Source organism: Schistocerca cancellata, chromosome 7 (genome assembly GCF_023864275.1).
Source record: "Schistocerca cancellata isolate TAMUIC-IGC-003103 chromosome 7, iqSchCanc2.1, whole genome shotgun sequence".
Lineage (NCBI taxonomy): Eukaryota > Metazoa > Arthropoda > Insecta > Orthoptera > Acrididae > Schistocerca > Schistocerca cancellata.
In genome coordinates this window covers 412,847,488-414,000,920 of record NC_064632.1, presented here as the reverse complement: position 1 = coordinate 414,000,920, position 1,153,433 = coordinate 412,847,488, and the positions used below count along the sequence as shown (strand labels likewise).

Below are 1,153,433 nucleotides of genomic sequence, written 5' to 3'. Positions count from 1 at the left end.
ACCAAACTTGAAACAACGTTATTTATGCAATTTAAGAGCGTAGAATAAAAAAGGTGATTAAAAAAGGTGCGTATTTAGATCGTGGCATTACAGTAATGCAATCGTGTAAGCATAGAATGAAGATGACCTTAAGACGGAAGTCGCAGTTGATTACCTGTTGTTCAGATCGGAAAGCTGACCTTTTTCTAGTCATGGACTGTGCGGCTGGTCCCGGCGGAGGTTCGAGTCCTCCCTCGGGCATGGGTGTGTGTTTGTCCTTAGGATAATTTAGGTTAAGTAGTGTGTAAGCTTAGGGACTGATGACCTTAGCAGTTAAGTCCCATAAGATTTCGCACACATTTGAACATTTTTGACCTTAATCAAAATATCCACGGGTGTGCTGCCGGTCCATAGTGTCCAACGGGCACAATATTTCGGCGATCATACATGTCGCCATCATCAGGTGAACTGACGGACTGAGCTCCTGTGAACGTGCCGGCACGGAGATCCGTACGCTATGGCTGCTCAGAGGGAACTGCGTACGGATCTCCGTGCCGGCACGTTCACAGGAGCTCAGTCCGTCAGTTCACCTGATGATGGCGACATGTATGATCGCCGAAATATTGTGCCCGTTGGACACTATAGACCGGCAGCACACCCGTGGATTTATCAAATACGCCGGGAGAAACTCAAGAATCACATCATTTTTGACCTTTTTCCTCTCTAGAAGGAATACATATGTTTGTCACTGTAGGATGTCAATATCTGAGAACTATGGTGCCGAAGATACTTCATATTGTGTTTGTAGTCCAAATTTGTTATGCAGACTATAGTGTTAAATGGAAGCACAGCGCCACTGTTTAGTATGTTGAGCAGGACAATATACCCTACTGGTCCGTTTTAAAGGCGAAATCTGTGTCCAGAAATTCGTACTTTGGCCGCTGTGACGTGTGATAGTTTAAAAGATTGTGATGGATTAGTGTTATAAATTTCTATAAGGAACACGACAAGAGCTTCACCCCATGTAGTACATTAAAAAAGAAAAGGACTTCAAAATTTTGGCCTCTAACTTGATAACAGAGTGTTGCTTAGGGAGTGTTAGATGTTGAAGTAAGTGCAGCTGTGGGTTAGTGTGATGCAGTCCCAGTCTGCGATTTTACAGGAGTACCATAAACCATAGCCTTCGTAGTACATCACAGAAAATAGTGAAGAGGTCTAAGATATTCTCACCACGGTGTCCACGGAACTCGTCCCACTCACTAGTCCATAATTTCGATACATGGTGCCCAGACGGCGCAGCAAATTCACATCAAAAAGAGCTGGAGGCCCGTCGCTTTGCAACCGCCTTATCTGACAAATCCAATACAGCACGGAGAACCTACCTCACAAAAAGTGGTAGATCGGCCCCATTAGGATGGTTGGCATTAGATACGTTCCAGTGATCTGATTACAAATTGTCTGTCATTTTAAAGTTTTGAAATCTCTGATGTATAAAACTATGAATGTGTAACTAACTGTTGAACTTTAATATACGCAACAGTTAATGCTTATACTTCTATTCTAAAATGTGTGCGTTTCAATAGGTTTCTGTAGCCCTGGAATTCATAAAGGAAACTGCTTCTCATAGCCTTGAAATATGTAAAAAAAAAATGTATTTGCGATACGGCGCATCCGCTCTGCTCCGCAAATTAAGTGAGATGCGTTTGTAATGACGTACTTTGCAATGAATTTGGCGTAGATTTGCTGCTGTGGGTAGGAATTGTGGGAGACGTATCCAGGTGGCGTAAATCCTACAGTTATAAGCATTTCATGAAAGTTTATTCTAGTCAAAGTAATAGTAACGTGACACGTCGTGTCGAGCACAAAGCACACAAATAGTAACATCAAAAAAATGTTACAAATATATAATAAATCGTGCGCAGAATGTATTTATCATCCAGTGGAAAGAGGATGAAGCGACAACATCTTCCTATGACGCAGCAGTGGTGAAATCGGTGATCGACCAAGGGTATAATGTCACATGTTAGTTTAAAATGTTATTTGTCACTACTTATGCAAGTAAACAGAGTTGGGGTACTTACTTTAGAATTCACAGTCTTTGTTTCGGCACCAGTTTGACGGATATGTGCATATGTACAACGTTACATTGTGATATTTAACATAAGCATTGATTAGCTGGCGTACTATTGCAAATGGTTCAAATCGCTCTGAACACTATGGGACCTAACTTCTAAGGTTATCAGTCCCCTAGAACCTAGAACTACTTAAACCTAACTAACCTAAGGACGTCACATACATCCTTGCCCGAGGCAGGATTCGAACCTGCGACCATAGCGGTCGCGTGGTTCCAGACTGTAGCGCCTAGAACCACTCGGCCACCCCGGCCGGCTATTATTTCGAGGAGCATAGACATGGAAAATCATTTATTTGAGGCTTTGTTGTGTCTTAAACCAAATGTGGTAGGCAAGTCCAAACACGAAAGCAACAACCTACTGGTGGTGACAAGCAACAGGAGATTAAGGCAGCAGTTGATTTTTATTTCGCGCTTTCGAAATTTCATTGGATAGTATTTAAAGTAAAATTCGTATTCGACAGCTATCTATTACCACTTCGTCAATTATACTGTGTATGTAAACATAGGTTTTCAACTATTTTTAGGATTATATGTTTTATACGGTTTCTCATATTCCATAAGAAGTTGACCACCTGTTTAGCAGGCCACATGTGTTTAGGCTTGAAAACAAGCCTTGGGGTTTCTACTTTAGATATACCAATCATGATTTAGCTACTAATTTCAAGTATATGTTACACTTCCTTGCGTTGCTAACGTATTTTTGCAAAAAAAAAAAAATGGTTCAAATGGCTCTGAGCACTATGGGACTCAACTTCTGAGGTCATCAGTCCCCTAGAACTTAGAACTACTTAAACCTAACTAACCTAAGGACATCACACACATCCATGCCCGAGGCAGGATTCGAACCTGCGACCGTAGCAGCCGCGTGGTTCCGGAATAAAGCGCCTAGAACCGCTCGACCACATCGGCCGGCTCTATTAATTTGGTGAGGTAAATGTAATGTTTGACTGACTTTGATTTCAACGACTTTTTGACGTGGTGATAACATTGTTTCCCTCATCGACGAGTACATTTTAAACTGTAGTGCCAATGTGTGGCACTTGACAGACATCACAGATGAGGAAAGTAATTAATTTCAACCTTCGTTCGAATTTTACACGTACGCTTTTAAATAAGGTGCGAAAAATAAATTCAGTGCTTTGATACTTCTGAGTCCTTCGTAAATGCTCGTACTTCAAAATACTCGTACTCCAACCTACACCCTTGATTAATTTTTGATCTTGTGTGTGTGTGTGTGTGTGTGTGTGTGTGTATGTGTGTGTGTGTGTGTGTGTGTGTGTGTGTGTTTGTGTGTTTAGAGAGAGAGAGAGAGAGAGAGAGAGAGAGAGAGAGAGAGAGAAGCAGAAACTGTGTGTGTCAGTACATAATTCAGAGGAAGAAAACATCTCAACATCCTATATTTCTTACGGAGAAATAATGTACCCATTTTATGTTATGGAATATTAATTAGTATTTGAGAATGTATTTATTATTAATGTTAATTCACAAAATTTCTGTATGTGGGCTAGTGACAATAGTGTCTTTTGACAGTTGTAAAGTTTATAATTAATGTGAAACTGGGATCAGATACTAAATGCACTGTACACCCAATTATGACCTATTCCAACACTTTATGATCCTCGTTATCATGATCTTCATTAAGAAGAGTATATGGCTTCAGGTTCAGATATGATTGCCGGAACACCTCCAATTATGAATTATTACTGCGACATACATGATGCAGACACTAAATTATGTTGTCAAACCTAGATAACCACTGAGCAGCGCAGAGCAACAAAATTTCCTTTGTGCTTTGAACCTGCACGGAAATCAGTATCAGAGAAATCGGTGGGACAGATTTTCGTTAGATATACATAAATCTGGCCCACCATAAGATCCACAGATTGTAAGGTGGATGATAACACACTATGATCTCAAAATCGATGACAGTGTGCTTTAGGCCCTTATGGTTCTCAGCGCCTCAATTAATCGCGAGTAAGGTAGATGCCAGACAAACGTGTGGTTCCTGAAGAGGGGCAGCAGCCTTTTCAGTAGTTGCAAGGGCAACAGTCTGGATGATTGACTGATCTGGCCTTGTAACAATAACCAAAACGGCATTGCTGTGCTGGTACTGCGAACGGCTGAAAGCAAGGGGAAACTACGGCCGTAATTTTTCCCGAGGGCATGCAGCTTTACTGTATGATTATATGATGATGGCGTCCTCTTGGGTAAAATATTCCGGAGGTAAAATAGTCCCCCATTCGGATCTCCGGGCGGGGACTACTCAAGAGGATGTCATTATCAGGAGAAAGAAAACTGGCGTCCTACGGATCGGAGCGTGGAATGTCAGATCCCTTAATCGGGCAGGTAGGTTAGAAAATTTAAAAAGGGAAATGGATAGGTTAAAGTTAGATATAGTGGGAATTAGTGAAGTTCGGTGGCAGGAGGAACAAGACTTCTGGTCAGGTGACTACAGGGTTATAAACACAAAGTCAAATAGGGGTAATGCAGGAGTAGGTTTAATAATGAATAGGAAAATAGGAACGCGGGTAAGCTACTACAAACAGCATAGTGAACGCATTATTGTGGCCAAGATAGACACGAAGCCTACGCCTACTACAGTAGTACAAGTTTATATGCCAACTAGCTCTGCAGATGACGAAGAAATTGAAGAAATGTATGATGATATAAAAGAAATTATTCAGATAGTGAAGGGAGACGAAAATTTGATAGTCATGGGTGACTGGAATTCGAGTGTAGGAAAAGGGAGAGAAGGAAACGTAGTAGGTGAATATGGATTGGGGCTAAGAAATGAAAGAGGAAGCCGCCTGGTAGAATTTTGCACAGAGCACAACTTAATTATAGCTAACACTTGGTTTAAGAATCATGATAGAAGGTTGTATACATGGAAGAACCCTGGAGATACTAAAAGGTATCAGATAGATTATATAATGGTAAGACAGAGATTTAGGAACCAGGTTTTAAATTGTAAGACTTTTCCAGGGGCAGATGTGGACTCTGACCACAATCTATTGGTTATGATCTGTAGATTAAAACTGAAGAAACTGCAAAAAGGTGGGAATTTAAGGAGATGGGACCTGGATAAACTGAAAGAACCAGAGGTTGTACAGAGTTTTAGGGAGAGCATAAGGGAACAATTGACAGGAATGGGGGAAAGAAATACAGTAGAAGAAGAATGGGTAGCTTTGAGGGATGAAGTAGTGAAGGCAGCAGAGGATCAAGTAGGTAAAAAGACCAGGGCTCTTAGAAATCCTTGGGTAACAGAAGAAATACTGAATTTAATTGATGAAAGGAGAAAATATAAAAATGCAGTTAATGAAGCAGGCAAAAAGGAATACAAACGTCTCAAAAATGAGATCGACAGGAAGTGCAGAATGGCTAAGCAGGGATGGCTAGAGGACAAATGTAAGGATGTAGAGGCTTATTTCACTAGGGGTAAGATAGATACTGCCTACAGGAAAATTAAAGAGACCTTTGGAGATAAGAGAACCACTTGTATGAACATCAAGAGCTCAGATGGAAACCCAGTTCTAAGCAAAGAAGGGAAAGCAGAAAGGTGGAAGGAGTATATAGAGGGTCTATACAAGGGCGATGTACTTGAGGACAATATTATGGAAATGGAAGAGGATGTAGATGAAGATGAAATGGGAGATATGATACTGCGTGAAGAGTTTGACAGAGCACTGAAAGACCTGAGTCGAAACAAGGCCCCCGGAGTAGACAACATTCCATTGGAACTACTGACGGCCTTGGGAGAGCCAGTCCTGACAAAACTCTACCATCTGGTGAGCAAGATGTATGAGACAGGCGAAATACCCTCAGACTTCAAGAGGAATATAATAATTCCAATCCCAAAGAAAGCAGGTGTTGACAGATGTGAAAATTACCGAACAATCAGTTTAATAAGTCACAGCTGCAAAATACTAACACGAATTCTTTACAGACGAATGGAAAAACTAGTAGAAGCCGACCTCGGGGAAGATCAGTTTGGATTCCGTAGAAATACTGGTACACGTGAGGCAATACTGACCTTACGACTTATCTTAGAAGAAAGATTAAGGAAAGGCAAACCTACGTTTCTAGCATTTGTAGACTTAGAGAAAGCTTTTGACAATGTTGACTGGAATACTCTCTTTCAAATTCTAAAGGTGGCAGGGGTAAAATACAGGGAGCGAAAGGCTATTTACAATTTGTACAGAAACCAGATGGCAGTTATAAGAGTCGAGGGACATGAAAGGGAAGCAGTGGTTGGGAAGGGAGTAAGACAGGGTTGTAGCCTCTCCCCGATGTTATTCAATCTGTATATCGAGCAAGCAGTAAAGGAAACAAAAGAAAAATTCGGAGTAGGTATTAAAATCCATGGAGAAGAAATAAAAACCTTGAGGTTTGCCGATGACATTGTAATTCTGTCAGAGACAGCAAAGGACCTGGAAGTGCAGTTGAGCGGAATGGACAGTGTCTTGAAAGGAGGATATAAGATGAACATCAACAAAAGCAAAACGAGGATAATGGAATGTAGTCGAATTAAGTCGGGTGATGCGGAGGGAATTAGATTAGGAAATGAGACACTTAAAGTAGTAAAGGAGTTTTGCTATTTGGGGAGCAAAATAACTGATGATGGTCGAAGTAGAGAGGATATAAAATGTAGACTGGCAATGGCAAGGAAAGCGTTTCTGAAGAAGAGAAATTTGTTAACATCGAGTATAGATTTAAGTGTCAGGAAGTCATTTCTGAAAGTATTTGTATGGAGTGTAGCTATGTATGGAAGTGAAACATGGACGGTAAATAGTTTGGACAAGAAGAGAATAGAAGCTTTCGAAATGTGGTGCTACAGAAGAATGCTGAAGATTAGATGGGTAGACCACATAACTAATGAGGAAGTATTGAATAGGATTGGGGAGAAGAGAAGTTTGTGGCACAACTTGACCAGAAGAAGGGATCGGTTAGTAGGACATATTCTGAGGCATCAAGGGATCACCAATTTAGTATTGGAGGGCAGCGTGGAGGGTAAAAATCGTAGGGGGAGACCAAGAGATGAATACACTAAACAGATTCAGAAGGATGTAGGTTGCAGTAGGTACTGGGAGATGAAGAAGCTTGCACAGGATAGAGTAGCATGGAGAGCTGCATCAAACCAGTCTCAGGACTGAAGACCACAACAACAACAACAAGGTAGATGCCAGATTCATTGGAAGAATCGTCTGGAAATGTAATTCATCGATAAAGGAAGTAGCTTACAAAACACTCGTTCGACTAACAGAATACTCAAACGCAGTATGGGATTTGTACCTCTGAGAAAGGAACAGAGAAGATCCAAAGAAGAGCAGCGCATTCCGTTACAGGTTCATTTAGTAAGCACGAAAGCGTCACAGAGATGATTAACCAACTACAGTGGCAGACGCCGTAAGATCTCCATCACGTTGTGGTTTATTGTTGACGTTCGTGAATTTATGTTCCTAGAGGAGTCCACAATTGCTTCCTCCTACGTGTATCTTGCGAAAAAACAAAAAGGTAAAATTTTTTACATTCGAGATTAAATGTAGGCTTACTGGCAACCTTGCTTCCTTCGAACTATTCGCGAGTGGAAAAGGAAAGGGGAGATGTGACACTGTTAAATTCAGTACCCTCCGCTATACACCATACGTTAGCTTAAGGAGTGTAGATGTAGATATTTACTTTCATTTGGATGTTACCGAAGTAATGCATATCTTAGAAATTACAGCATTTTACGCAACTGACTACATCGTTTTAATATTACGCTGGGTAAAGAGAGAGGTATGTACGAGGGTTGCCCAGAAAGTAAGTTCGGATCGGTCACGAAATGGAAACCACAGAGTAAATCAGAAATGTTTTATCTGCAACTGTTAGCTACAGCTCCCAGCCACTGCTCTACATAGTCACCACTCTGACTTAGACATTTGTCGTAGCGCTTTACCAACTTTCCAATACCCTCGTCATAGAAGGCAGCCGTCTGTGCTTCCCGCCAATTCTGTACGCTCATCTATAGCTCGTTGCTGTGCGAAAATATTGTCTTCATAGCCAGTAGTTAATGTCAGCAGAGATGAAACACAGAGGGAGCCAATTACAGGCTATAGTGCGGGTGATCAAACACTCCCATCAAAAACGCTGCAGATTGCGACCGAGAATTGTCGCGAAGTAGGAACCGTATGACAGTTCTGCAGTGTGGGCTGCATAACATCAGGCGAAATCTCTGACCAGGACCCCATACTTGGTGGAAGACACTATTTTCTATGCATTTTTATGTGCTCACCATTCGCTCAGAACTGAAAGGAGCGAAGAAGTGCAACCGACAGGCATACTAGAGACGCTGTCAAACACATATGTACAAAGCTTTTTTAGATTGTCAAAGTGGTTTCCATTTCTTGGCCGGTCGGAACTTACTTTCTGGACAACCCTCGTATTTGTACGCAATTTTACACCAATATCTTTGGCTTTCAAGATAAGGTTTCGGAAATAATGGCTATCTTTGAGAATATTGCATCTACATTCTGACTGCTTGCTTCATTTTAATAATACGCTGTGATTGGCTAGAGAGGGGAGGGAAAAGTGGAGAGGAAAAGAGTGATTGAGGAGGGGAGCTCGATGATTCCATAACGCGTTCAAGCTCAAGATTAAGGTCAAAGGTCATTACTCCACCCCTGCACGCAGGCAGCTCCTGTCCTTATATGCAGCCAACCTGAGAGGCAAGGGTCAAAGTAGTCCAGAACATACAGAGATATCACTACTAGTGGACATTAATAAGAGGTGGGACTTCGCCTTTATGAGAGCTGGAACTGTGCCAGAGATACTTCCAGTGGCGTGTCTGGATCCCTGTGAAGGGATGGCAGCCTATTTTTCCTCAGAGTCGAAACTAGGGAAAATACTGATGTTGGTCACTGGGTCTAGAGCAAAGTCGACACCCTGAATCACACCAAAGGTGTTCTATTAGGTTCCGTGCTAAAAACACGTGTTTAATCCTTCTGCATCTAGCGTTTTCTTAAACGCAATAAGGAGACCACGCCCTAACGACGATAAACTTAACGTAACAGCACCTCCTCAGTACTTTCACTTGAAACGTCCCCTTAGAACAATTTATACACGACTGAGGTTAACCTGACACACAATATTATTTAGCACAACGCAATCTGACTATCAAAGATCCCTGCAAAAGAATGGCCCTGAGTAACATTAAACTACACCTTTCAAAAATCACTTACCTCACAAAAATCCTCATTACTCGAACTACTGCAATACAGCGAGCACCACTACTGCCAGCTAAATAAAAGATTCAAACTACGGAAGGCACTAACTACTGATAGGGATAGTTAGCAAATGAAAGATTTTAATAGAGAACAAACACTGTATTTACCTTAATATCATCAAAAGTCATAATATATGTAATTTCAAAACTCCGCCATCTCTCTCCTCACATCCACCACTGCTGGCGGCTCACCTCTAACTGCGCAACGCTACGCGCTGTTCACATCCAGCTGCCGCTCTACAATGGCAGACAACAATGCAAACTAGCCACAGACTGCACACAGCACAGCCAGTGATTTTCATACAGAGCGCTACGTAACGTTGCCAAAAAGAAAACATAAACAGCCAACTTACATAAAGAAAACATAAACAGCCTACTTACACACTATTAGCACTGCGCATTATGGCAAACAATATTCTCCACACATTTTCCAAACAAAAGTTCTTCCTGCGAATTTCCACACAGTAGAGCTTGATGCATGTCCAAAGGATCATTGCATCATAATGCATGCATGCATGTCCGAAGAGACATTGCATCGTTAATTCAGAGTAACTCAATCACTGCAATTTCGTATTTACCCGCCGACACTGGGCTAGGGAATTTCAAGTAAAATGTCTTGACTGTACGGGAATACGCAATGAATGTACAAGTACAGGCTACAGACACATGCTTAACGACATATGGAAGTTTGGGATTGACCGTCAGTCATGCTGGGATAACTAAATATAAGCCGACCGTTCGCGATAAGCGGGAACTGCTGGTTCGAATCCCTGTCCGGCACAAAATTTTCATTGTCGTCATTCCATTACACAGCTGATGGTTGTCCATATTCGCAACTGCGATTCTATTTCATGTGTACATTGCATCTAAGTATTTTGGCACGCACGTCTGTAATATAAAAGTTCGCAATGACGCATCAGTTGCCGTATTAACAATGCTGTTTATCAGGCAGCAGTACAGTCGAGAATTCTGGCTTAAGTACTCAGCTCTCTAAATACCATTGCGCAAATTGTACTCTTAGTCGGAAACCATCTGTTACTATTGGCTAGACTTTCTGCAGTTGGTACGGATGTAACTCATGAACACAGATACTTATCCATGTTTTATCGTGGGATGTGTTCAGCGCTTGCGCCACGTGGCGAATGCTTGTACATGGTTCCGCATCGAAGCGTTCCCAAAAGTCCTCTTCAAAGGAAACCTTCTGAGTTGAGCGTAGTCGTTTTTCACACTCAATACCGGACATAAATGCAGAATACTTGATACACTAATCAGTAGGCCTATCATTCCGAAGTATGAGTGATTTCAGGTGTGCCACAGGGGAGTGCCGTAGGACCATTGCTATTCACAAGATATATATAAATGACCTTGTGGATAACATCGGAAGTTCACTGAGGCTTTTTGCGGATGATGCTGTGGTGTATCGAGAGGTTGTAACAATTGAAAATTGTACTGAAATGCAGGAGGATCTGCAACGAATTGACGCATGGTGCAGGGAATGGCAATTGAATCTCAATGTAGACAAGTGCAATGTGCTACAAATACACAGAAAGAAAGATCCTTTATCATTTAGCTACAATATAGCAGGTCAGCAACTGAAAGCAGTTGATTCCATAAATTATCTGGGAGTAGGTATTAGGAGTGATCTAAAATGGAATGACCATGTAAAATTAATCGTCGGTAAAGCAGGTGCCAGACTGAGATTCATTGGAAGAATCCTAGGGAAATGCGGTCCGAAAACAAAGGAAGTAGGTTACACTACACTTGTTCTCCCACTGCTTGAATACTGCTCACCGGTGTGGAATCCGTACCAGATAGGGTTGATAGAAGAGATAGAGAAGATCCAATGGAGAGCAGCGCGCTTCGTTACAGGATCATTCAGTAATCGCGAGAGCGTTACGGAGATGATAGATAAATTCCAGTGGAAGGCTCTGCAAGAGAGACGCTCAGTAGCTCGGTACGGGCTTTTGTTGAAGTTTCGAGAACATACCTTCACCGAGGAGTCATGCTGTATATTGTTCCCTCCTACGTATATCTCGCGAAGTAACCATGAGGATAAAATCAGAGAGATTAGAGCCCACACAGAGGCATACCGACAATCTTTCTTTCCACGAACAATACGAGACTGGAAAAGAAGGGAGAACCGATAGAGGTACTCAAGGTACCCTCCGCCACACACCGTCAGGTGGCTTGCGGAGTATGGATGTAGATGTAAATGTAGAAGTGCAGTAAATATCTCAGCACTGGACAGCACTACCATACTTACAGGAAAGCGTAACAACCACAGAAAACGCACTTTGTTATGTCCACACAGTTTCGAAACAACTCCAAATGGAAGACAGGTAACTAGTTAAAACTTTCTGGTTTCTCGTAGTCTTCTCTCAGTTGTGCAAACTTTGAAGGGAGTATATCTGTTGGGAACCCTTTATACACATAAGCCTGCAGAAACACTGTTGTTTCCATCGACTTAGATATATGCAAGAAGCATATCCGCCATTCCGCTACCGATATTTTGCTACATGTAATGTTTTCAATATCGTTAGCGCACTGCTATATAATTATCCAATTATAAAAGAGAACAAAGGAATAAGTGATGCGGCAAAGTAGTCCATTTGCAGCCATGGCATTTATTCGGTGCACTACACTAATGGCTAATGGGTTACATAATTAACTGCGCTACCAAACGCAGTTACAACAAGCATTGAGCATATTTTCAAATTTATCACTTTCGCGTCCCCTACAACTTACTAAACATTGCCGGTAACTTTCTGATATATTCTGCATAAATACGATCACAAGAAGAACGAATATGAGTACACACGGCACATATAACGCGCAGTGCAATACGTGCTCTAATTTTTATCGTACTTTAAACACCCAAGAAAATGTACCCTGAGAACAGTAATAACTCCTATTCTTACATAAATGAATCAATTCTAAATATTATGACACACATGTTATCGTTGTACATCTGCGTTTAGAAATGAGAGTGGACTGAAACGCACAAGTAATGTAAAATAAATGTTGGAATAAGTTCCGCTTCTTCCAACAAATTGAAAAGTCTGTGGTGGAAAAAATGGTTCTGAACTTCAAAAGAAGAACGGAGAGAAACGACTGGGTGACATGTACACAAGAAATTAAAAACCTAATAACGGGTTGCAATCGTCCATCATGTCTCTCGTGGAACAATCTGGAACTGAACCTGACAACAAGAGACAGAGGGAGGAAATATTAAACTGCGCTTTTGAAACTACATTCACGAATGAGGATGCTGTCATGAAAATGTTTGACCGCATCATACGCATTCAGAGAAGAGAATTAATTAAATCATTGCTTTCGGTACAGACAAACAAAAGGGACAAAGAACTATGACGGAACTCCCATTAGATTCAGCAATGAATACGCTGCAGGATTATCTCTTTTTCCAGCGCATATCTGTCAGGGTCTCTCACGCAGAGAACAGTCACGCTGAAGTAGGAAATAGCGCAGAGCGCTCCTGTTTACAAAAGGGATAAAGAACGAATGAACAAAATTTCAGACCAATAGCACTAACGTTTGACTGGAATACTCTCTTTCAAATTCTGAAGGTGGCTGGGGTCAAATACAGTGAGCGAAAGGCTATTTGTAATTTGTACAGAAAGCAAGAGCGCGCACGGAGGCTTTCCGGCAGTCGTTCTTCCCGCGAACCATACGTGACTGGAACAGGAAAGGGAGGTAATGACAGTGGCACGTAAAGTGCCCTCCGCCACACACCGTTGGGTGGCTTATGGAGTATATACTTGGTGTTTCAAAAATGACCGGTATATTTGAAACGGCAATAAAAACTAAACGAGCAGCGATAGAAATACACCGTTTGTTGCAATATGCTTGGGGCAGCAGTACATTTTCAGGCAGACAAACTTTCGAAATTACAGTAGTTACAATTTTCAACAACAGATGGCGCTGCGGTCTGGGAAACTCTATAGTACGATATTTTCCACATATCCACCATGCGTAGCAATAATATGGCGTAGTCTCTGAATGAAATTACCCGAAACCTTTAACAACGTGTCTGGCGGAATGGCTTCACATGCAGATGAGATGTACTGCTTCAGCTGTTCAATTGTTTCTGGATTCTGGCGGTACACCTGGTCTTTCAAGTGTCCCCACAGAAAGAAGTCACAGGGGTTCATGTCTGGCGAATAGGGAGGCCAATCCACGCCGCCTCCTGTATGTTTCGGATAGCACAAAGCAATCACACGATCATCGAAATATTCATTCAGGAAATTAAATACGTCGGCCGTGCGATGTGGCCGGGCACCATCTTGCATAAACCACGAGGTGTTCGCAGTGTCGTCTAAGGCAGTTTGTACCGCCACAAATTCACGAAGAATGTCCAGAGAGCGTGATGCAGTAATCGTTTCGGATCCGAAAAATGGGCCAATGATTCCTTTGGAAGAAATGGCGGCCCAGACCAGTACTTTTTGAGGATGCAGGGACGATGGGACTGCAACATGGGGCTTTTCGGTTCCCCATATGCGCCAGTTCTGTTTATTGACGAAGCCGTCCAGGTAAAAATAAGCTTCGTCAGTAAACCAAATGCTGCCCACATGCATATCGCCGTCATCAATCCTGTGCACTATATCGTTAGCGAATGTCTCTCGTGCAGCAATGGTAGCGGCGCTGAGGGGTTGCCGCGTTTGAATTTTGTATGGATAGAGGTGTAAACTCTGGCGCATGAGACGATACGTGGACGTTGGCGTCATTTGGACCGCAGCTGCAACACTGCGAACGGAAACCCGAGGCCGCTGTTGGATCACCTGCTGCACTAGCTGCGCGTTGCCCTCTGTGGTTGCCGTACGCGGTCGCCCTACCTTTCCAGCACGTTCATCCGTCACGTTCCCAGTCCGTTGAATTTTTTCAAACAGATCCTTTATTGTATCGCTTTTCGGTCCTTTGGTTACATTAAACCTCCGTTGAAAACTTCGTCTTGTTGCAACAACACTGTGTTCTAGGCGGTGGAATTCCAACACCAGAAAAATCCTCTGTTTTAAGGAATAAACCATGTTGTCTACAGCACACTTGCACGTTGTGAACAGCACACGCTTACAGCAGAAAGACGACGTACAGAATGGCGCACCCACAGACTGCGTTGTCTTCTATATCTTTCACATCACTTGTAGCGCCATCTGTTGTTGAAAATTGTAACTACTGTAATTTCGAAAGTTTGTCCGCCTGAAAATGTACTGTTGTCCCAAGCATATTGCAACAAACGGTGTATTTCTATCGCTGCTCGTTTAGTTTTTATTGCCGTTTCAAATATACCGGTCATTTTTGAAACACCCTGTATGTAGATGCAGATGTAGATGGCAGTTATAGGAGTCGAGGGACATGAAAGTGAAGCAGTGGTTGGGGAGTGAGTGAGACGGGGTTGTAGCCTATCCCAGATGTTATTCAATCTATATATTGAGCAAGCAGTAAAGGAGCAAAAGAAAAATTTGGAGTAGAAATTAGAATACATGGAGAAGAAATCAGAACTCTGAGGTTTGCCGACGACAATGTAATTCTGTCAGACACAGCAAAGGACCTGGAAGAGCAGTTGAATGGAATTGACAGTGTCTTGAAAGGAGGATACAAGATGAACATCAACAAAAGCAAAACGAGGACAATGGGATGTAGTCGAATTAAATCAGTTGATGCTGAGGGAATTACATTAGGAAATGAGACGCTTAAAGTAGTAGATGAGTTTTGCTATTTGGTGAGCAAAACAATGGATGATGGTCGAAATAGAGAGGATATAAAATTTTGACTGGCTATGGCAAAGAACGCTTTTCTGAAGAAATGATATTTGTTAACGTGGAGTAGAGATTTAAGTGTCAGGAAGTCTTTTCTAAAAAGTATTTGTGTGGAGTGTAGTCGTGTATGGAAGTGAAACATGGACGATAAATAGTTTGGACAAGAAGAGAATAGAAGCTTTCGAAATGTGATGATGCAGAAGAATGCTGAATATTAGATGGGTAAATCACATAACTAATGAGGAGGTACTGAATAGAATTGGGGAGAGAGGAGTTTGTGGCTCAACTTGCCTAGAAGAAGGTATTCATTGGTAGGACATGTCCTGAGGCATCAAGGGATCACCAATTTAGTGTTGGAGGGCAGCCTGGAGGGTAAAAATCGGAGGGGGGAGACCAAGAGATGAATACATTAAGCAGAGTCAGAAGGATTTAGGGTCCAGTAGTTACTCGGAGATGAAGAAGCTTGCACTGATTGCACTGATTGCAAGTGGAAACTGACGACAAATTTTGGAGTACAGTACTGTAACTAATTTTCAAAAGTTATCTTCATCTGTGTAAGGGACAAAAATTACTATATTTTAAAAGTTATTATTAATAAAAATGACAATAAAACAATTAAACGCATAGTTACGTAGTGGTCGTCGTTTTCAGTATTTTTGTATGTATAAAATTGTGGCCTGACATAGTCCAGTGCCGCACTCTATGCCGCACTCTACTCTGAAACAGTTTCAGAATTTCTCAGTGTGCATTTTATGACACGTTAACCCTTTCAGAAGCAGAAGAGAACTGTATCTCCATTTTCTTAATTAATTTTCCTACTGGCAACATATCAACCGTCGTCACTAGATCAGGGACTGCCAAAGTGGATGCCGAATGTCAGCTTTAAAGGCCATCCAGTTCAGCGAGTATGATAAGAGGAGGTACACATGTATATTCCACCAATTTCTTCCCTGCAGACATCTTTGTATTGCAACGTGTGAAAACAGCATTTTACGAACTACTACGTAGACGTGGATACTGGCGCAGGAACTAAATTTTGCACTCCTTAAGAAAATAAAAATATATATTTTTCAATGCAACTCATTTCAAAATCAGTATAAGACACTCTTGCAGTTAGAATTTCGAATCACACCTCGTAATATGAAATACGCAAGAACGACGTATGTATAAGAAATACTGCAATGATTATCCGTCTCATTATGGATGTAACTATTTTCTAAATTTATTTACATACAGTAGAGGAAAATACTAATTTACCTTTTGTCAGGAAAAAGAAAATAATGTAGGTAACGTAATGTGACTTACCGGGGATAGGCAAAATAATGTTAACACCTGCGATTCTTCTTCGAATACTAGATATAATGATTGTACAGTCTCCATTGAGATGTTATGCCACTCTTCGATCAGCACCTCTTCTAACTTCTACAGTGACGACGGAGGTGGAAATCTGCTCCGGAGACTGCGCTCCAGTACCGCCCACAATGGTTCGATAATGTTCAAGTCCGGGCACTGTGCTGGCCAGGGAAGACGCTGCATTTCTGTTGCATGCTCCTTATACCACGATTGTACTGTCCTGGTTGTGTGAATGGCTGCATTATCGTCCTGAAATATGGCATCATTCTTGGGGAACAACATTTGAATCGTGGGGTGCACCTGATCACCCAAAATGTTCGCTGTAACACGGCCTTTGAGAGTAATGACTGGACCAGGAGAGTACCATGACCTGGCTGCCCATACCCCCACTTCCACCTCCATGCTGAACCGTTGGAATCAAGCAATCAGGATTGTAGGCTTCTTTTGCTTTCTCCAGACGTAAACACGGCTCGTTGTTGTAAATAACGAAAACGTTGTCTCGTCGGGCTATATGACGTGTTTTCACTGATCAGCCGTCCTCGATTTATGCTCCTAACACCATGTTTTAGGCTTCTTTGCGCTGGTTGTCGTCACTAATGGTTTCGGTATAGCAGCTTGTCCATGAATACTCGCTTTATGGAGTTCTCGGTGGACAGTGTCAATAGATACGGCGTCTCGAAGATGGCGAGCTGCATTACACCAGTCTCTGCACTGAAGACAACAACAACCACTAACGTTCATCCTGTCGTCTAGAGCATATACTTTCTGAGTCAAAGAATCCGGAAACCCCTATGTAATGCGGAATTGGCCACTTGATGTCGCGAGAGGCTGATCAGACAATATAAAAAGAGGCGGGGAATATAGTGTTGTTAGCGGAGAAGCAGTAACAGCAGATTGGGTCCACCACGGGAGCACAGCTCCTTCGAACGTGGACTATTGGATATCATCTGGGTAATAAATCCATAAAAGTCATTTCAACCCTTCTGAAGCTTCCCAAGTTGACCGTCCGTGACGTGATTCTGGAGTGGAAACACGAAGGAACTACAGCAGCTAGACCAAGGCCATACTGACCTCATGTATTGACGGACAGCGAGCTCCGATCATTGTATAAGTTGGTTATAAAAAGTTTAAATCAGCGGAAGGTGTCACTGCACCCTGCATCCTCATGAATCTTCTTAGTGTATTCATCTCTTTGTCTCCTTCTACGATTTTTACCCTATACGCATCCCTCCAATACTATACCGGTGATCCCTTGACGCCTCAGAACGTGTCCTACCAAGCGATCCACTCTTTTAGTCAGGTTGTGCCCCAAATTCCTCTTCTCCACCGTTCCATTCAGTACCTCCTCATTAGTTATGTTATCTACCCATCTAATCGTCAGCATACTTCTGTAGCACCACATTTCGAAAGCTTCTGTTCTCTTCCTGTCTAAACTATTTTACCGTCCATGTTTCACTTCCATACAAGACTACACTCCACACTAATACTTTCAGAAAAGTCTTCCTGACAGTTGAATCTATACTCGATGTGAACAAATTTCCACTTTTCAGAAAAGCTTTCTTTGCCATAGCTAGTCTACATTTTATATCCTCTCTACTTCGACCATCATCCCTTATTTTGCTCCCCAAATAGCAAAATTCATCTGCTACTATAAGTGTCTCATTTCCTAATCTAATTCCCTCAGCATGAACTGATTTAATTCGACTACATTCCATTACCCTCGTTTTGGTTTTGTTGATGTTCATCTGATATCCTCATCTTATATCCTCCTTTCAAGACACTGTCCGTTCCGTTAAACTGCTCTTCCAGGTCCTTTGCTCTCTCTGACAGAATTACAATGTCATCGGCAAAACTCAAAATTTTTATTACTTCTCCATGTATTTTAATTCATACTCAAAATTTTTCTTTTGTTTCCTTTACTGCTTGCTCAATATACAGATTGAATAACATCTGGGATAGGCTACAATCCTGTACTACTCCCTTCTCAACCACTGATTCCCTTTCGTGCCCCTCGACTGTTATACCTGTCATCTGGTTTCTGCACAAATTGTAAACAGCCTTTCGGTCTCCGTATTTTACCCCTGCCATCTTCAGGTTTTAAAAGAGAGTATTCCAGTCAACATTGTCAAAAGCTGGACTGTGCCCTTCTCTAATGTCGGCTTTTGGAGAAGAATGGGATAAAATTCCTCCACAGACAGTCAGACACCTCGCTGAAAGTGTCTCCAACGGAGTTCACGTCGTATAAAGACGAAGGTTGGACACGCTCCAAATTAATGTCCACTAATCGCTGCCCATATGCTGTCGCACGGTGTATTTTAAGCTAGAAAGCTATGTCGTTCAAATGTGTGTGAATTCCCAAGGGACGAAACAGCTAAGGTGATCGGTCCCTAGGCTTACCCACTACTTAAACTAACTTATGCTAAGAACAACATACACCCATGCCCGTGGGAAAACTCGAACCTCCGGTTGTAGGGGCCGTGCGATCAGTGACATGGCGCCTCTAACCGCGCGGCTTCTCCGCGCGGCATGTCGTTCGTGAAGGAAGAAGACGTTAGTTTGAAACATTGCTCACACAATGCTTTATTCACGTGCGATATCCTCCAAATTGTTGACACAAGTTACCAGATGGATTTCGTCTAGTTAAATTTCCGAAAGGCTTTCGCAACTGTATCAAATTGCCTGGCGTCTGCATTTATGAGCATCCGTATTATTAAACGCATAACCTGGGGCACAGTCCCAGTTGCAGGTTGCCTACCCGACAGCTTCTAGCGGCAAAAAAATTTGATTTTCAGTGTCTCACATATTTACTGACGGGATTTAAAAATATGAAATGCTGTCACACTCTTCAGAGGTATAGTTTCGTTTTAGAGGTTTAATGCAATAAGACATGTGTTACGTATCGAAACTGGTTTTATGTCTTAAGGCAGTGTAACTCATGGCACGCATATTACACTATCTATATTCACCCAGAATCCGAGAAAGAGAGCACTTAGTGACCACCAACCAAATCTAGACACAATTTCAGACCTTTGGAGAACTTTCCAAATACTCTCCATGTTTCATACTTCCTGATGTAGCCTTGTCTAGTACTAATTTTATTTTATTTCATTAGTTTTGTTTATTAATTAAAGCTGTTATGCAGTCATGCTATTCCTATTTTGTGTTAAAGGTTTTCCTGTCTACTCCATTGTTATTTATGTACTGTTCAATTTTTACTTGTTCACTGCATTACCATCATACTGTCAACGATGTTACTTACTGTATATCTCTACTTCATTTTAGACGTGTTACTTCTCTTCCAATATTTTTTGCAAACATTGTAACTTCTTTGGTGATAATACTCAGTAAATGTCTGAAGATGGCCTTGTAAGCCGAAAACCGGTTAACACAATAAAAGTAATATTGTAGTACAAAAGCAAACTGTTGCTTTTCATTTATTATTTCCAAATACTCCTCACAAAATAATGTATGGAAAATAGTTAACCGCTTACTACATTTTCGCTCTTCATGCAGCAAAGCTTTAGTATCAGACATCATGTTTTAATTTATTACAATTATACAACTAACCATACTCGCAACTCATTTTGCAGATAGTACTCATACATACGTATGCCACTGAATGTACCAGCATAATAATATCAACACCTAGTTCGGGAATAGTGACATCATAAATACTGAGATGTACTATAAAGTAGCTATTGCTTAAAGCGGAGCGCAAATTACCCAGAGCATATTAATCCAGATTTTCACAATAAGACTTCAGTTTCTGCGAACTCTGCGCCGGCCGGAATGGCCGAGCGGCTCTAGGCTCTACAGTCTGGAACCGCTCAACCGCTACGGTCGCAGGTTCGAATCCTGCCTCGGGCATGGATGTTTGTGATCTCCTTAGGATAGTTAGGTTTAAGTAGTTCTGAGTTCTAGGAGACTGATGACCTCAGCAGTTAAGTCCCATAGTGCTCAGAGCCGTTTTTTTTTTTTTTCTTTTTTTTTTGGAGGGGGGGGGGGGGAACTCTGCGATCCGCGTAGCAACATCAGTGGATGCAGTAACTCCGGACATGCTTAAAAAAGTATGGGACGTGTTTAACCACAACGTAGATGCCTGTCATATGTCTGGTGGAAAAAAAACTGAACATTCCAGATAAATAAATGAAAACTTTTATCCAAAACGTAATTTTAAAAATTGCCTCAAATTTCTATGCCCTTGCATGGATTAGATATTTTCTTCTAAAAGTTGCTAAGTTGCCTAAGTAAATATTTACCTCAAGTTCCTACCTTCATTCGAATAGAATATATAGTCTGGTGAAATCACATGAATCGTTTTGAGACTCTGTGAATTGTCTACCCCTGCATTTGCTTTTGACGTTGACCAAACAGAGATTACAAAAGCTGTGATTATGCTACTTTATCTGAAGATCCATTGCGATACTGCTACGACGTATCAAACATTACGCTTCAGGTTCTGACAAAGAACGGTATGTAAGGTGTAATTTTAGGAAAAAATCGACCAATAAGTACACACTGAGTTTTATTTTAAAATCACACTTTCTTTTCTGTAGACTTAGAATTTCCATGGCCTCGATATGTATCCTTTATTTTACCAGCGCGTCACTTTGGCATCACTGTGACGTTCGTGGGTGAGCGCGATTTCCAAGAAAGCGGTGCTCGTTGCATGTAAATGGCTTTTCCGTTTGTGGGTCACGAGACCGTCATATATCTTCGCAGCTGTCCTGGATTTTCTTTCCGTTAGCCGAAAAAAACATCCCTATTTCCACGCGGCAGGGATCGCCTCTTCATCCCTCTACAGCCACGCTTGCGGTGCCGCACAGATATCCCCCGCGCCGCTAGGGAAAAGGAATTTGCTGACGCAGGCACTCGCAGGCGGCAAAGAAATGCATACAGCTCTTTGTATTACTTCAGGACCTCAATAAAACATTTTATTTCTGTTTCATTTTCATTGTGTATAAAACTGATAATGAGATAAATGCCATCCACAATCACGCTAGCGGATAGCATATTTAGGGTCAAATTCGTAATTAAATATCACAACGAAAAAGGAAACAACTGTTTAGTAGGAGAACAAAGTATTCTTTTGATAAAATATGACCTTTAACTTCCTTCTCGCTCTCATATCGTCCCTTCCTTCCTTCCGTCCCACCCTCCTCCCTCACTCCTCCCCATACCCTCTCCCTTCCCCCTTTCATAAACCATACATGTTTCTTGTGAATAGGCCAGTCAGGGTACATACCCAAAACGGGTTCGCAATTGCATGGACGTCAGCGTGCTCGTCCCTTATTGGCTGTCATTTCATGGACGTTAGCTTCGCAGTGGTGCTTTTCGACCTATGGTAATATGAAAAATCTTGCTCAAATGGTTCAAATGGCTCTGAGCACTATGGGACTTAATTGCTGAGGTCATCAGTTCCCTAGAACTTAGAACTACTTAAACATATCTAACCTAAGGACATCACACACATCCATGCCCGAGGCGGGATTCGAACCTGCGACCGTAGCGGCCGCGTGGTTCCAGACTGTAGCGCCTAGAACCGCTCGGCCACCTCGGCCGGAAATCTTGCTCACTTCCACGTCCTCAAACCTGCTGTGATTTTGCTAACAGGATTTTTTTTTAACCCAGACTTAGCTGTTCACCCTGTAGAGCCTTATCTTTTTTTTTTTTTTTTTCAAATGTGTCACATATCTTTTGCCAAATTGGTTTGATCCTATGGCGTTTGCAAATAGCACAGTAACTTTGATGTAATGAGAGTAGGCCAATTATTTATTTACTTATTGTGTTGCGTTTTGAAACACTGACGAAATATACATAGAGTGTAGAGAATAGAATTTACATTCTAAAATCTTATACATCTGGAGCATTTACGTAACTTATCGACTTTGGAGTCGCCAGCAGGAAGTTTTCTGGTCTACGACATTTGTGATATGGGGACGCCCATTGCCATGAGGCAGCAGCACCATTTGTCGCAAGGAACTTGGCGCACAATCCGCAACAGTGGTTTTCGATAGACATGCTGCCCCTTACACATTTTCCATTCTACAATTAATGTCTACAGTGCTTGTCCTTCGGCATCCAAGAAAATAATAACGATATGTTTTTCTCCCGTTTATCTCTTGCCTACACGTTGGTGCTTGTATACCCACATCGTAATCGCGCTACGTTGCATATACCCTGCAACAACGCCCTCAAACGGAAATTTCGCCCCATTTTTTTATTTTTTTATTTATTTATTTTTTTGTCCAGTTCATTCTTGAGTCAGCGCATTAGTAAGGTTAAACTCGTCTTTCACAGCGATCTTTGGTGTTATTGTCAGCGGCGTCTAGAGCGGATTTGATTATGGTCTGCTATATCAATATGTTGATGCCATGGTAGATTTTTATCAACCATGATCCTTTTGTGAACATTCGTGAGAGCATTTATGCGTCGTAATTGAGAGAGTGGAAAGTGAGTTAACACTGTGTTGATTTAATAACACGAGGAATCATTGTCATGGCGTTATTTAGTTGGACATCTGTCTTTCGTGCATGTGGGCTATTTAGCCAAATTGGGATACAATATTCAGCTGCTGAGAAAACAAGACCCATAGCAGAAGTACGAAAGGTGGATGCCGATTCTTCCGATGTTGTACAACATGGCTTTTGAATGATATTGTTTCTTGTTTCCAATTTTTCCCCGTTTTTGGAAATTAGGAAATCTTTGGTAAGTTTCTATGGGACCGAACTGCTGAGGTCATCGGTCCCTAGGCTACCCCGCGCGGTCCCAATTTTTGTTAGATGCTCTTTGAAAGATAGACCTATGAATGGATACCCCCAGTATCGCGGTGTTTTATTTTGAGTAACTGTACTGTTTTCAAACAGTACGTTGAGTTGTCTTCCAGCGAGTGGATGCACGAAGCTCACGTTTTGCTAGCGTTTGGTTGGAGTCTCCATTTGCTAAAGCACTTTTCCACTACATCATTGTCCTCCGTTAGGATTTCTTCTATGTGTCAAATTGAGGTACATCTTGCTCCAATACAACCTATGTATGTAAAAACATCTGTGACGGATCAGTCTGATGAAACAGTTCTTTACAGAGTTTATTACATCACAATGTACTACATAAGTTTTTGTGTGCCAACAAGTTTTATAATTTGGCGCTTACACAAACTGAAAACTAAGCGTGTACTTTGGAGTCACTCGTAGAGATCCATACAAAAAAATCGATTTAGTGTGTGTCCAGTATCAAATTAGGACAAGATGGGGTAGTATATGTCAGGCGATTGTACTGGCCAAAACCATTTTCTAAAATTCCAGAGCTACGGACAATACCTTTCGCGCCACAACAGACTGAATTACGTAGGAATCAGATCTAATCACGCAAATTTGAATCAAAGCAACAGCGTGTTTCGGAGTGGCAACTAGATACCTGTTCCTTTCGGTGCACGGGTTAACTTTGCAGGGCTCTGCTTTATTTGCAAAGGAGTAATATCACATCTTTTTATTATATATGTCTTTAGGCTGCCATGTCTCTAGCGAAAATAATTAAAGTGAGGGTGTTAAACTACCTCAGCAGCAGATTCAGGTCGTATCCGACAAAGCAATTTCTGGTTGTAAACCATGATTTTATTCGGGTTTTTTTTCGTAACAGTTGAAGCTGCAGTAGTCAGGACACAGATGGGATAAAAGTAACATGAAGGACACTGTCTGACTTCTTGAAATGACAGAGTGACAAATATTCAACTACAGGAAGTACATTAGGTGATAGACAAAGCTTTACAAGATATGAAAGAGATGGCCATGAAACCGGTTCGATAATATAATAAGTTTTGTGGAGAACATTCAGAGGTGAACAGGAAACAGTATTGTACGATCAAGTAAAAAATTTAGTTAGTTTGTGCCTTTCTTTTCTTAAATCTAGTCCGCCGTAGGATGCCGGATAGGATCCCACCAAGGGCGCAGGCACAGAGGCGATATAAAAGCTGACAATAAAGAAAGAAAGAAAGAAAGACGGTTTAATAATTACTCACGAGAGGTACTTTAATAATTAATCGTGAGAGGTGCGTGAATTGTCGTTCACGTTGTGTTCCCATCTTCTGCTACAAGATTGCTTTTCCTTGGCCCAAGACTACAAACGGACGTTGCTTTCTCAGTCCCACTTCTGTAATTTCATTTCGTCTGTGAAACAAGCGAAGAAACGACTACTACCGAACAGGCGCCTATTGCCAAAATGACTTATGTGGTAACAGTGCTCTCGCTTAGTTGTTAGTCGTTAGGCTTTTAGACGGCTATACTTATCTAGTAATCAGACCACCCGGCAACCTTATTTCACTGCTTTTTATTTTTTATTCTACGCGAAGATCAAAACACAAATATCAGTTTGACGAAGCAATTAGATGTAATAATGAAAAATTCTCAAGAAAATAGACTTTAAATTTCCTGACCGTCCTTTATACCGTAAAGTGTCCCCGGTTTTTCGACAGGCAACGTGGCTTTGCAGTAGAATGCTAGCCTCGCCTGGGCGGCCCGGGTTCGATTGTTGCTTGAGATAGATTTTAAAACAAATATGGAAGTTCTATAGTCACTTCCACTAAAAGTGAAATCTATATAAATGTAAATGTTCATTTTTTCAGAGTCTTAATCTTCGAACCACCGATTGCTTTGAAATTTTGACATACCGGTTAATTCGAATTAGTGCGTGTCCTTAGAAACCTACCGTAGCGCCACATGTAATATATAAATATACGGTGAAGCGCTAAATAAACTGATATAGGCGTGCCTGTTCAAATACAGAGATATGTAAACAGGCAGAATACGGCGCTGCGGTCGGCAACGCCTATATAAGAGAACAAATGTCTGGCGGGAGAACAAGTGTCTGGCGCAGTTGTTAGATTGGTTACTGCTGGTACAACGGCAGGTTATCACGATTTAAGGGAGTTTGGACATGGTGTCATAGTCAGCGCACGAGCGATGCGACACAGCATCTCCGAGGTAACGATAAAGCGGGGATTTTCCCGTACAACCATTTCACAAATGTACCGTGGATATCACAAATACGGCAAAACATCAAATCTCCGACATCGCTGCGGCCGGAAAAAGATCCTGCAAGAACGGGACCAACGACGACTGAAGAGAATCGTTCAAAGATTGCTGCAGATTTCAGTGCTGGGCCATAAACAAATGTCAGCGTGCTAATCATTCAACGTAACATCATCGATATGGGCTTTCGGATCCGAAGACCCACTCGTGTAACCTTGATGACTGCACCACACAAAGTTATACGCCTCGCTTGGGCCCTTCAACACGGACACTGGACTCTCGATGACTGGAAACATGTTGCCTGGTCGGACGAATCTCGTTTCAAATTGTATCGAGCGGGTGAACGTGTACAGGTAGAGGGACGACCTCATGAATCCATGAGCCGAGCATGTCAGTAGAGGACTGTTGGAGCTGGTGGAGGCTCTGTAATGGTGTGGGAGTGTGCAGTTGGAGTGATATGGGATCCATGATACGTCTAGATACGACTCTGACAGGTGACACGTACGTAAGCATCCTGTCGGATTACCTGCATCCATTCATGTCCGTTGTGCATTCCGACTGACTTAACAATTCCATCAGGAGAACGTGACACCCCCCACGTCCAGAATTGCTAAAGAGTGGCTCCAGGAACACTCGTCTGAATTTAAACACTTCCTCTGGCTACCAAACTCACCAGACATAAACATTATTGAACATGTCTGACATGCCTTGCTGTTCTGAAGAGAGATCCACCCCGTGGTACTCTTAGGATTTATGGATAGCCCTGCAAAATTCATGGTGTCAGTTCCCTCTGGCACTACTTCGGGCATTAGTGGAGCCATGCCACGTCGTGTTGCGGCTCTTCCGCGTGCTCGCTGCACGAATATTAGGCAGGTGTACCATTTTCTTTGGCTCTTCAATGTATGTGTAGTAATTGTAGGGGAAATATATATAGCCTTGTAAATATTCGTTTATTCAAAATCTTAGAGCTCTTAAAATTTTTCTCCGACTGCTTCGAAATTTTGACAAATTCGAATACGCGCATGTTCTTAATATTTTATATATATGTAAGAGCGAGAGAGAGAGAGGAGAAACGTTTCCGAAACACTCGAAAAGTTCTTAATCGAAGTATTTAAATTATTACACAATGCTCTAATGAACATTCGGATGTAAATAGGCTATATATTGTAATATATCTAGTATATAAATATATATGTAATATATACAACGGGAACATTGTTACCGTAAATCGCTAAAGAAGTCGACTTACTTACTTCAAATTTTTACACGTTACTGTAACAAAGGTTCACGGTGGTTAGCATACAGGAATGTTGTATTTATGGCTTATGAGCTTATGATTAGAATGGTACTACAGAATCTTAATTTTCAGCAACAATAAATACGGCCGAAGGTTTGATGGAGGGAGGGGTGATTAGTAGATGGACACAGAGAGGGGTAGAGAGGGTGGAGAGAAGATGATGGACCGAGATAGGGGATGGGAGGAGGTAATGCACAGAGAAAGGAGGAGGTGAAAATGGACAGGGGAGGAAGAAGATTAAGATACATCTCCAATTCCCAAACATATTAGAAACGTGTACCTTATCTTTTCTTTCTTTCCCCTCTCGAGTTTGTGCCACAGCAGCGCGTGCCAGGAACAACTAGTACGTAAATATGAAAAAAGCGTATTTTTTTTAATTTCAGACGATCTTTATTACCAACATTTCATAAAAGATCGATGATTAATAACTTACATTTCCAATGAAAGCTGAATTTTTGTGTGTGTTTTCTAATTGGAAATAAGACGATGTGTGCTTTTCGTAAAATACGACAACTACGTGTGTTAGTTATCATATATTTGATTAATTTTATACGTAGATGACGCAGGTATCCGAACTGAACGGAAAAAGACTAAAATAATATTGCCCAAACGAGATTCGAACCAGCGACTACCAGTCTCGAATGTTCCGATTTTTTCATGTGTAAAAGCTTCACAGAAATGTTCGTAGAACATGTAGTTTTGTTTAAAAATTTGCATCCGCAAGGAATCAAACCCAGGGCAGCCATTTGGCAAGCAAGCACTCTACTACAAAACCAAAATTCCTGTCGAAAAACTGACCTTTCTTTAGGGTACTAAAGACGTTGTGAAGATTTCAATTTCGATTTTCTTCACGTAGCACAAATACAAAAATTACAAAAATCCGATTGCCGTGTGGTGTCCTTGTAATTTGAATCCTCATGTGAACATTGACTTCCCATTCATCACTTGCTGCACAGCTCAAACACCAGTAGGCCTTACTTATGTAGTTGGTATTTTGTTATTATTCTAGCGGAAATGAAACACTAACAGATGCTGAAACATCGAGAGTCTAAAGTTCCTTTGCTACTAATCCTCCTAGAGGTTCTTTAATCACTCTACGATTGTTCTCTGTGCTTCACTTCTATTGCACCTACTTACAAAACTATACAATTTGCTAAATCTGTGTAAAAACGGCAGCGCGAAAGTAATTTTGCAGTGGTGGAAGGGGGGCGCAGGCGGCGCTCTGGGATCACCTGTGTACAGCTCTGTACGCAGAGCAACTGAAAACAAAGCATCGGTTCAGTAAGTCACAAATAAAAGCGAGTACGGACTTTTACTATGATTTCATAAGATGGCATGAAGGCTTAAAGCTATGGACAGCTGAATTCATGAGATGGCGGCGAACAGCCACTTTAACCATGGAACATTTTGACAGATACTTTGACAGCCTAGGTGAGCTGCTGGATAAGAGGAAGTTTACAATCTTTTGCCTCCCAGAACTTTAAACGACCAAACTGCAAAGGATGGAAAAATATAAAAATCATTTAAATAAAAAAACTTTTCAATCAATACATTTTTAAAACGGACTAAAAATTATAAAATAATTGATCCTAGCCCATACAGATTCCTAACCCCATGCGGATAGTCCTGAAAGAATTTTTAATGGCTTTCAAAACATTGTGGAATTTAAAATGATAACCATGGGCCACGTTCAATGGAGGTGACCTATTCATGTATCAGTTACGCATTGGAAGCTACGCACGGTTTTCGCTTTAAATTCTACAAATATTTTTAAGGCTATTAACAATTCACAAGCATACATTTTCAGGACTGTTTGTATGGGGTTAGGAATCTGTATGCGGCCAGGAGAAATTATTTTATACGTTTTATTTGGGTTTAAAAACATGTGATATTAAAAAGTTTTTATTTAAGTAAAAATTATTTTCTGCTTTTTAATGTTGCATGTGTCAAATTTTTCAATCGCTTTCCAACATTTCGATGAGATTGCAACAGAAACATGTGTACATTTCTGGTTTATTTCAGTTTCTCTCCACCTTGATTAGCAGTACGTTGCTAGGATTATACCGCCAAGAGATCTCGAAGGTAAAAATTAGAAAGAATGGAGCTCACACTGGGGCTGATCAGCAACCGTTATTAGCATCAAAACTTCGCAAGTCGAACAGGGTAAAGGGGAAATAGCAGCGGTACACAAACTACTCTTCGCCACACACCAGACAAGAAAGCTGGTTAATATTGGATTGTCGTCGAGTTTTCAATTATGTTGAAACTTTTAAGTCTCTAACTCGTTCGGAAATGATAGTGGTAAAGAAAGAACCCTCCGCCACATAACAGACAAAAAAACGAGTAAATATTGCATTGTCATTCACTTCTGAGCTATGGTGAAAGTTTCAAGTCTGAAGCTCATCGAGCTTCAGTTTAAAATCAATTGCAAATGTTCCGAACAAACAGACAAAAAGCGACCTAATAAAAAGGTCTTAAAATGCCAATGAATGTGTATCCTTCTGACATCGATTTTTCTGATACATTAATTAATGTAAAGAAGAATACTTCCGTTCAACGTTTGTACTTGAAAGAGCTTACGTGTCCGATACTACCCAACTTTCCCCTGCTTAGTTTTTGCTTTGTTTACATGTACCATGCCTGCAGTTCTATACACAATGGAATCTCCACAACACGGTAATGCAGCACGCTGCTTGAGCGTCTTAAACAAAACAACGCAGCCCGCCGATAAATTCGGTATGCGCTCTCCCATATTGATGAGACTTTCCTTATTAGCGGGCACGATACTGTGTCGTGGCGATTTCGTTACGTACCGCGGCTACAAACATGGACCTGCAAACTAAAATAATATCACGTAGGTAATTTTATTTTTTGGAAGCGATAAATTAAAAGACCCCTCATGTCTCCTTTTTTAGTTCTAATAAATTTTGTTATATTGGGTGTCTATATCGTATTTACTCATAATATGGCGACTGCAAAAACCTCTCGCGGTACAAAAGCTCCACACAGCTTTCTCAGTTCTGCTGCAATTGTGTAGAAGGTGCTATAGGTAACGTTTTAGAAAGCATTGATGGTGCGAAACTCAGCTTACCCTTTCCTCAGATGGTGTATTACCAACTGTGGATGAAGGGCACAGGGTGATTCGGTATTTGTAGATTTCCGGAAAGCATATTACACGGCGTCCCATTGCAAACTGTACGAACACGTGGAAAAAGTTCACATATATTTGAGTAGCTCGAAGACTTCTTAAATAATAGAACCCAGTATGTTGACCTCCACGGCGAATGTTCATCGGAGAAAACCGTATCGTCAGGAGTGCCCCAGGGAAGTGTGAAAGGACCGCTGTTCTCTATATACATACACTCAATCTCATAAGTATTCGGACAATGGGAAGTTTCACAATGAGTACTCGAGAAAAACTGCCTATGAAACCCAAACATATATATTAGCAATATATATGCGTAACAACATTAATTACAAAAGAATTATTGTATTATTTCGTTTCCAAAACATAAATAACAGAAAAATTAACAACAAACATGAAACATCCTGCACACCCTGCTGCTACAAAAGTATTCGGACACTGTCCAATAAATGTTCATAAGTTGTACGACGAAAATGTCAATACCTTGTGGGTCCACCTTTCATTTTCAATACCTCCTCCATTCTACTCGGCATACTTTCCACGAGTTTTCTGGTGAAATCTGGGCCTATATTTGCCCATTCTTGGCGCAGTTTCTCTTTCAAGGTCTCCTTCGTATAGATGTACGCGCGGAGGGTCCGTTTCAATTTATCCCACAAATGTTCGATTGGGTTAAGGTCTGGTGATTGGAGGGGGCGGGGGGGGGGGGGGGGTGCAATACTTTGGCGCAACTGAAGAGCAACCACATTTGTAAAATATGCGCGGTATACTTATGATCATTATCCTGATAAAAATGAAAGTTGTTGGCAATACCTAGATGTCGTGCACTGTGCTTCAAATGTCCTCGCAGTATACTCAAATACGCTTCCTTGTTCATCGTATCATCAATGAACACTAAATCACCCACACCATTGCCGGACATGCATCCCCACACCATGATGCTCCCACCTCCAAACTTTACTGTTGGTTTGAGGTTTCTGGGATTCAGCTCTTCATTGGTCTTTCGCCACACGTTTGCCTTTCCGTCGCTTTGCCATAATGTAAATTTACATTCGTCGCAAAATATCACACGATTCCACCAATCCTGATCGTATTCGGCGTATTCCCTCGCAAACTGCATACGTTTCTTCCGGTTCACTGCATTTATGAATGGCTTTCGCCGTGCCACTCGACCATGGTACTGCGATCGTCGTAGTACTCTCCGCACGGTTTCGGGATGAACTTTTATACCAAGGTCTCCCTCCACCTCACTTGCAATTCGCACAATCACACGTTCATCTCTCTGTGAAAATGTCCGTGGCCGTCCTGTACTGCAACGGAATTCCAATCGGTCTCCTTTCTCGAACCGTTTTATAATGTCGTGAACTGTACTTTTCTTCATGTTCACTATTGCGGCAATTTCCCTGAAGGTTTTCCCCTCCGCGTGATGATAAACGACAAGTTGCCTTTGCTCGAACGTAGAACACTTCCCTCTGCGTCCCATAGTCGACCTGCACAGGCTCGCGATAGTGTGTTTACTAATTGTCGCTATCGTCTCGCGGAAATGTCACACACACTGCAGTCGCTTCACCCTCTGTGCGTCTCGGAATGAACTATTCTCTCACGGTGTCCGCCTTTGTCCGAATACTTTGTTGCACCTTCCCATGCCGTTTTCAGGAAATATTACGTAACAGACACATGTCCAACAACAATTCTTCGTATTTGACGCGTGTTTCACGTTGCGACATCGTACCCAGAGTCCCAAATACATTACAAAGTGCAATTTGTGTATTTGTTCATGCGGCAAACTGCAAAATTATGCGCCGTTACGTGTTGTCCGAATACTTTTGCGACTGAGTGTAAGTGATTTGGCGGAGAGGATGGGCAGCAGAATCTGCGATTGTCTGCTTATGATGCTATGGTGTACGGTAAGGTGTCGAAGTTTAGTTACTGTGAAAAGGTACAAGACGATTTAGACCTATTTCTAGCTGGTGTGATGCACGGCAGCTAGCTTTGAATGTGCTGGCGTACGCTGGCGACAGTACACCATGCGGCATAGAGGTTACGAGAGTATCGATAGAGGCCAACGGCTAGACTCGCTGAAAACGCGTTGCCAATGACCTCTCGGCTGCCAGTATTTAGGATCGCCGCTGCGGACCGGAGGGCCAGTTACTTAGGCAGTTCGTTCCAGTTTAGCCAGTTAGTTGGAGCCCGTTGCGCCAATTAGTTCGAGTCTGTAGAGTCTGTACGCCGTGGAGTTCCAGTGTGTCACCGTAGACGCAGCCGCAAACTTAGTGTCTAGCACAGAGACAGGCAGCACTTAGTAACCTTGTTGTGAACATAACGGACTTCTACTTCAAAAGCGCTGAGACTACGTGGACTATAACTACTTAAGTTAAGTAGTTCTTTCCTTATGAATAAAGAACCCTGTTATTGCGTGCAGTTTGTGTTACAGAACGGGGATACTGGCCAACAGCCAACATCCTCTCTTTGCTTCCCACGGTACAGTTCTACAGAAACAACGAGACGACATAAAAGCGGCTGAAGAGAACACAACATTAAATGTGGAAAAATGAAAGTTAATGCAGATGTGTAGGAAGAACAAATCTGTAATGTTCGGTTACAGGGTTACTAGTGTCCTGCTTTAGAAAGTAAAGTCGTTTAAATATCTGGGAGTAACGTTGCAAAGCGATATGAGGTGGAACGAGAATGTGTGAACTGTGGTAGGAAACGCGAATTATCGACTTCGGTGTATTGGGAGAATTTTAGGAAAGGATGGTTAGCCTGTAAAGCACACGGCATATAGGACGCTGGTGCGACCTATTCTTGATTCCTGCTCGAGTGTTTGGTATCCGTAACAGGTCGGACATAAGGAAGACATCAAAGCAATTCAGAGATGGGCTACTGGATTTGTTACCGGTAGGTTCGAATTCTGCTACCTAGGCAGTAAAATAACCAATCACGGACGGAGCAAAGAGGACATCAAAAGCAGACTCAGTATGGCAAAAAAGGCATTTCTGGCCAAGAGAAGTCTACTAATATCAAATATCGGCCTGAATTTGAGGAAGAAATTTCTGAGGATGTACGTCTGGAGTACAGCATTGTATGGTAGTGAAACATGGACTGTGGGAAAACCGGAACAGAAGAGAATCGAAGCATTTGAGATGTGGTGCTATAGAAGAATGTTGAAAATTAGGTGGACTGATAGGACATTTGCTAAGACATGAGGGAATGACTTCCATGGTACTAGAGGGAGCTGTAGAGGGCAAAAACTGTAGAGGAAGACAGAGATTGGAATACGTCAAGCAAATAATTGAGGACGTAGGTTGCAAGTGCTACTCTGAGATGAAGAGGTTAGCACAGGAAAGGAATTCGTGGCGGGCCGCATCAAACCAGTCAGTAGACTGATGACAAAAAAAAAAAAAAAAAAAAAAAAGGTTCGAACAACACGTAAGTGTTACGGAGTTGCTTTGGGAACTCAAATGGGAATCCGTGGACGTTCTTTTCGAGAAACACTCTTGAGAAAATTTAGAAAACCGCCATTTGAAGCTGACTGCCGCCAGCATGCAATGCGCTTAAGGACCACGAAATAACATTCGAGAAATTAGGGCTTATGCGGAGGTATATAGACAGTCGTTTCTCCCTCGCTCTGTTTGCGAGTGGAACAGGAAAGGAAATGATTAGTAGTGGTACAAGGTACCCTCCGCCGCGAACCGTACGGTGGCTTGCGCCGTATCTATGTTGACGTAGTACGTACAGTACACTGGTTCACAGCCGAGACTGCGTCTGTTAAGATAAACCTTTCATGAACTAACTTGGTGAACCACCGCGTTTCTGTGAAGCTCTCGTAGTTGCAGTCCCTCGAAGCAGTTGTTGTAGCGCACTGGATTTTTCAGAAGTTGCAAGGAGGTGATCTGTGATTACAAAGGGTGGTGCAGGTAGCTGACTTATTTTGAATATGTCTTGTAATGCCATTACGATACGTCTATTTACAAATACCGTAAAATATCATGAAACGATTCCTCACAAAATGTTAAATCCGAGATCATGGTAAAGCCTACTATCACGTAAAAGCAAGCTCGCCGCGCGCGATTAGCTGAGCGGTCTCAGGCGCTGCAGTCATGGACTGTGCGGCTGATCCCGGCGGCGGTTCGAGTCCTCCCTCGGGCATGGGTGTGTGTGTTTGTCCTTAGGATAATTTAGGTTAAGTAGTGTGTAAGTTTAGGGACTGATGATCTTCGCCGTTAAGTCCCATACGATTTCATACACATTTGAACAAAAACAAGCTCCGAGTAGTCACATCGCGAGATCGGGCGCAGCCTGAATCTTTTGCTTACATCATAAAACTTCGTAGATCTCCGTACATCTTTAATGAGATAACAGTTTTCATTTGTCTACTGAATTTCCTGGTTTACTGCACAGCGTTGGATTCCTGATGAGCTATAGACTCCTTTTGGTACCAATTATGCCAAAAGTGTATTTGAAGCATTAACATTTAATAATATAAATTCGGCGTTTCGCGCGAAATCTCATGTAGTTCTTCCACCTGTACACTTCCGAGCATGACCCATTCTCAACGCCCGCATTCTTTCCCCAACTCTCGTGACCCCCACCGCGCAGTATGGTCAAATTATTACCACTAACTCCATGAGAACTTGCTCCCTACTCGTTGCCGTCTTATTTTGCAGGCAGTGAAATTACTTAATCTGCCGAGTTCCAACAACGTAAAATTTAAAAACAATAAGAATTCTCCAAAACAGCAGGAGCTTCACTCCGTCCTGATCTGTCTACTAGAGAGCCACTTATGTGGTGTTACGTATTAGTTAATAACAGCAGGGCAATGAACCACATAAATGAAAATCCTCTTCATCGTCATGGGTGCCCTGTCTAATCTCTCTCTTCTATATTAATTGTTAAAAGCTATTTTTCGCAACACAAGAGACAAAATTCTCACAGGAACAGTGCAAGCCTGACGACAGAAATTAGCTTCTGACACATGGGCTGCAGTCAAGTCATAGAGGCCATATGCCTCTGATCAGCGCTGACGGTATGCAGTCCGTCTTCAGGCCACAAATGGCCCATCGGGACCATCCGACCGGCGTGTCATCCTGAGTTGAGGATGCGGATAGGAGGGGCGTGTGGTCAGCACACCGCTCTCCCGGTCGTTACGATGGTTTTCTTTGACCAGGCTGACGGTATAGTGGGTGAAAATTAATAAAACCGATAACCTGCAGGGACGGATTCCTGATAGGAAATGGAGGATAAAAAGGTCCTATGAACGTTTGTCCGGAAATGCACAGTTGCCACGGTAGATGGCGCTGACTCATGACAGTTGCCCTGGCCATGTACCGTGTGTTCCTTGTACGTTGCACGCTGTGTGACTGAGGCAACGTACTGTAACCAGCAGTGGTTCGGTATTCATGCCGGGGACAAGCTGAGATGGTGTTTGTGTACGGCCCAGCAGACGGAAACGGTCGAGAGGTTGCACGGCTGTACCGAAAGACGTGCCCTCACATACATCAACTACAGCACACAACATTTCAAGTTCTTTTTGGGCGTTTGTGTGATGATGGGTCCATTCAGACAGACAAACCCGTGTAGCGGCAGCGGACTGTGCGTGTACCAGCTCTGGAGGACAGGCTTCTACAGAACATTGAGACGAACCCTGGTACAGGTTCGAGGCAGGCGGCCTGCCAAGATGGTGAAAGCTAAAGTAGGATTATATGTGTCGTGCATAACACTGGATTCCATCGAGGCCACTGTAGTGACGATGCAGCTCTGTACTGTGTTCCGGGATGATTTGTTGTTGCACGCGCACCGTCCATTCCCGGAAACATGTTCAGAGGACCTTTTTTCCTCCATTTCCAGTCAGGAATCCGACCTTTCAGTTTATCGGTTTTATTAATGTTCACCCTACACATACATGAAAATAATTCACACTAAATACAGTCTTTCCATTAGTAAAATTGTGATGAAACGCTCCTCTAAAACAATCAGAACTCCATGCTGTGAGCCGTTTTGGTTTACTTTGGACAGACGGGTGCGTAATCATTATCCTCCTACGTCATCATTTACTGAACTTGCCAATATTTTGCTGGAAGAATGATCCAAGGTCCCACTGAAGACCATGAAGGACTTGTATTTATCCATTCAGAGACTATCGGAAGCTGTTTTGAATACCAACGGGTTTCCTAAACTGTATTAAACTGCCAATTAATGAGCGAATGAGACAATTGATATTGATTATTACTAACAAACGTTTTTATAGAATGATGAAGCAGTACTTACAGCATTGTGTGTGCAACTTAATACTCCTGTTCGTAGAAACTACCAAACTATCCATATTAATGGCAGACAAACATTACAAAAGATGTTTGCTATGCAACACTCTTTTACCGGGCGGTACTTGCTTCACACACACCCTGCATCGCCGTTTAAATCAACCAAGTTGAAATAATTCCACTATACTTAGTTTGTAAATCACTTGATTTCTGGACTTCTTACTTCAACTGGCAGAAACTGAAACATTTCAGGCTTCCAGTGCATTTTACACTACTGGCCATTAAAATTGCTACACCAAGAAGAAATGCAGATGATAAACGGGTATTCATTGGACAAACATATTATACTAGAAAGGACATGTGATTACGTTTTCACGGAAGTTGGGTGCATAGATCCTGAGAAATCAGTACACAGAACAACCACCTCTGGCCGTAATAACGGCCTTGATACGCATGGGCATTGAGTCAAACAGAGCTTGGATGGCGTGTACAGGTACAGCTGCCCATGCAGCTTCAACACGACACCACAGTTCATCATCAGTAGTGACTGGCGTATTGTGACGAGCCAGTTGCTCGGCCACCATTGACCAGACGTTTTCAATTGGTGAGAGATCTGGAGAATGTGCTGGCCAGGGCAGCAGTCGAACATTTTCCGCATCCAGAAAGACCCGTACAGAACCAGCAACATGCGGTCGTGCATTATCCTGCTGAAATGTAGGGTTTCGCAGTGATCGAAAGAAGGGTAGACCCACGGGTCGTAACACATCTGAAATGTAACGTCCACTGTTCAAAGTGCCGTCAGTGGGAACAAGAGGTGACCGAGACGTGTAACCAGTGGCACCCCATACCATCACGCCGGGTGATGCACCAGTATGGCGATGACGAATACACGCTTCCAATGTGCATTCACCTCGATGTCGCCAAACACGGATGTGACCATCATGATGCTATAAACCTGGATTTATCCGAAAAAACGACGTTTTGCCACACGTGCACCCAGGTTCGTCGTGGAGTACACCATCGCAGGCGCTCCTGTCTGTGATGCAGCGTCCAGGGTAACCTCAGCCATGGTCCGAGCTGATAAGCTGATAGTCCATGCTGCTGCAAACGTCGTCGAACTGTTCGTGCAGATAGTTGTTGTCTTGCAAACGTCCCCATCTATTGACTCGGGGATCGAGACGTGGCTGCACGATCCGTTACAGCCATACGGATAAGATGCCTGTCATCTCGACTGTTAGTGATACGAGGCCGTTGGGATCCAACACGACGTTCCGTATTACCCTCCTGAACCCACCGATTCCATATTCTGCTAACAGTCATTGGATCTCGACCAACGCGAGTAGCCATGTCGCTATACGATAAACCGCAATCGCGGTAGGCTACGATCCGACCTTTATCAAAGTCGGAAACGTGATGCTACGCATTTCTCCTCCTTACACGAGGCATCACAACAACGTTTCACCAGGAAACGCCGGTCAACTGCTGTTTGGGTATGAGAAATCGGTTGGAAACTTTCCTCATGTCAGCACGTTGTAGGTGTCGCCAACGGCGCCAACCTTGTGTGAATTCTCTGAAAAGTTAATCATTTGCATATCACAGCATCTTCTTCCTGTCGGTTAAATTTCGCGTCTGTAGCACGTCATCTTCGTGGTGTAACAATTTTGATGTCCAGTAGTGTATATAACCACTGCCAGTAATAGTAACACTGTGTAGGGTCTCAAGCAAAATATAAACCATTACATAATAACTGTTGCGTTGTACTGTCAGTTCGTTTATTTGTTGCGAAGTGAATAATCAAATTTTTCTGGTCCATTGCGGGAACTATCTGTAACTCGGAGAAGGCATCGCCATGGCATGTGTGATGTATACGTATGTCTCAATTTTACTGTCAAAGAAACATAGCAGAAAGTGCAAAGTTTGCGCGTAGCGGTTGGACCACGTAAGGAAGAAGACGATCATTAACGTTTATCACACAGTGTAGTCTCCACAGTACTTGGAAAAAAAACTGAGTTATTGATAACGTATGTCATCAGAATCAAAGTCTATAATAACACTACAATAGTCAGAATATTATTTCAGTAGTTTTAAGAATAGTCATCAAACTTTTATTGCTTGTTTTATATAATTATAACAAAGATGTGCAGTGAAAGACATGGAATAAGCCACCACATGTTCCTTGACAATGTATCTAAAGAAGAGATGTATCACAAACGCTGAGATTCTTTGGTAGAGCATGAAATGTACTTCTCTTGTCTTTTTGTTTGACTTAATTAGACGTAAATGAAACTGCTCTGGACTTTCTGATGCAATGTGAGTTGAGTGGTAAGAAAAATATTCAGATAAAAATAAATAGCCGGCCGAAGTGGCCGTGCGGTTAAAGGCGCTGCAGTCTGGAACCGCAAGACCGCTACGGTCGCGGGTTCGAATCCTGCCTCGGGCATGGATGTGTGTGATGTCCTTAGGTTAGTTAGGTTTAAGTAGTTCCAAGTTCTAGGGGACTAATGACCTCAGCAGTTGAGTCCCATAGTGCTCAGAGCCATTTTTTTAAAAAATAAATGGCTCCAAGCACTATGGGACTTAACATCTGAGTTCATCAGTCCCCTAGAACTTGGAACTACTTAAACCTAACTAACCTAAGGACATCACACACATCCATGCCCGAGGCAGGATTCGAACCTGCCACCGTAGCAACAGAACGGTTCCGGAGTGAAGCGTCTAGAACCGCTCGGCCACAGCTATTCAGTTCCTAGTTAAAACTGAACATAACGTTCCCTTCTGTCAGTTTGTGGAAACCCGGACCCCAGAATCACATTTTTCAAATGTTTTCAGCTACATGAAATTTATTCTGTTAGGTCATTTATCTCGTTACAGTATTTGATTTGACCATTTCAAAATTCCAACACACACAAACGTACCGCACGATTATGTGTGGCTATTTATTAAAAATGGAACCTGCAACATTTTTCAACTTTGCGTAATTCCAAAAATAGTCAGTTCCCCAATAAAGCATTTAAGCTGCTCTTTCCTTTACCCAGCGGTCGTAAATAAAGCGCAGACCATACACAGATCCCAGGCCAATTTCTAAAGGAGAAATTAGCAGAAAGACAGTTTTGCGAAATCTCATAATTTCGCCGATCTCAGCAGCCACAGGCATATTATCGCTGAAAGTCAGCGACTGCGTATTAAAACTAGTTTCACTGAGATTCGTGTACGCACGAACGAAGAGTAAATATTTAATGCTTTATCCTCCCTCCAATCAAGTAGGCACTAATTTCAAACATATCTACAAATATTTAGACTAAGAATATTAAAACAGGAAGGGGGCAGTGATCGAAGCGTTACGAAATAGTGGCAATGGTAATTACGTTGCTGTTGTTGTGGTCTTCAGTCCTGAGACTGGTTTGATGCAGCTCTCCATGCTACTCTCTCCTGTCCAAGCTTCTTCATCTCCCAGTACATACTGCAGCCTACATTCTTCTGAATCTGCTTAGTGTATTCATCTCTGGTAATTACGTTATAAAAACAGTTTAGTCTCGCAACCGAAACACAGTCGAACCCTTTCGTTTTTACCCCTCAAAAAATTTCATTTTACTCCCTATGAGGAATTACTCCCAGGTTTGGGAACCACTTCCCTACACGAAAGCCGGCCAGTGTGGCCACGCGGTTAAAGGCGTTTCAGTTTGGAACCGCGCGACCGCTACGGTCGCAGGTTCGAATTCTGCCTGGGGCATGGGTGTGTGTGATGTCCTTAGGTTAGTTAGGTTTAAGTAGTTCTAAGTTCTAGGGGACTGATGACCTCAGATGTTAAGTCCCATAGTGCTCAGAGCCATTTGAACCATTTGAACCTACACGAAATTTATCTACTGTGAATCAGTCAGCAGGCAATTGGTTGTCAGAAATGCGAGCATGTACAACTTCAACTAAGGTGACAGGGAGTTTTGCAGGCAGTCAGACTTGTTGAAAAGATTTCTGACAAACTAGGAAAAGATGGCGCTCATAATTTATGGAAAATGGCGCTAGCACCGCCGCTACCTCTCCAAGAGGAATGTTTACAGCTAGGCTCGTGGCTTTACGGGGCAAAGAACCCGTTTCTCACGGAGACGCATGGACACTTCCGTGGCGACGTAACGGCCGCGCCTTCAGTTCTGCCCGCAGTGAGAACGGCACGTCCGCGAGGGGAAGGGGTCAGGCGCGGCCGTGATATATTGCCTACCCGGCGGCTGGTAGCCCGTAAAAATGTAATGATTCGGCCTGCCGAGAGCCAACGCGCGGGCGATACTTTTTCATTTCTTTCCTTGATCCCCGCGTAAGAGGCATCGAAAGAGCGAACGCTTCCAGGAGTGATGAGCCTCCCTGCACCGGCGGGGTTTCGCGAATGCAGGCCTGTACGTGAAATTCATCGTGATTTGCGCTGTACAATGCTTTTAATGTATACCGAATATACGGCTTCGGATGTCAACAATATCCATTAATTTTTCACGTCTAGTGTCGTCCCTCATTCAAAAGTACTGTATCGTACAGCCTTATACTGGCACGCTGTTCTTCATCAATTTTATCTTTACTTTGTGTGTGTGTGTGTGTGTGTGTGTGTGTGTGTGTGTGTGTGTGTGTAGGAACTCGTTATCTCTCCCATAAATCATCTGGACGATTTTTAGAGTCCCGTACCTCATTCGGTAAAACCAGAACCCTTATAGGATCACTTCCGTTCGTCTGTCTATCTGTTTTACAGTTAAGAACCCTTTTTCTTAGAAAAGGATAGACGTACCAAGTTAAAATTTATGTCACATATTAAGGTCTACGGTCCCTTGGCGATGCCAAAAAGTGAAGAGTCTAAATCAATGAAATAATAAGATACTGCCATTTATGTCACATGTTTTGATAGTCGGAAACTCACTCATCAAAAACCTTTAGGGTACTTCCCGATGGTCCAGAGTCATAAAATTTGGCAATAAGCAAGGTTTAGCACTAGAAGTACAGGAAAAAAAATCCGAAGAGTGTTAAATTGCAGATACATCACTCTGTCCGCTCGTCTGTTAAGCCACCTTTTTCACAGGAACTAGTAAACGTATGGAGCTGAAATTTGTCACATACTGAGGACTAACGTCCCTTGGTGGAATAATAAATGTTAGCGTCTACGTCAATGCACTCAAAAGAAACGGCCATTCATGTCACAAATTTTGCTACTCCCCAACTAACTTATTAAACCCTACAGGGTACTCCCCCTTGACGTATAATGATGAAATTTGACAAGAAGAAAAATTTCACAGTACAAGTAAAGGAAAAAATCAGAAAATTGTTAATGTTTAATTAAATCACACGAAGACAATGTTTCTTTTGCTATCGGACTTCAAACGCGAGATTAAAACATTCTCGAAAATCTTGGAATCGCTGGGGCCGCTATCTTGTTATTATCAATGCCGATAATACACTACTGGCCATTAAAATTGCTTCACCACGAAGATGACGTGCTACAGACACGAAATTTAACCGGCAGGAATAAGATGCTGAGATATGTAAATGATTAGTTTTTCAGAGCATTCACACAAGGTTGGCGCCGGTGGCGACACCTACAATGTGCTGACATGAGGAAAGTTTTCAACCGATTTCTCATACACAAACAGAAGTTGACCGGCGTTGCATGGTGAAACGTTGTTGCGATGCCTCGTGTAAGGAGGAGAAATGCGTACCACCACGTTTCCGACTTTAATAAAGGTCGGATTGTAGCCTATCGCGATTGCGGTTTATCGTATCACGACATTGCTGCTCGCGTTGGCCAAGATCCAATGACTGTTAGTAGAATATGGAATCGGTGGTTTCAGGAGGGTAATACGATACGCCGTGCTGAATCCCAACGGCCTCTTATCACTAACAGTCGAGATGACAGGCATCTTATCCGCATGGCTGTAACGGATCGTGCAGCCACGTCTCGATCCCTGAGTGAACAGATGGGGACGTTTGCACGACAACAACCATCTGCACGAACAGTTCGACGACGTTTGCAGCAGCATGGACTATAAGCTTGTAGACCGTGGCTGCGGTTACCCTTGACGCTGCACCACAGACAGGAGCGCCTGCGATGGTGCACTCAACGACGAACCTGGGTGCACGAATGGCAAAACGTCATTTTTTCGGATGAAACCAGGTTCTGTTTACAGCAGCATGATGGTCGCAACCGTGTTTGGCGACATCGCGGTGAACGCACATTGGAAGCGTGTATTCGTCATCGCCATACTGGCGTATCACCCGGCGTGATGGTATGGGGTGCCATTGGTTACACGTCTCGGTCACCTCTTGTTCGCATTGACGGCACTTTGAACAGTGGAAGTTACATTTCAGATGTGTTACGGCCCGTGGCACTACCTTTCATTCGGTCTCTGCGAAACGCTACATTTCAGGAGGATAATGCACGACCGCATGTTGCAGGTCCTGTACGGGCCTTTCTGGATACAGAAAATGTTCGACTGCTGCCCTGGCCAGCACATTCTCCAGATCTCTCACCAATTGAAAACGTCTGGTCAATGGTGGCCGAGCAACTGGTTCGTCACTATTCTTGGTGAACTGTGGCATCGTGCTGAAGCTGCATGGGCAGCTGTACCTGTATTCGCCATCCAACCTCTGTTTGACTCAATGTCCAAGCGTATCAAGGCCGTTATTACGGCCAGAAGTGGTTGTTCTGCGTACTGATTTCTCAGGATCTATGCACCCAAATTGAGTGAAAATGTAATCACATGTCAGTTCTAGTATAATATATTTGTCCAATGAATACCCGTTTATCATCAGCATTTCTTCTTGGTGTAGCAATTTTAATGGCCAGTAGTGTATGCAAAAATTGTCGATATCTTAGAGTCCCGGAGTCGATGAACTATCCATACACATAATTATGTTTGTACGGAAGTATCAATGCGCGGGTCCTACTTGCACCTTTTTTTGCACGTATCGTTTGAATCGGGGCAGTTTACGGAATATACACTGAAGAGCCATAGAAACTGGTACACGTGCCTCATATCGTGTAGGGCCACCGCAGGCACGCAGAAGTGCCGTAACATGACGTGGCGTGAACTCAACTAATGTCTGAAGTAGTGCTGGAGGAATCTGACACCATGAATCCTGCAGGACTGACCATAAATCCGTAAGAGCATCAGCGGGTGGAGATCTCTTGAACATCACGTCGCGAGGCGTCCCAGATATGCTCAGTAACGTTTATATTTGGGGACTTTGGTGGCCAGCGGAAGTGTTTAAACACAGAAGAGTGTTCCTGGAGCCACTCTGTCGCAATTCTGGACGTATGGGGTGTCTCATTGTCCTGCTGGAATTGCCCAAGTCCGTCGGAATGCACAATGGACATGAATGGATGCAGGTGATCAGACAGGATGATTACGTACAAGTCACCTGTCGGAGTCATATCTAGACATATCAGGTGTCACATATCACTCCAGCTGCATCGTCCCGCACCATTACAGAGCCTCCACCAGCTTCAACAGTCCCCTTATTATATGCAGGGTCCATCGATTTATGAGGTTGTCTCCTTCCCCGTAAACGTCCACCCGTTCGATACAATTTGAAACGAGACTCGTCCGACCAATATCGGTGTTGACGCACCCAGACGAGGTGTAAATCTTTGTGTTATGCAGTCATCGAGGGTAAACGAGTGGACCTGCGGGTCCGAAAGCCCATATCGATGATGGTTCGCACGCTGACACTTGTTGATGGCAAAGCAATCAAATCTGTAGCAATTTACCGAAGGGTTGCACTTCTGTCAGGGTGAACAACTCTCTTCAGTCTTCGTTGGTGTGTTATTGCAGGGTCTTTTTCCAGTCACAGCGATGTCAGAGATTTGATGTTTCTCCGAATTCCTGATATTCACGGTACACTCGTGAAATGGTCAGGGGGAAAATCCCCACTTCATCGCTACCTCGGAGATGCTCCGACACATCGCTCGTGCGTCGACCATAACACGACGTTCAAACCCATTTAAATCTTGATAACCTGCCATTGTAGCAGTCGCGACCGATCGAACAACTGCGCCAGACACTTGTTGTCTTGTATAGGCGGTGCCGACCGCAGTGCTATATTCTAGCTATTTACATGTCGTTGCATTCGAATACGCATGTCTATACCAGTTTCTCTGTCGCCTCAGTGTATATATCCATTATTAATTTTAGTCAGTGCCTTCATGGTGGTCACTTACAAGTTCCTGCCTGTGCAACTATACTTAAAACAATTTCTTTTTTCAACCTGACACTTTTTAAATAGAGGGAGATGTCCATAAGAAATGTTTTGAGGCTTGCTTTGCTACCTGTCTTACATTTCACATTATTGTGCAAATCATTAGAAATTTTTGTTGGTGCATTTTGAATTCCATTTTCGCTATTCTTATATTTTCTTAAGTTTTTTTTTAGTTCCGTAACTCAGTCGGTAAAAACGGGACCCTTCTGCAATCGCTTTTTCCGCATCTGTCTGTCTTGGAACGATAGGATATTCGGCTTCATTCCCATCGAGCACGTGTGGGGTGCTTTGGAGAAACTTCCACGTGCACCAAACAACACTTACTAAGCGCGCTGTTGCAGGAATTATTTATCGCCTACATTTCTTTCTTCCTTCTTACATTACCTTCCTTCTTGCTCTTACCAACCTTGTAGTCAGCTTGGGAGGACGTTGCAGAGCATGAACTGCCGTCCATGGAGATCAGACACCCTATTAAAAACCATGTTCCGCCTTTTGTAATGTGCAGGGAACCACGAGAAATCACAGTGACTTAAACGTAATTATTGTCTTCCAATAAAAGCATCGTTTCTGTCAGTCTCATTGCGTATTTCTTTTATTTACCTCCTGTACTATACAGTAGGAGTCCTTTCTGTGTATTGTCCAAGTTTCATCGAGCTGTGTTATTTGGCAGTGACCTACCATGCGAAAGTTACTGTTGTCCTCAATTTTTGCTCACCATATATCTACCCACACCTATCACTATAACTTATTTTATTTCGGTACACCTCCTACTGATTTCAGTTGTAAGCTACCTAGAATGTTATCTTACAGTCTTTATGTAATTCTTCTCTTACCCAGCAAACGTAAATATCGTCTCTGCAGGGAAACAGTGACCATTGTACAGGTAAATCTCCCCAGGTTGTGTATTTATTTGACCTGTGTATTTATTTGACTAGTTCCACTCATGAGATGCAGCCATCTTCATCTCTGTCGAAAGTAGACGATACAAAAGGAGCAGCAAGTACTTTTGGCCAGTTTTGCCCAAGATATCCCAAAGAATTTGAGTGCCTCTATTGGCCGCTTCGTCTCACAGTGCTTTTATTAACTGCCTTGGTGACAAAGTGTTTATTGTTTGAAGCATATGTCGCTCGAGTTGGTTCATCAACGTATACTGTAAGCTCATTTTACGCGTATATGATTTGAAGTACAACAGGGAGAGCTGCTATGTCTCAATGGAAAGCTAAGAGCTCTATCGATGTGTACAACGTGAGAAGTTGTTTTACCACCTGAACCACGCTCAATTAGACTGATAAAGGTAAATATAGGAGAGAGCACATTTTTCAAAACACTTTACGAGCTGTTACCGACCCCACTAACGTTTTTTCTGAGAGTAACTCGATAGTCAGTTTAACGCTATTTGTATAGTCGTATATATGTCAAAGTGACTCATGTGCGAAACTAATCTGATAAGCAATATACCATTATTTTTCAATGAGATTACAAGTTGTATACATTCCACAACGATAATTCTTGTGTCAAATAAAAAGTATCATGACAGCCCTAAAAAGTTATTTAAATACCAATCGGCAATAGCCAGCCACCGAATGAAACATTTAGTAATACCCATTACAATCGAGGCGGGTCTTCTGCGTAAGGGACACAGCTATAGAAGATCCAAGGTGAATGGAGAAAACGTTAGAAACGTCAAGCCGAAGTGTCAGGTTTATTTATCGCCTACATTTCTTTCTTCCTTCTTACATTACCTTCCTTCTTGCTCTTATTTCCGCTTCTCATCTCATTTCAGGAATTACGTATGATTCTTTCGCCCCCTTTCTTCGCTCTAAATCCAGTGGACACTTTGATTTAATATATTTCTTCGCCTTTATCTTGTAGTACTCATCTTCTACTAAAGTGCCTTCACCGATAGGACACCACATAGATGTTTTTATACAAGCAGTTTGGTATTAAAGCACTCACTTTGTGTGTTGCACAGAAATATACGTTACGCCGCCCGATGGTTGCTATCGATCACCCTGGCAGCCCCATCACTGTATCATGTTTCAAAAAATGGTTCAAATGGCTCTGAGCACTATGGGACTTAACTTCTGAGGTCATCAGTCCCCTAGAACTTAGAACTACTTAAACCTAACTAACCTAAGGACATCACACACATCCATGCCCGAGGCAGGATTCGAACCTGCGACCGTAGCGGTCGCGCGGTTCCATGTATCATGTTTCTCTGCTTCATTTGGTCGCAGCGTCTCTGTAGTGCCTCTATAAAACGCAAATATTTGCGGAGCACTCGCACGCCGTTATTGGGAGATATTCGTAGTCCGCGATTTTCTGTATCGAAACAAATACCAGACAAGTCTCACAAAAACAATTTACCTTTCGTTAATTAAATCAGTTTTAATGGGACTTAACATCTGAGGTCATCAGTCCCCTAGAACTTAGGACTACTTAAACCTAACTAACCTAAGGACATCACACACATCCATGCCCGAGGCAGGATTCGAACCTGCGACCGTAGCAGTCGCGCGGCTCCGGACTGAGCGCCTAGAACCGCTAGACCACCGCGGCCGGCTTGAAAGGAGGGAAGCAAGGAATAAGGAAGACCAGAGTCGACAGTGCGCTCATTAGATACGGAGCACAAGCTCGGATTATGGTAGGATGGGGAACGAAACTGATCGTGCCCTGAATTTGCCTTGAGTGATTTCGGGAAACTGCAGAAAACGTAAATCTTGTGGACTGGACGGCGATTTGAACCGTCGTCCTCCCGAAAGCGAGTCCAGTGCACTGACCACTGCGCCACCTCGCTCGAGACGTGCACGGAGAAACACATACGTAATGTGAGAGTCTTCTATTTCACTTTGTATGCCATTATTTCTCTAAGTGATTACGAGTTGTATACATACCACAACGACGGTTATTGTTGTCAAAAATTGTAATGGAATCCTTACAAATTATAAAATACCAATCGGCAAAAGCCAAGCAGCCTAAAAAACTTTTAGCTGTCTCGATTACGGCTAAGTCGGGTGCTATTAACGGAACTGCGACCGTGTGACATCTTCTGCGCAACGGACACACCAATGTGAAACGTAAAAAAAAAAAGCAAGGAACATTTGCGACGTTTGCCTGAAATGTCCATGTACACAAGCAACGCCAACGAGAAATTTCTGGCTGTCAATATCATTAAGTTTTCGACAGTAATTACAAGTGGAGTTGTTGCAAAATGCTGCTGTGTTAAGTTTTTTGCGATAGTAAAAGAAGCAAGAATGTGATTCAATGTACAGTCAATTGCGAGGTCATAAGAGACGGACCACAGTATTGTTTAGGCTAATCACGAGGAAAAGAATCAGCAGTGTCGGTCTAAAGGAATCATACCTCTACTCGCCTTCATTGATTTCAGGAAAGCCGGCCGGGGTGTTCGAGCGGTTCTAGGCGCTACAGTCTGGAACCACGCGACGGTTACGGTCGCAGGTTCGAATCCTGCCTCGGGCATGGATGTGTGTGATGTTCTTAGGTTAGTTAGGATTAAGTAGTTCTAAGTTCTAGGGGACTGATGACCTCAGATGTTAAGTCCCGTAGTGCTCAGAGCCTTTTAAACATTGTTTGATTTCAGGAAATCACAGAAAAAGTAAATCTTCGTCACACGAGGTTCGAATCTGCTCCTCCTGAATTCTGGTCCAATTTGTGTCAATAAAATTCTTCAGGTTATGTTACCGCATTGCCAGTATGTAAAATTGTCTAGCTTTTCGGCCACTATTGCATACAGCTTTCCTCAGGGTGCTATGTTGCGAATCACTGCTTACCTCGCTCGTTTCGGCGAAATCAGTGAAAGAATGCTAAAAATCAGTGCTTCTATGTACTGTTGTACATTTATTTGCAATACACTTATTACCTCACATTGACAGTATACTGATATGGAAAATCCCATAATATGTCAAGGTTCTAAAACAGCTACCTCAGGTGTGTCAAAATATAAAATCCTGCGGCGGAAGTTAAACTGAAAATGCTTCATTCCTCGATTTAAAACTGTGTGAGATTTAATTAACGAAAGGTAAATTGTGTTTGTGAGACTTGTCTGGTATTTGTTTCGATACAGAAAATCGCGGACTACGAATATCTCCCAATAACGGCGTGCGAGTGCTCCGCAAATATTTGCGTTTTATAGAGGCACTACAGAGACGCTGCGACCAAATGAAGCAGAGAAACATGATACAGTGATGGGGCTGCCAGGGTGATCGATAGCAACCATCGGGCGGCGTAACGTATATTTCTGTGCAACACACAAAGTGAGTGCTTTACTACCAAACTGCTTGTATAAAAACATCTATGTGGTGCCCTATCGGTGAAGGCACTTTAGTAGAAGATGAGTAGTACAAGATAAAGGCGAAGAAATATATTAAATCAAAGTGTACACTGGATTTAGAGCGAAGAAAGGGGGCGAAAGAATCATACGTAATTCCTGAAATGAGATGAGAAGCGGAAATAAGAGCAAGAAGGAAGGTAATGTAAGAAGGAAGAAAGAAATGTAGGCGATAAATAAACCTGACACTTCGGCTAGACGTTTCTAATGACTTCAGTTTTAGGGAAGCACTGTAAGATTCAAATTATTTTCAAATGGTTCAAATTGCTCTGAGCACTATGGGACTTAACATCTGAGGTCATCAGTCCCCTAAAACTTAGAACTACTTAAACCTAACTAACCTAAAGACATCACACACATCAATGCCCCAGGCAGATTTCGAACCTGCGACCGTAGCGGTCGCTCGGCTCCGGACTGAAGCGCCTAGAACCGCTTGGCCACCGAGGCCGGCCAAATTGTTTTCCGAAAGCTAGAACTCTTCCTACTACGTTCTGAAGTGAGTCAAAGCTTTATCATTTCACGTAAGAGGACACCGTCGTCGTGTCAGTCACGGTTACATATTTAACATGTATTTATAGATCATACCTCACTATGCGTATTAAATATGTAAACATAATGTCACGAGGGTGATGTCCTGTTAAGAGGAATGAATATACTTTGGCGCACTTCACAGTGAGATAAAACGTGACCATTTCTCAGATTTTCGAGAACAGAATGTGTCCTTAAAATTGAAGTAGTCTAATAATTTGTGTGGGTACACCTCTTTCTTTATAGTGGCACAATAGTTGAGATCACGAGCGCAAATAAATCAGTACATTTAATAAAAGTACAGATGAAGAAATTTCAAAAATTTTGTGTGAGTGAAGAACGCAAATACACAGAAAATAAAAGTTCAAAAAATAAGCTAAAGCGCTTGAAATGTTGCCGGATACCTGTAGCTACTCTACAAGCTCTTTTTTTCTCACTGTGAACATATTGCATACCTAAGTACATTTTCAACACGCGACGAGTTACTATAAACATATCAGAACCTACGTAATTCTGGTTCGGTGCCCTCATTTCACGAATACATGCATTTAGAAGCCTTCTAGAAGAAGAAGTACCACATTCGTCAATTGACAGAGGCTACAAGACTTTACAAACATCAAGACGCATTCACGGATTTTGATGAGCTAGAAAAATCGTTCGACAATGTAAAATAGTGTAAAATGTTCGAAATTCTCACGAAAACGGATGTAAGCTGCAGGAAAAAAAAGAGGTACTGTACAATATGTAGAAGATTCTAGAGCAATGGGCGACAATGATAAGAGTAGTTCATGCACGTAGTGATGAACGGGTAGCAATCACGTTAGTATTCAGGCAAAGCGCCAATATAACAAAAAGATATCAAGTCGTGAGGATACCACACAACTTCAAATGCAGGTATGAGGGCATTGATAGCTCTGCGTGAAGCTATTTCCAGCACATAACGTAAGGTGGTATGTAAAGTATGATGGTTTGTCCTTTACCGTTTCTTCTTTTCAGCCTAGGGTTACTCTAACGGTAACATTATCGGTTTCGCCTCGGGCATTGATGTGTGTGATGTCCTTACGTTAGTTAGGTTTTATTAGTTCTAAGTTCTAGGCGACTGATGACCTCAGAAGTTATGTCGCATAGTGCTCAGAGCCATTTGAACCATTTTCGGTTTCGACTTTTATAAAGTCAGCATCAGCTAATTTGAATATATTACACGGTAATTAGTCAACAACTGAGGGAGAAGACGAGTTACTATGTAATTAGTAAATCCTCGAGCCTTTCAAGAATTTAACTGCCATCAGTAAAGTAGGTACATACTTCTGTTTACAAATGAATTTGAATGTGTTAAATATTTAACGTCAAACGACAAGAAGTTTAGAAAACGTATGAAATTATGGTTGACGTTCGTTGTAAGCCGCTACGTGCATTAATTTAACAGACATTAGTTGATTATAGTTTGTGTACTTCGAGCTCAGTCTCAAAAAAAAAAAAAAAAAAAAAAAAAAATCGAAATTGTCTGCAAAATATGTTGCAATTAGTTGGTAGTAAGGAAGTAACAGATTAAAAAGTAGTGCATGATACTGAAGGTCTACTGCATGAACAGCGGAAATGTATTAAGCAATAAATTTTCGTGGGACTGAGGAGGGAGGCCGAGGTTCGGGGGAGGACGTGTCAGCGGGAAACAGTTTTGTCAAGGTCTGAAATTATGTGTAAAGCTTGTTGGAAGTCGCTAAGTGAACTCATTCTCAAGTACTGGATGCATTTACCACCGGTACTCTGCGCATCGTAAGTTATGCTACATCGCGCTTTAGACTGAGGTAACAAGTCATGGGACATCTCCTAATATCGTCTCATACCTCCTTTTTCCGTCCGCCGCTCGTGGTCTCGCGGTAGCGTTCTCGCTTCCCGAGCACGGGGTCCCGGGTTCGATTCCCGGCGGGTCAGGGATTTTCACCTGCCTCGAGATGACTGGGTGTTTGTGTTGTCCTCATCATTTCATCATCATCCAGGAAAGTGGCGAAATTGGACTGAGCGAAGATTGGGTAATTGTACGGGCGCTGATAACCACGCAGTTGAGCGCCCCACAAACCAAACATCATCATCATCACCTCCTTTTTCCCGTCTTAGTACAGCACCTCGACGTGGAATGGATTCAACAAATCGCTGGAAATCCCCTGCAGAAATACTGAGCCATGAAGCCTCTATAGCCGTCCATAATAGGGTATTTGTTTTCTGGACACTGTCTTAAATTATTAAATATGTCATTTTATGCTCCTAACACGCTTTTCATCCTCTTCAATTTCAGTCTTCTTTTATAAATATTAAATGAAATTCAAATAACTTGAAAACCCGCTATAACGCTCCATTTGAGTCTGTGACGTCACTGGCTACCTCGCTGCTTCTATTGTCGTAATGCTAATCAGTGATGTCTTGTGTTGGATTTTACGTTTCGGAAATTGCGTTAAAAACCGTGTGTTGTACCATAGTTTACAAATACGTCGATAAAAGCTCCTGCAAAATTGTTTTCGAATGTTCCAAAAAACGAGAAGATGCGTAAAATGTGGTTGCACTGTACCGGCAAAGTACCACCATGCCGACGGACAAGTTCGCTAATTTCACTAAAACTGCGTTGCACTGAGAAGTTAACATTAACTTACCTCCGAGATATGCTATACCCCTGTTACAAAGACGAATAGCGTCATTCAACGAAATTAAACTCCTAGTGAAAACCATCATTTTGTCCAACGCCTCAGTTATTCGGTAGCTCATTTGTTAAAGCGGTAGATCACTGGTTCGAATCTCACCCGAATGAACAGTTTAACTTATTTGTGAAGGGACTCGATAGTCCTTTCATATTAAAACCAAATCACAATTAAATAACTTCACCGCATCGATCAGAAACAGAATATTACTGTATTATCTCTGATGTTTATTTGCGCTTACATTTACAGTTGCTGTTCACACGCGCCACGTTCGAAAATATACTTTCTCGTTAATGTGACCACAAACCTTTTACTTCATTAGAAGCAATGTGTTTATCTTCGTAATGTCCAGTTAGGAAGATCCTTATTGTTTAAACTTTTGCAGTTTCAACGTCTTACATTAAGATGAAGTCTGCTTCAGACGCTAACGTTAGGTTACACCCACAAACATCACAGCCCCCATCTTTGTGTCACCTACATGTTGTACAGGCTTTATTCGCCTCCGTATAACCTCATCGTCCTACACCTCGTTGTACTGTGGGCGTATGGTGATATCTTCACTACTAGCAATGCTTTCCAAAAAAGTGAATTGCTTAACGCAAAGTAAATCCATTTCTCAGACTACGACTAATGTGAAGCTCTATACGTGCCACACTCTAGACAACTGCTACAATAAGTTCTTGCTAACGGTATTTTCGTATTTCTTGAATAGCTTTTTAAAATAAATGAGCCTTCCAGGATTCGAACATGTGACCTCTTTTATCTGAATGCGCTATCCGTTGCGCCACCGAACACCTGCTGGAGATATTTTCTCTGGTGAGTGTGATCTATAGACGTAGTAAGCACTATATTTTGCCAAGAATAATTTTATTGTGGTTTGTGTCGCAGTTCATAACTGGGTAGATGACAATCTAGTTATAATATATGAACTCACTTGCAAGAGTTCTACAATTCGTTAGTTCTGAGTGAGATTAATGAAGTTGCAGGGAGCAGAGAAAGAATGTGCATCGTTCCACGTATCGCCGCCCTATATGGTTGGAGCATAAACGCACCAACTTTCGCAAGGTTTCACAGAAGTCTTTCTATTGTTACTTAAAAGTTGTAATTGCGTTTTCCATCGCTAAATAACTAAACTGTTTGCAGAAAAAGTACGTAAAAACCTCGTAACTTCGTCTAACGCTTCTAAAAGACACGCGTAGCTTTGTCTTACTCCTAGTCTGTGACGTCACCAGAGAATCAGCATATAACAGAGCGTTTTCGATCACGTTACTAGATTCTGATGTTTTTTAAATTATTTTTAAGCTTTAATAATAACACATATCTTGTGAGAATATTGATCGTAAATGCTATTGAAATGTTCTAATCAATCACAATAATAACAATCCGACCCATATATTTAACGTAGAAAAATAGAGTATTGCGAAAGTGTTGCCGGTGCAGGATTTTGTGCGCCTCTCAATTATTTCCCACAAATATTCGATAGGATTCATGTCGGGTGGTCTGGGTGGCCAAATTATTTAAGCGTGTTGTCTGTTTGCCATTTCTGTTGATAAGAATACACTTTCTGCATACCGTAGGGTAGAACATTTATTGGCCACGTCCCAGAAAGTACGTGTAAAATTCTTCAACACATTCGCATCGTTTTCCGTTATATTGGGTATCTCTCCCAATGGTCGTCAGACGCATTTTCTCTGGTTTCTCATCAGATTTTCGCAGTTTCGTTTTTGGAACGTGTAACTGGAGTCAGGCCAAACAAATCCTGCAACTGTACTCCTTGTTATTCTTATTTTGCTTTCCTTGCGAATACACATTGATAAGACGAATATCGCACTAGACTAATTTGTGACCTCTTCTCGAGAGGGCATGTAGAATTCCACGGTAAAAATCAGTTTGCTCGTAACTGGAAAGACACCGGCCCTTTCTTTCGACACTGGGCTTGGCTCAGTGACATGACCAGTTGTAATCCATAAAATTTTCATCGTTGTTTGGGAACGTGACCGATAAATGATCAGTTCCGTTGAACCAGAGAACCCAGTCTATTCACGTATAAAAAAAAAAAAAAAAAAAAAAACTCACACCATTATGGAATCACCACCAGCTTGCACAGTGCTTTGTTGACAACTTGGTTCCATGGCTTCGTGGGGTCTGCACTACACTCGCACCCTACCCTCAGCTCTTACGAACTGAAATCGAGATTCGTCTGAGGAGGTCACGGTTTTCCAAGGGAGGCGCTGCAGGCAATGTCGTGCTGTTAGCATAGGCACGCGCGTCGGTCGTCTGATACCATAGCCCATTAACGTCAGTTTTCGCCGCACTTTACAACGGATACGTTTGTCGTACGCCCCACGTTAATATCTGCCGTTATTTCACGCAGTGTTGCTTGTCTGTTAGCACTGCCACAAACGCCACTGCCCTCGCTCGTTAAGTGACTGTTAATGGCCACTGCGTTGTCCGTGGTGAGAGGTAATACCCGGAATTTGGTATTCTCGGCACACTCTTTACACTGTGGATCTCGGAATATTGAATTTCTCACTGAGTTAATAGATCTCTTAATTTGTTAACTTTTAAAATAACGTTATAACTCTTAAGGAGTAGAATGAGATTTTCACTCTGCAGCGGAGTGTGCGCTGATATGAAACTCCCTGGCAGATTAAAACTGTGTGCCCGACCGAGACTCGAACTCGGGACCTTTGCCTTTCGCGGGCAAGTGCTCTACCATCTGAGCTACCGAAGCACGACTCACGCCCGGTACTCACAGCTTTACTTCTGCCAGTACCTCGTCTCCTACCTTCCTAACTTTACAGAAGCTCTTCTGCGAACCTTGAAGAACTAGCACTCCTGAAAGAAAGGATATTGCGGAGACATGGCTTAGCCACAGCCTGGGGGGTGTTTCCATAATGAGATTTTCACTCTGCAGCGGAGTGTGCGCTGATATGAAACTCCCTGGCAGATTAAAACTGTGTGCCCGACCGAGACTCGAACTCGGGACCTCTGCCTTTCGCGGGCAAGTGCTCTACCATCTGAGCTACCGAAGCACGACTCACGCTCGGTACTCACAGCTTTACTTCTGCCAGTACCTCGTCTCCTACCTTCCAAACAAAGGCAAAGGTCCCGAGTTCGAATCTCGGTCGGGCACACAGTTTTAAGCCTTAAGGAGTACATTAGAAATTTTTAAATCCGGGCAGTAATTAAACTGGTTGTTTAAAATGAAATTTTTGTTTCCCCTGTAGCCCCTAGATAGGCAACCTGCAACTGGACTTCTGCACAAAACCATGAACCCAATTAGGCGTTTAGGAATATGAGTGCGTTCTATACTCCTTATACTACTCTGGTGAACCGATGCTGAAAAACACATGGTATTTCAAAAAAGAATAACTCGACTGAGGCGACTTCCTTTCTTAAAAATGAGGCTTGATTTTTTAAAATATTTTAATTGATGTTTTCAGATAACGAGCGCTAATGTTCCGCATAATCATGTGTTCGTTCTGTAATTTTTCTCGGGTGACCCCTCTATAAGGATGTTGTTGTTGTTGTTGTTGTCTTCAGTCCTGAGATTGGTTTGATGCAGCTCTCCATGCTACTCTATCCTGCGCAAGCTTCTTCATCTCCCAGTACCTACTGCAACCTACATCCTTCTGAATATGCTTGGTGTACTCATCTCTTGGTCTCCCGCTACGATGTTTACCCTCCACGCTGCCCTCCAATACTAAACTGGTGATCCCTTGATGCCTCAGGACATGTCCTACCAACCGATCCCTTCTTCTAGTCAAGTTGTGCCACAAACATCCTTCTCCCCAATTCTATTCAATACCTCCTCATTAGTTATGTGATCTACCCATCTAATCTTCAGCATTCTTCTGTAGCACCACATTTCGAACGCTTCTCTTCTCTTCTTGTCCAAACTATTTATCGACCATGTTTCACTTCCATACATGGCTACACTCCATACAAATACTTTCAGAAATGACTACCTGACACTTAAATCTATACTCGATGTTAACAAATTTCTCTTCTTCAAAAACGCTTTTCTTGCCATTGACAGTCTACATTTTGTATCCTCCCTACTTCGACCATCATCAGTTATTTTGCTCCCCAAATAGCGAAACTCCTTTACTACTTTAAGTGTCTCATTTCCTAATCTAATTCCCTCAGCATCACCCGACTTAATTCGACTACATTCCATTATCCTCGTTTTCCTTTGTTGATGTTCATCTTATATTCTCCTTTCAAGACACTGTCCATTCCGTTCAACTGCTCTTCCAAGTCCTTTGCTGTCTCTGACAGAATTACAATGTCATCGGCGAACCTCAACGTTTTTCTTTCTTCTCCATGGACTTTAATACCTACTCCGTATATTTCTTTTGTTTCCTTTACTGCTTGCTCAATATACAGATTGAATAACATGGGGGACAGGCTACAACCCTGTCTCACTCCCTTCCCAACCGCTGCTTCCTTTTCTTGCCCCTCGACTCTTATAACGGCCATCTGGTTTCTGTACAAATTGTAAATAGCCTTTCGCTCCCTGTATTTTACCCCTTCCACATTTAGAATTTGAAAGAGAGTATTCCAGTCAACATTGTCAAAAGCTTTCTCTAAGTCTACAAATGCTAGAAATGTAGGTTTCACATTTGTCAACACCTGCTTTCTTTGGGATTGGAATTATAATATTCTTCTTGAAGTCTGAGGGTATTTCGCCTGCCTCATACATCTTGCTCAGCAGATGGTAGAGTTTTGCAGGACTGGCTCTCCCAAGGCCGTCAGTAGTTCTAATGGAATGTTGTCTATAAGGGTATCAAAATAAAAATCTCCTGGAAGATTCCGTTACCAGCACAAAAATCGTAACTACGGCCATAGATTAAGCATCTGATTACACCAAAAATTATCCACTGCCCTGTGCGCCTCTACCCGAACAAGTAAACACGCAGCGATTCAAAAACTTCACACTGCGAAAAGAGTCTAAAAATATGTAACACGTTTTCATACAAAGTAATTCCGTAAATTAAACCATTGTTCAGTGACCTAAAAACATGATTATTCTTCGTGTAAATTACAGACCCTGTGCCTCATAGAAATAACTTCTTAACGTTCGTTACAAAAGATATTAAAAGTTACAGCAATAGGTCTGGTGCAGTCAATCAGTCCAGTATGAGTACAATAGAGTGATTGGCTATTACTATGTCGTATTTTTCTTGTTCCTTCAGAGCGAAAGGCGTGTTTTGGATGCCGTGGCTCCACCATATTACTTTAGTTTCCCGTGTGTCGTATTCCAAGGAACTTGAAGCTCAGCCCAACATGCAACATTTTTTCAAAATTATTAATAAAAGGAGTTTTCCCCGCTCCTCTCACACTTCTCCCATAACGCAGCAACAAATTGGGATTCATTGATCTAGCTTTACGTTTGTAGGTTCGAATCCTGCCTCGGGCATGGATATGTGTGTTGTCCTCAGGTTAGTTAGGTTTAAGTAGTTCTAAGTTCTAGGGGACTGATGGCCTCAGCAGTTAGGTCAGAGCCATTTGAACCTTTTTTTTACGTTTGTAATTAATATTGTTATATCGTCACCACACTCAAATCCAAATCAGAAAGAAGAGTCGACAGAGAAGTTTAACATTTAACACAGAAAGCACGATGTTTATCAACAGCAACGTATGGCCAAAACACAACTGAACTGCTGGACGGAGAATTCTGCTATTTATACAGACACTGAATATTTCAGAATACACGAACACTGTAAATAAAAACAATTTCTAGAACTAGAACTGATAAATATTGAACTACAAATATTTATTTTTGGTGGTCTGGTTTGAATTGGCAACCCGCAATATGCTAGCCAATGGCGCTAACCGCTACGCCACACTGCATGCAGCACAGATCGCGACATTATTTTAGAGAGAATAAGAAAACAGTATGCAACTGGACCGTTCCACGATTACAAAAGACTACGTTTTCTGCATCAAAGAAGATAGAAATGTAATGTGAATTTTAACTTACGCTTAAAACGAAACTTTTTTCTTCAACCAGCCAATTTTATAACAGTATATCTTTTGCATGTAAGCACATACAGACATTGAATCAAGCCCACAGCGAATATTGACAAAACTCTGCAAGATTATTGTTCATCATCATTATGAAGGGTGTAGCAGTTAGATCCTGTACGGTCTGAAACACAAACGCCGCAGCAAAAAGCGCCAGACCTACCACTGGGGCTTGTATAACTTTCAGGCGGCAGAAAGAAGTCGTCTGTCAAAAGCATGAATAATTACCTTTCTTCAGCGTGGACCGCTGCAAGAAATACAAGAAGAGAGTCAGAGTTGTGAAGCCATGTCGACCGTGGTCAGTTGTGCCAGATTTATCAGTTGAGGATTCATGGTGCGAACGGTCCGATCAAGATGGTCACAGAGATTCTCTATTTTGTTTAAATCGGGGGTGTCTGGTAACCAGGGGTGTACGGTAAGCTCATACTGGTGCTTTTCGAATCACGCGTGTACACTAAGAGCTGAGTGACAGGTTGCCTTGTCCTGCTGGTAGATATCATCGTTCCGAGGAAAAATATACTGTTTGTAGGGGTGGACATGGTCCCGAAGAATAAATGCATACTTGTGTTGATCCACTGTGCCTTCCACAATGGCGAGATCACCCATGGAATTCCATGAAAATATTCCCCAGAAGATGACCCTTTCTCCTCGGACTTGGACCGTTGAGGGAGATTGTTGCAGGGTGTTTGCTTGCTGACATTTCACGCCGTACTCGCCAACGGCCATCTGTGCGATGGAGCCTAAAACGCAGTTCACCTTACAAGGCCACCCATCGTCATTCAGTGGACGTCCACTTGTGGTATTGGTGTGCAATTTCCAGCCTTTGTCGACGATTAAAAGGAATTCCCTCGAATTGTCCAGGATGTTCCTCAAATCAGTCGCAAACAGTTATGGCCTGGTGACATGACGCTTAGTCATCCATAAAAATTCCATTAATGAATGGCTGAAAATGGTCTCCAAGTAGCCGAACATAACGATTCCCCGCTACAGTCGCCGGTTCGAGTCCTGCCTCGGGCATGGATGTGTGTGATGTCCTTAGGTTAGTTGGGTTTAAGTAGTTCTGAGTTCTAGGGGACTGATGACCTTAGAAGTTAAGACCCATAGTGCTCAGAGCCATTTGAACCATAACGATTCTCAGTCAATAATCGGTTCAGTGGTCCCAGAGGAACAGTCCATTCCATGAAAATGCAGCCCATACCATTATGGAGCCACTACCAGTTTGCACAGTGACTTATTGACAACTTGGGTCCATGGCTTCGTGGGGTCTGCGCCACATCTGAACACCCATCTGCGCTTACCAACTGAAATGGTACTCTGACCAGGCATCGGTTTCCCAGTCTATGGTCCAACCGATATGGTCACGAGCCAAAAGCGGCGTTTGCGTTAATCGTCTTCTACCATAGCCCAATAACGCTAAATTTCACTACACTGTCCTAACAATACTTTCGTCATACGTCCCACATTGATTTCTGCGATTATGTCACGCAGTGTTAATTGCCTGTTAATACTGACAGCTTTACGCAAACGGCACTGCTCTCCCTCGTTGAGTGAAGGCCGTCGGTTGCTGCGTTTTCCATGGTGGAAGGTAATGCCTTAAATCTGGTATTGTCAGTACTTTCTTGACGCTGTCGATCTCGGAATACTGAATTCCCTAAGGGTTTCCAAAAAGCAGTGTCCTATGCGTCTTATTCCAATTACCATTTCACGTTCAAAGTCTGTTAATTGCCGTCGTTCGGCCATAATCACGTCGGAAACCTTTCCACACGAATCGCTTGAGTACAAATGACCGCTCCGCCAATACACTGTCCTTTTGTATCTTATGTACGCGATACTACCACCAGCTGTATATGTGCATAAGCTATCTCATGAATTTCCCACTTCAGTGTATTTTTTCTGTTTCCCAGGGTTTTTACGCACTTACCTGTTTGTACTTGTGTTTGTCTATCCAACTTCTGTCACAGCTCTTTTAAGAGATGTCCGTTCCACTTCAACTGAAATGTATATTGTGGTATTCACTATCACAATATCTAGAGCTTTAGAGGACTTCAAATGCATTTCCTATCCTAAACCGCTTCAGTATCCCACTTCTTTCCACAATGGTTGTTCTAAGGATTCTCTTGAAATTCTGTCTTCTGTTCATCGTTATTAAACCGTGATTAACGTCTATTATCAACTTAAAGATTTTGCAGAAATCAACTAATCTTTCTCCTATCTCGTTCCAACTACCAAGTTCATATTCTCCCGTAACTTTTCCTTCTATACCTTTCCCTTTTACCACGTTCCAATGCCCCACGGTTATTAGGTTATCATCTGCCTTTACATACTGAGCAACTCGTCCAGTGCCCTCATGTCCCCTCTACATCTCTTCATCTCGTGACGTCGGCACGTACATGTTCACTGTTAATGTTGGTTTCCTGTCGATTCTGATGAGGACCTATCTCTGAATTGTCCAAAGTAACCCACTCCTGGTCATATAGGATTCTACTCCCATTTTACCATTTTCTGCTGCTGTTGATATTACCCTCCAATCGTCTGACCAGAGGTTTCCATCTTCTTTCTACACTCCTGGAAATGGAAAAAAGAACACATTGACACCGGTGTGTCAGACCCACCATACTTGCTCCGGACACTGCGAGAGGGCTGTACAAGCAATGATCACACGCACGGCACAGCGGACACACCAGGAACCGCGGTGTTGGCCGTCGAATGGCGCTAGCTGCGCAGCATTTGTGCACCGCCGCCGTCAGTGTCAGCCAGTTTTCCGTGGCATACGGAGCTCCATCGCAGTCTTTAACACTGGTAGCATGCCGCGACAGCGTGGACGTGAACCGTATGTGCAGTTGACGGACTTTGAGCGAGGGCGTATAGTGGGCATGCGGGAGGCCGTGTGGACGTACCGCCGAATTGCTCAACACGTGGGGCGTGAGGTCTCCACAGTACATCGATGTTGTCGCCAGTGGTCGGCGGAAGGTGCACGTGCCCGTCGACCTGGGACCGGACCGCAGCGACGCACGGATGCACGCCAAGACCGTAGGATCCTACGCAGTGCCGTAGGGGACCGCACCGCCACTTCCCAGCAAATTAGGGACACTGTTGCTTTTGGGGTATCGGCGAGGACCATTCGCAACCGTCTCCATGAAGCTGGGCTACGGTCCCGCACACCGTTAGGCCGTCTTCCGCTCACGCCCCAACATCGTGCAGCCCGCCTCCAGTGATGTCGCGACAGGCGTGAATGGAGGGACGAATGGAAACGTGTCGTCTTCAGCGATGAGAGTCGCTTCTGCCTTGGTGCCAATGATGGTCGTATGCGTGTTTGGCGCCGTGCAGGTGAGCGCCACAATCAGGACTGCATACGACCGAGGCACACAGGGCCAACACCCGGCATCATGGTGTGGGGAGCGATCTCCTACACTGGCTGTACACCACTGGTGATCGTCGAGGGGACACTGAATAGTGCACGGTACATCCAAACCGTCATCGAACCCATCGTTCTACCATTCCTAGACCGGCAAGGGAACTTGCTGTTCCAACAGGACAATGCACGTTCGCATGTATCCCGTGCCACCCAACGTGCTCTAGAAGGTGTAAGTCAACTACCCTGGCCAGCAAGATCTCCGGATCTGTCCCCCATTGAGCATGTTTGGGACTGGATGAAGCGTCGTCTCACGCGGTCTGCACGTCCAGCACGAAAGCTGGTCCAACTGAGGCGCCAGGTGGAAATGGCATGGCAAGCCGTTCCACAGGACTACATCCAGCATCTCTACGATCGTCTCCATGGGAGAATAGCAGCCTGCATTGCTGCGAAAGGTGGATATACACTGTACTAGTGCCGACATTGTGCATGCTCTGTTGCCTGTGTCTATGTGCCTGTGGTTCTGTCAGTGTGATCATGTGATGTATCTGACCCGAGGAATGTGTCAATAAAGTTTCCCCTTCCTGGGACAATGAATTCACGGTGTTCTTATTTCAATTTCCAGGAGTGTATTTGTATTCGCTGCCCTCGCTGTGTATAGACTGAGCTTTTGCATTTCCGTTTTCAGATATTCTAGCATTCATACTACATTCGAACATCTGATATTCCACTATTCGACATGTAGAATGTTGCTCTTTCGTTTGTTTTTCAAAATTTTTCTCATGGTCACCTCCCCTTGGCAGTACCCTCCCACAGATCCGAACGGGGGGCTAATCCGAAATCTTTTGGCAATGCAGAGATTATATGACATTTTTTTCAGTTACAGGCCAAATGTCGTGTTTCTCCACATGATGTATATTTAATGCTGTGGTTTCTATTGCTATTTACATTCAGATGCCGTTGATTATTGATGAACCTTCCGCCTTTTAGCGGCAGTTTCTCACCCAAGTACAAGAAGTTGCCCTGAAACTCTTCCCCCCCCCCCCCCCGCCCCCTCCACTCTCTTTGACAAGACCGTAGATAGAACGAGGGTGACTTCTTAAGCCAGAAGTCTCCGGTCGCCATTAATGATCATCTCCTTTGGAACAAGCTATCTGGCATTCCTCGAGCATTTATTAATTCCAGTTCTAGCAGTGCTTTTGCTGTTTATCCTCTCGCTGTCCATCGCATCCACCCTCTGTCCACCATTTTCTATCGCCCACCTCCTCCCCTTTCTATGTAATTCCTCCTACCCCTCTCTCTGTCCATCTGCTACTCCTCCCTCTATTGCTATCTCCCTCACTTCCGTTTCTCTGTCCATTACCGCCTCCCCCTCTCTCTGTCCACTTACCCCTCCCTCATACCTGTAGCCATGTCCTCCCCTGTATGTATGTCCATTTCTTACTGCCTCCTTGTCTCTCCACGTTATCACTTCCCCCCCCCCCCCCCCCCCCAGGCTGCTGCTTCTTACCCATATAACATTTCTTTCCAGATCTTAAGTAATATGCGTACCAAGTTTGGCTGAAATCGATCCAGGGGTTTAAGAGGAGTGTTTTACCCATGGCTCTGCACGCATATGTCCATGTCACATATATTTCACACATATCTAATATACTTCACACATATCTGAACACAGATTCATCTGCATCTCTAGCGAATTTCACCCAGAAATTTCGTTTCCATGCAACTCAGTGTTTATGACATCATATTTCCTGAAGTAGGTGTCACACAGTGAGATAATTTTGCGGGTACGTGGATACTGTCTGGTAAATGTGTTGCAGATAGAATTAGCAGCAAAGAAGTAATAAATTCAATAATTCAAACGTCGTACATGAGGCGGCAGTTTTTCGCATAGAGTTTATGACGTCATATCTCATGAACTACGTGTTTTACTTGAATGTCTGAATTAGTGCTCTAAGGAATTTACACCATGAATCCGTAAGAGTACGAGGGGGTGAAGATTTCTGAACAGCACGTTGCAAGGCATCGCAGATATGCTCAGTAATGTTCATGTCTGGGAAATCTGGTGCCCAGCGGAAGTGTTTAAACTCAGAAGAGTGTTCCTGGGGCCACTCTGTAGCAATTCTGGACGTATGGTGAACCGCATTGTCCTCCTGGAATTGCCCAAGTCCGTCGGAAGGCATAATGGACGTGATGGATGCAAGTGTTTAGACAGGATACTTACGTACGCATCACCTGTCATGTCGTATGTAGAGGTATCAAGGGTCCCATGTCATTCCAAGTGCACACGACCCTCACCGTTACAGACCCTCCAGCACCTTGAACAATCCACTGGTGACATAAAGGGTCCATAGATTCATGAGGTTGTCTCCATAACCCTACACGACCATCCGTTCGATACAATTTGAAACGAAACTCGTCCAACGACGCAACATGTTTCCAGTTATCAACAGTCCAACGTCGGTGTTGACGAACTCAGGCGAGGCCTAAGGCTTTGTGTCGTGCAGTCATCAAGAGTAGCCGTGTGGGCCTTCGGCTCCGAAAGCCCATATCTATGATGTTTCATTGAATGATTCCTCCGTTGACACTTGTTGATGGCCAAGTATTGAATCTGTAGCAATTTGCAGGAGGACTGCATCTTTGTCACTGTGAACGATTTTCTTCAGTCGTCATTGGTCCCGTTCTTGCAGGATCTTTTTCCAGCCGATGCGATGACGTAGATTTGATGTTTTACCGGAATCCTAATATTCACAGCACACTCGTGAAATGGTTTTACCGGAAAATCACCTCTGCATTGCTACCTCTAAAAGGCTGTGTCTCATCGCTCGTGCGCCGACTATAACATGGCGTTCAAACTCCCTTAAATCTTGATTACCTACCAGTGTAGCAGCAGTAACCGATCTAAAAACTGCGCACGACATTTGTTGTCTTATTTAGGCGTTGCCGACCGCAGCGCGTATTCTGCCTGTTTACATATCTCTGTATTTGAATACGCATGAATATCGCAGTGTCTTTGGCTCTTCAGTGTAGAACTTGCCGACCTAAAACTCATCATTCCCATTAGCTACAAGGCACAGAATAATGATGAAGTACATCAGCGTCGAGCCCATTGAGATCAGGCCGTGGACGCATATATCTGTAATTCCCACTTAAGGGGCTGAAAGTTAGCTGCGTGACAGCTTAAATGACGCTTCAACAAATGACGAGAAAAGCAGTTACACACAAAGTATCTCTATTTTGAGCCGTTATGATGCAAAGTGCATTTGAACAAATATACCTAAGTTCCTCTGAAGACGGTCGTGTCCTCAGTACCCCCGTTAAGGAAGAGACGGAGAGGACTGCAGCTAACCACATCTTGCAGCATGCAGGCTCTGGGTCGCCCTAATGAACGCACATCTCTCCGGGGAGCGCTCCGCAAAGTTGGCCGAACGGACAACTTGTTACCGACGTTACGACCACCGCTGCGTCGACACAAAAGGGACCCCTCTTTAATCTGGCGTGCTATTTCGCTCCCTGCCGCCCCAATAACAAGCATATTTAGCGCTTACTTCCCGTTTTACTTCGCGAGCCGTCTGCTCACAAACAAAATAAAAAATGTTATTAAAAACGGGAAACCACGAAATAACGTGCGGAGACTTTTGTACACTCTCGTGGACTCTCGTGTGTCTGTAAAGTAATGAAATACTGAGATTAAAGAGATTACTTTAATCTAGAATGCGGCCTTCCAGGACGATAATTCTGGACCCAGAACTGTAGTGCAGAACTCCTTCCATTACTGGTGAGTGGAAAATGAATGACGTAAAACTGTGTTACGGAATCAGAATTTTCTGTTTTGCACGTACTCTGTAATCATACTCTAAAATCACGATAAAGTACATAGTAGAGAGTACTTCCGATAGCACCGTTGAGTGCAAAAATTATTTATTTGCACTATGTAAGAAGTGGCATACTGAAAAAGTCTGTGCTTTAACACGAGTCAAATCTTCTGTTATGTATATACATCGACGTATTTCTATGATGAGCCTTTTAACACCTCTAACATACTGTAAATCCCACCAAATCAATATTATGTACACTGCGCAAGTTGTTATCAGTCTAGTTTTAATTGGGAGACCTCTCAGTGAGACGTAAACACTGATGATCCAGTACATCATCACCACCGACCTACTATCAGTGAGCGTGCTGTCCGTATGTAGAATAGGAAACGCACACTATCTGTCTGAATTCGACAGAGAACAGATTGTGATGGCCCGAAGGCTCGGCGCGACCATTCCAGAAACTGCACGACTTCCCTAGTGTTCGAGGAATGCTGCGGTGAATGCCTTCAACACGTCCAGACGCGGCCACCTCTCTTTACAGATGTCGGACGTCGTATACTGGGCAGACTGATAAAACAGGACAGACGGCGAACTTTGGTAGAACTAACATCAGACTTTAATGTTGCGCAGAGAACTTGTGTGTCTGAACACACAGGGCACTGAACACTTCTAGCGACGGGCCTCTGCAGCCGAAGACCCATGCATGTGGCATTGGGCAACTACACCTGAAATGGACAAGTGAACATCGGCACTGGACGCTGGCGCAGTGGCAGAGCTTTGTTTGGTTGGATAATCTCCGCCCCCCCCCCACCCCCCACACACCATCTTCATCATGCCGGTGGAAGGGCAAGAATTCGTCGTCTGCCTGGGGAACAGCTCCTTTCCCACGAAAGGCAAAGATCCCGAGTTCGATTCTCGGTGGGGCACATAGTTTTAATCTGCCAGGAAGTTTCATATTGGCGCAGATGGCTAAGCCATGTCTCCGCAATATCCTCTCTTCCAGGAGTGCTAGTTCTGCAAGGTTCGCAGAAGAGCTTCTGTGAAGGTTGGAAGGTAGGAGACGAGGTGCTGGCAGAATTGAAGCTGTGAGGATGGGTCGTGAGTCGTGCTTGGGTAGCTCAGATGGTAGAGCACTTGCCCGCGAAAGGCAAAAGTCCCGAGTTCGAGTCTCGGACCGGTACACAATTTTAATCTGCGAGGAAGTTTCGTATCAGCGCACACTCTGCTGCAGAGTGAAAATCTCATTCTAGCTCCTTGACAGCTGTTCTGCGGCGGAAACAAGCTGGCTCCATTATGCTCTGGGGAACATTCACGTGGGCATCCACGGGTCCAGTGGAGCTCGTGACAGGCACCATAACGACCAATGAGTATGGTACATTGGTTGCAGACCACTTCCACCCCTATATGATGATCACGTTTCCCTGCGGCAGTGGCATTTTTCAACAAGGTAATGCGCCTTCTCACAAGGACAGGAGTGTGATGGAGTGGTTCGAGGAACACAGTGGCGAGTCCCAAGTGGTGTGCTGGCCTCTCAACTCGCCAGATCTGAACCCGATCGAACACATCTGGGATGTGATTGAACATGGCGCCAGAGATCACCGACCCCTTCCGCGGAATTTAAGGAATTTAGGTGAATTGTGTGTTGAGATGTGGTGCCGACTGCCTCTAGCCACCTACCGAGACCTCATTGCTTCCATGCCACGATACATCGCCGCCGTTATCCGTGCCAAAAGTGGACACATCGGCTATTAGGTAGGTGCTCGTCATGTTCTGGCTGATTAGTGTATATTGAAGAAAATTTTTGGCTTGCGCGATGGGAAACCTGTTCGAATTTCCTGTGTTGGTTTCCGCTAAATACTGAGTATATTTCATAGATTTTTTTGCCATTTAAGATATCTCACAATCTACGACACTTTCTCCAGCGAGGGAGACAAGCTCGTGATTATCAAGGTTTCATAGCAAAGGTTTTTCTATGTTTTAAAAAGCTGCAGGAAAACATCAAGTGGTTTATTTTTTTTTTTTGCAGTCGCAAAAACACACACCGTCAGGTGGCTTGCGGAGTGTGTATGTAGATGTAGAAAGGGTTGCCCTTGATGTATGTAGCATTCGAACCTTGGTAGTTATCAGCTTCCTGTTTGCCTGATGTTTTCGAAACCAGGAGGAGCTTCTAATTGGTAGTTCGAATCCAGCATAGTACTGACGTTTATGGCAGGTTCAAAGGTGGCAATCCTCTGTATGTTCTTCCTCGGGCAGCGTTTGTAAGCATAACTTGAAACTGGGGGATGACAGACTGATGTTCACCAGAGGGTAGACTCGTCTTCATAGCCCTAATTTTAATTTTCATCTTTCTTTAATTTTCTCCTTCCTTGTCTTCTTCTTCTGCTTATGCAAGTCGTTCACAGAGCCTGTTCCAAGGTTCACTCCCACTTTCCATCATTTAGCATCACCTCCCATTGCAATCCTCTTCGTTCACATCGTCCTCCACATGGTCTCTTCATCTTCTTCGTGGTCTTCTAATAAGTCTTCGTGCAGATTCTGTCCATTCTAGGACTCTTCTTTGAAGTCTTTTTGGTCCTATTCTTTCAATGTGCTCAAACCATTTAAGCCTATTGCTCTGTCTAGTACCTGTTGGGGCTTGACTTGTGGAGTGTTTCGCATTGTTTCATTCCTTATTCCTTCTTATTTTACCCACGATCCCTCGTAGAAAGTACACCTCTGTTGCTCGTATTCTACTCAGATCTTACTTACTTCGCTCAACATTCTGATTCATAGATGTATACTGGCAGAGACCATAACATTTACATTATGATTTTTACTTCGGTAGGTATTTTCCAGTTTCTAATTACGTCCAATACACAACAAAAAAAATTCTAACTATTTTCTTTTACCACTTAAATTTCATGCTTGATGTCTACCTTCTTAGTTAATTTTCTTCCTAGACAACTGGAAGCGTCTGCTGCCTTAGTAATTGTTCCACTGCGACTTACATCCAACCATTTTTAGGGTTCCATAGATCAATCGGTAGAAAGTGAACCCTTGTAAGATCACTTTGTTGTTCGTTTGTCCGTCTGTCTGTCTGTTTGTTCGGGTGTTAGAAAAACTTTTTCTGAAGAACGGGTGGACATATAAAGATCCAGAGTTAGCAAGAGCCGAGAAAGCGAGAATTATCGCACAATCAGCATAGCAGCTAATGCATCCAAGTTGCTAACAAGAATAGTATACGGAAGAATGGAAAAGAAAATTAAAAGTCAGTTAGATGACCATCAGTGTGGCTTTAGGGAATTTGAAGGCAACAGAGAGGCAGTTCTGACGTTTCGGCTGATAATGGAAGCAAGACTGGAGAAAAATCGAGAAACGTTCATAGGATATGTCGACCTGTAGGAAGCGTTCGACAATGTAAAACAGTGCAAGATATTCGGCATTCTAAGAAAAATAGGGGTAACCTATAGAGAAAAGCAAGTGGAAGACCACGAATTAAGTGCTCTGTTTTGAAATGGTGTAAGACAGGGATGTAGTCTTTCGCCCCTACTGTCTAATCTACACATCGAAGCAAAGTGGGAAATAAAAGAAAGGTTTAAGAGTTGGATTAAAATTCAGGGTAAAACGATATCAGTGATAAGATTCGTTCATGATATTGCTATCCTCAGTTAAAGTGAGGAAGAATTGCAGGACATGTTGAATGGAAAGAACAGTCTAATGAGTATAGAATAACGATTGAGAGTAAACCAAAGAAACAGGAAAGCAATGCGAAGTAGCACAAAAGAGAACAGTGAGACACTAAACATGAGGATTTACAGTCACGAAGTAGATGAAGTTAGGGAATTCTGCTATCTAGGCAGCAAAATAAGCAATGACGGACGGAGCAAGGAGGACATCAAAAGCAGACTAGCACTGGAAAAAGGGCATTCCTAGCGAAGAGAAGTCTGCTAGTATCAAACATAGGTCTTAAGGAAGAAATTTTTGAGAATGAGCGTTTGTACCATAGCATTTGTCCAATCATCACGAATCTTTGCCTATTTCAATGCTATCCTCATTATTCTGTGCGGGAACAGAATTCGGATAGGTCCTGCGGCCTTGTTCATTTCCACTATGATCTCATTTACTCCAGGATCTTTGCCCTTTTGTTATTTCAAATACAGATTCCTGCACATCCACGATTTGCAGAATTTCTCTTTCTATTTCCTCTGTGATGGTGTTAGTTCTTTCAGCTCCCTCTCTCTCATCACACGTATTTGTTTCATTCTGACCATGATGTAGTTTTTAAAGTATTCTTCAACACTTTCTCTTCCTCCCACAAGGATTTTCCTTCTTTGTTAATGACCTTTGAAGTATTTTCTTTTTGCTGTCTTCTGTTACTTAATATGCTTTATAATATATTCTTGCCATTCTTAAGACTCACTTCTATTTCTTTACCGAAATTTTACCAAAACAGTTTTTTAGTGCTATCATTTTCCTTGCAACTCTGCTTAGTTATTTCCATTCGTCTCTACTATATTTTGTTCGTTTTTGAACCATTCTCTACATGTGTTATTCTTCTTCTTGACTGCTTCTGAAATACTCTCATTCGACCATGGAGTTTCTTTGAGTATGATTTTTGCTGATGTCTTTCCACGCGTTTCTTCCGCTGTCTTGACTACGGCCCGTTTTTAACCTCCTCCATTCTTCCTCCATATCCTAACTCTCATCTTTAAGAATCTGCGTCTTAGTCTTTACTCTGCTTTTCTCTCGGGTTTGTTTCCCAGTTCCAGCACTTGATTTCTGCCTGCCTCTTTCCCTCGTATGTACGTTTTCCGAATTTCATAGATAATGCTTTACATCACTTTTATTTCTGCCAGGCATCTTCTGATTTCTTATTTGTTATTATATAGTGTACCACAGATTTCTTTAATTTACTAGCAGTCCATAATCTACGCTCATTAGACTGTTCCATTCAACAAGTACTGTAATTCTTTCTCACTTTTACAGAGAATAACAATGACATCAGCGAATCTCATCGTTAAAATCTTCTCATTTCCAATTTAAGTTTCACTTTGAATAATTCTTTTATTTCCATTGGTTCTTCGATATGCAGACGAACAGCAGATGAGAAGACTGGCTCCACGCCTTTTGGCCTTCCTAATCCCAGCACATTTTTCTTGGTTTTCAGTCTTTCTTACCTTCGCACACATTGTATATTTCTTAAAACGCTTTGTGAGGTGTCCCTTTTTTGAGGTGTATTTATTTTACAAATCTTACGTTTATTGTAAGTTGGCAGATAGCCGAAGTCACTTCGCTGCATTAAGCAGTGCTTCACAATAAGCCTGCATTAGCAGGAAACCGGTTCTCACAGTGGCAGCGGTAGCAATCGGACCATATGCGGCGATGATGATGAGGAGAGTTGAGAAGATAATGTGATCCTTGAGAACGGATGTACGTAAAGATGTAAGGGTACCATTAGCGTCCACTTTAATAATGTTTACTTACCCAATATTAATGATTAAAACCATCCTTAGGTATAACTGGTACTACGACAACCCTGCAAGACATCGGGGCCTCGCCACAATAATAACGCTGTGCACTACACTACTAAATTCAGGAAATAAATGGATACCTCTTATTTTCCAAAGATGAACGAAGGGCTACGAGGTGTACGATGTAAGCGAGAGACTTCGGCTGCACGCCAAGGCGCTGGCGGAGCTGGCGACAGAGTATATTCAAATTATGTTAAAACGATTTTCTGCTTTACCAAGCTCTCGGATCTTATAAACTTCGTGAAAGTAATCGTTTCTTGATACTACATCGTTAGTGTTTTGTGTTGTAATGGCACCCCATAATTTTCCCGTGTAAACTAGCTACGCGCAACATTAAGTGGAACCGCAAGTGACCTGCTGCATCTTCTGAAGAATGCAATGCTCTACCAGATGTGCTTCATCTAGGAGAGCTTCACAGAGTGCAGGTAAGAGGAAACTCTACAAACCAAGTCACTAAGGTCGTCAGGGAAAGGTTCACCTTAACTAGCACAGACACTGGTGGGAAGGCTTCACCATTACACTATACATCACTCTATACCACTTTAAATGGATTCATGATTGAACAGAGAAACTTGTATGGACGTTCAAATACGCGAGGAAATTTGGAGCTTACGAGGTGCATTCAAGTTCTAAGGCCTCAGATTTTTTTTCTCCGAACTGGAAATAGATAGAAACATGCGCATTGTTTTAAAATGAGGTCCAGTTCATTGTCTATACGTCCCAGAGATGGCAGCACCGTACGGCAGATGGAATTTTACCGCCAGCGGCGAGAATGAGAACTGTTTTAAATACTTAAAATGGCGACGTTTTCCTTACTTGAACAGCGTGCAATCATTCGTTTTCTGAATTTGCGTGGTGTGAAACCAATTGAAATTCATCGACAGTTGAAGGAGACATGTGGTGATGGAGTTATGGATGGTCGAAAGTGCGTTCGTGGGTGCGACAGTTTAATGAAGGCAGAACATCGTGTGACAACAAACCGAAACAACCTCGGGCTCGCACAATCCGGTCTGACGACGTGATCGAGAAAGTGGAGAGAATTGTTTTGGGGGATCGTCGAATGACTGTTGAACAGATCGCCTCCAGAGTTGGCATTTCTGTGGGTTCTGTGCACGCAATCTTGCATGACGACCTGAAAATGCGAGAAGTGTCATCCAGGTGGGTGCCACGAATGCTGACGGACGAACACATGGTTGCCCTTGTGGCATGTTACCAAGCAATGTTGACGCACAACGACAGCATGAATGGGACTTTCTTTTCGTCGGTTGTGACGATGGATGAGACGTGGATGCCATTTTTCAATCCAGAACCAAAGTGCCAATCAGCTCAATGGAAGCACACAGATTCACCGCCACCAAAAAAGTTTCGGGTAACTGCCAGTGCTGAAAAAATGATGGTGTCCATGTTCTGGGACAGCGAGGGCGTAATCCTTACCCATTGCGTTCCAAAGGGCACTACGGTAACAGGTGCATCCTACGAAAATGTTTTGAAGAACAAATTCCTTCCTGCACTGCAACAAAAACGTCCGGGAAGGGCTGCGCGTGTGCTGTTTCACCAAGACAAAGCACCTGCACATCGAGCTAACGTTACGCAACAGTTTCTTCGTGATAACAACTTTGAAGTGATTCCTCATGCTCACTACTCACCTGACCTGGCTCCTAGTGACTTTTGGCTTTTTCCAACAATGAAAGACACTCTCCGTGGCCGCACATTCACCAGCCGTGCTGCTATTGCCTCAGCGATTTTCCAGTGGTCAAAACAGACTCCTAAAGAAGCCTTCGCCGCTGCCATGGAATCATGGCGTCAGCGTTGTGAAAAATGTGTACGTTTGCAGGGCGACTACGTCGAGAAGTAACGCCAGTTTCATCGATTTCGGGTGAGTAATTAATTATTAAAAAAAAAAACGGAGGCCTTAGAACTTGAATGCACCTCGTACTTCTGTCATCAACAGTAGCCTCGGAAATGCTTCTGTTATTGTCCACATTATTCTTGTTTAACCTAACCTAACCTGTAACTTGATTGCTGGGCTTCGGGTCAATCTCAGCTTGGATAAATTGTATGGATACACCATCCAAGTTCCTTCAACTCTATACCACCGTTCCTCCATCACAGAGACTGTCGACTGGTGGCGAACCCAGCTTTCGGCAACCCACGACTGGATACATTCGATGAGTGAGAGATAAGGTAGACGTTCTGGATGGGGTAACAGTCGAAGCACTCTGCTTTGAGACAATTTTGAACAGCAGAGGCGAAATACAGTCTGGCATTACCTTGTTGGAGGATGTCACGGAGACTACGTAGTCCCACCGGCAATATGACGCCATAAGTGTAACAGCTGCTGTCCAAATTACCGGCTGCGGTAACCAAAGGTGATGGTGTTGTGTACTGAGCGCACCCCATACTACCACTGCAGTTGCTGTGTCTTTACAGCGATGGGGATTGCTGCGTTCGTTCTCCTCGAAGCCTCCACACACGAATGCGTCCGTCATGATGGTGCAAGCAGAACAGAGACTCGTTAGAAAACACAATGGCGTGCGACTGCTGTCTCCAGTTTTGTAGTTAGACGCACCAGTGAGCATGTCTCACCCGTTAGGTGAAGCCAAGCTGTAGGGTCCGTGTTGCGCCTGACGTTGTCAAACAGTCCGTACGGACACTTTTCTTTCTGCTAACAATCCCACTTCCTCACTCAAAGTATGTGACATGAAATTATTTAAAAACAGTCTTGATCGCAGCCAATGTTAACTTTTCGTTCCGACTGCTCTAAATATTTTAAATTCTGCCAAAACCTGGCTCAGTTAAGCATTCATAATTTTATACAACATTGTCGGAGAACAGCGATGTCTATTATCATAAAATTATTTAAAAACAGTCTTCATGGCAGTCGATGTCAACTTCGTGACGTGGCTACACGATCCGAACAATATGCCTGCCCTCTCGGGCGCTAGTCGCATGGGGCTGTTGACATCCTACATGGTGTTAATTACAGTCCTCATTAAACCATCGACTCCATATTCACATGACAGTGGTATCGACCAGCGCTACCAGCAACATCGTGAAACGATAAACTGCAGCCTCAGTAGCCCGCGATCTTGCTACTGGAAAAATTCCGACACACTCTGGTTGGGGTTCTTCCTAAAACGAGGCTTAATACGATTTTCTAACATTAAAATGCAATTCATGAAAGTAAAAGCCATCTACGTAAACACTTTTTATTTATCTACACCTACCTCAGTACTCCACAGACCACCTGACGGTGTGTGGCGCGTGGTACTTCAGGTATCACTAACTAATCACTCTTACCCTGTTCTATTTGCGAATGTCACCTGAGAAGAATGATTGTGTCTAAGCCATTGTATAAGCTCTAATTTCTCGAATTTTCCCGTTGTGCTCATTTCGAGAGATGTATGTGGGAGGATTTACGGTCACGAAGTAGATGAAGTTAAGAAATTCTGCTACCTAGGCAGTAAAATAATCAATGACGGACGGAGCTAGGAGGACATCAAAAACAGACTAGCTCTGGCAAAAAAGGCATTCCTGGCCAAGAGAATTCTACTAACATCAAATATTGGCCTTAATTTGAGGAAGCAATTTCTGAAAATGTACGTCTGGACTACAGCATTGTCTGGTAGTGTAACATGGACTGTGGGAAAACCGGAACAGAAGAGAAACGAAGCTTTTGAGATGTGGTGCTGAAGACGAATGTGGAAAATTAGGTGGATGATAAGGTAAGGGATGAAGAGGTTCTGCGCGGACTCGGAGAGGAAAAGAATATGTGGAAAATACTGATAAGGAGAAGGGACAGGATAATAGGACACCTATTAAGACATGAAGGGATGACTTCCATGGTACTAGAGGGAGCTGTAGAGGGCAAAAATGTAGAGGAAGACAGAGATTCGAATACATCTAGCAAATAATTGAGTGTGTAGGTTGCAAGTGCTACTCTGAGACGAAGAGGTTAGCACAGGAGAGGAATTCGTGGCGGGCCACATCAAACCAGACGACTGATGACCAAAAAAGAAGTGGAAGGAAGTAATGTGCTTTCAGACTCTTTCCAGGAAGCATTCCTTCCAAATACCACCAGGAAACCCTAGTAGGTCGGCAAAGGGCATTCTGGTGCGATTTTCCAAGGAGTTCTGGTCGCAGGTGATGCTCCAAAAAGACCAGCTTTGCGAAAGAAGCGGCGACACTTTCTGCGCAATCCAGCCATCATTTTGCACGTCAATACGCGGGCGCATACGACGCAAGCTGTGGCTGCTCTGTTCGGTCGATGGCACTGGGAAGTACTGTACTATCCACCATACTCCCCAGACATAAGTCCTTGTGACTTTCATTTGATTCCGAAGATGAAGGAACCGCTTCGTGGCATTCGCTTCAGAACTGTTCCAGGGATTCGACAGGCAGTAGACTGCTCAATTCGCACCGTCAACAGAACAGGCTGCTACGGTCGCTGGTTCGAATCCTGCCTCGGGCATGGCTGTGTGTGATGTTCTTAGGTTACTTAGGCTTACGTAGGGTACTGATGGCCTTAGATGTTAAGTCCCACAGTGCTTAGAGCCATCTGAACCATTTTGAATATTTAAAAAAAAAATAATCCAATAAAATTCCGATCCTACCTAAAATCGCTAAGCGGGTCTATCCAGTTACTCGTTGACCAGTCCAGTGTAGCAGTAGGACACACCAAAAGGAAAGCTGAAGTTTTCAATTTCGCGTTTAAGAAATCGCCCACAAACATACCGTCATTTGACCATCGGGCAGACTCTCGTATGGAGGACATAGCAGTAGGCAACCCTAGCGCAGAGAAGCAACAGAAAGAGTTGGAAACAAATAAGTCGCCATGTCCAGACGGAATCCCAATTCGGTTCAACGAAGAGTTCTCTACGGCATTCTCCCTTTACTTAGCTTCCATTTATGGCGAATCTCTCGCCCGGCGCAAAGTCCCAAGCGACAGGAAAAAAGCGTAGGCGACTCCAGTACATAAGAAGAGAAAAAGAGCGGACCCGCAAAATTACAGACCAATATCTTTAACGTCGGTTTGCAACAGTATTGTTGAACATGTTCTCAGGTAGAATGTAATAAATTTCCTTGAGATGGAAAAGAGTCTGTCCACGAATCAGCACGGTTTTAGAAAGCATCGTCCGTGCGAAACTAACTTGCCTTTCTCTCATGTGGTATCCTGCGGTCTGTTGATGAAGGGAAACAGGCAGATCCCATATTCCTAGATTTCCGAAAAGCATTCGACAGAGTACCTCACAGCAGACTATTAACGAAGGTACGAGCATATGGAATAGATTCTCAGGTATGCGTGTGGTTCAAAGGCTTCTTAATTAACAGAACCTAGAATATTGCCCTCGATGACGAGCGTTCGTCAGGAGTGCTCCAGGGGAGTGTGACAGGACAGCTATTATTTTCCAGATATATAAATGATCTGGTGAACAGAGTACGCAGCAATGCGCGGCTGTTTGTTGATTATGCTGTGGTACACGGGGCGGTGTCGCCGTTGAGTGACTGTAGGAGGATACAGGATGACTTAGACAAAATTTCTAGTTAGTGTGCTGACTGGCAGCTAGCTCTAAACGAAGAAAAATCTGAGCTAATGCAGATGAGTAGGAAAAACAAACCTACGTATAATGTTCGAGTACAGCATTAGAAGTGTGCTGCTTGACACAGACATGTCTATTAAATATTCAGACGTAACGTTGCAAAGCGATACAAAAAGGAATGAGCACGTCAGGCGGTAGTCCGGAAGGCGAATGCACGACTTCGTTTTACTGGGAGAATTTCGAGAAAGTGCAGCTCATCTATAAAGGAGATGGCTAGTGCAACCCATTCTTGGGCACTGCTGGAGTGTTTGGGAACACCGCACCAGGTCGGCTTACAGGAAGACGTCGAAATAATTCTCAGCCGGGCTGTTACATTTGTTACCGGTTGGTCCGAACAACATGCAAGTATTACGGAGATGCTTCGGGAACTTAAATGGGAATCCCTGGAGGGAAGACGTTCTTTTCGGGGAACACTGTTGAGAAAATTTAGAGAACCGGTATATGAAGCTGACTGCAGAACGATTCTGCTGCCACCAACATACATCCCGCGCATGGACCACTAAGATAAGAAAAGAGAAATTTGGGCTCGGACGGAGGCATATAGATAGTCGTTTTTCCCTCACTCTATATGCGAGTGGTATTACAGGTACTAGCCCTGGTACAGGATATCCTTCGCTCAACACGGTACGATGGCTTTCAGAGTATGTACGCAGATGTAGATGTACAAAGTAAAGTAAACATCATTGACACCATTGTGTATCTCCTTCGGGAAATAAGTAATGTGACCTAACAGCCAGTCGTTTGATGTCTCCAGACTCATATGCACTCGTGCTTTCGGTATTTTTACGTTAGCAGAAATAGAATTTCCCACTGCATCATTATGGGGATATATTGGGAGTGTAAAATAAATATCAGCAAATTAATTACCCTTGTTATCTCTCACATTTCAGGTCACCTTTAAAGGACGATGTAAACACATTATCAGACACATTACCGACCAGCTGAGTTTTCAGACATAAAAGCGCTTCATCATCCATCATGGCAGATGACAGGCCGCAGGTCGCTGGATTAATTACTTCGAGTGCGCCGCGAGTGCAGGCCTCGCTGAACATCACAGGATCACAAAAACTCTCTGTAATTAAAAAGGAGCAAAAACGTGTCAGTGAGGGAACTCGTAATCCATGCATAATGTCAATACGTTTTAATGCATCCAGCGTAAAATAACGTAACCAAGAAATATAATTTTTATCATATTCAGGAAAAATACGCATCCAAGTAAGAGAGACGCCCTTAAAGTCAGCTTCATGCATTTTTTTTTAAAGTTATGGTCAATTATTACTGGCCTGGTGGTCTCAAAGACACCTGTTTGATAAGTCTGGGTCAGAGTAGAATGCAACTGGGACGACTTGGTCCTGGGGACAAATAAACCCTCCTCTATATTGCAGTATGGGTTGCTAACAGGAATCTGGTTTCTATAATAGTCTCCTAACTTCCCAATGAAAATAAGTTACTGTCATTATCATATTCTAGCTGATTGTTTTCTCAATTTATCAAGCCTTATGTCGCAGTGACCCAGATTATCCTATATTCAGTACAAAGTCCTGCAAAAGTTTGTATATGTGCAGTTTATTAGTATTTCTCAAATGAGAATGGGTTTTATTAGAGCTGATCTCTACCAAACCTACCGTTCGGTCTTTTTGATACAGTACACAACTGACGTTGTAAATGGTAGGAGAGCATTGCCTGGGAAACAAACATGATTCAGTCTGTGAGAGGGATACTGGGAGCCTACGAACTTCCGGTGTTTTTCGTTTGTTTGTCTTGCACGTAATTAGAACCGCACATCGCTCAGTGTTAGTATGCAACGTATTTTATATCCTTACAAAATATAAATTGCATTTCATACGTAATAAAATTTAGTTGATTGCGTAACTTCGGCACCTTTATGTAAGCAAAACAATAATTTTCTATGCAAGTGCAGATTATATGCACGCACGTAAAAAACCTTTATAATTGAAGTTACTTTGTACTCATTAGAACCTTCTCATCATGTTCAGAGGCAAGAGTTTCTTGGTATTGGTGACAACTGCGAAAGTTGTTTATGAATAATAGAAACATGTTTTATATGCGTGGCCGTTGTCACACACAAACATGTTTCATACGTACGTCTGTAGGCTTTCATGGCCATTGTCACCGAGGGTAAAATCTTTTGGGTTGTTAGAGCGAGTCATATTTCCTATAAACTATCGACTTTTCGACGCCTCTGCTCGGATCTTCTTCTAGATCCTGTGGTGTCCTCTGATGATTAAACACTCAGTTATCCTGAAGAAGATCCTACCAGAGGGGTTGAAACGTCGATTCTTTAGAAGAAATATGACCTGGTATAATTGGCCAGAAGATTTTTAACGTCATATCTTCTATAAGCTCGACGAAGTATTGAAACAATGATATTTTTCCTAGCGCTATATGATAAATCTGCATTGTTCTTTCTATTTTTACGTTACAAGTCAACAGTTTTCAAATAAAAGCTGAATTAAAAATTGACAATTTCAATTTTGCTGTAAACACTGTTTACTTTTTAAGTAACACACACAAGGATATCTATGTAGAACAAAAATGTTCCAAGGTTACACAACCCTTTGTATATCTTCACTCAGTAGACGGTTCATCGTTTCCAGTTTCTAGAGGAATCCACTAAGAAACTTATTGCATAAGCAGAACGATCGCAATGAGGTAACGCTTGATAGATATGCAACACACATAATGTGCCGATAATGCGGTCCCCGTCTTAATTGACCAAGGCTATTAGGAAAATTGTTTTACTCTACCCCTCTTTACGATAGTCTACAATACTCTACGGTACTTTCAAAACTCGGTTTACAACATTTTTTTCAGTCTTGATTGACATAATGGACAGTCATGACGTTTACTTTTAATGGTCAGAAGGACGTTGTCAACATTCGACAAAAAACTCGCACCAGACCACATCACGAAGTGTTTGGTTTCTCATTGTCTCCTACCAAAACGTTGTTCCTCCTGCCCAGCAAAGACGGATGGTATGTTACAGCGCTTTTGCGTTAGCTGTTGTGCCTCTCTTTGCCTTGTATGAACACCATTTGAGTAACAAAGATGTTTCAGTAACGCAAGTGGCACGTAGTAAGGATTCACAGAGTAGTAGGTACGTACTTCTGACAGCAACGTGTTCTAGTTTAAAGCGGATTCTTTGTTTCCTGAAATTTTGTGCATTTAACAAACACTTACAGTAAGAAGCACAGTATTAATTGTTCAAATAACTTGCGAAGACACAGCTGGGAAACTTCCTCGATAACCAGCGAACCCACGTCATTTTTAAGGCTCAAAGGAACAGAGACATTGATGTACATGATAACTTGAAGCCTCAGGGGGTGTTGCTACGGCAACTAGGTTCAAATGGTTCAAATGGCTCTGAGCACTATGGGACTTAACTTCTGTGGTCATCAGTCCCCTAGAACTTAGAACTACTTAAACCTAACTAACCTAAGGACATCACACACATCCATGCCCGAGGCAGGATTCGAACCTGCGACCGTAGCAGTCCCGCGGTTCCGGACTGCGCGCCTAGAACCACTAGACCACCGTGGCTGGCGGCAACCAGGAACCAATAGATACAGGAAACCATTACACATCGTAAACGATTAGCGCCACAACAATGCCAAAGATTAGCAGCTTAGTGGGCATGGTTACGTATGGAGTCAGTTGCCATAATTATGACAACTCCTACTGACCCACCGAGCGAGGTGGCGCAGTGGTTAACACACTGGACTCGCATTCGGGAGGACGACGGTTCAATCCCGCGTCCGGCCATCTTGATTTAGGTTTTCCGTGATTTCCCTAAATCGATCCAGGCAAATGCCGGGATGGTACCTTTGAAAGGGCACGGCCGACATCCTTCCCTAATCCGATGAGACCGATGACCTCGCTGTTTGGTCTCTTCCCCCCAAACAAACAACAACAACCCTACTGACCCATGCCAACTAGTCACTCCATCACTGTTCGTTACAAGGAAACACTTAAAACGAAGAAGTACACATCACACCAAAAGAAATTGGGCCTTCCCCAAAACTTCAACAGAAGGACAGCCGTGGCACAAAAGGTTTACTGCTATTGTAACAGACAGTCGTATCAGATATAACGCGGCTGAAAGGATCTATAAGAAGAAAAAGCCATGTACAGCAAGACGTTCAGAAGTTGAAGAATCTATCTTTGGCAAAAAGCTTTCATCCTCAGTCTCCTGAAAGATGATGGTCAGGGTTCTCATATGACAGTTCCCAAAAAGGTGTCAACAAGACACAACGGACAAGACCAGCAACGAATCCATCACACTCTCAAGTGCTTCACCACCCTGAATAACATGTAAATGGCGGCGTTGTTTTTGGTGAAGTATCACGCCCGCGCAAGTATCCTGCGAAGATTGTCGAAACTGATGGCACCATGGTCAAAAAGGGAAAAAGAGATGGCTAGACTAGGATGATTTAGCCTGATACGAACAAAGTAAAACTGTGTTGCAACAGAACTCACTATTCAAAAAATAATGAGCTCCCAGCACTCATGTGACTGATTTAAAACACTGAGCTAATTCTACTTGAGTAAATATAGGTAATTATAACAAGTAAAATTTATTTTTCTTGATGCACTCGTTAATTTATTCAAACATTTGAGTTCTTAATGTTGTTTCTAAAATTAAGGAGAGTTTATTTTAGTTCAAGTATAACTGCTTCACGAGGAATTTATTTATGAAGCATTTATTCTTTGTAAAGGAAATTATCCCCAGTTCTGATAAAATAAAATGTTCCTCCTCTAAAATTGCTGCGTTCTACCTAAGTGTCCCTGTCCATGTTAAGTTATGCCAAGCTTTAAGGAAAGTGTTAGTTGAGTTACACACATACGTATACAATTAATGAGTCCTACATGAATTTGTAGTCCGAAAGTTAAGCCACCCGTCACCTTTACCAGAATTTCTTCAATTATTGCACCAAAAAAAACAGAAAAATAAAAACTGAAATCTAAACCGACTAGCTTATGTCTTCGCTACGCGTAATCCACGTCAACTGCAGAAGCCCCTTTTGAACATGTAGGATCGCATTCATTTATGTGATCTGCATAACTGTGGCCACTTTAAAAAAAAAATTGCACTAATGTACATTCCTCTCACTGTTTCTAAAGATGTGTTTATATCAACGTGCGTCCTTGTTCGCCTCACACGCAAGTAGAGGCATCCAATTAGGTGTACGACTCTCTCTCGACAAGTTACGCACGCGTGATCCCATTCACATCTACACAGACATTCAGGCTGTTTCAGTGACCGAGCTATCTCTTTGCTAGAGGCAACTGTTGTTGCAGCCGAAATACTTTGGAACAAAGACTAAATCTTAAAAAGAAGTCCAAGCACTGGGATTATTAATGCACTTTGCGTAATGTATGTGTAAGAGTTGTGGAAGAGAGAAAAAAAGGCTGTTACTGGTCTATTTAATTATTGTACTCGAAGTTCATCCTGTTGTCACTGGCAGCGGAGAAAAATACAAAATATAGAAATGGTATACCAGTAGCGACAAGGTTAGCCCTGACACATTCTTTATTCTTGTCACGGGGGACAGTTACCTCAGTCTGACGTTCCATTTCAAGGACATCCTCTCTAAGGTTCTCAAAGTTCCTACAGTAAGCCAGATTGGTTAACGGTTCTTTCTCTGAAAAACGAAACACTCAATTCATGCTTAATGTTTTCAGCCAACAGGCCAAGAATATGCGAATATGTGTTCATTTTTTTTTAACAGGAAACGCAAAGAAGGTACATGTAAAGGAAGCGCTGAAAACGTAACACATTTCTACTGTAGTCTTGTTATGAAAACTTTTATTTATTTGCCAAGATCGCTATGTTAATACGTTAGTGGATTACTAGTTTCGGCAATATAAATTGCCATCTTCAGATCCATAAAACCGGGCAGTGGTATTTACACCATACAATTATTTACTACACTCTGTCACAAGAAGAACCTACAACGTGCATAAAGAAGCCTAGGCCTATCAATAACACGCCAGATGTGCAACCATAATGTATGTACGACTAAGAAATTCTATGGCTTGGACGAAACGGATATATGCCGCATAATGTCGTTTTATGTTTTAATGTCATGTTGGCTACAACAGATTAACGTCGTTTCATGGTTTAATGCGATGTTGGCTACGACAGAGACTTGCTCTTCCGTGGAGAATATGGCGTTGTTTACGAAGCGACGTTATGCGACATGTACCTGTTTAGTTCATGTCGTACAAATTCTGAGTTGCATGAGGCATGTTCAGTGTTAGTGTACTGTACGTTTATATTTTTTTTAGAAAATGTGTATTTTAAAAAATATTTAGGGTATCGTTGATACATTTTTGGCTATTTTTCCACATAATCGCCATCTCGTTCAGTGCATGTGATGAGCCGTGACGTGCCGCAGGGGAGTGTCGTAGGACCGTTGCTATTCACAATATACATAAATGACCTTGTGGATGACATCGGAAGTTCACTGAGGCTTTTTGGAGATGATGCTGTGGTGTATCGAGAGGTTGTAACAATGGAAAATTGTACTGAAATGCAGGAGGATCTGCAGCGAATTGACGCATGGTGCAGGGAATGGCAATTCAATCTCAATGTAGACAAGTGTAATGTGCTGCGAATACATAGAAAGATAGATGCCTTATCATTTAGCTACAAAATAGCAGGTCAGTAACTGGAAGCAGTTAATTCCATAAATTGTCTGGGAGTACGCATTAGGAGTGATTTAAAATGGAATGATCAAATAAAGTTGATCGTCGGTAAAGCAGATGCCAGACTGAGATTCATTGGAAGAATCCTAAGGAAATGCAATCCGAAAACAAAGGAAGTAGCTTACACTACATTTGTTCGCCCACTGCTTGAATACTGCTCACCGTTGTGGGATCTGTACCAAATAGGGTTGACAGAAGAGATAGAGAAGATCCAACGGAGAGCAGCGCGCTTCGTTACAGGATCATTTAGTAATCGCGAAAGCGTTACGGAGATGATAGATAAACTCCAGTGGAAGACTCTGTAAGAGAGATCCTCAGTAGCTCGGTACTGGCTTTTGTTGAAGTTTCGAGAACATACCTTCACCGAGGAGTCAAGCAGTATATTCCTCCCTCCTACGTATATCTGGCAAAGAGACGATGAGGATAAAATCAGAGAGATTAGAGCCCACACAGAGGCATACCGACAATCCTTCTTTCCACGAACAATACGAGACTGGAATAGAAGGGAGAACCGATAGTGGTACTCAGGGTACCCTCCGCCACACACCGTCAGGTGGCTTGCGGAGTATGGATGTAGATGTAGATGTAGATGTAGATATAGAAGCTTCCGTATGCCCTCTTCCAACAGCTCTCCCGCCCACTCCATCCCCCATTTCAGAACCTCTTTCTATACCTGATCGTTGGTGGAAAATTTAATTCCTCTCACTTGTACCTTCAGGAAAGTAAAAAGAGGATAATCTGAAGACGCTAATTTACGGGAATACGAGGGTGATTCGAAACATCCCAACCAAATGAGTCCAAAAGCGCCTTGGTCGCTAAGGCTGTGAGAGGACGGGTTTTGTCGTATAACAAGCACACTCCTCTAGTCAGCATTTCGCACCCTTTGTTTTAATGCTTCTTTTGAGTTTATTTAGAACCATTATACCGTTATGCGTCGAAGATCTACCTGAGGCAGAAATATGACCTCAATGATGCCTTTTCCGCCTCAAAATACTTGGGCCACGATTTTTTTACCTGAAACTGCGGTTTTGAATTTTTTAGCAGTTGGAGAATTGGTGAGGCCACTGTGAGGAGTATTTTTTTGTTACAGTTGTGTGTCAAGTCATCCATGTTTCATCTCCAGTCACAATAGAGCTCAGAAAATCTCCACCCTCCACGTAGCTCAAGATACATCGGGCGCTACTGACCCATTTTTCTTGTGCTGCTCTCAGCTGTTTTGAGAGACATCTTGCGCACAGTTTCCTGTATCCCAGCGTTTCTTTTGGTGTCTCGTATAGAGAGTTTTGTAGAGCTGTGGAATAGCATAAATTTCACCCACTGTCAGTCAGCGGTCTTCACGACGTTTCCTCGATTTTTTACTCCAACTTATCAGTCAAAATGGAAGAAGGTCTTCCACTCCTCTGTTCGTCATCAACATTAGTTCTGCCTCCGCTAAATTCCCTACATCACTTGAACACACTCGTTTTATTCCTAACACCTTCACCGTAAACCTTCTTGATCCGCAAAAAAATTTCGGTAGACGTAATTTCTTCCGCGAGTAGTAAGTAAACTACAAAAAAACCACAGCCCCTTTTGCTCACAGAACACCTATTTTCTGAACGTGCCACGCACATACCTTATGGCTGCAGTGTGGTATATTATTGTAAAGTCTCGGCTTTCTTGTGCCCATTGTACGTCCTACTTGTGACGGTGTCATGTACACGGTTGTGTGATGTAGCTATCACTGCCCAGTTTTATGGATATGAATATGGCAACTTATATTGCCGAGTGTAGTAATCTACTGATGTGTTAACATAGCGATCGTGGCAGATAAGTAACAGTTATCATAAGAAGAGTAATGTAGAAATTTATATATCATCTTCTGCACCGAACTGGTCATGTCACGTAACAGTATCACATTTCTGTTTACATATAGGTCAGTCAAATTCCATTGTGATGGTGTGAGTGTGTGTGTGTGTGTGTGTGTGTGTGTGTGTGTGTGTGTGTGTGTGTGTGTGTGTGTGTGTGTATGTAAGGTGGGGAATGGGTCAAAGCGTTTAGTAAGATTTTTTTAGTTTCATTTTTGTTTACCTTCAGCCTCCAAACTCTAGAGAAGAATGGTGAGAGTTTAAAGTAAGTTTGAATTTCCCGCTCTGTTTGAGCACTTTTGACGGCAAACATATAGTTCTGCAGTACCCATACAACAGTACACGATTTCATAGTTCTTTTGACTGCTCTCGTCGATGCAATCTGTTCATGAAACGAAGCGGCTTATAAAGAAACGAGGACAGCATCATCACATCAAAGGACCCAGAATCATTCCTCTTCTTCAGTATATGTTCCTCGGAAGTACAAATGAAGGCTGTTTCCTTTGTTCAAATTTCTCTTTGTTGTTTGCAGGTTGTTCATACATGTAACAGTAGAAGGTCATTTTGTTTCAGTGATTATAATCAGCGGAATTTACGAGCCACAAACAAGAAAAGGCAGATAGTACGTGTCAAATGTGTTCCTCTTAAAACCTCTCGGCCAAAGAGCTAAAACAAAGAAAATCTGAACGCAAACGAATAATTAAATCTTAAATAGTGAGCCGTAGTAAAACAAAACACCAACCGAACAGAATTGCGTACAGACGCACTACGTTTCACGTGTCTCCCCATATAGGATGAAGATACCTCTGCGCCTGCGCATGGTGGCCAGTGCACACACATAAGTGGCATGCGTGACTTTTCGTCGTTGCATGCGGCCATATGCCCCTTCCTGTAACGGCTGCATGTACCTAGTGCACGCGCACAGGTATAAAAGCACCTTAAGCCGATTCTGCGCAGATCGTCCCCGTTTTTATATTATTCCACTTAATTTTCATCATCCCTCTACAGAACTACATCCCAAGCTCTTGGAATCACTTCTTCTCAGTTTCCACTACATCTCTTGTCTCACTTCCACATAATTCTGTGCTCCAGACGTTTGTTCTCAGAAAATTCTTCCTCAATTTAAGGCACATGTTTGATACTAGCCAAGAATGCCCCCTCTGTCTGCGCTAGTTTGTTTTTCATGTCCTCTAACCTTCGCCCGACAAAGGTTATTTTGTTTTCTGGGTAACAAATTCCCTAACTTTATCTAATTCTTGGTGCCCAAATTTTGCTATTAATTTATGACTAATCTCGTTTGTTACTCCCCTTTACTTTCGTCTTCCTTCAGCTTACTCTCCATGCAGATTCTATGCTCAGTAGGTTGCTCATTCCGTTCATTATGTCCTGTAATACTTCCTCGCTTTCACTGAGTGTAGCAATGTCATCAGCAAATCTAATCGTAGATATATTTCACCCTTAATTTTAAGGCCACTCCTGAATCCATCTTTTATTTCTGTCACTGCATCTACAGTGTACAGGTTCATCAGTGAGGGATAAAGGCTTCATTCCTGTCTTACACAATTTTCAATTGAAGCACGTCGTTCTTGCTTTGTCATTATTGTTCCCTCTTGGTCCTTGCATGTACTGAACGTTGCCCGCCTTTCCCAATAGCTTACTCCAATTTTTCTCGGATTTTCGAGCATCATGTATCATTTTACATCGTCAAACGCTTTCTGTAGGTCGACAGAACTTATGAAGGTGCCTTCATTTTTCTTAATTCTTGCTTACATTATCAGGTGCAACGTCAGAGTTCCCTCTGGGTGTTTTATCTTTCCTAACGCCAAAATGAGAGGAATAGGAGTAAGCTATATGGAAAGAGGAGTGATATACAATATATACAAGAACTAAGACGGAGGAATAAAACTTGAAGACGAAGAGCGAAGTTCTGGTATTAAAGATAGTGTAAGACAAGGATAAAATCTTTCCCCCCTTCCGTTCAATCTTTACAACGAAGAAGCAGTGATGGAATTCAATAGTGGGATTAAAACTCAGAGTGAAAGTTTATCAATGATGAGATGACATTGTTATCTTCAGTGAACGCGAAGAACAATTACAGGATTTTTTGTATGGGACGAACAATCTAATGAGTACGGAATATGGAGTAAGAGTAAACAATAAAAGTATAAAAGTGATGAGTTGTATCAGAAATGGGAATACCGGGAACCATAACATCAAAATTGGTTATCATGAAGTAGACGTACTGAAGGAATTCTACTATCTTGGTTGGAAAGTTACCCATGACAAACGAACAAAGTAGGACATAAAAATCAGACTAGCACGGGCGTCTTTACCTGGGCAAGGGAAGCCTATTGGTATCAAACATACGCCTTAAATTGAGGAAGAAATTTCTGAGAATGCACATTTGGAGCACAGCATTGTATGGTAGTGAGTCATGGACGGTGTGAAAACCGGATCAGCAGAGAATCGAAGCATTTGATATTTGGTGCTACAGAAGAATGTTGAAAATTAGGTGGACTGATAGGATAGGGAATAAGGAGGTTCTCCATGCAACTGGCAGAGATAGCAACATATGGAAAACACCCACATCAAGAAGGGAGACGATGATGGGACTGTAGGGAAGCAGCCGACTCACGCCGTATAAAATTCTCATCAGTCTTTCCATTGTGTGCCAGCCTAGTCCGCTGTAACTAACACTGACGTCATAAATGTTGCGCAACACTTTTAAAATCAAGTAAATAACCTGAAACGGTTCTAGCATGTCAGGAGTAATACTAAATCAAAATGTGTTGAATGTCAGTTTAATAACTTTAACCATTTTCGAAATTTGGACATTTTTCTGTAAAAATTATTGGCGCAACAGAAAAGAGCTAGAGACTTAAAAATTTATATTTAGATTCCTTTTTCATAATAATTTAGTAGAAACAGTCTTCTGGATCTCACAAATTAAGATTTTAGTTGAAATTCAATATTTTCTGGTTTTTGTCTTAAAAATTAAGGAAGCAAGATAGATTAAGTAGGCTAATAAATAAGGCTAGGATGTTTAAATTTAAGTAGAAGGGAGATCCGCTATAATCATAAAGATGTGAGAAGTTTCAACTCAATACCTATATAACTAGAGCGATAGCGTATCGCCAAAGGGCAAGTTCAGAGCTCGTCTACTGCGTGTAGGGCAATTAAATTAATTCTCTCGCCCAAAATATTTGACTTAGCCACGTCAGACTTTTCTTATGATTTCTTACCTGTGTGCTGAATGCACATTTAAATTGAGAGCTTCATCGGCCATCAGCAAAGGAAGCGATGATTTATTCAATAACTTAAAGTGGTGCATTACTAGCCCAGCGGCTAGTTGGGAGAGCCGATTTGATCAGGCGTTCCCTTGGCCGTCCGCACCGCGGCTTTATATATAAGAACGCTGCGCAAGGAGGAAAAGGCCCCAGTTCTCTCCAGACGCTGAATAGCACGCCATCTGTGTCGGGAGTCGCGTCACGTCGGTATCATTGCTGTAAACAGCTTCGGATGCCGTATTAAGTTACTCGGGATACGCGTAACCATGAAATCATTTTCGAGTGAAGTGTTAATTCTGGGATGACTTTAATTATCTGTCTTCAGTTTGCGTATGTCGCAGTTTCACGTGCCGTCGCGGGACAAACATTCTACCATTATTTAGCGTGGTGTTTGATGAACATTATCATCAAATTATGGCGAGCATTCACTTATACATTTAATTTGAACAGTTATAGTTACATCAGCGCATTAGACTCTGAACTGCTCTGGTAGTTGGATTGTGTGGATTCCTTTTTTTTTTTTTTTTATCTGTGACTTTCAGAATATAGCGAACGTTTTTACAGGATCGTTTTTGATTATAAATCCCAGACAATCTCCTAATTCCTTAGAGCTATAAGCTGTAGCTATAAGTGTATTTCTCAGATGAAGTGGGCACTAGGAATTCTAATTACAGGCTTCACGTTCTGCTAATCACTTTCTGGTTGCCAATATTGTAGTTAGAGAGCCAGTGTTGAGAACGTCAAAAGACAGCATAAATAATAGGAACATTTATATAACAATTAATTCCACCCGCCGCCCCACATATGGTTCAACGGCAGGGAAATGAAATGTTTCTACATTGCAAACCAAACATTATATAACTACATTCCAACCAGCCGCCCCACATATGGTAATCGGCGGGAAATGCATCTTTTCTACATTACATTCTACATTTACAATAACAAAATAAATTCCACCTGCCGCCCCACAGGACGCATGTTACAATATCAGGGGACAACCTCAATGGTACTAAGGGAGCTGTAGAGGATAAAAACTGGAGGGGAAGAAAGAGGTTTGAGTACGTCCAACAAATAATAGGGGACGTGGGTGCAAGTGCTGCCATGAGATGAAGAGGTTGGTACTGGAGACGAATTCGTCGCAGGTCGCAGCAAAGCAGAGGACTAATGACCGGAAAAAAGGACCAGAATGATTGCCATCTAACAGATCCTCAATTTTCTTTTCCATTGTATAATACTGTATATATTCTTGTCAGAGCTTTTGGAATATTAAAATAAATAACACGTGTTGATTTTGTGTCGACGAATTCAATTACGTTCTCCTACACGTCGCCAGTATAAAGAAATGACCGTAGTGAAATTTTGTGCATAGCGGGAACGACATGGGGACGGAGTAATACGGAAGGGCGGAACTCGTCCCGTCTTTTATGGCCTATTTTGGATCGGCCGGCGCCAGACAAGCGTCTCTTAAACCGGATGGCACTGCGGCCGACGGTGTGCCCGTTCTTCCAGCCAAGGCTTAGCTTGGTTTTAATTAAAACACTCTGGCGGAGAACGCTGCAAGTCGGCGTCGACTGTTTCCGCCAACGTTCGCGCCCTCCTTTCATGCCTCGGCACACCCTGTGCTGATTGGAGCAAAGACCCTCCTCCATCTATTGTGAACGTGCTCCGAATTCTCGATATTATCAAGTGTTTACGCTAGATTATCCAACACACACACACACACACACACACACACACACACACACACACAAACGACACAGTAAAATTAATCTCTTCCCAACTTTTGTTTTACATAGTAATCCATTATATCGTGGAGACGATAGTGCAACGTTATAATGCGAGACCGAGCGCATCGAACAAGCCTTCATGGAGACAACGGTCTGAGATAATTACGGTGAGATTAGGACTTCAGCAAGAGCGTTCAGGCGTCCACCCAATCAGATACAGCCAGCAGGGCACAAGTTTAACGCAGTCAGTGTGATACAGTCTCGTTTGTATTCGAAGGGGAGGGGAAGGGAGGAAGAATTGCGACACAGAAGCTCCTGCAATTCGACTACAGAGCTAAACATGCTATGCCTTGACAATAATTTGCCGCGTCCGGCCGTGTAATACTTATTAACCGTATTTCGACGTGTACGAGTCATTGAGTAGAAATATCTTCGGAGTGAGCTTTCTGATGCACAGAACTGATTTTGTGATGTCATCACAGTGTGGCACCGAGGTCCCGTGACCTCGGGACGGCGTAGATTTGTCCGCGATGCGCCCAGTGCATTTTGAATGTCATTATAGCGCTAGTACAGACAGATTCCCTTCGTAGACGATGTGGATTAGGTATAGGCGTTTTGTAAATACCGTAACAAGTTGCATTTGATACCAGCATTACTCTGGGCTTTTAGCTCTGAAGAGTAAAATGAACGGGCATCGCGTCACGGCACCATAGACTCAGTGTGTATTTACACTGTCGGTTGCCGCGTTACGTCAATTCGCTTAGCCCAGTACCGAACGACGAATGAGTCTCCATCCGCGATACAAAAAATCAAAGTATGGTATCGGAATTGGGAAACTAACTTCGACAAAGTTTATTAACGGCCAAAGAAAACTTCATAATGTATATTTTCCTGGTCAGCTTTGTTTGTTTAAGGGCAGAGAAGTGAAATAACATTTCAAAACATCGACATTTATTTGCTAGGGAAAATCGCATCAAACAATAGTTATAAAGGGATTAATAGAGCCTGTTTACTTACAGAGGGTTTGAACTAGCACAACCTTTAAAATTTTGATGCGCATGAGCATGTATCCCTGGTTTTAATGTGCGCGAGTGTCTCGCGCATACCATACGTGCCCTCTCTCGGTGAAACTGTCACACCCTCTTCACGCTAGTTCAAAGGCTAAGTACTGATAATATGCAGTGTTCGCATCGACCACCTCTTCATAATTATGCTGTAGAAATAGAGGTGATATTTTAATTTTAACTACTGACGACGCCATTGGCACGATTGTTTCATGTATCTCCACTGCAGGACGTGATTTTAGTAAGTGACCAAAAGTTTTTGTGCTTGTAATACTTCAGTAATTTTTATGGTTACTTAAAGCTATATGTATTTATATCTTCTTCCATCTGAGTTATGGTGCTTAGTTTTTTGCTAATGAAGGTGTCTTTCTGTCCAGGTGTATTTTTGCTTCTAATGAAGGTATATTTAGATATACCGAAACCGTGGTCAAGGATTTCATAAAATCTTTATCCTGCAACTGTTTGGCTGTTATCATTTACCGTGAAGATTTTCAACAGTTGCTGCTTCAGCCATGTTTAAAATTTTGAGATAGACAATACTTAATTTTGTATCACAAGAACGTGTCGCAAGCGATGGGTGACAGGCAAACAGTGTCTTTCTCCTTATACTCTGCCCGTACAAGCAGTGGATGTGGATCACTAATAAGTGCTATCGTATCACTCTCCTAGTGCCGGTCTAGAACTGTGCAGGTCGAGGCTGGCAGGTGCGGTGCTTATATTCTCTTCTTGTAGAGGACGCTCCTGTCGTGGCGCGGTCCTTGTCAGCGGACTATTAGCTGACGTTTAACAGCCTTCTCTTCTCTTGCATTCTTCATCTCAGTGCCGTCGCTTGTTGTTACGTCGGAACAGTATATCCTTCACGTATTGATTCCAGCACGTCGATAATTCTGCATACGACGGGGTTTTCTGTAAAATAGGTGCTAAAATTTTTAAGGACTTTCAGAGCAGACAACGAGTATTTGAATGACCCGCCAGGTTAGCCAAGAGCGCTAATGCACTGCTTCCTGGACTGGGGTAGGCGCGCCGGCCACGGACAGAATCCGCCCGGCGGCTTAACGACGGAGGCCGGTGTGCCAGCCAGCCTGGATGTGGCTTTTTGGCGGTTTTCCATATCCCACTAGGTGAATACCGGGCTGGTCTCCACGTCCCACCTCATTACACGGCTCGCAGACATCTGAACACTTTCGCACTATTCCATGGATTACACTAGACACAGACAGTTGGAGTACACTAATTCCGTCCCAGGGGGTACGGGGTGGCGGCAGGAAGGGCATCCGTCCACCCTTTGAATTAACCTTGCCAAATCCGATTAACCATGCCGACCCTGCGTCATTGCGGGAAAAGGCGCAAGCGAAAGAAAGAAAGAAAGAAACGAGTATTTGATTAGGAAATGCAGAGATGTTGTCATCTGCGAGTAGAAGAGTTTTGTTCCTAGTACAGCAACAAGTTCTGCGCTCATAGTACGTGCCTCTGCTGGTAAGCTGAATCAGACTTCTGCAAACATGGTATGTAATTCGCGCTTCATCGGACTCATTGGTTTTGTACCGCAGTATCGTTATAGATTGCCTCTACATCTATATCTACATCTACATTTATACTCCGCAAGCCACCCAACGGTGTGTGGCGGAGGGCACTTTACGTGCCACTGTCATTATCTCCCTTTCCTGTTCCAGTCGCGTATGGTTCGCGGGAAGAACGACTGTCTGAAAGCCTCTGTGCGCGCTCTAATCTCTCTAATTTTACATTCGTGATCTCCTCGGGAGGTATAAGTAGGAGGAAGCAATATATTCGATACCTCATCCAGAAACGCACCCTCTCGAAACCTGGCGAGCAAGCTACACCGCGATGCAGAGCGCCTCTCTTGCAGAGTCTGCCACTTGAGTTTGTTAAACATCTCCGTAACGCTATCACGGTTACCAAATAGCCCTGTGACGAAACGCGCCGCTCTTCTTTGGATCTTCTCTATCTCCTCCGTCAACCCGATCTGGTACGGATCCCACACTGATGAGCAATACTCAAGTATAGGTCGAACGAGTGTTTTGTAAGCCACCTCCTTTGTTGATGGACTACATTTTCTAAGGACTCTCCCAATGAATCTCAACCTGGTACCCGCCTTACCAACAATTAATTTTATATGATCATTCCACTTCAAATCGTTCCGCACGCATACTCCCAGATATTTTACAGAAGTAACTGCTACCAGTGTTTGTTCCGCTATCATATAATCATACAATAAAGGATCCTTCTTTCTATGTATTCGCAATACATTACATTTGTCTATGTTAAGGGTCAGTTGCCACTCCCTGCACCAAGTGCCTATCCGCTGCAGATCTTCCTGCATTTCGCTACAATTTTCTAATGCTGCAACTTCTCTGTATACTACAGCATCATCCGCGAAAAGCCGCAAGGAACTTCCGACACTATCTACTAGGTCATTTATATATATTGTGAAAAGCAATGGTCCCATAACACTCCCCTGTGGCACGCCAGAGGTTACTTTAACGTCTGTAGATGTCTCTCCATTGAGAACAACATGCTGTGTTCTGTTTGCTAAAAACTCTTCAATCCACCCACACAGCTGGTCTGATATTCCGTAGGCTCTTACTTTGTTTATCAGGCGACAGTGCGGAACTGTATCGAACGCCTTCCGGAAGTCAAGGAAAATGGCATCTACCTGGGAGCCTGTATCTAATATTTTCTGGGTTTCATGAACAAATAAAGCGAGTTGGGTTTCACACGATCGCTGTTTCCGGAATCCATGTTGATTCCTACATAGTAGATTCTGAGTTTCCAAAAACGACATGATACTCGAGCAAAAGACATGTTCTAAAATTCTACAACAGATCGACGTCAGAGAGATAGGTCTATAGTTTTGCGCATCTGCTCGACGACCCTTCTTGAAGACTGGGACTACCTGTGCTCTTTTCCAATCATTTGGAACCTTCTGTTCCTCTAGAGACTTGCGGTACACGGCTGTTAGAAGGGGGGCAAGTTCTTTCGCGTACTCTGTGTAGAATCGAATTGGTATCCCGTCAGGTCCAGTGGACTTCCCTCTGTTGAGTGATTCCAGTTGCTTTTCTATTCCTTGGACACTTATTTCAATGTCAGCCATTTTTTCGTTGGTGCGAGGATTTAGAGAAGGAACTGCAGTGCGGTCTTCCTCTGTGAAACAGCTTTGGAAAAAGGTGTTTAGTATTTCAGCTTTACGCTTGTCATCCTCTGTTTCAATGCCATCATCATCCCGGAGTGTCTGGACATGATGTTTCGAGCCACTTACTGATTTAACGTAAGACCAGAACTTCCTAGGATTTTCTGTCAAGTCGGTACCTAGTATTTTACTTTCGAATTCACTGAACGCTTCACGCATAGCCCTCCTTACGCTAACTTTGACATCGTTTAGCTTCTGTTTGTCTGAGAGGTTTTGGCTGCGTTTAAACTTGGAGTGAAGCTCTCTTTGCTTTCGCAGTAGTTTCCTAACTTTATTGTTGTACCACGGTGGGTTTTTCCCGTCCCTCACAGTTTTACTCGGCACGTACCTGTCTAAAACGCATTTTACAATTGCCTTGAACTTTTTCCATAAACACTCAACATTGTCAGTGTCGGAACAGAAATTTTCGTTTTGATCTCTCAGGTAGTCTGAAATCTGCCTTCTATTTCTCTTGCTAAACAGATAAACCTTCCTTCCTTTTTTTATATTCCTATTAACTTCCATATTCAGGGATGCAGCAACGGCCTTATGATCACTGATTCCCTGTTCTGCACTTACAGAGTCGAAAAGTTCGGGTCTGTTTGTTATCAGTAGGTCCAAGATGTTATCTCCACGAGTCGGTTCTCTGTTTAATTGCTCGAGGTAATTTTCGGATAGTGCACTCAGTATAATGTCACTCGATGCTCTGTCCCTACCACCCGTCCTAAACATCTGAGTGTCCCAGTCTATATCTGGTAAATTGAAATCTCCTCCTAAGACCATAACATGGTGAGAAAATTTATGTGAAATGTATTCCAAATTTTCTCTCAGTTGTTCTGCCACTAATGCTGCTGAGTCGGGGAGTCGGTAAAAGGAGCCAATTATTAACCTAGCTCGGTTGTTGAGTGTAACCTCCACCCATAATAATTCACAGGAACTATCCACTTCTACTTCACTACAGGATAAACTACTACTAATAGCGACGAACACTCCACCACCGGTTGCATGCAATCTATCCTTTCTAAACACCGTCTGTGCCTTTGTAAAAATTTCGGCAGAATTTATCTCTGGCTTCAGCCAGCTTTCTGTACCTATAACGATTTCAGCTTCGGTGCTTTCTATCAGCGCTTGAAGTTCCGGTACTTTACCAACGCAGCTTCGACAGTTTACAATTACAATACCGATTGCTGCTTGGTCCCCGCATGTCCTGACTTTGCCCCGCACCCGTTGAGGCTGTTGCCCTTTCTGCACTTGCCCGAGGCCATCTAACCTAAAAAACCGCCCAGCCCACGCCACACAACCCCTGCTACCCGTGTAGCCGCTTGTTGCGTGTAGTGGACTCCTGACCTATCCAGCGGAACCCGAAACCCCACCACCCTATGGCGCAAGTCGAGGAATCTGCAGCCCACATGGTCGCAGAACCGTTTCAACCTCTGTTTCAGACCCTCCACTCAGCTCTGTACCAAAGGTCCGCAGTCAGTCCTGTCGACGATGCTGCAGATGGTGAGCTCTGCTTTCATCCCGCTAGCGAGACTGGCAGTCTTCACCAAATCAGATAGCCGCCGGAAGCCAGAGAGGATTTCCTCCGATCCATAGCGACACACATCATTGGTGCCGACATGAGCGACCACCTGCAGATGGGTGCACCCTGTACCCTTCATGGCATCCGGAAGGACCCTTTCCACATCTGGAATGACTCCCCCCGGTATGCACACGGAGTGCACTTTGGTTTTCTTCCCCTCCCTTGCTGCCATATCCCTAAGGGGCCCCATTACGCGCCTGACATTGGAGCTCCCAACTACCAGTAAGCCCACCCTCTGCGACTGCCCGGATCTTGCAGACTGAGGGGCAACCTCTGGAACAGGACAAGCAGCCATGTCAGGCCGAAGATCAGTATCAGCCTGAGACAGAGCCTGAAACCGGTTCGTCAGACAAACTGGAGAGGCCTTCCGTTCAGCCCTCCGGAATGTCTTTCGCCCCCTGCCACACCTTGAGACGACCTCCCACTCTACCACAGGTGAGGGATCAGCCTCAATGCGGGCAGTATCCCGGGCAACCACAGTCGTAGTCCGATCGGGGGATGCGTGGGACGAGCTGGCCGTCCCCGACAAACCCCCATCCGGACCCCCACAGTGATGCCCATTGGCAACAGCCTCAAGCTGTGTGACCGAAGCCAACACTGCCTGAAGCTGGGAGCGAAGGGATGCCAACTCAGCCTGCATCCGAACACAGCAGTTGCAGTCCCTATCCATGCTAAAAACTTGTGCAAAGAACGTCTGAACTAATCTACAGAGAGCGCAAACAAAACGACACAAAATTGAAGCGGTTATTAAAATACAAGATTGCCTAGTAAATGCAGTAATGCTGCCACTTGTGCACTGCTGACACACTGCTCGGCGGCGGAAGGAGACTGCGCGATTTAACACTATTCGAGTACTAAAACGTGATGCTACAACTCTCAAATACTATAATACGCCAGAAATTTATGAATTAAACAATGCAAGTACCAAAAACACGCAAAGAAATTAAGAATTAAACTATGTAACAAATGAGTGAGCTAGGAGTATACGACTTGCTGCTGCAGCTGCTTATCCAACGGCGGCAGGGAGCACACTGACTGTGACCAACTGACACTGGCCGTTCAAAACAAAAACAGATGACAGACGACTACGCGAATTTACACTATTCAGGTACTAAAACGCGATGCTACAACTCTCAAATACTATAATACGCCCGAAATTTATGAATTAAACAATGCAAGTACCAAAAACACGCAAAGAAATTAAGAATTAAACTATGTAACAAATGAGTGAGCTAGGAGTATACGACTTGCTGCTGCAGCTGCTTATCCAACGGCGGCAGGGAGCACACTCCGGTTGCAGTCCAAAAAAATGCACCAAAGTTTTATGACTGAGGAGGCTCTCACACTCAAATAGTTACGTTCACCTGAGAAAATTTTAGCAGCAAGGAAATGCTATAACTGTTTAGTCTAGTTATCTCCATTGACATGCCCTGGTCTGCGCAAGCAAGAATTCTAGTGACGCAGAAGAGGCTGTATGCTTACGTTTGAGGTGATTGATTGCAGATTTTTCGATTCACGTTGATTCTTTCTCAGCAGAAATTTGGCGCAGAGGTGAAGCATATTACTCCCACACGAGCCTCTCAAGGCTTTATACTTGTATTTATTAAATATGTTAAGATAACTGTAAGTTTCAAATCCATAAAAGCCCCTTCTGCGATCAACATCGGACGTAGTCTCTTGCACTAAAGCATTAGTGCTATACCATTGCTCAAGCCCCACCCAGGTCCCGTCATAACTCTGATTTTTTTGACAGCCACTTCGCACGTCTTCGTGTTAGCCTACGTTCAATGAAGAATCACTGCTCTCTTTGTAGGGAAGCGATATGGCCTTTGTACTGTTATCATAGGCAGATCAACTCCAAACTTAGAAAACAATACTGCATTTGACTTAACTGTGGATATATTCAGTTACTTTTCTGTGAGACCCTGCTGGAGTACAAACATTGCGGTTGTCGGTGTGTCTTAGAATCTTCTAGAGATGTTCATTGCACGTAAATAATGTTTGGCTTCGCTTCGCGCTTGCCAAACATTCACTAAGGCAGAACGGTCACCGGATCTCTCCCTGTTGTGAACATTTGGAGCGTTATTGGCAGGTGCCTTCAGCCAGCTCTGGATTTTGACGACCTAACACGCCAACTGGACAGGATTTTCCACGATATCTACCAGGAGGACATGCAACAACTCCACCAATCAATGTCTAACCGAATAACTGCTATCATAGGGGACCAGGCGTGGACAAATGCGTTACTGACTTGCTTAGTTTGTGAAGCTCTTTCACTTGAATAACTCATTTAATTTTTCTGGTATCGTAATCATATATCGTAATCATTTACTTGTTTGTACATGTACATCTTATCTACCCATCTCCGGGCCATTCGGATAATTCCTTCGTGGTGCGTCGTTTATGGTTTTTTTTTTTTCAGATTGCAGTTCGTGTCTGCAGATAGATATTCCAATGGACTGATTACTAAAGAAAATTGCAGTCGTATCGCCATCTACAGTTCATGTCGGCGCCTTCAGAGTTTTGCTCGCATGGTTATCAATGCGCGCGTGACATATGGTGCTCAGACTGAACATCTGTAGCAGTCAGAAACTCAGAGTGATACCCTCGCCATTGATAAGTGTTTGTTTTCTATATGTCTTGTACTTTTTGTACAGTCGGCTTATTAAACCCTATGGGTAACTTATGGATAACACTGTAAATAAGAAGAAAAATGAAAGATCTTGGTGTATTTAGGAAAACTAAGTAAATGGTAAACTAAAATGGTTTCTCAAAACGAAACTTTCGATGTCGCTGAATTATTGTGTGTTATCAGTTTTTAATTTCGGCAGTGAGAGATGGACGTCTAATGTGCAAACCATTAGTAGACTTTTTCTCAGCTTTAAGGGGAGATATGCATTACAAGAATAAATAGGAGAAACAGCAAAACAAAGAAAATGGTTCAGAGAAGAGATTGTAGGAGAAGACATAGTTGTGACTGTAATGAAATCTGGAATGGGGGGTATGTAACCACACGAATGAATGATAAACAGAGGAACGAAAAGGTAAGAAAAAACCAAGGCGACGACCTAATTGAAGGTGAATGGATGGCATTATGAAACGTGCAAATAAGGTGTGCATAGCTGATGACTGTAGTATGTGGTGGCATGAAGTCTTTTATTCATTACTGTTTGTGAAATGGCTGATGATGTTGCTGCTGCTGCTCCTGCTGCTGATGATGATGATGATCTCGACGATAACGGCGACACCCATGCGACGTTCTTATTTAGAGTTTTAATCTGTACAATAAATCTCTCATTAATTATTCAAATCATGTCACATCAACAGATTTCGTTATTAAACATGTGACTAAGCTCTCATTAGACCCTACTAAGACAGCGTACGGTATAGTAGATAGAGTTCAATGGACAAAACTAAAAATAATGGAAATGACGAGAGCCAGGAGGTGGAGGGGGGGAAGGGGGGGAGAGGGAGAGAGGCCATTTGAAACGGCGGAGTGTACTTGGGTTGAGTGGACACAATGAGAGAATCGATCAGTCCGTCTGCTGAAGAGTCGTTACGGAAAGTCTGGGGTGATTTATAAGACCTCTTAGGCGCTTCACTTCACTGAGGCGCCGATTTTCTCACCCCAGCCTTTAGCAACAGGTGTCTCTGAATGTATGAAGCAGCTTCTTGACAGCAACGAAATTATATGAGCCAATAAATACCTGTGTCTGCATTCCAGATGCATATAAGACGTACCTCACAATAAAAAGATGGTTACTAACAACGTCTTCATAGTTCAAGACAGAGCTCGAAAACAACGAAGAATCAGTAACACGTAAAGCGAAAGAGACGTTAATAATTATCAGCATGTCATACGCTGAAAGACGAAGGTTGAGTTTTCAAGTATCAAACAGAACTTTTGCAATGCACAGTGTCTGAACTGAAGACAAAGAATCGTTAATACACTTCTTTTGGAGTGCAAAAACACCTTATAATGTTATACAACTACGCATATGATTTTCTAACGGAGGGAGGTACTTTATAAATCGTTCGAGCACTACTTTAATATTTCCCGTCCCAGAAAGGGTTGATAGAGGACAGAGCGAAGATCCAAAGAAGAGCGGCGCGTTTCGTCACAGATCCGTTTAGTACGCGCAAAAGCGTCAGCTACTCATCCACCGATATAGCGAAATTCGGTTACTTCATCGAGTTTCCCATTGCCTAAATATCTTTAACACAATGAAAACAAAATACAAACCACCCAGCAGATAGAATCAGGCCAATAACTGTTTACAGTCATAGCTTACAATATCTGACCCCTGGCCAGAGGCAGAATAATGACAGTAATATTAACTTTTGCAGTTAAGCTCAGAACAACAGCCGGAAGACACCTCTCTGATTAAGGCTATTTACATTAAAACTCAACCGAATTTATTTCTATGACCACTCCCGTCACCAGCTACTCACTAAAGCAGAGCAGCTAACAACCATCTATACGACTGTCACCACAAATTACTCAATACAATTTTATAAAACATACTGGGTAAAATAACAAGATAATTAACGATACAATATTATAAACAAACTTATTCATAGTGGCACATTCACAACTCTTACTTGGATTGTCCATACTGAGTATATCAGCTGCAGTTGTAATCCCAAAGTTCCTTAATTTGATTAAAGGCCTGGATTTCAGGCTACTTAACTGTGTACCACAGAACCGTACAAGTCACGTAGAAAAATTAACAAATTTATATAATAGTATGAGAGAGCCTGTGTGGGTGAGGCATGAAAAACTCACGATAGACCGGTAAGACTCGACTTAACCGGGATAATACACTCCTGGAAATGGAAAAAAGAACACATTGACACCGGTGTGTCAGACTCACCATACTTGCTCCGGACACTGCGAGAGGGCTGTGCAAGCAATGATCACACGCACGGCACAGCGGACACACCAGCAACTGCGGTGTTGGCCGTCGAATGGCGCTAGCTGCGCAGCATTTGTGCACCGCCGCCGTCAGTGTCAGCCAGTTTGCCGTGGCATACGGAGCACCATCGCAGTCTTTAACACTGGTAGCATGCCGCGACAGCGTGGACGTGAACCGTATGTGCAGTTGACGGACTTTGAGCGAGGGCGTATAGTGGGCATGCGGGAGGCCGGGTGGACGTACCGCCGAATTGCTCAACACGTGGGGCGTGAGGTCTCCACAGTACATCGATGTTGTCGCCAGTGGTCGGCGGAAGGTGCACATGCCCGTCGACCTGGGACCGGACCGCAGCGACGCACGGATGCCCGCCAAGACCGTAGGATCCTACGCAGTGCCGTAGGGGACCGCACCGCCATTTCCCAGCAAATTAGGGACACTGTTGCTCCTGGGGTATCGGCGAGGACCATTCGCAACCGTCTCCATGAAGCTGGGCTACGGTCCCGCACACCGTTAGGCCGTCTTCCGCTCACGCCCCAACATCGTGCAGCCCGCCTCCAGTGGTGTCGCGACAGGCGTGAATGGAGGGACGAATGGAGACGTGTCGTCTTCAGCGATGAGAATCGCTTCTGCCTTGGTGCCAATGATGGTCGTATGCGTGTTTGGCGCCGTGCAGGTGAGCGCCACAATTAGGACTGCATACGACTGAGGCACACAGGGCCAACACCCGGCATCATGGTGTGGGGAGCGATCTCCTACACTGGCTGTACACCACTGGTGATCGTCGAGGGGACACTGAATAGTGCACGGTACATCCAAACCGTCATCGAACCCATCGTTCTACCATTCCTAGACCGGCAAGGGAACTTGCTGTTCCAACAGGACAATGCACGTCCGCATGTATCCCGTGCCACCCAACGTGCTCTAGAAGGTGTAAGTCAACTACCCTGGCCAGCAAGATCTCCGGATCTGTCCCCCATTGAGCATGTTTGGGACTGGATGAAGCATCGTCTCACGCGGTCTGCACGTCCAGCACGAACGCTGGTCCAACTGAGGCGCCAGGTGGAAATGGCATGGCAAGCCGTTCCACAGGACTACATCCAGCATCACTACAATCGTCTCCATGGGAGAATAGCAGCCTGCATTGCTGCGAAAGATGGATATACACTGTACTAGTGCCGACATTGTGCATGCTCTGTTGCCTGTGTCTATGTGCCTGTGGTTCTGTCAGTGTGATCATGTGATGTATCTGACCCGAGGAATGTGTCAATAAAGTTTCCCCTTCCTGGGACAATGAATTCACGGTGTTCTTATTTCAATTTCCAGGAGTGTATAAGCACTATGCCATCCGCATGTCGAGTACACCCAAAATGATCCGTATAAGTGATTCAGTGGTCAGAGTAGTAATCGGTGTAGTTGTGAGGGTAGCATGTCGGAGCTCAGTGGATTCGAATGTGAGCAGGTTGTTAGATCTCTTATGGTGAGTGCTTCCGTAACCAAGGTAGCTGAATTGTTTGCTATTTCAGGACGTACCGTAAAGAAGATTTATACTGCACACAGGGTAAGTGCATTTTTTGTAATTTGTAAGTTCCTAAGGGACCAAACTGCTCAGGTCATCGGTCCCTTACACACTACTTAATCTAACTTAAACTAACGTACGCTAAGGACAACACACACACCCATGTCCGAGGGAGGACTGGAACCTCCGATGGGTGGAGCCGCGTGAATCGTAACACTGCACCCTAGACCGCATAGGTACAAGGCGTGGCCTGGATATCGTCATCCGCAGAGTTACAATGCGGACGAGAGGGTGCGTTGAATGATCGTTACCGTCAGTCATTGAAGACGACGATAGCTGCGAAAGTCACTGCAGAACTGGACGTCGTACAAACAAACCCCATCAGTACCAAAACAACACGAAAGGAGCTCCATAAGCAGCGAGCTGCAAGGTGAGCTGGAATTCCAGAAACACTCATCGGTGATGCAGATGGAAACACGGTACCGAAGTCATAAACCCGGACTAAAAATCAATCGAAGAAAGTCATTTGGTCGGATGACAATTGTTTCAGACAGTTTACGTCCCTAGAGTGAATCATGGTGCGGGTTCGGTGGTGATTTGGGCAGCCACTGCGTGATATTTCATGGTGCCCCGTGGGTACTTTGCAAGGTCTCCTTTCTGCCAAGAATTATGTGGCCATTTTGCCCGATCAGGTCCATCCCATGGTAGAGTGTTTGTTCCCCAATGGTGATGCGGTGTTCCAAGAAGCGCCCCTGTTCACGCATCTCGCATCGTCCAGGATCTCAAGGTTATTGAGTTTTTGCGGTCTGCTTTGGAGAGAAGAGTTCGTGATCGCTATCCACCTCCATCATCGCTGCCTCAACTTGCCACTAATTTCCAGGAAGAATGACTGTAGGATACCCTTGAAAACCATACAGGACCTGCATTTATCAATTCTGGGGTGACTTGAGGCTGCTTTGAATGGCAGTGGTTTTCCTACATCGTATTAGGCATGGTAATGTGTTGTGTAGTTGCTGATGAGTCTTCCAGGCTGTACGGCAGTTGTCGAAGAAACTTTTCGGTTCCAGAAGTTTCGTCCAGAGCTGTGCAGGACATCTTCGAGGGTACTCCTGGCGACTCAGTCGGGAAGACTCAGAATCGCCAGCAGCACCTCTGGAGATGTACAGCGCAGCTCTGGACGAAACATCAGGAACCGAAAAGTCTCTTCAACACCGGCATACAACCCGGAATATTCATCAGCAGCTATGACATCCAATAATGAAAACCTTCTTTGTATTAATGTTTTGTGTTTTTGGTGTTTACGTATTTATGTCCATCTCCTGTATATCTTCAAAGATATGTAACGTCGCCGCATGGCATTTTCTCAAAGAGTGATCTTCAATTTGTCCCTCATGACACCCTCTACAGCACTCGATGTTTGTAGGTACCGTTTTCTTACACCTTCCATGTCACGGTATTGCAAAGGTGCAGCTACTTTCCGTTACTTCAGAGCGTCAAGTCGTTTCTCTTCCGACGTTAAGACGACAAATAGATTTCTCTTGCCACTGAATTTCCACCGACAGCATCCAGTCAGTTATAATTCTCTTTCAAAGAATGTTTTTCCAGTCAAAGTTCCTGCTAGTTATTCGGTATTCTTTACGTTTTGCTTGAGTCTGTAATCGTTGGCTCTATTAAGGGTTTCATGACTCTTTACAGAGTACCATATCAACTTAAAAATATTTATTTAGTATGAGCTATTTTTCAGACTACCTCTGGAATTATGTGAATAATAAAAAAACAGTAGTATTCAAAGATCTGTGACTGATGCCCGAACAACAGGGAGCTGACACGAGTCGAGACTGTGCGGCAAATCCCGGTGGAGGTTCGAGTCCTCCATCGAGCTTGGGTGTGTGTGTTTGTCCTTAGGATAATTTAGGTTAAGTAGTGTGTAATCTTATGGACTGATGACCTTAGCAGATAAGTCCCATAAGATTTCACACACATTTTTGACACGAATCGAGACTAGAAGATAGTGCATTGCTAATGGCTATCCACTAGCCGAAATCTGAATTTGCCAAATAATATCTGCAAAAAAAAATTACGACTGATTGCTGCGCTCTATAATTTATAAATAATATCACAGTCGCTGAGTGCACCCACTTTCCTAATGGAAGATAACCCGATGAAAAAAAAAACTGACATTAGTCACACAATGCTAGCTTTCATGCTGGAGACATCAGAGGCTGTGAAGACTCAGATATTGTTGGATAATGGTCTAGTGTCTATAAAACATAAATTGTGAAGTGTCATGACTGTGTACGACGTCTAGGTAAATTGCAATAGAAGTACCTTCCAATTTTTCGTAGGCTACTTTTCAGAATTGTATCCACACATACCTAGTTTTTCGTAAACTGTATATATATATATATATATATATATATATATATATATATATATATATATATGTGTGTGTGTGTGTGTGTGTGTGTGTGTGTGTGTGTGTGTGTGTGTGTGTGTGTGTGTGTGTGTGTCGCGGAAAGAGAAAAAAAGAAAGACACAGAGAGAGAATCGTCGGGACAGTCTTTTTCACCTTTTATTTCATACCACACTGCTTCTGAAATTTCAATTTATGAAACGTGAAGTGGTTGACATGCATACTATTCTCAAGAACAGTCCTTTGTGACTGCTTAAACATATTTTTATAGCTGTTAACCTATACGTTGCGGGCATCGACATAACTGAAATTCGTGAATTGTTACATGGTATCGATTCTGTCTTCGCTTTCTGTATCCAGAAAGCGCCACAGGTTGCTCGTAAAGTTGTATAGATATAATCAACATTTACGATGCATTATATGTAACTGAATGCATCGGATGTCAGAGGTACTATGTTGCTAAAACGTGTCGTGGAACCATAAAATAAAATGTTTGTTTACTCAAATGTACACCTCGGTGGTAAACAATGGTACGAACAAGTTGGTTGCTTCGAGAAATTGAGCAGAAAAGTTTCAATGACATCACGAAAATACGATATTTCAAGTATATTCATTGTGAGTATTTAACGACATAATTTGTTCTCAAATATTTCTAGAATAACGAAATATTTTTAATATCGTAAATCTTATCCTAAATTTTAGTCTTAAAAGTACGTCAATGGTTACTTAACATTGTTTCCTTGCAAACTGAGTGCACTTAACATGGGTTGGCGTTGGCCATTTACTTACTGATCAAGTTAACGAGTCACTACCTTAAAATCTCACAAAAATACAAATTTTAAATGTCCGAATTGTTTCAGTTTAAAATATTAAGATTTGCTTTGTCAAGTTTTGTAACAATTAAGTATAACAGCTTCAAAAATTTAATATATGATTTACGACAGTAGGAAATTTATTTCACTGCCGCTTTACTACAACACGTAAGGAATGTTAAGGACGGCCCTTAACATTCCTCCATCACACTGTTACGTAAATTCTCATTAACAGTGGTCAGGGACGGAACTTAATATTTGCTTACTTGCTTAAATATAAAGGCTCTCCAGAAAGTAAATTCCGATCGTCCAAGAAACAGGCACTACTGTAAAAATCAAAAATGTTTTATTTGCAACAGCTAGCCACAACTCCCAGCTAATTACCTAAATAATCGCCTCTCCGACTTAGACATTTGTCGTGGCGTTGTACCAATTTTCAATATCCTTTTCATAGAATGCAGCCGCCATTGCTTTCTGCCAATTCTCTACGCAGGTCTACAGCTCGTTGTCTGTGCCAAAATGTTGTCTTCGAAGTCAGCGGTTTGTGCGAGCAGAGATGAAACTCATGGGGTCAATTGCGGTCTGTATTGTGGGTGATCAAACACTTCCCACTGAAAATGCTGTAGGAGGATCTTCATTGCCTGCAGAGTGCAGCTGAGAATTGTCATGAAGAGGGAACGGCGTGACACTTACGTGGGCTACATAGCTTTGGGTGAAATTTCTCACTAGGCCCTTGTCCTTCGCGGGAGACACTATTTTCTAGGTACATTTACGTGCTCACTGTGCCCTCGTCACTGAAAAGAGCGATGTGAGGCGATCGACGGGCATTCTAGAGACACGGCCCAACACATCTGTGCAAACATACATCGGATTTTTATAGTGGTTTCCATTTCGAGACCGATCGGAACTTTTTCTGGATAGCCCTCGTAATTATTCAGTTTGCCTGATTAGCAACAATTTTTGAAGTGTACTGCGTTCAGGAACATATTCAGGATCCTCACTCGAGTCGTAGCTATCCACATCTTTCTCGGACTTGTACAAATAGTCTCTGAAAAGAGATTTCGTTGCTAGTACTTGTTGCTAGTACTTGTCATGTATCTGATATTCACCACTGTTTACGTGCACATATCCTGACAAAGTCGCCATTAGTGAAAATTTGAAATTACAGCTAGAGCTGCCATTTCTCAGTTTATCGTACAACTATCAACTAATATGAATAAAACACACTACGTACCACGTTTGACATACAATATCTCTGTTTCTCATCGACTGTCCCTACCATTGCCTACAGCCGAAGTCTTTATATATGCGTAACTTGATACTTGGAACTATTACGGTTAGGCTTAACCTAGGCCGGTAAGATGAAAGGATATCTTACCGCTGAGATGGGACTGTTATCAACGACTTTCACATGCTTAGTGATGTTTCATGAAATAACGTCAGTAAAATGTCAGCTTGATCTGCGAAGTAGATTGCTTGTGCAGCTTATTAAAGCACCTGTTAAAAAGCTGTGTCCTCCTTTTCATAACAAATGTATTATCCCTTGTTTGCTTTAAGTTTTTCGCCATGATTTTCTACAGCTTAATGCACACGTCTGTATTGTCGCTTGCATTCAGTATAAGCAATGGTTCTAAGCTATTTGTATAACCTTGAAAACTGCAACTACTCTAAGTATTAGTTTCTACTGTAGTTCAGGACACAAAGATATTACGAAACCAGTCATACGTAGTAGTTAAACATTGCTATCGTCACTTATGTAACACCATTACTAGATCACAAGTCGCCAGTAGCAAAAAAAAAGAAAAAAAAATCGGAATTATTGTTCGATGATTGCTCTGAAGTTACTTTGAGTCGCCATTGCACTTTCGTAACAAGATGTCTGGTTTGTGAATCTGTACACATTCAGCTACTGCTGCTGACAGTTATTTGATTTGCTAATCATGTATTTCCTTTTAATTACTAAAAAATTTGTTGACGTAGATATGAGTGGTGTCGGTTCGGTCAGACACGTCTGACAGAATTGACATCTCTCATATCTTTCATTCTATGGGAGCGACTGCTGTTTGAAGAAAACGTTTCATTTCGTATGCACAACCAGCGTCGAACTCATACGGGATTCAGAAACCTGAGAGTAGAAAGTTCATAGGCGGCGGTGGTTGGGGTGCGGTTACCATGGAATTGGGAATCTGAGTCTCAGTGGAAGCGTATCCGGTTCTGGAGAAGCTGAGCATCCGTGTTCGAGTCCCGGCCCGGCACAAATTTTCAACTCTCGGTGTTGCCACAACGCCCTGTACGGCTAAAAGTTATTATATCGTCCCTCTCTCTTTCCCATCCAATTTCCTTTCCATTACTTTCACTCTAATTATTCATCGACCTAAATTTGTTACTTCGGATATGATGTTTATCACCCACTTAACGCCAGAAACGAAACTGATTACAGCAAAGAATAGGGGCCTGTGACCTTCCAATAGGTGGCTATTGCCGGTGTTTCTTGCTATATTCTTATTGTTAAACTAAGTTAGAATCAGTGACTACCCAGTTGGAGAATATTTTCCTAGAATACAGCAAACAAAATACATGAGAAGAGGTATAATTGGAAAATAAAGTAACGGTTGGAGCCCTCTAAATCAGACGCCTTCAGATCAGTGCATTGTCACTCACTCAGTGTCAATGGTTGGTTCTCAACGAAGCTGTGACCGATGACACGCTACACGTTCATCTAAAGGTAACAGGTTGATATGGTCAGAGGCAGTAATTTAAAATTTTGAATTTATTGTCAAGTAAACAGAAGTTGTTTTAATAATTATAACAGTATCAGCAGTCTACACACAAAATCTCGTACTTCATAAAATAAATCACGTTTCATCAAGACGTTTTAGGTTCTCGCTACGATGCTGTTGCGCTGGGATAATTATGAGATTGCAGGTGGCACGTGATCATGTACGCAAAACGGAGAGACAAAACTAATCCACGAAAAACATGGAGCAAGTTGTTGAATCGGTAATTAATAAAAGGGTGACCTACGAAAAAGCACTGAAACAATTTGTCGTGCCTTTGACTACTTTAAAAATATACGAAAAGAATGAACACGGACAATCCCCTTTTACCAACTGACAAAAGCTACCGAAAATATCAATACGGTTTCAAAACGGAGCAAAAGTTACAACTTGTTAAATATCTTAAGGATCTGGAAAAGCGACGTTTTGCTGTGACTAAAACAAATGCGCGTTTAAGCGTATCGACCTAACTGGTAGAGACTATCAGCGTTTTCACCCGAGTTTTCCGGACTATTTCTTATGCCTTTTCTGATACCTAATGAAATTTTACGACCACTTTAGAGACAGCATGCAATCAATGCAACGCGAAGTAACTGACTGCCTTAGAGACGTTCATTACAACCACATAAAGTACTTGCATTTAAAGTTATTTTTTAAAATTTTACGTAATCCTGGTACCAGTCACAAATCATGCTTTATGTGAAGCTACACGCATTTTAAACTACCTAGTACCAGTAACAAATCATGCTTCATGTGAAGCTACCTGCATTTTAAATATAGGTAGCTAAGCTCCACCTAAACATACACTCCTGGAAATGGAAAAAAGAACACATTGACACCGGTGTGTCAGACCCACCATACTTGCTCCGGACACTGCGAGAGGGCTGTACAAGCAATGATCACACGCACGGCACAGCGGACACACCAGGAACCGCGGTATTGGCCGTCGAATGGCGCTAGCTGCGCAGCATTTGTGCACCGCCGCCGTCAGTGTCAGCCAGTTTGCCGTGGCATACGGAGCTCCATCGCAGTCTTTAACACTGGTAGCATGCCGCGACAGCGTGGACGTGAACCGTATGTGCAGTTGACGGACTTTGAGCGAGGGCGTATAGTGGGCATGCGGGAGGCCGGGTGGACGTACCGCCGAATTGCTCAACACGTGGGGCGTGAGGTCTCCACAGTACATCGATGTTGTCGCCAGTGGTCGGCGGAAGGTGCACGTGCCCGTCGACCTGGGACCGGACCACAGCGACGCACGGATGCACGCCAAGACCGTAGGATCCTACGCAATGTGAACAGTCTTGACTTGCTGGTAGGTTAAATCAAAACTCAACTTTCGTATCCAGGTTCGGTGAGCAACGGACCTCGTAGCAATGGGAACAGCGCCACACACTCCGACACCGCGTAGAGACCGCCAGCGGGCCCCGGCCCAACTATCCCCGCCGAGAATTCCTCATTGCTCTACGCCAACCGACCAACTGCCACACATCATCACGGAGACAGCACAAAAATAACTGAGCTGTCGACAACACAAGCTACACACAGTTTTACGAACACTTGCACGAAGGACTAGACAATACTGACAGCAGCGACTGTGCAATAACAAGGACGAATCACGAGTTGGCACACGCAGGCAACCCATAAGCGATCGCCGGCCAACATACACGTCGTCCGACAAGACGACCAACCGACGACCAACCAAAGAGGTCCGCACTCAAGTGATATGTATCGGCACCGTCGGGCGAGCCTGGCTGTCCGGGCCTCACTGCAGCCGCGCCCCTACAGAACTCTGCCGCGTCCTAAGTCAAACACTGCCAGGTCTGAACTGCACTGCTAGCGCCTCCCAACTCACTGGCAGATCCGAACTAACTCCGAACACACGACAACCGGGAAGTAAGGGCAGTCAGGAAAGGTAATACGCCAGGGCTTATATCGATAAGCGCCGCTGCTGCCGCTCACGGGCAGGCAAAGCGGCAACTCGCTGACACCAGTAATTGAAATCTACATAACGAGGTGGTAGTACGGTAAAAACGGGATGTCAAATGAGATATGGCACGAACACGAGCCACGCACGGCTCAAGGGATTTATTTGGTCTCCAACAATAGAGGCATACTTATGTTGATCCATTCTGCCTTCCAGAATGATGTGATCGACAAAGGCATGTCACGAAAACATCAGCCAGACCATAACGCTCTCCCTTCCGGCCCGGACCCTTCCGACGATTGTTGCAGGGTATTTGTTTAAAAACGTTTCACGGCAATGGAGCCAGAAAAGTGATTCATCTGAAAAGGCAAGCTCTCGCCACTCGGCGGACATCCATTTGCGGCATTGGCGTGAAAACTCCAGCCTTCGTGCCGACGAACAAGACTCACCGTGGGTCCTTGAACCAGGCGCCTGCTGCAGAGGCCCATGTGAAGCAATGTTCGTCGAAAAGTCGTTGACTATTGGTAGTCCCTTGGTTCATCTGAGCGGACTGCTGCTCAACATTTACACATCTATCCTCCCGTACATATCTCCGCCGCCGTTGTTCACCTCTGTCATCTACGACCTGTGGTGTTCCACAGTTGCCTCGGTGCCGATTTTGGATAGCACCATTTTGCAGAGAACGATAGACTATAAACATTGTGGCGAGTGAAAATTTTACAAACTTAGCCGTTGCGTAAATGTTTCCATCCTTGGTACGAAAGCTAATCATCATGCCCATTTGCACGTCAGGTAAATTGCTTCGTTTCCGCATTTTGACGACTGGACACGCTTAATATGTCTCCCATTGCTAGTGCTGCCATCTGCCGTCTGAGAGTGGATTTGCCCATTGACATTGAACACAGGCGTTTGTCACATTAATGTGACTGGACCGTTATATTAAAATATTATGTTAAGCTTAGCCTAAATTTTGTGATTTTATCCATGCAACTTCTTCTGGAAAGCTCTTTTGAAAATGTACACAGCGCTATTTAAAATGCACAAAGCTTCAGGGGAGACGAGGACGGAACGGCCTGCCTACATCTACATCTACATCCGTACTCCACAAGCCACCTGACGGTGTGTGGCGGAGGGTACCTTGAGTACCTCTATCGGTTCTCCCTTCTATTCCAGTCTCGTATTGTTCGTGGAAAGAAGGATTGTCGGTATGCCTCTCTGTGGGCTCTAATCTCTCTGATTTTATTCTCATGGTCTCTTCGCGAGATATACGTAGGAGGGAGCAATATACTGCTTGACTCCTCGGTGAAGGTATGTTCTCGAAACTTCAACAAAAGCCCGTACCGAGCTACTGAGGATCTCTCTTACAGAGTCTTCCACTGGAGTTTATCTATCATCTCCGTAACGCCTTCTCTATCTCTTCTGTCAACCCTATTTGGTACAGATCCCACAACGGTGAGCAGTATTCAAGCAGTGGGCGAACAAATATAGTGTAAGCCTACTTCCTTTGTTTTCGGACTGCATTTCCTTAGGATTGGTTCAAATGGCTCTGAGCACTATGGGACTTAACATCTATGGTCATCAGTCCCCTAGAACTTAGAACTACTTAAACCTAACTAACCTAAGGACAGCACACAACACCCAGCCATCACGAGGCAGAGAAAATCCCTGACCCCGCCGGGAATCGAACCCGGGAACCCGGGCGTGGGAAGCGAGAACGCTACCGCACGACCACGAGATGCGGGCTTCCTTAGGATTCTTCGAATGAATCTCAGTCTGGCATCTGCTTTACCGACAATTAATTTTATATGGTCATTCCATTTTAAATCACTCTTAATGCCTACTCTTAGATAATTTATGGAATTAAATGCTTCCAGTTGCTGAACTGCTATATTGTAGCTAAACGATAAAGGATCTTTCTTTCTATGTATTCGCAGCACATTACACTTGTCTACATTGAGAGTCAATTGCCATTCCCCGCACCATGCGTCAATTCATTGTAGATCCTCCTGCATTTCAGTACAATTTTCCACTGTTATAACATCTCTATATACTACAGCATCATCCGCAAAAAGCCTCCGTGAATTTCCGATGTTATCCACAGGGTCATTTATGTATATTGTGAATAGCAACGGTCCTACGACACTCCCCTGCGGCACACCTGAAATCACTCTTACTTCGGAAGACCTGTCCATTGAGAATGACATGCTGCGTTCTGTTATCTTGGAACTCTTCAATCCAATCACACAATTGGTCTGATAGTCCATATGCGCTTACTTTGTTCATTAAACGACTGTGGGGAACTGTATCGAACGCCTTGCGGAAGTCAAGAAACACGGCATCTGCCTGGGAATCCGTGTCTATGACCCTCTGAGTCTCGTGGACGAATAGCGCAAGCTGGGTTTCACACGATCCTCTGTTTCGAAACCCATGCTGATTCCTACAGAGTAGATTTCCAGTCTCCAGTTAAGTTATTATACTTTAACATAACACGTGTTCCTAACGTGTGGAGCAAATTTTGTAGGTCTCAGTGATGAAAATTTTTTTTATAAAAGTTAGGAACCGTTCCTTCAAACATTTTTGTAGTAAAATTTATAAATGAAGATACCAACCATTGTCGTACCAGTGAACTAAATCAGTGTCTTTAAGTCCGTTTTCTTCCCTTTACTTCGATGTCAAATCTTATAAGTAAGCTGGGCTTCGTTGTCCTTAGTACACATGTGAACAAACGAGTTATGAGCCCACTGCTTGCACTGCTTCCTGAAACTTAATGGCGAGCCAGAAATCCAAGGAGCCAATTTCTCCAGCCATTTTCGTTTCATTATGGAATGGGTGGGGGCAATCTTTCGTTCTTCGTGTCGATACGCTTAAACGCCCATTTGTTTTACAGTCTCAGCAAAACGTCGCTTTTTCAGATCCTTAAGATATTTAACAAGTTGTAACTTTTGCTCCGTTTTGAAACCGTACTGATATTTTCGGTAGCTTTTGTCAGTTGGTAAAAGGGGATTGTCCGTGTTCATTCTTTTCGTATATTTTTAAAGTAGTCAAAGGCACGACAAATTGTTTCATTGCTATTTCGTGGGTCACCCTTTTATTAATTACCGATTCAACAACTTGCTCCATGTTTTTCGTGGACTAGTTTTGTCTCTCCGTTTTGCGTACATGATCACGTGCCACCTGCAATCTAGAAACCACGCGGTAGAATTCCTCAAATGAAGTATAAAAGCCGACCGGGGAGGAACGGTCTATACCAGTATATCGTTCAGCTACTAACGCATATCTACTGAGAAAATATTCAGGAAACATCGTTAAAAAAATTCCAGCTGCATTGTAGACAAAGACAACGAAGAATATGCTGATTTAGGTTGACTAAAAGCTGATTGTGAAGAAAAAAATATAACAGACTTACCTTAGTTGGAAATGGTCTGGAAAGTTATAACAAATCAGCAATTTCGCTCACTTTTGTAGGCAGACTACGTAACTGGCAGGTGACAACAGATGCAACCGTACTGAACTATATCAGACATTGGTTTGTTAAACGCTTATCAGTCTGTGCGCCGTCTAGAGCCTCTAGAAAAAAGATCGTTCTAACCCCGCAGCCCAATTCCGCCAGGCCCCCTTAAATAAAGGTTGATTTGTGATTGGAAACAGAATTACATAAAACTTAGTTTTGTTGGACAATCATAGAATATATATCGCCAAACATGGCAATATAGAGTGAATCCGAACCACACCACCAAAATTTCGACATTTCTTGAGGGGTATGTTCTGGGTGTGTTGCTATACCCCTTCGGCACCTGCGGATCACTTCAGAGTTGTAATGTAATTATGATTTATTAGGTTTGTTAACAGAAATACCTACGCACCTTTGAAAATACCTTCACGACAGTAAAAGTGCTTTAACATGCAATCATCAGAACATACGAAACACAAAACGCAGAGTGATAAATAGCCGTCAGATAGACGCAAAAGTACTTTGATGCGGGAACAGTTCACTATAGCTTTGCGCTGCTGCTGCAATGCATTCAGTGAACCACAAGCGGGGTGAAAATCGACTATCTCTTCATCAGTAAACCATCCCAAACTGCTGTGTATCACTGTTAGAGAGCAGATAATACAGCCAGAAAATCACACGCGAGACAGGACTATCAACAGCGTGTACCGTGAGTAAATGGAATGGTTTTAATTTTATCCGCACTTTGCAGTAGTGGACGTGACACTATTCACTACGCGAGAAGTATGGTTGATGACGCCTCGAGTCGCATTTCTTTCCTGTTTTATCGAATCACACATTGCGTTTCTGACCATATGGGTCCACCGTCAGGTGCAAATCGTCTTAGTACATTATTCACTTCTGCTCTTGAGTGAGGTGATGCGAAATGTATGTTTCTATTATAAGAATAGGTATTGTACTTCGCGAATCAAACGACGGAAAACATGATGATAAACAGTGGAAAACTCACCGAAAAATCAAAGAAGGACATTTTTAATGTTTTAATGCCATCATACGTTGGTTTACCCCTTCTGCAATCACATAACATGTCATTCAAAGTACACACTTGTTTATACATTTCAAACATGGAAACATAATAAAGGGGCACCAGCTGCAACATACTCGCGTACGTGAACAGCGATCCAATATTGTCAAATGTTTTTTATTCCAGTCTTTGACCACAATATCAATTCTTTTGACAATGACCGGTTTCAGTCAGTAATGACCATCCTCATTTTTTTTGCTACACCATGTCCTAAAGTGATAAGGCCGTAACAGCATCGTCAAAACATATAAATACACTCAGCACAGCATCGTCACATAGATCTAAGATAAGGTGTAGAATAGGCCCACAAAAATGACTGTGTGGACGATGTGACCTATTCTACACCTTATTTTAGATCTATGTGACGATGCCGTGCTGAGTATATTTATATGTTTTGACGATGCCGTTACGGCATTATCACTTTAGCACATGGTGCAGCAAAGCTCTGAGGATGGTCATTACTCACTGAAAAAAACATTTGATAATTAGGGAAGGTGGCGCTACAGACTTTCGCTGTACATTGAAGTCGGCGCCGCTATGTTAGTAGGTTCTATATAATAGCAGACTACTTTTAACAATTGCTTCTTGTTCTTAATTTTTGTTGTGTCCACGAAACAGTGTCTTTCAGTAGTAAATATTACACGACTTTGGTAAATAAGAAAGTGTCAGGAAGGCATTTTCAGATGCTTTTCTGGTCTTAAAAAAAGGCAAATTAGAGCACGTAAAAGATGTATTTGCCCTCGCTAATGTAACTTTCTTTTTTACACGTTTCGAATAATCAGAAAGCGAAGTATGCGACGTGAAAAGGCTGCTTTTGTAATACAACATTTTCCTTAATACGGAGTGACGAAACTGACATTCCGTCTATGCCCTCTTTCCGAAAACGCTGAGAATATATTTTGCTATGTTTGGACGGTTTGCAATATTTCCTTCTCACAGCGTTCAAGCAGAGCTCTCTGTGAGCTGTACTGATAAGAAATCTGAAGTCAAATTACAGAAATACGGCCATTACAGTAATAACAACCAGCGCTATTAAAATTTGTGTATATAAATGAAAATATCCCTTGGACGACTCCTCTTACGAATGAAATCTGATTCTTTTACACTTTAATCAGAATGTTTTTTATTCCTGAAAATGAGACAAGCTGCCATTTTTTATCAAAATACTTCCACCAGAAATTAATTTTTGGCACTACTAACATGGTGGACGTCGGCTTCAAATTTGTAACATCAGGACAACTCCCCATATCATACCTCCATGATTTGAAAATACTACACAGATGCAGTTTAATATGGGACGGCCAAAGGCGAAATTTATCACGTAGTGTCAGAGATTTGCATTTTAATGAGTTGATGCATGCAAGAAATAAATTTAATTACTCAAAAAATATGTCTAGTGAAACCTGTCTGATCAATTAACGTTGATTCAGGCCTTTTGATTTTATGAAAATAGATATCCAGGAATTATAACAGATTTAGGGTCTTATTATTGGCTTCATTGTGTATTACTACCAAATTGTTTTCAATTCTGTAGATAATGTATTTGGTTTCTCTCATGTACTGTGAAATGACTTATTTTTCATATTCATTGAGTCTGAAAGTATTCGTGTGTCCTTGGAAACGGGTTTTGAAGTTTCTGCCTCTTTTTCCTATGTAGTAGGCAATACAACTGGGACATGATACTTTATTCATTCCACTGTTGTTGAATCTTTGGTTATGTGTTTTTATTTTGTGGAGTAGTAAGTTCTTGAAATATTATTAGCGGAGAATGAAATTGTTGTATTGATTGTTTTGAATAGCTTACCAATTTCTTATGTTTTGGAATGCATAGAGAAGCGTGTACCTTGGGTGACATGATGTGCAATTGCAGAACTTTTGCTGACACTAAAACCTTAAAAATTGTCTTACTTGATTTTTCGGTAAATTTTCATATTTAAGTTTTTCTCATTACATTTTCCGTTGTCTGGGTCCCAAAATGCAATATCTAATATCTAACCCTCCCGTAACAGGTACATATAGTACATTTCGCGTCACCTCACTCGGTATCGAGACCATTTCCAACAGACGATGGACACATAGCGCCCGAAATTCATCGCATGACTCTATAAAATACGAATGCGTGAGTATTTCTACTTCCTTTAGAAACAGTTGGTTTCCAAACATACCACTGACATTTGCCGTGCAATACAGATACGAAGATAAATGAAAGTAGTATGAAAATAATGAAGGTAGGAAATAAAAGGAAATGCAGTAACTCTGAGTATTTCATGTCACAATACTTGGAAAACATCCAGTTTACGTATTAGATAGTACAAAATCACGCCTACGTTTGTATGAGATTGGTTAGAACCGTTTTCAAATAGGTAGTTACCGTGCGTCTCTAGAATGGGACGTTTGATGTTCGCGCCTTTGATGCATGCTACCTGAGAAGCAGTTTGCCAACGGTTTCCACCATTTGGGGTAGGCCCTCCAGTACGGGCTATCAAGGGCCCTACGCACGGCATTAGTTAGGGTAAAAGTCTATTACACTCCAGCCCCAGCTAATTACAGGTAATCTAATTCCTCGGTTACACGCTCGCCGAATTATTGTCGGTAAAGGAGCCACTGGCGCGGTCTACAGTCAAATTAACCGTTAAATTAACGTAGGCTCCTTAATTGAGCGTAGCCAGGGTCACAAAATTTCGTGCTAGTCTGTAAAATCAAATTCTCGCTGCCTTACACGTCTTACGTAATGCTAAATTTCTCGTCATCACACATAAACTGAGGCTGTTATCACTAGAGCAGTATGGGAAGAAGGAATATGTAATATTTCTTTGCAGAGTTTTTTGTGTGAGAGAACCACGATATAAGCTTACTATCCTTGAACAGTTTGAACTTTACACAGCCTGACAAAAACAGAGGCTAAAGCTACAGAAGAAATTCACAAGAAAGACCTTCAGTTTTTGTTTTGTTAAATCTTTGTTTCGATTAATATAATTGTTTGCTGACATCCATATAGTCAGGCTGTATGAACCCGCAGAATCAATACGTATATATATTTTCTTTTTGCGAAAACAAATTACATTGTTCTCTTATTTATGTATTTGAATTGCAACACTGTTATCTTGCCAGAGTACCGTATGATTACTGAATTCCATTGTTTAGTACATCGACAGACGAGTGCTCATACTGGTGACATCAGATCATTGGTTGCATATGTTCCTGACCTTATCCACTAGCGTCCTGGAGTTTCCAGGATTCTAAAGTGTTCAGGAGTGTATGGCTCTGGTAGTAATACGTGCATGCATTAGTGTAAGTATGCAGCATTCTTTAGAAGGCCTAGTGGTGTATGCCCTTTCTCTTTATTTGGCGATGTTTATTATAGGTTTCCTTGATACCTTGAAATGATTGTGCATAAATCCGTAAGAGTACGATGGGTGGAGATCTCTTCTGAACAGCACGTTGCAGGGCATCCTAGACACGCTAATTAATGTTCACGTCTGGGGAATTTGGTGGCCAGTGGAAGTATTTAAACTCAGATGAGTGTTCCTGAAGCCACTCTGTAGCAATTGTGGATGTGTGTGGTGTCGCAATGTCCTGCTGGACTTGCCCAAGTCTGTCGGAATGCACAATGGACAGGAATAAATGCAGGTGATCGGATAGGACGCTTACGTACGTGTCACCCGTCAGAATCGCATCTAGACGTATCAGGGGTCCCATAACACTCCAACTGCACACGCCCCACAAAATTACAGTCCAGAGCTGACATTCAGGGTCCATGGATTCATGAGGTTGTCTCCTTATCGGTAATCATCCAACCGCTCGATGCAATTTGTAACGAGACTCGTCCGACCAGGGAATATGTTTCCGGGCATGGACAATCCAATGTCGGTGTTGACGGGCCCAAGAGAGGCCGTCGTAGTGATAATTACCTATGTGACCAAACTGCTAAAGTCGTCGGTTCCTAGGCTTACACACTACTTAATCTAACTTAAACCAACTTACGCTAAGAACAACACACACAACCATGCCAGAGGGAGGACTCGAACCTCCGTCGGGTGGAGCCGTGTGAACCGTGGCAGCCGCGCGGGATTAGCCGAGCGGTCTTGTCATAGACTGTGCAGCTGGTCCCGGCAGAGGTTCGAGTCCTCCCCCGGGCATGGGTGTGTGTGTGTTTCTCCTTAGGATAATTTAGGTTAAGTAGTGTGGAAGCTTAGGGACTGATGACCTCCACAGTTAAGTCCCATAAGATTTCACACACATTTGAACTCTTTTTTTTTTTTTTTTTTTTTTTTTAACAGTGGCAATGCGCCCTAACCTGGGCGGCTACCCCGCGCGGTTCCAGAAGAGGCGTAAAGCTTTGTGTCGTTCAGTCATCAAGGGCACACGAGTTGACTTTCTGCTCCGAAAGCCCATATCGATGATGATTCATTGAATGGTTCACACGCTAACACTTGTTGCATTGAAATCTGCAGCAGTCTGCGGCAGCATTGCACTTCAGTCACGTTAAACGATTCTCTTCAGTCATCGTTGGTCCCGTTCTTGCGGGATCTTTTTTCGGTCACAGCGATGTCGGAGATTTGATGTTTTACCGGTTTCCTGATATTAACGGCAAACTCGTGAAATAGTCGTGCGGAAAAATCCCCACTGCATCGCTACCTCAGAGATGCTGTGTCCCATCGCTCGTGCTCCGACTAAAACACAACGCTGAAATTCTCTTAAATCTTGATAACCTGCCATTGTAACAGCAGTAACCGGTCTAACAACTGCGCCAGTCACTTGTTGTCTTATATAGGCGTTTCCGACTGCAGTGCTGTATTTTGCCTGTTTAAATATCTCTGTATTAGAATATGCATGCTTATGCCAATTTATTTAGCGATTCAGTGTATATCCTCTCAGTTCCTAGAAGGTTCACCGCTCCCGGTTTTTAGGGGAATCTAACTTTGACACTGGTCGCTAATGTAATGAAAGCGTTATTTATGAGGTAACTGTGGTGTCACCGCCAGACACCACACTTGCTAGGTGGTAGATTTAAATCGGCCGCGGTCCATTAGTACATGTCGGACCCGCGTGTCGCCATTGTCAGTGATCGCAGACCGAGCGCCACCACACGGCAGGTCTTGAGAGACTTACTAGCACTCGCCCCAGTTGTACGGACGACTTTGCTAGCGACTACACTGACGAAGCCTTTCTCTCATTTGCCGAGAGATAGTTTATAGCCTTCAGCTAAGTCCATGGCTACGACCTAGCAAGGCACCATTAACCATTTCTAGAGAGAGTCTCACTTGTATCATCAAGAACGCTATATACAAATGATAGATTAAAGTTAAGTATTCCAGCAGCTACGTACTTTTCTTTATAGCATTCATTACGTATCCTGTTTCAGACCTAACGCCAGCCTGCGTGAGTTGACGCGTGCATTTCGGCCTCCTCCTCTAAATTAGTGTGCGTTGTGTTGGCTAATCTGCCGACACAACAGTAACTCCCGATAGGTAACGGTGGGTACGACCATACCTGACCAGAGCTACTAGGAAAACTGACGTAGTCGACGTATACTTGTGATAGTCTGCGGTAGCGCTCGGTAGTTCTACAATTCTCAGCCACACTGATGCCGCATCTTCTTGAACCAATCTTCTGTAAGCTTTTTACATCTGCACCGGCGTATTCTTGCTGATTCCATTGGGCCGGATATGTAGTAATCTAAATATATAGTCCCCGGTTCGTAGCTTTTCCTTTACTTGCTTTGGTGCTTGCATTCCAAAACATGGGTTTACCCCAGCTCAGACGTTAGTACGAGGGTAAGTCAATAAGTATCTGTAATCAGTTTTTATAATTTATTACACCAAGAGTACACAATTTTTATTGCTATCATTTTTCCAGATGGTCACCCTGATTTTCAGTGGATTTGGTCTACGGTTGCGAAAGCTGCTAATACCCTCTGCATCAAGTAACCACGCGCCGCTTCCTTCACCTGTTGACCGGAACTGAATCTACGGCCTCTCAAAGCTTCTATGGATAAAATATGCTTACGGTTCATCCCGACACCGTCTGTTGTTCAGAATCGAGGCACAGGCGTGTTCAATAATGGCATCAGTTGTGGCTGTAGCAAGAAGCCCCACTCTTCCCTATCCTTCACTCTCGTTCGATCACATTTGAACTGTTCAGTCCACAGGTAAACACTACTCTGTGACAAAACATTGTCCCCGTATTGTGCTGAAAGTCTTCTATGAATTGCCGCTCCTGGTACACCACAGACCACAAAAATGGATTGTGGAACGCTGTTCTTCTGTGATGCAAACAGAGAGTAGTGTGGCCATCTTTCGGTCGGAACAGCGGAAAGCGGACTGCTATTATAAAGCAGCAACCTACAACAGGTAGAGGAAACGGTACCCTCTAGCGGCTGGAGCACTCTAAAAGCCGTAGAGCCAACCTAACGACAATTGGAGGACAACTACAGACACTTATTGACTTAACCTTGCATTTTGTTTGGTATTTCACAGTTATATTTTATATACTGTGCAACACAATTAAAGGAACAATATTTCGAAACTCCGTAATAGTCTGCTATTGCGATCTGCAAGTTTCAAAGTTAGTTAAAAAGGTGCCTACAACTTTCTTCTGTAATGGTGCGCAAGCGTGGCGCCCTGCCACATTACCCTTGGGTTCGACGATGCTTCAATAGAAGAGTGTCGAATACGAAAAAAGGCCAGAGCTCAGAAATTGATGTGACGTGTAATGTGGGTTAATTATGTCACATTGGCACCACATTTCACCACAGTTCTACCCAAAGTCACCGTGGACGTCTCATACGATTGAAAGGTCGTCACACGCTCTCTTATCCTCCTTTCACCCCTTCTTTTGACGTTTCCGAGATCGAGGGCAGAACAGCGACTCTCAGCGTTGAAATCATCCGGTCTTCTTATGGGTGGACAAGGAACACATTTCAGACACACCGCCAATCAGACACGAAGAGGCCTCATGGGATGGCATAAAGGGCATCAAAAAACCCACCGCTCCCTTAATGCGTTGATTCCCACACACTTAGCGGTCGAAAACGACAGTTCCCTGTGTAATGAGCAACAGTACGACCTTCTTCAAACCCTTTGACACTGCTGACACCACGTGGACGCTTCAACACTTCTCTAAGGATATCATGGGCCTGCAAACCAAATTAATGTGATCGTGTCTCTCTGGAGTGCAGCGCGATCACAATCTCTGCTCTAGAGTACTGTGTGGAACGACTAGAGAGTTCTAAGTCATTCGACGAAACTTGAACGCGATCCAAAGCAGCAAAGGAAGCTTATACATTTAAAACTCTCCTGTTTCGAGCCCTCCTGTGGCGTGATCATGGAAGGTGTGACATTGACACAAGCATGAATACACTACTGGCCATTAAAATTGCTACACAACGAAGATGACATGCTACAGACGCGAAATTTAACCGACAGGAAGAAGATGCTGTGATACGCAAATGATTAGCTTTTCAGACCATTCACACGAGGTTGGCGCTGCTGGCGACACCTACAACGTGCTGACATGAGGAAAGTTTCCAATCGATTTCTCATACACAAACAGCAGTTGACTGGCGTTGCCTGGTGAAACGTTGTTGTGATGCCTCGTGTAAGGAGGAGAAATGCGTACCATCACGTTTCCGACCTTCATAGTAGCCTATCGCGATTGCGGTTTATCGTATCGCGACATTGCTGCTCGCGTTGGTTGAGATCCAATGACTGTTAGCAGAATATGGAATCGGTGGTTTCAGGAGGGTAATACGGAACGCCGTGCTGGATCCCAACGGCCTCGTATCACTCGCAGTCGAGATGACAGGCATCTTATCCGCATGGCTGTAACGGATCGTGCAGCCACGTATCGATCCCTGAGTCAACAGATGGGGACATTTGCAAGACAACAACCATCTGCACGAACAGTTCGACGACATTTGCAGCAGCATGGACTATTAGCTCGGAGACCATGGCTGCGGTTACTCTTGACGCTGCATCACAGACAGGAGCGCCTGCGATGGTGTACTCAACGACGAACCTGGGTGCACGAATGACAAAAAGGCCTTTTTTTTTAGATGAATCCAGGTTCTGTTTACAGCATCGTGATGGTCGCATTCATGTTTGGCGACATCGCGGTGAACGCACATTGGAAGCATGTATTCGTCATCGCCATACTGGCGTATCACCCGGCGTGATGGTATGGGATGCCATTGGTTACACGTCTCGGTCACCTCTTGTTCGCATTGGCGGCATATTGAACAGTGGACGTTACATTTCAGATGTGTTACGACCCTGGGCTCTACCCTTCATTCGATCCCTGCGAAACCCTACATTTCAGCAGGATAATGCACGATCACATGTCGCAGGTCCTGTACGGTCCTTTCTGGATACAGAAAATGTTCGACTGCTGCCCTGGCCAGCACATTCTCCAGATCTCTCATCAATTGAAAACGTCTGGTTAATGGTGGCCGAGCAACTGGTTCGTCACAATATGCCAGTCACTACTCTTGATGAACTGTGGTATCGCGTTGAAGCTGCATGGGCAGCTGTACCTGTACACGCCATCCAAGTTCTGTTTGACTCAATGCCCAGTCGTATCAAGGCCGTTATTACGGCCAGAGGTGGTTGTTCTGTGTACTGATTTCTCAGGATCTATGCACCCACATTGCCTGAAAATGTAATCACATGTCAGTTCTAGTATAATATATTTGTCCAATGAATACCCGTTTATCATCTGCATTTCTTCTTGGTGCAGCAATTTAAATGGCCAGTAGTGTAAAACGACAGAGGGTGCCTCTAACAACCCCCAATCCAGTAGCAGCGTCAGTTGTCTTTGTTGAGGACTTTAAAAATGTACCTATACAGAGAAAACCCGTGGTGAGAGTCGTCGGCGTCAGTCGGCAGTCATCCCCTTGACACTCCTCCGATTCTTCATACCTAGCAGGTAGCCAGGAATCTCTCACAGGTTTCTCTGTACATCTAAATTGCCGACCTTCCCAGTGTGTTCCGTTGACAGTGGCGTTGGGCAGAATTGTTATGAAACTTGGTGCCTACGTGGCATCATTAACCCACACTACACGGCACATAAACTACTGAGCTCTGGCCTGTTCCTCGCATGAGTTTACACCTTTCTGTTCGAAGATTCGTCGAGACCTTTGGTGACGTCACAGAACTCTAAGCATTTGCACCATTACGGAGGAAGATTGTAGGCACCTTTTTTGCCAAATTTAAAACTTATGAATCGCAACGAGAGACAGTTACAGAGTTTCGAAAAATTTGTCCTTAAATTTTGTTGTACATTATACTTTATTGACATAGTGTTGCTTAGGTTAATGTTTGTTTGCAAGTGGGGATATTCGGCCCCCAATTATTTGTTAAAGTTCTTGCTGAAAGCTTTAGCTGTCATTCATTTTACACAGTTCGCTACTAGATTCGGTCAATGACCATTATCAAGCTTAGCTAGCACAAACGGCAGGAAAGCTATACCATAATTTGAACAGAAGTAATTTGCTCTCTTAAGCCCCCCATGGTGTGTAAAAAATTTCTCACAATATTAGCTGTGCACAATAATTTTCGTAAAGAAGCAAGTCTACATCGACATTAGGAACACACTCAAAATATTATTGTGAGAAATTTTTAATGTGCTGTGGTGGACTTATGAGGGTAAGTCAATTATTACCCACAAGTTAGTTATATTTTTGTTTATTTTGATAGTATTGTCATTTTACGTTGATGACGCATGCTTTGTTTATTTGTTGTTATATCTTTGCAATTTTCAAGCTACAGTGCTCTTAATCGTGGCTGCTCCGCTGTCTGTTTGCACCAAAGAAGAGCAACGTTCAGTGATCCGTTTTTTGTGTCCAGAAGGCGTATCAGGGGCCGAAATTCGTCAAAGACTTTCGGTACAGTACGGGAACAGTGTTTTGCCACAACGGAGTGTCTACGAATGGATTGAAAAATTCCGAAATGGTCGCACAAGTGTTACGCATGATGGAGGAGCCGGACAACCGTTTACCGCCACAAATGAAGAAACCATTGAGCGTTCACGTGAAATGATTCTCTTAGACAGACGATTAACTATTGACGAAGTGGCACATCGTCTGCAAATTAGTCACGTTCTGCCTACGAAATCATCCACAACGGACTTGGGTTTCATAAAGTTTGTGCAAGATGGGTCCCAAAACAACTCACACAGTTGCATAAAAAAACGCGCTGGGACATCTGCCAAAAAAACATTTGGATCGCTATGGTAACGAAGGGGTCAACTTCTTAGACGGGATCATTACTGATGACGAAACACGGATCCATCATTACGAGCCGGAGAGTAAACGGCAGAGTATGGAATGGAAACATCCAAATTCGCCGTGCAAGAAAAAGTTCAAGACCCAACCGTCCGCAGGAAAACACGCTTACGGTCTTTTGGGACGCACAAGGCCCAGTACTGGAACATTATGGGGAAAGGAGCACAACAATAAACAGTGTACGTTACAGTGAGATGCTTACTGCCAGGCTAAAGTCTGCAGTTCGAAGCAAACGCCGAGGATTGCTGTCAAAAGGTGTTGTGTTGTTGCACTAAAATGCCCGTCCTCATACTGCTGCCCACACCGCTGAAACAGTCCAGAAACTCACATTTGAAGTACTGGATTATCCTCCATATAGTCCCGAGCTTGCCCCTTCTGACTATCACTTGTTTGGTCCACTCAAACAGGCATTAAGGGGCCGCCGATTTGCCTCAGACGAAGCAGTGTAAGAAGCAAACCTTCTTTTATGAAGGCATCGGTAAGCTTGAACAACGACGGACCAAGTGCGTTGAAACGCAAGGAGACTATGTCGAAAAATGATGTTCTTGTTCTTTTTGATTACAATAAAATTTTATGACTACTTTACGGATAATACCTGACATACCCTCGTAAAACACCAAATCACTTTTTTCAAATTATGGTAATTCTTTCCTGCCGTTTATGCCACCTAAGCTTCATAATTGTCACTGACCGAAACTAGTCGCGCACCGACCGCGGTGGCCACGCGGTTCTAGGCGCTGCAGTCCGGAACCGCGCGACTGCTACGGTCACAGGTTCGAATCCTGCCTCGGGCATGGACGTGTGTGACGTCCTTAGGTTAGTTAGGTTTAAGTAGTTCTAAGTTCTAGGGGACTGATGACCTCAGATGTTAAGTCCCATAGTGCTCAGAGCCATTTGAGCCATTTTTGAAACTAGTCGCGAACTGAGCAAAATAAATAACAGCTAAAGGTTTCATGATGAATTTTAACAACTGCTTAAGTTATTTAGTTCACTGGTCGTCGGTGAGTGGCACCAATATGCCCTGTGGGTATATAGAGACAGACCTCTTTGTTCTGTCTCCTTGGCTACAGAACGTCTGCCAGTGCATTCTGGTCCCATGCGCACACAGCCAAAACACTAAACTGCGAGGACATATTCTTGGAAGCTTAACCAAAACTCAAACAAGGATCTGAGCGAACAGGCTTAGCACACAGATAACCCGGTAGAGGACGGAAGCAAACTTCAGGGAAAAAAGCACCTCGCGACGCGGGAGCAATAAACCGATACGCTAGGGCCCGGAGTTGGCCCCTGGGGGTCGTACCGGCGGACCCGCGTATACAAACAGCCGGCGGCGGCGCTGGACTGATAACACGGCACGGGCGCGCCACCGAAATCACTGCGCTGGGAGGCGGGCCCAGAATATCGGATTCTTGCGGCACGTCGAGCTCTGCATCGGGAATGCGTCGCGTCTTCTTCGGCAGCCGCCGTGGCTGCAGGGAAGGGATCGTAACGAACTTCCTGACCAGACGGCGGGGAGCTGCGAATCGACTTTCGTATCGAAGCAGGAGTCGTGTTTGTTTCTATCTTGGTTAACGTTAAAATACGCGGCGTAGAAGACCTTAAGGGAAGTAACGGAAGCTTTCTGAAAATAGCATGACAGTCAAGCGACTTAGGCATTATAATAAAAGCAGAGTCCATATAACTAAAACACTGTCGATAGGATTTACAAAGTGCTTGAGAGAATCTAACATTTCCACTACAATGTTGCGATATTGATTAAGGTGACGAAAGTCATGGGACAGCGTTATGCACGTACGGTACACAGATGGCAGAAGTATCGTGTACGCGAAGAGGGCAGTGCATTTTCAGAGCTGTCATTGGAACTAGGCTGTTTCATGTGATAAAAGTTCCGACGTGGCTATGGCCGCATGACGGGAATTAACAGACTTTGAACGCGCAATGGTAGTTGGAGCTAGACGCAGGGGATATTCAATTTCGGAAATCGTTTGAGAATTCATTATTCGGAGATCCACAGTGTCAAGAGTGTGCTGAGAATACCAAATTTCAGGAATTACCGCTCACCACGAACAACGCAAGGGCCGATAGCCTTCACTTAACGACCGAGAGCAACAGCGTTTGCGTAGAGTTGTCAGAGCTTACAGACAAGCCACACTGCGCGAAATAACTGCTGAAAACAATGTGGGACATACGACGGACGTATCCATTAGGATAATGCAGCAAAATCTGACGTTGAAGGGCTATGGCAGCAGACGACCGACGAGAGTGACTTTGCTAAAAGCACGACATCGGCTGCAGCATATCTTGTGGACTCGTGACCATATCTGTTGGATCCTAGACGACAGAAATCGTGCCTGGATCAGATAAAACCTGATTTCAGTTGGTAAAAGGGTTCGAGTGTGGCGCAGATCCCACGAGGCCTTGGACTCAAGTTATGGTGCGGGCTGTGTTTACATGGAATGGACTGGGTCCTCTGGTTCAAATGAATCGTTAATTAACTAGAAATATATACGGCTATCTGAAGACCAATTGCAGACATTCATGAACTATATGTCCCCAAACAACGACAGCCTATAGTTGTTATATATGACAATTCACCATGGAACAGGACAAATGGCTCTGAACACTATGGGACTTAACATCTGAGGTCATCAGTCCCTTAAAACTTAGAACTACTTAAACCTAACTAACCTAAGGACATCACACACATCCATGCCCGAGGCAAGATTCGAACCTGCGACCGTGGCGGTCGCGCGATTCCAGACTGAAGCGCCTAGAAGCGCTCGTCCACTCCGGCCGGCTGGAACAGGTCCTCAATTGAAGAAATTCTGGTCAATTCGCGCGAATGGTTTGGCCTTCCAGATCGCCCGATATGAATCAATCCCATTGAACAATTATGGGACGTCATCGAGAGGTCAGTTCGTGCACAAAATCCTGCACCGCCAACACTTTCGCAATTATGAACAGCTATGGAGGCAGCATGGCTTAATATTTCTGCCGGGGACTTCTGAGGATTTGTTGAGTGCATGGCACAAGCCAAGAAGGTTTGCAGGAGAGCTTCTGTAAAGTTTGGAAGGTAGGAGACGAGGTACTGGCAGAAGTAAAGCTGTGAGGACGGGGCGTGAGTCTTGCTTGGGTAGCTCAGATGGTAGAGCACTTGCCCGCGAAAGGCGAAGATCCCGAGTTCGAGTCTCGGTCCGGCACACAGATTTAATCTGCCAGTAAGTTTCAGCGTTAACAGCAGTTTGGTACAGAAGGATGTCGTTGTTGAGTGGCTATAAGAAACTATAAGGTGACTTAGAATTTCTAGTTTGTGTGATGAACGGTAGGTAGCTCTAAATGTAGAAAAATCAAAGTCAATGCGGATGAGTAGCTAAAACAAACCCTTAATGTTCGGATACAGCATTAGCAGTGTCCTCATTGACAGTCATGTCGTTTTAGTATCTGGGCGTAATGTTGCAAAGTGATATGAAATGGAACGAGCATGTGAGGACTGCGATAGGGAACGTGAATGGTCAATTTCAGTTTATTGGGAGAATTCTAGGAAAGCGTGGTTCGTCTGTAAAGGAGACCGCATATAAGATTGCAGTGCAACCTATTTGTGAGTACTTTTCTAGTGCTTGGGATCCGCACCAGATCGAATTAAAGGAAAACATCGAAGCAATTCAGAGGGAGGATACTAGATTTGTTACCGGTAATTTCGATCAGGAGGCATTTTACGGAGATGCTTCGTGAACGCAAATGGGAATCACTGGAGGGACAACCGCGCTCTTTTCACGAGGCACTATTGCGGAAATTCAGAGAACCAGCATTTGAGGGCAAATGACGATCAATTCTATTGCTTCAAAGTTCATTTCGCTTAAGGACCACAAACATAGGATGAGAGAAATTAGGGCTCTATTTGGGAGTGGTGTAGGAAGGGTTCAAAATGGTTCAAATGGCTCTGAGCACTATGGGACTTAACTTCTGAGGTCATTAGTCCCCTAGAACTTAGAACTACTTAAACCTAACCAACCTAAGGACATCACACACATCCATGCCCGAGGCAGGATTCGAACCTGCGACCGTAGCGGTCGCGCGGTTCCAGACTGAAGCGCCTAGAACCGCTCGGCCACTCCGGCCGGCGGTGTAGGAAGGAAATGACTAGTAGTGGTACAGGGTACCCTCCGCTACGCACCGTATGTGGCTTGCGGAGTGTGTATGTAGATGTACAGGGCTATTACAAATGATTGAAGCGATTTCATAAATTCACTGTAGCTCCATTCATTGACATATGGTCACGACACACTACAGATACGTAGAAAAACTCATAAAGTTTTGTTCGGCTGAAGCCGCACTTCAGGTTTCTGCCGCCAGAGCGCTCGAGAGCGCAGTGAGACAAAATGGCGATAGGAGCCGAGAAAGCGTATGTCGTGCTTGAAATGCACTCACATCACTCAGTCATAACAGTGCAACGACACTTCAGGACGAAGTTTAACGAAGATCCACCAACTGCTAACTCCATTCGGCGATGGTATGCGCAGTTTAAAAGCTTCTGGATGCCTCTGTAAGGGGAAATCAACGGGTCGGCCTGCAGTGAGCGAAGAAACGGTTGAACGCGTGCGGGCAAGTTTCACGCGTAGACCGCGGAAGTCGACGAATAAAGCAAGCAGGGAGCTAAACGTACCACAGCCGACGGTTTGGAAAATCTTACGGAAAAGGCTGCAGCAGAAGCCTTACCGTTTACAATTGCTACAAGCTCTGACACCCGATGACAAAGAGATTGGAAAACCGATGGATCCGTCGTGGTGGAGATCATGATCAGCAATTCATGTCATGGCCTCCACGCTCTCCCGACTTAAGCCCATGCGGTTTCTTTCTGTGGGGTTATGTGAAACATTCACTGTTTAAACCTCCTCTACCAAGAAACGTGCCAGAACTGCGAGCTCGCATCAACGATGCTTTCGAACTCATTGATGGGGACATGAGGCGCCGAGTATGGGAGGGACTTGATTATCGGCTTGGCGTCTGCCGAATCACTAAAAGGGCACATATCGAACATTTGTGAATGCCTAAAAAAACTTTTTGAGTTGTTGTATGTGTGTGTGCAAAGCATTGTGAAAATATCTCAAATAATAAAGTTATTGTAGAGCTGTGAAATCGCTTCAATCATTTGTAATAACCCTGTAGATAGTGCACAATCCCAGTTGCAGGTTGCCTATCTAACGGTTTGTAGGACCAACAAAAATTTGAGTTTCAACGTTTCATGTAATTAGTGGCCGAATTTAAAAATTTGAAATGCTGACATAATCATAAGTAAGTCATTCTTTTTCAAAGATCTGTTCTTTGTGAAGAATTAGGTGCACAAATATGATTGATGCATGAAGAGAGCCTTAAACTAACCAAGTTTGCATTGTACACTTTGCAGACGGTCTATGAGTGCGCCTCGGGTCACACGACACACATGCCAGTGGCAGACAGATTCCTTTCATACCTAATACAGCAACATCCTGTTAATGATCATCGCACCAGCATTGGTTGGGTTCATTGAGCTGTTCCAGTACTCTTAGCAGTGGGGGTACGTATTCTTTAACCGAGCGAGGTGGCGCAGTGGTTAGACGCTGGACTCGCATTCGGGAGGACGACGGTTCAATCCCGCGTTCGGCCATCCTGATTTAGGTTTTCCGTGATTTCCCTAAATCGCTCCAGGCAAATGCCGGGATGGTTCCTTTCAAAGGGCACGGCCGACTTCCTTCCCCGTCCTTCCCTAATCCGATGAGACCGATGACCTCGCTGTCTGGTCTCCTTCCCCAAAACAACCAACCAACGTATTCTTTACCCCAAAGGAAAAAGTCACAAGGGGTTAGATCAGGCGGCAAAGGGAACAGAACCGTATCATCTTCACCACTACGCCAAATCCCGCTATGCGAGGGGTTGTCACCTAAGTAGCGACGAACATCGATGCTTCAGCGACGGGGAGCCACGACTTGTTGGAAGAGCAAAAAATGTCTCTGAGCACTATGGGACTTAACATCTGAGGTCATCAGTCCCCTAGAACTGAGAACTCTTAAACCTAACTAACCTAAGGACATCACACACATCCATGCCAGAGGCAGGATTCGAATCTGCGACTGTAGTAGCAGCGCGGTTCCGGACTGAAGCGCCTAGGACCGCTCGGCCACACGGGCCGGCGTTGGAAGAGCAGATTCTTGGAATCAGCAGTAACTTATGGAAAGAAAAACAACTGCAACGTAAGACATAGCCTTGTATTACGCTTACGAACTGTGTACACACCATGAGACAGCACAACTCGGGACGCGCCAATTACTCACACTATATTCATCCATCATTTGAAAATGAGAGCATTAAGCGACTTCAGGCGTGACGACTGACGTTTAGACTTATTACTTATTTATTCCTAACTCTATTCACAAAAAAATTTCGCAAACATTATCTACACAGACCACTCAATGTAACTGCAAAATTATATCGTTGTACGATATGTGCGTATGTTTGAAAACTTTTCAGGAAATGTGTTAGCACGTGGTAGACATACCCACTGTAAATGCACACGAACTGAGCTTGCAGTCAGTGAAACTAACGTAAAACGAGGTCGAAAATATAGCACTAAGATAAAAAGTTGTTCTAGTAGGCGTCAGTCCGGAGACAGATTTGACGCAGTTCTGTCTCCCTCCAAAATGTTTCCCTCCATTACCAGATTCATTATTACTTGATCTCTCAAGATGTGTCAGTCAGGTAGTTCCATAAATTTCCTTTTTCCTTAACTCGATTTAGCTCGATTTAGTAACTGCTCATTAATTAATCGTTCTATCCATCTAATCTTCAGCGTTCTTCTGTTGCGCTACGTTGTAAAATCTCCGATTCTCACATTATCTCTTTTCCAGATATCGCTTCTGTACAAGGGTACACTCGAAATATGTTGACAAAGGAATCCTTAAAGTATAAATTCAGTCTTAACAAATTTATCTTTTACACAAAAGCTATTAATGCAAATTTGCATTTTGTACCCTAAATACTTCGGCCATCATTATAAATTTTGCTACCCAAATTTCGAAACTCATTCAGTACACTTAGTTTCTCCTTTTGTCATTTCCTCCATCACCTGATTTAATTAGAGTACATTCCGTACCCTTGTTATACCTTTGTTGATGTTAATTTTAACTCTTTTTAAGACACTTTGATTTTCCTTCAACTGCGCTTTCAAGTCTTTCGATGCCTCGGACAGGATTACAATCGCATCAGCAAACTTTATGCCCTTAATCTTCTCAGTGTAAAAAAGTCATGGTATATCGAGCTATTGATCTATGGAAAATGTAATTACCCAGTTAGTAAAATTTCAACATATGTAACACAATCTGTGAATTTCCAATGTTTGATCTCGTGAACTGAAACTGGAGTAAACTGAACTACAATTCCTTACTGCTCGTGTATCTGCGTTGTAATCCTGAACAATGCAAGTGTTATAATTACGATGTAAACTATATACGCTAGCCTGTGAAGCTACGTACTGTGCAGGAGTGAACAGTGCTACAATGCGTCACCTCACAGTATGTGACTTGTAGTTCCATCACACAGAGCTAACAGAATAAAAATGCTCCATAAACCACTAATCAAATTTTAATAGAATAAAATTAAAATATTTCTATAAAAATACTCTGTGCATATGTGTGCGAGATCCGACTAAACAAAATTCTAAACACAAAAATGAAACGCTGCACTCATGAAAATAAAACTATTTGTATTTTAAATGAAAACTGAGCTGAATTTTACCCCAGATGACCTGGTAATGACCGAGCAAGGTAGCGCAGTGGTTAGTACACTGGACTCGTATTCGGGAGGACAACAGTTCAAACCCGCGTCTGGCCATCATGATTCAGGTTTTCCGTGATATCCCTAAATCGCTTCAGGCAAATGCAGGAATGGTTCCTTAGAAAGGGCACGGCCGACTTCCTCATACTTTCCTAATCCAATGGGACCGATGACACCGCTGTTTAATCTCCTCTCCTGAATCAAAAAAACAACCAACCCACCAACTTGGTAATGAATTTTCAAAAGCAACACTAACTATAAATTATCTTACTATTTCGACGGTTCTTTATCTGGCCGTAACACATTTTCATGGTTTATCTGCGGCAACGAAAACTCAGTACTGTTCTAAGAGATGGTAAAATATGCAGCGCAGCAGCAAACTAGCTGAATAGGAAAGAAGAAGCCTTGTGCAGTGCAGTGCAAGGACGTGCAACTACTCGAAGCAGATCATGCTTCGCTTTTTAAGGAACTGAGTTCTGCTCTGTGCACGCAAACAACCAGAAAATATGAAACTTCTTTAATGAGGAGACGGTGGTGTAATTTCAACTAGCTTAAGGATTGGAAGTAATTTACCCTTTAAAAACTGTATCGTAGCAACTGATAGTCAAACGTCAACAGATATTGCAAAAATTATCCTTTATAACAGAAATTTCTCTGCCATGAAATTAATTAATGAAAATAGTAAAGGAGTGATAAAACTAACTTCTGAGTACAAATCATGCACACTGTTAACTTTACTTATTCTCATCTGAACAATGAACTAACTAAATCAATCCAATAACGAAAAATCCTGCTAAATCTTCCCGTTTTCCAATCACATCATAATTACGCGCAAACAAGAAGTGTAGCAACAACTTTAATTCATATCTTCACTGGCTGCGTGGGATTAGCCGTGCGGTCTAAAGCGCTGCATTCACTGACTGTGTGGCTGGTCCGGGCGGAGGTTCGAGTCCTCCCTAGGGCATGGGTGTGTGTGTTTGTCCTTAGGATAATTTGGGTTAAGTAGTGTGTAAGCTTAGGGACTGATGACCTTAGCAGTTAAGTCCCATAAGATTTCACACACACACATCTTCACCTGTCAGTTTAATCTTTACCAAATCATATTCCGAAATTCATCGTCGTCTGTATCTGTAGCATAGCCAATACCCGACTCTCTTACTAGCTAAGCTGCGAATGTCTACTGCAACGAGAACACTACTACCAACCAGAGATCACACTGCTTATACTGAGGACCTGTGGCGTAACATATCAACTACTGAAAACCACTGTTTGAAAAATGTTTAGCGTACGAATATGAAATATGACACATCCAATGGAAAGATAAAGTTACAGAGGGGCCGAGCGGAACCTTCTCTGCCTGAAGTCAGGATAGCATTTGGGTAACTGTGAAATGTCTCTGACCCTAGTAAAACAGTGTCAAAGCTCAATTATTAACTGACCAAGTTTACAGTCGTTCCACATCGGTCTTGTAGCCGGTCCCTCATTCAGCTGCGTGTTGGATTCCCGCTGACGGCTGCCGAGTCAGCTCGTCGTCTGCAGGTGAGTGACCTCGCGCCGCGGCTCGTTGCTGGCGCGGCTATGGTCCAGCACGAATGGTCTCGTGCTAGCTGCTGGAGTGTGCTCGATCCCACTCCGAATTCTATGTTGACCTTTAATGAGCCACTTGCGATGTGGTGTTGTCGGAAATTGTGTAGTCGGTCGATCTTGTTCCTCCGTAGGTAGGTTTCAGCACCACAGGCGACGCCTAAGTGTTGAACAGGGTTGTGGACCCCATGAAGGCCTGCTGCCAGGTTCCTCGCTGAAGTTCGGTACAGTCAGCACTCTGGGATGTGATGCTGCAGCTTCTCCATCATCAATGGTAGGCAGCGAACAGTGTGAAGTTTGCCAAGCGAAGACCGCCATCTCAGGTACATCTTCGACTGGTTCATAGACTGTTCTAGGGTATCTATGACATAGACTCGCTACAGTATCGCAGTGACGGAACCCAGTGCTATTACTGTTAATGCCATCGATCTCAGTGATCGATTTCTTGATAGCTGGAGAGCTCGAGTTTTTAAAGGGAGTTAATGTGAAGCTAGAACGCGATACTCGGTTCGTAATGACCGCATGAGTCCTTATTCTGCTGTATTCACTTAACAGGCTCTTAATGATATTTTCACTCTGCAGCGGAGCGTGCGCTGATATGAAACTTCCTGGCAGATTAAAACTGTTTGCCCGACCGAGTCTCGAACTCGGGACCTTTGCCTTTCACGGGCAAGTGCTCTAGAAAGTGATAGAGCACTTGCCCGCTAAAGGCAAAGGTCCCGAGTTCGAGTCTCGATCGGGCACACAGTTTTAATCTGCCAGGAAGTTTCATATCAGCGCACACACCGCTGCAGAATGAAAATCTCATTCTGGAAACATCCCCCAGGCTGTGGCTAAGCCATGTCTCCGCAGTATCCTTTCTTTCAGGAGTGCTAGTTCTGCACGTTTCGCAGGAGAGCTTCTGTAAAGTTTGGAAGGTAGGAGACGAGATACTGGCAGAAGTAAAGCTGTGAGGACCGGGCGTGAGTCGTGCTTTGGTAGCTCAGATGGTAGAGCACTTGCCCGCGAAAGGCAAAGGTCCCGAGTTCGAGGCTCGGTCGGGCACTCAGTTTTAATCTGCCAGGAAGTTTCAGGCTCTTAACTGTTATGTAGTTTCTCTGATACTCGTTCTTATGAAATAGATACAGTTTCTTTCGATATCTCTTACAATCTATCCAATATAAACCTCGACGCGCGGGATTAGCCGAGCTGTCTTAGGTGCTGCTGTCATGGACTGTGCGGTTGGTCCCGGCGGGGATTCGAGTCCTCCCTCGGGCATGGGTGTGTGTGTTTGTCATTAGGATAATTTAGGTTAAGTATTGTGTAAGCTTGGCGACTGATGACCTTAGCAGTTAAGTCCCATAAGATTTCACACACATTTGAACATTTGAATATAAATCTCACGTTTCCGTTGGTTTCCTGGTTCAAATGGTTCAAATGGCTCTGAGCACTATGCGATTTAATTTCTAAGGTCATCAGTCGCCTAGAACTTAGAACTAATTAAACCTAACTAACCTAAGGACATCACACACGTCCATGCCCGAGGCAGGATTGGAACCTACGACCGTTGCGGTCGCTCGGCTCCAGACTGTAGCGCCCAGAATCGCACGGCCACTCCGGCCGGCGTTGGTTTCCTGTCCGGTGCTATTTTCTGCTGAGCTCGTTCTCTGTCTCGGCTCGGTGTTGTGTTGTAACGTGCTGAGGTCTGACTCACTTGCGACATACCGCTTATTTCCTGGTTCTGTCTCTGCCTCTGGCGTCACCGCACTTTGCTTGTAGCAAGGTGAATGAATTTTAATAAAAGATTCTAATTTTCAACCCTTTACTATTCTGTGCCACAACAGTGCTCACATCACTTTCCTTGAATACCAAACTTAAACCAGGAACCTTACATACCTCACTCGGCAAAGGGTTTTTGGGTATGCACACACCAAAATAAGTTTTGCATCACCCCGGTTCCCAGAACTCCTGAAGATAGACGTTGACTGTGAATATCGTATCACACACACTGTCTCTTTGACTGTGCAGAGGTGTCACTAAATCCGCCCAAAGGTATAAACAACCACGTATGAGCAGCGGATATTAAACGGAGGTGGTCCGACAGCCTATTCCACCAGGAAGGAGGTACATACCTCGTGTTGTCTGTAGTTCAACCATGCCAACGCGGTCAGTACCGCGGTTTGATCTCGTCCGCATTGTTACTTTGTGCCAGGAAGGGCTCTCAACAAGGGAAGTGTCCAGGGGTCTCGGAGTGAACCAAAGCGATGTTGTTCGCACATGGAGGAGATACAGAGAGACAGAGACTTTTCGTGCAGCTACAGGACGTTGTGTTAGGCTCATATTGTGCGCAATAGGCTGCATGATGCGCGACTTCACTCGCAATGTCCATGGCGAGGTCCATCTTTGCAACCATGACACCATGCAATGCGGTACAGATGGACCCAACAACATGCCGAATGGACCGCTCAGAATTGGCATCACGTTTTCTTCACCGATGAGTGTCGCATAGGCCTTCAACCAGACAATCGTCGGAGACATGTTTGGAGGCAACCCGGTCAGGCTGAACCCCTTAGACACACTGTCCAGAAAGTGCAGCAAGGTAGAGGTTCCCTGCTGTTTTGGGGTGGCGTTATGTGGGGTCTACGTACGCCGCTGGTGGTCAAGGAAGGCGCCATGGCTGTATGTGAGTTCTTAAGGGACCAAACTGCTAAGGTCATCGGTCCCTAGACTCACATATTACTTAAACTATCTTAAACTAACCTATGCTAAGAACAACACACTCAACCATGCCCGAGGGAGTACTCGAACCTCCAGCGGGAGGGGCCGCACAGTCAGTGACATGGCGCCTCTAACGTAACGACTGTACGATACGTGAATGCCATCCTCCGACCGATAGTGCAACCATATCGGCAGCACATTGGCGAGGCATTCGTCTTCATGGGCAACAATTCTGCGACAACACGTGCACATCTTGTGAATGACTTCCTTCAGGATAACGACATCGCTCAGCTAGAGTGGCCAGCATGTTTTCCACACATGAACCCTATTCAACAAGCCTGGGATAGATTGAGGAGGAGGATATTGGTGTTTAACGTCCCGTAACGTCCCGTCGACAACGAGGTCATTAGAGACGGAGCACAAGCTCGGCTTAGGGAAGGATGGGGAAGGAAGGCGGCCGTGCCCTTTCAAAGGAACCATCCCGGCATTTGCCTGGAGTGATCTAGGGAAATCACGGAAAACCTAAATCAGGATGGCCGGACGCGGGATTGAACCGTCGTCCTCCCGATTGCGAGTCCAGTGTGCTAACCACTGCACCACCTCGCTCGGGGGGATAGATTGAAAAGGGCTATTCATGGATGACGTGACCCACCAACGACTCTGAGGGATCTACGCCGAATCGTCGTTGAGGACTGGGACAATCTGGACCAACAGTGCCTTGATGAACTTGTGGATACAGGCATGCATCAATGCAAGAGGACGTGGTATTGGGTATTAGAGGTACCGGTGTGTACAGCAATCTGGACCACCACCCCTGAAGGTCTCACTGTATAGTGATAGAACATGCAATGTGTGGTTTTCATGAGCAATAAAATGGGCGGAAATGATGTTTATGTTGATCTCCGTTTCAATTTTCTGAACAGATCCGGAACTCTCGGAACTGAGCTGATGCCAAACCTTTTTTTTTTTTTTTTTTTTTTTTTGTGTGTGTGTGTGTAGATCGGAACTTTGGACTGCACTGATAAGGCGATATGAAACTGTCTGCAACCGTAGAGCGAACACATATTTACAAACACTGCGTCAGAGGGCGAAGTTAGCGCAAAATCGTAGTTTAGGAGCCCTGAAGCTAATCGGTTCGGCAGGCTGCCAATGCAAAGCAGGATTCTGGGACAGCGTTCAACGCAGCGGCGTGACGTCTGCATCCACCCCCTCGCCCTTTCTCACGCCTTGCTCGTGGCAACCCAGGCGAGGCCACAGAGAGAGAAACTCATTAGCGGGAGTCGCTACTTAAATACGGGCCCGACACTCCTCCCGCCGGCAAATTACGCCGGATTACCCGCCAAGGACGCCTAGTCTGCAACCTCCCAACTGCACCCTGCCGGCGGTGTCACGTTTACGATTCCGACAGAGCGTCCCCCGCGTCAGCCCTCAGAAAGTTCACACGTGCGGGAAAATTGTTGGGCGAGTACAGCCGTCTTTATTCCAATGGGGAATAATACATGAGATGCATAATTATATACGATAACACATAGGTGTTCTGTAATGCGCCAGTAGCCGCACCGCACTGGGAGCTTACATGTAGCGCTCACCTCACATATTATTAAAAAAAAAGAATAAATACAAAGAATAAAATACAACAAGGGAAGAAAAGACGGAATAAAGAGCGGTATTGCCCCAGCGACAGCCACCAGCAGTCAGGAAGAGAAGACCAGCACTCTACCCAACGTCAAACCTGGCCATCGGGCGCTGTGCCATCATCCTCTCGAAGATCCTAACTGATCCGCATCACAAAGACAGGACCTCGGAGGAGATGATAGCGAGCTCCCACACCTTGAAACCCAGCTTCAGCAGGTCATTCGCAGACTGTGGGGACCATGTCCCCCTCTAACTCAACGTGGCCTATGAAAAGCAGACATCTGCTACGCCAGATGAACGGTTGTACGTCACCACCTTCTCCTTGTGGTACCAGTCAAGCCGATGATGATGATGATGATGATGATGTTTGGTTTGTGGGGCGCTCAACAGCGTGGTTATCAGCGCCCGTACAATTACCCAATCTTTGCTCAGTCCAATTGCGCCACTTTCCTGGATGATGATGAAATGATGAGGACAACACAAACACCCAGTCATCTCGAGGCAGGTGAAAATCCCTGACCCCGCCGGGAATCGAACCCGGGACCCCGGGCTAGTCAAGCCGAAGATGGTCGCCGACTATCTGGGCGTCGACTATGCGGGCTTGGCTGTCTTTGACCACGACGATGTCAGGCTTGCGGAGTCCTTCTGGGGTACAAAGGTGGGGCTCCACCGAGTCGTCGAAGCCCCTTGCCGCACGTCCACGCTCGAGGTACTTCACGAGCGTCGTGACTTTTCACGTGGGACCCGTGCGTTTATCCTCAAGCCTGGATGACGTAGTTGGCGGTCTCGACGGGTGTGCAATCCCACGGCATCGGTTGTCGGCCACCCGACCGCGACTGCGCCGCGCCTTGGAGGGCAAGGCGTTTATAAGGGCGCGGATGGCGTTGGTGTGGTCGCACCCAGATCGGAGTCGACTGGAGTCGGCGTCCCACTGGTGCTGCCCCCGGATGGCGGTGCGGTCCGCGCCGTCCAAGGCGACGTATAGGCAAGCCGCCCTCATGTCCCCAACCTGCTCCGACGTCTTTTAGGAGATGGCCTTACACGTCAGGTACCGCTCGAGCGCCGCGACCTCGCGCTGCACCTCGCGCAGGCCGGCGTCGTCCACATCTCGCCCCATCTTCTGTAGCCTGAGGACGCCGGACCGCCGTAGTGTGGGGCCCATCCAGCGGGCATATGGAATTCCGAATCCCCCATGGGCCACAGGAGCATGGAAGTAGCCCAAGGGCGTGTCCACCGGGAGGCGGAATCGTCTCCTGACGGCTGTTTGCACCGCCATGACCGCACTGTTGAGGGAACCGATCCGGGTGCGACTGAGGGCCAGCCCGTAATACAGGCCCAGCAGCAGCACGTGCACGAGGGCTTAGAGGCGCTGTTGTGGCTTCAGGGGAGACCAGGTGATGATTTTCAGCTGTTCCTTCAGATGGCGCCGAGAATGGAACAGGCACCGACCTGAAGATGAGAAAGGCCAGCCGTTGTGGCCGAGCGGTTCTAGGCGCTTCAGTCTGGAACCGCGGGACCGCTACTGTCGCCTCTGGCATGGATGTGTATGATGTCCTTAGGTTAGTCAGGTTTAAGTAGTTCTAAATCTAGGGGACTGATGACCTCAGATGTTAAGTCCCATTGTGCTCAGAGCCATTTGAACCATTTTTGAAGAGGAGAACTACAGCCCATGGTAGTGGAAGGTCTCACCCACAAGTAGCGCCGGCACGATGGCGTTGCCGGCCGTGAAGGTGACGGAGTCGTCCACCTTCACCATCTCCTCGCGGACAGAGGCCTCTAAGGCGAGGCTGAAACACTTCTGCGCATTGACATGCTGCCCCAGATGGGCGAGGGCTGCAGTGGCTGCGTTGATGAAGGACTGCAGGCCCCTCTTCGTCGATGCGAACAGCAGGACATCATCAACGAAGGCCGCAGCGTTGACTCTGCAACCTAAAATCCGGGCTCCTATGTGGCAAGGCAAACTGTGAAGCAAAGTGTCTATGGCCACGTTGAAAAGAAGAGGGAGATAGGATCCCCTTGACGGACACCCTTTGACGGCTGCATGGCCGCGCTCACGCTGCCGCCTCCCGTTATCACCGTCGCGCTGTCCATGTAGCAGCCCTCAACGTAATCGCCAAATTCGCTCGGAAGGCCATGCGCTTTCGGCACGGAGCATGGAGCAGCATAGTCTAGCAAGTCGAACGTCTTAGAAACATCGAGAGACGCGAAAAACACAGAACTGCAGGAGCAGACTGCGCCGACGAGAGCTTGGTCTAAGATGAAGGTGTTTTCCAGCATCCCGTCCCGAGGGATGAATGCCCGCTGCCGTTCCTCTACAGCACAAAGACGCATCAAAGGCCAGGCCAGAATCTTATGGAAGGTCCTCGCCAGCATCGAGCATATGGTGATGGGGCGAAAGTCAGAGGGGCATGCCGGTGCAGCCGTTTTAGGGAATAAGGTGTTCCGGCCAGGGAGAAGGCGACCAAGTAGGTGTCGCGCGAGAATGAGGAGATTCGAGATGTTGAGAACCACATCGCGCTGCAGGCGGCGCAGCTCGGCGCAGAGCTCCTGGAGGCAGGGAAGCAGCGACCTCTTAGGGTACCTCCACAGGCACTCGAAGTCGACAGGCTCGGAATGCGGGAGGAGGCGGTCACTAATGTAGCCAGCGGTGGACGACGCCTGCTGCTGGTAGAGGTCGGCCTAGAAGTCGTGCAGGCCGGCGATGTCAAATGCCGGCTGCAGCACAGTGCAATCCACCGGAAGGCCTGGGAGCGTACGAACTCCCACAGACGCCGCTTCACTCGTCACTAGAGCCGCTTAGTGGGCGGCTCTGCCACTTAGGGCGCGACGTGGTCTTGTGAATCTCCCCCCCCCCTCCCCCCTCCCCCCCGTCCTTGGAGCCGACAGTGGCCGCCCCCGGATGCCCTCGCCACTGTCGTATAGTATTTTATAGAGACCTCTCTCTATAAAATACTACACTACTTGCTACACCAAGAAGAAATTCAGATGATATACGGATATTCATTGGACAAATATATTATACTAGAACTGACATGTAATTACATTTTCACGCAATTTGGGTGCATAGATCCTGAGAAATCAGTACCCAGGACAACCACCTCTGCCCGTAATAACGGCCTTGATACGCCTTGGCATTGAGTCAAACAGATCTTGGATGACGTGCACAGGTACAGCTGCCCATGCAGCTCCAACAGGATACTACAGTTCATCAAGAGTAGTGACTGGCGTATTGTGACGAGCCAGTTGCTCGGCCACCATTGACCAGACGTTTTCAGTTGGTGAGAGATATGGAGAATGTGTTGGCCAGGGCAGCAGTCGAACATTTTCTGTACCCAGAAAGGCCCGTACAGGACCTGCAACATGCGGTCGTGGATCATCCTCCTGAAATGTAGGGTTTCGCAGGGATCGAATGAAGGGTAGAGCCACGGGTCGTAACACATCTGAAATGTAACATCCACTGTTCAAAGTGCCGTCAATGCGAACAAGAGGTGACCGAGACGTGTAACCATTGGCACCCCATGCCATCAGGTCGGGTGATACGCCAGTATGGCGATGACGAATACACGCTTCCAATGTGCGTTCACCGTGATGTCGCCAAACACGGATGCGACCATCATGATGCTGTAAACAGAACCTGGATTCATCCGAAAAACGTTTTGCCATTCGTGCACCCAGGTTCGTCGTTGAGTACACCATCGCAGGCACTCCTGTCTGTGATGCAGCGTCAAGCGTAACCGCAGCCATGGTCTCCGAGCTGATAGTCCATGCTGCTGCAAATGTCGTCGAACTGGTTGTGCAGATGGTTGTTGTCTTGCAAACGTCCCCATATGTTGACTCAGGGATCGAGACGTGGCTGCACATTCCGTTACAGTCATACGGATAAGATGCCTGTCATCTCGCCTGCTAGTGATACGAGGCCGTTGGGATCCAGCACGGCGTTCCGTATTACCCTCCTGAACCCACCGATTCCATATTCTGCTAACAGTCATTGGATCTCAACCAACGCGAGCAGCAATGTCGCGATACGATAAACCGCAATTGCGATAAGCTACAATCGTACCTTTCTCCTCCTTACACGAGGCATCACAACGTTTCACCAGGCAACGCCGGTCAACTGCTGTTTGAGTATGAGAAATCGTTTGGTACCTTTCCTCATATCAGCACGTTGTACGTGTCACCACCGGCGCCAACCTTGTGTGAATGCTCTGAAAAGCTAATCATTTGCGTATTACAGCATGTTCTTCCTGTCGGTTAAATTTCGCGTCTGTAGCACGTCATCTCCGTGGTGTAGCAATTTTAATGGCCAGCAGTGTATAAGACAGTGGCGAGGGCGTCCGGGAGCATGCCCAAGTTGGTGCCGGGCTGTGTCCCCAGCCTCAAACTGATGATGAAGTCCAGGGCCGAGAATCGCTCTCAGGATGCGGGAAGCCCCGCGAGCTGCTCCCAGATGGCAGTACTGTACTAACTACTGAAGTAAGCTGTTTATCATATTATGTTAAAAGACTTTATTATATTTATTGTTATTATTTCTGAAATCTTAGGCATCTGTGGTACATCAAGAGTGTCGATCCCCCCCCCCCTCCCCGCCCTCCAGGAATCGAACCCAGAACCCGCACTCAGTTGACAGCTACAGGTTCTTCGTTGCACATGCTGCATACCCGTGCAAAAGGGAGCACGGGATAACAAGGGGCGCATCTCCCCTAACCCTCTGGAATCTAAAATAAAGAGCTTTTTACTCACTACAGATTTCTCATACAGATCTACAAATACGTGGATAGTCGTCTATTCTCTGGGATATAATAGGTTTTTTGTGTTATCTATAAAATTAAGTCCTTGTGACCTGACACGTCTCGAAACTGATCAACTGATTTATATCAGAACAGTTTTAGAGTCTCCTCCCCTCTCCCCAGCTTGTACAAATTTCTGGGAACGCCCATGACTGGCTGTCGCTAATCTGTCCACACATTATTACAGTTCACGGTAAATTTTAAATTGAGTCATACTATCAAGTTTCAATCTCTGGACAGAACAAAATACCACAATACACTCCGTAGGACTGTGGCATACAGTGAAACACCGCCCCACCCCCTCCGCGCAAGAGACGGTTTGGCAGATACATAAGTAATCTACTAATTCTTCTGCTCAGATTTATTCTAAAAATAAATGCATAACTGCAAACGTAATGTGATCGCTATGCCATAAAGAATATACGAACTGAACTGACTATAAGCTTTCAAAAAATTCAACATTACAGACAATATTTCGCTGACGGAGTTTACCGCCAGTTAGTAAAACCATATTTGAGAAAAGAGAGAGAAATGGCTCCGCTTTCAAGGGAATAAAATATTTGTTAGCTGCATTTAACATGCAGTACTGTATAATGTAAAACGCACCAAACTAACTGTCCAATGAATAAAATCTACCGCGCAAAACCTTAGACTTGAGAGTGATTCATCAACTAGTTTCGGAATATGATAAGAATAACGATGAAACGATAATGATTTCATCATGAAGCAGAGATGTTAAACGATGAGAACCATAAGATTCATGATTTTTTATTGATTCCTTGCCCAAAAATCGACTGAGAAACATTACGTCGGAAAAAATCATGCAGCATGAAAACTAAAATATTCACTTAAGTTCTACGAACATCCAGCATGCTGGTGTAACTTGGGTCAGCAACTTCTGTTAGTCAATAGAAAGAAAAACCAGTCCAAGTTGCAAATATTTTCTTTCTCATTCGATGACTAGTTTCGAGCCGACAGTGATGTCATACCTCGAAATAGGTTGCAAAAATAAAACAATTGTGATCTGTTGCGGCCTCTATAAAATACTATACACGGTGGTCAGAACTAGTCCGAAAAGCTTGTAAGGGTATTGCAGAGCAGGTTATGCTAAGAAATAATTCCTACGAAACAAATTCTATACATTGCGCGGTTTCCAAGTTAATTAGCACCGAAGTTAGCCAATCACGCCGTTGCGCGCGCAGTTTCAAGCAGCCAGCCAGATACAGTTAGTGTCAGTTGTTCTCATAGCGCAGATGATAGCGTACGAGACTGCTCAGCCTTTGACTTTGGTTCGATCCTTACTACTCTCCTGTGTTCAATTTTCATATACCTCTCGTCTTTGCTTTTAGGACACTAAATACCAACCTACCATGCAACACCCTTACAAGCTTTTCAGACTATTTCTGACCACCCTGCGTATTAAATTAGTGTTAAGGCGGTAGAGAATATCTTTCACTGTACTAGAGACAGCTGTGCAGAGCAAATTATAAGTGAAGACAAAGACTGTAGTATATACGACGAAGAACTGAGAACATTGGCTATCTTGAGATGAAAGGTTTGCTACAAGAGAAGGTGGCGAACCGGACAAAGCGCGTCACAAGACAGACAAAGAACCGTAATTGGCAGTCGGTTTGAAGAACCGGGACATTTTCTGATCTTTCCTTCTTGGCGTTGTAATTTTCTGGCAATTATGTGTGCCACGTACCTTAAGGCTGACGCTGTATCTATAAGAAGCACCGAAGGATCGTCTTCATACGTACTCGCCGCTGACGTCATGGCAAAGTGGACGATCTGAAACAGTTGCAAAAAATAACAAATGTAGTTTTTTGGTGGCACGTGAGGCAGTCATTCTACGCGACGTGCCTTATGTACTGTTCGCGTGCAGTTGTAAGTAGATCGTGACAGAAAAAGCGGCACCATCGCGAATAAGCGTCGAGGAAACTACGGAGCACCAAGCGCCGTCTGCTAAGGAGACGACCGATAAATAAAGGAGAGAGTTACGTATTTCGACATAATCACTCGTAGTATATTTCTGTAAAAGTCTGACGAAATAATTGCTATACACACAATGAAAATGGAACATCTTCAAAAGAAGGTGCCGCTTATAAAGGAATATAGATCGACTGAAAACGACGAAGTGGAAGGATAGTGATTCTTCATCCGTTAGCTACATGTTCCACAGACCATTTGAACGATTCTTTTGTCGAAATGTGGAACGAGTCATTTTACAGGGTACGCGTACATGATTAGTGCTAACATTAATAAACACATTATTGATTAGTCATCTCATACAATTAATCTTAAAAACGAGTTTCTTTCGGGCTAGCAGTTTTTAAATAGTAATTCGTCGATGGAATAGAAGGAGTTGTCCAGAAGCAATGATTTTAGGTGTTTTGCTATCTCTCAGACATTTTATGTTAGTGGGCAAATGATCAAAAATTCTTGTTGCTGCATATTGAATTCTTTTATTAACATCTGACACAAAAATAATGATTAACAAAGGTATTTTTCCCTCTAATATTGTAGATATGGATATCACTATTCTTTTTAAATTGCGATAGATTATTTATGAGGAATTTCACTAGTGAACATACGTCCTGTGACGGTGCAGTTAAAATGCCTAACTCTCAAAAGGTATCTACATAAGAACACAGGTGAACACCACATATTACTCCTATTGCTCGCTTTTGTGCAGTCAGTACTTTCTACATGGTGCGCTACCCTAATAAGTTATTCTATAAGACATTGTTGAACGGAAGTACATGCAAAATATGTCAGGAGATTGATTCGTTTGTTTCCAAGATCACTAATTACACGAAGAGGGAAAGTAGCTCAACTTAGTTGTTTGAGAAGCTCAGTAACATGTTTCTTCCATTTCACGTTTTCATCAGCATTGTACACCCAAAAATTTGGGGCTTTCTACTCTACTTTTTTGCCTCCTGTTGACGTGATACATCAGTTGCTGGCATTACTGTTTGTTGTACTCAACTGAAAATAGTGTGTTTTCTAAAAATTTCGGCAGAGTCCTTTTTGAGAGGACCACTTAACAGTTCTTTGAGAAACATCATTATCATTCTCTTCTGTGGCTGTATCTCTAAAGGAATGTATTGTAACACTAGTATCGTCTGAAAAGAGTACCAATTCTGCTTGTTGAATGTTAAGCGGAAGGTCATTCATACATGTAAGGAGTAGGAGTATACCCAAAGTTGACTCCTGTGCGACTCCCTTTGTGATTTCTCAACAGTCATTAAAATTCTCTACTGTTGCAACACTGTTTGAATAATTTAGTACAATGTTTTGCATTCTGTTTCTTAAGTGCGATTCAAACCAGTTGAGTGTAAAGCCATCGATTCTATAAACTTTGAGTTTTCCTATGAGTGTCCCACTCCGCAAGTGAGACATTTCAGAAAATGATAACAGAGCAACAATGGTACAAGGGCTGATATGGTTTTTTGAATGCTTTCTTAACTTATATGATACCATTTATCGATGAAGCATGTGCTATACACCAATTTTATTTTGAATCCTTGCGCATTGCACACGCGTATAAATACACATTCATACACACAATGCGTTACCCCAGAAGACAGGAAGAAATCGGCTAGTAATACGCAGACCATTGTGTGAAATGCATAGCAGAATGACAGTGTGCTGGAAAAGTCACTGCTCGAAATGACGACAATGGTAGTCAATGTAACTACAATATTACTGATACTGCGATACAGTGTGGTCATAGTTGAACTTTCGCTTCCTCAGCCAATGCAGACGGGAAGATATTTGCCGTAAGGGTACCCAACTGTATAGGAATGACGTTCAGTCTGTGCGTTGTTAGTATTAGCTTCACTCATAAAGCTCTTTTATCAAAATAATACCAATAGTGCATCTGCTCTTCGTGGATATCGACGCATTAGAGTGATAAGGAGAAGTCCTCATTCCGCACCGGAGTTGAAAAACATGATTCGGAAGTTCTAATTAACTTCGATTTGGGAATTGCTCCTGGAGAGACAGCTGGCCAATTCCGCCACAACTTGTTGATGTTATTGTCGCCATGGCTGAGAATGCTGGACGCAATGAGTGGTCTTCAAACCATACACGAGATGTTTCATGACACCTGAATATTCCATGGAACACCGTTCGAAAGAGGCTGCGAACAATTATTCTTTCGGGCAGCAGTAGATGAATCTCTAGTGCGGTCCCAGGCTGTCGTGCTTGCCGATGGTCGTCACATCGAGCGACATTTGTAGCCTTGAACGTAAACATGGTATGCACTTGAAAAATATTGCCCTCTCATGTAGAAATTAAAATGTGTTTCGTTCAATGATTTATTCGTTATTTCTCTTCCCCATATTCTTACAAATGTTTCTAAAAAGTTTCATTGTACTGCGATCACTCTCATTTTTTGGGGCGGCGCTCTTAAGTAGCGAAACTTTGATTGTAACAACCCTGTACATTGTGTGATAATCATTTCTTTTTCACGAGTTGGCTAATTCGGATTTGAAAAGTACGTATTTCCATTACAAAAAATAAATTATCTTACTCACCGAAAGATCTGTGAAGTGTAAAGATTCGTTTTAATGTCTCGTTTCAGGAATTACGCTAACGGTAGAAAAGATACAACCCCTGAAAGTTTGGCACAAGTGCAAACAAACTCGGAAGAAATGTGGGCTAATGCGCCAGAACTGAGATATTAAAATGCAGAAGGAAAGAGAGAGAGGGGGGAGGGGGGGAGAGATAGTGTACACGCAGAACCTTACGTCTGCTGTGATGGCGGAAAGTTAAGTATCGATGAAGGCATGTGGAGAATCGTTAGCCCAGTAATGATAATTATGGCGGTTTAAAATTCCTTCCACGAGACACACAGCTCCACCACTCCTAATTATGCTTGAAAGCAACTTGAGGAAGTTCCCGAAACAGACTAGCACAATTTCTCCTACCCCATCCCTGGCGACAATATTCCGCAGACATTTCTGGGCGGTGACGTTGTTTCCATGAGCAATATTCCAACTCCTTTTTAATTACACTTCGGATCATTTAGCGCGATGGACCATTTTCATGGTCTGCCTGACGTGTCGAGTTTTTGGTGTTATGGGTGAAAATTTCCTGAACCAGTTGTACATTTTCCTCTGGCTGTCCTGGGATGACAACGTCTTACATCAGCTACACAGCCCGCAGTTACGTTTTGTGTGGCAATTCCTGATAATGCTTGGATGTAAAGTAGTGCGAGCTCTCTGCAAGGCCCACCACCATCCTTGTACGAGTAGCAGTATCACTGGACGCCATATTTCATATCGACATGTCACTTGTGCCTGCTGCTGCACTGACAGACGACTTTTCACGAAGATCACTCTCAACCACTTTATGGAAAGAAACGGAGTAGTTATTGGACAAATAGTCAAATATACTTTGAAATCATTACATACCTACAACAAGCACTTATTTGACATTTACTTACACAGTGTGTATCATAATATTAATGGAGTAAACGCACATTGTGGAAATTACGCGATGCTAGAAGGAAAAATTATCAATAAACATGGGCTCTAAAACACATATCTTTAGAGCTGTTGGCACTTATTCATTTTCAATACTGCGAAATACTTCTCTTCTACTGCAAGCACTTTGCTTCCCACGTCTTCGGAGAGGGTAATCGGACCAAAACAGGAAAAAATTGTCTAGTAAACATGGGGTCTATGATACAGTTCGTAAGATAAACAGTTCTTCAATAGAAAAGCACCCGTTCACATTAGCGAAGATGAACAAATACCCTTAGCTGTCAAGTTATGCCCTTTATGGCGCCGGCCGGGGTGGCCGAGCGGTTCTAGGGGCTACAGTTTGGAACCGAGTGACCGCTACGGTTGCAGGTTCGAATCCTGCCTCGGGCAAGGATGTTAGGTTTACGTAGTTCTAGGTTCTAGGGGACTGATGACCTTAGAAGTTAAGTCCCATAGTGCTCAGAGCCATTTGAACCCTTTATGGCACATATTTACACGACTTCTTTTTCCAAACTGCCACTTCTTAAAATATGGAAAACAAAGAGTTTGCAGTAGCGAATCTGAACAAGTGCTCAACGCTCTTAAGGTTTCCATTTTAGAGCTTATGTTTCCTACACTTTTTTGCTCCGAATGATCGTTCCTGTCATATTCCAGAATATTGACCATTTGCATGTCTTGGCCAGAAATGAATGATGGAAGTGGAAACTCCAGATGGCCAAGCGTTTAGGAAAAACTACCAATTTTGGGGCGAGATGGGAGAGGTATGAGCCATTTATGATGGCGTGGTTTCCATGCCGCGGTTGGCGCAACGGAAAGATTATGGCTCTGAGCACTATGGGACTCAACTTCTGAGGTCATTAGTCCCCTAGAACTTAGAACTAGTTAAACCTAACTAAGCTAAGGACAGCACACACATCCATGCCCGAGGCAGGATTCGAACCTGCGACCGTAGCGGTCTCGCGGTTCCAGACTGCAGCGCCTAGAACCGCACGGCCACTTTGGCCGGCAACGGAAAGATTACAAAACTGTAGTAGTAAGATTGTGGGGTCCAGTCATGCAGAAACCTTTTTTTTATTATATTCAGTTTGTACGCCAATTACACTGAAAATAAACTGAAATAACGCTCAGTATATTATATTTATTCATTTTTAGTAAAAGACATCAAAAGGAAAGGCAAAGGAAATTTGGGATTGCAAATATATTACCATGAAGGGATTTAATACTTACACAAGAACCGTATGCAAAACTAGATACTTTTACTATTTTACAGCAGATGACTTATACATGCTGGGGTCAACACAAAAACAGGTCTGTCAGTAACTTCTGAGCGTCTTTCACACGTTATAAATGCCGCTTTCTAACAATTAAATATTGTTTTAAGGTTTCTATAGAAAAACTAAACTGGTTTACATTTATAAACGGTTCTCTCTCATCGCACAATTTGGCAGCATACCTCTGACAACGGAAAATTTTACCAAATACTGGCGAAGATAGCTGGTGATATACAATGGAATGTATTTTGATGCAGTCTTCCCCGAGGTGAAGATGAAATTAACACAGTACGAAATCCTGGACGCTTTAATTAAATACCATCTTGAAATATTTGCAGAGGCCTCATGGACGCTGAAGTACAATCCCATCTTGGAAATTTATTTGCAAGTCCAAACTTACCTTTGCCTTTCCTTTTCAAGCCTCTTATGAAAATATTAACAGAGGCAAATTGTTGCGTATTATTTGGGTTTATTTGCAGTATAAGTAAAGTAAAAAAATTGAAAATAAAAAGTAAAGTTTCCGCATACCCACTTCTCGAACCCATGACCCTCAATTACGGTTTTTGAATCTTTCCGCTGATGAAATTTGTTTGCAAGCCCAAACTTTCCTATGCCTTTCCTTTTCAAGCCTCTTATGAAAATATTAACTGATGCAATATGTTGCGTATTATTTGGGTTTATTTGCAGTATAAGTAAAGTAAAAAATATTGAAAATAAAAAATAAAGTTTCCGCATACGTTCTCGAACCAATGACCCTAAATTATGGTTTTTAAATCTTTCCGCTGATGAAAGGGTTGCCTGAGCACGACCCCAACATAAATGACTAATTATTTATTTTATTATTTATTATAATTTATTCTTTTACCATCACAGCCTATTATCTGAAAAGCTAAATTAGGTAGTGCAACTAACATTTTCTTGGATAATAGTAAATTCCTGATACTTAATTTTTTAATATTCTAATTGCTCCTACTACTACAAAACTACAGAAAAAGCCTTAACCAGTTACCCAACTACCAAGAAGAAATGCCGATGATAAACGGATATTCATAGGACAAATATATTATACTAGAACTGACGTGTGATTACATTTTCACGCTATTTGGGTGCATAAATCCTAAGAAAACAGTACCCAGAACAACCACCTCTGGACATAATAACGGCCTTGATACGCCTGAGCATTGAGCCAAACAGAGCTTGGATGACGTGTACAGGTACAGTTGCCCATGCAGTTTCAACACGATATCACAGTTCATTAACAGTAGTCACTGGCGTCTTGTGACGAGCCAGTTGCTCGGCCACCATTGACAAGACGTTTTCAATTGGTGAGAGATCTGGAGAATGTGCTGGCCAGGGCAGCAGTCGAACGTTTTATGTATCCAGAAAGGCCCGTACAGGACCTGCAACATGCGGTCGTTCATTATTCTGCTGAAATGTAGGGTTTCGCATGGATCGAATGAAGGGCACAACCACGGCTCGTAACACATCTGAAATGCAACGTCCACTGTTCAAAGTGCCGTCAATGTGGACAAGAGGTGACCGAGACGTGTAACCAATGTCAGCCCATACCATCACGCCGGGTGATAGGCCAGTATGGCGATGACGAATACACGCTTCCAATGTGCGTTCAGTGTCACCAAATACGGATGCCACCGTCATGACGTTGTAAACAGAACCTGGATTCATCCGAAAAAATGACGTTTTGCCATTCGTGCACCAAGTTTCGTCGTTGAGAACACCATCGCAGGCGCTCCTGTCCTCGATCCAGCGTCATGGGTAACCGCAGCCATGGTCTCCGAGCTGATAGTCAATGCTGCTGCAAACGTCGTCGAACTGTTCGTGTAGATGGTTGCTGTCTTCCAAACGTCCCCACCTGTTGATTCGGGGATCGATACGTGGCTGCACGATCCGTTACAGCCATGCGGATAAGATGCCTGTCATCTCGACTGCTCGTAATACGAGGCCGTTGGGATGAAGCACGGCGTTCCGTATTACCTCCCTGAAGCCACCGATTCCATATTCTGCTAACAGTCATTGGATCTCGACCAACGCGAGCAGCAATGTCGCGATACGATAAACCGCAATCGCGATAGGCTACAATCCGACCTTTATCAAAGTCGGAAACGTGATGGTATGCATTTCTACTCTTTACACGAGGCAAGACAACAACGTTTCACCAGGCAACGCCGGTCAATTGCTGTTTATGTATGAGAAATCGGTTGTAAACTTTCCTCATGTCAGCTCGTTGTAGGTGTCGCCACCGGCGCCAACCTTGTGTGAATGATCTGAAAGCTAATCGTTTGCATATCACAGCATCTTCTTCCTGTTGGTTAAATTTCGCGACTGTAGCACGTCATCTTCGTGGTGTAGCAATTTTAATGGCCAGTAGTGTACCACAAGTATTTCAAAATCGTGCTCTTTCATTTACTTTGATGCCTTTAACCTGTAAACGGTTGTTTGCGCTACTGGATCCGCACTCATAGTGCCCCGGTCAAGAGCCAATGTCTGCTGGATTCCTTGGGCGTCGGACAGCACGTCAGCAGTGCTTCCGCTATAACAAACAATTCCACCAACCGCTGTTACGTCTTAGAGTGCACACTTCCACGACACTTGCACCAGCGCAATGCAAATTCTTGAGAAATTATTTCATTCGGTGGTCGCTGTTATCCATCTGCAGAGTATGTCGTGTAGCCAGGATCGCGACATACCAACATGTGACTGAATGTCCCGCGAAGTCTTCCTTGATCTTCCAGGATACTGCGGCTACAGTATCGCCCAAGATGCGCCACGTTGACTGGCTCCTTAGTGCTGCTTTGGGGTCCAGCATCCTTAATGCCTGATGGCTTTTACCTGCCGCATCTTCGTAGAGCGCGCAGTCCGACAATGTGTGCTCTGGTGTGCCCACCCTGTAGCAGTCGCAGCTTTTTTTTTAAATCTTTTGATTTTGTATAGATACGTATATATCAATCCACTCGTTAGGCTAAGAAATCTCATTCTTAGTCCCTCCCTGATATTAGGGAGAAATTCGTACGTTCTGCTGTCTTTTCCTGAAGTGTCCCATTCATTTTGCCACACCTGTAATGCGCGACAATTTATGACTTTTTCGTATTGGCCTCATTTCCAACCATCCTTCGTATTTCCATTTCATTGCCTTTCTTTATCTAGTAAAAGTGTCCCTTTTCCTAATTTTCGAGTCCAGTGGGCGTATAATTGCACTCATGCTCATAAATTGAGGATAATGCTGATACGTGGTGAAACAACGCTCTGGTGGGCGGTTTGCGGGTTTAAATCACCTCGGGGTATGACAAGGCGGTGCATTTTACCAGCGGTCGTCGCACGGTGCCGCTGGCAGCAGTCCACATAACTAGAGATGTGTTGGTGCATGTCAGAGTACGGTGCAGCGAGTAAGTGTGCAGACGTTTTCACGCGTGCTAATGGTGACTGTGTGTTGAAAATGGCTCAAAGAACACATATTGATGACGTTATGAAAGGTAGGATACTAGGGTGACTGAAGAGGTTGATCAAACACAGCAGGTCGTAGCACGGGCCCTCCGTGTGCCACAAAGTGTGATCTCAAGATTATGGCAACGATTTCGGCAGACAGGAAGCGTGCCCTGGCGCTACAATACGGGACGTCCACAGTATACGACACCACAAGAAGACCGATATCTCACCATTTAGTGCCTGCAGATGGCCACGGAGTACTGCAGGTAGCCTTGCTCAGGACCTTACCGCAGCCACTGGAACAGTTGTCTCCAGAACAGAGTTTACAGACGATTGAACAGACACAGTTTATTCGCCCGGAGACCTGCAAGGTGCATTCCACTGACCCCTGGTCACAGGAGAGCCCGTAAAGATTGGTGTCAAGAACACAGTACATGGTCATTGGAACAGTGGTCCCAGGTTATGTTCACGGACGAGTCCAGGTATTGTCGCCGGGTTTTCATCTGGCGTGAACCAGGAACCAGATACCAACCCCTTAATGTCTTTGAAAGGGATCTCTATGGAGGTCGTGGTGGATGGTGTGGGATGGGATTATGATTGGTGCACGTACACCCCTGCATGTCTTTGACAGATGAACTGTAACAGGTCAGGTGTATCGGGACGTCATTTTGTACCAGTATGTCCGCCTTTTCAGGAGTGCAGTGGGTCCCACCTTCTTCCTGATGGATGATTACGAACGACCCCACCGAGGTTCCATCGTGGAGAAGTACCTTGAAACAGAAGATATCAGGCGAATGGAGAGGCCTGCCTGTTCTGCAGACCTAAACCTCATCGAGCACGTCTGGGATGCACACGGTCGACGTATCGCTGCGCGTCTTCAAACCCCTAGGACACTTCAGGAGCTCCGACAGGCACTGGTGCAACAATGGGAGGCTATAGACCAGCAGCTGCTCGACCGCCCGATCCAGACTATGCCAACCCGTTGTGCGGCCTGTGTACGTGTGCATGCTGATCATATCCCATATGATGTCGGGGTACATGCGCAGGAAACGGTGCCGTTTTGTAGCATATGCGTTTCAGGACGGTTTTCTCAACTTATCACCAATACCTTGGACTTACAGATCTGTGTCCTGTGTGTTCCCTATGTCTCTATGCTATTGGCGCCAGTTTTGTGTACTGCCGCGTTGTGTGGCTCCATATTCTGCAATTATCCTTAATTTATGAGCATGAGTGTAGAATTACTAACAAAGCATCATTCAGGGTAGTGCAATTAGGTACCCGTTAATCTCTTTGCATTAATGATACTGGCTTCACTAGCTGCAATCTATGAACCCAAACGCTTGCACCTCTTCGTACGACTGATGCTAATATACAGCGTGTTCGGAAATCCTGTTACAAACGTCTAAGACTTGTAGAAGCGAGTGAGTAGAAAATATTTTGAATTGGAACTCACGTCCGGAAACGTACCATTACCTTGCTACAACTACTTGAAAACATGTTGGTAAAGTGACCAGTTTTGCAAGTAACCGATTAGGGGTGACCCAGTACATCACTTGTTTTACAGTTGCATTCACAAACAGGCAAATAAATCGCTCGTGACGGGTTCTCTTCAAGCACGGTCTCTTCCAGTTCGGATGTGCGGTGTCTTCTTGGAGCACTGCTGCCGACAGTGACCCTTTTTCGAAGCAGCCGCGTAATTGTGCCGATAAGAGTATGCGATGGAGTCTGATGTTGTGGAGAACGAACTTTATAAAGGCGACGAGCAGCTCTTCCATTACCGTGGGCTTCGCCATTCGGTGTATTCTGCAAAAGTGTACTCATCAATTTTGCTCCAATATTCATGGACACGTGAATGATACACGACCCAGATCAGAGAGGTAGAACAGACGTCAAATGACTTTAGCCGATATGATATAACCATGCCCCCGCCCCTCTCCGTGACTAACCTGTTGCATAACTAAGTCGCAAAAACGTTTCAAACGGCTCTAGCACGGAAACGCTACGTTTCTGGACATGGGTTATTACCCAAAATATTATGTACACACTCTCCTCTACAAGATCTATAAGTTTGTAACAGGAATTTCCGAAGATCCTGCACACTGGTGATATGCTCTGTTTCCAAGGTAAGTCGAAATTGCCTGTTGGAGATGGTTATAATTTTATTCCTCACGTTAGTACCTTTTCTGTCACTTCCTCTATATGACGTGCAAAGTTACGACGTTTGTCCAGAAATACCGCTAGAAATCTCGTTTCTGCACGTCTCCTAATTGTTACGTCATTTAATTTTATTTAAGGGATTCTTGCTAGGTTCGCTTTCAGAAGGAGGTATTTCTTTTTGTGAGGTGCTGTTGACAGTTTGACACCAGCCCTAAGGTACGCGGAGCGGCGTATTATTTCTGGCTTCTATAATTCTTCTAGAGTACCACTTGCAACGAACAGCACGTCATCTGCAATGGCTGATGCGTCGCCCGACGCGCACCATAAATGCTATTTATTTATAAACTCTTAGCCATCTGGAGATCCCAGTCCTCTCACTTTCATTTCTGGCCAAGCTCTGCATATGCTATAAATATGGATAAAGTCGGTTATGACGAGTAAGCGCGATCCCCTTATGAGACTGCATCACGTACTACCGCTGTGTATTCCGTACCTAAATCAACAGCTAATCACTTCTTTGTGATCCTGCGTCAGACCACCTCCCTCGTTCCTACTGAAAAATTCTCCGACAACGTCGCCTTCATTGTGGGTTCTCGCCGTCCTTTGTGCCACCCTTGCGCGGACCACCGCCATCATGTCTTTGTCTGTCTGTCTGCCGAATAAAGCTGCCAGAGAACAGACGGAAAATGCGAGGGCAGAGCGCTTGCTGCGTTCGAACGACGTCCAAAATTCACTCGCCCGCCGGCGCCCCTGTGTGTAGCGCGGCAAATGACGCGTGTGATCACCAACGGCTCCCGTTTCCGCCTCACTACGCGCGTGGATTCCGGCCAGCAAAAACACGACCGGCCCGGGCTTGCCTCATTACAGAGCCTCTCTCTGAAAACACGCTCTCACACAGACTTTATACACACACAGGCGCGCGCGCGCGCGCGCGCGCACGCCTGTGCTCACGCACGCAACACAATCACCCACTCCAACACTACCGGTACCAATAAAAAAACTTACGTTCTAAAGTCTGTGAGCAAAAATGAAACGTAATCTATCCATGCCGTCACACTTCTGTGGTATTAAGCACCGTACTAGGCTTAGCTTTCGTATTCCTCACAAGTCGAAACAGTTAGGTTGGTGAATAAGTTCGTAGCGTTTCTCCATAAGTTTAATAAACTCAACAGAAAAGAGAATTTACTCATCAACAAATTATTCATCTTCACTGTTTACATCAGCTTGTCAACGTTCCGACTATAGAAATCACGTGATTTTGAGGCACAGAACTCGTCAAGCAATGTTCGCAGCGCATTTTCATCCGGAAAGGAAGTTCCTTGAAGATTGTTCGATAAAGAGCGAAGAAATTGAAAATCTGAGGGTGCAAGAACAGGTGAATAATATGGATGCGGAAAGACTTCCCAGCCCAAATCCTCTTACAGCGTTTATTGTCAATCAGGCAGAAAGCGGGCAGGCGCTATTGTGGAATAGCGTCAGTTCAGACACTCTTCCTGGTCGTTGTTCACGGATTTCGTCTCCAAGACATCTCAGTTGTTGATAGTCAGTGACAGCAGTGATGGTTACATCTCGGGGAAGCCATTCGTAGTATACCACACCGTCGCTGTCCCGCCAGATGCGTAATACAATACTGACATCACAATTGCTACACCAAGAAGAAATGTAGATGATAAACGGGTCTTCATTGGACAAATATATTAAACTAGAACTGACGTGTGATTACATTTTCACGCTATTTGGGTGCATAAATCCTAAGAAAACAGTACCCAGAACAACCACCTCTGGCCATAATAACGGCCTTGATACGCCTGAGCATTGAGCCAAACAGAGCTTGGATGACGTGTACAGGTACAGCTGCCCATGCAGTTTCAACACGATACCACAGTTTATCGAGAGTAGTCACTGGCGTCTTGTGACGAGCCAGTTGCTCGGCCACCATTGACAAGACGTTTTCAATTGGTGAGAGATCTGGAGAATGTGCTGGCCAGGGCAGCAGTCGAACATTTTCTGTATCCAGAAAGGCCCATACAGGACCTGCAACATGCGGTCGTTCATTATTCTGCTGAAATGTAGGGTTTCGCATGGATCGAATGAAGGGCACAACCACGGTTCGTAACACATCTGAAATGTAACGTCCACTGTTCAAAGTGCCGTCAATGCGATCAAGAGGTGACCGAGACGTGTAACCAATGGCACCCCATCCCATCTCGCCGAGTGTTGCGCCAGTATCGCGATGACGAATACACGCTCCAATGTGCGTTCAATGTCGCCAAACACGGATGCGACCATCATGATGCTGTAAACAGAACCTGGATTCATCCGAAAAAATGACATTTTGCCATTCGTGCACCCAGGTTCGTCGTTTAGTACACCATCGCAGGCGCTCCTGTCCGTGATGCAGCGTCAAGGGAACCGCAGCTATTGTCTCAGAGCTGATAGTCCATGTTGCTGCAAACGTCGTCCAACTGTTCGTGCAGATGGTTGTTGTCTTACAAACGTGCCCATATGTTGACTCAGGAATCGAGACGTGGCTGCACGATCCGTTACAGCCATGCGGATAAGATTATTGTCATCTCGACTGCTAGTGATACGAGGCCGTTGGGATCCAGCACGGCGTTCCGTATTACCCTCCTGAACCCACCGATTCCATATTCTGCTAACAGTCATTGGGGCTTGAGCAACGCGAGTAGCAATGTCGCGATACGATAAACCGCAATCGCTATAGGCTGCAGCCCGACCTTTATCAAAGTCGGAAACGTGATGGTACGCAGTTCTGCTCCTTGCACGAGGCATCAGAACATCATTTCACCAGGCAACGCCGGTCAACTGCTGTTTGTGTATGAGAAATCGGTTGGAGACTTTCCTCATGTCAACACGTTGTAGGTGTCGCCTCCGGCACCAACGTTGTGTGAATGCTCTGAAAAGCTAATCATTTGCATATCACAACATCTTCTTCCTGTCGGTTAAATTTCGCGTCTGTAGAACGTCATCTTCGTTGTGTAGCAATTTTAATGGCCAGTAGTGTACTATCATTTTTGGATGCGTGCACTTCTTTGTAAGGGGAGTTGCTGCCTTCTTTGCGCCCAAACATGTGTCTCTTTTCCTTATGCTAGCATAAAGACACCATTTCTCGTCATTAGTATGGATAGAGGATAGAAATGTTCGGTTTTGTTCACGAGCCAATTGATGGCGAGCAAACTGAGATGCACATATGGCCTCCTGTTGATTTTTGTGACTTTGGCTTAGAACACGCCGTACCCACTAACACGATTTTTGAACCTTGCCCATTGCATGCCAATGTCGCACGATGGTGGCATTATTACAGTTCATCACATATGCCAGTTATCGAGGACAATGACGTGGGTCATTGTGCATTAATACGTTTAAACGATCATCAAACACCGAAGGTCTCCCTGAAAGTGAGAGTCACTAACGTGAAAACGATCCTCCTCAAAACGAGAAAACCATTTTCTTGCCGCACTCTGACCAATGGCACTATCCCCATACACGGCACAGATACTCCTGGCTGCCTACACTGCTATAACCCCACCAATTGACTCAAACAGAAGAGTACGTCTGAAATTTTCATTTTTCTCCACCTGGCACTCCATTTTATAGCGTCCACGGCTCCACTCACTACCTCCAAAAGAAAAATGACTATGTCTAAACTCAAATAGCAACAGTGAACTGTAAATAAAAACTGACAGTCGATAAATAAGCTCGTAGAAACCGGAATACCAACATGCAAAACAAGAACGCTACGAACTTACGCATCGATCTAATAAAAATAGCTGCACAAGTATTCAAAGTCAAAGAGGGCACAAGAACGCAGAATGCAAAGATGGAGGCAAATAAATGCAACTTACTCCGCATAAATAGGCGAAGAGATCCTTTATATATTTTATTCAGTATTCTTCAAAAATGGTTCAAATGGCTCTGAGCACTATGGGACTTAACATGTATGGTCATCAGTCCTCTAGAACTTAGAACTACTTAAACCTACCTAACCTAAGGACATCACACACATCCATGCCCGAGGCAGGATACGAACCTGCGACCGTTGCGGTCACGTAGGTTCAGACTGAAGCGCCTAGAACCGCACGGGCACATCTGCCTTTATTTGAATATGAACTCGACACACTAAGCTGCCAGTTTCCAGTCAATTACACTATTGGCCATTAAAATTGCTTCTCCACGAAGATGAGGTACTATAGACGCGAAATTTAACCGACAGGACGAAGATGCTGTGTTATGCAAATGATTAGCTTTTCAGAGCATTCACACAACGTTGGTGCCGGAAGCGACACCCACAACGTGTTGACATGAGGAAAGTCTCCAACCGATTTCTCATACACAAACAGCAGTTGACCGGCGTTACCTGGTGAAACGTTGTTTTGATGCCTCGTGTAAGGAGGAGAAATGCGTACCATCACGTTTCCGACTTTGATAAAGGTCGGATTGTAGCCTATCGCGATTGCGTTTTATCGTAAGGCGACATTGCTGGTCGCATTGGTCGAGATCCAATGACTGTTAGCAGAATATGGAATCGGTGGCTTCAGGAGGGTAATACGGAACGCCGTGCTGGATCCCAATGGCCTCGTATCACTAGCAGTCGAGATGACAGGCATCTTATCCGCATGGCTGTAACGGATCGTGCAGCCACGTATCGATCACTGAGTCAACAGATGGGGACATTTGCAAGACAACAACCATCCGCACGAACAGTTCGACGACGTTTGCAGCAGCATTGACTATCAGCTTGGAGACCATGGCTGCGGTTACCCTTGACGCTGCATCACAGACTGGAGTGCCTGCGATGGTGTACACAACGACTAATCTGGGTGCACGAATGGCAAAACGTCATTTTTTCGGATGAATCCAGGTTCTGTTTACAGCATCATGATGGTCGCATCCGTGTTTGGAGACATCACGGTGAACGCACATTGGAAGCGTGTATTCGTCATCGCCATACTGGCATATAACCCAGCGTGATGGTATGGGGTGCCACTGGTTACACGTCTCTGTCACTTCTTGTTCGCATTGACGGCACTTTGAACAGTGGACGTTACATTTCAGATGTGTTACCATCCGTGGCTCTACCCTTCATTCGATCCCTGCGAAAACCTACATTTTAGCAGGATAATGCACGACCGCATGTTGCAGGACCTGTACGGGCCTTTCTGGATACATAAAACGTTCGACTGCTGCCCTGGCCAGCACATTCTCAAGATATCTCACCAATTGAAAACGTCTGGTCAATGGTGGCTGAGCAACTGGCTCGTCACAATACGCCAGTCACTACTCTTGATGAACTGTGGTATCGTGTTGAAGCTGCATGGGCAACTGTACCTGTACACGCCATCCAAGCTCTGTTTGACTCAATGCCCAGGCGTATCAAGGCCGTCATTACGGCCAGAGGTAGTTGTTCTTGGTACTGGTTTCTCAGGTTCTATGCTCCCAAATTGCATGAAAATGTAATCACATGTTAGTTCTAGTATAATATATTTGTCCAATGAATACCCGTTTATCATCTACATTTCTTCTTGGTGTAGCAAGTTTAAGGACCAGTAGTGTACTTTAATGCGACCCGCTCGGGAATTGTAGGTGCTTTGGGTTTACTGTCATCGATTATCGTGCATACAGTACTGACTTGGCTCCATTCGATTTTCATCTGTTCCCAGAACTTTAAAAGCACCTTCGAGGACTTCACTTTGAAGGTGATAAGGCGGAGAACCAGAGATGAGTTTCGGCTCTGTCAATTAAGTCAAACACTCTACAGCGATGGCATCAACGAACTGGTCTCACATTGGAAGAAAAGCTGTTGTTGGGAGGGTTAAATACGTGTTTCGCTTTGATGATGTCTGACTGGCATACTTCCAAGAAGAGGGCGTGGCTTAGGGAAGAGAACGAGCATGTCTTAGGAATGGGATGAGTGGTGGGGAGGGGAGGGGATGGAGCGGAGGGGACTGGGGGAAGTGGATGGGATACGGCAGGGGGCCGGAAGTTCATGGTCAAATTTTACCCGGAATCGGTGTTGCATTCTTACTGATGTGAGACAGTCACCCAAGGCGCTCTTCAGAATGAATACTTTGACGAGTGTCGGAAAATGGCCCATACCAGCGATGCACTACATATTTTCTCATGACCTTCAGCCAATACACTTGGTATAACTGATGACGAGAATCAGTGAGCATTATGTCCTCAGCATTAAGAAACTTTATCAACGACCGAATCTCTAGTTGCCCAGAGAGGTAATAAGAGCCACCATTTTCAGTCACTGCTGCAGCATGACTGACAACTGTCGAAACTTGTCCAGGTGTCGTATATCACAGCTCTGGCGTCCATGCACTATGTTTCGGGCTGACGTTTACTTTAAATAATTGAGAAACTTAATTTCTGAAGGACCGTTGCAAATATGGTGAGATTCTAGTTCAGTGGATCCTTATCGTCAGTCATTCAGCCTAAGTAGCATACACGACTGGAATAGAGAAGGGACAGATGGTGGCTGTGGTACATGAAGTGCCATACACCAAACGTCATCAGGTGACTTTGGAAGTATAGATGTACATGGGGAAATACAGAAAGGGTAGGTGCTTCATCATTGGTATCTCAGGACTTAAACTCTGTTATGAAGCTTTAAGAGTCGATACTGCATGTTTTGTACAGTGTCGATTGCCTTTAACGTCTCGGAGGCTGCCAGCTCTCAGTAACCATGCTAAAGTCTAATATGTATACAGATATCACTGTAGGACAGGCTTAACATGTACATGTTCATAAACAGAACAATTTGTCCCTCAGATCGCCGGCGATAGCATTCACCTCGTCCTGTGCAATAGTCAAAATAATTTATCTGCAGTTTTCGTCGCCACAATTTTCACAAATGCTTCGCTGTCGACGCAGCAGAATACCTTGGTCGCTTCCTGGAAATCCTGCCCCATTCAAACTCATTTGCTGATAAAGCACCCTTTCATATCCTCCATTTTCTTTCACTGACTTTTAGGTTGTAAAATGTAGCATATCTTACCTCACCATCGTCACAGCAGTCCATTAAAATGCAGTTCTTCCTTCGAAACGCATTGGCCTAAAACAGGAAAATATAGCATTGTGACTGGAAATGTGTAGCAAAAATATTCCTAACTTAACAGGCTACAAACACAAACAGCCTTAGCCTAATGTCTGTTAATAATTTTTTTCATTTTTCACTTTGGCTCAAGGCTCTTCTCTGAGTTTGGCGTAACACTGAATTTTTCAGTCAAGGCTGCTTCTGGTCGTCCACTATAGCGGTCAGGTGTCTTTATCGGCGCCAACCTGTCTGGGTCCCTTTGTGTAAATGCTCACTCTGCTACAAAAATTCTCCCGCTCATAGTAACGCGCATTCGTTCATTCCCACTGTTCACGCTCGAAACCACTACCAGCTTCGCAGTCTGATGAAACCATGGCATCCCGCAGTAGGGGAAAATCTTGTGCCTTGGCAAACTTTCCAGACATTCGCCTCTAGCCAGTTCTTCAATAGAAATTTAATATATTTTCGTATTACATTTCCGAATGATGGCATTCACTTTTTATGTACTGCAGTCATTTTCTGAAATTATAAAAATTACTCAAGAGGATTAAGATTTTTCCAAATGTGAACAGACAGCGTCCAGTCAAATTAACATGACCACCAGTCACAACCCTGAATAATCAACTTTTGCGGTGCAGACATCTACATCTACATGATTACTCTGCAATTCACATTTAAGTGCTTGGCAGAGGGTTCATCGAACCACAATCATACTGACCCTTAATATAGACAAATGTAATGTATTGCGAATACATAGAAAGAAGGATCCTTTATTGTATGATTATATGATAGCGGAACAAACACTGGTAGCAGTTACTTCTGTAAAATATCTGGGAGTATGCGTGCGGAACGATTTGAAGTGGAATGATCATATAAAATTAATTGTTGGTAAGGCGGGTACCAGGTTGAGATTCATTGGGAGAGTCCTTAGAAAATGTAGTCCATCAACAAAGGAGGTGGCTTACAAAACACTCGTTCGACCTATACTTGAGTATTGCTCATCAGTGTGGGATCCGTACCAGATCGGGTTGACGGAGGAGATAGAGAAGATCCAAAGAAGAGCGGCGCGTTTCGTCACAGGGTTATTTGGTAACCGTGATAGCGTTACGGAGATGTTTAACAAACTCAAGTGGCAGACTCTGCAAGAGAGGCGCTCTGCATCGCGGTGTAGCTTGCTCGCCAGGTTTCGAGAGGGTGCGTTTCTGGATGAGGTATCGAATATATTGCTTCCCCCTACTTATACCTCCCGAGGAGATCACGAATGTAAAATTAGGGAGATTAGAGCGCGCACAGAGGCTTTCAGACAGTCGTTCTTCCCGCGAACCATACGCGACTGGGACAGGAAAGGGAGATAATGACAGTGGCACGTAAAGTGCCCTCCGCCACACACCGTTGAGTGGCTTGCGGAGTATAAATGTAGATGTAGATGTAGATCTCCCTACCATTCCACTCCAGAAAAAGCGCGCGGGAAAAACAAACACCTAAACCTTTCTGTTCGAGCTCTGATTTCTCTTATTTTATTTTGATGATAATTCCTACCTATGTAGGTTGGGCTCAACAAAATATTTTCGCATTCGGAAGAGAAAGTTGGTGACAGAAATTTCGTAAATAGATCTCGCCGCGACGAAAAACGACTTTGCTTTAATGACTTCCATCCCAACTCGCGTATCATATCTGCCACACTCTCTCCCCTATTACGTGATAATACAAAACGAGCTGCCCTTTTTTGCACCCTTTCGATGTCCTCCGTCAATCCCACCTGGTAAGGATCCCACACCGCGCAGCAATATTCTAACAGAGGACGAACGAGTGTAGTGTAAGCTGTCTCTTTAGTGGACTTGTTGCATCTTCTAAGTGTCCTGCCAATGAAACGCAACATTTGGCTCGCCTTCCCCACAATATTATCTATGTGGTCTTTCCAACTGAAGGTGTTCGTAATTTTAACACCCAGGTACTTAGTTGAATTGACAGCCTTGAGAATTGTACTATTTATCGAGTAATCGAATGCCAACGGATTTCTTTTGGAACTCATGTAGATCACCTCAGTGAGATTCTGAAGGGTACCAAGAGGGATGTGCAGCCACGCCAGTGCCGTGACCATCTGTGGTTGGTTTCTTTTTTGAGGATCCATGGCGCGAACAGCCCAATCGAGATGATCCACAGATTCTCAGTTGGGTTTAAATACGGAGAGTTCGGTGGCCAGGGGAGCACGGTAAACTCATTCTGATGCTCTTTGAAGCACACACGTACACTGCGAGCTGGGTGCCAGGTTGTATTGTCCTGCTGGTAGATGCTATCGCCCGAGGGAAACAAACTTCATGTAGGGGTGGACATGACCCCAAGGACAGATGCATACTTGTCTTGATCCACAGTACCTTCGAGAATGACGAGATCACCTAGTGAATGCCCTCCGGCCTGGACCTTTCTGAAGATTGTTACAGGGTGTTTGCTTACACAAGTTTCACGCTGCACCTGCCAGCAACCATCTGTCCGACGGAACATGAAACGTGATTCATCTGAAAAGGCCACCCATACGCACTCAGTGGATGTCCAGTTGCGGCATTGGGGTGTATATTCCGGCCTTCGTCACCGATGAACAGTAGTCAGCACAGGAGCACGAATCAGGAGGCCCATAACGAGCAACATCCACTGAACGGTCGTTGAGGAGACACAGTTGGCAGCCCGTTGGTTCACCTCGACAGTCAGTTGTTCAACAGTTGCACATCGAGTTACCCGTACTCATCTCCACAGCTGTCATTCCTCTCTGCGGTGCACCACAGAAGCTCGACGCCGATTACGGATAGTGGCACTGTGCCATGAACGGTATACTTGAAACACGGCGGCACGCGAACGAACTTGACCCGAATTCGGATAAATCTTTACATTTCCGCATTATCACCAAGACTGATCTGTTTACCACGTTCTCCCGATGTGCTTTGCATACCCTCCATTGCTAGTGCTGCCACCTGCTTTCTGTGAGTGGTTACGGCACGTTAACATCGGACACAGACGTTGGTCATATTAATGTGACTGGACCATGTATGTTCAAAGATACAATGTGATCATGTATCTATGAACAGTTAATATTCTACTGAGATTAGAAAATGTTGCAATCGATAAAATCTTGTCTTGCACTTAATCGTTTATCTGCAACATTATTATTCTACTAAACATCAATAGTCATCGAGTGAAATAAAAAAAAGCAGAAGTGTTATCTAAAACCAGCTGCAACTTAAATACATTTTGAAAAACGAGGCACTAGAAACGAACAAAAATTTCCACTTTCAAGACGGGTAAAACTGTTAAGACATTACCGAAACTTAGTTCGTTTCACAGTATCACATGTCCCAAGGTAAAAGACATAATGTTTCTAGGTACACGATGGTGCACAAGCGGGGAAGTATGGCTTAACTGTCGACATGTTATGTAGATAGTTCTAAAAAATATGTAATATTGTACCCCCCACTAAATTCTGTACCTCAGAAAATAACAATGTATTCCAAATACCTTTAATGTAATATCCAGCACTTAAATGTGTAGAACGTGAAACATTTACAAATGCTGCACATGACGCAGCTTCGTATCCAACAGCATCAAACACTGTAGGAAATGGCCGAAGTTGTTTATGGTGGTCTCGAGTTTGCTGTCCTTCATGTGATTCTAAAACCTGTCCCTAGAGTGAAGTGTCGACCAAAAAACATCGTGTGCTCCTAGGTACAAATCTTTCCCCTACAGCTTGGTATTTTTACACCCCCTGCTACTTCCTCTTCATATATGATTGCATCTAATGAATAAGAATAACAAAAAATGCACGAACACAAGGTTATAGTAGCATGCATGAGTAGGGTAAGATAGATATTGCTTATAAGAAAATTAAAGACCTTTGGAGGAAAGACGAAGCAGCATGAATATCAAGAATACTTTTGACAAGCCAGTAATAACAATAAGAATAGAAAGCTAAACGCAGAAGAAATACAAGATATATCAAAAAGAATCATCCGATTTGGCACGTCTATATTTATGAAACTAATAAACATATACAATGAATTTTGTTTTGTGATGAACGGAAAACTGAAAAAGATTTTTTCATACCTTTTCATGTGTGTTCAATGTGTTCCCCTTGAGACGCACGGCATACGTCAATGCGGTATTCAAGTTCTTTCCATACTGCACTGAGCAGGTCTTAAGTTACAGCTTCCACAGCTGCTGTTATGCAATGCCTCGCTTCATTCATTGTTGTTGGTAACGGAGTCTTTTATAAACTCCCACAGGAGATAATCACATACAGTCAGGTCCGGTGACCTTGGAGGAAAGTAATGTAAGGCTGAATCATTTGGTCTAGTGTGACCGATCCATCGTTCAGTAATCCTTTCATTTAAAAATTCCCGCACTTCCAGATGCCAGTGTGGAGGTGCCCCATGCTGTTGGTAAATGAAGTCGTTCGAATCAGTCTCCAACTCTGGGAAAACAAATTTCTCAACCATTTCGAGATACGTGCCTCCTGTAACAGTTTTCTCGGCAAAGACAAATAGACCATACACCTTTCCCCGTGAAACGGCACAAAACACATTAAATTTTGGGGAGTCTCTCTCATGTTGTACAACTTCATGTACCCCATATTCTCACATTACGACGGCTCACCTTTCAGTTTAAATAGAATGTTGCCTCATCACTAAGCACTAAGCCTGGAAAAAAAAACTGTCATCCTCCATCTTGCCTAGAAGAAAATTACAGAACTCCACATGTTGATGTTTGTCACCTTCACGAAGAGCTTGCAGTAGGTGAAGTTTTTATAGCTTTATGTGTAAACTTCGACATCGGGGGCATGTTGAGCAGTCGCGCTGCACGGCGAAAGGATTTCTGAAGACTCCTTGTGACCCTAAGGTGGATGCGTTCGACGTCTGTGTCAGACACTCGGGGACGGCCCGGCAATTTGCCTTTACACAGACAACTTGTTTCTCGGAATTGTTCATGTCATCGTCTAATGCTCTGTACCGTAGGAGGATCGATACCATACGTAGTACGACAGTCATGCTGAACAGTTATTACTGACCCGCACTGCGCAAAACGTAGAACATGAAACGCTTTCTGTTGTCCCGACGCGCCGGCAGGAGTGGCCGTGCGGTTCTAGACGCTACAGTCTGGAGCCGAGCGACCGCTACGGTCGCAGGTTCGAATCCTGCCACGGGCATGGATGTGTGTGATGCCCTTAGGTTAGTTAGGTTTAATTAGTTCTGAGTTCTAGGGGACTGATGACCACAGATGTTAAGTCCCATAGTGCTCAGAGCCATTTGAACCATTAGAACTGAAGTGGGCGCATACTGCTGCTACCTGGCAGGAAACATGTAAAACTCGAGTGTTTGCTCTTCCCAATAGTACGTTGTTCTCGCACATATCTCAATAGTTATGATTTTTTTAAAAATCGGATGATTCTTTTTAATACACCCGGTATGGAGAAGTCCCATAAAAGAGAAAAGAAGGTAATATTACAGAAAGAGAAAAGGAAATAAATAAAGAACGGAGACATGATACTGCGAGAAGAATTTGACGTAGCATAATAAGGCCTTTGCAGTAGACGACATTCCTTCTGAATTACTGGGGACCTCGGGAGAGCCAGCCATAACAAAATTATTCAGCTTGTTCTGCAACACATCTGAAACAGGCAAATAACCCTCAGATTTCAAGAAGAATGTAATAATTCTATACCGAAACACACAGGTCTGAGAGGTGTGACTAATACTGGACCACAAGTTCAATAAGTCACGGTTGTAAAATACTGACGAATGATTTACAAAAGAATCAAAAAACTGGTGTAAGCTGCCCTTTGGAAGAATCCCTTTGGGTTCTCGAGAAATACAAGAACTCGCGAGGCAATACGGAACCTATGACTTACCTTAGAAGAGAGGTTAGAGAAAGTCAAACCTACGTTTATAGCGTTTGTAGATTTAGGGAAAGCTTTCGCCAGTGTTAACTGGTCTACATTCGTTGAAATTTTGAAGCTAGTAGGGATAAAATACAGAGAACGAAATATTATTTAGGCCGGCTGCGGTGGCCGAGCTGTTCTAGGCGCTTCAGTCCGGAACCGCGTGACTGCTACGGTCGCAGGTTCTAATCCTGCCTCGAGTATGGATGTGTGTGATGTCCTTAGGTTGGTTAGGTTTAAGTAGTTCTACGTTCTAGGGGACTGATGACCTCAGATGTTAAGTCCCATAGCGCTCAGAGCCATGTTTTGAAATATTATTTACAATTTGTACAGAAGCCGGCCGGTGTAGCCGAGCGGTTCTAGGCGCTACAGTCTGGAACCGCGCGACCGCTACGGTCGCAGGTTCGAATCCTGCCTCGGGCATGGATGTGTGTGATGCCCTTAGGTTAGTTAGGTTTAAGTAGTTCTAAGTTCTAATAAGTTCTAAGGGACTGATGACCACAGAAGTTAAGTCCCATAGTGCTCAGAGCCTTTTTAATCTTTTTTTTTTTTTTACAGAAACTATACTGCAGTTATATGCGTCGGCGGACGTAAAACGGAAGCAGTGGTTGAGAAGGCTGTGAAACATAGTTGTAATTTACCCTCAATGTCATTCAATCTTTATATTGAGCTGGTAGTATAATAAACCACGGAGAAAACCGGAAATAGGATTAAAGTTCAGGGGAAAGAAGTAAAAATTTTGGGGTTTGCCAAAGACACTAATTCTGTGAGAGATGTCAAAGGACTTGTAGAATAGATAGTGTCTTGGCATTATTAGATGAACGTCAACGACAGGGTAATGGGAAGTAATCAGATTAAGGCAGGTGATACTTGGGAATTAGATTAGAAAATGAGGCACTGAAGATAGGTCGAAGGATTCGTCGGTAGGACATACCCTGAGTCATCAAGGACTCGTCAACTTGGCAATGGAAGAAAGTGGGAGGAGTTTGAATTGTAATATGCAATACAGTTCTACCCTATTTGAATTAAGAAAAGTTCTTGCCTTGTTTGTAGTAGCTGTTGTGGTGCTTTAGTAGAAGTCTGAAGGGCGATAACTGACTATTCTCTTCACGTCTCCTTCTAGTTGGAATTAATTTAGCACAAACACGTTCCATCATAGATTAATGCTGGATAATCTTTCTTTCAAAAACCTGCAGTTTACGAAGAGGACTTAGCAACACGAATGCCACTGCCACACCATCTTCCATTCGAATTTAGACAGTTTCAGAACGCACAAAAGTATTAACATCGTCTGACATGACATAGCTACATCCGCACACAAGGCAACTCTGCCTACAACTGTCACCTTTTCTATCCTTCCGCATCATTAATCACCGAGGTCATCTGCATAAAATAGACTGAAAACCCATAGTTTTCTTTCTCATTAGCTTTGTTAAAAGTTTAAGGTATTTCCAAGTAACCTCAGAATATTACAGGTGTCATAACTACTATAAACATTATTTATTATGCTCTTAGTATCTTAAATAACTTTTCATTCATTTTCTTTTAATAGGTAGTCAAAGATTTTTAATATTGTTTCTAAAGTCGATACTGTAATGGTTCTTTATTTGCGAAACCATTACCACCCGCCAACCCTATTTTTCCATACCGTAGACTAATGAATATTTTTCTACGTAATGTCTCATATTTTTCACTCTATTCAAATTTTGTTTCATTTTTATATGTATGTACGTCGATATTTTGAGATGTTGAAATCGATATAATATCTAGTGTGAATATCTTTGTACTTATTGTTATCTTTGATGCTGGCTTGTGACTTTTGGCCGGGAAGCGTACAGGGTAGTCATTGAATATGAACAGTCTCGACTTTGTGTTGGAAATGAAAAGATGGGTCTCAGTTGTGGACAATGAAAAATGTTGTGAGTTTTATTAAGAGCAGTAACGGCTGCGAAATTGTATGATGAAGTAATGTTTTGAACATGCGAAAGTATAAAAAGTTCAATAAATGTGAATTTTTGTGAAATGTGTCAAGAATTATTTTCAAGTGACCATTGTTTAAAAAAGTATAAGCACATTGCAATAAAAAACATAAATCATCAAATTAATCCTGAAAGATTGTCTTCGTAAGTTCTTCAAGTCGGCGTAACTATCATCCGAGTGCCTTTCGCACCAACAGCGACAGTTACGCCACCTAGACAACATTTTTAATTACGAGCCAAAGCCAGAGCGAGATCGTCGTTGGATTGCAAATACAAGATCAGTGGTATTGTTGTGACTATAATCAATACCTGCCACATTGAAGACCTTTTAGTTGCACGATAAAAAGTTCATACTTTGAGTGCGCGACGTGATAATTTTTGAACTAATTAACTGTTGGTGGAGGTACTGATATAATAAAGAATCGATTTTAATTTTAATACCTTCTTTTTTTCTAATTTAAGCTGATACCTTACAAAGTCAAATCCCGTTCTTTAGTTTTTTCTGTGGTGTCGCAATTTTAGTAAGCAATGCTGTGTAAGTTATCAGTTCAGTCATAATATAAATGTTAATTGTAATTCTTGAGTTTCTCCCGGCGTATTTGATAATCAAAATATCCACGGGTGTGCTGCCGGTCTATAGTGTCCAACGGGCACAATATTTCGGCGATCATACATCCCTCTGAGCAGCCATAGCGTACGGATCTCCGTGCCGGCACGTTCACAGGAGCTCAGTCCGTCAGTTCACCTGACGATGGCGACATGTATGATCGCCGAAATATTGTGCCCGTTGGACACTATAGACCGGCAGCACACCCGTGGATATTTTGATTAAATGTTAATTGTTTCATCAGCCTGAAAATTCTCATTTCATCTGCCATAAAGTGCACTCTTCATTTTAATTCAAGAGTCACATCCATACAGTAGTTTGGGAAAAAGCCATTGTTTTACAAAATTTCCTGTTTTCCTTCAGGCATCTGTTGTCACAAGCACATCTACGAATTTTTCTAACTTATTTTCTACAACGATAGTGCAGTGCTTGGGTTGTTAAGAAGAACGATGTAGTGCTCCTTCGGATGTGTATGCATGTCCAAAGGAATATTCTTAATAACACAAGCATTGCAACGTCGTATTTATCCGCCGACATCAGGCAGCGACTTTCAGTCGCAAAGTGTGCAGAGTACAGTTTATGTCGGAGGAAAGACGACGTTCGGAAATTTGGGTCTACCGTGAGTTGTGCACGGATAGCCAAAGCGGTTAAGGCGACCGCTCCGTAAAACGGTGAAATTTTCACCGTCGTCATTCTCTTGTTCAGCTGAGGGTTGTTCGTATTCGCAACTGCAAAAGCATTTCATTCTTATCATACCACTTGTAATGCCACGATATACACAACTAAATGTTTAACATGTTCTGTCGTAACATGCCAATAGTTATTTGCCATGATTTACACTCATGTGACAAAAGTCATGGAATAGCGATACGCCTTTATCCATATGGCATTAGTATCACGTTCACAGGATATAAAGGTCAGTGCGATGGCTTGGCAGAGCTGTCATTTGTAACAGGTGATTCACGTGATAAGGTTTCCGACATGATTATGGCCGCGCGACGGGAGGTAACAGACTTTGAACATTGAATCATGTTTGGAGTTAGATGCATGGGACGTGACATTTCGGTAATCAGCTTTCTGAAATCCACAGTGCCAAGAGTGTGCTGAGATTTCCAAATTTCAGGCATTACCTCTCACCACGGATAACACATTGGTCGACGGCCTTCACTTAACGACTGAGAGCAACGGCGTTTGCGTAGAGTTGTCAGTGCTAACAGACAAGCAACAGTGTGTGAAATAACCGCAGAAATCAATGTGGGACGCACGAGGAAAGTATCCGTTCGGATAGCCCAGCGAAATTTGGCGTTAATGGAATATGGCGGCAGACGAGCGACGCGAATTCCTTTGCTAACTGCACAACATTGCCTGCAGCGCCTCTCTTGGGCTCGTAACCGTATCGATTGGACCATAGACGACTGGAAAACCGTGACCTTGTCAGATGAGTCCCAATTTTTGTTGGTAAGAGCTGGTGGTAGAGTTAGAGGATGGTGCAGACACCTCGAAGCCATGGACCCAAGTTGTCAATAGGACAGTGCGCAAACTGCTGGTGGCTCCGTAATGGTGTGGGCTGTGTTAATACGGAATGAAATGGAAATGGTTATGTTTCGGCTATTTGAAGACCATTTGCAGCCATTCATGGAATTCATGTTCCCAAACAACGATGGAATTTTTATGGGGGACAATGTGCCATGTCACCGGGCCACAACTGTTCGAGATTGGTTTGAGGAGCATTATGGAAAACAAGAGCTAACGATTTAGCACCCAGATAGCCCGACATGAGACCCCTCGAACACAATCCAGAGGTGAGTTCGTGCACAAAATCCTGCACCAGCGACACTTCCCCAATTATGGACAGCTACAGGCGCAACATGGCTAATACTTCCATAGTGGGCTTCCAACGTCTTGTTGAGTCCATGCCACGTCGAGTTGCTGCACTTCGCTGGGAAAAAGGAGGTCCGACACGATATTAAAAGGTATCCCTTGACCTTAGTCATCTCATTCATACTGCATTTTACATTAAGTTTCAAGCTGCTACACTCCGTCTCCATAGGTAAGTGGTTAGTTTGTCTCAGTGACATGCAAAGGACCCTGGTCCAACTCCCTAATTTGCCAATGAATTTAGTTGATGCGAGGGCTGGAATGGGATGTGGGCAGCCTAAAGAGGCTATCTGAGGAGTTACTTGGTTAAGAACCGGCGGCTTCAAGCTCTGGAAGAGTGGTGTGCTGACCTCATACCTGCACATGACCACGCCATGGAGTTACCATTTTAAACGGCCATTACAAACTGAATGACAAAATAACGTACTCTTTGTGCAGCCTCGTATCCAAGAACACTAGGACCTTACGAAGGAAGATTAAGAGTTAACGTCCTGCCGATGACGAGGTCATCAGAAACCAATCCAATGCTCATAGTGGGCAACGTCCGCCCCCGATGGCTGAGTGGTCAGCGCGACAGAATGTCAATCCTAAGGGCCCGGGTTCGATTCCCGGCTGGGTCGGAGATTTTCTCCGCTCAGGGACTGGGTGTTGTGTTGTCCTAATCGTCATTATTCCATCCCCATCGACGATCAAGTCGCCGAAGTGGCGTCAGATCGGAAGACTTGCACCCGGCGAACGGTCTACCCGATGTGAGGCCCTAGTCCCACGACATTTACAAAAAATGGCTCTGAGCACTATGTGACTTAACTTCTCAGGTCATCAGTCCCCTAGAACTTAGAACTACTTAAACCTAACTAACCTAAGGACATCACAAACATCCATGGCCGAGGCAGGATTCGAACCTGGGACCGTAGCGGTCGCGCGGTTCCAGACTGTAGCGCATAGAACTGCTCGGCCACCCCGGCCGGCGACATTTACATTTTTAGTGGGCAATGACGAGTAAATAACGAGCAGTGTCATTTTCGTAACAACCATACTGACTTTCACCACAAATAGTGTAAGATAACCAAGAGAAACCTGGACTATATAATCTGTGGGACCACCTCGATCGGGCTGCTCGCATCATGGATCCTCAACCATAACAGCTGGTTATGGCATTGGAGTCGATAAGACTCCACGTCCCTGTTCGGTACCTTCCGAAACCTCATTGACGCTCTTGCAGTGGTCTGAGATGCAAAACGTGATTACTCAGGCTTTTGACGGGTCGTATCATTAAGGTGACAGGATACGATATATATGATAGGAAAAAGACTCCAGTACCATCGCTTTTGCCTGGAAGTCAAATGTCTTCATCATTGCACCACCTCTTCTCAGCATGATACATTGAGGAATGTTCAATACGAATCGTTGGCTTTGACCAGTGACGCAGGAAACACGCGATAAACTTTGTAAACAATATGGCGGCTGCAACATGAGGTTAGTGGCAATTTTTTCAAAAGGCTCAGTGCATACCGGTCTGTGACCACAACGAGGTTTTTTAATATCACATTCGTTGGCTTCGCCAACTCACAACCAAGGGGTCGCCTTTCAACCTATACTAGCCCTCGGACGAAGTTACAGATCTGTCTGTCACCACAAACAGGCAATATCACATTCATTGGCTTCGGCAACTCAAAACCAAACTGTTACCTTCCAACCTAAACTATACCTTACCCTAAGCTATAGAGCTGTCACCATAACAAGTTTTTCCCCCCTCCATATTCCTTGGCTTCGACAACTAACAACAAAAGTGAGAACACATGTACGACAAAGTAACTTGACAGAAGCCATTAACATTATGTCACTGTCAGAAGTCAACGACTCGTATCGAACTTTCCTCTTGAGGCTCTGGGAGTAAGATAGCAACAATAGCACTGCAACCACGTAGCCATTTCTCATGCCTACAAGTGTTTACCACACGGCTCAGCTTTACTCGGTCTGAAGATTCCTCACTCGCCTCTACGCGAGCGAGCACTCACAGAATGCGACACAACGGACGTGTAGCCCTTCCATGTGGCTACGTGGCTAAAGAAACATGTTACTTAGCTACGATATAATGCAGTGTGAGCGTGGTGGTCATTGAATGAAGCGCATTAAGCTTGGACGCACTGCAACTTTGCAACCTGTGACCACGCGGCTGAAACACGAGTGACCATACATTACGTGCAGACGGCTTTCTACACTACTGGCCATTAATATTGCAACACTACGAAGATGACGTGCTACAGACGCGAAATTTCACCGACAGGAAGAAGATGCTGTGATATGCAAACAGCAGTTGACCGGCGTTGCCTGGTGAAACGTTGTTGTGATGCCTCGTGTAAGGAGAAGAAATGCGTACCATCACGTTTCCGACTTTGATAAAGGTAGGATTGTAGCCGATCGCGATTGCGATTTATCGTATCGCGACATTGCTGCTCGCGTTGGTCGACATACAATGACTGCTAGCAAAATATGGAATCGGTAGGTTCAGGAGGGTAATACGGAAAGACTTGCTGGATCCCAAAGGCCTCGTATCACTAGCAGGCGAGATGACAGGCATCTTATCCGCATGGCTGTAACGGATCGTGCAGCCACGTCTCGATCCCTGAGTCAACACATGGGACCTTTTGCAAGACAACAACCACCTGCACGAACAGTTCGGCGACGTTCGCACCAACATGGACTATCAGCTCGGAGACCATGGCTGCGGTTACCCTCGGCGCTGCATCACAGACAGGAGCGACTGCGATGGTGTACTCAACGACGAACCTGGGTGTACGAATGGCAAAACGTCATTTTTCGGATGAGTCCAGGTTCTGTTTGTAGCATCGTGATGGTCGCATCCGTGTTTGGCGACATCGCGGTGAACGCACATTGGAAGCGTGTATTCGTCATCGCCATACTGGCGTATCACCCGGAGTGATGGTATGGGGTGCCATTGGTTACACGTTTCGGTCACCTCTTGTTCGCATGACGGCACTTTGAACAGTGGACGTTACATTTCAGATGTGTTACGACCCGTGGCTCTACCCTTCATTCGATCCCTACAAAACCCTACATTTCAGCAGGATAATGCACGACCGCATGTTGCAGGTCCTGTACGGGCCTTTCTGGATACAGAAAATGTTCGACTGCTGCCCTGGCCAGCACATTCTCCAGATCTCTCACCAATTGAAAACGTCTGGTCAATGGTGGCCGTGCAACTGGCTCGTCACAATACGCCAGTCACTACTCTTGATGAACTGTGGTATCGTGTTGAAGCTGCATGGGCAGCTGTTCCTGTACATGCCATCCAAGCTCTGTTTGACTCAATGCCCAGGCGTATCAATGCCGTTATTTCGGCCAGATGTGGTTGATCTGGGTACTGATTCGTCAGGATGTAAGCATCCAAATTGCGTGAAAATGTAATCATATGTCAGTTCCAGTATAATATATTTGTCCAGTGAATACCCGTTTATCATCTGCATTTCTTCTTGGTGTAGCAATTTCAATGGCCATTAGTGTAATAAAATGATGATGATGATGATGTTTGGATTGAGGGGTGCTCAACTGCGTGGTTATCAGCGCCCGTACAATTTCCTAACCTTTGCTCAGTCCAATTTCGCCACTTTCGTGGATGATGATGAAATGATGAGGACAACACAAACACCCAGTCATCTCGAGGCAGGTAATAAAATGAGGTAGTGTCGATGATCTTCAGTAACTTCCACTGTAGCCGAATGATGCTCATTCGAATCGACCAGTCACCTATAGTGATGTAAAGGACAACACGCAGCATTAACAGGCAGAGAAGGCACCGTCAGGGGTCGGCTCCCCCCCCCCCCCCCCCCCCCCGACCTTTTACAGACCGGCGGCCCTAGGAGACAGGCTATCCGAATTAATGGAGCCGCGCTGCGCCGAGCCGATCCTTTCGCCGGCCGAGATAGATGTCGGGCTGCGTGCTCTACATGCGGCGCCCGTAAATACAGTCCATTGAGGGCGGCTGCCGTGACGCTGATGTATGGTCCGGCAGGGCGACGCCGTGGACCGGCGGCCGCAAGAAGGCCCCGCCGTTATTGATGACGTGGGACCGCCACGGTACTGGCGCCTGCCACAACAGCAGCGCCCCGGAAAAATCCGCCTCCTTCTTCCTCCGCCTCCTCCTCCGCCTCCTCCTCTACCCCTCCATCATCCTCCTCCTCTCTCCCTCCTTCCTCCCCTCTTAGTTAACTGCTTTTTCTCTCACGCCGTCAGCTGTGCTGAGGTACAGAGTCGTTTATCCAGGCCCCAGAGATGAAGTATCTGGCTATCCGTCCACATGACCCCCTGAGTCAAACAGTCAGACCACCACCACTCCGCCAAATCTCGTGGCTATGATGTAACACCCTGACTGCTTCTGCCGTCTTCCAATCTTTTGCGCCACTCGTCGATGTCTGACCGAGTTTCAGACCTCACATACCCCTCGTAGACCACGTCGCATTGTAATGGTGAATAGAGGGAGGAGGGAGATGGATAAAAATATGAGAATGTAATACTAATCTCACCAGACAAAATACTGGTCACCTGCTTGAAAGATCAATACTAGTCGCTTTGGAGCACTAAGATAGTGTGGTGGCAGGTGCTCACGTGATCCGCCACTGCTAACTTAAGCTTTTGTATGTCCATCCTTTATCCAGTAATGCTGGCTCTGAGCACTATGGGACTTGACTTTTGAGGTCATCAGTCCCCTAGAACTTAGAACCACTTAAACCTAACTAACCTAAGGACATCACAAACATCCATGCCCGTGGCAGGATTCGAACCAGCGACCGTAGCGGTCGCGCAGTTCCAGATTGCAGCTCCTAGAACCACTCGGTCAACCCGGCCGGCAGTAATGCTGGCAACTGATGGGTTATGCATGGGGATCATATCAACCCGTGCCGCATCAAAAACAGCCTGAAGATGACGCAATGAAGCGTTGAAACTGGTAGCGACAAAATAAAATAAAATCATAAGGTTGGCTGGAGGTGTTTTTATTTTTTGTCACGACTGCTTAGTCGCGTCTCACAAAGAAGAAGATTCCTTTTAAGTTAGTTAGGTGACGCGCTTGACTGCTGTCTGGGAGAGAGTGGGTATATATCGTGACTAGCTTCATCCATGGCTTTCCATGGCTTTCGAGAAGCCGTGTGAAAAAAGCGCGAGATGCACTTCAAGTTATCGATGTTTTATGGTTGCATTTTCTGATTGTGAGAAGACAGAAGGAGCGATCTGTTTTACTTGCTGAAAACATTATAAAGCCAAGATCGCATAAATATTCTTTATTCAAAACAATCGGTTTCTGTGCTCTCATCTTCAGGCCTTAAACACTCTTTTTGTTATGAAAAGAGTTTATTTTAAGTTAGACCTCACGCAAAGATGTCATGTGGATAAAAAAGCAGCACATTCTAAAAGGTTTGCCGTAAATATTTTAGTTATGACAAACTTTTTACGATGGGCTGTTTTTTACCCACATGACAACTCAGTGTCAGGTTCAACTTAAAATGAAATAGTTTCAAAATAAAAAGTTTTTTTAAGAGCTGAAGATGACAGTAAACTATGTCCAAACCGGCTGTTTTAAACAAAGAAATATTTGTGCTATCTTGGCTTTAGAATGCTTTTTGGAATCCAATGACCTTCCCATCCGCCCTCCACCGCTTCCCCAACACTTCGACCATGCGTTTTCTTGTAACAGTAACCTTGCACACCTGACCCTTCCCGTAGGAAGCATCAGTGCACCTACCACCCTAACTATAATTCCACTAACCTTCCACACCCAGTTCGTCTATGAGGTGCTTCCCCATTCACATTCCAGATTCTTTTTATATTCTCTTTACTCCTATCTCCCTAAAAACCACTACATTTACGAGGAACCATCACTGCAGTCTTCCTGATAGATTGTAGAACCATGCACATCATCATGACATGCATTCCAAGATTACTGTTTCATGTTGCTAATAGTCTTCCGCCTGTAAATTGACTTTTTCAGTCATGATTTCACTAAATCATTAAAATAACAGTGATAAATGTTTGGAGGCGCTACCAACCATTTATCCAAGAGCAAGACCGCAGTCGACTGAAACTATTACAGACTGAATAGGAGGACTTAACGATGTCAAGACCATTCTTCACTTACACAAGACCTTAGTCTGTCTTGTATTCGTTCATGAAAACCTTGCAAAGGCCAGATTTTACTACTTCCTTCAAAACATTGAATAACTCTATCTTGCTTACCATTTCTATCTGCTCCCACTATCATCCTACACCAGTTAATAAATTTCCCACAGCCGGCCAGTGTGGCCAAGTGGTTCTAGGTGCTTCAGTCTGGAACCCCGCGACCGCTACGGTCGCAGGTTCGAATCCTGCCTCGGGCATGGATGTGTGTGATGTCCTTAGGTTAGTTTGGTTTAAGTAGTTCTAAGGTATAGGGGACTGATGACCTCAGATATTAGGTCCGATAGTGCTCAGAGCCATTTGAACCAAATTTCGCACACCTGCACATTTTAAACATTTGCAACATCTTCACCAATACTAAATCTCCAATAAACTTGAATCCAGTCTCCCCTTCGTATCCCACATTCTTAAAAATTCTGACCTGCTGGTGCGCCTTCATTAGCCCACCACATCTATCTCCAAACACTCTACAGCCTTTCTCATACTCATTTCAATAGCCGTCCGCCCCCCCCCCCTCCCTTCCCGACACCGAACTCACCTCTAAAATTTTCCCATCATTCTAACAACTGTAGCTTTTCACACCTTCCCCTTTCCGTAAGAACGTATCAACCCATCGTCAACCATACAAACTACTAGAACACAACAAACCTTCCGACACCTATGTAATACCGACACTGATGTGATAAAAAGTCATGTCATAGCGATGAACACATGGCGGTAGTATCGCGTACACAAGGTACAAAGGGGCGGTGCATTGGTGGACGTATAACTTGTAGTGAGGTGATTCCCGTGAAAAGGTTTCCGACTGATTATGGCCACACGACGGGAATTAACAGACTTTGAACGCAGAAGCATAGTTGTAGTCAGAAGCATGGGACATTCCATTTCCGAACTAGTTAGATCCACAGCGCCAAGAGTGTGCCGAGAATACCAAGTTTCAGGCGTTACCTCTCACCACGCACAACGCAGTGGCCGACAGCCTTCACTTAACGACCGAGAGCAACGGCATTTGCGTAGAGTTCTCAGTGCTAACAGACAAGCAAATCTGCATGAAACAACCGCAGAAATCAATGTGGGATGTGTCGTAGGACCGTTGCTATTCACAGTATACGTAAATGACCTGGTGGATGACATCAAAAGTTCACTGAGGCTTTTTGCAGATGATGCTGTGGTGTATCGAGAGGTTGTAACAATGGGAAATTGTGCTGAAATGCAGGAGGATCTGCAGCGAATTGACGCATGGTGCAGGGAATGGCAATTGAATCTCAATGTAGACAAGTGTAATGTGCTGCGAATACACAGAAAGATAGATCCTTCATCATTTAGCTACAAAATAGCAGGTCAGCAACTGGAAGCAGTTAATACCATAAATTATCTGGGAGTACGCATTAGCAGTGATTTAAAATGGAATAAGCATATAATGTTGATCATCGGTAAAGCAGATGCCAGACTGAGATTCATTGGAAGAATCCTAAGGAAATGCAATCCGAAAACAAAGGAAGTAGGATGCAGTACGCTTGTTCGCCCACTGCTTGAATACTGCTCAGCAGTGTGGGATCCGTACCAGATAGGGTTGATAGAAGATATAGAGAAGATCCAACGGAGAGCAGCGCGCTTCGTTACAGGATCATTTAGTAATCGCGAAAGCGTTACGGAGATGATAGATAAACTCCAGTGGAAGACTCTGCAGGAGAGACGCTCAGTAGCTCGGTACGGGCTTTTGTTAAAGTTTCGAGAACATACCTTCACCGAAGAGTCAAGCAGTATATTGCTCTCTCATACGTATATCTCCCGAAGAGACCATGAGAATAAAATCAGAGAGATTAGAGCCCACACAGAGGCATACAGACAATCCTTCTTTCCACGAATAATACGAGACTGGAATAGAAGGGAGAACCGATAGAGGTACTCAAGGTACCCTCCGCCATACACCGTCAGGTGGCTTGCGGAGTATGGATGTAGATGTAGATGTAGATGGACGTATCCGTTAGGAACAGTTCGGCTAAACGTGGCGTTAATGGTCTGTGGCAGCAGACGACCGGCGCGAGTGCCTTTGCTTACAGCACACCAATCGCCTGCAGCATTTCTCCTTTGTTCGTGACCATATTGGTTGGGCCCTAAACGACTGGAAACCGGTAGCCTGGTCAGATGAGCCCAGATTTTAGTTGTTAATAGCTGAGGTTCTAGTGTGGCGCAGACCTTACGAAGCCATGGACTCAAGTTGTCAACAAGGCACTGTGCAAACTGATGGTGGTTCCATAAGGGTGTGGGCTTTGTATACATGAAATGGATTGCGTCCTCCGGTCCAACTGAATCCAACTGAATCAATCATTGACTGGAAATAGTTATGTTCTGCTACTTGGAGACCCTTCGCAGCCATCCATGGACGTCACGTTCCCAAACAACGATGTAATTCTTATGGATGACAATGCACCATGTCACTCGGCCACAGTTGATCGCGACCAGATTGAAGAACGAAGCGAGCGCATGAATTGTCCATCCAGATCGCCCGCCATGAATCCCGTCGATCATTTATGCAATATATTCGAGAGATCAGTTCGTGTACGAAATTCTGCACCAACGACGCTATCACAATTATGGACGGCTATAGAGTCGGCATGGCTCAGTGTTCCTGCAGTGGACTTCTAACGACTTGTTGAGTCCACGCCGCATGGAGCTGCTGTGATACGCCGGGCAAAATGAGGTCCGACACGATATTATGAGGTATCCCACGGCTTTTATCGGCTCATTATACACTCCTGGAAATTGAAATAAGAACACCGTGAATTCATTGTCCCAGGAAGGGGAAACTTTATTGACACATTCCTGGGGTCAGATACATCACATGATCACACTGACAGAACCACAGGCACATAGACACAGGCAACAGAGCATGCACAATGTCGGCACTAGTACAGTGTATATCCACCTTTCGCAGCAATGCAGGCTGCTATTCTCCCATGGAGACGATCGTAGAGATGCTGGATGTAGTCCTGTGGAACGGCTTGCCATGCCATTTCCACCTGGCGCCTCAGTTGGACCAGCGTTCGTGCTGGACGTGCAGACCGCGTGAGACGACGCTTCATCCAGTCCCAAACATGCTCAATGGGGGACAGTTCCGGAGATCTTGCTGGCCAGGGTAGTTGACTTACACCTTCTAGAGCACGTTGGGTGGCACGGGATACATGCGGACGTGCATTGTCCTGTTGGAACAGCAAGTTCCCTGGCCGGTCTAGGAATGGTAGAACGATGGGTTCGATGACGGTTTGGATGTACCGTGCACTATTCAGTGTCCCCTCGACGATCACCAGTGGTGTATGGCCAGTGTAGAGTGTAGGAGATCGCTCCCCACACCATGATGCCGGGTGTTGGCCCTGTGTGCCTCGTTCGTATGCAGTCCTGATTGTGGCGCTCACCTGCACGGCGCCAAACGCGCATACGACCATCATTGGCACCAAGGCAGAAGCGACTCTCATCGCTGAAGACGACACGTCTCCATTCGTCCCTCCATTCACGCCTGTCGCGACACCACTGGAGGCGGGCTGCACGATGTTGGGGCGTGAGCGGAAGACGGCCTAACGGTGTGCGGGACCGTAGCCCAGCTTCATGGAGACGGTTGCGAATGGTCCTCGCCGATACCCCAGGAGCAACAGTGTCCCTAATTTGCTGGGAAGTGGCGGTGCGGTCCCCTACGGCACTGCGTAGGATCCTACGGTCTTGGCGTGCATCCGTGCGTCGCTGCGGTCCGGTCCCAGGTCGACGGGCACGTGCACCTTCCGCCGACACTGGCGACAACATCGATGTACTGTGGAGACCACACGCCCCACGTGTTGAGCAATTCGGCGGTACGTCCACCCGGCCTCCCGCATGCCCACTATACGTCCTCGCTCAAAGTCCGTCAACTGCACATACGGTTCACGTCCACGCTGTCGCGGCATGCTACCAGTGTTAAAGACTGCGATGGAGCTCTGTATGCCACGGCAAACTGGCTGACACTGATGGCGGCGGTGCACAAATGCTGCGCAGCTAGCGCCATTCGACGGCCAACACCGCGGTTCCTGGTGTGTCCGCTGTGCCGTGCGTGTGATCATTGCTTGTACAGCCCTCTCGCAGTGTCCGGAGCAAGTATGGTGGGTCTGACACACCGGTGTCAATGTGTTCTTTTTTCCATTTCCAGGAGTGTATTAGGTGTATCCCACACACACATTCCAAACATTCTTTATATCATGTTATTTTCATTTCTGTCTCCTTAAAAAGCCCAACTTTTAAAGGTACCCTCACCACAATCTTCCTGATAGATCGCAAAACCATGCATATCGTGAAATAATTGTTTCACGTCGCAAGTAGTCGTCTTTGACTGTAAAATGACTATTTCAGTAGCAGGATAACGGTAGACACTCCACTTGCAGCCCGCCACTAATAGAGCAAGGAAAATAATTATTAAGTAAAGAAATTAAATAACCATAAATTTCCTGTTTCGAGAGGGGCGACATTTATGTGCTCCAAACGAGTTCTAATTGTATAAAATGTGTTGAGTGTGTTTCAGTATCTTGTCTTATTTATACTAGTAATGAGAAATGCTTTCGCACAGAGAATATGCAGAGCTGCCTAAAATACCGGGAGAGGCATCAGTCTATGATAAAGCATCAGTTGTTAATTTACCGTAAGGATTTCATGGACACGAGAAGCACAGTATAGTGCAAAGTGCTATGCTACTCGTGCTGGCCTACTTCTCAGCTACGTAATATAAACGCTGGTTGACACTTAAAAAATTAATTAATTTCGCTGCTACGAACAAAAAGATGCGGTATGCGAGCGACCCAGATTGGTAGTCGGAATGCAGACAGTAATTTTCGAGAAACACGAATCCTTTGTCCTTTGTATGGAGTAATTTCGACACCGCGCACCGTGCCGTGAATACTTGCAGCGGCAAAAGAGCTCTGACACCGACCAGGTGCGAATTTCTAAAATCAGAGCGTCATTCCTAACATGCCAAACACTGTGCCGTTATAGTAGACTCTCCTGAAACAGGGCCGTTGCTGTAATTCTAGCAGCAGCGGCATCCGTAACAAGAGTTCTGGATGTAGTTGATGATAGAGTCTAGAACAGCGTCCCGTTCTTTAATATAACAAATAATGCGACCATTATGACAGACAATATTTATAAATAGCTGTAGAAATTGTAAGACGCTCCAGGAGCTGCTCGCGGATAATGCTGTTATAAAAAGAGACGTCTCAACGCTAGAAAATTATATATAAATGTGAGACTACAATGAGTATGGTACCTCATCATCATCACATGCATTGTATCGACGCCTGGTGCAGTGATTGACAGTTGTACCTCAACATAAACAATTGTAACGTATTGCGGATAAATAGGTGGAAAGATTCATTACAGTATGGTAACACAACTATCGAACAATCACTACAAGCATTCACACCTGTTTTTTTATCTGCGAGTGTGCGTTCCAAGCGATTTAAAGTGGAACAATTACCAGATGCCAGACTGAGATTCATTGGAAGAATCCTCAGGAAGCTTAGCTCCCAAAACAGGCAGTAGCTTACAGAGCTCTCGTTCGACCGTTACTTTAGTACTGATCGTCGGTCTGTGACTCTTACCAGGTACGACTGAGAGAGGAAATACAGAAAATTCCAAAGAAGAGCATCGCGTTTCTTCACAGCAAGCCCGAAATTTTAACCGAGATGCTGACCCACCTACAGTGGCAAAGGCTACGTGGTCACGAAGTAGTTTAATATTGAACTTCGAACAGCATAAGTTCCTAGTAGAGCAAAACAATATATTATTTCTTCCTAAGCATTTTTTGCGAAAAGATCACGAAGGCAAAGTTAGAAAGATTGGATCTTATCAGCAGTTATTCTACCCACCCACCATTCATGAATGGAACAGAGGGTGGGAAATGACAGTAACACGGGAAGTATAGAAAGTAACCTCCGTTACAGCCGATAATATGACTAGTGATGTGCAGATGCTGACGCAGGCATTTCAACATAGTTTACAGATTTTCTGTTGTACTTTTATACGCAATGAGAAGAAATACTCAGCCGATGTTCATGGAGCGTGGTTTTGTATTAGGATATCAATGGCTACCTTTCCGAGTAATCTGGTATGGATGGTTTGGGCATCTACACTACTGACCATTAAAATTGCTACACCAAGAAGAAATGCAGATGATAAACGGGTATTCATTGGACAAATATATTACACTAGAACTGACGTGGGATTCCATTTTCACGCAATTTGGGTGCATACATCCTGAGAAATCAGTACCCAGAACATCCACCTCTGGCCGTAATAACGTCATTGATACGCCTGGGCATTGAGTCAAACAGAGCTTGGATGGCGTGTTCAGGTACAGCTGCCCATGCAGCTTCAACACGATACCACAGTTCACCAAGAGTAGTGACTGGCGTATTGTGACGAGCCAGTTGCTCGACCACCACTAACCAGACATTTTCAGTTGGTGAGAGATCTGGAGAGTGTGCTGGCCAGGGCAGAAGTCGAACATTTTCTGTACCCAGAAAGGCCCGTACAGGACCTGCAACATGCGGTCGTGCATTATCATGCTGAAATGTAGGGTTTCGCAGGGATCGAATGGAGGGTAGAGCCACGGGTCGTAACACATCTGAAATGTAACGTCCACTGTTCAAAGTGGCGTCAGTGCGAACAGGAGGTGACCGAGACTGTAACCGTTGGCACCCCATACCATCGCGCTGGGTGATATGGCAGTATGGCGATGACGAATACACGCTTCGAATGTGCATTCACCGCGATGTCGCCAAACACGGATGCGACCATCATGATGCTGTAAACAGAACCTGGATTCATCCGAAAAAATGACGTTTTGCCATTCGTGCACCCAGGTTCGTCGTTGAGTACACCATCGCAGGCGCTCCTGTCTGTGATGCAGCGTCAAGGGTAACCGTAGCCATGGTCTCCGAGCTGATAGTCCATGCTGCTGCAAACGTCGTCGAACTGTTCGTGCAGATGGTTCTTGTCTTGCAAACGCTCCCATGTGCTGACTCAGGGATCGAGACGTGGCTGCACGATCCGTTAAAGCCATGCGGATAAGATGCCTGTCATCTCGACTGCTACTAATACGAGGCCATTGGGATCCAGCACGGCGTTCCGTCTTAGCCTACTGAACCCACCGATTCCATATTCTGCTAACAGTCATTGGATCTCGACCAACGGGAGCAGCAATGTCGCGATACGATAAATCGCAATCGCGATAGGCTACAATCCGACCTTTATTAAAGTCGGAAACGTGATGGTACGCATTTCTCCTCCTTACACGAGGCATCACAACAACGTTTCACCAAGCAACGCCGCTCACCTGCTGTTTGTGTATGAGAAATCGGTTGGGAACTTTCCTCATGTCAGCACGTTGTAGGTGTCGCCACCGGCGCCAACCTTTTGTGAATGCTCTGAAAAGCTAATCATTTGCATATCACAGCATCTTCTTCCTGTCGGTTAAATTTCGCGTCTGTAGCACGTCATCTTCGTGGTGTAGCAATTTTAATGTCCAGTAGTGTAATATCGTCAATGCTCTTGAGAGTATTGCCGATTTATTTTAAAATTAAGAATATGGGATGTTTCCCATGACCCGCCGTGAGCACACTCCTTTCGACGAAAAGAAAATGTGGTAACGGTTATTCGCATAAGACGTAAGTCCCTGTTTATTTAGGGAATGTTCGAAGATCCCGAAAGAAGGTCTTCACCTAATTAGAGCACGTAATTTTGTATCCATATTTTTGTCCCGTCCCCCCACCCCCCCACCCCGTATGTTCGTCCAAGCGTGCAGGAACCTACAACGTCGCCATGTACCTGGTGTCAAAAAATGGGCTCGTGTCCATCAAGACGTCCACGCGGACAATACGACGACGTCTGCATCAACCACATACTGTCAGCATGGCCACCATTTCCGTCGATCCCCTTGAGACGGCAGCAGAGGGAGACCGGCGACCATGTTACCCCAAACGACAACGCTGAACTTAAGAGTGACACAATGTCGTCTTTAGAAATGACTAGTTACAGTAGTGGGTACTGAATTACGATGGATGTATCCATTCATGGAGAATCTGGGGAGAACGAAAGTTACCAGATTATATCCGCCATCGCCATAGATGTCCAACATGTGGGATAATGGTATGGGATACATTTGGTGTACGATCACCCCCACGTAGCCGGTAATGTGGACAACAACAGTTACATTCCTGACAGGCCGGTGGTTGTACTACATCTTCAAGGTTGCCGTTATATTATTGCAACAACATAACGCGAGACAACATATTATCTATGTTGCCCTGACGTACCTTGATGGGCTGCTGTATTGTTACCATAGCTAGCACGTTCTCCAGATTTCTCACCCATTGAAAGTCTTCGGTGATTCCAGAATGAGATTTTCACTCTGCAGCGGAGTGTGCGCTGATAGGAAACTTCCTGGCAGATTAAAACTGTGTGCCCGACCGAGACTCGAACTCGGGACCTTTGCCTTTCGCGGGCAAGTGCTCTACCAACTGAGCTACCGAAGCACGACTCACGCCCGGTACTCACAGCTTTGGTAATTGCTTGCCAAGAGACCAGAACACCACCACTCGCCAAATCACTGTGCCTGGTGAATTCTGCTGTAGAGTTGAAGTAGCACAGAACGACATAACCATACCTTTCATCCAAGTTCGAATGGGGCCCAGCTGGGTTAGAGACGTTGTTAGCGCCGGAGGTGACAGCTCTGTGTATTTCATTTCGCAGCTCTGCATCAGCAACTCACTTACTGATTTCATTATTCATTAACTGAGTACCTGGCGTTGCTCAGGTCTTTAATTCCAATCTTCTGTTAGTCAATCTCCTCCTCCAGCATCCATTTACTGTCTGTCTCCTCCTGCCTGCCTTGATCTCTGTTCATCTCCTCCTACGTCTCTCTCTGCCCATCTGCCCCTCCCCTTCTGTCCTGTTGCTCCTCCCCCCTCCGTCCATGTCCTCTTCTTCTAATTCCATCTCTTCGACCCTCTCTTACCCCTACTCCACCCTCTCCCTGTCAATTTCCTCCAACTCCCCTCTTCATCTCACTCTTCTCCATCTCTCTGTTCATGTCTTGCTTCCTCCTCCCTCTACCTCCTCCTGTTTCCTTTTCATGTCCAACTCCCGCTCTCCGTTCTGTCCATCTCCTCTTCTTCTCTTTGTCTGTCCACCTCCTCCACCCTCCTATCTATGTCCATCTTCTTCTCCCCTTTTCTCTCTTCATCTTATCGCCCCTGCCCAATAGGATACTGGTGGTTCTTAGCCCCATAGCATTTCTCTCCAGATCATAACTAATGCATGTACAGGATGTAGTTGAAATCGTTCTTGGGGCTTAGGATAAGCTTTTTATCCCTTCGGTTTGCCTGTGTGCGTATATGTAAAATATATTTAAATATATGTAACATTTCACACGTATTTGTACACATGTTTCACCTGAATGTCTTGCAAATTTCGCCCTACAATTTCATTTTCACGCAGCTAAATGATTATGACGTCGTATTTCCTAAATATGTTTTTCGGAACTACATCCTTTGGTACATGTGGCGACCGTCTGCGAAATGTGTTGTGAATAGAGTTAGTAGTAGATTAGTAATAAATTAAAACATCGTGCATAATGCGGCACTTTTCCGCGTATCTAGGTATTTGACGATATATCTTGTGAACTATGTATAATTATATAATTTTGCTGATATATGCAAATACTGTCTACAAAATGTGTCACGAATATAGTTACTAGCAAAGAAGTAATAAATTAAAACGTCATATTTCATGAGGATATTTCACTGCATAAACAGCGAAAATGTATTAAGTTATAAACTTGTTTCCTTGCATCACTTTGCGGCAGTTGTCAGCCAGAAAAAGTTTCGCGAATGTATCAGATGATGTGTAGAGTTTGTTGCAAGTCACTTAGTGCTCTCATTCTCAAATACTGTGAGAAGGAAGTTTGGGTATTCGCGCGTCTTGAGCTACACTACTTCTTCACCCCCACCACTTTGATAGGTAAGTGGTTCTTACTCCCACAGAGATTCTTTCGAGACAGTAAGCACAATAATTAAAATTTGTTATTTGGTATCCTTGCAACTTAAAGGGGCAATAATAAGACGGAGGTATTACAGTGCTTAAAACGTGTCTGGCCTGCCCAGGAACCCCAAACGGCTTCAGTCTTTTTGCCCAGAGACGTAACCTACTGCACTGTTTACGAGCATGAGGTCTGCGGCGAGTGGACTGGATGACGCGGAACAGGGAGTGCAGCAAATGAAACAGCAGGACGCACTGGTGGTCAGAGAGACCTCGAGAGCAGCGGCGGCGCCAGACGGGCTGGCGGGACGTTTGCACAGCGCAGGCCGCCCGGATGTCGAGTAATCCGCGACACGGCCTGGCGACCATCCAGCTAATCTAATATGTATGAAAGCCAAACGCCGGCCTGATGGAGTGCCGCCAGCAGCGCGTCGCTGCCAGTGGGGCAGAGCGCCGTGGACGCCGTCCAGAAAGGTCTCCATCAGCGGATTGGACCCTCACCACTGGCGGAGCCGCTAGCGGTCCTCTCGCACTGTCTTTCCTGGCGTTCTTCGCACGTCCATTAAAGTATCGCTTCTGCGCGTATACTCTGCAAATTACACTACTGGCCATTAAAATTGCTACACCACGAAGATGACGTGCTGCAGACGCGAAATTTAACAGACAGGAAGAAGATGCTGTTATATGCAAATGATTAGCTTTTCAGAGCATTCACACAAGGTTGGCGCCGGTGGCGACACCTACAACGTGCTGACACGAGGAAAGTTTCCAACCGATTTCTCATACACAAACAGCAGTTGCCTGGTGAAACGTTGTTGTGATGCCTCGTATAAGGAGAAGAAATGCGTACCATCAGGTTTCCGACTTTGATAAAGGTCGGATTATAACCTATCGCGATTGCGGTTTATCGTATCGCGACATTGCTGCTCACGTTGGTTGAGATCCAATGACTGTTAGCAGAATATGGAATCGGTGGTTGCTGGATCCCAACGGCCTCGTATCACTAGCAGTCGAGATGACAGGCATCTTATCCGCATGGCTGTAACGGATCATGCAGCCACGTCTCGATCCCTGAGTCAACAGATAGGGACGTTTGCAAGACAACAACCATCAGCACGAACAGTTTGACGACGTTTGCACCAACATGGACTATCAGATCGGAGACCATGGCTGCGCTTACCCTTGACGGTGCATCACAGACAGGAGTGCCTGCGATGGTGTACTCAACGGCGAACCTGGGTGCACGAATGGAAAAACATCATTTTTTTCGGATGAATCCAGGTTCTGTTTACATCATCGTGATGGTCGCATCCCTGTTTGGTGACATCGCGGTGAACGCACATTGGAAGCGTGTATTCGTCATCGCCATTCTGGCGTAGCACCTGGCAGGATGGGATGGGGTGCCATTGGTTACATGTCTCGGTCACCTCTTGTTCGCATTGACGGCACTTTGAACAGTGAACGTTACATTTCAGATGTGTTACGACCTGTTGATCTACCCTTCATTCGATCCCTGCGAAACCCTACGTTTCAGCAGGGTAATGTACGACCGCATGTTGCAGGTCCTGTACGTGCCTTTCTGGATACAGAAAATGTTCGACTGCTGCCCTGGCCAGAACATTCTCCAGATCTCTCACCAATTGAAAACGTCTGGTCAATGGTGGCCGAGTAACTGGCTCGTCACAATACGCCAGTCTGTTGATGAACTGTGGTATCGTGTTGAAGCTGCATGGGCAGCTGTACCTGTAAAAGCCATTCAAGCTCTGTTTGACTCAATGCCCAGGCGTATCAAGACCGTTATTACGGCCAGAGGTGGTTGTTCTGGGTACTGATTTATCAGGATCTATGCACCCAAATTGCGTGAAAATGTAATCACATGTCAGTCCTAGTATAATATACACTCCTGGAAATGGAAAAAAGAACACATTGACACCGGTGTGTCAGACCCACCATACTTGCTCCGGACACTGCGAGAGGGCTATACAAGCAATGATCACACGCACGGCACAGCGGACACACCAGGAACCGCGGTGTTGGCCGTCGAATGGCGCTAGCTGCGCAGCATTTGTGCACCGCCGCCGTCAGTGTCAGCCAGTTTGCCGTGGCATACGGAGCTCCATCGCAGTCTTTAACACTGGTAGCATGCCGCAACAGCGTGGACGTGAACCGTATGTGCAGTTGACGGACTTTGATCGAGGGTGTATAGTGGGCATGCGGAAGGCCGGGTGGACGTACCGCCGAATTGCTCAACACGTGGGGCGTGAGGTCTCCACAGTACATCGATGTTGTCGCCAGTGGTCGGCGGAAGGTGCACGTGCCCGTCGACCTGGGACCGGACCGCAGCGACGCACGGATGCACGCCAAGACCGTAGGGTCCTACGCAGTGCCGTAGGGGACCGCACCGCCACTTCCCAGCAAATTAGGGGCACTGTTGCTCCTGGGGTATCGGCGAGGACCATTCGCAACCGTCTCCATGAAGCTGGGCTACGGTCCCGCACACCGTTAGGCCGTCTTCCGCTCACGCCCCAACATCGTGCAGCCCGCCTCCAGTGGTGTCGCGACAGGCGTGAATGGAGGGACGAATGGAGACGTGTCGTCTTCAGCGATGAGAGTCGCTTCTGCCTTGGTGCCAATGATGGTCGTATGCGTGTTTGGCGCCGTGCAGGTGAGCGCCACAATCAGGACTGCATACGACCGAGGCACACAGGGCCAGCACCCGGCATCATGGTGTGGGGAGCGATCTCCTACACTGGCCGTACACAACTGGTGATCGTCGAGGGGACACTGAATAGTGCACGGTACATCCAAACCGTCATCGAACCCATCGTTCTACCATTCCTAGACCGACAAGGGAACTTGCTGTTCCAACAGGACAATGCACGTCCGCATGTATCCCGTGCCACCCAACGTGCTCTAGAAGGTGTAAGTCAGCTACCCTGGCCAGCAAGATCTCCGGATCTGTCCCCCATTGAGCATGTTTGGGACTGGATGAAGCGTCGTCTCATGTGGTCTGCACGTCCAGCACGAACGCTGGTCCAACTGAGGCGCCAGGTGGAAATGGCATGGCAAGCCGTTCCACAGGACTACATCCAGCATCTCTACGATCGTCTCCATGGGAGAATAGCAGCCTGCATTGCTGCGAAAGGTGGATATACACTGTACTAGTGCCGACATTGTGCATGCTCTGTTGCCTGTGTCTATGGGCCTGTGGTTCTGTCAGTGTGATCATGTGATGTATCTGACCCCAGGAATGTGTCAATAAAGTTTCCCCTTCCTGGGACAATGAATTCACGGTGTTCTTATTTCAATTTCCAGGAGTGTATTTGTTCACTGAATACCAGCGAAGATTCGTCTTGAGATGCCCCAGACTGCAATAGGACACCAACCAGACTGTCTCTCACAATCAGGGCACACAACGGAGGATGATGTTCAGGGGTACCAGTTATTTTCGTAGCATGACCCCTTTAGTTCCCATCCGCGGCACCTTTACAGTACAGCGGTACGTCGACGACATTCTACACCTCGTTTTGTTGCCCTTAATGGCAAGCCATCCTGGACGTTTATTTCAGCAAGATATTGCCCGCCAGTACCCGGCGAGAGTTTTCACTATTTGTTTTTGAGCTCATCAAAACCTACCATGGCCAGTAAGGTCGCCGGTTCTCTCTCCAGTCGTGAACGTGTGGAGTATTATGGGTAGGGCTCTCCAACCATCCCGAGAAAATGAAATGAAATGTGTGGCTAGGGCCTCCCGTCGGGTAGACCGTTCGCCTGGTGCAGGTCTTTCGATTTGACGCCACTTCGGCGACTTGCGCGTCGAGGGGGATGAAATGGTGATGATTACCACAACACAAAACCCAGTCCCTAAGCGGAGAAAATCACCGACCCAGCCGGGAATCGAACCCGGGCCCTTAGGATTGACAGTCTGTCGCGCTTACCACGCAGCTACCGGGGGCGGACAACCGTCTCGAGATCTTGACGATGTAACACATTAATTAGACATAATTTGGCACGATACCCCTCTGGATGACATGCAACAGTTCTATTAACGAATGCCAATGCGAATAACTGCTTGCATAAGGACCAGAGGTGGATCAACTCGTTGCTAAATTTGTGAATCGTTCTCTTGAATAAATAATCCAATTTTTCTGAAATTGTAATCATTTGTTTGTCTGTACATGTACCTCACATCTACTGATTTCCGTTGAATTCGGATCATTCCTTCGTAGTGCGTCGTTTATTTTTTTCTTAGAATGTAAGTATTTACAACTCACAAGAAAGCCATCAGGACTGTTGTTGTTGTTGTGGTCTTCAGTCCGGAGACTGGTTTGATGCAGCTCTCCATGCTACTCTATCCTGTGCAAGCTTCTTCATCTCCCAGTATCTACTGCAACCTACATCCTTCTGAATCTGCTTAGTGTATTCATCTCTTGGTCTCCCTCTACGATTTTTACCCTCCACACTGCCCTCCAATGCTAAATTTGTGATCCCTTGATGCCTCAGAACATGTCCTACCAACCGATCCCTTCTTCTAGTCAAGTTGTGCCACAAACTTCTCTTCTCCCCAATCCTATTCAATACCTCCTCATTAGTTACGTGATCTACCCACCTTATCTTCAGCATTCTTCTGTAGCACCACATTTCAAAAGCTTCTATTCTCTTCTTGTCCAAACTAGTTATCGTCCATGTTTCACTTCCATACATGGCTACACTCCATACAAATACTTTCAGAAACGACTTCCTGACACTTAAATCTATACTCGATGTTAACAAATTCCTCTTCTTGAGAAACGCTTTCCTTGCCATTGCCAGTCTACATTTTATATCCTCTCTACTTCGACCATCATCGGTTATTTTACTCCCTAAATAGCAAAACTCCTTTACTACTTTAAGTGTCTCATTTCCTAATCTAATTCCCTCAGCATCACCCGACTTAATTTGACTACATTCCATTATCCTCGTTTTGCTTTTGTTGATGTTCATCTTATATCCTCCTTTCAAGACACTGTCCATTCCGTTCAACTGCTCTTCCAAGTCCTTTGCTGTCTCTGACAGAATTACAATGTCATCGGCGAACCTCAAAGTTTTTACTTCTTCTCCATGAATTTTAATACCTACTCCGAATTTTTCTTTTGTTTCCTTTACTGCTTGCTCAATATACAGGACTGCCAGGCAAAAATCAGGGTTTTTTTTTTCTATCAGCTCTGGGTCTGATGTGTTATGGGAGTGCTCGTCAGTGTTGATTCAGCTGCAACACGTTGTGACTGTGTTTTGCCGTGTTCCAGGGACGGCAGCTGGCGACACGTCCGACTTCCATCTGTCGCCGAACAAGAGCGAGCCAGTTGTGCGGTTCGTCGACGAGTCGTACGTGGTTACGTGTGTCAGCCGCGGCGGCGAGCAGATGAGCTGGCTGGGGCCCGACAAGGGCCGCATCTACGAGAAGGGAAGGTGAGTCGTTCTCCGCTGCCTGCAGTTTCGTTCTTGCAGATAAGCTTTGCCCTCTTTTGTATTCGAACACTGTCTCGCCTCGCGTTATTGTGATGCAAATGCATATCCCTAACCCCTAACGTACAACTCTTGCTGCTATGTTTACAAAGTAAGCTCACCGGAGAAAAATATTGATCACCCGCTTGAAAGGTAACACTGGCCACTATGGAGTGTGCATGGAGTGAAACGGGTACCAAGCGGTCACGAGATCTCCACCGCTGACAGCACTGAGGTGGTCTAGATGTGGCAGTCGGATGTGTGGAGGCAGAGCTGTAAATTGGGTCAACGTGAGGACGTAACAGAGTTACGGAAAGGACGTACTTTATTTAGGTGCGTATCCAAGTGGCGTGTGGTTGGGGGGTGGGTGTGGGGCGGGGAGTTAATGGAGGTCATTTTAACAACAGCGTTTACGTTTTACTTACACTGTCTGATCGTAAGCATCCAGAAAACCCCTGTATAACACGGAATTAACTGCTAGATATCACGAGAGAGAGTACTGTGTTGTCTGTAAAGGAGCATTAACAGTAGAATGGGTCTGTCAGAGCTCCGAGACTTTCAACGTGGACTGGTGTCATGTGAGTAAAAAATCAGTCAGGGATGTTTCTGTAGTGGACTGACAAGACAGCCAGTCCACAGTGACGGGTAACAGAAAGGCACGCGTTTACACACGCCGGCTGGCGTTAGGTCTGAAACAGGATACGTAATGAATGCTATAAAGAAAAGTACGTAGCTGCTGGAATACTTAACTTTAATCCATCATTTGTATACAGCATTCTTGATGATACAAGTGAGGCTCTCTCTAGAAATGGTTAATGGCGCCTTGCTAGGTCGTAGCCATGGACTTAGCTGAAGGCTATTCTAACTATCTCTCGGCAAATGAGAGAAAGGCTTCATCAGTATAGTCGCTAGCAAAGTCGTCGTACAACTGAGGCGAGTGCTAGTACGTCTCTCTAGACCTGCCGTGTGGTGGCGCTCGGTCTGCAATTACTGACAGTGGCGACACGCGGGTCCGACATGTACTAATGGACCGCGGCCGATTTAAAGCTACCACCTAGCAAGTGTGGTGTCTGGCGGTGACACCATAGTTTTAACCCTTCTAAAGTTGCCTAGCTATGCGGTTGGTGATGTGATTGTGAATTTGAAACATGAAGGAATGACCGCAGCTAAACCAAGCTCAGGCAACCTTGTGTATTGGCAGAAAGGGGCCGTAAAGTACTGCAGACATTGTTGTATAAAATCACGTAAAATCAGCGGAAGGAGCTACTTATGAGTTCCAAAGTGCTAGCAGCAATCCGTCTAGCTCTAGGACACTTGTAGGGAGTTGAAAAGAACGGGGTACAGTGGTCGAGTAGTTCGTCAAAAGTTTTATATTTCTGCAGTCAATGCTAGGCGACGCTTGAGGTTGTGTAAAGAGTGAGGCTACTGGACAGTAGACGACAGGAAATGTGATTTGGGGTGATGGAAATGAGCGTTTGGCGTCATTGGCCGGGAGTTCCCTTGCGGGGCAGGTCCGGCCGCCTTGGTGCAGGTCTTATTACATTCGACGCCACATTGGGCGACCTGCGCGCCGGATGGGGATGACATGATGATAAAGACAGCACAACACCCAGTCCCTGAACGGAGAAAATCCTCGACCCAGCCGGGAATCGAATCCGGGCTCGTAGGGCGGCAATCCGTCACGCTAACCACTCAGCTATCGAGACGGACATTTGGAGTGATGAATCACGCTGTACCCCGTCGCAGTGGGAGGGAACGGTCTGGTTTTGCGATTGCCTGAAGAGCGTCGCCTGCCACCATGTTTAGAGCGGACAGTGAAGTATTGAGGAGCTGCTGTTACAGTATGCGGTTGTTATTCTTGGTTAGGGTGAGGTCCCTTATTGCGCTTACAAATACACTAAATGCGGAAGGATATCAACACATTTAACAGCACTGTGCACTGCGTAGAGTAGACAAACAGTATGAAGACGATGGTTTTTTGTACCATCATGTCAACGTACACTGTCATAAAACATCATCTGGGAGACGATGGTTTGTGGACAGTACCATTCCCGAAATGGACTGATCTGTGATGATGATGATGATGATGATGATGTTCGGTTTGTGGGGCGCTCAACTGTGCACTCATCAGCGCCCGTACAACGTCCCCATTCTTACACGGTCCAATTTTTTTCACAGTCAAATCGAGCCCCTGTCACGAATGATGATGATGAAATGATGAGGACACCCAGTCCCCAGGCAGAGAAAAACCACAACCCGGCCGTGAATCGAACCCGGGTCCCCATGGACCAGAGGCAACAACGCTAGACCACGAGCTGCGGACATGGACTGGTCTGCCCAGACTTTCGACCTGAACCCAATGGGACACGCCGTCTTTGCTCCAGACCCGAGAGTGCAATATCTCTGCCTTCTCTGATTTCGGCTGTTGATGAAGAATGGGCTGCAGTTCCCCCACAAACATTCATACCTTACTGCAAGTGTTTCCAGCAGAGTTCATTTCATCATGCAGGAGAAGGGTGGGCACACCCCGCACTGATGTCCTATGGTAGGTATTCAGATACTTTTTAACAGACAAAATATATTCGTCTCCAAATTTCTCAGGTAATTTTCAGACAATAAAGTACCATCAAAACTTTGAGCCTCTGAAGTGACAAGGATTGTAAGAAACTACAAGCTATGTTGGACACAGAACACATTTAATTTGGTTTATCGCGGCCTGGCCAACTGCAGAGAATACTGTAGCCAGATAAAGTCGCCCATTCTCAAGATGACTGTACTTGTTGCCAAAACAATAGATACTACACGCTTCATGAACTTCTGTGTTACAAGATCCCACGATGACAGCACAGCTCTGTCGAAACCGCTAAACAGTAACAAGATTTACTAGCGATACTGTTCTCCACGATATTTCAGAATAATGTAACAGTTCAGCCTGCCCCCAAAAGTTGGCATAATGACAAATAAATAAAACCTCAGTGAGTTGAGTGAGGCAAGACAGAAGAGGAAAGAGCTTCCTCAAAGAAAAAATAACAGCCTTTCTCAAATATAAATCCTCCCATTCTATGGCCACGGTGGAGCAACCGTGATATATTTTGAGAAGGAAAAACAGTCCTGCTTCACGAAGCTGGAAACGACTGAAAAAACACCCTTTCCCCTCTTTACAGGCTCACATAGCATTGAAAAACATTGGTACGTGAGTAATGCTTCTGCTGAGGGCCTACTTCTGATTTCATCGTTTCATCATCATTGCAAATTATGACGTCGAAGTAATGAGAGTTTGTTGCTAAAAGAGTGGTTGGACAAAAATATAGAAACACCATTAGAACTGCATACTTGAACATAAATACAGATGCTAGCCAAGCCTGCATGGTGGGGCTGTTGTATTTGACCACCAACGGCACCATTGTAGTATCTTCAATGTGTTGCAAATGTTAGTTGTGGTCAGAACTGTTTTCTGTATAGTTGTGAGTGCATTATGTCGGAGATAAGTAAATTCGAACGTGGGCAAATTGTTGACGCTCGTATGGTGGATGTTTTCAAGAAGCACCATATTGAAGATTTAGATCACATACAAGGAAAGGGGAAAAACATCATCCACTAAGTCAAACGCGCACAAAAGTACGTGTTAAGTGATCGTGACAGACGGTCTTTGAAGAGCATTGTAAAGAAAACTAAAGGATGACAGCTGCACAAGTCTCTGCAGATTTGAATGTCACACTCGCAAACCCTGTCAGCACCAGAACACCATGAAGGGAGCTCCATAAGCAGGGAACAGCAGAGCGAGAATTCCAAAACTGCTCATCAGTGATTCAAATGCCTAACCAGAAAGCCAGCCGGTGTGGCCTAGCGGTTCTAGGCGCTTCAGTCTGGAACCGCGCGACCGCTACATCGCCGGTTCGAATCCTGCCTTGGGCATGGATGTGTGTGATGTCCTTAGGTTAGTTAGGTTTACGTAGTTCTAAGTTCTAGAGGACTGATGACCTCAGATGTTAAGTCCCATAGTGCTCAGAGCCATTTGAGCCTAACCAGAAAACGTGGTGTGGAAGCCATATGGCTTGGACTATGTAATAACAGAAGAGAGTTATTTATACGGATGTATCTTGCTTCACACTGTTCAGAATTTCTAGCCGAGGTTAAGTCCCAAGAGTGAAATATTGTGGGAATTCGGCGATGATTCGGGCCCAGAAACCAGTACTGGTTGAGATATGGGCCAGTCTGACTCCCCATCCGCATCTGTCTGCTATGTAGAAGTAGACACAACAGGCAGTGCTGCATGTGGTTAAAGTCCGTGGAGAATACCATGGCTGATAGATGCACAGACACCAGGGCACACGTGGGGAGAGTGGTAGTGGTGGGGGCCGCGGGCAGGCGCTGTAGGGGAAATGCCGAGCGCTGGAAGGGAAGAGCCAATCTAAACTGAAGCCTACGCTGATATTTTTTGTACATATTAAGCGGGGACCCTGCACGCCCACATTTTCATGGTGACCATCAAAAAGATCTGTCACCTCTGCTTCGGTTACCATCTAAAAAGAATTCTGCCGAAAATGCAGCGATTTATTTTCGCCTGACTTGTTAACCAGAGAAGTGTCGCGAGTAGCAAATTCTGAGTAACACCTACACATTTCTCTTGTTGCTATGTTAAAATTTTGTTGTTCTGCCGAAACACAGCGGAGTTTACACAGTCTCACCCCACTAACATGTTGTGCAGACGCAACTGGGAGAGAATTCTGAGAGTTTTATTAAACTTATTAAGTGAGAAGCTGAGGAAAAGAAAGATCAGTATATTGTGAAAAAGCACATCCTCAGTGCAAAATAAACGTGTAATGTCTTCACTTAGATTGTTTCAAAATCTATAGCATTACTCATTTCACCAGCTATCGAATGCCCTTAAAAATTACAGTTTTTCATCGAAAAACGCTGTAGTTAGTGGAATAACACGGCAGATAATGACGTGTTGCATAATAACCATACGGCAAAATACTCTCCTCTATCATTTGCCAGTCTCATTTCAGTATCTCAGAACATTTATGAAATATGAGGAATGTTGCGGATATCTGACTCTGGTTTTATCGCTGGCGCGACGCAACCGGAAATTAGTGTGCTACGTCAGATCAGTTTTCTCGAGATTGGTGGCAGATGGAGACTTCCACCCGGGTCTAAAGAAAAATACAACACACAGCAAAATTTTTCTGCGTTTATGACCGCATTGTCAATATTTAAAACTACCGATGTTTCGGCCACTGTTCCAAATGACCGCTTTTTGTAGACAATGACCTTTTTTTGTAAACAAAAACACCCTGAAGAAGGTCACTTGCCACAGTGACCAAAACGTCAGTAGTGTTACATATTGACAATGCGGTCACAAACCCAGAAAAATTTTTTTGACTGTGACAATGGCCGCGGAAGCCTACGTTTAAAAATGCAACATGTTAGCTAAATTTCATACGTAATATGCACCAGACGCAAAATCATATCGACCCCTATTTTTCATTGCAAACTTTTCCGAATTTCGCGCAGTGTCTTACTTCCACGTAAATATCACAGTAGCTACGACCATAAACGAAATGATGGGCACATCATAATGAACCTGACGCATAAAGCTACCAGTAAAACAAAAATGAATTTTTTTTGAAAAGTTTCTGCAAAATCGTTCGAGGAAGATTGCAGGGCATCCGCCTCAATGCTGTCATCGCCGCCTGGCCGAGAGTTGGCGGATAGTGCTGGCCTCCCCTTCTGAACAAGCGAATGAACTCGCCAAGTGCTTTGGACGAAAATTGGTCACCGCAAATAGGCCACCGTATCCCGCGTGGATTATCACGCTTTCTGACGCATCATTCAGCCCTTCTTCACAGTGAGTCACGCGCTCTTTCAAATTTTGGATTGCATCAATACTGCGTTGGTCACACGATCCTGTAAAGTCTGCACATTGTCGACGGGTTGTGCGCAAACCAATGCCTTTAAATAACCCACAGCCAGAAATCTAATGGATACAGGTCCTATGAACAGACAGACTATGCTACTGGGTCTCCTTGACCAATCCATCGTCCATGATACGTTGCGGATAGGTACTATCACACTATCCCAGAAAATGATCGGTGATCCAGCGTGTAGAGACAATACTCGTTGTCTTTTTGGAAGGGTAACGTTTTTAAATAGCGTTAGTAATTCATCACGCAGAAATCAGTGCCGGCCTTTGTAGCCGAGCGGTTCTAGGCGCTTCAGTCCGGAAGCTATGGTCGCAGGTTCGAATCCTGCCTCGGGCATGGATGTGTGTGATGTCCTTAGGTTAGTTAGGTTCAAGTAGTTCTAAGTCTAGGGGACTGATGATCTCAGATGTTAAGTCCCATAGTACTTAGAGCCATTTGAACTATTTTTGAAATCAGTGATCCACAGCACCTGTTAATTTGTGTATGGATCTACAGGTCTGCCACCAACAGTTCTTGCTCATACACCGAGCGAGGTGGCGCAGTGGTTAGACACTGGACTCGCATTCGGCAGGACGGCGGTTCAATCCCGCGTCCGGCCATCCTGATTTAGGTTTTCCGTGATTTCCCTAAATCACTCCAGGCAAATGCCGGGATGGTTCTTCTGAAAGGGCACGGCCGACTTCCTTCCCCATCCTTCCCTAATCCGATGAGACCGATGACCACGCTGTCTGGTCTCCTTCCCCAAAACAACCAACCAACCATCTTGCTCATACACTAGTACTGAAATGATCCTGATGCTTCACTTGCTCGAGGAGGGCTGCTGCCTCAAGATCACGGGATCCTATCCTCATCATTTCATCATCATTATCATCTGTGATTGTGACTAGATTGGACTGTGTACAAAAGTTGGAGTGTCTAAAAATTGGGAGTTTGCACAGGCGCTGATGACCGCACAGTTGAGTGCCCCTCAAACCAAACATCATCATCACTTCCTCGACGACTAGCGTCTCCGTAAACGGGTGTATTAAATCCTGCATGCACCACAGAACCTACACATTCCTCGTCAAAAGTAAAATGGTCATATCTCAACTTGTGTTGGTTTCCAGGTGTGTAATTATATGAACTTTTCTCCAACTTTTGGCCAGTACTACCTCCTGTAGGAGCATGTGACACCTTTTTTCATACAACTTGTACACCCACTGGTAGCCGTCAGAATGTTTGTTTCTGCTTCAAGAAGTTGTTATCCAACAAGGGGACATCGCCAACACGCCATCATCAATTGTGTCCATATTTATGGTACATGCAGAATTTCACCAGAAATGAAAGCGACGGAAGTGAGAATTCTAGATGGGAGTGTTTAGAAAAAAATAGCAATTTTGGCGCGTGTTGGGTGAGATATGTGCCATTTATGTTAGCCTAGTTCCTAGGCAGTGGCTGGGGCAGCGGAAAGCGTACAGAACGGTTATATGCACATCGTGAGGTGAAACCTCTGTGCGGAAACTTTTTTTTATTTTCAGTTTTTACGTCACTTACATTGCAAATAAACCGAAATAATGCTCAATCTATTTTATTTATTGATCTTTTCATAAAAAGCATGAAAAGAAACGTCAAAGGAAAATTTGGGATTACAAATTAATTTCCAGGAAGGTATTGTACTTCCAGCGTCCATGAGATTTCTACAAGTAGCTGTGAAACAAGTTGAAACAAGGGACTGTAATAAAAGCGTACAGAATTTCGTAACCCCATTGTTTTTATTTCGACCTCCGAGCATATTGCATCAAAACATATTCCGTGTACACATCACCAGCCATCCTCGCCAGTATTTGGTGAAATTATGCATTACACGTGCCTTTCTGCCAAGTTATGTAATGAGAGGAAACCTTTTATGAATGCAAACCAAGTTTGTTTTTCTATAGAAAAATGGTTCAAATGGCTCTGAGCACTATGGGACTTAACATCTGAGGTCATCAGTACCCTAGAGCTTAGAACAATTTAAACGTAAGTAACATAAGGACATCACACACATCCATGCCCGAGGCAGGATTCGAACCTGCGACCGTAGCGGTCGCGCGGTTCCAGACTGAGGGGCCTAGACCGCTCAGCCACCACGGCTGTATTTTCTATAGAAACTTTAGAACAATCACGTAATTGTAATAATGCGATGTTTATAACGCATGCTAGATATCAATAAAATTACTGCTTCCCTTGTTTATGCGAAGCGTAAGCCTTACACTGACGTGGAAGAAACAGGTGGTCCAGTAACGCGGTCATAGTTTGACAAAGCACCGAGTGATTTGAGCTCAAACAAGTAAGGAAAGGACGAGGATATACCTTCAGAATTAATGAAATCTATAGGAGGTGTAGTAAATAGAAAGTTATTTCAGTCGGTGTCAGAAATTTGTGAAGTGCGTTACTTACAACCAGATATCCAGAAAGACGTTATCATCACATTACTAATGAACGCACCTGTTGATAAATGTGAAAACTGTCAGACTGTAAATATGAGTAGAATTTTCTCGAGCTTCCAGATGCGTGAAGCGGTTAAAACACCATAAGCTTTCGGCCGAATGGCCTTCGGCCGCTGTCAAGTGTCGACTGTCGTGAGCTTATTGTTGCTTTTTTATACGACGCTGCTTAAAAGTGTGCACAGTCTCTCCGGCATAAAACTGTCTACAACTACACGGTCTTTTGTTATGTCCCTGGCATTCTGGGGCCTACATCACCTTCCACAGGCCTCAAGAGTTGTTTGTTGGGGACCTGAAGACTGAATTGATTTTATGCCTTTTTCGGAGCACGTGTATCTTTCCCGTTACTGAGCCGCATAAATGCAGTAACAAAAAAAAATGGTTCAAATGGCTCTGAGCACTATGGGACTCAACTGCTGAGGTCATTAGTCCGCTAGAACTTAGAACTAGTTAAACCTAACTAACCTAAGGACATCACACACATCCATGCCCGAGGCAGGATTCGAACCTGCGACCGTAGCGGTCTCGCGGTTCCAGACTGCAGCGCCAGAACCGCGCGGCCACTTCGGCCGGCCAAATGCAGTAACACCCGCGTCTTCGTATCCTCCTAGCTGTCCTTTATCTTACAAGTCTTCGGCGAGATGGTTTGCGGAATTTGGCAGTTTTGGAGACGTTTTCTTTTAACACTTACCATAAGAGACTCAGTTTCCACGACTGGTTTCCAGCGACTGAAACGGCTTCCGCTCGATGCACCAAGGTCCTAAAAACAGAATGTTTCTCTACTGGATGATGATAGGTGGTAGCTGGTAGCGTGCAGATATCTGTCCTTATGGGAGGTATTTTGGTAAAACATTGTGGTTGAGACACTCTGTAGTTTTTCGGCGGAAAATGATGTCAAGGAACGATACAGCCGGCAGGTGTCAGCACTAGTAGTGGGCGGAATATACCAGGGTGAGTCACTAACAATTGCCACCAAGAATAACTCCGAAAGTGGCAGGAGCAGAAAAGTTTGTGGGACAAAAGTTGCATGGCACAATGGGGGGCCATAGTATGACGGTGGTTTTTTTTGTTGCTACGTGGGGGTCGCTTCAGAGATATGAAGGGCAGCTTTGTTTTTGTAGGCCGGCCGATGTGGCCGAGCGGTTCTAGGCGCTTTAGTCTGGAAACGCGTGACCGCTACGGTCGCAGTTCGAATCATGCCTCGGGCATGAATGTGTGTGATGTCCTTAGGTAGTTAGGTTTTTTAAGTTCTAAGTTCTAGGGCACTTATGAACTCAGATGTTAAGTCCCACAGTGCTCAGAGCCATTTGAACCATTTTTTTTTTTGTTTTTTTGTTTTTGTAAGTGGGGTGCTATAGTTTGGTACTTATTTTCTGATAGCGGCTATCGAGACGAATTCAGTAATGTATAACAGTAAGGTCTTTCAAGGTCAACGAAGGTCACAAAGGTGGCATGAACGCCCATTTACAGAAGGTGTTCGAAGTGATGACCACTGGTATCCATGCAGTGCTGCAATCTTCTTATCATGGATTGGGTGGTAATCCTTATCACATCGGCACTTATAGAAGCACATGCTCTGACCATTCTCTCTCGTTTATCGTCATGTGTAGTTGAAATAGGGGCCTAGAATTCTGTCCTGCAGAATCCCACACCATACATTCACTGACCACAACGTCTTTTACGAATCCCCACCAGAAAAAATCCAGAGGTGTCAAGTCTGGCGAACGAGCCAGCCACGACACATCTCTCCCGCGTGCAATCCAACGATTTAGGAATTGTCTCTGCAATTCATTTCTAGCCATCAGAGAGAAATGTGCCGGACACCCATTGTGTTGATACCACATTCTGTTCCTTGTTCCTAAAGGTATTTCTTCCAACAACAGACCCAATGTTTCTTGCAGGAATGTGGTGTACTTCCTACCATTAAGATTTCCTTCGATGAAATAGGGGCCTAGAATTCTGTCCTGCAGAATCCCACACTATACATATATTGACCACGGTTTTTGGCGTGCAACTTGGTGCAGCAAACATGGATTTTCAGTTGCCCAATAATACATGTTATGCAAATTAACATTTCCATGGTTCATTAATGTAGCCTTGTCAGCAAATAAAGTAAAATTTAAAAAATGTGTCATCCCTCTGAATCTAAAGTTGAGCCCATCGACAGAATTCAATGCGATGCATACAATTCATACCAGTTAATTCTAGGTGGAGACTGATACGATAAGGACGATATTTATGGCGATGCAGAACACGAACAACACTATTCTGGCTCATACGGCAAGAGTACCAATTTCCGATTCGTCGTTAGTATCTTTCCTTTGCCGGATACATTCCCGATGCGGTAAAGATCCAGTTCTTCTCAATTTATCATACACACATTTAAATTTACGACGTGTAGGGTAGGTACGTTGAGGATATCTTTCAGCGTATAAGTCTCTAGCTCTCACTGAATTTCGTTGGCATTATCCGTAAATGAGAAGCATATAGACTTTTCTTCGAAAGAATGCATCATTCACATTTGCTTGATTCGGCGATACTAGTCTTACCGTTCCTATTAGTGTTGTACTGCGAAACCGTCGAATGGTGTCTACATGTCAATGTAAACAATGGATACGCCGTGTTCTGCGAATATTTACTATTTGCACAATACACGAGAGATAATTGTCAGAGCATGTGCTCCGAAAAGTGTCGAAGTGATAAGGAATATCACTCAATCCATGATAAGAAGATTGCAGCACTGCATTGATACCAATGTCATCACTTGGAACATCTTCTGTAAATGGACGTTCACCTTCGTTGACCTTCAAAGACCTTACTGTTGCACATCATTGTATTCGTCCCGATAGCCGCTATCAGAAAATAAGTACCTAATTATGCCATCCCATTTAAAAAAAAAAAAAAAGAACTAAGTTGACCTTCATATCTCTGACGCGACCCCACGTAGCAACAAAAAACTAACGTCGTATTATGGCCCCATTGTCCCATGCAACTTTTGTCCCACGAACTTTTCAGGTCCTATCATACTTTCGGAGTCATCCACGTGGCAAGCCGGCCGCTGTGACCGAGCGGTTCTAGGCGTTTCAGTCTGGAACCGCGCGACCGCTACAGTCGCAGTTTCGAATCCTGCCTCGGGCATGGATGTGTGTGATGTCCTTAGGTTAGTTAGGTTTAAGTAGTTCTAAGTTCTAGGGGACTGATGACCTCAGATGTTAAGTCCCATACTGCTCAGAGCCATTTGAACCATTTTTTCCATGTGGCAGTAGTTAGTGACTCACCCTGTACAGTGTGTCATGAGGGACGCTGGAAACATCGCATTCATAATGCGGAAACGGAGCGATTTATATGAAGTCCAAAAGTGGGTTATCTCTGCCACTTGTGCAAAGGGTTAAAACATTTCCGAAACGTCTAAGTTTGTATACCGTTCGCGTGCATGGTGGTGCACTGCAAAACGGTACTATCCAAAACCAGCGACAAGACAACTGTAGTGCACCATGGGCCACAGGGAACAGGAGTGAAAGATGGCTGCAGAGATGTGTACAGCCGAATAGACATGTTGCGTGACTGAGTGCCCAAATGAACCAAGGGGCTACCAACCGTGTCTCTTCAACTATCGTTTAGCGAATTTTGCTGTGTATGAGTCTCCACAGCAAGCGCCTGGTTCACGCCCTCATGCTGAATGCTCTTCATCAGCGACAAAGGCTGCAATTTGAACGCCAGTACCTAAACTGGATGCCCATTGAGTGGCAACTGATGCCTTTTCAGACGAATCACATATTATGCTCCACTGGACAGATGGCCATTGGTGCTGAAGGCGTGAAACGTCTGTCGTCTGAAAGCAAACGGGAGGGGGGGGGGGGGGGGGGCGAGTACCACGGTCTGGGTAATGTTTTCGTGACATTCCCTGAGTGATAGCGTTAGACTGGAAGGCACACTGGATCAACACTAGTAAACGTCTATCCTTTGTAACCATGTCCACCCTACATGCAGTTTCTTTTTCCTCAGACGATCGCATCTACCAGCAGGACAATGCAACATGCAACTTGCCGTGTACATGCGCGGTATGAGAAGCACCAGGATGAGTTTACCGTACTCCCCTGACCACGAAACTCCTTGGATTTAAACCCAATCAAGCATTTATGTGATCACCTCGAGTTGGCTGTTGGTGCCAAGTATTCTGAACCGAGAAACCTGGCACAGATGGCTATGACACTGGGGTCAGCATCGCCCCACATCCCTGTCAGTGCCTTCCAGTGTCTTCCTGCACATCTCGCAGTGGGCAGTGCTGCAAAAAGTGGTTGTTCATGCTTTTGGTAGGTTATCACTTTAGTATGACTGAACTGTATATATCCTTCTACAAGCCACAAACATTTAATTCAGCTGATGAAATCGTCATACTCTTGATACGGTGCAGACTGTGACCAATGGGCGGTGTAGGGAGGCTGGCCGCATGTTTTCTGCAAGTCTGTTGACGACCTAATGATGTAGAGAGTTATGTGTGGGACAGTCTGTGTTTATTATTCAACAGCTGCGTACAGAACACTAGAGGTGTTTCCATCTAAAAGTTCAGTCTATGAAGGAAAATTAGAGGACATTTTTCTGCAGTGGTAGGATAAAGTGTGATGAACAACAAATAAAAAATCCTTACCACTATTGGGTGAACATGGGTGGTGAGGGGGCATTTAAAGGTCGCATTTTTACATTGCTCTGGAATATCTCGAAAACAGAGCCTTCTATCCAAAATGTTTTACAGTACAAAACTGAACTGCATTGAACTTCCTACAAAAAAGTTCCTTCATTTTTTTCTCAGGGACTAATAATTGCAAGGAGTGGAAAAAATACACAGTATTAAAAATAATGTTTCAGTAGTATGAAATTTATGTGCAGCTTTAAATAAAGTGGGTCAATAACAAATATTAAATGTGTGTACCACACCTCAGTGCAAGATAACTGTACGAAAGGATTAATAGTGGTCTGAGGGTAAAACAGGGTGCAAAAGAGAGGATGGAGGTTAGAACTTTGAGTGAAGATAGGTCACTAGATTGTGGTCATGCACTTCCATCTTCCATATGTATGCAAACTGAAGAGTGAGCGTGCTATTTCCCATCCTCTCTACCCCACTACAACACAAAAAGCAACTACTGGGTATTTCAGAAAGTTATATCATACCTCCTGCAGCTTACCTTAAAAATAATTGGTGACACAGTGTGCAAACATGCCCAGATGAATTTATTTTCCAGAAAGTGTGTTCAGTGTACATGGAATACAGATATGAATTAGTAATAATACCAACACCAAAAAGCATAAGGAGAGAATCTACATAAATCTCTGCACAGTGTTCTACACTGTTAGACGGGAAACTGACTGCTTGTCATCCCTTTATTTTTTTATTTACATGTCAAGTTCTGTAGGACCAAATTGAGGCGCAAATGTCCAAGGTCATGGAATGTGTCAGTACATGACATTACAACATAAAAGTAATAACAGATAATAGATAAAAATAAATGTTTATGAACACAAAAAAAGTCAGTCCATAAGTTTAAGTAAACACAATCAACAATACAACAAGAATCAGCTTAATTTTTCAAGGGGCTCCTTGACAGAACAGAAGGAGTGACCCATGAGGAAACTCTTCAGTTTCGATTCTAAAGGGTTTGGATTGCTGCTCAGATTTTCGAATTCGAGTGGCAGCTTATAGAAAATGGATGCAGCAGTATACTGCACACCTTTCTGCACAAGAGTTAAGGAAGTCCGATCCAAATGCAGGTTTGATTTCGCTGAGTATTAACCAAGTTAAAGCAGCTTATTCTTGGGAATAAGCTAACATTGTTAACAAGAAATTGCAGTAAAGAATATATATATATTGAGAGGCCAATGTCAAAATTCCCAGACTCCTGAACAGGGGTCATCAAGAGGTTCGTGAACTTACACCATCTGTTGCCCGAACCTCCCGTTTCTGAGCCAAAAATATCCTTTTAGAATGGGAAGACTTACCCCAAAATACAACACCATACGACATAAGCGAATGAAAATAAGAAAGTAGACTAAGTTTCGTGTCGAATGATCTCTCACTTCTGATACCATTCGAATACTAAAATGGCAGCATTAAATCTTTGAACAAGATCCTGAACATGGACTTTCCACGACAGCTTACTATCTATCTGAACACCTAGAAATTTGAACTGTTCAGTTTCACTAATCATATGCCCATTCTGTGAAATTAAAACGTCAGGTTTTGTTGAATTGTGTGTTGGAAACTGTGAAAACTGAATCTTACTGTGATTTAGCATTAGTTTATTTTCCACAAGCCATGAACTTAGGTCATGTACTGCACTATTTGAAATCAAGCCAATGTTGCACACAACACCCTTTACTACCAAGCTAGTGTCATCAGCAAACAGAAATATTTTAGAGTTACCCATAATACTAAACGGCATATCATTTATATAAATAAGGAACAGGAGTGGCCCCAACACTGATCCTGTATGGCAGCTGTAATGTTCTTCTGGGAAAAACAGCTGCGTCCAACATGAGTGCTCCTCGCTTTTCTGTTTAGACAGGCTATACTCTCCAACATTTCCTGCCCAATTCTCTCATGTGAGTAGATGGAATAGATCCTCCATCCTTAGTGTTCATATAATGACATTCTTTGCAGTTGATTTAGTGCAGTTTATTTGCAGTTGTTAAATGAGCTATTACATAAAAAAGCTTCACAGCCAGAGCTGTCAAAAGTGTACCACATTGCAGAGCCTGTCCCAAGTACAACAGACTGGCAAAATGTATTTGACAATGTTGATTAAATTGTCTCCACTATCAATGACTGGAATATTTTTCACAGCATGAGTGGTATCAAATGTCCCACACTCAGAATTACCAACATCTGAAGAGGCATAAATTGGTTCCCTCTGTAACAGAAATAGATCACCTAGATCTTATAGAATTTCAAAAATTTCAATGTAAGTCAAGCACTGCATTATAGCAGATCACTGTTCTAGACTTGAACATGGTCAGTCTTATTCTATCATGCTTACTGATACACATCGTGCTGGATATACTGTGTAAGTGTGGTAAGCGGTACCATCAGTGCAGCCCACTCTACAAGTGCAAGCAATTTCTGGAAAGGAGAGATTTATGAAATCTAATAGTAACACAATTAATGGTGAGAGAAGTGCAGTATCTTTCTGGCGATTCTTTAATTCACCACCATATGTCTACATCTTGGTTACACAGCTTTGCAATATGTTGTCAACAACAGACAGCAGCAAGATGCCACATTTATCAGTTCAATCCCTTTCTTTTCCCACCAACACTGCATGGGTTACTGACAACATCACACTTACACATTAACCACTTCTCAGCCACTGTTTATAGGAACATATTTTATGTAAAAGGTCACTTAACAACTGCAAATAAGTACTCATTTAATAAACTAAAAATAACTCCACTGCATAAAGACAAGCTCATTGGAATTATTTAGTCTACTCACATGAGAGAGTTGGACAGGAAATGTGGAGGGAGGGGTTATAGTCTTTCTGTAAAATGGAAAGTGAGCAGCATTCATGGTGGGAGGAAATGCTTTTCCTGGAAAAAACATTACAGCTGCCATGCAGGATGACTAACAATCAAATTCCCCTCTAACAGTGTAGAAAAGTGTGTAGAGATGCTTTTCTTGTGTCAGACAGACTTTGTGTAAAATACACACCCCCTCTCCCCCCTTGCCACAAAGCTGCAGTTTGTCATCACTGTTGTTCAAGTCGTATGCAGAAGAAGTTGTAAACCAAGAGAAGGCAAATTAAGAGAAATAAGGGGGCATACTTTAACAAGTATGATACAGACCACATACCACATTCCAGATAGTGACAATGAACTATTTACACAGGCAGAATAGAATGACCCATACAAGTCCATTAAAACATTTTCCTCCGGCAGCTGTAAAGTCAAAGAATGGCCTCTGTTCCAATTTTATCCAAACAACAGAAAGCATATAGAACATTTTTGTAACAACAGTTCAAAGGTTCTAAGTGTCACAAGAGGAGTTCCATTACATCCCATACTTAGGACTGTGATGTTTATAAATTAAGTAAGTGGCTTACCCAATTCTGTGCCTTGTCAATCCATATTCCAGGCAGACGACACTGCATTTGCTTTTCTAGAAGAGATTCAGAACACCCAAAGCAAGAAAAGTGAAGAACTCTTCAAAATACATAATATATCCTTTGGAGACAAGTGCAAATTACTCATTCTAAAACTGTAAATATTTGTTTTACTCTGTACAGTAATGAGAATGATAACTAAACTCCCTCAGAAAATTACAGAAACTATATATATGTAGTATTGTTAACCAAACTTATGACTTGCATAAGTGACAAGTCATTGCTTAACTCTTATTATTATTTTTTATAGCCCCTGACCAATGGATTGCTGTTATGGGGCAATTCCTCAGTTCTGAAAGCATATCCCAACTGAGAAATCACAAACCCTGAGGAACATACTTTTAAAATTAGAAATACAAACTATTACATCCACTTACATACTAAGTTGTTTGGTGAATGCCAAGGTTAACCTGCAGAAGCACAAACAGTGAAGGTCTATACAAAACCATGATCCAAATCACAGGCAGACAATTGAAGTCCCAGTTATAAGACTTAAAAATATGAAAACAGTTATCTCAATAGGAATAATGAGTTGCACCACTGAATGCCTTCAGGAACACTAAATAAAGATGGCTCAAGCCCAAAGCTTTGTACACTACAGAAGAATTTAAAACATGTGATACAGTAATTTTCTCTGATACACCTGCTGTCTCTCCAATTGATAATATTATTGATGTGTTTTCTCTGTGTTGATTTTCTCATAGTAAACTGTATCATTTGATTTCTAATATGTGAATTGTCTACCAGTGTACTGTACTATCCATTTGTAGTTCATATTATTTACAGCTCATTTATATTAATATATTGTTAACACTGATGTCTTATCATGTAGATATGTATTGTATGTATGTTTATATATCATGATAATATCTTTTATTTCATGCAGATTACAGGTATGATGACTATTGGCAACATGTAGAATGCTCTGTGATGGATAAATATGAGGTTTTGGGCAAAAAGCATCACACCTTTGCTTTTTTTCCCTTTCAGGTACATGAATGGATGACAAACTGCTATTTTTCACATGGAAGTTATGCAGGCATAATGTGTATTCACTACAAAAGATGGCTCTGTGTTTGTTGGTAGTAGCTCAGAGAGTGCTGTGAAATCAGCTGTGTGGCAAGCATCATGCAAGATGGATGTAATACATGTTGAGGTGCACGTATATATCAAAATAGCCATTCTCCAAGGGAGAAAGGCAACAGAATATCACAGTGAACTGTAGCATGGTGGGTTCGAAAGTTTCAACAAGGACTTTTGCAAGAGAGGGCAAGTGACACTGAGAAATGTTCCATCCATGGATATTGCAGACAGGGCTGCAACTGTGAAAAATTGCTTCATGATATGTACCACATGACCTGACAGAAATTCAACGGTAGATGTGACATGTAATATGTTCCAACCACCTAACACACTGGCAGCCATGTACAGCAACCACTTCCTGTTATGAATAATCACCATTGATGAATTCTGGGCCACTGCACATCAACTGGAACACAAATGTCAATCTGTGGAGTGCTGACGTACTGGATCACCACATGAAATTTATCATGATTGTCACTTATGACATCAGGGGCATTATTCTGTGCTACCTCATTCTACATATCAGTACTACAATCATCTCCTGTTGTAACAGGTATGACATGGTGTTCAGGAAAAACATCTGGATCTCACAGAAAGTGCAATCATACTGCACAACAATAAAAACCACATAAAGCCAGGTGTGTACAGCAGCAATTGCAACGCGCCGAGGAGAAAAATAGGAGCACCTGCTGCATTCTTCTTGCTCTTCATCCTGTGACTTTGATCTGAAACGAAAGTGAAGAAAACACTATGTGGTAGGTGGTTTGTGACATGAGAGGATGTTACCAGTGCTGTGCAGGCACATATGATCTGATTTAAACATGGTAAGTCAAATGGTGTTGCAGACGGTATTCAGCACCTCCCACACTGTTTGCAGCATGTTGTGAACATTGGAATAGAATACTTTGAGATCAGTTTTATCGTGTTATCTGTATGTGTGGTGTGCTGTAAACATTTTGCACCATGAAACCAGTATTGTCCTGTATACAGCTGCCGTAAATATGTGAGGCACAATGTTCACATGTTCTTCTGAGTCCACACATGTAGCTCCCATCTCATCTTTTCATTTGAATGTGCCCCATTTTCCAGCCAACTGGTATCCAAAAGAAAAAAAATAGTTGAAATGACTTTCGCCACAACTGTCATAAATAACTGTCCATGTGGCAGTAGCTGTCTGTCATGCAGTGTGATCTATTGACATATTTGTCACCTCGTGAACTTTCATGGAACAGTACTCAGCAGTGTGGTGGCTTATTTAAAAGTGTCTGCTGCCAGACAGTAACAGTTGAGGAGAGAGCAACAACATTAAAGCAACAAGAATATGTCCTAAATATTTTAATTATTATTTTCTGGAGGATTTTTCTCCATCTCGTATAAGGCAAGCAACAAAACTGTAGTTTAGATCACTGACAAAAACAAGACTGACCAGCTTGAGTGCTGGAAATCAGTCTGAGAGCACGCATCCATTTATGACATGTATGCAGCCAAAACTGCTGTCAGCTGACAGAAAGAAGCAGACAGGCAAAAATTGGGAAACTTCTCTAATCAGTGGGAAGAACATCCTTGGACAGACACAGGAAGGTAATTAAGAGAAGGAATACCAAAGGGCAAAGACGAAAAGAAAACAGGATCTTCTAGAGCAAAAAAACCTTGTTCCTAAATAAGGGAATTGCTCACAGCTCCTCAGAAAACTGATTCAGCAAAAATAATGCATTTGCTTAAAGTGTATATCTGAGTTTGAAGATGACTGGATACATTGTGATTAATATATGAATGGTGGCATGAAGACGGTGTGGATGAAGATGTAGGATGTTAACTTTGTGACTATTGCTGAATAATTTCAGGTGTGAACTCTGGAATGACTGTATGCTTACTCTAATCCACTGTGTGAATAAAAGTGTGAAATTAGCATATGTTCACTCTTAATCTTGTTATGGCTATTTACTTTTAAAATGATTAATACGGAAGAGCTTAAATGGTACATTGGTGTATAAATAGTTGGATCACAATAAAAGATTAAGTAGGTATCCACACTTTTTTCCTTAATTGCATACTCTTACCCAAACCTCCTTTATGTGAATTTATTTCAGTACCTCTCATAATCTCCATACCCTCAATTTCAACATTAGTGAGCACCTCTCATTATCATTAGAGCAGCAAATCCCCTCCTAATTTCTTCTCCCATCAACAATTTGTGCAAATATTCCTGTACCAGAATGTAAGCTCTCTATTAGGTAAAAGGTCGGCTGGCGCCACATCAAGTTAATTTAAATTCAGAAACAGCTGTACGTTCTTAGTATTCAGTTAACGTTTGTAAAATGTCTATATTGCCATATTTTTAATTTCAGGGTACATGTTGAAGGTGGAAAGGAGACACTGTCGCTTGTGTTCTCCAGAATTGAGAAGAAGGACAAAGGAAAATACACATGTGTCTCTCGCATACAGGGACAAGAACGTTCCTTACACTTCGAGCTGTTTGTCTACAGTATGTGACCAAGCCTTTTACATTTCTAGCAATATGTTTACTAACCTTATTTTTTCTTTATTCTGCCAGGGATTGTATCCTGAATTTTGTTCCTGTTGTCCAAAATCACCGTGCACATATCATCAACAGTGAATGCCCCATAACACTCCGTGTAGTATGCCTGATGTTATTTTCCCATCTAACAATTTCTCCCTGTTAACAACTCACTCCTTCTATTTGCTGGCAAATCTCAATTTTTTTTTTTTTAATTCTGACCCTTTACATGACTCTCCCTATTCATAAATGTGTGTTGTATGTAAAGAGATGTGAAACAGTACTTGAGTTATGGCTCCTCATTAACAAGTAATTGCTTCCACAGCTAACAGGGTGAGCTTTCTTTCCTCCATTCAAGGTAAAGCTCTGGTGTTCACATCAATATTTGTCTGATAACTGTATTACTTTTTGCTTCCAAAAAAGAAACATATCGCAGTTACTGGGATTTAGAACATGAATGTGTCAGTATAGTGGGAGCACTCTGAAAACAAGAGAAAGCATCAAGCAAATTACTAACCTCTTATGCCATTGTGGAAAACAAAGACATACATTGAGGGAAGCTTCATGGCAAGTAGACTGAAACAGTACTTTTTGAAGTGTGCATCCAACATAATGTGGGGGAGGGATTAGTGTAGATTACTTCTCACCACAAAGACGAAGCTCAGATTCACAATTGTGTTTCTCTTTGTATGTGTGAGTGCACTCCGTCAAATTCTGTGTAAGAACAGGGTGTACAAGATTTCTCTTCAGAGTAAAGGTGTGATTTTGTAAAATATTTTGTATGACTGTTATTTTTAATAAATCATAATATGATTGCTACCATTAGACAAAGTAGGTTGCACCACTTCAAATGAAACATTGTACACATTTATTGCATCTTTTGCACTGTCCCATTCTGCAATTTTGAATCTCCTCTATCTGGTGAATAGCAATCTGTCCAACCATACCATTAGTGAACAATCAGTTTCATTTGACAACATGGTCAATATCTGCTCCCCTTCTGCTACAGAATGCGAGGGTTCTAGCAATGTATGAGGGTTGACTGAAAAGTAATGCCTCCACCTTCGTAACCCTTCAACATTTGACAGCATTGGTATGCAGTAGGTTCTGGCTTGTTCCGTAGCATCCTCTCTACAGCTCTAGTTGGCAGGAAGCCTTAGCACTGAACAGTTGTGTTGTTACAGTATAAAGTATGGAACCCTACACAGACAGTCAGTCAATGTGACTTAAGCAATGTACAGTCATTGAATTCTTGACAGCAGAAGGTGTCACCCAAAGGAGATTCATCAGAGAATGAAAGCAGTTTACGGTGACTGTGTTGATGTGAGTACTATGCGTCGTTGGGCAAGTAATTTTAAAGATGTTGAGGTGGGAACATCTGACCTGCATAACAAACAAAGAATTCGATGGCCTGTGACAGCAACCATCGAGTTTCACAAGCAAAATCTTGACAGATTGATTTGGGATGATCATCACATCACTCACAGAGAAACTGCAAGCTCAATCGGCATTTCACAATAATGTGTTGGTCACATTATTGCTTTGCTTGGCTATTTGAAGATATGTGCACGATGGGTACCCCGGATGCTGACTCCTGAAATGAAAGTGCACAGACTTGAAATTTGCCAGGAACTCCTCTCACATGGTGATGCCTTTCTCCATTCAACTGTGACAGGAGACAAAACATGGGTACACCATTACACCCAGAGGCGAAACGTCAGTCTGTGGAATATTGACACAAAGACTCACCCCAGAAATTCAAGACACAGCCCTCAGCTGGAAAAATCATGGCCACAGTGTTCTGGGACGCAGATGGTGTTATCAATGTTGATTCCTTGATGGTGGAACAACAATAAATTCAGAGTGTTACATCACAATGCTGCAAACTCTGAAACAATAGCTAAAAAGCGTCCAAAAGGAAAAAGGAAATGTTTTCCTGCAGCATAACAATGCCAAACCACACACTTCACATGCCACCACAGCAGAACTTCAGAAACTGAATCACCACCATACAGCACCCTCCATACTGTCCAGATTTAGCACCAACTGACTTCCACCTGTTCCCGATAATGAAAGACAATCTGCGGGGACATCATTATGCTTCTGATGAAGACGTTGATAGAACTGTGAGGCTGTGGTTGCAGAAACAGAGTGTCAACTTCTTCCTTGACGACTTCAGAAAACTTATTCATCATTGGCAGAAATGTATCCCATTGGGTGGTGATTATGTGAAAAAGTGAATATTGGTAATTAAACATAACATTCTAAGGACTATTTCTGCCTTTGATTTATTAAGATATTCCCATCAAACCAAATTTACAAAGGTGGAGGCATTACTTTTTATTCAACCCTTGTATTTTATACAAGAAGCTGCAGACTACAGTAACAAAATGGACACATCCATATGTGCCAGCAGGAGATGTTGATATTCCAGGAGATGACTGGAATGGTCCATCATTTGAAACTGAAAATTTGCCATAGACATATGCTCTACCTCAATGGTCCTGGAGATAAATGCTTGCAAATATCTAGCACCATTATGAAAGCATTTTATTTTCATTGGCTTTTATGTTTTAGCTATTATATTTGTTATTCATGTTACAAACTTGCAACAGTTCATAACAAGTTAGTTACAGTTTACAATTTATTTTCAAAACAGTCAACCACCAATGTCAATACACTTTTGTACTCTCATGGGAACATTTTGTGTAACACATTCGACACTGGCCTCAGTCATCCTGGACTGAGCAGCTGAACTCCTGTTGTAAGTGCAAGCACTACAAATGTCTATGATGCTTCTTTTGAAATGATGAAACCTGGTTTATCTAATATTAAGGAGACTGGTCCTTGAATACCAGGGGAAACCTTGAAACATTGTCAGTTGTCTAAACAGTGTAACTCAGAGAATAAGATTTGTAGGCCCATATAATGCTAATCATCCTTTAACACATCTTTTGGGAACATTTTTATGTATGAACCACAGCACTTTAGCTCTCACATTTCTTTTAATTGCATTTTTTTTTTTTTTGTTGCAAGTGAAATAAACCATGTCAATTATTTGTGTACATCATGGGTACACATTACTCAAAATACAAAGCAAATGGTTTATTTTTTCCTGTATGTTCTTTACAGTATTGTTTTTAAAGCAAGCTATTGAAAAGATTGCTTCAGCAGTAATACAAATGAGAGTACAAGAGTAATTTTCTTTCAGCACCCATACATTTCGAAGACACACCAGAGATTCAAGAGGTGAAAGAGAAATCAAATGCCTTGGTAAAATGTGAAGTTCAAGGAGATCCTGAACCAACTATCAAATGGGAAGTTAATGGAACTTCAGTAGATGGTAAGATACTATACATACATTTGGAACTTTTGTTCCAAACATATGTTTGATATTGTATATTTATTGATCATCCATTTTATCATATACGATGGTATAAGATTTGTCATATGTTGATACAAAAAAGCTTGAATAATAGTGTCTGTATACAAATCATACAGACAATTAAATACATAAACAGAAACAAATCACACAGATACAGATTCTACAGATAATCAAATACATACACCAAACAAATTCTAAGTTTACATTATATCCAGTATATCTGGTGACACACGGCTACATATACCTTAAGTTATGGTTGTCCTCGAATCCATAAAATTCATGTACTCATCAACATTGTAAAATCTTTCACTTACAAGCATTTTCTTAAGTTCATTTTTAAAAACCTGCAGCTTTGATATCTTTTTAATTCTTAAGGGGAGGGTACCAAAAAGTCAGTTCTGTGTCTAGTTTATACTCAAGGTATTCACTGTTCGAAGAAAAGAACTAGGCATGGGATTTCAGAAAGCATATACTTTCGTCAATATATATTGAAATAAGAGTCATAATTTTCGGTTCTATGAATATTTCTCTACAGGACTCTCTAGGACTGAGAGAGGTGGTGCAGTGGATAGCACACTCGACTCGCATTTGGGAGGACGATGGTTCAAACCCACGTCCAGCCATCCTGACTCAGGTTTTCCATGATTTCCCTAACCTGTTTCAGGCAAATGCCAGGATATTTCCTTTGAAAGGGCTCAGATGATTTCCTTCCCCATACTTCCCTAATCTGAGCTTTTGCTCCATCTCTAATGACCTCATTGTCAATGGGACGTTAAACATTAATCTCTTCTCCTCCACTCCCTAGGTACAACCCCTTTTATAAATCTTATTGCTCGTTTTTGAATAATAAAGGAGTGTTTTTCTACTTCACTGCATAAATTTTTGAGCATTCAAAATATGTAACAGCATTTACTTAATTTTTTTATTGATCAATTCTACACATTTATCCACTTCAAGTTGCTCATTTAACAAAATTCCCAAAAATTTAGTATCTGAAGTTTGTAGCATTTTCTGTTTGCCTGACTTCACTATAATATCAGGGTTTACTTTATTTGAAGTATGCCTGAAATTCTTTAACAATGGTTTCTTCTCATTAACAGCTAGACTCTCATCTCTAAACCATTTAATTGCTTCTTCAGTTGTTATTTCTATTTTTGTGTAAGTCAGCCACGTTCTGAGCTTTAACAAAGAGACTAGTATCATCAGCAAACAGTCCAGCATCAGATTGTGTTCAATAATGTCAAGGACAACGGGGATCCCAACACCAATTCTTGGGGCACTCCACGAGTAACTTTCTCACATTCAGAAAAGTAGGATTTACCTTGATGAGCTATTTCCGATTTCTGGTATCTATCACATATGTATGATTTAAACTACATACAACCAGTGCCACAGACTCCATAGCAGTATAGTTGTCAAGCAATATTTTATGATCAATAACATTAAATGCCTTAGATAATTCTGAAAACAATCCACAGTTTACTTCATTATAATCAGTGGAATGTAGAACAAGTTTTAGGAAATTATATACAGCAGTTTCAGCAAATCTATTTTTCCTAACCCATTTTGTTCATTGGAAATATTCCATTAAAATCACACATCAATATATTTTTCCCCTTTCCTCCCTCTCGTGTTCTCACATAAAAGTCATAATAACAAATATAAACTTTCAGGATGTTTAATGTGAATACAATCACTCATATCCATGGTCTATCGGAATCTTGAATCAATTACCATATTCTACATCTCGGTGCAATAAGAAGTACCCTCAGATATGCACACCACAGTAGTTTGTAAAACATATATATACAGATGTGGATTTCAGCACACTATCACAAACATAATCCATGGAACAGATAACTGAATGATCCAAATTTAACTCTGCAATACCCATAGATAATAATATTTTTTTCATATTATTCAGTTTCTAGATAGATAGAGTAAATTCTCTACATTAAATTAAACTTCTTTAATGTTTGTAACAAACCAAATATCCAGAATGTCCATACACAGTGCTATGAGTATTTAAATTGATGACTTAAATGTTTTACACTGAAACAAACATTCTGATGTTAAAATTGGCTACTAGTCCACCATACTGCCATACTACAGCATTTTGTGTCATGATGACCATGTGACTGTGGTTGCTGGTCCTACACTTCCACGTATTACTTTGACTTGGGTGTGACCCTCACCTCCTCCCCCCCCCCTCCTCCCCCCCCCCCCCCCAATGACTGACTGACCTAATTGCCACACATTTATGTTCTCATAATTATTTGGTGACACCTGAAGATAAAGCTTTATGCTTCAAAACTGGTTGTGCAACATATTAAAAAATTACTGGGAATTGAAGTGGATTTTTATTCTATAGATAATTATTTACATATATTATAATAGTGTATTAACTGGATTTACCACTTTATGAAATAAATTATGTGTTGTAGCTCAACTAGAAGAGAGTGTATTAACAGGTAGTTAGTTGCAATGCTACAGCATTGATGTTTCCTTTACCTGTAAAGCAGTACACAGGCAGTTAATTATTACGCATCCTGAGAGGCATTTCTCCAAACATGGTTCAGATCTTTCCACCAACATTTATTTTAAATTCACTTCTGCACTATTCAAAAAATAAGCACACGCTGAATATGACAGACATAAATCCAAGGCACATGTCCATGTAACAATTTCCCATGCATGGAATACAACCTTGTGCTCCAACTTTAATAAACATGATACTAACAGCAAGATAAAATCAGAGCTTTCTTTCTTCTCATTCAGTTGAGTTTCTAAGCTCATGTCAACTGCAGCATAGTGACAACAGCAGCTGTGAATTACAGGAAAGTTTGTGGGAAGGTAAAACATTCCAGCAATAGATTCAGGTGCACAGTATAGTTGCAGTCATATGACAGAGTAGTATAGCCTGTATTGTACTTACACCACTCAGTGAAGAATATGAATGAAATGTGACACCCTTTTCAGCCTATATTTGGAGCCATTAAATGTCTCCTGCTGCATTGTAAAAATTTGCATTCATTTTTAAATTTTTTTATGCCTCACAGGTTAGATGTTATTAATTTTTTGAATTGAAGACACAATTTTATGAGGATGTTTTCCTTAACAGGTAATCCAAAATATGAAGTTGGAGGAGATGGACTGTTCATTAGTAATGTTACACTGGATGACCGTGGTTATTATCAGTGTCAAGCTTTCCAACTCTCACCACATATCTCGAACATGCAGCAAAAGACAATTTTTGTCAAAGTTCTTCGTAAGTATATGTTCTTGTGTGTGTATGTGTGTGTGATGGTGCACATGACAATCTTTTTCTTTCTTTCTTTTTTGTAACTCTGCAATTTTCTTCCAAGTTGAATCACTACACAAACAAAAAAATGAAAATAATGGCTGTTGATATACTTTCCGGGATGTGAGGTCGTGGTCCAAGAACTTTTCTGCTCCTTACGTTTCGTCCAGGACTGCGCTGGACTTCCTCAGAGGCGCTGCTCCGCTGAGTCTTGCCGACTCAGGAGCAGAAAAGTTCTTGGACCACGAGCTCACATCCCGGAAAGTATATCAACAGCCATGTCAACTGGTCATGAAAGCCTTCATTCTACAATGAAAATAATGTTTTATCTTTAAATGTGGCTTATAAATAAGAGTAAAATTTGAATACTTTCTGTAATATAGACATTAAATTGTTTGTACTGAAATTTTGATCTTTACAAGTAAATAGTACTCTCCAAAAGTATGTGGCTAGTACTAAATGGCAAAGCCTGAAAGAGAATGATAAGCTCAGCTTTTTCATTTATTTTTTATGCTAATATTCCAACTATAACAGAACCTCTATTTCGTAAAATAAACAGTTTTATCCAAATTGGTGTCTGTGAGCTACAGTGCAAAAGAGTGGCACAATTCTCACCAAAAGCACTAATTTCAATCACTTCTGCAGTTTTTCCACATTAATGTATTATGTCCACAAACTATTTGCTCATGAGCACTTTTTTGCCAATATTAACTAAGTTGTTTATATTTGTCTTTATCATCTCTTCAATCTCCTCCACATCACCAAAAAATGTTCCATGTATCAGTGCTACAGATAGAAGATGACTCTGTCTTTCCACCTCTTGATTCCAGATATCACTTCTGTGTACCTGTGGAAACAGCAGCTGTGATTTCTGTTCTAATTATGTGCTGTTTATTGTCTGTGCCTGTGACAAATCTGAGAATTCAATATTTTACTGTAATTACACACCTCTTCCCAAACTTCATATTTGTTTATTGCTTCTGTGAAACTCTCTAACATTTTCTTTATTTCTGATTACTGCTTTACTTCCGTATGCATATTCTGATTAAAACAGTGCTGTTTGCATTTTCTCAAATTTGGTCCATGTGTTGCAGAACAGTTACTCAACTAATAAAGTAACAAAGTTACAGCTGTTCTCATATCTAGCACTGACTCAACCATCATCATACATAAGTATCCATCTTGCCTACATGCTCACCTAAAACAAAAGATACATTACTGTTTTAACAGGGCACCCATTAACCAACTTTTCTTCCCACTTATATATTATTGAACACACTGCAGCTTCACATCCCATCGAGAGTGGGCATTGGATGTCTTGCAAGTTAGAAAACATTATTACGGTTCTTTCAGTCATGCATTCATCGTGTTATGTAGATGCTATGTTGATGGAGAACCTTCAAGAACGTGGCACAAGTCAAACTACTATTAAACTTCAGTAAACTAATTTGTGCTTATTCCGATTAAATAATTATGGGATAGAAAAAAGCTGATTTTTCACTTGTAACAAATACCAGCTCTTTATCTTCTACAGATAGTTTAACATCTACATGGTCACACAGATATTTAGCATTGAACAACAGTTATCTAAATTTCTAATAATAAAGGCATCTTTACAATGGATTTTACAACTTTTCACACTTACATTAATCTTCAATCTCTGTATAATTAGATAATCTGAAGAGTGAGTGACCAATCAGGTGAGATTTTAAATTTCTTTTGAATTTTAGGGACTCCCGATTTCTCACTCCATGTCTGATGGATGTGTGTGAATATCCCTGCACATCAACACAGAACCCTGCTCTGAATCATAATATCTGTTTCACCACTCTACCTTTGACTCCCCAATTTTATTTGTGCATTCTTCTACCACAGTGTTCTTACCCTCACAAGTACTAAGATATATTTCATTCATGTAACAGTCACTGTGAGAATACCCACATTCACACACTTTTTAATATTCGTAATCTGTCTAAATATCACAGTGTTTCTAATATAAGTGAGGAAGTTGATGGAAGCTCTATGTTACCTACTTTCGTTATTGCCCTTGTCATGTATATTGTACAATTCCCATTCAACACAAGACCTTTTTGTACTTATCTTATGCATTCTGCTTTGAATTTATCAATCAGCTAAAATGTGGGGGCAGTCAAAATTTTAGCCAGTAATTAAAGTATATCTGTTTGATATGTTGATTCACTGACTGTGAATGTTTTGACATCAGCTGTATCATGTATAAATCTACACTCCTGGAAATGGAAAAAAGAACACATTGACACCGGTGTGTCAGACCCACCATACTTGCTCCGGACACTGCGAGAGGGCTGTACAAGCAATGATCACACGCACGGCACAGCGGACACACCAGGAACCGCGGTGTTGGCCGTCGAATGGCGCTAGCTGCGCAGCATTTGTGCACCGCCGCCGTCAGTGTCAGCCAGTTTGCCGTGGCATACGGAGCTCCATCGCAGTCTTTAACACTGGTAGCATGCCGCGACAGCGTGGACGTGAACCGTATGTGCAGTTGACTGACTTTGAGCGAGGGCGTACAGTGGGCATGCGGGAGGCCGGGTGGACGTACCGCCGAATTGCTCAACACGTGGGGCGTGAGGTCTCCACAGTACATCGATGTTGTCGCCAGTGGTCGGCGGAAGGTGCACGTGCCCGTCGACCTGGGACCGGACCGCAGCGACGCACGGATGCACGCCAAGACCGTAGGATCCTACGCAGTGCCGTAGGGGACCGCACCGCCACTTCCCAGCAAATTAGGGACACTGTTGCTCCTGGGGTATCGGCGAGGACCATTCGCAACCGTCTCCATGAAGCTGGGCTACGGTCCCGCACACCGTTAGGCCGTCTTCCGCTCACGCCCCAACATCGTGCAGCCCGCCTCCAGTGGTGTCGCGACAGGCATGAATGGAGGGACGAATGGAGACGTGTCGTCTTCAGCGATGAGAGTCGCTTCTGCCTTGGTGCCAATGATGGTCGTATGCGTGTTTGGCACCGTGCAGGTGAGCGCCACAATCAGGACTGCATACGACCGAGGCACACAGGGCTAACACCCGGCATCATGGTGTGAGGAGCGATCTCCTACACTGGCCGTACACCACTGGTGATCGTCGAGGGGACACTGAATAGTGCACAGTACATCCAAACTGTCATCGAACCCATCATTCTACCATTCCTAGACCGGCAAGGGAACTTGCTGTTCCAACAGGACAATGCACGTCCGCATGTATCCCGTGCCACCCAACGTGCTCTAGAAGGTGTAAGTCAACTACCCTGGCCAGCAAGATCTCCAGATCTGTCCCCCATTGAGCATGTTTGGGACTGGATGAAGCGTCGTCTCACGCGGTCTGCATGTCCAGCACGAACGCTGGTCCAACTGAGGCGCCAGGTGGAAATGGCATGGCAAGCCGTTCCACAGGACTACATCCAGCATCTCTACGATTGTCTCCATGGGAGAATAGCAGCCTGCATTGCTGCGAAGGGTGGATATACACTGTACTAGTGCCGACATTGTGCATGCTCTGTTGCCTGTGTCTATGTGCCTGTGGTTCTGTCAATGTGATCATGTGATGTATCTGACCCCAGGAATGTGTCAATAAAGTTTCCCCTTCCTGGGACAATGAATTCACGGTGTTCTTATTTCAATTTCCAGGAGTGTATTATGCAATTGTCACATATAAAAATGTGTGCCAGACCAGGGTTCAGACCCAGATTTCCCCCTATCACGAGCAGACACCTTAACCATTTCAGCTACCTATGTATGTTCCCTGGACGAACCAAAACATCCATATATCACATTGTTTACATCCTTATATTGCAGTCCACTAAATTCTTTACCTAACATTTGTCACAGTACTTGGATTCCTGCAACATAGAGAATGAGACACTGCCTCAGTGGGCAGAAGATATAACATTGTTGGTCTCAGTTCCTTGTTGTCTCATTCTCCCTGTTCCAGGAATCCAAGGAATGTTGTGAGCATCAGCTGGTGAATTTAGTGGATTACGATATAATGATTTAGTCAGTGTCACATTTGGAAGTTTGGGTTGGTTTGGGGAGCGTGCACAGAAGTTTTTAAGGTGACCGCCCCTGATTATCTGGAAATCTGGGTTCAAGTCAACAAATTTTCATTTGTCATTATTGGGTAGTAGAACTATACCTAACACAGCTGATGTCAAAGATTTTGTAGTCAGTAAAAAAATTTCAAATTATAACTTGGATGATCAACAGTGTCTGTTCTTTTGGACGTGCATATAAGTGAAAGAATAAGTTGTTGTCATCTTATCATATTATGTCATTGGGCTTCAGATTGAGATTTGCACCCAACAATGACCCCAGTACATCCAACTCTTCCCTACAATTTTCCCATTTTTCATTTTATCTTAAACCTGGAGAAAATGAACCACTAGTTCTGAAAACTAGAGTCAAAGTGTATTTCTATATGTTGCTTTGTACTCTGTTTTGATAGAGTTTAATTAAATACAGTTAACATGTCTGTTTTACCAGTTTTAAACTTACCAGTTTTAAACCTTTACTTCTGATTTCCATTTGTCTTTAAAGACTTCATGAGGCATATCGCTAATAAGAGGAATAGCGTCTGTGAGTGGCAGATAAATTGTAATAGCGTTCAGTGCTTCAGAAAGAATTGTCAGACTTTAAAGACTGGTAATTATTTTCATTAAATTATTACAATACTGCAATTAAAAAATCCATAACTCTTCAAATTTGGTCAGCCATTATGTAAATTTTGAATATTGGTATCCCAAGGTGCATGAAATAATATAATGATATAAAATAAGATATTCTAAGAAATTAGCTGCATTAATCAGATAGGAAGAGGATAAAACCCTACCGAGATTTATGATGTTTTGTGTAAGTAATTTCATACTTTACAGTTAGCTCATGAACAAACATATGTTTCAATACCTGTAATCTCTTATGTTATTTTTCCTTTTCATTAGATGAACCAAAAGAAAAGAATAAGAAAAATACAGCATACGGTTTCATCAATGGAACAAAAAATCTGACATGTGAGGTTGTAGCTGAACCTCCCCCTGTATTCAGATGGATGAAAGATGATGTCACAATCAATGAAGATGAAAACATAACTATAATCAGTGATAATGACACAAGTGTACTGCAGGTAATGAACACTGTTTTATTTTTCCAGCATTCATGTTCAGATGTGCTTCTATAAAAAAAAAATATTTTAACAATAATACTATCAGGATTAGAGCCTATATGTATCCATCATGAGTGGGCTTCCAAACAATTTCTTCTATGTAGTTTTTAGAGAAGGTATTTAGTAATGTTTTGCAGTATGTCTTGTCATGCCCACTAGTTACAAAGCTGTAATTTTCCCAATTGATTGTTGGTTGATGAAAGTGTCTTCCAATTGTGACAGCATTATTGGTGAACTTATGTACTAGTGAAGCTAAAGCTTTCAGTTACATCTGGAGGTCAGTTTGTTGGTCAATAGAGGGCTCCAGTTATACGTAATGCCCAACCAGTCTTGCCCAAATAGTCTTGCATGCTGTTAATTTCTATTTCTGTGGATTTTAGCTTCCAGTCTGCTGCAACAGGTTTCATGTGGAACCATTTTATCCATGGAGCAAGCTTGACTGATAGATACTATGTCATCCAAATGAAGCAGAAGGGATTCATTTGCATCAAACAAGATTTATAGTCCTTAACTATGGAACATAAACTTAATAATATCAAATATCCAGAATGAGATTTTCACTCTGCAGCAGAGTGTGCACTGATATGAAACGTCCTGGCAGATTAAAACTGTGTGCCTGACCAAGACTCGAACTCGGGACCTTTGCCTTTCGCAGGCAAGTGCTCTACCATCTGAGCCTGGTCCTCACACACACACATATCCATCCACACAACATCATGTGTGGATGGATATGTGTGTGTGTGCGAGTGTAAACCTGTCCTTTTTTCCCCCTAAGGTAAGTCTTTCCGCTCACGGGATTGGAATGACTCCTTACCCTCTCCCTTAAAACCCAATCCTTTTGTCTTTCCTTCTCCTTCCCTCTTTCCTGACGAGGCAACCGTTGGTTGCGAAAGCTGGAATTTTGTGTGTATGTTTGTGTTTGTTTGTGTGTCTATCGACCTGCCAGCGCTTTTGTTTGGTAAGTCTCATCATCTTTCTTTTCAAATATATATATATATATATATACCTAAAAACAAAGATGATGTGACTTACCAAATGAAAGTGCTGGCAGGTCGACAGACACACAAACGAACACAAACATACACACAAAATTCAAGCTTTCGCAACAAACTGTTGCCTCATCAGGAAAGAGGGAAGGAGAGGGAAAGACGAAAGGATGTGGGTTTTAAGGGAGAGGGTAAGGAGTCATTCCAGTCCCGGGAGCGGAAAGACTTACCTTATGGGGAAAAAAGGACGGGTATACACTCGCACACACACACATATACAGACACAAGCAGACATATTTCAAATATGAAACAGGCGAAATACCCTCAGACTTTAAAAAGAATATAATAATTCCAATCCCAAAGAAAGCAGGTGTTGACAGATGTGAAAATTACCGAACTATCAGTTTAATAAGTCACAGATGCAAAATACTAACATGGATTCTTTACAGACGAATGGAAAAACTAGTAGAAACCGACCTCGGGGAAGATCAGTTTGGATTCCGTAGAAATGTTGGAACACGTGAGGCAATACTGACCCTACAACTTATCTTAGAAGCTAGATTAAGGAAAGGCAAACCTACGTTTCTAGCATTTGTAGACTTAGAGAAAGCTTTTGACAATGTTGACTGGACTACGATCTTTCAAATTCTGAAGATGGCTGGGGTAAAATACAGGGAGCGGAAGGCTATTTACAATTTGTACAGAAACCAGATGGCAGTTATAATAGTCAATGGGTATGAAAGGGAAACTGTGGTTGGGAAGGGAGTGAGACAGGGTTGTAGTCTCTGCCCAGTGTTATTCAATCTGTATATTGAGCAAGCAGTGAAGGAAACAAAAGAAAAATTCGGAGTAGGTATTAAAATCCATGGAGAAGAAATAAAAACTTTGAGGTTCGCCGATGACATTGTAATTCTGTCAGAGACAGCAAAGGACTTGGAAGAGCAGTTGAAGGGAATGGATAGTGTCTTGAAAGGAGGGTATAAGATGAACATCAACAAAAGCAAAACTAAGATAATGGAATGTAGTTGAATTAAGTCGGGTGATGCTGAGGGAATTAGATTAGGAAATGAGATACTTAAAGTAGTAAAGGAGTTTTGCTATTTGGGGAGCAAAATAACTGATGATGGTCGAAGTAGAGAGGATATAAAATGTAAACTGTCAATGACAAGAAAAGCGTTTCTGAAGAAGAGAAATTTGTTAACATCGAGTATAGATTTAAGTGTCAGGAAGACATTTCTGAAAGTATTTGTATGGAGTGTAGCCATGTATGGAAGTGAAACATGGACGGTAAATAGTTTGGACAAGAAGAGAATAGAAGCTTTCGAAATGTGGTGCTACAGAAGAATGCTGAAGATTAGATGGGTAGATCACATAACTAATGAGGAGATATTGAACAGGATTGGGGAGAAGAGAAGTTTGTGGCACAACTTGACCAGAAGAAGGGATCGGTTGGTAAGACATGTTCTGAGGCATCAAGGGATCACCAATTTAGTATTGGAGGGCAGCGTGGAGGGTAAAAATCGTAGGGGGAGACCAAGAGATGAATACACTAAGCAGATTCAGAAGGATGTAGGTTGCAGTAGGTACTGGGAGATGAAGAAGCTTGCACAGGATAGAGTAGCATGGAGAGCTGGATCAAACCAGTCTCAGGACTGAAGACCACAACAACAACAACATACAGACACCTTCCAAATTTTTTTGAGCTGTTTTGTTATTAGTTTTCAGGGACTATGGACGATTATTGCACTCATGTGAGGCCACTAATGTATGGGCTCTGGTATATCATTTTTAATTTATCAATATATCTCAGATAGTTGTGTTTGGACTTGGTGTTGTGGTCATGCATATTACTAGATTTAATCACAGCTTTCTCAGAAACAAAAAAAATGTAATTAATTTAAGGTACATGGATTAGATGGTGAAGTATATCTGTTGAATGAAAACTTCAAATTAAGAATCTTTACAGCCCATTTGATGTATAATCCTTAACCTTCTTTCTTATGGCAGCAGTACTCTGTTACGGTGTACATCTGCAGCAAATCCCCATATTTATATACATATAGATACAGACTGTCACATAATACATAGTTTTCAAATTGTTAGTGGGCATCATTTAGACAACTGGCTAAGATACAGGCCATTATTGAATTAACTTTACACAGTGTTAATTTAGTTAATCCACTTAAGTTTTGAGTCCAAATGGATTTAAGATTAAAATAACAATATATGAATAGTAATACCAACTACCTATAAGTTGATGTAGTACTGTAATGTTGAGGTGATGTTGTAGAGAGATTTGAAGCATCCTTGCAGTACAGACCTTTAAGCAAAGTTCCTCACTCCTTTGTACAGACATAAAGTTACACTATTACATTTAATAATTGTCCATCTGTATTTGTATGGTGGTGGTGATGGAGGAGGGGGAAGATTATGGGCACAGATTTGTGTTTTGAAATGTCTTGCATCTATAGCAGAATATGTATATCTCTGCTTTGTTTATGATGTAGACAAGTACGGAATGACTTATGAGAAATAAGCTACTTTTTTATACAAGTGTGTAATTTTCACAGACATAATCCACAAAAACTTACCAATTTTTATTTCTTTCCTTTGCAGTTGGTGATACACAATGCAAGTTCCTTTGGTGAATACAAATGCATTGCTACAAATAATTTCGGTAGCCGGGAACAAAAAATCCGCCTAAAGCAAGGAAATAAGCCAGAAGTTCCAACATTTAGTATTAAGGAACATACTGATGATACCATTGTTTTGGATATTACTGCACCAGACGCTGGGGATTTAAAGATACTTTCATACCGTGTTGAGTACATTCCAGTGCAGCAAGGAGCTCTGGCAAACTGGAATAATGCTAATGTTGTGGAATTGGAAGGTAATCATCAACTTGCATTCTTTCTTAACAAGTGAGATAAACCCCAATTATATCTGTTATTGTTTAGGACTTTGCCTTTGGATAAAATGTCTTTTTTTATAATTATACCAGAGAAGGAAAGTTGCTACTCACCATATAGTGGAGATGCTGAGTCGCGACAGGCACAATAAAAAGATTCACAAACTCATAGCTTTTGGCCATTAAGGCCTTTGTCAGCAGTAGACACATATACACACACTCACACAAATGCAACTTGCACACATGTCTGCAGTCTCAGAGAGTGTGTGCAAGTTGCATGTGTGTGTGTGTGTGTGTGTGTGTGTGTGTGTGTGTGTGTGTGTGTGTGTGTGTACTGCTGACAAAGGCCTTAATGGCCGAAAGCTATGAGTGTGTGAATCTTTTTATTGTGCCTATCGTGACTCAGCATCTCTGCTATATGGTGAGTAGCAAATTTCCTTCTCTGGTATTGTTACATTCCATCCTGGATTTTCCAATGATTGATTATTTCATAATTATCATTATTAATTACCACCATGAGGATTTAATGGCTCAATAGTCATCAATGAAATCTCAACAATGTCTTTCTTACTTCTTACCATACATGACTGAATGCAGACACAGAGAATAGTGTCAACATAAAACAGTGCCATAAACATTTTACAAAATCAGAAATACATGCAAATTGTGATCTTCTGCACTTTCTCAGCAAAACATATTTTGTAGCTGCCCATTTGCTTATTACTATCATTAAGTATCCAGTGAATCTTCCCATTCCTCAAGCCCTCCCAGGGGCTCACCATTCTTTGGTGAGCACATGCTTCACTACCATGGGGCACCAGCCTTTGCAGCACTACTTCCTCTTCTGTGCTGAAAACCTACACTTCGACTATCTCTTACCTCCTCTGACTTTCTTTCAGATGGTCTTTTTGCTGCAGATGCTGCTTAGACTTGGTTCATCATTTTTGTCTTGATTTCCATTTTCATTCCCAGTGCTATCTTCACCTTCCATTAACAATTAAGGGGACCCCTTACGGGATTTGACCTGCCATCTTTTCCAAATTTTATAGACATAGGTATCGTGCAGGAAGGTCGTCCACTGTGGTGTATGCTCCACCTCTGTGCCCTTCCACTCCAGCACCCTTGCTTTGTGTTGTCGTAGTATGCCCAAAACCCACCACGGTAGCCACCCGGTGATGGTAGGGGGGAGGGGTGGAGTCATCAAGTACCTGCATGTGTATAGTCCCCTGGCCACACGGGGATCGCAGTGTTGGTGCCTGCGGTGCACACTCCGCATGTACCCCCATCAAGTATGTGCCCATTACTGTGGCATGGGGACTCCCAGCAATGGATTACTGGACAGGCTGGGTGGCACCCATGGGGAGAGCCCCCACTCGGAGTTGGTAGTTGGTGGTACCATGGCAGATAGTTCGCACATGAAGCAACTTAAACTTTCTCCCACTGCTGGTCTCATGCCCTCTTTGAATGGAAAGACCTTTTATGATGCAACGAAACATAATCCCAACACTTTCACTTCCATAGCCATACTGTGGGAGGAACAGAGGACTAGATGACAAGGAGCAAAGCACGTTCCCTAATGCCTGGTCCATACCAGGACTGATGGAGTCATTCAACTGGCCACAAAGCCATCAGTTTTTGTCCGACACATTGAAGACAAATACAGGGAAGCTGCAGCCATCTCTAAGATGAAGAGCAATTCCCTCCTGATTAAAACGTCATCTCTGCCATTCACAGGTGCTGCTCTCTTGTGAAAAGTTGCGTGATATTCCTGTGACTGTCACTCGCCACAAGAGTCTCAATATGGTCCAGGGCATCATCTTTACCATGATTTTCGTTTACAATTTGATGATGAGCTGCATGCTAACTTGGAGTGATGTGGTGTGCACTTCATCCATTGTGTCCATAGGGGACCAAGAGAAAACAGAGTTGCTACCACGGCCTTCATCTTGGCTTTTGAGGGTGATATACATTGCCTGAGAAGGTCAAAGTAATAATCTATCAGTGTGACGTGAAACCCTATATTTTTCCTCTTGTGAGACACTTCAAGTGAATGAAGTTCAGACATAAGTTTTCTCATTGCACAGCTACCCCTGTCAGCCGAGATTGTGAACATCCATTACACATGAACATTTCCTATATCCCTCCCTCTGTGTAAACTGTGGTGAGCTCCATTCTCTCTACTCTCCAGATCGCTCTGGTTTTAAGCATGAGAAGGAATTACAGGTGTATTAGACCCTGGACAAGCTCACACGTCAAAAGCCCAGAAAAAAGTATGAGTATCTGAACCCCATACAAATGTCACAGTCTTACATTACAGCCACAACATCTTCCCCTTCTGTGTCAATGCTGCTTTCTTCTGGTATGCCTCAGAGCCGCCACTAATGGTGGTTGCTGGCTCTTCTGGTTCTCCCACAGCACTCACTCCCGAGTGCATTGGCTCCCCACCTGCCAGAGAGACCATTCGCCATCCCCCGCCCAGACGTACCTCATCCTTCTCTGGCTTCTGTAGGTAGGAAGAGATCCAAAATCTGTTCTTGGCTAGCCTTGTGAGGCATCTAGGTTCAGAAGTGGTATACGCCAATACCTCAACAGTTAACATATGAACAGGCTTTGGACAGAAACATGCACAGTGCAGGGAACTCCACTCTCTGACAAATGGCTGCATTGACTTCACTGCTGAATTGATGTCCATCAAACTAGCCCTTATCCATGTTCATTCTTGCATTAATCTGTAGTGGCTCCCTTAGCAGCCTTCACACTATAGATTACTGCTACTCTTCTCATTCACTGTTTATGGCTATACAGAATCTTGTTTCACCTCCATCAAGCTCGACAGCCACTCCTTTTCATTTGGAACTTTGGTCATGTAGGAATTTTGGGGAATTAATGAGTTGACTGGTTGGTAAAGCTGGCCAGGAAATGGGAATGGCATCAGCTGCTGCAAGTCTGGAACTCAGAATGATCTGCCCTGATCTCCCCAAACAAACCAATGATAATTAAGGAGACCATGATCATGGATTTCCACTGTACTGTTGGAAGGACAATCTGCAGACACCATTATTGATTCCAGATCATGTTTTAAGTAAAGTTGTTTCTTTTATTATATTCTGGTTATACATCCGTGCTAGATAAGCTCTTACATATTAACTAGTGCAACACATTTTTATTCTTAAGAAAGACATAATGCCATCACTTAAGACTTTTACAAATATAACTGGACAAGAGTAGTAAGCATTCAAGCAGATATGAGTTCACATAGATATGCCCTGAAGTTTCATGATTTATGCTGTCCTCATGCCACATCTCTATACATGTTTTGATTTGTTACTAGCTATCACAAAAATTAATTTTGCAGCTTGAGCAAATTCAAGGGGTGCGGCAAATAGAAGTGGCCCAGAGAACAGAGTTCCAGGGAACAAAGAAATACAACACAGAAAAGCAAATACAGTACTAATTTGACAATAGCAGATGTTGAAAGTGACCACCATTCATCTCTTGGCACCCTGGTCAGCAAATTGCTGAAGGCGAACTGAAGCCGGATTGCTAGAATTGCTGCAGTCTCATCGGAAATGTTCTGCTGCAGTTCTTGAGGACTATGACACTTGTTGCAATGCACATTAGACTTGAGAGTTCCCCATACAAATTAATCACACACTAACAAATGAGGTGCCCTGAGTGGTCAGCTAGGGGGATGATCAAACTGACCTCTGCAAGCAAATCAGTCAGGAATGAAGATTGTGTAAATCTGCTCCAAGGTTTGGTCAGCTGTATGGGCAGGAGCAACTGCTTCATCCTGTTGGAAGTAACTGTCGGTCTTTTCCTCCTGTGTCATTGCTGCCACAAATTCACATCCAGTCATATCCACTCATCTGGGCCACTTCTATTTGCCCCACCCATACTTTTCTACAGAGAAAAATCAAGCAATAAGGGAATTCCTTCTTTGAAAACCAGAAGATCCCATTTTCTATTGCTCTCTTCCATTTGCTTTTCACTGTTCTCCATTCCTTTCCTTTCCTGTGTAATTAGGTAGATGAATGGAAAAGGAGCAATACAATTCACACTTAACTATTATTCTGAGAAGCACGTGTAACTTGCCTAACAATACTGCTTTCTTACCTGAATAATATGGAGGAACAGTGTAGTAACAGTAAATTACCACGTTTTTGCCATTGTGTCTTGAAACAAGGCTAGTTAATATGATTGCACTGCTACTTGCAGCCAGCATGGTAAAACTATGTGTGTATACTCTTCAATGATGCATACCTGTGGCTGAACTTTACTTACTATACTATTCAAAGCCTTCTATTAATTGTGGTGTACAATGGTAGCAAACATAAAATGGTTCATGGATGTCCACAGCCATAGGGTTGGAGTCCTTTCTCAATTTGATACATACAAATATGAGTAACAGGTAAGCCAGGCATACAGAGCGTTCAAAAATTTAATGCCCATACTGACAGATACGATGTTTCATTACGAAATCTGGTGTCAAAAGTGCATTTTGAGTGTGTTAGGAGTTTTGAGGAGGTCACTGGACGTGACTGAGAATGAAATAACGTTAAATGTACTTCAGTCCTTTTTGTTCTTACAAATGTTACAATAAAAGTTGAAAATGAGCACCATTAACTTCATTGCACAGCTTGGATCAACAAAGTTGGGTGTCCTGTGTTTGATGGAAAGTGTGCTGTGTGTTCTGTACATGTGCGGCCACTGCAAGAATTCTCACAACGAATTCATCCTCAGAGTATACAGGACTGAAAGTAGAAGTTTATGCTGCACATACTGGTTTTTCAAGGTCTGTCACGGTGACATCATTCTGTAATCGCCCTCTCCTTCTGATACAATGGGATATCCCAACCAATAATTTCAGCAGGTGCTCTTGTAAAAGCAGTCTGTAACATGGCTGCCTGAATCAAGGAGGTGACAAGTAGGGCCCAAGTAAGTAGTTGCCCACACTACAGATCCAAATGTTTACTGAAAATTGTCTGTAACGACTTCATGTAAGTGTTACACGTGGGTTATCATCTGACTATATATGAGAGTTATGATAATTGTGCAGCCTTTCCTGTGTAAATTGTGTCTCATGGACCAATGAAAATGCTGGGATGTCACAATACTTTGTACCTCAGATCAACTTTGGTGTAACGATATTTGAAGAAAGTACTTTTTGCTTACCTCCTTCTCAGCTGATGTAATTAAGTTTCATGTGACCTTTGTGCTGACTCATTATGTATTTACAACACCTGGTTGCTTAACAAACTATTTTTATTGTTAGCTTGACTATAATATTTGTCACTTTGGGTATTGAATTTTTTACAATGAAATAATGTTAACTAAAACAATTGTTATCAAAGAACATGTGGAAATACTCCATAGTTCTACATTTTTACAGATTATTATGGGTGAGCATCAGTTGCAACACTGACACAGACACACACACACACACACACACACACACACACACACACACACACACACGCACGCACACATTCATGCACAAAATCACTTCATAAACCTATGTGCTTCTAGACTAGTGGATTTTAGGTGTAATTTTATCTTTGTATCAAACAATGAGGAGCAGTGGGCTGCCACTGCAGCATGCTAAGTATTCAGTTTGATTATTGTTACTAAAAGAAAAGACAAAATTGATAGGAGGAAATTACCATTATTGCAGAATCACTGTGTTTTAGTAATATATTGTGAAATTCTAATTTGGAATGCATGATATAGAGCAATCTGTTAGATTACATGTAGCATTGTTTGTAATAGTAGTCTTCACCAGTATTTGGTAAGTTATCAGTAGCAATAAACTAACACAAATATTCAAAAATGCAACTTTCTAGCTTAGTTACTATCAACATTAGTTATATTTGCCATGATGACACCAGGCAACAGTACTGAGTGCCATACAGTGTGATATAAATATTCATGTTAAAACATAATCAGAATGTCAGGAGTGCACACAAATGTAACAATAATACTACCCAGTGTTCCAGTACTGCATCACTAAGCAGCGGAATCCCAAATCTACTAGCAAATTAATTACTTAAAGAATAATAAATGGATCCTGCGAAAATGACATGCAATGATCTGAATATTGATGATTAGCAACAGTTGCTTCTGTGAGACATTGTTATCCACAGAATAATAGAAAACTGGATGATATATCCCGTGTCATAAGTCAAAGCCAACATTAAATATGTACTCACTGAAAAAGAAATATTTTAGACACAAAACAATCAAACTAAATGTTCAGAAATGAGTTTTGCCTTAGTTGATCTAAATGATTAATGGAAAATCTCATATAAAGATGTGAAACAAATACTAACAAAGAGATAGAGGGGCTGGCCAGTACTTACCTCAGCTCAGTACAGCCGATAGATACACAAAAAACAGAACCGAAAATTTACGTTCCTAGCTTTCGGAACAAATGTTCCTTCATCAGGGATGAGAGAGGGGAAAGGAAGGGAAGAAGGGAAAGTGGATTCAGTTACTCACAACCCAGGTTATGAAGCAACAGGGAAAGGAAAACAGGGAGGGTAGCAAGGATGGAGGCATGGTTGTCAGGGGGAAGCCAAAGATATTCTACTGTAAGTACTTTGCCAGCTTCAAACCAAAGAGGATGCATACAGAAGTAAAGAGGTGTACAGTATAAAGATAAACACAACTATATAGGATGAAAAGATGCGTGAATGGCTAAAGACGAAAGGGAAAGAGGAGAAGACTGAAGAGTAAATGGGAGTGAGGTTGTTTAACGTAAGTTCAGACCAGGGGGATGGCGGGATGAAAGGATGTGTTGGAGTGCAAATTCCCATCTCCGCAGTTCAGAGGGACTGGTGTTGGGTGGGAGAAGCCAAATGGCACATACGGTGTAGCTGGTTCCTAGATCCCTAGAATTATGCTGGAGGGCATGCTCTGCCACTGGGTATTGGACATCTCCTAGGCGGACAGTTCGTCTGTGTCCGTTCATGCGCTCAGCCAGTTTAGTTGTTGTCATACCGATGTAAAAGGCTGTGCAGTGGAGGCATGTCAGCTGATAAATGACGTGTAGTTTCACACGTGGCCCTGCCTTGAATTGTGTATGTTTTACCAGTAGCAGGGCTGGAGTAGGTGGTTGTGGGGGGATGCATGGGGCAGGTTTTGCAGCGGGGTCGGTTACAGGGGTAGGAACCGCTGGGTAGAGAAGGTAGTCTGGGAATATTGTAGGGTTTAACAAGGATGTTACGGAGGTTAGGGGGGGCGACGAAAGGCAACTCTGGGTGGTGTGGGGAGAATTTTGTCAAGGGATGATCTCATTTCAGGGGTTGACTTGAGAAAGTCATATCCCTGGTGGAGTAATTTGTTGATGTATTCAAGGCCAGGATAATATTGGGTGACAAGGGGGATGCTTCTGTGTGGTCTAGGGGTAGGAACATTGTTGTTGGACGGGGAGGAATGTATTGCTCGGGAGATCTGTTTGTGGACAAGGTCTGCAGGATAGTTGCGGGAGAGGAAAGCACTGGTCAGGTTATTGGTGTAATTGTTGAGGGATTCGTCACTGGAGCAGATACGTTTGCCACGAATACCTAGGCTGTAGGGAAGGGAACGTTTGATGTGGAATGGATGGCAGCTATCAAAGTGAAGGTACTGTTGTTTGTTTGTGGGTTTGATATGGACAGAGATGTGGATGTGAGCTTCAACAAGATGAAGGTCAACATCCAGAAAGGTGGCTTGGGTTTTGGAGAAGGACCAGGTGAAATTCAGATTCGAAAAGGAGTTGAGGTTATGGAGGAAATTAAGGAGTGTTTCTTCACCATGAGTCCAGACCACAAAGATGTCATCTATAAACCTATACCAGGCCAGGGGAAGCAGCTGTTGGGTCTTCAGGAAAGCCGCCTCCATGCGGCCCATGAAGAGGTTAGCATAGGACGGAGCCATCCTGGTTCCCATGGCCGTTCCCCTGATATGTTTGTAGGTCTGGCCTTCAAAAGTGAAGTAATTATGGGTTAGGATGAAGTTGGTAAGCGTGATAAGGAACGAGGTTTTTGGAAGATCTTTGGGTGGGCGTTGGGAGAGGTAGTGCTCAAGGGCAGAGAGACCATGGGTATGTGGGATGTTTGTGTAAAGGGATGTAGCATCTGTGGTGAAAAGAAAGGTTTCAGGTGGGAGAGGAGTGGGAATGGATTTGAGGCGTTCTAGGAAGTGGTTTGTGTCTTTGATGTAGGATGGGAGTGTGCGGGTGATAGGTTGGAGGTGTTGGTCTACCAGAGCTGAGATACGTTCTGTTGGGGCTTTGAAGCCTGCTACAATGGGACGGCCAGGATGGTTCTCTTTGTGGATTTTGGGTAATAGGTAGAAGGTAGGAGTATGGGGCTCAGGTGGAGTGAGTAAGTCTATGGAAGCCGTTGTGAGGCCTTGAGGCGTTGAATCCCGTGCCATTAAGGAGCTGAAAACAGACCGCTCTATTGTCATCCTCCCGGTGGATAAAGGCTCCACAACTGTGGTACTTGACTGTGTGGAGTATGTGGCAGAAGGACTGCGTCAACTATCCGACACCTCAACCTACAAAGCTGTTACCCGGATCCCATTCCCTCTATCCAGACTGAGCTGCAGAAAATCCTAAAAATCCAAGGTCCCTCACAAGGCCTCACAACGGCTTCCATAGACTTACTCACTCCACCTGAGCCCCATACTCCTACCTTCTACCTATTACCCAAAATCCACAAAGAGAACCATCCTGGCCATCCCATTGTAGCAGGCTTCAAAGCCCCAACAGAACGTATCTCAGCTCTGGTAGACCAACACCTCCAACCTATCACCCGCACACTCCCATCCTACATCAAAGACACAAACCACTTCCTAGAACGCCTCAAATCCATTCCCACTCCTCTCCCACCTGAAACCTTTCTTTTCACCACAGATGCTACATCCCTTTACACAAACATCCCACATACCCATGGTCTCTCTGCCCTTGAGCACTACCTCTCCCAACGCCCACCCAAAGATCTTCCAAAAACCTCGTTCCTTATCACGCTTACCAACTTCATCCTAACCCATAATTACTTCACTTTTGAAGGCCAGACCTACAAACATATCAGGGGAACGGCCATGGGAACCAGGATGGCTCCGTCCTATGCTAACCTCTTCATGGGCCGCATGGAGGCGGCTTTCCTGAAGACCCAACAGCTGCTTCCCCTGGCCTGGTATAGGTTTATAGATGACATCTTTGTGGTCTGGACTCATGGTGAAGAAACACTCCTTAATTTCCTCCATAACCTCAACTCCTTTTCGAATCTGAATTTCACCTGGTCCTTCTCCAAAACCCAAGCCACCTTTCTGGATGTTGACCTTCATCTTGTTGAAGCTCACATCCACATCTCTGTCCATATCAAACCCACAAACAAACAACAGTACCTTCACTTTGATAGCTGCCATCCATTCCACATCAAACGTTCCCTTCCCTACAGCCTAGGTATTCGTGGCAAACGTATCTGCTCCAGTGACGAATCCCTCAACAATTACACCAATAACCTGACCAGTGCTTTCCTCTCCCGCAACTATCCTGCAGACCTTGTCCACAAACAGATCTCCCGAGCAATACATTCCTCCCCGTCCAACAACAATGTTCCTACCCCTAGACCACACAGAAGCATCCCCCTTGTCACCCAATATTATCCTGGCCTTGAATACATCAACAAATTACTCCACCAGGGATATGACTTTCTCAAGTCAACCCCTGAAATGAGATCATCCCTTGACAAAATTCTCCCCACACCACCCAGAGTTGCCTTTCGTCGCCCCCCCTAACCTCCGTAACATCCTTGTTAAACCCTACAATATTCCCAGACTACCTTCTCTACCCAGCGGTTCCTACCCCTGTAACCGACCCCGCTGCAAAACCTGCCCCATGCATCCCCCCACAACCACCTACTCCAGCCCTGCTACTGGTAAAACATACACAATTCAAGGCAGGGCCACGTGTGAAACTACACGTCATTTATCAGCTGACATGCCTCCACTGCACAGCCTTTTACATCGGTATGACAACAACTAAACTGGCTGAGCGCATGAACGGACACAGACGAACTGTCCGCCTAGGAGATGTCCAATACCCAGTGGCAGAGCATGCCCTCCAGCATAATTCTAGGGATCTAGGAACCAGCTACACCGTATGTGCCATTTGGCTTCTCCCACCCAACACCAGTCCCTCTGAACTGCGGAGATGGGAATTTGCACTCCAACACATCCTTTCATCCCGCCATCCCCCTGGTCTGAACTTACGTTAAACAACCTCACTCCCATTTACTCTTCAGTCTTCTCCTCTTTCCCTTTCGTCTTTAGCCATTCACGCATCTTTTCATCCTATATAGTTGTGTTTATCTTTATACTGTACACCTCTTTACTTCTGTATGCATCCTCTTTGGTTTGAAGCTGGCAAAGTACTTACAGTAGAATATCTTTGGCTTCCCCCTGACAACCATGCCTCCATCCTTGCTACCCTCCCTGTTTTCCTTTCCCTGTTGCTTCATAACCTGGGTTGTGAGTAACTGAATCCACTTTCCCTTCTTCCCTTCCTTTCCCCTCTCTCATCCCTGATGAAGGAACATTTGTTCCGAAAGCTAGGAACGTAAATTTTCGGTTCTGTTTTTTGTGTATCTATCGGCTGTACTGAGCTGAAGTAAGTACTGGCCAGCCCCTCTATCTCTTTGTTAGTATTTGTTTAGCCTTAGTTGTTAAGTTTTAACTGTTTTTTAAAAAAACTGAATTGATATTTATTTGAACATCTTCTAAATCACTTTTTGTTCTTAGCTCCACCATACAAAATAGAGGGACTCATGCAGGATACAAAGTATACTGTAAGGTTGGCTGCCAGAAATGAAGCAGGTCTGAGTGACTATACCACAGAGCATTCTGTAACAACAGTCTCCAGAAAAACTCTGCTTTCATCAAGTTCTGCACGAAGTATGCATTTAGTGCATGTCTCCTCATATCTCCTGGTGCTTTGTCACTTTCTTTCCAGAGATGGCATATTTATGAACATTTTTATTCAGCTGTGAACATTCTTCCAGGTGTTCATATGTGATATGTGAGAAAAAATTTGAGTGTGGCACTATAATGTTGAAATAGGGAAGTAAGCTGGTAAAGATAAAGATGTTTCTGTACTGCAGAGTTTCACTGTTGAATAATATTTGATGATTAATTCCTGAAACTCAATGATGGCAGTGTTTCAGTTTTTGTAGCTGTAATTGGTTTCACTAGTAAAAAACTCAGCTCTATAATTTAATTTCCTTAGGATTTAAATAATCATCTATCTCTTTCTCTTATTTATTTTAAAAAGGCAGCTAAAATTGTGATGTTGGATAGTTCAAAAATGAAAATTAAAATTGTGAAGTTATGGTATAAAACTGACCACTGCAGCAAATAAAAGACTGCACTAAAACCAAGAATTTTTCATAGATTTACACTCTTACGAGAAAAAAAATCACACATTTTTCTCCTTGTGTGACTTCAATTTTTAAATTTTTTTCTTTAATTGTGCAAATTGTGCTCTTCATTGAGGTTGTGTACTCAATGATTTTATTGACATCATTCGCTATAATGACGAAAGTGGAAATGCACTTAATTTCATCTTGTCTTGCTTTAGCTACAGTTTAACATGTGCCAAATGCAAATAATTTGTTGAAGAAAGAAATTTATGATGTTATTTGAAAAAAAAATAAATGAGAGGGACTAACACTTCTTCATTTATTTTGTACTATAAAATTTTGTCTGTAAAAATTAATTAAAGAAGAATTTATTTACCAAAGGTACTGCTTGTAAGTAAACTCATATTTAAATTAGATATTCAAATACATTTTATTTGTCTATAAAATTTAGTGTTTGATTCTGAAGTTTTGATTGATGATATCTTTAAGTATTTGTGCTGTGATTAGACAAGATATACATGATTATTCATTGTAAATGTCTGTAACATTTCAGTTTTCTTATACTATGAAACTTACCTTGTTGTATCCAGAGAAGCAGAAATAGATCTCTGAGCTAGGGGGAACATTTTCCATTCTTTTAATAAGTTAACTCTCTGAATTTATTTATAATATGATTCATACTCCCAAAGGGACCGTACACTGTGGCACTCCCAGAGTTTATTCATATTTACAAGATTTGAAGATCAGAGATCAGACATCAATTTCCTAAAGCACTAAAACACACTTCACAAGAAAAACTGAAAAAAAGTCATGGCACCTTTAAAGGTTAGAAGATTACAGAACTCGTTAAGTACAAAAAAATTATACTTAATTAACAAATTTGTCTGTAACTCAACATGCTGCAAAGCAGATTGTAATCAAAATATTGCTGGTTCAAATCTCGGTAGCATCAAACTTTTCTTTTACTTCTTAAAAATTCCATACCTATTAACAAAAGGAAATGATAATTAACAAATACTGAATCATAAATTTCAATAAAAGTAACAGTTTTTTCTTTTTAATTACCATTTGCATGAAAATGTGAGCATTCACAATAAATTAAAATCTGGCACAAAAATGAGAAAAATTAAAATTTTTTTTATTTCTAAGGGATGAACAGTGTTATTAATGTATACATTTTTTTCATTTAAAAAGAAAGCAGATCTGTATCAAATTTTAGTTTATTTTCATATGATTAGTAATTAAAAAGATATGACAAGTAATTAATAGAAAAATGTTAGTTTATTAAAAATTTGTAAATCAATATTTGTTTATTAACATTTCTATTTGATAACAATTATGAAATTGTAAAGCAGTAAAAAAGTATTATGCTAATAGGAAGATAGTGGCTTCATGATTACAATCCAACTATGCATTGTGCTTTCTTTCCACTACTGAAGAATTCGTTAACACATTACAAGTATTTTGTATTTAACAGCACTCAGAAATCTTCTAATCTTGAAAGGTAATTTTGTGAGGTTTTTTTTATTGGAATTGTGCCATACTTCTTTAGGAAACTGACATTCAGGCACTGAACCTCAACTCATATAAGTATGAACAAAATTGGAGAATCTCCTTTTGTCAGACCACATGAAACTAGTTTAACTATATAAGCACAGGGAAAGTTATGTAGATATTAAGAAATGTTGAATGTGTTCCTGTGCATATGCTTGCATATACTATCTGCTTTGATGTATATTTTAAATGAGTGAAATGATATACCTGATTCAACAGGTGAGCTAGAGGCAAATGGATGTACATTAAAAATTCTGCAGTTTACAGTGTCCATGTTTGTTCTGATCAGAAATTTTATGTATGAGTAATGCCATATGGAAAACAAATATATCACCTTGTGTGTTATACTTAACACACCAAAAGGGCACTAAAAGATACTTTCAGTTTGTCTCACATTTTATGGAAAAATAACATTGATGTTGCAGTGATTGCCTATTATTATTGTTAAATGGTGTATATAGATATATATATATATATAAATGAATATAATACTTAATTTATTATCAAGTCAGAGTCAACTGTCTGCTTCATTTACATGGCAAAGAGCATCCACTCAATATTTGTTGTTTAGTTAACAACTGTTTTCCATAATACAAAAAGAAAGGATGATGTCAGAAATTAAACAGTCTTTATGCTATTGTACTATCTGTGATCATAGAGAAATGAAGTAAATACTAAAAAAGTTCTAAATTACAATACATTAATTTATTCACAAATGATAAATTTTGAAACAGATAAGCATCTTCTCTCACAAAACACATTTAGCATTTATATTTTCTGTGTCTGGAAATAATAAAGATACAGTCAGTTATCTCTCTGAACAAAATAACAAACAGCAAATTTTATATCAGGTTGTGTTTTCTTTTCTGAAATCTGTTTTCATCAGTACTGTTTTACTTGTGTATAAATCAATAGCATTTAAAAATAATACTGTATATTCACATCATTTTTGAGCATTTCATCGATTTCATAAACTTTATATGTTGGCAGTTCTTCCAAAAAATTTAATTTTAAGAATATATACTGTTATAAATAAACTGGTATTCATAGAACTGAAACATGTACTAATGTGCTCTATATCACAGGGAAGTGTAAAAATTCCTAGATGACAGGTTGTGCAATTGCTCACAATTTTCAACACATTGCTTTATTCAGTCAAAAAGTTTTAAGTATTTATAACTATCTTAAGTAATCTTAAAATGTATGTAGCAAACAGTTTAACAAAAATCTGAGGAATTATTTCTTCCATGATCATTCCATTACTGTTGAATTTGTAAAATATATAAGAATAACTCTTTATTTTTTAACTGTAAATATTGTAAAAATCTGCAGTTCTCCTTTGCCTTATTGTTTAATGTCGATTTATGAATAAATATGTTTGGATAATAGCAAGTGACTGATTACTGTAATATTATAAAAGCCCCCCCCCCCCCCCAATTGTTTTCCAAGTATGCCGTAAACTCTGTTGTTGAATCATAAGCACTTTCTTGGTTGGACATGTTGCCACAAAATCAGTATAAAAACATCTGAATCTTTTTCACAACTTCCTATAATTATTTTTATTATTATTGTGTACCAACCAATGAAATAATGAACAAATATCTTGCTGGAACTTCATTTCTCAAATTACATCCGATTTTGTGGAACTATTTATTTGAAATATGGTATTTGAAGAAGATCCCCATTAAACTGGCTTTAAAGCTTCACAATAACTAAAGAAAACAGTCTTCCATCATTATCATGATGCCGATGGCTTTAAGTGTTCAATAACAATGTTAGTTATTCAACACTTTCTGGAAAACTTGCAATCTTGTATGTCTAAAGCAAGTCAATAAGATTCAACTGATTGAAGATCCTTTACATAAAGTCTGAACCATGCTCATTTTGAACACTTGTTGACGGTCTGATGTATGGAAGGAGACTGTATACATGAATTTTCATATTTCTCTTGTCCAATCACACAGTCATTCACCTCCCTCTTACTACTGTGTCACATCCACACACCTTCTTGTGAGATTAGAAAGGCATATTCACAGAATGACAAGATGCAGTACCAACAATTTCTGTCAGTCCCAGGAGAACTACTCCCTGCAAGAATCTTACGTGTCTCTGTACCATACCAGATGGAACAAGGGAGTAGAAATACCTGATACAAAGTTACAGGGGAAATCAAGTTTGCACTGCAATACACTTTCACAGCCTCGAGGGAAACATTGCTGTGCTCCATGCACTGGCAATGTTAAACGTATTTCAGCTGCCATATGACAGACTGTCTATATGTACTGAAAAATTTCTTCTCCCACTGGAAAATGTTTCTAAATCCCTGTATTGTAGTTTTATTAGCTATGATGCTTAATTTGTTGCTCCTGTATCATCACTACATCCATTTGCATCCTCAGCCCTGGCCAATAGTTGCACCAGTGGTTGATCTGGTAGGTCGCAAAATGAAAGTATCTAGCAGATTACAACTGTGTGCCACACCAGGACTTGAATCCACTCAGTAAGAGCATTTGCTGTGGAAGGCATGATTTCAAGTAAGTTCTAGTCCTCGTCTGGTACACAAATTTCTGCTTCAAAGTGGAAAAATTCCTTCTGAAATAAACCCTTTCTTTCTGGAGAGTTTGTTAGTTTGATAAGGCATGCAGGAGACTTTCTGTGAAATTTGGGAAGTACTGACAGAAGTGAAGCTGTGAAGGTGGATCATGAGTCATGCCTGCATTGCTTAGTTGGTAACAGTATTTTCAACGAAAGCAAGATTTCAGGTTTGAGCCACAGTTGAGTATACTGCTATCACTCACCAGAGAGTTTCAAAACGATGCACACAGTGCAGCAGAGTGAAGGACTCACTCTATGTCCCAGAATATTGGAATACTTATTATTTATTATTTATTTACCATTTGATATTATAAGGGCAACCAATGACAGCAGATGTACACCATGGACATACATATATAATACATCAACACTAGAACTACCAGAACATATTGTATACCTAAAACTGCTGATTCAAAGGTGGAATTTATCTTTATAAAGTTAAAATAAGAATAATTAAATAACTTTTCTCAAATTTAATATTTTTTTCCATTTATTACAAACAAGAATGAGTTTTAGACACATTTTATCTAATTAACAAACACAGTTTTTATTGCAAATTGTTTTAATAAAGAAGCTGACATATTTATTGTATACTCATTATTATAAAATTGATAACTGTAATATTTTTTGTGGTGCACTTATAGTCATGAAATCTGTTTGCCAAATCCACATACTGCAACGTATTTGTAAAATACTGCCACACTTTTTCTTCAGTTTATTTGCACTCACTGATGTGAATTACACATCTTTGGTAGCAGGAACTAGATACCACATTCTTAGTTATGTCCTTTGAACAAGAACCACACATTCGCCGTTTGCACTTTTTACAGATGTAACTTGTCTTATTCCTACACTTCTTCATTTGACATTGTCTCCTCATTTTATTTCCTTCCGCAGAGTTTCCAGATTCAGCTCCTGTTTACGCCAAGTACCCCATATGAAGCTCCTCTTCTAGCTTCAGGATATAATTTTTATGAGTGATCTTCATCCCTGTTACTTTCTTGAAAATGATCTGTGAATTGATAGCTGCCAAGTCAAGAATATTATAAAATACATGAACTGGCCATCTACGAGTACCAGCTCGAATAGTGTATTTTCTTGCCACTTGATCCACCAAATCAACACCGTATTTTGTATTGTTGTAGAAATCTATTGTTTCTGGAGATTTTTTTTCAGATCAGTTTAAAGTTCAACTTCTGAATGCAAAGTGCTATACAAAAGCACATTCTAGTTTTATATGCCTTGATATACAATAAGATCGCCACTGGAATGTTTGAGGAGATCTCAAGAGATCTGAGTCGTAAATATTAGCCTTCATTGCCTTCACAGCATTAAGTATTCCTCTTTTTGATCATCTAATTGTTCCAACAGGCTCTACCAACTTCATTACTACACTTTCAGGACAAGTCTGCTCATGCGATCTGTGGTAGTCTTTTCCTAAATAAGGGAACCCATTGCACAGAAACCTTGAGTCAATGTTGACAAGCAGCCAAAATTTTATACCAAATTTATCTGGTTTGTTTGGCATATACTGTAAGAATTGACACCTTGTTTTGCTTGGAAAAAGCTGTTCATCAGCAGTCAGGTTTTCACCAGGAATATAGGTCGAATAGGAATTTTCAATATATCTGCTCCAAACTATTGATACAAAAGCGTATTTATCTGTCTTCAAACATTCTGATCTTTAGTTTCTAATGCCGAAGCTCAAAAATCTAAGAATTTCTTGAAAGCAGTTTCTCCCCATAGTATCACTGAAGATAGATGGGCCCCACTTTTTAGACCAGAGTTCATCAACTTTAGTACGATTGGCTCCAAGAACACCATGAGCACAAAATAAAGCAATAAGAGCCTCCAGTTTCTCCAAACTTACAGTCCACAATTCATTTCATAGAACACATTTTGCCTCCATTTTGTACAGTGTTTTATGTCTTTCAGTATTGATTCATCAATAAACAGACACCATGTGCTCACTACACTGGCATCAGAAACATGCCGCATTGGATTTTCTGTCACGATGTTATGACTTGCCAATCTGCCAGATGTGGTCTTTCCAAATTCTGCTATAGTCCACTCCGTAATGCTATCAGTATCCAGCACCATATTTTGTGGTCCTGTGGGGCATATGTTGATCTGTCCCTTCTGATATCTTTTTTTATATGATACATTTTCTGCTGCTGTAATACAACAATAGAAAACTTCAAGTTATAAGTGTCTGTTCAGAGTAATTGTCATCTAAATCCTGAATTTTACACGAAAGTTGAATTTTGAAATGTAAATAATGCATTTCATAATTATTATTAACCTGGCTGAACAACTACATTTTCAGCATAATCTGAATCACTACTTCCAGAGTGATCATTTGGATGACAGTAATCTTCATCCACATCTTCTCTTAAGTCTTCTGCATCTAGGTCACATTCTGCTTCAGACTTACCATCTGGAATATCATATAAGAAAGTGAACAATTCTGCATCGGTAAGCGATGGAGATCTACAAGCCATGATTACTATGTTGCTACGAGTAATGAATGACAATATGCCTGGAGATGCAAAGACAAGCAATGGACATAAGTAAATTAAAAGAGTTTCATTATTGTGTGTATTATTGTTGTTTAGAGACTGATTGTTAACAGATTTAATCTCAACCAGAGGAAGAAGTACATGATGTAAGACATTTTAATACAATAATCAATACAGCAGTCAAAATGACCACTCTTGAGGTTCTATGTATACTTGTTAACAACGTCCTAACCATTTGTCCAAAAATAAATATATTTAGTATGAGTGGTTCTGACCTTTAACCTGGAAAAGTCACTGAAGCTCATTGCAATACAACAAAAACTTTCTAAAGTTAATATATAAATGAGATTGCATCTGTATGTATATTCTCATATAATTATTTTGCTGCTGATGCTGATGGAAGAAATCCTGTGGCTGCTTTGTATCAGCACTCTCTTTTTCTTCTTCTCAATGAACTTCAAAATGCTTTAATCAATAATGTACCCCATGACAATGTATTTGGAGACTCGCCACTTATTTTAGCATTTCCGTCATAAATATGTCAGTGCACCTCTCTTTGCAGCTTTCAGCTTCACAACTCCTCAGAGTGGACAAATTATATTTTCCTTTCTTTGTTTATTTGAAAGCAGCTGAAAATGAGACAACTGCAGAGATAAAACTGCTCGAAGGAGCACTTAATCAATAATAAAGATTTCTTGACAAAAAAAAGATGAAAAAATTACATAAAACCATGAGACAGAAAGAGTTATTTCACAGTCTGGGAAGGTGTGATATATTACAATATATGTATGCATGTAAATAAATACATGTACTGATTATGTAATAATTAGCAGCAGAAACTGACATGGTTTGAAAAAATATGATGACTGAAGCAAAAACTTTGGTCCACACACTAGACACCAGCTACATAGTTGTGAATATGTGGTTACTAACCACAACTGACTTCAGTGTGACATATGTTCAAGTTAGTCCAAACTTTTTTGAAATGTGACCTTTTGATTAAGTCTTCACCTAACAGGATTAAAATTTAAGCCACAGCTTACCTTAACAAGAGACACATTATGGTTTCACCATGTTACATGTCACAATTTACAGAACATTCATACCCATTAAAGCAGATGTTCCACACATTGTACTAGGACTTGGATACAATACTGCACACATCTCAATGGTGAATTACAAATTCTTTGAAACATCCTTGGGAAATTCTGTAAATCCACAACCACAGGAGATTAGTGAAACGTGAGCCCAATTAAGTGCAGACTTAATCAAAACATTTACATTTCAAACACATTTGTACTCTCTAGTCATCATACTGAATTCAGTGGCCATTCATAGTCAAACATTTGAAATTATTTTGCCAATGAATTGTTTGCACATTCATGTTCATGAGAATGTTCTTGTTACTGCACAATCCAGTCACATTATGTAGACCATTTTCAGTGCATGCCACTGTGAAAAGTGCAGGATGAGAGTCAAAAAGGTTCTGGAAGGTACTGACAGGGATTTGGAGTCATGCTGACTCCAGTGCCAAGGCCAAGTGCAACAGGTTTCTCAGCTGAGGATCCATGGCATGAACTGCTTGATCAAGGTGGTCCCAAAGATTCTCAAGTGGGTTTAAATCTTGGGAGTTTAGTGGCAGGGAAAGTGTGGTAAACTCATCTTGGTGTTCTTTGAACCACACATGTACAATGTGAGCTGTGTGACACATCATACTATTCTGGTGGTAGATGCCCTCACAGCAAGGAAAAACAAACTGCCTGTAGGGTGGACACGGTCCCCAAGGATAGACACATGCTTGTGTTGATCAAGTTTGACTTCCAGAATGATGATATCATCCAGGGAATGCCAAAAAACATTCCCTAGACCATAATGCTCTCTCCTTGTTTGCTTTCAGATATTTCATACCACATATGTCAACTGACATGTGTCAAATGGAGGATAAAATGTGATTTATCTGAAAAGTCCACCTGTCACCACTCAGTGGACATCCAGTTGGGGTATTGGCATGCTAATTCCAGCCTTTGTCGCCAATAAACAGCAGTCAGCATGGGTGCATGGACCAGATGCCTGCTGCAGAGGCCCATAGCACAACATTTGCTAAATGGCTGTTGAGGAGACACTGTTGGTAGCACCTTTGCCATGCACAGTATGCTTTCATTGTGGTGGCATGCTAACAGTTTACAAACTTAGCCATTTCAGAAATGCATCTACTCTTATTCTGGAAGCTTTTGGAGTCAGATAAATCACCACATTTCTGTATTACGGCAACAACAGCACTGGTTCACATCCCTCCTGACACACTTGTACTGCCACCTGCCATCTATGAGTGGTTACTGGACATTGACATCCAACATAAACAGTGGTTATATTAACATGACTGGGATGTATATTGTTGTTTACTGTATCAATTTTCACTATTAATCATGGGACTCCCAGTAGACTATTGAAGCTTCAGTGTTGGTTGACTTTTTATCCTGGCCTTGTCCCATGCATGTTAATCTGGACTTGACAATGTTAGTGGTAGAGGGTGGCCTGATGCCCTTCCTATTAACCCCCCCCCCCCCCCCCCCCAGATGGAATATGTGTGCCCCATCTCTCTGTGTGAACGTTTTTTAAATGTTTGTGAGTCATGTAACTGAGATGGAACATGGGTACCAGCCTAGTATTCACCTAATTGGATTTGCAAAACTGTATAAAAAAAAACACTTCTAGGCTGGCTGCACACCAGCCATCACTGTTAATCCACTGGACAGCTTCGATCTGGGGCTGGAACACACCTCACTGAAGCCCATATAGGGAGTTCTAATGTGTGCAGCTATCTGACTGGATCAGACATGAAGATCTATTGCACTTTTGAAGTTCCGTTTCATTTCAAGACAATGGAAATTTACATGACCTGAATATGCAAATCACAATGTCATGCAGGAATTCCAGTTTGACAGGTGCCCCTCATGACAACTATGGTGATGTTTCCAGGACTGCCACAGCCAGTGCAGGTACTGGAGTTGACACCTAACCTGTAACTGTTGCATCCTGTTTAAGATGAATGCTTCAGCTGAGGTTGCTATTCATCTGACTTTGGTAGCTACCTACATGACTCTAAAAGTTTCTTCTCTTCTTTCCACCAAGTTTCAATATTTGCACTGGTTTTAATCCATTAAATTTTTTTAAAATCATTTCCACATAAACATTTGTAACTTAGCCCAATACTGTGTCAGCTTCAATAACAGTATCTTTTTATCAATGAATACAAAGTTTTGAAACCAGGTCATTCAATTTGAAACATACTGCACTGTCAGTGAATGACACAAAAAATGCACAGTCATTAACTGAATTGATAACAATAGAATGTGTATAATGGGTAACGTTAGATACATTGGCATTATTGGCACTGGTGGAATGGGCAGTGACAGACATTTAGTAAGCAAATAACTGCTGAACATAATTAAATGCTTGAAAGTATAGTCAAAAGCGATACTTATACATTTGAAAATTATGTAGGATAAATCTTAGCTTCTGGTCATACAAAATATGAGTTAGCCATGGATAAAAACCAAGAGATATTTCCGAGTAAAAATAGTAATGTTAAATAGTCTAAGAACACAAAGAATAAGAATGAAGCTATATCAGGTCTGTTCCAAAAATTCCAGAACATTTGTAATTTCGTGCAAATGGTATGATGGAGCGAAATACAATTGGCATCCCTGCACATCCATGTGTTTAATGTGTAACTGCCCAAAGTTTAATTGTTGTATGTCTGTTAGTAATAGCTCAGTGCTGTATTGAGCAGGACATTGTGTCACACAGTTTGCAAGTTTCAAGATGGCAGAGTTAGAGGACCAATGTGTCTGCATTAAATTTTGCATGAAACTCAAGAAAACCTTTACAGAGACACACCAAATGACGCAGGAAGCTATGGTGGTGATTGCTTAGGCCATACTTGGTGTTACAAATGGTTTACATGGTTTAAAAATGGCCAGGCAAAGGTTAAGGATGCCCTCAGTCAAGACGCCATTCAATGTCAACCAGTAACGCTCTTGTCAGGAATGCCAATGAAACTGTGCATGTCAATCGCAGACTAACTGTCCAAGATACTGCAGAAAATGTAACATTTCAATTGGGTCATGTCATGAAATCCTGACACAGCATCTTGGAATGAATTGTGTTGCTGCCAAGTTGGTCCCATGGCTCATGAGTCAAGACCAGAAAAACCTTCGCCTCACAATATGTGAAGATCTTCTGGATTGCACAAGTGAAAATGAGATGTTCCTTAACAGAATCATAACTGGTGATAAGAAGTGGGTGTACAGATACATCTACATCTACATCTACATTTATACTCCGCAAGCCACCCAACGGTGTGTGGCGGAGGGCACTTTACGTGCCACTGTCTTTACCTCCCTTTCCTGTTCCAGTCGCGTATGGTTCGCGGGAAGAACGACTGTCTGAAAGCCTCTGTGCGCGCTCTAATCTCTCTAATTTTACATTCGTGATCTCCTCGGGAGGTATAAGTAGGGGGAAGCAATATATTCGATACCTCATCCAGAAACGCACCCTCTCGAAACCTGGCGAGCAAGCTACACCGCGAAGCAGAGCGCCTCTCTTGCAGAGTCCGCCACTTGAGTTTGTTAAACATCTGCGTAACGCTATCACGGTTACCAAATAACCCTGTGACGAAATGCGCCGCTCTTCTTTGAATCTTCTCTATCTCCTCCGTCAACCCGATATGGTACGGATCCCACACTGATGAGCAATACTCAAGTATAGGTCGAACGAGTGTTTTGTAAGCCACCTCCTTTGTTGATGGACTACATTTTCTAAGGACTCTCCCAATGAATCTCAACCTGGTACCCGCCTTACCAACAATTAATTTTATATGATCATTCCACTTCAAATCGTTCCGCACGCATACTCCCAGATATTTTACAGAAGTAACTGCTACCAGTGTTTGTTCCGCTATCATATAATCATACAATAAAGGATCCTTCTTTCTATGTATTCGCAATACATTACATTTGTCTATGTTAAGGGTCAGTTGCCACTCCCTGCACCAAGTGCCTATCCGCTGCAGATCTTCCTGCATTTCGCTACAATTTTCTAATGCTGCAACTTCTCTGTATACTACAGCATCATCCGCGAAAAGCCGCATGGAACTTCCGACACTATCTACTAGCTCATTTATATATATTGTGAAAAGCAATGGTCCCATAACACTCCCCTGTGGCACACCAGAGGTTACTTTAACGTCTGTAGACGTCTCTCCGTTGATAACAACATGCTGCGTTCTGTTTGCTAAAAACTCTTCAATCCAGCCACACAGCTGGTCTGATATTCCGTAGGCTCTTACTTTGTTTATCAGGCGACAGTGCGGAACTGTATCGAACGCCTTCCGGAAGTCAAGAAAAATAGCATCTACCTGGGAGCCTGTATCTAATATTTTCTGGGTCTCATGAACAAATAAAGCGAGTTGGGTCTCACACGATCGCTGTTTCCGGAATCCATGTTGATTCCTACATAGTAGATTCTGAGTTTACAAAAACGACATTATATTCGAGCAAAAAACATGTTCTAAAATTCTACAACAGATCGACGTCAGAGATATAGGTCTATAGTTTTGCGCATCTGCTCGACGACCCTTCTTGAAGACTGGGACTACCTGTGCTCTTTTCCAATCATTTGGAACCTTCCGTTCCTCTAGAGACTTGCGGTACACGGCTGTTAGAAGGGGGGCAAGTTCTTTCGCGTACTCTGTGTAGAATCGAATTGGTATCCCGTCAGGTCCAGTGGACTTTCCTCTGTTGAGTGATTCCAGTTGCTTTTCTATTCCTTGGACATTTATTTCGATGTCAGCCATTTTTTCGTTTGTGTGAGGATTTAGAGAAGGAACTGCAGTGCGGTCTTCCTCTGTGAAACAGCTTTGGAAAAAGGTGTTTAGTATTTCAGCTTTACGCTTGTCATCCTCTGTTTCAATGCCATCATCATCCCGGAGTGTCTGGATATGCTGTTTCGAGCCACTTACTGATTTAACGTAAGACCAGAACTTCCTAGGATTTTCTGTCAAGTCGGTACATAGAATTTTACTTTCGAATTCACCGAACGCTTCACGCATAGCCCTCCTTACGCTAACTTTGACATCGTTTAGCTTCTGTTTGTCTGAGAGGTTTTGGCTGCGTTTAAACTTGCAGTGAAGCTCTCTTTGCTTTCGCAGTAGTTTCCTAACTTTGTTGTTGTACCACGGTGGGTTTTTCCCGTCCCTCACAGTTTTACTCGGCACGTACCTGTCTAAAACGCATTTTACGATTGCCTTGAACTTTTTCCATAAACACTCAACATTGTCAGTGTCGGAACAGAAATTTTCGTTTTGATCTGTTAGGTAGTCTGAAATCTGCCCTCTATTACTCTTGCTAAACAGATAAACCTTCCGCCCTTTTTTTATATTCCTATTAACTTCCAAATTCAGGGATGCTGCAACGGCCTTATGATCACTGATTCCCTGTTCTGCACTTACAGAGTCGAAAAGTTCGGGTCTGTTTGTTACCAGTAGGTCCAAGATGTTATCTCCACGAGTCGGTTCTCTGTTTAATTGCTCGAGGTAATTTTCGGATAGTGCACTCAGTATAATGTCACTCGATGCTCTGTCCCTACCACCCGTCCTAAACATCTGAGTGTCCCAGTCTATATCTGGTAAATTGAAATCTCCACCTAAGACTATAACATGCTGAGAAAATTTATGTGAAATGTATTCCAAATTTTCTCTCAGTTGTTCTGCCACTAATGCTGCTGAGTCGGGGGGTCGGTAAAAGGAGCCAATTATTAACCTAGCTCGGTTGTTGAGTGTAACCTCCACCCATAATAATTCACAGGAACTATCCACTTCTACTTCACTACAGGATAAACTACTACTAACAGCGACGAACACTCCACCACCGGTTGCATGCAATCTATCCTTTCTAAACACCGTCTGTACCTTTGTAAAAATTTCGGCAGAATTTATCTCTGGCTTCAGCCAGCTTTCTGTACCTATAACGATTTCAGCTTCAGTGCTTTCTATCAGCGCTTGAAGTTCCGGTACTTTACCAACGCAGCTTCGACAGTTTACAACTACAATACCGATTGCTGCTTGGTCCCCGCATGTTCTGACTTTGCCCCGCACCCGTTGAGGCTGTTGCCCTTTCTGTACTTGCCCGAGGCCATCTAACCTAAAAAACCGCCCAGCCCACGCCACACAACCCCTGCTACCCGTGTAGCCGCTTGTTGCGTGTAGTGGACTCCTGACCTATCCAGCGGAACCCGAAACCCCACCACCCTATGGCGCAAGTCGAGGAATCTGCAGCCCACAAGGTCGCAGAACCGTCTCAGCCTCTGATTCAGACCCTCCACTCGGCTCTGTACCAAAGGTCCGCAGTCAGTCCTGTCGACGATGCTGCAGATGGTGAGCTCTGCTTTCATCCCGTTAGCGAGACTGGCAGTCTTCACCAAATCAGATAGCCGCCGGAAGCCAGAGAGGATTTCCTCCGATCCATAGCGACACACATCATTGGTGCCGACATGAGCGACCACCTGCAGATGGGTGCACCCTGTACCCTTCATGGCATCCGGAAGGACCCTTTCCACATCTGGAATGACTCCCCCCGGTATGCACACGGAGTGCACTTTGGTCTTCTTCCCCTCCCTTGCTGCCATATCCCTAAGGGGCCCCATTACGCGCCTGACGTTGGAGCTCCCAACTACCAGTAAGCCCACCCTCTGCGACCGCCCGGATCTTGCAGACTGAGGGGCAACCTCTGGAACAGGACAGGCAGCCATGTCAGGCCGAAGATCAGTATCAGCCTGAGTATCAGCCAGAGACAGAGCCTGAAACCGGTTCGTCAGACAAACTGGAGAGGCCTTCCGTTCAGCCCTCCAGAATGTCTTTCGCCCCCTGCCACACCTTGAGACGACCTCCCACTCTACCACAGGTGAGGGATCAGCCTCAATGCGGGCAGTATCCCGGGAAACCACAGTCGTAGCCCGATCGGGGGATGCGTGGGACGAGCTGGCCGTCCCCGACAAACTCCCATCCGGACCCCCACAGTGATGCCCATTGGCAACAGCCTCAAGCTGTGTGACCGAAGCCAACACTGCCTGAAGCTGGGAGCGAAGGGATGCCAACTCAGCCTGCATCCGAACACAGCAGTTGCAGTCCCTATCCATGCTAAAAACTTGTGCAAAGAACGTCTGAACTAATCTACACAGAGCGCAAACAAATCGACACAAAATTTAAACGGTTATTAAAATACGAGATTGCCTAGTAAATGCAGTAGCTTGTGCACTGCTGACACACTGCTCGGCGGCGGAAGGAGACTACGCGAATTTACACTATTCAGGTACTAAAACGCGATGCTACAACTCTCAAATACTATAATACGCCCGAAATTTATGAATTTAACAATGCAAGTACCAAAAACACGCAAATAAATTAAGAATTAAACTATGTAACAAATGAGTGAGCTAGGAGTATACGAGTTGCTGCTGCAGCTGCTTATCCAACGGCGGCAGGGAGCACACTGACTGTGACCAACCGACACTGGCCGTTCAAAACAAAAACATAAGACAGACGACTACGCGAATTTACACTATTCAGGTACTAAAACGCGATGCTACAACTCTCAAATACTATAATACGCACGAAATTTATGAATTTAACAATGCAAGTACCAAAAACACACAAATAAATTAAGAATTAAACTATGTAACAAATGAGTGAGCTAGGAGTATACGAGTTGCTGCTGCAGCTGCTTATCCAACGGCGGCAGGGAGCACACTGACATGACATCGAGATGTTGAAAGGACAAGGGTTTGCAACAGTAGATGAGATAAAGGAAAATTCGCAGATGGTGCTTTGTGTAATCCAGCGAAAGGCATACCAAGATTGCTTCCAGAAGTGGAAACAGCATTGGAAGCAATGTATCAATTGTGGAGAAGCGTATTTCAAGGGAGGCCATGCACAATAAGTAAAAGGTAAGTGCAGAAAAATTTTGTAGACAAAGTTCCAGAATTTTTTGACCATGCCTCATGTCCAAAGGAATGACAGTTATATTGAGAAGGTGACTATGCTGTCAATGTACAAGGTATATAGAGTATCTGGAGAATGAACAGTGGTGCAGGTAGTCCATCAATTTTAACTGTTCATGGAGCCACTGGCTTATGTTCATATCAGTGGCCTGAATAGCCAAACAGTTTTGCAAACACAAGATAAAAATATGTTCTTAACAAGTTGAAGCATAATATATCATGTGATGCAAATGATAAATTTTCAAATTCTGGAGTGTATAAACTAAAATGTGCTAGTTGTACAAAAGTGTACACTGGCCAAATAAACAGAAATTTTATTGTAAAATGCAAGCAAAATATTTATAAACATAGTACTAAGACTGCAGATGGTGAACACATCATTACCATTGGTCATACTATAATGAATGGTAGATTTGATTTAAAGAGTTTTACATAATGAACAAAAATTATTCTTACTTTATGTACTGAAAGAAATTGAAATCTACGTTACTCCAAAAAATAATCACAAGAATACCTGTCTACTTCAACATTTTTAAAGACTTGTGATAACAGAGCACATTGTGGTGGTACTTAATTACAGTCTGGAATCCTGTCATAAGTCTGCATCTTCTTTGTATGAGTTGCTTGCCAGCAATAATCCACACAGCCAACTGATATTAACTTAAGCAGTTGGATCCCAATACACCAAAAAGTGATGGATTGCCTGCATCCCTGCCTGTTCTGAGGCTCCCTACTGTATGTACCTTACATAACAACAGCTGCAGATGTCACCTACCTCAACCATTCCTTCATCATACCAGTGTTTCTTTTATAGACAATTTGGTTCCTCTCCTTTTGACTCTCAGGCATGTTTTGCATTACTACTACTGTTTTTAACACGTCAGTCCATTTTTATATGTAATTAATTCATGCTCTTCTACATTCAGAAGTTAATGTTTATGTTGCATATTCCTATAGTATTTTAGTAAAATCTTCATTATATGTAAAACTCCACTTTTGACTGGGTCTATGCTCCACACATCACCATATCATTTGTTGTAGAGGGTACTTTTTTGTACCATTGTGGATGTCCCACTTTCCTGTTCCAGTCACGAATGGTGAGGGGGTAGAACATCTGTTGATAGGTCTTCTTGTGACCTCAAATCTCTCTAATTTTACCTACATTGTTTTTTTTTTTTTTTTTTTTTTTTTTTTTTGGACTTTGTCGTTGGTGCGGAGGCTTGCCTGCCTCCGCGATACAGATAGCCGGAGGGGTATCTGTTGAGAGGCCAGACAAACGTGTGGTTCCTGAAGAGGGGCAGCAGCCTTTTTAGTAGTTGCAAGGGCAACAGTCTGGATTATTGACTGATCTGGTCTTGTAACACTAACCAAAATGGCCTTGCTGTGCTGGTACTGCGAACGGCTGAAAGCAAGGGGAAACTACAGCCGTAATTTTTCCCGGGGGCATGCAGCTTTACTGTATGGTTAAATGATGATGGCGTCCTCTTGGGTAAAATATTCCAGAGGTAAAATAGTCCCCCATTCAGATCTCTGGGTGGAGACTACTCAAGAGGATGTCGTTATCAGGAGAAGGAAAACTGGCATTCTATGGATCGGAGCGTGGAATGTCAGATCTCTTAATCGGGCATCTAGGTTAGAAAATTTAAAAAGGGAAATGGATAGGTTAACGTTAGATATAGTGGGAATTAGTGAAGTTCGGTGGAAGGAGGAACAAGACTTCTGGTCAGGTGACTACAGGGTTATAAACACAAAATCAAATGGGGGTAATGCAGGAGTAGGTTTAATAATGAATAGGAAAATAGGAATGCGGGTAAGCTACTACAAACAGAATGTTGTTGTTGTTGTGGTCTTCAGTCCTGAGACTGGTTTGATGCAGCTCTCCATGCTAATCTATCCTCTGCAAGTTCCTTCATCTCCCAGTACCTACTGCAACCTACATCCTTCTGAATCTGCTTAGTGTATTCATCTCTTGGTCTCCCTCTACGATTTTTACCCTCCACACTGCCCTCCAATGCTAAATTTGTGATCCCTTGATGCCTCAGGACATGTCCTACCAACCAATCCCTTCTTCTAGTCAAGTTGTGCCACAAACTTTTCTTCTCCCCAATCCTATTCAATACCTCCTCATTAGTTACGTGATCTACCCACACAATCTTCAACATTCTTCTGTAGCACCACATTTCAAAAACTTGTATTCTCTTCTTGTCCAAACTATTTATTGTCCATGTTTCACTTCCATACATGGCTACACTCCATACAAATACTTTCAGAAACGACTTCCTGACACTTAAATCTATACTCAATGTTAACAAATTTCTCTTCTTCAGAAACGCTTTCCTTGCTATTGCCAGTCTACATTTTATATCCTCTCTACTTCGACCATCATCACTTATTTTGCTCCCCAAATAGCAAAACTCCTTTACTACTTTAAGTATCTCATTTCCTAATCTAATTCCCTCAGCATCACCCGACTTAATTCGACTAAATTTCATTTTGTTTTGCTTTTGTTCATGCTCATCTTATATCCTCCTTTCAAGACACTGTCCAATCCGTTCAACTGCTCTTCCAAGTCCTTTGCTGTCACTGACAGAATTACAATGTCATCGGCAAACCTCAAAGTTTTTATTTCCTCTCCCAGGATTTTAATACCTACTCCGAATTTTTCTTTTGTTTCCTTTACTGCTTGCTCAATATGCAGATTGAATAACATCGGGGAGAGGCTACAACCCTGTCTCACTCCCTTCCCAACCACTACTTCCCTTTCATGCCCCTTGACTCTTATAATTGCCATCTGGTTTCTGTACAAATTGTAAATAGCCTTTCGCTCCCTGTATTTTACCCCTGCCACCTTCAGAATTTCAAAGATCGTATTCCAGTCAACATTGTCAAAAGCTTTCTCTAAGTCTACAAATGCTAGAAACGTAGGTTTGCCTTTCCTTAATCTTCCTTCTGAGATAAGTTGTAGGGTCAGTATTGCCTCATGTGTTCCAACATTTCTACGGAATCCATCTTCGCCGAGGTCGGCTTCTACTAGTTTTTCCATTCGTATGTAAATAATTTGCGTTAGTATTTTGCAGCTGTGACTTATTGAACTGATAGTTCAGTAATTTTCACATCTGTCAGCACCTGCTTTTTTTGGGATTTGAATTATTATATTCTTCTTGAAGTCCGAGGGTATTTCGCCTCTCGTACATCTTGCTCACCAGATGGTAGAGTTTTGTCAGGACTGGCTCTCCCAAGGCCGTCAGTAGTTCTAATGGAATGTTGTCTACTCCCGGGGACTTGTTTTGACTCAGGTCTTTCAGTGTTCTGTCAAACTCTTCAAGCAGTATTGTATCTCCCATTTCATCTTCATCTACATCCTCTTCCATTTCCATAATATTGTCCTCAAGTACATCGCCCTTGTATAGACCCTCTATATACTCCTTCCACCTTTCTGCTTTCCCTTCTTTGCATAGAACTGGGTTTCCATCTGAGCTTTTGATATTCATACAAGTGGCTCTCTTTTCTCCAAAGGTCTCTTTAACTTTCCTGTAGGCTGTATCTATCTTACCCCTAGTGAGATAAGCCTCTACATCCTTACATTTGTCCTCTAGCCATCCCTGTTTAGCCATTTTGCACTTCCTGTCGATCTCATTTTTGAGACGTTTGTATTCCTTTTTGCCTGCTTCATTTACTGCATTTTTATATTTTCTCCTTTCATCAATTAAATTCAATATTTCTTCTGTTACCCAAGGATTGCTACTAGCCCTCGTCTTTTTACCTACTTAATCCTCTGCTGCCTTCACTATGTCATCCCTCAGAGCTACCCATTCTTCTTGTACTATATTTCTTTCTCCCATTCCTGTCAATTGTTCCCTTATGCTCTCCCTGAAACTCTGTACAACCTCTGGTTTAGTCAGTTTATCTAGGTCCCATCTCATTAAATTCCCACCTTTTTGCAATTTCTTCAGTTTTAATCTACAGTTCATAACCAATAGATTGTGGTCAGAGTCCACATCTGCCCCTGGAAATGTCGGACAATTTAAAACCTGGTTCCTAAATCTCTGTCTTACCATTATATAATCTATCTGATACCTTTTAGTATCTCCAGGATTCTTCCATGTGTACAACCTTCTTTATGATTCTTGAACCAAGTGTTAGCTATGATTAAGTTATGCTCTATGCAAAATTCTACCAGACGGCTTCCTCTTTCATTTCTTAGCCCCAATCCATATTCACCTACTATGTTTCCTTCTCTCCCTTTTCCTACTGTCGAATTCCAGTCACCCATGACTATTAAATTTTCATCTCCCGTCAGTACCTGAATAATTTCTTTTATTTCATCATACATTTCTTCAATTTCTTCGTCATCTGCAGAGCTAGTTGGCATATAAACTTTTACTACTGTAGTAGGCATGGGCTTGGTGTCTATCTTGGCCACAATAATGCGTTCACTACGCCGTTTCATAGTCATGGGTGACTGGAATTCTGCAGTAGGAAAAGGGAGAGAAGGAAACATAGTAGGTGAATATGGATTAGGGGTAAGAAATGAAAGAGGAAGAAGCCTGGTAGAATTTTGCACAGAGCGCAACTTAATCATAGCTAACACTTGGTGGAAGAGGAGGTAGATGAAGATGAAATGGGAGATATGATACCGCGTGAAGAGTTTGACAGAGCACTGAAAGACCTGAGTCAAAACAAGGCCCCGGGAGTAGACAACATTCCATTAGAACTACTGACAGCCTTGGGAGAGCCAGTCGTGACGAAACTCTAGCATCTGGTGAGCAAGATGTATGAGACAGGCGAAATACACTCAGACTTCAAGAAGAATATAATAATTCCAATCCAAAAGCAAGCAGGTGCTGACAGATGTGAAAATTACTGAACTATCAGTTTAATAAGTCACAGCTGCAAAATACTAACGTGGATTCTTTACAGACGAATGGAAAAACTAGTAGAAACCGACCTCGGGGAAGATCAGTTTGGATTCCGTAGAAACGTTGGAACACGTGAGGCAATACTGACCCTACAACTTATCTTAGAAGCTAGATTAAGGAAAGGCAAACCTACGTTTCTAGCATTTGTAGACTTAGAGAAAGTTTTTGAAAATGTTGACTGGAATATGATCTTTCAAATTCTGAAGGTGGCAGGGGTAAAATACAGGGAGCGAAAGGCTATTTACAATTTGTACAGAAACCAGATGGCAATTATAAGAGTCGATGGGTATGAAAGGGAAACTGTGGTTGGGAATAGAGTGAGACAGGGTTGCAGTCTCTCCCCGATGTTATTCAATCTGTATATTGAGCAAGCAGTGAAGGAAACAAAAGAAAAATTCGGAGTAGGTATTAAAATCCAGGGAGAAGAAATGAAAACTTTGAGGTTTGCCGATGACATTGTAATTCTGTCAGAGACAGCAAAGGACTTGGAAGAGCAGTTGAAGGGAATGGATAGTGTCTTGAAAGGAGGGTATATGACGAACATCAACAAAAGCAAAACGAGGTTAATGGAATGTAGTCAAATTAAGTCGGGTGATGCTGAGGGAATTAGATTAGGAAATAAGATACTTAAGGTAGTAAAGGAGTTTTGCTATTTGGGGAGCAAAATAAGTGATGATGGTCAAAGTAGAGAGGATATAAAATGTAGACTGGCAATGACAAGGAAAGCGTTTCTGAAGAAGGGAAATTTATTAAACATCGAGTATAGATTTAAGTGTCAGGAAGTCGTTTCTGAAAGTATTTGTATGGAGTGTAGCAGTGTATGGAAGTGAAACATGGACGATAAATAGTTTGGACAAGAAGAGAATAAAAGCTTTTGAAATGTGGTGCTACAGAAGAATGCTGAAGATTAGATGGGTTGATCACATAACTAATGAGGAGGTATTGAATAGGATTGGAGAGAAGAGAAGTTTGTGGCACAACTTGACTAGAAGAAGGGATCGGTTGGTAGGACATGTCCTGAGGCATCAAGGGATCACCAATTTAGTATTGGAGGGCAGTGTGGAGGGTAAAAATTGTAGAGGGAGACCAAGAGATGAATACACTAAGCAGATTCAGAAGGATGTAGGTTGCAGTAAGTACTGGGAGATAAAGAAGCTTGCACAGGATAGAGTAGTATGGAAAGCTGCATCAAACCAGTCTCAGGACTGAAGACCACAACAACAACAACAACATACATAGGAGGACTCTGTAGATTGGTTGATTCTTCTAGGGACATATTTTTTGCAATTTTAACTGTAAACTACACTGTGATGCACAATGCCTCTCTAGCAGCTTTTGCCACTGGAGTTGGCTGAGCCCTTTGTGAAGATTTAGCACTTATGGGGGAGGCTTATACCTTGAGCAGGCATGCACATTGAGCCAATCTTATATCTCTGGTCTTTACTCTCCGACTTTATTCTTTTTCACACAAAGGTTTCCTAGACAAATATGAGTGTAGACAGCAGCTGTTACAGGAACAAGGAGCAACAGTTTCAATTTCTTATTCTACATCTACATCAATACTCTGCCTACCACTATGACACGCATGGTAGAGGGATCATCCCATGGTAGTGTTTCTTCTTGTTCCATTCACATATGGAGTGTGGGAAGAATGATTGTTTGAATGCCTGCAGTAATTATTCTAAGCATATCCTCACAATCCCTATGTGAGCAATGCACAGAGGGTTGTAGTGTATTCCTAGAGTAATCATTTAAAAAGGGTTCTTGAAATTTTGTTAATAGACTTTCTTGGGATAATGTACATCTGTCTTCAAGAGTCTTCTAGTTCAGTTCCTTCAGTATCTCTGTGACCTCTCCCATGGATTAAACAAACATGTGACCATTTGTGCTGCCCGTCTCTGTATATATTTAATATCCCCTGTTAATCCTATAAAAATCATGATTTTTGTCACCTAAAAGTAAGTCTTTTTTTTGTTTTTTTTTTTTTTTTTTGTTTATTGAATATTAGTATAGCTATGTATGTAATAATAAATGGAAAGTTAAATTGTTAGTATTTATGATAGATATATATCGTAATAACCATGCTGTGATATTCCTGCCATGTTGCTGTTGTAGGTTATGTAAACCATTTATTTTAGTGGGAGGAAAATTTACCCTGTGCCAGTTGGTTGTATTGTATCTTGAGCATGGTCAATCTAGATTTTAAGCAACTGAGATATGGTCCATAAATGGGAACACATTCCAAGATGATGAATTCCTCACACCGTATGTGACTGACAGACTGCAGCATGCTTCGAATACAGAGGCTGCATCTGGGAACCATAAACTGGCAGCAGAACGAAGTGGTATTTATAGTCAACAACTAACAAAACTATAGTCATCCCCTATAGAGTTACTAAGGCTGTACTAAAAGTTCTTCCATGAAACAGAGGGCATTCAGAAGGGAAATGACACTATGGTGCGTCAAGAGTGTTGCCTGACACACATGAAAAGCAGGCAATAGAAACACAGAGTACCACATAAGAAGGAAAAAAAATGGGGTCATCATCTAACTAAAGGAAACCATTTAAGTCAAATGCAGAAGGAATGAAAATTAAGAAGAAAATTATAGATGACTGTATATTAGACAGTGACTCTAGTACAAGAGATTTATGTGAGAATAGTGACAGTGATAAGAGTCTGAATGACTTCGCTTTGCAAAGGCAGTCCGATGAAAATCAAGATGATATTTCATTTGATGTAGGCGCAGACATACAAAGAAGCACTAGATTCTGGACAATGGGTTTTGGTGGGGGGGAAAAACATTTTGTGGAAAGGACTGTTTCTGTAAAATATGGAGACCCAACTGTGAAATTTCTATGAAAGGGAAGAGTAAATGGAACTTTTGTATGGCTTTTAGTAGTGTAGATGATGGTGAAATTTTGCAAGAACATGTTGTCATATTACTTTCAGAACGAGCATTAGGAAGGCATGGGGAAATGAGATTCCCTCTTCACTTTCATGGCTACAACATAAATTAATCAGACATGGATTCAACTTTCTAACAGACATTAACAATATACCAACATAGATTAACAATATTGAAGTGCTACAGAGGCTTCAAACAGTAAATTAACTTCTGTTTTCTAACTGTTAGTCAACATGCACTTTGAGGCCTAATTGCCTACAATAGATATAGTGCTATTGTATGTGTTTATTTGGATGTTGTATTTAGTACCCCTTTATGTATGTTGAATAAATTCTGTTCATAATAAATTACTTGTCAATTTATTTACAACTGTAGCTCATGGTACATGACCACATTTTACCTTAGTCAAATACATCATTTTGTAAAAATGTGGCTTTTTGCCAGGAACTGCAGCCATGTGGGTGTGAGTTGCCTTTGCATGAGTGTATTTGTGTGTCTGTAATATATTTTTGATGAACACCTTGCTGGCTGAGAGCTTATTTGTGACAGTCTTTTTGTTCCGCCTGTCTGTGACTCAGCATCTCTGCTTTATGGTGAGTAGCAAGTTTCCTTTTCATAATATTATTACATTCCATCCTGGATTTTCCATTGTTTGAAAATGGGAATTCAAGTAATCTTCTATGAACAGTGCTGTAAGGACCAATTTTGGGTGTGTGTGCCACTTCATAGTTCACAAACGAAGTTTGTGTAGGCCTACTGGCTGTGCCTCTTTGTTGGGGCTAACTGACTACTATATAGGCTGGAATGCAGGGCTCCGCTGGTCAGTTGTATACAGTTAATTTCATTTTACCTTGTCTTCAATATGTGCGTGTGTGTATTGTTAAAGAAATACATTACAGTGTTTGAGGGTTAGAATACTTGCTCATGTGGAGCTTCACCTCTGATAAATCAAGCATACAGGGAATGGACAGCAGAATTACATGGACTTAAGCAGTCTGTAATTTTGTGACAAATGTTCATAAGGAATCCCATGCAGATCAAATAGTTTGTGACATAGATCATACACTTTGCTCACAGTAAGGAAGTTTGAGAGTTAGGGCTACAATGCGAAAATCCTGTGCTTATGGAAGAACTGAACTTAGCTCACACTTTTGAAGTTTCACAGGCTGTAGGTAGTCAGATAGAAGCCTGATCTGAAGTTTCAGAAATCAATTCCTCTCATCCCTCCCAACCTTCAGTCAGGTCACAAGGAAACATAGGCACTATTGCAGCAGTCCAGCAGATGTCTCAGCATTGCATACGTAATTGTCATTGACGACAACAACAGTCTGCATCACAACAACACCAGCCTCCTGCTCTGCTGCCTCCACACCCATATTACTTCATTCAAAATAAATGGACCCTGTGTACCAAGTGCTGGGCAATGTATAATAGGTGCCATAAGAAAGCATACCTTGCATCTGTATGTAACTCCTTTCCAAACCAAATTGAGGATGAAACAAACATGATTGTGAACAGCGTGCCAGCAGTAACAATGTCTCAAAGCAAGTTATACAATGAAATTTATGTGTTTAACAAACCATTGAGAATGCAGGTGGACAGAGGTGCAGCAGCAACATCAGTGGATTCCCAGACTTAGATGGATTTGCATCCTCCCCCTCTGACTCCATTGTCACAGAGGCTGGTGAATTATTAAAAAAAAAAAAAAAAAAAAAAAAAAACTCCATTGTTGGACAGTTTTCTGCACCTGTGACTTTACAAGGCTGTGGTTCATTCATTAACAATCTTAGTTGTGGACAATGCTTATACTGAAAATCTGTGTGGTTATGATGTTTTTAAATTGTTTGGATTCTCCATTAAAGATGAAGTGCATTTGGTTTCTGATCCAGTTTCTTATCAACAAATAGATGCTCTCTGTGCCAAATTTTCCTCTTTATTTTCTCCAGGACTGGGTTGTGCAACTGAACTTTAGGCTCATATTATGACAAAACAGTCTTCCTATTCCTGTGTTTTCCAGGCTCATCTAGTGCCTTTAATTTTATGGGATCAAGTAAAAGAAGAATTAGACCATCATCAATCTCTTGACGTTATTTGACCTAATTCTTCCAGTGAATGGTCAGCATCACTGGTGACAGTCAAAACACCTACCAGTAAATTACATCTCTGTGGTGATTTTAAAAAATCCATTAATGCAGCTCAAAATTATCGAGAGGCCATTATTTTTCAGAGATTCACCTGACAGAGGCACATTTACAGCTGCCACTCAATGAGGAATCTAAACACCTTCTAGTTATCAATACCCATTAGAGTTTTATCAACACAGCTGTTTGACTGTTAGTGCGGCAAGCACACCAGCTATTTTTCAATGCCTTTTAGAGAAACTTACTGCATTAGTTCCAGTCTGCATTAATTATTCAGATGGCTTGTTAGTGTCTGGTGTCTACAGAGGAACATTTGCAGAACCTTCATGCTCTGCTTTCTGTTTTATTGTCTGCAGGGTTAAAGTGCAATTTGGACAAGACACAGTTTTTTCAACCATTGTTTATTTATTTGGGTTTTGAAGTGTCATGTGCTGGCATTAAACCATTGTGGCAGCATACTGATGCTATTCTCATATTGCCACACCTCATGTCCATCAAGGACTTACAGCCATTTTTAGCCAAAATAGTGTGTTTACATTTTGCAGCGTGCACTGCAACTGTAGCGGTTATAAAGCAAAGTACTGACAAACTTATTTGTGCTCTGTAATACAGTTATTAAATTTAATAGATTTCAGCAGTGTTGCATGCCATTTGTGGTGAAATAATGACTTAATAAACTTTTGTAATTGTTCGCTCGCTGTATTTTTTAGAGTTTTCTGTGCATTGAAGTCATTTAGTAAATTTTGTGCTTTAGTTTTCAACTGACGTTTATTATTGTTTCTAGTGAAATATTTCAGTAAAATTTTCATTCAGTGTTTTAACTTCGCGTAGTGTTACAGTGGCTGTTTGAAGTTTTTGGTTTTAGCTAACAATTTTGTGAAGTTTTGTTGGTATTGGTATTAGCTGTGGTGTAGTAGTATTAATACAGGTAGTCGCTTTCTTAGTAGGCAGAGAATTTCGAGACCATTATTGTTAGTTCTTAAATAATTCTACTGGTGTAACTGAACTTTGATAATGTAGACGTATCGTTTTTTTCAGTAACTGTAAAATTTTACCATGAGTTAGAAGTGTGAGCTCTGTCATAGATTTGTGGGTAGTGAGTTATGGTGTGGGATTTGTTCAAAGTATTTTCATTGTGTGTGTGTGTGTGGGGGGGGGGGGATGCAGTGGGGAAGCCAGTGGTCATTTTAGTGGGATCCTCTCCTGGGAATGCAGAATCTGTAGTAGAAATAAGTTGATAGAGGAGCAAGAGTGTAAGAAATTTGAGACTAGAAATTCAGGGGGAGAGAAAAGTTTTAGGCTGCATCTCCAAATCGAAACAAAGTTGGTCCATTGTAATATGAGACACAATTTAGGTCGAATGAATGCGATATAGCGACAGTAGTTTGGTTCGAGTCGTAAGCTTAGCAGTTAAGCTTTACCAGGTAGCCATTGCTATGCGTCAGGCGCTCCGTCCGTATTTATACGGGTACCCTTCCTTTTTCACGTGCTTCGTCTGGTTTGAATTGATTGCTTATTTTTCTTTGATATGATAAGCGCAGTTCTTTTTGTTATAGGTGTTTACGTCACTTTAAGCTGAAAATGCATTACTGTACTGTGTCATGCATTGTTTGTCGCATTCTGATAGTACGTGTTTAGGGCCTGTCGCCACTCGTGGCATGGCTTGCTTTGTGCGCGCTATCGCCGCTTACAATATAAAAAAAAAAGAGAGAGAGAGAGGAATCGTCTCATTAGCGAAACAATGGCAAGAGACTGATATTTGTTGTTACTTACACTGCTGCTTTCTTTCATAATGATCAACAAGAACCAAATAATAGACTGTGTATTATATAAGATGTTCTGAACGAGAGTTTAGCGAAAAATTTTTCTCCCTTTGAAAATCTTTGCAGGTGCCTCTTTAATACATTACATTCTGCACAGAAATTACAGTCATCTTAGATTTAAAAATCTAGTCAATTGCCGTGCTTCATTTCTGACTGTATCACTATTAGGCATAAGAATAATACGAATATAAACATGACATGATATGTATATTCTTCCGCGTTTGCTGTTGTCTCACTCTAGTTTCGTAGTTTATGAGGCAGACAGGATTTAAATGATATAGCAGCAAACACGAAACAATACATGGCAAAATGTTTATATTCGTATTATTCTTATGGTGAAGAGAATATTGCATGTGATTCACAATTCATAAAAGATCCTGTTAGCAACCATCTCTTCTCACAGACAGGAAAAAATTCAGAATGCAGAGTTGGCCATATTGACAAACATCCCAAACAGTCTTGCCAGTCGGATTTTCGTAGTACATTGAAATGCTGCTACATTCGAAGATGAACAATACGGAATTTGTATTTACTTCGTTGGATAATGTATGAAAATGCAGTGGTCGAAACTTGGGGCGGAGAAAGAAGCTTGTCTTTTACCTTTTTTTTTAAATTTATTTACTGATGCAGAGGTTTTGGTGCCAGTATTTATCTCTGTGCTTACAAAGCATGCCTGTGTAGCGCTACATATATTCGATGGCAGAAGTTAGTTGTGGCGGCACCAACCAATATTTTTCACAACTTCCGCTTGCTTTGCACTCGATTCTAAGCTGCAGGCGGTTTTTTGGATCACAAAACCCGGAAAAAAAGTGCGGCTTAGATTCAAGTAAATACGGTACCAGGTCACCAGCACTGTGAAGCCGAGGGCAGGGTTGGCTCAGGTGACTGAAAGCATAACGGAGTTATGTAAGAACTTTACGAAGGAGGATTAGGTGGATGGAGCATGGAACAGTCTCTATAGGGGCGGGGAATATGATGTAGGTGGTGACTTGGTTAAGATAGGTACTCAAACTGGTGGCACTAACGTGCATTTCATGCAACTTTTTCATCGTCATGATCGGCCTCACCTTAATGCGGCTGTTAGGCGTGTTAAGATGGGGCTGGGGAGGGCACTGATGGCAGAGGGCATGGGTCACATCTCAGTGGTGCCAGTTGGGTCTACCAGTAGATCGGGTTTCACTAGGTATGGCCTGCACATCAATACGTATGGGAAGGGGAGGCTGGCTAAGCTTATAGGCGACAGTGTAGTGGACGGTGGTGGTGATGTCACTAATTGAAAAATTCCTGTAGTAGTTGGTGTTAAGCTGCACCTTTTTTAGATTGAAGTCGGCTGATAGGTATACCTGCTTAAAGGAAGTCCCTCTAACTAAGGGCTCACCTTCAGAGGATGTAATGTTTCCAAGTAGAGAAGGAATTAGCACATTTCATCAAAATATGAGAGGTATTAGAGATAAAGTTAGTGAACTGCTAATAGATGTTGACTATGAAATTACAGGTATATCAGAGCACCACTTAAATAATTTGACAATTCAGAGGCTTCCTTTACCAGGCTACAGATTAGCAAGCTGTTTCTCAAGGAGGTCCTTGCGGGGTGGGGGAGTGGCTCTGTATGTAAAAAACAGTATTCCATTTGAGTCCACAGATGTATCACGACACTGCACTGAACAGATATTTGAATGTTGTGCAGCGTTAGTTGAATTTAGTGAAACTAAACTTCTAATTGTTGTTGTTTATAGGTCCCCTAACTCTGACTTCAGAGCATTTCTGCTCAAGCTAGAGAGGGTTCTTGATTCACTTTGTAGGAAGTACCAGAAACTAGTTATATGTGGTGACTTTAATATTAATTTTGTCTATGATAGTGCAAGAAAAAGGATGTTGGTAGATCTCCTACATTCAAACATTTGTACTCAAACCAATGTCACATTTAATTACAAACTATGTAGGAAAGTTAATCCAAGAGCAATAGAGAGTTTTTTAAAACTTGTCAAGGAACAAGAGTGGCAGGATGTTTATAGTGCCGATAACATAGATGATAAATACAATGCTTTCCTTAACACATTTCTCATGCTCTTTGAGAGTTGCTTTCCATTAGAACATTCCAAACAGGGTACCAGCAATAATGGGCAGCCCGGGTGGCTGACTAGTGGGATAAGGATATAATGTAGAACAAAGCGGGAATTATATCAAAATGTTAGAAGTAGTCACAATCTAGCTACAGTAGCCCACACTATTGTAAGGTGCTTAAAAGTGTTATTAGGAAGGCAAAGAGTATGTGGCATGCAAACAGAATAGCTAATTCACACGATAAAATTAAAACCATATAGTCAGTTGTGAAGGAAGTGTCTGGTCAGCAGCACAAGGTCGACGATATAAATTCAGTTTGCAGTAAAAATATTTCTGTTACTGATAAATTAGATATATGTACAGTATTTAACAATCATTTTCTGAGCATTGCTGGTGAATTAAATAAAAATTTATTTTCTACAAGAAATCATATAACTTTCTTGGCAAATGCCTTTCCGGGATTGATGTCTGAAATACTCCTCTGTGATACAGACAAGAGGGATATTGAGTTAATAATTAAATCACTGAAGACTAAGGACTCTCATGGTTATGATGGAGTGTCTAGCAGAATATTAAAGTACTGTGCTGCACTGTATTTAGCCATATTTGTAATTTTTCCATTAGGAACAGTCAGTTTCCTGAGCGATAAAAGTACTCACTAGTAAAGCCGCTTCATAAAAAGGGAGAAAGGGATAACGTAGAAAATTTTAGGCCTGTTTCTATGCCATCAGTGTTTGCAAAAGTTATTGGAAAGGCTGTGTATGTAATGATAATTGATCATTTTATATCGTATGATTTCCTATCAAATGTACAGTTCGGCTTTAGAAGTCGTTTAACAACTGAAAATGCTATATTCTCTTTTCTCTGTGAGGTACTGGATGGCCTAAACAAAACGTTTTGAACGCTTGGCGTATTTTTTTATTTAACTAAGGCATTTGATTGTGTTGATCACAAAATATTGCTCCAGAAGTTGGACCATTGCAGAATACAGGGAGTAGCTCACAATTGGTTCACCTCTTACTTTAGCAACAGGCAGCAAAAAGTCATTATTCACAATGTTGATAATGGCTGTGATGTGGGATCTGAGCAGGATACTGTCAAGTGGTGGGTGCCCCAGCGATCAGTGTTGGGGCCACTCCTGTTCCTTGTTTATATAAATGATATGCCCTCTAGTATTACAGGTAACTCTAAAATATTTTTGTTTGCTGATGACACTAGCTTGGTAGTAAAAGATGTTGTGTGCAACATTGGCTCAGTTTCAAATAGTGCAGTACAAGGCCACAGTTCATGGCTTGTAGAAAATAAACTAATGTTAAATCACAGTAAGACTCAGTTTTTACAGTTTCTAACACACAGTTCAACAAAATCTGACATTTTGATTTCACAGAACGGGCATATGATTAGTGAAACTGAACCGTTCAGATTTCTAGGTGCTCGGATAGATAGTAAGCTGTTGTGGAAAGCTCACGTTCAGGATCTTGTTAAAAGACTTAATACTGCCATTTTCACTATTCGAATGATAAAGAAGTGAGTGATACTTCGACATGAAAATTAGTATACTTTGCTTATTTTCATTTATTTTGGGATAACTCTTCCCATTCTAAAAGGATATTTTTGGCTCAGACACGGGCAGTTTGGGCAATAAGTGGTATGAGTTCACAAACCTCTTGTCGACCTCTGTTCACAAGTCTGGGTATTTTGACATTAGCATCTCAATATGTATATTCCTTATTGTCGTTTCTTGTTACCAACATTAGTTTATTCCCAAGAATAAGCAGCTTTCACTCAGTTAATACTCAGCAGAAATCAAACCTGCATTTGGATTGGACTTCCTTAACTCTTGTGCAAAAAGGTGTGCAGTATACTGCTGCATCAATTTTCAATAAGCTGCCACTCGAATTCAAAAATCTTAGCAGTAATCCACGTGCTTTCAAATCGAAACTGAAGAGTTTCATCATGGGTCACTCCTTCTATTCTGTCGAGGAGTTCCTTGAAAAATTAAGCTGATTGTTATTGTATTGCTGGTAGCGTTTACTTAAACTTATGTACTGACTTTTTTCAGGTTCGTGAACATTTATTTTTATCTGTTATTACTTTTATGTTGTAATTTCATGTACTGACACATTCCATGACCTTGGAGATTTGCTCCTCAATTTGGTCCTATGGAACTTGACAAGTAAATAAAAAAATAAATAAAAAATAAACCACAAATTCATACCAGACACTGCTACTGTGGCACAACCACTCCATGCACATTACGTAAAGGTGTTCCCTTCCACTTATCCGCAGGTTGTGACCAGGTATTCAAGTTGTTAGGATCTATGCTGCAGTTAGTCCCTTGTTTGGTCACTCTTCAGTTGGTCCAGCACCGTTTGGCTAGGACAACATCCTCCCTCATAGGTGTGTGTCTGAATGCCCTGTTGCTTATAACTTTAAAGCCTTATATCCAGCACAACATCATTATTCACAGATAGGGAAAGAGGCTTTGGTGACTATGTATGCTCTAAAAAAATTTCTATGTTTTTCTATATGGTCTAAGTTTCACCTTAACACAGACCACAAACCACTGGTTCCTTTTTAACCTGTTGGCATCCCCTGTCGTACAAAGCCAAATGTTACTTACAGTGGTGGACTCTTTTCCTGTCACAATACAATTATGAGATACATTTTCGACCTACGGCACAATATGCAAATGCTGATGCCTTGTCACATTTGCCAATTGGTCCAGATCCAGAGTTTGATAAAGAGGAGTTTCTTTGTTTTCATTTAGACATGGAAGCTCAACATACTGTCGATGGTTTCCCTATTACCAGCACAAAAATTGTAGCTGCAGATCATGTTTTAAGTAAAGTGTTTCCTTTGTGCAAAACGGATGGCCAAAGCTCCAGGCCATGATTTTGATCCTTTGAGTAATGTTTTTGCATTACGAGATTGTCTTTGTGTTTGGGATGAAGAGCTGCTGTTAGCTACAGAGAACACTGCTCCCAGGTTCAAGTATTGTCCACCCTTCAGTGTGAGGTTATGCATTTATTACATGTGGAACACTGGGTTGTGTCACGTATAAAGTAGCTAGCATGCTGGCATGTTTTTTGGCCAGGCAATGATGGGGAAATAGTGTGAGTTGTTGCAGCTTGACCATGATGTGCCACCCATCAGGCTGCTCCCCCTGTTTCTGTGTCACTGTGGCAGAATCCTCAGCAGTCTTGGGAATGAAATCATGTAGATTTTAAAGGACCTTTTATGAATTTCTCCTGGCTTGCTGTAACTGATGCTTGTTCTGAGTTTCTGTAGGCGTTGCGTTGTCTATCTATTTCTGCGGTGGCAACAATTACAGCTTTGTCAAAAATTTCTGCAATGGAAGTTCTCCCATATACATTATTTGAAAGCAATGGTCCCCAGTTCATCAGGAATCTGAAGATTTTTGTGCAATGTGGTGTTCACCTTCATCGCTTCTCCTTTCCAGCCTCAACTGAACAGCAGAGCAGAACAAGTAGTACAAACGACTCAGATGAAAAAATCCGTTTTGGATGTATTGCTGGAAGTAGCTCTTGACCAGTTCCCCAGTTCCTATAGGTTCACCCCTGATGGCAATACGAGTCCAGCAGAGTCATTGCACCATCTTCAGATCTGGACTCTGCTGTATGTGCTTCAGCTGACACTAGGCCATCTGCTGGCACCTGTGCCACAAGGCCTGGCACAGCTGTTTGGGTCACTGATTTGGCCACCAGCCAAAGTGGGTGCCGGCAGTAATCTAGAGTACCTGTGGCCGACATCTCTGCATCATCCGCACAGCTGAGGGGTGGGCGTCACAACATGTTGACCAGCTATGACCTTGTGCTGGTCGCTATGCACCAGATGCACCTTCGCTGCCCCCACATTCTCCGTCTAAGCAGCCATCTGCTACGTTGTGGCCGGTGCGCTCAGCTTCTCCACCGCCACTGCCGATGTTTTCACAACTGTCTCCTCTGCTGCATGCCCCCTTCAGCTGTTGGGGGCCATGGCAGGACCCTGGCTCCTACACTGCCACAGTCAACGCTTCCACCACCGCCAACTCCATTGCAACTGGCGCTGGCTGTTTTGCCACCTTCACTGCAACCTCCTTCCCTGGGGTTGGAGTTGGACATGAAAATGGCCTCTCACAGGGGCCTGGTGTGACACCTGCCCATGCTAGTGCAATTTCTGACGGTATGCACCAGTGGCAATACGTTGCATTACTCAACATCCTATGTTGAACACAGAAGAAATGGACGAGAGCAAGTGCTCACCTCTTCACAAAGGAAGATGAGTGATGTAGTTACCAATTTTGTGTGTGCGCCTTTTTGTAGTTCATTCACAAAGTTTGTGCTTGATTCAGCCATTTGAGACCGCCTGGCCTGCTAATATGACAGCAGTTGCATGGACAGTCTGCCAGCTGTAGCCCCTGTTGGCACTAACTGTGACACAGGCTGAACGCAAGGCTCTGCTGGCCACTTGTTTATTGTTAAGTGTATTGTCCTCTGCCTTTCACATGTGTGTACTGTTCGAGTAATAAGTCACAGTTTCTTAGGTTAGAACAAACAGCTCAGTGAATGCATTACCATTGCCAAAACAGACATGAAGACAATTCCCACCACAGTAGTGAAAGTTTCTGTGTCAGCTAGCTCCATAGGTTAAGGGATTGAAAGAATGTATGCTGGCTAAGTATTTAACACAGGTCAAAGTTTCTTGTCCAGTGAATAGAGCATGGTGATGCATGTTCTGCAACTGTAACACTGATTTGGAATAAGACAACAGTGCCAGTTTCATTTTTATATTTTATTTTTAACAACAGTCTTAGGCCCCAAGGCCATTTTCCAGTGGTTATATGCCAATCTTTCATGAGAGACCACAGAATCATCAGTCATCCTGGGGTCTCCCACAATGACCGACGTACACTACCTGACAAATAAAGTGAAGCAACCAGTAGGGGAATGGATGAAATTCCTATCCACATCCATCAAAATAGTGTTCCATCTCCCACTTGATCTACAGAACATCCTTGTCCATCCCTATTCAAATACTACTACCAGTCCTGCACCCCATGGGTCATTCTCTTGTGGTCGACCCAAGTGCAAGTCCTATCCCATATACCCACCTACCATCTCCTACCACAGCCCAGTCAAAGGTGTTTCCCATCCAATAACAGTAATGGCCACATATGAAAGCAGCCATGTTATACAGAGTGTTTCAAAAAGAATATACAAATTACAAAGTATTATTTTGTCCAAACTATTGATTGCTGCGCCTTGGCTCAGCTATTGGAGAAATGAATACGTGGTCTAGTTTATATTAATAGCCGCTAGATGTCAATCGTCTTCTGTTTTGCTTGGTAACAATCTTATGTTTAAAATGGCTACTCTGCAGGAGAAATCATTTTGTGTTCTCGAATTTGCGAAGTGCAAAGACGTGTCAGTCTGAGGTAGCAAACTGATCCTCCAAATGGGTGGAACACCCGCAGATAGTATCGACAGTCTCTAGATACAGGATGTGCATGTAAAGGAGAATCCTGGCCGCCCTCATGTTCATGAAGAATATGTTGTATGAATTCAAACTGCTTTCCAACGTAGTGTCTGTAACCCTGTCTTCCAGGAGACAACATAGAAAATATATCGGCAGGGACCAAGCTGCCTGGAAATGAAACTGACCTTATTTCATCATACAACAAAGAAATTTTACTAGGTGGACTGCACCACTCTCAATATGGAAGTGATCTTAAGACTCATAAAAATGGGCACAAAGGTATAAGAATACAGATTTAATAGGCACGAAGTCAGATATGTACATAACATAACTTTATTTAAGAATTAAACAATCTAAAATCCAGGATGGAATGTAACAATACCAGATTGCTACTCACCATATAACGGAGTTGTGATAAGCACAACAAAAAGATTCACACAATTAAAGTTTTTGGCCATTAAGGCCTTTGTCAACAGTAGACACATATACACACATGCACAGAGACACACACACACACACACACACACACACACACACACACACACACACACACACACACGTAAACGCAACTTGCACACACGTCTGCAGTCTCAGAGAGCTGAAACCGCACTGCGAACAGCAGCACCTGTGTATGTAAGGGTGGCAACTGGGTGGGGGTAAGGAGGAGGCTGGGTTGGGGAGGAGGAGGGATAGTATGGTGGGAGAGGTGGACAGTGAAGTGTTGCAGTTTAGATGGAGGGCAGGAGAGAAGGTGCGGAGGGGGGAGGGGGTAAGTAGCGGAAAGGAGATAAATAAAAAGAAATTAAAAGACTGGGTGTGGCGGTGAAATGACAGCTGTGTAGTATTCATGAAGTGACTGGCTTCCACTTAAGACAACTGCATATGGTGATTTTTACATGGTTTTCCCCTGAGTATCAAGTGGAAGTGACATATACATCTGCTGTCTGGAACAGGGATGTATAGACTCGCTAGCACCATGGGCTGTAAACCTTTCTCACTGGAACCATGGAAAAAAATCACATCATTTCTTTCACAAATATTCACTTTAATTAAGAAATATAGTCACAGCAGTGTAGTCTCAAAAGAACTGAGGTCTACAAGAACCAGCCTTCTCCTTTCTAGGAGGGAATAATAAGTTTAATAAAACTGAAAAATTACAAGAATGAAGGGTGAGGAGATGGGCCACTATAACATCAATGATGGGGTGCATGTTGCCTGCATCCCAGATCTACAAGACCAAGTTTATATTGTGAATGGTTTTTCATTACTTTATGTGCTTTAAAACTCAATAAAATTTAAATAAAAAAGGAAAAATGATTGATTGCTACTTCCCTGTTATGTTTATCTGGCAGTGCTAAATACCATAAAGCTGTCAACTCATATTAATGAACCCATGAACCATGAACCTTGTGGCTTGCATGCCTCAACAATACATATAGCTGTACTGTAGGTACAACCATAATGGAAGCGTACCTATGGAAGTGCGAGACTAACCTAAGATTCCTGAAGAGGGCAAGCAGCTTTTTCAGCAGCTGCAGGGGAAACTGTCTGCTGCAGGGGAAACTGTCTTGATGACTGACTGATGTGGCCTTGTAAAATCTGCTGAAAATGTCTTACTAAGCTGCACAATGCATCAGGTACCAGCAAGCTGTCATTATCAGCTTGGAGGGGGTGTGGGGTGAGGGGGTGGGGCTGAGGGTCAGCCACCCATGTAATTCTGCAACTGGGCACCACAATAATTCCAGCAAAGCTTTCTGCAAGCCAGCATTCCTCCAACAATACAGTGGTCTGATTGCTACATGTCATAGTGCAACACTGCACTTCTGTGGCTGGCTACATAATAGGAAGTGGGCTCCTTTCATGACACAATCATCCAGGACATGCACACTCCCCAGCCAGTGATTAACAGCACTTCAACTTGGACTTACAACATACAACTTTCACCATCGTGATAACAGTCTATACATCAGTCGTCAGTCAAATGTTAGACTAAGCAGCTACAGCCCCACCAAGCAGCATCAACTAGGCAGGGAATAAGAAGTTCCAGGCTTCAAACTGGTACCACCAGCGGTCCATCCAGATTCTGAGGGTTATGGATTCAATGCAGGACATCTACATGGCCCTGATAGCCAAATGAGGCTCTTAGCAGTATATGCAAAGCCTGCAATAAACTCACTGGCGCAGCTGAGCTCACTCCAGTCTTGGATCTGAAAGCCCAGGCTTCCTCTGTTTTGATGTAGCAGCACACTGCTGCTCCAGCGCACACACACTCACACTTCCAGTAAGTCACAGTCAGCTACACTTCCAGTAAGCCACAGTCAGCTCCTGAGTGTAGTTGTCAACCTCCTGTATGGAAGCAATGATTAATAAAGAATTTTGTTGTTGATTAAGTATTCTTGACTTTGCACTCACCATGGTACTGCAAGATTCCATCTCACCGGATATCACAGATGCCATTCTGGGATAGAAGTGGCCAGCCTGTGTTTCTGGTGTCAGCCTAACAGTTAACACACAAGCCAGATTATTACATGTAGTGTCAAACTTACATTTTGCACTCAGAAGAGCCAGTACCTATGAGCAGTATCCAAGAGCAATTATCTGCAGCATCACTTCAGTGTGGTGAGTGAAAATGAACTGATTGTGGTACTGTTGTTGGGTCCCTTCCTGTTCTGTTTTTCTTTTTATGTGGACACATGCTTCACATTGGACAAATCAGGTTGCCATTGTGGAGGCAATTTAGACATTGTGAAATCAGATGGTAGATATGCAGTAGACCATATCGAGTTGGACAAGATGGTGGATTCACTAAGAGAAGTCCTCATCTGGTACTTCAGTGCCTGTCCTAGACATTAGTACCGCTACCTCATTGTTTTCTTTTTCTGATAATACACGTGAGGATGTGTTATTGATCACAGGCAACTTGTTAACAGCCACTAAGCAAGGATGTAGGTCAGCCAAATATCTTTTATGTATGGCCATATTAGGTTTTGGGCAACAGCCTTGCCACAGTGGATACACCGGTTCCCGTCAGATCACCGAAGTTAAGCGCTGTCGGGCGTGGCCAGCACTTGGATGGGTGACCATCCAGGCCGCCATGTGTTGTTGCCATTTTTCGGGGTGCACTCAGCCTCGTGATGCCAATTGAGGAGCTACTCGATCGAATAGTAGCGGCTCCGGTCAAAGAAAACCATTGTAACGACCGGGAGAGCGGTGTGCTGACCACACGCCCCTCCTATCCGCATCCTCAACTGAGGATGACACAGCGGTCAGATGGTCCCGATGGGCCACTTGTGCATATTAAGTTTTATGTGAGACACTAAGACATAGTTAATGTATCACATGAAATTGAGGAACACGCAGCCATTTGCAGTTCTGAAAAAAAAGAAAGAAAGAAAGAGAGAGAGAGAGAGAGAGAGAGAGAGAGAGAAGAAAAGAAATAACTGTAAGTGTTGCATGAAGCTGTTGAACAATGTGTCACCAAACAGAGCGAGTCCATTAAAAACTTTGTGGACAGTATTTGGAAGCTGAATGTTAATACATACAAATTGACAGAAAGCTATGATGTCAACAGGATCCTTCTGTTGGAGACAGAACAGAGGGCATTGGATATATTTTTGGGAGGGGGAAGGGTTGTCTCTCAGTGTGTCAAGAAATGCATGAGCAGTATTTCCCAAGAAGTTAGAAGAAGAATAGCAACTGAGACAGCACTTGGGGAGAGAGACATGATAACCCAAGTTCAGGGTGGAAAAGAAATTTTCACTGTGGGAGTTAAATGTTAAAGGTGCAGATGAGCAGGCCATATACAGCAGAATGCTGTGAGCCACAGTATACGAAATGTGGGTGAATAGGGTACCCAGAATGGGATGTGATATTAGGTGGACATAGAGTGTAAATAGTTACTCACCATTAAATGGCAATGAGGGCTCAGAGTCACAGTACAACACTCTCTGTGACTGCAAACATAACCAGAAAATGGAAGTGGTGGAATTTTGATTAGGCGGATTAATGAATGGAAGGAAACATAAGTTTTCATTGGACACAGATTATCATGTGTCCATGGAAAGTTTGAGTCATGTGGGAAATTGGAGGTTGGGCTCACCATGGCAAATATGGATTGGATAGAAATGGTATGCATTAGCAAAGTTCAACGGTGTTGAGGGTCTGTGTTGGGACAAAAAAAAAATCAGGATTTGTACGGAAGTTTTGCCTTATATAGGTGGGGGTTGCTGGGCAATCTTGTTTGAACATAATACTAAATCTGACCTTCGTCAGTGCATTATAGAACTCGAGGAGGCATTGTTCTATCTGGGAAAAACTGTTGACAGTACCACATTGCCACAATGTTCAACACTAGCACAAAGGGAATCACTTAGATTGTGTGCAATGCCAGTAAGAGTCAACTGGCATGATAATTTAACACAAAGTACAGGAAAGCTACTGTAGGTGAGCACAGCAATTATTTTGCAAGTAAACATACTGTGAAGGAGGTAAGGGAGATCAGAGTATAATCTCCCACAGACATTGAGGTCATTAGAGGTGGAGCACAAGTTCAAACCATTTCAAGGATGAGGAAGGAAATCAGCCATGACCTGTCAAAGGAACCATCCAGGCATTTGCTGAAGCAATTTAGGGAAATCACAGGAAACCTAAATTTGGACGTGTGGACAAAGAGTTGAATCGTCATTGTCCTGAATGTGAGTCTAATGTGCTAACCACTGCACTGCCTCACATAGTACATGTATTGTGGGTGTTAGAGCCACTAATGCACTAATGAAATGTCAGGAAATGAATAAAACATGCTGTTTTGTACTCAGTAGAGTGGTAAAAATAAACGAGTTACACGGTGTGCAAGTAGTATCCATCAGGATAGATAAATGTTGGGTCACAGACGTGGAACTGTCCAAAGGGTTTATGGTCACCAATTTGGAGGTTTTACAGGAAGATGACTTTGATAACAAACTGGACAATACAACTAAGTAAACTGCCAGAATAACTGCATTATGAGGGCAAGGAAGTGCAGTTGGAAGGAGCAGAGAGGTTAGCAATTAATCCTCATGTTTCTTCATCATTAGCCCTGGTGACACAGCACAGAACCTCAACTGAGAACGAACTGCCTGTTTGTTGTTAAACATACAGAATACCACACCACCTGCAACTGGTGATTGAATAATCTATTATTCAGTAGTTACACAATGGTATTATTGAGGCAAGTACCAATTCATGGGGAGCAGAAGTGGTGATTGCACTGAAGAAAAGTACAGATGGAAAGAAGGCATAACATTTTTGTTGTGATTATCAGTACCTTAACAAAAACATACATAACACAAACTGTTACAGGCACTTATCCAATCCCACAAGTAATGGGAACTTTGGATACTCTAGGTTAATGCAGATATTTTTCAGCCATGTATCTGTGGAAAGGTTATCATCAATTAGAAGTATCATGACGGGGTCAGCCAATAACAGCATTTAGTGCCTCACCTGGACATTTTCAGTATCAGTATATAGGTGCCATTGGGAATTAAAAGAGCATCATCAACATTTCAGCACCTCTTAGATATAGTTGTGTGGAGATTACCACATAGGTAATGTAAGATGCATTTATATGGCATAACTGTCTTTGTGAAGAACATAAAAGATCATGTATATGCCTCAAACGGAGTAGAATAGAAATGTACATGCAAGTGCCTGGTAGAGGTTTCATTGAACCACCTTCGAACTATTTCTTTACCATTCCATTCTCGAGCAGCAAGTGAAAAAAATAAACACTCAAACCTTCCTGCGCTAGTTCTGAGCTATCTAATTTTATTATGACAATCATTACTCCATATGCAGGTGGTCAAAAACAAAATATTTTCACATTTGGAAGAGAAAGCTGGTGATTGAAATTTCGTAAAAGATGCCACTGCAATGAAAAATGCCTTTCTTTTAATGACTGCCATGCCAACTCGTGCATCATATCCACGACACAGTCCCCCTTCTTTCATAATAATATAAAATGAGCTGCTCTCCTTCGAACTTTTTCAATGTCCTCCATCAATCCTGTCTCACAAGGATCCCACACCACACAGCAGTACTCCAGAAGATGACAGACAAGTAGTGCAGGCAGTCTCTTTAGTAGATCTGTTGTTCATAATTGTAAGCCCTTGATATTTAATTGAATTGATAGCCTCTAAATTTCTATGATTTATCCTGTAACCAAAATTTAATGCCATCTCCACCAGCTCATGTGTGTGTAAGGTTAGCATGCTTGTGTGAATGAGTGTGTGTGTGCAATTCCTTTTGTGAATAAGACTTTTCCCAAAAGCTAAATATGTAACAGTCTTTTCACTGTGCCTGTCTGCAACTCAATGTGTCACCTTTATGGTGAGAAGCAATCTACCCTTCTTTATGTAGCCTAGTTGATATTCCAACCTGGTGTTTCTGTTGTTTGTTTTATTCCATCTATGTTCTTTTAAACTTTGTTGGCTAAAAGTGTAGTGATTCTCCAGCTGCAAGCCTGCCCTCACCATCTGGAATGAGGGAATTAAATGACAATAAAGCAAGAAGAGAAAGGTTTACAACTAGTCTGTCTTACTCACTATAAATATGGTTAGTTGGTCTACAGCCAAAATATTAGCAGACTATGAAGTATGGCTGCAGTTGAATTACCACAAATTTTTGGATCCTTCAATAGATGGTTGAAAACTGTTGCACTCAGCTCGTAATATATCTTTGTTCCAAATAATTTGATTTTGGCTTACTCATCAATGTTCTTTTATTTTTAGTCATGACACATTTCACTATACAGCACCTTCAGATCAGTTGTACTAGAAACGACATCAGAATGGATGGAAACAGATTTTATACAGTAATGAAATGTAGCTTACATCTTGGTGATGCATTAAATTCAATTATGCATTGTTATGGAGATAAGCACACTAGTCAACGCTGAATATCCTTCCTTAACATCTGCAGCAAAACTGGCTCATGTCATACAACATTACACCACTATGTGGAAATAGAGAAAAACTTCTTTCATCAAATTATGATCTCTTTCATTTAAGTGAGTGCAAATGTGCATCAGGATCTATGCAACATGAATCAGCACTGGCTACAACATTTCAAAATATACTGTTAAGAAAACATTGAAAACAAGGTGTCACTTTCAGGAGGAAAAAGAAAACTTTATTACAACACCAGGAGGCTACAAGGATCCTTCTTTAATGACTTCCTAGAGGAGATAAATGCATGTAACAATTACAATAACTAACTTAATATAAAAATGGTTAATTAATTTAATAATTTAATGATAATTATGCACACTGTAACTATGGCTGTAGTTGTTATCAGAAAAATATAGTAACATCCTTGTACAGAGCTAATGTACTGTAATAAGTTAAGAAAATATGCCACACAATGTAACACAGTAGTCATCATGTATCTACATGTTACTAATACATGCTATTACAAAGAACCAAAGTGTATTACCTCATGCTCAAATTTCAGGTGAAAACCTGACCACTACATATGATGATCTACACTGAGTTACATGCTAGCGTTGACCAATGGATACAACACAAAATGCACATCATATGTTGAGTCATATTACAGGAATTTGGTGTTGTGTCCATAAGTACATGCTATTTTGAATATTTTGTAGATATGACTACAGTGTTACATTGCCTGGCATATTTTTCTGAATGTCACCTCACATGGTTTATTCATGACTTTCACAATTATCACAATAGACAGGTTTTGTACAAGGACGTTAGTATAGTTTTCAGACAACTACAGCCACATTGACAACTGTTTGTTATTATCATTAATACTGATTACTGTCATCAACTACTTTCATATTAAATTAGTTAGAGCAACTGTTACATGCAATCCTCTCATTAAGAAACTCATAAAAAAACATCCTTGTATTCTTCTCGTGGTGGTGTAATAAAGTTTCCTTTTTTCTCTTCATATGTAATATCTTCAGTTTTTGGTGTTTTTTTAAGGAGTTTTTTTTTTCAAATGTTATAGCCAGTATTCAATCATATTGTGTAGGTCTCTGACATACATTTGCACTCACATAAGTAAAAATAATTAAGTGATTCTCATTTTTCATGTAATATTTTAGGAAGGTTTATAAATTGTAATATATTTAAGGAAGGTTTAAAATTGTTCATAATTAAAACAACATGAGAGATCATAATTCAATGTGTGAAGTTTGCCTCTAACACCACCTTGTGGCAAAATATGTTTACTGACAGGGTACAAGGTATGTGTAGCACTGGAGTTGGACAAGAGAAAGGGATAGGTAGTGGGATGACAGGGACTAGCGAAAGTGATACCAGGGGGTAACAGGAGCAACGGATATGTTGTATGGAGAGCTTCCAATGGCACAAGTCAAAACTCTGGCACTGGGAAGAATCCAGATGACACAGATCGTGAAGCAGTCATGAATGTCAAGCACATTATTTTGGGTAACATATCCAGCACTGGGTGGTCCAGCTGTCATTTGGTCACAGTTTGGCAGTAGCCATTCATGCAGATAGGCAGTCTTTTAGTTGTCACACCCATGTATAAAATGACACAGTGGTTGGAGCTTAGACTGTAGATCATACAGCTGTTTTAACAGGTAGCCCTGCCTTTGATGGTGAGGGAGATGCTTGTGACAGGGCTGGACTATGTGGCAGTGGGAGAACGTATGAGACAAGCCTTGCATCTTGCTAAATTGCAGGGTTATGGGGCATAAGGCAAGGGAGGAGCAGCAGGTAGTGTAGTGTCAGACAAAGATTTACATAGGTTGAGTGGGTGGTGGAATACCACTGTGGTAGGTGTGGAGTGGATACTGGGGAGGAAGTACCTCATTTCAGGAAATGATGAAAGCTAGTTGAATCCTTGGCGGAAATGTTATTCATTTGCTCCAGTCCTGGAAGGTGCCATGTCATGAAACAAGTTCTCCCTTGTGGCCAGATAGTGGATATGTGAGGAGTGGCAGGTAACTGAAGAGACATGACATAGAAGATTTGTATCTGGACAAGGTTGGACGGGTAATTTCAGTCTGTGAAGGTTTCAGTGGAACATTTGGAGAGGGACTGCTCTTCACTGCAGATATAATGACCATAGGCTGTCTGGAAGGAGCTTCTTGGTATGGAATGGATGGTAGTTGTCAAAGTGGAGGTACACTATGTGATCAAAAGTATCTGGACACCTGGCTGAAAATGACTTACAAGTTCATGGCGACCTCCATCGGCAATTCTGGAGTTCAATATGGTGTTGGCCCACCTTTAGCTTTAATGACAGCTTCCACTCTTGCAAGCATAACGTTCAATCAGGCACTGGAAGGTTTCTGGGGGAATGGCAGCCCATTCTTCACAGATTCTTCATGGAGTGCTACACTGAGGAAAGGTATCGATGTTGGTCAGTGAGGCCTGGCAAGAAATCGGCATTAAAATACGTCCCAAACGTGTTCTATAGGATTCAGGTCTGGTCTCTGTACAGGCCAAGCCATTACAGGGATGTTACTGTCGTGTAACCACTCCACCACTGGCCGTGCATTATGAATTGGTGCTCGATTGTGTTGAAAGGTGCAATCGCCATCCCCGAATTGATCTTCAACAGTGGGAAGCAAGAAGGTGCTTAAAACATGAATGTAGGCCTGTGCTGTGATATTGCCAAACAAAATAACAAAGCATGTAAGCCCCCTCCATGAAAAACACAACCACACCATAACACCACCTCTGAATTTTACTGTTGGTGCAACACACACTGGGAGATGATGTTCACTGGGCATTCACCAACCCATACCCTACCATTGGATCGTTACATTGTGTACTGTGATTCATCACTACCCACAACGTTTTTCCTCTGTTCAGTTGTCCAATATTTACACTCCTTACACAAAGCAAGGTGTCGTATAGCATATACTGGTGTGATGTGTGGCTTATGAGCAGCCACTCGACCATGAAATCCAAGTTTTCTCACCTCCCACCTAACTGTCATAGTACTTGCAGTGGATCCTGATGGAGTCTGGAATTCCTGTGTGATGGTCTGGATAGATGTCTGCCTATTCACATTACGACCCTCTTCAACTGTCAGCAGTCTCTGTCAGTCAATAGATGAGGTCGGCCTGGACGCTTTTGTGCTGTACGTGTCCCTTCATGTTTCCACTTCACTATTACATCAGAAACATTGGACCTAGGGATGTTTAGGAGTTTGGAAATCTCGTGTACAGACTTATGATACAAGTGACACTCAATCACCTGAACAAGTTCAAAATCCATGAATTCCGCGGAGCACACCATTCAGCTCTCTCACAATGTCTAATGACTACTGAGGTCGCTGATATGGAGTACCTGGCAGTAGATGGCAGCACAATGCATCGGATACTTTTGATCACATAGTGCATTCTTCGTACATTTGATGTGGACGAAGCAACTGATGAATCTATCCTTGAGGTGGAGGTCAACATCAAAGAATGGCACTTGTTGAGCTGAGGATGATCATGTGAAGCAAAGGGGAGAAGGTGTAGAGGTATTGGGGAATGTGGATAGGTTGCCCTCACTCTCAGTCCAGATACTGATGTTGCCATCAGCAAATCTGGACCAGGTGAGGAGTTTGGGATTCTGCATGGTTAGGAAGGATTCATCTACATGGTGCATGAACAGGTTGGCACAGGATGATGTCTTGCAGGTGCCCTTTGCTGTACCAGAGATTTGTTTGTAGGTAATACCTTCAAACGAGAAGTAACTGTGGGTGAGGATATAACTGGTGATTCTGACCAGAATGGAGATTGTTGGTCTGAAATCAGTCAGACATGGGGGAAAGTAATATTCAGTAGTGGCTAGGTCATGGGCATTGGGGATGGTAATTAGAGCATAGTGTATATGCAGACAAGGAAAAAAATTCCTAGATTTTTCCTGGTCAGAAATACACTTTCCCCCGAGTGAAAAATACCGTTTTTCCCACTGGATGAACATACCAACAGAAAAAGTTGATGGTTTAAAGTAATATACATATAGTACAGCTACAAGAAAAGCTAAGCTTTTACGTATAATATTGGTACTTTTTGCGTGTGTTACCCTTTAATACATTCAGACACAAAGTGCCAGTAAAATTTTAAATGATGATGTAAATGTCTGCTCTTCTGGGGTTGAAATTTTTCTACACTGGTGGTCCACAAAGTATTAAGTTTTGGATGAGAATCAAATGCTCTATGATTTAATAAATTCAGTACACATTCTCAGACACAACATAATTCATCTTCTGCAAAAGGAAATTTACTTTGAAAGTAATGCTTCTCAAACCACCATTTACAATATTTTCCCATGACCTGTTAGGAAAAGGTTTTTATGAGCAGTTGCTGAGAGTGCCAAAAGACAGGCGTTACCATGCATGCAGTTTTGATGATGTAGGAAGCTGATGCTTGGTGTTTGCTCTGCTCATACACATTTTGTCTCACACTTTTGTTTAGAATTTTGTGTGTAGTGGGGCATCACATGACCATGTGCAGCAGTGTGGCATGTTGTTAGGAAGGGACATGCGGAGTTATTGTACTTAGGACAATTGTTTTATCACATCCTATCCACATAATGAAGGCAAAATTAGAAAGCAGTACATGCTGCAATATTTGCTTCAAAACTAGACTCTACAACTCAAAGTACCCTAACATTTTGCTTCGTACTGACTTTAACATAGATTTTTTTTATTTGTACTCTGCAATACTGTTATGTAACATTTCCAATCAAATACAGCACTGCAAAAAGCTAGTAAGAAGGAATATAAAACAAACAATTGCTTGTATACACTAGAACTAAAAGCAATAAGTCTTTATGACTTTTTCAAACTGTATAAAAATTAACAAGGTTACGTGAGAGGACAAGAAACTGTGTAGTTGGCAGCTTATATTCTCCTTCAGGACTAAACATAAAACTTTGTGGGGACTAACACTGATAACACATGATGCTGCCATTATATAATTCACTTAAGAATGGCATTGTGTAAATTTAAGAAGGCAGGTACATGAAATTTTGTTAAAGGTTTTCAGTGTGGTTTTTGGGAATCCAGTTTTCTTGGAGTACCATTATTGTATTATTTCATGGCTGGTTTTTTCATCATCATCATAATCATCATTTAAGACTGATTATGCCTTTCAGTGTCCAGTCTGGAGCATAGCCCCCCTTATACAGTTCCTCCATGATCCCCTATTCAGTGCTAACATTGGTGCCTCTTCTAATGTTAAACCTATTACTTCAAAATCATTCTTAACCGAATCCAGGTACCTTCTCCTCGGTCTGCCCCGACTCCTCCTACCCTCTACTGCTGAATCCATGAGTCTCTTGGGTAACCTTGCTTCGCCCATGTGTGTAACATGACCCCACCGTCTAAGCCTGTTCGCCCTGACTGCTACAACTATAGAGTTCATTCCCAGTTTTTCTTTGATTTCCTCATTGTGGACACCCTCCTGCCATTGTTCCCATCTACTAGTACCTGCAATCATCCTACCTACTTTCATATCAATAACCTCAACCTTGTTGATAAGGTAACCTGAATCCACCCAGCTTTCGCTCCCATACAACAAAGTTGGTCGAAAGATTGAACGGTGCACAGATAACTTAGTCTTGGTACTGACTTCCTTCTTGCAGAAGAGAGTAGATCGTAGATGAGCACTCACTGCATTAGCTTTGCTACACCTCGCTTCCAGTTCTTTCACTATGTTGCCATCCTGTGAAAATATACATCCTAAGCACTTGAAACCATCCACCTGTTCTAACTTTGTTCCTCCTATTTGGCACTCAATCCGTTTATATTTCTTTCCCACTGACATTACTTTCGTTTTGGAGATGCTAATCTTCATACCATAGTCCTTACATTTCTGATCTAGCTCTGAAATATTACTTTGCAAACTTTCAATCGAATCTGCCATCACAACTAAGTCATCCGCATATGCAAGACTGCTTATTTTGTGTTCACATATCTTAATCTCACCCAGCCAGTCTATTGTTTTCAACATATGATCCATAAATAATACGAACAACAGTGGAGACAAGTTGCAGCCTTGTCTTACCCCTGAAACTACTCTGAACCATGAACTCAATTTACCGTCAACTCTAACTGCTGCCTGACTATCCATGTAAAGGCCTTTAATTGCTTGCAAAAGTTTGCCTCCTATTCCATAATCTTGTAGAACAGACAATAACTTCCTCCTAGGCACCCGGTCATATGCCTTTTCTAGATCTATAAAGCATAGATACAATTCCCTGTTCCACTCACAACACTTCTCCATTATTTGCCGTAAGCTAAAGATCTGGTCCTGACAACCTCTAAGAGGCCTAAACCCACACTGATTTTCATCCAATTGGTCCTCAACTAATACTCGCACTTTCCTTTCAACAATACCTGAGAAGATTTTACCCACAACGCTGATTAAAGAGATACCTCTGTAGTTGTTACAATCTTTTCTGTTTCCATGTTTAAAGATTGGTGTGATTACTGCTTTTGTCAAGTCTGATGGAACCTGTCCCAACTCCAGGCCATTTCAATTATCCTGTGTAGCCATTTGAGACCTGACATTCCACTGTATTTGATGAGTTCCGACTTAATTTCATCCACCCAAGCCGCTTTATTGCACTGCAATCTATTGACCATTTTTTCCACTTCCTCAAATGTGATGCTATTTCCATCATCATTCCTATCCCATTCTACCTCAAAATCTGAAACATTACTGATCGCATTTTCACCTACATTGAGCAACTCTTCAAAATATTCCCTCCATCTGCCCAAGGCATCCACAGGATTCACCAGCAGTTTTCCTGACCTGTCCAAAATACTTGTCATTTCCTTCTTACCTCCCTTTCGAAGACTGCTAATTACACTCCAGAATGGTTTTCCAGCAACTTGACCCATAGTCTCCAACCTGTTTCCAAAGTCTTCCCACGATTTCTTCTTGGATGCTGCAATTATCTTTTTGGCTTTGTTTCTTTCTTCAACATAACTTTCTCTGTCTACCTGGGTTCTGGTGTGTAGCCATTTTTGATATGCCTTCTCTTTCCTTTTACAGGCTGCCTTGACTGTATCATTCCACCAAGCTGTTTGCTTCATCCTACTTTTACACACTACTGTTCCAAGACATTCTTTAGCCACTTCTAGTACTGTGTCCCTGTACCTTGTCCATTCCTTTTCCAATGACTGTAATTGACTACATTCAACTAACTGGTACCTTTCTGAGATTGCTGATACGTACTTGTGCCTGATTTCCTTATCCTGAAGTTTCTCCACTCTTATCCTCCTACATATGGACCTGACCTCCTGCACTTTCGACCTCACAATCCCAATTTCACTGCAGATTAAATAATGATCAGTGTCATCAAAGAATCCCCTGAATACGCGCGTGTCCCTCACAGCCTTCCTGAATTCCTGATCTGTTATTATATAGTCAATGACAGATCTGGTTCCCCTGCCTTCCCAAGTATACCGGTGAATGTTCTTATGTTTAAAAAAGGAGTTTGTGATTACTAAGCCCATACTGGCAATCCAAGAGTTTTCCCGTTCCTGTTGGCCTCCATATCCTCTCCAAATTTACCCATAACCTTTTCATACCCTTCTGTTCAATTTCCAATCCTGGCGTTAAAATCACCCATGAGCAGAACACTGTCCTTGTCCTTTACTATAACAACTACATCACTGAGTGCCTCATAAAAACTATCCATCTTATCTTGATCTGTCCCTTCACAATGCGAATATACTGACACAATCCTAATTTTCTTGCTAGACACTGTCAAATCTATCCACATCAGTCGTTTGTTTACATACCTTATTGCAACTATGCTGGGTTCCATTTCTTTCCTGATGTATAGCCCTACACCCCATTGTGCTATTCCTGCTTTGACTCCTGACAGGTAGACCTTGTATTCTCCCACTTCCTCTTCTTTCTCACCCCTTACCCAAATGTCACTAACAGCTAAAACGTCCAGCCCCATCTTACTTGCAGCCTCTGCCAGCTCAACCTTCTTCCCAGAGTAGCCCCCATTGATATTAATAGCTCCCCATCTCATTACCATTTGTTTGCCAAGTCGTATCTTAGAAGTCCCTGGTTTGTCAGTTAGAGGTGGGACTCCGTCACCTCCAAAGGTCCGAGGCATTTTGCTCTGATTGTTGCCAGCATCATATTTAAAGTACCAGGGAAGCAGGTTTCTAGCCTTACTTGCCCCGAGTCCCATTGGGATTTACCCCTAACGGCTGAGGGACTAACCGGTGAATTTGGTAGTCTTTGCCGTATGAGCACAAAGGTGACCACGACTCAGAATATGTCCGAGATGCCCAGCCTTATTCCAAAGTAACTGCTATCCCGACTGTCGGGACCACTTACTTGGCCACTCATACGTTGGCCGTGGTTCATGAACTAGGAAATGACTACAGGAACCCACACCATGAACCACCATTTATCGTGGCATAATCCCATACATGCCAGAAGATGAAAACATGCAATTGAAATTTTGCGAAAAGCTGAACCTAGCTAATAGCTTGGAATGAGACACTTAGTTTCTAATAAATTGACTGCCTCTATGGAGAAGATTAATAGAAGCCAAATTTCTTCAGAAAACGAACAAAAATAACTTCATTGTTCTGCAAAGTGATTAGTGGTTGATTGCCAATTACATGGAAACAAGATAAAATTAGAAACTGAAAGTAACAATACATTTTAGTCTTCTATAATTACATGAAAACAGCTCCCAGCCACAGAAATCCGTTTATTTTCATTTAACAAGAGCGCTGTAAATAAAGAGAAAACAGCAAAATCACAAAACATAAACACATATCACGTGAAGACCACTCCTGACTACAACCCTGACTACTCTCAGCACTCATGAATCTAGTTGTGTAGGTGTGCCAGAAAAATTTTTCCAGGAAGTGTCTGGCTGCTTGCAGCTACTGCTTATACATCCAAAGTCACACTTAAAGTGGCGAGAAACAGATGAAAGCACTGCTCATGCATGACTTCAGCTCTGCGCATGTGCATGAACCTGCTGGGAACTGCTAAAACAAACCTAATTTTGACAGTTGTGATGCTACACTCATCCAAAGCAGTTTGTTGGTACAAAGTACTGCATAGTCTTCGTCCTACATCCATTGACACGTGTTGCTGTTGGTGGACACTTGTGTGTATGCTGTGTTTTGTTGTAGTAAATTTAGCATTTTCCTCATAACAAGTTTTATGTTGGTGTTTTTCTCTCATTTATGTTTTATTACTGCAGTATTATTCTAAAGTAATGGGCTAAAGTAAAATGCTTTCCTAGAGTAGCAGTTCTTACCACTCAAAACTAAAGAAATTAACCCAAAACTAAAACAATGAAAGATTTCCAAAATTCCAAAAAATTCCTGGATTTCATGGTGTTCTCAAGGCATTTACACCCTACACAGGGAGATGGCATTGACAATGCATGTCTGATGGTAAAGGAACAGGGACTGTGGACAGTCAGTGGAGGAAATGGTTGGTGTCCTTTATGTATGAGGGTAAGTTACGGGTAACAGGCTGAAGGTGTTGGTTCAGCAGAGATTCTCTCTATGGGGGCATAGTAACAAGCTGCAATGTGGCTTATTGGATGGTTGAATTTATAAATTTTAGGAAGCATGTAGAAGCAACAAGTGTGGGGAGTGACTGGAATGAGAAGAGAGCGATAGTCAGGGGGGAGGTTCTGGACTAGATCTAAGAATTTAAGGAGGAACTAGAGATCCTGCTGGATTCCTGGAATTGTGTCACAGTGGCAGTGGTTGTAGATGGACATATCTGATAGTTGGTGGAGGCCCTCGGCCACACAATCCCTGTGCTTCGCAACCACAGTGGGGCAGCCTTTGTTGGCAAGTAGAATTATAAGGTAGGGATCAGTTTTTATGCGGTGAAATGCAGTTTATTTTGTGGATGTAGAGTGTTTTCCACCTTGAGGAATTAGGGAATGTTGATAGGACAAGTTTCACAGGTTGAAAATTCAAGTAAGTTGACAAGAAGCAATTCTGGGGTAGAGGGGATGGATCACAGTTGAATGGAGGAGTGAACCGAGTCACTCAGGGTACAATACTGGTTTTGGATTGAGTCTGGTTGGTAGAGTTGGTGACAAAAAAGTGTGTCCACTACATGGACCAAAAGGCAGAGAGGAGGTCTTAAACCAGCTCAGGATGACTGAATTTGGGAGTGGGGTAAAAGGAAAGACCATTGGAAAGAACTGATACTTCTGTGAAACTGTGGATTTTGAACAGGTTTATCACTCTGCTGTGGATCTGATTAGGTTCTGGATTCTTCATGGTGGGGGCCACAAAGTTTCTGTGGGTGTGGTAAGTGTAGTACATCTGTAAGGCAGGGTTTGGTAGCTATAAGGAGATGTATGGAAGGTTTGGTGGAGGCTCTTGTATGGGTGATGGATAATGATAGTCCAAGGTGGGAGTATGAAATTACTGGCTGGAGAGTTATTTGAGATGGCAATCTGTTTACTGCTTTAGGTCCTGGAGGGCAAGAGTTTGAATCTGGGAGATGGAATGCAGGAGAATTTTATGAGTGGAGTGAATGTATTGCAAGGAGATTTGATCCTCATTTACATGGTTTTGCAGAACTATGTTGGTGAGGGCTACAGGTTGACGGAATTTGAGTAGGTAGAGGTCATTGTGGAAGGAAGGGTTATGACAACAGATGGGTAATTTGATAGTCAGACAAGTTGGGGGGGGGGGCTTCATGAGCTAGTGATCTGTAGTGGCTGTAACCTCTTGAGTCTTGAATGAACAGTGAGAGAAGCCCAAACAACAGGGGACTGGCGTACTGGGACACGCATTGATACTATGAAATAGTGCATTGATAATGGCAAGGCACTGGCCAAAATTTGCTTAATAACACCTGACTGAAAAGGACGACTGATTGCTGTGCTCCATCATTTTGAATGCGTTAATTTTAATAAGCATGAATGGCTGGAACGTGGAGATTTCAAAGACATTGTGATGCTGCTGGGTTTGCAAAGGGCTTACACTAAGTATCACTGCTATCTGTGTGAATGGGACATTTGCACAAGATAGAAACACTACACACAAAGGGAATGGCCTCCACCAACAGTTCTGTTGCCTGGGCCAAAGAACCTCTAGTGAATCTGAACAAAATTGTTCCCTACCACTGGGCATTAAGCTGGGTCTCATGACAGAATTTGTTAATGCTATGCACAGGAAAGAGGCAGTATTTCAATATATGTGTAAGAAGTTTCCAGAAATCTCCACAGAGAAGATCAGAAAGGGGATAGTCATTGGTCCACAGATATGCCAGCCCTTGGGGTACACAGTCCATTCTAACACCTCACCAGTTGCATACGCAGTACTGTTTAGGTAACATGATAATATTGTTTTTGGGAAAAAGGAGAGCTGAAAGTTAAAGGGACTGTATGTATAAATTCATTCATGCTTATACGGTCACTGGCTGCAACATAAACCTTGATGTGTTACCAGAGAACTGTTCTGCATTTAGTGATGAGCATAGCAAGTGGTTCCACCAGCATATTTCTCTCATCGAATAGTGGTACACAGGACGATGAACTAATGCTAGCTTGGCCAATTTCTGATAGATGTTACAGAGAGATGCCCCAGCCAACACCTACAAGTGGAAGGCAAATGAACAGATCAAACAAACTAGGTAAGTTTGATTAATGTATAAATCTTATTGATTACAGTAGCAATATATGTGAAATGTAAAGTCCTGACTAACTAGTAACCTTGAGCTAGGAGAAAATTTTAATTGTGGTATTCATGTTCAGCACAACAGAATATATGAAGACCAATTATTTTGCTCTCTGTAAAAATTCACTGTGGACCAGTGTAATTATTGTTCATGCTGGCTCTATGAAGTTTTGTGCCTAGTCCTATGATGATGCTTCAGACACATAAAAACTGTCAACTACGATGAGGAAATGAATATGGACACTTTTAAAGACTAGTTCATTACTCATTTGCTACCAAATGTCAGTTTTGGTAGCATTTTTGTAATGGCCTGTGTGTCATACCATTCTGTGCAATTAAATAAGGCACCAACAGCTGCTGCAAGGAGAGACAAAATAGTCAGCTCATTGAAATATTGTGAAATAGGCTTTGAACGGAATATGCGAAAAGTGGCACTTGTGGAATTAATGAAATGATACAAGCCACAGAATACATAGTATGTAATTGGTACGTTAGCAAAGAACCACGGCCATGATGTTGTACATCTACCACCGTACCATTGTCATTGCAACACCATAAAACTTGTTTGGGCTCAAATAAAAGCAGAAGTCAGGTGTAAAATAAAACCTTTACATTGGGAGACGGAGAGAGGCTGGTAAATGAGGCTGTAACATGAATAACACCAGAAAATTGCAAGAATGTTGGCAAAATGTGTGAAAAGAGATTAAAATGTTGAACACAGAAGAAGGCGTAAGAGAAGGAACCATACAAAACATTGTTAATTTCTTTATCAAATGACAAGAACAGTAGCAGCAAAGATACCAAAGCCTGTGTGGTCCCAACAAGAGATGATCAGTCATATGACGCTGATTTTGGAGTAACTGTTCTCCCAAATGAAAACTACAGGTAACATGTTCATTTATTTTGGAGTATCTGTTCTCCTAAATGAAAACTAAAGGTAACATGTTCATTTGATATTTTATACGTAGCATATACATAGCATTTGTGCATTTTGTTGTAACTTGTTAACGTCAAAAATATATTTGTGTTTTTATGTAAGGAGGCTACACAAGAAAAAGCATTTGATCGAAGAACACCTTACTTGGTAAAATGCTGCCAACAAAACTGCTGCAATGAATTTGTCTGGCATAGTTAGGCTTTGTAGCCCTGGCTGCTGTGGGACCGAAGCATGAGAGAGGAAAGTCTGTCACCTCCCTCCCCTCCCTGATAGTTGCTGGTCCACTGCATTTCCATGTCGAATACTGGAAACTGCACTGCCAGCTGTCAAGAGCTCTTCATCATCATACAGAGTGTAGACTCCATTCTCTGATTGCTTATCCCCTACCCTGCTCCCACTTCACTACTACACACCCCTTCTATCCCACCAACTCACATTGCCCTTTCGCTTTCTCTACTTCTCCCCTCTCAGTACAGCCTTCAAAAGCTGCACCTAGCAGCCCGATTCCGTCCCCACTATTACGTGCAAACTCAGGCAACACTAGCATCTTCCCTCACCCTCATCCTGTTATCCTTCTGCCTCCCCATCCCATACCTCTTTCCCACCACCACCACCCTCCCCAGCTAGATTGCTGCTCACATGAAACACAGTCACAGTTGGGGCTCAAACATGTACAGGCAGTGGTCTTGTGTGTGAGAGTTGTGCTTGTGTGAATGTGTGCTTGTTTTTACTTCAGAAGAAAGACCTTGTCCAAAAGCTTAAGTGTTTTTAGCATTCTTCTTCATTGTGCCTTTCTGTGACTCAAAATCTCCTCTATGTGGTAAGTAGTGATCTATCTATTCCATATTGTTGTCAATCCCTAAATTAAAATTTTAATTATATTTTTCAGCCTCAGGTCATACATTTGGTTATCATACAGGTTTCAACTTCTTAGCAAGTCATTACTAGAAGATCTATATGAAAAAGAAAAAGGAGAGTAGTAAGATACTGGGGAACTGTAAGACTACACTAAGACACCTTCTACATACAACTAAAGGCACTTTAATACCTTAGATAGTAACAGTTGTATTTTGACGAGTTACGACACTGAAGCACCAAAGAAACTGGTATATGCATGTGCTTTCAAATACAGTGATATGTAAACAAGCGAAATATGGCACTGCAGTTATAATACCCCTTGGTGCGTGCTACCTGGTGGAAGTCATGGATCAATCAGCTGATCAGTTCAATGACCTTCCTGTTGTTATTGGTCTAAAGTTTATATATATCATGAGGTGATGCGTTTTGCCTGTGCGAGCGAGAAGTTATTCTTTGACTTCGCGTTGCTCCATGGCCAGTGAAGAAAAGTTAGAAAATTGGAATGTGATGGGACTTTGTTATCAGACAGGATAACAAGAGGACATGTAGGAAGTGTGTACAATGAAACAGTCATTGTTAGCTGCCATAGTGTATAATTTGTGTTTTTTGAGATTCACAAGTGATATGTTATGTGGAGTTTATTCATGGCCATAATACAGTTTGTTGCTTTTCAAAGGTAATTGCGCATTTTTAATTTTGATCAAAGGATTCCGTGATGAATTATTATGTACTACAAGTTTGTTTAGAACTAGGTTAGGAATATTTGTAGATTTAGTTATTATATGCTTTACTATACACAGAGTGATATGCGTTTTTTTGTTGATGTGTTCACAATTGTTGAGAGATATTATGGGGTATAGAATCTGATGTGTATTTTAGACTGGGTAAAGCTGAATGTTGTGACTCACTGATCTTTCAAAGTGCCGCCGCACAGTTACGCGCATCCTCTACATGCGGCGCTGTCTGGCAGCCTGCAGCAGCAGCGCCACCTAAGCGGCCAGCTAGCCAGCAGCTGCTAGACTTGGACTCAGTTATGATTTGACTGTTAAAGTGCACACATGTCTTACTCTGTTTACTTGATCTGTGACTTTCATGTATTGTGTCTTCCTTGAAATATATTTGTTCAACTTGAAGTTATAACAATTCACGACAAGGATGGGATTTTTCTTTTCCATCGTTGACCCACATGTTTCCATGGCTACTTTAGAGCAACTATTGCAAGGTCTCATAGAACAGCAAACGCTTCTCACAAATGCGATTCGTGATTTCGTCGCAGCATCAAATGCAGGGAGTCTCTCGTTGTTGTCTCTACCTCCTTTTCCTCCTTATGACGAGACAGTGGAAGACTGGTCTGATTACGAAAAATGTCTTTGACAGCACTTCTTGGCATTTCATGTTGCGAATGAACAAACATGTAAGTCTCTGTTCCTTTCATGGATTTCACCTCAAATGTAGCGGTTGTTGTAGCAATTGGCGCCTTTGAAAGATCCTGAGTCTTTGTCCTTTGCTGAAATGTGCTCACTTCTGTCCGTCTATTTTTCAAAAGCAAACGCACATGGTAGCCTCTTGTGTTGCCTTTTATTGTTGTCAAAAACAACCGAATCAATCCTATCGTGCTTGGGCTGCTGAACTTCATGGCCTCAGTAGAAAGTGTCAATTTGTTACTGAAGTTCACAAAGAATCCTACGCCGATTCCATGGTAAGGAATGCTATTATCCGATCGACACACGACAAAGAAGTTAGGAAACATGCCCTTCAGTAGGCAAATCCGACTCTAGATGAAGTCCTATCCATCGCTCAGTACTTTGAAATTTATCGCTCCGCTGGAACGCAAATAGAGGCATGGGGCGACGTCAGGGAAATACAACCTCTGTGCGATGTTGACGAAGTGTGTGGCATGTCCCCGACGGACGACGTGGCCGCAGTATGCTCCCAAGTGCAGCCTCAGCCTAACCGTAAACAACCCTCTAAGAAACTGCAGCAAAACCCACGGCAACTTCCTTCATGTCCGCGGTGTTTTACAAAACATTCATGAGAAGATTGTCCACAACGTTGGGCCGTGTGTCACAAATGCAAAAAAAAGGTCATGTGTCATCCGTTTGCAAATCCGACCGCATACATGATGTTCATGAACATGACGCTGATTCTGATTCTGTGTTGTCTGTCAATTGTACTTCTTCCCTTTCGGGGAAGTTATTCCTCACTGTCCAAATACTTGGTTGAGATGTTCGCATGCAGGTGGATACTGGTTCTGCTGCCACTATCATCAATTCTCAGACGTATCTTCAGTTGGGTTCTCCAATCCTGTCACCTATCACTTGGCAATTACGGACTTACAATAAACAGAGGATTTCTCTCTTGGGATAATTTAATACTGAAGTATCTTACAAATCTGTCGTTTGCGCTGTTCCCATATTTGTGGTCGACCATAGTAATGCGGAGAACCTTTTTGGTTTTGATGTCTTTCGCGTTTTTGGGTTCTCCATAGATGACTCTGTCAATATCGTCTCTGATGCTATTCCTTATGCTCAATTGGATTCCTTGTCAACGACATTTTCGTCCCTTTTTTCTCCTGGGTTAGGCCGTGCAAATGACTTTGAAGCTCATATCACGCTCAAACCCACTGCTCAGCCTAAGTTTTTTCGGGCTCGGCCCATTCCTGTGGCCCTTCACGATCAGGTCAAACGGGAGCTGCTTCAGGGGTCTTGCTTCCTTTCTGTCACTTCCAGTGAGTAGTCCTCTCCTGTCGTTGTCGTTGCTAATCCAAATGGTGATATTCGTCTCTGTGGCGATATCAAAGTCACTGTAAATGCTCAATGCCTTATCGACACTTACCCTATGCCTTGTCCTGAAGAATTGTTCACTAAACTTGCTGGAGGCCAGTATTTTTCTAAACCTGACCTGTCAGAAGCTTATCATCAACTTCCTCTTGAAGCTGCTTCCTGGCAGTTTCTGGTACTTAACACGCCTTTCAGCCTCTATCAATACCAACAATTGCCATTCAGGGTTGCCAGCACCCCTGCTCTCTTTCAGCGATTCTTGGAACAATTATTGCTCACTTTCCCTGGGTGTATAAATTACCAGGACGACATTGTTGTCGCTGGCTCCACCACTGATTAACATCTTCAAAATCTCTGCACACTTTTTCATGTCTTACAGAGTGCCGGTCTTAAGTGTAATCTTCAGAAATCAAAATTTTTTTCAGGCATCTATCACGTTCTTGGGGTTTCAACTCTCTTGGGATGGTACTCGTCCACTTCAGCAAACTGTCGCTGCGATTGATGCCCTTCCTCGCCCTACATCTGTTAAGGAACTGCAGGCCTTCTTGGGGAAAATAGCATACTATCACAAGTTTTTACCATCTGCTGCTTCGGTGGCTCAACCGTTGCATTGCCTGTTGCATAAAAACGTGCCTTTTCACTGGTCTGCGTCATGTGATGCGGCTTTCGAGAAATTGAAGACTATGCTGAAAGAGGCCCCGTGCCTGGCTACTTATCGACCTGGCCAACATCTTGTTCTTGCCACGGACACCTCTCAATACAGGGTCGATGCAGTCCTTGCACATCGTTTTTCTGACAGTTCTGAACAACCCATTGCTTATGCCTCCAAAACGCTCACGGATGCCCAACAAAAATATTCTCAAATTGAAAAAGAAGCTTTGGCCATTATTTATGCTCTTCATAAGTTTGGTGTTTTTCTCTATGGATCCAAATTTCATCTTTTTACGGATCACAAACCACTTGTTTCCTTGTTTTATCCATCAACGTCACTTCCCCACAAGGCTGCACACCGCCTCCAGCGTTGGGCTCTTTACTTGTCTCGTTTCAATTATGAGATTCATTTCAAGCCAACGGCTCAACATGCGAATGCTGATGCACAGTCTTGCCTTCCTATGGGCCATAATCTTGCATTCAATAGGGATGAACTTTTGTGTTTCCACCTGGATGTTGCTGAGCAGCGGGTTGTGGATGGGTTCCCCATCACTGGGGACCAGCTGGCAGCTGCTACGGGTTCTGACCCTACCCTCTTCCGGGTTTTACGCTGTATACAGAGGGGTTGACCAGATCGTCCATCTGCTAAGACTTCTGATCCGTTGCGGAACTACTACGCTTTGCGTTACTGCCTCATGGATAGGGATGGTGTTATCCTCCTTTTCACCGAAAATGCTTCGCCGCGTGTTGTGGTACCTGCGTCTTTGCATGCTTCGGTCTTGCGCCTCCTTCACCAAGGGCACTGGGGTGTCTCTCACACAAAATCTCTGGTGCATCGCCATGTGTACTGGCCCAGCATCGGCTCTGAAATCGCACACATGGTCACTGCCTGCGGCCCTTGTGCGTCACAGGCTGCCGCCCGTGGCCTCCGCCTGAGAAGCCCTGGGAGCGTATTCATGCTGACTTCGTGGGCCCTTTCTTAGGTACTTATTGGCTTCTCGTTATTGACGCATACTCTAACTTTCCTTTCACTGTCCATTTCATGTCGCCTATCACGGCGGCAACCACCAATGCTCTAGCTTGCATTTTCTCTTTGGAAGGCCTTCCCTCTACTCTTGTGACTGATAGTGGTCTGCAATTTGCCTCTTCCGATTTTGCGGATTTTTATGCCCGTCACGGCGTCATGCATATCACAGCCCCTCCGTTCCATCCACAGTCAAACGGTGATGCTGAACGACTGGTCCACACATTTAAGGCTCAGATGAAGAAACTCCTGACTTCTTCTGCTGCTGATGATGCGTTTCTCCAATTTCTGGCTTCTTACCGTTTCACCTCCATGGGCGACCACAGCCCGGCTGAGCTCTTACATGGCCGACAGCCCCACACGCTACTTCATCTTCTGTGGCCTTCCACCTCACGGTCGCGGGTGCCTTCACTTGGCCGGTTCACCGCCGACGATCTTGTATGGGTATGGGGATATGGCAGGTGGTGAAAATGGAGTCCTGGTCGCATCTTACGACACCGTGGCCGACGCCTGTATGAAATCCAGACGGACACGGGTGTTGCAGTGCATCGTTCGGATCACCTTCGGCCTCGTGTGCTGGCAACACCTATTCCGGATGCCACTACACCACCTTCGGCTCTACCTGATGCTCGGGATACTGGAATCTCTCATTACTCACAACGCAGTCCTCTCACCATCATTTCGGTGCCAGCACGAGAACTGATGCCACCAGGAGATGTGCCCATGCAGGAACCAGATGACCATCATCTGTCGCAGCAACTCTACTCGCCTCCTTCTCCTACAGATGTGGACACATCGCCCATGTCTCCTGTTATAACAACCAGACTTGCCGCAACGGGCAGATTGGTGCACGGGGCCCCAGCAAATTCAACCCCCACGTCTCCTGTCATCTTGACGCGTTATCATCGGGGACACTTCCGTCCGTACGGGAAGCCTCCTCCTCGAGACTTTACGGCCAGTCAAACAACTCCTATGGACGTTATCAATCTACAGGCCACCTCCATCAAGACCTATGGAAAAACTTCAAAGGGGGGAAAAGTGTTGTGACTCGCTGATCTTTCAAAGTGCCGCCGCGCAGTTACGCGCGTCCTCTACATGCAGCGCTGTCTGCCAGCCATGCAGCAGCAGCGCCACCTAAGCAACCAGCCAGCCAGTGGCCACTAGACTTGGACTCAGTTATGATTTGACTGTTAAAGTGTACACACATCTTCCTCTGTTTACTTGATCTGTGACTTTCATGTATTGCGTCTTCCTTGAAATATATTTGTTCAACTTGAAGTTATAACACTGAATTGTGTCCAGAGTAAAGTAATTACAAGAATAGTGAACAATTGAATTCTTATCATTAAAAGCAGATCACAATTTAAAATGGAGAGGGAACAGGAAGCGAATGTGCAGCCCAGTGGTGATGAAAAAAAAAACCAGGAAAAAGGTAGATGCTGGCCAAGGAGTATCTAAAAATCCTATGGCTGAGCTCTTAAATCAAATGAAACTTTTGATAAATACTGTAGATAGTTTAGCTGCATAACAGTCTCACATGTCTGCTATTCAAATGACTATATCTGATAAGCAAGTGAATATTTCAACAGCAGTTGAGAATTTAGCTGCGGGACAGTCCAACATGTCTGCTACTCAGATGAAACTGTTTGCTGTGCAAGCGAATAAGTCAGCTGCACAGGTGGCTACTTCTGCAAATGTAGAAACCATAGCTGTGGAATAGGCAAATATAGTGGCTAAAGTAACAAATCTGACCACCACTGTGAGTAATTTAGTTACAGAACAGGCAGAGTTAGCGGAGAAAGTAAATAGTATAACAAATTAAGTGAATGAACTGCCCATAGGGGAAGATTTTGTTAAAGTATTAGCTGATGTGAGTGCTTTGACAAATGAACAGACAGAAATCAGGAAAGAAATAAAACAGTATGAATCAAACCCATGAATAATTCCTGATCAAAATAAGCAGAGTAAACAGTAAAATTGAAACCATGCAGGGAAGACAAAAAACAGTAGAAGTAGAGGTACAAAACCTGGCCTTAACAGTTAGATAATTAGTGTGTGGATGTGAAGGGCAACTGGAACAAGAGTTCCAAGGAAAAAACCCAGCAGTTTAAGCAACAATTAGATGACCGGGTAGCGGATAAGGAACAGGTGATATTGTCTGTCAATAAAGGTATCAGAGAAGCGGTAGAGAATATAGTAAGTGAAGGCCTACTGTTACCTCGCCAAATAGATCAAGAGTTGAAGGAAGTTCGCGAGCAGATAGGAACCGATTTCCAAGGTTGGAAAGGAGAAGTTACACAGAATTTGCAAACGTGCACTCAGAGGATAAAAGGACTGCGGGGGGTGCCTACTGAAGAAAGAAAGGAAGCCAGCCCGAAGTGAAGAAAGATGAAATCAGGGCTCGATGTATAATTATAGGGGGGATGAGCAGTACCTGGATAAAACTCAAATGAACAGATGTATGGAAGTATGTCAACTATGAATGATTCTACCAGATCTATCATGGAAGAGAAAATGTTAAGGCCTAGGAAATTGCAAATATTCTTTTCCGGAAAAGAAGACATTAAATCCTGTCATATTTATCAGACGATTCAGAGAAATGTTATCACAAGCTTGGTCTGATCAACAGAAAATCGAATATGTATCAGGGTACATCCAAGGCGATGGTAGTCTGTGGGTGACTGACATTATAGACAAGTGTCACACCTACAAAGAATTTGAGAAGGCATTCCTCAATAGATATTGGTCAAGAGGTATTCAGGAGACAATGAAGAAGGAAATTCATAATCCGGAATGTTTGTCTTACCAAAACGGGAACTTAAGGAGATACTTCAAAAAATATTTGAATAAAGTAAGATATTGGGATCAACCAATAGATCACAAAGGTGTGATAATGATCATCAAAGCTCAGCTTCCGATGGAGATCAGGGATAACTGCTGTGTCTTTCAGAAGATAATCTGGAAGAATTCACATCTGCAGTAGATTCAATCAATTTGCTACAAGAGGGACAAAGAGGATGAAATTTCAAATGGAAAATAGGCAGATAGGTTATAACAGTAATAACAGAAGAATGAATGGAAGACAAATGGATAATTTTCATCCAACCAATATGAATGATGTTTACAACAATGGAGCAAACTGTATGGGACAGCATAATAATGGAACAAATTATGAGCCGAACAGAAACAGAGGTGACTTGAAAGGAGGTACAATCCTGTATATAATGACCACAGAAATCAAGGACAAAGTAATCAAACCATACACAACACAAGGCCAAGGCCAACAAAAAATCAAGCCTAGCAAGAACAACCACTGGTCCTGGTCAACACAATCGATGATGACAACAATGGACCGGCTAGACCAAGCAATTTAAACTGAATCCAACTGGATTATGCCCCAGAGATTCAGTGGAAAAAAAAGTAATTGGGGGGGGGGGGGGGGGGCAATCAATCACTTGCAAACTGTATTAGATACAATGATGGAATGAAGATCATTGAGGAGTTGACAGAAGATGTAAATCCTGGGGAACAAGTTTCTATTAAAGTACCACTACCAGCGATGCATGCCGAAATATTAGACATACTTATCAGAGAAATCTTGGATACCAGAGCTTCGACAAATGCACTCTCCAACAATTTATTTAAATGGCTATCTCAGAAGACAGAGTTACTGACATCGCTGATACGAAACTGTAAGATCATTGGAGCCATAAGTACCCGCTCGCAATCAGTCCAGATACACATTTTGCTAGCTGTAAGAACAGGAAACACAGTGATAAGATGCATGTTCCTAGTAATTCAAAAATTAATAGAAGATTGTATCATTGGATTAGAGACTATGAGGGAGAAGGACTTAAAAATAGAGTTCTCATCCAGTAAAGTCAGTTTTTGTGAGAATGGGGAAATGGCACATGTTGATCAGATCAGAGAAGAAAGGAGCATTGGAAATTACTGTCCTGGGCATGGTATTAAGCTCATTAGAAAAGAAAGGAAATATAAACGTACAAAATAGGTAAGGGAAAGTAATACACTTGGGACAGGAGGACAAGTCGAAGAAAAGGCAAAGGAAGCTGATGGATTGCAAAATGAACAAATTGATCAGTTGGTAGATCTTTTGGAGAAATATACCCAGGTTTTTCAAGAAAGGCCAGGAATTTTTAAGGGATTTACATGTCATTTGGAGGTGTTTCCTCTTGAGACATATTGTAATAAATCATATTTAATTCCATGGAGACTGAAGAAATCAGTAACTGAAGAAATGAACAGGATGATAAACTGGGACCTGATAGAACCATTGGTCAGTCCATATTGCAGTCCGCTGTTAGTTGTACCTAAACCACAGGAACTGATGCTTCAAAAGAAAGAAAGGAAAGAGTGGGTGAACAGTCTACCAAAGGTGTCAAGTGATAAGCCCACTTGGGAAGAAAAGATTAAGTTGGTTTTAGTGAACATGGCCAAAAGGGCCAGAAAGAGAAAGGTAAAATATGACAATAAGTTAAAGAAAGTACAAACTTTTGCTGTAGGGGATAGAGTGTCATTATGCACTCATCCACAGGCATTTTTACTGAAAAGAGGAACAAGAAATGGCAATTAGTATTTGTTGGACTGTTTGAAATAATAAGGATTCTACATCTTGGGGCATACCTATTGGCCTACCCAGTGACAGGAAAGGTGAAGGGAATCTATCCTCACCATAATATTAAAAAGTACTATGAGAAGTGAAAATTAGAATTAGTCCAGTCTCTAGTAAAGATTGTATATATTAAGGAGATTTTATTTCATTGAGATTTAAGGTGTAGGTAGGTTTAAGTAGATAAGTAAGAGCATTGATATTTGTTTTCAGAAGAACCACAGAAGGAGAGCTGATGCTGATTGTATACTTTTGTGTTTACATAAATAACTTTTGTCTTTATTTCCAGAATGAAATTTATTTTGTATGTGTTCATGTTCTCAATTAAGTATAAACAGTAATGTAGCTCATGAGTGATAGTGTCAGTACGTACTGGAAGCAATTATTTTGACAGGAAATGAGTCCAAGTGTCTCAGGACATTGAACTTCACGCACTTGTCTGAGAAGTATGCTAAGGCACAATAATTTTTCTGGGGATAATAGACAACAAAGAGTTGTTTGCATGTCATCTTGTGGTTGGCTTTGCTACAATTAGGTGGACCTATGCTATATAACCAAATGTTCAGTATCATGTAAATGGTAAACTAGTGATCACTGCGCCGAGTTATGTCAGATTTGGATGCTAGTGAGAAATTACCGTATATTAGTGGTTAAATGTTTGTATTACTTGAGCAAATGGACTTCCAGTGAAGCAAGCAAACATGACATTGTAAATAAGAGAATATATGACTGATTAAATTACATATGATGTTATCAAAGTATAAGTGCAGTGTAACTGTGCATGCCCATGGACAACCTGTGACTGTTGATAGCAACCAATGCACCATAGTTAGGAACACTACGAGAATTCATATCTTGTGGAGACTGATCCACGGTGTAATTCAATGAAAATAGGATATAAAACCAGTGAAATTTAACAGAAGTGTTAGAAATGTGAAAGAATGGTGAAAAGTGAACAAAGAAAAATTCGATCCGAATTATCATGCCAGTGCACAAACATGTTAGCATGCCAATCTACTAACAATTTCAGGGCCAACAAGATATTCAGATTGAGAGGTGAGAAGGCTCAGACTTTTCATTCTGTTTCTTGTCCACCACATCCCATTCCTGATCTCAATGCAAGCCCGTAACCACCTGGTCCACCATAAGAGACAACCCGATCCCGATCCATCAAATACGCATACCAGTAGCAATTGTGGGGTAGAGAGTCATCATTCAAGACCAGCCCGCCCTGCAGCGCCCAGCTTCCCTGCGAGATCAACTGATGTCACCCAGCTTCTCTGCAATAACTAATTGTGAAAAACTGAACAAGAAGATTGTGATTTAAATTTTTGAATTTCAATTCGAAGTACCAAAATGCGAAATGGGATTTGGAAACCAGAGATCTAAAAAGGCCATGGCCCTACTGATCGCCTATTGTCAACGGTGTTAGGTAAACGTGGTCCAACCTGGAGTAAGGGTAGTTGCATACAGTTAGTACAGAGTGGGGTCGTGAAAAGTTTTAAACAAAATTTCACTCCCATGGAGAGCCATGTAATATCACTTGGCCCATGCAATTCGGTGGAAGTCGTAGATCGATCAGTTGAATGACCTTCCTATTGTTATTGGTCTAAAGTTAAAATAGATCACGAGGTGATGCGTTTCGCCTGCGCAAGTGAGACAGTTATTCTTTGACTTCGCATGACTCTATGGCAAGCAAAGAAAAGTAAGAAACTCAGAATGTGACAGGACTTTGTTACAAGATGGGGTAACAAGAGGACATGTAGAAAGTGTGAACAATGAAACAGTCACTGTTAGCCACCATATTGTGTAAATTTTTTTTTTTTTTTTTTTTTTTTTTTTTTTTTTTTTTTTTTTTTTTTTTTTTTTTTTTTTTAGATTCACAAGTGATATGTAATGTTAATGTGGAGTTTAGTAACAGCCCAGCCAGTCTGTTGCTTTTCAAAGGTAATTGCCCGCATTTAATTTTGATCAAAGGATTCTGTGATGAATTATCATGTACTATAAGTTTGTATAGGATTTTGAACATTTGGTGGTCAGTGTTTCCTGTAGAACCTGCTTCAGTAACAGGGTCAAAAGCATAGAGAAAGTTTTCTCTGCTAAAAGGAACTAATTTCACTCAGAGACAATCATCAAATGACCAAATGAGAGTGGCAGTGTTCCAATTCAACAAGATCCTAGAGAACTTTTCTTTCTGTTACATTTCAAGAATTTTAAAGGAAACCATCAGCAGCTGCTTTGCCACCACAAGAGTAACTTGTGTACGTGTACGAAATTACGTACATTGTGAGAGTCATCAATACTGCATTGGATATTGTACTTCACAGACAGACAAACATAGATGCTACACACACAAGTTTAATATTACCAGCTTGAAAAACATTAATTTCTTCTTTTGAGTAAGTAAATTAAATGTAGTACAGTTGGCAATGCCTATACAGGGTGTATATGGGGACAAAGGAAAAAAATTCCCGGATTTTTCCCGGATATCCCGTTTAAAAAATATGCTTTTTCCCGTGCGAAAATACATTTTCTGTGCTAAGTGACAGTAGGTTTTCCGTAGATTTTCCCTCGGAACTGTAAAACTGATAAATACTTTGAATGGTCAATGTTACACAGACTCGCGTAGAACTTCCCGGAAAAAAAAGAAAAGACGGGGGAGAGAAGTTTTGGAAAGACCTTTAATGAAAAAAAAAGAGAAGTTTTGGAAAGACCTTTGATTTGCAGCTACATATACGATGCAATTTTCGTATTACGAAAGTATAAATTCGAATTGCACCAAACACAGTGCGTTAGTTTCCGGAGCGTTGAAACCGCGATTGCGATGTCCTTTTGTAAGCCAATCATATCTCATGCCACGTGATCTTGCCAGCCGATGACAGCAGATATTCAGAGCACAGGACACGTGTTACATTCAGCCAATAGTAAAATCACTGGTTACGTAGCGCGAACACACAAAGAGGAAAAGTTAAAGGTTTACATTAATATACGTAGTTTAGCTACTAGAAAAGCTAAGCTTTCACATATAATATTGGTCTCTACGATAAACAAGCTACAACAGAAGATAAGCTTTCACATGTAATATTGAACTTTTTTTGCGTGTGTATACTTTAAGATACATCACCCCCAAAACTGCCAGTAAATTTAAAATTATGACATAAATGACTGGGCTCGAACTTCTTGGGAAGCCTGCATGTTCGTATGTATAAAGCACTAAGAGAGCTTACATTACACCATAAAAGAAACAGAGCATCAGAGGATACTCCCAAGTGCATGGTAATTTCGTATACCATAGTAAAATGCATAATTCGGCTTTAAGTGCACATTGGTTTTTTCCAGATTCACAATGAAGTAGGTCCCATCTGATACTCTATGATCTCATTTTTGGTTGTTTATTATGGTATATGTCACACATGGCAGAACATGATAACGTGCACTTGAAATTCAGTTGGAACTAGCCAATACTGTGGAATGAAACACTTCGTTTCAAATAAAATGGTTGCCTCAGCGGAAAGATTAATAAAGCCCGATTTCTTTAGCAAACTTGCAAAAATAACTTCACTGCTCTGCAAGGCGATTAATGCTTGACTGCTAATAACTTGGAAATAAAATTAAATCAGAAAACTGAAACTAACAATATATTTTTGCCCTCCGTAATTATGTGAATGTATTTTGATTCCCTTTATAGCTCCCAGCCACAGAAATCCGTTTTGTTTTCATTTGACGTGGGAGTGTAAACCAAGAGAAGCAGCAAAATCACTAAACGACACTTAACGCAAACACGGGTCACGTGGAGACTACAACTACCCCACTACAACTCAGACAACTCGGCCCTTGGGCGCATCTGGCAGCTAGGGCGAGCGGGAAAAAATTTTTCTCGTTTGCATCTGGCTGTTTGCTGCTACTGTCCATACAGTTAACAGCCACATTTCAAGTAGTGGGAAGCGGGAGAAGGTACTTGCTCATACACGATTCAACTGCGCATGCGCATCAGCCCGCTGGCAAGTGGTCAAACGAACCTAATGTGAATAGTTGTGACGTCATGCTCCCAGCAAGCAGTTTATTGTTACGAAGAATTACATAGTCTTCACCGTACGGCCTTTCACATACTTTTGCTATTTGCAGACGCTTGTGCGTGCATGGTGTTTTGTTGTTGTAAACTGCACATCTTCTTTGGTACAAAAGTTTTATTTTTTTCCTCTCTGTTATATTTTATTGCAGCAGTATCATTCTACAGTAGTAGGATACAGTAACATTCTTTGCTAGAGAATCAATTTGTACCAGTCAAAATTACAAAAATTTAACTGAAAGTTAAAACAATGAAAAATTCCCGGAATTACGAAAAATTCCCGGGTTTTTCCCGGTTTTCTCCCGAATGAAAAAATTCCCAGGTTTTTCACGGATTTCCCGGTTGTCCAGGGTCGTATACACGCTGCTATATAAGACAAGTGTCTGGTACAGCTGTTGTATCAGTTACTGCTGCTACAATGGCAGGTTATCAAGATTTAAGTAAGTCTGAATGTGATGTTATAGTTGGCGCATGAGCAATGGGACACAACATCTCCAATTTAGAGGTGAAGCAGGGATTTTCCCATACTATCATTTCACACATGTACTGCAAATATCAGTAATCTGATAACACATCAAATCTCTGACATAGTTGCAGCCGAAAGAAGATCATGCAAGAATGGGACCAACAACAACTGAAGAGAACTGATCACTGTGACAGAAGATCAGCCCTTCCGCAAATTGCTGCAGATTTCATTGCTGGGCCATCAACAAGTGTCACTGTGCAAACCATTCAATGAAACATCATTGATATGGGCTTTTGGAGTCAAAGGCCCATTCGTGTTCCCTTGATGACGATATGACACAAAGCTTTACACCTCGCCTGGGCCAGTCAACACTGACATTGGACTGTTGATGACAAAATATGTTGCCTGGTTGGTTCAAGCTGATAGAGGCTCTGTAATGGTGTAGGGCATGTACAGTAAGAGTGATATGGGGCCGCTGATATGCCTAGATATGACTCTGACAGATGTCACATACGTAAGCATCCTGTCTGATCACTTGCATCCATTCATGTCCATTGTGCATTCCAACAGACTTGGGCAATTCCAGCAGGACAATTCAATACCTTACACATCCAGATTTGCTACAGAATGGCTCCAGGAACACTCTTCTGAGTTTAAATATTTCCGCTGGCTATCAAACTTCCCAGACATGAAAACATTATTGAGCATATCTGGGATGCCTTGCAATGTGCTGTTCAGAAGAGATCTCCATCCCCTCATACTCTTATGGATTTATGGACTGCTCTGCAGGATTCATGGTGTCGATTCCCTCCAGTACTACTTCAGACATTAGTCAAGCCCATGCCACGTCACACTGTGGCACTTCTGCATGCTCGTGGGGCCCTACAAAATACTAGACAGGTGTACCAGTTTCTTGGGCCTCTTCCGTGTATATTAGGTATTCAATATAGAAGTTAGCTTGATTATGTAATTTAATTTCCTCTTTATTTTTTTATTTATGTTTTTATTTTTTTTAACAGATCATGTGATGATTAACTGCTAAGAAGTCAAAATCAAATATGATACCATTTTTCTGATACGAGGCTGAAAAATATAGCAAAATATGTTTCATTTACAAGACAGTCACTGTGTTTCTCTAAGTCTGTATGCCTATCTTGTTCAAGAGGCCTTAAACTTTTCTCTACCACTTCATTTTACATGTCCTGGCCTGTTAACAATGTTATTCGATCTGTACAAGTAGTAAAGGAAGTCACAGAGAATTTCTGAAAGACAATTGAAGTTAATTGAGAAGAAATAAAAACTTTTGCGTTTGCTGATGACACTGTAATTTATCAGAAATGGCAAAGGGCTAGGAAGAGCTCTTGAATCGAATTGATATTGTCTTGAAGAGAGATTATAAAATTAATTTCAACAAAAATTAAACTAGTGTAATGCAGTATAGTTGATTTAAATCAATTTGTGAGAGGGAATTAGATGAGAAAATCAAACACAAGAACTAGTAGATGAATTTTGCCATTCAGGTAGCAAAATGACTGATACTGGTCAGAGCAGAGAGGATATAATATGCAGCATCAAGAAAGGCATAATTGAAAAAGAGGAATTTGTTAACATCTAACATAAATTTAAGTGTTATGAATATTTTTTGGAGGTGTGTAACATTGTACAAAAGTGAACTGTGAATAATGAGTAGTTAAGACAAGAAGAGAATAGCAACTGTTAAAATGTAATGATTCAGGTGAATGTTGGATATTAGATAAGTAGACTGACTAAATAATGAATAGGTTGTTGTTGTTGTTGTTGTGGTCATCAGGCCAAAGTATGGTTCGATGCAGCTCTGAATGTTGGTTCATCCTGTGCAGACCTCTTCATCTCCAGATAACTAGTACAACCCATATCCATTTGAATTAGCTTATTGTGTTCATCCCTTGGTCTCCCACTACAGTTTTTGTCCCTCACAATTGCTTCCATTACACAACTGGCAATTCCTTGAAACCTCAAAATGTGTCCTATTCTTCTTTTAGTCAAGTTGTGCCTCAAATTTCTTTTCTCTTTAATTTGATTCAGTATCTCCTCATTAGTTACACCCATCTAATCTTCAGCAATCTTCTATTGCACCACATTTGAAAAATTCTCTTCCTTTCTGGAATGCTTTTCACTTCAGTACAAAAGGTATACATTCTCTATCTTGCTTAGCATAGGTAGACTGTTTATCAATATTTGCTCTGGTGGGTACACCAAACCACAGGAAAATGAATACACATACCTGTAAGTCTGCAACAGATTGATTTCACGAAGTGAACAAAGCACTAACAAGTCTGTAACATAGCAAAGCCACACATAGATACAACAGTTCAAAAATTGGTAACCACTCGAGATCAGAAAACAAACTGAGTCAGCTTGGCTGGGCAATGGCATGATATAGCTACAGGGTACAGCAAGCAATGAGCCTGGGCCACAGATTCAGCAGCAGTCCCACCTGGTGGCACCATGTAACTTGCATACCCTGGCAGTGATGCCCCTTATGACAGCAGCCTGCAGCTGCCACTCACAACATTAGTACTTCTGGCATGTCCATGTCCATGCTAGGCCTTTCTAATGACCTCGGTGTTGACGGGATGTTAAACCCAATCTTCCTTCCTTGTGTATGCTAGGAGAGTAATCCAAATCACTGTCAGATACAAAAACTTCCCAGGCACAAACCTTCAGGAAAGACATCATAACATTTAAACTTAATGTAAATGGACAGATAAAAAAAATCTACTCATCAAGCTGTGGCAAGAGAACACACAAATAAAAGGTATTACATGTGCAAGGTTTCGGAGCCAGTGGCTCCTTCTTCTGGCTTAAGGGGTGAAGGGGAAGGAATAGGTGTGAAGGAAAAGGACTGGTGAGCTTTAGGAAAAGGGGAAGAGTATGAAAGACACTCAGAACCTCAGGTCAGGGGAGACTTACTGGACAGGATGAGAAGGAAAAAAATAATTGTTGGGGACTGCACCAGACAAGATTTGAAAACCTGAGAGCTTAAAGGTGGAGAACAGGGTAATATGCAAGACAGAGATTACTGCCAAAACATTGTGCATGAGTTATTAAGATTGAAAAGCTAAGTGTAGTGTAGGTGATAGAGGTGGGATGCGGATAGAAAAAAATAGACAGGGCAGAAAATGGAACATCTACATCTATAAAACTAAAATGGAGTGAAGGAAGGAATAGTTATTATGAAGAAATGCTTAGACCAAAAAAAATTAATGTAAACTATGGCCAGGTGTGTGGTGAAAACCAAGGACATGTTGTAGCACCAGTTCCCATATGTGGAGTTATGAGAAACTGGGGTCTGGGGGAAGAATCCAAATTTCACATATGGTGAAACAAGCACCAAGTTCACAGCTGTCATGTTGTAGTGCATGCTCTACAACAGATATAGTGTGTTGCCAGTATACACCCTCTGTTTGTGCCCATTCATCCTAACAGATAATGTGAAGGTAGTCATGCTGATGTAAAATGTCAAAAAGTCTTTACATAACAGCTGGTATGTGACGTGTCTCTTCACAGGTGGCTCTCCCTTGTTTTGCTAGTTACAGGGCTGGTATAGATAAGGGTAGGAGGGTGCAAGGGAACAAGTCTTGTAGGTGGGATGGTCACAGAGGTAAGACCCACAGGGTAGGGAGATGGGTGCAGGAGTATAGGATCCAGTAAGGATGTTGCAGAGATTGGGAGTATGGTCCTAAGTATCATGGGCAAAATGTCGTACAGAATGGATGTCATTTCAGAGCATGATTTTAGGAAGTCATGGCCTTGTTGAAGTAGCTAATTAATACATTAAAGACCAGGATAATACTGGGTGACAAATGGTGTACTCCTAAGTTGTTTTTTTAGAAGTATCAGCAGTACCAGGATTGGATGTGATGGCCCATGAAATCTGCTTTTGAACTAGGCTGGTGGTGATGTATTGCTGTAAAAGTCTGCATCTGAACAAATACATTTACCTCAAGTACCAATACTGTATGGGAAGGGCATTTTACATGGAAAGGACAGCAACTTTTGAAATGTAAGTGCTGTTGTTTGTTAGTAGGTTTAATGTGTATGGTGTAGCTAGTCTTCAGTGAGGACACCATCAACATCAAGGAAAGTGGCAAGGGCTTCAGAATAGGACCATGCAAAATTTGACTGGGAGAATGTGTTTATGGATTCCAGGAATTTTAACAGATCAGCCTCACCTTGAGTCCACGTGGCAAACATGTCATCAATGTACCTAACCCTAACCAGGGGCTGAAGGCCTATGAGTCCCAGGAAAGCCCCCTCCAAGCAACCCATAGAAAGGTTAGCATATGAAGGAGCCATCCTGGTTCCCATGGCCCTACCCCTGATCTATTTGTACGTCTACCCCTCAAAGGTGAATTAGTTGTTGGTAAGTATAAATTTGATTAAGGTGAGCCGGAAGGATGTCATAGGATAGGAATCAGATGTGTGCTGACTAAGGAAATGTTCAGCAGCAGGCAGAGCACATACATGGGGGTTATTGAAACCAGCACCTATGGGACAGCCAGGATGATTGGGTTTGTCGATCTTAAAGAAGAAGATAAAAGGTAGGGTGGCACAGACCATAGTTTACATACTTCTGTCAGTCAGGTACCACAGTGTTAGACCACTTGTCTGGTGGGAAGATGATGATGGAGGAATCTACTTTTAGAGAAAGAAGAGCATGGAATTGTGCAGAGGACAGGTTATGGTCACTTTGTATCAATCTGAGAAAGGGCTGTAAGACAATGCTGGGTGCAAGGAATCCTTGAAAAGCTTGTAGGGGATGATTTTGAGGCAGTGGTGGTGGATCAAGTTAGGATTGTGGTCAGAACTGTTCAAGCCAGAGTTCAATGTCAGTTTTTCTGTTGGAAAGGTTTTGGTATTGGGTTACAAAGTGAGATTTCCAATTGACATTATGTCTGAAAGAAAGTCACCAAAGCAGCACGATTAAAAGCAGTTTTATGGCTGAAAGTGAGACCCTTGGACAATACAGATAATTCAGGAGGAAAGAGTTCTTCAGACAAGAGGTTGAGAACACTGTGTAGTCAGTCTTTCCTTCTCACCCTGTCCGGTAAGTCTCCCTTGACTTGGGGTTCTAGATGCCTTTTTTTTTTAACTCTACCGCTTTTCCTAAGCCTCGCCAGTCCTTTTACTTCACCCCCCTTCCTTCTCATTTAACCCTTCTGCCAGAAGAAGAAACCACTGGCTCTGAAAGCTTGCATACATAATACCTTTTATTTGTGTGTTCTCCTGCCGCTGCTTGGTGAGTACATTTTTTTATGTATCCACTTATATTGTGATTTCAAAAATTTATTATTTTTGTTGATATAACATTTAAATTTGTACTTGATGTTAACAAATTCTTGTTTTACAGAGGTGCTTTCCTTGTTATAGCGAGTCTGCATTTTGTGTCCTCTCTACTTTGACCATCATCAAATATTACGTTACCCAACAGAAAACTCATACACTACTCTCAGTTTCTCATTTCTGTAATCCCAGTTGCAAGGCCTGATTAAATTAAATTAAATTCCATTAGCGTTGTTTTACTTCTGTTGATGGTCATCTTATACCCTGTTTTCAAGACACTATCCATTCCAATTCCATGATTTCCCTAAATTGCTTCAGGCAAATGCCCAGATGGTTCATTTGAAAGCACATTGCTGATTTCCTTCCCCATCCTTCCCTTATCAAAGCTTGTGCTCCATCTCTAATGACCTCCTTGTCAACAGGATATTAAACATTAATCTCCTCCTCCTCCCTCAGTCATTGAGGAAGGGCGAGTCTGGTAATAGAGGAAAGTGCGGCAGTTAAAAATTGTACAGGGAGAACTAGGTGTGAGTACAGTATCAGGTTCAAATGGATGCACATTGCAGTTTATAGAGATGAAGAGGTTCACAAGGGATAGATTACCATGGACAGCTGCATCAAACCAGTTATTATTTTTTTCCTTATCTTGTTTCCTTAGGTTGTGTGAGTGTGTGTGTGTGTGTGGGGGGGGGGGGGGGGGGGGGGGGAGGGGGGCCCAAACACATTATTGTGTCCAACATCTATGTTCAATATCGATGTGTAATAACCACTCATAGATTGCACTCCTGCAGTGGAGTGCATATAAAGCAGATCAGGGAATGTGGAAAACAGTTCAGTCATTGTCATAACATAAAAACGGAGTGGTTTATCTTACACCAAAAAGGACATGAACATTGGCTTTTGGGCCAATACTGAAAGCATTCCTGAAATGGCTTATTTTGTTAACTATTTGTGTGACACCATGCATGGAGTGCATGGCAAAATGGTGCTATCTAAAGCCAGCACCAAAGCACCTGTGGTGCACTGTGGGTCATGGATGACAGGTGAACAACAGCTGTGGAGATGTGTACAGACAAACAGATGTGCAACTGTTGAGCAACTGACGACCCAGATGAAGCAGGGGGCTACCAACAGCATATCCTCAATGACTGTTCAGCAGACGCTGTGTATAGGCCTCTGCAGCAGGTGCCTTGCTTCTGCAACCATGTTGACTGCTTTTCATCAGTCATGAAGGCTGTAATTTGCACGTTAAAAGGCTGGGTGTCTACTGAGTTGCAACAGGTGGCCTTTTCAGATGAATCACTTTTTATGCTTCATCAGACAGAGGGCACATATGATGTGTAACACCTGAAAGCAACTGAAGAGGGAGCACTATGGACTGGGGAATGTTTTCGTGGCATTTCCTGGGTGATCTCATCGTTCTGGAAGGCAAACTGGATCAGTGCAAGTATGTATCTGTCCTTAGGGGCCATGTCGATGCAGTTTGTTTCTTCTTGCCGTAAGGATATCTGCCACCAGGATAGTAAGATGTGTCACACAGCTGGCAATGTATGTGCATGATTCGAAGAGTGCTAGGATGAGTTTAAAACTCTACCCTGTCCATGAAACTCCCTGCATTAAAACAAACAGATTCCGTGGGACCAACTCTTGCTTTCTCCCACCCACACACACACACACACACACACCCACACACCCACCCACCCACACACACACACACACACACACACACACACACACACACACACACACACACATACATACATACTTAGTGCTATCCCAGAAAACCAGAGTAGATCAATTTCTCATTCAAGCAGTATTTCAGTAACTTTCATTATCCACTGCATAGTTTATCAGTTACTGATGGCAACAGTATATTAAGTTCTTATGGGAACAATTTATTTAAAGAAATAATCATGACTTATTACATCTGCAAACCATGTGAATATCAAAATTCAAGGATGCTGAAAACTGTTTGTTTCTAGACTGAATATATCTATCAACAAAGATGATGTAACTTACCAAACGAAAGCGTTGGCATGTTGATAGAGACACTAACAAGCACAAACACACACACAAAATTCAAGCTTTCGCAACCCACGGTTGCTTCATCAGGAAAGAGGGAAGTTGATTGTCTTTGTTGTTCCTGACATTCTAAAGATTATATACACGACATTACATGGTAAAGTAAGAGAACATGTCTGTAGTAAACTGCTGATTCATGTTTGCTGAATTGATGACATGAGACAGTTCTAGGGTGGAAAATATGTGTGCCTCTATACTGAAATAACTAATTCTGTCATACTGTGGGAAGTCTGTTCCTTATTAAAAGTACTGCATATACACAGGGAAAAGAAACAACCTGATAAAAAGGTCAGAATAGGGTAGAGAATATCAAAATGAGTAAAATTTTCCAGATAATCACAGACTTCAAACACACCACTGTGAAAATACACACTTTCCTAGGTCTGTTAGATGCAAATTTCCTCATATTTACTGGGTAAAACTTCACTATTAAATTAAATATGCAGAACGTTGTGTGGCCACTGATATAGATGGATTAACTGTTAAATAATTTGGGTTAAAATCTCACTTTTGCAAGGAAAAAATGGAGAGAGGAGGACTCACCATATTCATCAGGAATTGTCATGTATTTAAGAAAATTCATAAATTTTCTCTATGCATCCTATGGAAGCATGTGCAGCAGAAGTAGATTTCATAATAAATCCTTCATAGCAATAAGTGTTCAATACGGTTCCCCACAGACGTTTAATGACACAGACGTTTAATGAACAAAGTAAGAGCATATGGACTATCAGACCAATTGTGTGATTGGATTGAGGAGTTCCTAGACAACAGGACGCAGCATGTCATTCTCAATGGAGAGAAGTCTTCCGAAGTAAGAGTTATTTCAGGTGTGCCGCAGGGGAGTGTCATAGGACCGTTGCTATTCACAATATACATAAATGACCTGGTGGATGACATCGGAAGTTCACTGAGGCTTTTTGCAGATGATGCTGTGGTGCATCGAGAGGTTGTAACAATGGAAAATTGTACTGAAATGCAGGAGGATCTGCAGCGAATTGACGCATGGTGCAGGGAATGGCAATTGAATCTCAATGTAGACAAGTGTAATGTGCTGCGAATACACAGAAAGATATATCCTTTATCATTTAGCTACAAAATAGCAGGTCAGCAACTGGAAGCAGTTAATACCATAAATTATCTGGGAGTACGCATTAGGAGTGATTTAAAATGGAATGATCATATAATGTTGATCGTCGGTAAAGCAGATGCCAGACTGAGATTCATTGGAAGAATCCTAAGGAAATGCAATCCGAAAACAAAGGAAGTAGGTAACAGTGCGCTTGTTCGCCCACTGCTTCAATACTGCTCAGCAGTGTGGGATCCATACCAGATAGGGTTGGTGGAGGATATGGAGAGGATCCAACGGAGAGCGGCGCGCTTCGTTACGGGATCGTTTAGTAATCGCGAGAGCGTTGCGGGGATGATAGATAAACTCCAGTGGAAGACTCTGCAGGAGAGACGCTCAGTAGCTCGGTACGGGCTTTTGTCAAAGTTTCGAGAACATACCTTCACCGAAGAGTCAAGCAGTATATTGCTCCCTCCTACGTATATCTCGCGAAGAGACCATGAGGATAAAATCAGAGAGATTAGAGCCCACACAGAGGCATACCGACAATCCTTCTTTCCACGAACAATATGAGACTGGAATAGAAGGGAGAACTGATAGAGGTACTCAAGGTACCCCCGCCACACACCATCAGGTGGCTTGCGGAGTATGGATGTAGATGTAGATGAAGTGTATACTGAGCACTTGCAGGTAATTTTAACCTGAAAATGAAGTTCCTTGCAATGGAGTCATTGCATAAAAATTTCCCAGCTCACTTGCCACGTCAAGTTTGAATAAAATTCCAAGCTTTTGATGATAACCTCCATCATCTTCATCAGAGACTAAAACTGACTGTGGTGAATTGGCAAGACTCTGTCTTTTATACCTGCTCTCTATCTACCGATGCTTGCAGCACCATACATCGCATCAGGAGGTGAGCTGAAAGAAGTATTCCTCTGTGTTTTTCCTTGTCAAGTGCATGCTTCCATGCATTGCTAAGTGCACAGCCAGGGTCCTACTGAACTTGTTTTCACACAGCCTAATTTAAACTGCTCCTCTGATCACAGTACCTATAGTTCAATGTATGAGCAGGTGCTCTCATTTGTTTAAATGAAATCTTCTGCTTATTTAACAAGCTATGCTCTGCTATGACTCATGGAATTAATACAAGAAATAAGAAAAATCTTCACAATGATTTAAAGTCACTTACTTTGGTCTCAAAAGATGTCCATTAGATGTCCATTAGTCATGAACACGTTTTTAAATAACATGCCAGTAGCCACAAAGATTTTAACTATGATGTTCAAGATGAGCCCAAGGGATTTATTGCTGGCCAACTCTTTCTACTCTATTGATGACTTTCTTCGTAGAACTATCTGACATGTGCATGTTATTATCAACATCAAGTAATGTAAGTTTTACATACAACTTCACTTTTTTACAAATTAAGGGCAGTGATGTGAACGCAGTTGATGTCGTATGGCTGAAATAGCCTAACAATTATCATATGAACTTCAGTGTGTTGAATATTTACACGTTTAGTGAAGTTTGCTTTTACAATTTCAAAATTTTAATGTAAGACTTTTTCAGTTATTCCACACCTATGGCCACTGTGTCAATAGGGATCTGTGAAAGCTACATATTTGCTTTTCTGTTTAAATATTTATTGTATAAATTTCGTTTTTTCTGAATTGCTCTTGATCTTGGAGGATCTCCTCACTGTGGATCTGTTGGAATAAAAATACAGTGATCTGATTTAAAAAGGACCATCCTCCTGTTACTTTGTTGATAATATGTACTTCAGAACCAGCTATGCACTTAGTTCACATGTGGTAGCCTACTTTAAGGTGCAATCTTAGAAATAATTAAATGTCAAACCCTCATGTTTTAATTTTTCTAATGTAGAGACAGCATGTTTGAATTTCTGTCCTAGGATGTATAGTATATCAGTAAATGTGAATTAAACAGTGGTGAAAATAGAAACAGAAGTTAAATTTCAAACACATTTTTTTTCTCAAATCACGTAACAAATGCTTGAAATTCCTGCCTCCAAATGCTGACCTTCTTGAAAAAATTATTGGTGCACACACTCAAAAATTACTACCATTCTTCGAATATTGTCACTGCAGTAGTACACCAAACATAGTGTAACACAACAGCAGTATAGTGGGACAAAACTGCACAGCCAGACTCACTTCCCAGACAAAATTCTGCACACTTGTTCATATTCTGTCATTTTATGGTTGTGCCTCCACAATGGTGGATCTCCAACTTATTATAAGGAAACTTTTACTGTGTAGCATTCCACAACACACACTGAGTTTACCATCGGTTCAATTTCTGTGCTCTGTTTGGGTGGTACTACAGGACCAAAACTACGAGTAAATATAGTACGCCATGTAGAAGACCAGAAGTACAAACACTGGAGAAAAGCTAGTGTATTTCCTCAAAGAATGAAACATCCTGTTAGTAATCAATGCACAGGATTGGAGGCAATCATTGCACTATCAACTTGTTTCTCTCCAATTAGTTTCATGAACAGAATTATGTATGATTATGATTGAATCTATGGCTACTGTAGACAAAATTGCTTGCTGTTCCCATCAAAATTGGACGTTTTCAAAGGATTCTCTTAAGAAGCCTAATTGAGTATCAAAATAAAATTCTTTGCAAACTGAATTGTAAAAGATACACACTGGCAGTGATAGTATGAAGGTCTCTGGTAGTTGAAAGCAGAATATGTTACTGAGGAAACATCCATACTCTGACATACAATACAACTTTGCCCAGTATATGGATCATGACAGTGCAGGGTCTATATTAATTACATGGAATCAAATAACATCATGAGTTGCACTTTTATTTTTGATTTCTATTACTGGTTTGGCCATTAAGGACATTTTAAAGTGGTTGTTAATCCAAATGAAAAGTGATGGTGATCAAAAATAAAAGTGCAGCTGGCTCTGTTATTTGATTCCAACCTTAATCGTCTAAAAAACATAGTACAAAAAACTGTCCTAGCACATCCAGGAGTAGAACTAAATTGAGAATGAAAGAATAATAAGTGCAGAACCCAATCCTATTTTTTCTAGGAAAATTTTGTTCCTACGTCTCTAAATAAATTGGGAAAGATAGTAATATCCTTTAGCATATGTAACTGGTGAGGAAAGCTTTGCAATTAAAATAAAATGTAGCCTATCACCACAGTTACAATAAATCCTTCAAACACAAATTTTACAAAATGCCCATTACTTTCTAAAAATTCTATAATCAGAAATGTAAGCTTTTAGCTAACTACCTAGCAATATGAAGAAGGACATGACAGCTATAACTTAGACTGGGAAATTAAATTTATTGGCATCATCAATGTCTTCTAAGAACTAAGTTATTTAGCCTACTGATTAAAACGAGCCCTCCATCCAGACCATGAAGGATCAAGGGATGCTGTACCAGCCACTGTGTCGTCCTCTGCTCTACAGTACCACGGAGATGCTATATGGAATGGCATGGCATCAGCACACCACTCTCCTGGCCATTTTCCAGACATTTCAGGCAGTGGAGCCACTACTGCTTGGTCAAGTAGCCCCTCAAGTGGCATCGTGAGGCTGAGTGCACCCTACACAGTCCTCCGACCAAGGAAAAATCCTTGGCAGTACTGGCAAATGAACCCAGGTCTTCTGCAGGGCAGATATCTATGCTGACGACTCTGCTATAGAGGTGGATGACTTATTGATTATTACGAGTAAAACAAATTTACTTGAAACTTATTTACAGACTACCTCTTGCCTGTAGTGGTTAGCCGAATTATGTGCGCAAAGGAGCAGCAGCTGACAGCACCAAGTATTTCTATGTTGTAACACTGTTTGTCACTACACTTGCACAATTACAAATTGCAGCATTATTGTTTCACTAAGATTCTATATTTTTACGTATTACGTGCTGCATTGTAAATTATATATACTGGTATTTTGTAGGCTCCTTTTCAATACACACATCATCTGCAAGCGCCTGGCAAAACAGTATGGTAAAGTAATACTGTAGGCCCATACAGCCTATGGCTGAAAGCATCCCAATTTATTAATTTGTGTTAGCAGTTCAAATGATTTATAGTAACTGGAATGGAAACACTTAAGTCACAGATTCAATACGGTCAATTTGTGTTTGTATTTTATTTAGTAAATTAAAACCAAACAATGTTAGAAACATCAATTTTCATTGAAATCTGGAAAAAACTAATAGCTAATAGGAAGTTTAGGGTGCACATTTCTACATAAGCTTGCATAATAGGTACAGAATGGTATACTGAGCCAACAAACTACTGGATAATAAAAAAAAGGTGATGCTGTACAAACTGTGGCTTTCATCTGTGAAATCTGTTATCTTTCAAACTTAATCATCTTCCTCTTAAACTATGTAGTTTCCCACACTTTTACAATAAGTGGTGAATAGGATTGAACAAGAAATTTATATTGGGGTACAAATTTACATATAATGTTTACTCATAGTTCAAAACATTAAAATAGTCTGCGATTTATTACTTAATAGCGCTCATGTATTGCATAAAGATTGCTGACAATATTCGTATTATAAGCATGATAAATTGTACTGGCATTGTGTTAAATCAACAACTATTTTCAGTTTATTGTATATGGTATCATAAATTAAAAAATTTCAATGTTGATAATTGGTCTTTTACTTGTTCTTTATCGCTACGATTTTCACTTATACTACCATTCTAACCTGAAAAATTGTGCTACTTTGAACGTGAAACAACAAAACACAGAACCGTAGCGACAGAACGGTAAAGGGTGGCGACACCTTGGGCACTGAATGCACAAATTTTCAATACACTACCTGCCGGTATTCTAACAGAGTAACGGTGGTACAGCAGAATCTTTTGCGATAAATTATCGCCTCTGTCGCTGTTTAGTATTACATAATGAAACTCGAGAAGATAAAATATAAAGCACAATTAGCCATTTTCAAGCTCGTTTGCTTGCAACGATCTGGACTTGAGTACACTGTTAACACTTAGTGTTATTAACAATATAGCGTGCAGTGAGAAGGTGGAAATGGCAGTTACATCTTGGAAGGCAATATAATTATTTTGTTGATTTATAACTCAAACGAAATGGCAGATAGGGGTAGCGCAAGAAGCCTAACACTCTTACAAAAAAAATCTAAGATTGCATCAATCTGGATGTACATTGCATAAGGATGGAAACGTTTAAGAGAAGAAATTGGACATTAAAATACTCAAAATTCGTACATGTAACACTATTCAACATATTCCAGACACGATGTCGTTGGCAATGCGTACATGAAATCGCGATTCACTTTGATTACCGACAGTCAGTACAGCCCCAATGGATGACACTCAGTATAATTTCAATGGACAGTCTGAACGAACCAATGTTCTCGAAGAGAAACAGAGACTTCCAGTTAGAAACAGTCATTCTTAGGATGTCTTAAGTAGCCATACCTTGAGCCTGGAGCAAGACGTCGAACACACACTGCGAACAACATAAATAAGAAACCCAACAATTGAAATATACTGACAATCAGATCACTGATCTTATTTACAATACTCTACAAACAAATACAAAATTTGCTTTAGGTAGACCTACTAAATAATTTGATCGTTTTGTGGACACTTATGAAGAGGTCCAAATGTATTATTGAAAAGTTCTCAAGATTTGTTTGTTGTCCATAATTTACTCATTATCGCCTGCCCCTGGAGCTCGAACGAGATCGCGATCTTGAAGACGAAGATCGCGATCTTGACCGCCGCCGAGACGAGTAAGATACAGATCTGGATCTGGACCTTCTGCGGATTTCGATCCGACGTCTTCCACCAGTGGACATTTCCACTCTCAGTCTACGACCACACAGCCGTATTCCATCGAGAGCTCGCACGGCGTCCTGGGCGTCTCTTGGATCGTCAAATTCAACGAAAGCAAATCCAGGAGGATTCCTTGCAACCCAAATATCCCGTACTGGGCCATACCTGCCGAACATGTTTTCTAAATCGTATTTCGACACGGTTAGATCCAAGTTTCCGACGTACACCTTGCATGGCGAATTGTAGTACCGTGACATTATTGTCTGGACTGCAAAATGCGGCTCATATATGCACCACAGCAAATGAATTACAGAAACAGCGCCATGCAATAAGAAACAAGTGAACACAGAATATTTATGTAGCAAAGATGAAATTTTGTTGTTAAACTGTATTTATTAACTACAGCAGAGACGTCAAAAATATGACATATATAATTTATTTTTGGTATCAATTCTCTCTTAATAAATACAGTACGGTAACTCAAGTTCTCAGCTCAGACAACTTATACTGGTATTAAAAAACGTCGTCAGGGATACCTGGATTCCCGTGTTCGCGTTGCACAAGACTTTCGATACCACTATGACAAAACATCTCTTCACAAAATAACTTTTGTTATCATCTAAAAGTGTTAACCATTGGGAAGTCGGACTTCTGTGTAAATGACAATTTGAAGCTGCGAATTAGTCAAAACGCAAATACTGGTAACGTACAATTACTAAATGATTTAGACTCAGAACATTAAATGACCATCTGCACTGTGAATCAGTTTCATCAACATCAAAGAAAGGTGACATTAGCTATGAACTTGAAGTGAATTTGCCGTGGGCGTCTGCAGCAATTCTTGCAAGAGGGGGTAAACTTCAGAAATTGCAATTTTTTATTCGATGAATTAGAAAACACATTGAGCGCTAAGCTGCAAAGGGCGCCACAGATGTCGAGTGCAATATATATAATTAGTAGCTAACTAGCGATCCTGTCGCCGGTGGTAGTACACAAAAAACGTCTTGTATCTGCAAACGAGGCGTTTGAAAAATATAGTACAAGAATCCCTTATCTCAAAATTAAATGTCCCGAAAGTAAGATCGGTAGACTAGTCCAACAAAAGGTACATTTATTATGAAAGCTGTATGAATTTTATACAGAAATTTCAAAATAGTTCGAAAGCTGCTAGCAGATGGCGTTGTACGCCGTGGAGCTCGTACAGGTACATAATTAAACTCGTTCTCAGCAAGCAGTCTTTGCAATCACATCACAATCTTTTCGAAATGTCTATCACTCTCACTCAGTACGGAGGTGGCGGAAACCAACAATGAAATCTGCCTTCACAACTTGTAGTGTTTCAATGGCAATAGTTTCAAATGTCATCCAAAGTGCAGACTTAAGCCCCCCAGAGTGGTGGGATGGTTCAGGTAGAAGGTGTCTTTCAAAGAGCGCCGCAAACAATAGTTATGAGAAGTCAGGTTGGGCGAATATAGCGGCCAATACAAGCCTGCGCCTTTAAATTGGCACTAAACCAATGCAATGACTCTATTCCCGAATCATTTATCAAGAAAGCGAATCTCCAGTTCTTATATTTTTACTGACTCAATTACGATTCTGTATACTAATTTTTATATATACTGTTTACAATGCATCGCTAAGTATATTTGGAAGGTCTTACCAAAGAACTTGATCTTCACACCTATCCCAGTATATCACACACATTTAATTCCTATTAAATTACAATGGCCCATGAAATTTGACAGATATTTCATGTTGCGAACATAATTCATCAGCAGTCAGTATTAAGGCCAAGCGTTTCAATTACTCTAAATAGTCTGTAAAAGTAAAGTTTACAAATTTTTTTTAAAAAAAGTCAAACGTTTTGTGTAATGATTTGTCTAAAAATATGAAATAAAAATTTTTAGGGAAACGTTTGGTGCACCTTATTTACTGTTCATGATTTCGAACATCATTCAGAGGCACGTAGAACGTTTCTCTGATCTACTTATTTCTTTTACACAAATAATTACATAAAATATTTGAGTGATTTCAATTTTTTAATTTCAGGTTTCATTTAGAAAGCATGATCTTATTGACTCCTCGTTTGCCTTCCTGACGTGCTTGATTCGAAGGAAGCCTGTTTGACATTTAAATACCGCACCAATGTATCTTTTTATGTGCAAAATAGTTAGGTCTTGAAAAGATGACATTCCTGACACTTCATTTAAAGCAGCTTTTCGTGAAGTATTTCAATTTTTCCTCAGCTTATTAATCAAGTTTTCGTTCATTACCGTGATTACTTTCAAGCAGTTAAATATTTTCATGCCAAACTAGACCTCATGCTGGTCACTTTGATACCCCGTTTACCTGTTTCTCTCCCTTTGTTTGCCTATGAAAATTTGGACAAAACCTCATGGTGTAAGTAATTGGGAGTCTTGTTTTCGCTCTGCTCACGCGTTTACAAAAGCATATCGAGTGTTAATCATATGAAAAAATAATCCTTTCTGCGTGCTGCAGTTTCCAAAAATCGTCGTTTCGATATCTTGAACCTTTTATGAGATACGACGATTTTTACGACCACTTGATTGCCGAAGAGCAGGAAAGATTGACTCGACGCGAGCGACCCGTCCGCGGATATAACAACGAATATCTCAAGAATGAAAAGAGATATCATTCCGGTCTAAACTTTAAATACAATTTAGATATATTGGTTACATTTCATACGCAATAATGTATGGCCTTAAATGAATTATGCGGAAAGTCTACACAATGTGATTTTACCTCTGCAAATTCTTAAAAATTTCATGCAGCCATGTACTCAATTTCGTGCAGCACAGTAACTATGACGAATAACGAAAAAAAAAAAAAATCCGACCTTTATCATTTAAGGATATCAAGCTATAGGTTGCGGAAGAATCAAATTTTTTCACCGAATAGTTTTCTTAAAATCGGATTTTAAGTAATTCATAGCTGCCGTCGCGTCCGCTCCACTGCTTTGCCGAGAAGACACGTGGCTGTCGCTCTGTGTCGCGTGTGCTCCAGCGACAAGATTCAAACACGTTTGAATTCAAACGTCGCCAGTTGCAGCGGGAGACAGGCAGTGACACAGATGTCGCTCATGTAGGACACTTCCATAACAACACCTGCGGTTGTGTTTTGTCGCCTGCAGCTGCCGCGCACTGTCGCTCGCTTCTGTCGCTCACGTAGGACATGGCCTAAGGGCTTCACTGCATGTCCGTTTGAATATGACGAGGAGCTTGTGAATAGTTTTTGCACCGTGTCCTTTCGGAACATTAAATCGTGTTTGAAAGCTGCGCCTTGTTGCCAGGACTTTGTTCTACCCTGTGGTGTTCCAGTACTAGAAAAATACGTTGTTCAGTGGAACATACGATTTCAAACACTTTCTTGGGTGCGCCAACTTCCTTCGTCATTTCAACGGTGGAAGTGATCGCTCTGAGCTGCAGCGTGCTATTTATGGGCACTATATATTTCAATTACAGTGCTGTCTATTAGCAGCTTTTAGAATTATTTCGAACTTTCTGTATAAATTTTGCATACAATTCTTACCACTTTACCAGTAAACATAACATCTGTTGCACTCGTTAATCAATCTCAGTTATCACGATATTTAATTTTGAACTCAGGGACCCCTTTATTGGACACTCTATAATTGGGGGTGTGTGGTTAAGGGTCGCCTCACACTTCAGTACAAAGTACTTTCTGGTCAGCATAAATGTATTCTACATATAAACTATTCAATCAAATCCCCATCTGATCCTTTCATGACAGCCATTCCCCAGACCCCACCCTCCACAACTTAGCCCTGTCAACCGACCCCAAGTTCCTTGATTCCCGTACCCTCACCATGGAGATACGTAAGTATCTACCTGGTGCTCCCGTCTTCCAACTGATTCCCCACAGGGACTCAGTCCGCATCAAGTACCCCTCCCCCTCCTTTCATAGGGGCCTCCTCCGTAAATTCCCGCAGATTATGTTCGGCCCCCACACATCCCTGATACCCTTGCTCTCCTCTTCCTCTTATCGTCAGCCCGAGCCTCCCTGTCGACCTTACTCCCTACCTACACTGCCATGACCACCAAGCTCAGCACGGTGATCACCGAGGATGAGGTGTTGGCTGAACTGAACTCACACCCAGACCTGGAAATGCACTCTGCCCACCGTATCCACGATGCCTCCGGTCCCACCTATCTTATGCAGGTCTTTGAGTCGGTCCCCTCCATCGACCACCTCCTCACCCAGGGCGCGCTAATTTTCCACCACCACCACCACCCTGTTGAATCCTCCAAATCCCATCCCAATCCTACCACTTCAAGTGCTGCCTCATGTACAACATGCCCACCTGCAAAAACTCCACCACCTGTCCCCATTGCAAGGCCTCCCACTTTCTCAAAAACTGCCAAAACCTCGCCACCACTCCTTCCTGTAACACCCTCAATGACTCTCATCCCACCTACTCCGCCGGCCGGTGTGGCCATGCGGTTCTAGATGCTTCAGTCTGGAACCGCGTGACTGCTACTTTCGCAGGTTTGAATCCTGCCTCGGGCATGGATGTGTGTGATGTCCTTAGGTTAGTTAGGTTTAAGTAGTTCTAAGTTCTATGGGACTGATGACCACAGATGTTAAGTCCCATAGTACTCAGAGCCATTTGAACCCACCTACTCCCACAAATGTAAAGCTACACCCCCTCCTGCCACCCCCAATCTTACTGTCCCTGTCTGTCCCACTGATCCCCCTGTACACCCCAACAATTCTCCCTGTCCACCCCTCATGGCTGAAGACATCATCTGGTTCCTCACCACAGTCCTCCAAAACATTCACCCTTTCCAATGCGTCCACATCCTGCAACAGATCTCCCTCGCCACCCGCTCCGTTTTTCACCGGAACTCCTTCGCCACTTACTCCCACAACGAAGCCCACTGCACCTTCACCCACCTCAACACCCTAGTTTAAGCCTCTTCCCTCCCCTCTCCTCACCCCCATCTCTTCCCGTCATAGCACGGCACGAGTGTCACAACCTATTCCAGAACATATGCTGCTTCTTCTCCAACAAATACCTACTCATGAATACCCTCTCCCACCACTAGGTCGACACCTACCTCCTGAAGGAAACCTTTCTACAGCCTCACCATATTATCTCCACCCCTCCCTATATCCTCCACCTAAATGATGCTCCTCGTCCTTGAGCGCAGTGGGGGAGTCACCATCAGCCACCTTAAGCACATCTCCATATGGCGACAACCCCTCCTCAATGACCCCACTGAACACCTTACCCTCAGCTTCTTCCCCTCCCTCACCATTACCTGTGCCACCATCTATGTCTACTCCACTGCTTCTGTTTCCTATGACTTCATCTCCCACACTGACTGCACCTTCTCCATGTATGTGATTGCCACCGACATCAATATCCATAGCTGGTGCCCTGCCATCCTTCGGTGGTGGCATCAGTTCCTCCTCACGATCCAAGGTGTCCTTGTTCCCCTTGCCCAGTACACTTGTCCCGAAAGCAATGCCACCCCCGATGTTGTCTTTGCCTCTGCCATTCTCCTTGGACATATTACCGTCGACATCCCTGACTCCACAGGTAGCGACCATCTCCCCGTCCTTCTCACCATAACATCTGCTCACCACTCTCCTCTGACACCCGAGGTAGTCCATGACTACTGTTGTGCCAACTGAGATGCCTACCAGGAATCCATCGCCACCCATGTTGAAAGCCACTCTCTTACCTATCATCATCCTGACAACATTATCCATGCCTCATCCATCATTCAGAAGGCTGTTACTAACGCTGAGGAGGTCCATGTTCCCACTAAAACCATCCACCCTCACCATCACACTCTCCTTCCATGGGCTGTCCTCCTCCGCAAATCCCGCCGCCTCTATCGCCCCTTCCTGGGCACTTGTGATAGGGAAAAAATTCAATGCCACCAGCAAATACGGCAACACGTTCGGAACCTCATTACAGCAAAGAAACGCTGGGACTGGCACCAGTCCTGTACATGACTCAACGCCATCCTCCCAATAAACTCCTCCAAGTACTGGTCAGCCCCCCATCGCTTTATTGGTTCCCATTATGCACCCCATTACCCCCTTCTCCATAATGACAGCCCCCTTCCTGACAACGTCAGTAAGGCCAACCACTTCACTTCTCACCTTTCTGAGGTCTTCTTTGTCCCTGATGATCCCCACTTTGATAATTCTCTTTTCCCCACCATCATGGAATGCGCTGATACCTTGGTCGCTCCACTTATTCCCAGTACTTGAGGCAGTTGCCCCCTCTGACATAAACACTCCAGTCACAGCACAAGACATTAAACTGATCTTCTGGTTAAAACGCAACATAGCCCCTGGTCACGATTGTGTCACCTACCGCCACCTTAGAGAGTGCGTATTCTCCTTCCTGACTGTCTTTGCCAATTTGTACAATGTCATCCTCTCTACTGGCTTCTACCCTGACCTGTGGAAGCCTTCCTTATTCCTCAAACCCAACAAACCCCCTTCTGTCGCCTCTTCCTCTCACACCATCCTTCCTATGTCACCCTCCACGACACTAGCTCCTGTACGCTTTATCTCACTGCTGGCGTCCTCCAGGGCTCCATCCTCTCACCTCTCCTCTATCTCCTGTACACCGTAGATATGCCCAAGCCATCTCCTCCGATATACTAATGACACCGCCTTCCTGGTTCTCTATCCTAACCTTCAATGGTTCCAACACACACTCCAAACCCACCTTGACCAGTTCGCCACATAGTGTAGCCAGTGATACCTTTGTATCAACCCCTCCACAACCCATAGGCCACACCACCTGCTCCTTCTGTCTCCATGATTTCTACCTAACTATTTATGGTCATCTCATCCAGCTCACTCCCACCCTGAGATACCTTGGCCTCACCCTCACTGTCACCTCACCTGGACCCCTCATCTCCTGACCATCCAGCAGATAGCCCATTCTTGCCTCCACCTCCTGAAATTCCTGTCTGGTCAGAAATGGGGATTGCATCCTTCCACCATCCTCCACACCTAAAAATCCCTCATCTATCCTATCCTCTGCTATGCCAGCATTGCCTGGATCTCCACCCCCGTCACTTTTACAAGGCCCTCCAAATCCTAGAATGCCATGCACTTCACCTTGTCCTCTGTATCCGCCTTCCTTCCCCCACATGACTCCTGTATGACCTCATCTCCTTCCCACCACTTCTGCTTTTCCTCCAACATCTCTGCATCCTTTACACTGTCTGCAGGTTTGATCCCCCCACCCGCTGGTTTCCTCCTTTCTCTCCACCCCCTGCCTGTTGTTGCACCTCTATTGCTGTATCCCTCCCTCTCTCCTCCTCCACACCCTCCATCCCAATCATCAGGGCAATTTCCAGCACCTCCCACTCCCAGATGTTGAACTTCACTGTGACATCTACCCTTCCTACCAACTGTAGCCTAGCCTTGTTCCCCCCTCTCCAGGCCCCCTTCTCCTTTCCCTTCCATTTCCCAAAGCGGATTTTCCTCCTTTCCCCCCTGAGTCTCTGCAACCCCTCCTCTGCTATTTTTCTCTTCCGTCCTTCTCTCCCCATTCTCCTTCAGCACGCCCCCCACCTCATCCCCCTTTCTCTTCCCTCCTTCTCGCCTCCTTTTCCCTTCTCTCTTCTCTACCACCCCTGGCAGCTCCTTCCAGGTTTTTATTCATCATCAAGTGTGCTGCATTAGTGTTGTATTCGGTGCCATTATGCAGTGTCATCCAGTGATGTGGTTTTCATTGTGTGTTCGACCTGTATATACTTTGCTGTCCATGATTGTTCCGTGCTACGCCGTCCTTCCTGTGGCTGTTTTATCGTTCTGCGACTCTTTATGCTCTGGCTGCACTTTGCCTGGTGCCTTTTAATCCTTACAGTGTGTGTTTTTTGTGAAAAATACTTTTCTAGATTTTTACCTCGTCTTACAGTCACTGCTTTTTGTTTGCTTTCTTCTCCAATGTTCCGCCTATTTTTCTATGTTCCGCCTATTTTTCTATGTTCCGCCATGTTTTCTTCTTTACATTGTTTTAAATATCTTCCTGTCTGCTTGTAATGCTGTCAGCTGAAGAGCAGCGCCTATGCTGCTGCCAGCCCTCCCCTGATGGGGAGTGAAAAATACAATAAGGAAAGAAAAAACCTATCTGATCAGCTTCAAATTTTACCCAAGACCTACCTAAACAAGAAATACATGGTCCAGTCACTGTACTGTGACCACCGTTTATTTTCGTCGTTAATGTATAATAACCAATCATAGGTGGCAGGTGACAGCACTAGCAATGGGAGGTATACAAACTGTGTCGGGAGGGGGGACAAGGAAAACAGTGCAGTTATTGTTGTAATGTGGAAGAAGACCAATTTATCTGACGTCCAAAAGGGCACTGTCATTGGCTTTCGGGCCAAGAATGGAAGCATTTCGAAATAGCTAATTTTATAAGCAGTTCATGTGGTATCGTGGCTTAAGTCTACCGTGCATGGTAGAATGCCGCTATCCAAAATAGGCACCTGCGGTGTACCACGGGCCGTAGACAACAGTGGTCAAGGACAGCTACAGAGATCTGTATGGTAGAATAGACGTGCAATTGTTGAATAATTCACCATCCACATGTACCAAAGACTACAAACAGTGTCTCCTCAATGCTCGTTCAGCAAAAGTTGCTGCATATTGGCATCTGCTTCATGTAACCATGTTGACTGCTGTTCATCGGAGATGAAGACTGGAACTCGCACACCAGTACAGCAGCTGGACGTTCACTGTATGGCAACAGGTGGCCTTTACAGGTGAATCACGTTTTACATTCCATCAGACAGATGACCATTGGCGCGTATGGACTGGAACGTCTGAAAGCAAATACCTTGCAACAACCGTTGGAAACGTCCAGGCCAGAGCACATTCCCTGTGTGATCTCATCACTGTGGAAAGCACAGTGGATCCACACAAGTATGCAGCTATCCTTAGCGGCCATGTCTACACCCAGATGCAGTTTATTGTTCTTCGGCATGATGCATCAAGCACCAGGACAATGACAACATGCAACACAGCTTGCAGTGTACTCGTACGTGAGTGGTTACAAAAGCACCAGGAGAAGTTTACTGTACTCCTCTGGTCACCAAACTCACTGGATTTGAAGCCAATTGAAAACCTGTGGGGCCGCCTTGCTCAGGCTATTCGCGCCATGGATTCGCTATCGAGAAAGCTAGCATAACTGGCTACGGTACTGGAGTCAGCATGTCTCCACATCCTTGTCGGTACCTTCCAGAACCTCATTGGCTCCCTGCACGTCTCGCAGCGGTCTGCGATGCAGAAGGTGGTTATTCAGGCTTTTGACAGGTGGTCACGTAAACGTGACGACAGTGTACAATACTTCTTCAGTACATGTTACAATTTACTATACATTCGTACCTGACAAAGGTGTTCCACATGTCGTCATTGCATTTGGATGCAGTTATGCACTCGTCCCTAGAATGAGTTTCTAATCATTTCAAACATTCTCTTACCATCTCGCTACTCTTGGCTTGATTGTACAATCCGCTACTCCACTTCTTCACTCACGTCAGTGGATTGAGAGCAGCTGACCTTAGGGACCAGAATACAGATACCACTCGGCCTATGCATCTTGCAGCATGCTGGCATTCCCTACCACTGCGCAAGACATTGTAGGCAGCGGCTGAAATTTGAACCCAATTAGATGGGCGACTTAATCCAAAAGTTTACATTTCATTTACATTTGTACAAAGAGTTTTGGAACACCTGAAATCAAATATAGCAGAAGGAATACAGAGTCTGTCAGAAAAATGTAACACATTTTAAGGAACGAAAAGTGTTACTTATATGTTCATTTTAAATTTAATAATTGAGCACACATATTGAACAATTTTCAGTTTAGCAAATGGTTAATTCAAATGTTCAAAATGGTCACCGTTGGCGGCTATACACATAACAGAACGAAGAGCGGTCGCCGCAACTACGTCAGTCAATGTTACAGTGGAGATCGCTGCACCTTATGACGAAGTTTCTCCAGCGTGCGTGGCTTAACGTCGATAGACATTATCTTTGACAGTTCGCCACAAGTAAAAGTCTATAGGTGCTAGATCTGGCGACCGTGGAGGGAACTCACTGGATTTTCTTCGTCCAATCTAATGCCCCAGAAAACTGTCATCCAGGAAAGCTTGTATGTCTAGGTGGTAGTGTGGTGGCGCCCTGATCTTTTGGTAGAAGACCTCATCATCAGCTCCATAATGCGCACGTATACCTGGCAAAATTGATGTGCTTAATATCTCCAGGTACACTTTTCCAGTGACAGCTCTGGCCATCGAGATTTAGGTTTTCTGTTATTTCCCTAAATCGCTCCAGGCAAATGTCGGGATGGTTCCTTTGAAAGGGCACGGCCGACTTCCTTCCCCATCCTTCCCTAAACCGATGACTTCGCTGTTTGGTCTCTTCCCCCAAACAACCCCCCCCCCCTCCCCCCCCCCTGTGACAGCAGCATCAAAGAAAACGTATCCTACTAAGCCCATAGATGATAGTCCACACAAATGAACCCCTGGTAGACTGACCGTTTTATCCACATAAACAGGCGGATTTTCCGGTGCCCAGTACTCACTGTTATGCCGAATCACCTTTCCCTTAAGTTTAAACTGTGCCTCGTCACTCCACACTACCTTGGACACAAATTGTTCGTCATCAGTTACTATCTGCTGATACCATTCGCAAAATCACATTCGGTGATCAGGATCGTCTTCATTAACCGTTTACAGTGACCGTGGAATATAAACTTTCCACTTTGCAGCTTTCAGAATTCTTCGTACACTTGTACTGTTAACCCCCACTTCACGTACACATTGGGTAACAGACTTCTGTGGAGAGTTAACAAACGTTTCCAACACAAGAGCCGGCGAAGCAGGACTTGTAGCTGTACGCTGTCTTCCTGATCTTCCTTTGTGAACATCACAAATTGTTCCATGCAATTCAAACTTGTCAATGACACGTTTAATTGTTACTTCAACGGCATTAGCCAACTTGAAAAACCACTTCTCAATACATTCGTTGCTCGAATGCCAAGTGTGCCCCAGCCATCTTGTTTTCTCAATACCGAGATGAAGGTACTAACATCTGTTGAGCCAAAAGACCATGCTATAATACACTCATAACTCAAATCGAACGACAAAATGGATATCTCGATAGAGCCTGACAAATTTTTCTGGCGGACTCTGTAGAAAATATTCCAACGGAATTTCTAAAAATCATTGCGGCAATTGGCAAGCTGATGTGTAGAATCTATGAGACTGGCGACGTACAATTAGACTTTTAGAAAAAGATAGCAAGTGCAGATGGGTGCGAATACTATCGTACAACCATCTTAACATCTCAAGCGTCCAAGCTGCTGACAAAAATAGTATATAGAAGACTGGAAAAGAAAACTGAGGATCTGTTAGATGACGATCAGTTTGGCTTTAGGAAGTCTTCTGACATTGCGGTTGTCAACGGAAGTAAGACTGAAGAAAAATCAAGACACGTTCGTAAGATGTAGACAGTTAGACAGTGTGAAGTGGTGCAAGATATTTGCAATTGTGAGAAAAATAGGAGTAAGCTAGAGGGAAAGACAGATGATGTACAATATGTGCACGAACCAAGAGGGAACCAAGAACTATGTGCTCGGATAAGACATAGATGTACTCTTTCGCTCCTGCTGTTTAATCTAAACACTGAAGAAGCAATGACGAAAATGAAAGGAAGGTTCAAGGGTGGGATTAAAATACAGGGTGAAAGGATATAAGTCATAAGATTCACTGATGACATTGCTATCCTCAGCGAAAGTGAAGAAGAATTACAGGATCTGTTGAATTGAATGAACAGTCTGATGAGTACAGAATATGGATCGAGAGTTAACTAGAAAACGACAAAAGTAATAAGATGCAGCAGAACTGAGAAAGTGAGAAATCTAAACATCAAAACTGATGCTCACGAAGCAGGCGAGGCTAAGAAATTCTGCTTCCTTGGGAGTAAAGTAACTTATGAATTTCGAAGCAAGGAGAAAATAAAAAGCAGAACAGCATAGGCTAAGGGACATTCCTGTCCAAGAGAAATCTACTAGTACCGAAGGTAGGCCTTAATTTCAAGAAGAAACTTGTGAAAATTTATGTTTAGAACTCAGCATTGTATGCAATGAATCATGGACAGTGCGAAAACCGGAGCAAACGAGAATCGAAGTGTTTCAGATGTGATGCTACAGAAGGATATAGAAAATGAGGTGAACTGGTGAGATAAGGAATAAGGACATGCTCCGCAGAATCAGCGAATCAGGGAACTGACACGAATAAGGGAGAGGATGGTGGGATATATGTTAGCGCAACAGGAAATAACCTCCACCGTACTAGAGCGGATTGTAGAGGGTAAAAGCTGTAGAGGAAGACAGAGATTGAAATACAGGAGAGGAATTCGTGGCAGGCAGCATCAAACTAGTCAGAAGACTAATGACTCGACAAAAAAGCATTTGTACTAACCGCGACCATATTTAGGCTTACTACTTAGGTTAGTGTCCTCTTGTAAACACTCATTCGTAATTATCACGCAAACATCCTCAAGCGACCTCAGAAAATCCTGGGGCAGAAAGCGAAAGTGAGCCCTCCGTCCATCACGTCTCCTCCGAAAAAGGCCCACTGAAACGATCACTTAGTCCCCTAACCACACATTGGCAATTGTCTCGCATAAGCCTCGTTTTTGCTTCTATTATTGTGTGTTTTCACATGTGAGAGTTTTTCCTATTAACTGTGATCCGCCCTGTTCACAGGATGTTTTACAATTGCTGTTGCAGGCTTCTAGGGGTTGTAGAGAGGACTTAGTAGACAAAGTTTTGATAAAGAACCAATATCGTACCGCTTAGGTGTAAAATACGACGCCTGATAAAAAAATTCCGGAACTTTGCCCACAAAATTGCTACCTTTCATTTATTGTGCATAGTCTTCTTAAAAATACTCTCCTCCACAATTGATACATTGCTCCCAGCGCCGTTCCCACTTGCGGAAGCAGTCTTGGCACACCTCTTGCTGGATGGCGCTAAGTGCTGTCTGCAAATTTTCTTTTGTCTCGTCTACTGTTGCAAATCTTCGTCCTTTCAACGGTATTTTCAACTTTGGAAATACAAAAGTCCGCAGGGGTTAGGTGTGGAGAGTACGGAGTATGATGCAGCTCAGTGATTTCGCTTTTTGTGCAATAGTCACACACCAACAGGGATGAATGTGCGAATGCGTTATCATGATGTAAGAGCCGTGAACTGCCTCGTCACATTTCAGGCCGTTTCCCTTTTACATTCTGTCGCAGGCGTCGCAACACGTGCCGATAGTACCATCGATTAACATTTTTTTCCTGTAGCATGAATCCGTGATTAACTAATCCTTCAAAGTCAATTTGACTTGACCTGACGAGCCTCTTTTGGTCTCAGAGAACCTTTTCCGAAGCACTGTGAAGACTGAACCGTGATCTCAACATCATAACCGTACCCCCACGTCTCATCACCAGTTATGATTCTCCTAAGGAACATCTCGTTCTCATTTGCGCGATCCAAAATCTCTTCACAGACTTCGTTCTGGTCTTCACTCATGAGCCGTCTGACCAACTTGGCGACAGCATGATGTAGTCCAAGAAGCTGAGTCAGTATCTCATGACATGATCCCACTAAATGTTACAAGTATCACTCCAAAAGAAATGCACATTATTTTTTTAAAATCCATCTTTTATTCTTCATGTTTGAAAGTTTTACAGCGTGTAGATACATCCTTTAGAAACAAAGTTTTCATTTCTCCACATAATTTCCATCCCTCTCAACCGCCTTACGCCATCATGGAACCAGCGGCTGTATACTCGTACGGTAAAATTCTGGACCAACCTGTTGGAGCCACTGTTTGGCAGCGTTCACAAGGGAGTCATCATCTTCAACCCTTGTTCCACGAAGAGAGTCTTTCAGTTTCCCAGGGAGATGATAATCACATTGAGCCAGGTCTGACTGTAAGGCGGGTGTTTCAGTGTTGTCCATCCGAGTTTTGTTACCGCTTCCATGGTTTTATGACTGACATGTGCCCGTGCGTTGTCGTGCAATAGCAAAACATCCCGCTTTTGCCGATGTGGTCGAACACGACTCAGTCGAGCTTGAAGTTTCTTCAGTGTCGTCACATACGCATCAGAATTTATGGTGACTCCACTTGGCATGATGTCCACAAGCAAGAGTCCTTCGGAATCGAAATACATCGTAGCCATAACTTTTTCAGCAGAAGGTGTGGTTTTGAATTTTTTTTTTCTTGGGTGAATTTGCATGATGCCACTCCATTGATGCCTCTTCGTATCTGGTGAAAAATGATGGAGCCATGTTTCATCACCTGTCACAATTCTTCCAAGAAATTCAACTCCACCAGTCTCGTACTGTTCCAATAGTTCTCTGCACACTGTTTTTCTTTTTTCTTTGTGAGCCACTGTCAACATCCTGGGAACCCACCTAGCACAAACCTTTTTTAATGCCAACACTTTCAGTATTCTGCAATCCCTTCCTTCCATTGCCGTGCCCACTTTCATCACGTAACCTGCTTGCCCACCAACCAACTGAACTGCGATCGACAGCAGCATCTCCATACACCTTTTTCAACCTCATGTGGATGTTTCCCACTGTCTCGTCTTCACAGTACAGAAATTCTATGACAGCACGTTGTTTCTGACGAACGTGTGTAGCAGCCATCTTGAACACATGCTGTGACGGCGCCACTCACGGGAACAGGTTGAACTAAGTTTGAAAACGAGAAGGAAGGATGTATCTACACACTGTAAAACTTTCACACATGCAGAATGAAAACTGTATTTTTACAAAAATAGTGTGCATTTCTTTTGGAGTGACCCTCGTACATTCTTCTACACTCTCTCAAAATGGTTCAGATGGCTCTGAGCACTATGGGACTTAACATCTGTGGTCATCAGTCCCCTAGAACTTAGAACTACTTAAACCTAACTAACCTAAGGACATCACACACACCCATGCCCGAGGCAGGATTCGAACCTGCGACCGTAGCAGTCGCGCGGTTCCGGACTGAGCTCCTAGAACCGCGAGACCACCGCGGCCGGCTTACACTCTCTCGGATAGTCAATCTTCGATTGGCACGCACAGTTTCGTTGACGTTCCTGACATAAGCTTCGTCGGTAGACACCGAAGGGTGTTCTGAACGAGGGTCATCTTTAACTTCCGTCCCGCTATTTTTAAACCGTGTGAACCATTCGTATCACCGAGTACGGCTTAAGCCCTCATCACCGTGGGCTTCCTACTTCACTTAATGTGTCTCTGTAAAGGTTTTCTTGAGTTTCATGAAAAACTTAACGCAGACGCGTTGCTCCTCTAACTCTGCCATTTCGAAATTCGCAAACGGTGCGACACAACTTACTGTTCAGTAAGCACTGAACAATAACTAACAGACATACAACAATGAAGCTTCCGGCAGTTACACGTTAAACACAGGCGTGTCGAGGGTTGTCAACCGAATTTCGCTCCTTGGTCCGAAACTACGAAATTTCCGGAATTTTTTGAACAGACCTCGTAACTGTAAAGATCGTGTCAGTTTCAGATCTCGCGCTTTAGGATACCAACACAGCGGAGGCAATGATCTGTGATAAGACTGATCCATGTGGCGATGCTGTTGCTCGTTGCTCAAGTAATATCTTTGACGCATTCCTACATACACGCGGTCCAGGAAGCCTTTTGTACATCTGTAGAGCACCGCAGTCAACCCTCCAAGTTGCGAACGTACCAGTTTCTCGCCTTTGTGTTAATCGGACGAAAATTGTAGGTGATGAACTGAGGTAATCCGGAAAACATTATCGATACGTGCTTTGTGCAGCTCTACCATCAAGTACCGTTCAGTGGGGCGGGACATGTAATGGTGATCTGACCTTCAGACTTATTTTGTTGCTACACGGTACATTTCTGGATACGAGTTTCTTATCAAAAAAATCCCTAAAAGAGGGTAATAGGACTTGCGAAACATATTGTATACAGGGTGGTCAGAAACAAACTAAGAAGTTTGTAAGGGTGTTCCAGAGTAGGTTGCATTCCGTCCGAACATGTCTCGGAAGGCTCAACGGTACCGACCGACCGCCGTGTCATCCTTATCTGATACCTCTCAATGGAAGCGGATACGGAGTGGCATGGGGTCAGCATACCGCTCTCCCGGCCGTTGTCAGTTTAGCCGACCGGAGCTGCCACTTCTCAGTCCAGCAGCTCTCAATTGGACACAAAGGCTCAGTACACCTTGCTTGCCGACAGCGCTCGACAGACAGGGCCGGTCACCCATCCCAATGTTATCTAAGCCGGACAGCTAATAACTGTTATCCAAACCCGACAGCGCTTAACTTCGGTGATCTGACGGGAACCGGTGTTATCACTGCGGCAAGGCCGTTATCTTAGAGTAGGCTGTGCTGAGAAACAATTGCTAGGAAAGAAATTCGAGTTCGTGTGTCGTTTCCGAGTTAATCAGCATTGAAACTAGTCAATCAGACAATTACCGTAAATTCAAGTAGCTCGTCAGATTCAATTAGTGTCAGCTTTTCTCGTATCTTAGATGATGGCGTACGAAACTGCTCAGCATTTAGCTCGGTTTCGATTTCTAATACGACTCCATGCCCAAGTTTTGTATCGCTCTCGGATTTGGCTTTAGCAAAGCAAACGGAGTACACATTGGGCGGTACGATCTCTGGCGGGGTGCTTGAATTTGCGCGCGCAACCGCCTAAGTGGCTAACTTCGAGGCTAATTAATTCGGAAACGGCGCAATGTAACGATTTTTTTCTTATCAATTATTTCTCAGCACAACCTAGCATACAACACCTTTACAAGCTTTGTAGACTGTTTCTGACCATTCTGTATAATAAAAGCAATTTATTATAATTTTTTTAGTTAAATAAACAGCAATCTCATGTGGCTCAAACCTTGGTGCTAGTATTTCCATCTGACGCCATTTCACTGCCGTGTCAGTTTAAACTGATGGTGTCACCACTAATCGAACTCATCACCATTGCTTGAGAAGCATTAACACTGCCTTTCACTGAGGAGGGGGATAATTATATATACGTTAGTAGTATAAGTAGCCTTGGGTTACAGCAAGACGGACGGAGAGGGGACACTAAATGATATATCGCTTTTATAGAAAAAAATGTTCTCGAACTGGTGCTGCTCATTTGATGAAATCCAGCGCATCGAACGAGTTGTGAAATAAAGCTTGAAAACGTTAGTAAATATTTATCTGTAGTCCCACAATGTGATATGAAAAGAAAATTACGGATCTGAAACACAAAAAAGTCAGAACGATTGAGAATATCGTGTAGGGTATCAATAAAAATAACGAACATCAGTACTGCTAGAAGTGGAGGAGCAGGCTGTAAACTTTGAAAGAAAAGGGTTATTAGATTTGATGTCATCAGAAACACTTTCTTGCGTACAAAAAAACATTATTTATCACTTTACTGGATTTATTTAATCTCTTTCATGCTTCCTGTTTTTTTAATGTTGACTGGGAAAACTAAAATTGAACAAAATATGTTTTGAAAAATTATGTCTTTTGGGTTAGTGACTTAAAGGGCAGCATAGGGCCTGTACCCTAGTGCATGAATTGGCCTATAGAATCGACGGTTAACAGCCAAGCACTGAACCGAATCAATCCCTGTTCCTCAAGTTAGACACATTATTCTGCAGCCGTACCAGCTGGACTGCTGAAATCCTCTATGATTGAATGTGGCGCAGAGTTATTCCCCATGACAATGAGAATATTCCAGACCCTGGAGAGGACCTCTTTTCGAACTTGAAATTTCACACACATGAATAATCACTTTAAGTGTATCTAATAATAAACCTTCGGTAGTCATTGTCTGGGATGATTAGGAGAGGAACTAGATAATTCAGGCTGCCTTCATTCACTGCATAGAATTTATAGCTGTTTCACATTTACATCTCTTTTATAAAATCGTCTGTAGCCCGCTTTGGTGTTTGTTAACGTTGTCATCTTTCACTTGATACTTCATATGGTGCGATGGCTCTAGTGGTTTAATTGTTGTTAATTTCTATTGTCCAACGCAATACTCATCCTTAAAAAAGAGCTGTGACTTTCCTAATAATTATCGTAAAATTACACTTAAAGTTACGATGGGCCAGTCTCATCGCTGTGACTTTTGTGGCGCATTTAGTTCTGTTGAGTCATGTTTGTGACGTCTGTACTGTAGTTTCCTTATCCGAGGGTGGTTTGATAAGTATGGTAAATTGCCATGGTTGGTAAGTTTGTTTACTAACGATCATGTAAAGGATTTCAACAACATACAGAATAATGTTCATTCCTGACAGACGTGTGAATTGGTCAGCGTGCAGCGTGTCGCTTGCAATTGAAAAAGGAGCAAACCGAGTTTAATGGTGTTATTGGATATTTTCATTTGAAGGGTTGGACTGCCGCACAAATGAAAACAGAGTGGATGACGTTCACGCGGACTCTATACCACCATTGAAGACCATTTACTTTTGGACTGAAGAATTTAAAAGTGGTCGGACAAGCACTGAAGATGAAGTGCGTTCCCGCCTTCCAATTGAGGTCGCCACAAAGGAAACCATTGACAAAGTCCATGACGTAGTAATGCAACGCCGCAGAACAAAAAGCATGAGATTAATGAGGCTGTAGGCATCTCAACTGAGAGAGTACATAATATCCTGCACGGAGAAATACATTACTGTCCATTAAAATTGCAACACCAGGTAGAAATGCAGGTGATAAACGGGTATTCATTGGACAAATACATTATACTAGAACTGACATGTGATTACATTTTCACGCAATTTGGGTGCATAGATCCTAAGAAATCAGTACCCAGAACAACCACCTCTGGCCATAATAACAGCCTTGATATGCCTGGGCATTGAGTCAAACAGAGCTTGGATGGCGTGTACAGGTACAGCTGCCCATGCAGCTTCAACACGATACCACAGTTCATCAAGAGTATTGTGACGAGCCAGTTGCTCGGCCACCATTGACCAGATGTTTTCAATTGTTGAGAGATCTGGAAAATGTGCTTGCCAGGGCAGCAGTCGAACATTTTCTGTATCCAGAAAGGCCCGCACAGGACCTGCAACATGCGGTAGTGCATTACCCTGCTGAAATGTAGGGTTTTGCAGGGATCGAATGAAGGGTAGAGCCACGGGTCGTAACGCATATGAAATGTAACGTCCACTGTTCAAAGTGCCGTCAATGTGAATAAGACGTGACCGAGACGTGTAACCAATGGCACCCCATACCATCACTCCGGGTGATACGCCAGTATGGCGATGACGAATACACGCTTCCAACGTGCGTTCAATGTCGCCAAACACGGATGCGACCAACATGATACTGTAAACAGAACCTGGATTCATCTGAAAAAAACGACGTTTTGCCATTCGTGCACACAGGTTCGTCGTTGAGTACACCATTGCGGGTGCTCCTGTCTGTGATGCAGCGTCAAGGGTAACCGCAGCCATGGTCTCCGAGCTGATGTCCATGCTGCTGAAACGTCGTCGAACTGTTCGTGCAGACGGTTGTTGTCTTGCAGACGTCCCCATCTGTTGACTCAGGGATCGAGATGTGGCTGCACGATCCGTTACAGCCATGCGGATAAGATGGCTGTCATCTCGACTGCTAGTGATACGAGACCGTTGGGATCCAGCACGGCGTTCCGTATTACCCTCCTGAACCCACCGATTACATATTCTGCTAACAGTCATTGGATTTCGAACAACGCGAGCAGCAATGTCGCGATACAATAAATCACAATCGCGATAGGCTACAATCCGACCTTTATCAAAGTAGAAAACGTGATGGTATACATTTCTCCTCCTTACACGAGGCATCACAACATCGTTTCAGCAGGCAACGCCGGTCAAATGCTGTTTGTATATGAGAAATCGGTTGGAAACTTTCCTCATGTCATCACGTTGTAGGTGTCGGCACCGGCGCCAACCTTGTGTGAATGCTGTGAAAAGCTAATCATTTGCATACCACAGCACTTCTTCCTGTCGATTAAATTTCGCGTCTGTAGCACGTCATCTTCGATGTGTAGCAATTTTAATGGCCAGTAGTGTAGCTATGGAAAAGCTGTGTGCGAGGTGGATGCCACGATTTGCCCTCAGTCGACCAAAAGTACACCCGGCACGATATTTCAGAACAATGTCTGGCGATGTTTAATAGCAATTCGCAAGAGTTTTTGCGCCGATTTGTGGCTGTTGATGAAACCTGGGTCCTTCATTCTATACCGGAATAAAAACGCAGTCAAAGGAATAGATAAAGGCTGATGAAAGTGCGCGTAAGTAGGCAAAGCCCATTTTGTCAGCTGGTAAGGTGATGGCCACTGTTTTTTCTATTCGCAATCCTCAAAGATTACTTGGAAAAAGACGAAAGCGTAACTGTACCCTATTATGCTTCATTGTTTGATCGTTTGAAATTTCCGATGGCTGAAAAAAGACCGTGGCTGACATGCGAAAGAGTGCCCTTTCAGGAAGACAAGCGAGATGACGCAGTGGCTAGCACACTGGACTCGCATTCGGGAGGACGACGGTTCAGTCCCGCGTGTGGCCATCCTGATTTAGGTTTTCCGTGATTTCCCTAAATCGCTCCAGGCAAATGCCGGGACGGTTCCTTTGAAAGGGCACGGCCGACTTCCTTCCCCGTCCTTCTCTAATCCGATGAGACCGATGACCTCGCTGTCTGGTCTTCTCCCCCAAACAACCCAACCAACCCAACTCAGCAACATAATGTACCACGCCGCACATCAGCAATAGCAATGGCGAAAATGCACGGACTGGGCTTTGAATTGGTTCCTCATCCACTCTATTCACCAGACTTAGCACCAAGTGACTTCCTATTCCCTAATTTTAAACTTTGGCTTGGAGGGAAGAAAGTTCCATCAAATGAGAAAGTGATAGTTGCAGTCAACGAGTATTTTGCAGAGTGTGATACAAACTGTTTTTACGCTGGAGTGAAAAACCTGGTGGGTCACCGGACCAAGTCAAATGGGACTACGTCACAACGTAAGGTGAGCTGTTTATGAAACAAACATTTTTTCATACTTTTTCACCAGCTGTATCAAACCATCCTTGTATTATGCGGACTACAGTCGCTATTGTGTCTTCCCTAACCTTCACCTTCACCTTCACCACGCCTGCCAGGACCTGACTTGGAAAATCCGGAGTTCATTGGACATTCTCCTTGCGTGAACCTAGCCTGCCCTGTCCGACTGTAGCATTGACGTTGAGGGGGGACGTAGGCAAAATTGGTCAAAAATGATAAAAAGCTTTTTGCCACCAGATAGTTCTGTAGCATGTTAGAAATACTGTCTCCAATTCTTACAGATGAACTCGAACAACAAATGATAAAAAAGCTGTCTTGTTTCAATCATTGCGCAGCGCCACGCCCACTTTTGTAGACGACACTTTTCTTGTTTGCAATGTTTTTTTACTTCCTGCTATCATAAACGCATCGGAACAGTATAGAACATAAACGCATCGGAAGAGTATAGAACGCTGTGGACCCGTTTACGTCGTGTTAACTTTGCCTTCTGCTAGCTATCTTTGGCAGCTGTTATTGTCTGTGGTGCAGAAATGTAACCATTTCAGTTCTGCTGTTAGTGCGAGAATTACGACTGTGTTCAAGCTTTTTTGTGTGATTTACCTTTTAAAATGCCGAGATATAGTGGTAAAGTGTTTAAGAAAGTTGATAAAGCTCGCCATTTATATTTGAATAAACAGTTTCTACAAGTGAGTCAGCATAATTCAGCAGAAGATAATTGTGAAGCTAAGATGACGAGCAGTTCACAGAAGAAACTTGGAACTGGTGTAGAGTTTCAGCCCACTAAAGACGATGTGAACAGCGGTTTTATGATAATTGATTTAGCAATTATGTGTTCTGTTATTAAAAATTCATTTGCATGTGGTAACTGTGGCAATAAATATTTAAGGTTATGAGAGCAATGACACAGATGGTATTGTATGTAATATGCACTTGTTTTGTGACAGCTGTCAAACTGACATTCAATTCAAAATATCAACTGTTAAGAATTGGGTCTATGAAGCCAACATAAAATTCTGCTATGGGATGAGATGTGTTGGTGTTGGAAGGGAAGATAGCAATTTGTTTTGTGCAATAATCAATAAGCCATCTCTGTCTGCCTCGTACTCAACACTAAACAATCATCTTCTGAACGCCTTGCAAACAGAATACAATAGCAGTTTGTTAGCAGCAGAGAAAGAAGCAGTTTTAATTAACAAAGACTTGCAGACAGAAGTAAGTGACCCTTTGCCTTTTACAGAACTATGTGTTTCATGTGATAGCACATGGATAAAAAGGGGTCACACCTCCCTAAATGATGTTTCATCAGATAAGAATGGGTGTGGTGACACAGGAGAAGCTTTGGATTTGCAGGTGAAGTACAAATATTGCTCCATTTGTGCACAAAGGAAGACGTTAGACAATAAGGAAGAAGAGAGACAATGGCAAATAAAACACAAAATAATTTGCAGCAAGAATTATGATGGTTCTAGTGGTGCCATGGAACCAACAGGAATGAAATTAATGTTTCATCAGAGCGAAATGAGGCTGGAGTTAGATATGTGAAGGTGATGGGGATTCTGGTGCTTTCAAATCTGTTGTAGAAAGCAAGCCATATGGAAATGTATGCAATCATGAAAAGCTAGAGTGTGTGGGGCACATTCAGAAGAGGATGAGAAGGAGACTTCTGAAACTGAAAGGAGAACAGAAAGGTGTAAAACTCAAAGATGGAAAGCCACTGGGTGGGTCACAACGTCTGACTGACAAAGAGATCCAAAATTTGCAAATATATTATGGCAAAGCAATAAGGCAAAACATTGGAGATATGAAGGCAATGCAGAAGACAGTGTGGGAAATATTTTTTCACAAGTTGTCAACTGATGAGAAGCCAGTACATGAATTGTGTGATATATCCTGGTGCAAATATAAACGGGCAAAAGCAGAAAACAAAACCTATTCACATAAACACAGACTTCCTGAAGCAGTCTTAAACACCACAAAGCTAACATTCCAATTTCTAGCTCATCCAGATTTGTTAAAGAAATGTACCCATGGTGGAACACAAAACCCAAATGAGAGCTTCAACAGTCTCATTTGGAAGAGTTGCCCAAAAACAACATTTGTTCTACTGTTGTTAAAATTGCAACATATGATGCGTGGAGGGTAAAAATTGTAGAGGGAGACTAAGAGATGAATACACCTAGCAGATTCAGAAGGATGTAGGTTGCAGTAGGTACTTGGAGATGAAGCTTGCACAGGATAGAGTAGCATGGAGAGCTGCATCAAACCAGTCTCAGGACTGAAGACCACAACTGCATGATGCATGTTTAGTGTTTAATGATGGTAACATTGGAAGAACAAGGACTGTTACTGGACTAGGATTTGTTGCAGGTTGCTTCACCGAGAAGCTATTGAAGAAGGTAGATACCATGCGTGTTGCTCGTTCTCAACTGTCTGTGAAGGATAGAGCCAAAAGCGCACGCCAGCAAAATCAGATAAAAAGGAAACAGGTACACGAAGAGCAAGAAGACCAAATGTATGCTTATGGTCAACATTAAGGTACTAGTTTACAGTGTAAATCCTTATAATCTTTTACATGCGTTTCCCAGAACTTTCAATTTTCAGTTTATAAGGAACATTTTCCCCTGACCATTGCAGCTAGAAAAGTGAAATTTCCTACAGACTTTGTTCATAGTATAACACAACTTCTGTGGTACAAAATTTTTCTAAGTGTATTTCTGTCAAAATTATTTACTTTCCTGTGAAATTGAAATTGCTTTGTTTCATCTGCATAATTTTTTTAAATAAATTGTAAGAGCTCTAAAACTGATATTAAAAAACTGTTCCACACGTTTGCTTATCTGATTTCTAAGAATTACCTACATAAAGTAATTTTTAAGAAAATGTTTCTTGTGTGATAGCATGTGTTGCGAAAATTTCCAGAAATGCCTTGATCAAATTTTTTTAGAAAAAAATTGAAAACATTCCAGAATGTAGCCCATAACATAATTACCTCAAGTGCAAAATTTGATTCTGTTATCTTTCAAACACCAAAAACTGTGTTAGATTATGTAAACACGTCCATTTTCTCCTATTTCCCCCCTTAACACCCCGCCCTTCCAACTCTAGCTCTGCGAATCGGTTAGTTGTACTGTCACAAGTTTGTGACGCTCTATTTGTTCACGAGATACGAAAGACAGCATATAATGGCACCCACACTGAAGCCGTGTTCCTCCACTTTTTGTATGCAATCGCTACATTTCTATTACTAATTATCAGACCTGCTTTACGTCTCGATTCAGGATCTAAATAGCGGACAGAAAACGTTAGAAACACAAGGTGAAGCAACTAAGCAGGACACACCAAGTACATCCAGAGTGAATCAATATAGCGAGATGCGGTTTTCGCCAAGTTATACCGGACAATATGGCGAATTTCCTACCATTTACAAGTAATCTGTATCGTTTATAGCCGTCCAATTACGACACCGGATTTTTTCCCATATGTCGACTATATCCTGCTTTCCGTGTAATTTGAAAGAAGCTTCTAAGAGGGCTTTAAAGACATGGTATGTAAACCACTGTCCCACCGTCAGAAGAGTCCACAAACGTCTGCCCTATTATATCAAATTTAAGCAAACACGTAACTCAGATTCTATTAAATCTATTCTTGTGTTTGTTATAAAGGCTGTCATACCAAGAGCTGAAAATGATCTTGAACATTGTACTCTCTGTTAAAGTGACTGGAGAAACAATACCACATTTTGTGTTTCACGTGAAGTTAAGGCAACACAGGCACATGTTATACACTTTTTAAACCTTCGGGCGTCGTCTGTGTTTCCTAATAGACCTCTTGTTTTAATTTTTGTCACAGATAAAAGTATAGAAGTGTTAAGTCTGGGCCGGCCGCGGTGGTCTAGCGGTTCAGGCGCTCAGTCCGGAACCACGCGACTACTACGGTCGCAGGTTCGAATCCTGCCTCGGGCATGGATGTGTGTGATGTCCTTAGGTTAGTTAGGTTTAAGTAGTTCTAAGTTCTAGGGGACTGATGACCACAGATGTTAAGTCCCATAGTGCTCAGAGCCATTTGAACCATTTTTGTTAAGTCTGGTGAGTGTGCAGGCCATCTTGGGTTTCTTGAACGATCGTTTCATTGTTCTCCAACTGTTATCTTAAGAGGATCTGTCATCACATGATCTACCTGAGAGGGATATCCGTCACATTGGTACCAGACTGATAGTCTTATGTCCAGGTGGATGTCTTCCAATAACTGCGGCAGCAGCGTATCTTAGAAAGCTGGGACACTTGCGTGTATTAAGATCATGTTAGTAAAACAGAGGCCAATTATGCGGGTCTTAGCCGGCCGGAGTGGCCGTGCGGTTCTAGGCGCTACAGTCTGGAACCGAGTGGCCGCTACGGTCGCAGGTTCGAATCCTGCCTCGGGCATGGATGTGTGTGATGTCTTTAGGTTTAATTAGTTCTAAGTTCTAGGCGACCGATGACCTGCTCAGAGCCATTTGAACCATTTTATGCGGGTCTTGGAAAACACACACCATACATTGATAGACCATGAACACTGTTTTTATACACTTCTGTAATTCAGCATGGGTTTTCCACTGACGATTAGTGCATAACGTGAAGATTGACTTGTCCTTGGCTTGTTAGCGATGCTTCTTCCTTCAAAGAAGTTTTGCATGTATATGCCGTATCACTTCGCACTGTCATAGATAACATTCGGACACTAATCAATTTTGGAACTATGTCATGAAACTGTAGATGCAGGGAAACGTGAAGAGGAGGAAATGCAATTGAATGCAGTATCTGCAGGACACGTGTTAGGTTGATCTCTCTCGTACCTCCAAAATCCCTCTTAGTGACTTTCACATATGTGTCATTGACATTAAAACTGTTAGCTTCATTTATTTCATCAGCTGCTGTTCTTTTTCCTTGGCGTATTTTATCCTCCACACTTTCAGTTTCTAGAACTTTTTTATAAAATTTGCCGGCCGGGGTGGCCGAGCGGTTCTAGGCGCTACAGTCTCGGACCGTGTGACCGCTACGTCGCAGGTTCGAATCCTGCCTCGGGCATGTATGTTTGTGATGTCCTTAGGTTAGTTAGGTTTAATTAGTTCTAAGCTCTAGGGGACTGATGGCCTCAGAAGTTAAGTCCCATAGTGCTCAGAGCCATTTGACCCATTTTTTTTTATATAAAATTTGCGAAGACAGATCGTGAGTGCTTGGCACGATCTGGGTACTGTTCAGCCTACTACGACATCGCTGCTCTAATAGTTTGGTGACATCCTCTGTAAACGATATTCACTGTTTCGACTGGCGTACGCATTGTGAACGTATCAATAGCTTTACACGTAAGTCATCTGATTGCTACAACAGCAGGACACAGACTGGTGCGCTTCAAGCACATCGGTAAAAACGAGAACCATTCCTGAGTTACGTGTTTGTTTGCATTCGGTATAACAGGGCGGACGTTTGTGGAACCTCTTCTCCTGGCGGCGGGCAGTGGTTTGCGGTGCTGTTTGATCACGTCCCGTACTTGTTATGTCGTTGAAGTTACCTTAGAAGCTTATTTCAAATGCCACAGAAAAATGTGTATGGATCCATTAGTAAAAGACGAAGTCGGTGTCGTACTTCAGCGAAAGCCAGGAAAATCGCCATATTGTCCGCTTGACGAAAACCACACCTCGATATATTTACTCATTCTGGATACATCTGGGATGGCCTGTCTTAGCGGCTTCACCTTTTTTATGAATTCAACGAAATAAATATTAACCAGACGATTAAAAGAGCCAACGGAGCGCTGTAGATGGCGAAGAACTGGTCATGTGACTCTCTACATCTACACCTACATAGATATTCCGCAAGCCACTTACCTGGCCCGGAGTATCCTGTGCTACTACCAGTCATTTCAATTCCTGTTCCACTCGCAAATACCTCCGTAAGGTCCCCATTTTCTCATGCCTTATCTTCGTGGTCCTTACGCTCAAGGTATGTTGCCGGCAGTAGCTTCAAATGCCGGTTCTCTAAATTTTCTCAGTAGTGTTTCTCGAAAAGAACGTCGCTTTCCCTCCATGGATTTCCATTTGAGTTTCCGAAACACCTCCACGACACTTCGTGTCATTCGAACCTACCAGTAACAAATCTAGCAGCCTGCCTCTGCATTGCTACAATGTCTCCCTTCAATCCGACCTGGTGCAGATACCAAACACTCGAACAGTACTCAAGAACAGGCCGCACCAGCTTACATACGGTCTTCCCTGCCACAGTTCTCACACGCTCGTTCCATTTCATATCGCTTTGCAACGTTATGCCCATGTATTTAAACGACATGACTGTGTCAAGCAGGACAACAGTCATACTGTATCCGAACGTTAAAGGTTTGTTCTTCCTAGTCATCCGCTGAGGTAAGTGATGTGGTGAATTGATTTGTCTGTAACAGTCAATGGAGTGAGCGCAGTGAGATGGTCCGACGTGCAGACCTGACAGAATGGCAGATCGGAGCTGTCACGTTTGGACGTGACGTCACCATGACGGGAACGTGAATGTGGGCGATTGATTTGTCGCTGCATCAACACGGACTGTCCAGTGTGTGTCTAAAATGAATGGTGCAGCACTCACAGCCTTTTAAGGCAGCGGAAGAACAGCGATCGTCAAATGATTCTGCGTGGCAGAGACTGGACGCTGGTGTCGCATATTGTCACTGACAGATGGTCTGAAACTCCACAGTAAAGGGAGCTTGATGGAATAGACATTTGGAGTCAGTTACCTCACAAAATCCCATTTCTTGATGGTTCAAATGACTCTAAGCACTATGGGACTTAACATCTATGGTCATCAGTCCCCTAGAACTTAGAACTACTTAAACTTAACTAACCTAAGGGCATCACACACATCCATGCCCAAGGCAGGATTCGAACCTGCTACCGTAGCAGTCACGCGGCTCCCATTTCTTACTTCAGTGTATCAACAACTGATAAAGTACACGTTATCTGGCTATAGGCGTGTAATTTGATCCGACGAGTCAAGTTGTGGAAGGCTTAGAGCACACCAAAGGTCCGATGCGGTGTTTAATCCGCAAAGGCGTGGAGGGTTTAGTTCCGGCTGTAGGTGGTTTTTTTATGTTTCAGGGGTGGTCTTTGGAACTATGACTTGCTGATTCAGGTTACTGTGAACATGAACAACGATGTTTGACGTTTTCGGTGATCAAGTGTAGCTATCCCTTCTATATCCTCATGAAGAGCGAACCTCCCTTCTTCCAAGATGACAACATCTGTATTCACTGGGATGCACGCATACATTCCTGGTTTAATGAATACTCAGGCAATCTACCTTACATTGACTGGGGAGCTTAATCATTGGGTTGTAACTCACATAACATGTACGGGACTATTTGGAACAAAAAATGGCTCTGAGCACTATGGGACTCAACATCTTAGGTCATAAGTCCCCTAGAACTTAGAACTACTTAAACCTAACTAACCTAAAGACATCACACACATCCATGCCCGAGGCAGGATTCGAACCTGCGACCGTAGCAGTCCCGCGGTTCCGGACTGCAGCGCCAAAACCGCTAGACCACCGCGGCCGGCTATTTGGAACAGCGGGTGAGACATGGCAGTTGGCATCCCTACAGCTGGATAGCTCTAGTGGATATTGTCATAACTGAATAGTTTCGTCTGGACAGAACGTACCTGAATAAACTTTTGGACTCTCTTACTCGTCTAATTGAGGCCGTAAGCAAGTGTAGAGGTGGTGTTGTAGGGTATTGGCCTATGATATGTAACGGGTATAAGTGCAAATATTTATACTGGTGATTGAGGACAATCTACTGAAAAGCATTACATCAGTATTTAGGTCGTTTGCAGACTAATAATTATACGCATTAGAAGTAGCATATTCTTAGCTTGGTTAGTACAAGTCATTAGTGTTTTATTTTCCCATAAGCAGCACGTCACGTGTTGAAGTGTGGACATGTGGACACAAAATGGTTAATCTATACTGACAGGGTTAGTCCACTTCGTGGTGCAGTTACAACCATGCAGGAACCATCAGATAGTAAATTGTGTGACTCGTTTGCAGGAAGACTGTTCAACGCAGAGAAAGACCGACCTACACATTGATGTGTGTACATATTAAGGTACCACATATACAAGGTTATTACAAATGATTGAAGCGATTTCACAGCTCTACAATGACTTTATTATTTGAGATATTTTCACAATGCTTTGCACACACATACAAAAACTCAAAAAGCTTTTTTAGGCATTCACAAATGTTCTATATGTGCCCCTTTAGTGATTCGGCAGACATCAAGCCGATAATCAAGTTCCTCCCACACTCAGTGCAGCATGTCCCCATCAATGAGTTCCAAAGCATCGTTGATGCGAGCTCGCAGTTCTGGCACGTTTCTTGGTAGAGGAGGTTTAAACACTGAATCTTTCACATAACCCCACAGAAAGAAATCGCATGGGGTTATGTCGGGAGAGCGTGGAGGCCATGACATGAATTGCTGATCATGATCTCCACCACGACCGATCCATCAGTTTTCCAATCTCCTGTTTAAGAAATGCCGAACATCATTATGGAAGTGCGGTGGAGCACCATCCTGTTGAAAGATGAAGTCGGCGCTGTCGGTCTCCAGTTGTGGCATGAGCCACGTGTGAAACTTGCCCACACGCGTTCAACCGTTTCTTCGCTCACTGCAGGCCGACCCGTTGATTTCCCCTTACAGAGGCATCCAGAAGCTTTAAACTGCGCATACCATCGCCGAATGGCGTTAGCAGTTGGTGGATCTTTGTTGAACTTCGTCCTGAAGTCTGATGTGTGTGCATTTCAAGCACGACATACGCTTTCTCGGCTCCTGTCGCCATTTTGTCTCACTGCGCTCTCGAGCGCTCTGGCGGCAGAAACCTGAAGTGCGGCTTCAGCCGAACAAAACTTTAAGAGTTTTTCTACGTATCTGTAGTGTGTCGTGACCATATGTCAATGAATGGAGCTACAGTGAATTTATGAAATCGCTTAAATCATTTGTAATAGCCCTGTAAAAATATCTGCATTAATACCCGTTACACGCTTTATAATACTCGGGTTGGCCAAAACGTTACGACTACAGCTCACTGGTATGCCGCTTCAGAAATGTAATGGTTATGCGAACTAAAGATGATCGTGTTGTGTACCCAGTGTCATCCTATACCATCGTAATAGGTGCTGGGTCCATACGGTAATGACTAGAGCTCGGATTTACATGCACCCTAAAGTATGAATATATGCTTGCATCTGTTGTTGTGGTCTTCAGTCCTGAGACTGGTTTGATGCAGCTCTCCATGCTAATCTATCCTGTGCAAGCTTCTTCATCTCCCAGTACCTACTGCAACCTACATATTTCTGAATATGCTTAGTGTATTCATCTCTTGGTCTCCCTCTACGATTTTTACCCTCCACGCTGCCCTCCCATCTATGCATTGAAAATCTGGTAGATATACTACAAAAACTCTAAAACAGGTATAAGAAATGAAATGCATTGTTTCAATTCTCTCACGTTGATGTGATGAAGTAATCAAATTGTAAGTTTATGCTTAAACTCAGTCATTCAGAAAATTAATATTTATTACACACACTCTCTCTCTCTCTCTAGTATTAGTTTCTTATTGCAAGAAACAATTAAATACTTTTTTCTGGAAGAAGCGATTTCCTTCTGTCACTTATATTTTTTTATATGAAGAGAAAGATCTCTTTACTTCTCACGCAGTCGCAGGATAGTACATAAAGGAGGCTATGTCACTTACAGAAAAAGCATTAAGTTGCTTTTCAGATTCTTGTAGCACCTTATTCTCATCCCGAAGACACATGAAACCTAGATTCCGTGCTTCAGTTTTCTCATTTATGTTACGAAGACACTGTGCTATTTTTCCTTATATATCTCAGGCGACAGCTGCTTCATATACCTGCAGGCATATGATAGAAGCATTCCTTTTTCTTCCAAATGTATGTTTGAGGCTGAGAGGTTACTGAAACAGGTTTTAATAAACACTAATCTGCTCTGCAGACTTTTCTCACTGGAAGCACTAGCTGTAGCAGGAATATTTGCTTCTTCATTTTTGTCCATCACGTCAGGCATCTTTTTCAGCCTTCTAAATGATTATTGTAATACAGAGCCGCTTCAGCCCGTATTCCTTATCTCGTGAGGATTGGCTCTGGTGTTAACAAGTATCTTGCATCATATCAGTAAAGAATTTCTCTCTTTATGGCGCCTTCACAAGTACTTTTCTCACGAAGTAAATTAGGGCAGTTACATCCTGGAAATTCGCTCGAATTTCCTCCGCCAACCGGGGAAGAGAATGTGCTAAACAAGTCATATGAACTACCTTAGGATAAAATAACCGAAAATCTTTAGCAGCCTTAATCATGCATGCAGCTACGTCTGTAAGCATCACCAAGACTTTTTCCTCATTTCCTGTAGCAGGCCACAAAACACTTAATGCATCACGAACAACCCTAACAACCGATGAATGGTTTATTTCTTCCAATATCCTCGAGACAACGAAATAGTGTGTTCCTAGTTCAGATTCCGTCCTTTTCCCACGACGACGTTGGCAATAAATCTCCCACGCGAGTTGGTTGTTCCATCTACAGATAACCACAAGCTTGAGTCGTCTAGATCGTCCCTTATTTCTTGTATTAATTAAAAACAGTAAAGATCACGGATGTAATTTTTGGTTTCACTTTTGGGGGAACATGTTTACATAATTGATAAAATATATCTTCCTTGATTGTAAACTAAACTAAATCAAATTCCATGCTACCACAGGCCATACATAATTTTATTTTTTCATTTTAAAACGTTGTAACACCCCACCCGTCACTTATCTGGTTTTGGCGTGTGCTCACCCCAGGTAATTGACTAACAGATCAACAGAGAGTGCAAAACTGCCGCAATATCGGATAACGCAAAGAAAGTAATAACGCCCTGTGACTCTTGACTGAACTGCGGTGGCAGCGTTGACATTAGTTGATTAAGAACTGATCTCTTTTAATTAAAAAAGGGTGCACATTGATGTTATATTCAGCTATTGAACACCAGATGCAAATGTTGAACATAAAATTAATTAAGAAAGTGACTTGGGATTTCAACTACTTGATTGAAAACAGATGCAGTCGATTAGCACAAATTTATTTTAACTCACAACCTTCAATCATCACATTACATGACTTTCCCAACAGGCAGTGGTAATAAATTGCGTTTACGTGGAGTAAAGCGCGATAAATCAAAAGTAATACCTATCGACTGACCCAGGCGTAATGCGAAGTGCGAGAAGAATTCTGCAATACATGGCCCATGACACCCTCGTGGAAACTTTGCTGACGTGATCCAACAAATTAATCAGTGGCCTAACTCAAGCCAGAGCGGGCGCAATATCACCGAATTCAGCGTGGCGTGATGGCGTCGTCGTGTGGACGTCGGCCAACCTCGTGGTGCTGCAAGGCTGCGCTCGTCTGTTCACTCCTAGCTATCTTGCTCAGTACATAGCTGAACGAAAACTTTCTATCTCCAAGCTCAAGCGCTCCGTTTGCTAAATCCTAAACTGCAGAGATGCTCACTCTCTCTCAGGCAAGTTAAGCCTAGAACGCCACGTCTGCACTCTACGCAAGCTGGGAATGGAAGACCTCTATGGAGACTTCTGCCAGTCTGCTCTTCGCCTCAGTTTCCCCTCCAGCAAAATGACTCACGCCAATTGCACCGCAAGTCACGTTGATTATGTGTTGCTTCCCAGCCCCGACCAATGCCTGCTCTGGGAAGTGAACAAATTCCCACAAAATTTCCCTTCCTCTCAACTTCTGCTATTTAGATCCTCCCAGGCCACCCGTCAAGGTTAGCGTCTGCACGAAACACCAATTTTTCCGGAATTCTGACTCCCAGGAGAGTACTTCAAATTCCTTGGTCCTATGTTCCCATCAGAGGGCGGCGTATTTAATTCTGTCGCTCTTCACCTGATCTACTTCAGACTCTGCAGACTGTGAATTCAGCGTGAAGTTGCTATAGTCACGAATACGCATATTTTGGCCTCTGTTGACCGCTCCAGCATAGCTTTGCACGGCTTTCTCGCATGTTTCACTGAAAACGGGATGAAGGACATTTATCAACAGGCGTACAGGTTCTCCGTCTGCTTCCCGGTACACCAGCATGGGGCCAGCCACCCCTCCCCCCTCACGGTCACTCACCTTAAGGCAGCTAGAGGCTGTGCCCCATTACCACTTTCTCAGAGTTTGAGCCATCCTAAGCTGCCTATTGTCGCTTCCTTTTGCCATTCCCCAGCCTGGCCGTGGTCAACTCTGAATACTTCCTTGGGAAAAACTAGCCTCCAGTAAATCGGCGCGTTTCCACAAAGTTTTCATGTCATGTGAATTACTTTAAAACCATCAGCCAACATTAATTATTCCAATACGTCCATACAATACCCTCTACAAGATGCATTGTGCCTTGTCAGTCATTTTTGTTCAGCCCTACTGTTCATTCAATGTGAGTTCGGTGGTCTTTAATGACTTCATGTAAGGGGCATAGTTCTTGCTATCTTACATTGTATAGTTCCTTTAAAAGTTTTAAGTAACTGTAAAGTTTTTATAAAGCCCAAACTATTGGGGAGAGGGGGCGTAGTTAACAGACAAACTAATTTCATTAAATAAATTTTTAAATGTATCTCTTCATAAACTTTACCACGGTAATTTTTCCTTATGATTGATTTTCGTTCAGATAATTTTTGCAGGAACATTAGACACTCTTTTTTATTTAACTTATTCAAAGGGACGTTTATTGAGACTAACACTTCACAGATATCTTCTGGAAAATTATCACTACCATCGTTTCTGCATCTGCTTGCAGGAAGTGTTGCTGGTAAGGTTGCTGGATCTTTGGAGACATTTTTGACAGCATTTCTATGAGAAGCTGTCTTTAAATGTTGTGTAATCTGGCACCTATAAGAATGGTGTAAAAATAATGTGAGTCCATTTCAGTTAAAAAAAATCATGAACTCGAAATTCACACTGCCTTTAAAATATTCTGAAAATACAAAATTAAAACTTAGGTGTTTCTCACGCACTTGGTAAGTACTCCTCGTGCTGTTGGAGTAGGTCGAAGTAAATTAGTCTTTCTGCTTTTGTCCTTTGGAACTGTAATATTCTGTCTCCTCTAACTCACACTACAGAAATTACAAGTAACAGCACACTAGTCACAAATTTAAAAGTTAACTGAGAATGACACTTCTTAATTCTTAGAAATGTTATCGTTGAGGCACACAGCTTCATTGTAACACAGTAATAACGGTGTCGATTTTTATGATGAAACGGCTGCACCGAACTTAAGGATTTTTCGCATGATTATTGGGTGCACTTTCCCTTTTTTCAGCTGTTGAGGCATATATATTTTTATACTATTCAAATGTTCTCCGCATTTTTAAGCATTATTTTATGAATTTGGAAATATGATAGACAACAGTACTTCTACACAAACAGTGCAATAGAAGAGAAATTTGCTTCCTTCCTTCTCTGCCGGCCGGAGTGGCCGAACGGTTCTAGGCGCTTCAGTCTGGAACCGCGTGACCGCTACGGTCGCAGGTTCGAATCCTGCCTTGGGCATGGATGTGTGTGATGTCCTTAGGTTAGTTAGGTTTTATTAGTTCTAAGTTACAGGGGACTGATGACCTCAGCTGTTAAGTCCCATAGTGCTCAGAGCCATTTGAACCTTCTCTTTAAAATACTGTGGTGAAACATTTGTATTTCAAGAAAACTAGCTGAAAAAGTGAAATACACTATACGACAAAAAAAGAAAAGACGCACCGCGAATGCATTATTCGAATGGGACGGAATGCTGCAGATGTAACTTACCTGTACAAACAAATGATTACAATTTCAGAGAAAGTGGATTATTTATTGAAAAGAAAAAGCTTCACGAATTGAGCAAGTCAGTTACATGTTGGTTTACCTCTGGCCTTTTTACAAGCAGTTATTCGGCGTGGCATTGCTCGATAGTTGATGGATATTCTCCTGAGGTATATCGCGACAAATTCTGTCCAATCGGCGCGATACATCGTCGAAATTCCAAGCTGGATGGAGGGCGCTGTTCATATTGGTCTAAACATCTTCAATTGGAGAGAGATCCGTTGACCTTGCTGGCCAAGGCACGTTTTGAGAAGCACGAAGACAAGTGGTAAAAACTCTCCCCGGGTGGGGACGGACATTATCTTGCTGAAATACACTGACTGGCACGAAAAACGCAACACCCAATAAATGATGTTTAATCAAAATGAAGCACTTCAACCGATTTTTTGAGATGGGGTATGTTATTGGCGTTGCTTTGGGAGCAAGCAGTGAAGTGCTCATTGTTTATTACACTAGCGTTAATGGTTGTTTCCCACGCAACATGGCAAACGCATCACTGAATGCGAGAAAATAATGTTTTCCTGCTCTTGTAGCGCTTAGGGCGGACGCACACGGGAGACTTAACTGTCGCGCAACCATCTCGTCTTTGTTGCTTTCCTGTTGCTTCGGTTTTTGAGAGCTCGCACACGATGAGCGACTGTTTCCTGACAGCGGACCCATTGTCAAGAGTTTTTGTAGTGAAGTCGACTAGTGCACAGAGATGGATTGTTTTGAGACTACAGTGGTTTGTGCTCTTATCATTCGACAACGGACAAAACAACGGGAAAGGAAGTACTGGATTCGCTCGCTTATGTCTGAAATACTAAATAAAGGGAAATTCACTTTAATATTTCAAGAGCTAAGATGTTACCCAGAGAAATTCTTCAATTATTTCCGCATGAAAGTATCGTCACTTGACGAGGTAGTCACAATTCTTGCCATCACCTACCAAAATACAAATATGTGACTGGCGATTCCATCAGAAGTGAGGCTCGGAGTTACATTAAGGTGAGTTGCATGAAATTACACATTTTTTATTTAGTTTGATATTATTTATTATTCGAGAAAACCAGTTGATAACAGTAATCGTTACATTTTGTATAAAATATGTCCAAAACAACTGATTGAAACGGCAGAAAATGAGTGCTGGTATAAAGTTTAAACACTGTTGCGTGTAGTGACATCGTACATAGTTTCTGATCCACCTGAAGGCACAGAAAAATTAGTCAGGTATGAGTTTACACTGTCGCAGTCATGAGGAGAAGTAAGGACGGTACACGAGCTGTTTCCAGCGGTATACTGAACGCCACCATCGAAACTATCACGTGTGTCATTTCGTAGGCACGTATTCTGGAAGCGTCTTATTACCTGAAGAATCTCAATTTGTGCATCGATCATTCGGTGTGCCACAGTTACAAGAGGAAATGCAAAATGTGTTGCGGGGTCATCCATTGATGAAGCAGTTTCTTTCTTCCTTCGAAGTATATCGAGTAAAGTTTCATCATAACTTTTCTTCTTCTTATTTAGGTTGTAGGAGGTGTGTGGAGACGAACAATGGGTGTCCATTGCACGTTCTCTGTTTCCTCAGATTTCTCATCGCTTACTACTGGTTTAGCATTTCCACTTGTTTCACGTACAACTACGTTTGGTAGAAGAAATAAAATTTGATCGTAAAATTTGTACTTTCGGCACTTCCCAGCTGGTTGTCCTGACTTGGGCGATTTTTGCTCACGCAGTTCTCTTGCAAAGCATACCCTTAGATTTTTTCATCTTCTTTGTACCAGCGTTCCTAGGAAACAAAGACAATAAATTGAAACGCTTGACATTGTTGTAGATTTTAATTTATTTTCATGAAATAAAAATGAAAACTACTATAATTCAATTACTTTAAATCATTTACGAAACTTCATAAATTATCATAGCTTCTCTTCAGGTATCTAGCAACTGGATCAAGTTTCAACGGTCTTTCATACAACTATTTGATTGGTGCTAGCACAATCCGCAAAACAGTGAAAGCAACACGCACTGAAATATGGAATGTCTTGCAACCTATAGTTAAGCCAGAGAAATGTGAAGAAGAATTGTTGCACATTGCTAAACAGTTCTATAAAAATAACAATTTCCCAACATCATACGTGCTATAGGAGGAAAACATATTCGAATAATACAGCCTCAAAGTTCTGGCTCTGAATTTTTTAATTATAAGAAATTCTTTCTGTGGTGTTGCTGGCATGGGTCGATGCTGAATATCAATTTGTCCTCATAGATATTGATGCAAATGGAGCAGCAGGTGATTCCTCAGTTTTTAATAATTCGAATATAGGCAAATGTAACCTCCTGAACATACCGAACGACCGAACATTGCCTAACAATCCAAAAGGCAAACCAGTGCCTTTTTGTTTGGTTGCTGATGAAGCTTTTGGTTTATCGAGGCACATTTTGCGCCAATTTGCTAAAAAAAACGTTGACCCTATTAAAGAACATTTTCAACCATAGGCATACAACTACTCGTCGTATGGTTGAATGCACATTTGGCATACTGGCGAAAAAATGGCGTATTTTCTTGATGTTACGAAAGATTTCTGCGATACAATAATCAAAGCACGTTGTGCGCCGAAGAGATGGAATCACTTTACAGATATGGCTTGTGAGTGTCCACTGCAGACTATAGACATTGGCTAGAACTGTATCTGCTGTCAATGTACGCAACTATTTTGCAATCTATTTTACGTCCCCTGGAGGATCTATTCCGTGGCAGTACGAGGGACTCTGATTTCACGACGATTCAACAACAGTGAAAAACTTACTTGTTCTATCCATAAAACATTATTAAGAAGTGTAATAGAATAACAATGTTAAAAATATATCAATAAACCTTTTTTTAAGTACAGAGAGTTATCCCCTGATCGTACTCCACACGTTTAAACACACTTCTTCCCACAGTTTTTTTTGCTTTTAAAATTAGCGTCAGAATAATCTTTTGAAGTTTTATTCAACAATGCAGGCCTCTTTTCTACTTCATTTCAAATGGTTCAAAAGGCTCTGAGCACTATGGGACTTAACATCTGAGGTCATCAGTCCCCTAGAACTTAGAACTACTTAAACCTAACTAACCTAAGGACATCACACACATCCATGCCCGAGGCAGGATTCGAGAACCTACGACCGTAGCGGTCTCGTGGTCCCAGGCTGAAGCGCCTAGAACCGCTCGACCACAACGGCCGACCTACTTCATTTATGAGCAATTCACTATCGATGTCTTCATCCCTCACAACAGCCATTTTACGAACTTCAAAGTTACCAACCGCAAATAACAGAGACAGCAACTACATTGTCGCTCGTGTGCGCGCGCACATATAACCTATGGGAGGGGAGACAGGACGAAGATAGTTGGTTGCCCTTCTGTCGGCGGCCAGAGCAACTGAAAAGTTGTGTCGCTGTCGCGTCGCTCCGTGTGCGCTCCTACATGAGTACAGACTGTGGAAAAGACGAGACAGTAGCGCGACAAAAAGTTTCCCGTGTGTAACAGCCCGTGTTGTAGTACCCTGGATTGTTCCTCTCTCAATCACACGTGTTTATAGGATCTTTCTGTGTCATAATCAGCTTACCGGAGTAAATATGCAATTAATCCCTGAACAAGCTACGAAAGCTGTGGCTTTGGAGGAAGATGGCTGCGGCACCATTACGTGATGCATATGATAAATGTAAGATGTTGCGCATACGTAGGAAAAGAAATCCACTATTGTACAGCTACACTATTGATGACAAACAGCTGGAGACAGCGTCTGCCGTAAAATATCTAGGCGTAACTATCCAGAGCGACCATAAGTGGAATGACCACACAAAATAGATGGTGGGAAAAGCAGGTACCAGGCTCAGATTCATCCGAAGAATCTTAAGGAAATGTATCTCTTCCACGAAAGAAGTGGCTTATAGGGCGCTTGTTCGCCCGATTCTTGAGTATTGTTCATCTATCTGGCGTCCCTATCAGGTAGAACTGATAGAGGAGATAGAGAAGGTCCAACGAATAGCGGCGCGTTTCGTCACGGGATCGTTTAGCTGACGGGAAAGCGTTACGGAGATGCTATATAAACTCCACTGGCAGACGTTACAAGAGAGGCGTTGTTCATTACGGAGAGATTTACTATTGAAATTTCTGGACAGCACTTTTCAGGAGGAGTGGACAACATATTACTTCCCCCCACACACATCTCGCGTATTGACCATGAGGAGAAAAGTCTAGAAATTTCCATTCGCTCTATTCGCAAGTGGAATAAGGTTGGAGGGATCAGATAGTGGTACCGAAAGTACCCTCCGCCAAATACCATTAATTGGCTTGCGATGTATGATGGAGATGTAGATGTACGCTGCAGGCGCGTTGAGGACTACACCTTCCACGATTTCCAGACCTGTACGAAGGTATAGAAAACTGGAGGCTTTGCTAGGAGGCCGGGAATAGGCACCAGAAGAGCAACATTGGAGAGAGATGACCGCTTCTTAAAACTTCAAGTTCTCCGCAACCGTCACATCACTACTATTGAAGCATGAAATCGACTCCACCAGGTTCGTGGGGTCCACGTTAGTGAGAGAATCATTCGAAGGAGATTGGAAGACGCCAATATTCACGCCAGAAGACCTGCTACAGGTCCAGATCTCACCAGAGAGCATTGCACAGCCCGACTATGTTTCGTAAGGCAACATCTTGGTTGGACAGTACATCAATGGGATCAAGTGTTGTCCACCGATGAGTAGCGATTTGGCCTCTGATCACCTGACGAAGAGATGGCGTCTGGAGAAGGCCAGGGGAAAGGTGTTCCCCCTGAACATTCTCATCCAGGACGCCTTTTCAGGATGGTTCTGTGATGGTGTGGACAGGAATCAATACTGCTGCAAGGGCTAATTTGGACATCGTGGAGCATAAGAGCCTTAACCGCACATCGGTATGTGGAGGAAATACTTCCGGAGCGTGTTATGCCTTTCGCTCCATTTATTGGTACTAATTTCACACTAATGCATGACGATGCACGCTCATATGTCGCGAGAATAGTGCAAGAGTTCTTGGATGAAACAGGGATTCATGATGTGGGTTGACCTGCTCTAAGCTCTGATTACAAGATCTACGGAATGCCCTCCTGGAAGAATGGGATATGATTCATCAGCAGGACATTTCCGCATTAATCAAGAACATACCTGATAGGTTGAGTGCCATCATGCTTTTGAAGATGCGAATAGAGGTGTCCAAGATCAAAAATGTTCAAATGCGTGTGAATTCTTAAGGGACCAAACTGCGGAGGTCATCGGTCCCTAAGCCTACACACTACGTAACCTAACGTAAACTAACTTACGCTAAGGACAACACAAACACTCATGCCAGAGGGAGGACTCGTACCCCCGACGTGGGAGCCGCCCGGACCGTGACAAGACGTCTAAGATCATCTCCGAGGTCTGTGAAGTAACGTATGAAGAATATAACATCAAAACAGACGTGCATTACCTTTATGAGCTTACACAAAATTTCCTTGAAGTGTCCATCTCTAACTTCATTTGTTAAATATATTTACAATGGTCTTTCTTTTTTCATTGTTGGATACTGAAGTGGGACCGTACCACAATATTCTATCGTACGCTAGTGGATTAGAGTCATAAAAGCGTCATAACTTCAAAATAAATTTCAGTATTTGTAACAAATTGATGTGTTGCGTTTTTCGTGCCTGTCCGTGTATAAGATATATAAGCCCAGGATGACTCGCCATGAAGGGCAACAAAACGGGGCGTTGAATATAGCTGCCGTACCGCTGTACTGTAAGGCTGCCGCAGATGAGAACCAAAGGTCTTGCTATGAAAAGAAATGGTACTCCAGACCACTACTCTTGTTTGACGACCGTATGGCGAGTGACAGTCAGGTTGGTATCCCACTGCTGTCGGGGGTGGCTACAGACACATCTTCGCTGGTCATCGAGGCTCAGTCAGAAGCGGGACTCCTCACTGACGACAATTCTGCTCCAGTCAATGAGATTCCACGCAGAAGATATGTCTGGAGACGCCACGGACAATGTTGGGATGCCAAACTGCCTGCCGCCCTCTATACCATAGGAATGGGAAGAAACGATCAGTTAAAAGCGACACCGTTATTTTAATTCTGAATAACCGGTGTTACTTGGTATTTGTTCCGCCTCAGTCATAAAATTTGCCGTAGCAACAGAGCTAAGGTACTCGGTTTTTAAACAAAACTTATTTTTTTAAAAGAGTAATGTTTGTTTATTCTCAAAATTAACATTTATTTGAAATACTGGTTTATCACAAACAGTGGAAAAAGCGATCAGTGCTATTTTAATTAGAGTCCCAACAGTTAGAAACTGCTAACAAACACATGACTGCTTGGATAATACTGGAACTGTTGACGCGTGGCGTGGTCCATTAGACGATATGTGTGTACGTGCAGTGTGCAAGATTTGCCTCACCTGGTCTGCACAGCAGTTTTTCGCCGTTATCCTCGAACTTCGGTTGTATTGCAGAATGGTACATCCCTGGTTTAAAAATATTTTGCGAAGTGCCGGCAGCAGCGAAGTGCAATGCTCCAATGGCTTTAAAAGATTAAAAACAGGACGAGACATAACAAACTTGCGATATCATCTAAGGAGAAAATATCCACAATGTTCCTTGGAAGAGAAAGTAAATTTGATGGATATACCTGTTATTTTATTGATACTCGGGGCAATAACTGAATTCTTAATTTTGTGGTTGCTACAGAGTGAAAAATTGATGTCCACCAAAGTGCTGATGCAGGGAAGTCATCAACATATGACATTTCGCTCACGCCGCCGCCGCACCCACCATATTTGCTTGACACAATGAGACCTATTTGTGCCACAGCTTCAACCCCATATCGATCTACATCTCTTACTCTTAATCTTCACTATAATTTTTCAGTTGTCGCTCGAAGTTTACGTTCACAATGAAAATAGCAGCACTAAAAAACCGAAAATCGGTTATCTCAGAAACCGGTTATTTCGAACGGCTTTAACAGTCAGGTTGAATCGGAGATGAGAAGAAAACTGTATAACTAAAAATCGTTTGTTTCAACGATAACCAACACTAAATGGTCCGACAGGCAGTAGTGATGGTCTGGGGTGCAGACTCCCTTTGGTTGTCAGCCGCAGCATCTTTACAGTACAGCGACGTTGTTGTTGTGGTCTTCAGTCCTGAGACTGGTTTGATGCAGCGCTCCATGCTACTCTATCCTGTGCAAGCTTCTTCATCTCCCAGTACATACTGCAACCTACATCCTTCTGAACCTGCTTAGTGTATTCATCTCTTGGTCTCCCTCTACGATTTTTACCCTCCACGTTGCCCTCCAATACTAAATTGGTGATCCCTTGATGCCTCAGAATATGTCCTGCCAACCGATCCCTTCTTCTAGTCAAGTTGTGCCACAAAATTCTCTTCTCCTCAATCCTATTCAATACTTCCTCATTACTTATGTGATCTACCCATCTAATCTTCAGCATTCTTCTGCAGCACCACATTTCGAAAGCTTCTATTCACTTCTTGTTCAAACTATTTATCGTCCATGTTTCACTTCCATACATGACTACACTCCATACAAATACTTTCAGAAACGACTTCCTGACACTTAAATCTATACTCGATCTTAACAAATTTCTATTCTTCAGAAATGCTTTCCTTGTCATTGCCAGTCTATATTTTATATCCTCTCTACTTCGACCATCATCAGTTATTTTGCTCCCCAAATAGCAAAACTCATCAAATACTTTAAGTGTCTCATTTCCTAATCTAATTTCCTCAGCAACACCCGACTTAATTCGACTACATTCCATAATCCTCGTTTTGATTTTGTTGATGTTCATCTTATATCCTCCTTTCAAGACACTATCCATTCCGTTCAACTGCTCTTCCAAGTCCTTTGCTGTCTCTGACAGAATTACAGTGTCATCGGCGAACGTCAAAGATTTTATTTCTTCTCCATGGATTTTAATACCTACTCCGAATTTTTCTTTTGTTTCCTTCACTGCTTGCTCAATATAGAGATTGAATAACATCAGGGAGAGGCTACAACCCTGTCTTACTCCCTTCCCAACCACTCCTTCCCTTTCATGTCCCTCGACTCTTATAACTGCCATCTGGTTTCTGTACAGATTGTAAATAGCTTTTCGCTCCCTGCCACCTGCCACCTTCAGTATTTGAGAGTATTCCAGTCAACATTGTCAATAGCTTTCTCCAAGTCTACAAATGCTAGAAACGTAGGTTTGCCTTTCCTTAATCTAGCTTCTAAGATAAGTCGTACGGTCAGTATTGCCTCACGTGTTCCGATATTTCTACGGAATCGAAACTGATCTTCCCCGAGGTCGGCTTCAACCAGTTTTTCCATTCGTCTGTAAAGAATTCGCGTTAGTATTTTGCAGCCGTGACTTATTAAACTGATAGTTCGGTAATTTTCACGTGTGTCAACACCTGATATCTTTGGGATTGGAATTATTATGTTCTTCTTGAAGACTGAGGGTATTTCGCCTGTCTCATACATCTTGCTCACCAGATGGTAGAGTTTTGTCAGGACTGGCTCTCCCAAGGCTGTCAGTAGTTCTAATGGAATTTTGTCTACTCCCGGGGCCTTATTTCGACTCAGGTCTTTCAGTGCTCTGTCAAACTCTTCACGCAGTATCATATTCCCATTTCATCTTCATCAACATCCTCTTCCATTTCTATAATATTGTCCTCAAGTTCATCGCCCTTGTATAGACCCTCTATATACTTCTTCCATCTTTCTGCTTTCCCTTCTTTGCTTAGAACTGGGTTTCCATCTGAGCTCTTGATCTTCATACAAGTGGTTCTCTTTTCTCCTTAGGTCTCTTTAATTTTCCTGTATGCAGTATCTATCTTACCCCTAGTGAGATAAGTCTCTACATCCTTACATTTGTCCTCTAGCCACCCCTGCTTAGGCATTTTGCACTTCCTGTCGATATCATTTTTGAGACGTTTGTATTCCTTTTTGCCTGCTTCATTTACTGCATTTTTATATTTTCTCCTTTCATCAATTAAATTCAATATTTCTTCTGTTACCCAAGGATTTCTATTACCCCTCGTCTTTTTACCTACTTGATCCTCTGCTGCCTTCACTATTTTGTTGCTCAGAGCTACCCATTCTTCTTCTACTGTATTTCTTTCCCCCATTCCTGTCAATTGTTCCCTTATGCTCTCCCTGAAACTCTCTACAACCTCTGGTTCTTTCAGTTTATCCAGGTCCCATCTCCTTAAATTCCCACCTTTTTGCAGTTTCTTTAGTTTCAATCTGCAGTTCATAACCAATAGATTGTGGTCAGAATCCACATCTGCCCCAGGAAATGTCTTACAATTTAAAACCTGGTTCCTAAATCTCTGCCTTACCATTATATAATCTATCTGATACCTTTTAGTATCTCCAGGATTCTTCCAGGTATACAACCTTCTTTTATGATTCTTGAACCAAGTGTTAGCTATGATTAAGTTGTGCTCTGTGCAAAATTCTACCAGGCGGCTTTCTCTTTCATTTCTTACCCCCAATCCATATTCACCTACTACGTTTCCTTCTCTCCCTTTTCCTACTGACGAATTCCAGTCACCCATGACTATTAAATTTTCGTCTCCCTTCAGTATCTGAATAATTTATTTTGTTTCATCATACATTTCTTCAATTTCTTCGTCGTCTGCAGAGCTAGTTGGCATGTAAACTTGTACTGCTGTGGTAGGCGTGGGCTTCGTGCCTATCTTGGCCACAATAATGCGTTCACTATGCTGTTTGTAGTAGCTTACCCGCATTCCTGTTTTTCTATTCATTACTAAACCTGCTTCTGCATTACCCCTATTTGATTTTGTATTTATAACCCTGTAGTCACCTGACCAGAATCTTGTTCCTCCTGCCACCGAACTTCACTGACTCCCACTATATCTAAGTTTAACCTATCCATTTCCCTTTTTAAATTTTGTAACCTACCTGCCCGATTAAGGGATCCGACATTCCACGCTCCGATCCGTAGAACGCCAGTTTTCTTTCTCCTGATAACGACATCCTCTTGAGTAGTCCCCGCCCGGAGATCCGAATAGAGGACTATTTTACCTCCAGAATATTTTACCCAAGAAGACGCCATCATCATTTAACCATACAGTATAGCGATATGTCGATGATATTCTACGTCGCATTCATGGAAAGCCATTCTGGGCTTACGTTTTAGCAAGATAATGCCTTCCCACGCTCAATTTGTGAAGCTCTTTTTCTCAATAAATAATATAATTTTTCTGAAACTGTAATCATTTGTCTGTCTGTACATGTACATTTCATCTACTGATTTCCGTAGCATTCGGATAATTACTTCGTGGTGCATCTTTCTTTTTTTCTTGGAGTTCTTAAACATGCACAAATTAATGAAATATGTACTAATTCCATATACATACACTCCCAAGAAAATATGCCGAAAGCCGAATTCTAGTAACGACAAATGTAATCTGGAAACATTTTTGCTCTCCTTAGAGCTTCCGCCCATGGATACGAAGGCCGTAAGGTTGAAATTTCTTTATCTAAATGTGTGAATCTGTACTTAAATTCCTGAATGACTGAGAAGATGAAACTTCTCCGTTATCTGATTGTGAAACAGCTCAGTAAAACTGAACGTACTGAGCCTACTTTCTGTTTACTTTTTCTTATCATGTCAACACTGACCCACAATATTCTAGCGCAACGCAATCTGACTGCTAACAAAAATTACAATCTGACTTGAAATAATTAATTCGAAAGAATGACTCTGACTAACAAGAAATCTTAACAATAACCTATACATTTGATTAAGCACTTACCTCACAAAAATCTTCATTATGCGAATTACTGCAATACAGCGAGCGTCAATACTGCCAGCTAAATAAAAGATTCTAACTACTAAAGTCACTAACTACTAATAGACATGTGGTTACCAAAGGAAAGATTTTGTTGAAAACCAAATAATGTATTTTTTACCTTAATAATGTGACATCCAGTTCAAACACGAATATAAATCGTCATTGACATCCAGTACAAAGATATATAATCATGAATAATTTTCAATCTCCAAGTGAGATACTTCCAGATCTAGCCTACGCTAACACTTCAGACATCTACCCTCCACCAAAGCTAACTTCTCACATTTAACATCCATCACTGCTGGTTGTTCACCTCCAACTGCCCAACAGTACTTCCATCACTACTGGCGACTAACTTCCAACAGCCAGCACTACTGGAGATTAATTTCCAACGAGTCCAACCAGCCACAGTGTCTCATAGAAAGAAAGCGCAGTCAGAGATCCATTGCAAAGCGCTACACAGCGCTGCCAACACAGGAGCAGCCCACTTACAAGGTTTTATGAAGACCTGGGACTCGTCTGAAAAGACGATTGCGTCGAATGTCCTCGCACTGTCATGTGTGGACACTTGCCGTGCTGCAGACAAGACCACTGTCTTGCTAAAGCTACGTGACGTGGCTGCAGATCCTATATGGCGGAACGAACAAAACGTCTGTCTTCTCGGGCACTAGACGCGTTGGGCAGCTGAGTACCTGTATAGCGTTGAGATATCTGTTCTGAACTCATCGATTCCATTTCGCGTGACAGTCGTGGCATCCCGACAGATAAGAGCAGCAGTATCGCGTTCACTGTCTGACCAAAAGCATCGTCACAGCTCTATGTATCGCGGAATTGATTACTAAATGTCACGAGAGGTAGTCCTACCAGTATAAAAGGAATCGAGGAGTATTTTATTGTCAGTAGACAAGCAGCCATTGCTTAGAGTCGTTGTAAAAAATAGAGTGAAATAAGCGGAAGGAATCACTAGTGAGTTTCAAACTGTTGGCAGCAGGCCAGCTAGCGCAATTCATGCACATAGGAAGTTAAAAAGAATGGGCTACAATTGTCGAGCAGCTCCTCATCAACCACAGATTTCTGTAGACAGTGCTAACCGCCACTTGAGGTGGTGTAAAAAGCGACAACACTGGATAGTGGTGACTGTATAACACTACCGTCTGCTACTGTTATACCATAACCTCAAAGCCGGCCGAAGTGGCCGTGCAGTTAAAGGCGCTGCAGTCTGGAACCGCAAGACCGCTACGGTCGCAGGTTCGAATTCTGCCTCGGGCATGGATGTTTGTGATGTCCTTAGGTTAGTTAGGTTTAATTAGTTCTAAGTTCTAGGGGACTAATGACCTCAGAAGTTGAGTCCCATAGTGCTCAGAGCCATAACCTCAAAACTGGAGGCAGTTCGTATAATGAAATTATTTTTATTCGAGCAGTTATAGTATAAAGAAGCAGAGCAGTGTTACGCTCTGAAAGGATTTTATTATGTTGACCGTGTTGTAGCTAACGGAGGTGGCTTATAGGAAGTGAAAGTCAGAATTACGTAAATATTTAAACAGTAACAAACAATATTTTGCCTATCCACAGTGTCCAAATGATAATAACAACGGTCGCAAGCCTAATAAGGCGTAAGAATGAGTAACATTATTCAAGAAACTGAAAATAAGTAACTTCAATGGGCAGTCACAGCCTATACTTTGTCACACGAGAGTGGAATGAACTCTGGCACCTGCATGTGTTCGCGTTAAAGAAAGTGCTAACAGTTATAAAAGAACATGGCTATTTACATAATGGTAACAGAAAATGACAAATACTTTTGCCTTCAAGGCTTGGTCAAACTCAATGGTCTCAGTAATATTACTATCAACATTCACTGTAGAATCATAAAATAGGCAAAGGTTCAATATTACTTTTCAAACATTTTCCTATTTGACAAAAACTGTAAATGTAGTTCACTGCAAATTTAGTTACTGTGCATAGATTAAGTCTCTCACTACTAACACCTTTCTACTTAGAACGAAAATTAAATGGCGTTCACTAACAAATTACTTCTCATTGTCTTTTGAATAAAGAAGTTACTATTTTCATAGATAGTGGCCTTTATATTAATCGTTATCTAGCAAGAGCACAATAGACAAACTGTTGACCCTGTTACACCATTAATATGCACTTTTAATACACAAAAGGAAACCAATATTGTACAGAATTTCACTTGAATGGCAAGAGTAATTGAAACTCTTTATAACCAAGTAACTTTGTGTATTTGAACTACTTTCAATGGAGAGCGGCCCTTAATCTTGACCACTGTAGCAGAGCAAACTAAATATACTTTCAATACACTAAAGAAACAAGCCCTTAACAAGCATGAACATGTAACTTTCGACAGTATCAGTTCTCAACTTTTACTGCATTGAAACACAAAACTGAGATATTTGTAAGATCTTTTCAACAAACAATATTAAATTTAGCACACTCTATTGCCGTATTAATATCAATATGCTTTCAATAAAGGACACTCGGTAATCACTTTAGTTCAAACGGAGAGGAACCTGAGAGGTGTTATGATAAGGAAAAAATCAAGGTAGGTACATAAATTAAGTTATAAATTACCTTATATTTGAGCACACTAACACATCCACTGAGCTGATCCTTCACTATACATTATTATAATTCTTCTGTTCTATTACAGTGATTGCGCTATGTGGTGGCAAGTGCATGTTGGTACGTGCATTTGCAGGTAGAATTTCTGAACTCTGTCATTTCTTGGTGCCGATGATAGATACCAATTTCAGAATAGTTCCAGCTCTTTAGCCATCCATCCGAGGCATTGGAAAGAGTCAGGAAAAGCCTCTCTCGGAACCAACTCAATATACAACTTTTACATGAGCAGTTGATAGTTTGGTAGCTCGTCCCCGACTGACTCTTGGTTCCACCTTTCTATCCATGCCAACCACATTTTGCGCGCGCTACTAAGTTCCATTCCAGAGGGGAACCACACCATCTTTTACATACAAAATAACTAAGAACCCTATGTGAAGGTCAGCAGTTTACATAACAGCAAACAAACATTTTAAACAAAACAGAAAATTTGCATATATTGGTAATTCTACACCAAACCATTTAAATAAAATTATTTAATTTTAAAGATAACCAAAGAGATTATATGAGCAAGAGAGAAGATCATTTGCTCATATTGTGCACATTGCAGAGATTACACTTCCTACACTCTAAAAGTCATCAAAGTTCTTACAAAGAAAGGAGTACACAATTTTGTGTTATCGATTCAATCAAACACATTTACAGAAGCTCAACGATGTAACATCAAATAAAACAAAAGGCAAAATAAATCAATAGAGCATTAGAGCTATGGTGTTACAACTGGAAACTAGTGATCTTGAGTGATGAATCATGCTATACCTATGACAATCCAAATGAAGGGTTTGGATTTGCCGAATGCGTGAGAAACGCTAATTACCAAGATGTGTAGTCCTCACATTGCATTTAAGAAAACGCTAAATGCGGAAGTATGTGAACACTTTTTAGAGCATTATGTACTGGGTACAGTATAGGAACAGTTTGGAGGCGACGACTGTTTGTATCAGCAATACAGGGTAACCTGTCACATAGCAGCATCTGTGAGGTAATGGTCTGTGGACAATAATTGAAACGTCCCCTTAGAACAATTTATACACGACTGTGCTTAACCTGACACACAATATTATGTAGCGCAACGCAATCTGACTTTCAAAAATCCCTACAAAAGAATGGCCCTGACTAACATTAACCTATACCTTTCACAAATCACTTACCTCACAAAAATCTTCGTTACTCGAACTACTGCAATACAGCGAGCGCCACTACTGCCAGCTAAATAAAAGATTCAAACTACTGAAGGCACTAACTACTGATAGGGATAGTTAGCAAATGAAAGATTTTAATAGAGAACAAACACTGTATTTACCTTAATATAATCAAAAGTCATAATATATGTAATTTCAAAACTCCGCCATTTCCTTCCACACATCCACCACTGCTGGCGGCTCACCTCTAACTGCGCAACACTACGCACTGTTCACATCCAGCTGCCGCTGCCCACCACTACAATGGCAGACAACAATGCAAACTAGCCACAGGCTGCACACAACACAGCCAGTGATTTTCATACAGAGCGCTACGTAAGGTTGCCAATAAGAAAATATAAACAGCCTAAATACATAAGGAAAACATAAACAGCCTACTTACATAAAGAAAACATAAACAGCCTACTTACATAGCCCCCATGCTCCCCACAAAAAATTTTACAAAATATTTTTGGGCAGTGGCCAATAATGATTTGAAAAAAATTTTTCATAATTACAACAACAAAGATATCCAATGCACACACTTATTGATACAATGTTGGTCAAAAGCTAAAATTTTCTCACAGTCCATAAAGATAGTCCTGATCATTCATCATAATAGTAATTACAGTTTTTTTTCACAAAGTCTCATTAGTAAAAGAAATAGCACACAGAAGTAGTGGATTTCCATGCAGTCCTGAAGAAGTAGTGTTGTCCTTCCAATGGAAATACAGTGCTGACTCTTGACATGCAGACAGGTAATGGGCCACAACAGAGCAAACCCACAGCAGAGTCATTCGACGTTTTGAAGAAGATTGGTAGGTAGGTCATCATAGAGCAGACCCACTGTAGTCCTGGTAGAGATTGTGGTATTGGTGGGCCACCAGAGGTGCAGACCCACTGCAGTCCTTGTAGAAATTGTGGACAGGCCCACTGTAGTCCTGGTAGAGATGACCAGCAGCCATCTGTTGTGACTGTGCAAGTGCACATTCACCATCGAAGAGTCTTGCGGAGAATATAGCAAGTCCATAAACCACCACTTGACCACTCACAAAAAAATTTGTTTGAAATGTCCTTAGAACCAGCAATGCTGTTATCCAGTCCCTTGCTGAATTATTAACACATGTGCAAACACTAACAGTCCCAACTTCTCACATATTGTCCATATATTATGACCAACAGAAACGTGTGCAGTGAAATGTAACTTACAAGTTACTTAATTTGATGAACTGGTGTCAATTACAATATTATAACATGAGAATACAATTACAAAGGTACAAAATACATCATTAAAAACATAACAATACAGATAACATTTGTAGTACAGGCTTTACAACAGAATAGAAATAAACATATACATCAGTGTTATAGGAATTATGACATAAGTAAATACATAAACGATCAGAATAACTTTTGAAACATCAACTTTACACATGAGCATTAAAACAAAACAGAATAAATAATGTCTATACATCTTTACAAAGTAAATAACAGAGTATTAGAAAAATTCTACAACATAGCTCTCATCAGCTAAACACATAAAGACAGGAAAACACAAATACACAAGGGTACACAAATTTATAGAGGGATGACACAAAAGGAAAGGACAGGGTTTGTTTTACTGCAGTATTTTGCATGGAGATCTCCCTTCGTTCATCATTATTCCCAAAAGTCCTATCTAAGCCTGCTTTCTGTATTCTGTTCACATCCTCTGTCAAAAATAGTTTTTCTCCATTGTACAGTATCCTTTTTTTTTGCCAAACCATTTTCTGATAGCTTCTCAATGCATTTCTGATAAATTCATCATAGTTAGTTTCTTATATAGTCTACCCCCTCTTAAGCTAACTTAAATCTACTGAGCTCAGATGCCAAACTAAGGGACGAGGCAATGCAGCAGCACATAACAAATTAACACAAACAGCAATGCAAAAAAAAAAATGGAAAATTGAAAAGCAAGCTACCGTAAATCTAAATTACCAAGCAATGCAACATTACAACTAATATGAGCCAATGTGCAGCAACAAGAAAAATAAATGAGTAGTAAACTGGCTTAACAGCGTGATACAAAGTCAAATTCAGTAACACTATGCCTGGCAAACAGCAGCAGCAAATGCTATAACTTATACCTAAACATGACATAGCTCAAGCAGAAAAAATATTACACTAAAATGGCCATGTCTAATACCTATGTCACATCTTAACACTAGAGTGATGCATCACGAGAACTTACACTAGCAGATAAGTTACCAAATCGTAAAGAAATTATTTATGCATTTCCTGTGAAGGGAAATGTCTATTTATGTGCCCTCGTTTTCTTGGAAGTAAATCATAAATTTCTTATTGACTGGATCTGTAGGCATAAAATAACTATATTAGTACATATATTAAATTTTATTTTAACCAATGCTGCAGTGCAGCTAGAAACTAGATATTAAAGAAAATGAGCAAATATGTACAAAAGATGGCATGAAACATCATTCATTAGCCATATGTCATTTCATAACGCAGTAAAAATTCCCTCAATTCTGGAGAAAGACGCTTGTCATAATCAGGTGTGCAGATGTAAGCGTGTCGTGTTTGTGGTGCTTTCTACAAAGGTATGTCAAAAGCGAGGATAATGGCCTCCCTTTTTTTTCTTTTCTACCTGAGCGTCTGAAAAGGCTTGTTCTCCAGGTGTCTGACACAGCTGTGTGCCCACGACGCACGTGCAGGTGGTCACTTAACTTTCTTATGGAAATATTTACGACAGCAGTTTCCGCTACAGTGACAGTCTCATATAAAAATATTTCACAGGTCAAGAATTTGCGTTTCAATTCTGTAGAAACAAAATCCTGTAAATATAACAGTGTCCAAAAATTTTTCGCCAGCATTGTGATACATTCACGCATTTACACACATTTCATAACTCTTAAAGTACAATTCTTGGTTTCCAACATCCTTTTTCACAAGTCAAGAGTCCCTACCCACTATTCATTACTCCTTACCTTATTACACATATACGTATTCATCGACACTCTTCAATATTTCATCATTATAAAAACATAGCATAGTCACAATACACATCGTCATCGTACTAATAACATCATAACACCTCAGTCAACTCTCAAAATCGTCGTAGCTTCCTCCAATAATTAAAAAAATTCTCTGCTCATGTCAAAAGTGTCATCTGCCTCAAACGTACTTTAAAACTCATGATCTCATACCAAATACATCATTCAAAGCTCTCATAGTATCACAATGGTTCTGAAAAAATATGTAGAGTTCACAAAGTACAGACAAAATACAATTTCGTAAGTGTGAAGTTATCCAACTGTGTAATTGTGTAAACATGTGTCACTGACATAGTAAAAAAAATGTTTATCTCTCAGTTAAATGATCAGATAGCTGTGTAATTTATGTATTAGAGAAATATGGTACCGATGTGTAAAGTTGTATAAGCAAATACCATATTAGCTAGGGCTCCTTGTGCTTGCCACATACATGGTACACAAAGTAAGCGTGTACCCCCCTGAGGATTAATGTAATTATACCCTCAGGTGTTACAGATTACAGCAATGGAATGAAATGTATCACGGAAAACTTTCTTTGTAATTCAAAAATCTTTAAAAATAAATGTTTTAAGTACAAAATTAATCACTGAAATGCGTGTCCTGTAGCGCTAAATGTGCATCTTGTTGTAAGATAATCTCTGCGGAAGTGTCGTAGTTATTTTCCTCCGAAAGCTAAGTTCTGCAGAAGCCAATGTACTTACCTCATGATAAACGAAAGTGAAATGCTTTGCGTAGAGATATCTTAGTTATTACGCTTATTGTTATGATGATGAAAGTACTGTCCTGTAACGTATTGTTGTGCTATGGAAAAGGCTGTCTCATTGTAGCTATACCACAAAAGTTACTATTAAAACATGTTTTACTTTCAAGAATAATACAGAAAAACTGTGCAGATATGAAACAGAAACACCGCAAAAGCAACATTGTAAATTGTCGCTCATTAGTAGCGGCGTGATAAAATCGTGTAGCTGTCACATAAACTAACCACTGTCTCATCTGGTATCTCACTGAAAGTACTTTAATTCAGAATGTATTTTCAAGTAACCAAAATGTTGCATTAAAATCTCATTAGCAGTCGTTACATAATCGTGCAACTAACAAGCAAGAATGTACACACACAATAACACTGTGTCGTCTGTTCGCAATAACAATGCATTCGTAATTTCTGTTTAAATAAGTTCTCTTGGTTCTTGACTGGATATTTCACTTTAAACATTGTTGCATGGTAACAGTTTCTCAGTGTGACAAATAGTACAAGTAGCGTGAAGTGAAAATTGCAAAGACTAAGTTAAAAAGCAGATTATCTGTCAATAAATGGTTTTACATGTGAAATGTGGTGTAAACCTTTACTCTTCCTAGTACGCAGAGTTTCAACTTCAACGCAATTATCATGTGGTATACGTCGGATTCTGTAAGGTCCATTGTAAACTAGAAAGAATTTGTGACTCAAGTGTTTCTTCTTATGTGACAATGAATGAGCTTTAATGAGAACTTTCTGACCAATATACAATTTCTTTTCATTTGCTTTACCGTGTAGTTTTCTCCTTTTGTCTGCTGCAGATTTTATATTTTTAAGAGCCAAATCAATTATGTCTTTGTGTCGAAGTTTACGTGTATTCGGGAAAGGTACAAGCTCTCTGATTCTGTTTGGTGGTTCTTCATTCTTCAGTACAAGAGTAGGTGGTAAAGCAGTGGAATCATGAGGCATTTCATTCAGCACATTTTGAAATAAGTGTAAATATCTGTCCCAATGCTGATGCTTTCTGTGACAATAAAGTCTGCAAAGCTTATTGATTTCTTTCATAATTCGTTCAGACGGGTTACAATGTGGTGAGTACAATGAAATAAAAACAGGTTTGATTTTATGGTTCCGAAGCATGCGTGACCAAACAGCAGATCTGAATTGCGGTCCGTTTTCTGAGATGACTTTACTGACGTGTCCAACTTCACGTAAGAAATTTTTAACAAAGGCGTTGGATACAGACCGTCCAGTGGCTTTACGTAACGGAGTGAAAGAAACAAATTTTGAAGTAAGTTCAACAGCGACTAGAACGTACGAAAATCCATTCGATGTTCTGACAAGGGGTCCCAAGAGATCAACAGCAGCAAATTCTTTTAATTTAGAAGGAATAATAGGAAACAACGGAGCACGATGTGAGATAGTAGATGGTTTCGCCTTTTGACAAAGTTTACAAATAGACAAGACTCTTCGAATTCTCTTTTCCATATTGTTAAAATAACAAGTCGTTCGAAGAATATGATAACATTTTCGTGGACCAAAATGTGCGTAGCTGAAGTGAATGTACCAAATGAGCTTATTAACAAAATCGTCTGGAATGCAAAGTACCCATAGCTTGTCATCAACAGTGCAGCGTTTGAAGATATGTTGTTTCTAACCAGGTAATAATGCCGAATCTGAGTGTGTGTCTTTTCATGCCATTTACTTTTGATGTCTTTCCAAATCGGATCTTTATCTTGTTCATGAACAATGTCCTTTAAAGATGTGGTGATGAAGTTTTCAAAGGCGACTTTCTGAATGTAAAGAATACTGAAATTTTTCTCAAGGTTACCTTCTGTGTTACTTTTCTCAAACCCAGCCGGTGCGCGTGACAGCGCGTCCGCAACAATGTTCTCCTTGCCGGGAATGTACACTATTGTGAAGCGGAATTCTTGCAGAAACAATGCCCAACGTTTTAACCTATCATGATTTAATTTTGAAGACATAAGAAATTGTAATGCATGATGATCACTGTATACTTTTACGTGCTTACCAGAAAGAAAGAAACGGAATTTGTTAAATGCCCAAACGATAGCTAAAGCTTCTAATTCAGTAACGGAATAATTTTTTTCAGATTTTGTTAGCACTCGGCTAGCAAAAGCAATGGTTTTCTCAACAGTAGTGTCATTTTCCATGGCTTCTTGAAATAAGTGGGCACCAAGAACGACTTTAGAAGAATCCGTGCTAAGGCAGAAATCTTGTGACAGATCTGGATGAGCTAGTATTGGCGCGTGAAGTAACGCTTCTTTCAAAGAATTGAATTCCAACTGTGCTTGTTCGTCCCAGTTCCAAATAGTATTTTTTCCAGTGAGAGAACAAAGTTTTGGTGTAACTAGAATTTGCATATTCAGAAAACGACGGTAAAAATTTACGAGACCTAGAAAACTGCGGACTTGTCTTTTTGTGGATGGAACTGGAATGGCTCTGATTGCTTCTAACTTTTCAGGATCCGGCTGAATGCCTTCAGAAGAAATAATATGTCCCAAAAACTTCACCTTTGACCTACCGAATTCAGACTTTTCCAAGTTAACTGTAATTCCAGATTCTGCAAAAATACGTAACAAACTATTGAGGATGTGGTTATGTTGTTCCCATGAAGCTTCTGCTATTAGAATATCGTCCACATATAAGGTGATGTGACGTTTTAAGAACTCAGGTAATATGGAATTTAACCCGCGAATGAATGCTGCCGAAGAAATGTTCAAACCAAAAGGAAGTTTCCGAAACTGATAACAAACGCCGAAACAAAGGAAAGCTGTGTATTTTCTGCATTCTGGATGAAGTTCGATCTGATAAAAGCTGGATCTGAGATCAATGGAAGACAACACTTTTACACCATTAAAATTTTGAAGAAGTTCTTCCATCGTCTGCGGCCTGTCTGTTTCAGGAATAACGATAGTATTGATTTGTCTCGAATCTAAGACAAGCCGGATCGATCCATTTTTCTTCTCAACAACATGTAACGGATTGTTGCATGAGCTTACTGCAGGCTCAATAATGCCCTCGTCAAGCATAGATTGTATTTCTGTTCTAACACGGTCCCTATAATGTGCTGGAATTACGTATGGTCTAACGCAAAATTTAGTATGCTCACGAACACGAAATTGGTATTGAAATCCCTTGATTGTTCCTGTTTTGTGGGTAAAAACTGTGGAATGTGCTTGTAAAATCTCAAAAAGGTCCTGCCTATCAGTGTCATTACAATTCTCAATTGTTTGAATTTTATTCTGAATTAACTCATTAATTTCAAATATGCCGTCGATATCATCCCTGTCAGTACTTGCAGAGTGATTGTTAGTATCTAGTTCTGTAGAAAATACCGAACTGTTGTCTAACAAAACGTAAGGCCGATTAATTTCCTCATCATGGTTTGAGAGCCAGTCTTCAAATTTCAAGCTATTGACTTACCTTCTTTCTCTAAACTTATTTCAGCATCGTGAAAGCTTAAGACTGCTTTGTATTCATTCATAAAGTCTACTCCCAGTATAATTTCTGTCGACAATAATGGAACAATAAGAAAGTTCATAGAGAAGCTGTGGCTTTGGCAAAAGGATTCTAAATTGGTTTGTTGGCGTACATCTACACTTTTTCCAAAGATTGCACCTTGTAATTTAACCTTACATAACGGAAGTATGGGGCAATCGTTCGATTTGTTGCATTTGCTAAAAGCTGTTTCACTAATTACTGAAATGGGACTGCCAGAGTCAAGTACTGCCGTAAATTTTACGTCATTTACAGTAATGTGAATCACAGGATATGCAATGTTGTTATGTTTTACGTCGTGTTCCTGGAGTAAGATGTCCCTAATGTCTTCCATTTTTACGTAATTACTAGCTATGGCAGCTGCGTCGTCAGTTTCATAAGTACGTTTTGTGGCTGCCAGCGGTGTGAGTCATTGCCTATTGTCTCTTTGTTGGCGCGCATCATTATTGGGATTTGGAGACCTAACTTCTACAAATTCATCGTGACGAGAGTGCTCTGCTCTGTTTAAATCTCGCCAGTTCTGATGCAATTCAGGTCTGTGTTACGATCATATCGTCTGTCGTCATGTCGGTAGATTCGATAGTTTCTTTCTTGTTGGTCACGTGGTGGAGAATTTCTCCCTGAATCGTAACTGCGCGCTGGACCGTTGCGTCTAAAGTTATTCTGTCTCCCTTGATAATAATTGTTGTGGTTCCCATATTGTCTGTTTCTCTGATTGTCTCTGTGATAGTCATTACTGCGGAGAGGTGATCTTTCCCTGTAATTATTACTACTCTGCCAACGGTTGTCATACGGGTGGTGTCTGTTTTGGTCACGATTTACGTTATAAGAATAGCCTTGTCGTGTATTATTTCTGTCATCGCGGAATTGTGACAGATGTGACCTGTAATTGTTGTACTCCTGTTTTCGCGTTCTGCGACTGTCTGTGTCAATTTCTAATTCTTGTAAGAGTCCCTGAAAAGCTTCAATGTCGTCTTTGAAACGTCCTGCCAAAATAATATGTCATAAATGTTCAGGTAATTTGATTAAGCAAATGCGGATGAGTTCTGAGGGGCTGTATGGGTTTGACAGGTACTGATTCTTGTGCAACATGTCTTCAAAATATTTCACAAGACTGGAAAATTCAGATTGTTCGAAATGTTTCATCATTATGATGCCATGTTTACAGCTGCCGCTGCCCAACACTACAATGGCAGACAACAATGCAAACTAGCCACAGGCTGCACACAGCACAGCCAGTGATTTTCATACAGAGCGCTACGTAACGTTGCCAATAAGAAAATATAAACAGCCTACTTACATAAAGAAAACATAAACAGCCTACTTACATAAAGAAAACATAAACAGCCTACTTACATAATGTTCTTGAAATGGACTGGCATGCCAAGAGTTCTGATCTGAACCCAATGGAAGACCTTTGGCATAAATCTGAACGTCGACTTCGCTCCAGACTCCGGCGTCATCACTGTCTCCTCTGTTTTCGGTTCTTGAGGAAGAGGGGACTGGTATTCGTCCAAAGACATTCAGACACACCAAAGCAGAGTTCAACGTAACATAAAGGCGAAGGGTCGATATATCCCATATTAATGTCCACTAATAGATATTCGGATGCATTTGATCGGCTGGCGTATACAGAACGTAGACAGCGTTTACTCCTGTCTATTTTGCGCAAGCCAGTCCATTTAAAATGGTTCAAATGGCTCTAAGCTCTATGGGACTTAACGTCTGAGGTCATCAGTCCCCTAGACTTAGAACTACTTAAACCTAACTAACCTAAGCACATCACATACATCCAAGCCCGAGGCAGGATTCGAACCTGCGACCGTAGCAGCAGTGCGGTTCCGGACTAAATCGCCTAAAACCGCTCGGCCACAGCGGCCGGCTAGTCCATTTCAGGAATATTACTGTCCACAAGGCATTGCCGTTTAATGACAGGACATATTGTTAAGCTTAGCAATTGCGCATCAGAGCTTGTCAGTTTGGCGTTTGTTGGATGCGGCATTGATTATCTACATCTACATCTACGTGATTACTCTGCTATTCACAATAAAGTGCCTGGCAGAGGGTTCAATGAACCACCTTCATTCTGTCTCTCTACCGTTCCACTCTCGAACGGCACGTGGGAAAAACGAGCACTTAAATTTTTCTGTGCGAGACCTGATTTCTCTTATTTTATCGTGATGATTATTTCTCCCTATGTAGGTGGGGGCCAACAGAATGTTTTCGCGAGGAGAAAACAGGTGATTGAAATTTCATGAGAAGATCCGTTCGCAACGGATTGAAATTTCATGAGAAGATCCCGTCGCAACGTAAAACGCCTTTGTTTTAATGATTGCCACTCCAATTCACGCATCATGTCTGTGATACTATCTCCCGTATTTCGCGTTAATACAAAAACGAGCTGCTCTTCTTTGTACTTTTTCGATGTCATCCGTGAGTCCCACCTAAAGCGGATCCCACACCGCACAGCAACACCCCAGAATAGGGCGGACAAGCGTAGTGTAAGCAGTCTTTTTGGTAGACCTGTTACACCTTCTAAGTGTTCTGCCAATGAATCGCAGTCTTTGGTTTGCTCTACCCACAATATTATCTATGTGATCTTTCCAATTTACGTTATTTGTAATTGTAATCCCTAAGCATTCGGTTGAATTTACAGCCCTCGGATTTGTGTGACCTATCGCGTAATCGAAATTTAGCTGATTTCTTTTAGGGCTCATATGAATAACTTCATCCTTTTCTTTATTCAGGGTCAATTACCACTTTTCGCACCATACGGATATCTTATCTAAATCATTTTGCAAGTCGTTTTGATCATCTGATGACTTTACAAGACGGTAAATGACAGCATCATCTGCAAACAATTTAAGACGGCTACTCAGATTGTCTCCCATGTCGTTACTTGAAGCCCTATAACACTTCCTTGGGGATCGCCGGATATTGCTTCTGTTTTACTTGATGACTTTCCGTCTATTACTACGAACTGTGACCTTTCTGACAGGAAATCACGAATCCAGTCGCACAACTGAGGCGATACTCCGTAGGCACGCAGTTTGGTTAGAAGACGCTTGTGAGAAACGGTGTTGAAAGCCTTCTGGAAATCCAAAAATATGGAATCAATTTGACATCCCCTGTCGATAGCACTTATTACTTCATGAGTATAAAGAGCTAGTTGTGTTTCACGAGAACGATATTTTCTGAATCCGTGCTGACTATGTGTCAATAAATCGTTTTCTTCGAGGTACTTCAAAACGTTCGAATACAGTATATGTTCTAAGACCCTACTGCAAATCGACGTTAGTGATATAGGCCTGTAATTCAGCGGATTACTCCTACTTCCCTTTCGGATATTGGTGCGACTTGAGCAATTTTCCAGTCTTTAGGTACGGATCTTTCTGTGGGCGAGTGGTTGTATACAGGGTGTTACAAAAACGTACGGCCAAACTTTCAGGAAACATTCCTCACACACAAATAAAGAAAAGATGTTATGTGGACATGTGTCCGGAAACGGTTAATTTCCATGTTAGAGCTCATTTTAGTTTCGTCAGTATGTACTGTACTTTCTCGATTCACAGCCAGTTGGCCCAATTGAAGGAAGGTAATGTTGACTTCGGTGCTTGTGTTGACATGCGACTCATTGCTCTACAGTACTAGCATCAAGCACATCAGTACGTAACATCAACAGGTTAGTGTTCATCACGAACGTGGTTTTGCAGTCAGTGCGATGTTTACAAATGCGGAGTTGGCAGATGCCCATTTGATGTATGGATTAGCACGGGTCAATAGCCGTGTCGCGGTACGTTTGTATCGAGACAGATTTCCAGAACGAAGGTTCGAAGCAATTGATCGGCGTCTTAGGGAGCACGGAACATTTCAGCCTACGACTCGCGACTGGGGAAGACCTAGAACGACGAGGACACCTGCAATGGACGAGGCAATTCTTCGTGCAGTTGACGATAACCCTAATGTCAGCGTCAGAGAAGTTGCTGCTGTACAAGGTAACGTTGACCACGTCACTGTATGGAGAGTGCTACGGGAGAACCAGCTGTTTCCGTACCATGTGCAGCGTGTGCAGGCACTATCAGCAGCTGATTGGCCTCGACGGGTACACTTCTGCGAATGGTTCATCCAACAATGCGTCAATCCTCATTTCATTGCAGATGTTCTCTTTACGGATGAGGCTTCATTCCAACGTGATCAAATTGTAAATTTACACAGTCAACATGTGTGAGCTGACGAGAATCCGCACGCAATTGTGCAATCACGTCATCAACACAGATTTTCTGTGAACGTTTGGGCGGGCATTGTTGGTGATGTCTTGATTGGGCCCCATGTTCTTCCACCTACGCTCAATGGAGCACGTTATCATGATTTCATACGGGATACTCTACCTGTGCTGCTAGAACATGTGCCTTTACAAGTACGACACAACGTGTGGTTCATGCACGATGGAGCTCCAGCACATTTCAGTCGAAGTGTTCGTACGCTTCTCAACAACAGATTCGGTGACCGATGGATTGGTAGATGCGAACCAATTCCATGGCCTCCACACTCTCCTGACCTCAACCCTCTTGACTTTCATTTATAGGGGCATTTGAAAGCTCTTGTCTACGCAACCCCAGTACCAAATGTAGAGACTCTTCGTGCTCGTATTGTGGACGGCTGTGGTACAATACGCCATTCTCCTGGGCTGCATCAGCGCATCAAGGGATTCCATGCGACGGAGGGTGGATGTATGTATCCTCGCTAACGGAGGACATTTTGAACATTTCCTGTAACAAAGTGTCTGAAGTCACGCAGATACGTTCTGTTGCTGTGTGTTTCCATTCCATGATTAATGTGATTTCAAGAGAAGTAATATAATGATCTCTAACACGGAAAGTAAGCGTTTCCGGACACATGTCCACATAACATATTTTCTTTCTTTGTGTGTGAGGAATGTTTCCTGAAAGTTTGGCCGTACCTTTTTGTAACACCCTGTATAATTGCTAAATATGGAGATGTTTTATGAGGATACTCTGAGAGGAACCTGACTGGTATACAATGTGGACCGGAGGCCTTGCCTTTATTAAGTGATTTAAGCTGCTTTGTTACACCGAGCATATCTACTTCTATGTTACTCATCTTGGCAGCTGTTCTTGATTGGAATGTATTATGTTTGAATTTTAACAGCCACAACACAAACTGCCATAGCGAATGTCAGGGAAACCGCACGTGCCAACGTAGAGGTTCAGAGGAGCCGCAGTGGCGTGGCGTACGCCGCCAGTGAGGTGGAGGTGGCGTGATAACGATCGACAAGTGGCCGCAATGCCGGCTGATGCAGCTGGGGCCTTATCTGCCCTGCGCTGGCTGGCCTTATCTGGCTTCGCAGCGCGCCACGGCGCGAGCCGCCAAACCCGCATCCGGTCCCTGGCCACAAGGCGACCGACGTAGAGGCAGGATAACTTCTCCGCTGACGACACGACTGCGCGGACCACTCGAGGTGAGTGCTCTTCCACATACTATCTGCCTTTCGTCCAGAGGACATTCTTTCGATGCCTACTCTCCACACAGCTGAACGGCGTGGAGGGGCATAATCAGGGCCGGCTCGAGAACATTTTGCGTAAACAGGAGACACTCCTCCTCCTCCCCCCCCCCCCCCTTACCATCACCCTTCAGATATTAACCTGCGTTTGCATGTTGCCTCTTACTCATGCCACAAATACAATAACACCCCTCTGTATGAGGGACCTGATTTCCACACTGCCGACAGCACCAGTTCAATTTCACACACCCGTCATGTCGTCAGACGTTTATACACTACCGATTTCTCATACACAAACAGCAGTTGACCGGCGTTGCTTGGTGAAACGTTGTTGTGATGCCTCGTGTAAGGAGGAGAAATGCATAAATTCACGTTTCCGACTTTGATAAAGGTCGGATTGTAGCCTGTCGCGATTCCGGTTTATCGTATCGCGACATTGCTGCTCGCGTTAGTCGAGATCCAATGACTGTTAGCAGAATATGGAATCAGTGGGTTCAGGGGGGTAATACGGAACGCCGTGCTGGATCCCAACGGCCTCGTATCACTAGCAGTCGAGATGACAGGCATCGTATCCGCATGGCTGTAACGGAGCGTGCAGCCACGTCTCGTCCCTGAGTCAATAGATGGGGACGTTTGCAAGACAACAACCATCTGCACGAACAGTTCGACGACGTTTTCAGCTGCATGGACTATCAGCTCGGAGACCATGGCTGCGGTTACCCTTGACACTGCATCACAGGGCCCGCATCTCGTGGTCGTGCGGTAGCGTTCTCGCTTCCCACGCCCGGGTTCCCGGGTTCGATTCCCGGCGGGGTCAGGGATTTTCTCTGCCTCGTGATGGCTGGGTGTTGTGTGCTGTCCTTACGTTCGTTAGGTTTAAGTAGTTCTAAGTTCTAGGGGACTGATAGCCATAGATGTTAAGTCCCATAGTGCTCAGAGCCATTTGAACCATTTTTTTGCATCACAGGCAAGAGCGCCTGCGATGGTGTACTCAGCGGCGAACCTGGGTGCACAAATGGCAAAACGTCATTTTTTGGATGAATCCAGGTTCTGTTTACAGCATCATGATGTTCGCATCCGTGTTTGGCGACATCGCGGTGAACGCACATTGGAAGCGTGTATTCGTCATCGCCATACTGACCTATCACCCGGCGTGTTGGTATGGGATGCCATTGGTTACGCGTCTCGGCCACCTCTTGTGCGCATTGACGGCACTTTGAACAGTGGACGTTCATTTCAGATGTGTTACGACACATGGGTGTACCCTTCATTCGATCCCTGCGAAACCCTACATTTCAGCAGGATAATGCACGACCACATGTTGCAGGTCCTGTACGGGCCTTTCTGGATACAGAAAATGTTCGACTGCTGCCCTGGCCAACACATTCTCCAGATCTCTCACCAATTGAAAACGTCTGGTCAATGGTGGCCGAGCAACTGGCTCGTCACAATACGCCAGTCAGTACTCTTGATGAACTGTGGTACCCTGTTAAAGCTGCATGGGCAGCTGTACCTGTACACGCCATCCAAGCTCTGTTTGACTCAATGCCCAGGCGTATCAAGGCCGTTATTACGGCCAGAGGTGGTTGTTCTGGGTACTGATTTCTCAGGATCTATGCACCCAAATCGCGTGAAAATGTAATCACATGTCAGTTCTAGTATAATATATTTGTCCAATGAATACCCGTTTATCATCTGCATTTCTTCTTCGTGTAGCAATTTTAATGGCCGGTAGTGTATTTGCGCCACGCTGTGAACCACACGAGATTTATTACACACTAGTTGAGCACCCGTCGTTGCCTGGTTATGTATACAGGGCGTCCCAAAAGCAACACAAACTTCAGGGACACATTCCTTATACAGAAAAAAGTAAAACGTCTAGTAAACGTGGGCTCTAAAATGTATACCTAAGAGGTATGAGTACTTGTTCAGCTTAGACACCATGAAACAGATCTCTTCTACTGCAAGGTCCATATTTTGGGAGGAGAAGGTATCGACCAAAACAAGAAAAAAAATGTCTGGTAAACATGGGGTGCAAAATGCATACTTTAAGACCTGTGAGCGGTTGCTCATCTTCGCAAGTGTGAAGCACACCTCTTGTATTGAACAATTGCTCATAGCTCTCTAGGTAATCATTTTAGAACCCATGTTTACTTGATTTTGTTTCCTTGTTTTGGTCTATACTATCTTTTTCTACAATATTAAAATCAAATAGATTTCAGTAGAAGAGTAGTAGAAGTGTTTCATAGTGTCGAAGATGAACAAATCACTTAAGGTACGCGCTTTAGAGCCATCGTTTACAGACAGTTTTTTCTTGTTTTGATGTAAGGGGCCTGTCACTGAAGTATGTCGTTGTTTTTTTGGGACACCCTGCATATTCCAGTCTACTACTAGCCCATCTCCTTCTTCTCTCTCTCTCAGTCCATATACCCCCCCCCCCCTGTCCATCTGATACTCGACCCTCGCTCTGTCCATGTGCTCCTGCCCCTCTGTCCATCTCCCTCTATCCCTTCTCTCGGTACTTTTCCCACTCCCCCTCTCCCTGTCCACCTCTTCTATCATATCTATGCCCATCTCTCCTCCACCCTCTTTGTCTGTCCATCTCTTCCTGCTCCCTTCTCTCTACACGTTATCACTAATAGGAGGCTGGTAGTTCTTAACCCTACAGTATTTCTTTCCAAATTGTAGCTACTATGAGCACCAAATAAATATGGAGGAAATTTTTCCGGGGACCTAGTACGAGCTTCGTAACTGTAGTTTTGCCCACGTACGCACACTTAAAGATAAAACAATGCCCCTTCCTCTGTTATTAAATGATTGGTTTCTTGTTTTTATAGATAATCTGATGATCCCAGAAAAGGATGAAACGCGTCGTTGACATTAAATAATTTCTCAACCAGGACTATTTTTACCCTGAAATACATTTTGAACTGGTTACAGCACCACCCTGGAATAATTTTTACAAATATATTTCACACGAATTTCGTCCCGCAGTTTCATTTTCATGCAGCTCGATGTTAACGAGGTTGCATCTCCTGAACTATGTGTCGTACGATGATATAATTTTGCTGGTACATTGAGTGGTATAAGTGAATGCTCTCTGCAAAAATGTAACGAATATTCTTAGTAACACAGAAGTAATAAACTAGAACGTCATGCTTTATGCGGCAGTTTTACAGCATGAATAGCAAAAGTATAGTAAGCGATGAACTTTTTTTTCTTTCATCATTTTGTGGGAGTTGTCTGCTGGAAAAAGACGAACGTTTGAAATTATGTATAAAGTTTGCTGCAAGTTAGTAAGTGCTCTCATTCTCAAATACTGGATGACTAAATAAAGGGTATTCACGCTTTTTCACCCTCACCCCCACGCCCACCCATTTGATAGGAAGGCGATTATTTCTAGACAGTACGTTATATGTGTACAATGTTTGGCTGAAATCGGTCCAGTTGTCTAGGAGGAGATTTGAAACATACATACATACATACATCATACAACGTTACATACACACATAATACGTATATCCATTTGTATAATACGTATCGATTTATCGATAAACATCAGACTAAAAATGTTGTTATTATATGTATAGAGTGGCTCATAATTAATAGCGAAAACTGGCACAGATGAAGGAATACTATAGCAGAAGCAAAAATATTCTATAAGACGTGGATCCGCAAGCAAACCGTTTCCGGGACAACCGCTAATGTGTGGTTAGGGATTCGCCACTGACTTCTGTATGAAATATTGTTCTAGTTAGCACAAATGTGTTTCAAATATTAACTTCTCGGTAAAGTTCACTTCTAATTTGCCTCATCCTTCAACCATTGGCTACCATGGTACATAGCCAGAGGCACAATTTGCGAGTGAAGTTAGGCGTCTAACGCACCGATATGGTCCCAGGTGGGTAGGTTGGCCTTCTAGCTCACCTAACCTCACGTGATTTTTGTTTATAGGCCATCTCAAAAGTGAAGTGCACAAGCACTCCCACTGATATGGCTGAAGAAGTGAAGCAGCGGACTGTACAGTTTTGTCAAGATTTACGAGACAATCTGCTGGTGTCTGAAGGAATTCGTAACGCACTGGAGAGACGGTTGCAGTACTGCCTCAAAATGTGTGGACGACACCCACTTTAACAGGGATAACGTGCTTAAGTAGAACTGAATTTTTGATTATAGTAGGCCTTGGCTGAACTTTGAGTCCAGTTAGATGGGACCTTAACAGAAAAGTTTGTATTTGAAATATGTCAGTGTCGGTTATTAATCGCGCACCATAAAGTATCTCGTAGGCGGCTCGTTTTGTGGACTCATCTTTTTTCTGCAGGATGATTCAGAATTAATAATACACAATTATGGGTGTTGTAAAGGGGACTCAGCACAGCAGCATCTGGTAACAAGAATGTCCAGAAATGCGCGGTTTGGAAGAAAAACGACTTTGAAAGGTATGCTGCACGTGTATCAACCAAGCCGTACCTGTGCGAACTACATCAATTTCTCGATGTGGCGACGACGAGTTTCTTTGAATGAAATTTATCTGCGAACAGCGTTCACACACACACGGTCCAGAAGTCCTGGAGTGTCCTGAACGACCTCCGCTGCAGCCGTTACATAGACAAGAAGATCGTCCTGTGATTCCACAGGAGTCTCGTAAACAGTGTGCTTCAAGTAGCCCCAAAGGAAAAAGTCCAGAGGTGCTGAACGAGGTGACAGTGCTAGCCAACGAATCAGTCCACTGCGACCTGTCCACCTCTCCCCGAACGTCTGTTAAAGGTGCTCAACAACACTGTGTGCAAAGCGGACTGGTGCACCATTGTGGTAGAACCACATCGTCAGATGGATGTGCAACGGCACACTCTCCAAATGCTGCACCAGTACGTCTTGCAGGGAGAGCAACTAGCTGTGACCCGGTGGACGAGGCGTAGAGTATACAGGCCAATCAGGCAACGATGGATAGTAACAGCTCACAAATTAATACAGAAGCGAAGTTGAAATCCATGGGGATGTGTGCCACGATGGTTTCCGGCACCCAAATGTGGATGTTACGATGGCTGAGCAGACCTTAATAGTGAAATGCTCTTCGTCTGTGAAAAAAATTATGGGGAAGTCTGGAACTTCTACACAACGGTGTAGGAACCATGCGCAGTACCTGACATGTGGCGCAAAATCAGCTGGGCTGGACGTGGTACGGGAAAGATGCTGTTCATGGAGAACTCACCAGACGCTGTTTCGGGTTACATTCACGGAACGTGAGATGTTGCTGGTATCCGTCGACGAGGTTTGGTCGACCAATTGGAGGACTACCTCTTCCAGGTCATCAGCGCAGCGCGACCGGCCACAACTACAATTTTTTAGAAAAGTTTCTTGAAGCAACTGATGTATTTCAGTCGAAGCAGGAGATCAAAATACCTCGCTTCTGACAACTAGTTTTATTTAATAGATGGTTTCTAATTGCTAGTTATTAATTAAACATGGATAAAGACTCATCAATAACTTTCCTCAATAAACCCATAATAATAGAAAAACTACCCAACAAAATGCGAAACAAAAACCGCAGCTCCACTTAACAGCCATCCGCACAACATGCACTCCAAACCAAATCAGTGTACCACAGAAGCCAAACCTAAGTATGCTGCTCTCCCAAACATAGGCCCACTATCATACCAAATAGCAAACTTATTAAAAAGCAAAATATCACAATCAGATTTTCCACGCCGGCCGCGGTGGCCTAGTGGTTCTAGGCGCGCAGTCCGGAACCGCGGCACTGCTACGGTCGCAGGTTCGAATCCTGCCACGGGCATGGATGTGTGTGATGTCCTTAGGTTAGTTAGGTTTAATTAGTTCTAAGTTCTAGGCGACTGATGACCTCAGAAGTTAAGTCGCATAGTGCTCAGAGCCATTTGAACCATTTTTTGAGATTTTCCACAAATAATAAATTACAACAAAAAGTACTCCATGATGTAAATACCTCCAAGACCCCTACGGTAAATCAGGAATATACGAACTCAGAGGCGATACATGCCCAAAATTCTACATTTGACAGAGAGGCAGAAGTTTTGAAGTTAGACACAAAGAACACATTGATGCTTTAAGGCTTGGCAACTTGAACAGCTCTACATTTGCAGCCCATATTGCTGAAGAAAACCATTCAGTGAGAAACATTGAGAAGAACTTAAAAATTTTACATCTAGCAGAAAAAGGAGCCACTATGAATATATTAGAAGAAATAGAAGTACACTTACACAAAAACAGCACCCCAGACTATATCCTTAATGAGCAAACCGAGTTAGCTAACACCCCTTTCCTGATAAATTTCCAATAATTATTTTCCACCCTCCAAAGCAAATAATATTCCTACACCTATCCGCAGACCAAGTAGCACATTTATATGTAACTATAATTCTCATGATGCTAAATGTAAATAAATAATGTACGGTCTTACCTATACAGTACTCACAAAACAACTCTATCTTTGAAATGGAACATCTTTACAATCAATGTAACAGTATTCGCTCTATAACTGTGTTGGTTAGAAAGAGGCCAGTTGAAGGTCTGCAGCCAACCTGTCTTCGTGCTAGGCACACTGGATCAACACCTGGAGTTATGGTCTGGGGTGCCATTTCGTAAGACAGCAGGAGTATTCTCGTCGTTATCCCAGACACACTGTCTGCAATTTTGTACGTCAATCTAGTGATTTGATCTGTTGTGGTGACATTCATGAACAGCTTTACCTGGGGGTGTTTGCCAACAGGATAACACTAGCCCACATACCGCTGTTGTAACCCAATATGCTCTACAGAGTGTCCACATGTTATCTTGGCCTGCTCGATCACCAGATCTGTCTCCAGTCGAGCACATGCGGGATATCATCGTACGACAACTCCAGCGTCGTTCACAAACAGCACTAACCGTCCCTGTATTAACCGACCAAGTGCAACAGGTATGGAATTCCAACCCTCAAACTGTTCAATACAATGCATGCAAATATACATGCTAGCATTCAACATTCTGGTGCCTACACTGCTAGTAATGCAGTGGTTTATCTCTCATGTACATTAATTAACCTGTGATCTTGCATCGTAAATCACATAGGTATGTTCCCTAGACAGATGTACCTCCGAAATATCATTACACTACATAAATTATTTTTGGGTGTTGCGTTTTTTTTATTTCAGTGTATTATGCGATATGCTGAATCTGTCTGTTGTAGTCTCCAGCTTCTCTCATATCCAGACAAATTAACTACCACAGGGCTACCCGGTTGCTCCAAATATAAATTTTCACAAAGGTTGTAAATGATCTTTAGAAAGCCTCTTTCTGACAAAGAATTGCCACCGTCTTTCCTAGTGAATTTCGTGCTAACTATGTCCATTGTTATTCTAGAGTGAGTTTTCTTTTCTTTTTTTTTTTTTTTTTTTTTTTTAAGTAGCCTCCGGAATTTTGGCATTAAACGGGCGAGTGCACCACATTTACTCCTTATTGGCTCCGTGTGTAGAACAGCATACAGAAAGTGTACAGCCTTATTATGTCTTTTCTGTATTGAATGGAAATCAGATGAGCTAAAATCACTGCTGAAGGTGAAGGATCTGAGCGTACGTAATTTTGTTTGAAAGGTCTATTCTAATGATGAAACGCATATGATGCCATGTACCACTGAGTTCAAACCTTCATGTTTGTCTCACAGGTGTGCTGGATGCGTACAGGGATTGTAATATTAAAGGTTGTAGTATTTCTGTGAACGCTGATAGAGTTGATTTGTACTAATGTCTCTACTAAGGTCCACGAAATTTATAGAAAAGCCTCTTTACAAAATCATGGTTTTGTTACGTATAGAAGTTCATAAAGAATGTTTTTAACTGCTGTGTTTTACCATCATACAAGCATAGCACATCATCCTTATAGGAAATACAGTTCTCGATTTTGCAGCAGCGAGGTTCTTTATGTACGAATTCTTGTTCAGAATTCTCCATGAAACTTGGATATTGAGAGACTAAGTGCGTAACTTATAGCTAGGCCATATGAGTTCAGGTAATGTTCAGGAGCTAGAAATATTTACTTTACACGTTTGAATAACAGAAATAATTTGTTTCTTAACTTGGTATTTGAAATTAACTACATCATACAGCCATCCTTTCAACACAACTCGTCTTTAAAATGATCACTACCCAACGCAAACTAGAATATATAATACACAAAGAGCTATCAAAAAATCTCTCCACAGTTCACATTTGTTCTTCACACATTTGTAGTAATATACGTAATTACGGTTTTACTAACAAGGGAACCTCCCCATCGCACCCCCCTCAGATTTAGTTATAAGTTGGCACAGTGGATAAGCCTTGAAAAACTGAACATAGGTCAAGTGAGAAAACAGGAAGAAATTGTGTGGAACTATGAAAAAAAATAAGCAAAATATACAAACTGAGTAGTCCATGCGCAAGATATGCAACATCAAGGATAATGTGAGCTCAGGAGCGTCGTGGTCCCGTGGTTAGCGTGAGAAACTGCGGCACCAGAGGACCTTGGTTCAAGTCTTCTCTCGACTGAAAAATTTACCTTCTTTATTTTTGCAAGGTTATGATCTGTCCGTTCGTTCATTGACATCTCTGTTCACTGTAATAAGTTTAGTGTCTGTGTTTTGCGACGGCACCGCAAAACCGTGCGATTAGTAGACGAAAGGACGTGCCTCTCCAATGGGAATGAAAACATTTGATCGCAAGGTCATAGGTCAACCGATTCATGAAAACACGTCTGATATATTCTATACGATACTGGTCACGGCATGTGCGAATGGGTAAAAAGATTCTTCTGCCTTGCCCGATTTAGGTTTTCTTGTGGATGTGATAATCACTCCCAAAAATGTGATGAAAACATAATAGTTTGTCATATAAACTGCAACAAATCAAAGCAACAGTTTCACAGTCGCACAGTTTTCCCTGCGCTCTGTCAAAACATATGTTTTTAACGTTTTCATACAATGTCCCCATACTACGGCGCACTTACCTCGCATCGGACGGACGGACGGACAGATAATAGTTATCTGAAAATAAAAAAAATTAACTTTTCAATCGAGGGAAGGCTTGAACCAATGACCTCTCGTTCCACAGCTGCTCACGCTGACCACGGGACCACGCCGCTTCTCAACTCACATTCTCCTTTATGTTGCATATCTTGCGCATGGACTACTCAGTTTGTATATTTTGCTTATTTTTTTCATAGTTCCACACAACTTCTTCCTGTTTTCTCGATTGATCTGTGTTCAGTTTTTCAAGGCCTATCCTCCACTGTGCCAACTTATAACTAAATCTGAGGGGGGTGCGATGGGGAGGTTCCCTTGTAAGGTGGACAGCGTATCGAGTTGACAAAAAAACAGCTATAAGCTAAGTTACCAAGCCACGATGAATTTGTTTAATGTCTTGGGTAAGTGAACTCAGTTTACAAATAATAAACTGCCGATTTCTTCAGTTGACGGGTAAGTTCGCTCCTATATTTTCATATTTAGGGCAGGCCGATAATATGTGGTTTATGTATCGAACAGATTCACCTTCGTAATAGCATTAGAGACTGTTCACAACATTATTTCTAAGAAGCGATTTGATAAATTGCCATCATTGAATCAAATACTTGTGGTCGATGCACAAAAGTTAGTCACGTCTGATTCCGAGAACACATGCGAAATTCTTTACCAACGTAGATGAAAAGCCTAAAATGAAGTTGGAATTGTTTTCTTTACTAGGTATAGCTTCAGTTATTTCGTGCAGAACGGATGGAACCAGCCATTTGCTCTGTAGCAACCTCGTAAGTGTCGTGTCAGCACCATGATAGTTTTGACCACAACTGTTAGTTACAATTTCAAGAGCGCATCTTTCACCATCTTTGTTTACATACTCAATTAACAACGTGATCCGGTAAGAAATCAAACCAGACATTCTTCTTACTGTTCATTTTACAAATTTCCGTTCTGGCTAAATTTGTCATTCTCAAAGAAAACGAAAACACTTTTTTTATTCTTCTTACAACCACATTGTAGCGTTGATTCACAGTGCCTTAAGGACTTTTTTTTAAATAACTGTAAAAAAATACTCGACTTAATTAATAAATTACAACCTGCTCAAGAAAGACAGCTGAGACTACGCTCTGGTTATGACCTTGAAAGAAATTCAGCCATCAGCTGTCATTCAGTTTGAGTTCACTCAGAAATATTGCTGCAGTCCTTTCGCACGAACCAGTCAAGTCACTAAAGAGGTCTTAAAATGAACTTGAAAAAGGAAACGCAACTGAACTGACGTAAATGCCAGAATGGTGTTAACAAGACACGTACTGTTCTACACTCCTGGAAATTGAAATAAGAACACCGTGAATTCATTGTCCCAGGAAGGGGAAACTTTATTGACACATTCCTGGGGTCAGATACATCACATGATCACACTGACAGAACCACAGGCACATAGACACAGGCAACAGAGCATGCACAATGTCGGCACTAGTACAGTGTATATCCACCTTTCGCAGCAATGCAGGCTGCTATTCTCCCATGGAGACGATCGTAGAGATGCTGGATGTAGTCCTGTGGAACGGCTTGCCATGCCATTTCCACCTGGCGCCTCAGTTGGACCAGCGTTCGTGCTGGACGTGCAGACCGCGTGAGACGACGCTTCATCCAGTCCCAAACATGCTCAATGGGGGACAGATCCGGAGATCCTGCTGGCCAGGGTAGTTGACTTACACCTTCTAGAGCACGTTGGGTGGCACGGGATACATGCGGACGTGCATTGTCCTGTTGGAACAGCAAGTTCCCTTGCCAGTCTGGGAATGGTAGAACGATGGGTTCGATGACGGTTTGGATGTACCGTGCACTATTCAGTGTCCCTTCGACGATCACCAGTGGTCTACGGCCAGTGTAGGAGATCGCTCCCCACACCATGATGCCGGGTGTTGGCCCTGTGTGCCTCGGTCGCATGCAGTCCTGATTGTGGCGCTCACCTGCACGGCGCCAAACACGCATACGACCATCATTGGCACCAAGGCAGAAGCGACTCTCATCGCTGAAGACGACACGTCTCCATTCGTCCCTCCATTCACGCCTGTCGCGACACCACTGGAGGCGGGCTGCACGATGTTGGGGCGTGAGCGGAAGACGGCCTAACGGAGTGCGGGACCGTAGCCCAGCTTCATGGAGACGGTTGCGAATGGTCCTCGCCGATACCCCAGGAGCAACAGTGTCCCTAATTTGCTGGCAAGTGGCGGTGCGATCCCCTACGGCACTACGTAGGATCCTACGGTCTTGGCGTGCATCCGTGCGTCGCTGCGGTCCGGTCCCAGGTCGACGGGCACGTGCACCTTCCGCCGACCACTGGCGACAACATCGATGTACTGTGGAGACCTCACGCCCCACGTGTTGAGCAATTCGGCGGTACGTCCACCCGGCCTCCCGCATGCCCACTATACGCCCTCGCTCGAAGTCCGTCAACTGCACATACGGTTCACGTCGACGCAGTCGCGGCATGCTACCAGTGTTAAAGACTGCGATGGAGCTCCGTATGCCACGGCAAACTGGCTGACACTGACGGCGGCGGTGCACAAATGCTGCGCAGCTAGCGCCATTCGACGGCCAACACCGCGGTTCCTGGTGTGTCCGCTGTGCCGTGCGTGTGATCATTGCTTGTACAGCCCTCTCGCAGTGTCCGGTGCAAGTATGGTGGGGCTGACACACCGGTGTCAATGTGTTCTTTTTTCCATTTCCAGGAGTTTATTATCTTCCTCAAAGAAAAAAAAATGATTCAAATGGCTTTGAGCACTATGGGACCATCTGAGGTCATCAGTCCCCTATAACTTAGAACTACTTAAACCTAACTAACCTAAGGACATCACACACATCCATGCCCGGGGCAGGATTCGAACCTGCGACCGTAGCAGCAGGGTGGTTCCAGACTGTAGCGCCTAGAACCGCTCGGCCACTCCGGCCGGCTATCTTCCTCAAAGGCGTCAAATGCTAATGATGGTGAACAAGTGGAAACTATAGAAATGGTCAACTCTAGTTCATCAGTTCATGGCTATTCTTCTCTAAAATGCCAGTAAGTCTTGTTTCTAGATGTTGATCGATATCTCAGGGAGGCTTTTAAATGTATATTTTCAACTAGCGTGGTCAATCAAACTGGGAAGCTTATAACGTAGGTAACTAGAAGGGATAAATGCGTTCTAAGAAGAATCAAAAGCGCGTTTTCGCTGTCTTTGAGGATGACAAATTCAGCCAAAACGAAAGTATGTACAGTGGCTAGTAAGAAGAATATCTGGCTTCATTACTTACTGGATTACGTTGTAAATTGATTATACAAACCAGTTTTACATGTTAACAGAATGGAGTCTTTTAAGAATTCCCTAAAACTTTTTATAAAAATGTACTGTTTTAAGATAACTACGGTTTCTGATTTGGGTTATTCTTTGTATATAAATAACGCTTTTTTGAAAGCTCTTTTTCAAGTTAGCACATTAATAATTACTTGGCATTGTATATTCATGCCTTTGCTTTGCACAAAACGATTCCAGCTTGTAGCACCACAGTGCCATCTGGTGGGCTTATGGAACAGTTGCTGTGTTTACTCTGCATCTCACTAGTCAGTCAGTAGTCAGTTGTTGAGCATGAGCACTTGTATTCTGCGTATTAGTCTTGTGTTTGTACATATTGTTTACTTTAAATCTGACATGCCGATATTCAGTGGCTTTCATAATTTTCACACGCATAGTCTTCATGTGGCGAAATACATAGCACAGATGGAGGAGATCAGGTGAATTTGGAGAGCATAAAGTATGTTACTTTACCAACAGGACAGTTAATTTTGTACATTATTATATTTGGCTTGTATACTTATTACCCTGTCATCTTGGTTTTATCTATTGGAGATCCGAAGATGATAACGCAGTCTTACCGAAACCAGTTGTCGAAATAAATGCTTTACTTGCGATCTTGGCTTTTTGAAGTTTTCTTCTGACTTTTAGTACTTCAAAACACGTTTTTAATATTATCCAGAAGATCTCCAAAATAATGAAAACCTTCCCTAGTACATATCAGTTACTTTTTCTAATGAACAGAAACGAAGAATGTGTGTGAGAATATTTAGAATATTAAGTATGTACAAGAATGCACAAATTCGATGCAGATTCCTGAAGACACGTTTAAGTATCTATAACTTCCAGAATACTCAAAACCGCTGCTGTTCGGTAGTTAACTTCTCTGCGGAAATACTAAAGGACATTCAGTATACTTTACTTTGTTTGATCAAAAGTTAATGCTGTCACAAATTGGTTGAAAGCCTGTTAGGATACATTTTTCCTCAACCTTGACATCGTGCTGCACAAAGATGGCGAACGACGCGCTCTTGAAATTGTAACTAACAGCTGTAGTCAAAACTAATGTGGAGCTGACACGACACTTTAAGAGACCGCTACTGAAAGCATTGCAAAACCAGGAGTTTTTGGATCACGAGATGGTGTTTTGCACAGCTCAATTTCATTCTGTGTAAAATTTAACTCTAACTGTTGACAGTAAGTCGGAAATTATTTCTAAAATTTGTCTACTTGGTGTGGAATGACCCGATTACCTGGGACAGCGAAAATTACACCTTGTTGCGAAGTGTAGGTTGTAAACCATGTGCCTTTCTGGTGTTAGTAGTCTCTGCAGTTTTCAGTCTAATTGTTTCTGACGTTTAGTCATATAGCCTGCATCAAACGATGACATACATGCATTCATCATGAAAATCGGGCATCATCCTGCATCCACAACACTAACATAACTTTCTCGTTGATATATTAGATATTTGTACCGTTTTTTCTGTTCAAAAATGGCTCTGAGCACTATGGGACAACTTGTGAGGTCATCAGTCCCCTAGAACTCAGGACTACTTAAACCTAACTAATCTAAGGACATCAGACACATCCATGCCCGAGGCAGGATTCGAACCTGCGACCGTAGCGATCGCGCGGTTCCAGACTGTAGCGCCTAGAACCGCTCGGCCACTCCGGCCGGCCGTTTTACTGTAATAGTCGTCATAGGGTTATGAACTTATCGAGGCTTGAAAATTAAATACATTAACAAACATTCATAGCATTTTAACCTAAAATGTAACTGGCTACACTTTCTTCAAGAATTATCTTCAGCTGGTGCTTTTTCTATTATCAAGTGAGCATAAAAATTGCTTTGATTTGGAAATATTTGTACATAAATCGTAAGTATATAATATATGTGATTGCAGTCTTAGGCGTTTTATTCTGGAGATAAAATCTTTTCTGGTGATGAGAAGAGTGGTTGAGTGGTGTCATCGCTACGTTTCAGTGAGTTTCGTTCCGATCGTCTTCAGGCGAAATAGCGACAAGACGATTCCACCACTCGGCTGATCACACGAGATGTTGTCTTAAGAATAATTTCCGCGATAAAGCACTCTTCCACATCTGTTACCAGTAGTTATAGTAGCACAAACAATCCAGCAAGAGAAAAGTCAACATCTTTGAAAGTTTTAGTGTAACAATGTTGTGATTGTTAATGTCGTTAACTGGCCAATTATATAATGGTGAACACAGCCTGTTCTACATTTAGTACATCTACAGTATTAGAACGAGGTAATTGGCGAATACAAAGTATTGCTGTAGCAATATTATTTCCAAACCACTTTCACTCCGACATCAGTTTTCAGTACACAACAATCGTATCCGTACTGAAGATTTTTTTTTCAAGAGGTGGAGCCCCTTCACGTCCACACCGGCATGATGGCCAACTCCAAAAGTCTTCTGCCATCTCTGCATAAGGGTTAGTTTTCACTAAAGTGAGGTGTCGCAGGATGTGAGTACTGCGATGTTTGGATTCGTCTGGTTAAGGTTAACGACTAATACGCGCTCATCTGTAGATGGATTGGATCGAAAGTCGAACGAAGGGTAGCGGTTTGAAGGGCAGAGGAAAAAAGTGCCAAGGCAAGAGCCAAGGGAAAAAAAAACCTTTGCCGTAGTTAGGTCGGGTGGTAAGAGCAGTAGCGGATGTCTTGCTGCCTGCGACAGGTCATGCAAGGGTAAGCTTCGATTTGCTGTGGGTATGATGCTTGTCGGTACCTCTGACGTTGTGCAGTGCTCTTACTCGGCGGCTGCCGCTGGGTGCTGGTGTTGATCTCTCGGTCAGCGTCAGCAAACCTGTAACAGTTAGGTTCATCGTCGTTTTATGTCCGATAGGTCATATCACATGCACAGTGTAGGGTGATGTTGGCAAGTTGTTTGTGCGTCAGTGGGCGAGCTCGTCGGCTTCCTTGCTGTAGACTGTTGGTCGGCTTTAATAGCAGCTGGTATTTCCCATCAACGTTGCTGATATGCAAGGGCTTGCCGACGTTAGTTGCGTGTTGTGTGTTAGCTTGCCATAGGTGGTTATGCCCTAGCTAGCAGTTTCTTTGGCCGCTTATGCTTCCATCAATGGCTGTGATCATAGTTTCCCAGAGCAAGGATGAAAGGATTGTTCGAGTGTTCCGTCTCACAGTTGATTTATGAGACAGCATGCATTCGGCAAGTTACTCCTGCGGTGAGCTCCAAAACCTCAGTGTTGCTCACGTTTCATTCGGTAAATGCTAATGTTTACAGTAAGGCAATGGAACTAAAAGGCTTCAAGGGATAACTATTAACAAATTCAACCAGTTTCACAGGATTTCACAATATCTTCAAATACATTCACTATTAGTTTTTGTCAGTACCTACGTTTAACGGTAGACAAAGATTAGATTACATTCCTGCGATATCGTTTCAGTTAAAAAATGAGACAGCTCTCGGAGTTTTCCTCAAGATTAAACAACCGTTTCCAGCCACGCAAAGCTGAGCGTTGCTTGGACACCATTTTTGTTTCCCCCGTGTTCTAGCTCTCTTAGTCTTGTCTACAAGGGGCAGTCAAACGAGAGCGAGGCAGATGGAAAAAAAGTAAATAAACTGTTTATTATTTCAAAAGTAATCACCATATCTGTTAATACATTTATCCTACTGTGAGACGAGACGGCAATGTCTTCATGGAAAAATGTTTGCGGTTGTCCGCGGACTCACGATTGTTTCCAAGTGTGCACCTCTCTATTCAAAGCAAATCGACAGCTACGAACGTCCCTCTTGAGGGATTCAAAAATACGAAATCGCATGGCGAAAGTTCGGGACTGTATGGAAGATGAGTACGGGCTTCTCAGCGAAACTTCGGAAGCGTAGTCGACACAACCTTGGCAATATGTGGACGGGCCCACACTATAAAGTGAAAATTGTTTATCCCAGGAAACCAAATATTCATATGTTACATTATATAATAAATTTTTTTACAACAAGATACTGTGTCTTCAAGACAGGTATTCTGCTTTTCGATTTCTCGAATGCTTGCTTGAAATAGATTGAACTGTGAGCAAACCATGACCATAATTCAGATTCTCATCGTAGAAAATTGATTGCAAAAACAAATGGCTACCAAATTCAACGAATAAAAATAATTTTAGAGCACGATATAAATTCAAAATCCTTTCAAGAGCAGGAAGCAATGCTAACCATCTTGTACTGCTGTAATCTAGCAATTCACAGTAACTGACATTTAGAACATCACAGAATTCTTTGAGCACGCTTACAGCACCACCATCAAAATGCTCGTAAATTTTACAAACGCTATTCTCGGCATCAGTTGGCAGCCTTCCAACAACTGTTTCGACACTGAAACTTCCTGGCAGATTAAAACTGTGTGCCCGACCGAGCTCGAAATCGGGACCTTTGCCTTTCGCGGGCAAGTCCTCACTTTAATCTGCCAGGAAGTTTCACATCAGCGTACACTCCGCTGCAGAGTTAAAATCTCATTCTGGAAACATCCCCTAGGCTGTGGCTAAGCCATGTCCCCGCAATATCCTTTCTTTCAGGAGTGCTAGTTCTGCAAGGTTCGCAGGAGAGCTTCTGTTAAGTTTGGAAGGTAGGAGACGAGGTACTGGCAGAAGTAAAGCTGTGAGAACGGGGCGTGAGTCGTGCTTGGGTAGAGCACTTGCCCGCGAAAGGCGAAGGTCCTAAGTTCGAGTCTCGGTCCGGCACACAGTTTTAATCTGCCAGGAAGATTCACATCGCGTACACTCCGCTGCAGAGTGAAAATCTCATTCTGTTTCGACACTGTTGTGCATGATATGTGCCACGTAACACGCACCTAAAACATAATTCCTACTAAGACTTGTTTATAATTTATCAAAAACATTTTCTCTGCCACTTCGTGTACTCCATCAAACATACTGTTCGTATTGCAAGCGGATAAGTACTCAAACTTCGATTCTAGGCAGAGATCGTGCAGAACCGACATCACATTGTTAGATACTGGATTAGAAATTTCATTTTCAGTAGAAATGAATTCCAATATTTTCTATGTAACCCCGTTTTATGAAATGAAATATTTAAATAATACTGGAAGAAACACTGTTAATTTATGATTACTGGTATCTGTGGATATACTTACAAAGTTTACATGGTCAATATCATCTTTAACAACTTGTTTACACCAATACTTTAATATGTTATTAATAATGACATCCGTTTTTGTTTGTTTAGAACTAAACTTGAAATCGTAGAGTTTTCAGACATTTGTTGCGGAGTCCATGATTATGACACATAGTATGGTATGCAGAAGTCCCTCAGCTGCAGCCAATTTAGGCGCTTTATTTCCTGGAATTTCAAAAATTACGCCAATGCTATTCACCCATTCTGTCTTGCTGCAACTAAAGCTCGCAGTTGTAATATGAATAGAGCCGACATTAACAAATGTTGCACAGCAATTACAGTGAAGTCCCAGAGTTAACCTTCAATGATAATATTATATATTTCGTTATTATAATTAATGTAGCCTTTTCAGTAGTTGCAGGGGCAACAGTCTGGATGATTGACTGACCTGGCCTTGCAACATTAACCAAAACGGCCTTGCTGTAATTTTTCCCGAGGGCATGCAGCTTTCCTGTATGGATAAATGATGATGGCGTCCTCTTGGGTAAAATATTCCAGAGGTAAAATAGTCCCCCATTCGGATCTCCGGGCGGAGACTACTCAAGAGGACGTCGTTATCAGGAGAAAGAAAACTGGCGTTCTACGGATCGGAGTGGAATGTCAGATCCCTTAACCAGGCAGGTAGATTAGAAAATTTAAAAACGGAAATGGATAGGCTAAAGTTAGATATAATGGGAATTAGTGAAGTTCGGTGGCAGGAAAAACAAGACTTTTGGTCAGGTGAATACAGGGTTATAAACACAAAATGAAATAGCGGTAATGCAGGAGTAGGTTTAATAATGAATAAAAAAATAGGAGTGCGGGTAAGCTACTACAAACAGCATAGTGAATGCATTATTGTGGCCAAGATAGAAAGGAGCCCACACCTACTACAGTAGTACAAGTTTATATGCCAACTAGCTCTGCAGATGATGAAGAAATTGAAGAAATGTATGATGAGATAAAAGAAATTATTCAGGTAGTGAAGGGAGACGAAAATTTAATAGTCATGGGTGACTGGAATTCGAGAGTAGGAAAAGGGAGAGAAGGAAACATAGTGGGTGAATATGGATTGGGGGAGAGAAATGAAAGAGGAAGCCGCCTGGTAGAGTTTTGCACAGAGCATAACTTAATCATAGCTAACACTTGGTTCAAGAATCATGAAAGAAGGTTGTATACATGGAAGAAGCCTGGAGATACTAGAAGGTATCAGATAGATTATATAATGGTAAGACAGAGATTTAGGAACCAGGTTTTAAATTGTAAGACATTTCCAGGGGCAGATGTGGACTCTGACCTCAATCTATTGGTTATGAACTGTAGATTAAAACTGAAGAAACTGCAAAAAGGTGGGAATTTAAGGAGATGTGACCTGGATAAACTGACTAAACCAGAGGTTGTAGAGAGTTTCAGGGAGAGCATAAGGGAACAATTGACAGGATTGGGGGAAAGAAATACAGTAGATGAAGAATGGGTAGCTCTGAGGGATGAAGTAGTGAAGGCAGCAGAAGATCAAGTAGGTAAAAATGACGAGGGCTAGTAGAACTCCTTGGGTAACAGAAGAAATATTGAACTTAATTGACGAAAGGAGAAAATATAAGAAGGCAGTAAATGTAGCAGGCAAAAAGGAATACAGACGTCTCAAAAATGAGATCGACAGGAAGTGCAAAATGGCTAAGCAGGGATGGCTAGAGGACAAATGTAAGGATGTAGAGGCTTATCTCACTAGGGGTAAGATAGATACTGCCTACAGGAAAATTAAAGAGACCTTTGGAGAAAAGAGAACCACTTGTATGAATATCAAGAGCTCAGATGGAAACCCAGTTCTAAGCAAAGAAGGGAAAGCAGAAAGGCGGGAGGAGTATATAGAGGGTCTATACAAGGGCGATGTACTTGAGGACAATATTATAGAAATGGAAGAGGATGTAGATGAAGATGAAATGGGAGATACGATACTGCGTGAAGAGTTTGACAGAGCACTGAAAGACCTTAGTCGAAACAAGGCCCCGGGAGTAGACAACATTCCATTAGAACTACTGACACCCTTGGGAGAGCCAGTCATGACTAAACTCTACCATATGGTGAGCAAGATGCATGAGACAGGGGAAATACCCTCAGACTTCAAGAAGAATATAATAATTCCAGTCCCAAAGAAAGCAGGTGTTGACAGATGTGAAAATTACCGAACTATCAGTTTAATAAGTCACATCTGCAAAATAATAACGCGAATTCTTTACAGACAAATGGAAAAACTAGTAGAAGCCGACCTAAGGGAAGATCAGTTTGGATTCCGTAGAAATATTGGAACACGTGAGGCAATACTGACCTTACGATCAGGAAAGGCAAACCTACGTTTCTAGCATTTGTAGACTTAGAGAAAGCTTTTGACAATGTTGACTAGAATACTCTCATTCAAATTCTAAAGATGGCAGGGGTAAAATACAGGGAGTGAAAAGCTATTTACAATTTGTACAGAAACCAGATGGCAGTTATAAGAGTCGCGGGGCATGAAAGGGAAGCAGTGGTTGGGAAGGGAGTGAAGCAGGGTTGTAGCCTGTCCTCGATGTTATTCAATCTGTATATTGAGCAAGCAGTAAAGGAAACAAAAGAAAAATTCGGAGTAGGTATTAAAATCCATTGAGAAGAAATAAAAACTTTGAGGTTCGCCGATGACAATGTAATTCTATCAGAGACAGCAAAGGAGTTGGAAGAGCAGTTGAACGGAATGGACCGTGTCTTGAAAGGAGGATATAAGATGAACATCAACAAAAGCAAAACGAGGATAATGGAATGCAATCGAATTAAGTCGGGTGATGCTGAGGGAATTAGATTAGGAAATGAGACACTTAAAGTAGTAAAGGAGTTTTGCTATTTGGGGAGCAAAATAACTGATGATGGTCGAAGTAGAGAATATATAAAATGTAGTCTGGCAGTGGCAAGGAAAGCGTTTCTGAAGAAGAGAAATTTGTTAACATCGAGTATACATTTGAGTGTCAGGAAGTCGTTTCTGAAAGTATTGGTATGGAGTGTAGCCATGTATGGAAGTGAAACATGGACGATAAATAGTTTGGACAAAAAGAGAATAGAAGCTTTCGAAATGTGGTGCTACAGAAGAATGCTGAAGATTAGATGGGTAGATCACTTAACTAATGATGAAGTATTGAATAGAATTGGGGACAAGAAGAGTATGTGGCACAACTTGACAAAAAGAAGGGACCGGTTAGTAGGACATGTTCTGAGGCATCAAGGGAACACAAATTTAGCATGGAGGGCAGCGTGGAGGGTAAAAATCGTAGAGGGAGACCAAGAGATGAATACACTAAGCAGATTCAGAAGGATGTGGATTGCAGTATGTACTGGTAGATGATGAAGCTTGCACAGGATAGGGTAGCATGGAGAGCTGCATCAAACCAGTCTCAGGACTGAAGACCACAACAACAACATAATTAATGTGAAAATTTTTAGATCCTCAATATCAACGATCTGATTTCATGATAGCCTGTTAACGTAAACGTTTTACGTTTTTAATTTTTTTTTTTTTTTTGGGTGAAGAAATCATTGATTTTAGAAGTTGTTGCAAAGGCAGCAGAAGAAGCCAGGTTATGTTTGTTTCATTTATCATGCTGAAGAGTATCCGAGATCCCACCATGTGCAATCAAGAATGTGGCATTGCAGCTTTTACAGTAAACTTCATAACTAAACTTCGTCTCTTTGAGGAAAGAATATCTCTCCTTAAAGTAGGCAGAGAAGTTGCATTTGCGTTTAGACATAATAGCTTACTTTAAGCAAATAACAACACGCCACATCAACTGCCAACACTGCAGCTCTGGTCGCGCGTACTGTCGGGTGACTCTTAGTGCGCTGTTGCCAGACTGTCAATCACAGGCACTTATCAGTGACTTACACCTCTGGTACTCATTATAATACACTCCTGGAAATTGAAATAAGAACACCGTGAATTCATTGTCCCAGGAAGGGGAAACTTTATTGACACATTCCTGGGGTCAGATACATCACATGATCACACTGACAGAACCACAGGCACATAGACACAGGCAACAGAGCATGCACAATGTCGGCACTAGTACAGTGTATATCCACCTTTCGCAGCAATGCAGGCTGCTATTCTCCCATGGAGACGATCGTAGAGATGCTGGATGTAGTCCTGTGTAATGGCTTGCCATGCCATTTCCACCTGGCGCCTTAGTTGGACCAGCATTCGTGCTGGACGTGCAGACCGCGTGAGACGACGCTTCATCCAGTCCCAAACATGCTCAATGGGGGACAGATCCGGAGATCTTGCTGGCCAGGGTAGTTGACTTACACCTTCTAGAGCACGTTGGGTGGCACGGGATACATGCGGACGTGCATTGTCCTGTTGGAACAGCAAGTTTCCTTGCCGGTCTAGGAATGGTAGAACGATGGGTTCGATGACGGTTTGGATGTACCGTGCACTATTCAGTGTCCCCTCGACGATCACCAGTGGTGTACGGCCAGTGTAGGAGATCGCTCCCCACACCATGATGCCGGGTGTTGGCCCTGTGTGCCTCGGTCGTATGTAGTCCTGATTGTGGCGCTCACCTGCTCGGCGCCAAACACGCATACGACCATCATTGGCACCAAGGCAGAAGCGACTCTCATCGCTGAAGACGACACGTCTCCATTCGTCCCTCCATTCACGCCTGTCGCGACACCACTGGAGGCGGGCTGCACGATGTTGAGGCGTGAGCGGAAGACGGCCTAACGGTGTGCGGGACCGTAGCCCAGCTTCATGGAGACTGTTGCGAATGGTCCTCGCCGATACCCCAGGAGCAACAGTGTCCCTAATTTGCTGGGAAGTGGCGGTGCGGTCCCCTACGGCACTGCGTAGGATCCTACGGTCTTGGCGTGCATCCGTGCGTCGCTGCGGTCCGGTCCCAGGTCGACGGGCACGTGCACCTTCCGCCGACCACTGGCGACGACATCGATGTACTGTGGAGACCTCACGCCCCACGTGTTGAGCAATTCGGCGGTACGTCCACCCGGCCTCCCGCATGCCCACTATACGCCCTCGCTCAAAGTCCGTCAACTGCACATACGGTTCACGTCCACGCTGTCGCGGCATGCTACCAGTGTTAAAGACTGCGATGGAGCTCCGTATGCCACGGCAAACTGGCTGACACTGACGGCGGCGGTGCACAAATGCTGCGCAGCTAGCGCCATTCGACGGCCAACACCGCGGTTCCTGGTGTGTCCGCTGTGCCGTGCGTGTGATCATTGCTTGTACAGCCCTCTCGCAGTGTCCGGAGCAAGTATGGTGGGTCTGACACACCGGTGTCAATGTGTTCTTTTTTCCATTTCCAGGAGTATAGTTTCTACTTACGTCAAAATCAGTATATGAATGCATGGTGTCTGTTCTTTCGGACATGTCATATAATTGGCTCACCTAAATGGGCAATGGATTCGCCTTCTTCAAGGTAGATGCACGAGTACGTCCTCCTGCGTGGAGGAAACTGGCAGGGACTGCCAAAGCCTTGCAGACAAACAAAAATTACGCGAAGCGAAATGTAGTGTGAGGAAGGCTATGCGAGAGGCGTTCAGTGAATTCGAAAGTAAAGTTCCATGTACAGACTTGGCAGAAAATCCTAAGAAATTTTGGTCTTATGTCAAAGCGGTAGGTGGATCAAAACAAAATGTCCAGACACTCTGTGACCAAAATGGTACTGAAACAGAGGATGACAAACTGAAGGCCGAAATACTAAATGTCTTTTTCCTAAGCTGTTTCACAGAGGAAGACTGCACTGTAGTTTCTTCTCTAGATTGTCGCACAGATGACAATATGGAAGATATCGAAATAGACAACAGAAGGTTAGAGAAACAATTAAAATCGCTCAAAAGAGGAAAGGCAGCTGGACCTGATGGGATACCAGTTCGATTTTACACAGAGTACGCGAAGGAACTTGCCTCCCTTCTTGCAGCGGTGTACCGTAGGTCTCTAGAAGAGCGTAGCGTTCCAAAGGATTGGAAAAAGGCACAGGTCATCCCCGTTTTCAAGAAGGGACGTCGAACAGATGCGTAGAACTATAGGCCTATATCTCTAACGTCTATCAGTTGTAGAATTTTGGAACACCTATTATGTTCGAGTATAATTACTTTTCTGGAGACTAGAAATCTACTCTGTAGGAGTCGGCATGGGTTTCGAAAAAGACGGACGTGTGAAACCCAGCTCGCGCTATTCGTCCACGAGACTCAGAGGGCCATAGACACGGGTTCACAGGTAGATGCCGTGTTTCTTGACTTCCGCAAGGCGTTCGATACAGTTCCCCACAGTCGTTTAATGAACAAAGTAAGAGCATATGGACTATCAGACCAATTGTGTGATTGGATTGAAGAGTTCCTAGATAACAGAACGCAGCATCTCATTCTCAATGGAGAGAAGTCTTCCGAAGTAAGAGTGATTTCAGGTGTGCCGCAGGGGAGGTCTCATAAACCTTTTTATATTCCTCTTGTCTTTTGGGTGAAATGGAGAACGAATTGTAGGTTTCCCGTACAAGAAACTCTATGTTTCTAGGTATGATATTCGCTTAGGCATGCGACACTGCAAGCTGAAGAGAGTGACAAATGCAACGGATCAATACCAAATGCTTCAAATCATATTCTCTCTTGAGTTGTTCGAAAAGCCCATTGTTTATTCCAACCAATGCAGAAGCATTATCTGTGCCAATTCCTACCATATTAGCGATTGTAAGTTTGAGATCTTTCAAAGAATTCCAAGAACAGCAGCCAGATTTCTTGCATCTGCAGTTTCTACTACAGCGAGTTTGAGAAATGCTGATCTAATGGTTTGGTTGTTTACACTATAGTACCGTATAACGATACCTAGCATTTTAGATATTGATACATCTGTGGATTCATCTATTAGTACACTGTATTTTTGGTTACCTATATCTTCAACCAATGATTGTGTAAAATATGGAGCCAAAACTTCAGTTATAATGTTAGTGCACTTTGTAAGATGTAAATGCACGTTTTTAGCGCCCTCATCATCGGAAAACACCTTCTTGCACAGTATTCCCAAATGATCTACAGCTAAAATAGAACAATGTTCAGCAATAAATAAAGAAAGGGCGCCTTCCGCTCTGCTTGCTATTTTAACTGTAGTTTTCGGAACAATTTTCACAGGTAAGGTGGTTTGTGTTTTTTTAATCAATTTTTAGCTTATGCTTAATAGTTTTCGAATACATTCTAATATCACACAATTTAGCATAAAACTCTGTTGCACATACTTGACATTTTGCCTTGGATAAGTCTCCAACAACTGGTTTCAGCCACCCATTGAATTCAGGTTCTGCTTCCCACGCATCCCGATATTTTTGAGCGTACTGCTTCTTCTTCTGCGGTAAATCCATTACGTAAGCCACCACAACATAAGTTTCACCAATTTAAAATCACTGAAAATACATTAAAACTCAGGCGAACTAGAGGTCATGAAACAATCCACTCACTCGGTAACTTGATATCAGTCCTATTGTCCATTGTTTAAAACGTAATAATGTCTGAGATACCCCCACCGAATTGTTGTTGCGTTACCACTGTGCATGTGGTAATAATTTGACTGCGAGTTAACATTTCGAAAAACTGGAGGTTGCTGGACAGAAATGTATTTTATTATACTCAATATTACGTATGTTTTTTGTCAATTCGAAAAATAAAGGGAGTTCAAAAGTTGAAGAATTATAGATCGATACACTATCGACGATAACAGGCCAGTGGATAATGAATAATGAATTGTTCTATAGTCAAGGTTTTCTTACTGTGTAGGCAATTCCCACATTCAGGTTTACTAATTGCTGAACAGTGCTATATGATCTGCTAAGAACTTAATTTAACTTAGTAAATCTAGAACAAAATCAATGTAGTGCCCATGCTATAGTTAAAATCTTGGTTTTGTTAACGAAAATACTGGCCCAAAATAGTTTTGATTTGTACTTCAAAAGTCGTCAGTACTCCAAAAGTCGGCCGATAAGTCGCTAAATAACTTTTGTCGCTAAAAAGCTTTTTTTGGCGCCACGACGAATGCAAAAGTCGCCATGTCTAGCGACAAAGTCGTTAAATTGGCAACACTGCGGCAGGGAGCGTTCGCAGCAGCGCGCACACAATACTGCTGGACGCTCATTGGCTGTCGGAGAACGCGTGACATAGTTTCGCAGAAGAAGCCTAAACTCCATGTGTAACAACCAAGTAAAAAAACTGGAATTTCAATTAGCCACTTACGTTTTTAAATAAACCGTTTTTGAAAAAGGAGTATTTTTTATTCGTAAAATTTGCATAGACTTGAATTAGAAACTGGGAAAAGTGATCAGAACTATTTCAATAACAATGCCGACAGAAACGAGCAACAAACACATAGAATAAGAATTGGTACAGCATTGCTGATACAATTACGTCCCTGTTTCGGTGTGTCGTGCTTAAAGAACACGTGTAGGTACAGAATACAAGACTTGCCCCCACCTGATCTATATGGTAGCTTCTCACTGACGTCGCTGGACATCTGTTTTATTGCAGAATGGCATCAAACCCAGCCTGGAAATATGTTTACGAAATAACATAGTAATGGAGTACAACGCCTCATTTTCTTTCAAAGATTCAAGATTTGTCCTTCATACCTATGAAATAATAAAAATGGAAGGAAGTTATGGTAACAGTAATCAAAAACTTAACAACAATAAAAATAGAAAGTAGCTGATAAGCTGCCGGTGTCTACATAATATGCCTTATCTGCTAGTAGCCCCTGAAAAAGGACAAATTAACACGAATAACAGTTCTTCAGCCTCAGTTTTCACGTTTTAGCATTAACCATTCATAATACCCTAATAGTTATATGATTACAACACGGTATTTCTCGGACGCAGAATTGCGTCGAACGGTTCTGCGCGTTCAGATAACAAACCCGAGAAAACGTGAGATTGGTTGTGAAGCCACTGCCGTCACATTCCCGAATGAGTGTAGTCTACACGACAGAAGTGGGCCATTCGTGCGTCAAGAGCATGAAGCATTCCCAAGCAAGCGATGCTTGATGAATTGAGATTATGGCAAATTCGAAGAGTTATTATGCACATTTAAATGTGAGGTTAGTAAATAATACTAGGGTCATATAATAATTCCAATCCCAAAGAAAGCAGGTGTTGACAAATGTGGAAATTACCGAACTATCAGTTTAATAACTCACAGCTGCAAAATACTAACGCGAATTCTTTACAGACGAATGGAAAAACTTGTAGAAGCCGACCTCGGGGAAGATCAGTTTGGATTCCGTAGAAATGTTGAAACACGTGCCGCAATACTGACCCTACAACTTATCTTAGAAGCTAGATTAAGGAAGGGCAAACCTACGTTTCTAGCATTTGTAGACTTAGAGAAAGCTTTTGACAATGTTGAATGGAAAACTCTCTCAAATTCTGAAGGTGGCAGGGGTAAAATACAGGGAGCGAAAGGCTATTTACAATTTGTACATTTGTACAGAAACCAGATGGCAGTTATAAGAGTCGAGGGACATGAAAGGGAAGCAGTGGTTGGGAAGGGAGTGTGACAGGGTTGTAGTCTCTCCCCGATGTTATTCAATCTGTAAATTGAGCAAGCGGCGAAGAAAACAAAAGAATAATTCGGAGTAGGTATTAAAATCCATGGAGAAAAAATAAAAACTTTGAGGTTCGCCGATGACATTGTAATATTGTCAGAGACAGCAAAGGACTTGGAAGAGCAGTTGAACGGAATGGACAGTGTCTTGAAAGGAGGATATAAGATGAACATCAACACAAGCCAAACGAGGATAATGGAATGTAGTCGAATTAAGTCGGGTGATGCTGAGGGAATTAGATTAGGAAATGAGACACTTAAAGTAGTAAAGGAGTTTACCATAACTGATGATGGTCGAAGTAGAGAGGATATAAAATGTAGACTGGCAATGGCAAGGAAAGCGTTTCTGAAGAAGAGAAATTTGTTAACATCGAGTATTGATTTAAGTGTCAGGAAGTCGTTTCTGAAAGTATTTGTATGGAGTGTAGCCATGTATGGAAGTGAAACATGGACGATAAACAGTTTGGACAAGAAGAGAATAGAAGCTTTTGAAAAGTGGTGCTACAGAAGAATGCTGAAGATTAGATGGGTAGATCACATAACTAATGAGGAAGTATTGAATAGGACTGGGGAGAACAGAAGTTTGTGGCACAACTTGATTAGAAGAAGGGATCGGTTGGTAGGACATGTTCTGAGGCATCAAGGGATCATCAATTTAGTATTGGAGGGCAGCGTGGATGGTAAAAAATCGTAGAGGGAGACCAAGAGATGAATACACTAAGCAGATTCAGAAGGATGTAGGTTGCGGTAGGTACTGGGAGAGGAAGAAGCTTGCACAGGATAGAGTAGCATGGAGAGCTGCATCAAACCAGTCTCAGGACTGAAGACCACAACAACAACTAGGGTCATAAAGTTTGACCTCTACTTAAGACAGTATTACTACTCAGTGCACATACTGGTTGATAGCACCGATGATGGCTGTTAATCGGTTGAAATCGATTTGCTAAAGTGAATAAATAAAACATGATTTGGTGACTGGTTGCTGCATATTTGGTAATTTTATGGTTTACGGTCGCTGCACGACTTGGGAACTACATGGAGCCCACCATTCATACTCAAGAACAGTTTCCGACGTGTTCGATCGGACAAGAATCCAGAAGAAATCTTGCTCCAACACAATAATGCACACCCACACACAAGTCTAAGAACCCGGGAACACATCGCCAAATTGGTTTGAATATCATTGCCTCATCCACCCTACAGTCCAGACCTGGCACCCCCGGAATTTCATCTCTTTGTGTCGCTTAAATATTCTCTATGAGGAACTCATTTTGAAGATGACGAGAGTATCAGTCATGCAATGAAAAGATGGCTACGCCTTCAGAACAAGAGCTTTTACCAACAGGGAACACTTACTCTTCCACGGCGTTGGCGTACGGCCATAGAACGTGATGGTGACAACGTAGAAAAATAGGACATGGACAACACATGTTGATGTATATTGTCACCAAATGCTGACTCTCAACAATAAAAATGTTCTAAGAAAAAAATGTGGGGCATTACTTATTGAATGACCCTCGTATTTCACAGGGGATGGTAATGTCATCAATGAATTTTGTTGTTAATAACGTTTCACCCCGAATTATAGTCGCCCTCTTGGACCTTTCAGTTATTTCCCTCATTTCTTCTTCCATGTGTAGATTGAGCAGAAAAACGAAAGAATGCAATTCCATCGTACACACTTTATTATCCGAGCACCTCATTTCATTCCCCCCTGGTTCTTGTGCATACATTTATTTTCCTATTGCTTATACCTATTTTCTTTAAAATTTTGAACGCCTTACACCATTTTTTGGATAGAAAACAAATTAAGTGGCTCGACAAAAGGAATGCCACGGGACCTGAGGTGAAGCCAATACGGTTCTATATAGAGTCTGCGAAATAACTTGCTCCTCTTCTAGAAGCAGTGTACCGCAGGCGTCTGGAGGAGCGAAGAGTTCCTGCTGACTGAAAAAAAAAAAAACCACAGGCCATTCCCGTTTTCAAGAAGGGTCGTCGAACAGACACCTAAAACTATAGGCATATATCTCTGTATCTGTCAGTTGTAGAATTTTGAAACGTGTTTCATGCTCACGTATTATGACGTTTCTGGATGCCGAAAATTTCGTCTGTAGGAACATCAAAGGACTTGGAAGAGCAGTTGAACGGAATGGACAGTGTCTTGAAAGGAGGGTGTAAGATGAACATCAACAAAAGCAAAACGAGGATAATGGAATGTAGTCGAATTAAGTCGGGTGATGCTGAGGGATTTAGATTAGGAAATGGGACACTTAAAGTAGTAAAGAAGTTTTGTTATTTGGGGAGCAAAATAACTGATGATGGTCGAAGTAGAGAGGATATAAAATGTAGACTGGCAATGGCAAGGATAGAAGAAAAATTTGTTAACATCGAGTACAGATTTAAATGTCAGGAAGTCGTTTCTGAAAGTATTTGTATGGAGTGTAGCCATGTATGGAAGTGAAACGTGGACGATAAATAGTTTAGACAAGAAGAGAATAGAAGCTTTCTAAATGTGGTGCTACAGAAGAATGCTGAAGATTAGATGGGTAGATCACATAACTAATGAATAGGTATTGAATAGAATTGGGGAGAAGAGGAGCTTGTGGCACAACTTGACTAGAAGAAGGGATCGGTTGGTAGGACATGTTCTGAGACATCGAGAGATCATCAATTTAGCATTGGAGGGCAGCGTGGAGGGTAAAAATCGAATAGGAAGACCAAGAGATGAATACACCAAGCAGATTCAGAAGGATGTATGCTGCAGTAGGTACTGGGAGATGAAGAAGCTTGCACAGGATAGAGCAGCATGGAGAGCTGCATCAAACCACTCTCAGGACTGAAGACCACAACAGGAACCAACTTGGGTTTAGAAAAGAACGATCCTGTGAAATCCAGCTCGCTCTGTTCGCCCTCGAGACCCAGAACGCAGTAGAGAAAGGCGCCCAGGTAGATGCCGTGTTCCTTGTCTTCCGGAAGGCATTCGATACAGTTCCACACTGCTGCCCAATGAACAAAAAATGAGCGTACGGAATATCAGACCAATTGAGTGACTAGACTGAGGAGTTTCTTGAAAACTGAACAAGCGGTGGTGGCGCTCCAACCAGGGAATGCGGAAGTATCGTTTTCTAATCAGTGTCGCTACCCCTAGAGCACCGGTGCTAACGGAAATTTGCTTGTGAAGCTATTTTGTTGATTGCATTGATGGAGAAGATTTTTTTAGAGAAATATTTCAATGTAAGCCATGCACCTGTACGAACGCAATGTTTGTCAGAACTATCAACTGAAGGATATCTTTGTCTCCTAGATGAATAATAATTATTCATAATGTATGTTAATTTCATCTCTTTGTTTCCATTACGTCACAAATTACGCAGTTGGTAGAATTGTCTGTATTTTTGTAGTGAAAAAAAAAAATGGTTCAAATGGCTCTGAGCACTATGGGACTTAACTACTGAGGCCAGCAGTCCCCTAGAACTTAGAACTACTTAAACCTAACTAACCTAAGGACATCACACATATCCATGCCCGAGGCAGGATTCGACCTGCGACCGTAGCGGTCACGCGGTTCCAAACTGACGCGCTTAGAACCGCACGGCCACACCGGCCGGCTTTTTGTAGTGAGAGCATTTCATAAATGTTAGAGTCTTTTTATGCTGTACTGTCTTTTTTGACAATAATCGAAGTTTAAATTTTCAAGTAAAACCCTACTCCATCATTTTTACTAAAGTTTTAAATATTTTGCCATGTGCACATTACACCCTACTCTACTCACTGTCGCAGATTGTTTCTGGCAACCAAAAATTTTTTTTAGGGTAAATTATTTTTTTTAGCTGCTGCTTTTGCTGATTTCAATTCGCTTTCGAGAACGTCGGTATACCAGACACAAAATTACATGCTAAGTAAGAGGTAAGTTACTTGTCTTTCAAGGGAGACCTCACTTTGCATTCTTGCGAGCAAACAGCACGTCGTCGTAATTTTAAGATGTTGTACTAAGTAAGCAGGTTAGTTTCCAGTGAACAGTGAAGGTAATGTTAAAAATTTTCTCCTGTGTTGAGCAGTATTTTATTTCGTGGGTATTTCAAGTCAAACTTTGCACTTCATATTACGTAACTTTCATAAAGTAGTTCGGTATTGAGTTCAGTTAAATAGTTATCACCAAATACACAATTAGTTTATTTTGGGATTTTAGGCGAGTTATTTTCATTTTTCAAATACAGCATTTCGCTAAGATTAAAGTTTTGCTTCACGACAATGTTCACATGCGCAGCACATGGCCAAGAAACAGTCAGTATTGCCCAGCAGTTGAATACGATATATAAAGCACACATTACACGAAGACAAATTTTTTGAAAAAAGAATATTCAGTATCTCATATATATACAGTGCTATTACAAATGATTGAAGCGATTTCATAAATTCACTGTAGCTCCATTCATTGATATATGCTCACGACACACTACAGATACGTAGAAAAACTCATAAAGTTTTGTTCGGCTGAAGCCGCACTTCAGGTTTCTGCCGCCAGAGCGCTCGAGAGCGCAGTGAGACAAAATGGCGACAGGAGCCGAGAAAGCGTATGTCGTGCTTGAAATGCACTCACATCAGTCAGTCATAACAGTGCAACGACACTTCAGGACGAAGTTCAACAAAGATCCACCAACTGATAACTCCATTCGGCGATGGTATGCGCAGTTTAAAGCTTTTGGATGCCTCTGTAAGGGGAAATCAACGGGTCGGCCTGCAGTGAGCGAAGAAACGGTTGAACGCGTGCGGGCAAGTTTCACGCGTAGCCCGCGGAAGTCGACGAATAAAGCAAGCAGGGAGCTAAACGTACCACAGCCGACGGTTTGGAAAATCTTACGGAAAAGACTAAAGCAGAAGCCTTACCGTTTACAATTGCTACAAGCCCTGACACCCGATGATAAAGTCAAACGCTTTGAATTTTCGGCGCGGTTGCAACAGCTCATGGAAGAGGATGCGTTCAGTGCGAAACTTGTTTTCAGTGATGAAGCAACATTTTTTCTTAATGGTGAAGTGAACAGACACAATGTGCGAATCTGGGCGGTAGAGAATCCTCACGCATTCGTGCAGCAAATTCGCAATTTACCAAAAGTTAACTGTTTTGTGCAATCTCACGGTTTAAAGTTTACGGCCCCTTTTTCTTCTGCGAAAAAAAACGTTACAGGATACGTGTATCTGGACATGCTGGAAAATGCCACAACTGGAGACCGACAGCGCCGACTTCATCTTTCAACAGGATGGTGCTCCACCGCACTTCCATCATGATGTTCGGCATTTCTTAAACAGGAGATTGGAAAACCGATGGATCGGTCGTGATGGAGATCATGATCAGCAATTCATGTCATGGCCTCCACGCTCTCCCGACTTAACCCCATGCGATTTCTTTCTGTGAGGTTATGTGAAAGATTCAGTGTTTAAACCTCCTCTACCAAGAAACGTGCCAGAACTGCGAGCTCGCATCAACGATGCTTTCGAACTCATTGATGGGGACATGCTACGCCGAGTGTGGGAGGAACTTGATTATCGGCTTGATGTCTGCCGAATCACTAAAGGGGCACATATCGAACATTTGTGAATGCCTAAAAAACTTTTTGAGTTTTTGTACGTGTGTGCAAAGCATTGTGAAAATATCTCAAATAATAAAGTTATTGTAGAGCTGTGAAATCGCTTCAATCATTTGTAATAACCCTGTAAAAGAATTACACAGAAAGCTTACAAAGTGAACATCCATGATGGCAGAAAGGGCAACCGTGACCAATGATCGGGTCCGCATCATCAAGCTTACCAGCCAGGGGCGTTGCTCGACTTGTGCAATGCTAAGGACTGACAACAAGTATTCGTCCACGTTCTACAGGTGCACCTAATGATCGTCGACATCTACGAGTTTTGAGTGAAAGGAACTGTGGGCTGAATGTTCCAGACCTGAAATCGGCAGGCCCAAGAGGCTACAGGACGTCATGTATCTCATCAAACTGTTGGAAGACGATTCCGATGCGAATCTTCATTTCCGACGACCTTGGTGAGCATCACGTCGTACATCACAACCTGCTGAACTCCGTTACGGATGGGCAAGCAACCACCCTAAATGGACGCCACGGTATTGGCGTCGATATTGTTTTCGGAAGAAACTCGAAGCTGTTTGCATCCTGATAATCGCAGACAACGTTTTTGGAGACAACCTGGTAACACTGAACGCTTCCCTCGCACGTTCCACATGTGCAACAAGGTGATGGTGGGGACTTGTTCTGCTGTGTCAGTATAATGGGGCAATGTATGAGCATACCTCTCGTGATTGTTCACGGTAATCTCACGACTCTACAGTAGAGGGATGAGATTCTGTAAACACTAGCGGCAACGTATCGCCAACATTTTGGTGAAAATTTTGTGTCGATAGAGAGAAGACAGACAAGACGGCCTTTCAGTTTTATTATTAGTATAGAAGGTACTTGATTCATAGATTAGCAGTCAGGCACGACAGCTTTAAAACAACATTGGTTGGTTGGTTGATTCCGCGGAGGGGACCAAACAGCGAGGTCATCGGTCACATTGGATTGTGGAAGGGTGGAGAAGGAATTTGCCTGAAGCGATTTAGGAAAATCACGGGGAACCTAAATCGGGATGGCCGGAAGTGGGTTTGAAGCATCATACTCCCGAATGCGAGTCTGCCAGATGCACTGTGATGTTTCTGCCGCTGCGGGAACAGCTCACACTCAGCATGACGTCATTGCGCCGCTCTCCCACTATATTCAGTGAACCCACGCGCGAGGTGCGTATTGGCCGACTCTTCATTAGTAAACCCTTCCGTATTGGTATGTATCGCTGTTAATGTATAACTAACCGCGGCAGAACCGAGCAGTACTGAATGCAAACTTGCGGTTGAAAAGTGAAATTGGCATTATTGTTGGCACCAACAAGTACCGTGAGTGAATGGAACAAGCTAGTTTCCAAACAAGACAGAGCGCATACATTCGGCATTTGATCTGTCGTGCATTTTTTTTAGTGCAATATGTATACAAAGTTAAACAGTCGTGAAAAATTAACCAAAATGCAATTATTCTACGAGTCACTGGAGACGAAGCGTCCCTTATGCCAAAAATACTCAAGAAATATCCCTATACCGTCTCCGAAACTTTGTTGGTGCAATTCGGGTTGTAGATTCTATAATCGAAAGTACGGTATGCTAACGTCTGTCTATTTAGTGCTAAAGTGCGTTTGTAATAACAGTGTACGAGTGTTACCCAGAAAGTAATGCATCGCATTTTTTTCTTCGGCGATTCTTTGTTGAACGTAATAAAAATGTAAATGTCGTAAGCCTAGGGCCTCCCGTAGGGTAGGCCGCTCACCGGGTGCAAGTCTTTCGATTTGACGCCATTTCGGCGAGTTGCGCATCGATGAGGATGAAATAATGTTGATTAGGACAACACAACACCCAGTCCCCGAGCGGAGAAAATCTCCGACCCAGCCGGGAATCGAACACGGGCCCTTAGGATTGATATTCTGTCGCGCTGACCACTTTTTTTTTCTTTATTAAAACAACCATATAAGCACATAAGCAGAAAAACAAAATAATGAAGTGCTGGAACTGCTTCAACACGAAATGTATCCTACAATAGACTGAAGAACAGATCTCAATATAGTGCCATTTGTAAGCTTACAAAACAGAAAAAAATATTAAACTGACAATAGCATCTTCAGTCCAGACAGAGACATAGAACCAAAACGCAAACATATTAAAGAGAATTACAACTAGAATTGCAACTCTGTCAATTGATTCACAACCGTCCAAACTCCACAGAAAGTCATTTGGAGCATACAAACGGATAACAAAGACATGCACAGGCAACGTAAATGAATGAAAACGTCATAATGACGTTAATAACACCACTGTGAAGTCGCGAGCAGTCCTAGGAACAGGTGTAAGCCCTTATTCGTTGTGTATTTCGTTCGCTACACAGTCTTGCTTGTGATTTGTGTCCTTACCGGCGTCGAGAATTACCCTACGCCTTGTTTTTCAAAAATTATGTCTAACATGTTAGCAAACATCTTCCTGAAATCTGAGTAACGTTTCATCTTCCAACATGCCGTTCTCATATAAGCCTCGAAACTAATGAGATTATCTTCACTATTGTGGATGATGATGTATGTCACAAACTGTCCTAACAGCCACATCACGGTGTTGTTCTTGGTAACGGGAAAATGTTTCGTGTCCGGCCAGAGCAGGATGTCGGTGCAGTGGCTGGCTGGGCTGCTGCGGGTAATCAGGCCCAGCCTCTGCTGCACCCATTTCCAGTTAATGAGATGGCCGCCACAAGTAAAGCGTTGGCGTAAGGTGTCGACCAGACCACAGCGGACGCATTTATCAGTGTCACATAAGCCGATTCTATGCAACCTTTCATTAATGGGTATAACATCGTTTACCACTTTATACCATGCGGACGCCACCTCAGCAGTGTGGATAGTTAAACTTATGTTGTGCCAAACTGCCTTCCAATGAACATTCGGGTATTTAAGTTCAATGGGATTCCGGACTATTGGAGATGTCCATCTTTTTAATAGCAGGTGCGTCGTCGGTAAATCCTGGGTGAAATAATGTCCATCAATATAGCTTACTTCAAGAAAAAACTGCTTGATATGTCGTAGTTTGTAGTGCATTTTATCAATATCAATGGGTGGGTGCACATCGGTGGGTTGTAAGGTTCGGAAGAGCCGCCAACTGGTTACGTTGAGAGGTTCCTTGTCCAACAAGTGGGTGATTCGTTTAATATATAACGTAATACACTTTCGGTTAATGTCAGGCATGTTGAGTCCGCCGGCCTGTCTGGAAGACGTCAGCGTGGTGTATTTCACTTTGAACAGATGCCCTTGCCAGATAAATCTATTAGAGAGTTTCATCACATGTTTGGCCTGCATCTTGGGGACTGGAAATATTTGGGCCATATAGTACGCTTTACTGAATATATTTACTGCTGAGGAGTCGTATGCGTTGGAGAATGTCAACGGAACGCCAATTGTTTTCATAGATGGCACCTTGCATATTATTGGTGACCTGCTTCCAATTTTTTGCATTCATTTTTAGCGGGCATTTCTCGATAATCATCCCCAGAGTGGTGTGGGCTTCCACACGCTTCGCCCAAGGTATAATAACTGCGTCGAATCCTCGAATGTTGACAAAGGTGCATTTATCGGTGTTGATTTTAGCACCGGAAGCACGACAGTACTCGTCTACCGCAGTCTTGAGGGTTGATACGTCTCCGTCGTTGTGCAATAACACTCCGACGTCGTCGGCGTAAGCACGAACCACGAAGGACGTCCCGACGATCGAAAGGCCTGCAAGTTTGTCACGAATAGAGCGTAAGAGCGGCTCGAGCGATAAAACAAATAACATCATGGCGAGAGGGCTCCCCTGCGGCACTCCTCTTTGGACCTCGATGAGTTGATTAAGCTGTCCAGTTACGCTGACTGTGGTTGTAATGCCTGTGACGAAATGTTGCACGACATTAATAACCCGCTGATCAAACCAACACCGCTGCAGTAGCTGTAGAAGGTACTCGTGGCTGACGCGATCAAATGCCTTGCAAAGTCGATAAACAACAATGCGAGAGATTCACGTTAGTGACTGACGCTATGGCTATTACATCTCTATATTCCGAAAGGGGAGTCATAATAGTGCGACCTGGGAAGCATGATTGATGGTTGTGAATCACTTGCTTCATTAATGGAGACAATATGCTGTTGAGTGCTCTGGCAAAGATTTTGTAATCAAAATTGAGTAAAGTAATCGGTCGGAAGTTATCTAAGGTTTTTCGGTGTTTGCTTTTTGGTATCAATACAATTCAACCTTCCTTCATTTCGGCCTGCACGTCACTCCCTCGCATCACGTCACTGAGAACATCTGTAAGTGCGTGTCCGATTATGGGCCAGAAACGCACGTAAAATTCCCGTGGCAAACCATCAGGGCCAGGGGATTTATTCGATGGCGAGCCAGAAATCAGCTCAAGGACTTCGTCTGGAGAAAAATCGTGTGCGACCGCCGAGTTCTCCGCAGGAGTGACTGCGGTGGGCAGAGCACGCACGATATCACCGCCGTCATCACCATATGTATCGCATTGCGAATACAGATCCGTGAAGTACCAGTAAACTGCAGTAAGAATATCACTCTATCGGGTCAAACGGAGTCCATCATCTGTGTCCAGCTCCCCGATAAAAGCTCGCTTGCGATGGGCACGATGTTTGATGAGGTGATACAGCGATGCAAGCTCGTCCTCTTGAAGCGATTTTGCTTTAGATCTGATCTTCAGTCCTTCAAGCTGCGTTCGCTTTATGCCTATAAGCTTCGCCTTTATTTGTTTGATGGTCGTCGGCTGCGTGTTGGTTGGTGACGTAGTCGCATACAACTCTCGCAGAACTGTCTGGTAAAAATCAATCGTGCGTTTGACATCTTGCGCCCGTTGCCAACTGTAGTTTCTTAAGGATAATCGCATTTTCCGTTTACCACAACATTACACCAGGCTATCTTGGTCGGATATCTGCAGCATTGGCTCTGAGCACTATGGGACTTAACATCTATGGTTATCAGTCCCCTAGAACGTAGAACTACTTAAACCTAGCTAACCTAAGGACATCACACTACACCCAGTCATCACGAGGCACATCCTGACCCCGTCGGGAATCGAACCCGGGAACCCGGGCGCGGGAAGCGAGAAGGCTACCGCACGACCACTAGCTGCGGACTATCTGCAGCATTGCTTGAGACAATCCGCCCATGTCGTGGAGATGACATCTTGTAGCGCGGCATCGGCGAGAATAGAAACATTTAGGCTCCACGGAATCCTATGCCATTTAGTATGCTGTTTGGCCAGATTTATCGTGACACAGAGGGCGCAGTGGTCGGAGAAACTAGCCGGAATGACATCGGCGTCCAGAATATGGTGGCAAATGTTCTCAGAGATGTACAAACGGTCTAGACGGCTACATGCGGTGGCGGTCAGGTACGTGTACTTTGCCAGGGTAGAAAATTTTAGTTCCCACGCATCCTTCAGCTGCAGGTGACGCACCAGATCATGTAGTTCCCTACAATAATTAAAGTTTGCCGATTGGTCTTTCATGTGGATCACACAGTTAAAATCACCACTAATTATCAACTGGGTTGGGTTGCGGCGTAACAAGTAGATGATGTCTTGTTTAAAGAAGTTAGCTCTTTCTGATTTTAGGGCCGTTCCAGATGGAGCATAGATATTGACGAGGGTGACGTCAAAAATTTGGCAAGCTATGCCTCTGCCGGAATGCAACATTTCGATATTGCGCACTGGGATTCCGTCTCGTGATAGAATGGCCGTACCTGTACCCCCGTCCGCCACGGTGTTTACGATTGTTGCAAATCCTGATACATGAAAACTTAAGATAGACACTTCCTGTAACAGAACTTTATCAGCTTCGGACTCATAGATAAACTGCCGTAGCATTGCTAATTTTAAATCTGTCCTAACTCTATTAATGTTCAGGTACAAAAGATTATGAGCTTGACTCATGATCGTCAGAGACTTGTGGGTGATGGGAAGCGTAGGAAGCCCAGTCCATCTCACCGTCGGACTTCGAACCTACATCCGCAGGTTTTGTACCAATTTTTGCGCTGACTTTACTTTTTGAGTTACTTCCAACCACGGAGTCCTTTGGTTTAACTTTATTTTGCCGTCGCACAGTCGTCCAAGGTGTCATAGAGGACGGCGGAGTCGGCGAGTCATGGCTGTAAGCAGTATGTGAAAGTCCTTGCTTCGGAACGGGTGACGGCAAGTCCGAAGACACGGCTGCAGTAGGCTCACTATGTTTGTTTGGAGCCGCACTGGCTGTTTGTATACAGCTTTCCTGTTCCTCGCGTTGTTTGGAAGCAGTTTCGAGGTGGCGGCTGTTTATGTCATGCTCTACACCGCGTGCATCATCCGCTGTGTTTACGAGTTGCAGTTGACTGACTGTCGCCTCTTGTGTGTTGACCACCTGTGGCGAGTTGAGAAGTGGCATCGGAGCGGATTACTGTAAACACTCGACTGCCTTCATATTGACAGTTTCTGCGTCGGAAGTTTGAATGTGAATTGGCGGGTCGTAACTGAGCCATCCGACACATGGGTGTCCTGTGTGGAGGCCCGTGACTCCGCGTCATCGGTTTGATTTTTTATTACCTGGTCACCGGAACGACTACCGTCACTAGTACCGCGTCGTTTGTTACCGACAGATAATGCAACACCGGCGACCAATGGGTGACTGGCCACGGGTTTCTGAGGTAAGGGTGGGAAAGTGCAAGTGCCGTTACCGATATCGTTGTCCTCTGACACAGATGCACTTGGTTGAGTGTCAATCACAGAAGGCGTCTGATTTTGAGTTAGGACATCAGCCAATGTTAATCTCTGTCGTTGTTGCAGATTGTTTCGAAGTACGACAACGCGCCGTGGGCAATCATCTCGTAAATGGCCACTCGTGTTACAGATAAAACAAGTGCCTACTTGTCCATCGTAAATGGCATGAGCCTTATAACCACAAACCATTATATAGGATGGGATATTGACTTTAACGGCCATGTCAACTGAGCGAACCCCACTATAACATTGGAGTTTGTGACGGCTCGACCATTTTTCGTTTCTAATCTGTCGGATGTCACCGTATTTGGCGAGGACATCTCTAAGAAAACAATTCTCAATCTCAGGTGGCAAATTGAACACTCGCACTTGTTTATACTCAATGTCAGCGTTAGTTATTGAAACTGTACTCACCGACTGATCACGATGTCGGAACTCGTGCTTTCCCACCAGTATTCACCAAAATTTTCTCCAGTTGTATCTGGTCTAAAAACTTTACAAAGAAACAGTATTCCGCCATGTCATGATATGCTGTGTGGACCTGGTCGGACGTGATGCCAATAATATCTACTATCCAGTCATGGATTTCTAGAGAACTCGGTTGCACATTCCTGGAAGATTTGTCAAATGCAAAACACAGGGTATTGTTACGAGGTACACTGGGAGCCATAACTGCACTATATGAGCGGTCGGGACCGCTGTGAGTGAATTAAGAAACTTGAGTACGACGGTAGTGAAGAAGCACTAAGAGTATCACAGGTCACAGTCCTAGAATTTCTATAAACACGGCTTGCGGCGCTACGACTACGCGGAAGTACCGACACATCCGGTCGCTGTCGCTTCCCAAGCGAAACTGTACCACTCAGCTACCGGAGGTGGACATCGAACGTAATGAGAATTACACACAGGAAATAATGGTGTTTTATCGACACACCCAATTTTTCCATGTAATCTCCATCCCGTTTTATGGCCTACCTCCAGCGTGAAACAAGGCCGTGCATGCCCTGTCAGTCAGTACCAATCCTTGTTCAGGTTGCGTAGCCAGTGCTTCACTGTGTGAATCAACTCCTCATCGTCCTCAAACTGTCTTCTACGAATAGCATCCGTTAATGGCCCAAACAACTGAGCTCGTTGCAACATGTCACGCGTGACAGGGTGGATGGTCTCCCCGACCGCTGCTAATCGTGGAGTTCCGCCGAACCGCCTTCTGATGACCTCACCCTGCGTGCCCAGCGGCTAACTACACTTCTGTCGACAGAAAGTGTTCCATAGACTTTGCACAAGCGTTTGTGAATGTTCCCAACAGTTTCTTTCTCTGGAGTGAGAAATTCAATGACGGCACGTTGTTTGTGATGAATATCACCTACAGACGCCATTTCGAAACTGTCCTGCAGCTACGCCATCTGTCAGAAATGACGGAAACTTGACGCACTCACTCAGGAGATTTCAAATAATTCATACGTAACGTTTGGCATTCGTGTAATTGTTTTCGGCTAAGGAAAAAAATGCGATGCATTACTTTCTGGGAAACCCTCGTAGTTACTATAGATATTGCACGCATTGCGCACACAGGAAGGCAAGGAAGATACTGTATGAACTACATACTACATTGAAATAAATACGTTTTAAATACAAATTAGTATACCTGACGATAGATGTATATGTTACTTACATCGACAAAGAGCAGTTCAAACGATATTTCAAATACTTCCTGCATCCTAGCATAAATGTTTCAGAACGTTTTACCTTCCTATGCGAAAAGCACTATCGTAGTAGGCAGTTATAACCCTCTGAATGTACGACTTTTGGACTACACACACACCGGCTGTTTATCACTCGCTCCACGCCACTGCTGCCGCCAAACACCCAAGGGCGAAGTCCTGTACAGCAGAGGGACAACCAGAGCCCTCTTGTTCGCGGAATGTTGACGGCTTTGTGGATACAGCCATTCAGTGTATTTTGAGAACACATGTTACTCTAAGTGCAAATAGTAAGTAATATGAGTATGTGATACGTCGATCTCATGCCCATGTACGTGCACTGAAGTGCTAAAAAAACTGGTATAGGCATGCGAATTCAGAGATATGTAAACAGACAGAATACGGCACTGCGGTCGGCATCGCCTGTATGAGACAACAAGTGTCTGGCGCACTTGTTAGATCGGTTAGTGCTGCTACAATAGCAGGTTATGGAGATTTAAGTGAGTTTGAACGTGGCGTTATAGTCGGCGCAAGAGCATCTCCGAGGTAGCGATGAAGTGGGGATTTTTCCGTACGACCATTTTAAGAGTGTACCGTGAAGTCAGGAATCCGGTTAAACATCATATCTCCGACAATGCTGTGGCCGGAAAAAGACCCTGCAAGAACAGAACAAACGACGACTTCCACGAATCGTTCAACGTGACAGAAGTGCAACCCCTCCGCAAGTTGCTGCGGATTTTAATGCTGGGACATCAACAAATGTCAGCGTGCGAACCATTCAGCGAAACATCATCGACATGGGCTTTCGAAACCGAAGGCCCACTCGTGTACTCATGATGACTGCACGACACAAAGATTTACGTCTCGCCTGGACCCGTCAACACCGTCGTTGCACTGTTGATCACTGGAAAACAGTTGCTTGGTCGGACGAGTCTCGTTGCAAATTGTATCGAGCGAATGGACGTGTATGGGTATGGATACAAAATCATGAATCCATGGACCTTGCATGACAGCAGGGGACTGCTGAAGCGGGTGGATTCCCTTTAATGGTGTGCTGTTGGAGTGATGTGGGACCCCTGATACGTCTAGATGCGACTCTGACAGGTGACAAATTCGTAAGTATCCTATCTGATCACCGGCATCCTTCATGTTCATTGTGCATTCCGACGAACTTGGACAATTCCAGCAGGACATTGCGACACCCCACACGTCCAGAATTGCTACAGAGTAACACCACGAACGCTCTTTTGAGTTTAAACACTTCCGCTGGCCAGCAAAATCCCAGACATGAACATTATTGAGCGAATCTGGGGTGTCTTGCAACGTGATGTTCAGAAGAGATCTCCAGCCCTTTGTACTCTTTACGTATTTATGGACAGTCCTTCAGGATTCATGGTGTCAGTTCCCTCCAGCACTACTTCAGACATTAGTCGAGTCTATGCCACGTCGTATCGCGGTACTTCTGCGTACTCCCGGGGGCCCTACACGATGTTAAGCAGGTGCACCAATTTATCTCTTCACTGTATTATTCTAATAGTATTCTCGTACGGTTATTCAGCACCTATATGCAGGCTTCAAAATCAAAATGAGTAAACTTAAGAAACTGAAGAATTTTTAAATGAAGTTAACGACTTTTGATTTGCAATTTAATCACACCAATCAATTTGTTAGTTTGTGTCATGTTCCATGGATCAATTGGACGTTAAATCGTAATGATGTGAAACGAATCATTTTACATTCATATCGCAAATTAATTTGTAAATATTGCCAAATACTAAACTTTTATAAGGTTTTTTTGTTGCAAATGTACTTCACTTTAATAGTGCAAGCCTTAAAATCCAAAAAATAAACAACAGCGATGTTAATAGTGGAATAGCGGTACGCTACTTCTTTAACTACAGACTCATTCGTTTCATTCATTTACACTGCGTCTGTGAATCGCAACCTAAGATGTTCAAAGGAAAGAGATCTCTGACACCAGCTACAGCTTGGAAGTTGAGGTCTTCGTCTCATTCAACAAAGCATATTAACCATGTAAAAACAGTGTTTTACGAAACAGAACAGTGGGGAGTATGACAACCGGTCTACACGGATGTTTTATAGCAGTAGTTCAGAAATCATAGCTATTTACTGTCAGAATTATGGCCCAAATTTGCACACAGGTTTGTTTTCTGGGGCTGATATTTTGCAAGTGTGGTTCTTTTCTCCTTAAATATGAGGTTGAGCTTGCGATGTTTCCTTGTGAGAGTTCTTGCATTAACCTTCGTTTCGTCTTGTACATTATGGTGCTATTTTCCTGTACTGTAGGTATACTCTCAGAAACAGAGGTGAGCGATGTAGCAAACGGAATAATGCACTATTATATTACAACTCTGATGAGTTACAAGAGACCAGGTGTCTATTATTCCAGAAAATTCAGAAAATAATCTTGAACAACTTCCGAAGTTAATTCGTTGGAGTTTGGGTTGACCCTGACTATAAAAACGCCGACACGCAAGCTTTTAAATAAAATCCTTTTGTCAGCTTTGGAAACTAAAAACAAATAGTATCATATTTTCTATTTACACTCTTTTGTGAATGAAAACACAACTAACACCACCGAGCGAGGTGGCGCTGTGGTAGCACACTGGACTCTCATTCGGTAGGACGACAGTTCAATCCCGCGTCCGGCCATCCAGATTTAGGTTTCCCGTGATTTCCCTAAATCGCTCCAGGCAAATGCTGGGATGGTTCCTTTCAAAGGGCACGGCCGACTTCCTTCCCCATCCTTCCCTAATCCGATGAGACCGATAACCTCGCTGTTTGGTCTCTCCCCCCAAAAACAACAACAACAACAACTAACATCAATATGAAGAATTTCGCATTTGAAAATTTAAGGCGTCAACAACTTTGGTGAGCTATGAGAAATAGAGCTTTACAACTGCCAACGAAATGTTGATAACTCCCAAAAATGTTGTTCATCGCTCAAGTCTCCAGATATGTGACTTGATAAGAACAAATAAAACTGTGAAGGTAAAAGGTGTAAGCTCCGCAAAGCACATGCAGTAATAACTATTACCGAATAAGTGACAGCCGTATTTGGATGCTACGAGGAAGGAAAAATGTCAGGCTATGAGAATCGTGAAGATAACCTCGTCGATAAACGAAAGTGTGCAGGGGCAGTAAGTTAGAGATAAAAGAACTAATTTCGTATCTGCAAATCTCGTTCTTTGTTTAAAACAGAGTTGAGGTTCGAGAACTATATTAAAGCTTTATCTTCTGTAGCGACATAAATATTTTTCCCACGTACGCAAGTCCAGTTAATGGAACGATAAGTTTTATCAGATGCTGTCAATCATTCCAATAATCATGACTTAGAAATTTCGCCATACTTGGCGGATAACAGAACATTTAGTGCAAAAGTTTTGCTTCCCGAACGTTGCTGCCAGTATATTACAGGGTCTCCAACGAAGGAGTCCCTGATTTCAGAATGAAATATCTCGAATGCTAAGATCGATAAACGAATGCAACAAAAGGTGTATTTTTTGTGAAAACTGTAATAATTTTATATAGATGTGATATAGAAGTTTCTAAATAGTTCGAAAAGCTGCTAACAGACGGCTCTGTAGGCTGTGCAGCTCTCGTAGAGTATAATCGTATCCAATTAAGCTCGTACTCTGTAAGTAGTTTTTGCGATCCATCACAATCTTCTCGAAATATCCAGAACTCGCAGTATGGAGGAAGCGCAAACGAAACATGAAATTGATCATCCCACCCTATAGTGTCTCAACGAAACTGACTGAGATGCCACGTAGATCACGGCGTCAAACTCATCCAATCTACGCCACAAAACGTAGTCACAAGGACTCAGAATTGGCAAATATGGAGGCCTGTACATGCCTGCGCCAGTAAATCGCAATAATCCAACGCAGTGACTATTCCCGAAGTATTTATCAAGAAAATGAAACACCTGTTCGGTGCGATGTGATGTGCACCTTCGTTGCAAGAGCAACTCGGTGTCCGGTCGATCCTCCAACACCAGCTGTGTGGCGACAAACTGTTCCAAAGTTGCAACATACCATTGAATATGAAATCTGAAACACAGCCGCATCCAGCGCTTTCACAGTTTTCCATATGCTCCCCCTCTTCCCTCTCTGACGGCGTGGCGTGCTAGACTAGGAAGTATGCATTCGGGAGAGAGAGATCAGCGTGTGTGTGTGTGTGTGTGTGTGTGTGTGTGTGTGTGTGTGTGTGTGCGCGCGCAAGAGCACCGCTCGTCGGCAGCGTTCTTGGCTGTTACTACTTTAGGAGATCGAAGAGCAACCGTTGATGAATTGTATTCAATAGTTTGTCACAAGTCATCGACAAAGTCGGGGAAACCACACTCGAAAACGCCGCATTACATTGTCAGTTTAACGTAACACGTCAGCTGATTCCTTGACCTGGAAAAACCATGAAATTAATGTCTCAGTGCTCATATTTATCTGTTTTATCGCATAACTATAAAAAATTTTCTCATTATGAGGGTACTGAAGGGCGATCTGTTTCAACTGTTAAAAACCTTCAAAAGCCAAGTTCACACAAAATATTATTTTTCACTCAAGACAAGAGCCTTAGCTGTCATCTTCAGGCCTTCACCATTCTTTTACGCTGAACCTCACGCTCAAAGTGTCAGGTGCAGAAAACTCAATACATTATAAACGTTTGTTATCGCTAAAATGTCCGCCCCCGGTAGCTGAGTGGTCAGGGCGACAGAATGTCAATCCTAAGGGCCCGGGTTCGATTACCGGATGGGTCGGAGATATTTATCCGCTTAGGAACTGGGTGTTGTGTTGTCCTAATCATCATCGATTCGTCACCATCGACGCCCAAGTCGCCGAAATGGCGTCAAATCGAAAGACTTGCACCCGGAGAACGGTCTAACACAAGGGAGGGCATAGTCACACGCTATTAAAATCGCTAAAATATTTAAAAACATACTGCACCTTGTCCAAAAGGCCGTGTCCATATACATATTGCTCACAGATGCCTGTTACATGATACAAATAGCGTACACAGTAGCACATATACATAGTAGCGTACACAGTAGCATATACATGTTCTGGACACTTACTCTCAGATCTATTGTGTACCGTATTTGTATCATGTAACAAGCATCTGTGAGAAATATGTATATGGACATGACGTTTTGGAGGATGCGCTGTGTGTTTTTAAATATTTTACCCACGACAAACGTTTATACTGTAGTGAGTTTTATCCACTTGACTTCTTGTGCGTGAGGTTCAGCGGAAAATAGACATGTTTTACTACAAAAGAATTTTTAAGACCTGAAGATGACAGCTAAGACTGTTGAAACCGGTTGTCTTGAATAAAAATAATATTTCGTGCGAGCTTGGTTTTTGAATGGTTTTTAGTATAACTAGCTTTTTTTGCTTCATTGTATGAAACACGAAATGAATGGACAGTAATCTTCGTTACCTCGAGACTCTACTGAATCCTCGCAACAACATGTTTTTGAGGTATCAGCATCAGAGTTGCAAAGAAATAAATAAGAAATAAAAAAATAGTTGTACCAAAAAAAATGCTCTTTCTTCAATGTTTTTATAACAAGTAAAAGGCTTGCCTGATATCTATGTGAAAGAGATATGAGGACAGCGCTGTGTGTGTGTGTGTGTGTGTGTGTGTGCGGCTGTGTGTCTGGGAGGGAGAGAGAGTGAGTGAGAAGGAGAGAGAGAGGGAGGGAGGGAGGGGAGGGGAGGGGAGGGAGAGAGAGAAAGAGAGAGAGGGAGTGAGTGAGAGAGAGACAGAGAGAGAGAGAGAGAGAGAGAGAGAGAGATGAAGTAATACACATTGTGTTATTGCTTAGCGTTAAAGAGTTAAGGTGGATCTACACTCCGGAAATGAGCATAGGGGAGTACATACGGGTGGGTTTTAGGCAAGGTTATAGTGGAGATGGTTTGCTGTTGCCTTCATCGGACCTGTTAAGAAGTGCCAACCGTGTATTTGTGTCGTGTGCAGTATTGGGTTTGTGCTGGAAGGAGATGGTGAACTCTGTGTCGGCAGCCTACTCTCCTCATATATTAATGGGACGGCTGAGCATAACATCCTCATCCGACGGACGAATCACCACCAAGAGACACCGAGTAGAGGTTTAGAATTTAATCCAGGACATTGGCGCAAAGATTAGTTCCCAGGAGCCTTACGTTACCAGGTTTCTTCCCCTTACCATCCAAATACTAACAGTAACAATCTCATCCACCACCCGGATTAAAACAAGTTTACTGTAGAACACCACCGCACTGGTGTATGTTAGCTTCTTGGCTACGTAGGCCCGTTAAAGAGGCTAAACGGAGATAAAAAGCCGAGATACGACACGCGTATGCACTGTAAGGAAGATGTAAAATTACAATTATCTTAACTCGCGAGCTTGTGCAAACACACATGATGCGGACACTTGTTACGACTGCAAACACGAAGTTAGAGAAAGAAATGATGAAAAGTGAGGCTGCCAAACAGTGTCTCGTGTGCTGTGTTAAACGCACTTCGCTTTTCTGAAAATGTTACGTCGCATAAGTTCGAGGGGCTGTATTCGTACGCCATGGAGAGCTTTGAGAACTGAGTGTATTAACTTAACACGCAAATCAAAATGCGGTTTTCGGATGAGGAATATCAACATGTTTGCAATTAACACCAAACCCCTTATCACAGTGTGTTATAAAGTCATTTCAAAAAATCTTGGAGGCTCTAAGAGACAAGCTGTCGTGGTGCTGTTGTAGAATGTTTAGTAGCCCATGAAGTTTTCCTCTTATTCCAGAATTTCATTGTGTATCTCACTGGTAGCTCGTAGAAGATCAAAGCGATTATCGAGATCTGTCGCTTGATGGGTTAGTATTGCAGCGTTAACAGGTGTGATTTTTTCATCGATTCGCGCACGAAGAGTAGTATTGTCATTGACTGGTGTTGTGTACACTCAATGGTGTACGGTTACGGGCCATTGGAGAAGGCAAAGGATGCCACGCAATCATGAGCTTTCTGCGAATATGTTGTACCTGCTATTTAATCGTCGCCGGCCGTGGCGGCCGAGCGGTTCTAGGCGCTTCAGTCCGGAACCGCGCGACTGCTGCGGTCGCAGGTTCGAATTGTGCCTCGGGCATGGAAGTGTGTGATGTCCTTAGGTTAGATAGGTTTAAGTAGTTCTAAGTTCTAGGGGACTGATGACCTCAGAAGTTAAGTCCCATAGTGCTCAGAGCCATTTGAACCAACCATTTAATCGTCAAGGAAATGGACGAAGTGTGAAGTACCTTTTGTGTTCGTATGATTCATTCCTGTCATTTTGCTTTTCGCAAACTTGAAAAAAAAAACAAAGAAAAAGTGGTCACCGCGCGTGACTGTTATGCAGCGGGTATGAGTTCGATTCCCGATCGGGCCAGTTATTTTCTCGGCTTGGCCGCTGGCTGTTGTATTGTCCTTAACATCATTTCATCATCATCGATATGCAGGTTACCCAATGTAACAGCAGCTGAGAAGACTTGCATTTCGGCGGCCGATCTTCCCCACGTGGGGACTTCCGGACATCAGTGCCATACGATCATTTCATTTCGCAGGTGATCATATTAATTTACTGAACACCTTTTACCCTATTTTTCGTGACACGTGTCTGACTGTACATGTTGACTATGAACAGTTTTCATTTCGCCATGTACTTTCAGCAGTCTTTATAAACTATATTTCCGGAATCTTTCTCACGTTTGACGCCCACCGTCGGTTTTGTCTAATAACAAGGATAAAGTAACAGCTGACAACTGACGTTGTAACACCAAGAAGGTAAGTAAATATGGAAATTTTACTTATTGTGCATATGCAGTATAGGTGTAAGTAGAGCAGTAATAATACATGATTAAATTAGTAGGTCATTTGTGGATGTACAGATTAAGAAACGTAGTATACAGAAAGTCAAATTAAACTTGGATAACAGTTGTGGGTAGTTCACTCCATACTGATCCAAATCTATACCAGGGCTTGCAGTCGTAGAGGCTGATGAAGGGTATCCTACAAATCCCTCAACAGTCTGTAACTAGATACTTTCAACGGATAAGAGATATGGAGAAGCTAGTGGCCAGGGCAAAAGTCAAACGTGGGTATGTCAGGACACTGCGAGAAACATGCAGTCTTACGTTTTCCTGTTGAATAATACCTTCAAAATGGTTCAAATGGCTCTGAGCACTATGGGACTTAACATCTGTGGTCATCAGTCCCCTAGAACTTAGAACTATTTAAACCTAACTAACCTAAGGACATCACACACATCCATCGAACCTGCGACCGTAGCAGTCGCGCCGTTCCGGACTGAGCGCCTACAACCGCGAGACCACCGCGGCCGGCAATAATAACTTCATCAAACCTTCTAAGGTAGGGCACACTCGCCGTTTTTAATAAGTGATAAATGTATTGTCTGTTATCCGTATTACTGGCTGTGCACCAATACCACACCTGACGCGAGTCTCAGTGCCCTGATATGTCCATCGTGATGATGTACACAGCAGGGATCTCGTCTGAAATGACAACGTGGTGACGTTCCTGTGTCCATTGTTGTCGTGGGGTGCACCAGAGGAAACAGCAGCAACGTTTGCTGTGCTGACAGTCTATGGTAATCCAGATGTCATAGTATCCTCCCTGTGAATACTATTCTTGCTGCAAACAAGCCCAGTCTCTGATTCAAGGTATATGATGATGCTCTAAGATCCTGCATGGCCAAGCGAACAGTGTATTTGCCCTCTCGGACACTAGTTCTGTGGAACAGAGCGTTGAGTGTGGCCTATATAAACCCATCCGTTATACAGGGTGAGTCACCTTCTGGACCTTAGGTACAGAAGAGACTGGAACAGCACATTACGTCCACATGCTAACACCTTTTTATTGGTCTTTTTCACTGACGCACATGTACATTGCCATGAGGGGTGAGGTACACGTACACACGTAGTTTCCGTTTTCAATTACGGAGTGGAATAGAGTGTGTCCCGACATGTCAGGCCAATAGATGTTCAATGTGGTGGCCATCATTTGCTGCACACAATTGCAATCTCTGGCGTAATGAATGTTGTACACGCCGCAGTACATCTGGTGTAATGTCGCCGCAGGCTGCCACAATACGTTGTTTCATATCCTTTGGGGTCGTAGGCACATCACGGTACACATTCTCCTTTAACGTACCCCACGGAAAGAAGTCCAGAGGTGTAAGATCAGGAGAACGGGCTGACCAATTTATGCGTCCTCCACGTTCTATGAAACGCCAGTCGAACGTGTACCTCACCCCTCATGGTAATGTACATGTGCGTCAGTGAAAAAGACCAATAAAAAGGTGTTAGCATGTGGACGTAATGTGCTGTTCCAGTCTCTTCTGTATCTAAGGTCCATCACCGTTCCCTTTGGATCCCTACGTAATTCGGTGCTCTCTGATACACACGATCGAACAGCGGAGGAGTGGTACTCAAGCGTCAACTTTAGGTTACAATATCTCCGGATGTAATTAACATTTTACAATTTAACAAACGGCACTGATTACGTATTTGTTTATATGTTCAGATGTGCTAACAAAACTAATGGGGTTCCATTTAAAAAAACGTAGGTTTGTGTTAAAAACATACTTCCGTACATTTTTTATGGTTTTATTAACCAATTACACTAGCCCCTGCTAGTGCAATCGGGCACTGAAATGAATTCAACGGCGACAAGTGAAAATATGTGACAAGGCAGAGGGGCGCATTCTCATGAATGTTAGTTACGTTGAACACCTCCTGTAAACACGTGTTTAACGCAGAAAGTATGCCCTGCCGGACCCATAATTATTGGACTTATTTTGCTTGTTTCGATGAGTGTTACCAACTACCAAAGTATTCGAACTATTTTTGAACACCCCGTATTCAAACGACAGAGTGATGAATTCCAGTAATTGCAGTGTCATGTTCATTCTGTATTGTATTTTTGCCAAATAAAATGCACTGAAACGTTGTATCACTTTAATGCGAATTTTACACCATTTTTAACAATGGTAGTACATACATGGCTGTATAATCTGTAGTGCACTGTGCAACACAATTAAAGAAGCTTTTCTTCGAAACAGTATAATCGTCTCTCAACGCGACGTGAAAGTTTGAAATTTGACTCAAAGATGTCTACAACTTTCCTCTGTAATGGTGAAAACACGTGGAACACCGCGACGTCGCTCTCGGGCTCGTCGGCGCTTCAAACAGCAAAGTGGCGACAAATGAGAAAAAAAATCCAGAGCTCAAAAGTTCATATGGCGTGTAAGGTGGGTTAATTATGCTATTGGCACCAAATTTGATCACAATTCTGCCCAATGCCATAGTGGACGTATCACACGATGCGAACGTCATCACGCCCCCTCTTGCTCATGTTTCATCCCTTCTTTTGAGGCCCCTGCAATAGGTGTCTGACCGACACCCCCGGGATAACATGGCCGCCCAGCAGTGTTAGTGACGTCACACTAAGCGGCCCATAGCCGACGCAGCAGTCCACGGACACCTCCGTACAGACGCGCCTGATGCTAACGATCTTCTGTCCGTCATACAGAAAGGAGCGAACTATAATTCGAACCAAAGACCAAATTATATATATTCTTGTAAACAGCATAAAGCCGGCCGGTGTGGCCAAGCGGTTAAAGGCGCTACAGTCTGGAACCGCGTGACCGCTACGGTCGCAGGTTCGAATCCTGCCTCGGGCATGGATGTGTGTGATGTCCTTAGGTTAGTTAGGTTTAAGTAGTTCTAAGTTCTAGGGGACTGATGACCTTAGAAGTTAAGTCCCATAGTGCTCAGAGCCATTTGAACCATTTTTGAAACAGCATGAAGGGTCATAACGAAATACCGATTACATATACGGGCAGGAATAGGTTTTAGAACTCCTCTGAGAAGTGTTTATCTTCAGTACCAGAATGAACATCAAATTGTCAGGTTTTCTAAATAGAAAAGCAGTTTGTTAGTAACAGACAGCAATAATGAGACTTGCAGTTGGTGATTTCTACGTGGAAAAGGAAATAAGCTGTAGAGAGATTGAAAATGGTAAGTAAAGAGAGCCTCAGCCTTTTGCTCACATTCTTACATGTAATGCACTTGGTTGTTTTTCATTTCCTTACCTTTCATAACATTTTTAATATTGTTTCAAGAAGTGTATCTTCAATAGCAGAGTGAACTTCAAACTGTCAGGCTTTTCTTAAAGGAAAGAGCAGTCCTTTAGTATCACAGTGCAAGACAGAATCTTGTGTTCAGTGATGTCTATGTTAAAAGGAGAATATTTGATATCTATCTTTTGTTTCCATTCTTTATTACTGGGGATACACTTGTAAAAATTCTTGAAAAGAGCTGTCACCATGAACATATGAGTAAATTCACAATAGTCATGCCGGCCGGTGTGGCCGTGCTAAGCGCGTCAGTTTGGAACCGCGTCACCGCTACGGTCGCAGGTTCGAATCCTGCCTCGGGCATGGATGTGTGTGATGTCCTTAGGTTAGTTAGGTTTAAGTAGTTCTAAGTTCTAGGGGACTGATGACCTCAGAAGTTAAGTCCCATAGTGCTCAGAGCCATTTGAACCAACCATTTAATCGTCAAGGAAATGGACGAAGTGTGAAGTACCTTTTGTGTTCGTATGATTCATTCCTGTCATTTTGCTTTTCGCAAACTTGAAAAAAAAAACAAAGAAAAAGTGGTCACCGCGCGTGACTGTTATGCAGCGGGTATGAGTTCGATTCCCGATCGGGCCAGTTATTTTCTCGGCTTGGCCGCTGGCTGTTGTATTGTCCTTAACATCATTTCATCATCATCGATATGCAGGTTACCCAATGTAACAGCAGCTGAGAAGACTTGCATTTCGGCGGCCGATCTTCCCCACGTGGGGACTTCCGGACATCAGTGCCATACGATCATTTCATTTCGCAGGTGATCATATTAATTTACTGAACACCTTTTACCCTATTTTTCGTGACACGTGTCTGACTGTACATGTTGACTATGAACAGTTTTCATTTCGCCATGTACTTTCAGCAGTCTTTATAAACTATATTTCCGGAATCTTTCTCACGTTTGACGCCCACCGTCGGTTTTGTCTAATAACAAGGATAAAGTAACAGCTGACAACTGACGTTGTAACACCAAGAAGGTAAGTAAATATGGAAATTTTACTTATTGTGCATATGCAGTATAGGTGTAAGTAGAGCAGTAATAATACATGATTAAATTAGTAGGTCATTTGTGGATGTACAGATTAAGAAACGTAGTATACAGAAAGTCAAATTAAACTTGGATAACAGTTGTGGGTAGTTCACTCCATACTGATCCAAATCTATACCAGGGCTTGCAGTCGTAGAGGCTGATGAAGGGTATCCTACAAATCCCTCAACAGTCTGTAACTAGATACTTTCAACGGATAAGAGATATGGAGAAGCTAGTGGCCAGGGCAAAAGTCAAACGTGGGTATGTCAGGACACTGCGAGAAACATGCAGTCTTACGTTTTCCTGTTGAATAATACCTTCAAAATGGTTCAAATGGCTCTGAGCACTATGGGACTTAACATCTGTGGTCATCAGTCCCCTAGAACTTAGAACTATTTAAACCTAACTAACCTAAGGACATCACACACATCCATCGAACCTGCGACCGTAGCAGTCGCGCCGTTCCGGACTGAGCGCCTACAACCGCGAGACCACCGCGGCCGGCAATAATAACTTCATCAAACCTTCTAAGGTAGGGCACACTCGCCGTTTTTAATAAGTGATAAATGTATTGTCTGTTATCCGTATTACTGGCTGTGCACCAATACCACACCTGACGCGAGTCTCAGTGCCCTGATATGTCCATCGTGATGATGTACACAGCAGGGATCTCGTCTGAAATGACAACGTGGTGACGTTCCTGTGTCCATTGTTGTCGTGGGGTGCACCAGAGGAAACAGCAGCAACGTTTGCTGTGCTGACAGTCTATGGTAATCCAGATGTCATAGTATCCTCCCTGTGAATACTATTCTTGCTGCAAACAAGCCCAGTCTCTGATTCAAGGTATATGATGATGCTCTAAGATCCTGCATGGCCAAGCGAACAGTGTATTTGCCCTCTCGGACACTAGTTCTGTGGAACAGAGCGTTGAGTGTGGCCTATATAAACCCATCCGTTATACAGGGTGAGTCACCTTCTGGACCTTAGGTACAGAAGAGACTGGAACAGCACATTACGTCCACATGCTAACACCTTTTTATTGGTCTTTTTCACTGACGCACATGTACATTGCCATGAGGGGTGAGGTACACGTACACACGTAGTTTCCGTTTTCAATTACGGAGTGGAATAGAGTGTGTCCCGACATGTCAGGCCAATAGATGTTCAATGTGGTGGCCATCATTTGCTGCACACAATTGCAATCTCTGGCGTAATGAATGTTGTACACGCCGCAGTACATCTGGTGTAATGTCGCCGCAGGCTGCCACAATACGTTGTTTCATATCCTTTGGGGTCGTAGGCACATCACGGTACACATTCTCCTTTAACGTACCCCACGGAAAGAAGTCCAGAGGTGTAAGATCAGGAGAACGGGCTGACCAATTTATGCGTCCTCCACGTTCTATGAAACGCCAGTCGAACGTGTACCTCACCCCTCATGGTAATGTACATGTGCGTCAGTGAAAAAGACCAATAAAAAGGTGTTAGCATGTGGACGTAATGTGCTGTTCCAGTCTCTTCTGTATCTAAGGTCCATCACCGTTCCCTTTGGATCCCTACGTAATTCGGTGCTCTCTGATACACACGATCGAACAGCGGAGGAGTGGTACTCAAGCGTCAACTTTAGGTTACAATATCTCCGGATGTAATTAACATTTTACAATTTAACAAACGGCACTGATTACGTATTTGTTTATATGTTCAGATGTGCTAACAAAACTAATGGGGTTCCATTTAAAAAAACGTAGGTTTGTGTTAAAAACATACTTCCGTACATTTTTTATGGTTTTATTAACCAATTACACTAGCCCCTGCTAGTGCAATCGGGCACTGAAATGAATTCAACGGCGACAAGTGAAAATATGTGACAAGGCAGAGGGGCGCATTCTCATGAATGTTAGTTACGTTGAACACCTCCTGTAAACACGTGTTTAACGCAGAAAGTATGCCCTGCCGGACCCATAATTATTGGACTTATTTTGCTTGTTTCGATGAGTGTTACCAACTACCAAAGTATTCGAACTATTTTTGAACACCCCGTATTCAAACGACAGAGTGATGAATTCCAGTAATTGCAGTGTCATGTTCATTCTGTATTGTATTTTTGCCAAATAAAACGCACTGAAACGTTGTATCACTTTAATGCGAATTTTACACCATTTTTAACAATGGTAGTACATACATGGCTGTATAATCTGTAGTGCACTGTGCAACACAATTAAAGAAGCTTTTCTTCGAAACAGTATAATCGTCTCTCAACGCGACGTGAAAGTTTGAAATTTGACTCAAAGATGTCTACAACTTTCCTCTGTAATGGTGAAAACACGTGGAACACCGCGACGTCGCTCTCGGGCTCGTCGGCGCTTCAAACAGCAAAGTGGCGACAAATGAGAAAAAAAATCCAGAGCTCAAAAGTTCATATGGCGTGTAAGGTGGGTTAATTATGCTATTGGCACCAAATTTGATCACAATTCTGCCCAATGCCATAGTGGACGTATCACACGATGCGAACGTCATCACGCCCCCTCTTGCTCATGTTTCATCCCTTCTTTTGAGGCCCCTGCAATAGGTGTCTGACCGACACCCCCGGGATAACATGGCCGCCCAGCAGTGTTAGTGACGTCACACTAAGCGGCCCATAGCCGACGCAGCAGTCCACGGACACCTCCGTACAGACGCGCCTGATGCTAACGATCTTCTGTCCGTCATACAGAAAGGAGCGAACTATAATTCGAACCAAAGACCAAATTATATATATTCTTGTAAACAGCATAAAGCCGGCCGGTGTGGCCAAGCGGTTAAAGGCGCTACAGTCTGGAACCGCGTGACCGCTACGGTCGCAGGTTCGAATCCTGCCTCGGGCATGGATGTGTGTGATGTCCTTAGGTTAGTTAGGTTTAAGTAGTTCTAAGTTCTAGGGGACTGATGACCTTAGAAGTTAAGTCCCATAGTGCTCAGAGCCATTTGAACCATTTTTGAAACAGCATGAAGGGTCATAACGAAATACCGATTACATATACGGGCAGGAATAGGTTTTAGAACTCCTCTGAGAAGTGTTTATCTTCAGTACCAGAATGAACATCAAATTGTCAGGTTTTCTAAATAGAAAAGCAGTTTGTTAGTAACAGACAGCAATAATGAGACTTGCAGTTGGTGATTTCTACGTGGAAAAGGAAATAAGCTGTAGAGAGATTGAAAATGGTAAGTAAAGAGAGCCTCAGCCTTTTGCTCACATTCTTACATGTAATGCACTTGGTTGTTTTTCATTTCCTTACCTTTCATAACATTTTTAATATTGTTTCAAGAAGTGTATCTTCAATAGCAGAGTGAACTTCAAACTGTCAGGCTTTTCTTAAAGGAAAGAGCAGTCCTTTAGTATCACAGTGCAAGACAGAATCTTGTGTTCAGTGATGTCTATGTTAAAAGGAGAATATTTGATATCTATCTTTTGTTTCCATTCTTTATTACTGGGGATACACTTGTAAAAATTCTTGAAAAGAGCTGTCACCATGAACATATGAGTAAATTCACAATAGTCATGCCGGCCGGTGTGGCCGTGCTAAGCGCGTCAGTTTGGAACCGCGTCACCGCTACGGTCGCAGGTTCGAATCCTGCCTCGGGCATGGATGTGTGTGATGTCCTTAGGTTAGTTAGGTTTAAGTAGTTCTAAGTTCTAGGGGACTAATGACCTCAGTAGTTAAGTCCCATAGTGCTCAGAGCCATTTGAACCATTTTTGAACAATAGTCATGTGTTTTATGAGATAAAGCGAACTCTTGTTACCTTATTGTAAACGAAAGTTGTGAGGGTTTTGCTATGTATGACAGTGTTTAAGATAATTTACTTTCAGTGTAATAACTTGAAAATGTTAAGTCCTGCTATCAGTTGGCATTTGTCACCACCTGTATGCGAGTTTTAAAGCTAAATAGTGTTCTGACAATTATAAAATATGGCAAAGTTCCTCAATCGATTAAACTTATTCCTGCCCGTATATGTAATCGGTATTTCGTTATGAACCTTTATGCTGTTTACAAGAATATATATAATTTGGTCTTTGGTTGGAATTATAGTTCGCTCCTTTCTGTATGACGGACAGAAGATCGTTAGCATCAGACGCGTCTGTACGGAGGTGTCCGTGGACTGCTGCGTCGGCTATGGGCCTCTTAGTGTGACGTCAATAACACTGCTGGCCGGCCTTGTTATCCCGGGGGTGTCGGTCAGACCCACGACGCCAATCGTTGAAATCACGCGGTTTTCTTACGGTAGCCGAGAAAGCATTACGGACACACCGCCGCTCAGAACTAAACTAAACTCCGTCCGAACAGGCCTTGGAAGGCCCAACAGTACCGACCGGCGCATCCTCGGCGCACAGCCGTCACTGGATGCAGATACGGAGGTGCATGTGGTCAGCACACCGCTCTCCCGGCCGTATGTCAGTTTACGAGACGGGAGCCGCTACTCCTCAATCAGGTAGCTCCTCAGTTTGCCTCACAGGGGCTGAGTGTACACCGCTCGCCAACAGCTCGCGACAGACCGGATGGTCCTCCATCCAGGTGATAGTCCAGCCAGACAGCGCTTAACTTCGGTGATCTGACGCAAACCAGGAGGCTTAAACGGCGTCAATGAAACTACCCAATTCTTTTGGGCATTGATTCAAACACATTTCGAGGTCGAAAAAGACAGTTTGCAGTTCAATGAGCAACAGGTCTTGGTTCGTGACAACGCTGCTGACCCTCCCCATACGATTCAACCCTTCGCTGAAGGTACTGTGCGCAGGTAACCCCACTGAACACGGCCGCACCAGGCTACAGTGCCTGCTAATAAGGCATCTGATCGGATGTTGGTCAAGGGATTGCCTGTCTGCAGGCGCCTAGTATTTTCGTCGTATTTCCTTATATGTATAAACGATTTAGGAGAATATCTTAGCAGCCATCTTAGGTCGCTTTCAGACGACGCTGTCGTTTATCGACTAATAAAGCCATCAGAAGATTAAAACTAACTGCAAAACGATTTAGAAAAGATATCTGTATAGTGCGACAAATGGCAATTGACCCTAAACAACGAGAAGTGTGAGGTCATTCACATGAATGCTAAAAGGAATCCGTTAAACTTCGGTTACACGATAAACCAGTCAAATCTGAAGGCCGTAAATTCAGCTGAATACCTAGGAATTACAATTACGAGCAACTTCATTTGGAAGGGAAACGTAGAAAATGTTGGGGGAAGGCTAGCCAAAGACTGCATTTTATTGGCAGGACACTTAGAAAATGTAACAGATCTACTAAGGGGACTGCCTACACTGCGCCTGTCCGTCCTCTTCTAGAATACTGCTGCGCGGTGTGGGATCCTTACCAGATAGGATTGACGGAGTACAAAGAAAAAGTTCAAAGAAGGGCAGCACGTTTTGTATTATCGCGAAGTAGGGGAGAGAGAGTGTCACTGAAATGATACGAGATTTGGACATCATTAAAACAAAGGCGTTATTCGTTGCCGCGGTATCTTCTCGCGAAATTCCAATCACCAACTTTCTCCTCCGAATGTGAAAATAGTTTTTGTTGACACTGACCTACATAGTGTGAAACGATCACCATGATAAAATAAGGGTAATAAGAGCTCATACGGAAAGATATAGGTGTTCATTCTTTCCGTGCGCTATACGAGATTGGAACAATAGAGAATTATGGAGGTGGTTCGCTGAACCCTCTACAGGCACTTAAATGTGATTTGCAGAGTATCCATGTAGATGTAGATGTACATGTAGATTTCTCATGTAGATGTCTCTGTACAAGTACATTTTTAAAGTGCTCAACAAAGGCCAAAATAGTGGATTCTTAAAGGGAGCCTCTGCCATTTTGTACTCACAATGACGCACTCCTCTAAGATCACGCCTTTCAAGGGTGCAAAACATGAGAGCTGAAAAAGCATGAGCACACTTCGCTGATTCGGATCAGGAGGGAATTTCGTCGAATGGTTTTCAACGGTCGCTAGTGATTCCACCGTATACACTAGAGCAAAAAACGTGATCGCACTGCACACCAAAGTGGTGCAACAGCATTCAATGGTTTTGCTACCCACGATGTCCTCAGAGGAGTGTTGATTGTCCGGGAGGTGCCAGTGATGTCAAAGATTCTCATAATGTCCTCCTGTTGTTCACAGAACTGTGAACTGTCATTCTTGAGCGCGAAATGTGTGGGAATCAACGGCCCAAGGATAGAAATAGTTTCACTGACGCTGTTTAAGCAATCCACAGAGGCCTTTTCGTGTCGATTTGGAGTGGCCATGTGCCTGAAATATTTTCTTCGGCCACCCATAGGAAAAGCACATGATTGTAACGCTGGACGTCCTGGTTCTGACCTCCATCGTAGAGGCGTCAAAAAAAGGGTTGAATGTGGGAAGACGGGGTGGGGCGACCTTCCATCGTCTGACACGTCCACGGTGGTGTTGGGCAGAATTGTGGCCAAATTTTGTGCCAGTGTAAAATCACTAACCCACCTGAGCCGCGAATTTACTTTCAAAACCTTTCCTTAAGAATTTACTTTATTTACTAACGATTCATCAAGAACATTAACACATTTAATCACACTACGTGAGCGTGGAAGTAGTTGCCAGTGGGTAACTGATGAAAACAAATTAAATTTCAACAAACAAACAAAAATGGTTCAAATGGCTCTGAGCACTATGGGATTTAACATCTTAGGTCATCAGTCCCCTAGAACTTAGAACTACTTAAACCTAACTAACCTAAGAACATCTCACAACACCCAGCCATCACGAGGCAGAGAAAATCCCTGACCCCGCCGGGAATCGAACCCGGGAACCCGGGCGTGGGAAGCGAGAATGCTACCGCACGACCACGAGATGCGGGCATTTCAACAAACGGAAATTTTATTTCTAAAAACCTTTTTTTTAAAAAAAACGGATTTAAAAATTATAATCAGAAAGCACTCTGTAAGTATTAAGTTACAATTTATTCAGAGACAGAAATAACAAAATGGTTTTTTTTTTTTTTTTTTGACAGTATGAGCTTTCGGGCTGAGAAGCTTGCCGCTCCCTTTTACCACGACTGTAGTCACGACCGCTCACAACAACCTCTGAAAGAATACACTGGTGCTAATCTGCAACACACCAGATTACTTTAAACTAAAAATTTTAAAAACTCACACAAACACATAAACTATACACCCCGTAGGAAGGATGAAAATGATACAAACACTCACATTCAAGAAAATTACTTGCCACCGAAAGTGCAACTTGTTTTTAAAGAAAACTCTTACGGTGGAAGGGTGGCAACTTCATATACTAAAATGACCATTTAAATAAAAACCCCATGAAATGCAGTCTTACATAAAATGTACAAACATGCTCGACATTACACATATACCGCCTCTCAAGATGATAGGCAAGATAAAAACATATTTTAGGAATTCGGCCTTTACACCTTAAGCAATAAATTCGTTAACACCGAATCCGACAAACATGACAGAGGCATCTATTAACGTACGGCAGACCGACAGACAGACAGACACAATAACTGCCTGACAAATGAGGACGGGAGACAGACGAGCAAGCTGGGAACTAGATACTGACCACGAAAACAAGTAGAATTTAACAAGTAAATGAAACAACATATCACTAATCACTTAACTTCTAATAAACTGCGATGTCTGGCGAAGACCTGGCGCAGCACCTCCAAACCGCTCTCCCGAACCGTCCGCTTCAACGGACGCACGAAGGCGCGCCGATCTCCCCTCTCACGGCCTCGCAGCTCGCACCGGCCAGACTGATGTCGTGGGTTGACTCCTGTTGCTCTCGTGTCGGCGGCGAAGCCACTACCCTTCGCTATACGACGCGGCCCACTGGACTGACGTGGCGACCTCACATGCTCCGACGCTCAAGACGGACAAGTCACCTTGTGTCCCAGTGCGCGACCGACCAACCGATCGATCCAACCACCAATGCCCATTGCCTGAACAAATTCGAGCAGACTGGCGGCCTAACACATACTAGCACTCTGGACGACGGACAGATACTGACTGCCCCACACTGACCCGGCTGACCAACTGACGAGACTCGCCCCCACTGACCCCCCTGGCCAACTGACGCGTCTCGCCGCCTAGCGAGTTTTTTTTCCTTTTTTCCTTTTTTTAGCCTTTAGGCTCTTCAGCCTACAGAATTTGTTTTAAAAAGATGAAGATAATAAAAAAATAATAACAGTTGGCGATAAAATCGATGACTTAAAGGTAAAACGGCAGAAAATTCTGGAGCTTAAAACATAAAACACAGGGTTGATGATGCTAATAAAATACACAGGAAGCAGAAAAATAATAGACAGACAATTAGAAAACACGGCGACAGTCTGGGTTCTGTTCGCAAGAGATATAAAATGCACACCCAGCGACAGCATAATTTCTGTTCGCAACACTGTGGAAAGACGCACAACACTGAACACTCACTTAAACACTGCACTAAAAAGTTGGCACAAATACGACTTACCACACCTGAGAGCAGGTGGGGGGAAACTGGACAGATGACGGGAAAAAAAGGGGGGAAGGAGAGGAAAAGTGAAGGGGGAGGGGGGAAAGGAGCCAATGGAAGATGAGGATTCATAAGAGGGGTGGGGGGTGCTGAGCAGACGTGCCAGGGAGTGGGGAAGGCAGAGGAGGGGAGTACAAAAGGACTCGGGGGGGGGGGGGGAGAAAAGAGATAGGGAGAGGGTAGGCGGGGAGAAAACACAGAATGGAAGGGGGGAGGAAAAGGGAGCCCAGGGAAAGGACAGAGGAAAGGAGGGGGGTGAGGATCAGAGTTGATAGGAGGGCTAAATGGAGGGAGAGAGGGCACCATCCGGGAAGGCGAGGGTTGATGGAAGCCACCTTGGGAAAGGAGATGTAGGGTGTAGAGATGGAGAGTAGGGGGGACACAACAGTGAAGACGTGGCAAGGGGCAGGGATGGGAGAGGAGAGGAGCAACTAGGGGGTGAGGGGGTTCAAGGTGGCGGGAGGTGTAGAGGATGCGGATATGTTCGAGGAAGAGGAGCAGATGGGGGAAAGGAATGAGATCATAGAGGATCCGCATGGGGGATGGGAGGCGTATACGGAAGGCGAGGAGGAGTGCATGATGCGCAAGGATCTGGAGGGAGTTACAGAATTTTGGGGGGGGGGGGGGTGGGCAGATATCCAGGCAGGACTGGCATAACAGAGGATGGGACGGATTAAGGATTTGTAGTTGTGGAGGATGGTAGAGGGGTGCAACCCCCATGTCCAGCCAGAGAGGAGTTTGAGGAGTCGGAGGCAGTTGTGGGCTTTGGATTGGGTGGAGCGGAGATGAGGGATCCAGGTGAGGTGACGGTCAATGGTGAGGCCAAGGTAGGTGAGAGTGGGGGTGAGGCGGACAGGATGGGCGCAGACAGTAAGGGAGAAATCCAGGAGCCGGAAGGAGCGAGTGGTACGACCTATGATGATTGCCTGGGTCTTGGAAGGAATGATTTTCAGGAGCCACTGGTTACACCATGCAGCAAAAAGGTCAAGGTGATTCTGGAGAAGGTGTTGGGACCGTTGGAGGGTAGGAGCGAGGGCGAGGAATGCGATGTCATCAGCATATTGCAAGAGGTGTACTGGAGAGGGGGGGGAGTTGGGGCATATCTGCCATGTACAGGAGGTAGAGGAGAGGGGATAGGACAGAGCCCTTGGGCACACCCGCAGAGGGGTAGAAGGTGTGGGAATTGGCATTATGGATGGTAACATAGGAGGGGTGGTGGGAAAGGAAGGAGGTCATCAGACGGATGTAGTTGATAGGAAGGGCGTAGGTTTGGAGTTTAAACAGGAGACCGGGATGCCAGACACGGTCGTAGGCCTTTTCGAGGTCAGGGGAGACAAAAATGGCGGAGCGGCGGGAGTTAAGCTGGAGGGAGAGGAGATGAGTGAGGCGGAGGAGTTGGTCATCAGCAGAGAAGGAAGGTCGAAAGCCACATTGGGTGCGCCAAGCGAGCTCATCGCGCCCCTTAAATGCACAACAGGCTACCTTTCCCCTTGTCCACCAGAAGGAGACACCAAAACTGCGATTGCTACAGCGGCGCCACCGCCAGAAACGGAGGGCGATTGCTTTGCACAACGCGCTGCGGCGCTCTCTTCAAAACAGCAGTTTTTACCACGGTTTACCACCTTACACCTAATACAGACTTCTGAGCGAGAGCCTTTATTTTGCATAGGTCGATACCTTGCTATTTGAAGAGTCGGCGAGGCGGATGATGTCTTCGCAGGGCGCAACTCCTTTGCACAGTTAGAGCGATTGGCTGTAGGCACATTTGAGTCAAGTTTCACACGTATACGTCGCAGTGGGAGGCGACTGCGGTGTTTCGAAGTAGCGAGTCTTTACTTGTGTTGCGCAGGGTATTATTGTCTTTTGCACAGTTCTACTTTTAATATGAATCTATGAACTTTTTTCACACTCTCATCAATTATGATTAAAAATGTCTTGCGTAGAGGGTTCTCATATTGCCATTCAGTTATTATACCGTAACAGAAACTGAAGAAGTTGGCTCCTACGTGTCCTCAACGTTATTGTTTTCATCCTATATCTTGTAACTGCTCAGTGAAAAATGTCGCGCTTATTCGGTGTGCTTTCATCTTTTAAAAATCAGTAGCACACTGTCTCAAAACGTTTTCCTTACAACCATCGATACAGTTTGATATGTGTTTCGTAATCTACAGCTTATCTTGCCAGACAACGTTCCATTAAGCTTGGTAATGATGACATGTTGAATTGTAATCACAATAAAATTTTTATAATCCATTAGTGAAATAACAACATTCAGTGAATTAAGGAGATCAGAAGTGAAAGCAAGAAATGCCTGTACATGGAATTATTATCGTTACTAGTTCAGTCTGTTCGTCAGTGATTATTATTCAACATGTTTGTACATACTGTCGTTGGACAACTGAAATGAAAAAAGGGAATTGTGTAATCGCCACCTACACTTGAAACGACCACAATTTAAGATGGCAAACGAAAATGATAACGAATTTCGTTGCCTTCTGCAAAAATCCCACTTTTATTCGAGGCATTGGGCAGTGAATAATATCAGCGTCGTCCTGTAAGAAACATTCCCAAGAAATAGTTTTCCTCTCTCCTCGGGCACTTTGTGTGTTATCAGCACTCGAGTGTCACATTCAACACACAATATCAATTTTCTGCATCTGGTGACATATTATCGAAATGAATATTGCCGTTGTTTGAGTACATGATAAGATAATAAGAAATATTGCAGTTCGAGGAAAGGATTAGAATACAAACGAAAGTTTTCGATTTACCGATCCGAATTTCGGTCTCTCAATTGTGATATTTAACTTGTGGTGTCATTACATACGTTTCGGCCTGTTGCGGCTGTTGCATGACTTTGATTTGAGTTTTGATAAAAAAGTTAAAATGTTGCTTGTTGTAAGAGCTGTGACGGACTGCAAATCAATAGCCGCTTGAATTAGCATATCGTCATGACTAAACATTTAGTTTCCACCTTCTTCAAATTTCATCTTTCATAACGAATGCCCAGTTCTGGCCGTTCACAACTGTAGCATCTACTGATAGCAAACCATTCAAAGTGGGAAATTTTGATTTTGTACTCTAACTTTGCGTATCATAATAATACACATCCCCCAATCAAACATGTTTGATTTTCTGTAGGCACTCCACACGTCAGTTCTGAAGTACATGACTAACCCTCGCCAGAAACATACGTTACACCGTGAGAATATAACTAATTAAGCAAGCAATAGAAATAATAAGAAGATGACAGTGTTCATTGTTAGATGCAAATCGATTCTAGAAACGTATCAAGTCAAAAATACGTAACGACTTCTGAAGGTAAGTTAGGCATAGCGTACCACGCTAAGTAAGACCTTTGCGTAACAAGAGCTGCATATTGTCAGAAGAGGGTAAATGTTTCTGGTTTCCTGCAGACACAGTCCTGCTGCTGTACGGATGATTGCTGCATCACTGTGCGCCAGTGAAATGAAGACTACTGAAAACGTAGTCCAATGAAGAAGTTCGCGGGACTGTACGATTCTTATGGACAATATGTTTAAATTGAACACAGATCCGCAGGCAAATTCAGGCGATGTATGAACCACATGCAATTTGGCGTCCCGCCGTATTGAAATGGTACCAGCAATTAGATTAGATTAGATTAGATTAGATTCACTTTCATTCCAATTGATCCGTAGTGAGGAGGTCCTCCAGGATGTAGAACATGTCAGAAAAACTATAATACATGACAAATCTTTACAGCGCAAACAAATAAGCTAATGTACAATTCCACAGGTCCCAAGTGGAATGATTGCAATTTTTTTAATGAACACTATATGAAAGAATCATTTTACAAACACTAATGCACTGAATTTAAAATAAAAAATTTATTTATTTACTTATAAGGTAATAAACGTGTAATACGATACTATAATACTTATTTACAATGAACACATTGCTGCACTGAAATGGTGCAGAAGTTAGATTGTACTTACACACAGACACACACACGCACACACACACACACACACACACACACACACACACACACACTTATTTACAATGAACACATTACTGCACTGAAATTGTGCAGAAGTTATATTATATCAGTTGGTTCTACCGAGAAATTCATCATTGGAGTGGAAGGAGTTGGCCACCAATAAATCCTTCTTAAACTGAATTTCATTGGTTGTTAAGCTTTTTATGGCTGCTGGCAAGTTATTGAAAATGTGTGTTCCTCAATAATGCACACCTTTTTGTACAAGACTAAGTGACTAAATCCTTGTGAAGATTATTCTTATTTCTAGTATTGATTCCATGAATTGAGCTGTTTGACCTAAGCCACATGTGGATACCGGTCTTGCATCATGTGATTTCCATCTTATTGGCTTCCTGAAATAACATCTGGGGAAAAGAGATTTTCCAGCAATGGTAAAATTCATACTGCGATTATCGAATGGCTCCGTGATCGAGAAGCGAATTTCAGTCGTCAAGGAACTGAACAGTTTGTAGAGTGTCCGCATTGTTCTTTACAAAGACCTTGTGACTATGCTGAAAATAGTGTCACGTATCTGTCTCTCTTCAGCGTTCAATAAAAGTCGCTTGACCTACCACAATATTGTGTAACTTACTTTTTTAAGTCCTCTCGTAGAGTCAGAACAGTCAAAAGTAACACTTCATTATACTTAGTACACATGCAGTACTGCAGCATACTGTAGGTAATGCTCATACTCTGGTTGAAACGGGAATGTTATACCATGAAGCACGAGTCTCCCACTTACCGAAATTTCATCACTGAACGGGTCGGGACAGATTCTACCCGAGTTGGGTCCATTGGTCTCCTTGTGTTAACGAAACAGCCACTTGGTCTCGCCCACATAATGACCCTTAAGTATTGGACTGATGCATGAGTTCGTAGCGTTTTCCCATAAATGTAATATAATAAATATAACAGACACACGTAACAGAGACTTTGGTAAGCCATAATCTCCTTTACTATTTACAACAGTCAACCAAAACGGGTGCAAATTTTCAATTTCACGAGTATAGAAATCACGTGGTTTTGAGGCGAATAACCCGTTGACCCATTTTCGGAGCGCGTTTGCATCCGTAAAGGAAGTTCCCTGAAGCCTGTTCGATAGAGAGAGGAGAAGGCGAAAATTTGAGGGCGCAAGATCATGTCAATAAGGTGGATGCGGGAAGACTTCCCAACAAAACTCCTGTATATTGCTTTTCGTCAGTCTAGGAGAATGCGGGTGGGTGTTATCGCGGAGTAGTATCACTTCACGCAGTCTTCCTGGTAGTTGCCCTTGGACTGCGTCTGCCAGACGTATCAGTTATTGACAATAATAAGTATCAGCGGTGATGGTTACACTTCGACGAAGCATTGCGTAGTACACCACACCATCGCTGTTCCACAGGATGCATAACTTTATGTTTTGTGAATGTGGGCAGAACTTTGTACGAGGAGTTGCTGCTTTTTTTTGCGCTCAACCATTCCTTTCTTTCCCTTGTATTAGAATAGAGACAGTATTTCTCGTCACCAGTAACGATACAGCAAAGGAATGGTCGGTGTTGTTCACAAGCCAATTGATGATGAGAAAGCAGAGATGCACATATGGGCACCCGCTTATTTTTGTGATTTTGGCTTATACAGTACCTATACACCAAGTTTTTGAACCTTCTCCATTGCATGATAACGTCAGCAGATGGCGGAATGATCACAGTTCATCACATTTGCCAGTTGTCCAGTATACTGATAGGGATCATTGTGGACTAATGCGTTTAAATGGCTGTCATCAACCACGAAGATTTTCCTGAACATGGAGAGTAACTAATGTCAAAACGATCCTCCTTAAAAGGAGAAAACAATTTTCTTACCACGCTCTGTCCGGTGGCATTACCTCCATGCACGGCGCAAATATTTCTGACTGCCTCCGCTGCTGTCACTCCTCTAAACTCAGGCAGGAGAGTATATCGGAAATGTTCCGATTTCTCCACTTGGCGCTCCATTTCCTTGCGTCCACAGCTCAACTCACTATCTCCAAAAGACAAAATGACAATATGTAAACTCATATAGCAACAGTGAACTACAAATAAAAAGCTGACAATCGATAAACAAACCCATAGCAACCAGAATACCAACGAGCAAAACAAAAACGCTATGAACTTATGCACCAAGATAATGCATAAAATAAGCACTAGCCTGAGACCCTTAAATAAAGCTCAATTGTGCTCTCCGTTATTATTATTTAGGATACAGTTTATAGCTCATAACTGTTAGTGTAAAGACCATAATTATGTTTTTGCAAGTATAATCTTAATTACCATACTTTATTATACAAAACCACGGCCTGCCCTGCACCACTCATGTAGTACGTACCTATTTGTCCGCCACTATTAGCTAATAGGCCAACAGCTTTTCCGCAGTGGTAACACTGGTTCCCGTCAGATCACCCAAGTTAAGCGCTGTCGGGCTGGGATAGCACATGGATGGGTGACCATACGGTCTGCCGAGCGCTGTTCGCAAGCGGGATGCACTCAGCCCTTGTGAGGCAACCTGAGGAGCTACTTGATTGAGAAGTAGCGGCTCCGGTCTCAAGAAACTGACATACGGCCGGGAGAGCGGTGTGCTGACCACATGCTCCTCCATATCCGCATCCAGTGACGCCTGTGGTCTGAGGATGACACGGCGGCCGGTCGGTCCCGTTGGGCCTTCATGGCCTGTTCGGGAGGAGTTTTTAGTTTTATTAGCTAATAGGCCGCAGTTCACCATCAGTACTCTTCGAGGTAACCAGCACCAGGAGACAGACCTAGCATGTGTGCTTTCTACATCTTTCTACAACAACAGCACAAGCAGAAATTTCAAACAATGCTAGCGATTTTGTTTTCCTAATTTGCAGCAGAGTATTGTACCCAGCTGGCATTTTTTGCAGGTCTTATCTTAACTGCCATAATCTATGATCCAAAACGACGCCCTCCTCTTCCCCACTCACGTAATGGGGGCCGTTTGTTGCTGCTTACAGTTTTTGTGCAGTTTGTTACAATTCCATCGATGTTCTCTCACTTTTCAAGAGGACACACGTAAATATGAGGCCGCAAATGTTTAACTACCGTCGAAGTGCATAACTTTCAAGTACACCAATGTATGACACTATTTATAGTTTAGGGGCAACTGGTTACAGTTTTCTGCTAGTACTCCAAACATGCACGTAAATACAGGACGGTATACAGTTAGCAACTATTACCACAGTGCATGCCTTGCAAGGAATCCAACGTATGACATTGTTTACAGGTATGCAGGAATTTGATGCTAATTTAGCGATTTTTCTCTCAAGAAGACATACATAAATACAGGACTTAAAATGTTAAACAGTTAGCATATTTTGATATTTTAACAAATACAGAGATATCGCACGTTAAAAAAGAAACAGGATGTGACACTTTAACAAATACGCTGATTATGGGGAAACTCAGGAACACAGGAATCAGTCGCAATCCCATTGGTTTTTTTTAATTATTCTTGCATATCCAGATTTCAGCTACAAGTAGCCACCTTCAGTGCATTTGAGTCAGTTATAATCCAACAAACTCGCAGCAGTACTTGTCGCCATATTAGTATGTATGAATAATAAAAAGCCAATTCCGGAGTGGCCGAGCGGTTAAAGGCGCAACAGTCTGGAACCGCACGACCGCTACGGTCGCAGCTTCGAATCCTGCCTCGGGCATGGATGTGTGTGATGTCCTTAGGTTAGTTAGGTTTAAGTAGTTCTAAGTTCTAGGGGACTTATGACCACAGCAGTTGAGTCCCATAGTGCTCAGACCCATTTTTTTAAAAAGGCCAATTGGATTGCGATTGACCCCTGTGTTCCTGCCTTACCCTGTAATTTGCGTACAGTCGCTGTGTACAACCGTTCCTTATGGTATCAAAGTTGGTTAAAACACTTCTCTAGTGAATTACCAAATTACACTGTCCCCTAAATCTCTGCACGGAATCAGTGCTCTGAACAACATGGAAGAAGGACCAGTTTCCTTCACAGCAAAATTCAAATGGCTCTAAGTACTATAGGACTTAACATCTGAGGTCATCAGTCCCCTAGACTTAGAACTACTTAAACCTCACTAACCTAAGGACATCACACACTTCCATGCCCGAGGCAGGATTCGAACCTGCGACAGCAGCAGCAGCGCGGTTCCGGACTGAAGCGCCTAGAACCGCTCGGCCAGATTGGTCGGCCTTCACAGCAAAATCATTTATCTCGTGACAAAAAATAAAAACACCTACAGCCGTCCTTATGATTTTATTTTGTCGCTACCAGTTTCGACGCTTCATTGCGTTATCTTCAGGCTGTTTTGAAGCGATACAGGATGATACTATCCCCATGCATGGTAGCGACAAAACAAAATAAAATCATAAGAACGGCTGTAGGTGTTTTTATTTTTTGTCACGATAGTAAACGGCCGTCGTCCCAGAGACGTCCTGCCAAAAGGATGGGCATGCAAAATCATTTCTGGTCTACTCCATCGTTCAACCACTTGCTCGCAGTCCTCAGCAACAGGATCCTGACTCTGGAATAACCTCCTCAGTGTATTACAAAATCTAATAACGTCTGCAGCTTCAAAAGAGAGTGAATGACGTTTCTACTAAACCAACAACAGCGATTACCATTGTCCCTGTACGCAGTCGTTTTCCTTGTACTTTATTCTCTCCAACCAGATGTTTCTCATTTCCCAGTGTTCTTTTATCACTACTATTAGTAGTAGTAGTAGTAGTAGTAGTAGTAGTAGTTGCAGCAGTAGTACAACCACTGCCAGTATTAACTTAATTAGTTCATAGCCAGTATAGGTAAATTATTTTAATACTATTTGTCATATAAAAATTGTTGTAAAAAAGCACTGTATATTTGAAACCCTGGTTTGATGTGAGAGAGGGCGTGATGGCTCTATTTAGTTGAAGTTAAATAAATAAATTAAATACATCTCCCTCGCTGTGTCCGTCTTATCCCTTACCCCATCTCTCTCCTTCTCCTCCTCACACTATCTGTGTCCCTCCCCCCTCGCTGTCTCTCCATCCCCCTCTCCCACGCCTCCCTCCATGTTACCACGCTCTCGCTAATAGGACGCTTGTGATTCTTGCTCAAACAGTATTTATTTCCAGATCTTAACTAATATATGAACGAAATTTAGTTGAAATCGTTCCATGGATTTAGGACGAGCCCTTTAATCGTGGCTTTGACCACATTGGTACCTGTGAAATATATTTCACGTATTTTACGTGTATTTGGAGACGTATTTGACCCATATCTCTAGTAAACTGCACCCCGAATTTTCATTTCCATTCAGTATAATGTCTATGACTTCATAACCTGAATTGTGTACTCCTTAATGATGTAATTTGACAAGTACATCGAATGGTATATGTTTCCACTGTCCGCGAGATGTGTTGTGTAGTAAGGAAGAAATAAATTAAAACGTCATACATGATGCGGCAGTTTTTCATCCACCTCAGTGTTTATGGTGTCATATCTCCTGAACTATGCGTCATGCAATGATATATTTTTCTAAGTATATTCAGCGGCATATGGGATACTGTCTGCGAAACGTGTTGCGAACACAGTTAGTAGCAACGAAGTAGTAACTTAAAATGTTTTGCATCATGCGGGATTTTTCCACGCATCTCAGTACTTGACGTCATATCACCGGAGCTATGTGGGGTACAGCAACATAGACTTTCGTAGGCTCATTTAGCGGCATGTATGGATTCAATCTGTAAGTGTTGATAGTTTTTGTGACAATGGAATAATAAATTAAAACGTCATCCATGTTGCGGAAGGTTTTCACACATCTCAGTGTTTATGACGTCATATCTTCTGAGCTATGTGTTGTTTCATTCAGTATTATATATGAATACTTTTGGAAAAGTATGTCGCGAACACAATTAGTAGTAAAGAAATAATAAATTAAATGTCACTTTTCATGCGGTAGCTTTACTTCAAAAATGTTCAAATGTGTGTGAAATCTTATGGAACTTAACTGCTAAGATCATCAGTCCCATAACTTACACACTACTTAACCTAAATTATCCTAAGGACAAACACACACACCCATGCCCGTGGGAGGACTCGAACCTCCGCCGGGACCAGCCGCACAGTCCATGACTGCAGCGCCTTAGACCGATAGTTTTACTGCCTGAACACTGAAGATTTAGTAAGAGAAAAACTTTATTCCGTTCACATATTGTGAGGGTTGTCAGCGATAAAAATTTTTGTATAGGTTTAAAATTATGTGTAAAGTTTGTTCTACGTCACCAAGTGCTCTTATTCTCAAATACTGGATGAGTAAACTGTGGTTATTAACCCGTCATGGTCTACACTGTTTTTTCACACCCCACCACCTTCCTTTTGACAGGTAGGTGGTCCGTAACCCCACAACGACGATTTCCAAACAGTAAGTTTGATTAAAATCGGCCCATTGCTTTAGGAGATGTGGAAGCTGAATACGTCCATACATACATATATACGTGCATCCATTTTTATAATAATGTCTGGATTTTATGGCCGATTTATTGCCACAGTCCGCAGGTAACCTGGAAGGGAGAGAAGTCTTGTGAGCCATCTGTGCGTGAATCGAGTAAACTTTGTAGTGTTTTTAATCGTGTATCGTATTTTTAGAGGTGGAAATTGAGGGGCCAACCTCGTATTTACCTAAGCGAGCGTGGAGAACCACCTAAAGTCATACTGCACCGCGCGGACTCGACCCGTGTCCGACTCGCCTCCTGTCTTACCAACAGAATGCTGCGCGTTAAGTTTTGCGGGCACCCCAATCCTCGCCCTCCCCAAACCCCAACCAAAAGAGTCACCAATCACACGGGAGCTTCTAAAGGTTCCCTCATCCTAACCGACAACTCGGTGCTGACAGCTACGTAGCGCATGGAGGACCTACCAAATTCTGATATAGACATATAATCTTGGTATCTGTCTCTCTACATGCAATTGCTTCTTTATATCACGGTAGGGCACACGCGGATATACTGTCGTCCATTTTCGATGATACCTGTACTGTTTTGGCGAACAGTAGTTCACTGGATTATACATTTGACGTTTCATAGGTTTGTCGCTGATGGCTTACTTTATTTTGTTCTACATTAATTGTGTCCGTATTCCCCAAGCCATCTCGCTTATTGGTGTCTGAGTGCTCCGCAACGTTCAATATTTTCTGCTCCACTTCCAACCAGTGCGTGAAAAGAACGACTGTCGGCAAGGCTTAGTCTGAGGGTAAATTTCACCATTTTCTCGTGGTGGTCATTTCGCGTTCATTGATACGTTTTTCGTCCTACGGCGCTTGCATTGTCAACCATTGAAGTTGTACGCCAATGCATTGTACGACATGTCACTTCTGTTCACAGAACAGTGTATTAACAGAACTAATAATTAAGTTCAGAGGTCGTCCTTCTATAACTGATCTAAAGCAGTTCGCTTTCCCTCCAGATTTTTCAGTCCTGCGTCAGTTTATTCTCTTTATTCCTTAATTTCTTCAGTTTGGTAAGCATTCCGACATGAGGCGTTTGCAGCACAAATTAGGCTTCATGAAGTCTGACGGACGGCGCGAAACGTTCAGTGATGGGTATAAATAACGCTTATCTTGCAGCACTTTAGCGTGAGCTAGCCACCAAGTTGGAATGCGAGCTGTAAAGCTGCAGAGACCTTAAACTCTGCCTTAGATTACGACGATATCGTATCTTCAAGCGAAGACTTTCGCTTGCAGAGTTTGTGAAAGAGTCGGGGATCAGCTCTTGATTAACACAGAGAATTTTTGCAACTCTTTGGCCGTCATTTAGTTTAAACTGAACAAAGAAAGACTCTTCGGGAAGTCAGAACAGAGAAATCTAGGAAAATCTATGTATGGAAATATTATCATTAATGGGAAATCATGTCACCAGTGGGCTGCAACCGTATCTCCCGCACACTTGTTAACCGTACATTACTGCAACTCGTCAGTTGCATCTGACTATTAGGGGGCTGGAGAAATGAATGGATGGTTCACATGGCTCTGAGCACTATGGGACTCAACTGCTGAGGTCATTAGTCCCCTAGAACTTAGAACTACTTAAACCTAACTAACCTAAGAACATCAGAAACATCCATGCCCGAGGCAGGATTCGAACCTGCGACCGTAGCGGTCTTGCGGTTCCAGACTGCAGCGCCTTTAACCGCACGGCCACTTTGGCCGGCAAATGAATGGAGAATAAAGGTTTTAATTTTCCAGTTGAGAAATATACATTTATTCTATTTAACAGCTGACGTTCTTCTCTTTAACTTTCCTGGACTGAGGATGTGGAAAGCTATTGATAATTTTAAGGAAACGGTGAGGTTTCTGAACCTCATGATTTCAAGTTTGGAGACCTAAAATCACTCTCCTTAAAAGCAATGAATATTTTGAAAGGCACTGATCACCCTTCGTGGAAAGCAGATCAAACCTGTCTACTCCCACGTTACGAAGCCTTTGTGCAGACCTAGATCAGTTATGGGTGCACAGTCTACGGGCCTGGATGAAATTCTTATTTTAAAATGTTGGACGTGGTGCACCAAGACGAGATTCATCTGACTGTGGGACCGATAGGTCCAGTCATATTCCAAGCCTCTGTGATGAGACTGGTGACTCATAGCCCCACGTTAGGAATCTTTTTTTTTTTCTTTTTTCTTTATTGTGATTTCATTCCCCTGCCCCATATGGGCAGGGGACAGCTGACAGCGGCACAATCCGCCGCTCTTCAGCCGAGTGACGTGACAACTAATACAAGAATAAAATGTTACATATAAGGCGATAAAAAAGGGGGACATAAAACAGAATAAGGGGAGATAATGGAGGTAAAAATATACTGACATGGAGACGTTCATGGGAGGATCAGAAATCTGTGCAGCAAGGCTATAAAAACATATTGTCGCCAAAGACATATGCACGCCATACCATTACTTGCCCAACAATGGAACGCATTTTGAACAACTGACTGTGAACAACGCCTTTCGGACATATCTGAATGAACAGACACGGTTCATTCATATAGTTGATTCGCTTTGTTGAGCCATGAATCCACCACTTTCACTGGAGGTGTACATTTACGTCTGATCTCCAGCGCGAATCTAAAACTAGCAAGCGTGGAGCACATGGATGGGGACTACGGACACGTGTCGCTAGGTAGTAGTGTGGGTCAGCTTGGGAGCATGCCTAGATAGTCCGCACAATTACGATAATCACTGTCTCCGCGTGGCACAGCGGTTAACAGGACTGTACAGTAAGCAGGAGATCCCACGTTCGAGCCCCGGTCCACTGCATTTTCTCTCCCCGCCGCTGATTCCACATAAAGTCCCGATGCAGCTGATATCATTAGTTCTTTCACTCTCCTCCTTTCCTTTATCCCACCCCATCTTCAATTTTCATTTAAGAGTTGTCTCAAAAAACATTCGGAGCCATTACTTTTCAGCATGCCCTTGTATGTGTCATTCTGGGGGATAGCAGGAGACGTGGAAATACGGGGGAAAGATCAAGTAGACCAAGCAGAGAACACAGGCCTGCAAGGCACACATTGTGTCACAATGTGCCATTCCATTTCAGAATGTCATGTCGCTGTTTAGATAGGAACACTACTGGCCATTAAAACTGCTACACCAAGAAGAAAAGCAGATGATAAACGGGTATTCATTGGACAAATATATTATACTAGAATTGACATGTGATTATATTTTCACGCAATTTGGGTGCATAGACCCTGAGAAATCAGTAACCAGAACAACCACCTCTGGCCGTGATAACGGCCTTGATACACCTGGGCATTGAGTCAAACAGAGCTTGGATGGCGTGTACAGATACAGCTGCCCATGCAGCTTCAACACGATACGACAGTTCATCAAGAGTAGTGACTGGCGTATTGTGACGAGCCAGTTGCTCGCCCAACATTGACCAGACGTCTCCCCTTGGTGAGAGATCTAGAGAATGTGCTGGCCAGAGCAGCAGTCGAACATTTTCTATATCCAGAAAGGCCCTTACAGGACCTGCAACATGAGGTCGTGCATTATCCTGCTGAAATGTAGGTTTTCGCAGTGATCGAATGAAGGGTAGAGCCACGTGTCGTAACACATCTGAAATGTAGCGTCCACTGTTCAAAGTGCCGTCAATGCGAGCAAGAGGTGACCGAGATGTGTAACCAATGGCACCCCATACTATCACGCCGGGTGTTACGCCAGTGATCGAGACGTGGCTGCACGATCCGTTACAGCCAAGCGGATAAGATGCCTGTCATCTTGACTGCTAGTGATACGAGGCCGTTGGGATCCATCACGGCGTTCCGTATTACCCTCCTGAACCCACTGATTCCATATTCTCCTAATAGTTATTGGATCTCGACCAACGCGAGCAGCAATGTCGCGATACGTTAAACCGCAATCGCGATAGGCTACTATCCGACCTTTATCAAAGTCGGAAACGTGATGGTACGCATTTCTTCTTCTTACACGAGGCATCACAACAACGTTTCATCAGGCAACGCCGGTCAACTGCTGTTTGTGTATGAGAAATCGGCTGTAAACTTTGGTTCAGAAATGGTTCAAATGGCTCTGAGCAGTATGGGACTTAACTTCTGAGGTCATCAGCCCCTAGAACGTAGAACTACTTAAACCTAACTAACCTAAGGACAGCACACAACACCCAGTCATCACGAGGGTTTTGCTACAGTGAAGAATAAGTTGAAATATTAGACTGAAGCTGTTCACACCTCTTCTAATTGAAGAGAAATAGCGATTGTGTTGACTAAATGAGAAACTTTAACAGCTGTTTTTTAGGTGCCATGTTTAACTGGGCTAGCCAAGTCGCTTTCTTTCGACCTTGACAAGTAAATACGAAAGCGAAAAACGTTTTCCGAAACTCGATTTTCGTCTTTCGGGAGGTGTATCATATGTAAACTTAGTGAAGGTCGCAGAGATCAACGACAGGACAGAACCATAATCCTTAGCATATCGGAAATGTAAATCCTGCTGTCTAAATTGCCGGCTATACTTTTTTACATGAGGCATAACATGATCTTTTTACCAACAACAAAAATTTTTCTGTGATTTCTGAATAGGTAATCCGCTGCGTAATATTTCTTTATGTACCGAAAGTATTCCTACATACTTCTTGCGGGTACAGTGAATAGCTAATCACTTTCATATCCAAGCATTTTGTGCACTTGATACCAGTTTGGCGTATGTTGCATTCCGCCTACATTGTGTTGCAATTTTAGGGGCCGGGGTATTCAAAAATATGGATCCAGTTTAGATGAATTGTATTTCATGAAGTATAAATTACACATGAACAGCCAATATACCAATGAAAGGAGGAAGTTTCAATTTTTTTTTAACACACGTTATCAATTTTGAATGTTTCCTCCCTTTCCTGAACGGCAAACATCTCTAAGTGAGAACCAAACTCGTCCCACAGGGAAAGATGAATGTCGTGTGTTACGAACTCCACTGCAGCAGTAATACAGTTCCACAAGTCAACCAGAGCTGTCGGTCGAGGTGAACGTAAACAGCCTCCGTAACATAGCACCAAAAGAAAAAGTCAAAGGGCAAGAGGTCAGGAGACATCCGTGACCAGAAGTGTGAATCCAGGTATCGATTTCCAATACGATCCAACCATCGCTGAGGAAGGTATTGATTTCAAAATCCTAGGACATGACAGTGCCAATGGCGCTGAGCTCGATCCTATGGGAAAATGAAGTCTTGTGAATCTTCGATATGTTGAGGAAAAAGCCATTCTTCCAACATGTTCAGGTACGTTATTCCACTCAGAGTACCTTACCCAAAAGAGTTTTTTGAAATTGTTTGTACCAGATGCCTCTGCTTTTCCTAGTTGGGTTTTCATTGCCGAACAGGAGACGAAATGTCCGCTGCACTATAACTGTAAACTTGCAAACTGAAGAACACAGAAGACCTTCTTCTGCATCATAGCCATCTTCCTTCGGTATGTAGATAGTCCATCTTCCATCTACAGGATGATTCACGAAGATATGCAAATATTTTATATGTTATTCTACAAGTAAACCTAAATTAAAAAGTTCATATAAACATAAGTCCGTAAATGTTTAGTTACTGAGTTACGGCTAATGAAAGATTTTGCGTAAAATTTAGCAACTTCGCTAATATGAAACCATCCCAAAACTGTACGAGGTTAAAGTTAAGTACGATTTCCATTTAATTTGTTGTTATTGGGCTGCTGAATCCAATAAAACATGACCCAGACATGTATCTGCAGAGGAGCAAAGATTATTATACAAGTAAATTTGTTTACTTTCCATTAAGAATGTAGAAACGTTTATGTGATTCTTGGCAACCGTTATTGAGTTGTTTCAGTCGTTTCCTAAACTTGAAACGATTTAGTTTTCGGTATTGTTCAGTGAAAGAACATAATAACGAGAGTGTAAAAGTGAAACCACATAGCAATTGTTGTAGTTTGTAGATTATTTATGAAAGAGGGATACCGTTCAATTTTACGGCAGAGGAATACTCCGATACGTTCATTTATGGCAAATGCGATGGTAATGTTACAGCTGCAGTTAACGAATATCGCGTACGTTGTCCAACTCGAAGGATTCCGAATGCACGAACCATTAGTGGAGTATTTCGAATGTTGTGGGAGACGGTATCTCTACCTGGCGCCCATAATCAGTACGAGCGCTCGATAGGTGAAGACGATGATGAGAATATTATGGGTGCTGTTCAATGTAACCCGGATACCAGTACGCAACGTATCTCTCAACGATAAGGCATTTCGTAGTCTAAGGTATGGCGTAGACTGAAGTACAATAATTTGTATCCTTACCATAAACAAAAAGTGCAGCATTTACATCCGTGAGATCTTCCCTTCGCTTGGAGTTGTGCAACTGGTTAAATACTAATCGGCAGTTACACAAATACATTTTATTTACTGATGAGACACATGTTACTCGAGATGGTATAAACAATTTACATAACGAGCTCGTATAGTCTGAAGCAAACCCACATGCAACAGTGCAGCGCAATTTCCAGCAGCGATTTAGCACAAGTGTGTGGTGTGGTATAATCAACACACACTTTATTGGACCATTCATTTTCCCAGGACGTCTAACTGGCGAGACGTACTTACAATTCCTTCAAGAAGAAATGCCCCGCTTGCTCGAAGATGTTCCACTTGTTACGCGATTGCAAATGTTATTTTCTCCAACGCCGTTACTACACATTTAAATGAACATTTTACCCCGAAATGGATTGGTCGTAGTGCTACACGTCTGTGGCCACCCAGATGGCCCGATTTAACACCAATGGATTTTTGTGTATGGGGATGGATGAAAGACATAGTTTATGAGGACAAAGTCAATACACGTGCGGCATTACTTGCTCGCATTATGAATGCAATAGACGTAATTAAGAACAACCCTGTGGAACTGAAACGAGTAACAAAATCTGTTCACACGCATACAGGGAAATACATTGAACTCGGTGCCGATATTTTTGAACATTTCTAGTTAATGTATTGTGAAATTGTATGTACAATGTACAACTTCCTTAACAATGAGCTTTGTTTTTTTTCGGTTTAAATGAACTACCGTGTGCTATGGAATTAACAAAAGCAGATTATCTGACACATTCATACAGTTTCAGTTAACGTTATTACCATCATTGTTACAAAATTAAATTCCCTACAACTGCTGTTGAAAACTTTGTGCAATCGTCTGGAATTTAAAAAACAGACTGATCCAAGTTGTTAATAAAACAAAATTTTTCGAAATTACTTCTTTGCTTCTCTGGACATCCTGGAAAACTACCGCAGATATACGTCTGGAATAAGTTTTATTAGATTCACCAGATAAATAACAACAAATTAAATGTAAATGGCGCTTTACTTTAACCTAGTACAGTTTTGCGATGGCTTCATATTAGCGAAGTTGCTAAATTTTAGGCAAAATCTTTTATTAGCCGTAACTCCGTAACTAAACATTTGCGGACCTATGTTTATACGAACTTTTTTCTTTAGTTTTACTTGTAGAATAACGTATAAAAATATTTGCATATCTTCGTGAATCACCCTCTATATGTCGTAAAATGGAAATTAATTAAACTGGGTCCATCTTTTTGAATAATTCTGTATATATCAGTTTTACAGGATTGTAAGTAAGACATTGTGATCATCTTTACCCGTGATTCAAAAATTAAGAAATAAGTATTCTCATATTTCAAACAAGTCTTAATAAACGTTTTATTTTGTGGTAATATAATTCTTAAGTGTCCTTTTCTCATTTAAAAGTATGAAGTGTTTGTGTGTACCTGCTTGGTTTATTTGCTATTATTTGAGAGGACATACTGGAAAGTCGTTAATTTTCGATTTGTCTTTTCCTTGGAAGAGAAAATAAGTGTAGGCCGTAAAATGTACGTGTTAAGCGCGGGGATTTAATTGATAAACTATCTTTCTCCGTGTGCGACAAAAGCATTTGGAAATTCCTATATCTAAAGACAAAAATTCATTAATGCAATGAAATATTGTAAAATAGTCGCTTTACACACTGAATTCGTTTTGAAATTACTCATCAGCTGTTGCTAGCGTCTTCTTGCTGTGAAAGGGGACTCTGAAAATGATAAGAGTTACACCGTAGACTACGACGAAGTTTCCTAAGTTTCGCTATATTTTATAATGAAGTATTTTGCAGCTCTCGTGCACACGAAACACATGAGGAAATCTCTCGAAGTAATGCAGAGAGCAGACTGACGCGCAGCGATGCACGCCAAAGGCATCGTAAAAGTTATTTTGCCTTTGATCTGTTCTTGAGCGGCTTCCTATTCATGAATCGAGTATCCAGCAGGTGTTCAGTACTTAATGACTTTGTGAAAAGTGTGATGAGGGGACTAGAATTTGATCGCACTGGAGGCGGAATTGATAAAGAGATTGTCGAGCTGCCTGCCCTGCTATCCGAGTTGTACTGCTTTGCCAACCTTTCAGATGCAACATCTCGCAATGATTTCTCTTTCCTTCGTTGCCTGACACAACATTGAGCTCATATGCATGAAGAAGGGTCTCAAACAACAGTGCCGCAGTTAGACTTACGTTTTGCTAGTTAACTTGTACCATAGGAGGTGAAAGCTGATTCAATTTCTTCATCCGTCAAAAACGTAATAGAAAAATACTACTTCCTGCAAGCATGAAATGTACTTGTAGGTTGAATCCAAACTTTTGACTCATTTCTAGCGACTTCAGTGTCGACGGATCTTTGAACCACCCTGGACCTGATGGTGTAGTGGTAATGCACGTGCCTAGAAACCGAGAGATTGCGAGATCGAATTTCTGCCTATCTAAGGAAATTTTCAGTCTCCCTTTAATCTAGCTTTCACCTCTCAACAATATGAGGAATCGTGAGGTATTGGCGTGGTTCGGATTCCACGTTAAACTGTAGGTTCTTTTTCCCCGGGGTAGATTAGGGACACGCAAGTCGCCGAAGTGGCGTACAGTTGAAAATCAATCACCGATCAGTTTTCAACACCTTGCACGCCCTTTTGAACACAAGTACCTCCAACCGCTGGGTCTGCGACCTCTCACAAACCTTCAAGAATTGGCCAAGTGCGAGGAGGGAGGAGGAGGAGATTAGTGTTTAACGTCCCGTCGACCACGAGGTCATTAGGGACGGAGCGCAAGCTCGGGTGAGGGAAGGATGGGGAAGGAAAGCGGCCGTGCCCTTTCAAAGGAACCATCCCGGCATTTGCCTGAAGCGATTTAGGGAAATCACGGAAAACCTAAATCAGGATGGCCGGAGACGGGATTGAACCGTCGTCCTCCCGAATGCGAGTCCAGTGTGCTAACCACTGCGCCACCTCGCTCGGTGCGAGGAGGGCTCGTGCACTTAGGATTCCGTACGAACTTAATTTTGTTCAAATGGTTCAAATGGCTCTGAGCACTATGGGACTTAACATTTCAGGTCATCAGTCCCCTAGAACTTAGAACTACTAAAACCTAACTAACCTAAGGACATCACACACATCCATGCCCAAGATAGGATTCGAACCTGCGACCGTAGCGGTCGCGCGATTCCAGACTGAAGTGCCTAGAACCGATCGGCCACAACCGCGGGTCTTAATTTTGTATGTACGTAGTACGTCCATTCCGGAAATCGATAATTTCGGTGACTTTTTCCTGTTATCGATGTCGATACTGGCAAGATATCGGCCACGGCAATTCCAGGCCCTTATGAAACACTCTACAGCAGTTCCTGAGACTAGTCCGGACATACAAAAAGAAGCGAGCTGGGGACTTAAGTTTATGTATGTAGACAGAGAAGATTTAATGAAATATTTTTATTTACGTTACTTACTAAAACATAACTACAACTTACATTCTATGTTTCCAGGAAGCAATATTTTTCTATTGTGTTTTTGACGGGTGATGAATAGATTGTTAACTTCTAACGACAAAAAGATATTTTATTGGTATATAATGAAAATTAACAATTTTCGGATTTTGTCCTTTACTTGTACTGTGAAACCTAGCTTCTTGCCAAAAATCACGATTCTAGATCAACGGGAAGTATGCTATAGGTCTTAATGAGTGAGTATCAAAATATGTGACGTAAACAACAGTGTCTATCGATTTTCTTGACTTATAAGCTTGCATTTGTTACACAACCAAGGGACAATGGCCTTTAATAGGCCTACTTGACATAAATTTTAACTTGATACGTCTGTCCATTCCTGAGAAAAAGAGTCTTAACAGATGTCGGAAAGGAATTGAAAGTAAAATTTTTTCGTATGATATAATTACAAATTAACGCCACAGACATGATACGTGAACTGGAGTGGCAATCATTAAAACAAAGGCGTTTTTCATTGCAACAGGATCTTCTCATGAAATTTCAGTCACCGGTTTTCTCATCCGATTGCGAAAAAATTCTGTTGGCACCTACCTGAATAGGGAGACATGATCATCACGATAAAATAAGAGAAATCACGCCTCGCACAGAAAATTTTAAGTGCTCGTTTTTCCCGCGCGCCGTTCGAGAGTGGAACGGTAGAGACAGCTGGAAGGTGGTTCATTGAACCCTCTGCCAAGCACTTTATTTTCAATAGCAGAGTAATCATGTAGATGTATATGTAATAATTCTCAGACTTTTTTTTGCTTTATTTGCGGATGGAAACCATGCTTCTTACCAAATTTCATGATTCTAGATCAACGGAAAGTAACCTATCAGCTTTGGTGAGCGAATTTTCGAGTATTAAAATATGTGACATATATAGCGGTTCCTTTTTACGGCGTAGACTTTTTTTTTAGTCGTCTGTCTTCTGACTGATTTCATACGGTTCTCCACAAATTTCTATCCTGTGCCAACCTTTTCATCTCAGAGTAGCACTTTCAACCTACCCTCTAAAGATCTCTCTAGTTCCATGGAAGTCATTCCCTCATGTCTTAACAGATGTCCTACCATCCTGTCATTTCTTCTTGTCAGCATTTTTCATATGTACCTATCCTTGTGATTTCTGCAGAAGGTCTCCTTATTCCTTACGTTATCAGTCCCTCTAATCCTCAATATTCTTCTGTAGCAATACATCTCAAATGCTTCGATTCTCTTCTGTTCCTGTTTTCCCAGTTAATGTCTTAGTGCCATAGAATGCTGTGCTCCAAACGTACAGTCTCAGAAATTTCTTCTTGAAATTGAGATGAGGCATGCCCTTTTTGCCATGCTCGTCTGCTTTTTACGTCGTCCTTGCTCCGTCAATCATGGATTATTTTGCTGCATAGATAGCAGAATTCCTTGCTGTCATCTACTTCGTGATCGCCAATCTGCTGTTAAGTTTCTAACTGTTCTCATTTCTGCTACTTCCCGTTACTTTGTCTTTCTTCCATTTACTCTGAATCCATATTCTGTATTAATCAGACTGTTCATTCCATCTAGCAAATATTGTAACTCAAAAAATGGGCCGGCCGCGGTGGTCTCGCAGTTCTAGGCGCGCAGTCCGGAACCGTGCGACTGCTACGGTCGCAGGTTCGAATCCTGCCTCGGGCATGGATGTGTGTGATGTCCTTCGGTTAGTTAGGTTTAAGTAGTTCTAAGTTCTAGGGGACTGATAACCACAGCAGTTGAGTCCCATAGTGCTCAGAGCCATTTGAACCATTTTTTCAAAAAATGGCTCTGAGCATTACGGGACTTAACATCTCAGTTCATCAGTCCCCTAGAACTTAGAACTACTTAAACCTAACTAACCTAAGGACATCACACACATCCATGCCCGAGGAAGGATTCGAACCTGCGACCGTAGCGGCCGCGTGGTTCCAGACTGAAGCGCCTAGAATCGCTCGGCCACCAGCGGCCGGCTATTGTAACTCATCTGCGCTTTCACTGAGGATAGTAATGTTATCCGCCAATCTTATCATTGATATCTTTTCACCGTGAGTTTTAATTCCACTCTTCAACCTTACTTTTATTTCCACCACTGCTTCCTCGACGTATAGCCTGAACAGTAGGAGCGTAAGACTACACACTTGTCCTACACACTTTTTAATCCGAGCACTTCCTTTTTTGTCTCCTAGTCTTATTGTTCCCTCTTGGTCCTTCTAAATATTGTATTTTACTCGTCTTTCCCTGTAGCTTGCCATATTTTTCTCTGCATTTCGAATATCTTGCACCATATTACATTGTCGAATTCTTTCTCCAGCTCGATAAATCCAATAATGGAGTATTAATTTATCTTCGGTCTTCCTTCCATTATCAACGGCAACATCAAAACTGCGTTTCTGGTGCCTTTACCTTTCCTAATCGTCTAACAGATCCTCAATTTTCTTTTCCATTCTTCTGTATCTCATTCTTGTCAGCCACTTTAATGCATGAGCTGTTACGCTGATTGAACGATAACTCTCGCATTTGTTAGCGCTTCAGCATTGTGTGGATGAAGTTTTTCCGAAAGACTGATAGTAAGTCGCCAGTGTCATGGCTTACAAGCTTCAATTTTTCCACCGCCAAGAGACCGCAGACTTTAGTACAGGGTGGGGCAAATGAAAGTTGGCGGGATGAGTGGGTACGTTTGGACGTGAAGACCTCCAGTTACTACCAAGAGGATGGGGAACTGACTATCAGCCCGCCGCCCTTGGAGCACATTTACACAATCTTCACATCTAACAGCTGTTAGCAGAGGTCAGTGTGGTCGCGACCCTAGCTGGCCACCTAGGTCACCTGATCCGTCGTTGTAAGGTTATTTTGTGTCGGGAGCCCTCAAGTCTAAGGTTTTTCGCTACAATCCTCATAGTCTTCAAGAACTGCAGCAGAACATTTCGGATGAGATTTCAGCAGCTTCAGCAATCCAGCTTTGATCCGCCTTCAGCAACTTGCTGACCAGGGCCCAAAAGCGTCATGAGATGAATGGTGGTCGCTTTCAACACCTGCTGTTGTCAGGCTAGTACTGTATCTTTTTTCCTCTGCTGTGTTTCCTTGTACCCTGAATCTTTGTTCACTTTTATCTGACCTACCCTATGTATGATGTAAATTCCAACTTGATACGTCTACCCGAGTCCGATGCTCGTGGTCTCGCGGTAGCACTCTCGCTTCCCGAGCACGGGGTCCCGGGTTCGATTCCCGGCGGGGTCAGGGATTTTCCCTGCCTCGAGATAACTGGGTGTTGTTGTGTCGTCTTCATCATCATCATTCATTCCCATTACGGTCAGAGGAAGGCAATGGCAAACCACCTCCCCTAGGACCTTGCCTAGTACGGCGGTGCGGGTCTCCCGCGTCTTTCCCCTACGCTCTGTCACGGAGTATGGGACTTCATCTTCATCATCATTGCGTCTACCCGTTCCTAAGGAAAAGTGTTTTTAACAGTCTGACCGATAGACAGACAGACGAACAACAAAGTGATCTCATAAAGATTAACGGTTGATGTAGGAAACTCTAAAAAGCCGTTCGAATCGAGGCAGCAGCAGAAATGTTACAGCTCAGGCTCGCCAATGCAGGTGCCTTCTTAAGCTGCCTGGTCGTAAGGAATGAGAGCTGAGTGTACCAGTAATACACCAGTGCAAAAGAAGCAGTGGGAACACGAAGATTCAGCCCCGCCGAAAAGGGTGAAACATTATCGGACAAGATGAAACTACCTTGGTGTAGTGCCAAGAGAATATGCTAGTAAGGGGCAAGCTGTCACAAGAATAAAGTACTGGAACCTCCTGACGAGGTTAACTGCAGCTGTCAAGACGGAGCAGGGAGCTATCCAAGAGGGCGTTTTTTCTCCATCACTCTGCCCAAGTTCGTTTTACACAGGACGCGGTCATGTATGTTGCTTCTTTCAGCAATCAAATTTACCTAACTTTTCCTCAGGTCGCCCTCTCCTTGGGAGTAGCAACGATTGCATGGCAGTTATTACGAGGTGAGACGTTTATGAAAAATCAGAATGTAGATTTCTAAAGCCGAGATCTCTGGAAAGTCATCTACTGTCGGGGAAAATGTGTTGCATTTTAAAAAGAACATGTACAGAACACCAAGATCATGTTTTATGACAGCGGTAATAGAGCTGATAATTACGCTATCTACTCACATTAACGTCCCCACCTGTCGAAAGCCTGAATAACCGCCATCTTTTGTCTCCTACCTTCCAAACTTTACAGAAGCTCTCGCAGAAGAGCTTCCGTAAAGTTTGGAAGGTAGGAGACAAGATACTGGCAGAAGTAAAGCCGTGAGTACCGAGCGTGAGTCGTGCTTCGGTATCTCAGTTGGTAGAGCACTTGCCCGCGAAAGGCAAAGGTCCCGAGTTCGAGTCTCGGTCGGGCACATAGTTTTAATCTGCCAGGAAGTTTCATATCAGCGCACACTCCGCTGCAGAGTGAAAATCTCATTCCGGAAGGGAGGTATTTGTTTTAATATTCCCTGGTGTCGAAAACATAAGGTCGAAAATAGCTTTGATATGATATTTCACTGCCAAGTAACATAGTTCGATGGAAGTTGGCCCATACATAGCAGGAACTGCTACAGTATAGTTTAGAATATAACTCAAAGAAATACGTGATGAGACGAACAGAAATTACAGTTTTATTCTAAGACAACTCAGAGCGATTCATGATTGTCCCCTGGACATCGCAAAAGGCGGGACGTGGTTTCCGATAGTGTGCGTGATCACTACGGACTGCAAAGCATATATGCTCTGCAATGTGCTCCCATGTTGGCCGCGAGGTTCGTAAGGACTTCTTGTGGCAGGGCGTTCCATTCCTTCACCAGCACTTTTGAAACTGCTGGATGGTTGTCTGTGCGTGTGTCCGATCTGCAATACGTCTTCCCAAGGCATTCCAGGATACTCAAAGAGTACAGTGTCACAATAAACTTGATTGTTGAATGCACCGTGTTCAAACATTTGGTGCTCAGAATGCCCATACAACACTATGTTTCACCAAAACATAGCACTTTGACCAGCGAAACGATCATATTCGATAATATGACGTACCCTGATATGGCGAGCGGTAGGAACAATGTAATGCACACAAAAACGTCATCGAAAATGATTGTTTCAATGGTCCAGCTGTTACAGTATGAGAGTGCATATCGTTTGATGGGCGTAATGTTCTTCAAGTCATTGAATATAGTACACATTATTGTGACACTCTACTCCATTCTCCTCTGCGTCGTTCCAGGGGTACATCCGGCAATGACTTCATTTTTGTGGAGGACAATGAGCGACAGCACCCAAAAGCGCTGGTGGAGGAGCTGTTGGACGATACGATGTTCGGCGAATGGGGTAGCCTCCCCGTTCATCCGACTACAATCCCGTCCACGGTGGGGAGACGTTTTGCAGCACGCCCAAATGCACCAATGGCTATCCAGCAATTGTCAACTGCGGTGGTAGAGCAGTGGAACGCCATACCACATGGACTTCTTGCCAACCTTGTAACTATACTCTGTTCGTCTGAAGAATAAACCTTTTGTAAACATTACGCCTTGTGTTCTTCCGCGTTTACTTGAATCTCATTGGATTTCGTTTCACGGGACGCGGAAGCCAAGCTGTGACCAGTAGAGTCAAGTACGATCGTAAGGGTACGTTTTATGCTGTGTCACACGCACGTAGACTGTGCGATAATGCGGGACAACAGCTTTACCGGCGCATTAAACTTGGACAGCACTGGCCAGCCAGCGGTCCAGCTAAGCTGCCAAGATGCGAGCAGTTGCAGTTCAGTCGTAAAAAGAGGCGATCAAAGAAACAATATAGCTTCGAATGTGATTTAATTTTTAAAGAGAATGAAATAATATTCGGAGAAGTTCTAGCACTACCATGCGCTTCTTACAAGGGAACCTCCCCATCGCACCCCCTTCAGATTTAGTTATAAGTTGGCACAGTGGATAGGCCTTGAAAACGTGAACACAGATCAATCGAGAAAACAGGAAGAAGTTGTGTGGAACTATGAAAAAAATAAGCAAAATATACAAACTGAGTAGTCCATGAGCAAGATAAGCTACAACAAGGATAAGGTGAGCTCTAGAGCGCCGTGGTCCCGTGGTTAGCGTGAGCAGCTGCGGGACAAGAGGTACTTGGTTCAAGTCTCCCTCGAGTGAAAAGTTTACTTTCTTTATTTTCGCGAAGTTATGATCTGTCCGTTCGTTCATTGACGTCTCTGTTCACTGTAATAAGTTTAGTGTCTGTGTTTTGCGACCGCACCGCAAAACCGCGTGATTAGTAGGCGAAAGGACGAGCCTCTCTAATGGGAACCGAAAACATATTGCCCTCGAAACACATCTCACGTATTTAATGCACACTCGTCCAAAGTAGCGAACAGTCAACTGCCAGCCAGGGAGCCTCGTTAGCAGGAATACTCTCTCTTCCGTGCGCTGTAGTCGACTGACGTGTGTTTCGATGTTTGTTTAGATGTAGCGTCCCCATACTACGGCGCAGTTAAGTCGCATCGGACGGACGGACGTACAGATAATAATTGTCTGAAAATAAAAAATTAGACTTTTTCACTCGAGGGAAGACTTGAACCAAGGACCTCTCGTTCCACAGCTGCTCACGCTAGCCACGGGACCACGGCGCTCTTGAGCTCATATTGTCCTTGTTGTAGCTTATCTTGCACATGGACTACTCAGTTTGTATATTTGGCTTATTTTTTTCATAGTTCCACACAACTTCTTCCTGTTTTCTCGATTGATCTGTGTTCAGTTTTTCAAGGCCTATTCACTGTACCAACTTATAACTAAATCTGAGGGGGGTGCGATGGGGAGGTTCCCTTGTTAGGTGACCAGACGGAAAGCATGAAATGCACTTGTTCTCACCTGACATAGTATTCTAATTACAAAAAAGAGTGACGAAAATTTCTAACTTAAATATTTGGTAGCTTTTCTGAGTGAGGTGTGTGTAATTCAAAAGCATATTGCAGCGATTTCACGGTACCGTTTGATACTGAAGCCGCTGAAGGTATTAATTACAGTCAGTCGCCTGGTAATCGCTTAACTCCTTGCTTTACCGAGAAATACATTTCAGTTTTGAAAGTGTCATCTTTTACATAGATAACGAGTCTGTCCACAACAGAATCTACGAACCCAACAAGCCGCCGTGTTTTCTCTTTTTCTTTTATGACGAGCCGTTCTATATCTCGTCAGCGTTCGTCAGTGACATGTGAAAAAGCTGCATGAATTTGTTCCAGTACGTCTGGCATTTTAACAGTCTTGTTACTTCTCCGGCCAAATCCCGCAACTTGGCTGCAGATCAGTTCCGTTGGGTTCATATTGTAATTGTACAGTAGCAAAAGTAAAAATGTAGCATTTGTATGATGTGATGATGTTTGGTTTGTAGGGTACTCAATTTTGCGGTCATCAGCGCCCGTAGAAAGTCCCAGTTTTTACACAGTCCAATGTTTTTTGCGCAGTTCAATCTAGCCACTGTTCCGAATGATGATGATTATGAAATGATGATGACAACACAAACACCCAGTCCCCAGACAGAGAAAATCCCCAACGCAGCTGGGAATCGAACCCTGGGACCCCGTGATCCAGAAGCAGCAACGCTAACCACTAGAGCACGAGCCGCGGACTGATGTGCTCTCGATGCTGTGAAAATGATTGTTTTTCATATTTCTACGATACTTATCTACGTCTGTGATATAAAGCGATGGACATAGTCCAAATAAAGAGGATATGGTTTTCCATTTTTGCCTTAAAATTTAAATTATTTTGTTTCCTTAATTCAAGCAACTTGTATGAACAGTCTTTCATAAAACATCAATAATTAAGAGTTTGTATTTGAAATGAAATCCCGAATTTTGTGTCCAACATATAATTAGAAACAAGAAGACGTGCATTATTCATACAAAATGATGATGAGTTTTATAATTACGAGATGAAGATATTTCAAATTGAACGAGAAAAAAAATTATACAGCGGAGATTCAAACCAACGAGCCATTAACAGTATTTGATGTACGTTCCCTTACGCTACCGACTGCGCTACACGTACGATGTAGGTTAACACGCAACTGTATTACTTAGGTAGAGTCACTGGGAAAACTTCGAAGCCGGTTATCTCCGTAAATTTATGAAAAACCTCAGGAACACCCTATTTTCCGGCAATTTTAACCGTATTCCACACACGGAACAGGAAGCAGCCTCAGCCATTTTCATAATGCCGTATTAATAGCGCGGCAAATAGAGCACAACGCTGCAGAGGCTGTGACTACACGATTTTTGAAATAAAAACTAAGTAGCTAAAGCGTGATTAAGAAAAACGTTGATGGCTGTTAATACATTTGAATATCTTAAAGTTTCATTTAACGTAACTTAGTAATAATATATTTAATACATAAGTAGGGATTACTTCCAAGAGCATAACAACACAGTGTTCGCGTGCTACGGCTTCTGACCAATCATCGCGTTTGTGTTTGTTTATATCAGTTTTATTCTTATGATGAATGGATTATAGCGTGGGAGCCAATTGCAGAGTACTTACTCCATCCGTGGTGATAACATACGCTGTTAAAAATCACGTCCCGCCTTTTGTACTGTCCACTTGACATTCATGAATCACGATGACTTCAGTGTAAAGACCGTCTCTGAATAAAAGTGTCATTTCTGTTCCTCATTACCTTCCGATGTTGTTCCTAGCTGGGCGCATGTGGCAAAGGCTGGAAAGTTTTATTTTAGTTTTGACTTGAGCGTAGCTTCTCTAATTTCTGACTATTCCTTTTCGCAGTGTAATTTTACGGTTTGTCAAAAGGGTCATTCTGATGAAGACACTCTTAGTAGGTCAATGCACTTAACAGTTATTTGCAACCGGTTGGCTGTAGAATTATATGTTGAAGTTTCTACATGATACTGCAGCAGTTCTTTCCCTGTACGGTTCAAGTATTATCGAGCTATGCTACTATTCAGCGACAAATGATACGAAAGTTATTTTCGTCTTTAAGTTTTGCACACCAGTGTAATAGAAGTGTACTGCAATTTTTTTAAAGAAATAGGAAGGTGAAAGTAAGGAACGTTAAAGTAAGAGCAGACATACAAATGCAGAGTAAGGGAGGTCTAAGCCCGTTCGGTTAGACGTGCGGTCGAACCCACGGATTTCCGGATTGGGAAGGAGCGCCTGGTCCCCGGCACGAATCCGCCCGGCGGACTTGTGTTGAGGTCCAGTGAGCCGGCCAGTCTGTGGATGGTTTTTAGGCGGTTTTCCATCTGCCTCGGTGAATGCAGCCTGGTTCCCCTTATTCCGCCTCAGCTACACTATGTCGGCGATTGCTGCGCAAACAAGTTCTCCACGTACGCGTACACCACCATTACTCTACCACGCAATACATTGGGCTTACACTCGTCTGGTGTGAGACGTTCCCTGGGGGTAGGGGTGAAGTGAACTGCGGTAGTCATCGTGGGGTTGTGGACCACTGCGGCTGCGGCAGGGACGGAGCCTCTCCGTCGTTTCTAGGCCCCCGGTTAACATACAGTACAATACAAGGGAGATCTACCGGGCCATTGACCATTGAAAGGATCTGACACGAGTGTTCAGCACTGACATTAACAAGCGTTGTATGACATTAATCGTCTTTTCAAGAATGTCAAATGGTGCTAAGAAAAGGTTCCAATAAAAAAAATGCTAACTTCAATATCGCGGTGTTAAGAGTAATAACTCTGCGACAAAATTACGTTGCCCTCTGCTGGGCACTATCATTATCTGAAAACGTCGTCCTTGAAATAAAAGGGATGTTAGGTCTTACGCGATTTACTAAATATATACCCGTACATTAGTCAATGAAACGAAGGTCATCGCTACAAGGAAGGAAACTATAGAAGGCCCAACACAAGCTATAAAAAGTAGATATTTTTGTTTTTTTAAACGCACCAATCTGTTGACTTGTTTTTATCCCTATCGTGTGCCAATCGTTTCATCTCTACGCAACTACTGCTCTCAACATCCTGTATAAACTATGTTGTATATTGCGTCTTGGTCTGCCCCTATTTTTTTGTTACTATTTTCTGCTCCTTCGACGTAAATTTATTTCTGGATGCTCTAGCAGGTTTTCCGTTAGCTTGTCATTCCTCCTGATAAGGATCTCCGTCAGTAGACTTCCTCCTCACCTATTCTTCATTTCCTACTTAATCTGCTAGTTTAATTTTTAACATTCATCGACTGCACCCCTTTCAAATGGTGCCGGTTTCTTCTTCTCTACATTTCTGATGGTCCACAAGTCATCCCCATACAATTAAGAGCCGTATACGTAATCGAGATGCAGGTTTTTCTACTTGTTTTCCTACAGTGTTCATTCAAATCAAATCTCAAGGGCCTGGAAATTACTTAAATGAAAAACAAGAAAATATTCCTGAGCGTGTTACTCGCAATTTGCAGTCCGCGCGTCCACATTTCAACTCTCCGTCGGTGAAAAATAAATTTCTACTCAGAACTTTGAGGGAATGATGAAGAAATGAAGAAAACTGAAAAGTTCACAGTTTATAATAAATGTATATGTTTACAGTATATTCAAAACCGTGTTATTTCACACACATGACTTGCTCATAGATCACATAACTATTACTAATGTCTTCAGTACTCGGCACATTCCGGAACCTCAATCTCCTCAAAACTCTATTACCTATAATTTTCTTTTCCGCGACACACTGTTCGAATAATTCAAAGGACAGTTTGCTTTCGAGAAAGTGGGAGGTTTTAATATTCCACTCGCGTGATGGCTTTAGAACAAGGCCGGCAACATGCTGTAATGAAACAGTTGAGGCTTATAGCTATCTGCAGTTCACGCTATAGTTCAGTTACTAATAACATGCGACCTTAAAGTTTCTAGGGATCCCTCAAAATGTGTCCCTACACAGACGCCCAAGCCTCGCACTCACAGCTGTTGCTAACGGCATAACGCAATCCATCGTAAAACTCGCCACTGACTTGATGTCCGATGGAGACACACACAATAAACAAGTGAGCGACTCAGTCCTTAAGGCAGCTCCGGGATTGCTTATAGAACCTCCGTACGGCCCAGTGCAGACTACTTCTAAACCGCTTCTAAACTACCAGCAAATCTGCTTCTGTGTTCTAAAAGCACCCTCTTGTCACACTAATTCACCGATGGCTTTCTGAATTGGGATTGCGTTCTTTAATTTGTCCTTCCGTAGATCCAGGTGTAAGGAACATTCAGTTTCAATTTCATTCCTGCACCTTTGTAAATATAGTTGCTATTACACTGTCGAGTCACATTAGTGTGACCACCTGCCAAAAGCCTGAATAATCATCTTTTGCGCTGCGTACGGCTACGAGACGTGCGAGGTGAATCAATGAGGTTTCTCGGTTGAGTGTCCATGGCGAGAACAGTTCGATCTATATGAAGACAGTATCTGTTCTTTCGGACATCCCAAAGAACAGATACCATCTTCATAGAGTTAAGGCTAACCGGCCATTGACCTTCTTCTGTGTTGGATACACACGCATTGCCCGAACTCTTACGGGACTCGGTAAGATTGTCTGCCGCGAGTAATGAGTGTAACAGGCAGGGGCACTACGAATGTAGTGTGTGGACATTAAGTTGGGAATGTGGGTCTCACGGGTACCGTGCAAGGGGTAAATCCCTGCAGTCGCAATATCCTCTGTGCCCGCGGTGGCTCAGATGGATGGAGCGTCTGTCATGTAAGCAGCAGGTCCCTGGTTCGAGTCCCGGTCAGGGCACACATTTTCAATTGTCCCCCTTGATGTGTATCAAAGCCTGTCGACAGCTTTGGGTCTTGATTTAATTATCATTTCAGTCCGACGTATGTATTCCCTCAGATTCTCGATTGTCTTTAAATCCGCGGAGTTTTCTGGCTAGGGGTGTACAGTAAATTCATCCTGGTGTCCTCTGAACAAGCACGTGTACTGCGAGCTGTGTGACCCATTGCATTGTCCTGCTGGTAGATGCCATCGTGCTGAGAAAAAAAGAAATGCTTGTAAGAGCAGATGTGGTTCCCAAGGATAAATGCATACTTGTGTTGAGTCGCTGTGCGCCCCTTAATGACGAGATCACCTAGGAAGTACAACAAAAATATGCCCCACACTAAAACACTACCTCATCCAGGCTGGATCCTTCCAGCGATTGTTGCGAGGTGTTTGCTTTCCGGTATTGATGTGCAAATTCCAGCCTTTGTCGCCGATGAAAAGTAGTCAGCATGGATGGATGAACCAGCCACTTCTGGAAAGGCCCATACGCAGCACTGTTCCCTGAGAGGTTATTGAGGAGATACTGTTGGTAGCCACTTGCTTCATCTTTGGCGGTCACTTGCTCAACAGTTGCAGGTCCTTTCGCACAGCCGGCCGTGGTGGCCGTGCGGTTCTAGGCGCTCCAGTCCGGAGCCGCGCTGTTGCTACGGTCGCAGGTTCGAATCCTGCCTCGGGCATGGGTGTATGTGATGTCCTTAGGTTAGTTAGGTTTAAGTAGTTCTAAGTTCTAGGGGACTGATGACCACAGCAGTTGAGTCCCGTAGTGCTCGGAGCCATTTGAACCATTTTCCTTTCGCACGTAGACATCTCCGCAACCGCCGTTCATCGCTGTCATCTATGTCCCACGGTGTACCACAGTGGCCTCGGCGTCGGGTTTGGATATCGCTATTTTACCATGCACTGTATGCTTTAAGCACGGTGGCAGCTTACAAACTTAGCTGTATCAAAAATTTTTCCACTATTGGCCCGAAAGCCAATAATAATGCCCTTTTGGACTTAAGATAAAACGCTCCATTTCCGCATTACCCCAACAACTGCACTATTACCTGCGTCCTCACCGAAGCGATTCACGTAACCTCCACTGCGCCGCCTGCGAGTGGTATATTGCAGGTTCACGTCGAACATACGCCGTAGTCACATTAAGCTGACTTGACCGGGTATTTTCTAAATAGAACTTTAAGTTGCCTTTACACTCTTAATCGGCGATTCCGTCGTCGCTGTACGCTTTCAGATTGCATAAATGTTGATATATCAGAAACAGTGTCTAGACAGAATGTGCAGCTGTTACCTCTGTATAGATTATACGCAAAGTTTGCTAATTGTTATGCTTTTCTGATTTTTAATCCAAATCCTTTAAAGACTCGAAAATTATTCAAGGTAACGTTATAGAACATTTCTACTCGATACGTATTTTTACACATTAATAGCTTATTTTCTTCCTTTTACTCAGATTTAAGTTTTATGTTATGGTTTGATAAAGCTTATTGGAACTTTCGATATGCGTATGGTATACTGGTAGATATTGTACGCAAATAATTGTACGTAGGTTTTATTTAACTTGTTTTACGGCCATTGACTGACAATGTTGTAACGGTGGAAACAATGGGTGGAGCTTCCTCTATTTCAGCGATGTAAACTGCATGTCTTGCAGCAGCGGTTACGTGTTTCCTCGAGTGGCGCCTTTTCATCACCAGCTTCAGTAGTCTTTATTTTACATATTTGTTGATGTACTACGTTTCTTTTTGTGCTTGTAGTTTGCATTCCTCTAACTACGTTCATGTTACTCTCTTCACAGAGTAAGCAGTCTGATGACGAACAGAACACTGGTCCAAATTGGTCACCAGTAAATAAATAAACAGTTTTATGCGTTTGGGGCTGTTTTATTATAAAAAATTAATGTTTCTACATCAGCTAGTTACATATTCTATCGAAATTTCAACTCTGTACCTTTAAACCCTGCCAGATGTACAATTTCGCAAAACATGGGTATTTGGGGAAAATATTTATCTCGTGATGTTCAGAGTCTGTATTCTTTATTTCCTCATGGTTCTGTATTATTCCACTAACAAATGACATAACCATAATATCAAAATTTTAAGTTATGCAGTTGCGCAGTCCTTTGACAGCTACACGAACAAAGAATCGTGTGCTGGGCTTGACCTTTGGGCTGGATGGAGAAGAAGAGGAAGTCTCTCTCTCTCTTTCTCTCTCTCTCTCTCTCTCTCTCTCTCTCTCTCTCTCTCTGTGTGTGTGTGTGTGTGTGTGTGTGTGTGTGTATATATATATGTATATGCATAGAGTCATACTTCTGCTCCGTGGAGAGGAACGTGGCGAAAGAGATGCATAATCACTTTCTAAGTTACAAGCAGAACTTAAGAAACGTTATACGGGATTAAGTCGTTTGCAGTTGAAGCCAGTATTTGGTCGGTTTTATATTTCTGATCCTGCATCCTATGAATATATGCTATTTCAGAGCACTGAGACATTGATAATCACTCAAAAACGCGTCGTTTTTGGTGCGACGCACTAAAATAAGTTGACGGGAAACGTCTTGTTCAAGACTTTTCAGATTATATCTTTTGAATGATGAAAGCATGCATTTTCAGCGAAACGACGTATTGAATATTTCTCAAAACTGCTTCTTTCTTGGCACAATTTATTGTAATTAAATGTCAGTTATTGGCATATAGACCTTTAAAGCCTTCAGGGCATAGTAAGACATAAAAGTATATAGAACAACATCAGTTCGAAGTAGTGTAGCAGATAGAAGCACAAATATATTTTTATTCACCTTCATGTTTCTAAAAGCTTCTAGGACTGTCTTATTAATTTCATAAAAGTGTCATCTGCAACATTAGATTTTATTTGTATATAAGGGTATCATCTCGCAGGAGTTTGATGTAACTTGCCAGTTTGCGGGAAACATAAATCTTTTATAAATATTGTGAATGGATGTTTGCAGAATCACATAAATAAATGCATGCATAAACGGATGCACACAAAAACAAACACAAACACACACACACACACACACACACATACACACACACACACACACACACACACACACACACACACACACACACACAAACACAAACATACACGCAGGAGCAGCACAGAACATATAACAATTTTAATGAAAAAAATGTCTTTTTTCGTCGACAAGATTGCATTAGGACGTGTTGTACTTTCCTGCTACAAGTATTACATTTCATATGTTCTAAAAATTCCGTACCGGATAGCAGTGGTGATCAGATAAGGGTCACCTTGGGGTTATATTACAAAGTGGCAATGATGAGGTAATTTTAATCTAATGTGGAAGAGTAATGAGAATTTTTTCTGTAGCACTATCTTTAGTGAAAGTTTCAAAATCTGACCTCCTCACTAACTGGACGTATAACTTGCCTTTTTGTCTCTAATCATATTCACGAATATTCCAGTGTTTATTTACGTATTCTGCAGAGAGAACAATACGTCTTGCATATGGACGAGGGAGGAAATTTGGAATTAATGGCGCGAACGTAGTAATGTTACGTGCCTGCATTTTCATAAACAAACTGTAAGTCACAATGAGAAGTACGTTCTGTGTGACGTACCAGCTAGTTTCTGAGCGAGCATCGACCACGAATAAAACCACGTTTGGCGTGCTTCACGGCGAGAAACATGTCCCGTGTGAGGACGGCTTAGCTCGCCACTGGTGCTAGCCAGCTAATGCTCCTGCTTCGTCGCAAAGAACTTCTTTTTCAGTTACGTAGAAGTACAGCTATTTCATTGGAAAAAGAAAACTTCCCCTCTCATGCGCCAGTCCAGTTCCAGTATCTTCCTTGCTTCAGCCATCCTAATTTGTCTTGTTTCCTGGATAGTAAAGATCTGCTGCTACTGTGTCGTTGAGAGGCTACAATCTCTCATATGTAACGAAAGAACAACAATAAAATACTCCTAAAATAAATGTATGGCTATTGTACGATTAAAGAGCGGCTGATCTTACATAGCCTTGTACACTCTATAATATCAGAGAAAAAGCTTAAAACAAATACCTACGAAAGGCCCTATTACTGAACTGACTCAACAAGTCGTTGGGAATCCCCTACGGAAATATTGAGCCATGCTGTCTCTACTGCCGTCTATAACTGTGAAAGTGTTGGTGGTGCAGGATTTTGTGCACGAACTGTCCCATAATTGTTCGATGGGATCTGGGTGGCAAGTCATTCGCTCGAATTGTCCGGAATGTTTTTCAAAGGAATAGCGAACAAGTGTGGCCCGGTGACATGGCTCATTGTCATCCACAAAAATTCCATCGTTATTTTGGAACATGAAGTCCTTGAATGGCTGCAAACGATCGGTTCAGTTGGGCCAGTCCATTCCACGTACACACAGCCCACACCATTATGAAGCCACCACTAGCTCGCACAGAAACTTGTTGACAACTTGAGTCCATTGCTTCGTGGGGTCTGTGTTGTGGACTGACAAGACAGCCAGTCCACAGTGACGGGTAACCGAAATGCACGCGTTAACTCACGCCGGCTTGCGTGAGGTCTGAAACAGGATACGTGATGAATGCTATAAAGAAAAGTACGTAGCTGATGTTATACTTAACTTTAATTCATCCTTGTGGTACATCGCTCTTGATAATACAAGTGAAATTCTCAGATATGGTTAATGGCGCCTTGCTAGGTCGTAGCCATGGACTTAGCTGAAGGTTATTCTAACTATCTCTCGGCAAATGAGAGAAAGGCTTCGTCAGTGTAGTCGCTAGCAAAATCGTCGTACAACTGGGGCGAGTGCTAGTACGTCTTTCTAGACCTGCCATGTGGTGGCGCTAGGTCTGCAATTACTGACAGTGGCGACACGCGGGTCCGACATGTACTAATGGACCGCGGCCGATTTAAAGTAGCAAGTGTGGTGTCTGGCGGTGACACCACAGTCTGCGCCACATTCGAACCTTACCATCAGTTACTACCAACTGAAAGCCAAAGTTTTCCCGTTATCTAGGGTCTAACAGACATGGTCACGTGCCCAAGAGAGGCGCTGCAGGTGATGTAGTGCTGTCAGCAAAGGCACTAACGTCGGTCATCTACTGGAAAAGCCCACTAACGCTAAATTTCGCCGCGCTGTCCTAACGGATATCTTCGTCGTACGTCCCACACTGATTTCTACGGTTACTGCACGCAGTGTTGCTGGTCTTTTAGCACTGACGACTCTACGCGACAGCCATTACTCTCGGTCGATAAGTGAAGGCCGTGCCTGAAATTTGTTATTCTCGGCACACTGTTGACACTGGATCATTTCTAACAAATATAGAAAAACTGTCTAATTTTTAGATAGCTAATGAACGTGTCATGGTTTGTCAATCCTTTGCTATGCCCATTTCATGCGTATGGTAAGTTGTTGTACAGCTCGAAGTCTCACTTCAGTTAGGCTCATCGTACTTGGCCAACAAGCGACTTCCTGTACTCGCCACCAACATTCATTTGATATCAGTGTCTCCTCGTCTCTTGGTTTTTCCTTACATTATATGAAATGCAAGACAATCAGAAGTTGTGTGTGAATGCCAGTGCGTACTTGGTGGTCTTTCTGTTTTCCTCCCTTACTTATTTCACGAAACAGTTGTTACGGCTTCAGTTATATTGTCTATTGGGACCTTACATTCATATGGTGTCTCTTCTGGATATCTATCAGATAATCTCTATCTGCATTGAGCAATTGGTCAACATTCCGATGCTTCTACCGTCAGCGATAACAGGAAAAACAGCAGTTCTTTGTCCACATTGGAGAGCTGCTCCGAGGTGAATTCCCTACCACAGGATGACAAGTGTATGAGCACAACGTGGCTGGGAAGAAACTAGAAGCAGGAAAGTGAAAAATCGATCGGTGATTTCAGCGACACGTGAACAAGCGCCCGACATGTAGTGATATCCTGTCATCTTGTTTTTAAAAAAGCATGAAAAAACGTGCGTCAATGATAAAAGGTGGACGATAAGATAAGTCAGGAGCGGCTGCAATCGACGGCAACCTCTAATCTCTTCAGTCACAGGCAGTTTTGCATAGCTTTGTGAAAGACGGTGTACATTTACTGCACAAAGAGAGACAGGTGTGTTTCAAGACATAGTAGTGAATTAGCGGCAGGGAGTCAGAAGTGGTTAAGAGTCTAGTAGGTGTTATCGGAAATAAACTGTTTTCTGCAAGGACCGATACCATCGGCGAAGAGAAGGTAAGTTAACAAAGTTACTTGTATTTTATGTGGAAAGTATACACACGGAAGTAGAGTGGTAGGAAATATAGAGCCCATCTCAGATTTTGAATTTAAGGGGAGATAAGGGTAACATCAATTTTGTAAACGATATTCAAGATTTTTCAATAAAATAACAATTAGAAAACAGACTTTGGACTTTTATTGTACACGTTTAAGATTGTATTATGTATTTCTAAGTAAAAAACTTGCACTCATATGACGCTACATGACATTGAGGAAAGGCTTTCGCGGAGTGCGAGGCGCCGCAATTTCCAACCTGAACAAAAATTCAAATGCTGCTTTGAAACTGATGATATTGTCAAATGTACTAAGTTTACATATTTAAAAAAATGCTTCTTAACAAAATGGCGGTACTCTGAAATAAATGTAACCTTTTTCGACAAAAAGTCGGTATAAAAACGTACACAAAAATCGAAATTAAAATATATCCCAAAAATCCTACTTACTAAAGCGTAAAAAAGTTGACTCACAAGTTACAAAAAGATATAACGTAATTGTGTGCATATTTCATGAGTTATAGCTCCCGACAACTTGAAAAATCACACGTTTAAAGTTTCAGCTTGCGCTTTTTTAATACTGAAATTGAACAAACGTTTAATCGGCACTGCCGGTACCTACATTTGGCCTTTTGTTCGTCCACGTCGAAACTCATTGGACTAAATTATATCGATTAACTGATTTCCAGTTACCAATGAAAGCTTTCTTTGCACGATTGTGATTATTTTTCGAACCTTTTCTATACGTATAAATACGTTTGTTGTTTTCAAGCACTCACGTTTTACTTCGTATAAAAAACAAGCGAAATGACAAATTGAGCAGACGCGAGACAAGCACGTGCTCTGACTGCTTACCGTAAATGAATAATATTACAAAGAAAGCTTCCTGAGAATAGTATTTTAGTTGTTACTAATACTCTCTGTGATGCTATCCGAAACTAACAGCATCCCTATGCCTTCAGCAGCAACTATTACAGGATTACGTCAGTTGCATTCGAGCATTCGAATTGCCAGATAAAGGTGCGGTTTTAACGTATTGTAACAATTATGGCACACTTTATATGAATGGGTGTTAAAAATAGGCTCTCTGAGGAATATTTTAAGTCAATAAAAACATATGGCTCAAAATAAATTCCTACCCTAGTCTACCCCTTAAATTCTCATTCGTCTCGAACTTACAGAATCTCAAAAAGAAGATTCTCTGTAAACTAACACGGAGTTCATGCCACAGAGAACTTTCCAACGGACTGTTTATTAGGGGTTTTTGCTGCTCTATTCGCGAGTGATGTGCGCGCTTAAACTACTCTTAATTTGTCTTCGCCATCCTTACTGGAGGGATTATCATGAGTTTTCAATATATTCCTAGAATGTTCAATAAAACCTAGTTCGTAGTAAAACTTGAAAGACTCTTTCGAGGGATTGTTTCCGGAAGTTTCTAAGAAATTTCACTGATTAATTTGCGTCCATCTTCAAACGCCTGGCGACTTCACTTTTACCAACATTTCCGTAGCGCTCACCTACGGGTCAAACAAACCAGTGACCATTCATTTAGACCTTTGTATTCGAATTCATTCAATAAACTTATTCTATTTGGTATGGCTCCGTCACATTCGAGCAATATTCTAGGATGGGCCACACGGCTGTTTTAGAAGTAATCTCGTCGTTTCTTAGATATTCCTAGTATTCTTACAATGCACATACGTTATGTACGACTGACCATAGGTGATCGTTTCATTTCATAAACATACAGACTGTTCCATCCAGGTATCTCTGTACGAGTTGATCGAGAGCAACTGTGTCTCACTGATATTGTAATAATAGGATAGTACGTTTTATCGTTTTGTGAAGTACTCAGTTTTACATTTCTGAACATTTAAAGCAAGTTTCTAATCTTTCCAACACTTTGAAATCCTATCATATCCGAGAGAATGTTTGTGCAGCTTTTTTCAGACAGTTCTTCATTAGAGATAACTGAATCGTCTGCAAAATGTCAGAGTTTATTATTAATATTGTCGGCAAGATCATTAATAAACAACATTTACAGCAATGGTCCCAGCACACTTCCGTGTGGCGCGACTGAAGTTACTTCTACATCTGTCGAAAGGCTCTCCATCCAAGATAACGTGCTGCGTCTTCTCTACCAAGAAACGCAATCACAAATTTTGCTTGAGACTTCCGAAAATAATCGTTGATAAGACAATGAGCCAAGTACTTTTCGGAAGTCGATAAATAGGGGAAACTGCGAAGGGATTCCAGGAAAAGACAGATTACATCAAGAATCTAACGTTTTAACTTAGAGATCGCTCAACTATTGATTTACTGTGTTCTTTAAAATGCAAACAGTCAGTGGAGGAATGGTAGAGCCGTAGAGAACAATATCACTACAAACGGAATTAACTTAGTTAGATGTGTACGCCGTATTAGGACTAGAAATAGTGCCCATTGTGTTATATCTTTCTCCACCAATATGCCTCAGGAATAGCCCAGTGCCGGCCGCGGTGGCCGTGCGGTTCTGGCGCTGCAGTCCGGAACCGCGGGACTGCTACGGTCGCAGGTTCGAATCCTGCCTCGGGCATGGATGTGTGTGATGTCCTTAGGTTAGTTAGGTTTAAGTAGGTCTAAGTTCTAGGGGACTTATGACCTAAGATGTTGAGTCCCATAGTGCTCAGAGCCATTTGAACCATTTTTGAATAGCCCAGTATTTACACTTGCCACCTGCTTTTTCATGTTACTTCCCAAGTCCACAGGCGATCTTACACGATGCTGCGAGCCAAGACACACCGAATGAATGGAATTATAGGGAAACTTAGTTTCTCCTGTTACTGAGATGGGAAGAACAGTACATCTACATCTACATCTACACTTTTGCCATATTGTGTAAGCCACCTAATGGGGCAGAGCGGATTTCTTATCCTGCTGACTCTCCTCCTTCTGGTCGTTACGAATAGGGGGCGGGGGGGGGGGGGGGAGTGGAAGGGGGGGGTGTTCGGTAATAACAAGCGGTAAGTCTGGTTTTACCGAGTGTTCGTCCCAAGAGACATCAGGTGCATTTACTGTGGTTCTTCGACAGATATTTGCAATTTCGTTTTTGCAATGTGTAGCTGCTGCAAACATAAACATATACCGCTAATCACGTCTTTCACACGACGCCCAGTGTCAAAGGAAAGCGTCATTTTGCTTCCCGTTACTTACTTTACGCGATATGGCTCAGGGGACTACGCGTGTCTAAAAGGCTCCTCTTCCACTAGATTCTATTCTGTGCCTTCTGTTGCCATTATTCCGATTTGCAGTAAACCCTCATAGGTTCCATCTCAGCGTCTTTTCTTCCACTAGGAACAGTGGTGTTGCACGGAGGATAAAATCCATGGATTTCAATGCCATCGATAAATATCCATCCGAGTGACATGTCCTGCCCATACAAAGTGCTTGTTAATCAGACCTTCATTGCTTGGTCTATTGTGGATTTCATCCAGCCCACAATTATGCTTGCTTCTCATCAGGCCTTCATTGCTTGATCTATTGTAGATTTCATTCAATTAACAATTATGCCGGATCCTCTATTCTCTAGTGATATCACCTTGTATCGAACCATAGATCTTTCTTAAGACTTTTCGCTTTTTTCCGGACAGTCCAAGTTTCGCAAGCATACAGCTCTACGGGTTGCATCAATGTTTTGCGCAGCTGCAGTTTGCGATTCCTTGAGGGACTGAGCGATTTAAAAAGCTGACTCAGACTGAAGTATGATCGGTTTGCGGCTTGGATACTCGCTTTGATTTCTACCACACATGATACATCCTCTGTAAAGATTACCTCCTCTCCCAAGCCAGATATTTAAAATTATGATCCCTTTCCGATTACCACAGACTGGAGTGGGTCTATTCAATAAGCATCAGTCCTGCTCGTCACCAGGTATTATGTCTTCGTTTCGTTCACATGCAAGTCGATTCTGCTCGCTGCCATCTACAAACTGTAGTTTGGACACAGCGTCAGTTCTTCCTTGGATCTGGACAACAGGGCTGCACCGTCAGAAAATGCGAGATTTGTGATTTTCACACCACATATCTCGGTGCCCTCAAAGTTCTTATAGAAAGCTTCTCTCATTATCTTCTCGAGTGTCAGGTTCAACAATATTCACTCCTGGAAATTGAAATAAGAACACCGTGAATTCATTGTCCCAGGAAGGGGGAAACTTTATTGACACATTCCTGGGGTCAGATACATCACATGATCACACTGACAGAACCACAGGCACATAGACACAGGCAACAGAGCATGCACAATGTCGGCACTAGTACAGTGTATATCCACCTTTCGCAGCAATGCAGGCTGCTATTCTCCCATGGAGACGATCGTAGAGATGCTGGATGTAGTCCTGTGGAACGGCTTGCCATGCCATTTCCACCTGGCGCCTCAGTTGGACCAGCGTTCGTGCTGGACGTGCAGACCGCGTGAGACGACGCTTCATCCAGTCCCAAACATGCTCAATGGGGGACAGATCCGGAGATCTTGCTGGCCAGGGTAGTTGACTTACACCTTCTAGAGCACGTTGGGTGGCACGGGATACATGCGGACGTGCATTGTCCTGTTGGAACAGCAAGTTCCCTTGCCGGTCTAGGAATGGTAGAACGATGGGTTCGATGACGGTTTGGATGTACCGTGCACTATTCAGTGTCCCCTCGACGATCACCAGTGGTGTACGGCCAGTGTAGGAGATCGCTCCCCACACCATGATGCCGGGTGTTGGCCCTGTGTGCCTCGGTCGTATGCAGTCCTGATTGTGGCGCTCACCTGCACGGCGCCAAACACGCATACGACCATCATTGGCACCAAGGCAGAAGCGACTCTCATCGCTGAAGACGACACGTCTCCATTCGTCCCTCTATTCACGCCTGTCGCGACACCACTGGAGGCGGGCTGCACGATGTTGGGGCGTCAGCGGAAGACGGCCTAACGGTGTGCGGGACCGTAGCCCAGCTTCATGGAGACGGTTGCGAATGGTCCTCGCCGATACCCCAGGAGCAACAGTGTCCCTAATTTGCTGGGAAGTGGTGGTGCGGTCCCCTACGGCACTGCGTAGGATCCTACGGTCTTGGCGTGCATCCGTGCGTCGCTGCGGTCCGGTTCCAGGTCGACGGGCACGTGCACCTTCCGCCGACCACTGGCGACAACATCGATGTACTGTGGAGACCTCACGCCCCACGTGTTGAGCAATTCGGCGGTACGTCCACCCGGCCTCCCGCATGCCCACTATACGCCCTCGCTCAAAGTCCGTCAACTGCACATACGGTTCACGTCCACGCTGTCGCGGCATGCTACCAGTGTTAAAGACTGCGATGGAGCTCCGTATGCCACGGCAATCTGGCTGACACTGACGGCGGCGGTGCACAAATGCTGCGCAGCTAGCGCCATTCGACGGCCAACACCGCGGTTCCTGGTGTGTCCGCTATGCCGTGCGTGTGATCATTGCTTGTACAGCCCTCTCGCAGTGTCCGCAGCAAGTATGGTGGGTCTGACACACCGGTGTCAATGTGTTCCTTTTTTCCATTTCCAGGAGTGTATGATTCTAATTGCCAACAACAAAAGGATCGATATAATCAATTGTTTCGTACGACTTTCCTAGTGATGCAAACTAACAGTAAACGGCAAGATACTCTCACAATTTGTGACTGGTACACTATCCTTCTTTTTAATACACTCACGAACTGTTTTCCTAGACCTACTAATAGATCCATTGATCCACTCAGATTTATCCCTAAACTTCCCTTATGTCGCAGCACCCTGCAATTCACCCATCCTGGTGGGTCAACACTCACCTGCCTCTGAAAGTTTCTACTGGCCTCACGGTTGTCCCTTTTCGACGGATCTAAGATACTGCCCACTGCTGAGAGTAAATCTACGTGAGCACGGGATGCTTCGTACGTTGGAACTGAAATATCCCTCTGAAATGTCCCTCTCACTGCAAAGGATAACGCTTGGTCGTGGCTTCGCTTATAAAGTGGTGCTGTAATTGTGATGACCGTTGAAAAATTCAGGACTTCCTTTCAAGAAAAAGAGCACATAAATTTGTTCCAAGAGACGCCTTTTTTATTCTGTGCTGTACTTCATGAGACAGCACTGTTTACATTACACGAAAGACAACAGTATTTGACGCTCATGAATAATAATAGGTAAACACCATTTTAAGCTCTTGCCGGTCATACTCGGTTCCAGCCCACGCCTGTCTTTTTCTGAACAAAACTCAGACTATTAATCCACCCTTCGACGCCCTTGGATGCGGCCTGCACCCTGTTGTTTCTCCTACCACGAGAGAGCTCCCGTATCAAGCGTTTCATCCACTAGCAGCATAGGAAATTCGCGCTACGTTATATGGTCGAGTTTTGCTCAGCCAGTAGCAATCGAGGACGCTGTTTCCAGGTGGGTTGTGATGCCGTAAACATATTGCGCAATATTGCGGCTTACTCAGTACCAGCTTAATGCCTAACAAGCCTCTTACGGAAATGGCGTGCAGACTGAGAAGGAAGGCCAGTGACGAGTATTTCGTTTCCGGGTGGTTTCGTCCAAGAGGTGAAGGAGGCTTTCCCGGCGACGATTAAGCTCACTGGGTGCAACTCGCTGCATATCATCTACGTTCAGAGGCCATCCTAGGTTCCAACAGGCGTCTGCCTGATGTCTCTTTTCAGACAGATTAGAACATCAGCTCTGTTACCTGACGGTAGCAGCCTTTGTCATGGCAGACCTGAAGACGAAAACATTAATACAGTATTTGTTAACTACAGCAGCGTTCATGGAAGACAGTACTAGGGACAGAAAGTTTTCTGAAACCAGGTGTTAATAAAAATGGTTCAATTGGCTCTAAGCTCTACGGGACTTAATATCTGAGGTCATCAGTCCCCTAGACTTACAACTACTTAAACCTAACTTACCTAAGGACATCACACACATCCATGCCCGAAGCAGGATTCGAACCTGCGACCGTAGCAGCAGCGCGGTTCCGGACTGAAGTGCCTACAACCGCTCGGCCCCAGCAGCCGGCAGGTGTTAATAGCCTTGAAATTCTTAAACGTGATTGGAATGAACGTGCAAAGATAGGTTGAACGCCAGTGGTGCAAACGTTTTTATAGCCATTAATAATGAAAATCAGAAGCCGTATACATCTCCCGGCTGTACCTGTGCCGTCACGCCTTTTGGGATCACTAGATGAACAAGTTCCTTGTCCTCCAGTACGACTCTCAGAACGGTTCTTTCTCATCGAGCACCAAAACAATCTAACAATAGTACAGATTTTTCTCCCGCACTGGGAAAGAAAATTTCTTTCAAATATCTGTTGACCAGGTCAGGCGCTAGTTTACCGGATTTCGATGCTGCTACAAGGTTATTTGGGGCTTCAAGAAGATTTTTTCTCGAGGTCTTGGTCCAGACTTCCCGTTAGTTTCCTTTTGAACTATGAAAAGGGTGTGTTCAGCGTGAAAAACCAGTTTTCAGGGTCGTACATGAGGAAAAGGCTCGACGGCATTGGTGCAGCAGTGGGACGTATATGGCTTTCGAAGTTGGAAAAACTTTTTGAAAAGATTTTCAGATCTAATTTTGCTGAACGACTGTGATGTCAGTCTCCATTTGAGAAACAATATAATCAAGCGGCAGTCATTGACACATAATCGCTTCTCTTCAACAAGGTTTTCCAATATACTTAAATATGCCTATTACAAATCAGAATATTTAGAGATTCACACGTCACAACTTGAATTTCCGCTGAATTTTGTTTTACACTAAGTTGTCCGTCGTGTGCATTATGTGAAAAAAATTCGTTCATTTTATGAGAATTGTGTAAAAAACGTTACGTTTTAAGTATTTCCTTACAGATAAGCACTATTGTAATGATTTTGTGTCATACGAGTAATAATGAGTTACTTATCATTTCCAATTAACATAACACATGTATGTGAAACGGTAAACTAAAAAACAATAATGAACATGAATGTAAATCGTAAAATATCAATTTAAAACACAAAACAAAAATAAGTAATATAAATATAACAATAGTGAACGTTTAGATAATTTGATTAGTTATATTGAAAATATTCCGACAACACATTGTGTGCAGCTTATTTTCCAAAATCGGTTTTTCAGAAACCAGCTTTGTTACACATTGACGTATGAAACATCAAAGCTTCTTTACGTTGCAACAAAAGTTTTAATTTTTCGAATTAATTAATGGAGCTAGAGTGTTCTGCAAAATTTCAAATTATTACAAAAGTTGATTATACAATTTTCAAGAGTGGTAATTACATTTTAACTTTTATATGAAACACATATTTACACATCACAATTTCGGAGATATTCCCTCTAAGCATAAGATGTAAAATTACGTTTGTGAGTGTCTTTTACCCCTTAAAAGCGAAACTGGGCAAAAATGAAAAAATCCGTGTTGTTTTATTTTGACTCCTCTAAATACCAGCCAAGTTACATCAGGGTCGTTTATTTACACTGGTAGTGTTCTCTTGGAGTAGAAGAGGGAATCGGCTAAGGTAAGGCAGTTATCGCCTATTTTCCCGCAAGAGGTCTGGAATGAATGGCTCTGAGCACTATGGGACTTAACTTCTATGGTCATCAGTCCCCTAGAACTTAGAACTACTCAAACCTAACTAACCTAAGGACATCACACACATCCATGCCCGAGGCAGGATTCGAACCTGCGACCGTAGCAGTCTCGCGGTTCCGGACTGCGCGCCTAGAACCACTAGACCACCGCGGCCGGCAAGAGGTCTGGACCCTATTTGCATCCGCCCTAGGATATAGCAGTCAAGCCCACAAATATATTACACAGGTGAATATTAATAAAACCGACAAACTGCAGCAGTGGATTCCTGGCTGGAAATTGAAGAAAAAAGGTCCAGTCAGTACGTATCCGGAAATGGAAGGTGTGCGTCGAACGACTACAAATCGTCCCGGAACACAGAACAGGACTGTTCCGCATTCACGTCGCAACAGATGTTCAAAGTGTCCGTCATGAGATTGCAAGTGAAAGGGATAGTAGCGGTTGTCTTGCAGGTTACACATAACAGTACTTTGTTTTACACGATGTTGGCGAGCCTCTTGCCTGGAGCTTGTACTAGGGTTCATATCAATATCCTGTAGAATTTGGTCCTCCATATCCGGTGTACACACAACCATCCACCTCCCTGCACAGTCGTCTGTCTGAAAGGACCCATGGTCACACAAACGCCCAAAAAGGAGTTGAAAAGTTATATGATGTGTTTGGTGTCTGTGACGATACTTGTTTTAGTATAGTCATGCTGCCTCTCTAGCGTTTCCAACTGCTTGCTGTGCCCAAACACAATCTCGGTTTTGTTCCCAACTTGAATGCCGGACCATTCTGCTGCTTACAATACGCAGCGTTAATCACACAGCCTGAAACACACAAGGGACACACGGCACGTTGTAAGAAGAACTGTCTTTCGTCAGCACCATCTACCGTCCGTCCCCGGTAGCTGAATGGCTTTAACAGACAAAGATAAAAGGACAAGTAAATATATAGTACAGATGGTTCAAATGGCTCTGAGCACTATGGGACTCAACTGCTGTGGTCATCAGTCCCCTAGAACTTAGAACTACTTAAACCTAACTAACCTAAGGACATCACACACATCCATGCCCGAAGCAGGATTCGAACCCGCGACCGTAGCAGTCCCGCGGTTCCGGACTGCGCGCCTAGAACCACTAGACCACCGCGGCCGGCCTATAGTACAGAAGTTACAATCACGCGAAAACCAAAATAAAATGGAGCTGAAGTATCCCAACAAAAACTGGGAAAAAATATGGACTAATATAAATAACAAAACACTGGCTACGGAAGTGCAAGCGTCATGGTACAGAGTTGTCAACAACATCATTAGTACCAATGAAAAACTGTATTCAATAGGACTACATGCAACCAATGTGTGCTAAAAATGTCACAATTTGGACTCCTTAAAACATCGCTTCATCTGTAATGGATACAAGAATATTTGGAATGACATTGTATTGCAAGTCGCTTTTCTCAAACGGACCGATGGAAGAGAGATCACACTACACGATATACTCTTCCCCGAAGAAGTTTCCTTTCCACCACAAAAAAACAATGTCATCTTGTGGGTATTCGGAAATTTTGTCAATTATGTTGTCAACAACAAAGGCAATGACAATCTACAAGAATATCGGGAATATATGAAAGATGAATACTTCAAAATATACCGGGACAAAGACCATAAAAAGAAGTTCGAGAATAGGATGCAAATTTTGTTTCAGAAACAAGACATCGGTTAATACCTAAATAATATGAAATCGACGGAACAAGATAGACTGCCAAAGTAGGGGATTGCTGTTGAGGGTGAAGTACGGTGGGGACTTCGTGTGCCCCGGGGCCGGTACGGTAGCCGTGAAGGCCTCAACAGAACCCCGAAAAAGCATGTTTATCCAACAAGTAACAGGAGTCACGCCACAGCACAAGAATAGTAAGGAAAAAATAATTCTAATGCATAAGACGTGCATCACTGAAGAAGTTTAATTTCCTCTCTTAATTTTTACTTTTGCTTCTCTCTCATTTTTGTTTAAATTCTAATGGAAGAATATTTTGCGTTCCGTTAATGCAGTCAACAGTATAGGAGAGAGAGTTATTTTCACGGTAATCTATTTCGATTACAATTCTCTAACATTGTCTTCAAGACGCAATTCAGTTTCATAACCAATAAAAGAAAAAAGTGGAAAAAAAGGAAAAAAAATGGTCAGCGTGACGGATTGTCAAATCTCTGGACCCAGTTTAGATTCCCGGCTGGGTCGGGGAATTTTCTCCGCCCAGGGACTGGGTGTTGCGCTGTCCTCATCATCATCCTATCATCCTCATCGACTACAGGTCACCGAAGTGACGTTAAATTGAAAGACCGGCATCCGGCGAATGGTCTGCCCGACGGGGGGCAGAATAAATAAAAAATAAACAATGGCAACGATGCATTTCCGGACACAGATTCACAGGACCTTTTTTTCCTCCATTTTCAGTCAGGAATCCGTCGGTTTTAATGCTCACCCTTTATACTCACTGACAGAAAGAAATCACAGCACCAAGAAGGAGTTATGTGACATAAACGAAAGTTGTTAGGCGCGTTTAGACATCTGAAAGATGTGTCGATTCAAATTTAGCGCTAGATGGATAAGACCGTCGATAGAAGCGCCACTAGCAGAATAAAAGTCAGGTTTGCTTCAAACACACGCTCTAATGGTCGTGAGCGTTCTTTAGTTTTGAGATTGGACGTGGAGGATGATGTTGGTCATAATTGCTTTTAAGGCGGCAAAGACACCGTTATCAACACCTCTTTGAGTTTGAACGTGGTCGTGTACCAGGGCAACGAGAAACTGGATGTGATATTGCAGAAAGACTTGGCAGAAATGTAGCAATTGTACATGATTGCTGGCAGTGGTGGTCAAAAGAACGTACGGTCGCAAAAGTCCGGGGTCTGGACGGCCACTGGCAACGCCGAGACTGGAGACCGTCGTATTCGGCTTATAGCTCTGGTGCGTCGTAACTGCATCTGCAGCAGCTAGTCGTGCATCAGTTGGCACCGCAACGACACAACGGACTGTTATAAATAGGTTACTTCAAGGACAGCTCCAAGCCAGACGCGCCGTAGCGTGCATTCCCCTGACCCGAAGCCACCGCCATATGCGAGTTCAGTGTGTCAAGCGAGAGCTCACTGGGGGGCAGGGTGAAGGTCTGTTGTGTTTTCTGATGAAAACATAACAGACGCCTCGAAGCCAGTGATGGCCGTGTGTTGGTTAGAAAGAGACCAGTCGAGGGCCTTCAACCAACATGACTGCGTGCTACACACTCTGGACTTTCACCTGGAACTATCGTTTGAAGTGATTTCGTCTGACAGCAGGAGCACCCTCGTGGGTATCCCACTCACTCTGATAGCAAATTTGTATGACAATCGTGTGATTCGACCTTTTGTGCTGCTATTCTTAAAACAGAAATCCAGGTGATGTTTTCCAACAGGATAACGCTCACACGCATGCCCCTGTTGTAATCGAGCATACTCTACATTGTGTTGACACGTCGTCTTGGCCTACGCGATCACCAGATCGTTTCCAGTTGAGTACATATGGAACATTATCGGACGAAAACTCTAGCGTTCCCTGTATTGATTGACCAAGTGCGACAGGCATGGAACTCCATCTCACAAACAGATATTCGGTATCTGTAACACAATGCATGCACTTTTGCATGCCTGCATTCAACACTCTGGCGGCTACACCATTTATTAGTGTACTGGTATTTTACATTTTCAATGGCTTATCTTGCGCTTACATTAACCTTTGATTATGCAGTGTTAATCACTTAAATATGTTAACCTAAAGAGATATATTTCCGAAATTTCATTACATAAATTATGTTTTGGTTCTGCGATTTTTTTCCTTCGCTGTACGTGTGGTGCCAGTTCCGTCAGAATGGTTCAAATGGCTCTGAGCACTATGGGACTTCTGAGGTCATCAGTCTCCTAGAACTTAGAACTACTTAAACCTAACTAACATAAGGACATCACACACATCCATGCTCGAGGCAGGATTCGAACCTGCGACCGTAGCGGTCGCGCGGTTCCAGACTGTAGCGCCTAGAACCGATCGGCCACCACGGCCGGCTCTGTCAGAATGTCCGACGGGTAAGCCACCACTGTTTTTGATACAGCGGCCGTAATTATCAATATTTTGAGGACGGTATCAACGTCAGCCGCAACTGGGAACGGAAATAAACCACTCGTGTAACGCAGAATGTCCGGGATCGTGTCCCAGTCCGGCAGATACATTCAACTTTGTCCACTGAATTAATTCAATGCCCAATTGCGACTGACGTCGGTACTTCCCTCGGAATATAGATAGGATGTTATAAAAGGTGGGGTAGAAACTACGGAAGGTTTGTTGGGGCAGAGAAACTGTGGATGATTCGTCGTACAGCTATTGCTTGGGTCTCGGAAGAATTGATCTTGCCTAGTCATTGGTTGCACTACAAAGTAAACTGTTTTAGATGACGTTGAGGTGATGGTTGGATTTTCTGGAGGATGGTGTATAAGAGTAGTCCAATGTTATCTGTACAGAGCAGGAATTGGATTGGTGGATAAGATGTATTTATTATTTTATTTGGTAGGCATTGCTCTTCAAAATGTAAAAGTCGTTCCTGTGTCTTATTTGTGTCCCATATTTAGCCACTGGGACAGTACGTTTTCATAAAAAACATAGCACAAAAGACGTTGTCGGAGGGCTGTTACCAATTAACGTGGGTGTCTGATGTTGCAGGGAGATGGGGGCAGCGGTGGTTGTCCGACTGCTGGCATGGTGTCTGGTGGCGGCGACGGCGTCTGCGCAAACTGACGGAGCAAGTATGTATCTACTGACCAATCTAGCAGCTTTTTGCAAAGGTGTCATACGAAACCCAAAATAAGATTCGGTACCTCCTAACCAGCCTCCAACCAGTGTACTGCATACTCTCGAAACGCTTAGTAACCTAGGTAGGGAAGTCACCTAACGCTATCCTACAACTTTCTCCAGGTATTTCCACTATCTCATCCCATTTATGTAACATACTATAAGCTACTCAATTATATCCTCACAAACTCCAACAAATCTCCCTAGCTACCAAACCTTTCTTCCACATCAATCTAACAGCCACGTACTCCCTCGACCGGGAATACTTCGTATTCAAACAACCTATTCACCCTAGTTTAAACTACCCTCTGCCACATCCTCTCTTCCAGCTCCGATGTCATGGAAACAACAAATATTTCCCTCTAATTCTTAATAACTAAGAAACCAATCTATTCCAGTAGCCATATTCGTCTCTCACCCATCCTGTCCAATGAGGATTCCAACCTTAACCTTTATTCAACTAATTCTATCAACAGTTTAACTCCAACACTCCGACCACTCAGTCCTTTCCATGCAACTACACACCCTCCTGTACAGACATCTGCATCAGCCCTCATCCCATCAAAATTTCTATCCCACAATTACTAGAAACGGCCATACTATTTTTACGTACAGTAACATCTCGTGAAAGATGTTTAGCATCAGTGTCAGAAAATATGCTATTCTCAGACCTCCTTGAGCCCCAGTAGTATCTGCCTGAAACCACCATTTCATTAAGTACCAGCGCCTTTCGTAAGAACCCATTGATGCTAAGACCCAGACTTCTTGTGGTACACTGAGGTACTTCTACAAATGAAGTGCATTGTGGGATTCACTTATAACGTTCAAGGCCACAGTTGATGCGGGGATGCTGATTTGCCTTTTTTTTTCGTAGTGGCCATATTGAGAAGATCATTGATGGTGAAAGTAAGTATATCTAAGTTATTGTAACGTATATCTGAATTTGCACTGTTTCTTTTACGAGTATTGTAGAAATGACAGATTGTAATTGTGATATAAGATTTGTTAAATTTTAGGTCATTTTTTTGCCATTTAGGATTACAAATTGTTTCAGGAGTTATGAGTTCACAGAAGTTTGGAGATGTGGGATTTTGCCTAGGAAATCCGCATTTGCCTTTAAATATATCACATGAAACGATGGGTGGTTGGAAACTGTAATGTCCCAGTGGTTCTAAAGTGAAACCACCTCATTACAACTACTGACTGTTTCCCTTTGCTAATTTCATCTTATATTCGGTCTATGACAATAAAGATTAATTTTGTGGAAAATTTTACATTTATATTTCAAAGTGCAACGATGGTTAAAATAACTGATTGTTTACTTTTTACCAATTTCTTCTTCTGTTCGTTGCTTACCGTGACAATGAAGGTTAGTTATGTGAAGCCCGTCCGGTTGGCAGTGCGGTCTAACGCACGGATTTCCGGTTTGGGAAGGAGCGCCTGGTCCCCGGCACGAATCCGCCCGCCTGATTTGTGTCGAGTTCCGGTGAACCGGCCAGTATGTGGACGGTTTTTAGGCGGTTCTCCATCTGCCTCGGCGAATGCGGGCTGGTTCCCCTGATTCCGCCTCAGTTACACTATGTCGGCGATTGCTGCGCAAACAAGTTCTCCACGTACGCGTACACCACCATTACTCTACCACGCAAACATAGGGGTTACGCTCGTCTGGTGTGAGACGTTCCCTGGGGGGTCCACCGGGGCCGAACCGCACAATAACCCTGGGTTCGGTGTGGGGCGGCGGAGGAGTGAAGTGGACTGCGGTAGTCGTCGTGGGGTTGTGGACCACTGCGGCTGCGGCGGGGACGGAGCCTCTCCGTCGTTTCTAGGTCCCCGGTTAACATACAATACAATACAATAGTTATGTGAAATTACTCTTACTTCGGAAGACTTCTCTCCATTGAGAATGATTTGCTCCGTTCTGTTATCTAGGAACTCTTCAGTCCAATCACAGAATTGGTCTGATAGTCCATATGCTCTTACTTTGTTCATTAAACGACTGTGGGGAACTGTATCAAGCGCCTTGCGGAAGTCAAGAAACACGACATCTACCTGTGAACCCGTATCTGTGCCCCTCTGAGTCTCGTGGATGGTTCTCCGCAGAAAGCACCTGGTTCACACACCCATGCCGACAGCTGATCACTAGCGAAGATTGCTGGAATTTGCACGCCAATACCACAACTGGAGATCCACCGAGCAGCAACAGGTAGCCTTTTCAGATGAATTGTATTTTACGTTCCATCGGACAGGTGCCGTTGGCGTGTACGGCGTGAGACGTCTGGAAGCAAACACCCTGCAACAGTCGTGGCAGTTTTGGTCTAGGGAATGTTTTCGTGGCATTCCTTGGGTGATCTCGTCATTCTGGAAGGCACAGTGGATCAAACGAGTATGCATCTGCTCTTGGGGGCCATGTCCATACCTAGACGCTGTTTGTTTTTCCGCAACGGATGAGTTTACCGTACTCCCGTGGCCATGAATATCCCCAGATTTAAACCCATTTGAGAATTTGTGGGACGACCTCGATCGGGCTGTTGGCGGCATGGATCCTCGACCGAGAAACCTAACACAGCTGGCCACGGCACTGGAGTCATCTGGTCCACATCCCTATAGATACCCGCCAGAACCTGAATGGCCCTCTTCCTGCCTATCTCGCAGCGTTCCACGCTGCGTAAGGTAGTTATGCCGATTTTTTACAGGTGGTCATATTAATGTGACAGTACAGTATATGTGCGTGTTCCATTTCCAACCTAAGGTCCGGACCTGAGTCTGGATTTGGCAATAGACTGAACGCCGTGTGCCAGTGGAGAATTGTATTACTAATTTAATTACAATGAATCACATGATTTCGACATTTGAAAACTTTACAAGGGGTAGATGTGGACTCTGACAATAATGTATTGGTTATGAACTGTAGATTAAAACTGAAGAAACTGAAAAAAGGTGGGAATTTAAGGAGATGTGACCTGGATAAACTGACTAAACCAGAGGTTGTACAGAGGTTCAGGGGGAGTATACGGAAACAATTGACAGGAATGGGGGAAAGAAATACAGTAGAAGAAGAATGGGTAGATCTGAGCGATGAAGTAGTGAAGGCAGCAGAGGATCAAGTAGGTAAAAAGACGAGGGCTAGTAGAAATCCTTGGGTAACAGAAGAAATATTGAATTTAATTGATAAAAGGAGAAAATATAAAAATGCAGTAAATGAAGCAGGCAAAAAGGAATACAAACATCTAAAAAATGAGATCAACAGCAAGCGCAAAATGCCTAAGCAAGGATGCCTAGAGGATAATTGTAAGGATGTAGAGGCTTATCTCACTAGGGGCAATATACAGGGTGTTTCAAAAATGACCGGTGTATTTGAAACGGCAATAAAAACTAAACGAGCAGCGATAGAAATACACCGTTTGTTGCAATATGCTTGGGACAACAGTACATTTTCAGGCAGACAAACTTTCGAAATTACAGTAGTTACAATTTTCAACAACAGATGGCGCTGCGGTCTGGGAAACTCTATAGTACGATATTTTCCACATATCCACCATGCGTAGCAATAATATGGCGTAGTCTCTGAATGAAATTACCCGAAACCTTTGACAACGTGTCTGGCGGAATGGCTTCACATGCAGATGAGATGTACTGCTTCAGCTGTTCAATTGTTTCTGGATTCTGGCGGTACACCTGGTCTTTCAAGTGTCCCCACAGAAAGAAGTCACAGGGGTTCATGTCTGGCGAATAGGGAGGCCAATCCACGCCGCCTCCTGTATGTTTCAGATAGCCCGAAGCAATCACACGATCATCGAAATATTCATTCAGGAAATTAAAGACGTCGGCCGTGCGATGTGGCCGGGCACCATCTTGCATAAACCACGACGTGTTCGCAGTGTCGTCTAAGGCAGTTTGTACCGCCACAAATTCACGAAGAATGTCCAGATAGCGTGATGCAGTAATCGTTTCGGATCTGAAAAATGGGCCAATGATTCCTTTGGAAGAAATGGCGGCCCAGACCAGTACTTTTTGAGGATGCAGGGACGATGGGACTGCAACATGGGGCTTTTCGGTTCCTCATATGCGCCAGTTCTGTTTATTGACGAAGCCGTCCAGGTAAAAATAAGCTTCGTCAGTAAACCAAATGCTGCCCACATGCATATCGCCGTCATCAATCCTGTGCACTACATCGTTAGCGACTGTCTCTCGTGCAGCAATGGTAGCGGCGCTGAGGGGTTGTCGCGTTTGAATTTTGTATGGATAGAGGTGTCAACTCTGGCGCATGAGACGATACGTGGACGTTGGCGTCATTTGGACCGCAGCTGCAACATGGCGAACGGAAACCCGAGGCCGCTGTTGGATCACCTGCTGCACTAGCTGCGCGTTGCCCTCTGTGATTGCCGTACGCGGACGCCCTACCTTTCCAGCACGTTCATCCATCACGTTCCCAGACCGTTGAAATTTTTCAAACAGATCCTTTATTGTATCGCTTTTCGGTCCTTTGGTTACATTAAACCTCCATTGAAAACTTCGTCTAGTTGCAACAACACTGTGTTCTAGGCGGTGGAATTCCAACACCAGAGAAATCCTCTGTTCTAAGGAATAAACCATGTTGTCTACAGCACACTTGCACGTTGTGAACAGCACACGCTTACAGCAGAAAGACGACGTACAGAAGGCGCACCCACAGACTGCGTTGTCTTCTATATCTTTCACATCACTTGCAGCGCCAGCTGTTGTTGAAAATGGTAACTACTGTAATTTCGAAAGATTGTACGCCTGAAAATGTACTGTTGTCCCAAGCATATTGCAGCAAACGGTGTATTTCTATCGCTGCTCGTTTAGTTTTTATTGCCGTTTCAAATACACCGGTCATTTTTGAAACACCCTGTAGATACTGCCTACAGGAAAATTAAAGAGACCTTTGGAGAAAAGAGAGCCACTTGTATGAATATCAACAGCTCAGATGGAAACCCAGTTCTATGCAAAGAAGGGAAAGCAGAAAGGTGGAAGGAGTATATAGAGGGTCCATACAAGGGCGATGTACTGGAGGACAATATTATGGAAATGGAAGAGAAATGGAGATGAAATGGGAGATACGATACTGCGTGAAGAGTTTGACAAGCCACAAGGCCCTGGGATTACACAATATTCCATTAGAACAACTGACGGTCTTGGGAGAGCCAGTCCTGACAAAACTCTACCATCTGGCGAGCAAGATGTATGAGACAGGCGAAATACCCTCAGACTTCAAGAAGAATATAATAATTCCAATCCCAAAGAAAGCACGTGTTGACAGATGTGAAAAGTACCGAACTATCAGTTTAATAAGTCACAGCTGCAAAATACTAACGCGAATTCTTTACAGACGAATGGAAAACCTGGTAGAAGCCGACCTCGGGGAAGATCAGTTTGGATTCCGTAGAAATGTTGGAACACGTGAGGCAATACTGACCCTACGACTTATCGTAGAAGCTAGATTAAGGAAAGGCAAACATACGTTTCTAGCATTTGTAGACTTAGAGAAAGCTTTTGACAATGTTGACTGGAATACTCTCTTTCAAATTCTAAAGGTGGCAGGGGTAAAATACAGGGAGCGAAAGACTATTTACAATTTGTACAGAAACCAGATGGTATTTATAAGAGTCGAGGGGCACGAAAGGGAAGCAGTGGTTGGGAAGGGTGTGAGACAGGGTTGTAGCCTCTCCCCGATGTTATTCAATCTGTATATTGAGCAAGCAGGAGAAGAAACTTGAGGTTCGCCGATGACATTGTAATTCTGTCAGAGACAGCAAAGGACTTGGAAGAGCAATTGAATGGAATGGACAGTGCCTTGAAAGTTCGATATCAGATGAACATCAACAAAAGCAAAACGAGTATAATGGAACGTAGTGGAATTAAGTTGGGTGATGCTGATGGAATTAGATTAGGAAATGAGACACTTAAAGTAGTAAAGGAGTTTTGTATTTGGAAAGCAAAATAACTGATGATGGTCGAAGTAGAGAGGATATAAAATGTAGACTGGCAATGACAAGGAAAGCATTTCTGAAGAAGAGAAATTTGTTAACATCGAGTATTTATTTAAGTGTCAGGAACTCGCTTCTGAAAGTATTTGTATGGAGTGTAGCCATGTATGGAAGTGAAACATGGACGATAAATAGTTTGGACAAGAAGAGAATAGAAGATTTCGAAATGTGGTGCTACAGAAGAATGTTGAAGATTAGGTGGGTAGATCACGTAACTAATGAGGAGGTATTGAATAGGATTGGGGAGAAGAGAAGTTTGTGGCACAGCTTGACTAGAAGAAGGGATCGGTTGGTAGGACATGTTCTGAGGCATCAAGGGATCACCAATTTAGTATTGGAGGGCAGCGTGGAGGATAAAAATCGTAGAGGGAGACCAAGAGAAGAATACTCTAAGCAGATTCAGAAGGATGTAGGCTGCAGTAGGTACTGGGAGATGAAGAAGCTTGCACAGGATAGAGTAGCATGGGGAGCTGCATCATACCAGTCTCAGGACTGAAGACCACAACAACAACAACAAGCAATACTTTTTTAAACGTTCGAGTTGTAGCACAATTCACGCTGGGAACAGGGCGGAAAATCAGAGTTTCGATTTATCACTTCACAGGCAAGCTGATAAACCGCAGCAGAGATACTGGGGAAGCCCCGGCGGATAATGACGAAAGAAGTGGCTCAGGATATTGCAATTACATATAAACCTAGATAACTACATCTGGGATGAAGTATCACAGTAAAAATTTAAGAACCGAAAAGTTGTAGGCAGTTTTTGAAAAGTACATAAGAATAAATATTTAAACCCAACTATAGATCTTAAGTTGAAATTTTTGAAAATATAATACTCGTAAATTTGTACAGGAAAAATACCTATGCCTATGCACTATGAAACTAAAAAAATTTAAAAAATTAGAAATTACTGTCTCCTTCTTAACTTGGAAATTTCGTGGGAAGTGCAAGTGGTATAACTCAAGATAGTGTAATAGGTATATCAACGCTCACAATACATGTAAATCGCCGGACAAATAAGTCTGTGTCTGTCTTACACAGTTCACTGACTACGAACGATGGGATACTGTGCGATTGTTTGGGCGGACAGACTTACAAGGGTCGATCAGGAAGTTTTCGTCTGAGGGCATTGTTGCATCGGATATGCGACATAGCGCGATTCCAATACGGGTATATAAGTAGCGACGTTTAGGCAAAGAACTAGTGTGGCATTCGTGTCTTTCCGAACTACGTGCGGTAAATGCGTGAACTACGGCGATGTCATATTAAATGTGTCCCAACAGGTCCAACGTGCTGCTATTGTTTTCTTGGCTGCCGAAGGACAAGTACCAGTGCATCTGAGAATGAAAAATGTGTATTACGGCGTGCAGTTGGGGCCAAACGTCGGGGAAAATTTAACAAGGGATACTGCTGCTTCATGATGAGGCACGTCCCCGTATCGCAAATGTCTTAAAGCAGGAAAGTGGGAGACAATTGAGCACCCGCCCTATAGTCCTGATCTCTCCCTATGCGATTATCGCACCATCGGTCCCTTAAAAAAAGCCTTAGTGGGTTGACGATTTCTATCGGACGAGGATGTGCAGCAGGCAGTTGGTTGGTTGGTTGACTGATTTTGGGGAGGGGACCAAACAGCGAGGTCATCGGTGCCATCGGATTGGAGAAGGATGGGGAAGAACGTCGGCCGTGCCCTTTAAAAAAAAAACCATCCCGGCATTTGCTGAAGCGATTTAGGGAAATCACGAAAAACCTAAATCAGGATGACCGGACTCGGGTTTGAATCGCCGTCCTCCCGAATGTCATTCCAGTGTGATTGCCACTGCGCCACCTCGCTCGGTTTACAGGCATTTACGGACTTCTTCAAGCAGCAGGACACAGTGTTTTCCCAAACGGACATTTTCAACCTGGTGCTGCGGTAGAATGATTGCCTCAATGAAACAGCGCTTTTGCCTGGTAGGCATACCGATTCTGCACTTTACGACCTTGGAACGGAATCTTCTTAATTGTTCTTTGTACAATACCAGCGCGAGGATTTAGGGAGAAGCGAGTTATACACTACATTCTATGACGCGGTGGAAACAATACAGGGTGTCCCAAAAAGAATGACCCTATTTTAATTTGTAATGATATTGAGACAAATGTCACTAGGTAACTGAAACAGCGCTAGATATAATCGGCATGGTCTAGATTTTCAGAAAAAATCCGCTAGATGTCGCTACGAGCGCTTACCTGGAGCGTGCAGCCAGTCTCGCGCAATATGGCGTCCGCACAGAAGGCATATTGTGCTGCTGAATTTAGACGTACTCAATCAGTGATCGCAGTTCAGGGGGCGGATATGTTAAACAATGTGTTCACGTTCCTCCCTTACCTTGTGACATTTATGAACTAAAAACCAGAATATCAGCTGCTGTAGCTTCAGTGACAGAAGACACCTTACGCTCAATTTGGGATGAATTCGGCTATCGGCTAGATGTCATCTGTGCAGCCTAATGGAAGATATATTGAACATTTATGGTGGATTTTTATGACCGTCTGTCTTTTCTGAGTAATTTAGAATGCAATTTTTTGGTGTTGAGCCCTTCTTTCTAATAAATAATTCTTTTTATAATCAGGTCATTCTTTTTGGGACACCGTGTACTTAGGATGTGCCCCTTCGATCCACAGATACGATAGAAGTGGTGATGACTGAAGAAAGAAGAATACCATGAAAATGCGGAATTTAACTGGATTACAGTCTAGAAGTAAATAGTCCTCCAACCTCGTCAGAAATATCGGGTTGATGTCCAACCAGCAAGACGAAGTTATTGTTTCTTACCAGACATAAGAGATTTGCTGGACATGAGTCAGCGAGAGAGGAATTGGAAAGGAGTGATACACTTGTTACGCCGCCTTTTCGCGTAGCAGAGAGCGAAGGAAAGTCTCTGAATGTGCCTGTGGTGAAGAATGCACGCTAAAACATACCATATGCGCGTGTCCACTTCATGCCTAAGAGGTTGATACTCACAGGCAACAACTGAATCGCCACGAAGAACCATTGTCAAGGAGATACTGGGGGGGGGGGGGGGCGATACATGGTAGATCAGTATCGCCGACTCCATTGCAAGAATGGCTTGGGTAGAGTGACACCTAATGAATCACTCTTGTCCGCTGTGCTACAGAAAACAGTCCCACGAAGACGGAGGCAAATACCTGTGGCAGACAGACTGACAATAATGACGATCGTTGGATATAATCTGATAAAAGCTATCTGGACACCACTATGTGATGCGGAATTGACCAGTAGATGTCACGAGAGACGGACCTGCCAGTATAAAAGATGGCGAGCAGCATTGCGTTGTCAGTAAAGAAGCAGTAACTCAGAATAGGCCTGAAACTTCCTGGCAGATTAAAACTGTGTGCCGGACCGAGACTCGAACCCGAGTTCGAAGTTTCATATCAGCGCACACTCTGCTGCAGAGTGAAAATCTCATTCTCAGAATAGGTCTGTCGTGAGGGCTCGGTAACCTCAAATGTCTACAAGTCATAGGATGTCACCTAAGCACCAGATCCATTAGGAACATTTCAACCGTTCGAAATCTGCACAATTCGACCCATGGTCATGTGACTGAGAAGGAACAACCGTAGCTAAACCAAATTCACGCAGACGTCCTGCACTGACGGACAGAGACTGTCGAGCACTGCGGACGATTCTTGTAAAAAATCGTATGAAATCAGCGAATGGAACCATTCGTGAATTTCAAAGTACTACCAGCAGTCCAACTCGCACAATGTGCATAATGAGTCAAAAAATAGTGGCGTACAGTGGTGGAGCAGCTACTCACGTCTGTAATCAATGCTACGCAATGCTTGAGATTGTGTAAAGAAGGATGGCAGTGGGCAATGGATGACTGGGAACGATTGGTTTGGAATGATGAATCTGTGACAGTCGGATGGTAGGGTATGGGTTTGGCTAAGGCGTGGAGAACGTTACCTGTCATCAAGTGAAGTGCCAATTGTGCACAGTGTGCTGGAGAGGAACAGCTCGAGGACAATTACTTATCAGCGTGATAATGCACCCTTTCATAAGTCAGGACCTGTGAGAAAGTGGTTGGTAGACAATAACATTCTTGAAATGATGGTGATGATGATGTTAGGTTTGTGGGGCGCTCAACTGCGCGATCATCACCGCCCATTCAAAGTCCCAATTTCTACACAGTCCAATTTTTTACACAGTCTAATCTAGCCACTGTCACGAATGATAATGATGATGAAATGATGACAACACAAATACCCAGTCCCCGGGCAGAGAAAATCTCCAAGCTGGCCAGGAATCGAACCCAGAACCCCGTGAGCCAGAGGCAGCAACGCTAACCACTAGATTACGAGCTGCGGACATTCTTTAAGTGGACTGGAATGCCGAGAGTTCCGATTTGATACTGCCTGAATATGTTTTTGGGTGTTTTAGGACATCGCAGCATCCAACATCATTACCTTCTCTGGTTTCGGGTCTTGAGGAAGAATGGGTTGCCATTCCTGCATGGACATTGAGACACCTCACTGCAAGTGTCCCAAATAGAGCTCAAGCTACCATAAAGGTTAAGGATGGACTCGCTCCATATTAACGTCGACTAATAGATTTTCGGATACATTAAATAGGAGCCATGACCGGGGTGACTCTGACCGCCAAGAGAGGTAAAGTAGTCGTTCCATGGAACTATAGGGTCAGGAGCCAATACCAGAGGCAGGTCCCACCACAACGTGCTCCCAGTGCCCGAGGAACCTGTAGCTTGTGGCTGCGGTATAGGGAACTGTGCTGTGCGTTTTGGAACCTGACAGGAAAAAATTACGTGCTCATAATAAAGTCGAAAAGTTTTTCAATTAAATGTCATGTACCACAATGATAGACAATAATAGTTGTGGTGCAATATGGCAGTAGATATAATGAGGTGTGACAGCGGGGGTAGTTTTCACCAAGACACCGTCCGTCCTGATAGCTGAGTGGCCAGCGCGAGAGAGTGCCAAGCAAAGGGGCCCTGGTTCGATTCCCAGTTGGGTCGGAGATTTTCTCCTCTCAAGGACTGAGTGTTGTGTTGTCTCCGTTATCATCATCATATCACCGTCCACCCTTGGTAGCTGGGGTCAGCGCGACGGAATGTCATACCTAACGGCCCGGGTTCGATTCCCGGTTGGGTCGGAGATGTTCTCCGCTCAGGGACTGGGTGTTGTGTCGCCCTTATCATCATCATTTCATCCCCATCGACACGCAAGTCGCCGAAGTGGCGTCAACTCGAAAGACTTGCACCAGGCGGTCTACCCAAAGGAAGGCCCTAGCCACACGGCATTTCCATCATATCATCCCCATCGACACGCAAGTCGCCCAACTGGCGCCAACTAAAAAAACGTGCACCAGGAGACCGGTCTACCCGACGGGAGGCCCTGGACACTCGACATTTCGTTTCATTTACAAACACACGGTCCAGTCAGGTTAATGCGACCACCGCCTATGTTAATGCGGGGCTCGTAATGCGGAAACGGAGCGAAATGTTTGACGTCGAAAAGGGCATGATCATAGCTAACGACCGACGAAACAAGGAGGACCTAAAAAGAAGACTGTCACAGGCAAAGAAGGCATTCCTGGTAAGAGAAGCCTACTGGTAGCAAACGTAGGCATTATTTTAATAAATTAATTTCTGAAAATATACGTTTGGAGCACAGCATCGCATGGCAATGAATCACGGACAGTGGGAAAACCGAACAGAAGGGAATTGAAGCGTGTGAGATGCGGTGCTACAGAAGAATGTTGAGAATTAGGCGGAATCGTTAGGTAAGGAATGAAGAGGTTCTTCTCAGATACGGCGAGGAAAGGAGCATATGGAAAACACTGACAAGAGGAAGAGATAAGACGGCAGGGCATTCATTAAGACGTCAGGGAATAATCCCCGTCGTACTAGAGGGAGCTGTAACAGGTGTAAACTGCAAAAATTGTGGAGGAGGACAGTGACTGGAATATATCCAATAAGCAATTTTAGACGTCAGGTAGAAGTGCTACAGAGAGATAAAAAGGCTAGCGCAGGAGGGGGTTCCGTGGAGGACCCCACCAAACCATGCAGGAGACCGATCATTCAAAAAAGAAAGTTATTTTATCCAATGTAATATGGATCCATTAACTCATTAGTTCCGATCACTAATTGGTACATCAATTAGCAAACTATAGTTATATTCCTTGTTAAAACTTTTTGTCTGACAAGTGAGAGGCCGCGGTCTATATATAAAACTGTTCCTTACGTTTCGGCTCCAACTGCTGGAGACTTCGGAAGTAAAACGCAATTGATCCGGGGCTCCAGGGTGCACCGAATTTCTAAAGCTGCGTACAAAGTCCTATCATTCCTCAGGTGATGACGATAACGAGATGATCTCTGCTGGTCCTATTGTTCGCTGTTAAATGTATTAGATCATTATTCTTTTAGCGCAATGTCGACATCCATATTTCATCTAACTTCTTTTCTATGCAAATTTTTAATGCTCTGTGGCCTCTCTGTGCGTATGCCCTTGATAATGGTTTGTCTTTGCTAAACTGCTCGTCTCACTGAATTGCATCTCGTGATTTCCATGTCGGATGACATGTTTTGCTACGGTCCATTTGTCAGTGTGTCCCTGGTGGCAGTTCCTTCTGCGATCGGCTAAGTAGATGTTTAACACTTCTTTTTGTAGTTAAAATGTATACTTGACCTCCACTACACGGAATTATATACATCGAATGCGCCGCTAGTGCATGCTATACATCTTTTAAAGTTCTTAAGCTCTTATTTTCTGTCTTCTTGGTGGGTCTAAGGATTATCTGAACTACCTCATACTTGGCAATCACTTTTCTTATGCGTTTCGTTATCTCAGCAAACGGGAGAAAAACTTTCGCAAAGGAGTTGTAAAAGCAGTTTAACGGAATGGACAGTGTCTTGAAAGGAGGGTATAAGATGAACATCAACAATTGCAAAACTAGGATAATGGAATGTAGTCGAATTAGGTAGGGTGATGCTGAGGGAATTAGATTAGGAAATGAGACACTTAAAGTAGTAAAGGAGTTTTGCTATTTGGGGAGCCAAATAACTGATGATGGTCGAAGTAGAGAGGATATAAAATGTAGACTGGCAATGGCAAGGAAAACGTTTCTGAAGAAAAGAAATTTGTTAACATCGAGTATAGATTTAAGTGTCAGGAAGTCGTTTCTGAAAGTATTTGTATGGAGTGTAGCCACATATGGAAGTGAAACATGGACAATAAATAGTTTCGACAAGAAGAGAATAGAAGCTTTCGAAATGTGGTGCTACAGAAGAATGTGGAAGATTAGGTGGGTAGATCACGTAACTAATGAGGAGGTATTGAATAGAATTGGGGAGAAGAGGAGTTTGTGCCACAGCTTGACTAGAAGAAGGGATCGGTTGGTAGGACATGTTCTGAGGCATCAAATGATCACCAATTTAGTACTGGAGGGCAGCGTGGAGGGTAAAAATCGTAGAGGGAGACCAAGAGATGAATGCACTAAGCAGATTCAGAAGGATGTAGGCTGCAGTAGGTACTGGGAGATGAAGAAGCTTGCACAGGATAGAGTAGCATGGAGAGCTGCATCAAACCAGTCTCAGGGCAAGAGCACAACAACACAACCAATTGGGGAATGTTGTTCCTCGTTAGTCCTTGCTGTTTTTCATCTCGGAAGGAACGCTCGATCCACCTCACGTGACAAATAGTGGTGCGCGCAATGCAGCCTCATAAAATCTGTAGCCTTTCGACCCCTTGATGCAGGTCCCGTTTTAGCTGCGAGGATGTCTTCCGCTGTCAGATGAGAAGCGTCAGGGAAATGTTTTATGCGGTGTCTCTCAAAATAAAGATTATGTTTGAAGAGCTCTCCGTGCATTCGCAAGAAATCGGAGGTGAGTGGCGGGTACGTTAATCGCTTGCTTGGCCCTTAGTAACTCAGTCGATATGGAGCGCTTCTCGGGAGCGGATCGCGAGAATTTTACGAAAACGGTGATGCGGTGACTGTAGCACGGAGGAAATTTTACAATGATCGTGGACTGCATAATGGAAATGACGCTCCAGGTGTTCTCCTTAACCGCAAATGGAGCAAACGTTTGAGGAGACCGATTCAGCTCTGGCCTAACCGAAATCCGGCGACCTAGCTCATCAAGAACGGGCGAATCCGTGGAGAGTGTAAATCGGTCCGTTCGTGACGATCCTAAATTCTCAATCTGTAATCGTACAAGATCTTTAAATGTGCATAGATCATCGTTGCACGAATTCTGCACCTTTACAAAATCCAATTAGTGCAAGAATTAAAGTCTCAGGATGCCAGACATAGGCTGCTGTTACGCTCATTTGCACCTGAATTGTCATCTCAATAGGCAAAATTGCTGCCACTGTAGTGCAACGAATACTAAGAAGAAGCATGAGAAACCCTTTCATTCGCGCCGGCCGGGATGGCCGTGCGGTTCTAGGCGCTACAGTCTGGAACCGCGCGACCGCTACGGTCGCAGGTTCGAATCCTGCCTCGGGCATGGATGTGTGTGATGTCCTTAGGTTAGTTAGGTTTAAGTAGTTCTAAGTTCTAGGGGACTGATGACCTCAGAAGTTAAGTACCATAGTGCTCAGAGCCATTTGAACCTTTCATTCGCCGTAAGCTACTGTATGGGCTACGAAGTCGGATCGAAGAGTAATTGACCCGTACTTTTTCGAGGACGGGAGCGATCTTGCAGTTACGATGCATTCGGAACGTTATGTGACGATGTTAAATGACTTTTTACTGCCTAAATTGCAAAACGTTCCTGGCTATAGCCAAATAACGTGGTTTCAGCAGGACGGAGCTATAGCATACAAGTCCAATGCGTCTGTAACGCGAGTTCGTGAAATTTTCTCTGGTAAATTGATTTCCAGGAGGGATGAAGTAAATTGGCCCCCATGCAGTCCAGATTTGCGTCTCATCGATTTTTACTCATGGGGATAAGTCAAATCCAAAGTGTTTGTCAATAATCCGGTTTCTATGGAGCTACTGAAAAAAATAGCAGTAGCGAAATGACAGCCATCTCAGTGGGTTTAAATGACGTTATTTGTAAGAAGAAAATTCTTAAACTGTATATTTCGATAATAAATACAGATTCTGCCGACAGTCTTTAACCTCTATTCTTTTTTCACGCGCCAGTTATAAACTTTTTTTTTTTTTGAGACACCCTGTATATTCAACACAGTTCGTCAGCCTGGAAGTTTTAACTGAAGTAAACAATGGTCGTGACTGAGCGAGGTGGCGCAGTGTTTAGCACACTGGACTTGCCTTCGAGAGGACACAGGTTCAAATCCGCGTCCTTCCATCCAGGTTTAGGTTTTCCGTGATTTCCCTGAATCACTCGAGAAGAATGCCGGGATGGTTCCTTGGAAAAGGGCACGACCGATTTCCTTCCACATCCTTGTCACAATACGAGCTTGTTCATAGTCTGTAGTGATCTTGATATCGACGGGACGTTAAACCCAGTCTTCCTTGCTTCCAACTTACAATGTATGGTACTGCTGATTTTACAAAAAAAAAAAAAAACAGTTAATCTGAAAACGGCCCAAGACTGAAATTATACGACTGTACTGAGAATAATAACTAATGTTAAGAGTAGCAAGTGGTTGTGGAGTTATTACAGATAGTGCCGTAGATTGGCCGATGATATGGTCAGCTTTGCTTTCTGCAAACAGGACTGGTTTAAGTCCGAAGCCTTAGTTTAGCCGATGCTAAGCTAAGAGGGGCACCAGGGATGCCATAGTGTGAGAGTTGTACACATTTTGTATCACAATTAGACTAGGGAAAACTGGCACGACTGATAATGCACGAGGGAAAAGTGGATGGGGGCGCCAAATGATAACTCGCTTGTGTGGAAAAATGTCCTCGAACTCACCTTGTCTACAATTGTAATCATATTGTTTTATACCTTATTCTGAATGCCCCCAAAGTTTCTGTTTACCAACGTGCTTTTTACATGGTTTGAAATTATACCTAAGAGTCCTGTAGTATCGGCAAAGAACGGTGGCATACATTAACCGCCATACATATTCTACATGCTCCCCTACAAACGTTAGATACTGGAAAAATCTGATGGATAGTACTTATCGCAAGTGCGCTATCGATTACTGTATCATTCGATAGTGATATCAGGCACCTTGAGTCGATTTTTCTGTCGCTTGTAGAGGAAGTGCTTGAAACGGCACGCGTAGTGTTGAAGGGAAAGTAATTGTTTGGCGATTTTCATATGCGACTTAGCCTGTTTAAGAATGACTCGCTACATCTGAACAATATATATAAAATGTTTGTGACAGATGTGTCATTGGATGAAGTGTCTATGCTATCCTTTCCAAGTTTTCAGTAATAAAACTCTTCTTCCACTCCATACTGGATTTATTGCGTGCTAGGAGTCTGATCTGCACCAATCTCAGATCTAATGGATGAATTTTCGAGAATGGCCCAGGCGCATCCTTCGTAATGTCTAATAGTCATCTCAGAATGGTAATATGCACCTCACTTTTCCCCAATACGAGTAGAACATTGTGATTCTTTTTTCAGAATCGGATGATATTTGCATTCCCTTCTCATGTGGTTTTCTTCTTGAACACTTCCTCTGTGATAATAATATCCCTTTTAAGATGCGTAAATCTTTTTATGTTCCTGCAATAGAATCTTTCTGGAATGATTTTCACGGCATCAGTGTAAAAAAAAAATCTGCCCAGTATTTAAGCATTTAATTTTACGATGTAACCGCCTTCCTGGCGATAATGACTGTCGGAAAAATAAATATATCAAGGTAAAAGTCTTTACGAATATTAATGTTGAAGAAGGCAGCTGAAATAAAAGTTCTTGAAGTTGGACGGATGCTCCTCAAAATATTGGCATGAACTTCTTTTCGTTGCTCCGCTGCAGTTTTATAAGCGATATAAAAAGCGACTCTAGGTGCCTGAAAACGCCATCGAACGATTCACAAATCAATGGCGCTCTGGCTATCGATAAGTACTATTCATCAATTTTTGCCAGTATCTGACGTTTACAGGGGAGCATGTAAAATATGTATGGCGATTAATGTTTGCCACCGTCCTTTGCCAATACTGCAGGACTCTTATGGATAATTTCACACCATGTAAAAGGCACGAAGATGATTTTCTGAATTTATGACGGACCACAGAACAACATGGTTCTCCAGTAACGTGAAAGGTCAAAAAATGATTGAGGTGTACTCACATTTAGAACTCTGAATGTTGTTTGTTTCATGACTTAACGTTACGTCACACGGTGCACTTCAGAGTCTCACATTGTACTGGCTCTTCGTACGATTTCTCGCGGGTTTTATTACATTCGCTGACGATCGGAACCTAGGAACGTTGTTATAAACACTAATTTCGTTACCTTGTAATCACTGAAGTTGTTCAAAATTACATACAAGTTATCATTCGGTGCTTACAACTGAAACACGTGAAATAGGAACACTGTCAAATACATACGAGGGTTGGAACTTTAATAGTGGCAACTATTTATTTACAGCTCGTAAAAAATACATACATGTTCAAAGTTTTACTGGCCTTCAAAGTAGTCACCAGTATAGTGTATAACCCGTTGGCAGCGATGTGGAAGTCGTAGGATACTCTTAGCAGTGCCAGTTGTGTTGACGGTTCGAGCAGCGCGGTCTACTGCCCGACGAATTTGTAGCAGTTCTGAAGCGAATGCCGTGAAGCGTGTCTCTCAGTTTAGAAATCTAGTTGAACTCACGAGGGCTTCAGTCAGGGGAGTGCAGTAGGTGGTATAGCACTTAGCAGTCCCATCAGTCAAACAAATCAGTAACAGCTTGCACTGTACGTGCGTGAGCATTGTCCTGCAAAAAGATGGACAGGTCCTGCAGAAAGTGTCATCAGTTCTGTCTCTAAGCTAGTTGTAGGTTGTGTTCCAATAATGAACAGCATAGAGACAGAAGTGATTACACTTTCTGCAGGACCTGACCATCATTTTACACGACAATGCTCAAGCACGTACAGTGCAAGATGTTACTGATGTGTTTGACTGATGGGGCTGCTAAGTGCTACACCACCTACTGCACACCCCTGACCTAAGCCCTCGTAAGTTCAACTCTATTTCCAAACTGAAGGAAACACTGCACGGCATTCGCTTGAGAACTGTTACAAATTCGTCGGACAACAGACCGCGCCGCTCGAACCGTCAACACAACTGGCACTGCTAAGAGTATCCTACGACTTCCACATCGCTGGTAACGGGTTATACACAATACTGGTGCCTACTTTTAAGATCAGTAAAACTTTGGAACATGTATCTATTTTGTACGACCTGTAAATAAATAGTTGCCTCTATTAAAATTCCCACACTCGTATCTGTCGTTTTAATGCAAAAATAAGTGAAATGAGTCATATAAGCAATGCTGATTACAGTTTTGTTAACCGCACTTGTACTGCCTTATCCCAAGTAGTCTTACCATGTTTCCTGCCTCAGATATGAGTACACTGTTTTTTAGTATAGACGGAATTTCGATATATAATCCACTAGTCTGACTAAACACTTTATTTACATTCTCAGTTTAGTTCCGTATTGTGAATTATAGTAATTGCGAAATGATTATGCGTCTTTATGTTAAACAATAGACTAGCAAGCTGACAGTATGACAGTGTTGTTACATATTTCTAACATTATAAAATACAGTACATTTTGCGCTTTTTGTTGTTCAGTTGTCTGTAAACGAATAGTACTAATTACAGTTAAACGAATCGACGGTACATGTTCCTAGCAATAGACGAACGTATTATCAGCGAACAATTTGACACTAAGTTGTTAAAAATTACATTGCAGAGCTCAAAAGGTGAAATTACATATATGGGTCCGACCTAATGACATAACAGAAAATCAAATTATCCAAATTAGCTTCGAAATCGTATGAAAAATCGACGGTTGCGTTTCAATTTCCAGAAAGTACCAGTCCCTCTTTCCCGCTATTCGACTATTTTCCAACATCAGAACCTTTTTTAATGATTTTTTTTTTATCTGAAGTTCTGTTTTAGAAGAACTCGGTGATGGTTGTTCCTGCCAAGTCCCGAAAGTCTTCCACTTCTTCTGACTACTTCTCCAAAATATCCGCTACTGTTAAAAACTGCTCTTTCACATAGAAGTCGCGAATTTTTCTCTTTATAAACATTGTGAAAACTCACGGAATACCAAATTCTTTTGTCTGCCAGATCTAATTTGTTTGGTGAAACGGAAGTTGGAGTTTATTCGTCGTTCTCTTCAGATTCGTTATACTCCGATTAAAATTATTTTGTGACACGTTCTTTTTCGAGCGCCACGGTTTCTTGCTGCGCGACCTGGCTTATAGGAACGTAACAACGCCTCCCTCCCACGCCACTGCAATCTGTCACAAAGTAATTTTAATCGGAATATAGACCCGCATCCAAACTAAATTTAATAGGAATATAGAGCCTCAGATTGTATTCCTAATTAGTAATTGCATATCTCTTTACTGGCAGTAATACGGAATTTCTTGCGCCCTATTCTTTTTCGGCTTCACAATAAGCATGCGCTCTGATGCTTAGATCTGCATATCCAACCAGCTATGTACGGAGACAAAGATTTCTTTAACAGACAGTTGAATTCTTCTGTTACAGCATGGCAGACTCCGAAATTCATACAACCACCTGACCACGCAGATTTCACCTTCACAGAGAATGAAGAATCCCCTGGTGGCATCATTATTAATCTCAACGAACATGCCACGCCCATAATCGCCTTAATCAACTACGCAGGTAAGACAGCTATCATGGGTTTAGCACATAGTGCTTAATGTAGTTCGTTTTGCGTGCTTCTGTATGATACTAACCATTAATTAGTTTTCGACCGTGTTCACGTTTTCAATTTCCTTACTTGTTCTTCTCTTTGTTAGAGTAAGGTTCACTTGGAGACACTTTGTGGGAGAGTTGTCAAATTCTGCAAAATAAAAAAGGAGTGACGATTGATATTTTGTTTATAACAATACTATCTGAGAAACCGAACTGCGTTCGCTGTGAAATATCGAAGAAGAAATTTTATTGTATTCGTCAAAATACTTTTGAAATTATGCAGCAGACTCGGTGTGAAATGATCCCGGAAAGTTTCCGTATGCTGGCTTCAGCTGCTTAGAGAGTGTAAAAACGATTTTGTAAGCTTCTCTGTGGCAATGCCTCTTCATAGCTCTATAGACGGCTATTGTTCCCGCCTACAGCCGGTTGCACTTCGCAGTTGACAGCTGTCAAAAGCGCTGCCAGGTGTCAGTGGTTTTGCCGGCCTGAGTGGCCGAGCGATTCTATGCGCTACAGTCTGGAACCGCGCGATCGATATTGTCGCAGGTTCTAATCCTGCCTCGGGCATGGGTGTGTGTGATGTCCTTAGGTTAGTTAGGTTTAAGTAGTTCTAAGTTCTAGGATACTGATGACCTCAGATGTTAAGTCCCACAGAGCTCAGAGCCATTTGAACCATTTTTTGTCAGTGATTCCCTTAAGCTGGCTCGACTGCCGGAGTGTCTCAGTAGCAAGAATGAATGTACTGAAGCTTCCTGCACGACGCGGTATTTTTCACACACCTCAATGTTTATTACGTCATACTTCATGAACTACGTGTTTAACAGTGACATATTTGTGTATCTACATTCAGCAGCATACGCAGATACTGTCTGCAAAATACGTTCTGAGTAGAGTTACACTACTGGCCATTAAAATTGCTACATCACGAAGATGACGTGCTACAGAAGCGAAATTTAACCGACAGGAAGAAGATGCTGAGATATGCAAATGATTAGCTTTTCAGAGCATTCACACAAGGTTGGCGCCGATGGCGACACCTACAACGTGCTGACATGAGGAAAGTTTCCAACCGATTTCTCATATACAAACAGCAGTTAACCGGCGTTGCCAGGTGAAACGTTGTTGTGATGCCCCGTGTAAGTAGGAGAAATTCGTTCCATCACGTTTCCGACCTTCATAAAGGTCGGATTGTAGCCTATCGCGATTGCGGTTTATCGTATCGCGACATTGCTGCTCGCGTTGGTCGAAATCCAGTGACTGTTAGCATAATATGGAATCGGTGGGTCCAGGAGGGTAACACGGAACGCCGTGCTGGATCCCAACAGCCTCGTATCACTAGCAGTCGATATGACAGGCATCTTATCCGCATGGCTGTAACGGATCGTGCAGCCACGTCTCGATCCCTGAATCAACAGATGGGGACGTTTACAAGACAACAACCATCTGCACGAACAGTTCGACGACGTTTGCAGCAACATCGACTATCAGCTCGGAGACCACGGTTGCGGTTACCCTTGACGCTGCATCACAGACAGCAGCGCCTGCGATGGTGTACTCAACGACGAACCTGGGTGCACGAATGGCAAAACGTCATGTTTTCGGATGAGTCCAGGTTCTGTTTACAGCATCATGATGGTCGCATCCGTGTTTGGCGACATCGCGGTGAACGCACATTAGAAGCGTGTATTCGTCATCGCCATACTGGCGTATCAACCGGCGTGATGGTATAGGGTGCCATTGGTTACACGTCTCGGTCACCTCTTGTTCGCATTGACAGCACTTTGAACAGTGGACGTTACATTTCAGATGTGTTACGACCCGTAGCTCTACCCTTCATTCGATCCCTGTGAAACCCTACATTTCAGCAGGTTAAGCACTACCGCATGTTGCAGGTCCTGTCTGCGCCTTTTTTGATTCAGAAGATGTTCGACTGCTGCCCTGGCCGGCACATTCTCGAGATCTCTCACCAATTGAAAACGTCTGGTCAATGATGGCCGAGCAATTGGCTCGTCACAATACGGCAGTCACTACTGTTGATGAACTGTGGTATCGTGTTGAAGCTGCATGGGCAGCTGTACCTGTACACGCCATCCAAGCTCTGTTTGACTCAATGCCCAGGCGTATCAAGGTCGTTATTACAGCCAGATGTGGTTGTTCTGGGTACTGATTTTTCAGGATCTATGCACCCAACTTGTGTGAAAATATAATCGCATGTCAGTTCTAGTATAATATATTTGTCCAATGAATACCCGTTTATCATCTACATTTGTTCTTGGTGTAGCAATTTTAATGGCCACTAGTGTAGTAGCAAAGAAATAACAAATTTAAACGTCATGCACTATGAGACAGTTTTTCAGGCATCTTATTGTTTATGAAATATCTCCTGAGGTGTGGTGGGTAGGTGGTTCTTACCCCCACAGCGATGGTTGCCTGACTGTAACGGATATTTGTATCGAGTTTGGCTGAAATCGGTACAGCAAGTTAGGAGGAGATGTAGAACATTCTTACATACATAAACGCGTACATACTGGTACATATATTTTAAAACAGGTATGGATTTTCAAAACTAAAGTGTACACATATTTATTAGATCACACAAAAAATTACATTTCCCTTCCACATATCTAATAGATTGCACAAAATATTAATAATGCAGAAATATTCATCTAAAGAACACAAAAAGTACATGTTTATAATTTTCAAAGGCTAATCATACAGACTGATCCTAATAATTTCATTTAACTTTCGCCATTTTTAATAATTCAATTTCACTCTCTGCTGATTTCTTCGTGACTGAAACATTCGCTCCACAAAGGCATTGGTACCACGGATACCGAACAAAATTCCTACTAGTTTGAAAATATTTGGTTCACGTTGCTCAGTTACTGAAGAAAAGAATTTAAGGCAGTTTGCAACATAATCACTATCTTTGTTCAAACTCCCGGGGCGGTAATCTCGATGATTACTGAACTCAAATACCCGTAGGTTATCTATGCAACTATTTTCGCATGGGTTCAGCAGTTCTACAGCCATTTCAAAATATTTGAATTAGTTCCCTTCCCATAGAGACAATGCTGCAAGAGATGCATAACGGCTGTCATCTGACGTATCATAACTTTTTTACAGATACTGAAGCATATTGCAATAAAAAATGTTAACGTCTTTAGTTACCTTTCTGCTGTAGGGTTAAGGAGAGTTGAAGCTTGCCTCAAAATTTCAGCCTACTAATTCACAACATCAAAGAATGGTTTGGCTGGAACACAGAAGTGATTATATATTTTTAGACTATATTTTCAACATTATTATCTAATCTGTCACTTGCAAACTTAATTATGTATGTATGACCTGATTGGAACATTTAACTTTCAGTAATTTAGGGTTTCTGTTTCTCAGCAACTAACATCCGGCATGTGTTTTTCCAAAGTTCACATTGGCACTGTCAGTATACGACACATTATTCACATCCAAATGGTGTTTTTTTAAACTCTGAATAGCATATCAGCAACTTCTATAGTTGTTCCACAGCAGTTTCAGTAAAGTCTAGAAGTTTACTTTTGTACTCGCTTTAAAGGCTCAGAGTACCAGGTACAAACTGGGAACATTTTTCAATTGCTTTTGTTTGATGAATCGTTTTAGAACAAAAAAATGTTATTCTCAAGGCAGACACAAAGTCATTAACAGTTTTAGGAGTAAAAACGTTCTGCACAATCATTTCTGCTTTGGTGCATCCGCATGAAAAATTGGAAGCAATTGCAGAATCTCTAAAAATATGGCACGTAAGTTTGTCTTTGCAGTCTAGACTTGAATAACTTAGGTTAAGTTTCACTGTGTTCACTAAACCAAGTTCAAATGCGGTGCTTTTATCATACTCTTCTTTGTCGCTGAAGTTAACAAAATAGCTATATAGTTTATTTGAACTTCCTGAATTACGCTTTTGTTTAATTTTATGCCCCGTGTGTTTTGCAAGTTGCCTCAGGTCAGTTAGTCCACCGCGCAAAACACTGAAATGCCTCATACTCAAATTACAAAACGTTCCGCTCTCCTATGATTCTGGCTTAACCCACAGAAACACGACTTCCCATAACTCGAGATATATTTGGTTATGTTTGCCTTGAGAGTTAAACTTTTTTTCACGGAGGATTCTTTGATGGATCTCCTGCACGCTCAAATATTTTTAACTTCAAAGTAATTTTCTAGCGAAGACTAGCGGTTTAAGAACACACTGCGAACCACGACTTAATCGGACTGGAGACGCTGGAGAAAGCATTATTCGTAGCATAGCCAGAAAGCTACATTTCTGAATATGTTATCGAATGAGTGCGAATATGAAGCGTTTGTAGCCCAATAAAAATCGACAATAATGAAAAAATGACACCACGTTTGTTTTCTTTAGTTTCCTAGGGACCCTGGGAGGTATCGAACGGTACATTAGAGGACGGTTTATGTGCAATTCTCTTGTAACGTAACAGATATTTATTGAAAAATGTCGTTTCCTTTTAAGAGCAAACAGTTGATAGTAAACTGTAGAAGACCTTACCTTTTACAGCAAGCTGTCATACATAAATCTACTCAGCAACGCGCAGTTTTGTTTGCTACACTTCCAGCCAAATCAATGAATGTGGAACTTGTATGAAATGTGATACGTACATTACTTAACGTAATAAATGAGCCACCACACCTGTAGTTGGAAGGAAAACCTCACAGACGTGACAATAAAACGTCGAAAGCAGTAAAACAACACAGAAGAAACGAGTTCCAAAATTGTTGCTACATCTGAGCCGTAAACGGCAAGAATCTTCAACACATTCGCCTTCCAGGCGAAAGCAGTTGCATTCACAAAAATATTAGCTCATTAGAATATCGTGTGAAGTGTAAGAATGTGCGAATAAGTAGCCTCCATAAGAAAATATTACGTGTCAAGTAAACTGCCTAGCGCAATAATAACAGACAACAGAAATACGTTGCCGACCGCGGTGGTCTAGCGGTTCTAGGCGCGCAGTCCGGAACCGCGCGACTGCTACGGTCGCAGGTTCGAATCCTGCCTCGGGCATGGATGTGTGTGATGTCCTTAGGATGGTTAGGTTTAAGTAGTTCTAAGTTCTAGGGGACTGATGACCACAGATGTTAAGTCCCATAGTGCTCAGAGCCATTTGAACCATTTTTGGACAAGAAATACGTATTTCTCATGCTCGAAATGTGTGTTTATATTCTCTTGATTTCAGCAGAGTTAACCGCAATTATACACATATAACAAAGTATTTCTTCACGTGTAAGTTGTAGCTTATTGAATCAGCGAGATTCGGCTGTTTTTACATTTATTTCACAATAATTCATGTCACTTGGTAATTTACTGATGCATGGAACTTAAAAATATAATAATTATTTCATTAATGAAGTAGGAAAATAATTGAAAGTAAACAGTATTCTAACGACGCATGTGACAGTTCTTACCGACTGGAGCGCTGGTATCGATCCAGCCGTGCAATGGTTGCAACTTTTCCAGCAGATGGTGTCGCGACTGCATTAGCCTGTGCTGAAACGGTGCAGTAGTACAGTAGGGCATCTGATATTGATGAAAAAGTACTACTTACCAACAGCGTCACTTGCAGGAGCTGCAGTGTAAAATTTAAATATTGCGCTTTTTTACTATTTCTGTATAGAAGTAAACTAAACTAGTTTTTTACTGTGTTCACTGTTTTTAATGTATTTACTTGTTGTCTTTGCAAGCCGGCCGGAATGGCCGAGCGGTTCTAGGCGCTCCAGTCTGGAGCCGCGCGACCGCTACGGTCGCAGGTTCAAATCCTGCCTCGGAAATGGATGTGTGTGATGTCCTTAGGTTAGTTGGGTTTAAGTAGTTCTAAGTTCTGGGGGACTTATGACCTCAGCAGTTGAGTCCCATAGTGCGCAGAGCCATTTGAACCATTTGTCTTTGCAAGAGGTACGCTCACATGTAGCTTTCATAAAAATATGATGCTTAGCGATTGCTGCCGTAGCAGGATCTTGACAGACGAACTGAATGCTACAAGCTGCGTTGGCAATAATTGGCCGGCTTCCTACAGCCTCTGGAAATTGTGCTATGGTGATGTGACATGGCTGCCTACTGCTCCTGCGAAATCTTCGCGGAGTTTGCCAGACTTTTTGCGTGCATCAGGACGCTAAATAACTTGCAAATCAGAGAATACACATACGCGATCTTCCCAGACACAGTCTTTATCCAGTACATTTAAAATGTTTAAATCTCACGACGGGATCATCAGACCTATTAATCACGGATTTTGATGAATCTTAGGTACGGTATGCTGTAGAGGAACATGTCCTGAGGACCTGGCTCGCGGCTTTTTCGAGAAAATCGATTTTGGCGTGTCATGAGTACTGTAGCATTACTACTGCTTAAACGGAGAAATTAATGTTTTATAGCTAGTAATATTAAACTCGTTGTTACTGGACTAGTGTTTGTAGAGTCTCTGCTTGTATGTCTGTGAAGGAAACTATCTTGATCGGTGTCTAGTATTCCCACAGCACACGTAATTTCGTACACGTAGACAAGTTAATCTCGTGGTGGAGAAGCAGCTGCCGACTCCGACGGTTGCCTGTAAAATTCTTGAAATATAAGAGAAAGAAAACTTCTATGGGATCTTCTCGAAATGGAACACTGCCATTCTCATTTGGTCATTCGATGATTGTCTGCGAGTGAAATGAGTTCTTTTTAGCAGAGAAAACTTTCTCTGTTCTTTTGACCGTGTAATTGAAGCAGGTTCTAGAGCAAACATCGACCACCAAATGTTCGAAGTCCAATACAAGCTTGTAGTACATAACAGCTCATCACAGAATCCTTTAATGACAATTAAATACGCGAAATTACCTTTGAAATGCAGCAGATTGTATTATGAACGTTACTAAACTCCACATTAACATTACGTATCACTGTGAGTCTCAAAAAACACACATTATCCAATATGGCGCCTAACAATGACTGTTTCTTTGCACGCACGTCCTTTCGTTACCCTGTCTCGTAACAAAGTCCAGTCACATTCCGATTTTCTTACTTTTCTTCGCTCGCCATGGAGCAACGCGAAGTCAAGGAATAAACATTTCGCTTGCGCAGGCGAAACGCGCAACCTGGGGATATATCTTCACTTTAAATCGATAACAATAGAAAGGTTATTGAACCGATCAGTTTCTTCCGCCAGCTAGTACGGGAACGTTAATCGTATTTCGTTCAAACAAGCCTCGTTCGGGGGAGTTTGGGGCTACCACGCTGCCAGTATGGGTTCAAACGCAGCCTGTTACCTTTCTCTCCAGTTTCATCGTACAGAATATCATTACATAGTAATATCACAAGAAATGATTCAGAAATAGTCATTTCCACCGTAGTAATTTCATTAACAAATCAATCATTACAGCACACTTTCTTCAGATGTGTGTTCTGTTTGTTGTTCATATTAAAATTCCTCATACTATAACAGCTTCACAGAGTTCTCAGCGACGTACGAAATATTAGCAGCTGCTGAAGGATTCTAAGTACAGACGAAAGTATTCATCGCTAATCTCGACCTCCACTACTTAATTAATATCGATGAAACCTGGTGCCATTGCGAGTCGTCGTACAATAACTAGACCTCTTGTGGAACAAACAGCGAAAACTGATTTTTACAAGGCTAGTCACCTCACGGTTTACTGTAACTGATATATGTAAGAATCATCCGGGTTGTTTGGTAGGATTGTTGAGAAAAGGGTTGACGAGTTGACTCATTAATTAAACGATTTAAGGGTGACCTGCAAAACAACTGGGAATGTCACGAAAGTGCTGCACGAAGAGTTCTCAGAATCCGTCAAACGCCCGTAAATCGGACAAAAAAATTGTCTACGTTATTATTTCGTGGGTGTGGCAGATTATTCGGACACTTTACGCTTAAATCTTCGTAGATGAAAGACAAGTATGCGCTGCGTAAAAAATATCCCACCCAAATGTACTCTTAGTTTGTCAACCCTGTGATTTTTATTTTTTCCAAGGCAGGTTAAAATTTTCACTAAAAAATTCAAAATTCTCCCCTCTTGCTAAAGAGTAATAACGAAATCGCTTCGAGGGAACATTTCATAATAAAACACCTTCCTTAATTCTGCATCAGTTTAGTGCACTTGCTTTCACGAGACTGATCAAATACGCGTCAAAGTTGATCGAAGAAAGAACAATAGGTTTTGAATTTAGACGAACTGTACTTTGCTGTATCGCTTCTGTTACGTCCACGTGCCTCCAAGGCAGTAGCTTTCACTAAATATGCGTTATGACCTACGAATTTGTGTTTCGGGTGCTTCTGCGCAAATACAATCTGGAGTTATGTTCTAGTGAAGCAAGCGATAGCGAGTAAGACGACTCTGTAATTTATTCTGCAACAAACGGAATACACACTTGAAGAAAGTTTGCTGTAATTATTTATTTATGGAGAATTGCAGGGAAAAAATGACTATTTTTGAGTAATTTTACATGACGTATACTATTTAATGATATTCTGTATCATGATGCTGAAACAGAAATACACATTCGGGATTTGAACCCGTGCCGCCAGCATGGTGGCCGTAAACTTTGGCCGCTACGCTCAGTTGCTCTAAACATGACTAAAGTTACAGGTATATGAGGTACCAGTATGCATGAAAGGCCAACGTAGATTATCTCTAGGGGCCGTCGCATGAAGAGTTGCCAGCCAGGTAATCGGGACATGTGTCTCTACAACATACCTAAGTTATTAAAATTCCTGGTTAACTGGTCTGATGATGCCTATGTCAGCCAAAGGCAACAATACGCTCATGGGTGTGGGGGTCCCCTGAAAACATGGTTCTAAGCTGTAGACTACTTGCAAACGAGACATCCTCGACAAACGCAAGCTAACTTACTCAAAGCTGTGAGGGAACCATTGCAGTGGACATATTTAAGTAATACAAAAGACATAAGTCTAAACGAGTATATGGAGACTCGGCCCTCCACCTAACGAAACAGAATCGCTCGAGTGAACTACGCAGACGCTCAAACTGGTGGAACTCCAGAAACGGACCCGGGCGCGCAAGTTGCTTCCACTGACTATGTAAACTTAGTATAGCTAGACTAGATCCTGACTGGGCTTTAGACAACGTTAGTCATGTAAAAATCTGTGATTGGAGTAAAATAGATATTAGCTACAGCATGTTGTTGTTGTAGTCTTCAGTCCAGAAACTGGTTTGATGCAGCTCTCCATGCTACTCTATCCTGTGCAAGCTTCTTCATCTCCCAGCACCTACTCCAACCTACGTCCTTCTGAATCTACTTAGTGTGTTCATCTCTTGGTCTTCCTCTGCGATTTTCACCCTCCACGGTGCCCTCCAATACCAAATTGGAGATCCCTTGATGCCTCAGAACATGTCCTACCAACCGAACCCTTCTTCTAGTCAAGTTGTGCCGACAAACTCCACTCCTCCCCAATTCTATTTAGTACGTCTTCATTAGTTACATGATCTATCCATCTAATCTTCAGCATTCTTCTGTACCACCCCATTTCGAGAGCTTCTGTTCTCTTCTTGTCTAAACTATTTATCGTCTGTGTTTCACTTCCACACATGGCTACACTCCATTCAAATACTTTCAGAAAAGACTTCCTGACACTTAAATCTACACTCGATATTAACAAATTTCTCTTCTTCAGAAACGCTTTCCTTGCCATTGCCAGTCTAAATTTTATATCCTGTCTACTTCGACCGTCTTCAGTTAATTTGCTCATCAAATAATAAAACTCATCTACTACTTCAAGTGTCTCATTTCCTAATCTAATTCCTTCAGCATCACCTGACTTAATTCGACTACATTCCATTATCCTCGTTTTGCTTTTGTTAATGTTCATTTTATATCCTCCTTTCAAGATACTGTCCATTACGTTCAACTACTCTTCCAAGTCCTTTGCTGTCTCGGACAGAATTACAAAGTCATCGGCGAACCTCGAAGTTTTTATTTCTTCTCCATGGACTTTAATTCCTACTCCAAATTTTCTTTTTTTTATTTTCCTTACTGTTTGCTCAGTAGACAGATTGAACAACGCTGTCTCACTCCCTTCCTAACCACTACTTACGTTTCATGTACCTCTACTCTTATAACTGCCATCTGGTTTCTGTAAAAATTGTAAATAGCCTTTCACTCCCGTATTTTACCCTGCCACCTTGAGAATTTGAAAGAGAGTATTCCAGTCAACATGGTCAAAAGCTTTCTCTAAGTCTGCAAATGCTAGAAACGTAGGTTTACCTTTCCTTAATCTATCTTCTATGCAAAGTATAATAATGATTGGAGGTTATTGATTGCCGCATGTTCCCTGTCAGGGAGACGACTCTTACAACTTAAACATTAGATTTTAAATCATTGTATTGTATTATTAGCGTTAGACAAATAGCGTTAGACTATCAGAATTGGACGCAAACTCGTACAATAACATCAGTAGAACAGGAATAAGGACTTGGATGTTTTTCAACGGCTCCACCAGAGATCGAAGTCGGTGGCAGGAACTTCTTTTCCATTACCTTTACTGTCGTCTTCTTCTTAAAGAGTAAATTTCGTTAGAATTGGTTGATTTGAACATCACTTTATTAAGTAATAAAGTCTTCCTAATACCATGCGCGACAAGTTTCATAAAAGACATTTTGTGATAAATAAGCAGATCAAGCTGCTAAGAGTTTTTTTAATATTCTGTAACTACATTTTGTAGCAGTAACTACGCAAACAGTTTTGTTCTGAATCCATTTTATTAAGCCACTAGCAGTTTCGTGGCTTGTAACCACATCATCAGGTGCATTCCTGAACAAAATAACAAATCATTAGGGATAGTGATTGAACTCCTACACATCAAAGTAATTACAGACCCATAAGCACCTAATTATGAGAAGAGATAAAACCAAAAGTGCACTTGCAAACATTAAAACGTGGTCAACAACACGGTAGACTATAAAAAAGCCCAATCTTCATAGTTAAAAACAGAACGTCCGTAGAGAGGAAAGCCAAGGGATAAAAAACTGAGCGACGGTGAACATCCTATACCATGTTACTACTGCACGCCCGATGGACATTACGGTTTTAATTATGAAGGAGTGGGCCTTCTATATTCTTCGCCAAGTTGTTTACCTTGTTTTAATATTTGTGAGTAAACGTCTGTCTTTGTTTTCTCATAATTAGGTGCTTATGCCTCTGGTACGACTTTCATGAATAGGCACTCGATCACTGTCTTTGTTTATTTCTTGTTGTTTAGATAGGCACCTGATGATGTGATTACAAACCACGAATCCGGTTGCGCCGTAATAAAACTGGTTGAAAATACAGCTGTTTGCGTAGTTTTTGCTAGAAACTGTACTACTGGCCCGACCACAGAGTCGTTTGTAGCCTGCCGGTCATCTTCTGACAGAATTTTTAAATTCTTTTCCATGCCGAATACCGCATGTCTATAATTTTAAAATACTGGCAAGTTTTTAACACAAAAGCTTTTAGCAGCTTGCTGTAATTATCCTATAACACAATGTCTACTTAAGTAATTAATGCATAAATCCAGCAAAATCCACATCACTGACTGTTTCAGTTGGTGGATTGGCTATATGTTACTAATCAGTACTAACATACAATTGCAAATAAAGATAAAATCGTCCCTTTGTAAACGGGGGGTTTCGAAATAAATGGCGTCACATATGCAAGACTAATAACATTCTTACTCTGCTCTGTAGACTGTTGGAAAGATTACTGACGTTGCTTAATTCGTCTAGCAGTAGTTTTATTGCAGGGTGCTCTTCCTCGTTTGCCATTACCGACGCTAGAAATGTTGTACTGTTTAAGTAGAACGCCTCAGATCAACACGGAGAGAATGGGTGTTACTCTACTATTCAAAGTAACGTAGTTCTCGTAGAACCCAGTTTCTGTTCTGAAATATTTTTTCGCTTGGCTGTGCTATTCACATACTACAGTCTGATTAAATTTACATGTTGATTGACACTTCACGTATTGGAGCTGATGTCCTCCAATCAGAGCGCACCACGTCACAACAGAACTGTTGACCGTTGCCAAACTTCCATTCCCTTGTCCGGCTTTCTTTCTTCATGTGTCTGGAATTTTGGATCGCTATTCTTGGGCGTGCCCCCTTTTATTTTAAATTTCTTTAGACGCCATAACGATGTTAAGGAAATACGCACCTCCCCTACAAACAGAGTTGCCATATCTAGCTGGGACCTCGTGGGGACACCCTGAGATGCGAGTGCAGAAACGACGTATAAAATTTATTTAATATAATTACTTTTTATTTACAAAACAATTGCATGGAACTTTTTGTAACAGAAGTAGTTGGTCCACCACATTTTTCGGGAGAATTTACCATTTTCAGCAAGTCTCTTTCCCGTTTTACTTGTTTATAAAACTCCATGCTAATCGCAGTTAAACTGGCACTGTAAGATTGATTCCACAGTCCCTGGCAGCAGTCGATTTCTTTCGTGAGTCCACTGGGTCAACATAAGCGAAAATACTCTTTCCACAGTGGCATTATGTGCAGGAATAGAAAACAAATACTAGCATAATTTTAGCGCTTTGCTATTTGCGTATTTCGGTTTCCTCAAGAAAGTAAATCCAACTTAATACAAACATGTTGACATAAATAAAATTATCTGAGGCTGCGTTTACATGTTGCGCTAACAGATGGCGTTACCTCAGTACTTGAGCCAAGCTTGTAAAAAAAGTATTTTACAAAACCGGGACAAAATTGAGTCTTGTCAGGATGTCTGGACAAGAAGGTTCATAACGTTGACGGTATCGATATGACGGGCCGATGGCAACCCTACATATACAGCACTAACCAAACACTAATGGATCCTTCGCACAAGATACAGCCGGCCGTTGTGGCCGAGAGGCTGTAGGTGCTGCAGTCTGGAACCGCGCGACCGCTACGGTCGCAGGTTCGAATCCTGCCGCGGCCATTGATGTGTGTGGTGTCCTTAGGTTAGTTAGGTTTAAATAGTTCTAAGTTCTACGGGACTGATGACTTCAGAAGTTAAGTCCCATAGTGCTCAGAGCCATTTGAACCATTTGAGCACAAGATACGATTCAGCGCCGGCCAGCGTCGGCAGAAACGTACCACGGTACTAAATGGAGCTGTGAAGGGCAAAAATTGTAGGGGAAAACAGAGATCTGAATACATCCAACCAATAACTGAAGAATGTAAGGTGCAAGAGCTGCTGTCGATGAAGGGGTTAGCACGGGAGTGGAATCGGTGGCGGGCCGCATCAAATCAGTCAGAAGACTGGTGACGCAAAGAGAAAAAAAAAAAAAATAATAATAAAGTTTTTGTTTCAAGTGCCATTAATACTGAGGCAGTGTGGTTTATTCGTGGTGATACAAGTACGGAATCAAAGTAGTAATGTTGTAACTATTAGAACTGTAGACACGAAAAACTATTTCTCATAGCTTTTAATTTTTTGTAGGAGAATAACAAAATGAAATTCAAGGAATAAAATCTCTCATATTGATTTCATTTATTTACATAACTCCATTCTTGGGATCAGATGTTGCAAAGTTTACTGTAGAGCTCGGTGTACTGTTGAGGAAGACGTGGCAACATTGTCAGCGAGTATTTCTAATTTGCAACTAATGAACATGCCCGATCTTTCACATGAAGTACGGCAAAGCATACATCAGTCGTGGTCTTTCCTGTTTACAATACATTCGCTTTTTCCGAACTTCTCTTTCAGAGTAAGAGTTTTAATAGCTTTTTTAGATGCTTTGATCATACTGTATTTCGATATCTTACATGCTTGCATTGACACTAGCGCCGCGCGGAGTGGCCGCGCGGTTTGAGGCGCCATGTCACGGATTGTGCGGCCCCTCCCGACAGAGGTTCGAGTCCTCCCTCGGACATGGGTGTGTTGTCCTTAGCAGAAGTTAGATGAAGTTAGTTTAAAAGTAGTGTGTAAGTCTAGGGACCGACGACCTCAGCAGTTTGGTCCCTTAGGAATTCATTTAAACAGTTTTGACACCAGCATTTCAGCAGCATCTTTACGATGAACGCAGTCTGGACTGTATGCTTTGGAATTACGTGGAATGTCTTCGTAGCATTAGCTGACTTTGTGTAAGTCTTCCGGAACTTCGTTTCTCTGTAATTACAAAGTCTCAGTCATCGCTTAAAAAGCTGTGACCTCTCACTCGAAGCTTGTGTGTTATCTCTAAAAGCAATCCCAGACTAAATGGAGGAAACCTTGACGAATGACACTTGGAAACCCAGGGGTAGGCACTGTTTCACACAAAGATCAAGCTAATCTAGTAATGAATGTTTGAAACATTTTCTCCTTGATTTGCACTTGGAACAAGGCTAGGATCATGCAACAGCATACCGGGAACACAACAGCATTGACAACGCGTTTGTGGAAAAACGGCACTTGGATCGTTTGACTTTTCCACTCTTCAATTGTTTAACTTTGGTTCTACTTTTGTCAACTTTATCTTCTGACTAAATATTGTTAGCTATTATCCTTTTTTTGATGGAAGCACTCAGTTCGAAAAATACCTTTGATTCAAAATTTCATTCCAATGATTTGGAACTTTTTATTTCGTCATCCGTTTTATAATCTCCTTTGTATCGACTGTGTTACCTTCGCTGTCTGTCTGTAAATATCTTTATTTCTCTTCATCCATTTTCCTTCTTCTGCTCCTAAAATCTTCTCTAGTAACCCCATCTATCCTTTATTTTTCCAGTAAGACATTACAATCTAGAGAGAACTGCATTAGTGTGGTGTGATGTTCGTGGGCACTCTTGCCAAGGTTATCGTGAGACCCTTATCAGTATCGAAAGCGATGATGAAAGTCATCAGTGCAGCAGAGCTTTTGAAACCCTCCAAGTGGGGCTGATAAATCGCATCTACTACCTTGTAGACAGAGAAGGTATTCGCTAAGGTCTATGGACCTAGACATAAAAAAAAGGCTTCTTGTTAATCGTCGAACAAGACTGATTCTGCTTAGATACAATGGTCAATGACGTAACGATCCGACTATAGGAGCTAACTTCCGTGCTGTCATGCAGGAGCCACTGACCGCAAGAACGAATCAGTAATGTCGCATACGGTGACGTAGTCAGCGCTGTCGTTGGACTACAGAGCTACAGGAAGTGTTTCGTGGAGATGTAAGCGGCAACGTTTGCGCGGTGTGGAAGACGCCTTTGTCTGACGAACGGTGTTTGCCTTGGTGAGTTGTGGCGACAGCGAAAGCTGATGAGCTACGTGATTGTATGAAGCTGAACTTGATGGAAATACTTCTCCGAAAAGTAAACACTGTAACAGGAGCAATATCATGCTCTACAGACTTCTAGCTGCATGTCTGGAATGACAGAGCTGGGTTATAACAGTTTTTTCCTCCCTTACCAATGTTCGCCTCCTGCCAGTCTTTATTTCCTTGTAAAATTGAATCCACAATACACATAAAATTCCTCTAAAGACACAACAGTGGCACGTGAAAAATTAAAAATATATATATAATCAATCTGTCTTACATTAGTAAAATTGTAATGCTACACATAATTAGCGAGATTGTTATTGGGTAATAAAAAGGTTATCATTTACTAACAGCCAACTACAAGAATATGTACAATTTCTAAAGTTTGAATGAAACATACGTGCTCTTTTTTTGTGATATGTTACAATACAGCATCACCGGTCTATTGCGGTCTAACTGTGTTGGTGAGGCAGTAAATTTATTCACAGGGCTGTGACTGCGTCACTGCAATTCACTTTGGAGGTGTGGCGGTGGGACTTGTAGTCCCGTACCACCCTCTGACGGTGACAGAACTACATGAGTCAGGCAGAAAAATTTAGCCTAACGTGGGCATGTTTGATTGGAAAGTATTGGACGTAGAATGGGGGCTAGTCCCGCCAAATGATGCGTCCGTGGTGGGCGTGCCAGACCTATCGTTAGCCATGATCGGAATCCGATTCCTCTAGGATGGTTAGGGGAACCGGATGTCGATGCCAGCGGCGTGGAAGTGTGGTCCCAACGTGGCGTAACCCATGGACAGTGTCCCGCAAGGCATCCACTTTCTCATAGAGCCGCCGCGCGTTGTTGCGTATGGTCGTCTTTAGGGGGACGATATCCGCTTCCTCGTGGAGAGTGACAATTCTCGTGAGTGGCGGGGCGTGCAGGCTTCACCTGAGCACCTTGTTCTGCAGGCGCTGCAATGTCCGCATCCTGGTGACACTAATCGTGGCCCATGCAGCAGATCCATACGTGAGGGCAGGCAGAATAACTGTTCGGTAAATGCGGAGCTTGGTTCAAAAAATGGTTCAAATGGCTCTGAGCACTATGGGACTCAACTGCTGAGGTCATTAGTCCCCTAGAACATAGAACTAGTTAAACCTAACTAACCTAAGGACATCACAAACATCCATGCCCGAGGCAGGATTCGAACCTGCGACCGTAGCGGTCTTGCGGTTCCAGACTGCAGCGCCTTTAACCGCACGGCCACTTCGGCCGGCTGCGGAGCTTGGTATGCAGGTTAAGTTCCCTACTGCGAAAGAGCGGGTACAAAGCCCTGGTTAGATTTTGCCCCTTGTCGGTGACATACTTTGCATGACAGTGGAAAACGTGCTCCAGAATGATCAAGTAAATCTATCAAATGTTTGTAATTTCGCCTGCGAGAATGATTGTAAATAATTAGCTTGTTTAATTAAGCAAGTATGCAAATACTTCCTATATTCTGAATGTACACATGGGATACTTTACTTGGTTCGTTTCTATTAACTGTGAATGTTTTTCGTGACCAAAACCCGGCAGGGTAGCCGACAGCGCTAATGCACTGCTTCCTGAACCTCGGGTAGGCCCGACGGCCCTGGATCGAATCCGCCAGGCGAATTAATGACGAGGGCCGGTATGCCGGCCGGCCTGGATGAGATTTTTAGGCGGTTTTCCACGTCCCGCTAGGTGAATATCGGGCTAGTCCCCACGTTCCGCCTCAGTTACACTACTCGCAGACATCTGAACGCGTTCGCAGTATTTCATGGCTTACACTAGACGCAGACAGCTGGGGTACATTAATTCCATCCTGGAGTGTTCAGGTCGCGACATGAAGGGCATCTGGCCATCCCCAGCAACTAACACCACAAAATCCATAGTAACAGGGCCGACCTCGCGTTGAAGCAGGACAAAAGGCCAAAGAAAATGATGATGTTTTTAGTGACCAAAGAGGTAAGCAAGGAAATTTTCCGTGCCTGATGACGTATATAGGTGTTGAGGATGCTGCTCCAGCCAGTAGCAACGTCTGGCTTTTCCGATCACAAAATTCACTGTTAAATTATGGGTGGCTGATAAATGAGTGATGAATCGCTGTAATTTTTCACTTTCTGAAAATCAGTTTTATGTAGTACAGTTCGTGGCACGATGTTGGGTATTAAATTCATACATCGTGCAGATCTCACATTCAGTTTTTTATTATAATAAAATGGGCAATCGTTTACTGATTATGAATTACAATGAATTCGCCGCACTACGCCCTGATAGTTAACCACTAACATATGTTCTTCCTTCCACAACACCAGTCATATAAGTGACCTTTCAAATAACATCCTTTCTTCTTTAATAGTAGCACATCGAATACACACACTCTTCAGCAGGTCCTTTCATACGTTACCCTTTGAATTTCATCAGTACATACTCAAGTTAAATCACATTCCACACAGATGATAATTTTTTTTTAACGTCCACTATAGCAACTTTACGTAGCTCTCTCACGCAACAAGTTACCACCAGCCGCCTAAGACTCCTTTACTCGTCTTACGACTCACTCACTTTCAAATATGTACGCTTACTATATACGCCGCACACCTTCTTGTGCATGACGTGCATCGTGCCACCAACCAACACAATGAGCGCCATTAGTCTCTCTCGACTTCACTGTCCTTCAGCTGTCTCTCTCTGATCGACTGATTTTATCATCGATATTAATTTATGTGGGCACAGAAATTAAATTCCGTAACATATGCAGGTCACTTTTACGTATATATAAATTTAACATTCAAAGAAAAATTTCGTCTCAAGGTTTTCTTCTCAAGGTGGCGCTATGGTTGAGGCACTGGACTCACATTATTAGGAGCACGATACATATTCATGCCTGGCATCTGACTTAAATGGCTTTTCTAAATTGTATAAGGTGCATGCTGGTCCTTCGAGAGAAAACACGGCCACTTAGTTGTCCGTAATGTCCGTTCCGAAACCCCTCCGTCTCTAATAATCTCGTTAAATTCTAATCTTGCTGTCGCTTTCTTTGGAGTGAACTGCAGTAGGTACCCAGAGATTTTTAGGCAAATATTCCTTTTCTAGACATGTATCACATTCTTGAAAATTCCCTGTAGCGTAGGCTCAGGACTGATGATCTAAATAACGTATCGACTCTTTCTGATTGTACTTATTTTAGAGGACTATGTTTCTAGTATAATCGGAAGGAATACATTCGGGAATAACATATGATGATGAATCTCATTTAACTAGTTTCTTTCCGCAGGGACTACAATGCCGAAAAGCTCAGCGGAGACGGACCTGAAAATAGTGTATGCCTGGTCGGCCGCTGATAGTATGTATACCATGGCGGTGACGGGATCCTGTGACTATGACAATGGTGGCACGAAACAGTTCGAGTGGAATGTCCAGATCGGTGATGAAAAAAATTCGGTCACGGTCAACCTGGTGAATATCAATGACAATCCTCCTCAGTTCATCAACCAAGAAAGATCCTGCAAGGTCGAAGTAAGTATTCTGAAAGATCTCCTTCTCATTGCAGTAGTGTTTATTAACTCCACGTTTGGACTTAAATATGGACTAAGTCTTGAATATTCGATAAAAAAACTGTGTTTTGATGTCAAATATTGCATATTTCCTTCTAGATACTCATGTGACAATAAATAATACATTCTGTTGCTTGCATATCAGCTAGATATAACGTTAACATGCTGATAGAAACATTCCCTTGTTTTTTAAATATTGTTGGAACAGAACTAGAGTCACATTATTCACCAGTTTTAGTTTCAAAGTTTGAGCCTGACAGCTCATTGGTAGCTTTTGTTTACTACTTTAAAGAAAAAGGATGCATAGTAGGCGAACTCCAAAGCTCATTCAAGAGGTGTTAACTTTATGGTGTATGCGAAAATCGGACATCAAACGCCTTAAGTAAAAATTACACATAATTATCTTTTATAACGAACTGGTTTTCGATCTACAAAGCAAGCCAAAATTATAAATATATTTCATTGCATACCATGAGGCTATGTTAGTGCATTTAGCTTGCCACTGAGATGCTAACAACTTCCGAACCTGCTGGTCTATACAGTGAACAGACGGCTCCTACAGGATCATGTGCAATATTAAGAAAAAGTATCACAACAGAAACTACTGAACATCCGAATTTCAACGTTCGGTCCTAGAAAACGTGAAATATGTATGCTGTAGCTCACGTAGGTATAGGGTTTCGTCAAACTGTGGAACCAAATGAAAGGTCACAATGAAATCTTGTTTATTACTGTGATATGAATGAAAATGATACGAATCACTGAATATGCAGAATAAATAATTATGAAGTGCACAAAGGCTCAAATCACTCATTAATCATACACAATAATACCTTGGCACAGATGGATGGAATTAGAAATGAAATGATAGAATTAGACAAGTCCACGTAAACCGCAGTGGTTCCTGAATTAGTCAACACATTAAAGAAAAGACCCAGTAAAGTACATGTGAGCACCAGTTCCCTTGCCTTATCGCGTGTCGAGTTCTACTGACATCGTAAATTGGTGTAGAAAAGCCAACCTCTAACTGAAAACAAACGACTCTGTGGTTCCTCTGTCGCGACGCATGCAAAGCCTAGCTTACACGACGACACTGGGTTGCGCCACTCGTTGCGTGGAATGAGTTGCACGCAAAGAACAGACACCATATCCATATAAGTATACCAGTTCTGGCAATACCGGCCATGACCTTCTTCTTCTGTGCGGATGCACACACATTACCGAACTCTTACGGGACCTGGTAAGAATGTCTTCCACGAGTAATGAGTGTGTTGGGGTGGAACACTACGAATGTAGTGTGTGGACATACAAGGTGAGAATGTGGGTCTCACGGGAGGCGTGCACGAGATAGTCCCTGCAGTCGGGCTATCCTATGTGCCCTCGGTTGCTTAGATGGATAGAGCGTCTGCCATGTAAGTAGGAGATCCCGGGTTCGATTCCCGGTCGGAGCACAAATTTTCAGTTGCCCCCGTTGATATATATCGACGCCTGTCGGCAGCTGACGGTATTAATATAATTTTAATTTCGTTCTAGGCGGCTGCAGGTCATCAATGGTGTCATGTCCGAAAGAACAGACACCATATCCATATAAGTATACAAATAAGTCCCTCTTCACAATAAAACTAAAGCCAAACATTTCGCTTCTTGTCTTCACGGTACATCCGTCCTCAATGACAATCCTAACTCTGACACCACCAAGGCTCCATATACCTACTAGCCAAGGCACATCAGTTGCTCCCTTAACACTAAACTTCCAGTACTTACACCTCACGAGAAAGTTTAAACCGGCTCCAGTCATTCTCTCGATACCCTCAGCGCAATCTCAACAATGTCCTCTCCTAACGTAACTCCTCCATCAGTCATGCAAAAGCTCATGCCGCTGAAACCTTTATCTAACAACATTCAACCATACCGTCTATCTATTTAAAACACTAAAATATCTAAGAGTAGCGCTCGATAAACTTTGCAAGTCTTACCTAATAACCAACCGAAAGAGCCCATATCAGACTAAAATCACTAACCGACTAAAAATGAGGAATATATTTAACGTTCATCATCCGGACAGACAACACTTTCATCTATGCAAGTGTCGCATGAACTTGTCTCCTCCAAAATTTTACCACTCCTTGAAATCTATGAACAGGATGCACCCTGCTTTTCTTTTCACATCTCTATATCTTCACCCAGTCGTATTATGTACCAGTTTAAACAGTGCCTTCACCTTGTCAAGTATTTAGAACACTCTCAGATATCCTATGATTTTCAGCTTCAACCATATAACTGTACATCACACCCTCATAACTGTATCCTGAAACACAAGTATTTAACAAAACTACTTGATTTCAGACCTGAAGAGGACAGACAGTTTTATTTGAAACTCAAGTCACAGAATATGCTTAATGTAAGTGATGGCAATGAGGACCGTCAAGTGTTGGAATATGTCACAGTACTGTGTGTGTGTGTGTGTGTGTTGCATTTAGTAAGTGTTCTTTGTGTTCTGATTTCTAGTTTCGCATTCATTACAAAACTGATAAATGTGAAGAAGACTGTATTTTCACAAGCCTACGTATGAAAATTTTGTAAATTAAAATTAACAATAATGATTTTAAATATTAATTTAAATTTTATAATATAAAGCCCCTAATATAAAACATGTATATTATTTTGTCGTAGGAAATTTAGGACGTTGAGACCTCGTTAAAAAACATGTCAAACTTATGAGACTTGCGGTTTTCCTACAAATTTAATTTTGACGAACATCTGTTTTTCTCAAAACTTTGTTTCTGCTTTGGGCCTAGTTCATTTACCGAATTCAGAGACAATTTGTTTCTTTCACCCCACCACTTAATATTTATTACAGACAAAACTCTCTCTGTGAATGTTGAAGTGGTGGGAATCGACAACAGATAATAAATTAATTTGTATAAATTTGTAGAACCATCATTTGTCTTGTTAAATATTTGCTGTCGTTTTCTGCAGTGGATAATCCTGAAAAATTTACAGAAATATGCATTTGGTTATATAATTTGTTTATCAATGCAATTTTGTTATAAGGATCATCCATATTTAGACTGAGTTTTTGAAACTTTAATTTTCAACTTTGTTATGAAAATGGTCAAAGTCAACATTGCATTTCAAATTAATCTTGCTCAGTGTAAATTATAAGTTTGTGTCACTAAAATCAAACCATTAATTTATGTATTGTTAGGATTTATCAACAAATAATGAAAATTTAGTACGAATTTTATTAGTCAGTTCAGGTGCTGACAAGAGAACAATTTTTTTCCTATTTCATGTTTAAAAAAGAGATAATGTTTTCTCTTTGCTAGTCTGTTTATAAGATTATCCACGCTGTTATGGACATCCAAAGTCGTTACGCTGTTGCTTTCCAAGTATTTGACAGGTATATTAGACAAGTTTAAAATGTAGCACCAGAAACGCAAGTAAATTTCAATCTAGTCATTGTCAGTGTTGCGCATCAATAAGTTTAGCATATGCAGCTACAGCTTCACGTAGGTACTGCTGCTTGGTACATGGAACAAACACTGAAGAAGTTTTGGAGGCGCTGTAGGGAGGGAGTAGGATTTCTCCAGCCTTCACACGCATAGTCCACAACTGGCGACTCACGCGGTAAATGTGTGGACCGCCGTTAATCGACCACGTCGAGTTCTGATCATTATGAAGATGTAACACTCCGACGCGCAAGATGTGTTCTTATGAACTTCTGAGACTTGGTCCTTCCACGTTAGCTTACTGTCGAGGATAACCGTAAGGTATTTTGCTGACTGAGTGCATGGTATCCACTAGCGAACAGTTCAGTAGGAGCAACGTCTGATGGGAGTCTCCTAGTAGAAACCATCCATTGGCTCCTCACAGCATTAAATGCAGCACATCGCTGTAAACCGCAACTTGCTTGCTGAAACTGGTCGTGAATTGCGGCTGGATGGGGCTCCTGGTGATGAGTGCCTATCTTCGGCATACATTTCTTTGCATACATTTCTGACGTCGGATGATGATGATGTTTGGATTGTGGAGCGCTCAACTGCGCGGTTATCGGCGCCCGTACAAAATCCCAACCTTTTCTCCGTCCAGCCTCTCCACTTGCATGAACTACGATAAAATGATGAGGACAACAACACAAATACCCAGTCATCTCGAGGCAGGTGAAAATCCCTGACCCCGCCGGGAAGTGAACCCGGGAGCCCGTGCTCGGGAAGCGAGAACGCGACCCCGAGACCATGAGCTGCGGACTGCTGACGTTGGAGTCAGCGGTAAGCAATGTATAGGGTAGGGCAGAGTACACTTCCCTACCTACCCCATCCGGAATGTCTCTTGTCATTGGTTCAAATGTGCGTGAATTTCTAAGGAACCAAACTGCTTAGGTCATCGGTCCCTAGACTTACACACTACTTAAACTAACTTATGCTAAGAACAACACACACACACACACACACATGCCAAAGGGAGGACTCGAACCTCCGGCGGGAGGGGCCTCCCAGTCAGTGACATGACGCCTCTAACCGCGCGGCCACTACGCGCGGCTTTCCATTGGTATTCCAGTTCCTGCTAGGGTGACGACAGTGCGGTAGATAGCTGGAGATGAACCGCAGGTAACATGGTGGAGGACCCTGGATGAACAGTTTGTACACTCAGCTGACAAAAGTCATGGGATAGTGATATGCATATATACGGATGGCAGTTCTACCGCGTACACAGGTATAAGTATAAAAGGGCAGTTCGTTGGCGGAGCTGTCATTTGTGCTCAGGTGATTCCTGTGGTAAGCTGTCCGGAGTGATATGGCCGGGCTTCGGGAATAAACACACTTTGAACGCGGTGTGCTGGTTGGAGCTAGACGCATGGGACATTCCATTTCGTAAATCGTTAGAGAATTCAGTTTTCCGAGACCCACAGTGTCAAAAGTGTGCCGAGAATACCAAATTTCAACCATTATCTCTCACTACTGGCAACGCACTGGCCGACGGTCTTCACTTAACGACCGTGAGAAGCGGCTTTTCCGTAGAGTTGTCGCTATTAACAGACGAGCAAAGCTGCTAGAAATAACCGCATAAATCAATGTGGAACGTACGACGAACGTATCCATAGGACAGTGGGGCGAAATCTGATTTCAGTGGGCTATGACAGCAGAATGCCTTTGCTAACACCACATCGAATGCATCGCCTCTGCTGGGCTCGTGACCGTATCGATTGGACCCTAGCCGACTGGAAAAATCGTGGCCTGGTCAGATGAGTACCGATTCAACTTGGTAGGAACTGGTGATGCGTTTCGAGTGTGACGCAGACCCACGAACCCATGGACGCAGCTCGTCAACAAGGCACTGAGCAAGCTAGAGGTAGCTCCATAAGGTGTGGGCTGTGTTTACGTGGAACGGGCTCGGTCGTCTTGTCCAGTTAAACCGATCATTGGCTAGAAATTGAGATGTTCAGCTACGTGGACACCATCATCAGCCATTTGTGAACTTCATGTTTCTGGACAACGATGGAACTTTTGTTGTTGTTGTGGTCTTCAGTCTGAGACTGGTTTGATGCAGCTCTCCATGCTACTCTATCCTGTGCAAGCTTCTTCATCTCCCAGTACCTACTACAACCTACATCCTTCTGAATCTGCTTAGTGTATTCATCTCATGGTCTCCCTCTACGATTTTTACCCTCCACGCTGCAATCCAGTACCAAATTGGTTATCCCTTGATGCATCAGAACATGTCCTACCAACCGATCCCTTCTTCTAGTCAAGTTGTGCCACAAACTCCTCTTCTCCCCAATTCTATTCAATACCTCCTCATTAGTTATGTGATCTACCCATCTAATCTTCAGCTTTCTTCTGTAGCACCACATTTCGAAAGCTTCTGTTCTCTTCTTGTCTAAACTATTTATCGTCCACGTTTCACTTCCATACATGGCTACACTCCATACAAATACTTTCAGAAAAGACTTCCTAACATTTAAATCTATACTCGATGTTAACAAATTTTTCTTCTTCAGAAACGCTTTCCTTGCCATTGCCAGTCTACATTTTATATCCTCTCTACTTCGACCATCATCAGTTATTTTGCTCTCCAAATAGCAAAACTCCTTTACTACTTTAAGTGTCTCATTTTCTAATCTAAATCCCTCAGCATCACCCGACTTAATTCGACTACATTCCATTATCCTCGTTTTGCAGTTGTTCATGTTCATCTCATATCCTCCTTTCAAGACAATTTCCATTCCTGCACTTCCAGGTCCTTTGCTGTCTCTGACAGAATTACAATGCCATCGGCAAACCTCAAATTTTTTATTTCTTCTCCATGGATTTTAATATCTATTCCGAATTTTTCTTTTGTTTCCTTTACTGCTTGCTCAATATACAAATTGAATAACATCAGGGAGAGGCTACAACCCTGTCTCACACCATTCCCAACCACTGCTTCCCTTTCGTGCCCCTCGACTCTTATAACTGCCATCTGGTTTCTGTACAAATTGTAAATAGCCTTTCGCTTCCTGTATTTTACCCCTGCCACCTTTAGAATTTGAAAGAGAGTATTTCAGTCAACAATGTCAAAAGCTTTCTCTAAGTCTACAAATGCTAGAAACGTAGGTTTGCCTTTCCTTAATCTTTCTACAAAAATAAGTCTTAAGGTCAGTATTGCCTCACGTGTTCCAACATTTATACGGAATCCAAAGTGATCTTCCCCGAGGTCGGCTTCTACCAGTTTTTCCATTCGTCTGTAAAGAATTCGCGTTAGTATTTTGCAGTTGTGACTTATTAAACTGATAGTTCGGTAATTTTCACATCTGTCAACACCTGTTTTCTTTGGGATTGGAATTATTATATTCTTCTTGAAGTCTGAGGGTATTTCGCCTGTTTCATACATCTTGCTCACCAGATGGTAGAGTTTTGTTAGGACTGGCTCTCCCATGGCCGTCAGTAGTTCTAATGGAATGTTGTCTACTCCCGGGGCCTTGCTTCGACTCAGGTCTTTCAGTGCTCTGTCAAACTCTTCACGCAGTATCGTATCTCCCATTTCATCTTCAACTACATCCTCTTCCATTTCCATAATATTGTCCTCCAGTACATCGCCCTTGTGTAGACCCTCTATATACTCCTTCCACCTTTCTGCTTTCCCTTCTTTGCTTAGAACTGGGTTTCCATCTGAGCTCTTGATGTTCATACAAGTGGTTCTCTTATCTCCAAAGGTCTCTTTAATTTTACTGTAGGCAGTATCTATCTCACCCCTCGGTGAGATAAGCCTCTACATCCTTACATTTGTCTTCTAGCCATCCCTGCTTAGCCATTTTGCATTTCCTGTCGATCTCATTTCTGAAACGTTTGTATTCCTTTTTGCCTGCTTCACCTACTGCATTTTTGTATCTTCTCCTTTCATCAATTAAATTCAGTATCTCTTCTGTTACCCAAGGATTTTTACTAGCCCTCGTCTTTTTACCTATTTGATCCTCTGCTGCCTTCACTATTTCATTGCTCAAAGCTACCCATTCTTCTGGTACTGTATTTCTTTCCCCCATTCCTGTCAATTGTTCCCTTATGCTCTCCCTGAAACTCTGTACAACCTCTGGTTCTTTTATTTTATCCAGGTCCCATCTCCTTAAATTCCCACCTTCTTGCAGTTTCTTCAGTTTTAATCTACAGTTCATAACTAATAGATTGTGATCAGAGTCCACATCTGCCCCTGGAAATGTCTTACAATTTAAAATCTCGTTCTCCAGGCTTCTTCCATGTATACAACCTTCTTACATGTTTCTTGAACCAAGTGTTACCTATGATTAAGTTATGCTCTGTGCAAAATTCTACCAGGCGGCTTCCTCTTTCATTTCTTAGCCCCAATCCATATTCACCTACTACGTTTCCTTCTCTTCCTTTTCCTACTGTCGAAGTTCAGTCACCCATGACTATTAAATTTTCGTCTCCCTTCACTACCTGAATAATTTCTTTTATCTCATCATACATTTCATCAATTTCTTCATCATCTGCAGAGCTAGTTAGCATGTAGACTTGTACTACTCCAGTAGGCGTGGGCTTCGTGTCTATCTTGGCCACAATAATGCGTTCACTATGCTGTTTGTAGTAGTTTACCCGCACTCCTATTGTTTTATTCATTATTAAACCTACTCCTGCGTTACCCCTATTTGATTTTGTATTTATAACCCTGTATTCACCTGACCAAAAGTCTTGTTCCTCCTGCCACCGAACCTCACTAATTCCCACTATATCTAAATTTAACCTATCCATTTCCCTTTTTAAATTTTCTAACCTACCTGCCCGATTAAGGGACCTGACATTCCATGCTACGATCCGTAGATCGCCAGTTTTCTTTTTCCTGATAATGGCGTCCTCTTGAGTAGCAGCGAGATGGCGCAGTGGTTAGCACACTGGACTCGCATTCGGGAGGACGACGGTTCAATCCCATCTCCAGCCATCCTGATTTAGGTTTTCCGTGATTTCCCTAAATCGTTTCAGGCAATTGCCGGGATGGTTCCTTTGAAAGGGCACGGCCGATTTCCTTCCCCATCCTTCCCTAATCCGAGCTTGCGCTCCGTCTCTAATGACCTCGTTGTCGACGGGACGTTAAAACAACACTAACCTAACACATACCTAACCTTGAGTAGCCCCGCCCGGAGATCCGAATGGGGGACTATTTTACCTCCGGAATATTTTACCCAAGAGGACGCCATCATCATTTAATCGTACAGTATAGCTGCATGCCCTCGGGAAAAATTGCGGCTGTAGTTTCCCCTTGCTTTCAGCCGTTCGCAGTACCATAACAGCAAGGCCGTTTTGGTTAGTGTTACAGGGCCAGATCTGTCAATCATCCTGACTGTTGCCACTGCAACTACTGAAAAGGCTGCTGCCCCTCTTCAGGAACTCTTATGGATGACAATACGCATGTCACCGGCACACAGTGGTTCACGATTGGTTTGAAGAACATTCTGGACAATTTGACCGAATGATTTGGCCACCTAGATCGCCCAACACGAGTCCCATCGAACATTTATGGGACGTAATCGAGAGGTCAGTTTGTGCGTGAGATCCTGCACCGACGACAGCTTATCAGTTATGGACGGCTATAGAGGCGGCATGGCTCAGTATTTCTGGAGGGGACTTCCAACGACTTGTTGCGTGCATGCCACGTGAAACTGTTGCACTACGCCGGGCAAAAAGAGGTCCGACAACTCCTAACACTTGATGATGTTTGGATTGTGGGGGTCACTCAACTGGCGGTCATCAGCGCCCGTACAAAGTCCCGAATTTTCCAAAGTTCAGTTGAGACACTTGACAAGCGATGATGATGAAATGATGACGACAACACAAACACCCGGTCCCCGGACAGAGAAAATCCAGAACCCGGCCGGTAATCGAACCAGCGTCCCGTGATCCAGAGGCAGCTACGCTAGCCACTAGACCACGAGCTGTGGAAGTTTAGCAAGCCACTGTGCCGTACACTATGAAACGTTGCCCCCAAAAAAAGTTCAAATGTGTGTGAAATCCTATGGGACTGAATTGCTAAGGTCATCAGTCCCTAAGCTTACACACTACTTAACCTAAATTATCCTAAGGACAAATACACACATCCATGCCCGAGGTTGGACTCGAACCTCCTCCGGGACCAGCCGCAGAGTCCAGCGACCCCGTGATCCAGAGGCAGCTACGCTAGCCACTAGACCACGAGCCGTGGACGTATAGCAAGCCACTGTGCCGTACACTGTCAAACGTTGCCCAAAAAAAAAGTTCAAATGTGTGTGAAATCCTATGGGACTTAACAGCTAAGGTCATCAGTCCCTAAGCTTACACACTACTTAACCTAAATTATCCTAAGGACAAATACACACATCCATGCCCGAGGTTGGACTCGAACCTCCTCCGGGACCAGCCGCACAGTCCATGACTGCAGCGCCCTAGACCGCTCGGCTAACCCCGCGCGGCAAACGTTTCCAGTACATCAAGCAACATGACGCCTCAGTATTTCTTGTTTTTAGCAGCTAAGCATAGCCTCTTCAGCGATTTGTACCTGCTGAGTATTCGAATATACAGGTTGATCCATTGATAGTGACCGGGCCAAATATCTCACGAAATAAGCATCAAACGAAAAAGCTACAAAGAACGAAACTCGTCTAGCTTGAAGGCGCTGCAGTCTTGGACTGTGCCGCTGATCCCGGCGGAGGTTCGAGTCCTCCCTCGGGCATGGGTGTGTGTGTTTGTCCTTAGGATAATTTAGGTTAAGTAATGTGTAAGCTTAGGGACTGATGACCTTAGCAGTTAAGTCCCATAAGATTTCACACACATTTGAACAATTTTTTTTTTTGGGGGGGGGGGGAGGGGGGAAACCAGATGTCGCTATGGTTGGTCCGCTAGATGGCGCTGCCATAGCTCAAATGGATATCAACGTGTTTTTTTTAATAGGAACCCCCATTTTTTTCACATATTCGTGTAGTACGTAAAGAAATATGAATGTTTTAGTTGGGCCACTTTTTTCGCTTTGTGATAGATGACTCTGTAATAGTCACAAACGTATAAGTACGTGGTATCACGTAACATTCCGCCACTGCGGCCGGTATTTGCTTCGTGATACTTTACCCGTGTTAAAATGGACCGTTTATCAATTGCGGAAAAGGTCGATATCGTGTTGATGTACGGCTATTGTGATCAAAATGCCCAACGGGCGTGTGCTATGTATGCTGCTCGGTATCCTGGACGACATAATCCAAGTGACCGGACCGTTCGCCAGATAGTTACGTTATTTAAGGAAACGGGAAGTGTTCAGCCACATATGAAACGTCAACCACGACCTGCAACAAATGATGATGCCCAAGTAGGTGTTTTAGCTGCTGTCGAGACTAAGCCGCACATCAGTAGCAGACAAATTGCGCGAGAATCGGAAATCTCAAAAACGTCGGTGTTGATAATGCTATATCAACATCGATTGCACCTGTACCATATTTCTATGCACCAGGAATTGCATGGCGACGACTTCGAACGTCGTGTACAGTTATGCCACTGTGCACAAGAGAAATTACGGGACGATGACAGATTTTTTGCACGCGTTCTATTTAGCGACGAATCGTCATTCACCAACATCGGTAACGTAAACCGGCATTTGGGCAACGTAAAATCCACGATGGCTGCGACAAGTGGAACATCAGCGACCTTGGCGGGTTAATGTATGGTGCGGCATTATGGAGGAAGGATATTTGGCCTCCATTTTATCGATGGCAATCTAAATGGTGCAATGTATGCTAATTTCCTACGTAACGTTCTACTGATGTTAATACAAGATGTTTTACTGCATGACAGAATGGCGATGTACTTCCAACATGATGGATGTTCGGCACATAGCTCGCGTACGGTTGAAGCGGTATTGAATAGCATATTTCATGACAGGCCGCACGTTCACCAGATCTGACGTCCCCGGATTTCTTTCTGTGGGGCAAGTTGAAGGATATTTGCTATCGTGATCTACCGACAACGCCTGAGAACATGCGTCAGCGCATTGTCAGTGCATGTGCGAACATTACGGAAGGCGAACTACTCGCTGTTGAGAGGAATGTCGTTACACGTATTGCCAAATGCATTGAGGTTGACGGACATCATTTTGAGCATTTATTGCATTAACGTGGTATTTACAGGTAATCACGCTGTAACAGCATGCGTTCTCAGAAATGATAAGTTCACAAGGTACATGTATCACATTGGAACAACCGAAATAAAATGTTCAAACGTCCCTATGTTCTGTGTTTTAATTGGAAAAACCTACCTGTTAGCAACTGTTCGTCTAAAATTGTGAGCCTTATGTTTAAGACTATTACAGCGCCATCTATCACAAAGCGACAAAAGTGGTCCAACTAAAACATTCATATTTCTTTATGTACTACACGAATATGTAATGAAAATGGGGGTTCCTATTTCAAAAAAACGCAGTTGATATCCGTTTGACCTATGGCAGCGCCATCTAGCGGGCCAACCATAGCGCCATCTGGTTTCCCCCTTCAAGCTGTACAATTTTATTCTTTGTAGTTTTTTTCGTTTGACGCTTATTTCGCGAGATATTTGGCTCGGTCACGATCAATGGACCAACCTGTATATAAAGTAGACAGAACTGTTCTTGACCCCGTATCCTCCCAATCTGTAGCTGCCGATTCAATCGACTTAAAAAAAAATCTTATTAAAAACTTTACTAAGCGCGAGCTGCAAGCTGATTGGTCGATAGATGGATAAAGTTATTAATTTCGTCAGTCTGCGTGGACGTCATGCAGAACATTCACTTTTCACCGCTAGTGCCGCCCACTGCGTGCTCGAAAAGCACACGCCACGATATCTAACCTCAAATATTCTTGTCATTAGAAAGGAAGACTAGAGTTTAACGTCCCGTCCACAGCGAGGCCATTGGAGACGGAGCACAAGCTATGATTACGAAAGGTTTGGAAGGTAGTCGGCTTTGCACAAAAATGACTAAAATGGCTCTGAGCACTATGGGACTTAACTACTGAGGTCATCAGTCCCCTGGAACTTAGAACTACTTAAACCTAACTAACCTCATGACGTCATACACATCCTTGCACGAGACAGGATTCGAACCTGCGACCGTAGCGGTCGCGCGGTTCCAGATGTAGCGCCTAGAACCGCTCGGCCACCTCGGCCGGCAGTCGGCTTTGCTCTTTTCGATGGAACCATCCCCACATTTGCCTGGAATGATTTAGCGAAATCATGGATCGCCGGACAGGCATTTGAACCGTCATTCTTTCCAATTTATTCTATGACCGAGAAAGGTTTCCTGAGCACACTGGCACTCTTTGGGTTCTCCATTTATACAATTACGGCCTCTACAAATTTTCGAAGGAAATTGTTCTTTGTCCTTCTGAACTTGCCACCTCTAACCTTCGGAACTATACAATATTACAGTTGTCTTGAAACTCGGTACAGCTTTCTGCAATTACGGGTGGAAAATGTCACTGAAATTTCAAATTGCTAACTAGTCTGTAAGGGATGGAAAGGATGTACTATGTTTTTACTAATTCCTGCCAAATTTTATGTTTTTAGGAAATAGTCGATAAATGATACAAATATTACAACAAGGGCATCAGAGAGATGGTATTATAACAAAATAAAATTACTATCAAATGTTTCGGTTGGTAGGTATCATATCTCACGAGCATTAAGATAAGCATCGATATTTACGAGAAGTATTACATAATCAGTATTAATCTCGGGGTCTATTGTTTTTATACATACTGGAACCATTTAAGCTACAATTTACAGTATGTTAATTACAATGATTCTTAATTATGTTGTTGCGCAATCTCTAAAGGAAATTGCGCTTTGGTCTGGCAGCGGTCAAGGGGTGACGGGTGTGGGTAGGGGTCTGACGATGCCTTATGCTGTCTTGCACTCGTAGTAAGCGGAACAGCGTATTCCTTTTCCCACAGAGTTCATAGCACAAACAGAGGAGTAACTCATCATTTAGAAAGAATGTATTCGTTGCACAAAAGCAAGCAATAAGAATAAATAATACGTTGTGTTTACAGACAGTCGTCATGTAGCTCCCTCTTCAAGGAGTTATGCGGTTTAATGGCACTATCACACTACATACACTGAAGTGCCAAAGAAACTGGTGTAGCCTTGCGTACTCAAATACACAGATAAGTAAACAGGCAGAATACGGTACTGCGGTCGGCAACGCCTAGATAAGACAACAGTTCGTTAGATTGGTTACTGCTGCTGCAATGGCAGTTTATCGAAATGTAAATTATTTTGAACGTGGTGTTACAGTCGGTGCACGAGAGATGGGAGCATCTCCGAGGAAGCGGTGAAGTGGGGATTTTCCCGTACGACCATTTCACGAGTGTACCGTGAATATCAGGAAGCCGGTAAAACATCATATCTCCAACATCGTTGATGTCGTAAAAAGATCCTGCATGAATGGGACCAACGATGACTAAAGAGAATCATTCAACGTGTCAGAAATGCAACCCTTCCGCAAACTGCGTCAAATTTCAATGCTGGGCCATCAACTAGGGCCAGCGCGTCGGAGCTGAAGGCCCACGCGTGTACTCTTGATGACTGCACGACCCGAAACTTTACACCTCCCCTGGGCACTTCAGTACCGACATTATATTGTTGAGGACTGGAAACATGTTGCCTGGTCGGACGAGTGTCGTTTCAAATTGTATCGAGAGGAAGGACGTGTACCGGTATGGAGACAACCTCATGAATCCAGGGACCCTGCACGCCAGCAGGCAACTGTTCAAGCTGGTGGAGACTCTGCAATGGTGCGAAGCGTGTGCAGATGGAGTGATATGGGACCCCTGATAAGTCTAGATACGACTGTATGGTGATACGTACATAATCATCCGGTCTGATCACCTGCATCCATTCACGTCCACTGTATATTCCGACGCAATTGCGGTATTCCTCCAGGACAATGCGACACCCCAAACATCCAGAATTGCTGCAGAGTGGCTCCAGGAACACTCTTGTGAGTTTAAACACTTCCGCTGGCCACCAAATTCCCCAGACATAAACATGATTGAGCATATTTGGGATGCCTTTCAACGTCCTGTTCAGAAGAGATCTCCACCCCCTCGTACTCTTACGGATTCTTGGACAGTCCTGCAGGATTCGTGGTGTCATTTCTTTCTAGCACTACTTCAGACATTAGTCGAGTCCATGCTACGTCGTGTTACGGCACTTCTGCGAGCTCGCGAGGGCCCTACAAGATATCAGGCAGGGATACCTGTTTCTTTGGCTCTTCAGTGTATATTCGCTAATGAAATTCGTAATATATAATCCAGCACAGTTTGAGAAGGAAAGTGATGTCCATACGGACAACATTAGAGCAGAAATTGACCTTTACTACCCGTTACTGAAGCTGTAAGTTGCTCAGAAAGGAGTTCAGTGTGCAGTTACATAAGTTTTTAATCATTTGTAAAATAAAATGTGTGACAGGTAGGAAAGCAAGTTTTAAATATGAACTAAAGTCATTTCTTCTGGACATCCCCTTCTTTTCCAAAATGAATTTGTATTCAAAGCTGGTAACCTTTAAATAAATTACTTTTTTTGCATAATAGCTTGAATAGGACTAAAAATAATGTGTTCATTATGGTTAACACAAATCCTGTAAACGGACGAGCTCCGCATCATTTCGATAAAAGAATCGTTAAAATGATTCATGTGATCTGTGCAACATGTAGCTAAATAACCAAGTATCTAGGTTATTTACAACTTTTACGGAAACAAGACTGCACTTGTAAGAGTCGATGGACATGAATGGGGAGCAGTGGTTGAGAAGGGAGTGAGACGGGCTTGTAGTCTACCCTCATCGTTGTTGAATTTGCACATTGAGCCAGCAAAAGGAAACAAAAAAAGATTTTGAATAGAAATTAAAGTTCAGTGGGAGAAAATAAAAACTTTTAGGTTTGCTGTGACATTATAATTCCGTCATAGACCGCAAAGAACTTGGAAGATTAGCTGAGAAAAGTAACATCAGGTTAGCAGAATGGATTCGAATTAAATCAGGCAATACTCAGAGAATGAAACTAATAAACGAGGCACGTTAATGTGGTAGACGAGGTTTGCTTCTGGGCAGCAAAATGACTGATGTTGGTTGAAGTAAAGAAGATATGAAATACAGCTTGGCAATAGAAAGAAAAACTTTCCTAAAAAAGAGGAATTTGTAAACATCGAATATAAATTGTACTTTTAGGAATTCTTTTCTGAAGGTATTTTTCTGTATTGTAGCCTTGTTCGGAAGTGAAATGTGGACAATTGGCAGTTGAAAACAGAAGAGCATTGAAGCTTTTCCGATGTGATGGTGCTGAGAAAGATGAAGATTGGACGGGTAATCGAATAACTGATTAAGAGGCACTGAAACGAACGAGGGAAAACTGAAAATAACGATACTTCTCGAGAACATATTCCCTGGTATCACGGGATCCTTAATTGGCTAATGACGGGAATTGTATAGGGCAAGAGATGCAGATAGAGAGGAAGCCTCGAATACTGTAAGAAAATTGAAATGAATGTTCGTTCCTGTGATTTGCACGGGAGAGCATAACGTGGAGAGTCCTTGGACCGAGGTCATAACAAAAAGAAAAAATTAAATTATCTTCATTGTGCATTATTACTGCTGGTATTTGCAGTCTGTGTTGATTTTAAACCAATACGCCAACCGACCGAATGTAAAGTGTTGACTCAAACTTGTTTATTTTTTCACTCATGTAATTACTGGTCTCGTGTTTATCAGTGGAGCATATGTTTTCAGTTCCTTTTCTTTCCAGGAATATGTTGGTAAAGAGGAAGACTTCGTTGAGGTAAAGACAACCTGCTCTATCACTGTTCGAGATGCAGACGGGGATGTCGACAAGACAGCTATGACCGTCCTTGAGAATGGAGAGGTAATTCTACACCATAAAGCTTAATTATATTCTTAGACGTTTGTTACCATCTCATAAACAGATCGACACCGACGCATAGCATATCGACAGCCTCAAAATTTCACGTTGTTTACTCTTGGAACTTTCAGCCCATTACCTATACGGCTAGCAACAAAATTGTTGCGAGTTGATCATTTCTCCCTGTTTGTGCTATTCCCTTTTCATGCTATCCCTGTTTCCTTTTGTTACTGTAAAGTGAAATGTAAATGAAGTGAAACTATGTTACTGGCAAGAGATCTAAAACAGTTTTAAATAACGCAAAATTTATATATATATATATATATATATACGAATAGACCTGAAATCATTTGGTCCACGACAGTCATCGATTGTTGCAGCGACGATTATGCATAAAGAATTTTCTCGAATAACGAAGGAAGACATGGTTCTGTGAACAAATCTAGTAATTATTCTTGTGCCACTTGTCAGGAAAGAATTATATGTTTTTAAACAGAATACATTTGAGGTTGAGATGAAGTCGTCGCAATGTCGTACCAAATGTGCGAATTCAGTGTAAGGTAATATTTACCCAAACAGGCATTGACCGTAATCCAAGTTCGTACTGCCTGAACACTTCTCCACGACTTATAAAAACATCGAATGCAGTAAGGTCGAGTAAGTTAACGAAGAAGTGTGAAACTTTCCTTATGCAGGATGTAACGGATATTAAGTGCAGATATTTTTATAACTTATGTGGTATCATAATATGTACATACATCAGTGTGTTGATTGTTTATTTCTCTGTATCGAACAGTCTTCCTGCAAACATGAAACATAATTGAGTGCATGGTCGTAGTTGCCTGTCAGTATAGACTAATCATTTCGTGTCCACGTGTCCACACTTCAACACTGATTTGCTGCGCAGGGGAAAATAAGCACTGACCGCTTGTTCATGACACATGTTCATGGAGGTACTGCCCAGTTTAAAATCATACGACTTGTAACAGCTGCAATTATTAGTCTGCAAACGATATAAATACTGATGTAATCTTGCACTGTACAACGTCCTCAATTACAAACAGAAAAATTGCGCTTGTGCCTGTTACACCCTGGATAAGGTACATTTCGCGCATAGTCATTGACTTCCAGGTTCGCAGGAGAGCTTCTGTGAAGTTTGGAAGGTAGGAGACGAGGTACTGGCAGAAGTAAAGCTGTGAGTACCGGGCGTGAGTCGTACTTCGGTAGCTCAGTTGGTAGAGCACTTGCCCGCGAAAGGCAAAGGTCCCGAGTTCGAGTCTCGGTCGGACACACAGTTTTAATCTGCCAGGAAGTTTCATATCAGCGCATACTCCGCTGCAGAGTGAAAATCTCATTCTGGAAACATCCCACAGGCTGTGGCAAAGCCATGTCTCCGCAATATCTTTTCTTTCAGGAGTGCTAGTTCTGCTGGTTCGCAGGAGAGCTTCTGTGAAGTTTGGAAGGTAGGAGACGAGGTACTGGCAGAAGTAAAGCTGTGAGTACCGGGCGTGAGTCGTGCTTCGGTAGCTCAGTTGGTAGAGCACTTGCCCGCGAAAGGCAAAGGTCCCGAGTTCGAGTCTCGGTCGGACACACAGTTTTAATATGCCAGGAAGTTTCATTCATTGACTTATTCGATCCTTTAACTTTCACATATAGCATTTGACATTTTTATAAGTCGTGGAGATGTTCTGGATGTTTAGTTAGTATGAATCCGCACTACAGCCAACGCCCGCTTTGGTAAATACACTACTGCCCATTAAAATTGCTACACCAAGAAGAAATGCAGATGATAAGCGGGTAGTCATTAGAAAAATATGTTATACTAGAGCAGACATGTGATTACATTTTCACGCAATTCGGGTGCGTAGATCCTCACAAATCAATACCCAGAACAACCACATCTGGCTGTAATAACGACCTTGATACGCCTGGGCATTGAGTCAAACAGATGGCGTGTACAGGTACAGCTTCCCATGCAGCTTCAACACTTTCCCACAGTTCATCAAGAGTAGTGACTGGCGTATTGTGACGAGCCAGTTGCTCGGCCACCATTGACCAGACATTTTCAGTTGGTGAGAGATCTGGAGAATGTGGTGGCCAGGGCAGCAGTCGAACATTTTCTGTATCCAGAAAGGCCCTACAGGACCTACAATATGCGGTCGTGCATTATCCTCCTGAAATGTAGGGTTCCGCAGGGATCGAATGTAGGGTAGAGACACGGGTCGTAACACATCTGAAATGTAGCGTCCACTGTTCAAAGTGCCGTCCACGCGAACAAGAGGTGACCGAGACGTGTAACCAATGGCACCCCATACCATCACGCCGGGTGATACGCCAGTATGGCGATGACGAATACACGCTTCCAATGTGCGTTCACCGCGATGTCGCCAAACACGGATGCGACCATCATGATGCTGTAAACAGAACCTGGATTCATCCGAAAAAAATGACGTTTTGCCATTCGTGCACCCAGGTTCGTCGTTGAGTACACCAGCGCATACGCTCCTGTCTGTGATGCAGCATCAAGGGAAACCGCAGCCATGGTTTCCGAGCTGACAGTCCATGCTGCTGCAAACGTCGTCGAACTGTTCGTGCAGACGGTTGCTGTCTTTCAAATGTCCCCATGTGTTGACTCAGGGTTCGTGACGTGGCTGCACGATCCGCTACAGCCATGCGGATAAGATGCCTGTTATCTCAACTGCTAGTGATACGAGACCGTTGGGATCCAGCAAGGCGTTCCATATTACCCTCCTGAACCCCCCGATTCCATATTCTGCCAACAGTCATTGGATCTCGACCAACGCGAGCAGCAATGTCGCGATACGATAAACCGCAATCGCGATAGGCTACAATCCGACCTTTATCAAAGTCGGAAACGTGATGGTATGCATTTCTCCTCCTTACACGAGGCATCACAACAACGTTTCAGCAGGCAACGCCGGTCAACTGCTGTTTGTGTATGAGAAAACGGTTGGAAACTTTCCTTATGTTAGCACGTAGTAGGTGCCTCCACCGGCGCCAACCTTGTGTGAATGCTCTGAATAGCTAATCATTTGCATATCACAGCATCTTCTTCCTGTCGTTTAAATTTCGCGTCTGTAGCACGTCATTTTCGTGGTGTAGCAGTTTTAATGGGCAGTAGTCTATTCCTTTAACCTGACTTCCCATACTAAGTACAACACTGTGAGAGCTACGCTCTCAACCTCCACGTCGTGAGCCGTTCTGGCACACAGTTTTACTCCCCGCCCCTTATAATGACAAAAGAGTGTATGTTTCTTGTAGGTTCTCGCAATAATGCACAGAGTGCTGCAGATTCAACGCAGAACAAGTATGCTGAAGCGGCCTAAGCTAACGTGTTGGTAACTTATTGGTGTCATTGCTAATGGAAAACATTATTTCATTGCGAAAATAAAGACTAAAACTGGGCTTAGGTCTTCAAAGCTCAATATCTTAAGTGTGCAATAAAATTAATATTAATAGTGATAAATATTATTTTATTGCATAATTAATATTAATAGTGAATAAATCCCCCTCATGAACCATGGACGTTGCCATTGGTGGGGAGGCTTGCGTGCCTCAGCGATAGAGGTAGCCGTACCGTAGGTGCAACCACAACTAAAGGGTATCTGATGAGAGGCCAGACAAACGTGTGGTTCCTGAAGAGGGGAAGCAGCCTTTTCAGTAGTTGCAGGGGCAACAGTCTGGATGATTGACTGATCTGGCCTTGTAACACTAACCAAAACGGCCTTGGTGTGCTGGTACTGCGAACGGCTAAAAGTCTTAATTTTTCCCGAGGGCATGCAGATTTACTGTACGGTTAACTTATGATGGCGTCCTCTTGGGTAAAATCTTCCGGAGGTAAAATAGTCCCCCATTCGGATCTCCGGCGGGGATTACTCGGGAGGACGTCGCTTTCAGGAGAAAGAAAACTGGCGTTCTACGGATCGGAGCATGGAATGTCAGGTCCCTTAATCGGGCAGGTAGGTTAGAAAATTTAAAAACGGAAATCGATAGTTTAATGTAGTAGTGGGAATTAGTGAAGTTCGGTGGCAGAAGGAACAACACTTCTGGTCAGGTGAATACACGGATATAAATACAAAATCAAATAAGGGTAATGCAGGAGTAGGTTTAGTAATGAATAAAAAAATAAGAGTGCGCGTAACCTACTACGAACAGCATAGTGAACACATTATATTAGCCAAGATAGGCACGAAGTCCACGCCTACCACAGTAGTACAAGATTATATGCCAACTAGCTCCGCAGATGACGAAGAGATTGATGAAATGTATGATGAAGTAAAAGAAATTATTCACATAGTGAAGGGAGACGAAAATTTAGTACCCATGGGTGATTGGAATTCGACAGTAGGAAAAGGAAGAGAAGAAAAAGTAGTAGGTGAATATGGATTGGGGGTAATGAACGAAAGAGGAAGCCCTCTAGTAGAATATTGCACAGAGCATAACTTAATCATAGCTAACACTTGGTTCAAGAATAATGAAAGAAGGCTGTATACATTGAAGAGGCCTGAAGACACAGGAAGGTTTCAGATAGATTATATAATGGTAAGACAGAGATTTAGGAACCAGGCTTTAAATTTTATGACATTTCCAGGGACAGATGTGGACTCTGACCAAAGTCTATTGATTATACTTTAGATTAAAACTGAACAAATTGCAAAAAGGTGGGAATTTGAGGAGATGGGACCTGAATAAATTGACTGAACCTGAGGTTGTAGAGAGTTTCAGGAAGGACATTGGGGAAGGCTCAAAATGGCTCTGAGCACTATGGGACTTAACTTCTGAGGTCATCAGTGCCCTAGAACATAGAACTACTTAAATCTAACTAACCTAAGGACATCACACACACCCATGCCCGAGGCAGGATTCGAACCTGCGACCGTAGCGGTCTCGCGGTTCCAGACTATAGCGCCTAGAACCACTCGGTCACCGCGGCCGGCAACATTGGGGAAGAATTGACAAGAACGGGGGAAGTAAATACAGCAGAAGAAGAATAGGTAGCTTTTAGAGATGAAATAGTGAAGGAAGCAGAGGATAAAACAGGTAAAAAGATAAGGGCTAGTAGAAATCCCAGAAGAAATATTGAATTTAATTGATGAAAAAAGTAAAAGAAGCAGGCACAAAGGAATAGAAACGTCTCGAAAATGAGATCGACAGGAAGTACAAAATGGCTAAGCAGGGGTGGCTAGAAGACAAGTGTAAGGATGTAGAGGCGTATATCACTAGGAGTAAGATAGAGTCTGCTTAAAGGAAAATTAAAGAGACCTTTGGCGAAAAGAGAACCAATTGTATGAATATCAAGAGATCAGATGGAAACCCAGTTCTAAGCAAAGAAGGGAAAGCAGAAAGGTGGAAGGAGTATACAGAGTATCTATATAAGAGCGATGTACTTTAGGGCAGTATTATAGAAATGGAAGAAGACGTAGATGAAGATGAAATGAGATATATGATACTGCGTGAAGAGTTTGACACAGCACTAAAAGACCTAAGTCGAAACAAGGCCCCGGGAGTAGACAACATTCCATTAGAACTACTGACAGCCTTGGGAGAGCCAGCCCTCACAAAACTCTACCATCTGGTGTGCAGGATGAATGAGACAGGCGAAATACCGTCAGACTTCAAGAAGAATATAGTAATTCCAATCCCAATGAAAACAGGTGTTGACAGATGTGAAAATTACCGAACTATCAGTTTAATAAGTCACAGCTGCAAAATACTAACGCGAATTCTTTACAGACGAATGGAAAAACTGGTAGAAGCCGACCTCGGGGAAGATCACTTTGGATTCCGTAGAAATGTTGAACACGTGAAGCAATACTGATCTTACGACTTATCTTATAAGCTAGATTAAGGAAGGGCAAACGTAAGTTTCTAGCATTTGTAGACTTAGAGAAAGCTTTTGACAATGATTCTAAAGTTGGCAGGGGTAAAATACAGGAATCGAAAGGCTATTTACAATTTGTACAGAAACCAGATGGCAGTTATAAGAGTCGAGGGGTATGAAAGGGAAGCAATGGTTGGGAAGGGAGTGAGACAGGGTTGTAGCCAGTCCCCGATGTTATTCAACCTGTATATTGAGCAAGCAGTAAAGGAAGCAAAAGAAAAATTAGGAGTAGGAATTAAAATCCATGGAGAAGAAATAAAAACATCGAGGTATGCTTATGACATTGTAATTCTGTCAGAGACAGAAGAGGACCTGGAAAAGCAGTTGAACGGAATGGAGAGTGTCTTGAAAGGAGGATATAAGATGAACATCAACAAAACCAAAACGAGGAAATGGAATGTAGTCGAGTTAAATCTGATGTTTCTGAGGGAATTAAATTAGGAAATGAGACAAAGTAGTAGATGAATTTTGCTGTTTGGGGATCAAAATAACTGATGATGGACGAAGTAGAGAAAATATAAAATGTAGACTGGCAATGGCAAGGAAAGCGTTTCTGAAGAAGAGAAAATTGTTAACATCGAGTATAGATTTATGTGGCAGGAAGTCTTTCCTGAAAGTATTTGTATGAAGTGTAGCCATGCATGGAAATGAAACATGGACGATAAATAGTTTGGACAAGAAGAGAATAGAAACTTTCGAAATGTTGTGCTATAGAACAATGCTGAAAATTAGATGGGTAGGTCACATAACTAATGAGGAGGTACTGAACTGAATTGGGCAGAAGAGAAATTTGTGGCACGACTAGAAGAAGGGATCGTTTGGTCGGACATGTCCTGAGGCATCAAGGGATCTCCAATTCAGTATTGGAGGGCAGCGAGAAGGGTAAAAACCGTAGAGGAAGACCAAGAGATGAACACACTAAGCAGAGGCAGAAGGACTTACACTACTGTCTATTAAAATTGCTACACCACGAAGATGACGTGCTACAGACGCGAAATTTAACCGACAGGAAGATGATGCTGGGATATGCAAATGATTAGCTTTTCAGAGCATTCACACAAGGTTGGCGCCGGTACAACGTGCTGACATGAGGAAAGTTTCAAACCGATTTCTCATACACAAACAGCAGTTGACCGGCATTGCCAGGTGAAACGTTGTTGTGATGCCTCGTGTAGGGAGGAGAAATGCGTACCGTCACGTTTCCGACGTTGGTAAAGGTCGGATTGTAGCCTATCGCGATTGCGGTTTATCGTATCGCGACATTGCTGCTCGCGTTGGTCGAGATCCAATGACTGTTGGCAGAATAAGGAATCGGTGGGTTCAGGAGGGTAATACGGAACGCCGTTCTGGATCCCAACGGCTTCGTATCACTAACAGTCGAGATGACAGGCATCTTAGTCACATGGCTGTAACGGATCGTGCAGCCACGTTTCGATCCCTGAGTCAACACATGGGGACATTTGCATGACAGCAACCATCTGCACGAATAGTTCGACGACGTTTGCAGCAGCATGGACTATCAGCTCGGAGACCATGGCTGCAGTTACCCTTGACGCTGCATCACAAAAATGGCTCTGAGCACTATGCGACTTAACTTCTGAGGTCATCAGTCGCCTAGAACTTAGAACTGATTAAACCTAACTAACCTAAGGACATCACACACATCCATGCCCGAGGCAGGATTCGAACCTGCGACCGTAGCGGTCGCTCGGCTCCAGACTGTATCGCCTAGAACCGCACGGCCACTCCGGCCGGCACGCTGCATCACAGACAGGAGCGCCTGCGATGGTGTACTCAACGACGAACCTGGGTGCACGAATGGCAAAACGTCATTTTTTCGGATGAATCCAGGTTCTGTTTACAGCATCATGATGGTCGCATCCGTGTTTGGCGACATCGTGGTGAACGCACATTGGAAGCGTGTATTCGTCATCGCCTTACTGGCGTATCAACCGGCGTGATGGTATGGGGTGCCATTGGTTACACGTCTCGGTCACGTCTTGTTCGCATTGACGGCACTTTGAACAGTAAACGTTACATTTCAGATGTGTTATGACCCGTGGCTCTACCCTTCATTCGATCCCTGCGAAACCCTACATTTCAGCAGGATAATGCACGACCGCACGTTGCAGGTCCTATACGGTCTTTTCTGGATACATCATCTTTATGCCAGTGACTGTTACATGTTTTTATTGCACTATTGCAATTTCGGCCTTACGCCATTAAGTGCTGCTGAAAAATGCAGAATATTTAAAAATATTTAAAAAATTATTTTACAGATTCATAATGTATCTCGACGTTATGCCGAGCCATGTACTTCCATATTATGGTTTTAAGCCATGTCAACGTAATGGAAGCTGACACATTTGTATGTCGTTGTCAGTCCTGTTAAATACATTCGTGTCATTGTTACACAGTGCAAGCACACGTATTCACACATCGTAAAACAACATAATATGTAAATGCACATGTTAACTAACCCATGATTAGTCACACATGCATTAGACCACAGCTGCAGACTACTGTTTGCATGCTACTAATAACCGTTTTGGCGCGTAAACAGATTACAGATGTTGTTTTACTATTGTGGAGCGCCATTACAACAGCCACTGGCGTAAAGATGATGTCCTTCAAAAATTTTTTTATGTCTGCGAATCCCAGCTACAACAAGTGTATTAATATAGAGTGATGAAATTTCGGGAGTACGTTTCTCTAGGCAACATATTTCATTATCATTGCAAGGTCAGAGGTTAACGTAAGCGCGAGATAAATCATTGCAAATGTGAAATGCCTGTACACTAAAAACTGGCTTTACAGCCACATTGTTGAATGCAAGCATACAGTTGTGCATGCATTGTGTTGTACAGGTGCAGGTTGTCAGTGTGTGGAGTATCATGCCTGCTGCACGCAGTCGGCTAACACAGGGTTTAATTCTGTTTATGGATGACGCTGGAGTTGTCGTGAGTTGATGTCTCATACGTGCTTGATTGGAGTCAAATCTGGTGATCGAGCAGGCCAAGGTAACATGTCAACACTCTGCAGAGCATGTTGGATTACAACAGCGGTATGTGGGCTAGTGTTATCCTGTTGGAAAACACCCGCTGGAATGCTGTTCATCAATGGCACCCCAACAGGTCGAATCACTGACGTACAAATTTACAGTCAGGGTGTCTAGTATAACCACGAGAGTGCTCCTGCTGCCACATGAAACCCCACCCCAGAACGTGACTCCACATGTAGGTTCAGTGTATCTAGCACGCAGACAAGCTGGTTGCAGGTTCTCGAGTGACCTTGTATCTAACACACGGCCATCACTGGCACACAGGCAGATCCAAGTTTCATAGGAAAACACAACAGACCTTTACCCTGCCCACCAATGAGCTCTCGCATGACACCACGACACTATGAAGTCGCCAACGGTGGTGATTTGGGGTCAGTGGAATGTACTTTACAAGGCTTCTGGCTCGAAGCTGTCCTTGAACTAACAGATTAGTAACAGTTTGTTGTGTCACTGTGGTGCCAATTGCTGCTCACATTGCTGCTACAGATGCAGTGCGATGCGCCAGGGTCGTAGGACGAACACGAAGGTCTTCCCGCTAGGTAGTGACACGAGGCCGTCTGGATGTGACCACGGCTACCAGCGAACATGTACAGTGGCTACATTCCTGCCAAGTCCCTCTGCAATATAGCAGACGGAACATCCAGCTTCTGGTAGCTCCATTACAGGACCTCGTTAAAACTCGGTAACGTGTTAGTAATGGCGTCTTTGCCACCTTAAATGCATTTTTGACTAACTTCAACTCACCACGTCCAATATCAAAGGTGCAGCTCACGACCGGTGCAGCTTTGTATGTAAAGCAAATCTGATTTGCGTCGTCTTGGAGCCGCTACTAGCGCAACTCTTATGCGACTGGCGCGAAATATGAATAGATATCATCTTGCAGACATAGAAACACGCCTTCCAACTTTCGTTTATGTCACACAACTCCATCTTGGTACTGTTTTTTTTTCCATCAGTGTATAATATAAATATTATTACAAATATACAGTGTGATTTTCTTCGTTTAATATTTATAAAGGAAATAAAAAGCCTGACAGGTGAAGGTAAAAAGACAAAATAGACATTCGAAATCTGCATGGCATTGCGGGTAAGTGGGATTAAAATGAAAACACATTTTGAGATTAGACGGTGCTGCCTTCGAAATAATGGAAGACATAAATTGACAAAGAAACTAATTCCAGGTTTGTAAAGCAGCATGCTTCAACAACTGTTAAAGAGGGACTCTCCAGAGCAGACTGTTTACAAAAGACTCGTGCATACCATGGTTGAATATTCACCAAATACGACTGACAGGGATGCTAACCTAACCTTACAACAGACGTACCCCCCTCAACACCCTCCAGACCATAGTGCAACTCCCAGTTTTTCACATTATAAAATCCTTGTCACATTTAAGAAAAGCCATGAATGTAAAATAAATAAATAAACAAATAAGAACTGTGGCATCAACGTGGGATTATACCCTAGATCCTTAGGTCAGTAGTCCAGTATTTACAGACTGAACCAACGAGCCCAATCATCTCTTCTCAATATCGGATGAGGTGTTAAAAAACTAAACTCCTTCCGAACAAGCCATGAAGGCCCAGCAGTACCGACCGGCCGCCGTGTCATCCTCAGCCGATAGGCGTTACTGGATGCGGACATGGAGGGGAATGTGGTCAGCACACCGCTCTCCCGGCCGTATGTCAGTTTCCGAGACCGGAGCCGCTACTTCTCAATCAAGTAGCTCCTCAGTTTTGCCTCACAAGGACTGAGTGCACTCCGCTTGCCATCAGCGCTCTGCAAACCGGATGGTCACCCATCCAAGTGCTAGCCCAGCCCGACAACGCTTAACTTCGGTGATCAGACGTGAACCGATGTTACCACTGCGGCAAGGCCGTGAAGTGCTACAAGTCATGCATAATACTCGGTTTGCTTCCCGCTTCGCCTGCGTAAGTTACAACCCCATGCCGTTAGAGGGCTCCGAACTGTAGCGTGTAACACGGCGGTGTGTAACTTAACTATGTCGATACGAAAGGAACAGCATGATGCAATCGAGTTTCTAATCGCAGCAAACCGAGAATACATGGAGCACCATTTCCCTCAGCATGACAATGTCAGCCCACATACGAGCACTGCGGCATCTGCAACAGTTCAAATGGTACAAATGGCGCTGAGCACTATGGGACTCAACATCTGAGGTCATCAGTCCCCTGGAACTTAGAACTACTTAAACCTAACTAACCTAAGGACATCACACATATCCATGCCCTAGGCAGGATTCGAACCTGCGACCATAGCGGTCTCGCGGTTCCAGACTGAAGCGCCTAGAACCGCTCGGCCACATCTGCCGGCTTTTCAAAAGTTTGTGGAATCTTATGGGACTTAATTGCTAAGGTCATCAGTCCATAAGCTTAAACACTACTTAACCTAAAGTATCCTAAAGACAAACACACATACCCATGCCCGAGGGAGGACTCGAACTTCCGCCGGGACCAGCCGCACAGTTTTCATGACTACAGCGCCCAGACCGCTCGGCAAATCCCGCGCGGCTCTGCAACAATCCGACCTCTTGGGCGTACCTGATTTTCATCTGTTTCCAGAACTTACAGAACGCCTTCGAGTGCGTCACTTTTATAATGATGTAGCGGTGCAATGTGAGGCGATGTTGTAGCCCCGTCAACAAATTAAACATTCTATAGTGACGGTATCAAGAAACAGGTCTCTCGTTCGTCGCCACGGTAACTGCGTCGAGAAATAAATATTTAGAAATCAAGAATAAAAATGTAGAAAGTTTATAAAATTTATTTTATTTAACAGTCTTTTTATGAGTTTCCAGATAAAAAATTCGGAAGCATAAGTTTTCAGCACGCCACTGTATACGTTTGTTGAGGGGTGGGGGGGGGGGGGGAAGTTCGGTGTTTAGCAGCGTAGGAGGTTGCGGTTGTAAATATAGACCTGACGGATAATATCAATGGAGAAGGTGTTGAAACGGATGTTGCGAAGACATGGAGGGAATGGTAGTTGGGGTCTGTGTAAGGCCATAATACGAAGTGGAACAGGCAAAGAGAGGGAGGAGGAGAAAGAGGAAGGGAAAGATGAGGAGAGAAGGGGAAAGGGGAGAGCCCCGGTGAGGTGGCAAAAGGGGTGATGGAGTTATAGTTGAAAGGATAGGTAAATATCGGGGCAGATTCCATTCTCTTGGATAGGGGAGCGGTGGAGTGTGTAGGGATAGTAGAATGCTGCAGAGAAACAAAACTGAAAATTATGGGAGAAACATGAGGAGCATTGGACTCGAGTTTACGCATTGTGTCTGTTGTTTATCAGCCGATGACCATACAGCTACAGTAGTGCACTTTATTAAGTCGATGGTGTCGAGTTTCCGACTCAGCTTGTAGACAATGTGCCTGAAATCCGAAAAACAACAGTATCTACTTCTTGTATTCCTTATTTGGGTAGGTTTTAGTTTTATATTCTGCCGTTCTTTGAGAGGTACTGTAGTGAATGTACTGAGTCACGTTTAAATTTAACGACAGTCCATTTACAATAAGTGAAACTAAGAAGCATCTCAGTGAGGTACTAATGGGAGAAGCTACACCGATAGAAATCGAATATACACTCCTGGAAATTGAAATAAGAACACCGTGAATTCATTGTCCCAGGAAGGGGAAACTTTATTCACACATTCCTGGGGTCAGATACATCACATGATCACACTGACAGAACCACAGGAACATAGACACAGGCAACAGAGCATGCACAATGTCGGCACTAGTACAGTGTATATCCACCTTTCGCAGCAATGCAGGCTGCTATTCTCCCATGGAGACGATCGTAGAGATGCTGGATGTAGTCCTGTGGAACGGCTTGTCATGCCATTTCCACCTGGCGCCTCAGTTGGACCAGCGTTCGTGCTGGACGTGCAGACCGCGTGAGACGACGCTTCATCCAGTCCCAAACATGCTCAATGGGGGACAGATCCGGAGATCTTGCTGGCCAGGGTAGTTGCCTTACACCTTCTAGAGCACGTTGGGTGGCACGGGATACATGCGGACGTGCATTGTCCTGTTGGAACAGCAAGTTCCCTTGCCGGTCTAGGAATGGTAGAACGATGGGTTCTATGACGGTTTGGATGTACCGTGCACTATTCAGTGTTCCCTCGACGATCACCAGTGGTGTACGGCCAGTGTAGGAGATCGCTCCCCACACCATGATGCCGGATGTTGGCCCTGTGTGTCTCGGTCGTATGCAGTCCTGATTTTGGCGCTCACCTGCACGGCGCCAAACACGCATACGACCATCATTGGCACCAAGGCAGAAGCGACTCTCATCGCTGAAGACGACACGTCTCCATTCGTCCCTCCATTCACGCCTGTCGCGACACCACTGGAGGCGGGCTGCACGATGTTGGGGCGTGAGCGGAAGACGGCCTAACGGTGTGCGGGACCGTAGCCCAGCTTCATGGAGACGGTTGCGAATGGTCCTCGCCGATACCCCAGGAGCAACAGTGTCCCTAATTTGCTGGGAAGTGGCGGTGCGGTCCCCTACGCCACTGCGTAGGATCCTACGGTCTTGGCGTGCATCCGTGCGTCGCTGCGGTCCGGTCCCAGGTCGACGGGCACGTGCACCTTCCGCCGACCACTGGCGACAACATCGATGTACTGTGGAGACCTCACGCCCCACGTGTTGAGCAATTCGGCGGTACGTCCACCCGGCCTCCCGCATGCCCACTATACGCCCTCGCTCAAAGTCCGTCAACTGCACATACGGTTCACGTCCACGCTGTCGCGGCGTGCTACCAGTGTTAAAGACTGCGATGGAGCTCCGTATGCCACGGCAAACTGGCTGACACTGACGGCGGCTGTGCACAAATGCTGCGCAGCTAGCGCCATTCGACGGCCAACACCGCGGTTCCTGGTGTGTCCGCTGTGCCGTGCGTGTGATCATTGCTTGTACAGCCCTCTCGCAGTGTCCGGAGCAAGTATGGTGGGTCTGACACACCGGTGTCAATGTGTTCTTTTTTCCATTTCCAGGAGTGTATTTCAATGGTCTGCTTTTTCCGATCTCTGCCTACTTCAACTAGCAGACAAGAATATGTTTAATGGCCCAAAACGTGATAAACGAGATACTCACTCACGCACACTACTTCATGCGTGCCACTTCTCCTTCCATAGACGCTTTCTGACTACATACAATGTTGTGTGTGGGAGTCAAATGAAAAGTTTAAAAGAGTAGTTAAAAACTGATATTTCGTGACATCGCTCAGTAGGTTGGCAGTACTATTACCAATTATGTTAGGAATGCTCTACAGGAGGCATCATACTACAGACGAGCGAAAAGCGGCCACAACGTCAGTTCAAAATGGCTGCCTCGCTTAAGATAATGCACCAAGTAAGAACTGCGTTTTGCAATACGTTTTTCTGAGCAGTGAAGGTACGAAACACATTGAAACCCGTAAACGAAAGAGGTTGAGGATTCTGATGCATGTTTATCACTGCAGCAAGAGAATGAGCGGAGCAGAAAGTTAGGAAATGGCGGGATGTCTGTGACAGACACTCAGCGCTCATGTCGGCACACCGCATTGTGACACCAGTCTGTTGCAGCAATTGAAGCTATTGTGATGGAAAATCGCCATGTAAAGGTGTATGGAATAGCCTCAAATCTGAACATTAGTCATGACTCAGGACATCACGTCATTCATGACGTGCTTAAGATTCTGAAAGTGCCTGCAAAATGAGTGCCACGGCAGCTCACTCCAGAGCTAAAAGAGCGACGCTTAGAGCTTTTGTAGCTCTTTGAAGAAAAAGGTGATGACTTCTTCGGGAGACGAAACCCGTGTACACTACCAGAAACCCTAAACAAAGAGAGCAAGCGAGCAACGGCGCCATCCCTCGTCACCAAAGTCCAAGAAGTTCCGGAAGCAGAAATCTGCAGGGAAGGTTTTGCTGATTCTCTGTTGCGATTAATTAAGCGTCATCTTGGAACACTGCACAAATAGGGCAAACACCAACATCAGAGTGTCATATTCCAGTATGTTAAAAAAATCAGTTTCCGCCTTCGGTAAGATAAAGTGACGAGGATTCTGAGTATAACTGTCATTCTGCAACATGACACTACTCGGCCTCATACTGCAACGCATGCAATAATCAATTACCTGCACTTCGGTGCTCTGCCGAATCCTCCCTACTCACCAGACCTCATACCGAGTGATTACCACAGATCTGGACAACTCAGAGAGGTGGCAGGAGGAAACGGATCTCGTTCTGATGAAGAAGTACAGCAAGTGGTCACAAGTGACTGCGCACACGACCAAAACAATTTTTTTCAGAGGATGCCATGCACTTGCTACTCGCTGAAGAACTGTGCTGAACGATAGGGAGACTATCCCGAAAAATGGTATGCTCCCACTTCTGTTCAGTAAAACAATTTTTAAAAAATGTTTATGGTTTTCACTTGAGTCCCACGCGCACAGTTGACTGTGACCAGAAACCAGTCAACTGGTCGCTACTGATTCAGATAGTCCTATTACCCATCTAGTCGAGTGACTCCGTACAGAACTTTCATAGGACCTCAAAGCATCTGTTAACGTTTTCAAACAAGTTAATAACCACTTCTTCAATAAAACGAATATTACTGTCTTTTTCTAATATTCCAGAAAGAACTGTATTTGCTATCCCGCAACACAAAAATCATAAATGAAAATTGTGTTTGCTTTAGTAGTGTGGTGGGGGCACTCTAATTGATTTTTGGTTTGTTGCTCGCTCAACGGCTTGGTTATCAGCGCCCATACAAATTCCCAAGCTTTGCACATTTCAGTCTCGCCAATGCCTCAAAGATGTGAGCAAGAACACAAATATCCAGTTCCCTGTCTGAGAAAACCCCCGACCAGGCCGGGAATCGAACTCGGGACCCCGTAATCCAGAGGCCCCAACGCTAACCACTAGACCACGAGCTTCGGATAGAATGGACGGGGGGAGGGGTGGGGGAGGTGGGTAGTGGAGGAGGGAGAGGAGTGCGGCTTTTGTATTGGGTAGCACAGGTAGACGGAATAATTTTGTATGGGGTTATTCGGCTGTTCAGTAGGCAACTGAAATCCCGCCCCCAAACACCAAACTACCTGCACCGCCTGGTCAAACGCGTGGCATTTCAGTTAGAAATGTGTTAAGACTGGTGAAAAATGAGTGCGATTTCGCGGATTGTCAATTTCTTCCATGCCACATTTAATACCGGATTCTAATTCAAATGAGCAAATAACAGACGAAGTTTGGAATTTTTTTTTTTTTTTAGGCAATGAAAGGACACGCAAAGGAATTGTTTGGGGATTATGACTGATTACACTTTAATCTTTATTTTAGGTTTTCAGTAAAAAGAAGAGAAAAACACTATGGCGCCCGTAATTACGGTTTGAACAAGTGCATGCGAGTTTGAAGTACTCGGACTGCGTGCAGTGCAGCCCCTCAGGAGTTATCTAAAATCAAAAATGGATAATGTCAGTCGATACTTATACATAACCACAATAAAATAATCTTTAACAAATTTCATATATTATAGGTATAAGTTCTCAAGAAAAGTGTTTACTTTTCGGAGGTCACAGCTAGAAGCTAACAGATTGAACCGCTTTTATTTCATGCTGCACGCAGTTTTGAAAAACCGTTTCTCGAGAAAAAAGCTGTTTATAGTTCAGGCAAAACTTTGGATGTACTATTAGTTCAATTTGCATAAAAGTTAAATGTTATTATACATTTTTTATGTCGCTGAACACAAATCTGAAGTTAGGTTCTCAAAATTCAGAATGGCTAATCTAATATGGCGGACCAAAAATTATGTTTTGAACGATTTTGACCAAACTTTCGCCATAAAAAGCTTTTTCGTTACTTAGGTTTAGTCTACAATTCCAGGACCGTATATCAACCCTTCCTCTAACTCTAATTGTTCCCGAAGAGCAATTTCCTCTTTCTTCGTGGCGAGAAAAACCGTTGTTCGTCAGCTTTTTCCGCGGATATGTTTGTGGTGTCACCGCCAGACACCAGACTTGCTAGGTGGTAGCCTTTAAATCGGCCACGGTCCGTTAGTATACGTCGGACCCGCGTGTCGCCACTATCAGTGATTGTAGACCGAGCGCCGCCACACGGCAGGTCTAGAGAGACTTCCTAACACTCGCCCCAGTTGGACAACCGACGTTGCTAGCGATGGTTCACTGACAAAATACGCTCTCATTTGCCGAGACGATAGTTAGCATAGCCTTCAGCTACGTCATTTGCTACGACATAGCAAGGCGCCATTACCAGTTACTATTGATGCTGTAAAACATGCACCGTCAAGAGCGACGTTCACCATTTATGGATTAAAGTTAAGTATTCCAGCAGCTACGTACGTTTTCTGCTAAAGTCTAATTTCCTTGACCTGTTCCAGACCTCACGCCAGCATGCGTGAGCTAAAACGCGTGCCTTTCGGCTTCCTCTCATAACTGGTGTTGGCTCTCCTGCCAACCCACAACAGTTTGCATGCATACTGCAGTATAATTTTGCGAACGCGCGTCATGCCACCACAAGTTTTCTACCTGATCCAGCCGCTTGTCACTGAGAGCGGCTCACGACGTCCGTGACACTGCTTCAAACAATGGGCTGTAGAAACGTTTGTAACGCACGGATTAAAAAAACCTTTTCGTCGCAACATTCTACATACATATAATGCTCAAAAAATGCAATTAAAGAAACATCGAATTCTCTACCACTTTGAATGAGAACCTGTCCTTAATCCAAATCAGAACGTATTCGTACTTTGCGTGATCAAATCTATCCGGACACCCCCCTGCAAAAGCGGAATTCACCACTAGACGTTACTAGAGGCGGACCCGCCGCTATAAAATGTGGCGGGGCTGTCGAGCTGTCGGTAGAGAAGCAAAACGGTACAATAGGTCGCTCCGGAGAGCTGAGCGTCTTCGATCGTGGACTAGTCACTTGATCTCAGCTGAGCAGTAAATCCGCGAGGGACATTTCGGCCCTTTTAAAGCTGCCCAAATCGACCGTTGGTGATGTGATTATGCAACGGAAACGCGAAAGAGTAACAACAGCTAAACCAAGACAAGCCGAACCTCATGTACTGACGGATAGGGAGCCTCGACCATTGGAGGGTGGTTGTATAAAATCGCACGAAATCAGCGGAAGAAATCGCTAGTGAGTTGCAAAGTGCCACCAGAAGTCTAGGTTGCACAGTGACTGCGCGTAGAGAGTTAAAAGAATGTGGTACAATGTTTAGGCAACTCTACGTAAGCCACACGTTTCTGTCGTTAATGCTAAGTGACGCTTGAGACGGCCAACTGCACAATAAGTAACTGAATCGAATGATTTGGAGTGATGCAGGCCTATGGAATGGTTTGACGTTAGGAAATGCCTGGGGAATGTTACCTGCCATCAGGTGTAGTGCTAGTGCGAAGAGTGCAGTACCGAGGAGGTGGTTTTACGATATAGATTGGTTTTTCGTGGTTAGGGTGTGGTTACCTTACTGTGCACAAGAAAACGCTAAATGCGCAAGAATATGAACCTATTTTACAGCGTTGTACACTAGTACAGTAGAAGAACAGTTTGGAGGCGATGATTGGTCCGTGCCAGCATGACAGTTCACTCTATCATATAACATAAATCTGTGTCGCAATGGTCTGTAGACAATAACACACCTTATAACATTCCTTTTTCTCTACTGCTATACCATAACCTCGAAGCTGGAGGCAGTTTGCAAAGCCGGAAGGAGTGGCCGAGCGGTTCTAGGCGCTACAGTCTGGAACCGCGCGACCGCTACGGTCGCAGGTTCGAATCCTGCCTCGGGCATGGATGTGTGTTATGTCCTTAGGTTAGTTAGGTTTAAGTAGTTCTAAGTTCTAGGAGACTGATGACTTCAGTAGTTAAGTCCCATAGTGCTCAGAGCCATTTGAACCATTTTTGAACCAGTTTGCAAAACAGAATTATTTTGTTAGAGTAATTATGGTATAAAGCAACAGAGCAGTGTTACCCTCTGAGAGGAATTTTGTTATGTTGACCGTATTGTACCTAATGGAAGTGGCTTATCGGAAGTGAAAGTCAGAATTACGTATACATTTAAACAGTAACAAATAATATTTTACTTAGCTATACTGTTTAGAGAGTAAAGAAAACGGTCGCCAGCCTAATTAAGCAAGAGAATGATTAACATTCTTGTTTAAGAAATTAGATATGAGTAACTTTAACGAATAACACAACCTATAATTTACCACACGCGAGTGCAATAAACTCTGACACCTGCCTATGTTAACGTTAAGGTTGGAACTAACAACTACAGCAGCACAAACTATTTGCAAAAATTTAACAGATGCCGAAACACAGTATTACTTCCAAGGCTTATTCAAACTGAATGGTCTTTATAACATTACTATTAATATTCACTGCAGAATCATTAGTTGGACACAGGTTAAGTATTATTTTTCAAAACTTTCCTAGTTGACGTAGAAATATAAATGTTGTTCACTGCAAAATTATGAGCTGGTAATAGGTTGAGTCTCTCTCAGTTAAATACTTTACTATTTAAAATGAGAGTTAATTGGAATTCACTAACAGGTTATTTCTCACTGTCTTTTGAATAAAGATATTATTGTTTTCATAAATAGTGGTAAAGGATAACTTGTGGATCTTATTACACTATTAATATGCACTTTCAATACCCGAAAGAAACAAGTGCTTAGGAAGCCAATATAACTTTCCACAAATGCAATTCACGACTTTTGCTGCAGTGAGACACTATGTTGACAAATTTACAAGAAACTGGATCACCTTTTAATATTTACTACAGGCAGCGCACTATGATCATTATCTAAGCAAAACTTTATAAGCCTCAGTTTTAAGAACTTTTAATTTTTCATTTTTTTTCCCACAAAATAGGACACTCGGTAATCATAATTTAAATGGAGAGGAACCTGAAAGGTATTGTGATAGGGAAAAATCGAGTTAGGTACATAAATTCAGTTATAAGTTACTTTATATTCGTGCACACTAAATCACCAAATAAGCTGATCCTTCACTGTACATTATTATAGTACTCCTTTACAGTGATTGCGCAATGTGGTGGCAACTGCATGTTGGTAGGCGAATTTGCAGACAGCATTGCTGGACTCTGGCCCTTCTTGGTGGCGACGATGAATACCAATTCCAGAATCGTTCCAGATATTTATCCATCCATCCGAGGCATTGGACAGTGGCAGCTCTCTCAGAACCAGCACACTACACAACTTTTACATGGCAGTGCACAGTTTGGTAGCTCGTCCCCGACTGACTCTTGTTCCACCTTTTCTACCTAGGCCAACCACAATTTGCGCGCGATACACAGTTCCGTTCCCGATGGGAACCACAACAACTTTTACATACGAAATAAGTAAGAACCCTAAGTGAGGATCAGCAGTTTACATAACAGCAAACAAACATTTTAAATAAAACAGAACACTTGCACATATTGACATTTCTACCAAAAATTATTCACACAAAATTACAATTATATACAGTACGTTTTGTTCCCTCCAAATGGGACAAAGAATTTAAATGACAGATATACTACATTGCATAGAATCAAGCCACGACATCAAAGTTTTAAACAAAGAAAGAAGTATACAATTTTGTGTTATTGATTCAATCCAACAACATTTACAGAAGCTCAATGATGTAACATTGAATGAAACAAAAGCAAAATAAATCCGTACAGCATTAGATCTATGGTGTTACAACCTGAAATACACTCATGCTCATAAATTAAGGATAACTGCAGAATGTGGTGCCACACAACTTGGCACTACACAAAACTGGCGCTAATAGCTTAGGCACATAGGGAACACACACGACACAGTCTACGGTACTGCTGATAAGTTGAGAAAACCGCCCCGAAACACGTGTGCTACAAAACTCCACTGTTTCCTGCGAATTATCCCGACATCAATATGGGTTATTATCATCATGCACACATACATAGGCCGCACAACGGGTTGGCATACTCTGGATCTGGTGGTCGAGCAGCTACTGGGGTATAGCCTCCCATTTTTCACCAGTGCCTGTCGGAGCTCCTGAAGTGTCCTAGGGATTTGAAGACGTGCAGTGCTACGTCGACCGAGAGCATCCCAGATGTGCTCGATGGGTTTAGGTCTGGAGAACAGGCAGCCCACACTCCATTCGCCTGGTATCTTCTGTTTCAAGGTACTCCTCCACAATGGCAGGTCGGTGGGGCTGTGCGTTATCATCGATCAGGAGGAAGGTGGGGAATCACTGCACCCCTAAAAAGGCGTCCCGATACACCTGAGCTGTTACAGTTCCTCTGTCAAAGACAAGCCGGGGTGTATGTGCACCAATCATAATCCCACCTCACACCATCAAACCACGAGCTTCATACAAGTCCCTTTCAAGGACATTAAGGGTTTGGTATCTGGTTCCTGGTTCACGCCAGATGAAAACCTGGCGAGAATCACTGTTCACATTATACCTGGACTCGTCCGTGAACATAACCTGGGATAAGTCGGTCTTCTTGTGGTGTTGTGCACTGTGGACTTCCCGTACTGTAGCACCTGGACACGTTTCCTGTCTACTGGAATCGTTGCCATAATCGTGAGATCACACCTTGTGGCACATGGAGGGCCCGTGCTACGACCTACTGTGTTTGACCAGCAAACCGGCACCAGACCGTTATTTAACCATGTATCAGCATTATCCTTAATTTATGAGCATGAGAGAAGATTATCCTGTCTGGAGTCCCGACCTGAACCAAATGGAACACGTCTAGGATGGGTTAGAATGTCGACTTCGCTCCAGAACCCAGCGTCCAACATGACATCCTTTTCTGGTTTTGGCCCTTGAAGAAGACTGTGCTGCCATTCTTCCACAAACATTCAGATGCCTGCCTGGAAGTCTCTGAGGCATACAGCCGGATTGATTGATGATTGTAGAACGAATTTTCGACGACTTAAGGTGCCATCATCATCAGGTTACTCCTGCTGACTGACATTCTGGTCCAGTAGTTGCGATTTATATACCGGTCGTTACCCCCCTCTACTGACCTCGTATATGGACTGCGCTATGCACCGGCCGCGGTGGTGGGGGTAGCTCACGCTCGGGAGTAGAATGGTGGTCCTCAGTCTGTGCTCCACCTTCGTCCTGCTCGGTCTTCCGTTTCCGCTTCGTCTGGAGAATTTTCAGCGCTGGAGCTCACGCTTGACTAAGCTGAAGTCCGCTGTCATGATGATGAAGTTCTCATGTAGCAGGATTTCGATGGCCTCCTTGTATACGCTGTCCCAATACTGAGATGGGTTGCGCAGAATTTTTGTATCTTCGTACTTCACTGTCTGGTCGGTTTGAAGGTAGTGTTCGGCAACTGCCCGATTTTATGGGCTGCTGGAGGTCGGTGTGCCGTTTGTGTTCCGTGCAGCTTTCTTCAGTTGTGCGAATGGTTTGCCCGACGTGTGCATTCCCCCACTCGCATGGTATGTAATACATTCCAAGTTCAGCCAGCCGTTGTGACCGAGAGGTTCTAGGCGCTTCAGTCCGGAACCGCGCTGCTGCTACTGTCGCAGGTTCGGATCCTGCCTCGGACATGGATGTGTGTGATGTCCTTAGGTTAGTTAGGTTTAAGTAGTTCTAAGTCTAGGGAACTGATGACCTCAGATGTTAAGTCCCATATTGAAACTTCCTGGCAGATTAAAACCGTGTGCCGGACCGAGACTCGAACTCGGGACCTTTGCCTTTCGCGGGCAAGTGCTCTACCAACTGAGCTACACAAGCACGACTCACGCCCCGTCCACACAGCTTCACTTCTGCCAGTATCTTGTCTTCTCGCTGTGAGGACGGGGCGTGAGTCATGCTTGGGTAGCTCTGTTGGTAGAGCACTAGCCCGCGAAAGAAAAAGGTCCCGAGTTCGAGTCTCGGTCCTGCACACAGTTTTAATCTGACAGGAAGTTTCATAACAGCGCACACTCCGCTGCAGAGCGAAAATCTCATTCTGAAAACATCCCCCAGACTGTGGATAAGCCATGACTCCACAACATCCTTTCTTTCAGGAATGCTAGTTCTGCAGTTTCGAGGAGAGCTTCTGTAAAGTTTGGAAGGTAGGAGACGAGCTACTGGCAGAAGTGAAGCTGTGAGGACGGGGCGTGAGTCGCGCTTGGGTAGCTCAGTTGGTAGAGCACTTGCCCGCAAAAGGCAAAGGTGCCGAGTTCGAGTCTCGGTCCGGCACACAGTTTTAATCTGCCAGGAAGTTTCATATCAGCACACACTCCGCTGCAGAGTGAAAATCTCATTCGAGTACCATACTGCTTAGAGCCATTTGAACCATTCCAAGTTCGGCATTCCAGATTTCGGTGTCCCAGGTCCTCTTTTATAGTCTCTAAAAGCGAATCGGTTTTTGCTGGCGGGTGGTACACACATTTGATACTGTTTCGTCATAAAAATCTACCGATGTTTTCAGATACGTTGTCCTCGTATGGAAAACAGGCTATCTTTTTCGGTTGGTCTTCATCGGTTGGTCTTTTGCTTGAAGGCACGTAGAATTTGGTGATCGCTGCAGCCGTTTTTCTGGAACACGTCCCTGAGGTGGTGCAGTTCCGGTTATAGGGTTTCTTCCGAAGTTACACCAGATCTGTGCACCAGTGTGTTTAGCAGTCCTTTCCTTTCTAACGGCTGATGACAGCTATAGGCGTGAAGGTACTGTTCCGTGTGCGTTTTCGCCCATTAGATGCGGTGTCCCTTTGTTTTGTCCGGCTTTTTCCGCACCAGCTGACAGGTTTGATCCACCTCCGTGGTAAACGGAATTTGGTTGTGAATATATTTCAGGTGTTGCAAGGTCAAATGACTAATGTATCTTCTACATCTCTGTCGGTTTTAATGGTGCTGACTCTAGGGCCTTATCCTCAAAGTCTTCGTGTACATATTGGCCACCACAGTTGACGGAGGATACCAACAGACAAACCACCAATCTGTTTATAGTAATGTCCGTTAAAAAAAAATATCTGAACGTGAGGGAAAAATTGGAAAGTTTGGTGAATGAGGGTCCAAATTTCTATTCAGTAAGTTCCAGCGACTCCTTGAGTGGAACTATGGTAAAAAGTGACACTATGTCGGACCTGACTATTAGGTCTGGGGTTGTCAGTCTGAGTTCCGTAGACTTTTCACAAACTGAGCCGAGTTCTTGATGTGGCGTTCACATTTTCCAACCATTGGACTCAAAACTACGTCAAGTGTTTCGCAAGCTGGTACTCACTGTTGTCTCAGACGTGTGCCCTCTTTGTGTGCCGTCGATAATACGTTCTACAACGATCAATAAACCCGGCTGCAAGCTCGAAACACTTTCAAGCAGCATATTCGCCGGAAAAGAAACCTACTATCACACATTCAGACACTTCACTGAAAGCGTCGCCACCAGAGCTGAAGCCGTCATAAAGGCGATTGTTGGTCATGAGCTCTTGATGCTGTTTGATGATTTTTAGGCAACTTTTTTCGTTATGGAGATACTGCGGGAAACACACAATATGTCTGAGGACTCAGAGCGTCTGACAGCTTAGGGACTCGTACCGTAATGGCAAAGTCAGGCGACTGCCATGGGCGTCTTTTTCTAAAGATGTTGCAAGTAACTTCCTTGGCATTAAGTGTAGGCGCAAAATAGTCGATACGATTGTTTCAGACTTTCATTTTAAGGCTGACTGATCTGGTAAGTGTTGTATTCGAAGTAACTATAAGATCATTTGCTTGTTTGTTACACTGCTTCTGTTCTCTTGGATTTGCTAAGCAAGTATAGGCGTCCACAAGGAATGGTGAGGGGGAGTTGGGACGGGAGGGTGGCGCTTGCCCCTCACCCATGGAGTCTGGAGTACAGTGCTCTTATTCAAATACTGAGTGGATAACCATAAACCCTCTGGATTTCTTGTCTCATCTACAAGTTTTAGTTATTATGTCATGAAACTGACCAACTTATTGATATAATAAATGGGAATTTCTAAAGTTTGGCCACCCCACGGAATTATTTCTACGAACGCCCAACTAAACAAACATGCTTTGTTAGAGTTACAGTACATTATTTTTAAAATTGAAATACTGACTTTTCCATGACAGTGAATCACAATTTTTTGTATCTTTTTTTTTTAATGCACTTATTCATAACGATGTTTTAAATTGAGATGAATAGCTTAATGGTTTCAGCTGATTTCATTTTTAAATGTCATCAGTTGATGAAATCAAATTGTATATTAGTATTTTATAAAATTAATTAATAAACCATAACTACTGTGTTATAAGCTTTTAACTCCAAAATACACAGCAGTTCTGAAAATGCTATATTTATTTTTAAATGAACACACCGCTATTTGACTGCATTGTTCTTTATTTAAGTACGACCCAGGTTTTGGCCTTTTATGTCATTGTCAAGTGACTGAGTTTATGTCATAGAAACATATTTCAGGACATAATGACATAAACTGAGTCACTTGAAAATGGCATAAAAGGCCTAAACCTGGGTCGTAATTAAATAAAGACAAACTCAGTCAAATGGAGGTGTGTTCATTTAACAATTATTGTATGACTGTTCCTAAGCCACATCAAAAACTGTTGCTGTATTTAAGGTCAGTTGTCACAAAATATCCCCTGTTATGGGCCACACCACATTTTGCTTGTAGAGGTCTAGAGATGCTGATTACAGACATGATGACAACATCGTGTAGCACTCTATAATTGACTTTTATGTTACAAATTATTTATTTTCCAGACCGCTACGGCATTCGAAGTGAGACAAGAGGGAAGTCCGAAAAATGGGAAAACTGAACAGGAATACTTATTGTATCTTGTGAAAGGCTTGGACTACGAGGAGTATGCAGTACATGTTCTCAACATACGAGCAAACGTAAGTACCCAATAGATAAGAGTGTAACCATTGCTCGGTTAGGAAGGACAAACTCCCAAACCTTCCCCTAGGGAAAGAACGCACACCTAACTCGCGTCGCGCGCGCGCGCGCGCGCACACACACACATATATATATATATATATATATATATATATATATATATATATGGACATATCGTTTCATTATCGCTTTGAAGAAAATCAAATGCACTGGATACTGAAAGAGAGTAGTAAATTGATCCACGGAGAGTTCTCATGAAAATTCAAAACTGTTTAGCCGTTCGTGTCAGTTCTGGTCGCAATTGAAATCACCAGATGCTTTAGCGTTCAAAAAGCTTCCAGTATCATTGTACCTTCAACTATGAAATTTTTTTCCCATATTACCCGTCAGTGTAAAAATTACTAAAATGCGGAAACAGAAAGTAGTAGCACGTAGTTGAATATTACCTGCCGGAAACACTGGAAGCAAAATATGCGCAAATCCCACTTAGAGTTCTATTCCCTAAGAAATTGTGGTTCGCTTTCTCCACCCGCATCCCTCCCACGAAAATAAAATGTCTCCGCCTCCCCCAATCCACACCACATTTACGTTGTACGTTCTTGCCTCTGTAGAACTATTTCACTTAGACTGAAAAGTAATGCCTCCACCTTCGTAACTCTTCAACAGCCGGAAGCTTTGGCATGCGTCAGCTACTGGCTTGTTCCGTAGCCTCTTCTCTACAGCTCCAGCTGGTGGGAAGCCTTAGCATGGAACGGTTGTGTTGTTACAGTGTGAAGTGTGGAAACCTGCGCAAAGGTCGGTCAATGCGATTTAAGCAACGTGCAGTCACTGATTTCTTGACAGGAGAAGGTGTCACCTCAAAGGAGATTCATCAGAGAATGAAAGCAGTTTATGGTGATAGTGTTGATGTGGGTTCTGTGTATCGTTGAGCGAGTAAGTTTAAATATGTTGAGGTGGTAACATCTGACCTGCGTGACAAACAAAGAGTAGGACGTTCTGTGACAACAACCACCGAGTCTCACAAGCAAAATGTTGACAGACTGATTCAGGACGATCGTCGTATCACTCAGAGAGAAACTGCAAAGGCATTTCACAAGAACGTGTGGGTCACATTATTGCTTTGCTTGGCTATCGGAAGATCTGTGCACGATGGGTACCCCGGATGCTGACTCCTGAAATGAAAGCGCACAGACTTGAAATTTCCTAGGAACTCCTCTCGCAGTTAGGAGAATGGGGGTGACACCTTTCTCCATACAGTTGTGACAGGAGACAAAACGTGGATGCACCATTACGATCCGGAGACGAAACGTCAGCCTATGGAATATCGACACAAAGACTCGCCCCAGAAAAAGAAGTTCAAGACGCAGCCCTCAGCTAGAAAAATCATGGCCACAGTGTTCTGGGACGCAGATGGTGTTATCCATGTTGATTCAGAGCGATACATCGCAACGCTGCGAACTCTGAAACGACGGCTAACAAGGGTCCGGAAGGAAAACGGAAATGTTTTCCTGCAGTATGATAATGCCAGACCACACACTTCACGTGCCACCACAGCAGAACTCCGGAGACTAAATCTCACCAACGTACGGCGTCCTCCATACAGTGCAGATTTAGCACCGTCTGACTTCCATCTTTTCCCGATAATGAAAGACGATCAGTATGCTTCCGATGAAGACGTCGAGAGAACTGTGAGACTGTGGTTGCGGAAACAGAGTGTTGACTTCTTCCGTGATGGCTTCAGGAAACTTGTTCATCGTTGGCTGAAATGTATCCAGTTGGCTGGTGATTATGTAGAAAAGTGAATATTGGTAATTAAAGATCACATTCTAAGGATTATTTCTGCGTTTGATTTATTAAAATATTCCTATCCAAACCCAATTAACGAAGGTGGAGGCATTACTTTTCATTCAACTCTCGTATTTTCAAAAATGTCTCTAAGCACTATGGGACTTAACATCTGAGGTCTTCAGTCTCGTATTTTCAGGAGATGGAAAGATTCTAGCAAAAGTAAGATTAACCATTTGCAAGCGGTTAACACAATTGTGCTGAAATCGATTAGAAATGCACATTGGAATATTGTTCACGAACGAGTTGTCAGAGGGAAAGAGCTGATAGTGGAGTTACATGATACTGCTTACACAGCAAACAATGTAGAGGATTTCTTTGAATCTGGTTTGCACATGGCAAAGAGGGCTTTGAGCCATAATACTGTGGGACCAAAGATAATAAATATACGGGCAGCGTTTGCACAAATTAGGCAAAAGCTTTGCCGAAGTGGAGACACCGGTTCCCGTCAGATCACCGAAGTTAAGCGCCGTCGGGCGTGGCCGGCACTTGGGTGGGTGACCATCCGGGCCGCCATGCGCTGTTGCCATTTTTCGGGGTGCACTCAGCCTCGTGATGCCACCTGAGGAGCTACTCGATCGATTAGTAGCGGCTCCGGTCAAAGAAAACCATCATAACGACCGGGAGAGCGGTTGCTGACCACACGCCCCTTCTATCCGCATCCTCAGCAAAGGATGACACGGCGGTCGGATGGTCCCGATGGGCCACTTGTGGCCTGAAGACGGAGTGCTGCTGCTGCTGTTTGCATAAATTGCGACACCAGTAAGAATGCATATGCCAAACATGAACTTTTGCATAAATCAGGTGTACGATAAAAGACGACGGTCAGTATTACACAACTGTACGCAAATTTTACCAAACGTAGAATAGTTCGACTCGCCTGTGCGCTATTATTAAATCCTCTGTTTGTTATGGCATACATAGAAAAACAGTGTGAGGGAATATTCCCAGGAAGAGCTCCTTCCACATCACTTTTGTCCAGGTGTACGGATACCTGCAGTTTATGTTGGAGAACCGCAGAAAAGAAATTTCCGACGCAGCATATACACTGCTTGACACAAAAAGTGAGCACGCAGAATGGAAGGAGGAAAGGAAATGAAACTTCAAGTGTTGAGAGCGTATTTGATGCTATTTCAGTGACTACAACTTCGAAATAAGTTTACAAGGAACTTCGCAGTATGATACCACTTACTGGCATGACGTCACAGCTCCTCTGACCTGTATGCATGCACAGAGCCTGTCGGTAAGAGTTCTGTAGAGAGAGGTGCCACGTGTGGGCGAGCGTTGTTCTGCTGGAAAATAGCACCATGATAGGGTTGAACGAGAGGCAATACATCCAGTGCCCATGACGTACTGTCCTGTACCATTACCAGCTGCGACCTGAAGTCATACCCGATGACTCACCACACCCTGAAGCCACCCTGACTTCACTGTTCCTCTCCAAAATATTGGAGGAGTAAGAACCGTCCTCACGTGTCCCCCGCCGGAATGAGAGGAGTGGTCAGTAGAAGTGTGGTTGCGGTCAGCAGAGGCCAGTGACTTCGAAAGTGGACTAATCATCGGATTCTGTCTGAGTAGCAAAACAGATAAATCGAGACCACCGCTACCTTCCCTGGTTTCAATTCATGAGATATTCTGGGCTTTCATTCCTCCACCGACATTCAAACGCGTCACTGAAATAATTGTCCCCAACACTCCCCAAGTCATCGCAAAGCGAAGGGTGGACCTACACCATAATAATGTTCACTTATTGGGTTCTGGGTACGTTTGATGAGATAGTGTATTTTAAGTTATTTTTTACGTATAATATATCTCAGTTTTTCGACATAGTGTGTGCCTAAATTACATATAACTGATGTCGTTTACTTTCATACATCACTGTTGTCCGACTTTTACAATGAAGTTAGGAGGTAAATATTTAGTTGACAATAACGCAGGAATGGTGTTTGTTGACATACAACTCAGTCCCCTTTACATAAAGTAAGAACGATGGCATTTGTGGAAGAATGCAGTTAACTGCAGCGTTTGCGTTCAGTAGACTAGAGAGTCTCTTCCGTAAGAAAACTGAGCTGGTCATTGTTTTTTCCAGGATGGAGTCAATGAAACGACGATATCGTATGTTGTGGACGTGATCGACCTCCCTGATACACCGCCAGTGTGGGATAGTTTTCTGCCGTCTATGAGCATCAATGAGAAAGACCCTCAAGTAAGTAAATCATTAGATTTAGTAATTAGCTGTATCTTTCCACCTGATCTATTTGCCCTCACATGATCCTATTTTCATCACGACCAATTAGTCACTGTTTACTTTCACACATCGTTCTGGAAATGGGGAGCCGCTCTCAGTGTCAAATTGCATAATGGAATTGAGTAATATAATTATCACGATTTGAAGTTTTGACGTGTAAGAATAAGGTTAGTGCATAAGTTCGTAGGGTTTTTCCATAGATTTAATAACACAACAGAGACTTAAGTCATCAATAATATATTCTCCTTGACTATTTACAACAGTCTGCCAACGCTTGTGTAACTCTTCCATTCCGCAACTGTATAAAACACGTGGTTTTGAGACGAATAACTCGCCGAGCTATGTTCGGTGCGCAAATTCATCCGTAAAAGTAAGTTCCTTGAAGGTTCTTCGATTGAGTGCGGAAAGGGTGAAAATCTGAGGGTGCAAGACCAGGTGACTAAGGTGGGTGCAGAACGACTTCCCAACTCCTATGCAGTGTTTTTTGTTATCCTAGCAGGATAAGGGCCGGCGTTATCGTGAACTAGCATAATGTTGACTGGAATACTCTCTTTCAAATTCTGAAGGTGACAGGGGTAAAATACAGGGAGTGAAAGGATATTTACAATTTGTACAGAAACCAGATGGCAGTTATAAGAGTCGAGGGGCATGAAAGGGAAGCTGTGGTTGGGAAGGGAGTCAGACAGGGTTGTAGCCTCTCTCCGATGTTACTCAATCTGTATATTGAGCAAGCAGTAAAGGAAACAAAAGAAAAATTCGGAGTAGGTATTGAAATCCATGGAGAAGAAATAAAAACTTTGAGGTTCGCAGATGACATTGTAATTCTGTCAGAGACAGCAAAGGACTTGGAAGAGCAGTTGAACGGAATGGAGAGTGTCTTGAAAGGAGGATATAATATGAACATCAACTGAAGCAAAACGAGGGTAATGGAATGTAGTCGAATTAAATCGGATGTTGCTGAGGGAATTAAATTAGGAAATGAGACAAAGTAGTAGATGGATTTTTCTATTTGGGGAACAAAATAACTGATGATGGTCGAAGTAGAGAGGATATAAAATGTAGACTGGCAATGGCAAGGAAAGCGTTTCTGAAGAAGAGAAAATTGTTAACATCGAGTATAGATTTAAGTGTCAGGAAGTCGTTTCAGAAAGTATATGTATGGAGTGAAACTGGACGATAAATAGTTTGGATAAGAAGAGAATAGAAGCTTTCGAAATGTGGTGCTACAGAAGAATGCTGAAGATTAGATGGGTAGAAAAAATGGTTCAAATGGCTCTGAGCACTATGGGACTTAACTTCTGAGGTCATCAGTCCCCTAGAACTTAGAACTACTTAAAATTAACTAACCTAAGGACATCACAAACATCCATGCCCGAGGCAGTATTCGAACCTGCGACCGTAGCGGTCTCGCGGTTCCAGACTGTAGCGCCTAGAACCGCTCGGCCATTCTGGCCGGCAGATGGGTAGATCACATAACTAATGAGGAGGTATTGAATAGAATTGTGGAGAAGAGGAGTTTGTGGCACAACTTGACAAGAAGAAGGGACCGGTTGGTAGGACATGTTCTGAGGCATCCAGGGATCACAAATTAAGCATTGGAGGGCAGCGTGGAGGGTAAAAATCGTAGAGGGAGCCCAAGACATGAATACACTAAGCAGATTCAGAAGGATGAAGAAGCTTGCACAGGATAGAGTAGCATCTAGAGCTGCATCAAACCAGTCTCAGGACTGAAGACCACAACAACAACAGCATCAATTCACGCAGCCTTCCTGGTCATTAATTTTGGATTGGGTCCGAAAGACGTCTTAGTTTTCGACATTAAATGTCTTCAGTGATGCTTGCACCTCGGGGAAACAATCTCTAGTACACCACACCGTCGCTGTTCCACCAGATGCGTGATTTTTTTTGTGGGCGTGCGCAAGTCTTTTTATGGAGAGTTGCTGCTTGGTTTGGGCTCAAAAATTCCTTTCTTTTCCTTATGTTAGCATAAAGCTACCATTTGTCACCACTAGTAGCGATACATGATAGGAGTGGCTAGTGTTCTTCACGCGACAATTGATGACGAGCAAGCCGAGATGCACATACGCCACCCGCTGTTTTTTGTGATTTTGGCTTAGAGCAAGCGGTACCCAACACGCCATTTTTTAACCTTCTCCATTGCATTCAGACGTCGCACGGGGGTGAATGATCACAGTTCGTCACATTTGCTAATTCTCGAGCATACTGACGTGAGTCATTGTGGACTAACGCGTTTAAATGATCTTCATCAAATCCTGAAGGCCCTCCTGAACGTGGAGAGTCACTGATGTCAAAACGATTCTCCTTCAAAGGAGAAAACCATTTTCTTGCCGTGCTCTGTGCAATGGCATTATCCCCATACACGGCACAAATGTTTCTGGCTCCCTCCGCTGCTGTCAAGCCTCTATTGAACTCAAACAGAAGAATATGTTGAATATGTTAGAGTTTCTTGACTAGGCACTATAATACAATAAAATAATGGAATAGATAATAAAATGCGTGGCTTTTTAAAATGTATTGAATTAATGAGATTAATTTTTCGGCATGAACGACAAGCACAATAAGCTGAGCTATGCCTGGAAATAAGTTCGTATTAGTTCATATTATTTTGCAGGGCGAATTAGTTTCTTTCTCCGCTGTAGATTTGTGCTTACCATTCTTTATAATGCTACGTTTGGTCGCCGTGTTCACCTTTGAAGTCTTGACCGTGTTCCCATTAAGCTTATCGGATCTTCGTAATTTTCCAAAGTACACAGGTGGGCTTCAGTTCTTGTAATTATTGTACTATTTGAAATAACAACTCACACGACCTTTCTGTTAATAAAACAATACTGTATTTTTCTAAACGGTGCACATATGAAATACATACTCCTCACTTATTCATAGCGACCCCAAAATGGCGATCTACAATTACTCGCTAAAATGGCGTGCTTCTCACTCGTTCACTAGCTGAGCGCGAATCCTTCCTTCCCCCTACTGGTACCAGAAAAAATCCTCTGTTTTTTAACAACTGAAAGTCAAAAAACACATGACGGTAGGCATAGGCTCTGTGATGGGTTACCGCTTCATCTTCTCTCTTTGCCTTTAAAGATGACGAAAACATAAAGGAAATACAATAGGTTTATCACAGCACTCCATTTTCTAGCATCCACAGTTCCGCTCACTAGCTCCATATAACAAAATGACAGTATGTAAACTCAAATATCAACAGTGAACTACAAATAAAAAATGACAATCGGTAAATAAACCCATAGCAACAATAACATCCAAAACAGAAATACTACGAACTTATGCATCAGTCTCATAAATTTTGAGAACATTCCTCATTGAGTGATGCAGTCTTTGTAGTACTATGTCTCCATCAACAAAATCTTCTCGTTTCACAAGCCGCGTTGCTTAGAATGAAACACTCGAGCTTTCGTACTGAGATGCAATGGCAAACCTGGAACGTTCCAAACAGGGCCTTAGTGACGATTGCGCGAAAGGCAAGTTGGGCGACTCCTATCAGCTTAGTCCCGCTCAGTGACGTCATATGGCCCGCTACGGATTCCTCTCCTGTGCCATCATCTCAGAGTAGCACTTGCAACCTACGTCCTCAATTATTTGCTGGATGTGTTCCAATCTTTGTCTTTCTCCTCAGTTTCTACCTTTTACTGCTCGCTCTAGTACCATGGAAGTTATTCCTTGACGTCTTAACGCATGTCCTACCATTCCGTCCCTTCTCCACCTATTGTTTCCCTCGCCGATTCTTCGGAGAACCTCCCCATCCCTTATCTTAACAATCCACCTAATTTTCATTATTCTTCCTTAGCATCACATCTCAAATGCTTAGATTCTCTTCTGGTATTCCCACAGTTCATGTTTCACTATCATACGATGCTGTGTTCCAAACGTACATTCTCAGAAATTTCTTACTCATATTAAGGCTTATGTTTGGTAGTAGTAGACTTCTCTTGGCCAGTGCTATTCAGCTTTTTATGTCCTCCTTGCTCCGACCGCCATAGGTTATTTCGCTGCCTTGATAGCAGAATTCCTTAACTTCAGCTACTTCGTTACCACCAATCCTGCCATTGGGTTCCTCGTTGTTCTCATTTCTGCTGCTTCTCATCATTCTCGTCTTTCTTCGATTTACTCTCAGACCGTGTTGTATACTCATTAGACTATTCATTCCATTAAGCACGTCCTGTAACTCTTCACTTCTACTTAGGATAGAAACGTCACCAGCGAATTTTATCACTGATGGCCTTTCACCTTTAATTTTAGTTCCTTTCTTCAACCTTTCTTTTACTTATGCCTTTGCTTCTTCGCTGTATAGAATCAACAGTATTAGTTAAGGACTACATCCCTGTCTTATACCGTATTTAATCTCAGCGCTTCGTTTGGTCTTTCACTCTTATTATTCCCTCTTGGTTCTTGTACGTATTATGTATTACCCGTCTTTCTCTATAGCTTACCCTTTTTTCTGAGAATTTCGAACATCTTGCACCATTTTACATTGTCGAATGATTTTCCCAGGTCGACAAATCTTACGAGCGTGTCTTGATTATTTTTGGTCTTGCTTCCATTATCAATTGCAACGTCATTATTGCCTCTCTGGAAACTTTATCTTTCCTAAAGCCAAACTGATCGACATCTAACACACCCTCATTTTTCTTGTAAGTACCTTTGATGCATGAGCTGTTAAGCTAGTAGTGTGATAACTCTTGCAGAACCTAAAGATTGAAATTTGGAAAATTTCTTAAGTAACCAAGTTTACTAAAATGAAATAAAATACGGTCCCCGGTCTAATTAGGCATAGTAATATGAAACATTACTTTTAAAGAATGTGTATTAAATTTTGGTAAAGGAAATCTACCATTACTTCTTTCCCAGAGAAGTGCAATGAAACTCTGCAATAATAAGACAAGTGATACAGCGAATACTAGCAATCATAAATAGTATGTGCAAGCTCTCACAAGAACAACTAACACTTTATCGCTTCTCCACAGTAATGCTTCGTTATATGTAAATTATCTCATGATCAAATGTTGTGAAAGACACTACTAAACCAAAAATGGACATGGACATAGTCCTGTTTCGTTAGTTACTTTTCATATAGTACAATGATAATTAGAAGTCACTGGCAATAGGATTTTTACACTCACTTCGAAGCAATATGGTTTCTCTTTTTATGAATAAAAGCAATTACTCTAAGTTTATCTTTCATAGGCAAAGACTTAGGTGCGGCCCTCAAACTGTCTTTCCAATTTTTACTACACAAAGCACACAAAACTCTAGAATTACTTCATAATGCAATTAGTAAAACTGACCAATACACTAAAACCAACTAAACACACTTTTCTGAGAATATTTGGTAGATACAAATTTAGGTATTACTTTTCCACAAATTTCACTCGCCTTGCATTGATTTTTAAACAGTTAATGCCAGTGATTTTTCATACAGGTTCTTAAGTATGACTTTAAATGCATTTACACTCTAACTAACCTCAAGACGTGCTGTCTTATTGCCATTTATACAACCAGTAATTTCACTAACAGAATTTAATGCAGTTAATCTTTAAAGCACAAACACCTTGAATTAAAACAAATCAAACATTATGGCGGTTTTCATAAATGCAATACTAACTCCTCCCGTGATTTCAATGAAACCCACAGTATTTCTATACGTCTTGTTGCATTCAGAATTAAGCAATACCAACAATCAATTATTTTCAGTCGTTTTTCACATACAGGATACTCAGACATTAGTACACTGCTGGCCATTAAAATTGACACACCAAGAAGAAATGCAGATGATAAATGGGTATTCATTGGACAAATATATTACACTAGAACTGTCATGTGATTACATTTTCACGCAATTTGGGTGCATAGATCCTGAGAAATCAGTACCCAGAACAACCACCTCTGGCCGTAATAACGGCCTTGATACGCCTGGGCACTGAGTCAAACAGAGCTTGGATGGCATGTACAGGTACAGCTGCCCATGCACCTTCAACACGATACCACAGTTCATCAAGAGTGGTGACTCCCGTATTGTGACGAGCCAGTTGCTCGGCCACCATTGACCAGACGTTTTCAATTGGTGAGAGATCTGGAGAATGTGCTGGCCAGGGCAGCAGTCGAACATTTTCTGTATCCAGAAAGGCCCGTACAGGACCTGCAACATGCGGTCGTCCATCATCCTTCTTCGGAGGGATCGAATGAACGGTAGAGCCACTGGTCGTATCACAACTGAAATGTAACGTCCACTGTTCAAAGTGGCGTCAAATGCGAACAAGAGGTGACCGAGACGTGTAACCAATGGCACTCCATACCATCACGCCGGTTGATACGCCAGTGTGGTGATGACGAATACACGCTTCCAATGTGCGTGCACCGCGATGCCGCCAAACACGGATGTGACCATTATAATACAGTAAACAGAACCTGGATTCATCCGAAAAAATGACGTTTCGTGCTCCCAGGTTCGTCGTTGAGTACACCAGCGCAGGCGCTCCTGTCTGTGATGCAGCGTCAAGGGTAACCACAGCCATGGTCTCCGAGCTGATAGTCCATGCTGCTGCAAGCGTCGTCGAACTGTTCGTGCAGATAGTTGTTGTCTTGCAAACGTCCTCATCTGTTGACTCAGGGATCGAGACGTGGCTGCACGATCCGTTACAGCCATGCGGATAAGATGCCTGTCATCTCGACTGCTAGTGATACGAAGCCGTTGGGATCCAGCACGGCGTTCCGAATTACCCTCCTGAAATTCTGCTAGCAGTCATTGGATCTCGACAAACGCGAGCACCAATGTCGCGATACGATAAACCGCAATCGCGGTAGGCTACAATCCGACCTTTATCAAAGTCGGAAACGTGATGGTACGCATTTCTCCTCCTTACACGGGGCATCACAACAATGTTTCACCAGGCAACGCTGGTCAACTGCTGTTTGTGTCTGAGTAATCGGTTGGAAACTTTCCTCGTGTCAGCACGTTGTAGGTGTCGCCACCGGCGCCAGCCTTGTGTGAATGCTCTGAAAAGCTAATCATTTGCATATCACAGCATCTTCTTCCTGTCGATTAAATTTCGCGTCTGTAGCACGTCATCTTCGTGGTGTAGCAATTTTAATGGCCAGTAGTGTAATTATGTAGAATGGATCCTAAGAGGTATGGAGATGGGAACCAATTCTAGGGCCGGACACACATTTTAAAATAATTTGCTTTATTATTGCAAATTAAACAACATTTAAATGTACTGGTTCATACTTTGACAAAAACCTGTCCTCTTAGATTTTGTTGGAGTGATGGCGCATTATTGGTGACGAGTACATGGTGACTACCTGGTCTCTCCTCTGGATGTAATTGGCTCTATTATCTCCTTCTTGGCGAGACGTTTCCAATATGAGAGCCTTTTCCATTAATAGAGCACCACTTTATCGCCGTACGCACATCTGAGGCCTTTCCATATTATATCCAGGTACTGGAAGCCTCGCTCTATTGCTGCTCAGACCAAAACTTCCCAGCAGCTTGTCCGCAGCTCGTGGTCGTGCGGTAGCGTTCTCGCTTCCCGCGCCCTGGTTCCCGGGTTCGATTCCCGGCGGGGTCAGGATTTTCTCTGCCTCGTGTTGACTGGGTGTTGTGTGCTGTCCTTAGGTTAGTTAGGTTTAAGTAGTTCTATGGGAGTGATGACCATATCCAGTAGCTAGCTGCCGACTGACTGTGCTCTCTTACTTGGCGTCCAGACTGAGCGCCACATCCACCTTTTAGCCCGCGCCAAGCACATTTTGGCGCGCGCCAAATCACTTCCATTACAAATGGAAGGTACTATTGCTTTTCATTTATACAATGCAAGTTCCTAGGTATGAACCAGCTTGTGCATATTTGTAAACAAACATCTTTTAAAAAATCTTAACATTTAAATATATTAACATGTCAACACAAAAGCCACATAAGTATATAACATTTTCCTTCAGTTAATACAAGGAATTTAAATAGTAAAGAGAAAATATTTTACGCAATTTTCCACTTCATAACAATAGGTCAAAGACATTACATAGTGAGAAATATATAACTGACATTAAACAGAGTTAATCAGTACAAAATACTTACAGTATTAAACTTCCTGGCAGATTAAAACTGTGTGCCGAACCGAGACTAGAACTCGGGACCTTTGCCTTTCGCGGGCAAGTGCTCTACCAACTGAGCTACCTAAGCGCGACTCACGCCCCCTCCTCACAGCTTTACTTCTTCCAATATCTCGTCTCCTACCTTCCAAACTTCACAGAAGCTCTTCTGCGAACCTTGCAGAACTAGCACTACTGAAAGAAAGGACATTGCGGAGACATGGCTTAGCCACAGCCTGGGGGATGTTTCCAGAATGAGATTTTCACTCTGCAGCGGAGTGTACGCTGATATGAAACTTCCTGGCAGATTAAAACTGTGTGCCGGACCGAGACTCGAACTCAGGACCTTTGCCTCATATCAGCGCACACTCCGCTGCAGAGTGAAAATTTCATTCTAGAAATATCCCCCAGGCTGTGGCTTAGCCATGTCTCCGCAGTATCCTTTCTTTCAGGAGTGCTAGTTCTGCAAGGTTCGCAGGAGAGCTTCTGTAAAGTTTGGAAGGTAGGAGACGAGGTACTGGCAGAAGTAAAGCTGTGAGAACGGGGCGTGAGTCGTGCTTGTGTAGCTCAGTTGGTAGAGCACTTGCCCACGAAAGGCAAAGGTCCCGAGTTCGAGTCTCGGTCGGGCACACAGTTTTAATCTGCCAGGGAGTTTCACATCAGCGCACACTTCGCTGTAGAGTGAAAATTTCATTCTACTTACACTATTAATTATGTTGTTACATCACGACAGTAAAAGTTTATTATTTTTATTTATTTTTTATTTTTTCAAATTATCCAGTTCGGGACAGCATGTCCCATCGTCAAATGTATGTCAAAACTCAAGTACAACAGTTCAAAATAAGATGTATTTGAGTCTGTTGTGGGAATCTCTCTGTAGGCATTATCTATAGCAGACATATCTTAATTTAGAAAGATGTACTTATTTCTGAGGCATATCTGATGAGAGGACATGATTTCTGAAGTTCAGTTATTTGAAATAAAATAATAAATCATTGCAAACCAGTCTGAGGACTCAGAATAAGACAGCCTAACAAAGGATCACGAATTCATGAATAGTCCACTCTTATGAAAGTGAGGATGTACCACAAGTCGTGTATGACTCATTTTTAATACTTTCTAGTAGTAAATCTAGGAGGTAGCTGAAGCCCTGAAATAAGGTGTGACAAAGCCAAAAATCGCTCTATCATGTGGAATGTGTAATTCTAACATGTCCTCACATCGAATGATAATACTGAGTCTTTGATTATCCTGTCTCTGACCTTCTGTATTGTCAAATGATTGTAATACTAGAAATACTTTAATATTTTCGAGTTAATTTGACAGGTATGTGTGAAAAGAAATGAGATCTATCTCCAGTACCCAGCGAAAGATAATTATTCTGTATTAGTATTAATCAAAAGTAACAAATTTCCGCTATATCAATGTCATCGCTACTTAGAATAGAATATAATAAGTAGTAACACCGAAATGTGTTTGCTAAACCCTTACATGTCGGGGGCAAATTTCTAACGTGTTGCGATCATGGAAGGCTACGATAGGAACGGTTCAAAGATAATTGCTTCGCAAAGATTCAAGACCGAAGTTACTGGATCGAGATTGTCACCTTGACCACAGATTTTCAGGGACGACAAACGCGAAGATTGTGAAATATAATCCTTTCGTAGGAGAGCGTCTCAGACTCTTACAGATTTTTATTTTTTGGCTTGTAGACTTCAAAATATTACAGTTCAACACTAGGTTACCCTACATATAAAAACAATAGGTTTCACATGGTCTAGCTCTCAGCTAATGTTAAATCGCAGTTTACAAGTCATTCGATTAATAATGCGATTTGTTGATGTTCCAGAATGCGACTGTGGCAGCACACGACGGTGACATCAGTATTAACGCCGATATCTCTTACAAGCTGGAGGCGAAGAATGGTAAGTGAATATCAAATTTTACATCCACTTAAAACCACAAGGGATGAACAGAAAGAAATATCTTCAATTTCCTACATCGTAAAATATCGTGATAATGGAACAATTTTGGCTTTGGTGGTGATGGTCTAATGCCGTTCTCCAGTCATCAGTCACCTAGTGCGAGGTAGTAATGCTAGTAGTAGATGAGTTTTCCTTTTTGGCAGCAAAATAACTCATCATGGTCGAACTAAAGAGAATGTAAAATACGTACTGCTAACAGCCTGATACGCGTTTATAGAAATGGTATGTTTGTTAGTACCGAATATAAATTTAAGTGTTGTGAGCATCTTGTAAGGGTATTCGTCTGGAGTGTACCATTGAAAACAAGAGAAACCTGGACAGCGTGGACAATAATAGAGCAGAAACAGTTCAGACAATAATAGAATAGAAACTTTTGTAATGTGACGAAGTCTTAAGGGGTAGATTGAATAACTTAGAAATTGCTAGTTTCAATAGTGCCCACTCTTATTATCGAAGGGTAATTGAGCATTTCTAAATCGTATTTCTGAAAACATTTCGAATTATTTCCTAGTTGGGAAGAAGCGATCTAGACCTAAATTTTCCTAGCTCTAAACGTTTAAAAACCTAGCCAAAATATCTTTGTAACGCGAATTCTCTCTAAAAAAAAAAGCAACTCTTAACTTATTCTTATGTCGTTAAACCCATAAATCGATACGAAAACAGCTGCATATGTACAAAATATTTTAGCGTCGTTTTTGTTTACATACAGCCAAACTCGTGTCATTCATGAAATAATGCATTCTCTAAGGGCCAGCCGGTGTGGCTGAGCGGTTCTAGGCGCTTCAGTTTGGAACCACGAGACCGCTACGGTGGCAGGTTCGAATCCTGCCTCGGGCATGGATGTGTGTGGTGTCCTTAGGTTAGTTAGGTTTAAGTAGTTCTAAGTTCTAGGGGACTGATGACCTCAGATGTTAAATCCCATAGTGCTCAGAGCCATTTCAACCATTCTCTAAGGTTAAACTTAATTCATCTTTAGAAACTGACCAAGAGTGGGAAATGTGGGTGCTGTTATATGTTGGTGAGTAGGGGGAATTGTTGCCAATCTTGTAGGAACCATTTTCTGTAGGGAGTGGGTGGGGGATGTAGTGGAGAAACATTGAGAAAATATAAGAGGCTCTCTCCTAGAACTGCAAAGTATGCAGCAGGAACATATTGATCAAGGAGCAGGAAGAGAAAATCTCTGTCCTTTAGACATAATTTCAGGAAGTAAGGAAGAAACTCATCAAAATGAATGGAGATAGACCAGAGGAGGGTAGTTGGGAACTGTAGTCGGTAGGAAGTGAGGGAAAAGAGAACGTGATCTAATAATCATCGACACTAAAAACAGGTATCCACCACCGCCAGGATTAAGTGGGGAAGAGCCTAAGGTAGGACTAGGAGCGGGAAATGTGGAGCAAACTTCAACCGAGATGAGGAAGCCTAGGAATGTTCAAAATGTTAGGAAGAAGGAAGTTCTGCTGTTGGGTAGTAGCCATGGGCGAGGTGTAGGCCCTCAGTGGATTGGAAGCGTAGGGGCGCCATACCGGGGCCATGAGCGTTTTCGAAACAAATCGAGCGACGAGTGAAGTGATAGGAATGACACTGATGGAAGTCAACACTGTGCGTCAATAGACAGGATTACGCTAGGCATGAACTACACCTTACCAGGGTTGGGGGGGGGGGAGGGGGGGGGGGAGATTGGTGCAATGTGGAGGTTGGACCTTGGGTCACACATGTTTAAATACCTGTTGTCATGCATAAGAGAAGTAGATATTTTATGGATATATCAAGATAACAGCTTCCCCTGCCTAATGTGTAACTCCAGCACTCTAAAGTATCTAAACTAACCACACATAAGACACATATTCTAACACATCATCTCATAAAGAAAAAGAAAGCACTGGAAAAAGTAATATGCGACCTTCGTCAAAACATTCTTTTCCTGTATTTCCCTGTTATTTCTTTGACTTCCTTGTGTACAGGAGGAGGAGGAGGAGATTAGTGTTTAACGTCCCGTCGACAACGAGGTCATTAGAGACGGAGCACAAGCTCGGGTGAGGGAAGGATGGGGAAGGAAATCGGCCGTGCCCTTTCAAAGGAACCATCCCGGCATTTGCCTGAAGCCATTTAGGGAAATCACGGAAAACCTAAATCAGGATGGCCGGAGACGGGATTGAACCGCCGTCCTCCCGAATGCGAGTCCAGCGTGCTTGTGTACATTGCAACTATCATATTTACTTTGGTAAAACTCTGTTTCCTTGCACTGCTCCAATTTTTAATTTTTTTGTGCCTCCCTCATTTTTCTTCTGATTGCCTTATTTATATTCCTACATTCCGTTGGGTTTCTCCTATTTCTTCCTTCCATTAGACTCAGTATCTCATCCGTCTTCTATGACTTCCTCTCCTTCATCGCTGGTTTCATGTACCTTTTCTTTTGTTTTTTTGCCAAACTGACATTGCTTGTAATGTCTTCTCTATTAATAGCTAAGTTGAGTTCCGTTTGTATATTCCGTTTTAGTATCAGGTCTTTCATTTTCCTCAATCTGCAGATTTGCTTTTTCTTTCTCTTCATTCTCTTCACTCTGACTTTAAAAACTCCTACAAGTGGTGTGTGATCAGAGTTTACATATGCTCCTGGTAATGTTTTTCCTGATTTACATCTATTCCTGAAACCTTTATTTACTAGTAAGAAATCAGTCTGGTTTCTCACACATTTCCCAGGGCTGTCCATTGGAGACTTCCATGTATACAGTCTTCTACGTGAAAGTTTAAACCAGGCATTCATGATCACTAGATCATTTGACACCCCAAAATTTTCAAGATTATCCCCTCTGGAATTCTTCTCTCCTAATCTAAATGGTCCCACCATGTCTGATGCTCTACCTTCCCCCACTTTCGAATTACAATCTCCCATCACAACTGTTAACTCATATTTGTTAAATTTCCTCAAAATTCCATTTATATTATCATAAAATTCTTCCATCTCTTTATCCTTTTTGTCCGTTATAGGGGCATACACTTGTATTATATTTACATCACTAGGGCTACCACTTGGCTGCAATAACATTATACAGACTGATACAGGTATGAGATTTTTCAAACAACATGCTAGTTTCTCTGATAGTATTACAGTGACTCCAAGTTGGTGCTTGCCATCTGCTCTTCCTGAGTATAGTACTCTGTGTCCATTTGTGTAAATATCTCCTATGTTAAGCCATCGCATCCTGCTAACCCCAAGTATCTCTGTTCCCATGCTATCTATTTCTTGAATTGTGTTATGTATTTTCCTTCCTTGACTCACTGATTTTACATTCCAGATTGCCACTTTTATTTTTTCTTGGCATTTGAGTTTCTTCATGTCTGTACGCATTACTGTTACTCCCAGAGATCTGATTGAGGAACTTACTCCAGAAGCTAATTTCACCATGAGTATTGCCATGATGATTACTAGGACATGCCAGAAGGTTTTTCATGTAGTCGTTGTCCAGTATGTTCTAAATTCTTAGGCCGTTGACCATCTTCATGGTTCCTCCGTCTTTAGAACTACTTTCCCAATTCTAGGGCAAAAGAGTGCCCCAATCTCAGTCTGCTATTGCCAAGAGAGAGGGGGAGACCCCTTATCACGAGAGACACTTGATCGCCAGATCTTAGTCAGTCTAAAGCAGGGTGCACCACAAGCAGGTGAGGATGGCATTTGCGTAGAAATTACCCCTTACACCCCTAAAAAAATCCTACTTTTCCTCAAACCGCACAAATCCTCTATTGATACCTCCTCCTACCGCCCCATATACTTCACCTCAGTGTTTAGCAAGGTCTTCGAATTCCTCCTCTTCTGAAGCATCCTCAACACCTGAAGAAACATCACCTCCTTCCTTTTAACCAGTGCGGCTTTTGTCTGACATTCTCTTCTGATGATGATCAGCTCCTAACCCTCACCCATCTACTATACCACCAACGAAAAACCTGAAAATCTGTTATGTTTGTCTCAGTCGATCTAGAGAAACCCTAAGACCGTGTATGGCATCCCAGTCTCCTTTTCAAACTCTAGACTTACGCACTTCTAGTTAATTATGTCCATCTGAATGTATCCTTTCTCTCTTATCGCCCATCTGTTCCACAGCAGGTGTGACCCAAGGCCCTGTCCTCTTTGCTCCCCTCTAGCTCCTCGTAACGCCTAAACCACTCCCACCAGTCCACTATATTGATAACAGCACTTTCCTTGCTCTCTGTCCTAAATTCCAGAAATACCAAAGATCCCTCCAAATCCACCTCAATCACTTCACCACTTGATGTAACTAATGGATCCTCAAGGTCAACCCTTCCAAAAAACCAGGCTATAATCATAGGACACACCATCCACAACTTCCATCTCCACGACCTCTACCTCACCACGTATGACCATCCTATCCAGCTAAGTAATACACTAAAATAACTTGGACTAAAAATCGACTGCCAACTACTGTGGAAACCTCACCTACTAACCATCCAATGGAAAGCCCAAATAGGTCAAAACTACTAACTGACAGAACTTGAGCATTGCACCCTTCACTGTGTGTGTGTGTTTGTGCGTATGTGTGTGTGTGTGTGTGTGTGTGTGTGTGTGTGTGTGTGTGGTTTGAGGTTTTCGGGCGCTAAACAGCGTGGTCATCAGCGCCCAAACGCATAGAAACAGGAACACATGCGGTGAAGGGACGAAGACGGACAGCGAACAAGGAGAACGGCTAAAAGACACAGGCCTGACGCAGTTCCAAATCCTCCCATACAGAGGCAAAACAAGAGGAAAAGAAACGCACTAAAAAAGAAAGGAAACACAAGGAAAAGAGAACAGAAATCGAAGTGAAACAAGTAGGTAATCGTGACTGGCGGACCTCTAACCTAAAATCTGGGTGAGCCAGTCACCCAGCAGCACATTAAAATCCTCTCCCTAAAATCCGAGACAACAAATCGGACAGGACACAAAACCGTAAGACCTTAACCACAGTCGTTGCGTCGTCTTGCAAAATAGAGGGCAAATCCGGTTGCAAGGAAACCACCGCCCTCTGGTCAGAGAATAAAGGATAGTCAAGTAAAATGCGGCGGACAGTAATCTGGACGCCACAAGCACTGCAGATTGGTGGGGGGTCCTTCCGCCGGAGTAAAAAACCATGCGTTAAGGGACTGTGCCCGATGCGGAGGCGAGTGAGGAGAACCTCATCCCGCTTGCACGACTGGTAGGACGTACGCCATGGCCGCGTGGTGGCCTTGACCAAACGCAACTTATTTTCACCAACTGTCAGCCATTCCTCTTCCCATTGACGCATAACACGAAAACGCCTCCATATCTACAAAACTTGAGCTGACCCATCTTTTGCTATGCAAAAGTTGCATTGATCTGTGCCCCACCCAAGTTCTGTGTCCCTCCAGATCCTGAAACTCCATGCACTCCGCAAGGGTCATTTACCAGTTCATCAAATTCCTGCCTCTCCTCAATCACACTGAACACTTCTCAGCAATCTGCGCCCTCTGCAAACTTTAATAATCCTAAAATCTCCCCTCTACCTTCCAATCCTTGCGTGCTGCCATGCCTTTACCAACAAATCTCACCAACACTACACCTGCACACCCTCAACATTCTCTCCCAAAGAAACTCCAGCCTCCTTCCCTTCCCAGATCATGGACTCTGCCGCAACATTTACCCATCCTAAGTCTACCCCACCCATTCCGCCTCATCAGGGCTATCACTGCCTCCCCTCCTCATATTTCCTTACCCCCTTTTTTCCTTGTCTGTCTGTCTTTCCCTGCCCCTTTTTCCCAATCAGTACCCCCTCAACTCCACCGCCTCTTTTGTCCCAACAGCCACTTCTACTCAATAGATATTATGCTCCATCATTGTGCCACCACATTCCTACCCTCCTCACCAGTCAATCTTTTCCCCTTTGACAACAGACTTCCTATCGAAGGGCTTCAAGTTTCTAGTGAGAGGAAAGAGCTTCTTTTTTTTAGCTACAAGTGCAAGAAGTCAAATCTCTTGAATAAATGAAAACTTTCATTCTGTTCTCACCTTTCTTGTTTTTCTTCCCATTTAGTGGTTGTTGTCATTTGGCTGAAAAGCGGGTTGCTGTACCCCTGACAGTCCCCACCCTGCCCACCTACCACTTGGCCACATGTGGCGTGGGGGGGGGGATCAAATAATAAAGAAATGAGTAGGTGACACACAAATGCAAACATATCTACAATTTAAAACAAATGACATACATAATGGAACGGTACATACAGGATCAGCAGAATCTAAGTATATAACACAATTTAAGTAAAATCGAACATGTGGCAAGATAAAAGACTGTGAACATACATGGTTCAGAATAAGCACGAACCTCTCCACATGGACATTTCGTGTAAAGGGGAACTAGTCCGTTACGGTCAATAGCAGACGCTGATTCAACTCATGTGGTTTCCATTCCATTCACGGCCAGACGTTCCCGCGCAAAGCAGCTATTGGCATCAGTTTGTGCTTTTGTGATACCTTGTAATAACATTGCAAAGTACTAATATTAATAACTGTTTCTATTTCTTACACGCTGATCGCATTTCCTGAAGAATAGAGAAACTTCTAAGAAAAAGGCAACAGTTGTAACAAAAGAGGAATGTAAAAATACCCGGTAAAGACTGGAGAACGATAGACGTAAGACTTCTATGTAAAGGCCTACGAAATCTAGATCACATAAGTGAAATAAAGCGATTTTTCATATAAAAATACAAAGCTGTGGGAAACCCATATACTGATGTATAGGCAGTTGCATTATACAGGTTCCAGCAAGATGTAAAAGAGCAAAAGTCTCTTTAGAAACGCACATGGACCGTTATGGAACTCTTCCCTTAACCATGAGCTGAAATACTTCTCGACCATCCACTCTCAGATGTCTAGAACAAAGATATTGGTGGTTTATATAAACTATTTTTGGACAAGACTAGCGAAATCAATAGGACTTAACTTGGTATACATCCATCATTGATATACCTTTGTTGTTCAATACAAAGGTAAAAGAAATTGCTTGTGGTAGATTAGAAGACGATTCTGGCTTTGACGTTCATGTGTAACAGTTAGTTCAAAGAATCTTTATAGTAATAGTTAATGTCATTTTTACATCATTATATTCTTTTTGGTGATAATTGTGAAGCAACAATGAAATAAGAACTTTCGGTAAAACACTGAATTTTTTCCTTGACATCACACACTACATTGTTACAAATACCTAATATGGTACAGTGTGGAAAGCATTATGTTAGGTGGGTGCATAAGTTCGTAGTCTTTTTATTTTGCATGTTGGTATTACGGTTGCTGCGGATTTATTTATTTTTTGTTATTTTTTTCATTGTAGTTTACGGTTTCTGTTAGAGTTAACATACTGTCGTTCTGTCATTTGGAGATAGTGAGTGGAGCTGTGAAAGGTAGAAAACAGAGCACCAAGTGGAGAAATCAGAACATTTCCGACGTATTCTTCTGTCTGAAACCAAAAGAGGGGTGACATCAGCTGTGGCAGCCGGAAATATTTGCGCCTTGTTAGAGAATAATGTCACTGGGCAGAGCACGGCAAGAAAATGGTTTTCTCGTTTTAAGCAGGATCGTTTTGACGTTAGCGATTCTTCACGTTCAGGAAGGCCTACGGGGCTTGATGAAGATCGTTTAAACTCACTACTCCACAAGTGATACATGTCACTGTACTCGAGATCAGCATGCATTGGGGAAGGTTCAAAAATTAGCTGTATAGTTAGCGTATGCTCTAGGCCACCAGCACAAAAATAAGTAGGTGGCCATATGTGCATCCTCCTTGCTCGACATCAATTGGCTCGTGAACAACACCGACCATTCCCATCTTGTACTGTTACTGATAACTAGAATGATGTCTTTATGCTAACAAAAGGAAAATAAAGGAATGATAGAACCCAGGCAAAGCAGCAACTCACCGCACAGAATCCTATGCGCATTCACAAAAGATAATGTTGCGTTGTTCTTCCCTGGTGCAAGTCGCTAGTGGGGCGGCCATCTTTATACTGATACTGCAACGGTATGTATGCATCTGCACTATGCTGCCATCTACAGGCCATTCTGCACGCTGTTTGTAGCACACTTACCAACTTACGGGATAACGGCACGAAATTTCGATATGTTATTACAAATTTAAGGTTTTCATTTCACTCATCCTCGTATTATGCGATGGAATAGCGACCGTATGGTGTAATACGAATTGCTTCCCCGAGATGTATTCATCACAGCTAAAATTTATTATCAACAGCTAAGAGAAGTCTTGCAGACGCAGTCCAAGAACAACGACCAGGAAGACCGCCTGCAGTTATGCTACTCCACGATAACGCCCGCCCGTATCGTGCTAGACTGATGAAAAGCACTATACAGGAGTTGGGTTGACAAGTCAATCCGCACCCACATAATTCACCTGATCTTGCACCCTCGCCGTTTCCGCTCTCTATCGAACACTCTTCAAGGAACTCCCATTCCGATTAAAAATGTGCTCTGAACGTGGTTCCACGAGTTCTTCGCATAAACACCAACTGATTTCTACAGTTGAGGAATCTAAAAGTCACCCCAGAGTTGGCAGACTGTTGTAAATAGTGAACTAGAATACATCACTGAAGACTAGTGTCTCTGTGATCTATATCTATTGTGTTTATTAAGCTTACGGTAAAGCACTATGAACTCGTGCACCAACCTAATACAATGCGATGTAAGTTATTTCGAAAACACAAGATATTGGTTTCTGAAAATCATTCAACGCCGAACTCGTCCAAATGGTTCGTGCGAAGGAGAACATGTCCATATTTAAATGTGTATTAAGGACTATTCTCTTTGTAGATTTGATTTACACATGTGAACAGGACATTGACGGAATATCAAAGGCGTTTGTACTGCAGTATATTACCTTAATACATACGTATGCCTGAAATAAGTTTTATCTTGATTGTGAAAAACTACATTTAACTGACATAGCCGTCTTTGCTTGTCACTTCCTCACATATGTATGAGTGGGAACGTGCCTATCATTACATAACACGAAAAAGTTTTTGAAAATTGACACGTGCATCTCAATTATCATGAAATCAATTTAAACAGCAATTGCATTACGCTAACATGGTGTTGGTCACTAATGTGTCTTTTCTACTGTACTTTCGGTATTATACTGCGTAAGTGGCTTAAATCTGAACTTGGCCACTAATGAAATTTATGTGCTTGGCGCATTAAAGAAATAAAATTGACGGCACACGGTCATTAGAATGGTTCCGTCATTTAGATGATGCACTACTGGCCATTAACATTGCTACACCACGAAGATGACGTGCTACAGACGCGAAATTTAACCGACAGGAAGAAGATGCTGTGATATGCAAATCATTAGCTTTTCAGAGCATTCACGCAAGGTTGGCGCCGGTGGCGACACCTACAACATGCTGATATTTGGAAAGTTTCCAACCGATTTCTCATACACAAACAGCAGTTGACCGGCGTTGCCTGGTGAAACGTTGTTGTGATGCCTCGTGTAAGGAGGAGAAATGCGTACCATCACGTTTCCGACTTTGATAAAGGTCGGATTGTAGCCTACCGCGATTGCGGTTTATCGTATCGCGACATTGCTGCTCGCGTTGGTCGAGATCCAATGACTGTTAGCAGAACATGGAATCGGTGGGTTCAGGAGGGTAATACGGAACGCCGTGCTGGATCCCAACGGCCTCGTATCACTAGCAGTCGAGAAGTCAGGCATCTTATCCGCATGGCTGTAACGGATCGTGCAGCCACGTCTCGCTCCCAGAGTCAACAAATGGGAACGTTTGCAAGACAACAACCATCTGCACGAACAGTTCGACGACGTTTACCGCAACATGGACTATCAACTCGGAGACCATGGCTGCGGTTACCCTTGACACTGCATCACAGACAGGAGCGCCTGCGATGGTGTACTCAACGACGAACCTGGGTGCACGAATGGCAAAACGTCATTTTTTCGGATGAATCCTGGTCCTGTTTACAGCATCATGATAGCCGCGTCCGTGTTTGGTGACATCGCACATTGGAAGCGTGTATTCGTCATCGCCATACTGGCGTATAAATGGTTCAAATGGCTCTGAGCACTATGGGACTTAACATCTGTGGTCATCAGGATTCGAACCTGCGATCGTTGCGGTCGTGTGGTTCCGGACTGAAGCGCCTAGAACTGCTCGGTCACAGCGGCCGGCTACCCTACAATGTTAGCAACAATAGTACCAGTACATATATACCCGTTTCAGAACGTTTTTCGCTTACAACCCGTTCGTTTCCGATACAGGGACACTTATCTCATATTGGTACATTTGTGTATCTCCATCATATTAGAAAGTTTGTAACATCATCACGAAATCAATCTGTTTACGCATAAGTTAACAGGTGCCGGCGCCTGTAACTTACATGCTCTGTAGCGTCGCTGGATGACGTTTCCTGACATGTATTCCTATGCACATATACCAATTTCCGTCTACAATCTTTAGGAGTATGTAACATAGTGGAGGAGTGTGTGACATAATGGCCGTGCGGTTCTAGGCGCTACAGTCTGCAACCGCGCGACCGCTATGATCGCAGGTTCGAATCCTGCCTCGGACATTGGACATGGATGTGTGTGATGTCCTTAGATTAGTTAGGTTTAAGTAGTTTTAAGTTCTAGGGGACTGATGACCTCAGAAGTTAAAGTCCCGTAGTGCTCAGAGCCATTTGAACCATATGTAACATGAATTGTGAAACACCCTGTAGATGATAGTAGAGGACCTATAACACTACCCTCGGCAACGCCATATATTATTTCTGGTTTACTCTACGACTTTCCGTCCATTACTTCCGAAGTGTGACGTTTCTGACGAATGCTGTAAGCACAGCTGCGACGATACTCCTTAATCATGCAGTTTGATTAGGATCGATTTCGAAGACCGGAGTCCTTTGGAAATCTGGAAACAAGAGATCAATTTGATATCCCCTGTCGACAGCACTCATTATTTCGTGACAATAAAGAACAAGTTATATTGCACGCGAGTGATATTTTATGAATCCACGCTATGTGTCAATAGAGAGTTTTCTTCGAGGTAATTCATTACGTTCGAACAGCGAGTGTGTTCCAAAATCCTACTGCAAATATACGTTCGTGATGTGGGTCTGTAATTCAGCGGGTTACTCCTATTCCTTTTCTTGAGTGTTAGTGTGATCTGTATACAACCTGAAACGGAAGATATGCCTTTATTAAGCGATTTCAGTTGCTTCGCTACACCGAGGACGTCTTCTTCTAAGTTAAACAAGTTGGCAGATGTTCGTGATTCGAATTCTGGAGTATTTACTTCGTCTTCTTTACTGAAGGAATATCAGAAAACTGTTCTTAATAATTCCACTTTTGTGGCACTGTCATCGGTAACATTACCATCACTACCGCGCAGAGAATGTATTGATTGCGTCTTGCCGCTGGTGTGCTTCACATACGACCAGAATTTCGTTGGAACTTCTGCCAGATTTCGAGACAGAACTTCGTTGCGGAAATCATTAAAAGCACCTCGCACTGAAATCCACATTCAATTTCGAACTTCTGTAAAACTTCAGCAATCTTTGAGATTTTGTGTTCTTTTAAATTCGGCACGCATTTTCCGTTTATCTAGCTACAGTGTTCTGATCTGTTTTGTGTACCATGAGCGATCGGTTCTGTCTCTTATTAACTTATATGATATAAATCTCTCAACTGCCGTCCGTATTATTTTCTCGAATTCAAGCCACATCTGTACTACGGTTACATAGTTAGTTCGGAAGGAATGTATACTGCCTCTTAAGAAGGCGTCAAGCAAATTTTTATCTGACTTTTTTAGACAGATATATTTTATTTTTATTTTCAAAGGATTTGGATGTTACGGTATTGTGTCTCGCTACAGCAACCTTGTGGTCACTAATCTGCGGGGATAGTCCAGTCCCGGGCTGGAAACCCGTATTGTTTTGTCAACATGCAGATCGAGTACCTGTGTGACGTCGTTAGACGCAGTAAAACAGTATCCAAGATTATTCTGTTTATTACTCAGAATGCAGGTCATAGCTGGTGGCCATGTAATCCGGAGGGAAATCATCTGCATCAGCTCGGAGTGGAAGTCGATAAAACTCTGGTGAGGCACTCCCCTTCGGTAACCCTGCTTGGAGATGGAGGTGATCGTAACGTGTGTGTTTGATTCACGCGCCGTTTAGAGGAGTACTCAATCCCTCCGACCACTGCTCGCGTTCTCTAACCAGATGGACCGTGACGTCGGATGTCGGGGTGTCGTGCTGAATGCTGAACCTTGTACACTGGTACGGCAGGCCGTCAGACTTGTGCTGGGGGGTTTTAGGGCAGCTTTCGCCCTGGACCGGAGTCGTGTTGGTAGACCCCTGGACTACCCGTCAATGCTGGCTGCTGTGCTGAGTTCAGTACTGGATGCAGGACTATATCGTCCGTGGCTACGGATCGCAGATCTTCTCGAGAGGCAGCAAGTGTAAGACCAGCGCTAAAAGAATCTCAGACACAAGATGTTACCGTACCATAACCAGAGACCCAAGTGCGAACGACATGAGCGCCATCGATCCCAATGATCAAGTGCCCTAGTGTAGCTGCGGTGGTGGAGTTACGCTCTATGACGTCATTCGTAATGACCGAATCGGTCCTCCTCTTCTCGAGCCGTCTGCGGTCTTAGTTCCGCTACGTTTACTTAGTAAATTTGATGCAGTGTCTTTACTACTTAGCCAAACCCCTTCTAGGCGACACGGGTCTTACCTATTGTCTCTTGCATGATGTTACGAAGGTAGTTCGGTCTGCACCCTTCTGACGATTTTTTGTTGAGCTCGCTCGCAGTCTCGCTGAAGTGTGTCGTAATTGCTGTCTTCCTGGCAGAGTAATGGTGATGAAATATTTATGCTTCCCGGCTGACGGCTGTTGGTACTTCCGTGTGATTAAGTAACGTCGGCTGTTCGAACTTAGAAAATTTTACGCTCCCGTTTCCTTACCAATTTGCCACGTACTATATTCCTGTATCCGTCATGATGCTATTTACTCAGGATTGTTTGTTGCTGAGAGGACACACATGGTTTCGCAACCATTTACGAGTGAGCTACCCACGACGTTTTATGCCTACCACCGGCTCTGGACATGTATTTTCGACAACATATTGATCAGCTATAACTGCATATGTGAGGTACCTATTTGGGACGACACTGAAGTCTTCTTAAAGTCTTTTAGCTGTATCAGCCGGCTCGTGGGGTCGGTAAAAGGAACAAATTACTAATTTATTCCGGTTGTCAAGCATAACCTATACCTATGTTCATTTACAGCGATTATTTACTTCAATTATACAAGATAAAATAATTCTAACAGCAACAAACACGCTACGACCAACTGTATTTAATCTATCATTCCTGAACACTGTTAGGTCCTTTGTAAAAAGTTCGACTGGCCCTGTCTCCGGCCTTAGCCAATTTTCAGTACTTATATCGATTTGAGTTTCGTGCTTTCTGTTAGTGCTTGGAGTTCTTGGTCTTTTCCCAACACAGCAACAATTTACATCTATAATACTTACGGTTACTAGACCTACCGTTGACCTGTGTTTGACCTACATCCTTTGAGACTGAAGCCCTCTTTGTTCTTTTTCTGAGACTCTTTAACCCAAAAAACCGCAGAGTCCACTCCGCACAGACGCCACTACCTGTGTAGCCGCCTCCTGTATGTAATGGACTCCTTGATTTGATAACCCGATACCACACCACCCTATGCCGCAATTCGAGGAATCTGCAGCCTACTCAATCGCAAAACCGACTGAGCCTTTAATTCAGATCCTCTATTCGCCTCTCCACTGAAGATCCACAATCGGTTCTGTCGACTGTCTTGCAGATGGTGAGCTCTGCCTTCATCTCGGAAGTAAGGCTGGCAGTCTTTAGCAGTTCAGATAGCTGCCGAGTGTCAGAAAGAATCTCTTCCAATCCAAAGCGACACATAGCATTAGTACCGACATAAGCTACCACTTGCACCTGGTTACACCTTGTGCTCTTCAAGGCATCAGAAAGGACTTCTTCCATATGTGGGATGACCCCTACCCCGGGTTTGCACACTGAACAAATTCTAATATTGATTACAGTACCTCGCAACTAATTTGGAATGGAAGATGGATTTAGACATTAAAATATCTTAGAAGGCGATCTCGCAAGTATGGAAACTACAAACAATGGACGACCCACTTCATCAGGGGACAACGTTCAGGCTAAATTTACCAACTATTCTGTGAACGAAGGTGAACATGCAGACTAGAAGGTGCGTCTGAAAAGTTCGGTGAATTGTCTCAGAAAATAAAGGATAGAAGAGTTACGAACAAAATACCTTTACTGCTCTTCAAAGTAATCACCATTAGCTACAACACACTCCTGACATCGACTGTAAAACTGTTGGAAATCGTCAGCAAACGCTTTTTGTGGAATCACTCGAAGCACCGTGGTCAGGCGTTTGTGGATATCTAAACCGTCTGCGAATGTTCGCGAACAATAGTTCTTACACTGCCATTGCTCATCTTCAACTCTTCCGCTCTCCTTCTCAAAGACAGTCGCCGATCATCCACAAGCATCTGTCGCAGTCGTTAGACGTTGTTTGGGACTGTGCACGTTGAACCGAACGCGACCCTTCTTCGGCCTCTGAAGCATTTAAACTACTGAAACGCACACTTTTTTACTCACTGCTTCAACACCATACACTTGCAATAGCATACCAGGATTCTCTCTCACCATTTTCCCTAATCGATTGAAAATTTTACGTTTACGCGTTGGTCCATTTTGCAATCACACGAATGCGATGGACGCTTGCGGACAATTGGCGGCTGTCTTTGAGAACGAGTGCAGAAGAGTTGAACGTAAGCAAAGACAAGCACTTTTGTTCACGAATATTCGCAGTCGTTGCGGATATCCAGAAACGCGTGACCCCGGTGCTTCGAGCGATTCCACAAAGAAATATTTGCTGACAGTTTCCAGCAGCTTTACATCCGATGTCAGAAATATGTTGCTGCTGATTGTGATTAAAGAGCTATTAATAAAACGAAAAGCCTAATCTCACGTTAAGAGCTAAAGATATAGCCATATCATTGATATAATCATTTCAAAATAATAGAAAATAAGTATCTTCCAGTATTAGGTTCAGGGAGAATTTATCTTTCTAATATTGGCATTTTTGGTCTACTACGGGACCAATTGTTTTATATTTTCTTAAAACTATAACTTATGCGAAACCCTTCTTTAGAACAGGCTTTCGATTTAATATTGCTGAAACAAGGCCAGCTTTCGCATATTCGTATAAGCTTGTCTAGAGATTTGGTGCTGGTTTGCTTCTTGTCGCTCGATGTAATACCACGACGAAGATTGCCTTACAAATAATGTCTGCTTGTACAAACCTGCACATTGTGGCGGCACATGCTGAAGCGCAAGTACATCATTAGTATACTTGTACAAGCTTGCTTGGTTGAAAATTTATCAAGCATAAAGCAAATTGAACTATCCGATTGCTTGCACAAACTTACCCTGCAGATGGTCAAGCATGCTTGTCAGATTTGCACTCACTCGAGTGGCCTCTTTAAGGGTAATTTAAATGACTAAAAGAACAGCGTTAAAATATTGACAACCTCTTGGTGAACAGTCACTAGTTGAAACCTCAAAAAAAATGAAATTTTAACTGTAGTTGTTTCATTGTGATATAGCGTATAAAGCTGATTACTAGGTACATGTACATGTACATCTACATCTACAGGACAACTTCGCAATTCACACTTACGTGCCTGGCAGAGGGTTCTCTGAACCATCATCATACTATTTCTCTACCGTTCTACTCTCTAACAGCGCTTGGGAAAAATGAACACTTAACTCTTCTTGTGCGACCTCAGATTTCTCTTACTTTATTATAATGATCATGTCTCCCTAAGTATGTTGGCGACAATAACATTTTTTCACATTCTGAAGAAAAGTTTGTGACTGAAATTTCGTGAAAAGATCACACCGCAACGAAAAACGCCTTTGTTTTAATTATTGCCATTCAAATCGGTTATCATATCCGTGACACTCTGTCCACCATTTCGCGATAATACGGAACGTTTTGCCTTCTTTTGAACTTTTTCCATGTCCTCCGTCCACCTTATCTGGAAAGCTTCCCACATAGCATAGTAATACCCTGGCAGTGGACGAACTAGTGTAGTGTAGGCAGTCTCTTTAGTGGATTTGTTGCATCTTCTAAGTGATGTGCCAATAAATCTATATGATCGTTTCAATTCAAGTTGCTCGCAATTGTAATTGTAATTACTACGTAATGTGATCTTTCTGACAGAAAAACATGTACTCAGTCGCACAACTGATGCGGTACTTCATTGTCATGCAATTTGATTATAATTCTCTCCTGTCGAGAACGGCGTCCAAAACCTTCTGGGAATCTATGAATATGCTATGAATTTGAGACTCCCGGTTGTATGTGACTGCTACGTATGAGGCTGTTGTATCAGCATATTCTGAAACTAACGTTGCTGGTATGCTATCTGGAGCAGAAAAAAAAGTCATTATTGCTTTAAGCTGCTTCGCTACACCGAGGATATCTACGAGTACTTCTAAGTGACTTACGTTGGCAGTACTGGCCATTAAAATTGCTACACCAAGAAGAAATGCATTGGACAAATATATTATACTAGAAATGACATGTGATAACATTTTCACGCAATTTGGGTGCATAGATCCTGAGAAATCAATACCCAGAACAACCACCTCTGGCCGTAATAACGGCCTTGATACGCCTGGGCATTGAGTCAAACAGAGCTAGGATGGCGTGGACAGGTACAGCTGGCCATGCAGCTTCTACACGACCCACAATTCATCAGGAGTAGTGACTGGCGTATTGTGACGAGCCAGTTGCTCGGCCACCATTGACCAGACGTTTTCAATTGGTGAGAGATCTGGAAAATGTGCTGGCCAGGGCAGCAGTCGAACATTCTCTGTATACAGAAAGGCCCCTAGAGGACCTGCAACATGCGGTCGTGCATTATCCTGCTGAAATGTAGGATTTCGCAGGGATCGAATGTAGGGTAGAGCCACGGGTCGTAACATATCTGAAATGTAACTCCACTGTTCAAAGTGCCGTCAATGCGAACAAGAGGTGACCGAGACGTGTAACCAATGGCATCCCATACCATCACGCCGGGTGATACGCCAGTATGGCGATGACGATTACACGCTTCCAATGTGCTTTCACCTCGATGTCACCAAACACGGATGCGACCATCATGATGCTGTAAACAGAACCTGGATTCATCCGAAAAAATGACGTTTTGCCATTCGTGCACCTAGGTTCGTCGTTGAGTAATCAATCGCAGGCGCTCCTGTCTGTGATGCAGCGTCAAGCGTAACCGCAGCTATGGTCTCCGAGCTGATAGTCCATGCTGCTGCAAACGTCGTCCAACTGTTAGTGCAGATGGTTTTTGTCCTCCAAACGTCCCCACCTGTTGACTGAGGGATCGAGACGTGGCTGCACGATCCGTTACAGCCATGCGGGTAAGATGCCTAACATCTCGACTGCTAGTGATACGAGGCCGTTGGGATCCAGCACGGCGTTCCGTATTACCCACCGATCCCATATTCTGCTAACAGTCATTAGATCTCGACCGACGCGACCAGCTATGTCGCGATACGATAAGCCGCAATCGTGATAGGGTACAATCCGACCTTTATCAAAGTCGGAAACGTGATGGTACGCATTTCTCCTCCTTACACGAGGCATCACAACAACGTTTCACCAGGCAACGCCGGTCAACTGCTGTTTGTGTATGAGAAATCGGTTGGAAACTTTCCTCATGTCAGCACGTTGGAGGCGTCGCCACCGGCGGCAACCTTGTGTGAATGCTCTGAAAAGCTAATCATTTGCATTTCACAGCATCGTCTTCCTGTCGGTTAAATTTCGCGTCTATAGCTCGTCATCTTGGTGGTGTAGCAATTTTAATGGCAAGTAATGTAGATTGAAGGGATAACTAAAGGTTAGTAGAAATGATAGGTCTGTAAAAATTGGACATACTACTACAAATTCGGGAGATTGCTATTAAATTTGCCTGATTCTGTGATTTGTTGCTCAGAGATGGTCTTTATGCTTTCCACAGCTGAATACCAAGACTTATTCGCGATTGGAGAGACGGACGGAGTGCTGGCAATCGGATGGATAAATCGAGACGAGCTGAAGCAGGAAACGTTCGAGGTGCTGCTGACGGCGTACGAGACAGACGATCCTTCGTCGCTGGTCACACAGGACCTTGTCGTGATCGTGAAGGACATCAACGATAACATACCTGATATCACAGCGACCAACCTCAGCACAGCGGTCTACGAAAGCTACTCTGGTACTTTCGACTTCGGTATCACCATCGAAGATCCAGACCTGGTAAGTCTTCATTAACTGACATGCAAATCGCTTTCACCTCTTCACTCAATCGCCATCTTCGAGAACAGTACCGCAAAGTTCCGGTTTTGATTATTCGTCAGTACAGAACCCTTAACAATTGGATTGGCAAAAATGATAGGGAATATTAAAATAACAGCGCGGTTCCTCGCGGGTACGAGGATGATTCTGAAAGTCGTGAGCAACCGTTTGTTTCCACTGTCATTGTAGCAGTGTAGTGAAAACGACTGCACTGTCGTAAACTGAAGTCTCTGGAGTGTGTGTCGATTCGTTGTGACGCCATTAACTTCCATCCGTGGCCACCAGTTACATTTACAAAATGGTTGACATAAATTGGAACGGTGGTCTGATCATTTAATATTAAAAGACTACGACCAAGGTATGGACGGGGCCAAGGAATTGATATATCAGAATAATTTATTCATAACATACAATACATAAAACCAACTACGTTAATACTGCTTCGATGCTTACGATTGCCCAAAATGGGGGGGCCACCACTTTCGAATTGGAAAGACTTTAATTTAAGAAACTTAAACGCCTATTATAATTTTTAAAAATAATAATATCACAACACATAAGTTAGCGCTAAGTGAACGCACTTTTAAATCTTTAATTATTAATCACAAAGCGTGGGTTTACCACATTTAAATTCTCATTGCAATATAAAACATAAATACGCGAATTCACAACACAGCATGGCTTCAAAATTTCTACCTGGATAACCTATGGTCCTAAAACTTTCGTGTTACATTCCAGCCAATCACATTAATAACTTATAAACACGGTTGGTAAAATACAAACTATAATCAATTTTAATAATCCACAATAACTCAAAAAAACAACATCAGAAGTTCGATACCGAGCATGTATGCCGGTTTATACAATCTTTCGGACCAAAATACGCACGAGGGCCACCATAACAGAAGTGCGCTAGTTGCTTTTAGGATAGATTCTCCCATTAGCTTAATCACTGAGCAGATATTTACTTAAGCGACAGCTAAGATAGTTAATGCAAATAGAAGGTATTTCTAAAGGTTTTTTTCCTTCCTCCCTTTTAACAAGGGGGTTTTAGTAAGGTGGAAATTACGCTTTGAGGAGACGCAATAGCAATCTAGCGGGCTCGCCTTCACTACTAAACTAGTCGCGTATCCGCTGTTCAAGCCAAACATTAACAACACAGTTCCATATTCCTGACACCCAAATAGTCGGGATCAAAACAAAACCAAAAATCCCAAGAGCGCAAGATCCAGCATAGCTTCAGAACAGATCTTACTTCATGCGGTTGCTTTCACAAATACAGGTATCGAAATGAAGACAAGAACGTGTAACAACATTCCCTAATCAGCACAATGTTCTTCTTTAGGTCCCGGTAGCGCTAGACAACGCTGACATGCCAATGTTAACAAACCTCTAAGGCAATACCCTCCAACTGACAAGCCGAAACCAATGTGACCCCTTATCAGCTCCGTGACAAGACTCGAACCCCCAACTACTGTCAGTGCAACTCACTTAGAATAAATACAGCGCAAATAGTCTGGCGGACACATATACCCAGGGATTAACAGAACACTAGACTGAACTAGAATTAACCTTAATAATACAGCACTAGATCTTGGGAGACAAGGTACTAACTCCCCACCCGAAATTCTGCAACCACAGGGCGGGAGGATGAACTACCAAAACATAGAAGTGCAAACGTACACAAATAACTACCAAAATACACCACTACACCGGTTAGCAACGATGCGTGGAGGAATCTGCACTGTCAGAATTGCACCAGTGAACAAAACAGAGGATTGCCACAGGGGTGGCCACAAGGCGGGAAAGACGACTGGATGAACTCAATCCCAAAGGACGATCAACTTGAAACATTCACACTTAACTTCTTTTCTCCTTTCCCTCGGTTCACTTCGTCGTTTTTCCGGGACTGCTGTGCATAATTGTAAGCCGTCCCCAGTCGTCTCTGCAGACACCAACCCAGCCAAACTGCTCCCGGACTCAAACCCTCGCCGAACGGCGGCTCCACCGCCCCATGATGGTTACTGTTTTTTTGCCTTCGGTGATGCAGGCGATGATTAGACTGTCATCCTCCTCCTGCGGACAACCAGTGAAGAGCGGACAGAGGGGCCCAACCAGGCCGGCGTTCCTCCACGGGTAGAAGTGCGGGTTCGATAACAACACCCGTATGCGGAAGGTAGGATGTCGACGTCACCAGAGCAGACACGAAGGCCACTGCGCGACAACCTCCTCCAGCGTGTTTTTTTTCCTTTATTGTTATTTATAACACCTCAAATAAGGTGGGCTGGCAGCAGCATGTTACGCTGCTCTTCAGCCTCAAGTTGTACAATGAAAATACAAAGGAGACACAGAAGATACAACACAAAGCTGTGGGCAAAAAAACCGTAGACACAGAAACAAAGAACACGAAGCAGTTCACACTCGACGAAAAAAAAACACTGAAAACTGTCGGCACGGCGCACATACACTGACAACTTCGACGGCACAGGTGAACGAAGGAGCGTGATGGCGAAGAACACTAAACACAAAGACGATGGCGCACTCACGAGAAACAGATGGCGATGCTCTCTGGCGCGCGAATGTCCACTTAGCGTGTGCGAGTCCAGGGACCTGCCATGAGGGGAAGAAAGTGGTGGGGGAGGGAGAGGGGAGAGCAAAGATGCCAAGGGCAGAGGGGATGGGGGGAGGAAGGATGGTGAGGGGGTAGGGGAAGCCTGGGGGAGGAGGGGGAGAGAGGGAGGGAAAGGGGGGAGAAGGGAGAGAGGGTGGCCATAGGACCAAACACAGGAAGAGGGAGGGAGTATCAAAGTTGGTAGGAAGGGTAGATGGAGGAGAGAAGGGCATCATCAGGGAGGGGGAGCTGGCGGAAGCCACCTTGGGAGAGGGTATGGAGAGTGGAGAGATGGAGAGCAGGTGGGATGTGGAAGTACAGGCGCAGCAGCAGGCGGGGGGGGGGGGGGGGTAGAGGATGGGAGAGACAAGCGGGTGAGGGGGATCTAGTTTACGGGAGGTGTATAGGATCCGTATCCATTCGAGGAAGAGGAGGAGGTGGGGGATTGGAATAAGATCGTACAGGATCCGCGTGGGGGAGGGGAACGGATACGATAGGTGAGACGGAGAGCATGGCGTTCAAGAATTTGAAGGGATTTGTAAAAGGTAGGAGGGGCGGAGATCCAGGCAGGATGGGCGTAGCAGAGGATAGGGCGGATGCGGGATTTATAGGTGTGGAGGATGGTGGAGGGGTCCAGACCCCATGTACGGCCAGAAAGGAGCTTGAGGAGACGGAGCCAGGAGCGTGCCTTGGCTTGGATTGTCCGGAGATGGGGGGTTCAGGAGAGGCGACGGTCGAGGGTGACGCCAAGGTACTTAAGGGTGGGGGTGAGGGCGATAGGACGGCCATAGATGGTGATATAGAAATCGAGAAGGCGGAAGGAAAGGGTGGTTTTGCCTACAATGACCGCCTGCTCCAGCGTGACCGCGCTCGCCTATAAGTAGTACAGGTCAAAGAGTCTGCTGCAGTAAACAAGTGATTCGGTCGTGTTACCAACCTACAGTTTCTACACTCCTGGAAATGGAAAAAAGAACACATTGACACCGGTGTGTCAGACCCACCATACTTGCTCCGGACACTGCGAGAGGGCTGTACAAGCAATGATCACACGCACGGCACAGCGGACACACCAGGAACCGCGGTGTTGGCCGTCGAATGGCGCTAGCTGCGCAGCATTTGTGCACCGCCGCCGTCAGTGTCAGCCAGTTTGCCGTGGCATACGGAGCTCCATCGCAGTCTTTAACACTGGTAGCATGCCGCGACAGCGTGGACATGAACCGTATGTGCAGTTGACGGACTTTGAGCGAGGGCGTATAGTGGGCATGCGGGAGGCTGGGTGGACGTACCGCCGAATTGCTCAACACGTGGGGCGTGAGGTCTCCACAGTACATCGATGTTGTCGCCAGTGGTCGGCGGAAGGTGCACGTGCCCGTCGACCTGGGACCGGACCGCAGCGACGCACGGATGCACGCCAAGACCGTAGGATCCTATGCAGTGCCGTAGGGGACCGCACCGCCACTTCGCAGCAAATTAGGGACACTGTTGCTCCTGGGGTATCGGCGAGGACCATTCGCAACCGTCTCCATGAAGCTGGGCTACGGTCCCGCACACCGTTAGGCCGTCTTCCGCTCACGCCCCAACATCGTGCAGCCCGCCTCCAGTGGTGTCGCGACAGGCGTGAATGGAGGGACGAATGGAGACGTGTCGTCTTCAGCGATGAGAGTCGCTTCTGCCTTGGTGCCAATGATGGTCGTATGCGTGTTTGGCGCCGTGCAGGTGAGCGCCACAATCAGGACTGCATACGACCGAGGCACACAGGGCCAACACCCGGCATCATGGTGTGGGGAGCGATCTCCTACACTGGCCGTACACCACTGGTGATCGTCGAGGGGACACTGAATAGTGCACGGTACATCCAAACCGTCATCGAACCCATCGTTCTACCATTCCTAGACCGGCAAGGGAACTTGCTGTTCCAACAGGACAATGCACGTCCGCATGTATCCCGTGCCACCCAACGTGCTCTAGAAGGTGTAAGTCAACTACCCTGGCCAGCAAGATCTCCGGATCTGTCCCCCATTGAGCATGTTTGGGACTGGATGAAGCGTCGTCTCACGCGGTCTGCACGTCCAGCACGAACGCTGGTCCAACTGAGGCGCCAGGTGGAAATGGCATGGCAAGCCGTTCCACAGGACTACATCCAGCATCTCTACGATCGTCTCCATGGGAGAATAGCAGCCTGCATTGCTGCGAAAGGTGGATATACACTGTACTAGTGCCGACATTGTGCATGCTCTGTTGCCTGTGTCTATGTGCCTGTGGTTCTGTCAGTGTGATCATGTGATGTATCTGACCCCAGGAATGTGTCAATAAAGTTTCCCCTTCCTGGGACAATGAATTCACGGTGTTCTTATTTCAATTTCCAGGAGTGTATGTACACCAAAGACAGAAATCGCAATCGATAGTGGGTACACTACGGGCGGGAGTTCAAACGAAAGAGCTTCATAAAAGACCAACCCTGAACAACCGCGGAAAAACGAAATAGAAGGGAAGCAATAAGAGACAGCAACGAAATGCTAGAGACCGATCGCGCCCAAACACAGTCGATTACCAAAAATATAGGCTCCACACGGCGCTCAGGAAACGAGCCGTGGAAAGATGGAAGTACACACGGCTCATAAATGTTTCGTTTCAACAGCGCACTGTCAATGAATTCCTTGCTATAGAGGAAAACTCAAGCCGCCACAGACTTCAGACGTGAGTGTGGAGATATGTGAATGGCCGACAGGCGTGCTAGGGGACGAGTGAAACGCTTCAAATTTAGAAAAACGCGTATGAAAAGTGAGCGTCGTAGCGGTCTACCTCCAACCGTCCTTACGGTAGGCAACAAGGAAAGAGACGACGAGTTCGTTACAGAAGACAGACTTGTCGCTGAGAATGAAATCGCAACGCAACTTCCAAACTGATTCAGTTCTGTGCTGCAAAACATTCAGAAGTTGGGTTATCGGAACTTCGTATCCATGGCTCCCACATTTATAGACTAAAAAGTTCAAAGTTCAGAGAAGAACCAGTGGTGTGGTTTCGAAATGAAGGAGACGGTTTATATGACTACTGCGACAGGCGATAAAAACTGGTTCCATTAAACAAAAGTTCGTGACATAGAAACTCGTATGCCTGGCACTCATTAATCCTGGTGTCCGGTTCACCCGGATCGCTTTTCAGGTTTACGTACCTAAATCGATAAAAACGGAACCCTTGTAGGACTACTTTGTTGTCGGTGTGTCTGGCCGACTGTTAAGAATTCTTTGTCTGAACGACGTATGGCGTTGAAATTTATGTCAGTTACTGAGGCCTACGGTCGACTGGCGCTGTAAAAACCTAAGTTTCTAAATTATCGCAATCAAAAGATACGGCCATTTGTCACATACTCGTAAACTCGTAAAACTCACTCATCAAAACTTATAGGAAGCATCCTACAGGTTTTGATGACTGAGTTTTCGAATATCAAAAAACGTGACATAAATGTCCGTACCTTTTGATTGCATTAAAAAAAGTCATTTTTAAATGGCTCTGAGCACTATGGGACTTAACATCTATGGTCATCAGTCCCCTAGAATTTAGAACTACTTAAACCTAACTAACCTAAGGACATCACACAACACCCAGTCATCACGAGGCAGAGAAAATCCCTGACCCTGCCGGGAATCGAGCCCGGGAACCCGGGCGTGGGAAGCGAGATCGCTACCGCACGACCACGAGCTGCGGACGATTGCATTAAAGTAGAAGCTTAAATTTTTTGCACCGCCAAGTGACCGTACACCTTAGTATGTGAGATAAATTTCAACTTGACATGTTCACCCATTTCTTATTTAAAAGGGATCTTAACAGTCCGACAGAGAGATAGGCAGAGAGACGGACAACAAAGCGGTCCTATAAAGGGTTCCGTTTTTTTTTCAGATTGAATGACGGAACACTAAAAATGACACAGATCTTTAGGTAGAGCATATCTCCAAATTTCTTATCGTAATACCCGCCGCAGAGTAGTTGCAGAGCTCACCGCTAGGAGGCAAACGTTTCAGAACTTGTGGACGAATCATCCGCTCTGTACCGTCGCTTCGAATTAGTTGATACCTGAAGGTAGGCAAGCCTGTGAACAGATTTCCAAAGAGGGTTGCTGTCGTTGGGTACGCACGCACATCGAGCACATATAACGGCATTTGCCCTTCACAAAGTGTGTCCACACTGAGCATCTGTAGTACTATTTAAAAACCTGCAGACATGCTCCTTACAAAGATTTGTGACTATTTCTACATGTCTTGTAACATCCGCACAGTCATGTTATGAAACACCAGAGGTGCTTAGGGATAACGCTGTGTAAAAAATGGCTCTGAGCACTATGGGACTAAACATCTGAGGTCATCATTCCCCTAGAACTTAGAACTACTTAAACCTAACTAACCTAAGGACATCACACACATCCATGCCCGAGGCAGGATTCGAACCTGCGACCGTAGCGGTCGCACGTTTCCAGACTGTAGCGCCTAGAACCGCTCGGCCAACCCGGCCGGCAACGCTGTGTAGACACAGAGTCATCCTCAAGATTACAGAATGTTCCAATGGAACTAACATGAGCCTTTTATTATGAGTAAGAGCATCTTCGATCCCTATGACACGTTACGAAGTGACTTTATTCAATCATACTGTGCGCTCCTTCGCTCAGTCAAGCAAAGCGGAATCACTCAACGGATTGGCTTCTGTGAACAGCATTGTTTAACCAATAATTATTTTGTCGATACCACAAAACCAACGTATCTCTCAATATATTGTTTACCTTAATTTACAGCCTAACAATTGAGTTAAATGATACAATGACTTAAGATGGTCCAGTCAATCAGTACAGCATGTAAAAAAAAAAAAAAAGAAAAAAGAAGAAAAACCTGGGGAAAGGGTGTCCCTCCAAAAGGTCATCAGTCGCATTTTCTCTGGTGTTTCGGCGAATGTTTGTGATTTTGCTGTTGCAGTGTGTATATTGAGTCTTCCCAAATAAATAAACCCCGCATGTGTCGAGAACTGCCGAAATTTCTCAGGGCACTCCAAAACAGTGTCGGTATTTACATATCATGCGTTTACCATATCGACCCCACTCTCAAGGAGATATAAGAGCGTTTCATCCTCGAGGTATTATTATTAGCTTAGCGAATCGTTTGCATATGAAGTTCGTGTAAAAGTTGGCGAAGTATTCCGAATCTATGTTGGAATAGACCCACTAACCAACACTCCCACCCACATACACATATCAAAAAAAGTTTTGCATCAACCCGGTTCCCGTAACTCATGAAGAGAGACGTTGACTGTGGATATTGTATCACAGACAAAGTCTCTCTGACTGTTCAGAGATGTTACTAAAGCCGCCGAAAGATGTAAACAATCATGAGTGAGCAGCGCCAATTAGACGGAGGGGGTCCGACAGCCGAGCAGTTCCAGTCATCCCACCAGGAAGGAGGCACACGGCTCGTGTTGTCTGTAGTTCAACCATGCCTAGACGGTCAATACCGCGGTTCGAACGCGTCCGCATTGTTACTTTGCGCCAGGAAGGGCCCTCAACAATGGAAGTGTTCAGGCGTCTCGGAGTGAACCAAAGCGATGTTATTCAGACATGGAGGAGATACAGAGAGACAGGAACTGTCGATGACATACCTCGCTCAGGCCGCCCAAGGGCTACTACTGCAGTGGATGACCGCTACCTATGGATTTTGGCTCGTAGGAACACTGATAGCAACGCCACCATGTTGAATAATGCGTTTCGTGCAGCCACAGGACGAAGTGTTACGACTAAAACTGTGCGCAATAGGCTGCATGATGCGCAACTTCACTCCCGACGTCAAAGGCGAGGTCCATCGTTGCAACCACGACACCATGCAACGCGGTAAACATGAGCGTGAGAGTGAAAATCTCATTCTGGAAACATTCCCTAGGCTGTGGCTAAGCCATGTCTGCGCAACATCCTTTCTTTCAGGAGTGCTAGTCTTGCATGGTTCGCAGGAAAGCTTCTGTAAAGTTTGGAAGGTAGGAGACCAGGTACTGGCAGAAGTAAAGCTGTGAGGACGGGGCGTGAGTCGTGCTTCGGTAGCTCAGTTGGTAGAGAACTTACCCGCGCAAGGCAAAGGTCCCGAGTTCGAGTCTGGGTCCGGCACACAGTTTTCATCTGCCAGGAAGTTTCATATCAGCGCACACTTCGCTGCAGAGTGAAAATCTCATTCTGGAAACATACCCTAGGCTGTGGCTAGGCCATGTCTCCGCAATATCCTTTCTTTCAGGAGTGCTAGTCTTGCATGGTTCGCAGGAGAGCTTCTGTAAAGTTTGGAAGGAAGGAGACCAGGTACTGGCAGAAGTAAAGCTGTGAGGACGGGGCGTGAGTCGTGCTTGGGTAGCTCAGTCGGTAGAGCACTTGCCCGGGAAAGGCAAAGGTCCCGAGCTCGAGTCTGGGTCCGGCATACAGTTTTAATCTGACTGGAAGTTTCATATCAGCGCACACTCCGCTGCAGAGTGAAAATCTCATTCTGGAGAGTAATTTCCGTTGACCTAGAATCACGACATTTGACAAAAAGCAAGACTTAACAGTACAAGAAAAGGAAAAATCCGAAAATCGTTATTTTGTAATTGTCAATTAAAAAAATATTTTGCTTTTTGTTTCTCTGATACCTGTCTCTGTGTTACGGCTCCTTTTTCTCAGGGAGGGGTGTAAGTATCAGATTGAAATTTATCCCATGTTCTATGGTCTGTGGTCTGTTGGCAGTTTAAAAAATACAAGCTTCCAAGTCATTGCAATGCCGGCCGAAGTGGCCGTGCGGTTCTGGGCGCTACAGTCTGGAGCCGAGCGACCGCTACGGTCGCAGGTTCGAATCCTGCCTCGGGCATGGATGTGTGTGATGTCCTTAGGTTAGTTAGGTTTAATTAGTTCTAAGTTATAGGCGACTGATGACCTCAGAAGTTAAGTCGCATAGTGCTCAGAGCCATTTGAACCATTTGTCATTGCAATGCGTACGCTAATATCTGAATGCACTCAAGGGTAATGGTCTCGGAAGGTTGGGAAACACTGCACTACTGTTTATTGAGCGTCTCTCATACTTATTAAATGATCGCGTGAGGAAACTTGTCACACTTCGTTGGATCTTCTCACTCTTCTACTAATGCTGTCTCATAAGAGCGCCAAACTGATGAGCAACAGTCAAGAATCCGACTATCGGAACACCTCGCAAAATTTCATACAACCTTTTTACACAAATGACTCACTACTGCGAAAAGAGTACTACGTGGATGAGACGCCTTTATCTCCCTTGAGGCTGGACTCGAGGTTACAAAACGACGACATGTAAAAATCAGCGTTGTTCTTGAACACGAGGTGGAATTTTAACCAACCTGGATACATTGCGCCTTACTATCTGAAGGAAATCACTGTGAGAGTACGTCGTCTACAGTACGTCTAGGGAGCGGGCGGGATTGGTTCGAGGGTGTAACGTACGCCCTAAGACAAGAAAAACGATGCACCACTAAGTAATTATCCGAATTGGAGGGAAATCGGTAGATGTGACGTACATGTAAAGACAAACAAATGATTACAATTTCAGAAAATTCGATGACTTATTCGAGAGAAAGAGATTCACGAGTTGAGCAAGTCAGTTACGCGTTGATCTACCTCTGGACGATATACGAGCAGTTATTCTGCTTGGCGTTTATTGATAGAGTTGTTGGGTGTCCTCCAGAGGGATATTATACCGAATTCTGTCCGGTTGGTACGTTAGATCGTCAGAATCCCGAACTGGTTGGAGGGTCCTGCCCATAGTGCTTCGAATATTCTCAACTGAGGAAACATCCGGTGACCTTGTTGGCCAAGGTATGGTTTGGCAGCAGAAACTCTCGCCGTTTTCGGGCGGTCATAATCTTGATGAAATGTAAGAGTAGGATGGTTTGCCATTAAGGACAAAAAAACAGGGCGTAGAATATCGTCGACGTACCGCTGTGCTGTAAGGATGTCGCGGATGAAAATCAAAGGGGTCGTGCAATGAAATGAAATGAAATGGACCCTGAGGCCGCCATTCCTGTCGGATGGCAGACGGCATTCAGGTTGGTATCCCACCGCTGTCCGGGGCATCTCCGGACACGTCTTCACTGGTCGGGGCTCAGTTCAAAGCGGGACTCATCACCGAACACAATTCTAATCCAGTCAGTGAGATACCAGGCCGAATGTGCCGAACACCACTGCAAATGGGCTTGTTGGTGTACAGAGGTGAATGGTAGTCAGCGTGAGGGACGCCGTGGGCTTCGCCCCCTCTCTGCGATCCGTCTATTAATGCTCGTTGTGATCACTGAAGCACCAGTTTCATCTCGAATCGTTGAATCCAGGGCTCTTGAGTGTCTCTCTGATGTCGTGAGTCCTGATTTTCTGTTGTCTTTCAATACATGCCCGCCGCTGTGACCGAGCGATTACAGGTGCTTCAGTTCGGAACCGCGCTGCTGCTACGGTCGCAGGTACGAATCCTGTCTCGGGAATGGACGGGTGTGATATCCTTAGGTTAGTTAGTTTTAAGTAGTTCTAAGTCAGGGGACTGATGACGTCAGATGTTAAGTCCCATAGTGCTCAGAGCCATTTGAACCACTTGAATCTCAATACATCGACCCCCTTCTTGACGCTGTATTCGCCATCATCGTCGAATGTATCCCTGGTATCGACATGTCTCCTGTTTTCTGTCCTTACCACCTGCGCAGCAGGGTCACACATTCATCTGTTGGCCGACAAAGTTCACAATTTTGCATTTTCCCTCGGTATCTGTACGAATACCTGTTTGTAACCAATTTGCGTAATTCCCTCGTGGTGCGTAGTTTTTTGTCTTAGAGTGCAAAAGCGCAATAATGGAACACATGGAACAAAGTAAGCGAAACTGAATTCGTGTATGGCATCACTGTTAAGAAACTGTTGGGTTAAAACACCCAGGCAGACCCGAAGTGTAAACTCTGAAACCCGAGAAAAAAACTGAAGGAAATTCGTTCAGAGCAGCTTACCAAATGAAAAATAATTTATAGCGAGGGTGAAAGACCTCAACCGTCCCTATTTGTGGGGCAAGGATACGGATGGGTTGAGACGTAAAATTTAGGATATCGCTGTAACAAATGGAGTAATTTCAAACACACTTGGTACATATATGACTTATTAGTTGTACGTTAGTACTACATATCTAATGAACGCACAAAACATTCATTGGTATATGAGGTAACAAGTGGAAAAAATCGAAAGCGACCGACAATTTCCTGGCAGTTGACATTTAACATCATAACTACTCTAATACACTCAGTAGGGTTCTCTAGGGACTTCGTAGAAGAAACAAAACGTATAATAAATCAATTTTTCGTGCATTTGTATTCTGATAAAATGAGAAAAAAAGAATAAACGGGCCACGCTGACTAATAAACTAGTTTTTAAATTGAATGTAAAGTTATTTATTGTTTTCCATGTTTCGCAACATTTGTGTAGAAGCACTCTGAACGCAGACGACATTAACAAACAGTTCTAAGTGCCTCTTCCGTGCGACCAGGCGGACAACGGGCGCTTCAGCATCGCTCTGGAAGAAAACGAGTGGAGCGACGCCTTCCTTGTGGTGCCAGCCAGCGGGTACCAGTCGACGAAGGTCACCATCTCAGTGCTGAACCCTGCGAGCCTGGACTACGAGAACAGCAACTGGAGAACCATTACACTCACGGTAAGGGACAATTGTTAATCACTATATTGCTCTGCAGGCTTTAGAAGAACCATGTAGAACCCTGTGGTACGTCACGCCGGCCTTCGTCACTGGACTATAACATGAAATATCGACCCAGGCAGTAATTTATTCTGAGCGTATGGACGTCACTACAAGCACGAATACACACGACAACACGTGAAGTTCTAGTACAGATACCAGGCTGAAGTGGCAGCCCGTACACCAATTCATAGCAAGTCCTGCAGACAGACCATATCCCTAGAGTTCCGAAAATAATTTGACACAGTGCTACACTGCAGATTGTTAACAACGGTTCAAGCGTACGTAATAGGTTCTCAGATACTCCGCAAGCAAGTATACGGTCCATAGCAAAGTAGTTGACAAAAATATTGTCTCTATTGAGGTCTACATCTACATCTACATTTATACTCCGCAAGCCACTCAACGGTGTGTGGCGGAGGGCACTTTACGTGCCACTGTTATTGCCTCCCTTTCCTGTTCCAATCGCATATGGTTCGCGTGAAGAACGACTGCCGGAAAGCCTCCGTGCGTGCTCGAATCTCTCTAATTTTACATTCGTGATCTCCTCGGGAGGTATAAGTAGGGGGAAGCAATATATTCGATACCTCATCCAGAAATGCACCCTCTCGAAACCTGGACATCAAGCTACACCGCGATGCAGAGCGCCTCTCTTGCAGAGTCTGCCACTTGAGTTTGCTAAACATCTCCGTAACGCTATCACGCTTACCAAATAACCCTGTGGCGAAACGCGCCACTCTTCTTGGGATCTCCTCTATCTCCTCTGTCAACCCGACATGGTACGGATCCCACACTGATGAGCAATACTCAAGTATAGGTCGAACGAGTGCTTTGTAAGCCACCGCCTTTGTTGATGGACTACATTTTCTAACGACTCTCCCAATGAATCTCAACCTGGTACCCGCCTTACCAACAATTAATTTTATATGATCATTCCACTTCAAATCGTTCCGCTCGCATACTCCCAGATATTTTACAGAAGTAGCTGCTACCAGTGTTTGTTCCGCTATCATATAACCATACAGTAAAGGATCCTTCTTTCTATGTATTCGCAATACATTACATTTGTCTATGTCAAGGGTCAGTTGCCACTCCCTGCACCAAGTGCCTATCCGCTGCAGATCTTCCTGCATTTCCCTGCAATTTTCTGATGCTGCAACTTAACTGTATACTACAGCATCATCCGCGAAAAGCCGCATGGAACTTCCGACACTATCTACTAGGTCGAAGTTGAGTGTGCCACTGATGTCAGGTGGTCGTGTGTAACAGGTCTAGGTGAAACAAAGTTAGTTGCTGGACTTTTCTACCGGCCATCCGATTTCGCTGTGACAGTTCTAGAATGATTTAAAAGAAGTCCACGGCCGGTAGCGCGTAAATACCAGATCATGCAGTACTAGATGGGGGCAACTTTAACCAACCGAATATAAACTGGGACGTCTGTTGACTCATTGTGCCGGGATAAATACAGTCAGTCTTGCGAAGTACTTTTGAACACGTTTTCTGAAGACTATCTGAGCAGCTAATGCGGCAGCCCAAACGCAATGGAAATATTAGTTTAGTGGTATATTGATAGTGTTCTTGTTTTGTATGTTGTTGTTCCGGTTGCTATGGTTTTATTTATCGACTATCATTTTTCATTTATAGTTCATTGCTTCTATTTGAGTTTTTGCTATTTGAGTTTAAATATTATTATTTTGTCATTTGGAGAGAGTGAGTGGAAATGTGATCGCTAGAAAACCAAGTGAAGAAGTTGAAACATTTCCGAAATATTTTTCTTTTTGAGTTCCTAGAGCGGTGGTAGCAGCGGAGGCAGCGAGAAACATTTGCGCCATGTATGGGGATAGTGCTATTGGACAGAGCACGGTAAAAAGATGGCTCTTTCGTTTTAAGGAGAATCTTTTGACATTACTGACTCTTCGCGTTCAGGAAGACCTTCGGGGTTTGATGACTGTTTAAACGCATTAATTCACAATGATAATCGTCAGTGTATTCGTCAGCTGACAAATGTCATCATCCCACCATCGTGCGAGATTTGCATGCAATGGGGAAGGATCAAAAATTGGGAGCATGCGTACCGCATGCTCCAAGCCAAAATCACATAAATCAGCTGGAGGCATATGTGCATCCCTCCTTGTTCGTCATAAGTTGGCTTGTGAACAAAATCGACCATTTCTATCCTGTATCGTTAATGGTGACGAGAAATTGAGTCTCTATGCTAACATAAGGAAAAGAAAGGAATGACCGCGCCCAAACAAACCGACAGCTTACCGTACAAAGACCCGCGTGCATTCACAAAAGGTGGTGTTATGCGTCTTGTGGAACAGGGACGGTGTGGTGTACTAAGAATTGCATCCCCGAGGTGTAACTATCATTGCTGACATTTATTGTCAACAAATGAGGCGTCTTGCAGAACCAATCAAAGAACAACGACCAGACTACGTGAAATTATACTGCTCCACGATAAGGCCCACGCGCATTATGCTAGAGTGACAAAAAACGCTATACAGGAGTTGAGTTAGAAGTCATTCCACGCCCACCTTATTCACTTGATCTTGTACCCTCAGATTTTCATTTTTCCGCTCTTTATTGAACAACCTCCAACGAACTTCCTTTCCGCATGAAAATACCCTCCGAACGTGACTCGACGAAATCTTCGCTTCAAAACCACGCTGTTTCTACACTTGCACAATCAATAGTTGCCGCAGCGTTGACAAGCTGTTGTAAATAGTGAAGAAGAAAGTATTATTGATGTCCAAAGACCCTGTTATGTGTACCTGTTGCGTTAGTTCAATATATGGAAAAACGCTGCGGACTTAATGCACCAACACAGTATCTTAGACCAGATCTTTCCGACAGTGTCAGTATAGAGACGGGGATTTGTGATCATGATGTCATTACAGTAACTATGGTTACGTAAGTCAATAAATCAGTCAAGAAGGCTACGAGAGTGTTTTGGCACTAAACAAAGAAAAGTGTGAGGTCATTCACATGGGTACTAAAAGAAATCCCATAAATTTTGGGTATCCGATAAATCGCAAAAATCCAAGGGCTGTCAATTCTAATAAATACCTAGGAATTACAATTACGAGCAACTTAAATTGGAAAGACCACATAGAAAATATTGTGGGGAAGGTGAAACAAAGACTGCGCTTTGTTGGCAGAACACTTAGAAGATGCGACAAACACACTGAAGAGACAGCCTACATTACACTTGTCCGTCCTCTGCTGGAATATTGCTGCGCGATGTGGGATTCTTACCAGGTAGGATTGACGGAGAAAATCGAAAAAGTGCAAAGAATGGCAGCCCGTTTCGTGTTATCGCGCAATTGGGGTGAGAGTGTTACTGATATAATAGGCGAGTTGGGGTGGCAGTCGCTGAAACTAAGGCGGTTTTCTTTGCGGCGAGATCTATTTACGAAATTTCAGTCACCAACTTTCTCTTCCGAATGCGAAAATATTTTGTTGACGTCAACCTACGTAGGGAGAAATGAGCATCATAATAAAATAAGAGAAATCAGAGCTCGAACGGAAAGATTTAGGTGTTCCTTTTTCCCACGCGCCATTCGAGAACGGAATAGTAGAGAAGTAGTATGAAAATGGTTCGATGAACCCTCTGCCAGGCACTTAAGTGTGAATTGTAGAATGACCATGTAGATGTAGACGTAGATGTAGATGCTTGCGTCTCACTTAGACAGTGAACTGACGTCTCTTAGTTCCACTAAGATGGACATAGAGGAATTGCGGGATACGTTTAAACAGATTGTGGTCTTGAGAACTATATGCCTGGTAAGTGGATTGAGCACGAAAAAGACCCAACGTGGTTTAACAATGAAATGCGGAAAACGATAAGGAAGCAATGACTGTTGCATTATTAATTCAAAAGAGAAGGTGAAAACGATGACAGGCAAAAGTTAATAGACATTCGTGCGTCTGTGAAAAGCTTGATGGGCAAAGCATACAGTAACTTCCACCGTCATAATTCAACAAAAGATCTCGCCGAGAACGCGAGAAAATTCTGGTACAGTGCAAAATCGATAAGCGGGTCTAAAGTTTCCATCCAGTCACTCGACCGGTCTGGTATGGCAGTTGAAGATAGCAAAACGAAAGCCGAAATTTTAAATTTCGTGGTTAAGAAATCGTTCACGCAGGAGCATCGTGCAATCATACCCTCCTTTGACGGTCGAAAAGACACCGTCCGTACGACATAGTAGTAAGCGACCCAGGTTCATAGAAACAACTGGAAGAGTTGAAAAAATAAGTCGCCATGTCGGGATGGAATCCCAGTTCGGTTTCACAAAGAGTAGTCTACGCCATTGGTCCCTTACTTAGCTTACAATTATCGCGAATCTCTCGTCCAACCCAAAGTTACAAGTGACTGGAGAAAAGCCAGGTGACTCCTGCATATACGAAGGGTAAAAGAAGGGACACCCAAAATTATATCAGTTTCTTGTAGAATTCTTGACATATTCTCAGCTCGAATATAAAAAAAATGTCATGAGATCGGGAAGCTTACGCCCACGAATCGACACGGATTCAGATATCATCGCTCGTGTAAAATTCCGCTTCCCCTTTTTTCACATGATATGCTGTGAACTATGGATGAAGGGGAACAGGCAAATTCTATATTTCTAGATTTCCGGAAAGCATATGACACGATACCCTACAGCAGAGAAGATAATAATGGTAAGAGCATATGGCATTGGTTCCCAGATATGTGACTGGTTCGAAGACTTCTTAAGTAATAGAACCCTTTATGTTGCTCTCGACGGCGAATGTTCATCAGAGATAAGGCTATCGTTAGGAATGAAACAAGAGTGTGTGATAGGACCGCTATTACGTAAGTGATGTGGCGGACAGGGCACGCAACAATCTGCGGTTGTTTCCTAATGCCGCGATGTGCGGTAGTTGTCAAAGCTGAGTAACTGTAGGAGGCTACAAGGTAACTTGTAGAAGGTAATTTGTAGATGGTGTGATAAATAGCAGCAATCTCTAAATGTAGAAAAACGTAATTTGGTGCGGATGAGTAGGAAAAACACACCCGTAACCTTCGGATACAGCATTAGTACAGTCCTACTTGAAAGAGTCACGTCGTTTAAATATCTGGGCGCAACGCTGCAAAGTGATATGGAATGGAACGAGCGTATGGGATTGTGGTAGGGAAGACGAATGGTCGACTTCGGTTTTATGGGATAATTTTTGGAAAACTGTGGTTCATCTGTAAAGAATACCGCATTTAGGACGCTAGTGCGGTCTATTCTTCAGTACTACTGGCATGTTTGGAATCCTTTCCGGATTGGACTGAGGAAAGAGATAGAAGCAATTAAATGGTGGGCTGCAAGTTTGTTAGCGGTTGGTTCGAACAACACGAAAGTGTTACCGAGAAATGGAATGGGTATGCGTGGAGGGAAGGCAACGCTTTTCAGGGAACACTATTTTCGGGGAACACTTCATTGGCATTTGAAGTTGACTGTAGAACTACTCTTCTGCTGCCAACATAAGTTTCACGTAAGAACTGCGAAGATAAGATTACAGAGATTACGGCTCGTATGGAGGATGTATATACACACATCAAAGAAAGTTTTGCATCACCCCGGTTCCCAGAACTCCTGAAGATAGACGTTGACTGTGGATACTGTGTCACAGACATAGTCCCTTTGACTTATCAGAGATAACTGTCGATGACATGCCTCGCTCAGGCCACCCAAGGCTACTCCTGCAGAGGTAACAGATCGGTTGAGTGACCTTTAGCAGCTTGAGCACCACTGAGCCCGGATCATCTCTGAGATTTCGCAGTGCAGGCCTTTCTTCAGATGTTTTCTATTGCGTTGAGAAGGAGCTTTCAAGAGAGCACGGCTAGTTTTCCTTCTTATTTCTTCGGCAGCGTCCATAGGAAGGCGTCGTACAGCTTCTTTAACACCACTCACGAATCTTATCAGAGGTAGTGCTCTACGTGTAGGTGCAAAATTGAGTCCTTAATCCAAAACAGACGGCGTCGCATCGTCTAAAATTCTTCTCCGTGAAGTTAACAACGGAACGTCGTGCAGTTATTCCCTGTGATGACGGCTGTTGTGGCACAAAACGATCAAATTTTGACATCTGTAGAGAACTTGAATCCTTATATGACCAGTCAAACTTGGCTGAAGTCGCTCCATCAACCCAATCTCATGATACAGAAGAAAGAAGTGCTGCAATCTTCAGATGTAGGTGGAACAGTTCTTCTGAAATGGCATCTAACCTTCGTCTCGTATAACAATTCTCTCCTTAATAATAGCATGAGTGGCCTTCTCCGTTATCCTCTGTGCAGTGGCATCTTAATAAAATGTGTCACTCTGGCGAATTTTGGTCTTATGCCATGGCCCCGACATCTCATTAAAAAATTTAAAGAACTTAAAAGTTTTGCTCTCTTACCTCGTAGCTTGTCAAAACTTCTTACATGTGAGGCCCACTCCTCCCGTAAAGGCGTTTGATGTGAAATTTAAAATTTTCTCGGCGAGTTAAGTGTTCGAAAAGATTTCGGGATGGCAGACGGTCGTCGTGATCATCGCTCTACAATATTTCAACTCGACATCAGCCAGTCTTCTTCAGGTGAGCCATCGAAGACAGTGCCGGAAGCAAATAGTTTACCTAAATAGGCTGCACTTGTAAGGACAGTGTTTCAGAGACAATGGATACTCGACCCAGCAAATTAACAGGCCATTCTCAGCTACAACCAAGAACCGGGAAGTAGATAAAGAGGAGAACACGTCACCAAAGTCCTTAGTTTTTCTTCCATTCGTTGCAAATATTTCCTTCAAAATAGCAAGAATCCTTAGCAATTTTCATGTGAAAGGGATTTTCCGCTCACCACCTAAGATATCGGAACTGCTGCGATCAGTGAAGGGTAATTTATTATTGCGGAAGGCGGGAATCTACAAAATACCTTGCCAGTGTGGAACGGCCTATATAAGACAAACAATATGCACAGTGAAAGAACGTTTCTCTGGACATAAACATTGCACTCGCCTTCTGCAATCCAGTAGGTCTGCAGTGCAGAACATTGTTGTAGAATTTTAGAACATGTTTTTTGCTCGAGTATCATGTCGTTTTTGGAAACCCAGAATCTACTATGTAGGAATCAACATGGATTCCGGAAACAGCGATCGTGTGAGATCCAGCTCGCTTTATTTGTTCATGAGACCCAGAAAATATTAGATACAGGTTCCCAGGTACATGCTATTTTCCTTGACTTCCGGAAGGCGTTCGATACAGTTCCGCACTGTCGCCTGATAAACAAAGTAAGAGCCTACGGAATATCAGACCAGCTGTGTGGCTGGATTGAAGAGTTTTTAGCAAACAGAACACAGCATGTTGTTATCAATGGAGAGACGTCTACAGACGTTAAAGTAACCTCTGTCGTGCCACAGGGGAGTGTTATGGGACCATTGCTTTTCACAATATATATAAATGACCTAGTAGATAGTGTCGGAAGTTCCATGCGGCTTTTCGCGGATGATGCTGTAATATACAGAGAAGTTGCAGCATTAGAAAATTGTGGCGAAATGCAGGAAGATCTGCAGTGGATAGGCACTTGGTGCAGGGAGTGGCAACTGACCCTTAACATAGACAAATGTAATGTATTGCGAATACATAGAAAGAAGGATCCTTTATTGTATGATTATATGATAGCAGAACAAACACTGGTAGCAGTTACTTCTGTAAAATATCTGGGAGTATGCGTGCGGAACGATTTGAAGTGGAATGATCATATAAAATTAATTGTTGGTAAGGCGGGTACCAGGTTGAGATTCATTGGGAGAGTTCTTAGAAAATGTAGTCCATCAATAAAGGAGGTGGCTTACAAAACACTCGTTCGACCTATACTTGAGTATTGCGCATCAGTGTGGGATCCGTACCAGATCGGATTGACGGAGGAGATAGAGAAGATCCAAAGAAGAGCGGCGCGTTTCGTCACAGGGTTATTTGGTAACCGTGATAGCGTTACGGAGATGTTTAACAAACTCAAGTGGCAGACTCTGCAAGAGAGGCGCTCTGCATCGCGGTGTAGCTTGCTGTCCAGGTTTCGAGAGGGTGCGTTTCTGGATGAGGTATCGAATATATTGCTTCCCCCTACTTATACCTCCCGAGGAGATCACGAATGTAAAATTAGAGAGATTAGAGCGCGCACGGAGGCTTTCAGACAGTCGTTCTTCCCGCGAACCATACGCGACTGGAACAGGAAAGGGAGGTAATGACAGTGGCACGTAAATGCCCTCCGCCACACACCGTTGGGTGGCTTCCGGAGTATAAATGTAGATGTAGATGTAGATGTAGACATTCAATAGAGTATGTTAAAACATTAATTTTGGCCACAGCAACAACTTTTTGGGACTCCATTACAAAAAATCCATTGATATATGCACCACGGAAAATCTTATGAACCAAAACACGGCTAACAGCTGCATAATGCCTGGATTCTCGTTATCTCCGAGATTTGCTCCAGACGAAGACGCCAGAATACTCCGATAACTGCGGCGAACGGCAACGCCGAAGACAGTTGATCCTTGCAGTTCCACCAGCGAGAGCGCTGCCGCTAGGCGGTGTGGCCCTTCTGGCATCCTGACTCTGATGCATACATGGCAGTACATCAGGGCTATATGTAAGGTGGAGTGGAGAGCGTCTTTGTAACCACGACTCAACTCCACCTCCTTGCCAACTCCTCCAAGTACTGGACTGCCTTCCAGCACCTACCCTGGTAGCCATCGCGCCCCACATCTCTTCCTTCTTCACGACGACCACCCCTTTCCTGACAACCTCAGTAAGGCTAACAATTCTGCTTTCCATCTCCCCGGGGTCTTCTCCATTCCCGACGATCCCCACTTTGATTTCTCCCTCTTCCCCACAGTCTTTGTACACACCGATACCTCCATCTGCCACTTGCCCCCAGTTTCCAGTACTTGGATCAGTTACCCCCTTCAGATTTGAACATTCCCATTACTGCACATGGCATCAAACTCCGCTCCAAGTGCAACACCGCCCCCGATCACGACTGTGTCACTTACTGTCACCTCAAGAAGTCCCCTGCCTCCTTCCTGGCCGTCCTTGCTGCCTTGTATAACATCATCCTCTACACTGGCTTTTACCCAAACCTGTGGAAGACTTCCCACGTCCTGCTATTCCCTAAACCCCCTCTGACACCTCTTCCTATCGCCCTATCTGCCTCACCTCCATGTTCAGTAATGTCTTCGACTCCGTCCTCTCTTGACATATTCATCAGCACCTCAACCAGCACAAACTCCTTCCCCTTACCCAGTGTGGCTTCTGTCCCTCCTTCTCTGCTGATGACTAGCTCCTTAATCTTACCTATCTTCTTCCCCTCCAACTTAACTCCCATCGTTCCACTATCTTTGTTTCCCTCGGCCTCCAGAACGCCTATGACCAAGTCTGACATCATGGGCTCGTTTTTAAAGTTTAGACCTACGCCCTACCTGTCAATTTCTTCCATCTCATTCCTTCCTTCCTCTCCCTTCGCACCTCCTAATACCAACTCCCACACTTTTTATCCTACCGTAATCATGCCCCAAGGCTCTGTCCTTTCCCCTTTCCTCTACCTCATGCATACTGCAGATATGCCCAAACCTCCCCCACTTGTTTACCTCCTCCAATAGGCTGATGGCACTGCTTTTCTGGCTCTATCCTACCCTTCAACAGTCCCAACATACCCTCCAAACCCACATCGACCGGTTCACTGCCTGGGCCAACCAGTGGCTAATTTGCATTAACCTTTCCAAGACCCAGTCAATCATCATAGGTTGTACCACCCTCTCCTTCCGGCTCCACTATTTTTGCCTTACCATTTATGGTTGTCCTATCCACCTCACTGCTATCCTGATATACTTTGGCCTCACCCTTGGCCATCACCTCCCTGGGTTCCCCATCCCCTTACAATCCATCACTAAGCCCACAATGTCTTCACCTCCTGAAACTCCTGTCTGGCCAGCCATTGGGACTGCATCCTTCCACCAATCTTCACATCTATAAATCGTTGATCCATCCCATCCTTTGCTATCCCAGTATCACCTGGATTTCCACCCCACCCAGATTGCATAAATTTCTCCAAATCTCGAACACCATGCACTCCACCTCACTTTCTGTATCTGCCTACCACACCCCACACAGATCCTACATGACCTCATCCTGTTCCCACATTTTCTCCTTTTCCTCAAACACATCCACATGCTGTACATCATCTGCAGACTCAATCCCCCCCCACAAACTCTCCTATCCTCTCTACCCCCCCCCCCCCTGTTACCATGCCTTTACTGTTATGTCACACTCTCACTCTCCATGTCACCATCATCCACCTCCTTTACCAACGTACCTTCCACCACCTATCATTCTCCGATAATGAGCTTTGCCCTGATATCTACATCTGCTACCAACTCTAACCCCACCTTCCCACTCTTCCTCAGAGCTCCCTCTCCTGTCCTTTTCCCTTCCCCTGGGCGTTTTTTTTCTCCCTCCTATGCCCACTCCCTATCCTGCACAGCCCTTCTGCATCTCTGCACTCTATCCTGGCTGGCTTTCCCTCTCCCTCTCCCATCCCATCTGTCACCTTCCCCTTACTGCGCAACCGCCCCCTTTCTTTTCATCCCACCATCTCCAGCCCCCCCTCCCCCATTGCTACCTCCTCTCCACTCTCTACCTTCCTCTCAGGTCCCCCCTACCCTCCCTTGGAAAATACCTCTTGGCAGATTTTACTCTTTGTCTTATATGCTCTGTCTCCTGCAGTGGTTTGAATAGTGCCAGTGCCGTCGTTCTGGTGTGGCCAACTTTTATGTTTTGCTTGTGACTAGGTGTACTTTATTTGCTACCCACATAGCAAACTCATACTGTGTTTTTGTCTTCATGTGGCCTTTTTTAAACTGTGTCTCCTAATGAAAGTCTCTGCATAAGTGTATATTTTAACCCCTATTGTCTCCCCCCTTACTATATGTGTTCCTCTTTCTATCGCATTTTATATATGTATCTTTTCATCTTTTTTTCTGCCTGTAATATCTCTCGGGGTGAAGAGCGGCGGATTATGCACATATGGAGTAGGGGAATGAAATTACAATAAAGAAGAGAAAAAGGAAATGTCTTGGTAAGTCTTCGTTGGCTCACCTGAAGATGACTGGCAGGTGTCAAATTGAAATATCGTGGAGTGAAATTTACAACAACCAGCTACAATCCCGAAATATCTTCGAACACTTAATTCGCTGAGAAAGTTATAAAAACTTTAAATTTCGCGATTAACTACACTTAGGAACTGCACAAACGGTTTAACGCTCGATGGTAAATGCCTACCATGGCGAACTACTTTCAAGCAACTAAAGTTTACATACAAATTCCGTTAATGTACAAGATGTCTCGCCCCCAGAGCAAAGCTTACAGCAACAATGACTGCTCTTAATGTGCGTTTACATCTGTGCGCCTTGCGGCGAATCACCGGCACTGGTCCCAGACGCGAATAGAGGGGGCCAGGATAAACACAGATCCGAATGGAATCACTTGTGCACACATTTTACACAAAAGGCACGCACCTATACGTGTGCCTCTCTTTGAGTGTGGAGCAAGCAAAGCCGTTTTGCGACTAGACGCCACCGGCCGCGGTGGCCGTGCGGTTCTAGGCGCTTCAGTCCAGAACCGCAAGGCTGCTACGGCCGCAGGTTCGAATCCTGCCTCGGGCATGGATGTGTGTGATGTCCTTAGGTTAGTTAGGTTTATGTAGTTCTAAGTTCTAGGGGACTGATGACCTAAGATGTTAAGTCCCATAGTGCTCAGAGCCATTTGAACCATTTTTTTTGACTAGACACAAGGCGCACACGTGTAAACGCACCTATAAGTGAACAAAATTTCACTGCTCGAAAACCTTTAATAACACTTAAGACAGATACAGAATAACAGAATCAACAGCCTGCAGTCATGCCTCTCCTCGATCAAGCAGAATATCAGGCTCATAAATACAGTGAATCTTATGGCGCAGTGGCCAATGAAAACACAAGGTAAAAAGCGCGAAGTTCGTGAGACCTTCACGGGAAATTGCCTAGAACATTCAGGGTGCCGCAAACGGCCGAACCGAACTTAAACTAAAAGCTGTCTCTAGACGTTGTTGCTTAGATTTACTTATGCGATATTTAGAAGAATTCAGCTGGAGTAAAACATAAGGGAGGTACAGGCCCCTTGGCCAGTATCATATCCAACTGAAATACAGAGTGTATCAAAAATAATCGTCCAATTTGGCACGTCTGTATTTCTGAAATTAATAAACGTATACAATGAATTTTAGTTTTTGATGTACGGGAAACTCAAAAATCTTTTTTTTTTCATACCTTTTCACAGACGTTCAGTATGCCCTCCTTGAGATGCAGAGTGCGGTATTCAAATTGTTCCCACACTGCAGCGAGCATGTCTCGAGTTACTGCTTCCACAGCTGCTGTTATGCGATGTCCCAGATCTTTCCTTGTTGCTGGTAACAAAAGCACATAAACAGAGTCTTTTATAAAGGCCCACAAGAAATAATCACATACAGACAGGTCCGGCGACCTTGGAGGCCAGTAGTGTAAGGCTGAATCATTTGGTCCAGTGCGACCGATCCATCGCATAGTAATCCTTTGATTTAAAAATTACCGCACATCCAGATGCCCGTGTGGCGGTGCAGCACACGCCAGACGGACGTCGGGGGCATGATGAGCTGTCCAGTTGCACGGCGAACAGATTTCTGCGGACTCCTTGTGAAACTATGTCGGATGCTTTCCACGTCTGTGTCAGACACTCGGGGACGGCCCGGCGATTTGCTTTCATACATACAACCTGTTTCTCGGAACTGTTCATGCGATCGTCTAATGCTATGTGCTGATCCACACCGTACCTAGTACGATAGTCACGCCGAACAGTTACTTTTGAACCGCAATGCGCAAAACGTAGAACGAATAACGCTTTCTGTTGTCCCGACACCATTTTTACTAGAACTGAAGCGGGCTCACACTGCTGCTACCTAGCGGGAACAAGGTGAAACTCGACAGTTTGCTCTTTCCAATAGTACGTCGCTCACGCACATATTCGGGATTGGAGCCGGTGGTCGTAAACGTCACTCGGCAACGTTTCAACTGGACACCTGCCAGTCATCTTCGGGTGACATAATCGTTGGAATATTTCACATCATTAATATCAGCAATTTAGTCCGCCTTGATGCCAATTACCTTTTTATTCATTTATTTCTTTATTATCCCAAACTACTTTCGGCGACAAATATCACCATCATCATGACATAATGTTTGCTAAGTAAAAAGACGGCAACAGAAAAAAAATAGCACAGAAAATATGTTGCAAACAGCGCCAATAATTGCTTAAAACGTGCTGTAAAATACAATAAATAAGGTAAAATGAAAGTATCAATAGTAAACTATATTTCAAAAGACTAATTGCAAAAATGTAAAAATGTTTTACTGTGTTTGTACAACCATGCCATTTTCTGCATGTTTTAGATTAAAAAACCCCACTGATGATGGTGATATTTGTCGCCGAAACTAGTTTGAGATAATAAATAAATAAACGAATAACAAGGTGTTTTGCATCAAGGCGGACTCAATTTCTGATATTATTGTTTTTCTATGCAAACACGGACCAAAGATAATATTATTTCACATGATGTTCTCTTTCATCCTGTTCAACTAATCAGTGGTAAGTCGTGTAGTGTGATTCATATTAAATTGGCAGACAAATAAAGAAAAGAAGACTGTGAATTCTTCCCTTTACATACGAATATAGTATTTCAGAGATTACTGCAAGTAGCCTAGATCTGTAGTACCACATCTGCGAAACTTACTGCGCAGAGAAAGTCGCTCTAAACGTGTGTAGAGATGAAACTAGCTTTATGTGTCCCATTTAGTGCCCAACGCCACTGAACAGCCACATACCTTTCCTTATCCTGTCCACCATGCTTAAAATATTGACGCTACAACTAATAACCGCAATTCACAGGTCGTAGCAACGGAGGAGGCAGACAAAACCCACGTCACCACCAGGGATTTCACCATCGAGCTCAAAGACACCAACGATGAATTTCCAGAATTTACGACCGAGTCGTTTCAGGCGGCGGTGTCAGAGGGCGCGGACTTAGGTTATCTCGTCACCACTATCAGCGCCACCGACAAGGATGAAGGTGACCAGATCAGGTGAGTAACTGCCTGCTGTCTGCTTGTAAAGATCAATTCTGTCTATGTTAGGACATCAAAACGCCCAACATTAGTAACTTGACGTAAAATATAACTTGTTCCTCTGGGTATGCTAGCATGTTAATTAGGAATGAATAACGAACGGAGCCGGCCGGAGTGTCCGTGCGGTTCTAGGCACTAAAGTCTGGAACCGAGCGACCACTGCGGTCGCAAGTTCGAATCCTGCCTCGGGCATGGATGTGTGTGATGTCCTTAGGTTAGTTAGGTTTAATTAGTTCTAAGTTCTAGGCGACAGATGACCTCAGAAGTTAAGTCGCATAGTGCCCAGAGCCATTTGAACCATTTAGTAACGAAGTGGCGTCTCTAGCTCATCGAGAATTTCTCTAGCAGCACATTACTGATGCAGTTAAAGAGCAGCACTTGAGGCAGCGCACTTGCCAACGATATAATCGTATGACCAGTTGTGGTAGATTGAGCAACTGCCAACAGAATTTGATACACTCAGAAACCACATTTCGATGCTCCGAGCTTTTCCAATTCAGTGAAAAGTCATTCTGTTTACTGTGATGGACACTTTTAGCCTAACATTGCCTCCCAGTGACGCTGACGGGAATGGAAAGTGTTCTAAGTGTTCCATCATGGACATCTTGACCGTTTGTCTTGTGCCGAACAAAAATACATTAGAAGGTACAGCGGTGGGATCTTTGGTATGCTCCGGGAGGAGACCGGGTGGATACTACACTACTGGCCATTAAAATTGCTACACCAAGAAGAAATGCAGATGATAAACGGGTATTCATTGGACAAATATATTATACTAGAACTGACATGTGGTTACACTTTCACACAATTTGGGTGCATAGATCCTGAGAAATCAGTATCCAGAACAACCACCTCTGGCCGTAATAACGGCCTTGATACGCCTGGGCATTGAGTCAAACAGAGCTTGGATGGCGTGTACAGGTACAGCTGCCCATGCAGCTTCAACACGATACCACAGTTCATCAACAGTAGTGACTGGCGTATTGTCACGAGCCAGTTGCCCGGCCACCATTGGCCAGACGTTTTCAATTCGTGAGAGATCTGGAGAATGTGCTGGCCAGGGCAGCAGTCGAACATTTTCTGTATCCAGAAAGGCCCGTACAGGACCTGCAACATGCCGTCATGCATTATCCTTCTGAAATGTAGGGTTTCGCAGGGATCGAATGAAGAGTAGAGCCACGGGTCGTAACACATCTGAAATGTAGCGTACACTGCTCAAAGTGCCGTCAATGCGAACAAGAGGTGACCGAGACGTGTAACCATTGGCACCCCATACCATCATGCCGGATGATACGCCAGTCTGACGATGACGAGTACACGCTTCCAATGCGCATTCACCGCGATGTCGCCAAAAACGGATGCGACTATGATAATGTTGTAAACAGAACCTGGATTCATCCGAAGAAATGACGTTTTGCCATTCGTGCGCCCAGGTTTGTCTGACATGCAGCGTCAAGGGTAACCGCAGCTATGGTCTCCGAGCTGATAGTCCATGTTGGTGCGAACGGCGCCGAACTGTTCGTGCAGGTGGTTGTTGTCTTGCAAAAGGTCCCATGTGTTGACTCAGGGATCGAGACGTGGCTGCACGATCCGTTACAGCCTTGCGGGTAAGATGCCTGCATCTCGACTGCTAGTGATACGAGGCCTTCGGGATCCAGCACGGAGTTCCGTATTACCCTCCTGAAACCACCGATTCCATATTCTGCTAACAGTCACCGGATCTCGACCAACGCGAGCAGCAATGTCGCGATACGATAAACCGCAATCGCGATAGGCTACAATCCAACCTTTACTGAAGTCGGAAACGTGATGGTACGCATTTCTCCTCCTTACACGAGGCATCACAACAACGTTTCAGCAAGCAACACTGGTCAACTGCTCTTTGTGTATGAGAGATCGGTTGGAAACTTTCCGCATGTCAGCACGTTGTAGGTGTCGCCACCGGCGGCAGTCTTGTGTGAATGCTCTGAAAAGCTAATCATTTGCATATCACAGCATCTTCTTCCTGTCGGTTAAATTTCGCGTCTGTAGCACGTCATCTTCGTGATGTAGAAGTTTTAATGGCCAGTAGTGTCTAACACGCAAGATATTGCACTGAGGTGACAAAAGTCAAGGATAGCGGTATTCATATGTACAGAAGGCGGTAGTACAGCGTACACGGGGTATAAAAGGACAGTGTATTGTACTCCCGTGGTTCTTGTGAAAAGGTTTCCGACGTTACTATGGTCGGTCGACAGGAATTAACAGACTGTGAATGCGGAATAGGTGTTGGAGCGAGACGTATGGGGCGTTCCATTTCGGAAATCGTTAGGGTATTCAATATTCCGTGTCCACTGCGTCAAGAGCGTGACGAGAATACTAAATTTCAGGCATTACCTCTCACCACGGGCAACGCAGTGGCCAACGGCTTTAACTAATCGACCGAGAGCAGCGACGTCTGCGTAGAGTTGTCAGTGCTAAAAGACAAGCGACACTGCTTGAATTAACAGCAGAAATCAATGTGAGACGTACGACGAACGCATCCGTTAAGACATTTCGGTGAAATCTGGGGTTAATGGGATATGGCAGCAGACGACCGACGGAAGCGCCTTTGCTAACAGCACGGCATCGCCTGCAGCGTCTCTCCTAGGTTCTTGACCATATCCGTTGGACCCTAGACGGTGGAAAATCGTGGCCTGGCCAGATGAGTCCCGATTTCCGTCGGTAAGAGCTGATGGCGAGGTTCGAGTGAGGCGGTGGCTCCACCTACTATGGATTCAAGTAGTCAAAAAGGCACTGTGCAAGCAAGTGTTGGCTCCGTAATGGTGGGGCAATGTTTACATGGAACGGACTGGGTCCTCTGGCCCAAATGAACAGACCATTGGCTGGAAATCGTTACGTTCGGCCACTTGGAGACCAATTGCAGCCATTTATGAACTTCATGTTTACAAACAACGACAGAATTTTTATAGATGACAATTCGTCATTCCATGGGGTCACAGTTACTGTTCACTGGACAATTCAGGCGAATGACTTGACCAACCAGATCGCACGACATGAACCCCATCGAACATTTACAGGACATAAGCGAGAGGTCAGTTCGTGCACAAAATCCTGCACTAACAACACTTTTACAATTATAGACGGCTATAAGACAGCATGGCTCAAGACTTCTACAGAGGACTTCGAAGGACTTGTTGAGTCAATGCCACGTCGAGATGGTGCACTACAGCGGGCGAAACAGGTCCGACACGATATTAGGATCTATCTCATGACTTTTTTCACCTCAGTGTAGTTCACTTTATTACAACATAGATGTTGTGGAATACTTAAGGGGAGCCGGAGGTGGTCAAATCCAAAAAATTACGATTTGTTTTTTATTTGCTACCGAAAATTAATTGGAACATTCCTCTTTAACGTAAACTTTGAATTATTGTTCTACTCGCCCTAGAAGTGGAGTTATTACCATTTTCCCCCGCGCCTGCAGAGGAAATGGGCGACCGCTGAATGCATCTAACACCCTCTCGTGACTTCCTGGCGAACTGCTTGGGATTTTCTCGGCCTGTTACGCATACAGCGCCTTACGTTACGCATACAGGGAGTGTGCAAGGGTTAGCTACATTGTTTTCTGTGACAAATGAAGCGCTAAGAGCGCGGAACATCGTCTCTTTGCTGTTTACCGTTTCGAATTAGTTCAGTGTTGCGCCTGTTGTTGGTAGTATTATACTTCTTGTGTAAATCGTTGTTCTGGTTACGATGCCACGTTTTAGTAACCGTGTATATAAGAAGAGGAAGAACGTACGGAAAAGAAAATTAACACTAACACCAAGTTGCGATACTACAATTACTGAAACAGTGCGTTCTTCTGCTAAGCAACACATGGCCGGCCGTAGCCCTCTGACATCTTCTAGTAAGAAGCTGACTGGTGGGAGTGACAGATTTCGTGAATATGTTAGTGACAGTGATGATATTAACGAAGTACTGAATATTGGATTATTATCTTCTGTGCTGAAAGAATGTGTTCTGTGCCAAATGTGTTCAAGTGTAGGAGTGGGACTAGAGATAACAAAGCACTTTGGTTTAGCTTGTGAGATGAAGAAAATCTGTGCATGTTGCAAGTATCAAGTGACTTTCTACAATTCACATGCCAGTCTCTTTGGTGAAAATGGAGGATCTAGAGTGTTTGATGTGAATGTTCGACTTGTGTCTGGTCTTCGATCCATTGGAAAAGGGTCTGCTGCTGCTAAACTGTTTTGTGGTATTATGAACTTGCCATCGCCTCCAAGCAAATTTGGGTACTACTGTGAACTGGTAGGATCCTCTGTTGAAGATGTGGCTTTGAAAACCATGAAGGAAGCAGTGGAGGAATCTGTAGAAATGAACGGTGGTTCTAGGGATTTGGTAGTGGCATTAGATGGTTCCTGGCAAAAGAGGGGTCATAAATCCCTGAATGGGGTTGTAACTGCTACTTGTGGTGATAGTGGAAAAGTGATAGATGTTGCAATATTATCAAAACATTGTAGGTGCAAAAATAAAATCAAAGGAGAGCACAGTGGAACCTGTGAGGCAAATTGTAGTGGATCAAGTGGAGCAATGGAAGTGGATGGAGTGAAACAAATTTTTGAACGTTCAATTCCCAGATATAACGTTAGGTACAAATACCACCTTGGGGATGGTGACACCAAAGGTTTCAAGACTATAAAGGAACTGAAATCATATGGAAATGAATTTGTAGTTGAAAAGTTGGAATGCATTGGGCATGTGCAAAAGCATATGGGTGCATGGCTTCGAAGGCTCAAACAAACTTTGGGTTCAAGTAAGCTCAATGATAGACAATAGGAGGGAGAGGCAGGCTTACTGATGAGGTGATTGAACGTCTACAGAGATACTATGGGTATGCTATAAGGCAAAATACTAGTAATGTTAGTGACATACGAAAAGCAGTGTGGGCATTGTTCCTTCATACTGCCTCTTCCAATGAATACCCTCAACACAGCCTGTGCCCAAAAGATTCCTGGTGCAAATATAATGCAAAAAAGGACTATGATCACAAACATGGTTTGCCAGCAGCTGTGATAAATGCAATAAAACCAATTTTTCATGACTTAGCACAGCCAGAATTGTTACACAAATGTCTACATGGAAAGACACAGAATCCTAATGACAGCGTAAACAATTTGATTTGGAAAGTGATTCCTAAAAGGGTGTTTGTAAGCATAAAAACACTGCACTTTGGCATTTATGATGCAATAGCAACCTACAACCAAGGGAACAGTGTGAAGTGTGAAGTTCTGAAGGCATTAGGACTTACAGCTGGGGTGAACACTGTACGAGCACTAAGAAATATTGACAGAGAAAGGATAAGAAGAGCAAAAAGAAGAGAAAGGCATATGAAGTATGATGGAACAACAGGCCAGAAAAGAAGACAGAAGAGGAAGCTTTTGGAGGATGAAGAAGAAGACCCTGATAATCCATCCTATAGTGCAGGAATGTATTGAGAAACTTTGATAGCCATTTCCCGTAAATTAGAATTTTTCAAATATAAGGAACATTTTCTCAAAATCCACTCAAGCTAGAGAGATGAAATTTTTATACAGCACTCCTAGTGGTCAAACTTACATTGTAACACAGCCATTTGGCAATATGTTCAGTAGTTTTATTTCAGTTTAATTATAAAACAATTATTTGTAAAAAAAATTGGGTCATTAATAAAAAAATAATTGGAAGGAAACTAGAAAAGATACTCCAAAATCCCTCTGTCATAACTGCAATACTAAACCACTCTATATGTAAAAAAAAAAAAATTCAAATTTTTCTATTTGGTAGTTTATTCATAAATGTTCCTCAAACTTAGTGATTTTAACATGGGCAGCATAGGCACCTCCGGCTCCCCTTAAATTTGTTCACCCCATTTCCACAGGAATGTCTTAAGTATGTCTCTGAGCATTAACGTTTCACTTGCCACAGACATATTGCAAGTCTCTTCACCTGAAGTACAGTAGACATAACTTGCCTTGTAGTCCTGCATAAGACACTGATTACTCTGCTGACCTACTGGAAGACGATGCTGTTGTCTTAATCGACGATCACGAACTGGGGGAGGGCGGTCCTGTGCTCTTCCGTAAATAGCCGAGCGGGTGCGGCGGCGTAGCAAGACGTTTGTGGGCGTGGCTACGCAGGTGTCGCTCATTCGTCCCTACGACTTCCAGGGACTGTCGTTTCTTGTGGCTCGCGTGCGAGGTGGCAGCCTTGCTTTCGCACCTCGCTCTTGGGACGACACCACAAAACGGTAATTTATTTATTTTGTTTTAAATCCAATCACGGATCACAGATGTTTGTTAATCACCTGTTCAACGATTATCATCTTCAGACCTGAGTCATCGTTGACCGAAATTATAGGGCCTGATTAATAAACGTTAGTGTTTCGTGATTGGATTTTTAATAAAATAAATAAACCCAGGATTGAGGGGAAACCTTACTGCGACTATGTCACAACTCGTGAAACTAATTAATATTTTCATGCCTGATACTAATCAAAATTCCATCCTTTCCTTTTGATTTTTTGTTTGGATCATCAGTCTTGTGACTGATTTGATGCGGCGTGCAACGAAGTCCTCTCGTGTGCAATCTCTTCACCTCAGGATATCACTCGCACGCTACATCTTCAATTACTTAGTCATATTGTTACATATGAAGAATCTGGTGCGTACGTGATGGCTATTGGGGGTGTCCAAAGTTACTGTGACTCATCGATTGGAAATCGTAAGACATCATGCGCGGAGGTGGGACACGTACTGCTAACTGCTCATCTTCCAGATTTTTAGTTAGTTACATGTTCCATCGATCATTTGGACGATTCTTTTATCGAATTTATGTGGACAAAGTCAGGTTATAGGAAATGTATACACTTAAAATTTTGTTTATACTTGCTGTCGGTCTTTTAATAGAAATTCGTGAATGAATTAGAAGGAGTTGTTCAGGAGTAATAATTTGCTATCCGTTACACATTTATGGTACTGGGAAAATAACCAAAAATTTTCGTTGATACATATTGAACTCCATTCTGAGTTATGACAGCTTTAATAACGGATAATAGGTCACTTTTCCCTCTAGTGTTGTAGATATTGACACGACTGTTCTTCTCAAGTTGTGATGTACTACTTAAGACGAATTTCATTAGCGAATATACACTGAAGCTCCAAAGAAACTGGTATAGACAGGGGTATTCAGATACAGAGATATGTAAACAGGCAGAATACGGCGCTGCTGTCGACACCGCCCATGTAAGACACCAAGTGTCTGGCGCAGTTAGATCAATCACTGCTACCACAATTTCAAGTTATGAAGATTTAAGTGAGATTGAACGTGGTGTTATAGTCGGCGCAAGAGTGATGGGACACATCATCTCAGAGGTAGCGACGAAGTGCGGATTTTCCGGTTCGACCATTTCAAGAGTATACAGTGAATATCAGGAATCGGTAAAACAACAAATCTCCGACATCGCTGCGGCCGGAAAAAAATCCTGCAAAAACGGGACCAATGACGACTGAAGAGAATAGTTCAACGTGACAAAAGTGCAGCACTTCCGCAAATTGCTGCCGATTTCAATGCTGGGCCATCAATAATCATTCAACGAAACATTATCGATATAGGCTTTCGGAGCTAAAGGCCCACTCGTGTTCCCTTCATGACTGCACGACACAAAGCCTTACGCGTCGCCTGGGCCCGTCTAAACCGTCATTAGACTGTTGATGACTGGAAACATGTTGCCTGAACGGATACGTCTCGTTTCAAATTGTATCGAGCGGATGGACGCATACAAGTATGGAGACAACCTCGTGAATCTATGTGTGGTGTCACCGCCAGACACCACACTTGCTAGGTGGTAGCCTTTAAATCGGCCGCGGTCCGTTAGTATACGTCGGACCCGTGTGTCGCCACTATCAGTGATTGCAGACCGAGCACCGCCACACGGCAGGTCTAGTCGAGAGAGACTCCCTAGCACTCGCCCCAGTTGTACAGCCGACTTTTCTAGCGATGGTTCACTGCCTACATACGCTCTCATTTGCTGAGACGACAGTTTAGCATAGCCTTCAGCTACGTCATTTGCTACGACCTAGCAAGGCGCCATATTCACTAATTAGAATGAATTCGGAACAGACAATATTGTGAATCATGTACCGTCAAGAGCGACGTTCATCATTAATGGATTAAAGTTAAGCATCAAACTAATTACGTCCGCTTTCTGAATTCTAATTCCTTGTCATGTTCCAGACCTCACGTCAGTATAGTCCTTCCCTCCTCACGCCAGCCTGCGTGAGCTAAAATCGTGCATTTCGGCCTCCTCTAGTACCACGGTGTTGGCTCTTCTGCCAACACAACACTATGGACCCTACATATCAGCAGGGGACTGTTCTTGTTGGTGGAGGCTCTGTAATGGAGTGGGGCCGGTGCAGTTGGAGTAATGTGGTACTCCTGATACGTCTAGATAAGACTCTGACAGATGACACGTACATAAGCATCCTCTCTGATCACCTGTATCCATTCGTGTCCATTGTACATTAACCTTCAAGCACTCGCGCGGCCTCTTTTGTAATTTCGCTCCATACTTATTCCACAGAGGTAACGAGGCGGCGGGAGGGACATTTATTCTCCAGTTGCACCTTTTTCCGACAGATGCTGCTCAAAGTACGTCCAAGTCGCACCTCTCTGCTTCTCAGGACAAGTTCAAATAGGTCCGAACACGAGACTATTTCTAGCGCGAGCGCGTGAAGGTTAAGACGGACTTGGGCAATTCCAGCAGGACAACGCGACCGCCATACGTCCAGAATTGCTTAAGAGTGGCTCCAGGACATTCTTCTGAGTTAAAACACTTTCACTGGCCACCAAACTCCTTAGGCATAAACATTATTGAGCATATCTGGAATGCATTGCAACGTGTTGTTCAGAGGAGATCTCCACCCTGTCTTACTCTTACGGATTTATGGACAGCCCTGAAGGGTTCATGGCGTCAATTCCCTGCAGCACTACTTCAGATACCATCGAGTCCATGCCACGTGGTGTTGCGGCACTTCTGCGTGCTCGCGGGGCCCTACGCGATATTAGGCAGGTATACCAGCTTCTTTGGCTCTTCATATATGTTGTTTAATCTCTTTGCTAGCTTAGATAACAATAATACGTAAGATACATAACAAATTGTGGATGTATTTTAAAATGGATTAAAGTGTATTTAATGGAAGAAACAAGAGATGGCAATTTGGCTTAGATACGATGTATCAGTTCTTTCCTTTATACTCGTACCTTCTGTGTGAATGGTCACATTTGTTACATGAGTTGTCTTGACAGTGGTAAGAATTTAATGTATTGATTAGTTAGGTTATAATGTGTTTCCGAACTTAAGGTAACAGTGGAGATTGGGAGTTGATTTAAAATGTCACAGTGAACTACATTATTTACGAGAGCTCGGTAAAACTTGTAGCCAGTCACACCTCATGCAGCGAAAGAAGAACTGTCACATCTTCAGATACTATTACATGCTACGAAATGATATAAAAAACTGCTACAGAGAGGGTTACTTTTCAGACTGATTCGATTTGGTGTTTGCTATGTTTGTATGTTTATCTCATCGTCACTTCATGTGTGTGATATAGCATCCGATTTTGTGTCTGTGTCGTTTCCCATGAACTGCTGATCTGCCCGATTCTTATCCTAGTGTATGGTCTCTGCTGTTTGTATGCCGCATACAGTGCTCGCGATACTTCGTCTGCGATGTTGTTTATAGAGTTCCAGTCACCTTGCCTGCATATTAACTGTCCTATGTCCTGATTTCCTAGCCGGCCGGTGTGGCCAAGCGGTTCTAGGCGCGTCAGTCGGGAACCGCGCGACCGCTACGGTCGCAGGTTCGAATCCTGCCTCGGGCGTGGATGTGTGTGATGTCCTTAGTTTAGTTTGGTTTAAGTAGTTCTAAGTTCTACGGGACTGATGACCTCAGATGTTACGTCCCATAGTGCTCAGAGCCATTTGAACCATTTTGAACCTGATTTCCTAAACTCGGATGTCCTAAGGCATCGCAGATGAGCACTATGTCTTTAGATGTGCCATTTTCACCACCGGCACAAGTGCGAATCTGCATTAGGCCAAACCTGTGGAGATGCAGAAAATATAGACCCTTTGGAGATGCACAGAATACGGGCCATGGCCCGTGAGAAAGTACACCATGCCGCGTGTTGGATTTATGTATTTCAAGTTCATCCGCTCTCGTGTACTGGGGAAGAAAGGGTAGACTCGTCTTCCTTTATCAGTTGTGTCCCATTCTGTATGCTATTCGTCAATTCTCCACTTGTTTCATTTCCGTTTGTCGGTTATGTCTTGTCCAGTTATTCCTCTTATTTTGTCGCGTCTTCCTCTCTTCAGCCAGTAGGCAGCTGCTCAGTGGCAAATTGCAATATGTATAAGGAAAACTCCCAGTGGCACGCACAGTGCCTCGATCGAGGCCGTGCCAAAAGTCCCCTAGATTGTGAGTAGGACACTCCTGCTGCCGCCTCAAAATAGTTTTATGCGTACTTAAGCATAATACGATGTGCCCAAACATTAACCACAATACAAGTTATTGACTCAAAGCGTGCTGTGTAATATGTCCTCATTGTCTGAATGAATAGTCTGTATCTTATAGCGTTCACTCTTGTAAGTTTACATATGAGTTTCGTCGCTTTGTTAATTGTCAGTCTGTCATGTTCGTTAAAGTGTAAATGTTCGTCAATATAAATTCCAAAGTATCTCGTCACAGCTTTCCTTTTTATACACTCCTGGAAATTGAAATAAGAACACCGTGAATTCATTGTCCCAGGAAGGGGAAACTTTATTGACACATTCCTGGGGTCAGATACATCACATGATCACACTGACAGAACCACAGGCACATAGACACAGGCAACAGAACATGCACAATGTCGGCACTAGTACAGTGTATATCCACCTTTCGCAGCAATGCAGGCTGCTATTCTCCCATGGAGACGATCGTAGAGATGCTGGATGTAGTCCTGTGGAACGGCTTGCCATGCCATTTCCACCTGGCGCCTCAGTTGGACCAGCGTTCGTGCTGGACGTGCAGACCGCGTGAGACGACGCTTCATCCAGTCCCAAACATGCTCAATGGGGGACAGATCCGGAAATCTTGCTGGCCAGGGTAGTTGACTTACACCTTCTAGAGCACGTTGGGTGGCACGGGATACATGCGGACGTGCATTGTCCTGTTGGAACAGCAAGTTCCCTTGCCGGTCTAGGAATGATAGAACGATGGGTTCGATGACGGTTTGGATGTACCGCGCACTATTCAGTGTCTCCTCGACGATCACCAGCGGTGTACGGCCAGTGTAGGAGATCGCTCCCCACACCATGATGCCGGGTGTTGGCCCTGTGTGCCTCGGTCGTATGCAGTCCTGATTGTGGCGCTCACCTGCACGGCGCCAAACACGCATACGACCATCATTGGCACCAAGGCAGAAGCGACTCTCATCGCTGAAGACGACACGTCTCCATTCGTCCCTCCATTCACGCCTGTCGCGACACCACTGGAGGCGGGCTGCACGATGTTGGGGCGTGAGCGGAAGACGGCCTAACGGTGTGCGGGACCGTAGCCTAGCTTCATGGAGACGGTTGCGAATGATCCTCGCCGATACCCCAGGAGCAACAGTGTCCCTAATTTGCTGGGAAGTGGCGGTGCGGTCCCCTACGGCACTGCGTAGGATCCTACGGTCTTGGCGTGCATCCGTGCGTCGCTGCGGTCCGGTCCCAGGTCGACGGGCACGTGCACCTTCCGCCGACCACTGGCGACAACATCGATGTACTGTGGAGACCTCACGCCCCACGTGTTGAGCAATTCGGCGGTACGTCCACCCGGCCTCCCGCATGCCCACTATACGCCCTCGCTCAAAGTCCGTCAACTGCACATACGGTTCACGTCCACGCTGTCACGGCATGCTACCAGTGTTAAAGACTGCGATGGAGCTCCGTATGCCACGGCAAACTGGCTGACACTGACGGCGGCGGTGCACAAATGCTGCGCAGCTAGCGCCATTCGACGGCCAACACCGCGGTTCCTGGTGTGTCCGCTGTGCCGTGCGTGTGATCATTGCTTGTACAGCCCTCTCGCAGTGTCCGGAGCAAGTATGGTGGGTCTGACACACCGGTGTCAATGTGTTCTTTTTTCCATTTCCAGGAGTGTAGATATGTTGTTTAACTGTATGATTGGATTTCTTTTCCGTGTGCCACTTAGAAGTAGGTAAACAGTTTTGTTTGTTGCTACTGTTTGTTCGCACACCATTCACCGATGAACGCGAGGAGTCGCGTGGCTTTACTCTCTACTTCGGACATTGAGTTAGCAGATACTACGACAATAATGTCATCAGCATAAGCAACCAGCCCGTTTGCCATGTCGTTGTCTTCTAGTGCAGTCAGTAGTGGCTCTACGGCTACGACCCAGAAAATCGGTCCGCATATGGGTCCTTGCTGGCAACCATTTGTTACCCTCTTTATAACTTTTTGGTGTCCAGTCCCCCATGCCAATGCCCTGTTTTTACAATAAACTCTAAGGCTTTTGTATAGAGCCAGTGGAACATTCGTCTCTCTAAGTCTTGCAAATAGCGCCGGCCACCAAAGGTTGTCGAAAGCGCCAGCTATGTCAATTAGGATTGCTAGTACTTGTTTATCATGTATTGTCTGTTCAAAAATGGTTCAAATGCTCTGAGCACTATGCGACTTAACTTCTGAGGTCATCAGTCGCCTAGAACTTAGAACTAATTAAACCTAACTAACCTAAGGACATCACACACATCCATGCCCGAGGCAGGATTCGAACCTGCGACCTGAGCGGTCGCTCAGCTCCAGACTGTAGCGCCTAGAACCGCACGGCCACTCCGGCCGGCTAGTATTGTCTGTGCCATTTCTGTGGCACTTTTTAATGCATCGTCGATGGATTTATGTGATCAAAAACCAAACTGTTGAGGGCTGAGGCCGAAGATCTGCCAGTGCGACTAGAGTCTGTCGCACTGCAGTGTTTCCTGTCCTTTGCCAGAATGTTAATGAGATATAGTAGGCCTAGTCTGTATGTCTTACGGTCAATCGTGTCTTTGTGCTCCGCTTTCTTGATGATAACTGCGCTTTCCATCTTCCGTATTTCGGTATTCGTCCATCTAGTAGGGCATCATCCAATAAGTCTGTCAGGTATGGTACGTTAAGTGGAGCAGCTTGTTTGATGGTTTCAGGGTGGATACCATCGGGGCCCGGAGCCTTTTTGTTCTTTATTTTGTGTGTTGCCAGTGCAACTTTCAGACGAGCAAAGGGGATGGTGATACCTTCGTTTTCCTATCTGTCGGAAAGCAGTCAGCAAAGAGCGGTGTGAAGTTGGTTGTCTTGTGCGTGGTCATCGTCAGGAAGTAGTTTGTTGAGGAGATAATGTGTTCTGCATCTCCAGCCTCTTGTGGTAATATCATCTGGTTTCTTCAGTGTTGATAATACTGTAGGAGTCTTTATACGTTTAGTCTGCAGTTTAAACGGCTCCCTCCAGGTGTGGTCTTATGTAGTTCGTCTGTGTATCGTGTTTTAGCTTCCCGATAATGTTGAAGTCTAATTTCTCTTTCGTTTGCTGTCTTTGATTTTTTGTAATATCGTAGTTTATCACGAGTATCTTTTCTTAATCTTGTTAATAGTGCTGACCATGGTGCCCTTTGCTTGGGTACGTCGCGTGCTGCAAGTATTGCTGTAGCTTGTGCTCTCTGTAAGATGGCTCAAATGGCTCTGAGCACTATTGGACTGAACATCTGAAGTCATCAGTCTCCTAGAACTTAGAACCACTTAAACCTAACCAACCTAAGGACATCACACACATCCATGCCCGAGGCAGGATTCGAACCTGCAACCGTAGAGCGTAGAGATCCATGTTTCACTGCCAGAAGTTATTTCAACTGTAACCGTATGTAAAAGTGCATAACTGCGTTATTTGTGTTACTGTAATGTTATTGTTTACTGCAATGTTTGCTGCCTTGGCCTTGTACGTGCCCTTGATTTGCATATATTGCCTCGTAAGGCTGAAATTCTTCGGCCTCGTGTGTACGGTTCTTGTAGACAGGTCGTGCGGTAGCGTTCTCGCTTCCCACGCCCGGGTTCCCGGGTTCGATTCCCGGCGGGGTCAGGGATTTTCTCTGCCTCGTGATGACTGGGTGTTGTGTGCTGTCCTTCGGTTAGTTAGGTTTAAGTAGTTCTAAGTTCTAGGGGACTGATGACCATAGATGTTAAGTCCCATAGTGCTCAGAGCCATTTGTACCATTTTTTCTTGTAGACACAATATGTCTGCGCATACCTCGTCCACCACCTACCAAACTCTGTAGCCACCATCGTGCTACCCATACACTTTAGCTGCAAGACTTTCGTTACAGTAATTAAATAAAAAGAGAGAACTTCGGCTCTTTCTGGGTGTAATCGAGGTACCGCGTCCATGCGCTCTTACTGGGTCCTTGTAGACATTGTCAAGGTTAAGGTCTTCATTTCTTCGTTCACATGATTTACGTAAAACATTACAGAGTTCGAGTTTATCTGTTGGTATGTTTACGGTTCGTAGAATCATTCTGTCTGTCTGTTCAGTCGTGGGGTACCATATAGTGTCGCCCAATCGATGATTCAGTCTTGTTGCCAGTCTTAGTGCAATTTGAAAAATTCCTTTCCTTTCCAGTCGACTTAGGCGTAAGTTCTCTTCGATGTCATCATAGTCTATTTTGTTTCTTACTTCATGGTTGTGTAGCTCTGTTTGATGTACTGGGTCGTGGTGTTTATCTTTTGATGTGGTTTCCGGTTTTGGGTGATGTGACGTCTCGTCAGTTGAAGATTGTTGTGATTTTTCAGTGTGAGTATTTGTGTGTTCATGTTGGTTTTAGTATCCTTATGGTGTGTGGTCACTTTCTGTTGTTTGAAGTTTTCTATTTACGTTTGTTTCTCGTTGCTAACTGTTTATTGCACGTGAGTTCTCTTTTCGTGCGTATTGCCACCGTAGACGAAACGTACATTCTGTGTGTATGGTTTACATTTTCATGTGTTATATTCATATTTTTCTGAAGTTGTTGTTTCGCCATACAGTAACCTATTCTCTAGCGATGGAAGAATTAATTTGCGTTTATGTTGTTTCGGTGTGTCCGGATGTGCTGGTTTATGCCTGTGTCATGATCCTGTTCTGCATGGGCTTGGCCGTGCCTCGGACGTCTGTTGTCAATGTTATGTATTTCTGTTAAGTGTGGTGTGTTAGGACTGCGTCATGGTCGTGTTCTTGCTGAGCGTGACCGTATCTTGGATGTCTGTCGTCAGTTTTATGTACTTATGTTGTTTCTAGTATGTTGTTTTTAAGGTATTCTTTACTCACGGCTTCCTTTTTCAGTTGTTCTACTCTAAGAAAGGTCGCCGTTGGAATTGTTGGCAACCGAAAAAAGTTCGTGTTTAATGTGCCTCGCCACATTGTAGTCCGTGGCGCCGTAGAAACACGCTTCGTCGATGTAAAGTGTTAGGGTAAAACACTTTTCTCGCACAATGTTGCAACTATTGAGGGGGTTCATGTCCTTTGGAGTGTCTTTGGTTAGCAGCAGCCCAAGTTGTTGCCTCCAGGCTACTGCACGTCGCCACACTCTTGTTTCGGTTGCTGGTGATTTGTGTTTGGTTCTGCGAGGTGAGATGCTGGTGTTCATATCCGTGTTTTGCTGAGGGGACGTCTGTACATTTCTTTAGTTGATACTTGTATTCATATCCCTACTAGATGCTCAAAGAATGTTGTCTCACTGCTTTTGTTTCGGTGTGTGCTGGTTAACATTGTTGCTGACATCATACTCCATTTTATTTGTCTTTTGTAGAGTTCTGTATAAGTAGTGCATTCTAATCTGCCAGCTTTGTTACATGTTCTTTTCCTGTTATTGCAACGAATACGACCAACAGTTATTTCTTCATGACATTCATGATTTCTTTACAGCGTAAATACATTGTCGAAAAAAAATTGGTACTCCCTATTTTTTGAGTCATCAGTCTTCTGATTGATTTGATGCAACCCGCACGAACTGTCCTCCTGTGTCACCCCTTCATCACAGAATAGCACTTGCAGCTTATGTCCTCAATTATTTGTTGGATGCATGCCAATCTCTGTCTTCCTCTACAGTTTCAGCCCTCTACAGCTCCCTTTAGTGCGACGGAAGTCATTCCCCGATGACTTAACACATGCCCTATCATCTTGTCTTTTCTCCTTGTCAGTGTTTTCCCTGTATTCCTTTCCTCTCCAATTCTGTGCAGAACCTTCTCATTCGTTACTTTATCAGTGCAACCAAATTTCAACGTTCTTCTGTTGCACCACATCACAAATGCTTCGATTCTCTTCCGTTCCGGTTTCCCCACAGTCCATGTTTCACTACCATACAATGCTGTTCTCCAAACATACATTCTCAGAAATTTCTTCCTCAAATTGAGGCTTATGTTTGATACTAGTAGACTTCTCTTGGCCAGGGATGCCCTTTTCGCCAGTACTATTCTGTTTTTGATGTCCTCCTTGTTCCGTCCGTCATTGGTTATCTTGCTGCCTAGGAAGGAGAATTCCTTAACTTCATATACTTCGTGACCATCAATCCTGAAGTTAAATTTCTCGCTTCTCACCACCTCCGGAGAAGATCGACACCTCATGCGAATGGGATTGGAGGTCAGATCTGTGTCCTTCTCATCTTTGACGCTGAAGTAGAACTGTGTAACACATTGTACACTGTCAGGGGTGACTGTCCGCCGCCGTTTATTATGACTTCTCCGGCTGTCTTTGACGAACGTGCGGAGACATGCCGGTCAGCAATGGTGTCAGACAGTATTTTCGGACGAAACCGCGTTCTGTTTGTTTGGAAACGATGGCCACATTTTGGTTCGCCGCCGACACGGGGAGCGGCATCACAGTGACTACATTTGCACGAGACACACAGCGCCATATTGAGGCTTTATGCTGTGAGGTGCTACCGGGTACAACCACAAACCACATCTGGTTAGTGTCCAGACCACTGCGACCATTGTGACCTACATGAATGACATCCTGCGACCCGTAGGCATACACTCGCTGCCCCGCACCCCAGACGCCATGTTTCAGCAAGACCACGATTATTTGCTGCTGCACGAGCACGTTCCTTCCAGGTGTCACAGGATGTCTGCCTCTTGCCATGGCCCGCCAGGCCACGAGACTTGTCGTCATTCTAAATTGGCAGGGGTATTGTTGAACCGATGGGTGCTGTCTGTAACCCAATGCCAACCACCACAGATGAACTTTGGAATCAGATGAATGCAGCATGGATGACTATTTCCCAGGACGCCATTCGCACCTTATACGCGTCGGCGCCATCAAGCATGCAACAAGTTATCAAGGACCCTGTGCCAGCTAGGCAACAGAACACATGCTGAATCGAGGTGACTGGAATGCTAATCGTTTCTGCTGAACATGTACGTGATATGTGAATATGAATTTCCTATCTCTATTCGTTCAAGGTGTTCCGCTTTTTCTGAACGTGAGTGTATCTTTGGGTACCAAGCTACAGGTGTCACTTGCATCTGCACGGAATTTCTATCTGCGGTCACGACGATTTGGTTTCGTTACAGTTACAGGATGGTCCCATCGACCCAGCTGCAGGTGGACGAACTCAGTGGAGAGGTGACCGTGAAGCGAACACTGGACTATGAGAGCACTCCGGAGCTGATACTGCAGCTGACGGCCACTGATCTGGCTGACCACCGTGCATACGCTGAGCTGGTCGTCACCATCATCGACGTCAACGACGAAGCTCCTGACATAGAAGCGGTGAGTGCAAGTTCCCTTGACAAACAGGCCATGCATCACTCCTCGCTGGCGGGATCGGATCGAGAGTTTGGTTGTGTGCGTGAGTGGGCAACGGGAGGGGCGGGGGGGGGAGGGGGGGGGGGGCGCCGCACGGGATTAGCCGAGCGGTCTAAGGCACTGCAGTCATGGACTGTACGGCTGGTCCCGGTGGAGGTTCGAGTCCTCCCTCGGGCATGGGTGTGTGTGTTTGTCCTTAGCATAATTTAGGTTAAGTAGTATGTAAGCTTAGGGACTGACGACCTTAGCAGTTAAGTCCCATAAGATTTCACACACATTTGAACAATTTGTGGGGGGGGGGGGGGTCACAATTTGTTACTGCCCCACTCCCCACAACAAATACGACGGCCAGCGTTCAATAAATAATATCCCAAATTATGTTTTACAGTCATTGATATACAGGGTATTTCGTCTGCGCCTACTGATGAGTTTTATGCAGCTTGCAATGCCTTCAGAAACACGCACGACATTTCCTTATTCTCTAGCTACGTGCAAGCTATTTGACAGACAGAATAATGGACTACCTTTTTGCAGAAAATTTCATCTAGTAAGTTTGTACTGGGATACGATTTCGCTAGAGGACACAGTTTTCGAGACATTCAAGAAAAACGCGTTTGAAAGTCGCTTTTGTATGTTTTTCTTGAATAATTCGAAAACTACTGCCTCTAGCGGAACCGTAGCCCAGTACAAAATTTAACTACATTAAATTTCTTAGGACTAATACACTGATGAGACAAAACATTATGACTACCTGTTTCATAGTTCACTTGTTCGTCTTAGGAAGGAAATACACCACTGATTCTGCGTATCAGTTGCCCGACAGTTTGTTGGTGTTTTTACGGAGGTACGTGGCATTAGATTTCTACACACAGGTCATGTAATTCGTGTAAATAACGCGCCGCTGGTCCTCGTTCGCGGCGATAGCGCGATAGAGATCCAGAAGAGTTCCATAGGATTTACATCACGCGAATTTGGTCGTCGAGACAGCAACGTGAGTTCGCTACAATGCTCCGCAAACCACTGTAGTCGGTTCTGGGTCCGAGACACGGACAATTACACTACTGAAAGATGTCATCGTCGTCGGGGAAGACGCCAAGCGAGGAGGGATGTAGGTGGTTCACAGCTGTCAGTATGTCTTCGATTATCACCACAGGTCCCATGCAAGTGCAGGAGAATGTCTCCCATATGATAATACTGCTCCCAACAGCCTACGTCAGAGGCTCGCTGTACATTTAGAGCCGCCGTTCACCTCGATGGCGGCGTTTGTGGAGATGAACATCGACCTATTGTAGCAAAAATGTGATTCACCTGAAGAGCCGACACGCGCCCATTGATCGACGTTCGAATCACGATGGTTCCGCACCCACTGCAATCGTAATTGACGATGTCGTTGGCTCAACATGTGAACACGTAGGGGTGGTCTGCTGCGTAACCCCATTTACAACTATGTACGATGAACGGTGTGCTCCGAAAGACTTGTACGTGCGCCAGCATTGTGTTCTTTCAGCAGAGAAACCACCGCCATCTATCCTACTTTACAGAGCAGACAAACCTCCGAACCCCACGTTCTGTGAAGACTCGCGGACGTCCAACTATTTAGCGCCTAGTGGTAGTTTCACTATCTTTCTACGAAAGTAGCACGTAAACATCCCACCAGCTTCACCGTTTTCCAGACACTCGTTCATAGAATAATGGAAATGTCGTGTGGCTAGGGCCTCCCGTCGGGTAGGCGGTTCGCCTGGTGCAGGTCTTTCAATTTGACGCCACTTCGGCGACCTGCGCGTCGATGGGGATGAAATGATGATGATTAGGATAACACAACACCCAGTCCCTGAGCGGAGAAAATTTCCGACCCAGCCGGGAATCGAACCCGGGCCCTTTGGATTGACGGTCTGTCACGCTGACCACTCAGCTACCGGGGCGGACTCGTTCATAGTGAAATGGTAGGAGCGGTAGGGGAGTGGTAAGGTACGGAGCCACTTCATAAACATATCTTGTAAGCAGATTTATTGTCAGTCTCTTCAAAACTTTTAAACACTTGAACACAGATGGTCAGCTCAGAAAACTTTAAACAGACTGATTACCTGCATTAAAGAACATTCTTAACCTTACAATTACGATCACTGACAATAAAATAATATAGAGCGTAAACAATATGTACAAATAATTCCAAGAATCTTCAAGTATGATTTTTCTCCTTAAAATAAATAACTGCAACCCACAATTTAACAAACGGCTGGACCGAGAAATCACTCAGGACAATCAACTAAACAACAGACACAATCATTGCGAATCCATTGACAACGAAGGCATAAACAATAGTACTTTGAGGTGGGGATGGGGAACGGGGGTTTCGCGCCGCAGTATTGGTATTAGTTTCACAAATGGTAGGTGCTTCAATGCACTTGCTGGCCTTTGTCTTTACAATAGCCCGCCTTTTTTCGCTTCTGCTTAGTATAACTTATGATACCTTAACATAAAATTATTAGCACCAGTCACAGACAAGGAGTCACAGCGCTTAACTGAGATGTTTAATAACGGCAACAAACATACGTACCTCCCCCCCCCCCCCCCCGCCCACATAGACACACAGAAAATTGGGAATGAAAAGCAAGTGTTAGAATTATCCCTTAGCTTTAAGCGCCACAAACCCATTTAATTTTAACCTTTTAATGTAGCCGTCTGTGAATTAAAATTGCTCCCTCTCATACAAATTTAACAAAGCAACAATTTGAGTGACTTCCAGAAACTTCAGGTGAGAAGTAATTATTTGACAGTGCAAGCAGGGAAAACTTGGCTTCATGAAACAATTCCCGATCAGCAGCAGTGTAAACAGTTTCGAACGCACTCAAGAAATTAACAGCTATTTCACAAACACCTCCTCGGTTTACAGAAAGCCCACTTAACCGTACTAATATTGTTAATAATTCAGTGATCATCCACCCAGCTAATCTTTATGTACACTACTGGCCATTAAAATAGCTACACCACGAAGATGACGTGCTACAGACGCCAAATTTAACCGACAGGAAGAAGATGCTGTGATATGCAAATGATTAGCTTTTCAGAGCATTCACACAAGGTTGGCGTCGGAGGCGACACCTACAACGTGCTGACATGCGGAAAGTTTCCAACCGATTTCTCATACACAAACAGCAGTTGATAGGCATTGCCTGGTGAAATGTTGTTGTGAGGCCTCGTATAAGGGGGAGAAATGGGTAGCGGTCGCGCGGTTCCGGACTGGAGCGCCTAGAACCGCTCGGCCACAACGTCCGGCCCGCATGGCTGTAACGGATCTTGCAGCCACGTCTCGATCCCTCAGTCAACAGATGGGGACGTTTCCAAGACAACAACCATCTGCATGAACAGTTCGACGACGTTTGCAGCAGCATGGACTATCAGCTCGGAGACCATGGCTGCGGTTACCCTTGACGCTGCATCACAGACAGAAGCGCCTGCGATGGTGTACTCAACGACGAACCGGGTGCACGAGTGGCAAAAAGTCATTTTTTCGGCTGAATGAAGGTTCTGTTTACAGCATCATGATGGTCGCATCCGTGTTTGGTGACATCGCGGTGAACGCACATTGGAAGCGTGTACTCGTCATCGCCATACTGGCGTATCACCTGGCGTGATAGTATGGGGTGCCATTGGTTACACGTCTCGGTCACCTCTTGTTAGTATTGACGGCACTTTGAACAGTGTACGTTACATTTCAGATGTGTTACGACCCGTGGCTCTACCCTTCATTCGATCCCTGTGAAACCCTACATTTCAGCAGAATAATGAACGGCCACCTGTTGCAGGTCCTGTACGGGCCTTTCTGGATACAGAAAATGTTCGACTGCTGCCCTCGCCAGCACATTCTCCAGATCTGTCACTAATTGAAAACGTCTGGTCAATGGTGGCCGAGCAACTGGCTTGTCACAATACGCCAGTCACTACTCTTGAGGAGCCGAGCGACCGCTACGGTCGCAGGTTTCTAATCCAGCCTCGGGCATGGATGTGTGTGATGTCCTTAGGTTAGTTAGGTTTAATTAGTTCTAAGTTCTAGGCGACTGATGACCTCAGAAGTTGAGTCGCATAGCGCTCAGAGCCATTTGATTTCAACCACTACTCTTGATGCACTGTGGTATCGTGTTGAAGCTGCATGGGCAGCTGTACCTGTAAACGCCATCCAAGCTCTGTTTGACTCAATGCTCAGGCGTATCAAGGCCGTTATTACGGCCAGAGTTGGTTGTTCTGAGTACTGATTTCTCATGATCTGTGCACCCAAATTGCGTGAAAATGTAACCATATGTCAGTTCTAGTATAATATATTTGTCCAATGAATACCCGTTTATCATCTGCATCTCTTCTTGGTGTAGCAATTTTAATGGCCATTAGTGTAATTATTTGACCAGTGCAATCAAGAGCACTTGACTTCATGAAACAATTTCCGATCAAAATCAGTGTAAACAGTTTGTCAGTTGCTAAAAAAAAAAAATCCAAACGCACTCCGGAAATTAACAGCTATTTACCAACACCTCCTTGGTTTACAAGAAGCAATAGGCTCAGTCCACTTAACCGTACCAGTATTGTAAATAATTCAGTGATCGTCCACCCAGCTACTCTTTATGTAACAGATGAGTAAAAGGAACTGTGTTTAAGGCACAAAATATCTAATGTACAGTAAAAAAACAACAGCACATGGTAGTTCTTCAAATATGAACACCATACTAAATTACAGCCAACTGAAGTTCAGACAGTTCGTAACAGCGAAAGAAACTTGAACCTTAAAACGTCAACAAATTACAAATATCAGATCATTTAGACCAACCAGCTGTTTCATAACATATACGCTCAGTAGTGCAATCCTGCTGCAGAATTGTATATAACAGCGTAACTGGGACTCCCACTTTTACTGTAACCAGGCTGTGGGATACACCAATGCTTTAAACAGTCTTTCAGCTATCAAACCAATCAAACAAACGCTCACCGCTGTTTGTGAACACCAGTGCAAACTGGCGCCTCAGACTGGGGTACAGTATTCTCGTCGGACTCGTGCTCAGCAACTACGCCGGCTCTGGTCAGTCACGCCCCTCACAGGACCGCCCGCTCGCTCTCTCACTCTACAGGTAGTAGAGAGCCTGTATAGGGAGAGAGTGGCCATCCGGACGATACGGCGGCCATTTTTCTGCCAAACTGCGGGCGGGAGTTTTGAATGGCCAGTAGTGGAGTAGTGGAGTACACACTCACCGAATCAAAAGCATGAGACAATATGGCGAAATCATTCGTTAAATGCCTTTCTTTACAGCTATAATACACTCATAGTAGCCTACTACGTACAGCACAGGAAAATTTGATACAGTAGCTGTAAAAATTATTCCTTACTTGCATTTATCTCCTTTAAAGGTACTGATGACCATAGATGTTAAGTCCCATAGTGCTCAGAGCCATTTGAACCATTTGAACTTTAAAGTTCGTTTACTAGACATATTCCAATGAAAGTAACGCAAATAAAAAAATATAGTGTATAGCATTTGTTTTGTATCGGAAGTGCATAACACTAAAGATTTAACGTACCTGTATTACGTCAGATGAATGATAGTCGTAAGCAGTTGTTTACTTGTGACATGCAAAAAGTGTGAGACGTATTAGTACTTCTTGTCACGTCTTATATACAGGGTGTTACAAAAAGGTACGGCCAAACTTTCAGGAAACATTCCTCACACACAAAGAAAGAAAATATGTTATTTGGACATGGGTCCGGAAACGCTTACTTTCCATGTTAGAGCTCATTTTATTACTTCTCTTCAAATCACATTAATCATGGAATGGAAACACACAACAACAGAACGTACCAGCGTGACTGCAAACACTTTGTTACAGGAAATATTCAAAATGTCCTCCGTTAGCGAGGATACATGCATCCATCCTCCGTCGCATGGAATCCCTGACGCGCTGATGCAGCCCTGGAGAATGGTGTATTGTATCACAGCCGTCCACAATACGAGCACGAACAGTCTCTACATTTGGTAAGGGGGTTGCGTAGACAAGACATTTCAAATGCCCCCATAAATGAAAGTCAAGAGGGTTGAGGTCAGGAGAGCGTGGAGGCCATGGAATTGGTCCGCCTCTACCAATCCATCGGTCACCGAATCTGTTGTTGAGAAGCGTACGAACACTTCGACTGAAATGTGCAGGAGCTCCATCGTGCATGAACCACATGTTGTGTCGTACTTGTAAAGGCACATGTTCTAGCAGCACAGGTAGAGTATCCCGTATGAAATCATGGTGGAGAATCGAGGAAGTACAGTACATACTGACGAAACTAAAATGAGCTCTAACATGGAAATTAAGCGTTTCCGGACACATGTTCACATAACACCGCCGGCCGCGGTGGCCGTGCGGTTCTAGGCGCTTCAGTCCGGAACCGCGGGACTGATACGGTCGCAGGTTCGAATCCTGCCTCGGGCATGGATGTGCGTGATGTCCTTAGGTTAGTTAGGTTTAAGTAGTTCTAAGTTCTAGGGGACTAATGACCTAAGATGTTAAGTCCCATAGTGCTCAGAGCCATTTGAACCATAACATCTTTTCTTTATTTGTGTGTGAGGAACTTTTTCTGAAAGTTTGGCCGTACCTTTTTGTAACACTCTGTATACATGCTGAATACCTCTCGTAGATAACAAGCGAAAAAGATTACAAAAATCAGTTAATGTTAAATGTAGGCTACTGTAATAACGACCAAATATAACAAGAAAACTACCGTATCCCTTCTACCCCACAGTAAGTAGGCCTATTAAAAACTGTCTTCAAGAGTACCCACAATTATTTACTAATGTTTCAGCAACCACAACTGCGGAAAAAGTGCCCACAACTTGCCTGCGTCAACAGTCAGGCAATAATACTGAAACGAAAATAATGCCTAGTGTTCTGATTCGGAACGAAATAAAGTTTGACGCTATAAAGTCGAATGAGCATGGCACAACAAATACAGGAACTTTCCGTTTCTAGCAAGGACTGTCAGATATTGGCTTCAGAAAAGCTTGTGATGCTACCAGTATGCACGCAAACGCTAATTACGTACTAAAAACGATATACAACTAAATCGAACATGCATGCACAACGCATAATAATTCTCAATAATTCAAATACCTTTTCATCGTTTCCAAAAGTCCTCAGAACTTCAATTCAACTGAAAAGCACGGTGAACATAGGAAGCGCGAGAGACGCTTGGCAGAAAAATGGCGCCAAAGCTAATCAACCAATCACGGGCAACTTCACCTATGGCCACTCTCTCTGTATACAGGATCTCTAACAGGCAGCCGCGTGACACGCCATCTCGCAGAGTATCGTCGCACCACCGCGGTAGCAAAATTGGAGGACTCGAGAGTAACCGACACGCCGGACGCGCTTAAATAGTCTTCCAGTCAAAGACACTTAGCTCAGCGTCTCTGACCAGAGGAGCACTACTCTGGCCGTGCAGCCAGCGCGCAATGCTCACACAGGCTCTGCGTAATAATAATCTGCCCTTTGTCAAAGTCGCTTATCTCAATGCATTTCCCCATTTGCAGCCCATATCTTCGCTAGGATGATCCCCCGTCCGTGTCTGCTCCGCTTAACTTTTTTTTTTTTTTTTTTTTTTTTTTTTTTAAACCACGTTACATGCCCGCAACACCACCAAGCGACATCCGATGTCACGGTGGGCAGTAGTCATAATGTTTCGGCTTATCAGTGTAGATGGGACGTAGCGAGTAAGAGAATATGAAATTATTATAAGTGATATTAGAAGGCACTGCAGGTTGCATAAAATCTCTCAGTAGCGGCAGCTGAAGCAATCCGTATATAGGGAAACATCCTAATAGAAACTTCAAATTTGATGTTTCTTCTGCATGTGTGAGAAATTTTGAACAATTACTACAGATGGCAGAGCCGTAAAGAACCATCATAATGGCGCCTATGCATTACCTCGTTACAAGCAACGTGACGCAGTTAAAATCTTGATTGCGGATAAAGAAACCGTGGTGAACATCCATAAACGTATGTGTACAGTGTGTGGTTGCATGCAGCTGCGCGCTGGATAAAGTGTGTTAAAGCGCCAGGAAGTGCAGAATATGAGCTCCACGTTAGGTACGACCCATCACAATCACTGCTCCCGACACGGCGAATAGTTTTTTTTTTTTTCTTTATTGTCATTTTTAGCACCTTACACAAGGCGGGCTGTCAGCAGCAGAGTACGCCGCTCTTCCGCCTTGAGTTTTACAATAGTACGACATAGAGGGGGCACAGAGAATACTGACAAAACGGCTGGCAAAACAATGTAGACACTAAAAAACAAAAAAAACATGGAGCCGTTCACGCTGGACGAGAAAACATCACTGACACTAATGGACACGGCGCACAGAACATGGATGACGGCGACGGTACACGTGAACAGTGGCGGCGTAACGGTGAACAAACACTAAACACAAACGAAGGCACACACACGATACACTGATGGCGATGACCTCCGGCGCGTTCACCGTGTGTATACGAGTCCGGGGACCTGCCAAGAGAGGAGGAGCAGGAAGGGGAGTGGGAGAGCGAGAGGGGAGAGCAGAGATGCCACGGTCAGGAGAGATAGGGGGAGGGAGGAAGGGGGAGGGGGAGCCCAGGGGAAGAGGGGCGGAGGGAGGGGATGGGGGAAAAGGGAAGAGAAGGGAAGGAAAGAGAAAGGAGGGAGGGTGCCAAAGGGAAAGGACACAGGAAGTGGGCGGAGGATCAAAGTTGGTAGGAGGGGTACATGGAGGGGAGGAGGACATCATCAGGGAGGGGGAGCTGGCGGAAGCCACCTTGGTAGAGGGTAAGGAGGGTGGAGAGATGGAGACCGGGTGGGACTGGGGATACAGGCGCGGCAGCGAGCGGGGGCGGGAGAGGATCGGGGAGACGAGCGGGTGAGGAGGATCGAGTTTACGGGAGGTGTACAGGATCTGTATCCTTTCAAGGAAAAGGAGGAGGTGGGGGAAGGGGATGAGATCGTACAGGATCTGCGTGGGGGAGGGGAGACGGATGCGATAGGCGAGGTGGAGAGCATGACGTTCAAGGATTTGGAGGGATTTGTAAAAGGTAGGGGGAGGGGGCGGAGATCCAAGCTGGATGGTCATAACAAAGGATAGGGCGGATGAGGGATTTATAGGTGTGGAGGATGGTGGAGGGGTCCAGACTCCACGTACGGCCGGAGAGGAGCTTGAGGAGACTGAGTCGGACGGGGAATAGCGCGCATGCTATTATTTGTGCGGACCTATGCATCACAACTGGATGTTTGAGTCTACAGCTATCAATGATCATTGGAAATATGTGTGAGTTATTGAGACTCTTTAATATTCAAAGTTGTGCTCAAGATGCATTCTGTGAATGGTCTCAACAGACCACATGATTCAAAGAAGTGCAATTTTAACTGAACTGTTGCAGCAGTTTGAGGGCGATGGAGAGTGCCTTTTGTCACGGATCATTACAGTTGCCGCGCCCTGGACTTTCAACCGAAGACAGAAAGGCTGTCACTGGAGTGTCACCACATGCAAACATATGGCAGCTCCCTCTGCTGACAAATTCATGATGACGGCCTTCTGGGATAGAGATGGAATCATTCCATTTATTCAGAGGAATACATCAAGGCTCTGAAGAAACTCTAGAATCGTTTTCCGATGTGGTCGTCCGCGATCCAAAAGATGTGCTCATCGACAAACTCACTAAAGTGCATTTATAAACGGTCCTGTGGTTTCACTGGTTTTGACGTCGCACCAACTGCGCTAATCATTTTTATTCCACTCATTCACTCACAGAAAGGGCGCTTTTTGTTCTGTGATTTTTTGGAATTGTTCGGAAGAGAATGCTCATCTCTGCCCCTGTATCTATAATTATGACACCTAGTATATCTATTTTAATTTTTTACTGTCGACTGCCAACGTTCCTTAAATTCACAGCATGGGTCCCCATCACAATTCTTAGTGCATTAGTCTAGGTGCATAAGATCTGTGCAACGATTTACGTCCCTCATATTCCCATCGGTCAGTTCATTGGGATTCTTTCAAGTAGCAGCCCACATTACCTGATCAAAAGCTTCATTACGTAAAGTGGCACTGACCACTAGATGTCACTAGAGGCAGATCCGCCAGTATAAAAGGGGGCGGGTATTATGTTGTCAGTACAGAAGAAGAAACCACAATGAGTCGGTCAGGCAAGCTCAGTGACTTCGAACGTGGACTATTCATTGGATATCACCTGAGTAACAAATCAATCTGGAATATTTAAACCCTTCTAATGCCGCCCAAGTGGATTGTTGGTGATGCGATTGTGAAGTAGAAAGCGGAATAGTAGCACCATGCCCCTTCTACAGAAAAATACTGACGAAATTTCAGTTAAAGAACCAGTTAATGCCACTACAGACACATATTTCACGATCATCATCAGTTATCTGACTGGTTAGGATAAAGACTCACGCCAATATCCAAGAATTAAGCGCAGTCATGTGATGGGGGCCATGTTTTCTAAACTTTGGTGATTAGCAACTGCAACGTTAATAAACACTGACGAGACAGCAAAATTCGATGTCTTACAGCAATGCTACTACACCACAAACAGATACACCGATACATCCAAATGACACTGAAAATAGGTATCTACCGTCAATGACGAAACTAGCAGAATACGGTGACAACATACGTTATTTCCCTATCGTCCAAAACAAGACATCACAATTATTTCAGTACGATACCTGTTTATATTATGTCAAGCTAAATCGTAAATCCAGCTTGGAAATGTCCTCACAAGCAGCGACTTCCTTCCAACGCAGAACGATGTCTCTGGAACCGCCTGGTAATCTTTTAATAACTTTTAACATTCATCTCAAATATGAAGTGAGTGCAAAGACCGATTCATATTAAACTCGTTTTTGGACAGCGTTTATAATGGGATAAAGATTACTGAAGCCATAATTCTATTTCTCTCTGTGTAGTCTAACGTTGCTACGTAAATAATGATACGTAATGTATTCAACAGATTATACACTACGTCTTTGTGAGTATGATCGCTGACTTTTCCTAACAACTTCAAATAACTTCAGTTCTGATTTTCACTCACTTACAACTTTTCTTAGCTTTTATTAGTATCGGACTCTTGTGTAGTTTGCGGGTACCAACGCAATTAAGTTATTTTCACTGAAACCAAAACGTCCTAATACCAACTAGAGATTATGTTATGCAAGAAGCTAGTAATATCTCTGGAACTTAAATCTTTGCTTTCATCGTTTTCTAAGAGTTTCTACTGATTCACCTTTACGTAATAATACTGTTTTCAGAGATTATTCGTCACTCAATTTCATCCAAAGTATGTTTCCCTTGTGCTTTGAAATTAAATATCCTTCAAACACGTCACTTTTAGGGTGACACTTAAACTTGCAATTACAAAACAATGAATTACACTCAATAGCTAATAAGTAACCACACGTAAAGGTTTATTTTGACCCAAGAAAATTTGTCTTTATTTGGGCTAGGTATCTCAATACGAGTTCAAATCTCGTAAGTGATCGAGTGCCAGCAAAGATTACCCCTCCCCCTCACTCCCACAGAAACGGAAATTCAATAACAAACAAAATCATAGCAAAAACCCTAGGCGCCACCGCCTCTTTTGTCTTAACTTTAATTAACAATTCAAACAAAATTGGGCCTCTTCAGGCGTTAGCACAACGCGACCCACTAAAGTTCCCTAAATTAAATCAGGCGACTCGTCACTTCTACTAACCAAGTTTTTTCTTTAGTTATGTATTGCTTGTAAATGGTTCCTTTTTATTCCCGTCGCTTACCAACTCAGCCTACTAGTGCGCTCTCTCTTATCAAGGTGAAACAATTCTAATATACACGAGCCAATTCTAGATCGCTCTACGATCATGGCATCCAAACAACAACCAAAAATGTGTTCAAAGCTTTCACTACTAAACCACTCCCAAAAACGGCTAGCAACCCAATTACCTCTGGGTGAGCCGCAACCACTAATCAAACAACACAAACAGGATATCAGGTTTTACCGAGTCCCTAAAAAAATCATCAAATGAAATTCTCTCTCTCTAATACGGCTAACACTTACCTATCACAGCAAAATAACCACTCCTACCTCCCGAACTGCCCACAGGACGAAAATCAGTCGACCGCCCAAAAACACAGTTTCGCCAAAGCAGCGTCTAATACGCGACTACTTCAAAATCCCAGAACCTACATATATTCCGCAGCTCGGCCTTGGGAGGAAAAATATAGTCGCAGGGGCCTAAACGATAAAGTTGACGCACCGTCTCCGTAGACTGCACAAAATACTACACTGACTTCACCAGCCAAACTCCTTCACCACTCCCAAGCCTTGAATATTAATTGTGGTGCCTCTATTCAACACGCAGTGAATCGGTACTATATCCGACCTAGACTTACATATCGGTAAGAGATCTAATGGGGAACTATTTTCTGATTTCATAGAATGGGAACCGTTTACATGAACAAACACGCAACGCCACGCCAACTTTTGAAAGTTCAAGTAGTATTCCTTTTGGCCGTCGGGTAACGTCGATAGCGACCGGCTGCGTCGCGTCGCTGACGCAGCATCTTCGGACTCTGTGATGGCGAGTTGTTACATCGCTGAAGCCGCACGCGTTCACCACCTGCTTTCTCTGAGGCGCTCTCGGGTCATCTAGAACATCTTATATCGCCTGTTAATGCACCATACACAGACGTATGATTATTGTATTCACCAGGTGTTACTGGCCATTTACCGGGTTTCTTGATGCAATAATTTACCAACAGCCGTATGTACTGTAGAAATTTATTTTATAAACTTCTTATGTGCTACCAGTTTCGGCATTACATTGACGCCATATTCAGGTCCCACACGTCATATTCGTAAAATCGCTATACACGGAGGGAGCCATATAACTGGATCCGTGAATCAAATCGTTATGCAACAGCTCTTGGTGGCCAGGCGACACGGATCCAGTTATATGGCTCCTTCCGTGTATAGCGATTTTACGAATATGACGTGTGGGGCCTGAAGATGGCGTCAATGTAATGCCGAAACTGGTAGCACATAAGAAGTTTATAAAATAAATTTCTACAATAAATACGGATGTTGGTAAATTGATGCGTCAAGAAATACATGCCAGCCGTTGTCCCACGGTCCGTAATGGATCAACGAAGATTTACCGGATCGGATGTTCAGCAGTTGTAATGGCGAACGAAATCCGTGCTTATGACACAGCACAAGTGCGCTAGCTCATCGAACAGCGCAAGCGGAGAAGCCCTTGGAAGGAGAGGATATTTGGCAAATTGACTGGTCTGCCCGTTAGCTTCGGCGTAAATCCCATCGAGATCCCGTATGAGATGTATTGTGAAGACGTATTGCAGTACGCTCACATACACCAACGGCTATCCAACAGTTGTCAACCGTGCTGGTGGAAGAATGGAACGCCCTAGAACAAGAACACCTTATCAGCCTTGTGGCCCCAATGTTTGCACGTTGTAGAGTATGCGTTGCCTTCCGTGGTGATCACACACGCTGTTGAGAAAGATTTCCCGCCTTTTGTTATGTCCAGGGGATGATCACAAATCGTGGTGACATCAGTGTGACAAATAAATACGTAAATGTCGTGTGACTAGGACCCCCGCCCCCGTCGGGTAGACCGTTCGCCGGGTGCAAGTCTTTCGATTTGACGCCACTTTGGTGACTTGCGTGTCGATGGGGATGAAATGATGATGATTAGCACAACACAACACCCAGTCCGTGAGTGGAGAAAATCTCAGATCCAGCCGGGAATCGAACCCGGGCCCCTAGGATTGACATTCAGTCGCGCTGACCACTTTTTTTCCAATTCATTGGTCATAGCATTCCACAGTAGTACATAATATTCAACTGACATTTAAAAGTAATAAAACAAACTAAAATTAATTACAGGTTCCTTGACATTTTAGAAAAAATCCAAGTCTAAACCAGATAGTGATGTTCGTCACTTGCTTGTATTTGTTTTTCAAAGATCAAATTGTCTCTCGTTTCTTCATGTTCTCAATCGCATCATTGAAAATGGAGTTCACATGACTGTTCTTTTGAGGAAGTTGGCGTATGTATCATAATAATTATTCATGCGTAGTAGCTCGTGATGCTGGTCGGAGATGTACGTCCAAAAATCACCTTCGCTCCTTTCTTCACTGGACAGCAGGTAAAATACCGCGTGTCCCTTCAACCAGCTGACGGCATTTTTCTTCCATTTGGGGTATAGCTCTTCTTCCGGGTATAAAAGGCACGATGGCGTTATCAAATACGGCGATTTTCTCTGCATAGTTGCTAAATTTTTTTATTGACAACCATATATTATTTGCCTTTCGTGGGCAAGTGCTCTACCAACTGAGCTACCGAAGCACGACTCACGCCCGGTACTCACAGCTTTACTTCTGCCAGTACCTCGTCTCCTACCTTCCAAACTTTACAGAAGCTCTCCTGCGAACCTTGCAGAACTAGCACTCCTGAAAGAAAGGATATTGCGGAGACATGGCTCAGCCACAGCCTGGGGGATGTTTCCAGAATGAGATTTTCACTCTGCAGCGGAGTGTGCGCTGATATGAAACTTCCTGGCAGATTAAAACTGTGTGCCCGACCGAGACTCGAACTCGGGACCTTTGCCTTTCGCGGGCAAGTGCTCTACCAACTGAGCTACCGAAGCACGACTCACGCCCGGTACTCACAGCTTTACTTCTGCCAGTACCTCGTCTCCTACCTTCCAAACTTTACAGAAGCTCTCCTGCGAACCTTGCAGAACTAGCACTCCTGAAAGAAAGGATATTGCGGAGACATGGCTTAGCCACAGCCTGGGGGATGTTTCCAGAATGAGATTTTCACTCTGCAGCGGAGTGTGCGCTGATATGAAACTTCCTGGCAGATTAAAACTGTGTGCCGGACCGAGACTCGAACTCGGGACCTTTGCCTTTCGCGGGCAAGTGCTCTACCAACTGAGCTACCGAAGCACGAGATACTGGCAGAAGTAAAGCTGTGAGTACCGGGCGTGAGTCGTGCTTCGGTAGCTCAGTTGGTACAGCACTTGCCCGCGAAAGGCAAAGGTCCCGAGTTCGAGTCTCGGTCGGGCACACAGTTTTAATCTGCCAGGAAGTTTCATATCAGCGCACACTCCGCTGCAGAGTGAAAATCTCATTCTGGAAACATCCCCCAGGCTGTGGCTAAGCCATGTCTCCGCAATATCCTTTCTTTCAGGAGTGCTAGTTCTGCAAGGTTCGCAGGAGAGCTTCTGTAAAGTTTGGAAGGTAGGAGACGAGGTACTGGCAGAAGTAAAGCTGTGAGTACCGGGCGTGAGTCGTGCTTCGGTAGCTCAGTTGGTAGAGCACTTGCCCGCGAAAGGCAAAGGTCCCGAGTTCGAGTCTCCGTCGGGCACACAGTTTTAATCTGCCAGGAAGTTTCATATCAGCGCACACTCCGCTGCAGAGTGAAAATCTCATTCTGCATATATTATTTGCATTTCTACAGACAAATTGATGTTCATTTGTGTCAATCAGGTTGCAAGTGGTACACAAAGGGGAATCAGCTAGATGAATGGAATGTAGTCTGGAGTTCGTTGGAAATTTCCTATTCACAAAATAGTACCACAATGACCGCACTTTTGTTGGTAAATGCGGGTGGTGTATATTCCTCCAGATATCATGCCATGAGTGACAGACATATTTTTGTTCTATGATGTTTTTGGTCTGAAAGTTCATTAAGTTTTGGTATATTTTCTTGACTTTGATGACATCTTTCTCGGGTGTTCCCAGTCTAATGTAGCTATATTCTACGAAGAAATTTTTTAGGTGCTAAAGTTCATTTGGAATGTGGTGAACGTCTATTGGAGCGTCCTGGCTGGCCGGTGCTATTTCATTTAATAGAAATGCGGCTATACTATTGACTGAGCGCTTCCACAGTTTATATGTTTTACAGACGTACAATGCTTGTGCTTCATTGTACACGTCTGTGAGATTCAATCCACTTTGTCAGCTGGTAGAGTCAACGTTTGGTACTTGACTTTGAAGATGTGGCCGCGACTGACAAAGTGGCCAAAAGCAGCCAAAATCCTGTTCGCCACTTCCCTCGGCATTGGCAGGGCTTGCGCCACGTAATTTAATTTAGAGGATAAATCAGCTACCGGGGGCGGACAGTGTGATTACTGTCTCTGAATACAAGTATATTTTCTGTTCGCGTCATTTCGTATTTCTTTGAACTACCTTCTGTATTATACTGTACCAGTTCTTTCTGAGTATGGTCAAAGTTTCATAGTGTTATGTTATTGGGAACTGACACAACAAGCGAAAGTTACTTTCGTTCTTAAGCTTTATGAATTACTTACATTTTTAGTTTTCCTGTTGCTTTTGACTGTCCGGTGTTTCAGAGCTTTTTAGAGTACCTGAATTAAGCGAAACTGACGTGGCTGTTCTTTGATTGTTACAGGATCCCTCCATTACTAATGTGGCCGAGGTACCTGAGAAAGGTAAGGTCATAGCACAAATCACTGCCTCAGACCAAGACACGGAAGCAGTCCTGCAACTCTCCATCGACTGGAGCGCCTCTTCCGCCACCAAACTCGGTAGAAAAGTGGACGAAGTCGATCTCTACACAGGGTGAGTTCTCAGCGAAAGTCTAAACTGAGTTGCCCCAGGAGGTTATAGCACTGAACATATCTCAGAAATTTCAAGTCGTGCCGTCTTCCTCTTCAAGTTATCGATTTATCTGCAGGTTTGTAGCCGAACGTGCTTCATGTTTTCTAACGAGTATTATGTCACAGAAAGTTCTACATCCTCGATTGCCGGCCGGAATGGACGAGCGGTTCTAGGCGCTACAGTCTGGAACCGCGGGACCGCTACGGTCGCAGGTTCGAATCCTGCCTCGGGCATGGATGTGTGTGATGTCCTTATGTTAGTTAGGTTTAAGCTGTTCTAAGTTCTAGGGGACTGATGACCTCAGAAGTTAAGTTCCATAGTGCTCAGAGCCATTTGAACATCCTCGATTCGCCACAAATTGCATAATGTATTAATTCCCTTGGCGTCCTTGGAATTTCCGTAAACCGATAAACCATGCAGAAATGTATATAGTTCGACATAATATCTTAATATATTACTGATTCCATTACTTTTGTTCTTCTCATTTCATTAAAAGACTGCGGGCCGCAACTTTTCTCGCTGAGACAGAGTTTAGTTTCCTGTTACCACGACGTAGACCTAAGTTAAATTACACCTACCTGCTTCTTATCTTCCATCTCAAAAAAATCCACTAAACAATACGAGAGAGTGTGATGATAACTGTTTACTTTCTTATTGTGCCTTATTAAATTTTTACCTCGCCATATTGAGGCAAGAAGCTTTTCATTGTTTGGTGCTCAGTTGCCTAGTTGGCGTGCTGTACTCGGCTTACCTCTTCATTTCCTACGTCCTAATTTTATTGTTCAATAATTTCAGTCTCTGTCTTCCCACTGTTTTTACTCTCTGCAGCTCCCTCTAGAACCATGGAAATTATTCTCTGGTGTCTTAGCAGATGTCATATCTTCCTGTCCCTTTTTCTTGTCAGTGTTTTCTAGATATTCCTTTCCTCGCCAATTCTGTAAAAACCCTCCTCATTTTTTATCAGTTCACCTGGTATAGCACAACATCTCAAACTTCGATTCTCGTCTTTCCCGGTTCTCCCACAGTCCACGTACGACTACATCCAAGGCTGTGCTCCAAAAATGTGTTCTTAGAAATTTGTTCCTCAAATAAAGGTCGATTTTTCGTACCAGTAGACTGTCTTTGGCCAGGAATGCCCTCTTCGCCTGCGCTAGCCAGATTTTTACGTTCTCCTTGCTTTGTCTTTCTTGTGTTGCTTGATATTAATTTTCACTTCACCTACTTTTCAGTCACTTATTTGTCTGTTAAGTTTTCAGCTAATGTCATTTCTGCTACTCATTATTTTCGTCTGTCGTCGGTTTACCCTCAGCTCATGTTCTTTATCATTAGACTATTCATTCCATTCAGCACGTCCTGTAATTCTTCTCCATTTTCACTAAGGGTACAATGTCACCAAGGAAACATATCATTGATATCCTTCCATCCTGAATTTTAATTCCACTCCTGAAGCTTTCTTTTATTAGCGTCATTCTTCCTCGAAGGATGGATTGATCAGTAGTGGTGAAAGACTGCTTCCTTGTTGGCTTATACCCTTTTTAATCCGAGCATTTCGTTCTTGTTCTCCATTCGTTATTGTATATTCTGAATATAGTCGTACCTATGCTTACTCCAATTTTACTCATAATTTCGAACGCCTTGCATTGTTTTACATTGTCAAACACTTTTGTTAATCCGCGAGTCCTATGACCGAGTAACTGTTTTCCTTAAGCGTTGCTTCGATTAATAATTTCAATCTCAGAAATGTCTCTCTGGTCGATTTACCTTTTCTAAATCGAAAATGGTGGTCATCTAACGGATTATCAATTATCTTTTGCATTCTTTAGAATATTATTCTTACTAGCAACTTTGGTGCATGAGCTTTTAAGCTGTTTGTTCAAAATGGTTCAAATGGCTCTGAGCACTATGGGACTTAACTTCTGAGGTCATCAGTTCCCTAGAACTTAGAACTACTTAAACCGAACTGACCTAAGGACTTCACACACATCCACGCTCGAGGCAGGATTCGAACCTGCGACCGTAGTGGTCGCGCGGTTCCAGACTGTAGCGCCTAGAACCGCTCGGCCACCCCGGCTGGCAGCTGTTTGTACGACAGTATTTGCACTTATCTGCTTTTCCTCTATTCAGGATTGTATGCATAATACTTTTCCGAAATTATGATGGTATCATCCGAGTCTCATAGATTGTATAAAACACGTTTGATTGCCACTTCCCATAGTGCTTTTACAAATTCCGAAGGAATGTGATCTTACGTCTTCCAAAGCTCTGTTAAACTGTAATACTCGATTCCCTATAAATTTCATATTGAGTCACATTCCTTCGTCTGTCACTTCAGCAAGCAATTTCTCCCACTCATAGAGGCCATCAATATACTCTTCCACCTGTCTCCTCTTTCCATGCGTTTAACATCGGAATTTCTCTGCCTTGGAGGTGGAGCCTCTCTGCGCCTACACCGACGTGTGACCATCACAAATAATCTATTGTCATCTCCGTATTTGTTAGTTACTAGTCGAGGACTTCACGGGATATGGGGTCGGGATGTTACCCGTGCGTCTGGGCAGGAATACCCACTACCATGATCGCATCGAGGAGATAGGTACTGGGCGAAAAGCGAACGAAGAGTAGAGGTTTCTAGGGCAGAGGAAAAAAGTGTCAGGGCAGGCGCCAAGGGAAGAAAACCTCCGCGATAGTCTGGTCGGATAGTAAGGGCAGTAGCGCTTTCTTGCTATCTGCAACAGATTATGCAACAGTAGGGTTGTTGTTAGTTTTGGGTATCGCACAATGTTCGGTACCGTTGTCATAAGTTAGGTCGTCGTAAAGAGTGTCAGTCCTTTCGAGGAGGGGTACTGCTGGGCTTGACACCTGCAAAGTCTCCTGGGCCAACTACAGCGTCTCTACCTGTAACATGGCAAGGTTGCTATATATGTGGTCGATTGGTCATCAATTGATCATTGTGTAAGGCTTTTGGTTGAGTTTGTTGACATTTAGTGTGCAATACGCTTCCCTGCGTTGCTGGCTGGTCGGCTAGTTTATATCTGATGGTGCTAGTTAATTTCACTGTGCTGTAGGGGTTCAATAGTATTTCTCTTCCTTGTGTGTTTCTGTTATCCATAGGCGGTTAATTGTAGTAGCGTTTTTCCACCTGTGGTTGTGATCGTAGTTACCCAAGCTAAGGATGAAAGGATTGTTCGAGTATCTCATTTTTTTGTACGATCGAGTGGCAAGTTTTTTGAATACCTCGTTGAGAATCTCAAGGCGGTATTCTCTGTAAAGGTCTGCAATGTGTGTGTGTGTATCGTGGAGCATTGCTTACGATACTGAGCACTTTGTTCTGTATGATCTCCGGGCGGCGCAGACGTGTTGGAGCTGCGTATCCCCAAACTGAAGTCGCATACGTCATCATTGGTGTAATGGTCTACTTAGTGTCGTGTACATGGAGCTCGACACCCTCCTATTGAGCCTGCTTTGTCTGATGGAATGGGGTAACGCTGCTTGAGCATCGCGTTTGCTCCGTTGGTTACGTATTCTATGTGGTCCCCCCATATAAGTTTATGGCCCACCCAGATACCAAGGTATGTGACTTTCTTACAAAAACGTATTGGGTGTATGTGCAGTGTTATTTTTCTGCAGTTTTGGTGTTTGTGCAAGTGTTTTGGTTTGCGTGCGAACAGAACAGCCTCGCACCTGTCGACGTTTACTTTAACACGCCGTCTTACCAACCAAGGCTCGGCGGTACTGAGTGCTGTCTGTAATCGTGCATTAATGTTTGACCATTTCCAGTCTTGCGCTAGGATGGCCTCTTAATGTTTCTGCCTTTGCTTTTGATTTCATCGAAGGCTGTTTTGACTAACTGTATGCTAAACCTGTTCTTCCGACGATCATTCCTCTTTCGATTTCTACACATTTTTCCTGTGATCATTCCGCTTTAGCTTCCATGCACTTCCTATTTATTTCATTCCTTAGTGTTTTAAATTGCAGCATTCCCGTCTTCTCCCAAACATTTTTCTGTTTCCTTCTTTTGTAGATTACTTGAAGGGTTTCTTCTGCTACCCAAAGCTTCTTGGTAGTTATTTTCTTTGCACCTACGTTTACCCATCTAACTTCTGTTATTCCCCTTTTTAGAGATGTCTACTCTGGTATTAATTATCGCATTATTTACAGTCATAGAACGCTTCAAAAGCACCTCATCTGTGCTCAGAACTTCTTTATCCCACTTACTTCCACATTTATTCTTCTGGATAATTCTCTTAAAATTCAGCCTGCTCATCACCATTATTAAATTGTAATCTGAATGTATATCTGCTCCTGTGTACTTCTTATAATGCGCTATCTGATTTTGGAGTCTCTGTCTCAGCATAATGTAGCCCAAGTGGGATTTTTCAGTGTCTCCAGGCCGTTTACAAGCATACTTCATCCCATTGTGATTTTGGAACAGTGTATACACTGTGATTTTGGAACAGTCTATTCGCTATACTAGCTGAATTTATTTTACAACTCGATTACTCTTTCTTCTGTCTCATTGCTGGTACCTAGCCCATTATTCTACCGCAAATTGTTCTTCTATTTGCTCTTATACTACAGCCTCCCAATCCCCCGCAGCTATTTGACGCTGAATTATCATTTCAGTGTCCTCGTGTTCTTTCTTTACTACACATTTGAAATTACTGAATGACAAGGGAAACACTTTGGATTCATAAGCGCTTCTTAGTTTCGGTTTGTTTGGTCGTTTATCAAAAATTACAGCGTTTTCATGACGCTGCGGCCGTTTTGGCAGTGTTCGCCGAAATAGTCGCTTCTTCATATCTTTCGAGGTGCTGTAAGGAACAATGTCGACACCGAGGAACGCGGATTCCTATGAGAAACTATAGCCCAAGGTGAACGTGACAGCATTATATACTGTTTTGTCAAAAGTCATGAGATAGCGATATGCACATGCACATGTACAGATGGCGATAGTACCGCTTATAGAAGGTATAAAAGGGCAGTGCATTGGCAGAGCTGTCATTTTTTGCTGCCAGCGGTCAGCAAGGTCTTTGCGCGACTGTATCTCCGACGCCTCCTGCGCCACATCCGGGACGAACATCTCCTGCCGGACGAACAATGTGGTTTTCGCCCAGGCCACGCGACGACATCTCGTTGAAGAGGCCCTTGATGCCATCGAGCATCGGGAGTACTTTGGGGCTATCTTCCTGGATGTCTCGCGCGCGTTCGATTCTATATGGCACGAGGGGCTTCTTTACAAACTCCTGGACCTCAGCGTGCCCCAGCCGAATGTCCGTCTCTTGAAATCCTACCTCGCCGACAGAAGCTTCCATGTACGCACGGACGACCTGTCGACGCGTCGTCTGGTCAGGGCCGGAGTTCCCCAAGGCTCCGTCCTTGGCCCCACACTCTACATCCTCTACACTGCTGACATGCCCCGGATGGACAGGGTCCACCTCGAACTCTATGCAGACGATACGGCACTGTACACACGGAGTATGGATGCAGCTCTGCTCCAGCGCCGCATGCAGGCAGCAGCTGACACACTTAGTCAGTGGACGAGAAGGTGGAGCCTTAGCTTCAATGGGGCTAAGACGCAAGCCCTACTCATCACAAAGAAGCATGTCCCAGCCGACCTCCCGCAGATCATCATCCGGGGAACCGCCGTACCTTGGGGCCCTACAGCTGAGTACCTGTGTGTGACGCTGGACAGAGGACTCACAGCCGGCCGCGGTGGTCTAGCGGTTCTAGGCGCTCAGTCCGGAACCGCGCGACTGCTACGGTCGCAGGTTCGAATCCTGCCTCGGGCATGGATGTGTGTGATGTCCTTAGGTTAGTTAGGTTTAATTAGTTCTAAGTTCTAGGCGACTGATGACCTCAGAAGTTAAGTCGCATAGTGCTCAGAGCCAGCCAGAGGACTCACATGGCGACAGCATGTTGACGATGTCGTCAGAAAGGTCAGGGGTAGAATGAAACAACTATACCCCTTCCTAAATCCGCTACCACCTGAATTGGGTGTTGCGCTTTACATCATTCTTATACGCCCGTGCATTGACTACGCCGCTGTGGTTTGGGGCAATGCTGCAGCGACCCACGTCGAACGACTACGACGGCTCCAGAACCGGATCCTGCGGCTGGCGCTGTACCCACCTGCCTCGGGACTTCTCGTCAGTCGACCTCAACCGGGTCTCAAACATACCTACTGTCTGTGATAGGTTCTGCCAGGCTGCACGGCTCTTCTATGAGAAGTCCGCTCGGTCCACAAATCCGCCCCTCCGAGCACTGGGTCACCGGGTGCAACAACTTAACGCAACCAGGTGGCCCCATCTGCTTCGCGACCAATAAATCGCAAATGCGTCAGGAAGACACCGTCCCAGCCGACTGCAAGGACATCATCATGAAGTCAGGACAACGTCCGACCACTCGCCACCTTGGAGGCATAGCTCTCACGCTTGGACTCTATCGCACAACAGGGGCCCATGTGTCCCTGCCACGCAACAGCAGCAGAGCTGTCATTTGTAGTCAGGTACTTCTTGTTACACGTTTTCCGCCGTGATTACGGCGGCACTAGGACCGCGGAATGGTACTTGGAGCAAGACGCATGGTATATTCAGTTTCGGAAATCGTTAGGGAATTCAATATTCCGAGACTGATAGTGTCAAGAGTGTGTCGAGAATACCAAATTTCAGGTATTACCTCTCACCACAGCCAACGCAGTAGCCGACGGCGTTCACTTAACGACTGAGAACAATGGCTTTTACGTAGGGTTGTCAGTGCTAACAGACATGCAACACTGCGTGAAATAACCGGAGAAATCAAGGTGGAACGTGTGACTAACGTATCCGTTAATACAGTGCGGCGAAATATGGCGTTAAAGGGCTGTGGCAGCGTAAGACAGACCTAGGGCCTTTGATAACACGACATCGCCTGCAGCGCCTCTCCTGGGCTCGTGCTCATATCGGTTGGACCCTATATAACTGGAAAACCATGGCCTGGCCAGATGAGTCCCGATTTCGTTTGGTAAGAGCTGATGACAGGATTCAAGTGTGGTGCAGAGCCCACGAAACCATGAACCCAAGTCGTTAACAAGGCACTGTGCAAGTTGGTGTTGGATCCAGAATGGTGTGGGCTGTGTTTACATGGAATGGACAGGGCCCTCTGGTCCAACTGAACTGATCATTGACTGTAAATGGTTATCGTCGACTACGTGGAGGCCACCTGCAGCCATTCACGAACTTTATGTTCACAAACAACGATGTTATGACACTGGGCCACATTTGCTCGTTGTTGGTTTGAAAAACGTTCTGGACAATTCGGGCCCGACATGAATCCCTCTGAACATTTATGGGACACAACCGAGAGGTCAGTTGATGCACAACATCCTTTACTGGAAACATTTTCGCGATCATGGACGTCTGTAGAGGCAGCATAGCTCACTGTTTCTGCAGCGGACTTCCAACGACGTATTGAGACCGTGCCATGTTGAACTGCTGCAATACACTGGGCGAAAGGAAGTCCTACACCATACTAGGAGGTATCCCACGACTTTCGTCACCTGTTCCCAATCACCACAAGGACAGATCTTTTCTCCTTTAGCTCGTATTTTAACCGTTTGGCTGTGGGCAAAGAAGACCCGTCAAGGATTGCCAACGCAAGTTTCAGTTTCACGCGGTAGAATGATTATAGTAGATTTGTTTTGAGGTTGGGCTTAACAGCTGTCAAATAATTTGTAAACTTCATTGTAGATGACAATCGGCAGTTTATTATTATGTATTTTTGTGCTCAGTGCTACCGATTTCGATTAGCAGACCATTATCAAGCCGAAGCAAAGCGTAACCAGCTTGTCATTACAAAATTTGAAAAAAAAAACTTCAATTTAATTCCTGTTACAATAATCTCAAAAAGACACAGATATGTAGGTGACGCACACAAGACAATCACCAAATGTATGAACGACTTTTGTGTGACTCCTACACATCTGTGATTCTCACCAAACGTATGATCGTATTTTGTGCGTTTCCTACATATCTGTGTCTGTTGGAGATTACTTCACGTCAAATATGTAGTGGCAAGCTGGTTACACTTTGCTTTGGCTTAGTATGGTCTGCTGATCGAAACCGGTAGTAGTTAGCATAAAAATAAACAGCTGATGGTCATCTACGATGAAGTTTCTCGATTACAGTAGTGTCCAAAAACTAGAGCATGCTAAATTGTTCCATACGTATCCAAATCCATGAGTCGAAAAAGAGACATACCATTTTCTACCCGATGAGAGTGAAAAAGTGTGAAATTTCAAGGTTGAAAAGATGTTCTCCTCAGAAGTTGGGACCTGCTTAAACTGGACTTACAAATTCTGCAGTCCAGCTGGCATGGCTGCAACATTGCTTTTCAAACGGGAGAGACGACACAGTCAAGTTTCAGTTCTCAGCTGTTAAGATTCGATTCTAGTAGCTTCTTTTTATTAATCACCAGTTTCGTGACAGGCATAATGCGTCACGTCACGACTTCCCCAGCCAGCCCCTTTATTTCACAGTATCACTTGCGTCCTCAATTGTTCGTTTGATATATCCTGATCTCTGTCTCCCATTACAGTTTCTACCCTCTACGGCTGCTCTAGTACAGTGGAAGTTATTTTCTGATTTCTTAAAACATGTCCTATCATCCTGTCCCTTCTTCTTGTCAGTGTTTTCCACATGTCTCTCTCGGAGAATCTTCTCATTTCTTCTCCTATCAGTCCACCTCATGTTCAACATTCTTCTATAGTACCACTTCTCAAACTCTTAAATTTTCTTTGTTCCCGATTTTCCCTCAATCCATGATCCTCTTCCATACTATGCTGTGCTCCAGAAACACATCGTTACAAATTTCTTCCTCAAATTAAAGTCTGTGATACTAGTAGTCTTCTTTTGGCCAGAAAAGCTCTCTTTGCTTGTGCTAGTGTCCTTTTTATGTGCTTCTTGCTTTCTCATTCAACTGTTATTTTGCTTCCAACATGGTAAAGCACCTTCACGTCGTCTGCTTTTTAGTCACGCATTCTGATGTTAAGTTTAATCGCTCATCTCATTTCTTCTACTCCACGTTCTTTGCTTCTATCTGCGGTATACGCTCAACCCATATTATATGTTTGGTAGACTAGCTATTTCATACAACAAGTCCTCTAATTCTTGTTCACTTTCACTGAGGATAGCAAAGTCATCAGCAAATCGTATCATTTGTATCCTTTCACCCAGAATTTTAATCGGGCTAATGAACCTTTTCAATCCATGCACTATGTTCTTGGTCTTCATTTTTACAGGTTACATAACAAAAATGAAATGTTGTACACTATCTCTTAACTGGCACAAGGTGGTGTTGTGGACCCTCCTTCACGTCTGTAATAATGTTACACTTATAAAAATATTGTACTGCATGGATTTTTGAATGATTTTAAGATTTAATTTTTTTCAGACTTATTGCCATAATCACAGTATTTTTACACAATACATCATCACTTCACAGAAGCGTACCAATTGTATTCCAAAATACAGTAACTAATTTCAGATTTTTTTATGCTATTTCATAGATTATTTTGGATTTAAATATTTTTGCATGTACTTTTAAGCACTGTTAGATGGATATGAATGTATGTGGGATAGCACACATTGATAGTTAGTCACATGCCCACAATGGGATTAGCCTTTATGTGCATGATGTTCACGCCTCATAACCATTGAAAATGTTGTTTCTCAGTATCCCTGTGGGTGAGCTATTGTTTGCTCTTAGGACAGGTTTTAATTTTGATGCAAGCAGAATTGCAAATTTGGTTTTATTTTCGTGTCTCGTAGACCTTACTATAGCTGGATGATGATCACGAGATGTATTTTCAAATTAAAATGCTAAGTGTTTTTACAGGAGAGTAAGCCGTTTTGAAAAGAATAAAATAAACCATAATATTTATCCTTTCTACCAGATCTCATCAAGTCTTCGTAACTTTTCTCACATCAGGATTTCAGCCTTCTATTCACCTTTTCCTCCAGTCTTTTTACTTTTTCTCTTCTCCTTTTCCTCTTCTTCTACTTCTTTTCCTCTTCTTCTATCCCTTTTCTTCTTTTTCTACTTCTTTTCCTCGTTTTTCTCTTCCATTGCCTCTTGTGCTGCTCCTTTCCCTCTTGTTCTATTCCTTGCTCTTCTTCTACCCCTTTTTCTCTTCCTATACTCTTTTCACCTTGCTCTACTCCTTTTTGTCTTGCTCTACTCTTCTTCGTATTGCTTTACTCAGTTCCCTCTTGCTCTAATTCTTTTCGTCTTGCTCTATGCTTTTTTCTCTTGTTCTACACTTTTCCCCCTTGCCCTAATCATTCTCGTCTTGGTATAATTCTTTTCGTCCTGCTGTACCGTTTTTTCTTGCTCTGTTTCTTTTCATCTTCTACTCCTTTTTGTTGTGCTCTACTAGTTATCGTCTTGCTCTTCTCCTTTTCCTCTTGCCCAAATTCTTTTCGTCTCCTACCACTCTTTTTCTCTTGATCTACACCCTCTCCTCTTGTTCTACATCCTTTCCTCTTGCTGTAATCTATTTTCTCGTGCTCTAATCCTTTTCCTCTTGCTTTAATCCTTTTACTCTTGCTGTACTCCTTTTCGTCTTGCTCTAGTCCTTTTCCTCTTGCTCCTATTCTTTTTGTCTTGCTCTACTTCTTTCTCTTGCTTCACCTCCTTTCCTTTTACTCTAATCCTTTTCCTCTTGCTCTACTCCTTTTCCTTGTTCTCTACTCCTTTTTCTCCATTCCTTTTCGTTTTTCTCTACTCCTTTTCCTACTCCTCTCCAACAGCTCCTTTTTTTTTCTTTCCTCTTCCTCCAATACTCTTCTTTTTTCTCTATTCCTTCCCCTTTACTTCATTCCCCTTCTATTGCCTTCCTTCTCTTTTCCTTTCTCTCCATGACCATTACTTACCCTTCGTTCTTTTAACTTATCCTATCTTGCATGTATTCATGTTACAGATTCTTCAGTATTACACTAAGCATCACATCTTCTAACATATCTGCTCCGTTAATGCCCTACACCTTACGCACATGCCTCATTCAGCCCCTTCCCCATTATCATCTTCCAGTTCATCATTTCCCAATGCAAATCCTAATTGCTCACTGCAGTGTAGGTCTGTAGTATTTCGTTTAATATCATGACCTTAACAGCACCATTGCTTTTAAATTTAATAGTGGATTTATTCAGTTATAACATCGTCATTATAAGCCATCATTCTAAGAGTTTTGCAAGCACGTACATCGATTATTGTAGCTTATTTCCGTAGTTTCTTTTTTAAATGTTTCTGGCTCATGATCACTGTAGCTCATCTCTGGATAGATGTCATAATGAAATAACAACAAGGGAAAGAAATACAGGATTAATTCATATCATTTCACTTTACTTAATGAATCCAGCACATCACTTTCTATTTTTGAAAAAAAAAATGTAATTTCGCTTAGACCCATCTGTCAAACACTATATCCTCTGTGTCTTTCCGTAGCGCCTTCGAAATTGAGACTATTGAAGACAATAAGAAAAATGTAATGGCAAACTTAGTTACCACTGGATCTCCAGAACTGGACTGGGGCAAACTTGACACCATCTACCTCGTGCTGGTGGCACACGACACAACTACGGATCAGAAGTATCTTGATAACAGCAAGAAAACAGGTGAGTCACTTACTTTCCCTCTATCACAAATGGAACATGAGTATTTTCCTGCCTGTGCAGTCACTGTGTGTACACTGTACAGACAAACACTTACGGACAATCACTGAAACTCCGTCCAAACCCAACAGTCCTGTATACGATAACACTTAGGACGTTATTTTGCTTTTATTATAACATTCAGCCGTAAGAGAAATATTTATGCTACTTATAACATACTGAAAGCAGATTTTTCCTCCACTTTTCCTGAAGGACAGTCAGTACTTGTTGCCAGGCAAATTACTCTGATGCGAAATCGGTTATATACGGGATTCAGGATGAAACCAGGTGATACACTTACTTTTCTTCTAATTATGGTGGAGTGGTCTTCTCGTTGAAGACAGCAGCACTGGTGCTCAAGCCAGATTCTAAATTGAATCCAATGTACGCGGTACGCGTTACTACCTAAAATATACAATGTCTCTCAGTTCCGTTAGTACTACGGGTGTCAAAAATGAAATTTATTCAGAATAGTTTCCCCCTGACTCAATACACAGCTGATATCGTTTTAGAAGTGTATTGAAACAGTCAGTATAGCAGTTAGTAATGCAGTACAATTTTCCTGCATATCTTTAATTGTGTCGTAACGGTGTCTCCTTTCATTGCCAACTTTTATTTGGGAAACAACCAGAAGTCGGCGGGGGCCAAATCTGGCCAATACGGCGCGTGATTCAAGACTGTTATCCGTTTTCTGGCCAAACAATCGAGCACGATATTCACTTTGTGGGATGGAGCATTCGGCTCGAATTCGAAAAATTCTCGCCCACAAACGGCAGAGGACACAAAATACTTGATGTTGCCTCGTTGCTCCCCCGCCATTTTCCGACAGGTGTCAGACACTTACTGCTGCATTCGCAGTCAGTACGCCCGCTTCAGCGATGCTAGCACTTTGACCTTCTGCATGGCTGTTGTTGAAACTTCAATTTCGTAACGCTCCAACTCGCTACGAGATAGCATTGTACTGTGGAATTTCACACAACCAGTCCTAACGGAACTGGGACACACTATGTATTGAAATGGACACTTGCGTTCACTCGGCATCACTCAGAAGTAACGGTCTATTCTGAACCCACCAGACCATCATTACAACAGTTCCTGGCACTGCCTAGACACTAGCTGTGATATCATTCATCATGACTGGTTTTTTGATTGTGAAGTCGTGAAAGTTGGTGCAACATGAAACGGATGTGAAGTATTCATTGACCCCTCCCGACGGAGGCTCGAGTCCTCCCTCGGGCATGGGTGTGTTTGTTATTCTTAGCATAAGGTACTTTAAGTTAGTTTAAGTAGTGTGTAAGTCTAGAGACCAATGACTTCAGCAGGTTGGTCCCTTAGATATTCACACACATTTGAAGTATTCATTGCCGTTGTTTCTGTTTTTAGTCCAAATGACAATTACCATCGATGACATAAACAACAACGCGCCAGTATTCAATGAAGTTGGCACGCTGAGTGTGAAGGAAGAGGAGGCCGACCTCCCGATCGCATTCATAACCGCAGTGGATGCTGACGGCCCTGGTAACAACGATGTCACATACTCCATTAGGTGAGTAAACACTTTTTCCGTCTCAGTTACGGGTTGTCGAGCCTGAATTCGTAATACACATAGCTGACAGATAGGATTTTTCTTCACTTTAGTTCCATAAAGGTAAAATCTAAGGTAAGACTTTTTATCAGTTAAAAATGTCGGTGGGTGTAAGCCATGTAAACAAGCAACTCCGAAAATAAGTATCTGCCAGTCGGATGGCGTCAAGTGAATCTGTCATCAATAATATTTCTGTTTACAGGCCAAACTCAAGGTATCTTGAATCGGTACACAGCGTTGACTACTGCTGCAGCTCTGCTATAAGAATTTCTGAGCATTTTACTATGTTAAACATGGTAATGGACTGTACAGGACATTCCAATGGGAAGTCCAATATAGGAAAAATATACTATTTTTGTTCCTACCAGTGACAAACGGTTTACAAAGTGCACCGTCAAAAGTGTAAATACGTTATTACTTTCATGTGTAAGTGCTGTTTACAAGGGTGTAGTACAACTTACCAACTTTGAAGAATACTCCTTCTGCTGACGTAGACACCAAAAAGTACAAGGGTTATTAGGAAAGTAAGAAACAATCGGTTGCGAAATGGAAACAACAGTGAAAATCTGATGAACCTTTGCACAGTTGTGTTGGGCAGGGTCTCTACTTCGCCTGTAGATAGCGTCACGTCGCATCCCACAGTTTGAGTGCACAGTGAGCACGTAAAGATGCCTAGAGATAGTTTCGCCCACCAAGTCTGGGTGCCTGACGGGAGATTTCGCCCCATTTCATACAACCCCACGTAACGTAACTGTCGTGCTTGGCGTTCTTCATGGTAATTCTCGTCCGTACATCGCAGGGGCAATGAAGAACCTCCTGCAGCATTTTCGATGGGAAGTCTTTGATCACTCGTAGTACAGCCCCAACTTGCCCTCCCCTGATTTTCATCTCTGCTCAAACGAACCGCTGGCTATGAGACAACATTTCGGCACAGACAACGAGCTGCAGTCCAGTGTAGAAAACTGCCGGAAAGCACAGGGGGCTGCCTTCTACGGCGAGGGTATTGGAAAGTTGGTACAGCGCTACGACAGACGGCTAAGTCGGAGCGACGAAGTAACTGCCAGGTGTAGCTGGCTGTTGCAAATAAAACCCGTTTTGATTTTCACTGTGATTTCCATTTCGCGAACGATAGTTCCTCACTTTCCAAATAGTCCTCGTTTATATTATATCCACTTAAAAGAAAACGACACATAACAGCACAGCATAATCTCGTAACGCCCACCAACATCTCTGTAGCGAACAGGCTGCAAGCTTCGTTTTAAAGCTGCTGGAGTCTGCACCATACTGCCTTGCTAATTTTCCCACATAGTTCAATGTAGGAAGTGGTCCAATATCAACAATATTACCCTCCGAACTCTGGTGTAGGAAGAAATTTGAGCTACAGTATGCAGTTGGCAAGGAGAAACGAAATAGTGACGTTAACTCTCGGATTATCTCACTGCGCCAGTGTGCTGAAACAAACCCCAAATACCTCTGCAGTGTCTCAGTGAGGAAAAGCGGGTGAGACTGTTAATGCTGGTCGTTCCGTTAGATTTAGACAAGATCGGTGACTACCTTGTGTTATTCAAGAGTAGTAGGCTAAACGCTGGCACTAAATCCCATCATCGCGTTTCTCTTTCATTACCACCACCATCGTCGTCAACAACAACTACAACAGCAAAACCACAAAAACCACAAACACAATACTCGAAGTGGAATCATCACACTCAGTGCAAATAATACAAACCTTTCCCAACCAAGCTGCTGCGGTACTCAAGTTACATTAATAAGTAGCCCAATTTAGGCTGGATTGTCCTGATACATTACCCGTGTCAAAATGGACCTTTTACCAATTGCGGAAAAGGTCGATATCGTGTTGATGTAGGGCTATTGTGATCAAAATGCGCAACGGGCGTGTGCTATGTATGTTGCTCGGTATCCTGGACGACGTCATCCAAGTGTCCGGACCGTTCGCCGGATAGTTAGGTTATTTAAGGAAACAGGAAGTGTTCAGCCACATGTGAAACGTCAACCACGACTTGCAACAAATGATAATTCCCAAGTAGGTGCTTTAGCTGCTCTCACGGCTAATCAGCACATCAGTAGCAGACAAACTGCGCGACAATCGGGAATCTCAAAAACGTCGTTGTTGAGAATGCTACATCAACATCGATTGCACCCGTACCATATTTCTATGCACCAGGAATTGCATGGCGACGACTTTGAACGTCGTGTACAGTTCTGCCACTGGGCACAAGAGAAATTAAGGGACGATGACAGATTTTTTTGTACGCGTTTTATTTAGCGACGAAGCGTCATTCACCAACAGCGGTAATGTAAACCGGCATAATATGCACTATTGGGCAACGGAAAATCCACGATGGCTGCTGTTCCTTATCTATATAAACGATTTGGGAGACAATCTGAGCAGCCGTCTTCGGTTGTTTGCAGATAACGCTGTCGTTTCTCGACTAATAAAGTCATCAGAAGATCAAAACAAACTGCAAAACGATTTAGAAGACATATCGGAATGGTGCGAAAAGTGGCAGTTGACCTTAAATAACGAAAAGTGTGAGGTCATCCACATGAATGCTAAAAGGAACGCGTTAAACTTCGGTTACACGATAAATCAGTCTAATCTAAAAGCCGCAAATTCAACTAAATATCTAGGTATTACAATTACGAACAATTTAAATTGGAAGGAACACACAGAAAATGTTGTTGGGAAAGCTAACCAAATACTGCGTTTTATTGGCAGGACACTTAGAAAATGTAACAGACCTATTAAGGAGACTGCCTACACTACGCTTGTCCGTCCACTTTTGGAATACTGTTGCGCGGTGTGGGAAGCTTACCAGATAGGACTGACTGAGTACATCGAAAAAGTTCAAAGAAAGGCAGCACGTTTTGTATTATCGCGAAATACGGGAGAGAGTGTCACAGAAATGGTACAGGATTTGCGATGGACATCATTAAAAGAGAGGCGTTTTTCGTTGCGACGGAATCTTCTCACGAAATTCCAATCACCAACTCTCTCCTCCGAATCCGAAAATATTTTCTTGACATCGACTTACATAGGGAGGAACGATCACGAAGATAAAATAAGGGAAATCAGAGCTCGTACGGAAAGATATAGGTGTTCATTCTTACCGCGCGCTGTACAATATTGGAATAATAGAGAATTGTGAAGGTGGTTCGATGAACCCTCTCCCAGGCACTTAAATGTGATTTGCAGAGTATCCATGTAGACGTAGATGTAGATGAACATCAGCGACCTTGGCGGGTTAATGTATGGTGCGCGTTGTCAGCGCATGTGCGAACATTACGGAAGGCGAACTACTCTCTGTGGAGAGGAATGTCGTTACACTTATTGCCAAATGCATTGAGGTTGACGAACCTCATTTTGAGCATTTATTGCCTTAATGTCGTATTTACAGGTAATCACGCTGTAACAGCATGCGTTCTCAGAAATGATAAGTTCACAAAGGTACACATTGGAACAAAGGAAATAAAATGTTCAAACGTACCTACGTTCTGTGTTTTAATTTAAAAAAACGTACCTGTTACCAATAGTTCGTCTAAAATTGTGAACCATATGTTTTCGACTATTACAGCGCCATCTATCACAAAACGAAAAAAGTGGTCCAACTAAAACATTCGTCTTTCTTTACGTATGTGTAATAAAAAATGGGGGTTCCTATTTAAATAAACGCAGTTGATATCCGTTTGACCTATGGCAGCGCCATCTAGCGGGCCAACCATAGCGCCATCTGGTTTCCCCCTTCAAGCTGGACAGGTTTCGTTCTTTGTAGTTTTTTCGTTTGACTCTTATTTCGTGAGATATTTGGCCTGGTCACGATCAATGGACCACCCTGTATATAAATGACCTTGTGGATAACATCGGAAGTCCACTGAGGCTTTGTAGTATATCGATAGGTTGTAACAGTGGAAAATTGTACTGAAATGCAGGAGGATCTGCAACGAATTGACCATGGTGCAGAGAATGGCAGTTGAATCTCAAAGTAGACAAGTGTAATGTGCTGCGAATACATAGAAAGAAAGATTCTTTATCATTTAGCTACAATATAGCAGGTCAGTAACTGGAAGCAGTTAATCCCATAAATTATCTGGGAGTAGGCATTAAGAGTGAATTAAAATGGAATGACCATATAAAATTATTCGTCGGTAAAGCACATGCTAGACTCAGATTCATTGGAAGAATCCTAAGGAAATGCAGTCCGAAAACAAAGGAAATAGGTTACAGTCTACATATACATCTACGTGATTACTCTGCTATTCACAATAAAGTGCCTGGCAGAGGGTTCAAGGAACCACCTTCATGCTGTCTCTCTACCGTTCCACTTCCGAACGGCACGCGGGAAAAACGAGCACCTAAACTTTTCTGTGCGAGCCTTGATTTCTCTTATTTTATCGTGATGATCATTTCTCGCTATGTAGGTGGGTGCCAACAGAATGTTTTCGCAATCGAAGGAGAAAACTGGTGATTGAAATTTCATGAGAAAATCCCGTCGCAACGAAAAACGCCTTTATTTTAATGATTGCCACTCCAACTCACGTATCAAGTCTGTGACACTGTCTCCCCTATTTCGCGATAATACAAAACGAGCTGCCCTTCTTTGTACTTTTTCGATGTCATCCGTCAGTCCCACCTGATGCGGATCCCACACCGCACAGCAATACTCCAGAATATGGCGGACAAGCGTAGTGAAAGTAGTCTCTTTGGTAGACCTGTTGCACTTTCTAAGTGTTCTGCCAATGCATCACAGTCTTTGGTTTGCTCTACCCACAATATTATCTATGTGATCGTTCCAATCTAGGTTATTTGTAATTGTAATCCCTAACTATTTAGTTGAATTTATAGCCCTCAGATTTGTGTGACTTATCACGTAATCGAAATTTAGCTGATTTCTTTTATTACTCATGTGAATAACTTCGCTCTTTTCTTTATTCAGGGTCAATTGCCACTTTTCGCAACATACAGATATCTTGTCTAAATTATTTTGCAAGTCGTTTTGATCATCTGATGACTTTGCAAGACGGTAAATGATAGCATCATCTGCAAACAATCTAAGACAGCTACTCAGATTGTCTCCTATGTCATTAATATAGATCAGGAAATATAGAGGGCCTATTACACTTCCTAGGGGAACGTCGGATATTACTTCTGTTTTACTCGATGACTTTCCGTCTATTACTACGAACTGTGACCTTTCTGACAGGAAATCACGAATCCAGTCGCACAACTGAGGCGATACTCCGTAGGCACGCAGTTTGATTAGAAGACGCCTTTGAGGAATGGTGTCGAAAGCCTTCTGGAAATCTAAAAATATGGAATCAATTTGACATCCCCTGTCTATAGCACTTATTACTTCATGAGTATAAAGAGCTAGTTGTGTTTCACAAGAACGATATTTTCTCAATCCGTGCTGACTATATGTGAATAAATCGCTTTCTTCGAAGTAGTTCATAATGGTCGAATACAGTATATGTTCTAAAACCCTACTTCAAATCGACGTTAGTGATATAGGCCTGTAATTTAGCGGATTACTCCTATTTCCCTTTTTGGGTACTGGTGTGATATGAGCAATTTTCAGTCTTTAGGTACGGATCTTCCTGTGAACGAGTGGTTATATATAATTGCTAAAAATGGAGCTGTTTTATCAGCATACTCTGAGAGGAACCTGACTGGTATACAATCTGGACCGGAGGCCTTGCCTTTATTAAGTGATTTAAGCTGCTTTGTTACACCGAGGATATCTGCTTCTATATTTCTCATCTTGGAGTTGTTCTTGATTGGAATTCAGGAATATTTACTTCGTCTTCTTTGGTGAAGGAGTTTCGGAAAACCGTATTTAATAACTCTGCTTTAGTGGTACTGTCATCAGTGACTTCATCGTTGTTATTGCGCAGTGAAGGTATTGATTGCGTCGAGCCACTGGTGTGCTTTATGTTTGACCAGAATCTCTTTGGGTTTCCTGCCAGATTTCGAGACAGAATTTCGTTGTGGAAGTTATGAAAAGCATCTCGCATTGAAGTACGCGCCATATTTCGAACTTCTGTAAAAGTTTGCCAATCTTGGGGATTTTGCGTTCTTTTAAATTTTGCATGCTTTTTTCGTTGCTTCTGCAACAACGATCTGACCCGTTTCGTGTGCCATGGGGGATCAGTACCATCACTTATTAATTTATGTGGTATATATATATATTTCAACTGCTGTTGATACGATCTCTTTGAAAACATTCCGTAACTTTTCTACACTTACATGGTCAGATCGGAAGGAGTGAAGACTGTGTCTTAAAAAGGCGTTAAGAGCATTTTTATTAGCTTTTTTAAATAGATATACTTTGCGTTTCTTTTTTATGGTTGTAGGTGTTACAGTATTCAGCCTAGCTGCAACTGCCTTGTGGTCGCTAATCCCTGTATTCGTCACAACACTCACTATGTGTCCAGGATTATTTGTTGCCAAAAGGTCAAGTATGCTTTTGCTACCATTTACGCTTCGAGTGGGCTCATGAACTAATTGTTCAAAATAATTTTCTGAGAAAGTTCGCCCACTACTTGAATTCTGTTCACCCGTGTGGGATCCGTACCAGATAGGATTGATAGAAGTGATAGAGAAGATCCACCGGAGAGCAGCGCGCTTCGTTACAGGATCATTTAGTAATCGCGAAAGCGTTACAGAGATGATAGATAAACTCCAGTGGTAGACTCTGCAAGAGAGACGCTCAGTAGCTCGGTACGGGCTTTTCTTGGAGTTTCGAGAACATACCTTCACCTAGAAGCAGTATATTGCTCGCTCCTACGTATAAGTCTCGAAGAGACCATAAGGATAAAAACAGAGAGATTAGAGCCCGCACAGAGGCATACCGACAATCTTTCTTTCCACGAACAATACGAAACTGGAATAGAAGGGAGAACCGATAGAGGTACTCAAGGTACCTTCAGCCACGCACCGTCTGGTGGCTTGCGGAGTATGGATGTAGATGTAGATTTAGATGAACAAATAAATTACGTATATTCATACATTAAGAAGAAAATAATCTGTAACATTTGGAGATACAGGGAATACACTTTCACAGCAATAAATTATGATGTTCTGATGTAAATTTTGGGAGTACGTTTACCCTAAATTAAGCAAATAATAATAATAAGTAGGCATTTACACAGCCCATTACACGAGATACGTCCAGTTTGCTTATCGATAGGCATGCTACATTTTGTCCACTTGTTACCACTAACAGACAATCAGAATTTAGTTAAACTAGGCTTTGTTGGGCTCAAGAGAATTCAACCTCTCACATATACAGTGTTCGTAACGTCAGGCTGAAAAAAATAGTACGAGCAGTCATGCCAGTACCAAAGCGCTAGTAGCACAAACGAAGGTACTAGCAGCGGAAGAAGGGAAGGAGCCAATGGAGATGCTTATACTGGGGCAGAAGCCAATCAGTGTGTTACCACTATACTTGTTGACTGACACATATAATACAAATTGAATTTCCTCCAGACTAGAGATTTAGAGGGCCTAATAAGAAACGCTTACGGAGTCTAGGATAGTGGAAGAGATCTTGCGGAGTACGTGAAAGAAGTGCTTTGGTTTTCCAGGTTGGGTGATTAAGTACTAACTTAAGCATGTCGATATCCTTCGATGTTAGCCATGTGTTAAGTTGTAGAGGTGATAGTTAGTCAGAGTAAGCATGTGACTGAGAAAATAGACTTATCTATAGTTAGGACTAAATCGGTGGCATTCTACTTGTGACGAAATATAAAGTATTTCTAGAGTCGTAGATAAAAATGTACTTAACTTTTCCTTTAGTGATTGAGATATAGTCAAGATTGCTTTGCGTAACGAAACAGAGTCCGCCTCACGTCACCTGGAGCATAGGGACGAAGGCAACGGACGTTCTCACAGACTTCGCGAAAACGGAAAAATACACATCACAACTTCACCACGTTTTGGGATTCTTTCACATCTAATGTCCTAGGCATCTTGTCAGACAGCGAACAATGAAATCGAATGAAATTGTTCTATTGACATCGAAATTGAGAGCATTTTACGTAAAAGTAACTAATGATGTTTTATTATTTGTAACATCCTTCTGCTTTATAGAAATAATCTGTTACCGCTCCCCTCCCCCCCCCCTCCCTCCCGCACGCATACACACGAACGCCAGCAATATTGCCTGCATTCGGTCCTTTCCTTGTTTCCTTAACCCTATCACACATAAGCGACTAAGCAGCCAATTTCAACAATTATTTCGAATGTCACTGTGTATTTAAGCACGGACATAGAAACTGAATTCCTGTTTTTAGAAGTGATAGCGTTGATCTTCTTGTGTTGACTATTACTTGCAAAAAATAATAGCAAACCGAATAAACTTTATGAAACTTGTTTCAGAATGCTTTTACAGGAAGCTGCGTGCCATATTACAGAGTACAACACGTTTTCCATTGACACCAAATGTGTTGAATACATCTTTCCAGTCCGTCTTTCGCAAAGCCTCCTACTCCTTTTTGAACTAAAATGGGTATATAACTCATATGACCTCAGTAAAAATGAACTGAAAACACTCCCCTTTTCACACAAGATTTTGATCCAAAAATGAATATTACACGATCTGCCTTCGATTTTATTCATATATTCGGAAGCAAGAAGTGATTTCATAGAGCAACGAAAAATATAAGCAGAGCTTGGAGATATATTTAACTGAATGCAAGAATAACATCATAATCACAGCTCTTAATTTTCTGGTATCCAGGATCCGGTATTCAGGATCTAGTATTCAGGATCCGCAAGGAGTTTCGAAGTTCACGGAAGCACTAACTTACCTTCTACTGACTGAAAATGCATGCGATGAATTGGGAAGGGAAAAAATCTATGATACCATGTCACTATTTGAGACAGATTCAAAATAAAACATCTTTCTTAAATTAAAATTTTGTTATGTGTGTTTCTTGCAACGCAAACTATTTAAGACACTCGTCAATGTCAATTTTTACTTCATGTTCGATTGCCAAACTTGCCAGATTTGTTAATCTCAACGAGAACATTGCACATCTTATACCATTTATCACGCGGATTTGTGTCGAGGTCCGGTGAACCTGCCAGTCTGTGGATGGTTTTTAGGCGGTTTTCCATCTGCCTCGGCGAATGCGGGCTGATTCCCCTTATTCCGCCTCAGTTACACTATGTCGGCGATTGCTGCGCAAACAAGTTTTCCACGTACGTGTACACCACCATTACTCTACCACGCAAACATAGGGGTTAAACTCATCTGGTGTGAGACGTTCCATGGGGGGTCCACCGCAGGCCGAACCGCACAATAACCCTGGGTTCGGTGTGGGGCGGCGGAGGGGTGAAGTGGACTGCGGTAGTCGTCGTGGGGTTGCCGATCACTGCGGCTGCGGCGGGGATGGAGCCTCTCCGTCGTTTCTAGGACACCGGTTAACATACAACACAATACAATACAATACCATTTTTCATTGGTTTCAATTTAGAGAAGCTTCTCTCACAACTGACATTAATTATGGCAACTGTAAGGAATATTCTCAGCATTACGACTGTATTAGCTAGTCCTTTTTCAAGTTTGGACTCAAAACTAAACTTCAATAAACCCAGTGGGCCAGAAGCAATAAGTAATAAAATGGAACACGTATAGCCGTCTTTTAGATGTTATTTATTATATGGATACCAGTTTCGCTGATTCAGTACAGTATGTTCAGGCCGTAACTGACGCCGAGGTGGTTAACTCCAATCGTATACAGGATACCATCAGTGGTTAACATCCATGGACTGGTTTCTGTAGACTGTAACAATGGTAGTTGATGGTTGGAGGCACAACATCGTTGTTACAGTCTGCGGAAACCAGTTCATAGATATTGGCCACTGATGGAATCATTTATACGATCGGAGTTAACTCCCTCAGCGTCAGTAAAGACCTAAAAATGGTGCATTGAATCACTGAAACTGGCAGTCATATAATAAACAACATGGAAAGAACGGATGCAGGTGTTCTATTTTATTACATAAGTGAATGCCGGAAGTCCCTAAAAAATGGTTCAAATGGCTCTGAGCACTATGGGACTCAACTGCTGAGGTCTTTAGTCCCCTAGGACTTAGAACTAGTTAAACCTAACTAACCTAAGGACATCACAAACATCCATGCCCGAGGCAGGATTCGGACCGTAGCGGTCTTGCGGTTCCAGACTGCAGCGCCTTTAACCGGACGGCCACTTTGGCCGGCTGGAAGTCCCTCAAACCCTCATTCAGAAGGATGGACATACAAGAATCAGTAGGCCCTAAGTTCTTTCATGTATGTTGTAGCTAAAAAGTTCGTAGAGGCACGCATTGAAGCATAAATTCTTCTTTGTCGATATTTTGAGGGGCTTAGCCGACGTTGCTACCGTTATCGTCGACATCCATTATTATTTCAGGCCTTAGGAAGGCATATTTTTCAGTCAAATTTGGCAGCTACCGGAACATTTCTCGAATTTCAGCAGTTCTTTATCTAATGAAGAAATTTTTTTTCATTTTAAATCGCCTTCATGCGATAAGCATTTCACCTTGTTTCGCCAGACATGTGCCTCCTAATTCGTCATGGAAGTTCAATAGAAATGCCAAGTTCTTCACACAAGCTTTTACCGTGGCTTAATGCCTCGGGTAAAAATTCCTCTCGCTTCTCTTCCAATGCCAACCGTAAGGCGCTTATTTTCTGGACACTAGATTTCTCCATTTGCAAAGAATTGTGTGCATCATTCACTTCACGCAGTACCAGTTGCCGTAGACCCACGAAACACAGAAACAAAAATGACAGCATCGCCACTTACAAAGTCCATGGGTCCATCCGGGTGGTCAAGCATTCGTCTCTTTATGTTAGCGTTGTCAAAATTTCTTTTTAATGATTTTACGTTATGTTTACTGCACTGCCTCCTGCGTTCCAATGTGTGTCCCGCATCATTTCCAAACCTTGCCTGTAGCAGTAATCAATCAGGACCTTCCATCCGTGTGCAGACATACAAAAGCACCCCGTCTTCAGGCCCATCGGTCGTAATAATCTACCTACACTAGAGACTGAATTAATAACTGTCACTCATTTGGGATGTAATGAATATCGTGTACCTCCTGTAAAATATACTTCCTGGTGCAGGATAAGACTTCAAACTCACAGTAATATAAAAATGGCATTTTTAGAATTCCTCCCCCGTCCTTCTCATCCCTTCCCTCGCCCCTCGCCCCTCCCCCCACCCGTCACGTAAATTTATGTGGAGCCCTATGGTTACATTTTAATAATGAATTATATATATATCAAATTTTATTTATCTGTATTAAACGCACATATCATGCCTAACTGATCGCCTGTTTCTCTCATTGTTCTCTTTAAGGAGTTCAATGGTACGTTCACATCACTCACTTTTTATGTTTCTGTGTCTATTAACAGCGGTGCGCAGGAGATGTACGACGGTTATGTCACTATAAACAGTTTGACGGGTGAAATTCGGACAATCGAGAAAATAGATTGCGACAAGGATGGTTACGCCAACATTTCATTGGTCGTCAAAGCCAGTGACGGAGAGCTCGACACCACAAAGACAGTAAGTATAGATATACTCCGAATGGATGAGCTATCAGGAATCTTCCTTGTATACTTTTAATAAGTTCAGATTGGATTTCCATAACACATACGAACAAATTATATATAAAATCGTATTTATACAACCATATAAAAGTGTGTGTGTGTGTGTGTGTGGGGGGGGGGGGGGTTCAAATGGTTCAAATGGCCCTAAGCACTATGGGACTTAACATCTGAGGTCATCAGTCCCCTAGACTTAACTACTTAAACCTAACTAACGTAAGGACATCACACACATCCACGCCCGAGGCAGGATTCGAACCTGCGACCGTAGCAGCAGCGCGGTTCTAGACTGAAGCGCCTAGAACCGCCCGGCCACAGCGGCCGGCCAGTGTGTGTGTGTGTGTGTGTGTGTGTGTGTGTGTGTGTGTGTGTGTGTGTGTGTGTGTGTGTCTGTATGTATAACTAAGTGGGTATGAGTGACTGATTGGAAAAGAAAGAGAGAGAGAGAGATTGAGAAAGTCCTTTGTTTGATTCCGAGACATGAATTATCAAGACGACGAAATAATGAGAGTGTAAGGCTGACCTAGAAAACTATCATGAGGTATAACTGCATACAATTAAAGACTTTAAATACCGGGAGTTGCGTAGCGGAAGTCCGTATCCAGATTCTGGGTAAAATGGATTCGATAAGTCTTTGATACGTTTCCGAAAGCATATTGCTCAGAACTGTGAGAATCCTGACATAACTACGAATTGTTAAGTCGTTATGTAACGTAAGAGGGCGGAGTAGCGTACAGAGGTTTAGGGCACTCTCTTGCCCTCGGGGTGGGACAGTGTCCCTAAAGGAGGAAGAATCGGCAATGATCAACGGCATGATAATGCAGAAGGCAATAGAAACCACTGCATTAAAGACATATCATGTGTATCCACAGGGCATGTGGTCTGTAATTGAAAAGATTCTTGATGACCTATCCACTGGCAAAAGATTCTGGAATAGTCCCCCAATCTGATCTCTGGGAAAAGACTGCCAAGGGGTAAATAACTATGAGGAAAAGATTAAATGCCCAACGAAAGAACAATTTTCTATGAGTCGTAGCGTGGAATGTCAGAAGCTTGAACATGGTAGGGGAGCTAGGAAATCTGAAAAGGGAAATATAAAGGTTCAGGCTAGATGTAGTACGGGTCAGTGAAGTGAAATGGAAGGAACACAAGGATTTCTGGTCAGAGGAGTATAGAATAATATCAACAGCAGCACAAAATTATATAACGGGAGTAGACTTCGTTATGAATAGGAAGGTAGGGCAGAGAGTTTGTTACTGTGAACAGTAACAGTTGTTCTCATCAGAATCGACAGCAAATCAACATCGACAACAATAGTTCAAGTATACATGTCGACGTCACAAGCTAAAGATGAAGAGATAGAGAAAGTATATGAGGGTACTGAAAAGGTAACACGGTACGTAAAAGAAGATGAAATTATAGTAGTCATGAGGGGCTGGAATGTTGTAGAAGAAGGGGCAGAAGAAAGGGTTAGGAGAATGTGGGCTTGGTACTAGGAAAGAGAGAGGAGAAAGACTAATTGAGTTTTGTAACGAACTTCAGCTAGTCATAGCGAATACTTTGCTCTAAAATCATAGGGTGAGGAGGGATACTTGGAAAAGGCCAGGAGATAGGGAAGATTGAAGTTGGATTACATCATAGTCAGGCGGAGACCCCGACATCAGATACTGGATTGTAAGGCGTGCCCAGGAGCAGATATAAGATCATAATGTAGTTGTGATGGAGAGTGGGCTGAAGCTTAATAGATTAGCCAGGGAGACTCAATACGCAAAGAAGTGGGATACGGAAGTGTTAAGGATTGACGACGTACGCTTGAAGTTCTCTAAGGCTATAGATATCGAAATAAGGAAAAGCTCAGTAAGGCAGTACAGCTGAAGAGGAACGGACATCTCTAAAATGGGCAACCAGGGAAGTTGGAAAGAATAACATAGATACAAAGAAGATACCTGCGAAAAAAACATGGATAACAGAAGAAATACCTCAGTTGATCGGTGAAAGAAGGAACTATAAAAATGCTCATGGAAATTCAGTCATACAGAAAGACGAGTCGTTTGTGAATGAAATAATTATGAAAAGCAGGGAAGTTAAGACGAAATGGCTGCATGAAATCCGTGAAGAAACCGAAAAAAGAATGATTGTCGGAAGGACTGACTCAGCATACAGCAAAGTCAAAGTAACCTTCAGTGAAACCAAGAGCAAGGGTGGTAACATTAAGAGTGCAATGGGAATACCACTGTTAAACGCAGAGCAGACAGTGGATAGATGGAAAGAGTGCAGTGATGGCCACTATGAGGGAGACAATTTGTCTACTGTGACAGTAGGAGGAACAGGTGTCGAAGGGAAGAGATAGGGGGTCCAGTATTAAAATCAGAAATTAAAAGAGTTTTGGAAGACTTAAGATCAAATAAGGCAGAAAGGGATAGATAACATTCCACCAGAATTTCTAAAATCGTATGGGGATGCAGCAACAAAACGACTATTCACGTTGGTGTGTAGAATGTATGAGTCTGGCGACATACCATCTGATTTTCGGAAAAATGTCATCCACACAATTCCGATCACTGTAAGAGCTGAAAAGTGCGAGAATTATCGCATACATCCAAGTTGCTGACAAGAATAATATACAGAAGAACGGCAAAGAAAATTGAGAATGTGTTAGACGACGATCAGTTTGAATTTTAGGAAAGGTAAAGGCACCAGAGAGGCAATTCTGACGTTGCGGTTAATAATGGAAGAAGACTAAAGAAAAATCAAGACACGTCCATAGGATTTGTCGACCTGGAAAAAGCGTTCGACCATGTAAAATGGTCCAAGATGTTCGAAATTTGAGGAAAATAGGTGTAAGCTACAGGAACAGACGTGTAATATGCAACATGTACAAGAGCCAAGAGAGAATAATAAGAGTGGAAGACCAAGAACGAAAAGCTCGGATTAAAAAGGGTGTAATACAGGGATGTAGTCTTTCGCTCCTACTGTTCAATCTGTACAATCGAAGAGCAATAATTTAAATAAAAGAAAGGATCAGGAGTGGGATAAAAATACAAGGTGAAAGGATATCAATGATACGATTCGGTGATGACATTTCTATCCTCAGCGAAAGTGAAGAAGGATTACATGATCTGCTGAATTGAAGGAAGAGTCTAATGCGTACAGAATATGGATTGAGAGTAAATCAAAGAAAGACGGAAGTAAAGAGAGTAGCAGACATGAGAAGTGAGAAACTTAACATCAGGATCGACGGTCACGAAGTAGGTAAAGTTAAGGAATTGTACTACCTAGGCAGCAAAATAACCAATGACGGACTGAGCAAGGAGGACATCAAAAGCAGACTAGCACTGACAGAAACGGCATTCCTGGCCAATAGAAATCTACAGTATCAAACATGGGCCTTAATTTGAGGAAGAAATTTCTGGGAATGTACGTTTGGAGCACAGCATTTTATGGTAATGAAACACGGACTGTGGGAAAACCAGAACAGAGCATCGAAGCATTTGGGATGTGATGCTACAGACAAATGTTGAAAATTAGGTGAACTGATAAGGAATGAGGAGCTTCGCGCAGAATCGGAGTGAAAAGGAATATGTGGAAAACACTGACAAGATGGAGAGACAGAATGATAGCATATCTATTAAGACATCAGGCAATAATTTCCATGGTAGTAGTCGGAGCTGAAGAGGGTGAAAACTATAAAGGAAGACACAGATTGGAATACATACCGCAAGTAATTGAGGACGTAAGTTGCACGTGCTACTCTGAATGAAGAGGTTGGCGCAGGAGAGCAGTTCGTGACAGGCAGCGTCACACCAGTCAGAAGATAGTTGATTCAAAAAAAAAAGTATTATTGTTACTATTATAAAACAGGAATAGACTCATGCATTTACTACTACCTTATTAACTTTAATTCAGAATAGCAATTAGACATTTTCATACGTACTTTTAAAGTAAACAACTCTGCTCTTACCTTCAGCGTCGTACTTGAGCCTGCTTAGCTGCACACAGGCTGCTGATTTGTGTCAGAATCGTTACATAGCAAGGATCATTTCTTCATCGACGGATTTTGATCTCTCGCTGTTTGGTGTTTTAATTTCAGTCAACGTCGAGATGGCCAGTCTACACAAATATGTGTGATTGGTAACTGGTAAAAAAAAAATGGCAATGACATATTAACTGCCATCTCGGAGATAGCTGGATATTCATTGCTTATTAAAAACCAAAATGGATGCAAAGGCATTTCGAAAAATTTTGATTTCGGTTTCTGTTTGCTTTCAAGTCTGTCACTTCGTTCCGTGAGCCTAAATCTAAATTATTCAGAAGACGTTTCAAATCCACCAATGGATTACGAACCTTGTCAAATTCTTTAACACTCTCCCCAAAATGTTTTTTGAAATTCTGCTCAAAGAGTACTAAATGTTCTTTAATTAAGTCCAACAACACCTCATTAACGTCAGTAAGTGGTCATATAGTTGGTAACATCTCACAGGATCCATTTTCAATCATCTGTATCCAGAAATTCAACTTATTAATAAATCTTTGAATATTGTCCATGCCGGCCGAAGTGGCCGTGCGGTTCTAGGCGCTACAGTCTGGAACCGAGCGATCGCTACGGTCGCAGGTTCGAATCCTGCCTCGGGCATGGATGTGTGTGATGTCCTTAGGTTAGTTAGGTTTAATTAGTTCTAAGTTCTAGGCGACTGATGACCTCAGAAGTTAAGTCGCATAGTGCTCAGAGCCATTTGAACCATTTGAACCAATATTGTCCATACTAGTCAGAAGATTTTCATTTCTACCTTGCATTTTTCTGTGTAGTTCATTTAAGTGTACGGTAATATCGGAAAGATATTCCAGCTTTTATACTCATATATCATCCGCGCTTTACTTCGAGGTAACCATCGGACTTCTGTATGTAGCAGAGGTGTAGTATGTTTTGATCCCATTTCTTAACACTATTGCTCCCGCGTACGAGCGCCCTGGCTTACAACCAGCCTTGCACGAAAGATACGGTGTTGCAAAGTACTTTCGCCCTAGCGGCACAGACAGTGCAGTACTACAGATGAGAATACAATTAACTTACGATACGTAAAGTATAACAGTAAAAGTGAGTAAATAAACAACGTTTAACTTCTATGAAACTATTACAGTTACCAGCACGTTGTTTGCGGAACACTACTCTAGCACTTTGAAGACTGGCCATGTAGAAGAACATTAAGCCTAGAAATCCGGCCATTTCTGCCGTTATTTAAAGTGTTGCTGAATATGTAACTCATCTGTCATCAAGAGTAATACGTACTGAAAAAAGACCAAGATTCAAGATTTATTTTTCATGTTTACTTTAGTCCTTTGTAAAGTACTAATTGTAAAATAATGATGACGGAAATTATAATTATCCTCCCAAAGTAAAAGTGCGGGTGAGTTGAGCAATTTCCTCCCCTTGAGCTTCCAAAATTTCTTGCTCACACGACTAACTGCGCAGCCTAACTAGTACATGCAGGCAAATTCGTCAACAAGATCACAAACGTAGTGCCCTATGACTATAATATCAATGATGATGAAATTTGATTTGTGGGGCGCTCAACTGCGTGGTTTTCAGCTCCCGTACAAATTCCCACTCCTTTCACTGTCGCCGGCTGCTGTGGCCGAGCGGTTCTAGTCGCTGCAGTCCGGAACCGCGCATCTGCTACGGCCACAGGTTCAAATCCTGCCTCAGGCACGTATGTATGTGATGTCCTTAGGTTAAGTAGTTCTAAGTCTAGAGGACTGATGACCTCAGATATAAAGTCCCATAGAGCTTAGAGCTATTTGTACCATTTTCCCTGTCCATTGTCACCACTTTTCCGAATGATAGTGAAATGTTGAGGACAATACAAACACCCAGTTCCTGGGCGCAGAAAATCCCCGACCCGGTCAGGAATCGAACCCGGGACACCGTGATCCAGAGGCAGGAACGCTAGCCATTAGACTACGAGCTGCGACATAATATCAATGAGTAATTGCCGGAATCCGTCTACTCATACTATTCCTGGGTGTAACACTTTGTACGGATATCGAATGGAGTGATCACAGGGGCTCAGTCGCGGATGATGCAGGTGGTAGACCTCGGTTCATTTTAGAATACTGAGGAAGTAGACTATGTGATCGGAAGTATCCGGACACCTGGCTGAAAATCACTTAGAAGTTCGCGGCGTCCTCCATCGGTAATGCTGGAATTAAATATGCTGTTTGCCCACCTTAGCCTTGATGACAACTTCATCTCTCACAGGCATACGTTCAATCACGTGCTGGAAGGTTTCTTGGTGAATGGCAGCCCATTCTTCACGGATTGCTGCACTGAGGAGACGTATCGATGTCGGTAGGTGAGACCTGGCGCGAAGTCAAATGATTCAAAAAAATTAGCTCTGAGCACTATGGGACTTAACATATATGGTCATCAGTCCCCTAAAACTTAGAAATACTTAAACCTAACTAACCTAGGGACATCACACACGTCCATACCCGAGGCAGGATTCGAACCTGCGCACCGTAGCGGTCGCGCGGTTCCAGACTGTAGCGCCTAGAACCGCTCGGCCACCCTGGCCGGCGGCACGAAGTCGGCGTTCCAAAACATCCCAAAGGTGTTCTATTGGATTCAGGGCAGGACTCTGTGCAGGCCAGTCCATTACAGGGATGTTACTGCCGTGTAACCACTCCGCCACCGGCCGTGCATTATGAACAGGTGCTCGATCGTGTAGAAAGATGCAGTCGCTATCCCCGAATTGTTCTTCAACAATGGGAAGCAAGAAGGTGTTTAAAACATCAATGTAGGCCTGTGCTGTGATAGTGCCACGTAAAACAACGAGGGGTGAAAGCCCCCTCCATGGAAATACGACCACACTGTAACATGACCGCCTCCGAATTTTACTGTTGCCACTACACACTCTGGCAGATGACGTTCACTGGGCAGTCGCCATACCCAGACCCTGCCATCGGATCGCCACGTTGTGTACCGTGATTCGTCACTCCGCCCAACGGTTTTCGACTGCTCAATCGTCCAATGTTTACGCTCCTTACACCAACCAAGGCACGTGTGGCTTATGAGCAGCCGCTCGACCATGAAATCCTAGTTTTCTCACCTCCCGCCTAACTGACATGACCCTGATGAAGTTTGGAATTCCTGTGTGATGGTGTGGATAGATGTCTGCCTATTACACATTACGAGCCTCTTCAACTGTAGGCGGTCTCTGTCAGTCAACAGACGAGGTCGGCCCGTACGCTTTTGTGCTTTAGTGTCCCTTCACGTTTCCACTTCACTATCACATCGGAAACAGTGGACCTAGGGATGTTTAGGAGTGTGGAAATCTCGCGTACACACGTATGACACAAGTGACACACAATCACCTGACCGCGTACGAAGTCCTTGAGTTCCGCAGAGCGCCCCATTCTGTTCTCTCACAATGTCTAATGACGACTGAAGTCGCTGATATGGAGTACCTGGCTGTAGGTGGCCGTTCAATACACCTAAAATAAAAAACGTATGGTTTTGGTGGTGTCCGGATACTTTTGATCACGTTGTTTACCATCACTCTACAAAGGAGATTGTTTACAAACCACTCGTGAGACCTCTTCCATAATATAGCTCAAGTGTATGGGTGTTTGGGATCCAAATAGGATTAACAGGGGATATTGAACGAATACAGACAAGGGCAGCACGAGTAGTCACAGGTTTCTATAATGTGAGGTAGAGTGCCGCGGAGATACTAGAGGAATTGAATTGGGAGACACTTGAAGATAGACGTAAACTATCCCGAGAAAGTCTCTTAACGAAGTTTCAAGAACCGGTTTTAAATGATGACTCAAGGGATATTCTACAGTCCCCTACGTATCAAACAATCCTGTTGGCAGAAGATTCGCAACTGAGCATTATATCATAGGTTGAAAATACCCATTCAGTTGTAAATTACTTTATTTTCACACGACCGGTTCCGGACTGTTACAAGCCCATCCAGGGGTGTCGTATCTGTGGTGTGGTCCCCGAGCACCGAGTGTACCAGGCGCGGTGTGCTGCCTCACCGCGCCTGGTACACGCGGCGCTCGGGGACCACACCACAGATACGACACCCCTGGATGGGCTTGTAACAGTCCGGAACCGGTCGTGTGAAAATAAAGTACACTACTGGCAATTAAAATTGCTACACCACGAAGATGACGTGCTACAGACGCGAAATTTAACCGACAGGAAGGAGATGCTGTGATATGCAAATGATTTGCTTTTCAGAGCATTCACACAAGGTTGGCGCCGGTAGCGACACCTACTACGTGCTGACATGACGAAAGTTTCCAACTGATTTTTCATACACAAACAGCAGTTGACCGGCGTTGCCTGGTGAAACGTTGTTGTGATGTTTCGTGTAAGGAGGAGAAATGCGTATCATCACGTTTCCGACTTTGATAAAGGTCGAATTGTAGCCTATCGCGATTGCGGTTTATCGTATCGCGACACTGCTGCTCGCGTTGGTCGAGATCCAATGACTGTTAACAGAATATGGAATCGGTGGGTTCAGGAGGGTAATACTGAACGCAGTGCTGGATTCCAGCAGCCTCGTATCAATATAGCAGTCGAGATGACAGGCATCTTATCCGCATGGCTGTAACGGATCGTGCAGCCACGTCACGATCCCTGAGTCAACAGATGGGAACGTTTGCAAGACAACAACCATCTGCACGAACAGTTCGACGACGTTTGCAGCAGCATGGACTATCAGCTCGGAGACCACGGCTGCAGTTACCCTTGACGCTGCGTCACAGACAGGAGCGCCTACGATGGTGTACTCAACGACGAACCTAGGTGCACGAATGGCAAAACGTCATTTTTTCGAATGAATCAAGGTTCTGTTTACAGCATCATGATGGTCGCATCCGTGTTTGGCGACATCGCGGTGGACGCACATTGGAAGCGTGTATTCGTCATCGTCTTACTGGCGTATCACCCGGCGTGATGGTATGTGGTGCCATTGGTTACACGTCTCAGCCACCTCTTGTTCGCGTTGACGGCACTTTGAACAGTGGACGTTACATTTAAGATGTGTTACGACCCGTGTCTGTACCCTTCATTCGATCCCTTCGAAACCCTACATTTCAGCAGGATAATGCACGACCGCATGTTGCAGGTCCTGTACGGGCCTTTCTGGATACTGAAAATGTTCGACTGCTGCCCTGGCCAGCACATTCTCCAGATCTCTCACCAATTGAAAACGTCTGGTCAATGGTGGCCGAGCAACTGGCTCGTGACAATACGCCAGTCACTACTCTTGATGAACTGTGGTATCGTGTTGAAGCTGCATGGGCAGCTGTACCAGTACACGTCATCCAAGCTCTGTTTGACTTTATGCCCAGGCGTACCAAGGCCGTTATTACGGCCAGAGGTGGATGTTCTGAGTACTGATTTCTCATGATCTATGCACCCAAATTGCGTGAAAATGTAATCACATGTCAGTTCTAGTATAATATATTTGTCCAATATATCTGCATTTCTTCTTGGTGTAGCAATTTTAATGGCCAGTAGTGTAATTTACAACTGAAGCAGTATTTTCCCCTACGTATCGTTCACATAGGGATCGTCAGGATAAGGTTAGAATAATTGCTGCACGCACAGAGGCATTCTAACAATCATTCTTCCCTGCTCCCTACGCGAGTGAAACGGGAAAAAGGCCTAATAACTGGTACAATGGGACGTATCCTGTGATATGCACCTCACGGTGGTTTGCAGAGTGTAGATATAAATGTAGATGTAGATATTAGCTCAGCCATTCGCAGCTGTTATATTCGCTAAAGTTTCTTTCGAAATAATTCTAGAAACTGACAACAGAAGGCAGCTCCTGTCAAGGGACGGATAGCTAGACGTCCGTACATTGTTCTTTTACAAAATTCGTCCGGTTGTCGAGAGACAGGTGGCTCGAGCTACACTCGGGCGCGATCTTACGAACACAACGGTGTGCCCCGAGCTACGCTCACGCTTGGTTTCCACTGTGCTAGAAGTCTATACAAAGGTCGTGCGATTCGCGTAAATAATGTTCCTGTGGTTTGTGAGCCTAGACTGTGATCGCAGAGTATAAGGCAAACGATCGTGAATGTCCAACTATAGACTGCCATGGTTCAGCAACGTAAGTGGGTCTTTGCTTTGGTAGCTTTGAGTAAACATAGAAGCAATTCGTTTTCTGTACACAGTTTTATTTTATTCTTAATATATTGACAAGCAATAACATAGATCACTTCTCATGTTGAAAAGTGGCGAGGAGAGAGAAAGGAAATGAAAAGTTTCGGATAAATTACAACAGTTGCGCACTTGTTTTGAGAATGGCTGAGATAAAAATAAAACAAACTGCGTTATTTTTGATACATAAAGAAAGGAATCGATTTTCTGTGGCATCCGAGGAACTACAGTTGTGAAATTCAGTTTCAAAATTATATCACTTGAAGACGATTGTAAATAAGTGTCTGGAAATGGATATTCATTACTTCTTTGAATGATTGATTTCAGAGCAAAATACAATAACTAATGTTTTAAATAATTAAGTAATGTTTATTAGTACCAACCACTTGTGATTTTTAATCATAGTGATTTGCATTCTAGGGTCATTATTACTGTAAATTATATTTCATTTAGGCAGATCTGATTTTTTTCGCTTATATTCTTTTTATCCTATAGCCTGTTTCAAAATGTAGACCTGTCCTATCAACATAGCACAAATGTTATTCATGAACAAGTTATTAGGTAGTCACCTCCACTATCGCTGTACAGAGTAAGAGGAGAATGTGCCTGTTTCAAAAAGCAGAAGAAGGAAGTGAAGCGTATGTGACCCAGAAGAGACGTTCGTCTGGACGTGTTCAGACTATGAACAAGAGGAACATCAAATAAAGTTGTAATTTCATTCTACTCACGACATATCTAAGATTCTTCAGTTAGGAAGTGGCAGCACTAGGTGTATAACTTTGTTTTCGTTTGCACTGTTCATGTTGTAGACAGCGTTTTGAAAACGGCTCTGTGGTTTTGTTTGCAGATATCAATTTCTGTAATCGACATCAATGACAATGGACCGGTGTTCGAAGACTTCGATACGTCTGTGTCCATCCCAGAACGCACCGATGACGGCACAGAAATCTTGAAGATCATCGCAACCGATGCTGACATCACAGGTGAGTTTACTAGTCTAAATTGGGCTAAGACAGTTTCCCAGTGCAACTACGACGCCTGCGGAATGAAATATTAAGTGTCCTCGTTTAATATAACATTGTTTCGAGAGAAATGGACTGGCAGAGGTGACCACGAGCTCGGGCACAGTAGAAGGTGGGTGAGAACAGACGCAGCAAAAATGTGAGGGAAGATGTTAAATCACTTACTGTGTTGACACGCTATTTGGAATTAATTAATTCTGACATCTTGGGTTGTCGGGTGTTCTGCCGGATATCAGCGTCGTACTTGCACGATATTTCGGTCACGTAGCTCGTGACCTTCATCAGGTGCGACCTGAGACTGCTCCTCGAGTGGACCTGGTCCAGTATTTATGCCTGTGGCCTTTCCCCTCCACCAACGGCTGCAGGTGCTTCCTCTGTGGTCCGCGCCCATTCCCTGCGACCTGCTGGAGCGTTGCTGCTCCGTTTTCCGTCCACTGCGGTTCTAGGTGTTCCATCTGCGGTCCGCGCCCACCAAACCCGCTCCTAGGGGTTTCATCTACGGTCTGGGGTACCAAGCGTTCCCCCTGCGGTCCGCGACCGCTCACCACGACCTGTTGGAGCGTTGCCGCTCCGTTTTTCGTCCGCTGCGGCTCTGGATGTTCCCTCTGCGGTCCGCGCCCACCAGTCACACTTATGGGTGTTCCATCTTCGGTCTGGTGCGTCTGGCAGTCCGTCAGGGGCTCGTTTTCCATCTCCATTTCTCTGGTTCTTCTGTTTGTGTAGTGTTGCAGCTGGCCCCTTTGCTCCTTTAACAATTCCAGAGCCGGATCCCAGGCTCTGCTTAGCTGGTACCCTGTGTCACGGTTCATAAGATCGTCAGCCATTTTAATTTCTATCGATTCTCTTATAACACTGTCCCAACATCTGGGTGTTTGTGCTAGAATCTTGGTATCCTCATACTTCATGGCATGATCTAGTTCTAGACAGTGTTCAGCAATGGCTGACTTAGTCACCTGTCTTAATCTAGTGTGCCTCTGATGTTCTTTGCACCTGATCTCCACAGTTCTTGTCGTCTGGCCAATGTAGGACATGCCACATGGACAAGGTATATTGTAAATCCCTGGTTTTCGTAACCCCAGGTCGTCTTTTACACTCCCCAGCAGTCCCCCGATCTTGTTGGATAGACAGAAAACACACTTGATATTGTGTTTACGGAGGATCCTACTGATTCTGGCAGAAATAGAGCCAGCATGGGCAGATATGCCACCTTCTTTGCTTCATCTTGGTCTTCTTCAGGAACCTGTGGTATAGTGGCTGGTTGGAGTGCCCTCTCAATTTGTCTGTCCGTGTATCCATTCTTGGAGAAAACTGTTTTGAGACGTTCTATCTCTATGGGTAGATTCTCTTGGTCTGACAGGGCACGTGCTCTGTGGACCAAAGTCTTCAGAACCCCATTCTTCTGTGCGGGGTGGTGACAGCTGCTGGCCTGCATATATAAATCAGTGTGTGTTGGTTTTCGGTACACACTGTGGCCAATTGATCCATCTGCTTTCCTCAGGATTATTCTGAATTGGCCTGTGGAAGAGGTTTCCGATCGCTGGAATTTGTCAGACACATGTCGGAGACATGACTGCATGTCAGCATAATACAAGTATTAAAATAACACTGTTACTCACTGCTCTATTAAGTTTTTATTGTGTCTCACTGTTTAGAGGCACAAAACGCGTGGTAGTTTTCAGCTCGTTACTAAATGCAAATAAGTAGGAGGCCGAGTTGATAGGAGCTGAAGGAGTCCAGGTTGCAATAATACGCAGTACGGCACACTGTTAGAGTGAAGGATTACTGAAACTTCCTGGCAGATTAAAAGTGTGTGCCCGACCGAGACTCGAACTCGGCACCTTTGCCTTTCGCGGGCAAGTGCTTTACCAACTGAGCTACCGAAGCACGACTCACGCCCGGTACTCACAGCTTTACTTCTGCCAGTACCTCGTCTCCTACCTTCCAAACTTTACAGAAGCTCTCCCTGCGAACCTTGCAGAACTAGCACTCCTGAAAGAAAGGATATTGCGGAGACATGGCTTAGCCACAGCCTGGGGGATGTTTCCAGAATGAGATTTTCACTCTGCAGCGGAGTGTGCGCTGATATGAAACTTCCTGGCAGATTAAAACTGTGTGCCCGACCGAGACTCGAACTCGGGACCTTTGCCTTTCGCGGGCAAGTGCTCTACCAACTGAGCTACAAAAGTTGCAGAACTAGGATATTGCAATATTCTTTCTTTCAGGAGTGCTAGTTCTGCAAGGTTCACAGGGGAGCTTCTGTAAAGTCTGGAAGGTGGGAGACGAGGTACTGGCAGAAGTAAAGCTGTGAGTACCGGGCGTGAGTCGTTCTCCGGTAGCTCAGTTGGTAGAGCACTTGCCCGCGAAAGGCAAAGGTCCCGAGTTCGAGTCTCGGTCGGGCAGACAGTTTTAATCTGCCAGGAAGTTTCGTATCAGCGCACACTCCGCTGCAGAGTGAAAATCTCATTCCAGAAGGATTACTATTCAAGAAACACATAGTACAGTGAAAATTACTTATCTTCAGTAGTCTGTAGGACTGCAGCTACGGCTATAACTAACACAACATATTCTCAGGCACTAAGCCTGATGGGCCCTCCTCAGAGAATCAATGCAAACATTACAGAACTGGCTGAGGGCCGATTATGAAAGTGCGTCTGCCCAGGTTGAAATCTAGCTGAGAAGTGGACGAGGCACACTCCAGTTCCGTCGAGCTGCACAGCCCGCTGGAGTGCGCTGTGCTCGGCAGACGACGGGCTGCCAGCCTTGCGTTGGCGCGGCGTTGTAGTAGTATCTGTGGCAATGATACTGCAGTTATAACGGGTGTAATTTCGCTAGCTTGTCGCTGGAACATATTCGTTCCTTCTGTAATAGTTAACAGGAATGGACTGCCATGTGCTGTGCCGTTCCACTGCGCAAAAGAGTCACTTGTTCAAAACGGAGGTCGTGACACGTTTGTGAGACCCTGGTGTGTCGTTCGTTCTCTGACTGCAGTCCAGTACTTGCGTATTATGTAAAGGTAACATACTACAGAAAATTTGTGTACCAACAAGCGCATGGTTGTCAACAATGAACAAATGGCAGAAGTCTAGCTATTCTAGGGGGACCTTTTTTTTTTATAGAATAAAGTAACAAACGGCTTTTGACAACCTGAGAAATCATTTGTAGAGAAGATACGCAACAATAAATTTATCAGTTTCTAATATTGTCGCCGTACTCGGTTAACAGATAAACATGTACAAAAGGTTCTCTTTTTAAATTTTATTTATTGAAACTAGGTTGACTATAATGTTTCGAATCTTAAATAAATAAAAGTTCAAAATGGTATCCATAAGCTACACAAATGAGAAATATTTTCCATACTTCGTCAACTACGTGGAACCTATTAAATTAACTTATTGCTCCCGGAACCTATTATCTGTTTATAATGGATCGTTTTAACCTCTTACAAAAAATTAACTGTCTGGCCCATCACTATGCGGCAGTGTGTCGAGAAGTGTCAAAATTTCCTTGCGGATGGAAGACGTGCAATACCGTTGATTTGAGAATGAAAACATGGTTCAACTAGTATCCGTGCAATTGGCCCGTTTTAGCCATGGGCCATTTTCAAACACATATTTTAAGTGTGAAGCTTAAAATATGTGATTGAAAATGACCCATGGTTGAAATGGGCCAATTGCAAAGATAATAAATAGATTACGGCCTACGTGGATCATGTTTTCAATCTCAAACCACGTTGAGATTTTTGACCCCCACAAAAATAAAATTTTATAAAACACCGTTGATGTTAAATTTTCTCTTCAGCCAAATCATAAAGTTGCGCTCTGCGGCGACCTTAGTCCTACACAACCAGAGTAGGCTAGAGACAAAGGCTGCAAACAATGAAGCACCCAAATACGGTACACAAGAAGGTCGTGCACCGTAATGCTGCGTTGCTGATGTCTTCCTGGTACACAATTGTCAAATTGGAAATTACATTTCAGAATGATTCCTTACTAACAGAATCGGTCGTGTTTCACTGCGTTCCCTAAAGCCGTCGGCACACGGACCGTGCATCCGAACGTTGAGCGTTGAGCGTGCCGAGTTTCTGACGTCATAGCGTGGAACAGCACGTTCGGGAGTCTTTCGGAACGTGCAGAGCAGTATCTGGCATGTCAGATATTCTGAGCGTACGTCTGAGCGTTGACCAATGAGACAGCACAATGCCACCTACGTCACACGCACGCCGTCTCCCTTCAGTGCAGAGTTGTGAGGCGCCATATTGGCATTCATTTCAAGCCTATATGTATATGTGCCGTTTCTGAGCACCAGTAAATTGAGAATCACTGGAAAACCAGTTGTTAACTGTGTGATTCGTTCCAATAAAATAATGAGAAACGTCAAATTCGTGGCAAAAGAATTATTGTAGCTTGCGTATTATGAGAGTAGGCTATTTGAAGGCAGCGACACACTGAAGATCCACCCAAAACGCATTGTTCTTGGTACAATTTGTTATAGTTAAATTTCAATTAGTAACATATTTACCTTTAAGGTTTTCAGCAAGGGGTAAATACGATGTAAATAGATAAGAGTTACCTTGTTGGTGTAGAGTAATGAGCAGCGTCACTGGCATGTATTGAGTAGGTTGTTGGGGTGTGGGGTCGCGTATTGCCACTTCCAAATTTTTTTTCCCCTAACATTCGCGTTTCTATTAGGTTCTGATACTTTATCATTAGTTGAATGTAAGTATATACTATAATATTTGATGTTATGTAAATGTAAGTTCACCTTTTTTTGAGGGGTGACTTTGCCGGCCGAAGTGGCCGCGCGGTTCTGGCGCTGCAGTCTGGAACCGCGAGACCGCTACGGTCGCAGGTTCGAATCCTGCCTCGGGCATGGATGTTTGTGATGTCCTTAGGTTAGTTAGGTTTAACTAGTTCTAAGTTCTAGGGGACTAATGACCTCAGCAGTTGAGTCCCATAGTGCTCAGAGCCATTTGAACCATTTTTTTTGAGGGGTGACTTTGTTCGAGTGGCTTAATCTACAGGACAGCTTGCGCTATTTGCATAAAGATATTTTGCTCCTTTTTCTTTCACGTTTCGTAGTTCACATGTTGCAAAGATTCTGCTACTGGGAAGGAACAGTGATCAAGTAAGACTGACCTTGAGGTTTTACTAAAATGTGGGAATGATGAGATAATGTTTAACTTATGCGGAGAAGTATTCCAAATTTGTACCGCACGGTTTGTAATGGAACTTTTATAAGCCTGTTTCCATATTGATTGGACTTGGTACTTTGCTTTTCATGGGCGATGGAGGAAATTTGCGTTTCAAAATAGCTAACGTGGGAATTTTACGCGCGCCCACTGAGTAAAAAGTGTGATTTACGAACTAGAAACATCCCTCAACTGCCTCTGGAGTGCATCGCGATCGCGTATACCATGTTGGGGCCCACGTACCGTATGCACATGTCGCATCGTTCCTGAGCGTTCAGCAGCACGTTGAACTTGGCACGCTCAACGTTAACGTTCGACAGCACGGTCCGTGTGCCGACGGCTTAAGGGTATACTGCTGCTGTTTGGTATTATTATTATTATTATGCGTTCGAAGAGACTAAACATCAAGGGTCGTCCGTCTCTTATTCATCCCCCAGGAGGGAATCTGTGTACCCCGTTTCCTTGCATCTGGAATGTATCCTAAGTGCAAGAGTGCAAACGTTTTCTAAATGTTTGTGTAGCGTGCCTCTGAGGCGGGCTGTGGGTACCACACCTAGTGGTATGAGGGAAACCGCCTAAAAATCACTTCCAGTCTCGTCGGTTCACTCACCAGCGCTAGTCGTCAGTCTGGGAGACGGATTCGACCCGGTTCAGGCTAGCTTCCCAGTTTCCGGAAGCAGCGTGTTGCCGCTCTTTTTTTCTTTGTTTGTAGCGGAGGTAACATGCGGCAACGCTCTCTGCTATCCGTGAGGTTTCGAAGGGTGTACATACTCGTACTAAACAGGTCTCTTTCGGCAGGTGGTAACGCCACGGGGAGCCAACAATATTTTAATTCATTTCTGGAAGGAGCCTTCTGCTGGAATCTCGAGGAACAGAATTGGAACATTAGTCATATGTAGCATTTAGTCCGACGGGCTATTCGAAATACAGATGTAACCCGTACAATCAACATGTCAGGACCACTTGCGAGTCCTCCTGCTTAGCTGAGTGCTGCAATGCAGTGGGTTGGATATTTTCTTCGGTCGTGGACTGGGAGTTGTGTTGTCCTCGTCATCATCTCATCATCAACGAAACGCAAGTCGCCCAATCTGCCGTCACCTGATATAAGACTTGCAACCCGGCGGCCGAACTTCCCCGGATAGGGTCTCCCGGCCATCAATGCCACACGACCCTATTTTCATTTTATTTCACTGACGAACTTGTGAAGCTCAGCTTCGACAACAAAGCGCACGAATCTTTCTCACTGACTAATGAAATGTAGGAAAATGAAGGCATTAAGAATTAAATAAATTAACTAAATCTCGTGCAGGTATGTAGAGTATTATGAAGATGTACTGACAACTCTGGTTAACACGACTACTGTATGACACTACGGCCTCTGCAGCTGAATGGTTGGGTTTGGTATTATGTGTGGACAATATATGGGTTGTGTATTGCCGAGTATCATATACTAGCTACAGTAGTGCACAATTGTCGCTGTTGAACCACGAAGGACGTTTGATCTGAAATAATAATAATGTACTGGCTTCAAAGGAAACTGATTCAACCCGTAAAACACCTATACCCTGCTTTACAGGGACAGTTGTTAGATACAGGCACTATACAGAGAAAGTAACTCAGGGTCCAGTAATGAATGATAATGAGTGTATGGCATTGGTGGCCGGGAGACCCCTCGCGGGGCGGTTCGGCCGCCGCTCCACAAGTTCTTTAACGCCACTACGTCGACTTCCGAGTGAATAAGGATGAAATGATGATGAAAGACACACAACATCCAGTCATTTCGAGGCAGAGAAAACCCCTGACCCCGCCGGGAATCGAACCCAGTACCCCGCGCGCGGGAAGCGAGAACGCTACCGCAAGACCACGAGCCGCGGACCAGGAAGGAACATCGATGGCAGGAGATTTCCAGTATCTGAATACAAACAAACAAACAAAAAATGCGTAGATTGAGAAGTGAGCATTATATTATCAGTACGATTACGTAGATACGATGATTTTCAACAGTTTTCCATCTTGGTTCGGCAGTGTCATTGGAAGTGAGTATCAAGTTTTGCTCCGAAACAGGAAAATGCTGCAGAGAGGTATTTTTCCAACTGCAAGAACAACAAAGAGGTATGAGTAAATTGAAGGGGGATCGCTACCGTCAGCTGCAGCGTGACATTAAACGCAATCAGCGGCGACAAGCGGAAATATGTATCAGACCGGGATTCGAACCAGGGATCTCCAGCCTGATAGGCAGGTGCGGTAACCACTGCGCCATCCGGTACACAACGTTGTCGCAGCTGCATGGATACCTCGGTATGCTTCACGGCCGATCCACATTCCCACCGAGTGCCGCTCATCCGCAGTGCCTGTCCATTATACTCCTGTTCGCTACTTACTAGGGAACCTCCCCATCGCACCCCCCTCAGATTTAGTTATAAGTTGGCACAGTGGATAGGCCTTGAAAAACTGAACACACATCAATCGATAAAACAGGAAGAAGTTGTGTGGAACTATGAAAAAATAAGTAAAATATACAAACTGAGTAGTCCATGTGCAACATTAGCAACATCGAGGTTAATATGAGCTGAGGAGCACCGTGGTCCCTGGTTAGCGTGAGCAACTGCGGAACGAGAGGTCCTGGGTTCAAGTCTTTCCTCGAGTGAAAAGCTTATTTTTTTTATTTTCAGTCAATTATCAAAGTTCAAGCACTCACACATAATCAACTTCGCTCTCCAAAATTCCAGGACATGTTCAGATTTGCTTGAACATATGCAGGATTTGACGGACTACACACGGAAAAATTTGAAAACGTTAAAAACATGTTTTGGCAGATCACAGAGAAAACTGTGCGACTGTGAAACTGTTGCATTCATTTGTTGCAGTTTATGTGACAAACTCTTATGTTTTCATCACTTTTTTGGGAATGATTATCACATCCACGAGAAAACCTAAATCGGGCAAGGTAGAAGAATCTTTTTACCCATTCGCCAAGTGTACAAGTTAGGTGGGTCGACAACATATTCCTGTGACGCATGTGACGCATATGCCGTCACCAGTGTCGTATAGAATATATCAGACGTGTTTTTCTGTGGAGGAATCGGTTGACTTATGACCTTGCGATCAAATGTTTTCGGTTCCCATTGGAGAGGCACGTCCTTTCGTTTACTAATCGCACGGTTTTGCGGTACGGTCGCAAAACACAGACACTAAACTTATTACAGTGAACAGAGACGTCAATGAACGAACGACAGATCATACCTTTGCGAAAATAAAATTTGCACTCCGGGGGAAGACTTGAACCAAGGGCCTTTCGTTCCGTAGCTGCTCACGTTAACCAAGGGACCACGGCACTCCTGAACACATATCATCCTTGATGTTGCCTATCTTGCACATGGACTACTCAGTTTGTCTATTTTGGTTATATTTTTCATAGTTCCACACAACTTCTTCCTGTTTTCTCGATTGATGTGTGTTCAGTTTTTCAAGGCCTGTCCACCGTGCCAACTTATAACTAAATCTGACGGAGGTGCGACGGGGAGGTTCCCTCGTTAGAGATTCCCACGTGAGATGTATTGTGTGTTTGTGAATTCCTAAGGGAGCAAACTGCTGAGGTCATCGGTCCCTAGACTTAACACACTACGTAAACTAACTTATGCTAAGAACAACACACACACGCACCCGTGCCCGAGAGAGGACTTGAACCTCCGGCAGGAGGGGCGGCGCAGTCTGTGACATGGTGCCTCTAACCACGCGGCCACTCCGCGCGGCCCACAGGAGACTGGACGTATTTGTGCATTCGCACTGAAGAAAGTGGGTCCATTTTCCAGCTAGGCTTCTCAATTATTTGAATGCGTGGTGTCTGTTCCTTCGAAAGAAGAGGCCATGCAGATCCTGTGGCTGTGAAACACTATATGTAAATTGAAGAGGGAGCACAGTGCCAACGCACAAATACGTCCGACCTCCGGTGGGAATCTCTAAATAGTGAACAGAAGTATAATGCTCAGGGACTGAGAACAGGTGGCGCTCGGTAGGAATGTGGATCGAACGTGAAGCGTACCGAGATATCCATGCAGTTGCGACAACGCTGTGTCTCGAATGGCGCAGTGGTTACCGCACCTGCCTACTAAGCAGGCCATCCCGGGTTCGATTCCCCGTCCGGTACTCATTTTCGCTCGCCACCGCTGATACCGCTTTATGTCCCGCAGCATCTGAGAGCAGTGATCCCCCTTCAATTTATATATAGTGTTTCACAGTTGTGGGATGAAAATGATATGCTTCAAACAGTTCATGTTGTGCTTTATTTGGAAATGATGTCGCATGCTCCTTGACAGAGCGGGGGGGAACGCTGCGGGAGACCCGCACCGCCGTACTAGGCAACGTCCTAATGGAGGTGGTTTGCCGTTGCCTTCCTCCGACCGTATTGGGGATGAATGATGATGAAGACGACACAACGACATCCAGTCATCTCGGAGCAAGTGAAAATCCCTGACCCAGCCGGGAATCGAACCCGGGACGCCGGGCTCGGGAACCGAGAACGCTCGCGCGAGACAACGAGCTGCGGACATGGTTTATTTAGTGTATTCCAAATATATTGATGTGTATCAGTGTACTATGACAGTATTCTAAGACACTGCATAATAAATGTTGTACTTACAACTGAGATCATTCTGTTGCTGCCATGTTACAGTTTCTTCTGAATAACAATGCACTCATTACCAGTATTTGTTGTGTACTGCCGGCCGGTGTGGCCGAGCGGTTCTAGGCGCTTCAGTCTGGAACCGCGCAACCGCTACGGTCGCAGGTTCGAATCCTGACTCGGACATGGATGTGTGTGATATCCTTAGGTTAGTTAGGTTTAAGTAGTTGTAATTTCTAGGGGACTCATGACCTCCGATGTTAAGTCCCATAGTGCCCAGAGCCATTTGAACCATTTTGTTGTGTACTGGGAGAATACTTCTAGAACATTGTGTGTTATGGTCTTTAGTCCGAAGACTTGTTTGATGGAGCTCTCCAAGCTACTCTACCCAGTGCAAGCTTCTTCATCTCCGAGTGAACTACTGCAACCTACTTCCTTTTGAATCTGCTTACTGTATCCATCTCTTACTCTCCCTCTGCGATTTTTATTGTCCACACCTCCCTCCAATACTAAATTGGTGACCGAGCGATTTGGCGCAGTGGTTAGCACACTGGATTCGCATTCGCGAGAGCGACGGTTCAGACCCGAGACCGGCCATCCTGATTTGGGTTTTCTCTGATTTCCCTAAATCGCTTCACGCAAATGCCAGGATAGTTCCTTTGAAAGGGCACAGCCAACTTCCTTCCCGGTGAGACTGATGACTTCGCTGTTTGGTCCCCTCCCTCAAATTAACCAACTGACCAAATAAATTGGTGATCCCTTGATGTTTCGGAATGTGTGCTATCAACTGATTCCTTCCTTTGGTCGAGTTGTGCCACAAATTTCTTGTCTCCCCAATTCTGTTTAGTACCTGCTCATTACTCACGGGATCTACCTATCTAATCTTCAACGTTCTTCTATAGCACCACATTTCTAAAGCTTTTATTCTCTTTTTATTTAAACTGTGTATCATCCATGTTTCACTTCCATTCCTGCTGCATTCTGTAAAAAAACATTCAGGAAAGACTTTCTAACACTTAAATCTATATTCTACGTGAACAAATTTTTCTTCTTCACAAACGCTTTTCTTGCCATCGCCAGTCTACATTTTACATCCTCTCTACTTCGGGCATGGACAAATATTTTGGTGCCAAAATAGCAAAACTCATCTACTACTTTAAGTGTCTCGTTTCCTAACCTAGATACTCAGCATCACTTGATGTAATTCGATAATATTTCAGTATCCTAGTTGCTTTCGTTGATGTTCATCTTATACCTCCTTTCAGGACACTCTCCAAATTCCATTCAGTTGCTCTTCGAACTCCTTTGCTGTCTTCGACGGAATTACAATGGCATCGGAAGACCTCAAAATTTTTGTTTCTTCTACCAGAAGCGGCGCGGAGTGATTCAAATGGCTCTAAGCACTATGGGACTCAACATCTGAGGTCACCAGTCCCCTAGACTAACTAATCTAAGGACATCACACACATCCATGCCCGAGGCAGGATTCGAACCTGCGACCGTAGCAGCAGCGCGGTTCCGGACTGAAACGCCTAGAACCGCTCGGCCACACGGCCAGCCCGCGCGGAGTGGCCGCGGGGCTAGAGGCGCCAAGTCACGGACTGCGCAGCTCCTCAAGCCGGAGGTTCGAGTCCTCCCTCGGGCATGGGTGTGTGTGTTGTTCTTAGCATAAGCTAGTTTAAGTAGTGTATAAGTCTATGGACCGATGACCTGAGCAGTTTGGTCCCTTAGGAATTCATACATTTTTCTACCTAAACTTTAATTCCTACACCAAATTTTTCTTTGGTTTATTTCGCTGCTTGCTCCATGCACAGACTAAACAATATCGGGGATAGGCAGCAAACCTGTCTCACTCCCTTCTCAGCCACTGCTTCCCTTTCGAGCCCATCGACTCTTCTAATTGCCGTCTGATTTCTGCAAATGGTCTTTCGCTCACTGTATTTTATCGCTGCTACCTTCAGAATTTCAAAGAGAGTATTCCAGTCAACGTTGTCAGAAGTTTTCTCTATGTCTACAAATGCTATAAACGTACACTGATCATCCAGAACATTACGATCACTTACCTGCTATCGATATAAACCCGTCCGCCGCTCGTGGTCTCGCGGTAGCGTTCTCGCTTCCCGAGCACGGGGTCCCGGGTTCGATTCCCGGCGGGGTCAGGGATTTTCACCTGCCTCGAGATGACTGAGTGTTTGTGTTGTCCTCATCATTTCATCATCATCCAGGACAGTGGCGAAATTGGACTGAGCAAAGATTGGGTAATTGTATGGGCGCTGATAACCACGCAGTTGAGCGCCCAACAAACCAAAACATCATCATCAACATCATCAGATATAAACCCGTCCAGGCGATAGCAGTGTCACCCGGCGAGAATCGACTGCTAGTCAGACACACACATACGGTACATGTAGTTATCAGTGAGCATGTTGTCCGAGAATGGAATGGGGAGGGCGCGCTAGCTATCTGAGTTTGACCGAGAGAAGATAGTGATGGTCGGAGGCTCGGCACGAGCATTTAGGAAACTGCACGGGTAGTCGGGTATTTGAGGAGAGCTGTGGCGATTGCCTCCCACATGTAGCGAAACACCAAGGTGAAACCACGTCCACACGTCTTGAGGTTTGGAGGTAACCCCTCATTACAGTGTTGGACGTCTTACGTTGAGCAGACTGATAAAACAGGACGAGTGGCGAACTGTGGTGGAACTAATATCAGACTTTAATGTTGGGCAGAGTACAAGTGTGTCTGGACACACCGTGCACCAAACACTCCTAACGATGGGCTTCCGCAGCCGAAGACCCGTGCATGTGCCAATGTTAACACCACAACATCGGCAAATAGCGCTAAAATGGGCTCATGACCATCGGCACTGGACGATGGCACAGTGGCAGAGCATTGCATGGTCTGGTGAATCCCGATACTTTCTACATCGTGCCAATTAGGGGGCACGAATCCGTCGTCTTCCAGGGAAACGGCTCCTTGACACCTGTACTGCGGGACGGAGACAATCTGGTGACGGCTCCATTATTCTCTAGGGAACAATCACGGGGGCATCGATGGGTCTACTGGAGCTCATGCGTGGCACCATGACGGCCAAGTATCGTACACTGGTTGTAGACCACGTACACCACCCCTTCCTGACAATCATGTTTTCCGACGGCACAGGCATATTTCAACAACATAATGCGCCACATAACAAGCCAGGAGTGTGATGGTGCTCTTCTAGGAACTCAGTGGCATGTTCCAATTGATATGCCGGCCCCTTATTTCGCCAATTTGAACTCGATCGAACGTATCTGGGATGTGATTGAAAATGACGTCACAGCTCATTTCCCCACCCCCCCTCCCCCCCGCCCCTCCCAGGAATTTGCTGAAATTAGGTGATCTTTGTGTGCAGATATGGTACCATCTCCCTCCAGTGACCTACTAAGGCCTCATCTGTGTCTCTGTCCTCTTCCATTTCTATTACGCTGCCTTCACATTCGTCTGCCTCCGTATGCTCCATCCACCTCTCAGCTTCCCCTTCTTTGCTTAGGATTAGCTTTCCATCTGAGCTCTTGATATTCATACAGCTGCTTCTCCTTTCTCCAAAGGCCTATTTAATTCCCCTTTAGGCTGTGTCTATCTTTCCCCTAATGATATCTTTACGTTTGTCCTCTATCTAGTCCTGCTTAGCCATTTCGAACTTCCTGTCAGTCTAATTTTTTTACACGGTTGAATTCCCCTTCGCTTGCTTCATTTGTTGCATTTTTATATTTTCTCCTTTCTTCAATGAAATTCAGTATCCCCTGTGTCATCCAAGAATTTCTAACAGGCCTTATCTTTTTACCTTTTTGATCCTCTTCTGCCTTCACCATTTCATCTCTCAAAGCTACCCATTCATCATCTACTGTATTCCTTTCCCATGTGTTTGTCAATATTTATCTAATTCTCCCTCTGAAACTGTAACAACCTCTGGTTCTTTCAACTTATCCAGGTCCCATCTCAATTTCCTACAATATTACAGTTTTGTGGTGTGCATACTGTAAGACCTTCGGTACACACACCATCAGATTATTTGACTTGTCGCTCTAACGAAGTAGGCGAGTGGCAGCAATATGTCCCATGGTCTTATCGTGGCGCGTTTATCTTCTGCCGTTAGGTCAGACGATAGAAATGCCACTTGCACGCTTAGAGTAGCAGATTGGCAGTGATCAACTTTAAACAGAACTTGATTAATTTTCACACACATTTATTAAAATAATAACAAGCATAAAAATTATTTAACTTGGTTCTGGATGCTATTTACAGTTGACAATCTGAAGTTCCTTTGGTATTGGTATGTTAATCTTATTCTCACATATACCTCTGATTCTTGACAAAAGTGTCTATACATTTATCTTCATGGCTTTGTACAGGAATATGGTAATCTTATTGGGTGCAGACTGAAACTTGACTATAGACTGGTACAGCCAAATGTAAAACTCGTACAGACTGTTGCAGACAAATGCAGACTGGTACAGACTGGTGCAGACAAATGTAGACTGAATAATCGGAGGTCTGTGCACTCGTTGTAATACTTCGCTCGTTCATGTATCACTGCGCGAGTGTGATCCATGAGGAGAAAAGGTTCTACGTTAGCAGCAATCTCATTGGCTGCGTTACATATTAATACGCCAGTCGGCGGAAGCAGAATTTGGTCTGTCTCTATGGCAGCGCCACCTCGTAGTGCGGAGACGGACGAGCGCTGCGCCTGCGCTGTTGTGCTTAGCGGGGCGCGCTCTAGTGGGAAAGTTTGTACGCGGTGACTACGCGGAATTATGTACGCAACAAGTTTCTTCACTTTTACGCTGAAGTGTCAGAAGTCACAGGATATCTCCTAATATCGTGTCGAACATCCTTTTCACTGGCGTAGTGGAGAAACTCGAGTTGGTATGGACTCAACAAGTCGTTGGAAGTCCCATGCAAGAATACTGACCTATGCTGCCTCCACAGCCATCCGTAATTGCGAAAGTGTTTCCGGTGCAGGATTTTGTGCACGAACTGACCTCTCGACGATAAAGGAAGGAAGACTGAGTTTAACGTCCCGTCGACGTCGAGGTCATTAGAGACGATCTTGATTATGTCCCATAAAGATTCGATGGGATTCATGTTGGGCGATTTGGGTGGTCAAGTCATCATTCGCTCGAATAGTCCAGAATGTTCTTCAAACCAATCGAAAACAGTTGTGGCCCTATGACATGGCGCATTGTCATGTCATCTGTAAAAAGTTTTTGGGAATATGAAGTCCATGAATGGCCGATTCCTCTCAAAGAAGCCGAACATAAATATTTCCTGTCACCGATGGATTCAGTTGGACCAGAGGACCCAGTCCATTCCATGTACACTCAGCCCACAGTGTTGTGGAGCAACCACCAGCTTGCAAACGCAACCCTACCATCATCTAACTGAAATCGGGACTCATCTGGCCAGTCCACGGTTTTCCAGTCGCGCTGGGCCGCTAAGATCCTGAATAGTGTTGAATGTTGCCCTTCTGAAATATTCTGTTTCATATTTGCATGATAATCCTGCTGTCCTGGCCAACTTGAGCTGCAATACCGCAGGACTAGAAACTACAGTCGCAATATGTCGCAAACCTGCCGCTGTCGAATCCCTACACGTGCTGGTACACATTTTTCCAACACGACACGAGGCACAATACACTGTCATAAACAACCAACGTTCGAATGTGATTTGTCAATGAAGAACCTACTGCATAATCATTTCTTAAGTGCAACATGTAGAAGGCACTACTCTTACCTACTTTGTTCCGTTGCTTTCTTGCATGCCATCTTCACATGCCTCAATTTTAATGGCTACAGATGAATTATGAACCAAATCGTTATTTGCTTAAGTTCATTCAGGTGTCCTAGATGGATGTTAGGATTGTCTTTTTCCTAAATACAAGGCCAGTTTGTTTACAACGGTGCAACCTTGTTCAGTTCATTCCTCGTGCTCAATGCTATTTTTCTTATATGCTTTTGTGCCCGCTGCGTAGTATATGCAGTACTGTTGATTCGAAGAGATGCTTGTATAGGGAAGTCTGACAGAGAGCTTCTTTGGGTAGATTTCGGTCCCTTCATTGCGGTAAAAGCTCGCTCACAAAAATACGTCGGTCCCAGCATCGACATAATCGTGGCTGCAAACTTATGAAGCTGTGAAAATTTATGTTGCAGAAAATTTTTATACGAGTCCATAGGACTTATTTTTATTGCGAAACTTATCATTCAACTGCCTGCCAGAGTGTCTATAAGTTTTAATTGTACCTAGGGTTCCAGCACGGAGGTATCATAAACTGATACTGGTGTCAAGACATAGATGAATTAAAGACATTAGCTGCCAGTGGATACTGATTTATATAAGTGGGGCAAGTTGAAAATTAGTGCTCGACACAGTGCTCTCCACAACGATACGAACTACCTTAGCACGCCTCCTGTCAGACTTAAATTCTCAAATGATACTGTACACTACTGGTGTAGTGCCCCTGCACATTAGCCTCACTACTCGTGGCATTCCAGTACGAGTTCGAGCTTGGTTTGCATCTGCACAGAAGGGATCATTGGCCGTCATGGCCTTAATTATACAGGGTGGTCCACTGATCGCGACCGGGCCAAATATCTCACGAAATAAGCGTCAAACTAAAAAACTACAAAGAACGAAACTTGTCTAGCTTGAAGGGAGAAACCAGATGGCGCTATGGTTGGCCCGCTAGACAGTGCTATCGTTGGTAAAACAGATATCAACTGCGTTTTTAAAAATAGGAACCCCCATTTTTATTACATATTCGTGTAGTACGTAAAGAAATATGAATGTTTTAGTTGGACCACTTTTTTCGCTTTGTGATAGATGGTTCTGTAATAGTAACAAACATATGACTCACAATTTTAGACGAACAGTTGGTAAAGGTAGGTTTTATAAATTAAAATACAGAATGTAGGTATTTTGGTAAACATTTTTGGAATACAGTGATCAATAAATTATTATATTTTAACTAAACTTCAGTCTTGATCACAACACTTATGTCTCAATAACATAGGTGAGCGGTTTCGGTTATATTTATATAACCATCTTCAGACCTGTGAATTAATTTTAGAAAATACTAGAAACCAATCTTAAAATAAAGTGAAAAGTGTCTAATGACGACAAAATTTTAACAAGATAAAATAAAACTTATTATACCCATGTCTTCCTTGGAGGATGCTAGGCGGAGCTCTACTCAGCTGCTACGAAGTAAAATGATGGTTATGAGTGCTGAGCATGAGCTTAAATATGCAGAGGCTCTGCCTACTTCCTCCCACACTACTTCACAACTGCCAATCAGCGTTCATAATATGACGCTATTGTCAAAGTATAAAAATACGAAATACACTAATAACATAAAATTGATTCATTTAAAATGTCTGATGAACAGATAGTTAGTATGTGTAAAACTTATTTATATTTTAGATAAAAACGGTAAATTACGATGTGTAATAGCTGTGCCCTCTATGGGCAACCTTAATACTATTACATTGTCACTTAAATCAAAGATGTAAAAGTCCTTGGAGTTGTGGCATATATCGATTACACCAAATCGCCTACATCACAATTGCGTCTTTGATGGATGTTGCAGAATCGTCTTACTTTAACTGTAGCTTCCATAATAACATTCTTTATAACAGTAGGGTAGCGGCCAAGAGTGCGTTCCGCATTATGTATGTCTGAATAACTGATGAGACCGCTGATTAAACATTTAGAACTCATCGATCTAATAGTTTTTACAATAATCAATTTCAATTTAATAAAAATTTTATATGTTGTATAGCATATTTTTCATACATAGCTTTTGCCATGGGTATAACAAATCTTATATTTTAAAACAAAAGAGTAGGTGCATCTTCATTATAAAATTTCGTCAGAAAGGCCGTAAAAATATTTTTCGCGAAAATCTTATTGTTCATTGAGCAACATTGATGATTTGGTTTTCAAATGAGCATATATCTCGATTTCTTCTAAGATGTTCATAAGTAAGCCTTTATTTGCATAATGAAGAACTTGTAGATTTTGCTCTACTGTCCCCTCAGCATGATTATTAAATGTTTTGTGATGGCCGAATACAGATTTTGTTCGTGAGGTACCCAACGTTTGTTCTTTTTACCTTACTGCAAAATTTCGACCTGTTTGGCCGATATATATTTTCTCACAGTCTCTACATTGGATCATATACACTCCTGATCTGGTAAATTTTTCATTATCTTTACTTATGTTATGTATTAATTTTTGTTGTAAAGTATTGTGAGTTGTGAATGCTTTGTTATTCCAGAATTTTTGAATAAATTAGTAATTCTATCTGATATGTTTCCCATATATGTCACCTTCATATATTTTGGATTACCTATTAAATATAACTGAAACCAGTCACCTAGGTTATTGAGACATAAGTGTGGTGATCAAGACTGAACTTCAGTTAAAATATAAGAACGTAGGTACGTTTGAACACTTTATTTCGGTTGTTCCAATGTGATACATGTACCTTTGTGAACTTATCATTTCTGAGAATGCATGTTGTTACAGCGTGATTATCTGTAAATACCAGATTAATGCAATAAATGCTCAAAATGATGTCCGTCAACCTCAATGCATTTGGCAATACGTGTAACGACATTCCTCTTAACAGCGAATAGTTCGCCCTCCGTAATGTTTGCACATCCATTGACAATGCGCTGACGCATGTTGTCAGGCGTTGTCGGAGGATCACGATAGAGCAAATATCCTTCAACTTTTCCCACAGAAAGAAATCCGGGGATGTAAGACCCGGTGAACGTGCGGGCCATGGTATGGTGCTTCGACGACTAATCCATCTGTCATGAAATATGCTATTCAATACCGCTTCAACCGCACGCGAGTTATGTGCCGGACATCCATCATGTTGGAAGTACATCACCATTCTGTCATGCAGTGAAAAATCTTGTAGTAACATCGGTAGAATATTACGTAGGAAATCAGCATACACTGCACCATTTAGATTGCCATCGATAAAATGGAGGCCAATTATCCTTCTTTCCATAATGCCGCACCATACATTAACCCGCCAAGGTCGCTGATGTTCCACTTGTCGCAACCATTGTGGATTTTACGTTGCCCGATACTTACCGCTGGTGAGTGACGCTTCGCCGCTAAATAGAAATCGTCCCACAATTTCTCTTGTGCCCAGTGGCAGAACTGTACACGACGTTCAGAGTCGTCGCCATGCAATTCCTGATGCATAGAAATATGGTACGGGTGCAATCGATGTTGATGTAGCATTCTCGACACCGACGTTTTTCAGATTCCCGATTCTCGCGCAATTTGTCTGTTACTGATGTGCGGATTAGCCCCGACAGTGGCTAAAACACCTACTTGGGCATCATCATTTGTTGCAGGTCGTGGTTGACGTTTCACATGTGGCTGAACACTTCCTCTTTCCTTAAATAACGTAACTATCCGGCGAACAGTCCTGACATTTGGATGATGTCGTCCAGGATACCGAGCGGCATACATAGCACACGCCCGTTGGGCATTTTGATCACAATAGCCATACATCAACACGATATCGACCTTTTCCACAATTGGTAAACGGTCCATTTTAACACGGGTAATGTATCACGAAGCAAATACCGTCCGCACTGGCGGAATGTTACGTGATACCTGATACTGAGGCTTTTTGCAGATGATGCTGTGGTGTATCGAGAGGTTGTAACAATGGAAAATTGTACTGAAATGCAGGAGGATCTGCAGCGAATTGACGCATGGTGCAGAGAATGGCAATTGAATCTCAATGTAGACAAGTGTAATGTGCTGCGAATACACAGAAAGATAGATCCTTTATCATTTAGCTACAAAATAGCAGGTCAGCAACTGGGAGCAGTTAATACCATAAATTATCTGGGAGTACGCATTAGGAGTGATTTAAAATGGAATGATCATATAATGTTGATCGTCGGTAAAGCAGATGCCAGACTGAGATTCATTGGAAGAATCCTAAGGAAATGCAATCCAAAAACAAAGGAAGTAGGTTACAGTACGCTTGTTCGCCCACTGCTTGAATACTGCTCAGCAGTGTGGGATCCGTACCAGATAGGGTTGATAGAAGATATAGAGAAGATCCAACGGAGAGCAGCGCGCTTCGTTACAGGATCATTTAGCAATCTCGAAAGCGTTACCGAGATGATAGATAAACTCCAGTGGAAGACTCTGCAGGAGAGACGCTCAGTAGCTCGGTACGGGCTTTTGTCAAAGTTTCGAGAACATACCTTCACCGAAGAGTCAAGCAGTATATTGCTCCCTCCTACGTATATCTCGCGAAGAGACCATGAGGATAAAATCAGAGAGATTAGAGCCCACACAGAGGCATACCGGCAATCCTTCTTTCCACGAAAAATACGAGACTGGAATAGAAGGGAGAACCGATAGAGGTACTGAAGGTACCCTCCGCCACACACCGTCAGGTGGCTTGCGGAGTATGGATGTAGATGTAGATGTAGATGTACCTCGTACTTACACGTTTGTGACTATTACAGCGCCATCTATCACAAAGCCAAAAACGTGGTCCAACTAAAACATCCATATTTCTGTACATACTACACGAATATGTAATAAAAAATGTGGGTTCCTATTTTAAAAAAAACGCAGTTGATATCCGTTTGACCTATGGCAGCGCCATCTAGCGGGCCAACCATAGCGCTATCTGGTTTCCCCTTTCAAGCTAGACGAGTTTCGTTCTTTGTAGTTTTTTCGTTTGATGCTTATTTCGTGAGATATTTGGCCCGGTCAACTGTCAATGGACCACCCGGTATATTTTGAACTTGCGGCCACTATAAATCAAGACACAAAGAAACGAAAGACATTAGCTGTCAATGGGCACTGATTTATATCAATGGGACAAGATGTAAATTTATGCCAGACCGAGATTCGACCCAGATCTCGTGCTTGCTGGCAAATGCATTGACAACTACGCTACGAGACGCAGTGGTCTCCACAATGACGTGGACTGCCTTAGCACTCCTCCTGTCAAACCCAACTCCTCAACGTGTACTATACACACCCCTGCCCATTAGGCTCGTAATCGAGAGAGATGGCGCAGTGGTTAAGACGCTGGACTCGCATTCGGGAGGACGACGGTTCAATCCCGCGTCCGGCCATCCTGATTTAGGTTTTCCGTGATTTCCCTAAATCGCTCCCGGCAAATGCCGGGATGGTTCCTTTCAAAGGTCACGGCCGACTTCCTTCCCCGTCCTTCCCTAATCCGATGAGACCGATGACCACGCTGTCTGGTCTCCTTCCCCAAACCGACCAACCCATTAGGCTCGTCACTCGCGGCATCTCGCCAATGCCCGTAAGAGTTCGAGTTTGGTGTGCATCTGCACTGAAGGGGTCGTTGGCCATCATCGCCTTAATTGTATATCTGGTGCCACAGTATCTGTAGGATCAAAATGGTGTCTGTTCTTTCAGACATGTTCGGAAGAACGAACACCACTGATGTGATACTGATACGTCTGGCCTTCTCAATGAAGTTCCTAACCCGGCCATAATGCTGCTTTTCATCAGTTTTAAAAGAGCTACTCTCCAGTTTCAGCACTGAACCATTAAGTACACTGATCAGACCAAAAAGTATGACCAGTGCCCAACGCGAAGATGGATGCCGCCTGGTGGCATTGTTGACTCGTGGCGCGGTAACAAAAGTATGTATGCGGAGCAGACCCGGTCGAGGCATCAGCCTGGCGAAGATATGGGCTGCAAATGTGGAAATCCGTTGATATAAGCGACTTTGACAAAGGCCAGATTATTATTATGCAGAGCCTGTGAACGAGTGTCTCGAAAATGGTGAGGCTGTTACAGCATTTACGTGCTACTGTCGCCGGCCGGAGTGACCGTGCGGTTCTAGGTGCTACAGTCTGGAGCCGAGCGACCACTACGGTCGCAGGTTCGAATCCTGCCTCGCGCATGGATGTGTGTGATGTCCTTAGGTTAGTTAGGTTTAATTAGTTTTAAGTTCTAGGTAACTGATGACCTGAGAAGTTAAGTCACATAGTGATCAAAGTCGCATAGTGCTCAAAGTTGCATAGTGCTCAGAGCCATTTTTTGCTACTGTCGTGAGGATGTACGGAAAGAGGTGGAAGAACAGTGGAACTACCACTAAGCGCTAAATGGTTGGAAGTCTACAACTCTTCACAGAGCGTGGGGGTCGGAGGTTTGTCTTCTCTGTAAAGTAGGATAGATGATCTGTAGCTTCTCTGTCGAAAGAGCACAATGCTGGTGCAAGCACGAATGTTTCTGTTGTGTACATAGTTCCACGTACTCAGCGCGTGCACAACTTTCCCAATAGAGCGCGCCCCGCTAAGCACAACAGTGCAGGCGCAGCGCTCGTCCGTCTCCGCACTACGAGATGGCGCTGTCTTAGAGAGGGGACAAATTCTGCTGCCGCCGATCCGCGTATTAATATATAACGCAGCCAATGAGATTGCTGCTAACGTAGGACCTTTTCTCCTCACGGATCACACTCGCACAGTGATACCTGAACGTGCGAGGTATTATAACAAGTGTACAGACCTCCAATTAGTCAGTCTGTATTAGCCTGCATTAGTCTGCATTTGTCTGTACCAGTCTATAGTCAAGTTTCAGTCTGCACCTAATAAGATTATCACATTCCTACACATAGCCATGAAGATAAATGTATAGACACTTTGTCATGCATCAGAGATATGTGAGAATAAGATTAACGTACCAAGACCAAAGGAACTTCAGATTGTCAGTTGTAAACAGCATCCAGAATCAAGTTAAGTAATTTCTATGCTTTTTATTATTTTAATAAATGTGTGTGAAAATTAATCAAGTTCTGTTTAAAGTTGGTCACCGTCAATCTACTCCTCTAACCGTGCAAGTGGCATTTCTATCGTCTGACCTAACGGCAGAAGATAAACACGCCACGATAAGACCACGAGACATATTGCTGACACTCACCTACTTCGTTAGAGCGACAAGTCAAATAATCTGATGGTGTGTGTACTGAAGGTCTTACAGTACGCACACCACAGTTTCGGAGCACACCGTTCATCATACATTGTTGAACATGGAGCTCTGCAGCAGACTGTCCCCATGTATTCACATGTTGACCTAACGACATCGGCAGTTAGGATTGCAGTGGGCACAGGACCGTCGGAATTAAACCGTCGATCAAAGGAAATGTGTCGGAACTTCGGGTGAATCACACTTTTGCTACACTAAGTCGATGGTCGTCTCCACAAACGCCGTCATCGAGGTGAACGGCGGCCCGAACCTTGCAGAGTGCCACGGATGCAGGCTGGTGAGAGCAATATTATGCTATGGGAGGCATTCTCCTGCGCTTGCATGGAACACGCTGACGGCTGCGAACCACCTGCATCTCTGCATGCTTGATGTCTTCCCCGACGGCGATGTCATCTTTCAGCAGTATAATTTTCCGTGTCTCGGAGCCAGAACCGTGCTACAGTGGTCTGAGAGCATTGTAGTGAACTCACGTTGATGGCGACCAAATTCGCCTAATGTAAATCTTGTTGATCTCATGTAGGCCACTATCGGGAGCCGTCACCGCATACGCAAATCAGCGGCCCGTTATTTACGCTAATTACACGACCTAACATCTAATGCCGTACACCTCCACAAGCCTACCATCAAACTGTCGGATCCTTGATACGGACAATCAGTGACCTGTTTCATCCCAAAGGTGGACAAACAAGCTGTCACGCGGAGTGGCCGAGCGGTTTAGGGCACCATGTCAAGGATTGCCCAGCTCCTCCAGCCGGAGGTTCGAGTCCTCCTTCGGGCACTGGTGTGTGTGTTGTTCGTAGCATAAGTTAGTTTAAGTAGTGTGTAAGTCTAGAGACGATGACCTCAGCAGTTTGGCCCCTTAGGAATTCACACCCATTTGAACATATGAACAAACAAGCCGTTAAGCAGGTGGTCATAATGTTTTGGCTCATCACTGTATATACGGTTACATTTAAAACTACAGCGAACTTAAGATATTTTAATTCCGCTGATAGTAGGCCACAGTTTGCAGTTCCTCTACAATATATAATGACCTGTGACAGCCACATTTTATCACGAGCGCTTATTACCCAAGGGGCGAGCGAGTGTGAACGCTTCTACCGCCTCTTGAACAGGCTTGAACTATAGCATCGCAGCTCATACACTTCGATTCTCTTCTTTCCTCTGTTCCCACTGTCCATGATCTACTTTCATACAATGCAGTGCTGTGCTCCAAACATACATTCTCAGAAATTTCTGCCTCAAATAAACCTGAGTAAAAACAAATATACAGATGAGTGTTGCGAAAAAGCAAAACCGGTCAATCATATTCCATTGAGGCTCAGGCACCGAGCGTAGAAATTCAGGATTACCGATACCGCTAGTCTGCTCGCTCCTCGAATCTACATCTCTTTGTGGAGGAGACTGCTAGTGATTTTCCTGTCTGTTCACAGAGAAGTTCAACACGATCAGGTACCAAATGCAGAACACCGACGACAACCAGCTCTATTTTGCGGTGGACAGCGTGACTGGCGTCCTGAGTGTGAGGCTAGCCGAGGGAAAGGTGCTCCGTCGAGAAGACAAAGAGACCTTCACCATCAACATCGTGGCGCGGGACAACTACATCGACGGAGTGCCTGGTGATGGTGAGTCATTGGCGTCCCTGCCCATCAGCCACCAAATTGGCCTACCAATACTGTGCCGACTTTCTGGGGTCTCATCCAGCCCTATTTCGCCAGGTTCTAGTTTAGTACTGTTCTGTTCTATCGCTTGCGCCTTGTCCCGCGCTAACGCAGGGTCAGCCATGGTCAATCGGATCTGGCATGTTAATTTTAAGGGGTGGCCGGATGCCCTTCCTGCCGCCACCCCGTACCCCCAAGGATGGAAATGGTGTACCCCAACTGTCTGTGTCCAGTGGAATCCATGAAATAGAGTGAATGTGTTCAGATGTCTGCGAGCTGTGTAACTGAGGCGGAACGTGGGGACCAGCCCCGTATTCACCTAGCGGGATGTGAAAAACCGCCGAAAAACCACATCCAGGCTGGCCGGCACACCGGCTCTCGTCGGATTCGATCCGGGGCCGACGCGCCTACCCCAGTCCAGGAAGCAGCGCGTTAGCGCTCTCGGCTACCCCGGTGGTTCAGGTTCTAGTTTCGTACTGTCACCATCTTCAAATGTTTCACAGTAAGTTCTGGCGTTCGCACGAAATTACTTGCAGGTTACACATTGATAGTTTCAGGACGCAGTCGCAGCAAAATATCCGCAGTGACGCAGGAAAGGTATTTTTACAAGGAGCGTTCAGTAAGTAATGCAACACCTTTTTTTTACTGAGTGCGGGTTGGTTTTATTCACGATTTCAGGACACCACGTTATTCCCCACACTTTTGGCTACAGAGCCCTATTTTTCAAGATAATCTCCGTTCAACGCGTCGGCCGTACGCCACCTTTCTAGGCGACCGTGTATGCCCACATGCACCACTCTACCGATCGATGTCGAATCCAACGTCGTGCCACATTTATAACCTCCCCATCATCCATGTACTGCATCCCGCGGGGTGTATCCTTCATTGCGCCAAATAGATGGAAGTTGGAAGGTGCGAGATCCGGGCTGTAGGGTGGATGAGGAAGAACAGTCCAATGCAGCTTTGTGAGCTCCTCTTGGGTACGCAGACTTCTGTGACGTCTTGCTCTGTCCAGTTGAGCAGCGAGATGTTTGACTGTGATCAGCCGATCACCACGGATGACAGTGTGCGTTCATTCCAGCATTGCAAGAGTCACAGTTGTACGCGGCCAGCCGGAATGAGGGAGATCGGGCAGGTTTGCGCTAACGTGTTGCGAAGATGAGAGACCCCTCGCCTAAACGACTCACCGTGCTGTTCTTCATTCTGTAAGCACCTGTGAATATGTGCGATGCTCTGGTTTCCCACCAAAACAATTCAATGACAGCTCTCTGTTTGAAATGCACCTCCGTTGCATACGCCACTTGAAAGGCAACGTATAGCGCCGACACCTTTCGGAACTTTATGAAACTATGGGAGCTGAAGCGGGAATATTTCATTATGTCCCAGAAAAAAATTCCGCAATTTTTTCAACGGAAAGTAGCAGAGAAAAAGAAAGAGGTTGCAATACTTATTGAACGCCCATCGCATATTTAATGCAGTTGCGGACCTCAATACTTTACATTATGTAATTAATTTCGGTCTGTTGTGACTGTCATCAGACCTACAAAACAATAAGACAGAGGTAGGGGGTGCTGCACAAACTGTATCGCACTTATAAAGTAAGGCAGACAGAAATCAATTTAAGTGTAAATTACACTTCAAAATTGAAAACTTGTTTTCCTGTTGCTTGTTAATTGGAAGCTGTGTGTGTGTGTGTGTGTGTGTGTGTGTGTGTGTGTGTGTATGTGTGTGTGACAAAACTTCTCCCCAGCTGTGTAAAGCAAGTACTTTTGAGTTATGATTACACTGTCACCCATGTGTTCTGCTACTTTTGAACACGTGTATAACTGTGTAAAATATTTCCTATCTGTGTGGTACCAATTAATCTAAACTGCACCCGATTATCTGTAATATTGAATATGAAGAGCCGGCCGCTGTGGCCGAGCCGTTCTAGGCGCTTCAGTCCGGAACCGCGCTGCTGCTACGGTCGCAGGTTCGAATCCTGCCTCGGGCATGGATGTGTGTGATGTCCTTAGGCAAGTTAGGTTTAAGTAGTTCTAAGTCTAGAGGACTGATGACCTCAGATGTTAAGTTCCATAGTGCTTAGAGCCATTTGAACCATTTGAATATCAAGAATAATTACCAGTAATTCTCAGAATATCTTCCTCATCAAACAGTCACACACAAAGGCTGGATACTAAAAATGTGCCCTGTTAGAAAAAAGCATCTGCTGAATTAACACCAAAGATTTGAAAACGATAACAGTTCCTAATTTCATCTCAGAAAGTTCGTTTAGGTCCTAGAATTATATTTTTTTTGTGCAACGGATAACTCTGTCCGTATACTGCATGAATATGAAGAGTCGAACTGCATGTTCCCGAAATACACTACTGGCCAATAAAATTGCTACACCACGAATATGCTGTGCTACAGACGCGAAATTTAACCGACAGGAAGAATATACTGTGATGTGCATTTGTTTAGCTTCTCAGAGCATTCACACAAGGTTGGCGCCGGTGGCGACACCTGCTACGTGCTGACATGACGAAAGTTTCCGATCGATTTCTCATACACAAATAGCAGTTGACCGGCGTTGCCTGGTGAAACGTTGTTGTGATGCCTCGTGTAAGGAGAAGAAATGCGTACCATCACGTTTCCGACTTTGATAAAGGACGGATTGTAGCCTATCGCGATTGCGGTTTATCGTATTGCGACATTGCTGCTCGCGTTGGTCGAGATCCAATGACCGTTAGCAGAATATGGAATCGGTGGGTTCAGGAGGGTAATACGGAACGCTGTGCTGGATCCCAACAGCCTTGTATCACTAGCAGTTGAGATGACAGGCATCTCATCCGCATTGCTGTAACAGCATCATGATGGTCGCATCCGTGTTTGGCGACATCCCTGTGAACGCACATTGGAAGCGTGTATTCGTCTTCGCTGGCGTATCACCCAGGATGATGGTATGATGTGTCATTGGTTACACGTCTCGGTCACCTCTTGTTCACATTGACGGCACATTGAATAGTGGAAGTTACACTTCAGATGTGTTACGACCCGTGGCTCTACCCTTAATTCGATCCCTGCAAAACCCTACATTTCAGCAGGATAATGCACGACCGCATGTTGCAGGTCCTGTACGGGTCGCACAGAGAATGTTCGATTGCTGCCCTGTCCAGCACATTCTCCAGATCTCTCACCAACTGAAAACGTCTGGTTAATGGTGGCCGAGCAACTGGCTCGTCACAATACGCCAGTAACTACTCTTGATGAACTGCGGGATGGTGTAGCACATAACAAACACTGATGGCGAACCTCAAGGCAGTACACAATTAAAATCACACCTCTTGATGCACAGGAGAAACAGCACTAAACACAACACTGATGTGGCACACTGACGATGATCAAGACAGAGGATCTGCCAGGCGCAAGGAGATGAGGGAAACTGGAAGAAGGGAGGGAGGGGAAGAGATGGGGGAGATGAGCGGGGGGCGCGCTGAAGAGGGCCAGGTAGGGAGGGACATGGGAAGGAAAGAGGCAAGTATGGGGTGCAGGGTCTCAGGGGGAGGGGGGGAAGGGGGAAAATCCGCTCTGGGAGAAGGAGGGAAGAGGAAAAAAAGGGAGCCCTGGGGAGGGGGGGGGGAACAAGGCCAGGTTATAGTTGGAAGGAAGGGTAGATGTCACGGCGAAGTTCGTCATCCGGGAGGGGGAGGCGTTGGAAATTGCCCTGATGAAGGAGATGGAGGGTGTGAAGGTGGAGAGAGGGAGGGATACAGCGATAGAGGCGTGGCAACGGGCGTGGGGTGGAGAGGAAGGAGGAAACCAGAGGGTGGGGGGGATCAAGCCTGCAAACAATGTAAAGGATGCGGAGATGTTGGAGGAACAGGAGGAGGTGGGGGAAGGGGATCAGTTCGTACAGGAGCCGTGTGGGGGAAGGAAGGCGGATACAGAAGGCAAGGCGGAGCGCATGGCGTTCAAGGATTTGGAGGGCCTAGTAAAAGTGGGTGGGGGCGGAGATCCAGGCAATGCTGGCATAACTGAGGATAGGACGGATGAGGGATTTGTAGGGGTGGAGGATGGTAGAAGGATGCAATCCCCATGTCCGGCCAGACGGGAGTTTCAGAAGGCGGAGGCGGGAATGGGCTTTCTGCTGGATGGTCTGGAGATGAGGGGTGCAGGTGAGGTGTCGGTCGAGGGTGAGGCCAAGGTATTTCAGGGCGGGCGTGAGCTGGATAGGACGACCATAAAGGGTGAGATAGAAATCATGGAGGCGAAAGGAGCAAGTGGTGCGGCCTATGATGATTGCCTGGGTTTTGGAGGGGTTGAGACGGAGGAACCACTGGTTACACCAAGTGGTGAACTGGTTAAGGTGGGTTTGGAGGATACGTTGAGACCATTGAAGGGTAGGATAGAGAGCCAGGAAGGCAGTGTCATCAGCATACTGGAGAAGGTGGACTGGTGGGGGTGGCTTGGGCATATCAGCTGTGTACAAGAGATAAAGGAGAGGGGAGAGGACAGAACCCTGGGGGACGCCAGCTGTGGGATAAAAGATAAGGGAGTTGGTGTTGTGGAGGGTGACTTAGGAAGGACGGTGCGAGACGAAGGAAGCGACCAGATGGACTAAATTGATAGGCAAGGCGTAGGTTTGGAGTTTAAAGAGGAGACCGGGATGCCATACACGGTCATAGGCATTTTGGAGGTCAAGGGAAACAAAAATGGTGGAGCGACGGGAGTTGAGCTGGAGGGACAGAAGGTGAACAAGGTTGAGGAGTTGGTCTTCAGCAGAGAAGGAGGGTTGGAAGCCACACTGGGTAAGGGGGAGGAGGTGGTGTTGAGCAAGGTGCTGATGGATACGGCGGGAGAGGATGGATTCAAGGACCTTACTGAAGACGAAGGTGAGGCAGATGGGACGATAGGAAGAGGTGGCAGAAGGGGGTTTGTTGGGTTTGAGGAATAAGACGATGCGGGAGAATAATCAAAGTGGGGATCATCGGTGATGGGGAAGACCTCGGAAAGGTGGGAAGCGAAGTGGTTGGCCTTACTGAGGTTTTCAGGAAGGGGGCGATCGTTATGGAGAAGGGGGTAGTGGGGAGTGGAAAGGGAACCAGTAAGGCGATGGAAGGCGGACCAGTACTTGGAGGAGTTGATAGGGAGGGTGGTGTTGAGTCGTGTGCAGATCTGGCGCCAGTCTCGGCGTTTCGTTGCTGTAATAAGGTTCCATACGTGTCGCTGTATTTGCCGGTGGCGTTGAAGTGTATCCCTGTCACGAGTACACAGGAAGGAGCGATAGAGGCGGCGGGATTCTTGGAAGAGGAGGACAGCCCGCAGAGGGAGAGTGGAACGGTGTGGGTGGATGGTTTTAGTAGGAACATGGGCCTCCACAGCGTCAGTAATTACCTTCTGAAGGAAGGACGAGGCATGGATGATGTCGTCAGGATGGCGATAGGTAAGAGGGTGGCTTTCGACCTGGGTGGAGATGGAGTCCCGGTAGGCATCCCAGTTGGCACAGTGATAGTCATGGACGACCTTGGGAGGGAGTGCAGGGTGCGGAGCCAGAGTGGGGTGGTGAGCAGATGTTATGGTGAGAAGGACAGGGAGGTGATCGCTACCTGTGGGGTCAATGACGGCGATAGCGATATGCCCAAGGAGGTTGGCGGAGGCAATGACAACATCGGGGGTGGTGTCACTTTCAGGTCGGGTGTGCTGGGGAAGGGGAACAAGGTCACCTTGGATTGTGGAGAGGAACTGATGCCAACGCCGAAGGGCAGCAGGAGTGCGGCTATGGATGTTGAGGTCGGCGGCAATCACATAGGTGGAGAAGGTGCGGTCAATGAGAGAGATGAAGTCATAAGGAAGAGGAGCAGTGGAGCGGACATAGATGGTGGCACAGGTAATGGTGAGGGAGGGGAAGAAGACGCTAAGATAAGGTGTTCAGTGGGGTCATTGAGGAGAGGTTGTGGCCAGACGGGGATATGCTTAAGGTGGCCAATCGCGACTCCACCCTGCGCACGAGGACCAGGAGCGTCAGTGCGGTGGAGGATATAAGGAGAGGTGCGGATAGAATAGTGGGGCTGGAGAAAGGTTTCGTTCAAGAGGAAGGTGTCGACCTGGTGGTGGTAGAGGGTGTGCATGAGAAGGTATTTGTTGGAGCGGAAGGAGCGAATGTTCATATCACTTAATAATGTCTAGACCCAACCATGCTCATACTAGCAGCTAAATCTAGTTCTGCATTCACACCGAAGTTTTTCATTGTTATATTGCCTTTCAAATTAAACCATAACGCTACAACAGTTCACTGTAACCTTAATAATTGTTTTAAGAACAATTCTGCCCGCCAACGGATATTACTGACTAATAATGACGATGCTGATTTGTCCCCTCACTTCGTGTGTAATTGTGCGTACTCCCCGCGAATAATTCGATGAGTCACTCACTGTTATCCTACCATTCGACGGAAAACTTCTGCGTTCATATTTAATCAACATCTGCTTATTGTTCATGTAATTTTGGTGCGACTCGACTGCATGCGAAGCCCCCCTCCCCACACGGAACCTGAACAACGACCATCCTCTTCTCACTTAAAGGCCCATGGGCCGTAGCCTGTTTGTCGTTAAAGACTCCCTCGGCTCCGAATGCACCAGAGATCTTCCACTCACGTGTAACGGGTGCGATTGACTACGTCGTACTACTATCGGTAGTAGCACACGTTAGTTGTGAAGTCAGAGCCTCAACACGTTTTGGAATGGAGTTGAAGAGGACTTGGGAATTTCCTTCAGGCGCGGTTGCTGGAGGGTGGACAGAGAAACGTGGGGGGGGGGGGGGGGGTAATTGTCATGAACCATGACCAGTATTCTAAAAGCGTTTACATTCTTACATATATCAATTCTCATATATTTTAGCTAAAATCCGGAAAATAAATTGGTTTAAAATCTAAGGGTCTCAAAAGTGATAAGGAATTCTAGAAAATTACGAGGTGTGTTCAAAAAGCGATGCTTTTCTGTTGGTTGAAACTTGACAAGCAGTAGGAAACATAACAGCTAAACTGGGAGCCTTCAGCTAGAGGTAATGTAAGACTAGCTTGCCTCGTTGTCACCCCCCTCCCCCAGCCCCACACAAAAAAATACTGACACTGATGATAAAACATAAAAGGTGATATCCAGAATTCACAGAAATACAGTATGTGATTTAAAGGTATTACGCCTTATCTAAATCTTACTCTCCACCATCACTTTCACAGTAGTCCCCTTTGGCGCAAATATGCCAATCTTGGCCCGAAAATTTTGAAATGTATCCTGGCATCTTCATTAGAGTGTTTAAGTACCCCTCTGCGGTTCCGTTTGAGCCTCTAGATTAGATTAGATTAGTACTTGTTCCATAGATCATGAATACGACACTTCGTAATTATGTGGAACGTGTCAGGTTAATAAAAGGTGTCAATACAAGATATTACATTACACAAAATATTACATGACACTCAATAATTTTTTTTGAGGTAGGGAAATTACCCGCTTACTATATCCAAAAATTCATCTAATGAGTAGAAGGAGTTGCCATTAAGAAATTCTTTTAATTCCCTTTTAAATGCTATATGGCTATCTGTCAGACTTTTGATGCTATTAGGTTAGAGACCAAAGACTTTTGTGGCAGCATAATTTACCCCCTTCTGAGCCAAAGTTAGATTTAACCTTGAGTAGTGAAGATCATCCTTTCTTCTAGTGTTGTAGCCATGTACACTGCTATTACTTTTGAATTCGTTCTATCAGCTGCTTCAAATCTTCACCCCATCAACTTCACATACAAGCTACTTCAGTTTCTGGCACTGGATAAGACAAGTCCTAGGTGGGTTTCTGGAGATACGTACCATGAGATGTCCGAGCGTAGGTCATGCTATTCCCGTAAGTTGTTGGTAGCTGGTTAATATACAGGCAGCTGGCGCCCGAAAGCATCCAAGACGTGTTACATCGATATCAGATCAGGCGTAGCTGGTGATAAAGACATCAACGTCATGTCACTATACGCCCCTCAAATCACTGTAGCATGATTCTCGCCTTGTAACACTGTCATTTATCCTGTTGGAAGATTTTATCGCCTGCAGGGAACAGAAGGGGCTCAGCTGGTCTGCAATAGTGTTGACGTAGCCAGCGGGTGTCACGGTGCTTTGGATTACAGCCACAGCTCCCGTGGGAGGCCAGGGGAATTTCGACATAACTTTCATATTCAGGAAGAGGAAGAAGTCCACACGGAGATAAGTCTGGTGAACAGCCGTCATCCTGTTTACCGTCAAAATTTGTTACTGCATACTGCAGGCCGTATGCAATCGTGCATTATCGTGGTGGAGTATCCAGTAGTTCGCACGCCACTTCTGTAGACGTTTTCTCCTCATGTCCTGCTCAAAAAGGCCTTAGAACATCGCGACAGAACTCTTTATTGACCCATCTAATCAGGGGAGGGGGTGGGAGGAGGGGGATGACGATGAATTCTTTATCAACAAGGTCTTAGTGTTACTCTTGTCGGATTTTTGTGGCGTAGGTAAAAAAATAGTGTACCACTGCCATGATTGCACCTTAGTTTCAGGATCATAAACCCAACACTCTTAGCCAATGACACCCTTTGAAAGGACCTGCAGCCTTCCACACTATGTTGTTTTCGATCGTCCTGAAGCAGTTTCGCCACAATCTTAACAGTCCTTCACGTGTTCAATTCTTTTGACATCATACGTTCACATGTACCATAACTTATTCCCTAGATGCTGCACAGGTCCTAGATAGTCTGTCTACGATCTTCGAGAATTATCTTCTGAACGTTTTCTAGAGTGATACCAGCTGATTGCCGACCTGAAAGGTCATCTTTATTAGTCGATGTTCGGCTGTGTTTGAGACGCTTATACCTGTCGTACGCCTGCGTCTGACCGAAAGCCTTCTTGAAAATTTTATGCATTTCTGCATCACTTTTTTCACAACTTTATACAGGCACTCTGCCATTTCATGTCAACCAGCGCAAAACCGCAAGCGCACGGAAACACGACTGTGGACATGTACTCACCAACACTTGATCAAACGTCTCGGGTCGCAGCCTTTTACCACACTGATTCAAGATGGATGCATGGGGAGACAACAAACCGTTGTCAGTGTACTCGCAACGATTTGTGCATAAATTACACATTTCTGGATTTCTTGCATAGCACTTTGTATTTCTGACTAACGGGTTCCTCTTTCAAAGCGCAAACGGTATGATGTGTTGCTCTTTGCACTAGTAATAGGACATTCGTTTTCTGACTAACGGATGCCACTGTGTAAGGCCTTCCACAACCTGTAGCTGCTGAGAAACCTTCTGTCAGTTGCCATAAGCAGACGTTTCCTGCAGAGATATTAATATTTAGTTCGTGTTAGCGTATTTTTTTAGCGTCTCAAAGGACAACCGTGGAAACCTAAATGAGAATTATGTATCAGGATGAATTCAGGTACCATAAACAGTAACGTAAAAAGGCTAATTAAGAATTAAATATGTCTATTGTAAGTTATTTGCCTGAAACGAGATTTGCTGCTAACCTTTCCGCCGTGCATTGCAGGAGACTCCAACTCCAACTCGATAACAATAATCGTGACCCTAGAAGACATCAACGACAACGCACCAGAATTCTTATCACCTGATGAAGTCATGGTGGATGGGTGTTTCGTATCGGACATGGGTGAAATCACTGAGGAGGTGTTGAAGGTAAATGTTTTAATGCTTAGTCATGAATAGTTAACGTAATATACTCACCGTTTATAGTATCTGTATTAAATAGCGCCATCTATATTACTAAACCGCTAACCCGGAATCCAGCACCAGTTACCTATCTATCGTCTTCCAGGAGCAACAAAAATTTGATTTTCAATATTTCGCATATTATCGACCGAATTAAAAAATTTAAGATGTGTCGTAGTCTACACATCAAGAGGTATAATCTTACGTCAAAAGTTTAACAGAATCAGACAAGTATTACAGATAGCACCAAGTGTGTTTGTTTCTTCATGTGTCGGTCCTGAGGCAGCGTAAATGACGGCAAGTAAATATCCGGGCTTTCTATTTGAGAATGAAAATACTTAGCAACTGTCAACAAATTTTACACATAATTTAAAAACTTTTCGATACTTTTCCTCGCTGACACACTCACAAAGTGATGGAAGGACAAAAGTTCATTTCTTACTTCATTTTCGCTTATCATGCAGTAAAACTTCAGTAGTGGACATGACGTTCTAATTTAGTATTTCTTTGCTACCGACTCTATTAGCAGTGCAGTTTGCAGACAGTATCCAATGTTCTACTAAATGTAACGTCAAAACTATATCATTGTACAACACATAGTGCAAGAAATATGTTGTCGTACACATATAGATACGTGCAAAACAAACTTTTGCTTGAAATGGCACGCAGTAAAATTTCAATCACGCAAGATATTTTAATTTACTACTCCTTTGCTACTAACTCTATTCGCAACACACTTTGCAAACTGTATCTACCTTTACTACTGATGTACCTGCAAAATTATATCATTCTACAACAATTAGTTCAGGAAATGAGAGGTCATTAATATTTAGATGCGCGAAATATAGCGCAAATTATCCAGACCATATTCACCCAGTGTTCGATAATGGGAACACTTAGCGACTTCCAATTTCAAACCTTTCCTCAACTTTTTTTCGCTACCACGCTTAAGTCAAATACACTCATCAAAAAAAGTTTTGTATCACCTCGGTTCCGAGAGTTCCGGAACCTGTACAAAAAACTGGAATAGAGATCAAAATAAACATCATTTCCGCCCTTTTTATTGCTCATGAAAACCACACATTGCATGTTGTACCACCATACAGCGAGACCCTCAGAGGTGGTGGTCCAGATTTCTGCACAGACTGGTACCTCTAATACTCAGTAGCACGTCCTCATGCATTGATGCAGGCCTGTATTCATCATGGCATACTATCCACAGGTTCATCAAGGCCCTGTTGGTCCAGATTGCCCCACTCCTCAACGGCGATTCGGCGTAGATCCCTAAGAGTGGTTGGTGGGTCATGTCGTCCATAAATAGCCCTTTTCAATCTATCGCAGGAATGTTCGATAGGCTTCATGTCTGGAGAACATACTGGCCACTCTAGTCGAGCGTTGTCACTCACAAGATGTGCACGATGTGGACGCGAATTATCGTCCATGAAGACGAACGCCTCGCCTATATGCTACCGATATGGTTGCACTGTCGGTTGGAGGATGGCATTCACGTATCATACAGCCACTACGACGCCTTCCATGACCACCAGCGGCATATTTCGGCCACATAATGCCACCCCAAAACAACAGGAAACCTCCACCTTGCTGGACTCTTTGCATAGTGTCTCTAAGGCGTTCAGCCTGACGGGGTTGCCTCCAAACACGTCTCCGACGATTGTGTGGTTGAAGACATAAGCGACACTCATTGGCGAAGAGAATGTTATGCCAATCCTGAGCGGTCCATTCGGCATGTTGTTGGGCCCATCTGTACCGCGCTGCATGGTGTCGTGGTTGCAAAGATGGACCTGGCCTGAGCGGGGCACGTCATCGACAGTTCCTGCCTCTCTGTATCTCCTCCACGTCCGAGCAACATCACTTTGGTTCACTCCGAGACGCCTGGACACTTCCCTTGTTGAGAGACCTTCCTGGCACAAAATGACAGTGTGGAAGCAATCGAACCGTGTTATTGACCGTCTAGATATGGTTGAACTACAGACAACACGAGCCGTGTACCTCCCTCCTGGTGGAATGACCGGAACTGATCGGCTGTCGGACCCATTCCGTCTAATAGGCGCTGCTCATGCATGGTTGTTTATATCTTTGGGCGGGTTTAGTGACAACTTTGAACGGTCAAGGGACTGTGTCTGTGATACAATATTCACAGTCAACGTCTGCCTTCAAGAGTTCTGGGAACTGGGGTGGTGCCAAACTGTTTTTGATGTGTGTATTTAACACATTAATTCATTTGTAAGGTCATCAGACGTTTGAAGCTCTTTTGCGCATGAGAGTTCGACTCTTTTAAAGAATCGGGGACAGTACTGGTATTTCGTAACATACTTCCATCCACTACACAGAAGCATGGATCCAGGAGTTTTAGCTGAGCAATTCCTTTAGAAAAAGGCAGTTTCCGTCACACAGTGGGTTAACGCTAGCAGCTGTGTTTGTTAACATGATTCGTTTGGCAATGCTAAACAAGCATGATTCCTTGGCGGCAGCCGTCAGCATTGTAAATACACTTCCGGAAAAAAAAAATAATACGACGTCGATTTTGATCCAATCACGGCATATGCCACCTGGGAGCTAGTGGATGTACTGATAATGGTTTCAGCGTCGTCCGCCAACAGATAGCGTAGTGGCATAGCTACCAGAGCGGGCCATCTGTGTCTACCATTTAAATGGGAATACTCACAGCAAGATGGATCATTATGGTGCAACCAAGTAAAGCAACGACGAAACAATGCCACGGAGACTGCACAGAGAGCGAGGAGGGAGGGTTAAGGAGGAGGAGGTGGACAGAGAAAGGAGGACATGGAGATTTACAGAGACAGAGGGAGAAGGAAATTAGGACGTATATCGAATCCCCATACATATTAGAAACGTGTGCTTTCTCTTTTCTTACTTTTCCATTTAAGTACACTGAGCCACAGCGAAGCGTGGCTGGGTACATCTAGTTATCTACAGTGAAATTCTGTTTGAGAAAAGCTGACAAATAGAATAGAATCTTTATTTGCCTTTCAGTATGTTTTCCATACAATTGGCATCGTCAGTGTGTTCAATACATTTTTTTAAAAATTGCAGTAATTATTATTGTACATAATTGTGCCTGTGCAGGGCAAGCAGATATGCATGGTAAAGTAATATTTATAATACAACAATTATTCATTTACAATAGTAATAATAAATCATAACAGTTAATTATACAATAGTATCAAGATATATTTATGGCACATCTTACGTATCCATGTAAAAAGTCTTTGTTGGTACATTAGTGTCACAAACACATAGGTATAATTCATATGGCAGTTTTTTGGTTTATGTAGCATATCTCTTTTATGTCACTGTTTTGAAACTCGTCAAGTGAGTAATATGGCGTACATTTGAGCCACACTTCTATTGTTTGCTTAAACTTATTCATTGGTAGTTCGCTCACAGCCTTTGGGAGTTTGTTATAAAATTTCAAGCTAAGGTGTTTATGGCTCTTTTGTGTCAGATCTCGATAACCTTTGAATGTGGTGCACAGACTGGCAGCTACCTTTAAATATTACGAAAAGTAAAATTGTACGTTTCACAAAATGAAGTGAAATGATATCCTGCATCTAGAATAAAAACGAGTTAAGACTGGAATGTGTCAACCCATACAATACCGTGGTGTAACAAGTTGTAGGCTTATGATATATAAGATCGCTTAGGTTCAATCGTAATTAAAGCAGGTGACAAGATTTCGATTCGTTGTTAGGGTACTGGATAAATACAAGCAGTCCATAAAGGAGATTGCGTTGAAAACACTTCCCGTAATACTCTGAGTTCATTTGGCAGTGATAATCCCCAATCTCCACGTTTCAATTTTGCCTAGAACATTAGCTCCGCTTGCTTTGCAAACCCGTTTTTGAAGGCAATACTTGCCATTATCATTCTTCTGGAGGCACTTCCCCGCATAACAGCACCCAATACATCTTGCGGCCTCTATGAACATTTGCCGTATGTTTGCTGCAAGTCCACTACTTGTCAAGATAAAAGATGTTTTTTGGGCTTCCCTAATGCTCTATGAATAAATGGCGCAATTAGTGGATCTTCAGGTAAGTGGAAAGAATAGGTCCACAGTTTCTCAAGTACTTAATGGAACCACAGACCCACACTTTCCATTGATCTGATGATCCACTAATTGCCTCGTTTATTCATAGAGGAGGAATATTCCGCCCCTTCCATGTTGCAGCTTTAATGTCATGATTCATGTAAAAGTAATGTGCTCTTTGTCACTATTGATTGCAACTTTAATTCGACCACAACTGTAGCAAATGCTTTTTCTAATTTAACACTTTTAACCTGATGATGTAGCTTCTAGGCTATGAAACTGGTAGTTAAATAAACTATTTATAAGAGCAGCCAAGTGGTTGCGTTTCAAGATATCTGTATATGGCTGCAGTTGCCCCTCATACAAGATAGTGTGTAATACAAAAACTACAAAATACAACGAAATCACATATACAATTGATTCATGTTGTACAATGGCTAAGGTATTGTAGGACATTAAAGATTAGTGATCAATACTGAAGCAAATATGCTATTTGTCAAAAAGTTTCTGATTTTTTTGCTAATTCCTGCCAGCTGAGACTGGGTTGATATGTGGTGGCGACAACAAAAGAGAGCACAAAAGCAGGAGGGCATATGCAATTTAGTTAAAATTCAAAATCAGGTTACAGGCCCCAAAGGTACTAGCCATAGTACCATAAAAAAAGCATGATAAAATTACAGACGGGAAGTCTACAGAACGAAAACAATTCAAAAACATGTGACAGATTAAAAAATGAATTGACTTATACAAGCCAGAACACCAAATACAGTCTTTCTATAACAGTAGAATGTATATATGAAAGTTTCCTCTGACTACTCTTGCTCACTGTCTCTGGCAAATAACACAGTGATACAAAATCACAAATATAACAAGACATCAGGATTTTCATTACAATTCAAAATTACAAGAGGATGAGATAATGTTTCCAAATAACTTCCCAAAATGCACTGCTAGGACAAAAGTTAGTACACCTGTTTAGAGCCCGCCCAGTTGGCCGTGCGGTCTAACACACGACTTTCCGGATGGGAAGGAGCGCCTGGTCCCAGGCACGAATCCTCCCGGCGGATTTGTGTTGAGGTCCGGTGAACTGGCCAGCCTGTGGAAGGTTTTTAGGCGGTTTTCCATCTGCCTTGGAAAAACAAGTTCTCCACATACGCATACACCTCCATTACTCTACCTCGCAAACATAGGGGTTACACTCGTCTGGTGTAAGACGTTCCCTGGGGGGTCCACCAGGGGCCAAACTGCACAACAACCCTGGGTTTGGTGTGGGGCGGCAGAGGGGTGAAGTGGACTGCAGTAGTCGTCTTGGGGATGTGGACCACTGCGGCTGCAGTGGGGACAGAGCCTCTCTGTCGTTTCTAGGTCCCCAGTTAACATACAATACAATACAGTACACTCTTTTAGTGGTTTCCAGTTCACTGAAGATTTATTGTTGCAACAGTGCCTATGGAATACAGGAAATGAATACATTTACATATCAATAGTACAAATGGTCCTGAGGGACGAGCTACTGACCCATGCTGAAACACATATTTTATTATGTGGTGTAGCCTCCAAGACAGACATTGCAGGCAATGACTCTGGCATCCAGTTGATACTACAGACTGGTGAATACTGTCCTGGGATACGTTATGCCACCCCTGCACGACAAGCTCATATATATCTGAAAGAGGCAATGGTTGATGAGTAGCACAGTCAGTTCTCATCCCCTCATATCCCACACATGCTTGCCTGTAGACAAGTCCAGATATCGTGATGGACATAGAAGTTGCTACATGTCTTGCAGAGCACTTTGAGTTTCATGGGTGGTGAGTGGGAGAGCTTTATCCTGTTGGAACAACACATTGCCTTTGTGTTGCAAGAATGTTGAAAGAACAGGTCTAACAACATTCTAAACCATCCGAGTTCTGCTTATCATCCTCTCAGGAAACAAAAAAGATGGACAAGACCTGTAGCTTATCAGACCCCAAACCATAAGGCCTGGAGTGGGGCCCATGTGACTTGGAAGATGGCACTCTATGAGACAATACTTGCCAGGCGTGTGTCATACACATAAATGGCCATCACTTGCATGCAGGTAGAATCCACTTTCATCGTTGAAGGCCAAGGCATGCCATTCCATTTTCCAAGTGATCCTTTGATGACACAAGTCGAGTCATGCAGATCGAAGCTGAAGCATGAGTAGAAGATGGACCAGAAGTGTGTGCACCCATAGTCCCACTGCTAATAATCGGTTTGCAATCATGTTGACAAGTCTGGGCTCTCAAGCCCTCTTATCTGTGATGTGGTTGCTGTACAATTTGCCACTGTTGGTCTTACAACATGACAATCCTGGCTGGTGTCGGTGCTACATAGACATCCAGAACCTCATTTACATTAGTGAGAATGTTCACATGACCACTATACCAATATCCATTAGTTAGTTAATTAGTTACATGTTTCATTGATCGGTCTCGTGCACAACTGATGCAGCACATTCAACTTGTGGCAGTTCTCTGAAAGGATCAACCCACCCCTCAGAAGGTCACAATTTGATCCCTTTCAGACTCCCTCAGTTGGCTCCAGGAAGCACAATGCGTCTCCATGGCATGGTTGCCTGCTTTCTTCACACATTTGCACTACACTGACCCTTCTGGCTTGAGCATTCCCTATTAAAGGCTACACACAGATGGCGCTTTGGAACCCATGGCAGTACATTATCTGTTTGCAGATGACAGTGAAAGCATTATCAGTACATCTTCTATTCCCCAGGTGGCATATGCTGTCATCTGATAAAAATTGATGTTGCCTTTCCAAGTGTATTATTATTAATTTTTTTTCCAGCGCAGTTTAGGGCATGTTGTAGGGACCGGAGGAAGGGTTGTGAGGAATTCTTGGAAGGCTTGGAATGGATGATTTTGAGGTAGTGGTGGTGAATGAAGTTGGAATCATGGTCTGAACTGTTCAAGACAGGGTTTAATGTCAGTTTTGCTGTAGGAAAGGTTTTGGGGTTCAGTTGCAAAGTGATATTTCCAATGGATATTGTGTGTGAAGGTCCTTCACCAAAGCAGCATGATCAAATGCAGGTTTAGGGCTGAAAGTGAGACCCTTAGATAACACAGGCAATTCAAGAGGGGAGAGTGCTTTAGATAGAGGTTAAGGACTCTGTACTGTTGTGAATGATTCTTGGGATTGCCTCACAATGCTTCCTCAGGTCCCTACAACATTACCCTAATCTGTCCTCTGCAGAACTCCAGCATCTGCATTCCCTAAAATCTGGTGATTCCATCATTAGCCTCACAGCAGACAAAGGATGTACCACTGTAGTACTTGACCGAAAGGATTAAGTTAGTGAAGGTCTATGCCAGCTGTCTGACACCTCTCCATAGAGTGTCTGCCATTAAGATCCCATCCCTGTGATTCAAACTGATTTGCAGTCCCTTCTTAAAACCTCAGGCCCCTCACAAGGACTAACACCTCAATGCATAGAACTTCTCACCCAACCCAAACCACATACCCCCACCTTTTACCTTCTTCCTAAGATCCACAAACCCACTCATCCTGGCCATCCTATAGTTGCTGGTTTCAAAGCACCCATCAAATGTATATCTGCCTAAGTTGATCAACACCTGCAACCCATGGTACAAAGACTCCCCTCCTACATCAAAGGTACCAACCATTTCCTAGATCATCTCCCACCACTCACCTTTCCTATCACCACTGATGCCACCTCCCTCTATACTAACATCCCCCACATACATAGCCTGTCTGCTGCTGAACATTTCCTCAGTCAGTGCCCACCTGATTCCAAACCTATGACATCCTTCCAACTCACCTTAATCAGTTTTATACTTAACAACAACTACTTCACCTTTGAGGGGCAGACATATAAACAGATCAGGCGTACGGCCATGGGAACCAGGGTGGCTCCTTCCTATGCCAACCTTTTAATGGGTCGCTTGGAGGCGACTTTCCTGGGATCCATAAAGCTTCAGTCCCTTGTTTGGTTTAGATATATTGATGACATCTTTACCGTATAGACTCATGGTTAGGCCAACCTGATAAAATTCCTGGAATACCTGCTCCCAATTAAATTTCACATGGTCCTATTCCAAATCCCGTGCCTGTTTCCTTGATGTTGATCTCGTCCTCACTGAAGGCTTTCCGTTGCCGTCCAAGTCACTGCAATATTCTTGTCAGATCCTATGTACATTTTACACCCATCTCCCTACCCTATGTCTCCTACCATTGTGACCATCCCTGCTGCAAGACTTGCTCTATTCACACTCCAAACACCACCTATAACAGCCCTGTAACTGGCAAAACATATACTATTAAAGGAAGAGCAACCTGTGAAATTACACATGTCACTTAGGCCTACCATCACCCGCATTTCTGGGTGACCTTCCTGATATCTACCTCTTTTCCTAGATTTCTGCAGTCCTTTTCCTTCACACCTCTTCCTTCTCCTTCAACCCTTCTGCCTGAAGAAGGAGCCACTGGCTCTGAAAGCTTGCCAATTACAACTGTCTTTTATGTGTGTGGTCTACTGCCTCTTGGTGAGTAAATTTTTTATCTACCCATTAAATAATTTTGTAAGTAATTGTCAATAACTGATTATTTTTGTTGTTACTTATGAATTAGGTGCTTTATTGTAATCTCTTAGACTTTTAAGGTGACTCGTTTTCATCTTGTTCACATTAGGTGTTCTGCCAATGCTCTGTTCTTTTCCCAACGTGACATTTTGACACCAGAATGATGTCTTTGACAGGTTAGACTGGCTGTTGGCTGACTGGGTCCCAGATTTATACCTTGGTGGTACCTGCAGATGAAACTGCAGGCATCACCCAGGCATAAATATGGGGCCTGGTAAATCAGGCATCTAGCCTCAGGGAACACTTGGTGAAGACGTATGTCTCCTACAACATCTCAGTGGCAAATGGAATGGGAATACATTTTTTCACATAAAGCAGCTTACAGATGTCATGTAATACCTTGTTGCTCCCATACTGTGTCATAATGGTTTGAAGTATTTTTTCCTAACATCAGCACAAGATGGTGTTGTCCAGCTCATTAACAGACCAACTTACAATAATCATCAGAAAAATATTATATGCTTTCCAATAAAGATGGTCTCATCTTGCAACAGGAAACAAGCAATAGATGTGTGAGGCAGAATTGGCCATTATTTCTCTTTATTGAAATCATGCATACCATAATCAATAATGCTGACAGCACTAGCTTCATGTACATTACTTATTCTCCCAAAACATAGCATATTAAGAATTTTTAATACATTTAAAATCAGTTAACACCTCACTCATATTCCTGGGTAGTCCAGTGATTTTATGATTGCTTTTATTCTCTTAACTGTCTGTGAATGTTAAGTTAGTATTTATAGTGGCTGACCAGCTTGCTCCCATTTGGCAAATGTATATTTGCAGAACAAGTCATAAGCTCAGGCACCTGAGACAATAACAAACAAATGAATTGCATTTCCTACATATCATTTACAATCTGCTGATATAGTCTAAATTACAGCAATTTACAAATGCATGAGAAACTGGTTATTTTCCATCATATGATAAATGACAAGAGACAGGCTCAATTTGAAGCCTGCATTTTTTGTAAAATTATTTTTGTTTCACAGTGAGATAGTAATTTATCTCTGCTTGAAAGATATTCGGAAAACTTAAACTTCTCATTTAATATTACAACAAACAGACTTCTGCAGTCCAAGCTGCCAGAGTTGACGGTCATGCGTACGTGAGGTGTATTTGCTTTTGCGAATGAATGGTGTATGTTTCTCTAACCTTTTCTGATGAAGGCTGTGGCTGAAACCTCATGTGAAGTGTCTTTTAACTCTGTCTGCCTGCAACTTAACATGTAATCTTTATGGTAAGCAGCAATTTATCTTTTCCTACAGTGTTGACTGCTACATGTTATCAGTAATTTCACAGTGTGAGATAGTGTAAAACCAGCTCAGACAAATTTTTAGAAATCTTGTAAAAATAATGTAATTTAATTTTACACCCAACGTGTGCTCTGATTTCTTCATAGGATCAAAATATTGGAGAAGTAAAAGCGTTAGATACGGATGCCGGGGAAAATGGAACTGTATCCTACTCCATCATATCCATCACAGATATAAGTACAGGGGAAGAACCAGCACTTTTCACTGTTGATGAGACCTCTGGAATAGTGACAGCTGCTGTTGACCTCTTAGACTTGTGGGGCGAGTATGAGGTGTTATTCGAGGTAAGTTTATTCAAGCATGGGTAACTGCTGGTGAGTGTTACATATTGTTTGTGTTTTTTCTTATGACATCAGTACACTGATTGAGAATGAAGTCTTTCATGATGGCATTATTGTATAAAATATTCTCAGATTTCTTGCCAATTCAGTTTATTCAAAAACCTCAAACTTCACTCGAATACTTCGATTGTCTTCATCAGGAACAACTGACTGTCTAAGATGCTGCTGCAGTGGCCTTATGTACACTATGTGATCACAAGTATATAGGTGCATTGTGCTACCACCTACTGTCAAGTGCTCCATATCACCGACCTCAGTAGTCATTAGACATCGTGAGAGAGCAGAATGCGGCACTCTGCAGAACTCATGGACTTCAAACGTACTCAGGTGATTGAGTGTCACTTGTGTCATGCATCTGTATGCATGATTTCCACACTCCTAAACATCCTAGGTCCACTGTTTCTGATGTGATAGTGAAGTGGAAACATGAATGGACATGTATAGCACAAAAGCATATAGAGGCCAACCTTGGCTTTTGACTGACAGTTGAAAAGGGTTGTAATGTGTAATAGGCAGGCATATGTCCAGACCATCTCACAGACATTCCAAACTGCATCAGGATCCACTGTAAGTACTATGACAGTTAGGTGGGAGGTGAGAAAACTTGGATTTTATGGTCGAGCAGCTGCTCATAAGCCACACATCACACTGGTAAATGCCAAACAACGACTCACTTGGTGTAAGGATCATAAACATTGTACAATTGAACAGTGGAAAAACGTTGTGTGGAGTGAAAAACCATGATACACAGTGTGGCGATCCAATGGCAGGGTGTGGATATGGAAAATTCCCGCTGAACATCATCTGCCAGCATGTGTAGTGCCAACAGTAAAATTCGACGGTGGTGATGTTACGGTGTGGGCATGTTTTTCATGGAGGGGCTTGCACCCATTGTTGTTTTGCATGAAACTATCACAGAACAGGCCTACATTGATATTTTAAGCACCTTCTTCCTTCCCATTTTTGAAGAGCAATTTGGGGATTGCGATTGCATCTTTCAACATGATCGAGCACTGTTCATAATGCATGGCCAGTGCCAGAGTTGTTACATGATGATAACATCCCTGTAATGGACAGGTCTGCACAAATAACTGATCTGAATCTTATGGAACGCTTTTGGGATGTTTGGAATGCCGACTTCGTGCCAGGCCTCACCGATCGACATCAATACCTCTCCTCAGTGCAGCACTCCGTGAAGAATGGGCTGCCATTCCCCAAGAAACCTTCCAGAACATGATTGAAGATATGCCTGTGAGAGTGGGAGCTGTCATCAAGGCTAAGGGGTGCCAACACCACACTGAATTCTAGCATTAGCGATGGTGGGTGCCACGAACTTGTAAGTCATTTTCACCCAGGTGTCCGGATACTTTTGATCACATAGTGTTCCTCATAGACAGCTTCTGATTGGTGCATAAATACATAGTGCTGTCATAGATGGTGTCTGAGTCTGTGCTGGTTGTTCCACGACTCCCATAGTGGTGTCAACATTGTGATGAAGAACTCTGCTTCTCTGCATCAAGAGCTTGCTTCCATGCACTACTAAGATTATATCTGCAGTCATGTTTGAAGTTCTTCTTACACCTTCTTATTTCCAGAGCCTGCTTAATTAAAGAATCCCAGTGTGCAAGAGCCTGAGACAAAACTTTTGTTTAGTAAAACAGTATCTTGTGTTGCTTTGTGAGGCCGTATGCAGCAACTGCAGGTTTCTCCAGTTCTTGATTTTTAGTGTGTCACTGACATTCTGAACAGCAATTGGAACTGGTATGGATGGACTGACCAATTTAATTGCTTTCACACTCACCAGGGGTGTTATAAATCCCAGGAGTTCTGTGGTCCAGATTGTCCTTCACAGGGCATAGCATCTCCTTTATCTTCTTAGGAGGTCAGAAAATAGGTCTTATATCTCATCTTCCCAGGACTCTGCCTATTTTACTGGATGTAGCACACAGAAAGGCAGAAATACAATTGCTAATCATGTAATTTCTGATCATTTTCATATATCCTTTTCACGCAGAATGCTGGCTCCATATCACTTGAACCATAGCCATTTTTTTGGAACATGTACTTCAGATGATTAATTTCAGAATCCAAGTGGTCCTCATCAGAAGGAGTATTTTCTCTGTACACCAATGTATTTAAAACTGCTGTCTTCTGCACTGGATGATGAAAACACTGGGCACTAAAATACACTCCTGGAAATGGAAAAAAGAACACATTGACACCGGTGTGTCAGACCCACCATACTTGCTCTGGACACTGCGAGAGGGCTGTACAAGCAATGATCACACGCACGGCACAGCGGACACACCAGGAACCGCGGTGTTGGCCGTCGAATGGCGCTAGCTGCGCAGCATTTGTGCACCGCCGCCATCAGTGTCAGCCAGTTTACCGTGGCATACGGAGCTCCATCGCAGTCTTTAACACTGGTAGCATGCCGCGACAGCGTGGACGTGAACCGTATGTGCAGTTGACGGACTTTGAGCGAGGGCGTATAGTGGGCATGCGGGAGGCCGGGTGGACGCACCGCCGAATTGCTCAACACGTGGGGCGTGAGGTCTCCACAGTACATCGATGTTGTCGCCAGTGGTCGGCGGAAGGTGCACGTGCCCGGCGACCTGGGACCGGAACGCAGCGACGCACGGATGCACGCCAAGACCGTAGGATCCTACGCAGTGCCGTAGGGGACCGCACCGCCACTTCCCAGCAAATTAGGGACACTGTTGCTCCTGGGGTATCGGCGAGGACTATTCGCAACTGTCTCCATGAAGCTGGGCTACGGTCCCGCACACCGTTAGGCCATCTTCCGCTCACGCCCCAACATCGTGCAGCCCGCCTCCAGTGGTGTCATGACAGACGTGAATGGAGGGACGAATGGAGACGTGTCGTCTTCAGCGATGAGAGTCGCTTCTGCCTTGGTGCCAATGATGGTCGTATGCGTGTTTGACGCCGTGCAGGTGAGCGCCACAATCAGGACTGCATACGACCGAGGCACACAGGGCCAACACCCGGCATCATGGTGTGGGGAGCGATCTCCTACACTGGCCGTACACCACTGGTGATCGTCGAGGGGACACTGAATAGTGCACGGTACATCCAAACCGTCATCGAACCCATCGTTCTAGCATTCCTAGACCGGCAAGGGAACTTGCTGTTCCAACAGGACAATGCACGTCCGCATGTATCCCGTGCCACCCAACGTGCTCTAGAAGGTGTAAGTCAACTACCCTGGCCAGCAACATCTCCGGATCTGTCCCCCATTGAGCATGTTTGGGACTGGATGAAGCGTCGTCTCACACGGTCTGCACGTCCAGCACGAACGCTGGTCCAACTGAGGCGCCAGGTGGAAATGGCATGGCAAGCCGTTCCACAGGACTACATCCAGCATCTCTACGATCGTCTCCATGGGAGAATAGCAGCCTGCATTGCTGCGAAAGGTGGATATACACTGTACTAGTGCCGACATTGTGCATGCTCTGTTGCCTGTGTCTATGTGCCTGTGGTTCTGTCAGTGTGATCATGTGATGTATCTGACCCCAGGAATGTGTCAATAAAGTTTCCCCTTCCTGGGACAATGAATTCACGGTGTTCTTATTTCAATTTCCAGGAGTGTATAAAACAGTGTGCATCAAGGTAAGATGTACCATCAGTCCCATTTTTGCCTCAGCCAAACTACCAAGATCTAAGCTCAGCAGAGCAAATGTAGAGTGTTTTTGTGCTCTGCAAAAAGATGATGATCTTGTGGTACTTCTGGCTGGCAAGAGAAATGCCATGGTTGTTCTTAATACTTTTGAATAACATGGAAAAGTGGCACAGTTGTCTAGGATAGCATGTAACAATTCCTAAAATGGGACACTACTCTATCATAAAGCAGAAAAACAGTGGAGCTCCTGAAGAACTGTGGTCTACCAGAGGATATCATGAAATACTTTAGAGCCTGAGGTCCTACACCTTTCAGGCTTTAGGAATCACCTAAAGTCCAAAAACGAAGGTATTCCATTGAGACCAACTGTTAGCACTATTGATTCTCCTACCGACAAATTAACCAAATATTTAATTAAATTAATGAGTCTGATAGTTGGCCATTGTGAACATCACTTCAGAAACTCTCAGACGTTCATTGAGAAAATTAAACAGATTAGTACTATCCCAAACAATATTTTAGTCAGCCTGAAGCTCTCACTATTTACAAAACTTCCTGTGGAGGATACACTGAAACTGTTTGGCAGAGCATTTTCCTCCTGAAACAATAATGTTGTTCCAACATGATATGACAACAACCTACTTCCTGTATGCTGGTAAATTTTACTAAATGATGGACAGAATGGCTATGAGTTCTCCATTGTCTCGAGCAGTGACCTACTACATTTTTATAAAATATTTTGAGAAATACACATTAAATATGGCTCCCCTTGATCCATCTTCATGTTATCATTATAGTGACAACACATTTATGGTCTAGTCACTAGGCTTAGAAGCTCTTGAGCACTTCCTTGAACATATGAACAGCATGCACCAAAACTACAGTTCACAGTCAAAAATGGTTCAAATGGCTCTGAGCACTATGGGACTCAACTGCTGTGGTCATCAGTCCCCTAGAACTTAGAACTACTTAAACCTAACTAACCTAAGGACATCACACACACCCATGCCCGAGGCAGGATTCGAACCTGCGACCGTAGCAGCAGTGCGGCTCCGGACTGGAGCGCCTAGAACCGCACGGCCACCGCGGCCGGCAGTTCACAGTCAAGACAGAGAAAGAAAGAAGGCTACCATTTTTAAATTTTTTTTGTACAACAAAAGTCAGATGGAGGTATTGGCCACTCAGTGTACTCCAAAGCTACACACATTGTTTTATATCTTAGTACCCAGAATTTTCAAAGTCCAATCCATAAGGGAGCAGTTTTAAATACAATGGTACACAGACCAAAAACTGCATTTGTTGAGAACCACTTGAATTCTGAGATTAATCATCTGAAGTACATGTTCCAAAAGAATGGCTATGAGTCATGTGGTATGGAGTAAGTGTTCTCCATGAAAAAGAAATATGAAAAATGCTGATCATTTGCATGATGAGCAATTTTATTTCTTCCTTTCTGTGTCCTACATATAGTAAAATAGGCAGAGTCCTGGGAAGATGTGATATAAGACCTTTTCTCTGACTTGCTAAGAAGATAAACGAAATGTTATGCCTTATTAAGGACAGTCTCAACCTGAGGATTCCTGGAATTTATAATATCCCTTGTGAGTGTGGAAGCAGTTACACTGGTCAGTTCATACACACCATTTCCAACTGCTGTGCAGAATGTCAGTGGCACACAAAAAAAGTCAAAAACTAGAGAAATCTGCAGTTGCTGAGCACAGCCTCATAAACAAACACAAAATACTTTTTGACAGAACAGAAGTTTTGTCCTAGGCTCCTACATACTGGGACTCTTTAGTTAAAGAGGCTGTAGAACTAAGAATGTACAAGAAGAACTTCAACCAGGACAGTGAATATAATCTTAGCAGTATATGGAAGTCAGCTATCAGTGAATAAAAGAGACAGAGAGATTCACTGTAATATCGACACTAATATTGGAGTGGTGGCACCATCATTACTTGTATGTTTCTAACTCGAGAATAATAATAATAATCAGTGCACACGTTGACACCAACTACGAAAGCATTGCATAATTACTGACCAATCAGAAGCCGACTATTGGCTATATTAGGCCACCACAGCAGTACTTTACGCAATCAGTTACTTCTGATGAAGACCACACTGAAAGCTTGAGGTTTTGTCCTGAATTGACAAACCAAGCAGTTTGAGAATGTTTATACAATACTTTTATTGGTTACCACTACTGTTCATCACTTTGTCTTAGCTTCATTTATCATTAAACCTTATTTTATACTAAGTTTTGCATTCATTCTAATCAACAGGTCTTTATTTACTAAGGCTATTTAGAAAGTAGGGAACGTTTCCTTTGATTCCACTAGGCACATGTCGATCATGTATATTTTGGTATGTGCGTCCTCGGCAGCTCAGTTGGCATCCATCCGTAACAGCGGTAATGTCTCCTTGCATCTGTTTTTCTAATATTCACATTTGAAATGTGCTCTGCAATCGAAAATCCCACCAGTTGTGAGGTGCAGTCTGTGATATTGTTTTTGTTGGCAAAAAACCTAAAACCCGTAGAAATTTATCGTGAACTGTGCAAAGTGTACAGAAACAACGTAATGAGTGAATGTTCTATCCAGAAATGGTGCATTCACTTTAAAAATTTCATAAACAACATTCATGATGAAGAGAAAAGTGGATGCCCGAGAATTGTGACTGATGAACTTGTCGCTACAGTTGGTGAAATGATTCATGAAAACCGTCGCTTAACAATAATGGAGCTTTTGCTTTCTTTTCTACAACTTTCACGGACTTTGAACAAGAAAATGGGGCAACGTTGACATTTCTGGAGGCCTACCACAAACATGGTGATTCATTACTGGATCGAATCGTAACCGGTGATGAGACTTGGGTGAAATATGTCAATTGTGAGACAAAATCACAGTGCATGAAGTGGAGGCACACAAGGTTCCCCCCAAAACCAGCAAAATATTTGCAAACCTTGTCAGCAAGGAAGTTTTTAAATTACTGTAAAACAAACTACATCCAGTTCCACAAAACATCCAAAGATGAGGAAATTTTTGTAAAGATAGGTGAGCAGACAATAACCAGGGTAGATTCCTCAAAATACCTAGGCTTGCATATTGATAGCAAACTGAATTGGTCAAACCACATCGTGGATCTGTGCAACATACACATTGCGCATTGTTTCTTCTTATAGAAATATGGAAACCATGAAGTCAGCGTATTATGGTTACTTTCATGCAATTATGGCATTTGGAATTATATTTTGGGGAAATCAGCCACTGGCTAAAAAAGTACTGTGTGTACAAAAAAGAGCTATAAGGATCATGTGTGGAGTCCATCCTAGAGCCACATGCAGGAATCTTTTTAAGAAGCTTGAAATACTTACATCCACTGCGCAATATATATTCTCGTTGATGTGCTTCATAAGGAAAGAAAAATCCATCTTTAAGCTGAATAGCGCATATCACAGTCACAATACTAGAAGGAAACATGATATCCACTATGAACAGCCAAATCTAAGTACGGTGCAGAAAGGAGTCCATTTCAGTGGCTGTAAGATTTTTAATGCCCTCCCTTCAAGAATTAAGTGTTTGATAGATGATGATCTCGTGTTTAAAAAAACCTTAAGGCAGTTCCTATTGCAAAGATCATTTTATACATTAGAAGAGTTCCTGAACTACAGAGTTTAACATCTCTTGTATTGTGAATTGCACATGTATGCCCAAATTTGTATTTGTAATACCGAATATTTTTATTGTAAAAATATATTTTGCAATATTTATTTCTCTGTAACACTTATTATTTTGTAATCTTTATCTATCTCTAAAATGTATTTTTGTAGTGGGACCTAAATTACTGTTTATCTGTTTTTTGTTTTGTAATCTCTATCTATCTCTAAAATGTTTTTTTGTAGTGGGACTAAGTTACTGTTTACTGTGTTTGTTTTGTTTTATGTATTATCATAAATTCTGGCCAAAAGTTTGTAAAATTGACACGTTCCATAACCTGTGATAGTGTCACAACATGGATCACCGGAACAATAGATAAATAAATAAAATTTTTAAAAAGTTGATGGTGACAGTTTTTGGGATAGGCAAGCAACCATAAATTCTGCCTGGTACTGTCAAACATTGCACAGCCTTAGAAGAGCAGTTCAAAACAAACACCAAGGAAAGCTGATGTCCAAAATTTTGTTTTTGCATGACAATACCTGAGCTCACATGGCAAACCGCACTAAAGAACTCCTTAATTCATTCAAATGGGAAATTTTCCCTCATCTGCCCTACAGCCCTGATCTTGCACCCAGCAACTTCCACTTGTTTCCCAAGATGAAGAATTGACTGGCAACACAGCAATTTGATGATGATGCAGAACTCCAGGTGGGCATGACTCACTGGCTGAAGTCTCAGGTGGCAGAATTTTAAGATGAAGGTATTTTAAATCTTGTCCACCAGTATGATAAGTGCCTCAGTGTGTTTGGTGACTATGTGGAAAAGTAATATGTCAGTCACTGTTTCAGATGTGTATAATAAAATGTACTTATTCTAGTTAGATTTTTTTAATGCCAAAACTTTCCCTATTTTCTGAATAACCCTCATATTTTGTTCATCCCACTGTAGACAATAAACATTGTACAGATGTTGTCCAAATGTACAAACAAGTATGAGAGAGAGAGAGAGAGAGAGAGAGAGAGAGATGGACAACCTACCACAGCATATATAATGGAAGTTAGGAATTTAGGAATTAATTAAAGGATTTCTGAAGGCTAATGTATTTTTCTGTAATATAATTCCTGCTAGCACTCTAATATTCTACTCATTCATACATTTTACATCATTCTTGTGTGTTGCACTTAAATCAGATTTATGTCTTTGATATTTATAACAACCTGTTATCCACTTTTTTAGGGATCCATGAAATATTATTAATGTAATGTAATGACCACTGTCAGTAACTTGCGTAAAGTGCTATGAAAGTTAGTTATTACTCATTCTGCACATCTTTATATTTATTTATTTACATTTTATTTGCATGGAGCCATCACATAAATAATTATTCCTTAGTGAAATGTGAACAACATGACATATTATTATTAAATGCTACTTTTTTGCTTTCTTTCAGGCAGTTGATCTTGGGTCACCACCTCTGACTGGCAATATCACCTACACCTTTTGTGTTAAAGATGTAAATAACCATAAACCTTCCTTTGTCTACCCAGAAGATGGAGACACCATTCGCTTAAGAGAAGTAGGTGTTGGTAAAAGCAACTTTGCAACATTTGAGTAATTATAATTGATGTGAGAATTTAAATCAGTAATTTTCTCTTTTGCAGGGATAAATTGTCCCACACACAACACTGCAGATGCACATCACACTAAAGCAATGTCATCACAAAGTATAAAGTCAAACAGTACATTGTTTTGCTTATAGTCCTTTTAGATGTGGTATGTCATCACCTTTGTCTATCACATGAACTTCATCAACCAGGCAGTTTAACACAAAACCCAAATCATATTGTCACCTACACAAACTATTACCTGGAGTGGAAGTTAGGTTCATCAATGCGAAACAGCATATAGCAGCAATTGAAAAAGATTACCTGGAAAATATAGTCAGAGAAATTTAAATTTTAAAGCCAACTACTTATTTACTTTCTCATGTGATGCTTTTAAGTTAAATTATGAGTTCCTATGAATATATAAAGCAAGACATATATTCATTTTTCATGTCTCAGTATGAAATGAGAATCAACAAAATTTGTTTCATTGGTGGAGAGTCGCGTGAACTCACTGCTGCTGCCCCCCGGAATGGGGCCGTATTTAAACAAATCATTGTACTTTTATTTGGAAGAGACATCAGTGAGCAACATGGAACAGTAAATACTATACTGACCCATGAAATGCCTCTGTCTATTGTGAAGAAATGTGTGTAATGGCTTAGAAAGAGTTACACCTCTCTAATAAACAAAACTGCCAACATAATAGGACATTCATCAGGTGTAATTATTAATTTTATTGGTGTCTGTGTATGTGCGGATGGATATGTGTGTGTGTGTGCGAGTGTATACCTGTCCTTTTTTCCCCCTGAGGTAAGTCTTTCTGCTCCTGGGATTGGAATGACTCCTTACCCTCTCCCTTAAAACCCACATCCTTTCGTCTTTCCCTCTCCTTCCGTCTTTCCTGATGAAGCAACTGTTTGTTACGAAAGCTTGAATTTTGTGTGTATGTTTGTGTTTGTTTTTGTGCCTATCGACCTGCTGGCGCTTTTGTTTGGTAAGTCTCAAAATCTTTGTTTTTAGATATATTTTTCCCACGTGGAATGTTTCCCTCTATTATATTCGTACAATTACATGATAAATGATACAAAATCAAAGGCTGCCATTTCAACCAAAAACCTAGGGATTGCAATTATGAACAACATAAAATGGAACCATCAAAGCCGGTCGCGGTGGTCTAGCAGTTCTAGGCGCACAGTCCGGAGCCGCGCGACTGCTACGGTCGCAGGTTCAAATCCTGCCTCGGGCATGGATGTGTGTGATGTCCTTAGGTTAGTTAGGTTTAAGTAGTTCTGAGTTCTAGGGGACTGATGACCTCAGATGTTAAGTCCCATAGTGCTCAGAGCCATTTGAACCATTTTTTGAACCATCAAATAGTAAATGTTGTGAGGAAAGTGAACAAAAGATTGTGTTTTATTGGCAGAACACTTTCAAGGTGCAACAAATCTTCTAAAGAGACTGCCCACAATACACTTGTCCATCTGCCTCCTTACAATTGGTGCACAGTATCAGCTCATTACCAGATAGAATTGACAAAGGACATTGAAAAAGTTCAAAGAATGGCAGCTTGTTTTGTATTAAATAGGGGAGAGAGTGTCAAAGATGTGATAAGCAAGTTGGGATGTCAATCATTAATACAAAGCCTTTTTTCATTGTGGTGAGATCTTTTCATGAAATTTCAATACTGATTTCTTCCTCCAAATGAAAACATTTTATTGATTTCCACCAACACAGGGAGAAATTATTACCATGATTAAATAGGAGAAATGATAAAATAGAAGCTCACATTGAAAGATTTAGGACTTCATTTTTCTGACATCCTATTTTAGAGTGGAATGGTTGAGAAATAGTCAAAGTGTTTAATAAGACCTCAACCAAACACTTAAGTATGAATTATAGAATAATCATGCAGATATCGAAGTAATCCACTGCAAAGGGAAAGGACAAAACAAATTTTGATTCACAGAAAGAAGATTTGGTTTGTTTTTGAGACATACTCTGGTATGAGTAGTGTGATTGTATGTCTTGTGCTATATTCCTCATGAATCGTAATTTGACAGAAATGTGATATGTGAGCAAATATCTACATTGCTGGCTGTGAAACTATAGTATCCTTACTGAGTGAGGTGTTGCAATCACTGTACTTTAATCTGAGAGGACTTGGAGTTCAAATCCCCATTAGCCAATCTCAATTTTCTGTGGTTTCCCTAACTTACATATTGTGAATGCTGGAATTGTTCGTTTGGACAGAGCATGGCTAGTTTTCTTCCATATCCTTGTCCCATTCAACCCTTTGTTCATCTCTAATGACCTAGTTATCAGTGGGATGTTGAGCTCTAACTTTCCTTTTTCTTTCAAGTACCTTTACATTGGTTTTCTCCTCAATACACTACTTTTTGCAGACTTTGCAAAGATTTTTATTGAGGCTTCTGATTATCCTTCAGAGCTAATTTGTATTTTGAGTAGTGTCATCATTCTGTATGTTTTTTTTTATGATGAGTGTTGTTTGTTATCTACAAGTGAATGTTCTCAAACTTTTCAGATGTGCACTGCTAAATTTGATATGTAGTACATCTTATATGTAAAGTGGAGAATGACATCCAGAAAGAAGTGTGTACAGCTGGACTTGTTTCTTTATTGTTAGTATTGACTTGTGTAGTGCTTTGATATTGTTTATGCATAAGTTGTCAACAACATTAAATACTCATCATATGACTGTGATGATGACACTTATGCATGTGAATATATAGTTTCCCAGCACACACCACCAATGAAAAGTAGTCAGGTTTCAAGCCAGGTGATGGTGTTAAAATAGTCCAGCATTTCAGTTCGTGTAACACTCATTATCTTCTGATGAAGACTGTCACACTCATCAAAATGTTGCAGTATCTTATTACTACCAAACAGCTGGAAATCTGATAAGCTTTCTTCAACATATAAAAAATCTCATTTTTTTAAAAAAAATTGCACGTTTTGAAGCACAATAATTTCATTATTATTGAAGTGCAGCTACTTACAGATGTCCAGTGTGGGACAAATTGAGTTAGTTATACTACACTGCCAGGAAAAAAAATAGTGCTCCCTTTTAGAGGTTTCCAGTTCAGTCAAGATTATTGTTCTAACAGTGCTTACAGTGTACATGAAGTGATTACATTTAGAGATCGAGAGCAGAAGTGGATCTGAGGCACCAGGTATCGAACCATGCCTTGGGTGTTTACCCGTCATAGTACATGATGTAGCCTCCATTGCCCAGCAATGTAGAAACTGACTCTGCCATCCAGCCAATTTTACAGATGGGAAACACTATCCTGAGATATGTTATGCACTGCATGCTTGACCTGTTCATGTAGCTCCATATGAGTTGTTGAATGACCAAGTCACAAGAGTCACTTCTTGTCCCATAGTATCTCACACATGCTTGATTGCAGACAAGACCAGAGATCATGCAGGCCAGGGAAGTTGGTGTATGTCTTGCAGAAGATATTGAGTTTCACAGGCAATGTGTGAGTGAGCATTATCCTGTTGGAACAACACATCAACTTCCTGCTATAGGAACTGCAAAGGAACAGGTCTAACAATATTCTGCACATACCAAGCACTGATTAACATCGCCTGAGAAACACCAAAGATGAATGCTAGTTGTAGCTTATCACACCATAGACCATAAGGCCTGTGGTGAGGCCAGTGTGTCTTGGGTGAATGCACTCTATGAGACAGCATTCACCATGTCTATGTCATACATACAGACAACCATCACTTTTGTTCAGGTGGAATCTGCTTTCATCACTGAAGACGAGCTTGCACCATTCGATTTTCAAAGTGTTCATCTGATAGCACCAATCAAGCCATGCACATCAATGCTGTGACGTGACTGAAAGATCAGCTAGCATCATGCTTGCCAGTAGTGCCACTGGTAATAACAGGTTTGCAACAGTTTGTATTGTAAGATCTGGGCTCACAAGCCCTTTACCTGTGCTATGGTAGCTGTACATTCTACCACTGTTCTCCTACAATACAACAAGCCTGGTGGATGTCTATGCTACATGGATGTATGAATGTTCAGGTGGCCACTGATACCAGCATTGTTGCACAACTGATGCAGCTTGTACAATTTTTATGGCAATTCCAAAAGGACCATCCCACCACTTGGAAGGTCATAATTTGACTCTTTCAAACTTGCTTTGTTGGCTATAGAAAGCACAAGTGCATCTGCATGGCATGGTTTCCTGCTTGCTTCACTTGTTTCCACTACACTGAGCCTTCTGGCTGTGAGCATTCCCTGTTAAAGGGAGACACAGATGGCACTCTGGTAGCTATGCCACTATATTGTCTGTTGGCAGACAACACTCAAACCATTATCAGTACATCTACTATCTCCCAGGTGGTATACACCATTATCAAATCAAAACTGACGTCATCTTTCCAAGTGTACTTTTTTTTTGGGGGGGGGGGCAGCATTTATTAGGAATAAAATTAACTGAATTTTCTGTTCGTGCTACCAAACTGACTATAGTACGTGTTTTGAAACTGTGGGTAAAACAGAATTACTTAATTTTAAAATAAGTCTGATGTCCTAACTATGGGTTCATCTCTTAGTCCTATACTATCTGAAATTTACATGGACAATTTTGAACAAATTTTCTTACAGAGAGAGCCAATGAACTGAAAAATAAAATGCTGATTTAGATATGTCAATGATGTACTGTGTTTGTGACCAGTACTGCTGGACAGTTAGATACATTACTACAGAACTTAAACTTGCAACATAAGAACATGCAGTTTACAATGAAGCTAAGAAGCTCGTCTATAAATTTAGATATTAATACAAGAAGACACTTATTTAACATTTATAGAAATGAATAGCTAATAATACAGTAATCCCTGCAAGCTCCCAGTATCCACACAGTCATAAACATGCAGCATTCCATTCAGTCAGGCATAGCCTCATATCCTTCCCATATCTGACTCAGCCTTTCAAACAGAACAGCAGACCATCAAACATATTGCTTCCAGCAATTCCTATAGCTCTGCACTGATGGATAATACATTAAGAAAAAGAGAAAAGGTATATAATTAGCCAACTTCTGTACATTAGCCAACAACATCTTTCAGTAGTTACAAAGTCGGGTGCAAAATCCCATATCCGGGCAAAATTTCAGACTACCTTGCAAAAAGTTAAAGTCTCAGGACTACAGACCTTCATTTTATAATACCAATAGCATAGACTGATGACCATAGATGTTAAGTCCCATAGTGCTCAGAGCCATTTGACCAAGAGCATATCAAAAATTTTTATTTGATAGTAAAGACAAACTGTAACTCTTGGCATACAGTGGTGTATATTAAATCACTAGCAAGCAGTGTGAAAAACTTTATATTGGTCTGTCAGGCAGAGCTGTGGTAATTATGCTCCTTAAAAAGGAGAGAAGCTGCAGGCTAAGGAAGAAAGATTCAACCTTCATTAGAAGAAAACCATTCAGGTGATGTAGAATGTGAAGTATTACATTCTTTTAAAAAATAAATATTCATAAAGATGACCCTACCGGAAATACTGGAAATTAACTAGCACATGACATAGAGTGCCAGTCTAGTATTAAATGATTAGACTACATTTTCCTTTTCCCCTTTGTCAAATTATGTTTTCATTATAAAAGCTGTAAATCCGTCTTATATCTCACCTGTTGTTAAATGAACCTCAACATAAAAATTTTATTTACTCCCTTTTTTAGTTATTGTAATTATTTCTATGTGAACAAAAAAAGATGGTCGTAGAAGCCGAAAGCCAGTTCACGACAGAATGAAACAATTTTGCAGAACATTAAGAGATTTTTTCCTTTTTAATAATGTTAGGAATATTCAAAGGTATGAGTAGATACAAAAAAGAAAGAAAAAGAAAAGAAAATCATTAACAAACATATAGATTAGGGCAGTGCTTAAACATTTACCGGCATAAAATTCGATATTACAGCTTCTACTAACATGATATCACTCCACAATTCTATATTGTGTACCACTGTAAAGCGACATGGTTGGGTAATACCTACTTTCAGGAGAAAAAACTGTAAGTACTTGCTGATTCTGTATCTGTTGGCATGAGCCTGAGTTGGAATTTCCCCTCCTGAAGTTATGTATGGATTTTCCATTCTACACTCCTGGAAATTGAAATAAGAACACCATGAATTCATTGTCCCAGGAAGGGGAAACTTTATTGACACATTCCTGGGGTCAGATACATCACATGATTACACTGACAGAACCACAGGCACATAGACACAGGCAACAGAGCATGCACAATATCGGCACTAGTACAGTGTATATCCACCTTTCGCAGCAATGCAGGCTGCTATTCTCCCATGGAGACGATCGTAGAGATGCTGGATGTAGTCCTGTGGAACGGCTTGCCATGCCATTTCCACCTGGCGCCTCAGTTGGACCAGCGTTCGTGCTGGACGTGCAGACCGCGTGAGACGACACTTCATCCAGTCCCAAACATGCTCAATGGGGGACAGATCCGGAGATCTTGCTGGCCAGGGTAGTTGACTTACACCTTCTAGAGCACGTTGGGTGGCACGGGATACATGCGGACGTGCATTGTCCTGTTGGAACAGCAAGTTCCCTTGCCGGTCTAGGAATGGTAGAACGATGGGTTCGATGACGGTTTGGATGTACCGTGCACTATTCAGTGTCCCCTCGACGATCACCGGTGGTGTACGGCCAGTGTAGGAGATCGCTCCGCACACCATGATGCCGGGTGTTGGCCCTGTGTGCCTCGGTCGTATGCAGTCCTGATTGTGGCGCTCACCTGCACGGCGCCAAACACGCATACGACCATCATTGGCACCAAGGCAGAAGCGACTCTCATCGCTGAAGACGACACGTCTCCATTCGTCCCTCCATTCACTCCTGTCGCGACACCACTGGAGGCGGGCTGCACGATGTTGGGGCATGAGCAGAAGACGGCCTAACGGTGTGCGGGACCGTAGCCCAGCTTCATGGAGACGGTTGCGAATGGTCCTCGCCGATACCCCAGGAGCAACAGTGTCCCTAATTTGCTGGGAAGTGGCGGTGCGGTCCCCTACGGCACTGCGTAGGATCCTATGGTCTTGGCGTGCATCCGTGCGTCCCTGCGGTCCGGTCCCAGGTCGACGGGCACGTGCACCTTCCGCCGACCACTGGCAACAACATCGATGTACTGTGGAGACCTCACGCCCCACGTGTTGAGCAATTCGGCGGTACGTCCACCCGGCCTCCCGCATGCCCACTATACGCCCTCGCTCAAAGTCCGTCAACTGCACATACGGTTCACGTCCACCCTGTCGCAGCATGCTACCAGTGTTAAAGACTGCGATGGAGCTCCGTATGCCACGGCAAACTGGCTGACACTGACGGCGGCGGTGCACAAATGCTGTGCAGCTAGCGCCATTCGACGGCCAACACCGCGGTTCCTGGTGTGTCCGCTGTGCCGTGCGTGTGATCATTGCTTGTACAGCCCTCTCGCAGTGTCCAGAGCAAGTATGGTGGGTCTGACACACCGGTGTCAATGTGTTCTTTTTTCCATTTCCAGGAGTGTATCATCTCGTAATTTTGTCAAATGATTTTTTTTTCCCTTTCAGTACATTTAAGATTTGCTCAGTTTAAAGTGGCACTGATACAAACTAAGAAATAATTGTAGCAGTCATAACCTGACAGTCACACACATCGATTCCAACATTTAAATTAAAATAAAAGAAAAGAAAAGCTGACAACTCAGGACATCTATCACTCCTGTTCCAAGAGTGTTGTAGCTGTGGATTTCATTCATCATAGTAACAGTCTTCTTGTTGTCTTTTCAAAAGCATGTTATTTATATTTTAATTTTTCAAAAAGTATTTGGCTTGTGACATTTAACATGGTATTGCTCCTCAGTAATATATTGAGTATCACTTATTTTTTTAAATATAGCAGTCTTTTATGATGGCTTGAACTCTGCTGGAGGCATTTTCAATGAGGCGTCTGTCTGTCCATTTCAGGAATGTTATTTTCCATAAACCATTGCCTCACAGATGACGATTTATGACTGGTGCATTGCCATGCTGATAAAAACAGCTGAACTATTCATTTACTGTACACAGTACACAGTGCTGTAAAATATGTTCCTATCCTTCTGCACTTATGATTTTCTGAAGTGCAATAAGGAAACCAGAACCTAACCACAAAAAATACCCCCATACTATAACACCACCTCCTTTGTACGTTCCTGTAGGTACTACAAAAGATGGCAGCTAACATTCTTTAGACATTTGCCAAACCCAGACAATTCCATCAGATTGCCACAAGGTATAGTATGATTCATCACTCATTGTCAGCCACCCACTGTGTAGCGGTGTCACTCTATACACCACCTCAAGTGTCACTTAGTGTCGACTACAGAAACGTCTCGTTCACGGGGAGCTGCTTGTGCATTGTACCTCATTCCTTGAACTTCCTATTTACAATCATTGTACACTAGCTAGATTGCTGGTAGATTTCAAAATTCATAAGTGATTCCTTCTTCTGATTTCAGGTGATTTTTTACAACTACCCTCCACAATGCTCGACCATCCCTGCCCATTACCATATGAGGTCTGCTTGGCTTTGGTGTAGCTGTGGTTGTTCTTTTGCATTTCCACTGCACAGTCACATCACCAACAATCAAATTAGGCAGCTTTAGAAGGGATGAAATGCCACCAATAGATTTGTTACCCAAGTGATATCCAATTAATAGTTCATGTTCAAAGTCACTGAACACTCCTGACCAACAACTCTCATGTTACTGTTTCTCTACTGACAACACAACACTGCCTTGTTTTATACCTCTCATGACACCTAGAAATCAGTTCCACATCACACAGCAGTGTCGAGATACTTTTGATCGGATAATATACCTGCACATAGCTTTATGAGCTTGCATTATTGAAAGGTAACAATGTTTTATTACCAGCCAGTCCAATACTCTCTTTTCATTGCAGACACAACGTGTTGGAAGCCGACTTTATGATTGGGAAAATCAACCATTACCAGATTTTGAAGTCACAGATGAGGATGATCCATCAACTGGAAATGGACAGGTGACAGTTACTGTCACAGGTAACATATTTCTGTGTTTCTAAAATCTGCATTAATAATATATGTATTTTGAACTGAAAAGTGTGTTTCATCATGCATATTTCTTCTTGTGTTGGAGATGCTCTTTATTTACAATAACATGTGGATCATGAATAATGACATACAGTACTGTGTTTTTGAACAAACAGCATTCTCCAATCCCCCCCCCCCCCCCCTCTCTGTCTCTCCCCCTCTTTATTGTTCTTTTAGAGAGATACATGAAATGATGGACAAGGTATACTCTGTTCATGCTGATGTGGCTGTTGTTACTGTCAAATTATTATAATTTGATTAAGTTTCGTGCCACAAGTAGCCTAAATTTCACTGCATTAATAGCACACTCACTAATGTTATTATAACTGTTATTAGTGTTACTATTTATCACTGAAACAGTATTTCCACTTTTACTTGCATAATATGTTATTTGCTAGGAAGAATTCAAGAAGGAGGTATAGTTACTTTAATCAGTCACATTTCGGTTCTATAATTGACAAGTAAAATAAATATGGTAATAATCATTTCACTACTCATAAACTATTACTATACATACCTTCATTGCTGATATCAGTATTGCTTGCTAGTGTGAGGACACTCTATCCTGATATAGGGTGTTCCAACCATTATGTTGGAAGAAATTTAAATGACCATTATTTTGGCTAGCAATGGGAGGACATGCGATAACATAATGTTTATGATTGTTAGATTCCTGGACAACTACCTCTTTTAAATTATAAACATTTCCACATCTTGCTGAGTGATAATATTGTGGCGTTCGCTGTGTTATTCAGTGGTTTGGTATTTAACTAACTTGTAAATGAAAATGGTAATCTTATTTTATTACACTGAGTAATTAGTAAATAATTTTTCTCCCGGCTAAAGATTTGGTCAAGTTGCTAAAGAACTCCAAATTAACATTGTGTTAAGGTGTTTTCTGTAAGTTGTGTAAGTGTCACTAAATCACAGTTCATACAACAGATTCTATAAAACTATTGATTATGATGGAAACAAATATCTTCAGCAAAATGATCATTAAGACCATCAAATATCAGCCACGCACAACACTGACAAATGTTATTTGAAACAATGTTCTTCGCAACTTGTGCGTACTTAATTTTGGCTCCATACATCAGCTAGAAAAGTTTCTTATAAGGATCATGCTATGAGCACTGTTTTTAAAGAACCAATCTAATTTGAACTATTTTCATTAAAATGAGTTCAGGACCACCAGTGCACATTTATTTTTACACATTTTTATTACCTTCATCATTTATGTCTGCAGAGTTGCGTAATTTGAATCTGCCGCTGAGATAATTGTTAAGATGGCGGCAGACAACTGATAGAGACTTTCTACTGTTAGAGGAAATAGGATAAGTATTTGAAATGCTTATTAAACTTTACTTTCATATTGTGCTCTATTAAGACTAATTGTCATCAAGCAAACCTTTGATGTTTTTGTAAGGAAAACAGATAAAAACGCGATACAAATCGCTATCATCAATGGCTGCACTCCTTGCAGCAGAAAGAAATAATTAACACAGATAATGCTTATTGAGGAAGAATTAAAGTTACAAATAATTATTTACTCATATTTATAATAATAATGATCTCCATTCTCAAGTAATAATTAACAAATAATTAATGATATGAATATAATAGAGGGAAACATTCCACGTGGGAAAAATATATCTAAAAACAAAGATGATGAGACTTACCAAACAAAAGCACTGGCAGGTCGATAGACACACAAACAAACACAAACACACACACAAAATTCTAGCTTTCGCAACCAATGGTTGCTTCATCAGGAAAGAGGGAAGGAGAGGGAAAGACGAAAAGATGTGGGTTTTAAGGGAGAGGGTAAGGAGTCATTCCAATCCCGGGAGCAGAAAGACTTACCTGTCTGCTTGTGTCTGTGTATGTGCGGATGGATATGTGCGTGTGTGCGAGTGTATACCTGTCCTTTTTTCCCCCTAAGGTAAGTCTTTCCGCTCCCGGGATTGGAATGACTCCTTACCCTCTCCCTTAAAACCCACATCCTTTCGTCTTTCCCTCTCCTTCCCTCTTTCCTGATGAAGCAACCATTGGTTGCGAAAGCTAGAATTTTGTGTGTGTGTTTGTGTTTGTTTGTTGATCTATCGACCTGCCAGCGCTTTTGTTTAGTAAGTCTCATCATCTTTGTTTATAACAAATAATTACAATTTCTTAACAGACCTCAGTTTGATATGCGTCTTGCGTCCGCAACCTACAAAAGCCAACCAACAAAAGGTAAAAACAAAGGAAGACAAATGCAGATCATAAAAGGAATTTACAATTATCGTTGTCTTTGTATGATACACATTGATATGTCCAATTACACCATAAAATATTATATAAATAATTAACATTTATTTCACTGTTTTTTCATATGTCAGATAGATTATGTTTATAACTGTTAGAGGCATAATTTCTTCTCGTCGCACTGTAGCTAAAATTTATCTCGTGGATGTTACAATATGTATATATCAATGATTGTGGTTTGACTACCTCCTTGATACTATTCCACAGGAGTAGCCTATGAAATGGCGTCTGTCAACCTCTCTTTTTATTCTGTTGCCATCATCAGCTGTACAAACATAACACTCAAGTCTCTATACAATTAGGAGAATTTTCTCTTCCTTCTTTAGCAGAATATGCTCTCTGGAACATGAAATTTCACTTTTCAAATCTGTTGTTTCTTCTGAGTGGAGGCCAGTGATCTTCACATCCTTGTTAATGACACATGATCACCTAGCATTATTTCTGAGCATGTCTTAAATCACTGCTTCATTAAGTCACCAATATCAGCAGATCACTTCTTGAAAATTTTACTTGCTGACATGTTTTACACGTAGCTCATCATCAGAACAATTGCCAAAATGTAATGATAGACTTGGCATTCATTGATGAAAATATTCAATTGAACTATGCAATATTCCAACACAAGAACTTCCATCAGTCCAAAATGAATGATAGTAAATAATGATCACATAGAAAAATCTTTTTCATTCAGTCGAAACTATATTTAATAACTCACTGGAAACTACATGCAAAGGTAACCAAAAATGATAACACTGCACAAATTACCCATCAAATTTATAAAACACTCAATTCTCCATTATTTATATTACTGCCTTGAACTCTAATTAATACAATGTATGGTAACTTATAGTTAACTGCTGACCTACAGTTTCTGTATTCTCACAGTTACAAAATCCATTATGTTAACAATATCCAAAAAAATTATCTGGTAATAAATAAGCTTATGAAAAATTTAAGAAACATAGGTAAATTTTTTCTGTTACTTTAATCAAAAGTGAATTTTTCTTTAGTATTAGTAATCACAACAAATAAGGACAGACTTTGAGGTGGTAATCAATATAATTTTATTATTTCATATCCATAAATATACTGACAACATTTAATATTCCAAAGCTGAAATGAAAACAATTAGCCAAATTTGAAAGTAAATTATGAAAAATACATCAAATCATCTTTTGAGTCACCATCAACCTGCTGTTCCAGTTCCAGTCACCCACTCTCACATCTTCCTCTTTCCTCTCAATAGGCCGCTCCTTCTCGATCTCTCATTAGTTCCCAGACCATTGCTTTAGTTTGTTGTCTGGTGTTTCCCTCATGTGACACAAACAGGTGTCATCTGTATAATATATGAACACCTTATTCTGTTTCATCTGCCCCGTTATTTTCACAAGGGTCGCACTCTGGATCAATTGAGGAAATTGCCAATTCAAAGGCTCTACTGCATGCACACTTATCAAATACTCTCTTCCAGATTCCATCTTTACACTCCAATTAATGGGTTAAGCATGTTTATTCAGTCTGGAAAGTGTCACATCAAAGCAAAGTTAACACGCAAATAAAATCCCTCAAAATGGAAGTATTTTTAATAAGATACATAACTTCAAAACATGACAGTTTCCCATTTATGGGGGTAGTAAATACAAATGAAATATTCACAATAGGAAAGTTACACTTATTTTAATACAGAGAATTTTAAAATTGCAGCTTCCCAGGTACTTTTTCCTGCAATACATAGTCTTGGGTGACATGGTTTCTCTATTGTTATGTTCACATTATCTTGAAACTTCTTACTATAAGCATGAAAAAACATACCCTACAAGTTTAACAAAGAAAGTTAATCAAGTGATATATACCTTCATACGGACATATTCATAATTACTTCCACTTGATGCACTACTGAGCTAGTTTTTTTACCTTTCTTCTTAAATCAACCTCCTGGGATTGTTGGATTTTATGATTATCTGTGAAGCATCCTACACTATACAGGAGAAATTATGTTCTGATCTTTCCATGATTATTGGTACAAACTTCCTTTTTGTTGCATGCTTTGGTAAATTGCAGGAGTCCCAATATTTGATAGTAAATAAAAATTTCTTGAAGTTCACTTTTTGAACAGACAAACTTATTCGTCTACATAATTCTGATGAAGTGACATGATAACTTTAATGATTGAATACCAACTATAGACTTACTGAATTTTATGTGATGAAACATAGAGCATTTGTAAGCTCACTGCTGGGCCTGACTGATTAATAACATAGTGACTGTACTGATTTAATGCTTGCCCACTACTGACTGTGGCATTGTGTGGGACACCTATTTATAGACATGTGTAATACAGAAGTTACAAATTTGTAAAATATTGAGCTATTTAATTTTAAATATTAACATAAATGACAGCAAAGGAAAATATACAAAAACAAATTAGGGACTGAAGTTATCCTGAATAACTCACAGCTGTCAAAATAAAAAATAGTAAAATAATAGGTACTATTTTATGATAGCCAAGTATTAATGTCCACAGAGATTCCCAAAATAGACAGAGAATTTTTTAGGTAGTGAAATTTTCTAATTTTAACAATTAACAAGCTGTTATTGTAGTGTAAGTATATGTTTCTACATACAGAAAAATTAAATGCACTGAACTGTACTTCCAGATTTTTGAAAGAATAAAATTTTGAGATTGTAACATTTTAGAACACAAAATTTTTAAATGTAAGTATCATTCAAATAAACATAAGATAGATGAAAAAATAAATAAATAAAAAAACTGTTATTATTTCAAAAGTAATTACCATAATTGTTAAAACATTTACACCACTGTGGGACAAGACAGACACTGCTTTCAGAGAAAAATGTTTGTGGTTGTCTACGGAGCTGTGATTATACCCAGGCATGTTCCCCTTCATCCAAAGTCAATTGATGCTCATGATTCATTTTCTTTAGTGCTTCAAAAATAAGGAAGTCACATCGGGAGAGATTGGAACTGTACAGAGAATATGTAAGGATGAAACTTCTGCTGTATAGACAAAACTACCTTGGTAAAAATATGGGCGGACATTATTCTGCAACAGAGTGATGCCATCTGTCAATATTTCTTGGCATTTCAACTTGACAGTGCACTTAACGTTTTGCAAAATGTCCATGTACTGATGTGTATTAACTGTGGTGCTGTGCTCCAGAAAGTTAATGAGTGATATTCAGCACTGAGAGACTTCAATAATATCTTGGTCACACACTAAATTTAATCCAGAAAGTATCATACATAATGGAATACTCATTTAAAAAATTATAAAAATTGAGATATGTATTTGGCTGCACAAGAAAGATGTAACTATTTGGAAGAATTCTTTGTCATTTACATGTGTTCACTTGCAAAGTCATCATGTTTCCATTAAATGAATTAACTCATTTGATAAGACATTACTCTAAAAAATTGAACTTATGCTAATAATGTGAAAAATACATCTAATCTGAAAAAAAGAAATGTAAAAATTAATATGTGGTTACATTTCAAGTAGAACTTACAGGAATTTTGCACAATTTCAGATCACTGACAGGATATATTTATTAACTCACCAAGCTTGTTAGAAAATATTCCATGATGCTTCAACAAGATGTCTAATAACTTTTGTTTCTGTTCCTTAGTCATACTTTGAACTCCTGAAACTTCTTCCTAACTTGCTTTTCTGTTTCTTGATCTTCAGTGTCATATGCCATCTCTCTTAAGACTCAACTGATTCATTTCCACTGCATATTTTCTCCAGCATTCTTTATATTTAATTTTCTCATTGCGTTACTCTACTCAGTCTCTTTCTTAAAAGCTTGAGACACACATTATCATCTTCACAGTATACATTTTGAAAATATTTCTTTCATAAAGCCATTCCTAAAATTATGCTTAAATTTAGTTCTGCTACCATGAAGAATTTCACTTTCATTTCCTTTCTTTGTACTAGATCAGTAACCAATAACTGATACTTTAGTGATTTGGTTGACTTTCCCATTGCCCCTAAATTCTCATGTCTAAAATTGAATACAAACAGTCACAACTGCAATAAACTTTTTTTTCATGTAATGTTATCAGTGTCAGTCTGTTTTAGACCCTTTTCAGCCCCACACCATGGTGGTAGATGGTCGCTGTGAATGGAGCAGGTGCTACACCTCTATGGACACTAACTGCTCTAAACTGTACTGCAGTACAATTAGCATTCGTGGAAATGTAGTGCCAGCTCCATTCACAGCCACCATGTGCCATCGTGGTGTGGGTCTGAAGATGGTCTAAGACCAAAACCAGTAACCTTATGTATAAAAAAAGTTTACTGCTGTTGTGACTGTTACATTCAGTTTTAATTAATAAATTAACTGCTGTGCTCCAGAGAGACATGTTCTCAAAAATTACTGGCATGTATACTGGTTTTCTTTCCTCTCTAAAAATATCAGTCACTAATAATTCGCTCCTGGTGTCCAAAAATGATTCTTCTTCATTTTCATTTATTTCCACTTTTATTATGGGTTCTTCTTTATCAAGCATATAATCACCACCAATTGTTTGCAACAATCTCATCTTGCATAACCTATTCTTGTCAGGTGGCTCCTTCTTCTTTCTTCCTTTTACCACTTTAGATTCCTTGCTCCAGTTTTTGATGCTCAGTCTCGATTGACTCTTGAATATATTGCATAACTATCACTCTTCGTTTCCTTTCTTACATAAAAAATTTTAACTTCTTCTTTCTCAGGTATTGATTCCTGTACTTAAATGTGTTTCACCTCAAGCTTCACATCACCTACTTCAACATTTCCATTACTTCCTCCAAATCACTATTAATATCAATATCAATATCACCATCTCATTCTTTTTCATTTTTTTTTTTTTTTTTTGAAAAATATTCCACTCATTATCATGCAAATTTTCATTCTTCACTCCAGTTTCTTCCTCTACATTGCGTAGTTCTTCAGTTATGCTCGCAGATGTGTTCAAATTTTCTTCTCCTTCTCCTTACAACCCTCTCCAGCTGAACCAGTGACTTCTAGTTTATCCAGTCCCACATTTTCTTCATTCTGTACATTACATTAACTATATTTTTAATTAGTTCAAATGTGTGTGAATTCCTAAGGGACCAAACTGCTGAGGTCATTGGTTCCTAGAGTTACACACTATTCAAATAACTTAAATTAAGTTATACCAAGAACAACACTCACACACCCATGCCCGAGGAAGGGCTCGAACCTCTGGCGGGAGGGGTCACACAAACCGTGACATGGCACCTCAAACCACACAGCCACTCTGCGCGGCTTTTACTTAGTCTCCTTATAGTAATTGGCTTTTTACTTTCTTTTAATTCACAAACATGTGCATTACTATTTTATACTATACATCTAGTGTTAACACTGTCTATCCTTACTAAATTCTCTTTTTCCTTAAATATTTTCGTTACACAGGTACACTTTTGAGCTGGGAGCCCACACCTTGGTCCAGCATCATGGCAGAAACCTTAGTTACAATGTCTTTCATTTTACTCATCCCTCTCATCATATATTTCAACATAAAAAATTCACAATTTCAGAACTTGACATTTTATAGACCTCTTAATGCTACTCAGTAATTTGCTTTACAACATTTCAGTTACCTCTTCATCCTCATATTGATCGTCAATGTATTGTAATTGTTTCAACACACCTTCAAAATATTCCCTCATGGACTTCCCATCTCTTCTGTAACTAGGTGCTCTCTTAAAACTAATTTTAACTTCTCTTTACTTCTCATTGGATCAGTATGTCTCCAAAAACAATTTATAAAATTACTTAACATTTTGCTTCTTTCTCTGATGTGTCACCACCACAATACACTGTCTCTAGTTGAAAGATTCCTTACACAATTAATTTTATTTTTTTCTTTCCGTCACTTTGGAATATCATCCTGCACATATCTCAAAAGTGGCATAGCATATAGTTGTCTGTTTGGTGCAAATTTATTTAAATTATTACTACCAACGCTACACATAACAAAGGTGATAAACATTCCCAACACCCATCTTTACTGCATCTACATCTACATCCATACTATGTAAACCACTGTGATGTGCATGGCAGAGGGTACAGCCCACTGGAGCGGTTATTAGGATCTCTTCCCATTACATTCACATATAGAGCAAGGGAAGGAAAGTCATCTGAATACGTCTGTGTGTGCTGTAATTATTCTAATTTGTCCTCAGGATCCCTATATGAGTGATACATATAGGTAACCATAGTTTGTTCCTAGAGTCATCGTTTAAAGCCAGTTCTTGAAACACTGTTAGTAGAATTTCTCAAGGTACATCACATCTATCTTCAAGAGTTTGCCAGTTCACTTTCTTCAGCTTCACTGTAACACTCTCCCGTGGGTCCTTCTCTGTATACGTTCAATATCCACTGTTAGTCTTATTTGGTATGGGTCCCACATTCTTCAGCAATATTATAGAAAGAGTCTCACATGTAATTTATAAATAATCATGTTTGGCAACTGATTGGACTTCCCCAATATTCTACCAATCAACAGAAGACTACCACGTGCTTTACCCACAACTGAGCCTATGTGATCATTCCATTTCATATCCTTACAAAGTGCTAGCCACATGTGTTTGTATGAGTTGTCCAATTCCAACAATGACTCACTGATATTTTAATCATAGGATAGTACTTTTTTTAATTTTGTGAAGTGCACAATTTTATATTTAAAGCAAGTTTCCAGTCTTGGCACCACTTTGAAATTTTATCAAGATCTGACTGAATATGTCTGCAGCTGTCTTCAGGCAGTACTCCATTATATATAACTACACCATTTGCAATAAGTCTGAAGTTACTATTAGTATGGCCCACAAGAGTCCCACCACACTTCCCCGGGGCACAGCTGAATTTACTTTACACCTGATGACGACTCTCCATCCAAGATAACGTACTGTGTCCTCCTACTAAAAAGTCCTCAATCCAGTCAAAAACTTCACTTGATGCCCCATATGATTGAACTTTTGATGATAAGCGTAGGTGTGGTACTGTGTCGAATGCTTTTCATAAATCAAGAAATACTACTATATTCACTTCTATGCTATTTTGGCTCAAACAATGGAAAATCCAGGATGGAATGTAACAATACAAGAGGAGGAAAGTTGCTACTCACCATATAGGGGAGATGCCGAGCCACGATAGGCACAATAAAAAGATTCACACAATCATAGCTTTTGGCCATTAAGGCCTTTGTCAGCAGTAGACACACATACGCACACGCACACACACACTCATGCAAGTGCAACTTACACACACATCTGCAGTCTCAGGGAGCTGAAACTACACTGCGAGGAGCAGCACCAGTGCATGATGGGAGTGGTGACTGGGTGGGAGTAAGGAGGAGGCTGGGGCGGGGAGGCGGAGGGATAGTATGGTGGGAGTGGCAGACAGTGAAGTATTGCAGTTTAGATGGAGGGTAGGAGAGAAGGTGCGGAGGGGGAGGGGGTAGGTAGAGGAAAGGAGAGAAGTAAAAATAAAAATAAAAGAAATTAAAAGACTGGCGGTGAAATGACGGCTGTGTAGTGCTGGAATGGGAACAGTGAGGGGGCTGGATGGATGAGGACAGTGACTAATGAAGGTTGAGGCCAGGAGGGCTACAGAAACATAGGATGTACTGCAGGGAAAGTTCTCACCTGCACAATTCAGAAAAGCTGGTGTTGTTGGGAAGGATCCATATGGCACAGGCTGTGAAGTAGTCATTGGTATAAGGGGTATCATGTTTGGCAGCGTGCTCAGCTACAGGGTGGTCCACTTCTTTTTTGGCCACAGTTTATCGGTGGCCGTTCATGCGGACAGACAGCTTGTTGGTTGTCATGTCTACATAGAATGCAGCACAGTGGTTGCAGCTTAGCTTGTAGATCACATGACTGGTTTCACAGGTAGCCCTGCCTTTGATGTGATAGGTAATGTTAGTGACCGGACTGGAGCAGGTGGTGGTAGGAGGATGTATGGAACAGGTCTTGCATCTAGGTCTATTACAGGGGTATGAGCCATGAGGTAAGGGATTGGGAGCAAGGGTTGTGTAAGGATGGACGAGTATATTGTGTAGATGGATGGCGGAATGCAATGCTAGGAGGGGTGGGAAGGATAGTGGGTAGGACATTTCTCATTTCAGGGCACAATGAGAGGTAATCGAAACCCTGGCGGAGAATGTAATTCAGTTGCTCCAGTCCCAGATGGTACTGAGTTATGAGGGGAATGCTCCTCTGTGGCCGGACTGTGGGACTTTGGGAGGTGGTGGGAGACTGGAAAGATAACTCCCACAGCCTGGAGCTGTCTTGATGTCAGATGGAAGTCTGTTATAAAAGATTGTTCCTACTGTATGTGGACTACAGTCTGCAGCCTTTCTTTTCTTGAAGTTCTGTGAAAAATTTCCTTTCTCCATGTGTTGTATGTATGTACATTACTGTATGTCACATTATATTCTGGATTTTGTTTCACAAACATTATTGCTGCAGGATGGTAGAGGTTAGTGTTTTATATTTTCTGAAGATTTCTCTACGAGGCTCTCTCCATGTACCACAGGTACCACTTTTACTGCCTTGTTTTTGCAGTCTGAAGAGCCTGTCTGCAAAGATAGCTGGTGCCCCACCCCATATCTGAGTACCATACCAAAGACATGGGTGTATCAGTCCAAAGTATATTTATCTCAAGCTATCAGGGCCAGGAAAGCTGAGACCCATTTCAGTGGATACACAATTGTACTGATTTTCTTACTAATATGATGGGTGTCTGGCAAAAATTACACCAAAAAATTTGTTTGTTTCGGTAGCTAAGGTCCAATAGAGATGTAACTAGAGTTCTATTTATATTCTGACTATAACTAAACATAAATTGCATTGTTACTGTCTTCTCTTTATGTAAGAGTAGCTTACTTGCAGTAAGATACCTTGACAGATAATTATAATTGACTTCACTACTGTTTGTAGTAGTTTTCATATCACAGCCCCTGCTGACAAAGGATGTGTAGCTTAAAACCTTGCAGCTATGGGGTTCAATTAAATCGTTAATGTACACAAGAAACAGAAAAGGCCCCAATATACTTCCTTGGGCCACACCACAAGGAAGTATCTTATGGATTTATTTGGTTGTTACCAACTATTAATTCCTTTTATAAGTTAGCTTGACAAACTGTTTCCTGTCTTTCAAATAGGAGATAAGTAGCTGTGAAGCTACCCCTCTCATCCCATATGCTTCTAATTTATGCATTATAATTGGAAATTTGTGATAAGGTCTTATGGGACCAAACTGCTGAGATCATCAGTCCTGAGCTTCCACACTACTTAATCTAACTTAAACTAACTTACACTAGGGACAAAACACACACCCATGCTTGAGGGAGGACTCAAACCTCCGATGGGGGGAGCTGCGTAGAGCATGACAAGGCACCTCAGACCATGCAGCTCCCCTACACAACTGTAGAATTGTATGATTCACAGTATCAAAAACTTTATTGATATCCTGGAAGAAGCCTTATACCTTGTCTCCTTCATCTAGCTTGTTTAATATTTTATGTATAAAAATTGCTACTGCTATTACCGTAGATCTTCCTTTTCTAAACCATGTGGTAGATCGTTAAATAGATTATGATTGATGAAATATGCCTCAGATTGATTTAATATTACTTTCTCTAATAATTTCCCAAGGTCTGAAGTTAATAATATTGGCCCATAGTTTTTTGTGTCAGTTTTTATCCCCTTCACTGAACCTCTGTTTTTTGTTTTATTTTGAGCAGTTTGTATCTTGTTAAATGGTATTGTAAATTGGTATCTCTAAAGAGTACTTAACAGTCTTTGATGTTCTCTCTCAGTTCAATGATTTCTGGAGGGAACTTCTCACCTTTGTGATTAATAGCATTGTTTACTTGTTTTACTAAAGCACATGTTTCATTTAAAGTTTTATTGAATAGTCTATAGAAATTTTCTCATTTATCTTTCATATTTTCTGCATTGTAAACCAGTTCACATTTTTCATTGCCTAATGCTTTCATAAGTTTATTATAATTAAATTTTTATTCATACATAAACATATCAGTTTTAGATACATCCACAGTCCCTACATCAGTTTCCATAGAAAGGGCTTTGTGGTCAGATATGTCATTTCCTATGGTGGTTATTTTTATGTACTCCTTTGTTACATTTGTGAGACTGTGGTCAGTGCATGTCTATGTTTCTACAGTAATTCTTGTAGGTTCTGAATTATGTTATAACACTTATAACACTGAAGTAAGCCAACATAACACAAATAATTATTGCTGTTATTTAAAGAGTCTATGTTGATGTCTTCAACAAACACCACATGCTTTTTATACCCTGATGATTTCCCCAGCACATCCTTCAGACAATTGAAAAATTCTTCAATACTGCTTCCAGGTGACCTGTACAGAGCTGCAATAATCAGGTTGTTGTTCCCTAGCATTAAATTTATTGCTGCAACCTCAACCATTTCTTTACTCAGATCATCAGTCCATTTAATTTATTCACATGTTATATCATTTCTGCTAAAATGCTTACCCCTCAATCTTTATGTGTCCTTCTACAGTACAAATTTATGAATTCATAATTTCTTAGCATGTATCCATAAGTGTCCTCTACATTGTGACCTAATTCACTCATTATGAAAACATGTGGTTTTGATTAATTCAGGCATACATCCAAGTGCTTTGTTTTATTCATTATATACTGAACATTCCAGTATGTAATGATTAGACTGTTGTGTTTTTCTCCTTTCATCAGTTAGATTCAGTATCTCCTGTGTTATCTAAGGATTTCTAATAGACATTGTCTTTTTACCTATTTGATCCTCTGCTCAAAGATACCCATTCATCTTCTACTGTGTTCCTTCCTTTCATGGTAGTCAATCATTGCCTAATGCTGCCTCAAACTCTCAATACCCTCTGGTTCTTTCAACTTATCTGTGTCCCAGCTTCTTAAATTTCTATCTTTTTGCAGTTTCCTCAGTTTCAATCTATAATTTATATCAAAAAAATTGTGATCAGGGTCCTCATCTGCTCCTGGAAATGTCTTACAATGTAAAATCTGGTTCCAGAATCTCTGTCTTGTGATTATGCAATCAGTCTGTAATCTTCCAGTGTCTGCATCTCTCTTCCACATATACAATTCTCTTTCATGATTCTTAAACCATGTTATCAGTCAGTTATCATCAGTTATCTGCTATTTTAGCAGGTCCTTTGCCTCTCCATTTTCTGCGATCCATTGCTTCCTTCTTAATGCTGCTGTATGTTGTACCGTCCACCATGTCATCCAGTATCTGGAATCTCTTCCTTCCTCCCTTCCTTTTCCCTTCTACATAACCTTCTAAAACTGTTTTTATCAGTCCGTCATTCTTTCTTAATATATGCCCAATCCAATTTCTTTTTCTTCTCTTTATTACATCTAGTAACTGTCTTTTCTCTCCCACTCTTCTCAGTACCTCTTCATTTTTTACTCTGTCCATCCAACTTATTCTTTCCATCTTCCGCCATGTCCAGACCTCAAAAGTCTCCAGCCTTTCTCTGTCTTTTTTCCTCATAGTCCATGTTTCAGCGCCATATAGAAGAACACTCCATACAAGACATTTTATGAGTCTCTTTCTGAGTTCTCTGTCCAGACCGCTGCAGAAGATTCTCCTTTTCTTATAAAATGCCTCTTTTGCCATTGCTATCCTTGTTTTAATTTCTGTGGTGCACTTCCAGTCAGTGTCTATCCTGCTTCCAAGATACTTAAAATTTTGCACCTGTTGTAGTGTTTCTCCATTCAGCAGTCATGTGGTCCAAACGATACACATCGAAAGTGCGATCGTAAGTTGATCATGCGACTCTCGTAGCGGGCATTATTTATCAATTATTTTTTATTGTCATTTTGATCTGTTTTCCATCATCCCTTAGTTGCCCTAAATTACATCATCATCATCATCATCATCATCATCATCATCATTTAAGACTGATTATGCCTTTCAGCGTTCAGTCTGGAGCATAGCCCCCCTTATACAGTTCCTCCATGATCCCCTATTCAGTGCTAACATTGGTGCCTCTTCTGATGTTAAACCTATTACTTCAAAATCATACTTAACCGAATCCAGGTACCTTCTCCTCGGTCTGCCCCGACTCCTCCTACCCTCTACTGCTGAATCCATGAGTCTCTTGCGTAACCTTGCTTCTCCCATGCGTGTAACATGACCCCACCTTCTAAGCCTGTTTGCCCTGGCTGCTACATTTATAGAGTTCATTCCCAGTTTTTCTTTAATTTCCTCATTGTGGACACATATCTTCGTAAATTATTTGTGAGTTGCTAGGAAAACCCAGGCGATCTATGTCGGCAGTTAGTGGGATGTCTGGTGTTCTTGACATTTCTTTGGCGGATCCTCTCACATGGAAATATCTAATTCCATATTTATCCAGCGTATAAAATTGTTTGACTTCTTGTTGTGAATATGGAGTACTACTGGACGAGGAGAGGAGGGACTGTGTGGACTGTGGTGGTGTGAAGTATGTAAAACTTAGTAAGAACAGTTTCGATGCTGAAATACTACAATTTCATTTAGGACAATGCAGAAAATGAACAAGTATCAGAAAGAAACATGGTTTGACTCTTCCAAATTATCCAGCCAGGCCACTGTAAGGGACTTTCACATGATGACAACACCAACGATGAGCAGAGTAAGTCATCTCCTTTGCAATTACAAGTATTGTTGTAATGCTCTTCTTTTGTCGTTGCTGTAGTGACCACCATAAACATACTCATAACGCCCGCCACCAGAGTCGCATGATTGATTTGTGATTGCATGTTTGATATGTATCGTTTGGACCACGCAACTCTGATAGACAATAATTTTTGGAAATTACCCGTGTCTCTGCCTAGTATTAATGATAATTACTTTAATGTCAATCAACTTACCGAGTGCCACTTCCATGTGCCTAATAGCGTCATTTGCTTGGGTTTTTGCTACATCATTTGCACTTAACATGATTATGACACAATCATCTGCACACACAGCTTCACCACAGCAGAAAGATGAGCTCCACAATTGTAATGTCGTCCTTGATACTCGCGATGTTTTGCGCTATTCCACGACTGTGACTGTCTCCATATATTAGACTCCGTCCCTTCTTGTGTTTCTGATTCACCTCATTTCTTTAATTGTTTTCTTGGACCGGTCTCTTCCATACACTTTCACAGATTTCACTTTTGTTATCTTTGACAGTTTGTTCACGTTCACTTAGGTTAGCACATAAGGATAGTGCTTGTTTTTTGAATTTGTTACTGGCAGCTTTTTGCAGTTACCTCAGCTTTTAGACAATGATCTTCAAAAGAAAATTCGCACTTACGGTCACAGTTTTTCCCATTTCTTATTTTCCTTTCATCTTTGAGGCAGCATTGAATAATACAGTTCCAGCTTGTCATGAACTTGTTGCTTTGTTTCACTGATGGATCAATTTTAGCACATCGGAAATGGGAAGAATGTTTACATTCCATGCACCTGATGCCAGTTTTTAACACTTTTTCACATTTTCTACACTGTTCATTGTCTAAATTAGGGTTTTTACATTGACTAAGAAACATTGCAATTTTACTTGCTGCCATCTTGACTGTTGTTGTCAGCTTGCGTATAGATACTTTTATGGGTGGATGAATTTCTATTAAGTTTTGCCTGTCTTCATTTGTGTGTCCTCTTTTGAACTGAGGGTGCAACAGCCTTTATGTTCTCAGCATTTTTCAAGTTGAGCTGTTGTGAGAATTTCCGTCCTTAATCTACTTACATTGCACATGCTTCAGTAGAGTATGATTTACAATCTGTTTCAAGTTTGCCCCATAATTTCTCTATGTCCATCACACTGGAACTAATTAATTGTCTAAATGTGACGTTAACAGCTCTTTCTAATAAAAACACTCTCCTGTACTTCTTGATTGATTTATTAAATTTAACTACCAAAGTCACTATGAAGACATCGTGGACACTAATCCTTGTCCCTATACTGATTCATCATTCAGGTCATGCATACCTGTTTGTTGCTACAAGGTCTAAAATATTTCCATTGTGTGTGGGCTGTTGAACTAGATGCTGCAGACAGGTTTTGGAAAACATGTTCAAAAGAACTTCACAAGACTGTCTGTCTGTACTCCCTGCAATGAATCCATAGACATATACTCAGTAGGTTAAAGTCACCTACAACTAATATTGCTTGTTTTGAGTATTTCTGCACTACTGACTTTCGACTTTCTTTCAGTGACTAAAACTGTCACAGTGAATTGGGTGACCAGTAAAAACATCCAACAATTAAGTTGATTTCACCTGGACTCCATGAATCACTAAATATCCCAGAGCTTTCTACTTCTGGTTGCAGCCAGCTCTCAGCCTGGAGAGTAATTCGAGTGTGAGAAGTTTCCTGGTTGACAGTACTTTTAGAAGCATTGTTACAAATACTGCAATAGTTTATTGATGACATTTTGACAATCAATGTGTCTTTATTCTGAACACAATCGGATTTCACTATCTGCGCGTCATCTGGTGAATGTTTGTCACAGAATCTCCATTTACCACTTAGACTAAAGAATCCCCATCTGTACTCCACAAGTACTCTGTTACCCAAGTAGCTGCTTCGTTTGTGTAGTGCACCCCTGATTTATCAACAGGAGTCCTACAATTTCCCAGCCAATAATACAGGTCCAGAAACCTGTGGTCCAGACCACCACAGATCTGACAAAGCCTCTGGCTGAGACTCTCTACTCAGCTCCAAACCAGAGGACCTCAGTCAACTCTGGAAACAATACTGCAAATTGCAAACTCTGCTTGTGCTTGATGCCTGAAGACAGCAGCATTTGCCAGCTCCCTGTATGAACTGAGGATGGTCTCAGAACCCAAGTGACAGGCATCACTGGTGCCAACATTAGCCACAACTTGCTGACAGTTGTTCCCTCTCTACATCTCACACAAGCGCCCCCCCCCCCCCCCCCAAGCAGACATCTCAAATGGACATTGGCTCTCTTTCTGGCCCTGAATGCTTCCTGCCTAAGGGGTTCCACATCACATCTAACATTGGAGCTCCTGATAACTAGTAAACCTCCCAGGATGAATGGGCAAGGCTAGACAGCCAGGTGCTCTGGCTTGTGCGTACGCTGGTGGACATCAACAAGACAAGATGAAAAAGGTGTGTGCATAATGAATGCCCCATTCTGTCTCCACTGCACAGAAATGGAAGTGTGTGGAGATATCCTAACAATTGGTGCAACAGTAATGTGTGGACCCAACAGAGTTCAATGAACCTCTGGTCACTGTCAATGAGTCATGGCCCTTCCAGTTTGTTGAGTGAATGGGAGCTGGGTACTCCAGTTCATTGCACCAACTTAACTGAAGCATTCAACAATGTTTCCACAGAAAATGGGGCCATGGTCTTCTGCTACAGCATGGCAATGCACAGCCACAGCCATTGCCACAGTATGAGTGAACTAGGGTTTACTGTGCTGCCACATCCTCCGTGTTCACCAGATATGGATCTTAGTGACTATGCCGTATTTGACACAATAAAAGAGGGCACACAGGCTAAGAAATTCACCACCAATTATGAAGTTCTTGCAGTGGTCCATCAGTGGCACTGTAATGCCCCCAAAGAATGGTTTGTAGTTGCCACAGTGGTAGCAAAAGTGGTAAGTTATTGGCAGGGAATGCTTATAATATAATCAGTATTCATTTGTTTAATAAATGGTTCCTGTTAACATAAAAAATTTTAGTTACAACTATTTTTGAATGCCCAAGATGATGTAAACCAGAAAGTATAATGTTGTAGCTGCCATGCTATGTTGTATTGACAGGAGCTAATATCACTATATTGTTGTATATCAAGAGACTGGCCTTGATGTCTAGAAACTGTTCATTACATAAAAGATTATAGTTATTTTTACATAAATTCCTGTTGCACACTAAGTTCCTTAAGGACTCAATTTAACATTATCCATTTCATTTATTTTTATTTTTTATTTTATTTATTTTTTTTTTTTATTTTTTTTTTTTTTTCTCACACACAATTAAGACTGAATTACAACAACAAAGTTTCAACCTCCTTTTCCTCTTAAATCCTAACGATAATAATGCTATTAAGCTAAGCTTATCATGGCAAACATTCTACAGAGACATACAAATAACAATTTCTCATGCTTCCACATTGTCTCCCTCTCAATAGCACAGAGCTTGTTGTTCTTTTTGGTTTTTCACACTCTCTGTAGAGTTTGGTTGTTTGTCCAGAGGTGATGATTCAACTGGAGTGTCTTCAGGCTCTTTATCATTTCATCCATCAGATATATTTGTTTCAATCAATTGATAGAGACATTCCTTATTGGTCATTCATTATGTCCAGAAAATTTTGGGGAATTGTCAATTACTTTGCATAGGCCTACATATGGGGGCTCTAATGTCTTTTCACTCAGTCAGCCCTTACAAACATGTGTTAAGTTGCTGACATACCTGCATATGAATGTTTTTATCCTTTTCTTTTGGGGATATTGTACAGATATCAAATGATTCATTTGCTGTTTCAGATGCAAAACAAACTGAGTGCCATACTCTTGAAAAAAGTCCCTTGGTATCCTGATGGGTGAGCCATAAACCATTTCTGGAATTGTAGCATTACTGTTCTCTCTGATGGGGAATCAAAGACAAAAAAGAATTACAGATATTGATTGAGCTTATTTGGCAGTAACATGGGCATGTGTGGCTGCTTTAAGTGTGTGATGAAATTTTTAATTTTTCCATTTATTTGAGGATGATATGCTATAGTTTAGGTTTGGTTACAGACACATGTTTTTGATAGTGTTTGGAATAGCTCAGAGTTAAACTGTCTTCCATGGTCAGTCACTATTTGATATGGCATTTCAAATCTAGTGATTCAAGAGCTGAAAAATGCTCGTGCTACTGCTTCTGCTTGTACGCCTTGAAGAGGTACTACTTCGGTCCAGTTTTTAAATCTGGCAATACATGTTAACCAATAAGTATACTCATTAGAAGAAGGCACTGCTCCTGTCAAGTCAAGGAGAGTTATTTTGAAGTATTCCTCTTTACCAAGAAAATGTCCTAAAGATGCTGGAACATGTCATGTTATTTTGTTTTTCTTACAAGCAGTGAAGCCCAATTTTGAACATCCTTTATTATATTGATCCAGACAAACCGTCATAAGATCATATTTACAATTGTCTTAATGCCCAGATGAGTCAAATCATGATAGTGTTGGGAAATGGGGTATCTAAATGGTTCACCAATACAGGGTGTACATAAAGTCTGGGAACACTTTCAATTATTTATAGCACAAGAATTAAACATTGTACAGATGTCGTTGATATTGCATTTTGAAGAGAAACTGAAAGGTTTTTCTTTTCTTTTCTTTTTTTTTCACAAATATTCAATATTCAAACCATGGGTGACCTGGCTGACATCAAGACAGTAATCCAATTCTTGCCATACTCATCCCAGTATGGCATCGTTTCATGAAACAGCTGTCCCCTTCTGTAGCATAGCCAATCCATCGATGTGGCAGCTCCATGTTCTGGTACCCACGAACTTCATGATGAAAATGGGGTGGAGCCCCATCCTGCTGAAAGATGAATGGAGAGTGAAATTGCATATGAAGCATCAGCCATTGCTGCAACAAGTCCAAGTAGAAATAGCCAGTGACTGCGCTCTCAGTGAAGAAGAATGGCCCATACAGTTTTCGACATTTACCTTTGAGGAATCGCACGTAAATTCAGTGCATTTGTATGGATGCTTTGTACCCCAGATTTGACAGTTATGCCTGTTCACTGCCCTGTTAGTGTGAAAAGTGGCTGCGTTGCTAAAAATTAAGCAATCAACAATGTCATCGCCATCCTCATTCAACTGTTGCAACTGCAAACGAAACTCAAAATGCTTGTCTTTGTCATCATAACTGAGCTTCTGCACTAGCTACAATTTGAAAAGTTTCATAGACAGCTTCTTTCGCAGGACTTTCCACACTGTCATTGGAGCCATTTCAAGTTCACGGGATGCACAACACACCAATTTCCTTGGACTCCTTATGAGTGTATCTTGTATACACTCCACATTCACTTCACTCACATTGGGACATCTGCTTCACTTTGCTGGCCAAAAGCAACCCTTTGTAACTAATTTGTTGTGCTGGTGGTAAATGGCCTTCCTTGTTGGTGGCTTCTTACCATACTTGGTTCTAAACATCCGTTGAACAGCTGTAGCATACTTGTTTTTGTCGAACTCCAACACATAGAGAGCTCGCTCCTCACCTGAACTCCCCATGTTTGCAACTAGCATTGACTATCAACAAATTACCAAACTAAGCTGTGACAGTATACATGAAAAAAAAACTTTCAGGGTTTCTTTTCAAAATAACATATGTTTGATATCTATACAATGTTTGGTTCTTGTGCAATAAATAATTGAAAGTGTTCCTGGACTTTATGTACACCCTGTATATGGGCGAATAATTGTTTTTGACACATCACAATGCAGTTGCTTTCCTTCATGTGTCAAATGGTATTTTAATTTAAGTGACATAACACAGCTGGACTGTAGCTGATGAAGTTCTTCATTATCTTCTTGTGCTTGGGCTATATTTTCATAGTTAACTGGAACTAATTCTTCAAGTCTTGATAAGTTATGACCAACAACATTTTCTTTACCTGATACATGGCACAGATCTGTAGTAAATTGCAAAATATACTGGAGATAACATAATTGGATTGGTGTTGCTTTTGCATTCTTTTGCTTAAATGCATATGTTAGAGAAGCATGGCTGGTATAAATAATGAAGTCTCTTCCTTACAACATAATTGAAATATTTGACAGCCATGTGTATACTGAGCAGCTCTTTGTCATATGTGGAATACTTCTGAGACACTGTGAACTGTTTTGAAAAAAAAAAAAAAGTCCCATTGGTCTCCACTGTTTATCTTGCCACTATTGCAATGCAGTACTTGCTGTAATGTATAATGCACCACCAAATAATGTAAGTTGCTTCTGCAAACTAGGAAATGTCAAAAGCATGGTATTTCTCAGATTTCTTTGCATTTTTACAACTGAGCAATTGCAACTTCTGTCCAGGCAGTATGTCTTTGCTCACTTTTAGTTGTGCCTTTTAGGTATTCATTTAGCAGGGCTTGATTTTCAACAGCATGTCCCAAAAGCTAACAATAGAAGTTGATGATCCCTAAGAATGCTCTAAACTAAAGAACTGTTTTGGGTCTCTTTTAGTTTATTATTGCTGCAACCCTTTCTGAATCTGGCTTTGTTACTGCAGGTGTAATAAAGTGTTCTAAGAATGTTAGTTTTTTCATAGCAGATGCTGATTTTCCATTATTTATTATAGACCATACTTATTCAACTATGAAAAGAGTAAATTTAGATATTCAACATGTTACTATGGAGATTCAGATGCTATTAAAATATCAGAAATCTAGTTCTCTTAGAATTTCATTTATAAACCACTGAAATATGCTAGATTCATTGTGAAGGCAGAAGGGCATATAATTAAATTTCTAAAGTCCAAAAGGTGTAATAATTTCTGATTATGGTTTATCTTCTTCAGCCAGTGGAATTTGGTAATAAGCTTTTAGAATATCTTTTTATTTTGAAGCATCATCAATTCATGCAACTGGGTACTGAACTGGTGAGTCTTCTCATTCCGACAGTGATAATCTCCACAAACTTGTCGATGACCATTTGGCTTCATAACAAGGTGTAATGGATTGTGATGGACATGTAGTACCATTATTTGACAGAAACTGAAATTCTTTATTACTGGTTTTCAACTTATATGGGTCCAATCTACAAGCACTACTGCATTGTATACTGATCAGCTACTAGACATAGTGATATAATGCTGCTCTTTACACTTCATTACCATAGGTAATATGGATGCTTTTGTTAGTACAGGGAATATCTCCAAAAGTTTGGGAAACTAGCATGTTGCATAGAGTGAGCTTACTTAGTATTCAGTATTCACAGCAGTTACTTCTGCTGAAATTTTTAATTTGGTGCTGCTGCCTATCAACTTTTTTATTTTTGAGGTCAACAAGTAAACCCTAATGATGAAGGAAATCAGCTCCCAATATACATTTTAATACACTGCTACAATAACTGGTCATTCAAAATTGCAGCTGAGCCCTATGTCAGTGGTTAATGGCTTTGAGCAGCAATTCTTATCTCTGACTCATTTGCAGCATAGATATTGAGGTTAGAAGGTTTAATTTTCTTGCCTTTTGAAACTGCCATGACAGATGAACTTGCACCACTATCTACAAGAAAATTTCTTCCATAATTTCAATATTTAACAAGTAGGCAGTATTGGCACCTTGATGTGGGTACTGGGGTAGAACACTCAGCAGCTGTTGTGTGGACTCCTAGTTTTCCTTTCATTACCATAGGCAAGGCTGAACAAATTTTTATAGCCTACACTGTGTGCTAAATTTAAAACATGACAACAGTTTTTACAGTTTTCATTGAATTATGTTCTCTTTCTATTTCTACTGCATGATCTTTGCCTGCTTGGTTTTCAAAGCATCTTAATCTCATTTTCTAATTCTCCAATTCTTAAGAGAAGATCTTGAACTGACATACATGGCAGTCTTGATGGAATGGACTGAACTAATGCAGTTTGAACATCCTCAACAGAGTGCATTTTGACTATCAGATATAACTAAAATACTTTGAGTACTACTGGTATGGCTACAGAGGTGACTAAATTTAACTACTTGCTCTCTCAGCTGGCAGCCAAGATTTGTTGATAATATGTGGAATATAGTTACAAGTGATGCGAACAATAAATATTCTCCTGTGAAAGAATTACTTTTGACCATATTTAAAAAAAACTCTCTCTCTCTCTCTCTCTCTCTCTCTTTTCTTTGTTGTATTTAAACTCAGTATAAGACAAATTCAAGCTAAAAATGTCACATTGAAAACTTTGTCAAAAATTGCATCACAAATGTTGTCTTGCCAATCACACTGGGGTTTCCAATTTGTTGCACACGTGGTTCATTAAGGACACAGTTTGAAGTGGATCATTCCATTCATTTATTTTTTTCTCTTGCACACAATGAAAACTGAATCACAGCAACATTACAGTAACATTCTTATTTTTTTATTAAATACCAAAGATAATAACACTGTTATGCCAAAATTACATTGGCAATCATTCAAAAGAAATATACAAATAGTAATTTGTCATATTCATACATACCATTAAACATGGAATAGTTTATTCTTTAACATAGTTTAGGAACTTAAGTCATGTTACCATATGTTTTTCAAGCTTAGAAGTGTTGCTTTAAATTGCAGGTGGGGCTGAAGATATCTTCACAATAGGTGACAGTAAGGATAAAAATAAATTCCAACTCTTACTCCTACAGCCACTTTCTGACTTCCCCAAAAACACAAGCTTTGAGGTAAGTTTTCTTTTACAGACACAGTAATTGCTATAGAAATTAAATTAAATATACACAAAATATTTCACTGCTGAAGAACAATAATGCAGTAACAAAACTCAAATGGGCATGAAACTTGTGAAGGTTATCTATGACTGCACACATCATTTCCATAAAAGATAATTTCTTAAATGTTCCTCATTTTATATTAATAGATGCATCTTTCAAACTTAATACATAGCCCTTCCCTGATTCCGCATTTCTCATGTAGATACTGTTTTTGTATTAAACTGATCAGTATTTTCAAGGGATACATAAAAGTACACAAAAATTAACCTAACTAAAACATGTCATTAATTCTGAAATATATCTACAATTTACAATGAACTGATTATTTCAATTGAGAAAATGAATTTTCCTTTGTCAAGTTTTACTCTAATATATTCTAAGTGGAAATCTTTTGCAGAAACTTTTGTAATATCATACTCTAACATTGGAACATAGAAAGTTTTAGGCTTTGGTTCTTGAATGACTGCTGTGATTAATTTTCCCTAATCAGTTTACATTTTCAATTGCAGAGTTGTTTAACTGCTTCTACATGCCATAATGATTTTTAATGATAGGATCTATCACATGGAAGGTGTTAATTAAGTGACTTGGTAATTAAGTTTGTATTTGGGTGTAGGCAGTTATGTGGGTTATGGATGTGATGATAACATGTGACAGATCTGGATCTGTCAGTCAGCCAATGTACAAATCAAATGTCATACATGACAGAGGGAATTCGGTAGGTCAGTGTTAATGTATATACTAGGTGTATTTGAGAAGTAAGGGCTGGTTGGCTATAAAAAACATCTTCATTATAAAAAGCTTACAGTGACAGTTACAGTTTTCTATGAAAACACTTCACTTTTCTAAACAGTTTTCATTTTTAAGTGATTTTCATAGTGTTGCACTAGCTTGTTCAACTCTTTAGGGTCATTCAAACAGAGAAGCATACTGCCTGTACTGCAGAATGCACTTTTGTCTGCTGCAGTTGGCCATGTCTATATCTGCAATCAACATCTACAACCATTCTTTGCAAATGACTGTGAAGTGTATAGCAGAGGATACTTCCCATTGTTCTACTTGTTAAGGCTCTGTGCACATTGTAGTTAGTCACATCTTGTTCTAGTGATTGCTATGAAAGCTATGCATAGGCAGTTGCAGTGTGCCCCTAAATTCTTCATTTAAAGCTGGTTCTTGAAAGTTTGTAGGCAGATTTTCTTTAGATAGTTTGCATCTTTCTTCAAGTGTCTCCAAGTTCATTTCTGTCAGCATCTCTATGACTCCCTGCCCCCAAATCCACTATTCAAACAAACTTGTGACTATTTGTGTTTGTGTTGCCAGGACTTCTGCTGCAAAAGATTGCCAGCTACAATGAGTAAAACCAACCCATAGAACATTATACACCATCGCCAACAGTACCTGCTCTCAGACAGCTGCCACTCCTTGCACACCAAAACATCCCTCACTTGCTGTCTGGCAAATTGTGGTAGATGCATCTGCAGTGATAAGAACTCTATTGCCCAGTTTTCTGAATGCCACACAAAGGCCTTCACAGACAGGCAATACCTTCCAGACTTAATTCATAGACAGATCTCCCATGTCAAATCCTCATACACACCTTATCCTCACATCTATCCCAAGAACCAACTACAAAGAAGCAGCCCCCTTCTCACCCAACACCACCCCAGGTTGGAAAGACTAAACCACGTCATTCATGAGGGCCTTGATTGTCCATCATCATGCCCTGAAATGAAGGACATCCTTTCCAAGATAAATCCAACCCCTCTCAGAATGGTGTTCTGCTACCCGCCCCACCTCCACAACATCCTAGTCCACCAATACAACAATCCCACCCCGTATCCTCTGCACAGGAGTCATACCATTATGGAAGACCCAGATGAAAGACTTGCCTAGCCCACCCACCTAATGCCACCTACTCCTATCCTGTAACAGGCTTATCCCATACCATCAGAGGCCAGGCCACCTGTGAAAGCAGCCATGTTACATACCAGCTCTGCTGCAACCACTGCACAGCAGTTTACATTGGTATGACAATCAACCAGCAGTCAACTAGAATGAATGGCCACCACAAAACTGTTGCCAAAAACGAGGTGGACCTCCCAGTGGCACAACATACAGCAAACCACTACATTATCAATGGCTGCTTCACAACCAGTGCCATCTGGAACCTCCCCTCCACCACCAGCTTTTCTGAGCTGCACAGATGGGAGCTATGCTTACAGCACACTGTTCAATCCTGTAACTTTCCTGGTGTAAACATAAGGTAACCCACTGCCCACACCTCACACAATAGTGTGTGTTTGTGTGTGCATGCATGTGCATGTGCATGTGCCTCTGTGTGTGTGTGTGTGTGTGTGTGTGTCCACACATCATCCGCTGCCCCAGTACCCCTGCCAAATGTATTTACCCTCATCAGCTGGCTGTGTACTGTTGTCCCGTTCCCTAGTGCATGAAACCATGTGCCTGCCATCTACCACCTGTTCCCTCTACCTGTACCCCTAGCTAGCCCACAGACAGCTCCCCAGTCTCCCATGATCTGCTAGATGCTTGCCCCCAATTCCTCTGTGCCTCCCACCTATTTCCATCTTTTATCCCACCCCACCTCACATCGCCACCTCACCCCACTGTAGGCTAGGAAAGAGCTACATTAGACGGAGCTCAATATAGGGAGACAGGTGGGTGCATGTGAGTAAGTGTGTGTGTGTTTGTGTGCATATTTTTCCTGCAAGCCTCAAAAAGGGAGTGCATTCCAAAATCTAGCCATGCTCTCTACCTTACATTTGTGTACTTGTAGACGATGCAACACTTCTGCCTTTTCGTCAGTCATCTCCTTTATTCCTAAACAGTTCCTTAAACATATGTATTAAAATGGAACACCTGTAGCCTCTTTTCTATGTTATTTGTTATATGGCTGCTAGTTTTGTTGATGCAACTTGCTGTCTTCAGGCCTTAACTGATGTAACACCATTTCTATAGGTCTATGGAAACCAGTTCATAGATGTTGGCCACTGATGGCATTGTGTATACAATTAGAGTTAATGCCCTCAGTGTCAGTTAAGTCCTGAAGATGGTGTATTGAATCACTGAAAGTGGTAGCCATACAATAAATAACATTGAAAGTATGGTTGTATGTGTCAGTTTTTTTACATAAGTGAACAGCCAAAGTCCCTCAGATTTTCTGTCAGAAGGATGGATATACAAATCCTTAAACAGATGTCTGCAAGATGATCATATGTGGGCACCACACATTATACCTACAGCAGAATTTTGAGCAATGAGGACTTTCTTTCTTAAAGATGAGTTAGTCCAGTTTAAAGTCACATCAACATGGACACCTAAGAATTTTGAAGTGTCCATCCTATTTATTATTTTCACACCATGTGTTACACTTATTAGTATAGTGGCCCTAAATGTGCAAAACTGAATGTGTTGTGTCTTTTTAAAACTGTAATGAGAACATTTGCGGAAAACTAATCAATGATGCTTTTAAAAACATTTTTCACTAATTCTTCTGTTTTTGTATGTTTGCTTGGGATATTTGCAATACTAATGTTGTATGCAAAAAGAACGAATAGTGCTTCTTGTATATTAGATGGAAGATTGTTAACTTATATGAGGAACCATAGTGGACCTATGATTGAACCTAGGAGAACCGCAGTCATGATTTTTTTTAATCCCCATTCAGAATTACATCCCCAGGGTGTATTGGTTGAATTACTAAGTACAATTCTCTGCATTATTTTCATTAGATATGACATAATCCATTGGTTGGCTGTACCATCAAACCCATAAGACTACAATTTATTTAGGAGAATATACAAACACCTTAGATAGGTTGCAGAAAATATCTACTGGTGTTGTTTTATTATTTAATGCTTGTAAAATTTGTTGAGTGAACTTGTAAATGGCTTTCTCAGTAGAGCAACTCTTCTGAAACACAAAGTGTGGTTTTCTGAGGATTTTATTGTTGCTAAGGTGAGATACTATTCTAGAACATATCACCTACCCAAAGATTTTGGAAACTGATATCAGTAGTGAAACAGATTGGTAGTCATTGACATTTGTATTATCACCTTTCTTAAAGATGGATTTAACATCGGGATCTTTCAATCTCTCTGGAAAAAAGCCACGAGTTAGTGATTCAGTTAACAGTTAGATGAAAGCAATTGATTTTGAGCCATCTGAAGTTAGTAGAAGTCTCTGTGTTGAAAACTCTGGTCAGCTGAATTACAAATCTAAAGTGTGGCTTTCAATAATATGTTAGTCCTATAATTTTTTCTGTAATTTATTGCTTAATTTAGACCAGAAATGAGTTTTTAAGATGAAAATGATAAGTTCTACTGTGATTCTGACTCCATGAATAGCTGTGGATCCCTACATAACTGAATGAATATCACAGTAACAAAAGTGAAGGGAATGTAGGGCACAACATTTAAAATAGAACTGTGCCCAATAAAGCACTGTGGAGCTCAAACCAACTTCCTAGTTGAGAACTATTTTACACTTTTTACTCTATATGGATTACATTGTGATTGATGATAGCTGCTAAATCAAAGTCTCAGGTATTACAAACATATTAGAAACTAAATTATAAGTGAGAAATCTCAGTGAGCCATCTTAGTAGTTAATTTACAGAGAAGCAGAGAGCATGTGACTTTTAAGTACAGTTGCATGATAAAAAGTTGTCATTTTAAAAATGTGGCTTCCATTCTTGTTTAGTAAGACCAGCACATAAATTTATTTTTCACAATAACTACACAAATACTTTTGAAACTGAAACAGCACTTCAGTTGTAAGTAACAATAGTTTTTGTTAATTGTAACAACACATGGGCTTCTCAAGCTTTTTGCATGTGTTAGTCACCATAACAAGGAACTGTTTTTTTCACCAAAATTAATTTTTATGAAGTACATTTTATAACATTTCAGTTACAACTGACAGCAATGGATGGTGGAGTTCCAGTACAATCAAGAAATATAACGTTGCACATCAAGATCATAACTATTACAGAACAGCCCCCTATTTTCTCAAATCCACAGTGGACAACAAGTTTTCCAGGTAATCTATTTGTAAATTTTAAAAATGTGAATTTTGTTGTTGAACTGCTACTTTAGGGTATGAATGTACATCAAAACAGATATTGGAATCATATCATAAAAAATTATTATTATTATTATCATGATCTTTGTGGTTACAGAAATTTATAATTCCACGTATGACCAGATAAAACCAGAGTGCTTTGTAAAATACTATGTTGCCTCCTCAGTCACAGCAGTAAATGTGTTAATTGTTAGTGTGCAGTCATTTATGTTTCTTTGCTTGATTTTATTCTTATTGTTTAACAAATATCAATCTATATTGCATATCTTCTCCAACTAGCACACTTTTGCACTGTATCAAGGTGATTTTTATATTGTTTAGCTCAATATATAGCATGCTTGCCTAGTATTATCTTGGTCAAGCCATGGGCCTCTTTTGTTCAACACCCATTCTATAGTCTAATTTTGATAATGTATCATCTTCGGCATGCAGCAAATGCCAAAAAAACCATAACCAGATTTTTCAGAATTAATTTTTGCTGAACTGGCACTATAATAGTGCATTACCCAATGTCATTTTGTGTAACTGGTCCAGTTTGTGATGCCATCTGTTCATCTTAGCAACTTTGTTTCACTTAAACATAGGTTATAGTACATGACTGACTTAGCTATTGAGTTCAAATTGATGGGCCTCATGACTGAAGCTAGACAGAAGTGTTTACCTGGAAGGACAATGTGTCATTTGCTACAGAGATTTTGTAACAGATATTCGTATGCAAGCCTCTTGCTCATGCTATGCCTACCAAATGATTAACAGAAAAACACTTGCTTGTACTTTGCTTTATATAAATAACAAAGAGAAACAGAGGGGTTTTGTGTACATCTCATTATAAGCACTGCATTGTTAAATGGGTTCAACTTTTATAGAATGAGTTTCTGTTTTAATGAACTACTGTCAGTAACTGAGCTATACATACAGACATCCTCAAACACCACACAAATGCTCAATATCATCAGATGGTATGCGAAACATATTTTAGCTATTTTGATTTCATTTTTATTAAGTAAACATCATGTAAATCATAACAAGTGAAGTATAATACTCTGGCAAAGGACAGAAATCCATCATGAAGACTGTTGGCAGATTTACAGAGAATTCAGAGTTAATGAAGAAGAAGGGTGCTTAAAGTAAGATAGCTGATTGTGCACAGAAGACTGCTGCAAACTGTGATTCTTTCTGAATTTTGCTCTCATAAACTTGGAAGGAAAAGGAAAAGAGACAGGACAACATCCAATCAATCAAATGACTGATTTCATTTGAAAGTTTTTGATTTTAGCTTTGGACTTCAAAATTGAAACTTATCAAAGTTTATGTAATTTTGAAATTTACTAGTGACTTTTCTTGATTTAGTTTGAGGTTTCAGTACCATCCAGTTCTGCATGTCTGCATCTCCAATATGAAACAAACCTGCAAATTTACATGTCACAGTATTATTTTAGATATGTGTCATCTGCTGCAAATTTCAGGATTGTGCCATTAATAGAAGAAATAACATAAAAGAGATTGTGCAAAAATACAACAAATTCTAGTACATACTGTAGTCAATTTATATGTCCTGCAAGGCTAAATGAGACTGAATTAAAAATGACATATAATATTATGAGCAGAATAAGCTGATACACACTTGGTACAAAGCACCTTTGGTTATACAACCAGAAAACCATGGACACAATATCCCATAAGCCATTGATCAAGGCAGTTGTGGTATCTGCAGTATTTCTTCACTTCTGAAAAGCATTTGCCTCTATACCACATGAATGCTTATTAATGAAAGGGTGTCATGTAGTGTGTGTATTAAAATAAATATTTGACTTAACTGAGGAGTTCTTGGTAGGGAAGATACAGCATGTTATTCTGGGTCATGATTCATCAACAGATCTACATCTACATCTACATCCATACTCCGCAAGCCACCTGACGGTGTGTGGCGGAGGGTACCTTCAGTACCTCTATCGGTTCTCCCTTCTATTCCAGTCTCGTATTGTTCGTGGAAAGAAGGATTGTCGGTATGCCTCTGTGTGGGCTCTAATCTCTCTGATTTTATCCTCATGGTCTCTTCGCGAGATATACGTAGGAGGGGGCAATATACTGCTTGACTCTTCGGTGAAGGTATGTTCTCGAAACTTTGACAAAAGCCCGTACCGAGCTACTGAGTGTCTCTCCTGCAGAGTCTTCCACTGGAGTTTATCTATCACCTCCGTAACGCTTTCGCGATTACTAAATGATCCTGTAACGAAGCGCGCTGCTCTCCATTGGATCTTCTCTATGTCTTGTATCAAACCTATCTGGTATGGATCCCACACTGCTGAGCAAACGATGTGGATTTAACATCCGGTGTGACCCAGGGAAGTGTGTTAGGTCCATTGCCCTTCATGATGTGTATAATGACTTAGCATATTATATTATTAGTAACCTCATTCTTTTTCTGGTACACAAATATTCAGTCAGACCTTAAAAAATTGAAACTGATATAAAGATTGATGACTCTCCATCCAAGATAACATGCTATGTCCTTCGTACCAAAAACTCCTCAATCCAGTTACAAATTTCACTTGATACCTCATATGATTGTAATTTTGATAGTAAGCATAGTTGTGGTACTGAGTCAAATGCTTTCCAGAAATCAACTGCGTACACCTGATTGCCTTCATCCAAAGCTTTCAGGATGCCATGTGAGAAAAGTGCAAGTTGGGTTTCACATGATCAATGTTTTTGAAAATCATGGTGGTCAGCACTGAGGAAGTAATTCTGTTCAAGGTACCTCATTATGTTTGAGCTCTGAATATGTTCTAAGATCCTACAACAAATCGATGTTAATGATACTGTATGGTCGTTTTATGGATCTCTTCTACTACCCTTCTCGTAGATGGATGTGACCTGTGCCTTTTTCCAAGAACTGCGCATGGTTTATTGTTGAAGGGATCTATGTTACATTATAGTGAGAAGAGAGTCCAACTCAGCCGCAAATTCAGTATAGAATCTGATAGAGATTCCACTGGAACCTGGAGCTATGCTCAGTTTTAAAAATTTCAGCTGTTTCTCAACATCAGTGATACTAATACTCATTTCATTCATCTTTTCAGTGGTACGAGGATTAAATTGGACCAGTTCTCCTGGGTTTTCCTTTGTAAAGTAACATTTGAAAATGGAGTTAGGCATTTCAGCTTTTGCTTTGCTACTCTCAATTTCAGTTCCTGTCTCCGTTTGCTAGGTACTGGACACAAACTTTGGTGCAACTAACAGCCCTTACGCATGACAGTTGACAATATTCTGGTACGGTAGTCATTGCAAGCATCATGCATCACTCTCTTAACAGTCAAATGAGTTTCATTTAGTATCAGTTTATCTGTAGCCCTACACTTTGTTTTACACCTAATATGCAGTAATTTCTGTTTGTTTAGAAGTTTCTTTACAGTAACTGTATACCATGGAGGCCCCCACCCATTATGAACTGTTCTACAGGGTACATATCTATCCAGTGCATAGTCAACTATTCTTTTAAACTTGGACCAGAGTTCCTCTACATGATCCTGACATTTGCTACAAGTTTCAAGTTTCTCTTTGATATATGACATTACTGACTTTTTATCTACTTTACTGAACATATATATCTTTCTGCTTGTTTTAGTTGTGCTTTGTACTTTGGTAATCACTGTTACCAGGACTGTTCTGTGGTCACTGATAACAGTTTTGATGTGGACATCCTCAAATAGGTCAGGTCTGGTTGTCGCCTGTCGATCTGTTCTAGGTAGTTTTCAGAGAAGGCATTTAGTAAAGTTTCACATGATATCTTATCACATCCATCACTAACAAAACTATATTTTCCCAATTAATTGTTGGGTGATTAAAGTCTACATCAAAGAACACAGTATGATTGGGGAACTTATGTACAAGTGAAATGAGGTTTTCTGTGAAGTTTCTAGCTACATCTGGAGATGAATCTGGTGGGTGACAGAAAGCTCCAGTTATCAGTTTATGCCCACCCCTGATACTGAGTCTTGCCCAAACAATCTCACACGCAGTTTCAATTTCTATCTCAGTGGATTTGACTTTTTTGTCTACTACAACAAATACACTACCTCCACTTCCCCTTTGCCCATCCTTTCAATACAAACTTAATTTTTTCCCAAAAAAACCTCACTGTTATCAGTTTTCAGTTTCAACCAGCTTTCTGTACCTAGTATTATTTGAGCTTCACTGCTTTTCACAGGTGTTTCAAGCTCTGGCCCTTTGTTGTGAATGCTTTGGCAGTTTATTATTATTTTAATACTCTCAACTGCCAGTGGCATTTCTTTCAATCTGACACTGATATTTCTGGGTTTGCTATAGCAATCATTATCTGGGTTGGATAGAGAGTTGCCTAATCTAAGAAAATCTTGTCTGCACCCCACACACAGTCAACTACCTGAATAGCAGCCTCTGATTTGTAGAGCACACCTGGCCTAATTAGGGGGAGCCTATAGTCCTTGAACCTATGGCGCAAGTCCAGGAAGTCACAGCCTACCTCGTTACAGAAATTTAAAGTCTCTGGTTCAGTCCTTCCACTTTACTCAGAACCAAAGGCCAACAATCAGTTCTGGAGACAATGCTGCAAATTGTGACCTTCATTGAAACTTCATGCACAAGGCTGGTCTTCAGAATCTTCTCTGTCAGTCACTGGAATGACCCAGGGATGACTTCGGAACCCAGATGACAGGCATCATTTGTTCCAACGTGCACCACAATCTGCAGTTAGTTGCAACGTGTCCCCTCAATGGCTGCTAGAATAGCCTCTTCACCATGTTGAATGAGGCCCCCGGACATACACTGACTGCCACTGATGTCCTTCCCTGTCCCTTACTGCCATTTCCCTAAGTGATGCCATCATTCACTGTATGTCTGAACTGCCGAGAATTAATAGACCCCAATGCTTTTGTGTTTGCTCCTCCTGACACCAGACAAAACAAGTTTCCCCAAAATAGTTGAAGTAAGTCCCAGTTTCAGTGAAAGCAGCACCTTGAAATTGTTGGTTAAGGAGATCAGTACAACACCCTGAGTCCTCCCTGGCCCTCGTGCATACTGTACAGGATATCTATATCTACCACTGACATGCCACTTGCAGTCAAGTGGATGGGTCATGACAGATCTTGCACTTTCTGCAGAGGAGACACGATCCACAGGTGAGGATAGTACCTGAGTTATTTCTGGAACAGGTATCAGAGCAACACGAATCTCCAGAGCTCTTCCAACACGCCAATTTGCAGCAGCCATAAATTGTTAGACAGTACTCAGGGCAATTTTCAACTGCTTACAAACGTCAACCAACTCATCCCGTATTTGAGAATGGCTTTCACAATGGGGCTGCATTAATCTGTTTGCTGTTAATGGTACATGTTACGTTGTTCTTCTCTATATAACTAATTCCTTTGTACATCATATTCTGACAGTGCTTCAATAACTACAGCCCTAGGGTCTGAAATAAGTCTTTTTTATAATGAAACTAAAAGGGCAATTTGGACAGTCATTTTACTCCAAACTGCTTACAGATGCATGGGGTTTGGTATCAATCTGACTTCACAAACAAGCAAAATTATTACCTCTTTCTGCTGACTGCTATTTTGCAAAGATCTTAACCATCATTTCTCTGGTTCAGCATAAGTACATCACACAAGCATAGGCTTTAGTCAACTGCATCTCTTTCTTTCACAAGATTGTTTTATTCTGTAACAAGTATTCCCTGTTACTTATCTCTGATTAAAACACTTGCACTACAACAGCTGCAGAACCATCTGTGGAAGCTATCTAAACAACTTAAGTCCTGATGACATGTGGAGGTACCACTGTCTATCCATCCAACCCTATCACTTCTTAGCAGTATGTAGATCCTGTCTTGCTGATCTACTGCCTCACACTGTCAGAGACCCCTAATCTGCCATAGAACTACTAATTCCAAACATAGTCTCTGGGCTCCCACCACTGTCAATATGTGACTATATGCTGACAGTCATAGATATTCTAGTTGTTTTATGTTAATGAAAGATACAAAGGAGCTTTAGAAGATATTCACCAATTGAAAACATTTTTAATTGTTTATTTTTACAAAGGACATTGAAAACTGTAATTATTAAGCATTGTAGTAGCAGCTTCTACCTTTAGTGAATAAATATGTCATTCTTTTTTTCTTGTAACTTCCGTTTGCAGAGAATAGCAGCGGCATTAACGAGATCAGAATAATACCAGAGGCAACAGATCCCAACAATGAAAATCTTGATGAAGATGACCAACAGGCTATATACTATTATATTGTTGGTGAGTAGTAACATGAATATATTTATGATAGATAACATAAAGAGATAGTAATGCACTGGCTGCAAGACAAGCAAAAGATTGAAACACTTTGTTACTTTAATAAAATGGCAAGGGATGTGTACATGTGACAATTTAACAGAAATGTTTTCTATATTAAATCATGAGGGGGAACAGTCAAGGATGTAGAACAAGTACAGTTAAATTATGTCACAGATGTAGAATTACAATTAACTGGTTCCTTAACTTACAATGACAACTAACTATTATGAATGGCACTACACTCAATCACTTGATTGGAGTGGTTGTGTTAAGATAAAGCAATGTAACTTTCCCCAGTCCTGGGGACACCTTATGCATGCCTTCCTGTCTTTTGCACAGCCAGCTTGCCTTTCCCACAGTGTTGTGAATTTGTATACATGGGCTTCCTGCTCTGCTGCTGAGTGCTGTGGATGCATACAGATGTGCTGCCACTCAGACTCTCACCCATATTTTTGTCCTGTAGAGCCAGCAGATTCTCAAAGTTTGGGTTATTCACATGTATACTTGCAGATGTTTGCTGTTGGTGTCTTTTGTTGCTATTTCTGGCATCTCTTCACATTTCTATCTAGTCTGTATTGTTGTCATTAGATTAGTGTTATCTTCATTATTCTTCTTGTCAAAGGTGGAGAACATTTCAGCACTGCTAAGAAATGGAAAAGCATCATATTTTGACAGAGGAGAAAATTCTTGATATTGTAGAGCTAAAAAGGAGATTAATTGTTAATTGCAAAAAAATGTTATAATACTTTAATCTCGAAATAATTTCAGAACATGACAACATTAATATGGCTGTGCTGATGCAGGTCCTCAGTAATGCTTGATGATTCAAAGTCTTGTCTCCTGAAATTGTCTGAGCTGTTAGTTTTGCTGTTCAATAACTGATGCAAACCATTAAATTAACCTTGAGAATATTTTATATTTATCAAGATCAAAATGCATTTTATGATGATCAGTTCACTCTATGCATTTTATATTACTAATTGTTTGTCAGGAGGACTGTCATTATTAAATCTAGTGTGAGGAGACCACTTTCCTTCAAGATAACACTACCAGTAAACCAAGTTAGTAAGTCCACCAACTGGTTTAAAGCCAGTGGCAATTTCTGGAAAATGTGCTATTATAATGAAGTCCTTACGCATGTTTCTACAGATGAAGCACCTTCACCAAAACACAGCTTAAAAGAAAATGGATAATTACTAACAGTTCTTTGTATCAGTGATTGGATCTTTAGTAGTCTATTAACACAGAAAGTATGTTTATTACTACATCTATACTGCTCAAAATAAGTCCATAAAGGACTCACACTGTCTAATTGTGGTGACTTGAGTAATTAAGAATAACTTTCACACTCTGAACTTTACATGGTAGTGAACATTAACTGAAAACTTTTTGGTTAAGATGATTTTCAAGTACAGACTTTGATGCAGAGACATTGACTGAGTGATTACCAGATACAAACTGCTGACTTATTGTCTAGTGTTGGTGTGTATAAATATGTGTAAGGATAAAAGGTGAAGTTGGTTATTACATTATACTTTACAAAGACACCAAAGACCAAATTTATGCTGATTGCATTATAGTGCACCATGTAATAATGACTTAAATGTAACATGTTTATTAGATTTAACTACATGCTAGATAACTGTAAAACTAATAAATTTATATGGACTATTTAGTTAATACAGTGTATACTTCTATGGGGATTTACCAAGTTTAATGTAAATTTTACAGGATCACAATTTTCCTAATTTGTTTCATTTCTTAACTAGCACATTATGTGAATAACCAAAGGTGTTTTCAAAGTTAAGCAAAACTGAACAACAAAATTATGAAACCAGTTCTTGGAATTAAAACTTAAAATTTGAAGTAATGAAAATATTATCGAGTCGGTGAGAACTTTAGTTAAGAATAATTTTTTAGGTAATGACTTTTCAGATAAAGTTAACTATTTACTGCAAAGAGACAGATAGGTATTTCAAGCAAGCTGCATCCTTTTGTGGATAACCAAGTACTAACTCACAACATTTTTATGTTCATGTGATATACAAAAATAGGCAATTACAGATATCTCCTGGGAAAGGACAACAAACTGGGTAATTTGAATCAGCATAACTTAACAAACTACTGAATAATAAGTAATAATGAAATATTGCCTAAATAAGATTTCAATAATTTACTTAACTGTAGTACATTTACTGGCAGTGTAACAGTAAAAAGGAAAAAAAATTAGTTGTCACAGGAGTAGAAATATAGTAAATGTAGTTGTTCCAGTCTTTTGTGTTTCAAACATGTATAAATACAATTGTCATTTTCAGTTCCACAGAATCTGAAAGAGTGGTGAAAGTCTTGGAAAAGGACCATGCTTTAGCAATATAGTAAAACCCCTTTTTTATGTTCTAGTATTTTACATTTTTCCAATTTTTTTGTTCATTTTCATTAGTCCCAATAGAAGTCCTATTATGTAAATGGAATCTAAAGGGCGGGAGAAAGGAAAAGAAAGAGAAGGGACTATTGATGTCAGTTTCATCAGGACTTAATGCAGAATCAGTTGCAATGAGTGTGAATGTGTGCCAGACTGTAATTTGAAACTAGGATCTACCACTTACTTGGCAGTTGTGTTAACTATTGCACCACCCAGACACAGTGTTCATTGTTATAACGCGGACTATCTCAGCATGCCTTTCAGCTGACCTAAATTCACACCTAGCATCCTTGTCCATGTTCTCCCTGCTCACTATGTTTCGATTCCTGCAGGAGGTCAGACATAATTGTGCATCTGAACTGAAGGTAGTGGATTTATTTCCCATTGAGAGTAATCAATTATAAAAATGCATGGTGTCTTTTGGACATGTCCAAAAGAACAGAAACCACACATTTATAAAAGAAGTCTTGCTTTGTCGTACAATGCTTTCCTGTCATTAATGACTTGTCTTACAAAATTTCCCACATTTTAAGTTTTCCTTGATGTTATTATGATCTTTAACATTGATTTAAATACAGTTTTCTGCAAAAAGTGCAGCATATTCCTGCACAAAGTCAGCCTTGGAACAAAGCAGAAGAAAGCAGACTATACACAAAGTTATTGCTCATGTAACACAGCATTAGCAATTAAGATTTTCACTGCCAGTTGTTGGCTCATGGCCACCTCTATTATTTGTTTTCAGTGTTTGGAAGAGTGGGAAAGTATCCTGAGTCCCTTAATGATAATCACGATCTGATGATAGTGACTCTAGTAGATTTTCACTGCCAATTGTTGGGTCATTGCCATTGTTTGCAGAGTTTGGAAGAGTGGGAAAGTATCCAGAGTCACTCCCTAAGTGATAATCACAATCTGATGATAGTGACTCTAGTAACAACTTTCCTTCTGATCATTGTGTTGTATGACAACAGCTTTAATTTAATGTCACTGTCATATATACAAATAAACACTACATTTGCAGATAACCACCTCTGTAATGGGTTTTCATGAATCATTGTTATGTCCATGTGAAATACACTAATCCATACTAGGGACACAGTCTTACATTGGTATGATCTGATATCAGATGTAAACATTCTTCCTCAAGTAGCCCTGTAACTTGATGAAGTTTCCATGCTCTTTCTCAACCAGGATGTCCTTTAGTGACCTCCTTGTTGGCAACAAGCTATAGATTTCATGCTTGTTGTTCTCTTATTACGAAGACTGCAAACTTTAATGATTTAACCAATACTGTGTTAAAAGTTTTATTTACCATAGTTTTATATTTATTATCAATAATTAGTCTTGTATTAAACCATGAATATGTTTCTAATGTGGTTTCACAAAAGACTTTTGCTTCGCTGTTTTATTTACACCATTGAACATGATCAGAACAAACAGTGAAACACATGTACACATTTGTGTTTGTCAGCACCCAGCCACTGCCTGCGCACAAACATACATTTCCTTCTCATCACAATATTGTTTACAACCAACAGTTTTGTGAAAGTGTAAGTGTTGATAGTGGAACTGTGGGCCAATGGAAAAAAGAACTGCAAAATATCTTTAAACATTATGATCCAAAAAACTCTTTTTTGCATCACATTACCAAGTAAGGCCTTATACTTTAAAGGTGAGAAATGCCTAGGTGGGAAACTAAGTATGCAGAGATTTTTTTTTTTTTTTTTTTTTTTTTTTTTTTTTTTTTTTTTTTTTTTTTTTTTTTTTTTTTTTTTTTAGTCAAAGCTGATGGGTCTGAAAAATTACTTCATTTGGTAGATGGTAAATTGAAAAAGCCAATGTGTTTCACACATGTGAGAACTCTGCCCACTAATTATGATTCCAACAACACCACATGTATGACCAGTTCCATATTCACATCCACCATGCATGCACTGGATGCTAAAATAGGGACAAAAAATAGGAAAATAATGCTGCTACTAGATAGCTGTCCAGCATACCCTGACAGTCTGCAGCTCAGAATTATTAAGTTAGTGTTACTGCCTCTTGACTGTGTGAGTGGACCTCAACCATTAGATCTAGGAATCATCCATTCATTTAAATGTAGGTATAGAAAAATGCTTGTTGAGAAGGCTGTATGATAATGCCACGGACCCAAAATCTATGACTATTCAGTTTTGGATACTATGCATTATGTAGCCAAAACTTGGATGGATGTGACTCCTTTAATCATTTCTAACTGTTTCATGAAAGCAGGATTTAAGTTCACAGAAAACACACAGACGCCACTGTAAAAAAACCTGTCTGAGTCTTGATTTTTCTGTGGTAGGCATATTATCTACATTTCAAGAGAATGTCAGTGTTGATGCTTCAATCATCAATTCATTGAATTTACACTTCTTTGAATCAGTCTACTAAAAAGTGTAAAAAAGTGGGTTATGATGTACGTTTTACTTAGAAAAATTGACTTTCATTCAGTTGCACGTAAGTTTCATGACTTGTCTTCCATACTCAGCAGGCCTTCAAATTAATGGTGATCGTTCATGATATTCCTAATACTAAACATGATGGTATGTGTAGTAAATGAAACCAATTAATTTTATATAGATACCATTACCATTACGTAAAAATTAATGAATTCTAGTTTTCAAGGTGGAAAGAAATATTGTGCCCGTTAGACACTGAGAACCAGCGGTACACCCATGGACTGTAAATTGATTGAAAGTTTCAGTTTAAAAATTGCAGTCTTCTCATTATTTTATGTTTTCAAAAGACTGGATTGGAAATGATTCATTACATCTCAAATATGTACCTTGATGAATTGTAGGTGATGATCATTGTTGACCAAATTAGCACCTCAATTTCATTCATTGCAGAAAGTACTGATGTGCCTCTTCAAATATGTTATATTCTTATGACACAACACATTTGATTTATTAGTAGTTTCTACATTTTGTAATGTTATGAGCAGCAGGCTCCATTACCACAGGGCAGTTTAAATCATATCAGGCAGCTCTAGGGCAATATAAAAGTTTTTTGGGGAGCTGTCCAATGGATTGTGAGAAGCCAAACTGAGATTGTCAGAGCACTGAGCGCAAGTATAGGAGTGGCTAGCAAGCTCAAAAGAGCTGTGGTCATTGGGATTTTTCCACAGTGGAAAGTGGTATGTGTGAGTTCTGACAGCATGGTAGTAGAATGAGCTAAGATCGATGACCCATGTGATTTGAAATATTATCACCAAATATTATAATGGAAAATATTTACAATTCCTTACAGACATGCTAGAAAAACAAGAACTGGCAACTTTAAAATCCTGGCAATGCCACAGACCCATTGAAAATTAAACTATGATTGTAAATTAAACACTTCAAAAGTTATTAACATTTACTATTATTATTATTATTATTATTATTATCATTATTATTGTTATCTGCATTGAGATCCAGTAGGATCATGTAATACATTCTGGCTCATTTGAGCATTCTTTCTGATCTTCCATGATTCTCTCATTTTTTCTGCATGCAGTATCTTTCTGTCCTCAGTTCACTTTGTCTCTGGTTTCCTTGGGACTTGATACTCTGCCCTAACATTCCACTTGTCTCTGTATATGTTTCTTTCTTCAATTTCTGTTGGATCAATTAACGTTTTTTCTAAGTCAAGTGTGACTTGTGTAATCCATGGGATTGTTTTTATTATTGCTATTATTATTAATAATAATAGTAATAAAAATTATAACTGCAAAGCCTATCATGTAATCTGTGTGATTTGTACATAAAAAGAAATCTTATCAACAGATTAATTTTCTAATTAAAAAATATGCAAAAATTTGATTATCAGTTTGGTTTACTTATGCCTGTAGTCCCCTAACTATGGAATCCTCTACATATATACAAATGATTTTATCAGCATGAGTTTCTTCCTTTAATATTTTTTGGTTTGAGTGCAAGACGTGGTGATTTATGTGTCTGAGATTTGTTTAAAATTATTCAAATAATAATAAATTATTTTATTAAGATGTTGCAAACATATTGCAAAGATTTTCTTTATATTTTATCATAAATATTTATATGGAATGATTGTGAAAATTATGAATAGTGATCAGGATGAAAGTATATTCATTGAATTGGTGAATGGTCATGTGACTGAAACTATACATAAGAGTGAGGGTAGAGCTCATGGTTTCTAGTCTGTCATCTTGCACCTGGATTTTTGGCAAGCTGTTTTCATCTTGGTTTTGTCTGGAGTTGGTCAGTTCAGGTGGTTTGTTGTAAAATTGTGGGTTGTGTGTATACTGTGATTGTACCTTCATGCAGCAGTACATACAATAATCTTGGGTACGTGTGATAAATTATAAATCTCAGGACTCTGACTTCAATCTTTAGAGGCAGTTTAGTCAGTGATGAGACAACTTATGAGCTGCTGATATGTCATTGCAATGGTTAATTTCTAAAAATTGTGGTTTTAATGGATTTTTATTGTGATGGACTTAACTGATTTAGTTGGAATAACATTAATGGCTGTGAAATTTAGATTTGCTGAGAATAATAATGCTCATGCTAACAAATGTTGAGAGACAGTTTGGATTTTTGAGAGTTTATTTCACTGATGTACTTCATTATTTAGTTCATATTGTTGGGTGTAACAGCTGTTTGTACAAAGTAGACAGTACTGCTGAAAGATATTGACCGTTATTCAATGAGTTATTTGTATGTGGCCACAATTTGCATACATTGTGCATTTATGAAAAATAAGTGAGATTCGTATCAAAGTTAAAATCAGTCTATTTTAGACAATATTATTATGTTTCAGAATTTTGACTAACAGATCCAACTTAGGTTCCCCTTATTTAATTATTCACTAATGTATCTCACTGTTAGTGTAAGGTTTTGATATAAACATTATTTTCTTCAGTTGTTGTACTACGGAGTGATGGTGTACAGCCAAACCCTCGCATAACTTATACTTTGTGAACAAAAGTATCCAGACATCCCTAGAAACATATGTTTTTCATATTAGGTGCATTGTGCTGACACCTATTGCCAGGCACTCCATATCAGTGACCTCAGTAGTCGTTAGACATCTTGAGAGAGCAGAATGGGGCACTCCACGGAACTCATGGACTTCATACGTGGTCAGGTGATTGTGTGTCACTTGTGTCGTAAGTCTGTACATGAAATTTTCACACTCCTAAACATCCCTAGGTCAACTGTTTCCAATGTGATAGTGAAGTGGAAATGTGAAGGGACATGTACAGCACAAAAGCGTTCAGGCTCACCTCATCTGTTGACTGACAGAGACCGTCAACATTTTAAGAGGGTCGTAATGTATAATAGGCAGACATCTATTCAGATCATCACACAGGGATTCCAAGTTGCATCAGGATCCACTGCAAGCACTGACAGTTAGGCAGGAGGTGAGAAAACTTGTATTTCATGGTCGAGCAGCTGCTCGTAAGCCACACATGCTGGTAAATGGCAAACAACGCCTTTCTTGGTGTAAGGAGCATAAACATTTGAAGACTGAACAGTGGAAAAACATTGTGTGGAGTGACAAATCACAGTACACAATGTGGCAGTCCAATGGCAGGTTGTGGGTATGGCGAATGCGCATTGAACGTCATCTGCCAGCACATAAGTGCCAACAGTAAAATTCAGAAACGGTGGTGTTATGATGTGGTTGTGTTTTTCATGGAGCGGGCTTGCACCACTTGTTTTGCATGGCACTGTCATAGCACAGGCCTACATTCATGTTTTAAGCACCTTCTTGCCCCCCACTGTTGAAGAGCAATTCAGGGATGGCGATTACATCTTTCAACACGATCGAGCACCTGTTCAAAATGCACGGCCTGTACAGAGTAGTTACATGATAATATAATCCCTGTAATGGACTGACCAGCACAGAGTCCTGACCTGAATCATATAGAACACCTTTGGGATGTTTTGGAACACCGACTTCGCACCAGGCCTCACCAACCATTATTGATACCTCTCCTCAGTGCTGCACTCCATGAGGAATGGGCTGCCATTCCCTAAGAAACCTTCCACTACCTGATTGAACATATGCATATGAGAGTGGAAGCTGTCATCAAGGCTAAGGGTGGGCTAACACCATATTGAATTCCAGCATTACCGATTTCTGCCAGGTGTCCAGATACTTTTGATCACATAGTGTACTAATGCTTCATGATTGTTTATATTGAAAGGGATACATGACATGAGGAGTAGGAGCAGGACCTATGAGTATCATTGTAATTTATCATGTTCCCATTACAAAACTTTTCATTGGCAATTAAACTAGGCAGACACTTTATGAAGGAAGGTTACAAAGGAACTGAGCATAAACTAGTCTGAACTGTATGGAACTAAAAACTGAACTGAATCTGTGCTGTGGGGTTACAGCCATAGTACATATACATCCTTTTAGCAATGAGAATAGTTTATTCATTAAATTCAGAAGTGCATTTCTTCCCCTTCTAATCATTTGATTGTACACTTTTCAGCAATCTTCAGAGTAAGGCTACAGACCACAGCTAAAGAGCTTTAAACTGCAGATTCACAGACAACAGTGATGTTGATTGCCAACAAAGAGTGTGCATAAATTTAATCTGTGGTTACACAGTCAATCATTCCTGAAATATTGATGTATCATTGTTAGCTTCACTGTAGTAACGTCTTTTCCAATTTATTAAAGAAAGTTCCAGATTCCATGATTTGCCCATGTTGGAACCACTATCTTTGTTAATTAAAATAGTCACCAAAAAGAAAATTCAACTGCTTCTTTCACCACCAAGTCCCAAAAAGATGAAAGCAATGGTAGAATTTTATTAACAGAGATAGCAGTTTCAACATGAGCAAATTGTGGCATCTGGTGCTTTCTTTATTAAACTTGTAAAGATGTCTTTCCAGTGCAGCTAATAATGATACATTAATACACCATCACGGATTGACCACATAGCCCTAGGTTCAATTTACTCTTAGTCACCAATCAGTGCCTCTGGCAGTTGTGTATTGGTGGTTTAAAAAAATTATGCAACAAGTAGTGAAACTTCAGTCTGCTGGCTCAATCTGAAGATAAGCTAAAATGTTAGTAGTAGCAGAAATAGAGTTTTTGCAACTGCACTCTGAATTTCAATTGATCAGTTATTACAGCACAAAAATTTGTAGGTGCACAAATGAGAATAGTGTTAACCTTGTTGTTAGAGCTTATGATGAATTGCAAATGAATTTCCCTGCAAGAATCAGGTTAAAATTTTCCTTGACAATATAGAGTAACACAATGAAAACAAGGATTTTTGTCATAGCTATCCTTTTTTGATGAAATTAGTAGAGTTCCCAAATTTACCTTATTTATACATGTTTATCTTATTTATTTTACACTTTCATAACATCTGTAATATTAATTAGCATAAGCAGTTTTCTGATAAATACAACTCTTTGTATCTTTTTGTGGAAATTGCATGAATTATGTGATGTTAACAATACAATATTTTATGAATCAGCGTTATAATTTGATTTGTTTTTTAGAATGATAAGCATGATAAAAAGGAAAACCACTGAAAAATGAGCATGATTGAATAATACAGATGTAATGCTATGAAGCAGTAAAAAACTGAAAGATGAACTACCAAAAATGAAATATATAAATGTATCATGTCCTACATCATTTATGAGTATTGTAATCAGTGATACACAAATCTTAGTCTTTATCTTACATATGTACTTCATATTTCTGGACAAGAGTTTACCCAAGATCTGTGGTGAGAAGGGGGCTGGTGGCTTGTATTAATGTTGCTTTGATATCGAAAAAGGAAGGGTGGAGGGAATGAAAACCATGTTTTTGAAAAATCTCAAAACAATTCAAAATTGCATATATTAATTATTAAAGTTTTTTATATTAAAAACAAAGATTCCATGACTTACCAAACGGGAAAGCGCTGGTAGATAGACACAATAAAAAGACACACAAACACATACACAAAGTTTCAAGCTTTCGCAACCAATGGTTGCTTCGTCAGGAAAGAGGGCAGGAGAGGGAAAGACGAAAGGATGTGGGTTTTAAGGGAGAGGGTAAGGAGTCATTCCAATCCCGGGAGCGGAAAGACTTACCTTAGGGGGAAAAAAGGACAGGTACACACTCGCATGCACACACATATCCATCCACACATATACAGACACACGCAGACATATTTACAGGCAAAGAGTTTGGGCAGAGATGTCAGTCGAGGCGGAAGTGCAGAGGCAAAGATGTTGTTGAATGACAGGTGAGGTATGAGTGGTGGCAACTTGAAATTAGCGGAGATTGAGGCCTGGTGGATAACTGGAAGAGAGTATATATTGAAGGGTAAGTTCCCATCTCCGGAGTTCGGATAGGTTGGTGTTAGTGGGAAGTATCCAGATAACCCGGACGGTGTAACACTGTGCCAAGATGTGCTGGCAGTGCACCAAGGCATGTTTAGCCACAGGGTGATCCTCATTACCAACAAACACTGTCTGCCTGTGTCCATTCATGTGAATGGACAGTTTGTTGCTGGTCATTCCCACATAGAATGCGTCACAGTGTAGGCAGGTCAGTTGGTAAATCACGTGGGTGCTTTCACACGTGACTCTGCCTTTGATCGTGTACACCTTCTGTGTTACAGGACTGGAGTAGGTGGTGGTGGGAGGGTGCATGGGACAGGTTTTACACCAGGGGTGGTTACAAGGGTAGGATCCAGAGGGTAGGGAAGGTGGTTTGGGGATTTCATAGGGATGATCCAAGAGGTTACGAAGGTTAGGTGGATGGCGGAAAGACACTCTTGGTGGAGTGGGGAGGATTTCATGAAGGATGGATCTCATTTCGGAGCAGGATTTGAGGAAGTCGTATCCCTGCTGGAGAGCCACATTCAGAGTCTGATCCAGTCCCGGGAAGTATACTGTCACAAGTGGGGCACTTTTGGGGTTCTTTGGTGAGAGGTTCTGGGTTTGAGGGGATGAGAAAGTGGCTCTGGTTATTTGTTTCTGTATCAGGTCGCGAGGGTAGTTGTGGGATGTGAAAGCTGTTTTCAGGTCGTTGGTGTAAAGGTTCAGGGATTCAGGACTGGAGCAGATTCGTTTGCCACGAAGGCCTAGGCTGTAGGGAACGGACCGTTTGATATGGAATGGGTGGCAGCTGTCATAATGGAGGCACTGTTGCTTGTTGGTGGGTTTGATGTGGACGGATGTGTGAAGCTGGCCATTGGACAGATGGAGGTACCCTCTCCCTTAAAACCCACATCCTTTCGTCTTTCCCTCTCCTTCCCTCTTTCCTGACGAAGCAACTGCTGGTTGCGAAAGCTTGAAACTTTGTGTGTGTGTTTGTGTGTCTTTTCATTGTGTCTATCTACCAGCGCTTTCCCGTTTGGTAAGTCATGGAATATTTGTTTTTAATATATTTTTCCCATGTGGAATGTTTGTTTCTATTTTATTTATTGTAGTTTGAATTAGATTTGCTGAACTTTTTTCTGAGTGACAGCTAACATTCAGTTACACATTAATTGTATTTACATTTTAGAAGTTTTTAGTATAGGGTCATACTTGTAACAAGAGAAAAACATTGCAATTTGGAAGTATAACATTTCTGGAAGTTTTTAGAACTTGAAGGAATCAACATTATCAGTTCCAAGAAGATAATAGCAAAAAACTTTGAGTTTCCATGACAAATGCCTTTTGGCGCACTTGATATTGGTCAGTTTCCCTTATACGGTTGATATTTTCAAACTGAGACGTCTGTCTGTCTTGAGGGTAAATCATGAGTTCAGTTAGTGAAGATAATAATTTTTTTGTAGTGAGTTGTTGGGTGAGGGTTGGGGGAGGGTTGGGGGAGGAGCCAGTTGTCCTTCTCTGCCCTTTTCTGGGTATGCCCTTGTTCCTCAGTTTTTATAGTAAAGCTATAAATGGAAAATTATTTACTTCTATTAGGTGGAGATGAGGATTTGTTTCAGCTGAATAACACCTCTCGTGAATTAAAACTGAATGGTCAAGAATTAGATTATGAAAATGCTACAAGCCACACCATATATGTCCTAGCAACTAATAGTGAAAAAAAACCAGAAGAAGACCCTGCTCTTGAGAACAATGATTCAGTTCTGAAATGCATAATACAAGTAAGTAGACTAACTTAATTTTTGTTCTTAACAGAAAATAACACAACATTATTTAGAATGTTGATATTAAAAAGTAAAATGATGCAACTTGATTATTTTCTTACTTATATGCTAAGATGTAATAATAAGAAATTTTCTCATACTGCTTTGCACAAAATATGAAGCATGCTCTTATTGCTCTAGTTTTGATTCGTTCTTGTTCACTGAATATATTGCCATCAGATTTTAAAAAATTAAACATTTCAATAAAACACTTTGATGATTTACACTACTCAGCCATAACACCATAATGTTGTATGCAGTTGCTACCAATGCTAAACTACTTTGTACATCCAGAAAAAATATTTTTCATTGTTTTGTTAAACCAATGAAATCTGAAACTATATATATAACCTTTATTTATCAACATTCATCCAGTAATTTTCATATATTTTGCACAGATCTTTACACTGCCCATTTTATGCTGATGTACATTTTCTTTTAATATTGATTCTGACATTGCAGCTATGTTTAAATACCAGAACTTCTTAATCCACCTATTCCAACTTGTCATTCTGTTACCTTTTAACATAACTACAACCACTAATTAGTTTGTTTCTCTCCTGTGGTCTCTCTGAGATGTAACTTCAACTAAATTCATTTTATTTCTTGACAGTGAAAGTGATACAGACTCCACAACTCATACACTTATACATATTTTTAAAACAAATACTTCATTGTTGATATTTGTGGTTTTAGATACTACAATTAAAAATATCTCATCAATTTAGTGTGACATACATGCAGAAGTGTTGCAATCACAATTATTTCTTTCATACATAAAATCAGTCAGAAAACAATATTGTCATTTGAATTTATGTCACATACGCAGAATGAATAATGGTCTTAACAGTTTCATTAATTACACAGTTACAGAATTAAGCATGATGTTTGTATCATCTTTTTAATATACATCTGATTAGAGCTTTTGGTCATTGTTAACAGCAATTCTGTCCTTTAGAAAGTCTCAAAATTTTTTTTTAAAATTAGTAAATTTTGCTACCTACATTAGTTACAAAGTTGGATAATAGCAGTTCTCATGTTATTCCCAGTATTTTTTCAAGTATTTCTGATCATGCCTAAAAATAGTCAACTTGAGTTATCATCAGGGAGCCTTGTCTTACAGATTATTTCTGCCAAATTATATATAGTGATGGGACTAATACAGTATTATTACACCATAACCTGAATAGTTACAGATGCATCTTGTATAAACATGGCACAGATTAGACTACCGTATTTACTCGAATCTAAGCCGCACTCGAATCTAAGCCGCACCTGAAAAATGAGACTCGAAATAAAGGAAAAAAAATTTCCCGAATCTAAGCCGCACCTGAAATTTGAGACTCGAAATTCAAGGGGAGAGAAAAGTTTTAGGCCGCACCTCCAAATCGAAACGAAGTTGGTCCATTGTAATATGAGACACAATTTACGTCGAATGAATGACGATACAGCTTCTGTAGTTCGGTTCGCGTCGTAAGCTTAGCAGTTAAGCTTTACCACGTAGCCATTGCTATGCGTCAGGCGCTCCGTCCGTATTTATACGGGCACCCTTCCTTTTTCACGTGCTTCGTCTGGTTTGAATCGATTGCTTATTTTGCTTTGATCTGATAAATGCCGTTTTCTTTGTTATAGGTGTTTGCATCACTCTTAAAGCTGAAAATGCACTGTGTCATGCATTGTTTGTTGCATTCTGATAGTGCCTGTTTACGGCCTGTCGCGGCACGCGGCATGGCTTGCTTTTGTACGCGCTACCGCCGCGCACAATTAAAAAAAAAAAAAAAAAAAAAAAAAGGGAATCGTCTCATTAGCGAAACAATGGCAAGAGACTGCTATTTGTTGTTACTTACACTCCTGCTTTCTTTGATAATGATCAACAAGAATCAAATAATAGACTGTGTATGACAGAACATGTTCTGAACGAGAGTTAGGCGAAAATTTTTCTCCGTTTGAAAATCTTTGCGGCCGCTTCTTTATTAAATCAAATTCTGCACAGAAATTACAGTCATTTTAGATTTAAAAATCTAGTCACTTGCCATGCTTCCTTTCTGACTGTAAGAATAATACGAATATAAATATGACACGATACGTATATTCTTCCGCGTTTGCTGTTGTCTCACTCTAGTTTCGTAGTTTATTAGGCAGACAGGATTTAAATGAGATAGCAGCAAACACGAAAGAATTCATGGCAAAATGTTTATATTCGTATTATTCTTATGGTGAAGAGAATACTGTATGCGATTCATATTTCATCAGGTTCCTACTAGTAACCATCTCTTCTCACAGATAGGAAAAAATTCAGAACGTAGAGTTGGCCATATTGACAAACATCCCAGTCTTGCCAGTCAGATTTTCGTAATACACTGAAATTGTGCTACATTCGAAAATGAACAATACGGAATTTGTATTTACTTCGTTGGATAATGTATGAAAATGCAGTGGTCGAAACTCGCGGCGGAGAAAATAAGCTCGTCTTCCACTTTTTTTTTTAAATTTATTTACTGACGCAGAGGTTTTGGCGCCAGTATTTATCTTTGTGCCTACAACGCATGCCTGGGTAGCGCTACATATATTTGACGGCAGAAGTTAGTTGTGGCGGCACGTACCAACATTTTTCATAACTTCCGCTTGCTTTGCACTCGATTCTAAGCCGCAGGCGGTTTTTTGGATTACGAAAACTGGAAAAAAAGTGCGGCTTAGATTCGAGTAAATACAGTATATTAGATGTACTTTTCACTCCATGGATCCATAGTGAAGCTATCCTCAGGATGTATTACAAGTTTTTATGTCTGCTCCAAATATAAATGCATAATCAATTAACAATTCCGTAGTACTTTATGAGCAGAAAACAGAAGGAATGCCAATAACTATTACCAGAATATCCCAAGTTTATTTATTTATTTATTTACACATCAAGTTCCGTAAGACCAAATTGGGGAGCAAATCTCCAAGGTCATGGAACATGTCAGTAAATGAAATTACAATGTAAAAGAAATAACAAATAAAAATAAAATGTTTATGAACCCAAAAAAAATCAAGCCATAAGTTTAAGTAAATGCGATCAACAATGTAACATAAGATTCAGCTTAATTTTTCAAGGAATTCTTCAACAGAACAGGAGTGACCAATGAAGAAACTCTTCAGTTTTGATTTGAAAGTGCATGGATTACTGCTAAGATTTTTTAATTCTGTGGTAGCTTATTGAAAATGGATGCAGCAGTATACTGCATCGCTTTCTGCACAAGAGCTAATGAAGTCCAATCCATATGCAGTTTGGATTTCCACAGAGTATTAACTGAGTGAAACTTATTTATTCATGGGAACAATCTGATATTGTTAACAAGAAACAACAGTAATATATATTTATATATATTGAGAGGCCTATCTCAAAATACCCAGACTAGTGAACAGGTGTTGACAAGAGGTTTGCAAACTTACACCACTTATTGCCCGAACCACCCAGTTCTGAGCCAAAAATATCCTTAGAGAATGGAAAGAGTTACCCCAAAATATAATCCCACATGACATAAGCCAATGAAAATAAGCAAAGTTGACTAATTTTCATGTTGAATGATCACTTACTTCAGATACCATTCTAATAGTAAAAATGGCAGCATTAAGTCTTTGAACAAGATCCTGAACATGGGTGTTCCACAACAGTTATCTATCTATCTGAACACCTAGAAATTTGGACTGTTAAGTTTCACTAATCATATGCCAATTCTGTGAAATTAATATGTCGGGTTTTGCTGAATTGTGTGTTAAAAATTATAAAAACTGTCTTACTGTGATTTAGTGTTAATTTATTTTCTACAAGCTATGAACTTATGTTATGAGTTGCACTATTGGAAACAGAGCCAATGTTGCACACAACATCCTTTACTACCAAGATAATGTCATCAGCAAACAGAAATATTTTAGAGTTGCCCGTAATACTTGAGGGCATATCATTTATATAAATAAGGAACAGGAGTGGCCCCAACACTGATCCTTGGGACTCTACCCATTTGATCATACTTCACTCAGACCCCACATCACAGCCATTCTCAACACTGAATAATGATCTTAAGCTGTCTGTTGTTAAAGCAAAGGTGAACCAATTGTGAGCTACTCCCCATATTCCATAATGGTCCAACTTCTGGAGCCATATTTTCTGACCAACATGATCAAACACCTTAGTTAAATCAAAAAAGTATGCCTAGCACTTGAAACCTTTGGTTTCACCCATCCAGTGCCTCACAGAGAAAAGAGAATATAGCTTTTTCAGTTGTTAAATGACTTCTAAAGCCGAACTGTACATTTGATAGCAAATTAAGTTATATAAAATGATCAATTATCCTTACATACACAGCCTTTTCAATAACTTTAGCAAATACTGATGACATAGAAATAGATCTAAAATTACCTACATTATTCCTTTCTCCCTTATTATAAAGCATCTTTGCTACTTAGTACTTTAATCATTCAGGAAACTGACCATTCCTAAAGCAAAAATTACAAATATGGCTAACATGTTCACAGTACTTTAATATCTGCTAGGCATTCCATCATATTCATGAGAGTCCTTAGTGTTCAGTTATTTAGTAGTTATTGACTCAATGTCCCCCTTGTCTGTACCACAGAGGAGTATTTCAGACATCAATCTCAGAAAGGCATTTCCTGATAAAGTTATATGATTCCCTGTAGAAACTAAATTTTTATTGAATTCACCAGCAATGCTCAGAAAATGATTGTTAAGTACTGTACATATATCTGATTTATCAGTAACAGAAATAGTCTTACTAGGAACTGACTTTATATCATTGATCTTGTACTCCTGACCAGACACTTCCTTCACAACTGACCATATGGTTTTAATTTTATCCTGTGAATTAACTATTCTATTTGCATACCAAGTACTCTTTGCCTTGATAGCCAGGTCAGATTCAAAATAGTAACTAAGTGAGATATGAGTAGAGTATGTGGCATACTATTCTTGATTGAGTCATGGCTGCTTATTTCACCCATAGCTGCGAGCAGCTGAGCCCATATGATACACCTTTTATACATCTAGTGAGCTGCAACACCTCTGAGTCACTATTGATGCCATCCACTGGCAGGAATATTAAATCCCTGCCCCCTGAAATCAGCATGTAGGGCCAAAAATGCCCTAGATGATACCAGTATCAATGGTGGGGTGTAGGTGGAGTGGCAGAACTCACTGTCAGTGACTCAAGTAGCGTAAACTTGGGGCCAACTTCATCAGGAGACTCAGCCAAAAACTGTGGGTGCAGTGGAGGCAACAGAGTGCTCGCAGCAATAGACTGCTCTGATGCCACCAGAGTGAGGGAAGTCGGAATGGAGTAAGTGGTTCTACTTCTATAGACTCCCAGACCATGACCCCTTACCAACCTACCATTCAACATGGGCGCAGGGTTGGTTGTCACACTGAAGTGCAGCAGGTGCAGAGAGACAGCAAGAGACCTAGCTGGTGGCAACCCTGGTATCTGTTTCAAGAGTAAGAGGTAGAAATGAGGGCAACGGCATCTTTTGTGACTACAGTTGCAGCTGGAGCTGGTTGTTGTGGTGGGTCAGGCAGACTTACCCAGATACTATTTCAAATAGCTGATGTCGCCTGTGGCCTATGATGACTCCTTGCATCTGAGCCAGGTGCTGGTCACATGTACGTGACCCAACAAAGGTGTCACCACATATAGATGCATTGGTACACAGGATGTAACAATGAAAACAATCAATTTTTGACAAAATAAGTTAATTGGGTAGATAAAAAATCTACTTACCAAGCAGTGGCAGAACACAGACATAAAAGAAGGTTGTAATTAGGCAAGCTTTTGGAGTGGAACCTTCTTCAGGCAGAAGGGTAGAATGGGAAGAAATAGGGGTGAAATAAAAGGACTGGAGAGGTCTTCCCCTCTCATCTCATGCAGTAAGTCTCCCCTGACCACAGTTTGGGTGACTTTCCCAAAATCTACCCCTTTTTCTAGACCTCTCCAATCCTCTTCCTTCACGCCTCTTCCTTCCCCTGCCAGACTTCTGCCTGAAGAAGTAGCCACTGGCTCCAAAGGCTTGCCTAATTACAAATTTCTTTCATGTGTGTGTTCTGCCACCACTTGATGAGTAGATTTTTTATCAATCCAATTACATTATTTAAAAAGATGATGAGACTTACCAAACAAAAGTGCTGGCAGGTTGATAGACACACAAACAAACAAAAACATACACACAAAATTCTAGCTTTCGCAACCAACGGCTGCTTCGTCAGGAAAGAGGGAAGGAGAGGGAAAGACGGAAGGATGTGGGTTTTAAGGGAGAGGGTAAGGAGTCATTCAAATCCCAGGAGCAGAAAGACTTACCTTAGGGGGAAAAAAGGGCAGGTATACACTTGCACACACACACATATCCATCCGCACATACACAGACACAAGCAGACATTTGTAAATTTACCCATTTGTAAATGTCTGCTTGTGTCTGTGTATGTGCAGATGGATATGTGTGTGTGTGCGAGTGTATACCCGTCCTTTTTTCCCGCTAAGGTAAGTCTTTCTGCTCCCAGGATTGGAATGACTCCTTACCCTCTCCCTTAAAACCCACATCCTTCTGTCTTTCCCTCTCCTTCCCTCTTTCCTGACGAAGCAGCCGTTGGTTGCGAAAGCTAGAATTTTGTGTGTATGTTTGTGTTTGTTTGTGTGTCTATTGACCTGCCAGTGCTTTTGTTTGGTAAGTCTCATCATCTTTGTTTTTAGATATATTTTTCCCACATGGAATGTTTCCCTCTATTGTATTCAATTACATTATTTTGTACACAGAATGGACACATTGTATGGGCCTAAGGATGTTTAACAGGGTGTGATGCCACTGCTGGTGCAGGATTTTGGCTAGATTGCTTCCAACGGTGGGGGTGGATCTGTACATCACAAGGAAGTTACCCAAAGTGTTCTCATATAAATAGTGTAAAATCCAAAGTGAGAGTTCACAGTGGTAGGGAAGCCACCTGCTCTGTAGCCATGATTGTGGGAACTGCAGTGTTGTCCTCTTGCTGTTCAGTCTGCTGCATGATACAGGCATCTGTTTCTGGTATCCCACTGCCACAATTATGACAGGACTAGGGATTCTTCAATGTGCATGACATGCTTCACAACACTGAGGAGGGAGGGGTTTCTGACCTACACAATTGACATTGCAAAAAATGCATTCAGTGGTGAAGTGGGAGAAGAATGATTGACGTACTTAAATCTGTAATGAAATGCTGGTAACCTAGATCCCTGTGAACTTGGGTGGGACTTAGAGACAGAAATAGAAGATGAGGAGTCAGAATCATCAGTCAATTGCTGCTTGTAACGGTGGCTAAAAATTTGGAAAATATTAATTTCATTTGTAAAACCATCTGAACTGTCAAATCAACCTAAAAGATTTAGAACTGTAAGCACTTCACCTGTACTAGGACCATACTTTGCAAAGCTTTAGCTGTGAACTCCCTGTGAGGTGCAAGGTGCACAATCAAATCTTGAATCGAAGATTACCCAAATGAAAATTTCAGTTCTGCCACATGAAATTGCATTTGTGTGTGAGAACCTATAAGTCAGCAGCCCATGCTGCATTGTCCATGTTCTTTTTGACATGGATTCAACTGGAGGCTAGCCATGGCATGGTGCTCTCCCATCATAGCATTCAGGTGACAGGTCAAGGAGATCACTGAAAGACAATTCACTTGGTTGCAGTTACTGCACCATTTCATATAAGGGAGTACTAGAAGATGAGAGCAATGCAATTTGTTGTCTTCAAAAAATGCCGTAAGGAAAACAGTACATTTCAAAATGGTGGTCTTAGACTTCCCAGCTCCCCACAGCAGAGAACAGTGGTGGAGGTTTAGCCATGGCCACTGACTGATGTGGTTGTTGTTGCTAAGACACTAGCTGCAGGAGAAGAGGGTGGCCTGCTATTCTTTGTGGATTATTATTAAGGTACAAACTGTTGATGCTGTTGTTGCAGTCACAGCAGTTGCTGCCAAAGTTGCAAAAACTTGGGGTCTGTAACACAGGAACTGGGTGTGAGCACAATGCCATAAACACAATAGGATGGGAACTCATCATTGCTCGTGCAGTGTACTTTTCTAGGCTGAACTGCAGCTGCTTGCCTAGCTCATTTCGGTGAGTGGCTGAGTCAACATGACATGCCTTTTATGCCTCTGGTGGCTCTCTTCATGTGTGAGCTGTAAAGCCTCTGAACTACTAATGATATCATCTAGTGCTAGGAATGTTAAACATGTCATAAAACAAAAATATTTGATACATATATACAAAGAGATTTACGAATGTTCCTGCCATACCACCATAGTGAAATGATTATTACAGATGTGGACTAGGTTAAAAAGATGTTGAACATATAATGAGAGAAAGCAGGGAGACATAACGATAAGCCTCAGTGAACATTCACCATACATACAATTGTGCTGTTCTTTTATAAGAGTCTGAAGGATGACAGACTGGGTGATGTTACTGTTTCACTTCACCATTTTTATGTTGTATGGATTCAGAAGTATCAGTGTTCTTCTGATCCACTGCACATGGTGATAAGACGTTTAGAAATTGTTCAGTAGTGATCATTGTTCAACAATTTCACATGTTTATAGATTGCTATCCAACTACAAATTGTAACATTAGTATCCTCATATTCCACTTCTATAGATATTAACTTACATTATTGTTAATGTTTTGTACTCACCTGTAGTTCCTGTATTGTGTAAGACAAATAACTTATAACAATTGAAGGGCTGGGTGGAAGAAAACACTAACTAACATGAGCATAATCTTGAGTTATTGCATGTTATATGTTTGATTAAACTTGTAACTTGTAAATCATGATGGTTTTATTTGCCACCCCATCAGTTTTGTTCTACCATTTTCAGATAATAAAGTTTTTCTTAATGTAAGATTGGAAGCAACCATATTTAGATTAATTTGTGAATTCACTGTTAAGATTTAAGTTGTTATCAGCATACACTTTCTTTTGTATATACAGATGTTACTACATCTGAGTAGCTGCATGCTTTTGTTTTCATTTACACTGCGAGCCTTGACTTATTTGTATTTAGCCTTGTGCACAAGAAACATAAACAGTAAAGCTATTTTGTAAGTACTGTAAGGTTGAGGCAGATAGTAGGGGATTCTATCATTAATTTATTTCAAAAGGTTAATTTCATTCTCTCATTAAAGTCAAGCATAGCCGGGAGCTTTGGCTGCCTGTAATTTTCTCGTCCCACAGTCTGACAACAGCAAGTCAGCACCAGGGTGGGAAATCTCGATCACGTGCCTCCCTCAGATCCTGACGAGGTAGCGCCACCTAGGCGACGCTGACCAGGCCACGCTTCGGAACTTTCCATGCTGCCCCTGCGGGTTTCTTGATTCTGACCAATCAGGGTGGAGGAAGCCATGCAGCCGTGCCGGATGTACCCCATCACCCATCGGCGAGGCTCTCTCTTTGCCGCACGCCCTGTAGCTGTGAATACCACCTGCCTCTCCCGGTGCTGCTGCGCCGTGGACTTTGTCTCTGTAGCTGCCACGCAATTCACACTTGTCCAAATGGCAGACGTCTCTATGCATTAACTTTTCTCAGGTTTGATGCAAACTATGCATCGCCTACCACTACACTCTGGCTCACCCTCGCCTCTCTAGGCCTGACTCGTGTTGCCCATTTGAATGCATTTTCAGCCAATAAATGTTCTTGTCACATAAAAATTGTCCAAATGATTTATTTCTGCCCACTGGCGGTGGAAATACACACTTCCAATCTGGTATGGAGTGACTGCTGCACACGTGCTAGGATTTCAGCAGAGATGTCCAAGCAGGCTGCAGTAATATATGGTTGGATATCATAAGATGTAGTTGGTACATCCTTGTAGACAGCAACTTTGAGCTTCCCCCACATAAAAAATTCTACAGGCATCAAATGCAGGGAATGGGCTGGTCAAGGCACAGATCCTCTGCATTCAGTGCAAGGATTTGGAAACAATTCATGAAGACATAGTGTAGTACTTCATGCACTATGGGGTGGACAGCCATTATGTTAGTACCACAAGTTCCTCCTAGCCTACAGAGGCATCTTCTAGCATCAATTGAAGGTTGTCTGTTAGGAGTCTGTGTGATACTTGTTCACATTCAGTGTTCTGCCTATGAAAAACAGGTCTATGAGCTGATGGTTCACTATCACACCACACATTTATGCTCCATGGAAACTGATGTTCTACCTAAAAAAGCCAACAGACATTGTCAACAGACCTGTAGTGCAATTTTGATGGTTTACCTGCCCATGATTGCTAAATGTGACTTTATCACTAAACAAGATACACGATACATCTGGAGAATCGTGTCTTAATGCCCATGTGCAGAAGTTAACACAATTCTCATAATCGTTTCCATGTAGCTCTTGATGGAGAGAGATGTGACAGGGTTGGAAACTATGTTAATGGAGAAAGCGTAGGACGCTTGCGTGACTCATTCCACTTCCTTGTGTGATTATGTGGAAGCTCACATGTGGATCATCTGCAACAGCACTAAAAACATTAATTTCTCCTTCTTCTGCCATCACTTGCATCCTTCTGTTATGTTGCCTAGGTGTTACACTACCACATTCATGTAAGTGCTTAAAGAGGTTGATAAATAATTACTGAGATGGTTGGTTTCTATTGGATAGTTTGCCACATACACCGTAAAAGAACAAATTGCATGCTTCCTACATTCTCCTTACACCATGAACATGTCAGCTTGTTCTAAATTAATAAATACCATCATCCACTCATGACCTACTGCCTGGGACACAACACACTAACTGACTAGCAAGTCACAGTTCAATCAAGGAACACACAAGCTCATTGTAAGCAAACATAACAACATAGTACCTAGCTATTAACCAGGTTGAATAACACAAACAAATACTGGCATGGAAACTTCTTAAAATACGATATCTTGTAAACAACAAACACCACTGACATTATAATTTAACCTACTTCTAGTTTGTTAATATTCAGTAGGTATCGTTCCATTTAAAAAAGCATATGTTTCCACAAACATTCACTTTTGACGTATTATTACAATAATTTTATTGGCTAACAATATGAGCCCCAGCTACCAGTCCATTTTGTGAAAATTGCACATCAATAGCACTTTCTATTTCCTCAAAGTTCATGGTGCAAGTTCAAGATGATTCACCTTGTATAGAAGGAGTAAAGTTACACTAAATATTACAATAAATAAATACATAAACCAAAGTAATATAAGAGTGGTAAAAGTTCAAACTTAACAGAAAAGGTGAAAAATATGATACAGACATTGTTTTTTACGCTGTTCTTAAGTATTTCACCACAAACATGTTCAATCTGTATATTCCAATATAAAATTAATTCAAACTAGTTCTAAAACATGTGTTAAGGTTACCAATCATAATCATTTTGTCTAAGATTTATCTGTTACACACTCACTGAGAATTTATTTGAATTTGGGCAATTGCTCATTAAGACATTGAATATGTGCTGCAAATCCATTGAATAGCTTAACACCAAAGCAATAAAATCCTTTTTCGACCAGATTAAGAGTTTTTAATTCAATGCACAGACTTTTTTGGCACAATGATGTGTCTCAAGCAAAGGGCGACATGCGACATAAGCAATCTCTTCAGTATGTGCAACTCCAACACAAGTGAAGGTAATACAGTTCCTAAGTCACTGCTATACAAGTGCCTATTTTTGACACTGCTGTTGGAGCTGGCAAACTACTAGTCTTCATCTGGACTATGGTCGGGTACCGCAGCCCTTACATCCTCTTCATATCGAGGGTGCAACTGTTGTTGTCCTAGAGAGGGGTCGATCATGTGTGATTGGCTGACATCCTCTTCGCAGCCCTCTGTGCTCTAAAGTTCCCAACCGGTGTGGCAGCACTTGACTTTATGTCAGAACAGAAACTTTATTACAGGAAAAGAATTACCAAGGGAAAAAAATCTACTAAAAGGTAGATTTAATGATCTCCTTCTGTCAAAACAGGAAACTGTAAGACTGTCTATGACAGACACCACTCATTGTATGGAAAGATATTTTTCCAATGAAATTTTTTTAAGAGAGTTGGGTGCCCCAAGAATATAATTGCATATGACATAATAAACGAAAGTAGACATAGTAGGAAGTTTCAAAGATACCTGCTTCAGCCACTGAAGCACTAATCCATATTGTAACCATTGCTGAGCAATATAATTTAAAAAATTGAAGAATGTGAGTTGACTTGTTACATTTGCTGTCTATATAAGTACACAGGAATTTTTTATCCTCAGCTTTCAGTATTGTTTGTTATCTTCACTTTGTGTTAATTTCTACAAGATTTCTTTGAGGTGTAGGGAATCTTATGTAATAGATGTTATATGGACAGAGCTAGAGACCACTTGAAGCAAACAAGTTTGTGATTTTTAGTGAAAACTTTGTTCATGACCATCAATGAGAATTGTAGTATCGTCTGCAAAAAAGGTAAATTTAGATTTTGTGTCGAAACAAAGTCATTAATGAAACCAAGAAATAGTAGTGGACCCAAAATGAAGCCTTGTGGCATACTGCAACCGAAGGTGCCCCATACAAATGAGGCAGATTCTTCAGATGAGCCACTGAGCACTCAAGTTTGCTTTCAGCCCTTTAAATATGAATTATATAATTATATTCTGAGCTTTGAGTTTTTGGTGACTGCCAGCACTGAATAAGAAATACTGTGAAGGACTGTGTGATTATCTTTCACTCAACCTGTTTTCAACCTCCATTGTATCTGTTAATGGCTCTTGTTGTGTTTTGTTAACTTCAATAAAAATACTTTCTGTAAGTTCACTTTTGTGTTGGTGATCTTTCTTTATCAGTTTGCTGTGGAATAGAAATTGCCTCAGGTTCAACAAACTAACTGTTTCTCATCCTTAACATGCCATTAGCACACCAAAGATTACCTTCACAATTAAAATATATAGTGGTATATGTTATTCTGACTCGAATAAGAAGCTATAAGCTGTCACATGAAAATTACACTGTCATTTACTGTTTAGACATGTTTTATGCATATTGCAGCACTGTCTTTTCCAAAATTAATACAGCACAAGATGTAAAAGTGTATCTGCCATGTACAATGTTAAGTGTAACCCCTGTGCATGATTTGTGCTCTTATTTTACACTGAATCATTTGGGGTACACAGATATGAATTATAATATTTTAATGATAATGTGTTACCCAAACATGTCTGACATGAACTAATATTTTTAGTAGTGCTTCATGCAGACATGTTAATGTTATCACAATATGCCCTATATTCACCATTTATACATGTTTTGTTTTCAGTTTCCCCAGCCATACACTTAGCATCTATATATTTACGGCTTCTAGTTGCTCTTGACAATGTCTCAGAAGATGAAACTATGGTAATGGAAATAATTAAAAACATATGGTCAAGACACAGCAGTGTTATCATTTAAAAACATTGTAAAAGAGTAATTTCTATCATTAAAAAATAGAAATTCCAGGATGGAATAACAATAATATGAAAAGGGTACATTGCTACTCACCACATAGAGGAGGTATTGAGCTCCAGGCAATCACAATAAAAAAGACCATTAAACATTTAAGTTTCTGGAAAAAGATCCTTCCAATGTGTAAAACATAAACACACACATGCACACACACACACACACACACACACACACACACATGGCTACTATCTGCAGCTGCATGTGACGACAATACCATACAATTAAAGGCCAAAGGCAGCATCCAAATCACACACACACATGGCTACTATCTGCAGCTGCATGTGGCGACAATACCATACAATTAAAGGCCAAAGGCAGCATCCAAATTGGTATGTCAAACAATTCTCACAACTCCACAATGTTTGATATGAACCAAACCTCAGAATTTATATCATTTGAATGGCAAAAACTGTGAACAAGAACTACAAATTGTCACCTGATAGAACTCCTGCTGTTACGAGAGATTTTAACTCTTTGACTGCTGATCATATAAACATTGGTTTTTCTTAGGATGCTGGCCATTTTTAAAGTTTTTCAGCATTTATTAAGAAGAGTAGCCAACAATGGAAACCTATTAGGCTGTCAATATATATGATTTCATGTACCCCAACAAAAGATGGGAAGGATAGTCTACTGAAATTTTTGTGTCTTGTCAGTCGATGGGATTTGCTGTCAGAGTGCTAAGCCCAAGCTAAAGTGATTGTGAAAAGATTAGGTAACATATTCTGTTTACAAAGAAATCATCCAATGGTGTAAGTCATTGCTGAACAGACAGGTCACAGAAAGCTGTAAGGGGTATTTGTCATTCTTTAGTGAGCCACAAGAGACTTGATCAAAATGCTCAGAAATGAGCATGTGAAAGATGTGAAATCCAGTAATAAAGCTGATCTCTGAAAATGCATAGCATGAATTCAAGGAAAGATGATGCCCTTTCTTTTAAGGAAATGTGAAGTTAACTCAAAAAAGAACTTCAAGGCATTATTCTGCTCTAATCTTTTTCTAATAATGACAAATTTGAAAATTAAAATAATGTTTAGCTTAACTCCCTTTCACAATGAACTTGCTCACACAAACATTTTTCAGCATTTAAAAAATAAAAAAGTGACATAAAGCTCAGGATTAGAACTTCCACTTTAATTTGTCTCTGAATGTTAATAGCTCAGTTTCTTGCTTATCTTTTGAGCGATGTCAATCACAGCTTCTTCATATTCATGGCACAGCTAGTCTTGGACTATGATGTGTTTGCTGTTTGGTAAAAGAGGTTATTCGATTTCCATTAAGACACAACTTCATTAATTTTTAAAGAAAAGTAACAGAAATGTAATTTGTTTTGTCAACATTTTAATAAACACTTGTTAGATTCATTATTCACAGTACGTTACATTGAACTAGTAATAGGCACAATTCCTGATGACACAGTCCCACCAGAAGCAAAGTGAACACAGATACATCAATCTATAGAAAGGTGTTACTTGTGAATTCCATAAAGTTAAATTTGTTTATTTTTCATTTGCAATTTAGTGTTCTGATACTAAAATTTTAAAATCTGACACAAATAATAATAATAATTATGAAAAATAGTAATAATTATTGTCATTAGTTTCTTAAAGATTACAAAATATGTCTGACAAATTTTGCTGTTAAACCTGAAAAAAATATCTCTTTTACACATAGTTTTACATATTCACATAAGCAAGGCAGACTTTAATACTAGTTTGGATGCAACAGAAAATCAAGAATTAATGTTGTGGAAGAACTGTTAGCATATTGCATGGTAAATGTGTTGTATGTATCATGTAGCTTACTGGAAACTACAAGTGTGTCACTGGCCAGTTCCATTAAAGACTAATGATGTACATATTTTAAGATGGTGCATGATTTTTGTGAAATTCATAAATGATAACAGCAGGTGTAATGCCCACTGTATTTCCTGCATCTTATGGAAGAGGCTGCTGACACTTTAAAAAGCTGTTGTAAAATCAGACTAGTCATAAGATTAAATTACTTCAGTCAGAAAATGATAAGGCAAGCTGAAATTACAGAGTGGACACCATTCTCAAGCTGGCAGGCATGCAGTGATGTTCAACAGTGCCACCCATACATAGCACAGAAAGATGGTGCAACAAATAAAAGAACCTTACCTTGGTCGAAATGACTCACTGCTTGTTGATTAAATCGGTACTACCATACTACCATCATCATTTTAGGCTGAAGCCAACAATGCATCACACTGAATCCAGAATCATAGTTTAACAAAAAGGGTTATTAGGAAATCTGCATATGACATATAAATGAAGAGATTCCCTGAGCCGGCCGCTGTGGCTGAGTGGTTGTAGGCACTTCAGTCCGGAACTGCACTGCTGCTATGATCACAGGTTCGAATCCTGCCTCGGGCATGGATGTGTCTGATGTCCTTAGGTTAGTTAGGTTTAAATAGTTCTAAGTCTAGGGAACTGATGACCTCAGATGTTAAGTCCCATAGTGCTTAGAGCCATTTGAACCAAGATTGTCTGACAAATCTCATCTTGCATATTTAGCCAGAAGGTTGTCAAGCTGGACAAGACAGTGAGCAAGAAATGTCCTAAATCAACTTAGAATTTTTGAATGTGTGCCAGTGGCTCCATTGGTAAATAGAGTGCTTATCCATGTATGTAAAGTTATGCATAGGCACTTAATAATTTATTGTGGCTGATGAATTAGAGAACTAAAAGCAATCATGGCTACATCTTCAGAGACACAATATATAACTATGTCCACAATTAAATATATTCTCCTAAACTAACTTTATGAAATCTTCCTTGTGATCAGCAGCTTGTTTTCACAAACACTTTTAAGCTGTATGTGACACTTTTTTCACTATTGTATGTCAAATACATTTGATCAACTTAAATTTTTTCCAGGTAACAGATGTAAATGACATGCCTCCAGAATTTGAAAACAATTTGATTGCTGGAGGATTTACTATTGACTTTGCAGTTGGTACAGTCATCTTCACTGTTAAGGTAGGTAACTGTTCTCTCTTCTGAGTACTTATTCCATAAATTTAACTGAAAAGTACTTCTTTGCTCTTTCACTAAATTAAACAATACCTTAGGACCTCAGATTTTAATTTCCATTGTCATGGGAGCTGAAACTGAAGGCAGCAAAGTAGGATCAGGAATGCTGAACTCAGTGGAAGAGATATTATCATTAGTGGCATAGAAAGACACCTGAATCCACTAAAAAAACTCCATATGTAATATTACTAACCTGTTTGTAGACTGAAGACCCTCATTAGCACCTTAAATTCATAGTCTGTTACGGAAAATAGTTTGGGTACTTAATGAAGTCAAATAATAACTGTTGCAACATTGATGCTTTAAGTTATCATAGTCTGCACATTTATTGTGTTTAAATTGCAGCTGACTAATGACCATTATACATTGTGCTTTGGTTCACAAATCACAAACACCATGTTAGAACATACACTGCCTGATTACTCGGTGGCAACACATTTTGTATATATCAGCATTCCACAGGTCACAGTTCATAAGGAAATGACCCATTATGCACATTTCTCAAAGTAAGTCACCAAAACATTTAATACAACAATGGTAATAACACCAATACCAAGTACAAACTGACAGACATAATTCATATTTGTAATAACCAAAGAAGTTTGGTGATTGTATGATGTTCACAGAAATGTTAATGTGTGCAGAACTAACCTGAACTGTAACACACATATCTATATTTTGTGATTACCAAGTGTGAACTTTCATGGACATGTTTTTGTTAGGCCCTGACAGGATTTTTGGGTGAGGGATGGTTGGGAGGGGGGATGGGGGAGGGAGAGTTTACTGTGTATAGACTGGTATAATGATATTTTGTAATCTTGGATATTACAGGTTATTCTATTCAAACTGTAGACTGGAAATGCCTGACTTCATGTGGATGTCTTATCATTATAAGAATAAAATCTCTTACTCATATTTATATTTAATTATTCATCCACATTACCAACCTGTTAACTGAAGAAGTGCATTTATAAAATTTAACTGACACAAAGACAGTGTCCCTAATCATTACTACTCCACATAATACTACTTACATCAGTTGTTATTACTTCATTAATACACATACATCATAAAATTTCAGTGATATGTCATTATTGCATATACCTCGTTATATTTTGTCAGTTCATTACTTCATATTGTATTACATGTTTCTCCATTACATACTCCTTACACTTCAAAACCACTGCTTTAATTCCTTACAAAAACTGATTCTGAAGAATTATATTTCACAGTAGTAGACAATCATATTATAGACAAAACTTTACCTTTATAACAGACAAAATATTAGTTACTTCAAACATTACTTTACTTTAAACAGCAAATTTCTCTTTACTCAAGCCTTAAGGGCTACATGCTGCCAAACTTTTGTTCTCAGTAAACATTACTGTAGGGAACATTAGTTGTGGCCAAGTGGTTCTAGGCACTTCAGTGTGGGTCTGCGCTGCTGCTACGGTCACAGGTTCGAATCCTGCCTTGGGCATGGATGTGTGTGCTGTACTTCGGTTAGTCAGGTTTAAGTAGTTCTAAGTCTAGGGGACTGATGACCTCATATGTTAAGTCCCAAAGTGCCCAGGGCCATTCATTTCAACTTTAGTTACTTTAAACTGCAGGACCATAATGTGACAAAGTTTTACTGAAAAATAGTCTTTCACATGGGCAACTGAACTTGACTCTAAGCTGAATATATCATATTAACAATATTTCTACAGATTACGAATGAAAACATGCACAACACTGATGAAATATTGTACAATATTTACTATTTATTTCACAAACTGGTTTTTAGCTGTTAATGCCATCATCAGATAGCAGCTGAAAAACGGTTCATGAGAGAAATAATAAGTATTGTAGAATATTACAACATTGTTGTGTGTATTCTCATTCATAATGTTTTAAATATTCTGCCAAAAACTGACAGAACAGTCAACTAGTGCAATTTATGTGGATGGCAAACAGCACTGAATTCTTTATTCAAACCATTTCATTTACTGTTCCTGTATGGATATCTACAGCTTGAAATATTTATACTTCTTTCTTAGTTGTTCAACAAAACTTTTTAATAATTACCATATTCTTGGCTTACTTCAGGCTTTTATATTGCTTTATCTGTAAAATATTTGTTACTACTTACACAAATTTCATCATTACTAAACACAAGAATAACTCAAGACATACTTCTCAAATTTTATTGTTACAGCATTGTATTCCATCCTCTTATATATATAATACATGAAAATTCACTGACTGAGAAAAATCTATCTTAAATGCAAGGGTAAAAACACCAATATTACACACCAGTTGACTGACACAGCTCATATTTGTAACAATCGAAGAAGTTTAGTGTCTAAATGTTAATATAGATGTTAATATGTTCAGAACTAACTGTGTCTTCAACACATGTACGTGTGTTTTACAGTTATTAGGCTTGAACCTTTATGTAGATGTTGTCTCTATTCTTATTAGGCTCCAGGTGAGGGTTTAGGGGGGGCGGTGGTGGGGAGGGGGGGGGTAGTACATTTAGACTGACATAATGATATTTTATGGTCTCAGGTTTTACACTTTAGTTTATAGAACTGTAGGTTGAAAATTACCATAGCAGATGACCTGTAGGTTCCAACAATGATTTGCTTTAACTAAATGTTAGATGGTTAGAAAAATATGTAAGTTCACAGTACTAGTTGATCACCATACTGCATGCCTGTGCAGCGAATTTCCTCTTTCCATAAAAGTTCACAGTATTATTTGACTAGCACACTGTATGCCCTCACAGTGAATTCCCTGCTTCAATTTATGCCACTAATTGTACTATAGCATTTGACTGTAACAATTCTGATTACTAATTTCCAATAATTAACTAGGTTTTAAGCAGAACTAAATAGACCATTATGATCAGCAGACTCACATCGATAATAAAATCATGTGAAATATTGTATGAACATCATTTTGTCAGTTCCAGATGTTCCCTGCAAATACACTATGAGCATTAATAGCTTCATATGAAAGATAAGGTAAAAAATTAGTCATTTACAAGGAGCAGAACTATTGCAGCTGGAATCAATCCATTTGCTATATTTCACTTAGAGTGACCAGACACTTATTAGATTCTATACAGTGTTTGTGACTGAGTTAGCCCCTCTTTAATCTGTAATACACTGTAAATTCCTCAAAGGAAACAATGTGCCCAGTAGTTGGAAGAAATCACAAGTCACATCCATCTTCTAGCAGGTTAGCAGGAGTGAACCATATAACTACTATCCAGTACCATTGACATCTGTCTGTTGTAGAATCTTAGCATTTATTCTGAGTTCATAATTAATTAAATAGATGAAATAGAATGACCAGTGCATCTTATCCAGTGTGAATTCTGATAAAATCAGTCACATGAAACCCAACTTGGGCTTTCCTCATGTAGCATCCTGCAAGCCATGGATCGAAGCAGTGAAAAAATAGCATTTCTCATCTTCCAAAAAGCATTTGGCATTTAGCCCACCAACTCTTATTAATGAAAGTACAATCACATTCGTTATCAAATGGTATTTGTGACTAGATTCAGGATTTGTTGCGATGGAAGATATAGCATGTTATCTTGGATGGAGAATCAGTACTGCAAGTAGAAGTAACTTTAGGCATGGTCCAGGGGAGTCTGTTGGGAACATTCATGTCCATGCTGTACATTAATGATGTGGCATACAAAATTAATGAAATATTATCTAGAGAAAGCTGAAAAAATGTTCACTTATATTTCAGCAAGATTTCAAAACACTGCAAACATTGGCAACTTGCTTTAAATATCCAGAAATGTAAAAATGTGCCCTTTACAAAACAAAACCAGACATATAGTATAATATTACTACAGTATAAGTAAGTCACAGTTGGAATTGGTCAACTGATACAAGTATTTAAGGCTAACAATTCATGAGGATATGAGACAGAATGATCAAGTAGTCTCAGTCAAAGGTAAAGTCAGTGGCATACTTCAGTTTCTTATTAGGATAGTACAAAAAGGCAATTAGTCTGCAAAGCAGATTGCTTACGAAACAAACATACACTCCTGGAAATGGAAAAAAGAACACATTGACACCGGTGTGTCAGACCCACCATACATGCTCCGGACACTGCGAGAGGGCTGTACAAGCAATGATCACACGTACGGCACAGCGGACACACCAGGAACCGCGGTGTTGGCCGTTGAATGGCACTAGCTGCGCAGCTTTTGTGCACCGCCGCCGTCAGTGTCAGCCAGTTTGCCGTGGCATACGGAGCTCCATCGCAGTCTTTAACACTGGTAGCATGCCGCGACAGCGTGGACGTGAACCGTATGTGCAGTTGACGGACTTCGAGCAAGGACGTATAGTGGGCATGCGGGAGGCCGGGTGGACGAACCGCCGAATTGCTCAACACGTGGGGCGTGAGGTCTCCACAGTACATCGATGTTGTCGCCAGTGGTCGGCGGAAGGTGCACGTGTCCGTCGACCTGGGACCGGACCGCAGCGACGCACGGATGCACGCCAAGACCGTAGGATCCTACGCAGTGCCGTAGGGGACCGCACCGCCACTTCCCAGCAAATTAGGGACACTGTTGCTCCTGGGGTATCGGCGAGGACCATTCGCAACCGTCTCCATGAAGCTGGGCTACGGTCCCGCACACCGTTAGGCCATCTTCCGCTCACGCCCCAACATCGTGCAGCCCGGTGTCGCGACAGGCGTGAATGGAGGGACGAATGGAGACGTGTCGTCTTCAGCGATGAGAGTCGCTTCTGCCTTGGTGCCAATGATGGTCGTATGCGTGTTTGGCGCCGTGCAGGTGAGCGCCACAACCAGGACTGCATACGACCGAGGCACACAGGGCCAACACCCGGCATCATGGTGTGGGGAGCGATCTCCTACACTGGCCGTACACCACTGCTGATCGTCGAGGGGACACTGAATAGTGCACGGTACATCCAAACCGTCATCGAACCCATCGTTCTAGCATTCCTAGACCGGCAAGGGAACTTGCTGTTCCAACAGGACAATGCACATCCGCATGTATCCCGTGCCACCGAACGTGCTCTAGAAGGTGTAAGTCAACTACCCTGGCCAGCAAGATCTCCGGATCTGTCCCCCATTGAGCATGTTTGGGACTGGATGAAGCGTTGTCTCACGCGGTCTGCACGTCCAGCACGAACGCTGGTCCAACTGAGGCGCCAGGTGGAAATGGCATGGCAAGCCGTTCCACAGGACTACATCCAGCATCTCTACGATCGTCTCCATGGGAGAATAGCAGCCTGCATTGCTGCGAAAGGTGGATATACACTGTACTAGTGCCGACATTGTGCATGCTCTGTTGCCTGTGTCTATGTGCCTGTGGTTCTGTCAGTGTGATCATGTGATGTATCTGACCCCAGGAATGTGTCAATAAAGTTTCCCCTTCCTGGGACAATGAATTCACGATGTTCTTATTTCAATTTCCAGGAGTGTATGTTCTACCTAGAACATTATTGAAATGTGTGGGACCCATACCAGATGGGACTACCAGAGTCTACTGAACATTTGTCAAGATCAACACAAATGATCACACGTTTGTTTGACCTATGTGGGACTGTCTTGGAGGTGCTGAAAAAACTGACTTTGCCAACTCAAACTATCTCTTAAAATCTTACCTTTAAACTTTTAACCAGTATTAAATGAGAAATCTAAGAATATACTGAAACCTGTCATACAACCTTCCTGCATGGACCACAATAACAAGATTAGACTATGAAACTTCCTGTCAGATTAAAACTGTGTGCCCGACCGAGAATCGAACTCCGGACCTTTGCCTTTCGCGGGCAAATGCTCTACCATCTGAGCTACCAAAGCATGACTCACACCCGGTCTCACAGCTCTACTTCTGCCAGTATCTCGTCTCCTACATTCCAAACTTTACAGAAGCTCTCCTGCGAACCTTGCAGAACTAGCACTCCTGAAAAAAAGGATATTGCGGAGGCATGGCTTAGCCACAGCCAGGGGGATGTTTCCAGAATGAGATTTTCACTCTGCAGTGGAGTGTGCGCTGATATGAAACTTCCTGGCAGATTAAAACTGTGTGCCCGACCAAGACTCGAACTCGGGAGCTTTGCCTTTTGCGGGCAAGTGCTCTACCATCTGAGCTACCTAAGCACGACTCACGCCCGGTCTCACAGCTCTACTTCTGCCAGTATCTCATCTCCTACATTCCAAACTTTACAGAAGCTCTCCTGCGAACCTTGCAGAACTAGCACTCCTGAAAGAAAGGATATTGCGGAGACATGGCTTAGCCACAGCCTGGGGGATGTTTCCAGAATGAGATTTTCACTCTGCTGCGGAATGTGCGCTGATATGAAACTTCCTGGCAGATTAAAACTGTGTGCCCAACCAGGAAGTTTCATATCAACGCACACTCCACTGCAGAGTGAAAATCTCATTCTGGAAACATCCCCCAGGCTGTGGCTAAGCCATGTCTCCGCAATATTCTTTCTTTAAGGAGTGCTAGTTCTGCAAGGTTCGCAGGAGAGCTTCTGTAAAGTTTGGAATGTAGGAGACGAGATACTGGCAGAAGTAGAGCTGTGAGACCGGGCATGAGTCGTGCTTCGGTACCTCAGATGGTAGAGCACATGCCCGCGAAAGGCAAAGGTCCTGAGTTCGAGTCTCGGTCAGGCACACAGTTTTAATCTTCCAGGAAGTTTCATATCAGTGCACACTCCGCTGCAAAGTGAAAATCTCATTCTGGAAACATCCCCCCGGCTGTGGCTAAGCCATGTCTCCGCAATATCCTTTCTTTCAGGAGTGCTAGTTCTGCAAGGTTCGCAGGAGAGCCTCTGTAAAGTTTGGAATGTAGGAGACGAGATACTGGCAGAAGTGGAGCTATGAGACCGGGCGTGATTCGTGCTTCGGTAGCTCAGATGGTAGAGCACTTGCCCGCGAAAGGCAAAGGTCCCGAGTTCGAGTCTCGGTCGGGCACAGTTTTAATCTGCCAGGATGTTTCATATCAGTGCACACTCCGCTGCAGAGTGAAAATCTAATTCTGGAAGTTTAGACTAATTACATACACAAAATTATTTAATTAAATGGATAAATAATCTACCCACAATTTGACTACAGAAGACAGACATAAAAGACAGTTGTAATTGCTAAGCTTTTGGAGCCTGTGGCATAACAGCTGGTATATGACATGTACCATTTCACAGGTGGCGCTCCCTTTGATGGTACACAGTATGTTTTGCCAGTTACAGGATGATTGTAGGCGGTGGTAGGAGGGTGCATAGGGCAAGTCTTCCAGTGGGGATGGTCACAGGGGCAGGAGCCATAGGATAGGGAGATGAGTGCAGAAGTAGCATAGGGTCTGACAAGAATATTGCAGAGATTGGGAGGGCAATGGAAAGCTGTTCTAGGTGTGGTGGGCATGGAGATTGGGAGGCAATGGAAAGCTATTCTACGTGTAGTGGGTAACATTTCAGATAGAAAGGATCTCATTTCAGGGCATGATTTTAGGAATCATGGCCCTGTTGAAGTAGCTGATTAACACATTCCAGACCAGGATAATACTGATTCACCAATGCTGTGCTCAAAGCTGTATTTTGGGGGGATCAGAGTAACAGGATTGGAAGTGATGGCCCAGGAAATCTACTTTTTAACTAGTTTGGTGGGGTAATTATATGCAGTGAAGGTTGAGGTGAAATGGTGGTGTATTGCTGTAAAGAGTCTGTATCCGAACAAATACATTTGCCTTTGATGCCAAGCCTGTATGGGAGGGAATGTTTGACATGGAAAGGATAGCAACTGTCAAACTGTAAGTACTGTTGTTTGTTTGTCGGTTTAATGCAGATGGAAGCATGTAGCTTATCTCTGGTGAGGATGAGACTGACATCAAGGAATGTGACATGGGATTCAGATTAGGACCATGTGAAATTTAATTGGGAGAAGGTATTCAGAGATGTGAGGAATTTTAGCAGGTCAGCCTCACCATGAGTCCATATGATAAAGATGTCATCAATGTATACAAACTAATCCAGGTACTGAAGACTTACGGATCCCAGGAAAGCCCCCTCCAAGCAGTCCATGAAAAGGTTGGCACAGGCAGGAGCCATCCCATTTCCCATGGCCATACCCCTGATCTGTTTGTATGTCTGCCCCTCAAAGGTGAAGTTTTTGTTGGTAAGTATAAAGCTGATTAAGGTGAGTGTGAAGGATGTCATATCTTTGGAATCAGGTGGGCACTAACAGGAAGGAAAACACCACTTTCAGGTGGTTTAGGAGAAGGTGGGATACGTTTTTGAAGTGAAGTCTGGCATGTTGTTGCAGTTTGAAGTTGGCTTGGTGGATGATAACTTTCAAGGAAACATGAGGGACAGATAACTGCAGCATTTTTTCAGAAGGAGAGAAGTCTGGTAGAGTGGAAATTTGCTGATGAGGCAGATAGGTCACAGATTAGCCAGGTAAGAGTAAGAGATTGCTGTGTTTGAAACTGTAAAAGAGCCTGATGTAGGGTAGGATTGCATCCAAAAACAGGGACTTTTAATGTTAGCCCTTTTGGAGTAACTCCAAGGGACAAGCAGATTTCAAAAAACAGAATGTGGGACCTTAGGTTTGATAGTGCAAAGGCATATTTTTGGAAACAGTGGAGATGTGATTCATCATGGCAAGAGAGGACAGTTTGGAGAGTTAGAAATCGTGGGAGTGGCAAAAAAAAAAAAAAAAAAAAAAAAATTAATCAGAGGGTGGAAAAGATAGAAAAACGGAAGAAAAGCAAAGAAAAAGTCAGAATAATCAGAAAAATTAGAAAAATTGTTAATAAGAGGTAATGAGTGGGCAATCTACATGATATGAACAAATGATTTTAAAACAAAAAAGGAAAAAAAACAATCAGGAAAGTCATGGAAACAGACGAAATTTTTAAAACTGGCGAACAGAAACAAAAGTCATAGGAGAAAATGTAAACTACTTAGCTCGGAGATTAAAGTTATGCAATATGTGGCAATAAAAGTCAATCAGAGCGGTTTGCCGAAATACAAACCCACAAAAATGCGAAAGAATTACACATGATTAAGTGGATGGTGGAAAAGAAAATAGCTGTCAAAACTGCAGATAAATCAGCGAAAGATGATCAAGAGAGAGTCATGCAGTGTAATGAACAGTAAATTGTTGTGTACAAATTCGTAAATAACAGTGGAACAAATATATGCAAATACAAATGGATTCATCTACGAGCACGGAAATCAGTACTATAAAAGATGTAGGGGCAAAGTGTTGATTAATCTTGGAGATACAGATAAATAAACAAATGGATTAGCACATAATGTAGAAAACAGACGACTGTTTGAACAAGACAGACGTCAACAAAGACTGGCAAGACGTTTAAATAAGAAGTAAAGATGGCCACATAGGTTAAAATAACAATGAAAACAATCTTTCATTGTCTTTCCCATCTATTTTTCACTTACTTCCCCCCCCCCTCCCCCCTCCCACCTGTGTTACATACAATGCACTCAGCTTTTCATTCTTATTAACTCATGCATGATATTTAAGCAGTTATCTCTGCCTGCATATTACCCTATCTTCCACCTTTAAGCTCTCAGGTATTCAAATCTCATCCGATGCAGTCTCCAACAATCAGTCTTTACTTCTCATCCCATCCCCTGACCCACAGTTCTGGGTGACTTTCCCAAAATCTACACCTTTTCCTAAACCTCTCCAGTCCTTTGCCTTCACCCCTGAAGGAGCCATAGGCTCTGAAAGCTTGCCAATTACAAACGTCTTTTATTTGTGTATTCTGCCACTGCTCGGTGAGTAGATTTTTTATCTATCCAATTAAATAATTTGAATATAATAGAGGGAAACATTCCACGTGGGAAAAATATATTTAAAAAGAAAGATGATGAGACTTACCAAACAAAAGCGCTGCCAGGTCGATAGACACACAAACAAACACAAACATACACACAAAAATCTAGCTTTCGCAACCAACGGTTGCCTCGTCAGGAAAGAGGGAAGGAGAAGGGAAGACAAAAGGATATGGGTTTTAAGGGAGAGGGTAAGGAGTCATTCCAATCCCGGGAGCGGAAAGACTTACCTTAGGGGGAAAAAAGGACAGGTATACACTCGCACACACACACATATCCATCCGCATATACACATATGTGTATATGCGGATGGATATGTGTGTGTGTGCGAGTGTATACCTGTCCTTTTTTCCCCCTAAGGTAAGTCTTTCCGCTCCCGGGATTGGAATGACTCCTTACCCTCTCCCTTAAAACCCATATCCTTTTGTCTTCCCTTCTCCTTCCCTCTTTCCTGACGAGGCAACCGTTGGTTGCGAAAGCTAGATTTTTGTGTGTATGTTTGTGTTTGTTTGTGTGTCTATTGACCTGCCAGCGCTTTTGTTTGGTAAGTCTCATCATCTTACAATTAAATAATTTTGTCAATAATTGTTTGTTTCTGCTGTTATGATTACATACACAGACATTTAAGCACTCATTGTTCCCACACTTCATATGTTAATGGAACAGGAAGAAAGCATTTTACATGGAACAATGGGAAGTAGACTTGTCACTACATCACACTTTGCAGTATTTGCAGAGTGCAGATGCAAATGTAGATTCATAGTAAATAACTGATATAATCCAATTTATTGGCAAATCTTCACTGAAGATATGACATTAAAAGTTATGTAGCATGAGGTAAAAGATTATTGTAGGCAATAATAAAATTATATAGTATGTGGATATTACAGGTTGCAGACTGGTAATAACACACTTTAGTTCTCGAATGAACATTTATGTAAGCACAGAACAAGGTGAATACAACATGGCTTTACAAATGTAGTATGCTCAGCAGACATAGCCAAAGTAAGTCAAAGATCCTTGGGTCCAGAGATATGACACTTCATGCCAGAGGTGCCACAGAGCACCCCCCTCCCCTTTCCCGGCAGAGCAGAGCATAGCAGAGGGAAGCTTTGTCACTTGAACACAAAATCATCATACCAGCATGGTGGTTAAAGGTGAGGTCCAGCACAAGAAGTGTGCACCTCTGTGTATCCTCAGAAGCCGCATCGACAAGGTCATGTGCACCGGACTGCTGCGCAGGTGGTGGAGTGTCGCTAGAGGCCACATCAGTGGCATCAGCAGGCAAGGCAGTGGCAGTGATGGCAGGCAGACTGGAGGTGTCAGAACACGGTTTGCCAAGGGACCATGCCAGTTTTAATCAGTTAACTCAAACTGTATTGGGTTGCCTCTTGAGAAGTATCATGAAAGTATTCCCTCCGCAGCATAAGACGCGATGTGGACCAGTATATTGCAAGGCGACACATGCGGAGTCATCGTGCAGCATTACAAACTCGCATGATGCCAGGTCTTTGTGTACAAACACCTTGAGTGGTAGGCAGGGGTCATCGAAGGTGGGAACATGCACATGCAGTCATTCTACAAGGGCCAGAAGGTTGGTTGCATCAGTTGGGGTGCATCCTTGATGAATTCAGCTGGCAGAAGGAGGGGTTATCCATATAAGTGAAGCATTGAGGACCTCCTTGTGGGCAGAATGGATGCTGAGTAAGGCCCAAGGAAGTGCTTCAGACCATAGCCCACCACGGCACATCAGAGCAGCTTCTAGAGTTCAATGCCATCTCTCAACCGGGCCATTCACCTGCAGCTGATATGCCATAGTGTGGAATTTTGCTACTCCGCACAGCTCACACAGTTGAGCAAAAAGTGCGGACTCGAATTGTCATCCCTGATCAATAGTAAGTGGAAGGGGGCAGCCAAATCTCATGACCCATGCCAATATGAAAGCACGAGCTATGGTCTCTGTCATTATGTTGACAAGAGGAATTGCCTCAACCCCAAGGGTTGCATTCTCGATCATAGACAGTATGTATTTGTACCGTTCGGAAGGGGGGAGAGGAGTGACCCTGTCAATGTGCGCATCCCAAAGGCGACCGCTGTGGATGTCGAACTGTCCCAAAGGAGGCTGTGCATGTCTGTCCACTTCACTAGTTTGGCAAGGGACACACACATGGGTCCATGAGTGGCAATCATGCCACATGCCGAGCCAGATGAAATGTTCAGTGCTTAGTCTCATCGTTGCGTGCGTTCTGGGGTGGGCCTGGTTGTGTAAAGCATCAAGGATCCCATATCAAAGGGTAGATGGCACCAAGGGGTGGGGGGAAACTGTAGAAACATCGCATAGGGCCAGGGTCATTGACCTGTGCAAGACAACAGGTCTGATAGCGATCGAAGACTCGTCCGAATCCAATCGCTGTGTATCCTCATTTTCAGTCTGGAGTCAGGTGAGGTCATCTAAGTTCAAGGATGCAGAGAGAACCGAGATAAGAGATAGATAGCTGCATCACAAATGTAACAAGCATCTGAGGAACGTTGGCAAATAAAGTCCATGTGCCAGAAGTGTCATGGCGGGAGATCCTTTGCCGGGTTGCATATTGCGTCAACGAGAGGTTTTTGGTCTGAGTAGGTAGTGAAAGGACGCACCTCCAGGTTGCTCCAGAAGTGTTTCACCGCCTCATAAACTGTGAGAAGCCTGGTTAGTTATTTTAAAAAGAAATGGAGTGGCTGAGTTGAGTCCGCAGTATGCTGTTGTAAGACAGTGCCCACAGCTGACTCGCTAACATAAATGTAATAGAAATATGGGCCTCAGGGTCAGGGTGGGCAAGAGTGACCACTTTCATGATCACAGTTTTCAGATTATCAAATGCATCAAGCATGAGCTTAGTCCAGCCCAACTTTCGCTTCCCCATGGTATTTTTGCCGGAGGGCATCAGGAAGGGCCAATTGGATGGAGGCAGCACGAGGGATATGGCGTCAATAAAAGTTTACCATGCCCAGAAAACGATGGAGTTGAGAGTAATTCTCAGGAAGAGGCAGTGCAAGAATGGTTTCGTCACGAGAATCCGTTGGTCAGAGGCCATTGGCTGAGACCGTATGGCCAAGAAATGTAACAGATGTAGAACAGAGTTGAGATTTGTTGTGGTTGATCACCACACCATTGACTGTGAGAGTCAAACGAACTGCATCGAGGTAAACTGGTGCTCCTTGACAGACGAGGAAAAAATCAGGATGTCATCCAAATAAGCAAAATCGAAAGGCAGAGGTAGCAAACTCGAATAAATGAACCGTTGCCACGTCTCCACAGCATTTTTCAGACCGTAAGGCATGTAACAGTATTCAAATAGGTCGAAATGTTTGATGATGGCCATCTTTGGAATATCTGGCAGGTGCATGGGAATTTGGTGATAATCCTTCGAAAAATCTAAGACAGAGAAGAACTTCGAGCCATGCACTAATTGCGTGAAGTCCTTGATATGAGGAGTGGGATAGTTGTCGATAGTTGTCCGAGCATTAAGAGACTTGTAGTCCCCGCACATGTGTAACGAGCCATCCTTCTTAGGAACAAAGTGGATAGGAGAAGACCAGTTGCTGTCCGATGGTCAGAGCATGCTGTAAGCCAATAAATCCAGAGATGCACATGTGGAGAGGGTAGGCAAGGGGGTGGAGAGCAGAGTTGTGCGAACTTGTTCGGGCACAGAACGGTAGAACCAGATGCGTGGCAGAATGCTGCAGCCTGCAGGTCGGGCCCAAAGTTCATAACGGTGTAGAAAGTCCAACCTGATCACAGGTGGATCCACATAGGCTACGTGAAAAGTTCAAGGAAGGGTGGTGACTGGTAATAGGCGAAGCGACATCTTGATGGAGCCAAGGACTGTGATAGGAGAGTGATTTGCAGCGATCAAAATGAGGTTAGCAGGAGAATGCATTCTGGTGCATGCTTGGCTGGGATAGTGCTTGGCGCCAGTATCAACGAGAAAGTGAGTGACTGATGACAAGTCCATGATGTAGAGATGTTGCGCCACTGGAGCAAGAGGTACAGTGGCAGACAGTAGGCACCATGAACGATTGTGGCGGGATGTGCCTAAATGTGACTGCCAGAATTGTTTGGGTACACACAAGGTGCGTGGAAGTTGTGAGTGGTGTCCCCATAAGGTGCATGGTACCAGCATAGTGGATAAGCTGGGTAGCAAGGTGGTGTGGAGAGGGCAGGGGATGCAGCTGACTTTCGTTGCCTGAGACCACTTGGGCTGCTGCTCGGGTGGGGTTGGACACTGTCATGAGGTTGCCACAAGTACCTCCTGTAGGCCATCAAGTGATAGCTCCTGACAGGCCATTGAGCTGCTGAGGCATGCACGCTGGCTCCTGCTGCAGAGCACAGAACCAAAGGTGCAGGTGTACCAATCAAAGGTGATGGCGATGTCATCTGTGACAGGTGGTGCCTGTGATGAATGATTGCGTAGGCCCGATTGGCCATGCGTAGACAAACCTTGAGAGGGTCTGCTACATGAGATAGCAGGTGAAGTTGTAGGTCCAATTGGAGATTGACCATTCACAAGGTCCACAGCGTGGCATCTGGTAGTGCTTTATCATCAATTAATACACAAAGGCGCCACCAAAGCTGCGAAAGGTGTGTGGTTGTCGAGGTGTTCGTCATGGATGATGTAGTGGATAGCCTCTGCTGGTGGACGAGAAAAGCATTCACCATTAAATACTTGGGCGAGGCGGGTGGCAGTAGGAGCAGATCACTGATGAGGTCTGGATGAACGTAGAGGTGGTTCACTAGGCAGACAAAACATGCGCCATCATCTGAAATCCCATGGATATCCACTAGATGATCCACCAATGTAAACCAAGTCTTAGAGTTGTCCTTTTGCAATGCAGACAGCTTAGGAAACCTGCCAGTGGTCGGAAGGCGGTCATGGTGCAGCCACGGTGGAGGGGGGGGGGGGGGGGGGGGGGGGGGGGGAGGATTTAATCTGGTAACCGGCACGGGTGGGAATGGCTGGTGCCATTACGAAAGTGGATGGAAGGCGATCGTGGTGTGACCATGAAGCCATGGTCATGGAAACCAGTGTGGTTGAGGTGACTGGTGTCACTATGGCCTGCGGGGGCATATGTCAGGCATATAAGAATGTGTGACCCTGTGCACATGAACGTTCGGATTACAGTTCAGCACATCAGACCAAACCAAAGGGGACTACTTAGCTGAGGGGTGAACCACAACATCCATCACTTGATTATCATTCACAATATCACTAAGCAGCGTGCTCTGTCCATGTATCAGCTGTTGCTGGATAGTTGCACTTGACTGTGGCCCTGTTGGGCTGGTTATGGTTAAGTGGTCGCTGGCATGGCTGGGGCCAGGTAATTGTTCACTTCTCACCAAATGCACATTAGGTACACTAGTAAATACGCAAGTGCAGTCAATAGGGTCCGAGGCACTAGCACAAAAGGACACTGGTAGATCCCTTGTTCCGAAGACAATGTGGACCGGCACACAAAGTCCGTTAATGATGAAATGAAGCACTAAATAATTCCCGAACACATGATGATGATGTTGGGGTCACCACTGTGGATATTACAGGTCATGGATTAGTAATAACACACTTTAGCTGTTGAATGAACATTTATTTAAGCACAGAACAAGGAGAATACAACCTGGTTGTACAAATGTAGTGCGCTCAGCAGACATAGCCAAAGTAAGCTAAAGATCCTCATGTCCAAAGATATGGCACTTTATGCCAGAGGTGCCACAAGTATAAAAGCAATAAGTGGGCTGTATTGAAAATCTTCTTGATAGGAAACATGTTCATATTAACCTGTCTTTTTGCAGTTTCTAAATTATGTTACAGGATAGAACTCTTTAACCTTCTTCATATAACACCTTACATTGTGCCCTGACAAGTAATTTAATTTTAGTCACATAGATACATTTTTATCTATTTTAAAAACATAGTGTTCATAGTTAATGTGAGTACAATGGATGATTTTTAGTAGTAGTTTCAAAGAGGCTTTTAGCATACTTCTGCTGAGGATGGCTGAAAGAGCTTGGTGGTTAACTCAAAGATCACAATGCTTTTTCTGCAGGCTGATGCTACAATAGTTTTTGCATGTCATAAATGTATATGTTTAAAATTGTTTTGTACTAAAATAGTGTTAAGAATTTTTAATAATTTAAAACATATTTAATTTGTTGAAATATTTTTTTCTTCATGTATATGCTTCCTGCAAAAATTAATTGTTTGCAAATAATCTGAAATCAATGCATAAAATTATAAGATTACATTCTAATAATGAACACTTCCCAACATGTTTTCTTATAGGCCACTGATCCAGATCTGAATGACGTGATAACTTATCGCCTGTACGGTGACATTAGTGCATCCACTGACAGTCTAACCAGTATTAAAGATAATGCATTATTGGTAGAAGAAAATGGTGATATAGTTCTCAATTTTGAACCACAAGATGAGACACTGGATGGATTCTTTTCATTTGAAGTACGTGCTAGGGATTCATTTAGTCCAGATGGTAAGAATCTGAAAGGAGGTAACCATCCTTTTTTCTTTGGTGGAAATTTTATTCACATAGTTCCAAATTTCAACCACATTTTTTAAATTTATTTTTTATTTAAAAATGTTCCATTCATACTAGCAGTAAGTATTCATTTGCTGCTGAGAAATGTAAATATCTTAAAATGATAATATGTGGTTGTGGGAAATTGTGTAGTTACAGATTCATGAGTGAAATAAATGTACTCATATAGCAATATGAATTTCATAATTTGAATTAAATGTAATAGCAGTAGCTCTGATAATTTTCATCAATTTTACTCTCTATGTGCATGTAGAGCAAGAGTGGGCAACCAGTGATGAATGGTTTCAATACAGCCATAGAAGAAATCTGTGGGAGAGATAGCATTGTGCTCTCATTTTACACTCAGCCTGTGAAGAATTTTCAGATATTTTCAACTATGCTTGGCACACTTCGGGTTTATGGCTTATGATGCAGACCAGTGAAAGTTTTGCTTGCTCAGTGCATGAGCAGTGCCATTTTGCCACCACTGGATTTGAGCAAGAAAGAGAAACATGTTTCCAGTCTGAGTGTGCTCATGTGTATATGGACAATGGGGGAAGTAGCTCACTACCTGGGAGTGGTGTGGGGAGAAATATTTTCACCTCTGTATCATTGCTGAAAGCACGCATGTTATTTACTGCTAACTGCCTACAACTGCACTATACACTGACATATCAAAAAAGTTTATAATAGAAAACAATGTCATGAAAATTACCTACTACTCATGAAATGCGCTGATTTGAACAATGACAGTAGGGGCCAAAACTTGATGAACAAACTGCTCAAAGCTCACATGTGAAATCCTATGCTAGTTGTTTGTTAATTTTGTGCAAATGTTGCTTCCTTCTTTACTGAGTTTATTTACAAATTATCGGTTATCAGGAAGATAAAAGTACAAGCTGAATGTTGCCAATTCCAGGAGAAATTGATGGAGAATTATTTATTTAGCATACACAAAGGTAAACCTGTTTACTTGTTAGTGAATCACTATTTGTTGTGAAGGAGTATGAGACGACAGTTTTCTACAAAACACATTGCTTAACAGCTTACAGGGTAACTGTAGAAAGACAAAATAAAAATAATAATTTCTAATCTGGGCTAGAAACAGCAAATGTTCACCAAATTGAGGACACCGTGTGACAATTAGGTTAAGGCTGGTTTCATAATGAGCAGAAGGACTGCCAAATCGTTAAGGCGTTTTGCTCAAGGTGAATTTGTGAAGAAGTTCCTCATGGACATTGCAGATGTACCATCCATCCACCCTCCCCCAAGAAAGAAAAAGAGAGAGAAAGTGTTTAATTTATTTAATTTACAGAAATTATGCACCCCTAAATGATCAATCATCAAAAGTATTTTTGGACAAATATTTACAAAAATTCTTGCTAATAGTGTTGAAAGATAAGACCACACTAAATTTCAAACACTTGAATGACTTGCCTGTGACCAAAAATCACAGAGCTTCTTCTAATTGTTTGTAGTTGGGATTGCCTACCTAACTGCTAAACTTCGTTTCATACTCTTTCTCATATTAATGTTAGTAACAATATTGTGAAAAGGAAAGTTTCTACTTACCATACAGCAGAGAAGGTCGCAAATAAGCTTTCAGCCAACAAGATCCTTGTCAAAAAAAGACCACACACACACACTCTCGCACACACACTCACTCACACACACACACACACACACACACACACACAAAAGGGCAACTCACACAGACATGGCTGCAGTCTCTGGCTTCAGCTGCCAGAGGCTGCAGTCATGTGTATGTGTGAGTTGCATTTGTGTGTGTGGGTGGGTGGGTGGGTGTGTGTGTGTGAGAGAGAGAGAGAGAGAGAGAGAGAGAGAGAGAGAGAGAGAGATCTATTTTCAACAAAGGCCTTGTTAGCCAAAAGCTTATTTGTGACAGTCTTTGTGTTGTGCCTATCTGTAACACAGCATCTCCACTACAAGGTGAGTAACAACTTTCCTTTTCATAATATTGTTACAGTCCACCCTGGATTTTTCCATTGTTTAATTTAGTTAATAATTCTTGTCCAGTGTGGATGTATTAGAACACTGCAACTTTTGGAAATGAAGATAATTTATTATGAATTAGCTGCAACCATCAGAATCACTGTTGATACTCATTTGGATATGATATATGTTTAATGTGAACACATGTGCGTGGTATTGCATCATGTTTTTTACAGGCATTGTGCATGAATAACCTGTGTTAACTGTTAATCTTTTTTTGTGGCATGAGAAACCTTATGAAGGGGACAGTCTCAGTCACATTAGAAACAACCGACATAGTAACTGAATAATATTATAATTCATCAGTATCAAACATTTCAATTCTCAAACTTACAAATATCCATTTTAAAGGAAATATGCATAAAAATATATTTTTTGACACAAACTCAAGTAGAGCTTCCATATGAACCCTAATTTCTCTTGCCTTATATTCATAGTTCTTATGCAAGGTGTATCCCTGCAGCAGTAGGATCATTCTGTAGTCAGCTTCAAATACCACTTCTCTAAATTTTGTCAATAGTGTTTCATGAAAAGAACATCATCTACCCTCCAGGATTTCACGTTTGAGTTCATGAAGCATCTCTGTAATACTTGCATATGGATTGAACCTACCAGCAACAAATCTAGCAGCATACCTCTCAAATGCTTCAGTGTTTTCTTTCCTCCAAACAGGTGGGGATCCAAAGCAGTCAAGCAGTACTCAAGAGTGGATCCCACAACTGCTCTATAGATGATCTCCTTTACACATGATCTATATTTTCGTAAAATTCTTCCAATAAACCAAAGTCAACTATTTGCCTTCCTTATTACCATCCTTATGTGCCAGTTCCACTTCATATTGCTTTGCAACATTATGCCTAGACATTTAATGTGTCTGTGTCAAGCAGCACTGTTTATGAACATTACAGAATTGTTTTTCCTACTAATCTGCATTAACTTTTCTTCTTTTAGAGCAAGCTGCTATTCATCACACCAGCTAGAAATTTTCCCTAAGTATCTTGTATCCTCCCACAGTCCATTCAATGACACCTTCCCATATACCACAGCATCATTAACTAACAGCAGCAGGTTCCTGCTAACCCTGTCTGTCAGGTCATTTATGTACCAGGTGATCAAAAAATCAGTATAAATTTGAAAACTGAATAAATCACGGAATAATGTAGATAGAGAGGTACAAATTGACACACATGCTTGGAATGACATGGGGTTTTATTAGAACCAAAATAATACAAAAGTTCAAAAAATGTCTGACAGATAGTGCTTCATCTGATCAGAATAGCAATAATTAGCATAACAAAGTAAGACAAAGCAAAGATGATGTTCTTTACAGGAAATGCTCAGTATGTCCACCATCATTCCTCAACTATAGCTGTAGTCAAGGAATAATGTTGTGAACAGCACTGTAAAGCATGTCCAGAGTTATGGTGAGGCATTGGCGTCGGATGTTGTCTTTCAGCATCCCTAGAGATGTCGGTCGATCACGATATACTTGCGACTTCAGTTAACTCCAAAGCCAATGATCACACGGATTGAGGTCGTGGACCTGGGAGGCCAAGCACACGATCATTACCAAACGACGTGCGCAAGAGATCTTTCGCGCATCTAGATATATGGGGTGGTGCACCATACTGCAAAAACATTGTACGTTCCAGCTGGTATTTATCAGCCAGGCTGGGGATGATGCGATTCTGTAACATATCAGCGTACCTCTCACCCATCACAGTAGCAGTTACAAAACAAGAATCACACATTTCCTTGAAGAAAAAAGGCCCAATAATGGTAGATGTGGTAAATCAAACCCATACCGTGACTTTCTCGTCATGCAATGGAGTTTCCAGAACAGTTCTAGGATTTTTGGTAGCCTAAATTCTGCAGTTGTGGACATTGACAGACCCTCGGAGCATGAAATGAGCTTCGTCAGTCCACAACACGTTACTCAACCAATCGTCATCTTCCACCATCTTTTGAAACACCCACACCACAAATGCACTCCGCTTCACTAAACTGCCAGGTAACAGTTCATGATGCCGATGGATTTTGGACAGATAGCATTGGAGGGTACGCCTCAGTGCCAACCAAACAGTAGTGTACGGAATGCCGGTGCAATGTGCGACTGCACGAGCGCTGACTTCCCCATGCATAGATGAACCCGCTACAGTCTCCATTTCTTCCTGAACTGTCTCAGCAGCATTACGCCTTGTGCTCAGTCGACCACTACGGGGTCTATCGTCTAAACAACCCATGGCTACGAACATCGAAATCATTCTCGCCACAGCTGCAATTGTCAACAGACCTTTACCCATTCGAATCCCCTTCCTATGGTGATAGGATGGTAATGCTGAACTAGCACATTACCCATTCTGATAATACAGCTTCACTAAAAGCACCTTTTCAGGTAACATCAACATGTTGTGACTGCTGGCACATCTGATTCTCTCTCTCCATTACAACTCCTTTTATAAACAATTGTCATGCACAGTCACTGACGTTTTGCTGTCCAGCACCATCTGTCGGACGTCTTGTGAACTTCGCGCTTTTTTTTTTTTTTTATTATTATTATTATTAATAAAACCCCATGTCATTCCAAGCATGTGTATCAATTTTTACCTCTCTATCTACATTATTCCGTGGTTTATTAAGTTTCCAAATTTTGATCACCCGGTATATAGTGAGTAAGGGCAATCGTATCACACTCCCCAGAGGTTCTTCCAATGATACACTTGTCTCTGATGAACATTCACCATAGCAGATGACATACTGGTTTCTATTACTTAAGATGTCTTTCAGCCGCTCACTTAACTGGGAACCCCAATTTGCACACTTGGACCTTCGTTAACAATCTGCAGTGACGCATAATGGTGAATACTTTCTGGAAATCTAGCAATATGGAATCTGCCATTTGTCCTTCATCTGTGGTTTGTAGGGTATAATGTGAGAAAAGGACAAGTTGAGGTTTTCATAAGTTATTCTTTCTAAATCTTTGTTGATTTGTGGACAGGAGCTTTTCCATGACAAGGAAATCTGTCGCACTCAAACTTACAATATTTTCAAGAATTCTGCAGGAAAATGATGTTAATGATATTCGTCTATAATTTTTCAGGTCCATTGTTTTACCTTTCTTACGAGATACCTGCACTTTTTCCAGGCTTTTCGGACTTTTCACAGAGTGAAAATTCACAATAAATACAAACTAAGAAAGGAACCAATGCCATAGTGTATTTTATGTTAAACTGAACTGGGATTCTTTCTGGAACAAATGATTTATTTGTGTTCAGCTCTATCTCTTGATTCTCTGTTACAATGTTTTGCATATTGGAGTCTATGTGACTGTCAAACAACAGTATGTTTGTATGATTTTCTGTGGAGTTATTTCTTAAACACGAAATTTAAAACTGCAGACTGGTTGTTGAGTGACTATATAGAAGATTTCAACACACTTTGTGATTTTGTGTAGAATGAGAATTTCCTCATGTTCTTGGAAAGGTCTTTTCCTAAAGTATGACAGAGAAAGTTAATGTATACTTTGCACAGCAAACTTTTCACAGACCCAGGAATTTCTACTGACTTTTGCCTGTTGACTTTTGTACATTCTTTTTGACTAGAGAGTGCAATAGCCTTTGCTTTCTCAGCATTTTGTTATTAAGCAACAGTGGGTCTTTTTCATGCTTAATCCAATTACTTGGCACATACTTCCTCAGAGTGTAATTTGCAATCAGTTTAAACTTCGCCCAAAATTCCTCTATGTCCATCTCATTGGAACTAAATGAAGTTCATTCATTGTCTAAATGGGATGCTAAATATTGCTTATCTTCTCTAGTGAGCAAAAATACTCTCCTACCCTTCTTGATGGGTTTATTAACTTTTGCAACCATCATTGCTGTGATGACATCAAGATCATTAATCCCTATCTCTATACAACACTGTCTATAAGGCGTGTTTGTAACTATAAGGTCTAAAATATTTCCATTCCATTGCATTGCATTGTCTTGAGCAGCTAATTTTACAAAATTAGTTGCTCAAGACAATTTTAGGAAAATGTGTTCAAATTATTCATGAGGCTATCTGTCCATACCACATGCAGTGAATTTAAAGTTTCAGGTGTAAAGTCTTGTAGACTCAGAAGGTATGTATGTCAATCATGTTCTGAGCCTATATCATTTACAGCTGTTGGGTATCTCTCACTTCTGTCAAGTTTCATTATAAAGGAACCCTCCAAACTATAGTTCTGCCCTGTACTCAACACTGTAGTGGTGGGTTCATTTTTCAAGATGATAATGTATGAGTATACCGTACCCACTGTGAACTCTTAGAATGCACAGATCACCACTATTACTCCTCACACTGTATTATGGTATAACTAACTGCTAGGGATCTAAAAATTCACTTTTTTTGACAAATGCAAGTTTAGGTGAAAATTCTGCCTCAGAACATGAAAATATGAATTTATGTAATCAAAGCTATTTCATAGTGAATTGTTTCCAGATGTACTATTTTATCAGGGATTGTTTGAATAGCATTATTTTCAGCAGATGAAAACTGAAAAAATTACCAATTTTCTGTTACCGGTATAGCACATCTGGCATGGAACAGTTGGAAAAGATAATGTTCATCAGGATGGATTTTCAAAATAAATAGTAAACCTCTGATCAATCACAACACATTGGTGCACTTGTAAATTACATTCAGGTGCCATGTTGCACAGTGGGTGATTAAATTGTCCCTATAAAATGTGTTGCATATGGCTATCTAGGACTCAGCAGTAGGACCTAGTGTCTCAGAACAAAGAAACACATGTTGTCTAGCTAAAGTTTGTATTATACAAAATTACCCATACTTACACATAGCCATTGGATGTGGTTTATTTTGAACTAAGGTTGAGTAAGATGCTTGTAGAGGTTGGGCCTGATATATCTTGTTTACAATGGTTCATTGTTTTCTTTTCTAATTTTGAAATGATTGAAGAGATTAATCCTGGTTCATCACTGGGTTTGTGTATGATTCTAGTGCACAAAAAGAGATTTGGTTTAAACAGAGTTTGAAAGACTTTTTGATAGGCAACTCCTTCTACTCCATGGATGAATATTTTAGCAGAGACTGTTAAGCCAGCTTAGGTAAAAATATCTGTTAGATTTCAGTTTTGACAGACAACAGTCAAGATTAGGTATTTTGTGTATGAATATTTGTTAATAGTACATAACAGTCTTTCATTCTGACAGCGTGTTAATTCTGTAAATATTAGCTGTTCCAGTTAACTTCATTGTATTTACCTATTTCGACAATCTCCTGACAAATGATCAGGGTAGTAAGTATTATATTCAAATGTTTTATGGTTTTATGTTATACTTTCTGACATGTTCCACACCCACGAGAATCATCTCATTTTTTGGGTCTATGTAACGAAAACTCAATCTAATCTATAACCTAATCTAATCCAAGTACAGAAGGAAAAGTGAGCCTCCTGTCTTCTTCCTCTTCTTCCCTGTTTCCACTATCCTGTCTCTTCTTGAATGCCCTCCTCATCTGTGCTCCATTGTGACCATTGTTGCAGAATTCATTCCTTAAGTGTTGCAGTTTGTCTGGACAGCTTTGTTTATCGTAGATGACAAATGCCTTATGTATCAGGGGGTCAGTGCTGTCTGATGTTGCACTGGATGGTGGCAGCCTGTTGTATGCATGTACAGGTCTGCTTGTGTCTTCTGCCTACATACTGAATGGCCCATTGTACCATCTGCCCTTTCCCATATTAGTACATCTGGGGAAGGGAGAGAACCACTTTCTCCTTCTCCTCCATTTTGGCTACTATTATGATCAAATATCAAAAAGGTTAGAACTTGCTAAACAAGATTTGGTATCAGTATTAAAAACCTATGCTTAATTGGGGTGTGTCAATGGTGCACATCCTCTTAATAGTGACACAGAACCTTGTTTAGCAAGTTCGAAGCAGTTTGATATCTGACAATGGCTGTAACTGAAATAGTGTAGTAAATAAAAAAATATTAAACAATACAAACTGCTGTATTCACAGTGTTTGTGAATCCGTGCAGGAAATTTTTTCCTTTATCAATAAATTTACTTTTTTCGGCTTTCTCTTACATTATCAACAATTTGATTTGAAATACACAGATTACCACTAGCAAAAGATAAAATGTAGTCCACTTATAAATAAAATATGGATCAATACTACACTGTTGGTCTTTAAGAACAGCAAATAACAAAGTTTTACTTATTGTACATATACAGTATAATATGAAGAATATATGGCTAAATTTGTAGATGATTTGGGAGTTTATAGGGTGCAAAATGTAATACATAGAGCTGCCGCTTCTACCACTAAAAGGGGCTTGAACCCAGCTGGGCTCTGAGTCAAACTGAGGTAGGATAAAAAAATATGGGTACGTCATTCCATGCCTCTTCAACTCTATGATAGATTTCATCAATCATAGTTGCAAGCAGCAACTTTCCAATCTCTTTACAACCTATGACCAGATGTTTTCACTGGGGGAGAGAACTGAGGGAAGTGCTGGTCAGAACAACAGTCAAACTCCTTCTGTCCTGAACTAGATCAAGACAGCACAGACAACATTGGGACTTGTGTTACCTGCTTGAAGAAAACCACAAAGATACGGCAAAGCATTATCTTGTCAAAAAATAACACCATGTTGATACTGAAGATAGGAAACAGCCACCAGCCTTAACCCATTAGATATGCAGTGCCTGGTGTCTAATAACTAGAGGTGATCATCTTGTACCATCTTGCTAAGTATCTATTAGGCCAATACGATGACGATGAAGGCAGTTCATTCATTTTCCTCAGAGTCTCTGCGCACAGATATGTCTCATGTGGTGTTATATTGGAAACAGGACTCATCTAAAAAGATGATGTTTTGCCACATCTGAGCAGTGTTCCCATTGGGCAGACCATTGTCTCTGCTGCTGCTTCAAGGGAAGCCACACATGCTGACAGTGTTTGGATGTTGCTTGTTGAAACTTGTCTTGTTCCAAGCATGCCATCTTCCTGATGGAAGGAAACTGACATGGTTTTACAATCCTGCCAACTGAACAAACAATATCCATCCTCTTGGTTGCTAATCACGTGGAATTGCTGAGATCTTGCATTATGTTGAGTACTGCCCTCCTGAACCCAATGATTCCACATTCACATGACAGTTGTGATCCCTGGCAATGTGAGCAGCAAAACTGAAGGACAATAAACTGTAGTCTCAGTAAGCCACAATCTGTATAGTGTCGAACTGTGACATGTTGGTAGATGTTTGTAGTACTTAAATGAGGCATAACATGAGCTTCCTACAAACAAATTCAATTAAAATGTGATTAATGACTGACAAACCCAGGCACAAAATTTCTTTATCTACAGGATATTGCTGGCATTACACCTTTGCGCTTTAGGTGGTTGAGCTGAAATGTTAACTTGTATATCCAAGCATATTCTACATTTCAAGTGAATTTGAAGTTTGTTGCATGTCATCATCATGATGTTACAATTTTAATAGCCAGTAATGTACTTAGGTACATAGCCAATTAATGATATGTTTTATTGCTTTCTTCTAGATGTATTTGGTCATTATGCAGATGCCGAAGTGCAGGTGCATGTAATATCAAATATTCATCGAGTCACATTCCAGTTCCTCAACAACAGGACATATGTTGAGAGCAGAAGAGATATGGCAAGTAAAAGCTAGATATTCTACAATGTTTACAGATTCAATTATCAACAATTGTTTTTCTGTTTAAGTAATTTGAAAACTAATAATAGAGAACTCATTAGCCAGTTTCTTATTATTCATTCTTCTTGCAAATGTGTATATTAGAGTACTATTTTTCTGTGTTATGCACACCCTCTACATTGCACAAATCAAAGGAAAAAAAAAAAAACAGAAAAAATGTAACAGCTCAAAAGATCATGCGGTAAAACTGAAGAAATGTGGCCGAACCATACAAAGTACAATACATCACAAATAACACTGGATGTATTATTCCAAGCAAAGAATGTACTGTATATTTAAATTCAGGTGCAAAATGATTGTGGAAGTTACATACGACACAAGTAAGACCAGTCCAAGCAGCAATGGGAGTGATAATCTGTCTCGACATCAAATGAATACTATTTTTCTAACAATGCTACTTGAGTGCAGAATTGGTCAGGAATAAGGGTTGTGACCAACAACACTCTTCCTGAAAGCATCTCAATTATTCTGTGGTATTCTGCCTAGGAGATCAAGCAGGCCAGTCCATACACTGAAATGTTTACTGTTGAAGATGAAAATACTGTGTCAGGTCACTGATTCACTACAAAATGTAACACAAAAAATTCATTCCTAGAAGGTACCATGCTCAGGTACTACACACCATTCTCATCAAGTCCCAGTTTAAAAGTCAAAATTTCTCAAAAGAAACCGTTGCCATAATTTCCAGGTTAACATTTGGCGACGAATGTTCTCTGTCTCATGTGCATAGAGTTAGCATCAATGAAACAGCATTAGGTGATTGTGACAAGAGTCAAATGGAAATTTAAAGCACCAGTTGTTCTCTTGCAACCAATAAGAAGTTACAATGACAGCAGCTGAGTTCATTATGTATTCAGTCCCCAAATCATATTATTTATCTTGAGGAACAAAGTATTCCTAATGATTGGAAAAAAGCACAGATCATCACCATTGTCAAGAAGGGTCGTCAAAGAGACACACAAAACATTCCCCACACATCTCTGGTGATGGTCTGTGGTAGAATTTTGAACATGTTTTATGCTTGTATATTATGACATTTCTGGAAACTGTAAATCTCCTCTGTAGGAACCAACATGTGCTCTGAAAACAATGATCATGAGAAACCCAACATGCTCTGTTCATCCACCAGGTGTAGAAAGTAGTAGATGCAGGTGCCCGGATAGGTCCTTAACTTCTGGAAGGCATTTAATACAGTTTACAGTTCTGCACTGCTGCCTAATGAACAAATTACATGTGTACAGAATATAAGACAGACTGTGTGACTGGATCAAAGACTTTTTAGCAAACAGAACACAGCATGCCATTGTGAACAGAGAGTAGTCTTCAGACATAAAAGTAACTTTGGGCATGCCCCAGAGGAGTGTTGCAGGATCATTGCTTTTTACAATATGTATAAATGACCTTGTAGATAATGTCAGAAGTTCCATGAGGCTTTTCACAGATGATACTGTTGTCCACAGAGAAGTTACAATGCTACAAAACTGTAGTAAAATGCAGGAAAATATACAGAGGATTGATGCTTGGTGCCGGAAATTGCAATTGACTTTCAACATAAAGAAATGGAATGTATTGTGAATACATAGACAGACAAGGACCTATTTTATGATTAAAAAACTGCAGAACAGTCACAGGAAGCAACTTCCATAAAATATCTAGGAGTATGAATATGGAGCAATTAGAATTAATCTTGACTAAGGCACCTGCCAGGCTGAGATTCATTTGGAGAATCCTCAGGAAATGTAGTCCATCAATGAAGTTGCTTGTAAAACATTTGTTCAATCAATAACTGAACATTGCTTGTCAGCACGGTATCCAAACCAAATGGGACTGATTAAGGAAATAGTGAAGATCCAAAGAAGAGGAGCATGTTTCATTACAGATGCATTTAGTAATTGTGAAAGTCTCATGGAGAAGCTCAACCAACTTCAGTGGCAGTTGCTGCAAGAGTGGCATACTGCATCATGGTGTGGTTTATTGTTAAAGTCCTAAGGGCCTAGAAGAGTCAACCAGTATACTCACAAAAAGCCCATGAAGATAAAATTAGAAAGATTTTAGTCTTCACAGAGGCCTAGCAGAAATTGTTCTTCCCGTAAACCATATGCAACTGGAACAGGAAAAAGGGGGAAGTGACACTGGTACACAAAGTACAAAATACCCTCCACCACACACTGTAAGGTGGCTTGTGGAGTACAAATGTAGATTTCACTTTTCAGTCAGAATAATTTGCTACTTCTTACAGTAATTATTGAATTCACATCGGAAAACAATTTTACAATTTGAATTTCAGTATAAATTAATTTATGGCCCTTGTAAGATGATATTTTATAATATTTTAATATGTGTTAAATACAATAATTGTTGCAGCATGTGTTACTACCTGTTGAGCATTCTAGTTGGTTCAGTAAAGAGATTTTTGCTGAAGACTTAATCTTAAAAATTTAATATAACTAATTTTGCACACTAGGGTAACTATTTTATTGTGCAGTTGTCAATACCCACATACTATGAGCACAAGGTGTCATGCACCAATGTCTACAACAAAGTTAAAAAAGACATGATTGTCAGTGGTACTTAAGGGTGTAGCTCCCAAGATACAGAGACCAACTTGTCAAAAGGCATCCTTCAATTCACATCTGATGGGTGCTAAAAGGTTTTAGTGACTGGCTTCTTACCAAATGAAGGCTCATCTGTCATCACTTCATGATATATATCAAGGCTCATCCAGAAAGAAAATGAAACTTTATCAATCTGAAAGCCATTGTAAAAATTGGTACACCTACTTGTGAACACTCGTTCAAGTGATGACTGATAAGTGCACAAGTAGCTGATCATATTAAACACACACCACCTTTGTGAAGTCATGTGAGTGCAATGCAGCCATTGTTAGTCACTGAGGGGAACATCCTATGTGCTGAATATGTGATTAAAATTTGTTGCTACAGCTTGCAGCCAACAGAAGGAACAACAATTGGCAACTCAAACATCTCTTGTCTGAATTTTATCTGCCTCACGTGTGACACCTCTCCTCCATATCACTAAGTCAGAAAAATGATACCTCAAGACTATTAATTTATCACAACAGTCTCATTTCAGTTTCACAGCACAAGTTCCCACCCTACTCTTAGACATGTAGCTATTACTGCGTACAGATGCTGCCAATAGACTGCAGTGCCACAAGTTTTGTGTGATAATTTTTGTGACATTATAGTATTAACAACAGTAATTTTTGTGGCAGTCCCATTATGATTCCTTAAGTTCTAGTTTTGTAATTTTCCTTAGCTTATGGAAAGCATTTTACAGAAATTAGTGACATGCCTCTGCAAGTACTTCTCTCTCTCTTGTATAAATAGTCATTTCTCACTGCAATGTTGTAGTACATATTGGCTCAGCACAATTTGAGTTACACAAAAAGTTTATGAAGATACTCTGCCCTGTCATTTAATCATATTACAGAGAAACAAGCATCATCTGGTCCTATCAAGGATGTATGTTTTTTTAAAGTGTAATACAAAGAAATTATTTAACATTAATGTTAAAGCCCTTGAAGTCTTTGTAGACTCTTCTACAGCATTGTAATCATGTTTTATGCTATTTTTGAGAAAAGAAAAATACTGCTAGTAACAGAAGACAGTAATGATCATATATATTATGAAACAATCATCACAACATGAAGCTTTTTTTTAAAAAAAAAAAAATCAGTATTGCAGAAATCATGCAGCCTGCAAAAGTTATTCAACTAAGGCATTTCATCAAATTGAAAGTGAGTGTTCTCCAAATTAACTATATTACCTATCTATAGTTACATGCTTATTGTATTTTTTTTTCTTTTTAGTAGACTATTTTGTATGGACTGTGGAGTTGTATGAGAAGTAATAAGATGTATGTAGATATGAGTATTGTCAAAATTTAATTGTAATCCATTTTTCTTGAAAAATATGGACAACTTTTTCATCTTCTAACAGAGCACCTGCACGATCATATTTTATGTGTTTCATAAACAACAGAGGGCCTTTACCTTTGGTAAACCATGTTGATTGTTTAAAATTCTGAGTGCCTATTTCTATGTGACATGAAACAGAGATTCTCTTATGCAGATAAGACAAAAACTATAAACCTTCTGTGTCTGCTATCCTACATTATTTCAACTTTTGCTTAGGGATATCATAGTCCACACAATCAAAAGACATAGTCAAATTGCAAAATATTCCCAATACTAATAATTTCTTATTTATTAATTCTAGTACAGACAGAGTGGCATGAGTGTATGCACAGGGATTTTCAGCAGTCGGCTAACTGGTCCTCATTTTTATAATGGTACTTTTAGTTCTTTAAATTACTAAGATTTGCTTCCTGAAGTGTTAGAAGAACTGGAAAATAGTCAACTTTTGGAATAAGTGCAGCCAGTTAAGAGAAACTGGGTATTGCAACAAGATGGAGCATCCCTGCATTATGGAGTTACAGTGACTGACTTTCTATGCGAAAACTTTAATGAATGGATTAGAAGCCTGGGTACTATTGCAAGGCCTCCATGATCCTCAGATATCACACGTATTGATTTTTCATTCTGGGGTTTACCAAAAAATGATGCTTATTTCATAAAAATTAGTGATGTTGGGCATTTGAAGGAATGCATCCTACCAGAATTTGAAAAACCTACATTCCTGAAAGATTTGTAACCAAATTTGCAAATGATTGTAGAAAACATGCCATGTTTGCATAGAAGAGTGTGGGGACCACTTGAGCATCATTTGTAGGTTCATTTAACTCTACATGCATTGTTGTGTTGATAATGAATTTGTTTTTTCATTTGTTTAGTGTTATTGCACCAAACACATTATTTACAACTGACTTAAGGGCAACTTGTATATAAGCAGAGCAGTGGTGATATGAGCTGCTAACTGAAAAATCAACTGACACAAGTGAATTTGAAAAAGGGTAGATGTTATTGCCATGTGCCTGGAAATAGACAACTCAGAAATGGTGAAGATGTTTGGTTGTTAGCGTACTACAGTTGTGAGCATCTATGGAAAATGATTGAAGAATTGTAAAACCATGAGTGGGCAATAAGATGTTGACTGTCAGTGCCTCATCACACAAATTGGAGGTCAACCTTACCTGGCCTGTAAAGCTGGGTAAGCAGTGATCTGTTGCAGATCTAATGACAGTGTACAATCTTGGTACAAGCACAAGTGTTTTTTTCAAAGCACACAGTTCAATGCATGTTGTTGAACACAGGGCTCTGCAGCAGACAGCTCCTGAATGTTTCCATGTTGACCCAGTATCATCATTAATTACCACTGTAGTAGACATGGGAACATAGAGACTGGACCATGGATTAATTGCAACATGTCTTCTGGTCAGATGAATCATGTTTGTTGCTACTCCAGTTCAGTGGTTTTTTCTGGATATGCCATTATCCATATCAATGCCTGCTCAAAGCGTACCTCACCATGGCCACACACTGATGGGTGCAGTGACGTGCTGGGGGTATCATTCACTTGGAATCTGTGGCACTGAAGCACTGTAACAGCTGTTGACTACATAAACATTATTGTGGGCCATCTGCTTCTCTTCATACTTGATGTCTTTCATGACAACAATGACTTTTTCCAGCAGTATAACTGTCCCTTTCACAAGGCCATAATCATGCTGTATGGTTCCATGCTGGTGATAGTGTACACATATTGCCATCTTGGCAACCAAAACCTTCTGATCTGAACCTGATGGAACACATTTGGGACACTACTGGGCATCAGCTCCATGCTCACAAACCGGCAGCCCTTAATTTACACAAATTGCATGACCTGTACATAGACCTTTGGTACCACATGCTTCCAGAAACCTATCATACATTCTTAACTAGTTTTGGGGATATGTCATTTAAGCTCATCCAATTTTTACTTTTCTCTCATTTTATTATATTTCTGACTTATGACTCATCTGTAGGTGACAGAAATACACATTCTGTAGTCACTGTGGAAATTTTCATGGTATCTGCTATCATGATGTTTTGCTATTTGAACAGTCCATCCACTACTGCTATGTTGTGCTCTTTGAATATATCACATACTTCATAAGGCTCATTCAATTTTGTACCTTCCATTGTAAGTGCTATGTTTCAATGGACTGCTACATCTGACTCTTTCTTGTTCCAGAGATATGTTAAGAAGTTACAATTTTATGTATGTAATATCTGAATTTTGCCTCCCTTAAGACCCTGCTATAAGTTTTATTCATGTCCATATACTGGTAATTCCTTTGTTAGATATCTGAGTGCCTCATAATCTTTACACACTTCCATTTGTTCCACCCTGATGTGAATAAGTTTTGCAGTGATGCTGTCTTTACTGAACTTTGTTTAAATACTTCCAAGCCATTTATATGTCCTAGTCTAGTCTATCTCTGTTTCATCATTTTACATGGGCTTACCATATACTCCAATTTTTTGGCAATAGTGATACATAATTATTACATCTACAATTTACACAGCTCTTCATATTCTCAGGTATGTTAGTGATTACATAGTCTTTTATTGCATGCTGTATCTTTACATTTTGTTAAGATATTCGTACATGTCTGAAGGTTGAAAGTAAGTCTTGTAAGTTTCTTTCACTAATGTTTTGTCTCACCTTCTGTCATAAAGCTTGTGAATTCTCCTCTAATCCTGCTCAGTAATACTTCAAACTCCAACAGAAAGTTATCTGCCTTTGTGCAATAAGAGCAATATATGCCCAGCAAAAGACTTTTTTCTCTGAGACGTGTATTTACACTGCTGTTGCTTTGAACACCAGTTGTGAACAAGTGGTACTTGGTAAAAATGCTGTCTACCACTTTATTATCCACACATTAATGAACAGAAAAAAACTTGAAAAGGGCAATTGATAAATATAAAGATAGCAGAGAAACAATTCTGACTCTGTGGATACTAATGAAAGAATTGATAAATAAAAACTACACTATATTAATGATGTTGGTGCACCTAGAGGAAGCTATCGACAAAATAAAGCGGAACAATATGTTAAAAACAATGAGAATAATTACAATAAACTAGAGAAAAAGAAGTATAATCTAGAATAATCAACAAAGAGTGTTAAGGTTGACCCCCAAGAAACACAAATATAACCAAAATCGGCACTAAAAAGGTATTTGATTGATTTTTGTAACTTTGGTGTAAAATAATATTTTTTATTGCAATTTTCATTCCTGGCATGTATATACTGTGACTGGGCAAGGTTATGTAATTAAAATACCATGTATTGTTGTATAGGATACTTACGATATTACATGTGAAAAAATTTAAGGAGTAAAATAGTAGAAGCCTTGAGTTGCTGATAGGCACATAAACAAGACTGAGAACTTTTCTAGGGCAACACCACATCATCATTCATCTTACATCCATAACCACTTTCCTGCAGTTGCCCATTTCAGTTCTGTCCCCCTCCCCCCATCAGTCCAGTCATTCACATCATTGTAATTGGACACTGCAAAAACGTACTGCTCAGGGTCCCCATGCTCCATTCCTATCCTGTGCACCTACTATCCTCCCACACTTATATTTCATGCACCATCTGTCTCCCCCAGCCATCAGCCAGTCTTTCCCAACCCTTCCTCTCACTCCCCACAACTGATCTGCAGTTTCGTGAGTTGGTACCTTTACTCCTTAAATTATTTACAGTCTTCTAGCACTTCCAACTACTGAAACAATAACTATGGAATTCAGAGTATCATGGCAATATTCATTTTTGTTTCAGATGGAAGACATTTTCAGTGATGTATTCCAGTATGACTGTGGCATTGAAAGCACCAAGCAAAGTGTTGATCCTTCAAGTGGACTGGCACTAGCAGATTCAACTGATGTAATTGCTCATTTCGTTGATGCTGTAGGGAAACATCCAGTTGAGAGAGATGTAATCACACGGTAAGCTCTCCACCGGAACACAATATCCCCAGAACAGTTTTCCACTGACTTTGTTGCATACATAAGACTACCAGCAAAATCAGGATTTTAATGTTTCAGTTCAGGAAAATTCATGGTTTTGATCACCATTACATATTTCATTGAGAACTTCACTGCTACCTGTGTAAATTTTAAATGCCTTTCTGTGCCATATGTGAATGAGAGTCATCATACTTCTGTTGAAGATTTCTCCTTTTTTATGCATGGCATTGTCAAATTTAGTCTAGATCAAGAACTCCTACATTGAATTTAGAACATTTGATGTGTACTAATACACACCTCAAAAAAAGTTTTGCATCACATTGGATCCAAGAGCTCTGGAACCTGTACAGAAAATCAGAACAGAGATCAACCTAAACATCATTTCTGCCCTATTTATTGCTCATGAAAAACACAGATTGCATGTTGTACCACCATACAGTGAGATCTTCAGGGGTGGTGGTCCAGACTGCTGTACACACTGGTACCTCTAATACCCAGTAGCATGTCATCTTGCATTGATGCATGCATGTATTTGTGGTGGCATACTACCCACAAATTCATCAAGGTAATGTTGGTCCAGATTATACCACTCCTCAATGGCGATTTGGCATAGATCCCTCAGAGTGGTTTGTGAGTCACATCATCCATAAACAGCCCTTTCCAATCTACCCCAGACATATTTGAAAAGTTTCATGTCTGGAGAACATGCTGGCCACTCTAGTCAAGCACTGTTGTTATCCTGACAGAAGCCATTTACAAGATGTGCAGGATGGGGGTGCAAACTCTCAACCATGGAGATGAATGCCTCGCCAACATGCTGCCAATATGGCTGCACCATTGGTCGGAGGATGGCATTCACATATCGTACAGCCATTACGGTACCTTCCATGACCACCAGTGGCATACATCGGCCCAATGTAGTGCCGGGGAACCCTCAACTTGCTGCACTTGCTGGACAGTTGTCTAAGGCATCTCCGACGATTGTCTGGTTGAAAGCACATGTGACACTCATCGGTGAAGAGAACGTGTTGCCAATCCTGAGTGGTCCATTCTGCATGTTGTTTGGTTCATCTGTACTGCACTGCATGGTGTCATGGTTGCAAGCCATGGACGTCAGGAGTAAAGTTGCGTATCATGCAGCCTATTGCGCACAGTTTGAGCTGTAACACGATGTCCTGCGTCTGCACAAAAAGCATTATTCAACATGGTGGCGTTGCTGTCAGGGTTCCTCCAAGCCATAATCCATAGGTAGTAGTTATCCATTGCAGTAGTAATCCTTGGGAAGCCTGAACGAGGCATGTCGTTGACAGTTCCTGTCTCTCTATATCTCCTCCATATCCAAACAACATCGCTTTGGTTCACTCTGAGACACCTGGACACTTCCCTTGTTGAGAGCCCTTCCTAGCACAAAGTAACAATGCAGACATAATCAAACCACAATATTGACCGTCTAGGCATGGTTGAACTACAGACAACACAAGCCATGTACCTCCTTCCTGGCGGAACAACTGGAACTGATTGGGTGTCAGACGCCTCCGTCCAATAGGTGCTACTCATGCATGGTTGTTTACATCTTTGCGCAGGCTTAGTGACATCTCAGAACAGTCAAATAAAATAGGAAAGGGCCAATATCCACAGTCAGCGTCTATCTTCAGGAGTTCTCGTAACCAGGGTGATGCAAAACTTGTTTTGATGTGTTTGTGATTGAAAACCATAAATTATTTGGTTAATGTATGAGATAAAAAATATATTGAATGCATAGGGAAAATCAGGTTTTATGTCGGTATTACAATAGGCAAAGAAATTACTCTGGATTGTATTTTATATGCCGATGATGTCACAATTGTAACAGAGGAAAGTCATTGGAAAAAAATACAGCAGCAAAATTGGTCAGCCATTTTAATTCTCTGGGATGTGATATCACATGCAAGTATGATGATGAGAAAGCAAAAACAAGGAAGAAAAAGGAAAGATACATGGGACAATAAAGAGATACTTTAGAAAGAAGACACAAAAAGCAATTTGTGAAGATTTCTAAAGTAATGGCCATCCCCACATTACTCCATGAAAATGAGTCAAGGGTCTTTTACAAGCAACAAGAAAGTCAGATCCAGGCAGCTGAAATGAAGGCTTGTGAAAAGATGCACCAAAGTAGATATATCAATAAAGACTGACATATTTAACAGAAGAAACAAAATTGAAGACAACAAATGAAAATGGAGTGAACATCTTATCAGAATGAACAATCGAACACTACCTTATGAAGTCAGAAATTACAATGAAATATGATAAAGAAAGACAGGAATGCTGTGACAACAAGTGTAACAAGTGCCAACAGCTACCTGCACAATGTAAATCACAGTGGTAGTACTCCTGATCAGTGCATGCATGCTGAACTATTTCCATCTTCCACCAAAACTGGGTTTGAGCTAATTAGACGAAAGTGCCCCTTTGTGAGACAACTATGTAGGCCCATTCTGCATTGGCAGCCAGTGGTTCCAGAACAGCCAGCTACATTGGGAAGACATTGCCTGGATGATGCACTACCACAATCAGCCCTACTACTCTTTGCCATTATTAGGAAGTTGGACTTTTCAAAAGTGATGTTGCCATGTGGAGAGAGCTTGGTATTCTGTTTTTCCTACATCTCTCACACTTGGAAAGTGTCAGACTTAGTGTCATTATAACAAACTTCATTCATACAGGCTCTACAGAATTAAACCTGTGTCTGTTATTTTTGGAACTGAGTTTTTTGAGGATTCAGTTGGTCAAGGAAGTTATTCTTCAGAAATTAGTTAATGTGACATGTTGCAAATAAAACTGTTGAATGGTGGACATGTGACATAACTGAAGTAAGGGGCATATCAGACAAGGCCAAGGATGAGATGGGCACTATAACTGAAAAAGTTCTAAAGTTAAAGTACAGGAGAAGAAACATGAATATTTTTCTCTGGAAATAAATAACTAATAAGATGTGAGCAGTACTCTGTCTGAGATAATTCCACTGTTATTAACATGAACCTTAATTATCTGCATCCATGTACATTAGGGAAATGGAAAAATATTATTTAGTGCTCTTAGATAGCTAATTAACTCTGAAAAATGTTGAGGATAGTTAACTGGAATTCATATCTGTAACTACATTTGTTGGGATGAATTTTCACTCAGTTTAGACCAAAATTCTTGCATACACATGCTTTTCATCAGTATCACATGACATTTTGATGGCCTATCTTTAAATTATCATCCTTATTTTCAGTCTTATGCTAGATGTATTGTATTGCAGTTCTGAAGATAGCATGTTATCTCAAAGAAATTATAGATAAATAATTATTGTCATAAAAAATTCTTCCATAGTGGTACAAACTGAATCAACATGTTTATAAAATATTTCTGTCTCACAAATTTCATTCCTCTTAAGACCTAATAAGAATGTGATGCACCACCCATAAAAAGTTAAGACTTTAAGAAATGTATATCTTTATGATGGATTACCTGAAAGAAAAATTATATGATAAAAAAAAGACAATTACATTTTTCAGGCAATTTTATGAGCAAGACACCTTCATCCAGCTGCAGTCAAGGTTTTGGATAGAGCTGAACCTTAACCTTAAGAGTTACCAGGAAGTAGGCAGCAAAGATGCTACAAACATAGAAGGCATTCTAACCATAATATTAATTGTGGTTTCAGCAGTGCTTGGAACAATGGTAATAGTGCTGTTCGTGGCATTCTTCCTCCGAACAAAAACGTAAGAATGATTGGATCTTTTTGCATTTATATAAATTTTCTGATACTGATATTTGACAAAACTGTATCAGAGTCGCTTTTCCATGTTAAGTAATTACAGGCAAAAGAGCGATAAGTTTACTTTTATTATCCTGAGTTTCTGGTGCCTTTGAAATGTATTCTATAGACTTAGAGCAACATATATCTCTTTTAATAAGTCTATAAGCTTAATTGCACATGCTATTATTATTACAATAAGCATCCCAATTGTTATACCAAGGGAAATTATACTGAAATTGGAAATTCACTTTGTTACAGAGACCCATAAACACACTAGCCATTGCCATATTTTTCTTTCTCAAAATTTATTCTCCATATAATAATTATGAACATTTTGGGACATGAACAAGCAAAACTGACAAAGTGCTATCATCCACTAGCAGATGAATGATGGGTGGTATATAGAAACATGTAACTGGTCAGAAAATTTATTTAGCTTTCAAGGAACCATTCTTCATCAAGTCTCTTTCCCCATGACAACAGCATCCCATCTTACAGTGAAGAACTTTGAATGCAGCATGCTCTGATAATGCTTCTCTATGTCCATTGTTGATGGTCAGTGATATACATTTCTTATTCTTTCAACAGATGCACGTTACTTGAGTTTCAGATGTGTTCCTACCAATCATAATCAGCTAGACTGCAAATGAAAGACTTTTCTAAGTACAAAAGTAAATAACATCATTCAGAAATATTATGTGCAATAATACAAAGCTGTTATTCATTCCTGACCATAAAAAATTATAAACTGGAAGTTTAGGAGCAACCTAAAGTTTTAGTGCGAAATCAAAAACAGTGCCCACCAAACAAAGAAAAAGAGACCAAAATCATGAACCTAATTAATACAAATATAATATGTAAAGTATGGTAAAAGCAACCACTCACATTCACTATAGTGATCTGATGTGTGATGCATAAATGAATGTAACAGAAAACAGTATTCACACTAGCTTCCCAGCGAGTGCTGTGTTATTTGGCAAAAGTATGCACTATGCACATTAACATGCACAACCATAGTGAGACATCATTGGGAGCAGTTGCCTGTTCTCATAGAGGTGAGGAGTGGGTAGTGAATTATGCATGAGGTACGAAATGGGTAATGGGATAGTGTAAAGCAGGTCTTTTGACAGATGACTCAGAAGCTACATAACAGGTGACAGGAGTTAAGATGGCAGAGCATATAAGAAATATTAAGATGGAGAGTGATTGAAGAGAGAGAATGTCCACATGGAGGGAGTGGAAGGCTGTTGTGGGAAAATGCAGTACATTATATGGATGGGGAAGGAGTGGTGTAGACAGAAGAGAGACGGGAAAAGGAGAGAAGAGGCAGTGGGAAACAAATCAATGGAGTTTTAGGCTAGGGAGTTGCAAGAGTGCAGGATATCCTTGAAAGGCAGTTCCAACCTGTGGGCTTCAGAGACACTTGGGTAGGAAAGTAATATCAGTTGTTGAAGTCATTTGTGTTTTGGTGTGTGGCACATTTGGCAACTGTATGGTCAAGTTTGGTGGCTCGCCACAATTTGGAAGTAGTCATATGAACAGTTGGTTACTTGTCATGCCCGCATAGAATACTGTAGTGGGATTGCAGCATAGTTGATATATAATGTGGCTGCTTTCACATGCTGCCCTGCCTTTTATTGGGTAGGAAATGCCTGTGATTGGACTGTGGTAGGATGTATGGGTGTATGGAACAGGTCTTGCACCTGAGCTGTCGACAAGGGAATGACCCATGGAGTGCAGGATCTGGAGTAGGGCTGGAACATGAATGGACAAAGATATTCTGTAGGTTTGGGTGATGTGGGTAGGATTTTGGCTAGGAGATCCCGCATCTCAGGGAATGGCAAGAGGTAGCTGGAGCCCTGATGAAGAATATTGTAAAGTTTTTTAAGGACAAGACAATATTGGTTGATCAGAGGACTGCTGGTTGGTGGCTGTTTAACAAGTTTATTGGCATCAAAGGAGGAGATGGCACATGAGATCTGTTTATGTATGAGCTTGATAGAATACTGTCTGTCAATAAAGGCTCTGGTAAGATATAAGGTACATTTCAGCAACTCTTGCTTTCTGCTGCAGATATGACATCCATAGGTTATGAGGCTGTAAGGATGAGACATTTTGACATGGAACAGATGACAGCTGTGCTTGGTGCATTTTATATAAACAGATTTATTTATGGAGATGACTGAGAGGTGGAGATTGACATGTAGGAAGGTGGCAAAGCTCTTTGCTCTTTCCTCCATTACCTCAACATCTACTCCCAAATCCACTTCACCTGCCCCTTCCCAACTCAATGAGTCACCTCTCAGATAGCTCCATAAATATGTCTGTTCACATCAAGCACAGTGCTCCACACTCAAGAACTCAGCAACCACAATCATCCCAGTTACTTCATCATTTTTAAACAAAGGCAGGCAAGGAAACTAATCACAAAAATCTTCAGGACATATATCTGTCACACATTGCCTGTTTATAAACAGAAAATACTCACAGTCTGTAACAGTGACCTCAGTGCTCTCATTCAAACTACTGATAGAATAATCAAGATGTATCCATCTGCTGGCGTTGTAACTGTCTCCACCAGCGTAGGGGATTTACAGAAAATGATGACTAAATCAATCGATGAATTTCTGCGCTCACTGCCAGGTTATCTTGTGACACAATCTACTTTCTACCTTCAGTCCTAGCAAGAAGTGTGGTTTAGGGTTATTATTCTCTTGCACATTGTTAGCCTCAGGATTACTCACTGCCAAATCTTGTACCTGCATATGGAAACTTACTTACATTAGACTTTGCATACTCCTGATTATTTGTGACTTTTAGCTCATTATGAGATTCTAATTTGAGTCATTTCTGCCATTGCAGTCTCACAATTTTACAAACATTAAGTAGTTCTGCTTAGATTCAAATTATTTGAATTTACCATTTAAAGTTCACTCCCATGGAATGCCATTTGATTAGATTATGAAACATATAAAACTATGACGAAATGTGCAATACTGGGATTCAGTCTGAGTGAAAATCTTGAATTATGACAAGAACCTATTGTAACACTTACCAAGAATTATTTAATGTTATAAACTTAGTCACAAATAAATTTACTTGCTAAAATCAATTTGATTATGATTTTAAAATAAAATCCTAAAACAGTAAGTTAAATTTTGTGTATGACAATACGTCTAAAATATCAATTGCCTACACAAATGTAAAACTGGTTGTGATATAGTTCTATTCAAATCACTGCATTTTTCATCAATCTGATACCAACTGTGACCAATCAATTTATTCTGGATTGCTTACTTTAGATGAATATTGCTTTCTTTATCATTCTCTAAATTTTACACAACAATAGTTGGTTCTGGTGTAACGTAATAGAAACTTTTTGGTCTTAAGTCAAAATTGCTCGCAATTATGCATCCCTTTTCATCCAACTTTTTTACCTACATTTTCTTTACCAGCTTTCTTCATATGGTTATCGTTTTCATATTTGATTTCTCTTTCAGAAATTATACCCATCTTTGCTAACATGTATTGAAAGTCAGAACCACCTCTTATTAGCAGTCACATAAAAGGTTTCGTTGGAGATACTATCCATCAACTAATCCTGCAAAGGCTGTATGATAACACTGCTCATCTTAATTTTGACACATTTTTATAAAAGTCTTTTGAAGCAGTTGATGTACATCATTTGAAACAGGTCACAATATCTCACTTCTGACAATTAGTTTCACTTAAAAGAAATGTCTTGATTACTGTTAATTAGTTAAAACATTGATAAAGACATATCAATAACTTTCTTAATACTTTACCAAGACAAAATCCAATTATGGTTTTTTAATCCTCCAATGAGACAGAATCATTTGATGTATGTCATAATAACATTCTGTTTGATTATTATTATGTCACTATTCCATTTATTTTTATTTTTCCTCCCCTTTCAATCAGTATATTATAAAAACAATTTGGATGCAACTGGAACTGGCAATTTGTGAGGGTTCCCAGTGTCATTTGGATGCACTGAACTGTCTCCATTATTAATCACCAACATAACATAAATTTACACAGTATTTAAATTGATATATATACTAAGATGGTACCTGTTCTTTCGGACATGTCCGAAAGAACAGATACCATCTTATTATATATATATACATATATATATATATCTAAAAACAAAGATGATGAGACTTACCAAACAAAAGTGCTGGCAGTCAACCCACGGTTGCTTCGTCAGGAAAGAGGGAAGGAGAGGGAAAGATGAAAGGATGTGGGTTTTAAGGGAGAGGGTAAGGAGTCATTCCAGTGGAAAAAAGGACGGGTATATATATAGTTATAATGGAAGGAAACATTCCACGTAGGAAAAATATACCTAAAAACAAAGATGATGTGACTTACCAAATGAAAGTGCTGGCAGGTCGACAGACACACAAACAAACACAAACATACACACAAAATTCAAGCTTTCGCAACAAAATGTTGCCTCATCAGGAAAGAGGGAAGGAGAGGCAAAGACGAAAGGATGTGGGTTTTAAGGGAGAGGGTAAGGAGTCATTCCAGTCCCGGGAGCGGAAAGACTTACCTTAGAGGAAAAAAGGACGGGTATACACTCGCACACACACACATATCCATCCACACATATACAGACACAAGCAGACATATTTAAAGACAAAGAGTTTGGGCAGAGATGTCAGTCGAGGCAGAAGTGCAGAGGCAAAGATGTTGTTGAATGACAGGTGAGGTATGAGTGGCGGCAACTTGAAATTAGCGGAGATTGAGGCCTGGTGGATAACGGGAAGAGAGGATATATTGAAGAGCAAGTTCCCATCTCCAGAGTTCGGATAGGTTGGTGTTGATAGGAAGTATCCAGATAACCCGGACGGTGTAACACTGCGCCAAGATGTGCTGGTCGTCCACCAAGGCATGTTTAGCCACAGGGTGATCCTCATTACCAACAAACACTGTCTGCCTGTGTCCATTCATGCGAATGGACAGTTTGTTGCTGGTCATTCCCACATAGAATGCATCACAGTGTAGGCAGGTCAGTTGGTAGATCACGTGGGTGCTTTCACACGTGGCTCTGCCTTTGATTGTGTACACCTTCCGGGTTACAGGACTGGAGTAGGTGGTGGTGGGAGGGTGCATGGGACAGGTTTTACACCAGGGGCGGTTACAAGGGTAGGAGCCAGAGGGTAGGGAAAGTGGTTTGGGGATTTCATAGGGATGAACTAAGAGGTTACGAAGGTTAGGTGGACGGCGGAAAGACACTCTTGGTGGAGTGGGGAGGATTTCATGAAGGATGGATCTCATTTCAGGGCAGGATTTGAGGAAGTCGTATCCCTGCTGGAGAGCCACATTCAGAATCTGATCCAGTCCCGGAATGTATCCTGTCACAAGTGGGGCACTTTTGTGGTTCTTCTGTGGGAGGTTCTGAGTTTGAGAGGATGAGGAAGTGGCTCTGGTTATTTGCTTCTGTACCAGGTCGGGAGGGTAGTTGCGGGATGTAAAAGCTGTTGTCAGGTTGTTGGTGTAATGCTTCAGGGAGTCCGGACTGGAGCAGATTCGTTTGCCACGAAGACCTAGGCTGTAGGGAAGGGACCGTTTGATGTGGAATGGGTGGCAGCTGTCGTAATGGAGGTACTGTTGCTTGTTGGTGGGTTTGATGTGGACGGACGTGTGAAGCTGGCCATTGGACAGGTGAAGGTCAACATCAACATCAAGGAAAGTGGCATGGGATTTGGAGTAGGACCAGGTGAAACTGATGGAACCAAAGGAGTTGAGGTTGGAGAGGAAATTCTGGAGTTCTTCTTCACTGTGAGTCCAGATCATGAAGATGTCATCAATAAATCTGTACCAAACTTTGGGTTGGCAGGCCTGGGTAACCAAGAAGGCTTCCTCTAAGCAACCCATGAATAGGTTGGCGTATGAGGGGGCCATCCTGGTACCCATGGCTGTTCCCTTTAATTGTTGGTATGTCTGGCTTTCAAAAGTGAAGAAGTTGTGGGTCAGGATGAAGCTGGCTAAGGTAATGAGGAAAGAGGTTTTAGGTAGGGTGGCAGGTGATCGGCGTGAAAGGAAGTACTCCATCGCAGCGAGGCCCTGGACGTGCGGGATATTTGTGTATAAGGAAGTGGCATCAATGGTTACAAGGATGGTTTCTGGGGGTAACGGATTGGGTAAGGATTCCAGGCATTCGAGAAAGTGGTTGGTGTCTTTGATGAAGGATGGGAGACTGCATGTAATGGGTTGAAGGTGTTGATCTACGTAGGCAGAGATACGTTCTGTGGGGGCTTGGTAACCAGCTACAATGGGGCAGCCGGGATGATTGGGTTTGTGAATTTTAGGAAGAAGGTAGAAGGTAGGGGTGTGGGGTGTCAGTGGGGTCAGGAGGTTGATGGAGTCAGGTGAAAGGTTTTGTAGGGGGCCTAAGGTTCTGAGGATTCCTTGAAGCTCTGCCTGGACATCAGGAATGGGATTACTTTGGCAAACTTTGTATGTGGTGTTGTCTGAAAGCTGACGCAGTCCCTCAGCCACATACTCCCGACGATCAAGTACCACGGTCGTGGAACCCTTGTCCGCCGGAAGAATGACGATGGACCGGTCAGCCTTCAGATCACGGATAGCCTGGGCTTCAGCAGTGGTGATGTTGGGAGTAGGATTAAGGTTTTTTAAGAAGGATTGAGAGGCAAGGCTGGAAGTCAGAAATTCCTGGAAGGTTTGGAGAGGGTGATTTTGAGGAAGAGGAGGTGGGTCCCGCTGTGATGGAGGACGGAACTGTTCCAGGCAGGGTTCAATTTGGATAGTGTCTTGGGGAGTTGGATCATTAGGGGTAGGATTAGGATCATTTTTCTTTGTGGCAAAGTGATACTTCCAGCAGAGAGTACGAGTGTAGGACAGTAAATCTTTGACGAGGGCTGTTTGGTTGAATCTGGGAGTGGGGCTGAAGGTGAGGCCTTTGGATAGGACAGAGGTTTCGGATTGGGAGAGAGGTTTGGAGGAAAGGTTAACTACTGAATTAGGGTTTTGTGGTACCAGATTGTGTTGATCGGAATTTTGAGGTTTTGGAGGGAGTGGAGCTGGAAGTGGGAGATTGAGTGGATGGGAGAGACTGTGTTTGTGTGCAATGAGAGGTGGTTGAGGTTTGCTGGAAAGGTTGTGAAGGGTGAGTGAGTTGCCTTTCCAGAGGTGGGAAACCAGGAGATTGGATAGTTTTTTGAGGTGAAGGGTGGCATGCTGTTCTAATTGGCGGTTGGCCTGTAGGAGGATGGTTACAAGATGCCACTTCCTTATACACAAATATTCCGCATGTCCAGGGCCTCGCTGCGATGGAGCACTTCCTTTCACGCCGATCACCTGCCGCCCTACCTAAAACCTCTTTCCTCATTACCTTAGCCAGCTTCATCCTGACCCACAACTTCTTCACTTTTGAAAGCCAGACATACCAACAATTAAAGGGAACAGCCATGGGTACCAGGATGGCCCCCTCGTACGCCAACCTATTCATGGGTCACTTAGAGGAAGCCTTCTTGGTTACCCAGGCCTGCCAACCCAAAGTTTGGTACAGATTTATTGATGACATTTTCATGATCTGGACTCACCATGAAGAAGAACTCCCGAATTTCCTCTCCAACCTCAACTCTTTTGGTTCCATCAGATTCACCTGGTCCTACTCTAAATCCCATGCCACTTTCCTTGACGTTGACCTCCACTTGTCCAATGGCCAGCTTCACACGTCCGTCTACATCAAACCCACCAACAAGCAACAGTACCTCCATTACGACAGCTGCCACCCATTCCACATCAAACGATCCCTTCCCTACAGCCTAGGTCTTCGTGGCAAAAGAATCTGCTCCAGTCCTGAATCCCTGAACCATTACACCAACAACCTGAAAACAGCTTTTGCATCCCGTAACTACCCTCCCGACCTGGTACAGAAGCAAATAACCAGAGCCACTTCCTCATCTCCTCAAACCCGGAACCTTCCACAGAAGAACCCCAAAAGTGCCCCACTTGTGACAGGATACTTTCTGGGACTGGATCAGATTCTGAATGTGGCTCTCCATCAGGGATACGACTTCCTCAAATCCTGCCCTGAAATGAGATCCATCCTTCATGAAATCCTCCCCACTCCACCAAGAGTGTCTTTCCGCCGTCCACCTAACCTTCGTAACCTCTTAGTTCATCCCTATGAAATCCCCAAACCACCTTCCCTACCCTCTGGCTCCTATCCCTGTAACCGCCCCCGGTGTAAAACCTGTTCCATGCACCCTCCCACCACCACCTATTCCAGTCCTGTAACCCGGAAGGTGTACAAGATCAAAGGCAGAGCCACGTGTGAAAGCACCCACGTGATCTACCAACTGACCTGCCTACACTGTGATGCATTCTATGTGGGAATGACCAGCAACAAACTGTCCATTCGCATGAATGGACACAGGCAGACAGTGTTTGTTGGTAATGAGGATCACCCTGTGGCTAAACATGCCTTGGTGGACGGCCAGCACATCTTGGCACAGTGTTACACCGTCCGGGTTATCTGGATACTTCCCACTAACACCAACCTGTCAGAACTCCGGAGATGGGAACTTGCCCTTCAGCATATCCTCTCTTCTCGCTATCTGCCAGGCCTCAATCTCCGCTAATTTCTAATTTCAATTTGCCGCCGCTCATACCTCACCTGCCTTTCAACATCATCTTTGCCTCTGTACTTCCGCCCCGACTGACATCTCTGCCCAAACTCTTTGCCTTTACAAATGTCTGCTTGTGTCTGCGTATATGCGGATGGATATGTGTGTGTGTGTGAGTGTATACCTGTCCTTTTTTCCCCCTAAGGCAAGTCTTTCCGCTCCCGTGATTGGAATGACTCCTTACCCTCTCCCTTAAAACCCATAGCCTTTTGTCTTTCCCTCTCCTTCCCTCTTTCCTGACGAGCAACCGTTGGTTGCAAAAGCTTGAATTTTGTGTGTATGTTTGTGTTTGTTTGTGTGTCTATTGACCTGCCAGCGCTTTTGTTTGGTAAGTCTCATCATCTTTCTTTATATATATATATATATGAGACTTACCAAACAAAAGCACTGGCAGGTCGATAGACACACAAACAAACACAAACATACACATAAAATTCTAGCTTTCACAACCAACGGTTGCCTCATCAGGAAAGAGGGAAGGAGAGGGAAAGACGAAAGGTTTTGGGTTTTAAGGGAGAGGGTAAGGAGTCATTCCAATCCCGGGAGCGGAAAGACTTACCTTAGGGGGAAAAAAAGGTATACACTCGCACACACACACACACATATCCATCCGCACGTATACCGACACAAGCAGACATATGGATATAGATGTCTGCTTGTGTCTGTATTTCATGCCCTAAAATGAGGGACAACCTAACTGAATTTCTTCACAACCCTTCTAATGTAGTGTTCCAACACCCACCCAATCTCCACAACATCCTATTCCATCCCTATACCATTGCCAATCCCAACCCCTTGCCACACAGATCGTATCCCTGTGGAAGGCCCAGCTGAAAGACATCGCTGCAAGACCCAGTCTACACATTCACCACTTCCCATTCCAGACCTGCCAAAGGTTTATCCTACACCATCAGGGACCAGGGTGCCTATGAAAGCAGCCATTACATATACCAATTCTGCTGCAATCATCACATAGATTTTTATATTGGTATGACAACCAACCAGTTGTCCACCAGGATGAATGGCCACAGACGAGCTGTTCCATGATTAAAATGACCACCCTGTTGAACAACAAGCAGCTGAACATAACATGCTTGATTTGAATGGTTGCTTCACAACCTGAGTCATGTGGGTCCTACCATCCATCACCAGCTTTTCTGCACTGTACAGATGGGTGTTAGCCATGAAACACATTCTACACTCTCATCTTAGCCTCAGCCTATGGTAATCTATTGTCCTCACATCCCCACCTAACAGTTTCTTGGCCCTCTGTCCTATCATCTCTTCCCAGTTCACGTCCTGCCACCTTCATTATGTGTCACTGCCTGCCAGTGCACACACTTGTCTTTCCCTTTGCTGTTCCTCTTTTTTTCCACTACCTATTCCCCTCTCCCTCCCACCCCCACAGCCTCCAGACGCTGCACTTGGCAGCTTTATCCTGCCACCTAGTGCATGCTTGCTCTTCCAGGCAGTGCTGACTCCCCCCACCCCCACCCCGTTAACCCTCCCGCTTCATTGCCCCATTCCAGATTGCTGCTTCCACTCAAAATGATACAGTTTTCATCCAACCAGAGAGGACCCAGTGATAATGGACATGTGTGCAGCAGATGTGCTTATTTATGTGAATGCTTTGTGTTTTTCTTGTCCTTCCTGAAGAAGGCTTTGGCCACAATCTCAATGTTCAACAGTGTTTTTTGTTGTGCCTATCTGCAATGCAAAGTGTCATATTCATTGTGAGTAGCAGTCTACCATTTCACAATATTGTTGATGTCCCAACCTGAACTTTCCATTTTTTGAGTAAAATGATTGTTGTTAATGGGCTCACTTGTCCCACACCCATGACTTGGCATTCCATGTGTGTAAGCGGCCATTAACCAAGGCCTTAACAATTTCGACTTGTAATGTTAATACTGTATTACACCACGCTTTCCCCTCCTTTTTACAGTGTGCAGCACCCAGTTATGAAGCAATACCCTCCAAAACTAGTCATGCCACTTAAATAAATGTAAATGTCATGTGACTAGGGCCTCCAGTCAGGTAGACCTTTCGCCAGGTGCAAGTCTTTCAATCTGACACCACTTTGGCAACTTGCGCGTTGATGGGGATGAAATGATGCTGATCAGGACAACTCAACACCCAGTCCTTGAGCAGAGAAAATCTCTGACCCAGCTGGGAATTGAACCCAGGCCCTTAGGATTGACACTCTGTCATGTTCACTACTCAGCTACTGGTGGCGGACGTCATGCCAGTTAAAATGTCATTTACAACTTCTCAGTTTAATCAATATGATCCTCAGCTATGGTTATTCACCAAATCAGACTTTATGTTATCTGTATATGCCATTGATTCCACATCTTATACTCTCTATGAACAACCCAGAATTAATTATGTCATGCTGACAATATCCATTGACTGGCACATTTCAAAAAGTAAATAAAGATATTAGATAAAATAAACGAGGCAGGAATTCCTGTAGCATAGTGTGTCTGTGTCACCCATTGTGATTTACAATTACAACCAATTTCCATAAATCTCTATTGTAATGCTTTGATGGAGAACAATGTAAGCAAATTTTTGGTTCATGCAATTGTCAACTAGCAAACTTCAGTCTGAGCTGAGAGGGGTTTATGGGGAAACACCCACCTCCATCTCTCATAGCTGGCAATACGCATCCATGTTTTGTGCTCCTGGAAAACCCGAACTGAAGTAATAGTCACAGAGATCACTGACCCCTTATTCTGTTGTGAGGAGCATACTTGACATCCATCACAGTCCAGGATTAGTCTTTTGGCTCACTGCAAAGTAAGAAAACAGAAAATGAGCAATGCATATCACAAAATAAAGCATTTGTTAACATAGTAAGGTGATTAATCTGGTTTTCATAACCTCTTATCCATTGCCTCTTCAGTATCACATCAGTCTGTAGTTGTGAAGCTGAAAAGCTTAATGAATACTGGAACGTATTTGCTCAATAATGTGGACAACACCACAATTTTGGTTTAAATTTTTCACACATTTATTATCTTTAATGACCTGTTATTTGGTTGATGACCAGTTTCTCAATCTCATATGATTAATAGGGCTCAAACCAGCTCAGCACTCACAAACAAACAAGAGTCCAGTATTAGAATTCATTAAATGAATTGCAATTTTATAGAAACACTGCCCACAAATCAGTAGTAACTCTAACAAGTCACAAAAGCAAGAGATTACATGGAACACAAAATGCAGTCCAGATTTATGCTGTGACTCACAATACACATACTGCCTTGCAGTAAGTAAAGTGTCATAGAAAAGCACAAAGCAGTGTTTCACTTAGGCAAAGTCACCACTTGCAACAATCAATCATTCCAATGGCAATTATTCTCCAACCATCCTACCAAACACAAAGCAGTTCAGGAAAAAAAATTCTGAGTTTGTGGTAAAGAAAACCAACATTACCGAGTGTTCATGGATGCTGATATTCATATTTGTGTAGACTGGTTACACACAGCAGACTCAATAAAGTGTTCATTGTTTACTCACTCAACTGGGACTCTCAAAGATGCTATGCAGCTATTTTCTGGTCACAGACAGACTAGTCAGGGTGACGTCTGACTATTTAAGGGCTGTCATTTGTGGGACCATTTTATTTGTGAGTATAAACACCATATCAAGAATTTTGATAAATTATGCAAACATCTTAATTAATATCCTAATCACCTTGTGAATAAAAATGAGGTCAACAAAATATGGTCAGAATCTAACAAGTACAAAGAGTACACAGTCTATGGTGATTTATGGGTTTCTGCGTCATTAGTAGAACAGTTATCTAAGGTGTATACATTCTATTTCTTTGACACACTTTAAAATGCCTGTCCACCAACTCTCTCATTCTCTCTCTCTTTCTGATCTGTGCTCAACTCTAATTGACTGTATACAGGGTCTAACAGCAAGGAATTTATTCAGCACTTTAAAAAATACTGATAGTGGGGAAAACATGCTACAACAAGGCAAGACCACCTAGCATAAGAATAGAGGGTGAAGTTACAGAAGTGAAGTTTTAGACAGACCTTCTTGGACAATATAGCATCAAAATGCTATACTTAAGTAGGCTCCAGAATAAACTTAACACAGGAAGGATGGAAGACATCATAACTACGTACAAATGCCAGAAAGAAAGTGTTTTGGAAGCAGCAAGAACAGCCCTTGGATAGGCTGAAAAGAAGAAGAAATATGTAGATGAGTTTTCCAGTGAGCTGGAAGACATGATTCATGAAAAGAAAAGAACATATATGGAATGTGTAAGTGATAAGATGTCATAATCAAGAGACTTATATATCGAGATCAGACAACAGGCTAAAATGAGTGCCAGGATGGAGAGGAATGAACATCAGGACAGTCTATGCAGGAATATGGATGGGACAATAGTATGAAATAAGTCTAATGAAGCATAGGAGGTTATTTAAAAAGTGAGAAGTAACATGAGAGTAAGGACATTGTAAGAAAAATTCTCACTCAAGAATGAATAGGACATCATTCAATGTTATTGCACCTAAATAAGTTGAACTACAATGGAGAAGAAGAAGTTAGGATCTTAGAAGAAAACATATAGAAATAACAGAGGAAGATATGGAGGCAGCAATGTCTAAAGAAAAGTAGATAGGACTCCAGGACCAGGAAGTATATGAATGTAACTTATGAGGTGTGGAGGAAGTTTAACAATAAATTTTCAACAGAAACTTTTTGGGAAAGTAGAGGAGAGAGAAGATCCCCTAAGGAATGAAATTTGTCATATGTTGATTTATAAAAAAAGATGACAAGAGGGTATGTAAAAATTGTAGAGAAATACATGTTATCCCAGAAAGAACTTGCCCCCCTTCTAACAGCCGTGTACCGCAAGTCTCTAGAGGAACAGAAGGTTCCAAATGATTGGAAAAGAGCACAGGTAGTCCCAGTCTTCAAGAAGGGTCGTCGAGCAGATGCGCAAAACTATAGACCTATCTCTCTGACGTCGATCTGTTGTAGAATTTTAGAACATGTCTTTTGCTCGAGTATCATGTCGTTTTTGGAAACTCAGAATCTACTATGTAGGAATCAACATGGATTCCGGAAACAGCGATCGTGTGAAACCCAACTCGCATTATTTGTTCATGAAACCCAGAAAATATTAGATACAGGCTCCCAGGTAGATGCCATTTTCCTTGACTTCCGGAAGGCGTTCGATACAGTTCCGCACTGTCGTCTGATAAACAAAGTAAGAGCCTACGGAATATCAGACCAGCTGTGTGGCTGGATTGAAGAGTTTTTAGCAAACAGAACACAGCATGTTGTTCTCAATGGAGAGACATCTACAGACGTTAAAGTAACCTCTGGCGTGCCACAGGGGAGTGTTATGGGACCATTGCTTTTCACAATATATATAAATGACCTAGTAGATAGTGTCGGAAGTTCCATGCGGCTTTTCGCGGATGATGCTGTAGTATACAGAGAAGTTGCAGCATTAGAAAATTGTAGCGAAATGCAGGAAGATCTGCAGCGGATAGGCACTTGGTGCAGGGAGTGGCAACTGACCCTTAACATAGACAAATGTAATGTATTGCGAATACATAGAAAGAAGGATCCTTTATTGTATGATTATATGATAGCGGAACAAACACTGGTAGCAGTTACTTCTGTAAAATATCTGGGAGTATGCGTGCGGAACGATTTGAAGTGGAATGATCATATAAAATTAATTGTTGGTAAGGCGGGTACCAGGTTGAGATTCATTGGGAGAGTCCTTAGAAAATGTAGTCCATCAACAAAGGAGGTGGCTTACAAAACACTCGTTCGACCTATACTTGAGTATTGCTCATCAGTGTGGGATCCGTACCAGATCGGGTTGACGGAGGAGATAGAGAAGATCCAAAGAAGAGCGGCGCGTTTCGTCACAGGGTTATTTGGTAACCGTGATAGCGTTACGGAGATGTTTAACAAACTCAAGTGGCAGACTCTGCAAGAGAGGCGCTCTGCATCGCGGTGTAGCTTGCTCGCCAGGTTTCGAGAGGGTGCGTTTCTGGATGAGGTATCGAATATATTGCTTCACCCTACTTATACCTCCCGAGGAGATCACGAATGTAAAATTAGAGAGATTAGAGCGCGCACAGAGGCTTTCAGACAGTCGTTCTTCCCGCGAACCATACGCGACTGGAACAGGAAAGGGAGATAATGACAGTGGCACGTAAAGTGCCCTCCGCCACACACCGTTGGGTGGCTTGCGGAGTATAAATGTAGATGTAGAACAGCTAGAGGGTATGTACAAATTATAGAGGAATAGATGTTATCCCAGCAACCGCTAGGTTTTTTCTAGTTTTATCAGTAAGAAAATAGAAAATGATGTGTCAGATTTTAGTGAAGAGCAAAGTGGTTTTAGGCAAGGACCATCCTGTCTTTATAACATTCACTGTGTCAACAATTATTGGAAAAATATAGAAATAAAAATAAAAGTGTATATATGACTCTGTGGCCATGCAGAAAGTCTACTAAAATGTCCCTAGAATGGGAAGCAATGAGGAGGGTTAATGAGACACAAATGAAAACTAGGTTACCCAAAGTATTTCCCTTGATGAAGTTCTGAAATAAGGTTGTGGACTGTCACCTGTTTTGTTTGACATTTATTTGGAAGAAGCACTGGATGGCTGGTATAGGAAATGCTCAGACATGGGAATAAAGATGGTGACAATGCTCTTCATTCTCTTTTATTTGCAGGTGACCAGTCAATTTTCTCTCATAATGAAGATGATATGGAATACGTGGCTGAGAAAGCTTAAGGAGGGGTATAACAAACTGGGTTTGGGAATATATCTGGACAAGGCAGAGTGCATGTATATGGGACAGGACTGACTCTGTGGAAATTGAGGCAGAGGAAGGAGAAATAAAATACTCTGAATACAAATATTTGGAAACAATAATGGATAATTCCATTACAAGAGACAAGGACATTACTTCCAGAATAACAATGGGGAAGAGAACTGATAAAGTTTTGCATGGGATAATATGGAATAATAATATTCAGTGGGACATTAAGAAAAGAATATTTCATGCTTTTGTGGAGAAAATAATTCTGTACAGAGTTGAGATGTAGCCACAGACAAGGAAAGCTAGAAATAAAATTAGGACAGTGGTAATACTATGGAACAATGAGCTATAAAGGAGCAGTGTTACAGCTGTCTGAATTCATAGTAGTTCATTGTGAGGCACAATTATAAGAGAAGACATCTGCAATTAACAAGGGAATATGTACAGAGAATTTCAACCATAGGTGGTCAAGGAAAAGTTTAAAGTGAGAGCCACCTGCAAGAAGGAGAGGAAAGGCAAATCCCCACAGGAAGTGATGGAAGACAGAAATTTAGGACTGGTGACTGGAACAAATGAAGCCTGTGGAGGTCAGAAAGGGTAACTCCTGGGGTGAATCACCATAGAAGAAGAAGAAGAAGAAGAAGAAGAAAATACTCTTACAACTTGTTCCATGTAAAATATCGAATGGTAACTCAACTATTAAAACAGGATAAATTATATACTGAGACACATGCATAAAGTTTGTACCTTCACAAGTGCTGTTGAATTTAGAAATACACTTGCTGTAGCTTTGTTGTGGTGATCTGACTACTTTTCTGAAACTGTTACAGGCTGCATTCCTGTTCCAACTTTATGATATATGAATATTCCTGTCTTCTATGTTTCCATAGTATTATGTCTCTTATTGTTTCATGTCAGGCCAATGACTGTTCCATAATGCTTTTGGTAGTTCAGATTTGAACAAAAGAACTCTAACATTCAGCAAACAAAGATTATTTTATTAATTTATTTATGATCCAGTGCCCCATAATGATGCACAATAAAGCTCAAGAGACTGTTTGCCTTGAGATACCAATAAGATCTTTCACACTGAAATTCTAGATAACTTATATGTCCTCAAGATTAATGTGCAACTTCATTTTATAATCTGGTATACTCATGCTCTTGACCATCAGCTCTATATGCTAGCATAAGTTTTGTCCATGCATTGTGCCTCACAATGAACTACTATGAATTCAGGCAGCTGTAACACTGCTCCTTTATAGTTCAATGTTGGCAGTCAGCAGCATACTTTTCTTACATTTCAACAGAATTAAACAGAATTATGTTGCTTGTCCTTTGTCATCATCCTACCACCAATGGGAACTTTATTGATATACAAATAAAAAGAAAATAAAAAAGAACTATCACTTGTAAGTGTACATAGCCCTTATATGAAACTTCCTGGCAGATTATAACTATGTGCTGGACTGAGACTCGAACTCAGGACCTTTGCCTTTCATGGGAAAGTGCTCTACCAACTGAAATTCTGGAAACATCCCCCAGGTTGTGGCTAAGCTATGTCTCTACGATACCCTTTCTTCCAGGAGTGCTAGTTCTGTGTGGTTCACAGAAGAACTTCTGTGAAGCTTGGAAGGTAGGAGACGAGGTACTGGTGGAATTAATGTTGTGAGGATGGGTCATGAGTCATGATAGGTAGCTCAGTTGGTAGAGCACTTTCCTGAAAAAGGCAAAGCTCCCGAGTTTGAGTCTCGGTCCGGCACACAATTTTAATCTGCCAGAAAGTTTCATATCAGTGCACACTCCGCTGCAGAGTGCAAATCTCATTCTAGATATGTAGCCCTTATACATCCTCACCATAACACTCTCATATCTAGTCTGCACTCTATATCCAGTCTGCACTCCCCCCTCCCCTTTCACCACTCAACTCACATAACTGGACCATCAGAGGTAATATGGTTAGTTCCTATCATGTTCCTAATGGTAACAAACCACAAGATCCATAAATTAATTGTTTGTTTCTTGATAAACTTATTTTGTAAGAAATTGTTTTCAAAAGAAGATTATCTCATTCTTAGCAGCTGATAGTTATCAATGTGAAATGACCTGGCTATAACAGCCTTTCTTTTTTCTTATTGAAGAATAAAATGCATCTCAAATTCTTTGTGTTTACATATATTGTTAACAGCTTATACCAGATATTTTATTTAAATTTTAAACCATTTTGCCTAACATAAATATCTCCTTCTTCCTCTCTGTCATCCTCGATCCCTCCTACCCTCTCCTCCCCCCATTCCTCCCCCCCCCCCTCTATTTCTCTCTCTCTCTCTCTCTCTCTCTCCCTCTCTCCCTCTCCCCATCTCTCTCCCATCTTGTAAAAAAGCTTATGGTTTTATACATAATGATGTTTTTCATCCAAAAAATCATTGTAAATCTGTGACCCATATATTACGAGTATTTTCTTCTGTGTTCCATCTTTTCTTTCATTGGAGACCGTAACACATATTTCCATTGATAATGTTTTCTGTTTGGCAAACCTTCACGAATTTTAAAAGTAATGTACTTTCTTAAAGTATTTGAACTCTGTATTTCAGATTGAAACGTCGCTTAGAGGCTCTCCAAGAATTAAAATTTGGATCCCAAAATTCTGGCTTGAATCGTGTTGGAGTTGCTGTACCTAATACCAACAAACATGCAGTAGAAGGGTCAAATCCTATGTGGAGAACAGAAGCAGTTATTGATTATGACAATGTCAGGTATGCTCTAATGACAACAATAATAAACAAAAAATAGTTAAAAAATGGCTCGAAGCACTATGGGACTTAACATCTGAGGCATAATTTTGATTGAGATGACATGTAGGACGCCTACTTTGTCCCAGAAAACAAGCAGTCATCACAACTGTGTCACTTAGGTCTTTGTGCAAAACCAAATCCATCCAGATTTTACTTGTTTGGAAAGTAATATCCAAGGTTTTCTTGGATGGAACAAACATTCTCCTCATTGTCCAGGATCACAGTTACTGTAACACACAGCAAAAACTACGGTAGGCAAGGGGTGTGGGGTAACTGTGGCTAATCCACTATAATTCTTGTATTCATACACATCAGCACAAAATATTTTTGCAGCAGTTGACCAGAGAAGTATTTGACCATCCATCCACATCCTTGTGTGTGCTCTCAATGGCTGCCCTTTCTCTCTCTCTCTCTCTCTCTCTCTCTCTCTCTCTCTCTCTCTGTCCCTACTACTACTACTACTACTACTACTACTACAACATTTGAAACTCCTCTCTGGTCAACATTTTCACCTTGAGCAAACAAACTGAATTTTTATAATTGTTAGCTTGTCTATGTAGCTTAATTCATAAGAGTTGTAGAACTTCACTTGTACTTGAAGTAAAGACTAACATTATATGCTAATATAATAAATTCACATAACTTCACTTGAATGTACCTAAATCAGTGTCTGTGGTAATACTTATGGTACTAATGTATACTTGGAAATTAAGATGATGCTAGGTATATTAATGTGTTCTAAAGGAGAGTATCATGTAAAATAAAAATATATTTTCCAAAGTATGAGAATTTTGTGTAAACGACAGTAGACTAAATCAAATATTAATCACTGCATTTAAATTATGTGTTTTTGTAAATAGGGTTGTATATGTTTCCTAAAAGCCCATTTCTTTTTTAGATGGGCTTTCTCAGGGATTATACTTGTCTTTTAGATAGGATTTATGGAATATAATCTGTGTGTGTGTGTCTGTATGCATCTGAACTGTTGTTCTATTAGGTAGGCCAACATTTGTGTATAATACAGTACACAGGGAATTTCCAAACATTAAGTTGTAATCATGTGAACTAACATAATACAAGAGTCAACTAGGGAGAGAAAATCACAACAGCAGGAGTATTTTATTTGCGTGTTAATGATAGTTCTAATAAACATGAAATTAGCTTACATAGAAATCACTGAATCTGTTCTTACAGCAACTGTAAAATGCAAGCAAAATATACTAAGCTCACTATGGAAATTGTAGCTAGAGTTTCTCAGAAAGTAGAATTACTAATAATGTAATAAGGATCATTAAATTCTTCCCAAAAAGCACCTGTTCTTCTGGGTAAACTGATGTATCAAAGGATGTACTAAAAACATATATATCCTGGGTGAGTGACACACATATTTAGTAGTGTAACCAGTTCACAACAGATGCTACAAGCATATCACATAAATATCAGCTCATCTTTTGAGTCAGCTTTTGTCATAAAAATTTGCCTAGATTGCTTGTAAAAAGACCAGTGCTCACTTCCCACAAAAAAGCGCAATGTGCTCTTTATAGTTTGGCCTTTGCAAAGGGTTCTCTACACAGAAAGCATTATGCAGATTTATTGAGGGAATACTGTGAGTACAGAACTGCAAAATGTTTAGCGTACACTATCTACAGTTTCATAGAGGCTTTGAGTATGTTCCTTACAAAACATCATTGATAATCTTCCATAGTGTGATGGAAGGTACATTCCTATATATTAAAATTAATCAGTTTTTGAAAATATAACATGACTAGGTAGATAAAAAATCTACTCACCAAGCAAAAGCAGGAGAAAATACATATAAAAGTTACGCAATTCTGCAAGCTTTCAGAGCCAGTAGCTCCTTTTCCTAAAGAAAGGTAGAAGGGAATGGAACAGGGATGAAGAAAAAGGACTGGAAAAGTTGAGGAAATGGGGAGAGTTACTGAAAAGTTGCCCGCAACCCTGGTCGGGGAAACTTATGGGACCGGGTGAGAAGGAAAGACTGACTGTTGAGGAGATGAAAGACTGACTGTTGAGGACTGTACTGGATGAGATTTGAAAACCTGAGACCTTCAAGGTGGAAGTAGGGCAATAAAAAGTCAGAAATTACTGACAGAGCATTGTGCAAAGCCAATCATTCCAGCCATTCCAAAACTGTTGTCTTCAAGGCACCCACTGAATGCCATAGCTGAACACATGAAACCTGTAGAACAAAGACTCCCTTCGTATATGAAAGACACCAACCATTTCCTAGATTATCTACAGTTTGTGCTAGTCCCACTCCTACCACACACCTTGAGTATCAGGATTGATGACACCTCCCTCTATAACAACATTCCCCTTGTACATGATCTGTCTGCTGCTGAAAATTATGTCAATCAGTGTCCACTTGATTCCAGACCTATGACATCTTTCCTGCTTTCCTTATACTTATGAACTACTACTTTACCTTTGTGGGGCAGACATACAGATTGGTAGTGCAACCTTGACAACCAAGATGACTCCTTTCTATGCCAATGATTTCATGGGTTGCTTGAATAACATTTTTGCCATATAAACACATAGTGAGACTGACCAGTTAAAATTTTTGAAACCTCTAAATACATTCCCACAGTTAAATTTTGCATGGTCCTGTTCTGAATCACATGCCACTTTCCTTGATGTTTACCTCATCCTCACCAAGGCTCAGCTACACACTTCTGTTCACATTAAACCTGCAATTAAATAATAGTACTTCCATTTTGTCATCCTTTCCAGGTCAAACATTCCCTCCCGTACAGCCTTAGCATTGAGGCAAAGGTATTTTTTCAGATGCACACTCATTAGAGCAATATTCCACAATTTTCACTTTAGCCTTCACTGGACATAATTACCCTACTAACCTAATTTAAAAGCACTTTTCTTGGGCTATCAGATCCAACCTTGGTACTGATGAATCCTCAAAAAAATGGCTTTAGGAGTGCACCCCTTGTCAGTCAGTACTGGCCTGGTCTTAAATGTATTAATCAGCTACTTCAACAGGACTGTGACCTTCTAAAATCTTGCTCTGAAATGAAGTCCATTCCATCTGACATTTTGCCCATCACAACTAGAGAATAGTTTTTTGTTGCCCTCCTTCCTCCCCTCCACTCACACACATATCACCATAATATCCTTGTCAGACCCTATGCTCCTTCCGCACCCATTTCTCTATGCTCTGGCACCTACCCCTGTGACTGCCCATGCTGTCAGACTTGCCCTAAGCACCCTCCTACCACCACATATACCAGCCTTGTAACTAGCAAACATACTGTCAAAGGAAGATCCAACACATCTCATACCAGTTGTTATGTAAACACTGTTTGGCCTTCTATGTAGGTATGACTACCACCAAGTTATCAGTTAGGATGAACGGGCACAGTTATACACCAACAGCACACAATATCCTGTGCCAGAGCATGCTCTACAACATGAAAGTCTGCCCCCCAACCCCCCTCCTGACATTACAATATCAGTTTCTGAAAACTCAAGAGATGGGAACTTGTGGTACAACACATCCTTGCCTCTTGTCATGCACTGGACCTAAATTTGTGTTAATTTCTTCAATCTCAACATTTCTTTTCAGTAGTTATTCCTTTTCTTCACTCTCTTTTACTTTTCTATATCTTTTATTCTCATACCTGTCTATTCTCTCCCCAACCCCACCCTCCCACCACCTATCTACCATGTGTAATGCACTTAGCTTTGTGCTTCTGTTAATTCTTTCATGATGTTTTGTCAATAATCTGTTTTGCTTACTATCCAATCATTCACCTTTAAGCTCTCAGGTTTTCAAATCTTCTCCAGTGCAGTTCCCAACATTTGGTCTTTCCTTCTCATCCCATCCAGAAAATGTCCCTCAACAAGTGTTCTCAGTGACTTTTCTGTAACTCTTCCCATTTCCCAAACCTTGTCAGTCTTTTTCCTTCATCCCTCTCCCTTTCTCTTCAAGATTTCTGCCAGAAGAAGGAGCCACTGGCTCCAAAAGATTGCACATTTCCATAACTTTTGTATCTGCATGTACATCTACATCCATACTCCGCAAGCCACCTGACGGTGTGTGGCGGAGGGTACCTTGAGTACCTCTATCAGTTCTCCCTTCTATTATAGTCTCGTATTGTTCATGGAAAGAAGGATTGTCGGTATGCCTCTGTGTGGGCTCTAATCTCTCTGATTTTATCCTCATGGTCTCTTCGCGAGATATACGTAGGAGGGAGCAATATACTGCTTGACTCTTCGGTGAAGGTATGTTCTCGAAACTTTGACAAAAGCCCGTACCGAGCTACTGAGCATCTTTCCTGCAGAGTCTTCCACTGGAGTTTATCTATCATCTCCGTAACGCTTTCGCGATTACTAAATGATCCTGTAACGAAGCGCGCTGCTCTCCGTTGGATCTTCTCTATATCTTCTATCAACCCTATCTGGTACGGATCCCACACTGCTGAGCAGTATTCAAGCAGTGGGCGAATAAGCGTACTGTAACCTACTTCCTTTGTTTTTGGATTGCATTTCCTTAGGATTCTTCCATTGAATCTCAGTCTGGCATCTGCTTTACTGGCAATCAACATTATATGATCATTCCATTTTAAATCACTCCTAATGCGTACTCCCAGATAATTTATGGTATTAACTGCTTCCAGTTGCTGACCTGCTATTTTGTAGCTAAATGATAAAGGATCTATTTTTCTGTGTATTCGAAGCACATTACACTTGTCTACATTGAGATTCAATTGCCATTCCCTGCACCATGCGTCAATTCGCTGCAGATCCTCCTGCATTTCAGTACAATTTTCCATTGTTACAACCTCTCGATACACCACAGCATCATCTGCAAAAAGCCTCAGTGAACTTCTGATGTCATCCACCAGGTCATTTATGTATATTGTGAATAGCAACGGTCCTATGACACTCCCCTGCGGCACACCTGAAATCACTCTTACTTCGGAGGACTTCTCTCCATTGAGAATGACATGCTGCGTCCTGTTATCTAGGAACTCCTCAATCCAATCACACAATTGGTCTGATAGTCCATATGCTCTTACTTTGTTCATTAAACGACTGTGGGGAACTGTATCGAATGCCTTGCGGAAGTCAAGAAACACGGCATCTACCCTCTGAGTCTCGTGGACAAATAGCGCGAGCTGGGTTTCACATGACCGTCTTTTTCAAAACCCATGCTGATTCCTACAGAGTAGATTTCTAGTCTCCAGAAAAGTCATTATACTCGAACACAATATGTGTTCCAAAACTCTACAACTGATCGATGTTAGAGATATAAGTCTATAGTTCTGCACATCTGTTCGACGTCCCTTCTTGAAAATGGGGATGACCTGTGCCCTTTTCCAATCCTTTGGAACGCTACGCTCTTCTAGAGACCTACGGTACACCGCTGCAAGAAGGGGGGCAAGTTCCTTCACGTACTCTGTGTAAAATTGAACTGGTATCCCATCAGGTCCAGAGGCCTTTCCTCTTTTGAGCGATTTTAATTGTTTCTCTATCCCTCTGTCGTCTATTTCGATATCTACCATTTTGTCATCTGTGCAACAATCTAGAGAAGGAACTACAGTGCAATCCTCCTCTGTGAAACAACTTTGGAAAAAGACATTTAGTATTTCGGCTTTTAGACTGTCATCCTCTGTTTCAGTACCACTTTGGTCACAGAGTGTCTGGACATTTTGTTTTGATCCACCTACCGCCTTGACATGAGACCAAAATTTCTTAGGATTTTCTGCCAAGTCAGTACATAGAACTTTACTTTCGAATTCATTGAACGCCTCTCGCATAGCCCTCCTCAAACTACATTTCGCTTCGCATAATTTTTGCAAGGCTTTGGCTATGTTTATGTTTGCTGTGAAGTTCCCTTTGCTTCCGCAGTAGTTTTCTAACTCGGTTGTTGTACCACGGTGGCTCTTTTCCATCTCTTTTTCATCTAACGCATTATGTACGATGGTTTTGAACTTTGTCCACTGATCCTCAACACTATCTGTACTTGAGACAAAACTTTTGTGTTGAGCCAACAGGTACTCTGAAATCTGCTTTTTCTCACTTTTTCTAAACAGAAAAATCTTCCTACCCTTTTTAATATTCCTATTTACGGCTGAAATCATCGATGCCGTAACCGCTTTATGATCGCTGATTCCCTGTTCTGCGTTAACTTTTTCAAATAGTTCGAGTCTGTTTGTCACCAGAAGTTCTAATATGTTATCACCACAAGTCGGTTCTCTGTTTAACTGCTCAAGGTAGTTTTCAGATAAAGCACTTAAAAAAATTTCACTGGATTCTTTGTCCCTGCCACCTGTTACGAACGTCTGAGTCTCCCAGTCTATATCCAGCAAATTAAAATCTCCACCCAGAACTATAACAAGATGGGGAAATCTACTCAAAATATTTTCCAAATTATCCTTCAGGTGCTCAGCCACAACAGCTGCTGAGCCAGGGGGCCTATAGAGACATCCAATTACCATGTCTGAGCCTGCTTCAACCGTGACCTTCACCCAAATCATTTCACATTTCGGATCTCCGTCAATTTCCTTTGATACTATTGCTCTTCTTATCACTATAAAGACGCCTCCCCCTTCACTGTCCAGCCTGTCTCTGCGGTATACATTCCAATCTGAGTTTAGGATTTCATTACTGTTTACGTCTGGTTCAGCCAACTTTCTGTCCCTAGTACTATATGGGCGTTGTGACCGTTTATTAATGAGAGCAGTTCTGGGACCTTTCTGTAGGCGCTCCTGCAGTTTACTATTAGCACATTAATATTGTTATTCCCTGTTGCATTTTGCCTACTCCTACCTTGCCGCGTCTCAGGAGGCGTCTTGTCGGGCCTAGGGAGGGGATTCTCTAACCTAAAAAACCCCCATGTGCACTCCACACGTACTCCGCTACCCTTGTAGCCGCTTCCGGCGTGTAGTGCACGCCTGACCTGTTCAGGGGGACCCTACATTTCTCCACCCGATAGCGGAGGTCGAGAAATTTGCACCCCAGATCTCCGCAGAATCGTCTGAGCCTCTGGTTTAAGCCTTCCACTCGGTTCCAAACCAGAGGACCGCGATCGGTTCTGGGAATGATGCTACAAATAGTTAGCTCTGATTTCACCCCGCGAGCGAGGCTTTCCGCCTTCACCAATTCCGCCAGCCGCCTGTACGAACTGAGGATGACCTCTGAACCCAGACGGCAGGAGTCATTGGTGCCGACATGAGCAACAATTTGCAGTCAGGTGCACCCAGTGCTCTCTATCGCCGCCGGTAGGGCCTCCACCACATCTCGGATGAGACCCCCCGGCAAGCAGACAGAGTGAACACTGGCCTTCTTCCCCGACCTTCCCGCTATTTCCCTAAGGGGCTCCATCAACCGCCTAACGTTGGAGCTCCCAATAACTAATAAACCCCTCCCCCCGTGTGCCTGCTCAGACGTTGCTGAAGGAGCAGCCACATGTCCACTCACAGGCAGAGCGGGCGATGCCACACGGCCAGCCTCCACAATGACCCTCTGCCTCCTGCGCCGCGTGCGCTGCTGAACCCACCACTCCCCTTGGGGAGAGGGTGGCCCAACCGCGCCCAGTACCCGCGAAGATGTCTTGACAGCAGGGACAGTGGGTGAAGCATTTAACACCTGGGGTGTACCTTGCAACGCACCAGACTCCCCACTGCCGCTACACTCCGAGGCAGCAGCCTGAAGACAGCTGACCGCGGCCATCAACACGCTCAGCTATTCGCGAACAGTGGCCAGCTCCTCCTGCATCCGTACACAGCAGTCACACATCCTATCCATCCTAAGGAATCAATTTACTGAAGAGAGTTAATCAACCTTTAACTAGACTGCTAATTCACTAAAGGCGGCTGTTTATTCACTAAACTGTGGTTGCTAGCCACTTCTTGTGGTTGCTAGCCACTTCTTGCTTAGCACTACCTGTCTCTGGACTGAGATGATGATGATGTTTGGTTTGTGGGGTGCTCAACTGCGTGGTTATCAGCGCCCGTACAATTATCCAATCTGTGCTCAGTCCAATTTTGCCACTTTCCTGGATGATGATGAAATGATGAGAATGATAAGATGAAGATGTGAAATCACATCTAACAAACTTTGTAGAATATCGTAGCAGATCTTTTGTAAATTCTTAATAATTCTGCCTACTTGTTACAGTGATACAAAATTTATAAACTTTAAATTAATAGAGACATATCCTTTTTTTACAGCCAAAGTAGTGGTGATTCTGATATGATTGGCATAGAAGACAATCCTGAGTTTCAGCCCAGTAAGAACAAATCACAGTTCCTTGATGGTCCACAGCCAAGAAAACTTACTGGGATTCTCAACAAAGAATTCACTTTTCATCCAGATGACTCTGACGACAAATTAAAAACTGAAAGTCAGTACCTAAGCCCTGATTCTTTAGGTGAAGGACAACAACCAAGAAGAATTACTGAAACACTTAATAGCAATTTTATTTTGCAATGTGACAATGATGCTAATGATCTTAATCAGAAAACTCAAAGTGTAAATCCTCTTGCCAATGGAAATCTGACAAACACAGATAATTATGAAGGAAATGACAATTTTAGTTTCAAGCCAACAGAGTCTGTACCTGTTACACAGTTGTAGAAAGGCTGCCTCAGACACTGTCTCAGGGCAGTACTTATATGTTAAGAGTTATGATCTTCACTTCATTTCTTAACTCTAAATGATAGTGTGAGAAATATGTACTGCAACTTACTTCATTTAGAGTACAGCTGAGCACTTAAGCTGTTATGATTAATTACATTTTTTTTCTGTTTATTCATGTTTACCTTTAAATGTCTGTGATTTTCCTTGGAATTTGTGAATTTGCATGAGACTGACATTTCAGGTATCTTGTTGTACTCTTTTTTATAATCAAAAGGAATGTATTATATTATTAGTGGAGTGTTAAGATAAATATTTTAGTTAGAAAGCTGAACTTCATACATTGTGAGTGTAATATAGATAAATTAGTACAGAACTGCGTATTTATGACCAATGTATGAAATTAAATCCATATTTCTTAAAATATTTTTAATATTGTGAATAGTTTAATTATTTGTTTGCTCACTACCAACTGTGATAATTTACCAAAAATAAATAGAAATGATGTGATGAATTAAAGACATAAACACACATAAATTTAAGCTAAAGAGATGTACTAATATAACAGTTGCAACAGCTTTTACCATTAATGAGTTTTTCCTAAGACATTACTGAGAATCAGTCTGAGTTCATTATAAAAAAAGAACATATTTGACCTCCTCCTCTCTCTGGCACCTCCCCCTTTATCTTTTGCCCTTTCCTCATAACAGGTGGCTCCCTTTCATACTGGGGTGTAAGCCACCTGCCCCTCCTTCCTAACCTTCCCCTCTTTCTTCCTGGAAGTATAAACTAAAAGTTCTGAAAATGAGATCATTTTCCTACCTTTTAAATGTATCAACAGAACTGGAATTTAATTTCTTCCAGGTAAGTACTGGCCAACCATAGTGTCCATTTTTCTAATCCAATATTATTCTTTTCCTTTTTTTTTTTAAAAAATGAATTTTCTTTTCAATTCAAAGTGATGCAAACATATAATGACATGATTAAATAAGGAATCTACCCAGGATCCCACACCAAAAAAGATATAGCAGAACAGAATGAGACGGAAATACATCCTGTAGACATTTTTACTGCAGCTATGGTTATCATTATTTATTTATTTATTCACCTCAGTCAATCAAACTGTACAGCCAGCCTCTTTAACTATTACTGATGCAGTGAACCTAAATTAAGACCACTGTTGAATGATTAAGTAAAGTATAAGAACACTGAAATCTGTTGAAACATAGTGTCATATTAGCAATGACGCTCAGTGTTCATTTACATTCATTGTCATGAGTTGACATTTGAATAGTATTAGATTATTTGTTAATTCAAAAAATGACATTTACCTGAGCCAAATGAGAAGCTAAATTTTTATAAATGGTGTAACTGTTTCCATGCATTAAATCAGATACTGACACGGGGTCGGAAATCTTTGTTCTCCAAGTTATGTTTATAAAGTTTTCTTACTTTTTCCTCTCCTTTTTGCATACCAGAATAATGTGATTGAGATACACTATTTCAGATACTTCCTGGGAGTAGTATAGATTAACCATTACAGATGGGTTTGATGATGTGCATGTTGTAGGCATGTCCTAATGGAAAATGCAGTATACCAAAATTCATTTTAAGTTTATTTCGCTGGATGACAGGTTGAGCTTGGAGATAAAATTTTCTTGTGTCCATCTGTGTAGTGAACCAGTAGCTGAACTATTTCTCATGAACATATTTCTGGATTAAAGAAATAAAATCAGTGTAATGTAAAGAAATGACTTGAGAGTGGTCTTTTGTAACACTATGCTTTGCTAATGTGTCCATGCTTTTGTTGTGTTACCTATCATCATGACCATTAATACATATCAAATTAATATCTTGATGCTTTGATTTTGTATTCCATATTTCACACAAAACATCTTTTACATATTTACTTGCTTGAGTCTAGATGTTGGAATATTCCAATTTTTGTAATGTACTTCTGCAATCTGTTAGTATTATAATTTTTAGAAATTTTTGTATTCCATATGTTATCCTGCCTTAATATGTTATCCTTCCATAACTACCAAGATCTCAGCTGTATACATGATGTTTCTTAATTCCCTTTACAGGATTCTAGTGGATGTCAAGGGGAATTGATAGATAAAGTTCTGATAAGGAACCCATATTCAGAAATGTGCTGTTTGGATGGTGAACATCAGATTACTTTCAAATGGCCCACTTCACAGTTCACTGTATAAGGTAGAGCTGCACAACTCATGCATCAAGAACATTTTCTGGATCATATCAGTTCATCACATATCATTTTCATCTGACTCCAACAACTTCTCTGAGAAATGGATACCTTTGCAACTAGGCGACCTGACTGCAGTGCTCCACAGATGTGTGCCTGGGTTTGTGGATCATGGGTACGAAAGCATGCATTGCAGATACACTTTATGCAATGAACAGCAAGGTCACCATGTAAAGCAGCTGCTGTAGAACATACAGGTCAAACCTCTTTGTCTCTGGGTACTGTAAAGCAGGAGATTTGAATGTAATCCCCCATCAGGCTTTGTTTCTTTACTCTTTGTTGTCTTTCCACCAGCCTTCTTGTATAATGGTTATGTTCCTATCCCAATTCCTTCTTGTTATACTGGTCTCAACTGAATTAATCCAGCTTGTTTCAGGCATTCCTCTTGCCTTCAAACTTGGTCTCCATCATTCATTTTGCAATTCCCCCATATTCCATAGTCTTTACACATCCACCCAATTTTAGTCTACTCTTCTCAGTTCTGTCACTCAATGTTTCTATGCCAGTTTCCTTCACAACTTCTTCATTTCTCACTCCTCTCTTCTGATCATTGTCCAGGTCTCCCATGTGTATGGCAGCATGAGTGCAAAGCATGTCTTGTACATCACTTCCTTACATTTCTTTAGCACTTCTCTTCCCCAGACTAAGCCCCTCACATACTAGTAAAATGCATTGTTCTGCTGCACCCTTCTACTGATTTGTAGCCCCATCCTTGTATTCTGTATTAACTCATTTTCTATCTATTTGAAGATGTCCTTAGTTTCAGTTTCTTGCCTTTTAATATTAATTTGTCCTTTCCCTTCTCTATCTCCTCTAGTTACCAGCATAGTTTTATTTTTTTCTCCAGACTGCATTTCAAGCTGTATTTCTCGATTTTTCATGTAATATGTGCAGTTGTTCTTGTACATCCTTACTGTTAGTTCTCCGCGTATGATACCATTGGCAATAACAGCATCTCTTTTCCTCTATATGCTTCATTTTTCTCTCTCATAATTTAATCCATCACCATTTCAAATAATAATGGTGACACAACACTTCCTTATATCAACCCCATAACATTCCTGATATGGTCCTACTCGAGTCTGGATTTATCATTAAGTAGGAATGGGAGTTGGAGAGCTAGGCCAAGTTCCGGGGGATCGAGCAGTACAGGCTCCGACAGAGATAGTGAGTGGTGCACCTCAGAATAGATAACTCTCTCAACCCAAATATGTGTCCAAGGTACAGGGTGCAAGACCACGGTTGGATGCCCACGTGGAATGTTTCCCTAGAAAAATGTAATCAACCAAGCAACAAGTCCAGAATACTGCATCTGATGGCCATAAGCTACCATGTAAACCTGCTGCAGGTAAGACTATTAAATGCCCAGAATTATTTTGCCTTTTAAATATTAACAATCGTAGATAAAGGACTACAACAACGTAATCGTTGAAGCAACAAGTAGCAGGTGTTACTAACAACAGTAATACTTAATCGAAAGACCTCCTGCGACCCAGCATATACAAACATTAAAAATAAGGGAGTTAAAACAGCAGTATATAATATATATATATAACTAGAACTATGTTACCTTGCTGACAACGCTAATAATCAGTCACCAGACCGGCTGTGACACAACATATACATAAATAAAAGGGACTTAAACCACAACATATATAGATTTTAAAAAACTAAAACTACATATTCAACCAAGTCACAAGCACCGATTACAACTGCAAGTGGCTGTAAAACATTTGGTACTAACAGTATTTTCAACCGTACGCTGATTGAACACTCAACGGTCCTCTGTCGAAAGGCTGTTCTTGTAGCTTGCCATTAAATAAATTATTAATCAATGGTGCATGTTAATACAACAGTAAACATCAACAGCGCTCTGTTGAAAGATAGTAATCTTGCTGAGTTATTAATAATCACAGAGCAATGACGTATTTGGTTATAACAGTAATTTCAACTGTAATCCCATTGAGCACTCAATGGTGTTCTGTCGAAAGCCTCTTCTTGTTGCTTGCTGTTAAACAATTTGTCATTCAATGGTGCATATTAGCAACAACAGGAATATCAATGGCACTCTGTCGAAAGGTAGTAATCTTGTCAACAGTATTTAATAACCACAGAGCAACGATATATTTCGTTATAATAGTAATTTCAACTGTACGCTCATTGAACACTCAATGTTGCTCTGTCAAAATGCTCCTCTTGTTGATTGACATTAAACAAATTGTAATTCAATGGTGCTTGTTAACAACAACAGGAAAATTCGGGGAACACTACAAGAAAGCCATGACACAAATCCATAAGATGCAAACTTGCTGACCAAGTTGACAATATACCATTTAGCGTTTAATACATACATGTGACCATAGGCAGATTCAAACTGTCAAATGGTGAACGTCACTTTGCCAGGAGGCAATCTCACTGGTGCAACCTTGTGGACAGCAAAATAAATAGCAAACAACTGGCGCACACTAGCAACCAAGAGTCTAGTCTGCCTGAGGCAGCTTCAAATACCAACAGCCACAGTTTCACAGACCAATGGCCACAGTTTAAACCACCACATTCTCTTTAGGGGGGAGCGGGGGGGGGGGGGGGGGGGGGGGCTACATAAAGAAAGAGCAATCTTACCACAAGAAGCCAGGAACTCAATAATATAAACAGCAGAACATCATTCCTCCAGGCACAGCGCCTCACCACCCTTCCCAATGAGTCGCAATTGTAAACCTCGACTAGGCATGGCTTTCCACCTCAAAACAGTTCACCGTATGATACAATCCCGCTCGCAAAACATGGCCATCCATGTGGGCCACCTGCCATCAACTGCTCATACGCTAGGGGGAGGCGAGTGGGAATGTCAAAGGATGGCAGCATGACAGCTTAGGCCTTAATTTGACTAACAAGCACTCAAATGAACATATTGTTAGCAAGGTTTTTAACCAGGAAGTTGAGCGGACCCAGTCTCTTGTGGACCTGGCATGGACCAATAAAGGGGGGTGAGGGGGGTAACTTACCAACACTAGGTAATCCTCTGGTCACATGGGCATTAAAGTTACACACAAAAACCTGATCCCCTACCTTTATTCGGACCGGGACCCTACCAATGTTATAGTGCTGAGCTTGCCAAAGTTATGCTCACTCAATATTGCACCTAGCATTCTCCCAATTGTGCTTAATTTGATGTGGATCCATATTTGCTGGTAAGAAGTCTTTGATAGTCCACATATTGGCTAGGGGAGTATTAATTGGATAAGCAAGCATGAGGAAGGTGGGGGTCGTGCCAGAACCCTCATCCTGAGCAGTGTAAAAAGCAAGATTGAGCCACGGCAATGACGAATTCCACTTGTCCTGTGCTTTGGCATGATAAATAATTAAGGCTGTCTTTAGGTTCTGGTTAATAAGCTCAACAAATGGAGGCTGGGGATAGCAAAGTGTGGTGGTAACATGTTTGATGGCATTATTAAAGCAGAACCTGCGAAATCCTTTTTAAATAAAGCAGGGTGCATTGTCACTAACCAGGGTCTTAGGGGGGGCCAAAGAGGATGAAAACTTTAGTAAGATGGTTAATGGTGCTGTGCGTCATAATCTCCCTGCTAGGTAGGAGCCACATGAGGCAGCTAAAGGTATCCATGATGACCAAAATATAGCAGTTCCCATTCTTGGTCCTGGGTAAGGTTCCCATGTGATCAATTAAGACCTTATCCATGAGGGTAAACTCTTGGTCGGATTGCAATAATCCCTGACAAATGTTATTTCCTGATTTTACAGGCTTCACATTGCCTAACTAATCAACAGACATCCTTATACATCATGGTACAGGTGACATGCTGGCACATTTTGGCGGCCATTCTGGTCATCCCTAAATGTCCACCTAGGAGTGAAGTATGAAAATACTTAAAGGTGGGCTGAACAAGGATCTGAGGCAAGCAAATCCTATCCTGAATGGACCTGCCAAACCACTGACACAGGCAAGCTCATAACCCAAATGGTCAATTTTTAAGTATGACAACCCTGGATAGTTCCTTGGGGCCATGCTCCTATAAAATCTGACACGCTCTGCTCGTAACCCAGAAAAAACCACGCTCTGCTTCCATTGATATGGTCCTACTCAAGTCTGGATTTATTGTTAAATAGGAATGGAAGTGGGAGGTCTAGGCCAAGTTGCAGGGGATCGAGAAATACAGGCTCCGACAGAGGTAGCAAGTGGCGAACCTCAGAATAGCCAACTCTCTCAACCCAAATACACGCCAAAGGTCAGGGTGTAAGATCACAGATGGGTGTGGAACATTGGAAACCAATTTTAGCCCTGCAATGATCATAAATACCAATGTTTCTTCTCTTCCAAAACCTTAATTCAGAAGAATGTATATAAAAGAATATATCAAAATTTTGGTCACTACGCAATCAAACAACCAGGGGCACAATTCTCAATAATGATGGATTAATACCAGGTAAACCTGCTGTGGGTAAGACTGTTAAATGCCCAGAATTATTTTACCTTTAAATATTAACAGACATAGATAAAGGACTGCAACAACATAATCGTTGCAGCAACAAGTAGCAGGTGTTACTAACAACAGTAATACTTAGTCACCAGACCTCCTGCAACCCAGCATATACATACATTAGAAATAAGGGAGTTTAAACAGCAATATAACTAGAAATATGTTATGCTGACAACGCTAATAATCAGTCGCCAACCTGTTGCGATTCAACACACACACATAAATAAAAGGGGCTTAAACAGCAACATATATATACATCTATTTTAAAAAACTAAAACTATGTAATCAACTAAGTCACAAGCACAGAGTATAACTGCTAGCGCCTGTAAAACATTTGGTAATAACAGTATTTTCAACTGTACGCTGGTTGAACACTCAACGGCACTCTGTCAAAAGGCTCTTCTTGTAGCTTGCCATTAAACAAATTGTGATTCAATGGTGCACATTAATACAACAGGAAATATCAACAGCACTCTGTCAAAAGATAGTAATCTTGCCAAGTTATTAATAATCACAGAGCAACGACCTATTTGGTTATAACAGTAATTTCAACTGTGCGCTCATTGAACACTCAATGGTGTTCTATTGAAAGGCTCTTCTTGTTACTTGCTGTTAAACAAAGTGTCATTCAGCAGTGGCTGTTAACAACAACAGGAATATCAACAGTGCTCTGTCGAAAGGTAGTAATCTTGCCAACAGTATTTAATAACCACAGAGCAACGACGTATTTGGTAAGAACAGTAATTTCAATTGCACACTGATTGAACACTCAATATCGCTCCGTCTAAAGGCTCCACTTGTTGCTTGCCATTAAACAAATTGTAATTCAATGGTGCACATTAACAGCAACAGGAAAATTCAGGGAACACTACAAGAAAGCCGAAACATGAATCTGCAAGATATGAACTTGCCAACCAAGTTGACAATATACCGTGTGGGCTGCGACCGTGTGGGCTGCAGATTCCGCGACTTGCGCCATAGGGTGGTGGGGTTTCGGGTTCCGCTGGATAGGTCAGGAGTCCACTACACGGGTAGCAGGGGTTGTGTGGCGTGGGCTGGGCGGTTTTTTAGGTTAGATGGCCTCGGGCAAGTGCAGAAAGGGCAACAGCCTCAACGGGTGCGGGGCAAAGTCAGGACATGCGGGGACCAAGCAGCAATCGGTATTGTAATTGTAAACTGTCGAAGCTGCATTGGTAAAGTACCGGAACTTCAAGCGCTGATAGAAAGCACCAAAGCTGAAATCGTTATAGGTACAGAAAGCTGGCTGAAGCCAGAGATAAATTCTGCCAAAATTTTTACAAAGGCACAGACGGTGTTTAGAAAGGATAGATTGCATGCAACCGGTGGTGGAGTGTTCGTCGCTGTTAGTAGTAGTTTATCCTGTAGTGAAGTAGAAGTGGATAGTTCCTGTGAATTATTATGGGTGGAGGTTACACTCAACAACCGAGCTAGGTTAATAATTGGCTCCTTTTACCGACCCCCCGACTCAGCAGCATTAGTGGCAGAACAACTGAGAGAAAATTTGGAATACATTTGACATAAATTTTCTCAGCATGTTATGGTCTTAGGTGGAGATTTCAATTTACCAGATATAGACTGGGACACTCAGATGTTTAGGACGTGTGGTAGGGACAGAGCATCGAGTGACATTATACTGAGTGCACTATCCGAAAATTACCTTGAGCAATTAAACAGAGAACCGACTCGTGGAGATAACATCTTGGACCTACTGATAACAAACAGACCCGAACTTTTCGACTCTGTAAGTGCAGAACAGGGAATCAGTGATCATAAGGCCGTTGCAGCATCCCTGAATATGGAAGTTAATAGGAATATAAAAAAAGGGAGGAAGGTTTATCTGTTTAGCAACATGTGTTTTGCTCGAGTATCATGTCGTTTTTGGAAACTCAGAATCTACTATGTAGGAATCAACATGGATTCCGGAAACAGCGATCGTGTGAAACCCACCTCGCTTTATTTGTTCATGAGACCCAGAAAATATTAGATACAGGCTCCCAGGTAGATGCTATTTTTCTTGACTTCCGGAAGGCGTTCGATACAGTTCCGCACTGTCGCCTGATAAACAAAGTAAGAGCCTACGGAATATCAGACCAGCTGTGTGGCTGGATTGAAGAGTTTTTAGCAAACAGAACACAGCATGTTGTTATCAACGGAGAGGCGTCTACAGACATTAAAGTAACCTCTGGCGTGCCACAGGGGAGTGTTATGGGACCATTGCTTTTCACAATATATATAAATGACCTAGTAGATAGTGTCGGAAGTTCCATGCGGCTTTTCGCGGATGATGCTGTAGTATACAGAGAAGTTGCAGCATTAGAAAATTGTAGCGAAATGCAGGAAGATCTGCAGCGGATAGGCACTTGGTGCAGGGAGTGGCAACTGACCCTTAACATAGACAAATGTAATGTATTGCGAATACATAGAACGAAGGATCCTTTATTGTATGATTATATGATAGCGGAACAAACACTGGTAGCAGTTACTTCTGTAAAATATCTGGGAGTATGCGTGCGGAACGATTTGAAGTGGAATGATCATATAAAATTAATTGTTGGTAAGGCGGGTACCAGGTTGAGATTCATTGGGAGAGTCCTTAGAAAATGTAGTGCATCAACAAAGGAGGTGGCTTACAAAACACTCGTTCGACCTATACTTGAGTATTGCTCATCAGTGTGGGATCCGTACCAGATCGGGTTGACGGAGGAGATAGAGAAGATCCAAAGAAGAGCGGCGCGTTTCATCACAGGGTTATTTGGTAACCATGATAGCGTTATGGAGATGTTTAACAAACTCAAGTGGCAGACTCTGCAAGAGAGGCGCTCTGCATCGCGGTGTAGCTTGCTCGCCAGGTTTCGAGAGGGTGCGTTTCTGGATGAGGTATCGAATATATTGCTTCCCCCTACTTATACCTCCCGAGGAGATCACGAATGTAAAATTAGAGAGATTAGAGCGTGCACAGAGGCTTTCAGACAGTCGTTCTTCCCGCGAACCATACGCGACTGGAACAGGAAAGGGAGATAATGACAGTGGCACGTAAAGTGTCTCCGCCACACACCGTTGGGTGGCTTGTGGAGTATAAATGTAGATGTAGATACCATTTAACGGTGAACACACAAATGCAACCACAGGCAGATTCAAACTGCCAAACGGTGAGCGTTGCTCTACCAGGAGGCAATCTCACTAGTGCAACCTTAAGGACACCAAAATAAATACCAAATAACTGGCACATACTTGCAACCAAGAGTCTAGTCTGGATGAGGCATCTTCGAATATCAACAGTCACAGTTTCACAGACCAATGGCCACAGTTAAAACCACCACGTCCTCTTTAAGGGGATGTACAATACATCAGGGAAGAGCAATCTTACCACAAGAACCCAGGAAGTTGATAATACAAACAGCAGAACATCATGCCTCCACGCACATCACCTCACCGCCATTCTGGATGAGTCAAAATCGAAAACCGCGATAAGGCATGGCTTCCCACCTCAAAACAGCTCACTGTACAATACTATCCCGCTTGCGAAATGCGCCCGTCCACACAGGCTACCTACCACCAACTGCCCGTATGTCCTCTGTCCCCGAAAGCTGCCAGCCTCTGGCGAAGGAGGAAGGAGAGCATGGCTCAATTCCTAAAGCAATCAGTACTTGTGACTTGGCTTTGGACACAGCTGATAATTTTGTCATACATAAGCGTGAATAGCTTTTGATGTTTCCCAACTCCTTTTTCTCTCCAAGGTTTTCCATGTCCTTTCTCTGGGAACACTATCATATGCCCTTTCTAAGTCAAGAAACTTCATCACTAGATCTTTCCCATACTCCCTGTGCCTGTCGATTAACTATCTCATACTAAAGATTGGGTCCACGTTTTCCACCAATTTTCTTCCCAATATCCTCTGCATTATTTTTGTTACTTGTGATATGTTGATCCCTTGATAGTTACCTTCCTTCTTGAGCAGAGGAATTATTATTACTTCCGCTCATTCTTCAGGCATAACAGTTAAGTTTCCATACACACCTTAACAAACTATATAACCATTACAGCCCAATAGATCCATTTGTCTTAACATACCTGCACTGGATTCATCTATCTTAGCTGCCTTTCCTGTTTTCAATCTTCTAACTGCTAATTCCACTTATAACACTGTAGTATCTTTCTCTTCTTATGGGTCCATGTCCCCACACATCTATTCTCTTTTTGTCACTATTTTCCACATTTAGTAGTTTGTCAAAGTACTCCTTCCATCTTGTCCTTATCTCATCTCACATTATTAGCACTCCACTCTCCCCTTTTACCAGTTTTGTGTAAGTACTTTCATTTCTCATTCTTCTTGTAATTCCACACAACATCCATTTACCCACATTAACCTTATTTTACAGTACTCCTCCCAACTTTTTTTCTTCTCTTTCACTACCTCTTTCTTACATTTATTTTTTCTTTCCTGGTATTTTCCTTTGCTTCCTTCCTTTTTCTGTGTGTTCCACTTTTGTCATGCTTTCTTCTTTTCTTTAACTGCTTCCTTCACTTCTTATTCCACTATAGTGCTTTTTTATCCTTCACCCTTCCAGAGATTCTGCCACAGGTGTTCTCTGCAAAGCTTAGCTTACCCCATTCCTCCTTCGCATTTAGTGCTTGGAATTTTAAGCTTAAGTAATTCCCCGAACTTTTCCTGTGCCTTATTGTTTTTTAGTTCTGACACTTTTATTTTCTTCTCCCTTGCTGCCTTTGTTCATTCCATGCCAGCCAGAGTGGGGCCGAGCAGTTGTAGGCGCTACAGTCTGGAATTGCGCAACTGCTGCGGTTGCAGGTTCGAATCCTGCCTCGGGCATGGATGTGTGTGATGTCCTTAGGTTAGTTAGGTTTAAGTAGTTCTAAGTTCTAGGGGACTGATGACCTCAGAAGTTAAGTCCCATAGTGCTCAGAGCCATTTGAACCATTTGTTCATTCCATTTTAGCCATCCTCATCTTTGTCAACACTACACAATGGTCTCCATCAAAAGTTTCTCCTGAGAGTGCATTTACATCCATAAACTGATTACGATTTTGCTTCTTCACCAAAAAGTAATTAATGACCATCTCTGCCCTTCTCTCTCCCCTACCATATCATGCATTGCCGCAAGCAGGGCTGTTGTGATCATGTGTCAGTTGTAGCAGTCGCTATAGGCCTCATGCTTGAAGCAGACTTGCACCAAACTTGTGAAGAGCAGTGCTAGACAGAGCAAATAAAATTGCACGAATACAGAGAAATTGAGCATGTAAATTTTTATTTGCTCTGAGATGCTAAGCAAGTTTGTCTCTGGTCTCATCATGACTGTAGTACTACATCCATCAGCAAGTGGAAGGGCAAACACAAACATAGCATGCCGCATGCCAGCTTCATACTGGGCAAAATCTCCCAATGATGGAACCAGTACAGTGCAATTCTGCATTCAGCTAAGAGTGAGATGCATACATTGTCACTTCAGGTGTTTCCATAAGACTGCTGCTCTCTTTGGCTCTGTTCCTCATCCACTCTGAACAGGCTGCTGGTGAAGGCAAAGGGGTCCCAGTAGCACACAAAATGTTCGCACTGAGATGTTTATATTTTCCCACCTCCGCGTTGCAAATGTTTTGAGTGAAATGCTCAGTCGATGCACTGTTGTTTTCACATCAATTCTACCAACATTGAGAGTTGTTTAGCTCTTGGGGTTTTGTAAAATTCCTGGATTCATGTCTCATCGCTGTGCAGCCTATGAAACGGATTGCAGAAGACTCCCAAATAAATTCCAAAGTACAGTGCAGTTTTAATACCAATATATTTCCAGGACTCTGATGTCCGAGCCTGGTGAACTGTACTAGTTACATCACATGTACCCAAAGTTGATATCAAACAACACAGAGTTCACAACAATCAACAAACAAGTGAGCCTACAATACATTTGCTCACAACCCTAGCCAAAAAACGAGTGCCCCAAGGCGCCTGCGTGACCTCTATTTATACTTTTGTTAACAATTACCTACAATGAAAATTACAATTTTATGTAAAATCACAATTAAAAGTTAAACCGAATATGAGCTACACGTTGCTAAAAATTTACAATCTCAATGCTAAACAAGGTGAACCTATTTTCAACTTTGGTACGAGTTAATATAACATTTTCTGACTAATTATGTTACAGGTAACAATACAATTACATTTCTAAATTTGTTTATAACAAATCAACTAGTGCCTGAATTTTAGTGCTAACATATATCGGAGATTCAATTAACATGCTTTATTTATTTATATGTTCTATGTAATTTGCTGTAGTAATTTTATAATGATAGGTTTACTGGTACATCCTGACCATGTGCTACAATTCTTTTGATTAGTTTCAGTATTAATTTCACATTTATATTGTGTTTCTCACATAAGAACAATGTTAATCAGCAAAGCACCACTTTCAAATTATATGTATACTGAAATAGTGGTTATTTTTTATGTAATTTGGAAACAAGTCACTTTACAATTGGACAATTAGGACTGGTGTTTATCTTTAATGCTCTCTGAGGGGTTCTGATAGGTGGCAATGAGATACAGTAATATTTCAGCACACCTTTTTGTGAGTAGGTGTGCAGAGCTTTTGGTTTTGTGAACATCAACATCAAAGAAATGAGTTTTAATTCCAGAAGTCTTAATGTCATTTTTTTTTCTTTTTGACTAAGGTAACCAATTGTGCATCATGGAAGCTGTGCCAGAGACAGAGGAAGAAAAAATGTAAAAAAAAAAAAAGTAGTGGGAATTCCAACAGTCACAAAAGGAGCACTAGAAAATTTTTTGTGCGCCCATTCATCACAATTGTAGAATCAAACATCGAAAACAGAGTCAATGAGTGCAACAATGGGTGAAAGCAAAGAGGAAGAAACTACAGAACAAGAAGCTTTGAGTAAGGATGACAATTAGTCTGCGTCCTCTAATGATAAATCTGAGCCAGTGATTGTGTTTTCATCGTCTGAAACGAAAATTATAGTAAAAAAAATTCATTAGCTCCCTCAGAGTCAAATCCACCCAAACTGGGACTAGCAATTTATCTGAATGATCTGGTAAAATGGCCAGACATTAATAATGCTTCAGTGACAGAAATTCTGGTACAAAAGGGTCCTGCAGAAATACCTTCATCATTTGCATTCCCAGGATAAAAAGATGGTTGGCACTTTTCTTCAACATTAAATTCATGCTGCATGTGACAAATTCTGCAAACCAGAAGGATTTACCTCATGGAGTCATTGTAGTGATGACCTTTCAAAACAGGAATGCTCGTAGGATCACATTTCATCCCTCACAAAATGGATGGACTGAAACAAAGGTTACAAAAGAATTGCACTATTGATGATATGTTTAAACAGGAATAATTGCAGTGGTGTAATTTTTAGCACAAACAAAATCAGCACTTTGAAACTCTTCATCAACAATTTCCCAACCTGACAATGTAAATTTCCTGAAGCTGATCGAAATGATCACATCTTTCAATGCACCAATGAAGGAACACTTGTGTTGTATTTGTGACGAGGTGAGTCATTGTCACTAACCTAGACACAAATTCAAAACGAATTGATTGAAATGTTGGGTTAGTCATAACTATATTTGTAATCATGGGTTAAATAATGAAATACCACACATTAAGTAAGGCAGGTTGGGTGGGGGTGGCCAAAATAAAGACTGGGTGTAAAAAAAAATTGTGTGACGGAATAATAAAATTCATGAGTTACACTTTATATACCCACCAATTTTTATGCATTTTATTTAAGTATAGTAAGTGTCTATTCATCCATAAAACACCATTTAAAAATACATGGGCATGATTGCAGTTGGGTGCCCTAGCATTCAAGTCTCCTGTGTTAATCAACAGGTGGTTATTGCAGGTGAATAGCCTCAGCTCTTAGATATTTATTTTGCAAGACTTTCTTGGTGTCTGATTTGACACACTGATTTTTACTGTGAACTAGGTGTTGCATTATCATTGGTTGATATTTAGTGTTGGCATGCATGATTGCTTGCTCCACTTACAATTCCCTTTTTTTACCGTCACGCTTGTCTCCACATGCTGTTTGAGACAAAGCACCCCTTCACTTTCGTGTATTGTTTTAAATTCAATTTTATGATTTTTTTAAATGGTAACAAAGACATTACATAATATAAATGCAGTGAAATAAGACACCAAGAAATAGTTTTAAAATAAAGGTAAAAAATTATACATTACTGATAGGACAAAGTGTCTAATTCAAGTGCATCTGTTTGTGAGCTTGGTGGTGCTCACTGGTCAGCTGCTCAGCAGACATCTGCTCATTCAAACCATGCACAGTGTTCAAACCAGATCCATCTTGATCAATCAAGGCCTTGTACAGTCTTGGATTGGATGGCCTGTATGTGCAGTTCATATGACTGCATTATCTTCCCCAAGTACTAACTCCCTCAACATTCTTTAAAACCAATATACAATCCTTAACATTATTAAAAATATCCTTCATTCTTTTTACGTGTATGATAATTAAGGGAAGGATTCTAGATAATATTCAAGACTCAAAATTCTATGCTATTATCCTCAATTGCACCCCAGACATTAGGCATCAAAAACAAATGCATCAGTTACACTTAGATTTCTAGTGTTCCAGTTCCAACCATAGTCAAAAAATTCATTCAGTTTTTAGTAGTGAGAGGTATGACTGGAGAAGGACTGATGAAGACTGTAATAGAAGTGATGGAAGAAAACACTTTAAATGTCATGCATTGTCAAAGCCAATGGTGTGATAACAGAGCCAAATGAAATGAAAATCCACTGGAGTGCAGGCTAGAGTTTTGTAGGACAAGAAGTAAGCAGTGTTTATCTGTTGTGTTACTCACAGCTTGAACTTGGTACTTGCAGACATGGCCAGATGTAGTCCAGAGGCAATGACATTTTTCAGCATAAGACAGTAATTGTACACTCTACTTTCAGTATCTACAGACAGGTGCAATATTCTCACTGAGATCTGCTTGTGTCTTTAAATTACTTCAGAACAGATGTTATGTTTGACTCTCTCAGCACAAGACTTCCATCTGTCGGATGCCAGCTGGGAAAAGTCAGTAAAATGCTCGGAAATGTTGCCAGAACAACAAGGATTTATTTTCCAATCTGAAGCACTGTCTTTAGAAAATAATTTCCTCAGTACCTTCAAATTTGTTTTGTCCCTTATCATATAGCATGACTTCTTACATGCTGTAAATGGGGTCAGTAAAGTCCAAGATGAAAATATGCAGTTATACGTCACACTACAAGAAATAAAAATGTATTGAATGACTTCCTCAAAACTATAGGGAGACAAGGGTCACATCTGATATGTCAGCATCAAAAGAACTGCTGGTAGCTTTAGGATGTGATGCAAAGGTTTCCAGCATCAAAAGAAGTCCAAATGATTTTCTGACAAGATTGAAAGCAATTCAGGCATCGTTGCCATGAGACTCAAAAGCAGCAGAAAGCGAAAGAAAGGTTTAGTATTGAACACTTCTCGGCAGTTGTTGTTGAAGCTCTGTGTGTTATGAGATCTAAGTTCAAAGAGTGAAGCTCTGTGTGTTATGAGATCTAAGTTCAAAGAGCTGACTGATTATTCTCAATACTTCAGATTTCTCTTTCATCCATTCAAATTTTGTGTCATTCAAAATGAGGAAACTGAAATGAGTTGTCAGAAACTGGCAAGTTATCTACAAGATGGGGAACTAGCTGATGTAGACACATCTGATCTCATCTCAGAAGTAAAACTGTTGTGGATTACAATTCCTCCTACGATGAAGACAGCATTGAATACACTTAAGTACTTAGGTCCATTCAGAGAATCATGCCAATATCACTGCAGCCTATTGCATTTGTCTGGTGGAAAGGAGACGCAATTTGAGTGTTTGCTTTGTGCAAGGCGTGCAAAGTTCCATATTTGTAAGCATACCTAAGGGCAATTGCATAGTTTCTGGCTGTTAAAGTTTAATTTGCTTTGTGCCAAGTATTTTATATACAGTACTGTACCTGTTCTTGTATTCATCATGATCTTAGTGTGATTTAAGATGTGGTTACTGTACCAAAAAGAGTTCTACATGTGTGCAAGTAAAGTATTTTAAGGCTTTAAGGAGCAAAAAATAACAGCACAGTTTCCGTTTGCTTTGTTTAACCTGCCGTTAGCAAAACACCTCACATACCTATCGCTTTGTTCTGCAATTTTATGTGTTTAGAATGTAGAAATTGATGATTTTATTTGAAGTTTTGTTTAATTTGTCCAATATAGAAAATGAGATATTTTAAAGCAAGTTTTTCAGTTTTTGATTCTTCCTCTTCCCCCCACCCCCCCAGCCCCACCACTCCCTCACACTCCACAGCTTGCATCCCCTAGTAATGGAGCAATGAGCTGCCCACAGTCAAATCATTCCTTCCACAAAAATCAGCCAATTTCTCTTCTACCGATACTTTATCTATTATGTCTTCTCTAAAACCCATAGAAGCCAGTAACAGGAATTTTGAAACATTTTAAATATGATTTTCTTCTGACGAAGACAAGATATGTTGTCAAACAGTGAAGACCAAACCAAATATGTTTTATTTATACCCAGATAGAATAATGAACAAATAAAACTGAAGCAAGAAACAAGTATAAAAGATGAGATATATAGCACAAAATCACTGTCTGCAGATTGCAAAACTTTAAAAAATGACTCTGAAGAGTATGTTTCCTTGCTTTGTTACTTGTGCAAGCATAGTAGTGTAGAATTTTTTAATTTGATGCTTATCAATATTTTGCTTTATTTCAATGAAATGAATATAATAGAGGGAAACATTCCACATAGGAAAAATATATCTAAAAAGACAGATGATGAAACTTACCAAACAAAAGCGCTGGCAGGTCGATAGACACACAAACACAAACATACACACAAAATTCTAGCTTTCGCAACCAACGGTTGCCTCGTCAGGAAAGAGGGAAGGAGAGGGAAAGACAAAAGGATTTGGGTTTTAAGGGAGAGGGTAAGGAGTCATTCCAATCCCGGGAGCGGAAAGACTTACCTTAGGGGGAAAAAAGGACAGGTATACACTCGCACACACACACATATCCATCCGCATATACACAGACACAAGCAGACAGAAAATGTCTGCTTGTGTCTGTGTATATGCGGATGGATATGTGTGTGTGTGCGAGTGTATACCTGTCCTTTTTTCCCCCAAGGTAAGTCTTTCCGCTCCCGGGATTGGAATGACTCCTTACCCTCTCCCTTAAAACCCAAATCCTTTTGTCTTTCCCTCTCCTTCCCTCTTTCCTGACGAGGCAACCGTTGGTTGCGAAAGCTAGAATTTTGTGTGTATGTTTGTGTTTGTGTGTCTATCGACCTGCCAGCGCTTTTGTTTGGTAAGTTTCATCATCTTTCTTTTTAGATATATTTTTGCTTTATTCCTATTCACTTCATTCCCTATCCAAGTATAAATACAGCATTCTAGGACTGAACACACAAATGTATGTTAGAAAAGTGTCAAACATACTGTGTAGGAACTACAGCACCCTATAACTTGGCAACAGGTCTCCCCAGTAGTGATCTGTAGCAAACAGCAACAATCAGGAGATCTGGTGCCTAGTGATTGTCGATGTTTGTTGCCAAGTGTGCAGTGTACTGTTAGCCAATGTTGACTGCATTGCCATCTGTTTTTGTCGCTGAGCCGTACTGTCACTGCCAGTGTTTTGGTGTGCTATTTTCACTGTGGTTTTTTCAAAAATGTGAGATGAAGTAATTGTTGGTCCACTGCGGGGTTACCTTCTACTCCACTATGCAAAAATAAGGCATTATCAGGAGCTCGGGGTGGAAACACAAAACATAGGTCTGTGTTAGCTGCTTGTTACCCCTACATCCCACCTATACCCATAGCAAATCCTACCTGCTCTTCCCTCTCCCCACACTCCCTGCTAGCAGGATGCCAAATTATAGTTTGTGATTTTGGAATGGTTGTTTTTTTCTGTCATCTGCTTTATCCTTTACTCTTTAGTTTTCATAATTATGAACAAGATTTTCTCTAATAGAAGTAAAGCACAATTTTTAAGAAAATAGCTTCATCAGATAGATATGTTTCACTGGAATTGCACACACTTAATTTACCTTTGTGGTTTAGTGTTTTGTTTATTTATGAATGTTGTGAAGTGATTGCAGTTTGTTAAAAATGGGTAGGCATAAATTCAATTTCCAAGAATGATGCAATGCCTATCTGAAGAAGAAGGGTTTTATGCTCATGATAAAAAATATTTTTATGTGTCACCTTTATAATGTGAACTCAACTGGGAGAAGAAGGACAATTTAGAAAAACACGTAAAAAGTAGTAGTCACAATGCAAAAAGAAGCATATGTAGTGGCTGCAGGAACTTTGTTTAAATGCCCATGTAAAAAACATTCTGTCAAACTTAACTATGCTTGCCAAATATTTGACCATGTACAGTTCTGTTTGATGTGTCTGTCAAGCATAGATCACGTTTGACATGTTTGTGAGAAATTTTGATTGACAGAAAGTCTGACCAGATGGCAGATGTTGTCTGCGTGAATGTTTTGCTGCAAATGTTTAGAAAAAATTGTATTTTTTACAATTTATCTCACTGTATCATGAGTTCCCACAACTATGGGAACTAAGATCAAGTATAAAAACAAAATACCACTGACAGTTACCAAAATGGTAGAGGTAAACTATCTTTTGCAGCCATATATTATGCATGAAGAGGTTCTGAACAAAATCAATATTTTACCCATACAGTAACATACAAGCAGAAGTGGAATGAAATAAAAGAAATTTATGTTCTCCGGTTCTTCCATAGGCGATTTGGACTGTATGTTCCCATGTTGTGGTATTTCAATGAACTCTCTTTAGAGGACCAAGTAGATCAGAATAAATTTTTGCATACTGGTGTCTTCTTTTTCAATGTGAGGACAAAATAATGCCAAACAAGTTAATAAACATTTCATTGTCCATCAGCAGAAAGTTAATGTAATCATCAGGTTCTGACTGTAATATTTTCATTAACAGGTTTTCAGCTGTATATTTCTCTCTCATTTTAAACCCTACCCTGGACTAATGTCTTGTTTGCTTCTTCTTTAAAATACAGCTCCAGAATCAATGTTGTTGTTGTGGCCTTCAGTCTGAAGACTAGATTGTTGCAGTTCTCCATGCTACTACAAATGCTTTATCTGCATTTGTGTCCATTCCTACTAGTACCAGAATACAGCATACACAAAAATCACCTACTTAAGGTTAAATTATTAAGCTTTCTTGGTACATGTACAGGCTTGTTTTGACACATCCATGGGTAGATAAGAGCGAATAGACAAGTTTACTCTTTTAGGAGGGCCTTAACAAGTTTTAAAAAGTTTCATTGTCCATTCAAAGAAAGTTACTGTAATCATTGGATTCTGAGAATAAAATTTTCTTTGGTAGATTTGTGTGCATAAATATCTCATTTTAAGCCATTCCCTGGGCCACAGTATTGTTTTCTTCTTCTTTAAACAGTGTGCCAAAGTCAATGGCAGGACTGCTTCATATGCGTTTGTGGCAATTCTCGCTATTGTCTAAATACTTATGAACATGAACAGCACCTGCTTCAAAATGAAGTTAAACTAACAAATATTGTTTGAATGTGTATGGGCTTGCTTCGCAAATTTGTGGCTAGCTAAGAGTTTAATTGTTTACAGGGGTGTTAAAAGGTGGGCTCCTATTGGTGAGATTTTAGACAATGCCAACAAAAATAAAATTGAGAATAAATCTATACACCATGATATACTTAAAATGTGTTGAACAGCAAACATTCCATCAACAAAACTAGATATTGTTGAAGTTAGGTCAGTTTGGAATAAATGTATACCTGGTGCTGGCTGTGTACCCAGTTCAGATAAACTTCATCGAGGATGTGTCAGACAGTCAAGTGACAAAATGAAAGAAGAAATGAAAGATGCTGTGAAGGTGTTCCCATTGTGATTATTGCTGATGAAACTAGGACAAACATGGGAAGAGTGTATTTTCAGTTTCAATTTGGATAGTGACTGTAATATTGGAACAGAAACTCTATCTGGCTTTCTGTAACTATTTTTTGATGTTGTTAACACAAGAATTTGTTCCCAAGCCACAGTAGATGCTTTAAAAGACTACAACATTAAATATGAAAATGTTGTGGGTTTAAGCAAAACGGACTTAGCTGGTGACATCTTCATGAAAGAATTAAAAGAGTTAAATTTTATTGTCAGTAAGGTGAAAAGGCATTTCTGCAATTTTGCGAAATGAAAAGTTCATACCTTTAGTCCCTGGAAGAGAAATTTCCTCACCTGCTAAAAAGACTTTTTCCCAATCCAGTAATCACTAGACAGAATTCCTGGCTGCAGTACATGGACACACTTATCAACAATTATGGAAGATTTTAGATCATTGGAAAACAAAAATTCTGTCACTGAGCTCATTTTTGATCATTTAAAAAATGAAGCTGCATCAGATTTAGTCTTCTTACAGTGCAAATTTGTGAGTGACACATGTGCTAACACTGTCAGGTTAATTACAACACTAGAAGGTATGATGAGTAGTGGGAAAACCTTTGCATCACCCCACTCTGCACTGTTGCCAAATTTATTCAAGGTGGTGGATCCAATATGGTGGCCATAGATGTGGCAACGTCACAGTGACGAAATGGTGGAAATTTCAAATTATTCTGGGAAAATAGGTCAACTGGGCTACCTCCACTACCTAATCCCAACCCCCTCCTCCTGTCTCTCCTCCCCACCCCCTTTCCCACCTGGAAACTGGTGTGAAAATGAATCATTCTGCGCTAGGGTGCTGGATATGATGAACGTAAGTCTTCATTTAAACGCTGTCAGCTCTCCCCGTTCCCCTCTCATGATGTAATCCAAGATGGTAGACTGGGGAAAAAGGCAGGAAATTCACTCAGTCTGTATCTAGCTGCTGGACTGGATGAACAGACGTAATTGTTTACTGTGTGTACCATATAGTCAATGTTTTATGTTGTCTTGTTGTATCTATAGAGCTGTAGGATGGGAAGCAAGGAGAGGATGTTCTTTGGTGACCAGTATCCTCTTTCTACAACACAAACTGCATGCATAGATTAACTGGGTTCTTTATTCATAGACAAAGAGCTACTTAACTTAAGCTTCCATTTGCTGTGATACAAGCTCTCCTGCATAGTCCATGTTAGCTTCACTGCTGGTGAAGTACAAAGACTGCTGGACATGTGCAACCTGATTGTGAGCTAGAGGCTGTGACTGTGGTTCTCACTCAGCAACATGCTGGAACTCACTCGGTGCAACAGACTTGAACTAACTTGCTCTCCGGTCTGTGGCAGTTTTGTAAATACTGGTGGCTGAGAGAGCATTGGCAGTGCGTTTCCTGTGAGTCTGGTTTTGGCCTCTATTGATATTTTTGCAGCCTCTATGCCACACAGTGTGCTGACACCGGCTTACACCAGGACATTTCTCCCCCGCGAAATCCCACACCATTATCGTATAGTGACACTGTAAACGACAACAGAAAGAAGGGCAGGACACTGGACATAGAGATGGTCCGGGAGCCGTGACTGTGAAGGACAGCATACTCCTAACCATATCCCACCATCAGGCTTGCAAGGGAACAGAAACATCCTCCAGGAAACTGCTGCCAGGGCACACGTCCCGGCCTGGGGGCAGAAGTCAGCCAATCACATGCTGACCTACATCCCTTCAGGATAACAATGTGACAGCAGCAGCCACTAGATGAAGAGGAGATAAGCGTCATGCCTGACTTGTTGGACCCCACTTTGATGGCAGCTTCAGTGTTAGCCACTTCATTATGAATCTTTTTGTAGCATAGACTAGTTTGTCATTTCTGAATAAGACTGATTGTTTTGTATGTCCCCTTTTGCTTATGGCACAATTATCGAATTTAAGAATTTTAATTGTCTTGTAGCAATAAAACTCATTAATATGAGTTGTTTGATTGTTTGTCTAGTGAACTAAGTACGCAGGATTCCTTGACACAAAAACATTGGCAAGGAGGATAGGATGATATGGGCAATGAAGGGTCTCACCTCATACCCACTATCTGCTGCTACTGAAGGGTGTCATTACGACACTGTGGGACGACCACATGGAGATGGAGCCTTTGCCTCTTCTGCCTCCTTTCGTACTACCGATGGAGCTGGACCTGCCCACGCCACAACAGCTGGCACTGTCTACATCCAGATATGGGCCTCAGGAGGTGGACACGTACCCTTCTGGGCATTTTCTGGGGGATGTTTCCACCAGAGTGAAGGCTGTATGGCGGGGTATGACTGGAAGTCTAATGGCTCCTGCAGCCACAGCTGCATCAAAGCATCCACACTCCTGATTTACAGCCCCCCCCCCTCCCTCGGTTGTTGTGCTCCATATATGATGATGATCTGTTGCTTTGGGAGGGGGAGGGATGTTATGGTGTAAAGTAAGTGCCGGCATGCCAGTCGGGAATGGATGAGAAGAGACGGCTGTGAGAAGAAGTCAGCCAATTGCATGCTGACTGACCCCCCTTGCCATGCCCAACTGGTGGGACCCCACTTCGTTAGCAGTTTCAAGGTTAGCCACTTCATTAGGAATCTCTATGTAGCATAGACTTGTTTGTCATTTCTGAAGAAGACATTATTTTGTATGTTGCCCTTCGCTTGTGACACATCTATCAAAGTTAAGAATTGTAATTGTCTTTTAGTAATAAAACTCATTAATAAGAGTTGTTTGATTGTTGTCTAGCAAACGGAGTATGCTGGATTCCTAGACACAATAGCAGCTATGGAGGATGGCAGGGGTGAGGGAAAATTGTCCCTCCGCTCCTCCTGGGGTGCCCTGGTGGCTCCAGCAGATGGCTGTGAAGGCCGCACTGTCCCATGAAGCTGTGAATCTGGGGGGAAGAAAAGCAACAGAATCACGGGAAAATGACATGTGTGAATCTGGTTCTGCTGATGGCACTGTGAACCATTGGGACCTGCAATTAAGTATATATAAGAACTAATGTGTTCTTGGATTAAGCCTCTTTTCCAATTCCCACGGTTGCCATAAACCCTGAAAAGAACAAGATTGCATGCACAAAGCAATACTTACAGACCACTGGCAGTGCCAGATGCTGTGGTAGGTGTAGCTAGTGTAGCAGTGTCCAATGGCTGCAGTCATGCAGAAGTTTTGCCAGTGATAGTCCATCTCGTGGGTGAGACCAAGATGAGATGACAAAGAGTTGCAGTGCCTGTCCCCATGTGTGGATGGTGCAAAGCTTGGCCATCTGATGCCTGGAAGTGTGTATGAAGCACTATGCTTCTCCACTGGGGTGAAACAAAGCACTTGTTAGATCACGAATGCCATTGTGTTCACAAAACTGTTCAAAATCACGTTAAGTGAACCGTAGTCCATTGTCCAACACAAGTACTTCTGGCGAACTTTCTATGCAAAATATGGAGGACAATGCTTAAATGGTGCTATGTGATGTGGTAGAAGCCATAGACACCACAGAGGAACTTGATAAAAGAGTCTACCACTATGAGCCAATGAGTGTTCCTGCAAAAGTCAATGTGTGTTCATTGCCATGGTAATTGAGTCTTATGCCAAGCTGAGAATGTCCACGGCAGGGCAAATTGGTTCTCCATGCATATGTGACACTGAGATGACATTTGTTCAATGTGGGCATCCATGCCCTGCCAAGTACAGTGCCAGAACGCTAACTGCTTAGTGCAAACAATTCCCCAATGTCCTTGAGGGAGCAATCCCAACAGATCCTTTTGCAACATTTTTGGAATAAGCAAGTGCCATTGCCCACTGAAATTTTGAACTAGAGTCACACCTCATAATACTGAAAGGTTATGCTGATACGCAAAATACTGGTGCACAACTGAGTTCTGGATACTGTTCAACAAATGAGGCCAAGACATGTGAAGGTATTGCAACAAAATCTTGAGATCTGTGTCTGTATCTGTGGCTTGTGCAGTTTTTCTGTATTGCAAGAGAAAAGCATCCAGCAGTTCAGAGTCCTAAGCATTGATTTGGCAACAAGATGTGGCAGATGTATCAAAAACAGAGTCTGGACCAATCAGAAGGGGAGATATTGTGTCTGCATTGCCATGCTTTGCTGTGGGTCTGTACACAATTTCATACTGATACTGCAAAAGCAACAAAGCCCAGCATTGCAAAGAGTGGTGCATGTAGGAACCAGTTTTAACGGAATAAACAAGGACTGCAAAGGCTTATGATCTGTAACTAAATGGAACTTCTGACCATAAAAATAGTGATTGAATTTAGTTACACCATACATAATAGTGAGAGCCTCTTTTTTGATTTGTGAGTATTTGCACTGAGGTTGAGTTAACAACTTTGAGGCAAAAGCAATAGATCTGTGTTGTGAACCAATTCTGTGCTAAAGCACAGCACTGATTCCGTAGGAAGAAGTGTTGACTTGCAAAACTACCGGCTTGGCAGGGTCAAAATGTACTAAATATCTGTCACTAAAAAAAGCATTTTTGAATTTCTGAAATGCATCTTGACAGTCTTTAGTGCACACACAAGGTACATTTTTGAAACACAAGAGATGCAATGGAGCTGCAATCTGAGTGGCATTCAGTATGAACCGAATGTAGCATGTCATCTTGCCTAGTACTGACTGCAGTTCAGACACATTGCAAGGAACAGGCAGGTCACAGATTGCAAGCAAATGAGATTGCAGCAGGTGCACATCCTGACTGTTTGTCACATGACCTAAGTGTTGTAGTTTGGTTTAAAAAACTTCAGACTTTTCTAGATGACATTTAAGTCCTGCTTCTGACAACACTCGAAAAAGAGTATGCAAATTGGCAATGAGTGCTCCTGGTGTACAACCTGAGATAACAATATTATCAAGGTAGTTTGAACAAAATGGCACTTTTTCAGTCAGCTGTTCCAAGTAACATTGAAAAATGGTGGGTGCGGAAGCACTGCCAAAGGGCAAACACAAATATTTGAACAGTCCGAAGTGTGTATTGACAGAAAACACTTTCTGTGATTCTTCATCCAATGAAATTTGCAAATAGGCATCTCGCAAATCTGTCTTAGAAAAGATAAGTCTTGCACCAAGCCTGTCCATGAGTTACTCTGGACAAGGTAACGAATAAGTGTCAACTACAATCAGTGGGTTGTTTGTAGACTTGAAGTTAACACAAATGCAGATGTGACCAGAAGACTTATGTAAAAAAACTAGTGGACTTGCCCACTGACTTGCTTTAATGGGAGCAATTACACCATTATCTTGCAATTCTTTCAATTCACTGGCTACTTTGTCTCTTAAAGCAATTGGAACAGGGCAGAACTGAAAAAATGTAGGCTGTGCATTCCCTTTCAATGTAACATGCACTACAAAGTTATTAGCTTTTCCCATTCCCTCTGAAAATAGTTCATGAAACTCTTTAAGCAAGCTATCTACAGTGTCTGGTGGTACAAATGTAGAGACCGACAATACATTTTCATGGATGCTAAGGCCAAACAAATCAAAGGCATCCAAAATGGAAACGTTCTCACTGTCTCTCGATTTCAACGCAGTAAAATTCACTGTCCTAGTGAGAGATTTGTAAGTGGCAGGAAAACTACACTTCCAAGCACTGGAATTTCCTGTGTGTTGTAGGCAATGAGGTCCTCGCTAGATTTAGAAAGGAGTGGTGAGAATAGCTGTTTGAATGTGGCATGATTAAGCAAAGCTACTGAGGCATGTGTGTCTAACTGACAGTTCACATGATGGCCAGCAATTCATAACGAGGCAAATAGTTTGTTAGAATGTCATTGCACAGCACTAGGGTGAGAAGGAGGCACAACCTTAATCTTACTTTTGTCAGAACCTGTTATAGGTTTGGAAAACACAACGTTCACTGCATGTGCACAAGCCTGTTTTTTTCTGGGAGTGGGCAAAATTGGATTTTTTGTGCCCTTGCAAACAAACTGCCTCCACATGACCTTTTTTCCATATGTGTGACACATTGCATTATGTGATGGACAGTCTTGTCTTTTACGGTGACTAAAACATACACTATATTCACATGTCTGTTTACATGTCTATGTAGCTGTCCACGCAGCTGTGTAGTAGCTCACTGTTGTGGCCACTTGGGATGGTCACGAGCAAGGGGCGACTTGACCCAACAAATCAGGGCCTAGTCAAACTTATTGCCCGCTATGACACCTGAATCATATTGCCCCAAGGTTTGCAACACTTGAGCAAGTGAAGGATCAGAGTACTTTAAGATCTCTTCCCATATTCCACTATCTGGGACAGTGAAAGTTATAATATCCCTAATCATTAGGTCACTGTAAAAGCTGCCACAACTACACTTAAATTTATACTTCCTAGTCATGCCAGTTAATTCTGTATACCACTGATGGTATGTCTGTTCCAGCTTTTTCTGCAAGCAAAAAAACTGTTATCTGGCTGCTGCTACTTGAACTTGCTGGTCATAGTACTTCATTAATGTAGTGATTACCTCATCATAACTGAATTCATTGGGAGACGCAGGTGAGAACAGTTTTTGCATTAACTTGAACACTTGGAACATGCAATCAAAAGAAAGTATTAATTCACTGTACCTTGAATGCTATGAACAGCACATTGAGTTGGGAATTGTGTCAGGTACTTGAGCCATTCCTCTTCTGTATCGTTAAATTGGTGGATCAGTGGTGTGCTGGTCTGCAGCACCTTTTGGGTGAGTTGGTCTGTTGGCTTTTGCTGTTGTGCAGCCGATGCTGCTTGTGCAACCAGAAGTTGTTTTACCATCACAAGCAAGGCAGCAATTTGTCGGTTCTGAAACTGAAAAGCTCGTGTCAGATCCATCACATTTGCCATCTGCAGCTGAGGCATGGGGGCAGGGGGTGGAGGGATTGGGTCAGCCATGGTTTACACAAATAAGTTATAGCAAAAAAAAAAAAAAAAGCAAAGCCTCTGAAAAGAGGAATTTTATTAGGTCTGTGGCTCCCCTACTGAAGTACAAGCAAGAACACAACAAAAGTTCAGCAAGCACTGAAGTATGATAGCCCATGCAATCTGAAATACAAGAGAAGCAAGCAAATTTTTCTTCACTGAAGGATTCTCATCATTATCTTTTATGTCATCTCATTGTCTCTGTAGAGCTGTACCATAGAAATCAAGGAGAGGATGCTATTTGGTGGCCAGTATCCTCTTTCTATAATACAAATTGCATGCATAGATTAACTGAGTTCTTTATTCATAAACAAAGAGCTACTTAACCTAAGCTTCCATGTGCTGTGGTACAAGCTCTCCTGTATACAGAATGAGATTTTCACTCTGCAGCGGAGTGTGCGCTGATATGAAAGTTACTGGCAGATTAAAACTGTGCGCCCGACCGAGACTCGAACTCATGACCTTTGCCTTTGGCGGGCAAGTGCTCTACCATCTGAGCTACCGAAGCACGTGCTTCAGTAGCTCAGATGGTAGAGCACTTGCCCGCCAAAGGCAAAGGTCACGATTTCGAGTCTCGGTCGGGCACACAGTTTTAATCTGCCAGGAAGTCTCTCCTCTATAGTCCACATTAGCCTCACTGCTGGTGAAGTACAAAGTCCATTATGAACACTCCTCTGGATGTTATGTGCTGCCTGATTGTGAATTAAAGGCTGTGACAGCAGCTCTGACTTGGTGACATGCTGGAACTAACTCAGTGCAACACACTCAAACTAATTGGCCCTCCAGTCTGTGGCAGCTATCTAAATACCAGTAGCCAAGAGGGCACTGGTGGTGCATTTCCTCTGAGTTGGGTTTTGGCCTCTGTTGATCTTTTTGCAACCTCTATGCTGCATGGTCTGTTGGCACCTGCTTACACCAGCACATAATGAATGAGACATCTGTGCTGGAGAAGGAGGAGTTTAATGGGTATATTAGCTGTAATCATGCAGCTGAGGACTGTGTCCATAGCCATCTGCATGACGTTTGGAAAGCAATGATGTTTGATGAGTGAATTAAGGAGACAAATACGCTTCATCAAATAATGAAGATGCAGCAGGATGGGGATAAGTTACACTTCGCAACTCATGCTGAAATGTATGTGCTGTAACTGTAGGTCATTCGATAAAAGTCCAGTTAGTCTTCTGAAGCACAAGAGACAAGACATTCACCCACTCCAGAACGTAGCCTCTTCCAGCAGGGGTGGGGACTCAGGAGTAGGGAGGACAACAGTTTCACACCACCAGAACGTAGCAGTGGCAGGGCAGCCACCTGCGCTAAGCAGGAAATACCCACAGCCTTCCTCCTTCCCATCCCCAGTGTATGGGTACTCTTTGTCATAGAACATGAACTGCTTCAGGAGTTATTAAATCTGATGTTTAAGCAATGTGTGGGATATTGTCAGATACATAACTTGAAGATATCACAGAAACTAAATGTAAAGCTGCCCAAAGATGGTGAGAGAGCTCTGCAGATGATCCAAGAATATTTAAACAATTTGTGATTTAATTACACTTTTTTCTGAGGAGTACCACCACCACACTTGAACACAGACTCTGAAAAATGATCATGACACACTTGTGAAATGATCCTTGAGACACTTCGTGCACTTTTGTGGGAAATGCCCTTGTCTTTGAGCACAAGCTGCTTCAGGAGCAACTAAATTCAATTGAATATGTCTCATTTTTGTCATGTGTACTGCCACATTTGAACACAGACTCTAAAAACATCATTAAACACTTGTAAAACCATCCCTGAGATATTTTGTGTGCTTTTGTGGGAAATACCCTTGTCTTTGAGCATGAGCTCCTTCAGGAGTTACTAAGTCCAATTGAATATGTCTGTAAATACACTCTAAAAATGATTGCTGCACAGTAGTTTGCTCCAGTTTAGCAGTGTGTACCACCACACTTGAATGCTTGAATGTCTCTAAAATTTGGGAAAAATAATTATATTCAATCTCTTATTCTTGTAGGTAGCATCAGTGAGAAACATAAATGGCCCCAAGGCAAAGATGAAATACCTGTGTGGATACATGAGATATGAGATGGCGGCTGCTGCAGAGGAAGCTGAAAGGCAGCACCATCTCACCCTTTCAGTAAAGGATGAGGAAATACTTGGATGGGTGGGAGAGCTACTGGAAAAACTGACTGAACTGCTTAATCCTTGGACACAGAGTGGAAAAGGTGATTGTAATGCAACTGTCATCATTACAGCATATAATTATTATTATTCTGAAATGTTGTTATTTGTTCACAGCACATTTTTTTTTAAATCCTGAGAATTGTGCTTAATTTCTTTTTCACTATTTGTATGTTACTGAGGCACCACAGTCACCATCAGCACCACAACAGCTACCTGTCGCACATGTGCCTAGAGCAGTGGTTGTGGGAGCAAGAATGAAACACACACCTGAGCGACATGCACCGCTGTGCACAAAGCACCATTCACGGCTGCAAGAGAGGTGGCAGCAATAGCTGCAGCCACTGCAGAATCTGCCCCTCCGCAACATCGCTTACCCCCTGGCATCAAAGGGTGCTTCAGTCGGAAGAAGAAGAAGAAGAAGAAGAAGAAGAAGAAGGAGAAGAAGAATAACAGCAAGAAGAACAACACCAGCCCCCCAGGTTGGTGGTGGTGAAGGATCCAGCATGCAGCAGTAAGAGCAGCAGCAGCAGCAGCAGCATTTCAGGACACCATCACCGCAACCAGGGTGTTCCCCCTGGTCCTCACTGCCGCCACCTCATCCTACTGTCCTACTGCAGCTCTGAGTGTTCACCCTTGCCGGAAATGGATGGTATGTGTGCCTTGCACATACCCTGTGCACCTCAACAACTCCATCATCAATAGGATGGACCTCATCATGCTGTAGTAGTAGTAGTATTATTAGTAATAGAGATGATTCTGTGACTAGCAGCAGTTCCCTCTCTCATCCTTTTAGTAAAGGAATCAGGTCAGTGACACCATACCACACTTAGAATACTTGGTGATTGCAGAAATCTTTGAGAAGTGAACTTGTTCTTTGAGAATCTGGCAAGGGGGTACCACAACCCTGTCAGGTACCTAAGGCCGTGCCTTCCTGTAATGGAAATGGAGCTCCTCAAAGCAGTCAGTGATCTGTGGTATCCTGCCATTAAGTGCAGTGCAGTGCTCTGTGTCAAATTATCGCCCCCCCCCCTCCCATCCCCCCTCTAAAGTTGCCTCTGGCATTCAAGAGACAAGTCTTCAGTATCCCTGGGAGAGAAAATGGCATGGTAATGTTGAGCATATCAATTGCCGACTGGTTTCATGAACCCATTAGCATGGAAGACAAGTCTTCATTATCTTTGGGGAAGAAAATGGCATGATAATGTGGAACATGTCAATTGCTGAGTGGTTTCATGAACCCACCTTGAGTGCCATACTGGCCCAGTTTTCCGAGATAGAAGCGATAGGGTCAGCTAAAGCACTCAGCCGAATACTACACCTGGACATTGATACACATGTCTATGATCTGGTAAATGGAGGGTCTACCTACATCAAGCTTCCTAAGGACATAGCTAATAAAGGGGCATGGATTAATGTCAAAAATAGATAGAGTCAGGGTTGTTTTCCTTGGTCAATCCTGGCTTGTGAGGGAAATTACAATTACAGAGATCATCCTGAGCATTACAGTACATACCATGTAGGGGATAATAGTTGTGGGTGTTATAACTTTGAGTTCCTCTTCAATATCCAGGACATACCTAAATGTTGAGGTGCAAAATATTGGGATATCAGTTCATGTTTATGGCCTAGAGAAGTAAAGCAAGTCAGATGAGCAGGACAAGCATATTGTTCGCCTCCTCCATTTCTCAAAATTTGCTGGTGAGCATGAGATGCATTTAAATATACTGCTCTTCTCTGAAAGTGATAATTATCTTTATGTTTGGATATAAGACATGTCCTGACTTCTTTTCTCCCAACTATCAACTGGTTGTTATGTAAAGCATACTTGCTTAAGGTGCCTCAGTTATTTTTCCTCAGACAAGTTATTAGCAGAGCATCTAGTAGATTGTGCTTCCAAGGATCTGATACATATTATTTTTCCTACTGAGGAAGACAAATCATAAAGTTTAAAAATGCTCGACACCAGGAGCAATGCCTCCTCACTCCTGTGACTCGCTGTGAAGATGATCCCACAACATCACACACCACTTTTTCAGAAAAACCCATACCATATGCAGCAGCATACCAAACTGTATCATCCTATGATTCAAGTCTGAACTGCTATAAATCTTATGTCAGGGATAATCCTGTGGTTTGGCTGCTCAGTGAGCTCGAAAAACTTTCATGGAATGTTGATAAGCTTTAAAGTGACAATTTTCCCACAAAGGAGAATGAAGATTTGTTTGATGACATGTATCACTAGCATATTTGTTGGCTGCCATTAGATAGAAAAATGGAAACTCCTCATTGGGATCAGTGTCATTTTTTGGGGAAGTTCCATGGTGCAGCTCATAATATGTGCAATTTGAAGTAGCAGTTACCAAGGCACATACTGTTTTTTTCCATAGTTTAAGTGGGTATGACACTCACTTTCTAGATGAGCTGATTTCAGCATGGAGAAAGATCAGGTGAGCAACCTATCTGAGAGTGTCGAGAAACACTTTTCATTCTATAAGCGAATGGTGCTGAGAATTATGCCCTGGTTCTTTGAAGTGCTACATTTTATGTAGGCACCACTCCAGAAACTCATTGAAAGTCTACCTTGATGGGGATATGCATATCACCTGCACTCCATTTCCCAATGAGGAAAAGTTTCAGCTTGTGGCTAGGAAAGGGTTTTCCCATACAAGTGTGTGTATAATATGGCAAAATTCAATGAAACCAGGCTACCCAACATAACTGCATTCTCCAGCAACCTCATATGTGATGGCATAATGGGTGCAAAGTATCAGTATGCTGTGAATGTCTGGTGGGAATTCAAAATCTCCACTTTACGAGAGTATGCACAGCTTTACATGGACGCAGATGGATTCTTGCTTGCAGTCATTTTTGAGAAGTTCTGGAGTCTATGCATGACCACATATTCTCTGGATCCCATGTTTTATTATATGCCCTTGGGTTGTCTTGGGATGCAGTGCCCAAGGAAAGGAAGTGCAACATCAAATTATTGACTGATGCTGACGTGCTTCTTTTCTTTGATTGAGGGATCCATGATGAACTTTCCCAATGTGTCCATAAGCATGCAAAGGCAAATGGCCCATAAATGGGTGAAAGGTTCAATGCATCCCTTGATTCGAGTTATATAATGTACTTGGATTTAAATAACTTATACAGGCATGCCATGAAACAATCACTGCCAATTGGTGAGTTTTGATTGGTGCCCAAAGGCAAATGCAAGGGATTAGGTGAAAAAAATCGTGGGGGGTATGGCAGCTGATTCAAATGCAGGGTATGTTGTTAAAGCAGAACTCACATACCCTATTAGTTTGCATGATGATCATGTTGATTTGCCACTGTATCCAGGGCAACTAGTTACACAAGAAGGCTCCTTCCAGAAACTGATGACAATGCTGGGGAATAAGTGGAGATACATTATTCATTATTGTGATCTCCAGTAGTGTCTCAGCTTTGGAATGGAGCCAGTTAGAATCACCTGGGCCATCTCCTTCAAGCAGTCCTCATGTGTGGCCATGGGAAAGATTTTTATGAATTAATGAATAATTCAATTTTCAGCAAAACAATGGAAAATTTGAGGGAACAACGTGAAATTTTGATTAGAACTTAATAGGAGGGGCATTATGGCATAGGAAAATGCATTGCCAGACTAAATTTTGAGTAGGTCACTATATTCAATAAGAACTTGGTTGCTGTGGAGATGGCGAAGAGTGCAGTTGAGTTTACAAAAGCTATTTATTTGGGGAAGTGCATACTATAAATTTTGAGTGAGTCACTAAATTCAATAAGAACTTGGTTGCTGTGGAGACGGCAAAGAGTGCAGTTGAGTTTACAAAAGCTATTTATTTGGGGAAGTGCATACTAGACCTATCAAAACTCCATGTGTGCCACTTTGATTATGAGTTTGCGAATACTCATTTTGCAGGTCCTAAATCACTTTAAATGGACACAGATAGCTTCATCCATCAAGTGAAGAACTGTGATTGATATGAAGTAATGCTTACCACAGTAATGTATCTGATATGTCCTCATACATGGCCGATAATCCTTATGGTACTGCTCTGCAGAACAAGAAGGTTATTGGCATTATGAAAGATGAGGTGAATGGATTGCTTATTGTGGAGTTTGTAGGTATATGATCAAAAATGTATGCATATCACACATTGGTGCCACCCAGAGACAAGCTAAGGGTGTTCATTGTATGGCATCAAGAGCCCTCTCTATCAAGACTATTTGTGGTTACTGAACAGTGGTGTTTGTGATGCTGCACCTCAGCTGCCACGAATTGTATGACAAACTAGTATTTGACTGAGAGGACAAGAGTTGTACACTGTTCTGCAATCTAAAATCAACCTGTTGCCTCATGATGGTAAAAAGGTCATTTGCGATGATGGCATAGACACTCTCTCATACTCTCACTACTCACTTGTAGTGAGAGAAGGGGTGTCAGGCCTCTGATTGAGAGAGAGGGAGAGAATGAGTGTGTGTGTGAGAGAGACAGAGCGTGTGTCTACAGAGTAGTAGAATTAATTGTAAAAACTTCTGCTATTGGGACTGTGGTAATTAGTTTCTAAGTTACACAATCCATCATAATTATTGTAAAAGGTATGCTATTGGTACTTTGGAATTTAGTTGTAGTAGTAAAAACAAGTATCTCCACATTGGTTTTTATGGTAGATTTACATAAGACTTACATATCTGGAAAAATTGTAAACACTCTCATCTAGTGTTATTGCGAAAAAAAGGAACTCTCAACCAGTGTTGCTGTTGTAGTATGTAAGTTAAAAGTATCTTTGAATTGGAATATCAGTGTAAAATTGTACCTCAAGAACTATATTGTACCTCAAGAACTAAACTGTACTGTAAGGACTAAATTTTAATCTCAAGAACTGAACTGTAATCTGAAGAACAGAACTGTATTTTGTGTGAACTGAATAAAAGAAAAAAAAAAGTTGCCTTACATCTTTATTGTTGTCATTATTTAAGGAAAAAAACTATCCCTTACTGCATTATGTATGTATGTATAAAGGCTGTGTATGATACAAATATTAGTTTTTCTGAAGTTGAGTGTTATTAAGAAGGTGAAGCTTAAGATACAGAATAACAAAATATATAGAACAGTTGCATGGATTTATGTGTATTGTGCAACATGAATTGGATTATGGGAGCAGGAGACACATGACCATGTCCACTTCTACAGACATATAGTAAACATATCCATAATTATATCTCCTGGCTTGAAGAAAACAACAGATGTAGTATCTTGATGAAACAGTATACTATCAAAATGGGAAAAGAGGCAAAAGAAATCATACACATATTATGAAGCAAAAATTCATTTATTCCTCATCCAAATTAAAAGTAATTTTACATTTTCATAAGCAGACACTACACCTATTTTCACAAATCTTCTTCTTCTTCTTCTTCTTCTTCTCCTTTTTCTTTTTGAGTCAACCTATAGACACCTATAGGATTCCAGGTCTTGAATAGCAGCAAACTTGAAGAAACGATGTATCCTTGAGATCTCCTTCTCCTTCATGTAGATGATGGTATCCATGTAGTCAAATAATCAAAGCAATATCACCATATATTTATAGGGTATGCCAGAATCATTACAGTGAATTCAATGGCAGAAACATGTTAAACACTTCGCACTCTTCCATGTGTTGGTGCACTTCACATCCTTGAAAGACCTCAGTGATTCTATGTTCGCTGAGAATGTCTCCATTATTCCAGCATCTTCTAGGTATTCCCAGCATCTTCTAGGTATACTATGTAAGCAATATCTTTAACTTTGAACAGTGTATGCTCATCGTCATAGAAATCCTGAACATCTACAATGATGTTCAAACCTTGAGATGCCATTGTAGAATGCTCTGAGTATGGCGCAGCACCTGTTCATTTATACAGCTCATTGCACAACACTGATACTCAGTCACATAAAACTAGAGCATATGTTGCAGTGTGTTCTGGAAAATTTGCTGAAAATTCAAATTCAATTTGTGCATCTATAGGTCCAGACTTAATTATCTTAATTCTGTTTCAAGCAGTCTATTACAATGATTGGTGATAGCTCCTTGAATTTCCCTGGACTGAGTAGACACCCTCCTTCTTCTTCAGGACATTCATAGTAAGAAGGACAAAACCTCAAATATATGTCATATATTAGGTGGAATACATTGCTGTTGTAAACTGTCATATGGGTAGAATTCTGAATTCAGGTAGACTCTGGCATTAGTTAACTTGCAGTTGTCAAATGCAGTGGAATAATTTGCTACATTCCCTGCCCTATCAGTCTCAAATGCAAATCTGATGAATCTAGGAGTCTCTAGCCGTGAAGGGATTTTAATATCACATGTTTTTCTGCTTGCAGTCTGTATCAATGGGAACTTGAAAATCTCCCAAGAGCAGAATGTTAGTGATTTATACATACCTGAATTCAGAACTTCTAAAAGCTTCAAACTCTCCCCATTTGATACACTGATGTGAGGCATTTTCCATATTATCTTGCTGATTGAGATTATATTCACCTCTTGATCACCTTGAATGTATGAGTTATTACCTATCATACTCCGTACCACAATGAGTTCCTGTTTAGCATGCATAGTAATCTGCCTCATGACCTCAAAGTAGGCCATCACCTATTTTAGAAGTATGCATGCAATAAATCATTTGTACTCTGCAACTGCTCTATCTGCTAGATCATCTATGAACCATCCTGCATTTTCTAAACCATTCAGATCTGTGGGTGATGCAGAGACATACGTTCTAAGTATGATATTGCAGTAATATAGGCACTGCAATATCATACTTAAAACATGTGTCCCTGCATCTGCCACGGATTTGAATGGTTTAGAAAATGTGGGATGGTTCATAGACAATCTGGCAGATAGAACAGTTGCAGAGTACAAATGATTTACTGCATGCATACTTCTAAAATTGCTGATGGCATACTTTGAGGTCATGAGGCAGATTATTATAATGCTAAACAGAAGCTCATTCTGGTACTTAGTATGATGGTTAATAATTCATGCATTTGAGGACCTCAAGCAGAGAATATGATTTCAATCAGCAAGATAATATGGAAAATGTCTCATGTCAGTATAATAAGATGAGGAGAGTTTGAAGCTTTTAAATGTTCTGAATTAAGGTAAGTATCTGTCACTAACATTCTGCTCTTGGGCGATGCAGATTATGATCCAATTAAATGTATTCACATTTGTGAATAATGACAACCATCATCTGCAGAATGGAATGAGGACAATGAAAGTTTTTCTGGTGCAGAACTCAAAGCCGTATTTCTCACTTATCGCAAGCAGTCACCTTACCGTTTGGCTATCTGTGCATGACTTGTGGCCACACCAAAACTTCTGTATGTTGTCAACTATGCGTCTAAGACCTGGACTTGTGCATCCATTATGTAGCCTATATTCCCGTACAGATCAGATGTTATACTCGAAAGTCACTAGCTGGCAGAGGAATATGGTATTGCAATATCTTATTTCTCTGCCGATATCAGCCAAGTGACTTTTGAGTACAACGTCTGACCTGTATGGGAATATACATAATGGATGTATGAGCCCAGTTCATTGATGCTTGGTTGATGACATATGGAAGTTTGGGCCTGGTTGTTAGTCATGCACAGGTAGCCAAATGGTAAGGCGACTGCTCATGACAAGCAGGAAGTCTGGGTTCAATTCCTGGTCCAGCACAAATTTTCATTGTCATCATTCCATTCTATAGCTGGTAGTTGTCATTATTCACAATTGCAAATACATTTAATGTATGTTTTAAGGATTGATGTTATGCTAACATTGCACTTTGGTCGAGCGCAGATCCATTGAGTTCATATTGTGTCTCTTGAAATAGGAATGCTGAAGTGTTATGTTTAAGCTTGGATCCCACTACAGCACTGCGATTGATTTTCTTGAATGATCTCTCCAAATAAGTGGAACTCTTACATGGAAGCATCAGCTCTTCTTGGTGCTGGATGACAATCCTAATTTCATCATTCTTGTTAAATGTGGTTGAAGCATAAGGTTTATGTGAGAAGTATTCCTGACATAATTCGCTCATCATACTCTGCTGGACTAGTTATGTTGAGTGAGGATGTCATTGCAGGGTTTCAAACCAAATGATTTAAGGAACTCATAGTTCACATGTGTTAACAGTTTGTGGTTCGGCAGTGAAGTGACGTAGTGTGAATTGTGTACACTGGTTTTATACTCTTCACCCATCCTGCCTTAGATGTAATTGTACAAATATTTCCTCAACACAAAAGTCAATAAGTTGATTATCCTGATCCACAATATGCAACTCCAAATAGTCCAATGTTCGAACTGTTACTGGAAGGTATATTTGCATTGGTGGGAGTCTCAATAATCTTATCTCCCATTGCAACTGAGGGCAAGAATCCATAAATTGTATGAACAAGACTTTCATTGAAATAGGAGTTCATTGCAATGTTACATTCAACTTAGATTATACTGACAGGCAAGATGACCACAGTCTAATTGGAATTGTAATATTTACTAGGATCCTTCTTCAAACCTGTTCTTTTGTGAAACCCAGAAGTTGCCCTACTGAACCTTTCTGATTAAAGTCAATCATTGCATTCACTGTCCTCATTTCAGATGTAAGTGTATTGATGTTTGCACATAGCTGTGTACCTTTTCCAGGCTGTTTTAAGACTTTGTTTAAATTGTCAACATCGTATGCACCAGGTTCTATTTCCACAAGGTCTTTTTCACCATTAATATCCAGATGCAAATTGTTGCTAGCCTCACTGATATTTGGGGTGCTGTTGTACATTTCCAGTTCACCAATGCAATACTCCATTCACCAATGCTCAAATGAATTGGGAGAAAGCAATTTGCACATAATGAAGATAACTGTTCTTTTAAAGTCAAAGTGTATGACATTGCATCTGAACCTCAATTAATGAAGGAACATTTAAAGCTCTTCCTTATATATTCTTCTTCTTCTTCTTTGTAATTGTCAAGAGAAACATGATGCCTAGATGTCCACAGAGGTGTGTATTAAAGTCCTGATAGCACTCAAAATTGTAGAACACACATCTTGTGTGAGTGAAGTATCATTGTAATTCTTCTGGTGGTTGCAGGTCAGCAAATGAGCTAAAATAGTAGATGGTATTTGCATTTTTCATAATGGTGCCAGGACCTCCAGCAACATCTAAATTCACAATATCGCATTCACCAGTTTTCCACATAGTCCTCGGTAATGATCCTGTGTGAACACACCATGGAATCTTGGAATGTTGGCTTTTTTTCTAACAAACTTAAGAAAACCAGTATTTGTGAGTGGCCAATATGGTAGGACAGCTAATAGGCTTTTTCTTTATTTATGAATAGATCAAGCGTTTTCCTGTATGGTTTCAAGTATAGGTGTTTTATTTTTCCCCCTGATGGCTGCAGCTTCCATCATGTGGTCATGTGGTTACATCTTCTTGCTTCATCTAACTGTGCTTGGCAGTTTTGTGCATTCTTGAATGTTTGCACAATAGTTCCAGCACCACCAGTTACGGACCCTACCAATGAGAGAGCAGAGAGGGCTGGGATGAGGAATGGAAGAAAATCATAAGACTTCTTGGGTATTGGTAGAACTCAAGGTGCTTTTACTGATCCTCTTCTTGTTCTTGCACCCTTGTGCTTCAGGGATTTTTAGCTGCATACAGCACTGTCAAGCTACAATTCTTCAAACACCTTTGCTTCCCACCCTTCTTCTCCTTCTTCCTCCTCTTCTTCTTCTTCTTCTTCTTTTTCTTGTTCTCTCCTAAACCCAACTTAATTTTTCCTCAGATGGTTTTATCAACTGCAAATGCTGCAATGCACTGACCATACCAATATCCTTTCTTCTGTGTAAAAATATATATAAAAAACTAAGATGCTTTAACTTACCAAATGAGAAAGCGCTGGTATGTTGATAGATACAATAAAAAACACACAAACACACACAAATTTCAAGCTTACGCAACCCCAGGTTGCTTCATCAGGAAAGAGATAAGGGGAGGAAAAGACAAAAGGATGTGGGTTTTAAGAGAGAGGTTAAGGAGTCATTCCAATCCCGGGAGCGGAAAGACTTACCTTAGGGGGAAAAAAGGGCAGGTATACATTTGGGCGCACACACACACACACACACACACACACACACACACACACACACACACACACACACACACACACATATATATCCATCCACACATAAACAGACACAGGCAGACATATGTCATAATTAAAGTTAAACTTTCAAAATGCTGTAGAAATAACATCATTTGTCAGATTGAGATCAAATTGCAAAGGAATATTATTGGAGAAGGGGGAAAACGTATGGTAGAAGAAAAAAAGTAATGTGAAAATTGATCAATAGACGGCACTGAATGTGTCAGAATACATAAATGAAAACACCTGTCATGTGCACGAGTCACTGAAGTAGGTATGAACACGCAGGTACATGGCTTTTCCTCCTTTCGTGTCTGCAATGTTCACCATGACTGTCTCAATGCAGGATAGTGCTCTCCTTGCAAAACTGTGTTACAAGAATGATGACTGCGCACACATTACTCTGCAGAATTTCCAGGCACTGAAGGGTTTGAAAAAAGGTGTTAGTTTGATGACTGCTGTGGGTCTGGGGAAAATGTTTTGGAAATCCTAAAAGATGGTTTTTTTTGTGTGCAGCCTGGTGGAGGGAGGAAAAGTATTGATTCAACACCAGTGAAAGCAGTGGCCACAGCAAAGCAGGAGGAGACGAGTGGTAGTGTGCATGGAGAATTGCCCGAACCTTGGACATACCCATGATCACAGTGCAAAAAATCCTATGAAACATCCTTCTTTGCTCTCCATTTAATATTACCCCTGTGCATGAGTTACTTCATGTTGACCTGCCAGCAAGAGAGACCTTTGCTTTAGAATTTCTTGCTCACATGGAAGTGGACAATGACTTCCATCTGACAGGATATGTCAATTCACAAAATTGTTGAATATGGGCAATGAAAAATTCACATGCAAATCAGCCAGTACCACTTCATCCTGAAAAGGTCACTGTGTGATGTGGGTTTATGGCATCATTTATCATAGGGCCATATTTTTTTAAAGAGATAGGTGCTTCCAGTCCTCTTACCTGTACCATCACTGGTAAGTGGTATGAATGTCTTTTGTGCAATCACGTCATTCCAGCTCTCCAACAATGGGATCATTTTTATGCAAGATGGTGCACCTTCACACATACCAAATCCAGTTAAGCAGCTGCTGAAATGCCATTAGGAAACAGTAGAATTATCAGCCAGCATTTCCCTACAGCCTGGCTGAGCTGATAACCAGATCTTAATCTGTGTGACCTCTGGCTGTGAGGCTGTCTGAAAGATGTTGTGTTCAGTGTTCCAATTGCAAATTTAGCTGCATTGAAGGCATGCATCATGCAACATATTCTGAATGTGACCCTGAAAACACTTCGATCAGTTGTGAACCATAATGTTTCTCAATTTCCACTTGTTGCAGAAAACGGTGGACAGCATATTGAACATGTTTTGCACCATTCACACAAAAATTAATAATCTGATTTGATTCTGATTGATGCTTTTTATGCGGTTTTTGGCCTCAGTACATTTAAAATCGATGTGATTGATGCTTTTTATGCAGTTTTTGGCCTCAAGACAACTAAAAACCATTGCGATCTATGCTTTTTATGTGGGTTTTCCCTCAGAACAATCAAAAAGTGACATAAGTGATGTTTTGTATGAGATTTTTGGCCTCAAAACAATTAAAAACCACTTTTTCCCATCCAATGTGATATGACCTTGCCATCATGGATGGGCTTACGTAACTAACAGTATCACACCTATACACCCACGCACAGTGACTAGTATGGTTTGTTTAATGTCAAAAGTACACCTTAGGCACTGTTGTATGATTCACTTGTCATTTGTTATCAACCACTATTAAATTATGATGCTTACAGCCCCATCTATTGCTACATTTTGTAACTATTTATTTTTCTTCTGACATACGTATTCCCCCTTCTCCGATAATATTCCATTGCAATTTGACATCATTCTGACCAGTGGTATTATTTCTACAGTGGTTTAACTTTAATTATAATCTCCCTGTACATATAGGTCAAATTGCAATGGAATATTATTGGAGAATGGGAAACCATATGGCAGAAGAAAAATAAATAGCTACAAAATGTAGCAATAGATGGTGCTGTAAGTGACATAATTTAATAGTGGCAATAGTGGTACACACAGACACACACACACACACACACACACACACACACCACATATTAAAAGTAACTTCATCATTCATTTTGACAACGACTGCTGAGGGGTGTTTGAGGCAATTGTCTGCTGCTGCATGGTTATAGGTGAAGCATTGAAAATAATGATATTAATAAGTGTAATATATGGACTATAAGGAGAGTGGTGTGGAATAACACACAAAAACCATTTGAGATTATATATACACATTATTTATTTAATATTGTATAATGGATTCAGTATTTCAAGAAATCATCAGATTCTTTTATCTTCTTTGCACCTATATTTGCCAGCTAAAGCTTTTTGGTATACAATAAATTCTGTGTGCATCTTCTTCAAACCAATGGGTATCTCACAATACTTTGGTTTTTCACACACACACTTAATCAGTTTCTCTTTCCGCTCTGCATTCGTGCTCACACAAAGGTTCTGCTCCAAATCATCAACATGTACACTATGCACTCATAGAAAGTTTACAACATTACTGTATGCAGAGTCTATGCTTGGTAACCAATGACTCAGTCTCTCCAATGCAAGGAGTAGCACAGTATCTACATCATATAAGTTCATAATTGAGGTGTGCTGTAAATAATCATGCTTGTCACCCGATCTCACACATAGTGCAGATTCATCATACACTGTTGTAATAGATAGTGTCACACCAGTAAGGTGAATTTCCTGGGGGATACGAGCTGGATAGTATTCCATGGTCATCTGTTGATTGATGTAGTGCTCAGTATGACATATTTTGTCCCAGTAAAACTCAGAAATAGACACTTTAACATCCTTTGATGCATTTTCAATTTCTATCATCACATGCATCCCCAGCCATGATGTGCTGCTTTACCCACATTTACACATTTCATTCCACTAGGAATTAAACTGTATATAGAACTGAAAAGCATGGCCACATTTGATACCTTTGTATCCACAGTAACTGCATGCTGTCCCTGGGCTAGCACAGGTTGTATGTTGATGACCAGTACTGTCCTCCATCTTACTGTTCTTTATGATCACGTGTAGCATTCAAGGCACTGGAGCAGACCGTGCATCCTTGTCACACAAATTGATGAGTGGCACAGACAGTAACAGCTCCGTGACCTGCTCCAGCAAGTGGGCTATGTGTGGAAATGTCCTATACACATCTGCACTCTGTCCCTCCACTACCACAGGGATGTTCTGATGGGATGGGTTGTAAGTCAGTGACCAGTACTGATCTCCATCTTGCTATTGTTTAGAACCACCAGTAGCATTTGAAACATTATGAACAGACCAGGCATCCTCATCACCCAAATCAATGGGTGGGATAGGCAATAACAGCTTCATGTCCTGTTCCAGCAAGTGGGCTGTGTAATCTACTGGATCCCTTATGGTTGCTACAGGTTTGGACATGCTGGAGGTGGGTGGGGAGGGGGAGAGTGGAGGGGAGGGGGTCAATGTTAAGTTAATTGGGGTAGCCCAATTGACCTATTTTGAAATTCCTGCCCTACTGTCACTGCAACATTGCCACATCTAAGGCCGCCATGTTGGGTTCGCCATCTTGAATAAATCTGGCAACAATGCAGAGTGGGGTGACACACAGGTTGTCCCACTAATAAGGCATACCAATTTGCATGTTTTCTATTGGAGGAACTTGAGAGTATCATTGGCAAGCTCTTAAACCCTGGAGCTCATGGTGCAAAACTATATTTTTGAAAGAATCCATTGTTTTTTTTTTCTTTTCTTTTAAGCACATTTGCCATTCCATCAACACCTTATTAACTGTTAGAGATGTGATGAGAAGCCTGATGTAGTACAACTTCTACTCTGTGAAAAGCTTAAATACAGTGAATTTGAAACAGCTGTTTTATCTGAAATTTGGGAACCTGTCAACAGTGTGGATTCAGAGAGATACTTAAACATACAATTTAGCTGTAAGTGACATGAGGAGCTCAGTAAAGCCAAACACTATTGATAACTTCAGTGATTGCATTCAACAGATAAATATTTGCATATAGGGTTATAATGTGTGTTAATTTGAATTAGAATGAATACTATCATATAGTGTTACAGAAATAATCAATTTCCTATATTTTTTGTTCAAAAAAGACAACTGAATAGTGAAAAAGAAAAAATCAAAATTTTAGGTAAGCATTTTGTATGTATATGTTGTTTAGGGTCAGTTAAGTGTATAAACACACTGAAAATTGTGAATGCGACATAAATGTTAAATTCAAATTTCAAAATGCTAAGTTTTCAAAGTGTCATGTAGCTCTGATTATAATCTTGTAAAACAAGTGGTATACTGTAACTAAATTTTAACTGATAAGCATTCTCAAATAGCTGATTGTCTGCTTCTCTGGTATAATGTGTACACTAGTTTTTGAATTCTTATTAGCACAGGATGATTAATAATTGCTGAGCATTTCAGCAAAAATTCAGTAGGCAGTAATTTCTGCCACATATTAAGAGACTTCCATTGTTTGTCACAAGTATAGTATTTGTGAATGTGGATTCCATTGCAATGAGAAATAAATTAATTGTTGTAAGTGGCATTTGTTCAATCTTCATAAAATATATTGATGTGTGTTACCAAAGCAAACATTTCCAAGTTCAAAAAATGATCTACTTATTGCTTGGTGCAAGTTTAGAAGGACCACAGAGTCATTGCTGTACAGAGTTCTTAACAGATTCAACAATATTTCAGTCTTTGTTATAAGGAAGCCTGCGTGACTTTTCCAAGTAAGCCTGGTGTCAACATAAACACCTGGATGTTGAATTTTTTATTTCAGTGGGAACAGAGGGACACAAATGGACTTGAGGTGAATTGTATGTTCTTCAGTTTCTAATGAATATGACCACTGATGACTTTTCAGACACTATCATAAGTCTGGTTTGAAAACCCATCTATGAAGATAATTTTTTGTGTTATCGAGCTGTCAAAGAGTACAGTTATGTATATGGCAAATAACAGTGAACTGAGAGTAGGTCCTTGGAGAAGATCTAGAGATTTTATGCAGGGACCAAACATTATATTGTCTCTTCAGCTTCATCTGACATATCATGTTGCATATGCCTTACATATACTGATCTTGTAAATCTATGGCCTGCACTTTGTTGGTCAAAACTTGTATGGGGACATTATTGTAGCACCTGCAACATCAAGTAAAATACCTGTCAGGAAGCCTCGTACTGCAAGTGATTGCAGAATCCAGCAATGACATTATTAAGATTGAGCTACATAAGAAATATGGCTCTGACTTTACATAATCATATTTCATGCGTTACACAAATCAGAGTTCCTTCTAGATACTTCTTATCACTCTGTACTAAGTGATTGATTTAGTTGGCACCTCTTATTTAAAGTGTCGACCAATTAGTCTTTCTAGACTCATGAGTTCAGTAGGTTTTTCACATATGTTCTTTATATTCATTCAACACTGATTCACTGGTTTTATTGTTGCTGTGTTTTCAGTTGCCTTGTTTGTACGCGTGTAACAGCAAGCGCTTCCAAGCTGGAATCTGTGCAGATGTTAATTATCTGTCATACCTTCAGGTATTATCCTGTTTATAGTATAAATCATCCTACTTCTCGCATTCAGTAAATGATCCGCTGCTAGTATGCATTTCCGACAACCATGCACAATGCCACTCTTTCATTTCCATTTTCCTGCAAAGTGCCAGTAGGCGGATTCATTTACCAGTACTTTCTTTGATTGCACACATTTAAATGCATGACCTTCATTCACAAGCAACTCACTCATACACATACTTAAAAATTACCACATACATAATAAGCATATACACAAAATCAAACATACATGAAATAAATCTTTACTACCTATATTCCTTTGGATCTCTTTTCCAATGGTTGGTCTTTTCAACCACGGCAAAGAGTAGGTAGTTTGACAGAATGTTTAATGGGGCTTCACATGCATATCATATTTATATCCCTTACTGATTCCTGGTTTCTCTGAGAACACTTTTACAAATTGATTTAATACTTGACTTAAGTCAGCTTGTTGTGACAGGCTTAAGTAAGATGATTCGGCTACTTTTCTTCGATTTGTTGTTTGATAGTGACAGCTTCCGACTTCCAGTTGGGTTCATGTTCATTACTGTTTTGATTAAGAATACAGTGATTGACATTCAATGTATCTGGATCATTCACAGTTACTCGGACTTTCTGGTAGTAGTTTATATACACATCCGGAGTCCTTATCCATGCCAGGTCAATTTGCCGGTTGCAATAGGATAAAGCGCAGTTGGCCCAGGAGAGGTCAATTCTATCCTTCATTTCCCGCAGCGCCTCAAGTCCCAAGATGGAAGGCACTGTAAGTTTCTTAACCACAAGGAATGAGCATAATATGGCTTCTTTTTCCATGACAATCTCAGCCTGCACCTGATTCCTTATAACTTGCACTCTGCCCCGTAGAGCACCTACGACCTTACAATTTTCCACTGGTAAACTGTGTAACTTCTTTACATGATCTATACATTTAAATAACTGTTCATTTATGCAAGAGGCACTCGCCCCTGTATCAAGTATTACTGTCACTTCTATGCCATTTATTTTTGCTCTGAATGCAGCCTGTACATGTTCTACCTCCTGTTGTTCTGCAGATTGCGGATCAACTATTAATTCTTCCCTCATATCGCATCCGTCATTATAATGGAGTAAATGCACACCCACATTCTGCCTGCCTCCCTCTTTAACCTTGCCGACCATCTGGAAAGAGCTTACAGGGTTAGTCATAGTTTGACGGTCTGTCGCATCCTGCTGATACTTGGTCTATCACGTCTGTGATTTTCACCCCATCAGTCACAGTTTGCAATGTACCAAGTGCAATATGAGGCAGTTGACTATTTGGTGGCTGAGGTGATGGCGGTGACATTGGAATAATGTTAATATTATTGACAGGCACATGACCTGTTGGCATGGCTTGTTGTGCCCGTCAATTCGCTGGACCTCTCCATTGCGACTGCTCATTGTCTGTTCTCATATTTTTGTTTACGAAGTAGGAGTTTCCTCCCCCTTCGCTCCATCTCTTTCGGTTATAATTGTCTCCCCCCCCCCCTTTTTGGTGGAGACTGGATCATGCTGGCATACTGGTTCACATTATAACCATTGCTACTCCAGTTGTTACTCGCAGGCGGCCCATTATTCATTGAGTTCGCCTTCTTATGGAGGTTCTCTCCATGCGAATATTCGTTATTTTTGCCATAACCATTTTTCGAGGGCTATCACTACCCTGACTTCTTGCTTTATTATTGCCTTGACCATTATTTTTGAGTTCCCTTACTCATTCTGCTGGGCATCCTCATGTATTAAGTCCAAAGAATCTATTGTTGCCATGAACAGTTCCAGGTCACTATCTGGTACGTGCACTAATTTTTCCCTAATCGCTATTGATAATTTGCCTTTTAGTATTCGTAAAACATCTCTTGCTGGCATGGGTTCATCCCAATACCTCATCTTGTTCAAGTATCGTTCAAAGTATTTCCTTAGGTTTCTACAGCAAGGGTTAAAGGCTTCAAGGTTGTACAACTGTTTACGTAGCCTCTCCTGTACAGGTCTAGACCAGTACCTGGCTAGGAATTTGCTTTCAAATTCTGAGAACGTCGGACACTGCTCCGCGATCTCCATTGCCTACAGTGCCATGTCTCCCGTAATAAATGAAATCACGAACTGAATTTTTTGATGTTCAGTCAGTGACACAAGTAACACATTTCTAAAACGAAAATCACAGGATGCATGCTTTTCTTTTCATCATTAAATGTTTGAAATTGCTGATGTTTGATTAACGATTCTTCATGTTTTACTTGTGCTACAGTTGGTAGTATTCCAGCCTCATTTGCAGTGACAATACCTGTATAATTCATCGGTGAGAGCGGTTTCATTGTCCCACAGTCTGATTTTTCTACCTCACATATATTAAGTGGTACATTTCCATACTGCATTTTCCTACCAGGTGTCATGCCAATCGATGACTGTACCTCGAGCTCCAGCTGAGCTACAGCTTGTGTGACACAATCGTCAATCTTTTGATCTAATGTGCCTGAAATTTCGTCCACCGTTTTAACAATATTTTTCACTTGATTTTCTAAGACACTATGCGCCTTGTCTAATTGATCTACGCATTCATCTAATTGTGTTACCTTTTACGGAATGTCTTTGTTTTGTTCAACCAATTCTGCAACTTGTTTTACGACATCGTTCTTTTGTGACAAAAATGACACTAGCGCCTTGTCACATTGTTCAAGCATTTCATTCATTTTTGCCAGGAACTGAGTGTCACACTCCTGTTCCCTGCATTCCTGTTCAAGGCGCTCCTGTCTTTCCTTTTCCTCACGTTCTGCTCGATCTACCGCTAAAATTTCTTTGACTTGGGAAATTAATGTCTGTTCGCGAATCGTGCACTCTTGTCTTTCTTTTTCTTCATATTGTTTAATCATGTTCACATAAATTTACACTCACTAACTGGACACAAATATACACAGAAATCTGTTTCCCCCAAAATGTCACACACACAAGGAATACACAAAATATACAAAACACACACAAAAACACTAAAATAATCTAACAAAATCTTACTAATTACTACAAATGAAGCTATCATCTATCCTTTTACACTCACTTTATGACATAATCCTTTCCAATACTTCTTGCGTCAGTACACACACAAGTGAACCTATCATTAATTGCACTGAAGTTTATCTGAAATCCACACAGCTGATTGTGTGACCTGTATTTCAAATACTATTCGCTGTCTAGCAAATTCTAGCACTGATTCACTCACTAGTATTAAGTTATAGTCAATGAATCTGACCAAATTTTCAATGTGGTAAAAGAACGTTATTCGCTTTATCTACAATATTATGTCAAATTTGTGCCAAGAAAGTCAGCACAGTACATGGCCCCTGGATTCCTTCCTCTTCTCAGTTCCAGCCCAGAAGCAGATGCAGCTATACCCTTACCTTTAGTAATTAGTATTGCTTGCTGCTGAGTATATCTCGGTTGAGACCATTGTATGTATTGATTCAGCTTCAGGTTCATAAATCTTCACTGCGTCAGTCTTGTATACGTGAAAGTTTTTATATTGGGTACATGGAATAATGTTACATATATAGTATTGGTTCATACAACATACACATCATTGCGTACATATATGTATTTTTTACCAATATTTTTGTAAAATCTTTGATAAATACGACTATACCTCAGTTAATTTTATGTACTCAATATTTCTGGATATAGTGTTCGTACATAAAAATTCGAGCCCCGCATTCTTGGGCAGCACTTATCATGGTATAAGTGTATATGTATGTGTGTGTGGCCACTTTATCATGGGATAATTATATATTTTTATTTTTATAATTATATTTTACGATTTTGGTTGGGGTGGCTTTAAATATTGAGGACTAGCATGAGACTTTTAATTAACTTATACCACAATAACACTCGTACGGACATCGGCTGCCCCAAAGTACGTACGATATAATATTTTTTAAACACAACACGCAATTCATTTCCTTCTAATAAATATTTTGTGTGAGAGCTGGTATTTAGAAAAGAAAATATGTGTATTCTTACGCAAACTGTAATTATTAACATGGGTCTCAGGGGGTACTAGTTATTTATGTACCAAACTACATAAGGATTAACTGAGATATTGTGGAATGTAATGATTTTCAATATTTCTTGTTCATTATTTGCAAGGCAAAACTGGAGAGAATCTCATCGGCCATTAGGCGGCCAAAATGAAACATACAGAACTCATTCAGTGCTGTAAATTTTGGTAACCGAAATTAATTTTAACTTCAAAATCAATGAAAGATCAAAATTGAGAAGTCTTTCGTATTTACATTTAATAACATGAATTGTCAGCGTAAGGGCCGACTGAATGCTGCTAGGGGAGATGAGCTCCCTGCACTACGAAGTTCTACAAAAACTTTGTTAATTATAATTAATGGTTGTGATCATGCAAGGTGACAACAAAGTTAATAATACACACTTTTGAATAACAATTTATATTGTATTTTTCAAAATACAGATAAACCTTACATTAATTATCAGACAGCACTACAGATGGTTGTGATCATGCAAGGTGACAACAAAGTCAATAATACACACTTTTGAATAACAATTTATATTGTATTTTTCAAAATACAGATAAAACTTACATTAATTATCAGACAGCACTACAATGGCGGCCTACCACTAGATGAAACAAAACAGGAGAGATAGTTCAATCAAAGCATTGTCTCTGATCTTCATAGGCTATGTTACACAGAGATTATACCAAAAAAACTGTGTTTTGTTAATTACATTGATATTTGTGTTTTGATAATAATAACTTACATTCTTTATTATTTATTATACATCACTCAGATGTACTTAGATGATTTATCTTTCACACATCTCATATCAAAAACGTCTTTTCCTTTTATCCAAATGTCTATTTATGTGATGTACCATCACACAACCTTAACTTTAGCAAACATTCATACACCTTTGCTATGAGAGATGATAAAGCTATTGGTTTGTATGCAGAGGCATTACTAGGACCTTTCTCTCTCTTTGACACTGGAGTAATGACCTGCATAATCTATAAACTTATATGTAATGTCTCTATTGCTATATTTCCATTTAAGACCTATTATTATAAACTTCACATTCTGAAGCAAATGGTAATCATCAATTTCTGGATGTGGTTGTATCCCCATGCAGTGTGGCCAGCCGGAGTGGCTGTGTGGTTCTAGGTGCTACAGTCTGGAACCGAGCGACCGCTACGGTCGCAGGTTCGAATCCTGCCTTGGGCATGGATGTGTGTGATGTCCTTAGGTTAGTTAGGTTTAAGTAGTTCTAAGTTCTAGGTGACTGATGACCTCAGAAGTTAAGTCGCATAGTGCTCAGAGCCATTTGAACCCATGCAGTGTTACTGTAGTCTCACTGTGGTACTGTGAAAAGAAAAAGGTGGTGGGTGGTTTTATATTACTATAAATCCTAATAGTACCATACATCATGAGCTGCTTGTGCTTGGTATGTTTTGCCATGTTGGATCTTTATCTCACCTTTATGTTATTTTTGATTATGTAAGGTTACTTTTATGAATTGTTCTGATGGTCCAGCTACTCTGTCCCACTGGCTTGTATGAACTTTTCTTATGGACTTGAATAGTTTGGATGGTAGTGCCGAAATACGGGGTCACAATGATTACTTTGAGCTACAAAATAAACTTCAAACTCTTAAGTTTCACTCCTCTATATTTTAAATTTTTCCTCTCTCTCAATCACATATCCCTTTAACTACATCTTGAAAAAGTCTAAATCTTCAACACAATATTATACATGTGGCCCATAGGCCTTACACCAAAGTTCCACCTTTTTTCATCAAAAAGAGATTCATCTGTTTCGAGATCCCACTGATGTTGTTGGTGCCCCCTTACTGCAAGCCATCCATTACACTGCCGACTTGAGTGTCAAAGCATATCTATGTCCTTGGGCAGCAAGTGAGTAGCTTTTGTCACCTCATGACTTGCTGCTGCTCTTATTGTTACTGCTCCCAGACCCTCTGTACAAAATCAGGCCCAGGTGTACTGTATCTGCCTATTTATTTATTTAGATTTTTTCTTGGAGCTATCAATATGATGGCTTTTGCAAATGTCATGTACAGTTATAAACAAAATACATTTAGATCCTACTTTTACAGGTAGTAGTTAAACAGTAAATTGATGCTTGTCAAAATACATTACATATTACACATATCATACAACCAATTGTTTTTATACATTATTTTACAGCTCTTAAACTTAACCATTTAAAATTTGTTGAGTGAATAGAGACACTTTTCAACTAAGAATTCTTTTAGTTTTGATTTGAATTGCTTTTTATTACTGTTTTTCATGCACTCTGGCAGTTTATTATATCATATCAGTCCATTAGTATATGGGCTTTGGTCCACCATTTTTAATCTTGTTCTTTGTTGGTAGTAATTTTCTTTGGACCTGGTGTCTTGGTCATATATCACTACAATTAGTTACTTCAGTTTTCAGTGAGACAAAAAAGTAATTAAATTATAAAGATACAAAGAGTAGATGGTGAAGTACTTGTGTTGTCTGAAAACATTACAGCAAGATTCTTTATAGCATAGTCCACGTATAAGCCTTAACCCTCTTTTCTTTATAGCAATAGTAATCTGATAAGGTGAATTTCTGCAGCACAACCCCATATTTCTATACATAATTCACAGTTTTAAGAGTGTGAGTGGGCACCATTTTGGACAGTCGACTAAGAAGATACAGGGCATTGCTGACTTTTTTACATACAGTGTTAATGTGGCTAATCCATGGAGGTTTGAGTCCAGATGGACCACTAGAAATTTACACTCATTTGCTTCCTCTGCCACTGTGCCTCATACCTCACTTATGCATGAGTGGTGTGAGTCGCAAGTTGTAAATATTAGCATCTGGGATTTATTTACATTGACCTTTAATCCTTGTGCATGAAAATACAAACTTAATTCTAGTATTCCATTACTTGCTGAAAATTTCAGTTCCTCACAATCTTTACCATGAAATAAAACTGAGGTGACATCAGCATAATTTACAATGCGCGAGTTAATGGGAAGTACAACATCATTTACAAATGCTAAAAAGAGAAACAGTCCAAGAATTGAGCCTTGAGGGACTCCCTCTGTCACTGTTTCATTTGTGGATTTAAAAGTTATGATCTTCTTCTCAATTTGATGTGTAAATTTGGTACACTGTTTCCAATTCACCAGATAGGTGGATAGAAGTTTCATTGATGCATCACTGGTATTGTATATGCACAGTTTTTTTTAAGAGAAGCTCATGATTTACTAAGTCAAAAGCTTTGCTTGGGTCAAGGAATATTCCAACTGTGTGCATACCCCGTTCTATATTGCTATATACTTCATGGAAGAAACTGGTAATACCAGTGAGCGTGCTTAGGTCTTCCTATACCCATGCTGTGATTTGGTAAGCATTTTGTATCTTGAGTAAAATATTGAGAACTGTAATAGGATAACTGTCTCAAATATTTTACTCAAGGTAGGGATTAGTGATATCGGTCTATAATTTTAAACTTCTTCTTTCCTTTTTTCTACACTACTTAACATACATCACCTACCACAATCACCTTTAGCTGGTATGATTATTAATAGTGGAGCAAGGTATTTGATAAAATGGTTTGTTACACTACACCTGACTGATAAATGCCTTCTGGAAGGTTCAACTTTAATGCAGGATGGCACTCCATCCCATGTTGCTATATGTGTGACAGAGCTTCTGGGTACATTTAGTGAGGATCATACGCTGAGTCATCATGCTTGGTCTCCCAGGTCCCCAGGCGTCAATTGATGTGATTCTTGGTTGTGAGGTTACCTGAAGTCACTAGTCTACCATGTTCATCTGACCTCAACGGGGATTCTAAAGACAAGATCCAACGGCAATTTCTCATCATACCTAGTGATGTACTGCACACTGCTGTTCACAGCATTGTCCCTTGATTACAGGTTATATTGTTACAGATTTTGCTACTCACACACATTTAATCAAATATAACAGTAATGATGATAATGTCTGGCAATGTTTGCCAACAAGATAAAGAATGCAACCTATAACACTAGACTGCATACTTGCGGCAGTTCTGCTTTGCTGTTTTTGGTATGACTTGGAAAGAGAGAAAAATTAATGGATGTGCCAATGCATTGGTTCTCGATTGTGTTCAGGAGATGTAAGGTTTGATTACACGAAGGTGGTTTCACGACTGACCTTTGATGCGGACTGCCTTCAAACAATCAGAATCTTTGATGAAAATACGTAAGGGACCTATTTGAATAATAAAAAATGGAAATGAATGCAAAACAGTGAAATTTTGTAAAAAAGTTGTCAGATTGGAAATTGAACACATTAATGTCCTCCCAAATACAATCAAGACACCGCAATGAATAGCGAACCTGTAACAAAGCTTACATACATTGAAAAAACTTGGTGAGTTTAAAAAAACGAATAAGCAGAAATGTTCTGTAAAGTGAAGCATCAATATATTCTCAAAGAACAAAGGTGTTAAACAAATAGACATTAGCAAATATACAATGAATACGAAACTTACATTTTTATGTTTCTCTTATACATGGAGTAAGAAGTTCAACAATCATTGCTCTTGTCTGTCCGAGATTTCTTAAAATTAAATGTTCTGGTATGTGCATAAGTACTTTTTAGCATCACACAGTTTACCGAAGCATTTTGCTTGGTGATTCACATGGTTTTTGACACTAAACAAAATATAACTTGTAGCGGTGCTACACAACACATCTTAAAAAGTCGGCGACCAAATGTACAAAGGTAATGAAGTCTCTAGAACATTTCTTAACAAATAATGGATTGTTCTTTCAAATGTTTCACAGCTTATTGCTATCGAGCACTATGGCAATGATTTAAATATCTTCACCCAGTGGGTCATAGTGTTTATTTGAAACATTTTAACACTGGACACGCATCTTGATGTAGGCACACATTATAAAGTATTTGGTCCCTTTACGTATGCACTGAGATCCTTAAAATCTTTACAAACTACAGCCCGATGGCTGTTCCTTTCTTTTATGACAAGTATCTCATTTGCAAAGTATCTTAAATCCAATAATGTTACAAAGCATTGTTGATTAATGATGGCCAATATGTTGAGCATTTGTTATAAAGAACGTTGTCTACGCTAAAAATCAATTGTTATTCTAATTATTGATTTTGTATCTTATGAAGAACCATGTGTTGGTCATTTTGTGTACTTTATTTCTGGTTTCAATAACATCGCATGTCATTTCAAGCAAGTCTATCAATTTTTACCTCTCCACCTACATTATTCCCTGAAGTATTGAATTTTTGAATGTTAACTGACTTTTGAGTCACCCTGCAGTTATAGTCATCACCTTAAAGCATTGTACTCTGATTACTCTATGGCAGCTTCAGCATGAAACATAAATAACAGATCCAAACAAAAGAGAAATTATGTGATGATTTCTTTTCATAAATGGAACATTTCCATTAAAGAATAGCAATGGCAGCAATAAATTTGAACCTTATTGTCACAAAATTATGTTATAACTTGCAGCTTAGGAGACCAAATGAAGATAGTGGCCACTACTGGACTTCCTTTCAACTTCCATTCGAAACTCTTGGGAAATACCCATCAGTTCTCTTGTACATATGCTCTAGGATATTTTGAGTTTTCTGTTAACCTTATATCCTTTAATTCTTCATAAAGATAATCTAGATTACCACTCAAGTAACATTTCTCTCTCTCAACATATTCTAATCACACAGGGATGAATGAGGTATTGTTAATAAGGTTCTATAAGTCACTTCTGACATTACATATGATTTTGCACTAAAACTTACTATTCATGGAAAATTTTAACATGAAAGAGACTTTTAACTATCATAGCAAAAAGGGTATCATGAGTGTCCAGCTTCATACCTATATTTTATAAAGCTAACTTATCAATCATGAATAAGAGACTCCCTTTTCACATTATTTTATTACAAATACCATTTTATTTGTTTTAAAGTACTTATTAACTGTATAATTTGATGCAGCATTGTCATATATACTAACCATGACCACTGCAGTAGTCCATTCTCTCTGCCATTGCACAAGCTGATTTTTCTAAATGAAAGTGCTTTCCAAAACAACAAATATATTTGTTATGGCCACCTTGAACTGTGATTTACCTATTGCCATTATGGTCTAATGTGCTTACATAAACTACGAAGTGCAGTTAACATCTCAAACTACAGTCAGAAGTTAGTGTGGCCTTGGTGATACACCAGATAAGAAGTAAACACTAGATTCTAACCTATACATTTTGCAGTTATTTACTTCTTTGTAATTTATATTAATATTTCTCATTAAACTTCTCTTCAACAACAGGTAAATGCAAATATTAATACTGAAAGTTAGAAATTACAAGCATCTGATGACAATCCGATATTGTAATGAGCAGTAAATTACATTTCTTTACTTCTTTTATTTTGTGTTTGTATATGTTTATTAAGTATTTACTTTTGTCAACAACAGTGTTGTGTAAATACTGCTGTCAGAAACAATAAATGAGAAGTTCATGATGCCAAGGAAAAGAAGCATCACTCTAAAACTACAACCTCCTTCCTGGTCACCATGACCAACTATATCCTCAACCACAATTACTTATCCTTCAAAGGCAGCCTTCCACTGTTGCCAATCGGGTTCTAGGCACTTTAGTCCAGAACTGCGATGCTGCTACGGTCACAGGTTTGAATCTTGCCTTGGGCATGGATGTGTGTGATGTCCTTAGGTTAGTTAGGTTTAAGTAGTTATAAGTCTAGGGGACTGATGACCTCAGATGTTAAGTCGCATAGTGCTTAGAGCCATTTGAACATTTTTTTTTTTTTTTTCAAAGGAATTACCTACAAATGGTGAAGACATCCTATCCACATTCCTCCAGGACCTCAACAACTTCACCATTTGCTTCATCTGGTCCTCCTCAACCAAACAGGCACCCTTCCTTGATTTTGACCACCGCCACAAAGATGGTTACATCAGTACCTCCATTCACATCAAACTTACCAACCACCAGCAATACCACCACTTTGACAGCTGCCACCCATTCCACATCAAGAAGTCCCTTCCATATAGCCTAGGCACATCTGTAGTGATGAGCAGCCTCTCTTTCAATATGCCAAGTGTCTGACTGAGGCTTTCACAGACTGAAATCTCCCTCCCAACCTTGTCCAGAAACAGATCTCTCATGCCATATCTCCCCTGTCACTGACTGTGCTCTACGTACCTATTGTCAAAGGAGCACTCCTTTCATGACCTTGTACCACCCAGTATTGGAGTAACTAAATCACATTCTCCACCAAAGTTTTGAGGCATCTGTCATTGTGCTGTGAAATGTGAAAATGTCTTCCTCATTACTCTCCCTATCCCTCCTACAGTGGTATTTGACCACTTATCTGAGCTACATAATATATTTTTCTGTCCATACCATACTCTACCTCTGCCCCCAAACCCTTGTTTCACAGCTCATATGCAATACACATAGGTGCAAGAGATGTCCCATAACTCCTCCCACTACAAACTACTCCAGTCCTGTCACAGGGATTTCATACTTTAACAAAGGCAGGGCTAGCTATGAAAGGCAGGGCTAGCTGTGAAATCCATGTGATTTACCAATTTTGCTGCAATCATTGGATCACAATCTTTGTGGGCATGGCAACTAACAAGCTATCTGTCCACATGAACAGCCATCAACAAACTGTGGCAAACAGTACTCTCCACCATGCACCATATGGCGGTTTGCAGAGTATCTATATAGATGTAGATGGTTGGCCCACCCAGTTGCAGAGCACCCTGCCAAACACAATGTGCTTCACTTTAATGACTGTTTCAGAGCCTGTGTCACCTAGATTTTCCTCACCAACACCAGATTTTCTGAGTTGCACTGGCATGAACTCTCTTTGAAACTTTCCCTTCATTTCCGTTACCCTTGTGGTCAACTTTCACTCTTATGTTCCCTTCCCTGATTTCTCCACTCAGGGACTGGGCGATTGTGTTGTCCTCGTCATTTCATCACCAGCGTCATTCATGAAAGTGGGAGGCCAGAACGAGTAAAACTTGGAAATTTCTATGGGTGATGGTGACCATGCAGTTGAGGGCCCCACAAACCAAACAACATCATCATCATTATCCCCTCCCTTTGCCCACTCCAGTACTACACATGCATTCTATCCTGCCAAATCACCTACATAGCCCTTTCTCATTGTCTAGTTCTCTCCTTGACCCTTCATGCTCCCACAGACGTCACTAGCATTTTCCCCCATCCTAACCAGCTCTCTCTCCCCCTCCCCATGCCACACTTACTCTGTACCCCCACTACCCACCCCAGCTAGACTGCTCCTCACCTCTCAGAAGCAGTCACAGTAAAGCCTTTGTTCTTGGAGACAACAGTGGCCACATTTGTATGAGTTGTGCTCATGTCAGTATGTAAGCTTTCAAGTTGTGATGGAGGATTCAGTCTGAAGGCTGAATATTTCTAGCATTCTTTTCTGATGCACCTCTCTGAAATTAACTGTCTCTTCTATACAGTAAATTTTAAGGACAGTAATTTTAGCAGATACTTTCTTAAATACTTTTTTTCTTTTATTATATTTAAAAAGAAAGATGATGAGACTTACCCAACAAAAGCGCTGGCAGGTCGATAGACACACAAATAAACACAAACATACACACAAAACTCTAGCTTTCGCAACCAACGGTTGCCTCGTCAGGAAAGAGGGAAGGAGAAGGAAAGACAAAAGGATTGGGTTTTAAGGGAGAGGGTAAGGAGTCATTCCAATCCCGGGAGCGGAAAGACTTACCTTAGGGGGAAAAAAGGACAGGTTTACACTCGCACACACACACATATCCATCCACACATACACAGACACAAGCAGACATTTGTAAAGGCAAAGAGTTTGGGCAGAGATGTCAGTCGGGCCGGAAGTATAGAGGCAAAGATGATGTTGAAAGACAGGTGAGGTATGAGCGGTGGCAGATTGAAATTAGCGGAGATTGAGGCCTGGCGGATAGCGAGAAGAGAGGATATGCTGAAGGGCAAGTTCCCATCTCCGGAGTTCTGACAGGTTGGTGTTAGTGGGAAGTATCCAGATAACCCGGACGGTGTAACACTGTGCCAAGATGTGCTGGCCGTGCACCAAGGCATGTTTAGCCACTGGGTGATTCTCATTACCAACAAACACTGTCTGCCTGTGTCCATTCATGCGAATGGACAGTTTGTTGCTGGTCATTCCCACATAGAACGCTTCACAGTGTAGGCAGGTCAGTTGGTAAATCACGTGGGTGCTTTCACACGTGGCTCTGCCTTTGATCGTGTACACCTTCCGGGTTACAGGACTGGAATAGGTGGTGGTGGGAGGGTGCATGGGACAGGTTTTACACCGGGGGCGGTTACAGGGGTAGGAGCCAGAGGGTAGGGAAGGTGGTTTGGGGATTTCATAGGGATGAACTAAGAGGTTACGAAGGTTAGGTGGACGGCGGAAAGACACTCTTGGTGGAGTGGGGAGGATTTCATGAAGGATGGATCTCATTTCAGGGCAGGATTTGAGGAAGTCGTATCCCTGCTGGAGAGCCACATTCAGAATCTGATCCAGTCCCGGAAAGTATCCTGTCACAAGTGGGGCACTTTTGGGGTTCTTCTGTGGAAGGTTCCGGGTTTGAGGAGATGAGGAAGTGGCTCTGGTTATTTGCTTCTGTACCAGGTCGGGAGGGTAGTTACGGGATGCAAAAGCTGTTTTCAGGTTGTTGGTGTAATGGTTCAAGGATTCCGGACTGGAGCAGATTCGTTTGCCACGAAGACCTAGGCTGTAGGGAAGGGACCGTTTGATGTGGAATGGGTGGCAGCTGTCATAATGGAGGTACTGTTGCTTGTTGGTGGGTTTGATGTGGACGGACGTGTGAAGCTGGCCATTGGACAGGTGGAGGTCAACGTCAAGGAAAGTGGCATGGGATTTAGAGTAGGACCAGGTGAATCTGATGGAACCAAAGGAGTTGAGGTTGGAGAGGAAATTCTGGAGTTCTTCTTCACTGTGAGTCCAGATCATGAAAATGTCATCAATAAATCTGTACCAAACTTTGGGTTGGCAGGCCTGGGTAACCAAGAAGGCTTCCTCTAAGCGACCCATGAATAGGTTGGCGTACGAGGGGGCCATCCTGGTACCCATGGCTGTTCCCTTTAATTGTTGGTATGTCTGGCCTTCAAAAGTGAAGAAGTTGTGGGTCAGGATGAAGCTGGCTAAGGTAATGAGGAAAGAGGTTTTAGGTAGGACGGCAGGTGATCGGCGTGAAAGGAAGTGCTCCATCGCAGCGAGGCCCTGGACATGCGGAATATTTGTGTATAAGGAAGTGGCATCAATGGTTACAAGGATGGTTTCCGGGGGTAACAGACTGGGTAGGGATTCCAGGCGTTCGAGAAAGTGGTTGGTGTCTTTGATGAAGGATGGGAGACTGCATGTAATGGGTTGAAGGTGTTGATCTACGTAGGCAGAGATGCGTTCTGTGGGGGCTTGGTAACCAGCTACAATGGGACGGCCGGGATGATTGGGTTTGTGAATTTTGGGAAGAAGGTAGAAGGTGGGGGTGCGGGGTGTTGGTGGGGTCAGGAGGTTGATGGAGTCAGGTGAAAGGTTTTGTAGGGGGCCTAAGGTTCTGAGGATTCCTTGAAGCTCCGCCTGGACATCAGGAATGGGATTACCATGGCAAACTTTGGCATAATATATTTGGCAGATCATTGCGTAAATGTAGTATTTCATTGCTTATTTTATTAAAGAAAGAATAAGATACAAAGCTATTTTGATATTTATTTTAGGTTGACAATACATAGTATGAAACTGAATACAATCCATAATTCAAGCTTCTTGCTTCCACAAATGTGCATGTATTGCTGAAGTCTGGTGTATCAGTTCCTATAAAAGAGAAACAGAAGATGATACAAAAATTTCAATTACAAAAATAAGGACAAATTAGTAGTTTATGAATAATCACAGGTACATTTTGTTTTACTTTTCATCAAATTTTGTGGATTATTTTCATGATTATAATACATGTGTTCTGTATAATGGATAAGTATTTCCCAACAGTAACTTTTACCTTCCTTTATCTCACCATCAGAGCAAAAACTTTTAACTTCCTTGACAGTTACCACTACAGATAACACTAAATACAAATACTACAATCAATCTCAGTGGCAACAGTCAGTCGCAGCTGATGAGATTTTAATTCTCCTCTCACATGGAGTCATAGTTCATAGACTCATCTCACATTTGGCCAATTATTACACCATTCAGAGGAAGAATCAACTTCCATTATCACCAGTAACATTAGTAAGTAAACACGACTACAGAACACTCACTGGCATCAATATAATTCTACCAGTTTATATATTAATTCTTTGTTTGGTGGTGAGACTATCTTCTCTGACAGCAATACAAATAATTTCTCAATTTTTAATATTTGAAGACCAACAACAAATATGCTCTGTCTGGATAGAAGTGTTTATTTTAGTTAAATCCACTGGAATCCAAAATTAAAGCAGCAAACAGCTATTTCCCCATCCTGTGTCTAATTCATGATATAATCATACGAACTTTCAACAGATGTCCCTACAATCATGTTCTGCATGGAAGGTCACCTTCCAGTCAATGTACAACCACAGCAGCACAGACCTCAGGGCACCTATCAAATGGGGTAGTGTTTTCCAGGTAGTTCCACACCCATTATCACTGTGTACATAGCCACAGATGGTGCAGAATGGCACAGAGAATACACATACCAGACTGTCTGCAGTGTAGGGCCTTAGGAATAATGGAAGCAGGATAGTCACAAACTGGTGTGGCCCTACGGCTTAAAGTTAACTGTTCTGTTGTTTCTTGGATGTGGTGACAGTTAATAGAGTCTGAAACTGTATCCTGAAGACCTGGGCAGGGCTGACCACATATGACATCAGAAAGAGATGAGTGTTATTTGGCTGTAAGGGCATAATGAGACTGCCTTAGTACTGCACGGCTACTGGTATTGACATTGCAGCATCCACTGGATGCCTATATCAAGACAAACGGTGTATAGAAGGATTTGGTGGAGTAGCCCGTATTGTTGGAGACCTGCTGTATGTCTATCTCTGTTGCATCTTCACAGAAGGGACCGTCTAGAGGAACTGTCAACATGCCACCATGCCAGTGGCCCAATGTTCTTTTCACAGATGAGTCCCAATTTGGTCTGGAGAGTATTTTTGATGGATTCGCAACTGGAGCGAATGTGGAATATGATTTTGGGACCCAAACATTGTAGAAAGAGACCAATATTGAGGAGGATCCATAATGGTGGGGACAGGGATTATGTTGATCACTTGAACTTCTCTTCATCAAATTGCACGGGTGAATTGGTACAATTAAACTGCTGTCAGTTATTTTCATGACATTTTGGAACCTCATGTGCAGTTCTTGCAAGGTGCTGTGGGCCAGACTGCATATTGATGGACATTGTTGCAGGCTGACATTGTTAGTTTCATTTTCTGTCTTTTGGACAGTTTTTTCTGTGTGAATGTTTCTTACAATCACTACAGTGTTTACCAGTTTACATTTATGCTTTTGGTTAATAATGTTGTAGCATATATTCAAACATTTATGTATGATACAATTTGTTATATTAATCAACACATTCCAAAACAGTTGTAGATAGCCAGTTGGCTGAAGTTATATAAGAAACATCATCCTTTCATATGCATTCCTTTTTCTGTTTTTTGCAGTTTGCATGTGATGAGGCCATCATACTTCCACACTTGTCATCTTGACTTTTTGAGCACATGTTAACAACAAACCATCAGGATCATTCCGCAATAATTTAATTACCATCACTGCACAATGGTCTTCCATTGTTGTCTAATAAGTTTAGTAAATAAATACAACTGCTTCTAAGTAAAAATATTGAAACATTTATTTAAGAATTATAGAGATTGATTTATCTAAGGATATTACAGAAGCGGATATTAACAGCAATTACCATGCCATATTCTTAGAATTCTGATAAATTATCAGTAGTAACCGACCGAGACAGATGCAGCAATAGGGAAGTAACTGCTTTTGTGGCATTTACGAGTTCCTAACCTGGAGCAAATTTTATTATAACATCTGTGTGCTTTAATAGTTTAGTTTCTTGAGATTCTGTGTTTAAATTTAATATCTAATAGCCACTGTTCTCACATTTTCATTTGTGTCAGAAAGTAAACTGATTTTGTGATGTATTACAAGTTCCTAATCAGGGCGAGTTATTTAGTTTCACCTGAGTGCTTGGGTAGCTAGGTTTTTTATTTGTGTATTATTAGACATAGTTCCTGCATTTTTGTCAGGGTCTGCAGTAGACTTGTGCAGCACGTGCCAATAGTCCATTTATCTGCATAGTGTAGTTTTCCACAGTCTTTAGTATGGACAGGGACTGCGATTGTTGTGTGCAGATGCGATCCGTGTTGGTGACACTTCGCTCTCAGCTTCAGGCTGTGATGGATTCGGTTACACAGCTTGAGGCTGCAGTGGATGGGCGCCACTGTTGTGGGCCGGCAATGGGGATCCAGTGGACGTCCAGCATGTCCAAGTCCTCCAATCGGTCCTCACTGGTGGCCGACCCAGTTACTGCTTGCACTGAGGCTCACCCCTCACCTGTGGTCGAGTGGGAGGTCATGCTGGGGCGAAGAAGGCAATGAAAGATTTCCCAGGTGGCCACACATAAGGCCTCCCTGGGTTTTCTGACAAACAGGTTGCAGGTGCTCTCTGTGGTTTACACTGTCGCTGAGCCGGATGCTGTCGCGTGTCCTGTTTCAGAGGAAACCATTCACCCACCAAGATCTGGGCAATCACAGAGGGTGCAATTAATGGTAGTTGGGAGCTCCAATGTTAGGCACATTATGGGGCTTCTTAGGGACTTGGTTGACAAGAAGGGTAAGAAGACCAATGTGCACTCCGTGTGCATACTGGGCGGAGTCATTCCAGATGTGGAAAGGGTCCTCCCAGATGCCATGAAGAGCACAGGGTGCAGCCAACTGCAGGTTGTTGCTCACATTGGTACCAATGATGTGTGTCACTTTGGATCAGAAGAGATTCTCTCTGGTTTCGAGTGGATAACAAAAGTGGTAAAGGCTGCCAGTCTTGCTTGCAAGATGAAAGCAGAGCTGACCATTTGCAGCATAGTCGACAGGACCGATTGTGGACCTCTGGTACAGAGCCACATGGAGGGTCTGAATCAGAGGCTCAGATGGTTCTGTGACCGTGTAGGCTGCAGATTCCTCGACTTGTGACAAAGGGTGGTTGGGTTTCGGGTTCCACTGAATAGGTCACGTGTCCACTATACGCAGGAGGTGGCTACATGGGTAGCAGGGACAGTGTGACATGGACTGGGTGGTTTTTTAGGTTAGAGGGTCTCGGGAAAACACAAGAAGGGCTTCAGTCACAAAGGGTACAGGCTGAAAACAGGAAGAATGTAGATACAGGAACCATTGGTATAACAGTTGTAAATTGTCATAGGTGAGTTGGGAAAGTACCTGAGCTCCAAGTGCTAATAGAAAGCAATGATGCTCAAATCATTATAGGCACTGAAAGCTTGCTAAAGCCAGATATAAGCTCAGCCGAAATTTTTGTGAAGAACCTAACAGTGATCCGAAAGGATAGGCTAAACACGGTTGGCGGTGACGTGTTTGTTGCTGTTAGAAGTACTTTAACTTGTCGCAAAATTGAAGTAGATACTTCCTGTGAGTTAGTATGGGCAGAGGTCATTGTTGGCAACCGGAATAAAATAATAATTGGATCCTTTTACCAACCTCCTAATTCAGATGATACAGTTGGTGAAAGGTTCAAAGAAAACTTGAATTTTGATTTCAAACACGTATCCGCCTCATACGATAATATTTGGTGGTGACTTTAATTTATCCTCGATATGTTGGCGAAAATACATGTTTCATTCCATAGGTACACATAAAATATCATCCGAAATTGTGCTAAACGCATTCTCTGAAAACTGTTTTGAGCAGTTAGTTCATGAGCCCACGCGAATAGTAAACAGTTGTGAAAACACACTTGACCTCTTAGCAACAAATAATCCTGACTTAATAAGGAGCACCAAAACTGATTCAGGGATTAGTGAACACAGGGTTGTCATAACAAGATTGAATATTGTAATCACCAAATCCTCAAAAAATGAGATTGAATATTGTAATCACCAAATCCTCAAAAAATAAGCGAAAAATATACTTATTCAAAAAAGTAGATAAAAATTCACTTTATGACTTCCTGAGAGACAATCTCCACTCATTCCAAATTAATAATGTAAGTGTAGACCAGATATGGCTTCAATTCAAAGAAATACTATCAGCAGCATTTGAGAGATTTATACCAAATAAATTAACAAACAATGGTGCTGATCCTCCTTGGTAAACAAAACAGGTTAGAACACATTTGCAGATACAACGAAACAAACATGCCAAATATAAACAGATCTAAAATCCCCAAGATTGGCAATCTTTTTCAGAAGCTCAAAATTTAGCATGGACTTCAATCCAAGATGCTTATAACAGTTTCCACAACTAAAATTTGTCTCGAAACCTGGCAGAAAATCCAAAGAGATTCTGGTCGTATGTGAAGTATGTTAGCAGCAAGAAAGAATCAATGCCTTCTCTGCGTGATAGCAATGGAGATACTGTTGAAGACATCAAAGCAGAGTTACTAAACAAGCCTTTCAAAATGCCTTCACAAATGAAGAGGAAGTAAATATTCCAGAATTCAAATCGAGAACAGCTACCAACATGAGTAACGTAGAAGTAAATATCCTCAGAGTAGTGAAGCAACTTAAATCACTTAATAAAAGGAAGTCTTCTGGTCCAGACTGTATACCAATTAGGTTCCTTTCCGAGTATGCTGATGCATTAGCTCCATACTTAACAATCCTATATAGCCATTCACTCGATGAAAGATCCGTACCCAAAGACTGGAAAGTTGTACAAGTCACACCAATATTAAAGAAAGGTAGTAGGAGTAATCCACTAAATTACAGGCCCTTATCATTAACGTTGATATGCAGCTGGATTTTGGAACATGTATTGTGTTTGAACATTATGAATTGCCTCAAAGAAAATGGTCTACTGACACCTAGTCAACATGGGTTTAGAAAACATCGTTCCTGTGGAACACAACTAGCTCTTCATTCACATGAAGTGTTGAGTGCTATTGACAAGGGATTTCAGATCGATTCTGTATTTCTGGAAGGCTTTTTAACACTGTGCCAAACAAGCGGTTCTTAGTGAAATTGCGTGCTTATGGAATATTATCTCAGTTATGTGGCTGTGGATTTGTGATTTCCTGTCAGAGAGGTCACAGTTCATAGTAATTGACAGAAACTCATTGAGTAAAACAGAAGTGATTTCTGGCATTTCCCAAGGCAGTGTTATAAGCCCTTTTCTGCTTCTTATCTATATAAATGATTTGGGAGACAATCTGAGCTGCCGTCTTTGGTTGTTTGCAGATGCCACTGTCATTTATCGACTAATAAAGTCATTAGAAGATCAAAACAAAACGCAAAATGATTTAGAAAAGATACTGGAATGGTGCAAAAAGTGGCAGTTGACCTTAAATAATGAAAAGTGTGAGGTCATCCACATGAGTGCTAAAAGGAATCCATTAAACTTCGGTTACATGATAAGTCAGTCTAATCTAAAAGCCGTAAATTCAACTAAATACCTAGGTATTACAATTACGAACAACTTAAATTGGAAAGAACACATAGCAAATGTTGTGGGGAAGGCTAACCAAAGGCTACGTTTTATTGGCAGGACACTTAGAAAATGTAACAGACCTACTAAGGAGACTACCTACACTATGCTTGTCTGTCCTCTTTTAGAATACTGCTGCGCCGTGTGGGATCCTTACCAGGTAGGACTGACGGAGTACATCGAAAAAGTTCAAAGAAAGGCAGCACGTTTTGTATTATCATGAAACATGGGAGAGAGTGTCACAGAAATGATACAGGATTTGGGCTGGACAACATTAAAAGAAATGTGTCTTTTGTTGTGATGGAATCTTCTCACAAAATTCCAGTTTCCAACTTTCTCCTCCAAATGCGAAAATATTTTGTTGACACAGACCTAAATAGGAAGGAATGATCACCATGATAAAATAAGGAAATCAGAGCTTGTATGGAAAGATATAGGTGTTCATTCTTTCCACAAGCTATATGAGATTGGAATAATAGAGAATTGTGAAGGTGGTTCAATGAATCCTCTGCTAGGCACTTAAATGTGATTTGCAGTGTATCCATGAAGATGTAGATGTAGATGTAGATCATGTATAAGGTTTTAGCATCACAGAATATGGTCTACAGAAACAGAAGGTAGTGAGAGCTATAATATGTATTCTATACATTTATTAATCATTGTTAATTACAAAAACTGATTTTCCAATTTGAGTTTCTTATGATTTATGCCCAGTTAATGAGACGTCAGCTGGGTGAAGTGCAACTGTGTAAATTACAGACATTCTTTGAAGCTGGCCTTTATATGAATGCACAGTGTGAATCTTTAATTGCATGAAGACCAACTTCTTTGGCTCACAGTGTTGCCTGTCAGTTGACATAATTATCTCATTAACAGAAAAAGAAATATTGCTTTTGATTTGCATTGATGAGTTGCTGTTTAGTTCAACTGGTGAAAGGCTATTGTATTGAGCTCTTTTACATTTGTAATTTCAACTGTAATGGCTATTGCAACAACAGTTAGAAAGCGAAAGCAATTTGGGGGGGGGGGGGGGGGGGTGAAGCGAGATTCAGACTCAAGGAACAGTGTACATGTTACACATCAAGAGTTATGGTGATATTTAGCGAAATTATATATTTTAGTTATTGGACAGAAACACATCAACTGGGATAGTACAAAAAGTTTACCAGCATTTAACAAGCAATAAGTTCGAAAACTGAAACTTTGTTGCAGATTCACTCTGCCGCAGAGTGGAAATTCATTCTGGTAACAATCCTCCAGGCTGTGCCTAAGCCATGTTTACACAATATCCTTTCTTCCAGGAGCGCTGGTCCCACAAGATATGCAGGAGAACTTCCATGATGTTTTACAGTAGGAGATGAGGCAATGGCAGAAGTAAAGCTGTGAGGGTATGTCACAATTCATGGTTGGATAGCTCAGTTGGAAGCAGAAAGTAAAATATTTATCAATTTTTCTTTGTACCAATGATCTAATTCAAATAGGGGCAGCCCATTAAATAATACTGCAACCATCAATGTATTAAGGTAAATCAGCTATTAAAAAGCAGTTGATGGGTTTTGAATTTTGAGAATCAATATCTTTTCTTTGGTTTATAGACTGTTTTTGTCAGTGAAAAAATTAAAAAAAATAAAAATAAGATAAGCGCAGTAGAACTTTTGTAGAAAAAGCCACCACTGTAATTTTAATACCATCTTTCCCATTCCATTGAGACCAGAACAATCTGAATAGTAAAATGTTATTAATTAAATCGGTGAGAATAAGTGGTGCCTTATCAGCATAAAACACCTCCACTCAGGAAAGATCAAACGACAACATTATATGTCAGTTGCTCTACAACTCTGCATGTTATGATGTTGAGTTAGGGCCAGTGCTTTGACATATTGCTGAAAATAATACACCATTCAAAGACAGAATCCTAAGAAGGAATGAATAACACCACAGGCTGCGCTTCAGTCACTTTGAAACATATATATCTATATTCACTCACACAAGAATATTGCGGAATATTATTATAAGGAAAACAGAATGGAGAAAAGAGAATACAAGAACATCTGCCATTACACTCTTCGTTCACTGATTCACACATAGAGTTTTGTATTAATAATTATCCACTCACTCACAGCTACAAAAATATACTGATGAAATTGGTCCAGAGACCATAGATCCCAGCTTGAGGGCATCTCTAAAATTAAATTATACATGGGTTTAAGGTGGGATTATTTGTATTGAAAGATAATGCATAGATCAATGTACTTAATAACTATGACAAGCACTTATTGTTATTCTTAATGTAATTATTTGGTTATGATCTCCAACATTGTTTCACAATGTTTCTCTAATATTAAATTGGAAAGAATAAAATTCACAATAATGTAGTGAATCATAGAACACAATAGCAGAATGAAACACCTATTACACATTGTAGGACAAAAGTGATGGGGAAAGAAATCAACCATGACCTTATCCAGGATTACTAATTAAACTCACGAGTGTGAGAAAAAAATACAAAATTAAAATGGCCAAACTGGAATTTAAATACTGTTGCTTTCAAATGCAAGAAATCACTCCCTTAACATTGCTCCCCTCTCTTCTTGCCCTCCCCCCCACCCCAATTGAAACACAAACTTGATCTCAGACACTTGATTTTCGCCAGAATTACTAGAAGGAAATGCTGAATTTCCTTGCAGTTTTTACCAAACATGTGTTTAAATTTCCCAAGCACATGTAGGAACAAACAAAATTACTGAACATTAAAATAAAGATAAGCAGAACTTATATCATTTATGATTTTATGCAGATTAATATCATTTGCATATCGTTCTTCGCACAAAGTGTTTGACAGAGTGTAATAAGTATTATTTGCCCTTGAATTTGTTAATACTTCAAAGCAACAGACTACTACTTGTACAGATTAAATTTCCATTACTTTATGTCTATGCTCACAAACTTTTTGTCAACAGATTACTGGTTTTAGCCTATAATGACCATCTTCAGATCTGCTCTAAAAGACAATGTCCTAATATACTGCAGCCATAATGGCATTGTCAAATGATAAATGAAAAATCAGCACCAGCATTGTCAAATATATATAAATAATAACAAGTGCCATCTTTTCAGCAGCACTACTGTTCAAAACAAACTGCCATACAGTAGCCACAAGAAATTTGTGTTGTAAGTTCACCATATGCCTCTACTGTAGGCATACACAAGTCTTCAATGATTAATAGAACAACATAAAATACAGGGGGGATACAGTCGGTAAAGTCTGTAATTGACTTATAAGGTATAAGAGGCATTACAGTAATAAAAAGCAAGGAAATTAAAGCATGACAAAAGTCAGATTGTTAAAAAGAGGAAGAGTTAAGAGACAATAATTGACATATGCTCAAGTGTCAATATTATAGATAATGAAATAAATAATAAACAGCTTTCATAGTGCACCAAATAATATAAAAACTATAAAACAAATAGCTAAAGAACCCAGAATGAAAGAAAACATACTGCTGCACATAATCAGTGACCTCTGTTAGTGGTAATGCCAGAATTACGCATTGGTGAGAAGTGGTTAGAGGAACATGACCACTAGAGGGCCCCTCATACCCTGCAGCATGCCTTTTCAAGGAAAGAATGATAAAACTCCATACCAGTGCATGAACAAGATTATCTAGTTAATGCATTATATTATATAAACAGAAAAGGAACAAGAAAATATTAGAGTTATGCGAACAAGATACGAAAATGGAGTAAATGTGTAAGGCACTGTATACTAGGTGAAACTATATATAACAGAGGCATTCAGTGATTAAAATAAAATGTCAAACAAAGAAAAAGTAGGCAATGGGCATGAAATTGCTCAGCCAGTTAAGCAGTTTTGTTGGTTCTTCCTTTTTTGCTTTATAAATTTCAAGCTCCTCTAACAAATTAAGAGCACGGCCTTTTTCCACTCTGTGGAGAATACGCATTCAGTTCTCAATGCTCCCTATAGAATGACCAGTTTCAGATAAATGCTGTCCTAAAGTAAAGTAAAAGAAATTTATTCTATATTCTGGTCACTGTTTTGTTTGCACAATGTCACAGCTTGTAAAACTTGTACAGATGTTGTGTACTCTACCAGGTAAGATCAGTTTTGCCAACTCAGCTGTAAACAAGACCACAAAAATCTCCAGGCCACTGAAATTTGTGAATCTTCTTGCTGTTGATAGTATTTCAAACAAACTTCTAAAATCTTGTGCTGATGTGATAATGGCCCCCTTGAGTTGTCTTTGTATCTAACTGACAAGAACAGGGGTATTTTCTGAAAGACTGAAGTAGATGTTAGAAGCACATGATAATAAAAATTGAGATGACCAGATGGCCTCAAATTCTGTGTCTCAGAGGTGAAGGGCACATGTCCAGTCTCTCCAGTCCCAATGTAAGACTGATTTTGTAATATCCACACAGTGCTTCATTTGTTTGTATAGAGCACCAGTCATATTCCAGCCAGCAGCTCATTTTGACAGTCTTAAATGGGCATGCACCTTTGTAACACTACTGAAACTGACCATGAACCAGAGTACTATTAGCATCCCACATCAATAAATGAAATGTGTGGGTATTACAGATATTAAGTCCAGCAAAAATGTCATAAATTGCACTTTATCTCTTTAGTTCTCAGGTAGTGTGTTACAATCTAATGTCCCTTCCTTCTCATTTTCCCAAAATGTTCTAAGGATATAGTTTACCACAGAATACTGAAGCAGCTTTGTAAGAATAACCTTTTAACAATGGCTGTTTTAGACTGCTGTGAAGTCTTCTCTGTTGGGAAAGTAATATATGAGTTCACATATTTGGTTCTGCATGAACTAACAAGAAAAATATCTTGTTTACATTTTCTGTGATCTTATCAAGGCCCTTTTTTAGGGCTTACAATTCCACTATAGAAACTAAAGACATTCCCCAAGCATCTTAAAATATAAAGCAGAGGGCCGCAGTAACAAATGTTAGCACAGGAATAAGTCAAAATTCAGAGTGGGGAAATGTTAAATGTAGTATCCCACAAGTTTGGTGCTCAGTTCACTATTGTTATGGATTAATATAAATGATTAGCCAAGATGTTGGAGGATTCTTCAGAAATGGCGATGTTTGCTGATGAGACAGGTATACTGATAAATAGGCATAAGAAATTCAGACCAGACACCACCTGGAAAATAATGAACAGGTATACAAGTTATTCACAGCAAACACTTTAACTCTTTATCAAACAAAGACTTATATAATGCAGCTCCAAAGAAGTAAAAAATCCCATATAGATCCCAGAAATAGAGATCAGTGGGCACACATTTGATGAGGCTCCATGTATGAAATACCTTCACATCCAAATTATTAATCCAATAAATAACCACCAGTACGTAGTTTAGTTAATCCAAGAAAAATAAACTCTGTTCTGACTGCTTTGCACTCAGAAATCTCTCTCACTGTCTAAACTTGCAAACAGGACTACTAGCATAATTTGTATACTTTCACTGACTTCTGTCCCATGACACAATCTTAAGGCAGCTGCAGCTAAGGCAAGAAAAATATTTATTCTACAAAAGTGTGCAACAAGAATATTGTGAAAAGTTGATAAATGAACATTTTGCAGAAGTGCCTTCACACCTAGGGATTCTTAGAGTTACATGCCAATGCACATAAACCTACTCCCTTATAGTATCTGTGGTTAACAACTAGAATGAGTTTTGGATGAATTCAGCAAGTAACAACCACAATATGAGAAGCAAAAATAATTTCCACATTGCCTAAGCAACTTCCTCTAGATTTTGAAATGGAGTTTTATAGTTCCATGCCAGTGAACTTCAGGCAGAAAGCTGAAAATCCCCAAATATGCAAAAAGAAAGTAAAAGTGTACCCCATTAGCCACTCAGGAATACATATTCCACATTACTTAAATGTTTGTATTACAAAGATCTTAACTTTTCCAGTATATAGAGAGTTGATAGTGGTATATATAATGTTAGATAAATGCTTTGTCAAAAGTCTTAGTTGAGAATAGGAGAGATTTTGTAAGACTGAGTAATAAGCTGTTGGTTGTATACCAGTTGTAAACCTGTTCCAGTATTGTTCTGATTGTGACTAATATGGGTGTGTTTGAGCCCTCTAGCAGTAGACTTGTCTCACCAGCAAGTATTACAATTTTTGAAGAATTCCTCAGTGACAAAGATAAATCATTTATGTAGACCAAGAACAGGAGCCAAGCAAGCACTGAAACCTGTGGTGCACCAAACTTAATGTTTTCCCACTCTGAAATTAATCTTCTATATTTAGTATCATTTGCTAACATGACAATCTGTATCTAATGTTAAGATATGACTGCACTGGTACAATGAGGAGAACTTTAATAGCCTACCATTTAAGTTACCCTAATAGTATTTTAGAAGGACTGACTCATCATACAAAAAAGTCAAAACAACATTCAGTGAAATTTAAAGCAGGGTTGTTAACATTAAGGGTGAAATGGGAATTCCACTGTTAAATGTAGAGGAGGGAGCTGATGGGTGGAATGAGTATAATGAAGGCCTCTTTAAGGGAAAGACTTGTCTGATGGCATGATAGAAGAAGAAACAGGAATTGATATAGAAGAAATAGGGGACCCACTCTTAGAGTCAGAATTTCTAAGAGCTTTTGAAGACTTAAGATGGAATAAGGCAGGAAGGATAGATAGCATTCTGTCAGAATTTCTAAAATCACTTGGGGGAGTGGCAACAAAATGACTGTTCATGTTGGTGCATAGAATATATGAGTCTGGCATTATACCATCTGACTTTTGGGCAAAAATCATCCACATAATTCTGAACATTGCAAAAGCTGATTAGTGTGAGAATTATTGCACAGTCAGCTTAGTAGCTCATGCACTCAAGTTGCTGACAAGAATAATACGCAGAAGAATGGAAAAGAAACGTGAGGATCTGTTAGATGATGGTCAGTTTGGCAATAAGAAAGGTAAAGGCAACAGAGAGGCAGTTCTGACATTGCAGTTGATAATGGAAGCAAGATTAATGAAATCTCAAAGCACACTCATAGGAGTTGTTGACCTGGAAAAAGCATTTGACAGCATCAAATTGTGCAAGATGTTTGACATTCTGAGGAAAATAGGGATCAGCTTATAGTTGACAGGTAATATAAAATATTTACAACAGCCAAGAGGGAACAATAAAGAGTGGAAGACCAAGAATGAAGTGCTCGAATTATAAAGGTTATAAGACAGGGATGTAGTCCTTTGCCCCTATTGTTCAATCTATACATCAAAAGCAATGACAGAAATAAAAGAAAGGTTCCAGAGTGGAATTAAAATTCAAAGTGAAGGATATCAAATATCAACAATAAGATTCACTGATAACATTGCTATACTCTGTGAAAGTGAAGAAGAATTACAGGATTTCTGAATGGAACAAACAGTCAAATCAGAACAGAATATGGATTGAGAGTAAATCAAAGAAAGAGGAAAGTAATGAGAAGTAGCAGAAATGAGAGCAGAGAGAAACTTATAATCATGATGGTGATCACAAAATATGGAGTCAAGGAATTCTGCTGCCTATGCAGCAAAATAACCCATGATGGACATAGCAAGGAGGACATCAAAAACAGATTAGCACTGGCAAAGTTGGTATTTTTGGCCAAGAGAAGTGTACTAGTGTCAAACGTAGGTCTTAATTTGAGGAAAAAATTTCTGAGAATATGTGTTGGGAGCACAGCATTGTATGGTAGTGAAACTTGGGCTGTGGGAAACTGAACAGAAGAGAATTGAACCATTTGAGATGTGGTGCTACAGAAGAATGTTGAAAATTAAGTAGACTGATAAAGTAAGGAATGAGAGGTTTTCTGGAGAATCAGCAAAGAGAGGAATACATGGTAGGACATCTGTTAAAACACCATGGACTAACTTCCATGGCACAAGAGGCAGCTGTAGTGAGTAAAAGCTGTAGAGGAAAGCAGTGACTAGATTACATTCAGCAAATAATTCAGGATGTAGGTTGCTACAGGAGAGGAATTCATGGTGGCAAGAAAACCAATAACTCAAAGAAAAAGAAGTATTTTATTATCTACATTAGATTGTTCCAGCTTACAAACTGGAACAGCACAATGTAGATAATGAAACACAGGAGGGTATGGATGGGTAAACAGCCAAAGTGATGGCAGTCAAGCTGGTGAGCCATAGCCTACGTGATGTTACTGCACCAGTAGAATGTAAGCGGACAAGGGTGGCCACATGTCTCACCAATACACAAAATGTGTACAGTTGGGTCACCTGGTGGATAGCCTATACTAGCTGCAACTGCCTGTGAGCAAGCGGAGGTTTGCCTGTGCCCTTTGGGACAGCTTTCACACAGTCTGATCTACACAGTCAAAGCCTCTTGCAAGATTACAGAAAATGCAAAAAAGTTAATTTTTCTTATTAGCTGAACCAGAACTGAATTTGTGAGATCATTTATTTCCTGCTCACTAGAAGTGCCTGTATAAAAGCCAAATTGAGCTGTTGTTAAAAGGTTATTTTCAGAAAAGATGATACAGTATTCAGCTGTAAGCTATCTTCTCAAAAATCTGTGAGAACGTATTAAGAATGGACATCGGTTTATAATTAGAGGTCAGTCACTTATCACCACTTTTGTATATTACTGTTGCTACTTCATACTTAAGACTTTCAGTAAATGCACTGACTCATTAAAAAGCAGCTCAAGGATGGCACTTGCAAGTCACCACAAAAATTTAGTACTTTCGCTAACAAACTATTCTAGCAACAAAAGTTACTACTTTTTAATGACCAGACCATGTTTGTGAATTCTCTAACAGTTGTTGTTATGTCCATCATATTGAAAACTGGTAAGCCTCTTCACCTCTACATAACTATTTCGACTGAAGCCTTTTTGCACCTGCTTACTGTACTCAAGTATGGTCTGCCTCTACAATTTTTACCTCCACACTTCCTTCTATCACCAAATTGATGTATCCTTGATGCCTCAGTATACATTCTGTGAGTCAATCCTTTCTTGTCACAAAGTGCTACAAATTTCTTTTTTCCCAAATTCATCTTAGTATATCTCCTCTATTTATTCAGTCAACCTGTATTATCTACAACATTCTTTAAAAGCTTCTACTCTCTTCTTGTCTGAACTAGTTACCATCCATGTTTCACTTCCATACAGTGTTACACTCCAGATGAATATCTTCAGAAAAAATTTCCTAACATTTCAGTTTACACTCAATACTAAAAAATTTTTCCTTTTCGGAAACACTTTTCTTGTTATTGCTGGTCTGCATTTTTTATCCTCTGTACTTTGGCCATTGTCAGTTATTTTGTACCCAAAATAGCAAAACTGAACTACTACTTTTAGTACCTCATTTTCTAACCTAATCCCCTCAGGATCACCTAATTTAATTCAGCTACATTTAATTACCCTTGTTTCACTTTTGTTTATGTTCAGCTTACAGCTTCTTTTTAAAAACATTGTTCATTCTATACTGAGACAGCATTATCAACAGCTTTCTCCAAATATATGAACACCAGAGACATAAATTTGCCTTCCTTCATCTCATCATCTAAGATGAGTTGTAGGGCAAGTATTGCCTTTTGTGTTCTTAAATTTCTCTGGAAACCAAAGTGATCTTCCATGAAGTTATCTTCTACCAGTATTTCTCTTAATCTGTGAATAATTTGTGTCAGTATTTTGCAACTATGACTAACTCAACTAATGGTTCTGTAAGATCCATGCCTGTCACCACCTGCTTTCTTTGGAATAAGAATTATTGAATTCTTCTTGAAAACAAGAACATTTCACCGGTCTCATATATCTTGCATACTAGGCTATCCTAAGGATCTCAATAAATGTGAGGGAATGTTGTCTACTCCAGGAGCTTTGTTTCAGTTTTAGCTTTTGAGTGCCCTGTTAAATTCTTCCCACAGCATTATATTTCCCATATCATCATCATCAACTTCCTGTTCCCTTTATAATATGCATGGTGGAGCAATATAAAAGAAATACAATATGAATTTAAGTGCTTGCAATTTAAAATTCAAATCACTTTTTAAAGTCATTTACAGAAGTTTGCAGGGCTGGCACTGGAATTCAATTAACTTCCTCCTAAATTGATCCTTCAGTTCTTGGATATTGTGTGAAGGGTCACAATTGAATATCTAACATTTAAATGAACCTAAAGGAAGAAATCACATGTTGAAAGGTCAGGGGATCTTGGAGGCCTGGAAATGAGATGACCCGAAAGATGTTCAGTACCATACTAATGGAATGCTATGAGGTATAGCACATGGAACATTGTGTTTGCAATTACAGGAAGATCGGCAAGCTGTCATACTAGGAAATGGTTCAACATGTGAACATGTGGACATAGCATCACTGTGATCATCTTAAAAGAAGTAAGGCCCCATGGTTCCAAATAATGATAGGTTTCTCCACACTACCACTTTCTGACTATGAAGTGGCATTTCATGAACCATTTCAGGTTTTTGATGTGATCAGTATATAAAGCTTTGCTTGTTAACAAAACCTGAGAAATAAAATTGGCTTCATCACTCATGTTCAGATTGTTGCATAGGATTGGGTTGTTGTTCGTGAGTTTCAACAACTTCCAGCAAAAGCGTAGTCTATTTGTGAGGTCACCTGCATTCAGTTTTTTCCTATCTGAATTTTGTATGGGTGGTATTGCAGTCCTTTGTACAACATGGTTTGGGCCATCTGGATCCTACCCTCCACCAACAGCTTTTCTTAGCCGTGTAGATGGAAGTTATCCTTACAACACATTCTTCACTTATGAAATTATCTCTGCCTCAACCTATGGCAACCTACTATCCACACACCTTTCACCCAACAGTTTCCACCCCCTCTGCCCTATCACCACCTGTCATTTCACATGTCCCCTCACCCTTATTGTATGCAGCTCACTGGCAGTGCACAGCGCTGTCTTTTCCCCTTCCCTGTTCCTCTTCTTTTCTGCTCACCCTCCCCACTCCCCCTCCACCTCCCAGCCTCCTGATGCTGCACCTGGCAATCTTATCACACCACTATCTAGTCCTTGCACATTTCAACAGACAGTACTCATTTTTCCCTGCACCCCTATCATACTATCCCTCCCATTTCCCTGCCCTCTCCAGATTGCTGCTTTCATTCAATTTCTGTCTGCTGGAGATAGCAGTCATATGTGCATGATGTGTGCTGACTTGCATGAATGTGTGTGTTTTCTTTCCTGAAAAAGGCTTTACCCAAATGCTAAATGCGTAACTGTCTTTTCATTGTGCCTGTCTGCAACTCAACATGTCATCTTTATGCTGAGAAGTAATCCATCCTTTTCCTAATATGGTTGGCATATTAATTTGCACTACTATAGCGTATCTGTCCCCTATGATAATGTGTTCACTATGCTGTTCATAGTAGTTTACCAGCATTCCTATTTTCTGTGTTATTATTAGACATATTCCTGCCTTACCCCTATAAGATTTCGTGTTCATAACCCTGTAATCACCTTACCAGAAGTTCTGATCTTCCTCCTACTGCATTTTCATTAATTCTGACTATATATGTCTTTTTTAAAAATTCTCTATCCTACCTACCTGATTAAGGGAGCTAACACTCCACACTCCAGCCCATAGAACACCAGACTTGTTTTTCCTGAGGACAACATCCTCTTGAATAGTCTCCACCTTGATATCTGAATAGCGGACTATATTTCTGAATTGGGGACTATATTATCTTCAGAATACCTTAACCAGGAGGTTACCATCATCATGAAGCCATACAGTATATCTGCATGCCCTTGAGAAATGACATGGTTCTATTTTTCCCTTGTTTTCAGCCATTCGCAGTACCAACCTAGCAAGGCAGTGTTGATCAAATCATTAGGCCAGATCTCTCAACAATCCATACAGGTGACCCTAAAACTACTGAAAAGTCTGCTGCCCCTTTTGTGAAAGCATATTTTCATATGGCTCTCCACAGGTAGCCCTAAAACATGGCTGCATCTAGGGTATGGCTATCTGTATTGTATATGCACCTTGCGAAAGTTCACAGTTCGTTGGGAGCTCTCTAAGAGGTGAGTTGACAAAACTGATGTCTTTTGATGGATATGCATTGCCTGTCACTGTAAGTTTACTGGATCTTCTTTTGATGGACAATTTTTCCACTATGTTTTCAGCTACTGTTAAGAAAAATCCTTTGAATTTAGTAGTCAGTGATTTGAGCTGCTTGTCATCTGCTTCACTGTTACTGCTATCTGAATGTTTGATATCATTTGCCTTGCAAGTTTATTTGTATCATGGTCAATAATGGTCCAAAGTGTCCCTGCCTCGTTCTTGGAATTTTGAATTTTTTTGAGCTAGGTACATAGTTTTTGTTTCTTTTTTTGATGATATGCTGAAGAATCTTGCAATACTACTTTATTAAATTTTTAAATCTTAATTAGAGCTAATTCTTTGTACTAAACAACACTCTCTCTTCATAGCACAAGATATTTTTATCCCACACATCAGTGACCCTTTTTCTTGGCTTCCAGTGTGAATGTTGCAGATCCCTTAATAAAGGAAACCTGATCCATAATGTTGGAACATTTTCGGGAAGAATTACATTTCTCATCTACTATATGCTCTTGGTAAACTTCTCTCCATTATTTTCATGTAAGTTCCAGCTGAATAATGAAACTGAGTTACCACTTACAACCCCAGGAAATTTTATTTTTCGTTTCTTAATTAAGCCTGATTGATGTGGATACTTTGTTGCCGATGTTTGACTATCATTATCAGATAATTTTTTTCCATGGGACTCCCAGCTATTTTATTAAAGACAGTAAGATGTAAAAAGAGCTTGTTTCAATTAATCAAAGTTCATACCAGCTACTTATTTTTTGTGTAGACATCACAGAGCTAAATGAAATCATTTTACACTAATGTTTACAAATGTGTCTGCTTTGCTCAGAAGAAAAAAACCTAGGATGAAGAAAGGAAATACTTACTCAGGCTATCGAGCGTTTCCCTTTTGTTGCATAGAAGGCATTAGGTAGAGCATACGTTGGCTGCTTCACTGCCCTGCTGTATGGCCATAACAGTGAGATCAAGAAACTGTGCACAGTAAGTATCAAGAAAATTGAAATACTCTCATCTTAAATAATTGAAAGTCTGTTGTGAAAGAGATTAAGGGAAAAAAAGATATAAAATGAACAATGTAATCATTAGTACTGCATAAGAATAAAACTTTTTAACAAAACAAACAATGTGGTCATTAATTCTGAATAAGAATAAAACTTTTTAACATAAGGTATCAACATATGTTTCGAGAGACCCAGTAAAATATGTTTTTGTTGCTTTTAGGGAACTGATTTTCATGTTATCCTTTAAGTCATAACCAGAAAAAAAAAATTAGTGGATTCGTCAAGTCATAAATGAAATAGCTATCCCAATCTTTAACTTACATCTCCAGAACTGACATCTGTTTTTATTAACTTTCTATACTTTTATTAATTTTACATTAGTTTTCATGGGTTTAAATGCTTTTTAACTTAAGTGTTTTTTTTATCTTACATCCTCTTTCTACCATGTTGTCAATTACTCATACATCTGAGTCAGAATACATTATGTTGTTGTTTTCTCTTTGTTCTTCTAACTATGAAAGAGAACCCATATATTTTCTCTCAGTTTTGTTAATACCTCAATATGTCTTCTCCATCAATGCACAAACATTAACTCAGTTGCTCATGGATGCATCTGGCACCTCCAATATCAATATCAATAACAGAATAAACTCTAAAACAACTTCTCTCTCCTTTACACAACTGAACTTAGAGGTATGAGCTCAGTAAATACACACATGCTATGCATATGCCTTAGGGAAACCCAGTAACCATCTTGTAAATATTTTATTATATATTTTTTAATATAATAAAAGATTCAATGAATATAAAGTAATGTTATTTATATTTGGTGATCTGTACTGTTTGAGATTTATCAATACAGTATTGGTAGGCAAGTTACAAAAAATATATGATATTTTTTCCTGGGATCATATGAGCTAGAGCTACACATCCATAATGTGTACAGAAATGTAATAGAAAGAAGAAATAGGTATTCACATGGGAACATAAAACATTTTTTCTTTGTATTTTTCTTTGTATTAGAAAAGCACATGGTCATGTAACATGAAACTGTTCAGAAAATTGTCTAAAGCTGACGTGCTCCAAAATTAATTGCATCTCTTGTGAGGAAATGGTGTTGAAAGTTATTACAGGAAAGGGTATCTGTACCTGCAGAATTAAATGATAGAAATTCCATACAGTAAAATAGATAGAAACATTCCACATGGAAAAAATATATTAAAAACAAAGATTCCATGACTTACCAAATGGGAAAGCGCTGGTAGATAGGCACAATTAAAAAACACACAAACACACACACAAAATTTCGAGCTTTCACAACCCACGGTTGCTTCGTCAGGAAAGAGGGAAGGAGAGGGAAAGATGAAAGGATGTGGGTTTTAAGGGAGAGGGTAAGGAGTCATTCCAATCCCGGGAGCGGAAAGACTTAGCTTAGGGGGAAATAAGGACAGGTATACACTCGCGCACACACACACACACACACACATATCCATCCACACATATACAGACACAAGCAGACATACTGAAAGGCAAAAAGTTTGGCAGAGATGTCAGTCGAGGCGGAAGTGTAGAGGCAAAGATGTTGTTGAATGACAGGTGAGGTATGAGTGGCGGCAACTTGAAATTAGCGGAGATTGAGGCTTGGTGGATAACAGGAAGAGAGGATATATTGAAGGGCAAGTTCCCATCTCCGGAGTTCGGATAGGTTGGGTTAGTGGGAAGTATCCAGATAACCCGGATGGCGTAACACTGTGCCAAGATGTGCTGGCCATGCACCAAGGCATGTTTAGCCACAGGGTGATCCTCATTACCAACAAACACTGTCTGCCTGTGTCCATTCATGCGAATGGACAGTTTGCTGCTGGTCATTCCCACATAGAAAGCATCACAGTGTAGGCAGGTCAGTTGGTAAATCACGTAGGTGCTTTCACACGTGGCTCTGCCTTTGATCGTGTACACCTTCCGGGTTACAGGACTGGAGTAGGTGGTGGTGGGAGGGTGCATGGGACAGGTTTTACACCGGGGGCGGTTACAAGGGTAGGAGCCAGAGGGTAGGGAAGGTGGTTTGGGGATTTCATAGGGATGAACCAAGAGGTTACGAAGGTTAGGTGGACGGCAGAAAGACACTCTTGGTGGAGTGGGGAGGATTTCATGAACACAACTATGCCAGCAGTTATTTCTGGAACTGGTGGAAAGTAGTACCAATAAACAATCTCTTTGGAACAGTCATTGGTGACAGAGAAAAATGAAAATGTAGCAAACATTTGGTACATTCACTTGCCTCAAATCAGCTTGTATGTTTGGTCTCTTCGAAGCAAGAGCCCATGATATAGCAGCCCCAGGACCCCTTTTTACAGTTAACACAGGATCCTCACCTGAAAACAGTACAGAGAAGTTCAGTGTAAGTCCTTTAGCTATTGCTACAAATTGTGCATTCAATGGAAAGAATTAATATGTATGAATACATACTCTCATGGTGATATAATGTAAAAATTATGCTCAGAATGGAGCAGTGACAACTTGATAATAGCTGGGGAGGACTTAGCTAAGACTTTTCGGATTTCTAATCACCTAACAAGGTTTTCTCACATTATCATAAGCCTAAATAATGTTAGAAATGGAAGTTGTTAATCCTTCCTCTATCTATACTGATTACAATTGTGCTTTTTATTGACTAACCAGTGTGTCCTACCCTCTCAAACTACTTGACTTTAATACCTTTATACTCAGTTTTTTGTACACAGTATAGAAGTGAGTAAAGAAAATGACATTTATGCTCTTACTTTGTTTACCTTGGAAAATGTGCAACTCTTTGAAGCTCGTAACATGAACATAGTACAGAACTGTCAATCCGGTATCCAACATCATTCTCTTCCCTACACATTCTTATTGATTCTAATCTCTAAGGGATACAACATAAATATGTCTAGATTACTAACCTTTAAAACAAATGAAAAGTGTCAGAACTCTGCAGATGAGAACTTGATCCTTAGCATGTACTTACTGATTGCCATTCCCTTCATGTTAGTCAGTAATAATCTCCCTTATTACTGCCTGTCACTGCCCACTGACTGGTTCATTATTTAATTTGTTATTTTTCATCAGCAGTTTGTGTTTTCTATATGTCTGTATTCTTCTCTTTCTTTTTTTACCAATACTTTTCTTTCACAGCTCATGTTTTTCATCTTTACTAATCTACAGAGGCTACTTTGTTTGTCTTTGGCATGCTAGTGTAGAATGTGACACTAATTCAGCTAATTGCAAAATTCAAACATTTCGCACATTTATTCACACTTTTAAACTGACTTCTGCTTGTTTCTCTATGTACGAGCAAGATGTATGTCAGGTAAATTGGTTTTGAAATTCTAGATTCTAATTTTTTACACACACACTAAACATGCCAGTCATGCCATTTTTCCACTGTCTTTATGCAATTTTATAATAGCTTGTGTTATGTTGATATATCATGTATTTCCTAATCATTATGAGTGCCACAGAACATTTGTATTAGATCATAAACTGTAAACTACGTTTGTGTTATTATTCAGGCAATCATTGCCTCTAATTTCAGTGTGTATCTACATAACTGAATGTACATTTTTTTGAGCACTCAGAAGTTTATGCGTGTTATGCATAACAGTTCATGAAATTGTTTATGGTGTGACATATCACCTTGGTAGAGTGCTGTGTTACCAAATGTCTATCTAACTGACGTGTCTGAATTAGTTGAGTAATTTAGGATTGCAAATGGTCTGCATGTTTTTGACATTATTTATACATGGATGAATATCATGCATCTTCAAAGTGGGACAGTGGCTGCAGCTTTACCACAATTTATGGTTGTCTTCTTCATTTACTCTGTACTGTGGTGTTGGCTTGGAGAGTGGGGCACACCATGGAATGTAATACTATGTGATAGTACTGATGGCATCATCAAAGACAAGAGAAGAATCTCATTATCTGTTGGGTATGTATTCATTCTGTCGTTGTATCTAAAGTTGTCAGTTTGATGTCTCACACTGAGATTATTGTGATTTGCCCTGTAACAAGGTATTAATATTAACAGTCATTGTATTTGAGAGTATGAATACACACCACACTAATTTTAGATGTGTCATATTCAGTGGCTACTGCAGAACCTGAAAAGTGAAATCCAAGCATTTCAAGACTGGCGGGTGTGAATAAGTATCAAGGTGAGTGAATTAATATCCTGTAGTCATAGATCATGAATGAGCTGGTCATCTATAACCAACAGGAACACCACATGTTTCCCCTTAATCTATTCTACTATATAAAGACAACACATTGTTTAATATTGTTACCAAAAATCTTGAAAAGTTCTTGAGCAGTTTACTTCACATTTTTATACAATATACTAAAAAACACTTGGACTGACACATATAATATATAAACATACACATTACTTATAAAAGGGAAACATTGTCAGCAAAAGTTTTCAAAATATTCTTGACCAGCTTACTTCAGATTTTTACATGATGCTTCTAAGAAACATTTTGATGGACATAGTATAGGGAAGCAGCCTACTCATGCCATATAGAATTCATATTCTTTCCGTTGTGTGGCAGCCTAGTCCACTATAACTAGCTATGATGTCACAAATGTTGCGCAATACCTTAAAAGTAAAGTAAATGATCTGAAAATTTAATAGCATGTCAGGAGTGATGCTAAAATAATAATGTGTTAAGTTTCAGTTTAGTAACTTTAACAGTTTTCAAAATTTGCACGTTTTATGTAAAAATCATCGGCGCAACAGGAAGCAGCTAGAAACTTCAAAGTCTATATTCGGATTCCTTTTTCATTGTAAATTAATGGAAACAACATGCTGGATCTCACAAAGTAAAATTTTGGTCAAAATTCATGATTTTCTGTTTTTGTGTCCTAAAAGAACGGAAGTAAGATAGATTAAGTAAGTGATTAGATAAAGCTAGGATGTTTATATTTAGGTAGAATGGAGATACACTATAATAACAAAGATGTGAGAAGTTTCTGAAAGGCAGCTATAAAAATATATCTGTAGCATCTCTCCAAAGGTCAAGTTCAGAGCTCATCTATTGCATGCAGTGCAACTAAAATAATTCTCTCACCAAAAGTATTTAACCTAGCCACATCAGAATTTTATTACAGATACTTACCTATGTGCTAATAACACAATTAAACTGAGAACTTCATTGGACTTCAGCAAATGAAGCAATTAATTATTTAGTAACTTGAAGTGGTGTTCTGCTAGCCCCAGTGGCTAGTCAGGAAGGCAAATGTTGTCGGCTGCACCTTCAGTGGTCCGCACCTTGGCTATATAAATAAGAGTGCTGCGAGCTAGAATCAGGTCCCAGTTTTTTTCTAGATTCGTATCAGCATGCACTCCATGTCGGAAGCCACATCGCATTTGTGCAGTTGCAAGGAACAGCCTTGGATGCCGTATTATGTAGCTCGGTATGCATGTAACAATGAGTTCGCATTGTGGTAAAGTGTTAGTTGTGGAATGACTTCAGTGATTTATTATCAGTTTGCTTATGCCATATTTTCACATGTTGCAGCAGGACAGACCTTCTATCATTACTAGTGTGGCATTTGATAGATATTAACATCAGATTTTGGTGGATATTCACTTCGAACATTTACATCAATAACAATTATTCAACAGTTTCATTAGCTAAGGATAATAGGATCTGTGCAATAGACTCTGAACAACTCTGATTGTACAATAGCTGATAGTAGCATTGCTTGGGTAAACATTTGTCAGAAACTTTATTCTTTCTCATTTTCAGAATATAGTGAAAACTGTTATAGTAAATTGCATTTTCTATGAATCCTAGACATAATCCTAAATCCTCAGCATAATGAACTTCAATGATCAATAACTTTATTTCTCCATCAGAGTAGGCACATTGAACTTTAATTACAGACATCACGTTTTTGCTAATCACTTTCTGGTTGCCAACACTGTAGTTAGAGAGCCTGTGTTGAGAGTGGCAACAACTAGAAGAATTCTCCACGCACCACCCCACAATAAGCTGTACATATTTCTTTAAGATATATGGTACTAGTGAACATCGCAATGCTCCACAATTGCTAGATATGTATGGGAATTGTATATTCATCCTAATATCCTTCTCCCACCTCTCTCTGCCCATTTCCTCCTTTAGCATTCCCTCTCTTTGTCCATCACTTCCTCTTCCCACCTCTGTATATCTCCTCCACCTCCTCTCTCTTACTGTCCATCTCCTGCTCTCCCCCAGTTTTTTTCCATCTCCTCATTCTATCTTCCCCTCTCTCTGTCCATGTTCTCCCCTCCCCCTCTCTGTCCATCTCCTCTTCTCTTGTCTCTCTGTGGCATTGAGCCTTGTTTATTATTATCACAAATGAAATTTTGACCGTGAAATGTAGTCACTTAAAATGAATGGGTAACTGGTTGATATCATTAGTATAAGGGGTACAGGAGAGACCTCTCTACTTGCTGGATCTGTTACGATAGCAGCTTCAGTGACAGTATTTCTCATAGAGTAGGATTGCAAAGTTTTGGTCAATTCAGACTACAACACATTTAATATTCATTGGTAACTTGCACTCTACTTTTGATTCTGAAGCCATATGCTGTATTACAGAAACTACAGGGTGGTCCATTGATACTGAGTGGGCAAAATATTTCACAAAATTAGCATCAAATGAAGAAAAAAGAAGAACAAATCTGTTTGAGCATGATGGGGGGAAACAGATGACACTATTCATAGCCCACTAGTTAAATTGGTAGAAACAGAATTTTATTTAAATAGGTACCCTCATTTTTATTGAATATTTGTGTAGTACATAAATAAATATGAATGTTTGATTTGGAACATTTGTTTCACTTTGTGGTGGATGGTGCTGTAATATTCCAAAACTTATAATATACCTCGCCCATTTAGATGATCAGTTGGTAACAATGTGGTTTTTTAAATTAAAACACGAAAAGTAGTTACATTTGGACTTTATTTCTGTTGTTCCAATGTGATTCATTTACTTTTGTGATCTTATCATAAATTATGGGAATGCATGCTGTTACTGTGTGAGCAACCATAATAACCCCATTAATGTAATACATGCTCAAAATGATTTCCTTCAACTTAAATGCATTTGGCAATATACATAACAAAAGTCCTCTCAACAGTGAGTAGATCGCCTTCAGTAATTGTCGCACATGCATTGATAATCTGCAGACGCTTGTTTTCAAGTGTTGTCGGTGGATTATGATAACAAATGTCTTTCAATTCTCCCCAACGAAAGAAATCTGGAGATGTAAGGTCCAGTGAACATGCAGGCCATGGTATGGTGCTTCTATGACCAATCCACCTGTCATTAAATATTGTATTTAATACCGCTTCAACTGCATGCGTGCTATGTGCCGGACATCCATCATGTTGAAATTACATTGCCATTCTGTCATGAAGTGAAACATCTTGTAGTAGACTCGGTGAAACATTAATTAAGAAATCAGCATATGTTGCTTCATTTAGATTGCCATTGATAAAATAAGGGCCAATTAGGTGTCCTCCCATAATTCCAATCAATACATTAACCTGCCAGGGTCGCTGATGTCCCACTTGTTGCTGATTTACCTTACCTCTGTTTGTGAAAGATGCTTTGTCACTAAACAGAACTCTTGAAAAAAACCTGTTATCATCTTGTAATTTATTTTGTGCCCAGTGGCAAAAATTTACACAATGTTCAAAATCATTGCCATGCAATTCCTGGTGCATACAAATATGGTAAGGGTGAAATATATGATGATGTAGAATTCCCAATTCCCTGTCAATTTATCTGCTACTGATGAGCGAATTAGTCTCAACTGCAGCTAAAACATTTATTTGGACATCTTCATTTGTTGCAGTTCTTGGTTGCAGCTTCTTCTTTGGCTGAGCCTTCCAGTTTCTGTATATACATTAACTATCAGATGAAAGGTCCCAACACTTGGGTGCTGTCTGTCAGGATAATGATCAATATACATAGCACAAGCTTGTTGGGCATTTTGATCATAATAACCATAATTAAACACCATATATACCATTTCTGCGACTGTTACATGTTCCATTTTAACAAGATTATGTCTTCCATGTAATTATTATGACTGAACAAGTGATTATCATACCCAATTTAAGTAACATTTTGTGCACAGTGCTATTGGGTGCACTGCTACATTTGTGAGAATATTACAGCGCGAAACAAATGTTCCAAATCAAACATTCATATTTTTTTAAATCCTACATGAATATGTAATAAAAATGGGGTACCTATTTTTAAAAAATGCAGTTTCTATCAATTTGACCTATGGCAGCACCATCTAGTGGGCCATCCACAGCGCCATCTGTGCTCCCCCATCACTTTGTTGTTCTTATTTTTTTATTTGATGCTAACTTTGTGAGATATTTGCCCCTTTCACTATCAATGGACCACCCTGTATATTTAATATGTAATCAATGTACTTGTGTATTTATTTTTGACTGTATATAATTGACTGTAATTATAATGAAAATATTACAATTGCTGGGTAACAGCCAAGGGAACTTTACTGAAATGTATCAATAGCAACAACAAAAAATGGTAGTCGCTGTTCCATTGTTTATCTTTGCATGTGGAGAGTCTCTGTCACATTGTGGGCAGAGAGGAAGCAGAGGAGCTTGAGTTCTGAAAGTGTGCGGAAGTGTTTGTTGGGTGCTCCTGCTGATGTGGTATGCAGCTATGCTCGCGGCAGTGCAGATGCACCTGATTCGTTAACCTGCGAGTATTGAGAGCATGGCAGGAGTGAAAGCTGCAATTCCAACCACTGCCTGTCCCATAAATATCCGTGGCTCTGGAGATGACATGGGGTGCTTCTCATGGAGCAGCAGCAGCAGCAACAACTACAATGGCATTGTCGTCAGCTACATTCTTTATTGCCCACACAGCTACAACTTCGTAAGACTGTTTTCTGCCAAACATAGTAATGTAGAGGCTTTGCCCAGCAATGTTTCTTCCACAAAGTAAGAATAACATGAATAATAATTTGCAAAAGTTAACACTTGTAGGACACCTGTGTTGTCATCCTCCTCAGACATTATTATCAAGCATGGTCCCTTTCCTTTCCATACAATCACCGAGTGTCATAATAATATGAAAATTGATTAAATATGGTATTTACTGCCAGTTTGTTGTATTTGGTACTCACTAGTTTCAGTCTAAATTTTCTGGCTCAGTAACTGTTCATTCTTGTATTGCATAACAGAGGCTACTTAAAGTAACGTAAAATTTCACTGGCAAATTTAATAACTAAAGATGCAGGACAAATTAAGAGTGCACAACTTCATTTATTCTGTATTTAGCTTAGTGAGTGACTTCTCCTGGCTTGATACGTATTTTATTGTTGTTATTTTAAAAATAAAATCAATTGCTCATTTGCTTAAAGTAAATTCACTTCATCTTTCAATAATAAAAAGTAAATTGCTTGCCTTTTTCTAAATTTTGCATTATGTTACACTGAAGTTACTGAAAGTAATTTTTTTACGTAACGAAGTTCAATTTAAGCCAGTCGTTTATTTAACCAGTAATTTCAATTAAAATTACTTACAAGAATCAATATTTCAAAATAAGTAATGGCAAACTCAGTGATTTCTGATTCATTTATTTTCTCGTGGACTGTTGTGCTGTGGAAAAGTGTGACAACCTTCTGTTGCCATGTCAGTGATTGTTTAAATTTCTTTGCCATTGCCTTTCTCAAGATTCTGGAGATTTATTGCCCTAGCATGCTGGTGACCATTTAATTATCCCTTTTTTAGCTAATCCGTGCTCTCTTTGTGTTATAAGTGATTTTTGTAGTAAATATTATGTGGTGTCCTTTATCCCCCTGCGTGGTTCATGAGAAATTGCACTATATTCCACCCATTTCAAAATTATTATCTAAATTTAGCTTAAATTTAGAATAGATTCTTCCTTCAGGAGAGTCTGTTGCACACTTTCCTCCAACTAACCAGTGTTACTTTCCTTCAGTAACGGTAGCCTTACTAACTGTAGAATTTCATTAGGCATATGCAATCATGGTCAGTTATATCACAATCCAGTAGGCTGATTAGGAAGGGAGAGTTTACAAGATTCCGTAACAGTATCCTAATAATAAGTCAGTAAGCCATAAATACAACATCACTGTTTCCTCTTAAAACTGACATGTGAAGAAAACAGAATAGCACACTGCTGTGTAAACAGTTTTTGTTTAAAATTATATATAAGGAGAGAGAATGTATGTAGAAGAAACAATTAGTCTAATGGTTTAAATTCCCTGATATCTGAGAGAAAACTGACTGAGAAAGAAAACAAAACAGCACATTTTCACAGCACTGCAGTTTCTTCCACACAGTACATTTTAACAGAAAATCCATATATTGTTGTTTAAAAACACCAATAGCTTACGTCTACCTGAATGGAAATAAAGTGTGCTGTAACAATTTGAAGTAAAATTGGCAAGTATTTCTTAAGATTTTTGCAAACATTTACCCTTTGTATACACTTATATGTTACATTTATTGAAAAAATATACAGCCAGTCTCTGTCTGAATGTTTACTAAATCATTGTGTAAAAATTTGAAATAAACTGGCAAGAACTATTTGATATTTTTACTTACAGCATTGCCCTTTCTGTATTATATCCATAGTTGTGTACCATATATATTCAAACAATTTGTAGCTGATGTCCATTTGAAGGTTTTGTTGCAGTACCATGCAAAAATTTGAAGTAAATCAGTCAAGAATTTTTTGAGCTTCTGGCTAACAACTTTTCCCCCTTACGTACTGTATATACATTCATATATGAAATTTATACACTAAATGTTTTTGCAGTTGTGAATATGGACAACCATCAGCTGTATAATGGAATGATAAAAATGACAATTTGTGCCAGAGTGAGACTCAAACCCAGATTTCCCACTTTATGTGACCAATCACCTTAACCACTTTGGCTATCTGTGCAGAACTCACGGCCAGTCCTAAACTTCTGTATTTTATTATTCATGCCTCACAACCTGCATTCATGCACATTTACACATTATGTAATTCTGATATGGGGGGATCTTAACTGAAAAAAAATCACGCCTGAACTTTTTGAGACATTTACTAACAACATTGACCATTTATATATTATGTACATATTTATGTACCATATAGTTATAATAGAAGGAAACATTCCACGAAGGAAAAATATACCTAAAAACAAAGATGATGTGACTTACCAAATGAAAGTGCTGGCAGGTCGACAGACACACAAACGAACACAAACATACACACAAAATTCTAGCTTTCGCAACCAACGGTTGCCTCATCAGGAAAGAGGGAAGGAGAGGGAAAGACGAAAGGATTTGGGTTTTAAGGGAGAGGGTAAGGAGTCATTCCAATCCCGGGAGCGGAAAGACTTACCTTAGGGGGAAAAAACGAATCTGCTCCAGTCCGGAATCCCTGAAGCATTACACCAACAACCTGACAACAGCTTTCGCATCCTGCAACTACCCTCCTGACCTGGTACAGAAGCAAATAACCAGAGCCACTTCCTCATCCTCTCAAACCCAGAACCTCCCACAGAAGAACCACAAAAGTGCCCCACTTGTGACAGGATACTTTCCGGGACTGGATCAGATTCTGAATGTGGCTCTCCAGCAGGGATACGACTTCCTCAAATCCTGCCCTGAAATGAGATCCATCCTTCATGAAATCCTCCCCACTCCACCAAGAGTGTCTTTCCGCCATCCACCTAACCTTCGTAACCTCTTAGTTCATCCCTATGAAATCCCCAAGCCACCTTCCCTACCCTCTGGCTCCTACCCTTGTAACCGCCCCTGGTGTAAAACCTGTCCCATGCACCCTCCCACTACCACCTACTCCAGTCCTGTAACCCGGAAGGTGTACACAATCAAAGGCAGAGCCACGTGTGAAAGCACCCACGTGATCTACCAACTGAACTGCCTACACTGTGATGCATTCTATGTGGGAATGACCAGCAACAAACTGTCCATTCGCATGAATGGACACAGGCAGACAGTGTTTGTTGGTAATGAGGATCACCCTGTGGCTAAACATGCCTTGGTGCACGACCAGCACATCTTGGCGCAGTGTTACACCATCCGGGTTATCTGGATACTTCCCACTAACACCAACCTGTCAGAACTCCGGAGATGGGAACTTGCCCTTCAACATATCCTCTCTTCTCGCTATCTGCCAGGCCTCAATCTCCGCTAATTTCTAATTTCAATTTGCCGCCGCTCATACCTCACCTGTCTTTCAACATCATCTTTGCCTCTATACTTCCGCCTCGACTGACATCTCTGCCCAAACTCTTTGCCTTTACAAATGTTTTCTTGTGTCTGTGTATATGCGGATGAATATGTGTGTGTGTGCGAGTATATACCTGTCCTTTTTTCCCCCTAAGGTAAGTCTTTCCGCTCCCGGGATTGGAATGACTCCTTACCCTCTCCCTTAAAACCCAAATCCTTTCGTCTTTCCCTCTCCTTCCCTCTTTCCTGATGAGGCAACCGTTGGTTGCGAAAGCTAGAATTTTGTGTGTATGTTTGTGTTCGTTTGTGTGTCTGTCGACCTGCCAGCACTTTCATTTGGTAAGTCACATCATCTTTGTTTTTAGGTATATTTATGTACCATATATATATATAAAAATATGTAGCCTACACCCAACCAAATGTCTATTAGAGAATCGTGTAAAAATTTGAAGTAAATCAGTCAAGAACCTGTTGAGCCTTTTGCTAACATTTCCTCTTTATGTATTATATATACATTTTTGTATCACATATATTAAAGAAATATGTATAGCCTAGGTCTTTCCAAAAGTATATTAGAGTAACATGTAAAATGTTCAATTAAATTAGTCAAGAACTTTTCGAGATTTTTGCTAACAACATTTTCTCTTTTTTAAATATGTGTATGATGCTGGAGTTGTCATCCAATGATGTCCCATATGTGTTTGATGGAGACAGATCTGGTGATTGAGTAAGTCAAGCCAATATGTCGACACTCTGTAGAGCATGTGGGTGTTATCCTGCTATAACATGCCTTAGATTGCTGTACATGAATGGTGGCTCAACAGGTTGAATCACAAGACTTACATACAAATTTTAAGTCGAAGAGTGTCGGATGGCCATGAGAGTGCTCCTCGCACCATACAAAATCACACCCGAGTTCCCATCTCCTAATGTAGGTCCAGTGTGTCTAGCAAGCAGACGGATTGGTTGCAGGTCTTCAATTGGCCTCCTCCTAACCAACACACGGCCATCACTGGCACAAAGGCAGAACAAGCTTTCATCAGAAAACACAACAGACCTTCACCCTGCTGTCCCTTGACATCAATGAAGACAAAAACAGTTGGCCTCAGTTGCCTGAGAATGCACTCATGTTTGTGTGAGTTACATTTGTGTGAGTGTGTATGTGTGTGTTTGTTGTCTAATTTTGACAAAGACCTTACAGGCTGAAAGCTATATTTGTGACAGTCTTTTTGTTGTGCCTATCTGCAACTCAGCATCTCTGCTATATGGTGAGTAGCAACTTTCTTTTTCACAATATTGTTACATTCTATCCTGGATTTTCCATGGTTTGATTTAATAGACATTATCTTTCAGATGTAGGAACAGAATTACCAACTTTTGTTTGTGTCACACAACTCCTTCTTGGTGTTGTGATTGTTTTCCATTGGTGTATGAGATGTATTTTCAAAATGTTCCATTTATATGTCTGTACATTTATTAGAGCATTGTGTAAAAATCTGAAGCAGATCCATAGAGAAAATTAAAGAGACCTTTGGAGAAAAGAAAACCACCTGTATAAATATCAAGAGCCCACATGGAAAACCAGTCCTAAGCAAAGAAGGGAAAGCAGAAAGGTGGAAGGGGTATATAGAGGATATATACAAGGGAGATGCACTTCAGAGGAATATTATGGAAATGGAAGAGTATGTAGAGGAAGATGAGAAAGGAGACATGACACTACATGAAGAATTTGATGAAGCACTGAAAGACCTTTCGAAACAAGGCCCCAGGAGTAGACAACTTTCCATTAGAGCTACAGATAGCCTTGGGAGAGCCAGCCATGACAAAACTCTTCCATCTGGTGAGCAGGATGTACAAGACAGGAGAAATACCCTCCGGCTTCAAGATTAATATAATAATCCCAGTTCCAAAGAAAGCACGTGCCAACAGGTGTGAAAATTACCAAACTATCAGTTTAGTAAGTCACAGCTGCAAAATACTAACATGAATCATTTACAGAAGAAGGGAAAAGCTCATAGAAGTTGACCTAGGTGAAGATCAGTTTGTAAGGTAATGGAGGATAATATGGAGCTCTTCCAAGTAGTTCATAACTTAAATTTAAAGCACAGCAGCAGAAATAATATGTTGGGCTGGTGTACTTCGATCATAATGTTTCATAGTAGAATTAAGTTATAAGAATGTTTAGAACAACTGCAAAGTAAGTCGTTATTTTATTATGAAGACACCATTCAGTTTGGATCTTTGTAGTGACAGACAAGTATTTTTATGTCTCATATTTCATGCAAAGACATCATTTAATGAAGAGAGAAGGTGAAACTGTGCCAAAACATGAAGTTATTTCTAATTATGTAAATCTGATAGCACATCAAAACTTAGTTCTGATTTTAATTTTCTGTGCTTAAGAATAAAATTATGTATTAAATGCAGAGTGAAAATAGTGTAATGCAAAATGGACATGAAAATAATTGTTTTGTGTTTTGATGAGTGTTGTAGTTCCATCGCATAGTGTTTTTTTTTTAATTGCAACAAATTATAAAATTATATGGTGATAAATGTGTGTAAAATTATATAATGTATTTAGGTTTAAGAATTTAAATCTCATAAAAATTGCAGACAAATTGTGGTCATGTTTAGGAATTATTTTGATTAATGTAGTGTCACGTGACCTGACTCAGGACTGGGCATAGAAGTGGGAAAAGGAGATTCTTGGTCATAGTCGGTCATAGTGGTAAGTTCGGAGCGGCAAAGTGTCATGAGTGTAAGCATGGACGCCAGTATATGTGAATAAACTGTGAAGGAACAATGTGAAAGTGTGTACGTGTGAGACAATAAACCATGTGTACAAATTTCACCAATTATTATTTATCCAGATCGGATTTGTGATCTTTAATGTGCATGGATACAAAGTTTGAAGTGTTTTTTAAATAAATAAGTTTCAATCTGAACTTGTATAGTGTACTCATTTTGCACAAGGTTGTGGACTGGACAATTGTGTATTCAGTTCGTTGCTGTTCAAAGGCTAGCCTATATATGACTCAGTATTAGGGTTGCAAATGCAACCGTTCGCTACCAATCCCTTTGCAGATGAGCCACATGAAAAATAGGTAGTGAACAAGCCAAAGTACAGTTGCAAGTTTGGATTCCGGAAAAGTGTAGGAACACATGAGGCAATACTGACCCTACAACTTCTCATAGAAGATAGGTTAAGGAAAGGCGAACCTACATTTATAGCATTTGTAGACTTAGAGAAAGCTTTTGACAATGTTTACTGGAATACTCTTTCAAATTCTAAATGTGGCAGAGGTAAAATACAGGGACCAAAAGGCTATTTATAATTGGTACAGAAACCAGATAGCAGTTACAAGAGTCAAGGGTCACAAAAGGGAAGCAGTGGTCAAGAAGAGAAGGGAGTGAGACAGGGTTGTAGCCTATTGCTGATGCTATTCAATCTGTATACTGGGCAAGCAGTAACAGAAACAACAGAAAAATTTGGATTAGAAATTAAAATCCAGGGAGAAGAAATAAAAACTTTGAGGTTTGCCGATAACATCACAATTTTGGCAGAGACAGCAAAGGACTTGGAAGAGCTGTTGAATGGAATGGACAGTATCTTGAGAGGAGGATATGAGATGAACAACAAAAGCAAAATGAGAATAATGGGATGTAGTCAAATTAAATCAGGTAATACAGAGGGAATTAGATTAGTAAATGAGACACTTAAAGTAGTAAATGAGTTTTGCTATTTGGGAAGCAAAATAACTGATTGTGGTCAAAGTAGGGAGGATATAAAATGCAGGCTGGCAATGGCAAGAAAAGCATTTCTGAAGAATAGAAATTTGTTAACATTGAGTGTAGACTTAAGCGTCAGGAAGTTTGTATAGAGTGTAGCCATGTATGGAAGTGAAGCATGGACGATAAATAGTTTAGACAATAACAGAATAACTGCTTTTGAAATCCTGAAAATTTGATGTGTAAATCACATAACTAATGAGGAGGTACGAGCACTGAATAGAATTGGGGACAAGAGAAATTTGTGCTACAACCTGACCAAAAGAAGGGATTGGTTGATAGGACACATTCTGAGACATCAAAGGAACACCAATTTAGTACTGGAGGGAAGTGTGTGGGGTAAAAATTGTAGAAGAAGAACAAGAGATGAATACAGTAAGCAGATTCAGAGGGATGTAGATTGCAGTAGTTACTCAGAGATGAAGAAGCTTGCACGGGATAGAGTAGCATGGAGAGCTGCATCAAACCAGTCTTTAGACTGAAGAGAACAACAACAACATCTTTTAAAAATATGATATGTGAGTTACCACTGTCTGAACATTTGTAAGAGTATCGTGTAAAAAATTCAAGTTAATCAGTCATAAACGTTTTGATATTTTTCATAACAATGTTACACTACTACTTGTCTTTGTATAGAAGTATAGATTTTATGTATAGATTTATCTACACAATATATTTTAAAAAAGAATACAGGTTATGTCTATTCAAACAATTTATTATAGTATCATGTAAAAGTCTGAAGTAAAAAACATTATTTTTGAGATTCCTGCTAAACACCTTTCCCCTACGTATTTGTGCAGCCTATGTCCATACAAACATTTATTAGAGTACTATGTAAAAATATCAAGTAAATCGGTCAATAACATGTAGAGATATTTGGTAAAAATGTTAAACTATGCCTTGTCTTTTTAGAGTAGTATATAATATAAATAAATGTATAATCTATAAACGGGAAATGTTGTTAGCAAAAATCTCGAAAACTTCTTGACTGATTCACTTCAGATTTTACACAACACTCTAATATACACTGTGATGGGCATATATATGCTTGTGTCTGTATATGTGTGGATGGATATGTGTGTGTGTGCGAGTGTATACCCGTCCCTTTTTCCCCTTAAGGTAAGTCTTTCCGCTCCCGGGACTGGAATGACTCCTTACCATCTCCCTTAAAACCCACATCCTTTCGTCTTTCCCTCTCCTTCGCTCTTTCCTGATGAGGCAACAGTTTGTTGCGAAAGCTTGAATTTTGTGTGTATGTTTGTGTTCGTTTGTGTGTCTGTCGTTAGGTATATATATATATATATATATATATATATATATATATATATATATATATATATATATATATATATATATAAAGATGATGTGACTTACCAAACGAAAGTGTGGGTATGTTGATAGACACACAAACAAACACAAACACACACACAAAATTCAAGCTTTCGCAACCCACGGTTGCTTCATCAGGAAAGAGAGAAGGAGAGGGAAAGACGAAAGGATGTGGGTTTTAAGGGAGAGGGTAAGGAGTCATTCCAATCCTGGGAGCGGAAAGACTTACCTTAGGGGGAAAAAAGGACAGGTATACACTCGCGCACACACACACATATCCATCCGCACATATACAGACACAAGCAGACATATGTAAAGGCAAAGAGTTTGGGCAGAGATGTCAGTCAAGGTGGAAGTGTAGAGGCAAAGATGTTGTTGAATGACAGGTGAGGTACGAGCGGTGGCGGCAACTTGAAATTAGCGGAGGTTGAGGCCTGGTGGGTAATGGGAAGAGATGATATATTGAAGGGCAAGTTCCCATCTCCGGAGTTATGATAGTATATACCAACCATCCTGAACAATTTACCAATTCATCTTAAGCTGCTTGATTTCCCAGTCAAGATTTTGTTTGCTGTAACAATGAACATGTCTACAAGACAGAAAGAGGGGGAAGGGCAGACATACAGAGACAAGGGAGAAGGAGATGGAGAGAGGGGTGGTGGGGGGAGGGGGGTGGGAAGAAGGAGCTGGACAGAGAGAGCATCCGGTGTAACATGCCATCAGATGAAAGATGTTCATGTAAAAGTATTGTTTAGGTAGTTAGCATGTAAAGAATTTTCCTCCATGTACATGCAGGTTTGATATGCGTGTAGAGTTGGAGTGAGGTGCATGAGCACAAATGTTACCAAGGCATGACACCGACTGAGTGTCTCCAACTGCTGTGAAGGAACCGCTTATGCTTCAGCATCGTGGCTTGGTGGTGTTTTGGAATGCAGAGAACAAGAGGCACTGTTTACAATTGCAATGATCAAAACAGTTGAAAGAAGCCAAAGGCAAATGTCATTGTCTCCTGTTCTACTCTAAGATTCAGATTGGAGATGCTGTTCTGATAAACAAGATATGTTACCCAAATGTTGTAACTGTTTTATAAGAGCAACAAAATACAGAAGAGTTCTTCCAAAAGCAATTACATCTTTTTGTAGTGAGTTGCGTAGATGTGAGCTCTCTTACAGCCCTTGACTCTCTGCAGTTTGAGAAGAAGTCACACAATACAAGAAGTGGCACTCCATAACAGGTCTGCAGCTTCAAGAAACTATGAGAAGGTGACCATAATTAAGGTACAGGTTATCATCAGTGTGACAGATTGTTAGTGAAGTGTAGACTCTGTTACAATCCGTAACTTGAGTTACAACACTACATTTTGGATTCCAAGGTGAAGGACACAGATAAGAGGCAGCATAATATGAGAGATCTTGTGATAGTATAAAGAATTTTCAAGAAATAACTGAAGACCATACAATATTGCCTAGAACAACTCAAGTAAAGAGCACAGAAGGTATAGGTGAGCACATGCTGTAGTGTCACCCAATGATAAATGGGTTAATCAAGAAACATAGCACTGATGAAATGGAATATTTTGGCATTCTGATTCTGAGGTCATGAGTGCAGCAGAAATCTTGGAGATTGATGCAATAGCAGCATGACTTCACTCCTCAGGGTGGTAGCCAGTCAGCTAACTATACAACAGCTGCACAGCAGCTGATCATGAGATCACTTTCCCCACACACTTTGCAGCATCAGCATGCAGTCTGCCTGACAAGGTGAGCTGTAAACAGTCTCAAGCTAAAACTTTTTTTTAGTGGTGATCTGTTCATGAAGTGTTGTCAATATTCTTTGAGTTGGTATCAAAACAGAATTATATATTTATATATAATTATTTTTTATTTATTGTATGCCACCTATTACACACAGCAGGGAAAACAATTTAGACAAAACATCAGAAAACCTAAAAACATTAGATGAGCTGTCCAGTGGCATTAAACTCAGGTGGAGAAATGAAATAAATTAGATAACTTAAAAAGACAATTGGAGGAGTTATTGAATAATATTTCAAGTTTAAATATGCAAGCATTAAAATAAATAACAAAAACAGAGGAAATAGACTCAAAACTAGATAAACTATCTAATGTAGAAACATTAATAACTAAATTTACCTAAGCAGTTTCACAGTTACATATTGTAGTCCATCAACCATATTTGGTCTGAAACATGCAGAGTAGGAAATAGATTGCAGTAGTACCAGGCACAGGCAAATGTGGGTGCTATCGCTTGCAAGATACAGCAAAGCCACCACAACATTGTGAGGTGAACCGACCTGTCAGTGTGGGAAAAGTTGACACAGCAGTGCCTAACTATAAGAAGGCGATCATGCACAAGGCACAACAAAGCACAAACAAGCACAGCCTGAGAGCATATAAATACCAAGTCATTCTGTGCTAAGGTCTCTCAGATTAGAATTACAGCTCTACTACCCCAGAACTGTGATGATCACCAACTGGAATGCGTTTGTGTATTGTGGATTAACTTTATGATATGGTAGTCCAACTTGAAAACATGAGGGCTGGAGCTGGCACCACACAGGACAGCACCAGTCCTGGGAAGCAGTTTGTGTGCCACCAAAGCAGGGTAGTGGGTCTTGGCCATTGTGTCACTGCCCTTTAGCCTGCTGGACAGCAGTGGCAGCAGGATCCATACCATAGCACTCTTGGCCTTAGCTAGGAGGCCGACAGACCTGTGTCTTGCTGACAGAGGCAGCTGTGTCATGTACTACTTCTCAGTTGGTGCCATGCTCTGTCAGCATTGCTGGATAACAACACACAGGAAGCCACTGGACATCTCACCCACACTGCTGCTTCCTGTATAGAACCACAGTGGGCAGCAATAACAAAAATATTAGGAAAATTTCTGGCTATTGGACTGGCACCAAATGGCACCCTTTCAACCCCAGGCCACTTAACCAGTGTCCGAGTATTGACATCACCTTTTCTGCACAGTGTCTGAACCTACAGCCTACAATACAGTTGCCCAGAAAATTTAAGAGTCCTCAAAATGCCTTGTTCATGGGAAAGAAGCTTGACTGCCTTCCCCTTTCTAAGATGAATTTTGTTAAAAATAAGGAACCAATGGATCTGTCACACTGTAGAGGTAACAGGAGTCACATTTATCTAGTACCTGTCAGATGTAAGCAATGTAGTTTGGAATTTCTTTCAGCACCATGTACAGAATCAGTATGAATAGTGTATATCACATGTAATCATTATGGGCACATGGCTAGACAGTGCAGAGAATCAAAGTGGCTGATGGTTAGATGTATGAATTAAGTTAATGTATTTTATTTTGTGTGTCTTGCAATTGTTGGTGTTTCAAAATGAGTATTGAGGAGGGCAAGGCTTTGCAAGAGTCAGGGATGCAAGGAATATCAGAACCTCAGGCACTTAATAATATTATTGAAAATTAATGCAATTGTGGATAACTCAGAGTTACATATCCTGGCAGAAGGACAGTTGCCACAGCAAAATAGTGATTTGGCAGCTGCAAGTTTAGCTGCTCCTTTCTCTGATAAATCAACTGTGGTTGTGCAAGCTATTTTGGAGGATCTTAGGAATTTGGAAAAGGTGGAAGTGTGGTCTGAGACAGAACTTTTGACACTAGGAAAACTGGGAAGCAAAAACTTATGTGAGCTCTACAGGAGCTCTCAAGGATGCTGGAACATTTGAGGAATTTAGAAAGGGGTTAGTTCAAAGGTGTACAAAACAAAACAGTGCCAGACATTTTAGGGAACAGTTAGGCACGGTAGCAAAGAAGCATACAGAATGGTAGAAGAATTTGCAAACGGAATTAGGTAGATGTATGCTAAGGGGATTGGCTGAAACTGCATTACATTAGAAAGTGAAGCACCTAAAGGGAAGAAATAAGAAACAAATGGAACAGTTACTGTTTGTTATCTACACACACTAAAAAAGTTTTGCTTCACCCTGGTTCCCAGAACTCCTGAAGACAGACATTGACTGTGGATATTGTATCACAGACACAGTCCCTTTGACTGTTCAGAGATGTCACTAAACCCGCCCAAAGATGTAAACAACTATACATGATCAGCACCTGTTAGATGGAGGGAATCCAGTCATTCCACCAGGAAGGAGGTACACAGCTCATGTTATCTGTAGTTCAACCACTTCTACATGGTCAATACCGCGGGTCAATCGCAATGGCATTGTTCCTTTGTGCCAGGAAGGGCTCTCAACAAGGGAAGTGTCCAGGTGTCTCGGAGTGAGTGAAAGTGATTGGACATGACGGAGATGCAGAGAGACATGAACTGTCAATGGCCTCACTCAGGCCTCCCAAGGGCTACTACTGCAGTGGATGATGGCTACCTACAGATTATGGCTTGGAGGAATCCTGACAGCAAGGCCACCCTGTTGAATAATGCTTTTCATTCAGCCACAGATGTCGTGTTATGTCTCAAACTATGCACAAGAGCAGGGGCGGGCAGGAATCCTGCATGTGTGCGGTGCACTTGCACGTGCGCAGTTAACAGGTGTTCTGCATGCACACAGGGGCAAGCTGGCCACCCGCTTATCTCCCCTCCCCACCATATCTTCTGTCTGCTCCTTCCTCTGCAATGCGTTTTGTTTCCCAGCTTGCTTTATTGAATGAAGGAATGAGATTAGTAGGAGTGCTTGAAAGATATCACGGTTTGAAAGAGTACCTATTATCTACGATACGTTTTATTTAATTATCACAGGTGGAGTGGAACAAAATAAGGTTAATAGGAGTGCTTGAAGGATGTCATGTTTTGAAAAAGTACATATTACCTACGATAGTTTTATTTAATTATCACAGGTGTAACCGACTCTTACTAATTCAGCAAATGGTTTTCCAACTTTCGCTATATTAAGCGCAGTCTTATAACTTGCATGTACCGCAGGGCTATTATTGCTGTCGTCCTGAAAAATTGAAAACAGTGCTCCATAAAATGTTAAATCAGTTAGATGAGAGACATGACGAAAGGAAGTCGCAGATCTCTCGTAACCACAGCAACTACGACAGATTCATCTAGTATCGTCAGATCGCTCTTCTTAAGCTCAGTCAATTTCCCCATCCACTCAGAATCCGACAATAAATTGTACTCATCCTTGTGAAATTTGTTATAATGGGCTTCAATACTAAACTTCCGCTGACCAGTGAGAATACTGCCACATATTAAACATTTCGAATTTTCACGTTTTTTCACAGAGAAAAAATTACTCTCCATTACTTTTTAAAAGATAGCAAATCTCCGCTTCTCCTTTTCCTTGTTTCACTCTGCATTTTCCAGTTCTTGGACTACAACGTTCACTACGTAGTGGTCGCTATGCATCAACGTCCGCAGCTTAGCCTGGCACTACACTGCTGCAACCTGTCTGGTGTCACCACTGCCCCAGTCAACGATTGCACGTGAGCAGCACATGTGCAGCACTGTGCGCTCATGAGCCACATGCAACGTTTGCCCGCCCATGCACAAGAGGCTGCATGATGCACAACTTCATTCTCAGTGTCCATGGCGAGGTCCATCTTTGAAACCATGACACCATGCAGCATGGTTCAGATGAGCCCAAACACATGCCGAATGGACCACTCAGGACTGGCATCACCTTCTCTTCACCAATGAGAGTTGCATACATCTTCAACCAGACAATCATTGGAGACTTGTTTGGAGGCAACCCAATCAGGCGGAACGCCAAAGGCATACTGTCCAGCGAGTACAGCAAGGTGGAGGTTCCCTGATATTTTGGGGTGGCATTAGTGGGGCCGACGTACGCCACTAGTGGTCATAGAAGGTGCCATAATGGCTGTACGATACGTGAATGCCCTTATCCAACCAATAGCGCAATCATATTGGCAGCATATAGTGAGACATTCATCTTCATGGACAACAATTCATGCCCCAATCATGCACATCTTGTGAATGACTTCCTTCAGGATAACAACATTGCTTGGCCTGCATGTTCTCCAGACATGAACCCTATCAAACATGCCTGGGATAGATTGAAAATGGCAGTTTATGGATGACAGGACCCACCAAGCACTCTGAGGGATCTAAGCCATATCACCATTGAGGAGTGGGACAATATGAACCAACAGTGCCTTGATGAACTTGTGGATAGTATGCCATGATGAATACAGGCATGCATGAATGCAAGAGGATGTGCTACCAGGTATTAGAGGTACGGGTGTGTACAGCAATCTGGGCCACCTCCTCTGAAGGTCTTGCTGTATGGTGGTACAGCATGCAATGTGTGGTTTTCATGAGCAATAAAAAGGGCGGAAATGATGTTTATGTTGATCTCTATTCCAATTTTCTGTACAGATTACAGAACTCTTGGAACCAAGGTGATGCAAAGCTTTTTTGATGGGTGTATAATGTCAGTGTGGTACAATGTGCAATTTTATTTACAACAAGTCACTATGACTTGTATGTAACTGTACTGAATGTAGCTGCGTAGTAGCTGAAACCAATCTGCAATGAACATATTAAAAATTTACAGCTAACACTGCCCTTCCTCCTACCTTGAATTTTATTGGAGGCTGAGGAGAGGGGTGCTGGAGGCGTTTTTAAGAGGGTAATCTGTGAAAATGTCAAGGAGGATACATACAAGGGTTCTGAATGATTTGTGTGCAGCTGTCAGCAAAATGTGATGAAATTGACATGCAACCTGGCCTGCGAGCTAGATGGACAGTGTTTTCAGCCAATTTAAGGTGTTATGATGCAGACAGACTGGGCATGTGTGGAAGCAATGTCACAAACCACAGGACAGTGGAAGTAGAGGCATAGGTGAGCATAATGGTAACAGTAGTTTCAGAGATACAAGACGAAGAGAAAAGCTGATGTTAAACACCAGTGGGAATCTGAGGTCCAGTTATGGGCACTTCCAGTAAAATTAGATAGTGTGAAGTCGTATGCAGGGTTGGATTGGGTGGTCAGAGGAATGGTAAGAAGGAAGAATTGCAGATGAAGTCAGACACAGAATGCATGTGATAACAGCCAGTTGGGATCTGGTGGATCATAAGCAATGTAATCCACTGTGTGTGTCTACACATATATATATATATATATATATATATAAAAAAACAAAGATGATGTGACTTACCAAATGAAAGTGCTGGCAGGTCGACAGACACACAAACGAACACAAACATACACACAAAATTCAAGCTTTCGCAACAAAATGTTGCCTCATCAGGAAAGAGGGAAGGAGAGGCAAAGACGAAAGGATGTGGGTTTTAAGGGAGAGGATAAGGAGTCATTCCAGTCCCGGGAGCGGAAAGACTTACCTTAGGGGGAAAAAAGGAGGAAAGGAGGACGGGTATACACTTGCACACACACACATATCCATCCACACATATACAGACACAAGCAGACATATTGGTCTTTAAATATGTCTGCTTGTGTCTGTATATGTGTGGATGGATATGTGTGTGTGTGCGGGTGTATACCCGTCCTTTTTTCCCCTGAGGTAAGTCTTTCCGCTCCCGGGACTGGAATGACTCCTTACCCTCTCCCTTAAAACCCACATCCTTTCGTCTTTCCCTCTCCTTCCCTCTTTCCTGATGAGGCAACAGTTTGTTGCGAAAGCTTGAATTTTGTGTGTATGTTTGTGTTCGTATGTGTGTCTGTCGACCTGCCAGCACTTTCATTTGGTAAGTCACATCATCTTTGTTTTTAGGTATATTTTTCCCTCGTGGAATGTTTCCTTCTATTATAACTATATATATATATATATATATATATATATATATATATATATATATATAAAAATCCCTACCCAGTCTGTTACTCCCGGAAACCATCCTTGTAACCATTGATGCCACTTCCTTATACACAAATATTCCGCATGTCCAGGGCCTCGCTGCGATGGAGCACTTCCTTTCACGCCGATCACCTGCCGCCCTACCTAAAACCTCTTTCCTCATTACCTTAGCCAGCTTCATCCTGACCCACAACTTCTTCACTTTTGAAGGCCAGACATACCAACAATTAAAGGGAACAGCCATGGGTACCAGGATGGCCCCCTCGTACGCCAACCTACTCATGGGTCGCTTAGAGGAAGCCTTCTTGGTTACCCAGGCCTGCCAACCCGAAGTTTGGTACAGATTTATTGATGACATTTTCATGATCTGGACTCACAGTGAAGAACAACTCCAGAATTTCCTCTCCAACCTTAACTCCTTTGGTTCCATCAGATTCACCTGGTCCTACTCCAAATCCCATGCCACTTTCCTTGACGTTGACCTCCACCTGTCCAATGGCCAGCTTCACACGTCCGTCCACATCAAACCCACCAACAAGCAACAGTACCTCCATTATGACAGCTGCCACCCATTCCACATCAAACGGTCCCTTCCCTACAGCCTAGGTCTTCGTGGCAAACGAATCTGCTCCAGTCCGGAATCCTTGAACCATTACGCCAACAACCTGAAAACAGCTTTTGCATCCCGTAACTACCCTCCCGACCTGGTACAGAAGCAAATAAACAGAGCCACTTCCTCTTCTCCTCAAACCCGGAACCTTCCACAGAAGAACCCCAAAAGTGCCCCACTTGTGACAGGATACTTTCCGGGACTGGATCAGATTCTGAATGTGGCTCTCCAGCAGGGATACGACTTCCTCAAATCCTGCCCTGAAATTAGATCCATCCTTCATGAAATCCTCCCCACTCCACCAAGAGTGTCTTTCCGCTGTCCACCTAACCTTCGCAACCTCTTAGTTCCTCCCTATGAAATCCCCAAACCACCTTCCCTACCCTCTGGCTCCTACCCCTGTAACCACCCCCGGTGTAAAACCTGTCCCATGCACCCTCCCACCACCACCTATTCCAGTCCTGTAACCCGGAAGGTGTACACAATCAAAGGCAGAGCCACGTGTGAAAGCACCCACGTGATTTACCAACTGACCTGCCTACATTGTGAAGCGTTCTATGTGGGAATGACCAGCAACAAACTGTCCATTCGCATGAATGGACACAGGCAGACAGTGTTTGTTGGTAATGAGGATCACCCTGTGGCTAAACATGCCTTGGTGCACGGCCAGCACATCTTGGCACAGTGCTACACCGTCCGGGTTATCTGGATACTTCCCACTAACACCAACCTGTCAGAACTCCGGAGATGGGAACTTGCCCTTCAGCATATCCTCTCTTCTCGCTATCTGCCAGGCCTCAATCTACGCTAATTTCTAATTTCAATTTGCCGCCTCTCATACCTCACCTGTCTTTCAACATCATCTTTGCCTCTGTACATCCGCCCCGACTGACATCTCTGCCCAAACTCTTTGCCTTTACAAGTGTCTGCTTGTGTCTGTGTATATGTGGATGGATATGTGTGTGTGGGTGTGTGCGAGTGTATACCTGTCCTTTTTTCCCCCTAAGGTAAGTCTTTCCGCTCCCGGGATTGGAATGACTCCTTACCCTCTCCATTAAAACCCAAATCCTTTTGTCTTTCCCTCTCCTTCCCTCTTTCCTGACGAGCAACCGTTGGTTGCAAAAGCTAGAATTTTGTGTGTATGTTTGTGTTCGTTTGTTTGTATATATATATATATGAATATAATAGAGGGAAACATTCCACGTGGGAAAAATATATTTAAAAAGAAAGATGATGAGACTTACCAAACAAAAGCGCTGGCAGGTCGATAGACACACAAACAAACACAAACATACACACAAAAATCTAGCTTTGGCAACAAATGGTTGCCTCGTCAGGGAAGAGGGAAGGAGAAGGAAAGACAAAAGGATATGGGTTTTAAGGGAGAGGGTAAGGAGTCATTCCAATCCCGGGAGCGGAAAGACTTACCTTAGGGGGAAAAAAGGACAGGTATACACTCGCACACACACACATATCCATCCGCATATACACAGACACAAGCAGACATTTGTAAAGGCAAAGAGTTTGGGCAGAGATGTCAGTCGGGACGGAAGTACAGAGGCAAAGATATATATATATATATATATATATATATATATATATATATATATATATATATATATATATAAAAGAAAGAAAGATGATGAGACTAACAAAAAAAAAAGCACTGGCAGGTCAATAGACACACCAACAAACACAAACATACACACAAAATTCTAGCTTTCGCAACCAACGGTTGCCTCGTCAGGAAAGAGGGAAGGAGAGGGAAAGACAAAAGGATTTGGGTTTTAAGGGAGAGGGTAAGGAGTCATTCCAATCCTGGGAGCGGAAAGACTTACCTTAGGGGGGAAAAAGGACAGGTATACACTCGCACACACACACATATCCATCCGCATATACACAGACACAAGCAGACATTTGTAAAGGCAAAGAGTTTCACTATATATATATATATCATTCCACGTGGGAAAAATATTTCTAAAAAGAAAGATGATGAGACTTACCAAACAAAAGCACTGGCAGGTCGATAGACACACAAACAAACACAAACATACACACAAAATTCTAGCTTTCGCAACCAACGGTTGCCTCGTCAGGCAAGAGGGAAGGAGAGGGAAAGACAAAAGGATTTGGGTTTTAAGGGAGAGGGTAAGGAGTCATTCCAATCCCGGGAGCGGAAAGACTTACCTTAGGAGGGAAAAAGGACAGGTATACACTCGCACACACACACATATCCATCCACGTATACACAGACACAAGCAGACCATTCTGTTTACTAACTGCAACTGCTTACTAAACTGTTTACATTTTCTATCCATCTTCGGTACTGTCTGTCATTCCTTAAGCTCATTATCATCTATTTTTAACACTACTTCTTTCCTACTTAATCTGTCTTCGCTTCCCTGTTTCTTTTCTTTTCTTAATTTCTTCTCCCCTTCCAGATTTATGTATGCCCTCAAAATGAAACTCACTCAGTCATAATGCCTATTATATCAGAGTATGTGCTGGGACCATCAATTGCAGCAACCATTTCAACACTGCATGATCTGTTATCACTTGAAAATTTTTCCCAGAGAAGTAATACTTGAAGCATATAATTCCATAGATATGGCTCAACATGTAATTTTCTGGCATGGAGTAATTCTTCCCACTGAGCTCATTTGACTTTATGCATAGGGTACTGCATGTACTATGCCCTTGACTTCTTGAGACATCACACAACCAAGTGCATGGTTAGATGTATCACATGACAAAATGAATTCCTTATTGGAATTTGGAAACACCAAGATCAGACTCAATGTCAAACCTTCTTTCTGTTTCCCGAAAGCATACTGACCTAATCAATTTTGAATATTTCTTTAGTAATTGTGTCAATAGTCAGACAACATTCATAAATCCTTTTATGAATCTATAGTGATTCGTGACTGCAAGAAATGATTGTAGTTCCTTCACCAATCGAGGTACAGTAATTCGCATTTGGCTTTAATGAGCCTTGAGGTCTGTCCCACCCCCATCATTACTAATTATGTGATGAAGTTATACCATCCCTTCCAATACAAAATTACACTTCTCTATATTCAACATTAAACTCACAGCCAGCAGTCTCAGGACTACCTCCCTTAGGTGTTGTATGTGCTGCTCCATATTCTCACAAAGACAATTTTATCAGCAGGATATACCATGCATTGATGTGGCCTCAGTCCTCTGAAAACTCTGTCCAATAAGCCCTGAAGTGTCACAAGTTCATTCTTCAGTCCAAAAAGCATCCTCCTGAATTAAGACTGTCCCCATGGTGAAGAAAATGCTGTTTTTGGTTGGTCCTCCGGACTTACAGCTGGTGGTAAACACTTCTTAAGTCCACCATTAAAAAATATCTCAGTGTCTAACATTCAGCAAAGGATAGGCATTCTGGTGTTTGTAATTGCAACAAAACCTATATTTCTGAGATCCCTCTGCAGATTTCTTGGATGCAACAATTTTGGTTCTCCATGGGCTATTACTTTCCTTAATAATGACATCAATTAACTCCTCCAGAATTGGCTGCAAGTATCTCAGAACTTTGTATGGTTTGCAGTAAATCAGTGGTTCATTTCCTGTTGTTATTCAGTGCTGTGTAACATGCATTGCTGGCAATGGCTCCTTTGGAAAAAAGAAGTCCCTAAATCTTAATAGTGACTCTTCCACTTGTTCTTAATCACTCCCCTTTAGGTGCTTCACTTTCCCTCTTAATGTAATTTAATGGCCTTTGGTAACGGTCCATGGCCAACACCCCTTGTGTCCCCACCCTTCCTCCTCCACAATCCAGAATACTCACATTAGTCACTAGCAATCCCTTAGTCAACCTTAAATCATTGGTGCTGAAATTATCTGCAGTCACAGATTCCATTTATTCACCATTTACCTCCTGTAACCATACAGGGTCTCTCTTCACTAAGCAACATGCCTGATGCTATACTTCATTTGTGTGAGTCAAGTCTTAGTGTGATTGTTCACAGTTTAAATGGTTTGTCATATGGCATACATAAATCTGGAAGGGGAGAAGAAATTAAGAAAAGAAAAGAAACAGGGAAGCGAAGACAGATTAAGTAGGAAAGAAGTAGTGTTAAAAATAGGTGATAATGAGCTTAAGGAATGACAGACAGTACCGAAGATGGATAGAAAATGTAAACAGTTTAGTAAGTAGTTGCAGTTAGTAAATAGAATGGTGTTCTGTGTGGAGAAACTATGTTGGGGCCATAAGGTGTGGTGCCAGCACAGCTGACAGAGACAGTGTTACAGGAGACACATGATCATGTGTTAGCAGGTCATTGGAAATGTAGGTCTACCAACAGGAGAGTAGCACAGAGATACTCGTGGAGGAATAGGAAGTTGGACATGGACCAATATGTTCCGAACTGTATAAGGTTAGCACAGGGAGTGGATTTGTATCAGATGAGAGTATCATTGTAGAGGTTACCTGATGTATTAGTGCCATTTCAATTGCTAAGAATTGCTGTTTTAGGTTCCTTCCACAAGAAATCTCCAGGGAAAGAATATGTACTCACAATTATAGACAACTTTTTGAGATATGTGGAGATGGTCATGATGGCCAACTAACAGGCAGCAACAGAGGTGCAAGTACTAGAAAAAAAATACATCTACATCTACATATGTACTCCACAAACCATCATTAAGGTTAGATTGTGCAAGAGCTAGTCATTTCATTTCTTGTTTGACTCACAAATATAGCAAGAAAAAAATTACTGTCTAAAAGCCAACAGTCTGCAGTAAGGCAATTTGTCAAATGGTTTCCAAACATCTAGGAATACGGAAATTGCCTGTTGTTCTCCGTTCATGGTTTGTAGGAGATCATGTGAAGAAAGGGCAAGCTGAGTTTCACATGAGCAATGCTGTCTAAATCCATGTTGATTTGTTGATACAACATTTGCTGTCTCAAGGAAATTTATTATATTTCAAACTCAGAATGTGTTCAAGAATTCTGGAGCAAATGGATGTTAAGGAAGTTGGTCTGTAATTATGTAGGTCAGTTCTTTTACCTTTCTTATATGTGGGAGTCACATGCCCTTTTTTCCATTCACTTCAGACTTTTTGCTGGGTGAGAAATTTAGAAATGAAATTTAAAACTTCAGCTTTCCTTTTGCTGTCTTCTGTTGTCTCCCCAGACTGTTCACAGAGTGACTGGATAGAAGCACTCAACCCACTTAGTGATTTTATGTATGACCTGAATTTTCTTGGGTTCTCGGCAAGATCTTTTGTTAAGTTGTGATGGGAGAAGACGTTGTATGCTTCACACATTGATCCTCTTACAGACACATCAATTTCTACTAACTTTTGCCAGTCAACATTTGCAAATTCTCTTTTGAACCAAAAGTGTGATACTCTCTGCTTCCTCAGTGATTTCTAACTTTGGTTATCAAGCCAAGGAGGTTACTTTCTATCCTTAATCCATTTACCTGGCACATACATCTCGAGAGCATGATTTACAATCAGTTTAAAGTTTGCACATAATCCCTCTATGTCCATCATACTGGAGCTAAATCATGTCCATTCACTCTCTAAGTGCAATATTAACAACTGCTTATTTGCTTTGTCTAGCATACACGTTCTCCTGGCCTTCTTGATATAGTTATTAACTTTAGTATCAACTGTTGCTATGAGCTGGCCAGAGTGGCTGAGCGGTTCTAGGTGCTGCAGTCTGGAACTGTGCAACCACTACTGTCGCAGGTTCAAATCCTGCCTCGGGCATGGATGTGTGTGATGTCCTTAGGTTAGTTAGGTTTAAGTAGTTCTAAGCTCTAGGGGACTGATGACCACAGCAGTTAAGTCCCATAGTGCTCAGAGCCATTTGTTGCTATGATGACATCATGATCACTAATCACTATTTCTGTATTGATACTGTCGATAAGGTCCGATCCATATGTACCTACAAGGTCTAAATTTTTCTGTTGTGTGTGGATTGTCTAATTAGTTGTTCAAGGCAGTTTTCAGAAAATGTGTTAAGAAGTGTTTCATAAGACTGTCTGTCAGTATCACATGCAGTGAGTCCATAGATGTTCCTGGTTATACACGACAGGTTAAAATCACTTCCATCTAATATCAAATGACCAGTATATTTCCATGATACTGACTGTTCCTTGAATTACTCTTAAACTGTCACAGCAGAATTGCTGAAACTGAAGCTCAGGGTACCTGAAACGGTAGTGACAGTTATTGGAAGCAACTTTACACTCTATTTGTTCATGGAAGTTAGTAAGATTTTGAGTGAATAGCTCGAGTATAGATTTAAGAGTCAGGAAGTCATTTCTGAAAGTATTTGTATGGAATGGAGCCATGTATGGAAGTGAAACATGGACGATAAATAGTTTGGACAAGAAGACAATAGAAGCTTTCGAAATGTGGTGCTACAGAAGAATGCTGAAGATTATATGGGTAGATCACATAACTAATGAGGAGGTACTGAATAGGATTGGGGAGAAGAGGAGTTTGTGGCACAACTTGACCAGAAGAAGGGATCGTTTGGTAGGACATGTTCTGAGGCATCAAGGGATCACCAATTTAGTATTGGAGGGCAGCGTGGAGGGTAAAAATCGTAGGGGGAGACCAAGAGATGAATACACTAAGCAGATTCAGAAGGATGTAGGTTGCAGTAGGTACTGGGAGATGAAGAAGCTTGCACAGGATAGAGTAGCATGGAGAGCTGCATCAAACCAGTCTCAGAACTGAAGACCACAACAACAACAACAGCTTGAGACACGTCCTTTACGTCCTGAAGCTAAAGAAAGAATGGAAAGAGAGCATAAAACTATAGGGAGTATGCTAGGATACTATTTGGACACATGCCATTGAAAATGGGATGTTTATTTAAAGTATATGATCTCAGCATACAACTCTAAGCAGCACATGAATACAGGATTGTCACCATACGAATTCGTATATGGTTATAAGATGCCATCACCATTTGATACGTTAAAAAAAAGAAGGGTTACAGAGGAGAATCTGTTAAAGAGTTCATAAGAGTAATGAAGGTGATGTGGAATAGGAAGCACAAGGTTAACACCATGATGTTATGAAAGCAAAAAGAAGCAGCGAGCCCTACAGAAGGAATGCTACTATACAGGGGTGACCAATGGGTAATGTTACTGACTTCTTATGCTCCAAAGGAGAAGATGAAAAGTTTTTGCAAAGTATCAAGGGCCATATCAAATTTTGCAAACTACATCACCAGTGAATGTCAAGATTAAGTTTCCAGGGGGATGATAATTGTACATGTGGGGAATTTGAAATCATTTCAAGGGAGTCCAGAAGCTATTCCAGGAATTATGGATTTGGACTAGAAGGGAAAAGTGAAAAATAATGTGTAGAGGAGTGAGCATGAAGTTTTGGATGAACAACTAGATCATGTCCCTTAACATTAAGACCTATAAGATAAGAACAGATTTAGATTTGTGTTTGTTAGATTTAAGTGTAGCCTAACTTAGTAGACGAGATGAACTGCTGTGGGGCAACATGGGACGTTGGAAGTAGGAAAGGGTAATGGTTATCCCTGTTCTCAGGTCGAATACACCAGGAGACGAGATGGTATGGACCTTAACTATGCTGCTGATGATCATCAGAGTAGAAGCATTGCTGAACCAGTACCTGGAAAGACAACAGAAAGTGCAGAGCTACCATGAGAATTCAAACTGGTCTTGTAACCTGGGCTTAAGAACTTGCCTTACTATTTTAAACTAGCCATGGTAGAAGCAATGACCAATGGAGTAATGTGTAGAACAAGGTACTGAGAGAAGGTCAGAACACCTGGGCAGTGAAGTTACTGTTGAATCATAAAAAAGAAAAGGATTGCAAAAAAGAGGTGGTTAGGCCTCAATTGTACTTCCAACAGGTTAATGCACTTCAGATGTACTCTATCTTTGCTATAGTGATAGTAACAGTCAGTTGTTTTGAACAGGGGAAGCTCACAGTAGTGAAAAGGTTGGAGCTAGATCGAAGTGGATTATTAACAAATGGGACATTTTGTGAAATAATGGGGCCAACCTTCAGTCTACAAGCCACAATTTTGGGGACAGCCCATCTGAGCATTTCACAACCTTGAATGTATTGTCCAGAGGAACCTATAGAGCTGTTACCATCCATGAATCAGACTATGTTATCAGACTTCAGGATCCAAGTTACTTCAGTCCATAGACAAACTCATCAATGAGCAGATCTGACAAGTCTCCATGGAGAAATTGATGCAGCATATGAATCAGTACAGGAAGAACCAGTAACAGAGGGAAACAATATTGACCATAATTATACAAGTTACCACAGTGACACTTACTCTGTTAATTGTAGTCCTTGTTTACATGTACAAGAAACAAAACAGGAGACAAAGTTTAGACCCACCCACGATTCAAGTTCCTGTGGACTAGATTTCCAGATCCTAGAAGGCAGTAGAGGGAACTATAAGTTATGGTAAAAGGAACTGACAGTGCTTAGGATAAGTAGTGTATCAGAGAACATAATGATAAATGCAGTCTTCAGTAAAAAAAACAACCAGAGCCAACTGTGCCAGCCACCAGAGAATTTGCCACTCTAGTTTTGCACAATGATAATCTAGTTTAGTCTTGTTCAAGAGGAGGGGCATGTAGCTCATCAACCACATTTGGTCAGAAGATACAGAGTAGGTGATAAATTGCAGCAGCACCATATGAATGCAAGCATGGGTTTTATGCCTTAGAAAATACAACACAGATGTTGTAAAATTGCAAGGTGAGCCAGCCTGGCAAGGTGTGGAAACAGTTGACAACACAGCAGTACCTATGTGGAAGAAAGTGGAAGTCTTTCCATACTGGTAGCTGCTGAAGTGTTTAGCATATGTGCTTCTAGGCACAGCAAATCCCAAGCAAGTATAGCCTGAAAGTGTATAAATACCTATCCCTTTTGTACTGAAGTCACTTGCATTATTATCGCAGCTCTACTAGCACAGAGCTGTGATGCTCAAGGTGCCATTTGGAATGTTGTTTGTGGACCGTAGTTTGACTTGCCAAAAGGGCAGTCTGCCCTGAAACCATGGGATCTGGAGTCCCCACCACCTCAGGTGGGTACTGGCCCTGAGAAGCACATTGCCAGCCATAAAGGCAGGGCAGTGGGTCACAGCCGTAACGTCACCTGCCTGCCACCTGCAGAACAGTGCTGGTGTGTGAGTCATGCCACAGCACTCACACCCATAGCTAGGAGGCCATCAAGACCAGAGTCATCACTGACAGATGCAATTTTGTCATGTGCCACCACTCGGCCAATGCTACACTCCATCAGCATTGCTGGATGACAATAAACAGGAAGCTGCTGGACACCTCACCCATGCTGCTGCTTTCTGTATTGAACCCCGATGAGGAGCCATAATAAATATTTGGTAAATTTCTGTCTGTTTGACAGGGGCGGCATGGTGTCCTCTTGCACTCTCTCAGCCCAGAGCACTTCAATACTAAGCTAGATAAGTATTCAACTAATAAATTTGAAAGGATAGATAACCAATCTCAGATATATGAGAATGTGAAAAGGCATTAGAATATATTAAAGTATTTGGTGAAGTAACTAGTGCCCCAAATACTTTGAGTAGGTTGAAGGAACAACTACAGGAACTAGCTGAACCAAAAGAATGAAAAAATATTGGGTCTACTAGCACTATCACCAATTCTTTGGGCAATATTGTAGTACACCAGAAGGACTTTTTAAAGTCAAACCAAATGGTCTGGTACATACAGTTGCCTTTTTGAAGAAATTTAAGGAAGTGTTATCTAAAGGTTAGACTGGTAACACTAAAATTAACTTCACTGTTAAACATTGACAATGGAAAGCTGTAAATTGAAGTTCTGAATGCAGAAATACAGTTGAGTCTGTTTGAAGTAGTATTTAAATGAGAATTCACATGTCCCAGTAATTATACTAAAGTATATGATGTTCATAAGCCAAATTTTGAAAAATATTTACGATATAATGATTATGATGATGACTATTTGAGCTGTGAAAGCAGCAGCATATCTGGAGACAGTACACATAATAACATTAATGTGTGTTTGTGTTATAAGGTTTCTGGCAATAAGTATGTGTGGCCTTATGGATCACCTTCACATTGTAATTACATAACTGGTAGTAAGTTGTTATGTCATTCATGAATAGTTGAAGGATGACAATCCAGTAGTGAGCTCTGTGTTGTATGAAGAACCCTGCATTACATAGAAGACATATTCTAATAAATACTAATAAACAGAGATGAAGATGGGAAGGATTTATGATGCATTTTCTCTCTGGATTCAGAAGGAGGTTACAGTAGTTAATCTAGAGGACATTCGAAATCATTATGGATGTAGTGAGCCTCACATTATCAGCCACAGAGTTGGAAGAAGGTCTTTTATTTATTTTAGTTACCTTATTATACTTGCTTGGATGACTTATCTGAGGTGAAGTTAACCTTCCCCCTCCCATAAATAAAATGAATTCTTTGAAAAGTTCTCATATTTACATAACATAATGAATGTCGTTATACGTTTTTGTCTGCTGCGACATAAGGTCTAGGGTCAAATATAACTGGTGGTTCAGCAGCAGAGCATGAGCTTAATGCTGTACACATCTTTTGCAGGTGCTAAGATGTTGCTGCATATTAAACCTGTAATTCCCTTTATTAGAATATAATATTTTGTGGATACAGTAAGTGCTGAAAATTTATTTTAGTGATGTGTAAGGCACCCTTTATAAGTGCTTCCAGCATTACTAGCAGTAATTTACCTTGAATGGATCAACTGACAATAAATTACTCATACTAATTTCATTTAGGTCAAAATAGGGAAAATGACCTTATCTAAAGCATCACTGCAACAAGGAAAACCTGTTCTTTGAGCATAAAGAACATATATTAGTGAACAATGATTACAAACTATCTGAGTAAAACAAATGCACTTTTGTATGTTTCCTCTTATCAATAATGGTTGGGTTTTGTACATCTCTTATAGGGCAGATTAGATAATATAAAATATTCAGTATGCAATGTAAGCTGTTAAGTGTATGGGTACTTATAATCAAATACATATGTTTCATACAGCTTTTTATTAAATACTAAGGTAACATATTTGTGACTAATGGCATTGTGAAGAATATAAGAAAAAGCCTGTAAACAAAGAAGTCAAGAAACATTCATTTGAACTAGCCAGGTAAAGTCATTAGGATAGAGAGAAACTTTGTCATTGAAAGTTGTAGATTTAAGGATAATTAGCTGTGTATACAGCTCAGATTTTTAAGATGGGATGGGCCCAATTTCACGTAGGTTTGGGAGAAAGGAAGGACTGACAGACCCAGAAAAGGGGTGGTCTAATCTTTGGTTAGCAAAATTCATGTAAGGAATTACCTGTACCATATTAGGAATGTACCTTGTACCATTTCTTTTATGTAGAGCTGTGAGGAAAGGGGCATTTGCATCGAAAAGATTAAAAAAGTATTCACACAGTTTCAGCCTGTAAGATAAGATGAAAGCGCAGTTCTCACAGAAGTATAAAGCTGTAATGTGACAGTTAGTCATGCTCATGCAGTGTTCTCCAAAGTAGTCAAAGTTTAATAGACTTAATTGATATCAAATGCTTTTTCTGAAAACTACTTAATACAGATGGTTCAAAGACCCACATAAGAGATTACACATCCTTGAGAATGTCTGCATTGAAACTAGTATCAGTGACCATGATACAGTTGAAGCAAAAAGATTACTAACCCAAAAAGAGCAGCTAAAACACATATTTAGATTTAAATCTTCTGTAAACTAGATAAATAGTCAGTAGCGTCAAATCTCAAATAATAACTTGAAACCTTTAGCTCTTGATATTAGCATGTACAGAAATAGAAGTTCATGTTTAGAGAAACAGATGACCAAGTACTAGATAAATACATATATGTAGTAGAACAGTTAGTGGTAGGAGGGAACAGCCATGGTATACAGCAACTTAAAAGAAACTTCTACAGAAACGGTGACTACTGTGAAATGGGTATAAAATCAATCCTAGAGAGATCCTGAAGGACATGCATTTTCTGTCAAAAGAGCAGTGCATGAAGCAGAAAGCAGAAACACAGATCTCCATTTTCAAATATTTCTCTACAAAGGAAGAGAAAGAAGTGTTCCCAAAGTTTAATTCTTGTAGCACTGCGAAGATGGCTGATGAAGATGTTCGGTGCAGCTAGAATTATGACTGTCTGACTTTGAAAAGTGCGTATTTATTATGCTGAGTGGTAATGATTAAAGTATCACTCTCAAGATCTGTGAAATGTAAAAGCTTTATTTATAAGAAGAAGCACACTCAAATATACAACAGCTCCAAAAAATGGGCACAGGAGACATTACGCGTGAAGGTAGAATCATCCCTGAATGTTAAACATTAGCTTCTAACAGTGAAATGCTGTACGGTAACTATGAACACATTACAATTCAAGAAGTACAGCATGCAAAAGCTCAAAGAATAAACTTTCATTGCTGCTGCTGCCTAGTGTTGATGGCTGGTGTAAAATTGAATCTGACTGCTGCAGCAATGTAGTCTTAAGGTGCACGCATCTGTAGAACTCTGTGAGCTGGGGGAATAAGGCAGACTAGTAAGCAAGTATTGTTGACCATTAGAAAGAGGTAATGGTCCTACAACATCAATATGCATGTGCATGAAATGTAAAATTTTATCAGTTAAATCACCAACTGGTGCCTGCACATGATGTGACACTTCACTACATTGACATTGCAGAAATGTTCAATCAGTATTTTTTCCCATGCCAAACAAAATGGGAGATGAGATGTTGGATAGACTGCAGGCTGTCAAAGGCTTCTCTATGAAATGCAAGTGGTAGGAAAGGATGAGATCTTCCATGAGAGACATTGCAATACAGCTTGACATCTTCACCAGGAACACTGATAAGCTGTAACTGTAATGCACATGTAGCACTTTTATGAAACTGTGGACCTTCTGGTCATTTTGTTGTGCATTGGTGAGTTCTGTGAAATCAACAAGGTCTGACACACTGTTGATACATGATTAGATTAGATTAGATTAGATTAATACTAGTTCCATGGATCATGAATACGATATTTCGTAATGATGTGGAACGAGTCAAATTTTCCAATACATGACATAATTAAGTTAATTTAACAACATACTTAAGTTAATATAACAACTTTTTCATTTTTTGTTTTTTCTTATTTTTATTTTTTTATTTTATATATATATATATATATATATATACCTAAAAACAAAGATGATGTGACTTACCAAATGAAAGTGCTGGCAGGTCGACAGACACACAAACGAACACAAACATACACACAAAATCCAAGCTTTCGCAACAAACTGTTGCCTCATCAGGAAAGAGGGAAGGAGAGAGACCTTAATCCTACTCCCAACATCACCACTGCTGAAGCCCAGGCTATCCGTGATCTGAAGGCTGACCGGTCCATCGTCATTCTTCCGGCGGACAAGGGTTCCACGACCGTGGTACTTGATCGTCGGGAGTATGTGGCTGAGGGGCTGCGTCAGCTTTCAGACAACACCACATACAAAGTTTGCCAAGATAATCCCATTCCTGATGTCCAGGCAGAGCTTCAAGGAATCCTCAGAACCTTAGGCCCCCTACAAAACCTTTCACCTGACTCCATCAACCTCCTGACCCCACAGACACCCCGCACCCCTACCTTCTACCTTCTTCCTAAAATTCACAAACCCAATCATCCTGGCCGCCCCATTGTAGCTGGTTACCAAGCCCCCACAGAATGTATCTCTGCCTACGTAGATCAACACCTTCAACCCATTACATGCAGTCTCCCATCCTTCATCAAAGACACCAACCACTTTCTCGAACGCCTGGAATCCTTACCCAATCCGTTACCCCCAGAAACCATCCTTGTAACCATTGATGCCATTTCCTTATACACAAATATCCCGCACGTCCAGGGCCTCGCTGCGATGGAGCACTTCCTTTCACGCCGATCACCTGCCACCCTACCTAAAACATCTTTCCTCATTACCTTAGCCAGCTTCATCCTGACCCACAACTTCTTCACTTTTGAAGGCCAGACATACCAACAATTAAAGGGAACAGCCATGGGTACCAGGATGGCCCCCTCGTACGCCAACCTATTCATGGGTCGCTTAGAGGAAGCCTTCTTGGTTACCCAGGCCTGCCAACCCAAAGTTTGGTACAGATTTATTGATGACATCTTCATGATCTGGACTCACAGTGAAGAAGAACTCCAGAATTTCCTCTCCAACCTCAACTCCTTTGGTTCCATCAGATTCTCCTGGTCCTACTCCAAATCCCATGCCACTTTCCTTGATGTTGACCTTCACCTGTCCAATGGCCAGCTTCACACGTCCGCCCACATCAAACCCACCAACAAGCAACAGTACCTCCATTACGACAGCTGCCACCCATTCCACATCAAACGGTCCCTTCCCTACAGCCTAGGTCTTCGTGGCAAACGAATCTGCTCCAGTCCAGAATCCCTGAAGCATTACACCCAACAACCTGAGCATCCCGCAACTACCCTCCCTACCTGGTACAGAAGCAAATAACCAGAGCCACTTCCTCATCCTCTCAAACCCAGAACCTCTCACAGAAGAACCACAAAAGTGCCCCACTTGTAACAGGATACTTTCCGGGACTGGATCAGATTCTGAATGTGGCTCTCCAGCAGGGATACGACTTCCTCAAATCCTGCCCTGAAATGAGATCCATCCTTCATGAAATCCTCCCCACTCCACCAAGAGTGTCTTTCCACCGTCCACCTAACCTTCGTAACCTCTTAGTTCATCCCTATGAAATCTCCAAACCACCTTCCCTACCCTCTGGCTCCTACCCTTGTAACCGCCCCCGGTGTAAAACCTGTCCCATGCACCCTCCCACCACCACCTACTCCAGTCCTGTAACCCGGAAGGTGTACACAATCAAAGGCAGAGCCACGTGTGAAAGCACCCACGTGATCTACCAACTGACCTGCCTACACTGTGATGCATTCTATGTGGGAATGACCAGCAACAAACTGTCCATTCGCATGAATGGACACAGGCAGACAGTGTTTGTTGGTAATGAGGATCACCCTGTGGCTAAACATGCCTTGGTGCACGACCAGCACATCTTGGCACAGTGTTACACCGTCCGGGTTATCTGGATACTTCCTACTAACACCAACCTATCCGAACTCCGGAGATGGGAACTTGCTCTTCAATATATCCTCTCTTCCCGTTATCCACCAGGCCTCAATCTCCGCTAATTTCAAATTTCCGCCACTCACCTTAAAACCCACATCCTTTCGTCTTTCCCTCTCCTTCCCTCTTTCCTGATGAGGCAACAGTTTGTTGCGAAAGCTTGGATTTTGTGTGTATGTTTGTGTTCGTTTGTGTGTCTGTCGACCTGCCAGCACTTTCATTTGGTAAGTCACATCATCTTTGTTTTTATATATATATATATATATATATATATATATATATATATATATATATATATATATATATATATATATATATATATATATATATATAAAATAGAGGGAAACATTCCACGTGGGAAAAATATATTTAAAAAGAAAGATGATGAGACTTACCCAACAAAAGCGCTGGCAGGTCGATAGACACACAAACAAACACAAACATACACACAAAACTCTAGCTTTCGCAACCAACGGTTGCCTCGTCAGGAAAGAGGGAAGGAGAAGGAAAGACAAAAGGATTGGGTTTTAAGGGAGAGGGTAAGGAGTCATTCCAATCCCGGGAGCGGAAAGACTTACCTTAGGGGGAAAAAAGGACAGGTTTACACTCGCACACACACACATATCCATCCACACATACACAGACACAAGCAGACATTTGTAAAGGCAAAGAGTTTGGGCAGAGATGTCAGTCGGGACGGAAGTACAGAGGCAAAGATGATGTTGAAAGACAGGTGAGGTATGAGCGGCGGCAGATTGAAATTAGCGGAGATTGAGGCCTGGCGGATAGCGAGAAGAGAGGATATGCTGAAGGGCAAGTTCCCATCTCCGGAGTTCTGACAGGTTGGTGTTAGTGGGAAGTATCCAGATAACCCGGACGGTGTAACACTGTGCCAAGATGTGCTGGCCGTGCACCAAGGCATGTTTAGCCACAGGGTGATCCTCATTACCAACAAACACTGTCTGCCTGTGTCCATTCATGCGAATGGACAGTTTGTTGCTGGTCGCTTTCCCATGCCACTTTCCTTGACGTTGACCTCCACCTGTCCAATGGCCAGCTTCACACGTCCGTCCACATCAAACCCACCAACAAGCAACAGTACCTCCATTATGACAGCTGCCACCCATTCCACATCAAACGGTCCCTTCCCTACAGCCTAGGTCTTCGTGGCAAACGAATCTGCTCCAGTCCGGAATCCTTGAACCATTACACCTACAACCTGAAAACAGCTTTTGCATCCCGTAACTACCCTCCCGACCTGGTACAGAAGCAAATAACCAGAGCCACTTCCTCATCTCCTCAAACCCGGAACCTTCCACAGAAGAACCCCAAAAGTGCCCCACTTGTGACAGGATACTTTCCGGGACTGGATCAGATTCTGAATGTGGCTCTCCAGCAGGGATACGACTTCCTCAAATCCTGCCCTGAAATGAGATCCATCCTTCATGAAATCCTCCCCACTCCACCAAGAGTGTCTTTCCGCCGTCCACCTAACCTTCGTAACCTCTTAGTTCATCCCTATGAAATCCCCAAACCACCTTCCCTACCCTCTGGCTCCTACCCCTGTAACTGCCCCCGGTGTAAAACCTGTCCCATGCACCCTCCCACCACCACCTATTCCAGTCCTGTAACCCGGAAGGTGTACACGATCAAAGGCAGAGCCACGTGTGAAAGCACCCACGTGATTTACCAACTGACCTGCCTACACTGTGAAGCGTTCTATGTGGGAATGACCAGCAACAAACTGTCCATTCGCATGAATGGACACAGGCAGACAGTGTTTGTTGGTAATGAGGATCACCCTGTGGCTAAACATGCCTTGGTGCACGGCCAGCACATCTTGGCACAGTGTTACACCGTCCGGGTTATCTGGATACTTCCCACTAACACCAACCTGTCAGAACTCCGGAGATGGGAACTTGCCCTTCAGCATATCCTCTCTTCTCGCTATCCGCCAGGCCTCAATCTCCGCTAATTTCAATCTGCCGCCGCTCATACCTCACCTGTCTTTCAACATCATCTTTGCCTCTGTACTTCCGTCCCGACTGACATCTCTGCCCAAACTCTTTGCCTTTACAAATGTCTGCTTGTGTCTGTGTATGTGTGGATGGATATGTGTGTGTGTGCGAGTGTAAACCTGTCCTTTTTTCCCCCTAAGGTAAGTCTTTCCGCTCCCGGGATTGGAATGACTCCTTACCCTCTCCCTTAAAACCCAATCCTTTTGTCTTTCCTTCTCCTTCCCTCTTTCCTGACGAGGCAACCGTTGGTTGCGAAAGCTAGAGTTTTGTGTGTATGTTTGTGTTTGTTTGTGTGTCTATCGACCTGCCAGCGCTTTTGTTGGGTAAGTCTCATCATCTTTCTTTTTAAATATATTTTTCCCACGTGGAATGTTTCCCTCTATTATATTCATATCAGTAATTTGAATCCAACAATCACGTTTGTTATTGTTATTGTCACTGTTACATTTCGTAGTCTTTTCTGTCATCTTATTTCCTCCTTCTGTTTTTGCCAGCAGTTTTACTTTCTATTCACCTTCTCCTTTTTTACCGTAATCCAGTATACAATTTTATCCCGCCGATATATACTCAATAGTACGTAATAATACGTAACCCACTTCCAAACCATAACCAAAAATTTTTTTTCCGCTTTCAACACTACCGCTGCTATAAAATCCACCGTTTCCAGTTCACAAACAGTTCCTTTCAGCTATTAAACAACCTTTTCGGCGAGTTTTAATATCTTTTGCTTTATTTCCATTTCCGTTTTTCTCACATCATCGATCATTTTTAGGCGCTTCCCACAGGTTTTAACGTCATTATTTCTTCATCAGACAATTGTTAGCTTCATTTCCATAATCTGCCACCACCAAACCACCCTTTTAATACATACTCACGTAGTTTTTTCGAAATTTTCCCGTATTTCTCCACCCTTTAACGTGTTTTGGCGGCAACACAACCACCTAACCTTTGTGCACATCATTATCTACCTACACAAGTTCACCACAGGATCAACATAGCCCAGCTCTAACCAACCCTTTTTCGCCTTTTTTCACACCAGATCTCCATTTGCTTTCTAGTTTTACCTTTATCTCTCCCCATATATTTTTATATTTATTTTCATTTTCATTTCAGCCTCGTGTTCCACTTTCCACCTTCCAGTACCATGTCACCCTCACAACACCTCCACAACGACCCCATTAAGTTTTATTTACATTCCCTCCGCAAACATGCCTTCGCCCTAGCCAGATTACACTCCCATATTTTATTTTCTCAGGCTTGTCTGACATTTGGCATCACCCCCAAAGGCCTCACACTTAAAGTTCCCATCTCTGGCTGCAACCCTTCTTTCCATCAGTCCCTATACCAGTTCCAAACCGAACAATCCATTGCCCTCACCCACCTAATCCTTCACCTATACATCCACTCAGCCAATCAACACACCCATCAACTCCTGTCCCTAATAAAAGTCCTCAATCTTTCCTCTCCCACATCCACACCAGTTGTTCAGAGCATCCTCCTACAGGCCAACCGCAAATTAGAACAGCATGCCACCCTCCACCTTAAAAAACTATCCAATCTCCTGGTTTCCCACCTCCGGAAAGGCAACTCACTCACCCTTCACAACCTTTCCAGCAAACCTCAACCTCCTCTCATTGCACACAAACCCAGTCTCTCCCATCTACTCAATCTCCCACTTCCAGCTCCACTCCCTCCAAAACCTCAAAACTCCAATCAACACAATCTGGAACCACAACACCCCAATTCAGTAGTTAACCTCTCCTCCAAACCTCTCTCCCAATCCGAAACCTCTGTCCTATCCAAAGGCCTCACCTTCAGCCCCACTCCCAGATTTAACCAAACAGCCCTTGTCAAAGATTTACTGTCCTACAGCCGTACTCTCTGCTGGAAATATCACTTTGCCACGAAGAAAAATGATCCTAATCCTACTCCTAATGATCCAACTCCCCAAGATACTATCCAAATTGAACCATGCCTGGAACAGTTCCGTCCTCCGTCACAGCGGGACCCACCTCCTCTTCCTCAAAATCACCCTCTCCTAACCTTCCAGGAATTTCTGACTTCCAGCCTTGCCTCTCAATCCTTCTTAAAAAACCTTAATCCTACTCCCAACATCACCACTGCTGAAGCCCAGGCTATCCGTGATCTGAAGGCTGACCAATCCATCGTCATTCTTCCGGCGGACAAGGGTTCCACGACTGTGGTACTTGATCGTCGGGAGTATGTGGCTGAGGGACTGCGTCAGCTTTCAGACAACACTACTTACAAAGTTTGCCATGGTAATCCCATTCCTGATGTCCAGGCGGAGCTTCAAGGAATCCTCAGAACCTTAGGCCCCTTCCAAACCTTTCACCTGACTCCATCAACCTCCTGACCCCACCAACACCCCGCACCCCTACCTTCTACCTTCTTCCCAAAATTCACAAACCCAATCATCCCGGCCGTCCCATTGTAGCTGGTTACCAAGCCCCCACAGAACGCATCTCTGCCTACGTAGATCAACACCTTCAACCCATTACATGCAGTCTCCCATCCTTCATCAAAGACACCAACCACTTTCTCGAACGCCTGGAATCCCTACCCAGTCTGTTACCCCCGGAAACCATCCTTGTAACCATTGATGCCACTTCCTTATACACAAATATTCCGCATGTCCAGGGCCTCGCTGCGATGGAGCACTTCCTTTCACGCCGATCACCTGCCGCCCTACCTAAAACCTCTTTCCTCATTACCTTAGCCAGCTTCATCCTGACCCACAACTTCTTCACTTTTGAAGGCCAGACATACCAACAATTAAAGGGAACAGCCATGGGTACCAGGATGGCCCCCTCGTACGCCAACCTATTCATGGGTCGCTTAGAGGAAGCCTTCTTGGTTACCCAGGCCTGCCAACCCAAAGTTTGGTACAGATTTATTGATGACATTTTCATGATCTGGACTCACAGTGAAGAAGAACTCCAGAATTTCCTCTCCAACCTCAACTCCTTTGGTTCCATCAGATTCACCTGGTCCTACTCTAAATCCCATGCCACTTTCCTTGACGTTGACCTCCACCTGTCCAATGGCCAGCTTCACACGTCCGTCCACATCAAACCCACCAACAAGCAACAGTACCTCCATTATGACAGCTGCCACCCATTCCACATCAAACGGTCCCTTCCCTACAGCCTAGGTCTTCGTGGCAAACGAATCTGCTCCAGTCCGGAATCCTTGAACCATTACACCTACAACCTGAAAACAGCTTTTGCATCCCGTAACTACCCTCCCGACCTGGTACAGAAGCAAATAACCAGAGCCACTTCCTCATCTCCTCAAACCCGGAACCTTCCACAGAAGAACCCCAAAAGTGCCCCACTTGTGACAGGATACTTTCCGGGACTGGATCAGATTCTGAATGTGGCTCTCCAGCAGGGATACGACTTCCTCAAATCCTGCCCTGAAATGAGATCCATCCTTCATGAAATCCTCCCCACTCCACCAAGAGTGTCTTTCCGCCGTCCACCTAACCTTCGTAACCTCTTAGTTCATCCCTATGAAATCCCCAAACCACCTTCCCTACCCTCTGGCTCCTACCCCTGTAACCGCCCCCGGTGTAAAACCTGTCCCATGCACCCTCCCACCACCACCTATTCCAGTCCTGTAACCCGGAAGGTGTACACGATCAAAGGCAGAGCCACGTGTGAAAGCACCCACGTGATTTACCAACTCACCTGCCTACACTGTGAAGCGTTCTATGTGGGAATGACCAGCAACAAACTGTCCATTCGCATGAATGGACACAGGCAGACAGTGTTTGTTGGTAATGAGGATCACCCTGTGGCTAAACATGCCTTGGTGCACGGCCAGCACATCTTGGCACAGTGTTACACCGTCCGGGTTATCTGGATACTTCCCACTAACACCAACCTGTCAGAACTCCGGAGATGGGAACTTGCCCTTCAGCATATCCTCTCTTCTCGCTATCCGCCAGACCTCAATCTCCGCTAATTTCAATCTGCCGCCGCTCATACCTCACCTGTCTTTCAACATCATCTTTGCCTCTGTACTTCCGTCCCGACTGACATCTCTGCCCAAACTCTTTGCCTTTACAAATGTCTGCTTGTGTCTGTGTATGTGTGGATGGATATGTGTGTGTGTGCGAGTGTAAACCTGTCCTTTTTTCCCCCTAAGGTAAGTCTTTCCGCTCCCGGGATTGGAATGACTCCTTACCCTCTCCCTTAAAACCCAATCCTTTTGTCTTTCCTTCTCCTTCCCTCTTTCCTGACGAGGCAACCGTTGGTTGCGAAAGCTAGAGTTTTGTGTGTATGTTTGTGTTTGTTTGTGTGTCTATCGACCTGCCAGCGCTTTTGTTGGGTAAGTCTCATCATCTTTCTTTTTAAATATATATATATATATATATATATATATATATATATATATATATATATATATATATATATATATATATATTTTTTTTTTTTTTTATTTATATCTAAAAATTCCTCTATGGAGTAGAAGGAGTTGTCATTCAGAAATTCTTTTAATTTCTTCTTAAATACTTGTTGGTTATCTGTCAGACTTTTGATACTATTTGGTAAGTGACCAAAGACTTTTGTGCCAGTATAATTCACCCCTTTCTGTGCCAAAGTTAGATTTAATCTTGAATAGTGAAGATCATCCTTTCTCCTAGTATTGTAGTTATGCACACTGCTATTACTTTTGAATTGTGTTTGGTTGTTAATAACAAATTTCATAAGAGAGTATATATACTGAGAAGCTACTGTGAATATCCCTAGATCCTTAAATAAATGTCTGCAGGATGATCTTGGGTGGACTCCAGCTATTATTCTGATTACACGCTTTTGTGCAATAAATACTTTATTCCTCAGTGATGAATTACCCCAAAATATGATGCCATATGAAAGCAACGAGTGAAAATAGGCGTAGTAAGCTAATTTACTAAGATGTTTATCACCAAAATTTGCAATGACCCTTATTGCATAAGTAGCTGAACTCAAACGTTTCAGCAGATCATCAATGTGTTTCTTCCAATTTAATCTCTCATCAATGGACACACCTAAAAATTTGGAATATTCTACCTTAGCTATATGCTTCTGATTAAGGTCTATATTTATTAATGGTGTCATACCATTCACTGTACGGAACTGTATGTACTGTTTCTTATCAAAATTCAGTGAGAGTCCGTTTACAAGGAACCACTTAGTAATTTTCTGAAAGACAGTATTGACAATTTCATCAGTTAAGTCTTGTTTGTCAGGTGTGATTACTATACTTGCATCATCAGCAAAGAGAACTAACTTTGCCTCTTCATGAATATAGAATGGCAAGTCATTAATATATATTAAGAACAGCAAAGGACCCAAGACTGACCCTTGTGGAACCCCATTCTTGATAGTTCCCCAGTTTGAGGAATGTGCTGATCTTTGCATATTATGAGAACTACTTATTTCAACTTTCTGCACTCTTCCAGTTAGGTACGAATTAAACCATTTGTGCACTGTCCCACTCATGCCACAGTACTTGAGCTTGTCTAGCAGAATTTCATGATTTACACAATCAAAAGCCTTTGAGAGATCACAAAAAATCCCAATGGGTGGTGTTCGGTTATTCAGATCATTCAAAATTTGATTGGTGAAAGCATATATGGCATTTTCTGTTGAAAAACCTTTCTGGAAACCAAACTGACATTTTGTTAGTACTTGTTTGTTACAGATATGTGAAGCTACTCTTGAATACATTACTTTCTCAAAAATTTTGGATAAAGCTGTTAGAAGGGAGATTGGACGGTAATTGTTGACATCAGATCTATCCCCCTTTTTATGCAAAGGTATAACAATAGCATATTTCAGTCTATCAGGGAAAATGCCCTGTTCCAGAGAGCTATTACACAGGTGGCTGAGAATCTTACTTATCTGTTGAGAACAAGCTTTTAGTATTTTGCTGGAAATGCCGTCAATTCCATGTGAGTTTTTGCTTTTAAGCAAGTTTATTATTTTCCTAATTTCAGAGGGAGAAGTGGGTGAGATTTCAATTGTATCAAATTGCATAGGTATGGCCTCTTCCATTAACAGCCTAGCATCTTCTAATGAACACCTGGATCCTACTATATCCACAACATTTAGAAAATGATTATTAAAAATATTTTCAACTTCTGACTTTTTGTTCGTAAAGTTTTCATTCAATTTGATGGTAATACTGTCTTCCTGTGCTCTTGGTTGACCTGTTTCTCTTTTAATAATATTCCAAATTGTTTTAATTTTATTATCAGAGTTGCTGATTTCAGACATGATACACATACTTCTGGATTTATTAATAACTTTTCTTAATATAACACAGTAGTTTTTATAATGTTTGATAGTTTCTGGGTCACTACTCTTTCTTGCTGTCAGATACATTTCCCTTTCCCGGTTACAAGATATTTGTATACCCTTAGTAAGCCATGGTTTGTTACAAGGTTTCTTATGAGTATATTTAACTATTTTCTTGGGGAAGCAGTTTTCAAATGCATTTACAAAAATGTCATGAAATAAATTATATTTTAAATTGGCATCAGGTTCACAGTACACCTCATCCCAGTCTAACTGCTGTAGGCTTTCCCTGAAATTTGCAATTGTTAAATTGTTGACTGAACGTACTACTTTGGAGGACTGTTTAATATTGCTGAATGGAGCTATGTCATATATTGTAACTAGCTGTGCACCATGATCAGAAAGACCATTCTCAACAGGCTGAGCATTTATCTGGTTAAACTTATCTTGGTCTATAAAGAAGTTATCTATCAGTGAGCTGCTATCCTTTACCACCCGAGTAGGAAAATCAATAACAGGTGTCAAATTGAAAGAACCGAGTAATACTTCAAGGTCATTTTTTCTATTACCCTCTTTCAGAGAATCTACATTGAAGTCCCCACAAATAATAATTTGCTTCCCCCTGTCTGACAGATAGCACAACAAGGAGTCCAAATTTTTCAGAAATAGATGAAAATTTCCTGATGGGGACCTATATACAGTTACAATTATAAATGTGCCTTTATTTAATTTAAGCTCACAGGCACATGCTTCTATATGTTTCTCTACACAAAACTTTTTTGTTTCTATACTTTTTGCACAATGATGACTTTTGGCATATATGGCAACTCCTCCTTTCTCCATATTTTCTCTCATTACATGTGCAGAGAGCTTATATCCACTTACATTTACCTTAACCATATCAGTAACAATGTGATGCTCAGACAGGCATAGTATATCTATTTCATCCTCAGCTTCTAAATCTTCTAAGCAAACCAGAAGCTCATCTATTTTATTCTTTAAACTCCCAATATTTTGATGAAATATACTTACATTATTTTTAATTATACTTTTATGAGAACCTTTCCTTATTCTAACATTTGCAGTACTCTCCTGTCTGAGTTTCTCATTGTGCTTAGGCCTAGTTGCTATACCAGTGGTCACATGGTGTTCAGAGAGGCAGATTATGTCAACTGGGTTGGGTGACTTTAATTCATCAATGCAATTACCTAGGACTGAGATACAACTTGGTGGAGATAAAATTTCTGGTGATTGGTGAAAATTTATAATTGACAGCTGTGATTTGTGATCCAATGTGCTAGAATTGTGCTGTTTAATTTCTTTCCTAAACTGAAGATTTGTTTCAATCCTGACCTCTCGTAGAACTTGACATCTTTCTGTCTTACCTATCCTAAAAAAGGTGCTGCTCCAACACCTGTAACCACTGGTATTTTACCATTCATGGCAGTGCCTCCCCCCCTTAAATTTCCTGCTATTACCCCAGCCAGTTTCCCCTTCCCTTTCCTGTTGAGATGTAGGCCGTGCCTGGTATAGTCCCACCTACTGAGAGAATCAACAGGAACCACACCAATATGAGCCCCCGCACCCGACCCAAGCAGCCGTTCCAACTCCAAATTAACTCTCCCAACAGAAGAGTCCAAATGAGGACAGTCATGGCATCTCAGGACAGATACAAATTCAACACTGGTGTGTCTCGATGCCGACGCAGTCTTTACCAGGTCACACTCTATACTGTACCCAGGATCTCTGTCGATGCTGTTCCCTGGCCCTCCCACAATAACCACGGTGTCTTCCCTGGTAAATCCTTTACAGAGTGAACCTAAATCCTCTGTCACCTGATCCAGACTAGCACTTGGTTTGAAAAAATTTGTGACCTGGTATTCTGGTCCTAATTCCTCCTGCAGAAGTTGGCCTACACCTCTGGCATGAGAACTGCCTAACAACAAAACTTTCTTCCTTTTCAATGGCTTTCCTACATTCTTTTTCAATTTCCTATTGAAAGTTTGTTGTGTCCTGTCTACACCTACCTCTGCTTGAGGCTCATCAGTTTCTAACTGAAGCAACAGGTCAAACTTATTTTTGACATTCATCACAAAACTGTCAGACTTAGTTCTAGGCCTGTTCCTTCTGCTACCTGTTGCCACTTCCCACCTCTCTTTGCCCTTCTCCCTCCTTAACCTGTCCAGATCTTCCCTAGCCTGATCTAGCTCAGCCTGAAGGGCAGCAATTTTCCCCTCCTGTTCCACTATCTTCCTATCTCTGCTGCAAATCCTACAGAACCACTGATGAGCCTGATCCACTTTCCCAACACCCACGCCACTGCAGTCCCCCCCAGTGAAAAAAACTACTGCATCCATCACACCAAATCACGGAACTAACAATTCTACGGCAAGTCTGGCACTTCTCACTCATGGCAAAAATAATACTTTAGCTAGAATAAATCAATTAAATTACCGAAAATCAAAAAAAGACTTTACAAGAATTAAGCCTATTCACAAATGTATATAAGCAAGTTTCTGATTTAAAATTCCGCTGTTTTTTCTGAGATCTGTATTAAAACAATGAAGTTATACGCTATTTACGGTAGTTTACTTATTTGTTACCAAGAAATTAGTTAAATTACCGTGAAACAAGAAACAAACACGTTTACAAAATTTAAGCCTAAGCGCGACTTCGCGAAGTTACGATCTTTTCGTGTTTTCTGAAAAAATACGCAAAGAAACGTCAAACCTTTAACAGCAAGACTAAATGATACACTAATGCATGTATTTAATTTGTTGTCGGCATTAAACTAAATTATATTCCTGTCTAAATCACTTAACTTTCTGGAAATGGTTTCTGGCGTCACTTACTCGGCGGCCATCGAGTAAGATGCAATAAGCAACCACACTGTCAATTCCAGAAATGTACTTAATGTCAGTGGTAAACTGAGCTTTAAATTCTTGATGGTTATAGTAATGAGGTTATTTTGGTTTATTTTGGTTTAGCCATAAAGCATTTGTCATTTAATAAGTATTGGATCACTGTTCAAGGCAAAGGTGCAATGGAAACATGCCCATGCCAGAGAGAAAGATGCACAAAGGGAAAAATGAATATGTATCTGTATTTTAATGTTTTGTTAACCCAATATACATTTTTTGCTCTTCAACTATCTGTCTGTTCCATCCATGCTTCTGGCCAGACATGTTGTGTGTGTATTGTACACTAAGTATATTTGTGTAAAAGTTGTTTTTTTTTTAATAATATATCTTCTGGAAACATAGACAGTTTTTTTTAATTTCTAGATTATTCATACTGAAAATGATACCTGGATGCATACCAGCCTGTAATCTTTGAGTATAACAGTGACATCACTGATGATTGTATTGTACTGCATTCTTTACCATGGTGATGGACAACATTTCCCTTTCTTCAGAAAAGAAGTGGTAAATAACATTCTGTTCAAGTAGAACTAACATATCAATCAATTTAGACTATTTCATAGGTAGTCATAGTGAGATACTGTGGAGGTGCAAACTTAGACACGTGAATTGCTGCTGCTGAAAGCATCCGCCAACCACACATCTCAAAATAATACACATTATTCACACCTCCCTTATGTCGTCAGTACTTAAATGACAAGTATAACTAGTGACCATAAAAAGGATGTCATTAAAATATATAAAATATGTTATAAAATTTTCCATTGTTTTTATTATCTTTTGTTTCCTTTGTTGCATGAAATGAGTAATATTTCCAAGACAAAGAGAGGAAGGATCACGAAAGAGGGATATTCACATATAGAGAATAAAAGTATATGGAAACTACCTGAAAAACAAATTATGAAACCCATGAAGAATGTTGCAAAATTCTAACTTATAGCTTACCTGGCTGCACTTTTTTCTAACAGTAGTAGTAGTATCTCTGCTCTCTCATGCTATGAACTGGAGCACTTTAAATTTTAGTAAAATAATGTATTTATTAAACATCATTTTTTGGCTGAGAATTTTGAGTGAGGGTAAATGCAACATCAATGACTTCCAGTATATATTTGCAACACATCACAGGATAATTTAGAAAATTTTCTCGTAGTAATTAGGAAAGGAATATTCATTCTAAAATTTTGCAATTAGTAATTTACAATGCACAATACATGGAGCAGAGGATGGTGATCTCATCATACAGAGATATTCATATCAGTGGCAATGAGGAACAGCTGAAACAGCTAAAACTGTACAAGGCCCCAGGGCGCAACATGATCCCTGTCAGATTCCAAACAAAATTTGCAATTGCATTAACTTCTCTGTGAACCATAATATATCACAGATCACTAAAACAAAAAAGTGCACCCAGTGGTTGGAAAAAAGCAAAGGATACACTTGTCTATTCAAAGGTTAGCAGCAAAATCATTCACAAACCCACCATTTAATATCATTGCCATACATCTGTTGCAGATTCTTAGAAAATAATCGAAGCTCAAACATAACGGTACCTGGAAGAAGATGCATCCTCCTTGACAACCAGCATGGATGCTAAAAACATGAGTTATGTGAAAACAGCTACTAGTAATAAACAGCTACTAGTAATAAGATCTTCTTGGTCCACTTAAAACTTTTCACTGGAAAATTATTCCTGTACTGTCCTGGGCTATGTTTAGAACCTCAGACATCTAAGTTGGACTTGTGATATGCAACCTACAAGGGGTAATTTTGTGACAACTACTCCACAAAACTAGTATTTTAGAGCAGTTCCCAAATTAAAAGCATTTGAGATTCTTTATTCAATTATTCAAAAGTTTATGACCCAGATGTATGATTTAATGAATTAATGAGATTAAAAAACTGAAAGGAATTGAAATAGTTTAGGTATTCAACATGATTTGTTAATGTCACTATGAGCAACTACAGTTTTTAAAAAAAAAAACAACTTAACACTACGATTCAAGGCAGTGAAAAAGGAAGTATTTTAATTTTAAAATCAGAAAATTTAACTATAAGCAATTGGAAGTAACAGCAAATAATATTTTCTATACCCTAACATTAAAAAAATTTACTTGTTTATTTGACTTTTGAATTTTCTGCTAAAATGCTCTCACACCCAAACCTACAGAAGTCGGACACTCAGATTGGTACTACAAGTTATACATCAATAGAGTATCAACCCAAAAACCAATTTAGTTTGTTCTATGTGCTGTCATCCAGTAGAACATGCACAAACGGTAATTAAAAGTAACACCAGAATGACAGAGGACAGGAAAACCATATCTGTGAATGATTGTATTGTAAAAGTCATGGGGGAGTTGGTAGAGTGTAATATCATTGTACCAAAGGTTCTGGCTTCAAATTCTACTAACGGCAATTTTTTTTAACTGTTTATGCATGTAACTGTTATCAGGGGGAACATTTTCCTGACATGCAAAAGGACTTTTTGGAGATTGTAACAATGTTCTTTCGGCAGTCTGCTTTAACTTCACTAAATGAAATTAGCAAGCTGCACATTTGTATATATAGTTCTGGTGTTCTGTCAGACATGAGTGACAGAACAGACACCACTCATGATGAAGCAGCTATTGTATTTGTAGTTTAACAGAATAAACATCAACAATCAGAACAGCAGAATGAAATAACAATTGCATCACACTTGCAGAAGTATTATTAGTCCCATATAATGCCGTCCCATATAACACTTTCACACATAATACAGCAAAAAAAATTGTCGTCGTTCAGTTTCAACCCAGTACCCCACATATGACGATCTAACTCTACACAAACTCCCCCAGGTAAGCTATGTGGATAAATTAATCACCATTATGGTTTTCCTGTACTCCACAGTTCTGGTGTTACTTTTCATTGAAGTTTATGCCCATTCTGCAGGTTAACAGCACATAGTTCAAACTAAATTGGAGTTTTGGTTGATCTCTATCAAGATTCAATGTTTAGTACCGATCTGAGTGTCTGACATCTGGTGGTTTGTGTGCCAGTGGTTGTATGACCTTGCTGTGATGTTGTGAATCAGTAAGCTATGTGCTAAAAGATACAGATCATAAGACATCTCATGTGTTTCCTGCATATCTTAATGAATGAAGTTATCTGAAAAACTATTATTCAGCTTCAAGAGTTCCAGAACCCATAGCTGGTAACAAGAAGTAAAGTATGGAAAAAACTCTTTCAACTGAAGTGCCACACATTTGGCTGGGAATTTGAGAGGAAGGACTCAAGAGCTGAATCCCAAGATCATTCATATCAGCTGTAATCTGAAAAATTTAGCTGAATCCCAAGATCATTCATATCAGCTGTAATCTGAAAAATTTAGCTGAATAACGCCATACAAAAGAATTACATCTCTGTAAGAGTACCCACACCACATTATTGCCAAAAATACCTCTTTATATGAAATTCTTATGGTGTGGGCCCCTTTGTTATTCAGGCACTAGGTTTGTCCTAGATAATCCTATGCCCAAATGCAGCCCTGGTACTGTCAGACTGCTTCTGAACTCCTAGAATTATCTGTGCACTTTTGTTCACTGCCTCTAAAGAATTGAAGCTACTGAAGATAGCTAGGTTGAAGCCATTGTTCCTACTAAAATGGAAGATAGAAGTGGGTGAGTTCAGTGTTCACTTGGTGGTAAGGTTATAAGGGGACATTTACAAACTCAAAATGGGAAATGACAGGGAAAGAAACTGATAATATCATTTCAAACAAATGTGCCAGAATTTGTGTTAAGTAATTTGCTAAAACCATAGAGAACCTAAATCTGGATGTACAGTTGTGTATCTGAACCACTTTGAGCTCAAGTGAGGGTACAGTATTTTAAGTACTGTGCTATCTTGATCACTTGTCAAATGACAGATATTTCTTAGTACTTGAAAAGCTCTTCTGCTTTCACCATACTTTTTACTTCAGTCCCTTTGAGTTTTTCTTTATTCTAAAGGTCTTGTATTCTTTTTAGCAAAGTGATGTTAACAAGTTTTGACAAGATTTTGTTTTACTTTCTACAGATATAAGTAGCGAAACTGAACTTCCAACAGGGATGTCTTCTTATAGGGATAGTGTATTTACATTTGCATGTCAGTATATATACTAATTAATGATAACTAAAATAACTAAATGGAATCTTTCAAGATAATTAGTTACATTTACAGCCATGATATAAGACTAAACATAAATGTTATAAAAACTGATGTGCTGTAGATTTGGAAATTAAAGTTTTAACAAAATAAAAATTTAAATTAATAATCAAAAGGAAGAAGCAGGGTGTCCACAGACTATCAGCAATCCATAGGTGATGTCAAGGAATGGTGGTAAAGTGATACAAAAAATACAGTCACTCCAGTTAAACAAAGAGAAGTGCTTGAGGCTAAAAAATGATTCAGAAACTTCAGTGACTAAAGAGAGTGCAAATTTCCATGTCAGTTTTGTGTGTGATATGAGGGCTACTGACAGATGATTTCTACTTGATGTTTGCAAGTCAATACCTAGGTGCAGTAAAATGCTATTAATTCTACTCAAATGCTGATTTCCATTAAAACCACATCTTTCTATGAACTTCTACAATTTCACACACAGGAATATACCTACAAAGTGAAGTTCAATAACTTCTAAGAGGTTTTGCCACTTATTTCAATGCTATCACATTAATGGATTCACTGCCTTCCTGTATCTGTAAGTGATGCCTTTATTCTATATACATGTTTATTTTATTCTGTCTATGATTCTTATTTATATACTGTTTCAATCTTCCCACCAGTCCTCAATTTCTAATAGTATCTTGATCATAATCACTTTGATTAAATGAGAGGCCAAAGTTAATTATGTCCGCAAGTATGAGAGGAAGCTGAAGTCATGGTCAGGATGGAAAGCTATATTGCAGGTGCCCATTTTAGTAAGAACTAAAGGGGATCCAGTACAAAGTCAACGTGGACAACCCAATCAATGAAGATAACTGCAGGACAAAAAGGAAGCTGCCAATGTCAGTTGGGAACAAATCGGTACTGAGGGCTGTTACTCATCACAAGGCACACTGTAGAATATTGAAGAAAGTAAATGCTTTATGAGAAGAGCATAACCGCATCAGGAACAAAATAAATGCAGTGTGAAATACAGTGAAAGAGAATACTGTTAGAATCGGAGAAAACTGTTGGAATCAGAGATCAGGATTTATAGATAGGTTTAAGAGTAAATTATACACTGGTAACAGATGTGTGTAATGTGGTAAAGCTCTTCAACAACCACTGTATATCAGTTACTAGTAAGATGGGATTATCAGTTTGAGCAAATGCTGCACTGGAATATCAGAGGCTAATCATTCCAAGTAACAACAGTAGCATTAATGTGACCCTAGCTACACTATAAAAAGTAATGTCCACAATAAAAAGAAAAAATAAATAAATATATAAATAAAATAAAAAATAAATAAAAAAATATGGGCATTAGTATAAAACACTGTCAAACGTAATTAAAGAGAGTTCCTCTGAGTTTAGCAATGTTTTAAATTATTTTTATAATAAGCTATTTGTCACTGGTACCCCTTATGGCTGGTAGTAAAATTATAAAGTTAAGTTTCTGCTCAAAGAAGGGCATAAAGAAATGTCATCTGGCTTTCATCCCATTTCTCTTTTGTCAGCCTTCTAAACAAATTTTGAAAAGATAACATATGTGCAGCTTCTTAGCAACAAGATACAAATGGCATATTGTCAAAGACACAATTGGGATTGTTCAGGGGTTCCCATACTAAGAAGGCTACTTACACTTACAGTCAAAATGTAAACAATTATGCATCACATTTTGGGCTACTACTATATTCTGTGATTATCAATGATATTTGATTGTGCAAATTAATAATGTGAACAAGAACAATACACAAAGCCATAAAAATCACTTAGTTTAATCTACAAATACATCCATTATTAAGGAAGATATATTATCAATAAGACACGAGAATCCATAAAGAATTTTCTACTAATAATTCTTGTTACAGTTAACGGCTGAATATATTTAAAAAATATATCATATAATGTAAGTTTTGTGTAATAACTGAGTTCTATGCCCTTCAGCACAGAAATGTGACATGCATATATTAGCTTTGAAAATGATTTTCTTGTGACTATGCTTGGCTGCAATTAGAATTATCTTATGTACTTCAGTATGCATACATTTACATACTTATGCTAAGTGTTGTTAAGGCTATTATAGGGTGAGAGAGATGAAGTGAACAAGGAAGTAGTGAGGGGAAGGGAGGAACAAATGGAAGGAAACAGTGAGAATAAAGAGACAAAGAGGTAGCAATGGAAGGGGACAAAAATCCAGTGCTAATGAAGCCTTGTTCTGGTGCCCATAAAATACAAATGTTAGAAATGTACTTTTGTAAAATAATTATTAACATCTTCATTGTAATTCTCATACTAAGTTCCAATTACTTAGATGGTGTATTTGGATTGCACTGTGAACTGGACACTGGACCTCTTTGCACTGACCTTCATTACAGTATCTCAACCACTCAACACCCGAGTGCACTGAGAATGAGAAGAAAGTAACTCAAAAAAAAAAAAAAAAAAAAAAAAAAACCATCTGTAGCTCAATATGGGTGGCATGAGATCATCTGCAAGCATTTATGTCTATATACATTCAAAATAAAATAGAGTAGAAAAACTACACTCCTGGAAATTGAAATAAGAACACCGTGAATTCATTGTCCCAGTAAGGGGAAACTTTATTGACACATTCCTGGGGTCAGATACATCACATGATCACACTGACAGAACCACAGGCACATAGACACAGGCAACAGAGCATGCACAACGTCGGCACTAGTACAGTGTATATCCACCTTTCGCAGCAATGCAGGCTGCTATTCTCCATGGAGACGATCGTAGAGATGCTGGATGTAGTCCTGTGGAACGGCTTGCCATGCCATTTCCACCTGGCGCCTCAGTTGGACCAGCGTTCGTGCTGGACGTGCAGACCGCGTGAGACGACGCTTCATCCAGTCCCAAACATGCTCAATGCGGGACAGATCCGGAGATCTTGCTGGCCAGGGTAGTTGACTTACACCTTCTAGAGCACGTTGGGTGGCACGGGATACATGCGGACGTGCATTGTCCTGTTGGAACAGCAAGTTCCCTTGCCGGTCTAGGAATGGTAGAACGATGGGTTCGATGACGGTTTGGATGTACCGTGCACTATTCAGTGTCCCCTCGACGATCACCAGTGGTGTACGGCCAGTGTAGGAGATCGCTCCCCACACCATGATGCCGGGTGTTGGCCCTGTGTGCCTCGGTCGTATGCAGTCCTGATTGTGGCGCTCACCTGCACGGCGCCAAACACGCATACGACCATCATTGGCACCAAGGCAGAAGCGACTCTCATCGCTGAAGACGACACGTCTCCATTCGTCCCTCCATTCACGCCTGTCGTGACACCACTGGAGGCGGGCTGCACGATGTTGGGGCGTGAGCGGAAGACGGCCTAACGGTGTGCGGGACCGTAGCCCAGCTTCATGGAGACGGTTGCGAATGGTCCTCGCCGATACCCCAGGAGCAACAGTGTCCCTAATTTGCTGGGAAGTGGCGGTGCGGTCCCCTACGGCACTGCGTAGGATCCTACGGTCTTGGCGTGCATCCATGTGTCGCTGCGGTCCGGTCCCAGGTCGACGGGCACGTGCACCTTCCACCGACCACTGGCGACAACATCGATGTACTGTGGAGACCTCACGCCCCACGTGTTGAGCAATTCGGCGGTACGTCCACGCGGCCTCCCGCATGCCCACTATACGCCCTCGCTCAAAGTCCGTCAACTGCACATACGGTTCACGTCCATGCTGTCGCGGCATGCTACCAGTGTTAAAGACTGCGATGAAGCTCCGTATGCCACGGCAAACTGGCTGACACTGACGGCGGCGGTGCACAAATGCTGCGCAGCTAGCGCCATTCGACGGCCAACACCGCGGTTCCTGGTGTGTCCGCTGTGCCGTGCGTGTGATCATTGCTTGTACAGCCCTCTCGCAGTGTCCGGAGCAAGTATGGTGGGTCTGACACACCGGTGTCAATGTGTTCTTTTTTCCATTTCCAGGAGTGTATATTCAAAATTAGTAATGAAAAAGAGAGAGAGACAAAGAGAGAGAGCAAAAAAGTGTGACATCACAAGGTTAGTAAAAGCAAAATATTTTGTAGTACCTGTGTCTGTGTCATCCATTTCTCCGTCAGTAATCTCTTCTGGTTTTTCTCGGTTCAGCATGTAATCTGTAAATGTAATATCTTTTGGCTGACAAATATAAATAAATGTTTGTGCAACAACAACTATAGTCACAAAGCAGTTCGTAATGTACATTATTTTTCTTTTCATACAAAATAAATCTAACTACTCTGGATTTTACATTCATCATTTAAATTCTACATAGGTATTGATTACAATGAATTTTTGCTATAAAGTGAAAATAACTGTTAAGACCATTAATCTAATCAAAACTTACGTTTAAAAACATGATCACTTGCCCTCTTCCCAATTTCAGTGAATGGCTGCTCTGAAATTAAAAAAGATTGGCTTTCATTTATAATTTTTCATGAAAGATTTTATTTGCAATATGTAAAACTAAAAGAACTGCATCACTGTTTGATTTGCAGAAAGTGAAGCATGGAACACTGAATGCAAAACATCATCATTTAGTAAATATGAGTATGTCTCTAAAACATTATGTAATACAAAGACTTTTTTCCAATAAAAATGAACTATTGTATTGATTAGCATTTGAAAACAGAACAACATACATGGAAAGTCAGTTGATAACACAATAAATTCTTCTCTTTAGAAATAAATACTCAGAAATAAAATATTGAACTCTGTAAAGGTAAATGGTAATGCTGTAATACTGGTGAATCTAATGAGGAGGAAGACCATTAACAACTTTATTTTGAAGAGCAGAAAGACATATATGATGGTTGAATGAAAAGTAATGCCTCCACCTTTATTAATTGGCTTTGGATAAGAATATTTTGATAAATCAAATGCAGAAATAATCCTTAGAATGTGATCATTAATTACCTCTTTTCACTTTCCACATAATCACCAGTCAACTGGATACATTACTGCCCACAATTAACAAGTTTTCTGAAGCCATTACACAAGAAGTCTACACTCTGTTTCTGCAACCATTGTCTCACAGTACTCTCAGTGTCTTCATCAGAAGCATAATGATGTCCCTGCAGATCGTCTTTCATTATCAGGAACAGATGGCAGTCAGACGATGCTAAATCTGGACTGTATAAAGGATGCTGTATGGTAGTGAGATTCAGTCTCTGAAGTTCTGCTGCGGTGGCACATGAAATGTATGGTTTGGAATTGTCAAGCTGCAGGAAAACATTTCCCTTTTCCTTTCGGACCCTTGTTAGCTGTCATTTCAGATTTTGCAGTGATGTGATGTAACACTCTGAATTTATTACTGTTCCACGATCAGGGAAATCAACATGAATAACACCATCTGCAACCCAGAACACTGTGGCCATGATTTTTCCAGCTGAGGGATGCATCTTGAATTTCTTTTTCTGGGGTAAGTCTTGGTGTCGATATTCCATAGACTGACGTTTCGTCTCCTGATCATGATGGTGTACCCACATTTCGTCTCATGTCACAATTGAATGGAGAAAGGTGTCACCTTTATTCCCATAATGTGAGATAAGTTCTTGCAAATTTCAAGTCTGTGCACTTTCATTTCAGGAGCCATCATCCGGGGTACCCATCGTTCACAGATCTTCCAATAGCCAAGCAAAGCAATAATGTGACCCACATGTTCTTGTGAAATGCTGATTGTGCTTGAAATTTCTCTCTGAGTGATATGACGATTGTCGTGAATCAATCTGTCAACATTTTGCTTGTGAAACTCAGTGGTTGCTGTCACAGGACGTCCAAATCTTTGTTTGTCACACAGGTCAGATGTTCCCACCTCAACATCTTTAAACTCACTTGCCCAACAACGCACAGTACTCACATCAACACAATCACATAAACTGCTTTCATTCTCTACTGTCAAGAATTCAATGACTACACATTGCTTAAATAGCATTGACTGATCATCTGCGAAGGATTCTATACTTTACACTGTGACAACACAACCATTCAATGCTAAGGCTTCCCACCAGATGGAGCTATAGAGAAGAGTCTTACCACATACCAATGCTGCCAACTGTTGGAGATTTATGAAGGTGGAGGCATTACTTTTCAGTCAACCCTCATAAAACTTTTAACAAAACAATGGCAATGGAAAAAATGGAGGAAATGAGAACAAAGAACATTCTACGTGGTAACATGAATCAGAAACTACCAACAAAAATATACTGTGAGAAGGTGGTAGTCAATGAGTCAGAATAAGCAGATAGGAAAAATGGGAGAAAAATTAATGATAAAAAGAAAGAAAGAATAAAAGATAGAGAGGGCAAAGAAGAGATAATACAAAAAGTAGACAATGCCTCTGTTTTCTATTTTGCTTTAGCTGACATTACACAATTTTTTCTTTTCTTTTTTTTTTCTTTTTTTTAAATACAAATCCTCTTGGTTGGACTATAGCTTCATACAACACTGCAGGCACAAAATTATTACAATATGCAGTAAGTAAACATGAGACTGCATGACAAGAGATGTGAAGAGCTTGAATTAATGCTATTTACTGATGAGCATGAGCTAAACACAAAGTGTATACTTCTCATCGTATAATCTCTGAGATACATCTGAAGTGACTGTGCAGCATAGTGACAAGCATAAGCCAAACACAAAATGTATAATTTCTGACACACATTAATTCTTTGCTTTTTGTAAGTATTCTATTGTTGCTCATATTTAGTCGCTTGGACTGAAAAGTGTCAATTCACAGTTACAGTATTTTATGTTGTGAAGAAAGTAAATGTTTTAAATCTACAACATTTTGGTGATCCCAATGTGATATCCAGTGTTAGTTGATGTCTCATACCATACTGCATCAAGTGCTACATAAGGAACATCTGCATCAACAGGGTGTATACGGGGACAAGGAAAAAAAATTCCCGGATTATTCCCGGATTTCTCCCGGATATTCCGTTTAAAAAGTATGCTTTTTCCCGGGCGAAAATACACTTTTTCTGTGGTAAAGTGACAGTAGGTTTTCCGTAGATTTTCCCTCGGAACTATAATACTTATCAATCCATTGAATGGTTAACGTTTTATACAATCGCGCAGAACTTCCCGGAAAAAAAGAAAAGACGGTGCAGAGAAGTTTTGGAAATACCTTTGATTTGCATCAACATATACGCTGCATATTTTCGTATTACGAAAGTATAAATGCGAATTGCACCAAACACAGCGTGTTAGTTTCCGGAGCATTGAAACCGAGGTTGCGATGTCCTTTTGTAAGCGAGTCATATCTCAAGCCACGAGATCTTGCCAGCCGATGACAGCAGATATTCAGAGCATAGGACACGTATTATAGTCAGCCAATTGCAAGATCACTGGTAACATTGCGCGAACACGCAAGAGGAAAAGTTAACGGTTTACATTAATGTACACAGTACCGTATATCTACAAGAAAAGCTAAGCTTTCACATATAATTTTGGTCTCTAAGATTAACATGCTACAACAGAAGCTAAGTTTTCACATGTAATATTGATTTTTTTTTTTTTTGCGTGTGTTACACTTTAAGATACATCACACAAATGTGCCAGTAAATTTAAAATTCTGACATAAATGTCTCGGCTCGAAATTCTTGTAAGTGGCTGGTCCTCAAACTGTTCAGTTACGAACGCTCTGTGATTTAGATATCCATCCCACTTTCTCAAACGTGACATAATTCAGAAATTTACTTTGAAAGTAACGCTTTTCTAACCACCTTTCGCAATACTATCCAGAGACTGGTAGAAATAGGTTCGATTTACCAGTTGCCAGAGAGCGCCAGAAAAACAGGCATTATTGTGCGTGTGCAACTGTATTGGTGTAGGAAGCCCGCATGTTCGTGTGTATAAAGCACTAAGAGAGCTTACATTGCACCATAAAAGAAACAGGTCATCAGAGGGTACTCCAAAGAGCATCGGAATTTCGTAAACTATACTAAAATGCGTAATTCGGCTTGAGTGCAAACTGGCTTTTTCCAGTAGGTCCCATCTGATATTAAGCTTTTCAGTGTGGTTTTTGGGATGTAAATTTTCTTGGAGTACCAGTACTCTGCGATCTCATTTTTGGTTCTTTATTATGGCATAATGCCATGTATGGCAGAAGATGATAACGTGCGCTTGAAATTCAGTGAACAGTTGGAACTAGGCAATACTGTAGAATGAAACACTTCGTTTCAAATAAAATGACTGCCTCAGTGGAAAGATTAATAAAGCCAAATTTCTTTAGCAAGCTTGGAAAATTAACTTCCCTGTTCTGCAAGGCGATTAATGTTTGACTGCTACAAACTTGGAAATAAAATAAAATCAGAAAACTGAAATTAATAATATATTTTTGCCCTCCGTAATTATGTGAATGTATTTTAATTCACCTGATATATATTTTGTTTTCATTTGATGTGGGAGCTGTACACGAAGAGAAGCAGCGAAATCACTTAACGTAAACACGGGTCACGTGGAGGTTAACCCCCTCCCCACTACAACTCTGTGCAAGAGTGAATCTGGCAGCTAGGGCGCGGGAGAAAATTTTTTCTCGTTTGCATCTGTCTGCTTGCTGCTACTACCGATACAGCTAACAGCCAAACTTCAAGTAGCGGGAAGCTGGAGAAGGTACTGCTTATACGCGAGTCAAATGCGCATGTGCAACAGACCGCTGGCAATTGGTCAAACGAACCTAATGTGAACATTTGTGACGTCATGCTCATAGCAAGCAGTTTATTGTTACGAAGAATTACAGTCTGCGCCCTACGACCTTTGACATATTTTTGCTATTTGCAGACGCTTGTGCGTGCACGGTGTTTTGTTGTTGTAAATTGCACATTCCTTTGCCACTAAAGTTTTATTTTTTTCCCTCTCGTTTATACTTTCTTGCTGCAGTATCATTCTCCAGTAGCAGGATACAATAACATTCTTTGCTAGAGAATCAATTCTGCAGGCAAAATTACAAAAATTTAACTGAAACCTAAAACAATGAAAAATTCCCGGAATTCCGAAAAATTCCCGGGTTTTTCCCGGTTTTCTCCTGGATGAAAAATTTCCCGGGTTTTTCCCGGATTTCCCGGTTGTCCCGGGTCGTAGACACCCTGATCAACCATGCCATGCATCTTCTACGTATTTCACCATCATAAGTTTGGAATGTAACCATCAACTGTTGACCTGCCTACAGGCACATTTATCAATCATGTTATGGTTAAGCCACTACCATTCTGGCAACAGAACTTGGTTTTATGGTTCTTGCATCTAGAGATTCAGTTTGTGCTAGCTCACATAACTGCTGACGGCACAAAATACAGCTACATTGTCACTGCTTTAAATGATGACATGGCTACAGAGGTGCTGGACATTCTAGCATCATTGTTACATGACCATCACGAATGCCTTCCTCATCTGCCCATCACAATCTGAAACAAAACAGCTAGAGAAGTTACTCTGCACTGAAGAACTAAGTGTTTGCATTCCTTTGCAGTTACTGCACTACCTGTAGACTCTAGTGAGTAAAGCCATTAACAAGAACATTTTATGGAATATCTTACTGACCCATCTTCCACTTAAAATGCACAGAAGATACTGACAGCATGCACCAGCCATCTGGCCACATTCACACAAACTTATTGCACAAATTGCTAACCTGCAGACAGAGTGTTTCAGTCACCAGTCCCATCATCACTGCACACCAAGGAAGTGCTGATGCTCTCATGTCACCATGAGAGTCTGTTGGTACCATAGATGGTTTAGTTCAGAGGTAAGGAAATGAAGTCCCCTGTGTGAGATGGGAAATGAATCATGAAGTCACTAATGATGGTGATTGGCTCCTCAGATGACAATTGTCGACTGCTCATCATGAAACATTACATGAAGTTGCAGTTCTTAGTGGGCACAAGTGCTGATGTGTCAGTATATCCATCTGGCCAGCTACTCACTACAACAGTGATGACAGCCATCTATTCGCCACTAGTGATGCCACCTTTCTGGTGTATGGTCATGTCATACTGGTACTAAATCTAGCCCTCCTTCATAAGTTCAAGTGGCAGTTTGTTGGGGCAGATGTGGTATACTGTGTTCTCAAGCCACACTTTTTTTCTTTCTATGGACTCTTCCATGACCTCCATCACGGTTCCCTCCTTGACGCTACTACAAACTTAGTTAGTCATGGATGTGTATATTATGCAGATGATACCACAGTGCGGACATTCACACGTGATTCTCTGTTTGTATAACTACTGACGCAGTTCCTGGAAATCACTCAGTAACACATTCGATGATGTATTACATACTGACCATGTTAGTATCGCCAGTATACACTTGACCTCATCATTTAACAGAGCAGAGAAGTTGAAAGTAGCAAAGCAGGAGTTTCTTCATGCCTGCACAAGGAATTTGCTGCTTATCGAGCAGTAGCTGGGCATCTCCACTCCATGTAGCCCTGATGAAGAATAACAGATGGACCCATGTAGGGATTATATACAGCTCAACACCAGGACTAGCCCTGCTCATTATCTAGTACTGCACATTGAAGACTTCGCTTTCAATATCCATGGCAGAAGCATTTTCTCCACATTGGACTTGGTACATGCATTCTATCAGATACCTGTTGCTCCAAATTATATAGCTAAACCTGCTGTCTGCACCTCAATCAGACTCTATGAATTTTCCAGAATGCCTCTCAAACTATAAAGTACTGCACACATCTTTTCAATAGTTCATGGACAAAGTCAGGCATGACAACAACCAACACACTTACACCAAGCTTTTAGTTATCTCCATTCAACTGGATCACTTATCAACCTGTCAAAGTGCAATTTGGAGCAGCTGAGGTCCAATTCCTGGGTTATACCATCAATGCCCACAGAATATGGCCACTACAGGATAAGGCTGAGGCCATCACTATCTTCCCACAGACTTCAACAGTTTGAGAGTTGCAACGATTTCTCAGCAACATCAAATTTTACTGCTGATTCATCTGCTACCGCACATTCTTAGATACTCCTTCGAGTGACTTGCTACAAGGGTCACCAAAAGTAAATGATACGCTGCTGTGGACTAGTGAGGCCAAGTTGACATTTACCAGAATGAAGATCACCATTGCAGATCCTATTCTGTTAGCACACCCAGTTCTGCAGGTGCCTCTTGTTCTAATGGTCTACACATGTACCTCTATAATTAGTACCATACTGCATCACTGAGAAGATGTACACTGGCAGCCCTTTGAATTTTTCAGCCATAAGTTATCATCATCATAACAGAAACCACGATTGTGAATTACATGCAGCATTTGCCACCATTGACAAGTTCTGCCATAGGCTTGAGAGACAACAGTTTACACTGGTCCAGATGACAAGCCATGATGCACCCTTTCAGTCAGTGACCAGGCACACCATCACCATGCCAACTGTGCCACCTTTATTATGTAGGACAGTTCACCTCCTGCATTATCGATATTGAGGGAGAACTGAATATACCAGTGGATGCTCTCTCTTGGCTGGAACTCATCACACATATGATAGCTTTTGAAGCACTTGCTTTGGTACAGTAATCTGACGTTGATCTATATGATTTGCTGTCATAACCATCTGGTCTGCATCTCCGTCATGCCCAATTACCATCAATAAATGCACCGTTATACTGTTAGGTTGTTAAGCAAAACCAAGACTCTTTGTGACCAGTAACTTTCATCAACAGGCAATAGCATAATTACACAACTTAACTCATCCCAGGGTTTGTAGTATGGTGAGTCTAGTGAAGTGTGTGTACATGTGGTCAACATGAACAAAAACTGTGAGACATTGTGCACAAGTGTGTAACAAGTCAATGTAATAAAACCCATCATCATGCCAAAGAATCCCTTGACACATTTGTCCCACTGAACCAGCGATTCAACCCTGTAAATCTGTGCACTGTCCGCCCTCTCCCACCATTCAAAGGATGTACATACTGCCTAACAGCCATTGGCTGCTTCACTTGCTGGCCTGAAGTGTTCCCTATGGTTGACACTAGCATAGAAACAGTTGTAACCACATTCTTTTATGGATGGATTACCTATTTCAGAGTACTGCTACATATTACTATTGACCAAGGTGAACTGTTCAAGTCAAACCTATTTAAAGCAATCACCGTACTGCTGAGCATGAAGTGTGTTAGGACTTCAGCATACCATCCAGCAGAGAATGGATTAGTAAAATGCATGCACAGACAATTAAAAGTACCCCTTCCTTGTCATGACTCGGACCAATGGGCAGAATCACTAACAATCATCTGTTTGGGCCTCTGCACATCAGTCAAGGAAGACCAAAAAGCCGTGAATGCAGAGCAGGTCTATGGCCAACCAATTTGGCTGCCCTGCAGGTTCCTCAAAAACATGCCAAACAACCTCGTTGAGGCATCATATTTCAGCCACAGTCTGCATTCACAAATTTGGCAGCTAAGTCCCATTGCTCTGAGGGATGAACAGACTCACCACCTCAATCAAGTCTTTGTCTGACACAACACAGTACACAAGCCACTGCACCCATCATATGAAAGACCCTATCCAGTTATCAGCAGAGTGAAAGTGATGTTTAAGGTTCATGTTGTGGGAATGCCAACAACAACCTCTATGAACCACTTTAAATCTGCCCTCAGCACCTCCTACAAAGATACAAAGGCATCAACAGATAGACCTTCCATTGATAGGACTGACTTGCTCGATGCTCCACTGCCCTCATGGACCAGCCACAACAGACTTCAGATGCTCACACTGACAACTCAACAGTGTCTAGCACAAAGCCTGTCATTATACAATCTGGAGGTCATGTCCATTTTAACAGAAGATACTGTTATCATTAAGGGAGGAGGGGTGAAGTTATCATGCAATGTAGTGACAAGCATGAACCAAACACAAAGTGTATATTCCACATCATTTGATCTCTAACATGCATTTATTCTTTGCTTTTCTTTAGTGTTCTGCTGGTGTTCATATCTACTTGCTTGGACTGCAAAATGTCAAGTTATGTTATGGTGTTTAATGTTGCAAATAAAGTAAATCTGCTTAAACTCACAACAAGCTGATATCTATTTGATACTTACTGATATCAGATTAGTACATTATAGGAGGAAACTACTATGATAGCATCAAAATTAAATAATCACTCTACACAAAAGTATTTTATTAGTCAATACCATAAAAGACAAATATCAATGAGGTGGTTTAATTGTTAATATTACAATTTGTATCAATGCAATATTAAAATGAATTACTAACATCGGAATTATTTTGATATCAGGAAAAGCTGTCAGCTTACTATTTTAATATGAACACCTGACATAAACTTTCTGTAAAAAGTAGTTTTTCAACATAGATAACATAAATGTTATGAAAATGGTTTTCTCACTACTCTACCACTCAGAACCGTTTTTGAAATAGTGCCCAAGTTATCATAGTCAGTTATCAAAACATTTTGTAATTTCCGTTAATGAACCAAGTTCATTCTGAGATGTCAAAGACAAGCTGGTTTCTTATAAAACTTGTATATGTTTATTTACACATTCCTGAACACAATTTCATTATTTTAGTTCATTTGCATAAATTATTTCATGTATCTATTTAAGCACAGTGTTAGAAACAATAAAGCTTTTTCACCATTACTTCAATAAAATTGTAAGGAGACTACTAGATACTCATCTGTAAATGCAAAACACCTGAATTTAAAATATTATAACCTAAACAATTCCATCTTATACTTATTTTATATGACTAATTCCGTGTTATTAGGTTATGTGTATCTGACTCTCTTCTGAAATACTTCCATTCCTTCACAATGTCTCATTTCACTGATAGTTATCTTTGAATTTAAGCAGATGTTACAGCTACTGACAAGAACTAATATTTCGTACCTTGGCAATGTTCATGTGTCCTATATCAAAGGTTCTTCACACAATTAGCGAGATACTTCATCTATAAACAACACTAAACAGTTATTTCCACTTGAAACTCAGTGCAAGCACATTAATACATGTGTCATTATAAACTTGTAAACAGGTAAGTTCATCAACCTCAAGATGGGAAAATCATAGTAAGAAACCTTATCACCATTGCAATGCAATTGTCCAGATAGTGTTTGTTACTAGACAATGATAATGTTCTGATGACCCTAGTGAGGGACTCATATGTAGTAAAATGTAAGCTTGTATACGAGACATAGGACCTACAACATAATTCACCTCTTTTCAACAAAAATTATTCTAGACAAAAAAGCAGTTGTCTTAATCATTTGGTAATAGGTAGAATTGCTTCAGTGTTTTTTGTGCCATCAAACTGCTAAATTTGTCATTTTTATTATATTGAAATTCAAACATAAAAATATAGCTGAGTGTGGTTGATAAAAACACAAGTTTTTCAAGTTTGAAAGAAATGAAAAAACATTTACTTATTTTATTTTTTATAAAAATAAATAAATAATAAAAATAAAATAAAATAACAAAAAATAAAATAATAAAAAATAATTTTTATAAACTAAAATCAGGATTACTTACCGTATTTACTGAAATCTAAGCCGCACTTTTTTTCCAGTTTTTGTAAACCAAAAAACTGCCTGCGGCTTAGAATCGAGTGCAAAGTAAGCGGAAGTTCTGAAAAATGTTGGTAGGTGCCGCCACAACTAACTTCTGCCGTCGAATATATGTAGCGCTATACAGGCATGCTTTGCAGGAACAATGATAAATACTGGCGCCAAAACCTGTGCGTCAGTAAATAAATATAAAAAAAATGTGGAAGATGAGCTTTTTTCTCCGCCCCGAGTTTCGACCACTGCATTTTCATACATTATCCAATGAAGTAAATACAAATTCCATATTGTTCATCTTTGAATGTAGCAGCATTTCAATGTACTACAAAAATTCGACTGGCAAGACTGTTTGGGATATTTGTCAATAGGGCCAACTCTACGTTCTGAATTTTTTCCTACCTGTGAGAAGAGATGGTTGCTAATAGGAACTTTTATGAATTGTGAATCACATGCAGAATAATATGAATATAAACATTTTGCCATGTATTGCTTCGTGTTTGTTGCTATCTCATTTAAATCCTGTCTGCCTAATAAACTACGAAACTAGAGTGAGACAACAGCAAACACGGAAGAATATACATATCATGTCATGTTTATATTCATATTATTCTTATGCCTAATAGTGATACAGTCAGAAATGAAGCAAGGCAATTGACTAGATTTTTAAATCTAAGATGACTCTAATTGTGCAGAATGTAATGTACTAAAGAGGCATCTGCAAAGATTTTCAAACGGAGAAAAATTTTCGCTTAACTCTCGTTCAGAACGTCATCTATCATACGCAGTCTATTATTTGGTTCTTGTGTAAGTAACACCAAATAGCAGTCTCTTGCCATTGTATCGCCAATGAGACGATTCCTCTTTTTTAAAAAAAAAAAAGGAAGCCATGCTGTGAACGGCGACAGGCCTTAAACACTCATCAGAATGCCACAGTACAGTAATGCATTTTCAGCTTAGACTGACATAAACACCTATAACAAAGAGAACGACACTTATCAGATCAAAGAAAAATAACCAATCCATTCAAACCAAACAAAGCACGTGAAAAAGGAAGGGTCCCCGTATAAATATGGACGGAGCGCCTGACACATAGCAATGGCTACCTGGTAAAGCTTAACTGCTAAGCTTAGGACTAGGCCTTGTAAAGGCCTTTACAAATGTCTGCTTGTGTCTGTGTATATGCGGATGGATATGTGTGTGTGTGCGAGTGTATACCTGTCCTTTTTTCCCCCTAAGGTAAGTCTTTCCCCTCCCGGGATTGGAATGACTCCTTACCCTCTCCCTTAAAACCCACATCCTTTCGTCTTTCCCTCTCCTTCCCTCTTTCCTGACGAAGCAACTGTTTGTTGTGAAAGCTTGAATTTTGTGTGTATGTTTGTGTGTCTATCGACCTGCCAGCGCTTTTGTTTGGTAAGTCTCATCATCTTTCTTTTTAGATATATTTTTTCCACGTGGAATGTTTCCCTCTATTATATACAATACAACTTCTGCACAATTTCAGTGCAGTAATGTGTTCATTGTAAATATATATATGTGTGTGTGTGGGGGGGGGGGGGGGGGGGGGTATGTGTGTGTAAGTACAATCTAACTTCTGCACCATTTCAGTGCAGTAATGTGTTCATTGTAAATAAGTATTATAGTAGTTGTAATGTTTATTACCTTATAAATAAATAAAAAACTTTTTATTTTAAATTCAGTGCATTAGTATTTGTAAAATGACTCTTTCATATAGTGTTCATTAAAAAATGATGATCATTCCACTTGGGACCTGTGGAATTGTACATTAACTTATTTGTTTTAGTTGTAAATATTTGTCATGTATTGTTACATTTCTGACATGTTCTACATCCTGGGGGGACCTCCTCACTATGGATCAATTGGAATGAAAGTAGATCTAATCTAATCTAATATCACCTAATGTGAGAATAAATGTGAGATAACTAATCAGTGTTCTGGCATGGTTTGTGAAGTTAACCAGAGAATAAGTATTGACAATGGCAGTAACAGTTACAGAATTAGTGATGACAAGATTGTTTGTTAGAATGAGGAAGGAGAAGAAATGGGGATATCACACAAATTATATGGAAGAATACAACGATTCCAAATTTATATAAAAATTTTGTACTGCTACAAGTTTTCAATCTCATGCTTGAGAAACTGGAGCTTATGAATGAAATGTGAAACTATTTCCTAACATAAAATTTTTTGCTTGTAATATGTCTAATAGGCATTTGATATTGGCACTTTGTGAATTATATTCTGTCATGTTATTTATGTAAATGAGGTAGATAAAAATGACCATTTGGGCTAAAACAGTCTTGCTTTTTGGCATGTGTTACAACTGCTGCAATATTAGAAAGGCCTATTTCACTTTATCTAGCTGACAGTGACAAAATAGACATAATCAAATAGAGAAACCACACCACTCTTGGGTGCTACTTGTATTAAGAGCTGTTTCCATATTGGACAGCAACATTTTGATTTTCCATGTAGCAAAAGGTTTGACATACTTCGATGAGGTAATAGATTCTTTTGCAGAAAGGAAAGCATGCTGTGTAAATCTGTAGCAAAATTAGAGAGAAAAAAAAGCGCTCGAACCTAAGGATTGAAGAAATGTGTAATGTCTTGTTTGTTTCCTGTGTTTAATGGTTTTCTGTTCTCTACATTTAATTGTATGTCACACAAAAGAGAAAGTTATTAGCTAATAGGCAATAAAGAGCACAAAGTTTATGAAGAATTCTTGTTCTCCCAGTCACAAATAATCCCATCCAGTATAAATTGTCACTTTTTTTTGTAAGGAGAGTAGGATGTTAAACAGACTGACTGACTGGGAGTAGGAGAGGGACCACACGACATTTTAATTTATTCTGTCCTGAATACAGGTCTGATGGTTTCTACTATAAAATATACACATTTGAATTCCACATAACAAAACACAGTGACGTGCAATAGAAGAACAATGTGTGAAGAGGCATGGGCTGCACTTTGGCTCACTTAAGACCAAATAACATGTCTTACATTTCCTAGATCATATGTGTTTTACACGTCAAACTTTCAGAAAGATGTGCACTACAAAATGAATATATTTTTTTAAAATCGATTTTTTTAAATTTTTGACATCCTATCTCAAATATCAAAATTTTGCCCCAGTTTCGAAATATCATAGATCCTGAGCTGGTCACATGAGGCCACCAGCATGCGGAGTTAAAGCCAAGTGGCAGCCAGTCCAGTCTCACTTCTCTCCTCAAGCAAATGTCTTCATGGCCAATGAAAGTATTGAGAAAGAGCTCTGTGGTACACAAGTTATTTTTTGGATTATTTGTGTTTTGGCTGGGCCTGCTTGCAACTTGAGTAAAGCAGCATCTGTCTTCCACTATTGGATGGACTGTGGCACCTCTTGACTAAGCATCTAATTTCAGCCTCATCACCACAATATCAGTTGTGTTTCAGTCTAGTCAGATAACAGATAATAAATTACTTTTGAGATCTAATTGGTGACTGAAAAACAGGGCACATGACAAGATAGCCTCCCTGACTTTGGTCACCAGCAGGCACTTTGTCTGGTTGTTTCTGTGTCACAGTCAGCCATAACTTAATATCATTGTGAAACAGTTTAATTCAGGATTGGAAATAGTAACAACAGCTGACTTGTCTGTTCTGCTAGAGCAATTAATCATTATCAATAGTTGGAATTTCACTACACACAGCCTACACCTAAACAATGCTGGGAAGGGAAGGGAAGCTGATTAGTGAATGTACAGGGTTGTATTTCAGACCTTTAGTCATGGTTAGAAAAAGTAGGTTTTTTTCATAATAAATTCAGACAACATGTACCTCTACGGGGGTGGGGGGGGTGGGGGGGGGGGGGGGGAATTACCGTCAGTTTAAAAACTTCCACAGCAGCCCACATAAGTTAGACTCTGACACAACAAAAGATCAACTTACTAGATGTCACAAAAAAATAAAACATTAGTGAATGTAACCCTGGATATATCACACACTTAAAATCCTTCATTAAAACATGCAATAATTAAAAATCTGCAATAACAAGTTAAATTTCAGTCTTCAGGCTGCACAGTAATATGTGTCACATAATGCTAGTATAGAGAAATAGATATCCAACACATAGTATTATCTTCCTAACAAAGGAGGAAACTCTTGCTATAGAACCATTTCATATGGTTTCATTCATTTATTCATCATATTCTGCAGATATCATCACAAAGGAGATGTGAAACAAGTCACGATATACATTAACAAAAGTCAAAGAAATTATAGAAATTTAATCTTTATACAACAAGAAGTTCAAATGGAGTCAACTCAAGGACAAACTAATCAAGAAGCTCAGTTCAGTGAGTTATGTCCTTTAGAAGCATATCTCATTGTGTTGGTCAAAAGACAATAGTGTTGGTTTATTTTCTGTATTTCCAGTCCCCCTGTGGCATTATCTTCTGGGGCAGAGCTCCTGAAGAAAATACATTGTTTGTTCAGCAGAAGTGAGCACTGCGAAGAATGTTAAAATAGATAACCATACATCTTGTAGAAACCTTGTAGAAAACTTTGTAGAAAACCATTTCAACTGAACACACAGTCACAACACAAGACATAAAAACAGTTTTTTGACTGAATACATGGTCACATTAGAAGATGCAGAAATAATTTTCATGCAGACTTTCCCCCTTGTCCAGCATTCAGAATAGTGCTATGTACTCTGATGGTTAGAATTCAATAATCTGCTATCCAGTACAAAGCAAGAAATTAGGAATCTGTATCACTTCAAGAGAAAATTTAAAAAACACATAATATGAGGGAAAAGCACCCACTCACCTACAGCAAATCAATGCATGGAGCACAGTAACACATAGGACAAAACAGTATTCACACTACCTTTCAAGTACTAGTTCTTTTTCTGGCAATAGTACACACAGAACATCACAGACACTCAAATATTTGTGTGTCTGTATGGCTGTATGTGTGAATATGTATTTTCTGTTATATATTACTGTGATCCAACCATTATGCTTGAACCATTTTCATATGAGTAGTTTGCTTTTCACTTACTTTATGAACTGCTCTCTCAAGGAATTTCCATTACAGAAAATTAAAAGCATACTTCATTAGCCACACTTCATACAAATTAGCAGAATATCTAGATCCAGGGATTCAAAAGTTCTGTAAGATGGATGGCAAGTAGCAATGTTAGTTATAAAATTGTGTGACAAGTAATAACATAGTATATACAGGACTTAGTATTTATACATGGCCCAGTCACATTAATGTGACCACTGTATATGTTTGACATCAATGTGCAACAACAACCCACAGATGGCAGGTGGCAGCACAAGCGATTGAAGGTACATAAAGCATGTTGGGGAGAAGCAGGAACCTGTGCAATCATCATAATGTGGAAACAGAGTGATTTACCTGTTGTCCAAAAGGGCATGATCATTGCCTTTTGGACCAAGGATGGAAGCATTTCTGAAACAGTTAAGTTTGTAAACTGTTTGTGTGCCACCATGGTTAAAGTATACTGCGCATGCCAAAATGGCACTATCCAAAACCAGCTCCAAGGCAGCTATGTTACACCACAGGCCATAGATGACAGGGGTGAACAATTACTGCAGAGATGTGTATGGGAGAATAGAAATGAAAATGCTGAGCAGCTGACTACCCAGATGAACAAAGCTGCTACCAACAGTATCTCCTCAATGACTGTTAAGCGAACTTTGCTGAGTATGGGCTTCCACAGCATGTGTCTCATTCATGCATGCATGGCAGTACTGTTACTGGACATCCACTAAGTGGTGGTAACAGGAGGACTTTTCAGATGAATCACATTTTATGCTCCATCAGATAGTTGTCTGCTGGCATGCATGATGTGGAACATCTGAAAGCAAAGGGTCCAGGCTGGAAAAGAGGAGCATCATGACCTGGAGAACGTTTTTGTGATATTTCCTGGCTAATCTCATCCTTCTAGAAGACACAATGGATCAACATAAGTGTGCATCTGTTCTGAGGGACCATGTCCATCCCTAAATGAAGTTATTTTGCCCCTCAAAATGATGGCATCTACCAGAAAGAAAAAGCAAAGTGTTACACAGTTCACAGTTTACATGTGTAGTTCAAAGAGCACTAGGATAAGTTTACCATACTCCCTTGGCCACAAAATTTCTGGATTTAAAGCTAATCAAGAATCTGTAGAACCACCTCAATTGGGCTGTTCACACCATTGAGCCTCAATTGACAAACCTAGCACAGCTGGCCACAGCACCGAAGTTAGCATGGCTCCACATCCCTGGTGGTACATTCCAAAACCTCACGGACTCTCTTCCTACATGTCTTGCACTGCAAAATGTGGTTATTCAGGCTTTTGACAGGTTTTCACATTAGTGTGACTGACAGTGTAGATGTAAAAAATATTTTCTTTGAAAAACACCATTGTAAACATGTCAATATTACGCTACTAATGGTAGATAAACTGCATTAAATCTGAGGAACAGCAGCTTTTTTTTAAGTAGCAGCTTTGCTATTAATTTAGTCTTCACAATTAATTTATTGTGATAGTTTATTTTTAATACAGTACAGAGAATAAATTTCTGTGATGTCTTTGTCTCATGTTAATGTATAACTTGACTCATTCCACAACCTTGAATATTCCCCTTCTCAAGGGGATCTACTTAACATGCCATAAGAATTAATGAATGAAGAAAGGAATGAATGTTTATTAACAGCAAATTATCACTACATCAGATCATGCTATTCATGCTGGTAACAGCTAAATATAACTGAATAAATTACAAAGAAAGCTGCTGTTTTGAAAAAAAAATCTGTTGCTTTCTGAGTTATACTATACTATACTATAATGTGTAGCTGCTGTTAACCTACAATTGGTGGATTAATATTACTTGATTACAATTTTATTTTTCACAGAAAATGTGGCCTATTATCAGTATATTCTTTCTTGTCATGCAAGTGTGCAAAGCACACAACTACTTGCCATGTACACCATGTAGATAAAAGAACTTACCAATCCTTCAATCTAGATACTCAGATAATTTGCAGAGAAATTCGCTAATGAGGTACACTTGTAATATTCTTTTGAACTGGTATGAATTCCCATATTATTGTTTAATGTTGATTCCATATTTCTAGATTTCCAGAAGGCTTTTGATGCCACTCCTCACATGATACTTCTAATCAATTTTCACAGAAATTGCTTCAGTTGTGCAACTGGATTCATGATTTCCTGCCACATAGGTCATTGCAGATAGTAATGGAAAATGAATAAGTAAAATAGAAGTGAAACTTCCTGGCCAATTAAAACTGTGTGTTGGACCAAGACTCAAACGCTCGTACTTCGTCTTTTGTGAGCAAGTTCTCTATCAGCTGAGCTACCCAAGCAAAACTCATGACCCACCCTCACAGTTTTACTTCCACCAGTATCTCATCACCTACCTTCCAGACTTCACAGAATCTCTTCTGTGAAACATACAAGACTAGCATTCCTGGAAGAAAAGATATTGCGGAGACATGGTGTAGCCACATCTGGGGTGTTTCCAGAATGATATTTTCACTCTGCAGCAGGGTATGCACTAATATGAAACTTCCTGCCAAATTAAAACTGTGTGCCAAACTAAGGTTCAGACTTGGGACCTTTGCCTTTTGCAGGAAAGTGCACTACCAAGTGAGCTGCCCAAGCACAACTCAAGACTCATCCTCACAGCTTTACTTCCACCAGTACCTCATCTCTTACTTTCCAAACTTCACAGATGCTCTCCTACAAGTTTGAGTGTTGGTCCAACACACAGTTTTAATCTATCAGGAAGTTTTATATCAGTGCACACTCCGCTACTGGGTGAATATCTCATTCTGGAAACAACCCCAAGCTGTGGCTACACCATGTCTCTATAATACCCTTTCTTCAAGTAGTGCTAGTCTTGTAAGTTTTGCAGGAGAGCTTCTGTGAAGTTTGGAAGGTAGGTGATGAGGTACTGGTGAAAGCGAAGCTATGGGACAGGTCATGAGTCATGTTTGGATAGCTCAGTTTGTAGAGCAGTTGCCCAAGACAGATAAAGGCTCCACATTCGAGTCACAGTCTGGCACACAGATTCTGCTGCAGAGTGAAAATTTGATTCTTAAAACAGAAAAATTACCCAACATTTCCCAAGGAAGTATTATACATCCTTTGCTGTTCCTAATCTATATAAGCAATTTAGAAGACAATTTGAGCAACACTCTTAATTGTCTGCTGATGATGCTGTCACTAACGGTCTAATAAAATCATCAGAAGAGCAAAACCAACTGCAAAATGATTTAGACACAATATCCATTTGGCACAAAAAGTAGAAACTGTCTTGGAACAAGAAAAAGTGTGAGGTCATCCACATTAGCACAAAAATAAATATATTACGTTTTGATTATACGGTAGTTCACACAACTTTAAAGGCTGTCAATTCAGTTAAATACCTAGGGATTACAATTAAAAACAAACTTAAATTGGAATGATCACAGAGATAATACAGTGGAGAAGACAAATCAAAGACTTTGTTTTATTCGCAGAACACTTTGAAATTGCAGCAGGGCTACTTAAGTTACTGCCTGCCCTTATAGGATTGATGGAGGGCATCAGAAAATTCCAAAGAAGGGCAGCTCATTTTTATCATCATGAAATATGGGAGAAAGTCTCATGGATATGATAAGTGCATTGGGCTGGCAATCATTAAAGCAAAGGCCTTTTTTGTGTTGCAGTGAGATCTTTTCATGAAGCTACAATGAACAAATTTCCCCTCTGATTGTGAAAATATTTTGTTTTCACCAACCTACTTGGGGATAAATTATCATTGTAATCAAGTAAGGGAAACTAGGATTCACACATAAAGATTTAAGTGTTCATTTTTTCCACATGCTGTTAGAGAGTGGAATAGTAAAGAAACAGTCTTAAGGTGGTTTGAAGAACCATCTGACAGGCATGTAAGTGTGAATTCAGAGTAGTCACATAGAATGTTAAATGGTGGAACCATGTATTTATGACAGAAAAGGAACACAGTTTAAATTAAGGCATGACTTCAGCAGAGTTACAGAAGACAAACTCATTGAAACATCAGCTGCATAATTAATAGGGCTTGACACCAGAAATGAATTGATCATTTTTGTGTATTTAAATCACCTAGTTGTAGCATGGTTATTTTTTCAAGTAAAATAACAGAAGTTCAACATAAAGTGTCATCCAAAACTGTTAATATAATTTTGCATGGAGACATAAAAACAGAAACAAATAGTATAGGTAAAATGAGTACCATAAACATCATTCACAGTTTCAGCACATCCCAATCAGACAACAGTGCAACATGCGTATCTAAAGCTGCAGAAAATACAATTAAGCATGTGGCAACAAATACCAGATCTATATAAGCGTATATAACCAGTGGAAAGATAGATACTGCCTATAGGAAAATCAACAAAGCCTTTGGAGGAAAGAGAAGCAACTGTATGAATGTCAAGAGCTCAGATGGAAAACCAGTACTAAGCAAAGAAGGGATAGCTGAAAGGTGGAAGGAATATACAGAGGAACTGTACAAGGAAATGAACTTGAAGGCAATATTATAGAAATGGAAGAGGAAGGTGCTGAAGATGAGACAGGAGATGTGACACAGTGAGAAGAATTTGTCATAGCACTGAAAGATGTAAGTTGAAACAAGCCCTTGGAGTAGATAATACTCCCTCAGAACTACTGATATTCTTGGGAGAGCCAGCCATGACAAAACTAATCCATCTGGTGTGCAAGATGTTTGAGACAACTTTAGGACAATGTACATATGGAAACACTGTAGTTTTTTAGTAATTATATATCCTTGTCAATATTGTATTTTTTTGTCGTTTCCTTGTTACTATGTAACACACAGATTCTGTCAGAGTTTGCAAAATTTTAATGCATTGGAATTCTGGAAGGGGGGAGAGAATGTATGTAATGGTACAGATTAATGCAACAGTTGGTCCTTATGCTCAGTGTACAAACCAATGTGCAGGTCATAAGTAAGGAAATGTTTCATAAAACTGTTACCCTTTATTACTCATAATTCTGCTGTTGCACCAATTGCAAACATAATTAGATTTAAATAAATTATCTAATGTCAAATTACTGTTATTTCACATAAAACAGCTTTAGTACAACATATTGGAAGATACCACGATAAATTGAAATTAACTTAAAATTATATTCACAAAATATCTATCTGTAGTAACTTGTTCATCATATGTCCAATATTAAGTGAGAATGTTAATAACAAAAATAATCACAGAATTAAAATGTAAATTAGAATTATTCTGGCATTATTGTTTGCAAAATACATTATATAAATTTTCATGCTGAGGATGTATTTCTACTAAAATTCTGCTTGTGAAAAATGTGTTAGTACATTTTATAAAAATCAACTCTGCACCAGGATTTGTATAGGATGACAACCATTAATTGTTGTTGTTGTGATGGTAGTGGTCTTCAGGCCAATGACTGGCTTGATACAGCTCTCCACATGGCTCTATCCACACAGCCTTCTCATCTTTGAATAACTACTGTAACCCATATCCATTTGAACCTGCTTACTGTACTTGTGTCTTGATGTCCCTCTGTAATTACTACCCCTCATACACGTTCATACACTAATCTAGTGATTCCCTGATGTCTCAGAATGTGTCCTAAAAGCAAAACTAGGACTAAGAGGGGATGCTGACTGTATACAGAGACAGTCAACATGAACAGTCACAGTTTATGCAGGGGAGAGTGTCACAGAAAGACATAGACTATCCAGAAAAAGTCTACTTATGAAGTCCCAAGAACCAGTTTTCAATTATGACTATAGGAATATACTACAAACCCCTACATATGAGTTCCATAGGGATCATAAAGACAAGATTAGATTAACTACAGCAATCACAGAGGCATTTAAACTATGGTAATGTCAGACATGAAGACTGACATAAGTCAAAATGGTGTGAGCACTAAAGTTTAAGGATCTCTGTGTGTTATCTCGGTACCTTTGTTCTTTGACAGTCGAATTTGGTTCTAGGTGTTGTACTGTGGAGTTCATACATGTGTTCAGTAAATCTATATTTACTGTGAAAGCTAAGTGTAGAGTGCATTCACATCCAAAGTACATCATTTTATTGAAAATGAAATCCTAAATTTCCCACAGTGGTAACCCTGAACTGGATGATTGTCTTCTATATGTGTATTGCTGCAAACCGTTCACAATATGGCTTCCAGCAACTCCACTTCTGTAAAAAAAGAACCTCAAGCTGGTACTGCGAACGGCTGAAAGCAAGGGGAAACCACAGACGTAATTTTTCCCGAGGACATGCAGCTCTACTGTATGATTAAATGATGATGGCGTCCTCTTGGGTAAAATATTCCGGAGGTAAAATAGTCCCCCATTCGGATCTCCGGGCGGGGACTACTCAGGAGGACGTCGTTATCAGGAGAAAGAAAACTGGCGTTCTACGGATCGGAGCGTGGAATGTCAGATCCCTTAATCGGGCAGGTAGGTTAGAAAATTTAAAAAGGGAAATGGATAGGTTAAAGTTAGATATAGTGGGAATTAGTGAAGTTCGGTGGCAGGGTAGCTCTGAGGGATGAAGTAGTGAAGGCAGCAGAGGATCAAGTAGGTAAAAAGACGAGGGCTAATAGAAATCCTTGGGTAACAGAAGAAATATTGAATTTAATTGATGAAAGGAGAAAATACAAAAATGCAGGAAATGAAGCAGGCAAAAAGGAATACAGACGTCTCAAAAATGATATCGACAGGAAGTGCAAAATGGCTAAGCAGGGATGGCTAGAGGACAAATGTAAGGATGTACAGGCTTGTCTCACTAGGGGTAAGATAGATACTGCCTACAGGAAGATTAAAGAGACCTTTGGAGAGAAGAGAACCACTTGTATGAATATCAAGAGCTCAGATGGCAACCCAATTCTAAGCAAAGAAGGGAAGGCAGAAAGGTGAAAGGAGTATATAGAGGGTTTATACAAGGGCGACGTACTTGAGGACAATATTATGGAAATGGAAGAGGATGTAGATGAAGACGAAATGGGAGATAAGATACTGCGTGAAGAGTTTGACAGAGCACTGAAAGACCTGAGTCGAAACAAGGCCCCGGGAGTAGACAACATTCCATTTGAACTACTGATGGCCTCGGGAGAGCCAGTCATGACAAAACTCTACCATCTAGTGAGCACGATGTATGAGACAGGCGAAATACCCTCAGACTTCAAGAAGAATATAATAATTCCAATCCCAAAGAAAGCAGGTGTTGACAGATGTGAAAATTACCGAACTATCAGTTTAATAAGTCACAGCTGCAAAATACTAACACGAATTCTTTACAGACGAATGGAAAAACTGGTAGAAGCCGACCTCGGGGAAGATCAGTTTGGATTCCGTAGAAATGTTGGAACACGTGAGGCAATACTGACCTTACGACTTATCTTAGAAGAAAGATTAAGAAAAGGCAAACCTACGTTTCTAGCATTTGTAGACTTAGAGAAAGCTTTTGACAATGTTAACTGGAATACTCTCTTTCAAATTCTGAAGGTGGCAGGGGTAAAATACAGGGAGCGAAAGGCTATTTACAGTTTGTACAGAAACCAGGTGGCAGTTATAAGAGTCGAGGGGCATGAAAGGGAAGCAGTGGTTGGGAAAGGAGTAAGACAGGGTTGTAGCCTCTCCCCGATGTTATTCAATCTGTATATTGAGCAAGCAGTAAAGGAAACAAAAGAAAAATTCGGAGTAGGTATTAAAATTCATGGAGAAGAAGTAAAAACTTTGAGGTTCGCCGATGACATTGTAATTCTGTCAGAGACAGCAAAGGACTTGGAAGAGCAGTTGAACGGAATGGACAGTGTCTTGAAAGGAGGATATAAGATGAACATCAACAAAAGCAAAACGAGGATAATGGAATGTAGTCAAATTAAGTTGGGTGATGCTGAGGGAATTAGATTAGGAAATGAGACACTTAAAGTAGTAAAGGAGTTTTGCTATTTAGGGAGTAAAATAACCGATGATGGTCAAAGTAGAGAGGATATAAAATGTAGACTGGCAATGGCAAGGAAAGCGTTTCTCAAGAAGAGGAATTTGTTAACATCGAGTATAGATTTAAGTGTCAGGAAGTCGTTTCTGAAAGTATTTGTATGGAGTGTAGCCATGTATGGAAGTGAAACATGGACGATAACTAGTTTGGACAAGAAGAGAATAGAAGCTTTCGAAATGTGGTGCTACAGAAGAATGCTGAAGATAAGGTGGGTAGATCACGTAACTAATGAGGAGGTATTGAATAGGATTGGGGAGAAGAGAAGTTTGTGGCACAACTTGACTAGAAGAAGGGATTGGTTGGTAGGACATGTTTTGAGGCATCAAGGGATCACAAATTTAGCATTGGAGGGCAGTGTGGAGGGTAAAAATCATAGAGGGAGACCAAGAGATGAATACACTAAGCAGATTCAGAAGGATGTAGGTTGCAGTAGATACTGGGAGATGAAGAAGCTTGCACAGTATAGAGTAGCATGGAGAGCTGCATCAAACCAGTCTCAGGACTGAAGACCACAACAACAACAACAAGCTCAACAGCAAGATTCTACTACAATACCTGTGGTGATTGCAAGTAATGTCAATAACATGGTCAACAGGAATGTCAGATTTCTGCCTTTCAGCCACAAGTACTCAGTTGTGGTTAACGCAAGTGGAAGTTATCTTTCATTCCCACAGCATTATGTCAGACATGGAACAATTCAAGATAGTTATTGCACAATTGCACTTAAATGAGAATGAGCAACCAGCAAACATGTTCCACCTTTTGCAGTTCTAAGAAAAATAATTTTGCAACATTTTGTGCTGCTGTCAGAATCATGGTTGCATAAGATTGTTGACACTGAAGAGAGTGCCAGGGGTTCCCCTCCAAAGTGCTCCATTTGCTGCACGTGCTGGATTAACAGGGCCTACTACCATAACAATCTCTCAAATTGTTTTGGTTCCATCATTTACTTCAGCATGTTTTGGCTATTTTATCAGCCTTCACAGATCTGCCTAAAAATGAATTCATATTGTAATGTAACGGACTACTGAAACTACCAATACCAACTGCTGGCGAGGTGTGCGGTGCCGTCAATCAACTTGAAGGAGCAAGTGAACTTTAACTACGTAAACATAAAACTGAAATATTATTATTTTGTTACAAAACTGTTAATGTGAGGACAATCATGAGGTATATTGCCACAGAACTATGTTAGAAACACTTTTCATTTTTCATATTATGTTTTTCATATATGTATACGTGCAATGTGTAAAATATCGATATACAACCAAGGTTGGCAGTACTGCACAGTTTGTAAGGTCTGTGAACAGGAGCCGGTTGTTGGCGGGTGTAGAGACAATGGGCAGTTGGTGTTGAGACGTCTTGTAATATACTTGCTTTGAGAAGGTCAAGGATAGAGGGAACAAAATGATGTATTGGAAAAGCTGTTACATTGAAAATTATTGAATATTGTCATGATCAGCATTTATAAAATAAAAGTTGGAAGTTTAAATATGTGTCAGTTCTTACGCAGCAGAATACACACCCTGGACCTCAAATTGATTTAACAAACAGCGGATGGCGAGATTCATCACTAGACCACGAGCGTGCAACAATGACCAATAAAGGTAAGAAAGTTATATTACTCTAAATTCAGATTGTGATGATACCTTTCTTTCTCCATGTCTTCAACCCTGTATGTACTCTGTTGTTAGAGTGAACAGCATGACAGGGACTTGTGGTTGGCTAGGCACACCAGGGAGATGACACAGGTTTAAAATGATAATTTGTAGCTTAATATACTACTACTGATAATAATTAATATTTGTCCCCTGGAGAAAGAGGTGCATTACAATATGCAAAGCTGATGCTATTGTTATTGCCTTACACAGACGTAAATGTGAGAGCAATGGTGACAGATGTTATGGTGGGTGACCCTCAACCACATATAGCAGCAGCAGTTGCTTTGGGTGGATCCACATCATGCATTAAAATGCTACCGTCTCACTGGAATCATCTATGAAGAACTTGTCAATGAGTTAGCTTACCTCAATTCTAGATTGCAGAGGCAGGAAGAGGTAGCAAGTTTGCCCGTGCATGCCACATATGGAGGTGGTTTCGTCAACATTTTGATAAGGCTGTAAGACAATGTTCCAAGTCATGTGCCTATCCAAACTCCAAATAAAAGTGGCAGTATATATGCACACTTATCTTCACCAGTTGAAGCACCTCCAACCAATGTGAAATGACACGGTTTCTGCAGTGACAGGTTTGGCTACACTTTTTGTGAAAGACTGAGTAACTGGTGACTTTTTCCTAATTGATACCAGGTTGGAGATAAGTGTGGGCCCAAAATCACAAGCTCTGCACCCTTCTTTCATACCAGTACCTATTCTAACAGCAGCCACCAAATCACTGATTGCCACATTTGGAAGGATAAACTTGACTCTTTATATCAACAATAACTTCCCCTACATGGACATTCACTGTGGCGGATATTAGCATGCTATTTTGGGTGCCTGTTTCTTACCTTATTTCTCCATTATGGCTGATTTACTGAAACAGTGTCTAGTTAGAATGTCACACTCTCCTGTTCACTCTACGACACCAGGTTGCATGTTGTGTGATGCTACCAGGTCACATCACACAAAGATTTCCATGCTAACTGCACCTTATGCTTCAAGCTAACAGTGTTAGCTATTACATTCACTTCCATGCAGAAAGCACATGAGTGTATTAAGCAAGAAAAATCTGACATATCTCTCATTGTATCGGCAGATCTCCACCGATTTCCAAACAACTGAAGCAGCCCACACCCAACTACATGGCCTTTGTTGCATGATCCTTAGCTGGGACCAGTATCTTGCCACCACACCCTCTCCTCTAGCCAATGATACAATGATGGATGATGACCTTGGCCTGTGAATACTATGGGAATTTCCAGCATTTACATACCCAGTCTTGACTAGGTGTAACTGCTGCCATTCAACTCAGCATATCATTCCTACTACTACTGGACATTTTGTCACTGCAAAGCTCAGATGCTTGCTTCTGAATAAACTGCAGCTCATCCAGAATTTAATGAGATGCTTTCCAATGGTCTAGTGCTTTGATCTCACACCTGGTAAAAAAGAGGAATGGCTACTGGTGGTTGTGGGATGATTGTTGTTGTTGTTGTGGTCTTCAGTCCTGAGACTGGTTTGATGCAGCTCTCCATGCTACTCTATCCTGTGCAAGCTTCTTCATCTCCCAGTACCTACTGCAACCTACATCTTTCTGAATCTGCTTAGTATATTCATCTCTTGGTCTCCCCCTACGATTTTTACCCTCCACGCTGCCCTCCAATACTAAATTGGTGATCCCTTGATGCCTCAAAACATGTCCTACCAACCGATCCCTTCTTCTGGTCAAGTTGTGCCACAAACTTCTCTTCTCCCCAATCCTATTCAATACTTCCTCATTAGTTATGTGATCTACCCATCTAATCTTCAGCATTCTTCTATAGCACCACATTTCGAAAGCTTCTATTCTCTTCTTGTCCAAACTATTTACCGTCCATGTTTCGCTTCCATACATGGCTACACTCCATACAAATACTTTCAGAAATGACTTCCTGACACTTAAATCTATACTTGATGTTAACAAATTTCTCTTGTTCAGAAACGCTTTCCTTGCCATTGCCAGTCTACATTTTATATCCTCTCTACTTTGACCATCATCAGTTATTTTGCTCCCCAAATAGCAAAACTCCTTTACTACTTTAAGTGTCTCATTTCCTAATCTAATACCCTCAACATCACCCGACTTAATTCGACTACATTCCATTATCCTCGTTTTGCTTTTGTTGATGTTCATCTTATATCCTCCCTTCAAGACACTATCCATTCCGTTCAACTGCTCTTCCAAGTCCTTTGCTGTCTCTGACAGAATTACAATGTCATCAGCGAACCTCAACGTTTTTATTTCTTGTCCATGGATTTTAATACCTACTCCGAATTTTTCTTTTGTTTCCTTTACTGCTTGCTCAATATACAGATTGAATAGCATCGGGGAGAGGCTACAACCCTGTCTTACTCCCTTCCCAACCACTGCTTCTCTTTCATGCCCCTCGACTCTTATAACTGCCATCTGGTTTCTATACAAATTGTAAATAGCCTTTCGCTCCCTGTATTTTACCCCTGCCACCTTTAGAATTTGAAAGAGAGTATTCCAGTCAACATTGTCAAAAGCTTTCTCTAAGTCTACAAATGCCAGGAACGTAGGTTTGCCTTTCCTTAATCTTTCTTCTAAGATAAGTCTTAAGGTCAGTATTGCCTCACGTGTTCCAGTATTTCTATGGAATCCAAACTGATCTTCCCCGAGGTCGGCTTCTACTAGTTTTTCCATTCGTCTGTAAAGAATTCGTGTTAGTATTTTGCAGCTGTGGCTTATTAAACTGATTGTTCGGTAATTTTCACATCTGTCCACACCTGCTTTCTTTGGGATTGGTATTATTATATTCTTCTTGAAGTCTGAGGGTATTTCGCCTGTTTCATACATCTTGCTCACCAGATGGTAGAGTTTTGTCAGGACTGGCTCTCCCAAGGCCGTCAGTAGTTCCAATGGAATGTTGTCTACTCCGGGGGCCTTGTTTCGACTCAGATCTTTCAGTGCTCTGTCAAACTCTTCACGCAGTATCGTATCTCCCATTTCATCTTCATCTACATCCTCTTCCATTTCCATAATACTGTCCTCAAGTGCATCGCCCTTGTATAGACCCTCTATATACTCCTTCCACCTTTCTGCTTTCCCTTCTTTGCTTAGAACTGGGTTTCCATCTGAGCTCTTGATGTTCATACAAATGGTTCTCTTACCTCCAAAGGTCTCTTTAATTTTCCTGTAGGCAGTATCTAACTTACCCCTAGTGAGATAAGCCTCCACATCCTTACATTTGTCCTCTAGCCATGCCTGCTTAGCCATTTTGCACTTCCTGTCGATCTCATTTTTGAGACGTTTGTATTCCTTTTTGCCTGCTTCACTTACTGCATTTTTATATTTTCTCCTTTCATCAATTAAATTCAATATTTCTTCTGTTACCCAAGGATTTCTACTAGCCCTCTTCTTTTTACCTACTTGATCCTCTGCTGCCTTCACTACTTCATCCCTCAAAGCTACCCATTCTTCTTCTACTGTATTTCTTTCCCCCATTCCTGTCAATTGTTCCCTTATGCTCTCCCTGAAACTCTCTACAACCTCTGGATCTTTCAGTTTATCCAGGTCCCATCTCCTTAAATTCCCACCATTTTGCAGTTTCTTCAGTTTTAATCTACAGGTCATAACCAATAAATTGTGGTCAGAGTCCACATCTGCCCCTGGAAATGTCTTACAATTTAAAACCTGGTTCCTAAATCTCTGTCTTACCATTATATAATCTATCTGATACCTTTTAGTATCTCCAGGGTTCTTCCATGTATACAACCTTCTATCATGATTCTTAAACCAAGTGTTAGCTATGATTAAGTTGTGCTCTGTGCAAAATTCTATCAAGCGGCTTCCTCTTTCATTTCGTAGCCCCAATCCATACTCACCTACTACGTTTCCTTCTCTCCCTTTTCCTACACTCGAATTCCAGTCACCCATGACTATTAAATTTTCGTCTCCCTTCACTATCTGAATAATTTCATTTATTTCATCATACATTTCTTCAATTTCTTCGTTATCTGCAGAGCCAGTTGGCATATAAACTTGTACTACTGTAGTAGGTGTGGGCTTCGTATCTATCTTGGCCACAATAATGCGTTCACTATGCTGTTTGTAGTAGCTTACCCGCATTCCTATTTTCCTATTCATTATTAAACCTACTCCTGCATTACCCCTATTTGACTTTGTGTTTATAACCCTGTAGTCACCTGACCAGAAGTCTTGTTCCTCCTGCCACCGAACTTCACTAATTCCCACTATATCTAACTTTAACCTATCCATTTCCCTTTTTAAATTTTCTAACCTACCTGCCCGATTAAGGGATCTGACATTCCACGCTCCGATCCGTAGAACGCCAGTTTTCTTTCTCCTGATAACGACATCCTCTTGAGTAGTCCCCGCCCGGAGATCCGAATGGGGGACTATTTTACCTCCGGAATATTTTACCCAAGAGGACGCCATCATCATTTAATCATACAGTAAAGCTGCATGCCCTCGGGAAAAATTACGGCCGTAGTTTCCCCTTGCTTTCAGCCGTTCGCAGTACCAGCACAGCAAGGCCGTTTTGGTTATTGTTACAAGGCCAGATCAGTCAGTCATCCAGACTGTTGCCCTTGCAACTACTGAAAAGGCTGCTGCCCCTCTTCAGGAACCACACGTTTGTCTGGCCTCTCAACAGATACCCCTCCGTTGTGGTTGTACCTACGGTACGGCTATCTGTATCGCTGAGGCACACAAGCCTCCCCACCAACGGCAAGGTCCATGGTTCATGAGGGGGGTGGGATGATTAAATAGGGTTAAATGCATGTACCATCTTAGACAGATACCCTGTGCCAAATGTGACTGATTTCAACAGTAACATGGCTGATGCAAGTGTCTTCAGTGTTGTCAGTTGCATTAAAGCTTTTTCTCAGATTCCAATGCCTAAGAAGGACAAACATAAAACTGCCACTACAACACCATTCAGACTTTTTGAGCACAACACTATGTCTTTCTCATTGCATAATGCCACAAAACTTAGTAGTGCTTCATGCATGAGGTCTTCCAAAGGTTGCCATTCACCATTTGCTATGTGGATGATATTTTGGTCATCTCCAATGGCCATGAGGAACACTGCCATCATTTACATCAAGTGTTTGAGAGGTTACAGAGTTTCAGCATTATGATAAATACTGAGAAACGCACATTCACCAAGCAACACATTCTGCTTCTCAGATATACTGTCTTGTGTGCTGGTATTATCCTGCTGCCTTAATGAATGACATTATGGAGCTGTCAACACTGACCACCTCCAGAGGTCTCCAGTGTTTCTGGGGGATGATTAACTTCTACAGACATTATCTGCCTCACTTGGCTGTGCTCCAAAAACCTATTTGCCTCATACTAATTGGCAAAAACATGTCAAGCAACCAACACATCCTGTGGAATCCCACAACCAAATCTGCTTTCAACTCCATCAAGACTGTGCTTGCTAAAGCTACATTGCTCCCACATCTAGCTGCATGAATGATGCAAGCCAGATAGCCACCAGGGCTATTTTGTCGAAATGTGTTTCCTCTACCTGGCAACCTCTGGCATTTTTCTCATAAGGTTTGTCCTCTCATTAGAAATGCTGGTCATCTACTTGGCCATCAAGCAGTTCCAGCCATGGCTTAAGGGACACTCTTTTGCTGTGTTTACAGACCATAAGCCCCTTATGTCAGTGTTTCACTGAGTCAGGAAGCTCAACTCCCTGTGTCAATGTCAGCAGGCAGGTTTCATTGCTCAGATTACAACTGACATCTGACACATCTCTGGACAGGACAATGATGTCACTGACTGTTTTGTCTCTGGACTGAGTATTGATCACAGCCATTGATTGGAACACTCTAGCTGTTGATCAGTATTTGAATCCCATCCTTCTTTGTTGTCACCAGGCTCCATTATCAACTTGTTTGCATCTTGACCTCTTTCCTCTGCTGGGTTCTGACCAAATGGTATAGTGTGACACATCCTGTAATCAGGTTTGCCCCCTTATTGCAACTAAATGGTGTCACCATATTTTTTACATTTTTCTCACCTTATCTCACCCAGGTTTCAAGGCTAGCATTAAATTAGTGGCTGATAAGGTCTTTTGGGCTGGGCTGCAGAGGGATTGGGCAAAGTGTTGTCACCACAGTCAATATTCAAAAATTACCAAGTGTCTGTTCTCATCTCTTCTTTCCTCTCCTATCAGGGAGATTTTCACACATGCACTTGGGTATTGTTGGCCCCCCTTCCTCCATGTTGTGGTTTCCACCACCTACTGACAATGACAGACAGATTCACAAGATGGCCTGAAGATGTTCCGGTTGCAGACATTTCTGCTCCCTCCATTGCCCAGGCTCTGATTACTTCTTGGTTTTCACGATTTGCATCACTCAGATTACTATTATCAATAGAGATAAACAATTTGAATGCCTTTTGTATGACCAGATTATGCATCTCTGTGGCCATAGTCACATTCATACTATGAGCTATCATCCCGCCAGCAACAGGATGGTAGGGCACCTACATCATACTTCGAATGTGGCCCTGAAATGTTATTCTGTTCCTTGGCCTGATGCCGTACCTATGGTTCTTCTGAGCCTTCACACCACTGTAAAAGAGTGTACCAGGTGCTCTACAGCACAGCATGACTATGGAGAAACATTGAGCATACCAGATGACTTTTTTTCCCCCACACCTCTCCCTAATCTTGATATTGGAGACTCTGAACTTTTCTTTCACTGTAGAATCTTGTATATCATGGTACAAAAACTACTTTATGTTACAATGATTTATGTACATGATCTTTTGCTTGGCTTTTTTCCCCAACTCTATTCAGTACTCCCTCATTAGTTACACAGTCTACCCATATAATCTTCATCATTCTTCTGCAGCACCACATTTCAGAAGCTTCTATTCTCTTCTTGTCTGAACTTCTTATCATCTGTTTCTTTTCCATGCAATGCATTTAGAAAAGACTTCTTAACACTTAAATTCATTTTCAGTGTTAACAAATTTCTTTTCTTCAGAAAATCTTTTCTTGTCATTGCCCATCTACATTTTATATCCTATCTACTTCAGTCATCATGAGTTATTTTACTGCACAAATAACCAAACTCACCTATTACTTTTCCTAACCTAATTACCTCAGCATTGCCTGATTTAATTTGACTGCATTCCATTACCCTTGCTCTTTCAAGATACTGTCCTTAGCATTCAACTGGGCTTCTAGGTCTCTTGTTGCCTCTGACAGAATCAGAATGTCAAAATTTAGTTATAAGTTGAATTGTGAACACTTTCCAATAATACTGTGAAGTATTCCAACAGTAACTGTAATCATAATCATGGCTCAGCAATGGGGCCCACCCAGTTAAGTGAGGTTACACCAAATTGGTAATGGTTAGTCTGCAATGAATTGTTTGAGAGTACTAGGAAGTTATAGACAGTGACTGTACTCATCCCTATTTGAAATTCATTTTAATCAGAGAAATTTTGAACAAAAGTTTTGTTGTAATCTCATGCTAATAGAAGTGCATGCAAAAAGTTTTCTGGTTATCATTTTGCATGCAAAAATCCAGACAATAATTAAGTTATTATCCACAGACAAGTATGTTTTCACTGTACATCAACATTATTATTACCTGTCTGTGATATGCATTGGCAATTTGTTCCAATTAAATCACCTGGCATTTTCAAAGTCAGTTTATGTTAACGATTAAGATCACTCAGAATTATTGTATGGTTACATTACAATACAAAAGGAGTGTATGAGGGAAGAGTGCACACCAATTGAATACATCTGAGGAGTCGTACAAAAGCTGCTGAGCTGTAAGCAACTCTTGGCAGAATGAGCCACCATAGGTGTTAAAAGTTGTGGGAATAGACCCAATTAATAAATGGTTCCATATTATGTAAATAGAAGGGAGAGGGGGTAGAAAGGAAAGGAAAGGGTAGGAACTAACGATATCAGCTGCATCTAGACTTTGTGTAGAATCAGCGGTGACCAGCAAAAATATGTGACAGATTGGGATTTGAACCCAGGATCTCCTGCTTACTAGGCATTTACATTAATCACTGCACCACCTGGACACAACGTTTATCACAAATGTGTGGACTATCTTAGCACACTATTCAGCTGACTCACACTCTCATTTAGCACCATCTACCCCCAGTCCCCATTCGTGTTCTCCATGCTTGCTAATTTTAGATTCCCACTGTAGGTCAAATGTAAATGTGCATCCGCAATGAATGTTGCAGATTCATTGTCCATCAAAGTGAACAAATTATATGAATGCAAGGTGTTTAAAAGAACAGACACCACACAGGATCTGCATCTGTGATACATAGAGTGTAAACTGAAGGAGGGGGGAAAAGGAAAGGAAACAGAAGGAACTAATGATATGAGCTGCACTGGGACTTTATGTGAAATTAGCAACGATGTGTGAAAATGAGAGCTGCACCAGAACTCAAACCACAAAGATATCACTGTGAATAGCTGTAGATCTAATGCCCTATCTCTTATTACATGATTGCCACAAAGTCTGGTATCAGGCACTGTGGAGTTTGAATGCCCAACAGAAGAGATGGGTTCAGACAGCCATTAGAGGGTACTAATGCCATGCAGTGCTGTGCTCACATGGCAAGATATGAGCATGCCAGCCAGTATCATTCCATGTAGCCAGTGTATAGGCAGCTGCCCAGTGAACAGCCAACAGTTCAGTGCCCATCCTTGGTACTTTCAGGTCTATCTTCACTGTACTAGGAGTGTTTTATAACTACATTCCTTGTCAACTGGTTACTCTATCTAGTCACATCTTGGATTTGTTTCTCTGCTGCTCTTGGCTTTCTTGTCATCACTGTAGTGACAGCTTTGCATAGCATCTTGTTGTTATATCCTGGTCTGTCATCTTGTCTACAGTCTATCTGTCGCATGTCATTCACCTAACATTAGTTTGAGTTACTCTTCCAAGATTGTCTTGCCACCTAGTGATAGCTTTGTGTAGCATCTTGTTGTCATATACTGGTCTGTCGTCTTGCCTGCAGTCTATCTGTCACATGTCATTCACCTACCATTAGTTTGGGTTATTCTTCCAAAGTTGTCTCTGCCACCTAGTGGTTTCATCCATTTCTCCAGTCTTCCAGAACTTCAAAGTGCAGATCGATATATGGCTGTCCATGGATATAGCACAAAGTTCTGTCCTGAGTCCTTTAGATACGTGAATTATCTACCTAGTTCTTTCCTATAAAAGACAGTAATATAAGCTCATGATACATCTACATACACACTCAGCAAGCTACCTGACGGTGTGTGATGGAGGGTACCTTGAGTACCTCTATCAGTTCTCCCTTCTGTTCCAGTGTCGTATTGTTCGTGGAAAGAAATATTGTTGGTATGCCTCTGTGTGGGCTCTAATCTCTCTGATTTTATCCTCATGGTCTCTTCAAGAGATATATGTAGGAGGGAGCAATATACTGCTTGACTCCTCAGTAAAGGTATGTTCTCGAAACTTCAACAAAAGCCCATATCGAGCTACTGAGCATCTCTCTTGCAGAGTCTTCCACTGGAGTTTATCTACCATCTCCGTAATGCTTTCGCGATTACTAAATGATCATGTAATGAAGTGCACTGCTCTCCGTTGGATCTTCTCTATCTCTTCTATCAACTCTATCTGGCACAGATCCCACACCGGTGAGCAGTATCCAAGCAGTGGGTGAACAAGTGTACTGTAACCTACTTCCTTTGTTTTCAGACTGTATTTCCTTAGAATTCTTCCAATGAATCTCAGTCTGCCATCTGCTTTACCAATGATTAATTTTATATTGTCATTCAATTTTAAATCACTCCTAATGCGTACTCCCAGTTAATTTATGAAATTAACTGCTTCCAGTTGCTGACCTGCTATGTTGTAGCTAAATGACAAAGGATCTTTCTTTCTATGTATTCTCAGCACATCACACTTGTCTACATTGAGATTCAATTGCTATTCCCTGCACCATGCGTCAATTTGTTGCAGATCCTCCTGCATTTGGGTACAATTTTCCATTGTTACAACCTCTCAATATGCTACAGCATCATCCGCAAAAAGCCTCAGTGAACTTCCGATGTAATCCACAAGGTCATTTATATATATTGTGAATAGCAATGGTCCTACAACACCCCCCTGTGGCACACCTGAAATCACTCTTACTTCAGAAGACTTGTCTGCACTGAGAATGACATGCTGCATTCTGTTATCTAGGAACTCTTCAATCCAATCACACAATTGGTCTGACAGTCCCTATGCTCTTACTTTGTTCATTAAACGACTGTGGGGAACTGTGTCAAACACCTTGCAGAAGTCAAGAAACACAGCATCTACCTGGGAACCCATGTCTATGGTCCTCCGAGTCTCGTGGACGAATAGCGCGAGCTGGGTTTCATACAATTATCTTTTTCAAAACCCATGCTGATTCCTACAGAGTAGATTTCTAGTCTCCAGAAAAGTCATTATATTTGAACATAATACGTGTTCCAAAATTCTACAACTGATCGACATTAGAGATATAGGTCTATAGTTCTGCATATCTGTTTGACGTCCCTTCTTGAAAACAGGGATGACCTGTGTCTTTTTCCAATCTTTTGTAACGCTACACTCTTCTAGAGACCTACAGTACACCACTGAAAGAAGGAGGGCAAGTTCCTTCCCATACTCTGTGTAAAATTGAACTGGTATCCTATCAGGTCCCTTTTCTCTTTTGAGTGATTTTAATTGTTTTCTGTCCCTCTGTTATCTATTTTGATATCTACCATTTTGCCATCTGTGCAACAATCTAGAGAAACAACTACAGTGCAGTCTTCCTCTGTGAAACATCTTTGGAAAAAGACATTTAGTATTTTTGCCTTTAGTCTGCCATCCTCTGTTTCAGTACTATTTTGGTCATAGAATGTCTGGACATTTTGTTTTGATCCACCTAGCGCTTTGACATAAGACCAAAATTTCTTAGGATTTTCTGCCAAGTCAGTACATAGAACTTTACTTTTGAGTTCATTGAACGCCTCTGGCATAGCCCTCCTCACACTACATTTCGCTTCGTGTAATTTTTGTTTGTCTGCAAGGCTTTGGCTATGTTTATGTTTGCTGTATAGTTCCCTTTGCTTCCGTAGCAGTTTTCTAACTCATTTGTTGTACCACAGTGGCTCTTTTCCATCTCTTACGATCTTTCTTGGCACATACTCATCTAATGCATATTGTACGATGGTTTTGAACTTTGTCCACTGATCCTCAACACTATCTGTACTTGAGATAAAACTTTTGTGTTGAGCCTTCAAAGACTCTGAAATCTGCTTTTTGTCACTTTTGTTAAACGGAAAAATCTTCCTACCTTTTTTAATATTTCTATTTACAGCTGAAATCACCGATGCTGTAACTGCTTTATGATAGCTGATTCCCTGTTCTGCAGTAACTGTTTCAAATAGTTCAGGTCTGTTTGTCACCAGAAGGTCTAACATTTTATCGCCACAAGTCAGTTCTCTGTTTAACCGCTCAAGGTAGTTTTCAGATAACGCACTTTAAAAAATTACACTGGATTCTTTGTCCCTGCCACCTGTTATAAATGTTTGAGTCTCCCAGTATATATCTGGTAAATTAAAATCTCCACCAAAAACTATAACATGGTTGGAAAATATACTCAAAATATTTTCCAAATTTTCCTTCAGGTGTTCTGCCACAACAGCTGCAGAGCCATGGGGCCTATAGGGACATCCAATTACCATGTTTGAGCCTGCTTTAACTGTGATCTTCACCAAAATTATTTCACATTTCAGATCTCCGTCAATTTCCTTTGATTCTCTTGCACTTTTTCTCACGATAAACACACCTTCCCCTTCACTGTCCAGCCTCTCTCTGTGGTATACATTCCAATCTGAGTTTAGAATTTCATTACTGTTTACATCTGAAGTGAAAAAGAAAACACTGACAGTGGTTGATTGGTTGATATATCTACACATAGGCATTCCAAATGGGGAGTCATGCTGGAGGCAATAAAAATATTAATTTTATCTTCTCTCTATATCAAAGTCTGTCTCCTCTCAAAAAAAAGGCCAGAGACTTTAACTTACAGAAATTTTTCCTACAGTTATGGAAATAACATAGACTTACAACATAGTAGATTAAAGATGGCCCAAAATAGTTTCAAATATACTGGCATAAAGGAGTATAAAAAACTACCCCTAGGAGTAAGAGAACTACCATACAATTCATTTGACTCATATGTATAGAACTTATTAATCGACAGATGTGTTTACAAAGTAGAAGAATTGTATAATAGTCTGGCATCCTAAACCAAATGTTTAATTTTTAATGTAAAATTTAATTACTGTGCCCATACCAAAACCCATATCATGCACATGATCAATGTTGATGAATAAATGAACAAATGAAATGTTCAGAAGAGTCACGTGTGAGCTGTTTAACTACTGGAACTATGTGGTTGGTACAGCTAGTGACAGTAATGAACTGTCTCCTCACTTCATTGCCACCAGGCCAAATGTTGATTTAGTATTGTAATAAAAGAGCCAGTCTTTAAAAGGTTTCTTTTTCATTGAATGTATTGGGTTAACTTAAATGTATCGTGGACAGTGAATTATCTGGTGTATATTAATTGGAACAGATTTTTTATTCAAATCCTTCATTGTACTTAATTGTCATGTTGTTGAGTATCAGCTAGGGCTTCAGCTCATTTTTATCACTTCAGAATTGTGCTTGAAAGATTAAAGCAGTTGTTCCATAATTGACCTTTTGATTCAGAGAGTATTTGTAATCATGAGGTCAAGATTCATAAGTTTCTCTTTATTAGTAAAACAAAAACAGTTTGAAACTTCCTGGCAGATTAAAACTGTGTGCGTGACCGAGACTCGAACTCGGGACCTTTGACTTTTGCGGGCAAGTGCTCTACCAACTGAGCTACCAAAGCACGACTCACACCCCATCCTCACAGCTTTACTTCTGCCGAGTTTAATTTTGCAGTTACTTTCTTATATTAGCTTAGTGCAGTATATGTCTAAACATGCGTAGAGGAGTGCTACAAATCCATTATGTAATCTTTCTTTATATACAGAATGTAGATTGTTTTACTCCTATCTAACATGTGTGGGAGGCACTAAAATGCTAATGACTTGCATCTCTAAGCCTGTAGTACTCTTCATGCACATTTGATATTTGCTGTACGTCATGTTTATGACATTGATGTTTTAATGGTCATCAGTGCAGATTGAAACAAGTTTCCACAAAGAAATCAACTTGCACAGCCTTTTACTCAAAACATGTTTATTGAGGTTGCAGTGGATATTATGGACACAAATGCATAAAATCAAGTCACTGGAATTGAAATTTTTATTATAATCTACCTCTACAAGTTGCATGAAACCTATAGGCATCAAGCTTGTCTTGTAATGTTGAGCATTATCACTGCTAGAGTACTTGATTTTGTAGACACTGTGGGTATCAGTGTCTTGCTGAAATGCAGGAAAATACACTTATGTTCAGCACATTCCCTCCATCCCCTCCTCACTCCACCTGACCACACCGATCATCACGTGTAACTGTTTCTTCGCATGTGTCTGACTTTACAGTATCCAAAACAGTGACATAACTCTGGTAGCTTGTTGTGCTGTCTTTGCTGATATTGTCCATTAGTCTGATTAGACCAGCTTCATTATCTATGAAATCAACTACTATTTCTTGTTCATTGAAATCTTGAAAATGTGCAGAATTGTCTGTTTCTTCTGTGACTTCTATACACAGTTGCCACTACACTGCAGTCAGTCAGGACACTGTAACATTGCATTTCTCTGTGCAAATGTGTGTGTACAGCTGTGTGTGTCTGTCTGTGTGTGTGTGTGTGTGTGTGTGTGTGTGTGTGTGTATGTGTGTGTGTGCGTGTGGCTTGCACAATTTAGCTCTGAAGAAAGACATTCTTTAAAGGCTCAGCAATATTTTCAGTCCCGTTCATTTTATAAATGAAATAATTTACAAAATTTATCAATAGTAAGGATACCTTAGACACAGGAATGTTAATAACATATAATTCATGTAATTTAAATTATAAAGCCATCAATTTTGAAAAAGTTACAGTTGTTGGAAGAAAGCTAGTACTAATATTTATTCTAATTATTATGGTCAAATGTCAAAACCCAAAGTAAATACAAAAAAATTAAAATATTTGATATGGCAGTAGCCTGGCCATTCCATCAAAAAGAGAAAAATGATGGGAATCCTTATTGTAATCATAATCATTTAAAATCTCAAGTAAATTATAATGTTACTCCTGTAGCAAACTCATTTGGACTATGAACTTGTAATTATATATCAGTTTTAAGTAAAAAGTATATTTTGTGTATTGTTAAGATCTTAAAGGGGACCACAGGAGTCAGTCTGTCTGTCATGTTCAGTTCATTTCAGTTTGTCTGTCAGTGAACATCAGTAAGTTTGATTCGCTTGTTACAAAGAGTAAGAATGAATAAATGAAGAACTTTAGAAAAAGGAACTGAGTTGTCACAAAGATTTTTACACAGCAAAATGCTCGCTATAATATATAATATGATACTAACCAAAAAAATCACCTCAACACTCCTGCAGTGAACATGAATAATATTTAAATGTGGCCAACAATCACCGTCACCTCCAAGTCAACAAGATAATAAATTATTTACATAACTTTTCCGCCTCCAAAATTTATTTTCTCATTTTGCAAGCAGTATAACATGATGTGAATACTGTAAATACATAATATATCTGAACTAAAATGTTACCTTGATTTTTCTTCCATATGTGAGGAGGAGCAATACAAATGGAAAGTAATCTCTGCCATGCACTTCAAAATGATTCAGGGAGCATGCACATAGACATTGATGCAGATGTAGACACAGATACAGATGTGTGTGAAGCTATTAAAAACAGCTGTGTTGCTGAACGTTTTTGTAAATTAAATAATAGTGGCCTGGTATGAAGTTTCATCCAGCCTGAAGCCAGTAGACTATTTATATAATAAAATAGGCTGTCTGTGCTACAGTGCCCTTCAACTACAAGGAAGTTGAAAGTTATTCTAGTGTTTAATGAGCATATACTTTTATTCTCACTGTAAACATTTAATAAATATTTTCTTTGTCAATACACGGACTCACCAAAACTATCAATGCCACTTGGTATGCGATAAAAATCTGAAACAAAAAAGTAATGACAATAAGTGTGACACATTCTTAGTCAATATAGAAATAAATGTCATGTATTATGTCCATGACAAGATATAAGACATGATGTCATATTTACAGTAGCTGCGTAACACAAAGATAGAGTTTTAAATCTGAAACAAATATCTGTGGTGGTAGGCGAATTATATACAGCATAGTCCATTGATCATGACTGGACCAAATATTTTACAAAATAAGTGTCAAATGAAAAAACTACAAAGAACAAAACTTATCTAGCTCGAAGGGGGAAACCAGATGGCGCTATGGGTGGCCCGCTAGATGGCGATGCCATAGGTCAAACGGATATCAACTGCAATTTTTAAATAGAAACCCCCATTTTTTGTTACATATTCATGCAGTATGTAAAGAAATATGAATGTTTTAGTTGGACAACTGTTTTGCTTTGTGATGGATGGCGCTTTAATGGTCATAAACATAAGGCTCACGATTTTAGATGAACAGTTGGTAACAGGTGTGTTTTTTAAATTAAAATACAGAACGTAGGGACGTTTGAACATTTTATTTCAGTTGTTAAAATGTGATACATGTACCTTTGTGACCTTATTTCTGAGAACTCATTCTGTTACAGCATTATTACCTGTAAATACCACATTAATGCAATAAATGCTCAAAATGATGTCCATCAACCTCAATGCATTTGGCAACACATGTAACGACATTCCTCTAAACTGCGAGTAGTTCACCTTCCGTAATGTTTGCACATGCAATGACAATGCGCTGATGCATGTTGTCAGGCGTTGTCGGTGGATCATTATAGCAAATATCCTTCAACTTTCCCCACAGTAAGAAATCCAGGAACGTCAGATCTGGGAAATGTGTGGGCCATAGTATGGTGGTTCGATGACCAATACACCAGTCATGAAATATGCTATTCAATACCGCTTCAACCACACGCAAGCTATGTGCCGGACATCCATCATGTTGGAAGTACATCGACATTCTGTCATGCACTGAAACATCTTGTAGTAACATCGGTAGAACATTACATAGGAAATCAGCATACACTGCACCATTTAGATTACCATCAATACAATGGGGGCCAATTATCCTTCCTCCCATAATGCCGCACCATACATTAACCCGCCAAGGTCGCTGATGTTCCACTTGTTGCAGCCATTGTGGATTTTCCATTGCCCAATAGTGCATATTACGCCGGTTTACGTTACTGCTGTTGGTGAATGACACTTCGTTGCTAAATGGAACGCGTGCAAAAAAAAAGTGTCATCGTCCCATAATTTCTCTTGTGCCAAGTGGCAGAACTGAACACAACGTTCAAAGTCATCGGCATGCAATTCCTGGTGCATAGAAATATGGCATGGGTGTAATCAATGTTGATGTAGCATTCTCAACACCGACGTTTTTGAGATTACCCATTCTCATGCAATTTGTCTGCTACTGATGTGCGGATTAGCCACAACAGCAGCTAAAACACCTACTTGGGCATCATCATTTGTTGCAGGTCATGGTTGACATTTCACATGTGGCTGAACACTTCCTGTTTCCTTAAATAATGTAACTATACAGCGAACGGTCTGGACACTTGGATGATGTTGTCCAGTAACCGAGCAGCATACATAGCACACACCCGTTGGGCATTTTGATCACAATAGCCATACATCAACACAATATCGACCTTTTCCACAATTGGTAAATGGTCCATTTTAACATGGGAAATGTATCACAAAGCAAATACCATCTGCACTGGCGGAATGTTAAATGGTACCACGTACTTATACGTTTGTGACTATTACAGTGCCATCTATCACAAAGGGAAAAAAGTGGTCCAACTAAAACATTCATATTTCTTAACATACTACATGAATATGTAATAAAAAATTGGGGTTCCTACTTAAAAAAAATGCAGTTGATATCAGTTTGACCTATGGCAGCGCCATCTAGTGGGCCAACCATAGTGCCATCTGGTTTCCCCCTTCAAGCTAGACGAGTTTCGTTCTTTGTAGTTTTTTCATTTGATGCTTATTTCGTGAGATATTTGGCCCGGTCACTCTCAATGGACCACCATGTATATACTTGAGAAGAACCAGTAGAGGTACAGCAAAAATTTACCCCCAAAATACAAGAAACCTTGGCTTCTGAGAATTGGTTTTATGCTTTAACAAAAAGAAGAACAAGGCTCTACGAATTGGAAACATTTTGTTATTCATTAAGAGTTCTATACGAAATTGCAGTGCCTGTGTTATTCCAAGTAATGGTGCAATGTTTCTTTGGACATGCATGTTTGTCCTAAAGATTCAGAATAACATTGTTCCAATAAATTATGAGCACATTACTGTAAAGGCACTGTAAATGGTCAGCTCTTTCCTTAGAGCTAAAATGTAACACCAAATGCAAACTGAGGAAAATGCAAGTGCAAGATCCCTGCAAACTACATTTTTATATTATGATATAATAAGACAGGATTCTTGGTAACTAGTAACATATCATTGTGGAAAATGTCCATAATAGTTCTAGCCAAAAATGAAAAAGTGAATGTGTATAAGAATCCACCATTAAAATTAAAACGTTTCATTAGTTATTACAATAAGAGAGCTGAAAGAAAAAAAGTAGATTAAATGTTGTAATGTGTCAAACCTTAGATTAGATTAAGTTCTTATTCCAAGGGCCCAAAAATGGGATGATTCTCATGGGTGTGGAACATGTCAGAAAGTATAACATAAAAATGTGAATTTGAATATAATACTCACTTCCCTGATTGTTCATCAGAAGATAGTCAAAATATGTGAACACATTATAGTAAATTCGCACTGTAAATATTTACAGAATTAATACACTGTCAGAATGAAACATAGTTATGCCCTTTTAATAAACCTATCATACACACAATACTTAACCTTGACTGTTGTGACCAAGTGCTATCAAAACTGAAATATAACAGACATTTTTACTTATGCTGGTCTAACAGTCCCTGTTAAGATATACATCTATAGAGTATCTATAAAGGCTTCCAAACCCTGTTTAAACTGTACTTTATCTGAAACTAATTTTTTAACAGTTGCTGGGAATTTATTGAAAATGTGTGTTCCTGAATATTGCACCCCATTCTGGACCCAAGTAAGTGCTTTTAGGTCTTTATGTAGATTGTTCTTATTCCTAGTATTGATACTATGAATTGAGCTGTAGGTAGGAAATAGAGACATATTATTTGCAACAAATTTCATTAAGGAATAAATACACTAATGAGCAGTGGTTAGAACACACAGTTCCTTGAGGAGGTTTCTATACGATGTTCTTGAACTTACACCATAAGTGAATCTTATTACACACTATTGCACTCTAAAAACTCTTCTCAGTTTACCCCAGCTTATGATCCCATATGACATACTAGAGTGAAAGTAAGCAAGTTGTTTTTATATTTATATCCGTACATCTGACATCATTCACATTGCAAATACAGACTTGCTTAAGCATTTCAGCAATTCTATTGTATGCCCTTCCCAACTGAATTTATTATTGACCTGTAATTCCAGAAATTTAACACTGTCAACCTCTTCTGCCCACTTGTTTTCAAATGTTATACACATGCTGGAAGGAAATCTCTTACATGTTCTAAACTGCATATAGTGGCTCTTTTCATAGTTTAATGACAGGGAATTAACTTTAATCCATTTATTAACGTCAATGAAAATTTGATTAGCAGCCATTTCTAAATCTGTACTTGACTTGCTATTTATTGCATAGCTTACTTCATCTGCAAACAAAACAAACTTAGCATCTGTGACATAACAGATGAGAGGTCATTAATGTATGAGGGCTATTCAGAAAGTAGGGAACATTCTGGCATTAAAATAAAACTAAGCACAAGAAATAGATTTTATTATATACCCCCCCCCCCCCCCAAGGAACCATGGACCTTGCCATTGGTGGGGAGGCTTGTGTGCCTCAGCGATACAGATAGCTGTACCGTAGGTGCAACCACAACGGAGGGGTATTTGTTGAGAGACCAGACAAACGTGTGGTTCCTGAAGAGGGGCAGCAGCCTTTTCAGTAGTTGCAGGGGCAACAGTCTGGATGATTGACTGATCTGGCCTTGTAACACTAACACTAACACTAACTGCGAACGGCTGAAAGCAAGGGGAAACTACGGCCGTAATTTTTCCCAAGGGCATGCAGCTTTACTATATGGTTAAATGATGATGGCGTCCTCTTGGGTAAAATATTCCGGAGGTAAAATAGTCCCCCATTCGGATCTCCGGGCGAGGACTACTCAAGAGGACCTCATTATCAGGAGAAAGAAAACTGGCGTTCTACGGATCGGAGCGTGGAATGTCAGATCCCTTAATCGGGCAGGTAGGTTACAAAATTTAAAAAGGGAAATGGATAGGTTAAAGTTAGATATAGTGGGAATTAGTGAAGTTCGGTGGCAGGAGGAACAAGACTTCTGGTCAGGTCAATACAGGGTTATAAACAGAAAATCAAATAGGGGTAATGCAGGAGTAGGTTTAATAGTTAATAGGAAAATAGGAATGCGGGTAAGCTACTACAAACAGCATAGTGAACGCATTATTGTGGCCAAGACAGATACGAAGCCCTCGCCTACCACAGTAGTACAAGTTTATATGCCAACTAGCTCTGCGGATGACGAAGAAACTGAAGAAATGTATGATGAAATAAAATAAATTATTCAGATAGTGAAGGGAGACGAAAATTTAATACTCATGGGTGACTGGAATTCGTCAGTAGGAAAAGGGAGAGAAGGAAATGTAGTAGGTGAATATGGATTGGGGGTGAGAAACGAAAGAGGAAGCCGCCTGGTAGAATTTTGCACAGAGCACAACTTAATCATAGCTAACACTTGGTTCAAGAATCATTGTATACATGGAAGAAGCCTGGATATACTGTCAGGTTTCAGATAGATTATATAATGCTAAGACAGAGATTTAGGAACCAGGTTTTAAATTGTAAGACATTTCCAGGGGCAGATGTGGACTCTGACCCCAATCTATTGGTTATGAACTGTAGATTAAAACTGAAGAAACTGCAAAAAGGTGGGAATTTAAGGAGATGGGACCTGGATAAACTGAAAGAACCAGAGGTTGTACAGAGTTTCAGGGAGAGCATAAGGGAACAATTGACAAGAATGGGGGAAAGAAATACAGTAGAAGAAGAATGGGTAGCTTTGAGGGATGAAGTAGTGAAGGCAGCGGAGGATCAAGTTGGTAAAAAGACGAGGGCTAGTAGAAATCCTTGGGTAACAGAAGAAATATTGAATTTAATTGATGAAAGGAGAAAATATAAAAATGCAGTAAATGAAGCAGGCAATAAGGAATACAAACGTCTCAAAAATGAGATCGACAGGAAGTGCAAAACTGCTAAGCAGGGATGGCTAGAGGACAAATGTAAGAATGTAGAGGCTTATCTCACTAGGGGTACGATAGATACTGCCTACAGGAAACTTAAAGAGACCTTTGGAGAAAAGAGATCCACTTGTATGAATATCAAGAGCTCAGATGGAAACCCAGTTCTAAGCAAAGAAGGGAAAGCAGAAAGGTGGAAGGAGTACATAGAGGGTCTATACAAGGGCGATGCACTTGAGGACAGTATTATGGAAATGGAAGAGGATGTAGATGAAGATGAAATGGGAGATACGATACTGCGTGAAGAGTTTGACAGAGCACTGAAAGACCTGAGTCGAAACAAGGCCCTGGGAGTAAACAACATTCCATTAGAACTACTGACAGCTTTGCGAGACCCAGTCCTGACAAAACTCTACCATCTGGTGAGCAAGATGTAGGAGACAGGCGAAACACCCTCTGACTTCAAGAAGAGTATAATAATTCCAATCCCAAAGAAAGCAGGTGTTGACAGATGTGAAAATTACTGAACTATCAGTTTAATAAGTCACAGCTGCAAAATACTAACGTGAATTCTTTACAGAAGAATGGAAAAACTAGTAGAAGTCGACCTCGGGGTAGATCAGCTTGGATTCCGTAGAAATATCGCAACACGTGACGCAACACTGACCCTACGACTTATCTTAGAAGCTAGATTAACAAAAGGCAAACATACTTTTCTAGCATTTGTAGACTTAAGAGAAAGCTTTTGACAATTTTGACTGGAAAACTCCCTTTCAAATTCTGAAGGTGGCAGGGGTAAAATACAGGGAGCGAAAAGCTATTTACAATTTGTACAGAAACCAGATGGCAGTTATAAGAGTCGAGGGACATGAAAGGGAATCAGTGGGAGTGAGACAGGGTTGTAGCCTATCACCATTTTGAAAGCTTCTATTCTCTTCTTGTCCAAACTACTTATCGTGCATGTTTCACTTCCATACATGGCTAAACTCCATACAAATATTTTTAGAAACGACTTCCTGACACTTAAACCTATACTCGATGTTAACAAATTTCTCTTCTTCAGAAATGCTTTCCTTGCCATTGCCAGTCTACATTTTATATCCTCTCTACTTCGACCATCATCAGTTATTTTGCTCCCCAAATAGCAAAACTCATCTACTACTTTAAGTGTCTCATTTCCTAATCTAATTCCCTCAGCATCACCCGACTTAATTCGACTACATTCCATTATCCTTGTTTTGCTTTTGTTGATGTTCATCTTATATCCTCCTTTCAAGACACTATCCATTCCGTTCAACTGCTCTTCCAAGTCCTTTGGTGTCTCTGACAGAATTACAATGTCATCGGCGAACCTCAAAGTTTTTATTTCTTCTCCATGGATTTTAATACCTACTCCAAATTTTTCTTTTGTTTCCTTCACTGCTTGCTCAATATAAAGATTGAATAACATCGGGGACAGGTTGCAACCCTGTCTCATTCCCTTCCCAACCACTGCTTCCCTTTCATGCCCCTCAACTCTTATAACTGCCATTTGGTTTCTATACAAATTATAAATTGCCTTTCGCTCCCTATATTTTACCCCTGCCACCTTCAGAATTTGAAAGAGAGTATTCCAGTTAACATTGTCAAAAGCTTTCTCTAAGTCTACAAATGCTAGAAACGTAGGTTTGCCTTTCCTTAATCTAGCTTCTAAAATAAGCCGTAGGGTCAGTATTGCCTCACGTGTTCCAATATTTAGTTCGACAGTACCGAGCACAATTTATGGTTGCTCCATGTTCAAGAAAATCAATAAGAAGCACACCTTGCCTATCCCAAAACACTGTCACCATCAACTTCCTTGCTGACAAGGTTTGCAAACATTTTCTTGGTTTTTGGGGGACCTTGTGTGCCCCCAGTCCATAGACTGTAATTTTGTTTCGCAATTGACATGTTTCACCCAACTCTCATCAGCGGTTATGATTTGATCCAGTGATGAATCACCATGTTTGTGGTAGGCCTGCAGAAATGTCAACATCCCCCCTCCCTCCCTTGCACTGTTCTCTACAGTGCTCTGTAAGCATTTGGGCACCCATTGTGCACAAAATTTGTGGTAGCCTAGCTCTTGAGTGACAATTTTAAACAACAAAGTCCGTGAAACTCCGTAATTGTGAAGTGATCATTTTCACAAATCGTTTCATCAACGTAGGCAGCAAGATCGTTAGTCACAATGCTCAGGTGTCCACTCTTCTCTTCATCATGAACGTTGTTTCCACCATTTCCAGATGGAACATTCACTCATTACATTGTTTCTGTTCACTTCACACAGTTCATGATAAATTTCTATGAGTTTTAGGTTTTTTGCCAACAAAACCCATATCACAGACCGCACCTCACAACTGGTTAGATTTTCGACTGTAGCACACATTTCAAATTCGAATATAAAAAAAACCAGACACGCAGAGACATTCCCGCTCTCATGGATATATGCTGACTGAGCTGCCAAGCATGCACATACCAAAATATACATGATTGGCGAGTGGCTAGTGGCACCCGACAGGAACATTCCCTGCTTTCAGAATAGCCCTCGTACACAAGAAAAAACAAACTGACCCAAGATGCAACCTTGAGGAACACCATATGTAATTAATTCCCAGTCAGATGAAAACTGATTGCTTACTCCACAGGTATTTTGTAATGACGCCCTTTGTTTCCTATTAGTTAGGTAAGACACAAGCCATTTTTCAGCACTACTAGTGACGCCATAATATTCTAATTTACTTAAGGGAATGCTATGATTCACAAAGTCAATGGCTTTGAAAATTCACAGAAAATGTCACTAGCCTCTAATTTGTTATTTAATGAATTAATTATGCATAAATAGCCTTCTCTATGTCAGATCCCTTAAGGAACCCAAACTATAACTTGAGCAATATACTATTTGTGGTCAGATGCTTAAGGAGATGCTTAAACACAACCCTTTCCAACATTTTTGAAAAATTCAGTAAAAGTGAAATTGGTTCATAGTTTGACAGTACCTCTTTATCTCCCTTCTTGCAAAGATTCTTAACTTCAGCATATTTTAGCCACTCTGGAAATGTTCCACTGATACGAGATTGATTACACAAATAACTTAAGGACAAGCTTAACTCATTTGAGTACTCTTTGATTAACTTGATGTTAAGGATTTTATGATGGATGCTGTTTCTTTGGGAGAAGTGAGTGTCACTTCCATTTCACTGAAATTATCTGTAGAGACTGGTCTCAGATATTCCATTGCACTGTTTACTGAAGCTGATAACTGCAAGCTCTCAGTAACAGAAAGAAAGTAGTTGTTTAAGAGGTTTGCAACACTTCCTGGCAGATTAAAACTGTGTGCCAAACCAAGACTCAAACTCAGGACCTTTGCCTTTTATCAACTGAGCTACCCAAACATTACTCATGACCCATCCTCACAGCTTTACTTCCACCAGTATAGTGTCTCCTACCTTCCAAACTTCACAGAAACACTGCTGAGAAACTTTCAGAGCTAGCACTCCTGGAAGAAAGGATAAAGTGGAGACATGGCTTTGCCACAGGATGGTGTAATTATCTTTTTCTCATAATAAAGGTGGTTTGATTTCTGCATTGTTATTGAAGTTGTTGTGGCCTTCAGTCCAGAGACTGGTTTGGTGCAGCTCTCCATGCTACTCTATCCTGTGCAAGCCTCTTCATACCCCAGTACCTAATGCAACCTACATCCTTCTGAATCTGCTTAGTGTATTCATCTCTTGGTCACCCTCTACGATTTTTATCCTCCACACAGCGCTCCAATACTAAATTGATGATCCTTGATGCCTCAGAAAATGTCCTACCAACCGATCCCTTCTTCTTGTCAAGTTGTGCCACAAATTTCTCTTCTCCCCAATTCTTTTCAATACCTCCTCATTAGTTATGTGATCTACCCATCTAATCTTCAGCATTCTTCTGTAGCACCACGTTTCGAAAGCTTCTATTCTCTTCGTGTTCAAACTATTTATCGTCCATGTTTCACTTCCATACATGGCTACACTCCATACAAATACTTTCAGAAATGACTGCCTGACACTTAAATCTATATTTGATGTTAACAAATTTCTCTTCTTCAGAAACGCTTTCCTTGCCATTGGCAGTCTACATTTTATATCCTCTCTACTTTGACCATCATCAGTTATTTTTGTTGTGACAGTGCCACGACATTTAACAGTGCCGCCATGACAGTACACGCAAACGGCGATAGAGGCGCTCCGCAACTCAGATGAGTGCGGGAGCACCACCTAGCTACGAACGGCGCCGGCCGCATGTCACGGCACAGCAGTCGAATAAGAGATACTGAATTGTTATCACGTAACCAGCTATTGTTTCTAAGTGAGTGTGTTTGAACATCCAAGCAATTATTGGTGATTAAAGGTTATAACACTTGTTGGCAACGAGGTCGGATATTTTCACCTCATTGTGGATTTGTGTGTTCGTGACGGGGCAGACATGGAACAGCTTATGCAAGCGCTCATTGAACAACAAACACAGTTGACAGCTGCTATGCAGGCACAACAAACACAGCTGACGGCTGCTATTCAGGCATTGTCGACGTCGCTTACTCATCATCTGTCTTCCTCTTCTCCGCCTCCATTCCCTCCTTACGATGAGGAAACTGAAGACTGGGAGGATTATGAGAAGCGTTTGCGGCAACACTTATTGGCTTTCGATGTTGTTGACGCTCCTAGGCATACATCGTTATTTCTATCTTGGATTTACCCACGGATCTATCAGCTGCTATCTCAGTTAGCCCCTCTGCGGGAACATGCCTCTCTGTCCTTCCAAGAAATGTGTGACTTATTGTCTAACCATTACCGAAAAAACACCCACATCGTTGCCGCCCACATGGCGTTCTACCGGTGTCGTAAACAGCCCCATCAATCTTACCGGGCTTGGGCGGCGGAACTACAAGGTCTGAGTAGGAAATGTCAGTTTGTCACGGACACTCATCATGAGTCTTATGCTGATTCAATGGTTAGGGATGCTATTCTACGGCTTGCTCCTGATAAAGAAGTTCGGCAACGTGCCCTACAACTGCCAAACCCATCGTTGTCAGAAGTTCTAAGCATCGCTAAATCCTTTGAAGTGTCTCACACTGCTGGCGCACAAATAGACACGTGGTGTGATGTAGGCGCAACGCTCGCAGCAAAAACAGCAACCACAGAAGCAGGTTCATTCCGCACTTCCTTCTTGTCCACGTTGTTTCGTACAGCATGACAGGGCCGCGTGTCCAAAACATTGGGCCACCTGTAATTCATGTAGGAAGAAAGGCCACATTGCTTCTGTGTGTCAGTCCCCTAAAGTTCCTGTTGACGAGGACGAGGCACTGGACGTGGATGTTAACTGTGTGCTTTCTCAAACAAATAAGTTGTTTGTTACTGTTCATGTTCTGGATAAAGACATTTGCATGCAAGTGCACACTGGCTCTGCAGTAACTCTCATTACTTCTCGCACGTATTTGGAGTTGGGCTCCCCTCCCTTGTCTCCAGTTACGCGAAATCTGAGAACTTATAATAAACAGAAAATTCCTATCATTGGCCAGTTTGATGCTTCCACTGCCTACAAGTCTGTTGTTAGGCCCCTCACGTTTTATGTGGTGGATCATGCGGGCACTGAAAACATGTTCGGTTATGATGCTTTCCAGTTGTTCAGGTTCTCCATTGATGATGATGTGCACCTCATATCTAAGGATATTCCATATCAACAGCTGGATGGATTGTGTTCTGAATTTTCGTCCATGTTCTCTGCTGGTCTGGGTCATGCCAAGGATTTTGAAGTCCACATTACTCTTAAACCTACAGCTCGCCCTAAGTTTTTCCGGGCACGCTCTATTCCAGTGGCATTGCGTGCACCTGTCAAGGCTGAGATAGACAGGTTAAAAGCTTCAGGGATTCTCCTCCAGCGAATGGGCCTCGCCAATCGTGGTGGTTTCTAAACCAAACGGGAGTCTGCGATTGTGTGGTGATTTTAAAGCCACTGTCAATGCTCAGAGCCTCATTGACACTTATCCTCTTCCCCGTCCTGAGGAGTTATTTACCAAGCTCGCTGGAGCCAGTTCTTTTCCAAACTTGACTTATCAGAGGCATACCATCAGTTGCCGTTGGATGCTTCTTCCAAGGAATTTCTCGTCATCAACACTCCTTGTGGGTTGAATCAGTATCAGCGGTTACCATTTGGTGTCGCTAGCGTGCCGGCCATTTTTCAGCGGTTTTTGGAACAGCTCACGGCTTCTGTTCCCGGCTGCATAAACTATCTGGATGACATTGTTGTCACGGGGGCCTCCACTGAGGAGCACCTTCGCAATTTGCGTTCACTGTTTCGGGTTTTGCATTCGGCTGGGTTGAGGTGCAATCTGGACAAGTCACAGTTCTTCCAACCCTCCATTGTGTATCTTGGTTTCCACTTGTCCTGTGAGGGTATACGTCCTCTACGTCAGCACGCTGCGGCCATTAATGCTCTACTCCGGCCGTCTACGGTCAAAGAACTTCAGGCATTTCTAGGCAAGATTGCTTATTATCACAAATTCATTCCATCCACGGCGGCGGTAGCTCATCCTCTGCATCAGCTGTTATGCAAAAACGTCCCTTTCTGTTGGTCCGACGAGTGTGAGCAGGCTTTTGTCCGCCTGAAGGCTCATTTGCAGTCGGTGCCTTGTCTTGCCACATTCCGTCCGGGTCAGCACTTGGTTCTGGCAACTGACGCGTCACAGTATGGCCTAGGGGCTGTTCTCGCCCATCGGTATGAGGCTGGGTCGGAACAACGCATCGCCTATGCTTCCAAGACCCTCAACGATGCGCAACGGCGTTACTCTCAAATCGAAAAGGAGGCGCTCGCTATCATTTATGCTCTAAAAAAGTTCAGCGTTTTTTTGTATGGTTCTAAGTTTCACCTCATCACCGACCACAAGCCGCTGGTCTCTCTGTTCAGCCCATCGGCGTCACTTCCGGATAAGGCAGCTCACCACCTGCAACGTTGGGCCTTATACTTGTCTCGTTTTCACTATGAGATTCACTATTGCCCCACGGCCCAGCACGCCAACACTGACGCATTGTCGAGATTGCCGATGGGCCCCGACCCGATTTTCGATCGTGATGAACTACTCTGTTTCCACATTGATGAGGAAGAACGTCGTGCGGTCGAGGGTTTTCCACTTACATGTTTGCAGGTCGTGTCGGCTACTGTGCGGGACCCGGTCCTGCGTCAGGTGATCGGTTTTGTTCAACTGGGTTGGCCGGACAGGACCAAGTGCCGGGCATCGGATCCCCTTCACAACTACCATGCCTTGCGCCTCCATCTGTCTGTTTGTGATGGTGTTGTTCTTCTGGCCAGGGATGGCGCATCTCCACAGGTCGTGGTGCCAGCCTCTCTTCGCAAAGATGTTCTCAAACTATTGCATGAAGGCCGTTGGGGTATTTCTCGGACTAAGTCCCTGGACCGCAGGCACGTTTATTGGCCTGGTATTGATTCGGACATCGCCCACATGGTTGCTGCGTGTGGTCAGTGTGCTCAACAACTGGCTGCACCTCATACAATGCCCTCTGCGTGGCCTGATCCGGCGCAGCCATGGGAACGGGTGCACACTGACTTTGCCGGCCCCTTCCTCAGTACTTATTGGCTACTGTCGATTGACGCCTTCTCGAAGTTTCCGTTTGTTGTTCGATGTCTGTCGCTCACCACTGCGGCGACGATGCTGGCTTTGTCCAAAATCTTTGCACTAGAAGGTCTTCCATCCACGATCGTCACAGACAATGGCCCTCAGTTCTATTCACAGGCCTTCCATGATTTTTGTACTGGACAAGGGATTCATCATGTTACAGCACCGCCCTTCCATCCGCAATCGAATGTGGAGGTCGAGCGCCTTGTCCACACTTTCAAAAGCCAGATGAAAAAATTCCTTAGTGATTTTTCCACAGATGACGCTCTGCTGCAATTTCTGAGTTCTTATCGCTTCATGCCTCTGGGTGATCGCAGCCCTGCTGAACTCTTGCATGGCCGCCAACCGTGCACTCTACTGCACCTGCTTCACCCTGTCTGGCCTTGTGCTGTGTCCCCTAGTGCAGGAAAATACTCGGTGGGTGCCGACGTGTGGGCATGAGGGTATGGATCTCGCCCTAAATGGATTCCAGGGGTGGTCAAGGCTCTTCGCGGACGCCGGCTTTGTGAAATACGTACGGACGACGGCATGGTTGTTCGCCATTACGACCAGATGCGCCCACGAGTGGTGTCCACGCTGGTGCCACCGCCCCTTCCTTCACCTCCACCACCCCGAGAAGCCAGTCCTGTCGCTGCTGCAGATCTACCGTACGTGTTGAGGCAGCCGAAGTCGCTACCGCTTCCGAGTACGCCGGAACCGGCCCCAGTCGCGACGCCGCCTTCTCCGGGACCCATCTTGCTGGAGCACACCCCCAGGTCCACGACACCTATGGATGCTGCTCCGGAGTTTTCACCCATCATCTCGTCCAGGAGGCACGTTCCATGCACGAGCTTCCATCCTGGACATTTTCGACCATACTCTCGTGTCTCTCCGCGGGATCTTCTCGGGGCCTCACAAGAGGCCATGGATGTCTCCGCACTGTCCATGTCTCCAAGGAAGTGAGTGTTTTTTTTTTTTTCAAGGGGGGAAAAGTGTTGTGACAGTGCCACGACATTTAACAGTGCCGCCACGACAGTACGCGCAAATGGCGATAGAGGTGCTCCGCAACTCGGCTGAGAGCGGGAACGCCACCTAGCTACGAACGGCGCTGGCCGCATGTCACGGCACGGCAGTCAAATAAGAGATACTGAGTTGTTATCATGTAACCAGCTATTGTTTCTAAGTGAGTGTGTTTGAATGTCCACGGAATTATTTGTGATTAAAGGTTATAACAATTTTACTCCCCCAAATAGCAAAACTCATCTACTACTTTAAGTGTCTCATTTCCTAATCTAATTCCCTCAGCATCACCAGACCTAATTCGATCACATTCCATTATCCTCATTTTGCTTTTGTTGATGTTCATCTTATATCCTCCTTTCAAGACACTTTCCATTCTGTTCAACTGATCTTCCAGGTCCTTTGCAGTCTCTGACAGAATTAGAATGTCACTGGTGAACCTCAAAGTTTTTATTTCTTCTCCATGGATTTTAATACCTACTCTGAATTTTTCTTTTGTTCCCTTCACTGCTTGCTCAATATAAAGATTGAATAACATCAGGGATAGGCTACAGCCCTGTCTCACTCCCTTCCCAACCACTGCTTCCCTTTCATGCCCCTCGACTCTTATAACTGACAACTGGTTTCTGTAAAAATTGTAAATAGCCTTTCGCTCCCTGCATTTTACCCCTGTCAACCTAAGAATTTGAAAGACAGTATTCCAGTTAACATTGTCATAAGCTTTCTCTAAGTCTACAAATGCTAGAAAGATAGGTTCACCTATCCTTAATCTATCTTCTAAGATAAGTCATAGGGTCAGTATTGCCTCACTTGTTCCAATATTTCTACAAACTGATCTTCCCCGAGGTCGGCTTCTTTCAGTTTTTCCATTTGTCTGCAAAGAATTCGCATTAGTATTTTGCAGCAGTGACTCATTAAACTGATAGTTCAGTAATTTTCACATCTGTCAACACCTGCTTTCTTTGGGATTGGAATTATTATACTCTTCTTGAAGTCTGAGGGTGTTTCGCCTGTCTCCTACATCTTGCTCACCAGATGGTAGAGTTTTGTCAGGACTGGGTCTCGCAAAGCTGTCAGTAGTTCTAATGGAATGTTGTTTACTCCCAGGGCCTTGTTTCGACTCAGGTCTTTCAGTGCTCTGTCAAACTCTTCACGCAGTATCATATCTCCCATTTCATCTTCATCTACATCCTCTTCCATTTCCATAATATTATCCTCAAGTACATCACCCTTTTATACACCCTCTACATATTCGTTTCACCTAGCTGCTTCCCCTTCTTTGCTTAGAACTGGGTTTCCAGCTGAGCTCTTGATATTCATACAAATGGTTCTCTTTTCTCCAATGGTCTCTTTAATTTTCCTGTAGGCAGTATCTGTCTTACCCCTAGTGAGATAAGCCTCTACATCCTTACATTTGTCCTCTTGCCATTCCTGCTTAGCCATTTTGCACTTCTTGTTGATCTCATTTTTGAGACATTTGTATTCCTTTTTGCCTATTTCTTATATTTTCTCCTTTCATGAATTAAATTCAATATTTCTTCTATTATCCAAGGAGATTTCTGGGTTACCGGTTTCATTATTTTGCAGTATTTTTTTGTAATGGGCTATAACGCTAACATCAGAGCTGATCATAGATAGTGGATACAATTCGCTTTTTGCCCCACATGATATCTTTATTCCTTATTTAATCCATGGTTTACTTTTAGACTACTGTTTGATTTGAGTTTCATGTAGGGGAAAGCAATTTTCAGATGAGGAAGTAACTTTATCAATGAATGCTTCATATTTTCTGCATCAGAAAATTGTAAACACCTACCAAGTTCATGTTGTAATACCACAACCCCATGAGACCCAGTATCCTGTTCCAATCTCATCTCCACTCTCCTGAAGAGGGCATGTATATAATATTAGTAATTTACACTAAGTTAAACTATTGTTTTGACATTGTTTACACTGGGCCACACCAGTATATAGAACTATGAAAACATGTTGAATTAAAAACTATTGTGCCATGATAATTTACGCACAATACAATTTGAGGAATATTGTAGGAATGATTTTTCTATTGTAATTACGGAGTAATTAATAATTACTGTTACGATATTTCCAAGTTATAGAGAGACAGCTACTTTTAAGTTTTGGAAACCAGAAATTATTTGAATCCCTAATAAAAATATAGGGAAAGAGGAGATATGAAAGCCACACACATGAACTTAGAAATCAAACTCAACAATGAATCTATATCTAATCTCGAAGTTGTGGTGAACTCTTTCAACAATTTCTTTAGGAGCATAGCTGAAAAATTGGTGAAAAATAATCCTAACACAAACTTCCAACCAGCAAACCAAAAATATCACACATGTGCTGAGTCCATTTCCATTACTAAAGTCACTGAAAATGATGTTGCAAAATCCCTCAGAGAGTTTAAAAATTCATGTTCAGCTGGAATTGATGGTATCCCAGTAGCTGTAATCAAAAATTGTGTACACACAATTGCTGAACCATTAACTCACCTCTGTGACTGTTCTTTCCAGGCAGGTACTTTCCCTGAAGCTCTGAAACTTTCTAAAGTAATTCCTGTCTTCAAAAAAGGTGATAATAAAGATATGAATAACTACAGGCCTATCTCAATCTCATCCTGCTTTTCTAAAGTTTTTGAAAAAATACTGTACAAAAAACTGATGGACTTCATTGAAAAAAAAAAGAGATTTACTAAGTTTAGCTCAACATGGGTTCGGAAGCAACAAATCTACTGACACTGCAGTATATGATTGCATAAATATGTTATTATACCTGTTAGATAAAAAACAACCCACAACAGGCATTGCTTCATTCCTAACTAATCGGATGCAGAGAGTCAGCATGAAATACACTAATAGACAAACCAACTCAATAACCAAAATCCTGTTGAGTAATAAAACTGTAAAGCAAGATGTACCACAGAGCTCACTATTGGGACATCTACTTTTCCTCCTGTATATTAATGACTTGAGCCTGAATGTAGCTGCACACAAAACAATAATATTTGCTGATGACACAACTGTACTCAAAGGAGAGAATACAAAGGCTGTGCAAAAAGCTGTGAACCTGGCCACTGAACAACTCAGCAACTGGGCTAAAATCAACAGATTAACTATCAACATGAAAAAGACAGCTTCCATGAACTTTCACACAACACAAAATGAAAATTTGTCTCAGCCACTTGTCACTGTAAATAACCAGCCAATAGATACTGACACTGTTTTCAAATTCCTGGGTCTGTGGGTTCAAGATAACCTGAAATGGAATACACATACAGGAAAAGTAAATGCCAGAATTAGCACTGGCTATTATGCATTGAGTGTAATGAGATTATGTGCTAGCCAAAAAACATTAACCAGCGCGTACTACGCTTACATACAGGCCTAAAATATGGTGTGATATTCTGGGGAAATTCTCCAACAGCCCTGAGCACATTCAAAATCCAGAAGAGAGCAATGAGGATTATTACTGGGAGCAAACTAAGAGACTCCTGCAAACCCATCTTCAGAAAGTTGGAAATCCTTACACTGACTTGCCTATACATTCTCAAGACTCTAAAATTTTTCAGAAACCACACTGTGTCAACTGACTCCAGAGTCATAAAAAATAATGAAATACATAAAAACAACACCAAGAAAAGCTTAAATCTGAATGTTTTACGTACAAACACTCAACTGTGTAAAAAGAGAGCTTTCCACGTGGGCCTCCAACTGTTCAACAATCTTCCCACTAGTATTAAGTCCATCGAAGACAATATAAAATTTAGCAAAGCCGTGAAGTCATATTTGTTGTGTTACTGTTCTTACTCTATAAACAAATACTAAGAACAGTAATCTTGCTGTTTATGTTCAATTGAAAACATTGAGCAAATGGGGTGAAGTAAACCCAACCAATCTTCGCAATATAATACATTAGGATACTATATGTTAATATATGTTAACAATGTTAACGAAATTTTCCAACATCTGCAACACACTGTGTACCATCAGATCACACGGAATACATAAATATGGTTATAGTAGAAGTAAACATTCCACGTAGGAAAAATATACCTAAAAACAAAGATGATGTGACTTACCAAATGAAAGTGCTGGCAGGTCGACAGACAAACAAACGAACACAAACATACACACAAAATTCAAGCTTTCGCAACAAACTGTTGCCTCGTCAGGAAAGAGGGAAGGAGAGGGAAAGACGAAAGGATGTGGGTTTTAAGGGAGAGGGTAAGGAGTCATTCCAGTCCCGAGAGCAGAAAGACTTACCTTAGGGGGAAAAAGGGACGAGTATACACTCGCACACACACACATATCCATCCACACATATACAGACACAAGCAGACATATTTAAAGACAAAGAATTTGGGCAGGGATGTCAGTCAAGGCAGAAGTGCAGAGGCAAAGATGTTGTTGAATGACAGGTGAGGTATGAGTGGTGGCAACTTGAAATTAGCGGAGATTGAGGCCTGGTGGATAACGGGAAGAGAGGATATATTGAAGAGCAAGTTCCCATCTCCCGAGTTCGGATAGGTTGGTGTTGGTGGGAAGTATCCAGATAACCCGGACAGTGTAACACTGCGCCAAGATGTGCTGGCCGTGCACCAAGGCATGTTTAGCCACAGGGTGATCCTCATTACCAACGAACACTATCTGCCTGTGTCCATTCATGCGAATGGACAGTTTGTTGCTGGTCATTCCCACATAGAATGCATCACAGTGTAGGCAGGTCAGTTGGTAAATCATGTGGGTGCTTTCACACTTGGCTCTGCCTTTGATTGTGTACACCTTCCGGGTTACAGGACTGGAGTAGGTGGTGGTGGGAGGGTGCATGGGACAGGTTTTACACCGGGGGCGGTTACAAGGGTAGGAGCCAGAGGGTAGGGAAGGTGGTTTGGGAATTTCATAGGGATGAACTAAGAGGTTACGAAGGTTAGGTGGATGGCGGAAAGACACTCTTGGTGGAGTGGGGAGGATTTCATGAAGGATGGATCTCATTTCAGGGGCAGGATTTGAGGAAGTCTTATCCCTGCTGGAGAGCCACATTCAGAATCTGATCCAGTCCCGGAAAGTATCCTGTCACAAGTGGGGCACTTTTGTGGTTCTTCTGTGGGAGGTTCTGGGTTTGAGAGGATGAGGAAGTGGCTCTGGTTATTTGCTTCTGTACCAGGTTGGGAGGGTAGTTGCGGGATGCGAAAGCTGTTGTCAGGTTGTTGGTGTAATGCTTCAGGGATTCCGGACTGGAGCAGATTCGTTTGCCACGAAGACCTACGCTGTAGGGAAGGGACCGTTTGATGTGGAATGGGTGGCAGCTGTCGTAATGGAGGTACTGTTGCTTGTTGGTGAGTTTGATGTGGACAGACGGGTGAAGCTGGCCATTGGACAGGTGAAGGTCAACATCAAGGAAAGTGGCATGGGATTTGGAGTAGGACCAGGTGAATCTGATGGAACCAAAGGAGTTGAGGTTAGAGGGGAAATTCTGGAGTTCTTCTTCACTGTGAGTCCGGATCATGAAGATGTCATCAATAAATCTGTACCAAACTTTGGGTTGGCAGGCCCGGGTAACCAAGAAGGCTTCCTCTAAGCGACCCATGAATAGGTTAGCGTACGAAGGGGCCATCCTGGTACCCATGGCTGTTCCCTTTAATTGTTGGTATGTCTGGCCTTCAAAAGAGAATAAGTTGTGGGTCAGGATGAAGCTGGCTAAGGTCATGAGGAAAGAGGTTTTAGGTAGGGTGGCATGTGATCGGCGTGAAAGGAAGTGCTCCATCGCAGCGAGGCCCTGGACATGCGGGATATTTGTGTATAAGGAAGTGGCATCAATGGTTACAAGGGTGGTTTCTGGGGGTAACGGATTGGGTAAGGATTCCAGGCGTTCGAGAAAGTGGTTGGTGTCTTTGAAGAAGGATGGGAGACTGCATGTAATGGGTTGAAGGTGTTGATCTACGTAGGCATACGTTCTGTGGGGGCTTGGTAACCAGCTACAATGGGGCGGCCGGGATGATTGGGTTTGTGAATTTTAGGAAGAAGGTAGAAGGTAGGGGTGCGGGGTGTCAGTGGGGCAGGAGGTTGATGGAGTCAGGTGAAAGGTTTTGTAGGGGGCCTAAGGTTCTGAGGATGTCCAGGCAGAGCTTCAAGGAATCCTCAGAACCTTAGGCCCCCTACAAAACCTTTCACCTGACTCCATCAACCTCCTGACCCCACTGACACCCCACACCCCTACCTTCTACCTTCTTCCTAAAATTCACAAACCCAATCATCCTGGCCGCCCCATTGTAGCTGGTTACCAAGCCCCCACAGAATGTATCTCTGCCTACGTAGATCAACACCTTCAACCCATTACATGCAGTCTCCCATCCTTCATCAAAGACACCAACCACTTTCTCGAACGCCTGGAATCCTTACCCAATCCGTTACCCCCAGAAACCATCCTTGTAACCATTGATGCCACTTCCTTATACACAAATATCCCGCACGTCCAGGGCCTCGCTGCGATGGAGCACTTCCTTTCCCGCCGATCACCTGCCACCCTACCTAAAACCTCTTTCCTCATTACCTTAGCCAGCTTCATCCTGACCCACAACTTCTTCACTTTTGAAGGCCAGACATACCAACAATTAAAGGGAACAGCCATGGGTACCAGGATGGCCCCTTCGTACGCCAACCTATTCATGGGTCGCTTAGAAGAAGCCTTCTTGGTTACCCAGGCCTGCCAACCCAAAGTTTGGTACAGATTTATTGGTGACATCTTCATGATCTAGACTCACAGTGAAGAAGAACTCCAGAATTTCCTCTCCAACCTCAACTCCTTTGGTTCCATCAGATTCACCTGGTCCTATTCCAAATCCCATGCCACTTTCCTTGATGTTGACCTTCACCTGTCCAATGGCCAGCTTCACACGTCCGTCCACATCAAACTCACCAACAAGCAACAGTACCTCCATTACGACATCTGCCACCCATTCCACATCAAACGGTCCCTTCCCTACAGCCTAGGTCTTCATGGCAAACGAATCTGCTCCAGTCCGGAATCCCTGAAGCATTACACCAACAACCTGACAACAGCTTTCACATCCCGCAACTACCCTCCCAACCTGGTACAGAAGCAAATAACCAGAGCCACTTCCTCATCCTCTCAAACCCAGAACCTCCCACAGAAGAACCACAAAAGTGCCCCACTTGTGACAGGATACTTTCCGGGACTGGATCAGATTCTGAATGTGGCTCTCCAGCAGGGATATGACTTCCTCAAATCCTGCCCTGAAATGAGATCCATCCTTCATGAAATCCTCCCCACTCCACCAAGAGTGTCTTTCCGCCGTCCACCTAACCTTCGTAACCTCTTAGTTCATCCCTATGAAATCCCCAAACCACCTTCCCTACCCTCTGGCTCCTACCCTTGTAACCACCCCTGGTGTAAAACCTGTCCCATGCACCCTCCCACCACCACCTACACCAGTCCTGTAACCTGGAAGGTGTACACAATCAAAGGCAGAGCCACGTGTGAAAGCACCCACGTGATTTACCAACTGACCTGCCTACACTGTGATGCATTCTATGTGGGAATGACCAGCAACAAACTGTCCATTCGCATGAACGGACACAGGCAGACAGTGTTTGTTGGTAATGAGGATCACCCTGTGGCTAAACATGCCTTGCTGCACGGCCAGCACATCTTGGCGCAGTGTCACACCGTCCGGGTTATCTGGATCCTTCCCACCAACACCAACCTATCCGAACTCCAGAGATGGGAACTTGCTCTTCAATATATCCTCTCTTCCCGTTATCAACGAGGCCTCAATCTCCGCTAATTTCAAGTTGCCGCCACTCATACCTCACCTGTCATTCAACAACATCTTTGCCGCTGCACTTCAGCCTCGACTGACATCTCTGCCCAAATTCTTTGTCTTTAAATATGTCTGCTTGTGTCTGTATATGTGTGGATGGATATGTGTGTGTGTGCGAGTGTATACCCGTCCCTTTTTCCCGCTAAGGTAAGTCTTTCCACTCCCGGGACTGGAATGACTCCTTACCCTCTCCCTTAAAACCCACATCCTTTCGTCTTTCCCTCTCCTTCCCTCTTTCCTGACGAGGCAACAGTTTGTTGCGAAAGCTTGAATTTTGTGTGTATGTTTGTGTTCGTTTGTTTGTCTGTCGACCTGCCAGCACTTTCATTTGGAATACATAAATAAATAAACATAATGATTCTTCAGTCAGAATCAAGCATACTCATGTTTTAATTGATGTTAGTTAATAGAACTGTAATTATGATCACATAGAAATGTAATATTTTACTTGTACAAAAATTAATTAGTTGCATCTAGGCCTTTCATTCAATAAGCCTAATCACTTTGTTCAGCTTAAAATGATTTACGATTTTTCTTAAAGTCAGTAAAATAATATATGCAAATTAATTAAATATATTGTTGCAATGATAAAACATGTACTTTATAGTCTTAATAGAAACAGATTCCTTCCTGTCTTTGTATGGAATTATTCACTTTTACTCCATGTAAATTTCTATGTAATCTGGAAAGATTCATGTAAAAACTTTAATTGTATAAATGCTAAATTCAGTATGTAACAGTGACAGGAATTGTTTAAAACTGTATAAATAGAGGTAATTTTTAAGCCACCATACATCAGTCTTAGAGCAAATTTTACATCAACAACACAAAGTCAAACTTTCTAAGTTTTATGATATACATTCACCACTGAACTTCTAGTGTGTGAAATAAAATCCATTATAACCAAGAAGCACTGAAACATATTTAAACTATTACATGATTTCCATGTGACGATGCAGTAACATTAAAATGAACCTACAGCAGCATCAAGAAGCAGCATCCTGGGTTACATAAGTTACATATAAAATTGGTGGGGAATATGTGTGGTAAAACATGGTATACTGAACATTGTTTTTCTCATGTTAAACAATGATACACATCCCAAACTTTGGAAAAACATTTTCACCACGTTTTATTACAATGTCTTTAAGCAATCTTCTAAAATTCTCAATTTTTGACTGACTTATTACCCTTTTTAGCACGGTTTTTGGCAGTCAGTACCAGTTTGTTTGATTTTTGATCAATTACTTATGTGAGTTATTTGGAAAGGTTTCTCAAGTTTACTAAAATTAAAGTAAAAATACAAACTACGTGTTTGAGTTTTTTCTTTCGTATGTCAGAAAACCCTTGACATTGGAAGAACCTGGGCTATTTATGATTTAAAGGCAATGTGCAACTTGTCCATATTCTTGATGTATAAATAAGAGTATTGAAACCTCCTGGCTCATTAACACTGTATAATGGACCAAGAGTTGAACCTAGGATCTTTGCCCTTTGCAGGCAACTGAGCAATCCAAGCATGACTTGTGACCCATCCTGACAGCTTTACTTCCCCCTGTAGCTCATCTCCTCCTTTCCAAACTTTACTGAAGTTCTCAAGTTCTGTTGAATACTTTGCATGACTAGCACCCCTGGAAGAAAGAATATTGCAGAGTCATGGTATACCCACAGCTTGACGGACTGTTTCCAGAATTAATTTCCACTCTGCAGTGGAGTCATACTAGTATGAAACTTTCTGCCAGAATAAAACTATACGCTGGACCACAACCCAAACTAGGGACATTCACCTTTTCGGAGAAAGTGTTAAACCAACAGAGCTATCTAAGCATGACTCATGAGCTGCCCTTATAGCTTTACTTGCTTGTAAACACCATAGGTCTGAGGTCTGAGTCTCAATAGCGTATGAAGTTTTAATTTACCAGGAAGTTTCAAATCAGTACACTCTCTGCTGCAGAGTGGAAATTCTAATGTAAAGATAAGAATAATGTAAATTGAAGATTGAGGGGGGAGAAAGGAAAGAGGAAGGGGAGAAACTAATTATATCAGCTGCATCAGGACTTTATGTGTAATCGGTGGCAGTGAGTGAAAATGTGTGCAAGACCAGGAATTAAATCCAGGCTCTCCTGCTTACGAGGCATTTGTGCTAACCACTGTACCATCTGGACACAGTGTTTATCACAAATACATGGTCTATCTTGGTACACCCCCTGGTCGATCCACATTCCCATCTTGTGCCACCTACCCACAGTTCCCATTCATGCCCTCCATACACACAGTTTTTAGATTCCCACTGGAAGTTGACTGTGTTGTGCATCCACACTGAAGGTTGTAGCTTCATTGCCCATTGAGGCAAATCAATTATATGACTGCATGCTGTCTGTTCTTTCCAACATGTCCAAAAGAACAGACAGCATGCATTCAAATGAGATAAGCACTGTTAATATTAACTGTATGTTCCTGCTATACAATCCAATTCTCGTGTTAAACTCTTTTTTTTAATCAGTTAACTGAAAGAAAACCCACAGTCATAATTCTCATATTCAGAACTACTAACATAGCACAGTGTTACAATTTATAATTAGTTAATTTCATGTTCCACAGATCATTTATCATTTGTATGATTATTCATAGCATGAGCTGAGTCCCTTCACATTCACATTATATGTTCATATTTGCCCCTGCCCCCTTCCCCCCAAACAGTATTTAGTTATTCCTACCCACCACATTTTATACATTTCCTATGAACAGAAGGAGATATCAAGAACAAACATTTCCAGTTTGTTTTAAAATTTAATTTTGCTGTCTGTCGGACATTTTATATCATTAAGTATGCAATTAAAAATTTTGAATGGCAACATTTTACATGAGTTATTGTGCCAAAGACAACCTGAATGTGGAGTAATAAGTTTTGATCTAATAATGTAAATATGTACATCATTGTTCCCGTTGAGCTATGGTGGATTATTTACAAAAAACTTTATGGGAGTATAAATAAGTGTGAAGCAGTAGTAAAAGTGCCTAATTCCTTAAACAGATCTTGGCAAGATGACTGGGTTAGCACCAAATATTATTCTTGCAGAACATTTTTGAGCAATGGAGACTTTATTTCTTAAAGGTAAGTTACCTCAGAAAATTATTCCATATGACTTTATTTAAAGAAAGTACACAAAATGAGTCAACTTTCTCACATATTTCTCCTCAATATTTGCAATGATTGAAAGTGGAAGTATGGCTGAACTAAGCTGGTTTAGAAGTTACAAAATATGTTTTCTTCCAAGTCAAATTCTCTTCAATATGTACACCTCAAAATTTTGAAGTTTCTACTCTAATTATTATTTCCTTGCAATATGTTAAACTTATTGGTGTAGTATCTCCAGATGTGTAGAACTAAATATATTGTGTCTTTCAAAATAGAGAGTGAAACAATTCACAGAAAACCATTCAATAATAGCCTACACAGTCTGCCTGACATTCCATCCTGGATTTCTCATTGTTTGACTAACTCTGAGATACATAATGAACACAAAAAGCAGTGCAAATAATAGTTCCCCAAAGAAGGCCGGAGATTAAAAACAGACAGTATTAAAAAGAAGTTATAAATATTCAACATTTGGATTTGCAGTTCCTTGTGTTGACCGTGTTTGCAGTTAAAATTGTAGGATGTGAGGTCCGCCAGTTATGCAAAACATCGTTTCTTCTCAGTACCCAAACATGTTTCAGCATCACTGTGCCATCATCAGTGATTCATATGTAAATATAACACACATTTTCCGCAAGTAAGATCATAAAAACACTTTTTACTTCACCAAAACACAGTGTGATTGTGGTTTTTCTTACATTTGGGTGCCCCTGGCACCCGTCTCAGCTTGGTTCCCCAGGTGGCACTGATAATTGTGACACATCCTGAAAAGAAATCTTACAGCTGTGACACCTCTGGCTCTCAGCTTGACTCCCCAAGCAATGGCTTGTGTCACTTGAGGCATAAACTGGACCTGCAGTAACAGCTAGTAAAAGCCTATTTGTCAGTTTCCAAATTCTTACAATTTATGCCATGTATGTGCTATAAAGCATTACATTAGTTAAAGATGATTCTAACATCGCAAACAGGAACACACAAATTCACAATCATGTTGTGGGACATAAAATAAATTTCCATATGGTACTTGGTGATTAACATTAACAGCAAAAAATACTTGTGACAAAGGACATTTCTTTCATAATTTGCTGCCAAGCAGTTTTAAAATCTTGGTGGGAGACGCTTTTAAAAAGTTGCTTAAGCAGTGGCTTATCCATAAATACTCATACAAACTGAAACTAAAGCAAATAATAATGTAAGCTACATCTTTTCACAGGAATAAGTGTTGTATTAAACTGGATATCAAACCATCAGACCATTATGGAGTAAATTATTATCATACTGCACGAATTACAAAATTTCAGAATAGAATAAAAATCATTTCTGTGGGCACAAATCATAATGTAATTGTACTTCAATGACATTGCCCACACATGTAAAATTATGTGTCACTAGAAAAGAGAACATTCCTGAATTTAAACATCAGCTTTAATTTGAGACAAATGCAAGATAATGCTTAAAGCAAAAATAAAAGAATCCTGTATAACTATTCACAGTATTAGTGTTACAACTATTGGAGCCTTTCACATTGTACAAATATCTGTTAATGATATGAACTGGAATAACATGTCAAATTAATTATAGGAAAGACAAATGTAAGATTAAGATATGTTGCTAAAATGCCTGTTCACATTCTGATAGACACAAAAAAACACTATACAGGAATTGGGTTGGGAAGTCACTCTACACCCACCGTACTCACCTGATTGTGCTTCCTCAGATTTCCACCTTTTCTAGTCTCTATCAAACAGCCTGCAAAAACTTCTTTTCTGGACAAAAACGTGCTGCAAATATGGTTTGGCAAGTTCTTTGCCTCAAACCTACATGATTTTTACAGTTACAGAATTGAAAAGTTACCCCAGCACTGGCAGACTGTTGCAAATAGTGAAGGAGAATATATTATTGATGACTAAAATCTCTGTTATGTGTATCTGTTGCATTTAAACTTATGGAAAAATGCTATGAACGTATGCACTAAACCAGTACACGTAGACTATGGTTATTAGGCTACAAAGACACAGTGATGAGCCAAAACATTACAACCATCTGCTTAATAGCATCTTGATCCACTTTTGGAATGCAAGACAGCAGCATTGTGGCTTTAGATTTGACAAGCTTTGGTAGGCTTCTGGTGGTATGTGGCACTAGATATCTATGCAAAGATAACACAATTTCCATAAACTGTGGGCTGGTAGTTCATGAACACAGAGTGGGCACCTGATAACATTCCACATGTGTTACATTGGATTCGGATTAGGCAAATTTTCCAGCCAGTACAAAACTTGAGTTCACCGTCACACTCCTCACACCACTGTAGTGTGATACTGGCCTCTGACATGGATAGTTATCCTGTTGGAAGATACAATCACCATTGGCAAAGACATCAAGTATGAAGGGATGAAGGTGGTCTGCGTTAATGTTCATGTAGTTCACAGATCTCAATTACTGGCAAAGGTTCGACGGCAGCACAGGTTATAACACAGTGACCATTCTCTTTTATTCTATGAGAACACCCACAGTAACTGGAATCAATGATCAGTCTCCACAAGCTCAGTTATCAAGCATTCAAAAGTGTAAAATTGTATCAGACCAATGTTAACAACTGATGAAAAAACTTCTTGACAGACTGTAATACTTTGTGTGGCCATAGCCTGAAAGTAGATCATGGTCTTTTGCAAACAACATTTTTCCACAGCAAATGAAATTGTTTTGGAAATAATTTTGATCGTATCAATACTGTACAATATGTTTGTAACATAAAAGATCCCTGAACAGCCACTTAATCATTTACTACACTTTTTTGATTTGCGTGTGTAGCAAGTAGTCATCAGTCTGAGTCTAGTCAATTCATGAGTTACTAATGGTTGTATGATGATGCAGTAGGTTGGAGTCTGGAATCTGGTGTTTTACAGTTATGTTGGAATGAGGTGCAAGCAGCCATGATGTGCTGCATTAAATGTTGGTTTTTATAAATGTTTTCTTCAAATTATGCAAAGTGTTTTGACTGATGTTGTGAAGTGAAAGAATCGACATACATTAAAAAAGTTGAATAGAGTTCCTGCTTCATTATTACATTTCACTGTACATATATGAAAGCAACAACCTACCCCTCTCAGAGAAAGCAAATCATGGGCGTGAAAAAGAATTCTATGTGAAGGATACCAAGGTAAGTGACTTTTATTGTTTTTAACAGCCACTTGCTCATTTTTTATCATCACACAAATGGCCCCATTGTTATTAAATGCCTATTTTTGCTATATTAGTTGGTTTTCTATTACTGAGCCCAACAGAGCAAGAGGCCTGTTAAAATACAAGCCCTAAGAATATTATATGCATAATGTCTTTTGGTTTATTCTTGTTCTTTTTATAACTCATTTTGGAATATCTGTAATAAAGCATGTGTCTTAAGTTTAATAAAGTGGTTAAATTTCATGGAAAAATTATGGGCATCTTACTTTGTCTACTCACCATCATGGCAAAACCCACTCTCATGACCCATGACAACCGTACAGTTTCTATAAACTCAGGAAATGCCCACCATTACCTTCCTACCAAACAATAACAGTGATATCCAACAAATGTTACTGAGTCGTTTTGCCTATGCTTATTCTGTTTCTGATGCACAGTGGGGTGCAATGAACAATTAGGAATAGTATAAGTATGAAGCTATGAGTGAGAGTGATAACAATTCTTTTCCCACTTGTGTACAAGAACATGTAGAGCATGCACATCACAGTTTCCATGTTATCTTCTTTACATCTTATGGCTTTTCTTATGTAAGATGAGTAAATAGCTTGATACAGACAGGTGTTCCTGGACTTGCACCACATTTTTGTGCAAAAGCATGTCATTCTGATCATGTCCTTTATAAGTCCAACCATGCTTTCATGATGATTATTAAGGTGACAAACCCATTTCTTCCTCTTTTTGGAATCTCGTTGACAGGGTCACACATGAAGATTTCCAAATTATCTGCTGTGTTGTAAATGAGAAATAGGATTATTTATTTAGATTTTTTGCACGGAGTCATCAAGATGATGGCTTTTGCAAATGTCAAGTACAGTTACAAACATAAAATACATATAGATCCTAGCCTTACTGGTAGTAATTAAACAGTAAATTGATGCTTGTCAAAATACATTACAAAAATGGTTCAAATGGCTCTGAGCACTATGGGACTCAACTGCTGAGGTCATTAGTCCCCTAGAACTTAGAACTAGTTAAACCTAACTAACCTAAGGACATCACAAACATCCATGCCCGAGGCAGGATTCGAACCTGCAACCATAGCGGTCTTGAAAATACATTACATCTTACACATACTAATACTGCCAACTGTTTTTTATACATTGTTTTACAGCTCTTAAACTTAACCATTCAAAATTCGTTGAGTGAATAAAGACACTTTTCAATTATGAATTCCTTTAGTTTTGATTTGAATTGCTTTCGATTACTGTTTTTCATGGACTCTAGCAGTTTATAACACCATGTCAGTCCATTAGTACATGGGCTCTGGTCGATCATTTTTAATCTGGTTTTTTGTCAGTAGTAGTTCTCTTTGGACCTGGTGTTGTGGTCATGCTTATCACTACAATCAGTTACTTCAGTTTTTTGTGAGACAAAAAAGTAATTAATTTATAAAGATTCAATTAATATATGGTGAAGTACTTGTGTTGTCTGAAAACATCACAGCTAGGGTTTTTATAGCCTAGTCCATGAATAAGCCTTAACCCTCTTTTTTGTAGCAATAGTACTCTGTTAAGGTGAATGTCTGCAGCACAGCCCCATATTTCTATACAGCAGATAAGATGGGGATAGACTGCTTCATAATACACAGTTTTAAGCGTGTGGGTGGGCACCATTTTGGGCAGTTGGTTTTTTACATACAGTGTTAATGTGGCTAATCCACCAGAGGTTTGAGTCCAGGCAGATCCCTAGTAATTTACACTCATTTGCTTCCTCTTAACATTATGCCCACATATCTCATTTATGCATGAGTTGTGTGAGCTGCCAGTTGTAAATATTAGCATCTGGGATTTATTTGCATTGACCTTTAATCCTTGTGCATGAAAATATGAATTTAATTCTAGTAGCCCATTACTTGTTAAAAATTTCAGTTCTTCACAATCTCTAACACGAAATAAAACTGAGGTGTCATCAGCGTGTGAGTTAATGGGGTGTACGTCATTAATAAATGCTAAAAAGAGGAGTGGTTCAAGAATTGAGCCTTGAGGGACTCCCTGTGTCATGTTTCACTTGTGGATTTAAAAGTTAAGATCTTACTGTCAATTTGATGTGTAAGTTTGGCACACTGTTTCCAATAAACCAGAGATGTGGATAGAAGTTTCATTGATGCATCACTGATATTGTACCTCCGCAGTTTTTTTAAGAAAAGTTCATGGTTTACTCACTCAAAAGCTTTGCTCAGGTCAAGGAATATTCTGGCTGTCTGCATACCCCATTCTATATTGCTATATACTTCACGGAAGAAACTGGTAACAGCAGTGATCATGCTTAGGTCTTTCCCAAACCCATGCTGTGATTCAGTAAGCATTTCGTCTCTTGAGAAAAATGTTGTGTGTGATTGGATAACTCTTTCAAATATTTTACTGAAGGTAGGGATTAGTGATATTGGTCTGAATTTGAAACTTCTTTACTTCCCTTCTTATGGATTGGCTGAATTACACTTATTTTTAAGGCATATGGGTATATGTTTTCATTAACAAGGTAAGTGATTTAGTTATTTAATTGGCACATTTCTTTAACACCACACTTGAGATACCATCCCATCCAGATGAATGCTTGTTCTTTAGCTTTTGTATTGTGTTAAATATTTCCTGTTGATTCACCTCCAAAAATTCGGGCTCTATACAATCTGTGACATCATTTGGTGTGCCAGCCTGTAGATCTACAATAGGGGCTGGTTGGTCAAAAGGAGAGATAAAATGCTTATTGAATGAATTACATACTTCATTTGGATCTTTCACTTGATTACCCTCATGTCTAATGCAAATTGGTTCACTCTGTCCCTTGCTGGTGGCTTTACGAAGTTTGTTAATTAGTCTCCAGGATACCTTACCTACGTTTTCTGAAAGCTCTATTACATCATTGTTTATCTGTTTCCTCAAGTGTAAGAGGTCTGTCTTAAAAGTTTCTTTGGCTTAATTGTACATATGCTTAAATGTATGTAGCTTTGTTTCCTTACATAAACAGTCAAGATCATATATATTCTGCCTTAACTTAATCAGCCTAGGTGTAAGTTTCAGCCTAATATTACTTTCAAGATGAGTGTTGGTTCGTACCCTGGTTATTTCTTTGAGAGGGCAGCAGCAGTCGAAACGCTTCAGCAGTGTCCTATAAAATTTTCCCATTTGTTTTCTGACCTTTTGGTTTGGTAAATAGTGTCCCATTCTCCTCTGATAATTTAGTTTTGAAGGCACTGATGTTGGTGCTAGTCAGGATCTGCTTTTTCTCAATTATCTTAGTTGCAGATGGTATAGCAAACCTGAAATATTCTAACAACTGACAATAGTGATCTGAGTAATGAAAATCAACACTTTGAAAGTTAACAGTGTCTTTTACATTTTTGTTGACTATTGCATAATCTATCTCGCTGGAGCTTGACTCGCTTACTTAGTGTCAGAGTTCACTATATTTGTGAGATTATATGAGTTTAATATATATGTTATTTTCAAATAGGTTATACTACAGGAGTTTGCATCAATATTTAAGTCTCCAACTATGCTAAGGTCAGTGAGGTCTGGGTGTCTAATTGCCCTGTTAAGTCTATCAAGATAGTATAACACATCTGTATTTGGTGGGAGGTACATACCAATAACTTTATGTTTAGCTAACGTGCTTGAATGAGTGTTTATGTGGACCACAACACCAGCCATTTCAACTGTTCCTTCTTTGCAGTATTGTTCAACAAATGAGATTTTCTTAAATGGAAGATGTTCATTTACAAATATTGCCACCCCACCCCCATTTGTGTTGCCTGCAGTAACTATCTGCTAACACATGACCATCTAATTTGTAATACTCAATTTCATTGTCTTTTAGTACATGTTCTGTAATTACTAACAAATGTGGTGAATTCTCATCCACAAATACTTGCAGCAAATTGAGTTTATTCCTAAGATACTGCACATTCAGATGTATTACCCTAAAGGGCACTGATATTTTACAACACTTTATGACATGGTATTCTGAATCAGTCAAATTATTACACAAGTCTTTAACAATGCACTGTAATGACAATTTACTCAATTCCAAGTTGGTTTTTTTGGCATGTGAAAAGGTTTCTTTCCAATCCAATGGGTTAAGTTCTGCTTGAAATTGAGACCAAAAAGCTTGTTGATTATAATCTAAGATGATTGGGTCTGTGGTTATGGAGCTCCTTACAAAGTTCTGTTATTTGGTTCACTAAGTTGAGCTTTCCATTTCTGTTTAAGAGAAGTCTGTGCCTGGTATGTTCTTCACGTTTCAGTTTGCTTATGTCTAGCAAGTGCACATGATTTAGTTTTTTATGTAGTTTCTGCAGTTCTAAATTATAGTGCTCAATTTCTGTATTAGCACACGACCACTGCAGGAGATAATGTCAGACTGGTAGGTTTATTAGGGTAACATTTGTGTTGTACGGTTTTGACAATAGCTTTCCATAAACTGTGAATGCTGACTTGCTCTTGTTGTTTGAAAGCATCCTTGGTTCAAATAACTTGACGCCATATGGGCATATTTTCAAGAATGTCCATACAGTACAGCATATGTTAGCTAAATTGCATAGTTTTTGCCTGAAAACCCCAAAACTTGGTTTGCCATTGAAGGCTCTGTGGTGTCAGCTCACAAATCATTGATGATATGGCAGAACTGTTCATTAGTGTGCAACATCATAGATTAGATTAGATTAGATTTACTTTCATTCCAATTGATCCGTAGTGAGGAGGTCCTCCACGATGTGGAACATGTCAGAAAAACAACAATACATGACAAATATTTACAACTAAAACAAATAAGCTAATGTACCATTCCACAGGTCCCAAGTGGAATGATCGTCATTTTTTAATGAACACCAAGAGTCATTTTACAAATACTAATGCACTGAATTTAAAATAGAAAAGTTTTTTATTTATTTATAAGGTAATAAACATGTAATACAAATACTGTAATACTTATTTACAATGAATACATTACTGCACTGAAATGGTGCAGAAGTTAGATTATACTTACACACACACACACACACACACACACACACACACACACACACACAAATTTTCAATGTACACATTACTGCACTGAAATTGTGCAGAAGTTATGTTGTACTTATATACAAATCAGTTGGTTTTACTAAGAAATTCATCAATGGAGTAGAAGGAGTTGGCCACCAATAAATCCTTTAGGCTTCTCTTAAACTGAATTTCACTGGTTGTTAAGCTTTTTATGGCTGCTGGCAAGTTATTGAAAATGTGTGGTCCTGAATAATGCACACCTTTTTGTACAAGACTAAGTGACTTTAAATCCTTGTGAAGATTATTCTTATTTCTAGTATTGATTCCGTGAATTGAGCTGTTGGTTTGAAAAAGTGATATATTTTTAATAACAAATTTCATTAAGGAATAAATATATTGGGAAGCAGTAGTTAGTATCCCTAGTTCCCTAAACAGGCTTCTGCAGGATGTTCTTGAGTTCACACCACATATAATTCTTACTGCACGTTTTTGTACCCGGAAAACTTTAGCTTGGCTTGATGAATTACCCCAAAAAATAATCCCATATGACATGCATCTACCACAAGTGACATTATTCTGTCACCACCTGCCTTTTGTATGTTCAAAGTGGCTAATGCAGCATTGTTGCAAATATTATGCAAATTACCTGAGCAACAAGGTTGTCAGGGAGTTTAATCAGAACAGTTAAGTGGAAGGACACTGCACTGCTGCAACAACCATTTTCTGGAAGTCAGGAAGAAAATAGGTTTTCAGAACTGTGATTCAAATTCTTGTCTGTTTCATAGTAAATAATCTGCAGGAAGTTTCAATGAAAACAGATCTCTGTGGTTTTTTGGTAGCGAAAACAAAAAAAAAACTGTATTTTTTTTTTTTTTTTTTTCAAACCCTTTGAAAGGAAACATATGGTTGGTGGTCCTTTGTAAGATGAGTGAAAGGTCCCATAGCAGGATGCAGAAACCAAAACAAAAGATCAATATCTGCCATGGCTTGAACAGCGAAATCTCCAAGTAAAGAAGAAAAAGTAGTAAGTTTCAACATACTGGACAACATTTTCTAAGATGTTTGGATTGTATGACAAGATATAAATTTTATTTTCATTTTCACAATGTATGAAGAATTATATTTAAAACATTTGAGGTAAATCCATTCAGTAGTTCTCCAGCTAGTAATTGAAAATCATAACATAATGTGTTTGTATTATACTGAGATGTACACATGGAAACTGACTGATACTTGTCGCTCTAAAGCTACAGAAGGTTATAATATTGAAGTTACTAATGTACATAGGTATATAAAATTAATGCAGATTTTGTTAAAAAGTCATGGAAACTGTCAAATACATATCATTTTTCAGGAACCACAGTAATTTAAAACAGCACAGTGGATGCACATGGTTTAACCCTTTGACTGCAGCCGACTGCTACAGAGGCCAAGCGTGCAGTGCCTCAGGTGCTGCCAACTGCTGTAGGAGTTCTGAGATATTCACTTGCTTTTTGTTTAGCTGTGCTTGAATAAGATGTATATTTGCAGCACTGCTGGCAGACTCTCGCCACATCTTATCATTTGCTCTAACCATAACAGATAGTGTTTCAATACACGGAACATGACTACATTTGAAATCAATGTCAGCACTTTTGGAAGACCCTCACAGCACTTGTATGAGTAATTTGCTTTAGACACAACAGATGATGCTACTGTGGTTTCTGTCAAACTGTAGTTTCATGCCTTTCTGTGAGACTATTCTTGGTTCAGACATCAATTGCCTATTATTCACTTATGTTTGCATAGTGAATTTATGTATTGTGATGGGATGTAAAAAGCTCCTCACCTCCGAAGAGATAATACAGATGTAAATGGAGAGTGACTCTGACAAATCTCTGTGTTCATTAATAGACAGTGATTCAGATGAAGACGATTCTCTTGTGAATAGTTTACAATCTACAGACATTGTTGATTAATTTCCATCTGCAATTACTAGTGCACAGCCTATGACATCAAGAGGAAGTCCACAGATGGTAGCCCACTACTGTCTAGAGCATCTCCAGACAAGTTTTTGACCTGTATTCTTACTGACTGGAGTAGAGTTGTCTTCAGTGATATGTCCTGCTTTCAGCAGAGCCCCAATGACTAGCAAAGATGTAAAGATATGTGTGGAGACACCTCAGACAATGGAGAAATACCATCCTGTTACCAGTGGCCAGATGGTCTGACAACAGGCAATCATGGCCAGAGTTGTCATTTCTTTTTATAGCAGGACCTCTTTGATTGTCATCCACAGCACCCTTACAGCACAGCATTATGCCAGTGGTATTCTATGCTCTGTTTTGTTGCCCTTCACAGCAAGCCATCCCTGGCTTACATTTCAGCAAGACAACACTCACTCACACAAGGCGAGAGTCTCTTTTGCCTTGGCCAGCAAGGTCTCTGGATCTCTCCCCAATTGAGACAATTTAATGCATCAACTGGACAGATTTTGGCATGATGTCCCTCAGGAAGACATCCAACAACTCTGTCAATCAATGGAAATCCAAATAACTATTTGCATAATGGCCAGAGTTGGACCAACATGTTATTGACTAGCTCAGTTTCCGAAGCTCTTTTTCTTGAATAAATCATCCACTTTTTCTGACATTGTAATCACTTATTTGTCTGTACATATAGATCATATCTACCAATTTCTGTCCCATTCAGATAACTTCTGGATGATGCACCAGTTTTTGTGTCTTTGAATGTATATTTATTAATTGTGAAGCATTGCCAGGTTTGCTACTAAATCTGTTATGTATATGAGGTGGACTTTATGTATGTACAGGGCTATTACAAATGACTGAAGCAATTTCATAAATTCACTGTAGCTCCATTCATTGACATATGGTCACGACACACTACAGATACGTAGAAAAACTCATAAAGTTTTGTTCGGCTGAAGCCGCACTTCTGGTTCCTGCCGCCAGAGTGCTCAAGAGCGCAGTGAGACAAAATGGCGACAGGAGCTGAGAAAGCGTATGTCGTGCTTGAAATGCACTCACATCAGTCAGTCATAACAGTGCAACGACACTTCAGGACGAAGTTCAACAAAGATCCACCAACTGCTAACTCCATTCGGTGATGGTATGCGCAGTTTAAAGCTTCTGGATGCCTCTGTAAGGGGAAATCAACGGGTCGGCCTGCAGTGAGCGAAGAAACGGTTGAACGCGTGCGGGCAAGTTTCACGCGTAGCCTGCGGAAGTCAACGAATAAAGCAAGCAGGGAGCTAAACGTACCACAGCTGACGGTTTGGAAAATCTTACGGAAAAAGGCTAAAGCAGAAGCCTTACCGTTTACAATTGCTACAAGCCCTGACACCCGATGACAAAGTCAAACGCTTTGAATTTTCGGCGCGGTTGCAACAGCTCATGGAAGAGGATGCGTTCAGTGCGAAACTTGTTTTCAGTGATGAAGCAACATTTTTTCTTAATGGTGAAGTGAACAGACACAATGTGCGAATCTGGGCGGTAGGGAATCCTCATGCATTCGTGCAGCAAATTCACAATTCACCAAAAGTTAACGTGTTTTGTGCAATCTCACGGTTTAAAGTTTACGGCCCCTTTTTCTTCTGCGAAAAAAACGTTACAGGACACGTGTATCTGGACATGCTGGAAAATTGGCTCATGCCACAACTGGAGACCGACAGCGCCGACTTCATCTTTCAACAGGATGGTGCTCCACCGCACTTCCATCATGATGTTCGGCATATCTTAAACAGGAGATTGGAAAACCGATGGATCGGTCGTGGTGGAGATCATGATCAGCAATTCATGTCATGGCCTCCACGCTCTCCCGACTTAACCCCATGCGATTTCCTTCTGTGGGGTTATGTGAAAGATTCAGTGTTTAAACCTCCTCTACCAATAAACGTGCCAGAACTGCGAGCTCGCATCAACGATGCTTTCGAACTCATTGATGGGGACATGCTGCGCCGAGTGTGGGAGGAACTTGATTATCAGCTTGATGTCTGCCGAATCACTAAAGGGGCACATATCAAACATTTGTGAATGCCTAAAAAAACTTTTTGAGTTTTTGTATGTGTGTGCAAAGCATTGTGAAAATATCTCAAATAATAAAGTTATTGTAGAGCTGTGAAATCGCTTCAATCATTTGTAATAACCCTGTAGGTGTGTCCACGATCTCCTCCAAAACCTCTGAAATGATTTCAACTATTTTTGGCATAGAAAAAGCAGGCACTTGAGTTTCAGCACCTATGGGGTTTATAACATTCTGGCTCAAATAGGAGGAAGATGTTTTTCCATCCCATGGTGTATAGGCTGCCTTGTATGACAGGCGTGTCACGTGAGAATATTATCATCTAGCTTTACATAACAGTCTACACATCAGGGTCAAGAAATGGTTTTTCAGCAGCAACATGCCATCTGCCCTGCAGAGCAGTGATGGTGGAGTAGTATCAGTCTTCTTTATTGACCTGTTTTGCCTGGCAGCCTATAAGTCAGGGGCAAAAAAACACTTTTCAAGCCCATAGTGTGTAAGCTGCCTGGTATGACAGGCATGTTCTGGGAGTAGTATCAGCCTGCTTTATCGACCTATTTTACAAGGCTACTTGTGCAGATGGACATGGCTGGGGGAAGACTGAGATGGATGGAGGAAGGGTTGGACAGAGAGAGGGGTTAGAGAGAGGATAAACTGAAAGAGAAGAAATGAGAGAGGACTTAGAGAAGGAAAGGAGAGGGTAGAGAGGAAGAGGGGGAAGAAGGCAAAGGACAGACAGTTTATGGAGGAGGACGAGACAGAGGAGGTGGTGGACATAGAGGGGGACAGGGGTCTGATAGAGAGAGGGAGTAGAGGATGGGCAGAGAGAGAGAGGAAGATGAAGATGATGGTTTGGGAATGTGGGAAGGAGGAGATGGGTAGGGAGAGGCAGTCCAGAGGAGATGGACAGATAGGAAGGGTGATTACATGAGCAGAGAGACCAGGCAAGAGGATAGGTTGGAGGAGATGAAGAGAGAGAAAGAAGAGGAGGAGATGGACAGAGAGACAGGTGGAGGAAGAGATGGAAAGAGGAGACAGACAGAGAGGGGAGGATGAGATGAACAGAGGAAAGAGGGATGAGAAGATGCATACAGAGAGGGGGAGGAGGAAATGAGCAGTCAGAGGTGGGAGGATGAGATGGACAGAGAGATGGAGGAGGAAGAGGTGGACACAGAAGGGGATGGGGAACAGGAGATGGGTGCAATGTGTGTGTCGAACACGTACGTGGGTGAAGCCATGGGGGAAAGGCTAGTACATGTATAAGAAGGCTGCATGCATGTATGGATGTATGTATGAATGTCCAAGATCTCTTCCAAAACTCCTGAATCAATTTCAACCAGATCTGGCAGACAAACAGCAAACTTCATGAGTGTCAGTGCTCCAGGGGTTATAACATCCTAGCTCCAAATGTTATTTTAGCCCCTGCCATATAACCTGCCTGCACGACAAGTGTGTTGTGTGGGAACAGTATAGTTCTGCTGTAGTGATTTGCTTTGCAGGGCAGTCTACATATCATTGGCATGAAACAGCTTACAGACCTTTGAAATGTAGGCTGCCCTGCACAGCAGGCATGTTGCGGCAACAGTATTGGCCTGCTTTATTTACCTGATTTGGAGGGGCTACACGTGTGCACGGGCATGGCTGTAGGCAGGCTGAGATGGACGCAGAGGAGATAGGTAGAGATAGGGAGGCAATAGGGGATGGATAGGAAAAAAGAGGGGCAAGAGGTGGACAAATCGGATGAGTGGGAGCAGTAGGGGGTGAACAGAGAGAGAGTGGTGGAAGTGATGAGTAAACACACAGTGATGACATGGGGAGGGTAGGCAGAAGGTAATTGACAGGTAAGCAGTGTGGGGGAGGGAAGAGAGGAACATACAAATGGAGGGAGAGGAGAGGATGGACAGAGGGAGGGGTGAATTAGGGATGGATAGAGAGATGATGGAGAAGGAGATGGAAGGGTAAAGGTTGGATGATAAAGTGAAAAGGAAGATGGGGAAAGGAAGAGTTGGATACAGAGATGGGGAGCAGGAGACATTTGGAATATACATGTCGAAAATGTGCATGGGAAAAGTCACAGGGAAAAGGCTACTGTATCATAATATGATATGATTCTGTGGGCCATAAAAGAATGCAACAAAGGTATTTAAATTACAAAAGAAGCCAGTGAGGATAATAGGTAACTTGGCACCCAGAGTTCATAGGAGACCTTGCTTCACAAAAATAAAGATTATGACTCTATGATCATTATATACAGTATCTTGCAATGTGTGATGTAAATCAAGGAGAACTATTGCAGATATCAGCAGTATGACATGTGTCATAAGAGCAATGCCAGGAACAAAGGTGACATAATATAATTTCTTTGCAAGTATTAAAAAATATAGAGGTGCTTTGTGAAATAATAAATTAACTCTTCAGTATCATACTTCAGTACATCAAGGAATAACCAGAACAACAATTCAAAACAAAATTGAATTTATGGAATTAAAATGTGATACTAAATTCAGTTGGGAAAGCCATACCATAGAATTCCTGAAGCACCTAAACAAGTCTGTATTTGCAGTGGAAATGATGTCAGATATAGGAGATATAAATATAAAATAACTTGCATACTTTTCTTACTTTCATTCTAAAAAACTAAACTCTCCCCAAACAGACCATGAAGACCCAGTGGTACTGACTGGCTGCTGTGTCATCCTTAGCCCACAGCATCACTGGATGTGGATTGGAGGGATATGTGGTCAGCACACCACTCTCATGGCCATATGTCAGTTTACAAGGTGGGAGCCGGTACTTCTCAATCAAGTAGCTTCTCAGTTTGCTTCACAAAGGTTGAGTGCACCCCACTTGCCAACAGCATTCAGCAGACTGGTTCGCCACTCACCCAATTTGTCATCCAGCCTGACAGCACTTAACTCCAGTAATCTGAGAGGAACTGATGTTACCACTGCGGCAAGGCCATTGGCTACTTTCATTCTATAATGTCATATTATGGGTTTCATACTTATGGGTAACTTGTCAAGCCAAGAAAACGTTTTTAAAGTGCAAAAACATGTAATATGCCTCAATTATGGTGAAAATTCAAGAACATAATGTAGGAACCTGTTCACTCAACTGGGTATTCTAACCACTACTTCTCCATATATTTATTCCTTACTGAAATATGTTGTAAATAATATGCCTCTATTTCCACCCAATAGCTCAGTACATAGTATCAATACTAAAAATAATAATCTACATAAATACCTAAAATCACTTACCTTGGTCCAACAAAGGGTCCAATATTCAGGTACACACATTTTCAATAAATTTCCAGCAACTATTAAAAACTTCATTGCCGATAAAGCACAGTTTCAACACCTTTTGGTAGGCACCTCCTCCTACCCTCTAGTTGAATATCTTAACAGGGACTGTTAGATCAGGTTAAGTAGAAATGCCTGCTGGATTTCAGTTTTGACAGCACTTGGTCACAACACTCAAGATTAGGTATTTTGTGTATGATAAATTTATTAAAACTCAATACCTATGTTTCATTCTGACAGTGTATTATTTCTGTAAATATTAGCATTTCCAGTTTACTGTAACACATTCACATATTTTGACAAACTCCTGACAAATGATCAGGGAAGTGAGTATTATAGTTAAATGTTCTATGATCTTTATGTCATACTTTCTGCCTTGCTCCACACTCATGAGAATCAGACCCATTTTTGGGTCTGTGGAACGTAAACTGAATCTAATCTAATCTACAAACATCAGCATGAGCGAGCTAGGTTGTAAACCATAATCTCACAAGATGACAGCAATAAAGAAGGTGAATCGCCCATTTGTGATGGTAAAAATTGCATCAAAAGCCCAATATTTGAAATTTTACAGCAGGTGTCAAACTGAGAACAGTATATAAAGGCTTATATGTTAACAGCAGTGGAACAGCTGAAAATTCTTGTAACCATCATACATACTGTTCTCACTACAATATCTGCTGGCCAAATACAAATAATGGGCTTTTGACCCAAGTTTTACTAATATAACTGGCCAATCACCTTCAATATTACTGACATATTGTGAGATTATGATTTACAACCTGGCTCACTCACAACGATATTTGTAACTGCATAATTTAATAGTCTTGTTGACCCACAATACAAATGCATGCAATTGCATGATTACAGCTAATGATTATAGATTTATTGCATATTCACTGCTTCTTATGTTTTGGATGATCTGAAGAAAGCAACCAAAACTAGTTACCGTGCTGTAATTGTTTAAGGAAAAAGAGTTTGTGATCTAGGCATTAAAAAAATTTTTTAATCAAAAATTTTTGATTTCATGTATTTCTATTACCAGTGAGTCCTTATGAAGCTGATAAATTTTTATTTGAGAGAAAGAAAATGGTGTGACTATAAATTTTTATAACAGCACTTGTAGAATCAGGATATGACCTACCAGTAAAATGTAACATAATGCATTCTTTATTTTAAGGTTGTAAATATTCCAATCAGTAATATATTGAGATATGCAATGCCACAACGGTTTGTGTATATTGGCACTCTAATGATGCCTGTAATGTCTTGGACCTCTTAGGTCTTTACAGTAATAAAATTAGATTCAATTCTGTCATCTACCATGAGGCAGTCTGATGTCTTATGTATCTTTCAACGACAATTCATAGAGGTGTTGGATGTATCCCTGAAGGAATACCTGTTTGTTCAGTGATTAAAGTTGCTCAGGCCATGGATAAACCACATAATGGAGACTAGAATCAAGTGAAATAGATATCCTGATATCTGAACTACACATCCAGTTATGTATTATTTATGAGAGAGAAGATTTGAGAATTTACAGTGATGCTGATTTGGCAGATGACAAGTGGAGAAGCCAGTCAACAACCAGCACTGCGGCAAGGTAGGGGAGAGTGGGGCACAATGAATCAGGTAGCATAGTTTCAGTATAAGGAGGTAAATTATTTTTTCCTCTGTGCATATGTTGTCATTACTGTTCTACCGACTGCCATTTGTTTTCTGCAGGATCTAGTTCCCGCCATTAGTGTTGTACTGGTGATATATTAGTTTTGCGACAGTGAAGTAATTTTTGGAGACGTAGATAGATTGAATTTTGTTCAATCCTTTGTCACCAAATTTTAGAGAAAGTAAGTCATTGTAACAGTATAAATACTCTATTTTAATGATATAGATCTTCAAATATTAACAATGTTCATACATAACCTCAAATGAGCTTTGATTGAAATAAGTACTGTTGGGGCACATTGAACCAAGCTCTCCCAGTGCACAATGAGCCATGGTTCATTGTGCCCCAGGGTGGTTCATTGTACCCCAGAAATCTTTTAATTGTGCAATACAAGCACTCTGTACTTTGTTTCCTTAACATGGGTAAAAAAATAGGAGTAGTATTTAAGGCTTTTAAATTACAGACGTTCAGCAGTCCTGTTTTATATTATCAGGTTTGAAGATGGTTCATTCATACCGCAGGTAGACAGATAGTGATACAACTGATCATGATGTTATGCAAGAAGCTGTACAGAATGTTCTTAATAAGGGCATGGCAGTTTGCCAAGCAGCTAAATCTCATTCAGTACCTTACCCTACTTTCGGCAATATGTTCAAAACATTACATGTGGTTCCAGTGAAAGATTGACACCAAACTATCACAATCGTAAGGTATTTTCTGTGGAGCAGGAGAAAGAATTAGTGGAGTATTTGTTGCATTCTTCTAAGATATGCTTTGGTGTTGACACTAAAACATGCAGGCGCTTAGCAAGTGAGCTGGCTTTGAAAAATGGTCTGAATTGTCCTGAGAACTGGACGGAGAGAATGGCTGGTGTAGACTGGTTCTATGGGTTCATGAAATGAAATCCCAGTTTAAATATCTGAACCCCAGAGGGCTGCAGCTTATCCAGAGCAACATCCTTTAATCAGTATACTGTTTCGAATTTCTTCAAAAACTTGAAAGACTTTTATGGGAGATACGCTACTTTCGCTGATGGTACAAGGATTTCCAATTTGGATGAAACTTGTACCTCAACTGTACCAGATAGGCTTCCAAAGATAGTGGCACAAAAGGGAAGTAAACAGATTTCTCAAGCTACTAGTGGAGAATGTGGTGTCTCAGTGACCACCTGTTGCATAATGAATGCAGGTGGTACTTTCCTGCCCCAGGAAATGATGTTTCCTCGAGTACATTTTAAACAATATATGATAAGTAATGCACCAACAGGCACCCCGGGGTTAGCAACAAAGACTGGCTGGATGAATAGTGAACTTTTTGTGGATGTCATGAAACATTTCATCCACAAGTCCAGTAGTAGCAAAGACAATCCTTCGCTTCTAATTTTAGACAATCATGAAAGCTGTCTGTCAATTGAGGTAATAGATGTAGCAAAAGCCAATCGGGTGGGTATGCTAACTATACACCCACACACTTCAAACAAATTGCAGCCTCTAGATGTAGGACTGTTCTCTTCGTTCAAAGGTACTTATTACTCAGCAGTAAATTCAAAACTCCTACACAGGAAAGGCACTCCTCTCACTATTTATGATGTAGCTGCACGTGTCAAAATCGCTCATGACAGACCAATGACACACACTAACACATGTTTGGCGTTCAAAAATGTGGAATATTTCCATTTGATGAAGACATCTTCACTGACAAAGACTCTATAGTCAGCAAAGTAACAGACAGGGTTGTGGAGGCAAACAGAGCAACTTCAGATGTAAATTCTCTCCATCATATCAAGGATGCACAATCTGCAGGACAAGCCTCAGTTGATGTCAGCCAGTCACAAGATCTGCAGCAAGCAGGACCATCTGCAGTACTTAACACCCAAACAGCCTTTCCTAATGGAGTTTCTCCTGAAATAATTTGAGGATGTCCAAAAGTAGAGAACAGAAGAAAGAGCAATAAATGTAAGAGAGGACAAAGTTTAATTGCAACTGATACACCGGAGAAAGATTTGTTGCAATCCACAAAACATCTCAATAAATAGGTCAACCGGAAGCTTTATGAGCAGGAGTCAGATGTGCATTATGAACAGAGCGATGCCAATGTGGATGTGTCTGGTGAATCTGAGTACAACTTTGAAGACTTGGAAAAATTACCAGAAACAGATGATTTCATTTTGACCAAATTTGAACAGAAAAAACAAAACACCAGTTTACTATGTGGGGAAGATTTTGAAACTGAAGGATGACGCAGGGGACTATCAGGTATCATTTTTGAGAAAAAGTGTAAAAATTGGAGGGAGGTTTTATTTTCCTCAGGTAAAGGATGAAGTTTTTGTTCCAACTAGCAACCTACTTTACATGCTCCCTCGACCTGCTACTGATGGTGTGAAAAAGATACAAAAAACATATTATATTTGGAATCAGCTTCGAGTCCATTGATGTTCGGTAATTCTAAAATAAGTTCCATGATTGTGTGCCTACTGATTTAATTATATGATTCACACGTGGAATATATGTAAACATTATGTTTAAAGTACATTTACACATACTTTGTATGCTAAATAGGTTTTTTCAATGAACCTGTTTAAAGTGGTTCATTGTACCCCACATGTGGGGCACAATGTACCACTTACCAAATTATCTTCAAAGGCATGCAGCTAAAAATCAATTAATGACAATTCAATAATATATGGCTATTTGATACTTGTATGATTAAACTGTAACATCTGTAAATCACAACTCTGTAATAAAATTATTGGATGAGTAACACGGAGAAATATTTTTTATGTTTCAATGTGCCCCACTCTCCCCTACACTGGTGGAAAAATATTACTGACACGTCAGTTGCAGAAGCTAATGGCCACCTTTACAACTGAAGCAGAAATTATTTCAGCAAACGCAAGAGGCAAAAAATTAATTTGGTCATGTTGTTTACAGTCTGAGTAGAATAAAATGCCAGAACTTCCTCCAACACTTTACATTTACAAAGCTGATGCATTAAGACTAGTAAAAAGTGTTGAATATCAATGACAATCAAAACATATAGAGGTCCAACATGTCTATATTTCTAAAATATTTCTAAACTGCAAAATTATGTTGAAACATATCAATGCAAAAAATCAGTTGGCTGATCTTCTGACAAAGATCATGAAACACATTCAGTTTAATTTGCTACATAGAGAGACTGATGTGCAGAAAATGAGGAAGGATTCCTTCACTTTTTTATCTGGTCAATTTTATGTTTGGAGAAAATGTTGTCATAAAATGAAAAGTTGTTGTTGATTCACTGTAACTGTTGTGTCATTCCATAGTGATGTGAAGTATTCTTGATTTTATAAATCATCATCATCATCATCATCATTTAAGACTGATTATGCCTTTCAGCATTCAGTCTGGAGCATAGCCCCCCTTATACAGTTCCTCCATGATCCCCTATTCAGTGCTAACATTGGTGCCTCTTCTGATGTTAAACCTATTACTTCAAAATCATTCTTAACCGAATCCAGGTACCTTCTCCTCGGTCTGCCCCGACTCCTCCTACCCTCTACTGCTGAATCCATGAGTCTCTTGGGTAACCTTGCTTCTCCCAGGCATGTAACATGACCCCACCATCTAAGCCTGTTCGCCCTGACTGCTACATCTATAGAGTTCATTCCCAGTTTTTCTTTGATTTCCTCATTGTGGACACCCTCCTGCCTTTGTTCCCATCTACTAGTACCTGCAATCATCCTAGCTACTTTCATATCCGTAACCTCAACCTTGTTGATAAGGTAACCTGAATCCACCCAGCTTTCGCTCCCATACAACGAAGTTGGTCGAAAGATTGAACGGTGCACAGATAACTTAGTCTTGGTACTGACTTCCTTCTTGCAGAAGAGAGTAGATCGTAGCTGAGCGCTCACTGCATTATCTTTGCTACACCTCGCTTCCAGTTCTTTCACTATGTTGCCATCCTGTGAGAATATGCATCCTAAGTACTTGAAACCGTCCACCTGTTCTAACTTTGTTCCTCCTATTTGGCACTCAATCCGTTTATATTTCTTTTCCACTGACATTACTTTCGTTTTGGAGATGCTAATCTTCATACCATAGTCCTTACATTTCTGATCTAGCTCTGAAATATTACTTTGCAAACTTTCAATCGAATCTGCCATCACAACTAAGTCATCCGCTTATGCAAGACTGCTTATTTTGTGTTCACATATCTTAATCTCACCCAGCCAGTCTATTGTTTTCAACATATGATCCATAAATAATATGAAAAACAGTGGAGACAGGTTGCAGCCTTGTCTTACCCCTGAAACTACTCTGAACCATGAACTCAATTTACCGTCAACTCTAACTGCTGCCTGACTATCCATGTAAAGACCTTTAATTGCTTGCAAAAGTTTGTCTCCTATTCCATAATCTTGTAGAACAGACAATAACTTCCTCCTAGGAACCTGGTCATATGCCTTTTCTAGATCTACAAAGCATAGATACAATTCCCTGTTCCACTCATAACACTTCTCCATTATTTGCCGTAAGCTAAAGATCTGGTCCTGACAACCTCTAAGAGGCCTAAACCCACACTGATTTTCATCCAATTGGTCCTCAACTAATACTTACACTTTCCTTTCAACAATACCTGAGAAGATTTTACCCACAACGCTGATTAAAGAGATACCTCTGTAGTTGTTACAATCTTTTCTGTTTCCATGTTTAAAGATTGATGTGATTACTGCTTTTGTCCAGTCTGATGGAACCTGTCCCAACTCCCAAGCCATTTCAATTATCCTGTGTAGCCATTTAAGACCTGACATTCCACTGTATTTGATGAGTTCCGACTTAATTTCATCCACCCCAACCGCTTTATTGCACTGCAATCTATTGACCATTTTTTCCACTTCCTCAAATGTGATCCTATTTCCATCATCATTACTATCCCATTCTACCTCGAAATCTGAAACATTACTGATCGCATTTTCACCTACATTGAGCAACTCTTCAAAATATTCCCTCCATCTGTCCAAGGCATCCACAGGATTCACCAGCAGTTTTCCTGACCTGTCCAAAATACTTGTCATTTCCTTCTTACCTCCCTTTCGAAGACTGCTAATTACACTCCAGAATGGTTTTCCAGCAGCTTGACCCATAGTCTCCAACCTGTTTCCAAAGTCTTCCCACAATTTCTTCTTGGATGCTGCAATTATCTGTTTGGCTTTATTTCTTTCTTCAACATAACTTTCTCTGTCTACCTGGGTTCTGGTATGTAGCCATTTTTGATACGCCTTCTTTTTCCTTTTACAAGCTGCCTTGACTGTATCATTCCACCAAGCTGTTTGCTTCATCCTACTTTTACACACTACTGTTCCAAGACATTCTTTAGCCACTTCTAGTACTGTGTCCCTGTACCTTGTCCATTCCTTTTCCAATTACTGAAATTGACTACATTCAACTAACTGGTACCTTTCTGAGATCGCTGTTATGTACTTGTGCCTGATTTCCTTATCCTGAAGTTTCTCCACTCTTATCCTCCTACATATGGACCTGACCTCCTGCACTTTCGGCCTCACAATCCCAATTTCATTGCAGATTAAATAATGATCAGTGTCATCAAAGAATCCCCTGAATACACGTGTGTCCCTCACAGCCTTCCTGAATTCCTGATCTGTTATTATATAGTCAATGACAGATCTGGTTCCCCTGCCTTCCCAAGTATACCGGTGAATGTTCTTATGTTTAAAAAAGGAGTTTGTGATTACTAAGCCCATACTGGCACAGAAATCCAAGAGTTGTTTCCCGTTCCTGTTGGCCTCCATATCCTCTCCAAATTTCCATTTCCAATCCTGGCATTAAAATCACCCATGAGCAGAACACTGTCCTTGTCCTTTACTCTAACAACTACATCACTGAGTGCCTCATAAAAACTATCCATCTTATCTTGATCTGTCCCTTCACAATGCGAATATACTGACACAATCCTAATTTTCTTGCTAGACACTGTCAAATCTATCCACATCAGTCGTTCGTTTACATACCTTATTGCAACTACGCTGGGTTCCATTTCTTTCCTGATGTAAAGCCCTACACCCCATTGTGCTATTCCCGCTTTGACTCCTGACAGGTAGACCTTGTATTCTCCCACTTCCTCTTCTTTCTCACCCCTTACCCGAATGTCACTAACAACTAAAACGTCCAGCCCAATCTTACTTGCAGCCTCTGCCAGCTCTACCTTCTTCCCAGAGTAGCCCCCATTGATATTAATAGCTCCCCATCTCATTACCATTTGTTTGCCAAGTCGTATCTTAGGAGTCCCTGGTTTGTCAGTTAGAGGTGGGACTCCGTCACCTCCAAAGGTCCGAGGCATTTTGCTCTGATTGTTGCCAGCATCATATTTAAAGTATCAGGGAAGCAGGTTGCTAGCCTTACTGCCCTGAGTCCCATTGGGTTTTACCCCTAACGGCTGAGGGACTAACTGGTGGATTTGGTACCTTATTTACTCGAATCTAAGCCGCCCTTTTTTTCCGGTTTTTGTAATCCAAGAAACCGCCTGCGGCTTAGAATCGAGTGCAAAGTAACCGGAAGTTCTGTAAAATGTTGGTAGGTGCCGCCACAAGTAACTTTTGCCGTCGAATATATGTAGCGCTACACTAGCATGCTTTGAAGGCACAAAGATAAATACTGGCGCCAAAACCTCTGTGCCAGTAAATAAATTTAAAAAAAGAAAAAGGTGGAAGACGAGCTTTTTTTCCCCGCCCCAAGTTTCGACCACTGCATTTTCATACATTATCCAACGAAGTAAATACAAATTCCGTATTGTTCATCTTCGAATGTAGCAGCCTTTCAATGTACTACGAAAATCCGACTGGCAAGACTGTTTGGGATGATTTTCAATATGGCCAACTCTACATTCTGAATTTTTTCCTATCTGTGACGAGAGATGGTTGCTAATAGGAACTTTTATGAATTGTGAATCACATGCAGTATTCTCTTCATCATAAGAATAATACGAATATAAACATTTTGCCATGTATTCTTTTGTGTTTGCTGCTACTTCATTTAAATCATGTCTGCCTAATAAACTTCGAAACTAGAGTGAGACAACAGCAATCGCGGAAGAATATACATATCATGCCATGTTTATATTAGTATTATTCTTACGCCGATTAGAGATACAGTCAGAAATGAAGCACGACAACGGACTAGATTTTTAAATTTAAGATGACTCTAATTTCTGTGCAGAAGGTAATGTACTAAAGAGGCATCTGGAAAGATATTCAAACGGAGAAAAATTTTCGCTAAACTCTCCTTCACAACATCTTCTATCACAGGCAGTCTATTATTTGGTTCTTGTTGATCATTATCAAAGAAAGCAGCAGTGTAAGTAACAACAAATTGCAGTCTCTTGCCATTGTTTCGCTAATGAGACGATTTTATTTATTTATTTTTATTTATTTTCAATTGGAAGCTGCGGTAGCGCATACAAAAGCAAGCCATGCCTTGAGCTGCGACAGGTCGTAAACACTCACTATCAGAATGCAACAAACAATGCGTGACACAGTACAATAATGCATTTTCAGCTTAGAGTGACGAAACAGCTATAACAAAGTAACGGCACTTATCAGATCAAAGAAAAATAAGCAATCAATTCAACCCAGACGAAGCACGTGAAAAAGGAAGGGTACCCGTATAAATGTGGACGGAGCACCTGACGCATAGCAATGGCTACCTGGTAAAGCTTAACTGCTAAGCTTACGACTCGAACCAAACTACTGTAGCTGTATCGTCATTCATTCGACCTAAATTGTATCTCATATTACAATGGGCCAACTTTGTTTCGATTTGGAGGTGCGGCCTAAAACTTTTCTCTACCCTTGAATTTCGAATCTCAAATTTCAGGTGCAGCTTAGATTCGGGAAAAATTTTTTTCCTTGATTTCGAGTCTCATTTTTCAGGTGCGGCTTAGATTCGAGTGCGGCTTAGATTCGAGTAAATACGGTAGTCTTTGCCGTATGAGCACAAAGGTGACCACGACTCAGAATATGTCCGAGATGCCCAGCCTTATTCCAAAGTAACTGGTATCCCGACTGTCGGGACCACTTACTTGGCCACTCATACGTTGCCCGTGGTTCATAAACTAGGACATGACTACAGGAACCCACACCATGAACCACTGATTTTATAAAAACTCTTTGTAATTCATTTGACATTGAATCATTTGTATTCTATGAACAAATCATTCTTAAATAACACTGAGTTGGTTGAATTTAATATTTCAATAATGACATCTCTCTTTCTACAATAAAAACCTTTGATTTCAGACATTAGCCAACCACTTTTTCAATTTCTTTTCCAATTTGACCTAAAACACCTAAAATGAAAAGTACATTTGGAGTACTATAACATCATATGTAAGGAAAGATTTCATGTTCAGATTGACTGCACTTTCAAATTTTTTCTGGCATATTTATGCAATTTTTTATGCTTGTAGGCAATCCTTACCAACTAATCCAGAGACAATAATGCCATTTATTTGCAGAAAAGTCATTGCCACTGTGAAGTAACCACAAATACTACTCCCAGTATCACTCATTGTCACAAATGGCCTTGAAAGACGCAACTACATACTTTGCAAGGCCATCAACTAACTCTCACTAACCTCTGAGATGAGGGGTATCCTGTCCAAAATCCTACACTCATCTCAAAAGTAGTATTCAATCCTGCACCCAGTCAATAAAACATTTATGGTAATCCCCACTCCACCCCTACTCTCAGCCCTGCATCCCACAAACCAGTCCCCTCAGGATGACCAGAAGATACAAGACCTGTCCCTCAGACCCATTCACCACTTACCACTACAATCCAGTCATAGGCATTTCCTATCTAATCAGTGTTACAGCCATGTATGAAAGCAGCTGCATTGTACATTAGGTATTATTATGTTGCTGTGTAGTTCTCTATGTGGGTATAACAAATAACAAGTTGTCTACCCACAGGAATGGTCACTGCTGAACTGTGGCAAACAGGAAACTTGAGTATCACTTAGTGAACAGGATTGACACCATAACACTAATGACTTCATCCTGTCTTCAGCGCCAGCTCCTCCAAACTGTACAGGCACAAATTGTCCCTCAAAACAATCCTGCAGTATCACTCTCCCTGTGACTGAAATCTCTTTAATCCCCATCCTTTACTTGTGCTCTTCCTACTTAGTTACTCTCACACTTGCCTTTCCCCTCATTTCCACCAAATCAGTCCTTATTTTACTTTCAAAAGGCACTGTTATCTCCTGTCTGCCTCCATATGATTCCCTAAGCCCTCCTTTGACAGCAGATCTTCAACCATCTCCTCTCTTGTAGCCATAGTTCTTTCTGCGAGTGCCCCCTTTCCCCTTTTTGGGTCCTCCAAGGCCCATTTACCTGGGAAAATGCTCATAAAGAGTCAATGAGACCAAGGCCACAGGTGTACCTGTGCCTGTGTGTGTGTCTGATCAGTTAGCTGAGGTCTCCTTTTTTAATTTTGGTTTGATTTTTCCATGCCAAATTATCTGTTAGCATAATATTAGGTTACTAACTATGATTCTTTTGACAAGCACTTTTTATTATTTAAACTTATACTTTTAGTAAAATAACCTCCTGATTGATGTTTCAGTGGGCCAAATGGTGGAGGCATGCATCAATCACAAATGTTTCTCAGGTTCCACAGTCTTGCTGTATCAGCTGTTATGCAGGTACAACCAGCAGAACTTTGTCAGGTCACTCAAGTTGTATGGAATTTCAGGAGGTGAGGCAAGGTCAGAAGAGGAAGTCAGGGTTATCGTATGCACTGCTATCCCTACACCTGTTGTGGTCACCACCACTACCTTCCCCATTACCAACAGACAGTGAAATAGGCTGGCATGTACTTTTTTTTCTGTGCGCACAACTATCAATTCCATGAGCATGTGGCATTTAGTGTATGAGCCTGTAGCTCCACTCCCACTTAACGACATCAGTCAGTCACAAAGCATAACTGAACTGTAACACTTATAGAGGAATTCCTGATTGTAAACTGCTGCATACATTGGTGAAGATTTATAAAGGTAGGCCTTAATTATGTCCTGGACTCACTCTAACTCAAAAATTGGTGGAACATGTTGACAGAAGAATAAAGTCTACATAATCATGCAATAATTCTGGTGTGTCATAAATTTAAGACATTTCGTTTATGGACCTTTACTACTCATTGATAAGTTCTTAAGTTCTTATATTAGCTAATTCAAGAGAGATTATCTATGATTACTCACACATTAACTTAGGAAAATGACCAGGTACAGCTATGTCTTCCATCTCAGATGCTTCATTTGTTTTCCCACGCAGCATGTCTAAAATATAGCAAATATAGTACATAAACAAGAAAACATTACACTCCAAGATTTTATTTTAATCTATAGAAATATTATATGATCATTTACATGCCTTGATTTCAATCTTAATTACTCTGACTTGTCTTACTGAGTATAAGTTATGTACTTCCCATACCAGACAGATCATAGATATAGTGCTGTATTAATATACACTCATGTTCAGAAAAAAAATACAGAACACCTTGAATGACTAGAGGTACAAAGTTCATACTCACAAGACAAGTAAATTAGTATGTTCTGTAGAAATTATTAGTATTTGAATCATAGCAGCCTGTGGGTTCGAGGTCAACATCGATATCATTAGACAGCACCACCTACCAACAAAATGTGACTGCAACTCTCACTGTCACTATAAACTGAAGTTATGGATAAGTGCAACTTGAGCAGTCATGCAGGATGCCTCACAGATGCATGCACAAACTGTACTGTCAAATTAGTGAGTTTGAAAGAGGGCATTTTGTTGGCATGAGAGAATGTGATCCATCCAGCCAGGAAATTGCTGCTCACATGAGACAAAGTGTTTTGGCAGTGCAATGGATGTGTGTAGATTGGTTCACAGAAGGCCACAGAACACAATGAGATAGGTGTCCGGTCGCAACACCCAGACCACCCCCATCCCCCCGCCCCACCAAGAACATTGACACCTCATCCGAATGGCATTGCAGGACAGATCTGCATCCAAACGAAAGTGCTGGCAGGTCAAGAGACACACAAACAAACACAAACATACACACAAAATTCAAGCTTTCGCAACAAACGGTTGCTTCATCAGGAAAGAGGGAAGGAGAGGGAAAGACGAAAGGATATGGCTTTTAAGGGAGAGGGTAAGGAGTCATTCCAATCCCAGGAGCAGAAAGACTTACCTTGGGGAGAAAAAAGGACAGGTATACACTCGCACACACACCCATATCCAACCGCACATACACAGACACAAGCAGACATTTGTAAAGGCAAAGAGTTTCGGCAGAGATGACAGTCGAGGCAGAAGTACAGAGGCAAAGATGTTGTTGAAAGACAGGTGAGGTATGAGCGGCGGCAACTTGAAATTAGTGGAGGTTGAGGGCTGGCGGATAACAAGAAGAGAGGATATACTGAAGGGCAAGTGCCCATCTCCGGAGTTCTGACAGGTTGGTGTTAGTGGGAAGTATCCAGATAACCCGGACGGTGTAACAGTGTGCCAAGATGTGCTGGTCGTGCACCAAGGCATGTTTAGCCACAGGGTGATCCTCATTACCAACAAACACTGTCTGCCTGTGTCCAATCATGCGAATGGACAGTTTGTTGCTGGTCATTCCCACATAGAAAGCTTCACAGTGTAGGCAGGTCAGTTGGTAAATCATGTGGGTGCTTTCACACGTGGGTCTGCCTTTGATCGTATACACCTTCTGGGTTACAGGACTGGAGTAGGTGGTGGTGGGAGGGTGCATGGGACAGGTTTCACACTGGGTGCAGTTACAACGGTAGGACTCAGAGGGTAGGGAAGGTGGTTTGGGGATTTCATAGGGATGAACTAAGAGGTTACGAAGGTTAGGTAGGGTAGTTGCGGGATGCGAAAGCTGTTTTCAGATTGTTGGTGTAATGGTGCAGGGATTCCAGACTGGAGCAGATTCGTTTGCCACGAAGACCTAGGCTGTAGGGAAGGGACCGTTTGATGTGGAATGGGTGGCAGCTGTCATAATGGAGGTACTGTTGCTTGTTGGTGGGTTTGATGTGGGCGACCGTGTGAAGCTGGCCATTGGACAGATGGAGGTCAACGTCAAGGAAAGTGGCATGGGATTTGGAGTAGGACCAGGTGAATCTGATAGAACCAAAGGAGTTGAGGTTGGAGAGAAAATTCTGGGGTTCTTCTTCACTGTGAGTCCAGATCATGAAGATGTCATCAATAAATCTTTACCAAACTTTGGGTTGGCAGGCATGGGTAACCAAGAAGGCTTCCTCTAAGCGACCCATGAATAGGTTGGCATACGAGGGGGCCATCCTGGTACTCATGGCTGTTCCCTTTAATTGTTGGTATGTCTGGCCTTCAAAAGTGAAGAAGTTGTGGGTCAGGATGAAGCTGGCTAAGGTAATGAGGAAAGAGGTTTTATGTAGGGTGGCAGGTGATCGGCATGAAAGGAAGTGCTCCATCACAGGGAAGCCCTGATCGTGCGGAATATCTGTGTATAAGGAAGTGGCATCAATGGTTACAAGTATGGTTTCCGGGGGTAACAGATTGGGTAAGGATTCCAGGCGTTCGAGAAAGTGGTTCGTGTCTTTGATGAAGGATGGGAGACTGCATGTAATGGGTTGAAGGTGTTGATCTACATAGGCAGAGATACGTTCTGTGGGGGCTTGGTAACCAGCTACAATGGGGCGGCTGGGATGATTGGGTTTGTGAATTTTAGGAAGAAGGTAGAAGGTAGGGGTGCAGGGTGTCGGTGGCGTCAGGAGGTCGATGGAGTCAGGTGAAAGGTTTTGTAGGGGGCCTAAGGTTCTGAGGATTCCTTGAAGCTCTGCCTAGACATCAGGAATGGGATCGTCTGGAGTATGTGGCTGAGGGACTGCATCAGCTTTCAGACACCACCACATACAAAGTTTGCCAAGGTAAACTCACCTGTCATTCAACAACATCTTTGCCTCTGTACTTCTGCCTCGACTGACATCTCTGCCGAAACTCTTTGCCTTTACAAATGTCTGCTTGTGTCTGTGTATGTGTGGTTGGATATGGGTGTGTGTGCGAGTGTATACCTGTCCTTTTTTCCTCCTAAGGTAAGTCTTTCGGCTCCCAGGATTGGAATGACTCCTTACCCTCTCCCTTAAAAGCCACATCCTTTCATCTGTCCCTCTCCTTCCCTCTTTCCTGACGAAGCAACCATGGGTTGCGAAAGCTTGAATATCGTGTGCATGTTTGTGTTTGTTTGTGTGTCTATCGACCTGCCAGCGCTTTCATTTGGTAAGTCACATCATCTTTGTTTTTAGATATATTTTTCCCACTTTGATTGTTTCCCTCTATTTATATATATATATATATATATATATATATATATATAATAGAGGGAAACATTCCACATGGGAAAAATATATCTAAAAATAAAGATGATGAGAATTACCAAACAAACACACATACGAACACAAACACACACACAAAATTCTAGCTTTCGCAACCAACGGTTGCCTCGTCAGGAAAGAGGGAAGGAGAGGGAAAGACAAAAGGATTTGGGTTTTAAGGGAGAGGGTAAGGAGTCATTCCAATCCCGGGAGTGGAAAGACTTACCTTAGGGGGAAAAAAGGACAGGTATACACTCGCACACACACACATATCCATCCGCATATACACAGACACAAGCAGACATTTGTAAAGGCAAAGAGTTTGGGCAGAGATGTCAGTTGGGGCAGAAGTACAGAGGCAAAGATGATGTTGAAAGACAGGTGAGGTATGAGCGGCGGCAAATTGAAATTAGAAATTAGCGGAGACTGAGGCCTGGCGGATAGCGAGAAGAGAGGATATGCTGAAGGGCAAGTTCCCATCTCCGGAGTTCTGACAGGTTGGTGTTAGTGGGAAGTATCCAGATAACCCAGACGGTGTAACACTGCGCCAAGATGTGCTGGTCGTGCACCAAGGCATGTTTAGCCACAGGGTGATCCTCATTACCAACAAACACTGTCTGCCTGTGTCCATTCATGCGAATGGACAGTTTGTTGCTGGTCATTCCCACATAGAACGCTTCACAGTGTAGGCAGGTCAGTTGGTAAATCACGTGGTTGCTTTCACATGTGGCTCTGCCTTTGATCGTGTACACCTTCCGGGTTACAGGACTGGAATAGGTGGTGGTGGGAGGGTGCATGGGACAGGTTTTACACTGAGTGTGGTTACAGGGGTAGGAGCCAGAGGGTAGGGAAGGTGGTTTGGGGATTTCATAGGGATGAACTAAGAGGTTACGAAGGTTAGGTGGACGGCGGAAAGACACTCTTGGTGGAGTGGGGAGGATTTCATGAAGGATGGATCTCATTTCAGGGCAGGATTTGAGGAAGTCGTATCCCTGCTGGAGAGCCACATTCAGAATCTGATCCAGTCCTGGAAAGTATCCCGTCACAAGTGGGGCACTTTTGGGGTTCTTCTGTGGAACGTTACGTTTTTGAGGAGATGAGGAAGTGGCTCTGGTTATTTGCTTCTGTACCAGGTCGGGAGTGTAGTTACGGGATGCAAAAGCTGTTTTCAGGTTGTTGGTGTAATGGTTCAAGGATTCCGGACTGGAGCAGATTTGTTTGCCACGAAGACTAGGCTGTAGGGAAGGGACCATTTGATGTGGAATGGGTGGCAGCTGTCATAATGGAGGTACTGTTGCTTGTTGGTGGGTTTTATGTGGACGGACGTGTGAAGCTGGCCATTGGACAGGTGGAGGTCAACGTCAAGGAAAGTGGCATGGGATTTAGAGTAGGACCATGTGAATCTGATGGAACCAAAGGAGTTGAGGTTGGAGAGGAAATTCTGGAGTTCTTCTTCACTGTGAGTCCAGATCATGAAAATGTCATCAATAAATCTGTACCAAACTTTGGGTTGGCAGGCCTGGGTAACCAAGAAGGCTTCTTCTAAGCGACCCATAAATAGGTTGGCGTATGAGGGGGCCATCCTGGTACCCATGGCTGTTCCCTTTAATTGTTGGTATGTCTGGCCTTCAAAAGTGAAGAAGTTGTGGGTCAGGATGAAGCTGGCTAAGGTAATGAGGAAAGAGATTTTAGGTAGGGCGGCAGGTGATCGGCGTGAAAGGAAGTGCTCCATCGCAGCAAAGCCCTGGACATGTGGGGTATTTGTGTACAAGGAAGTGGCATCAATGGTTACAAGGATGGTTTCCGAGGGTAACAGACTAGGTAGGGATTCCAGGCGTTCGAGAAAGTGGTTGGTGTCTTTGATGAAGGATGGGAGACTGCATGTAATGGGTTGAAGGTGTTGATCTACGTAGGCAGAGATGCGTTCTGTGGGGGCTTGGTAACCAGCTACAATGGGACGGCCGAGATGATTGGGTTTGTGAATTTTGGGAAGAAGGTAGAAGGTGTTGGTGGGGTCAGGAGGTTGATGGAGTCAGGTGAAAGGTTTTGTAGGGGGCCTAAGGTTCTGAGGATTCCTTGAAGCTCCGCCTGGACATCAGGAATGGGATTACCTTGGCAAACTTTGTAAGTAGTGTTGTCTGAAAGCTGATGCAGTCCCTCAGCCACATACTCCCGACGATCAAGTACCACAGTCGTGGAACCATTGTCCGACGGAAGAATGACGATGGATTGGTCAGCCTTCAGATCACGGATAGCCTGGGCTTCAGCAGTGGTGATGTTGGGAGTAGGATTAAGGTTTTTTAAGAAGGATTGAGAGGCAAGGCTGGAAGTCAGAAATTCCTGGAAGGTTAGGAGAGGGTGATTTTGAGGAAGAGGAGGTGGGTCCCGCTGTGACGGAGGACGGAACTGTTCCAGGCATGGTTCAATTTGGATAGTGTCTTGGGGAGTTGGATCATTAGGAGTAGGATTAGGATCATTTTTCTTCGTGGCAAAGTGATATTTCCAGCAGAGAGTATGGGTGTAGGACAGTAAATCTTTGACGAGGGCTGTTTGGTTAAATCTGGGAGTGGGGCTGAAGGTGAGGCCTTTCGATAGGACAGAAGTTTCGGATTGGGAGAGAGGTTTGGAGGAAAGGTTAACTACTGAATTGGGGTGTTGTGGTTCCAGATTGTGTTGATTGGAATTTTGAGGTTTTGGAGGGAGTGGAGCTGGAAGTGGGAGATTGAGTAGATGGGAGAGACTGGGTTTGTGTGCAATGAGAGGAGGTTGAGGTTTGCTGGAAAGGTTGTGAAGGGTGAGTGAGTTGCCTTTCCGGAGGTGGGAAACCAGGAGATTGGATAGTTTTTTAAGGTGGAGGGTGGCATGCTGTTCTAATTTGCGGTTGGCCTGTAGGAGGATGCTCTGAACAACCGGCGTGGATGTGGAAGAGGAAAGATTGAGGACTTTTATTAAGGATAGGAGTTGATGGGTGTGTTGATTGGCTGAGTGGATGTGTAGGTGAAGGATTAGGTGGGTGAGGGCAATGGATTGTTCGGTTTGGAACTGGTATAGGGACTGATGGAAAGAAGGGTTGCAGCCAGAGATGGGAACTTTAAGTGTGAGGCCTTTGGGGGTGATGCCAAATGTCAGACAAGCCTGACAAAATAAAATATGGGAGTGTAATCTGGCTAGGGTGAAGGCATGTTTGCGGAGTGAATGTAAATAAAACTTAATGGGGTCGTGGAGGTGTTGTGAGGGTGACATGGTACTAGAAGGTGGAAAGTGGAACACGAGGCTGAAATGAAAATAAAAATAAATATAAAAATAAAAATATATGGGGAGAGATAAAGGTAAAACTAGAAAGCAAATGGAGATCTGGTGTGAAAAAAGGCGAAAAAGGGTCATCGGGAGTATGTGGCTGAGGGACTGCGTCAGCTTTCAGACAACACCACATACAAAGTTTGCCAAGGTAATCCCATTCCTGATGTCCAGGCAGAGCTTCAAGGAATCCTCAGAACCTTAGGCCCCCTACAAAACCTTTCACCTGACTCCATCAACCTCCTGACCCCACCGACACCCCGCACCCCTACCTTCTACCTTCTTCCTAAAATTCACAAACCCAATCATCCCGGCCGCCCCATTGTAGCTGGTTACCAAGCCCCCACAGAATGTATCTCTGCCTACGTAGATCAACACCTTCAACCCATTACATGCAGTCTCCCATCCTTCATCAAAGACACCAACCACTTTCTGGAACGCCTGGAATCCTTACCCAATCCGTTACCCCCAGAAACCATCCTTGTAACCATTGATGCCACTTCCTTATACACAAATATCCCGCACGTCCAGGGCCTCGCTGCGATGGAGCACTTCCTTTCACGCCGATCACCTGCCACCCTACCTAAAACCTCTTTCCTCATTACCTTAGCCAGCTTCATCCTGACCCACAACTTCTTCACTTTTGAAAACCAGACATACCAACAATTAAAGGGAACAGCCATGGGTACCAGGATGGCCCCCTCGTACGCCAACCTATTCATGGGTTGCTTAGAGGAAGCCTTCTTGGTTACCCAGGCCTGCCAACCCAAAGTTTGATACAGATTTATTGATGACATCTTCATGATCTGGACTCACAGTGAAGAAGAACTCCAGAATCTCCTCTCCAACCTCAACTCCTTTGGTTCCATCAGATTCACCTGGTCCTACTCCAAATCCCATGCCACTTTCCTTGATGTTGACCTTCACCTGTCCAATGGCCAGCTTCACACGTCCGTCCACATCAAACCCACCAACAAGCAACAGTACCTCCATTACGACAGCTGCCACCCATTCCACATCAAATGGTCCCTTCCCTACAGCCTAGGTCTTCGTGGCAAACGAATCTGCTCCAGTCCGGAATCCCTGAAGCATTACACCAACAACCTGACAACAGCTTTCGCATCCCGCAACTACCCTCCCGACCTGGTACAGAAGCAAATAACCAGAGCCACTTCCTCATCCTCTCAAACCCAGAACCTCCCACAGAAGAACCACAAAAGTGCCCCACTTGTGGCAGGATACTTTCCGGGACTGGATCAGATTCTGAATGTGGCTCTCCAGCAGGGATACGACTTCCTCAAATCCTGCCCTGAAATGAGATCCATCCCTCATGAAATCCTCCCCACTCCACCAAGAGTGTCTTTCCGCCGTCCACCTAACCTTCGTAACCTCTTAGTTCATCCCTATGAAATCCCCAAACCACCTTCCCTACCCTCTGGCTCCTACCCTTGTAACCGCCCCAGGTGTAAAACCTGTCCCATGCACCCTCCCACCACCACCTACTCCAGTCCTGTAACCCGTAAGGTGTACACAATCAAAGGCAGAGCCACGTGTGAAAGCACCCACGTGATCTACCAACTGACCTGCCTACACTGTGATGCGTTCTATGTGGGAATGACCAGCAACAAACTGTCCATTCGCATGAATGGACACAGGCAGACAGTGTTTGTTGGTAATGAGGATCACCCTGTGGCTAAACATGCCTTGGTGCACGACCAGCACATCTTGGCGCAGTGTTACACCGTCCGGGTTATCTGGATACTTCCTACTAACACCAACCTATCCGAACTCCAGAGATGGGAACTTTCTCTTCAATATATCCTCTCTTCCCGTTATCCACCAGGCCTCAATCTCCGCTAATTTCAAGTTGCCGCCACTCATACCTCACCTGTCATTCAACAACGTCTTTGCCTCTGCACTTCTGCCTCGACTGACATCTCTGCCCAAACTCTTTGTCTTTAAATATGTCTGCTTGTGTCTGTATATGTGTGGATGGATATGTGTGTGTGTGCGAGTGTATACCCGTCCTTTTTTCCCCCTAAGGTAAGTCTTTCTGCTCCCGGGACTGGAATGACTCCTTACCCTCTCCCTTAAAACCCACATCCTTTCGTCTTTCCCTCTCCTTCCCTCTTTCCTGATGAGGCAACAGTTTGTTGCGAAAGCTTGAATTTTGTGTGTATGTTTGTGTTCGTATGTGTGTCTGTCGACCTGCCAGCACTTTCATTTGGTAAGTCACATCATCTTTGTTTTTAGGTATATTTTTCCCTCGTGGAATGTTTCCCTCTATTATAACTATATATATATATATATATATATATATATATATATATATATATATATATATATATATATATATATATAAAAAGAAAGATGATGAGACTTACCCAACAAAAGCGCTGGCAGGTCGATAGACACACAAATAAACACAAACATACACACAAAACTCTAGCTTTCGCAACCAATGGTTGCCTCGTCAGGAAAGAGGGAAGGAGAAGGAAAGACAAAAGGATTGGGTTTTAGGGAGAGGGTAAGGAGTCATTCCAATCCCGGGAGCGGAAAGACTTACTTGTCTTTCCTTCTCCTTCCCTCTTTCCTGACGAGGCAACCATTGGTTGCGAAAGCTAGAGTTTTGTGTGTATGTTTGTGTTTATTTGTGTGTCTATCGACCTGCCAGCGCTTTTGTTGGGTAAGTCTCATCATCTTTCTTTTTAAATATATTTTCCCACGTGGAATGTTTCCCTCTATTATATATATATATATATATATATATATATATATATATATATGTGTGTGTGTGTGTGTGTGTGTGTGTGTGTGTGTGTGTGTGTGTGTGTGTGTGTGTGTGTGTGTGTTCTATTTCATTGGCACCAGTCACCAGTCCATGTCAATAGCTCAAGCACACTCTTTGATACCTGTGTGGGTCGAGGTAGTCCCCAGATCAGCAAGAGTGCAATGAGTGCAGTGTATTTAGAGGCAAGCACAGGATGCTTGAGGAAGTTGTTTACCAGCCAACAGAAATGAGAGCTCTGTGGTCCAATTGAGGTGTCAACATTGAATGTATGCAGTGGCCTCACTCTCAAGTGTCTTGAACAGGTGACACCCGGCAGAATGCTATGATTTATACATCACTCTGTGGACAGAAGGAAGGTCAGTCAGATTGCCTGTGACTGCAGTTCTTCTAACCAACAGTGAGACTCAATGTGGGTAGCTAAGAACTGTTTCACATGGGAATCACCCAGCACATTCTGGTCCCATCTTCATTTTTGTTCAGTTTATATTCTCCTCTATAATTCTGTATGAGCTTTTGCTTGGAGAATTTGTATAAATTTTGGCTTTTGCTATTTTTGTATTTACACTGTCATCTCTTGGCATCAATGGTGATGCTATGAATATGTTTTATTGTGGCCAATCTATGGGCCATGACAGTTTCTGTTCTGTGTAAAATGCAGATTGGGCCACCTGCTATTTATTGTGTATTGGTGCACTATGTTTTAGTCAGAGGTCTAAATTATGACATATTAATAAATTTTTTGTGTGGCCAGTCTAGGGGCTGTGGTATTAGAAAAACTGCTATTCTGTGGGTAAACTGGAGATTTGATCAGTTCTGATTAGTTTTGATTTAGGTGTACTAATACACTTTGTTTCTGCTAGAGAGCCTTACCTTGATATACTGACATGTTTTAGTGTGAGCAATCAATGGGCCATTTTATGTGAATAATTGCTGTTCTGAGCAAATTACTGATTTGGCTGACTGCTGGTAATTGTTTGTGGCTGTGTAATAATTCTCGCTATTCCACCCAGTGACTTAAGTTCTGGTATAAACATGCTTAATTAATTAAATATATACATAAACACTTGTATGTAAATACTTGTTCTAAAGAGGACTCTGGCTAAGTTGAGAATTGTACTATCCTGTGCAGCATCACTGATTCTGTATTTAAATCATAATCATGGTATCTGGATATGTTACCCTTCCTTTAATATTATTTGCTGGCCAGTGCTGTTTAGTTCAGTCACATACCTAGTGAACTTGTTTTTTTTGCTTATAAGCCTCCTACAGCCACCTGACATAGCATAACTTTATGCTGCTTGAAACCTTTGGAGCACTGTTGATTCTTGGATGCGCCTCTACACATGTTTAAAAAGGATAAAGAAAAACAGAAGTTCTGTTAAGTAGATCTAGTTAGAGTAATTGTTTGCCTAAGTTAATTTTCACCTTCCTCATAAATATTAGTTGTGCAGGAAAGGGAGTGAATCATATCAAATTATTTGTATGGTCACATGTGACCGACTTCACTAAAGATCCTTTTGGCAAAATTATGTACATGTATTATGATTAATTTGTTTATGGGGATAAGTTAAATGAGATCACCTTATCTGATGCCTCTTGACCTGCTACACTAGTTGGCTCAAAATAATGTGGAAACATAATGCCAAATTGTTCTAAAGGAACTACAGCTCTTAGCACTGTCTCATACAATGTTTAGCTCTCTCTTGCAGCCTGATTTGTAATATTTTGCCTTTGTATTTCTTTAACATGTGGTGACCTTGTCCTTATACTTGGTTCACTCTGTGGAGCATGCGAAATGGAAGAATAACTCACCAGTTGCACCACCAAAGAGGATTTATTTTGATGTATGGTACCTGCTTCAGCAGAAATTTCACACGCTGTATGCCTTATCACTGTTGTTCAATCATTTTCATGAGAACATTAGTGAGCAAGTACATTTAAAATACCCCAAGACCTAGGTAAATTGACTTAGTTTGTGTGTTTCTATTGTAAATGTTTACCCTGTGCAACAAAGAAAATTCAAGTTGCACTTGCTATTATGTTGTAAAACATTTATTAATCTGACAGAAAGATTTTTTCTTGTAACAATAATTTTGAATAATCCTTGTAATTTGTCAAAGCCATTGTGTTACTGTATCAGAGCATTTCCATTTGCAAATTGTGGCTCTGGGTGTTCCTTATAAATGAGACTGATTTTTTTAGCAGTATACTTCTTTCTGTTCACTGGAGTGGCTTTGGATTTTGATCGTAACTTTTTTTTCTCAAATTCATACTTGGCTGACATCCACTTGCACTGTTCAGTTTTAAATTGAGCAGTTGTTTTAATAAATGTGCTGAGGGTGACTAAATTGAATATTTGTTGTTACTGTGGTCTAGCACCTTATGGCTCCAAACACAAGCCGGCTCCCTACCACTACACAGTGATTATCTATGTGTAATATACTTTTACCTTCTCCAATGAGTTATTTTATAATTCCTGCTTGTATGTGCAAATTTTCCTTCCATTGTTAACGTATTAACATTATAAAAAGAGTCTCCAGTTTACCATGCTGAGAACATTTGTGGTTATGAATTTATAAATCGATGTCTCACTAATAGAAATTCCAAGATCAATACAATAAACAAAAATGTAGTTTGGTAATCATTCACCAGTAGTTTATTGATGATTCATGCATAACAATATACAACAATACAGAGACAGTTTTAGCTTTGAAACTACTGCTCTGTTTCTAACTGCAGTGAGACTGACTTTATATGGGGCTGCTCAGTCTGAGAGGAAAGTTATGTGACAATTTGTAGGAAGGTAGTCATGTTATTTGTTACTTGCTGAGGAAGTAACATGTACTCTTGTTCCAAATAACAATGTCTTCCAAGTTAAGACCTTAATTACTCACCCCCGTTTCTATTCACAAAACCCTTTTACTGTGTGGCAGTACTTCCTGCATCTTATTTCTGAGATGGAAACTGCTGCCCCCCAAAAGCTTGAAGAACATTCCCAACCACACCTGAGGGAGCTATTATAGCTCTTCATGTTTCAGTCCTGTATGTCCTGTATGTGAGTATCTCCAGCCAGCAAATAACCTATCAGTCCCCTCCAAAATCCCCCATCACCTCACTCAGCAATCCCATTCTCACCCCTAGATATTGCTTTGCCAATCTACTCTACCTTCTTCAGCCCCTGAAACCTCTTTCATGCTTTGTAACTTACAATGATCTGAATATCCAACACTCTCATCAATTAAGCTTTCTAAAATTCGCCCCCTACAGAAGATTCAGTTCTCTCAACAGGCCCTAGCGCAAAACCTGATTTAACCAAACTGGACTAGTGAAAGATCTATTTTTCCTTACTTGTTCCTATGAGTAGAAGGAATTCTTTGCTTCCCATATTACTGACCACAGACAGCTGAAAGAGCACAAAGAACATTGTTCTGAATTGTTCCCACTTGCTTTAAAAATTGTCCAAAATCCCCTCCACACAGTCACACTCTGGCAACTATGCAAGAATTTCTCACCTCCAGTCTGGCTACTACTTTATTCCCTAAGTTCCTCCTCACTATTCCAACATCACAGCTACAGAATAAACATTGTTCACGACCTTGAAACCAATATTTAGCTTATCATTCTTCCAAAACACAATGTTCGTGACTGTGGTCTTGGACTTCGGTGAGTCTGTCTCTTACTGAGGATATCTGAAAACTACCCACCACATCACTTAGCAAATCTCTACATTTTCACAGCTTTCACCAATCCCATATTTCAAAAACACCATCCCTAGGGCCTTACTGCCCATGAGAGTCAGTTCTGCAATGGGACGTAGGAGTTTGTCAAATATGACACTAAATTTGCCAGAGCTTTGCGAACAGTCCAGAAACAGCTTTCTGTGACACCAACAAAGGTACCATCACTGTGAACCAGTCCCGTAACAGTACACCTCGTATCACTCAATGGTTATCACTCAATAGTATTTAGGCCTTGAAAAGCTCAAGCACATACTGTGCCATGACTTCCTATTTCAACTCTTTTCTTAATCTTTCTTCACACAGGTCATTCAACTGTGGTCAACACAAGTGGAACACAAAATAAGAAGAATCACATGTGAAAGAAGCCATGCAATATACTGCAGTAAATATCAATGAAGGGATAACAACTAACTAACTGTTTATGAACCAACAAACAGTCGCTAACTGCAAACTCAAGCACCTAGTTTCTCAACATGCTCTACACCACAAATCTATGATTTCAAGAGTTTGATGAGTGCATTGGTGCAGTCATTTGAGAGAACAATGGTTCAAATCCCTGTCCAGACACCCAAATCTAGGTTTTCCATAATTTTCCTAAATTGCTTCAGACAAATGTGGTTCCTTCAAAAATGACATGGCCAATTTCCTTTACCTTTTGTATATTGAGTTTCTACTCCTTCTCCAATGACTATACAGTTGAAAGAACATTAAACTCTGATTTTCATTCCTTTTTCTCAGCAGCTACTTCAGTGCCCATGCCATTTTGATCCTTCTCCTAGCAACAGCTCCCCTGAAATACATAAGTAAGAACTATTCCTCCAGTATACGCTCCATTCTGAGAATCCCTTTGGTCCCAATCCTCTATATGTCCCTTTTCACACTTTTTACCTTATCCTTACTTTTTCTCTCTTGTCATTTTCTACACCATTCCTCCCCCGCCCAAATCCTTCACTTATCTTTCCCTTTCATTCTTTCCTCCCTCTCTCACTCTGTATCTACTTCTTTTTCAATTTTGTCATTATTTTTTCAGTCCTTATTTTGATATGGTTGCTGAGAACCACCTGTCTCTCACTCTATCATGTCTCTCATTGACTGCCGAGTCACTCATAAACAGTCAGTGTTACCACAGCTTCAGAAGATTATGTTTGGCTGTCTGTTTGATTATGTGTTTGTGTGGAACATTTAAATTAGACAAAAACCTGAAGGCTAGTAATCTCTCAGTGATGACACATGTTTCTAAGTCACTCAGCTATGACTGAATGATTGTGTTTCTTTATTTTTGTTTATGAAATCTATGTTAGAAATAGTCGTTAAAGTTTAAGCTCACCATCTGTCAGAATTGAGGTTAATTTGGATATATTAAGGCAATAACTGAAAATTAAGGCAATAACTGAAAATTCTGAGAAAGAGGATGCTCTCCAAATCTATAATAAATAACAATACTGAAGAGGTCTTTGATAAGCATATATTTTAATTGTATTTTTCAGCCTCATATCACAAATAGGTATTATGCTTTGTTTCAATTACTTGGCAAGTAGTCTAAGGTGCTTTTCATCAGTCTGATGATAACTTGTTAAGAGATTAAAACTGTTTATAACACTGTTTATGTCACTACAGACTGAAATATACATTAAAAGAATTTTGTTTACAAAATGGTCACTGAGTTCCCCTAATGCACTATATCTAGTCTCTGATATGCACAATGGTGATATTTGCTTTTAAGACTTTTATAATACTTTACTTGACCACTATATTATTATGTCCCACTAAAAAAGCCTAATCCATTGCAAACCATCAATAACAAAAGAGCATTCTTGATTAAATTTTAAGGTTCTATTTACAATTCACACTGGACCATTTGTAACAGCATAAATTTTCAATGAAATTGCTTACCTTTGTAGATATTGTGTCCATTTGCAAGGGCAAGAACACCAAACTCACTGAAGGAAGCCACCAGTAGCAGCCAACCAGAGAGAAACTGCAATAGCAGCATTCTTATTTCTGTAAGGAATTAAAAATTGATATGCTCTTGAATGCATTATATACAACCAGTTAATTAATAAAAAGATATACCAGTGATAAAGTAAGCAGTTAGTAAGAGATTATTGTGTTTTAATGTTTTATGAGGTGTCTGGATAGTGCCACTAAAGACATTTTTAACAAAATAAACTGGGTCCTTTCATAATGAAATCTTTAGTTTACCAAATTTATCTCCATTTTCATCACCATGAGTTAAATTTCTGAATATGGTGCAACATCTCAGTAGCATAGATACTGGTTACAGCAGATCTTGATGCAGTATATATTTATGCAGTTTATATTAATAAAAATAACTATATCTGTGTATGTACATTCCGTGTCTCCTCCTAAACCACTGGATTGAATTCAACCAAACAAAGTACGCGAATCACTTACTATCTGTAAAGAAGCTCTGTTGGGATAAGAACCACCTATCTCCCACAGAGATGAAGTCAGAGCTGTACCAAGGTGATTCAGCACCCCTGATAAAACTGACGAAGCTGCCTCCATCCCCTCCCTCCTGCTGTAAAATTGAGTGTCAGTTATTTTTCTAAACATATTTAACCAATATTATACTTTTGTAAGTAGGTTTAATACAAATGGTGAAACTGACTGCCCTGT

At 41.9% G+C, this 1,153,433-nt stretch overlaps 3 protein-coding genes and 1 pseudogene across 6 annotated transcripts; 3 read left to right on the top strand and 1 right to left on the bottom strand.

Moving 5' to 3' along the window:
* Positions 1-189,677: 189,677 nt before the first annotated feature.
* LOC126092804 (neural cell adhesion molecule 1-B-like) lies at positions 189,678-245,234 on the top strand. The gene is made up of 8 exons (XM_049908532.1): positions 189,678-189,832; positions 194,691-194,936; positions 214,949-215,085; positions 218,330-218,461; positions 221,625-221,771; positions 226,773-226,954; positions 230,596-230,869; positions 241,676-245,234. The coding sequence occupies exons 1-8, from the start codon at positions 189,678-189,680 to the stop codon at positions 241,921-241,923; spliced, it is 1,521 nt and encodes a 506-aa protein (XP_049764489.1). The 3' UTR covers positions 241,924-245,234.
* A 35,106-nt stretch (positions 245,235-280,340) lies between these two features.
* LOC126092968 (5S ribosomal RNA) lies at positions 280,341-280,458 on the top strand (annotated as a pseudogene).
* Positions 280,459-388,207: 107,749 nt separating this feature from the next.
* LOC126092315 (cadherin-23-like) lies at positions 388,208-905,496 on the top strand. Of its 2 annotated transcripts, none has more exons than XM_049907844.1 (33): positions 388,208-388,253; positions 501,944-502,026; positions 521,734-521,871; positions 540,426-540,667; positions 556,991-557,107; positions 582,802-582,936; positions 586,872-586,988; positions 597,004-597,079; positions 615,293-615,570; positions 627,751-627,915; positions 641,953-642,146; positions 659,817-660,015; positions 676,534-676,703; positions 688,221-688,390; positions 689,810-689,972; positions 701,447-701,600; positions 712,672-712,807; positions 737,148-737,339; positions 746,923-747,068; positions 757,213-757,410; positions 766,217-766,342; positions 775,358-775,475; positions 799,185-799,291; positions 804,268-804,397; positions 810,620-810,727; positions 823,121-823,305; positions 839,785-839,886; positions 856,100-856,307; positions 865,935-866,050; positions 873,862-874,028; positions 877,592-877,798; positions 895,931-896,092; positions 904,345-905,496. In XM_049907844.1, exons 2-33 carry the CDS (start codon positions 501,948-501,950, stop codon positions 904,748-904,750), a joined length of 5,211 nt encoding a protein of 1,736 aa, XP_049763801.1. In that variant the 5' UTR covers positions 388,208-388,253; positions 501,944-501,947; the 3' UTR covers positions 904,751-905,496. The 2 variants fall into 2 exon arrangements, with proteins under 2 accessions (XP_049763801.1, XP_049763802.1); XM_049907845.1 differs by lacking the exon at positions 388,208-388,253 and adding an exon at positions 488,427-488,585.
* A 59,721-nt stretch (positions 905,497-965,217) lies between these two features.
* Positions 965,218-1,152,790, bottom strand: LOC126092316 (uncharacterized). 3 transcript variants are annotated; one of them, XM_049907846.1, is made up of 8 exons: positions 1,152,687-1,152,790; positions 1,137,819-1,137,896; positions 1,085,255-1,085,290; positions 1,045,155-1,045,205; positions 1,044,859-1,044,924; positions 986,656-986,749; positions 984,240-984,345; positions 965,218-965,409 (listed from the first exon to the last, which is right to left on the bottom strand). In XM_049907846.1, the coding sequence occupies exons 1-7, from the start codon at positions 1,152,784-1,152,786 to the stop codon at positions 984,240-984,242; spliced, it is 531 nt and encodes a 176-aa protein (XP_049763803.1). In that variant the 5' UTR covers positions 1,152,787-1,152,790; the 3' UTR covers positions 965,218-965,409. The 3 variants fall into 3 exon arrangements, with proteins under 3 accessions (XP_049763803.1, XP_049763805.1, XP_049763806.1); XM_049907848.1 differs by having other exon boundaries at positions 984,240-984,315; XM_049907849.1 differs by lacking the exon at positions 984,240-984,345.
* Between the last annotated feature and the right edge of the window lie 643 nt (positions 1,152,791-1,153,433).

Excerpts from the sequence above, each read along its gene's own strand:
- LOC126092804 (XM_049908532.1), top strand. The coding sequence starts at position 189,678 with ATGAGGTCTGCGGCGAGTGGACTGGATGACGCGGAACAGGGAGTGCAG. Across the intron at positions 215,086-218,329 it reads CTTCGAGCTGTTTGTCTACA|CACCCATACATTTCGAAGAC; the intron begins GTATGTGACCAA and ends ATTTTCTTTCAG. Across the intron at positions 226,955-230,595 it reads ATGACACAAGTGTACTGCAG|TTGGTGATACACAATGCAAG; the intron begins GTAATGAACACT and ends TTTCCTTTGCAG.
- LOC126092316 (XM_049907846.1), bottom strand. The coding sequence starts at position 1,152,786 with ATGCTGCTATTGCAGTTTCTCTCTGGTTGGCTGCTACTGGTGGCTTCC. Across the intron at positions 1,137,897-1,152,686 it reads TGGACACAATATCTACAAAG|ACATGCTGCGTGGGAAAACA; the intron begins GTAAGCAATTTC and ends GCTATATTTTAG. Across the intron at positions 1,085,291-1,137,818 it reads TCATTTTCCTAAGTTAATGT|ATTTTTATCGCATACCAAGT; the intron begins GTGAGTAATCAT and ends TTTTTGTTTCAG.
- LOC126092315 (XM_049907844.1), top strand. The coding sequence starts at position 501,948 with ATGGGGGCAGCGGTGGTTGTCCGACTGCTGGCATGGTGTCTGGTGGCG. Across the intron at positions 688,391-689,809 it reads TGATAACAGCAAGAAAACAG|TCCAAATGACAATTACCATC; the intron begins GTGAGTCACTTA and ends TTCTGTTTTTAG. Across the intron at positions 737,340-746,922 it reads CGACGGAGTGCCTGGTGATG|GAGACTCCAACTCCAACTCG; the intron begins GTGAGTCATTGG and ends CGTGCATTGCAG.